At 33.3% G+C, this 1,153,433-nt stretch overlaps 4 protein-coding genes across 7 annotated transcripts; 3 read left to right on the top strand and 1 right to left on the bottom strand.

Annotated features, from left to right (window-relative positions):
* Positions 1–206,898: 206,898 nt before the first annotated feature.
* Positions 206,899–209,115, bottom strand: LOC126886126 (E3 SUMO-protein ligase KIAA1586-like). The gene has a single exon (XM_050652970.1). It carries the CDS (start codon positions 209,113–209,115, stop codon positions 206,899–206,901), a length of 2,217 nt encoding a protein of 738 aa, XP_050508927.1.
* A 41,434-nt stretch (positions 209,116–250,549) lies between these two features.
* On the top strand, positions 250,550–1,032,875 carry LOC114328237 (cyclin-dependent kinase 14). 4 transcript variants are annotated; one of them, XM_028277024.2, is made up of 9 exons: positions 250,550–250,769; positions 797,053–797,184; positions 843,831–843,893; positions 987,052–987,248; positions 1,009,270–1,009,361; positions 1,016,692–1,016,866; positions 1,017,585–1,017,986; positions 1,025,957–1,026,212; positions 1,031,539–1,032,875. In XM_028277024.2, exons 1-9 carry the CDS (start codon positions 250,709–250,711, stop codon positions 1,031,601–1,031,603), a joined length of 1,443 nt encoding a protein of 480 aa, XP_028132825.2. In that variant the 5' UTR covers positions 250,550–250,708; the 3' UTR covers positions 1,031,604–1,032,875. The 4 variants fall into 4 exon arrangements, with proteins under 4 accessions (XP_028132825.2, XP_028132828.2, XP_028132827.1 ...); XM_028277026.2 differs by lacking the exon at positions 250,550–250,769 and adding an exon at positions 447,027–447,260; XM_028277027.2 differs by lacking the exon at positions 843,831–843,893.
* A 28,072-nt stretch (positions 1,032,876–1,060,947) lies between these two features.
* On the top strand, positions 1,060,948–1,074,745 carry LOC114328239 (zinc finger protein 234-like). The gene is made up of 2 exons (XM_028277030.2): positions 1,060,948–1,061,285; positions 1,069,095–1,074,745. Exons 1-2 carry the CDS (start codon positions 1,061,048–1,061,050, stop codon positions 1,070,681–1,070,683), a joined length of 1,827 nt encoding a protein of 608 aa, XP_028132831.2. The 5' UTR covers positions 1,060,948–1,061,047; the 3' UTR covers positions 1,070,684–1,074,745.
* A 5,393-nt stretch (positions 1,074,746–1,080,138) lies between these two features.
* LOC126886645 (zinc finger protein ZFP2-like) lies at positions 1,080,139–1,127,016 on the top strand. Its single transcript, XM_050653637.1, has 4 exons — positions 1,080,139–1,080,490; positions 1,094,591–1,094,722; positions 1,103,157–1,103,282; positions 1,123,518–1,127,016. Exons 1-4 carry the CDS (start codon positions 1,080,367–1,080,369, stop codon positions 1,124,795–1,124,797), a joined length of 1,662 nt encoding a protein of 553 aa, XP_050509594.1. The 5' UTR covers positions 1,080,139–1,080,366; the 3' UTR covers positions 1,124,798–1,127,016.
* Positions 1,127,017–1,153,433: the final 26,417 nt, after the last annotated feature.

Here is a 1,153,433-nt window from a genome sequence, read left to right as displayed (position 1 = left end):
TAACAATTTACTGTTTTTTACCATTCTGCAAAATACAGGATGTTTTATAAATAAACGTTAAAATGTATAGATACTTCGTAATAGAAAATAGATATTATACAGGGCGTCAATAAGTTATATTTCATGAATGAAATACCATGACGTCACTTTTACTTTTCCTCCCTAGGGAGGAAAAATATTTTCCTCCCTAGGGAGGAAAAGTACAACTTTGCTCCCTACAATCAGGTCCGGAAAAGTATACTTTCGGTAGAGGTAGGTGGAAAAATAGTTTTCAAAACTATTCCTACTAGACACACTGTCATGGTCAATAACGTAAAAATTTGTGTGCATAGCTGATGCGTATCTATTTTTTGTTTATTTTGAATTTAGTGTGATAAATTTATTGTAATTCGAATCTGGGTTTTTGTAAGTTGAAATAAGACCATGTTTGCTTTGTTTTTGATGTAGATTTTGAAAAACAGGTGGAATGAGAGTGTTAGCGTCTCTGTATTTTTTGTCCTATCCATTCGAAGATATTTTATGTATTTCTCCTTTTCATTCTTCTTCAATTTCGTAATTTCATCTATTGTGTTTTGTGATGATCTCGAGCTATATCATCTTTGCTTCCTTATTTAATATTGTTCTGAAGCTGTTTCTTTGTGGCATCTTATGCAATTTACTATTTTATTGGAAAATAAGCCACAATTTAAGTTAAAAATGAAATTTATTGACGTTTCGACTTCCACTTCGAAAGTCGTTATCGAAATACAAAATATTAATATTTTAAAGTTTAAAGACGTTTTAAGTAGGTTTAAAGACCTTTATATCGTATTTTACCCCCATTGTAGTTGCGGTCATTATTCTTTTTTTTTTAATATATAAATGGGATTATTGACGTCCAGTAATAAGCATAAACATCACGCAAAATAACTGTAATGATCATTTTAGATTACGATTAACAGTAGAACATCCGTTAATAAAGGAAGTGTTAATTTTTTATTGGTGTACGACATGGTTGGTTGGAAGTAAAATTTGCCAAAAGTTAATAGTTACTTGATTTTGTGTAGTATAGTTACTTGGGTAATATTGGGTAGTCTATAATATTATTGTTGTCGTTGTTCGATATGATGTATTTTTTTATATTGTATTTACTTCATTTATGTTTAAAATATGTATGCAATAAATATTGTCGATTATGCTGTGGTCAACAAAGAAACAACGCTAAACAGTTTAGAATTTTGTGTTTACTGACGACGTTACACATTATCTTATTCTTTATGTGCCATGCCTGTTTTGAAGCGTTGGATCTCGCCATGTTAACAAGCTGCTGGATTTTTTCTCGATCGGTAGCTACATGAAGCCAGGAGAGTTGTTGCCTTCCGACCCAGCCAGCCTTTTCCTTCTATTTTGTATGATCAACTGGATAAGCGATATGTATGTCCCCTCATTATATGACCGACCTTTTTTTGATGGTGTTAATCACAAAACGCAATCCTGGTTCTGTGTTGCTATCATAGTTTATCTAAAAAGGTCCAATTGCACTTTCCTTTTTTTCGTCCACTTATTTTACGCATAATCTTTCTCTGCATTTTTTTTTCTTAGTCTCTCGCCTCTAATCATACGATTACAACTTCTTTAGCCTTTACGTTGTTATAAATTCATACCTATTTCTCTTATATCACATGCAAGCAAGATATTGCTACATAATATAATCAATGAGAGACTGAAAACACTCCTTCAAGGGGAAATTCCACAAGAGCAAACTGGGTTCACCAAAGGTAGAGGCAATCGAGAACACCTGTTAAATATAAGACAGATAATAGAAAAATCTAGGGAATTCAATATTCCACTATACATCAGGGGGGCTCAGGATTGAAGAGAGTGAGAGAGATAGAGACCTTTTGCAGACATGTCACAAGTTCGGCATTTGTCAATCCAATGAATCTTTAAACAATTTTGCAACGTTATATTTGAAAAGCTTTCTTTCTTCGAGAAGTTTGAAAAGTTTCTTCATATGCTGCACCTTCAATGCCAAACTATAAAGGACTTCATCCTGCCATAAAGTAGTTTTATGGCTCTTGAGGTCCACATAAACAGAACAGTTCGTAAAAATCTTTTTCATATTTATAAATACATACTATAAATGCATCATAAAACGGACGATAAATGGATAGACATTGGTAATCTACGATATGCATTCCACATCATGTCAATTTACCTAGGTAAAGATCAAACGAATTTTGATTCCTAGTACCTACTCAATTTGTGAGTAAAACGAAGTTAAATGAGTTTAAGATTTAATTTCGTTTCAAAGACCACCACCTGTTTATTCACATTTCGTTTTTTTAAACTCTTCAGAACAGCCCGGGATGCATATTTACAAATCCTATACTACGGCACCAGAGTGCCGAAATCGGTTAGCCTTTGAAATACACTATTACGCTACAAACCCTCATTGATTTCGGCACCTACTAAATTATAATACTTCTAATAAATTTTGGTGTCTAAGTTTTTATTGCAATTAATATTATTTTAAGTATTGTATATTTATATTTCAATTTATTGCTTGAAAAATAGGAATAGAAATGTATTTTCTTTTCTGAAAAATGTCTTTGGCAGAGCCAATTAGCCAGACTTGTTTGTGATTGATTGCAGAGTCATAAATTTCTTATTTCATAACATAACTACTACAATATTATTTTTATAGATACATAGGTACATTTTGTTGCTTTATGTACTTTTATTTTTTTTATAGAAATGTCTAAACTGCAATAAACCTAGCATATTTAAGAATGTGTTTTTTGACCCTAACCTGAGAAACAAATAAAACAAAAATTATAAAAAATTGAATAAAAAAGAAATAAATATTTTTTATTTTTATTTATTTATAGGTACAGGTATGATTACTCGTACACAGTGCGTCCATAAAGTATCGCAAAAATTCATTATTAACTAAATAAACAACATTATTAGAAATTACCGAAATAGGTCGACTTTTGATTTTAATTCATGATATTTGGCATATATATCATACTAGTGACGTCATCCGTCTGGACGTGATGACGTAATCGATGATGTTTTAAAGGAGAATAGGGGTCGTGTGCTAGCTCATTTGAAAGGCAATTCAATTCTCTATTCAATAATATAAACATTAACATAATTTTTTATACAGGGTGTTCTATTTTTTTATATTAAATTAATTGACACAAAAAGACGAATGTGCGTAATTTATTTAATTAAAAATACATTTTACTGCTGTCCTAAAACAGAAGTAAATTTTTTTATTTGGCAAATAAACATTACCTTTCGCTTAAATTAAATGTTCAAATTGTCAAGAGGCAGGTGGGTGGCAGCTTAAACATTGAATTTAAGCAAAAAGTAATGTTTGTATTTAAAATAAACATTTTATTTCTGTTTTCTGACAGCAGTAAAATGTATTTTGAATTAAATAAACTATGCAAAGACTTCTTTTTGTGTCAAATTTAATTAAAAAATTGTTTTTGAATACCCTGTATAAATAATTATGTTAATGTTTATATTACTGAATAGAGAACTGAATTTCATTTCAAATGAGCTATCACACGATCCCTTCTTCTTCTTTGAGTGTCTCTCCTATCGGAGATTGGATATCATTAGGGCGATTCTAATTTTATTTACTGCTATTTTGAACAATTCGTTAGTGGTACAGCCAAACCACCCTCTCAAATTTCTCATCCAGGACATTCTTCTACGGCCTGGATTTCTTCGTCCTTGGATTTTTCCTTGCATTATGTTTTGTAGGAATGTGTACTTTTGTCCCCTCATCAGGTGGCCTAAGTATTCAAGTTTTCTCTTTTTTATATTCAGTAGAACTTCTGGCTTGTTATTTATTCTGCGTATTACTTCTTCATTTGTAATTTTATCCACCCAACTTATTCTTAGTATACGGCGGTAGCACCACATCTCAAAGCTTTCAAGATTTTTAATATTCCTCTGTTTAAGAGTCCATGACTCAACACCGTAGAGCAAAGTACTGAATACATAGCATTTTAACATTCTAGTTCGTAGATGAATACTAATATCACGATTACAAAATAATTTTTTCATTTTTATAAAAGTAGACCTGGCAATTTCAATACGTCTTTTTATCTCGTCGATCCCTATTCTTATTGAAAAAATCATCGATTACGTCATCACGTCCAGATGGATAACTTCATTAGTATGATATATATTATGCCAAAAAATCATAAATTAAAATCAAAAATCGACCTGTTTTGGTAATTTCTAATAATGTTGTTTATTTAGTTAATAATAAATTTATGCGTTACTTTATGGACGCACTGTATACGAGTAATTATATCTGTACTTATAAATAAATAAAAATAAAAAATATTTATTTGTTTTTTATTCATTGGCGTTTTTTTTTAATTTTTGTTTTATTTGTTTCTCGGGTTAGGGTCAAAAACACATTCTTAAGTATGCTAGTTTATTGCAATTTCGACATTTCTATTTGAATACAATAAATTGAAATACACAATACTACAGTAATATTAATTGCAATAAAAACTTAGGCAGCATAATTTAATAGATGTCTTATAATTTAATAGGTGCCGAAATCAATGAGGGTTTGTAGCGTAATAGTGTATTTCAAAGGCTAACCGATTTCGGCACTCTGGTGCCGTAGTATTATAGGAGCATTTGTAAATATGCGCCCGGGATGTGCTTTTAAAATATTATTATCATTTGTATTCCATTGAGTTTGTGAATACAACACAAAATAAACATATTATTTGGAATGTGCTCGTTGTAAAAAAAGATTGTGGTATCTGCTTATAATATTACTGTACGAAATACTCAACTATACTAGATACTTTGATGTATAACGATTTTATTAAATACTTCTTGTGAAAAAATATGAGGAATTTTGCGTCCATATTAAATTCAAAATATTCAAATCAGGATTTAAATTAAAAAAATCCGACTATTCAATAAAAACCAAAACTCTTGAGTCTGGAGTAGTTACATAATTCACGAAAAAAACCGAGGGGGAATCAAATACTAATTTATTTGACTAGAGCCTCTTCGTCGGAATTTACGATTATTTTCCTCGGTAATTTAGTACTCAATAAACGTTCCATTACCCATATCATCGACCAAATTTGAGAGAAGAGTTTCGCTCTCGGCTGTATAACTTCTTTCGATCCCCTTTACTCAAGCGGTATTATCTGTTTGCCAAATCGAGCGATATCGTACATATTATTACGATGTTTATTGTTGAAGTTATCTAAGTAGTTAGAATGTAATCGGAGGAGGGTAATAATTGTCGATTGGGTTAATATAAGGGTTGTTGTCCAGGGCTGTTAATAGTAAATAGCGCTAACGGTTTTTGATCAACTAAATAAATCCAATTGGATTACTAGAAATTTCTCGCAGTTGAACGATACTTTTGCAAAGCCGCATTCAATTTGAATTCCGAAAACAGCTTAGAACTAAAGAAGCATTGTTTGCCTTCAATGTCTTTAGCGATATTATGTTTAGATATGAATCAGGATTTATATACCACCTTCATTGATTTTGAGAAGCCATTTGATATGTTGAACCATCAGAAGAGGGTTGAAACTTATAGTTATTCCTCGCAATTTGTTGATGCATGTATCTGTGAAGTAGTTCCTGATCAAGCTCTGTAGATAGAGAGATATCCTTAAGTCCCTCAATAAGCCACAATTTTACCAAAAAATGATTTTATTAACGTTTCGACTCCCAGTTGGGTGTCGTTGTCAAAATACAAAATAATACTAAATTAAACAAAAATGTTGTTGCTTAGTAAAAAATTCTTCTAATAATTTATTTAATCTGACTCATTTATATCGGCAATTCAGACAAGTATTATACATTTTAAAGTAGAAGACTTTAAAATGATATTGCCAATATTGATGAGTTGCGTTCCTGGGCCGACTTTACTAAAAGATAGTTCATTTGATTACATGAAATCAACCCAACTCAAGAATATCAGTCACAAAAATCATAGCATGTGATATGTCTTGAAAAAGACAACCAAATGCAACGGTGTGGCAGTAAAATTCTCGCGCTAGAGACTCCATAGTAAATCACGAGTGAAAACCAGGAAAAACCTCGTGATACTATCCCGACATCGTAAGTATTTGGGCTTACATTTAGTTTACTCTCAAATCTAATACCAAATTCCGACGTTAATATACAGAGTGTTTCATTAATAATTGTCCATATAGTAACTAGAGAAACCTTAGCACAAAATACGAAGATTTAACCTAAAACACTTAAATAAAATGTAGTTCCTTACTGAGTTACAGGGTGTTTTGTCTATAAATTTAAAAACTATTTTTGCTCAGCATTTTAAAACTATTCGACGTATCCTTTTCGTATTTGGCAGGAAGTATAGGTACTGTACAAACTACTAAATTATGTTAAACAAACGTTTCTGTCTATTACCAGAGGCGTACGACGGGGTAAAGTGAATGGTTGACCCTTTCCAAATTGTACGCCACTGGCGGAATTGCTATTTTAGTTCAATTTTTGGATTTTCCAATACTTTCTATGAAAATAATATACTCTTCATTCGTAACGATAAAGTCATTAGTTTTCGAGATCTTTCAAGTTAAAAATGAAACGACACGGTTATTTTGATTAATGTATTGTGTCGCTTCATTTTTAGTTTCAAATATCTCGAAAACTAATCATTTTATCGTTCCGAATGAAGAGTATATTATTTGCATAAAAAGTATTTAAAAATAAAAAAATTACACTAAAATAGCAATTTCGTCAGTGGCGTAGAATTTGGGAAGGGTCAACCAGCCACTATCCCCTGTCGTACGCCTCTGGTAGTAGCTAGAAACATTTGTTTATCATAATTCAGTAGGGTGTATAGTAGTCGCACTTTCTGCCAAGTATGAAAAGAATACGTTGAATAGTTTTAAAATGCTGAGCAAAAATAGTTTTTAAATTTTTAGATAAAACACCCTGTAATTCAGTAAGGAACCACATTTTATTTAAGTGTTTTGGGTTAAATCTTCGTATTTTGTGCTAAGGTTTCTCCAGTTACTATATGGACAATTATTAATGAAACACCCTGTATATGCTATTTTAAATTATAAGTAATATTAATAATACATATATATATATATATATATATATATATATATATATATATACATATATATATATATATATATATATATATATTATATACATAATACTAAAATATAAAATATGTACTAACTCGATATGTTACTGACTTGGTCATTGATATGTTACTGACGTGGTATTTTCTTTCTATTGACTTCCTCTTTCAGTGTGGGTAACCACATCTTACTGCATTCTACCGAGAAATTTGCGACACAATTGGTTTCATTTAGCATAATTAGAGAAGCTTCTTTGATTTTTTTCTTTTTACTATCTGTTTCTTTCGGGACTATATTTGAATCTCCCCACTGAACTCTATGTTCATTATCCCATGCGTGTTGACATATTTGAGATCTATCAAATTCTCTATTTTTAATATAAGACTGATGTTCATTTATTCTAACGTTTAATGGTCTTGATGTTTCACCTAAATAAAATTGTTCGCATTCACAAGGTATTTTATAAATACAATTCTTTGTTCTTTCTTGTTCATTGTTAGGTTTAGTTTAGATAGAATAGATCTCAACGTGTTTGTTGTTTTGAATGTTGTTGAAATGTTGAATTTATTTCCTATTGTTTTAAGTTTCTCGGATAGTCCTTTTATATATGGTATTGATATTTTCCTCGTATTATTTCTTGTGGCTGTTATAGGATCCCGTTCTACGTTGTTCTGTTCTATTCGATCCAATCTTGACAATTCCTTAATTTATAAACGATAAAGGATAATCATTTTTTAATAAAACAGATGTTAACAATTGTTTTTCTTCTAACAATGAATTTTCGTTAGAACAAGTAATTTTGGCTCTATCATATAAGGATTTAATGATTCATTTGAAACTAAAACATCGAGGAAAGGCAGAGTGTTATTATATTCCTTTTCCATTGTAAATTTTATTGTCTCTTGATAATATTTAGGAATGTATCCAACAATTCTGATCTATGAGGCCATATTGAAAACACATCATCTACATCCGTTGCAAGATAATTCGGATGGAATTCACTAGATTAAGAGACTGGGCCGATATCAAGCACACAATGACTGTACTCCCTTAATGCTGTAACGAATAGTCACCCTTAGTCTTTCGTTACATTAGGTTCAATTTTAAATTATATTCAAAATTTAAAGGTACTTTACTAATGATAAATCTGATCTAATCCGAAATGTCTTGCAACGAATTATATATCTCCACCATACTGTGGGTTTTAAATTTTGTTTAGAAATGATATTTTTAAATCCTCCATATATATATTAGCCAATAATGGAGATAAAAAAGAGCCCATTGCTAAACCAAAATTTTGTTTATAGAATTCATTATTTAGTTGAAAATAGGTATTATTAGTACATAATGTCAATAACTCCATAATGTCAATAGCTGATACATTTAGTCTTATCCTAGTTGTCAATGTATTATCATTCTTTAATTTCGTTTTGATTGTGTTTAAAGTTTTATCTAATGGCACATTTGTAAATAAACTGTATGTCAAAACTTACTAAAATATTATTTGGATTAAATTCAATATTTGATAATTTGTTTAAAAAATGTTGTGTATTTTTTATAAATGTGTCATTATTATTTGCGAATGGTTTTATAATTTAATAAAAATTTTGATAGTTTACTACAAGAAGAATTGATGGTACTACAAATGGGTCTAAGTGGAATATTCGCTTTATGAATTTTCGGTACTCCATAAAAATGTGGTGTCTTACTGTAATGAGGTGTCATTAATTTTCTTTGATAGTACTTTAGATCATTTTTAAATTTGAATGAAGTTCTAAAGATTTTGTTTTCCAGTGTCTTCGTTGGATCCTTCGTTAATTTGGTATAAGGTCCATTTGTAATTAGACCTGTAATTTTGTCCTCATATTGTATTTTATCCATTATTACAGTTGCATTTCCTTTATCCGCTGGTAGGATTGTTATGGAGTCATCATTTTTTAAAGTTTTTAAAGCTTTTATTTCCTCTTTGATGATGTAAATTTATAGAAATAGAATTTCTTATGTCCAGGAAGAAGAAGACATACTTAGAATTGTTCATCAGAGGAAAGAGTGAATGACTAGGCTTAGAACTAGTAAGAATGCTGGAGATGATACGCTAGAATTAGCAATAACAGCATTAGATATCGTGATTTTTAACACATTCTGTCAAAAGTAAGTATTACATATAAAAGTTCCTTCATACAAAATGGTTAACAAGAAAAGAAGTGATACGGAAATCAAGTGGAAAAGCGAAACGAAACCAAAATATCAGAGCGGAATAAATCGTCTTTACTAAGAATAGGTATATTTGTTCTTCTTCTTCTTTCTTATAATCCTTAGTGTCCTTCAGGGCGTCGGATGTAGGGTTCCGCCTGCTATCCTTTTCTTCCATGCACTTTATGTCTCTCTTTTCACCTATATCATGGATTGGGTCCATCCACATCTTCCTTGGTCTTCCCTCTTTTCTTTTGTTTCCAATTTTGGCTTCATGTACCTTCTTCGTTAGTCTCTTTTGCTCCATTCGCTCTATGCGGCCAAACCAGTTCAATTGTTTGTTTGCGATCTTATATTTGTTATTTGGAAATCAATTTTCAAAACAAATTATTTAAAAAACGGTTTTGTCTACCTATTTTCATTTTTTAAAGTAAATTTAAACGCCACTGATTTGCCAATAGCAGCATGAATATTTCTGTTGTTGCAGCTGGCTCATTGCAAATAATCATAATATGTTTCTTTGATTTTCTTATTAGTGAACTTCATATTTGATTAAAATTAGTAGATTCTGCTACATGTATGCGTCCCCTCCTGCAGTTCTTGTACTATAGATTTTTATTTGCTAGTAACACCCTAGATATATTTTTAAAATTATGTATAATCTATTTATACAGGGTGTCCCCGAAAATAGTGCGTTCCTTTAAGGTATGGATATAATACACAATTATAGAGCAAAAAAGTCCTATAACATTTTTTTCTAAAATTAACCGTTTCCAAGAAAAAAATTACATTATTCTCCATATAAGTGAATTTTTATTTTCATAAATTTGAATGACATGTCAACGTAGCCTAGAAGAACTTGCTGTGACTGTGGAAATTTAACCTAATAACCCCTTGTTTATTGACTTTGAGGTGTGATTTTTGGGGTTGTTGACATCGTAGGTACCTACCTGCAAAATAATGGATATGGGTTTGGTTGATATTTACATTATTTTACCTACCAGATGAAACTGACCTACAAACCTACTTTTTTAATCTTTATATTTTTGAGTTGCGCGTTGTTGCCAGACTTCAATTTGCATATCAAAATGTATTTTCGTATTTTGGTCAAACGGATCAATTTAGAAAAAAATGTTATAAGACTTTTTTGCTCTACATTGTGCCTTCTACCTATACCTTTAAGGAACGCACTATTTTCGGGGACACCTGTATATTATCTTATCAAAGCCTTCCCTTAAATTAATATTCGTGCATGTCATACACTACATTTGGTTTTCGATTAGAGATAGGCGACTGAAGTAAGCGCTAAAGTCGGCAACATTGCTTATGAGAATGCGTTACATTCCCACTGTAGAACATAAACATATTAACGATAGACCAGGCTAGTGATATGGCACTCAATGCATCGGGGTGTAACGCCAATATCAAGTACGGGGGTCTAGATATCTTTGTCTGTCGTACGAGTGTGAGCTTATCTCCAAGAGGTGGGAGTAATGGAACGACACAGACACAGAGTCAGCGGCCATCATATGCTAGAGAGAGAAAGCTAAGCGCCGGTAGAGAGAGATAGATAACCCACCGACCCGAACTACTCCGCGTTGCTCTATTTTTCGGACCTTGTCTAATCTATTGTTATTATATCTATGCTGTAGAATTGACGAAAGACTGAATAAATCGGCGCGACTTAGGTGAGGGAAGCGGTGAAACAGTGTTGCAATGTATTGGGTGTACTCGTATACCTAATTTAAAAGTAAATAATCTGTATAAAATATGTATTTATCAAAGAAAATCGCTTAGGTATTCAAATAAATAGAGAACTAAGTAAAAAGAAACAAGAAGGTAATATTTTCTACTTAAATTGTCGTTAAACATTTAACGAATATGAATAGGTAGGTATAGATTATTAGCGTAAAATAAATCGTTTCTTTCAGCATTCAATCTTGTTAAATCGAATTGACGCTCCGGTCCGGGAGAGAACAAAGAACTTTGCAGTTGCAAAAGGTCCTTCCATGCTTAACACTAAATCAAATCGAGCAAGTTCCGTTAAATCGTCCCCAAATTAGAAGCCGTTCGTCGTTAGCCCAAGGCAATTTGTCCCTGTCTTTAAGATTATCTTTCAAAAAGGGAAAAGACGCTTTCGGACGCTTTCCAGCCAAATTAATTCTTTTTTGCGTCCGTTCCTTGCCACTTTGTGGACATATAACTGAAGTTGATGATACAGCACATTCCTGAAGCGCATTTTTCTGTAACAAATCTCTAATTAAAAAAAGATACTACTGCACCTTTAATTTGTCTTAAAATAAATCTTGATAAAATAGCCGTGTAGTAATGTAGTAATAACGTGTAGTGAGATTTTCTAAATTAAATATTAATTAATTATTTTAAATGAACTTATGAGTAAAGATGCACATGGGGCGTCCCGTCCCGCACTTTGTCCCGCATTTTGTCCCACGAGATGAGATGTGACAGCGATTTTTGCTGCATATCAGGAAGCAGGACAGGCCAGCGATTTTTCTACGGGATAGGACAACAGTACTAGTCGAGGAAATGAAGCATTTTGGCTCGCAATTTTTTTGTAACTTGAAATTTTCATAGAAGGTAGGAAATAGTCCAAGGATCATTTTCTATATCATGCTGCTGTACGCTAAAACCTTGGTGGTAGTTGCCACCCCATATCGGGTGTGGGAATATTTTATTACATTTTAACCATGTAAATTGATGTAAAAAGTAATTTTAAGAATAAAATGCTTTTTACATTTTCTTCGTAAAACTAATATTTTTCGAGTTATTCGTGGTTGAAAGTAACAGTTTTTCGACGGAAAAATCGACTTTTTTATAGGGTTTTGTGAGAATAACTCGAAAAATGTGCATTTAATCAAAAAACTGTTGATATCAAAATTGTATCTTTTAGTAACTCAAACGAAACTGTTTTTCTATAATATGTTCACGACCAATACAAACCGAGATAGGGCATGTTAAAGGTTAGCTTTTTTCGTCAAATGCATAATTTGAAATAATCAAAGCCAAATAACAAGAAAACTTTGCAATTTTCCAAGAAAACGTTTTTTCAAGCATACAATAAGATCTTTCAAAAAAAAATAATAAGAAGTTTCCAGCATAAAAATTAAGCAGCTTATGATAAAAAAAAAGTCGGTACCTGTTTTTCTCTACGAAAAAAACAGTGAAAACAACCCTCTAACTACCCTTGTAACTAAAAATTGGTCTTCGCCTTTCTGTAATTCCTTTTATATTTATATTATCAATACACCCAAGAAGTTTGACCTATTTAAAAGGCCTAATTTTAGAAAAATTGGAGTTTAAAGAAAAATTGATTTTTTGCAATTTTGCATTTTTTATCATTTTATTCAAAATATCTCCGAACATACTGGAGATACGAAAAAAATAATAGACTACTAAATTGTAGCTTTTTTAATAGCTAAAATTTCCCTATGCATAGATTTTCATTACAGTGAACAGTTAGCGAGATATAGCTGTTTAAAACATCTATTTACGAGCAAACATCCCCTTATTCGAGCCCTTTAAACCCACCTCAATTAAAAATTAAGGGATCTAACGGAATTTAATTTACACAGTCTTATTACTCTTCAAAAATCCTACAAAACTTTTATTAAAAAAAGTTTTTATCGACAAAAATGAAGGAGCTATGTTTATAAAACTATTTTTTTTTTTCGAAAAATTCGAATAGTCCCCTTATAGAGCATTTTCGATGTACCTATATAATACCGCAGAGCCGGTTCGTATACAGGATGACTAAAAAACTATTTGTATGTGTATGTTTATATATTTGTAAATTCGTATTTTTGTATAAATAAATGTTTTTGTAATTTTTAATTCTACTTTTTTCTGTATAGATCTATTAAATTCTCTACTTATAAAAATTGCAATGTTATTAAGGGTGGTTTTTAAGAGTTGAAATATTATATTATATCCTAAAGCATAAAACAATCATTATCTAACCAGCCAAAACCAAATTTTACCTATATTAAAGTTTACAATGATTTTATATAATTTTTGACAATAAGGGTAGTTTACACCCCTAAAAATAATCAACGCCCTTGAGCATGATATAGAATATGAAGTACAGGGTAAGATGATCCTAACCCCAAATTTTTATGTAAATTAATGCAAGCTGAAATTATTCTTTTAGGATAAGTAAACTTTTCATATATAGCTCCAACAAGGGTGGTTTTAAGGGTTGAAATATTGTGATATTATATCTTAAAGCACAAAACAATCATTATGTAACTAATAAGAAGCAAATGTTGACAATATTAAAGTTTAAAATGTTATTTTATAATTTTTTACAATTTGGGGTGGTTTTCACCCTTAAAAAACCAAAAGCGTACAACGGCTCAATATACAAAATGAACTAGAGGGTGAAATGAGCCTAATCCCAAATTTTTGTACAAATCGATGCTGGACGAAAAAATTGCGAGGTTTTACCATTTTTCCCGCTTCATTTCCTCGACTATACTGGCACTTTAGTGCATTGCAACGTAAAAATATTTTTTCTACAACCACTATTCAAAGTGCACTTTTCTGCACGGTTTTATGTTAGCAAATTTGATATTTTCTCACAGTATAAGATATTTGACATTAGTGTGCAGAAAAGTGACGTTTTTGTGCCGCAAAGTGACGTTTCTGTGCCGCAAAGTTCTTTTCTGCACAGTTGACTCCCTCATTCTGAGTAACGTTATATTCTGTTTACATCCGTGGACTACCGCATTCTGAGTAACGTTATATTCTGTTTACATCCGTGGTTAAACTTTAGACAAATATATAACCTATAAGACAATTATTATATTTAACTATAGTTAGCATAGCAACTAAATTATGGATGTTACAACTGTTTTATTTTACAATTTTATTCTTATTAAACATTTTATAATTATCAAATAACCAATAAGGATTTAGCAACCTGTGCAAGAGACGTCGAATGAAGTAGGTTTTGTGTAAATCCGTGACTGCATAAATATAATGTCAATAATGTCTAATAATTGTTTAAATTTAAACAAATTAAAGCAGTGCATTAATTTTTTAACTGATTTCTGTGCAATTTATTTAGGTATAAGGAATTTAAATTGATTAGTAGGTATTAATTAAATACAGTTTAAAATTTATCACATAGGTACCTATTATAATTAATCGTCGTTTGGAAATTGTGATTTTTATTTTTAGAGAAAACTGTGCTTGTAGAAAAAGTATAGTGTGAAACACGTGCAGAAAGGTAATTTCTCACTCGTTTGAATTGCGGCACTCGCTTGCGCTCGTACCGCAACTTTTCAAACTCGTGAGAAATTAGTACCTTTCTGCACTTGTTGCACAATATACTATTTCTACGAGCGTGCAAAAATGTCTACTCTCGCGCACGCATTTTAGTTTAGAAAGTTTCACTTTTCCGCACGCGTGTTACTTTTCCGCACGCGGTTTTTACTTTTCCGCACGCTTGTTAAGTTAGATATGTTAATATGGCCTTAAAGTAATTATAATACATGCAATAAACTAATATTTAGATATTATTTACTAATTTATTTCAAATATATCTTATTGTGTTCCTGTTTTAATGAAATTAAGTCACAAACAGTCAAAAAGTCAAATCAGTAGACAATAACAGTAGTTTTGAATCGTCGTCATGGAAACAAGATCGTCGTCAGGCTAACCAATTATGCTGAAAGTTTGGTTTTGACAGCCTTGTCAAAGAACTAATTTGTGTATGTATTTTCGTATATAATATCACAAGAGAGAAAATTTTGCCGGCAATATTTTCGACTGGTATGAAAGTTTGTTGCCTGACAATTTTCGCGAATTAAATTTTGACTTAAATCACGAGACGTCAGTCGAGTGATTTTGTCAAAATTTCATAAGCGAAAATTACCAAAAGGCAACGAACTTGAATGAAACCAGGAGAAAATGTTACAGGTAAATAATTTTCTCTCGAATGATATTCGACAAGACTATTTCACGAGACAAATAATGCACCATATCAACGAAATATAATCTTTATTTATTTGTTACTACCAGACACTTTCGTGACGGATCTGTCATAATTTTGTCGCTGAGAAATCACGTCGCTAAGGAGTTTTGTCAGTAGAAAACGATGCGTTGCTATGCCGTTTTTTCAGTTAAAAACAGTCTAGTGAAATAGTCATATTAATTAAATTAATTGATTAAGATTTGGTCATTTTTTAAAGACTCGTAGAAAAAATATTCGTTAGGAACACTAACTCTTGCAGAAAGTCTCTTTTCCGCACGCGACTGCAGTTTGCCGAACGACGCGAAGCGGGAGTAGTATGACTTCCTGCACTTGCTAGGAAAATAACTATTTCATCAGCTATAACTCTGCTTCTAGTACGTCTTAAATATCTAATGCATACACTATTTTTTTCATTTTTTTACGGGCTATATTTTTGCTAAGAATATTTTATTCGACAAAATACTTACTTTTTGAGTTATTTGCGAAAAACCGTCTAAAAACGTCTAATGCCGAACCAGTAGGTTTTCATATACTTGAATTTTTATGTATAACTTACTTTGCCTCGAGTCTGCGAAGAGTAAACAGGTCTATCGCAATGTCAATTTGTACTGTAGTCAGTTCTTCAATAAAGTGGTGAAACTCTTATCTAAATTAATTGTCATTCAACTGAAGTGAAAAGTGAAAGAGATTTATTCTCATCAATCATTAGTTTTATTTTTAACCGAGTATCAAAACCAAGTTTTCGTTGGAATTTAGCCATGATGAATAGACATCAATAATTGAGGTGCAACTTTTAAACCTCCCCTTGTCTTCTTTCATTTATCATTGGTATGGTTTGCAAATAATAGAGGTTGCATTAGAGGTTTTATTTCTCCTGAAATTAAGTATTCGAAAACAGTCATAAAATTGTATATTTATGTAATTATTTTTGATTGCGACTTAGTTCTCTTGGTAACAACAACCCTATTAAACTTTTTATATTTGCCTTTTACGTTTTGCTAACAGAATTTTTCTTTACTGAAAGAAGTTATTATAAAATTCATTCCAGACGTTGCAGAAAATACAATCCCTTTATCAAAATATCATAACGTCAAGCAAACGTTTCAATCTTTTAGAAAAGCAATCTGGTGGAAAAGTATTGGATATATATTAGATTATATATGCACACTTGCATCAGGACGAGTTGTTTTCCAGTCTGGTGGCATGGCAAATACGACAATATCCCAATATCCCTTTGATGTCGAATAAGCAGGTTCGGGATGGCTTTATCGAAATGCGGAAATTTATAGCTACATAACACTAAGACTTAATCTTTGTACACTCATGGTTTTATTTTCAATAACGTTGACCTACTCGTTTATCGGTTTCCGTTTTATACTGACAATCCAACATGGAGTTCCAATTTTTGCCATAAACTTAATAGACCAGGACGGATCTGTGAAAAAACGTCTATTTTTGGAAGTGAGAGATGGCATTCGGCTTTTTGCAGTAAAAGTTATTTTAAGAGATAATTTCAATAATAATAATTAATTTATGCTACCTCCCAACTATGTCCGGAACATTCTTAAAAAAATTTAAATATTTAAAAATTACTAAAAATATATTTTGTTCTACTTTCTTTGCTTATAACTTTAAAACAATTCATTTTTGAACAAAATCGTACAGAAATAAAATAAAGATAATTAAATCTTCTATGAGATGCGACTGGTTAAAAATATCTTAATTTATTATCCTTGCTGCAAAATAGCAATAAACACACAAAAGGGGGAAAACAAGCCTGTTATTATTCACTGTTTTTCAACCAATTAGGTTGCACATAGGACCTTCGTAATTTGGATTTCTATAGCTATGATATACTTAAACGGTCCACCAAATTTCATTAAATTCGATTTTATAGATTTCGCATAATAATTTTTCAAAATCTCGAACAACTTATAATATACCTTACCAACTATACTAGCCTTCAGGTATACTAAAATATACCTTATTAAGATTGCCACTTTTTTTACATATAAATAGGTACTCAACCTATCTAATGCACTTTACAGATTGAAATCGGATTATTTAGGCGACCTCAGCAATATTTGAAAGTTATAAACAATTTTGTGGCTTATAATTAAATAGAATATCTCGAAAACGGTACTGGAAAAGACTCGAAACGCTTTTTTTCAAAAGAGAAAAAGTTGAATTGCGAGGAGTGTATCCTGAGATAGATTCGGTCAAATTTGACCGGTATTTGCGACGAAGTTATAAAAAATAAGGTGGTAATCTTTGAACCATTATCTTCTTCTTTCGGTCCTCTTTCAGTATCTATACACATTTTCATATTTTCAAGACACTCATGACATACTGTTATGCTCAGTATTTTCTCTCTGTTATGAGATTGATCAGCATATTCTTATTTTGATTAATTAATTAATTATTTTAATTACTACTTATGGAAAACAAAGCCAAAATTAAATAAAACTTTCTAATAAAATTTATTCTCAGGGCTAATTTATTTTAATGTATTACCTTTGGTTTGTGGCTTCTAGTATCTCTAGTTGCTTACTTCATCCAGGACAAAACAGGGAACATAAATATACTCAATGTCATATAAATTCTATAAATATTATTTATTTATCCAATATACCATAAATATAAGATTTAAATGTATGCTAAAAATCAATTTTGTTGCAACTATTTCTTATCTAATAAATTAATCTTTAATTCTGCTATCTCCTTTTTTTAACAAAATTTTCATTTAAATAATTTGTTAGACTGTTCTTACTATTATATAAAAAATTTACTTTCCACCTTTTGAATTAATTACTTATTTCTTCTTTGAATTTATGAATGACTAAATGATGCTGTTGAACTGTTCAATAAAAAATAAACAAATATGGTACGTGATATAAAACAACTCTCTCCGTTTCACAAATAATCTGACTAACCTTTTTTTTCTCTTCTTTACTTCTTCTCATGGATTGTGTAGTCTTTGATTCTCCCACACGTGCTCCTAGGATCCTTCTCGTCCAAACTGCTTCACAAACAACAAAACTCGCTCGAAATCTCTCCTCAGTTTTCTCTCTGCTCGATGTCTTGTGCAAATAGATACCAACTGGCTACTCGTTTCAGACAGAAACAGGAATCTCCTCGGACACAAGGAGATTTAACTTCTCAACTTGATCAACGATTTCGTTTCAACACGATTCTGCTTACACGGTCGCCAACTTCACCACTTTACACCGACTTCTTACTTTTCAAAAACTGGACTGCTCTCTTCAGGTCTTCATTACACAGTGAAACTTTTTTTTCTCCTCCAAGTCAGACTCAAACACTCTATTCCCCTCCCATCCGTCTCTCTCGCTAATCACAAAACATCCGCTTTACACATTACATCCCGCCTTTCATTTCTTAAGAACAAATTAATTTTGTATGCAACTTTTCCATTTTGTCAAATTCCAGGAGACACCAAAATTACTTTTGTGTTTCTACATGCTATAAAAACCCGATATATTCTAAAACTCAACAATAATGGTGTTTTACCGTCTATCCCTCCAAGAAGCATTTATAAATGTCCTATTACTGCAAAGCGAATACATGTACTTTCTAATCCGACAGTTTGTATAAGTCCGTTCATAGAAACACTAATGCTGAACGATTTTCACTTTCCGCGAACCACTGCTTAGGATTAAATTATACTATTTACAATATTTGGCCATATACAGGGCTATGAAAATCTATGATCTCGTGGTCTTTGACATAAATTAATTTTCTAAATTTTCCCCATAAAAATTATATAACAATATATAAAAACGATCGGTATTTCGCGATTATTTGGTTTAAAACTAACGAAAAAACTAGGTTAAAGACGGTTAAAGACAGTTGAATTTTGTTGATAGTTCAAAGTGGTGTTTTTCAGGTAGGGCCAAGCAGATTCCAGGGCAAGCCCTGGAAGCTTGGGTTTTCAATAATAATGATGCATCAATGATCATGAAGAAACAGACAAAAAAGAGTCAAAAAAGTCAAAGAAGCAGCCCTCGTCCTACCCAACGAAGAAAAATGTGTACCAAACCCATAAGCAGAATGCTGTAGCCTTTGGTTGTCAATACATACTAAAAAAAGTCAACAATCAACAATAGCGGAGTTAAGGAAGTCGAAGAACAAATCATCGACAATCTCATACACAGTACATATTTATGCAACATACAATGCGCGATTACACATCTATGTACAAAAATTAAACTTAAAGAACTTAATTAACAGTTGAGTCCCTGAATCTTTACCCGTGCGTCATTATTTAAAGCATACGAAATAAGTCGATGATAAGTCGGAAATTGAAATTTACTAAACGCAACGGCAAGTCACTTACTGTCACTTGCTGTTGCGTTTAGTAAATTTCAATTTCCGACTTATCATCGACTTATTTCGTATGCTTTAAATTATGACGCACGGGTAAAGATTCAGGGACCCAACTGTATACAATCACATCTACGATACAAATTAGACAAAGTAACACAAAATAACCCACAAGAAACAGTCAGAATTTAATATCCCTAGGGTAATAGTATCATCATCAAACAATTTTTTCAACCACACACTTCATGCTGTGGCCTATAAGATCTAGACCAAGTATGTTAATTTGTGAAAAGACATACTTAACCTAATAAAACCAGGTTATAAAAACTTTCCAGAATTTTTAGAAATTTTAATTCCGGAGTGGAAATCCAAACATCAAACATTAGATAATTAAAATGGAATTTTTTCATTACATCAGTATCATGGCTCAATCTCATATAAACGTAAATACTTCGATAACCTTTAAATTAATAAGACTTTTCAATTTTTAACTTCTAAACCCTACTCATACACCATTTTATTTATTGGTCCCCCAGATAACTCCGTCTTTAGCCAACTGCTGTTTTGTCTGGCTTCCAATCCCATGAATAAACAATGACCCATATACGGCCTTGTCAAATAATGAGAATCGACTATCTAGTCCATTCACTCACGGTAAAATATCGCAAAACCTACAAATTTTTAACAAATGTATTGCCATGAAATTTGGCATACACATGGGATGAGTTTCACACCTTCTGGGGGTTAAAAAAATGTCTTTCAGAATAAGTCTATACTTTTCGAGTTATTTGAGAGCATTTTTCATGAAAAAACCACGTGTTTAGACGGTTGTTAGCAAATAACTGAAAAAGTAAGTATATTATAGAAAAAAATATATCTTCTTCTTCAGATGCATATCCACTAATGGATGTTGGATTATAAGTTGAAGAATTATAAGCAAAAATGTAGTTTATAAAAAGGTGAAATAAATGGTGTATGTATGAAGACAGACCCAATAGAATGAGAGCTGTAGCTAATGAAAAATATGTTCTTATTCGTCAAATTTCAAATCGAATATTTCAACGTGAAATAACCAAAAAATAAAGCACTTTTCGGGAAAACTTATCACAACTTTTTTAAAGTGTTTTAAAATGGCTTTATTTTCGTTTTTTTTTAGTTTTTAGCATCACAATTAAGTAAGTTCAAAATAAAGTCTCTTTTTTGCTAAAAAAGATCGTGAAAATCACCCCCTAATTAGCATCCCAAATAAAATTAATCGTTACAGATTCACAAGTTACCTTACTTATGTAGGTATTGTTTATATGATCTGTAAGTTTCATCGGTTCAAAGTGATTATTTATGAAAGGGCTGTAGTTAAAAGGGATTGAACGAGTCACTAATCATGAGTGTATGCAAATTTTGAGTAGCCACATATCTTGACCAATGTCTTACCCATTTGTCTTATAGGAAGAAAATGCAAAATATTCAGAAAAGTAAAACCTACATTTTTTTACTCTGTGAGATTTTTGGTATCATTAATAACTTTCAAGTCATAGCATTTTTTCAAACTTAAAATAAGCACTTTGAACCTATGAAACTTACAGATCATATAAACAATACATAAGTAAAGTAACTTGTGAAACGGCAACGATTAGTTTTATTTGGGATGCTAATTAGGGGGTGATTTTCACGATTTTTTTCTTAACAAAATAAAGGAACCAATTTTATTTTGAGCGTAGCTTGCTTACTTTTCATGCTAGAAACTTTTTTCTTCTTCTTCTTTCTCGAAACTCCTTATGCCCCCCAGGGGCGTCGGAGTAGAAACTTTTTTAAAAACCAAAAATAAAGGACTTTAAAAACGTGATGATTAGTTTTCCCCAAAATCCGCTTAATTTTTTGGTTATTAAACGTTGAAATATTCGATTTGGAATTTGACAAATAAGAACCTATTTCTCATTAGCTACAACTCTGCTTATATAACCTCTAAAAACGTATTTTTTTTTTGAAAAATGAACATAAATCGCAAATAACTCGAAAAGTATTGACTTTGTGAAAAAACTCGATAGAACAAAAGTTGCTTAGAAATTGTCAGATTATTAATTTCCAGACTTATTTTGACTTATTTCCCCCGAGAAGGGGTAAAACTGTACCCCTGGGCAAAAGCACACATCCGCACAAAATCACTTTTTTTCTTTGACATGTTTATACTTAATTTCATGTCAATACCAGCGGTTCTTTAAAAGTTAGAGCAAGATCCGTGAGTAAATGGACTAATCGCGGTGTTGACCCTTTTTCGCCACACTCAGTCGAATTTTATAGTCGTGGACTCATTTATCCTCCAAAACAAATGATGTCAGGTCTCTTGTACTTTGGGGTAATTTATTTTACTTAACTCCTTTTAGCCTTTGTTACGAATTATTTGCATTTCCGGAATTGCCTCGTATTCACAAGTATGCATATACATTTAACAATGCAGTTGGAAGTAATTAGATACATTTAATGGAAGCATAAAGAGTGCTAGAATCGCAAGAGAGTGTTGGGTATAAGTGCATATCGTGACCAGTGGCGTTACATAAAACATGTTAATAACCTTTGTCCCACACAATTCAATTCTGCTCTGGGTTCATATCCCAGGCGCGGATCCAAGGGGGGGTCAATGGGGTCAATTGCCCCCTCCTTGAGACTTCGCCTGGTGTCGCCTTTTTTTAAGAAAGAGATAATTATGATTGAAAATAAATAGTGAGTTTTGTGTCCTGTTGACAACTGAATAACGGAATAAAACATAATTCCTTCTCCAAAGTACGTGTTCTCGGTCTTACTGTATGGTGTCGTGTCTTGGACTGTGAATAAAATCGATCTACTTACCTAAATCATCTTGAGGCTTTCGACATGTGGTAGATAAAGATGAAGGCAGAAGAATTTTAAAAGATTTTAAAAGTATCTTGGGTGAAGAAAATTCAAAACTCCACAATACTAGAACGTCTCAGCAAGACTACTGAGATTATAGAAGGCATTAAGAAGAGAAAAGTGGAGTATTTTGGACATGTAATGAGAAGTTTCAAATATAGGTTGCTACAAAATATTATGCAATTGAAAATAGAAGGCAAACGCAGTCCAGGACGAAAAAGCACTTCGTGGTTGATTTAGGGTGGCAGTGAATAAAATTAAGATAGCTATGATAGTAACCAACGTTCTGAAAGGACATGGTACATGAAGAAAAATAAAGTAACAGCCCATACTGAAAAAGAATCCTGCGTACGCGAGTGACAAGAAAAGTTTTATTTCATTGCCCCCTCCTTGCAAGGTTGCTGGATCCGCCGTTGTCATATCCTTTATTTATAATATTTTATTAAGGGTGTAGGCGCAAAATTTCGGCTCCAATGCTTTTTAAATGCAATAATTTTTTTGGAATCCAGAGAAAGCTAATAAATATTTTTTAAAAATTTAAACGCAAAATGAAATATTACATTATTACCGCCCCCTTAGAAGAAACAAACAAAAAGTTTCTTGTGAATGAGATATTTGAAATTAAAAATCACACTTTTTTTTCACCCCTGTCACATATTAAAATAAAAATTATAGAAGTTTTCAGGGACTTTCAGCCCTCGGTAATAACGTAATCTTTCATTCTGCGTTTAAAATTTTCAAAATACTTATCAGTTTTCTCAGGATTCGAAAAAAATGAATGCATTTAAAAAGCATTGGAGCCGAAATTTTGAGCCTACCGCCCTAAGTAGTTTTAAATATATATTTTCTAAATAAATATTTTTGAAAAATTTAAACGCAGAATGAAATATTACATTATTACCGCCCCCTTAGAAAAAACAAAAAGTTTCTTGTGAATGAGATATTTGAAATTAGAAATCAACTAATTTTTTTTTCACCCCTGTTACATATTAAAATAAAAATTATAGAAGTTTTCAGGGACTTTCAGCCTTCGCTAATAACGTAATCTTTCATTCTGCGTTTAAATTTTTCAAAAATACTTATCAGTTTTCTCAGGATTCGAAAAAAATTAATGCATTTAAAAAGCATTGGAGCCGAAATTTTGCGCCTACCCCCCTAAGTAGTTTTAAATATATATTTTCTAAATAAAATTTCTTCTTTTTCAGGTAAGTAAAGACTTGTTGGCAGATACTTAGCAGTAAGTAATAAAAAACCGCATATTTATAAACCACTGTAGAGAGTTGTGGAGATAATTTAATATTTTATATTATCCCTTTCAATGTAATGCTGATAAAATATAGAAATGTACTACAAGTATGCAAGAACTGTTTCCAATACTTAAAGTACTTTTGATTTACATTTTTGATAGGGCGTGGACTTCTGCAATGTGGTCTTGGCACAATCGTCGTAAATTTCCACTCTTTCATCGATTTTTTTTAGTTCTGAGAACTAAACAGGAAAAAAACCGCTATGGTACAAGTCCGGTGAATAGGGTGGCTGATACTAAATGGAGGTGCTTTTTTTAACAAAAAACAATAAAAAATAATAACGTATGAGCTGCTTCATTATCGTGGTGCAATATGACTTGTTCCACAATTCTGGGCGTTTTTTCCGAATTGCTTCACATAAACGGCCCATAACTTAGGGCTAGGGCATATTCTTAATCAAAGGAAACAATTAGCTTCACTTTTGACCAAACTTGACGTTTTTCCACACTAAAATATGTATAACGTTTATATGTGTTAAAAACAATCTAAAAATGCGAAATATCGGACAGTATTAACATTAGTTGGAAACATGGTGTATTAACACGGTGGCGCCGAAAATCCCGACAGCCAAAATCCCGACACGCAACAATCCTCGCATAAGTAAAAATTCCGACCACTACATTTTGAATAATTATTGTTTCCTTTTCAAATGCAATACCAAATCATATTATAGAGTATTGAAATTGAAAAATTATTACTTACTAATAAGTACGGGTACTAATTATTATTATGTATTTTAAAAGAAATAGTATATTAAGTATGGAGAACGGTAAGGGTTTTATACCGATCGAAGACAATTGTTTGGAGGAGGAGCGGAGCGACGACCCCAATTATTGTCTGAGATCGGTTACCCTTAACGTTCGACATGCTTATAACGTTTTTTGCACGATTGATACCATTATAAATTATAAAATTAAACATTTTCGTCATATTGACTAGTTTCATTCATTTTATCAAGATAGATACTTTGGTTGTTAGGTAGTAACTAGGGTGCATAACAACAATGGAGAATTGAGTTTTTATTTAGTTGTCAATAATTTTAAGTACAATTTTGATTATTATAAATTAAAATATGAGCGAAAGTGAATTTGAAGAAATTGAACAGGCTTGGGAAGAAGGGTGTTCCGCAATTATTCCCGAAAAATCCAAAATCCGTTATCAAAATACCTACCAAAGTTTTAAAAAATGGTGCGAAGGCAAGAATTTAAGAATCGAAGAAAAGACTCTATTGGCATATTTCGTTCAAAGACATATGCAGTTGAAAGCTCCTGGAAGCCTCTGGGCAGAATATTCAATGATTAAATCCACCGTTTTTCTTTATGATGGCATTGATATTTCCAAGTTTTCAACTTTGATCGCGTATTTGAAGAGAAAAAATGTTGCCTATAGGCCTAAGAAAGCGAGCATTTTTACACGGGAGCAATTTGAAAAATTTCTTTTGGAAGCACCGGATGAAGAATTTCTAGTTCACAAGGTAATATAAGCTAGTTTAGGTAAAAGAAATACTCTAATGAAGATTTTTTCATAATTTGTAGGTCGCAATGATATTGGGAATATCTGGTGCCTGTAGAAGAGAAGAATTATATAATATTACTATGAATGACATCCAACAAACCGATGGTTTAATGATTGTAAAAGTACCCAATACAAAAACGAACATCCAGCGTACTTTTACAGTCGTTAATAAACCAGACGATAAAATTCCATATTTAGAAATTCTGCAAAAGTATATAAAACTTCGTCCATTACAAGTAAAATCAAATCATTTGTTCTTAAGATACGCCAAAGGAAAATGTTGTGCTCAAGTAATAGGGAAAGGGACAATCGGGGGCTGGCCTTCTCAAATTGCCAAATTCTTAAATTTGACTAATCCCGAGAACTATACTGGCCATTCGTTCAGGAGGACATCAGCAACGCTTTTGGCTAATAAAGGTGTTGATGTCCTCGGATTAAAGCGTCATGGAGGTTGGCGTTCATCGACAGTGGCAGAAAGCTATGTAGAAGATTCTCTTCAAAATAAAATAGATTTTGCCAAAAAAATATTGTGCAATACTAGTAATACTACTAATGTATGCGATTCTGCAGGAGTTTCTGTTAGAAGTGAAACCACAGCCCAAACAAGTGGGATTTCATTAAATAATTTAACAAATTGTACCATAAGTTTCAATATTAATAAATAATTCGTTAGTTTTCTTTATTCTTTCAAAAAATAAATTAAAATTAAGAGATTTTTTAACTCGACGGTAAGTGAATTACTTACCGTCGAGTTGGAGTACTTACCGTCGAGTTGGATTACTTACCGTCGAGTTGCTAGTAAATGTCACCTACTGACGTAAAATCTGTCACGGTAAACAGTCAAAAATGATCAATCGTGCAAAAAAATTATTTAAACACTTCATTTTATAATAAAACAGCTATACTTACTGAAATGGAAAGTTGTAAGTGACATGATAATATCTATTATATGAAAGTAAACTTGAATTCAGGATTTGATTATACATGTATTATTGGACTATATATTGGCAAAAAAAATAATAATCGATTGAACCTAACTTACCTTAGTACAAATGTGCACATAAAAAGGTTACAGCCCCTTAAAGTTACAGAATAAAAATCGATTTTTTCCAATATATCGAAAACTATTTGAGATATTTTATTGAAAATAGACATGTGGCATTCTTATGGCAGTAGTATCTTAAGAAAAAATTATATGTAGTTAATTTTAGACACCCCATAAAAGTTTTATGGGGGTTTTGTTCCTTTAAACCCCCCCAAACTTTTGTGTACGTTCCAATTTAATTATTATTGTAGTACCATTAGTTAAACACAATATTTTAAAAACGTTTTTGCCTCTTAGTACTTCTTCGAAAAGTCGAGTTTTTATCGAGATATTTTGACTATTTGCCAAATCCACCACATATTTGTAATATGGTTAAGTACGATTATGGAGACTTAGTGATAATATGAAAATTTATTAATGATTTAGGTACATTTTTAGGTATATTTTGAACCATATTAAAAAAGAAGCCACATCGCGATGCCACATCTCGATAAAAGGTGCCTTATCGTAAAAATACAAAGAGGCAAAAAAGTTTTAAAAACACTGTGTTTGACTAATGGTATCGCAGTAATAGTTTAATTGGAACGTACACAAACATTTTGGGGGTTTAAAGGAACAACACCCCCATAAAAATTTTATGTAAACATATTAAAAAAGAAGCCGCAATTCGATAAAAACTGCCTTATCGAAAAAATACTAAGAGCCAAAAAAGTTTTAAAAATAATGAATTAAACTAATGGTACCACAATAATAATTTAATTGGAACGTACACAAAAGTTTGGGGGGTTTAAGGGAACAAAACCCCCATAAAATTTTTATGGGGTGCACAAATTTCACTATAATTTTTCTTTAAGATATTCCTGCCATAAGAATTCCACATGTCCGTTTTCAATAAGAAACCTCAAATAGTTTTCGATATATTGGAAAAGATCGATTTTCATTTTATAACTTCAAAGGGCTGTAACTTTTTTTATGTGCATATTAGTACTAAGGTAAGCTAGGTTCATTCGAACTATTTTTGGTTCTAGAATATGTCATTTAATTTATCACCAGTATTTTTGTTACACCCTGTATATTCAACTCAGGCGCGCCAAAACCAACAGACTTTTCGCGAACACGTCCAAATACGTATTGCGAACTATCAAAGGATTCGTTGAAAAACCGACAAAGGCTGGATCAGGGTGCTCCGTGTGAGCGCCGTTTGTGCGTCAGTTGAAAACACTTATTAATCTAGCGAACATATGTATACGTACCTTTAGATTGTGTTAGATCAGGGTTTCTTAATCTTTTTGATAAATATAAAACTTTTTAGTAGTCACTTTTATTGTGGAACTCCTGGTTTGTTTCAATAGTCTGTTAATATAACCATTCTGTAAATTGATTATATGCAATATAAATGAAAGTATTTCAAAAAATATTTATTTTTTTCAAAGAGTAATTTACAATTAACATAAAAGTTGTTAAAACAACATACATACACAAATGTCATACACAAATACATAAAAAAATTGTTAAAAATTCTATTTTTTTTCTTGAAAGCAAGAATTTTTTCATGGGCAATAAATACATTTACTTATTTTCCCTGGAGGGTAAAGTTAAGTTCATTAATCATTGTAAAAATATCGCTTGAATAGACAATTTTAAGTAACGAATTACTATCAAATAATCAACTTATGCCTCGAGATAACCATCTGTCTTCAGTACGTAAAAGAAGAGCATTCTTATAACTGGGGGAAAATTGCTTGCAGTAATGGTAGGGAAGCCCAAGCGGGGATTTTTGCAGTTACTCGAGCGCGTGAAATTATCACATGGGGAGAAACCTTGTACCCTGTAAATGTACGTCTACATATATTGACTCTTAATACAGGAAGTTCGTTAAGTGAAACCCGAAAAAAAATATCCTTATAAAAACTAGAAATCGTCAGATTAAGCTAAGGTAAGTTAAGTACATGCAAAACAGTGTATATTTCAAAAATCTAACGTAAGGAGATGGATGAGTCATAAAGTTTCACAAAAAAGCGAATATTTCGCGAAATGAACGTCAGATCGAAAAACTAAAAAACACGTGTTCAATATTTTTCAAAAATCTATAGAATGATACTAAACACGACCCACCACGGAGAGGGGAGGGAGGTCAATTTAAAGTTTCAAATACGAACCCCGCGATATTTCCCGAAATTAACATCAGATCGAAAAACTGAAAAATACACGTATTCAATATTTTTGAAAAATCTATCGAATGACACCAAACACGACCTCCCCACGGAGGTGGGGTGGGGGGTTACTTTAAAATCTTAAATAGGAGCCCCATTTTATATTGCAGATTTGGATTCCTTTCATAAAAATAAGTAACTTTTATTTGAGATATTTTTTCGAATTATGGATAGATGGCGCTATATTTCGATTGTTGGAAGTGGAAAATTAAATTAAAAAATGGAAAGTCCTCCAGTTTATGGAAAACTTTACTTAACTTTTTTTGGTTTTAGGACCTACTCTTCACAACCCAATGGGTCCCCATAACGCTCGAGTAACTGCAAATTTAGCATACTTTCCTCCCCTACTATAAGTCCTTATCTATAGATCTTGCTGCGGCTACTAGAACGATTTTTGGCTATATTTTTAATAAGCTGTACACTGTACAGCCTCATTAATTATGTCACTCATGGCCTTTGCTCCATCGGTACAGATATCAATACAGTTGTTCCATGGTATTTTATTCTCTTTAAGAAAAGAATTTATAACACCAAATATTTCGACTCTAGTAGTACCTACGGGTTCGTGGAGATTTACATAAAAGATACTGTACTACATCGGTTGAGTCATCCATTTGTAATGAATTTTTGCATGATTTGAGACGAAAAGTAAAATCATTCTTTATATTGACCGCTAATTCTCTGATGCACTGAGCTACCGTGTCATTTGAAAGTGGAATCTTAGGCATTTCTTTCACAGATTTTTCACCTGACCTACATTTTACCATCTCTATACATGAAGGTTTAATAAGATTTTCCTCAATTGAATTTTCACGAAACCCCTGAGTGACCTCCACAGAACCCAGGGTTCCGCGGAACCAAGTTACGCTTTGTTAGATTGTTCGATCTAACGTGTCGTTCCGTATACCAATTCAATTGCATCTGATTATTTCATTCATAAGAGATTCTGACCAATAGAAAGCTACAGAAATAAAAATTAAAGTGAATATTTTTTGATGATTTTAACTTCCAATCGTATAGTAAGATATTTGATCACGTGCTTAATTCTGTCCAATCAGTTTAAAATTATACTGAGAATTATCTACTGTAGAAAATTACCGATAGAATTTTTTTAAGTAGATTTTTTCTGTTTAATGTCGACCAGTTTCCTAGTTTTGACAACTGTCACATTTAAGAAAATATCCATAATATACGTATTAAAAAATAATCTTACGAATATCACACGACAGTAAGAATAAATAAGAAAATAATGCTTCATTTTTACTCAAATTTGTTGTCATTGGGCGCGGGCTCTCGTGTCTATTGCCAGACAACAAATTTTCGAAAAACTGTCGCATTATTTTCAATTTATTCTCACTCTCTTGTGATATTATACCCGATTATTTTTTGATGATTTTGACTTCCAATCGTATAGTAAGATATTTGATCACGTGTTTAATTCTGTCCAATCAGATTAAAATTATTCTGAGAATTACCTACTGTAGAAAATTACCGATATAATTTTTTTAAGTAGATTGTTTCTGTTTAATGGCAACCAGTTTCCTAGTTTTGACAACTGTCACATTTAAGAAAATATCCATAATAAACGTATTCAAAAATAATCTTACGAATATCACACGACAGTAAGAATAAATAAGAAAATAATGCTTCATTTTTACTCAAAGTTGTCATTGGGCAATAGCCACTCGAGCCCTGCGGGCTCTCGTGTCTATTGCCAGACAACAAATTTTCGAAAAACTGTCGCATTATTTTCAATTTATTCCCACTCTCTTGTGATATTATACCCGATTATTTCATTCATAGAAAATTCTGAGCAATAGAAAGCTACAGAAATACAAATTAAACTGATAATTTTTGATAATTTCCCGTCGTCAAGTATATTACGTCAGATGCCCTTCGTTGCTATGAAAAAATACATTCAGTGACATTAATGACAATTAATGTTTTAAAAATTATAGAAGTGATGACTTTCAACCGTCAAATATATATATAATAACTGTGTGTTTAATTGTACTAATTTGTACTTACATAAATAAATTACAATAAAATTTTGGTTTTGAACAGTTTTATTCATGAAATAATCGCAACAAATTGCACTCGATCTTTAAAATTAATATAGAATTTTAGAGCTCTTGTGCAATTACTACTGATAATTTTTGATAATATCCCGTCGTCAAGTATATTACGTCAGATGCCCTTCGTTGCTACGAAAAAATACATTCAGTGACATTAATGACAATTAATGTTTTAAAAATTATAAAAGTGATGACGACTATCAACCATCAAATATTTATAACAACTGTGTATTTAATTGTACTAATACATAAATAAATTACAATAAAATTTTGGTTTTGAACAGTTTTATTCATGAAATAATCGCAGCAAATTGCACTCGATCTCTAAAATTATTATAGAATTTTTGCCCTCGTGACACTTTGACATAATTTAAAAACTGTCAAAGTGTCACTCGGGAAAATTTCGATAATTTTAGAGCTCTTGTGCAATTACTACTGATAATTTGTAAAAAAAAAATCGTTTTTCGTCTGTTAATTCAACTTTTTTTCTTATTATCTACTTTTGCAATATTTCTTACATATTATTTATATCCACTGTGTGTGAATGTATTCCAATGTAGTCTTTCATGAGTACGTTGTCAACGTCGAAAGAGAGTGTTCTTTTGTGTACTTATCTTGGTCTGTTAGTCGATCTTTTTTACAAAAGTGGTTATTAATTTCGACAGGGTCCTCCGACATGAAAAACTAATAGAATTATTGAAAAACAGAGATATAGACAGACGAGATTTACGAATTATCATCAATCTGTATTGGAATCAAAAGGCCAATATAAAGATAGAAGAACAAGAATCCGAGAATATTGATATAAAGACAGGAGTAAGACAGGGTTGTGTTCTGTCACCGCTACTGTTTAACTTGTACAGTGAAGCCATATTTCAGGAAGCGATAGCGGAGCTAAGTGATGGAATCTCTATAAACGGAAGAATAGTAAATAACATAAGATTCGCTGATGACACCGTTATAATGGCAGACACCGTGGAATCGCTACAAGAATTGCTAAATAGAATTAACGATTATTGCATTCGATACGGACTAAAAATAAACAAGAAAAAAAACTAAATTTATGATTGTCTCAAAAACAGAACATGGAAATGAAAGGTTAAAGATAGAGCAAACCCAAATAGAAAAAGTTAAGACATACAAATATCTGGGAACCTGGGTTGATGACAAAAATGACCAAAGCAAAGAAATTAAAGTCCGAATTGAAACTGCAAGGCAAGCATTTATAAAAATGAAGACACTGCTTACAAACAAAGACCTTCACTTGCCTCTCAGATTGAGGGCTCTAAGGTGCTACATATTTTCTATATTGCTATACGGAATGGAAGCTTGGACATTGAAGAGACAACACATAAGAATAGAAGCGTTCGAAATGTGGTGTTACAGAAGAATATTGAAAATTCAGTGGGTTCAAAGGATTAAAAAACGTTGAAGTGCTACGACGTTTAAATAAGGAGTATTATGAAAAGTATAAAAACTAGAAAACTGGAATATTTGGGTCACATTACCAGAGGAGAAAAATATGAGTTGCTGAGAATTGTTATGCAAGGAAGGATCCAAAGAAGAAGAAGCGTAGGAAGAAGACGCATCTCCTGGCTGAGGAACCTTAGAGAATGGTTTAACTGTAGTTCATTACAACTATTCAGAGCAGCAGCCAACAAAGTGACCATAGCCATTATGATATCCAACCAATAATATATTTTCCCTAACATAATTCCCTAATTTCCGATCGCTAAAACTTTTCCTATAACTCAATCGGAGTGGAATATAAGAGAATGTTGATGAGTCAGTTTCATTAACATAACGAACGACATAATTTGGAAGTTTTAAAATTTTCGCACTTCATGAACTAACCAGCAGGCGCACAGAAAACTTTTCGAGTGTTCGAGTGCCACACACCGTAAATTTATCGTGAAAACAACGCTGGATAAGATCATTAAAATTCAACGTGAAACCGATGGGGTCAGAAGTTATTCCCTTTCCTGGTTGTAGCATTTCTTGTTTTTCTTTCACTATCATCTTTATGCCCTTTCGGGCATTCAAAATGTTGTAGGACTTAAAAAGCTAGAAGGAATTCTCTCAATTAAAATATTTGTAATGTTTCCTTAACGTGTTTGATATACAGTGCGTCCATAAAGTAACGCATAAATTCATTATTTTGTAAACCGGCTACTTTAAGGAAAAATCCCGAAACAGGTCGATTTTCATTTTTAATTTCCGATTTTTTGGCATATATATCATACTAGTGACGTCATCCACCTGGGCGTGATGACGTAATCCATAATTTTTTTAAATGAGAAAATGGGTCATATGATAAATCATTTGAAAGGGTATTCAATTCTCTATTCACTAATGTAAACATTAACATAATTATTTATACAGGGTGTGCAAAAAAACATTTTTTTAGATAAAATAATTGAGACAGAAAGAAGAATGTATGTAATTTGTTGAATTAAAAATGCGTTTTACTACTGTCAGAAAACAGAAAAAAAATTTATTTGACAAATAAACATTGATTTTCGCTTAAACGAAATGTTCAAACTGGCAAGAGGCAGGTGGGTGGCAGCTTTAACATTGAATTTAAGCGAAAAACAATATTTATTTGCCAAATAAAATTTTTTTTCCTGTTTTCTGAAAACATTAAAACGTATTTTGAATTAGATAAATTACATACATTCTTCTTTTTGTCTCAATTATTTTAATTAAAAAAATGTTTTTCTGAACACCTTGTATAAATAATTATGTTAATGTTTATATTAGGGAATAGAGAATTAAATACCCTTTCAATGAGCTATCACATCACCCCTATTCTCATTTAAAAAAATCGTCGATTTCGTCATCACACGCAGATGGATGACGTCACTAGTATGATATATTAGCCAAAAACTCGGAAATTAAAAATAAAAATCGACCTGTTCCGGGATTTTTCTTTAAAGTCGCCGGTTTACGAAATAATGAATTTATGCGTTACTTTATGGACGCACTGTATTTTATTACAATGAATAAAAAAAATAAATTATGTTCTAACATATACTATAAAATTATTGGGTGGTATAAATAAAAACGAAGTATAAACTCCGAGTATGTTCTTATGAGTGTAAGCATAAAGTATAGGTTTATACTCCATTTAATATGAATAAAAATATTTTGATGTGACGAGTTTCTACTCACAGTACATAAGCGTAGATACTCTCTATTTAGTTTTCAAATCGTTGGAAATCGTTGTTTTATTTGTCCAAAACATATTTCAATTAATACACGCTCCTTTGTAAATAATTTGTTATAAGCAAGCTCTGCAGGACTATCTTGTAAAAGGCATCATTAACCACGGTGCTACTAGAGATGTTGATTATAGTTACTTTCGAGTATTCGTTACAAATCGTTACTTTTGTATAAAGTAATCATTTACAGTATTCGTTACTTTGACTACTATGATTACTTTTGTTTTTTTTTGTATTTGAGTACCGGTAATCATATCGAAAATCGTATTTCTCAGTAGGTAGGACATTTTTCTCAAAAGTTAACAGTTTTAAAGTTATAAGCGATTTAAAATCCGAAAAATGACAAAAAAACACATTTTCGCATTTTAAATCGCTTATAACTTTAAAACTAATAACTTTTGAGAAAAATGTCAAGAAACTTATTTTATTTAGAATGTCCCAAAGAATCTAGAAAAAATATTTTTCGGAGGAAATAGGAGATTTTTGAAATAGAGCGGCCAAAAAATCGGATGGACATGCATAATTTACAATTAAAAAACTACGGCCTAAATTGAAGTTAGACCCGATCACTCTTCGGAATCATGAAAAGGAATATTTAAACTTTAATCCAAGTTATTGGCACCCTTAAAAATACTAATTTAAATATGAGTTTTTAAACCTCGAAAATGCGTATTTTCGCATTTTTTAGATTTTAAATCGCATATAACTCGAAAACTTTTTTGAGAAAAATCACAAGATACCTTTCTTGTTTAGAATGCCCCGAAAAACCTAAAAATATATTTTTTGGAGCAATAAAAGGTGATCTTATGTATTTGTTTAAAAAAATTGTTTAAACAATTTCTGCCCAAAAATTCCGTCCGGCACCCTTCAGATTTGTTTAAAGGGGGCATTTTTGAATATGAATCCGCAGAGAAACCGAATTAGAAATGTTTTTCAGACGGGAGCGGTCTCACCACATGGACTAAATATATTCTCCTACTCCTGTTCGAAATCCCGGATCACCTATATATCTTAAAAACATTTTCATTTTATCAAAGTTACATCTCATATCTTGTTTTTTCCGATTCTTCACTCAAAAAGTAATTTAAAAGTCACTCAACATTCTCTTTATTAAATCATTCTTCTTGGTTTATAATATTTTTTTGAACGCAAATTAAACATGAACTCTGCCCTAGTTTTGCCAGGTTTAAACTGAAATCTGGTAGTTTGGCTTATGTAATGATTTGATATATTTTGCCATAATTTGAGTCCTTTATAAACCTCTTGTTAATATTTATTGGCGGCTAATTCTTTATTGTGTCCACTGGAATGTATGTCATTTAAATAAATTAAAACGGTAAATAATCTAATGTTTCCTACACTGGAAATCGATCGTAAGTAACCCTTTCACCGAAATGGGTTTTTATAAAAGAAAACTTCTTGTTACTTTAGTCGTAGTCGTAGTAAAAAACATCATCTAGTCTCCGTTGCTTTGAAACAATATCTGAAACGATAGTTTCAGATATTTCCTTTAACAATATGTTCACAAAAGCCACAACGTTCAACAGTAAACAGCATGAAAGTACGTCTAACCATTACTGAAATATTTTTCGAACTATTTTGTCTCGAAAACAAACTTCATTTTTATCTTTTTGCTCAAAGTGGCTCCTACATTCTGTGCTATAGAAAGCAATACTCAGCGAACAGTTTCCATAAAGCAATTACCTTCTTTGTTCAGTGAAATAATATACAGAAAAATATCTGAGCAAATATAAGAAGTTTCTTTAAAAATGCTTTCTCATCCACGAATTAAAAACTATCTAATATTAAAAGAATAATGTCTAACTTGGAAAGACGTAAACGAACATATCGATTTCTTAATATGGTATCATTTATTTCAAATCGGGAAAGTAAGTTACTCTGTTGTTATCTCTGTTGATTATCTGATCCAAAAACTAATGAAAATAAATATATATAAGGACTAAGCACCGAGCCTTGGTGTAATCCTACTTTCACATGCCAGGCAACACTCCTTATGAAAAAGTGGTCCCGGTCAAATTTGATGAAAGTTTGGTCAATGATACTTCTTGATGTGTAGATTAAAAAAGTCCATGGCACCTGGGTCTGAATAACTTCTATTCTCGAGTTACAGCCTTCTGAAGTTATTGGATTCGAGTACACGGTTTACTTTAAGTACACTAATTTACGGTCAAGTGAACGAAAATATTTATTATTAGAAGAAGAGAAACTCATGTTCTTCATACATACTTGCGTGTTGTATATGAATTCGTGGTCAAAAATAGTTGGATCGTATTTTAGTCTTCAGAAAACCTCCGAAAAGTCTTCAGAAAACTAAAGAAGTGCGGTATAAAATGTGCTGCTAGATCGATATAAGCATTATCATGTTTTCATGAATGCTTCTCAGTTATGCAATACCAGCAAAACTGCAGTACGGCTTTATCTTTAGAAAACTACTGAACAGTGGCGGATCTAGGGGGGGTAGGGGTAATTCCACCGGTAACATGGTCCAGAATTAATGAAATAACTTTATTTAACGAAAATGAACGAGATGCAGCCATCAAAACACATTTATAACCAAAGAGCGGATAGTGTGACGAAAAGACGTAAGCCCAGAGCACGGGCGCCCATATAAAAAATTTTAGGGGGGGGGGCAAACGTGAAGATGTTGCACATTATATTTTGTATACTTTGAATAACCATATATAATTCAAAGCACCCGAAAAGCCAGGGGGGCCACGGCCCCCCCTGCCCATGGGTATGGGCGCCCATGGCCCAGAGTACGATTTAAGGACCAGAGAAGATGAGTTACGGGTCCGTGTTAAGAGTACGAAATTGGAAAACCAAGGCGGAGGATAGAAAGGAATGGAAGCTGATTCTCGAAGAGGCCGAGGTCCACCGGGGGTTCTACAGCCAATGATGATGAGCTTTTTAATACAAAATATTATGGAGAATAATGTTGTAGGGTTACTTTTATAACAACTATAATATTCATACTTAGGTATAATCATAATAAACTTTTCTCTCTGTATTTTTTAAGCAAACAAAAATGAAATATGATTTGACCTTTCGTCTCTTTACTTAAATGGTTAGATATAATCCTGATACTTATATTATACGCATTTGCAATAGGCAAAGACAAAAGTCACATCTTCAAAAGCTGCTACGCAGATTACAGAGGTTACTAATTCCCAATGTTGTACAAGCTAGAGTTGAGACTGATAATCTGATTAGAAGAAATAGTCAATGGAGAAGGCTTCATAATCATGATTTTGCTAACTTTCCTGTTCTCGACTTAAACTACCTAAAAGACCTTACGATTGGGATATATCAAATTAAACTGGCACCATCTTAATACAAGATAAAATAATAAGAGAAAATGACGAAGAGTTTCAAATTGATGAGAATATGGATGAACCGGGATTCATAAGAGTTCGAATATTTTCTAGGTTTCGGCAAGCCACAAAACACCAAGTATTCATTTCCTATACGGTTGATGAAGATAATGATGAAGATGAGCCTGTAGAAGAACCGATTAACGGGTACTACTGTACCTGTCAATCTGGTGCGAGAACTGTTGGTACTTGTGCTCATGTCACCAGTGTGTTATGGTTTTTAGGCTTTGCAAGCCATCAACCCATTGTTAAGTATCCTGACAGGTCGTTAGTTAACACGACGTATGATGCATCTAACCGAAATCAGCAAAATGTTAATGTACGAATAATCGAAGATGATTTAAACCCGATTTTTCCATAGACAATTGTAATTAATATTTAGCATTTACAAACTACCAGGTACTTTGTTTTTTTTGTATTGAAATCAAGTCCATGTTCTCTACCTGTCTTATATCTGATATGCGGGACAAGTTTCATAACAACTAATGTATTTTTTTATGTTTCAACAATTTTTTCTTTAATTATTCTGGAACATGTTACGAGTGAAATTACCCCCATCCCCCTAGATCCGCCACTGTTCAGTATTTTTCTAAAGATAAAGCCGAACTGCAGTTTTGCTGGTATTGCATAACTGAGAAGCATTCATGAAAACATGAATGCTTATATCGATCTAGCAGCACATTTTATACCGCACTTCTTTAGTTTTCTGAAGACTTTTCGGAGGTTTTCTGAAGACTAAAATACGATCCAACTATTTTTGACCACGAATTCATATACAACACGCAAGTATGTATGAAGAACATGAGTTTCTCTTCTTCTAATAATAAATATTTTCGTTCACTTGACCGTAAATTAGTGCACTTAACGTAAACCGAGCACTCGAATCCAATAACTTCAGAAGGCTGTAACTCGAGAATAGTAGTTATTCAGACCCAGGTGCCATGGACTTTTTTAATCTACACATCAAGAAGTATCATTGACCAAACTTTCATCAAATTTGACCGGGACCACTTTTCCATAAGAAGTGTTGCCTGGTCCTTTATCAATCTCTCCCACACCCGTCCTAACAGTAGTTATTATTAGTCCCTTATACATGTCTCTCACAATCTTTACATATTCACCGGGTACTCCTCTTTTATTGAATGACCACCACAGAATCTCTCGAGGAATTCTATCATATTATGCTTTCTCAAGGTCAATGAATCCCATATATGAGTGTTTGGTTCTTTATTCCTGTATTCTTGCATCAATTATAATGATCCGTAAAAGATCTAATGTAGTGAATTGCAATTATTCTTTCTTTTGTTTGCTTTTACACTTTGTTGTGAATATATACACAATAGTGCAAGGCATTTTTGATTGTTTCTGTCTTCGATTAACTCAAAAATACTTGTGTTTAGCGATTTTTTTGTTCGAAATCTACTTTAACGAAAGTAATTTTATATGTTTATGTAGGTATAAAATTTTATGTGGGTACGGGTACTGTTTTTCTAATTCTACAAATAAATAGTCATTAAATTTACTTGACTGTGCCTAAATCTCTCAATTGATGGCGTTAAAATTCCATCAATCACTAGGTAAAATGGATTTCCCGGATTGTTCTCCAATTTCCTTATTTACAGTAAATTACAAATTATCTATGCATACCAATGAAATAACTAGAGGCTCTTGTTAATAAACTGAGGTCGACACGTAATTCAGCTACTTGTCCGCAGTAATCGTATCATTTCGTGATTAATTGAACAGTATAACTGACGTCATATAATGGAATAAATGAATTATATACAGACTGTACCTGTACATATTTATGGGTAACTTATAGACTCATACAATTAGGTCCCATACAATTATGGGTGAAGTCGAGTTCGCTCCGCTTCGTTCAGGTATATTTTAGAAGGGTACGAATTGGCTCCCGCATGAATGCGGGTAGGCTCTCATATAATCGCGGAAACATTAGACATTGTTGCCAAATCGTGTAATATTTATACTGCTTAGGAAATTTACATAGTGATATAGACTTTTTATAGGAAAATTATACTTTTAGACAAATACTTTTAGAGTTTGTTTTAGTTCAACATTGGCATATGTGGCAATTTTAACACAAATTATCGGTGTCGGCCGGTATGCGCTCGACCGTTTTGCGCTCTTACCTGAAATCGGCCGGTTTGCGCTCTACACTCTAATAACCGAAAGTTAAGTTAGGACCGAAGGGTTAGGTCTTCCTGATATTTCTAGGAAGGTACCTGTTTCTAACAAAAAGAGAAAATTTGAAAGAAGTGACAACGCTGGGTGATATTTTCGACATGTTTAGGTAAAATAAATTTTGTCTATGGGAGCCAATTCGGACTCTACCTTTTTTAGTTCAGGTAAAATTCTTACCATTGGGAGCGAACTCGACCCCGTCCACAATTATAAATGGGGTTGTTTGGGTGGATTAGTAGTAAAACTGAATAGTCCAGGGTAATAGGTTTTTTACATGACACTCGAGCAGCCAGGGTACTGAAGCATTTTTTCGACAGGTAATACCTATAAGAGCAAATTGTAACTATTTCTAACTATTTGTATTTATAAAGAATTAAGTGTCAAATAATGGCATTTTTCCCTTTTTTTTTAAATCAATGGAAAACAGAGAAAGTTTGGGTTTTGTAGTACAAATATCTTTGAGATTATGGAAAAATCTTTAAAATAACGTATTACAAAGTTTGATATACTCATTTATTGATAATATAATTGCAAAAAAAGGTCGGAATTGCAAAAAAAAATAATTTCGCAATATCTGTTGTAAAAATTAGTGTACAACTTTGAAATTTTTGTCATATAAGGGTTCTTTGGTGCTTAATATGTGATAAAAATTTCAAAGCGATTCATTCAATTGTTTAAATTTTATTTAAATTGTTTATCCCAGAGAGCATTTTTTTTGCAATAACATAAGTCAGAAAAAAATGACGTCAGAACCATTCCACAGGTGTCAAATGAAAGAGCATGAGTTATATTTTTAACTTGGTTTAAAAAAAGCGAATAAAAAATGCATTTATTAGTAATAAATAATTATGCAAAAGTATCGTAAATCTTTTCTTATAAACTTTTTATTTTGTTATATAAGAAATTATATATATTTATTACAATTTTTTATCAATTATGATATAAATAACATTACATACTTGGTAGTTGTGCACTTAAAACAGGGTAAAAAAGTTAATTTTTTTTGGAAAAAGCTATTCAAAAAGTTTATAAGGAAAGATTTACGATACTTTTGCATAAGTATTTATTACTAATAAATGCATTTTTTATTCGCTTTTTTTAAACCAAGTTGAAAATATATGCTCTTCCATTTGACACCTATGGAATGGTTTTAACGTCTTTTTTTTCTTACTTATGTTATTGCAAAAAAAATGCTCTCTGAGATAAACAATTCGAATAAAATTTAAACAATTGAATGAATCGCTTTGAAATTTTTATCACATATTAAGCACCAAAGAACCCTCATTTGACAATAATTTCAAACCTGTACAGTAATTTTTACAACAGTTATTGCGAAAATAATTTTTTTTGCAATTCCGATCTTTTTTCGCAATTATATTAACAATAAATGAGTATATCAAACTTTGTAGTATGTCATTTTAAAGCTTTTTCCGTAATCTCAAAGATATTTGTACTAAAAAAATCATAAGTTTCACTGTTTTCCATTGATTTAAAAAAAGGGAAAAATGCCATTTTATAGTTATACAAAAAAGTTATACATTAATTTCGTGTATAAAAAATGAAACAGAACCTACTGAAATTATCGAATTATCAGTATGACATCCTCTATTAAAAATCTGGGAAATAGTCCGTAAAGCACTAATAGAAACATAAATCATGGAGATTGAAGAACGACTTCGATGTTGGTCCGAATTTCATAGAAAGAAGACTAACTAGTGGAATGTAACGATACGCCACTTTTATAGATCTGAGGAGAGCATTTGATTCCGTCAGTTGCAGAAGTTAAGGCTAATTTCCACGACGCTAGTAACTCGTACAAGTCACTAAAACCGAGTATTGACATTTAGTACTCTCCTTGTGTAAATGGGTGGTTTATATGCCAGTAGAATACTGGAATATGTCAGTCGAATAAATACAAAACAATCCCATTTACTGGAACGAGTAGGTTCCCCCACCAATACTTCTATCACGCAATACTTGACTGTATGATGCACTAGTACCGTAGAGACCTGTTACATACTTGTAGTAGCTGGTACTGGTACCAGTGATTATAGTTGAGATGCTACGAAGTCTCTGATAACGCGTGTACACATTACAAAACGATTTTGGCGTGTAAACGCCACTCTATCCCTGTGAAACACACGCCTCCAGTATTCGCCCCCGTAACTCGTATGAGTTATTAGCGTCGCGCGTCGTGTAAATTAGCCTTTACGGATCGCAATAAAAGAAATAGGCTTGCATATTAGAATACATAATCTAAAATTCATATCAAATATACCTATCTGTTTTTTATTATAATCAAATATAACTTCTGACTGGTAGCATTATTGCATATTGAGGTGAACCAAATTCCCTATTAATTTTTAAAACAATCTCGTATAGAAGTGATGTATCGTACGCTCTTTTGCGCTATTCACTGTTCAAACATGCTAATAAAACTTTTGTATTAGAAGGCAACTTCCCGTTAGTAACTTTGAGTTTGCAATTTAAAGTTAACGCTGAAAGCAAATAGTTTCTAGATAAGTTCCAAATTAATGTGCCAGACTGACCGTAATAAGTTATCATTGTAATGAGTTGATTTTGCTAATTTTGGTTTGTGGACTCGACCCGACTCGGTTGCGCCGCTTGCAAACTTGAGACTAAGTTTGATTATTTCGTATTCAGATGTTTGCTAGTGATTTACTTTGAATAATGTCTTTCTTGGGTAAATTCCGGAAGTCATAAAAGTTCAGTTCGCGAATAGGAAACAGCGTCATATGCAGATGAAATTCAATAAAGGCACATGAACAAGAAGAGCACGTTAATAAAACGTAGAAGTGTATAGTTTGGTCACAGCAAAAGGAGTAGATAATAAAGGACCTATTTGGACAAGGAGGTCATACAGAATTTTCAGAAATGGAGCAAATAATTCATCAACTGAATATAAACTGCTCGCCAGAAGTTAGGGATATGGTTAGGAAGGTAATATTTATTATCTTTATTGATAATTAACTACAAGTTTAGTTTAAATTAGGTTTATTTTGACGCTTTAGATTTCACGGTTTTAGAACCGGAAATCGTTCTCAAAATAATTGTGTTTTATTAAAGATAACAAAACAATGTTGCACTGCCATAACAAAATTTTTTTTTGTAAGCATTTATTAACAATCAGAATTACATATTCTATGAGTTAATTTGATAACAAGTACAATAACTTATATCAATGTAGTATTGTACACTAAAATGGCGTTATGAGGTACATCACCCAGCGGTTTCACCTCAGTTTCAGCGAAGATCTATGGGCCATAATCTTCGCAATCTTCTATTGTTGGCTGCAGTAATGGTAATATTAATTGGTTGGGGTGGCCTTCCAATTTCTCGTGGTGTCTGTTGGCTCTTTCTTGAATTACTGTGCTGACTAACGGGATGTTTAGGTCTGTATGAAGGATTTGGTTGGAAATGTACCACGGGGCATTTGCGACGGTGCGTAGAATTTTTGATTGAGTTCTTTGGATAATTTTTGTGTTTGATTTGCTGGCATAACTCCATAGTTCTATACCGTACGTCCATATAGGTTTTATGACTGTTTTATAAATCAGCAGTTTGTTCTCAATTGAGAGTCGAGATTTTCTACCTATAAGCCAATTAATTTCTGTCACTCTCAACTCAATTTGTTTCTTCTTCTTTAAAATGTGTTGTTTCCAGTTTAATTTAGAATCAAGATGAAGTCCCAGGTATTTGACGATGTTCTGTTGTGGTATGTTGACTTGATTAAGGCTAATATTTGGGCATTGGTCTTTCCTTAGTGTGAAAGTTATATGTTTTGACTTAGTTTCAGTAGCTTTTATCTTCTATTTCTTTAACCACTATTCAATTTAGTCTAGGTGTTCTTGAAGTTTTAATACTGCAGCTCTTGGATCCTCTTCAGTTGCAAATATTGCTGTGTCATCAGCGAAAGTTCCAATGGTTGTTTGTGGAGAGGTTGGTAAATCGGATGTGTACAGTACATAAAGAAGTGGACCCAATATACTACCTTGTGGGACTCCTGATTGAATTTTGTTACGGTTTGATAGTTCATCCTCCACTTAAGTTTCAAATTCTCTGTGATTTAGATATGATTTTAATAAGTCAAAGTATTTGTTGGGTAGGGATTTTTTGATTTTATAAAGTAATCCTGGGTGCCATACCTTATCAAATGCTTGGCTGATGTCCAGAAAGGCTGCTGTGCAATACTGTTTATTGTCCAAAGCTCTATTAATTACATTTGATATGCGATGGCATTGTTGCACTGTAGAATGACCTTGCCGGAATCCAAATTGGTGTTCTGGGATCCAGTTTTGGAATTCTAGGTCGCTCATAATTCTTTTAAGTAACAGCTTTTCAAGAATTTTTGACATTATTGGCAGTAGACTTATTGGGCGGTATGATGAAACATCCGTTAAAGCTTTACCAGGTTTCGGTATCATAATTACTTTGGCAATTTTTAGTGATATAGGCCAATAATTAAGTCTTAAGATTGCATTTAATATGTACAATAACTTCATTATACCTTTTTTAGGAAGTTGTTTTAGCATTGTTGCTGTTATGAGATCAGTGCCTGGTGCCTTCTTTTCATTCAATTGATTAATTTCATCTTTGATCTCCTTCGGTGTAATTAAAGTTAGTCGCTCTCGTTGATTAATTGGTAAGGCTAGTTCCTGCTCTACTTCTTGTACTTGGTCATTGTCGCGTGGCTTGAAGACTTCAGTTAGATGTTCAGCAAATAAATCAGCTTTTTCTTTGTTGCTTTTTGCCCATGGTCCTGGTGATATTGAGTTTTTCCGAATTGGAGGTGAAGTATTTATTGGTTTATTTTTGTTTTTGATTGGTTTCCAGTAGAGTTATCTTGACGCGACAGGTTTGATACATAGTTTTCAAATGAGTTGTTTCTCATATGTTCTAGAGCTGTTTTTAAGTTTCTAGTTTTGTTATTATAAATTGTCCTGTCGTCTGGTCTGTGAGTTCTTTGCCAAATTGATCTGGCTTTTCGTTTTTCTGCTACTAGTCTTTTTATTTCAAGAGGAATGTTGGTTGAAAATTTTTTTTTGTCCAGGTTGAGGGGTAGACTGTTTGGCAGCATTTTGAAGTAAGTTGATTAGATTATTAGTGTCTGTTTCTATTTGTTCGGGAGTTTGCAATCTCACTAGTAGATTTACTTCCTATTCTATGATTAGCCGGTATGTGTCCCAGTTTGTTTTGAAGCTATGCAGTGGAGGTGTTGGTTTTTTGATTATCACCGTTGTGCTAATTGTGGCAATTATGGGACTATGATCTGATGATAAATCAAAACTTGGTACTACATTTGTATATGATTGAGATATTCCGTTTGTAATAAAGAAATCCAATAGGTCTGGTGTTTTATTTGGAAGGTCTGGTGTTTTATTTGGATCGGTTGGCCAATATGTCGGTGATCCCGTCGATAGGAATGAGTAGCTTTTATCCTGGATAACTTTTGCTAGCTCTCTGCCTTTAGTGGTTGTTAGGCGTGAACCCCATAGCGTATGTTTACAGTTGTAATCTCCACCTGCTATAAATGTTGGTCCTAGAGTTTCGAAAAAGGGTAGATGATCTTCTTTTGTAAGTCTATGCCTGGGCGGACAATAAATTGCTGTGACAGTTATATCATATAGAAGAGTTTGTATTTTTGTCGATGTTGCTTGAATGTGATTTGTTTCGTATTTTAGCATTTCATAATGTTTTATAGTTTCTCTTATCAATATGGCTGAACTTCCGTGGGCTGTACCATCTGGGTGATTTGTGTAATATAATTTATACTTAGGTATCTTGAAGTAGGTTCTGTCTGTAAAATGGGCTTCACTTACTAGTGAACGTAATGTAAACTGTAATGCTATAACAAAATAACTTCCAAACAATAGATAGGAAGTGTTCAAACAAACATAAGTGAGAAATAATGTTTTATTTCGCAATAAATTAACGTCAGTGGCTATTCCAATAAGCGAGTTTGAGTGTATATTGGAACAAAAATAACTGAAGACAAAAGCGGATCACAAGAAATAAATAATACGATACGAGTCGGCAATATATGTCTTTATACCCTTCAAAACCTTCAAAATCGAAACCACTAACAAGACATACAACTATATAAAACAATCATAACAACCATAATAGTGATGCATGGTAGCGAAACGTGGACGATAACAAAGGCAAACGAAGAGCAGCTACGTGTTTGGGAAAGAAAAATCCTAAGGAAGATCTTTGGGTCTGTGCTGATGAAGCAGCAGGACAATATAGGAAAATAACTATGTACCGTAAAATGGAGGCTACTTTGTGACACTTTTTTAGGTTTTGTGATGATATAGTCCATACATGTTCGGTTTATTATAATTTTAAAAATACCACCTGAAAGCTCAATCCTAGATATTTAAAGGCATCACACTATGCAGCTACGGAAAGCTCGAAACAGAAGTGGAAGATCAGGTGAATAAAGCAAACAGAGCCGCAGGTTGCCTGAATGAAACAATAAGGAGAAATAAAAACATCGGAAAAGAAGTGAAAGGCAGAATTTACAAAACAGTCATCAGACCAATAATGACATACGCGGCAGAAACACGACCTGATACAGAAAGGACAAAAAGAATGCTAGAAACAGCAGAGATGAAAACATTGCGAAAAATCGATGGAAGACGCTGTGGGATAGAGCTAGAAGTTCAGATATACGAAGGAGATGCAAGGTGGACATCATTAATAACTAGGTGAAAAGCAGAAGAGTAGAATGGAACGACCACATAAGCCGAATGACAGCAAATAGAGGACGGCGAGAGACGGTTCCCCAATAGGAAGACGATCAGTGGGAGGACCACGAAAAAGATGGAATGACAACTTACTGGAGGTACATTGAAAAACAGACAGAGTAATGTCTATATAAAAAGAAGAAGAAGAAGAAGAAAGCTCAATCTTTCCTCTATGTTCAGTGAAAACTATAATGCTCTATATGTTATAGAAATCAAAGCAATGTCAAAAAACGTTGTCACAAAGTCACCCCATGGGTGGGGGTTTCTTTGTGGCACGTAAATTTTTCTGCGATATTTATATGGAATTCTAACTGTTTCACAAAGAAACACCCGTACATTTTGTACAGACAACATTTAATATTAAATGAAGCCAACATATTGTGTTAAAATATAAATTAACTTTGGTAGAAATATCTTCTAAAAATTCTTCTAGGTAAGTCAAAGTTTGCGCGCCAAACTAAAATCACCTGTTTTAACGATGATCAAATCAGCTGTGGCATGACAAGTGAAGTTGCACTAAGAACTTTGGTTATTGTCCCCTAGATAAGGCACATAGTCTACTATTGAAATAAAAAAAATTAATTATTCCAGCATTTCTAATGGCTCAGCCAAGTTAATTAGTTATAAGTTTAGAGGCGACTGTCACAAATTAACCACATGTGTCACAAAGTAGCCTTACTTTACGGTAACAAAAAGTTTGAAGAACTATATCGAGACGCTAACATAAAATACAGAAGACTCCAATGGGCAGGATGCCTCAGAAGACATTCTGACGAAAGAATAGTAAAGCTGACATGAAAGAACTCCCAACTGGAAGAAGACCATGTGGACGACCCCGATTCTGGTGTTGAGATAAAATAGCAGGAAACCTTAAAGCTTCGGGCGTGGATAATTGGATGCGGAGGGCTCAAAACAAAGAGGAATGGAGGCAATTCTTGATACTGTTAGGGTAAGAACAGAACAAGTGGGTCGAGGTGGAGGTGTAGGTCTCGGTGGATGCTGCTAGTTAAGTCGCGGTCGATGTCGACAGCACATAGCAAGGAGATCACCTGCGTTGTCAGTCGAGCTAGAACCACTATCAAGTGAAGTAGTTTAATGAAATTTGAATGACAAAAAGACTGTGCTTTTGCGATGTTGTGTCAGTCAAGTGATGATAGTGATGAAATGTCAGCTGTAAATAATCAGATCCTCCTTCATATTTCAAGAATTTATTGAACTTAATTACTTTAGAAATTCAAAAATAAACTGAATACAAAAAAGGGATTATATAATATATAAAAAGTATCAACTCAGATAGCGCAGGTAATGACAACTTGGCTTCGAATGGACCAATTACAGGGAAGCATCCTTGTAGGCCGCGCAGTAGACATCCATGTAAAACAAACTCATTTTATTTTCAAAACTCCACCGCGACTTACCTGCTCTGTTTTCTTCCATTCACTACAATGTGTTTGTTTTACATGGATATCGACATCGGCCGCGACCTACACCTCCACCGCGACCCACTTATTCTGTTTTTTTTTTTTGGCTTTAAGGTAAAACCCACACAGCCAGATACAAATTTTGTAAAAGAGAGGGCAAGGATTTGACACAAGGATTACACTCTTCTCGCCCAGGGGCCGATCAGGGCATTTTATAAACGATCAAAGGTAGGCCTCGGATAGATAAGGTATATATACATTAAGGAAAGACATAAGGTAGCAGCAAAAGGTATTATTAAATTTGTATTTTTGTTATTCTGACGAAATATAACAGACAATCGTAAATTTCTTTTCTGTTTAAAGCAAGAAGATGCATTATGTTATATGGGCTTTCAATGTTCAATTTTAGAAGTTTTCTGAACAGCTCATTGGATTGAGCCCTATATTTTTGGCAATCAAAAAATATGTGGTCCAGGTCACCGATTTTATTACAAAATTCACAAAGATCACTCTCAAGTATTTTGATTTTATGTAAGTGTGCTGGATAACACGCATGACCAAACTTCATTCTACTAATAGTGGTTATGCTTTTGCGATTGTAATCGAACTTATTGTACCAAGGTTTCTTATTCTGTTCTTACCCTTAGTTTCGTATGGGATGTTTATTGTTAGTTGTTAGTAAGTCGCCTGCAAAACATGGAGTCATAGTCGTATGCAATCTTATATTAAAAGGACTAAACGTTTTAAAGATAGAGAGCGCCACATATAAAGAATCCAAGTATGACGACACGCAAATAATAATACATATTGAAAAATCGATGTAAAAAAGTCAATAATTGATAGGATCTGTGACTTAAGTATAAAACTAAATTGTTGTAAAAAACTAACTTGTCCTATCCAACCTATTTCTTAATGGCATCAATTCGATACTTCATAGAGGTTGCTTGTTATAATCGACAAAGTTTGATAATTTTGTTTAATATACCGGGATCTGTAACGATGTCAATGTCTTTACATTAATTCAGCTACTGTCGAAATGTATAATAATAGTGTCACTGCTGTGATATGGTTTTAGTAGAAGCCGTTTGAAGGGTCGTTTACATCCACCCTTCGCATTATGCAAGGGAACGGTTTATGGCCGAGTCCTTCCCTCGAGAATATTTTTTAATAAAGTTCGAATGAGATTTTTTATCAGTTGTCATGTCACTTTATTATTAAAGACGGTTAAAAAGGCACTGAAAAGATATAACATAAACCTCAATATTGGTTGGGTTCGATGTTATAGTTTGTTTACCGATCAATATTTATTATGTGCATTATGTTTTTTATCGTGTTTTCGGAATACGGAACATACTAAAAGTATAAATAAGTGAATCACAATGTAGATAAAATGTAAGTGCAAAGATATAAAACATTACAAGTGATTCTTTTTAGAATAGCTGTTGTCCGTCTCTGTATGATTGTTTCACGATCTTTCGTCTTTCAATTTGTACAATCTTGATTATTGATTATATTCTTCTGTTTATATCATTCTTGGATCCCTTTGGATAGACAGTACCAGTCTAAAGTTGTCTAGCCTATTTCTAATGTAAAAAATAAATAATATGTATTTTGAATGCATATATTATGGGTATACAAAGATATTGCCAATTAGTGAAATATGGTTATTATAATAATATTACAATTTTTTACTTCTTATTTTACCTACTCATTGCAGCTAATGTACATACTATGTTAATAAATATTATAAATATATTATACATAACGTTTATCAAGAACACATAGTGTATACATTTTACAAATAAAATTATTAACGTTAATATTTAAAATAAATGCATTCTTTTTTGTATTTTTCTTTTGTTTTTTTTTGTTTTGTTTTTTTGCTTTGTTTTTTTGTTTTGTCTTGTTTTTTGTTTTGTTTTTTTGTTTTGTTTTTTTTTTGTCACTACGATAAGATGTCAACCCGGTTCAACCCCTCGGAGGTTTAAAACCTCTCAGTGCTTTTTTTTCTTTAATTTTTTTTATGTTATAGCAATAATGCATATATTATAGCAATAGAAAACAATAGAAATGAGAAATCCAGAAGCAGTTATCAAGAAAATTACCAAATGGAGGTCTGTATCAGGCAGACCACAAGGAAGACCAAAACGAGATTGGAGAACCAGATAGTCGAGGATGGGAGTTTGATAATAGGTAACCATAAGCAAAAACAGGAACGAATGGAGAAAAATTGTAGATGATTCCAAGTCATACAACCAATTGTAAAACTAAGATGTCAATCTTAGCGACGATGTCCCCGCGACAAACGAATCGGAAGAGCACAAAGAGGGCGGCGATCACTCCGCTAGGTGTGTAGATGCCTTGATGATATTATAGCAATAAAATAATGGGAAAAGCCTAATGGACTATATCTTATATATACAAGAGCTAACGAAAACATTAAAACAGGTGATGAGAGATAATCAAACAGAAATCCGATCAAATTACAGACTAATAACGGCAAAACTATAGGTCAATATGATAAAGGCAAATGAAGATAAATACAGTAAAATTGAAATTTGAATTGAAATATCTTTGAAAGCTGAAAGATGCATAAAATTAAGAATTAAAGGAGGATTAAACACAAAAAAAAAGCAGATGAAGAATTCACAAAACTAGACAATCGCAAGGAGGGATGGAAGTCGGATCAGAAAAGGCAGAGAAAGTGAAAGGAAGTACAAAGGAAACTAAAGAGAACGACATAGGGGGAGGGGGAATAGCACATTAACACGTTGACGGACAGTGCGTCAAATGTATAAGCAAGTGTTGTGACATTATACAGTACGTAAATCGTTCAGCTGGACATAGGGAATATACAGTGCGATAATTGTGGCAACTGTGCTCTCTCGATGACAATATGGTTGTTTGCATTAAGCGGAATTAACCTAAAAATTGACAATTCATTTCGACTGACACAAATAAACGTCAAAACATGACAATGTAGTAGCATAAGCTAAATATTTTTAGCCTAAGCGAATGGGAAAACTATGACGGTTTAATTTTGAAATTAGTTTTTAAATAAAAGGTATTTTAAAAGTTAAAGTAGAATGATTATGTAACTCATTAATTATAATATTTTCTTTTGATTTATTTACTGCACCAAAAACTCGTACTCGAACAGAAGCTTCAACTAACCTAGGTTAGCGCAGTTGCCACAATTATCTCAATGTACATTGAGATAAATATAAATACTAAATTTAATACATTGTAAATATTCCCTATGTCCAGCTGAACGATTTACGTACTGTATGTAATTTGCAAAGTAGAATAGGGAAAAATAAAACGTCTATGACGTTGTGTCAAATTACATCAATCGAAATTAGACGTCTATAAACGTTTTGTCCTTCAACGTGTTAAGATATAGTAATGAAAAATAAACAAGCATGGAAAATAAGATTCTGAAACAGGTTTCTTGTGGCATGTCTAAATGACGTAATATTTAAGAGTGGAAGACATTCTCATACAAACTGCAGATCAAAGATATAGAGAACAATACACTAGAAGAAGGAAAGTGAAACAGGCTGTAAAGAAAGCGTAAAGGTAGAGTTCGAAATAATTTGGAAAGTAAATATTGAGGGAGTATAGGATTGATAGGGTTTTTCTTAACGGTATAGGTAATATTAATCATTCAGCCAGTCGAAACGAGATTATAGTGTAGTACAGGCGCGGATACAGAGGGGTTCAACGGGTCCATGGACCCCCTGTTGTATTTAGTCTGTACGTATTTTTTTTATTATTTATTATTTTTTTCTGTCAACCAGAGCTCAATTCTTTTGATACCGTAGGTATCTGAGATGACTGAATTTTATCCTTAGAGTAAGCGTGAGTCGTATTGCTAAATCTGGGCAATAGAATATTTGCGGTACGTCTGACCCCCCCTATTTCTAGATCCACGCCTGGTGTAGTATGTAGTGTGTGCTGAGTAAATGTCTTGTTAATTATTAAAGTGGACTTCATTATCTCTACAAAGAGACGTTTATTTTATCCGAACGTCTGCAAGTGATTGATCGGGTTGACGATGTGGAAGAAGCCTTTACGATTCTAAGGGTCACAAGTTGGAGGCAAGTTACTAGAAACCGGCGGGAGTGATGACCTCCCTGCGAGCAAGCCAAGGTTCACAAAGTAATGATGATGACGTAATTGATAACTGAATATTCTGGATAAGAATAAAAAAATAAGAGGAGTTAGAGGTGATAAAAAGAAGGAATTAAGATCAATGAGAGACAGTCAAAATTAAGTAAAGGCCGTAAAAGAGGAGCTCCTAAAAATATGGAAAGAATTCTACCAAGAAAAATTTTACAGAACACAACATGAAGCGGAATACAGTCAAGAGGAATATTCAGATGAAAATCTAGAAACAGGACAAGAACAAGTGGGAAGAAGCAGTACGAACCGTGCGTTGTTGTACGTTGCGGGAAAATTACTTAGCACTAGCATTGATAAAATAATGGCCATGTCCTAAGTATGAAAAACCGTATAACGTATAACACCATAATGAAAGACAATGTAAAGGACCATACTAAAAGAAGCGTGGAGAATAGAGATGATTCCCAAAAGTTCGGAAATCAATTTAATAATATCCATACGTAAAAAGGAAGGTCAAACACTATGTTGAAAATAAAGACCAATATGCCTCAGACAAGTATGCCTCAAGCTACATGTATACAAAAATGTTAAAGAACAGGCTAAGAAATTACGTTGATTATTTCATTCATAGGAGATTCTGACCAATAGAAAGCTACAGAAATAAAAATTAAAGTGATAACTTTTGATAATATCCCGTGGTCAAGTATATTACGTCAGATGCCCTTCGTTGCTACGAAAAAATACATTCAGTGACATTAATGTTTTATAGTCCAGAAAGCCACTGCGCATCCGGTAGGAAAAATATTCTGATTCGGATTTTTTGCACAATCTTACTCAAAAAGGACTCCTTTTAACAAATTTGCATGTTGCCAGGACCAAAAGGTGGTCAAAAATTTTTTAAACGTTTTTTTTTTGTTTTTTCCTAAAATTATTTTTTTTTGCATGGAACAAAGTTTTTTTAGGTTTTTTGGATCATTCCAAACAGAAAAGGTCTTTAGTGACTTTTCTCTAAAGTTGATAGTTTTTGACATTTAAGCGAATAAAAATTGAAAAATTGCGAAATCGGCCATTTTTAACCTTCAAAAACTATGTGAAAAACTTAAAATTCGAATGTTGCCAAGGTAGGTAGATATTCTTTAACCATCGATTGATAAAATCTCGAAAAGTTTTTTTGCAATACAGTATTCAAAACTCCTTTGTTTTCTAATTTCTAATCACGCGTGCGCGACACCGTTGCATGTGTATACAGTATGGTGCAAATGAAAGGAATAAATTCGTTATTTCGTAAACCGGCGACTTTAAGGAAAAAACCCGAAACAGGTCGATTTTTATTTAAGTTATGATATTGTGGCATATATGGTATACTAGTGACGTCATCCGTCTGGGCTTGATGACGTAATCGATGATTTTTTTAAATGAGAATAGGGGGTCGTGTTGTAGCTCATTTGAAAGGTTCTTCAATTATCTATTCAGTAATGTAAACATTTACATAATTATTTATACAGGGTGTCCAAAAAATTTTTATTAAATTAAATTATTTGACAAAAAAAGAACTAGAAGAACACGCTGTATAAATAATTATATAAATGTTTATATTACTGAATAGAAAATTGAAGACCCTTTCAAATGAGCTAGCACACGACCCCTATTCTCATTTAAAAAAATCATCGATTACGTCATCACTTATCACGCCCAGATGGATGACGTCACTAGTATACCATATATGCCACAATATCATAACTTAAAAATAAAAATCGACCTGTTTCGGGTTTTTCCTTAAAGTCGCCGGTTTACGAAACAACGAATTTATTCCTTTCATTTGCACCATACCGTTTAAAGAGTATCTACACTCTTTGGCAACATTAAAATTTTCAGTTTTTCATAGTTTTTGAGGGTTAAAAATGGCCGATTTCGCAATTTTTCAATTTTTAATCGCTTATATGTCAAAAACTATCATTTTTAGAGAAAAGTCACTAAAGACCTTTTCTGTTTGGAATGATCCAAAAAACCTAAAAAAACGTTTTCCATGCAAAAAAAATAAGTTTAGGAAAAAAAAACGTTAAAAAAATTTTCGACCACCTTTTGGTCCTGGCAACATGCAAATTTGATAAAAGGAGTCTTTTTTGAGTAAGATTGTGCAAGAAATCCGAATTAGAATATTTTTCCTAGCGGATGCGCAGTGGCTTTCTGGACTATTAAAAGTTATAAAAGTGATTACTTTCAAGCGTCAAATATTTATAACAACCGTGTACTAATTTGTACTTACATGAATAAATTACAATAAAATTTTGGTTTTGAACAGCTTTATTCATGAAATAATCTCAGCAAATTGCACTCGATCTCTAAAATTATTATCGAATTGTTGCCCTCGTGACACTTTGACATAATTTCACTCCCCTTCGGGTCGTGAAATTAATAAAACTGTCAAAGTGTCACTCGGAAAAAATTCGATAATTTTAGAGCTCTTGTGCAATTACTACTGAGAATACACTAGACTACTAGAAGATACACAATCAGCATTTAGACCAGGAAGTCAAATAAATGAAAACATTTTTTCGTAGTGAGAAGGATAATGATTATTTACAGCTAATAAGTTACATCATTTTAATTGAGAAAACGAATAAAAATGGGTTTATAAAACAGTCACTAGCAAATTAATTAATAAATTCCATAATCTATAATGAATGAAGATCGATGGTATTTCTATGGCGCTCGTTTATTCAGTTTGTTCGACTCAAGTTTAAGAATTGAATTACAAAAAGTGTAAAGTACATTATGTAGCTATAAATTTATAATACTTTTAAAATACATCTATTCTCGGTTAAGTCTAAAGATTATGTTCTTAATGTCAAAAAAAAAATAAGAAATTGAATTTATGTAATTATTCTTTCAAGATTAACTATAGATTTAAGGCCGTAATAAAAATGACATTACTAACAAAATTGTTGATTATGATCGATATTCTGGACTATTATTAAGTATTTACTTGTTATTGTTTATTACTGATAACTACTGATACGTATCAAAAACGTACATCGCAACGTGTTGCCCTGAATTTTGGCTTGGAATGGTGAAATACCAGATCGTGAAAAGCTGGAGTTTTTGTTCTTTTCGCGTAGACAAGACAAAATAGAGTGCTAACCAGTAGGTCTGTCGTAGTTGTAGTTTGTTCGAATAGGATTATTGTTCTTGTTAATATGGCTGTCGTCATCGGAGATTGATGGCTAATGTAGGTACATTATAATTTTCGTTAATCTTGTTATATATTTTTGTGGCAATAGAAAAATAGTAAGTGCTTTACTTTAATAGGTATACTCGTATTATAAAAAGAGGTCAAGTTAACTTTATTGATATATCATGTATCGAGGGTAGATATTGATTTCAAATGAGAACCTTTAGTTCGAAACAATTATTATGCTGTCACTAAAACGAGATTTTTTAACCAAATAAATGATGCGTCAAATCCTCCTTCTCATTCTTTGAGTCCTTGTCAGGGCGTGTACCACGTAAATATTTTTAGCTTGCTGCCTCCATTGGCTGCGATTATGTGCCAGATTCCCTCTCTGAATTTTCTTACCAAAGGCTTCATTTGGTCTGCCAATGTTGTTGGCGGTCTTCCTCTTGGTCTTCTTTACTTCTATCTTTCCTTCTACTACCAAAAGTCCCATAATCCCTGTTCTTTTGGCTACGTGACCGACGTAATTTAGGTATGCTCCAGCTTGGTTATGTGTTATGTCCAGAAAACTCGTAGAATTCTTTGTACGAGTATGTATGAAAACAAATGTATCTTTTTCTTTGAACAGCCCTTGTCAGTCCACGGCTGTACTTAAGCCTTCACTTGGCGTTTTCATTTTACGTGCTAGCTGGTGTCTACCGCCTTTTTTTTACAGACCGTCCACTCATTTTCTTGAAGGTTGCTGACCCAAAGCTGGTCCTAACCACTTCAATGAAGCAGTGCGTTGTGTTACGTCCTCTTCTCTTGTTCTTCTACTTATTTCTTCATTGCGGACGCGCTATTTTAGTTATTTTAGTTATAAGTTATTCCCAACATAAGGCGTCCACTTCACAATTTTGTCTACAACTTCGAAATCGGCTGCATGGCGGATGTGCGGTAGATTATTATTGGCCCTTTCTACGATATTTATATTTCGACTTCGTTTGCTACGTGTGTGATCTGGTTACTGAGCCTTCTGCCTAGTATAGTGATTCCTACCTTCCATCGATCTAGTACTTTTCTCATTATACAGCGAGGACGTTTGAATTGGAATAAATTCATTTTCTCGGGAATGGGCGATTCTAAAGGTAAATCCCGAAGCAGGTCGATTTTTGTTTTTAAATTATAATTTTTTTGCATATATATCATACTAGTAACGTCATCCATCTGGGCGTGATGACATCGATGATTTTGTTAAATGAGAGTAGGGGTTGTGTGATGCTTCAGTCGAAAGGTTATTTAATTCTCTATTCACTAATATAAACATTAATATAATTATTTATACACGGTGCCCAAATATTTTTTTTAATTAAATTAATTGCGACAAGAAGAAGAATGTATGTAATTTATCTAATGCAAAATACATTTTACTGCTATCAAAAACAGAAAAAAAAATGTTAATTTGAAAAATAAGCATTGTTTTTGGTTAAAATTAAATTTCTGTTTGGAAGGATTCAAAAAACCTAAAAAAACTTTGTTCGATGTAAAAAGAATTTTAGGAAAAAAACAAAAAAAAACTTATAAAAAATTTTTGACCCTCTTTTGGACCTGGCAACATGCAAATTTGTTAAAAGGGGTTCTTTTTGAGTAAGATTGTGCAAAAAATCCGAATCCTAATATTTTTCCTAGCGGATGCGCGGTGACTTTCTGGACTAAAAATTTATTTCGAATTAAATAAATTATGATTAACTATTTAGTGGGGAAATAAGCCACAATTAAATTGAAAAAATAATTTTATTAACTAAATAGTTAATCATAAAAATGCCGCAAGGAAAAAGCTTCAGAACAACATTAAATAAATTATGTACATTCTTCTTTTTGTCTCAATTTATTTAATTAAAAAATTTTTTTTGGGCACCCTGTATAAATAATTATGTTTATGTATATATTAATAAATAGAGAATTGAATAACCTTTGGAATAAGCTATCACACAGCCTTTATTCTCATTTAAAAAATCATCGATTACGTCATCAATCCCAGATGAATGACGTCACTAGTATGAGATATAATATGCCAAAAAGTTATAATTAAAAAATAAAAATCGACCTGTTTCGGGATTTCGAGTCTCGAGAAAATGAATCTATTCCAACTCAAACGTCCTCACTGTATATTCAGAATACATATTATGTTGCACAATAACGATAGCATGGAGCCCCCTGTCTAGTTTTATTTTTTTTTTGTTTGAAGTCATTTGAATATATTCCATTTTCTTTCACTTTGGCCTGAGTTTTGATCATACCGATTTATCATTAGCTTATCTAGGCGGTTAGGCACTCCTGTGTATCCCATTATACTCCAGAAGGGATCCAATTTTACTGAATGGAAAGCCTTAGTACCCAAGCGGCATTCGTAATTGTGTTCTCTCGCTTTTTTTATTATCTGTCTGGTGCTTAATATCTGCTCACGGGTTCCTTTTCTGGTACGAATCCGCGTTGTTTTTCATTTGTTGTTTCTGGGAGTAGGGGTAGCCGAATTGTCAAATACATTGTACAAACTAGGTCACTTTCATTAACCTTCCGATGACCAACCTTTTTTTGTTACACGGATGACCAAGGGGGGGAAAATGACCCCAGGTCAAAAATGTCAAAAATGACAATTAACAAAAAAATGAAGTTTTTTTTTTCTTTTATGGCATGGACTTTATGTCATTCAGCCAGTCACAACATGAGTATTAGTGTCATGTGTAGTGTGTATGCTGAGTAAGTGTCTTGTTACTTTGCAAAGTCGACGTCATTAGCGTAAAACTACTTGGAATTACACATAATAGACGGTATTTTACTAAACATCAACTTCAGACTATATTTTTTATTCGTAAAATATAGGGAATTTTATTTATTTCAAAATATGAGGATATCTAGAATGATATTAAAGTCAAATAAAAAAATAATGAATTTGAATTTATTAAAGAAAAACATACGCTGGGGTCACAATTTCCCCCGCTTGGTCATCCGAAGGTTAATGAACTTAAATTTTTTTTCTTCTTTAATATACAAAAAAAGAAAAAAACAACAATTTCCAATTTTTTATCGCGAAGTATTGTTATAGGCCTGGATCCCGCATACAAAAAAAGTTAGCAAGCTGAAAATTTGTTAATAGCTTAACGGTGTCTAGTCGGCCAAACTTTGATGTATGGGAACACTGGAAAAGAGGAAGTTTTAATTGTGGAACAGGTTGAAAATTTGTAACGTCAGACTACGAAAACGTTCAATGTACACTAAGCATCAAAATTAACGCACCACCTTAAAAATTGGACATTTTTGATGTCTCGTATTTCCTAAACCTGTTATCCGATTTGAGTCATTTTTTTAGTATATTATAGCTTTATGCTTCAAGAATGTCGATGAAATAATATTATTGCCAAACAGGTAAGTGTCATTGTATACCGGGTGTAAAAATGATAGTGTGTTTTTTCCTCAAAGTTTGGAACACCCTGTGGAATATTCTAGCGTGTATACTATATTGAAATTAAAACTCGACTGTAGCCTTAGGCTTTCTTAACATTTTGCTTTTTGATTAATTCGCTTATGCGGGTTAATAAAAAAGTTAGGTGCTTTAACAACTAGCCATGTTATTCATCAATACAGGGTGCTTCTAAGTGCGACAAACTTTAAGAGGTACTTCTGCATGAACATATTCTGCTTTATAAACATATTTTCAAAAATGCTTCGTTTCCGAGATACGGGATGTTGAATTTTTTTCTTACAAACTGACGATTTATTGATTGCTCTAAAACTGGTTGAGATATGCAAATCAAATTTTGTAGGTTTTAAGAGGTAGTTATTGCGCATTTTTTAACTTTCAATTAAGAATTTTATATTTACCATTGGCGGACATACGGGTATAAACATTTTAGATACATCCCGTATGCACGCCAATGGTGAATATAAAATTCTTAATTGTATGTCAAAAAATGCGCAATAACTACTTCTTAAAACCTACGAAATTTCATTTGCATATCTCAACCGGTTATAGAGCAATAAATAAATCGTCAGTTTGTAAGAAAAAAATCAACATCCCGTATCTCGGAAACGAAGCATTTGTGAACATATGTGTATAAAGCAAATGGCCATTCTTTTTTCATGCAGAATTACCCCTTAAAGTTTGTCGCACTTATTTAGAAACACCCTGTATTGATGAATAACATGGCTAGTTGTTAAAGTACCTAACTTTTTTATTATCCCACATAAGCGAATTAATCAAAAAGCAAAATGTTAAGAAAGCCCAAGGCTACAGTTGAGTTTTAATTTCAATATTTTATATACGCTAGAATATTCCACAGGGTGTTCCAAACTTGAAGGTAAAAATACACTATAATAGGGAACTTGCATAAAATTTTAAATTCGAAAAAAATGTTATAAATCACAACAGAACATAATTTAAAACATGTATCAAATATTAAAAAGTTTTTTTTGGCTTTCGTTTGGCCCCTAAAGATGATTAAAAATTCAAATTAAAACAGGTGGCCTAAAACGCGTCGTGACGTCATTCGTTTAAATTATGTTTACATTCTTCCAAAAAAGTAAACAGAATTTAAAATTAGACATTATAAACGTCAGTAAAAAATACAGTTATGTAACCTCACAAGTGTTTTTGATCGTTTGAACTATTTTAAATGTCATTTAATAGTGTCAGTGTCATAACGAATGCCAAACCTAATAGGGAACTTGCACATTTTTTTATTGCATAATAATATTCAGTTTCCTTTAAAAATAAGATTTCCAAAATTTCACGCCTTAAAACCTCATAACAGAAGTACAAATTTAAAATCTATATATATTTTTTTTGTTTTCTGGCCTTGGTTTAGAGAACCTTTAGTCAATTTAAAATAGTTCAAACGATCAAAAACACTTGTGAGATTACATAACTGTATTTTCTCCTGACGTTTATAATGTCTAATTTTAAATTCTGTTTACTTTTTTGGAAGAATGTAAACATAATTTAAACGAATGACGTCACGACGCGTTTTGGGCCACTTGTTTTAATTTGAATGTTTAATCATCTTTAGGGGCCAAACGAAAGCCAAACAAAACTTTTTAATCTTTGATACATGTTTTAAATTATGTTCTGTTGTGATTTATAACATTTTTTTCGAATTTAAAATTTTATGCAAGTTCCCTATTGTTACACCCGGTATACAATGACACTTACATGTTTAGCAATAATATTATTACATCGTTATTCTTGAAGAATAAAGCTATAATATACTAATAAAATCACTACAATCGGACAACAGGTTTAGGAAATATGAGACATAAAAAATGTCCCATTTGTAAGGTGGTGCTTTAATTTTGATGCTTAGTGTATTTTGTCGGACAGAACTTCCAATTGATTTGTAACCATTTCATTAAACTACCTTAAAATTATATTGGTGATAAATAGCAGTCTGATTTTTGAGTGAGAGTTTAATGAAACGGTAACAAATCAATTGAAAGTTCAGTCCGACAAAGTACATGGGGCGTTTTCGTAATCTGACGTTCCAAATTTTTAAACTGTTTCAAAATTAAAACTTCCTCTGTTCCAGTCTTCCCATGCATCAAAGTTTGTCCGACTAGACACCGTTAAGCTATTAACAAATTTTCAGCTTGCTATTAATCAACTTTTTTTTGGTACGCGGGATCCAGGCCTATAGCTATATTGATATTTCCATATAACTTTCAATGAATAATAAACAATTTACGCGTTTATCTCTAACGACATCTAAAGATGAAGACATTTTAAAATAAAAGTATAACTTAGGAACTTTTTGTCAAAAAGTAAAAACGAAAATAAAAATTTATTATATTTTATAGGGTATTATACCTTTAATGCCGGGTGTCCACTTATATTTTCCCCCATTTTAACTGTCTATGGCCTATAACTTATAAACGACTCAAAATAGAAATATGCGTTTTTCGCTGAAATGTTTTATTTTAGTAAAAGTTTTGTTTGAATGGATTGCATTTTTTATATCGCTTTTAAATAAAAAATGGCGGATTTTTGAAAAAAAATCGTTGTTGACTTTTTTTATTAAAACACCCAGTATATTTTTTTGTAAATTGGAAGAACGGTCATTTACCTATCCAGCGATATAAAGTCTTTTAAAATCGGTTGTCAAATGACTGAGCAATTAATTTTTAAAATGAGAGATGCAATGTGGAAATCACGTAAGTAACATAATATCAATTTGCTTAGTTACGTTATTTAGTTTGTGATATCCACGTTGCACCTCTCATTTTAAAAATTAATTACTCAGTCATTTGACAACCGATTTTAAAAAAACTTTATATCTCTGGATAGGTGAATGACCGTTCTTTCAATTTACAAAAAAATATACTGGGTGTTCAATTAAAAAAAAGTCAACAAAGCTTTTTTCAAAAATCCGCCTTTTTTTTCGTAATTGAAAGCGATATAAAAAAATCAATTCATTCAGACAAAACTTTTACTAACATAAAACTTTTCAGAGGAAACCGCATATTTCTATCTTGAGCCGTTTAGAAGTTATAGGCAGTTAAAATGGGGGAAAATATAAGTGGACACCCGGTATAAAAACTTATCTTGTTTGCGTTAAGAAGTTTTATTACAGAGCCAATGAGTAAAAAAATAATTATTTTGTGCAAGGTGGTGAAGAATCTCATGAAAAATATATAAAAATGTAATAAAGGTCTTAATTATAAAAATGCGTGGGTCTCGCTGTCACAAAAAAAAAACAAAAAAATAATGAAAGTTAATTTCAATTTCTGCATTCATTTCAAATGGATTAATTAATCCCAAGGAGATTAATATCTCTCAGAAAAACGTTCCTCGGTAGGATCACAGCAGCATTTTCTCCGTAATAATTATTTCAATGGTTTGATAACGTAATGCTCTGAATTCATAAGATTCGCCTACACTTTGGGGGGTAAAATAGAAATTTTCTCTCCATGGAGAGTATTAATTGCAGACTTAATTAATGTACTCAGAATTTTCTGGTTTAATACGAATTTGATTGATACTGATGTAGATAAGTGTATAAATTTTCCATGGTGTTATATTAAAATTAGCGATTTGGCTTTTCTAAAGCGGGCTCCACACTCTCGGCCAAGTTACTTCGCCAAAGTTGACCGAAGTCCGAAGTACCCTCTCTACACACTCGTTCTACTTCGCGAGGAAGTGCGATACCGACAAAGATCCCTTTGACTCGGACGCGCCAGACCGACAGAGAATGAAAGTAGAACGAAGTGAGGCAAAGTTACACAAGGTGGCCGTTTACACTCTCGTACTTGTTGAACCTCGATCGACTTCGGCGAGAGTGAAGTGCGGGCATAATACGATGTCACATCATTCTGAAAGTTTCTGAGGGCTTTCGATGTAGTCCCCAAACCTCTGCCGATCATTGGATCATGCTTTATATTTTCACACACCGTTAGTTTTGTTCATATTATACTCTTCTGTTTGTTTTATTTCTGGTTTAAATCTTCTTTTACTTTTTACACCTTTTAGCGACCACATAATGGACCACAACCGATGTATGTATTATGTATGTACTTATTTACAGCTCCCGGAGCGAACCATGGCCGATGACAAACGCTGTCGTCGGTCGTGTACCCACCTAAACTTTACACAGACAGGATTTCTCTCACCGGCCATGATTCGCTCCGGGAGCTGTATGTATAATTTGCTTACTCTTACTTATTTACTCTCTCGGTAATACTAATCACAGTGATTCTATGAGCATAATAATTAGGGTTATAAGTAGAGCTCGAGAAATATACACTTACAAAACCCTAAAATATGCATGCAAATATGCACAAAACAGTTGAAATGCACTTAAATATGCTTTTATGCATTTAATGCATATAAATAAAAAAACGCTGTAATCCTTGTTTTGAAGGTATTTAATTATTTATTTGATGCCAATGGACTGTAAAAAATATTTATTTTATGTATATATACATATATAGTTTAGCTCTCCTGGCCTCGAAGGCCCATGGCTTGGTTTACTATTCCTTTCCAATATCTTTCCAATTTGTGATTTTCAGTTCTTCTATGTCTTTTTCTACATCTTTCTTCCCTCTGGTTTTCGGTCTACCTTTCCTCCTATTCCTCCCGTTAGTATTCTTTTGGGAAGTCTCGTGTTTGGCATCCTTTGGATATGTCCCAACCATCTCAGTCTTTGTGATTTTATGATCCCTACTATGTTTGGTTCACCATACATCCTCTCCAGTTCTACATTTGGTCTTCTTATCCACATTCCATTCCACATCCTTCCGCCAAATATTTTTCTTAGGACTTTTCTTTCCCACACTTTAAGCATGACTTGCTCGGATTTGTTCATCGTCCATGTTTCACTGGCATACAATACTATAGGTCTTATCACTGTCTTTTATATTCTTATCTTAGCCCCTCTAGATATGTTCTTATTTCTTAATAAGTTGTTTAGAGCATAGATACAACGATTACCAGCCATAATTCTCTCTTGGATTTCTTCTTTTATATTTGGTCTCCTAGTGAATGTCGCTCCTAGATATTGGAATCTCTCTACTTCTTAGAATCCATATATTTTTGCCTCTGTGTTCGAAGTATTCTCTCCATCTGTTCAGTATTTCTGCGTCGCTTACTAAATTCCTTCCATTTTTTTACTTTTGTAGTGTATAGATTTTCTTTGGTACCCCTTTTTCTCATTTTTTACTCCTTGATATTAGTTTCTGATTTCTCCATTTTTATAGTTCAATTTATCTTCGTTGTACTTTCTTTTCTTTGCTCTTATGATTCTTTTAGTTCGTTTTCTTTGTTCGCTGTATTTTATCTCCATCTCTCGTGTTTTCACTTGCATCATTTTGAGTCTTAACTTATTTCTTTCATCCTGTTCTATTTTACATTCTTAATCAAACCATTCTTTGTATCCCACTTTTATATTTCTATTACTGGCTTGCGCTGTTTTGGTCATACATACTTTTATTTGCGTCCATTTTTGTTCGATGTTTCCATTTTATGTAATATTTTCCAGTTCTCTAGTGATTAGTCTTTCATATTTACTTTGTTCTTCTTCTGACAGTAGTCTAATAGGTTTAGTTACTTTGTACCTTTTTTTCTGTTGGTTTCTAAGAACTGGTATAACCTGTTTCAGTTGTATTCCGACTATAAAGTGATGTGTGTCTGCATCTGGTCCTCTATATGTTCTTATGGTCTTTAGACATTTTTCCATGTCTTTTTTGACGAGCACAAGATCTATTTGGTTTATTCTTTTCCCATCTGGTGATCTCCATGTTCCTTGGTTAATTCTTTTGTGTTGAAAGTACGTGCTCATAACGATCATGTTTCTTTCTTTTGCAAAATCTATTAAGAAGTGACCATTTTTTCATTCGTTGTTTCATGCAGAGTATATTTTCCTATGATGGGTGTGTATATTTCTTCTTTTCCTATGTTTGCATTAGCATGGCCCAGTACTATTTTTATATCGTATTTGAGAATATTTTCGAACACTGTATCTATTTGACTGTAGAAGTCTTCCTTTATGTCTATGTTTTTCTCTTCAGTCGGTGCATGTATGTTTATAAATAGTATTGGTATTGGTATTTTCCTCTTATTCTTAGTATGCATATTCTCTCTGATATTGGTTTAAAGTCAACGATTAGATCTTTCAGCTTTTTGTTTATTACAAATCCTGTGCCTAACATTCTATTTTCGCCTCCGCTATTGAAAAATAAATAGTCATTTATTTTCATTGAGTTTTGGGCCTAGTTGTTTCGTTTCTTGTAGTGCTACTATTTCGAAAGTCTAAAAATATGCAATTTTAATAAATGCATATGCATTTACAAAATTTATCCAAAATATGCAAATATGCACTTAATATGCATTTTGCATATTTCCTAGCTCTAGTTATAAGTAACTAGCATTAATTTTGTCTTTTTAATACTTACTCAATTTAATAACCATCTCAAAAATCAACTACTAGTCCAGAAAGCCACTGCGCATCCGCTAGGAAAAATATTCTAATTCGGATTTTTTGCACAATCTTACTCTAAAAAGACTCCTTTTAACAAATTTGCATGTTGCCAGGACCAAAAGGTGGTCAAAAATTTTTTAAACGTTTTTTTTTGTTTTTTTCCTTAAAAATTATTTTTTTTGCATGGAAAAAAGTTTTTTAGGTTTTTTTTAATCATTCCAAACAGAAAAGGTCTTTAGTGACTTTTCTCTAAAAATGATAGTTTTTGACATATAAGCGATTAAAAATTGCGAAATCGGCCATTTTTCCCCCTCAAAATCTATGTGAAAAACTGAAAATTTGAATGTTGCCAAGGTAGGTAAATATTCTTTAAACATCGATTGTTGAAATTCCGAAGAGTTTTTGCAATACAATATTCAAAACTCTTCTCTTTTTTAATTGCTAATCAAGCGTGCGCGACACTATTTTCCACCGACAGTATGGTGCAAATGACAGGAATAAATTCGTTATTTCGTAAACCGGCGACTTTAAGGAAAAATCCCGAAACAGGTTGATTTTTATTTTTAAGTTATGATATTGTGGCATATATGGTAACTAGTGACGTCATTCGTCTGGGCGTGATGACGAAATCGATGATTTTTTTAAATGAGAATAGGGGTCGTGTGGTAGCTCATTTGAAAGGTTCTTCAATTCTCTACTCAGTAATGTAAACATTTACATAATTATTTATACAGGGTTTCCTTCTACTTCTTTTTTTGTCAAATAATTTAATTTAATAAACATTTTTTGGACACCCTGTATAAACAATTATGTAAATATTTATATTACTGAATAGAGAATTGAAGAACCTTTCAAATGAGCTAGCGCACGACCCCTATTCTTATTTAAAAAAATCATCGATTACGTCATCACGTCCAGATGGATGACGTCACTAGTATACCATATATGCCACAATATCATAACTAAAAAATAAAAATCGACCTGTTTCGGGATTTTTCCTTAAAGTCGCCAGTTTACGAAATAACGAATTTATTCCTTTCATTTGCACCATACTCTCGGTGGAAAATAGTGTCGCGCACGCTTGATTGGCAATTAAAAAACAAAGGAGTTTTGAATATTGTATTGCAAAAAACTCCTCGGAATTTCATCAATCGATGTTTAAAGAATATCTACCTACCTTGGCAACATTCAAATTTTCAGTTTTTCACATAGTTTTTGAGGGTTAAAATGGCCGATTTTGCAATTTTTCAATTTTTAATCGCTTATATGTCAAAAACTATCATTTTTAGAGAAAAGTCACTAAAGACCTTTTCTGTTTGGAATGATCCAGAAAACCTAAAAAAACTTTTTTCTGGATCATTGGAAAAAAACAAAAAAAAACGTTTAAAAAATGTTTGACCACCTTTTGGTCCTGGCAACATGCAAATTTATTAAAAGGAGTCCTTTTTGAGTAAGACTGTGCAAAAAATTCGAATTAGAATATTTTTCCTAGCGGATGCGCAGTGGCTTTCTGGACTATACATACTTTTTAGCCCTCAATCTTGTTGAGTTGGTTTCGTGTTAACTATGTTTAAAAATAATCGTAATTTTTGGTCACGATCCACTGATCGTTTCACAGTCGAATGCTTTGAGTCCTTAATTATAGAATAATTGAAGATACTTTATCTATATTTTTTTCTTCTTCTTATTACGCCGTCTCCTTTCGTAGGTTGTGGCGATACAAATGCCAATTGTAGTTTTTGAAACAGCCACACGAAAAATTTCTGCGGATGAGCGGTCATACCATATTCTCAGGTCTTTCAGCCACGAGTTCTGGCTTCTTTCTACTCATCTTTTGTCCTGTACTTTACCTTCTAATGAGATTTAAAGTAGTTCATATCTTTCCCATCTCAACACATGGCTCAAGTATTGCATTTTTCTTTCTTTGATTATTCTTAGTAATTCCTTTTGTTTGTTCATTCGCCGAAGTACCTCATTGTTAGAAATTTTTGTACCAATGGAATTCTCAGCATCCGTCTTTATGTATACATCTCAAAGGAATCTATTCTCTTTTCTGTTTCAGAGTCCATTGTCCAACTTTCACAGCCATACATCAAGACAGAAAACATCTGATCATTCGGATTCTCAGCTCCAGAGTAAGGTCTGATCTTGTAAAAAATGTTTTCACGTTCATGAGTGCTTTCCTCGCCTGTTTGATTCTTATTAGGATTTCTTTTTTTTTGGTTACACTGGCTATTGACATTTGCTCCCAAATGTTTTATGGACGTTACTTGCTCTATTATTTGTCCCTTGGCATACAAATGTACGTTTAATGGTGTCTTTGAGAATACTAAAATTTTAGTTTTTGAAACGTTTAAGTGTAAACCAAACATTTCGCTATGACTAACTACCGCATTTATTATATTTTTTAGTTATTGTGCGTTGCTGGCTATTAGGACGGTATCATCGGCATTCCTGATGTTGTCTATGCTGGTTCCGTTAATCTTGATTTCAACTTGGACCTCGTCTAATTCTTCTCTGAATATAGACTCCAAATAATATTTTTTAAATATAAAAATATAAAAATATGTTCTTACAAAAAGACTGGGAGGCATTATACAATTCTATTCTATATACACTTCTGGCCAAAAAAATCGGGACACCTTAAAAATGGGTCATTTTTGATGTCTCGAATCACTTTTTTAATATGTTATAGCCTTATTCTCTAAGAATACGGATGTAGTAATAGTGTTGATGAACAGGTAAATGTCATTGTATACCGGGTGTAACAATAATACTGTGTTTTTTCCTGAAAGTTCGTAACGCCCTGTGGAATATTCTAGCATTTAAAAAATATTGAAATTAAAGCCCAATTGTAGCCTTAGCCTTTCTTAACATTCTGCTTTTTGACTCATTCACTTACGTTGGATAATGAAAAAGTTACGTACTTTGACAACTAGCCAAGTTCTTCGTCAATACAGGGTTTTTCTAAATAAGTGCGACAAACTTTAAGGGGTTAAAAACTGCTTAAAAAAATAATTACCATTTTTTACTTTATAAACATAATGTCTGCAAATGCTTCGTTTCCGAGATACCGGATGTTGAATTTTTTCTTACACACTGACGATTTATTTATTGCTCTAAAACCGGTTGAGATATGCAAATGAAATTTGGTGGGTTTTAAGAGACAGTTATTGCGCATTTTTTGACATACAATTATGTATTTTATATTCACCATTGGCGTGCATACGGGTCATATTACCCGGTCATATTACCTGTATCCACGCCAATGGCGAATATAAAATTTTTAGTTGTATGTCAAAAAATGTGAAATAACTACCTCTTAAAACCTACCAAATTTCATTTGCATATCTCAACCGGTTTTAGAGCAATAAATAAATCGTCAGTGTGTAAGAAAAAATTCAATATCCCGTATCTCGGAAACGAAGCATTTGCGGACGTATGTTTATAAAGCAAACTGTCATTATTTTTTTATGCAGAATTAACCCGTAAAGTTTGTCGCACTTATTTAGAAACACCCTATATTGATAAAGAACATGGCTAGTTGTCAAAGTACCTAACTTTTTCATTATCCAACATAAGTGAATGAGTCAAAAAGCAGAATGTTAAGAAAGGCTAAGGCTACAATTGAGTTTTAATTTCAATATTTTTTAAATGCTAGAATATTCCACAGGGTGTTACGAACTTTCAGGAAAAAACACAGTATTATTGTTACACTCGGTATACAATGACATTTACCTGTGCAGCAACACTATTACTACATCCATATTCTTAGAGAATAAGGCTATACCATATTAAAAAAATCACTAAAATCGGACAACAGGTTTAGGAGATTCGAGACATCAAAAATGACCCATTTTTAAGGTGTCCCGATTTTTTTGGCCAGGAGTGTAGTTCGCTTTTTACAGATGTTATCGCTACTGTGTTTAGTGCTGATAATAGTATACATTATTACATTATGTTAAAGCGTGTTGCTGTGTTCTGCTAAAGAGATATAATTTGACCGTAAAACGCAATATATAATTAAGGTGTAAAAACACGACTACTGTTTTATTGTAAAATGTCTCGACTGAGATAAAAAGAAAGATTTTACCAAAAGATATGCAAAGAGTAAATCAAGCATTGACAGTTACGATTGATAGCATACAACAACACGTGCAAATGATAGAATTGTTTTATCAAAATGACCAAGATGACTAAGTATTTGTAGTGTGGTGGATAAATTTGAATCCACTGGTTTAGTAAACAATAGGCAACTTGCACATTTTTGTTTTATTACACAATATTGTTCAGTTAAGATAACACAATATTGTTCAGTGTAAGGTTTCCAAAATTTCAGGCCTTAAAACCTCATAATAAGTTAGAAATACTTCATTTAGAAATACAAATTTAAAATCTGTGAATTTAAATGATTTCAAACTATCTGTGACGTCATATCATAATACTTATAACGACAATAATTCTCATTTTGACAATATAAAAATATATATTTATGTAATGTTCTTACGATGTCAGTTGGACCAGAAGCATTTTTGGGGTCCGGTCAATAATTCTACGAAGAGCATAGAAATAAAGATAAACCATATAAACATTTGCTTGCTTCAAAATTGATCACTCCTTGTATTAGTCCACATGGACGCGGGTGTGGCTTACTACTTTCTAACGTATCTTATTGGGCAATACTGAAGAGTAATTGGTCAAATTGTTCGGAAGTGCTTAGGCTCAAATCATATCGTTATCTGGTCAAAATACCTTCTCATGTTTCAAAGGCGGCAAGCAATATAAACACTAAATAAACAGTGTCGTCGTCATAACTTACAATTATTTTATTTTTATAATACATTTTTTGTCTCATTTCTTTAGTACTTAAAAAATGAATAAGCACATTAAATTGCATTTGTAAGTATTATATACTTTTAATGATCAATTTTAAATTTTATTGTATTGTATTATACTGAAACGGTATTGTTTATACAGGATGTCCCATATATTATGCGAGATTTAATGACGTCAATTTGCTCAGTCCGCTGATTGGATAATGTAATTAATGGCATTTTTCATGTTTCATATTTTTATTTTTTCCATATTTTCCTTTGTATGTGTCCATGTCTAAGAGCCATATATGAGGAGAGGGAGTGTACATTGATTGAAGACTCTTGATTTTAGGTATTGGGGGTATTTTTTTTTCTTTAGAATAAAAGACAGTTTTCCGAGTGATGCCCAGGCCAATCTTATTTTTTTTTTATTTCTTCGGTCTGATTTTTTTTATTTAATTTAGTGATTTGTCCTAGAATATCTCTTTTACTTGCTTTATTCTTGTTTGTGCCACTGTAATTATTGGTTCTCCTTGTTGATTGGTCATGGCTTTTGTTTTACTGTAAGCGATGTTCAGTCCCATCTTTGTCGATTCACTATCTAGTGCTTCCACGATACACTCAACCAGAGATAGGATGGTACACATTTGTGGGCGGATCCTCCTTGGCGCGAAATACGTCACTCACAGAGTTGTTTTAAAAGTTAGCTTGCAGTACACATATAGTTAACATACGTTTTCGCTTATAAATTCGTTTAATTGTGTTTTTTGAGGTTTTTTTAAATATTTCGTTTTAAATAGGACTTTTCCACACTTCTTATTTGTTGTGAGCTTCCGTCATATTATGTCGTATATTAATATTATACACGGATTATACGACATATGACCGAAGCTTGAAACAAATTCCACTTAAAATATTTCATTTTTTAGTTACATTTTTAAAGCCTAAACATTCTATTGTTTATGCAAAAGATCTGATTCATTTTGAAGGGTCCAGGATTATATCGTAAATATTAATTTTTAATTAAATTTATGTTTATGAAGAATGCGATGAAAAATTATAAACGGTCATTAAAAAGAGGTCACGTTGTACGACAATTCAAATCAGCTGACCGGACATTTACAAAATTACTCACTGCACTAAAAAACATCAGACCTTTCTGACCTTCATCAACAGAAAGCGAACGTGTGTTTATAATTTCAGCAAATTTCTGTACAAAAAAGGAATCAGCTGGAAAGATCAAACACTGAACAATTTATGTTTTCCTAAAACTTATTTCAATAATAAAAACAACGAAAATTCAGATTAAACACAAATTTATAATTTTCCTGTTTCTAAATATGTTCAATATTTAATCAAATTTATACGTTTTAATACTAATTGCATTGAAAAATAATGAAGATAAAATAGAAAAATAAAAAAGAGAGTGAAAAATAATTAAAAACCAATTTCTTCTCTTCATTTTTAAATTTCCCGATTTCCGGGAAATCATAGGGGGCGGGAAATGGAGCTCTAACTGTAAAAGATACAGAATGGAGTTAAATGATCTGGCAGGATTCATTTGCCATAAATTTAAGAACGACTTATCATTGCAAAGTTCGTCGAGTGCATCATTTACGTGGATAGATCATTTGAGCGAGGGTGGTTTGTCAAAACCATCTTCTGCATTCATGAATGCCATTGAGAGTCTCAACAGGGTATTTTTTGCTGCACATAATAAAGATGGATTAGTATGTGGTGAAAATTTCATAAAAAGTCTTTTGTTGCAAAGTGTGGATATTCAATGCCCCGAAAAGGCAAAACGCTTGTTCTTTAGACCAAGAATGTTCATTCGCATAAAAGAACTAAATAGATCAATTACCCTCCAGAGAGCTACCTACCAAAAGAAAATGGAAAAAAATTTTGGCCTAGAAAACAATAAAAAGCTCTTAATAATGTGTATATGGGATTGAGCCACAATTGTTGGTGTAACGAAAATTACATTTCTTAAATACTACCGTTTGAGTTTCGATTTCCATTCCGGAAATCGCGAAAATTAAAAAAAAGAAAATTACCTAAGTGTTGAAAATTCTGGGAAACTGTAGTAACCGTCTCGTAACCTCGTTCAGGTTACAAGAATTTTCCCAGAATTTTCAACACCTAATTTTCTTTTAAATTTTAATTTTCAAAGATTCAAGCTCGACTCTTCAATACGATTTGATTGATATGTCACAGGTACTATTTCTGCGATTATATTATATGGCACTTCCGGTTAGAACTTTTTAACCGAAAATTATAGGTATAATAACCAAAAGTATCTCTACATTTATTCTCATTTTGCTAAGGCACGTCAAATAATATATCGCTTTAAAACGGTAGGTACTTCCGGTTGCAACTCTAAAACCGGAAGTCCGATGTCAAATGTCTTATCTTTAACACCATCCTTGGGTTATAAGCTTTCATTCGACATCTCATTTGTCATTCTATCTGTATTAGTAACGGAGGAGTTATATTCACGGATGGACGGACAGACAGTCATGAAAACGGAAGTATATATTTGTTCTCGTCTTACTAAAGCGGATCGAATAATATATCGCTTGTACTATTCCGGTGACTTTAAAACAGTACTTCCGGTTGCAACTCGAAAACCGGAAGTCCTAGGTCAAATTTCTCACCTTTAGTACCATCCTTATAATATAAGCTTTCATTCGACACCTCACTTGTCATTCTACCTGGTATAATGACGGAAGAATTGTGTCTACGGACGGACGTACGGACAGACATACGTAAATAATTCAACGTTTTCACATTTTTTCAAAATTGGGTGAAAACAACATGCATATTTTATTTAAACTACTGTATATGCGCATATTTCATACGTTTTTATTAGCATACTTGCCTAAGTTTAGTAATAAGTGTAGGAATAAAACTTTTATTTATACAAACGTTAATTCGAAAACAGCACTTATTTATTTCATGTTCTCTATTCAAACCTAACTAAATATTTAAAATAATGCTCGAACATATTTTGTAATTATGTACTTGTTTAGTTTTTAAGTTACTTATACAAATTTATTTGGTCTTTTAAATACCTTTTTTAATTTTAATTTGTGGGTAATTATTTTAAAATTTCTTGGACAAAAAGTTGTATTTACATTATAGTAACTTCTGTGTAAATTTCAGATTTTTACCTTTTGTAATTTGAATAAAATAAGAGAAGTTTGACGTTATTTATATTGGTTTCCTTATATCTCGCCAGCGATTACTCTGTGAGTGACGTCATGCGCTCGGCAGACGAAAACTCGTTTTTAGGAACATCCGGGCCTGTAGTGCTTCCATCATTCTTGGTAATTCTTCACTATTTTCTGTTTTAATACAATATATATACTTACAAGTCAAAAGTGACATTTGGAAAAATTGTGTAGCTCAAGTTCAAGTAAAATAAAAATATTATCTTGCTTTGTCACCAATATTAATGTCTTCTTCTTCTTTTCCTTCTTCTTCTTCTTGTGTAGACATGACTGTCTGTTTTTCAATGTGGCTCCAGTAAGTTGTCATTCCATCGTTTTCGTGGTCTTCCCACTTAGTTTTGGATCCCGCGTATGAAAAAAAGTTGATTAATAGCAAGCTGAAAATTTTTAATAGCTTAAGGGTGTGTAGTTGGAGAAACTTTGATATATGGGAACACTGGAATAGGGGAAGTTTTAATTGTGGAACAGGTTAAAAATTTGGAACGACCAGACCACGAAAACGGCACATGTATTTTGTCCGACAGAACAGACTTAAACTCTCCGAACAGAGATTAAACTCTCATGCAAAAATCAGCCTACTATTTATCACCAAATGGGCGTTTTAATGAGTGGAACATGTAGAATATGTCAAATGACAGGAATTATGACAGCTGATAAATAGCAGTCTGATTTTTGCATGACAGTTTAATCTCTGTTCGGAGAGTTTAAGTCTGACCGTTCCAAATTTTTAACCACAATTAAAACTGCCCCTGTTACAGTGTTCTCATATATCACAGTTTATCCGACTAGACACCGTTTAAGCTATTAACAAATTTTCAGCTTACTATTAATCAACTTTTTTTTTCATGCGCGGGATACAGACCTAACTGATCGTCTTCCTATTGGGGAACCGTCTCTCGCCGTCCTTACTACTTTGTTTTTTGTCATTTGGCTCATGTAGTTGTTCCATTATACTCTTCTGCTTTTTACCCAGTTATTGATGTTGTCCACCTTGCATATCTGTCGTATATCTGCACTTCTACCTCTTCCCATATCCCATCGATTTTTCAAAGTATTTTCGTCTCTGCTGTTTCTAGCATTCTTTCTGTCCTTTCTGTATCAAGTCGTGTTTCTGCCGCGTATTTATGTCATTATTGGTCTGATAACTGTTGTGTAAATTGCGCCTTTCACTTCATTACCAATATTGGTGTGGTAGTTATAAACACGACAAGTGTCGAATCAAGTTCTGAACACACGGATAGTGATATATTTCAACTTGTCAAAAATATGTCCTATGTATAGTATTTTTACTACAAAAGCGATATTACGTAGGTCAAAATTTTTGACGTAAGAGAACTGTCAAAACATTAGAATGTGAATTTTCATTATTGCCATGTTTATTATAAACATGGATATAATGAAGAGTCACATTCTAATGTTTTGACAGTTCTCTTACGTCAAAAATTTTGACCTACGTAATATCGCTTTTGTAGTAAAAATACTATACAGTAGTAAAAGTGATCTCTTCATTAGTCATGAATTAGACAATTCGACTGGAAGAGGAATTGTTCGTTTTCATGTATTTTATGTGTATATTCAAAGTGTAGTCTTATTTCTTTAGTTCTCAAATTAATAAGCACGTTAAATTTCATTTGTATTATGTATTTTTAATTATCTTTGGTGTCAATTTCATAAAGAAATGTGAGCAGTTAACAACATTATTACTGTTTAACAAATATTGAACCATAATTTAAAAATAAAAGTTTACTCATTAATTTCTATTGCGCCGCCTATGTTTTACAAACGGTGCCGACAATCGGTGTCGAATTTTGTTTTTATACTGGTCCAACTGACATCGTAAGAACAGTACCAGTTTGTTTGGATTTAATAAAGTTTTTGAAGAGACGGTATAGAATTGTGTGTGTATGTGTGTTTACTATGAAAAATAAAAGCAGCAATTTTTTTCTGGAACTGTTTTTACTAAAAAATTAAAGTAAACTAATCATAATAATAAAAATGTATGTTCATAATGGGCAAGTTATTATACTGCCCTTTAGAAAACTCTTCGGTCATTTTAAAAAAGTTGTCTTAACAAAAACACTCAAATAATTTAAAATATACAGGGTGTCTAGAAACTCTACCGACAAACGAAGACAGGAGATTTCTCAGATAATTTTAAGAGAATTTAACCCAATTATTCTAGTCCGAAAATGTTTCCTAAGGGAGCTAGAGCTCTTTGAAGATGGCGTCTTGTAATTAGTTTTTCTTAAATACATACCTCCAGAACGCTTCTATTTAGAAAAACGAAAATTGGTATGCATATTTACTTTCCAGAAATGAATCGCTTCCATCCGTTGTGAATTTCTAGTACCGGTCATAGGCGTCCGTTTTGGGTAGGGCAACGGTTATTTTATCGCATAACTTTTTTGTTTTTAACTTTTAGGAATTTTTGACACTGGATTATTAAATTGTGAGGTTTTCTAGTACTAACATGTACTCTTGCTTTAAGTCGGTAGCACACACCGTTTTCTAGAAAAATCGATTTGAAAGTTTTTCGTTTTTGGAATTCGAAAAAAAATTGAAAAAATTAAAAAAAAAACGATGTATTTTACTAACTTAAAGCAAGAGTAACTTTTAGTGCTCGAATGCCTCATAATGTCATAATTTAATAATCTAGTATCAAAAATGCCTAAAACTAAAGACAAAAAAGTTATGCTATAAAATAACTGTCTACCTACCCAAAACGGACGCCTATGACCGGTACTAGAAATTCGCAATTAATGAAATCGATTCATCTCTGGAATATAAATAAATGTAGCAGTTTTCGTCTTTCTAAATAGGATTTGTTTGAGAAATGTTTTTGAAATTCAAAGAACGAAAAATTTTAAAATCGATTTTTCTAGAAAACGGTGTATTCTATCGACTTAAAGCAAGCGTACCTTTTAGTACTAGAATACCTCACAATTTAATAATTCAGAGTCAAAAATGCTTAAAAATTAAAGACAAAAAAGTTATACGATAAAATAACCGCTGCCCTACCCAAAACGGACGCCTATGATCGGTACTAAAAATTCGCAATGGGTGGAATAGATTAATCTCTGGAAGATAAATATGCGTACCAATTTTTGTTTTTCTAAATAAAAGAGTTCTGGAGGTATTTAAGAAAAACTCATTACAAGACGCCATCTTCAAAGAGCTCTGGCTCCCCATTATCATACCCCTGGCTTTGTAAATCATCTAAATCAATATTCATTAATTTCAAAAATTCTAACAAATAATTTGCTAATCCTTGTCCGGTAGTATCAGTAACCGGAAAAAACCTAAAAAATTCTCTCTAACTTCGGCAAGCTTTGTTGATGAATCAAGATAAACGAACCTAACCACAGTAAGTAGTAAGTTGTTTCTTGTGTGAAATTCGACATTCAATATTGGTCAAAATTACGCGTCACCTTCTTGAAATTATTTTCGGAATAATCTAAATAGGTTTCATATTTCATTTGCATATCGTATGTGTAGTAAGCATTAATAGCCTTTGTAAAACATACCGAAAGTGCACTTTGAAAGTTTGAGCCTAGCAAATGTTCGATTTGCGCCCCTTGGACTTGGAGCCCGGGTGCCTCGCACCCCTTGCACCCCCGGGTTGAGACGGCCCTGGGTATAACTAGACCCAAACCCAAACATCCAAAGTGATAGTTATCCTCCAACACCAAATTGTTCTATATGGTCCACATAATGTTCAGAAAAAAGTCACCCTTTTGAGCGTCGGGTTTGGGGGGGGGGGGGAGAGGGGGAGAAATCGGTAAATTCGTAGTTTTTTACGTTTTTCGTCAATATTTCTAAAACTATGCAGTTTAGCATGAACAACCTTCTATACAAAAATATTCTACATAAAATTTGAAATAAAAAAGGCCCTATGCATAATCTTTCTAAAATAAACGGTTCCAAAGTTACGGAGATAGTATATTATAAGTGGTCCAAAAAAAGACCTAACCCAGACATCCAAAGTAAAAGTTTTCCTCCAACACAAAATTGTTCTATATCAGTGGTTCCCAACCTTTTCTGATGTTTTTCCATATTCGCGACCCATCCCTCACCCATGATGATACGCTATTCTGTACTCTGTACGCTAATTAGCTACTGTAAGAGCCACGCCGCGACCCACCGGTTGGGAAACGCTGTTCTATATGGTCCACATATTGTTCAGTAAAAAGTTACACCAATTTGAGCGTCCGGTTGGGGGGGGGGGGGAGAAGTCGGTAAATTAGTAGTTTTACGTTTTTCGTCAATATTTCTAAAACTATGCTTTAGCGTAAATTATGTTGTATACTCAAATTTTCTACATGAAATTTAAAACAAAAAAGGTCCAATACATAAATCAACGCTTCCAGAGTTACGGAGGGTGAAAAGTGAAGGTTTTTGATACTTTTTATATATATTGGGCAATTTATAATATTATTACTGATGAAAGAAATTTTTTTGTAAATAAAATTTGCTATTTCAGTGGCCGATGGTATGTTAGTGATAAGCCCTTGAAGAAACGTCAACCTCACCACCCAAAATAATCATCAATTGTCCAAATAATATAAAAGGTATAGAAAAACCTCCACTTTTCACACTCCGTAACCCTGGAACCGTTGATTTTATAACAATTATGTATAGGACCTTTTTTGTTTTAAATTTTATGTAGAACATTTTTGTATAGAACGTTGTTTACGCTAAAGCATAGTTTTAGAACTATTGACGAAAAACGTAAAAAAACTACTAATTTACCGACTTCTCTCTTATCTCCCCCCCAAACCGGACGCTCAAAATGATGTAACTTTTTACCGAACAATATGTGGACCATATATAGAACAATTTGGTGTTGGAGGAAAACTTTTACTTTTGATGTCTGGGTTAGGCGTTTTTTGGACTAATTACACTATACTACCTCCGTAACTTTGGAACCGTTCATTTTAGAAGGATTATGCATAGGACCTTTTTTATTTCAAATTTAATGTAGAACATTTTTGTATAGAAGGTGGTTCATGCTAAACCGCATAGTTTTAGATATATTGACGAAAAACGTAAAAACTACGAATTTACTGATTTCTCCCCCTCTCCTCCTCACCCCTCCCAAACCCGACGCTCAAAATGGTGTGGCTTTTTTCTGAACATTATGTGGACCATATAGAACAGAGGTTCTCAATCTGTGGTACATGTACCACTGGTGGTACATATCATTATTGGCGGTGGTACACAAAAAAGACAGAAAAATTTAAAATAGTAGTACTTAGTAAGTATTGATAATACAATTTAAAAATATAGGTGGTACGAAAAATAATAAAAATAACTGTAGGTGGTACATCACTCAAAAAGGTTGAGAACCGCTGATATAGAACAATTTGGTGTTGGAGGATAACTTTCACTTTGGATGTCTGGGTTATGCCATTATTTGGATCAATTTTATCATACTATTAATTAAACCACCTTTTTCAAATTGCGCAAGTTGTGCATTCCGCACTAGTGCCTTAAAGTAGCATTTTTAACGCTCCTATGTAGTGCTAAAAATTGCATTTTTAACACGGTTGTAGAAAAAATACATTAAGGAAAATATAAAACAAATAAAATAACAATGTGGTGGAATAAATGAGGAAATTTTTTTATATTACTATATTGAAATCTTACTTTGTGCCTGTATAAATAGGTGAAATTAACAGACGGGTAAAATATTTATCTTGTAAACAAAAGTCGGTAAATCTACTCTCGTTGCTCGAAATTTCTCCGCCAATAGCTCTCTCTACTAACAATCAGATGTTTCATTCATTTTTTACCTTTACCGTATCTCCGTAGTTTTCAATTCTCTTACAAGAACACCAGACGCGGCAGTTCCCCGAGAGAAATTATTAGAATTTATCGAGGTCGGCAGCTCTCCAATGCCTACTTGTGGTTTTTAAAGAACAAATCGATCGATACCAAAATAAACCCAAGTTCAATTACGGAGAAGGGTCAGTACATAATTTATATGGGTTTATAATTGGATCCGTCGAAACCGTTTAAATATTAATGTACGTTTTTCTTTGGTGGGAATTGCTAAACTTAGGATCAAATTAAGAATGCACATTCAAGTTGTGTGCTATTTTAAAACTGGTCGATAATCTCCGGCGTTACCTTAATAATTTGCGTTTAATGAAGGTTGGAACGATTATTACTGAAAATCGCGTATATAATCACTTTATTACATGAGCTGACTCTTGTTCTTGGGTGTAACAAATAAGTTTTTCATTTGTTTAAGTTAGCCATTACCTAGTAAACATATTCCATGTTTCTAATCGGTTTCGATCTTTCTTTTCTTCACCTATTTGCGTATATTGACGTTTTAGTTTTTAATGTAAGCTAAGTGTTGTCGTGCAAAATTAAATCTGGTAATTCGGTGTTCACGTTAAAGCCGCGTTCCAGTTACTCTAGTTCGAGAAGATGAACCAGCAGCATCAAGTCGTCTCCTAACATGATTTCGAAGGGAAACTGCCGTGACCGTTCTGCTTCTCAAAACTATATTATCGACAAAGCGGTCATCTCTAGCAGTTGTAACTGTTCTGTCTCGACCTGAACCAGGTTTTCGAGTCAGCAGACCAGGACCTCGATTTTTGACCCTTCGCTTCGTTATCGAACGTATTCGCTTCGTATCTGTTTAGTGTACAGATAGCGAATGATCGATAACGAAGCGAAGGGTCAAAAATCGAGGTCCAGTCTCTTTGTACCGTCGTGCGTCGTCATACTCATTGCACACTCGCGAGACTTACACCAAAGCTTTTCGCAGTTTCGCGCTGACCGTGGCCATCTTCAAACGCCACAACAGAACTTATGCTCATTGCAATACACTGACAGTAATAACACCACACAATAGTTATTTTCCTAACTAGTGCTGAAAGTGATACTTTCTCGCACGCGACTGCTGTTGACCCCAACGACGCGATGGCGGAGTTCGGGCAAGCAGTCGAGTACGGGAAACTCACGTTTCCCGTACTCGAAATACCACGAAAATAATTTTAGAGATCGAGTGTAATTCGCTGAGATTATTTCATGAATCAAACTGTCTTTTTAAATCATTTTATTGATATTTTCACCTGAATATTTGCTGAACCTGTTTCTTGGTGTTCTCTGTGACAAGTTGTACATTTGTGCGTAGTGACGAAGGGCATCTGACGTAATGCTTGACGACGGGATATTATCAAAAATTATCGCTGTAATTTTTATTTCTCTAGCTTTCTATTGGTCAGAATCTCCTGTGAATGAAATAATCGCGTTAATTTCATTAAAACATGAACACAATAAGATAAATTTGAAATAAAATAGTAAATACAACATAAATCTAAATATTAGTTTATTGCATGCATTATCATAAACTATAAAGCCATATTACAAGGTTACTTTCCCGCACTAGTACGGGAAAGTGCAACTTTCGGAAAGGAAATTAGTGTGAGAAATGGCCGTTTTAGCACGGCCGTAGAAAAACAATTTACAATCGATATTAAAACTACAGAAACAAAAACTATGCTGATATAGGTTTTCAGGATTTAGAGTAAAGGGCCCTTTTTATCTCAAACGCTTATACAAAAAACAACAACAATTTTTTTAAGCAATCTATGTTAAAATCGAAAAAAGTTAAAAATAATAATAATTTCTAAAATAAATTCAAATTACGGGGTGACCCTAATTTTATGCCCGGCAGTATAAAAACTAAGTAAAGCTAAAAGGTAGAAATGAACTTGTTTGATAAAAAAATCTTCTTCTTGTAGGGCCTATTCGTTTCGGATGTTGGCGACCATCATGGCAATCTCTACTTTACACACTCCTGCTCTGAAAATATTTGTGGTTGTTGTGTTGAACCACGTACGTAGATTTTTCAGCCAGGGAAATCCTTCGCCTTCCTGGTCCAGGTTTTCCTTCTACTTTTCCTTGTAAAATTAGTTGCAACAGTCCATATCTCTCGTATCGCTGTTCCTTATGATGTGCCGAGGTATTCGATTTTGGCTGTTTTTATTGTGGTTAAAAGCAGTATCCCGAATAAAGTACGTGCCTCCTAGTGGCGGGATACGGGCAACAATACATTGGCTTATAGGGCAGTCCTTACAGTAGGGATCCTGGCCTATACAGAAAAATGCAGGCGGGTGTGGGGTAATACTGCACTTTGGTTGCATTGGTGGTGTATTGGCTAAACGTGCAGGGCAGGGTATGGTGCTGATAGAAAAGGCATTCAGATATACAGACTTATACTGAAATAATGGCATCTCCTGAGGTAAAATATACCGGAAGTAAAATGAGCCTCCGTTCGGATCTCCGGGTGAGGACTATCTCAGGGGAACATCATTGCAGGTTAGAAAAATCAGGATAGGGTCGTGGAACCTTGGTAGTCTTACTGTGTGTGTGTATGCTCCTCAAACAGGTCTGGGTGAGAATGAAAGAAGAGCTTTCTATGACCAATTAGGAGACGTCCTGAGTGATATTCCGTCAGAGGAGAAAGTTACGAAACTAAACAAAAATATCGGAGAGGACCACAAAAAATCAAGTGGTGGCTGCTAAAAGATGAGAAGAATAATAGAAAAAATATATGAAAAAACATGAAAGGAAGCCCTAATACAATTTGGAGAAAAATGGCCAGTAGTATTAGAGAGACTGCTATTGAAATACTTGGGAAAACGTCAGGAAAAAAGTTTGAGGATAAAGAGACTTGGTGGTGGTCAAACGAAGTACAAGGAAAAATAAAAGAGAAGAGAAAATTATATAAAAAGTGGCAAGAAACCAGATCCGACACAGATCTTCAAAACTATATGGTGGCGAAAAAGGAAGCGAAAGTAGCAGTAGCAAAAGCCAAAGCAGAAGCGTATTCAAACCTATACGATCAACTTGATACCAGGGAAGGCGAAACGAAGATATATAAAATAGCCAAACAGAGAGCAAAGAAAGCAACAGATTTTAATCAGATTAGATGTATCCGAGTTGAAAATAATAAAATACTAGTTCACGAAAGGGATGTTCAAAAAGAGATGGAGAAAGTACTTTGACAGCTTATTAAATGAAGAATTTGACAGACAGCCTGTAGAGTCAACGGAGACAGTAGCAGCAATGGTCACCAAAATAACAAACGAGGAAGAGGGAGAGCTCTATTTAATAGAATTATGGAAGTTGGACAAATGCCAGATGAATGGAAAAGCAGTATACTGGTACCTGTTTACAAAAACAAAGGAGATATACAACAATGTACAAACTACAGGGCTATAAAACTGCTTAGCCACACTATGAAAATATGGGAAAGAGTAATTGATAGACTGATACGTGAAGAGACCGAAATATCCGAGAATCAATTGGGCTTTATGCAGGGCAGATCAACAGCAGATGCAATTTTCATTATAAGGCAGTTGATGGAAAAATACAGGAGTAAAGAAACAAACGTTCATATGGTATTCATTGATCTTGAGAAAGCATATGATAGAGTTCCTCGAGAGATTCTGTGGTGGGCACTCAATAAGAAAGGAGTCCCTGGCGAATATGTAAAGATTGTGAGGCATATGTATGAGGGAGTAACGACTAGTGTTAGGACAGGTGTGGGAGAGACTGATAAATTTCATGTGAAAGTAGGATTGCGCCAAGGCTCTGTGCTTAGTCCGTATTTATTCTCATTAGGTTTGGACCAGATAACAGCGAAACTACAGGGTAACATTCCATGGTGCTTAATGTATGCTGATGTGTTAGTAGGAAATAGTGAAAGAGACTTAGAACAAAAACTGGAACAGTGGAGACAAGCTCTGGAGGAAAAAGATTTAAAACTTAGTAGGACAAAAACAGAGTATTTGGAATGTTCATTTAAAGATGGAGTTACTACAAATAAAATGGTATCTTTGGATGGTGAACTGATTGTAAAAAGCAATAGTTTTAAGTACCTGGGATCGGTATTACAGAGTAATGGAGAAATAGATGGAGATGCATGCAGTAGAATTAGGGCTGGATGGATGAAGTGGAAAGAAGCGAGTGGTATGTTGTGTGACAGAAAAATTCCAATGAAGCTGAAGGGAAAATTCTATAAAACAGCCATACGACCGGCTATGATGTACGGAACTGAATGTTGGGCAGTGAAGAAGAAAGAGGAACAACGAATGCATGTGGCGGAGATGAGAATGCTTAGATGGTTGAGTGGAGTGACAAAGAAGGATAAAATTAGAAATGAGTATATTAGGGTAAGTCTAGGTGTGGCACCAATTGATGCCAAAATGAGAGAGCATAGGTTAAAATGGTTTGGTCATGTTCAACGTCGAGACGTTAATCACCCAATACGAAGAATAGCTGAAGTGCAGATTCCTGGAAGGAGTAGGAGAGGAAGACCAAAGAAGACCTGGGGGGAGACGATAAGGCAGGACATGTTGGTAAAGGAAATTGACATTGATATGATCCAAGATAGAATTGTGTAGAGAAATGCAATTAGGGAAGCCGACCATGCATAGGGATAAGGCAAAGATAATGATGATATTGTGGTTAAAAGCTCTTTTTCTTTTGTATTCTTAATAAACGCCCTGATTAGTAACGTGGTAGGTATAAGATATCTTCAGGATTCGAGGATAAGCCACATTTCGAAAAAAAATATATTTGACGTTATTTTGTTTGACTGACTGTGTCTGTTTTCAATAAATTTTTTTTTAGCAAACACTCATTATTTTACTGCTTCCGTAACTTGTAATAGACTAATAATGGAAATTATATAGAGCTAATTAATGTATAATTTGTTTAGTGTATTAATTTATTTAGTATACATGAATGACTGAACATGAACATTCACGCGATGCCGCTTAATTGAATTTATAATTAAACAAGTACTGATAAAATCTGAAATGTAACATGGCATTTTAAGCTAATAATTTACTACGAATTTAATTAACAATTTATGAAAAATGGATCATGTGGACACCAATAATATACTTGCTAATGCAGTTACCATATTAATTGAATTCATTAGAGTACAAATAAAAATAAAACCGGGTTTTTTTATAAAAGCCGTTAATGATAGATCAATAAATCGAAAATCCTATTGTTCCGCGAGTTACTGATTTTATTATTATTTATATTTTTTAAACTTATATTTAAATAAAAACACTTGATTTATATTTTTTTAATTACAAACACTTTAATCCATTTAATATTTACAAAACAATTAATACTAAAACTAACACATCTAATTGATATCTAATTACAGTAATTAATATCGCGCACCAAACATTTATTTTATACGGTCAAAATTTTACTGTCCAATCTCAATACAAAAATACCTATATACCCTAAGATAATAAATCTAGAACGTTCGTGAACAAATAGAAAAAACGACATGTTTAAACGACAGTAAACGAGAAAACAACAGTAAACAGATAAATAGTTCAGACGAGATTAATAAAGAACTTTCTGGTCTTTACCATCTGACTTGGGGGGCGATAGGTGTAACACTAGAAAGCAGGGTGCAAGACTTTAAGTTGAAGCCTCTCGCCCCACTCGTCATCATCATTCTCTTTGCCTTTATGTACATGCGGGGACGGCTTCAATATCCCCCAGATATTCTCCTCTCCGACTCCTTCCAGGAACATGCAGGTCAGCAATTCTTCATATTGGGTGATTAACGTCTCGACGTTGAACATGATGAAACTATATTAACATATCTATCATTTTGTCATCAATTGGTGCCACTGCTAGACTTTCACTAACATACTCATTCTTAATCTTATCCTTTTTTGTCACTCCACTCATCCATCTAAGCATTCTCATTTCCGCCACTTGCATTCATTGTTCCTCTTTCTTCTGAAATGCCCAACAATCAGTTCCTTACATTACAGCTGGTCTTACGACAGTTTTATAGAATTTTCCGTTAAGCTTTATTGGGATATCACACAATATACCCATTCCTCCATCTCCATCTATTTCCCCATTACTTTGTAATACGGATTCTAGGTATGTACTTAAAACTACATTATGTATTACTTTTTACAATCATTTACCCAATCAAAGACATCAGTTTAGTTGTAGTAACTCCATCTCTAAATGAACAATACCCCTTAAACAATTTCTGTTTTTTTCTGTTAAGGTTTAAACCTTTTCCCTCAAGAGCTTGTCTCCACTGTTCCAGTTTTTGTCCTAAGTAGCTTTCACCAATTCCTACTAGCGCTACATCGTCCATTATTTATATTAAGCTCCAGGGTATGTTATCATGAATGTATGAGTTTCGTTAGTTCTGATCCAAAATAATGAGAATAGTTTTCTCTTACTCTGTGACGTTAAACAAATAGGGAACTTGCATAAAATTTTAAATTCGAAAAAAATGTTATAAATCACAACAGAACATAATTTAAAACATGTATCAAAGATAAAAAAGTTTTGTTTGTCTTTCGTTTGGCCGCTAAAGACGATTAAAAATTCAAATTATACCAGCCAGCCCAAAACGCGTCGTGACGTCATCCGGTTATGTGTTTACATTCTACACCAACAAAGTAAACAAAATTGTATAATATAATTTTAAATTAGACATTATAAACGTCAGTAGAAAATACAGTTATGTGACGTTACAAGTGTTTTTGGTCGTTTGAACTATTCATAGAAAACTTGTACTTTTACAAAACGGTTTTATTTTCCATAGTAAACCTTCTTTCCTTTCCTTCAAAAACTGTATCAAACTCCAATCTCAACAAACTGGTATATATTATTACAATGAAATAGGTACGATAAATGTCATTAGAATATAAACAGTTTTCCTTTATTCCGCGACGACGAGCTGGCCAAATACCCAAGTAGGTGGAGTAGGTGGATAAACTAAAGAAGAAGAAGAAGAATATACCTAAATATAACGATAAACGGAACCATATAGTTAAACTATGTGACGTCACGGGTCGTTTGAACTATTTTAAAATACAGAAGACTTTAAAATTGTACTTCTAAGTTATTATGAGTTTTTGAAGCGTGAAATTTTGGAAATCTCATTTTTATACAAAACTGAACATTATTATGTAATAAAAAATGTGCAAGTTCCCTATTGTTAATTCTATACGTACGTGTTTTAACGTAAATTGTTGTTCAGATACAGAGTCCTCACACAATTTTTTACTTATATTTTAACAGTGATATATTATTTATAAATATAATTAAATAATTTTAAATGTTCAATCTTTAATAATACTTACTCTGTTTTTTTTTCAGGTAAGTGGTCAAACTCTTCCCATAACTAAGTGCTTCTAAGTAAGTAATATCAAAGTTACAACAGAAATACATTAGTATAGATATTATCCCTTGAATTAGTTTTTCAAGTGTATAATTAACAGTTTAGGAACCATAATATTGTGCATTAATTTAAAGATTATTATTTTATATAGGATTAAACTACAACTAATTGTAGTCAGAATGATATTTTACATTTGTTTCGACGTTTCGTTTTCCATTCGGGAAATCGTTTTCAAAGATTCTAAAAAAAAATGTCAATGAATAAGATTTATTTTAGACTTATTGAAAATGATTTACGAATCGGAAATCGAAACGTCAAAATAAATGTAAAACGTAATTCTTATTATCATCAATTCTGGATTAATTTCATATAAAATTATATTTAACTAATGTATGCTACAAGAAAACAGTTTCATTGTATATTGCTATTATGTATTAATGAAATCTAAGAAATATTATAAGTACTCATATTACTTGTGAACGTACTTGTTTATGATTAGACCATTAATTGGATGACAAGTAGTTTTTAACTTACATCGAAAATAAATATGAGCCTTTTAACAGACCATTTACTAACCATGATTATTACTTGTTTTATTGTTAATTATAACACTCCCAAAACCTTAATAGAACATACCGTAAAAGTAATATTAAATGTCATTAAAACTACGAGTAGACGCTCTCAACCATTTGATAATAGTAGTAAAACACATAAAGCTTTTACGATGTAAGCTATAAACGGTCAACCACATTTATTAGAAATGTACTTCCCTATAAATTGAGTAGCTACATAAAAAGGACCCCTTTATTTTTCCTTTCAATCAGACCAATAATAAAGTGAGTAAACTTCTCAAAACTTCGGAATGATAAACACTCTACCCATATGCATATAAGACGTTATACATTGGTCGTCCAGAAAGTAAATAATGTTTTGGGCGTTTTGGCATTAGTTAAAATCATGGAAGTCAATACAAAACATTATTTACAGTATCTGACTATATATAGTACCTTAGGTTATTTTTCAATGTAGTTGGTAGTCGTCTAGTTACGCTGTATTCGCTGCTGCGAATGGCTATTTTGATGATGGATTGGATTAACCTATAAGGCATTGCTGTGTTAGGACGTCAATTATTAGTTAATCCTTGTAAAATATAATATTGTTGATACAGAATCTCTCATAAGAGATGTGGGGCTGGTATTTATACATTTTAACAAGCACATAAACGAAAATAAAATTGGAGAGAAGAAAAATAAAAAAAATTGTAAAAGATGGTGTCTACTAGAACTAAACCAGAAATATTGAATAAATAAAACAATGAACATAAGTCATAAACCATTTGCCAAAAAGAGTACCATTTTGTCTTCTTCGAGAGATAACTCTTAAAAGCAAAATACATAATAGACCAGGGCGGATCTGTTTTGAGGTGGATGTGAAAGGTGGCATTTGGATTTTTGCAGACAAAGTTATGTGACAACTTCAATAATTATAATTGACTTATGCTCCTTCTCAAATAATATGTCCGGAACATTAATAAAAAAAATTAAAATATTTAAAAAGTTTCGAAAAACATCGATTTTTTTCTACTTTCATTGCATATACCTTTAAAACGATTCATTTTGGAACAAAGTTGTAGTGAAATAAAATAAAGATAATTGTATTTTGTATGATATACGACTGGTTAAAAAGTCTTAAATTATTATCCTTTCTGCAAAATAGCAATAAATACAAAATAAGGGGGCAAAATAAGCCTGTTTTTATTCAGTGTTTTTCAAACACTCTGGTTGCATTTAGAACCTTCGTAATTCGCTTAGAAAATCCTTACAACATACTTAAGTTGTCCACCAAATTTCATTAAAATCTACCTGATAGATTTTGCATAATAATTTTGCAATCTAAATTTTTTTAAAAAGTTCAAATTTTTTAAAAATTTTCTGAACAAAAAGTAGACCATTTTTTTATAGTATGGTATAGTTAGACCCAAACCCAGACATCCAAAGTGAAAGTTATCCTCCAACACCAAATTGTTCTATATGGTCCACATAATGTTCAGAAAAAAGTCACACCATTTTGAGCGTCGGGTTAGGGGGGGAGAGGGGGGAGAAATCTGCAAATTCGTAGTTTTTTAAGTTTTTCGTCAATATTTCTAAAACTAAGCGGTTTAGCATGAACAACCCTCTACACAAAATTGTTCTACATTAAATTTGAAATAAAAAAGGTCCTATGCATAAACCTTCTAAAATGAACGGTTGCAAAGTTACGGAGGTAATATAGTATAATTGGTCCAAAAAAAGGCCTAACCCAGACATCCAAAGTAAAAGTTTTCCTTCAACACCAAATTGTTATATATGGTCCACATATTGTTCAGTAAAAAGTTACACCATTTTGAGCGTCCGGTTTGAGGGGGAGATGGGGGAGAAGTCGGTAAATTAGTAGTTTTTTTAAGTTTTTCGTCAATATTTCTAAAACTATGCTTTAGCGTAAGGAATGTTCTGTAGAAAAATGTTCTACATAGAATTTAAAACAAAAAAGGTTCTAAACATAATTGTTATAAAATCAACGGTTCCCGAGTTACGGTGGGTGAAAAGTGGAGGTTTTCGATACTTTTTATATTTACCGATTTCTCCCCCCTCTCCCCCCAAACCCGACGCTCAAAATGGTGTGACTTTTTTCTGAACATTATGTGGACCATATAGAACAATTTGGTGTTGGATGATAACTTTTACTTTGGATGTCTGGGTTTTTGGTATAGTTATATCATAAATATTGCCCAAAAAATATAAAAAGTATCGAAAACCTCGACTTTTCACCATCCGTAACTCTGGAACCGTTGATTTTATAACAATTATATATGGAACATTTTTTGTTTTAAATTTCATGTAGAACATTTTTTTATATAACATTGTTTACGCTAATGCATAGTTTTAGAAATATTGACGAAAAACGTAAAAAAACTACTAATTTACCGGCTTCTCTCCCATCTCTCCCAAACCGGACGCTCAAAATGGTGTAACTTTTTACTGAACAATATGTGGACCATATAGAACATTTTGGTGTTGGAGGAAAACTTTTAATTTGGATGTTTGGGTTAGGCCTTTTTTGGACCAGTTATACTATACTACCTCCGTAACTTTGGAACCATTCATTTTAGAAAGATTATGCATAGGGCCTTTTTTCTTTCAAATTTAATGTAGAACAATTTTGTATAGAGGGTTGTTCATGCTAAACCGCATAGTTTTAGAAATATTGGCGAAAAACTTAAAAACTACGAATTTACCGATTTCTCCCCCCTCTCCCCCCCCCCCCCAAACCCGACTCTCAAAATGGTGTGACTTTTTTCTGGACATTGTGTGGACCATATAGAACAATTTGGTGTTGAAGGATAACTTTCACTTTGGATGTCTGGGTTATGCCATCTTTTGGATCAACTATACTATACTATTAGAAGTTTGCTAATTTTTTTACATATACCTATCACCTACATTACCTATCCAATACACTTTACATAATTAAAATCGGATTATCTAAGCGGCCTCAGCACTGTTTTAAAGTTATAAACAATTCTTTGGCTTATAAACAAATACAGTGAGGACGCTTGAGTCGGAATAAATTCATTTTCTCGAGAATGGGCAACTCTGGAGATAAATCCCGAAACAGGTCGATATTTATTTTTTAAATTATACATTTTTTGGCATATATATAAAGCTAGTAACGTCATCCATCTGGATGTGATGACGTAATCGATGATTTTTTTAATGAGAATAGGGGTCGTGTGATAGCTTATTTGAAAGGATATTCAATTCTCTATTTCCTAATATAAACATTAACATAATTATTTATACAGGGTGCCCAAATTTTTTTTAATTAAATTAATTGAGACAAAAAGAAGAATGTTTATAATTTATTTAATTAGAAATACATTTTACTGTTGTCCTAAAACAGGAAAAAATGTTTTATTTGATAAATAACTATTGTTTTTCGCTTAATTCAATATTAGTTGCCACTCACCAGCCTCTTAGCAGTTTTAACATTTAATTTAACCGAACAGCAATGTTTATTTTTCAAATTAAATTAACATTTTTTTCTGTTTTCTGACTGCAGTAAAATGTATTTTACATTAAATAAATTACCTAAATTCTTCCTTTTGTCTCAATAATTAATTCAATTCAAAAACATTTTTTGGGCACCCTGTATAAATAACTATGTTAATCATACAGAAGTAAAAACTTCGTTTGTACAATGGTATAAAAAGTTTATTAAAAAACTATTAAAAAGTCATCCAAAAGGATTCGCTAAACGTTTTCGATCTAGATCAGATAATCTTCAGTGCGTTCTGCTTAGTACATGAAACTAGCAACGTTATAAAATTGGTAACATCGAGAAATATGGTTTACATGTTAATAATGTGATATTTGTAGCGAATTCAAGTCGATGTTAAAAGATTAAATTTGTTAACGAGTGCTCAAAGGGCAACATGGTTCCCTGCTGGATAAGAACGTGTGGTTCTTGCCAGTTCAATGGACACAGACCAAATGAGACCAACAAAGTGTAGGAGATTAATTTCATCTCCTACACTGTGTTGGTCTCATTTGATATGTGCCCATTGAACTGGCAAGAACCATACGTTCTTATCGAGCAGGGAACCATGTTGCCCTTTGAGAACTCTTAACTTTAATCTTTTAATATCGACTTGGAGTCGCTACAAATATCACATTATTAACATGTAAACCATATTTCTCGATGTTACCAATTTTATAAGATTGAGAATACCATCTAGATCGAAAACGTTTTGCGAATTCTTTTGGATGACTTTTTAATAGTTTTTTAATAAACTTTTTATACCATTGTACAAAGGAAGTTTTTACTTCTGTATGATTTTTAATTATGGTATACAGTATACAGCCAGCTACTGGGATTTTCATTTAATGAGCTATCACACGGCTCCTATTCTCATTTAAAAAAATCATCGATTACGTCGTCACGCCCAGATGGATGACGTCACTAGCATGATATGTTCGGGAAATGTAAAATCGACCTGTTTCGGGATTGATCTCCAGAGACGCTCATTCTCGAGAAAATGAATTTATTCTAACTCAAACGTCCTCACTGTATTTGTTTATAAGCCAAAAAATTGTTTATAATTTCAAAACAGTGCTGAGGCCGCTTAAATAATCCGATTTCAATTCTGTAAAGTGTATTAGATAAGTAGAGAGCCTGTTTATATGTAAAAAAAAATAGCAAACTTCTAAATAATCTACTTTTTGTTCAGAAAATTTTTAAAAAATTTGAACTTTTTTAAAAAAATTTAGATTGCAAAATTATTATGCAAAATCTATCAGATCGATTTAAGTATCTATCGATACTGATCGATTTATGAATCTATCAGGTAATGATTTAAGACATTTTTAACTAGTCGTATGTTATACAAAATTCAATTATCTCTATTTTATTTCCCTACGACTTTGCTCCCAAATGAATCGTTTTAAAGTTATAAGCAAAGAAAGTAAAAGAAAATCGATTTTTTTCGAAATTTTTAAATATTTTAATTTTTTTTAATGTTCCGGGCAGCGTATTTACAGATGCTAGCGTGTGTAGACACCAGGATGTTTAAAACAGTTAGGGTTTGGAAAAACAGTACATTTACAGATGCTAGCGCGTGTTGACACCACGGTGTTGAAATCAGTTGGGGTTTGGAAAAACAATACATTTACAAATACTAACAGATTTGGACACCAGAGTGTTGAAAGCAGCTAGAATTTTTAGTGGTTATACATGCATAGATGCTAACGGCTACTGACAATGAGTTTATATACCTACTGCTGTGGAAACATATTTAAGTGATTTAGGTATTAATAAATAATTAAACGTTGTTGGGATATAAAAAATAATATATTAACACAAAAGAACAACATAAAAAATAATGTTGTTCTGAAGCTATTTCCTTTTGGCATTTTTATAATTAACTATTTAGATGGGAAATAAGCCACAATTAATTTGAAAAAAATAATTTTATTAACGTTTCGACGCCCAAATCGGGTGTCGTTATCAAAATACAAAATACTACTAAATTAAACAAAAATGTTGTTGCCTAGTAAAAAATTCTTCTAATAATTTATTTAATCTACCTCATTTATATGTATTGGCAATTCAGACACATATTATACATTTTAAAGTATTTTTTACTAAGCAACAACATTTTTGTTTAATTTAGTAGTATTTTGTATTTTAACAGCGACACCCGATTTGGGCGTCGAAACGTTAAAAAAATTATTTTTTTCAATTTAATTGTGGCTTATTTCCCGTTGAAAATAGTTGATTATAAAAATGCCACAAGGAAATAGCTTCAGAACAACATTATTTTTATGTTGTTTTTTGTGATAATATATTATTGTTTATATCCCAACAACGTTTGAATATTTATTTTCTACAATTTTTAGGACTCCATAGGAGCGGTAAAAATGCTACTTTAAGGCACTAGTGCTTTAAAATTTTTAAGACACTGCAGTTAAAAGTGAATTGTCAAATTGTGAAACGTCAAAATATTTATATTTCATTTATTAACATTAATATTAATAGTATTATAGTATTTACAACTTGCGCAATTTGAAAAAGGTGGTTTAAAAGGTTTTTTAAAATTTAATTTAAACTGTATTATTGCATTTTTAACACGTTTGTAGAACTATTAAAATTTGTTAGAATATACAACAATAAAAGTAAGATGTTATTCTATAGTTGTTATGATTTACGTATTGACAGTATGGGCGTTTTGATGTAATGTCAAGAAAAATATAAAAATGGAATGTCAGTCAAGTTCAAGTAAAAGTTTTTGTAGATATTGTCTTGTAATTGAGAATGAATAAATTATAATTGTTGACATATAAGACGTTTGTAGAAAAAATATTGTATGATATACGTGTTAAAAAGTACATTTTTAAGGCACTCATGTGAATTCCAGAATGAGCGAAGCGAATGCTTCACATGCGTGCCTTAAGGGGGGGGGGGGTATGGTTTGAAATCAACATATCAAGCACATTTTTGTGAATTTTTTTCGAAGCTATGGTACAATGATTTTATTTTTAAATTAAATAAACATATTAAGTACTATTCAAAGAATATTTAGAAAAAAATTCAATCCAAGGTATTGAAAAGTAAGCCATTGGTGACAAATTTTGACAGGCAGCTCACAAAAAAATGAATTTTGCGGTGGACATCAGAACTCGTCACTAGATCATACGAAGCAAGAATTCAAAAAGATTTAATTAGCTTATGAGTTTTACGAGGTCACAACGTCGAGTTTTTTTTAGTTTTAATGATTTTTGAATTTTTGGCATCACTCAGAAATCAAAAAATTGAAATTTTTGGTAAAAATTTTGTGAAAATTAACATTGATTTATTATTGTTGAACAAAAAATAAGCAAAAAAAGAAAAATATCTCGACGTTGTTACCTCATGAAATGTCTCAAGAAAATATGTACAAAATATCAGGAAGATCGGCCGAGTAGTTTTTCAGTTACAATGTCCACCGCATTTGAAGAAGTAGTTTTGAGAAAAATGCGTTTAAAGTTTTGACAACTGCATCTTCATCTTCTTATTTGTCTGCCAAATAGTAAAGTGATGCACCTTGAAATATGTTTGTTGAATCGAGGGGTAATCTACAAAAGAGAAGGCGAACAGTTGTTTAACATTTCTCACTACGCTCAAGCGTGCTGGCGCGAAGTCGCGGCAAAGCGAGTCGAAGGTAGGGGATATTCAACACGCTGTATCTCTGGTAATTTTACTCCGATTATTTTGAAATTTTCAGAGAGTATTCTTGAAAGTATGCACTTTTATTTGAAATAATAAAAAAAAATTAATATTTCAAATTCAAACCATACCCCCCCCCCCCCCCTTAAACTTGTACTTTAACACTTATATCATAAATAACTACACACGCCGGCAAAATTAGCCGAACACCTTAAAAATGGGACATGTTTGATGTCTCGAATTTCCTAAACCTGTTGACCTATTTTAGTGATTCTTTTAGTAAGTTATAGCCTTATTATTTAAGAATATCGGTGTAATATTGTTGATAGACAGGTAAATGTCATTTTATACCGGGTGTAACAATCATACTGTGTTTTTTTCTTAAAGTTCGGAACACCCTGTGGAATATTCTAGCCTACATAAAATATTGAAATTAAAACTCAATTATAGCCTTAGGTTTTCTTAACATTTACTTTTTTAATTTATTTGCTTACGTTGGAAAATAAAAAAGTTATGGGCTTTAACAACTAACCATGTTTTTCATCAATAAAACCTAACAGTAGGGGAGGAAAGTATGCTAAATTTGCAGTTACTCGAGCGTTATGGGGACCTATTAGATTGTGAAGAGTGGGTGCTAAAACCAAAAAAAGTTAAGTTAAGTTTTCCATAAGCTGTGGGACTCTGCATATTTTAATTTAATTTTCCATTTCCACTAACCGTTTTTTCCGATTATATCGCCATCTATCCATAATTGGAAAAAATGTTGCGAATAAAAGTTGCTTATTTTTACGTCAAGAATCCAAATCTGCAATAAAAATTGGGGGCTCCTACTTAAGATTTTAAAGTAACCCCCCACCCCGCTTCCGTGGGGGCTCGTGTTTGGTGCCATTCGATAGATTTTTCAAACATATTGAATAAGTAGGAACATCAGATCGTAAAACTGCAAATACACGTTTTCAATATTTTTAAAAAACTATCGAATGGCACCAAACACGACTCCCCACGGGGGTGGGGTGGGGGTTACTCTAAAATCTTAAGTAGGAGCCCCCAATTTTTATTGCAGATTTGGATTCTTTACTTAAAAATAGGCAACTTTTATTTGACACATATTTTCGAATTATGGATAGATGGCGTTATAATCGGAAAAAAACGATTGTTTCAAATGGAAAATTAAATTAAAAAATGAAAAGTCCCCCACTATACGGAAAACTTAACTTAATCTTTTTCTGGTTCTAGCACATACTCTTCACAATCCAATAGGTCTCCATAACGCTCGAGTAATAACTGCAAATTTAGCATACTTTCCTCCCCTACTATGAGGATTTATTGATGAAAAACATGGATAGTTGTTAACGCACATAACTTTTTTATTATCCCACATAAGTAAATGAGTAAAAAAGGAAAATGTTAAAAATGCCTAAGTCTATAATTGAGTTTTAATTTTAATATTTTACATAATATGCTAAAATATTCCACAGGGTGTTCCAAACTTTAAGAAAAGAACACAGCATGATTGGTACACCCGGTATAAAATGATATTTACCTGTCTAGCAACAATATTATCACAACGATATTCTTAAATAATAAGGCTATAACATACTAAAAGAATCACTCAAATCGGACCACTGGTTTAGGAAATTCGAGACATCAACCATGTCCCATTTTTAAGGTGTTCGGCTAATTTTGCCGGTGTGTGTATTAATACCTAAATCACTTAAATATTTTTCCACAGCAGTAGGTATATAAAATCAAACCAATCAATAGCCGTTAGCATCTATGCATGTAATAACCACTAAAAAAGCTAGCTGCTTTCAACACTCTGGTGTCCAAATCTGTTATGTAGTATTTGTAAATGTACTGTTTTTCCAAACCCCAATTGATTTTAACACCCTAGTGTGAACACGCGCTAGCATCCGTAAACGTACTGTTTTTCCAAAACCGAGGCAACAAAAGGAAAAAAAGAAGCGGAAACCTGATGAAAAACATCACAGAGAACCAACCTAATGCTAAAGGGCATGGATCGGCTCAATAATCTAATATGTATTATTTTTTATAATTAACTATTTAGATGGGAGATAAGCCACAATTATATTGAAAAAATAATTTTATTAACATTTCGACGCCCAAATGGGGTGCCGTTGTCAAAATAAAAAATACTACTAAATTAAACAAAAATGTTGTTGCTTAGTAAAAAATACTTTAAAATGTATAATATATGTCTGAATTGCCGATATAAATGAGTCAGATTAAATAAATTATTAGAAGAATTTTATACTAAGCAACAACATTTTTGTTTAATTTAGTAGTATTTTGTATTTTGACAAAGACACCCGATTTGCGCGTTGAAACGTTAATAAAAATTATTTTGTTCAATTTAATTGAGGCTTATTTCCCGTCTAAATAGTTATTTATAAAAATGCCACAGTAGCTTCAGAACAACATTATTTTTTATGATGTTCTTTTGTGTTAATATATTATTGTTTATATCCCAACAACGTTTAATTATTTATTAATACCTAAATCACTTAAATATTTTTCCACAGCAATAGCTATATAAAATCAATGTCAATAGCCGTTAGCATCTATGCATGTATAACCACTAAAAAAGCTAGCTGCTTTCAACACTCTGGTGTTCAAATCTGTTAGTATTTGTAAATGCACCCTGGCACCCTGGTGTCAACACACGCTAGCATCTGTAAACGTACTGTTTTTCCAAACCCTAACGCCCTAACTGATTTCAACACCCTAGTGTCAACACACGCTAGCATCTGTAAACGTACTGTTTTTCCAAACCCTAACTGATTTCAACACCGTGGTGTCAACACGCGCTAGCATCTGTAAATACGCTTCCGGGCATATTTGAGAAGGAGCATAAGTCAATTATTATTATTGAAGTTGTCATCTAACTTTATCTGCAAAAATCCGAATGCCACTTCGCACATCCAAAAATAGACATTTTTTTACAGTTCCGCCCTGGTCTATAATATATGTAAACAAATAACAAGACACGATAATAAAAATATATATCTCGCAAAATAACAGGAAGTAATAACCAAATAAATACATAGCCAAATAACAATAAACAATCAGAGTTACCTCGTATGTTCGTTCTGCAAACCTGTTGGCAGTTACTTTTTTTGTGTCAAAGAGAAAGAAAATTGATAGATTGATTAATAGAAGACTCATACATTTGTTTCTTACAACCTTATGCAGATTTAACAGAACGATAAAAGGACAATAATTATCTTTTAATTACGAGAGTACCTATCATACAAAAAAAATATCCCAGATGCACTGTCAGATTTTTCATAACACCACCATTAAACACTGACAAAACTTCATTATTTGGCTAATAAAAATGGTTTGACCAAATGTATCCATAAAAAACTTTCAGCTTCCATTAATTTGTTTCATCAACAAGGAAAACACAACCTAACAAATATTATAACTTACAGTTTGTCCATTGTCCATACAGTTTGTTAACATTTTTTTACCGTCATACCATACTGCAACTCAGATTTCTGAAAAATAAGTTGCCACCAAATATTTCATTACCTCGTACTACATATTTCATTGACTGCATACTATCACCAACTAAAACTACTGCCAAAGATACTTTTGCCGGTACGGACCGGCCACTGACGGAACGATATGTGATCCCGTTAAGTTCTCATTCGGGAATGCCATACTTGAGTATAGCATTCCCGAGTGGTGGAGTATATACTTGAGTGATACTTGACCCTCACTGATCTTGCTGAATAATATCTTCAAGCCGACAATTTGATCTAATTTTGCTCTCAGCGATTATTAAATATACAAATACATACTTTAATTTTGTTAGAAATAGCTCCCAATACAAATGTTTGATTGGATTTTGTTTATTCTAATCGAAAAGACACTAAAGTGTTTTTCTCCGAAGTTTAAAATGAAACTGGAATGTTTATAACAAACTACCGTTCGAATAAATCTGTTCTGCGCCTCTGCTATCCAATTGGTCACAATTCTTTTGACGTCGGTCCATCACGTTGGGGCTCTTCCTCGGCTTCGCTTGTCTGCCCGTGGTCTCCACTTAAGCAATTTTTTTGTCCATCTGTCGTCTTTCATTCTTGCAATATGTCCAGCCCGTCTCCATGTTTGCCTTGTAATACATTCGATAATATCTTCCACTCCGGTTCGTCTACGAACTTCCTCGTTTCTTACTCCGTTTCTTTAGCATATTCCAAGCATTGATCCCTCCATCTTTCGTTGTGTCTTTCTTAATTTTTCAGCTGATGTTTTTGTGAGAGTTAAGGTTTCTGCCCCTGCTCTGTATGTGAGGACTGATAGAACGCACTGGTTAAAAGCTTTCCTTTTTAAATGGATTTGTATATTTGTTTTAAACACGTCTCTCATTTTTCTGAATGCAGCCCAACGAAGAATAAGTTTAGGTTGAGCTGCAAAACTTTATATACATAGTCCAGGAACCAAAGCTTTTCACCTCGAAATTTTTACAGAATGGATCAGTTTGCTTGAAAATTTGAGAATAAGTAGTGGATAGTCCAAGGATCAAAATCTATATGATTCCTAATGGCGCTTTTATCATGGGGGTGGCTGCCACCCCATCTCGGGGGTGGAAATTTTTTATTATATTTTGACCGCAAAAGTTAATAAAAACATTCATTCTAAGCAAAAAATGTTCTACACATTTTTTTGATAAAATGAATAGTTTTTGATTTATTCGCTATCGAAAGTGTTAGTTTTATATCTAAAAAAATCAATGTTTTTCGATGGTATACTCATTTACGATTCACTCAATTTTTGCCGTAGAACAAATTTTACCAAACCAAATTCTTGGGATTTAAATTACCTATCTCTGATGCTAATCTTTCTATTCTGAAGCATTTTTTACCAAAGTGCAAACATTCGTCATTCGCTTTAAACTTCAGTTTTTTAAAAACTAATCATTCTAAGCCAGTCAAACTTCTAGAATCTACTAATAATGCATAAATAAAGAAGAATAAATAAGGCCAATTACTAAAAACGCCGCTAACTTTCATTATTATGCTTCCAATTGGATTTCTCCTTTTTTTTTCAAAAAAATATATTGATTTTTTAATCGTAACTTTTTTATTTTTTATCTTAGAAAGATCGTTAAAAAAGACTTTTGTAGGTTTTTACAAGATCTATAAGGCTATTAATATTATATCCTTTTAAAATTCTCAGTCACAAAAAGAGGTGGCATTGAAAGGGTTGGTAAATGTGGTTTTTGCATGATATTACAAGTTTTAATTGTCAATAGCTCACTCAATTTTTGACGTAAAAAAATTTTTACAAACTAGTTTCTTGGGAATTAAATAGGCTACAATTTCATATTTAAACATTTTTTCGTATCTCTGACGCTACTCTTTCTATTCTGAAGAAAAAGGCATTTTTTATTAAACTACAAAAACTCGTTATTCGCTTTTACCTCCATTTTTTTTAAAAGCTAATCATTCTAAGCCGATCAAACTTCTAGAACCTATTAACAATATATAAATCAAGAAAATCAAATCAGGTCAATGACAAATTTTAATTAGGGTGGTGGTTAGGGGGTTGTTTACGATCACTTTGTTGCTGAAAAAAATAGGTACTGACATTCTTGTCATTATAAGTGACTTCATTTTTTTAGCTAGAGATTTTTTTTATTTCTGGAGATACATATTTTTAAATACTTCAAATTAGTTTCAACAAGTTATCCTCGAAAAATGCAGTTTTCCCGTCCTTTGACTTTGAAACTACAATATTTAGCATTTAACGAAGAAGAGCTAACATATAATAAAGTATAGCTCGATTACTATTGGTCTTAAAGAAAATTAAAAAAAAGGTTTTGTTTATTTTTTTCAAAAGGTACATTTTTGTTAAATAAAGTTGTTTTGATAAAACGAAAACTTTTTGAGTTATTAGCATAAAACTGATTAAAAACATAGATTTTTTCGATATAAAACTAAAACTTTCGGTAGCGAATAAATCGAAAACTATTAATTTTATCAAAAAAATGTATAGACCGTTTTTTGCTTGTAATGAATGTTTTTACCAACTTTTGAGGTCAAAATATAATGAAAATTTCCACCCTCGAGATGGGTGGCAACCACCCCCATGGTAAAAGCGCCTTTTGGCATGATATAGATTTTGATCCTTGGACTATCCACTACATATTCTCAAATTTTCAAGCAAATCGATCCATTCTGTAAAAATTGCGAGGTTTTGTTCTATTTTAAGCTTCATTACTTGGACTAACAGGATATTTGAAATACGTGAATTAAAACTTGTAAGGTTTTTTGGATCGTTACAATATGATCGTTTGACATGCCGGTGCATATTTTGAAACAATAAATAATTTGCATACGTAATATCATAAATATTTTTGAAGATTTTTTAGAATAATCAAAAAACGTACCGTCCAATTTTTCGCTTGCAATACCCATTTCTCACTGTCATCTCTAATATCCACGTAGCAATTATCATTAGTTTAGATATGAATTAGAGTCGGAATTAAGGATAGATTACTCTTTTATTGCAACATTTCGTTCGACTAATATATAGGCTGCACTTTATCTTTTTCCTCGCAAACGATCTGTCATTTTTATCCTTCGGAACTGATTAACTCAGATTTTTTACCGCTTAGTGATTTGGTGTTCTGCCTGTGATTTACGTAGCCGTTAGCGAGAAAAAAGTCGAAAAGGAATTAGGTCATCAGTAGAAAGTGACAGTTCGCGATAAATTTATTCTACAAAAATAGTAGAAGAGACAGTTAGGCTTAATGTTTTCTATGTTTATATCAATATTTACTTTGTAGTGATAGATATTCTGGACAAAGCAATTAGTCATTTAGTCATGCTAAATTGTTTGTTTCTACAAGTGGAAATATAATAATTACAGAAGACTTCTTGCAGAGATTGTGGTAAAACTTAAAATACTGATGTAGTTTTTCAGCTGATACAAAATCAAAAAATAGACCAGTGCATTTATGAAAAATATATTGATTTTTAAATACAGCACGTATCGACTTGCAACTTTTAGCATTGTGCTCGGGGTGACGTCAGGAAAGACGTCTACAATAGAAAAATGGGTGTAAATGCATAATTGCATTTACAGTGCATCTAATTCACCCAAACGTGCATAAACAATATAAACATTTCAAACTCGTTGGTGTGAGTTTTTATTGAATCTCACCCCAACAGTGGCGAAAAGGGTTTAATTATTACCCTTTGCCTGATTGGACATAGGTGAATATTTTAGGACCACACGCATATGTCCCCAAAGCATAGAGTCCTTCGATATTAACAAACTAGTGAACTTTTAGAGCGACTGGTTCTGAGAATTTATTTGGTGTGGTTTTATAGTTACTAATAAACACGATATAAAGGATTGTGCAAACGAGAAATAAAGGTGTTAAACGAACAAAACATTTATTAACAACAAAGAGTTTAACAAATATGCAGAATTAACGATAAATTGTCTTAATAGCGAAAGAGAGAGAATATTTAACCTAATTATTGGGGAGAGCGTAATGTATCTTCACGACGAAAAGAGAAACACCCACTGACACCTCGCCTTAGATAGGCTGGCGAGAGACTACTGTTTTTATTCTAAAGCTGCATAATATTTTGCTAAGGGTAAGAATGTCACAACAGTGTATCCGTCCACACATGTTTCTACCCTGTTGCGACCACCGAAGAAGCTAAACAGCAAAACCATATGTCCGCTTTATCTTTTCTGCTTAACACAACACTTAAAAACAAAATTCTTAAATCTCACTAGCAAATGGTACAGATTGTCCCAACAAATTTAAGAGCGATATTTTTATAAAAATGCGAATTAATTCAACTGTTGTTTTCACAACACTCGTTAAGGCCCAGATTTTGTTACTCGGGGGGTTTCTGAGGTCGCTGAACATGAATACGCCATCAGAACCGACCCCCGAAACACCTGGTGCCCAGAGTCACTACTGAGGCACGTCATCTAGTAGATTTGCTAGGGTTTTAAGCACTAAATTGATGCAAACTGAATACTAGGGGGTTTTTGGGGTTGCTGAACACTAATGTAACATCAAAACCGACCCCCTCGGGCCACCCAGTGCATAGAGTGACTGCTATGCAGGTCATCTTCAGGAATTCCGAGGAGTTACGACATCAAATTGATGCAAACAGAGTACTCGGAGGTTTTCGAAGTTGCTGAGTACGATTTTGACGTAGCTGAAGGCCTCTGGAGTATTTGGTGTCCAGGGCGGATAATTTGATCGTCTTGTTGTATGTATTGACGTTGTTATTCGTAATTCTGGACACCAGATACTCCAGAGGCCTTTACCTACGTCATATTCATGCTCAGCAACCCGAAAAAATTCCCAAGTATCCTGTTTGCATTAATTTAGTGTTGGAAAGCCTCAATTCCAGAAGATGACGTGCATAGCAGTCACAGTGGGCACTGGGTGCTTCGAGGGTCGGTTCTGATGTCATATTCCTGTTCGGTAACCTTAAACTCCCCCGAATAATCTGTTTACATCAATTTAATGCCGAAAACACTAGAAACTGCAGAACATGAGGTGTAACCCTGGGCACCAGGTGCGCTAGGCGGGGGTCGGTTCGGATGGCGTATTCATATTTAGATACCCCAAAAACACCCGAGTAACAAAATCTTGCCCTTAATATACCTACTGATTTTGATATGTTTATGCACAATTAGGGAAGCCGACCCCGCATAGGGATAAGGTAAAGAGAATGATGATGTTTATGCACTGTAAATACAATACTTATACATTTTCATCCATTTTTCTATTGCAGACTTCTTTTCCTGACGTCATTCCAAACACAATGCAAAAAGTTGCAAGTCAATAGGTGCTGTATTTAAAAATTGATTTATTTCGGTATTTTTCGTTCTAAATGTCCTGGTCTAAAAGATTAGATAACGAATTACCAGCACTTAAAAACCTAGTTTTATTACAATTATTCTGTCACTGTTACCTGGGACAATAATATTTCTTGTGTGACGGTTTATCTTGCATGCAGAAAAGTTCCAGTGATCAATTCCGCTTATAAATTGTTAATCTAAACAACTGTTATTTAAGATCCTACGATAATTCATAAATTGTAACGGAATTGTTAAACGCCTTATTTCCATTTCATTAAAATCAGATTTGTAACACACCAAAGAGCACTGATCAGTGACCTTCGTACTTTGATTTGAAAACTTTGGTAAATTTCAGGCGTGTAGCCTGAGTTTCAGAACTGGATTCTTCTGTCCATATTTGTTTTAATACAAGAAGTTTGTTATTTAGGTTCAGTTGAGAATGTTTTCTCATTATCCAATAAAGTTTGTATTCGCAGTTTTTTCATTCTGATGAAAACATGTTTTCGCCAGTTGAGTTTCCACTCAAGGCATATTCGTATATAATATTGTTTTCTTCAGATTTAATCATTGACTATCTAGTGTACCTAGAAGGCAGTCAGTCATGTTTTAAATCAATTTTAATCTGCACACAGTGAATGTTGTCCAGTGTTATGTTAAATGACATATCTATCTGTCAGATAACCTGTCGTTTTATGAAGGGAAATAATTTTCAATATTTTAAAAACATTTTGAAATAATTCGTAAATTGGAGGTAATAAGCCTCATTTAAAGGGTGAAGGAAAAAAACAGGGAATGTCACATTTTATGAGAAATTGAGATATTATCACACTTTCTAACAGATATTTTATGTCTTTACTATTTACAGTAGACTGGTAGATAATAACTTGGACCGCCCGATAAATATGCCTATTTAAAATAGTACTGCGAAGGAAAAAAACTGGAAATATCCACGCGTGAAAGATAAAAACAACGAAAGTCCACTTGAAAAAAACAAAAATTAACTACGTTTTATTGCGAGTTTAATCGTTTAGTTTCCTTTGTTTATGTTTGTTAGAAAGTTCTTCTTCTTCTTAGGGTGCCAGTCCATCCGAACGTTGTTGATCATTCTGGCTATGATGAATTTGTTGGTTGCTATACGGAATAGTTGTGCTGAGATCTTTCTATACCATACTCTCATGTTAGCAATGTAGAATATTCTTCTTCATTCTGGGCCCTTTTTCCTTCAATTTTACCTTGTAAACTGTATTGGAGTAGCTCGTATCTGCCTTGATTTCTCAAGTCCTAAGTACGGCCCTACACGATGTTGACTAAATCTGCGGTTGTGTTCATCCTCCTTAGCTGTATTACTTCTTCATTGGTGACTTTGTCTGTGCATGGTATCTTCAGGATCCTTCTGTACAGCCATAGCTCAAAAGCCTGAAGTGTTAGAAACGGCACGGCCTATAAAGTTAGAATTAAGCGTAATGGAGTTTCTCAAGAAATTAATGTGTGTTTTAAAGCATTCATGTCAATACATGGTGTAAGTAAGGGCAAAATTGAACACTTACAAAAAAATTTAAAAGCTACAGGAAATTCTGGACAAGACAAACATGGTAAGCATGGTTCCCAGCATAGAAAGTTGCATCCAGAATCGCGTGAAGCAGTATATAACCACATAAAGTCTTTTAAAACTACAATATCCTATTACAGTTTACACGAATCTAAGAAAAAGTATTTACCAGAGAGTTTGAACATTACAAAAATGTTCAACTTGTTCAAAGAAAAACATCCGACCATTAAAGTTTCTTACGTTACATATTATCAGCAAATTTCGTTTGTCCTTTGGTTACCCAAGATCAGACACATATGTTCAACATGTGATGAATTCCAGGTGAAATTAAAATCATTAAATTATGACAACGTTGCTGCATATATTCGCAAATTAATAATTCAAAATGAGTTACAAAACGTAAGCCACAGACATTCTATAATTTTAAAAAGGCTGCTCTCCAGTCAAAAACAGGCATTAAAACTATCAAAAATTATCATTGCATTAAAACTATCAAAAAAAAAATGTATTTCCTTTTGTTATAATTTTTATTGCCATTATTATTGTCATAATTTTGTTTTCAGCCTTTCTATCAGCTGGTGCAACTAATGTTTGTAACGTAAAATATAAAGTGATGTTGGGACAGTCCTTGTTTTTTTCAGTTTTTATTTGTAGTTAGCTACTGTTTAATTTTTTTATCTCTGTTCTTTAAAAATTTGGTTGAAATGTGTTCGTGTATTAAATACAATGTACTTTAAGTTTACTAAATAAACATAAATACTATTTCTTCAGTGCAATGGTTTAAAGATATGTAGTCACAAACATTAAATTCCCTATTTTCTCAAAACAAATATAACGTGACATTCCTTGTTTTTTCCCTAACCCTTCATTTGTTGTCGATATGAGATACGTCTTAACTTTTCAACTTACGGAACTTTTAGCGGCCATATGAGCACAGGAAGTAGGGATTGTGTTTACCAAAAGGATATAATTGTAATAATAATATTAAGAGAATATCCTGAGGAAATTATTTAGAGACGGTTTATTGTTTGAGTAGGTTTTAGATAATAGTAAAATGTAGAAAGTGGGCAAATAAATCCTGAATAATAAATAGGTCTGGATCCCGCGTATGAAAAAAAAGTTGATTAATAGCAAGCTGAAAATTTGTTAATAGCTTAAGGGTGTCTAGTCGGACAAACTTTGATATATGGGAACACTGGAACAGGGGAAGTTTTAATTGTGGAACAGGTTAAAAATTTGGAACGGTCAGACCACGAAAACGCCACATGTATTTTGTCCGACAGAACTTCCAATTGATTTGTTACCCTTTCATTAAAGTCTCATGCAAAAATTAGGCTGCTATTTATCACCAAATGGGCATTATAATGAGTGGAACACGTAGAACATGTCAAATGACAGGAATTATGACAGGTGATAAATAGCAGTCTGATTTTTGCATGAGAGTTTAATGAAAGGGTAACAAATCAATTGGAAGTTCTGTCGGACAAAATACATGTGGCGTTTTCGTGGTCTGACCGTTCCAAATTTTTAACCTGTTCCACAATTAAAACTTCCCCTGTTCCAGTGTTCCCACAAATCAAAGTTTGTCCGACTAGACACCCTTAAGCTATTAACAAATTTTCAGCTTGCTATTAATCAACTTTTTTTCATACGCGGGATCCAGACCTAAAATCGTTTCTATTATATTTCTTGTTGGATCCCATTTCTTTCTTCAAATTGTTAGTGTTCGTATATTTTAATGTCAAATTCGCGCCAAAATTGTAATGTCGTTAATTATGGGAAATTATTTATTCGGCCTACTAGCTTTTATAATTTTTTGTGATTTTTAAGTCGGATTTATGTTATGGCGGGGCGTGTACGACACGGGCCGTGGAACAATAGACGGCGCACGTTCCCGTTGTCGCTCCGTGCCGCTGTACAACGTCTACAATTAGCCAATGTCTTTCATATCACACGATTCTTCAACGTGTCCCGCAAGACAACCGTGCCATCCACGTCCCGTCCTAACAGGTGGACGGCACGGCTGTCTTTCAGGGCACGTTGAAGAACTGTGTGATCTGAAAGACATTGGCTAGTTTATAGTACAACGGGACGGAGCGACTGCGTCATTTTGTCGTGTATCGAAGGGCAATTTCGCGATTGTGACGTCGATATGAAGAATTTGGTAATATCGCCGAAAGGCATGAAGTTCCTCAAAGTGCAACAACTCCTTGACATAATCGGTATGTGGTAGGATTAGCTTGTCGAAATGTACGTGAACTCTGTGGGGCCGTAGAAAATAACCAAAACATGACTGTAATATGTGCCAACACTTCGTGGCTCAATAGACAGACGTCTATTGAGAATTCCCATGTTGCGTCATGGAAATCGTGGACTTAGATGAAGGCGGACACAACATGTGTATCGAGGCTTACAAAAATGGAGTTCTGTATTATTGAGTAAGAGTGAGATTTTAGAGAGGACCTGTTCGGCAAGAGAGACTCAGGCAACTACAGGGTATTCGTCCATGTAGTGGTCTAAAAGATTTGAAGTGGTCTGGAATAATTTTTCATAATCGAACTATTTCCGTTTTGTGGAAGGCACTTATATAATATTATCATCATCTTGATCGTGTCCTAGAACCTGTTGTTCTTTAATTTTTGCACTGCTGCAGGTCCTAATTTGCATTACATGTAGGATATTGCAAGGCCACATACTGCAGCAACAGTAAGAGATTGGTTACATAATGATCATAGTAGACTTTTACCGTAGCCAGCACAATCACTAGATCTTAATCCTATTGAGCATAATATGTCAGTGGTGTAAAAAACCTGGTGTAAAAATAATACTGTGATTCGCATGATGATGTACTTGTGTGAGATAAAAAAGTATACTGAAGTCAAACTAACCTTTCCTGTTAGGGGCCACTCTTTTATGCCAAATGACAGAGATTTTGGCATCGTCCGAAGACAATTAAAGCAAGAAGAACGATATTATACTATTAATGAGGTTGAAGAGCTTATAATGAAATATCAAAAATTAACGGCAAATTTTCTGTTATTAAAATGACTGCTGATGATTTCATTGACTTAAGTTCATGGTGGACCCAGTTTTATAAAAAAAAACCTGCCTAAGTGATGATTCGTATGGCAAAAATGTCCCAAGAAACCAAAAAAGGGCTTTTGCCATATCAAAATACAGAGAAATGACTTTTTCATCAAAGAATCCTAACACGCTTCAATGTAAGATGAACATCGGCGGCTTCATAATGGATGAATTCAAACTACGGAATGCAGTACAGCCAATTCAGGCTCCTACTAGAAGAGCATATTAAACTGTACTTCCAATTAACAACAAGAAAATGGAAGACATGAAGAAAACATTAATATACATCCCGGAAGAAAAAAGTGAATTTTTGGAATCCGATTTTGTCATGGCCAATTACACCGGTATTTACAGAAGAAAACTAAAAACTAAAACTGAAATTTACTTCAAAGTTTTAATTTATGATTTAATTGCTTTATTTCATGTATAGGACATTGTTTTATTACATTAAAATGAATTCTCATAAAATATTCTGTTAGTATATTGATTATTTTCCTTAGAACTTCTTAAAGTTTCTTGTTTACGGCAGAAAGGGAACATGTCCTTAACACAAAAAAATTCTCTACCCTTTCCTCTTAAAATATTTAAATATTTTATAAGTATGTAGTAGTCCAGAATGCCCAATCACATAAACCTTAAATGCAAAAAAATTAATACCAGTAGTGTGATTGAGTTTACCAAGTTTTTTGGCTCTCCTGAAAAATTGGCAAAACTGAACTTGTTGCCTTTCTGCAGTTTGCGATTCATATATGGAATATGCTTCAGAGACGAATTACTCATCCGCACAGTGTTCATACTCGACAAGGTTTTCAAGATCTTCTTACACAGGAATGGATCTTAAACACAGATTATTAAACACATTTTTTGTTAGATTTTTATGTTTCATTTTGATTTTTATGTTAACAATTTCCATTAAATTGGTGCACTTCTTAAATATTCATTGATTATTTTATCACAGAGCAATGATATTGTACAGAAATTAAGAGGAATGAATTGCTGACTAATCAGACATTATAACGGTATGTCACATTAAAATCTAACCAAAAGTTGTGGAAATATGAGAAAAAGACTTTGGGTTCGTTATTTTTGATGTGTTAATTCCCGTTAAATGTCACAAGAAAATAGCTTCCGAAGAATGTTGTATGATCAAAGCGAAGATCGGTGAGATATGCGCATTTTATCAATGAAATTCGATATTTTTAATACATTCCAGAAGCCGCTACAGATAAAATGTTTTAACAACCCATTAATAATTTAGAATTAGTCGATGGATATTAGTACAGTTAAAATAAGACGATAACTGGACGATAATGATTTAATGAGTGAAATTTAAAGTTTTTTATACTTTAATGACAAAAAAAGCAAGCTCATTAACAGAACCCAATTAAAAATTATTTTGCACATCATATTTGAAACATTATTTGGTTGAAAAATCTCATTTTTGTTGGAAAAAAATATATTTATTTGTCTGGACTAAATTACAGTTCTGTTTATCTTAAAAGGGATATATTACTATCAACATTCACACAGTATTGCCAAACTGAATTTTGTTATTTTGAGTGTAAATTTTCCTAGCGATCTCCGAGGGTACAATACATAATTGCGTTTTTTTTATCAGTCCAAACTAATGACTTCTCGATCCCAGATATAAATTTCCGATTCCACTTAATCTAACCCAGATCGTAGCCAATTTCACAGAAAAAATGTTTCTTTTTGAAAACAAACCGCCTACTCCGTTATTTATGTCCTTCTCTTTGGTCATTCAGTCCACCTTCGATAAATATGTAACATTTCTCGAAAAAGACAGTAAATTTTCACCGCAGCTCGAGTTTTTCTCGTTGCCACTGCCACGCCAAAACAAAGAAAATGCGAAAATAAACAGAACGTGCTTCGAGGACGAAATAATAAAAACCGATAAATTTGAAGTGTGCTTGGAATCGATCGAGTCGGCTTGGTTTGTAATGTTTGCGTCAGTATTCATCGCCTAGCGTTCCGTAATATCTAGCTTTTTGTACAAGCAAAATATTAAATATTTTGAAGGATTCCATTAGTTCGAAAACACATTTTCTTTCAAAGTTTAATGAAAGAAACATCAATCGAAAATCTGGCTTGTGATTATAATGAAACTTCCGCCTGATCGAAAAACGAGTAAATTGAAGAAAATAATCGGAGAATGTGTTTTTACGTTTTCAATATAATTTACAGTAACTTTAAAATCGCAAGAGTTTTCAATATCGACATCGACGACGAAATGTTTGGTCCTTCCGATTGGTTTGGTTGCTTACAAAAATTATTGGATTAGTTCCCTAAGTGTCATATTTATATAAAAATCAAACGTAAGAAAATAAGATAAGTTTCATTATTTTTTAGAAGCTTTAAAGCGCCTGGTAAAAGTTACCGCTAAGGAAATGAGTCTGGCAGTATTATTTATCAATTTTAAGACCATTTTCTAAAACATAATTAACAATAAGCACTGAGACTTTAAAAATAGGAAATAATATTGTATACATATAGCGAACCTTAGTATATGTCTGACAGAATGTTTGGCCCTTCCGTTTGGTCTGGATTTTTATATTGTCTATAGATCTTCTTCTTTGAGTGCCGTCTTCTTAGCGAAGGTTGGCGATGACTTCTGCAAAGTCTTCTCTATTTTGGGCTTTTCTTATTAGACTTTGAAAGTCTAATCCTGTCCATTCTTTGATGTTGCGCTAGGTCATTTGTCGTCTACCCGGACCGCGTCTTCCTTCTATTTTCCCTTCCATAATAAGTTGAAGGAAGTTATACCTGTCGTGTCTAAATATGTGTCCAAGATAAGATGTTTTACGTCTCTTGACAATTTCTGTGAGTTCACATTTCTAACGCGGTCGGTCCATGGAATTTTCAGCATACGACGAAATACCCACATCTCAAAGCTCTCTAAACGTCGTAACGAGCTGACTGTTAACGTCCAAGCTTCCACGCCGTGCAAAAGTACACTATATACATAACACTTTATCATGCGGTATCGTAGGGACAGATCAAGATTGCGGGCAGTGAGTAACTGTCGCATCTTTAAGAAGGTTTTTCTTGCCTGTTCTATTCTACATTTAATCTCTTGTTCTTGGTCTAAGGTTTCATGTATCCAACATCCTAGGTACTTAAACTTTTTCACTTGTTCAACGAGATTGTTGTTGACTAGGATGTTTATAACTGGTGTGAGCAATCAGTACTGTATCATCGGCGTACCTGATGTTGTTCACAATTTTTCCATTGACTTTTATGCCTTCTTGTGCTTCATCTAGAGCTCGTGCAAAAATTTCCTCTGAGTACAAGTTGAATAATAATGGTGATAATATACAACCTTGTCTAACTCCTCTTTGGATGATTATGGTTTCAGTATCACCTATTTCGGTTCTAACAGAGGCGTTTTGATTCCAGTAGAGTTCACGTACTGTATTAATGTCGTTTGGATCCAGGTTCTTTTTTGCAAGCATCTGTAGATACACAATATAAATAAACCAATGGATACCTTATACATAGGGTATATAGGATAAACTTTGCAACAAAATATATCAAGGAGGAGAATTACCGAAACATTGGCGAATATCGATTTTCATACGTATCCAAAAAAAAATATGTGCTTTCCGATAAGTCTGATGAGAAAAACCCTAAAAGTAAGTCTAAAAATTATACATCACAGAACATATCAAAAATTCGGCACCAACATGGAACAGTTTTTAGACCAGGTCGTGGGACTAGAAAAGCGTTGTTCAGCCTATGTTTTTCTACAAAAATTCAGAGGTCAAAGGAAGGAAGTACACATTTGCTTCATGGATTACGCAAGAGCTTTTGACTGTGTCAAACACATATCACAAACATGAGTTCTGGAAAATCTAGATGCAACAGTGTGACCCCACGAATGGAAGCCATTTGTGTAGCCGGCCTAGACACGTTAAATTAAATAAACAAAAAAATATATTCAAACAGTGTAGTTATTTAGCAATCCTAAACAGGTGAAAAATTTATGTAGGTCATAGGCATGATGTTCTTGGTGCTACTTTTTGGGATGCCCCGGTAAGCTACGGTCTTCAGAGATTAAAGGGGTGGGTTTTTAAAATAACATTTATTATTAAAAGATATTATTGGACGCCATTAATGAATCAACATAAAAATACTGCAATGTGCTTATCCAAAATTAAAGGAAGTTACTTGCAATGTCGTTCCATCTGATGTAGGTTGGTACTTACCATTGCGGTCGTAAATTGTCTGTACTCCTCTCCAACAATAAGGATAAGAGATGTAGTGTGCAAAAAAATACTGATAAAAGTTATAACATAATAGTCGTTTATTTATAACAAAAAAATTAAGAAGGTAAAAATGAATTGAAATGAATGAAAAAAAATTAAGTCCTTCGCGAGTATGATTGTTCAAAAGAAAGAATAAACAGTTTATTACGAGTACCTGGTGACCTGGGACTGCATTGATGATTAGAGCTAACGTGGATCTAGTATAGCTCAGCTGGAACTATTGTTGCCCAACACTTTTCACTTAACACTTTACATTTGTTTGTACTAGAGTACAATTTCACAAAATTTTATGATATGAGATTAAAATTCCTCAGTTTTTGTTTTATTTTTACAAAAAGGTAACTGCTAATTATTGATTGTTATTGGAACATTCCAACATTGGAACGATGTAAACACTGTTCACTTGAACATAGCAAAATTTTGTTTTAAAAAAAATGAGTTTTTTATTTTATTATAAAGTTGGGAAACTCGCTCCGCAAACTTGTATCCATTTCTTCTTAAGAACAACATAACGAAACTGTTCCTTCTAATACACGGGACTAGACACAAAACATACTATCGTGGTATTCACTGTAACCAACATTTGTTTTCTCACTAAGAAAACAGACTAAATAGATTGGAGTTCACTCCATCTGGTAACTCAACTTGTCTCACAGACAATAAACCAAAACTGTCTCGCGGACTAGACCAAATCGGTCCGCGACTATACACTGTCGTAGCTAAATCTTGACTCTTTTCTCTCATACCAATTCAAGACAAGATTCCTGGTCTCAAACACAGAAATTACCTCCCATTCTGGCAATCACCAGATAGTTATCCAATTAAAAGAAACCAAATATTTCTTCTACCAATAAAATAGCCAGGATATGTTACTAAGTCACAGCCCACTGAACTCGTAAATCTTCCTTTGACGAATCCAAATCATAGAGTCACATCAGCTAAGGCTCTCCTGATTCCCACAGAAAGCAGTCATCGCACATCACCAGATGCAGTAATCTGATCTTAATGAGTACCTCTTATCAACAAAAATCCAGACTTTAGTCTCGAAAAATCATTAAATCTTTTTGATAATTCGCCGAAGATAAACAAATTCCCAACTTGATACTTGAACGGGTAACGAAAAATACATCGTAATATGGGAAAAAGAATTACGCAATACCATACGTCTAATTTATTCGTCACACAGGGTCGGACCTGATATATTTATACGACGATAAAAACATATGCATTGGGACCGTTACAACAGGACTAGAAAACAATGACGTACAGACTGTGTTACCCATATAGGCACCAATCTCTAGAAGTAAGAAGGATAGAAACGGCAAGTACAACTTTACTTCAGATGAAGACTTTTGTAAGCAACCGCAGCCTCTGGATATCAACAGAGATCTGAGAACATTAATTAAGATGAGAAAGATTGGATACCTAGGACATCTCGATACCAGAGATATGACCTCCCAAAACTATAACCCCAAAAAATCTGGCCATAAGCAATGTTTCTGGCTGAAGAACATCAGTCATTGGACATGATTTGAGACAGGACGTTGGCACTCCTGAAAATGGCCCCAAAACCGCTCACAGTTTACCGAAATTGTTACCAGCCTCCATTGATGGAGACGCCACTTATATGGCGTCGGTGTTACAAGGTAACACGAGTTTATTATAATAACACATCTAAAATTCTTAATCTTATTTATACTTGGCGTATCTATGTATTTACACAAATACGTCCATCGATTTCGATTATTTGTTGATGGGTATAATGTCATTTCCACGCCCTATATGATATAACGACTGATTGCTTCTTGTTCGCACTGCGTAAAAGAGAGGCGACAAAGAGCGAAAATTGTAGCGAACATGCTGTGATGTGTTCAATACCTAACAAAACGGAAATAATAAAAACTCGGCGGAAAATTCGAAGTGACCGATGAGCGTACACGATGTAAACGGCAAAGATCTCGACTGAAGTTCGTGAACTGGAAACATAGCGTTGTACATATACACAAAAAAAGAATTTTCCTATATAGTGTTTAGGTCTTTTTGTAAAATACAATATTTATGGACCTAGAAGTAATAGTTAATTATTTGTTATCAACTCATCGCTTCGTTGTTATCGGTTGTACCGGGTAGTTCTTTCGGACAAGAGACTCAGTAAAGCACAGGTTGAATTCAAATAAAAAATATATACTTGTTCTTCCAATATAAAATACAATCAAAAATAACAAAATAAAACAATATTCTAGTCTTCGTAAAGACTCTTCGAAGAAAACCTCCTAGGGTCCTAGGCGGTTGTCTGTAAAAGAAAAAGCAAAATTGTATTTACTACAATCAAAATGCGGTAACAATGTTAGTATAATACAAGAAGCAATCACGCGACTCATCTATACGGAATCAAGATATTATTAACTACACGCACACACATACAACGACTCTACTTCAGACTGGAGATGGGCAATCGCTCAATACGCGATTACCAACGAAGCAATCCTTTAATTCAGAATCGCTCCTTGGCAGGCTTCGACTCAATGCGTTCAAGCTTAATTGGTTCAGTAACTCAATACGTTAGTTAACCGGGGAGGCTAGTAGCTCAGTGCGCTGCACGACTCCCGTTGTTCCCAACTTAATTCATTGGGAACTGGGTGACCACCGGCTGGTGGCCTGGCGAGTTCCTTTTAGCTCGGTACGCTGGGTGGAACTGTGTTTCTGTTGCTCCTGCTCCGCTGTCTATCAAATACACAATACACTTTCTGCTTTCTGCTGTCCATCTCCTGGCATCCATCGGTAGTGGTGGGAGCCTAGTGGGACTGCGTGGATTTCGATGCGCGCTCGGTACCTGCCGGCGAGCTGAATGTGTAGCTAGAGAGGCCAATCGTTACACGGTCGTCTTCTTATTTTAAGACAATGTCTTGATTTTTCAAAGGTATATTTTAAGTGGGGATTCTCATGTCCAACTTTAATAACAGCGTTTTGGGGAGTCTTTCAGGTAGTCTACTGTTGTTCTGTTACTCTTCCTTCGCAATGTTTGCAAGACTTATCACCCATTCTATAAACGTGGCATCTCAATGCTCTTTTTCTCTTTCTAAACCATTTATCAACATCCTGAATGTTAAACAGGGTATTGATATCGCTGCTACTCATTACATCTCTAGGTGTTTTGCCAGTTTCGATTTCCACTTCAAAAATCTTTTTCAAAAAAAATATTTTGAAAAAAATTCTGCCAGAAGTAAGTATACACTCTGGACTCTGGACGTTTAGGCTGGAATGAATTCATTTTCTCGAGAATGAGCGATTTTGGAGATCAATCCCGAAACAGGCCTTTTATTAATTTTTAAATTATGATTTTTTGGCATACATATCATACTAGTGACGTCATCCACCTGGTCGTGATGACGTAATCGATGATTTTTTTAAATGAGAATAAGAGTGGTGTGCTAGCTCATTTGAAAGGTTATTCAATTCTGTATTCAGTAATATAAACAATAATTTATATAGGGTGCCCAAAATTTTTTAAATTAAATTAATTAAGACAAAAAGAACAATGTATGTAATTTAATTCAAAATACATTTTACTGCTCTCAGAAAACCGGAAAAAATGTTTATTTGACAAATAAATATTGTTTATCTACTCTATGTCATATTATGTATAAGTTTTTAGTTTGTGAAAACTGTCATTACAGATAGCAGTGCGTGAAGGGTTTAAAATGTGCGTGAAGTAACAATGTACTTTAAATGGGATTTACTTTTTCGCACACTTTCAATGGGTTTTTTGGCACACTTTCATACAGTACGTAAATCGTTCAGCTGGACATAGGGAACATACATTGTATATATTTAGATACATAAATACATACATTGTATTATATTGAGGTAATTGTGGCAACTGAGCTCTCTCGATGACAATTTGGTTGTTAGCATTAAGAGGCATTAACCTCGAAATTGACTACTCATTTCGACTGACACACATAAACGTCAAAATATGACAATGTAGTAGCCAAATTTTTTTGGCCTAAGGGAATGGGAAAACTGTTTAGTTTTGAAATTAGTTTTTAAATGAAAAATATTTTAAAAATTAAAGTAAAATTATTCACTCATTAATCATAAACTTTGTTTTTGATTTATTTATGGACAGCCTTGTTTCAAAACCCACTCATTCTATTAGTTCTAACAGCTCTATTGAACCAAAAACTCGTACTCGAACAGAAGCTTCAACTAAAACAGGTTAGCGCAGTTGCCACAATTCTCACAATGTATATTCCCTATGTCCAGCTGAACGTTTTGCGTACTGTATAATCAAATATCCTTAACGTTCGCGTTGTCATGGTGATGACAATATGAGCAATGACTTACAACAAAATTTTTGACAGTTTTGTGGTTTGAAAGTAGTTAGGATTTTTAAATGTCAAAGTTCTAAAAAATGTAGAATATAAATAAATTCCAGTGACGAAGAGTTACAGTTTTTTTATTTGTTTATCGTAGATAAAATATTGTATGAACCTGTGCGTATAGCACGAGCGACAACGGAGCATACATGTAAATTAGAAAGAAATATTTAAAACTAAAATATCAGAACACATGGTTTGACATTGGGGTTAGGTTAGATATAAAAAATATTAGAAAAAATGTTATAAGAAGCTAGGTATGGATGGAATATAATGACTGTAAGAAATTATTAAAAAAGCTTTATGAAAAACTCACCCCAAGAGGAAGGTGATTTGAATAAAAATGATTTATTTTTGAATTACATGCCTTTTTAAGAAATAATAATTCTTCCCTTCCAGTTTATGTCAGGGAGTAGGGATGAAGTGACACTGTCATTGAAAACGACATTTGAAATGACGACCAAGTACTATGAAGTAGCAGGCATGTTCCGTATTGAAAGACAGATATTTAGAGAGCAAAGGTATACGAAGTACGTTCAGTATGTTCAGTTGATGATTTAAATAAAAAGAGATATAGTAAATAGAAGATAATAAAAGTGGGTAATAAAAGAGGATAATAAAAGAGGGCGCCAACGAGTTTTTAACGAAGAAAACTGGTAAAACAAATAGAAGAAAATTATTGTTAATGAAATATTAAAGAAAATAAAATAAAATAATTATTTAAAAATAAAATATCAAAGATGTGACGTTTGTAACGTTACACGCTCATATATTTGTTTTATATAAATCGGCGTTTATTCGTGTCAAATTTCAATACGATACGAAACAAAACTTTAACCAAAACTCGAATTCAAAAATTTCGTGTTTTTATCGTAGTTTTAGAAAAACCACCGATAGAGACGTTTTGTGCTACAATTAACATTAGAATTCGTTTTGTCGTATTAATTAATTAAACGCTTTTCTTTAGTTCAATCGTTTGGCTCAAATCTTTGGACGTGAATTTGACTGCCTTTTCTTCAATGCAAATGACTAAAAATTTGCAGACATATGCATTCGCGGGAACAATACACGAATAGTCAATAAAAATTTTTTTGTTTATTAATTGTTTAAATAAAAAACGATTTTAACGGAAAATGCTTAAATTCTCTTGTTTTTTACCATGAAGAAACTTGAAACTTTTACAAATTGTAGCTAATTATATGAACTATACATAATTTCACTTTTTACGTTAATTGTTTACGTTATGCTTCATAAATAAACAATAAAGTTTTAAATTTTTTGCCGATTTCGACTACTTTTCATGTTTGTACATCATATGTTTTATACATATTTATTTTAATAAACATGACGATATATTTTAATGTTTAAAAAGTGTAAGACTAAAAAGTAAAAAATAAAAAAATATGAAAAAAATATTTTTAAGAAACGCTTTTCTTTAGTTACGAGTGACTAAAATTAAACATAAAAAATCAACTAAAAAGCAAAAAATAAAAAAAAAATTGAAAAAATCTAACACATTCGTTAAAGAAAAGCGTGGTGCGAAAACCGTTTATTCGATGAAGACGCGCCACGCTTTTCTTTAACGAATGTGTTAGATTTTTTCAATTTTTTTTTATTTTTTGTTTTTTAGTTGATTTTTTATATGTTTAATTTTAGTCACTCGTAACTAAAGAAAAGCGTTTCTTAAAAATATTTTTTTCATATTTTTTTATTCATGTTGTGTTTCTTTCTTGATTATTGAATCTGTTTACCCATTTTATACACGGTTTTTTTAATACAAATTGTAATCGTATCCAATTTGAATGGGTATATCGATTTGAGTCGATCAAATAGGCAATTAAATATCCTTTATCCAGCTATGAAGAAATTGTATCCAGGTTTATGTCTTCCGTTCAAATACATATATGCGTGTATGCGCTAAGACAATGAAAATTTATATAGGAACAAAAATAACAAAAGGAAATGAAATACAGCCACATTCCATTTCATAACTTCCTATAAATAGTACAGTGTTACGTGCCTTGTGTTATATGGTCAATAAAACAAAGACCCTCTATTCTTGACAATGAAAATAACCCAAAGCATCAGCTGCAAGAATTGATTTTCTGGCGACATTAAAATGCACAAAGCAGAACGCAAGTATAATTTGCTTTTGAATTGTTAAGAACTTTAATGTCAGTATCTAAATATACTCACAAAAAAATGACGGTAGACACGCACGACTACGTCTATTTCCAGTAAGCACTCAATGAGAAATACTTTCTAAACAAGGATGAATCACGAAAAGTCAAAGAGAGTAAACAATGATAGGTGAACTGTGTAGATATTTTTTTTTCTTTGGAGTTGTATGACTACGGGCCCTTCAAGGCTCATTCGCCGATTCACCAATTTTGCTCATTTATTTTACAATATCTTTTCCTATACCTATCTACTTAACATTTTTTATCCTACTTATTCTACATACTTTATAAGGAATGACCACTGGTCAGTAGAAATACCACATCAGACAAAAACACAGGTTTACTTATACAGTGCTAGTCAAAAGTCCGTACCCCCCCTCGTATCTTTTGATCGGTTATACCTATAATAGTAAAATTTGGAGGGACGAAATAAACGGACCTAAGCTTCTTAACGAGTCATGACAGGTGACGTAATAGTGACATATGACTTTACAGCGCCACTGTGACAGATAATTTTAAATGGGACCTTATGGCAAGTGATACCTCGTTTGAAAGGTATTGAAAATACCTATTCAGTCATACTAATTTTATTTAGAGTTTAAGCTAATTTTGATGAATAAATAAAATAAACGTAAAATTTAGTTTCGCATTTAATTAATAAAAATTCAAAATTCCGCCTATGATTACTTGTCAAAAAGGTTGACATTGACGTAAAAACTACTAGAGAATTGAAAAACATCAACTTTTTTGACAAAAAAACCATAGGCGCACATTTGAATTTTTATTAATTAAATGCGAAACTACAATATTATATTTATTTAATTTATTCACGAAAATCAAAATCAACTTAAACTTAAAAAAATTGGTATGACTGAATAGGTATTTTGAATACCTTTCAAACGAAGTATCACTTGCCATAAGGTCCCATTTAAAATTATCGGTCACAGTGGCTCTGTAACGTCATCTGTCACTATTACGTCACCTGTCATGACTAGTTAAGAAGCTTACGTCCGTTTATTTCCTCTCTCCAAATTTTACTATTATAGGTATAACCGTTCAAAAGATAAGAGGGGGGGTACGGACTTTTGACTAGCACTGTATAATAGGTTTTAATTTCGATCTTTACGTTAGTTAGTTTATAATTTGATTTTTATATTTTTAATATGTTCTATAAATAATTGCATTAATTCTGTATTATTAATTTGTGATAATATATATGTTAAATTTATTGGGTGTGTTATATTTTTACAACTGTGTAGATATTAAAAAATTGTGAAGCAGCAACGTGATACTACATCACCTGGGGTCGTATTTTCAAATTCATTCGAGCCCATTTCGTATACGAATTTAGAACAAATTCGCTCGAAGTCCAGTTTCTTGTATTTTCGAATATTTCGTGTACGAATTTTTTCGTATACGACGACTCGAATGGGTCTAAACCATTCGAATTTTGATGCTCATATATGAATTAAAGTAATAATAATTGTCATTTCAGTTTCACTGGGCCCTTGTACTTCAGATAAGATTTCAGCTGATAGTTTTTAATCATTTACGCCAGTCAGTGGGAGCAAAAATATGATATTACCTCCGAATTATATCCTACTGCATGAGCATGGATTTTATTGAAATTTTGGGCCTAGCCTCTACTGATCTACTAATTCAAAGTCTGCCCTATCCCGATGTGTGCTTTTATCTTTGGGGTGGTTCCCACCCCTTCTTAGGGGTGGAAAATTTTTGGTTAAAATTACAACGGAATTCGCTAGAGAACCTAATTCTAAGCAAAAACTGTTCTATAATTTTTTTTTGAAAACTCAATACTTTTTTAGATATTCGTGGTTGAAAATTGGCCATTTTCATTAAAACATAATAAATACCTTTAGTATGGTATAGTTAGACCCAAACCCAGACATCCAAAGTGAAAGTTATCCTCCAACACCAAATTGTTCTATATGGTCCACATAATGTTCAGAAAAAAGTCACACCATTTTGAGCGTCGGGTTTGGGGGGGAGAAATCTGCAAATTCGTAGTTTTTTAGGATTTTCGTCAATATTTCTAAAACTAAGCGGTTTAGCATGAACAACCCTCGACACAAAATTGTTCTACAGTAAATTTTAAATAAAAAAGGCCCTATGCATAACCCTTCTAAAATGAACGGTTCCAAAGTTACGGAGGTAGTATAATATAATTGGTCCAAAAAAAGGCCTAACCCAGACATCCAAAGTAAAAGTTTTCCTGCAACACCAAATTGTTCTATATGGTCCACATATTGTTCAGTAAAAAGTTACACCATTTTGAGCGTCCGGTTTAGGGGGGAGATGGGGGAGAAGTCGGTAAATTAGTAGTTTTTTTAAGTTTTTCGTCAATATTTCTAAAACTATGCTTTAGCGTAAGGAATGTTCTATAGAAAAATATTCTACATAAAATTTAAAACAAAAAAGGTTCTATACATAATTTTTATAAAATCAACGGTTCCAGAGTTACGGAGGGTGAAAAGTGGAGGTTTTCGATACTTTTTATATTTACCGATTTCTCCCCCCTCCCCCCCCCCCTCCCAAACCCGACGCTCAAAATGGTGTGACTTCTTTCTGAACATTATGTGGACCATATAGAACAATTTGGTGTTGGAGGATAACTTTCACTTTGGATGTCTGGGTTTTTGGTATAGTTATATCATAAATATTGCCCAAAAAATATAAAAAGTATCGAAAACCTCGACTTTTCATCCTCCATAACTCTGGAACCGTTGACTTTATGACAATTATGTATAGAACATTTTTTGTTTTTAATTTCATGTAGAACATTTTTGTATATAATATTGTTTACGCTAAAGCATAGTTTTAGAAATATTGACGAAAAAAAAAAAATAATAATTTACCGGCTTCTCTCCCATCTCCCTCCCAAACCGGACGCTCAAAATGGTGTAACTTTTTACTGAACAATATATGGACCATATAGAACATTTTGGTGTTGGAGGAAAACTTTTACTTTGGATGTTAGGGTTAGGCCTTTTTTGTACCAGGTATACTATACTACCTCCGTAACTTTGGAACCATTCATTTTAGAAAGATTATGCATAGGGCCTTTTTTATTTCAAATTTAATGTAGAACAATTTTGTATAGAGGGTTATTCATGCTAAACCGCATAGTTTTAGAAATATTGGCGAAAAACTTAAAAAACTACGAATTTACCGATTTCTCCCCCCTCTCCCCCCCAAACCCGACGCTCAAAATGGTGTGACATTTTTCTGGACATTGTGTGGACCATATAGAACAATTTGGTGTTGAAGGATAACTTTCACTTTGGATGTCTGGGTTATGCCATCTTTTGGATCAACTGTACTATACTACTTTTCGAACGGTTTTTTGGGAATACCTTAAAAACTGTACATCTAACTAAAAAAACTATATTAAACATTTTTGTAGGTTATAAAAAAACAAAGAGACACTTGCATTCATAAATCTTCTAGTTATAATACAAAAAGAGAGATATGGTAGGTGAAAATAGTTTGTTTTTTGTTCATAAATTGGTGTATTCAACTTGAAATAACAAAGACATGGTCGATTTTAGGTGCATAATGCTACTAATACTTTTTATAGGGCTTGAAAAGACCTTTAAAATGAGCTATATTAAAGGTCCATTATATTAAAACTAAGCGAGATATTCTGCAAAAAAGACCTTTAAAATGGGCTATATTAAAGGTCCATTATATTAAAACTAAGCGAGATATGCTGCAAACAAAATTGATAACTAATGTATTTTAAGAAAAAATGAGAAGTAATTTTAACCCCCATCCACCAAAATGTAAATACATCGTTTTCCTTCCACAATACCTTTTATTATAGTGTTATTTCTATGTTCAAAAAGTTGGACGGGTTTAAAATGTAAAATTTTTGAAAAAAAAGATCAAATTATAGAGAGCATTTTTAAATTTTCTTAAAAATCTTCCTTTTTCTCCTTGTAACTCGAAAATGATGAGATACAGTAATGAAAAATAAAAAGGAAAATTTTATCTGCAAAAGCCCTACATTTTTGTTTGGTATCTTTTTTTCGTATCTCTTATCTTTTTCGAGTTAAAAAATGAAGATTTTTAAGAAAATTTAAAAATGCGCTCTATAATTTGATCTTATTTTTTTTCAAAAACCATTCATTTTAATCCAGTCCAACTTTTTGAACATAGAAATAACAGTTTTTATAATAAAAAGTATTGTAGAAGCAAAACGATGTTATTTAATTTCTGATGGATGAGGGGTTAAATATACTTCTCATTTCTTCTTAAAATACATTAGTCATCAACTTTTTTGCAGAATATCTCGCTTAGTTTGAATGTAATCGACATTTAGTATTGCCCATTTTAAAGGTCTTTTCAAGCATTACAAAAGTTATTAGTTTCATTATACAACTAAAATCGACAGTTTCTCTGTTATTTCAAATTGAATACATTGATTTGAGCATGCAGCAAAAATCAAACTCTTCATACCTACCATATCCCTCTTTGTATTTTAACTAGAAGATTTATGAAGAACCGAATCTCTTTGTTTTTTTATAAGCTACAAAAATATTTGATATAGTTTTTTTGTTAGATGCATAATTTTTTTGGTATGCGCAAAAATCCGTCCGAAAAGGTGTCATTTTTCAATGAAAATGGCCAATTTTCAACCACGAATAACTCAAAAAGTATCGAGTTTTCAAAAAATAATTATAGAACAGTTTTTGCTTAAAATTAGGTTCTCTAGCTTCTTCCGTGGCTATTTTAACCAAAACATTTTTCACCCCCGAGAAGGGGTGGGAACCACCCCCAAGATAAATGCGCACATCGACTTTGTTTCTTGAGCTATTCCTTACTTACTGTGAAAATATCAAGTAGATCGATGTAGTAGGATGGAATTCGGAGCCAAATACGCTCATTGACTGCTCTAATTGTTGTATACAATATTTTTACATTTAACTTACTTACGTCTCAATAAATTCGCTGAACTTTTTTTTGCTCGGCCGATACTGAACCACCATAATGCATGCCATTTTTGCTCCTTTCAGCTAATTTACAAGAAACGAATTGTTTTAGATGACAAAATCACCATAAAATAGGTTAAGTATAGTATATAGTATAACAGATTTAACTGCAACCCTCAAGATCACTTGCACCGCATAAATGAACGTCTGTCGTCTCTTCTCCTCGCGGTTGTAGATAAATCGGTTTTACTATAAAACTGTCAATTATTCTTCTTTTTTTTTCTGATTTGAGTTTTGGTTGTTCGAATTTGCAGTGTTGCCACTCGTGAATTTGCACTCGAAACGTATATCATTTCGAAGGACATTCAGAAATACACATTTAGATTCGTATACGAAATTTTTCATTCCGAGTTAACTCGTATACGATAAAATTAGAATAATTCGAAAATACCATCCCTGGTCAGCATCTCAACTAAAATCAATTTAAATGAATGAATCGAAAAGAAAAGTACTATGAAAGTATGTAAAGCATTAAAACCAATTTGATATCACAGTTCTGCAAAAAAAATTTTGGAAAGCTGTTTTGATAATTCAAAAATTAATGTCTATTTTACCGTGGTACAACATTTTGAAATACATATGCGTTCTTTATTTTAAAAATTTATTATCGAATTTAAATGAGTTTGTGAGATTATTTAAAATCGTTTCTTTACTGTATCCAACAGTAGTCTGCTATAATTTTTGTCGCCATTTTCCGTTATATCTTCTTGTGATCTCCTTAATATCTTGATGGACACGTTATCCTTGTCCTTCGCTCATAGCTCCCCAGTTCTCAGGAAAATAGTTTAGATGAGAGTAGAGAAAATGTACCTTTTAGGCTCATGAGACAACCCAATTCTTAAAAGACTAGCCATCATTTGACTATATTTTTGTAATCAGAATATCTATTTTGTCCAAAAATTCTCCAAATCCTTAAATAGGAGTCCTTCTTTTCTCAGGAGATATGTCGTGGGGTTGACACACTCTTGATCCGCTAGAAGTCTTCTGATATCCATCTGGTCCAATTGTCTTCCTTCAATTTAACCTCCTAGAGATCTTTAAACTTTTTAACCAAGTAAAATTGAAAAAATCTCTGTCTTGTATGAGAGAGATTTGACTCTTGATGGTTATTTCGATTGAGGGTCAGTATGTGCCGTTTTTGTTAAATTTTAAATTAACGACATTGTCGTTTTATTTTTAATTTTTAAAAATTTAAAATGAAACAAAAGTTTTTATACCGTTTTGGAAGTGGCTATTTGCATATAATCAAGTTTTACTGGTATGGTCTTCTGCTTTGAGTACCGTGCCCAAATCTTGGGTAGCTTTCATGACAATTTGCAATTTGTATGTAGCAATTCATATATTTCTGACGTAGGTTTCGGAGACATGGAGACTTTTTACCTCTTTCAAGTCTTTCTGTTGAATACAAACTGTAGTGTCCAGTATCTGCTAATTCTCATTATATGCCCCAGATATTCAAGTTTTCTCTTTTTTATCATCTTTGCCAAGTCACTTTCGCCTAGTTTCATTCTGTTTAAGACTTCAATGTTTGAAGGTTTCGCATCTATATAGTAATACAGGACACATATTACATTTTAGGAATTTGATTCTTAGTTGTACGTTCAGCTGAGAATTGCACAGTATAGATCTAATTTCATAAATGCTTCTCTTGCCATTTCTATACGAGTTTTAATTTCTTCATCAGCAATTCGTGTCTCGTTTATCCGATATCCCAAGTATTTAAAATGGTTAACTTTTGTAATCGGGTCATTGTTGACAATTAGTTGCATACTAACCACAAGTAATATTGTCTTTGATGCATTTATGCCAAATCCGTTATTGGAGCATTCTCTAGTGACTTGATCTATAAATAAGGAATTAAAGATCTTAGATACTTTCAGTCATGATCGTTGTGTCATCTGCATGTCTATGTTGGTAATAGTTTCTCCCCCAATTCGAACTCCACATTGCCCGTCCAATGCTTCGTTAAATATTATTTCCGAGTACACGTTAAACGACGTGGACATTATAAAAAGAACCAGGGCGAGAACTGCGGAAATCCTAACCGGTCTAGGAGCAGCGGGAGAACAAATGGGGTTACATAATATAAATCACAATAAAACCAAAAAGTGTTGTAAAAGTCTCAAATCTTTGTCATCTATGATACCCTGAATAGGCTTAAGCCTGAACGGGGAATAAATAACGTGTTTTGTTCGTTCGTTGTCATCTATTAATATATTCTAATCATTTCTAGATGCTCAAACAGCCTATCAAGTGGGACCCTATCAAACGCCTTTTCAAAATGTATGTACAGATGTGAATTGGTTTCTGTACCTACTACCCATGATCTTTGAAGTAATGGTAGACGTTGAGAACAAGGCTTCCCTTGTTCCCAATCCTTCTCTGAAATCAATTTGTTTCTTATGATGGTCAGATAGGACCAAATACGTTTTGAAAATAGTAATCGGTTTGAGAATTTTCATAATTTTATTAATTTTATAAATTATACTAATAACACAAAAAGTTTTTACTTCATTGTAAGTTTTTTTTTATATTATGAAGACTTAGAAAATTTTAGCACTTTTATATGATAAAAGCCGGAGTCCCCCAGGGTAGCGTATTGGGCCCGGTCCTATATCTCCTTTATACATGTGATCTACCAGAATGCGATAACTACTGTTTAGCTACCTTTGCCGACGACACCGCAATATTAGCAGTAGGTAAAGATAACGTAGAAACAGCCAATAAACTGCAAAATGCGATGAGCAAATTCCAAAAATGGACCAAGACGTGGAAAATTACATTGAATGAAAGCAACTCAGTACATGTTGATTTTACTAATAAAAAAATTCTCTACGCACCAATAAAAATGAATGGACAAGACATTCCTTATGCCAACACAGCCAAATACCTGGGCTTAAACCTAGACACGAAGCTTCGCTGGAAAGCACATGTAAAGAAAAAGAAAGAAGTAAAAAATTGTACTGGCTACTGGGAAGATACTCAGGGTTGTCAACGTATAACAAGATGCTAATCTACAAACAAGTTATAAAACCAGTATGGACGTATGGTATCCAACTATGGGGATGTACAAAAAACACAAACTTGAAAATAATACAGACTTTTCAAAATAAAGTATTAAGGGGCAGTTAATGCACCCTGGTACATCCGTAATGACGACCTCCACAAGGATCTACGAATGGAGCCCGTCGACAAAGAAATCAGAAAACACGCAGAAAGTCATGAAAAAAGACTTCTTCTCCACGAAAATATTGAGGCCATCCAGCTCCTGGACAACTCAAACCAGAAAAGAAGACTGAAGAGGACCAAACCTCACGAATTGGTGTAGTGCGACAAAGCTAATAGCAGAGCATTGCGCGACTAGTGTGCAAGCAACGTTTTGGTGCAGTGCGTGATAAAGTGAAAAGCAGCGCTTTGTGTGATAGTGCGCAAGCAAAAAGTGCCCCAGTAATATTAAAGACAACTAAGAAGACATCAAAGGGTGACTCTTAGATATTAAGTAGTTAGTAAGATAGGATAGATAAAAAGTTACTCATTGGTCAAAGACAAGATTGTAGCACTTAGCAAATAAAAAAAAACTTTTATATGAAAATTTTACGAAGCTGATAATGTGCTTGTGGTACAACTTTCAATTTTATCTTCTAGACTGTACTAAATAGTCGTAGAACTAGATATATTAGCTTCAAGCGAAGAAATCTGCAAATCGAGGGTTCAGAATACAAGTGAACTAAATTTGAGTTACAGAAGTCTAAAAAGTTAAAGGTTCATAACAAAATTACATGGTAAAAATTTTAAAAGTATAATATTCCATTTAAGAAAGTGAAGGAGTAACTTTTACTTTGCTTTTATTGGTCCCAAACAACTTCAACTGGAACAAATTTCATGTCATTGCTCCAAAAAATACAAAAGAAGCCTTGGTTCATTTGTACTCTGAACCGTCCAAATGTAATCTCAAAAACAAGGGGCTTCGATCAATCTTTAATACCAATATGATTTGCATTTTTAAGGGTGCATAATGCAAAAAATTTCTAAATGGCGAGGAACACGATGATTTAATGGATTTCAACCTGTCTTCTTCCTCCCAATTACCTCTAGTAGATTAATAATTAACAATTAATCCTCCAGCCATAGCAAGAGCGTTAAAAACGACGGCAGCTGAGCAAACGAGCCACTAATTGTATTTCGCTTGAATACGTGTTTTTACCCCCCGGCAGTGATCGCACTTCCGAATTGCAATGCGGCCCTGTCCGATTGGGGTGTCGCCTCGTATGTATAGTTTTACAGGAGCGTATTAAGCAGTTTTTAAAAATATAGATTTAGTTATATTTACCAATATTTTAAAATTTGGGATAATAAAAACAAAACGTACACAAAAACACAATGCTTTAAATTTTTTGATATCATTATCAACATACTGTTTAATAAAAGTATTTTGTTTATAAAAATTGGAGAAAATCCTTTTTCTACGGCCGTGCTAAAACAGCCACTTTCTCGAACGCATTTCGTTTCCGAAAGTTGCACTTTTCCGCACGGCGTGCGGGAAAGTAGAATACCTTGTAATATGGCATTATAATATATTATAATACGTACAATGAACTAATAATTAGATATTATTTACTAATTTATTTCAAATTCATCTTATTTTGTTCATGTTTTAATGAAATTAACGCGATAATTCGTTGAAATAGACTATTTTTGACATAATATTAAAAAGTCAAATCAGTAGACTATAACAATGGTTTTGAATCGTCGTCATGGAAACCAATACGTTGTCATGGTTACCAATTATATTGAAAATTTGGTTTTGACAACCTTGTCAAAGAATTAGTTTGTGTATTTTCACTCCTAAATAAAAATTGATATAACTCTGTTTGTTGTGGCCTTTTTCCAAACGTACGGCCCTAGAAAAAATATTGTTCCTAACTCATGCGGAAAGTGTCTTCCCCGCACTCGACTGCTTGGCCGAACTCCGCTATCGCGTCGTTCGGGTCAACGGCAGTCTCGTGCGCGAAAGTATCACTTTCCGCACTAGTTAGGAAAATAACTATTGTAAAAGGTATAAAATGTTTATTAAAAATCCCTTTAAGGGCTATATCACAACAAAACGTTTTCGATTTTATAAAAAATCATCATCAGCGTTAGACCTAAAAGTATAACCGTTTTAATGAATGTAAAGTTGATATTTAAATTTTGACTAAGGTTAAAGCAAGTTGGTTATACTTACAGATTGGATGCCAGCTGAGCCACCAAAGAAATATTAGGGTAAAAACCCTTTAAATATTATATAGATGCATTAAAGGTGCGTACTTAAATAAAATGCCTTAGGATGGATACATAGCAACAAGGATAATGCCCTTAGGTAAGGTATTGAACTTCCCAACACGTGGGATGCAAATTGAGTTGTTTACATTACAATGACTTAATGGCAACTAAATGCAAAGCGAGTGATGTTTCTTAAAGGTGTCAAAAACAAACCGACAATGTGACGTAGAGGTTACCCTGTATTACTACAGCCAACTAATTGTAATAAAAGATTTTTTTTTAATTTTCAACAGTAATAACAAACATCAACAAAGTTGTGGCTATAATTACATTTACCTTAATTATGTAAGATGTAGAGTATAAAATGATTTTATGCAGACTGTATGCAGACATCTATACATAATTCGAAAGAAGTTGGATTAATTAGCGAATAATGGATCCACTTATGTTAAAGAACATCTGTGACCAAATAATTAAGTAAAAAATTTTTGCTAAGATGTTTTATTTTTATGAATAAGTTGATGATTGTGGTTCGTATTCAAAATTGAATAAAAAAAATTAAAGTAAGTCTAACTGTGTTGATAAAAGTTTGATTTACTACGAATTAAAAATTATATTGGTTACACATTTTTAAATCATTTTTAAACAAAATTCATGTGAGTTTCATTTTCCGCCCACACCGTACTTATCTCTATATTATTTTTTTCATTACAACTATAAGATAGCTTTTATGTTCTTCTTTCATTTCCAATTTGTAAAATTTAATTTGATCAATTAGTTAACAAATTATAATAAATTAACTCAAACGCGCGCTGCGTCGAACGCTGCTATACGGTGTGCCAATGTTTCTGAGAGGGGTGACTTGAGCGTTATAAATAAAAAATTATACAATCTATAGATTTAATTTTAGAAAAATCTATATATACTTACGGTTTTTTGTGTAAACTTCTGAATTTTCGAATGGTCAAGTCAGTTTTTTTTCTTAAATTTATATGTATTTTCGCAGGTCTTTCAAAAAACAACTAATTTCGCAGTACATTTGTTTAATAAAAAGTGAAGCACCCACTTTTGGAGTAGAACTTTTTGTTATATTGCTTATTAAACATTTCTTAATGAAATTAATTACAAGAAGTTCTATCTTGTTTGATTTTTTCCTTAAGCAAAAACTCCATTCACTCCCCTAATATAATTTTGTCTTTTTGTAGTAAGTTTAATAATTATATCCATAGTCTAAAACTTTATTTTTTTACAATATTATGGAAATATGTGAACTCACATTGTTGGGTCACTCCGTGTTGGTACTCGTGGAAAAACTACGTTTTTATTATAGTTTTAGTTATATTTATATTCTATATGCTAAAACCGATCCTGGAAGTACTACAATTACGTCGTTTTTCGATTTCGATAGCTTAACCCTCTTTCTTTGTGTTGTTTCTGCCTTTAGAGATTAGAGTTACTAGATGGATTTAGACACTGCTGAAGGCAATCCTAAGATTTTGGGTGATACATCACTTTTAAATGAATTAGTGTCGTGCCTAATTCAAATATTCCAGAATTCGAGTTATATTTAGTTTCTGCTATAAGGGGAACGAAAAATAACACGGGAAAATTAAAGAGAATTTATTATGAATCCTGAATGAGATTACGAGAAGTCAGCAAATATTAAAATATTATATTTTGGTAGATGGTATTTTTTCGATAAACAACGTTTTATTATTTTGACGTAATACCGATTTGACGTGTTCTTTCGCAGAATCAAATTTATAAATTCCTTACATTAATAGGTGCTGGCTATAAAGGTTTGTAGTTACTTTTATTTATGTTTGTAATCCACTTTGAGTTGCACACTAAAGGGGGTAGGTGCAAAATCTTGGTCCAGTGTTATTTAAGCATTAATTTTTTTCGAATCCTGAGAAACCTAATAAGTATTTTTGAAAAATTTAAACGCAGAATGAAAGATTACATTATTACCGAGGGCTGAAAGTTCCTGAAAACTTCTATAATGTTCAATTTAATCTGTTACAGGGGCGAAAAAAAGTGAAAATTTAGTGTGATTTTTAATTTCAAATATTTTATTCAAAAGAAACTTTTTGTTTATTTTATGGGGCTTTCGGCCTTCAGTAATAACGTAATCTTTCATTCTGCGTTTAAATTTTTCAAAAATACTTATTAGTTTTCTCAGGATTCGAAAAAAATAGTTTTTTAAAAATTCGAAAAAAATTAATGCTTTTAAATAGCATTGGATCAAGATTTTAAACCTACTCCCTTCAATAAAATGTAAATTGTAAAATGAAAAAGAATGGTAAAAGACATGTTTAACCAGTGTTTAACACGGAAAAAATATCGGATTAATGGAAAACAGGATATTTAACAATACATGAAAAGGAGATGATAATATGGTGATAGCATGAACTAATAAATTGGAAAAAGAAATACCACGGAATGGGTATGGTATACCATTGAACAATACAGGTTATATAACCACAACTCGTTAATGATCAGATAATATTTAGGCCTGGATCCCGCGTACCAAAAAAAAGTTTATTAATAGCAAGCTGAAAATTTGGTAATAGCTTAACGGTGTCTAGTCGGACAAACTTTGATGTATGAGAACACTGAAACAGGAGAAGTTTTAATTGTGGAAAAGGTTATAGGTTTCGAACGTCAGACTACGAAAACGTCCCATCTATTTTGTCGGACAGAACTTCCAATTGATTTGTTACCCTTTCATTAAACTCTCATGCAAAAATCAGACTGTTATTTACCACCAATATACTTCCTGTCATTTGACATGTTCTACGTGTCGGACTGATTAAATTGTCGGACAAACATTTTTTCATATATGTATTATACAATACGTTCAGTTTTCGATTAGATATACGCGACTGAAAGAAGTGCTAAAATCGACAACATTGCTTTTAGTTCACTATCGTTGTTTAATCGCCGAATTACGGCAGAGGACGGATTGACGGAGTTAGATTCACCGAGAATTAGATGTATTAGCGTGCGAAGAGTAGGACCATCTGGTACTTGACGGTGCACAGTGTTGCCATATTTAGGCCGTATATCTAATTTAAAACTAAACATGCTGTATAAAGTTTGCTATTGAATAAACTTAAAAACAACCTGCTAGTTTTCACAATCATAAACTTGTCAGGATGACACGATCCACAATTAAAATCACGTTCCACAATTAAAACTTTCTTTATTCCAGTGTTTCCATACATCAAAGTCTGTCCGACTAAACACCGTTAAGCTATTGACAAATTTTCAGCTTGCTATTAATCAACTTTTTTTGACACGCGGGATCCAGGCCTAATTGGCACAAGAAAAATATGACGGCATGCCAACTCTCATCACTCACCTTCACAAATCCGTTCAGTCATTAATACCCTTGTCTCCAGGTCAATACGCCTTTGCGATGAGGCAAGTATATCCGTTAAACTCTCTTTTTAAAACAAACCTTCATCCAAAATGGTTACTGCGAAAATCACATCAATAGGAGCATGGATCTCAATCTTTAACCCAAAGGCTCAGACGATCATCTTACGAAAGGTTTTCTTTCTTACATCAAAGGTGTCACTAACAAAATCTTCAAATCAAGAGGAATAAAGGCAATATTTAACTTCAAACAAAAACTTAACATTCCAATTGAACAACAAGGAGTTTATGAAATTCCTTATGCAGACTATCTCCGATCTTACATACATAGGCCAAACCAATGGTAGAATCAAAAAGAGGATTTTAGAACACTCCATTTCTGTTCGCAATTCCGATTCAATTTCAGGTCTAGGTCAACACCATCTTCATGCAGGTCACAAAATTGATTTTGAAAACTTCAGAACCATAGTCCCCTTCAGCTTTCAACCCAGGATTATCCGAAAAGTCATGATGATTGAAAACCGGCCGAATCGTCTCAATACAAGAGATGCCGGTGCCCAGTTGCATGTCCTAAGAAAAAACCTGTCCTAAAGAAAACATCGTCCGTTCCACCTACTAATCCAAATCCAGGCACCTTCGCGCCAACTCCCACCCAAGAGTCCCGTCAGTGAACCGCGTCTTGATCGAGGGTATAAATGAACACTCAATTTTAAATCCTGACCCACTACTTTGTGCCGTGTAATTTGGGTTGCCTATATGAACTTAAATCGGCGAAATGGGCGTTTTGCTGTATTAAACACTTTTAAAAATTCACATTGTTAGGCATGAATGAATCAAATATGTAGTATCTTTTTTGTAATAGATGTATTTAAAAATTAAACTGAAAAGTTATTATGTACCATAAAGAGTGATCTGTAGGTATGGTCGAAGCGAAGATCGGTGGAATATGTGCATTTTATCAATGAAATTCGATATTTTTAAGATATTCCAGAAGCCGCTATAGATAAAATGTTTTAACAACCTATTAATCATTCATAATTACTCGACGGATATTAGTACAGTTAAAATAATTAAGACGATAACCGGACAATAATTATTTAATGAGTGAAATTTAATTTTTTTTACTTTAATGACAAAAAAGCAAGCCCATTAGCAGAATCCAATTAAAAATTATTTTGCACATCATATTTGAAACATTATTTGGTTGAAAAATCTCATTTTTGTTGGCAAAAAAAATATATTAATTTGTTTGGACTAAATTACAGTTGTGTTTATCTTAAAAAGGATATGTTACTATCAACATTCACACAGTGTTGCCAAACTGAATTTTGTTATTTTGGGTGTAAATTTTTTTCACGGATCTCCGAGGGTACAATACCTGTAACTGTGGCTATGCTTGACTTAAATAAAACAATTAAGTAGATATAAAAAATCACAAATTTTAGTAAATTTGGGAAAGTATCATAAATGCAAATAAAGTCCTTTTGTTGTCACAGTTGTCACATTTTATTTGCAATTTGGCATAAAAACAAATCAATTGTGTTTATTGCATTTATAAAATGGTATTTCTTTGATTTGTATAGTCTTATAAATTGTACAGATTATATTCGTAGATATATTATATAATTCGTAAATAATTTTTTCGATTATAGCGCCATCTATCGACAACTAGAATAAATGTTATAAATGTCTCTAATCACAGACGTGCCTTTTTTTGTCACATACAATTTAATGCGTTAGAAAGAAATCGAAAAACTGTGCCGCACTGAAAGATGCTCATGAGAAAAAGAATACGAATGTTGAAACGTATTTAAATAACAAGTATTTAAATACTAAAAATGTACCCAAGTTCTTGGGTAAAGTTTTTCCTTAATCATTCACCCTTTTTGTACATTTCATATTTTTAACGTGGTATCGGAGCTAATGGGCCGTATTTCAAAATTTAAATATTATGTACTTCTTTCTAGGTATTTAAATACTTTAGACTTTAGAGCATTAAATACCAAGTATTTATTTATAATTATAGAGTATTTAAATACTTATCAGTTTAATACTTACTCTAAAGTTCCAAAGTTTTAAATACTTACAACAAAGTATTTAAATTTTGAATCATCATTAGCCCATCAGCTCTGATACCAAGTTAAAAATATGAAATGTGCAAAAAGAGTGGATGATTAAGAAAAAAATTACCCAAAAACTTTCCCAAATTTAATAAAATTTGTGATTTTTTTATATCTAATCATTGTTTTATCAAGCATATAGCCACATTATAGGTACATATCAATCTTTATAGTAATAACTTTTCAGTTTCATTTTTAAATACATCTACAAAAACATATTTGATTCATTCATGCCTTACAATGTGAATTTTTAAAGTGGTTAATACAGCAAAACTTTATTATTTATATGCCCATTTCAAAGTAGTGGGTCGGACTCTAGACAGAACTTAAATGAACCGTTCGAGATCTCAAGCAGCGCAGCGGTAGTAGTGCAGTGACTAGTGAATAATGTAGTGTCTGATGACTCAGGAGTCTGAGATCCCCGAAGCTATGCAGAGGGCGTCTATAATAGTCGTTGGTAATACAGTGTTCTAACACTATCTTGTTGAAGATCGGATAAGTTGTGTTTCCCTGTTTCTGTTGTACCCATCGTTTTGTTTTCGATTTCTTCTGTTTTTTTAGTTTGACTAGTGATATGATAAAAATGTTTTGCTGAAGATGGGGAAGGAATGCGAAGTCATAAAAACCATACAAACGAAAAAACTGGAGTATCTAGGCCACATAATGAGAGGAGAAAAGTACTCTCTGCTAAGACTCATAATCCAAGGAAAAATCTAGGGAAAGAGAAATGTGGGACGTAGGAGGATTTCCTGGTTGCGAAATTTAAGGGAGTGGTATGGGTGCAGTTCAATACAGTTGTTCAGAGCTGCAGCCAACAAAGTTAAGATTGCTGTGATGGTAGCCAACCTCCGATAGGAGACGGTACTGAAAGAAGAAGTAGAATGATAAAGATAAAGTTTTGCTTTTAACAGGTTGACTTCGACGCGATAAAAAAGCGTTGATAAGATGCTGGTTAAGTGATTACAACGTGTGACAGATATTGACTTTATTCGCTCTAAAACACTAAATTAAACAGTAAAATATAAGATAAGTCCGTTACACTTTGAACTGTCTAAAGTTTTGATAAACACGACACGACCACTTTGAAGAGATATGCACGCTAAGAGGGATTGTTTCACCCATATGACTCTGGCCGTAGTGATTCGACACGTATGCTTTACGAACCTTTCTTGGACGAATGTTTATTGGCGACTGACGTTATCGTATGAGGACATGTGGATATATCGGTATAAAACTACCACGTTGCCAACTCATAAAAAAAGGCAAAAATAAAGAAGAAGAGGGCATAAACACAGGTGATGGTCTGATACACACTCTGCTCCTCTCTATTGTTTGAACTGATGACTTTTCCGGCTAGTAAAATCTCTCTATTTTCTCTCTATTTGTTGGTTTCTCTGATCACTATTTCATTTTATCAAAAAAGTTTGCTTTTATTTGGATCGGTGGGATATATGCATTTTATCAATGAAATTCGATATTTTTAAGACATTTCAGAAGCCGCTGCAGATAAAATGTTTTAACAACCCATTAATCATTCAGAATGAGTCGACGGATATTAGTACAGTTAAAATAATTAAGACGATAACTTTACGATAATGATTTAATGAGTGAAATTTAAAGTTTTTTCTACTTTAATGAAAAAAAAGCAAGCTCATTAACAGAACCCAATTAAAAATTATTTTGCACATCATATTTGAAACCTTATTTGGTTGAAGAATCTCATTTTTGTTGGCAAAAAAATATATTAATTTGTCTGGACTAAATTACAGTTCTGTTTATCTTAAAGGGGACATGTTACTATCAACATTCACACAGTGTTGCCAAACTGAATTTTGTTATTTTGAGTGTAAATTTTCTCAGCGATCACCGAGGGTACAATACCAATAAAAAGAGCCGATTTTTCTTGTCCAGAAATCATCAAAACATTATCGATGTGCAATTCTGACTTAAGCCCTTTTTGCCAAACATCAGAGGTTTAAAAATGCAAGTCTTTTGTATTCTTGTTAATTTATTATATCTATGTTTGTTTGGTTTCTCTTGTGTTTCTTTTTATCTAGTATCGCTATTCTTTTCTGTGCTGTGTTCAGTACTTCTTCGTAGATAAGTTCAAAAAGTTAAATGTTAAAAAAGTTCAAAATAAATTCCTTAGGTTTTTGCGATTTAAAATTAGAGCTATTAATGAGAGTAACAGGTTTAACAGTTTGAGCAGGTTTTAGAGAAATTAGAGCATAAATATCAATACCCTGGAAGAACGTCGTTATCACCATGATTTGAAAATTCTGTATAGTTTGTTAAATGGTACAGCAAACAGTCATTATTTATTGTCTAAGGTTGGTTTCAAAAGTTCCTTCATACAGTACTCGAAATGCAGTTGAAAACACTTTTCATGTACCATTTCATCGATGTAATTATGGCCTCAATGAACCTATAACTAGAATGTTACGTCTAGCAAATCAAAATATTGAGAGGCTTAATTTTAGTTCCACACCAAACCAATTTATACGCGACTTGCAACAAATTAATATTGCCTCTTAAATTGTTTTGTTTTGTCCACTCTTACCAGTCTGTTTCTAATTTGTTCTGTATGTAATTTATTTTTTTTTACTATTTTAACTATTATATTTTATGTGTTTTATACAGTCGGCAAAATAGAAAGAATACCCATGAACGATCACATTAATCACTTATTTTGTATTTGCTGTCTTTTTCTATAAATAACAAACGTTTGTTATAGAAAAAGATAGCAAATGCAAAATAAGTGATTGATGTGATCTTTCATTTTTCCGACTAATATATGACTTACATTTAGTATCTACTAAATTGTTCCAAAATTTGTAAAAAATTGTAACTGTATTGGGCTTGTCCCGTGGAAATAAAAAAACAAAACAAAACAAAAAACAAACAAAATAAATCATGTTATACTGTGTCTAAATGTCCTTTCTTGATTTCTGTTAAGAGATGGGATGTCGATGTTTAATTTTTAATTTCAATTTTTTCCGATGCCTTGTGCGTTCCAAATTTTACAATTCGTAATCTACTCAGATACAATACTCTCATCTCCCCTATGCCTTGTCGAGTGTTTTATAGGTTTTTTCAATTCAGTTAGTAAACAAAGGTCGATATTAAAAAGAAAATAAAAATGTTCCCCTAAGTGATATTAAGTGTGTTCGAGTCGAAATAAACAGGATTGCAATGGCATAGGAGTAATAATTTTATCGCGTATATTTATGGTAAATCTGATATTTGTTGTGTGTAAGTGTAAAGTAATGTTCTTATCACCATAAATGCCAAAAGCAATTGTTATTCCTACGTAAAAGTTTATTCTATAAAATAACAAAAGAAGAATTTATAAAACAATGATAGAAAGTTTTGGGTTGTACGGCACCGAACTCTGGAAAATAAACCAAAGAAACAAATCAAAAATTAAGTCCATGGAAATGAACTATTCGAGACGATGTTACCGGATCATTAGACTTGATAGGGTGAGAAACGAAGATATTCGGAGAGAAATGGAAATTGATCTAGGCATAATAGACACGATCGAAGCCAAAACTGGTATGGACACCTTCAGAGAATGCCTGAAAATAGATGTAAAAAAATAGAAAAATGGACTCAGTCCACTATAAGAAAACTAGGTAGACCAAGAAGATCCTGGAGAGAAAATGTCGAAGATGCAATGACCACCAGAGATCTAAAAACTGAAGATTGCTTCGACAAAAAACGCTGGAAATTAGGATGGGAGAAGCGGCGCCAGCTGTAGAAGACTCGCTTATTATATATTATAAGTTTGTTATATTTTCTTGTGGCATTTTGATATTGTTTTGCTATATTTAATGGGACTTAATCCACAATTGTTTATTTTGTTGTTCCGATTAGCGCTTCGTATTTTAAACTAAAATTATGGTTAATTCCCATAAAGGATAGTAGATAAAGATAAATTAATGTATAAACTAATAATTATTACAGTTTAAAAACTTCAAAACTGTAAATTGCTTTAATTCATAAAAGATACGTTAGTTATAAATAAAGGAGTTGTAATGTCCAAAAAAGTATATAAATTATCTATCTATGTATTAAGTTTTTCTTGTGTGATAGCAGGGATCCAGGTATATTAATCAGTAGTTTTTATTATAGATTATAAGATTTTATTATACAGAGTGTTCCAACGAAAATTTGACCCCCACCCCAGTAACTCAGAAACCAAGAGTTTTTTCAGAATTAAAAAAAAACATGTCAATTTGTATTGAGGGGGGAAGAATTTTCATGCAAAATTCGTCCCCTTTCCCTTCCCCGCATCAGCCCCCCAGTTTTTTTTAAATAGCAAGTGTAGTCGAGTGGCACATCATTTGAAAGATATTTGTTTTCTCTACAGGACCCTCGATTTTTTTTAATTTGCGGAATAACCTTAAAGATAATTTTGGATTTAACTAATTTATAATAAATTTGTTAAGTCCAAAATTATCTTCAAACTTATTACCTAAATTAAAAAAATAGTGTCGTTTAGAGAAAAAAATTACCTTTCAAATGATGTGCCACTCAACCACACTTGCTATTTAAAAAAAAAGTGGTGATCGATGCGGGGCAGTAGGGGGTTACATTGAAGGGCATGAATTATGCATGAAAATTCGCCCCCCTTCCATTAAAAATTACCGTGTTTTTTAAATTTTGAAGAAGCTCTTGGTTTCGGAGTTTCTGAGGGGGTCAAATTTTCGTTGGAACAGACTGTATTATATTGTTACAAAAATTAAAAAATCTCATTGATATAATAGTCGGGGAGGCAAGTATACTAAATTTGCAGTTACTCGAGCGTTATGGGGACCTATTTGGTTGTGAAGATTAGGTCCTGAAACCGAAAAAAAGTTAAGTTAAGTTTTCCAATTTAGTGGGGACTTTTTTTAATTTAATTTTCCATTTCCAACAATCGTCTTTTTCCTAAGATAGCGCCATCTATCCATAATTCGAAAAAATGTCTCATTAACATGTAGATTTTTAAAACATATTGAACACATATTTTTCTGTTTTTTGATCTGATGTTCATTCCGCGAAATATCGCGGGGTTCTTATTTAACATTTTAAAGTTACCCCCACCCCTCTCCGTGGGGGTCGTGTTTGGTATCATTCGATAGATTTTTGAAACATATTGCACACGTATTTATCAGTTTTTCGATCTGACGTTCATTTCGCGAAATACTCGCTTCTTTTTTGTGAAGCTTTGTGACCCTTCCATTTCCTTACGCCCCGCTCAAATCGTCAGATTTTTTAAATATACACTGTTCTGCACGTACTTAACTTACCTTATCTTAATCTGACGATTTCGAATTCTAAGGATAGCTTTTTTGGACCCCGTTAACGAACTCCCCAGTATTAAGAGTCCATATATGGAAGGGGTGACTTTCTGACGCGCTTGAGTAACTGTAAAAAGGCCCGCTTAATATAAGCTCCACTACCATAATTAATAATTCCCAAAAGCACTTAAGAGGCAACATTAGCGCGTCATCAATATTATTGTTTTTCGAAAGTTCTGCCAACTTTCAACAGTGCGGCAACAGTGCGTTGGCAGTACGACAGTGACAGTGACATTATACTATCAAAAACAATAATTATTATACTCATAGGCGCGCTAAATGTTGCCAAGTCAGTCAAGTTCAATTTCTTGTTATAGAAATAATCGATTTTTAGTAGTTCCAATGAGACACAAAATCTAAGCATGGGATAAAAAAAATTATTTGGAGAAGGTGTATTTTTTGTTCTTCTTAATGGCGGTACATAATGATGCTCGATTTTGCAATATTTTATTTAATTATACAGGGTGATTGATTAGTAGGGTAAAGATCAATAGACCCGCTATAGTAATAGATAGCAATAAAAGTTAATAACAAAATTGTAGCCAACTTTGAACATTTTAAAATTAATTAGAATGTTACAGGGTGTTCGATAACATAGTGGCAACCCAAACCCCTTTATATTTTTGTGATGGAACAGTTAAAGAGATTTCGAACATAAAATAAAATACAGGGTGTTCCATTTAAAAAAACATAAGTTTGGTCTGTCACTAGGTTATCGAACACCCTGTAACATTCTAACTAATTTTGTAATATGAATCTCAAAGTTGTCTACAAATTTTGTTATTAACTTTTATTGCTATCTATTACTATAGTGGATCTATTGAGCTTTACCCCTCTAATCAATCACCCTGTAGCTGTAGAGTAATTTCCACATACTGACATATTTCCCAAATTGGGCTCTGTATCGCCATTCTTTACTATATTACGAATATGTGTGCAAAATATCTCGACAAAATATTGAAAATTAAAGCCGCAATCTTGGAACGCTTTTTCCGCGCGCCAATGTTGCCTCTTAAATAGTGCATTCGCTTAAATGCTTGAATAATCATGTATGCAGATAAATAAATATCTATTATTAAACTATCTATAGTTTTAGATATAAATAGCACAACATGAAAATTCAATTAAAAATGTTTACAAGTCTGTATTATCGTTCAACGTTACAAAATGATGGCAAAATGGTACTAAAGGTAAATAACCTCTTAATGTAGAATGTATACATACATTGAACGATCACTGTTGAAAATGTGTTGAAATTTTCGACACTAATTTTTCATTTCACTTTCTAGCATTTCAATAAAAAATAGATTTTTCTGACTGGATACATTTAAATGGAGTGCTGACACTTCTGTTTATTGTTTCGATTTAAAGTAATGCGAGTATATTTAGGTTTAGGTGGTACAATGTGTGAAAATTAAAACACAGATGCAACGTGTGACTCATTCAGTTTTGCAAGTGGTGTGAGTAGTGCTGCTTTGTTAAGGAACGGATGTATAAAATACGTTAACCCTTTTTAATTCATTGGTCACAGTTTTTAACTCGAAAGAATACTTATCCAAGTACATATATCGTTTACATACCTTTAGTCCAGAGAAATAAGGATTTTCTCAGGACACTCAAAGATCCAGGTAGCTGACTACTCTTTTAGTTATTGTAGGCCTGTAGGAAGAAAACCTACCTGTTTCCTGCTTAGAGTTCGCGTCCGTTTTTTAATTATTAACAATTTAGTACAAAAAACGCGATTTTTGCGATTTTTTGCACCCCATTCAAAAGCTCAATAGTTGACATAAAATTACAAAATTTGATATTTTAAAACATTGAAAAAGCTTCAAAATACTGATTTTCGAAAGTTAAGAAGCTAATTTGTTGCTACGCAAGCTGCAAAAAAAATGAAAATCGTTATTTGTTAATAACTTTTACTAAAATTAGTTAGGTATACCTAAAAAGCAATTTCAAACTAATACAATTTTCTGTATCTCTGGATCATCTCAATGGATTTTAATCTTTCTTTTTTTAATTTGTATGTCATTTCTACGTACATTACAAATATGCAATTTGTTAATAAATTTATTAATTAATAATCGGTCTAATTTGTTTAAACAATTCTGGAAAAATATTCTTTTACAAAAATTTATTTTTTTATCATAGTATCATTAATGATCATGGAAAAAGTTAAAGTACACTTTAATAAATAAATTATTTTTATTAGATAATTATTTATTGAAGATAATTTATTTATTAAAGTATACCTTAACTTTTTCTATGATTAATAATGACAGTATGATTAAAAACATGCATTTTTGGAAAAAAATATTTTTTTAAAAATTGTTTAAACAAATTAATAAATGTCAAATTGCAAATAGACAAATTGCATATTTGTAATGTACAAAAAAATTACATACAAATTAAAAAAAGAAAAATCAAAATATATTCAGTAGATCCAGAGATATTGAAAATGATAGTAGTTTTCAGTTGCCTTTTTTAGTTTTTGAACTCATGCATTTGTCGGCTCCCAGCTCCCCCTTCACTTACCACGACTGGTCACCAATTGAACTACATTTTTAAAAATTCGTGTAAAACACCAACTTTTCGAATATGTAAAATGATTTTTTCTACGGACAACATTTTTAAAGTTACTCTAAATGTTTATAAACTACAAAATTTCAAAAATTTGGCATTAGCATTTTTGGCTATATTAGATAATTTTTTTATCTTTTTTTTTAGTACATTTTGATAGTATCATTTTTCTACTTTCATTTGACATGCGCAGAATTGCCCTATCTTCATTATTTTCTGTCTTATGTGATTGCAAAATAAAGGTCTTTGGGATAAACAAATAGAATAACTCTTAAACTAATTCGGTCTCAAATTTTGATCGTTTGTTAAGTACCCCAATACCCAACTTTGGGTGAAACAATGGGTGGAATGCATAAAACGTAGTACCTACTAATGCTTCAAGCATGTATGTACTACATTCTACCGCATACTTTTAAGCCATACGGACGTGTCTAGTAGTAATCGTATTTGGTTTAATAGCTTGTTAATTAGTTCTAGTTTTTTCTTTTTGTTTTGGTAATCTTTTAAAAATAAATACATAAATTGTGTGTTTTTAAATAAATAGACCCCGTAATGGGGGATAAAAATCTAAAGACGTCCTCTTTGACGAAAGAAATTGATATGGACGTGTCTAGTGGAAATAGTGTATTGGAAAATAGTGGTGAAACAACTCAGGAAAAAGATGATTTACAGTCCAAGGAAAAGGAGATAAAACATTTTAATTTGCAGTCAGATAAGTACAATTTAAATAATATCTGGGTATATATTGAAAGAATTGGTGATTTAAGTAATTTATCAAGATTACACCCCATGGTTTTAGGGGATTTATTATTTAAAAAGTTAAAATTTACTCACATACAGCAAATACGCAGTATTGGGAAGAATAGGATAAAAGTCTTATTAAATTCTCGTTTAGATGCTAACAACTTAGTAAATAATAAGTCTCTAAAAGAACATAATTTGCGAGCTTATATACCAAATCACTTGTTAGAAGTGAAAGGGTTGGTAAGAGACGTGGATACGACGTTTGATGTTAATTATATTTTAGAGAATATTGAATGCACGTCAAAAGTTTTAAATATATATAGAACCAAACGTAGGATTCAAAAAGAAAATACAATAGAATATGTAGATAAGAAAACTGTAGTCATTACTTTTGAGGGAAATATTCTACCCAGTTTCGTTGCTTTCAATCGTGTTTATTTTCCTGTTGAGCATTTTGTTGGTAGGGTTGTTCAATGTTACCGGTGCCTGAAATTTGGGCACGTCTCTAAGCAGTGTAAAAGCTCACAGGAATCCTGTATACAGTGTGGTGAAATAAAAAATCCAGATCATAAATGTGAGAAAAGTATGTTTTGCATCCACTGTAAAAATAGTAACCATGTAACAATATCTAAAAACTGCCCTTTTTATGAAAAGCAGAAGAAAATCAAGACCATTATGATAGAGCAAAAAACTACCTTTTTAGAAGCAAAATTATATTGCGAAAATTCATTCTCCGGCCAAATCAGTCACAATCCTTTTTCTGTTCTTTCAAGTTATGATAAAGAATTTCCCACACTCCCTGTAAATAACAATAATGTTTCTTTAAATCGGCCTAATATAAGTATGAAACAAACCCAATTTTCACCACACCGTCAAACTATTTCTAGTAGTGAAAACCTTCCTACAGCAAAGAAAAGAAAAGCCAACACCCCTCCTATGCAATCACCAGCACATCAACCACATTTTCCATTCACATTTGGACCCTCACAACCCTTACCTCCTAACCAATACAAACCAAACTATGGAAAAACTGACAACAAAAATGAATTAGCTAAATGTGTGTCATCTTTTATAATCAATCTTTTAAGTAACATTCGTACATTGGAAGACATAAAAACAATAGACGATAAAACAATAATTTCAGGTTTAGAACAAGTATTGGATAAAGTAGATAATAGTAAATTTTAATGTCTCTTAAAAATACTTTTAAAATAAGTCAATGGAATGCTAGATCTGCGGTTGCCAATAAAGGTAGCTTAATGAATTATTTAAACAAAGAAAAAATAGATATTCTCCTCTTAAGTGAAACATGGTTTAAAAAAAATTTGCAGTATCGATTTAATGGTTACAATCTTATCAGAAATGATCGCCAAGATGGTTTTGGCGGTGTGGGTATATTAATTCATAATTCAATTTCTTTTAGTGAATTAAACTTAAATTGTAATTTTAATAAGGATATTCAAGTTTGTGGTACAAAGATTAAATATGGAAAAAGTGAATTAAGCATATTATCTATATACAGATCACCTAAAAGTAAGAGCACAGTAGATGATTGGAAAAATATTTTTTCGGAAGTCAGTAAACCAGCAATTATAGGTGGAGACTTCAACGCACATCATGCAATCTGGGGATCGACTTTTAATGACGCAGTTGGAAAACAACTTATAACAGTGCAGATGACTTGGATTATATAGTAATGAATAATGGTCAACCAACTATTTTTACCCGACCTGACCAAAATACTTCAGCCATTGATGTAACTTTTGTTTCGCCTGAACTAACTAGTAAAATAAACTGGTCCGTCTATCCTGACACTTTAGGTTCAAACCATTTTATCATCAACATGGAAATAAATTGCCAGAATAAAAATGAGGAGATTAATCCTGCGAGCAAGTGGAACGTAAAAAAGGCCAACTGGTATTTATATACATCTTGTGTAGAACAATTTTTTGATAAGCAATACCAAATGGAAAATATATCAGAAAAATACAATTTCTTAATAGATGGGATGAACCAGGCAGCAGATATTTCAATTCCACGGTACAAACCTTTTAAAAACAAAATTCGTACCCCTCCCCCCTGGTGGAATAGAGATTGTGACAAAATCATCAGTGAGAGACAAGAATCACTTTCAAATTATAAACACAATTCGAATTTTGAGAACTATTTGAAATGCCAAGAGACCATAGCAAACGGTAAGAAAAAACTGAAAGCAATCGCAAAACAAAGTTGGAAAAATTTTGTCTCCACCCTTAACAAAAATACTCCATCATCATCCTTATGGAATCAAGCCAGGAAAATAAACAGAAAACCAATATCGAATACAAAATGCTTTGACAGTACATTAGAGGAAGAATTTTTTGACCAGATAGCACCACCATCTGTTAAACCACGAGAAATTATAATACCTACTACAAAAAATAATGAAAAGGAATTTTTACTAGAAAAATTTAAAATCGCTGAGTTAGAATATGCACTCAAAAACAGATGCAACACAAGCCCAGGATTAGACAATATTAAATATCCTATGATTCAATTTCTTCCTAAAATTGCTAAACTCTTTTTATTAGATATATTTAACGACATAATTATTAATAATTCAGTTATTTATGAATTTAAAGAAGTAATTATTATTCCTATTCTCAAACCAGGTAAAAATTCCAACTTAGCAGATTCGTACAGACCCATTTCCCTTACGTCTTGTTTACTAAAAACATTAGAACGAATGATCAAACATAGACTAGAATGGTGGTTAGATAGGAATAACTTACTTCCAGAATTTCAATTTGGATACAAAAAAGGATGTGGTTCTATAGACGCTATTGCTACATTAGTAACAGACATTCAGGATACATTTACCAATAACACATATCTACCTACAATATGTTTAGATATAGAAGGTGCATATAATAGTGTGTGTCTTGACATCCTAATGGAAAGAATGATTAGAAATTTTCACATACCAGCTGCATTAGCGAAAACCATACTCAACTTTTACACTTGCAGAAAAATTTATCTGAGATCTAATAATAATAGACTGATAGGTCCTCGATATAATAACCTAGGACTTCCACAGGGGTCAGTTTTAAGCCCTCTATTATTTAATCTGTATACAGCTGACTTACACAATATTTCAATGGTAAATAACAGCTTTAATATAATACAATATGCTGATGATTTTCTGATATACTCATCTTCCAAATCATACGAAAAGTGTTTACAGATTTTAGGAAAAATGGACGACTTCTCTAATAGCTGGTTCAAAGAAAATGGATTTGAAATAGCACCAAGCAAATCCAGTATATGTATTTTCACGAGACATAATCTCCCAAAAATAGACAAAATAACAGTAAGCAGTCGTGAGTATAATTTCTGTGCCTCAATTAAATATTTAGGGATGATTCTTGACCGTAAATTAACTTGGAAGCTACACATCGAATTCATGTTAAACAGATGCAACAAGGGATTAAATTTCCTTAAAGCAATTTCTAAAACTTGGTGGGGAGCCGATGTAGAAACGGCATTGCTTTTTTATCGATCGTACATAAGATCAATCATCGATTATGGATGTGTTTTGTATGGTTCAGCAGCTAAGTATATCTTGGGAAAAATAGATGTGTTTCAAAATACAATATTACGTATTTGCCTGGGTACTATGAAGTCAACTCCAACCAATTCGTTATATGTTGAATCTCTTGAATTTCCATTGAGATATAGAAGACAATATCTTAGTCAAAAATTTCTGATTAATATTTGTCATAGAAACTCCTCTCTCTACTCCAATATTAGCAAGCTTAACAATGCAGATTTAATAAATAAATATTGGATCCACAAGAACTCCCCTCCACTTTGTGAGGCTTTTAGGAATCTCTCATATTGCGATTACACCAACTCACATACATATAACAGCTCAAACTTTGAAGATTTTGATGCTTTTTTGGAAACTATTACGGTAATTAAACCAAGGTACCATGTAAATACTGCAATCAGCTTCAATATTTTAAGAAATTTATTAGAAAACTGGCCAGAATCAACAGTTATTTACACAGATGCATCAAAGTCTTCTTTTGGCACTGGATGCGCTTTTTATATCCCCTCAAAAAGTATAGAAAACATGTTAACACTGGATCATAATTTTTCAATTTTTACTGCTGAAGCCATAGCAATTTATGAAGCATTAAAGCATTTTAAGAGTTCCAATGACAGCTCCGCAACAATTGCGTGTGATTCTTTGTCGGTTCTTTTAGCCATTGAGACTATGTTTTTACCCAGTAAAAACACAAATCTTTACATTCTTCTAATTAAAAAAATTATTTTTGAATTACACCATGAGCAAAGAACAGTTAGATTTTTGTGGATTAAAGCTCACATAGGGCTCGAGTATAATGAGCATGTAGATATATTAGCTAAGAAAGCCATTGCTTCTGGTGTGAAAACAGATTATAAGCTCTGCATCCCAGATGTATTTATAAAAATCAAGAATGATCTAAACAAACAGTGGAAACAAGAATATTATGAATATAGTCAACACTCCAAGTCACAATATGCACTGATACAACCCACAATCCCGAGTGAATTTTGGTTTAAAAATTACTCTGTCCCACGTAGATGCATTACATCTATTATCAGAATGAGATCTGGACACGCGTGTTATCCAGCCCATCTAGCAAAACTTAGAATTTTAAGTTCCAATTTATGCGAAGATTGTCAAAAAGAAGCAGATTTAAACCATATTTTCTTTGAATGTACAAAATATATACAACAAACTGATGACTTAATAAAAAATTTAATCAATCATAAAATCTTTCCTCCCTATAACATTTGCTACCTTTTGTCATTAAATAATAAAACCGTATATGACTATTTAACAGAATTTATTTCAAAAAGTAACCTTAAATTGTGAGCACAGTTAAACTAGTAACCTTTGTTTTACCCCATTTGTTTAAAACCTTCTTTCCGTGATCCAGTCTAGTTTGTGTATTAATTTAATGTCTTGATGGGTCCCTAGACGAGAAGCGAGTAACCATGTTATTCCTTACTGATAATCAAATAGGTATTGTGATAATTACTTTCTTTTCTTTGCTTTAGGAAGAACTTAAAAAGGTTGTGACTGGCTGAATGGCAAAAGCCTATGCCAAAAAAAAAAAAAAAAAAAAATGTATGTACTATATTTTTTAAGATTTTACTACACTTACAAAGCATTACTACACTTACAAATGCTTTGTAAGTATTTCACTACACTTTCAAAGCATTTAATGCTTTGTAAGTGTAGTAAAATCTTCAAAAATGTAGCACATACTTGAAGCATTAGCAGGTACTATGTTTTATGCATTCCACCCAATAATATTTTAAAGTAGTTTTAGTAAAAGTTATTAATAAATAACGATTTTCACTTATTTTGCAGTTTGCGCAGCAACAAATTAACTTTTTAACTCTCAAAAATCGGAATTTTGAAGGTTTTTCAATGTTCTAAAAAAATAAATTTTGTAGTTTTATGTCAACTATTTAGCTTTTTAATGGGGTGCAAAAAATCGAAAAAATCACGTTTTTTGCACTAAATTGTTAATAATTTAAAAACGGACGCGAACTCCAGGCAGGAAACAGGTAGGTTTTCTTCCTATAGGTCTACAATAACTAAAAAAGTAGTCAGCTACCTGGATCTTTGAGTGTACCGAACATGGTCTATTTCTAGCTTATTACCCTGGAGTACTTTGATATATTTTATATATTTCTTAATAATCAATATAAATTCTAAATTGATTGGGTATTGGAGTTCTTCACATGAATCGTTTTCAGTATGTACAAATGTAGTTTTTCTTATTTACTCATTTTCTATTATTAATTAATATTTTGACGGACATTTGCGTAGTCTTCTAAAGGTAGACCACCAGAAGTGGAACAGTAGAAAATATAAAGTCTAAAGAAAATATTAAGCAGGTTCACACATATAAAACCAAATACTATTTTGGACAAAGTTTTTCGAGGAAAACAAAGTAAAAAACCTGAAACGCTAGAAAATCAATAGAAATTAAAGTGGATTTCAACCTCAAAACATTTGTGACAATGAAAATGGATGAATTTGGAGGGGCGCCTAATAGGTAAAATCATGATATTGCGAATTTGGTGTTAGGTTAATGATTAACGGGGACTAACATCGAGGATTAATATCCAGAAGAACGGGGACTATGGAACTATTGGTAGTAGAAGGAAAGGTAGAAGACCAAAGACCACGAGCAAGATCTCCAACACCATGCGTGGTGTCTTGAGTGACTATTAATTTAAGAAAACTCTATCTTCTTCTAAATATTCATCGACGTTAGATACTTTAGTTGTGATTGAGTTTTTCTGTATGTTTGGTTGCTGTATGTTTACTAGCAGGTATTGAACGAAACAAGTAACAAAATCAAAACAAGCAATAAACACTAATTACAACACCTGCTAACGCCTTCTGATAGCCAATAAATATGGTGAGAAAGTGAATTTTTGATAAGCGCAAAATACACAAATTCAAATTAATCTGATTGGTAAATATTTCAAAAACGAACCAAAGGAGATATAATATAGGTAATAACAAATACAAGGTAAGAACTTACAATGAGGACGTCATCGACGAAGTCAATACTATTTCGCGTCTGTTCACATTCGAGTTCTGGATGCATCTCATTCCTTATATCATAGGGGAAAAATTTTTGGATCTCAAGTGGTCAGCGTCCCATCCTCTTCTTCGCGACACATGTGAATTTCGATAACAAGGAACAACACAGGCGTCGACAAGGGTAAAAAAGGGATATGATTTCGAACTATTTAAACAACCAAATCAATTTTATGGTATTTCCAACAGTTGCTGTAGATTGTAGTTGTCGAGGCACAGTCTTGACTAGAATTTAGGTAATTTATTATTAAAGTCGGTCTTTCTATTTTTCTTGGTTTGTCTTTATTGACGAGTTTCTTCGTAGGATTTTGTTTTTTTATCGTCTGCCAACCATTATTCTTTGTTTTGGTTAGCAAAGTTAGTAAACTTTTGAGCTGCTGAACAACGAGTACCCTTGATCAATGCAGATGCTCTAGGGTCTATCCTCTCGGCCTAAAGGGGCAAATTTTACGTATTGTATTATATATGATTTGAACAACTCTAATATTTTACAGTTAACTACATTAGTTTGGATCCTGCGTCAGGGTATGTATAGGTTTGTGTCCAGCTTTCAGGTTCTTTCTCTCCTATTAGGGCAGTTAATGAGGGTATTTGGCTCCGAATTCCATCCTACTACATCGATTTACTTGATATTTTCACAGTAAGTAGGGAATAGCTCATGAAACAAAGTATACCCTATGCCCACCCCTTCTCGGGAGTGAAAAATGTTTTGGTTAAAATAGCCACGGAAGAGGCTAGAGAATCTAATTTTAAGCAAAAACTGTTCTATAATTATTTTTTGAAAGCTCAATACTTTTTGAGTTATTCGTGGTTGAAAATTGGCCATTTTTATTGAAAAATGACACCTTTTCGGACGGATTTTCGTGAATACCTTAAAAACTATGCATCTAACAAAAAAACTATATAAAATATTTCTGTAGGTTATAAAAAAACAAAGAGATTCGTTCCTTCATAAATTTTCTACTTAAAATAAATATAAAGAGGGATATGGTAGGTAAGAAGAGTTTGTTTTTTTGCTGCATGCTCAAATCGGTGTATTCAAATTGAAATAACAGAGAAACGGTCGATTTTAGGTGTATAATGATACTTACAACTTTTATAGTGCTTGAAAAGACCTTTAAAATGAGCAATACCAAATGTCGATTACATTCAAACTAAGCGAGATATTCTGCAAAAAAGTTGGTGACTAATGTATTCTAAGAAGAAATGAGAAGTATATTTAAGCCCTCATCCATCAGAATTCAAATACATCGTTTTCCTTCTACAATACTTTTTATTATAGTGTTATTTATATGTTCAAAAAGATGGACTGGTTTAAAATGAATGGTTTTTGAAAAAATAAGATCAAATTATAGAGCGCATTTTTAAATTTTCTTAAAAATCTTCCTTTTTCTCCATGTAACTCGAAAATGATAAGAGATACGAAAAAAAGATACCACACAAAAATATAGGGTTTTTTCACAAAAAAAATTTCCTTTTTATTTTTCATTACTGTATCTCTTATCATTTTCATGTTACATGGAGAAAAAGGAAGATTTTTAAGAAAATTTAAAAATGGTCTCTATAATTTGATCTTTTTTTTTTCAAAAACCATTCATGTTAAACCCGTCTAACTTTCTGAACATGGAAATAACACTATAGTAAAAGGTATTGTAGAAGTAAAACGATGCATTTACATTTTGGTGGATGGGGGGTTAAAATTACTTCTCATTTTTTCTTAAAACACATTATTTATCAATTTTGTTTGCAGCATATCTTGGTTAGTTTTAATGTAATGCACCTTTAGTATAGCTCATTTTAAAGGTCTTTTCAAGCACTACAAAAGGTATTGGTAGCATTATACACCTAAAATCGACTGTTTCTCTGTTATTTCAAGTTGAATACACCAATTTGAGAACGTACCAAAAAACAAACTATTTTCACCTACCATATCTCTTTTTGTATTATAACTAGAAGAGTTATGGAGGCAAGTGTCTCTTTGTTTTTCTATAACTTACAAAAATGAATATAATTTTTTTAGTTAGATGCATAGTTTTTAAGCTACTCGCAAAAAACCGTTCGAAAAGGTATTATGTTTCAATGAAAATGGCCAATTTTCAACCACGAATAACTCAAAAAGTATTGAGTTTTCAAAAAAAAAATTATAGAACAGTTTTTGCTTAGAATTAGGTTCTCTAGCGAATTCCGTGATAATTTATACCAAAAAATTTTCCACCCTTGAGAAGGGGTGGGAATCACTCCCAAGATTCGGCATAGGGGAGACTTTGAATTAGGAGATAAGTAGAGGCTAGGACCAAAATTTCATTAAAATCCAGGCAAAAGGATAGAATTCGGAGGTAATATCCTATTCTTGCTCCCATTGACTGGCGTATACGGTATCTGTTTATATTCTCTAATGAGAGGTAATGTCTTATAATAGGGGACACTCCTTTCTAGAAAATCGGATGGATACGTTTATGCCAGTTAAGTTTTCTGGGAAGCAGACGTGTCTTAAATCTCTTGTAACAGACATTCTTGACGGTGCTTAAAATACCTACTCTCTTGATCACACTAATAAATGTCAAGAGTTTTGTTTTGTTTCCTTTTTATAATTTCAGATATGTGATGTGGTTTGTACTCTACTAAAATAATCGAATTTAATTGTTAATGTTGAATGGTTCATTTGTGGTGAACGAATCTGATAAAGGTGGATTGGTTTTGCTATTTTTGTCCACTTTTCTTTTACTGTGTTTTCTACATATATTATGACAACCTTCTTTGTGCAGTTATTACGCCCAGTATTTTGTAATGGTACATTTTATTCAAGGTTTATATACCACTGCCTGTAAGTCCAATACAGTGTGCTATTACAATGTATTAATGTTATTTTTAAGTTTTTGGTACCCTTCATTGCACGCAATTTTCATATCGCTGTCACTGCTCAATATAATAATTAATTCTCATTATTAAAAACTCTTTGTCATGTTCTTAAGGGGGGGGGGGGGTATGGTTTGAAATATTAAATTTTTTTTATTATTTTAAATAAAAGTGCATTCTTTCAAGAATACTCTCTGAAAATTTCAAAATAATCGGAGTAAAATTACCAGAGATACAGAGTGTTGAATATCCCCTACCTCCGACTCACTTTGCCGCGACTTCGCGCCAGCACGCTTGAGCGTAGTGAGAAATGATAAACAACTGTTCGCCTTCTCTTTTGTAGATTACCCCTCGATTCAAAAAACATATTTCAATGTGCTTCACTTTACTATTTGGCAGACAAATAAGAAGATGAAGATGCAGTTGTCAAAACTTTAAACGCATTTTTCTCAAAACTACTTCAAATGCGGTGGACATTGTAACTGAAAAACTACTCGGCCGATCTACCTGATATTTTGTACATATTTTCTTGAGACATTTCATGAGGTAACAACGTCGAGATATTTTTCTTTTTTTGCTTATTTTTTGTTCAACAATAATAAATCTGTGGATTTTCACAAAATTTTTACCAAAAATTTCAATTTTTTGATTTCTGAGTGATGCCAAAAATTCAAAAATCATTAAAAATAAAAAAACTCGACGTTGTGACCTAGTAAAACTCATAAGCTAATTAAATCTTTTTGAATTTTTTGCTTCGTATGATCTAGTGACGAGTTCTGATGTCCACCGCAAAATCCATTTTTTTTGTGAGCTGCCTGTCAAAATTTGTCACCAATGGCTTACTTTTCAATATCTTGGATTTAATTTTTTTCTAAATATTCTTTGAATTGTACTTAATATGTTTATTTAATTTAAAAATAAAATCATTGTACCATAGCTTCGAAAAAAATTCACAAAAATGTGCTTGATATGTTGATTTCAAACCATACCCCCCCCCCTTAATTACTGTAGCAACCAAAGAATTTGGAATTAATACATACATCACTGAATTACCTAATCATTCAAAACCAGTGAGACATTTTGAGTTCGTCTCCTCTTTCATGAGGAAAAATTGATTTTTTCCAAGTAAAAGAAAACCTATTATCAATAAAAATTCTAAAAAATATGCTCAAAAGAAATTAACCGAAAAAATCAAACAAACTCAAAGGAGGAACAATATTACTGTTACAAAACTTTATGGATCGCAATAAATAAACCTGTATCTTCTTAATAATTTTCATCACCTGAATTAAAATATTACCATTTATTATCATTTAGAATTTAGAGGCACTTTTTATCGCTTTGAGGCTTTCGAAATGTGGTGCTATAGAAGAATTTTAAAAGTTTCTTGGGCAGAGAAGAATAAAAACTCCACAATACTAGAACGTCTCAGCAAGACTGCTGAGATAAAAAAGCATCAAAATGAGATAGCTGGAGTACTTCGGACATGTAACGAGAGGTCCCAAATTTAAGTTGCTACAAAATGTTATGCAAGGGAAAATAGCAGGCAAACGCTGTCCAGGACGAAGAAAGATTTCATGGTTGAAGAACTTACCGAGATTAGTATGGTAATAATTGATACATGGCTATTTAGGGCGGAAGTGAATAAAATTAAGATAGCTATGGTGGTAACCACCGTTAACGATACACAATATCTATGTAGTTAAATACTATTGTATATGGGATTAAACCACAATTGATTATAATGAGAATTCAAGCTTACGTTTGTTTTAATATTCCAAACTGCCCCATTTCCTTCTATTAGAATAATTTAACCATTGGCACACAATACGAACACTTTTATAAGAACTCAGATTTTCTGCAACAACTAGCAGAAGTAGATTACACTCCCAACAACATGCTAGTCAGTTTTGAAATTACCAGTCTACTCACTAATGTTCCTCTGAACAAAAAAACCTTAAAAAATAATTAGAACCAAACTAGAGAAGGATCATGCATTGACAAAAAAAAAACAAAACTGTATCAGCTATAATGGAGCTATTAACACTATGTACTGACAACACCTATTTTTAATTAGATAACGAGTTTTATAAACAATATTTTGGATTAGCCATGGGCTCTTCATTATCTCTATTATTAGCAGGTATATTCGTGGAAGGAATTTAGAAAAATATTGCGTGCAAACGTGGTAAAAAACCCACAGTATGGTGGAGATATGTAGATGATCTGTTCTCCATTTAGTCTCATGGAACAGAAGCACTTAACATTTTTTTATGGATGTTAACTATAACGAAGAATTAATCAAATTCGCCAAGGAAATGTAGAACAACTCACTAGCGTTTATGCATGTAGAAAGTCTACGGAAAACCAACCCAGACCAACAGCTTAAACTGTCACCCAAACTACAACATAAATATCTAAAAGAGAATCTAATCACTTTATGATAGAAGCCCAATATCATTATATGAAAGATTAAATAAATATCAACACAACACCGAACACACTGAGATCCATTCCTTCTAGAACCAAACCCAATAACATACAGGAGAGATCACGGAAGTGTATTTATAAATTACTTTGTGAATATAAAGTTTCATCTGGGAGAAACTTTGAGGTCACTAAGTGTTAGGATAAACGAACATGAATCATACAATAAAAACAGAGGCTTTGACAGATCCTAAATATGCAAACATACCTGGAATAATTAGCACAGCGCGCAATGGAAAGATACATCACTAGTCATGAAAGAAACGGAGAGAAGAATGTTTAGCAAACACATCAATAGAATATAGCAGGCCTGGTTACCACTACTGAAAGAAATCAGCAATAAGAATCATCATCATCATCATCATCAGTGGCGTTACAGCTCTTTATGAGCCAAAGCCTTCTTCAGAACAATCCTCCATTCGCCACTGTTTCTGGCAACTCTTCTCCATGCTCTAATTCCAATAGATTTTAAATCAGTTTCTATGTTGTCTTGGTACCTAAGTCTGGGTCTTCCTCTTGCTTGTTGTCCTTTCGGCCCCCTTCAGTCAAAGACTTTTCTGACTATGGCATCTTCCTCTCGTCTTATTACATGACCTCATCTAAGGCGTGCTACCTTAATAAATTTTACAACGTCGGGTTCTCCAAAACTTCTATACAACTCAATCTTAGGATTTTTCGCTCAAAACGTTTGAGCAGTTCTTGGTCATTCTGTGTAAGTTATCAAGTTTCTGAACCATATGTTAGCACTGGTCTTATTAGTGTTTTGTAGACAGTCAATTTAATTTTTCTAGGTATTTTTGAGGCCATCTGTCTTCTTAAGCCATAGTAACACTTATTGGCGATCACTATTCTTCTTTTAATTTCTTCACTAACTGTAATCTTTAGTTAGCAGCGAGCCTAAGTATATGAAGGTGTCGACACCTTTCAGTTCTAGGTCGTCAATTATTTTTCTTGTAGGTGTCGGGTTGCTTGACCTAGTGCAACACATATATTTGGTCTTTTTAACATTTATATTTAGTCCCATTCTCTGTGCAGATGCTCTTACGACCGAAACGCTTCAGTCAGAGATTCTGTGGACCTACCTATGATGTCTATGTCATCTGCATATCCGACAATTTGTACTGATTTGTTAAATGGTACCATTCGTATTAATCTGGACTCTCGAATTATTTTTTCCAAAGCCAGGTTAAATAAGAGACACGATAGTCCATCCCTGTCTTAGTCCATTTTTGCAATGAAAGGGTCTGGAGAAATCGTTTTGGATTTTTACCATGCTCTTTGCTCCTGTGAGTGTAAGTTCAGGTAATTGAACAAGATGAAGCGGTATTTGAAATTCTACCATAGCAAGTAGAAGTTTACCTCTATTAACTGAGTCGTATGCGGCTTTGAAGTCCACGAATATGTGGTGGGTGTCGACGCCGAACTCTAGGGTTTTTTCAAGGATATCAAGATTTATTCAGCAATAAGAATATACCAACATTAATGAGTTAATAGCAGGTCAGAGACACGTCATCTATAATAATGAACTACATAAGTATAGATAGGAAATATCAACACTGACTGAGGGACCGGTGTTACCTTAGCCATAAATCTCATCCATAAATTTTTTTTCATATTTTCACAAAAAGTTGGTATAAATTTATCAAAAATTAATAAAACAGATAATATTGACAAGAAAAATGTTATATATGTTTGGAAAAAAAATTTAAACGGGGGATGTATTGACGGTGAGTAGATAATGCCACTCAAATTCAAAAATCCTTTATGGATGGTACGTTAGTCAACTTTTTTCTCAGTTTTTTGTTAAATTCTCAAAGTAAATATAATTAAGCATAACATATAAAAAAATCGTGATGGAGGTATTTTCCAAAACAAGCGAAAAAAATTCTGAAACTTAGATGTATTGCGCGCTATTCGTTAATACGTCTCAAATTCAAAAATCCTTTATGGATGGTACGTTAGTCAACTTTTTTTCTCAGTTTTTTGTTAAATTCTCAAAGTAAATATAATAAAGCATAACATATAAAAAAAACGTGATGGAGGTATTTTCCAAAACAAGAGAAAAAAATTCTGAAACTTAGATGTATTGCGGGCTACTCGGTAATACGTCTCAAATTCAAAAATTCTTTATGGATGGATCGTTAGTCAACTTTTTTTCTCAGTTTTTTGTTCAATTCTCAAAGTAAATATAATTAAGCATAACATATAAAAAAAATCGTGATGGAGGTATTTTCCAAAACAAGCGAAAAAAATTCTGAAACTTTGATGTATTGCGCGGTATTCGTTAATACGTCTCAAATTCAAAAATCCTTTATGGATGGATCGTTAGTCAACTTTTTTTCTCAGTTTTTTGTTAAATTCTCAAAGTAAATATAATTAAGCATAACATATAAAAAAAACGTGATGGAGGTATTTTCCAAAACAAGAGAAAAAAATTCTGAAACTTAGATGTATTGCGGACTATTCGGTAATACGTCTCAAATTCAAAAATCCTTTATGGATGGATCGTTAGTCAACTTTTTTTCTTAGTTTTTTGTTAAATTCTCAAAGTAAATATAATTAAGCATAACATATAAAAAAATCGTGATGGAGATAGTTTCCAAAACAAGCGAAAAAAATTCTGAAACTTAGATGTATTGCGCGGTATTCGTTAATACGTCCCAAATTCAAAAATCCTTTATGGATGGTACGTTAGTCAACTTTTTTTCTCAGTTTTTTGTTAAATTCTCAAAGTAAATATAATAAAGCATAACATATAAAACAAAACGTGATGGAGGTATTTTCCAAAACAAGAGAAAAAAATTCTGAAACTTAGATGTATTGCGGGTTATTCGGTAATACGTCTCAAATTCAAAAATCCTTTATGGATGGATCGTTTTATATGTTATGCTTTATTATATTTACTTTGAGAATTTAACAAAAAAACTGAGAAAAAAAGTTGACTAACGTACCATCCTTGAAGGATTTTTGAATTTGAGACGTATTAACGAATACCGCGCAATACATCTAAGTTTCAGAATTTTTTTCGCTTGTTTTGGAAAATACCTCCATCACGATTTTTTTTATATGTTATGCTTAATTATATTTACTTTGACAATTTAATAAAAAACTGAGAAAAAAAGTTGACTAACGTACCATCCATAAAGGATTTTTGAATTTGAGACGTATTAACGAATACCGCGCAATACATCTAAGTTTCAGAATTTTTTTCGCTTGTTTTGGAAAATACCTACATCACGATTTTTTTATATGTTATGCTTAATTATATTTACTTTGAGGATTTAACAAAAAACTGAGAAAAAAAGTTGACTAACGATCCATCCATAAAGGATTTTTGTATTTGAGACGTATTACCGAATAGCCCGCAATACATCTAAGTTTCAGAATTTTTTTCTCTTGTTTTGGAAAATACCTCCATTACGTTTTTTTTATATGTTATGCTTTATTATATTTACTTTGAGAATTTAACAAAAAACTGAGAAAAAAAGTTGAATAACGTACCATCCACAAAGGATTTTTGAATTTGAGACGTATTAACGAATACCGCGCAATACATCTAAGTTTCAGAATTTTTTTCGCTTGTTTTGGAAAATACCTCTATCACGATTTTTTTATATGTTATGCTTTATTATATTTACTTTGAGAATTTAATAAAAAGCTGAGAAAAAAAGTTGACTAACGTACCATCCATAAAGGATTTTTGAATTTGAGACGTATTAACGAATACCGCGCAATACATCTAAGTTTCAGAATTTTTTTCGCTTGTTTTGAAAAATACCTCCCTCACTATTTTTTTATATGTTATGCTTAATTATATTTACTTTGAGAATTTAACAAAAAACTGAGAAAAAAGTTGACTAACGATCCATCCATAAAGGATTTTTGAATTTAAGACGTATTACCGAATAGCCCGCAATACATCTAAGTTTCAGAATTTTTTTCTCTTGTTTTGGAAAATACCTCCATCACGTTTTTTTTATATGTTATGCTTTATTATATTTACTTTGAGAATTTACCAAAAAACTGAGAAAAAAAGTTGACTAACGTACCATCCATAAAGGATTTTTGAATTTGAGACGTATTAACGAATACCGCGCAATACATCTAAGTTTCAGAATTTTTTTCGCTTGTTTTGGAAAATACCTCCATCACGATTTTTTTATATGTTATGCTTTATTATATTTACTTTGAGAATTTAACAAAAAACTGAGAAAAAAAGTTGACTAACGTACCATCCATAAAGGATTTTTGAATTTGAGACGTATTAACGAATACCGCGCAATACATCTAAGTTTCAGAATTTTTTTCGCTTATTTTGGAAAATACCTCCATCACGATTTTTTTATATGTTATGCTTAATTATATTTACTTTGAGAATTTAACAAAAAACTGAGAAAAAAAGTTGACTAACGTACCATCCATAAAGGATTTTTGAATTTGAGTGGCATTATCTACTCACCGTCAATACATCGCCCGTTTAAATTTTTTTTCCAAACATATATAACATATATAACATTTTTCTTGTCAATATTATCTGTTTTATTCATTTTTGATAAATTTATACCAAATTTTTGTGAAAATATGAAAAAAAATTTATGGATGAGATTTATGGTTGAGGTAACACCGGTGACTGAGGGTCCAACAACACGTTTCAAAATTTCACTCAAAATTTTTATTTTAAAGGTTTTTTGAAAACAATCCATATTGGAAATCGTAATTTTAAAAGGTAAAATGTATCTAATTCTCATTACAATAAACTGTGGTTTAATCCCATATAAAATAATATTCTATCATGCCACAAGAAAACACATGTAATGAGAGGTCCCAAATATAGGTTGCTACTGCTACAAAATATTATGCAAGGAAAAATAGCAGACAAGCACACTCCAGGACGAAGAAGAACCTCATGGTTGAAGAACTTGCGAGATTGGTATGGTGTTGATACAAGCATGCTATTTGGGGTGGCAGTGAATAAAATTAAGATAACCATGATGGTAACCAACGTTCTAAAAAGACATGGTACATGAAGAAGACAAGAGCACAGTTTCAGGACCTCTTTATACAATATCCAGCTATTATTTCGATTTTTGTGATTTTTTGTGATTTTTTACGATAGGTACTTTGATTTTTATATTTTTTTCGGAGGCAAGATGAACATTTCCGGTTTCACTATCTTTATCCACTTACTCGTAAGACCAAATTCTGTCGCCTTTTTGTGTATCTTTTGCAGTTTTGGCTATACCAATTCTCGTAATGTAAGGACAAATCGATCGTATAATAGACCAGGGAGCATCTGTAAAAATATTAGTACATTTGGACGTTGAGAGGTGACTCAAATTTTTTTGCAGAAATTGCTTGAAAATAACTCAAATAATAATATTTGAGTTATCCTCCCTCTCAAAAAGGTCCGGAACATTGTTTAAATAATCAAAATGTCAAAAAATGAAGGAAAAATTCGTTTTTTTCTTCCTTTTTTGATTATAACTTTAAAAGTATTCTTTTCCGAGAAAACTTGTACTGACATAAAAGTTGCGTAATTAAATTTCCTACAATATAGAATTGGTTAAGAATTTAAAAAATAGTCACCCTTGTTGCAAAATAGCAATCATTGCGAAAAAACCATACAAAAACAGGTATTCGCATTTTACGTCTTTCAACCATTTATGCTACACTTAGGACCTTCATATTTCACCCAGAAAAACTTTATGATACAGTACAACAATACTGTAAATTTCATTAAGATCGGTTTAATAGATTTTGCAAAATAAATTTCGCAATCCAGCTTTCGCAAAAAAAAATTCTTTTTTTCAAAATGTTACAGGACTGAAAATAAAGCAGATAACAAGTTGAAATTTTTTTACGTATAGAAGTGTACTGTACCTTTCATTTGCAATTTGCAAAATTAAAATCGATTAACTACCACGGCGTGGGGAATTTTTTTAAAATAAACATTAATTATTGGTGTTACGCGCAGGACAGCGGATAGTTTGCTCGGATTGGGCATTCCAGTGACCTTTGATAATGATTGATACATTTTAATTTTTATTACATTTCAATATAAATAAATAAACTTGTTTATTGCAAAATAAAAACACATACGCTATCCTTTGAAATATCACTTTTTTTAGCAAAAACTTTCTTTGTTCATATATTTTAACTTAGACAATAAAAGTTTATTATTTTTAAACATATGCAATTGTTTAAACAATATTTCACAAACATCAATAAAATTAGTTTGATTTTTGTGGAATTAAAATATTAAAATACAACAAAATATAGAGTAAGAAAATAATATATTAGATAAAGATTGGAAAACATTTTGGTGGAAATCAACTTGTGTGAATCGAACACCGCTGTCCTGCGCGTAGCACCAAAAATTAATGTTTATTTAAAAAATTTCCTGACGCCGTGGTAATTAATTGATTTTAATTTTGCAAATTGCAAATGAAAGGTACAGTACACTTCTATAAGCAAAAAAATCAACTTGCTATCTGCTTTATTTTCAGTCCTGCAGCATTTTAAAAAAATTATTATTTTTTGCGAAAGCTGGATTGCAAAATCTATTAAACCGATCATAATGAAATTTACAGTGTTGTTTTACTATATCATAGAGTTTTTCTGGGTAAAATATGAAGGTCCTAAGTGTAGCATAAATGGTTGAAAAACGTAAAATGCGAATACTTGTTTTTGTATGGTTTTTCTCGCAATTATTGCTATTTTGCATCAAGTTTGACTATTTTTTAAAATTTTAACCAATTCTATATTGTAGGAAATTTAATTACGCAACTTTTATGTCAGTACAACTTTTCTCAGAAATTAATTGTTTTAAAGTTATAATCAAAAAACCAATAAAAAAAATCGAATTTTTCCTTCATATTTTGACATTTTGATTATTTAAACAATGTTCCGGACCATTTTGAGTGGGAGGATAACTCAAATATTATTATTTGAGTTATTTTCAAGCAATTTCTGCAAAAAAATTTGAGTCACCTCTCAACGTCCATCTCAAAACAGATGCGTCCTGGACTATAAAACTAAAGGATAGACATTGTTCTAAATTTTTATTTCGGTCCAAATGAAGTGATACTTAACGTGAGCAATCGACGACAAAACAATCTAAAATACCCTACCCTACACTATTGTGTATAGCTTTACACAAAATATTAAAACAAACAAAAGAAAGTATAATTGCATCAGATATAACTATGTATATACGTTATATCTTTTGCGGAATCTTTTAAAACGCTTTTAATATGCCGACGGTATTCATTGCTCGTTATTTTATTGATATAATGCATTTTACGTTACGTACATAATCTTTATTACAAAATAAACATCAAACTGCATTTATAATATAACAAAACATCAAACAAAATGAAAATATCGCAATACTGGCTAAACCACATCCAAGCTTTTATTATTATGGATGAAATCTGGCGTGGTCCATAACGGTTTAGCGCAACACACCGCATACTAAAACCGTTCTGAAACATACATCCAGCACATCAAAAGAGATCAGTTTCATAATATATTTATCCTTGGAGATTGATTAATGGCTGATGTTGACCACTAGCAGTGATTTCCCTTACAAAAATAGCCAAAAAATTCTTTAATACTACATAAATTACGCTACATTTATACGGATGACTCTGAATGAATGAAGACACGTTGTTTATTCCTCGTTTAGGCCTAGGCCTCTTCAGGGTACGGAGTTTCCCTTTCGGGAGCGTGGGAGTAGCATTCACATGTAATGCAGGTGGAGTAACAAATCTGCTAGTGGACCGGTGGCTTTAGAAGGTGGTTGGGTTCAATTAGCGCAGAAGCTGAAGCAGAAGGAGAAAGTGAAAGTAGAAAGAATGTTGTGAGAAACTTTTTAGCTAGACCAGCGAAGGATAACTGTTACTTGTTTTACAGGAACGGCTTCTGAGTAAGGGATGCAGCTTGTTATTATCTGCGATATATTAGGGGAGTATGTTCTAGTATGTCGTAGTACTCATCATGAATTCGTTTCTGGCCAATTCTAGAAGATCAGATGACTCTCCTTACCGTCAATGTTTGAGTAACAAACACGTTTTACTTTTATTTAACGGTATAACAATTACTTATTGTAATCAAATATTGTTACCACAAAATCTCTGCACAACAAATTGGACGCAGTCAAAGATATCCACAAGTTTCTTGAAAAAGTAGTCTGAAATGTACTTGGAGAGGAAGAAACCATATCACATTAATTAGAAGACATCATTACTATCAGTAGTCAAAAACGGTAGCAGAATTTAAAACCATTTGTTACCAGTACGCCACTTTTACGACTAATGTCGTCGCCCTTATGAACATCAGAACCAAAACTAACAAGAAAAGCTAGCCGTAAAAAGAATTTCAAGGTCATAAATGGGCCAAACATAAGAAAAATGTATCAGCAGTTGAATTCTACATAAAAACAATTAATAAATCGTAGGTTACTGCTCTTTGTGTACATAACATTTAACCTTTGAGTATAAAGTGTAATTTTTAATCAAACAGATGCTACCATTTTTCTTCTATAAAACCATTCATCTTGAGGTCGAAAACAATGCAATACTTCTAAAGGACCATTCCTCGTAATAAATAAGGTCCCTATGGATGTCGGGGAGAAACATTTCGAGTCATTCGTATTTGGCAAACCAGGAAATTGAAGTCTATGCGAGAAGCTCTTCCGACTTAGTCTCTTTTAATGTTTGCCGCTATGAAGATGGATGGCTGACGGAGATGGAAATCTGGGGTAATGCTCTCGCGGACAGACAGCCCTCGACAATTGGACCCTAAAATATTTTTACGTGGTTTAAGGGGGTTAAAAGGCTTTCAATATAAAAGGATATTAATGTCTTATTTGCCACCGTGAGAAAGATGTAAGATGTGTTAATTTTGTTAGTTAGATAGATAGTAACATATGCGATTAGAAATATATTTTTTCTACGGCCGTGCTAAAAGAGCCACTTTCACACACGCATTTCGTTTCCGAAAGTTGCACTTTCGGAATATCTTACGAATATCACACGACAGTAAGAATAAATAAGAAAATAATGCTTCATTTTTACTGAAATTTGTTGTCATTGGGCAATAGCCAGACAACAAATTTTCGAAAAACTGTCGCATTATTTTTAATATGACAAAAATCAAACCATATTGTTTTTACAAAATGTCACGGTGAATCACCTACAGTAACAATAAATAATAAGGTAATTACCTCAGTTACCTCTGTAAAATATCTGGGCATGCACTTGGATAGGGGATTAACCTGGAGAACCCACATATGGAACAAACGGAAACAACTGGGCATAAAATTTAGTAAGCATTATTGGCTTCTAGGGCGTAAGTCTAAGCTCACGACAAGAAATAAACTGCTAGTCTACAACACAATATTCAAATCAGTATGGGCATATGGTCTGCAGCTCTGGGGAACAGCATCCAAGTCGAATGTATCCATAATTGAGAGATTCCAGTCCAAGGTGTTACGTTCAATAATCGATGCTCCGTGGTTTGTTACTAACAGGGATATTTACAATGATCTGGAAACGAAAACCGTCAGTGAAGTGATAGTGGAGTTAAGTGCAAAATACATCGTACGTCTTGAAAGCCACGCGAATGTGCTTGCAATTAATTTGTTAGACAACAGTCAGGAAACAAAACGGTTAAAGAGACAGATACCATTAGATTTACCGCACAGACATTAACATTGTTACAGTAGCTAAGTTAATATATTTATGTAATACAGTAATTTAATATTATCTCTATAGAGATGTGTGGCGCTGGTCACAATCTCTCTTCATGTCATTATTTCTCAGATAAAATGTGCCTATTGTTATGTTATAACAGATTGCCTAATAAACATATAAAAAAAAATATTTTTAATTTATTCTCATTCTCTTGTGATATTATACCCGATAATTTTTGATAATATCCCGTCGTCAAGTGTATTACGTCAAATGCCCTTCGTTGCTACGAAAAAATACATTCAGTGACATTATAGTCCAGGGCGGATCTGTTTTGAGATGGACGTTGAGAGGTGACTCAAATTTTTTTGCAGAAATTGCTTGAAAATAAATCAAATAATAATATTTGAGTTATCCTCCCTCTCAAAAAGGTCCGGAACATTGTTTAAATAATCAAAATGTCAAGAATTGAAGGAAGAATTCGATTTTTTTCTTCGTTTTTTGATTATAACTTTAAAAGTATTCATTTCCGAGAAAAGTTGTACTGACATAAAAGTTGCGTAATTCAATTTACTACAATACAGAATTCGCTAAAAATTTAAAAAATAGTCACCCTAGTTGCAAAATAGCAATAATTGCGAAAAAACCATACAAAAACAAGTATTCGCATTTTACGTTTTTCAACCATTTATGCTACACTTAGGACCTGCACATTTCACCCAGAAAAACTTTATGATACAGTAAAACAATACTGTAAATTTAATTAAGATCGGTTCAATAGATTTTGCAAAATAAATTTTGCAATACAGCTCTCGCAAAAAAAATTCATTTTTTGAAAATGTTACAGGACTGAAAATAAAGCAGATAGCAAGTTGAACTTTTTTTTGCTTATAGAAGTCTACTGTACCTTTCATTTGCAATTTTCAAAATTAAAATCGATTAATTACCACGGCGTCAGAAAATTTTTGAAATAAACAATAATTGTTGGTGCTACGCGCAGGACAGCGGTGTTCGATTCACACAGGTTGATTTCCACCACAATTTCTTCCAATCTTTATCTAATATATTATTTTCTTACTCTATATTTTGTTGAATTTTAATTTTTTAATTCCACAAAAATCAAACTAATTTTATTATTGTTTGTGAAATATTGTTTAAACAATTGCATATGTTTAAAAATAACAAACTTTTATTATTTAAGTTAAAATATATGAACAAAGAAAGTTTTTTGCTAATAAAAGTGTTATTTCAAAAGATAGAGTATGTGTTTTTATTTTGCAATAAACAAATTTATTTATTTATATCGAAATGTCACAAAAATTAAAATGTATCAATCATTATCAAAGGTCATTGGAATGCCCAATCAGAGCAACCTATCCGCTGTCCTGCGCGTAGCACCAATAATTAATGTTTATTTAAAAAAATTCCTGACGCCGTGGTGTCAAGCGATTTTAATTTTGCAAAATTGCAAATGAAAGGCAGAGTACACTTCTATATGCCAAAAAATCTTCAACTTGCTATCTGCTTTATTTTCAGTCCTGTAACATTTTGAAAAAATGAATTTTTTTACGAAAGCTGGATTGCAAAATTTATTTTGCAAAATCTGTTGAACCGATCTTAATGAAATTTACAGTGTTGTTTTACTGTATCATATAATTTTTCAGGGTGAAATATGAAGGTCCTAAGTGTAGCATAAATGGTTGAAAAACGTAAAATGCGAATACTTGTTTTTGTATGTTTTTTTTTCACAATTATTGCTATTTTGCAACAAGGGTGACTATTTGTTAAATTTTTAACCAATTCTATATTGTAGGAAATTTAATTACACAACTTTTATGTCAGTACAAGTTTTCTCGGAAATGAATACTTTTAAAGTTATAATCAAAAAACCAAGAAAAAAATCGAATTTTTCCTTAATTTTTTGACATTTTGATTATTTAAACAATGTTCCGGACCTTTTTGAGAGGGAGGATAACTCAAATATTAATATTTGATTTATTTTCAAGCAATTTCTGCAAAAAAATTTGAGTCACCTCTCAACGTCCAAATGTACTAATATTTTTACAGATGCGCCCTGGTCTATTAATGCCAATTAATGTTTTAAAAATTATAAAAGTGATGACTTTCAACCGTCAAATATTTATAACAATTGTGTGTTTAATTGTACTAATTTGTACTTAGATAAATAAATTACAATAAAATTTGGGTTTTGAACAGTTTTATTCATGAAATAATCGTAACAAATTGCACTCGATCTCTAAAATTATTATCGAATTTTTGCCCTCGTGACACTTTGACATAATTTCACTCCCCTTCGGGTCGTGAAATTAAAACTGTCAAAGTGTCACTCTGGAAAAAATCGATAATTTTAGAGCTCTTGTGCAATTACTACTGATAATTCGATGAAATAAAATTATTTTGACATAATATTTAAAAGTCAGATCAGTAGAAAATTACAATGGTTTTGAATCGTTGTCATGGAAACTAATATCGTCCTCGTGGTAACCCATTATATTGAAAGTTTGGTTTTGACAACCTTGCCAAAGAATTAATTTGTGTATTTTCACTTCTAAATAAAAATTGATACAACTCTATTTTTTGTGGCTTTTTTCCAAACGTACTGCTCTAGAAAAAATTTTTTTCCTAACTCATGCGGAAAGTGTCTTCCCCGCACTCGACTGCTTGCCTGAACTCCGCTATCGCGTCGTTCGGGTCAACGGCAGTCTCGTGCGTGAAAGTATCACTTTCCGCACTAGTTAGAAAAATAACTATAGTTTTAAGTACTTTTATTTTCAATTCTGTAGACGCGAATGATTATTTTGGCAAGGATGACGACATCTTCTTCTTCTTTACGTGCCATCTCCGCGACGAAGGTTGGGAATCATCATTGCTATTCTAACTTTTGACACTACAGCCCGAAAGAGTTCAGTTGAGCTGCATCCAAACCATTCTCTGAGATTTCTCAGCCAGAACATTTTTCTCCTACCTATGCTGCGCCTGCCTTGAATCTTTCGCTGCATAATTAATTTTAGCAGTTCATATCAGTCACCACGTGTTATATGACCCAAGTATTGAAGTTTCCATATTTTGATGGAATCCAGTATCTCCCTGCTGTTCTGTATTCTCCTTAGTACTTCCTCATTGGTTATTCTGTCTGTCCAGGAGATTCAGCATTCTTCGATATGTCCACATTTCAAATGCTTCCATTCTATTGAGACATTGTTTATTAAGAGTCCATATCTCCACACCATACAAAAAAACAGAAAATACATAACATTTTAGTACTCGCTTTCTAAGATTTAGGCTGAGGTCTCTACTACATAATATTTGTTTCATATTACTGATTGCACTTCTAGCCTTTTCTATTCTAATTCTGATTTCTTTGGTATAATCGTTTGTTTCACTAATGTTTGTCCCTAAAAAGTTAATATTCTTAACTCGTTCTATCGTCTTATTATTTACGTGTAGATTGATGTTTCTAATATTTTTCTTTGATATAACCATGAATTTTGTTTTCTTTATGTTTAGTGATAGACCAAATTCTTCACTCGTTGCAACAACCTTATCTAAAATTCTTTGTAGATCTGTAATAGTTTCTGCTATTAGTATTGTGTCATCAGCGTATCTAATTTCACATATGGGTAGGCCATTTATTTGTATGCCTGCTGCTTCATATTCTAATGCTTTTTTTGAATATTTCTTCTGAGTATGTATTAAACAGTGATATCGACAAGACACAGCCCTGTCTATGGCCTCTTTTGATTGTTATTTTATTGGTGTTAAAATTATTTATTCTTATGACAGCTTCTTGTTCATAATACAGATTATTTATTATTCTTATATCTCGTGTGTCGATGTTCTTTGTTCTCAGTAGTTTTATTAACGGATTATGTTTCACCGTATCGAATGCCTTGTAATATTCTAGGAAGCAGACATGGATGTCCTGGTTTACATCCAAACATCTCTGTATTGGCACATTTACTGCAAATAATGCTTCTCTGGTTCCTTGAGCATTTCTAAATCCGAACTGAGTTTGTCCAATGTCTTGTTGATGACGACATGAAACATCACAAAACAAAAATTATTGTCGTGGGTGAGGAAGACTTTAATAAATAAGTTGTAACGTGGCTATTGTAATTACTTATAATTACAATAAAACTAGCGGTTCGTATTTATTTACGACTTTATTATTTATTTATACAAGTTTACTTTACAAACTTTAGCTTAAGACTAAACTGTATTTACAAATATGCCCGTATTTATACCCAGTTGTTATTCTGGAACAATCGACGCCCATCTCTAGCTATCAGCGTGTTCCGCCTACGGGTCGTATGTTCGAGAAGTTCCTCCTCCTTTCCGCCGAGGCCTAGATCATTCGATGACGTCATTCTCGAGGTGTTTACTGTTATACGGCGGTCGGCCAAGTTTTCTCTTTTGTTACACTGCTCCCCTCTTAAGATCTGAGCGTCCCGATCAGCAACTCTAGATGAAGGCCCAGGATGGCGGAATCTACACGACTCTCCAGCTCTGCATACACCCTTCAAGAAGAAATAGTAGTCTACTGTCTTTGAAGGGTATGACATCATCGGGTTCATGCAACACACAGTAATTCGTACGCCAGTTTCTCTGAAGATCACTTCAAGCATGCTTCTCACAATCTTCCAATCCAGATTTTCTACTGCATGGCCTATTTTTGGTATAGCCAAATCTTCGATGTCATAATTACACACGATTTTCTTCAAATTAGTTAGAGCACGCCATATGTTCTCGTAGCTTGGCGTGTCCGTATAAGACTTCCTGGTCACTATATACAGCAAAGATCGAGGACCATCTTCCAATCGCAATACTCTTCCAATTTTAGGTTGTTGATTCCTTAACTCGTCCAGGCGGCCGAACTTTCTGTTGAATACGGACGAGATTCCTTTAGTCATCTCGAGGTCTTGGGCAACACAGTGGGCTAGAGAGACGTTTTCTGGAACACCAAACAGATCTTGCTGAACTTCTGTGGTCACGCCGAATCTAGCACTCTTTCTTTCTGCGTAATTTGACATAAATTCCTTAAAACTTGGCTGTGGTGCATCTTTCATCTCCTGTTGGAGGACTCGGGCTTCCTCTGTTTCATTTGAGCCAGCATATGGTGCGAGACGATTTATGTGAATAACTTTTGGTTTACCGTTTGGCAACTTCTTAATTCTGTATATTACGTCATTTATTTTCTTCTTAACTTCATACGGACCTTCCCATTGTCTTTGTAGTTTAGGACACAAGCCGCGACGACGTTGTGGATTATAAAGCCAGACAAGATCACCTATTTCGAAGCTTTCAATCTTGCATCGAGAATCATATTGATCTTTCATTCTGTCACTGGCTATCTGGATGTGTTGTCGGGCAAGTTCATGAATGTTGTTCATTCGTAACTTCAGGCGGTCGACGTATTCTTCACCTGCAACATGTTCAAACGAACTTCACGACCCAACATCAGGCAGGTTGGTGTTTGACCTGTAGTTTCATTTACGGCCGAGCGGTAGGCCATCAGGAATAAATGAATGTGTTGGTCCCAATCTCGCTGATTTTCAGATACAACTTTGGACAAGTGTTTACCCATCGTTCGGTTCATCCTCTCGACCATCCCATCTGATTGAGGATGCAGGGGTGTTGTTCTGGTCTTATTGACACCAATCAATTTACAAACGTTTTGGAAAAGAGCTGACTCAAAGTTTCGCCCTTGGTCGGAGTGGATCTCCAAGGGAACACCAAATCGGCTGAAGAATTCTTTAACAAGTACCTCTGCAACGGTAGCAGCTTCTTGATTTGGTAATGCATAGGCCTCGGTCCATTTCGTAAAATAATCCATGGCTACCAGGATGTATTTATTTCCAGCATCAGTTTCTGGAAATGGACCTGCAATGTCGATTGCTACTCTTTCCATAGGACTGCCAACATTGTACTGTCTCATGGGTGCTCTCTTTTTACCAACTGGACCATTACCGGATGCACACAGTTCACATTTCTGGCACCATCTTCTTACATCATCTTTACAGTTCACCCAATAGAACCGTTCTCGAACCTTTTGCAGAGTCTTCGTAATACCAAAGTGTCCACCTGATGTACCGTCATGCAACTGACGCAATACTTCTGACACTTTACTTTTAGGTACAATCAACTGAAGCTTAGATTCTGTACCATCATCGTTCTCAAAGGTTCTGTACAGAAGATCATCTTTTAGTATCAGGCAATTCCATTGGCTCCAGTAGGCCTTGACTTCCGGACTACATGCACTAATGTTTTGCCAACTAGGTCTCTCACCTCGACGCATCCAATCCAATACTCTTTTTATACATGGATCGTCTTCTTGGGCTTCTTGTAACTGTTGTGGCTGCCATTGCTCATTAACGACGGTAGTTCGTCTCACAGGGCAAAGCTGTTCATCTACTTTAAGCCGGTGATTACAACTTTCACTGCATGGCCGTATCGAGGAAGCATCTGTATTTGAACCAACTCTTCCAGCCCTCTTCATGCGTCTCTTCGGCATCGTGTCACGAATCACCCTCCGTACCATTTCCACCAAACGTTCATCTTTTCTCTTATCGCCTTTTTCCACGGTTATTACTCGATTGTTTCGTGAAGCTTGGCTAGCTGCTTCGTGTTCCAAGGCAATAGCAAGTGCTTCATCTAAAACTTTCGGTCTTGCTAGTCGTAAAGCTTTCTGTAGTTCATTATCTTTCAGCCCATTGACGAAGGTATCTACTGCAATTTCTTCTAAAACGCTGTCTGGCACCTCTGGATAAGCCAACCGCACCACACGAGCCACATCTGCTTCAAATTCTTGCAGATTCTCACTTGCTCGTTGACTTCTACTTCGCAGTTGTGCTTTGTATACTTGTTGTAGATGGGCATCTCCATAGCGTTTTTCTAGACGAGTGAACAAGGTCTGGTAACAATTTTCTTGACCCTTAGGAATTGATCTTAATATATCTGCAGCATCACCTCGCAAAGCAGCAGTCAAGGAAACAGCCTTTTCCTGTTCGGTCCAATGATTGGCGGTCGCAATAGCTTCAAATTGTCTAAGATATATGGACCAAGAGGACTTTCCATCGAATGGTGGTAATTTGAATCTCATATTATGCGACGTTTCGTCTCTCGGTAGTTCATCTTTCACTACAGGATCTAACGCTGCTGCATTAACTGATGGTTGTACTTTTGTATCGGTTATCATGCTCTCTAGTTGTTTGATCTTTTCTTCTACGGTCTCTACACTTTTCTGCATCTTATCGAATGTTCTAGAAACTTCTTCAAATTTCTCGTCATTCTGTCTACAAACGTCTTTAATTACTTGAGAAACACTTTCAAATTTCTCGTCGCTTTTTCTAGAAGTTTCATCGATCTTTTGAGAAACACTTTCAAATTTCTCGTTGTTCTGTCTACTAACTTCTTCAAGTTTCTCGTTGTTCTGTCTACTAACTTCTTCGAGTTTTTCGTTGTTTTTCTAGAAGTTTCATCGATCTTTTGAGAAACACTTTCGAATTTCGATAAGATCGCTTGTTCTGCTGACTGGAAGTGGAACGTCTTTGGGTCATCTCCAGTCTTCTTGAGGACCTCCTCGAGTCGTGCTTTCAGGACTTTCTTGGACCCACTGGCATCTTGCTCGTACTCTTCTAATTGTTCACGGAGCTGTTTTAGCGAAAGTTCTTCTAGCAACATCTTTAGTCGGCACACACGTACTTTTCAAGTCTTTTAAAAGTCTTTCCGAATACCGAACAATTAACGCACTCCGGTTATTCCCGACGAATAAAAGTTCAAAAGTCTTTTAAAGTCTCTCTGTAATTCACTTATTTATATCGCACTAAGTTTACCGAACACCGACACCAACTGTAACGTGACTATTGTAATTACTTATAATTACAATAAAACTAGCGGTTCGTATTTATTTACGACTTTATTATTTATTTATACAAGTTTACTTTACAAACTTTAGCTTAAGACTAAACTGTATTTACAAATATGCCCGTATTTATACCCAGTTGTTATTCTGGAACAATCGACGCCCATCTCTAGCTATCAGCGTGTTCCGCCTACGGGTCGTATGTTCGAGAAGTTCCTCCTCCTTTCCGCCGAGGCCTAGATCATTCGATGACGTCATTCTCGAGGTGTTTACTGTTATACGGCGGTCGGCCAAGTTTTCTCTTTTGTTACAAGTTTTAAAAAAATAATTTTTGTTGTAGTCTGCAAGGGAATTAAGCTAATTTCAAAATGTTTTGAAAGAATTACACGAGTGGAACATCTAAATGTTAATTTTGTAATTTAATAAATGCAATGTAGAGGTTTGATTCTGGTTTTTTATTGTCTTATTTACAGTTAAGTGTACGATCAGCTCCAACTGCAGTTATTACTAATATTAACTTAAAATGCTAAAAGTAGCTCTTCCTTGTAGAACGAAAAATCTTCTTTGATATGGATCAGCTGACTCGATCTCTGCAACTAATTGTAAATTTTCCTCCATGGACAATCCAACAACTTTCTTGGTCCCAGTAGAAGAACTAAAGACTTCTACTGGGATCAAGATATGGTAAAACAACCTGAATTCATGCTTTCTAAAACTTGCAAAGCAAACGAACGATGGATGAATTAGAAGAAGACTAGGGAAAATCTAAACCTTCATCCAATTCATCGTTCGTTTGCTTTGCAAGTTTTAGAAAGCACGAATTCAGGTTATTTTACCAGAACTTGGTCCCAGTAGAAAGAAGTCTTTAGTTCTTCGGATCTAAAGCTTCGAATTTTTTAAGTAGATGTCGCTACAGCGTTTGTATCGAATTATTTATTTTAATTCGTCATTGGGAAACAGCTTATTTTTCTTTTCGTTCAGAGCAGACCATAGAGCCTCTCCGATAATCCCTAAGGGTAAGAACAGAACAAGTGGGTCGCGGTGGAGGTGGAGGTCGCGGTCGATGTCGATATCCATGTAAAACAAACACATTGTAGTGAATGGAAGAGAACAGGCAGGTAAGTCGCGGTGGAGATTTAGCGCGATGCCATCCAGGAGGTTTACATCGATGCTTTTGAAATAAAATGAGTTTGTTTTACATGGATGTCTACTGCGCGGCCTACAAGGATGCTTCCCTGTGATTGGTCCGTTCGAAGCCAAGTTGTCGTTACCTGCGCTATCTGACTTGATACTTTTTATATAATCCTTTTTTGCATTCAGTTTATTTTTGAATTTCTAAAGTACTTAAATTCAGTAAATTTTTGAAATATGAAGGAGGATCTGATTATTTACAGCTGACATTTCATCACTATCATCACTTGACTGACACAACATCACAAAAGCACAGTCTTTTTGTTATTCAAATTTCATTAAACTACTTCAGTTGATAGTGGTTCTAGCTCAACTGACAGCGCAGGTGACCTCCTTGCTATGTGCTGTCGACATCGACCGCGACTTAACTAGTAGCATCCACCGCGACCTACACCTCCACCTCGACCCACCTGTTCTGTTCTTACCCTAAGAGGGTGAAACGTACGTAAGATGATGGTGGTCATCTCTGAACGAATTGAAATATAAACTGTCTTTTATTCTCATTTCCTATTAGTATTACTCCTATCTGAGTGCATGGAACCAATATTCGTTGGAATTTTTACCTAGATCTAGATGAATAGACAAGTAGTAAAATGCAATTGTAGATTTCTTCTAGTCTTCTTCTAATTCGTTTTACCAGAACTTGGTCCCAGTTCTTCGGATCTAAAGCTTCGAACTTTTTTAAGAGAAAATATGTACCTAGTTTCTTTTTTAGATAAAGAAAAGAAGACAATTTCACATTGGAGGTAGAAGGAGAAAAAGCATGTATATTCAAACGAGTTTCAGAATTTGCTTACCTGGCTGTAAAATTAGATGAAAAGGGACATCAGGAAGGGGAGATAAAGTCAAGAATAGCAAAAAGAAACAAAAGTATGGAGCATTGCGATCATTAATAAAATCCAAATATGTCTCAAGAAAAACAAAAATTAGAATCTACAAAACAGCTATCAGGCCTTCAGCTACATATGCATGCGAAACATGCTTAAAAAAATCAGAAACAGACCTTTTAGAAAGATCGGAGAGGACAATAAAAAGAGCAATATATGGAGGTATGAAAATAGATGATTAATGGAGAAGAAGTAATAAGGAACTCTATAACGAACAAAAAAAACGGCTGCAATGAAAGCATAGAAATTACGATATTTAGGACACATTGAAAAAATGGGAAAGCAAAGAATGCCGAAAATGGTACTGAAAACCAATACAAAAAAAGAAAAGGTAGACCAAGAAGGAGATGGAAGGACAGCGTATATGAAGATTTACAAAAAAATAATATTGAGAAGAATTGGAAAGAAAAAGTTTTGAACACCCGTGTTGAGCTGCCCCCCCCCCACTTGCAAAAATTAAAAAACAAATAGCCCTGATTTATGAGCTATTTATGAGCTCTCATATTCCGCAAACTAAAAATTTTGAGCTCGTTCCACTGAGCAGGAATTTAATACCATAGTGGGGGGCCTGAGTCAGCCCCCCCACTACTTAAAAATAGGAATATTGAATCGGTTTTTGCGGCAGAATTACGAGCTATTTATGAGCTCTTGAAATTATATAGTTTCGATTTTTGAGCTCATCCCCTAGATCCCCAAACAACCCTTTAATTGATTTAACTTAAGAGAAAGATGCTGAGAAAACTTAAAATATATCGTATTGCGGATATAATTCCTATAGCTTATATACTCTAAGAATAAACTATTAAATCAAGGGCATTTCGATTATTGAGCTACAACCCCTTCGCAAGAAAACCACCCTATCTTCCCGGCTTAAGAGGAAGTTGTACTTAAAATGCGTTAAACTAATTATTTGGCGACTACATATCATTTAATAATTTATAAGCTTCCAAATTACGCGCATTTAGATCAGTAAATTGCAATTTATTTTGTATAGTGCAGTCACTGAAGGTAAAAATCAACGATTACCTTTAATTTCGGTGAACCTTCATCGATTTTCACGAAAATTGGTCAGTGGTTAGAGGATACGTCAAGAAACAAAGGTGACATGGTACCACCTTGCGCCTTTACCCTGAGGGTGGATACCGCCCCTTCTCGGGGGTGAAAATTATTTTATAAAAAATAAATGCACAAATCAATAAAAGAACAAATTAAAAGCAAAATTTTTAAGTTATTAAAGATCAACGATTTTAATTATTTGTGAAAAAAATGCATGTTTTGAAGAGGTTTTTTGTAAATCACTGAAAAACTGTAAGTTTTTACAAAAAAGTTAATAGTAGTTTAATTCGTATAGCTTATATTCTAAGAATAAACTCTAAAATCACGCGCCTTTCGATTATTGAACTACAACCCCTTCGCAAGAAAACCATCCCTTATTCCCGGCTTAAGAGAGGGTTGTACTTAAAATAATTTAAATTAATTATTTGTCGACTATATATTGTTTAATAATTTATGAGCTCGCAAAATATACGCATCTCAATTATTGAATTGCCATTTTCTTTCTATAGTGCAGTCACTGAAGGTAAAAATCAACTATGACCTTCGATTTCGGTAAATCTCCATTCATTTTCACGAAAATTGGTGAGCGGATTTTGATACTATCAACTTTTTCTGGATCTTATTTTTGATGGGTATTTCTAAGTACTTTGACAAGTATTTAGTACCTAAGTGTTATAAAATGCATCTTTTTCCCGTTATTTAAGCTTGAACACTTAGATTTGAACAGTCGCGGAAAAAATATACATTTAATTACCAATAACTTACTTTAAATTAACATTAAAGGTTTTTCAAGTAAGCAATTTATTATATTTTTTATTAGCTTCAATTTTAGTGATGAAAACTTTTTTGTAAAAACTTACAGTTTTTGAGTCATTTATGAAAAATCGCTCTAAAGCATGCATTTTCTTTCCAAAAATTAAAATATTTGATCTTTAATAACTCAAAAAGTATTGATTTATTTTAATCACATTATATAACAAATTTTGCTTACAATTTGTCCCTCTCTCGATTTGTGGGGTTATTTTTAATAAAGTAATTTTCACTCCCGAGAAGGGGTGACATATACCCCAGGCTAAAACCCCAAGTTGTCATTGTCAATTCGTGATAATAAATGGAGATTTACCGAAATCGATGGTAATAGTTGATTTTTACCTTCAGTGACTGCACTATAGAAAGAAAATGGCAATTCAATAATTGAGATGCGTATATTTTGCAAGCTAATAAATTATTAAACGATATGTAGTCGCCAAATAATCAATTTAAATTATTTTAAGAACAACTCTCTCTTAAGCCGGGAAAATGGGGTCGTTTTCTTGCGAAGGGGTTGTAGCTATGTAATCGAAAGGTGCGTGATTTAAGAGTTTATTCTTAGAATATAAGCTATGCGAATTAAACTACTATTAACTTTTTTGTAAAAACTTACAGTTTTTCAGTGATTTACAAAAAACCTCTTCAAAACATGCATTTTTTCACAAATAATTAAAATCTTTGATCTTTAATAACTTAAAAAGTATTGACTTATTTTATTAACTTTATATAATAAATTTTGCTTTTAATTTGTTCATTTATTGATTTGTGCAGTTATTTTTTATAAAATAATTTTCACCCCCGAGAAGGGGCGGTATCCACCCTCAGGGTAAAGGCGCAAGGTGGTACCATGTCACCTTTGTTTCTTGACGTATCCTCTAACCACTGACCAATTTTCGTGAAAATCGATGAAGGTTCACCGAACTTGAAGGTAATCGTTGATTTTTACCTTCAGTGACTGCACTATACAAAATAAATTGCAATTTACTTATCTAAATGCGCGTAATTTGGAAGCTTATAAATTATTAAATGATATGTAGTCGCCAAATAATTAGTTTAACGCATTTTAAATACAACTTTCTCTTAAGCCGGGAAGATAGGGTGGTTTTCTTGCGAAGGGGTTGCAGCTCAATAATCGAAATGCCCTTGATTTAATAGTTTATTCTTAGAGTATATAAGCTAGAGGAATTATATCCGCAATACGATATATTTTAAGTTTTCTCAGCATCTTTCTCTTAAGTTAAATCAATTAAAGGGTTGTTTGGGGGTGAAGGGGATGAGCTCAAAAATCGAAACTATATAATTTCAAGAGCTCATAAATAGCTCGTAATTCTGCCGCAAAAACCGATTCAATATTCCTATTTTTAAGTAGTGGGGGGGCTGACTCAGCCCCCCCCCCCACTAGGGTATTAAATTCCTGCTCAGTGGAACGAGCTCAAAATTTTTAGTTTGCGGAATATGAGAGCTCATAAATAGCTCATAAATCAAGGCTATTTGTTTTTTAATTTTTGCAAGTGGGGGGGGGGCAGCTCAACACGGGTGTTTTGAACAGAAAACAATTAAGAAATGTATGGAAAGACTATAAGAAATATTAAGTGTAGTATTAAGTGTTTTATATAAATAAATTTACTATTGTATATAATATAGTAGTATAGTAAATGTATATAGTATTATACATATTATGTAATAGTAAATATTGTAAGGAAAATTAAATTTTTCAGCCCTATGCCTTCAAGGCGTGTTGAGCTTAATAAATAAATAAGTTTCTTTTAAATAAAAGTTGATAATTTTGATATGGGTTAATACTATTAAACTGACACCTATTCCCTTGAAATTACAATCCCGTGTGATTCCGCAAAGTTTCATGTCAAAATAACTGTTTTCATATTTAAACAGACATTAATTTTCTCAAGGTTAGTTCACTTGCAGGGATTTCGTAGTTAAAAGGGACGTTAAGGGATACGTTTTGTGTAGTTTTATCCACTGTTTCTGACAGTTTGTTCCGGAAGTTAAATTATATTAATATTACCTCTTCTTGTCAACATACGTCCGGACCCTAATATCATAATTAACTACGACTAGAGACATTTTCATTAAATGGCTAACAATAAATCAAATAATTGACTGAGTGTTTTTACGTTTATAAAACCGTCAAAAGGCGAATAAAGAATAGAAAAACGTAAATAACTAATGTTAGTGGAAAAGAGATCTTTCATTTTTTAATACAATGAGACAGTATGTGTTTATATAAAACGGTAATATGTACTTAGAAATGTATATGAACGAGATAGAAAACGTGTATTAGGCCTGATGGCCTATATTAGGTCATGGTTGGTATGATTAGGTGGTGATTTTCCCGATTTCTTACCAGAAAAATAGGGACCAACTTTATTTTGAGCGTAACTTGTTTACTTTTGATGCTAAAAAACTTTTTTAAAAAACAAAAATAAGCATTTTTTAAACACTTTAAAAAAGTTAAAATGAGTTTTCCCCAACAAATTGCTTCGTTTTTTGGTTATGGCACGTTAAAATATTCGATTTGGAATTTGACGAATATGAACCTATTTTTCATTAGCTATAACTCTGCTTCTACTAGGTATAGTGACCTAATATATACACCATGTTTTTCACTTTTTTACGTGCTATATTTTTGATAAGTATTTTTTTTCGACCAAATACTTACTTTTTGAGTTATTTGCGAAAAACCATCTGAAAATGTGGTTATTTTGTAGAAAAATGAACATATTTATTCACTCGCAAATAATTCGAAAAATATTAACTTGGTGAAAAAACTTTGTAGAACAAAAGTTGCTTAGAATTTTAGTCATTTTAGCTATTTTCGGACTTATTTCGAACATATATTTTTCACCCCCAGAAGGGGGTGAAATTCACCTCTAAGGCAAAAGCACACATCGGCACAATATCACTTTTTTTCTTTGACTTGTTCGCTGTGTTTGCCAAATTTCATGTCAATCCAAGCGGTTCTTTAAAATTTAGAGGTTTTGCAATATTTTACCTTTAAAGAACGTACTAATGGGGGAATCACAACAATTCAGCTACACTCGAAAAACTGTATCCACAGGTATTATATTAACAAAAGATATAGCCAAAATAGGAACACGAAAAGATTTAAAAATCCAGAAGTTTTAAAAATCACAAACGTAAAGAGTATTTAAAAGAGATTATAAAAATTATGAAGACAGCACTTTTGGAAGACACCTTTTTCGTATGGATGTTTTTCATGGATCATCTGTCATTTCAAAGTGATAATTTTACTAGTTTTATCCATACTCGCTCTATTAGTTGAAGTTTTTAGTCATTGTTTTTTATTTCTCTGCAATTTTAAAACATCTCGCTCAAACATGATCAAACAAGTATATACTTTTAGTATTAGTACAGTAGACTCGCGATTATCCGAGGTAACTGGGACCGTGACTACCTCGGATACGGAAAAAACTCGGTTAACACTGAGATTGGTTGTAATGATAGAGAAACATGTTAATAACCATAACCGTGGTGATTTTAATGACTAAAAACTAATATAGTACTGTCTATAAAAGATAAAAACATTTATATTATCAATATTACTGTTTAAAAGTCTTTGATTTATTTTTGCGTAAGCTTCATTTCTCCTCTTTTTGAGGGGGCGATGTTGCGCCAAGGTTGAAAGTTGTAACTCACCGGTTACGACTTTTGCCTCGGTTAACCGAGGGGCTCGGATAACCGAGGCTCGGATAATCGCGAGTCTACTGTATTTACAAAATATTAAATTATTCTAAATTAAGGCTATGGGTACATAATTCGCAAATATTTTACGGCTATCCCTACCTTTTCTGTCTTTACATGGCAAATTACGTGTAGTAAAATTCACACTGGTATGGATATGTACATATTACTAGAATGTGATTCTACTTGACAATGTCATAACTAGCTTAAAGAGATGGCTTTTGAATGTTCTTGGATAACTGTTATTTTTTGTATAATTGCAAATTATTAATTCAGTTAATAAATGTGATAATTTTTCACTAGCTATGTATTCAGTGATTGTAATAATATGTACCTACAACAAAAACTAATACTTAATCGAGAAAAGAGCAAAAGTGTTAAAGTGATTTTTTAATAATATATTGTTACTATGGAACGCTTACAATTTTGAACATCTTTAAAAACAAAATACTTGGATCACAGAATATATCTTAATGTATTATCTGCTTCTATCTTCCATAAATAATACACAATAAATAACTTTTTATAAAGTTCACCTCTTAAATCAATTATTTATCAAATACACATCAATATTATTTAATCAGCAACTAAAAATATTTCCGATTCATGTCAAATAATTATTTAAAATTGTCACTGATTGTCAGTGTCTGACTGACAATATTCTATTCGACTAAGTGCGTTGTATGACAAAGATAGATTTGGAAAATATTACCACGGACATGTGTTCATTTTTTTCGAATCCTGAAAAAACAAATAAATATTTTTGAAAAATCTAAACGCAGAATGAAAGACTAAATTATTACCGAGGGCCAAAAGTCCCTTAGAATAAATAAAAAGTTTATTTTGAATGAGATATTTGAAATTAAAAATAACACTAAATTTTCTCTTAGTTTTTCACCCCTGTAACTTATTAAAATAAACAATATAGAAGTTCTCAGGGACTTTTGGCCCTCGGTAATAACGTAATCTTTCATTCTGCGTTTAAATTTTTTAAAAATACTTATTAGTTTTCTCAGGATTCGAAAAAAATGAATCCCCATTTGAATAGCATTGCAGCCGAAAAAATGTACCGATCCTCTTAAGGCTGTTTTTAATACTTAATATTTTTTGTTACAGGTAAGTCAGCTTTTTCACTGTTCAAATTGGGAAAGTTAACGTAAGTAAGAAATATAGTTATACCATGTTTAAATTGGAAATTTTCTTGTATTGGTGCTAAATATTTGTCTGTATAAACGATTTGTATTAATAATACGAGTATTACAAAATGTCAAACTATCCAGCAACCTTATGTATCTATTCTATTTTGTGTGATTTCATTTAAAAACTGCATTGAATAATATAATGACTACTTGGACTACTTTTTTATTAACAATTTTATTATGCTAACACTGGATGACTTCAGAAAAATCGTTTTTGTGGTCTCAAAAAATCAGACTCAGATGCTAAAGCGACCCTGGTATAATAATTGTTCGTGTATAAAGTAGGTCCAGTATCCAGAAGATTTTCCATAAGAGCCCTTACTATTTGAACAGAAGCACTATTTTCTTCTTCTGTAATATACCCTTCTTTCTTCTGCAATATATCCTAAAGTTATGGGTATTTCTACCCTGAGTTCTTCATTTATAAAGTTTAATGCCACTTTTGGCTTTTATTTTAAATGCACTGTATGAACTTCTTCTTCTTCTTCAGGTGCAAATCCACTAATGGATGTTAGCGATCACATTTTCCATTAACTCTCTGTTTCTTGCAATGTGTATCAGACAATTTAAATTTGCTCACTCTTTCAATGGACTATTCAGTGTTATAGTGGAGTTTTCAAGTGCATTCAAGTTTCTGGAGATGATCATGAATTTGGTCTTTTTGGTATTAATCTCTAATCCCATTTTTTAATTGTGCTGTTTGATACCAGTACAAGTTTTCAATGCATATTTTATGTCTTTTTGGTCTATATCAAGTTTCTTGAAGATCTGCGTTAACTTGTGATGTTGGACACGATCAAACGCTTTTTCGTAATCTAAAAAGCATAGGAACACGTCCTTCCTCTGATCGTAACAATTTTGGACCAACACCTGTGTTGCTACTATTGCTTCTCTTGTTCCTAAACCTTGCCTAAACTTAAACTGAGGATCACTGATGTCCCATTCACATTTGTTGTATAATCTTTGATGAAGTATTTTTAAGAATATCTTTAAAGTGTCACACATCAGGCTAATGTGTCTGTGATCCTTACATTTTTTTGCATTGACCTTCTTGGGTAGGGGAATAAATGTAGAGCGCAATCACTGCTGAGGATAGCAACCAGTTTCATAAATAAAATTAATAATTTTATGTAGTGCTGAAATTCCCCTTTCAGATAATGAACTTCAGGCCACCGCAAAAAAGTACGTGGGTTTCGTCAATGACGTGAATTAATTCTGGTTTGAGAAAGTTCTGCGTACATGTTGATCTGAGAAACCATGCAATCTCTAATATTATCTATTTGTTAAAAAAATGTTGAAGAACTCTTATGAACTTGTATTTCTGTACTGCCCGCAAATAATTAAGTCGCTCGAATTCCAATATCTCATATTGTAAAATCTTACAGATTTATTATATAACTATAATAAATCTTACAGCCTAGGTCAACATACAACGGTGTTCCAGGCTGAAGTTTTTGCTTTGGTGGCCTGCATTGATGAAACCATTGATGAAAACCCTAAAGCTAAGAGAATCAACATTTACACATATAGCAAATCGGCTACTCTGGCTGTAAAGAACCCTCTCACCAAATCAAAACTGGTGAGAAACTGCAAAGATCTCCTCAATAACCTGGCAAAAGACAATAGAGTGTCTTTAATATGGGTGCCGGGTCATGAAGGGGTGCATGGGAACGAACGAGTAGATATGTTAGCGAAACAAGGCTCGAGAGAAACTTTTGAAGGCCCAGAACCTTTCTGTGGCATCACTAAAGATGCTATGAAAATCGAGGTTAAGAAATGGCGGATAAAGAATCATCAAAATAGATGGAGAACCACTCCAGACTAAAAAAATAATCAAGAATATTGATAAAAAACTCTCGAACAGTTTGATGAACCTCAATAAACGAGAGATCAAAACAGTCACTGAAATGGTGACTGGACATTGCCGTTTAAGAAATCACCTATACAAACTAGGTAAGGTGAATGAACCATGGTGCAGAAAGTGCGAAATGGAAGAAGAGACTGCCACACACATACTATGCCATTGCAGTGTGCTAGGTGATGTAAGGCAGGACTTCACTGGTCAAATGAGGTTTGAACCAGAAGAGATCCTAAAACTACCAATAAGAAAACTGTTGGCATTCGTTGAGGCCACAGGACTTATTAAAGTTTAAGGAGAAGAACAGGGTTTGGTACAAAGGTCTTATGACCAAGTGCCAGAGACTAACGAGTCTTGCCTGAGTTAAGAAGAAGAAGATTGTAAAATCAATCCTTGGGAGTAAATTGCAATTAGCATTTCTCTATCATACACCATTCAATGATATGGCCTCGTTATTAGTAGTAACAGAGAACTGTTCAATAACATAATAAATTACGTCGTCGACTGTATCAATCTGTTGATTTATTTGAAGTTGACAATCACTGCTTTAAACGATTCTCTATCTTTTGCAACATGAAGTATCTGTTCAACACTGAGGTTAGTCCAATCTCTGATATTCCTCGGCCAAAATGTCTTCTTTCTTCCCAGGCATTTTTCCCCTCTACTCTTCCTTGCATGATGACGTGTAGCAGAGAGTATTTATCGTTACGAAGTATGTGAATGTGGCCCAGTTTGCAGTCCAAGAAATTTTCAGAATACGCCTATACATTTCGAATGATTCCAATTTTTTTACTGATTGGGCTTTCAGTGTCCAAGTTTCTACCCGATATAGTAGTTGCGACCAAAACTGATTATTTTTAATAAATAAAAAAATACCAGTTCATAGACTTCAAATTAAAATCTTTCAACTTATTAATTTAATAATAGAAAGTTGACATTTGACCGCGATGCGATGGGGCGTTTCTGATATTTTGCTGCTAGCTGAGCGATTTGTGTTATCGCTTGGAAAAACTAATTAACCACTACATGAAGGGATGGCAATGTTAATTCTGCATGCATCTCTGCTCTGCATATCTGATATCTTTCAATTTCTCTCATATTTATGCACAATAATAATCATGTTACTATCTTTCTGGAATGAGCGAACCATATGTATGATTTTAATCGATTTTTTTTGTGAAAATAAGTTGAAACTACAAAAGTGCATCTTCTATTTTACCCGCTTCCCGAGAAAGTTAAATTTAATTATCATAAAAATTAATGCTTATATGAAATATTAACCAAACAACAAAAACTAATGGCCCACCTGAAACACCATAAATATCATCGAGAGTTTTTTCTTCTTTTATGGCCTTTGGGAACTGTGTTAGCCAGCAACATTTTTTTTTAAATTAAACTACCATACACCAAGACTATTATTATGAATCTAATCGAATCAAATGAGTTAATGCAAATGAAAAAAAAATTGTTTAGGTAAAAGTTGGAGCTACTTTAAAAATATTTTCAAATTTACAGGGCCATCCATATTGACAGAGTGGAACAAACGTGTATCTTTTTTTAATGAAACACTCTGTTAAGTTATTAAAATTAAAGTTAGTACAGTAAAAGATAATTACGTCTTTTTTATTACTTTCATAACCCTGTATAGATTTGACATAGAATCTGTTCATATCAAACGATTTTAAATGTAGTCTAGTATTGCCCAAAATTATTATTAACATCGAAATACACATAGTTTCAAAAGTTATGCATCACCTAAAATTATAATTGATGGATTCGACCGTTACTTGATGGAAGTTCATTTTATCTAACAATAAAACACTGAAAACGTTTGTTTTCTATACTTCCACAGAATTTATTACAACTAAGTGACTACAGCTGTTTCGGCAGAGTGCCTTTCTCAAGTGATATAGTTTACAATGTGTTTGCCTTTTTAGGTCTTTAACTGAAGAGGTTGAGGAGTGAGGAGCTGTTTGTCTCGAGTTGGTCATTCAGAATTATATCTATATTTTTCAATTTATTAATTTCCATAGATTCTAAAAAAAGATAGCTTAAGGCCTTTATTTTGGATGGCATCAATAACTTCGAGATAGAACTAAACATCATTAAACAAATAGCAGTAAACAATGGCTATAACGAACAAACAGTTAACAAAATTTTAAACCAAAAACTCCATAAGAAAGCCCTGAAATTAGTGTATCCACCACCACAGAAAGAACCCAGTACCTTCTGCTCTCTCACATATACTGGCAAGATAACAACAAAAATAGCCAGATACATAAAAAAGAAAGGAATAACACCAGCCTTCAGAACTAACAACAACTTAAGTAAATATATTAAGAACAATAAAAGCCGAAAGAGCAAGCAACTACAGAGTGGTGTGTACAAACTAACTTGTGGTGACTGTCCGAAAACTTACATCGGTCAAACTGGCAGAACTTTTGACAAACGGATAGCAGAACACAAAAGGGCTTTCAACAATAGAAAAACAGACACTTCTACATACGCACTTCACCTTCTAGATCATAATCATTCTTTCAATGAAGAGTTTCAAATTCTGCATATCCAAAATAAAGGCCTTAAGCTCCCTTTTTTAGAATCTATGGAAATTAATAAATTGGAAAATACAGATATAATTCTGAATGACCAACTCGAGACAAACAGCTCCCCACTCCTCAACCTCTTCAGTTAAAGACCTAAAAAGGCAAACACATTGTAAACTATATCACTTGAGAAAGACACTCTGCCGAAACAGCTGTAGTCACTTAGTTGTAATAAATTTTGTGGAAGTATAGAAAACAAACGTTTTCAGTGTTTTATTGTTACTTAAAATTATGCTCATTTTCATAGTTGATTTCTTCATGAACGGATTATCGGACTCCGCTAATTTTCTTTTATTATTTTAGATTTTTCTTTGGTAAGGTTTTTCAAAGGTTTACCCAAACCTCTTTTTTGTACTTACACCTGGGTGGATGAATAGAAATGTTTTTCTTATGTTAAGTTTGAGACACCCTCTAGGGAGGGCAAGGTGAGTATGCATTGAAATCGTATTGTAAATGAAAAGAAAGAAAATATGTGCAATAATGATGTGTAATAGTGTAATAATAATGTAGACACCATAATTACGTACCAAATTCGTACTTGCTCTCAAGGAAATTCCACCCCTAAACATCACAGTCTCCATTAAAACATGTCGTCTCTCTTATGTTGAGCTGACTGCTCACTTGGTCGACAAATAACTCTTAATACATTGCGTGCCACGTCGCTCATATATGAGAGACACAGATATTTTGCCAGGGGTCACGTCGCTCATTTTTGATATACACGTAAAACTAACTTTCATGGCCGTGGATATCAGTAGCCCTTGAGAGTAGTATCCCGACGTGGGATACACGTTAACCTTCGGAGTACGGAGATTATTTGACTTACTTAGATTACGAAGATGGGTCAAGCGTGACCCATTCTCATTTTATTTATAAGGATGTTTTAAATAGTCAGTATTATTAAACAGTATCTTTAATTCAACAAAAAACAAAAAAAATCCTAAATTATTGTATTTAAATTTTTTAAGATGGTTACTCATGGGCATATACTAGATTGCTCCGGCAGCCAGATTTTAATACCTTACAGAAAACCTGCATAGGTAAATTTGCTCCGGCCATATATTTGAATACAGTGGAACCTCGATAAGTCGGATTAATCGAGACTGCGGCCGATCCGAGTTATCGAAAATCCGCGTGAAGCGTGGCACGCAATGTGTAAAGTGTCGACCAAAATTGCTAACGTTATGTGCCTTTCTGTTTTTAAAGGTTTGTTAACTGATATTTTTCTATTGTTAATTTAATTTTGTTTCAGTTAAAACACACCATAAAGAATCAAACTGTCTATTTTCTTTGTTTCTAAAGATATAAGTGACATTTAAAAAACGAGATGTTGATGTTCACAAAAGATAAGACTACCAATACAAGTTCGATGTATACCCACCCTTGTCTTCCCTACATGGTGTCAAACTGAACATCAGAAAAACATATCTTTTCTTCCACCCGGTATAAGTTCAAGAAAGATGTTTGAGTAAAAACCTTTGTCCAACTGTGTAAATACCACAAAAAAATCTAAAATAATAAAAAAATAGCGGAATCCGTTAATCTGTTGACGAAAAAATCAACTTTGAAAATGAGCCAAATTTTGGGTAATGCATAAGTTTTGAAACTATGTGTGTTTAATTTTGGTATACAGAGTTAATCGAAACTTGGAATGAGGATTTTATGACTTTTCCCTATACCTAATTGTTTTAATTTTTAAGTTATTCGTAATTCTTTAAGCAAAATATTAATGGCAACAATTATACAAGTATATTTTTACTTGTATATTTTATATACAAGTATATTCGGTTATTATCTAGAAAAAATACATATTATTGGCTGAGAGGTAAGATATATGAGGTAAACATAATTTTATCCGTTTTTGTTTGTGCAAATCGACCGGTAAATTTTTACAGAAGTTTTGTTTGTAGAGACCTTGTAATTATCTGAGATACTTCCGCTTGTAGGTACCTATGCGAAAAGATCAAACACAACTGGTCTACTGTAAAGTATTTTAATAACCGGAGTTACCAGACGAACGGTGAACAACGTTTTATGACTCAGATTAAAGTTTTTATAGGTTCCGTAAAAATCTCAGCAATTCCAATATAGCACGACTGATGGTCGTCCAATATAAATAATTCCGGAAGCGACTGCATTGTCCTGCTCATTTTTCTGGAACAGTAACCAGCATTTTAACGGAATTGATGCGAGTAAAATTGATAATATTTTGGAAAAGGTTTTTCTTGAAGTTTCTTGAACCTTTATAAATTTGTCTTACATGGGAAGTAGTTTTTAATATAGAATTTAAAAAAATATTAAAACTTTGAATTATGGCTTAGCAGCAATATTTATGTCTATGGAACAAGTGAAATATATATAGGATGTCCCAAAAGTAGCAGAACGGTCGAATATTTTGCGAAATAAACATCGGATCGAAAAACTGAAAAATACATTTTCAATATTTTTCAAAAATCTATCGACTGACACTAAATATAACCCCCCACTCCACCCGCTTGAGGTGGTGTGGGGGGTAACTTTAAAATCTATAAAATTTATTTATATCCATTTAAAATAGGAATCCCCATTTTTTAGTGCAGATTTGGATTCTTTTCATAAAATAAGCAACTTTTATTCGAGACATTTCTTCGAATTGTAGTAGACGGTGCTATAATCGGAATCGTGATACCCTAGGTAAATTATTAAACGGTTTAATATTTCGAGAAATACACTTTCAAATGAACAACCAAAAAACGTGTGTTTAATATTTTTCAAAAACCTATCGAATGACACCATACAATACTCCTCACTACACCCCGTGGAGATGGAGTGGGGGATAACTTTAATATATTATATAGGACCCCCATTTTTATTCCAGATTTGGATTTCTCATGAAAAAAGAAGTAACATTTATTTGAGACATTTTTTAGAATTGTTGATAGATGCCGCTAATAAATTGTATTTTCCTATTATAGCGTCATCTATCAACAATTCTGAAAATGTCTCAAATAAATGTTACTTATTTTTTGTCAGGAATACAAATCGGCAATAAAAAATGGGGGTCCCTCTTTAAAAAAGAACTCCCATGAAACTTTGGAACGGCAGGCCGAGTGAAATAGAAAAATGTAACAGAAAAAGATAAAAACTGAAGACGTAATTCAATACAACGTGAAATAGATCCAAAGCAACGTGAAATAGCGAAATATCTCTCAAAATTGGTTATTTATGATCCTTAAGCTAATACCAAACCCTAATTTATTGCCTATTTCCTTTATTTTTATTGCCCCGAGAAGCGTGGATCATTTTTCAATGAAGTGGCGGTAAAATGACACAGTTCAAAGAGATTTAACATGCAAGTGCTAAAACTTCCCCCTTTAAATTGAGCTAGGGAGCTGATTCGATCAGTGCCTGGTAATTTTGCTATGTAGCGGTCTAACTACGTTCAAAACTGCGGCCAAACCCTAATTTATTGCCTATTTCCTTTATTTTTATTGCCCCGAGAAGCGTGGATCATTTTTCAATGAAGTGGCGGTAAAATGACACAGTTCAAAGAGATTTAACATGCAAGTGCTAAAACGTCCCCCTTTAAATTGAGCTAGGGAGCTGATACGATCAGTGCCTGGTAATTTTGCTATGTAGCGGTCTAACTACGTTGTGTTAAGATTTTTATCATTTTATGAATTAACCAAATTAATAAAAATTCTACCGCCCACACTGTGTATCGAAAGGTCCTTACTCCAATCGGTCCGACCGATTCTATCAAACAATAAATATTTATTAAGTGCACAGTAATAAGGGGGCTAACTGTGTGCTGTTTCCTTTGTACTATTATATATTTTCTATCTCTCTTTGCCGACGTTTAAATTGGAAAACCGCTTCAGTACGTTCTTCAACGCGTCGTTGGTCAAGGCTTAAGGTTTCAAAGTTACCCCCGCTCCACTTCCAGGTAGTGGACCTGGAGGGTAGTATTTGTTGTCATTCGATAGGTTTTTCAAAAATATGAAACACGTCTTTTTTTGTTTTTCATTTGGAACTGGCTTTCTCGAGATATTAGACCGTTTTTATAATTTACCTACATAGGGCATCACGGTAAATCGTTTTTTCCGATTATAACGCCATCTATCCACAATTAGAAAAAATGTCTCGAATAAAAGTTGCTTACTTTTACGTAAGGAATCCAAATCTGCAATAAAAAAATGGGGGTCCTATTAAAGAATTTTAAAGTTACCCCCATCCTATCTCCAGGAGGTGGAGTGGATGGTCGTGTTCTGTGTCATTCGATAGATTTTTGAAAAATATTAAACACTTATTTTTCAGATTTTCGATCCGACGTCCATTTCGCGAAATATTCGATCGTGTCGCTACTTTTGGGACACCCTGTATATTAAGATGTTAGTCAAATTATTACTTTTTTAGTCTCTAGTATAATAGAATAGAATAGATTAGAAATATGCTTTATTGTCATGGAAAATTGTACAGTTTTATCGACAAAGCTTATAAAAGTCATGAAAACAAAACAATAACAATACAATTTACTAAAATTACATAAATCGTCAATATTTATAATAAAAATAAAAAATAAAAAATAAGAAATAAAAAATAAAAAATAAAAATAAAAAAGTAGCTTGGGTGAGCATCATGATATTACGACAACCAGGTTGTCGACTGGTTGTCGCCTGGTTGTCGTAGTATCATGGGTGAGCATTCTCTTTAGTATATAGGACATAATATGGACATATATGTCGTAAAGGACGATGTGATCCTGTTATGTCCTAAACGTAGAAGTATTAAGACCGTTTGTATATGAAGTTTTAAGCTTTATTTTAGGTTTTTATTGCGACGGGAATCACTCGCGCTGCCTTAAAAACATTTTGGTATCGTTTGATCTTTGATACACTGATTCTACCCTTTTATACTGCATCATGCGCACTGTGTCACTGAGAGTAACAGATAGAGAGGTTTTGAAATTTGAGAAGTTGGCACGCACACCAAAGTGTAAACAATTTAGGCGACAAAGTATTTGAATTAGTTTTTAAATATGGATATTGGGATAAAAAGTGTGCAGTCAATGCCATTAGCCAACATCCCTTTTGTAAATTTTTTTATATAGATCTACATCTGCGAATGCGTAGTTTTACAAAATTTAAATATAGCAAAGCATAAGCAACAACAAATATGCTACAGATGCAACAACAACAAAAAACAATGAGAAAGCTGAAGAATAAAGGATTTAAAAGGTTTCTAGAAAAATATACCCCTAGTCGTAGTCGAACGTGAAAACAGTACATAAATGATAATTGTGACAGTTCTCGAAATGTCGTTCATTTAACGACAGTGGATTTTGTCAACAATGCTTTACATTATTTTGTGGCTCAAACATATTAAGTACAGCATGTCCTTAAATGTATAGAGTTAGCAACATGAGCGGCATTCTAATAGCTTTGTAGAAAAAATGATACATGCAGCTTTCCTAGCGCACGATTTGAATGTGGCAGAACCATGTAAGAGGAAAATTTGTATCATAAACAATTTAATTTCTGCAGTGAGCACAGTATGTATTTATAAATGCACTTAGTCAGAGGTTAAAGGTTTTAGTTTATTAAAAAATATAATTTAAATGACCCGTCTTTTTGGGGGACAAGCAGATAAGTCAATTGTTTTGACAAATTATATTTTTTCCTTATATAAATAAGTTCCAGTTGATTCATGCGATGTCGAACTTATCTTTTCTCAGTATAAAAATAGATTAATCAAAAACCCACGGATATTTTAATTTAATAATTTAGTTCACGATTGCGTAGCAAAAAGTATTCGTTGTGTACTACGCAATCTTTCATTCATTAAATTTCTATAAATGCTTATTTAAGTTGATTTTTCATTATCCTTTACAACAGCATATTGGCAGTAGTTTAGTGCATATTTTTCCATATCAATTTTTTTCATACAAAATTTTACATTTATTGTCATTTTTTCTGAAAACGTTTCAATAGTATAGTCAACGCGGAATTATGCTAGAAAATATATCCCTACACGGTTCGATTTCGCTTATTTTTTTTTAATTTTCGTAATTATTATAATTTCTAAAAGAAGAATTAAAACAATTAGAAAAATCAAAATCATTATTATAGTGCAGTCACTGAAGGTGGAAATGAGCTATTACCTCCGATTTCGTTGAACCTCAATCGATTTGCATGAAAATTGGTGAGTGGTTAGAGAATATCTCAAGGAACAAACGTGACATGGTGCCAACTTGCGCTTTTACCCTGGGGGCGGATGCCACCCCTTCTCGGGGGTGAAAATTATTTTATTAAAAATAACCCCATAATTCGATAGAGGCACTTACTCTAAGCAAAATTTATTGTATAAAGTTGAAATAAATCAAAACTTTTTATTTTAGTTATTAAAGAATAAAGATTTTAATTTTTCGTGAGAAAAATGCATGTTTTTAACCGATTTTTTATAAATAATTCAAAAACTATAAGTTTTTACAAAAAAGTTATTATTACCTAAATTGAAGATAATAAAATGCGAAATAAATTCCTTACTAAAAAAACCATTTATTGATAACTTAAAGGAAGTTATCGGTAATTGTATGTATATTTTTTTCGGCGACTACCCAAATCTAAGTATTCAAGCTTAAATAACGGGAAAATGATGCATTTTATAACATAAACGTATGAAACATTTGTCAAAGTATTTAAAAATATCTATCAAATGAGCCCCCGAACAAGTTGATAGTATTATAATTTATGCTCCAAAATTTTTTCAAAAGTTATCTTTTAAAAATTTTTCCAAAAAATGTTATTGTTTTTTTTTTTTAAATAACTCCGTTAGTTTTGAGATATCAGATTCACCTAAAAACCATTTGAAAGCTAAAACTAAGGGCTTTTAAACAACGTTGAATTTAATCTTTTAAACCCCTTACTTTTTTGAAAATAAAAGGTTAAATGGTATAACGTTTAAGTTTTCCCAGTGTAGAATTTAATTCAGTTTTCATTGCTACATGGATTTTAACTTATTTCCCTGTAGACTTCAGAATCTCTAGTGCCGTGTTTTTCTTAGAAACACATGTGTGCTATCGATAGAGTCGAATGTTAGACTTTAATAGCTTTCTGGTGAATGATATGGGCCTTGCATCCCATAACTCATTTTAAGTATTAGGCTTGCTAAGCCCTTTATAGTGTTAATAAGGCCCTTTTTTGCATTTCTGTGGCGACCGTTGGCAAGTCGCGTACCCCAAGCCGTCAGTCTTATTTAAGCAGAAATCTGAGATATCTTGGCATTCGTGAGTTAAACTTTGTGGCAGTAAGTTAAGCCGTGTCAGTCATGTAGTGGACGTTAGTTGTTTTGTGATGGACCAGCCTAGAATTTTCTTCTGGTAAGTCTTTACAAAACCCTTTTCTTTATAGAACACTCGCTGTGAATACTTAATTTTGTTCGCAGGGCTGGTCCCTGGCCCAAGTCCCAGTTATCACCTATCGCTAGCACCTGAATCCACATTACACTGTGGCCAAAGCTATTCTTTGTCGTTCCTTTTATTTCGACTTCGCCGCTGGGTAAATGACCTGGCCTAGATAAAGAATGCCTCTAAGGGCATCCTCTACATCTGCTTCAAGTAAGTTACGCATCCTTTATTAGAAGTATTGAGATGTCTTCTCGCGTGTCCAGAACAAGGAACTTATGTTTGTGTTTCTTCCGTGGGATAAGTTCATTGACTTACAGTTTTAGCCCATTTTTAGTGTTAATAGTGACATTTACATATATGCCGGTCACTTGTTTTTTATTTTTAATATTTAAATAAAAGACATTTTCACCATGTAAATTTTTTTGAGTATCTTTAGAGTATTATTATTGAGTATTATTAGATTTATATATATAAACAAAGAGCTCTTTCTTTTTTGTTGTAAGTGAACGGTAAGAATAAGTTTTATTTAGAGTATCGTTTTTTTATTTTTTTGAGTAACTTCAGTTTATTTTTTTTTGAGTTAATAAGAGTTATATTCGTTCACTTACATTATAGGTACATCTCGTATTTTGTTAGTTTTGCGGTGTTGGTGAATACACCAACGTATATGCAATTTGTTAACCATTTTTAAATAATTATTGAGTAATTTTTGTTTTTGTGGTTGACGTTTTTACGTTTTATTTGCATATATTATGTGAGCATTAAGAGATTTCATTGAGTATTTTAATAAATGTTTTGTTAAAGTGTACGATGTCGTTTTTTATTTATTATTTACAGCTCAAGACTAAGAACAATGTTGTTTTGTCGTAGCATTCTTGCTAATTTGTTATTGTTGTGTTATGTTTCGTTAATTATTGTTCCTTTGAGTATTTTTTGGTCAAAATACCTGGCGCCCTATATTTTCGTTTGAGTATTAACTATTTCCGTTTCCTTAGAGTCCAAGTGTCAAACCATCAGTTAATGTTATCTATTTACCTTTTGTCTATCTTCGTTTCATTAGCTCTATTCGCATACCATTGTTTATTCATTTAACACCTTTCATTGTAACAGAAGCCCAACCCAAAGAACCGCGCCCACATCTCTTCCGACTGAGCAACGTGGCCTTTGTTTCGTCAATGTAAACGATTGGACCTTTCCATCTTCGGTCATTCCTTATTCCATCCAAGGATAATATCGTCCTGATCCTTCTGGTTCAGCCTTCATGACCTCGTGTCCATCTGATCGTTATACAAAATGGCGCCCTCTCGTGGAGCCTTATACAAATTACGTGGGACTTCTTCTGTTACCTATGGTTGCCTTATACATAATTTCGTAGAGCTTTGTCAATTGCCTTTTCACGGGCTATATATATTTTCTTGTCTATGCGTGAAGCATGATTTTCTTTTTTATAATGTTCCTATTAGACCTGATTTCCTTTTTTTGTTCAAGTTTGGCTAATTTGCAGCTATTTTTATTGACAATATATTTTCGTGTTATTATTTGCTAATAGATAATAATAGTTTGACACATTTTAGTTTGTTTATTTCCGTTTTTAGTATTTAAATGTCAGTGTAGTACCTTACACTTTCATTCCTGCATTTTCGCATTCTAGAGTACCATTCTGTGAAGTATATAGTATAGTATCGATCTTTTTTCTTTAGATATGTTTTTAGTTGAGTAGATTTGAGCATTTTTATTACTTTTCCTTACGTCAATGGGATACGTCTTTTGTTATGTATCTAATTAAGGTAAAGGTATCTATCTAGATCTTGAGCTGTGTATTTTTTGTAGCAAATCACAAAAAAGTTGTAATTGTATAACTTTTTGATTTTTACGTTTATTTTGTGCCGTACTTTGCAACTTTTGTGATTTATTGTAGTTTGCATTATATCATTGTATTGTGCATTTTACTTTTTATATTTTTGTATACGTATTGTGTTGCGGTATATTTATTTTTTTGTACTGTGTTGCGTTTATTTTATTGCATTTAGGTACCGTTTTTGAGTTATGAAATGCTTTGTAACTGTTTTTAGAGGTAGCAATTATCACTATTATGATTGCGTCGTCTTCTAAATTTTCGGGTACATGCTTCTCCGTCGTTCAACGACACTGTTCTGTCCGGTTTTATGACCAATCTTTTCTGACGTTGTAGAATAGTATTGTTGTAATGATTTCTCTGCCGTATATTTTCGGATTTTAATGTGGTTATGTATTTTTGATGATATCCTATTTGGTTGATATCGTATGTTTTTCAGTACCAGAATGTTTTGAGTGGTTTTAGAGAGTTTTTAGTCATGGCGTGGTGTTAGTCTGGAGAATGAAAGAGTCCTGCAGCTTTCCGTCATGCTATTGTTTTAGGTTTGTGATTTAAGTCTTAAATGAAAGAAGTTAAGCTGTCCATTCCAGAAATTGTTTTTTACAATTAGCTATTAGTCGCGAGTGAAAGACCTCGGCGCATGCTGTTGTGAAATATGTTTGAGAAATTATGTTTTACCATTCCAATATCAGCATTCTAAAATCTATTCGGTACAAAACTACTTCCAGTCCAGAAAATATTCCTTTTTTCAGTGTAGAGTCTTCGTTTACCGTTACGTAATCTTAATATTTTTCGACTAGCCTACGATAAGGTGGTTGACATTTCAAAATTCTTATCCCACCCCCAATAACATCTGTCAGGGCTAGAGGTATTTAAGTGTGTCTTTTGACCCTAATTTCAGATAAAGAGGCGTAATGTTTTTATTAGCTTTTATTTAGCATATGTTGCAACCGCAAAAGCTTGTAGATACACTTATTTTGATAGTAGATATTTTTAAAGGGCTATGACCCTATTTTAGGTATTAATGAGATGTAAAAAGTAGCATCTTATTGCTTGTTTATATCTCACAAGTAGTTTGACTCGTGAATATAAACTTTAGATGTTTAGTTAGTAGATAATGCAAATATTTTTTGTTTAGAGTAAAAGAATTCGAGTAATTATTATTAGTTCTGTCAATAGTTTGGGTGAATTAGGATAATGTTTTGGCAATTTTGTGTCGGCTATTAAGGGGTGAAATTTTTTTGTTAAATACAGGCACGTACTAGGCCCAGATGTATTTGCAGAATAAATTTTATCCTTGTGGCTTTCGTAAAATAGTATTCCGATTAATTGTCATATCTATTTAGGACCTCAGTCCCTACTAAATTGTGACACTTCCCTACCTGTGAGCTACCTGTGATTTAACCTAACGATCTAAATTACCTTTATAATAGTATATTATCATATATAAAAAGGCGTCTAGTATGCGTAATTACTTCCAGTCCTAATTAAAGGTAGATTTCGACAATTATCTTAACTTTCCTTTGTTCATTTTCTTCTATATATCTTTGTTCAGAACTCCTTGGCAACTTTTACTAACTCCTCTATTCCTTTTTGTTTGAGTTCGAATTTATTTGTTACGTGAGATAGTAATTGTGCTTTGGTAATTTTATATATTACTCGTATTTATTTGCGTTTGTATTCTGTTTGCTGTTTGTATGTGTTTAGGCTCTTCCGGTACCTACATGTTGTCGGGATAGCAGTAATTTTTTTGAGTTAGTGTTCTGTGAACATTATACTTATTTTGAGAACGGTTGATTGCGAAATGCTTTGTCCTAGACACTGGCAAAGTGAAATCAAATAAGCAAACCACTAGCTATAACTAGTGCGTAGTTTATTAGTGAAGTCCCGAATGAAAGATTTCGTGGCAATTTTTGAGTCTAGCTTATGAAGTCCCGGATGCAAGACTCCGTGGCAATTTTTGAGTTTAGCTCATGAAGTCCCGGATGCAAGACTCCGTGACAATTTTTGAGTTTGCCTCATAAAGTCCTGGATGAGAGACTCCAAGGCACCTATGCGTATAGTCGAGTTTGTTAGAACTCGAGTTTGTTTGTTGTTAGTGGACGCACTATGACAAATATTTTTGTGTTGAGTTTGCTTGTGCTAATTTTGCGTTTGGTTTTGAGTTAATTCCAATGGAGTTGACTTTATTTGAGTTGAGTAGATATTATTAAAGTTATTTATAATAATATCTTATAATGTATTCAGACATATCTTGTCCTGATTGCATTCCTTGTTTTTCTGGGAGTTTCTCGATTGAAAATTTTTCGCCGTGGTTAACCCCAGAAGACTTTTACGGAACTTTTGGCCAACTTGTTTTCTTTCCCTGTCATAAAATTTCGACCAGCTGTTGGAATTTCGACACCTTTTTTGCTTTGATCTTGCAGTCAAAACCTTAGCATTGCTTGACGCTTACCTAGTTACCGGTTGAGGGGACAACCATAACGAAGTTTGCCTACGTTACCTTGTTGGCCAATCGCCTTTGTTGAGCTGGAGCAACTTTGATTTTCGCGTCTAAAACTTCAACATTGGTATGTTCCACCTTTTTAGTTTGGCTAGAGCCATCTGTGTAGATATCTGCCATTGGTTGTTGTACTTGCGAGTCAACGAACCATACTTTGAGTCGACTTTCGAGTTGAATGTTTAGTTTTATGTTAAGGATTTAAGCAACACTGTAGGTGTTTGCTGACTTAGTCGTTTAGAATTAGAGTAATCCTTGTATATATAGTTCCCAGTTTTTGTGTTTTATTTGCGTTTAGTTTATCATAGAGATAACCCTTTTTAGTTTGGTGTTTGAGTTTTATTGCTTATTAGCTTTTTCCGATTTGGTCACTTGTGTTCAAGCACCTCAAGTACCAAAATTTATTTTAGTGTGTCTAGATCATTACCAACTGTGTCAGGCTACTGCTTGATGGTCAGTCTTTTGTTTATGGTGCTTACTGCAGACTCCGATTGTAAACAGTGGTATTACACCACGGTTTAAATCGTGGGGGGAAGCTGTATAACGTTTAAGTTTTCCCAGTGTAGAATTTAATTCAGTTTTCATTGCTACATGGATTTTAACTTATTTCCCTGTAGACTTCAGAATCTCTAGTGCCGTGTTTTTCTTAGAAACACATGTGTGCTATCGATAGAGTCGAATGTTAGACTTTAATAGCTTTCTGGTGAATGATATGGGCCTTGCATCCCATAACTCATTTTAAGTATTAGGCTTGCTAAGCCCTTTATAGTGTTAATAAGGCCCTTTTTTGCATTTCTGTGGCGACCGTTGGCAAGTCGCGTACCCCAAGCCGTCAGTCTTATTTAAGCAGAAATCTGAGATATCTTGGCATTCGTGAGTTAAACTTTGTGGCAGTAAGTTAAGCCGTGTCAGTCATGTAGTGGACGTTAGTTGTTTTGTGATGGACCAGCCTAGAATTTTCTTCTGGTAAGTCTTTACAAAACCCTTTTCTTTATAGAACACTCGCTGTGAATACTTAATTTTGTTCGCAGGGCTGGTCCCTGGCCCAAGTCCCAGTTATCACCTATCGCTAGCACCTGAATCCACATTACACTGTGGCCAAAGCTATTCTTTGTCGTTCCTTTTATTTCGACTTCGCCGCTGGGTAAATGACCTGGCCTAGATAAAGAATGCCTCTAAGGGCATCCTCTACATCTGCTTCAAGTAAGTTACGCATCCTTTATTAGAAGTATTGAGATGTCTTCTCGCGTGTCCAGAACAAGGAATATTGTTCTGAAGCTATTTCCTTGTGGCATTTTTATGATTAATTATTTATATGGGAAATAAGCCACAATTAAAATGAAAAAAATTCATTTTTATTATTATTTTTATATTTTTATATTTTTATAATTAAAAAAAAATAAAAAAAAAAAAAAAAAATCCAACGAAGACACTGGAAAACAAAATATATAGAGCTTTATTCAAATTTAAAAATGATCTAACATACTATCAAAGAAAATTAATGACACCTCACTACAGTAAGACACCACATTTTTATGGAGTGCCGAAAATTCATAAAGCGAACATACCACTTAGACCCATTTGTAGTACCATCAATTCTCCTTGTAGTGAACTATCAAAATTCTTATTAAACATTCTAAAACCATTTGCTAATAATGATGACACTTTTATAAAAAATACAAAACATTTTTTAAACAAATTATCAACTATTGAATTTAATCCAAATAATATTTTAGTAAGTTTTGACATAAACAGTTTATTTACAAATGTACCATTAGATAAAACTTTAAACATAATCAAAACGAAATTAGAGAATGATAATACATTGGCAACTAGGACAAGACTAAATGTATCAGCTATAATGGAGTTATTGACATTATGTACCCATAATACCTATTTTCAACTAAACAATGAATTCTATAAACAAAATTTTGGTCTAGCAATGGGCTCTTCTTTATCTCCATTATTGGCTAATATATTTATGGAGGATTTCGAAACTAATATTATTTCTAAACAAAATTTAAAACCCACAGTATGGTGGAGATATGTAGATGATGTGTTTTCAATATGGCCTCATGGATCAGAATTGTTGGATACATTCCTGAATATTATAAACGATCAAGAAGAGACAATAAAATTTACAATGGAAAAGGAATACAATAACAGCCTACCTTTCCTCGATGTTTTGATCTCAAAGAAGGATATTGGATATGAGACTCAAGTGTATAGAAAACCAACACACACCAACAGATATCTCAATTACAAGTCAAATCACAACATCAACGTTAAAAAGGGAATCATTAAATCCTTATATGATAGAGCCAAAATTACTTGTTCTAACGAAAATTCCTTTTTAGCAGAAAAACAATTGTTAACATCTGTTTTATTAAAAAATGATTATCCTTTATCGTTTATAAATAAGGAATTGTCAAGATTGGATCGAATGGAACAGAACAACTTAGAACGGGATCCTACAACATTCACCAGAAATAATACGAGGAAAATATCAATACCATATATAAAAGGACTATCCGAGAAACTTAAAACAATAGGAAATAAATTCAACATTTCAACAACATTCAAAACAACAAACACATTGAGATCTATTCTATCTAAAACTAAACCTAACAATGATCAAGAAAGAACAAAAAATTGCATTTATAAAATACCTTGTGAATGCGAACAATTTTATTTAGGTGAGACATCAAGACCATTAGACGTTAGAATAAGTGAACATCAATCTTATATTAAAAATAGAGAATTTGAGAGATCTCAAATATGTCAACACGCATGGGATAATGAACATAGAGTTCAGTGGAGAGATTCAAGTATAGTCCTGAAAGAATCAGATAGTAAAAAGAGAAAAATCAAAGAAGCGGCTCTAATTATGCTAAATGAAACCAATTGTGTCGCAAATTCCTCGGTAGAATGCAGTAGGATGTGGTTACCCATACTGAAAGAGGAAGTCAATAGAAAGAAAATACCAAGATTAGTAAGTCAATAATATCGAGCTAGTACATATTTTATATTTTAGTATTACTTATATATCTAGTATTATTAATAATATTTATAATTTAAACATGTTACAAGTCGGAATTTGGTATTATTTTTTGAGAGTAAATTAATGTAAGACCAAATACTTACGATGTCGGGATAGTATCACAGGGTTTTTTCCTGGTTTTCCCTTGTGATTTACTATGAAGTCTCTAACGCGAGAATTTTACTGTCGTTGCATTTGGTTGTCTTTTTAAAGACATATCACATGCTATAATTTTTTATGACGGATATTCTTGAGTTGGGGTTAATTTCATGTAATCGAATGAACTATCTTTCAGTAAGTCGTCCCAGGAACGCAACTCATAAATATTGGCAATATCATTTTAAAGTCTTCTACTTTAAAATGTATAATATATGTCTGAATTGCCAATATAAATGAGTGAAATTAAATAAATTATTAGAAGAATTTTTTTTCCTTAGCAACAACACTTTAGTTTATTTTAGTAATATTTTGTATTTTGACAACGGCACCCGATTTGGGCGTCGAAACGTTAATAAAATTATTTTTTTCATTTTAATTGTGGCTTATTTCCCATATAAATAATTAATCATAAAAATGCCACAAGGAAATAGCTTCAGAACAATATTAAGAAACCGGTATGGGCCTATCGTGTGTCAAAATTTTAGGAAATTGGAAACCTTCTACGAGAAACTGGCACATTGTCAAAATTCAATAAAATTTTTAAGAAGATGTAGAAATAACAACATAATACCAAAGGGCTTGAGGTTACGGCCAGCATACTCAAGCAGAAGACTCCAAAATATTCTACATAGAGCCAGTTTGTCGATGATCCGGGAAAGGTTGCAATTTCACAGGTCAAATTTATTTTTTATCGAACAAGACATCGTAAGTATTGAAGATTTACTTTTCGGAATGATATCAAATTCTGATTTTGATCGAATTATTTTTAGTTTACATATAATTTATGAAAATTCATATCAGAAACAAAGAAATATACATTTAAATAAATTTAATAATCTTTTAGAACAAAATAGTTTACATACTTTTGATAACCTAAATAGAAATAATGACATATTAACGACAGTTGTCAATCTATCAAATAGACATTTAAATGCAACGGAAAATTTGGTATTGTCAAAAGGTTTAAACTATGCTGTTACTCATCCATCTATTCCAAAATTAGACATAATCAGCTCAGTGGAGAAAATATCCCAGTGTCTACCAACTCATGAAAAAGAACAATATAGGGTACTATGTAAACTTGAATTGGAAAAGTCTAATCAAATTGAACAGAACATCAGCAAAGAGGAAATGAAGGCTTTAAAAACTTTAAGAAATGATGACTCCATAACAATCCTACCAGCGGATAAAGGCAATGCAACTGTAATAATGAATAAAATACAATATGAGGACAAAATTACAGATCTAATTACAAATGGACCTTATAGCAAATTAACGAAGGATCCAACGAAGACACTGGAAAACAAAATATATAGAGCTTTATTCAAATTTAAAAATGATCTAACATACTATCAAAGAAAATTAATGACACCTCACTACAGTAAGACACCACATTTTTATGGAGTGCCGAAAATTCATAAAGCGAACATACCACTTAGACCCATTTGTAGTACCATCAATTCTCCTTGTAGTGAACTATCAAAATTCTTATTAAACATTCTAAAACCATTTGCTAATAATGATGACACTTTTATAAAAAATACAAAACATTTTTTAAACAAATTATCAACTATTGAATTTAATCCAAATAATATTTTAGTAAGTTTTGACATAAACAGTTTATTTACAAATGTACCATTAGATAAAACTTTAAACATAATCAAAACGAAATTAGAGAATGATAATACATTGGCAACTAGGACAAGACTAAATGTATCAGCTATAATGGAGTTATTGACATTATGTACCCATAATACCTATTTTCAACTAAACAATGAATTCTATAAACAAAATTTTGGTCTAGCAATGGGCTCTTCTTTATCTCCATTATTGGCTAATATATTTATGGAGGATTTCGAAACTAATATTATTTCTAAACAAAATTTAAAACCCACAGTATGGTGGAGATATGTAGATGATGTGTTTTCAATATGGCCTCATGGATCAGAATTGTTGGATACATTCCTGAATATTATAAACGATCAAGAAGAGACAATAAAATTTACAATGGAAAAGGAATACAATAACAGCCTACCTTTCCTCGATGTTTTGATCTCAAAGAAGGATATTGGATATGAGACTCAAGTGTATAGAAAACCAACACACACCAACAGATATCTCAATTACAAGTCAAATCACAACATCAACGTTAAAAAGGGAATCATTAAATCCTTATATGATAGAGCCAAAATTACTTGTTCTAACGAAAATTCCTTTTTAGCAGAAAAAACAATTGTTAACATCTGTTTTATTAAAAAATGATTATCCTTTATCGTTTATAAATAAGGAATTGTCAAGATTGGATCGAATGGAACAGAACAACTTAGAACGGGATCCTACAACATTCACCAGAAATAATACGAGGAAAATATCAATACCATATATAAAAGGACTATCCGAGAAACTTAAAACAATAGGAAATAAATTCAACATTTCAACAACATTCAAAACAACAAACACATTGAGATCTATTCTATCTAAAACTAAACCTAACAATGATCAAGAAAGAACAAAAAATTGCATTTATAAAATACCTTGTGAATGCGAACAATTTTATTTAGGTGAGACATCAAGACCATTAGACGTTAGAATAAGTGAACATCAATCTTATATTAAAAATAGAGAATTTGAGAGATCTCAAATATGTCAACACGCATGGGATAATGAACATAGAGTTCAGTGGAGAGATTCAAGTATAGTCCTGAAAGAATCAGATAGTAAAAAGAGAAAAATCAAAGAAGCGGCTCTAATTATGCTAAATGAAACCAATTGTGTCGCAAATTCCTCGGTAGAATGCAGTAGGATGTGGTTACCCATACTGAAAGAGGAAGTCAATAGAAAGAAAATACCAAGATTAGTAAGTCAATAATATCGAGCTAGTACATATTTTATATTTTAGTATTACTTATATATCTAGTATTATTAATAATATTTATAATTTAAACATGTTACAAGTCGGAATTTGGTATTATTTTTTGAGAGTAAATTAATGTAAGACCAAATACTTACGATGTCGGGATAGTATCACAGGGTTTTTTCCTGGTTTTCCCTTGTGATTTACTATGAAGTCTCTAACGCGAGAATTTTACTGTCGTTGCATTTGGTTGTCTTTTTAAAGACATATCACATGCTATAATTTTTTATGACGGATATTCTTGAGTTGGGGTTAATTTCATGTAATCGAATGAACTATCTTTCAGTAAGTCGTCCCAGGAACGCAACTCATAAATATTGGCAATATCATTTTAAAGTCTTCTACTTTAAAATGTATAATATATGTCTGAATTGCCAATATAAATGAGTGAAATTAAATAAATTATTAGAAGAATTTTTTTTCCTTAGCAACAACACTTTAGTTTATTTTAGTAATATTTTGTATTTTGACAACGGCACCCGATTTGGGCGTCGAAACGTTAATAAAATTATTTTTTTCATTTTAATTGTGGCTTATTTCCCATATAAATAATTAATCAGAACAAGGAACTTATGTTTGTGTTTCTTCCGTGGGATAAGTTCATTGACTTACAGTTTTAGCCCATTTTTAGTGTTAATAGTGACATTTACATATATGCCGGTCACTTGTTTTTTATTTTTAATATTTAAATAAAAGACATTTTCACCATGTAAATTTTTTTGAGTATCTTTAGAGTATTATTATTGAGTATTATTAGATTTATATATATAAACAAAGAGCTCTTTCTTTTTTGTTGTAAGTGAACGGTAAGAATAAGTTTTATTTAGAGTATCGTTTTTTTATTTTTTTGAGTAACTTCAGTTTATTTTTTTTTGAGTTAATAAGAGTTATATTCGTTCACTTACATTATAGGTACATCTCGTATTTTGTTAGTTTTGCGGTGTTGGTGAATACACCAACGTATATGCAATTTGTTAACCATTTTTAAATAATTATTGAGTAATTTTTGTTTTTGTGGTTGACGTTTTTACGTTTTATTTGCATATATTATGTGAGCATTAAGAGATTTCATTGAGTATTTTAATAAATGTTTTGTTAAAGTGTACGATGTCGTTTTTTATTTATTATTTACAGCTCAAGACTAAGAACAATGTTGTTTTGTCGTAGCATTCTTGCTAATTTGTTATTGTTGTGTTATGTTTCGTTAATTATTGTTCCTTTGAGTATTTTTTGGTCAAAATACCTGGCGCCCTATATTTTCGTTTGAGTATTAACTATTTCCGTTTCCTTAGAGTCCAAGTGTCAAACCATCAGTTAATGTTATCTATTTACCTTTTGTCTATCTTCGTTTCATTAGCTCTATTCGCATACCATTGTTTATTCATTTAACACCTTTCATTGTAACAGAAGCCCAACCCAAAGAACCGCGCCCACATCTCTTCCGACTGAGCAACGTGGCCTTTGTTTCGTCAATGTAAACGATTGGACCTTTCCATCTTCGGTCATTCCTTATTCCATCCAAGGATAATATCGTCCTGATCCTTCTGGTTCAGCCTTCATGACCTCGTGTCCATCTGATCGTTATAATGGCCCCGGTTACATGGTTCTCGCAGCAAAATTTAAGCTTTAAACGTTTCTATCTCGGTTATTTTGTATCCTACAGAAATAGTAAAAAAGGCAAAATATTTGGTACAGAAAAAACTAAAAGGCTATGTATAATTTTTTTCGTATATTGAGTATTTTTGGAGTTATTATTAAAAGAAAATGAAAATTACGATAATTTGAAAAATTCTGATTTTTTAAAATTATATCTTTTTTTCAAAAATATGCATTCTAAACCGGTCAAAACTGTTGAAATCATTACTTATGCTAATATAAAGAAATTGTTGTAAGAATTTGTATAAATTTAAATTTTTGTGGAAATGGCGTATGTTTTATTTTTCATTTTTTCCAAAAAAAATTCGAAAAAGTTCTCTTATTTTCATCATAACTTGCTTAATTTTGATGCCATTAACTTCTTCTGGAGCTCATTTGATAGGTATTCCGAAGTATTTTGACAAGTGTTTAGTAGGTATATTTTATAAAATGCATCGTTTTCCAGTTATACAAGCTTGAATACTTACTTAGATTTGCGTACTCGTCGAAAAAACTATACCTTAAATTACCCATAACCCACTTTGAATTAACACTAGTGTAGTTCTTTAAATGAGGAGTGTATTCAGCTTTTTATTATCTTTAATTTTGGTAATAATAATTTTTGTGTAAAAGCTTATAGTTTTTGAGTTATACGTGGAAAACAGCTTTAAAACATGCAAAATAAAATCTTTGATCTTTAATAACTCAAAAAGTATTAATTTATATTAATAACTTTATACAACAAATTTTGCTTAGAATTTGTCTCTCTATTGATTTATGGTACTATTTTTAATTAAATAATTTTCACCCCCGAGAAGGGGTGTCATCCACCCCCAGTGTAAATCATTGTTTCATGAGGTATCCTCTAACTACTCGCCAATTTTCATGAAAATCGATGGAGGTTCAAGGAAATCGGAGGTGAAAACCTTCAGTAACTGCACTATTAGTAAAAATTGAGATTTTACACAAAACTTGCCAACGTTGCGATTCGTCCTTATAGTCAAACTGTCCATATCTACAGTTAAATAAGCAGAGTGCGATCAGTTTAAAGCTCCCTGCTATAATTTGAAATTTGCTAACGCGCAACGTCTATTCTAGGTCTGGATCCCGCGTATGAAAAAAAGTTGATTAATAGCAAGCTGAAAATTTGTTAATAGCTTAATGGTGTCTAGTCGGATAAACTTTGATATATGGGAACACTCAGTGGTGTAGTGGTAAAATTAGCTGTGCCGGAGCTATACCTCTACCGGAAAATTTTTGAAAATTAGCCTACTACCCAAATCGTGAGTTTTAAGGCCCTTTGGCAAATGTTTTGAAAAGTTTAATAATTAAACTAATTAATGATCTTTTAGAGTGATAGTAGTTACAGTAGGGCCTCCTACACATTCTCCTCCAAAGAATAATTTTAACTTTAAAATATGGTAAGACTTTCTTAAGGTAGATTATTACAGTTTGATACCTTAAAAACTGTTTTTAAGGTATCAAACCATAATAATCTACCTTAAAAACTCTATAATTTAAGTTGAAGCCTTGCTGACAAAAATTAAAAAAACACTGGTGTAAGTTAGGCAAATATTGTAAATGACTAAGTTTTCATTTTCAGTAGTATTAATTTATTATTGTGAAAAAATACACCCACAAGCTACATTAGTATATATATTTTTTATTATTTAACACACACAAACATTATAATCTGTGCCAAAAAAATTAAGAATTATTTGAAAAAACTACATACAGTACAAATAACTTGTGTATTTAACAAAATACATATAATAAATACATCAGATTAATTATAACATACATACTCAAAGTAAGTGCCAAAATGCATCCTTCTTTGCGTTCTTTTTTGGGTTTTCTGCAACTCTTGTCCTGGAATCGTCTGCAGACCGGTGGCTCCTCAGCCATTTAGTGACGTACGTCTCAGGCTGCCATTCTTGGAGAGGTGGACCTTGGATTTTTATGAACATCAATGATGATACATGAGCAACAGTCAAAGCGTTTCTTGATGGTGTAACCATATTGTTCATACAACTGAAACCCCGTTCACAATCAGCTGAGCTGCAAGGTATTATTTTAGTGCAGTTTAACAGTTCTTGCAATCCATCAGGCACTTGTCGGCTGTTGTCCAAATAGTCTCTGTAGGCAGAGACAGCTTTGTTGACGTTCAATTTAAATCTCTTGCACAGTTGCTCTACTTGAGTTTGACCAAAACTTGGTGGAATGCAGGTTGGCCAATACTCAGGTTCTAATACTTTAAAAGAGTTTATAAGATCTTCATATTGGGCTTCCCCATCAAATGTGGTGACAAACATTCTTTGCTTTAGGTTATTTATAACACTAGAAATAAGTTGCTGTCCATTGAACGATACAATTTTTGGATTAGTTTTTAACACAACTGATGCAAAATTTCCTTCTTTTATGGCGATTTGTGCTTCCAGAACTTTCGTGCCTGGCTTCTCCTTTAAGTGCTCTAAATATCTTACGGATCTGTTTATCAGTTTGTCTGCATACACAATAGAAGTGTTTCTATTCTCTAAGCTCTCTGATAACAAAGCCAATTCAGCAAGAATGTCAAACATAAAGGCCAAGTTTAGTAGAAAACTCTGAGATGTTAGCCTATTTAATAAACCACTATATTTGCTTTTTTCAGTCGATGTTCTGTCAGGATCGTTTATGGTTTTAGAGAAATGGTTTGCCAAAGCTTGAAAGCCAAACCACACAGCCGAAACGGTACGAAAGCTACTGGCTACCCATCTTGTGCTCAACACTCTTCCGATTTTGTTCATCTGAATGTCAAGTTCTTGTGCACAGTCTTTTAACTCACGCTTGTTTTTTGGAGAGGCGCTGTACAGCGAGTACAGTTTGTCCATAAATATCTGGAAATGATTCACTCCGGCCACTTCGCTGACTGCGTCCCCAATAGCCAATTCCAATCTGTGATTTAAACAGTGCCAAACGATTATATCAGGGTACAAAGTTGAAAACCTCTTTGCCACTCCTGAGTGTTTCCCTAACATAACACTAGCCCCGTCACTTGTGAAAGAAACTAAGTTCTGTTTTAAATAACCATTGTCAAACCCATATTGTTCAAGGCACTTAAGTGTACTGTTAAAAACAGATTCGGCCCTTTGATCAGGAAGTTCAACTAGATCTAAGAACAAAATGTTAGGGGACTTTTCTTTACTTATTTCACACTTCAAATAAATTATGAGTACTGACTTTGAACTTATGCTGGTGGATTCATCAATAATGATAGAAATTTTCCCAGAAACTTCCTTAACCTTATTCAATATTCTTAACTTCATCTCTTTTGATATATGATCAATAATTTCTACAGCACTGTATCTTGAATGAAGGCCTACACCGATATCTACTCCATTTAGTTTTTGAAGTTCTAATAAACCGAAATGATCGTTATATGGTCGGTCGTTCTTAGCTATGTAGTAAGCTGACCTAAAAATAGCTTTAGTTGATTCCATGTGAGCTGTATTTGCAGAATCAACTAATTGCGTAATAGGATTTTTATGAGAGGATTCAACAATGGCCTGAGCAGTACTATGTGCTTTGGACTGTTTGTGCTCTATAATTTTTTTTCTAAGTGATTTGAGCTGGTTAGTTCGGTTTGAGCCGTAACAGCTAACTTGAAATGTGCGCCACTCATGACTTAAAGAAACGTGTTCTTTCTTAAAAGCACCCATAGTTGTGACTTCAAAACAAACTTTGCAGCCTAATTTACCTTCTTTGTAATCTATCCAAGGATAAGTTTCCTTCTTACGAGTCCACATCTCTTCTGTCCAAACGTCAGGCCATTTTGTTTCTTTTTCCTTATTCGTTGATGTGCTGGGTTCACTTATTTGTTCGTTTTTATTTAAAGAGTTTCCAATCGCTAATTCATCAACCGAAACAACATTGGATTTATCTTGCTTGGTTCCTTTAGGTAGGCCTAACGTGTTTAGTTCACGTTTCACCGACGCACTAAAAAATGAGGTTAAAGTTTTTTGTTTAGGTTTAGAGTTATCCATAGCGATACTACAGGTAGCTTATGTCAACAGATTTGGACGTTGGGCAAAGATAACACAACTATTAAAACTATTTCACCTCTTCCAGTAGGTATCCGCGACACGTAACGTAATAATTGGAGCAGAAACACTAAATTAATATACAGTGCACGTGCACTATGCAAAGCAGACGAGACGCAACTACAACTGGAACTGAGCAGGATTAGCATGGCCGGGTGGGCTGGAGATGCGCAGTAGCTACGGAGTGGATTTCAGTGGTGGGGGAAGCGACTCCGGCGACTCAGTCTGTTGCCGCTCTCACTGCCGTGTGTATCGCTCCAGTCTACAGTGTACAGGGCCAGCTCGCTCCGCTACCGCTCCTCGGGCGGGGCGCGGGTGATCGGAGCGTCGAGTGAGCTAGAGAGAAATCGAGGGGGAGAGGCGAGAGATAAGAAGGACACAATATTTCAATATTGTTGTGGCTATTCCTCCTTCCGTGGTGGGGGGAGGGTTGTGGTGACACGGACACGGTAGTGCTGGGCGCGGACCGCTGAGATGTCTATCATGTCTATCCATCAACTATCCCGTCTGCCAGTCGCTCGCTCAACTTTTGCGCTTACAATTACGAACTACCTAATCGTAGCTGCGTATGCCTTAACTGATTAACCACGATAACTAACGTGTAAAAATTACTTAGTAAAGGACAAAACAATATTTTCTAAATAAAACAGTTTCAGATCTATTTTAGTCCTGTCGCCAGGGGGGGTACAACGGCCTCGTTAATTCAGATGGACTTACTCAAGTTTTTTTTATGTATTTTGACCCGAAGAACACGAATTTTTTCGGTAACAGTTGATCCGGATGTCGATAAGATTGTTATAGACCAAGAACTTGAGGAATCAAATAACAGCGATTTTTGGCAAAACAAAACACTATTTTGTATTTTTTGGGCCATTTTAAGTAAAAAATATTTCTACAAGTTTTTTCGTAGGATGCACAGTTTTCGAGATAAACGCGGTTGAACTTTAAAAAAATCGAAAAATTGCAATTTTTGAACCCGAATAACTTTTGATTAAAAAATAAAATAGCAAGTCTGCTTACCGCATTTAAAAGTTTAAGTCAAATTATATCGGTTTTGATTATTTCCATTGGTAAAAATTTATTTTTTTATTGTTTAACAAAGCTATAAACACGTAGGGTTTCCCGTGCTTTTACATGTGTTTTAACGCATGTAACGTAGAAATAGTCTTGATTGCACTAGTACCTATTCTACCTACTCGTTCGATTTTAAATGAGAAATCATAGAAACATCACTCACGCACTAGTTGTTTGTAGCTTTGTTTAACAATAACACAATAAATTTTTAGCAATGCAAATAATCAAAACCGACATAATTTGACTTGAACTTTCAAAGGCGCTAAGCAGAATTGCTATTTTATTTTTTAATCAAAAGTTATTCGGGTTTAAAAATTGCAGTTTTTCGATTTTTTGAAAGTTCAACCGCGTTTATCTCGAAAACTGTGCATCCTACTAAAAAACTTGTAGAAATATTTTTTGCTTAAAATGACCCAAAAAATACAAAATATTGTTTTGTTTTGCCAAAAATCGCTGTTATTTGATTCCTCAAGTTCTTGGTCTCAAGATACAATAGTCTGAATACCTAGGACCTATACAGTTCGTCTACCATTTATTACCACTTATTTATACGAGACTGTACTTCCCGTAATAGGCAATATAAAATCCAGTTACCGTGTAAAATGGATATCCATTCAATCAATTTAATTAAAAACTTAGTCAAATAGAATTTGGTTCCAAGATAATATAATAATTATAATTATGATTACAGAACTTAACCCTTTCTGAAATTAAAATATCCCTCACTCAGGGATTTTTTTCTAGACACACTCATACACACACACTCACAAGCACAGTCACGCACGCACATGCACATATACACGCACGCCCATACAAGCGCACATTGCACACAAGCGCACACCGCACACGTATTTTCTAAGGTGTTGGGATGGTGAAATTTTTATGTGTAAAAACTTTGAGGAACGCTGTCCCCGAATAATTAGTTGAAGTAAACAACATGTAATTTTGTAAATACATTTGAAAACACAATTCTTTATACCGGGTGGTGAATTGGAAAACGGGTCATAGGAATCTCAATGTAAAATTCTAAATTGTTGAATTCCTGCTTCTAGTATGGTATAGTTAGACCCAAACCCAGACATCCAAAGTGAAAGTTATCCTCCAACACCAAATTGTTCTATATGCTCTACATAATGTTCAGAAAAAAGTCACACCATTTTGAGCGTCGGGTTTGGGGGGAGAGGGGGGAGAAATCTGCAAATTCGTAGTTTTTTACGTTTTTCGTCAATATTTCTAAAACTAAGCGGTTTAGCATGAACGACCCTCTACACAAAATTGTTCTACATTAAATTTGAAATAAAAAAGGCCCTATGCATAACCCTCCTAAATGAACGGTTCCAAAGTTACGGAGGTAGTATAGTATAATTGGTCCAAAAAAGGCCTAACCCAGACATCCAAAGTAAAAGTTTTCCTTCAACACCAAATTGTTCTATATGGTCCACATATTGTTCAGTAAAAAGTTACACCATTTTGAGCGTCCGGTTTGGGAGGGAGATGGGGGAGAAGTCGGTAAGTTAATAGTTTTTTTACGTTTTTCGTCAATATTTCTAAAACTATGCTTTAGCGTAAGGAATGTTCTATAGAAAAATGTTCTACATAAAATTTAAAACAAAAAAGGTTCTATACATAATTGTTATAAAATCAACGGTTCCAGAGTTACGGAGGGTGAAATTTGGAGGTTTTCGTTTGAGTGTGGTATAGATTTTTCGCATTGTGTATTGCAATGCTAGATTAATTAGTAATGAGAACAGTCGTTTGTTGTGATGTACCAACTTTTATTTTTGATCTTACCCACCCGTCCCTTTTTTTCTGACAGTCTAGTTACATGACATTGCCCTTTCCATTTCCCTTTTAGTCTAGGCGCCAGAGGGGTCACCGTGTCATATTCAATTCTGATGGACAAACTCAACGGTTTCTTATGGATTTTTGGCTGCTGATTACGAATTTCGAGGGGGGATTTCGATCCGAGTGGTCAAAAAATTGTTATAAACAATTTAATTGTTTATAAATTGTTTATAAGGCTCTGGCTCATAAACTAAGAGGAATAAAAAAAATGTTTTAAATAAAATTTGTTCCTTTATAAAAAACGAACAAAAAACCTTTTACTAAGCTTAAATCTAACAATTAGTACTCAAGATATTGTAAAATTAGTGCACAATGCAAATTGCAAAATAAGTATTTTTCGAAGCTTTATCGATCGTAACTCGGCTTCTACGCATGCAAATACGTCTTAGAAAGTGTCGTTTTAAAGCTAATTAGCAAGCTTCCAAACAAAGTTTGTTAAATTACTTGATCTTCATTTGTTTTAAAGTTATACCCGCTTGAAATTACAATTTTCTTAAAAATATTGTACATTCATTTGTTTATACGGGTTTCCAGCAAATTTGAGCTATAAACATTTATACTTTAATGAACAATAATGACAGAAAAACTCAAAAGGAACAATTTGAGGTTATGAAAATGTTCATAAGTTTATTTTTGGCCAAGATGTCGATATTTTAATGGCGCGCACTATGAGGCGCAAGATCGGCTCACCGCGTAAAGGTTCACGCGCTAACTTCTCGATGCAAATTATAATTTCTATGTATACATACGTTAGATCCTAATAAAATTTTATCATATACTTCTTATAATTAAATCATCATACTGTACCTCCTATCACCTTTCATTCTATTTACATTGTCTTCCATTTTTTGCACTAAATGAGAAAAAACATTAAAAACTAATATTTCAGAAGTATAACTAAAAAGTAAGTTGATATTATTTATTAATACTATTTTTATAAACATTTTTTTCATGCATCTGCAAATCTGCATAGAGATATACAGGGAATATCAGCTTGTTTACATCTGCATAAGTTCTTAGCGAAATTTTAACAGTTACATGGTGGTACAAGTCTGTTCTTGTAGGCAGTAAAACTAAAACTTTTTGAGGCTTCAGAGTCTATTTATCTATATGATATCCATATAAAGTGGATCTAGTTCTTTTGCAGCATCATCAAGGCCCGTCAATTGTGTGTATGCCGCCACATCATAAATGCTCGTTTTATATGCAATGATGATGCTGCAAAAGAACTCGATCCATTTTTATATGGATATCACATATTGGCTCATTTTCATGCGTAGAAGCCGAGTTACGATCGATAAAGCGTCGAAGAATACATACTTACTTGACTGTGAGCCAATCTTGCGCCTCATAGCGCGCCATTAAAATATCGACGTCTTAGCCAAAATTAAAGTTACGAACATTTTCGTAAGCTCAAATTGTTCCTTTTGAGTTGTTTTATCATTATTGTTAATTAAAGTATAAATGTTTATAGCTCAAGTTTGCTTGAAACCTTTATAAACAAATTAATGTACAATTTTTTTAAGAAAATTATAAGTTCAAACGGGTATAACTTAAAAAAAATGAAGATCAAATAATTTAACAAACTTTGTTTGGAAGCCGCTTAATTAGGCTTTAAAAAGACACCTTGTAAGGCTCATTTTCATGCGTAGAAGCCGAGTTACGATCGGTAAAGCTTCGAAAAATACTTATTTTGCAATTTGCAATTTTCATTGTGCACTAATTTTACAATATCTTGATTTCTAATTGTCGGATTTAAGTTTAGTAAACGGTTGTTTCCTCGTTTTTTATTAGGGAACAAATTTTATTTGAAACATTTTTTATCTCTTTTAGTTTATGAGCCAGAGCCTTATAAACAATTTATAAACAATTAAATTGTTTATAACAATTTTTTGACCACTCGGACCGAAATCCCCCCTCAAAATTCGTAATCAGGAGCCCAAAATCCATAAGAAACCGTTGAGTTTGTCCATCAGAATTGAAAATGACACGGTGACCTCTATTTGGCGCCTAGACTATTTATTTTGTAGATAGTTTATTCATATTAATTAGCCTTGGTTAGGGTCCAGGTTTGATTTTAGGTATGTGGAATCTGGTTATCTTGTGTACTCTTGGCACACTCTTCTTAGAAAGGTGTATTCAAAGATTCGTCTTAGCCATCCTGTTCTATTGTTTTCGTTTTATACAGGGTGTCCCGAAAGGATTGGTCATAAATTATACCACAGATACTGGGGTCAAAAATATGTTGATTGAACCTTACCTTAGTACAAATGTGCACATAAAAAAATATAGCCCTTTGAAGTTACAAAATATTTTGTAACTTCAATTTTGTAAATTCAATCTTTTTCAATATTTCGAAAACTATTAGTAAACCCCCCAAACCGGACGCTCAAAATGATGTAACTTTTTACTGAACAATATGTGGACCATATAGAACAATTTGGTGTTGGAGGAAAACTTTTACTTTGGATGTCTGGGTTAGGCGTTTTTTGGACCAATTACACTATACTACCTCCGTAACTTTGGAACCGTTCATTTTAGAAGGATTATGCATAGGACCTTTTTTATTTCAAATTTAATGTAGAACAATTTTGTATAGAGGATTGTTCATGATAAACCGCCAAGTTTTAGAAATATTGGCGAAAAACTTAAAAAACTACGAATTTACCGATTTCTCCCCCCTCTCCCCCCAAACCCGACGCTCAAAATGGTGTGACTTTTTTTCTGGACATTGTGTGGACCATATAGAACAATTTGGTGTTGAAGGATAACTTTCACTTTGGATGTCTGGGTTATGCCATCTTTTGGATCAACTATACTATACTATTCCCTAATTATTTTACATCAAAAGTCATGAGAAACTATTTGTAGAAGTATAAAATCTTTAAAGATAAAAAAGATCAAGGCAGGTTTTGTTTATATTTGATTCAGAGTTGGACCACCATCTCCATATAGCTATTTCAGCATCCTTATGCCTCATCAGTGAAGCTCAGAAGTCTCAACTCTGAAGGAAATACAAACAATTCTGCCAATTTAAGGCAAACCATTGCAATGCAGTGAACCCACCTCTGAGACGCAATTTAGCGACATCTCTCGTATTACGAGGAAAACAACGAAAAGCCCCAGATACAAAGTTTACTACGTTTTAAACAATTAGAATAATTGAAATAAAAATATAATAAACAATATTTTAAATCTAAGACTTTTCGTTAATAAACTGCTTTCTGGCTGCATCCCGTATCTCCGGATTTTACATATAATCACAAGAGACGACGAAAGTAGGAGAAAGCAAATAGAGGACGCTTAGGCCACGCATTTACCTTCCCTTCGTCAAGGAAAAGGACCGAAAGACAGTTTCTAAATACTCAAACTGAGTAAAAATGAAAAAGATAAAAAAGATCAAGGCAGGTTTTGTTTATATTTGATTCAGAGTTGGACCACCATCTCCATATAGCTATTTCAGTATCTCTATGCCTCATCAGTGAAGCTCAGAAGTCTCTTTAAATCCTTATTAAAAACAAAAGTTAAAATTGTTCTACGATTTAAACAGAGTATAAAATTTTGAAAAATAACATACATTTGCCATACCTAAGTAAGTGCGTAAAAGTAAGGCCAAACATTACTATTTCTGACAGTACGCAAACTATTGACTGAATAAAACATCTTTATTATTACTACTTTCTCCTCAACTGAGGACATCTTTTCGACTTTATTGTTTTGTAAACAATAAAAACGATAAAATAAAAATACCGACAGTTCAAAATATTGTTAATATAATAATTTCATTGTGACCGAAGGCAACCTTATACACATTCTTGCACTGTGTGTGGCCTAAATTTGGCAAATACTTTCATAAAATTTATTATATTTTACAAAATTTTGGAATGTGTTTAATTCGTAGAACAATTTTAATATTGTTTTCAATAAAGATTTCAATCCTCTGCAAATAGTTTCTGAAGTCTTTTGATGTAGAATAATTAGGGAAGCACGAATTCAACAGTTTAGAATTTTACATTGAGTTTCCTATGGCCCGTTTTCCAATTCACCACCCTGTATACATATTTACAAGCATCTCGGATGACGGGTAGACCTAGAAACATGTTCAGAGGATTGTAAGACACTCGAATTGAATCCTAACGCAACCGTTCATATTTATTTTAATTCTCTATTATATTTTTTAAATTGATAAATAAACACACAAACAAACTGTATTACGCCTGTTAGACAAGGCGAAAACGGCGGGTTCTTTAGAAAAAAATTCCCATGACATTTTTTGCATAATCATATTCGTGAGACACCCCAGAATAAGGTTCAAGAAGTCGCCCACTCGAAAAGTGGTCCAAATTTTTTTAAACATTTTTTGTCTCACGACAACATTTTTTTGTCTCGAGATGTCTCACGAATGTGATTATGCAAAAAATCTCATGGGAATATTTTTTTGAACGAACCCGCTGTTTGCGCCTTGTCTATGTATCGTTGCAGGTTTTCTTGTAAACTTAAATAGTGTATAAACTAACAGACAAAAACTTATTCAAAAAACTATTTAGCAAAGTTTTATTAATACGACATGTTGCAATGAAAGTTGCAATGAGATAAATGTGTAGTTGTTACACATCTCGAATTGTTTTTGTTACTGCATCATCGAGTTGCTTATATTTTGTGTTCAATTCACATTCAAAATTCCTTAAATGTGCATTTAAAACACCTCCACTAGCATCTATATGCACACTTTCAAAATTCAATAACGGCTTCCTTCGAATGACCAATTGGTGTGAAGTTAGTTGCGGCTTTTCAGTTTCCAAGTAAGCTTTCCTTCAACGCCGCCGCAGGCTACCGAAACGTACATGAATATTTCAGAAGTGGAGTAGCTACATGTTCCTGATGGAGGTTGAACTTCTGTTGGTGTCGAAATTAAAGTCTCTAGCAAATTACATTTGCCTTGACTGCCATGGGGTGGATTTTGTGTTTGAATTTTAAATTTCCGTAAGAGGGATGGCGCGAACAAAAATTTCTCGTACGGCTTTACTTTATGTATCGATGGGGATTTAATTATTATCCGTATGGCGGGTATTTCAAAGGGGTTATTTTGGCGTATCGTCGAAATAGAATTAAAAAAACGCCAGTCTGCGTGGAAATAGAATTGAACCAAATTTTTATTATGTGGGGAGCCATTGGTAGCCGGAATTAAAAGTTTCCGAGTATCAATAAATTTAATGTACTTTGTTCATACATATATAGGCCTGGATCCCGCGTACCAAGAAAAAGTTGATTAATACCAAGCTGAAAATTTGTTAATAGCTTAACGGTGTCTAGTCGAACAAACTTGTATGGGAACTCATGTATAGGAACACTGGAACAGGGGAAGTTTTAACTGTCAAATACACCCTGTGGAATATTCTAGCATATTATATAAAATATTGAAATTAAAACTCGGTTGTAGCTTTTGGCTTTTTTAACATTTTTCTTTTTGATTCATTTGCTTATGTTGGATAATAAAAAGTTAGGTACATTAACAACTAGCGATGATTTTCATCAATAAATCCTCATTTTCTGCTTAGTTTAATAAACAAGTCTAAAGTGTGCTATGAGAAATTAACAATTTAATGGATGTTGAATTGGTAAGAGTCAAAAAGTGTCTCGTTAGTTGTGAAAATTTATTATGTCTGTATAAAGTTTCAATTAAGTCCGTATTTTTTTTGTTGTTTGGTGGAAATGGAACGCGCTACAAGGAATATGACCCGCGATGAGTGTGTTCAAGCAGTGATCTTACATAGCGAAGAACTTAGCTACCATGTTATCGGCTCCTTATACTGGTAAGAATTTTATGCTAATGTACGATAATGCAAGGGCCCACCTACCTAGTAGCTCTCGAGATTTGGAATGATATTGATCAAGACCAAATAGCATACCTCATTTGCAATATAAAAGTACATATCTCTTTTATTATCGAACATAAGCGAATGAAACAAAAAACAAAATGTTAAGAAAGCCTAAGGCTACAATTGAGTTTTAATTTAAATATTTTATATATGCTAGAACAGGGGCTCTCAAACTTTTTGAGTCATGTACCACCTACTGTTCTTTTTATTATTTTTGGTACCACCTATATTTTTAGATTGTATTATCAAGGCTTACTAAGCACTACTATGTATTTTAATTTTCTTTGTGTCTTGTGTACCACCGCGAATAATGAGATGTACCACCAGTGGTACATGTACCACAGGTTGAGAACCGCTGTGCTAGAATATTCCACAGGGCGTTCCAAATTTTAAGAAAAAAACACAGTTTTTTGAATTGTTGAATTAAATCAATTGACGCAAAAAAAAGAATGTATGTAATTTATTTAACTCAAAATACATTGTACTGCTGTCAGAAAATAGAAAGAAATGGTTATTTCACAAATAAACATTCCTTTTCGCTTAAATCAAATCACAAACAACTTCCCACCTACCTCTTGGCAGTTTGAACTTTACTTGAACTTTTCTGACAGCACTTTAAATTTAGCAAATATTATGAAAACTCTTTTCAAAATAAAACTAGAATTTTATTTTCCATCACAATGAAAATACATTATCGCGCCACGTAATATTCATATCAGTTCTTTTGTAGCTGGAATATTGTGTGCGCCACTCATTTTTACGGCGTTTAGCGGTTTTTTATTCTTGTATTATAACTAATGATTTTACCCGTCTTCATGAGACGTGGGATCCAATCACTCCACTCAATTTTTTTTTGAAAATTTTAGGATTAAAAAACTTAAAAAAAATTAAATTTTTAAAAAATAAACGCTTTGTATGTAAACCAAGTAAATATAAAGTTACATAAATCCTTAAATTATTTTTCTTAGGCCCAGCCTTTTCACCTCCGGATAACTAGTTACGTGGAAGTTAACTGACACTGACAGATTTACGTGTAATCTGTCAGATAAACTTCCCGATAACTACTTATCCGGAGGTGAAAAAGACCGGGCTTTAATAAAGTATAAAGTAACCAATTATTTTTTTTTCAATTTTGTGAAAAATTTAATTACTGATGAAGTATAGTAAAATATATGGTAGAGTCAATTCCTTTCGTTGAAGGGGAGGCCGATATACAAATAATGTAAACATAAACTTTTTAACGGTAGTTGTTAATAAATTTCTTTCAAACTATGTATACTCAAATTGTTTTTTTGAAGAACTTATTAATTTAATATAAAAATTAAATTCACTATCAAATAATATTTATATTTTCAAATAATTTAAAATTTAGTTTGACTTTGGCGGATCTGTCAAACTGAAATGTAAACAACGTACGCTTTGTTGATACATACAAACATAATAATTTATTATTATTTGCATATGACACAATAATTTGTTTAAAATATAATTAATCAATAAATAATAAAATTATCTGGAAGTTAGGTACACAGGACAGCTCAAATAAAAAATAGTAAGCTTCCATTTAACATTGCATGAAGATTAATAAATAATTTATTTATTTGATCAGCATCAGTTTTGTAGCTTAGTTTTTATATTATTAAAAACTATTGTTTTTGAAATTCCTCTGTCCTTATTAAATTCTTCATTTTAAAAGGATATACTGCAGATGTTACAAAATCTCTATATAATTTCAAGTTCTCCCACAACGGCAAACACGATTTTTATTTCTCTTAACTATCTAAGAAAAATAGTTCAATTTCCCATTTTGTTCGAGATTTCTAAAGAAACGGGGACCGGCTGCAACGTGGCACATATTGCTTTCGTTATGCATAAAAGAGCAATTTCAAGTGAACAAAAGAACTATTCTCTTCTTCTCGAAAGCCCACTATATTTGATATATTCGATTTTGAGGTAGTGTCTTTCTAACATCAGCACAATGTAAGAAGGGATATATAGTCTAGAAAAGAGTTGGGCGATACCGATAAACTAGAACATGTTATAGGGCTTTTCATTCACAGTCATTTGTTTCGAGCTTCTGTCATGTGTCACATAATATTAATATAGCTACGTCATACGTTATTGGTACATGCCAATGATACAAACCAAAGACGTATATTATGTGACACATGATAGAAGCTCGAAACAAATGACAATCGATGAAAAGCCCTATTATATAAACGTTTAATTTTACTGCAGCTTTATTATAAATTAGGGACTTTCAGGTTCGCCATAAGTAAGTTCCATTCGTACGACATGCGCACGGACAAGAAGCTCTCGGTAACACGAGAGTTCTTCTTGGTCGCAGATAGAATGGAGTATGGAGGGACGAGGGAGCTGAGTGGGCCGCACCCTTTACCATGGATGAACTTTGTCGAGTCAATGGGCGCACTCAAAACATACGTCTCCTGGACTGGATCAGATACCACTTAAGACGGCGAAGGGTCTAGGATGGACTGAACCTGCGTAGTTTCTGTAGTACATGAATGCTTGAAACTTATACCTTTCTTGAGCCTTGTTGGACATCGAGGTTGGTACTGGTCTCCAAAGTTGGGGAAAAATAGCGCCCCATCTGCGTCTTTCCAGCTGTAGGAAAGAATACCGCGAGGAAGCATCGATGACATGGTTGAGAGATCAGGATGTATCACTGAGGGGCTGCGCACCAAAGGAAGGCGTTTGTAGGTACCCAAGGCAGTAAGAAAGAATATTTTAACGTACTACCATGATGGTGCAGGCCATTTCGTATAAGGCCTTGAGGCTATTTAGAAAAGATACTGGTTTCCCGCAATGTGAAATTTTACGAAGAACTATATCTCGTGTTCTTTAGGTTGTATAGATAATAATAAACCATCCAGTAAACCGACTGGTAGTCTAAACCCAATAGATAAAAGGAAAATACCAATGGATACGATCTATTTGGATCATCTTGATCCCTTCACGAAGAGCAAAAGAAAGAACTATATTATCGTGGCTGCGGAAGGATTCACGAAGTTCACCTTTATAAAAGCGGTGCCAAATGTAAGTACGAATCCTGTGATAAAATTTCTAAATGAAATTATAGAGCTTTTTGGTGTTCCACGGCGCTTAATCTCGGATAGTGTAACAAAAATGTGGGGTACTTCTGTTTGAGTAACCGTTGGGAGAAATATCTAAACTCCAACAGAAGTAGGCAAAGAAGGGGAAGCAAATGTATTAGAATGAAGGGGCTTCTACGTTGGGAAGCAAATGTAACAAATACTACCTTAGCGTACAAGTAGTACTTGTATGGGAATGTGAAATGAAAAAGTCAGATGGTAAACTATTGACAGAAACAGAAGTAGATGGATGAAACTGACTGTAGTTAAGCTAGCAGGGTATAGAAGAGAATGAGCCCTTGATACTCAAGGATAGTTCGGCCAATTTTCGCGCCGTCAAAGACAGTAAATCTACAGAATATAGATGATGGATATAAAGGGAATATCAAGATGAACAAAGACTAGAAAATATAGAAAAATAACAATAAATCGTGGGCGCCAGTAGAGCGTAGACTATGGCTCTACCAGGTATCCTATACTGCTGCACTCTTGCTAGTTAGTTGCTATGACAATAAAATTAGTAAACCTAGAAACATATGACAACAACTAGGTAATAAAAGAAATATTATACAACCCAATCAATAGTGTATTTAGCTTTTACTTATATGTACAATAAATTCGTATATGTACCAACAAGGTATACCCTAAAATTAACAAAAAAAAATATTTTACTAATAAAGTATGTACAATTTACAGTCTACAGAGTAGTTTAAACAAAAGAGGAACAAAGTCCACCCCTAAAAATTGGTTTGAAATGTCAAATCCAATTTATGGTACAAAAATGAACCGACACACTACTCGAGGTAAAACTCTAACTTCATGTGCGGTTACAATAATAAAAAAACAAGTGAAATGGTCAATTACCCTGAGGGGGAGGAAAGCCAAGGTTCATTAATTATAATATATAAAAAAAATAATTACCAAATTTTCTCCGGATAGTTGAGCTCAATTACCTTTACACATGAGAAAAGAAACAAAAGAAATTAATTTATTAGAAAAATGCAAATTTGAAGCCTTGAAGAGGAGGTATTATTTATTATTAAAAATTGAAAATATTTAAATTATTTCTTTTGTTTTTGTTTGAAAAAATTATGAATAACTTAGTGGAGTATAATGTAAACTTATTTAATTTTATATTTTTAATAGATATTGAATGTTCCAATTATTTAGAAAAAATTAATGTTCTTGAGAATAATAATAAAAAAATACTTAATCACTGTCCAACAGCAACTAACGTAAAGTCTTTTCCAAAGTTCCAAACAAAATAATAATAGTCCAAAAACCAACTCAAAAGACGATTCCAGCTCCTAGGCTACCCCGTGACTGCTGCTAAAGTTTTTATTTCATTTCATCCCTGATGTTAGTGGGATGAACATTTAAGTGGTTCCAAGTGGCTAAAAGATACAAACCCATTGTTAATTTGGGTAATCAATCTTATGGAATTAGGAAATAAGTTGGAAGTTAAACTTCCAATAAAAACTGGTCAGGATCCATTAAAAGAAGTGTTGTTTTTTTTTCTGTACCAAAAACATAGGTTCCACTTGACCTTGAATAACTTTATGGAATTTTATATAGAAGCATGTGGATTTAGAGCTAGGAATGATATTAAAAATTGTATCTATAGATAGTTAGTCGAAATATATAATAAAGACAAGAAGAAATGAAAAGAATTTATGGAAATTATAAATTTTCCGGTCATCAATATGGCTTCCTATATGAATGAAGTAATAATACAACTTACCCGATAGCAATCATCCCAAATTTTTACCAAATTAATACTTTTCTTCTTCAACAAAACAAAACTTCCTCCTCCTTCAACTTAATTACGATAGCTTCCGTATAAAAAAAAAATAACTAAAAGGTGATTCCTTTTTTTGTTCAAAAAGCCACCGACCACTTGGAACTTATTTATTTGGAGGTTCAGCTAACAGTGAAACTTTTTAAAAATTTGACAGTTCTTCTTGATACTTGCGACAGCGGCTACTCGTGGAACTAATGTCCAGTGTTGGCGGTGTTGCAAGATGGAAAAGTAGCATTTTATAAATATTAAATTATTGATTTTTAATTAAAATATTTTCATTAAGTAACGTTCCGTTACATTCCCCTCCAACTTGATGAAAAAAAAATTTAGGTACAAAATTTTTTTTTTCTAAACTTAAAATATCACTAACCATAGTGGTCTATTTCTTCATTACACATTGATTAACAAGATTAAGACAATTTTATCAAGAAAAAAGTATGGACTTCTTCAGATTCCATAAGATGACTCAAAGTCATATTAAATGTCTGTATAAACCATTAGTGAAGAAACCAAAACATTGACTCGATTATAGTAATAAATTTATAGTGACAAATAAGTGTCGAATTGGGCACTAGGTCCAAAATTGAAATATCCATGGACATCAGATTTATGATGGCACATCCAAGGACGAACAACCAGGCAAAATGTGACCCAATTCGCACAATAAGGAACTAGTAGCTATACTAAAATAAAATCATAGTAATGATTGACTGAAGGAAATGAAGAATTTCACAATGGACACCAGATTTATAACAGCATATCCAGAGAAGAACAACCAGGAAGATTTTTGAAACAATTCTCACTAATACCAAATAATACTAATATAACAAGGAAATAATTAACACAAAATAAGTGAGCAATCGGACGCTATCCAAAATCGGACTAACAATGGACACCAGATTCATAAAAGCATATCCAGAGAAGAACGATCAGGAAGATTTATGGACCAATTCTCATTAACACTATATAAAATAAATAACTTAGGTCTACCTAAACCTTATACCAAACTAATCTATTGGATATATATATAGAATTTATGGTTTAGAACAAAAGGACAGCCATAGATCGATTCCATCCTTATATCGAGTTACCATAGCATCCATGAACCCAATCTAATAAACAAAAAAAAATGAACAAAGTGTGAGGTAATGTATGTCACACTTATCCATACTAACCAACAGAGATGTAATCAATTAAACCGATAATAAGATAAATACCTAAAGTATATCGACTAAAGGAATTCGGTGACTAAATAAAATTGATTCGTGCTGGTATTCGCTAGTTATAGCATGTTGCTACAGCAGATGTATGCCAATAACCAGACACAATAATAAGTAAAAATAAAGTGGTGAACTAATATTCTGTTCTGTGATACCACTATCTGGGTAACAGAAAAATGTCGAGAACAAGCAAACAATTTTAAATAAAACTGTAGATTTATGATATGTTCTCACATATGTAGGATTATCTAGGAAATATACCTGAATCTAAACAACAACTTTTGCCTAAGGAAAGAAGTAACAATATAATGACAATAACAACTCATCTGTCTAAATACCCTAAATATGGAATCAAATGAACTTGCTAGGTATAGGGATAGTCAAAGCACAAACTCTATGAATAAGAGACATAATATAAACTAAATAAACTTCCCTATCAACCTGTAACAAGGTAACTGGAATAATTAGATAATTACACTAAAAATGGTTGTCATTATCCAACAAAAAAGGATCAATCATTTCATGATTGAACATGGTTATGACGAATAAACATCTGTGTACTCTGCCATGAAAGACATAGATTACGAAATTTAATCGAACAGCACTGGCCACGTACCGAACAACAACTTCGAACCCACGTATTCACTAAATCCTAGTACACACAGACTAATTCTTAGAGTAAATAATATGAAAGACACAAGAATCCATACCTAAATCTAAATTACAACTAATTCCAGGTTCATACTGTATATTAATAAGGGTATAAATTATTGTGAAGTATTTAGGACATCCGTGACAATATAGATAAGGTAAACCAATAGCAATTAAACTGTAACATCTTTCCAATATGGCAAATCCAATAACAGGATATAAAACAAATAGCAGATAATCAAATATCAAAAGGTAACACACAAGTCAAGATATAGTAGTGTACAACGTAGTCCCCTTTCAGATAAATATGAGTAGTTGTATGAGTCTACATTGCCAGATATATTATATAAACATATAAATCATCCTTCCTATCAAAAGTAGTGGATGTATATCAAAAAGAACAAAAAGAAATAAGTCTGAGTCCCTATTTATTTTATATTGCTGATGACAGGACTAGTACCTAGTAAGCTTATTAACTGATAGTAATTAAAATGCACAATTTATATTACAAAAAAAATGATGAACTCACACATATGGTACTACATATCCAATAATTACCTAATAAATTGAAGTCTCCAAAAACTGCCAAAAGATAAAAATTAATCCATGTAACTAAAACCTATCTGGTGACAAAACAACATTAGATTAAAATAACAAACCGCAGTAAAAATCGAGCTAAAGACAACAGAGGAAGATATTAGCTTAAACAACTCTGTTTAGCTAATTTTCATCTGAAGAGGAAGAACCAACCTCGTCCATGGTATTATCAGGTAGTAAATCCTTTATGTGAAACTGACCAATTCGTTTGTTCGTCGAATTGTTCTTTAATTCATACACTAAAGGAGATAATACCCTCACGACCGTGCACGGGATATATTTCTGACAAAACTTTGCAGAAATGGCATCACCCTTACTGGATTTTACAAAATTACGCTTTAAGACCCGATCACCAGCAAAGAATCGCAAATCTCGTTTCCTTAAATTATACTGACTCTGATTCCTGAGGTAAGAAGTTTTTAACTTTTTCCTAATGTCAGCAAAAATGGGGGGTAACTGTTGGAGATCTTCCAGACGATGGAGATTCTCCGAAATCTGAGGAAGAGTAGTACGATTCTCAGAAATTAATCCAAAATAGTCACCAGACAGTGGAACATTTCTTCCAAAATTAAGATAAGCTGGAGAACATTGGGTGACTTCATGAACAGAAGTACGAATGGCCTGAGCGACTGAATGAATATATTGATCCCAAGCTCTATGATCCATATAAGTATAAGACCTTAGTGCAGTTACGATACTGCGATTAACACGCTCAGTATGGTTTGCCTGCGGATGGTATGCAGCATTATAAAAAATCTTTTGGACCTTGTATTTACTCAAGAGATCTTTAAAAGCTTTGGACACAAATTGTGGTCCATTATCACATGATACTATTTGAGGAACCCCAAATAGTAAGAAAACTTGTTCTTCTAAATATTTTAAAATGGCTGGAGTTGTGGCCTGACGAAGAGGAAAAACTAAGGGAAACTTAGTGAAATAATCCACAACTACCAAACAACATGTATTACCCTTATAGCTACGTGGATATGGTCCAATAAGATCTAATGATATCATTTGCCAAGGAAAATTAATGTTCCTGAAGGAACCCATGAGTCCAGCTTGAGGTAGGTTACTTGGCTTGCAGGTTGCACAAACTCTACATCTAGAGATGTATTTCTTGACCGAGTTGCGCAGACCAGGCCAGTAATATAACTCAGCTATTTTACAAAAAGTTTTATAAAACCCGAAGTGACCTGATGTCACATCATCATGAAAATTTCTCAAGACTTCTTCTCTATTAGGTGTGGGAACTACTATTTTCCAGTCAGACATATTCGACAGTGACTCTATAGGACTGATAACATGTTTATATAGGACATTATTCTCTACTCTGAAATCAGGGTACTGACCAGGTTCTTGGGTAACTTTCTCCAACATATTCTGATACCATGTATCTGGAACTAAGGTGGATAGGTCAAGAAGGTTGACATCAAACGTTCGAGACAATGCATCAGCTACTACAACACCATTAGCCTTGCGATGTACGATATTATAGTCAAACGCTGATAACTTACAAATCCAACGAGATAATCGTTGGGATGGATTACGCATAGAATGCAACCACAACAACGAACTATGATCAGTTATAAGTGTGCACTTACGACCCTCCAAATAATAACGGAATGCCTCCAAGCCATGAATGATGGCAAGGAGTTCACGTTCAGTAGTGGAGTAATTTTTCTGAGCCTTGTTCAGCTTCTTGCTTGTGTAAGCTATGGGGTGTTCTGAACCGTCTTTCATCTGAAAGAGTACACCACCTGAAGCTGTATTCGAACAATCAGTCATGAGGTAAAAATGTTCCTTGAAATCAGGAGAGGTCATGACTGGAGCACTGGTAAGGGCTTCTTTAATGCGATGGAAAGCATCATCAGCCTCAGGAGTCCAGGTAATAGTCTGGCCCTTTTTCCTATTCTTAAGAAGGTCAGTAAGAGGTGACAACAAAGTAGAGTAAGAAGGCACAAACCGGCGATAGTATCCACACATTCCCAAGATCCTACGTAACTGGGTGGTGGTTTTAGGTATGGGGAAGTCCTTAATAGCAGATACTTTATCCGGATTTGTCCTCAGACCTTGACTATCAACAACGTATCCTAGGAATTTTAAATTAGGACGACAAAAATTACATTTATCTAAATTCACCGTAAGATTAGCCTCTTTAAGGCGTGAAAATAGCTTGCCTAATATTTCAATATGTAAATCAAAATCAGGAGTAACAACTAAAATATCATCTAGATAATAGAAGACATATGGCTCAAGTTGTGGACCGATAACCAAGTCCATTAAACGACACATTGTCTGGGGAGCAGAAACAAGACCGAAAGGCATGGTAACAAATTGAAATAGCCCTTTCCCACTGACAGCAAAAGCGGTATACTTCTTACTCTCTTCACTCAAAGGAATTTGTAAGAAGGCCTTAGATAGATCAATGGAAGAGATGTATTTAGCATTCTGAAGTTTGCTTAAGATAACATCTATTCTGGGGATAGGATAAGCGTCCCTATTAGTAGTGATACTATTTAATTTTCGACCATCGAAACAAACTCTAAAGGATCCATCCTTCTTTTTTATGAGCCAAAGCGGACTGCAATAGCAAGACTTGGACGGTTCGATAATATTTAAGGAGAGCATCGAATCAACCTCCTTTTCTAAATCTGCCTGCCATGCTTGAGGTATGGGATACTGATATTGTCGAAAAGGGGTTGAAGTATTCACTTCAATAGTATGAGACATTAGATGAGTACGGCCTAATTTATCGTTAGAAGAAATCGATGAAAATTTAGAAATGATATTCTCTAGTTGTTTTTGTTCCCTGACAGACAAACAGAAAACTCACGAATAGCACTGAGGGTTGACAAGTTGAATGATGATATAGAAACGGAAAAGTCAGAACAGTTCAATGTGCTGTTAAATGTATTTAAGAAATCCATGCCAAGAATTATGGAGTTTCGAACAGAAGGTATGATATAAAATGTAATTGTTTTCCGAATATTAGCAACTAAGATGTCTGTCTCAAATTTACCTGTAATTGACTGAACTGTACCATCTGCAGTAGACACTTGCAAATAAGAAATAGGCATAATAGTAATATCAGTATTTTCTAGTAACTTTAATGAATAAGACCCTATTAAAGAAATATTTGAGCCACTATCTAATAGAGCTAAGCATGATTGTCCTAATATCTCAATTTCAAGATACGGTCGGTTATCATTGTGTTTTCTGACTAATAAAGAATTTATATCAAAACCTAAAGGATCTGCTTGGTTATCAAAATTATGGGGTAACAACACAGACATATTATCATTACTAACAAAACTAGAAACGGGTATAGACAAGGGAACTACTTCACTACTACACTTACCATTATGTTCAACACTATCAACTAAAGGAGTATTTATGGATGACCATCTATGATCACTTGAACCATGTGGACTTAATATATCACAATTAGAGCTTACTGTTTTGATTGATTTTGATCTGTGGTGCGTGCTGATCTTTTGGATGACACCCCTTTCCCTTTCCGACTGGGAGATGGGTTTGTGTTGCTTGACGTGCTTGGACTTGCAGATTCTGTTGATGCTGGGGTTTGGTTCCCTGATAGGGAAGTGGAAGGAGAAACGCTCAGGGGACGGACCTCCAACGTTCCGTTTCCCGAACATTTGAAACAGTTCCGTTTGAGGGTATTTTCTCGACCACAACCGTGGCAGAAAATACGATTTTGAGGGATCTCACACCCAACAAACGTGTGACCCGGAAGATGACAATTCCAGCAGACAACAGAACTCAATGCCGAAACATTCCGTTCAGGACCCTTATTTTGCCATGAACGGTGTCTAAAAGAATTTGGCTGAGAGGAAGAAATAGGCGATTGTCGGGATGAGGAAGAAGGTGGAGAAGACCAAGATAACGTTTCCTCCAAACGTTTGCACTTTTCAGTGAGGTCTGTGATACTTTGAATGTCCATCAAAGCTAATTGCTTATGGTAAGAAGGTAACAGACATTTGAGAATGATTTTTATTTTGGCAGAGTCTGTTAGAGAAGTCTCAAGACGACTACACATGCCCAAAATTGTGTTAATAAACATAGTCACAGGTTCATTTGGTTTCTGTTTATGGTTCTTTATTTCGTCTAAGAGGTCATCTTGAAAAGAATAAGGGAGAAAATCAGATTTTAATTTCTGAGCTAACTCAGACCAAGTGGAAAAACTATTACGATTATTCATATACCAAGTAAATGCAGGACCTGTAAATAATTCAGCAGAAGCTGCAAAAAGATCATCCTCACTCACACCTCTTGAAATACGGAGACATTCCACTCTTTCCAAAAATGTAATTACTTGATCGTAGTGACCTTGACCAGAAAATGAAATTCCCACTTATGTATGTGAATAGGTTTGGGGTGTAAGAAAGAGTTAGCTACTTGAACAGAAGAAGTAGGAGTGGAGGTGGCTATCGGACATACTCGAGAATCAAGTTCGCCTTCTAAACCAAGAATCCTAATGGACATAGAGCGCTTGTAAGTTTGTTGTTCCTCATCAGAGCAAGATAGTAAATGAACACGACCAGAGATATGAGCAAGACGTGATATGCACCTAGAATACATGCTATCATGGACAGTCCCTCTAAAATCAGATATCTTTTTAGCAAGATCCTCAATCGTCTCGTTTATCCCCTGTTGTTGTTCAGGAAAAGGAATAGCTGCAGCAGAAATTTGTCGGAAACTCCTATTCCCTTGTTCTTGTTTAAGAGCACCCCGCAAGAGACTGCGTTTTCTATCAACTTTATCGGATTCTTCGACCTCTATGTCCCTTATCCTCAACTCGTAATCTAATTCCTTAACTAACAAATGCTCTGGCTGAAAGGCACACATGATGAGAGGAAAAACAAACAATGAAACAATCAAAATCAAAAATGTGACCAGCAAAGTATATTTAAGTTTGTAAGGGTATCTATGAAGAAAATATTAGCAACACACCAACAGAATCAACAAATCTCACCAATAATTATAATCAGGTTATCAATGTAAATGTGAGTAATGAAAATAATTTTCAGTTATGTTCAAAAATAGCTCTGAAAAAAAAATATGTACCTATATATTTGGTCAACAATTAGTTGATCCTAAAAATATACCAATATTGTCTGAATGTATTCAAATGTATAGAATAATATATGTTTTAGTTATTTATTGTTAGGTTAAATATATATTATATAAACTCCTAATAAATTATAAACTCCAATATAGACTGCCAGCTGTACAACTATAAGCAAAAAATAGGGTATTTAAATATTTATCTAACAATACAGCAATATAAGAGTACCTGAAAAATAGTAATAACAAAATTAGGGATAAAATAAATCAACAACAAGATGTGAGGGAATACCAACAGAAAATAATACAGAAACTTAGATAAAAGAGAAAATATGACCTAAAGAAAATACTGTCTTTGACCTAAGATGGCACCACGTTGGGATACGTCACTGTAACAAAAATGTGGGGTACTTCTGTTTGAGTAACCGTTGGGAGAAATATCTAAACTCTAACAGAAGTAGGCAAAGAAGGGGAAGCAAATGTATTGGAATGAAGGGGCTTCTACGTTGGGAAGCAAATGTAACAAATACTACCTTAGCGTACAAGTAGTACTTGTATGGGAATGTGAAATGAAAAAGTCAGATGGTAAACTATTGACAGAAACAGAAGTAGATGGATGAAACTGACTGTAGTTAAGCTAGCAGGGTATAGAAGAGAATGAGCCCTTGATACTCAAGGATAGTTTGGCCAATTTTCGCGCCGTCAAAGACAGTAAATCTACAGAATATAGATGATGGATATAAAGGGAATATCAAGATGAACAAAGACTAGAAAATATAGAAAAATAACAATAAATCGTGGGCGCCAGTAGAGCGTAGACTATGGCTCTACCAGGTATCCTATACTGCTGCACTCTTGCTAGTTAGTTGCTATGACAATAAAATTAGTAAACCTAGAAACATATGACAACAACTAGGTAATAAAAGAAATATTATACAACCCAATCAATAGTGTATTTAGCTTTTACTTATATGTACAATAAATTCGTATATGTACCAACAAGGTATACCCTAAAATTAATAAAAAAAAATATTTTACTAATAAAGTATGTACAATTTACAGTCTACAGAGTAGTTTAAACAAAAGAGGAACAAAGTCCACCCCTAAAAATTGGTTTGAAATGTCAAATCCAATTTATGGTACAAAAATGAACCGACACACTACTCGAGGTAAAACTCTAACTTCATGTGCGGTTACAATAATAAAAAAACAAGTTAAATGGTCAATTACCCTGAGGGGGACGAAAGCCAAGGTTCATTAATTATAATATATAAAAAAAATAATTACCAAATTTTCTCCGGATAGTTGAGCTCAATTACCTTTACACATGAGAAAAGAAACAAAAGAAATTAATTTATTAGAAAAATGCAAATTTGAAGCCTTGAAGAGGAGGTATTATTTATTATTAAAAATTGAAAATATTTAAATTATTTCTTTTGTTTTTGTTTGAAAAAATTATGAATAACTTAGTGGAGTATAATGTAAACTTATTTAATTTTATATTTTTAATAGATATTGAATGTTCCAATTATTTAGAAAAAATTAATGTTCTTGAGAATAATAATAAAAAAAATACTTAATCACTGTCCAACAGCAACTAACGTAAAGTCTTTTCCAAAGTTCCAAACAAAATAATGATAGTCCAAAAACCAACTCAAAAGACGATTCCAGCTCCTAGGCTACCCCGTGACTGCTGCTAAAGTTTTTATTTCATTTCATCCCTGATGTTAGTGGGATGAACATTTAAGTGGTTCCAAGTGGCTAAAAGATACAAACCCATTGTTAATTTGAGTAATCAATCTTATGGAATTAGGAAATAAGTTGGAAGTTAAACTTCCAATAAAAACTGGTCAGGATCCATTAAAAGAAGTGTTGTTTTTTTTCTGTACCAAAAACATAGGTTCCACTTGACCTTGAATAACTTTATGGAATTTTATATAGAAACATGTGGATTTAGAGCTAGGAATGATATTAAAAATTGTATCTATAGATAGTTAGTCGAAATATATAATAAAGACAAGAAGAAATGAAAAGAATTTATGGAAATTATAAATTTTCCGGTTATTAATATGGCTTCCTATATGAATGAAGTAATAATACAACTTACCCGATAGCAATCATCCCAAAATTTTACCAAATTAATACTTTTCTTCTTCAACAAAACAAAACTTCCTCCTCCTTCAACTTAATTACGATAGCTTCCGTATAAAAAAAATAACTAAAAGGTGATTCCTTTTTTTGTTCAAAAAGCCACCGACCACTTGGAACTTATTTATTTGGAGGTTCAGCTAACAGTGAAACTTTTTAAAAATTTGACAGTTCTTCTTGATACTTGCGACAGCGGCTACTCGTGGAACTAATGTCCAGTGTTGGCGGTGTTGCAAGATGGAAAAGTAGCATTTTATAAATATTAAATTATTGATTTTTAATTAAAATATTTTCATTAAGTAACGTTCCGTTACAATAGAGGAACTGCATATACAAGCCAGACTTTCAAAAACTTTTGCGCTAGCCTTGAAAATAAAACACGTTTTATTTGCCACCGCTACTCCAAGGGCAAACGGCCAAGAGGAGCGGATGAATCGCATCATCCTTAATGCTCTAACTGCAACAGTCGAAATCGAAGAGCGTTTAGGCGGCCCTGCTGTTGTTCGATGTTAGGAATGCATTCAATACGCTGCAGTGAATGAGATAATAAAGGCAATGGAGGACTAACAATGTCCTGGTTACCTCATGAAGTCGTGGTGGGTGATTGTCCAAGAGAAGGATTATGATAGAGAAAGGCACGATCATAGATCTGTCTTAGGCCCGACGCTAAGGCACCGGGCGTATGACGGGATTATGAACTGTGAATACGGAGAGGGTACAGCTCCCTTCGCATTCGCGGACAACCTCGCTGCGCTGGTAGTGGCGCGGGATGAACCAGATCTCAAATGCCGGGTTGGGAACGCAAGCGACATCATGAATAAATGGATGACACACCATGGACTGAAACTTGCGAGAGTGAAGACAGCAGCCACCATTTTGAAGGGGGAAAGAACAGACAAATAGGGGAATTACAATGAGCGGGTGAAGATTTAACATACAAGAAAGACTTAATGTACCTGGAAGTGGCATTGCACCAGAATGGAAAGTGGGGGAGACCATGCGGGAAAACTGGGAGAAAACTGTCAAAGGAATGAACGTTATAGTTTAATACATAATAGTTTTGTCTTTTTTCCTGCTTGAAGTAAATTTGAAAAAAATATTTAATGGAGATCAAACTAACATATTTTTTGAAATAATGCTCATTTATTCTAATTATTTTCATAATAGCCTTTAATGCTCTCTATTCATTATTATTAATCAAATAAATATACCTTTTCCCTTCTTTAGAATGAAAAATAACGCCTGACAAAATATTCCAACACAAGCTGTCAGTCGCCAACTCGTAGGTGAGATATATTAGAAATCGCACAGATATGAGAATTTGGATAAGAATTCCCTCTCTTCCTAAATCATTTTTATTCTGCATGCGAACATCTATTTTATCTCTCCTTTTCTTGACTAGGTTTAACTCGATGGCACTTCGGGTTCCCGTTTTGTCGACTATTATGAAATGTAGGTACGTGAGTTTGTCATGCAAATTAAGATGTCTATTTCATTTATGAGTTACTGCAAAACGGAAATGAATGCAGTTATATAATAATACAACTAGAATTATTTTAAACTACACAATTACATTTAGATAAAACAATAATTTAAAGACGGTTTTTAATAGAAACAACAGTAAAAAATGTTTGAAGGTGTAAGGATTTTTTTTGTCATAATTTTTTCGAGGAAAGTGCAGCAGATATTACCAAACGCGATGTGGTAACCATTCGTAACACATTAACGTGATCTGTTAACCGTCGGTGTCGTAACTATCTTCTAGTCATAGTGAGCAAAATACCGCTTCTTCTTCTTCTTCTTTAAGTTCCATCTTCTTTCGAAGGTTAGAAATCATCATGGCAATGCGGACCCTGTTGACTGCCGCTCTAAATAGCTCTGCACTACTGCATTCGAACCATTCCCTTAAGTTCTTAAGCCAGGATGTTCTTCGTCTTCCCACATTTCGTTTTCCTCGGATTTTGCCTTGCATAATATTGTAATAATGAGTATTTTTGCCCTCTCATGACCGAAATACCGAAACGCTACTTATACGAAGCTTATAGACTCAGAAAACGATGTATCACTGCAAAATACCAAGTACATACGAATAATTGCACTAAGTACTCGTTAAAATATTTTTTGCTAATAGATATGTCTCATACAATTAATTGATAATAAAGCTTTCATATAGATAAATAAAGGGTGGGCCAAAGAAAACTGTTTACCTCGATATTTGGCAGTAGTTATTAGATTTTAAGGAAATACCGAAACAGGTCGATTTTTATTTTTAAATTACAATTTTTTGATATATATTTCATACTAGTGACGTCATCCATCTGGGCGTGATGACGTAATCGATGCTTTTTTTAAATGGGAATAGGGGTCGTGTGGTAGCTCATTTGAAAAGGTGTTCAATTCTCTATTAACTTTTGTAGCTGGAATATTGTGTGCGCCACTCATTTTTACGGCGTTTAGCGGTTTTTTATTCTTGTATCAGGAGGTTTTCAAAGTTTTTTTTTATAGATTAGGTGTATGAACTTAAACGTAATGTTTCTCAATTACACGTTGAGCATTATAAATGGTAGCCTTTGTCACAATATTGACAAGTAGTATCTGATGCATCTAAGTGCTAATATGATAACTGAAGGTATTATAGGATTTAATGAGCTTGAAAAACCGTTTTTCCCATAGGAACTGGATTTGATCATACTTATGAGGCATATAACTTAAAAATTCGAATTTTTCCAGATATGAGGTATACACCGTTAGACACGTCTAAAGTCCTCCTACAAACGCTCAGTTATGGGCGCAATTCGTAAGTTGAAATTTTGAGTAAAATTGTCGAAAAACCAAAATTTTAAAAGTTCAATTTTTCAGTTTTTCGGCTACTGAGCCGTGTGTCTGTGCAATCCTGACCACCTAGGCATCACTTGAAAGCTTAACTCTAGCGCTATTGATTTGGTGTGTTTGCGGTATTCCCGTCTCTTTGAACCTAAGATACATACCCCTAAAAGATATGCCGTGTTGTACCTACCCAGTGCTATAGCTGGCTTATGGATGGTCAAAAGTACTACACCGGTTCTGAATCGGCCCTGAAGCCCTCATGAAACATAGAAAAAAAATTCAGGTCGGTGTAACTTTTCCACACACATTATAAACATACATACAAACATTTCCCCTTTTTAAATATGGTAGGGGAGCCCAAGCGGGGATTTTTGCAGTTACTCGAGCGCGTCAGATTAGCATATGGGAGAAACCTGGTACCCTGCAGATGTACCTCTACCATATATTGGCTCTTAACACAGGGGAGTTCGTTAAGGGGGGCCCGAAAAAAAAAATATATCCTTAAAAAAACTCGAAATTGTCAGATTAAGATAAGGTAAGTTAAGTACATGCAAAAGAGTGTATATTTCAAAAATCTGACGATTTGAGCCTGGCGTAAGGAAATGGGTGAGTCCCAAAGTTTCACAAGAAAAAAGCGAATATTTCGCGAAATGAATGACAGATCGAAAAACTAAAAAATATGTGTCCAATATTTTTTAAAAATCTATCGAATGATACCAAACACGACTTCCCACGGAGAGGGATGGGGGGTAAATTTAATATTTTAAATGCGAATCCCGCGATATTTCGCGAAATGAACATCAGATCGAAAAACTGTAAAATACACTTATTCAATATTTTTGAAAAATCTATCGAATGGTACCAAACACAACCCCCCACGGATTTGGGGTGGGGGGTTACTTTAAAATCTTAAATAGGAGCCCTCATTTTTTATTACAGATTTGGATTCCTTACGTAAAAATAAGTAACTTTTATTCGAAACATTTTTTCGAATTATGGATAGATGGCGTTATAATCGGAAAAAACGATTGTTGGAAATGGAAAATTAAATTAAAAAATGGCAAGCGCCCACTAAAATGGAAAACTTTACTTAACTTTTTTTGGTTTTAGGACCTACTCTTCACAACCCAATAGGTCCCCAAAGCGCTCGAGTGACTGCACATTTAGCATACTTTGCTCCCCTACCAATAGAAATTGAGTCAAATTGCTGGGCTCGGTAACTTTTAAAAGGTATAACCGATTTTCAAAATTAGACATACGTTGGAAAGGTAATGATCAATACTATTAGAAACTGCAGAAGTCAGACTAAAATTTTTGAATTTTTTGTGAGTTTTGGGGACGAGGACGAAAAACAGACCCCAAATGGGAAGGTCGTAAAACCCACACCCTTTGACCAAAATGGATGGTTGACATATCGATTGGTTGGTATTTTTCTAAGCTTTAAGATGGTATTTGGCCCATTTTTCAATTCAGTCAGATTTAGAAAATCGAAAATTTCGTATATAGTAGTGTCGCATGTATGGTGGTTGTGCGCCACTGGCGAGAACTGCCGGTCTCTGGGATGATCTATCATGTTAATTCAGGTTATATATTGCCATATTTTTATTTATTAATGTTTGTTTACATTTCTGATTACATAAACAATAAATAACTTAATGTAACTTACATACCTTATAAATTTTATTTAATTACACTTCAGTCTCTTTATACACTCCTTCACCACCTCCCTCCATCTTCTTCTAACCAATGCTAGTTCTTTCCATCTCTCAATATTACTTTTCTTCAGGTCTTCGTACACACTGTCCTTCCATCTTTTCCTTGGCCTGCCTTTCCTTCTCTTTTGTACTGGTCTTCGTGAGAGTACCATTTTTGGCATTCTTTTACTTCCCATTCTCTCGATGTGCCCCAAATATCGTATTTTCTTTGCTTTGATCGTCGGCGTCGTCGTGATCGTTGGCTATTTATACATTGTATAGTTCTTCCAATTCATTGGTTCTTCTTCTTCACTGACCTTCTATTTTCACACCTCCATATATTGCTCTTTGCATTTTTCTCTCCCATCATTCTAAAAGGTCTGTTTCTGACTTTTTGAGCACCCATGTTTCGTATGCGTATGGTACTGTAGGTCTGATAACAGTCTTATAAATTCTTATTCTTGTTTTTCTTGAAACGTATTTGGATTTCATTAATGTGCGTAATGCTCCATATTTTTTATTTCCTTTAGCTATTCTTGCCTTTATCTCCCCTTCCTCATGCCCATTTTCATCTATTTTGGCTCCCAGGTAGATAATTTCTTTGGCTCTTTTGAACGAGTATGTTTTTTCTCCATCTATTTGTACTAAGATTTTATTTTCTTTTTCTTTTTGGATCTCTCCCATTATCATATATACTTTGTCTTTTCTTCATTTATTTTAAGTCCCAATTTTTGGCTTCTGTTATTATGTTTTTCATTAACTTTTGTAGTTCTTTCTTCCTTGTTGCTAATAGTGTCAGATCATCTGCAAATGCCGTTTTGGTGGCCGTTTTTAAATATGGTTTCTTGCATGTTTTTTCTGCTTTTCCTGATTATTCCTTCCAATGTTAGATTTAATGCAGTTGTTGATAATGGGTCTCCTTGTCGTAATCCTTCCTTGGTTTCAAACTTTTTGGATGTATACCGTTTCCATGCTATTTCGTTAGTTGTGTTTTCCTTCGTCATCTTTACCATCCTGACAATTTTACTTGGTATCCCCAATTCTTTCATCAGTTCGTACATCTGCTGTCTGTTTACTGTGTCGTAGGCCTGCTTAAAGTCGATGAACAAAGCATATAGTACTATTTTATGTTCGTAACAGGTAGTCTGTATTTCTTTTAAGGCAAATATTTGATCCGTCGTTGATCTGTTGTTTCTAAAACCTGCCTGGTATTCTCCCAATATTTTTTCCGAATATTGATTTAGCCTTTTTCTTATACTTTGTGCCAAGATTTTGTAAACTATATCACCTTTTTTATGTATAAGTCCTTGCTATGGTCCACTCTTCTGGCATTTTTTCTACTTCGCATATTTTTTTTATCAGGTCATATCAGGTCATTTTGTAGTCTTTTCCTTCCTGATTTTATCATTTCGGCCGCTATTTCTGTTATTCCTGGGCTTTTTTTTTATTTTTCAGGCTCTTTATTTCGTTGTCTGTTTCTTGCTCTGATGGTATTTCTATTGCTATCTGATCATCTTCAATTTTATGGTTTGTTTCCTTTTGTACTTCGCTCTTATTTAGCAGTTCTGTGAAATAGTTTTGCCAGTTTCCCATTATTTTTTCCGGCTCATTAACAACATGCCTTTATCATCTCTCATGTATGGGTTGTTTTTCTGATATCCTCTTTCCATTTTTGTTGCTTCCTGTTAGAATGATCTTATTTCTTTTCTTTAAAATTGTTCTTCTATTTCTTTCAGTTTGTTCTCGTTGTATTTTCTCTTTTTGCTTCTATATTTTCTTTTCATGATTTTTCTCAATTCTCTGTATTCTTTTCTATTGCTATCTTCGTTAATTGTGAGATTTTTGAGTCTTAACTTTCTTATTGCTGCTGCTACTTCTTGACATTCTTTATCATACCAATCTTTTGTTTTGTGTTTTCTCTTGGTTTTCGCTAGGATTACTTTACTTGTGTTCAAGTTTGCTTCTTTTATGTTTTCCCATTGTTTGTCTGGGTTTGACGTTTCTTGTTTCCTGATTAGTCTGTTGTTAATTCCCTGTTCATACTTCTGTGTGTTATTATCTTTTAATAGTTCTATGTTTAATTGTTTTCCAATTTCTTGTTTTGTTTTATTGTTTTTCTTTATATGTTGTGTTCGATTTTGTTGCCATATTTTGCTTATAAAGTATTTTTTTTAAATTGACGTAATTTATTACACGAAGTATTTTATTCCATGATGTACTTCACCTACTAATACGTAATTGCTGAATTTAAATAATTAAAAAAACAAAGTTCATGATAATGGTCGCATTTTCAGCATGTTTCATGTAGTTTTTTCAGAATTTCAGAATTTTGTGGTCCTATAATTTTTTTACTTTGTTTTCCTCAGGTTTTACTAATAATATAGGTACTTCTATCCGAATATTATTAATTTCAATGACGTATTTAATTTTTGAAATGTTTAGATTTACTAAATTTCCGACAATTACAATTTCCTCCTCGTGTTCATCAAATAAATAAATAGGCTATTTATTTTTCACTGAATTTTTGTGACTTACCGATGTTTCGTTAAATATTAGCTCTTTTCCTTCACCTCTTGGTTTTAAATCCACTGTACCATTTTCAAACATCGGGTTTTGTGTTTTATGTCGTGTGTGTTGAGTAAATACTTTGTTACTCTGTAAAGTCGGCGTCATAGTTTTTAATAAAGAATCGCTTGTTTATCCGCACAAATGCGGGCGCTTCGAACGAGTCGGAACGACTAGCGATCAAAAACAAACAAAAATTAATAGAAAAATCCCATGCCCCGTGAGGTTCGAACCAGCAACGCAACGACCTTCCAAACTCTCGTTTGAAAGGCAGCGGTTTGCTACTGCTTTATCTAGGCGCCGGGCCGGCATGAGTTTCGTCAAAAAAGAAATTTCAAACTAAATTCTTCACGAATTCACGACGAATATTTAGGTTTTATATAATTTTAATTATATAAAACAATGGGTATAATAAACAATTATTAAGGGTATATAAAACAATAATCAGGCCCATAGTAAGTTATGGCTGCGAAACATGGGTGGTGACACAGAAATCTGCCAATGCATTAGATGTGTTTGAAAGAAAAGTATTACGTAGGATACTGGGCCCAATAAGTGAAAATAACAACTGGCGAATTAGGTATAATAGAGAAATATACGAGCAATATAGCGAACCAACTCTAACACAACACACTAAACTGCAGAGATTACGGTGGGCAGGGCACGTGGTCCGCATGCATGAGAATAGAATCCCCAGAAAATTGCTGAATGCAAGAATGCAGGGAAGAAGACCTGTTGGAAGACCTAAAAAGAGATGGGAAGACGAAGTCGATGAGGATGCCAGGAACTTCCTGGGAACGCGTTCATGGAAAAGAACAGCGGTAAATCGAAATGATTGGAGAAGCTTATTGAACGAGGCCAAGGCTCGATTTGGGCTGTAGTGCCATTGGCTGGATGGATAATTTTAATTACCTTGTCTATCCCCAATAATATACAAATAGAATATGGATTAAATAATACACACATCAAAATAATCTAGGGGACACAAACAAAATGCGAGATTACAGAAGGATTTCAAATAATTTTTTCAAATATTTAAAAAACAAGTTATAAACAAGGGTCCCGAATATAAAATAAACATTTTTTCTTAGAATTATCGTAATATATCTTAAAAAAATTAAGAGAGAACTCCGTAAGTAAAAAAATGGTAACATAAGAAAATAAAAAAACTAATTTGTTGCCCCTCAACTTCCAACAAAGTAGTCTTTAGGTTAAGTTAGTGTAGTGTATGACCTCCACGGTTATTGATAACTACCCTACATCTGTTAGGCTAACTCATGATCAGATGGTCAGTGTCTTGCTGCGGTATTCTACTCCACTCCATCGAAAGGCCATTAAACAGTTGCTGTCTTGTATTGAACGCAATATTTTATTATAAAATGCATCTGCCCAATATGTCCCATACATGCTCAATTGGGTTTAAATCTGGAGATTGTGCAGGCCATAATAAACCCTCAATTTCATTATCTTTTAGGAATGTTTGCAAGAACCTGGCAGTATGTGGACGCGCATTGTCGTGCAATAATTGAAATTGGGAAACAGCTTGTTATGCAAAGGGTACAACAATAGGTTCGAGAATAATATCGCGGTAGTCTGTTGCATTTAGAAACCGTTCCAGACAAACGAGATTGATTCTTCCATCAAGAGTGATGCCACCTCATACCATTATACTGCTGCCTTGCTGTCTATGAACCTCCTGCACGATGATCAATCGTTCAGCATTACCAGATCGTCTCCAAATTCTTATTCATCTCGTATCTGGTGCAAATCCAAATCGGGACTCATATCTGTGAACAAAGTAGAGGCCTGCTCACGTCTAACCCAATTTGCGTGTTTTGGTGCCCACTGAAGTCTTTGAGCGCGATTTTCTCTGGATAACACAGGCGCTCTCACAGGTCAACTAGCATTTAAACCTACTTCATGCGGTTGACTTCTAATAGTTTGGCAACTTACAAACACCTGATGGGTCTCTTGCAGCCTCATTTGTAATTGTGATGCAGTTATAGTGAGATCTCGCAAAGCCTGCAACCTAAGAGAACGGTCTTTAATCTGATTGGTTATCCTTGTACGCCCTCTATGACGTTGAGCAACGTCACCAGTTTCATGAAACCTTAATCACAAACAATGAATGACATTACTGTTTGTGTGGAGGACCTCAACAACGTCTCTTTGACTTCTGCCAGGTCTAAGCATCCCGATAGCACGCCACTGCATTTCGCGATATAAATGATATATCTTCATTATTGTCAATTACAAAACTAAATAAAAATAAGGATAGACATGGAAAGTCAAGTACCAATAAAGAAATATTACTTTTTATCTTATAGACAAAAACGCATTTTGAAGTTTTGTTAATTTTTTTATAGCCATTCTTGTCAGCATTACCGTTCAAGTTGGTACAATAATCGAAAAAACAACAAAAAAATATTAAAATCATAAATTTATTTTTATATTTGCAGTTAATATTGATTTAAAGCTGTTAATATAGGTGCCCCTAGATTATTTTGATGTGTGTATGTACTTTGTAGATATGCATTTCAGTTTTTTTAATTCTAAGCAGACATTTTGTTTTCTTCCTCGTATTTTTTGTTTTGCTCTGTATGTTCTATTTCCCTACTGTTCTAATTCTTATTATCAGTATTAGACCACTCATCAGCGGTAAAAAACTGTAAAACCGTGGAATTTTGAGAATCAACACCGATTTTAATGAAAATTTGGGTTTAAGCTCTGTTTGACACTCTTCTTCAAAATCTACCCTATGCCGAACTGCGCTTTTGCCCTGGGGGTGAAAACAACCCCATCTAGGGGATGAAATATTTTTAAATCAAAATAACTATGGAAATCGATAGAGTGACCAATTTTGAGTAAATTTTGTTCTATAAAATTGTTTTGCAAAATTGACACTTTCCAAGTTATTTGCGATTGAAAAACTCACGTTATATAACCGTTTTTCATGAATAACTTAAAAAAATTAAATTTTATAGAAAAAATCATTAAGAACAAAATTGTGGCTAATAAAAAAACAAAGAGATTTGCGGCGGAAAGACCTAGGTAAACCCAATAACGACTGAGTTATTGCTCGTTAAAGGATCGTTATTTTCGAAGACCCTCGAAATGGAGAACCTTCAATCTCAAATAACTCGAATGTGGTGTAATTTTTTGGGAGAACCTAACAAACATCTTTTAAAGTTCATTAAAAAATCTTTCAACTAAGTTCTGACAAATATTTTTTCTTGTGACAAAAATAAAGTCGCTCTCTACTTTTTTCTTTTTAAAATGTAAAAATCAAACCCTAGTCATTACAATCCTAATAGAAATGAATAGCTTCCCACTTGAAATTAACTTTATTTGGGTATAATTGATAGGATCCATGTGATTCGATCGGTTTGGAATGCTTGGTTTAGAAAAAATAGTTGATTAAATCGAAAATTATCGAAATTTAAAAAAAGTGCCTTTTTTGAAATAAACCTAAAAGTATTCATGATACAAAAACAAACAAAAAATCAAAATTTTCAGTGAAAGAAATTCTACAATTAATATTTGAAATATTTTTTCATATTATGAATACTTTTAGATTTATTTAAGAAAAATGCACTTTTTTTTTAAATTTTAAAAATGTCATTTTTGATTTACTCATCGATTTTTTTCTAAACTAAGCATTACAAACCGGTCAAATCACATAAATCGTATCAATTATACCTAAATAAATTTAATTTTAAGTGGGAAGCTATTCATTTCATTAGGATTGTAACGACGAGGGTTTAATTTTTACATTTCAAAAAGAAAAAAGCAGACAGCGACTTTATTTTCGTCATAAGTCAGTCAGTTCTTATGCAAAAAACTTTTGTCAGAGCTTATTTGAAAGGTATTTTAATTTTTTTTTTTTTTTTTTTTTTTTTTTATTGACGTCCCAATGTATTACAATCTGCCGTTTTTTACAAAGTAATAAGCATTAAATAATATTTATGTCGGCTAAACTATTGACATGTGGCGAACATACCCATTAATATGCCGCTCTTAATGTTAGTCTACTAAACTATTATTGGTTCTGGGAAAACATAAATAAGTACTACACTTTTTTTTTAGCTCACACTAAATCACTGGTCACTTTACGTTTTAACCTGCGCACTGCACACATCTGCATCAAGTTCCTTGCTAGGTGGTTTGGGTGTTCCCGCAATCGGTCCTTGTATTTTTTTATTCGATATGTAATTTGTATTTTAATGGACTTTAAAAGATGTCTCTTAAGTTTTCCCAATAAATTGCACCACATTCGAGTTATTTGAGATTAAAGGTTCTCCATTTCGATGTTCTTCGAAAATAACCATCCTTTAAAGAGCAATAACTCAGTCGTTATTTGGGTTTACATAGGTCTTTCAGACGCGAATCTCTTTGTTTTTTTATTAGCTACAATTCTATTCTTAATGATTTTTTTTATAAAATTAATTTTTTAAGTTATTCATGAAAAACGGTTATAAAATGTGAGTTTTTTCAATGAAAAATGCATAGTTTCAATCGCAAATAACTTGGAAAGTGTCAATGTAAAATAAATAAATATAATTATTTTAATGCGAGAATTCACGAATATGAAGAGTACGATACCATGTTCTAGGCTAGGATACCATCCTATGGTCTCCGTAGTGAACGCACCCTTTAGTGGCTTTGAGCTTGGGGTAGTGCCTACAGGACCGTATTGGTACGTAATTAAAAAATTACACACACAAGGTTAAACAAAATAAAAGGAATAATAATGAAAACTTATAATGTTAATTACTAATTAAATATAAAGAAAAATATATGTGGAGGGACGGAACAATGTTTAATAAAATGACTGTGCTCGATATCTGCCTTTTATTTGTAAAATTCATAGATTCTCGCGTTCAGCTGTATCTTATTGCATTTTCTATCGAATTTGCTTGTGTTCAAATACATTATCCATCTTTATTATTTTGAGAAGTAATTAGTCCCACCAACATTTATAAAAAGCGCAAAATTCTGAATATTTCCCGAACCCTTCTAATTATTTTTGCTGCTGTATAGGGTGTCAGTAGTTTTATTGGCCCTCCAAAAACAATTAAGCACACACTTCGAATGCCATTTGGGTTGAAGGTCGTTATGTGCAGCTGTTACGATACGACCACGCTTACACACTATTTGTGGACTCTTCACTGACCAGCAAGCACGTTTAACTGTTGATCCAAGGCAAGACATTTACCCATTAGAAGTTAGGGTTTAGATGTCTGGAAACATATAAAATTTTATTAGATAGTTTACCATATTACATTGATGATACACTATGTATGTGAAAAATAAAACATTTAATATACATATTAATCAGAGTAACACTAAGATTTATTAAAAAAAAACATTTACATACCACGAGCGTCCTTTCTCTCGCGTCTGTAGGCAAGGTAGCGCAAGTACCTACTAGAGTGGAGAGAGTGAGTTAGCGGTGTCATGGAAGCTAGGACAAATAATCCCCGGACAAATAATCCCGGACAAAAAATCCCCACAAACTATCCCCGGACAAAAAATCCCCACAAAAAATCCCGGATAAATAATCCCCACAAATTTTTTTGGACAAAATATCCCCACAATAATCCCGGACAAAAATCCCCAAGAAATATTTGCTGCCGAATATTTCTCTAAAATTTTCCCGAAATTTTACCAAATTTCGAATTCCAATTCCATGCTGAAAACTTCAAATTTTACATGACAAAGGAGTGTGAGTTTTTCATAAATCGTGGAAGATATGGGGAATGAGCTAAGGCCCCGTGCTCATGACAGACGCTTGATAAGGTGCGTTTTGATAACGCGCTATTGCAACGACATACATTTTACTTGAGACTGTTCACATGCCAACGCGCGTTTTAATGACCTAAAACGCGCGTTAGCATGTGAACGATCTTAAATAAAATGTATGTAGTTGTAATCGAGCGCTATCAAAACGCGCGTTATCAAGCGTCTGTCAAGAGAACGGGCCTTAGCTCATTCCCCACATCTTCCACAATTTTTGAAAAAAACTCACTCTTTTGTCATGTAAATTTGGAAGTTTTGAGCATGGAATTGGAATTCGAAATTTGGTAAAATTTCGGGAAAACTTTTAGAGAACTATTCGGCAGCAAATATTTCTTGGGGATATTTTGTCCGGGATTTTTTGTGGGGATATTTTGTCCAAAAAAATTTGTGGGGATTATTTGTCCGGGATTATTAAATAATTTTGTCCGGGAAGTTTTTGTCCAGGGATAATTTGTGGGGATTTTTTGTCCGGGATTATTTTTCCGGACCCCGTGTCATGTGGTATCTTCTTCTACAGGTGCCTATCTTCTTGTGGTGTCAGCGACCACATTGATTCGTCTTTTCTATTCACAGCATTTTCCTAATATTGGCCATCCATTTCCTAAGACTGGCCAGCCAGGACATACGTCTCCGTCCAGGGCCTCTCTTGCCATCAATATTGTCTTGTAGAATCAGTTGTAGATGTCGGTATTTATTATTACGCATAATATGGCCGAAGTAAGTCAGTTTTCTGTTATGTGAACATAGTAGTCGTCCATCAGCCCTGATTTGTCCATTGTTGAACATAGGCATCCTCCAGATATTTCCATCTTATTCTGTTCTGCGCCTCTGCTATCCAATTGGTCACAATTAATATTTTGAGGTCGTCGGTCCATCGCGTTGTGGGTCTTCCTCGGCTTCGCTTGTCTGCCCGTGGTCTCCACTTAAGTAATTTTTTGTCCATCTGTCGTCTTCCATTCTTGCAACATGTCCCGCCCATCACCATTTTTGCCTTGTAATACGTTCGTTGATATCTTCCAATCCGGTTTGTCTACGTACTTATAGAATGGACGGATATATTAGAGAAGGAGATCAGCGTCTTTGGACTATAGACAATGGATTTTAACCTTTAACTACACGCGCTGGCGTATTTTGTACGCCAGATATAAGAAATCTACTGCAAATATATTTAAAAATTTAATTTTTGACCTTGTTTATCTCTCTAACCTATCACTGCAATGTGCTTTACAATTTGGTTTTAGTTTCGTTATAATCGGCGTTCTGGGAAGATCGTAATTTACAGTTTATTATTTGTTGTTTCTGGTGGTGGACAATATACAACACGATTATATTAATATAAGTCGTAATATAAACAATATTTCAATTGTTTTTTAGTCATTATGACACAAAATATATTTTTCTTTATAAACAATACATTTTCTCCTGTAAAAAATTACATTTCAAAAAATTTTTTATTAGTAATTTTATTTATCATGGAATCCAGTTATTAAACATGATTCCAGTTATAAATCCCAATTGGCTTACTGGGAAGGAACTCCAAGTATTCACTGATGCCGAATAAGGTTTATAACAAACAACTAAGTGTATTTTTTCAAAAAAAAAAAAACAAATCCGCTGTTTTTAAGTGTATTTTCTTATGGCGTATAAAGTACGCCACGCGTGTAGTTATGTTATAACTTGATGCGCGGGTAGTTAAAGGTTAAGAAGACCAAATCTCGGTGCTCCCGATTTCTTCGGTTTAGAAGGGAGTTTATAACTTAGAAAGTTTATAAATTTATAACTTAAAAAAAAACTTTATAACCAAATTTCTTTATAACTTAGAAGGGACTTGATAGTACCAAAAATATTTTAAATTGTTTATTTAAATTTGTTTGTTATACGTAATTAAGAGATTATGGCAAATTGTTATTGTAAAAATAGATTTAATAGTTGAGTAAAAAATGTAAAAATATAAAAAAAAAAAATCTGTAATCCCATCAGGAAAAAACGACCTGGATTAGTCACTAGAGGCCAGGTCATATGTATAAATAATAAATAAATAAAAAAAAAATAAAAAGATTTCTTCGGTTCATTGATTTTTTTATTTCTTGTCTATATGTCGAATTTAAATTTTTTATTTTATTGGACTTCTTGAGTTCTATATTGGACTTCTATAACCAACAATATTTATTTCTTCTACAATCGATACATATGCTGCATCACGTTTTTGTTTATTTTTATACTCCAAAGATTTGAAATTTCATAAGCACGGGTGTGACTTATACAACTGAACTAAACTGTATTGGCCGATCTAAGTTCCATTTGTTAGCTATTTTTGAGAATCACAAATCACATTGACCAACTCAAGTCGTCCCCTCTGATGAAGTTGTAATGTGCACAATTACAGTTATTACACAGCGAGTGTTGTTTACACATACCGAGTGGATTGGCGAGTATACGATTGAAGGGTGGGAGGTCGAAGACTCGGCCTAGTAAATAGAACAAGATCCGAGTGACTGTCTCGCCATATGACTGGGTCGAGTGCTCGGCCAAGTATTCGTTAGTACACTGCGCGTCATAGAAAACGGGCACCCTAAAAAATGGGTCATTTTTGACGTCGCGTATCTCCTAAACCTGTTGTCCGATTTAAGTGATTTTTTGAATATGTTATAGCCTTATTCTTTGTCAATATCCCTGTAATGATATATTTGCTGAACAGGTAAATTTTCATTGTATACCGGGTGGACGAATCAAATTGTGTTTTTTTCTCAAAGTTCGCTACACCCTGTGGAATATTCTAGCATTTATTAAATACTGAAATTAAATCCCAACTATAGCGTCAGATTTGCTTAACATTATGTTTTTTTATTCATTCTCTTATGTTGGATAATACAAAAGTTATGTACTTTAGCAACTAGTCATGTTCTTCATCAGTATAGGTTGTTTGTAAATAAGTGCGACAAACTTTATGGGGCAATTCTGCATGAAAAAATAATGACCGTTTGCTTTATAAACTTATGTCCGCAAATGCTTCGTTTACGAGATACGGGATGTTGAATTTTTTTTTACAAACTGACGATTTATTTTATTGCCCTAAAACCGGTTGAGATATGCAAATTAAATTTGGTAGGTTTTAAAAAAATAGTTATTGCGAATTTTTTGACTTGCAATAAAAATTTTATATTCACTATTGGTTTGCATATGTATAGTGTATTGGGTAATATGACCGATCATATTACCCGTATGCACACCAATGGTGAATATAAAATCCTTAATTGTATGTCAAAAAATGTGCAATAACTACGTCTTAAAACCCACCAAATTTCATTTGCATATCTCGATCGGTTTTAAAGCAGTAAATAAATCGTCAGTTTGTAAGAAAAATTCAACATCCCGTATCTCGGATACGGGAGCAAACTGTCATTATTTTTTAATGCAGAATTACCCCTTAAAGTTTGTCGCACTTGTTTAGAAACACCCTGTACTGAAAAAGAACATGGCTAGTTGTTAAAGTACCTAACTTTTGTATTATCCAACATAAGCGAATGAAAAAAAAAACAGAATGTTGAGAAAACCTGAGGCTATAGTTGGGTTTTAATTTCAGTATTTTATAGATCTTTGAGAAAAAAACACAGTTTGATTCGTACACCCGGTATACAATGAAAATTTACCTTTTTAGCAAAAATATTATTACAGGGATATTGACAAAGAATATGGCTATAACATATGCAAAAAATCACTTAATCGGACAACAGGTTTAGGAGATACGCGACGTCAAAAATTACCCATTTTTTAGGGTGCCCGTTTTCTATGACGCGCAGTGTATATTTATACCAAACGAGCACTCGGCCGAGAACACTGTCTCGCTACAATACTCGTTACGTGTAATCAAGGTTTAACGTGATGGTAGTAGGTGCCTAGCGGCATCTGCTAAATAAAACTCAAAGTTTTCATCCTAATAAGTTAGTTAATTAGTTATTGGACCATTTTCCTGGTAACACCTCCATGGCTTCTAAAAATTGCAAGCCAGATGGATGCTGAAGCGAAGAAGACAAGAGGGAATTCTAAAATGTGCAATTCACGAACCCGTCTGTTAAGCGTGGTAAATTCCAACGGAAAATGGACCTATGTTACTCAAAGAAGTAATACTAATATAAAATAAAAATGTATACCATTTTTATTCAGTTGCAATGCGAAGCCAAAACTGTCTTAATTTTCACTTAACGCTGAACAGATGGGATCGTGAATTGCAAATTTTAGAATTCTCTCTTGTCTTCTTCGCTTCAGCATCCATCTGGCTTGCAATTTTTAGAAGTCATGGAGGTGTTACCAGGAAAATGGGCCAATAAGTTTTCAATTAAATATCTTTTAAAAATATTTTTATTAGGATGAAAACTTTGACTTATATATTATAAGTTTAAAGTAGATTGTTTAAAATGATAGTTTAAAATGATATTGCCAGTTGCATTCCTGAGGCGACTTTATTGGAAGATAGTTCATTCGATTACATGAAATCAACTTTAACTTAAGAATATGAGTCAGAAATATCATAGCATGTGATTTGTCTTTAAAAAGACAACGACATGTAATGGTTACAGTACAATTCTCTTGTTACTGATCCCATAGTAAATCACGAGCAAAAAACGTTAAAATATTGTTTTGTATTTTGATAAAGATTTCCAAACTTAAATTGTGGCTTATTCCCAACTACAATAGTAAATTGCATAATGATGCTACAAGAAAATAGCTTCGGAACAATAAAAAGTTACCTTCAAATATCTAACTACTATCAAATAGTTATCTACAAATAAATTTGTAGATATTAGTTTTGTTGTGTATTATGAGTATATGAGTTGTACATATTAATAAATGAAGCACATTTTACATGGACCCTGTAAATAATTTTACACCCGATGTATTATTTACGAGCACTTTTAAATATTAATAAACAAACTACTCGCATTCAACGCACTCGATTACCCTTTTGCGTAATTATCTTTATCACTGAACGAAGGTTAAAAATTTATCTCCAATTCTTAAGCTGTCAGAAGTGGCCTTATTTTCTCATTCAAGTGTGTTTAACTCGTTGCGAATGAAATCAACTCAGAATGCAGCACTGATTACATTGCAGATCACGCGGTCAAAACATTCTTCTGCAAGGACATCCAGTGAATGAACCGGAAATGAGCATCTATCAATCGGAACATTGTTAATATCAACGTGGTTTGAATTTTAAATGAACTAGTTACTCAGTTTTTTTATGTTTTTGTTTTGGTTGCTACTTATGTATAAGTTCGTGAAGACTAAGTGGATGACATCAAGTGAGTAATCAGATTGTTTATTTCAGATAAAGGTATATGGGGGGCGCGCTGCAAGGGTGGCGTCATACCATCGATTTTTCTAAGGGCTTCAACCTCTGCTGTTTCTATCGTTGTTTTTGTTCTCTCTGCATCAGGTCATGTTTCTACTGCGTATGTCATTATTGGTCTCATGACTGTTTTGTAAATTCTGCCTTTTATTTTTTTATTTCTGATCAATCTTCAACTTCTATTTCGAGGTTTCCGTAGCTAGACACTGTGATTCCTAGATATTTAAACTCAATCACTTGTTCTATTATCTTACCCTCCAGCTCTAATTTACATCATAGTAGATTTACTGTTATAACCAAGCGTTTTGTCTTTTTGGGGAAATTAACATGTTAAATTTTCTGGCGGTTATATTAAATTGCTGCAGCATACGTTTTAAATCGTCTTACTTGAAGAGACATTAAGCTAAGGCTACGGCGCCACGGGCGACAAATTTACGCTAGTAGTAGCCGTAAATAGGGGTCGCCAACTTCTTGAAAATTTCAAGATCTTGTCTTGATTTCAAGACAAGATCAAGACAAGACAAGAAATTGTAGATCAATACCAAGATTTCTTGTCAAGAAAACAAGAAATCTTGAAACATCTTGACTAATAATGAAGAATCTAAAACGTATTTCTTTGTGAAAAAGATAACATTATTTTAACATAACATATTTTAATTTAATAAACACTTTTTTTGCTAAAAAGATTTACAAGCGATCCGCAGGTACATATGTTGCTGGCGTTCCGAGAAAATCCTTTGTCATTTTCGATAATGACGGGTAGATATTTTCGTGTCTTCTCCACCAATCAAGTATATTCTCAGACCAGTATATTCTGACCTAGGCTCATTTATAAGGTATCATTGTTAGCGTTCTTAAATAAGTAAGTAATGTCTAAATCAAATTCGTTATCTTCTTTTTTTCAGACTAAGTGCTGGCTCTGGTAGTGGATTCTATAGATCATTCTGGGATTTATTAAAATAGTAAGCGGGAAATATTTCTTCAAATTTTTGTACTGCCTCTGATTGTAGAAGCTTTTTCCAAGATGAAGAGGAAAATGCCTCTACTTTATGCCGAGGATCCAAAATAAGAACTATCCCATATATCCAATTAGTTTTGTTATAATGTTTTAGTATTTTATCTCTTGCAGCTTGAATGAAGTAAATTATTACTCGTCGGTGGTGTCTCTATCAATTTAATTATCAAATAAATGGGCACAATATTTCCCGTTTGTCTAAAAGAAAGTTTACTCCAATTACCACCAATGGGTGTGTGCAATATTTTCCCCCTTCGAGTATTGAAGAAAGTGTTTTAAAGCTTCTCAGATACTGACAAAATTTACTGATCAGAACCCAGTCTTTATCTAATATTTTGCATTTATTTAGATTTTCGATCGGGACTCCCCCCAGTGGCCGTGTTAGCACGCAATGCAATAAAAAGGTCGCCCACGAATCACCGGACCGGGTAATCAAGAAATTTCAAGATCTTGAAATTTCTTGAGTCAAGACAAGATATAAAATGTCAAGAAAACGTCAAGACAAGATTTTTTTAAATTTCTTGATTTTTTCTCAAGACAAGACAAGAAATTGTTGTCATGACAAGAATTCTTGTCTTGTCGACCCCTAGCCGTAAAACGAACTTAAGTTCCGCGGAACGGAATAGGAATAGCCGAACTGAACTGACTACGCACAAGTCCTGTAGTCGGTTCAGTTCGGCTATTCTTATTCCGTTCCGCGGAACCTTAAGTTCGTTTTACGGCTACTGCTAGCGTAAATTTGTCGCCCGTGGAGCCGTAGCCTTAGTATTAGTATTGCATCGTCTGCATAGCATATTATCCAAAGTTGTTTTTCTCCCATTTGGTATCCCTTTTTAGTTCTTATTTTTTAATTATTTGATCCATGATCATATGGAACAATAGACGACTCAGGGGCTGTCGGTCTTATCCCATTACCAGCGTCAGTTGGTCAGTTAGTTCTTCTGCTTTCACTTTGTTTTGTTCCAGTAGATATTTTCGATCGTTTTGGCTATTCCTAGCTCTCCTGCATAAAATAAGTGGATTTCGTCTTTTAATTTGACCCTGTCAAATACCTTCTTAAGATCCACTAAACATAAATATACCGGTTTATTGTATAAAAACTGGTACTTAAACGCGTAAATATTTTTCTCGCTTCTGAGCTGGTACCTTCTGGTTGGTTTTTTTGGCCTTCGCTGAGCTTCACAGCGGTTTTGCTAACTTCTTTTCAGTAGTTCCTATTTATCTTTAGTAATAATATGGCCTGTAACAGGATGTAATCCCATAGTTTCCGAATGACTGAAACTTATTGCTTTGTTTGCTTTTTGTCCGTTCTTGTCCGGTGAGAAGCAAGGGAACGGATGAGCATTCCCGGTGGAACCTAGAATACCAGTAGAAGGCTAAAGCGACCTGGGAATCGGCTGATAACTGGAGTTGAGCTATCCTTAACTTCCATTTGATCGTTACTTGTCTCACATAATTAGCGACCATGACCAAACGTGAAGCTCCCCTCCAGCACGACAAGGTCTCACGGTTTTTGGGAATATGTAGTTTGTAATAATGTGATACTTGGGTGGGTGGCCCTTAACGGTACCGTTAGAGTGATTAAAAAAATACTGTAACAGGATCTTTGGCGGCATTAGGACTGGCTATAAAGGGAATTATTTAGAATATTTCCAAACAGACCAGAAAGGATCCAAATACCAGCTTCTGCAGAATATTATGCGGGAAAAGATTCTAGGAAAGACAAGGGATGTCACGGCTGTTCAATCTAATGGAGTGGTTTAACACTAGAAGCACCAACATTTCTGCATACCTAGAAGCACCGCAGCGGTCAAAATGACGGGTATTAGAAATTCTATTGCCAGCCGTTTTTGAATTCTTTTTTACTTGATAAAAACCTATATTGAGTTAATACCTAATAATAAAAGACATATTTAATTAATTTAAATGAATTATTTACTTACTTAAGCACGATTTATGCAGTAGCAAAATTTTTCAATTTTGCTTGTACAAGACCCACACAAATTTTATTTACATTTATGTATATGACAAATTTCACATGTTTTTCACTTTCACCTGCTACGTCTTCTCTGTTGTTTTTTGTGGTGTTGAATCGTGGACCTTGAACAAAGAATATGTGCAGAAAATTGGAAGCATTCCAAATGTGGCTATATCGGAGAATATCCACAAAAGAATCGGATAGTCACAAATAAGGAGGTCCTCAGAAGAATGTAGAAGAACCGAGAGGTACCACCATCAAATCTCGAAAGTTCGAATACTTTGGACACATTATGCGAAATGAATCCAGATATACCCTTCTAGAAGCCATCCTGCAAGGAAAAATATTTGGAAAACGGGGTGCAGAAAGAAGTACATCCTGCGGATAAGGTAAAAATTCCCATGATGGTCGCCAACATTCATCACGGATAGGTACATAAAAAAATAATATGCTCAAAAATATTATATGCCTAAGTGAATATGTACATAAATATAAGCTAATGAAGCTACTAATATAATATAGTTGCTAACCTGGTGTACTAGCGCTATTGCAAAGTAACTTCCATCCTATAGTGTCGATGGAGGAATTCTCTAAACTGCTTCCGCGAATTCCTCTTACCCGGTTGGTAATAATTCCTAAAGAGGTATTGGAGGCAGCATTCGAAGTTGAAGCAGAAGTACTGAGCATATCCTCAATATCAACTTCATCTTCAGAATCGCTACCCGATGAATGTCCTTGATCAACTTTGTCAGGCACATACTCGTCTTCTTCATTATTGGATACATTTTCATCACATAACTCTACTTCATATTCATTATCTGACAAATTCTGTAACCACTCCAATAGTTATTGCTCAGTCAAATATCGACGAGACGTGATAACAGCAGAAAAGAGAAAGATCACGATGAAAAATCAAAATACATATTGAGCACGCACTTGCAAAGAGTATACTCAAATTACCTAATAACAAATGTTTTCGATGCATTTTATACATAAAATAAGTAAAAACTTCCCAGAAAAATAGAACAAAATGTAGAATACCTTGTCATTACTACCCAATTTTTCTAGGTAGATATTAACTATATTCAAAATGTAATTATACTGTAAAAGTACCTATAAAAGAGAAATTATAATCCTCAAATAAATATTAAAGTCCCAAATTATAAATTTTGTAAAATAAATATGAATGAGTAATACAGAGGGTCAAAAAGAGAAAGCAGTCAAAATGACTGCTCTGGTGCTCCTAGGTAGACATTAGCATATCTTAAAAAGTAATTCCGCTGTAGCTGTAAAAGAGAAATTATAATCTTCAAATAGATCTAGGAAAAGTCATAAATTATCAAGTTTCTAAAATAACTATGAATGAGTAAAACAGAGTGTCAAATATAGAAAGCAGTCAAAATGACCGCTCTGGTGCTTCTAGTGTTAAATTCTCGTCTACCAAGCTGTTTAGAGTAGCTGTACGCTGCTACAAAAACCTGATTCGGCAGGGTCTTGACCAATCGTTTGTATTTCATGCTTTCCAGAAAATAATCTTTATTTCCACCATATAAAGAGACGAAAAACGTTGGCGAATAACAGTACTAGCAGGCAGATATTCATTATTTGTCCACAAGCGACAACTTAGGCATTTTCTACCTGCTTAGGATTCTCGTAAATGTACACTGATTAGAAATTAGTGTAAAACCAATGATATTCTAAGTTTTGTAATACGGGAAAGGGTCGATTACATTAATAATAAAATAACATACGAATGTTGAGAAAATGATAAATTATCGGTTCGTTTTTATCATATTCTTATGGGTATTAAAGAACCCGGTCAATTTCGGAGCGCTGTAAAATCCAAAATATTAATGAAATGGCGACCGGGGGACAAGAGTAGCGACACCACAAACTTAAACGTAAGCTTATACTAACCCCCTACACATAAAAAAATAAAATTGCGTCCTTTGAAAAATGCAACCCTAAATGTAACTTTTCAATGAACAAAAGGAGGATCTCGAAAGGGGTTTGACGCTAACATACGCTGTTTTTAAAACGCGGTGACATGACTGAACGTCTGAAGATTTTTAAAATCAATGAATATATAATTCAAGATACATCAATTTATTATAACAAAAGATATACGATCACGTGATTTGTTTGCAAACAGTCTACTAGAATAGTTTATTTATTACAATTTGTGTTTTGTAGAGATGAAAAATATAAAACAATTTATAAAACTACCCTTAAACGTTCCATTTATGTTACACCGAGCACACCACCGCATTGCCTATTACGTCTCATCGGCTTCTGAAATCGGAAATATCAATACTAGTTTATGTATGTACGCGACATACAATTTAATACCATATTATTCCACTCTAGGGCACACTGCGATGCGAGTACAATAACGCCGTTAAATCAGTGTGCTAACCTAAGTATAAACGCGACTGCCAGAATTTGTGACGCAACGCCTTTGTCTTTGTAGATATCATGCAGTTTTGTAATTAATCCAGAGTAAATATACAAACTTGGGCGCGTTTTCGCATTAGCTTTAGTTATACATTCCCCTTCATGTATGAACATTTTGGTTACCTTTCAGTATAAATTAAATCGCCGCTAGCGTAAGTACTGAAGTTATTTAGCTCCTATTGTTTTCTTGCTATGACGGAATAAGAAATAACATATTTTTTAAGTCAAAAGAGACGGAAACTAAAATTCGGATTATTATCCTCTGTGTTTTTTAAGATATAAGTATAAAGCAGAACAAAGTGATGAATTAATCGACTACGGAATCTATAAGTTGCATTCACGACTTGTCGTTCACCGTGATAATAATCTTTAGCGAACTAGTTCCTGTATACCCACAAAAGAGAATAAAAATAAACTAAGACTAAAAAATTATTCAGATTTGATTTTACAATAGGACTTCCACCTCTGTAGAAGCACAGTGAAGCTCTGTAGTAACATTTTCTCAGTAACATATGAGCTGTTTGTTCGCTTTAGATATTGTTTGGTTCCACAGAATACCGTTCATCATGGATATGGCTTTTCTACCCTTTATGTTTCTGTCTTTTATAGCAGCATCGAGTGTTTCATCTTGAGTTATCTTCATGCCCAGATACTTGTATTCATCACAGTGTTTAATTTCTACTTTATCGTCTAATGTAATGGACTGCTTTGTCCCTCCAATACACATGGCAATACCATTCAGTTTTTTTAATATTGACTTCCAGACCCCATTTGTTATATTATTCTATTAGTTTCCGTATCTTATAGTTCATAGTACGTTCATTGACGGTAAAATATTGCAAAACCTATTAATTTTAAAAAACCGCTTAGATTGACATGAAATTTTGCATACACATAGGTAACATGTCAAAGAAGAAAAGTGATATGGTGCCGATGTGTGCTTTTGCCATGGGAATGAGTTTCACTCCTTCTCGGGGGTGAAAAAATATACGTTCAATATAAGTTCGGAAATGGATACACTGACTAATTCTAAGCAACTTTTGTTCTATAGCATTTTTTCGCGAAGTTAATACTTTTCGAGTTATTTGCGATCAAATATGTTCATTTTTCAACAAAAAAAAACACGTTTTTAGACGGTTTTTTGCAAGTAACTCAAAAGTTAGCATTTTATTGAAAAAAAAAACATTCTTAGCAAAAATATAGCCCATAAAAAGGTGATGTAAAAAATGGTGTATGTATGAGATTCCTAGACCCAGTATTCCTAGATTCCAGTAAAAGTTGTAACTAATGAAAAATAGGTTCATACTCGCCAAATTCCAAATCGATTATTTCAACGTGAAATAACCAAAAAATGAAGCACTTTTTGGGGAAAACTCAATAAAACTATTTTAAAGTGTGTTGTAAAAACAACTTATTTTATTTCATTTTAAATATATCCAACTAATATATTTGGAAACTTGTATAAGAATTGTAAATGCATGTACATATTTGCGTTCGAAAACAACAACTGGTTTTCGTTCCCCTAATGTGAACCTTTATTTGTTGTTAAGACTATTTTTTACTGCCGATATATATCGCCCGCGTTCCCTTCATAGTGTAGAAAACTCGAAATTGCGGCAGTCTGCAAGCAGGCCTCGCATATGCGAGTAGACAAGTGTGTTTTTTTCGCGCTTCTGGTGCAAATTTACGTATTTTAAAATGTAACGGTCTTTTGTGTTATTTAGTCCTGTCGCCAGGGGGGGTACAACGGCCTCGTTAATTCAGATGGACTTACCCAAGTTTTTTTTATGTATTTTGACCCGTAGAACCCGAATTTTTTGGGTAACAGTTGATCCGGATGTCGATAAGATTGTTATAGACCAAGAACTTGAGGAATCAAATAACAGCGATTTTTGGCAAAACAAAACAATATTTTGTATTTTTTGGGTCATTTTAAGCAAAAAATATTTCTACAAGTTTTTTAGTAGGATGCACAGTTTTCGAGATAAACGCGGTTGAACTTTCAAAAAATCGAAAAACTGCAATTTTTAAACCCGAATAACTTTTGATTAAAAAATAAAATAGCAATTCTGCTTAGCGCCTTTGAAAGTTCAAGTCAAATTATGTCGGTTTTGATTATTTGCATTGCTAAAAATTTATTGTGTTATTGTTAAACAAAGCTACAAACAACTAGTGCGTGAGTGATGTTTCTATGATTTCTCATTTAAAATCGAACGAGTAGGTAGAATAGGTACTAGTGCAATCAAGACTATTTCTACGTTACATGCGTTAAAACGCATGTAAAAGCACGGGAAACCCTACGTGTTTATAGCTTTGTTAAACAATAAAAAAATAAATTTTTACCAACGCAAATAATCAAAACCGATATAATTTGACTTAAACTTTCAAATGCGGTAAGCAGACTTGCTATTTTATTTTTTAATCAAAAGTTATTCGGGTTCAAAAATTGCAATTTTTCGATTTTTTTAAAGTTCAACCGCGTTTATCTCGAAAACTGTGCATCCTACGAAAAAACTTGTAGAAATATTTTTTACTTAAAATGGCCCAAAAAATACAAAATATTGTTTTGTTTTGCCAAAAATCGCTGTTATTTGATTCCTCAAGTTCTTGGTCTATAACAATCTTATCGACATCCGGATCAACTGTTACCCAAAAAATTCGTGTTCTACGGGTCAAAATACATAAAAAAAACTTGAGTAAGTCCATCTGAATTAACGAGGCCGTTGTACCCCCCCTGGCGACAGGACTAATTCGTATAATATTACATTGGTTTCGCTCAACCCTCTGTATCTTTACACCCCCCAAAGCACTATAAATATAATTAATGTTTGTATAAATCTCCTTGTATTTAGAATTGCGAGAATTTGTCAATGTTCGAAACAGCCCTTATTTCAGTACACTTATTAAATAAATTATTATCGAAGGAATTCTCTCTAATTGTGTTATTATTGCTTCAGTGGTCCTTACTAAATATTTTGGAACAATTGGATGTTAATCCACTCCTCTTAAAAAGGTGGAAAGTTTGGTATTAAATGCCCTCCCACCAAAGTGTTTAAAAACGCTTTATTTTTGTTTTTTAAAAAAAGTGTCCAGCAATAAAAGGAAGAAAGTTACGCTCAAAATAAAGTTATTTTCCTTTTTCTTTTGGTAAAAAAATCGTGAAAATTGCCCCCTAATTAGCATCCAAATGAAATTAATCGTTACCACTTCACAAGTTGCTTTACTCATGTGTATGTATTGTTTATATTTATGATCTTTAAGTTTCATCGGTTCAAAATGCTTATTTTTGAAGGGCCTGTAGTTGAAAGGGCTTGAACTAGTCAATAATCACGAGTGTTTGTAAATTTTGAATAGCCATATCTTAACAAATTTTTGACTTAGAGAAAAATGAAAAAAATTCAAAATATTCAGAAAAGCAATATGTACAGTTACGGTCATTGAATAGTTTACAGGCTTACGTATCTAGGAGCCGATTTTTTAAATTATTACCTCGTTTAAACGCACCTTTTACGTTAAAGTGACGTTACCAGTAGTGTACCTAGAATAGGTTATATTTATAAAATTAAAAAATAAAAATAATATAAATATATTTTACAAATGTTGTTCTGAAGCTATTTCCTTGTGGCATTTTTATAATTACGTATTTTTTATGGGAAATAAGCCACAATTTTACTAAATAATAAATTAATAAAAATTAATAAGTTAATAAATTCATTTTTTAGTAAAATTGTGGCTTATTTCCCATAAAAAATATTTTACAAAGTTTAACAAAATGGAAAGGCTAGAAAGAAGTTTTTTTGAATAGAATGGTTTATGGTCTTAATTAATGAAAACAAGGAAGTCTGGTTTGAAAATACCGATTTTATTTTATATCTATCCCAAATTATCCAATCTTTGTTTGATTTTCCATATGCACATACACAGTGAGCACGTAAAGGTTGGAATAAATTCATTTTCTCGAGAATGGACGTTCTTTGAAAAAAATTCCGAAACAGGTCAATTTTTATTTTTAAATTACGACTTTTTGGCATATATGTCATACTAGTGACGTCACCCATTTGGGCGTGATGACGCCATCGATGATTTTTTTAAACGAGAATAGGGGTCGTGTCATAGCTCATTTGAAAGGTAATTTAATTATCTTTTCAGTAATATAAATATAAACATAATTTTTTATACAGGGTGTCCAAAAATTTTTTTTTAATTAAATTTATTGACATAAAAAGAAGAATCTGTGTAATTTATTTAATTCAAAATACATTTTACTGCTATCAGAAAACAAAAAAAAAATGTTTATTTGTTAAACAAAAATATTGTTTTTTGCAAATTCAATATTAAAGCAGCCACCCACCTGCCTCTTGACAATTTGAGCATTTAATTTAAGCGAAAAGCAATAATTTTTTTCAAATAAACATTTTTTCTGTTTTCTGAGAGCAGTAAAATGTATTTTGAATTAAATAAATTACACATATTCTTCTTCATATGTCAGAAAATTTAATCCAAAATAAATTTTTTGCGAAACCCTGTATAAATAATTAGGTTAATGTTTACACTACTGGATAGAGAATTAAATTACCTTTCAAATAAGCTATCACACGACCCCTATTCCCATTTAAAAAAATCATCGATGGCGTCATCACGCCCAAATGGGTGACGTCACTAGTATGATATATATGCCAAAAAGTCGTAATTTAAAAATAAAAATTGACCTGTTTCGAGATTGTTTTCAAAAAACGTCCATTCTCGAGAAAATGAATTTATTCCAACCTTTACGTGCTCACTGTATATCGCTCACGTCCAAATCTGCAGCAACTTGTCTTAAAAACCATTTTTCAAACCAAACCAGCACTTGTCTATTGAGTTGACACTCAATTTTCAATGTGTGAGGTTCATCCCTCTCGTATCACATCCACGTGGGTTAGAGTCCTGTGTTGCCCTGGGTAATATCCAGGAATATTTGCAACATCCACCTATTTTAATCATAATATGTAGATCATATAAGATCTTATAACTTTTAAAGGGTTTGTACCCATAACTTTTTGGTGGCTCACGTAGGCATGCTATTGGCTTAAAACTGATGATGGATTACTTGTTAATCCGAAAACCTTTTGTTTTGTGATGTTACCCTTATTGGGGTCTTTTAAATATACCTTTTACAGAGGATCCTGTATTTTTTGTGATTTATGGTATACAGCCAGCTACAGGAATTTTATTTTCCTCGTGGATTTTTAAAAACCAACCTTCTTTGAGTTTGGCAATTGCTCTTGCTTTTGCGCATCATTCAAATTTATTATAACCATTTTGGAAGAGTTTGATATCGTTATTTTATTTTTCAACACTCGCGAAATTTTTGACAAGCATTGACTTTTTGAAATTGTTTGACTTTGACATTTATCAAATCCGTAGGACACTGCAATTTTACAGTATTACAATATAAAAATTAAGGTGTAAACTATGGAGTGATCGTAACTGTACCTACATTTTTTTGCTCTTTGTTATTTTTGCTATCACTAACAAATTATAAGTTATTTTGAAAAAAAAAGCATTTTTTTCCAGGGCAAAAACACACATTGGCACAATATCACTTTTCTCCTTTGACATGTTGCCTATATGTATGCCAAATTTCATGTCAATCCAAGCGGTTCTTTAAAATTTAGAGCAAAAACCGCGAAACAATGTACTATCAATTGGGTCATCGGCGAAACATAAAGTGTATAGTGTTGTATCGGCATTGAGGGAGATTCCCATGCCATTACATTTTCTTTTCCATAGCTTGAGTGCTTGTTCCGGATAAGTTTTGAAAATGGTAGGCTAAATATAGCAACCCTGCTTCAGTCCTTTCGTGACCTTAAATCCCTCAGGCATCCTTAATCCAGTTTAAATGTTTGCAGTCGTTCCATTATACATACTTTGGACTGCTTTGATATGTTTAATGTTGGTTTCCTGTAGGGTTGACCATAGTTTGCTAAGAGGCACACTGCCATATGATTTTTCTAAGTCTACGTATACCAGGTGAACTTCTTTATTGGCGGCTGCTTTTTCTCAATAACTTGCGTAATAGACTACAAGTGGTGGACAGCCCAGCTATAAAGCCAGCTTGCTCCTCTGATTCGTAATCTCTATAGTCATTTCCTATTTTGTTCTTAATAAGTTTTCCATACATCCTATTTATTGTGCTGTTTACCGCATGTCCTCTGTAATTTTCACACTGATCGATGCTGCCCTTTTTATGGATAGTTGACATGATAGACAATTTCCATTTTTTTTTGGTAATTCAGCACCATTTAAGCCATCTTGAAAGAGTTTTCTTAGCTGTTCCTGGAGTTTGTCTGTCCCGGCTTTCACTAATTCTGCAGGGATCTCACCAGAACCAGGGGATTTTCCATTTTTCAGGGATTTGGTTATTTCTTCCATCCCTGATTTACTTATTTGGAATGGTGATGAATTTATAATACATACATATATACAGTGCTAGTCAAAAGTCCGTACCCCCCCTCGTATCTTTTGAACGGTTATACCTATAATAGTGAAATTTGGAGGAAGGAAATAAACGGACGTAAGCTTCTTAACTAGTTATGACAGGTGACGTAATAGTGACGGATGACGTTACAGAGCCACTGTGACCGATAATTTTAAATAGGACCTTATGGTAAGTGATACCTCGTTTGAAAGGTATTTAGAATACCTATTCAGTCATACTAATTTTTTTGAGTTTAGGTTGATTTTGATTTTGGTGAATAAATTAAATAAATATAATATTGTAGTTTCGAGTTTAATTAATAAAAATTCAAATGTCCGCCTATGAATTTTTTGGCAAAAAAGTTGACGTTTTTTAATTCTCTAGTAGTTTTTACGTCAACGTCAACCTGTTTGACAAGTAATCATAGGCGGAATTTTGAATTTTTATTAATTAAATGCGAAACTACAATTTTATATTTATTTCATTTGTTCATCAAAATTAGCTTAAACTCAAACAAAATTAGTATGACTGAATAGGTATTTTCAATACCTTTCAAACGAGGTATCACTTGCCATAAGGTCCCATTTAAAATTATCGGTCACAGTGGCTCTGTAACGTCATCTGTCACTATTACGTCACCTGTCATGACTAGTTAAGAAGCTTACGTCCGTTTATTTTCTTCCTCCAAATTTCACTATTATAGGTATAACCGTTCAAAAGATACGAGGGGGGGGGTACGGACTTTTGACTAGCACTGTATAATACATATTATGTATACCTATCGTGTTGTTTTCCATGTTAGTAAATTCTGATCTTTGTTCTGTTAATAATTTTATGAAATTTTCGTCACATTTTTTCGTTGTTATTGGTCACATAACGCCGTTTTTCTTATTATTTCTCATATTTTTAATTAAACTCCACCTTTTCGTTCTTTTTTTAAGTTATCGTTTTTCTTACTTTGGCTTGTGCTTCTTTGTAAATTGTTTTGTCGTTTTCTGTTTTTGTTGTTAGGAGTGTTTGGTATTTCCAACGTTTGATAACTTTCAGTTACAAGAGTTATTTACTTTTCTTTAACACATGTTCATAAGAGCATTACGTATTACATATATGTTCTTGTTTTTAGAAATTGAAATTATCAATTAACAAAAGTAACTCGTTTGTTGTCATACAACTATCGGATGTAGTTTACTATTTATTGCAATTTAGTTTTCTATTTAAAGAACATACTTTTACGCATGAAAACTTTTACTCATATGCAAAACCCATTGTAAGCGTATTGAACTCCAGTTGATGGTGATTCTATTTGGGTGCTTATTGTTTCATTGAACTCAAATTGCTAATGTACTTGTACTATTTTCGCGTTCCTATTTACCAAGAACTCACTTTCCGTAACACAAATAGAATTATAATGTTTCTAAAATAAAAGCAGTTTTGATTTGAGTGGACAGGTTTATAAACTGATTTATTGGTAATTTTTAATAGGATAACTTCAAAATAAACATCACGTAAGCATATTTGTCACCTTCTTTATCGTTGTAGTTTTTTAAATGAAATGGAACCTTTTTTTGTAGAGAAAAATGATTTTTGGTCATAGGTACATAGTTCGACAGAATAATAACACGGGTGAAATAATGTTGTAAAAAAACTTCTTTTTATTGTCCTTAAATCAGGGAGAAACTACTGATCTCTCTGGCACTTGGTCATGAAAAGCATTTCCTGCATCATGGTTCTTGTGCCCTAAATATTTTTTGGAGATTTTTCCAGCTCACATTGTTTCATATAGTTTTGCTTCTGTGGGGTTGTTCTTTTGTTGTTATGACTCTTTTCTAGCTACTTTTTAATTTAATTTCTAACAGTATCTTCCGGTATGTTTACCATTTTTTAATAAAGTCGTCCCAGGAAAACAACTCTTAAATATTGGCAGATCGTGTAAAGGCCAAACGGCGTAACCCTCAAAAATTAGAAATTGAGATTTTGGTTCTTATGAAAGACCGACCAGAAATACACCTCCCGGACAAAGGCCGTACCCCACCTATTACTATAAACCTGTATAATATCAGAATAATGTCATTATGTACATTTGGCGGTTTCACAATTTCATCCCAACATTTGGCGTAACCCAGAACAGTTAATATCACGTACCGGATAATTGGCGTAAACCTAACTTTTCCTTGGCATCGCCTGATCAAAATTCTTCCAAGGTTATAGCAAAAGCATCATTAGATCCGGAAAGTGAAGAAATAAGAATTTGTGTGAAAGGGCACAAGACAAGGCGATCAACCACTACTTCACCTTCACTGCACCGCTATACAACGAAGAATTAAAATTGGCATCTAAAAAAACTGGGAACCGAAAGACGAAGGACGCTTTAAATAACCGGGATAATAATAATCTAAAAAATACGAGAATCTAAAGAATTTAATTAAAAATAATGTTATTCCAAATCGGTACCAGGAAGAATATATATCAAAATGAGATCAGATCAGACACTTCGGATCCAGATGAGCTTGCTGAAACTGATGAGGAAGTCTAGTTTGTATACAGAGTGGGCCAAAGAAAACAGTCCACCTCGATATTTGGCAGTATTTATTGGATTTTAAGAAAATTACGAATCGGGTCGATTTTTGATCTAAGGGGGACACGTTTTTGCGGTACAAACATTTGTAATTTGTCAACCCGCTCCCTTTCACTTCCCCCACTCCTTATTTTTAAATAGTGAATAGGGGTCGTGTGCTAGCTCATTTAAAAGGTGATATTTATAGTAAATAAAGGTGATATTTATTCAGTAATATAAACATTAACATAATTATGTAGGTATATAGGGTGTCCAAGAAAAAAAATTATAATTAAATTAATGACACAAAAAGAAGAATGTATTTAATTTATTTAATTCAAAATGTTCAAAATTCAAAAAAGTGTTTTTTGATAAATAAACAGTGCTTTTCGCTTAATTTCAATGTTTTTTCTCTGTTTTCTGTCAGTAGTAGAATGTATTTTGAGTTAAATAAATTGCATACATTCTTCTTTTTGTGTCAATTAATTTAATTCAAAATATTTTTTCTTGGACACCCTGTATAAATAATTATGTCAATGTTAGTATTACTGAATACAGAATTGAATAACCTTTCAAATGAGGTAGCACACGAACCCTATTCGCTATTTAAAAATAAGGGGTGGGGGAAATAGAAGGGAGGGGGTTGACAAATAACAGATGTATGTACCGTAGAAATATGTCACCCTTAGATCAAAAATCGACCTATTTCTTCATTTCCTTAAAATCTAATAAATACTGCCAAATATCGAGGTGGACTGTTTTCTTTGGCCCACTCTCTATTTTGTTTAATATTTAATAATTAACTGGTTCATATTGATACATGTAATATAGCATTATTTAGGATTACTATTATTTATTATTATATACCTCTCAGATCATTTTACACAACAAATACCACATTACAGTAATTATTAATACCAACCAACATAAAGAGGATTCTGACATTTACAGCGTAACCCTCATCAATAGTCGTACCAAAATATTTAAACAAGCCAGCCAAAAGACGTAACCCACAAAACATAATATAAAATTATTTTTTCTTGTATTTGTAAGTAATAATATAAATTTTTGTGGTATGTATTTAATTCAGGAGATGAAGTGCTACATGTAAATAGTAAAAGAATATTGAAATTAGCTACATAGTACAAGTAATTCAGTTTTTTAAGCCTCCTGTAAAATTCATAAATTGAGGGTTACGCCCTTTTGCCTTTACACCATCAATTTGAAAGTCGTCTACTTTAAAGTGTATAGTATGTCATAATTGCCCATATGAATAAGTCAGATTAAATAATTAAATTATTAGAAGATTTTTTTATCAAGCAACATAAACACAATTTGTTTAATTCATTAATATTTTGTATTTCGATAACGATTTCCGTAGTAGAAGTGGAAATGTCAAATTTTCAACTTAAATTGTGGCTTATTTCCCAATAAAATAGTAAATTGGGTCCTAATTCTGGGCCTAATTTATTTTTAACAAATTAAGTAAAAAGTACAACACATCCATTATTAACTAATATTATTTCTATATACAGCAGCGTTTCCCAAACTTATTTTTCCATGGCCCGGTTATTTTTGTGGTTATCCTTCGTGACCCACTAATTTTTTTGCTTATCCTGGCGTGCGTATATAAGGAAACATATTTAAATATCTATTATAGTTTTATATACCTATTAATAAAAAATCATTAGCTCAAACAAAAATGTAACAAAACAAAATAAAAATCAAATAATTTATTAATGAGAAGTATGCAGTTGTTTCTGGTTAACTGAAAACTTCATGTTTGGAGAAAAAGATGTTAACTTTATCCTCAGGCCGGTTCGACTTCCAAACGGTTCCTATATTTATTTTTGAGGAAAACCACTGTTGAGCAATGAAAACCCTGCCTCACACTTACAGGTCGTAACGAAAGGAATTAGAAATTTTATCGCTTTTTGTGCTAAAACTGGGTACTTATGGCAGCAGGACAGCTAAAAATCTATCAGTGGAATTTTGTCAAATATGTCTTTAAGTACGCTATCACACGATAGTTCAATTACTGACTCAATATCTAAATCCGCAAGTCCTGTCTTGGATTCTACGTCCACGGTAAATGGATTCCTTATCCATGCATTGTTGCTGTGGATGGGGGAAAATATTCCTTCAGATTTGCCTTCAGTCTCTCAGGTGTTCTTTGAAAGCCGCTGAAATAACATTCGGCAATGAATTCACATTATACTCTTTTTGTAATTCTGTTAGATTTGTAATTTGCTGCTTCCGCGCGACGTGTCCACAAATTAAGCAAATATTTTTTTGTTGCAGCTTCCACCTTCTCTTGTACTACATTGCTACCTTGTAATGTCATAGTTAAATTGTTGAAGAAGTCAAAAATATAACAAATATAGGCTACCTTGATTAACCGATTGACATCATGAAAACTGTCTTTAAATTGAAATATTGCATCCCTAGCCGTTGGTGGATGTTGTTCTAAGAATATTTAAATTTCTTCCCTCAATTATTCAATTATTTCAATTTTAAAGTTTTTTTTAAACATTCCCTTTTGATAGTCAACGCACTTCGCAGTGTAAAAGAAGATGTTCATGTGAAACGGCGAGGCGAGGCGAGGCGACCCGGCATTTTTCTTTTGTGGCCCGGTACCGGGTCGCGACCCACCATTTGGGAAACGCTGATATACAGTATTGGAAATCTTTTTTTGCAGCATAGACACTTTCAATGCAGGGTCAATCCATGTCAAGTGGTCCAATATAAATTAAGTTGGTTGCTTGACTTTTTTTAATATTCTTTATTTTTCTACGTTATAAACTTCTGTCTATTAGACCTGGATCCCGCGTAAGAAAGAAAAGTTGATTAATAGCAAGCTGTAAATTTGTTAATAGCTTAACGGTGTCTAGTCGGACAATCTTTGATGCACGGGAACACTGGAACAGGGGAAGTTTTAACTGTGGAGCATAATAAACGTGTCGTCCTGACAAGTTTATGATTGTGAAAAATAGCAAGTTGTTTTTAAGTTTATTCGATAGCCAACGTTATGTAATATATGAGAAAATGTTTGTCCGACAAAAATGTTGGGCATTTTAACGAGTCCGACACGTAGAACATGTCACATCACAGGAATTATGTTGGTGATGAATAGCAGTCTGATTTTTGCATGAGAGTTTAATGAAAGGTTAAAAAAGCAATTGGAAGTTCTGTCCGACAAAATTAATGGGAAGTTTTCGTAGTCGGACATTCTAAACAGGTAAGATATAGACAAAAATGCTGGTGATAAATAGCTTTCCGACAAAGACGAAATTTAATTAAGTAAATTATTCCTTACCAAGAATGACTGTTGTCGGAAAAAAATAAGGGGTAGGTTTTGTAGTCGGACAATTTAAAAAAATAATTTTTGAAATTTCAATAAGGGGTGATTATTCTATGTCAAATTACCTGCAATCAATTACAATCGATATCTTTCGATTTATCTCAACATCATTTAGATACCTCACCGTAATACATTTATAGTAGATCAGGCAAATTATATTATGGATTGAGTGGTCTAGCTATCTTTGTCTGCCACATGCGCGGGATTGCTTGGTTAAAAGAGATAGATAGACAACCTATCGACTTTTTGCACTGTATTCCCTGTCTACCCTTATGTCTATGAATACATTTCCATTTAAGAAAAACTGTCACTTTTGACAATAATTCATAATAAATTGCAATCGTAACTTCAAATTTAAACTAATCGATTTATTTTGGCAGCAAATTATTTCTAGCCATGTGACATATTAATTACATTATTATTCCATTTGTAGAAAGTTGAGAAAAATTACGTTATACAATTTTAGTAATAATTTATTTAGGTACCCTTTTTCAATCAAGCAAAGCATTATAGCACGAAGAATGATATTCAATAGAACTTTCACAATTATCTGGCAACTGAACCTCATTGAATTGATGACCAAGTATTTTACTAACTTTGTAAAATGTTCGAAAATTACTCAAAAATGTTCCGTTGAATGGTTTCACTTTTGATTTGGCGACTTAAAATTTAAACTGTTGACACTCAAAAATATACTCAAAAACACTCCATAGTTAATATAAATTTTAATTTCCAACACACGTGGCAAACAGAAACTCGGAGACCATGTACTTTCAAATACTACTTTGTATAGCACAAAGTGTCACACTGACAAATGCAGCCTTCTAATACATACTTCTAAGCATAATGTGTCATATTTACGTCTATTCTTATAAGCACCAAAGTTTTAGACTCTTCACATTTTTCAATGTCGTTTACTAAGATTTGAGTATGGAAAAAAATGTATACAAGGTTTTTTGTAGGAAATTTTCCGTACTTTCTGATGCGCCTAATTAGAAAACCCAAAGAGATTGCTTTCACATGTTCTTTGACATTTTTTATTGTTATTTTGAGAATATCTAGAACAAACTCCACCCAAAAAAATAATTGTTTTGCAATATATACATGCATTGATACTTACCTCACTGTTTTTGGAGTGTGCATGTATATATATGCACATGCAAATATGTGAATATAAATAATAATATAGAACTAAAATAGCTTTATCAATATGTGACTAAGTCATTCTGAAAAAATGTTTTTTATTTATTTCCTTCGATTTGCCCAAACTTTTTGTCCGACATATAACTTTTTGCGTTACAAAATATAATTTGTACATAAACAAATCAAAATTAACTTGCTATTTATCACCAACATTTTTGTCTATATCTTACATGTTTAGAATGTCCGACTAGGAAAATTTCCCATTAATTTTGTCCGACAGAATCTCCAATTGCTTTTTTAACCTTTCATTAAACTCTCATGCAAAAATCAGACTGCTATTCATCACCAACATAGTTCCTGTGATGTGACATGTTCTACGTGTCGGACTCGTTAAAATGCCCAACCTTTTTGTCGGACAAACATTTTTTATATATATAACGTTGGCTATTGAATAAACTTAAAAACAACTTGCTATTTTTCACCATCATAAACTTGTCAGGACGACACGTTTATCATGTTCCACCGTTAAAACTTCCCCTGTTCCAGTGTTCCCATGCATCAATGTTTGTCCGACTAGACACCGTTAAGCTATTAACAAATTTTCAGCTTGCTATTAATCAACTTTTTTTTCTTACGCGGGATCCAGGTCTATATAGAGAGTACAAAAACGCATTCATTGTATTTTTAAAAAAATATTTTGCCGATGACGATATTTTTGTTAAAGCGTATCGATCATTTTCACGGAAAACATGGCTTCGCTATTTAGCCAATATTTTCACTGAGGTTCGTCCTAGAACAATAAATCAAAAACCAAACTTTTTAGAAAAGTATGCTCTAAAAAAGGCCCATACCATTATTTAATTTCAAACTACCCTTAAGGCCTTAAATGAACCTCAAAGTTTGAAAAGGTAAACTGATAAAATGCCATTTTCAGCATTTTTTTAACAGCATAAGTCAAGCCGATAATGGATTGTAATTTTTTTCTGGAAAAGTAATAGGTAGATACTTTAAATAAAAAAAGTTTGAGCTTTGAGACTTAATTAAATTTTTTCAAAAAAATCTCAAAAATGTAATTTTTTGCAAAATCTCAAAGTTTGACCCCGTATATCTCTGATGGGCACGGATGAAAAAATTTGAAATTTGGCTGAGTGTTAGCCCCTAGCAAGTAGAATAAGGAGTAAAAATTTGAAGTTGCAGACTTACGTCATATAGGAGTTATAGGCCTGAAAAATGGCCAAAAATCAAAAAGGTCAAAATTTGACCGTTTCCGGGCAGGGTAATTAAAAATCAAATAAACTGTCTAATGAAATAAAAATTAATCTATTTTCACCAGATTTCACAATAAATACAAATGTATATAGGGTGAGCCAAAGAAAAGAGTTCGGCTCGATATTTGGCAGTTATTAGACTTAAATGGGAATGGGAATGCCGAAACAGGTCGATTTTTATTTTTAAATTACAATTTTTTATATATTATATTTCATACATACAAATATTATAGTTGTACATAGTGACATCATCCATCTGGGCGTGATGACGTAATCGATGATTTTTTTTAAATGGGAATAAGAGTCGTATGTTATCTCATTTAAGAAAGAGTGTTCAATTCTCTGTTTAATAATATTATAATCAATAATATCATTATTTGTACAGGGTGACCAAAAAATAATTTTTTAATTAAATTAATTGACAAAAAGAAGAATGCAATTTATTTAACTCAAAATACATTTTATTGCTGTCAGAAAATAGAAAGAAAATATTATTTGGCAAATAAACATTGCTTTTTTGTCTAACAATAAAACACGAAAACGTTTGTTTTCTATACTTCCACAAAATTTATTATAACTAAGTGACTACAGCTGTTTCGGCGGAGTGCCTTTCTCAAGTGATATAGTTCACAATGTGTTTGCCTTTTTTTAAGTCTTCAACTGAAGAGGTTGAGGAGTGGGGAGCTGTTTGTCTCGAGTTGGTCATTCAGAATTATATCTGTATTTTTCAGTTTATTAATTTCCATAGATTCTAAAAAAGATAGCTTAAGGCCTTTATTTTGAATATGTAGAATTTGAAACTCTTCATTGAAAGAATGATATATTCTACATATTCAAAATAAAGGCCTTAAGCTATCTTTTTTAGAATCTATGGAAATTAATAAACTGAAAAATACAGATATAATTCTGAATGACCAACTCGAGACAAACAGCTCCCCACTCCTCAACCTCTTCAGTTGAAGACTTAAAAAAAGGCAAACACATTGTGAACTATATCACTTGAGAAAGGCACTCCGCCGAAACAGCTGTAGTCACTTAGTTATAATAAATTTTGTGGAAGTATAGAAAACAAACGTTTTCGTGTTTTATTGTTAGATAAAATGAACTTCCATCAAGTAACGGTCGAATCCATCAATTATTGCTTTTTTGCTTAAATTAAATGTTCAAAATGTCAAGATGTAGGTGGGAGGCTGTTTGTGATTTAATTTAACCGAAAAGATATGTTTATTTGCGAAATAAACATCTTTTCTATTTTCTGACAGTTGTAGGTACAATGCATTTTGAATTAAATAAATTACATACATTCTTCTTTTTGCGTCAATTAATTTAATTGAAAAAAATTTTTTTAGTCACCCTGTATAAATTATGATAATAATGTTAATATTACTGAATACAGAATTGAACACGCTTTCAAATGAGATATTACACGACCCCTATTCCCATTAAACAAAATCATCGATTACGTCATCACGCTCTGATGGATGACGTCACGTAGAATGAAATATATGCTAAAAAATTGCAATATAAAAATAAAAATAAACCTATTTCGGCATTTCCTTAAAATCTAATACATAGGTAGGTAACTATTGCCAAATATCGAGGTGGACTCTTTTCTTTGGGCCACCCTGTATACATTTGTATTAATTGTGAAATTTGGTGAAAATAGATTAATTTTTATTTAATTAGACAGTTTATTGGAAGTTTAGTTACCCTGCCCGCAAACGCTCAAATTTTGACCATTTTGATTTTTGGCCATTTTTTCAGGCCTGTAACTCCTATATGACGTAAGTCTGCAACTCCAAATTTTTACTCCTTATTCTACTTGCTAGGGGCTAACATTCAGCCAAATTTCAAATTTTTTCATTAGTGCCCATCAGAGATATACGGGGTCAAACTTTGAGATTTTGCAAAAAATTACATTTTTGAGATTTTTTTTGAAAAAATTTACGTAAGTCTCAAAGCTCAAACTTTTTTTATTGAAAGTACGTACGTATATCTTTTTCAGAAAAAAATTACAAACCATTATCGACTTGCTGTTAAAAAAATGCTGAGAATGGCATTTTATCAGTTTACCTTTTCAAAGTTTGAGGTTCGTTTAAGGCCTTAAGGGTAGTTTGAAATTAAATAATGCTATAGGCCGTTTTTTTAGAACATACTTTTCTAAAAACTTTGGTTTTTAATTTTTTGTTCTAGGACAAACCTCAGTGAAAATATTGGCTATAGAGCGAAGCCATGTTTTCCGTGAAAATGAGATACGCTTTAAAAAAAAGGCCGTCATAGGCAAAATAAATTTTTTAAAAATAAAATAAATACAATTTTGTACTTTCTATAGACTGAAGTTTAAGAGGTAGAAAAATAAAAAATATTAAAAATAGCCAAGCAACCAACCACCTTTGGACAACTTGGCTTGGTGGATGGGGTGGGGTGGGGTTTGAAATCAAAATTTTTATGATTTTGTTTGAGACTACGGTGCAATTATTTAATTTTTAAAATAAATAAGCAGCTTATTAAGTACAATTCAAAGATGATTCAAACAAAATTTCAAAGAAAACTATTGAAAAGTAAGGCGTTGGTGGCAAATTTTTACACAGTTTTTGAGTTCTTCAGTACCATACAATGGTGTAGGGTTAGAAATGTCTAAAGAAAATCTATGCCAAATTTCAGGTGGATTGATCAAGTAGTTTTTGAGTGACAATGTCCACCGCCTTTGAAAAGCAGTTTTCAGAAAAACGCGTTTAAGTTTTGACACTTGTTTCTTCGTCTTCTTGTCTGTCTATCAGATCGTAAAGTAATACAAACCGGAATATATTTTTGAAACGCGGAGGAATCTACAAAAGAGAAGAGGAACAGTTGTTGAACGTTTCTCAGTACGCTCAAGCGTGCTGGCGCGAAACCGCGACAAAGCGCGTCGAACGTAGGAATATTCAACATACTGTATCTGTGGTAATTTTACTCGGATTTATCTGAAAATTTCAAAGAGTATTCTTGAAGTTAAGCAGGTTCATATAAAATAATAAAAGACTTAAAAATTTCAAATCATACCCCCGTTAAATGTGTATTTTAAAGTAATCAAATAAGTATATTTAAAATTTACGTTACGTTTATATTTATTTGAATTTCATGTGTAGGATTGACTAACTATTCTAAAGAGGGAAAGCTTATCCTGTATCAATGACATTAAGCCATTTAGAAATTAACCAGCCAAGTAATCAATATCAAAATTTCATCCAAATATGCTTCTAATTCAAACTTATCAAACTCGCCCACAACTAACTAAAATCTTAGCATTATGGCTGGAAGTTCAAGCTTAGACTAAATATACTGTGTTTGCCAGGGATGAACCAAATCTCATGTTGCTTTATCCCCTAATGCATCCTTCTGGGTTACTAACAACTCTTACTAATTTTATTATTTCATCTTACGGGGCTATTTTAGTGTAAAAGTACGAAATTCATATATACTATTTTGGGAATTTGTAAAATAAAAAGTACTGTAACAATTGGTACCAAAATTTGCATGAGCATTATGTAAAACAATTTTCTTAAAAAAATATTGAAAATTAAACGATTTATGCGCCATCTACTGGCACCTTGAGGATATTCTTCTTCTTCTTCGTTCTGAACACGTTTTCCATGCACCAACTCATTGACAATAATCTATAACTCGGGCTTATTGAAGAGCGGTGAACGTAACCACAGATTCACGCCATTTCAGTCCGTATAGAAAATATTTTTATAAATTATTAGATAGATATATCTGATTTTTTTATTTACGTTTACATGCTTGGCAACTATGGCCACACGCACGGGGCAATTACAAACAACATTACAAGAGATATAATAGCATTGTTATTCTATTAATGTCTTTAATATTTCTCTGTCGTATAAGACTGACGTGGGCAGCCTTCGTCAAGCTGAAGCATATTTTCAAATCGTCAGACGTACCAATATGTCTTGAAAGAAAAACCTTTAATCAGTGTGTTTTGCCAGTGCTGACTTACGGATCGGAAACGTTGACCATGGCAAGGAGAACAGTGCAACAGATCCGTGTGTCTCAAAGGGCGATGGAGCGTGCTATGTTGGGCGTTTCACTACGAGACAAGATCCCAAACCCCAACTACGACAAAGATCAGGAGTGGCTGATGCAGTAGGGAGAATCATCATCATCCAGCCTTCTGCATCCAAAGTAGAACATAGGCCTCCCCTAATTTCTTCCAGTTTTGTCGATCTTGGGCTTTCTGCAACCAATTCCCAGCAATCCTTTTGACGTCGTCTGTCCATTGTGTAAGTGGTCTACCTCTACTTCTTCTGTCTTCTCTTGGTCTCCATACTGTAATTTTTTGGGTCCACCTCCCGTCCTTCATTCTGGCTACATGGCCCGCCCAATTCCACTTCAGCAATGCTACTCGCTCTATGACATCTGTGACGCCTGTCCTTCTTCTGATTTCTTCGTTTTTGACCCTGTCTGTGAGAGTCAATCCAAGTAGTGACCGTTCCCTTCTTCTTTGGGCCACACTAAGTTTCGTTGCTGTGTAAGTCATGACTGAAAGCACACATTGGTTGAACGTCTTCCTTTTCAAATAATTTGGCAAGTTGCTCTTGAAGATGTCTGATTGATGATGTCTTGAAGATTTCATGCCCTAAGTATTTATATTTATGGACCAATGCTATTTCGTTGACGTCAACTTTTGGATTTTCAAAAATAATAAAAAAAAAGAAAATAATAAACAAAAAAAACATTAAATAAAGAATAATGTTGAATAATACTAGAATATTTATGATATAGATATATCTATATAAATGTGTAATATTGTATGATTGTAGCTAAAGATTAAATTATCCATTTATTGTTATAGAATCTAGGTATATCTTTAAAATACAAAATCTTATTTTAATAGTAATATGTGAGAAAATTATATCTGTAGAGCAAAAATAAGTTCGGCTAATGGATTAAGTCCACAGCCAGGAAATTCGATGACACACACACAAGTTTTGGATTTTCGCTTGGTACCAGATTTGTCATGTATTATGTCTCCAAAATTTATGTTTAAACCAACTTTCTTACAGGCGGCATATAACTCAGTAAGCATAGTTCTAATTTCTTTTAAGTTGTATGTTATAAGAACTATGTCGTCTGCGAATCGTAGGTGGGAGAGCCTTTCACCGTCGACATTTATTCCTTTGGCGTCCCACTCCAATTGTTTGAAAGCATGTTCAAGTACTGCCGTAAAGAGTTTGGGAGATAACGTGTCTCCCTGACTAATTCCTCTTTTGATTTTTATAGATTTGGTATCTTTGTGTAGTCGGACGGTCATAGTCCAGTCGGGTTAGACGAATAACAGGCCTAACCTTGCATTAGGAGCTGCCCCAAATTTTATTTTTTTAATCTTTAGGGGGGTCAATAGTAGTGTAAATTTAAAATCTCGACTGAATTACGCCATTGGGTTAGCCGCCATTTTGATTTTAAACGAGAACCGTTTTTGCTCAATATCTCCGTCATTTTCAACTTTTCGACAAAAAGTATAACAACCAAAATTGTTGAAAATGTAATTTTCTATCATTTCTGTTTTTACAATTTTTTCGTGCCATCGATATTTTCCGAGTTATAGCGGAAAATAATGACAGTTATATATATAAATAGAGCATAATTATTGAATTATCTCGTTTATTGTTAGTTTTACGACAAAAATGTTCCTATACAAAAATAGAGAGAATTGAATTCTACACAATTTCAGTTTCTTTAATTTTTTTGCTAAAGTTAATATTTAAGGTAGTATGTATGCCAGGGATGGCCAAACTGTGGCTCGCGAGCCACATGTGGCTCTTTGAAGGATTATTTGTGGCTCTCAATAAATGTCCCTGAATTACTTTAATTTTTTTTCAAAATGTGGCAACAAAAAATGTAAAAGACTAAGCGTAACATCAGGACTTGGCCAAGGAGACCCCTTATCACTGTTGCTATTCAGTTTGGCCTTAGAATATCTAATAAGTGAAATATCATCTGAGCTGTAAGGAGGATTTGCAAATCGAGGATCAAAACTATTGTTGGCCTTTGCTGATGATATAGGTGCAGTCGATCATTCAACAAGAGACGTGAGAGAGGTGTTTTCACAACTCGAGGAAGAAACAGGTAGTCTGGGCCTTCGAATTAATGAAGAGAACACGAAATACATGCTAGTAACCAAAAATCTAAGATCAAGAGTTAGGCAGAACATAACTATTAATGACCACAACGTCGAAGTAGTAAAAGAGTTTAAATATCTAGGAACGGTAATCACAGATGACAATCACATTATAAAAAGAGGTTTTAGCAAGGATAGCTGCGTGAAATAGAGCATTATGCTCCCTATCATCATTACTAAGACCTAAGCTCCTAAAAAAACAATCTAAATTCAGACTGTATAGCCAATTATTCGCCCAATTGTTAAATATGGAAGTGAAACTTGGATTCTACATCAGTGAGAAATAAACCTTCTTCAGATGCAAATCCAGTAATGGATGTTAGCGATCGCATTTTTCATTAACTCTCTGTTTCTTGCAAAATGTATCAGATATTGATTGTCGTTAATCCCTGTCCATTGCCTTATGTTTCGGAGCCAGGACATTTTCTTGCGTACCATTCCTCTCTTGCCTTAAATTTTACCCTCGATTATAAGTTAAAGGAACTGGTATTTTTCATTTCGCATGGTGCGACCTTGATACACAGCTTTCCTTTTCTTGATGGTTTCGAAAAGTTGGCGTTCTTGGTTGATTATTTTAAGGTCATCTACATTTGTGACTTTCGCTGTCCATGGTATCTCCATATCCAAAGGATATGGCGATAAAGCCACATTTCGAAAGCTTCTAATCTGTTTATATCACTCGTTTTGAGTGTACAGCCCTCTACGCCATATAGCAGCACCGACTATACGTAGCACTTAGTCTCAGTTGAAGATCGAACTCTGAAAGATCAGTACCTTCCTGAATTTTACGAAAGCTTTTCAAGCTTGGTCAATGCGACCTTTTACTTCCCTGTCCGATGTCCATTCTTCAAAAAGCCGCATTCCCTGGTATTTAAATTTGCTCACTTTTTCAATGGACTTGGTATTCAGTGTTATGGTGGAGTTTTAAAGTGCATCCATGTTTCTGGAGATGATCATGAATTTGGTCTTTTTGGTATTAATCTCTAATCCCATTTTCTTACTGTATTCTCCAATTATAGTGACAAGTTGTTGAAGATCGGCTATGTTGTCACAAATTAAATAAATAAGCTACTGGGAAATAAATAAGCTGCTGGTATTTGAAAGCAAAGTCCTCAGAATGATATTTGGTCCTCAAAGTGATGAACTGACAGGAGAGTGATACTGAAAACATCGTCAGACATACAAAAGCTAAGATAAGATGGGCGGGTCATGTGGTAGATCAGAGGAAGACATAGTGTTAAAGACGGTGTTTTTTGAGAGGCGCTAGAAGATCAATAGGCCATCCCAGAAAAAGTTAAAGATGATGAAGAATCGAAGTATCCTGAATTAGTAAAGACTACTTGTAGAATTATTTGCATATTTGAAACAAAGATGTGAACCATTTTATTTCACTTTAAAATTCGTGAAATCCAAACGGTAAGAGAAAAATTGAATACCTTTTATACACTTTTTAGATAATTGTATAGTTGCGGCTCACGAAAAATTTCAAATTTTGAAAAATGCTCGGACTAACAAGGAGCTTGGCCACCCCTGATGTATGCGTTAATGGCGCGAGCGTAAGACCTGATTGATTTTGTAGCAATTGTTTTTGTTCAATATCTACGCCATTTTCAACTTAAATTGTTCCAAATATGATTTCCTATATAATTTTTTTCATGCGGTTGATATTTTCCGAGTTAAGTGGGAAAATAGTAAAAAGTGGTGGGGGGAGCATAATTACTGAATTTAATCTTTTTTCCGAGCTGCCCCAAATTGTATAATTCTATCCTTTAGGTGAGATCAATAGTAGTGTAAATTTAAAATCTCGACTAAATTCCGCGGTTGCATTAGCCGCCATATTGATTTTAAAGGAGAACCGTTGTTGCTTAATATTTCCGCCATTTTCAACTCTTCGACAAAACCGGTAGGAACTTTCCACAATTTTTTTATGCGATCAGTATTCTCCGAGTTAAGGAGGAAAATAGTGGAAGCGGAGGGGAAGCATAATTATTGAATTGTCTCATTTATTATTAACTTTACGACATAATTGTACATAAACAAAAATAAAGATAATTATATTTTATACAATTTTTGAAGCTTCCAATGAAACACCAACCAAACTAAATACATAAAAGACATAAATAATAACTTATATGCATTAAGTTCACTTAATTTTATTTACTAGCGGGATTTATTGGTTGAATTTGTCTGTCGAGAATTAAGTTTCATGTTAGCTAACATATTTTAATATTTCAACAATTTTTTTTTAATTTTGGACCCTGTTGGGGGGGACTTTTCCCATTTCCCCCCTTTTAGACCCGCCACTGATTCTCTCGAAAAATTGTAGTAAATCGTAATTGCAACAATTTCAGCCCTTACACTTTTTGTCGAAAAGTTGAAAATGGGAAAGATATTGAACAAAAACAATTGCTTTAAAATCAATCGGGTCTTACGATCGCGCCTTTACCGCATACGTACTACCTTAAATATTGATTTTATCAAAAAAATTAAAGAGATCAAAATTGTACAAAATTTAATTCTCTTCATTTTTGTATAGGTTAAAATTTGTTGTAAAAGTAATAATAAACGAGATAATTCAATAAATCAATAATTATGCTTTAACTGTCACTGTTTTTCCCCATAACTCGGAAAATATGGACCGCACGAAAAAAATTATAATAAACGAAATTATAGAAAATCGCATTTTCAACAATTTCAGTTTTTACATTTTTTGTCGAAAAGTTGAAAATGGCGGAGATATTGAGCAAAAACGGTTCTCGTTTAAAATCAAGATGGCGGCTAAAGCAACGGTCAAATTCAGTCGAGATTTTAAATTTATACTACTATTGACCCCCCCCTAAAGATTAGAAAAATAAAATTTGGGGCAGCTCCTAATGCAAGGTCAAATGGTATCCCGACTGGGCTATCATGGTTGTATTATTGTATATGTTCGCTATCAGTTTGGAGTACCGATAATCTATACGACTTTTCTCCAATGCTCTCATTATGCTGTTAATTTCTACTGTATCAAATGCTTTGCGAAAGTCTACGAAAGCTAGGACCAATGGTCGGTTGTATTCGATAGATTTTTCTATAATTCCTTTTATGCACTGTAGGTGGTCGTTAGTGCAAGGTTAGTGCGAAAGTTTTTCCTAAAACCCGCCTGTTCTATAGGTTGGTAAAAATCCAATTTTCTTTCCAGTCCATTCGTTATTATTCTTGTGAATAACTTGTAGAGGTGGTCTAATAGGCTTATGGTCCGGTAATTCTCGAGGTCTGTTGGATCGCCTTTTTGTGTAATAAGATGGTAAGTGCACTGTGCACTGTGCCATCTTGTAGGTGTTTCACTTTGGTGCAGACATAGGTTGAACAATTCCTTTATGTTGTTTAAAAGTGTGTCTCCTCCAATCTTTACGGCTTCTATAACGATATTGTCTTCTCCCGGAGCTTTATTTCTTTTCATTTTTCTCAATGCGTTCCTGATTTCGTCTGTTGATATATCGGGCATCAAATCCGATCCTTGGTTGACTAACCTTTTTCCTGAATCTTCTAGTGGCTCATCATGGTTTTGTTGGCTGTTGTATAGTTCTGTATAGAAGTCTTCTACTACCCTTAATAATTCATCTCTGTTGATGATGATATTTCCATCTCTCTCCTTTAATTTCGTTATTCTTTTTTTGCCATTTGTTAATTGTCTTCTTAGGACTTTGAGGCTCTTGTTATCTTCAATTGTTTGTTAAATTTGTTCGTTTTTATATTTTCGGTTGTCCGTCCCAATAGATTTTGCTATTCTTTTACTGATCTCTCTAAGTTCATGGTGTTCTTTATTTCTATTACTTTGCATTTTTCTCCGCTCTTCCATTAATGCTTATGTTTGGAGGCTTATTCTTTTGTTATGTGATGTCTTTTGGCAGTGTATCTTCTGGCTCTCTTCTATAGCTTCTATTATAATGTCATTAAGGGTGTTAACATTTAAGTCTGTATTCCTATCGCTTTCGAGAATGCTGTTGATATGTTCTTCAAATGCATTTATATTTTCAGGTTCGGTCCAGATAGTTGTGGACTTCTTTTTGACCATGCGGTATCTCTCTTTCCCAAGGTATATTTCTATCGAGGCTTTTACCATTCTGTGGTCGCTACCTGTTGAAAACTGGTTTAGAACTGTAACGTCTTTAAAGCTTTGCTTCTTGGCAAATAGTAAAAAGTAAAAAAGTGGGGAGAATAGCAAGACTGAAATGGAAATGGACAGGTGACGTGGCTCGAATGACAGATAACAGATGGATAAAGCGGATACTGGAATGGAGACCAAGAGATAATGCTTACCGAAGCAGAGGTCGTCCACCAACACGTCGAACTGATGATCTAAAACGTTGTCATAGGGATGCAAGACGCACAAGATTGAAACAGATGCAAAATTATGAGGGAGATATATGTCCAGCAGTGGACAAACGAAAATTGAATGATGAATAGCATTAAGGTCATGTCATATAATTTTATTACTTATTTTGTTATGTAGGTACCTGTATGTAATTTGCTAGAGATCCTATATTTAATAATTATTTTTTCCAAATATTAAAGTTCAATTCACTAGTTTACAACCAATTTGCGACTGGAATGCGATATGCTGTTTTTTGTTAATTTTTGCTCTCTGAATATGATTATGATGATAAAAAGTTCCTAACACGTAAGATTTTTGAGTTATGATTTTTTCAAAAAAAAATGAGTTACGATTTTTGAGTTATGAATATTTTACTAATTTTTTTTTAAACAGTCATTTGTCATATATCGGGGAGTGATGTTATCAAATTAACATTTTTTCTAAAAATTGTGCATAATTTGACAACACTGAGATATCTAAAATGTCTACGAATAACACATTCACATTTAAATAAAGAATAAACCAAAGGTAATCCTTAATCAGCAAACCTACCCATTTAAACTTATATAGTTCTAAACCCTTTTAACGACTATTACTTCTGCATGACAAAAGTGTTTTCAAGGAAAAGCAAGCATAAAATTGAACATCCAGATATTATCTCAGCAATAAAGGCGGTTTTCCAGGGAGAAGATTTACCAGTTCCAGGACCCACGGCAAATTAGGAGGAAGATTTGGAAATGTATGGCGATAAAAGTAAACCCGATGATGTATCAGAAAATAATTATTCTTATTTTCACGAAAGCGACGAAAGCACCTTATTGCATCCAACAAGCCGAATTACATGATTTAGTTCGAGACCTTCACTTGTCCAAAGGACGTGCTTAACTCTAGGTTCTAGATTACAATAATGGATTTTTTTTAAATGGAATTTACTAGCTAGTAAAACTTATAATATTTAGGAGCCGTAACCAGGAGCTATCCTAGTTTTTTAATATGCAGGATAAAATGTGTATTCGTGTTAATCCACATAGTGTTATGGGAAAATTGGGATATGCACAAAATTGTGTACAAAAGACTTACTATAGTTTTTGTTTCTAGTTCTGAACTTATGTGTATTTAGTATAAAAGAATTTTTATAATAAACAGCAATATTTGATGCATTCTATAACTCAAAATCTAACATTTCACCTGACAAGACAATGTACGCGTGGACCCCTGCGCAGAAATGCACGGCACCTTAAGAAGAAGATAACTCAAAATCTATACGTGGTGGAAAATTTTAGTGTTTGAATTCGCATTAAGGGCGCTTTAAACTCCATGGTACAGCCATTTTAACATCTGTCGCAAAAAATTTTTGTTTATTTGTTGACTAGTGTTACATTTCAACAATTCAATTTCAAGTAGAGACTGTACAGATTTCAATTTTATAAATATAAAGATATTATTTTTTATGTTATATTTAAAGATACAATGAAGATTATAACATTTTAAATTATTATTTCATTCATCCGTTGTGTATTTTAAAGAATACGTATTTTAAAAGTAACATGCTAGAACTGTTAAATGATTTTTATTCAACTCGTTAAAAAGTAGATTGAAGGTTACTGACACCAGATCTATAATTATATCGACTTAACGAATAAAATAAAAATAATGGTGAAGATCTGGCAATTAAAGCATGTTTATTAAGGATTAATTGAGTTTTATGTGTTAAGAATAGACATACATGTACATAAAAATTGTAACTATAATTAAAAATTCAGATATCATAAAGTAATTTATAATCTATCACGTATTTTTAGTTTTATTAATTTGTGATAATAGTATTGCATTCGAAACTCAAGCATGTACACTTACTTGTACCTTGTTCGAGTGGTAAAGTGGTGCCGCGATAAATCGCAGCAATTTATTGTGACGATAAATTGCTGCGATTTATTGATTCTTTTAAAGCTGTTTAGACGCTACGATAAATTGTTGCGATTGATTATAAACTGAAACAACTCGATCGTTACAATAAATTGATGCAATCCGATACCAACTCCAATCCAATTCCAATTCCGATAAATCGCTGCGATGTACCGTTTAAACACAACGATAAATTGAAGCAACTCTATAAATTGCTGCGATTTATCGATGTGTCTAAACGCTGCCTAATACAACCACGATTTTTTTATATTTGCGTATGTCTCCAAATCTTAAAAAAATATTATGTATATTGTTTTATTATATTGTTGTTTTGTCCTGCTTTCGTATGTTTTCGGTCCAGAAGGGAATCTATCATTTGAGTTTATCCCTTTCGCTCATGGTGCACAGTATAATATTGAACATCACTTTACTGGTATCAAAATAACGTGACCAGCTGTTTCTATCCGCTTTATTCACAATGTGAATGGTAGTGTATAATATGTTACGGACAATGATGTAAATTGGCCATTGACGTTAAAGACCGGACATTGTCGTGAACGTCCATTTATAACCTTAGCTATTGGCCAATGTGGTTGCTAGTACCTCTAGTCTAGAGAAACACACCTGTTTTAATTTGCTCCGTAATACCATCCGAAATTAGGATTATTACGAGATAAATTTTAAGGTGATTTTGTGCAAAAGTGGTAGTTAGTGGTAATTAGTATGTATAGTAGTTAGTGGCAACAAAGACTTAGATGGTTAGGACATGTCCAAAGAATAGCCCAAGTTAGAATGCCCAAAATCATATTAGGCGCTACAATAGGTGGTAAAAAGAGAAAAGGAAGACCTAGGACCAGATGGAGCCATGAAGTTAATGATGACCTGAGGTATCTCAATGCAACCAATTGGAAAGAAAAAGCGAAGAACAAGCAAGAATGGAGGAAGATTGTAAACCAAGCCATGAGCCTGCTTGGCTAGAAGTGCTAATGTATATTGGCCAATGTTGTAAAAAAAAATAACCTAAAATTAGAGTTTTCATCAATAACCGGTCAATAACGACAGTGGCCAAAAGCAAATGGCCAATGTTGATAAAATAAATAAAATTAGATATGTTGTCGTATTACTTTTTTATATAAGACAGTTTTTGAAGGCTAATCATTTTTATTTTGACGATATAGTGAACCATATCATTTTGTAATACTTTTTACATAAATTTACTAGGAGTAATTTCAGAATTACTCGTAGTAAATTAAGTAGAAATGAAGCAAATAATAAACATAACCTATCTTTTAGTCTAAATGTCAACATTGACCGATTAACAACGGGCATTGTTGACATTGACCGGACAATGATGGAAATGTTATCAAGAATTTAAAATTATCATCTTAAAATTATTTATAAGAGTTATCAATATGTGACTTCTTGAGTTATTTCATGTGTGATGACTTCGAAATATTGGTTGGCTTCTTCTGGCCATTCTTATCAATCTGTTGTAGCTATAGCTATAGTTAGAGGATCCCAGAATGAGCTAACTTCTGTTATGTCAACTATTCGATTAGGTACCTATAGGAAGATCTTCCATTGCATCTGATACAATTCGGATGATCAGTTGAATTAGGTTCATGGTACCCAATATGTAATCACTATTAGCACATTTAGTGCTAGGTTGTAGCGTTGGTCACTTAAATCTGCCTGGTTGTTCCACCTTGGATATGCTTCAATATAAATCTGTTGTCCACTGTCGGATCAATTTAGGATAAAAGGCTTGCTACAATAATTTCTTTTCTTGTCAATAACTCTTATATTTAGTTTGATATATACTATGGCCTATGTTTGGCTTATCAAGAATTGGCTACGAGATCTACTGATTGTTCACTTTGGATATGCTCTATGTAAATCTGTTGTCCATCGATGAAACAATTGTGGGGTACTCGTCCCATTCGACATTTTTTTTTGAGATTAGGAGTTATCTGAATTATGTAATTTAGCAAAGGGTTATAAGAAACCTTAAGTATGTATGTTGGTACTATATGTGATATATTGAGTATTAAGATAATCCCATTTACAGGACTCATAATTTGCGGTTAGGTATAATCGATCGAGTCAGATGTAAGTGTGTTGGAGTTAGTCGTTATATAGGTTATATATAGGTTTGCCTTCATGAATATTGTTATGGTGTTTTTGTTGACCATAATTTGGGGTTTATTTTAAATCTACAGAATCAACTCGAACACAATTTGGACTTTAGGACATAGGTCACAGAGGACTGGTCCTAAGAGTTTTGGACGGTGTCCAACGATAGGTTAGTTTAGAGTAGTGTAGTATTCTTAGGTTATTTTAGTCATTCGGTTTATTCACGCCTGTGTTGGATCCCACAGCGTGTGATTTTCTCTATGGATACTTGTATTGGGTATTTATAGGTGTATATGGAAAAAAAATTGCTCATAAGATCAATTTTTTTTTCCAAGTAATGGGAGAATGTAACGATCAGTATCCTGATCGCTACTATAACATTCACTTCTATAAAAAAAATGCTACCTATTAAGTATGCAACCAGGTATACGTTCACTCGCATAGAGTGTAATCTAAACTTGAGCCCATTATAATTATTTTGGTTGGTAGTATGGTTAGTGAATTTAACATTTATTCGTTGGCTCATGGGTAAATGACAATTTCCGCCTGTTGACAGGACGGAAAGAAAGTGAAAGTTGATGGTTACTTGATCTTCGGTAGCCGTCTGCAAATGATGTGATTTTCCAGCGACCGGTGTCTAGCCATTTTATTTTATTTAGAAAATAATTATTTAGTTGAAAAGGAATGCATTTAAGTTGGAAAGAAGTTATTTTATGGTATAAATTATGGTGAGAGTGCTGTTTTAGTTCCAATATCGGAGGATTCTGGACATTGGTAAAGCGCCATTTTTTGTTCTTGCCAAGAAGAAAAAATAACCATTTTCTCATTTTCAATACCATACTTACATTAGGAAAATTGTTATTCTGTAACCATCAGGTCTTAAGTAGTCCCTATAACTACCAAATTTATGTCTTCTACTGAGAAAGATTCTTTAAAATTATATTTCCAGTTCAAAGTAATTTCTGACTTAACGACATTTTCCTTTACTTTTAGTTTTACGTCTGTAAAGAAATCCTTCTTGGAACATCCCACTTTACAATCATATTTTGCAACAAGTAATCCTTAACCATAGTTTAGTTTTTCAAATGTCTTCACATGGAAAAAAATCAAGGTCAATCATACTTCACCTACACACATCAGTGGTTCAACTTTTTGTTTCAAGTTTTTCTACAAACTTTTTATAAATACCTTCCTACATACCGTGTTTCATGTTACTCAAAAGAAGTAATATGACTGAAAGATTTTTGTTTTCTTGTAGTCGCTGGAGAATAGAAGATTTAGTCAAAAAAAGAAATAAGAATAATTTTGGGAAATTTTGGGACATATTTGGAAGTTTTAATTTTATTGGAATCTGGGTTTTTATGGAATTTTTTTTTTGGAATTCGCCGATACTGTGAGGTATCTCCAGTTGGTAACAAGGATACACCTCCCTCCTAGGTTGAGGAACACCGCAAGCTACCTTCCTTGGGCCTCTGATCATTCCCTGGAAAGAGTTGGAGAACCCATGGTCACTTGGTAGACCGGACAGGTTTTTATAAGTCAATTTGATTGTAATTTGTTTTAATAATATTTGCACTTTTACCTATTTTTTTTTGTATCAATAACTTAATAATCCTAATAATAGTATACCTTCATTTTCTTAAACATAATTAAACTATACAATAATTTTTCAAAAATTTTATATTTCAAGGTTAGCTCATTTATTTTAAAATAGTAGGGGGGATTATAAACTATCTGTAAAGATAGTGTGCACATTATCTCAGTTTGAATCCTTATCGAAACATTTATTTCATTGTCAGGTATTATACTTACGTTTATCACCTCCGAACAGATACGATATTGTCAGCCAATATTGGCTTCTTCATTAACAACAAATTTGTACATACATTTCTACATTAATTAACTTCCATATATAAACCATTCATTACATATTTTTCCCTTATTGTAAAAACCTGTGTTATCAACAGGAGTGTCATAGCTTAGTACGTCCGGTTTAGATAGTGTATAAAAATTGTATATAGGGGTTATAGGTTTGTTTCATTAAATTTGTTAGTTGTACCTAAATATATGTTTTATTTCCTATAAATTCGCAGATCTAGATAAAAGTAATAGTACTATAACAGTAATAAGTAGATGCAGGCAGCAGTATAAGTCACTCGGTGAAGTAAAATTCACCAGGCGCCCTCTTCCGTACTTCTAAATATCTTCTTGGTCAATATTTCTCTTCTTTCCATTCCTTTTTATTTGACCACGTTGGGCGCCAATTGTAACGAATCGTGTGTTAATTATAACAAATCTGTAGGTGATGTGGAAGAATAGATATAAGCTTTGAAGGAGTAGCTTAATTGCTTGTTAAGTGTTATTGAACTGGCTAGCTGGATATGTAAGAGACCTTTTGTGTGACTCAGGAGAGGATCAGGCCGAATTTGCACACCCGAAATAAGACGATAACTAATAAAGTACTGAAGTGTTCAAGTAAATAAATTAAAAATAAAAAGGAATGGAAAGAAGAGAAATATTGACCAAGAAGATATTTAGAAGTACGGAAGAGGGCGCCTGGTGAATTTTACTTCACCGAGTGACTTATACTGCTGCCTGCATCTACTTATTACTGTTATAGTACTATTACTTTTATCTAGATCTGCGAATTTATAGGAAATAAAACATATATTTAGGTACAACTAACAAATTTAATGAAACAAACCTATAACCCCTATATACAATTTTTATACACTATCTAAACCGGACGTACTAAGCTATGACACTCCTGTTGATAACACAGGTTTTTACAATAAGGGAAAAATATGTAATGAATGGTTTATATATGAAAGTTAATTAATGTAGAAATGTATGTACAAATTTGTTGTTAATGAAGAAGCCAATATTGGCTGACAATATCGTATCTGTTCGGAGGTGATAAACGTAAGTATAATACCTGACAATGAAATAAATGTTTCGATAAGGATTCAAACTGAGATAATGTGCACACTATCTTTACAGATAGTTTATAATCCCCCCTACTATTTTAAAATAAATGAGCTAACCTTGAAATATAAAATTTTTGAAAAATTATTGTATAGTTTAATTATGTTTAAGAAAATGAAGGTATACTATTATTAGGATTATTAAGTTATTGATACAAAAAAAAAAATAGGTAAAAGTGCAAATATTATTAAAACAAATTACAATCAAATTGACTTATAAAAACCTGTCCGGTCTACCAAGTGACCATGGGTTCTCCAACTCTTTCCAGGGAATGATCAGAGGCCCAAGGAAGGTAGCTTGCGGTGTTCCTCAACCTAGGAGGGAGGTGAATCCAACTGGAGATACCTCTCAGTATCGGCGAATTCCAAAAAAAAAATTCCATAAAAACCCAAATTCCAATAAAATTAAAACTTCCAAATATGTCCCAAAATTTCCCAAAGTTATTCTTATTTCTTTTTTTGACTAAATCTTCTATTCTCCAGCGACTACAAGAAAACAAAAATCTTTCAGTCATATTACTTCTTTTGAGTAACATGAAACACGGTATGTAGGAAGGTATTTATAAAAAGTTTGTAGAAAAACTTGAAACAAAAAGTTGAACCACTGATGTGTGTAGGTGAAGTATGATTGACCTTGATTTTTTTTTCATGTGAAGACATTTGAAAAACTAAACTATGGTTAAGGATTACTTGTTGCAAAATATGATTGTAAAGTGGGATGTTCCAAGAAGGATTTCTTTACAGACGTAAAACTAAAAGTAAAGGAAAATGTCGTTAAGTCAGAAATTACTTTGAACTGGAAATATAATTTTAAAGAATCTTTCTCAGTAGAAGACATAAATTTGGTAGTTATAGGGACTACTTAAGACCTGATGGTTACAGAATAACAATTTTCCTAATGTAAGTATGGTATTGAAAATGAGAAAATGGTTATTTTTTCTTCTTGGCAAGAACAAAAAATGGCGCTTACCCAATGTCCAGAATCCTCCGATATTGGAACTAAAACAGCACTCTCACCATAATTTATACCATAAAATAACTTCTTTCCAACTTAAATGCATTCCTTTTCAACTAAATAATTATTTTCTAAATAAAATAAAATGGCTAGACACCGGTCGCTGGAAAATCACATCATTTGAAGACGGCTACCGAAGATCAAGTAACCATCAACTTTCACTTTCTTTCCGTCCTGTCAACAGGCGGAAATAGTCATTTACCCATGAGCCAACGAATAAATGTTAAATTCACTAACCATACTACCAACCAAAATAATTATAATGGGCTCAAGTTTAGATTACACTCTATGCGAGTGAACGTATACCTGGTTGCATACTTAATAGGTAGCATTTTTTTTATAGAAGTGAATGTTATAGTAGCGATCAGGATACTGATCGTTACAAATGTCCAGTTTCTATGGACAATAACGTTAATATCGCCATTGTCGACAATGACTAATTCAACAGGCCATTGTCGATATTGACCGGTTATTAACGTTATATGCGATATTTACACCTGCTTTGTGGACTATCAAAAAGCATTTGATATAGGTCAACACCGAAAAATGATGGATGTTCTAACAAAAGCCCAAATGGATGATAAAGACCGACGTATAATACAAAATTTATACTGGAACCAATCAGCCACAATAAGAACGAATCTTGGAGGTGAGCCAACGGAAGCGATCCAGATTCTACGAGGCGTTAGACAAGGTTGTATACTTTCACCTATATTATTTAACCTATATTCGGAAGAAATATTTAGTGAAGCCTTGGAAAATTGCGAACATGGAATACTTCTAAATGGAGAACGCCTAAACAACATCCGCTATGCAGACGAGACCGTTATTTTTGCAGACAGTTTGAACAGTTTACAGCTACTAATAAACAAAGTTAATGAAGTAAGTGAAAGATTTGGACTTCAAGTAAATATATCAAAAACTAAATTTATGATCATCAGCAAAAAGAAAATTAGAGAAGCCCAACTACTTATCAATAATACACCAGTGGACCGAGTAAAACAGTATAACTATCTTGGAACAATAGTAAACGAACAATGGGATCACTCACAACTCACAAGAAATAAAATGTAGAATAGAGAAGGCTAGGAGTGCATTCAATAACATGGCCAAACTCATTAAAAGCCACAACCTTAATCTGGAGATAAAAATAAGGCTCCTACGATGTTATATCTTCTCAATATTGTATTACGGAGTTGAGTCCTGGACACTCACTGAAGCAATGGAGAAAAAACTTGAAGCCTTCGAGATGTGGCTATACAGACGAATCCTAAGGATATCATGGACGGACAAGATAACCAACGAGACCGTATTACGAAGAGTGGGCAAAGAAAGAGAGGTGATGTATACCATTAAAAGGAGAAAGTTAGAATATCTCGGACACATAATGAGAAACTGCACTAAATACAGATTACTGAAGGTAATCCTTCAAGGTAAAGTATTCGGAAAGCGAGGAATTGGGAGAAGAAGAATATCATGGTTAAATCCATGAGGAAATGGTTCTCTACAACAACAACTAATCTATTTAAAACATCAGTTAATAAAATAATTATAGCCAGAATGATCGCCAATATTCGAAACGAATAGGCACTAATAGAAGAAGAAGATTAACGTTATTGGCCGGATTTACGTTATTGTCCGTAACATATTATACATATTAATTTTAATTTTAAACGGTTGCTTCCATCTAGCGTTGATTTAGTTGTAAGTAAAAAAAATGAAATGCAAAGAAGTAGGTTGTTGTGATGGTTACTTCAGTGTCTCGATGTAAGGTGGCGTTTAATAATTTACAGATTGGTTTTAAATATCAGATATATTTTTACTGATGTTAAGAAACACTTGTATTTGCTACATTTACTACATTTACGGTCAATGATCTCTAAAAAAAAAATATTTTATTTACAAACGTGTCTTTATATTTACCACACATTTTAAAATCGGTCTTCAGCAAAAGCCTTTATAAATAGTGAAACAACTGTCATATAATTTCATGTAAAATAAGGAACCGTATTCATAGTACTTTTAATAGAATACTAAGAAGTAGTAACGATACTAATAGTTTGTGATGTAAATGACATTACAGAAAGCTTCTAAGAGCTTTTATGAAAGATATTAAATATTTCCTCTGCGCATTATCTCAAGTTTTAATTATACCGACGACAAATTGCAGAAGCAATTTTATCTTAATAAAGTAGCTCTAAAGTTAGCAATAAACTATGATGGGCTCGTCAGATGATTCCAGAACCTTACCTCGCTTGACTATATAATGAAAAATATAGAGCACTGGCGTAATTGATGGTAATTGGTTCTTTTATAATTTTTTACAGTATATGTACATATAGAATAAAAAACATAAATGAATTGCTCAAACGGTGTTTGCCTGCAACGCAGAAAGTGAGGGTTCAGTAACTGACGCTGGATAAAACAAGAAATATTTTTAAAAATATCTAAAGGACCTAGATATGCACGACTTGTATAGGCACACAATTAAAAACTTGCAGATGGATCCTATAACACAAATACACACAAAACACTGTTATGGTTTGTTCAACAGTAAATGGTTTGAATTCAATTAGTGCGGTCGTAAATATTAAATTTATCTGACCTGGCCCATTGTTAAGACCCACCCGGAGCGATAAGCCACCGAGGTAGACAGAGTTGGTCTTTTGCAATTATCACTGACTAGACGGTACTCCCATAATAAAGCCTAAAATAAATTTTACCTGAAACCGGGCCTTTTATACTATTACCGGTTAATCCGGGCTGTTTATAGTGGTAACTAATTGAACTTAACAATTTACTGTTTAACATACCATACAAATAGTTACAAACTTTTTGCGAAGTTCGGGAAAAATCACATCGATGAATACCATATAATATCTTGGCGCATTCACCAAAACCTAAATTTATAATTTTTTCTATTTCTTTTATTTTATATTTTGTTTAATGTGTTTTATAGAAAAGTGTAATTAAATAATTTAGTAAAATTATGTGATTTATGAATTAAAAAATATTATCATCCAATAACATTTATAATTTACGAATCAATATACAGTGATGAGCGGCTCTAATAACCGGCAAAATAAGGCAAAAGATGGAAAGCATAATATGTGAAGTAAAAAGACATTAAACTAGTAGAGGTGGAAAATTCGCTAAAACTCAAAATTCTTTTGAACATCATTGTGTGCGACATAATATAACATTAAACACATTTTCCTTAAAAAAAAATTAATACGGTGGAACTACCTATAAAAGCAATAAAAATGCCACCAGCATTAAATTAATTTTATGACCAGTTCAAAGCATTTACCAGATTAATTCACATAAACTTTTATCTCTTGTGAAGAGTAAACTTCGAACTTAAAATCTAAAATTTAATGACTCTATGACTGAATTTAATGGAAGGAAATTAACTGTTTGCTGAGCTGTACTTCACTATAAATTAAAATCGCTTAATCCTTAAAACTTTGCAATTGGCAATAAAAATATATAGGTTAAAAATATACAGCGTGTTTCATTAATAATTGTAGTAACTGGAGAAACCTTAGCATAAAATACGAAGATTTAACCTAAAACACTTCAAGTAGTATAGGTATAGGTATTGTATAGGTATAGAAGTATAGGTATTGTACAAACTACTAAATTATGTTAAACAAACGTTTCTGTATATTACCAGAGGTGTACGACGGGGAAAGTGAATGGTTAACCATTTCTCAATTCTACGCCACTGGCGGATTTGCTATTTTAGTTTAATTTTTGGATTCTCCAATACTCTCTATGAAAATAATATACTCTTCATTCGTAACGATAAAGTCATTAGTTTACGAAATCTTTGAAGTTCAAAATGAAACGACACGGTTATTTTGATTAATGTATGTATTGTGTCGCTTCATTTTTAATTTCAAATATCTCGAAAACTAATCATTTTATCTTTACGAATGAAGCGTATATTATTTACATAAAAAGTATCGAAAAATAAAAAAATTACACTAAAATAGCAATTTTGTCAGTGCCGTAGAATTTGGGAACGGTCAACCAGCCACTAACCCCTGTCATACGCCGCTGGTGTAGGGCTTTTTATTATGTAGCCTACCTGGGGTCATATTTTCCAATTCGTTCGAGCATATTTCGCATACGAAATTAGAATAATCCAATTTTTTCGTATATGATGACTAGAATGGGTATGAACCATTCGAATTTGGATGCTCGTATATGAATTGTTTTGTTGTTGTCATTTCAAGGTCATTTCAGTTGTCATTGATAGTTTTAATCGTTGTTGTATACAATATTTTTACATTGAACTTTCTTTTCAATGGCTGGTTTAAAATAATTTTTTAATAGAAAGACATACTGTACGATAATGCATTATATATAACCATGAATATATAACCTAACCTAACTTTATGTACGTATTCTGGCATTGGATCTAAGCTCTAAGCTTGACATATGACACCGTTGCCATATCCTCAATTTTTTCATGCTATCCAATTATATAAAGTTATTTAAAAAATAGTTTTGAAATACCCAAAAAAGTAAAATTTTGAAAGGTAAATAGTAAAATATCAGTGTAAATTCTCAACTTTTTCATACTACATATCACATTTCATAAACGTGCATTTAAAAAATCGTTTTGAAACACCAAAAAACTAGTGAAATATCAGTGTAAATACTGGATACAAAAAAAATAATAAACGGAATAGTGGAGTTTGCAAACCGATATTACTAATATTATGCAAGCTTAAGATTCGATTTCAGCTAATATTTTAGCTATTTTTTTAATAATGTGATTATACCATTGATTGAAATTATACAAGAAATAAACAAAAAAAGTATGGCAACTCTGTGACTCTTCAGATGAAGGTTAAGCCCAATGTTGTTCGAATTTGCAGTGTTGCCGGTGCAAATTCTTCTCGTATACGTATAACATTTCGAAGGACAAGTTTGAGACAGGTACGGTGGAAGCACTAAGTCGTGTACCTGTTACTATTATATTGAATAAGTCGAGTTGAGTGGATCTTCGAGGAATGGGAAGCAGTTCCACAAACTTAAGTTAGGGAAGTTTTTAACTTGATAACAGTGCGCGTAGAAGAATGAATGATGTGTGCGAAAAGTTTATTCGACTTTGTAACAATATAACTACCCACAGAAAATAGGGGGCCAATGTGTAACAATAAACCTCCCAACTAAAGTTGGGAGTCAATTTTATTGTTTTGCGTTCGACTAGCTCTGTCCCTCAGGTATGGGTACGTCTTATCTTAATTGCAAAGTGAAAGTTGAATATTAGAAGGGACAAACTAATCATAATCATTGTATCTACATTAAAAGAAATATAATGAAATTTTATTATCAACAATTCAAATCCTGCCTAAAGCTTTACAAAAAGTTGAAACTGATATTTATGGCTTCATGTAGTTGACGTGATAACTTGTTGATGGCTTCAGATGCTGGCTGGATGGATTGTAGCTGAATGGTGAATGAGTAGATTTCAAGTTAATGGACATCCGGGAATCGAACCGTGCATAGGTGCATAGCTATTGAGTTTTGTATGGTATATGCTATGCAGCTCTCATCCCATGGTCGACCATCTGCTTCGGGAAGTCCCAAAGGGACAAAAATTTATTATTTCGGCTAAAAAACTAAAATGAGAAAACTTGTGTTAGCGACAACATACGTTATTGTGAAAGATGTACTGGCCACTTTTTAAAAAAGATTACAAGTAATTACAATTTTAAGAAAATACAAAATAAGACATAGCAGATTGGCAAGGATTAAATCTTCTTCTTCTACTACTTATCTTAGGCCTCTTGACCTGTTCTTAACCGATTTTGAGCTTGTATTCGTAGGTGTGATGTTGACTGCCAGCTATCTCGCTACCTTTTAAAGGGCCTTTCTATTGGACTGGTACCTTGCCTGTTGGCTTTGAATCTCTGGCTATACGGGTTATTCTTTCGCTGCCCATTCTCGTCATATGCTGATTTCACTCTCGTCTCCAATCTTCCCCACCGTACTATGGCTTGTATGTTACAGTGATCTCTTATTCTGTCGTTCGGTGTTTTCCCAGTTGTTGATCTCAACGTTTTCATTTTGATGTTCTCAGTATCCTCTTGTTTTCTGCTGTGTCATATCTTGTTTCTATCGCGTAAAGGATTAAATAATTATAATTAATATTAAAATAAATTAGTTAAATTGATCTAAATAACCATTCTACATGCTTATACGATTTAAAAGTTGGAAATTAGGCCATTAAAATGTTACATTTTTTAGGCCATACCTTGCATTTGTTAGAGGAGTCAATTTTATTTCTTTAATGTATAGGGGGATCAGTAGAAGCTTAAGTTTAAGTTTTTGGGGTCGCCACCCTTGTACCCCGGCCGCCATCTTGCAAATGGGGTGCAAAGGGGTTTCGCGCTATATCTCGTAAACTACAAACCCTACGGAAAATCTAATTAAACATAAAATGTAGCAAATTAAATTTTCTACAATATTGTTTCTATTACTTTCTATCGTGAAGTGGCCAACAAAAAAGATATAAACAAAAATAAGTACACATTTTTTAACAAGTTTCCTTTTGGAGGTTATAACTTTTTTTCAGTTCATTTTAAAATAAAATAACAGTATATCAATTTTGTAGAGAGTTTTTCTGTGAACAATTTCCACTATAAGGTTGTTTAATTCTATTTATTTATATAGGTTTTACAGCGCTCCAAACTTGACCAGATGCTCGAATGCTCATAGGAATACGATAAAAACACGTACGATAAACATACGTTAGGCTTACTTTTCTATCTATATATATATATATATATATATTTCTTATTCATACAATTTATTATGATTTAACATTTCTATGCTATTATTAATCTATTTTTACCTCTCTCCCCACTATAAAACTTATAACCCTAAGCATATATAGAAAAGGCCCAAGAAGTTGTTTGAGGACAAATTCGCCCGTCCAGAAGAAGAATGACGCAACCGCAAAATGCAAAATTCTTAAGAAGGGCGAAAAAACGATTTTTAATATCAAAGTCATAAATTATGATCAAAATTAGCCATCCACCACACCGTGACCAGGATCTCGAGATATAAGCGTTTTCTGGGGTGTGCCGCTTGTCTATGAAGTAACATAACTTTTTTCCTATTGTATATTTTGACTTACAATTTTCCAAAAAACTTCTTCATGAATCATATTTTATTGTTGTTGGTAAAAATTATAAATCAAAAAGTTTTTCACTCAACTTTTTTAAGTAAACATGAAACTAACGGAATATGATGACAAAATGTTTAAAAATTAACAACTCCTTTTATAATCTGTTTAAACATTTTGGACAAATTTCATTGTTATCTACATACTTCAACGATAACACAGTAAAATTTTCAAAAGGAAATATTTCCAGCGACCAAAGATACAGCGAGGTAAATTTGAAAAATCATCAAAATTGATTTTTGGCATTTTTGTATAAAATTTGATTTTTGATCATGTTCCACCAACTTTAGATAAAAATAAACTTCATATTCGGATTCAGCGACCTCAAAAACATAAAAAATGACCAAACTTAGTAATTTATCTTAAATTTGATTTTCGTGGTCGGCATAACGTAATTTTAATTAAAGTATTGTTTTTATTGTATCCTTATGAGAATTACAGAATCTGGTGAAGTTTGGAGCGCTGTAAAACCTAGATAATAAATAAAATTAAACAACTTTATAGTGAAAATTGTTCATTGAAAAATCCTCTACAAAATCGCTATGATGTTATTTTATTGTGAAATGAACGGAAAAAAAGTTATAACCTCCAAAAGGAAACTTCTTACAAAATTGTCTTTTATTTTTGTGTAATAACTTTTTTGTTGGTCACTTAACGATAAAAAGTAATAGACATAAAATTGTAGAAAATTTAATTTGTTACATTTTATGTGGAATTAAATTTTCTGTAGGGTTGCTAGTTTAGGAGATACAGCGCGAAATCCCTGTGCACCCCTTTTTCCAATATGGCGGCCGGGGGACAAGGGTGGCGACCCCAAAAACTTGAACTTAAGCTTCTCCTGAACCCCCATACACATTAAAAAAATAAAATTGACTCCTCTAAGAAATGCACATTAAATGTAACATTTCAATGGACTAAATAAAACGTGGCTTATTGATTAGGTTATGTCAAAAAAGACTGTAAGAAATTATCAAAAAAGGTATAAAATATTATCAACTACAAATATGGAAGGCAATTTGTACCCAACCCAGAGAAAGTTTTTAGTTAGCGCCCACTATTTAAGAATAAAAATAGTAAAATAAAACAGAAAGTTAACAAATGAATAAAAGTAGAATGAAATAAGTATTTAAATAAAAATAACCAACATGTAACGTCTTTAATATTCATCATACCATACCTCATTCTCTTACCAATTGTTCTAGGCTTAATAATAGGGAAGGAAAGCATGCTAAATTTGCAGTTACTCGAGCGTTATGATTATAAGATTTTTTATTTTCCTAAAACCAAAAAAAGTTAAGTAAAGTTTTCCATTTAAGTGGGGACTTTCCATTTTTAAATTTAATTTTCCATTATCAACAATCGTTTTTCCGCTTATAGCGCCATCTATCCATAATTCGAAAAAATGTCTCGAATAAAAGTTACTTATTTTTACGTAAGGAATTCAAATCTGCAATCAAAAATGAGGGCTCCTATTTAAGATTTTAAAGTAAAAGTCGTGTTTGGTGTCATTCGATAGATTTTTCAAAAATATTGGATAAGTGTATTTTGCAGTTTTTCGATTTAATGTTCATTTCAGGAAATATCGCGGGGTTCCTATTTAAAATTTTAAATTTACCCCCGCCTCTCCTGATGGAGGTCGTGTTTGGTATCATTCGATAGATTTTTGAAAAATGTTGCACACGTATTGTTTAGTTTTTCGATGTGACATTTATTTATCAAAATATTCGCTTTTTTCTTGTGAAACTTTGTGACTCACCCATTTCCTTACGCCCCGCTCAAATCGTCAGATTTTTTAAATATGCACTGTTCTGCGTGTACTTAACTTACCTTATCTAAGTCTGACGATGTCGAGTTTTTCTAAGGATGGATTTTTTCGGACCACCCTTAACGAACTACCCTGTATTAAGATCCAATATATGGTAGGGCCACATTTACAGAGTACAAGGTTTCTCCCCATGTGATTTTCTGACGCGCTCGAGTAACTGCAAAAATCCCCGCTTGGGCTCCCTACCATAAGCATTTTATCATATATGCATACTAGGCCTGGATCTCGCGTACCAAAAAAAGTTGATTAATAGCAAGCTGAAAATTCGTTGATTAATAGCAGCTTAACGGTGTCTCGTCGGAAAAACTTTGATGTGTGGTAACACTGGAACAGGGGAAGTTTTAATTGTGGAACAGGTTCAAAATTTGGAACGTCAGACTACGAAAACGTCCCATGTATTTTGTCGGACAGAACTTTTAATTGATTTGTTACCCTTTCATTAAACTCTCATGCAAAAATCAGTCTGGTATTTTTCACCAACTGGGCATTTTAATAAGTCCGACACGTAGAACATGTCAAATGACAGGAATTATGACAGGTGATAAATAGCAGTCTGATTTTTTCATGAGAGTTTAATGAAAGGGTAACAAATCAATTGGAAGTTCTGTCCCACAAAATACATGCGACGTTTTCGTAGTCTGACGTTCCAAATTTTTAACCTGTACATCAAAGTTTGTCTGACTAGACACCGTTAAGCTATTCTTTTTCTCATGATCATCTTTCAGTGCGTCACAGTTTTTCGATTTCTTTCTAACGCATTAAATTGTATGTGACAGAAAAAAAGGCACGTCCGTGATTACAGACATTTACAACATTTATTCTAGTTATTCTAGTTGTCTATTAATAAATTTTCAGCTGCTATAAATAAACTTTTTTTGGTACGCGGGATCCAGGCCTAGTATACATTATTACAATCACATACGATAAATGCCATTAAAATATAGAAAATATAACCATAAACATCAATAAATTACAATTAGGTGACGTCACGGGTCGTTTGAACTATTTTAAATACACAGAAGCTTTTAAATTTGTACTTCTAAGTTATTATGAAGCGTGAAATTTTGGAAATCTCTTTTTTAAACAAAACTAAACATTAATATGTAATAATAGTCCTGTCGCCAGGGGGGGTACAACGGCCTCCTTAATTCAGATGGACTTACCCAAGTTTTTTTTATGTATTTTGACCCGTAGAACACGAATTTTTTGGTTGAACAGTTGATCCGGATGTCGATAAGATTGTTATAAACAAAGAACTTGAGGAATTACATAACAGCGATTTTTCGCAAAACAAAACATTTTTTTGTATTTTTTAGGTGATTAGCTAAAAATGGTCTTACAAGTTTTTTCGTAGGATGCATAGTTTTCGAGATAAACGCGGTTGAACTTTCAAAAAATCGAAAAAGTGCAATTTTTGAACCTGAATAACTTTTTATTAAAAAATAAAATAGCAATTCTGCTTACTGCATTTGAAAGTTCAAGTCAAATTCTATCGGTTTTGATTATTTGCATTGCTAAAAATTAAGTTTTTATTTGCTAAACAAAACCATAAACACATAGTGTTTCCCGTGCCCAATGCATGCGTTTTAATGTACGTAATCTACGTAGAAATTGTATGTATGCGCGCCTACTTGTTGGATTCAAATGAGAAATGCATTGAAAACATCATTCAATCACTATGTGTTTATAGCTTTGTTTAACAATAAAAAAATTAATTTTTAGCAATGAAAGTAATCAAAACCGATAGAATTTGGCTTGAACTTTCAAGTGCGGTAAGCAGCATTGCTATTTTATTTTTCAATCAAAAATTACTCGGGTTCAAAAATTGCAATTTTTCGATTTTTTGAAAATTCAACCGCGTTCATGTAGAAAACTATGCATCCTACGAAAAAACTTGTAAAAACATTTTTTGCTTAGAATGACCCAAAAAATACAAAAAAATGTTTTGTTTTGCGAAAAATCGCTGTTATGTGATTCCTCAAGTTCTTTGTTTATAACAATCTTATCGACTGTTACCCAAAAAATTCGTGTTCTACGGGTTAAAATACATAAAAAAAACCTGGGTAAGTCCATCTGAATTAAGGAGGCCGTTGTACCCCCACTGGCGAAAGGACTATAAAAATGTGTAAGTTCCCTATTAACATTAAAATAAATTAGTTAAATTGATTTAAATAACAATTCTACATGCGTATACGATTTAAAAGTTTGAAATAAAACGTAGCTTATGACTAAGTTATGTCAAAAAAAAGGCTGTAAGAAATTATCAAAAAAGATATAAAATATTATCAACTAATATGAAAAGCAATTTGTACTCATAGACTGGGAGATATTATACAGAAGTTCTGCCACGATTTTCTAAGTCCTGCCTTTTGCACATGTTGTAGACGATGTAATTACAATCTGTGGAAACATCCACAAATTTCCTGTGACATTTTCCTGTAAAAATTAGATTTTCCCAAAAAATAAAAATAGGGATTTGCGATGAATTTCTAAGTCCTGCCATATCCGTAGATAGAGAGGATACTATCGATTTTATGAAGAAAATTTTTTGGGCAGGACGGTCGCAAAAGTACTTAGGGAGTATACATATATACAAATATGTAATGAAAATAATGAAATTTTCATGATTTTCTAAGTCCTGCCAACTTAATAAACTAAACATATTTATTTCAAAATGATCAAAAAAATATTGGCATGACGTCTCCTAATGTTTAAGTATACTTGTCCCTTGGAAAATTCTGCGGAAAATTCTCACGCTGATTCCGTGATTTTCTAAGTCCTGCCTTTAAAAAGTTATAATACTCAAATACAATCAATACCTTTTCGGTACTCGGCAGGAAAGTTAAACGGTTCTTGTAAGACGGCAGGAGTCCTAGATTTGTAAGAAAATTCGTGAAAAAGTCAACGATTTTCTAAGTCATGCCATTTTGCACATGTTTCAAGAATCTTAATATAAGTCTATATACAAAGAGGCAGGATGGTTTTATGGTTATTTTGTATACAGGGTGGGGCATTAGTGTGGGCTAGTCCAATTACTCGTTTGTCGTAAGATATACGAAAAAAGTTATTTAGGTAAAACATGTGCCACAGATAGGACTATAATTTAACAGTATTTTCTAATATACAGGGCTACCCGTTTTCACAGGGTGACAAAAATTTATGTTTTTTTAAATGGAATACCCTGTATATTTTTACATTTTTGGATTCTACTCGATGTTCTCTTTAATAAAATATAGTGTTTTGAAATATTATACGAGGTAGTTTAAAATATAATTACGTTTTTTTTTTAATTTTGTAGGAACATTCACACCCTATACATATTGTTAGTGATTTGATATCCAAACTTCTATTAATTTATGTTAAACGATTTTTAATATAGTCTACTATTGTCAGTTATTAATAGTATACCAAAATGTTAATTTTAGTATACGGGGTTGGTTGAAACTTGAAACTCGGAATGAGTATTTTTTGAGTTTTCTTAAATGGGACACCCTGTATTTTAGTATTATAATAAAATGATATTTTATGGTACCTTTTTATTTGCTAAGCATTTTCTATACCATATTTATATATTAATTTCGGCAGTAAATTGATACAGACAGATTACTCAGGTGGTTTTTGGGGTTTCTGAACAAGAATGTCACCTTAGAACAGATCTTTACCTAGTGCTCGGGGTGACTGATATACACGCCGTATTCTTAAATTTCGAGGCTTTCAGACACTAAAGTGATGCAAGAAGATTTCTCGAAGAGTTTTGTGGTTGCTGAACATGAATACGCCATCAGAATCGACCTCCAAAAACTCTCTTAAATTCGAGATCAGTCACCCTGGGCACCAGGTGCTCCGAGGGTCGGTTGTAATGTCATATTCGTGTTCGGCCATCCCAAAAACCATCGAATATTCTGTTTTTTAAATTTATTGCCGATATCCCACGAAACTCCAGATGGCGTGCCTTAGCAGCAACTCTGGGCACTAGGTGATTCAGAGGTCGGTTCTGCTTGCGTATTCGTAACTCCATAAACCTCCCAAATAACAAAATTTTGCCCTTCATACACCGATTTTGACAGGTTTATGCACTTTTGGATGCATGTTATGCACTAAAATGCAATTTCCACCCATTTTTATATTATACACCTTTTCCTGATGTTATCCTGAACACAATGCAAAAAGTTGCAAGTAGATAGATGCTGTATTTAAAAATCGATTCATCTCTGGAAGAGAAATAAACGTAGCAGTTTTCGTTTTTCTAAATATAATTTTTCTAAATTCTTTTAAACTCAAAAAATCAAAAAACAAAAAATTTTTCACATCGATTTTTCTAGAACACTGCGTATTCTTCTGAGTTAAAGCAAAAGTACCTTTTAGTACAAAACTATCCCAGAATTCAATAATCCAGTGTCAGAGATGCTTAAAAGTTAGACAGAAAAGTTATTCGATAATATATCCGTTTCCGTACCCAAACGGACCCCTATGACCGGTACTAAAAATTGACAATTGATAATTGACATTTGACAATTGACCTCTGGAAGATAAATAAGTGTACCAGTTTTCGTTTTTCCAAATAAAAGCGTTCTGCAGCTATTTTAAAGAAACTAATTACAAGACATCGATATGCTTCTTCTAGACGAAGCATATCGAAGTAGAGGTCGTCTGCCAACCAGATGGTCTGATGACATTGGTATAGTTGTAAACGGTTTTAGATTAGTGTTTTTTAAGCATACTCGACATGGTATGACTCAAGAAAAATGTGGTGATATGAATATGTTTGTATAACACCCTGAAATAATTTTACAGACAGATAATTTAATTTTTTTATACGAAATAACTATACAACCATCCTGCCTCTTTGAAAATAGATTTATATTAACCTTCTTGAGATATGTGCAAAATGGCATGACTTAGAAAATCGTGTAATTTTCCACGAATTTTCTTACAAATTTTTTAACTGTATATAGTAAAAAAGGTGTAACTAAACATCCTGCCATTTTGCATAATGTATACTGAAATTATTTATTTTGTAACAAAATTTATTTTATGACTTAGAAAATCACGGAACCAGAGTGAAAATTTTATACAAAATTTTCCAAGAAACAAGTGCAGTTAAACATTAGGTGACGTCATGCCAATATTTTTTTTGGTCATTTTGAAATAAATATAATTAATTTATTAAGTTGGCAGGACTTAGAAAATCATGAAAATTTCATTATTTTCATTACATATTTGTATATATGTATACTCCCTAAGTACTTTTGCGACCGTCCTGCCCAAAAAATTTTCTTCATAAAATAGATAATATCCTGTTATTCTATGGATATGGCAGGACTTAAAAATTCATCGCAAGTCCCAATTTTTTTATTCATGGAAAATCTAATTTTCACAGAAAAATGTCACAGGAAACCCGTGGATTTTTTCACAAATTGTAAGTACCTTCTCTAACCTTCCAGTATTGCAAAGGGCAGGACTTAGAAAATCGTGGTTGAACTTCTGTTAATATCTCCCGGTTTATCAACCCAGAGAAGGTTTTTAGTTAGCGCCCACTATTTTTAGAATAAAAATAGTCAACAATAGTCAGCAATAGTAGTAGAAAGTTAACAACTGAATAAAGTTGGAATGAAATAATTATTTGAATAAAAATAACCAACATAATGTGACGTTTATAATCTTTATCATACCTCATTCCTTTGCCATTTGTTCTAGGTTTAAGTATTTTGTCATATGCATACATGATATTTATCGTTCATCATCAAGTACAAATATTTCTTGCTTATTTTATTTCTTCTGTCGTAATGTTCTACTTGCTGCTTTCTCGATTCACATTTTTTTATTGTATAGCATTACGCTATAATTACTATTTCTGCTAATTTTATTTTTTCTTAATTTTTTAATTATTATTTCTCAAAATCGAAACGACGTTAGTCATTCAAAATTCACATGTAAATAAAACGGAATGTATCCTTCACCATCTGTTTTTCGTTTGTGCGGTGTAACAAACTGCACCCTCATAAATTAAGTACTATATCAGACAATTGTGTCAACAACTCACGAATGCATTCAAGGGCGTTTTCTTAAAACTGCAAAAGTATACACCAGACCTAAATGATTTATTGTCATCTGGTCAGAGGGAAGAAGCATAAACAGATTATCGTTGTAGTTTTATTTTTAGTCACGACACAGCTGGTGAACGATTCACACACCAATCGTTCGGCCCTTTTCCGAAACCAAGCGCAATACCTTTTGTTACCAAAATAAATAAAATATTTACCGTTCGTTTTGTTACATTCATTTCAATCAATTCCGTCAACGTCAACATCACCACCGGAATAACTGTCTGAAATTGCGTGTTTAATTTTTTTCTTCAGTCTTTTGTAGAGGGTTTAATTCATTATTGTCTATACACACAAACGTTTTTGCAGTGTATAAAACACAGACATTTTGACAATAGCTGATTCAGCACCTCTGTATGTGGACGAACATAATGCCTTTTCCAAATCGGTTTTGAACGTTTAACGAGTGTAACTATATTTGCAACCGGGCGGCGTGATTCGAGTTGATGAGGTCCAGGGTTGAAACAAATGCCAATCAAATGGATTAAGGCACAGACAATTATAATTCAGCTCGTAATTGCGGAGGTATAGGAGGGCATTCACGATTCTGATATACAATTGAGAGACGTGACTGGTACTCGTCTAGACTTGGGCTTAACGATGGCCGGTGCATTATAGAAATTAAATTGAATTTACGCTGAGTCTGGCGTATATAGACAACAGGTTTAATTCGTGTAATGCATACGATGCAGGTTTAGTTAATAGAGAATTTCCACTTACTTACACGCACGTACGGTTTTCTAGATTTTTAATAATTTTATTTTTTATTGTTTTAATCATTTTCCAATTTCTTTCCGTAATAAATTTATTTGTGTAGTTATAGTAACATTAATGCCAATCAAATGGAATCTGAAAAACAAGAATCTAAACAGGAATCTGGAAAAGTCGGTTTAAAAATGAACTTAAAAAAAAGTGTCAAAGAGTATATTTAGGTCACACGATCAAACTAGGCAAACAGAATCAAACGGCAGAAATAACTATCAGAATCCGAATGACCTGGACAGCAGTAGCAAGACTCAGTGATGTGTTGAAAAACAAAAAAATACTAATAAATCTAAAGAAAAGGGTATTCAACAGTTGTATGCTACCAGTTATGACATATGAAATGGAGACGATGACACTTACAGATGTATCAGCCAATATATTGAGAACGACGCAAAGGGCGATCGAACGAGCCATGTTATAGGAGTATATCTGAGGGAACATAATATACGAAATGAGGACGTGCGAAGCAGGACGAAGGTGTAAGATGTAATTGGAAGAATTGCGCAAATGAAATGGAACTGGCTAGGACACGTGGTACGACAAACCATCGAAAGGTGGACCAGAAACATTGTATATTGGAGACCACGCGAGCACAGTCGTAGTAGAGAAAGACCACAAACACGATGGCTAGACGACATCAAAGCAAAAATAGGGACCAAATAGCACAAAACAGAGAAGAATGGAGAACTCATGGGGAGGCCTTTGTCAATAAGTGAATGCAAACAGGCTGATGAAGTAGAAGAAGAAGAACAATAATAATATTGGTGTTGTTAAATAAGGTTAGTTACTGACTACTGATGAGGGGGAAAAGACCTCCGAAACCGGTATAGACTCTTCATGCACTCTCCGATTTATCCAGAGTATTATGCAGCTGCTGCATTTTCGTGTTGCAAAGAAATTGAAAATGTTTTTTTAATTCATTTACTCTTTTGTTTGAGTATTAAGGAATCTTTCTTGTTGGAGCTTTTACCACGCTGAGCAGATGAGTTGTGAATTATTTAAAATTCTCTCATCTTAATTTCCTCGGCATCCTGTATAATTTGTAAATTTTGAAAATCTCAGGAGGTGTAACCAAAGAAAGTATTCCACCTGTTGTCAATCTGGTGCTATGGAAACGATATTTATTGTCGTTTTCTGTGCTACTTCGCTTGATAACTTACTTTGTTTTTCGGTAGATGGTTCTAGTTCATCCGTGACATTTCTTTCTTTGCAATTCGGAAGGGCCCAAGTATGATGCCTGGGGAAATCGGAGAGAAGAGGATATGGGACTATTGATGAGGGGGAAAAGACCTCCGAAACCGGTATACTCTTCCTGCACTCTCCGATTTAACCAGAGTATTATGCAGCTGCCGCATTCTCGTCTTGAAAAGAAATTGAAAATGTTTATAAATTTTTAAGGTTAGTTATAATTTGACAATACTGCTAGGCATCAATAAATATTTCGCTCAATAGTCCAGTGTAATCGAGTGAGTAACCTGTTCTCGAATAATTTTGATAGTATCAGTGCCAGTGAAGTTTAACTAAATGACTATTAGGCCTATCCCGCGTTCCAAAAAAAAGTTGATTAATAGCAAACTAAAAATTTGTTAATAGTTTAACGGTGTCTAGTCGGACAAACTTTCATGTACGAGAACACTGCAACAGGGGAAGTTTTAATTGTCGAACAGGTTAAAAATTTGAAACGTCAGACTACGAAATCGTCACATTTATTTTGTCGGACAGAACTTCCAATTGATTTTTTACCCTTTCATTACACTCTGATGCAAAAATCAGACTGGTATTTGTCACCAACTGGGCATTTTAATAAGTCCGACACGTAGAACATATTAAATGACAGGAATTATGTTGGTGATAAATAGCAGTCTGATTTTTGTATGAGAGTTTAATGAAAGGGCAATAAATCAATTGGAAGTTCTGTCCGACAAAATACATGTGACGTTTTCGTAGTCTGACGTTCCAAATTTTTAACCTGTTTTACCCTTAAAACTTCCCCTGATCCAGCGTTCCCGTACATCAAAGTTTGTCCGAGTAGACACCGTTAAGCTATTAACAAATTTTCAGCTTGCTATTAATAAACTTTTTATGGTACGCGAGATACAGACCTATACTTCCATCCAGTTGTCTTTAGTTTGGATCGGTACAATGACATGAAAGTGTGTTAAGCAGAGTTTTAACCGCTACTTTATTAATATGATAAAGTATTTGTGTTGTTTCTATTTAATTTTATACAAGGTAATATTATCTCCAATAAATAAATGTATAACAGATACATCTTGTGGCTACCTCAAATTTTCAATTCTTCACGCTACCACAGTTTACAGACCGAAATCTACAGGAGGTTTCAAAAAAAGTAACATCGTCTCTAGAATAGGTGAAAAAACTGAAAAATAATTGGGCTTTGCTTTGTAACTCAATCAGTTTTCAAAATAAAGGGCGTTGAAAAAAAAATTACACATTTTTTACGATTTTGCCGAAACTACTGGCAACATTGTAATGAAATTTTTAAAAAATGAGTTTTAGTAGCTGATACATCCCATGACTTTGTTTTCATAGGCTAATTTCTAGTTACAAGGTTCGTTCCAAGTAGTATTCAACATAACTTTTTTAAGGGTAGAATTATTAATCAAAACTCACAACAAGTGAACTTAAACATTCTACAATTTTGCACCAAAAAAGTATTCTTCTACTCTTGGTAAAACGCGATATGTGTACCGTTTTCGTATTTTCACTAGTAATACCACTAGAGGTCAAATTATTTCCGGAAATTTTTTTGAGATCATGAATATTTTGAAAATTTCCCGAGTCGCAGACGAGGGAAATTTTCTAAAAATATTCATGATCAAAAAAAAATTTCCGGATATTAATTTGACTTCGCGTGGTATTCGGTAAGAAAATTCCACACCAAATTTGCATTTGAAAATCCAAAGCTGCATGAACAGATTAATAGCGCGCCATAGCTTTGTCAGCAATTATTTAGGCTTTCAAATTCGTAATTTCTACTCATTGTAGTTGCATGGGAATACCATTTCAAGATAGAAAATAGTATATTCTTCAATTTTACATAAGTTTTGAGTAACTACAAGTGATAGAAAATGAATCAAAACTAAATTATGTAAACAAATAAAAACCAGTCTGTCAAAAATGTTCTGTTATTGTAAACGTCAAAAAATTTCCACTATAATTCGCTGTTGGGTACCCCACGAGCAGAAAATTTCCGATAAAATACCTCCGTTGCCATGGTGATCTGTCAAAATAACGTATTTTGATTGGTTCAAAATTACAGGTGTGGAATTTTCATTGGAAAATTATGAAGTAATAACTGATACTGGTATAAAGTTATTGATTAAAAAAAATCACAAGCAAATTAAAATAAAGGCTAAGAACATTCAATAAAATTCAGTTAGAGTTAGTGTTCAAAATGTCCTCTGTTTTCACGAATACATAAGTCTATACTTTTTTCTAAAGAATCCATTAATCTACTAAACGATTGGGGATCAGCTATGGTGTCATTAAACTGACGTTGAATTCTGTCTTCCAATTCTTCAGGTCAGTCAAAGTCTTCATTATTTTTTTGTGAGGGTAATATTTGCGTTTTTTAGAATCTTTGAAACTGTATCTTTTTTAGGTATATCATTTAGTAATGAAGATGCTTTTTTTCGCAAAGAATATTCAGGATGTTTAATTGTAGGTACCAGTGCTTACAATGCAGTATTTATGTTTTCTACCATGTTTTGGCTTTTTTGCTAAATTTACTATACCTTAAATTTATTAAATATTTATTGCATACTTTGATTTGAATATTTTTATCTGAATGTCGAAAATAAAAATGTCTGCATCTTCTCCAAATATTTTACACTTTTCACTCAATATTTGCAGAATCTCAATTTTCACTTCCAGACCTAATATTGCTGGCATTTCTACCTTCTCATAAACCAATACTGTTTCAAACATAAACTGTTTTCGCAGTTCCCATATTATGCATGCTAGTGCATTCTAGATTAATTGATTAATAATTATTATCCATTAAGAGGATCGGTACGTATTTTCGGCTGTAATGCTATTCAAATGGGGATTCATTTTTTTCGAATCCTGAGAAAACTAATAAGTATTTTTGAAAAATTTAAACGCAGAATGAAAGATTACGTTATTAGCGAGGGCCGAAAGTCCCTTAGAACTTCTATAATGTTTATTTTAATAAGTTACAGGGGTGAAAAACTAAGAGAAAATGTAGTGTGATTTTTAATTTCAAATATTTCATTCGAAAGAAACTTCTTATATATTCTAAGGGACTTTCATTTTGTGTTTAAATTTTTTAAAAATATTTATTAGTTTTTTCAGGATTCGAAAAAAATGGACATTTTCCGTGGAAATCGAACATTCGCTATCTTTGTCATACAACGCACTCATTCGAATATAATGTTATGACAAGACTCAAGACAGTGACAAGTAGAGATGTGTCCGACCCGCTATTTTGATATAACAGTTCATTCTGCTACTGCTTTTTAACGCTTTTACGATGATAATAAAATCAATCAAAGAGTTGTTTATTAAATAGTATTGATAGGGTATTTGAAAAATAATAATTGATGCGTACAATTAATAAAAAGTTATTTATTGTTTATATATTATTTATGGAAAATCCAAGTATGTCAAGTCATTAAAGTTTAAATAAAAGTAATATTTTATAAGAGTTTGTTCCGATAACCGTAAATAGGTACGAGTTTAGCTATAAAGTAAAGTGCCCATGGTGGCATAAAATGTGGTAAATGCTAACGCTTCAAGCACGTACTACATTTTTGAAGATTTCACTACACTTCTTAAAAAGCATTTGCTTTTCTCCGTAGTATTTGCTACTATTTACCAGCCTACATAGAAGAATGTACTACGCTTTTGAAGTATACGTGCTTGTTTAGTAGTATTTTGCTTCAGTTTAAGTGAAGTTGGTGGGTGGACGTCTTCGGCGTAGGTATTTTTTTGTTACAATATGGCAGCATTTATGAATGTGTATCATAGAAAAATTTACAAACTAAGAAGAAGATTCTTAATTTTTGGGGTCATTCTTTTATCAAATTAAATTTAATAATTGTGAAGAAGATTAACAAATAACAATTGTTCATTTTTATCCTCGCGTAACTCTTTTGTCGCTTCGGATCTGAGTCACTCATTTTTACTCATGTACATTTCTAATAATTTGGTACGCAAAAATGTGAATTCACAAATCACAAGCACATGGAAAACTAATTCCATCACGATTGGTGTAATGCAGACACGGCTGGCGCTACGCTTTGTAGTAGATACTTCTGGTCAGTAGTAGGTACATACTTCTTTCCATGGTAAGAGTACATTATTAAAATAACTTTACAACTTTTTTTTTGTTTTTCGACTATTTGTATAGTATATAAATAATGGTAACCACTGAATACATAATTAGTGAAAAAATAATCCTATCATTTATACAAATAAAGGTTATCCAAGAATATTCAAAAACTGAACGAAACCGAAATAGCCATCTCTACCTTTCTAATGACAATGTCACTGTCAACCTAATGTTTACATCTGCAGTTTCCATACCAGTGAGAATTTTACTACACGTAATTTGCGTGTAAAGACAGAAAAAGTAGGGTAGCCGTAAAATATTTGCGGATTATGTCAGTGGCGTAACTAACGCCAATGCAACCAATGCGGTGCATTGGGGCGCAGGCCTTAGGGGGCGTAAAAAACCGATAGTCTGGAAAAATTTTAGCAAAAAAAATATGTTGAAGCAAAACTTCCTGTAGTTTCCCGAAAATAAAAAATGTAAAAAAATATTCGTGGTATTTTATTCCGTTAGCGCCATAACAGACGGGCGATTGTGGCGGGCACTCTGTGGATCCACAAAAATAGTTTCCGATGATTGACCGTGGGTTCTTATGTGAAGTGGACGTTGCATCACAGACGAGTGACTGTGGCCGGCCACAAATACCTCTAGTTGATGTTATAAAAAATAACTTATATTTCAATAATAACTTTGAAATTTCATGTTTCAGGGTCTCTATTAGTCCCAATCACTGCAGCAGTGGAGCTATGTTTTTTTTTCACGGTGCAAGTAGATGGCGCATAAATAGTTTAATTTTCTATATTTTTTTATGAAAATTATTTTTCAAGTACTTCTTTTTATAATAAATGCTCATGCAAGTTTTCAAAACAATTGGTACAGTTTTTTTTATTTTAGAAATTAACAAAAAAGTATGTGAATTTCGTACTTTTACACTAGGATAGCCCCTTAATTTTATTTTCAATTAATTTTTTGTAATAATAATGTTTTTTAATAATTAACTTTAAAATTAAATTACTGTTATATTTCTTTGAATAATCTTTCTCTGATTGGCAGATTCAGGCAAATATTCAAGAGTGCATAAAAGTTTTAGACCTGTCTCTCTTTTGTGCCACCTTTTCAAGGCATTTGAAAGAATGATACTGAACCGGATCGCTGAATATGTGAATTATTCCAGAACAAACAGGATTCAGACCCGGAAAGTGTTGCTGCAGTCAAATTCTTAATCTCACTCAACATATTGAAGATGGTTTTGAACGGAAAGAAATAACAGGAGTAGCGTTCATAGACCTAATTGCCGCCTATGACGCAGTTAACCATCAACAGCTACTCGCAAAACTCTACAGGATTCCGACTAACAAGGTTAGTGAAATGTCTCCTCCAGAATAGACGCTTCTACGTAACGCTCCAGTCCAGGAACAGTCGGTCGAGGGACCAAAAAACGGGCTACCACAGGGAAGTGTCCTAGCGCCGATTCTATGCAACATATACACCAACGACTAACCCATACACCAACAAAAAAGAAAATTTATTTACGCTGATAATACAGCTGTTACAGCTCAGGGAACTTTCAATGAAGTCGAAGTGAAACTGACATATGCCCTGGGAGACTTAGCTCTATACTACGATAAAAACCATCTGAAACCATATCTCACAAAAACCCAGGTATGTGATTTCCACCTTAGAAACAAGCATGCCTGAAGGCCGATGGAGGTGGAATGGCGTGGTCAGATGCTGGAACACAACGAAACGCCAAAATACCTTGGCGTCCGTCTGGATAGAACTCTGTCTTACCGATACCACTGTCAAGATGTCAAGAAGTAAGTAAGTGTCAGAAATAATATCATCCGCAAGCTAACTAATACAAAATGGGGAGCACAACCACACACTCTCAGCACTTCTGCTTTAGCATTAGCATTATGTTTTTCGGCCGCGGAATTTGGAGCACCAGTATAGGCAAATTCTGCTCACTTAAAGAACGTCGACGTGACTCTAAATGAAACGGTTCGTATAATAGCGGCTTGCCTGAAACCGATACCTATCGAAGAGGTCGACCCCATAGCTGGGATTGCTCCACCACCTATCAGGAGGAAGGTCACGTCAGTGGTGGAATGAAAAAAAGCAGGAGACGGATCGAAAACACCCCTTATGTGACCACCAAACTCAGCCAAGCAAACTAAGATCTCGGAAAATCTTCCTGAAAACCTCATGATCCATCCCCGAAGCGCCAGAGACGAGCCGAATACACCTATGGCAAGCGTCAGCTACCGCGACACATTTTCCTCCCTCAGAGGAAATGGCTGCTGGACACAATTTTACCGTATCCGACTCGGAAAGCGCTAAACAGACTAAGAACCGGCGTTTCACGTTGTGCTAGTAACCTGAAAAAATGGGGATACCATGAGGACGATACCTGCGACTGTGGCGCGATTCAGACCAGCCGGCATCTACTATCATGCACAGAGATGAGAAAGACCTGCACAGAAGAAGACTTAATTATAGCAGATGAAAGGGCCATCTGTGTGGCCAACCATTGGAAATACAGAATTTAAAGTTGTTGGTGTTGCGGACACGGAAAGTAAGTAAGCCTGCATATTTGCCTGATATTGCTGATTGGATATGGCTTGTACAATGTCGTGTGTAGTAAAATAGTATCCCCTGGAATTACGGAGAAATGTCGTTTGTTAGGTTTCGTTGGAGGTTGGGGGGGGGGGGGAGAATGAGTCTGGGAATAGGGGCGCACGAGGAATACTTGCATTGGGGCGCAGGTCAGACTAGTTACGCCACTGGATTATGTACCCATAGCCTTAATGTGCAAACTTCAATTTTCAGCGGTATCACGAGATAATTTCGAACATAGTTTCTTAAATTTAAATCAACAATGTTAAAATATTTTTTCTACAACCGTATTAAAAATGCAATTTTTAGCACTCCATACGAGCGTTAAAAATGCTACTTTAAGGCACTAGTGCTTTAAAATATTTTTAAGGCACTGCAGTTCGTATTGACCGTATAGACAATTTTGATGTAATGTCAAAAAAATATAAAAATGGAATGTCAGTCACGTTCAAGTAAAAGTTTTTGTAGATATTGTCCTGTAATTAGGTTTGTAGAAAAAATATTGTATGATATGCGTGTTAAAAAGTACATTTTTAAGGCACTCATGTGAATTGCAGAACGTGTAATTTTAACACTTATATGATAAATAACTATTACTGCCATTTTTAATTTTAAACATCTTTTCTTTCTTATAATTTTCGTTACTATCAAAAATAATAGTATATTAAGTATGGAGAACGGTAAGGGTTTTATACCGATCGAAGACAATTGTTAGGAGGAGGAGCGAAGCGACGACTCCAATTATTGTCTGAGATAGGTTACCCTTAACGTTCGACATGCTTATAACGTTTTTTGCACGATTGATACCATTATAAATTATAAAATTAAACATTTTCGTCATATTGACTAGTTTCATTCATTTTATCAAGATAGATACTTTGGTTGTTAGGTAGTAACTAGGGTGCATAACAACAATGGAGAATTGAGTTTTTATTTAGTTGTCAATAATTTTAAGTACAATTTTGATTATTATAAATTAAAATATGAGCGAAAGTGAATTTGAAGAAATTGAACGGGCTTGGGAAGAAGGGTGTTCCGCAATTATTCCCGAAAAATCCAAAATCCGTTATCAAAATACCTACCAAAGTTTTAAAAAATGGTGCGAAGGCAAGAATTTAAGAATCGAAGAAAAGACTCAATTGGCATATTTCGTTCAAAGACATATGCAGTTGAAAGCTCCTGGAAGCCTCTGGGCAGAATATTCAATGATTAAATCCACCGTTTTTCTTTATGATGGCATTGATATTTCCAAGTTTTCAACTTTGATCGCGTATTTGGAGAGAAAAAATGTTGGATACTACTAATGTATGCGATTCTGCAGGAGTTTCTGTTAGAAGTGAAACCACAGCCCAAACAAGTGGGATTTCATTAAATAATTTAACAAATTGTACCATAAGTTTCAATATTAATAAATAATTCGTTAGTTTTCTTTATTCTTTCAAAAAATAAATTAAAATTAAGAGATCTTTTAACTCGACGGTAAGTGAATTACTTACCGTCGAGTTGGAGTACTTACCGTCGAGTTGGATTACTTACCGTCGAGTTGCTAGTAAATGTCACCTACTGACGTAAAATCTGTCACGGTAAACAGTCAAAAATGATCAATCGTGCAAAAAGATATTTTACTCTTGAGCATTAATCATATTTTTTGACAAATCTCCTACACGACGAATAAATTTTAGTCATTTGCATTTTAAGTCTTAGACTGTGCAGCACTTTTTATACTTAAAGAAATTTTTTTTCGTAAAATTAAAACAATAAAAAAGTTACCGTATCCACCAACTTGCATAAACACATTGTAGGAACAGTCTACATACTTATTGATAAATCATGGAAAAACAGTCAGATTGTACAATTTGCAATGAAGAAGTCTTCTTCTTCTTTTTGTATAGACACGACTCTGTTTTTTCATGTCTGTTTTTTCAATGTGCCCCCAATAAGTTGTAGTTCCATCGTTTCGTTTCTTGGTCTTCCCACTGGTCGTCTTCCCATTGGGGAACCGTCTCTCGCCGTCGTTACTACTCTATTTGTTGTCATTCAGCTTCTGTGGCTATTCGATTCTACTCCTCTGTTTCTTACCCAGTTATTAATTTCTCCACCTTGCATCTCCGCCGTATATCTGTACTTCTAGCTCTGTCCCATAGTATCTTACCATCGATTTTTCGAAAGGTTTTATCTCCGCTGTTTCGAGCAATCTTTTTGTCCTCTCTGTCAGGTCAGGCAATGCAGACGATATAGCAAAGTAATTAATTTTTTTAAAGAGGTTATAGATTAATTATTATTAAAAATGAATAACCATTTACAATTTCGTTGCAACACGAAAATACAGCCGCATCATATACTAGTTTAATCACAGAGTGCAGCAAGCACCTCTACTGGTTTCGAAACTTATTAAGCAGGCCGCGCACCGCCTAAGAACGTTCGACTGTCGAACGTTCTTAGGCGGTGCACGATGGCTCATTTATTTCCATGTATAGTAAAATCTGCCGATTGCTCTTAGCCGAGCCGATCGCTCTCTGCCGATTCAGTGCGCGGCCTGCTTTAGTCTCTCATCAGGAGTCACATATGCTGCTTTCTCTGACTCAACCAGGACAAACCCCGTCGTGCAGTTACGGATTGCACCGAACGAAATGGCAGGGATGCCCTAGCGGCAACTGCTAGCAAAAGACTAAGTTTTCAATCTAATAGCACATAAAATATTATTAAAAATATTACTCTACATCCCACCAGATTGAAAATAATGGGAACCTTCTCTGGTTACACCTCCAAGGCTTCTAAAATTTGCAAGCCATAAGGGATGCTGAGACTAAAGAAGATGAGGGAATTTTACAATTTATAATCCATGTCCCATCTGCTCAGCGCGTATAAATTGTAAAATTCCCTCATCTTCTTTAGTCTCAGCATCCGTTATGGCTTGCAAATTTTAGAAGCCCCGGAGGAGCCACTTTGGAACTTTACCGCGCTGAGCAGATGAGACGTGGATTATAAATTGTAAAATTCCCACATCTTTTTTAGTCTCAGCATCCGTCATAGCTTGCAAATTTTAGAAGCCTCGGAGGTGTAACCAGAGAAGGTTCCCATTATTTTCAATCTGGTGGGATGTAGAGTAATATTTTTAATATTATTTTATGTGCTATTAGATTGAAAACTTAGTCTTTTTAATTATTATTAGTGTATTCTAATACACCAGCTCCGTGCCTAAGGAATATGTGACGTTCGACGACCTACCATTCTCGAATCCTATGGAGCCTTCGAATTATCTAGATGGCGGTCTGCCTGCAATGACCTATGTCTATGTACGATTCGAGAGAGCCGTCGAATAATTCTAACATTGCATTGGGCAATATAAATACAGAATGATTTAGATTTTTAGGACCAGTCTAAATTATAAATTCGTATTGCCAAATAATAAATTAAATATTAGAAGACTGTACATAAATTAAAGTCTAAAATATTAAATAAATAAGAACATTGCAATACATTTAAAAAATAATATATAGCGCTTTTTGTGGATCCTTTATAAGCGTAGGTTAAATTATATACATTACCTTATCGAAAACAATATCAGATTATAGCAAATGGAGGTGTTCTATGGATTGACTGTATTACAATTTATTATGTAGGAAATGTGGATATATAAAACGAATATTATACATACATTAGGCAATAAAAATGGATTTAAAACTGTAACCAAAAATAAATTAAATCGTGCTCAAAAATCTTCTACGATATAAAGAAAACAACTGAATAAAGATAGCAATTAGCGTAATCTGTAAAAAGTATGCAAATAATGAGCTTTGGTTTATAAACACAATTTTCTGAACGATTCAACTCGCAATTATTCTTCCTCTAAAACTGTTTCTCAAGTAGTTCAAAAGGGATACTTATAAATAAAATAATTATACTCAGTATTTGTCAAGGAGATCCTAAGTCCTAATAGTTCTTGCAGAGAAGCCCTTGAAAGAGAAAGTCTCTGCACTGAATTTTCTCGACACCATCGTCGTAATTACGATGATTTAATCAAGGATTGTTTTAAGGGAAAACTTCCTGAAAGGGAATCTGAAAATTGGATATAATGAAGTTAGTTTAAGTGTTTGAACAGTGTGGATTTTTTGAAATAAAAATTAACTCAAAATTATTATCCATTTTTTTATATCAAAATCTTTATTGGGTTAGATATAATAAATATGTCGCTTTCTTCTCTTCAAACATTAATTTTCGAATAAAATGAAAAACTCCCAAAGCGAGTTTTTGTTCATTTAGAAATGACGATATTCGAATAACGGTGATAATATCGAGGAGGAAGTCTTTAGTAAGGTATCAAAACTTTCTTGGCCCAGTCTTTAAAAAAGTTTAGTATAAGGGTTTTTAGGGGTAGTAAAAAATGTTCGCAGAAACCTCGATCTGTCAACCTGATCTGATCTGATATATTACAAACGATAGTCTACAAGTCTACACATTAACACTCAAATCAATGAAATATCATAAACGTACATATTTAGTACTTGAATATTATACTTGAGAGTACTTGAATATCATATTTTCGATAGCAACTCTTTGGTGAAGTATTTTGATAATTTACAGATTTTTTCAAAAATATACCTTAAAATCGTTTTAATTTATTATTTTTCTAATACAAAATTTAAGAATAAATTGCCATATCAGCTTAAAAAGAAATTTTATATTATTGTTTATTAAATTTTTATTCATAAAGATTCGTTCAGTCAGTGTGCTTTGTAACAATATAACTGCAGCTAAAGTTGAGATTTCCACGTTGGTAGCCAATGTGTAACAATATAACTCCAACTAATGTTGGGAGCCCATTATGATGTAACAGTATAACAATCAATGTCTAGTAGTGGAGTCACTAGTTATACCATTGGATGCTAATTGTTAAGGCTTCGACTAGTTCTGTCTCTCAGGTGTCTTTTCTTAATTGCAAATCTAAACAAAACGAAATGAAAGAAATTTCATTTCACTGATCATATTTATTACACATTAAAAATGAAATTAAGTTTTTTTTAGTAATCCCGCATTTCTAAACAAAGCTTTAAAAATATTTAAACAAATAAGTTTTTCGTACCGAGGTATATTTTCTGTTACATTTGACATTAATTAATATATTATGTTATTTATATTTGAACCGTATATTTTATATTACTTAACAATATTGTTTAATTTCATAGAATACCCCCTCTGTGGCTCAGTGGTAAGAGCGCATACCTTTGGATCGAAAGGTCCGAATGATCGTGAGTTCGAATCTCACCAGGGTCAGAAATTTTTCGTTTATTATAAATTAATAGATGAAAATAGTTTCTGTCCTTGTGGGATCGGTACTTACCGGAGGGACCGCAGACGTTCGGATACAATTAGCGTCTCTTTGCAAAGACAATGACGTCGACTTTGCAAAGTAACAAGACACTTACTCAACACACACACTACACATGACACTAGGTACCTAACTGCAAAAATTCACCGTACCTACTATGCCAATGGCCATTAGTTGTCGAGGCATTAGCTAAATAAAAAAAAATCATAGAATGTAATAGAATGTTTCACTAATATATAATTTTTTGTTTTAGGTAAGTTTGAATTCTTTTTCTAAGCAACAAGTGGTAAGTAAATAAACGAAAAATTATGAAGATATTATACATGCTTTGTGCTCTTAAGGAAGCTCCATTTTTATCTATCATCGACTGTGTTGTCCACGTTTTTTATCATTATCATCGCATCTTCATCTACCTAAGGGTGAGGCTCCATTAGTGCGTTGCGCTGCGTTGCGTTGTCGCAGCGTCGCGTCGTTTTCATATAATTTTTATGGCATGCCCCATTAGATTAGACCGACGTATCATCGCGAGCGATGTTTCAACGGATCGACGGACAAAAGAGGCGAGAGGCGGGGTGATGCGCTGCATTGTCGGAGGTCAGTGGCGGTTAAGAGGGAGGGCCTCTTTTTATCTAACAACGATTCGTTACATTCTTGCATAAAAGACTGACCATCACAATTTCTTAATGCTATCAAAGGAGATATCCAGAATCTTCTATAGTTTCTACGTTTATTTCGGCGGTGGCGTAATAATAGTAACAACAGAACACGTTTGTATCTATCCATTGCGATGGCTGAAGTAAGACGCAGCTGTGATGGCGTGTTTTTCGATGACAGTGTCATCGCAAGACAAGTGTGGCATACAATACGTTGTTACGTTGCGACGTTGCAACGCAACGCAGCGCAACACTAATGGGGCCTCGCCCCTGCGTTGTTACGTTGCGACGTAGCAACGCAACGCACTAATATTTTTTTCCAAAAATCTACTCCTTTCTCCTTTACCTGCTTATTCAGTAATGAGTGTCTTAATAACCGGCAAAATAACGTAAAATATAAAAAATATAATACGTTGTGAAATGAAAAGGGATGAAACTAGTGGAGGTGGGAAATTATCCATAGAAACATACTTACATTTTATAATTGGAAGTATTCTTCCCTATACTTTGGATTAAATATATTCTGAAAATCGTGTCGTGTATAAAGCTTTCGATTTTTCTACAAAAACTGCACGCACCAACAGCTTAATAAAAAATGTAGGAACATACAAAATTTTATGTAAAAATTCAAAAACTTCGGGGATATTATTAACGTTTCGACTAACTTTGTTTCTTATTCAGAGCTATAAAAGAAACTTCTCCCATAAATTCGGCATTATTGCGGCCGGACTTACATTTATTCGAAATAAATATATTTCTAACGACAAACAAGAGCTACAGAAAGCTCTTTAGCCATAAATTTTGTTCTAATGTAGAGAAGAAGTTAATCCAACAAGGCCCTTTACTTATTTCAGTAAAAAAGTCGTGAAAAGTCCATGTAATTAATAGTGAAGTGTGAGTATTTTTGAAACAAACAAGTTTTAAAAGGGTTAGAAAAAAAGAAATCAATAATTCAACATTCTTAAATATTTGTACAGTTTATCTATTATACTAATACTAACTACTAATATTTATACATAAACATATATTTGTTGTTTGTTTGGGTTTATATGACTGCGGACACTAACATAAAATGTAATAAACACTTCATAACAAGTTTCAACTACAAGATTATCAGGTTCTGAAACTGATTTTATGTATCATGTCATAAGTTAAATATCATGTTTATACGGTACTAAGCCACAATAATTGATTGTAACGTAAAACATCATAAGCAATCAAGAAATGCCCACAACATGGGATATAAAGATGGCAACAGTACCATACGTAAAAGGCTTATCAGAAAAATTAAAAAGGATAGGAAATAAGTACTTTACAACATTCAAAAAAACTAATACACTGATTTCTGTGTATTGGTTCACAGAAGAGAGCAATCAAAGAACTGCATCTATAAAATACTCTGTGAATGCAACAATTGTCATGTGAAATAAACCGCAAGACCACTTGTCAGGATAGACAAGTATGGAATTTTGACAAAACAGTGTTTAACAAATCAAAGATAGGCAAACATACTTGTAAAATGAGCACATAGTAGAATGGAAATATACATAAATAATAGTCATGAAAAAATATACTTAAACAAGACAAAAATTCAAGAAGCACCTCATCATCTTATTGAAGAAAAATGTGGAGCAAACCCTTCAGCAGAATAGACCAAGCTCTGCTTGCCAATATGCCAATACTAAAAGAAGAAGTCAGCGACAAGAACATGCTAAGATTAGCGGGTTAACAGAAAGACAGAGACGTCATATACTATATACAATTGTACATAATATATTTTTAACACATAATACATAAACATATAATACAAAAATGCATAATAAATAAACACACAACAATCAGAATTTGATATCATCCTGATGGTACAAACACCACTCTCAGAATTTTCAACTAAATGCATGTCTGTTTGCTTATACGGTCGGGGCCAAGAAAGTCACCCGTCAACTTGTAACACCAGTTACACCCTCAACAGTAACCGCCAAACAACTATTGATTATATAACAACAGCGTACTTTTTTAAAATAAATCTTTAAGATTTCCGGAGTGGAAATCGAAACGCCAAATAACAGTTATAAAATTCCATACAAACATAATAATTACAATATTACAAGTACTTATTCTGGAACTAGAAATGAAGCTGGAGATGACATGCTTGAATTAGCAACAGCATTGGATATGGCGATTGTTAACACATTCTTTAAAAAGAGAGAAACTCAACTTATTACCTACAAAAGTGGACATCATTCCCAAATAGACTACTTCATGATAAGGAAAGAAGACATACGTGAATGCAAGGACTGCAAGGTAATAGTTAGTGAGACAGTCAGCCAACAACATAAGCTGCTTGTTCTGGACATCGAAGTAAAAAGCGAAACTAAACAAAAATATCGGAGAGGACCACAAAAAATCAAGTGGTGGATGCTAAAAGATGAGAAAGAAGGTCTATTCAGAGAAAGAATAGTAGAAAAAATATGTTGGAACATGAAAGGAAGCCCTAACACAATTTGGAGAAAAATGGCCAACATTATTAGAGAGACTGATATTGAAATACTTGGGAAAACGTCAGAAAAAAAGTTTGAGGATAAAGAGACTTGGTGGTGGTCAAACGAAGTACAAGGAAAAATAAAAGAGAAGCGAACATTATATAAAAAGTGGCAAGAAACCAGATCCGACACAGATCTTCAAAACTATATGGTGGCGAAAAAGGAAGCGAAAGTAGCAGTAGCAAAAGCCAAAGTAGAAGCGTATTCAAGCCTATACGATCAACTTGATACCAGGGAAGGCGAAACGAAGATATATAAAATAGCCAAACAGAGAGCAAAGAAAGCAAAAGATTTTAATCAGATTAGATGTATCCGAGATGAAAATAATAAAATAATAGTTCACGAGAAGGATGTCAAAAAGAGATGGAGAAAGTACTTTGACAGCTTATTAAATGAAGAATTTGACAGACAGCCTGTAGAGTCAACGGAGACAGTAGCAGCAATGGTCACCAAAATAACAAACGAGGAAGTGGCTCAAGCGCTTCAAAAAATAAAGAAAGAAAAAGCGGTAGGACCAGATGATATTCCTGGGGAAGTATGGAGAGCATTGGGAGAGACAGGAACAAGGTGGCTAGCAGGTTTATTTAATAGAATTATGGAAGTTGGACAAATGCCAGACGAATGGAGAAGCAGTATACTAGTACCTGTCTCCAAAAACAAGGGAGATATATAACAATGTACAAACTACAGGGCGATAAAACTGCTTAGCCACACCATGAAAATATGGGAAAGAGTAATTGATAGAGGGATGCGTGAAGAGACCGAAATATCCGAGAATCAGTTTGGCTTTATGCAGGGCAGATTAACAACAGATGCAATTTTCATTATAAGGCAGTTGATGGAAAAATACAGGAGTAAAGAAACAAACCCTCATATGGTATTCATTGATCTTGAGAAAGCATATGATAGTTCCTCGAGAGATTCTGTGGTGGGCACTCAATAAGAAAGGAGTCCCTGGTGAATATGTAAAGATTGTGAGGGATATGTATGAGGGAGTAACGACTAGTGTTAGGACAGGTGTGGGAGAGACTGATAAATTTCATGTGAAAGTAGGATTGCACCAGGGTTCGGTGCTTAGTCCGTATTTATTCTCATTAGTTTTGGACCAGATAACAGCGAAACTACAGGGTAACATTCCATGGTGCTTAATGTATGCTGATGATGTCGTGTTAGTAGGAAATAGTGAAAGAGACTTATAACAAAAACTGGAACAGTGGGGACAAGCTCTGGAGGAAAAAGGTTTAAAACTTAGTAGGACAAAGACAGAGTATTTGCAATCTTCATTTAAAGATGGAGTTACTACAAATAACATGGTATCTTTGGATGGTGAACTGATTGTAAAAAGCAATAGTTTTAAGTACCTGGGATCGGTATTACAGAGTAATGGAAAAATAGATAGAGATGCCTGCAGTAGAATTAGGGCTGGGTGGATGAAGTGGAAGGAAGCGAGTGGTGTGCTGTGTGACAGGAAAATTCCAATGAAGTTGAAGGGAAAATTCTATAAAACAGCCAAACTATGTGATTTAATTTATGACCTACCTTTTTGTTATACCCTGTACCTATTGGAATACATACCCATTGGAATACATAGTGCACTAATGTCTTTATCTGTCTTATCCTTTATGTTTCTCAGGACGACATCCTTACCTATTATAATGCTAATCGCAATTCAGAGTTATACCAGCGAACTAGACGTATTTGTGTTTACATCTTGTTAAATTTATACATAAACGTCAGTACATATTTCCATGTAACACATCGTATACATCAAGATTGATTTATGTACTGAACCGATGCGGTGAGATTTTGAATTCATCACATTATCTGTATTGCAGTGAGATAAATACTTTTTTTTAGAAAAAATTAGATTATGAAAATTGATTAAATATTTTTCAACATGAAGAGATTATACATACTTTTATTCTATAAATAACTGGCCAACAATAAATCGATTTCGTTCCGTGTCTTCTTCTTCTTCTTCTTCTTCTTCAGCCTGTGTTCGTCCACTGCTGGAGATATGCCTCTTACATTTGCTTCCATCGATTTCTACTCTTGGCAATTCTCATCCACTGCTTGCTCCCGGCTTGTTTGATATCATCTGCCCACCTCTTCTGCGATCTGCCTACTCCTCGCCTATTCTCTCTTGGTCTTCAGTTTGTTAGTCTCTGTGTCCATTTTTCGGGATTATCTCGGGCAACATGTCCGACCCATTGCCACTTGAGCCTTGCTATACGTTCTGTGACATCAGTAATCTTTGTTCTTTCACGAATGTCGATATTTCGAATTCTGTCTCTCAAACTAATCCCTAGTATGGCCCTCTCCATCGCCCTTTGGGTTATACTGAGCTGCTCTAAGGTTTTCTTTGTAAAGGCCATGGTCTCCAGTCCATATGTAGTTACAGGTAAGATACATTTGTCATAAACTTAAGTTTTAGACACATTGGTATATCTTTATTCTTCAAGATAAAACTTAACTTGCCGAAAGCTACCCGAGACAATTGTATGCGTCTTTTTATTTCGGCTATTTGGTTTTCTTTGCCGATTTTAATGGTATGTCCAAGATATATATTATAGTGGTCTACATTTTCAAGGCTGACGTTGTCAATAACAAAATTAGTTTGTACATTACTCATTATTTTTGTTTTCTGAAGATTCATTTTGAGACCTATTTTATTTGACTGCTGGTTTAATTCATTTGCTCCAGTTCCTTGATATCTGTACTGAATAATACTATGTCGTCCGCAAACCTCAAATGACTCAAACGTACACCATCAATGTTTAGACCTTTTTCGTCCCAGTCGAGCTGTTTCAATACATTTTCCAATGTTAAGGTAAAAAGTTTTGGTGAAATAGTATCACCTTGTCTAATACCTTTACCAAGGCGTAGTTTTTCAGTTTTTTCGTCTTCATTGATTTCGATGTGGAATGTGGCCTGTTCATAAATGTTTTTAATGAGTGTAGTGTACCGTGAGTCTATTCGAGCATCCCTTAGGGCTGACAAAAAGGACCAGGTTTCAATACTATCGAAAGCCTTATGAAAGTCAATAAATGCCATATAAAGGTACATTATATTCTGTGGTCTTTTCTACCAGTGTTCTGATAGTTTGTAAGTGATCGTTAGTACCAAACCCTTTTCGAAATCCCGCCTGTTCAACCGGTTGATATAAATCAAGTTTTTGTGTTATGCGGTTGATTATTATTCTTGTTAGCAATTTGTATAAGTGTGACAACAAACTTATAGGTCTGTAGTTTTCAATATTACTAGTGTCTCCTTTCTTGTGTAAAAGTATTATTTCGACGTTTTCCCACAGACTGGGTATTCTTTTCTCTATTAGACACTTATTCAGCAAGACTTCCACAACCTCTACAACGGTGTTGTACAACGTTCCGTGTGTCTCTAATTAATTTGACAGCCCAATACATTTTTGTAGACAGCTTGTGTCAAAATCGGACTTGTAGTTTGGTTTTCATCGCGTGTGGAAGCGGGCGTTTCTGGTAATTTAAAAAATATGAAAATAAAGCAATATTGGTCGGTGATTCATCAATTAATTAAAAAAAAAACAGTAAATCCTTTATAAAAGGTATATTTAAAATCCCTAAAAAGGGCTACGTCACAATCAGAACTAGTTTTCGACTGGTTTACCAGTCATCATCAGTGCTTACCTAAAATGAATATAACCTGATAAAATAATGCAAAGATTGAAATTTTGATTAGGGTTAAAAAGCTGTCGGTTATACTCACGTGAAGTTTACATGCTAACCACCAAGATATAATTTTACAAAAATATGTGGGTCAAAGCCCTATATACGTGGTCCGTTAAGGAAACATCGGTTAAAGATGCCAATTAAAACATGGATCAAACTAGGTAACATCTGAGCTGTATAGTGTGACTTGATTACATGGTGGAAGTCAGGTAGCAAGTGAAAGTGACAATGAGTTGGATGTAGACCTCCGAACGTTGACAGGACAGAAATGACAGTTCCACAGGAAGTTGAAAAATTAGCCTGTCATATTTAAAGACTATGGTGTACAGATTGTTAAAATTAGAAATTATGTAACACACTCCATTGTGAGAATTATCATTTAAAATTCGGTAAACTAGATTTTGTAGTTAGAGATTATGTTTACGTATACTGTCAGTGGAGTTAGGGAAACCACATTACACAGATGTATTGACAGCTGCTAAAATTTGTATAAGTTTAAAAAAGGAAGTCACAATGGGGGTGACTGAGGTGTAAAAATGTCTTAAATAATCTAGGAGTATGCATCATTAACGATACATTCTAATAAAAAATAAAGTTTTGGAATGTAAAAAGTGGATTTTGCAGAGACCCTTATAAATTGGCAATTTTCAACTTGCACTTGAGACCGAACGGTTCGTCTGAAAAAAAAATAAATAGTGATATTTGTAGGGAATTTTAAGTACTTTAATTTTTGTTAACAGACTATTTACTAAAAGTTACGATGTTTTTCGCCCCCCCCCCCTTCGAGGGGCAGCAGGGGGAAGCCCGGATGTAGGAATGGCAAACGTTTTTATATCTTTTTTGGGGACCCAAAATTAACATTCTCAGCAAAATTCAGCTTGTTCGTATGATTTTTGAAGGTCAAATATCTAACGATTGGACTAATACTCTGACAAATGTATTGTATTTTTGCAAAATTTTGGAATGTGTTTAATTTGTTGAACAATTTTAACATTTGCTTTTAATATAGATTTCAGTCCTCTACAAATAGTTTCTCATGACTTTTGATGTAAAATAATTAGGGAAGCAGGAGTTCAACTCAATTTAGAATTTCCCATTCAGTTCCCTATGGCCCGTTTGCCGATTCACCACCCGATATACGTTAAGTGAATAGATGATTCAATGTAATTGTACAAATGCAAATACCCCCGGAAAAGGGCATAACCTGTGATATTAGATGATCTATACATGTAAGAGGGACATACAGGGTTATTTGATCTTTAAATCATTTTATCCCTTATCCAAACAGTAATAATTTAATACTTATTAGTTAACGTTGTTATCTCTGGGGAAACACTGACGCACCATCCCTTCTTATCGTCACTAAACCCTCTATTTCCTTCGAAACCATAGCCGTTACGATGATGCTGGCGTAAAAGGGCAAAACAATGGAGAAAAGGGTAAAGTGCTCGGTAGTGTCTGGGGCCCTTCAAAGAAAACCACCGCAAGAGGAACATTTCTCGTTTTCAGCTTAATTGTTGTCATTCTTGTGCTCCCTGTAGACTCTTCCGATAGTCTGTATTGTTCTCTGATTCCACCAGACGTACTTAAACTGCTTCCCTACTAACAGCCTATTACATTTTGGATGATTGGTCAATGAGAAATCCAAAGGCAATAATTGTCTCAGTAGATATTTTAGGTCTATTGGTATTTTAAATTTACGTTTAAATTTTCTTGCACACAAAATTTTTTATTTATATTTTTCTTAATATTTGATTCATCGTTTAAAAAGGTATTTATTGTTGATATTCTTATTTTTACAGCAATCTGTAAATTTTTACAGCAATCTGTAAATTTTTAATTTTTACTGTTGGTATACCTAATTCTGTTGCACAGTGGGACGAAATGTTGAAAAAGTGGCCAAAACTCACGAAAATAAAGTTTTTTATAAAGATTTTCGACTATTCAGTTGTCTACGGGAAAGTTGGCACTACTGAATGCCGATCATAGAAACAGCCGGCCGATTAATTTTCAGTTGCAGAGTACTAACACGACATGTTTTCATCATTCAGGCGTGAAACCAGCTTAGCGTAAAAGGTAGTGCGTCTTTAACCCTAGAATAAAATATTAATACTCGTAAGATATACAATGCCGAATTATTTTCTGTTAAATTCCGCAAAACAGAAAATTCCGCGAACTTGGGTCCCACTGTAGCTTCCTCTTTAGTACATACTAGAGTAAATGTTGGTGTATACTTACTTTACTTACTTTACTCCTCTTGGTTCCATTTGGAACATAGGGCTTCTACAGTCTCCCCTCCATTCATGTCTGTTTCTGGCCAGGGCCTTCACTTCACCTCTTTCCATGTTAACCCGTTGTCTTCTAGCTCTCTGTTAATATTTATTCAGGTGGTGATGTTGACGGAATTAATTGAAAACAATAAGAATTAATGTAACAAAACGAACGGTAAATATTTTATTTATTTTGGTAACAAAAAGGTGTTTTGTTTAGTTCTCGAAAGGGTATGTTGTTAGCGACGAGCAGGGGTGTGTCTACCTCGTGCGGATGCTGGGAATGAACTGCCTCCTTCGAACCCCACTTATCATGTCGACTAATTTTGCGGTTTTAGATAATGACCAGAAAAGCCATAAATTCTGCCTCTGCGTTTTAAAGATGAGAAACTTTTATGGATTTCAAGAATTGACATGACGAGTGTGGCACTCTGTGGGCATCGTAATCAATTAAGTGTTTCTTTGAAAGAAACATTAATCTTATACAATCTGTTTAGGATAACATTTCGTTTCGTAAAACGTGCCCCTCTTAGCATCTGCTCTGTATTTACATGTGAATTTTGAATGACTAATGTTGTTTCGTTTTTGAGAAAAAATAATTAAAAATTAAGAAAATAAAATTAGCAGAAATAGTAATTATAGCGTATCGCTATATATTACTTTTCTAGGATGTCATTGGTCTGTCTTGTTTTCTTTTTGCAGTTGGTTGGTAATCCAGGGCCTGCTTGGTTATAACATCTGTATTTTTCCTTAATGTGTGTCCAATAAATTTCCATTTGCGTCTATTTATCGTTTTGGCTATCGGCTCTTGATTAGTTTTTCTCCAAAGTTCCTTGTTACTTATCCGATTTGGCCAATATATTTTTAATATTCGCCTGAAGCATCTATTTACAAACGTTTGAACCTTTTGTATAATCTTTTTCTCTAATTTCCAAGTTTCTGCTGCATATAGCAAAATGCTCTTTACATTTGTATTAAATATTCTGATTTTGGTTTTGGTTGTTAATATATTGAACTCCCATGTTTTCTTCAGCATATAGAATGCTGGGATAGATTCTGGGCTCTAGTTATCTTTCCATTAATTTCTTCTTCTATTCCATCGCTAGCGTCAATTATTCTTCCCAGATAGCAAAACTTCTGTACATTTTCTACTTCTCCTTCAATGAATATCCCAATTTCTCTTTTCGTATTTATCTTCATAAGTTTGATTTTTCTTGTGCTAATCTCTAATCCTATTTTTCTTGTTTCTTTTGTCACCTTTTCTGTTTTTTCTGCATATGTTGTCTTTTTTCGGACACCAGACATATAATCCGCAAACTCTAGATCTTCAAGCTGACCGAAAGCATTCAATCTAATTCCTGTTTTATTTTTCGTTGCTTTCTTCATGATGCAGTCGATTAAGATCAAAAATATGGTGAAATAAAATACACCCTTGTCTGACTCCACTGTCTATGTTGATTTGTTCTGTGAGTTTCTCATTGTGCATGATTTGTGCGGTATAATTTTCATAGAATATTTTGATGATTCTTATGTATTTTACTGGAATTCCATATCTCTTTAATATTTCCTACATTTTTCTGTTAATCCGGTCAAAGGCTTGTCTAAAGTCAATGAAATTTATATAGATTTTGCTCTGCCATTCTATTGTTTGTTCTACAATATTTCTTAATGTGTCAATATGATCTGTACATGCTTTATTACTTCAGAAGCCCGCTTGGTTTGGTCTTAACAACTGGTCTATAGTTCATCCTTTCTAGTATCGTCCTTGTCATGAATTGACTCACTGTAGAAAGTAGTGTTATTGCTCGCCAATTGTTGCAATTCGTTTGATCTCCCTTCTTGGGTATATTTACAATTATACCTTTTTTCCAATCATCAGGTATTCTCTCCTCCTGCCATATTTTGTTTATTAGTACATACAGGATTTCTTTCGATGTCTATCTATCTGCTTTCAGTAGTTTAGCTTAGTTCTTCCTTTAGTTTAGTTCTTCCTTTATTTCTTCATTTTCCATTTCGTGTTCTATTATTCTGTTGGCATATACTTCTCTGAAATGTTCGATCCATCTCTCAACTATTTCCTTTTCATTTCTTCAATATTTTCCTGTTTTTGTCTTTGACATGCTCAACATTCATTTTTCCGCGCGAGCGGATAGTATATTTAAAATCGTTAAAAAGGGTTCTATCACAACAGAACGTTGTGGTGACTTAAAACATGTAAACCTGTGTAAGTATAACTATCCAGTCAAAGTTAAACCTCACGTTTGCTTTACTTAAGAGTTATACTTATTTTAGGTGATAACACTGATGATGGAATATTGATTCCGAAAACGTTCTGTTGTGATATAGCCCTTTTAAGGGATTGGAAATATACCTTTTACAAGATAAGGTTTTTATTTTTACTGATTTATGGTATTCAGCCAGTTACAGGAATTTTTCCTTGTGATATTTTTAATAATTGTAGCAAATGTGAGCCAGTGGTATCCAATAGACGCCGTAGGCTGTGTACAGCGTGTATTGGAGACCACCGCCTTAGCAAAAATAAAAAGGAAATACCACCCATTGAATACTAAAAACAGGAGAAGAGGTATGTCACTGTTTTGCTTTGATAAGAAAAATACATTTCCTATTTACCAAAATCCCATAAAATAGTATTTGTACTTTCCACTATGCATAACGGGGCAAGCATTTCTGAAAATGGAAAACCTGACATAATTCTAAATTACATATTATAATGAAACTAAATCAGGAGTAGATACATTAATAGATACATTATCATGCAGTATTATGTCGGTTCTCCAGAAAGATACGAAATTAGCCTATGTTTGTTTTTTTGTGGGATGATAAACATAAATACTATCAATTCTTATGTGATCTACTGACATAATTCCCACAAAGCAAATATAAAGCTTTGTGACAGTTTGACTCAGATACGTCTAAAAGTAGGAGACTATTAGTAGGAGATGTTAGAATGATTTTTTTGGTGCCAAAAAAGGGCACAGACCAACTAATTAGTTGGTCTATTGAACTGGCAAGTACCTAGTTTTTTCGAGCAGGGAAGCATGGTGCCCTTTAAGCATGTTCTTAATTTAATCTTGTAACATCGACTGGTAGTCATCATATTTTTACAAAATTTAAAATGTAAACCATGTATCATGAAGTTACCACTTTAAATAGTGTGCTAGTTTCAATTACTTAGCAGAATGCACTGAAGATGTTCTGAATTACAACGAAAACGTTTTGCACGACATTTTATGAAGTTTTAATAAACAATTTTTATACCAGTACACAATTTAAGTTTTTACTTCTGTATGAGTTTTTTTTAAACTATGGTATACAGCCAACTATTGAGATTTTCCCATTGATTTGATTTTTTTTATACTTACATACAAAATTTAAGTCTTTGTAAATGAACATTCAGCGACATTTATCATCATTAATGTTTTTCAACTTGTCAAAGTGAACAGCACAGTTTAGCAAATATTCAGACGAAGATATCAATGAAATATTAGTTAAAATTATTTATAAATACAGTTTTATTCATGAAATAATCTTACCGAATTACACTCAAGCGCTTAAAATTGCCGATTTGTATTGCCCTCATGACAATTTGACATTAAATGCGTAACCAAAAGTTTTTTTTTTGGTTAATTTTCTTAAATGTGACTGTTGTCACAACTATAAAACTCGTTGTAATTAAACAGAAACGAATTACTTAAATTTATTCTCAGTTTAATAATGTAAGTAGATTATTCCCAGTATAATAATAATCTGATTGGGCAGTATTAAACACGTGATGAAAAATCTTACCACACGATTGGAAATTAAAATCATTCAAAACTAATCAATAAAATTGCGTTGTTTAGGGCTGTATTCTAAATTTATTGTCATTAATTAAAATCTTCCTTTATGCTTTTTATTCTTCTGTTAATTTTCTTTACTTAACTCAGATATTTATATTTCAGTCAATTTCGTATGAAACATTTTACACTTTTCGCATATGAATACTTTTTATACCATCCTATTTCAAAGGGAAAACTTTTATAAGTGAAATGGTTATACGTTGTCGGAAAAGTAGACGTTGAGTATGGAAATGTAGCGTAACTCTGTACAGAGATGTAACCGTCTGTAAATTACATTTATTTTTTAATAGTAATTTTAGCAAAACTGATGCAAGGAGGCCGCTTAAAAGTTCCGTAAATGTTTGCTAGGACTTTATGAGCTTGCGTAATACCGAGAAGGGGTCGTTTTATCTAGAATCTAGAGTAATATTTTTTTTTATTTTAACTACGTTTAAGTATGGTCTTTCCAAATGTAGGATTAGAAATAGGTTATTTATCCTTTATGTATTATGCGGGAGTTTAGTTCATTGAAGAATCTATTTGGTAATTTAGCAACTGATAAATGAAATCTTTACACAAATATGAAAGTTTTAATGTCTCAGTTCGTTAGTACATATTATAAAACAAGAGTGTAACGGTTCACACGTTACGAAATGACTTTTGAACTCTTTAATTATTGTATAATTTTTTTCTGTTGATTTGTTTCAAATTCTCTAATTTTGTCGTAAATAAATATTTACGTAACGTCATACTTCGGTGTACGGAACGTACTCTACGCCACCTAGTGGCGAATATGACCTCGCGTTCTGAGAGTTTGACGTTTACCTTGTCGGAGAAGCGCATCTCGCTCGTCACTCGACTTGTGTGCCCGGAATAGGTCAGCCTTAGTACCCAAAATGGCGGGTTGATAATTTCAATTATAGTAAAGCCTTTTAGTTAACGCCTTCAGTTCAGTAGTGAGAGGAAAATACCCATTGTTTTCTGGAGTAGGGATTGAAGTACCTCGATGGAACCTTACTAAAATCAACCCGGTAAATACTTAAATCCATATATTTTTTTGAAGTTATACTTCTTTAGGCACGAGCGTGAATTTATACATTCCCTAGCGCATGCGCACACCGACAGTATGGTATTAGTCGCTACATCTTTTAAGTTATGTAGCGCAAATAAGGTGTGCGTGAAAAGAATGCATTATTAGTGTTTTTAGTAAATATATTTATTATAATTTTTATGTCTGTGGATTTGTCTTCCTCCTTATAAGTATTATTGGAAATGTTTATTTTCAATTAATGTATCTGTCACCGTGCTTGTAATTATGTCCGAGAAATGATCGACTGAATACAAAAGCGGTGGTAGCTGATCGGTAGAGCATTCGCCTAGGGATCGAGAGGTCCCCTGTTCGAATCCTGACAAAGTCATATCTTTTTTTTCTTTCTAAAATTAATTTAATATTTAAATACGATACAAAAAAACTGTTTAAAGTAGATAGGTATATTGATTGCGTTGAAATCATAATATGATGTTATAATTTATTATTATAGAGGTATAAGTTCTTACGTGCGTACAAAGTACACACACATTCTTTTTTGACATACAGAGGTTAATGACATGCATGTTACATTATTTTTACATCTAATAAAATATTTCTTCCAATTCAATTTTCATAGTAAATTTATTAGTTGAATTTAGTATATTTTAATCAGTCCCATATCTATAGATAATATTCATCCAGAGAAAATCCTAACCTTATATTTTGTTTGTTATACAACAGTCAAAATTTCTTTCCAACATAATTAATAAGTATCCTATAATTATTTTAAAGAAATCATATTCATTCTGTATTTAAATCCCAAATCCACATGTCTGTAATTAGAAATTATCACATAAATTCTTGTCAAGGTCAAATTTTGTCAAAACTTCAATAATTCAGTAATTTTTTTTTGTGTAGCTAATGACCTTTTTTACATTATTTCCTACAAAAACACTTCTCTAGTTTCTCTTTTTCTCCTGTTTTTTTTCTTACACTTTTCCATTGAAACTAAGACTGGGAAAATATTTGTTTTAGCATTTTGGGGAAATAATATACTTAACACATGGGAAGTCATAGACCCTCACCCACCTGAGAGGAACCTCGTATTCCGGCTACAGTTTAGTCACTTGGGGAGAAAGCTTTCTGGAGCGTTCATATGCCCTGGGGGGTTTAACCCCCAAAACCCCCTGGGTGCGCCACTGCCAAGGAGGGTTTGGAGCGATACCCAAACAGGTAGGGGAAATTAAAACATGGTATTTTAGCTAATTTGGGACCTATAAATCCTTTTCAATTTACATTTGAATGTGTAATTTACGTACGATCAAGACTGCGAAACAGAAAACTATAAAACTTCGCCAGAATGGCATGGATCAACAACCCGTCAGAACAAAACAGGGAAGAATACAAAATATCGAGAAACAAAGCCAACTCAACAAATAAAAAGAAGAAAAAGAAGAAAAATGACTCGTTTCGCTGGAGGATATTGAAAAAGACAGAGAAAACTATCAAAAGTCAAAGCAGCAAAAAATACGCCCAGCATTAAAACAAGAGGACTAAAAAAGCAAAAAAAGAAAAACCTTGTTTGAGGACAGACAGATCAGCAAAATATGGGAAGAATATTACGAAAAAATGGTATTCACTGTGAAGGAAATACACTGCGATGAAGAAGTAAGGCCGTACAAGATAACGACGAATAAAAAATTTTCACAGAAGATGAAATAACTATGGAATAAAATACGGAGGAAGAGAATTACGTAAAGGATTAAACCAGCTAATACAACAAATATGAACAAAACAGACTACCAGCCGATTGGAACGCAGGTATTATAGCAGGTACCGATATATAAAAAAGAAGATCTAGAGGAGTGCGAGAATTACAGAGGAATAACTTTATTAAACAACACATATTATAACATTCTAGAAAATATACGAAACATAAGACTTAAATCATGCACTGAACGAATATTAGGAAAATACCAGAACTGGTTCAGACCGGGGGAGGTCTACGATTAATTCCATACATACATTGGAGCAAATAATTCAACAATCGAGAGAATACAACAGAGAAATGCACCTAATATTCATGGATTTCAAAAGCGCTTTTGATACAACCAATCGGACAAAAATGATGGAGCAGCTAGAGAATGTTGGAATTTTGAAAAATTAAGCCATATGCTAACAGTGAGCCTAAAGAACACCAGAGCAAGGATCAGTTTCAACGGAACAACTTCTAAGGTGATTAATGTACACAAAGGCGTGAAACAAGGTGACTCTGTCTCTCCAACAGTATTTAATCTGATATTAACAATATCAGATATTGACATAATCTGTAATCATGAGGATGACAAACTTGCAAACAAAAACATTATTACAGATCAACTTCAAATAGTAACGTATGCAGATGATTCAGTCATCAGAGCGAAGACGAAGATAACACTTGCTGTTGGAAAATTACATAAGGAAGCGAAGAGAATAATAGGACTCGAGAGAAACCAGCTCACAGCAAAATACATGGCGATAGGGAAAGATGAGCCAACTCAGAAATATCTAATAACACAGAACCATAAATTTGAAACTGTATCCACCTTTAGCTAATTAGGAGTAAAAATAGGGAAAACCGGAAAAGAAAGAACAGAGGAAAGAATCCTGAAGGACAGAAAAACATCTACACGGTAGAAATCTGCTGAGAAGCAAGACTCTAAGTATAATATTGTTACGCGATTGACTCTACTATTTTATTTATTTATATCCTTAGGCACTAAGTTTAATTTAAATAAAGGAAGACTTATATTATTTTATTTACATCACTTATTTATTTTAATAATTACAAATAACACCAACTAACACATCTAATTTATTTACAAACTCAAATTTATGATTTAATTAACTAAACATAATAATTACGATAACTAATAAATACATTTCACTAAATCCGATTCGAATACAATTATATCACGCGTCGCGGCTCGTTCATTGACTGACTGGCCTGTGCTCGAATTTCTGTTCTTAAATACTCTGACAGCGGTCGTCTCGAATCGCCGTGGAAGGTCTGGCCTTTACTCATAACGCCGAGAAGATTCAAGAATAACTAGGCCGGGTTGTGAGGCGTCACATTGCCCCTCCTTAAAAGATGGTTCCTCCTGGAACCTTGTCGGGACTGGAACTGGATGCTGGTATCTGCAACTGGACCCTCTTTTACAACTCCCAGTTGTATATAAATGGCAGGGGACGGTCTTCGCTCCGCACCAGTAACTATGCGGATTGCAACAGACTAACACCTAGACCTCGGTGTCTTGGAAAATTTCTTCTACCATATTTCGGATAACTCTCCAGTCTAATTGGCGGCATTCTAACTTTGGCATGACTAACTTTTGCACGTCGGACTCCAACACGTGCTCTCTCAATTGAAATAATGCATCCCATACATCTTGGTAGGTAGGTTGGTCATGGATAGTGTCTTTTGTTACCAGATAGAATAGGTAACGTGATGCATCTTGGAGTTTCAATGCTTTGCCAGGAGCTGGCAGTTGGCATTGAAGTTCTGCAACTCGACCAAACTTCCTTCGAAAGGCGGATGCCAACCCTCGTGCGTCTTTGATACTGGCCGGGATGGTATGGACCAGTGAATAGTCATCGGGAAGTGCGTGTAGATCTCGCTTTTCTTCATTGGTAACACCATGTCTCGCTTTACCGGTACCTCCATAGGCCCCCATGAACTCCTCGAACGTGAGGTCAGGTATTTCTCGAACTTGGTTTACGTCCACTTCTTCATCTACGTCGTGGTCTCCCTCGTACGGCGCCAACCGGTTATGATGGACTATCATCGGCTTTCCCCTAGGAATCTTGCTTATTCGGTAGATAACGTCATTAATTTTCTTGACAATGAGATACGGACCTTCCCAGAACTGCTGCAACTTGGGAGAACAACCTGTTCGCTTCTTTGGATTATAAAGCCAGACTTTGTCGTTCTCCCTGAAACATCCCTTCTCGGCTTGGGTATCGTATCGTTTCTTCATTCGGTCGCTAGCGATCTGAAGATTAGAACGGACCAACTCATGTATATCGTCCATTCTTCTTCTTAATTCATTCACGTAATCCTCACCAGCAACATCTTCTCCAGGTCGACATCCAAACTCTAAATCACAGGGTAGACGCATCTCACGTCCAAATAGGACTTTTGCTGGTGTTTGGCCAGTTGATTCATTAACAGCAGATCTATAGGCCATTGCGAAGAACGGAAGGTACTGGTCCCAGTCTCGTTGATGATTGGACACCATCTTTGTCAAATACTTGCCGACTGTCCTATTCATACGCTCCACCATTCCATCCGATTGCGGGTGATAGGCCGTGGTTCTTGTCTTCTTCATGCCTAGTTTATCACAGATTCCTTGAAATAGATCGCTCTCAAAGTTCCTTCCTTGGTCACTATGGATCTCCAGAGGCACTCCGAATCGGCTGATGCAGTCTTTGATTAACGCATCTGCAATAGTGGCGGCCTTCTGGTCTGGAATTGCGTAGATCTCAACCCATTTCGTGAAGTAATCCATTACCACCAACATGTATTTGCATCCATTGTCACTTTCTGGAAATGGCCCGGCAATATCCAAAGCTATTCTTTCAAACGGACTTCCAACATTGTACTGTCTCATAGGACCCTTCCTTTTCCGGTAGGGTCCGTTACTTGTATCACAGGTAGTACATTTCTTACACCAGTCCTTCACATCGTCGGAACTATTCATCCAATAAAATCGTTCCCGAATTCTCTGAAGGGTCTTCTTTACACCAAAATGCCCTCCTGATGGACTGTCGTGTAACTGACGAAGTACTTCGGCTACTCTGCTTTTTGGAATCACCATATTTACCAGCTGGTCAAGTTTGTCTTCATCCTCTTCCTCTTTCACGGTCCTAACTTTACTGTACCCGCCAGAGGCCTGGGTAGCTGATTCGTATTCGAGGGCGGCAGACAAGACATCGACCAGCGTCTTGTGACGAGCTAACCGCAGTGTTCTTTGTATTTCATGATCACGAAGGCCATCAATGAATGTTTGAACAGCCAACTTTTCCATCATGTCTTCGGGAGCTGTTGGATATGCATACCGTACTAACCTGGCAATATCGACCTCGTATTCTTGAAGAGCTTCATCTTTCTTTTGTCGTCGATTTTTAAGCCGCGCCTGATAGACATACTCCAAATGTTCCTGCCCATAGCGCATGTTTAGTCTCTTCATAAGTTGTTCATAATCATTAGTTTCCTCTACTGCTATGGTCTCAAGTACATCTAAAGCCTCTCCTCGAAGAGCAATAACCAGGTTTACAGCTTTGTCTTTTTCAGACCATCCGTTCGCTCTTGCACCTGCTTCGAACTGTTTCACATAACTGTTCCAGGAAGACTTTCCGTCGAAATTTGGCACCTTAACACGAGCAAGACTCACACTCCCTTCAACTATCGACTGTGGCTCCAACTTGTATTCGGTTTCATCATCTTTAATGTCTGTTAAGATGGGTTCCATACCTTTGTCTATTTTTTCCGTTTCCTCCATTTTCTTTTCTATTTCCTTGATCTTTTCTTCAAAAGTAGATTTTATGGACGATATCTTGTCGTCAAAATCCGAAGTGACTTTAGAGATCTCGTTAGTCATTTTGCTGTCAAGGGATGAAATATCACCCGAAACTTTCTTCTCTAACGATGCAATGTCTGTCGAAACTTTCAAAACATCCGAGGAAACTTAAGAAATTTCACTAGAAACTTTGGTCTCCAACGACGTAATTGACCAAATCAAAGCAGCATGATTGTTTTCAAACAAATAGGTTTCTGGATCTTGACCCTCTTCCTGAAGAGCGTTCTTTAGACGTTCGACTAGATCAGCCTTTTTCCCAGTAGAACTCAGGTCCCTTTCTTCCAATTCAAGTCTCAGGTCTGCAATTTTTAGCTTAAACAAGGTAGACATGATCACACACTTTATTTATTACGATTTATATTTTATTTATTTTAAGTATCCTCACTTCTGCACCATTTGTTACGCGATTGACTCTACTATTTTATTTATTTATATCCTTAGGCACTAAGTTTAATTTAAATAAAGGAAGACTTACTTATATTATTTTATTTACATCACTTATTTATTTTAATAATTACCAATAACACCAACTAACACATCTAATTTATTTACAAACTCAAATTTATGATTTAATTAACTAAACATAATAATTACGATAACTAATAAATACATTTCACTAAATCCGATTCGAATACAATTATATCACGCGTCGCGGCTCGTTCATTGACTGACTGGCCTGTGCTCGAATTTCTGTTCTTAAATACTCTGACAGCGGTCGTCTCGAATCGCCGTGGAAGGTCTGGCCTTTACTCATAACGCCGAGAAGATTCAAGAATAACTAGGCCGGGTTGTGAGGCGTCACAATATGAACCTATATAAGACCTTAATAAGACTTGGTGTTACATATGGGATGGAAACAACGACGATTAACAAGAGGAAGATAGCCTTCTGAAATTTGAAAGAAAAATAATGAGAACAATACTGGGCCACAATGTAACAAAAAAGGGAGAAATAAGAATGAAAACAAATGCAGAAGTTGAAGAAAAATTAAAGAGAAAAATATAGTCAGATAAAAAAACTCAACCCAACGCAAATACGGGACATTTAGGCGTCCCGAGATACTTTTTCGGGACTCCGGGACAAATCGTAAAAAAAACGGGACAATCCCGTTTCTATTTTGGTCACCCTAGTTTACACACATATTGCTTAACTCATTGCCATTCTGTCAAATACATTGTATAGCATCTATGAGTACTCGTTTAGTTTAATACGACCTATGGTATGTTTTGTGTAAAAAATTACCAGATACAATTCATTTTACATTTTCGTACCTACGGAGCATTTTCGATTTCTACGTTCTTATCTCACGATGATCATCCCTATCTCACGATTTTCTCTTCTGTGATAATGGCTTCTATTGGCACCAATTCACCAGGATCAGCTGCTGTATTATACCTCCAAAAAGATCTTTTATGTGACAGTCTCAAAGTGGTTACTATAATTTGAATATGTAAATGGCCTAAAATGAGACTTGATTGCAATAGCTTATATGGCACACTCAACACTAAAAAACAGTTCTCCAATTGTCAGTTGTCTAATTGAGATATGGTCTAACGGCTAATGTCTAAGTCTAACCCAATCACGAAGAGTTTGTTTTCGCTTGGAAGTTAGGAATGATGCCGGTATTGTAGAGTAAATTAGAAGATTGCTTTGCTGTACATTGCCAAGCTAACTTGCTATTAATTGCAATTAACGTAGAGTCATTCGGATTCTCATCGAAGACATTTTAGATCAGTGCAAATAGCAAAAAACAATAAAAAATTAATAGCAGGATGAGACCAATTCCAAATGAAAGTACACATATTAGGATAACATGTGGAACATTTTTCACCAAATCTGGATGAGGGGAACATGGGTTGGGGGAGCGCTTTTAGGGGTGAAAACGGTTAATTACGATTTGCAGCAAAACGGCACATCCTATCGAAAAAAGTTAAATCTCAAAGTTGTAGGCTCTAAGAAGATCTTGTAAATAAGCATTTTTCACATAACCTCAAAATATCCGAGAAAATTGGAAAATTTGATGTTTTTGATTTTATTTTTTTTCTCACTGAAAAAAATTTTTTTTTTACCAAATATGATGGAAACTTACCTCTTTATGTCCCAAACAAGCTTTAATTTTTTTGTATAAAAATTTTTTTTAAAACTCTTGTTTTTTATGTTTAAGGGAAAATGTAAGCATTTTTTCAATTGAAAAATCTCCCGAAACTTTTTTAGCTTTTTTAAAGAAGTTGGCATTTTTTTTTGTTTATTGAAACCTCTATTTTCTGATGGTGTAAAAAAATATATACGTTACTGTGGAAAATTTTGTCACAAAAGGCAAAAAACCGGACATTTATTTTCATCCCCTCACCATTTTCAGATTCTCAGACGTAATGTAAGTTGTATAGCGAGTAGGTGCAGCCCAGCCAGAGGCAGCTACATCGTTTTTGATGGGTACCCCGACATTGAAAAAACAGTTACTGCCACAACAATATCAGCAACTACTTCAACTAAAAGTGTAGAATATAGTCGCAGGAAAATGTCAGAACATATTCCAGAATTCAATTATCAATATCACACAAAAATACCATTTTTACCAGGAAAAATTTTTATCTAACGAAAAAGACAAGGATAAAATAATAAAAACATTACTTGAAAGATTAGAGTCAGTATATAGGCTTTTATTGTAAGCAATCAGAAGAAGATGCCGATGCTGACATAATTAAGACGTCGATAGAAATTGCCAGAGATAGTAATAAAACTATCATAGTTGTGGGTCAAGATATTGATCTTTTGGTCCTTTTGAATCAATTCAATACTCATAAGTATGACATTTATTTCCTCAAGGCAGGTTCTGGTAATATAAAAGATCAATTTTTTACCTCGTACAGTTTTAAATATGAATGCTTCAAAAATATCGTTGCATTTCTGCATTGTTTTTCGGGTTGCGATACAATATCGGGTTTTGCAGGAAAAGGAAAGAAAAACATGGTGAAAGCATTATTATACAATAAAAACTTGTCACATTTAGCCAATATTTTCTACAAAAAAGATGCAAGTAAAGAAAATATCGCCAAAATGGTTTACAATTAATTCTTCAATTTATAAATGTAGAAATGAAAATATAAGTTTGAATCAATTAAGATTTAACAAATACCAATTAGCAAGAGTAAAATCTTCTTTTAAACTAGCTAATCTCCCACCAACTGAAGGCGCAGCAGAACAATACTGTTACAGAGCATACCATCAGATTCAATCTTGGATGGGTAACAAACTGACGGCAGCAAATTGGAGCTGGAAGTAACATGAACGTGGCATTGTACCCATATTCACAAATGCAGAATTAATTCCAGAAATATTACTAAAAAGTATTTGCTGCAGCTGTGAGACTGGATGCAATAGTCAAAAATGTGGGTGCCGAAAGCATGGTTTGAAATGTACCAATTTATGTTCAAATTGTACTTCTGATAAATGCTCCAATGTCGAAAAACCATTTTTTTTTGACATCAATGAATATGATGACATTATGGATGAGCAACCAACGCCAAATGAAGAAAATGTAGACGAAGACCATGATGGTCTAGAAGATTTAGAGGAAACTGCAGAATCTGTAAGCATTACCGAATCTGATGAAGAAATGCCATCAAAGAAGCAAAATTTTAATTAATTTATGAAAAATTGGCCATTAAAATTATAATAATTACTTTTTTTTGTATTAAATAAACTTTTTCGTTAAAAAAGTTGTTGCGACTTTTAATTTGGTTCATGAGAAAAAAGTTTAAAAAAAAATGTAGTTTATAGGTAATAGTCGGAGAGATAGAAGCGGATTTTGTGCGTGATAAGTAATATGGAAAAACTATACGGGGATATGTTGAATTAGTTGTATACATGACTTTCACCAACGGCCGGAAACCAGAGTTGGGGCCGAGGGTAGTTATAAGGGGTCAAATTCGCGGATTTTATTATTTTTTTTATGACGCTCATGATCGAGATAGTGCACCAAAATTTCGGAATAAGTAGGTCATGACGTAACTAAGTAAAATCTCTAGGGGCGGAACGCTGCGTGGCCGAAAAAAGGGGTAGGTGTAGGGGTGAATATAAAAAATATAAAGGGTTTTTTGCGCTGTTCTTGATTGAGATAGTAGACCAAAATTTGGAAATAAGTAGATCATGACATTACTAAGTAAAATCCCCAGAGCCGGAAACCAGAGTTGGAGATGAGGGTAGTTACAAGGGGTCAAAGTCGTCGTTTTTATTATTTTTTTTGTGACGCCCATGATCGAGAGAGTGCACCAAAATTTGGAAATAAGTAGGTCAAGACGTAACTAAGTAAAATCTCCAGGGGTGGCACGCTGCGTGGCCGACAAAGGCGTGGGGCACTGGTGAATACAAAAAATATTAGGGGTTTTTTGCGACGTTCGTCATTGAGAGAGTTCACCAAAATTTGGGAATAAGTAGACCATGACATAACTAAGTAAAATCCTCAGAGCCGGAAACCAGAGTTGGGCATGAGGGTAGTTATAAGGGCTCAAAATCGGCGTTTTTATTATTTTTTTTTGTGACGCTCATGATCGAGATAGTGCACCAAAAGGGTACCCCCCGTTAAGATAGGCAAAATGCCCTCACTCCCAGAATTCAATTTTATAATTTTTTTTACGTTCTATGCAACTAAAAAAGGAGATAACGCGGATTTTTAGCTCGCCACCCCCCTTACCCCTCCCCCCACAGCCAAAAACGTAGATTTTTAGATTTAATTTTTTTTAGTTGGGTTGCAATCGATTTAAAAATTTCAAAAAATTCACACGTGTAGCTGAGGCTTTTACAAAACATGTCTATTTTTTGTGGACCCGTAGGTCGAGTGTACATAACCTCAAATTTTTTTTTAACTTTTTTAAAACCTATAACTTTTTTTTGGAGGGGCCTACAGGTCCAGTTTTTTTTGCATTTTGTGTATTTTATCAAAGTCTATCTCTCTGATTTTTTTCAGATTTTTCCGTTAGGTGCGCCATCTTGAAAAATCAGGAAAACTGTATTTTTAGGGGGTTTTTAGGGATTTTCTCCATTTTATAGACTGCAACATAGATCAACTGAAGGTTTTTTTAATATATTATGTATAATTTGAAATAACTATTTTAGGATTATCAAAAATTGGGCAAACCACCTTTAAACCCCCCCACCCCCAAAAACCATGTTTTTTTAAGTTATGTAAGGGTTTTTGCGGGCTTAATGATATTTTTTGAGATCGATACAGCCTGAATATTTTTTTTCATTTTTTTACGTTATATGTGATTAAAAAATAAGACCAAACGCATATTTAGCCCACCACCCCCTCCCCTGCCCCCACAAAAACGTCAATTTTTCTATTTTTTTTTTGTTTAGTAAAGTTGCAATTAATTTAAAAATTTTATGAGGCTTCTAAAAAACATATCTATTTTTTTAGACCCGTAGGTCGAGTGTACAATACATAATATAACCTTTTATAACGAATACATATAAACTTTGAGTTGGTCACTTTATGACTTTCATAATAATAATTTTTAATCGAGTTAAAGCCTTGAAAATGGCTATTTTCGCGTTTTTCAAATTTTAAATTGCATGTAACTCGACAACAGTTAATGTTATAGAAAAATCACAAGAGGCCTTTTTTGCTCAGGTTGATCCAGAGAATCTAAAACAAATTTGTCCTAAGTGAAAAAATTGATTTTTTGAATTCGTTTAAAAAATTGTTTAAACAATTTTCCGACCGCGGTACTGCCTTTCACCTTGTGGATTTGTTATAAGGACCTGTTTTTGAGCAAGTTTGTGCAAAAAAATGAATCGGAATAATTTACCTAATGGGGACAAGCATACAGCATGGACTATTTGCAATATGAGCCAAACGAAGATGGTTTGGAAAACATTAAACGATAGATACTGTTGTAGATGTGAGTTGCGGAAACGGCAACATAACCATAGGCTGTTGTTCGCATGTAGCTGCCATAATATGATGTTTATCGCATGGAAGATATTTTACAAAAATCATCAAGCCAGCAGAATATCTTACAAAACTCTTTGACAATACAGATGTTATACCTGTAATAGACGAAGACAGCGATGAAGACTTTAGAACTGTAAAGTGTAATACCAACGAATATACTCTCCGAATACGCTAAGGGTATATACGAAGCGATATATTATTTGGTAATACATTCTTTATTCTTTTTATGGTGTTTTACGTGGCAGTAAACGTGAAGCAAAATGACATTTTAATAGGCAGAGCAGAGATATAGGTTATGTAGATGGTACAAGCACATATTTGAATAATTACAATATGTATAATGTAAGGTAATATTAAGGTACCTACTAAATACAAACTAATGAACAAAGAACAAAATGTTTTGATTCACAAAACGACAAGAAGTATGATATATTAAAATAATGTATTTTTCTTAAATTGATTATTCTGTTTTATTTTGGTTTTTTGTATCCTACCTAAAAGATATCACAATGATATATTTACTTTATACAAAAATATTGCAAAAATTTGAAATTATTTTGTTAAATGTAGTTTACTTGAGGACAAACTGAGCAACAGATATACTGAGAAAAAAAAAATGAAAACGAAAAAATGATGATTTATTGGGCAGGTTGAGAGGGAGGAGGGCTAAAATTGAGCTAAGGCTTATTTTTAAACACATCAAACGTAAAAAAAACGAAAAAAAGAATATTCAGGCTGTATTTATCTCAAAAAATATTAAGCCTGGATCCCGCGTTAATGGTATCTAGTCGGACAAACTTTGACGTAGGTATGGAAACAGGGGAAGTTTTAATTGTAAAACGTAATTTTAATTGTGGAACGTGTCATCCTGGCAAGTTTATGATTGTGAAAACTAGCAGGTGGTTTTTAAGTTTATTCAATAGCAAATTATATAAAATATACCTAAAAACTCAGTTATTTCAAATTATTCCTACATAACCTATAAAAAAAACCTTGAGTTAATCTATTTTGAAGTATATAAAATGGAGAAAATCCCTAAAAAGCACCGAACAAATCAGTTTTGCGGATTTTTGAAGATGGCGCACCTTACGGAAAAATCTGAAAAAGTCAGAAATATAGTTTTTGATAAAATACACAAAACACAAAAAATAGACATGCAGCCATCACCAAAAAAATATACGTACCTATTAAAAACAAAAAAAAAGAGGTTATAATATGTACACTCGACCTTCGGGTCCATAAAAATAGATGATCTGTAAAAGCCTCAGCTTGTGCGTGTGAATTTTTTGTAAATTATAATTTAATAATTATTAATTATTAAATTTACACAATTTAATTAAAAAAAATGACCATTTAGAATAGTTAATTACAAAAATGCCACAAAGAAATAGCTTCAGAATAACATTTGTAATTGCAAACCAACTTAAAAAAAAATAAAATCGAAAAATTGACATTTTTGACTGTGGGGGAGGGGGAATAGGGGAAGTGGGCTAAAATTACAGTGACTCCTATTTTTTAAAATCATATAGAACGTAATAAAAATTAAAAAAATATTCAGGCTGTATCGACCACAAAAAATATAATTAGACCCGCAAAAATCCTTACAAAACTTTAAAAAACATCGATTTTGGGGGGTTTAAAAGTGTTTCGCCCAACTTTTGAATATCCTAATATACTCAGTTATTTTAAATTATACATAATCTATTAATAAAACCTTGAGTTGATCTATGTTGCAGTCTATAAAATGGAGAAAATCCCCAAAAACCCCCTAAAAAAACAGTTTTCTTGATTTTTCAAGATGGCGCACCTGACAGAAAAATCTGAAAAAAATCAGATACATAGCTTTTGATAAAATACACAAAATGCAAAAAAAATTGGACCTGTAGCTCTCTCCGAAAAAAAATTAATAGGTTTTAAAAAAGTTAAAAAAAAATTTGAGGTTATGTACACTCGACCCATGGGCCCATAAAAAATGGACATGTTTTGTGAAAGCCTCAGCTACACGTGTGAATTTTTTGAAATTTTTAAATCAATTGCAGCCCAAGTAAAAAAAATTAATTCTAAAAATCTACGTTTTTGGCTGTGGGGGGAGGGGTAAGGGGGGTGGCGAGCTAAAAATCCGCGTTATCTTATTTTTTAGTTGCATAGAAAATAAAAAAATTAATAAAATTGAATTCTGGGAGTGAGGGCATTTTGCCTATCTTAACGGGGGGTACCCTTTGGGAATAAGTAGGTTATGAGGTAACTAAGTACAATCTCCAGGGGTGGAACGCTGCGTGGCCGATAAAGGGGTGTGGGTAAGTGTGAATATAAAAAATATAAGGGGTTTTTTGCGACGTGCTAGATTGAGATAGTGCACCAAAATTTGGGAATAAGTAGACCATGACTTAGCTAAGTAAAATCCCAAGAGCCGGAAACCAGAGTTGGGGATGAGGGTAGTTTTAAGGGGTCAAAGTCGCAGTATGTATTATTTTTTTTGTGACAAGGCACAACATTTGTCCCAAACGCAGCGTTCCGCCCCTGTAGAGTTTACTTAGTAATGTCATGATCTACTTATTCCCAAATTTTGGTGCACTATCTCGATCATGAACGGCAAAAAAATCCCCATATATTTTTATACTCACCCCTGCCTACCACCCCTTTGTACCCCAAGCAGCGTTCCGCCCCTGAAGATTTTACTTAGTTACGTCATAACCTACTTACTCCCAAATTTTGGTGCACTATATCCATCATGACCGCCACAAAAAAAATAATAAAAACCGCGACTTTTACCCCTTATAACTACCCTCGTCCGCCACTCTAGTTTCCGCCTCTGGGGATATTACTCAGTTATTTCATGGCCTACTTATTCCCAAATTTTGGTGCACTATCTCAATCACGAACGTCGCAAAAAACCCCTTACATTTTTTTAGATTCGCCCCTGCCCCACCCCTTTGTCGACCACGCAGCGTTCCACTCCTGGAGATTTTACTTAGTTACGTCATGACCTACTTATTACCAAATTTTGGCGCGCTATCTCGATTATGAGCGTGACAAAAAAAAATAATAAAAAACGGAACTTTGACCCCTTATAACTACCCTCGTCCCCCACTCTGGTTTCCGGCTCTGAGGATTTTACTTAGTAATGTCATGGTCTACTTATTCTCAAATTTTGGTGCACTATCTCAATCACGAACGTCGCAAAAAACCCCTTATATTTTTTATATTCACCCCTACCCCCACCCCTTTGTCGGCCACGCAGCGTTGAGCCCCTAGAGATTTTACTTAGGTACGTCATGACCTACTTATTTCCAAATTTTGGTGCACTATCTCGATCATGAGCGTCATAAAAAAATAATAAAATCCGCGACTTTGACCCCTTATAACTACCCTCGGCCCCAACTCTGGTTTCCGGCCGTTGGTGAAAGTAATGTACACAACTAATTCAACATATCCCCGTATAGTTTTTCCATATTACTTATCACGCACAAAATCCGCTTCCAGCTCTTAGACTATAAGTAGACCGACTTAAAAAAAAATATATATAGTTAAAAAAAAAATAAAAAACACGCTTTTAAAGCACTAAAAATTTTAAAATAACTTTTAAAATTAAAGCTATGTAGTAATATTTTATTTTTAAATTTTTAGTGCTTTAAAAGCGTGTTTTTTATTTTTTTTAACTATAATTTATTCACAAAATTAAAAATCACAGACAACGGCATTAGTGTAGTAAATTTTTAACAGAGGTTCGTTGGTTCCTGCTCGCTATGCAACTTATATTACTTCTGAGAATCTGAAAATGGTGAGAGGTTCACAATAAATTTCCGATTTTTGCCTTTTGTGACAAAATTTTCCACAGTAACGTATATATTTTTTTACACCCTCAGAAAATAGAGGTTTCAATAAACAAAAAAAATGCCAACTTCTTTAAAAAAGCTAAAAAAATTTCGGGAGATTTTTCAATTGAAAAAATGCTTACATTTTCCCTTAAACATAAAAAACAAGAGTTTTAAAAAATATTTTTATACAGAAAAATTACAGCTTGTTTGGGACAGAAAGAGGTAAGTTTCCACCATATTTGGTAAAAAAAATTTTTTTTTCAGTGAGAAAAAAAAATAAAATCAAAAACATCGAATTTTCCGATTTTCTCGGATATTTTGAGGTTATGTGAAAAATGTTTATTTACAAAAGTTGTAGATCTTTTTATTGCCTACAACTTTGTAATTTATCTTTTTTCGATAGGATGTGCCGTTTTGCCGCAAATCGTAATTAACCGTTTTCACCCCTAAAAACGCTCCCCCAACCCATGTTCCCCTCATCCAGATTTGGTGAAAAATGTTCCACATGTTATCTAATATGTGTACTTTCATTTGGAATTGGTCTCATCCTGCTATTAATTTTTTATTTTTTTGGTCCATTTTAGAGCTATCTGCACTGGTCTATTTTATTTGAACGATATTATATTTCATACATGCTGGAGATGACATGCTAGAATTAGCAACAGCATTGGATATGGCGATTGTTAACACATTCTTTAAAAAGAGAGAAACTCAACTTATTACCTACAAAAGTGGACAACATCAATCCCAAATAGACTACTTCATGATAAGGAAAGAAGACATACGTGAATGCAAGGACTGCAAGGTAATAGTTAGTGAGACAGTAAGCCAACAACATAAGCTGCTTGTTCTGGACATCGAAGTAAAAAGCGAAACTAAACAAAAATATCGGAGAGGACCACAAAAAATCAAGTGGTGGATGCTAAAAGATGAGAAGGAAGGTCTATTCAGGGAAAGAATAGTAGAAAAAATATGTTGGAACATGAAAGGAAGCCCTAACACAATTTGGAGAAAAATGGCCAATATTATTAGAGAGACGGCTATTGAAATACTTGGGAAAACGTCAGGAAAGAAGTTTGAAGATAAAGAGACTTGGTGGTGGTCAAATGAAGTACAAGGAAACATAAAAGAGAAGAGAAAATTATATAAAAAGTGGCAAGAAACCAGTTCGGACATAGATCTTCAAAACTATATGGTCGCCAAAAAGGAAGCGAAAGTAGCAGTAGCAAAAGCTAAAGCAGAAGCGTATTCAAACCTATACGATCAACTTGATACCAGGGAAGGCGAAACGAAGATATATAAAATAGCCAAACAGAGAGCAAAGAAAGCAAAAGATTTTAATCAGATTAGATGTATCCGAGATGAAAATAATAAAATACTAGTTCACGAAAGGGATGTCAAAAAGAGATGGAGAAAGTACTTTGACAGCTTATTAAATGAAGAATTTGACAGACAGCCTGTAGAGTCAACGGAGACAGTAGCAGCAATGGTCACCAAAATAACCAACAAGGAAGTGGCTCAAGCGCTTCAAAAAATAAAGAAAGGAAAAGCGGTAGGACCAGATGATATTCCTGGGGAAGTATGGAGAGCATTGGGAGAGACAGGAACAAGGTGGCTAGCAGGTCTATTTAATAGAATTATGGAAGTTGGACAAATGCCAGACGAATGGAGAAGCAGTATACTGGTACCTGTTTACAAAACAAGGGAGATATACAACAATGTACAAACTACAGGGCTATAAAACTGCTTAGCCACACCATGAAAATATGGGAAAGAGTAATTGATAGACGGATACGTGAAGAAACCGAAATATCCGAGAATCAATTTGGCTTTATGCAGGGTAGATCAACAACAGATGCAATTTTCATTATAAGGCAGTTGATGGAAAAATACAGGAGTAAAGAAACAAACGCTCATATGGTATTCATTGATCTTGAGAAAGCATATGATAGAGTTCCTCGAGAGATTCTGTGGTGGGCACTCAATAAGAAAGGAGTCCCTGGTGAATATGTAAAGATTGTGAGGGATATGTATGAGGGAGTAACGACTAGTGTTAGGACAGGTGTGGGAGAGACTGATAAATTTCATGTGAAAGTAGGATTGCATCAAGGTTCTGTGCTTAGTCCGTATTTATTCTCATTAGTTTTGGACCAGATAACAGCGAAAATACAGGGTAACATTCCATGGTGCTTAATGTATGCTGATGATGTCGTGTTAGTAGGAAATAGTGAAAGAGACTTAGAACAAAAACTGGAACAGTGGAGACAAGCTCTGGAGGAAAAAGGTTTAAAACTTAGTAGGACAAAAACAGAGTATTTGGAATGTTCATTTAAAGATGGAGCTACTACAAATAAAATGGTATCTTTGGATGGTGAAATGATTGTAAAAAGCAATAGTTTTAAGTACCTAGGATCGGTATTACAGAGTAATGGAGAAATAGATGGAGATGCATGCAGTAGAATTAGGGCTGGATGGATGAAGTGGAAAGAAGCGAGTGGTGTGTTGTGTGACAGAAAAATTCCAATGAAGCTGAAGGGAAAATTCTATAAAACAGCCATAAGACCAGCTATGATGTATGGAACTGAATGTTGGGCAGTGAAAAAGAAAGAGGAACAGCGAATGCATGTGGCGGAAATGAGAATGCTTAGATGGATGAGTGGAGTGACAAAGAAGGATAAAATTAGAAATGAGTATATTAGGGGAAGTCTAGGTGTGGCACCAATTGATGCCAAAATGAGAGAGCATAGGTTAAGATGGTTTGGTCATGTTCAACGTCGAGACGTTAACCACCCAATACGAAGAATAGCTGAAGTGCAGATTCCTGGAAGGAGTAGGAGAGGAAGACCAAAGAAGAGCTGGGGGGAGACGATAAGGCAGGACATGTTGGTAAAGGGGATTAACATTGATATGGCCCAAGATAGAATTGTGTGGAGAAATGCAATTAGGGAAGCCGACCCCGCATAGGGATAAGGCAAAGAGAATGATGATGATGATGATATATTTCATACATAATGATATTGAGAGGTCTTTCAAACAAATAAAAAATTTCGATGATATCTCATACTTACACACTTTATTTTCGTTAATTCAAAGATACTTAATTTAAACATTAATAATTTAAACATTAGCACAAAAAACCCATTAACAGTATTTCATTTTTTTTAAATAACCGAAATAAAATTATTTCCATTTATATGTCGCTGTCAGTTATCTGAAATTTTTTAACACCGAATATAGTATTGATCTACTAGCGCTGATGGGTGAGAGCGAATAGTTGGGATTCGAATAAGGATGACTGAGGTGAAATAGTTTTCAATGGCGAGACATCTTAAATTCCAAGTATGCCGAGTACCTCAATCTATTGAATATCTATTCTGTGGTAGACGTTCAAATTGAATCGGAGAGTAAGCTGTTCATTCCTCTTCTATTGATAACTATACGAACTTAGGAGTTCGGAGATTTTTATTATTTTTATTCTATCTCAGATTTATTTTTACAATGAGAAGAATATGTAATGTAGTCAAGTATGGTGTATTCCACGAATATACTACTGTTTTGGATTATCGCAACAACGAATATTTTAGTGTGTAACATAAGAAGTACGAAAGTCTTTTGCTCTAATAATTACTTCAATAAACAACAATATAATTTGCAATTTACTTTCGTTCTTCATATTTTGCACATAGTACATTCTTTCACGGTTTTTGCTGTAAATTTTAAAGAACCGCTTGGATTGACATGAAATTTGGCATACGCATAGCTAACATGTCAAAGAAAAAACGTGATATGGTGCCGATGTGTGCTTTTGCCGTGGGGGTGAGTTTCACCCCATCTGGGGGGTGAAAAAAAAGAGTTTTTTCACCAAATCAATACTTTTCGAGTCATTTGCAAGTGAATATGTTCATTTTTCAACAAAATAACCACGTTTTTAGACGGTTTTTCGCAAATAACTCAAAACGTAAGCATTTTGTCGAAAAAAATATTCTTAGCAAAACTATAGCCTATCAAAAGTGGAAAAAAACGATATATTAGGTCTCTATACCTAACAAAAGCAGAGTTATAGCTAATGAAAAATAGGTTTATATTCGAAAAATTCCAAATAGAATAATTTAATGTGAAATATCCAAATAATGAAGCATTCTTGGGGAAAACACATTACAACTTTTTTAAAGTGTTTAAAAAAATCTGTATTTCTGTTTTATAAAAAAAATTTTTAGCATCTAAATGTAAGCAAGTTACGCTCAAAATAAAGTTGGTCCCTTTTGTTTTGGCAAAAAAAATCAATTAGCAACTTAAATGAAATTAATCGTTACCGCGTCACAAATTACTTTACTTATGTTGTATTTATATGATCTGTAAGTTTCATCGATTCAAAGTGCTTAACATTTGGTTTTAAAGTAAAATTTTTAAAAAATTTCATTTTGAATCAAAATAACTTAAAAATTGTTTGAGATACCAAAAATCTTAAACAATAAAAAAGTTAGCTTTACTTTTCTGAATATTTTGTATTTTTTTGTTTTTCTGTAAGACAAAAATTGGTTAAGATTAGGTGTTTCTAAATTTACACATACCCGTGATAAGTGATTCGTTCAAGACCTTTTAACTACAGCTCTTTCAAAAATAAGGACTTTGAACCGATGAAACCTACAAATCATATGATCAATACGTACGTGAGTAAAAAACTTGTGAAGTGGTAATAATTAAGTTCATTTGAAATGCTAATTAGGGGGTGATTTTCCCGATTTCTTACCAAAAAAAGAGGGACCAACTTTATTTTGAGCGTAACTTGTTTACTTTTGATGCTAATTTTTTTTTAAACAAAAATAAGCATTTTTTACAACACTTTAAAAAAAGTTAAAATGAGTTTTCCCCAAAAAAGTGCTTCGTTTTTTAGTTATGGCACGTTAAAATATTCGATTTGGAATTTGACGAATATGAACCTAATTTTTCATTAGCTATAACTCTGCTTCTACTAGGTATAGTGACCTAATATATTGTTGTGATCTTACTTTTGAAATCTAATGATGTTCTCAGATGTAATTTATCTTAATTAATTAATCAATAATTATCTCATTAATCAAACAGATCAAATACCAATATAGTGTCAATCTCAGGGCTAAATTATAATATCAATTACTTACTTTCGTGGCTTCAAAGTATTTCTCAGTGGATTCCTAATCGGGATCGATAAAAGAGAGTAAAATAATACACACATACGGATTTCAATTAGAGATTATAAAAATCTTTTATTTTATCTAAATGGCAATATTTGCTTAATATTTCTTATATCTTATCTTTCTATCTTTATTTAATACAACAGTTACAAAAATGGGAATCTTATTTCTTTTTGTCTCCAAATTTATTTTATTTATAATGAACTATTATGATTTATCAGTAACAAATTGATTTAAGTTTGATGAAATTCCTTTTTTAGCAGTAATTGTGTGACTCAATTTTCAATGTGGTATTTAATACACAAACCATACATTCATGTCATAACAAAATAGACTGACCTTTACTGATGATTTGACAATGTCTTCACACAAAACACGTTTCCTATTGGCTTGGGTTGCGATCCAACGACTCGTCCAAGTCTTCTAGTAATGACTCGGCTCCTTTGAAAACTACGCCTCGTACAGCCCTCGTTTCTGCCTTCTCCTGATGTCGTGTTCTACCTTTTTCAAACACTTCAACAAAAACCGGGATACGCTAGACTCAAGGAGTTATATACTATCTCGACTCGGTCTATCACTCGCTCCACGATATCTTACTTTTTATTTTTTTAAAGACAAAACTAACCAACCCGGCGTTTCACTTTTTTGTACACTCTTCTCGAAAACTGGACTTCGCCTTTCTATCGCTCAAAACATTCTGCTTTCATTGCTCATTCATTCTCCTACTTCCAAAATACCCCTTCCAGCATTCAAAAATCAACCAATCCCAAGCAACTTTCAATTATCCGTATTTACCAACACAAACTTTCCTTTTTCTAAATATCTTAATGGATTTCAAGAAAAAATAATATTCCCCATTTCAATTTTACTTTCCACATTAACCCTCTTTACAAATTTAATAACCTATTATCTTATTTGCTAGAATATGAATTATCGGTGGTTATTCACACCTTTCCACGAACACTTTCTTTTTAAACATCACTCTAATTGTTTACTTGAGTCGTATTGTTCCTGGGGTTCGTAAACACTTCTCCGAAACACTTTCTTAAAAACTACCTATACCTAATTTGTTTTATACAGGGTGTTCCAAATTTACATGCCCGCGGTCGAGAAAAACGAAAACCTTTATTTTTATTTGAATTTTAAATATAACTGTAGACTTTTATTTCTTATGTCAAATAGGAATATAACAATATACACCATGTTTTTCACTTTTTTAACGTGCTATATTTTTGATAAGAATTTTTTTCTCGACCAAATACTTACTTTTTGAGTTATTTGCGAAAAACCGTCTGAAAACGTGGTTATTTTGTAGAAAAATTAACATATTCACTCGCAAATAACTCGAGAAGTATTATTTTTGTGGAAAAACTTTATAGAACAAAAGTTGCTTAAGATTAGTCATTTTATCTATTTCCGGACTTATTTCGAACATATATTTTTCACCCCCAAAGGGGGGTGAAACTCACCCCTAGGGCAAAGGCACACATGGGCACAATATCACTTTGTTTCTTTGACTTGTTAGCTATGTGTATGCCAATTGTTTCATGTCAATCCAAGCGGTTCTTTAAAATTTAGAGGTTTTGCAATATTTTACCTTTAAAGAACGTACTAACAGTAAAATATTCGTTGTCGCGATAATTCAAGAGGGTCGTATATTCGTGGAATTGGGTATATTTAAATTTATGTAACACTATTTTCAATAGCAAACTTTCGTAAAATTTTAAATTCGAAAAGAATGCTACAAATCACAACAGAACATAACTTAAAATTTATATCAAAGAAATAAAAGTTGTTTTTGCCTTTCGTTTGGCCTCTAAAAAAGATTAATATCGAGAGAAAATTCAAATTATAACAGCCAGTCCAAAGCGCACCCTCATTGGTCGTGACGTCATAAAATGTTCCGCGCCATTAATTCATTACGTTTGATATTCGTTTACTTGTTGCAGTTTTATAAATCTTTAGATAGTTGCTGTGAACTACCTATATATTTCATAATATTTGAGTTTAATAAAGTAAATTTTTGTAAAATGACCAAAGAGTGTTTTTCTAAAGGGCAGTATGATAACAACGATTATGAACATAAATCTTTGTTATTATGATTCATCATTATCCAGCCTTCTGCATCCAAAGTTGAACAAGGGCCTCCCCTAATTCTGTCGGTTCTATCGGTTTTGGGCTTCCTGCAACCAATTTCCAGCAACCCTTATGACGTCGTCTGTCCATCGTGTATGTGGTCTACCTCTACTTCTTCTGTCTGCTCTTGGTCTCCACACTGTAATTTTTTGGGTCCACCTCCCGTCGTTTATTTTAATTTTATAGTAAAAATAGTGCCGGAAAATATTAGGTAAATATCATTCAATCTGTAATCTACATCTACCAAAATATACCAAAAGTTCTATTTTTTATTATTATTCTTTTTGTTCAAAATACACTTCATTTATTAAAAAAAACTATTAAACAGACAACAGACATTAAATACTTAGGTAAAATGATTTTTACATTCATGAAGACCTTGAGACTAAAATGTCTTTAATGTCCTTTCAACATGCATGTAACCACATTATTAAACGCCGTTTCTTATCGACTGGTAATCTAATAAATGTTTTATTGGGGGTTTTAATGGTTGTACTTTACACAATGGTATTAAACAACACTTATAGTACACACAACAACAATAGTATTTACTTTTATTTCCATAGTGAAAACACATAATTCAATAATATCTTTTCAAAAACTGTATCAAACTCCATAGTAAACAAAATGCTGTAATATACTTTTATATGAGACAGAAGAAATGTCATTACAAAATATTACGATATATTTTGATCGTTTGAAACGGTTTAAATACATAGAAGATTTTAAATTTGTATTTGTAAGATATTACGAGTTTTTGAGGCATACAGTTTTGGAAATCTTATTTTTAAACGAAACTCAACATTATTATGTAATACAACAAAAATGTGCGTTCCCTATTAGGTCTGGATCCCGCGTATGAAAAAAAGTTGATTAATAGCAAGCTGAAAATTTGGTAATAGCTTAAGGGTGTCTAGTCGGAAAAACTTTGATATATGGGAACACTGGAACAGGGGCAGTTTTAATTGTGGAACAGGTTAAAAATTTGGAACGGTCAGGCCACGAAAACGGCGCATTTATTTTGTCCGACAGAACAGACTTAAACTCTCCGAACAGAGATTAAACTGTCATGCAAAAATCAGACTGCTATTTATCACCTGTCATAGTTCCTGTCATTTGACATATTCTACATGTTCCACTCATTAAAACGCCCATTTGGTGATAAATAGCAGTCTGATTTTTGCATGAGAGTTTAATCTCTGTTCGGAGAATTTAAGTCTGTTCTGTCGGACAAAATAAATGTGCCGTTTTCGTGGTCTGACCGTTCCAAATTTTTAACCTGTTCCAGAATTAAAACTGTCCCTTTTTCAGTGTTCCCATATATCAAAGTTTTTCCGACTAGACACCCATAAGCTATTAACAAATTTTCAGCTTGCTATTAATCAACTTTTTTTTCATACGCGGGATCCAGGCCTATATGTGCTATTCCTACCTTTTTTCGTTTTAATATTTAGATATTTACTTCTTGTAAAAATATTCATGTTGAAAAATCTGATGTATATAAAGCAGTAACGTAATACAGATTCATAAAATGAATATGAAAGTCAGATGAATCACAATTCCGCATAGGTAATGTGGAAACTCGATCTAAGAAATTGGAGAGGGATGTATATTCAAATGAGAATATTCATATGAGAAGCCATGAAGCAGTAAAAATAACTAGAAAACGAATTTTTATTAATATTTGTTAAATAAAAATAGCACAAAATAATAAAACAATATCATTCATCATCATCATCATCATCATCCAGCCTTCTGCGTCCAAAGTTGAACATAGGCCTCCCCTAATTTCTTGCAGTTTTGTCGATCTTGGGCTTCCTGTAACCAATTCCCAACAATCCTTTTGACGTCGTCTGTCCATCATGTAGGTGGTCTACCTCTACTTCTGTCTGCTCTTGGTCTCCACACTTTAATTTTTTGGGTCCTCCTCCCGTCCTTCATTCTGGCTACATGGCCCGCCCAATTCCACTTCAGCCATGCTACTCGCTCGATGACATCTGTGACGCCTGTCCTTCTGATTTCTTCGTTTCTGATCCTGTCTCTGAGAATCAGTCCAAGTAGTGACCGTTCCATTCTTTTTTGGGCCACTTCTAAGTTTGGTTGCTGTGGCCTGGGTTAATGATAATGTTTCTGCGCCGGAAGTCATGACTGGAAGCACACATTGGTCGAAAGTCTTTTTTTTTCAAATAATTTGGCAAGTTGCTCTTGAAGATGTCTGATAGAGCTCCATACGCGGCCCATGCTAATCCTTCCTTGTAATTCGGCAGTTTGACTGTCCCTGGTAATTTGGATTTTATGCCCTAAGTATTTATATTTATGGACCAATGCTATTTCGTTGACGTCGCCTTTTGACGATTTTCGCTTGGTACCAGGTTTGTCATGTATTGTGTCTCTCCAAAATTGATGTTTAAACCAACTTTCTTACAGGCGGCATCTAACTCAGTACAAGCATAGTTCTAATCTTTTTTAAGTTGTCTGTTATAAGAAGTATGTCGTCTGCGAATCGTAGGTGGGAGAGTCGTTCGCGTCGACATTTATTCCTTTGGCCAAAATTTTATTCCGACAAAATAAAACAATATACAGTTTGTTAATTTTAGAATTAGGCATTTCATATTAAAATATCAACGTTGTTTGGACATGACTTGCATTCAGAGATGATAGCACATGATAACATGATAGACCGGCATAATCTGTTAATGTTAATATTAGGTTTGTTCTAGCATCAGTTTCAAACGGTTTGAAACAATCAGCGAATAGTCGACCAGCGCGAGTAGAGGGGATAGCACTGGTGACTGTATTATGTTCTCTCACTGACCAACTGTTTGCTGACGGTTTCTGACTAGTTTGACTGTTTGCTAGAACAAACCTATTATTAACCCTGCGTCAGTGTGGTGGATATGACGTATTTACTACACAAGCAAAATACTGTAATTTCGAAAACATTATCCTCTGTTTAGCAGTAGCTGTTACTTTAGCATCTTTTACGGTATCGTAGTATTATTTCTGTAATTTGATTAGTAACGACTTCGAAAAGAATGAAAATACATATACTAAAGGGATATATCACCTCCCATCATACCTCTGGCATCAGTCATTTTTTAACTTTATAAAGGTTAATTATAAGTTCGTGCAGGTTATTTTTTTTTCGATCATTCAAGTAATTTTATGAGTTAGGTACTAACCAGACGTTGTTATGAAGACTAACCAGGAGTTATGAAGAAGAGCGTATGTAAGTTCGACAATGTTAGTGAAGGTTCTTGTGCCACAGGTACAAAGCAAGGTGGTGAAGAAGACCAAAATGATATAATAATTCTATAACAACACCAAAAAGATAATTATAAAAAATACGCCTGGGTACAGAATACTGATAATGTCGGGTAGTGATGATACTTGGTGTGACCAACTCCAATTCAGTCGAATCCGGGACAAGGCTGAAAAAAATACCTGAAATCCGGGACTTTTCAATGAAAATCGGGCCATTTTTTTCAGAAGACGATAATTAAAGTAAAGAAACGAAAATAAGTCCACCGTTTTAGTTTTAGTAGAACTATAATACCACGATATAAAATGCATGCATTTTGGATGTGGTATTAGTATTACACTCTAGAAATTGTCTACTTCTTTTCGTCCCACCAATTCAATTTGATGTGAATTCTTAAAACAATAACTTATTAAAAATTTCAAAATGGAATTTTACCAAAACTTTGAAAATTCGGATGGCCCGGAAGCCTTATCCGGGACGCCGGGACACAACTTAATTCGGGCCATGTCCTGGATTTTTCGGGCTAGTTGGTCACACTAATGATACTGCATACTGGTTTAGGTAACAAACAGCAAGCGTTAGTTGTGTTCATTCATCTTCAAAAAATGAAATAAATAAATAAAACATTAAATTGGAGATTAAAAATAAAACATTAAAACTTTTCAGATTATTGTCATAAAAGTATACTTGAAAATTTTTTGTCGATAAAATATATTTTTTCTACAACCGTGTTAAAATTGCAATTTTTAGCACTCCATACGAGCGTTAAAAATGCTACTTTAAGGCACTAGTGCTTTAAAATTTTTATGGCACTGCAATTCGTATTGACCGTATAGATAATTTTGATGTAATGTCAAAAAAATATAAAAATGGAATGTCAGTCAAGTTCAAGTAAAAGTTTTTGTAGATATTGTCCTGTAATTACGTTTGTAGAAAAAATATTGTATGATATGCGTGTTAAAAAGTACATTTTTAAGGCACTCATGTGAATTGCAAAACTCGCTATCGCTCATTCTGCAAACTTTCACATGCGTGCCTTAAACGTGTACATTTAACACTTATATCATAAATAACTTTTTTGGATCTGAAAATACCCAAACTTTTCGGCCAAATATTTTATTTGAATATTAGCAATAGCCTTTAGACTTTAGACAAACAGTTTATATGATTGTGTTTCAGATTTAATACATTTTTATAATTAAGAAACTTTTAAAAATTATTCGAACATTAAGAGATGCCCAGAGCCACAAACAAAATTAAGAAAATGTCTAACAATAGGGAGCCCCGAATTGGCAAACGATAACAGTCTACAAAAGTTTTCATGCGAATATCATTCGCCAAACTTTGATGAGAAATATACAAAGTTTTGATTAGACTACAGTTTCTTCAAATTTTTGAACGTAAATTCACAAGCGAAATGAACAGGGAAAGTTTTTCGAATTCTAACTTGGACCAAGGCCAGCGCGGCACAAAGAAAACAAAAACTTCCAGTTAATTGAGCTAAAACAACAATGAGAAGATATTCATGGTATAATAACTACGTAAGATCATAAGCACATTACAAATATTAATAAATACATAATAGTTCAGGGAAATAGGTAAAAATGAACCCTGTTTGTGACACATCCTCCTCCAGGCAAACGATAGTCGTTTTGAGTAGTATGGACCCCTATAGTGAGAATCTACGTTTTCTGCAGCGGATTTTTGTGACAAAATTATTTATTAAGGTGAAACAGTAGCGATCAACAGGTAGCGAAAACGCGTTCCAAGATTGCGGCTGTAATTTTGAATATTTTTTCGAGATATTTGGCACACGTATTCGTAATATAATAAAGTATGGCGGTACAGAGCCCAATTTGAAAAATATATTAATATGTGGAAATTACGCTGTAATTAAATACAATATTAAAAAAGCGAGGCTGTACCGCCAATAAGAAGAACAAAAAAATACACTTTCTTCAAATAAACTTTTTTATCCGATGCCTAGATTTTGTGTCATTTTGGAACTACATACTAATGAAATAAAAAATTTTAGTAGTTCCAAAATGACACAAAATCTAGCCATCGGATAAAAAAGTTTATTTGAAGAAAGTGTATTTTTTGTTCTTCTTAATGGCGGTACAGGCTCGTTTTTTTAATATTGTATTTAATTACAGAGTAATTTCCACATATTAATATATTTTTCAAAGTGGGCTCTGTACCGCCATTCTTTATTATATTACGAATACGTGTGCCAAATATCTCGAAAAAATATTCAAAATTACAGCCGCAATCTTAGAACGCGTTTTTGCTACCTGTTGATCGCTATTGTTTCCTCTTAACAAATTAAGATCAAAAAATGGTAACTTTTCGTTTTCTTCGTCTATCAGCAAAAACGAAGCATTTAAAACAAATTTGAGAGTAAGAAACTTATAGATCATATAAAACCCCTGAAAATGGGGTTCTGTAAATGTTTCTATCCTTATTTATTGCTTAGAAAATTGCAAATTAAGTCAGAAATTTCGGTTTTTTATTAACGTTAAAACTGTTTCAAAATGAAGCTAGAACCTTCTTGATACACGGAATGCTGGGACTTGTGCTTAAATTATATTTAAAATTTTAAAAGCAATGTGTCAAATAGTTTAAAAGTTATTTAATTTGTGTATCCCAAATTAATTTGTTTTGCAACAATATAAGTCAGAAATTGATGAAGTTACAGCAATCCTACGGAAAGTTTATGAAAGTAGATTTATTCTATTAATATTATTTAAAAAAATGACGAAAAATAATTGTAACCATTTCAAAATTTTAAATATTTCAAAATTATTTTGCAAAAACATATCGATTTTTTGCTTGTAAACGATTAGAATAACTTTTTAACCATTACAGACAGAAAAGTTTTTTTTTATTTGTAAAGACTAATTTATTACAAATTTAAAAAGAAAAAAAATTGTCCTATACTTTGTTTCACGTTAAGAATAGATCAGTGTTGCCAAACCTCTCGGGTACGGGTGGCTACACGACTGCCGATATACGATTCATTCTAATCAGTACGACGTGGCATCGGCGCGCTTCTATCGTCCATAGGAAATACATTGGGCTATCTCCGCAATGTTCTATTCTTAACGTGAAACGCTCTATAGGATTATTTCGGACGAAGTTAGTAACTCTCTTTTTTTATATTCACATCAGCTTTGTTTGTAACAATTAAGAGTAACTAATTTGCTACATTTGAAAGAACATACTTTAAAAGTTTTAATGTGCCAAATTTGAAAAACATTTTGTGTCAACGGAATCGTCCACAAAGCTTCAAAAAGTGGTCCTCAAAATCGACGGCTTTGAAATTCGGAGGGCAATGGGAAGGGGGAAGGAGCTGTTACTGTATCTCTGGTTCGAGTTTACGAATTTTGACCTTTCTTTTTTTAATTTGTATATTCTTTTTTCGTACATTAGATTGTTCATTTAACAATTTATTCAGTTTGCCTGGAGGGGATGTGTCACGAGAAAAATCTTACTTTCCTAGACTATAATTATTGATTGAAGATTAACGGCCTTCAAATCAATACCCAAAGTTTGTACAGCTAAATCTAAACTTTCTTTGAGTCTACTTACTTCTTACATCTCTTAGCTATTGTTTTAATACAATTTTGGAAACATTGTTTTTTAGTAAACGGTGAAACTGGGAAGGCTTGAATAATTTAAATATAACAAAATCGGTGGAAGATGCGTTTAAAACGGAAAATCTCTTGGAGTAGATAAATAAAATATAAAGCGTATCAAGCTCAAAATAACAATGAACGGGTCGTTTTCAACGTTTTTAAATAAAAAGGAAGTAAACTCAAAAAACGGAAGCAATAGCTTTATGAATCATGTTTTTTTAAGGATTTTATAACAATACGCGGAGTTCAAAAGAAGCTTTATTTTTAATTCGAGTTTTGATTTCAAAATGTGGAGATCGCCCTATAAGAACTACGTGAGGTAGATATAATCACCATCATACCAATTTCAACCGAAGTATACTTTTAAAGCGTTTAAAATTTTAATGTGTACAGTGTACAGGTAGGATTATGCGTTTGTCTCAGAGTCTCAGGTTCTACTTACCTTTTACAAAGCAGCACTTTAACAAAACGTCCACAAAATTTAGACGAGAATACACAAATGTGTAAGGGTAACGGTGAATTTTCAGTAAAACTAGATACGTCTGCGCTACTAGATAAGAAGATCGTTCATTAATGCAGGAGATGTTCACTTTGGTAAAAGTAACTTTTAAACATTAGTTAATAGAACCTTATCATAGATCGTTAATAGAAATTTAACGATCTAAAACAACATATAAGGAAGAAAATATTTAAATCAGTACTAATCATAATAATGAGAGGGCCAGATACTTAGGCGGTAGGATGTCTGAGTTCCACGCAGATGATCGGGGATCGAATCCCAGCATCGCCGGCGAGAACATCTAGACATTGTGAAATGAATACTTCTTATCGCTCGGTATGGAATTTTTACCGGAATAAGATCGTATATTCTTGATAAATAAGTACAGATCCCGAATTATCTATTTTTGACTGATTTCAGGGTGATTTTAAGTATAAATCCCGAAAATTTCAACCCCATAGAAGAGATTTGTTTAATTTTCTCAAAAAAATAGTGCGACGACCCTCATGTTTTTATGGTAAAACTAAGTATATGTATATACCGAGTTAATTATTATTAACTGGGTTCGGGGTGGTTTCAATACTATAGGCGTTGATTAAAATTAATTAAAATTAAATAAAATTAACTAAAATTAAATAAGATTCAATAAAGTTAAATAAAATTAGTAAAATTGAATAATATTAGATAAAATGAACTAAAATTGAATAAAACTGAACTAAATTGAGTAACATTAGATATAATTAAATCAAATTAAGTAATTTAAATAAAATTAACTGAATTAAAAAAAAGAATGTGTGTGTACTTTGTACGCACGTAAGAAGATATTCTTCTATCATATAATAGGTAATTTAAACGAAGTAAATATACTTAAAAGGTTATTTGTATTTTATTTAAAAATCAAACTAACTTTCTTATCTACCACTTTCAAAAAATTTTTATTGAAACAACCAAAAATAAAAAAAAAATATGAATCGCCCAGGAATTCAACCCGCGTCATTCCAATCTCAGTGCTAACGCATTTCCCACTACTCTAGCGAGGCCCTAGGGATTGACATGTAAGTTTCGGATATTCCTGCATTTCTCATAAAAGATTGTGCCCACGTATTTTCAACTCCTCTGTGTACTTTATTTAACTGCATATTATCCCGTTCGGTCTTTCCCCCACAATGGAAAGTTTCTAAAATTGTCCCTGTGTTTAAGAAAGAAAATCGAACTTCTATTCAAAACTATAGGCCTATTGCTATCATATCCAACTATAGTAAAATTTTCGAGATATGTATAAATAAACACCTTTACACCCACATTTCACCATTCATAGTTCCCCAACAGCACTGATTTATCAGTGGTAAATCTACTTTAACAAATCTTGTTAATATCACTCAATTCCTGTGTGAAGCATTAGACAGAAATGACCCATATTAAGCTGCACCCCCCACCATCGCGAATAAAGTTCGGACTAGGCAAAAAATTTAGTGCTATTTATGTGCTAATTAGTTGCTCTATTCCGAATTTTGTTGCTTAAACCGTTTACCAGGAAATCGCGTTGAAATTGGGGGGGTGCAGTTTAATGTAAAGCTGCACCCACCCACACCGAAAAAAGCTCAAACTTCTTGATTTTTTTGGTGATAGATTTAGTGCTATTTATGTGCTAATTAGTTGCTCTATTCCGAATTTTGTTGCTCAAACCGTTTACCAGGAAATCGCGTTGAAAGTGGGGGGGGGGGGTGCAGGTTAATGGCAAGCTGCACCCACCCACACCGAAAAGAGCTCAAACTTCTTGATTTTTTTTGGTGATAAATTTAGTGCTATTTATGTGCTAATTAGTTGCTCTATTCCGAATTTTGTTGCTCAAACCGTTTACCAGGAAATCGCGTTGAAAGTGGGGGGGTGCAGGTTAATGGCAAGCTGCACCCACCCACACCGAAAAAAGCTCAAACTTCTTGATTTTTTTGGTGATAAATTTAGTGCTATTTATGTGCTAATTAGTTGCTCTATTCCGAATTTTGTTGCTCAAACCGTTTACCAGGAAATCGCGTTGAAAATGGGGGGTGCAGGTTAATGGCAAGCTGCACCCACCCACACCGAAAAAAGCTCAAACTTCTTGATTTTTTTGGTGATAAATTTAGTGCTATTTATGTGCTAATTAGTTGCTCTATTCCGAATTTTGTTGCTCAAACCGTTTACCAGGAAATCGCGTTGAAAGTGGGGGGGTGCAGGTTAATGGCAAGCTGCGCCCACCCACACCGAAAAAAGTTCAAATTTATTGATTTTTTTTGTTGATAAATTTAGTGCTATTTATGTGCTAATTAGTTGCTCTAATCCGAATTTTTTTGCTCAAACCGTTGACCAAGAAATCGCGTTGAAAGTGGGGGGGGGGGGGGTGCAAGTTAATGGCAAGTTGCACCCACCCACACCGAAAAAAGCTCAAACTTTTTGATTTTTTTGGTGAAAAATTTAGTGCTATTTATGTGCTAATTAGTTGCTCTATTCCGAATTTTGTTGCTCAAACCGTTGACCAGGAAATCGCGTTAAAAGTGGGGCGGGGCCAACTTTTCATTAGACGCACAACGAAACACTTGTATGTTCACTAAAACAATGAGCAATAAAATCAGATAGCGGTATAATTCGATGGTACGTGTTCCCTAAATTATTTTAGTACAAAATAATATGTACGAGTAACTTATTTATTTAACATACAACAGAGACACATATAGCGCGGAGTAAGGTTGGGTGGGATCAACTAATGCATTTGCAAGTTCTACGGTTAGCAACAAAATCGGATACCGATATATTTCGATAGTACGTATCATCATCCAACCCTTTTTGTTCACTGCTGGACATAGGCCTCCCTCATTTTTGTCCATTGTGCTCTATTTTGAGCACTTTGCATCCAATTTCTTGACATTTTCTTGAGGTCATCGGTCCAACGAGTAGGTGGTCTTCCTCTACTTCTTTTGTCTGATCTCGGCCTCCACTCAAGTAATCTCTTCGTCCACCACCATCACTGATTCGGGCGACGTGTCCGGCCCAGTTCCATTTCAGGGTGGCAATTCGGGAAATTACATCGGTAACTCCTGTTCTTCGCCTTAAGTCTTCATTTCTAACTCGGTCACGAAGCGATATACTCAGCATTGACCTTTCCATTTTCCTCTGGGCTATTTGCAGCATTTTAGAAGTTGTAGCTGTCAATGTCAAAGTTTCGGCACCATAAGTCATCATAGGCAACACAAATTGGTCAAATGTTTTACGTTTTAGAGGAATTGGTATATCGCTTTAAAAGATTTCTTTTAGATTTCCATAGGCTGCCCATGGTAGGTTTATTCTTCTTCGTAGTTCGCATGTTTGGTTGTCTCTTGTGATCTTTATTTCGTGTCCAAGGTATATGTAGTTTTTCACTAGCTCTACATCGTTGTCTCCAGTATTGATATTTCCGCTAGGTACTAGGTTTGTCATGGATTTTGTTTTGGAGATGTTTATTTTAAGACCTACACTGGCATACACTAACTGAAGTTCATGTAGCATTGTACATATCTCCTTGAGGTTGTCAGAAAATAAAACTATGTCGTCTACGAATTGCAAATTTGTTAATCTTCTACCGTCAATATTCAGGTCTGGCTCTTCCCAGTTAAGTTTTATTCAAGCCTATTCTAGTACTGCGGTAAACAGTTTAGGCGGTAAGTTATCGCCCTGTCAGACTCCTCTGCCGATTAGGATATGGTTCGTGTTTTTATGTAGTTTCACCGACAGAGTTGCGTTCTTGTATGTATTGTAAATTAACCTTGTGTATCGGTAGTCAATGCGGCATGCTTGTAGTGCTTTCAGAATTTTGTCAAATTCTACCGTGTCAAAGGCTTTATGGAAATCTACAAAAACCAAAACGAGTGGTCGATTTTATTCGATAGTCTTTTCTATTACCGTTTTAATGCTCTGTAGGTGATCATTTGTTCCAAATGCGGTACGAAATCCCGCTTGCTCCATTGGCTGGTAGAAATCAAGATTTTCTCTTACCTTATCTTAATGTATACTCGCATTTGTTCTATGTAAACTTTTGAAATTTCTATACATATTCGTCTATAGTTCATTTATTATATTATACTATCATTTATTACATTAACACTTTTTAATCGCATTATTAATTGATGCTGAGCTTGTATTTTGTCCCTAAACTCTTTTTCTGTTAGTCATTTTCTTTTTCAGTATTAAATATTATTAGTCCATGTGGTGAGACCGCTCCCGTCTGGAATAATTTCTGATTCGGTTTCTTTGTGGATTCCTATTCAAGAATGTCCCCTTTAAACAAATCTGAAGGGTGCCGGGTGGAATTTTTGGGCAGAAATTGTTTAAACAATTTAAAAAAAATACAAAAGATCACGTTTTTTTGCCCTAAAACATATATTTTTAGGTTTTTTGGCTCATTCTAAACAAGAAAGTTATCTTGTAACTTTTCTTAAAAATTGATAGTTTTCGAGCAGCTGTTTCACAAGCAGAGTGAAACTTAGTCTTCAATATCTCACTTCCTTTAATTTTACTTGAAATACTGCGTAATTTTATTATAACTGTACGTAAGGCAGAAATGTTTAGTGCTTATTCTTCATCCTCCTCAGTTTGGTCTTTATGTTCTTCATACTGCTGTTCTCGTCCATGATTGCCAGTTTCACTGTGTAAAAAGGTCTTTAATAAATCTTGTACATCAAGGTTCAAAATGTGAACAAGGCACCTAAAATGTTGATTGTCTGAATCGAAGTGTGGCAGCTGTTTGCCCAATTCATACATATTTACATTTGGTACTTGCAGTTGCGTTGTCGACAGTGATACGCTGTATTTTATCAATTATAGTCCGTCCGCTATAACTTTTCCCATGCGGTACGATTCATTTTCAATCAAATTAAGTCAAAACATGAATTGAAACGAACGTCGATGTGTATATGCATTTTGTATACTGTATACTATATACTACACACATCGGCGTACGTTTCACTTTCTGTTTTGACTTAATTTGATTGAAAAGGAATCGTACCGCATGGGAAAAGTTATAGCGGACGGACTATATGTCATATTCCATTAAACGTTCTTGGAAAATTAACAACTCGCTACTTTTCACTTGTTACTATCCAATAACCTGAGTACAGGATACCAAACCGAGAATTATACACTTCTCCAAGAAATTAACTCACCTCCTTAAAAATGGGTCATTTTTGATATCTTGAATTTCCTAAATCCGATTTAAGTGATTTTATTAATATGATATAGCCTTTTTGGTTAACAATATCACTGTAATAATAATAAAAATACTGTAATAATAATGTAATGTCACTGTAATAATAATAAAATGCTGCAAATAGCCCAGAGGAAAATGGAAAGGTCAATGCTGAGTATATCGCTTCGTGACCGAGTTAGAAATGAAGACTTAAGGCGAAGAACAGGAGTTGCCGATGAAATTTCCCGAATTGCCACCCTGAAATGGAACTGCGCCGGACACGTCGCCCGAATCAGTGATGGGGGTGGACGAAGAGATTACTTAAGTGGAAGCCGAGATTAGAAAAAAGAAGTAGAGGAAGACCACCTACTCGTTGGACTGATGAGCTCAAGAAAATGTCAAGAAATTGGATGCAAAGTGCTCAAAATAGAGCACAATGGACAAAAATGAGGGAGGCCTATGTCCAGCAGTGAACGAAAAGGGTTGGATGATGATGATGATGATACGTACTATCGAAATATATCGGTATCCGATTTTGTTGCTAACCGTAGAACTTGCAAATGCATTAGTTTATCCCACCCGACCTTACTCCGCGCTATATGTGTCTCTGTTGTATGTTAAATAAATAAGTTACTCGTACATATTATTTTGTACTAAAATAATTTAGGGAACACGTACCATCGAATTATACCGCTATCTGATTTTATTGCTCATTGTTTTAGTGAACATACAAGTGTTTCGTTGTGCGTCTAATGAGAAGCTGGCCCCGCCCCACTTTCAACGCGATTTCCTGGTCAACGGTTTGAGCAACAAAATTCGGAATAGAGCAAGTAATTAGCACATAAATAGCACTAAATTTTTCACCAAAAAAATCAAGAAGTTTGAGCTTTTTTCGGTGTGGGTGGGGTGGGTGCAACTTTCCATTAACTTGCACCCCCCCAATTTCAACGCGATTTCTTGGTCAACGGTTTGAGCAACAAAATTCGGATGATAGCAACTAATTAGCACATAAATAGCACTAAATTTATCACCAAAAAAAATCAATAAGTTTGAACTTTTTTCGGTGTGAGTGGGTGCAGCTTGCCATTAAGCTGGACCCCCCACTTTGAACGCGATTTCCTGGTCAACGGTTTGAGCAACAAAATTCGGAATAGAGCAACTAATTAGCACATAAATAGCACTAAATTTTTCACCAAAAAAATCAAGAAGTTTGAGCTTTTTTCGGTGTGGGTGGGTGCAACTTGCCATTAACTTGCACCCCCCCACTTTCAACGCGATTTCTTGGTCAACGGTTTGAGCAAAAAAATTCGGAATAGAGCAACTAATTAGCACATAAATAGCACTAAATTTATCACCAAAAAAATCAAGAAGTTTGAGCTTTTTTCGGTGTGGGTGGGTGCAGCTTGCCATTAACCTGCACCCCCCCACTTTCAACGCGATTTCCTGGTAAACGGTTTGAGCAACAAAATTCGGAATAGAGCAACTAATTAGCACATAAATAGCACTAAATTTATCACAAAAAAAAATCAAGAAGTTTGAGCTTTTTTCGGTGTGGGTGGGTGCAGCTTGCCATTAACCTGCACCCCCCCCACTTTCAACGCGATTTCCTGGTAAACGGTTTGAGCAACAAAATTCGGAATAGAGCAACTAATTACCACATAAATAGCACTAAATTTGTCACTAAAAAAAATCAAGAAGTTTGAGCTCTTTTCGGTGTGGGTGGGTGCAGCTTGCCATTAACCTGCACCCCCCCACTTTCAACGCGATTTCCTGGTAAACGGTTTGAGCAACAAAATTCGGAATAGAGCAATTAATTAGCACATAAATAGCACTAAATTTATCACCAAAAAAAGCAAGAATTTTGAGCTTTTTTCGGTGTGGGTGGGTGCAGCTTTACATTAACCTGCACCCCCCCAATTTCAACGCGATTTCCTGGTAAACGGTTTGAGCAACAAAATTCGGAATAGAGCAACTAATTAGCATATAAATAGCACTAAATTTTTTACCTAGTCCGAACTTTATTCGCGATGGTGGGGGGTGCAGCTTAATAGGGGTACAGAAATGCTCAAGTCGACGTCATATACACTGACTTTTCCAAAGCTTTTAACCGCTTGAGTCATAAAATTCTACTGAATAAGCTCAGTTCTATTTCAATCACACCTACGCTGTTACAATTATTTAACTCTTATTTTACAGATCGATGGCAATATACACAAATTAGAGGTTTTAAATCAACCCCTTTTCCTCAGTTATCCGGAGTACCTCAAGGTTCAATTGTAGGACCGCTATTGTTTGTGATATTCGTTAATGATATTGTTGATGACCTAGATGTTCATTCACTAATTTATGCGGACGATTTAAAATTATTTTTTGAAATTAAGTCACCCTCCGATTGCATTAGACTTCAAGAAAATTTAAATAAAATCAGTATATGGTGTGACACTAATTGTTTGCAGCTAAATGCGTCTAAATGTAATGTTATGTCTTTTTCTAGAAGCCCTTTTGTCGCCCCTGCTCTGTTAAGGACCTGGGGGTCATATTTGACTGCAGACTATCATTTGTTCCACACATCACTAATATCGTTGCGGGTGCGTTTAGTACTCTAGGTTTCATTTTACGAAATGCGAAAGAACTTACCGATATTGACACTTGCAAATTTTTATATTCATCTCTTGTTCTCCCCAAACTCGATTATGCATCGATAGTTTGGTCTCCAATTTATCAAAATCACACAACTGTTTTGGAATCAGTACAGAGGCGGTTTTTAAAAAGTATGCACTTTAAATCCACTGGCATTTATCCTGCTAGGGGATTTTCTGAAGAGCTACTTCTCGATAAATTTAAGATGCAAAGTCTTCAGCGTCGTAGAATAACTCAATCTTTATGCTTTTTATTTAAAATTATTAACAATCAAGTAAATACTCCTGAGTTATTGCAACTTCTTAATCTCCACGTACCACGTGTTGCTTCTCGTACTTCACAAACGTTTTATGTTAACAGAGCCAGATCAAATATTTTGGTGCAGTCACCTCTAGTACAAATGCAAGCTCACTACAATGCGAACTCTGATCTCTTTGACATCTTCAATTCTAATTTACGCATAATTAAGAATACTGCTAACGATATTAGGTTGCAACCAGTCACTTTTTAACATCTTGCTGTTATATTATATATTTATTCTGTATTTTTGTATTTAATTGTTTTACATACTATGTATTTTCTGTTTTTCTTTAATTACTTTATAAGTTTTTGTTCGTCGTTGTTCGTATGTAAGTGTGTTTTTCTCATTTTGAGTTTTTTCACACACTTACCTATAAACGGCGTTTATGTAGTCTATGTATTTTATACTGTTTTGTTGTTATGTTTATGATCTGTAAACGGTAAATTTACTAATACGCTTAATACACTAACCCAGATTGTAATTGGTCCAGTACTGTTATTTGGGTACTAAATAAATAAATAAATAAATAAAAAAAAATAAATATAATTACACAACACGGCGACATCTAGTGTAAAAATGTTATGCTTACATAATATTTTATTATTTTACTACAGGGAAACACAAATCCAAAAACACAAGAATTATAATAAATAATACATTTCCTAAAAACACTAATATATTCTTTTAATGACTTATTTGCACGGTTACAGATACATACATACATACCTATCTTGAAAGATAAGCAATGAACTACATACTGTCAGAACTACATACTGTCAGTGTGCGCAGGCGCGCAGATCTATGTACAATTTTACCCTCAATCGATTCGCCGCTAAAGAAGAATATCTTCAAAAATAAAATCATATAAAATTAATAAATTAAACAAAACTTGAATAAAATTAAATAAAATTGAATAAATTTGGATTAAAATTGGAGATGTATGAAGTAAGTAGACTCAAAGAAGGTTTAGATTTAACTGTACAATCTTTGGGTGTTGATTTGAAGACCGTTAATCTTCAATCAATAGTTATAGTCCAGGAAAGTAAGATTTTTCTTGTGACACATCCCCTCCAGGCAAACTGAATAAATTGTTAAATGAACAAGCTAATGTACGAAAAACGAAAATAAAAATTAAAAAAAGAAAGGTCAAAATCCGTAAACAAGAACCAGCGATACAGTTAACAGCTCCTTCCCCCTTCCCATTGCTCTCCGAATTTCAAAGCCGCCGATTTTGCAGACCACTTTTTGAAGCTTTGTGGACGATTCCGTTGACACAAAATGTTTTTCAAATTTGGCACATTAAAACTTTTAAAGTATGTTCTTTCAAATGTAGCTAATTAGATCTCTTAATTGTTGCAAACAAAGCTGCTGTGAATATAAAAAAGAGGGGGACTAACTTCTGCCGAAATAATCCTATAGAGCGTTTCACGTTAAGAATAGAACATTGCGGAGATAGCCCAATGTATTTCTTATGGACGATAGAAGCGCGCCGATGTCACGTCGTACTGATTAGAATGAATCGTATATCGGCAGTCGTGTAGCCAGCTGTACCCGAGAGGTTTGGCAACACTGATCTATTCTTAACGTGAAACAAAGTATAGGACAATTTTTTTTCTTTTTAAATTTATAAAAAAAATCAATCTTTACTTCTTTACAAATAAAATAAAAACTTTTCTGCCTGTAATGGTTAAAAAGTTATTCTAATCGTTTATAAGCAAAAAATCGATATGTTTTTGCAAAATAATTTTGAAATATTTAAAATTTTGAAATGTTAATTATTTTTCGTCATTTTTTTAAATAATATTGATAGAATAAATCTACTTTCATAAACTTACCGTAGGATTGCTGTAACTTCATCAGTTTCTGACTTATATTGTTGCAAAACAAATTAATTTGGGATACACACATTAAATAACTTTTAAACTGTTTGACACATCGCTTTGAAATTTTAAATATAATTTAAGCACAAGTCCCAGCATTCCGTGTATCAAGAAGGTTCTAGCTTCATTTTTGAAACAGTTTTAACGTTAATAAAAAACCGAAATTTCTGACTTAATTTGCAATTTAAGTAATAAATAAGGATAGAAACATTTACAGAACTCCATTTTCAAGGGTTTTATTTTATTTATAAGTTTCTTACCCTCAAATTTGTTTCAAATGCTTCATTTTTGCTGATAGACGAAAAAAGCGAAAATTTACTATTTTTTGATCTTAATTTGTTAATAACTTTTTTGTCATAAAAATCGGCTGCAGAAAACATAGGTTCTTACTATAGGGGTCCATACTACTAAAAACAACTGTCGTTTGCCTGGAGGAGGATGTGTCACAAACAGGTTTCATTTTTACTTATTCCCCTGAACTATTAAGTAACGTTTACACGTATCCAGTAACTGGCGCAAGTATCACTGGAATGCCAGTGGCATGAAAAATAGACCACCTTTCTGTTCGAGACAGCACTGGCAGACAGCGCTGGACTGGCGCAAAAAGTGTTTACATGATGCCACTACCATGCCACCGCTGTCATGTCAGTGCGACTGGCGCCAGTTACCAGGACTATCTGTAAAAAAACGTCTATTTTTTGATGTGAGAGGTGGCATTCGGATTTTTGCAGATAAAGTTAGGTGACACCTTCAGTAATAATAATAATTGACTTATGCTCCTTCTCAAATATGCCCGGAACATTAATAAAAAAATTAAAATATTTAAAAATTTCGAAAAACATCAATTTTGTTCTGCTTTCTTTGCTTATAACTTTAAAACGATTCGTTTTGGAACAAAGTTATACAGAAATAAAATAAAGATAATTGAATTTTGTATGATATACGACTGGTCAAAAATGTCTTAAGGTATTACCTTTTCTGCAATATAGTAATAAATACAAAATAAGAGGGCAAAATACGCCTGTTATTCAATATTTCTTAACCACTTTGGTGGCACTTAGAACCTTAGTAATTCGCTTAGAAAATTATTACAACTTACTTAAACGGTCTACCAAATTTCATTAAAATCGACCTAATAGATTTTGCATAATAAATTTGCAATCTAAATGTGTTTAAAAAAGTTCAAATTTTTTACAATCTTTTTGAACAAAAAGTAGACCATTTAGAAGTTGGCTAATTTTTTTACAAACACATGAAGAGAAGTATCCATTCTCAAATGTGGTCTCGAGGTAAGAAAGTAGAAAACTCAAAGAGGTACCACAAAAATGTATATTATAAAAATGTCATACAAGGACGCGTTTCGGCTCTTACCGAGCCATCATCAGCTTGAAATACAGGAGCAAAGTTTAAAACTGTCCTACAATATAAAAAGGAAATTTTTAAGCATGTGGTGATCACGCCCACTTCGGCAAAGGAACTTACCAGACCAGGAAGGAGGAAGAATCTAATAGCTTACATTGTATTGGGTTCTTTAGGTTTCATTCTAAGTTATAAGTAGTGTATTAGACATTAAGGGTATAAATTCATTTTAAGATTTAAATGACTTCCTCTTTGAGAGAAACCATCTTGCGAACAGATCAGGTGCAAGGAACTTTTCGGTGAACTGTCAAATTGCTGTCAGTGATGACAGATGACATGTAGTACTCAAGAATGAATTTGTCGTTAGGTGGTAAATGTTGTAACTAGAAGACCCCACAGACTAGGGAAAGAAAAAAGAAGAAGATTAAACGTCAAATTCAAAATTCGTAAGGTGAAAGAATAGAGGAAAATAAATAGGACAATATTGAATGTATACGGTATTAAAACGAAGAGGAAAAGCTGAAAAACAATGAAGAATAGCAATAACCAATAAAATTTGATAAGTAATTACCGAGGTGGACAAGACCACCCCAAGTTCAAAAAGAAGTAGGACAGTTTAAGAAAAAAGGACAAAGATTCAATCAGGACAAAACATATTAAGATAGCTCCATATAAAATACATTAAAAAGTCAAGTATCACAGTACAGTTGTGTCAATACAACTTATTAATTAGATATCACAGTTTTTTTCCCCGTGTCACTGAAAGATTAAACCCAACCATACCAACACCTAGTTCACTCATAAGTATTTGAAATAGAAGAGTCTATAGACTCGGTGTATAAAGTTATTAGGTGATATTATAGGTGTTGTCACGGTTCTGCTGCAAGATGTTACAATCGTAATGAAGCCCTGCAATGATAACAGTGACAAAATTATTATTGAAAATTAAAGGTGTATTTGAATGTGTTACCTGGCAGTGGTATCATTAGTAGTATTTGAAATAATAAAGAATTAATGTTGAAATGTTGTTGTTTGATTGAAAAGTATAAAGTAATTTATAACTATATTATGACAAAATATTATATTTATTGTAATATGGGAAATGAAGACAAGTAGAAAAGGTGGCTATGTTAATGAAAAAATTAATTAAAAAATTATTATTATTATTTGTCAAAGAGAACGTTAAAAACAGGTCATAACGACAACAGCAGCTCAACCCCAAGTAGACACCACCAATCACTTCATTGTTCAAAAGAGCCAAGAAAAAACTAAATAACTCCACCCGAGTTATCAATAGTATACTTATATTTATAGAAGGAAAATGGAAGAGGAAAATTAGGAAAACCAAAAAAGTGTTGTCTAGTACAGTGGTTCCCAACCTTTTATGTCTGGCGACCCACCTTCTGATGTTTTTTCATATTCGTGACCCATCCCTCACCCATTATGATAATAATGTAGGTTACTCAGCTATCTTAAGAGCCACACCACGACCCACCTAAAATCTGCCCGCGACCCACTAGTGGGTCGCGACCCACCGGTTGGGAAACGCTGGTCTAGTAGAAAGGAAGAGGTAACGATTAGGTTCAATATGAGTAAAAGTTAACCAAGAACTTAAGGAAGATCAAAAATTATTGGTTGACTGAAAACTATTGTTTGTTTTTATTTTAAAACATTAAATTAAGACAAATATAAGGGTTCAGTTGGTAGGAGTTGTTCATTAAGGACATTTACAGATGTGTTGTTAGTAGCTTCATGTATTTCGAAAGCTTCAAGTATGTTTAATCTATTTCCTTTATTACAAGAATGAACTATTTGAAAATCAGAGGTAGAAAAATTGTGATTGGTAGATAGAATATGATTGGCAAAAGCAGAATTAGTATTATGGATATCAGTATCGTTATATTTTTCTATAACTTTCAAATGTTCAGCAAAACGAGTGTCTAGACGTCTCCCACTCTGTCCAATGTAAATAGAATTACAAGAAGAACAGCAAAGTTTGTATACTCCTGATTTGTGGAAAGGTGGAACCAAATCCTTAGAGTTTACAATATATCTGAGGTTATGATTGGTTTTGAAGACGATGGGGATATCATATTTTTTGAAGATTTTTTGTACTTGATAAGAGTGAGGGCCTAGAAAATGCAAAGAACCATAAAATGAGGGAGTGGTATTAGGTGATATGGTAGGGTAAGATAAATTCAGCTTATTATGGAGTCTGACCAAGAGTTTATCAATAAGATGTAAAGGAAAATTATTATTGACAGCTAGCTGTCGAATAATATTAATTTCTTTATTGAAGGCAGTATCAGAAAGAGGTAGTCTTAAGGCACGCGTAAAGAAGCAGTTGAAAGAGGCTATTTTATGTGAGAATGGATGGTTTGAGAAAAAATTGATCAACGTATCAGTAGTTGTTGGTTTTCTGTAAACTTCAAAAGTAAGGGTTTTATTAGGTGGGTTCCTGGTGATGAGAAGGTCTAAGAAAGGAAGTGAGAACTTATCTTCAAACTCAATAGTGAACCTACATGAGTTTACCCTACATGACAGGATAAAATTCACTATTGAGTTTGAAGATAAGTTCTCACTTCCTTTCTTAGACCTTCTCATCACCAGGAACCCACCTAATAAAACCCTTACTTTTGAAGTTTACAGAAAACCAACAACTACTGATACGTTGATCAATTTTTTCTCAAACCATCCATTCTCACATAAAATAGCCTCTTTCAACTGCTTCTTTACGCGTGCCTTAAGACTACCTCTTTCTGATACTGCCTTCAATAAAGTAATTAATATTATTCGACAGCTAGCTGTCAATAATAATTTTCCTTTACATCTTATTGATAAACTCTTGGTCAGACTCCATAATAAGCTGAATTTATCTTACCCTACCATATCACCTAATACCACTCCCTCATTTTATGGTTCTTTGCATTTTCTAGGCCCTCACTCTTATCAAGTACAAAAAATCTTCAAAAAATATGATATCCCCATCGCCTTCAAAACCAATCATAACCTCAGATCTATTGTAAACTCTAAGGATTTGGTTCCACCTTTCCACAAATCAGGAGTATACAAACTTTGTTGTTCTTCTTGTAATTCTATTTACATTGGACATAGTGGGAGACGTCTAGACACTCGTTTTGCTGAACATTTGAAAGTTATAGAAAAATATAACGATACTGATATCCATAATACTAATTCTGCTTTTGCCAATCATATTCTATCTACCAATCACAATTTTTCTACCTCTGATTTTCAAATAGTTCATTCTTGTAATAAAGGAAATAGATTAAACATACTTGAAGCTTTCGAAATACATGAAGCTACTAACAACACATCTGTAAATGTCCTTAATGAACAACTCCTACCAACTGAACCTTATATTTGTCTTAATTTAATGTTTTAAAATAAAAACAAACAATAGTTTTCAGTCAACCAATAATTTTTGATCTTCCTTAATTCTTGGTTAACTTTTACTCATATTGAACCTAATCGTTACCTCTTCCTTTCTACTAGACAACACTTTTTTGGTTTTCCTAATTTTCCTCTTCCATTTTCCTTCTATAAATATAAGTATACTATTGATAACTCGGGTGGAGTTATTTAGTTTTTTCTTGGCTCTTTTGAACAATGAAGTGATTGGTGGTGTCTACTTGGGGTTGAGCTGCTGTTGTCGTTATGACCTGTTTTTAACGTTCTCTTTGACAAATAATAATAATAATTTTTTAATTAATTTATTCAATAACATAGCCACTTTTTCTACTTGTCTTCATTTCCCATATTACAATAAATATAATATTTTGTCATAATATAGTTATAAATTACTTTATACTTTTCAATCAAACAACAACATTTCAACATTAATTCTTTATTATTTCAAATACTACTAATGATACCACTGCCAGGTAACACATTCAAATACACCTTTAATTTTCAATAATAATTTTGTCACTGTTATCATTGTAGGGCTTCATTACGATTGTAACATCTTGCAGCAGAACCGTGACAACACCTATAATATCACCTAATAACTTTATACACCGAGTCTATAGACTCTTCTATTTCAAATACTTATGAGTGAACTAGGTGTTGGTATGGTTGGGTTTAATCTTTCAGTGACACGGGGAAAAAAACTGTGATATCTAATTAATAAGTTGTATTGACACAACTGTACTGTGATACTTGACTTTTTAATGTATTTTATATGGAGCTATCTTAATATGTTTTGTCCTGATTGAATCTTTGTCCTTTTTTCTTAAACTGTCCTACTTCTTTTTGAACTTGGGGTGGTCTTGTCCACCTCGGTAATTACTTATCAAATTTTATTGGTTATTGCTATTCTTCATTGTTTTTCAGCTTTTCCTCTTCGTTTTAATACCGTATACATTCAATATTGTCCTATTTATTTTCCTCTATTCTTTCACCTTACGAATTTTGAATTTGACGTTTAATCTTCTTCTTTTTTCTTTCCCTAGTCTGTGGGGTCTTGTAGTTGCAACATTTACCACCTAACGACAAATTCATTCTTGAGTACTACATGTCATCTGTCATCACTGACAGCAATTTGACAGTTCACCGAAAAGTTCCTTGCACCTGATCTGTTCGCAAGATGGTTTCTCTCAAAGAGGAAGTCATTTAAATCTTAAAATGAATTTATACCCTTAATGTCTAATACACTACTTATAACTTAGAATGAAACCTAAAGAACCCAATACAATGTAAGCTATTAGATTCTTCCTCCTTCCTGGTCTGGTAAGTTCCTTTGCCGAGGTGGGCGTGATCACCACATGCTTAAAAATTTCCTTTTTATATTGTAGGACAGTTTTAGACTTTGCTCCTGTATTTCAAGCTGATGATGGCTCGGTAAGAGCCGAAACGCGTCCTTGTATGACATTTTTATAATATACATTTTTGTGGTACCTCTTTTAGTTTTCTACTTTCTCAATTTTTTTACATATAAAGAGGTGCTCTACCTATCTAATACACTTTACAGAATTAAAATCAGATTATTAAAGGGGCCTTTTAAATAGCTTTGTTTAATAATAAAAAAATTTATTTTTAGCAATGCAAATAATTAAAACCAGTATAATTTGACTTGAACTTTCAAATGATGTCAGCAGAATTGCTATTTTATTTTTTAGCCAAAAGTTATTCGCGTTCAAAAATTGCAATTTTTCGATTTTTTGAAAGTTCCACCGCGTTTATCTCGAAAACTATGCATCCTACGAAAAAACTTGTAAGAACATTTTTTACTTAGAATTACCCAAGAAATACAAAAAATGTTTTATTTTTCGAAAAATCGATGTTATGTAATTCCTCAAGTTCTTTGTTTATAACAATCTTATCGACATCCGAATCAACTTTTACTCAAAAAATTCGTGTTCTACGGGTCAAAATACATAAAAAACGTCTAATTTGTGTATAAGCCAAAAAATTGTTTATAACTTTAAAACATTGCTGAGGCTGCTTAAATAATCCGATTTCAATTCTGTAAAGTGCATTAGATAGGTGGAGTGCTTCTTTATATGTAAAAAATTGACAAATCTTATCTCACTAGTTTTTGTTGTGCAAGATTTTAAAAAATTTAAATTTTTTAAAAAAAGTTTAGATTGCAAAATTATTATGCAAAATCTAGTAAGTCAATTTTAATGAAATTTGGTGGACGGTTTTAACACATTACAAAAATTTTCTAAGCGAATTTGGAAAGTTCCAAGTGCAACCTAAGTGATGGAAAAAAATTTAATAAGGACAGGCTTCTTTTGTCCCCTTAGTTTATATTTATTGCTATTTTGCAGCAAGGGTAATAAATTAAGACATTTTTAACCAATCGTATCTGATAGAAAATTTAATTATATTTGTTTTATTCCTATACGACTTTGTTCCAAAATGAATCGTTTTAAAGTTATAAGCAAAGAAAATAGAAAAAAAAACGAAATTTTTTGAAATTTTTAAATATTTTATTTTTTTTATTATTGTTCCGGGCATATTTGAGAAGGAGCATAAGTCATCATTGACAAGTTATCACCTAACTTTATCCGCAAAAATCCGAATGCCACCTCTCACATCCACCTAAAAACAGATCCTTCCTGGTCTATATGATCTTTGTAGTTTAGACTTTAGACTACGTAGGCTTTCATTATAAATTACATAAAGACATTGTTCATTGTTGTTTTAGTTCAATTAACTGGAAGTTTTTGTTTTCTTTGTGCCGCGCTGGCCTTGGTCCAAGTTAGAATTCGAAAAACTTTCCCTGTTCATTTCGCTTGTGAATTTACGTTCAAAAATTTGAAGAAACTGTAGTCTAATCAAAACTTTGTATATTTCTCATCAAAGTTTGGTGAATGATATTCGCATGAAAACTTTTGTAGACTGTTATCGTTTGCCAATTCGGGGCTCCCTATTGTTAGACATTTTCTTAATTTTGTTTGTGGCTCTGAGTATCATCTCTTAATGTTCGAAGTATTTTTAAAAGTTTCTTAATTATAAAAATGTATTAAATCTGAACCACAATCATATGGTCCAAGAGCTGTGAGACATTTTTGAGTAGGTATTTTAGGCAACCTGAAAATTTTTCAGGTGACTCTTCCATGATAGCCTAATACAAAAATGCCGGTCTGGCTGGAGGGTAGCGGTTATTTTCCCCAAAAATCCCCCCCAAAGTTAAAAAAAGGGGTAAAAATTGTTATTACAAAAAATATCATTGACGTGACTTTAACGTAAATTTAAATATTCAAATATAAAGAAAATAAACAGGCCAGGCGATTTGAGGGCGATTTTAACTCTGCAAGATACTTGCATGGGCGCCCCAGGATTATTTTCAGGGGATGCATCTGAACTTCAGAAGATTTCATCTGAATCTGTACATACTATTAACGAGTATAAAATATGCAACTTTACATGCAAATCTATGTACATTCCTTCCGGACAGGGAAGTACAATTATTATTTTGACAGGGTATTTTTTAATATTAAAAATAAATATTCTAAAAAAGACAGGTTTTTTTTTGGTGAAATTTTCCAACTGCCATGTGATCGAACAAATTACGCGTACATATAAATGAAAAGCGCTATAGGTAAGCAGCAGTGTGAGAAAGAGCTTATACCGATAGCTGTTTGCGTCCTCTGTTGTACCTGAGCGAGTCCGTTCGCTCGAGAAAAATCACGTGACCTGGCGATCCCATGTTGTTGTGCCTCGAAACTTTAGAGTAATTATTATATATTATAATTTTTTAAGTAACTTTTTCTTAATCAAAGGAAAATAATACGTACTATACAATATATTTTGCAAATATGATAGAAAAAGACAGATTTATTATTATAAATATATAGGTAGAAAAGTATAAAAGTATAAACTAAATTAATTCTGTGTGCGAATCTTGTACTTCTTCTTCAAACTCCTCATCTGAGCTTAAATATTCACTGTCTTCTTCTTCGTCAGACTCCCCTCGAGACTCAGATTCCTCTTCTACATGATCTGTAAATAGTTGTAATATGTATTTAGAATTAATTAAAAATTAATTAACGACAATTTAATTAAATTACTACGTATTCTCTGTCCTTTTATACGGAGTCGAAGCCTGGACAATCACGGGCGCATCTGAAGAAAGACTTGCCATTGTTAAGATGTGCTGTTATTGAATAATGTAAAAAATATCATGAACACAACACGTAACAAACACGGAAACATTAAGAAAGATGAAAAACGCAAAAGAAATACTCAACACTATAAAGGAAAGAAAAATGAGCCAAAATAAATATTCATTCTCTTCTTCTTCGTTCGTCTCCCCTCGAGACTCAGATTCCTCTTCTACCTGATCTGTAAATAGTTGTAAATATGTATTTAGAATTAATTAAAAATTAATTAGTGATTAATTAATTGAGTTGCTGCGTATTCTTACTTATATAACTAATACTTAATACTTTTCCTTATATTATAAAGTAGCTCATTTTTCTTTCTTTCATAGTGTTGAGTGTTTGTTTTGCCTTTTTTTATCTTTCTTAATGTTTCCGTGTTTGTTACGTGTTGCGTCCATGATATTTTTTTACATTATTCGATAACACCACATCTCAACAATGGCAAGTCTATCTTCAGATGCGCCCGTGATTGTCCAGGCTTCGACTTCGTATAAAAGGACAGAGAATACGTAGCAACTCAATTAATTAATCAGTAATTAATTTTTAATTAATTATAAATACATATTACAACTATTTACAGATCATGTAGAAGAGGAATCTGAGTTTCGAGGGGAGTTTGACGAAGAAGAAGACAGTGAATATTTAAGCTCAGATGAGGAGTTTGAAGAAGAAGTACAAGATTCGCACACAGAATTAATTTAGTTTATACTTTTATACTTTTCTACCTATAACTTTTTTAATAATATATCTGTCTTTTTCTATCATATTTGCAAAATCTATTGTATAGTACCTATTATTTTCCTTTAATTAAGAAAAAGTTACTTAAAAAACTATAATATATAATAGTTACTCTGACGTTTCGAGGCACAACAACATGGGATCGCCAGGTCACGTGATTTTTCTCGAGTGAACGGACTCGCTCAGGTACAACAGAGGATGCAAACAGCTATCGGTATACGCTCTTTCTCACACTCCTGCTTACCTATAGCGCTTTTAATTTATATGCACGCGTAATTTGTTCGATCACATGGCAGTTGGAAAATTTCACCAAAAAAAACCTGTCTTTTTAGAATAATTATTTTTAATATTAAAAAATACCCTGTCAAAATAATAATTGTACTTCCCTGTCCGGAAGGAATGTACATAGCTTTTCATGTATAGTTGTATATTTTATACTCGTTAATAGTATGTACAGATTCAGATGAAATCTTCTGAAGTTCAGATGCATCCCCTGAAAATAATCCTGGGGCGCCCATGCAAGTATCTTGCAGAGTTAAAAATCGCCCTCAAATCGCCTGGCCTGTTTATTTTCTTTATATTTGAATATTTAAATTTACTTTAAAGTCACGTCAATGATATTTTTTGTAATAACAATTTTTACCCTTTTTTTAACTTTGGGGGGGATTTTTGGGGAAAATAACCGCTACCCTCCAGCCAGACCGGCATTTTTGTATTAGGCTATCATGGAAGAGTCACCTAAAAAATTTTCAGGTTGCCTAAAATACCTACTCAAAAATGTCTCACAGCTCTTATACTAATATAAACTGTTTGTCTAAAGGATATTGCTAGTATTCAAATAAAATATTTGGCCGAAAAGTTTGGTTATTTTCAGATCCAAAAAATATATTTTATCGACAAAAAATTTTCAAGTATACTTTTATGACAATAATTTGAAAAGTTTTAGGGCCGGTTGTTCGAACGCTAATCAACAATGATCATTATCAAATATTTAATTACTGTCACCAAAACTGTCAATGTCAACTTTGTTTGGGTTGCTGAAAACATAATTAATTACAATTATGAGATTTATTATTAATTATGGTTATAATTATTGTTATATTAATTGATTATAGACTCCACAGACTTTTAACAACCCAAACAAAGTTGACATTGACAGTAATTAATTATTTGATAATGATCATTGTTGATTAGCATTCGAACAACCGGCCCGTAATGTTTTATTTTTAATCTCCAATTTAATGTTTTATTTATTTATTTCATTTTTTGAAGATGAATGAACACAACTAACGCTTGCTGTTACCTAAACCAGTATGCAGTATCATTAGGGCTTACAATACCGAGCCAAAATCTCAATACCGGTATTTGGTATTTAAAATCTCAAATACCGGGATCCCGGTATTAAAACCGGTATTATGAATAAAAAATATACACGTTATATTTATACTATCCTCAGTTGTTATATCGACTTGTTATTAAATAATATATGAAACCTTTTAAATTTTGTTTTGAAATGAGTAGATGTTGTTTATAACATTACAGAGTAGGAATAGATAGATACAAAAAATGTGCAAATAGAAAAACTATATATTTGATTCTAGGATAAATTTTGCATATAATAGGATAGTACTTTTACTTATGATTTGCTATTTGTAAATTAATTTTACTTTAAAATATATTAATACAAAAATTAACTTACTGTGACAAATATTTTATATGGATTACTCTGTATTTAGACCTATATACCTATTTTCAATTATTATTAATAATTTAGAAAATGAGTGAGCCTAATTTATACACCACAATACACAAAAAAATGAAAAATAGATCTGAAAATGTAAAAAGAATTCTGATTAATAAATCTTACGGCTTATTTATAAAATAAAGTAGTCTAATTTGAAATATTTAAGAATTTTTATATAACTCATTTTATGTATTTGTATAGACAAAATTTAATAATTTCGTTGTAGAAGCTGATATAACCCTTCGCCTTAAATTAACGACATTCACGCTTTTAGAAAGCGCTATACTTGACTTGTATGTGTAATAAAAGTGTTTAATAAATAATAAATATTTTTTACAATGTAATTGGTTGTTGATCTTCAAAAATAATTTTTTGTAATAGCAAAAAATATTTTAGAAGAAAGTTTATTGTGCATCAATTCACTTTTTATAAATTAAGCTAATACCGAAATACCTGTATTTTTATTATAAATACCGGTATCGAATACCGGACAAAAATCGTCCGGGATCCTGGTATTCGGGATCCCGGAATCCCGGTATTGTAAGCCCTAAGTATCATCACCCGACATTATCAGTATTCTGTGCCCAGGCGTATTTTTTATAATTATCTTTTTGGTGTTATAGAATATAGAATAATAATTATTTCCACCTACCTCTACCGAAAGTATACTTTTCCGGACCTGATTGTAGGGAGCAAAGTTGTACTTTTCCTCCCTTGTTATACAAATGGCTATTATATCATTTTGGTCTTTTTCAACCTCCACAAGAAACTTAAATACACCTCCGGATATAGAAAACAGAAAAATACTCACGTACTTAAAAACGCAGACAAAAAAATTTGTGATCACGAACAACAGTGCAAAGAATGGGAAAGATACATCAATGACCTTTTTGACAATGTTTCTCGAGAAAATGCTCCACCTACTACCTGTGGCAACCAGTTGACAGAGGTCCCAGTATACTGAACTCTGAAGTAAGAAAAGCAATATAGCAAGCCAAAAACAATAAAGCACCCGGACCGGATCAAATCCGTGCTGAGCTACTTATACTTTGGATGAGGAAAACATTACCTACTTAACCACTTTCTTTAACAAAATTTAAAACGAAGGAAAAATACCAGATGATTGGTTGGAGTTATTGTTTATAACATTACCAAAGATAAGCAGGCCCACTAAATGTAGTGATTTTAGACTAATCAGTTTGATGAGTCACGCACTTACGATATTTTTACGAATTATACAAAACCGAGTATTCCTTCTGAGTAAAAGTATAGAATGGGTAATAAGCAATTTGAATTTAGAGATGGTCTAGGAACTAGAGAGGCACTATTTTGTATGCGCGTTCTTTTACAAAAAGCTGTGAATTCCGAAAGAACGTTTATGTTCGTTTCATCGACTTCGAGAAGGCATTCGACCGAGTACAATACGATATACTTTTCAATTGCCTACAGGCAGCAGGACTTGACCACTACGATATAAGACTGCTAAAATACTTACTTATATTACAATCCAGTAGCATCTATCCAAGTTGGAGATAGTCGTACTGAAAAACTACCCATCAAACGTGGTGTGCGACAGGGTTGTGTTTTGTCGCCCAGTCTCTTTAATCTGTACTCTGAAGAAACCTTTATAGAAACTTTGGACGACAGACAAGAGGGAGTAAGACTGGGCGGAGAAGTAATTAATACTATCAGATATGCTGACGACACAGCCATTCTTGCAGAAAATTTAGAAGATCTCCAGACATTAGTAAATCTAGTCAGTGAAGCAAGTTATCGGAGAGGCCTAAATATCAATATTTCAAAGACAAAGTGGATGGCAGTTGGAAAGATAAATGTAGATTAAGGCGTGGTTTCTCTTGATGGAGAGGAGATAGAACGAGTAAACCAGTTTAAATACCTTGGCAGTTGGCTAAATGTAAATTGCGATTGTGATGAGATAATAACCAGAATTGAAATATCACGTAAGGCTTTTATGTCCTAGAAACCAGTTTTATGTAACCGAAGCCTGTCGATGAAGATTCGCAAGGAGGTCCTAAAATGTTACGTGTGGTCTATATTATTGTATGGTTGTGAGACATGGACGTTAAAAACCACAATGCTAAATAAATTAGAAGCATTCGAATTGTGGTGCTATCGACGAATCCGAAAGATATAGTGGGTTTCGCACACTTCCAATGAAAGTGTTCTCCAAATGATGAATTCAGAACGTCTGCTCATAAACATCATAAAGAGGAGAAAAACAGGATACTTCGGCCATAATTAAAGGGCCTAAATACCATCTACCTCGCCTTATAATAAAAGGAAAGTGGAGGGAAAGAGATGGATTGGTCGAAAGAAACTTTCATGGTTGCGTAATATTAGACAATGGTGTGGTTCCACGGTAGAAGCATTATTTCGCGCAGCAGCCGATAGAGAGAGGTTTCAGGAACTTGACAGCCAACGTCTAAATACGGACACGGCACCTGAAGAAGAAGAAGGTCTTCTTCACCACCTTGCTTTGTACCTGTGGCACAAGAACCTTCACTAACATTGTCGAACTTCATTTTAAGAATAGAGATAGGTTCATTTTCTTCCCACATGCTTTGCAATCTCATACGCTCTTTATCATATTTTATCTTTATCATTTACATTAAAGGTTTACACCCTTTTAAATCCTAACAATACGAATGCCTGAAGCTGCAAACGTAAACAAATCGAAATTTTAAGCTTTGAATGGAAAGGGTAATTTTAACATGAACATAATTGATCAATTATCGCCAATTTCCCTTTGAACATCCTCTTGTCAATTAATTTTTTTCGACAACGGTTAACCATGCGACCATGCGCCATGAATATTTAACCGACCATATTTTCCGAACCCTTCTTTCCAAAATTTCCGAACAAATAAGGGTAAATTGGCCACTTAAACAGAAGCTGCTTGATTAAGTATTATAATCAGATTGGAATTGTTATAGGGATAATGATTTGGAAATTAAGTTCGGTTTAGAATAAGTTACTTTTTCCTTAGTTTTTTTACAACTGAGTCATAATTATCGGTCCTAATTCGATGTTAGGAAAGAGATAACAAATCAAGTTTAGAGGTTTAAATTTTTAAAAACGTTAGCGAGACACGGAAGAAATTTATCAGTGGAAAATAGGAAAAAGTGAATACAAAAGCTTTCGAGTATTTTTTTGACATCCATTTTATTGCGATATATTTTATACAAAACAATAAACAATACATAATATGAGTGTTAGGAAAGTCACTATTCACGCAGCGGTGAATACCTAAAAGAGTACAATAATAATAAATTGAATTAATACAGTTATTAATAATTAATTGAATTAATTTGAAGAGTACAATAGTAATTGGAATGATTAATTAGTTTGTAGTGTTGAGGTCAAAAGTGTCTGGTCTTTTTAGTCTTGTGTTCTGCAGGGGTGTCAGGAGATTGGTGACCAGTATGTTTGGGTAAACGTGTAGTCTATTGTGGTACTTGGAGCATAGAGAAATAGTTTGTGACTTGGAGATCCCTATGTATATTATTGTTGGAAATGTACCAAGGAGCTTGGCACTGTTGCCTTAGAACTTTTGATTGAAAACGCTGTATCTTGAGTAGGTTTGTTTCACTGGCAGTTTCCCAGATTTGGATGCTATACTATATACTATATATCCAGATGGGTTTTAGTACACATTTGTAGATAAGTAGTTTATTGTCTAGACTTAGGCGTGATTTTTTATTCATGAACCAGTACATCTTTCTACATATCAGTCCCAGTTGCAGTTGTTTGTTCATGCTTATGCCATGTAAGACGGCTGTCAAGGTAAATCTCCAAGTATTTGACGTCACTTTTTATTGGCAGTGGCGTGTTGTTAAAGGTTACAGCTGGATTGATCCCCTTTCTTAGTGTAAACGTAATGTGTGTTGACTTGGTGCTATTAACTTTAACTCTCCACAGTTTGAACTATATTTCAAGTCTATTTAGGTGACTTTGTAGCATCTTGGAGGCTAGGGTCGGATTTTCGTGGCAGGCCATTAGGACAGTGTCATCAGCATATATGTTGCAGTTGTTATACGATCTGAGGTTGGTATATCTGCTGTAAACAGGAGGTACAGTGTGGGTCCAAGAACACTTCCTTGGTGTATGCCAGAGTGGACGGGATGTAGAGTACTGAGGGCCTCCCCAACTTTTATCTGGTACGATCTGCCGGTGAGGTGCGATTGTATAAGCATGCAGATTGGATGAGGCAGTTGTCTTTTAAGTTTAGATATTAGACCTTTATGCTTTACCTTATCGAAGGCTTGGGAGACATCAAGGAAGGCTGCTGTATAATATTTCTTGTTCTAGAGTGCATCTATTGCGCTTCTGACTACCCTATGAACCTGTTTGATTGAGCCATGTTGTTGTCGAAATCCGAATTCGTAATGTGGTATTAGGTTTTTTTTTTCTGTAATGATGTAATGAATTCTGTAATGAGTAGTTTTGTGTCTATTCTTTTTAGGAGAAACCTTTTTAGGTCCATGCCATTAAAAAAACCTTTCAAACACTTTGGAGGGTAAAAGCAGATGACTACTAGAACGATAGGATGAATGTTGGATAGAGTCTTTGTTGGGTTTATGATTGGGATTGGATGATTTTCGACAACGGTTAACCATATCTCATGAATATTTAACCGGCCATATTTTCCGAGCCCTTCTTTCCAAAATTTCCGAACAAATAAGGGTAAATTGGCCACTTAAACAGAAGCTGCTTAATTAAGTATTATAATCAGATTGGAAAAATTGTTATAGTCATAAATATTTGCCTCCAATCAGATGCTGGACAGGGGAAATAAAAATACAAGTCAAGTTTAGGAGTTTCATTTTTTAAAATCGTAAGTGAGACATGGAAGAATTTGGCAAAGAAAATAAACAGAAAATATAAGTGAAGAAAAAATCTTGAGTTTCGAATTTTGGATTAAAGCAATCTCATGTTTTGTTTTTTTTTTATTCATATTCTTAATAATCCTTCATCAAATTTTTTACTCTCTGCTCTATTTCCGATGTTTAACTTTAGCATTTTAAAGTAAGTACAGGGGTGTCTAGCATTTTAAATAGCACAAAAAATAAAGCGTAAGTTTTTGGCCAGAAAATATTAAAAAAGTTTGAGAAACAAAAAATCTTTGGTGTAATTATATCGTTATGCTGGGGCCACAGTAACGTCTAATGCCGTTAATTAACGCGTTATTTGACTAACGCGTTAGGTGTAGCCATGACTTAGCGCGCTAATTTGTTAATGCCATTATTAATGTCGTTAAACGTTAGGCGATAGATCGGGTGTCGGCTTCTTTCGACACTACAAAGGAGTTACTCCTTTACTTATCGCGTTGTTGTAGCTACACTTGCACTGTTTCAACAAGTTTTAGCTTGCAGCGCAGCAGAGTAATTTGTTTTGTGAAATAGGTACATACTATTCTACGAAAATGGAGTGAAGTAATGAGAAAATAATTAATTTTTAACAGTGTCTGAAACAGAACCTTGTTTATGGGATCCCCAACAAAAATCACATAAAAATCGTGGTGTTCATGGTGACGCTGCATTTTTATCATCCATCTCCTTTTGAGTCTTAGTTTTTGCTTAATCCGTTTATAAAATAATAAATTCATAAAATAATAATGGCACTCATAACATATAACAGCGTAGCAGCTTCGGCTTCCATCTTGAAATTATTGGATTAAAAAACGAGTTTTCTGCTAACTACGCGCTAAAATAAGTGTGGCCAATCACTTTAACGCGCAGTTTATTCCATCATTTTTGGTGTGTTAATTAATACGATTATTTCATTCATAGGAGATTCTGACCAATAGAAATCTACAGAAATAAAAATTAAACTGATAATTTTTGATAATATCCCGTCGTCAAGTATATTACGTCAGATGCCCTTCGTTGCTATGAAAAAATACATTCAGTGACATTAATGACAATTAATGTTTTAAAAATTATAAAAGTGATGACTTTCAACCGTCAAATATTTATAACAACTGTGTGTTTAATTGTACTAATTTGTACTTACATAAATGAATTACAATAAAAATTTGGTTTTGAACAGTTTTATTCATGAAATAATCGCAACAAATTGCACTCGATCTCTAAAATTAATATAGAATTTTTGCCCTCGTGACATTTTGACATAATTTCACTCGCCTTCGGCTCGTGAAATTAAAACTGTCAAAGTGTCACTCGGGAAAAATTCAATAATTTTAGAGCTCTTGTGCAATTACTACTGATAATGAACGTTAGACGTTAACGTTACTGTGGCCCCAGCATTAGAAATAAAAATTAATAACAGCGATCATTCGTGTCTCAAAATTCACAATGATTTGTTAATATAATTTTCTTTCTTGCAACCGGACCTAAAAACAATTCCCTAGCTGGATTATCTTATAGAAGACACGTCAAAACACGCAATGGATGCGGTTTGGAATTGAGAGGGTTAATTGATTGGAGAGGACAAGTTGTTAGCATCGAAAAGGCAACCGACAGCCCGGCAACGTAGAAATTTTAATTGTAAAGCCTGCAGGGACCTGAAATGGAAGCTGGGGGATTTTGATTTTCGATTGTTGCAGTTTAATTGTGTGGAAATGAGTTTTCGCCCTGAGCGATACTAGCCCTCGTCCAAGTCGGGAGACACGTCTGGAAGTTTGCCGCTCCCGTTTCGGAGCTCAATTTTGAAAATTTGTAGAAAATCGTTAGCTAATCAAAAGTTGCAGGATTTCCCCTCGACCAAGGATTTTCCATTTTATCTGCTTCAGGGAATATGGAAATGTGTATTGAAAAGGGAAAGAAGCTTAGTTTGAATGTCTACCAGTTATTTAAATTTAAAAAGCATATATATGTATGTAATAATACCAAAATGATATAAAAAATTAATTGATTATTATTTAGTATGTATTTAATGTACAAGCAACAAAAACAAAATTTGTGTAATTGATGAATTATTTTTATTTTGTTAACGATTTCCGAAGTGGAAGTCAAAATTTCTAATAAATTTGATTTCGAACTCAAATTGTGGCGTATTCCCAAATAAAATAGTAAATCTTATTTAGGATTTCTCATGCCGCGCTGGTAAGAAGACAACAATGCAATCATCTTTTTTACATTGGTCCGCATGTACATTTATTTCACCTTCTATTTCCTTTCTGACATCGGCTTTGAGTTGTTTTTTAAAATGGTCCTTATGTTGACGAACCCACAATAAGGATTTTCCACGGTAAGCATCAATAGGTTTGATAATATTTCCTTTCGATCACTCCATTACTAACAAATATTCAACTCAGACGCCCCAAAACCAACAAACCTTTCGCGAACCCGTCCAAATACTTATTGAGATCCATCAAAGCGTTCGTTGAAAAACCGACAAAAGTTGGATCGTGGTCCCTCGTGTGCGCGCCGTTTGTGCTCCTTGAAAACACGTACTAATCTAACGAACATGTTGACATATCTATACGTACCTTAAAAGAGTGTATCAAAACAGCGAACCAAATTTATATTTATGTTGTAACTTTTTATGGTACCTACTCAGTGGCAGGTCCTCTTCTTTTTGTGGTTAAGTTATTTTTGAATTTCGTGGTAAGTTATTCTGTTATTGTATGTATTCCGTTGCGTTTTATTTAGTCAGATATTCAATTCCAATAATGAACATCATTTCAACAACATATACAACAAAATATACAGGTCATACATGAAATCACATATTTTGAAACCACAAATAGTTCGGTTGAACCTAACTTACCTTAGTACAAATGTGCACATAAAAAAAGTTATAGCCCTTTGAAGTTACAAAATGAAAATGGATTTTTTCCAATATATCGAAAACTATTAGAGATTTTTTATTGAAAATTGACATGTGGCATTCTTATGGCAGGAACACCTTAAAAATAAATTATAGTAAAATTTGTGCACCCCATGAAAAAATTATGGGGGTTTCGTTCCCTTAAACCCCCCAAACTTTTGTGCACGTTCCAATTAAATTATTATTGTGGTACCATTAGTTAAAAACAGTATTTTTAAAACTTTTTGCCTCTTAGTATATTTTCGAAAAGCCAGTTTTTATTGAGATATTTTGAATATTTGTCAAATCCACCACATGTTTTGTATATGGTTAAGTACGATTACAATTATCGAGACCTGGTAATAATGAAAAGTTATATTTTTAGATATATTTTGAACCATATTAAAAAAAGAAACCACATCTCAATAAAATGTGCCTTATCGAAAACATACTAAGAGACAAAAAAGTTTTAAAAACATTTCTATCTAATTGTACCGCAATAACATTTTAATTGAAACGCACACAAACATTTTTAATTTTCCGATGACCAATCTTTTTTTGTTACACGGATGACCAAGGGGGGGGGGGAAACCCCAGGTCAAAAATGTCAAAAATGACAATTAACAAAAAAATTAAGTTTTTTTTTGCATGGACTTTATGTCATTCAGCCACTCACAACATGAGTATTAGTGTCATGTGTAGTGTGTATGTTGAGTAAGTGTCTTGTTACTTTGCAAAGTCGACGTCATTAGCGTAAAACTAATTGGAATTCCACATAATAGACGGTATGTTATTTAACGGTATTTGACGGTATATGACGGTATTTTACTAAACAGCATATTCAGTATATTTTTTTTCTTCATAAAATATAATGATTTTTTTTATTTCAAAATATGAGGATTTTTAGAATGACATTAAAGTCAAATAAAAAATAATGAGTTAAAAATTGAAAGTACTTTTGAATTTATTAAAGAAAAACATACGCTGGGGTCACAATTTCCCCCGCTTCGTCATCCGAAGGTTAAAGGAACAAAACCCCCATAAAATTTTTATGTAAACATATTTAAAAAGAAGCCGTATCTCGATAAAAAATGGCTTATCGAAAAAATACTAAGAGGCAAAAAAGTTTTAAAAAATTGTGTTTAAATAACGGTACTACAATGATAATTTAATTGGAACGTACACAAAAGTTTGGGGGGTTTAAGGGAACATAACCCCCATAAAATTTTTATGGGGTGCACAAATTTCACTTTAATTTTTTTTTAAGATATTCCTGCCCTAAGAATGTCACATGTCCATTTTCAATTAAAAATCTCTAATAGTTTTCGATATATTGGAAAAAATCGATTTTAATTTTATAACTTCAAAGGGCTGTAACTTTTTTTATGTGCACATTTGTACAAAGGTAAGTTAGGTTCAATCGAACTAGTTTTGGCCCCAAATTATGTGATTTAATTTATGACCTGTATTTTTGTTACACCCTGTATAATAGTAAAGCACTAAATTATTTTGAGTTAAAATGACACTCCCATGGGTTGTTCAGAATTTTTACCTTACAACTATACTAATTTCTGTTTATACCCTCTCATACATAAATATGAGGCATTCAAGCGACCGAGATGAAAATAAAGTTAAGCGGAATACTGTATACTAAAAGTTGAGCATGGATACTAAAAAATAAATGACGTTTAGTGTAAAATAGTATTTTGCCCATTAGTTCAGAGATATGAGGGTTTCCTCAGGACACCAATTATTCTAACTATAATCGATAAGTGATTTGGATACTGAAGGTATATACAAACAAAACCTTTAATTTTGTTCTTGAAATATGCTGGAGGTTCTTTTGTTATTAACAGAAAATGTGAAAAAATGTGTACTTTTTGATTCCTTTAGCTGTAAACAAAAACTAGAAAAAATACTTTTTAGAGTTTAAAAATTATTTTATTTTTACTCATCAATTAATGAGTACCTGATCTTTAAAATGGCGGCATATAAAATGCTGATGGAGTTATTTGTTGTTCCATAAACTGCAAAGGAGTGTAAAAAACTCAATTTTGTAAAGTTAACAATTTTGCACAATAATTAATTTACAGCTTTGTCATTGATTGAAAAGAAGGGTATCGTAATACACTAGTTGCTAAAAATTTTTTAAATTGGAAAAGACTGCAAGATCTGTGGCTTTTGCCCAGTATTCATGTTTTTTGTTGTGTTGTTAAGCAATTGCTCTTCTATGAAGGTATTTTAAGAGGACGAAGCTCTGATGATGGCACGTTATGTGTTGAAAGTACTTAGCTGATATAAAATATATTTTTTACACACTATCAAAAGTTTTTTGAAAACATACACCTGTTTGCCGTTTTGACCAAAATTTTTTTAGACCGAATAATGCGAGAGGCTATTTGTTTGTTTATAATCTGTAACATTATTAGTCAGAAACTAATAAATATACAGCGATTCTGGGGATGTCTATTGAAAGACAGAAAGTTGTTTTTTCTAATTAATTTATTAGGCGTTAAACAAAATATTTTTTCTGTTGTAAAATGCTATTGCAAAAATAAGGTTTTTTGGATCTTTTGAACGTTTATAATAACTTTGCTGCTATATAATAGATGGCCTCTGATATGAAAAGATGGCATTTTTACACGAATTTAAATCACATTTTAAAATAGTTATTTTTTTCATAAATGCAAATCTGTTTTGTTTATAACAATTAAGAATTCTAATAAATTCCATTTTAAACGTAAAAAGTTTAACTTTTTGTAAAAAAAAACTGAAAAATTGTAACGATAGCTCCGTAGGAAAGTGCTGGCAAAGCTGTAAGTCAAGCCAAAATGAAAACTGTTCATGGTTGGGAGGGAGGACTCAAATCCGTGCTCACAAAAATTGATTGATGTTCGTCAATTTATTTTAAGGGATATCTCTGGAAATATTGATTTTTTTTGCTTTATGGTACCTACGTACCATTTTTTTAATATTTCCAATACTAACCTACGGATGTGAATCTTGGACCCTGAGACAATCAGAAAGAAGAAAGATAGACGCCAATAAAATGTTCTGTTTGAGACGAATGTTACAAATTCCTTGGACAGGACACATAATTCAATTTTAACAGAGCTAAAAGTTAGCCAACGACTCTCCAGTAAAGTAAAGTCCATCTTCAACAATTAAAATACTTTTGATATGTTATGAGAGCAAAAACAGAAAGCATGGATAGAGTAACTACACAAGGAAAGGTGGAAGACCGAAGATCACGAGGAAATACCCAACAAGATGGATTGATCAAATTACAGGGATATGCAAAATATATACAGGGTGTCCCGAACAGATTGGTCATAAATTATACCACAGATTCTGGGGTCAAAAATAAGTTGATTGAACGTCACTTACCTATATACAATAGTGCACACAAAAAAAGTTACAGCCCTTTGAAGTTACAAAATGAAAATCGATTTTTTTTCATATATCGAAAACTCTTAGAGATTTTTTATTGAAAATGGACATGTGGCATTCTTATGGGAGCAACATCTAATAAAAAACTTAAAGTGAAATTTGTGCACCCCATAAAAATTTTATGGGGGTTTTGTTGCTTTAAACCCCCCTAAACTTTTGTGTACGTTCAAATTAAATTATTATTGTGGCACCATTAGTTAAACACAATGTTCTTAAAACTTCTTTGCCTCTAAGTATTTTTTCGATAAGCCAGTGTTTATCGACATATTTTGAATATTTGTCGAATCCACCACATATTTGTATATGGTTGAGTACGATTACAGAGACCTGTTAATAATCTGAAAATGTATTTATAATTTGCATTTTAGGTATATTTTGAAAAAGAAGCCACATCTCGATAAAAGGTGACTTGTCAAAAAAAGACTAAGAGGCAAAAAAGTTTTAAAAACACTGTGTTTAACTAATGGTATCACAAAAATAGTTTTATTGAAACGTACACAAAAGTTTGGGGGCTTTAAAGGAACAAAACCCCCATAAAATTTTTATGTAAATATATTAAAAAAGAAGCCGCATCTCGATTAAAACTGGATTATCGAAAAAATACTAGGAGGCAAAAAAGTTTTAAAAATGTTGTGTTTAACTAATGGTATCACAATAATGAACTAGTTGGAACGTACACAAAAGTTTGGGGGGTTTAAGGGAATAAAACCCCCATAAAATTTTTATGGGGTGGACAAACTTCACTATAATTTTGTTTTAAGATGTTCCTGCCACAAGAATAATACATGTCCATTTTCAATAAAAAATCTCTAATAGTTTTCGACATATTGAAAAAAATCGATTTTCATTTTGTAACTTTAAAGGGCTGTAACTTTTTTTATGAGCACATTTGTACTAAGGTAAGTTAGGTTCAATCGAACTATTTTTGACTCCAGATTGTGTGGTATAATTTATGACCAATCTTTTCGGGACACCCTGTATACATGAGTTAAAAGAAATGACCAGAGACAGAGATCTTTGGAGACGGACAATACACGACATCACGCCGACTACTAAACTCCCTCCGGGAGGTCTAGATTGAAGAGAGAGAGAGAGAGACCTAACTCTTTACGTACTGTCCAAAAATGCAATTAGTGTATTAAAGTTTTAAATAAATACATTAATTTGGTTAAGCTTAACATTTCTTTTGGAAAATCTCAAATTTTTTTCTCTCTTTTAATAGACAATGGCAGAATCGCTGTAAGTTTAATTGTTTCTGCATAATAATGTTTTAAACAATTGGTCTCTTGGATAAACATCTAAGATTTTTCAAAAACAATTGCATGACTCATGAACATTTAAAGTTATAATGATTATTTCATTCATAGGAGATTCTGACCAATAGAAAGCTACAGAAATTAAAATTAAACTGATAATTTTTGATTATTTCATTCATAGGAGATTCTGACCAATAGAAAGCTACATAAATCTAAATTAAATCGATACTTTTTGATAATTTCCCGTCGTCAAGTATATTACGTCAGATGCCCTTCGTTGCTACGAAAAAATACATTCAGTGACATTAATGACAATTAATGTTTTAAAAATTATAAAAGTGATGACTTTCAACCGTCAAATTAATATTTATAACAACTGTGTTTAATTGTACTAATTTGTACTTACATAAATAAATTACAATAAAATTTTGTTGTTGAACAGTTGTATTCATGAAATAATCGCAACAAATTGCACTCGATCTCTAAAATTAATATAGAATTTTAGAGCTCTTGTGCAATTACTACTGATTATTTCATTCATAGGAGATTCTGACCAATATAACGCTACAGAAATGCAAATTAAGGTGATAATTTTTGATAATATCCCGTCGTCAAGTATATTACGTCAGATGCCCTTCGTTGCTACGAAAAAATACATTCAGTGACATTAATGACAAAATTAATGTTTTAAAAGTTATAAAAGTGATGACTTTCAACTGTAAAATATTTTATATCAACTGTGTGTTTAACAGTACTAATTTGTACTTACATAAACAAATTACAATAAAATTTTGGTTTTGAACAGTTTTATTCATGAAATAATCGCAACAAATTGCACTCGATCTCTAAAATTAATATAGAATTTTAGAGCTCTTGTGCAATTACTACTGATAATATCCCGTCGTCAAGTATATTACGTCACATGCCCTTCGTTGCTACGAAAAAATACATTCAGTGACATTAATGACAATTATAAAAGTGATTAAAAATTATAAAAGTGATGACTTTCAACCGTAAAATATTTATAACAACTGTGTGTTTAATTGTACTAAATCCACAAGGAAAAGAAAAAGTTTTCCTGTAGTTGGCTGTATACCATCAATCACAAAATTGGAAAAAAATCCTTTGTAAAAGGTATAAATTTTTTTTATTAAAAATCCCTTAAAAGGGCTACATCACAACAAAACGTTTTCGATTTTTTAAAAAAATCATCATCAGTGTTCGATAAACTGGATGCTAGCTGAGCCACAAAAGAAAAATATCTGGGTAAAAACCCTTTACATAAAATATAGATGCCTTAAAAGTGCATACTTCAATAAAAAGGCCTGTGATGGTCACATGGCAAACAGGATAATGCCCTAAGGTAAAGTATACAGGTTTCCCAACACGTGGGATCCAAATTGAGTTGATCACATTTCAATGACTTGCCATTAGAGTTGCCATTAAGTCATTGAAATGTGATCAACTCAATTTGGATCCCACGTGTTGGGAAACCTGTATACTTTACCTTAGGGCATTATCCTGTTTGCCATGTGACCATCACAGGCCTTTTTATTGAAGTATGCACTTTTAAGGCATCTATATTTTATGTAAAGGGTTTTTACCCAGATATTTTTCTTTTGTGGCTCAGCTAGCATCCAGTTTATCGAACACTGATGATGATTTTTTATAAAAATCGAAAACGTTTTGTTGTGATGTAGCCCTTTTGAGGGATTTTTAATAAAAAAATTTTATACCTTTTACAAAGGATTTCTTTCCAATTTTGTAATTGTACTAATTTGTACTTACATAAATAAATTACAATAAAATTTTGGTTTTGAACAGTTTTATTCATGAAATAAGCGCAACAAATTGCACTCGATCTCTAAAATTATTATCGAATTTTTGCCCTCGTGACACTTTGACATAATTTCACTCCCCTTCGGGTCGTGAAATTAAAACTGTCAAAGTGTCACTCGGGAAAATTTCGATAATTTTAGAGCTCTTGTGCAATTACTACTGATAATTAAAAATATAATAATTTAACTTTGAAAAAAAATGATGGTTTTTATTTACAAGAATCAAAAAGTACACATTTTGACGTTTTCTACTTACATAAAAAGCTCAACCATATTTTTAGGATTTACGCAAAACTATAGGTTTTGTTTTTAAATTTACTGACACATTACATTATAAGAATTAACTGTATTAACCCTAGAAGAACCAAGGGGGGTTAAAAAGTATCCACAACATTGCATTACATCCGATTTTCTAAATACCTTTATTCCTAAAAATCTCAAATAATTAGTAATTATATATAATCTAAATTTTTTGTTAGAGCTAATTTTATGATAAAACTTACCGTTTCGCTGAAAATTGCTTAAAACCATATTTGGTGACCTTTGACCCCGCGTAAATTTTTTAGCTCGGGTCGGATTTATGAGGACTTTTTAGATTTCATTTATGATGGTATTTTGAACAATCCTGCCAATTTTCAGCTTGGTGGTAATTTTTGTAACCTCGGATGTGTAAGTTGACCGGAGTATAAATAATTCCCCTTGAATACCATCCCAAAATGGAAAGGGACGATACTATTCATGTTGCAAATTAGCAAAATCTAAAAGAAAAAAGACCAATACGTGGGCAACAACAACCATAGTTTGTTCAAAATGCCAGAAGTATGTATGCGGTAAGCACAGTTCGGAACAATTGTTATCTTTTAACTGTTCCATTAACGTCTAGGAATAATTTTTATATTAATTTGTAAAAGTGGTATATTTAAATTAGTTTAAATAAAGAAGCACGTTTTTGATTAATTTATGTGTGGACATTTTTTGACCCTCCTTGGTCCTCGCTGTTTCTACTAAAAGTTTGGTCCTGCAAGGGTTAAATAACGTTTTTCCCATAAATCTAAAAATATTGTTAATTTATTTAACTATTCTAAATGGGAATAAGCCACAATTTAACTAAAAAAATGATTTTATTAACGTTTCGATGTCCAGATAGGACGTCGTTGTCAAAATACAAAATATTAATATTTTATTTTTCTATCTATTTTTATATGATGACCTTTTTTAAAAACTTTTTATCTATGTATGTACTTTTATGCGAATTTAATATTTTTGGATACATTTTTTTGATATATATATATATTTTTGTTCTTTTATAATTTATTTCCTTGAGGTTTTTGAATTCTTTTTTATGCGATATTTAGTATATTATATTATGTGGATGCATCTAATACCTAAATTTCTTGGTGGTTACCTGTTACAATTTAGTATTCGTAACAGAGTTATTTTTTTGCTTATTTATTTGAATTACATGTAGAACGTAGTATAATTAATATAAAATAAGTATAACTGGTAAGTATAACAGAGATAAATAGTAACAGCATTTCTTGTATTTAAATACTTCTTAACGCCTTTATCGGCAGACATGGTGCATTTAGATGTCTAAGAAAACTTTAAAATTTATTTTGTGTAACTTCTTAGATAAACTTTTTTGTTTTGAAGAAGTTTGTCATTTCACACGATGTTTATCACTCTAAAAGCCCAGAAAGTTTTCAAAGAGCGTTTCTCGACACACGCTTTTCGAATATAAAACAATAAAACAGCTCTTAGCAACTTTATTATAAGTGTACGAGGTATAAGAGGCCTTTTGTTTCTTTTTAATTCACGAGAATAGTAAATCTATTTTACACTCTTTTGTGATTAGTGCTAATAAGATGAAAATCCTTCATTTATTGAAGTTATATTTCTCTAGGCGCGATTGAGAAAATTGCTGAGAGTGAATTTTTATAAATACGACAGTATGAACTACGCGCACACGACAGCATGAAGTTAGTTGCTAAATCTTTCAAGTTACGTATGTGTCAGTGTAACTAAAGTGTGAAAAAAATACATCGGTGTTTTTAGTAAATATATTTTATTATAATTTTTGTGTCTTTGGATTTGTCTTGTATCGATGCCGCCCAAAATCCCGGCAGCCAAAATCCCGACAGCCAAAATCCCGACACGCCAGAATCCCGACAGGCCAGAATCCCGACACGCCAAAATCCCGACAGGCCAGAATCCCGACAAATAAAAATCCTGTCAGATTTTCAAAACTAATACATAGCATGCATCTAAGCTTTCATTTGACACCTCATTTGCCATTCACCTGGTATAATGACGGAGAAGTTATATTCGCGGTCGGACGGACAGACAGCATAGGTCAAATTTCTCACCTTTAGTACCATCCTTGGATTATAAGCTTTCATTTGACACCTCAAATGTCATTCTACCTGGTAAAATGATGGAGGAGTTGTGTTTGCGGAAGGACAGGCAGACGGACAGACGTTGATAATTCAAAGTTTTCACATTTTTTCATAATTAGTGAAAACAATAATGGAAAAATTCTTCGCGAATTAATCAGTTTTAATTTATTTCCAAGTATGTAGGTGATATTAGTATAATTAGCTAAATATAAATGTAAATAATATAAATAAATTTCTTCATTTTTAAAATAATACTGTTAGTCCGTTCTTTAACGGTAAAATATCGCAAAACCTCTAAATTTTAAAGAACCGCTTAGATTGACATGAAATTTGGCACACACATAGCTAACATGTCAAAGAAAAAAAGTGATATTGTGCTGATATGTGCTTTTGCCCTGGGGGTGGTTTTCACCCCCTTTTGGGGGTGAAAAAATATTCGTCCGAAGTAAGTCAGGAAATGGATAAACTGGCTAATTTTAAGTAACTTTTGTTCTATAGAGTTTTTTCACGAAGTCAATACTTTTTGAGTTATTTGGCAGTGAATATGTTCATTTTTTCAACAAAATAACCACGCTTTTAGATGGTTTTTCGCAAATAACTCAAATAGTAAGTATTTTGTCGAAAAAACATTCTCAGCAAAAATATAGCCTGTAAAAAATTAAAAAAAAATGGTGTATATATCACGTCTCTATATCTAGTAGAAGCAGAGTTATAGCTAATGAAAAATAGGTTCATATTCGTCAAATTCCAAATGGAATACTTTAACGTGAAATAACCCAAAAAGAAGCAAATTTCGGGGAAAACTCATTACAACTTATTTAAAGTGTTTAAGAAAAGCTTCATTTTTGTTTTATAAAAAAAATTTCTAGCATCAAAAGTCAACAAGTTACGCTCAAAATAAAGTTAGTCCTTTTTTGTTTTGGTAAAAAAATTGAGAAAATCACCCCCTAATTAGTATCTTAAATGAACTTAATCGTTACGACTTCACAAGCTTCTTGAGTCGTGTATGTATTGTTTATATGATCTGCAAGTTTCATCGGTTCAAAGTCCTTATTATTGAAAAGACTGTAGTTAAAAGGGTTGAAACGAGTCACTGATCACGAATGTATGCAAATTTAGAAACACCAAATCTTAATCAATTTTTGTCTAACAGAAAAACAAAAAAATACATGATATTCAGAAAAGCAATGCTGATTTTTTTGGTTATCGAGGTTTTTGGTATCTCTAACAATTTTTAAATTATTTTGAAAAAAAGCATATTTTTCAAAATTAAAATTTTTAAAAATTTTACTTTGAAACCAAATTTTTTCAAAAATAAGCACTTTGAATCAATGAAACTTACAGATCATATAAACACAACATAAGTAAAATAATTTGTAGAGCGGTAACGATTAATTTCATTTAAGTTGCTAATTAGGGGGTGGTTTTCCCGATTTTTTTTTCCAAAACAAAAGGGACCAACTTTATTTTGAGCGTAACTTGCTTAAATTTAAAGTTAGAAACTTTTTGTAAAGACAGAAATAAAGCTTTTTTTGAACACTTTAAAAAAGTTATAAGGGGCTTTCCCCAAAAAGTGTTTAATTTTTTGGATACTTCACGTCGAAATATTCTATTTGAAATTTGGTGAATATGAATCTATTTTTCATTGGCTATAACTCTGGTTCTACGAGATCCAGAGACCTAACGCGTACACCATTTTTTTACTTTTTTATAGGCTATATTTTTGCTAAGAACGTTTTTTTCGACAAAATACTTAATTTTTGAGTTACTTGCGAAAAACCGTCTAAAAATGTGGTTATTTTGTTGAAAAATGAACATATTCACTCGCAAATAACTCAAAAAGTGTTGACTTGGAGAAAAAGCTCTATAGAACAAAAGCTACTTAAAATTAGTCAGTTTACCCATTTCCGGACTTATTTTGGACATATATTTTTTCACCCCCAAGAGACACAGGGCAAAACCACACATCGGCACAATATCACTTTTTTTCTTCGACATGTAAGCTATACGTATGCCAAATTTCATGTCAATCCAAGCGGTTCTTTAAAATTTAGAGCAAAAACCGTGATAGAATGTACTATGTAACGTAACAAAAATAGATGAATACTACTATGTATTATAGTTTTGAAAATCTGACAGGATTTTTAATTTGTCGGGATTCTGCCCTGTCGGGATTCTGGCCTGTCGGGATTCTGGCGTGTCGGGATTTTGGTCGTCGGGATTTTGGTCGTCGGGATTTTGGCTGTCGGGATTTTGGCTGTCGGGATTTTGGGGTAGACCAGTCTTGTATACCGATGCATAATATGTACGTTTTCTGCATTATGATACGGTTTTAAAAAGGGGTAACCAACCGCTTGGGAAAATGTCATTGTCGTAGCCTTACTTTTTTTTTTTTAATTTTTTGTATTATTTTAAGCTTTAAAATTAGTTTAATACTTAAAAAAATACAATTAAACTGTTTAAAATATATTTATTTCATTGAAATCATAATAATAGAAGTATAACTTCTTACATCCGTACAAAGTACACACACCCTTTTATTTTTTAACAGTAGAAAAACAGTTTCTTTTAAGCGTGATGTGTGATTAAACATCTTTGATTGAGTTTTCCATCAGTTACTGGACGATTCCATCAGATACTGGACGAAGAAATTTTAATTTACTTGGGTTTAAAAACTCGGTTTAATGGAAACTCTGTTTACTATTTTGTCTGTTTTGTCGAATTTGGTCTTGGTGTTCGTTTCGAAAGAAACTCGTCTAATGTTGATTTAAAACACATGGATGTGGATTTCATTTAATTTGTAGATTATAATTCTATTGATTCGGAAAATTAAATTATAAATTAGCAAATAGTAGATAGTAATACATGATCAATTCCTGATTAGGGTTTGTGCGAATTAGTCAATATTCATATCATTCAATGCGATTAAGTAGTTCTTACAATGTATCGAGACAAACAAAATCGACTGAAAAATTCAAAACCTCATTCGCGGTGTGCAAGTACATGAAGGGGGTACGAGAAACGATCGTGCGAGAATAGCGGAGAAATATTGTAACTTTCTTAAATAATTCATTGTCAATTGAAATTGTCATATTGACGTATATTTCATATCTACTGTCAATGAAGAAGAAAAATTATATATTGCTCCACAATAATTGATATGATATGCAATTATTATATAAAGGTAAATTTAATTAATTGTATTTTCCTTGAAGTACTGCATTTTAATAACTAATTTTATTTACTACATACAATTGTTTACGTTTTAATAACATAACCTGAATCTTATTTTTTCTTCTTATTATTTTTTGGACTATGGCCTTGACAATTATCCAGTAACCAGGACTAATACAATTGGCCAATATAATTAAAAGTGCGAATAATGTTGCTGAGCGTAGAAACCAGGTGTCGCTTTGCCGAACTTGCACGGTCCCAATATTACTTAATGCAATTTAATATTTGTATTTCTGTTTCCTTACCAAACATTTGTAATATACAATAGAATAGAATAGAAATATGATTTAATGTCACTAAAGTCACTAAAAATTTTACAATTTTATGGACAGATTTACATAAAGTCAAAAAATGACAATAACAAAATACAATTTACTGAAATTAGATAAATCGTCAATATTACAAAATAAAAGATAATGAAAGTAAAATAAAAACAATATACTGCAAAATTTAAATAAATGGCGAACATACTACAAATAAAATACAACATTAGGAACTAAATGGGTTCTACCCACCCAAATATAGACAAAATACTTTAGTTACTTATACATAGTCATACAAATATCCTTTGATATGATTCACTAATAAAATAAGAAGTCAACAAAGAACGCGTTGGTACTAAGAACTACACTGGAAAAAAGGTCTAAAGGCTGTACTATTTTATTAATAGTCCATGCTGTTGCGAGTCACACCATATGGTGCGTCTTTGTCGCACTATATGATTGACATATTGAATGACATAAATAAATAAATTATTAAAAAAGATGAAGTAAAAGTCAGACTTACTCTCAATCTTTATTATAACTTCCGACGACCGGTTTCGCTCTTTAAAATTTGTAGAGTATCTTCAGGTCAAGATGCTCTACAAATTTTAAAGAGCGAAACCGGTCATCGGAAGTTATAATAAAGATTGAGAGTAAGTCTGACTTTTACTTCATTTAAAATGAACTCTCACATGCAACTCATTCAAGATTTATTAAAAAAGACTGTGTTAATAATAAATTATAAAATTTTAATAAATGGCAATGTAACAAGTATTTGTTAAGAATTTTTGGCATAGCCATTTTTTGTCACTGAAGTGGACGCGCATAATAAGCACTTAAAGGCGGGTTCTCATTAGTCAACCTCATTGATCAATATCCTTGATTTTATGCTACAGAAATAAAATAGATTTGTATGAACGTCGATTCAGCGATATTGTTCCATCATATGGTATTTCAGTAAAAGTGAAAAGCCTTCCTACTTTTGATGGATCAAGGAAGTGATTCTATCAGATAGAACAGAGCTTGACAGTGAGAACTAGCGTTCAGTTGTATTATGTGGGCTTAAATAGTAAGCATATGAGGTTAAATTCTTTGTGAAAACCATAGATATATAATATCGTGAAAAATATCAATGTAGAGAGATTGGCGAATGGATTTAGTGTCCGCAGTCATATAAACCCAAATAAACAACAAACAACAAATAGAGAGATAACCATATCTGCAAGTTTTCAGAATTATACCAGAGAGAGGAGTGCATATGGAATATTAGGAGTGAACAATATAAAGATACAATAAAGCGGGAACAAAACTATGAAGCTATTCGTTTTAGAATGGAAATAGAAACCCTGACTATAAACGATATTAAAAGTAAAATTAAAGGTATCCGGACAACCTACGAAGTTGAATTGAATAAAATATTAAAAGCAAATAAAGTGGTACAGGAACAGATGATCTGTATAAACCCAAACTGTTTTGGTTCGGCCAAGCGGATGCATTTTTAAGAGGTGTTTCCGTTGCAAAAGCCTGTCAGAGATTTTCTTGTTTTCCTATTTTTAATAAGGTTTTTAAATATTTACACAAATCTTCTTTGCAGCCATTAAAAATTAGCACTCTTTAGACCGAATTCAATATCCTTCAAATAGTGCGAATTTGAATTATATGTTCAGTTGCATAGAATCAGCGCTATTGATCAATGATATTGACTAATGAGAACCTGCCTTAAAAAACAACGGTCTATATTGAAAGAAACCCCGATTACTCATCAGAGTCTTTAAATTGAATGTTTAAACTTCAATTTATTCACTTGACAACCTTAAACCTAATAATTTACATACAGTAGGAAAAATGAAAGAATACCCATGAACGAACATATAAAACACGCTGTATTTTCCTGTCACCGTGTCATACAAAAAATTGGCCAGCGCAAGTGCATGTAATAATTATTATTACATGTACTTGCGCTGGGCAATTTTCTTTGTGACACGGTGACAGGAAAATACAGCGTGTTTTATATGTTCGTTCATGGGTATTCTTTCATTTTTCCGACTGTATAAGTTTTTTCCTATTTGTTGATTGAACAATACTCCAATACAGTTTTAAATATACTTTTTGTATGGACGACAGCGGATACAGACTCAAATATAATTAATCTTTATTCATAGCAAAACCAACAACAAAACCCCCTATGAATTGTTCAAGTACGATCCCCTTCAAATTTATTGCATATACACGATAAACCAACCTCAAAACCATCAAACGATTCATATACAAAAATGTGTAGACTCATCAGTACAATTTATTTCCCGTTAAGGCTGTTAAGCACCCCGTATTTGAAGGGAGCATATAACAAAATTCCATTATTTCGTACAATGAACGGAGTATATTTTCATCATTTTCGCACCGCCGGATCTTTTTCAATACTGGTCGCTGAATCCTCTGGACGCCAACCTTATTTTCGTACCGAAACTGTTCAATGAAAGGTCCATTTATTTTCTATCGATGATCCCCCTCTCATCTATTCGAGTTTTGCGCGATTCTGATAAATGAAAAACAAATATGCTGCGGAAATGAAAAAAATGACGAATACTTCGATTAAAAAACTGAAATAAGTACACGCTTACTTGGTATTTATTGTCGTTTATCATGAATAAAGAGTAACCATGATATAATTTGTGAGCAATGTGTACAATCTTTGCAAAACAAAAAAACAAATAGGATCTAATTCTAATTTAAGAAAGGCTCGAACGACTAGATAATTTTTGACGTTGAGAGGTGATTTATATTTTTTGCAGAAATTGCTTGGAATTAACTCATATAATAATAATTGAGTTATCCTCCCACTCAAAAAGGTCCAGAACATTATTTAAATAATCAAAATGTCAAAAAATTAAGGAAAATTAGATTTTTTTCTTCGTTTTTTGAGTATTCACTTCCGAGAAAAGTTGCACTGACATGAAAGTTGCGTAATTAAATTTCCTACAATATAGGATTGGTTAATAGTTTTAAAAATTGTCACCCTTGTTGCAAAATAGCAATAATTGCGAAATAACCATAGAAAAAGAAGTATTCGCATTGTACGCTTTTCGATCATTTATGCTACACTTAGGACCTTCATATTTTAACCTGAAAAACTTTATGATATAGTACAACAACACTGAATTTCATTAAGATCGATTTAATAGATTTAGTAAAATAAATTTTGGAATCCAGCTTTCGCAAAAAAATTCATTTTTTCAAAATGTTGCAGGACTGAAAATAAAACAGATAGCAAATTGATTTTTTTTACAAACTGTTGTTTTTCTTCGTCATGTATGTTGTTGTTTCAGTCAATAGATAGAGACGTTTTGTGCTACAATTAACATTAGAATTCGTCTTGGCATATTAATTAAACGCTTTTCTTTGCTCAATCGTTTGGGTCATATCTTTAGACGTTAATTTGACTGCCTTTTCTTCAATGCAAATGACTGAACATTTGCAGACATATGCATTCGCAGGAACAATACACGAATATTCAATAAAAAAAATTTTATGTTTATTAATAATTGTTTAAATAAAAAAACGATTTTAACGGAAAATGCTTAAATTCTCTTGTTTTTTACAATGAAGAAACTTGAATCTTTTACAGATTGTAGCTAATTATATGAGCTATACATAATTTCACTTTTTACGTTAATTGTTTACGTTATGCTTCATAAATAAACAATAAAGTTTCAGATTTTTTGCCGATTCCGACTACTTTTCATGTTAGTACATCATATGTTTTTTACATAATTTAATATACATGACGATATATTTTAATGTTTGAAAAGTGTAAGACTAAAAAGTAAAAAATAAAAAAATATAAATTTTTTTTTAAGAAACGCGTTTCTTCAGTTACGAGTGACTAAAATTAAAAATATAAAAAATCAACCAAAAAGCCAAAAATAAAAAAAAAAATTAAAAACAGATTCGTTAAAGAAATGCGTGGGGCGAAAACCGTTTATTCGATGAAGACGAGCCACGCTTTTCTTTAACGAATGTGTTAGATTTTTTCAATTTTTTTTTTATTTTTTGCTTTTTAGTTGATTTTTTTATAATTATTTTAATTTTAGCGTAACTAAAGAAAAGCGTTTCTTAAATTTTTTTTATATTTTTTTATTTATTTTCATTTTCTATTCAATTGTTCAAATGTATATTTCATACTTTCTTTTGTTTCAGGTAAGTTCCTTAAACTATTATAAACACGTGAGTTTGGCTTTCTGGTAAGTAATAAATAGTTTAACCTTCCGTTCCGATGACCAACCTTTTTTTGTTACACGGATGACCAAGGGGGGGAAAAATGACCCCAGGTCAAAAATGACAATTAACAAAAAAATGAAGTTTTTTTTTATGGCATGGACTTTATGTCATTCAGCCAGTCACAACATGAGTATTAGTGTCATGTGTAGTGTGTATGTTGAGTAAGTGTCTTGTTACTTTGCAAAGTCGACGTCATTAGCGTAAAACAACTTGGAATTACACATAATAGACGGTATTTTACTAAACATCAACTTCAGAATATATTTTTTATTCGTAAAATATAGGGAATTTTTTTTATTTCAAAATACGAGGATATCTAGAATGATATTAAAGTCAAATAAAAAAGTAATGAGTTAAAAATTGAAAATACTTTTGAATTTATTAAAGAAAAACATACGCTGGGGTCACAATTTCCCCCGCTTGGTCATCCGAAGGTTAAACACCCGATGAAAAAATCCAAGAAATTGCTATTTAGATTATTCAAACCGTATTTAATAATCTTCTTTCCCATTTTGATGAGTTAATGTATTAGGTCTGTTACTAAAACTGGAAGAAGGGATTTAACATTCGATTTTTTAAATTAGATCGGGACCCTTTTTTGGAAGCCATCGTTGTAACCTGGCCGTACTACAGCCAGGTGGCTTATTGTAATCTTCGATTCACTCATGGTACGCATTACAGAATTCTGAAACTCTTTACTAGTTTTTACAGGTCTAGTTTTTACAGGAGTTTAGATCTAGAGGATGGGTACCATATGTTCAGTTCGAAAGCCCTCATGTTGATTTCTCTTGCACATGGCAAGATTCCAAAAATATTCGCTTTGTCCAACGGTTGTCCTTTATCTTCCGACGCGTCTTGCCAAGTCCCAGTTAACATTGCAATCTTTGGACTCACATCGGTTACTTTTGATCGTCTCCTTATTTCTTCTTTGGATTTGCGATCGCCGAGCTTAATGTTGAGCATTCTCCGTTCCATAGCTCTCTGGGTCACTTGTGGACTATGCTGTTGTTAAAGCCCATGTTTCAATTCCATATGTCAAAACCGGCAATACGTACTGATCGAAGGTTTTTGCCTTTAAAGTATTTGGTATGTTTGATTTGAATACTGTTCATAATCGTCCAAATGCTGCCCGTGCTAAAGAACATCTTCTATTTAAATGCAGCCTTTGGGTTAAGCTTTGACACTTCAATTTTTTGTCCTAAGTATATATACGAATCAACCTTTTCTATATTATTATTATCCAGAGTTATATCCTCAGTCATATCTAGAGATTCGTTGGTTAGCTATTTAGTTTTTGCTAGATTTATTTTTATTTATTTATTTTATTTCTATTTATTTTAATACTTACTTTAATACTAATATTTTTTGATTTTGTATGTAGGTCTAATGGCATTTCCTGCAATTTCTTCTTTGTCTTTTGCTATTAGTGCAACATCATCGGCAAATTTCAGATGGTTCAGGTTTTCGCAGTCTATCGTCACTCCTTTATTTGCCCATCCTAAAGTTCCAAACTATCTTTTAGAGCTAAAGAAAATAGCTTGGATGAGACAGAATCTCCTTATCTAACCCCTCTCTGTAGTTTTATCTTTTCTGTGTTCCTTTCTGTTTGTACTTGTGATTTTGCATTTTCGCGTATATACCTACTTCAAACTCTGGTCTAATTAGCAAAATTCATGGAAAAGTTATTTACCAGCAATTTTATTGCTGGAATCGAATTATAAGATCCTATATATTAATAATATAGGTATGCAAAGTCCGCAGATAGTGTGCTACTTTTTTTATAAACAAAATGGCGCCGACAAATCGTATTTTTTTCAATTATTGCTCTATAACTCCGAAGATTTTAACTTAACAACAAAAACATCCAAATAAAAATTCACCGCAATTAAATTCTGCATAGAGATATGTTTTTCCCGATTTGCTCCGACGAAAATTTTCCTCGGAAAATGCGGATTTTCCCAACAAAAACTCTAATTTTCAATTAAAGTTAGGTAAGTAATTATTAATCAATAATTAAATAACTTAGTGACATCAAAGCTTTCTTGGTATAGATTGTAATTCCAGAAGCCGGTGAAAATTAAACGAATATTTTAGCAACAATTCAATTGTTAATTAACAATTTACGATCGCAATAATAACCAAAATAATCATGATACATTGATCAAACTTATAAAGATTATAAAGATGAGATGCTTATTTAATATTTTATCGACAAAATATAAATTTTTCGTTATTTTTTCATAATCTTTAAATTTTGAAAAAAAAAATAGTTATAATACGCTGGTCTAATTGGTAAAGTACATAGAAAGGTTATTTACTAGCAATTTTATTGCTGGAATCGAATATTATGATCCTATATATTAATAATGTAGGTATGCAAAGTCCGCAGATAGTGTGCTACTTTTTTTATTAACAAAATGACGCCCCCAAATCGTGTTTTTTTCAATTATTGTTCTATAACTCCGAAGATTTTAACTTTACACCAAAAACACTCAAATAAAAATTCACCGAAATTAAATTCTGCATAGAGATATGTTTTTCCCGATCTGCTCCGACGAAAATTTTCCTCGGAAAATGCGGGTTTTCCCAACAAAATTTTTAATTTTCAAATAAAGTTTTAGATAAGTAATTATCTACCAATAATTAAATAATTTGGTGACTTAAAAGCCTTCTTGGTTTAAATTATAGTTCCAGAACCTGGTGAAAATTGAACGAATATTTTAGCAACAATTCAATTGTTAATTAATAATTTACGGTCGCAATAATAACCAAAATAATTATGATACACTGATCAAATTTTGAAATCTTATAAAGATGAGATGCCTATTTAACATTTTGTCGACAAAATATAAATTTTTTATTTTTTTGCATGATCTTTAAATGTTTAAAAAAAATAGTTATAAACTAATTAACGTTTCTCAGAAAAAACACGATTTTCGGGCGCCATTTTGTTTATAAAAAAAGTAGCACACTATCTGCGGACTTTGCATACCTATATTATTAATATATATAGTCGTAAGCTTGGATTCCAGCAATAAAATTGCTGGTAAATAACTTTTCTCAAAAATGGCCTATTCTCCGATAATCAGCCCAGACTATAATGATTTTTATATAATATCGTCATCAACTCCACTATCGCTAAAAGCATTAAGAATTGCCCAAATTTCTATGGAGTCAAATGCCTTCTCGTAATCTACCATAGCTTCTTCTTCTTCTTCTTCGTCTAGCCATTTACGTCCTTATCTGAACATAAGCCTCTTCAAGTATTCCTTCACATTGTTTTTTATTGTACGCTATTTGTAGCCAATGTTTCCCGGCAGTCCGTTTCAGATCATCTGTCCATCTCATAGGAGGAGTTACCATAGCTATCCAGAGTAATATATTGTATTCGTTTGATTTTTCGATCAGTGTTATATTACTTGTATTTATGACAGGGGTAAGGCAGGGGTCAAATTAGCGGACCGCGGTCCGCATCCGGACCGTGGGCTAGTTTTGTGCGGACCGTCATTAAATTCAGAATATACCTAGTGGTTGACAATTTTGAAAATGTTTGTTTTGAAAATGAAATTGTGTACTAGGTTTGGCTCAACTTATGTGTGCGAAGCCGCTTTATCAAGAATGAACTTTATTAAAAATCGGTACAGATCTCAGCTAACAGATGAATATCTCAACTCCCTAATGAGAATCAGTTGCGCTAAACTCACTCCAAACTTCGGACAGGTTGTACATAACAAAAATGTCATTTTTCTCTCTGATGATTTAATTTTGTAAAGAGTTTTTTCCCTTATTGTTATACTCACTATAATCATTAATTTTGAATTTAAGTAAACTGTAATATAAAATTGTCATGTGTGTTTTTTATATTCATTTCCTCCCTCATACAGTCGGAAAAATAAAAGAATACCCATGAACGATCACATCAATCACTTATTTTATATTTGCTGTCATTTTTATAACAAACTTTTTAGTCCTGTCGCCAGGGGGGGTACAACGGCCTTCTTAATTCAGATGGACTTACCCCAGTTTTTTTTATGTATTTTGGCCCGTAGAACACGAATTTTTTGGGTAACAGTTGATCCGGATGTCGATAAGATTGTTATAAACCAAGAAGTTGAGGAATTACATAACAGCGATTTCTCGCAAAACAAAATATTTTTTGTATTTTTTGGGTCATTCTAACCAAAAAATGTTCCTACAAGTTTTTTCGTAGGATGCATAGTTTTCGAGATAAACGTGGTTGAACTTTCAAAAAATCGAAAAATTGCAATTTTTGAATCCGAATATTGAATAAAAAATAAAATAGCAATTCTGCTTACCGCCTTTAAAAAGTTTAAGTCAAATTATATCTGTTTTGAATATTTGCACTGCTAAAAATTTATTTTTTGATTGTTAAAAAAAGCTATAAACACATAGTGTTTCACGTGCCTAATACATGCGTTTTAATGCATGCTACGTAGAAATAGCAACTTTTACCTATTCTACCTACTCGTTCGATTTTAAATGAGAAATCATTGAAAACATCACTCAAGCACTAGGTGTTTATAGCTTTTTTTAACAATAAAATAATAAATTTTTAGCAATACAAATAATTAAAACCGATATAATTTGACTTGAACTTTCAAATGCGGTAAGCAGAATTGCTATTTTATTTTTTAATCAAAAGTTATTCGGGTTCAAAAATTGCAATTTTTCGATTTTTTGAAAGTTCATCTGTGTTTATCTCGAAAACTATGCATCCTACGAAAAAATTTGTAAGAACATTTTTTGGTTAGAATGGCCCAAAAAATACAACAAAATGTTTTGTTTTGCGAGAAATCGCTGATATGTGATTCCTCAACTTCTTGGTTTATAACAATTTTATCGACATCCGTATAAACTGTTACCCAAAAAATTCGTGTTCTACAGGTCAAAATACATAAAAAAAACTTGGGTAAGTCCATCTGAATACAGGAGGCCGTTTTACCCCCCCTGGCGACAGGACTATTTGTAATTTATAGAAAAAGACAGCAAATACAAAATAAGTGATTGATGTGATCGTTCATGGGTATTCTTTCATTTTTCCGACTGTATATGTAGGAGTACTTTTCAGCCGTTCATTTAATTAATAGCTATTTGTATAACAAGGGAGGAAAGTGCTACTTTTCCTCCTGAGAATGAAGTTTACTGCCCGGCGCGTAGCGGAGGGCAGTAATCATTCAAGGGAGGAAAATGCACTTTGCTCCCATGTTATACATATGGTTTTTCCACCTTTCTCAAATTAATAACAAGTCATTTTTCATTTTTACTTAATTTATTTATGTAACTAACCAACAAAATTTATTAAAACTAAAACTAACAAGTAGGTACAATATAACTGTCAACTGTCAAATAGAAGTCAAATTATTAATGTAAACTTTGTTAAATAAAAATAACAATTCACTGTTTTTTGCCATTATGTAAAATACAGGGTGTTTTATAAATAAACGTTAAAATGTGTAGATACTTACGTAATAGAAAATAGATATTGTACAGGGCGTCAATAAGTTATATTTCATGAATGAAATATCATGACGTCACTTTTACTTTTCCTCCCTAGGGAGAAAAAGTACAACTTTGCTCCCTACAATCAGGTCCGGAAAAGTATACTTTCGGTAGAGGTAGGTGGAAAAATAATTTTCAGATTTAATAAGCTTGCAACAAACAGCGCATTGAAACTAATGCAGAAAAGATAACATGTTAATTACCATTTTGTACTATGATTATTTATTTTCAATTCATAAAGTTTCAATAACTGGATTACTGGATTTAAAGAACTTAATAACTATATACAAAACTGAAGATGTCAAAAAACTTGATTAGCATTCAAAATATAAATTCTTAACTTTTAAAATATTCTTCGTAACAATTTACAATAGTGTTGCCCAAAATCGGTCTTGGTCTTGCAGTCTTGGTCTTGTTCTTGCGTTTTCGCAAGACCAAGACCAAGACCAAGACTGCCTAATTTTAGCAAGACCAAGACCAAGACTTACCGTGCAAGACTTGAGCAAGAACAAGACTAAGCCTGCGAGACTCTTGCGTTTTGCAGTTAGGGTCGTTTTAGGGAGTATATAAGTTCGGCTATATTCTTAGATACTCTATCAGAAACAAAAAAAATTGTATTAAAAATTTTGAAAATTGGACTTATGCGCATTTTTTAGTCATAGATTCTTTCTCAGCAGCAGTGGCGTAGCTAGCCCCACAGGGGCCCCGTATCAAAGATTTTCGCGGGGCCCTTTTCAAGAACTGATATAAGGTAGTGCTAGAAAATGTTCGATGGAACACCGTACTTATGTGAATGTGTACTCTTTTGTATGGTGTCTAAGGTTAGACTTTAACGGATACCCTTCTCAAAAACCTGGAAGCCTTTGAAACCTGTGTATCGGAGGATCCTACGAATAAGTTGGGTGGATAGAGTTCGTAACGAAGTTGTTATACATTGGAGGGGAAAAATTACGGGAAGTCATCAGAACAGTAAAAACTCGCAAACTTGAATATTTTTTTGGCCATGCTATGAGGTGATATGTGCTATCCGGATTATACTACGGGATGGAAGCGTGGACACTGAAGAAAATTGACGTGAGAAGACCGGAGACATTCGAGATGTGGGTGTACCGAAGAGTGCTAAAGATCTCATGGGTAAATAGAATAACCAACGTAGAGGTAATGAGACAGACGTATGCATAAGGAAAGAGAAGTACTTCTAACAATTAAGAGAAAAAAACTGAGATATATGGGACATGTGATGAGAGGAGATAAATATCTAATACTCCACTTCATTATGTAAGTAAAATCCAGGAAAAAGATTTATAGGAAGCTGATAGCTGGTTTAAGAGGAAACAGTAGCGATCAACAGGTAGCGAAAACGCGTTCCAAGATTACGGCTGTAATTTTGAATATTTTTTCGAGATATTTGGCACACGTATTCGTAATATAATAAAGAATGGCGGTATAGAGCCCAATTTGAAAAATATATTAATATGTGGAAATTACTCTGTAATTAAATACAATATTTTTACAAACTACTAAAATTTTTTATTTCATTAGTAGTTCCAAAATGACACAAAATCTAGGCATCTGATAAAAAAGTTTATTTGAAGAAAGTGTATTTTTTTGTTCTTCTTAGTGGCGGTACAGGCTCGTTGTTTTTAATATTGCATTTAATTACAGAGTAATTTCCACATATTAATATATTTTTCAAATTAGGCTCTGTACCACCATTCTTTATTATATTACAAATACGTGTGCCAAATATCTCGAAAAAATATTCAAAATTACAGCCGCAATCTTGGAACGCGTTTTGGCTACCTGTTGATCGTTACTGTATCACCTTAACTCATGGCTGAAGAATCTTAGGGCATAGTTTGGATGTAGTAACAACGAATTATTTAGAGCCGCACTCTCAAAAGTAAAAATCGCTTTGATAATTGCCAACCTTCGAAGCGGAGACGGCACCTAGAGAAGAATGCGCCACCCAGAGAATTATAATATACTCCATTTAATAATAAAAGGCAAAGGAGACGGAAGAAAAGGGTCAGGTCGAAGAAAGACACCATGGCTTAGAAACTTAAGAGAGTGGTTTGAGAAACTCCAGCTTCCATTTTCCGAGCTGCCGCCAACAAAATTACTATAGCCAATTTGATAGCCAACACTCGATAATCGAGCACGGCACATGAAGAAGACATGTGTGAATGATTTTATTCCACTTTAAAATTCCTGAAATTCAGTTACTCATCAGTACCAACTAACCAGCATCTAAAAGAATTACTAAGAAGTGTTGTCACCATTTATTCACTAAGGTTTAAAGAATTATCAAAAGAAGTAAAATAAATTTATAATATTTAAATTTAGTACAAATAGATTGTACTTTTATTTACACGTGTTCAACAAATATTCTGTACAAAATTCTGTAAAAAAAATTTTAACACCTCTTTTGCATAACGGCATAACTTTTTAATACGCATTTAATGACGGCTTCTAAAAAATTTCAAATTTCTATCAAAGAATATCAAGGACCTTGGCCACCCCTGTTACAGACGACAATTAGATAAGAATTAATTATTGTTTCATTAGTAGATAGAGATCTAGATCTAGTACTTACCATTGCAATCTAAATCACTTTGAGAATCTGGTTGATGAAAAAATGAAGAAATTTTGGGTATTATCTTCTTCAAAACTTCTTCCTTTTTTTGTTTAATTTTTCTTTTCATCGCTCCACTCAGCTACACTCTTTTTATTTCACTAATTTTTTTCACTTCACAATATTTTCAGAATTTAAAATTTAAACTTTCTGAATCGACTGCACAAATTGAACCTAATAAACCTAATAAACTCTAATAAACCAAACTCAAAAAATAGATTTGAAAACAGATTCAGTTTTTTCAACAACACTTGTTATATAAGCCAAGGGTGACTGAACAATGAAAAAATGGGCTAAGGCTAAACAATAAATAGGTAGATTAAGTACACGCAAATATACCCAAAACAATACATATACACACTGTTCCAAATCGTCAAGGATTAAGCGATAACAAAAATTGCAATTTGGCCATTTTACAGTGTGTCACCGCCAACGGTAAATGAACCATGAAAAGTACCTAACTTGAAAACAAAAATAAAGATTCTTTGTTGTTATGGAATAAGGCGGCAAATGGATATACAATATACATATTATGATTTACAATACAATATTATAGATAAAGACTCCATTATACGAAAAGTTCGACATCCAAACAATACACTGTTTCAAAGCGTTTTATTAGGGAAATTGTAGAATATTTTGTTCAATTTTTTCAATGGAAGTTTTGTTTCGACATGCAGCGCCAAGGTCCGGTATAATATGCCGGATATCGTGTAGACATAATACCGAAATATGATTTTAACGATATAGGTACACTTCTCCAAGAAATTAACGCACCACCCATCTTTATTTATACGTCCATGGCACCACCTTAAAAATGGGTCATTTTTAATGTCTCAAATTTCCTAAACCTGTTGTTATTTAAATTTAAGTGATTTTTTTTAATATTTGGTCTTATTCTATTCTTTATAAATATCGCAGTAATAATAGATATTGTTGCTAGACAGGTCAATTTTGTCAGTGTATACCGGGTGTACCAATCAAACTGTGTTTTTTCTCACTCTGTGGAATATTCTAGCATTATGCTAACTTATTATTCTAGCATGCAATAATAGCATACTGAAATTAAAGCCCAACTAAAGCCTCATATTTTCTTAACATTACGTTTTTTTATTCATTCACTTATATTGGATAATAAAATAGTTATGTACTTTTTTAACTATCCATGTTTTTCATCAATACAGAATGTTTTTAAATATAGTCTGTTCGCTAAACTCAGACGCAACTTTCTAGATATTTTAGTCGGTAATTTTGAAAATTTTAGTAAAATTAACAAAAAATAATTACTAAATAGTTAATAATTACTAAATAGTTAGTAATTTTGCAAATTTTTTCAAAATTGGCAAAAAACAAAAAAATTATCGACTAAAATATCTAGCCAGTTGCGTCTGAGTTTAGCGAACCGACATAAGTATGGCAAACTTTAATGGGTAATTCTGCACGAAAAACTAATGACAGTTTACTTCATAAACGTTTACTTTATAAATGCTTTGTTTACCAAATAGGGAGGGGTTGAAATTTTTCTTACAAACTGACGATTTATTTATTGCTCTAAAATCGGCTGAAATACGCAAATGAAATTTTGTGGGTTTTAAGAGGTAGTTTTAACTTTAGTTAGTTAGAACATAACAGCGATCACTTTAGATCGTGGGTTCAAACCCCACCCGGTGTCAGTTGTTTAGATATTTATTAATTTGGCTAGTCTTTACTATGGCTATGATATTCAAGCTTAAAATGTACCTCTCTGTTACGTTGTTCTAAGATATGCAATAGGCTAATGGGCAACTGCGAGACTTGCAAGACTCTTGCTGCAAGACCAAGACCAAGACCAAGACTGGGAGCGCAATACCAAGACCAAGACCAGGTGTACTGCCGCAAGACCAAGACCAAGACTGTCTAAGTCTCGTCTTGGTCTTGCATTTGGGCAACACTAATTTACAATACTGCTGTGTTCAAAAGACAATAACATCAGAAAAATACACAATGAAATTATATTCTATTTACTGTACCAGGAAAACTAAGTCTACAGTGACCAAAAAATAATCAGATATTATTAGTTTTCCTTTCCATATTAGTCCATATTAGGTGAGGCCACATTCGTATAAAAAATGTTTCTGACTTGATTTCTTTGCGGATTCCTGTTCAAATTTGTCCTTTTTAAACAAATCAGAAGGGTGCCGGGCGAAAAATTTTTTAAGCAAATTAAAAATTACCTTTTTGCCCCAAAAAGTGTATTCTTAGGTTACTTTTGGGTAATTTTAAACAAAAATGGTCTCTTGTCATATTTCTGAAAAGTTGATAGTTTTCGAGTTATAAGCGATTTAAAATCTGAAAAATGCGAAAATACGCATTTTCCATGTTTGAAAATTCTCAAGTTTTGATAAAATGACAGATCTTTTTTGTTTACGATGACTCAAAAATTCTTAAAACATATTTTCGAGGGCAAAAAAGGTGATCTATTGAATTTGTTAAAAAAGATTGTGATACAATTACTGCCCAAAAATTTCGCCCAGCAGCCTTCTGACTTGTTAATAGGGGATATTTTTTAAAAGAATCCGCAAAGAAACCGAATCAGAACAACCAGACACCGGCAGCATTAACTCCGGACCCCGAAAGTGTCATAGGTTTTCGAAACGGACCGCCAGGGAAACTAATTGGTGACCCCTGATCTATAGTGCTATAACGTGTTCTAAATCCTATCTGTTCCCGATGCTGATAACTATCCAGTTCATTGTCACGCAAAACGTCAAACTGACAGTGCCCATTAAAATCTGCTCTTATTAAAATTAATTATTTAGCGAGTTAATTAGTAGAAAAAAGGACACTTGGTGTGATTTAAAAACTGATATTAATTGAGTGCGATAAACAGTGCTATAAGCGACCCCCAATGGGGGAAGCTTTTTCCCCAGGGACACCATTAGGTGAAAACTTTTCAGGTGCTAGTGAGAATAGTGAAATGGATATTATTGAATCAAGTTTAATCGAAAATTTGGATGATTCTACTGCGAAAATTACAACTAAAACCAGAGATTTTATTAAAGTGCCGACACAACAAATCCCACCTCCGCAAAAAGTTGTAGAGAAAAAATTGTTCAACGTTGCATCAGATAAGTACAATTTTAATAACGTTTATGTATATATAGAAAAATCAAACAATCAGGATATTGGCCGTTTACATCCACTTACTGTTGCGGACATCTTGCATAAAAAATTGAACATTCCTAATATTATTGAAATAAAAGCCATTGGAAAAAACAGAATTAAAGTTTTGTTAAGGTCAATCGTAGATGCAAATAATTTGGTTAAAAATATAAAATTAAAAGACCAAAACTTAGTAGCATATGTCCCTAACCATTTACTAGAAATTAGAGGCCTAATAAGAGATATTGATACTCAATACGATGAAAAGTATTTGTTAGATAATAGTAAATCTCCCTCCCCCATAATAGCCTTTAAAAGAACTTACAGAAAAGTTGACACCGATGGAAAAACTAACTATGTACCCAAAAGGACAATGATAGTCACCTTCGAAGGGAATATTCTTCCTAGCTACATTTCAATAAATAGTGTATTTTTTCCTGTTGAAACCTACATTGGCAAAGTAACACAGTGTTACAATTGCTTAAGATTTGGACATATTTCCAAGCAGTGTCGCAGTCCACAAGCACATTGCATAAAATGTGGAAAAATCAAAAATGAAGATCATACATGTCAAGATAATGATGTTCAATGCATACATTGTGATAGTAAAGATCATGTTTCCATATCCAAGAAGTGTCCAAAATACGAAGATCAACAGAAGATAAAGAACGTGATGATTGAGCAAAAAATTTCCTTTATCGAGGCAAAAAATTACTGTGAATCGTCCTTCTCGGGATTGTTTATTCAGAATAGATATTCCACACTAGACAATATCGAAGACAGTTTTCCTCCCCTCCCAACATCTTCAAAAAAATCATCCCCTTCTACTACCACACATAAAAATCAAAACATTTCAAATAATACATCCCAATCCCAACCCTCCTCAAGCCACTATAATATAGCTAAAAAACGAAAAATATCACCAAACCAATCACAAAACAATTCACCCATGTTCCCTTTTAATTTTGGGCCCTCCAAACCCCTTCCTGCTAATTTAAAACCCCCAATTTGTCAAAACAAATCAGATCAGAGAGTATTGGAAACACTCATTTCCAATTATATTTTTAATTTGATTACAAATATTCAAACTGTAGATGATATAAAAACTATGAGTCAAGATAGTATTTACCATGGTATAAAAACGATTTTAGAGGATATCACTCATAAATAACATGTTCCCAGAACTTAAATCATTAAAAATTTTGCAATGGAACGGTAGATCCGTTGTTTCGAATAAAAATAGTTTAATTCATTTTTTAATAACTGAAAATATTGATATTGTATTATTAAGTGAAACCTGGTTCAAACCAAATCAAAATTATACATTTAAAGGTTATAATGTAATTCGCCAAGATAGATATGACGGGTATGCAGGTGTTGCAATTTTAATTAAAACAACTATACCATTTCGTGAAATAAATATTAGAAACAATTTTAATGAGGGAATTTTAGTTTGCGGTGCTATCGTTAAATGTAACACAATAGAACTAAGTTTTTTATCTATATATAGACCTCCAAATATTAGTACATCCAAAAACGATTGGATAAATATCTTCTCACAAATCAAATCACCTTTTTTAATTGGCGGAGATATGAATGCTCATCACTCACTATGGGGCTCACTGCGTAATGATCCAGTTGGTAACCAAATTGTTAGCAGTATCGAAGACCTAGATCTTGTAATTTTGAATAATGGAGAACCTACATATCTTCCTAGATATGGTACTCAAAAATCTATGATTGACATTTCACTCTGCACAGCTAATATAGCCAGTAAATTTACTTGGTCAGTTTTATCTGACACCTTAGGCTCGAATCATTTTGCTATAACTATGAATTTTTCAATAACCAACACCTCACAAGAAATAATTTATCCAAAAAGCAAATGGAATATCAAGAAAGCCAATTGGTCCCTGTATACATCCTTAATTGAAAACATGTTTTCCAACTACAATAACTCTTTCAATACTTATCAAAATTATAGTTTTCTAATAGATTGCATTAATGATGCTGCAATTAGGTCTATTCCTCAATACAAAATTTTTAAATCTAAAAATCGATCGCCTCCACCATGGTGGGACCCAGAATGCGATCTGATAATCAATGACAGAAAAGAAGCATTAGCATTGTATAAACGTTCACCAAGCCTTGATAATTATCTAAATTGTCAGAAAGTTACTGCTCATACTAAAAAGCAGTTGAAACAAAAAGCCAAAGCTAGTTGGATTAAATGGTGTTCTAATTTATGCAAAAATACCTCCTCTAAGGAGATATGGTCACAGGCCAACAAAATGAATCGAAAAGCATCTATTAGTATAAAACCCTTCAATGATAATCTATTGGACGACTTTTTTAATAAAGTATGTCCTCCTTTTGCTCAAAATTCACCTACACGATCTACACAAAGTCATCATTCAAATAATCACTTCCTGTTAAAACCATTTACTGAAACCGAATTAGATTTTGCCCTTAAAAACCGCATAAATACTTCTCCTGGTATCGATCATATAAAATACCCCATGTTAATCAACCTACCAGATGTTGCTAAAAAACTTCTTTTAAATGTCTTCAATGATATCATCCAAAAAAATATAGTTATTGATTCTTTCAAAGACATCTTAGTTGTTCCTATCCTTAAACCCGGAAAAGACCCAAACATCGTAAGTTCATATAGACCAATATCCTTACTGTCTTGTATTTTTAAAACTTTAGAAAGGCTTATAAAATTTAGATTAGATTGGTGGTTACAAAAAGAGAATTTACTTCCAGTAAACCAGTTTGGTTACAAAAGAGGTTTTGGAACTCTAGACGCTTTAACAACACTTGTTGTAGATGTACAGAATAACTTAACTAAAAATAACTACTTAGCAGCACTATTCTTAGATATTGAAGGAGCTTATGACTCAGTTTGTTTATCAACCTTAAAACATAAAATGGTAAATTTTTTTCATATGCCAATTGCTTTCGTTAACACAATAATCGGTTTCTATACAGATAGGGTAATTTACATCAGAGATCATAATAACAAACTAATAGGACCTCGACATAATTATTACGGTATACCACAAGGCTCAGTATTATCACCAATTTTATTTAATCTGTACACCTCTGATATACATAAGATGCAAATAAACAACATCCCATTCAAAATCATACAATATGCAGACGACTTTTGTGTCTATATGGAAAGCAAGAAATATGAAAACGGTATGCAAAACCTAAGTACAGTTTGTAGTTCCCTCTTTCCATGGTTCTTAGAGAACGGCTTAAATTTATCAATTAACAAATCAGCAGTATCTGTCTTTACAAGACACAATCTTCCTATAAACCAAGATGTATTACTTAGTGATCAATCTTTTACATTTAAAAATAATGTCAAATATCTGGGACTCATTCTGGACAAAAAACTAACTTGGAAACCACACATACAATATATGCTGGATAGATGTAGCAAAGGTATTAATTTCCTTAGAATGACAACTAGAGTGTGGTGGGGCTGCGATGTTGAAACATCTTTATTGTTTTATAGAGCTTATATACGATCCATTATAGATTATGGTGCTACTCTCTACGGTTCTGCTTCCAAAAACCTTTTAAGAAAAATTGACATTTTCCAAAATTCTGCCTTGAGAATCTGTTTAGGTGCTATGAGATCTACTCCTATACAACCAATACATGTTGAAGCTTCTGAGCCTCCTTTAGAGATTAGAAGAAATTTACTAAGCGAAAAATGGGTACTTAAAGCATACACTACAAATTTCGAATTATTTTCCAGTATATGTCATCTTAACGAATCAGATCTTACTCACAAGTATTGGATTAAAAAACCATCTCCGCCTTTATGTACTGCATTACAGAACAATCCTATTTTTTCAAATGAATTAAACACAGTAGACAAAAACTTAGACTACTTTGCTCTCTTCCATAAAACTGATGTAATAATACCCACATACAACGAAAACAACATAATCAGCAACAGTATCCTGAAATCTATTTTGAACTGCTACAGTGATGCAACAGTTATATACACAGATGCATCTAAATCAAGAGAAGGATCTGGCTGTGCTTATTTTTTACCCTCAGGAGGTTTCGAATTCAAGTACAAACTTCCCAATGAGTTTTCAATTTTCTCTGCGGAATCATTGGCCATACTCGAAGCGTTGAAATATATTAAAAACTCTTATACTAAAAAAACGTTAATTCTTTCAGACTGCCTATCAGTTTTACAGAATATCAAAAATACTTTTTTGCCCAAAACATTTAGTAATCCTTACATATTTTTAATAAAGGATATGTTAAAGCAGTTAGAAGACTCTGGCTTCAATATAAAATTTATTTGGGTTAAGGCACATATTGGACTCAAAGATAATGAGTATGTAGACTACTTAGCTAAATCCAGTATAACATCAGGCACTTTATTGTTATATTCTTTATGTGTATCAGATGTTATTACTATTTTTAAAAGAAACCAACTATCGATATGGAAAGATCAATGGAATCTTTATTGCTTAACAAACCCCACAAGATACACCACTTTACAACCAGTGATTCCACAAAGTACCTGGTTTAAGAGTTTTAAAGCTCCACGTAAATATATAACAACTATAAATCGACTACGTTTTGGGCCTGCTTGCTATCCAAGTCATTTATATAAAATAAATGTGATTGAAGACAATAATTGCAAACATTGCGGAAAGCAGGGTGATCTTGATCATATCTTTTTTGAATGTACTAAGTTTCAACAGCATTCAAACTCTCTCTATAAAAATTTAATTAAACTTGATATGCATGCACCATTCAATATGCAGTCTTTGCTGGCTACAGGCTCACAACAAATATACAATATTATTATAGCTTTCTTGTCAGATACACGCACGGTCCTATAAGATTTGTACGCTGGCATGATATTTTTTATGATTTAAGTTCAGATTTGCATCTTTTTTTTTTGTCATAAATGTTTTATCACTTTATCAGAGTTCCATTATTGTTTTTATTGTATTATTGTTGTATTGTATTATTTATTGTATTACTATATTGTTTCTGTTTAATTTTGTATTAGGGATAGGATTGTATATTGTTTATTGCAACTGGCTGAATGACTAATGTCTATGCCATTAAATAAAAAAAAAAAAAAAAAAAAAAAAAAACTATCCAGTTTGTTAAGTTATACATACGAACGTTATACATACTCCAGTTTATGCTACATTTTTAGTAAAAATTTGTATAGTAGTTGTTCTTTAATTTAAGAGCTTCGTTGTGGTTTAATTACTATATTTATTATGTTTAGGTTTACTCACAAAAACAAAAGAATACCTTCGTAATCGGGACTTAAATTACCAAATACAATTTCCGTTTATAGGTAGCACTATCAAGATAATAAATTCATATTATATGACGGGCATATTCGCATATCTACCCCTCTAATCAGACAGACCATTAGCGATACTGGCGTACGTTGGAAAGGGTTGATGCAGTGATGAATAAACGTTTGTTCTATGGCATTTAATAATCAACATCCCCCTTTTCGAATGCTTTGCCGATCGCTGGTCATAATGGGGATGTGATTCATTGAGAGAACATTGTCGCCTGTAAGCAAATATGGAGATTAAAAGCTCTTCATATGTTTTATTTGATTTCACAATTAGGTATATTTACTACTTAATCCACAAGGAAAAATTTTCCTGTAACTGGTTGTATATCATTAATCACAAAAAAATTTATTGAAAAAATCCTTTATAAAAGGTATATTTATTAAAAACCCTCAAAGGACCACATCTATCACATATTATCGATCTGCATATATCATCGTCAGTGCTGTTACAGGCAAATCACAGGCAAATAAATGGGTAAAAACCCTTTAAATGCTAACAAAATATGTTACGGTTACATTATTATGAAGAAGTCCAAGTGATGGATAAAAATCCGTAAGGATGAATAATTAAAAACTTGTGGTCTTGATAAGGAATATCCTTTCAAATGAGCTAGCACACGACCCCTATTCTCATTTAAAAAAATAATCGATTACGTCATTTCGCCCTATTAGTCGATTGATGACGTCACTAGTATGATATCATCCTCATGCAACGTCTTCTGTCGACTGCTGGACATAGGTCTCTCCCATCTAGTATGATATAATATATGTCTCAAAATCATAAGTTGAAAATAAAAATCGACCTGTTTCTGTATTTTCCTTAAAGTCGCCGGCTTACAAAAAGGTAACGAATTTATTCCTATCATTTGCACCATACTGTATATTATTTGCCTCTGACTTTCTAAGGCGCAAAATGTCGCCTGTCAAAATTTTCAATGTGTTTTAAAAATATTATTTTTTTCGAATCCTGAGAAAACTAATAAGTATTTTTGAAAAATTTAAACGCAGAATGAAAGATTACGTTATTACCGAGGGCCCAAAGTCTCTTAGAATAAATAAACAGTTTCTTTTGAATGAAATATTTGCAATTCGAAATCATACTAATTTTTTTATTTTATTTTCACCTCTATAACTTATTAAAATAAATAATATAGAAGTTTTCAGGGACTTTCGGCCCTCGGTAATAATGTAACATTTTGCGCCCATGCGCTTAATTCGCTAATGATACTGAATTCTTCTTCTAGTATTGGCAACTAGAGCCTCGTTCTGCTAAAGGGTTTGCTACACATTTTTATTCATTAAATAAGCTGAGAGCTGCTTCTTTGATTTTTCTCTTTTACGTATATGTTTCTTTCATAACTTTTGATGCATCTTTTCATTGTACTCACAGAGATAAATGACATCGAGGTAATAATAATATTGTATTTATCACTCAATCGACATGGGAACAATCAATAATCATCAAGATAATTTCTCACATAATCTATACTTCTGGATTCATGCGAAATTATCAGTTTTTTTTTTAATTTATTGATTCTCAATTATAAATAATTTTATACATACCTATTTATTATTAGCAGGCAAATTGATAGTATCTACTAATACTGAAAAGTTAACGCTGCCCCAAATTCAAAGAACTGATAAATATCTACTGAAATAACACCTTAAACTCAAAACTAGCCCAGGTTTATCGTTTTTGCACAAAAAAAGAATTTCTTTACCATAAAAAAGGCTGGTTTACCCATGTTGGAGCTGTAATAGACTTTTTTTGGCTGATAACACTCTTCTGCTTTTCGACTCTTTATTTCCTTGTAATAAGTCATTCGGAGGGCCACAAATTCATCGTCATTATCGCTTTCCATCTCAAAATCGGTGTCCAGTTTATCGTGGAGATATTACATCTAATATATATGGCTGCATCCTTTTTCAAATTAATTGCTCTTTTGGACCATACAAAAAGCAAAAATTAATGTTACATTACTCATCTCGTCTTTTCTGTATGGGTGATACTGCGTCAAATTGCGTACGCGCATTAAAAAAAACCTCAAAATTTGTTGGAATATTTTTAAGCTTTTATAAAACAATGTGTTTTCTAAATAACTGTATATTCAAAACCCTGTTTAAATTAATTTTGGTTAAAACCTACCTTTATTCGCAATCAAAATTCGCAAAAATACAGAAAAACAATAAAGCTGGTATTTCAACCTCTAATGCCAACGTAAATATGGGAATTAAATGAACCACGTGCGGTGAAACTGGTAATAGATATCCAATACAATCGTGTCGTATGCGTGTAAACAAATTAATGTAAAATTTTGATTAATATTTCAACTGTTACAACAGACCCACACAATTATGATATCCTGGAACGTAAGGGGTATTAAATGCAGTAAAAATAAATAAACTACATTTTGTAGCATTTATTTTTTATAAGCTTTATTTTATCCATCAACTTTTTTGATGAATTTCTTTTGAGTTTTTCGTGAAAAATTGATTGAAAACATAAGAAAAATTAAACAAAGAACAAGTCTAAATGAGATGAGTGTACAGGATGATAATGGCGGTAACGGCTGCTACCGCCTAGCGAAAGATACCACTGTCTTCTCAGCAGGCCAGGAACAAAGTGACGACTTGAAATAATTGTTGATAGATCATCTCAGTGTTATTGTACACCGGATATCCAGGTGTGGGCGAGCATCAGCGCCGGAACTATAGATGAGAGCGCCAATGATGCTTTACTTAAGCAATTGTGATGTGCGCTTATAATGTGATTCTTACTACCCGCAATCAGATGGGGTTGTAAGTACGACATAGAAATAATTTCTATTTAATATTTATTTCATATTATTAATAAAACGTTCCGAACTGCAACACAGGGTGGTATTTAACAAATTGATACATCTGTTGTTTTCTTGCTGTTTTTTATTAACTAATTAAGTAGTGTAGTATATTAGATCATAGAGAGTTTATATCTCTTTGTTAATCTTTAGAAATATTAGCAACTCCAAGATGAGCACACTTTTAGGTAGAGTTTACACTAGAGTGCTAATAGATGTTAATTCCAGAATTTAATCAAAATCGATACATATTTTTGCATACTTTTGGTGCATAACATAATTTTAGCATGGTACACTGGACTAATTTCAGAAATATTTTACAAAATTTTGTGCTTATAAGTGCTTATTCTGTACCTTTTTGTGGTGCTTACAATCCGGTCTTTAGTATTTTAAATTGAGAATACAATCTCCTAAGCTAAGAGATTCAAAGTAGAGCTGAAGTCGGTCTATTAAAGAATTTTCGTAGCAAAGTTCATTATCATGTAACGTACGTTCAAAACGTGTTAAATTCCCTTTTCCACCAGCAGATATGTGAAGTTAAAATATCAATATAGCAAATGCAGTTTCTGAGCGCAAATTGCTCTTTGATAGTTTCGCATACCGAAAATTTATAATGAAGTCTAGTTAATTGGTTTCTCGATAATAATCGATAATGATATACGGGACCATACATTATTGACTAGAATTTATTGTTACATAGTAAAGTTACCTTAACAGATGGGTATCGAGGGTTCTCACTTCGATTAAACGAATTTTGTATACCATTAGCGACGTATCTGGAGCATTAAAGTTTTAAATTAATAGTGATTGGTGAAGAGGAATTTGTCTTAAGAACTTTTATATTAAATATTAATGGGGACATGTTCTTGTCGTATTAATGTTAATAGAGGCTGAAGTCGACTGATAGTTATTATAAAATGACCGAAGTTCTAGAAACTAATATACCATTAATTTATAATCCTTGTTTTCCTACGAATGTTCAAGCTTCCGTTTATCAGTGCATTATAAATAGACGGGTGGCTTTTGTTGAAAAATGTTAATTTCATACCCACAAGCTGAAAATTGTTTTAATTTATAGATTATGATGCTAATGGAAAACTATACCGAAATTTTCCATGGCAACCTATTCATTTATAAAATTTTATAAAATAAAAAAATGTTTTTTTCGCTTCAAAACCATTTTTTTAATAACTTGGTTTATTTTAAAAGGAAAGTTATTCTTACTGATTTTTTTCGTAAAGTACTTTAACGTAAAATGTAAATAAACAATTAAAAATGCCGAAAAAAGGCCAATTTTAGTGTTTATTGGGGCCAATTTTCAATAGGTTGAATCTGTTTTTTAATATACGAAAGAATAAATTGGCTTTAAATAAAAAAAATTTATTTGTTGAAAAATTGTTTAAATAAGCAGGTTCCAGCGGTATATTGATGGAATAAACTACCCCGGATAATTGAAATAATATTCAAGAATAATATTTCAATCAACTATGATACTTATCATCTACCCTAGACTAGCTCAATCTCCCGTTGTGAGTCCACCGTGTCCTAATCAAAAACATGAACAATGAAAATCCAGAATGGAGCAAATAAAACAATAATATTTAACTAATCATGTTTATTTTTCATAAAGACATAATTAAGTAATGTATTAAAAAAATATATGTACAAGACCTTGCCGAAAATGAACAGATCACAGATTATACTTATCGACGGCACTTGGTATCTGTCTGCGGATTCTTGGTGTCTTGCTGTTGGTTCTGCAACGGGCTCTGGCGACGTGGATGTTCTGGCCACCAGGCCCAAAGGTGTTGGTTGGTTGTTCGGTGTCTTGTTACTGCAGCATCGCCGACGACATTGGGGGCTCCAGTTTCAGGAAGTCTTCCTACGAGGTGAAGGGTTGATCAGTTGGTTTGTAATATGTCCAGAAAAACCCTAATAAAAACGTCTGTTTGAAAATGGCCATGAGGCCAGACAATTGCCTTAAGTAGATTTTAAAATTAAAGAAAAAATATTCTTCATTTTAACAAAGAGGAAGAGTTTCACTTGACATTGACAGACTTCGTAAGTGGGGGCTTAAAATTTGAAACGAGAAACGACAGTGCGACATTATTGTCATGAACCACAGAACGATGGAATAAGAATGTTCTATGCTGCAAGAATGTTGAGATATGCCTATAAATAAAGAAGAAGGGCTCCAACCAATTTTTAACGGGAAAACAGGTAAAACAAATAGAAGAAGATCATTATTATAGAATTAATAAAGAAGATAGAATAAAATAATTATTTAAAAACAAAATAGGAAAGATGTGACGTTTGTATCATTGGGACAAGGAGGATTAATCCATGTAAGCAGGAATCACTCCACCCTGCCCCAATGCTCCAGACCATCCACTTCCCCCGATAGCACTCTGATGCGCTGTAGGGGCTCTCTATCACCAAAGTGCTTATCATGTGAGAGTCCTGGGTAGGTACACGGACTCCCACACTAAATCCTACTCCGATTAATGCAGGCGCTCTATTCCCGATTCCCGCTATCTCTAGTGACTTATCTTCGATCCGTATTTCTTGCTCGGACCCCGAGTCCCCGTTCTGAGTTGCGTCCATTTCGGTGACTCGGCGCTTAGGGGTGTGGACCCCTCGTGTGTGCGTGCGGGTTTTTGGGTTTTGTTAGATTTTTTTGTGGCTTACGCCTATTGTTAGTGTTTTATTGATTTTTTTGGTGACCGAAGCCGTTTTTTGTGTTTTTTTGTTTGAGTGCTGTCTGAAACATATAAAATCAACATTAGTAATATACGGCGGTGCAAAGGGTGAGTGCGTTGCCTTATTTTGATAGAGCTACGTCTATCTAGACTTCATTATATCTTTGCTAATAATTGTTCTTTAAGTGTTCTGTGCTTTCATTTATCCGGTTTGGATGGTTTTCTAGCTCAGCAAATTTTGCTCTGGCTTTTCCTCCATCATATCCAGTTCTCTTATTTGCTGTAGGTCTCTGAATAGGAACCGTTCAGCGACGCATCTGGGCACGTTTGCAACTTGTTCTAGGCAGTTGTTGTGTACTGCTTAGATCTTCTTTTTGTTACTTTGCCTTTTATGTCCCCATGCAAGAGATGAGTTTTGTAATTATTGGTGATATGATGCTGTTTATCAGTATTAATTTTGTTTTCATGGTTAATTTGCTTCTTCATCCTGTGCATCCCCTTATTTTAACTCTGACCGTTACTGTTTTCTGGACTGTTGCGTTAACATGTGGTGTTAATGGACTTTGGTCCATTGTGACATAGAGATTTACCTTCGTTTTGCCATTCGATAGGTCTGCCTTGTATTGTTAGCTGTTCTTCTGGATTATCTCTTCTCTTTTTGAAGATAATCGCTGGACTCTTTTCTGGGTTTATTGCTATTTTTCATTTGATACTCCAGTATCGATCGTATCCAGTGCCGTCCGTAGATTCCTGTTTTTCCGTAGGTTCCTGTGTTTTGCCTCAATTGTGGTGTTGTCTGCATAAAGGCTGATTAGTGTCCCGGATGTTCTTGGAACGTCTGCTCCACATATGCTATACAGAAGGGGTAATAAGACTGCCCCCTGTGGTACTCCAATTTCCAGGATTCCCTGTTCAGATAGGTATATATCCTGAAACGTAACGAGATATCAATTTATTTATGGATTTTTTAAACTGACATGCCATATAAAATCAAAATGGAATTACGCATTTGAAACTACTTGATTTAAATAAAACTGGATAGTTCCCGAAAGTTGGCTGTATACCATTAGTTACGTAACTTTCCGCATTTCTTGAAACATTTGGCAGACTAACGTGGTCCAAAGCAGACGTTAAAATTATGTGAAAGTAGAGTATTCACATATTTCTGGAGGCAATCCATTGCCATCGAGTTTAAGTCGCATTTTTGTTTTGTTTTATTTATAATGTAGATTGAACATTTAATCCAACCAGTGTTTGGCATTGTGGCTATTTTGCAAGGACACGGAGTTCACTGATGATGGACTGATAAGTCCGAAAACGTTCGTTCTGAACAATCAATATAATCCTTTTGGATTTTTAAAATTTTAATTCTTAATTAAATTTTATCCCAACTACACCAGGGAGTTTTTACTTCACGTTAAAAGTTACTTGAATTAAGCTTTCGTCTTATAGTCTATGTTTTCTTTTTAATTATGTTCAACTTATTGAAAAATGGCCTCGAAAAACGCTAAAATTGGGTTTTCTCGGCATTATTAATATGTAATTGTTTATTTGTGTTTTACGCTTAAAGTAAGCAGTTTACGGAAAAATGACAAGATTAACTTTCGTCTTAAAATAACCCAAATTATTAAAAAAGTTGTTGTGATTCGAAAATAGTTATTTATGAAACAGTTCGTGAAGTATGCTTTTTGCGAACGCACGCGATGTTTAGAGCACGAGCGACAGCGGGGCGAGTGCTATACATCGCGTAAGTTCGTAAAAAGTACTTCACGCACAGTTTCATACAATATTTTATCTACTCTATGTCATATTATGTATAAGTTTTTAGTTTGTGAAAACTGTCATTGTAGTGCGTGAAGGGTTTAAAGTGTGCGTGAAATAACAATGTATTTTAAATGGGATTTACTTTTTCGCACACTTTCAATGGGTTTTTTGGCACACTTTCATATAATCAAATATCCTTAATTTTCGCGTTGTCATGGTGATGACAATATGAGCAATGACTTACAACAAAATTTTTGACAGTTTTTTGGTTTGAAAGTAGTTAGGATTTTTAAATGTCAAAGTTCTAAAAATTGTAGAATAGAAATGAATTCCAGTGACGAAGAGTTAGTTTTTTATTTGTTTATCGTAGATAAAATATTGTATGAAACTGTGCGTGAAGTACTTTTTGCGAACTTACGCGATGTATAGCACTCGCTCCGTTGTCGCTCGTGCTCTAAAAATCGCGTGCGTTCGCAAAAAGCATAATTCACGAACTGTTTCATAAATAACTATTATCTACGATAAACAAATAAAAAAACTGTAACTCTTCGTCACTTTAATTCGTTTCTATTCTACAATTTTTAGAACTTTGGCATTTAAAAATTCTAACTTCTTTCAAACCACAAAACTGTCAAAACTTTTGTTGTAATTTATTGCTCACATGTCATCACCATGACAAAGCGAAAGTTAAGGATATTTGATTATATGAAAGTGTGCCAAAAAACAGTGAGAGAAAGTAAATCCCATTTAAAATACATTGTTACTTCACGCACACTTTAAATCCTTCACGCACTGCTATCTATAATGACAGTTTTCACAAACTAAAAACTTATACATAATATGAGATAGAGTAGATATTAGTTATTTATGAAACAGTTCGTGAAGTACCTATGCTTTTTGCGCAAAAAGTACTTCACGCACAGTTTCATACAATATTTTATCTACGATAAACAAATAAAAAAAGTGCAACTCTTCGTCACTGGAATACATTTCTATTCTACAATTTTTAGAACTTCGACTTTAAAAATTTAAACTTCTTTCAAACCACAAAACTGTCAAAACTTTTGTTGTAATTTATTGCTCAGGACCATGACAACGCTAAAGTTAAGGATATTTGATTATATGAAAGGGTGCCAAAAACAGTGCGAAAAAGTAGGTAAATCCCATTTAAAATACATTGCTACTTCACGCATACTTTAAACCCTTCACGTACTGCTATATACAGGTGTCCCGAAAAGAATGGTCATAAATTATACCACAGATTCTGGGGTCAAAAATATGTTGATTGAAGCTAACTTACCTTAGTACAAATGTGCACATAAAAAAAGTTATAGCCCTTTGAAGTTACAAAATGAAAATCAATTTTTTTCAATGTTTCGAAAACTATTAGAGATTTTTTATTGAAAATAGACGTGTGGCATTCCTATGGCAGTAACATCTTAACAAAAAATTATAGTGAAATTTGTGCACCCCATAAAAATTTTATGGGGTTTTTGTTCCCTTAAACCCCCCTAAACTTTTGTGTATGTTCGTATTAAATCATTGTTAAAGTATTATTAATTAAACGCAGTGTTTTTAAAACTTTTTTGTCTCTTAGTACTTTCTCGAAAATCCAGATTTTATTGAGATATTTTGAATATTTGTCAAATCCACCACCTATTTGTATATGGTTAAGTACGATTATAGAGACCCCTAATATGAAAAATCTATAATTTGCATTTTTATAATATGAAAATATACTAAGAGGCAAAAAAGTTTTAAAAGCACTGTGTTTAACTAATGGTACCGTAATAAAAGTTAAATTCGAACGTATACAAACATTTGGGGGGTTTAAAGGAACGAAACCCCCATACAATTTTTATGTAAACATGGTTTATCGAAAAAAGAATAAGAGACAAACAAGTTTTAAAAATATTTTGTCTAACTATTGGTGCCGTAATAATGATTTAATTGGAACGTACACAAAAGTTTGGGAGGGGTTTAAGGGAACAAAACCCCATATAATTTTTATGGGGTGCACAAATTTCACTATAATTTTTTGTTCAGATGTTCCTGCCCTAATGTTCCACATGGCTATTTTTAATAAGAAATCTCTAATAGTTTTCGAAATATTAGAAAAAATTTATTTTCATTTTGTAACTTTATAGGGCTATAACTTTTTTTATGTGCACATTTGTACTAAGGTAAGTTAGGTTCAATCAACATATTTTTGAACCCAGAATCTATGGTATAATTTATGACCAATCTTTTCGGGACACCCTGTATAATGACAGTTTTCACGAACTGAAAACTTAGATACATAACATGAGATAGAGTTGATAAAAGCATTTTTTAAAATAATGTGTTTAAAAATTGTTATAAACAAATAGGTTGCCATGGGCAATTTTCGGTAAATTTTTCAACATAGTGGCATCATAATCTATCTATTAAAACAAGTTTCAGCGTGTGGATATGAAGTCGACCTTTTTCGAAAAAAGCCACCCGACTATTATAGTTAAGTAAATTTAACCCCGTAAATACATAATTCACTCTGTTTGTAATTAATCTTTTAGTGTAAGAAAAAATTAACAGGTCGGCTTATCTCTCCAGCAACCGAGAATGGGAGTTTTTCACTTTTTTGTCTGTTAATGACTTTCATCACAGTTACGTAAGGAAAAGTTCCTGGCCGCAAGAAGGGAAAACTTCTAAAACGAAATTCATTTGTAAGACGAGATTTGTTTTTGTCCACCTTTTCTTCAGACAATGGCCCATTTAATAAGACATGCACTGGAGAGAATAATCAAGACAATGTAGTTAAGTGTTTTGTTAATCAAGAGTGGATTAATTATTCGAAGTAGGTGGAACAACAGAAGTTAAGTTTTGTTAAGGGTTCTAGAGTTTTGTACAATATGTACTTACAAAATAATTTTTTCTGCGACCGTTTAATAACATGCTCACTATTTTTGAATAGATAATAACACCCATTACTTTACCCGTGACTAATGGTTAATTACTCACGTGTCATTACTCACGGGTTTAATTAATCATGTGAGGCATCTCTAGTGACATATATAATAAAAAAAATTTTCTACGACCGTTTAATAACATGCTCATTATTCGCTATTTTTAATAGATAATAGCACCCATTAGTTTATCCGTGAGTAATAGTTCATTACTCACGGGCTGAAGTTACTCACGGGTCATTACTCACGGGCTGAAGTTACATTCAAGTGACGCATGCCACTTTGTTATTAATCGTATATAAACTACAAATAAAATTACTTAATAGTTATTTATGATATAAGTGTTAAAAGTACACGTTTAAGGCACGCATGTGAAAGTTTGCAGAATGAGCGAAGCGAGTTCTGCAATTCACATGAGTGCCTTAAAAATGTACTTTTTAACACGCATATCATACAATATTTTTTCTACAAACGTAATTACAGGACAATTTCTACAAAAACTTTTACTTGAACTTTGAACTTGAACTGACTGACATTCCATTTTTATATTTTTTTGACATTACATCAAAATTGCCTATACGGTCAATACGAATTGCAGGGCCTTAAAAATTTTAAAGCACTAGTGTCTTAAAGTAGCATTTTTAACGCTCGTATAGAGTGCTAAAAATTGCATTTTTAACACGGTTGTAGAAAAACTTGTTTATTTAATACAATAATTATTGTAATTGTTATCAATAATTAACTTTTTAAAGGAATTTTAACTGTAACAATGTCAGTATATTTTTTACGTTTGTATCTTGTTTACTAAAAATTTTGACGTTTATCATTTATTTTAGTTACAGTGACATTAGCGCATTTTGTTTGTGTTAATTGGAATTTGTGTTTATTTTTTAAGTTATACATGTTATAACATATTATATATAGTTATATTATTATATTATATGTAGTTAAATGTAAATACGTATACATTATAACTTCTTTATGAAATACGTCCACCGATATTTCCTATTTATTAGATTCATTGACAGTAGGTACAAATTTATGCTTATAATTTTTCGGAATCGAATAGAATTTGTCTTGACTATTTCTTGTTGTATTTTCACAATACATAAGAATTTGGTAATAGTGGGCAACCAATTATTCAGCCGCGTACTAGGGATAAACAGCATTTAGGTATTTTTGTAAATTATTATAATTTAAATCTCGAGTAGGTGGTAATTATATTTTTTACTAATTAAAATAAAAAAAAGGTCGTAGAAAAAAATATAGTATTCTACTCGCATGTAATGGCTATTACTAACTCTGATGAATTACGACACTCGCCTACGGCTCTGCATCATCGTGAGTAATAGCTATCATTACATGCTCGTTGAATAATATACTATAAGACCGTTAACCTCAATGCAAGTATCTCATCGAGTTTTGTTCAAGAAAACACTCATAATTTAGACATAAATAATACTCCAAATTTTAATTTCACAAATTATTCAAATATGACAATAAACAGTTATAAAGAAAATACTAACTAACAATGTAATAATTACTATTAAGATTTTTACCTTTATACGAATACCTAAATAATCCTGTCGATCGAGACACTCAAACAATTAGACGATTCCGAAAAGTAGGCAACCAATTATTCAGCTGCGTACTTTTAGTGAACGACATTTGTTTTTGTAACGCTAAATACACACCCCGATTTTGGACGGTCGACTTTATATCGGCCGTCAAAATTCGGATAGTGAACCACATGTGAGCACATTAAGAACTTCCCTTAAATTCCGATTTTTCATGTCCACAAAATATATTCTTCTATAATTTTCTCTTTTAAACTTTTTGCTTTTCCATTGTTTAGAAATATGGTATATAAGTTCTTATAAACTCACCAAATAAAAATAAAATATGTTTTATATGACTGGATATGATTCCCAATTGCCAAATTTTTTGACATGCAGACTTGAAATAAACCAGCAGATTACTTTTAAAGACCTAACTATTTTTCGAAATATTTTCCACGACGATTGATATTTTTTTTATTCGCCCGAATCAATTCTGGAACTGTTATTCCAGACTTTTTTGGTAGAACCAAAATCATATTTTTGAAAACATTGACTGCATCTTCTGATTACCATACCATTACCACGTAGCTTGTCACCGAAAAAGGGAAAAGTAACTAAAAAAGGTTAGTTCGGAAAAGCAAAAACTCATTGGAATTTTGGTCAAACAAATCGCTGCAATGAGCAGCAACTTCTTAACTCTTATAGAGAATATCCAAAAATATTGCGCTTACTTTCTAACACCAATTCACCGTAGCTGATTTCTGTTCTTACAATATGTATGTGTTCTTAACTACTTAATGCGACGGTTTTTCTGTGAAATGAGGTAAAAAAGCAGGTTTTTTTGTTTTTATTTATAATATTGATAAAGTAGGAATCATAACATAAAAAACATAAAAAATTGAAGAACGGTAGTTTTATAAAAAATTGAAAATTTAGCTTTGTGTGATAAATCTTATATATTTATATTTTTATCTGGAGCGATACATTCCTGCCCGTTTGTATTTCATAAAACAACAAAGATATGATCTGATGCTATTTTGCAATGTTGTCACGTTTGTTTTTTTTTCATAATACCCTCGGTGTCTAATCCTCTTTCATTCGACGTCTCTGACGTTAAAATCAGACCAATAGCAACCAAGATACGATATATTAACCTTTTGGTAATGTCAATGTGTTTGTTTTTATCTCCACTTATTCGCTACCCCCCCTCTTTCATTTTACGTCTCATACGTCAAAATCGTATTAATAACAACAAAAATATGATGTAATCCCTTTTGGAAAATGCCGCCATGTTTAATCTGTCTATGTCTTTGTATTCACCATCCCCTTCCCTTTCCAACGACCCCTCTTATGTCACAATCGGACGAGTCTACTCCACAAAAAGAGTCGAAAACGAGAAGAATGGACCTTAGATTTTGGTGGAGGCGTCCAGTTGTTTCTTATGTGCGCAACCACCAAATCTCAGTTTTTAGTGTATATTTATTGTATGCTCATTGGAATTTAGTACGTGCGCCAGTGGCAAGCGCACTGCGCACTTTTGTTATACGCATTCGTATAACAAAACAAACATAAACAAACACGATCAGACAACTGATCAGTTGCATATTTTAAGTGTACTATTTTGCAAATATTTTTTATTTATTGTTTTTGAAAGTAAGAAATTTTTACTTTATATTTATACATACATGAATTTCTATGTTCAACAATTTTCATTCATTTTATCTAATTTTTTTGTCCAATTTTTTGCAGAATGGAAAGCAATAGCGATAGCGAAGAGGAGTTCAATATTGAACATTCTGAGAACATGTCAGCTCTGAGTTCTAGTTCCGACTAGAAGTACTAGCACTATATCGTATATTCATTGCTCTATTAAATACAAACTGGCGCGAAGGCATCGCTCCAGATAAAAATATAAACTTAATATTTATAGTGGCGAGATGTACTCGGACTAGCGCAAATCGGAACACATTTTACTCACGAGAGGGTCTCGTTAGATATGCTTAAGTGTTTTTGCAAGTGAGTAAAAATAATATGCCTCTTATTCTAATCATATTTTTAATGGAAGCAAAAAAATCCGCCATATTCCTTTTTGGAATTAATTTCTAATTTCCAGTCTGTAAACTAAGTTCGGGGTCAAAACCATTTCCTTTAGTTCGCCGAAAAGTTGCTAACTTTGTAAACAGCAATAACTCAAATTTCATTATCAGTTCAAGCAGTTAGTGTTAGTTACATTTTGACTCTTTCAACTTCACGTACGAATGATTATTTCAGTTGAAGCCGAGTTGAAATTAAAGCCAGAATCTGTGCTTATTAAGTTCATCGTTCAGAAATTACCAACGCGAGTGCACAAAATAATAATGAGAATAGTCGAGCATTAATTTCCGGAAATGTACTTTCTGTTCAAATTTCATACTCTCGTAATTCTCTGTTCTTAATAATTTCGAGCCCGAAACTGGAACTTAATTAACGTTCATTGATATAAAGGGTTTTATCTCAGGTAGGCACAACGGGTTCATCGTATTATTTAAATTGAAAGATGTGCCCCGATTCTACATCCGATAATAATATGGTTCTTAAATTAATCTCTGTATTTACATTTTGTAACTGCGGAAATTGTGTTCTTTCGCACACATAGCGGGGAAAGTTTCCTCTATGAAGAGTGTGGAGAGAGAATTTATGATATTGAAATAGGAGATAAGTTACGTGTCTCAAATCAGACAAAACGAAAAGTTAAAACAAGGTGCAAGATTTTGTGTGTTTTGCTAACTAGTGATGAGGCCCTGATCTACAACTTTTGGGCCCTCCTGCAAACCACACGTTTCGGTGCCTACCGGGTGGTCTAAGGGTATTCCATACCTCCCTCCTCCGGAAAATTTTGATAAATTAAGGTTAAAATTCACTAGGAAAAAGTTTTCCTGTAGTTGGATGTATACCATGTAATACAAAAAACAATAAAATCCTTTATAAAAGGTATATATTTAAAATCCCTAAAAAGGGCTACATCACAGAACTAGTTTTCGATTGGTTGACCAATCATCATCAGTGCTTACCTAACATGAATATAACCTGGTAAAATAATGCAAAGATTTTGAAATTTTGACTACGATTAAGAAAAGTTGTAGGTTATGCTCACGTGAAATGTACATGCTAACCACCAAGATATATTTTTACAAAAATATGTGGGTCAAAGCCCTTTACAAGTGATCCGTCAAGGAAACATCGGTTAAAATGCTAACTTAAGCATGAATATTTCATTATTACGCTCCAGGTAGCATCTAAGCCAGGTAAAAAACTTATGAAAAAAAGCACGAAACAGATCAGAATGGAGAAGAATCCTGGAACAGGCCAAGATTCAAAAAGGGTTGTCGAGCTAGTGATGATGATGATAACATCTAAGCTATGGTTTGCTATGTAAACAAGTCAAACCATAGCTCAGATGTTACCTAGGGCGTATTAATGAAATATTCATGCATTTTTAACCGATGTTTCCGTGACGGATCAATTGTAAATGGCTTTGGCCCACATATTTTTGTAAAAATATATCTTGGTGGTTAGCATGTAAATTTCACGTGAGTATAACCTACAACTTTTCTTAATCGTAGTCAAAATTTCAAAATCTTTGCATTATTTTACCAGGTTATATTCATTTTAGGTAAGCACTGATGATGATTGGTCAACCAATCGAAAACTGGTTTTTAGGGATTTTAAATATATACCTTTTATAAAGGATTTTATTGTTTTTTGTTTAAGGTTAAAATGGTGTGGTTTAAGGCACTTTACAATGTTTAAATAGTTCAAAAATTATAACGTTATAGCCTATTTTTGTATTAATAAATAAATGTTTACCAGGTACCTGATCTGAGTTAGGCTATGTATTCTTTAAATGAATGCATTATACTTGTAAGTAATGCGCTCTAGTTGTTTATAGTAGCTCTGCAGTAGGAAATATGCATGGAAATGTATCAAGTACGGGCTGCAGAGAATTTAAAGAGCCTAAAAGAGCATACAACACCTTGACCTTGAGAGGTCTCTTCATCATAAAATCTATGTTCCTATGCTAATTCATCAAAATGCCTTTTCACTTTGATCTGTCGGGTACTAATATATAGCAAACATTGGGTCTATCTGCCATTTAGAAGCAAGATTAGTAGCTTCTTATCTTATAACCGTGTAGTCTTCTCGAATGGTCTGTAAATGGTCTCTACTTGTTTTTATAGTCTGCACAGCTTTTTCCAGATATGTTTCTTTACCTTGAAGTATTTTAGAAGAGGGATTGAACTGAATGAATATCTTAGATAGAATAACAGTCATACAACAGTCGAGTAGACTGTATGGCAGCTGATCTCTTATCTTACGCTGATTACCTACACCGAGAGAAAAAAATTCTTGACATAAAGAAACTTTATTAATATTTAAGAAAGATCGACTTGGCATATTGCCTAAGAAATATATCTTTATATGTAAGATATAATTTTCTAAAATATTTCAAATAAATTCTACTATAGCCAAAGAAATATATCTTAAACATGATTGAACTATCACTTTCTGACAAACTTCAAACCCATTTATCAGAAAGAAATTACACTTGATGTTAATTAATTTTATTAGTAATAAAAATATATTTTCTACACATTACAAAACTATTCTTTCTGAGCAATAATATTTCTTAGTAAGGAATATTATTATTTCACTATTAATAATTAATGTATTTAATGTTAAGAAATATATTTCGCAGAGATTAACGTATATTTAGAGTTAAGTTAAGATTTCTTGAAAATAAAGTGATATTACATACGGCGAAATAAATTATTGTGTTAAGGTAAAATCATTATTTATTGATAAAAGAAGATATAAAATGTTATTATTACATACAAATATTTTCTCCACTCTTAAACCACTGGCTTCTACACAACAATAAAAGGATGGAGAGGCAAATCCAACTTCCTCAAATTTTCCTTCTTTTGTTAATAGCACTTTGTATATCAGCAATTCACTAAAACAAAATCGTTATGTAGAAAGAGTAAACTTACTTTAATAAATTTTTTTTATAAAGATATAGATATTTATTTTGACATATTTGGGAAATACAAAAAAAAAGAAATACACGGCCCCACAGAAGAAGTATTAATACCTACTAATAATAATCAATCATATTTAGTCCAAACATGGCATTATTTAACCGACACATCTTTGTTTATTTTTTGCTTTTTGTTAATGAAATATTAATTATTTATCTGTATAATATTAAGTCACACAATAAACATTGTTTACCTAAAACAAGAGGGAAAATGCAATCAATGTAAAACATTGAAGCAGACATAATAATATGCAATTTTCTTAATTTTTATAATCTAAAAGAGACAGCATACCTAATCATTAAGAAATTTTATTACGGGAAAGTATTATTAGTTTACATCTAAGTCATTTAATACATATTAACTAATTCACGGTTTTCGGCAATAACATTTCTTAACCATAAACATATATTTCTTTTAGACTAACTGATTTCTTTATCTCAAATAAATTAACAGAAAACATCCTCACCGTTGCACCCGCCATGTTTGATATAGCGTTGTATTGTATATTTTTATAGAAGACGATACATTCAAGAAACCTATTATAGTTGATACATAAGTATAGACACTTTTAAAAAGGTACTTACATGTATGAAGTTCTACCATTTCTGCAGATGGAAGCCCCGCAGGATTCCATGGAAGGCCCCGCAGGATTCCATGGAAGGCCCCGCAGTTGGTTAATAACTCCTTTCTTAATATTGTTCTGAAGCTATATATTATATCATTCTGTCCCAGCTCTAAATTGTGCCATATTTCCCAGTTAGAATAATAAGCTCCTTTATTTCAGATTCGTCCATCATTATACCTAAAAAGCATATAAAGATACTATTATGTTTCTTTTTTAACCATTCGGATACGCAACAATATTATTATTACATCTTAAATTACTCAATTTACTTTTATTTAATACCTATATATGTACGTACCTTCAAAATATCCGTAAATTTTTAAAGAACACCAATAACTCCAAAATCCATCTATATGAACATGAACATATCACGCCATCTTGACAAACACTGACGACTAAATCATAAATAGTTAATCTGCGCAATTCTTTTGTCGAAGGAAATCTCTTTGCAAGTAACATTTCGGCATTAATGACAAAGTTTTTATTTTATAACCACAGTTACTACAGAGGGTATTTCTGAAGAATTATTTCTTGTGGTTTAAAATATTTATTTGATTGCAAGAAAATTTCTTGTTCACAAATATAAATATGGATTAACTTAACATTATATTTCTTATACTGCAAAATATTTGTAGTTTTCAATTTAAGAAATAAAAACTTTGGGATAAGAAAATTAAATGTAACCATTAATGCATTTCTTAGTATTGAAGAAATTATCTGTAAGAAATTATTAAGTTGTGTTTAAAAAACTCGTTTCTTTATATGTGAACCGGTATGTTTAAGTTAATAGGATATGTTAACTTTTAAGAAATATTGCTCAAAGAAATCGGTGTTTTAGGAGAAAAGAAATTGTTCTCTCGGTGTACGTCTGGCCACCGTCTTGTTTATATGCAGGCGGTTTGCCAACGTCGACTGCGCGGTTTACCTGTTTTACCGCCTTTGAAGTTTCACGCTAATACCAAGTAAAACAGGAAGAAAACAGGTAAACCGCGACGTCGACGTTAGCAAACCGCCCCTGCATATAAACAAGCCCTAACTCACAGACAACCGGCCACCTCCGCAACAACGCACTGGCTGGTCGGGTAGGATAGGAACGACAGCGTGAACTTTGATGTTTTTTTTAACGTAAATGTACCATAATAACAGGCGTACTTTAAACGTTGCGTTGTACGAATTAACGTTGGAAATTATGAATTATCATTATCAATATAAACCATAAAACAAAATTTCTAATTTCTAACAAATTTCTTATCAGCCTTTCAAATGAATATAGCTTTTTTTATTTCCCATTTGTTTCTTGCGTCGCGTCCAGGCCCCTTCGGGCCCCATTAGCCCCCTGGCCTCCCGCATTGCGGGGTCTCGCGGTTGCTAGATCCGGGCCTGTTAGTGACAACTGAGAGAAGTTTGAGGTGAGCTTCGTGAGTGAATGAGTACTTACTTACTACTTCACGATGCTAAAAGGTTTTACATAAACCCATGAGTCATTATGTCCGACAAGTGTCCATTCCTTCTATGGGACAAAAGAAATCTTCTTCTTCTTCTTCCTACTTTATAAATAGGCTCAATGCCTATTTTACTTCGGTTTTTAACCTCAATTGACGTTGTCTGACTATCTTACGTTGTCTTGACCGACAAAAGAAATGTTTAACAAGATAAGTTAGCCGCAAAATTGACTTACCCCCAACTAAAGTAGTAAATTGATATGACAAAGTATTAATTTGTAAAACTAAAATAATAATTCTTCTGATTTATGCGTTTTATTCACGTAAACATTGTTTTGCTGACACTGTAATATAATTACCAGAGAACGGCAGTTCTCGCCAGTGGCGCACATCCACACTCCCCTACACGCGACACTATATATACACGAAATTTTCGATTTTCTAAATCTGACTGAATTGCAAATTGGGCCAACTCCCAGCTTAATGTTCAGGAAAAGACTCACCCATGCATATGTCAACCATCCATTTTGGTCCACGGGTGTGGATTTTACGGCCCTTCCTATTTAGGGTCTATTTTTCGTTCTCGTCCCCAAAACTCCCAAAAACTTCGAAAATGTATCTCCGAATAATTAACGCATGTCTAATTTTGAAAATCGGTTATACCATTCAAAAGTTACCGAGCTCAGAAATATGACTCAATTTTTAGTTAAAAATGGGAAAATGCTTGTCGATATGTATGTATGTATGTGGAAAAGTTAAACCGATCTGCATTTTTTTCTGTGTTTGAAGAGGGGCTCAGGGCCGATTTAGAACAGATGTAGTTTCTGACTTTTGACCACCCATAAGCCAGCTATAGGACTTGGTAGGTACAAAACGGCATATTTTTTGGGGGTTATATATCTTCGGTTCAAGAAGAAACAGGAGAACCGCAAATACACCAAATCAATAGTATTGAGTTAAGCTTTCAAATGGTGTCCAAGCCGGCAGGATCAGACATACACACGGCTCAGTATAGCCGAAAAACTGAAAAACCAAACTTTGAAAATTTTGGTTTTTCGACAATTACTCAAAATTTCAACTTACGAATTGCGCCAATAACTGAGCGTTTGTAGAAGGACTCTAGGCGAATCTAACGGTGTATACCTCATATCCGGGAAAATTCCAATTTTTAAGTTATAGGCTTCATAAGTATGATCAAATCTATTTCTTATGGGAAAAACGGTTTTTCAAGCTCAATAATTCCTGTAGTAGCTTCAGTTATTATACTTGACCTTAGATGCATAAGAGACTACTTGTCAATACGTTTCAAACTCATGTTTAGTGATCAAAATCCGTTTAGAAGTTATTAAGCTACAAAAGTAGCCATTGTTCCCTAAATGGTTTATGTAGTTGTAGTGGTTACGACGCTAAATTTTATCTGGCAACGGGCAATTCGAGTTCATTTACCGGCCATTTCAATATTTTTTTCAATCTATTTCGAATAGAAAAAAATCTAGTGTACATTCGATGGACACTAGATCATTTGGGAGATAATGCGACAAAGGCGACTATTTATAAAGCTTAACGTGTAATAGAGAAACATTGCATTTAACTTCATGCATTTAATTTATAAATAACTTTGAAAAACTCCTGATACAAGAATAAAAAACCGCTAAACGCCGTAAAAATGAGTGGCGCAAACAATATTCCAGCTACAAAAGATCTGATATGAATATTACGTGGGGCGAAAATGTATTTTCATTTTGATGCAAAACAAAATTCTAGTTTTATTTTAAAAGATTTTTCCATAATATTTGCTAAATTTGAAGTAAAACGCGCCACAAAAGAGTAACTTTGATACAATTTGAATTTTGAAATTCTTTTGTGGCGCGTTTACTTCAAATTTAGCAAACATTATGGAAAAATCTTTTAAAATAAAACTAGAAGTTTGTTTTGCATCAAAATGAAAATACATTTTCGCGCCACGTAATATTCATATCAGATCTTTTGTAGCTGGAATATTGTATGCGCCACTCATTTTTACGGCGTTTAGCGGTTTTTTATTCTTGTACAGGTTATACACCACAACCCTCGGTAGACCGTAAGCTATAGCAGAAGCGCGATGGTAGACCGCATACTATAGAGGCACCACAAATTTAGTCATCGATTTTGCAATAAGAAATTTGGGGCGCCTAAGTTTATAAGTGTCGTTATATTACGATTAGCAAACATTAATTATTCATCATATAATATAGCGACTATCGTAATAACAGAACCGTACTATTATTTGTATATTAGGTGTAGCTAAGGCCATAGTATACCGTAATCTTTTACGTAAATCAAGACCAACATAGTTGCTTCCGAATTCGTGGTTGTTCCAAATAAAACTTGTGTACAATTATTGTTTGCACACACAATCTTTATCGCGTCATCTACGTTAATGATTATCCAGCGGAGGCGGTGGAGATTGGGAAGACCAACAGAACAGAGAACAGTTTCAGTTCACTAGTTCACGCTGGAAACGTTTCCTACGCTCGCCGGGTCCCGCCGACAGGTGTTTTTAAACGGTCTGCGTTTCGCTCTATATCGAGAACACTACCGCTCAATGTTCCGCTAGTAGCGCTTGCTCTAATTGACTGTACATGTTCTCGTGAAAAGCGAATGTTGCCAGGTGATGGTGTTTACTGTAAATTGTTGAGTGAAATGATTTTTCGTGGAAACCGGCCATGTATCTGATAGCGGAGAGCGGTGAGTAATTTTCCATTCTGCACTGACGTTGAGTCTACAGTTGTAGTTAATTGTTTTTACTTTTTTGCCGACTGAGTATTAGAACAATTAATTATTTGAGAGTGAATATTTATTCAAGTGTATGTACGTGTATTTTATATTAATTCGTAGTTCATTCATTCATGATTCATTTTGTGACATTTAATGTCACTCCTAAATATAATTTTATAATTGCTTGTATTAGACAAATAATGGGTGTTATTAAGGGTTGAGAAATTACGATAAGAGTGACAGTCCACTTTGGAATCACACTTGGGGCAAGTTCACATGTCAGATGCTTAAAATGCGGTAAGTCCCTGTCATGGGTACTTGGCCTTAATGTATAGTATAGGGATGCGTTTAGTTGGGTTTAGTATGTGGCATGGCCTTGATCTTTTTAGCTGTAGTAAAAACATCTCATCTTATTTATAAATTTTATTGTGAATAAAAGTAAAAACAAGGACCATGTTCGAACTTCCTACACTGTTCGGTTCATAGATATCGCCTGTTCTTCCGTTTTATTAAAGCACTAACAAAAATATAAACTTGATATTTTGTCTTCGATATGTTCAATACGTTTGAGTGTGAAAAGCTAATTAGTTGCATGATTTTCTAACGTATGGGTTTTGATTTTATTACTACTATGGAGTTAATAGTGTAAGAGCTGGGAGCGGATTTTGTGCGTGATAAGTAATATGGAAAAACTATACGTGGATATGTTGAATTAGTTGTGTACATGACTTTCACCAACGGCCGGAAACCAGAGTGGGGGCCTTAGGATAGTTATAAGGGGTCAAAATCGCGGTTTTAATTATTTTTTTATGATGCTCATGATCGAGATAGTGCACCAAAATTTGGGAATAAGTAGGTCATGATGTACCTAAGTAAAATCTCTAGGGGCGCAACGCTGCGTGGCCGACAAAGGGGTGGGGGTAGTGGTGAATATAAAAAATATAAGGGGTTTTTTGCGACGTTCGTGATTGAGATAGTGCACCAAAATTTGTAGACCATGAAATAAGTAGACCATGACATAAGTAAGTAAAATCCCCAGAGCCGGAAACAAGAATGGGGGGGGGGAAGGTAGTTATAAGGGGTCAAAGTCCCATTTTTTAATATTTTTTTTGTGACGCTCATGATCGAGATAGTGCACCAAAATTTGGGAATAAGTAGGTCATGACGTAACTAAGTAAAATCTCCAGGAGTGGAACGCTGCGTGGCCGACAAAGGGGAGGGGCAGGGGTGAATATAAAAAATGTAAGGGGTTTTTTGCGACGTTCGTGATTGAGATAGTGCACCAAAATTTGGGAATAAGTAGACCATGACATAACTAAGTAATATCCCCAGAGGCGGAAACCAGAGTGGCGGACGAGGGTAGTTATAAGGGGTAAAATTCGCGGTTTTTATTATTTTTTTTGTTGTTCTCATGATAGAGATAGTGCACCAAAATTTGGGAGTAAGTAGGTCATGACGTAACTAAGTAAAATCTCCAAGGGCGGAACGCTGCTTGGGGTACAAAGGGGTGGTAGGCAGGGGTGAGTATAAAAATATATGGGGGTTTTTTTGCCGTTCGTGATCGAGGTAGTGCACCAAAATTTGGGAATAAATATATCATGACATTACTAAGTAAAATCTCCAGAGGCGGAACGCTGCGTAAGGGACAAATGTTGTACCAGTTCACAAAAAAAATAATACACACTGCGACTTTGACCCCTTAAAACTACCCTCATCCCCAACTCTGGTTTCCGGCTCTGGGGATTTTACTTAGCTAAGTCATGGTCTACTTATTCCCAAATTTTGGTGCACTATCTTAATCTAGAACGTCGCAAAAAACCACTTATATTTTTTATATTCACACCTACCCCCACCCCTTTATCGGCCACGCAGCGTTCCACCCCTGGAGATTATACTTAGTTACTTCATTACCTACTTTTATTCCCAAATTTTGGTGCACTATTTCGATCATGTGCGTCACAAAAAAAAATAATAAAAACGGAGACTTTGACCCCTTATAACTACCCTCGTCCCCCACCTAGGGTTTCCGGCTCTGAGGATTTTACTTAGTTATGTCATGGTCTAGTTATTCCCAAATTTTGGTTTACTCTCTCAATCAAGAACGTCGCAAAAAACCCCTTATATTTTTTGTATTCACCCCTGCCCCACCCCTTTGTCGGCCACGCAGCGTGCCACCCTTGAAGATTTTACTTAGTTACGTCATGACCTACTTTATAATATTTATATATAATACTTTAAAATAATAAAAACCGCGACTTTGACCCCTTATAACTACCCTCGGCCCCCACTCTGGTTTCCGGCCGTTGGTGAAAGTCATGTACACAACTAATTCAACATATCCACGTATAGTTTTTCCATATTACTTATCACGCACAAAATCCGCTTCTATCTCTCCGACTATAACGCCATACGACTTTCACTTTCATCTAGGGGAAAACTGTTTGCAAATACTTTATCAAAAGGTTAGATGTGAAAGGCTCTTTCCATCTTGTCTAAATCTTCCACAAATTTTTAACGGAGATGACGTATCGAGCCGTACCTCTTTTTGTTCTCATGTTCACCAATACCAAGTTACTTCACATTCTTTAGGAGGCTCTTACTCCCTGCTTTTGATGTTATTTCGACTCCCAAGTATTTGAAGGTCTCTGTTGGGTTTATAGTTCCCATTTCAATTTGTAGGCTCTCTGTTTTTTCTCTTACTAAGTTCTCGTTTTTTTTTTTATATTAATTGTAATTAATTTTAAGGCCCCACTTAGTGTACTCCTTTTCCAGTTTTCTAAGCATACAGTCTATATCACTCTCGTCTTCAGCTAGAATGACTTGGTCGTCAGCGTAGTGTATTGTGTACAATCTGTCGTTTTCGATTGGAATGCCCATATTGCAGCACTTTCTTCTCCGCAATGAGAGCGCCTCATTTAAATCTATTTTGAAGAGTGTAAGTGCTATGCGGCAGCCATGCTTTAGACTTTAGAATGTTACTATATAAAATAATAGGAATTTATCTAATTAATTTGTTTTCAGTTTTAATGTTTACCGTCATATTTTTGTTAAGCTATTGTACTGCTTGTATATTTTTTTGCTTATTCCTTGTTTTTCATTGCTACCCAGACCATTGAAACTGGTACACTATCGTATGCCTTTGTTAGATCTATAAATACTATATGGGGGGAAAGGTTGTGAACTTACAAATGTTTATAAGTTAACAAATCAGGCTCTTTTGAAACGGTTTTTTTAATAAAACTTTTAATAAATTATCACGAAAATATGAGTTTTGCAATTTTTTCGGTCAACTGTTTATGCATTTTTATTTAGAAACTCACAAATTAAAGAATTTTTTAATGTCTATAAGTTTTGTTTGAACCATGGTTCTCTAAAATGTATAAACATTTTATAGGCAAAAATATTTTTTTCACTTTTAGGATTGTTTACAAAAACAAATCAAAAACAGCTGTAATACTTCACGAATTTTTCATAAGCCACCCCTCATGTTTTAAAACTTTCAAATAGCTGTTTTGAAGATTTTTACGTGAAATCGATCATTTTTACATATAAACTGGGGTAGTGGTCGTCCTTGGCTTCTTTTATAGTTTCGGGCCTCAATTCCTCTCCCACACTCATTACCATTTAGTTTTTATCGTGTATAATAATATATTGGTGTCAGTTCAACGGATGATGTTGAAACAGTTTTCCTTTGTACTTATAGTAGGGGAGGAAAGTATGCTAAATTTGCAGTTACTCGAGCGTTATGGGGACCTATTGGGTTGTGAAGATTAGGTCCAAAACCAAAAAAAGTTAAGTAAAATTGTCCATTTAAGTGGGACTTTCCATTTTTTAATTTAATTTTTCATTTCCAACAATCGTTTTTTCCGATTATAGCGCTATCTATCCATCCATAATTCGAAGAAATATTTCAAATAAAAGTTACTTCCATCTCACCTCCTTGAGGGGTCGTGTTGTATAGGTGTATAATATTGAATAGGTGTATTTTGTAGTTTTTCGATCTGATGTTTATTTCGCGAAATATCGCGGGGTTCCTAATTAAAATTTTAAATTTACTCCCCACCACTCTCGGTGGGGAGTCGTGTTTGATATCATTCGATAGATTTTTGAAAAATATTGAACACGTATTTTTTAGTTTTTCGATCTGGCAGTTATTTATCAAAATATTCTCTTTTTTCTTGTTAAACTTTCTGACTCACCCGTTTCGTTAAATCTGGCCCCTCGATTTTGAGTTTTTCTAAGGATATATTCTTTTCGGACCCCCCTTAACGAACTCCCCTGTATTAAGATCCAATATATGGTAGGGGTACATTTACAGGATACAAGGTTTTTGCACATGTGATTTTCTGACGCGCTCGAGTAACTGCAAAAATCCCCGCTTGGGCTGCCCTACCATCATAGGTACTTGTAGGTACTAAATTATTGTACAAAGGTGAGACAAGAAGGTATCGATATTTATAATATTTTAATTATACCTTCCCATTTGTAAAGTTCGATATAAAGACTTTTCTTCTTCTTCTTTGAGTGCCTCTCCTATCGGAGATTGGATATCATTAGGGCGATTCTAATTTTATTTACTGCTGTTTTGAACAATTCGTTAGTGGTACAGCCAAACCACTCTCTCAAATTTCTCATCCAGGACATTCTTCTACGGCCTGGATTTCTTCGTCCTTGGATTTTTCCTTGCATTATGTTTTGTAGGAATGTGTACTTTTGTCCCCTCATCAGGTGGCCTAAGTATTCAAGTTTTCTCATTTTTATATTCAGTAGAACTTCTGGCTTGTTATTTATTCTGCGTATTACTTCTTCATTTGTAATTTTATCTACCCAACTTATTCTTAGTATACGGCGGTAGCACCACATCTCAAAGCTTTCAAGATTTTTAATATTCCTCTGTTTAAGAGTCCATGACTCAACACCGTAGAGCAAAGTACTGAATACATAGCATTTTAACATTCTAGTTCGTAGATGAATACTAATATCACGATTACAAAATAATTTTTTCATTTTTATAAAAGTAGACCTGGCAATTTCAATACGTCTTTTTATCTCGTGATTTTGGTCACCTGTTTCATTGATAAGGGTTCCCAAGTATTTGTATTCGTTTACTTTTTCAAGTTGGGTACCGTTTATTGTGATACTAGTGTCATTTATTGGATTCTTACTGAAGGTCATATATTTGGTTTTTTTGACGTTCATCCTTATGCCGTAGTTATTACATACATATCTCATTCATACTTTCAACTAGATGTTGTAGATCTTCCGCTGTTCTTGCCATTATCACAGTATCGTCAGCATATTGAATGTTATTGATAACTTCTCCATTGACTATTATCCCTTCGTTTGCATATGAGAGAGCTTCTTGGCATATTTGTTCGCTGTAGATATTAAACAAGAGCGGTGACAATATACAACCCCGTCGTACCCCTCTACGTATTTCTATTTCGTATGTTTGATCTTCTATTTTTATATTAGCTCGCTGATTCCAGTACAGATTTAATATTATTTGTATGTCTCTGGTGTCAATGTTCTTACTCTCCAGGATTTCTTTGAGTTTACTGTGGCGTACTTTGTCAAAGGCCTTTTCAAAGTCTATAAAGCAGGCGTGTACCTCTTGGTTAACATCTAGGCATCTCTGTGTTAGAACGTTCAGGGCAAAGAGAGCATCCCTTGTACCTAATCCTTTTCTGAATCCCATCTGTGTATCGTTAATATCGATGTCTTTTAACTTTTAACTAAAGACTTTTAACCTTCTGCATAAAAACTGTGCTATTGTGCTTTTTCAAATCGCAAATTCCCATTTCTCAGTGAAATAGTTATTTTCCTAACTAGTGCGGAAAGTGATACTTTCACGCACGAGACTGCCGTTGACCCGAACGACGCGATAGCGGAGTTCGGGCAAGCAGTCGAGTGCGGGGAAGACACTTTCCGCATGAGTTAGGAACAATTTTTTTCTAGGGCCGTACTTTTGGAAAAAAGCCACAAAAAATAGAGTTATACCAATTTTTATTTAGAAGTGAAAATACACAAATTAATTCTTTGACAAGGTTGTCAAAAATAAACTTTCAATATAATGGGTTACCACGACGACGATATTGGTTTCCATGACGCGACGATTCAAAACCATTGTAATTGTCTACTGATCTGACTTTTAAATATTATGTCAAAATAATTTTATTTCATCGAATTATCAGTAGTAATTGCACAAGAGCTCTAAAATTCTATATTAATTTTAGAGCGCTTTTAGAGTTAAAATTCTATATTAATTTTATTATTTCATGAATAAAACTGTTCAAAACCAAAATTTTATTGTAATTTATTTATGTAAGTCTGTACCTTGGAGGTAAACAGTCGTAACTCCACTTTTTTAATACCACGCTCTTGTTGTCAGATTTTCATAGCATATTGTGGCAAAAAATGTACATCCAGCGTTATTAGTTGCCTAGATAAGGTGTTTAAAAACAATAGCAACTCCATTAGTGAGTTGAGGTAAACAGTAGTATATCCATAGCAACTCCATAAATACGTGCGTATATTAGATAGTATGCTTTCGTATGCGGTGGTGGTAAACAATCGTAGCTCCATTTTTATATTAAATGGTATTTTGAGGGTGTTAAAACGGGATAATGAAAAACAAGAGTTCTTTTTTGTTCCAAACATTGTGATTTGGTTTTTGCATTTTTAAATACGGAATATACTATTTTTGTAATCACTTACGATTTTCATTTTGCATATTACCTGTTTAAAGACATAGAGGTAAAAAGTCGTAACACCCATTATTATACATCAGGTAAATAATTTCTTAACAATACTAATACCCAGTAATAGATTTGCATTTACATATTATAATATACCAATAATGTTGAATTCGACGTAATGGAAATAAACTTTTTTTTATAGTTTATTGACTAGTCTGTATGTTTTGCGATTTCTTGCAAATGTATACATTGTGGATATACGACTGTTTACCTCCAAGGTACAGAAGTACAAATTAAACACACAGTTGTTATAAATATTTTACGGTTTAAAGTGATCACTTTTATAATTTTTAAAACATTAATTGTCATTAATGTCACTGAATGTATTTTTTCGTAGCAACGAAGGGCATCTGATGTAATATACTTAACGACGGGCAATTATCAAAAATTATCGATTTAATTCAGATTTCTGTAGCTTTCTATTGGTCAGAATCTCCTATGAATGAAATAATCGCGCTAGTTTCATTAAAACATGAACACAATAAGATAAATTTAAAATAAATTAGTAAATAATATCTAAATATTAGTTTATTGCATGTATTATAATATATTATAATGTCATATTACAAGGTATTTTACTTTCACGCACGCCATGCGAGAAAGTGGCTCTTTTAGCACCGGCATAGAAAAAATATTGTTTTGTTTAAATCAATGAGATATGAAGATTACTTTCTTGATCATTAATGTGTCCATTAATTATTATAAAAATGCACCGATCAAAGGTTTCTAAAACATTTTGAAAGCTTTGGGTCATAACTTCTCAATATGTGCATTTCTGATATATTATACAAATATTAATTAATAATAAAACTTTGTGTACAGAAAATACCTTTATTTTCCTATGCTTTTATTTTATGTTCTTTTTCACGATCCATATTATTTTTCCAAACGGTTGTGTCAAATCTTTTTAAACGACAAAGACAATAAGGCGACGAGCTTAAAAGTGTCTTGTTTTAAATTTGTCCAATTGAATGCTCGGATATAACGAGGTCGGACAGAAGCGATAAAAAACAATGAATGGAGGATCCTCTAATGGTCCAGAAAATAATTTTGTGGTGAAAGTACGCCGACTCACCAAGTCAGGTTGAATGGGAGATCCAGGCTGGATCCAGGAGGCCGGATGTGCATATCGGTTAAAACTGCGATTAGGTGTAATCCACTAAAGCAATACTCTCAACCACCGCTGTTTACCGAGGAGCTTAATATTAGCTTAATTCATAGACGTAGCAAAGTATTTTAACACTATTATAAAATGTAAAATTATTGAAAATTTAATGAAATAATAATATAAATTATATGTTTTCTTTACTATTTTAGCACATAATTCGTTTCATCTGTTTAGATTCTATTTATTCTTTTTTGTTGTTTATCTTTGTTATTCTAGCTGCCTTCTTCTAGATTCCTCCTTTCCATAGCTTTATCTACGTCTCGTAACGGTCTTCTGGGTCTTCCTCGTTTACGTCTTCCTATCGGGCTCCAGTCAGTAACTCTAATTATCCATCTATCTGGCGGTGCCCTTCTGACATGACCATACCATATAAGACGCTTTTCTTCGATGTAGGTAATCATGTCTTGTTCTACTGACATTCTTCTTCTGATCTCTTCATTTCGGATTCGGTCTGCCCTCGTGACCCTACTGCATCTTCTCCAAAACTCCATTTCGGTAGCTAATATTTTGTTCTGGTCTCTTTTGTTGATTGTCCATTTTTCTGCTCCGTACGTCTAATAATAACTAATGAATATTCATTTGTAATAGACGGAGAGGCAGCGCCGAAAAATCTCTGAATTTACTAAAGCTAGTTTTCTCACAGTTGATTACCGTGATTGTGTAGAGAAACATACTGCGGTCGGTCAAGCGAAACGTAGAACAGGTGGTACTGACAGCTTGTCAAAGTTGCTTACCTGCGAAGGTAATTAAATCCATTGACTAAGGCTGAAAATCAGTACACACATTCTAAATCGAATATAAATATGTAAAAGTTATTATAGTCGGTCAGCTGTATGACGGGACAGATCCGGTCGGTCGGCCCCAATAAATGTACAGGGTATTCACTATATTTTGACCCCTTGTAAACTGCTTTATTTACAGAATTAGAAAAAAATGTAAAATACAGAAGTTATTCGATCTTTTGATTATAATGTATCGCACTAGTGACGTCATCCATGTGGGCGTGATTACGTAGTCGACTATTTTTTAAATGAGAATAGCGGTCGTGTGCTAGCTCATTTGAACGGCTATTTAATTCTCTATGCAGTAATATAAACAAAATTTTTGAATTATTAATTAAACAATTCATTTAATTAAACAAAATTTTTTGGATACTCTGTATAAACAATCATGTTAATATTTATATTACTGAATAGGGAATTGAATAACCTTTCAAATGAGCTAGCACACGACCCCTATTCTCATTTAAAAAAATAGTCGATTACCTCATCACGCCCAGATGGATGACGTCACTAGTACGATTTATGTCAAAAAATCATAATTTAAAAATTGAATAAGTTTTGCATTTTACATTTTTTTTTAATTCTGTAAATAAAGCTTAGAAGGGGGTCAAAATATAGTGAATAACCCTGTACATTCATTGGGGCCGACCGACCGGCTCTGTCCCGTCGTACAGCTGACCGACTATAATAGCTTTTATTTATATTTAATTTAGAATGTGTGTACTGATTTTGAGCCTTAGTAAATGGATTTAATTACCTCCGCAGGTAAGCAACTTTGACAAGCTGTCAGTACCACCTGTTCTACATTTCGCTTGACCGACCGCAGTATGTTTCTCTACACAATCACAGTAAGCAACTGTGAAATAAGTAGCTTTAGTTAATTCGGAGAAATTTTTTAGTGCTGCGTCTTGGACTATAAGGAAAATACAAACGTGAAACAATGTGACTATAATTTTAATATGCATCAGCCTATCACAAATAAGGAAGAGGGTTTGTAGAGCAAGCAGTGTTTAGAAGCACTACTGATCATTTCATAGTATCGTATCATAGTATACTGCGATATTATAGAATGGTTGAAAGGGGTCTAGGAAATGGTCTCATCGATTCAAGATGTAGGATATCAATCCGTAATATTAGGTCTGGATCCCGCGTATGAAAAAAAAGTTGATTAATAGCAAGCTGAAAATTTGTTAATAGCTTAAGGGTGTCTGGTCGGACAAATTTTGATATATGGGAACACTGTAACAGGGGAAGTTTTAATTGTGGAACAGGTTAAAAATTTGAAACGGTCAGACCACGAAAACATCACATGTATTTTGTCCGACAGAACTTTCAATTGATTTGTTACCCTTTCATTAAACTTTCATGCAAAAATCAGGCTGCTATTTATCACCAAATGGGCATTATAATGAGTGGAACACGTAGAAATTGTCAAATGACAGGAATTATGACAGGTGATAAATAGGAGCCTGATTTTTTGCATGAGAGTTTAATGAAAGGTTAACAAATCAATTGAAAGTTCTGTCGGACAAAATACATGTGACGTTTTCGTGGTCTGACCGTTCCAAATTTTTAACCTGTTCCACAAGTAAAACTTCCCCTGTTCCAGTGTTCCTATTTATTAAAGTTTGTCCTACTAGACACCCTTAAGCTATTGACAAATTTTCAGCTTGCTATTAATCAACTTTTTTTTCATACGCGGGATCCAGACCTATATATACCAAACGCCAGTGTAAATATTTAGATGTCTTAGATTTACAAACACTTATTGACTCCGTGGCGTTACAACTCGGGTGTGTGGATTTTAGCCGACTCGACAACATGCATCCTTTCTTCTTTGTCTTGAGTAATCTCCATCCAGTTCTCCACACCCATAGCTTTCAAGTCTCCTGCTATATTATCTCGCTACCAGAGTCGAGGGCGTCCACGTGGTCTTCCAGTTGGGACTTCTTATCATACCAGCCTTACTGTCCTTTCGTTAGAATGTCTTCTGAGGTGTCATGCCCATTGGGGTATTCTGGACTTTATTTCTTTTATTATGTTGGCGTCTGGGTACAGTTCTTTCAAGCTCTTCGTTAGTTCTTATCTTATATTGTCCTGCTGCTTTATCAAGCATATAGGTCCAAAATCTTCATTGGGAGTTTTCTTTCCCAAACACGTAGTCTCTCTTCATTTGCTTTTGTTGTCGTTCACGTTTCGCTGCCATACATCGCTACGGGTCGTATGATTGTTTTAGATAGTTGTATCTTTGTGTCTTGTTAATTGTTTTGATTTTATAAGGTTTTGATGGGCATAAAGGCATCTATTGCCAGTTGTATCCTGTTGTTTATTCCTTGTTATCCGTTATGGTCTTTAGTTATTGTTGTTCCAAGATAATTAAATTCAACAGTGTGCAGAAATGAAGCAGTATGGTGAAATAAAAATTTCTGGAAAGAAATGACAGTCAGAATTTACATAACAGTCATCGCGTCCGAAACACGACCTAATACAGCGGGGATACAAAAATCCTAGAAACATCAAAGACGAAATCCCTTAGGAAAAATCGATGGTAAGAAACAATGGGACAGAGCTAGAAGTACATACAGATATACGACGGAGATACAAGGTAGCGAACATTAAGTACTGGGTAAGAAACAGAAGAGTAGAATGGAACGACCACATAATAGGCCGAATGATAACCAATTTGAGTAGTAAAGTCAGCGAGAGACGGTTCCCCAATAGAAAGATCTGGGAAAACTACAAAAACGATGAAACGACAATTACTGGAAGCACATTGAAAACAGACTGAGTCATGTCTACACAAAAAGAAGAATAAGATAGCTGCAGTTCATAGCTGCTGATTAGGAATGCGTTTTAGCTCTCGTAAATGTCTCCATTTCCTCGCATTTCCCACCTTCTTCTCACTATATCCCTTTTTATTTTTCCTTCAGTTGTATTTTTATTCCAATTCGTTCACTCGTTCTTCTCCTACATTCTATCGTAAGTTGTACAGTTGTAAGAATCATGTAAAGAATAAAATTGAGTGATAGACTGAATCTAACAATGATGACTAACATTATAAAACTATTCTCTATAAAAATCCTGGATAATCAAATTATTGTAGATGTTTAATGTGAAAGGTTTGTACACATGCATTTAAACAAATTTTTTGCACGATTGATCATTTTTGACTGTTTGCCGTGACAGATTTTACGTCAGTAGGTGACATTTACTAGCAACTCGACGGTAAGTAATCCAACTCGACGGTAAGTACTCCAACTCGACGGTAAGTAATTCACTTACCGTCGAGTTAAAAAATCTCTTAATTTTAATTTATTTTTTGAAAGAATAAAGAAAACTAACGAATTATTTATTAATATTGAAACTTATGGTACAATTTGTTAAATTATTTAATGAAATCCCACTTGTTTGGGCTGTGGTTTCACTTCTAACAGAAACTCCTGCAGAATCGCATACATTAGTAGTATCCAACATCTTTTCTCTTCAAATACGCGATCAAAGTTGAAAACTTGGAAATATCAATGCCATCATAAAGAAAAACGGTGGATTTAATCATTAAATATTCTGCCCAGAGGCTTCCAGGAGCTTTCAACTGCATATGTCTTTGAAAGAAATATGCCAATAGAGTCTTTTCTTCGATTCTTAAATTCTTGCCTTCGTACCATTTTTTAAAACTTTGGTAGGTATTTTGATAACGGATTTTTGATTTTTCGGGAATAATTGCGGAACACCCTTCTTCCCAAGCCCGTTCAATTTCTTCAAATTCACTTTCGCTCATATTTTAATTTATAATAATCAAAATTGTACTTAAAATTATTGACAACTAAATAAAAACTCAATTCTCCATTGTTGTTATGCACCCTAGTTACTACCTAACAACCAAAGTATCTATCTTGATAAAATGAATGAAACTAGTCAATATGACGAAAATGTTTAATTTTATAATTTATAATGGTATCAATCGTGCAAAAAACGTTATAAGCATGTCGAACGTTAAGGGTAACCGATCTCAGACAATAATTGGAGTCGTCGCTCCGCTCCTCCTCCAAACAATTGTCTTCGATCGGTATAAAACCCTTACCGTTCTCCATACTTAATATACTATAAAGGATATGAATTTCAGGACAATACTTATAACTTGTATCAATTTAGAAAAAAGAGGTAGAACACTTAACGAAAAAGGTACGTAATATTAATAAAAATGTTAATTCGGACAACAAAAGCAATACTTAAAATTTGGCCAATTCTTGGTTTTATTGGAACAACAAAGCGATGTTCATCAATTCATTATTTTCGTTAGTTCATCCAATGTATTACGTTTATTGAATGGATGAACATCCATTTATTAATATATAATACTTTTATTATGTATACCATAATATCACTTTATTGATATTACGAACACCGTTCACTGAGTCAACGAACACTATTCATTGAAACAACAACGTCGTTAATTGACCGACGAAGACTGTTCGTTGTGTCAGTGTTATTTCACAGTGTTATTTCTGCTAACACGTATACTGCTTCATGCATCCAATAAACTTCGTTTATTTCTACAATTATTTCCGTTTATTCTTACTATTAATTCCGTTCATTCCCACAATAAATACGGTTATTCTTACAAGTAATTATATTCATTCCTACAATCAGTTTCGTTCATTCCTACTATAGCCTCATAAAAAAAAAAGTCAAAATGTAAATTCGTACAGGTTAAAACAAATTTTATATCAAAGTTTAGGTGGGTACAAAATATAATTTCAAGAAAGTATCCAAATCATACAAGGGGATCATTGTTTAAATAATTAAAAAGGGGTCATTTTTGCAAAAAAAATACTTTTTTAACTGCTGAGGTAATTCACTTATGAATGAAGGTCTATGGGATTTTTTCTGCAAAGTTGAAGGGTAAATCTTTCACATAAGACTTACTAAATGAAATTTGATCCCTATTTATTTAAATAATTATATATAAAATTTTAAAAAAAAATTTGCAAAAAATTATTTTTAGCGTTTTAAATAAGCACTATAAAATATCTTATTTTACATACTAAGTTGCGATATGTTACCAGTATTAAGCAAAAAAAAATTGGTCAAAAATGTTTAATATTTTTTGAGATATTGAATTTGTTTATTAAATGTTACTATATTTTCAATTGCAAAAACGCGGTTGTTGCCAAAGAAATATTCACTTGCTTAAGATCTCATTATTTTTATTTTTATGTAAATTTTTGATGAATGTATTGATAAATTCAAATTTCAATTAAACTCCCCCCTAAAATGGCATTTGAAAATTATTCAAATTTGTTTATAATTTGTTTTTTTAATAACGTCGCAAGGATTAAGTATTTTGAAATCCCGTTTCGATAATTGGGTTCCTGGGAATTTTTTACTAATTAACAAAGATTTTTTGTCGTTTTTTCTTCTTCTTTTTTTTCTTGGAGTTATATTACTACGGGCTCTTTTAGGGTTAAATTTTATTAAGAACGTCGAATCTCTGAGTTGTAGATTCTAGACCTAAAAATATTAATATTTAACTAAAATCTCTTAAATAAAATATGGCTACTTACTGAGTTACAGGGTGTTTTATTTAAAGATTTAAAAATTATTGTTACCAAGTACTTTAAAACTATTTGACGTATCCTTATCATATTTGGCAGAAAGTGTGGCTATTATACACCCTACCAAATTGTGATTAATAAACGTTTCTAGCTAGTGCCAGAGGCGTGCGACAGGGGATAGTGAATGATTGACCCTTTCCAAATTCTACGCCACTGAGTGAATTACTATTGCAGCGAAATTTTTCGATTCTCCAATACTTTGTATGTAACTAACTTTATTGGTATCGATAAAGTCATCAGTTTGAGAGATATTGTAAGTTTAAAATGAATGAATGAATGAATCAAAATAACTATGCCGTTTCATTTTTAACGTCCAATATCTCGAAAACTAATGACTTAATCGTTACCAGTAAGGAGTATATTATTTACATAGAAAGTATTGGAGAATCGAAAAATTTCGCTAAAATAGTAATTCCCTCAGTGGCGTAGAATTTGGGAAGGGTCAACCATTAACTGTCCCCTGTCGTACGCCTCTGGTGGTAGCTAGAAACTTTTATTTATCACAATTTAGTAGACTGTATAGTACTCACACTTTCTGTCAAGTATGATAAGGATACGTCAAATAGTTTGAAAGTACTTTGTAAAAATAATTTTTAAATTTTTAAATAAAACACCCTGTAACTCAGTAAGTATTCACATTTTATTTAAGTGATTTTAGACCAATCTTAATATTTTTAGGTCTAGAATCTACAACTTAGAAATTCGACATTCTTAATGAAACTTAACCCAAAAAGGGCCCGTAGTAATATAATTCCAAGAAAAAAAAAGAAGAGGAAGAATAGACAAAAAAATTTGTTAATTAGTGAAAAATTCCCAGAAACCCAATTATTGAAACGGCATTTCAAAATATTTAATCCCCGCGACGCTATTAAAAAAACAAATTATAAACAAATTTGAATAATTTTCAAATGCCATTTTAGGGGGAAGTTTAATTGAAATTTGAATGTATCAATACATTTATCGAGAATATACATAAAAATAAAAATAATAAGATTTAATACAGGTTAATATTCCTTTTGCAACAACCGCGTTTTTGCAATTGAAAATAGAGTAATATTTAATAAACAAATTCAATATCTCAAAAAATATTAAATATTTTTGCACCAATTTTTTTTTGATTATTACTGATAACATAGCGCAACTTATCTTGTAAAATAAGATATTCTATAGTGCTTATTTAAAACGCTAAAAATAATATTTTGTAAATTTGTTTTTAAAGTTTTATGTATAATTATTTAAATAAATAGGGGGCCAAATTTAATTTAGTAAGTCATATGTGAAAGATTTACCCTTCAACTTTAAAGAAAACAATCCTATAGACTATAGACCTTCATTACTAATTGGATGACCTCAGCAGTTAAAAAAGTATTTTTTATGCAAAAATGACCCCTTTTTAATTATTTAAACAATGATCCCCTTGTATGATTTGGATACTTTCTTGAAAATATCTTTTGTACCCACCTAAACTTTGATATAAAATTTGTTTCAATCTGTACGAATTTACATTTTGATTTACATGTAGTGTAATTTTATTTTACTAGACTACTATGAACGTATTTTATATTAATAATTACTGAATGCCTTAGCTTAATGTATGATATTAATTGATTAATACTAATTTTGCAAATCCTCCTTTTTTGTCCTAAACCTAATGGACTTTACACTGTGTGATTTCGCATATGATTTAACTTATACAGTGCGCTGGAATAAGTGTTACCCCCCCCCTTATTAACTTATTTATTTTTAGCACATAAGCAAAACGCTCGGAAAGGTCGATTTTTAAAATAATCAAAGTATATTATAACATCAATGTTTCGAACTTTACGCGATCCCTCTTCAGGTGACAGGCACAACTTTGATTTTTTTAAATGGGAAAGTACATCATGTGACAGCTCATTTAAAAGCGTTTGAAATAGTGATTCCATAAATGTATAACACTTTAATCCTTTTTGAGAGCGCAGGTGCAAAATTTCGATCGAATTCTTTTAAAACGCATTCATTTTTTTATTAAATCCTGAGAAAACTAATAAGTATTTTTGAAAAATTTAAACGCAGGATAAAAGTCCCTTAGAATAAACAAAAAGTTTCTTTTAAATGGTATATTTGAAATTAAAAATCATATTAAATTTTCGTTTTTCACCCCTGTGACTTATTAAAATAATCATTATAGAAGTTCTCGGGGACTTCGGACACTCCATAATCCTGTAATATTTTATTCTGCGTTTAAATTTTTCAAAAATACTAATTAGTTTTCTCAGGATTCGAAAAAAATTAATACGATAATAGACACACGAAAACTTCCTTCCAGTACGGACTACACTTGGAAACGAAATGAAATTATTCGGCACTTCGGCAGGGTAACACCATTGTTTAACAGAGAATTATTTTTTAAACAATGGTAACACAGAGAAGCTTGGGGTATCACGATAAGGAAAAGCCGTTACATTTCAAATGGTCAAGCAAAACATTTATTGTTTCAACAACTGCGTTTATTGTTACCATGAACGTATTGATTGTGGTTATTAAACGCAGTAGTAGATTGATTAATGCATTCGTTGTCACAACAATCAGTTTACATCTATGGAATAATCAAATATTACTCTATATTAACAACATTTGTACATTGTTTTAATGAAATCTGTACGTTGTCACGATAAACCAAGGTAATTGCTTATCATCTACGAAATCAAGAAAGTGTTTTGCTGCCAGAACTACCATTATTTATTAAATATACGAAAATAACTTATTGGCTGAATATATTGAGTGTTATTGATTAATGTACTCTAGTTATTTACACAATTATTATTCAATCATGGTGACAATAACCAAATACATTCATCAATGTCTAAAAGTCCGTTGAAATAAAAAATTAAATTTTTGTTACAACGAAATACTATTCAATAATCACTGTTAATCAATATTACGACCTAAATTTTTTTGAGCGAAGGGAGGTAAAAGAGAAAATATTCTATTATTTTTTCTATCGGGGATTACCGAAAGAGTTGTGGTTACAGCTCTTCTTTATTAAATTCTTCTGATCCGATTATTTTCCGAATTGCATTCACCACTGCGTCACTGGTTCGCGGGGTGAAAGGCCTAAAGGATTATACTCAAATACATAAAATTAATTTTGTTGGCAAACTGTTTACATGGGAAATTATCTCGAAGAAAATTATATAGAACGACGTTATCACGGCCAGGACTTAATGGATAAAATTTACATATTTAGCAAATTTTCATTTTACCTATCGTCCTGTTCCTTGTCGTAAAAAGGGATTGAAAAACATGATTTGTTCGCCAAAATGTGCGTTATTAACTTAATATTACATTAGTTATTCGTTTTTTAATTCTGAAAAAGTAATTGTAGACTGTCGTGTTACCGTAATTTGGCAAATCTGCAAGGTAAGGGTGTGCCGATTAAAACTCGAGCAAAATTCTACTAACGTAATTAGAACAGCAAAACAATGTTACAAAGGTTTTTGAACTAATGAATTATAAGCAGTAAGCAGGTATATTCTTACATGGAGAAACTTTTGAATTGAAAATAACAAATCTTTGGAACACAAGAAATTCCGGGAGACTGGAAAAAAGCAATTATATGCCAAATCCACAAGAAGGGAGACAAACTCAGCTACAAAAACTATAGAGGCATATCCTGACTCTGTGTGAGTTATAAGGTTTTACGTGGATCATAAACCGGAGATTGTCACTTTACAGAACAAACCATATAGTAGGGGAGGCAAGCGCGGATCTAGAAATTCATAATAGGGGGGCCAGACTTCCGCAAATATTATATTATCCAGATTTAGCCATACGATTCACGATTGAGCTCTGGTGGGACCATTTTCGTGTTATCAAGCCGTAGGTGACTTACTACGTCGGAGTATCTTCCAAAAAATTTCTTATACATCTGAATTTGAAGAGTAGTACAGCTTTATTATTCCAGATTTAGCGATACGGCCCACACTCCCTCAAAGGGGACAGTTCATTCATCCCAAATATACAATGCTGATTCACAGTGCATATACAATTCTGAAAAAGGCTGTTGTTTTAAAATACGAGTTTGCACACCACGTAACTTTCTTGGAATATTAGCTCCGCCATCGTAACATTGCTAACGAAGATTTAAAATATCTAGCCCTAAGTCTCTGAGTTTACATGTTATAACGCTTGACAATGTCTCTTCGTTAAATCCTGCACCACTACTAATCTTAAAAAATCTTCTTTAAACAGTACTTTTCTTTGTCTACATATCGCACACCTAATGTTAATTGTTCATTGGAGCTGACGTCAGTTGTTTCATCTACCAAAATAGAACAATATTTGCTTCGCTTAACCGCTTCAACAATTTTTTTCTCAATAACAGTGCCACAACAGTCTATGTGCTCATTATTTTTGAGACGGTGTTCCAGAATATGATAACCTGCATCAATTCTGTATTTAAGAAGTTCCCTGAAGCTCCCTTCGTTTGAATTATTGATTAGTTCAGACGGTTCTATTTCCAAATCAATAGAACCATCATTTATGTGCTCTCTTAGCCCAGCCGCACACCAAAGAAACATGGAACGAAAAACATGAAACATGAAACGAAAAACATGTTTCATGAACCTAAAACACTGCTAAACAAATCTCAAAGTCCGCCTACCAATGAAACGAGTGTGATTCATGCTCATGACACATTTTTATTTTCGGAGAGTTTCATAAATGTGCGGACGTTTATTTGTTTAACACTGTTTTATTTCCATGAAACGTAATTTACGTTTCATGTTTCTTTGGTGTGCGGCTGGGCTTGGGCAGGCCGCACATCAAAGAAACATGAAACGTAAATTACGTTTCATGGAAATAAACCACTGCTAAACAAATATACGTCCGGCCATTTATGAAACTCTCCGAAAATAAAAATGTGTCATGAACATGAATCACACTCGTTTCATTGGTAGGCGGACTTTGAGATTTGTTTAGCAGTGTTTTCTTTTCATGAAACATTTTTTCGTTTCATGTTTCATTGGTGTGCGGCTTGGCTTAAAGGAATGTTTTGTCGACGGCACAAAAATACTGCTTTTACAATCGAAACAAATTTTATTTGATTTTCGTTTACTGTTTTTGCAACTTCATTATTCAATTGAAAGATAATGTTTTCTGTCATACTTTCAGACACTTTTTTAAAGTTGCTACATTTTAATTGAGCCGTTTTCTGACAGTTATTATCAGAATGGCTCCTAATTATCTTACACGCTTTCTTGAGTTTCCGAAGTGACTTCGCGAGTAACTATATTTTGTAACGCGATTTTGCTTTGACCCCCCTCTTTAGGTCCGAATAAAACACACACACGGCATTAAGCACCTTCATCTTTCTTGCTGTAAGATAGCCACGGGAATTTATTTAACCACATAAGCTGGAATTGTCCTGAGTATCCTGATTCTAATGTCTTTGGAAAGCTGTATTCACTGGAATCCAAGGATCAGTTAGGTCACGATATTTTAACTCATCACTGCACTTTTCGTTACCCACAAAGCAACCGATATCGTTAATATTAGGGGCTGCCGAACCTGTATCACACGTAATTAATTCTGGTGAAAATATATTTACACCAATACTGCAGTGTCCGACACCTGACGTTAACATAAACCTGTTATTGAAGCGTTTTACATGTCTGCTCATATGGGAACAAGGAAAGACTATCTATAGAGATACTGTGGGGGTCAGAATGGGGCTAAAGAAGAAGAAGCAGACACGCAAACCTTCTTTGCAAGACGGCAGCTCATTTGTTGTGCGGGAGCTAGGTCGTAGATTCGTTAGGGAGGGTGAAGGGGTGTTAAGATGACTAAACTACCATAACAAATACAAAGGGTACTTACTCTGACTAGAGGATCTTTCTACTATTTAAAAAAAGGACGCCGTTCGAAACAAATCCTCTGGTTCATATATGGGTACTTACTAAGACTTTTTTCTCACTTACGGGGTACCAAATGGGGGGACATTCATCATTGATTCCTCTTTGGGGTTAGACTGGGCAACATCTTTTCTTTTACTGGCTTCTATGCCACATTCTTTTTCTTCTACTCTAAAACTTACACACAGTTGCATTAGAATTTAGTTAAAATTTTTCCAAAACAAGGTTACAGAAATAAAATGGTAGATACACTTACAAAACGTTTATTCAAAACTTTAACCTCTTACCAGGTTTATTCAAAATTTTACTACAAAAACAATGATTACAATGATTACAAACAAAACAATTACAATTGAACTTGTTGGGCAGTATATGTCAAATAAAATTTGACCTATTTATTTCAACACAAGATTTGACGTAGCTGTCAAATGTCATAAGTCACTGCCTTTTTTTACCATTATGAAAGCAAATTTCTTTATACAATTATTTACCAGCAATTTATCCACTTGAAATTTAGTAAAATTAAAAAAACGTATCATACCTTAAAAACAAAAAAAACTCTTCGTCACAGTCACAAACTACAGGGGAGGGGTTCATCAACAAACAGGGTCATCGAACTGAGGCAGGGGGCAGGGGGAGGACATGGCTTCTTTCTTCAATTTCAGGGCAATCACTGGAGGGTGGGGTGTGGGGTAGACATTCCATACACAAATCACAAAGGGGGCTTCTGGGAAACTGGAAACAAAACATCACGGGACAGGAACGACATTTCTTCGACATTTCTTCGATGAAATCAGGGCTTGACCATCATACATAACACAGAAAAAAATGGGCAACAATGCCGGTTTGTAGAACTGCGTGTTTGACTCTCAAGAGGCTTCGATTTTCCATTAAATCCATCACTATATGTGGAAAAAAATCCTCTCAGAGCACTCACCACACATTCAGATCTTCACAGCGACCATTCTACATTTTACCGGCGGGGAACAAAGGGACTACGCCCTAATTCAAGCGAGTACCAGCCGAGGAGAAGACGCTATCACCTCGGGACATAAAGCTGGACTAATTTGCGCTTCGCTCTGAAGCTACTGATAGGGAAAAATACGACGGAAGTACCGAGCGATTTTGATCCTTAGGGATGCTTAGTTGACAAGAACTCAACTTTCAGTTCAACATTTCTTCTAGAAAGTTCATCTACGCATCAGCCATTTCTTACAAATAGTAACACATTGAAATGTTATGCAATACTTCATGGCTGTGTACAGGGTCGGCTTGGGATCTTATAATGATATTGAACTTCACAAAATAAATTAAAAAAATAGACATTCTTTTTGGGATATTAAATTAATGTTGGAGTTTTTTCAAACGCTACAAAGCCTCCGCGCAAAAGAGAAACCTGGATAAGATTATCCAGTTTTCGATAACAAACAGAAAAAAATCCAACATGGACATCTTAGGTGTGACAGGACAACAATATCAAAATATTTAGATAATGGCTAGTGGGGATTAAACAAAACAAAAAGGTCGTTAGGGATTGGGCTAGCGTGCCATCAATCGCCAGACTCTTTAAAGTCGAGTAGACTTAAATGTTTCTTGACTCTACTAAGAACTGTAGGTGACAAGAGTTTCTGTGCCTTGGGAAAGAAACTAAACTTGTGCCCTGTGTGGACCTCGCTGACATCCACAGCAATAACACAAGTGACATACCAGGGCAGACACAGCCTTGTCACCTCGTTGCCTAACCGCGAGCGGTTCTCAAAAACTAAAAAAAATATGACAGATATACATCTGCCCAAACTCAGCTAACACCTAGCGAGTTTCACGGGACAATTTGGCAACGGTTCTGCAAAATGAGGATTTAGACAATCCAGTCTAAATACCTCAGTGAGATAAAATCTCACCAACAACTTACCTCAACAACTCATTCAAATAAGACAGGGCTAGACAAAGGGGTATATGACAACAACAAGGACTAAAATCAAGACAATATTAACAAGGGGGGAGGGGGGATACGTTTGACAACGACAAAAGACCAAAAAGACTAGTATACTGGGTTCAAACAGGATATCGAACTTTTTACACAAGACTAGTGGAAATGAACGCAACATATGATATAGAGAACACTACATCATTACGTTTTCAGTCAACAGTCCAATCTAGGACATAAGAACCTTTCATGAAAGTTCACAAGACAACTCTCTCATTTTCAAATCACAAGCTGGGGAAAGACTTCATTTTCAAAACAGGGCTACACTTCACTTTTCGAAACAGAGGATAGACTTCATTTTTCAAGACAGGGGGGTTGGGCTTTACTTTTCTAAACTGGGGATAGACTTACTTTTCAAAACTGGGGGCATTTCATTTCTCAAGACTGGGGGTGGACTTTATTTTTCAAAATGGGGGGCTACTTTTTCAAAACAGGGGATGAAAGCAACACACAAGGGAAAGACCAAAGGGACATTGGAAAGTATGACAGTCCTGACGAACAACCGCTTCCATTTATCGACCGAAAGCAAGCTTCACCTGTACTCAACGCGGCCAGATCCTAACCTCACCAGCCTTGTCACAGCTTCTGCTCTTGGCCTACTTTCAATCAACAAACAGAAGAGAGGTCAACTAGCTATTCGCCAAAAAAAAATCAAACTCCAGCACGGACACGGGCTAATAGACAACACGGGCTAATAGACAACACGGGCTAATAGACAACACGGGCTAATAGACAACACGGGCTAATAGACAACACGGGACAACAGACAATGGGCTCTAAAACTTCCAGACAAAACAGGGATAGACAAACAAACAGGCAACAACATACTCAATGACTTCTAGATACTCAGGGGCTTACAAACACAAACAATATTGAAATTTGGTTCCTATATGAGCTCACACGGGATAAGACATTTCTTGCTCCGACTACTAATGAAAGTGTTCACAGATAGCTGAACAACACTTCCTTCATCACGAGTATTACACTTGTGACATGTCAGATACAAAAAGACATACTTCATTCACGGGGGGACTTCTACTACTTCACTTCACGGGGGGAAGACTTCAACTACTACTTCACGGGCTCTTTTCAACCAACCTCTGGCATCCTTTTGACACCTACAAAGATAGATTAGTCAAAAAAAACAAGGGGCAACAGAGACAAGGGGGGGGCTTTTTCTTGAATAAGTGGGGGGCCTCTCGACGGTTTCCCTCTTCACTTCTTCATGAATAAGTGGGGGGCCTCTCCACGGTTTCCCTCTTCACTTCTTCATGGGGCCACTTCTCAAGGGGATGACTTCTCAAGGGGATGACTTCTCCAACTAACCTGTGGCATGACATACACCAACAGAGATAGGCTTCGCTGGAAAAACAAGGGACTACTCTCACACAGACTATACGGGGCTAAGCTCATACACGGACCATACCAACAACATTACACATCTACTCAAATGACCAAATCAATAAATCACAAAAAACGGTTATTCTGTAAAAAACTGTTGATCTATAGGAATACATGCAAAAAATACAACATACTGTTATACTTCATAATTGGATTCAATATTCAAAATATTTAACGTTACTTTTTACCAAAATTTTCAAAAAAATTTTACGTTACTTTTTATTCAACTGTTTGTCTATATATTTCATCAATATTTTCAAAAAAATTCAAATCAATGCTTTCATCATGGGTACAATATCAATACAATACAGTTAGTACGCTACAATAACATACAATTCTGTTCTACGATACTTACAATACAATACAATACCAGTATACATATGGGGTTACAAGTTAAATACACTATGATGTATGAAATGGTACATGCCTATACAATCAACAGCATGACCAAATCAACATCACAACAAAATGTGTACATACTTACACCTTTTTGGAAAAATTATTAACTTCTGCAACAAAAACTACAAAAATGGGCTCTTTCATGGGGACTAACAGACTGAAACAGTTTCGGGGGCACTAACAGACATGAAACAGTTTCTGGGGGCAAGACAAGAGGAATCTGGGCTAAACTACATGGGAAGACTGGGGCGATATTTACTCAGGTCAAACTTCAGGGTGAACGTTACAAGTATTACAAGTGTAACACTAAGTGGGGGGTGGCTAAAGACATTGGGGACTAGTAGATAGGCTAACTACTAGTTGAACATGTCTACAAGCTAGACTTGTAACAATGGGCATACAAAACATGACACGAGTCAAGCTTCCATGTTATCGGAAACACCTGCACCACAAACTGAGATCGGCTGCCTAAGGGGACGGGCACTGCCTAACAGTTGTAGTACAAATGAGACCGAAATGAGGCTAAAAGGACATGGTAGTGGGAACATGCAAATGGGGTCTGAGGGAGGCCAAAAAAGACATGCCCCACGTTGTCGGGGCCATTTGAAGCATTCAACTGGACAAGACAACTACTGGATACTGAAGGAGGCAGAAAAATGAATCGGCCTCACACGTTGGGCGACATTTGAAGCGTTTTACATGTCTGCTCATTATGGGGACAAGGAAAGAACTAACTATAAAAATACTGGGGGGTAGAATGGGGCTAAAGAAGAAGAAGCAGACACATAAAGCCTCGTTGCGGGACGGCAGCTCATTTGTTGTGCGGGAGCTAGGTCGTAGATTCGTTAGGGAGGGTGAAGGGGTGTTAAGATGACTAAACTACCATAACAAATACAAAGGGTACTTACTCTGACTAGAGGATCTTTCTACTATTTAAAAAAAGGACGCCGTTCGAAACAAATCCTCTGGTTCATATATGGGTACTTACTAAGACTTTTTTCTCACTTACGGGGTACCAAATGGGGGGACATTCATCATTGATTCCTCTTTGGGGTTAGACTGGGCAACATCTTTTCTTTTACTGGCTTCTATGCCACATTCTTTTTCTTCTACTCTAAAACTTACACACAGTTGCATTAGAATTTAGTTAAAATTTTTCCAAAACAAGGTTACAGAAATAAAATGGTAGATACACTTACAAAACGTTTATTCAAAACTTTAACCTCTTACCAGGTTTATTCAAAATTTTACTACGAAAACAATGATTACAATGATTACAAACAAAACAATTACAATTGAACTTGTTGGGCAGTATATGTCAAATAAAATTTGACCTATTTATTTCAACACAAGATTTGACGTAGCTGTCAAATGTCATAAGTCACTGCCTTTTTTTACCATTATGAAAGCAAATTTCTTTATACAATTATTTACCAGCAATTTATCCACTTGAAATTTAGTAAAATTAAAAAAACGTATCATACCTTAAAAACAAAAAAAAACTCTTCATCACAGTCACAAACTACAGGGGAGGGGTTCATCAACAAACAGGGTCATCGAACTGAGGCAGGGGGCAGGGGGAGGACATGGCTTCTTTCTTCAATTTCAGGGCAATCACTGGAGGGTGGGGTGTGGGGTAGACATTCCATACACAAATCACAAAGGGGGCTTCTGGGAAACTGGAAACAAAACATCACGGGACAGGAACGACATTTCTTCGACATTTCTTCGATGAAATCAGGGCTTGACCATCATACATAACACAGAAAAAAATGGGCAACAATGCCGGTTTGTAGAACTGCGTGTTTGACTCTCAAGAGGCTTCGATTTTCCATTAAATCCATCACTATATGTGGAAAAAAATCCTCTCAGAGCACTCACCACACATTCAGATCTTCACAGCGACCATTCTACATTTTACCGGCGGGGAACAAAGGGACTACGCCCTTTCCAATTGTAGGTGTTAAGATTAACCTTTCTACGTGTTTGCGTTTTAAAATATCGTTTTTGTTATTACATATTTGAATTGAGAAAGATATATATGCTGTTTATGGTTCCATCGGTTTTTAGAAAGATTTTGCTACAATTCAAAAGTGGTTTCAGTTTAATAAACTTACCTTAAATGTAGAAAAAACAAAATATATGCCATTTACATCATATGTTAATAACCTTCCAAATCTTGGCCCGTTAAAAATTGATGCAAAAAATGAAATTCCACATACATACGAAATTAAATATCTAGGTATAATAATTGATAAGCATTTACGATGGAACACCCAAGCAAATAATATAGTAAATAAATTAAGAGGACTCTTATCAAGATTTAAATTTTTAAAACAATTTTTAGGAATAAGTCATTTACGAATTATTTATTATGCACTTATACAATCTCAACTCACATATGGTCTTTTAGGATGGGGTGGAATACGCAATAATTACTTACATTCTATAAATATTATTCAGAAATGGATAATTAGAATTATATACGGGAAAAATTTAAGATATTCTAGTGAGCTGTTATATAACGAAAGTAAATTTTTAACTGTACGTAAATTATTCTGCTATAAAGCCCTTATACATATACATGAAAAAAAGATAATATTAAATTTTAACAGTCATGCCCATCAAACTAGATATATAAAACATAATGCAATTCTACCAAAATGTAATAAATCCATCCTCCAAAGATATGTTGGTTACATAGGGCCCAAATTGTACAATTTATTACCGGATAATTTAAAACAATTTAAAAATTATAAAAAACATAGGTATAAATATGAAATTAAACAATGGATTGGGAGCAAATCAACAAAATTTTGCGAAGAACTTATTAATGGACAATTCTAATAAATAAACTTAAGTATGAAATAAATATCGAAAATAAAGTTTACATCTATAGAGATTTTTATTATCAACTGCAACATTCCTTGAATTGATGGCCACATTTATATCACAAATTACATATAGTAAAATTAGTATATTTTTATTTTTTTCTTATTTAATGTTAGAGTTTTTAGTATTTTTATAAATTCCCATATAACTGTATACATTTATACAATTGTTAAATATTTTTTGTTTGTGTTTATATTGTAAGTTAATATATTATATTTTTAAGTCTCACGCACAAGGGGTGCTACTTTTGTATGTATATTAATAATATATATACAAGGTAGCTCAACTTCAGTGAGTTATTTATGTTTATTTAGGTGGTACTCATTATGCTTTTTATTTTTTGTAAATCTTTATTGTTATTCCTAAATAAATATTATTATTATTATTATCGGTACCCAAACAAATGTGCCTGCAGTTTATTTTTCAGGGAAGGCTGCGTTTATTGGATTTTATGGCTTCTTTCAATTCTTTAGAAGCGGTTGTCGTGTATATTTAATGTTCTACTGATCGCTTTAAGTTTAGAGTTGACAGAAAAAATAATAAAAAAATACTTATAGACTAAATACAATAAGGGGTCCATGTACTTGTTGACCCCCCTCTGTATCCGCGCCTGAGGGGAGGCAAGTATGCTAAATTTGCAGTTACTCGAGCGTTATCCTGTTGGGCTGTGAAGATTAGGTCCTAAAACCAAAAAAAGTTTAGTTAAGTTTTTCATTTTAGTGGGGACTTTCCATTTCTTAAGTTAATTTTCCATTTCCAACAATCGTTTTTTGCGATTATATCCCATTTATCCCAATTCGAACAAATGTCTCGAATAAGAGTTACTTATTTTTACGTAAGGAATCTGAATCTGCAATTAAAAATGGGGGCTCCTATTTAAGATTTTAAAGTAACCCCCACCCCACCTCTGTGCTTTGGCATCATTCGATAGATTTTTGAAAAATATTGAAGGCGTATTTTTCAGTTCATTTCGCGAAATATCCGCATTTTTTGTGAAACTTTTGTGACTCATCCATTTTCTTACGCTCCGTTCAAATCATCATATTTTTGAAATATACACTGTTCTGCATGCAATACGGTATGCGGCAAAATAAACAGTACTGAAATTCGTATGCCTCAAATTTGTATGTGTCATGTACCGAAACGTATTGAGTGGTTTCTGAACGTTGTTATAACGTTTGTCAATATCATGTTAATGTTAGATACTTCAGGATGGTTTTCAGTTTTGCAGACAAAAATTTTATAATGGAGTACTTTTTTCGGCCATACGGAAAATGTCACGAAAATGGTCCAAGCTTAAAATCAACAGTGGTTTCAGCAGGACAAGATGATAACCTGTCACACTGCCAGAGAGTCTCTTCGAATACTGTGCGATCATTTTTGGAACTTCCACTCACCAGAACTAACGCCAACAGATGCGTACATATGGGGAATGCTGAAGGGGTCACCGTTTGCCATTTCGGAATTAAGGACTAAAATTAAAGATTTTTTTCGTGCCAGAGGCAGGGGCGGATCTAGAAATTTGCCTTGAGAGGGGAAATTTGCTTTAGGGAGGAACTTCCAATGAAAAACCAACCAAAAGACATAAAAAAGATAAACTCAGATTACATAAAAGACATAAATAATATCTTATAGGCATTAAGTTCCCTTAATTTTCCTAACTAGCGTGTTTATTGGGATGAATTTGTCTTTCTGTGGTTTCGGTTTCATGTGACCTAATATATTTTTATGTTTGAACAATTTTTTTTCTTTAATTTTGGACCTTGGAGAACGTGCGTCGTCGTGAATGATGTTTGCAAGGCTTTATCATGTATTATAGATATATTATAAATAATCATAAACATTTCAATATTCATTTCAGTACTGTTTATTTTGCCGCATACTGTACTTAACTTACCTTATCTTAATCTGACTATTTCGAGTTTTTCTAAGGATACATTTTTTTCAGACCCTTTTAACGAACTTCCCTCTCCATTTAAGGGGATAAGGTTTCTCCCCATGTGATTTTCTGACGAGCTCGAGTACCTGCAAAATTCCCCGCTCAATCTCCCCTACCAATAGGAGAATATCAAGCCAGATTCAGACTATATACCAAGCCGGATAATCTACATACATACTATTGACCAGCTATTCAACTTAAAACAAATATTATCTAAAGCCTGGGAGTATGATATAAATATCTACCAAATCTTTGTAGATTTTCAACAAGCCTATGATAACTTACATAGAGATAAAATGTAATTATGCAAGAATTTGGTATACCAAGGAAATTGGTAAAGTTAGTTCAAGCCACCACGACTCACACAGAAGATCAAGTACGAGTTCAAAATCAATATTGATAGATCCCTTCCAGATAATTAAAGGACTAAAACAGAGAGATGGGCTGGCACCGACTCTGTTTAAAATATGTATGGAATATACCGTAAGAAAAATGTCCGTAAACCCAAAAACTATTGTTTGATAAGTCTAAGCAGATTGTAATGTGCGCATATGATGTAAACTTGATGGCAAGAACCGCAAGAGACACCACATAACTTTATGTGGAGCTTGAAGGAAATGCAAAAGGATAGCTGTCAGCGCAACGTAGATAAAACTAAAGTCCTAATACAAGCAAGGAGGCAACGAAACTTGAAGAATTTGACAATAGACGACGCTAATATTAAAACGTTTTTATATACTTTTTCTTGGTTGTTGTCACGGTCTCCGCAAATTTTGTAATCCATTTTAAAAATAGTTATATGCTATCTAGGTACCTGAAATTTAGAGAATAGCTAGAAGAGAATATATGCTAGAATAGCTTAGAACTAGCTAATAATACAATATTTAACTGCTATTATACAGGGTGATTGATTAGTGGGGTGAAGCTCCGTAGATCCATTATAGTAATGGATAGCAATAATAAAAGTTAATAACAAAAACTGTAGCCAACTTTGAACTTCACATTACAAAATTAGTTAGAATGTTACAGGGTGTTCGATAACATAGTGACAGATCAGTTATGTTTTTGAAGTTGTACTTCTTTAGGCGCGATTGAGAGTAAAATTTCATAATACTGCGCGCATGCGCACACAGACAGTATGGCGTTTAGTTGCTAATGCTTTCTAGTTATGTATAAATATATCAGTGCAAGAAAAGGTGTGAAAAAAATATATTAGTGTTTTTAGTAAATATATTTATTATAATTTTTGTGTCTTTGGGTTTGTCTTCCTCAGGAGTAAGATGAGTATTATTAAAATATTTTATTGTATATTTATTCACCTTGTCTGTTTGTTACCGTGAATTGTCATTAGGTACGTCCGAACCGATACAGACACAGCCCTCGTAGCGCATTTGGTATAGCATTCGGCCAGAGATCGAGAGGACTTGAGTTCGAATCCAGTGCAATCCTATACTTTTTTTTTCATTTTTTTTTAAAGCGGTAAGCACAAAATTAGTTTGGTGTTTAAAAAAAATTAAGACAAACTGTTTAAAGTATATTTATTTTTAAGAAATCATATAATAGAAGTATAACTTCTTACGGACGTACAAAGTACACACACATTCTTTTTTTAAATGGAACACCTGTATTTTATTTTATATTCAAAATCTTCTCCATTACAAAAATATAAAGGTTTAGTATGTTATACAGGGTATTTACAAAGTTATAACTAATTTTATATGAAAATCGTAACAAGTTTAATTCCCTGTATAAATAAAAATCAGCACAACGGCAATGGTTTATTAATGCCATATTTTTTTTATTTATTGTCAAAATTTTCATAAATAATCGATATTGCTAATTTTCTTTATATTGAATACAGGGTGAGTAAAAACGCAAGTAAATTATTTTCTCAGTAATTTTAAATGAAACACCCTGTATTTTATATCACTATCGAAAATTACCATTTCCGTACTTTAATTTTTATATAACATTCCCTATGTCTAAATTGATTAGTTTTCGAGATATTTTCATTTTTCAGAGCAAATTATTAATTACGAGTCTAAATTTATCCAAATTTTAGGCAAGCCATGACTGAATTGTCTAAAGCTAACAATTTACGATTACTGATTATCAATCTGTAATCAAAGCTGGTTACAATTTTTGTTATTAACTTTTATTGCTATATATTACTATAACAAGCATGCTATTTAGGGTGGCAGTGAATAAAATTGGGATAGCTATGATGGTAACCAACGTTCTGAAAGGACATGGTACATGAAGAAGAGAAGAATTACTATAACGGATCTACGGAGCTTTACTCCACTAATCAATTACCCTGTATGGATAAATCGATTTTTTTTATTTCAAACTATTTTAAAAATGTCACTAATGCAATGATAAGTAAGTTAATAAATCGATATCTACAAATTGATGGTGGGTCAGTGGCATTAGACTGCAGATCGAGAGTTCCCTAGTTCGAACACGGCTGTTGCGTACTTTTTTTTAATTTTTTTAATAAATAATTAAAAGTTGATATACTTACAATTCATATTTTATAAGTTAATTATAACATATGTTACAGTTCAAGTTGATTCTCAGTTAGAGTTGACTCCAACTAGTTGGAGTCAACTCCAACTGAAACGAGCAATAAAAGTTGATTTTAAAAATTTAAATCAACTTTTACTAGTTGGAGTTGACTCTTCCTGGATCGATTCAGTAAATGTTGATTATACGAGAATCTCAAGTGCATTTTTGATGAGTGTGCGTTTCTTTGTTTTGACCGTTTCAACTACTTATTAGTATAGTCTGTAACGTCGCCCCCGTTAGGTAAATTATTCTGATTCGATTTTTTGCACAAACTTACTCAAAGAAATACATCCGTATAACAATCCTTATAACAAATACACAGGGTGTCACGCGGTACCGCGGTCGAAAAATTGTTTAACCAATTTCAGGTAAAGTCAGTCAGTAAAGTGACTCTTTATCGAACGAGTCTGATATTACGAGCAGAGGAACAGACGCGTTCGATAAAGAGTATTGAGGTGGTGCGTACAAAATTGTATCGTCAATCATAAATAACATCAACACTTACTTACAACTTTGAGGATTTTTTTTTAATTTTAGAAGAAATAAATCATTCGAATGACAGTAATGACAGATGACTTTTGCATGATGGCCGGTTTTGATGTTTAATCAATAGTTATCAATATTTTATACCTATAGTGCAGTCACTGAAGGTTTTCACCTCCGATTTCGTAGAACCTCCATTGATTTTCATGAAAATTGGTGAGTAATTAGAGAATACCTCAAGGAACAAAGGTGACATGATGCTAACTTGCGCTTTTACCCTGGGGGTGGATGCCACCCCTTCTCGGGGGTGAAAATTATTTTATTAAAAATAATACCATAAATCGACAGAGGGACAAATTATAAGCAAAATTTGTTATATAAAGTTATTAATATAACTCAATACTTTTTGAGTTATTAAAGACCAAAAATTTTATTTTTTCGTAAAAAAATGCATGTTTTAATCATATCATAAAAATTTTTTCAAAATTTATCTTTTAAAATTGTTTCCAAAAAATTTTTTGAAATAGTTTGAAATAAAAAAAATCGATTTATCCATACAGGGTAATTGATTAGTGGAGTAAAGCTCCGTAGATCCGTTATAGTAATTCTTCTCTTCTTCATGTACCATGTCCTTTCAGAACGTTGGTTACCATCATAGCTATCCCAATTTTATTCACTGCCACCCTAAATAGCATGCTTGTTATAGTAATATATAGCAATAAAAGTTAATAACAAAAATTGTAACCAGCTTTGATTACAGATTGATAATCAGTAATCGTAAATTGTTAGCTTTAGACAATTCAGTCATGGCTTGCCTAAAATTTGGATAAATTTAGACTCGTAATTAATAATTTGCTCTGAAAAATGAAAATATCTCGAAAACTAATCAATTTAGACATAGGGAATGTTATATAAAAATTAAAGTACGGAAATGGTAATTTTCGATAGTGATATAAAATACAGGGTGTTTCATTTAAAATTACTGAGAAAATAATTTACTTGCGTTTTTACTCACCCTGTATTCAATATAAAGAAAATTAGCAATATCGATTATTTATGAAAATTTTGACAATAAATAAAAAAAATATGGCATTAATAAACCATTGCCGTTGTGCTGATTTTTATTTATACAGGGAATTAAACTTGTTACGATTTTCATATAAAATTAGTTATAACTTTGTAAATACCCTGTATAACATACTAAACCTTTATATTTTTGTAATGGAGAAGATTTTGAATATAAAATAAAATACAGGTGTTCCATTTAAAAAAAGAATGTGTGTGTACTTTGTACGTCCGTAAGAAGTTATACTTCTATTATATGATTTCTTAAAAATAAATATACTTTAAACAGTTTGTCTTAATTTTTTTTAAACACCAAACTAATTTTGTGCTTACCGCTTTAAAAAAAAATGAAAAAAAAAAGTATAGGATTGCACTGGATTCGAACTCAAGTCCTCTCGATCTCTGGCCGAATGCTATACCAAATGCGCTACGAGGGCTGTGTCTGTATCGGTTCGGACGTACCTAATGACAATTCACGGTAACAAACAGACAAGGTGAATAAATATACAATAAAATATTTTAATAATACTCATCTTACTCCTGAGGAAGACAAACCCAAAGACACAAAAATTATAATAAATATATTTACTAAAAACACTAATATATTTTTTTCACACCTTTTCTTGCACTGATATATTTATACATAACTAGAAAGCATTAGCAACTAAACGCCATACTGTCTGTGTGCGCATGCGCGCAGTATTATGAAATTTTACTCTCAATCGCGCCTAAAGAAGTATAACTTCAAAAACATAACTGATCTGTCACTATGTTATCGAACACCCTGTAACATTCTAACTAATTTTGTAATGTGAAGTTCAAAGTTGGCTACAGTTTTTGTTATTAACTTTTATTATTGCTATCCATTACTGTTGCAATGTTGCAGTTACTGACTTTATTACAAAGTATCTTGATGAAATCGGCCCTACGTAGGAAAAGAATCTGTAAACAGATATAGAATTGGGATTTTTTTCCATTGGCCTTCTAATGGCTTTATCTACAGTAGAAGTTGAAAAACCATTGTTGATTGCTATTTGTTTAATAATTGAAATTTCTTTACTGTAATTGTCATGAGACAAAGGGATGTTAACAAGTCTTTGGACATAACATTGAATAGCTGCCATCTTATGTTGAAAGGGAAGATCAGATGGTATAGGATATGATCAGTTTAGGTAGGTTTTGTGAAAACTGAAAATTCCTAAGTAGAAGAAGAAAAAGAAGAGGAATTCTTTTTAAGAAAACCAACTTTTTAGAAACCCACAACCTTATCAACTTTTTAGACTTAACCATTAAACAATATTGCTTTTAGTAATAGACCAGGGCGGATCTTTGAAAAAACGTCTATGTTTGGATGTGCGAGGTGGCGTTCGGATTTCTGCAGATACAGTTAGGTGACAACTTCAGTAATTATAATCGACTTATGCTCCTTCTCAAATATGCCCTATACATTAATAAAAAAATTAAAATATTTAAAAATTTAAAAAAAAATCTAAAAAATTTCGAAAAACGTCGATTTTTTTCTACTTTTTTTGCTTATAACTTTAAAACGATTCATTTTGGAACAAAGTCGTAGCGAAATAAAATAAAGATAGTTGAATTTTGTATAATATACGACTGGTTAAAAATGTCCTACATTATTACCCTTTCTGCAAAATAGCAATAAATACAAAATAAGGGAGCAAAATAAGCCTGTTTTTATTCAATGTTATTTAACCACTTTGGTTACACTTAGAACCTTCGTAATTTGCTTAGAAAATTCTTACAACATACTTAAATCGTCCACCAAATTTCATTGAAATCGACCGGACAGATTTTGCATAATAATTTTGCAATCTAATTTTTTTTTATAAAGTTAAAATTTTTTAAAAACTTTCTGAACAAAAAGTACACCATTTATAAATTTGCTAATTTTTTTAAATATAAAGAGGCTCTCTACCTATCTAATACACTTTACAGAATTAAAATCGGATTATTTAAGCGGCCTCAGCACTGTTTTAAAGGTATAAACAATTTTTTGGCTAACAAACTAAAGAATTAGCGTTGTAATAAGCAGTTATATTTTTACATGGATTCGCGATATGGCTATTTTGTAATATTTTTTCTTTTAATTGGAAAACATGCAGTTAATTGCTATTGATAAATTTAATGGGGCTACAAGCTAAACACTAATACTGAATACGGTATACCTAGGTATTAAAATTTTTGTGACTGTTTAACGTTGGTAGTTGATCTATTTTTAATTTTGTAAATAGGTGATTCACAATGTTTTCTGCAGATTGAATAATTCTTCGGAAATACTTAAAGCTTCACGTAATATGAACAAGAATAGCATACTGTGCCATAAGTATGGAGTGGTCCACATTTCCCATAAATTTGTAGTTTAAGGCCGGCCGTTGTATGAAAGAGAGGTCCCCAAATGCCGGCGCAACAGAGAGAAAAGATTCTTTCCCGAGAGATGCTGCCTCTATCGGAGAAATAACGCAATAGATATCTAAGCGAGGCCGCAAACGGCAGAATTTTTAGTAAGTCGATAGTTTAGTTAAGTACAGAGAGTATGCAGGTGCGGCCTCGCTAAGATGACTCGAAATCGTTTTATATATCAGGTGCGAACTTTTAATTTTTTAGTAGGCGGTTTAAGGACGGGGTCTCGCTGAAAATTTTACTTGGATAAATACTGTGCTCGTATCTCGTGGTAAAATCTAAACCAAAAGTATTGGAGAAATCTATTTTAGTCCATGTGGTGAGACCGCTCCCGTCTGGGAAAATTTCTGATTCGGTTTCTTTGTGGATTCCTATTCAAACATGTCCCCTCTAAACAAATCTGAAGGGTGCCGGGCGGAATTTTTGGGCAGAAACTGTTTAAACAATTTTTATAAACAAATAGAAAAGATCACGTTTTTTTGCCCCGGAACATATATTTTTAAGTTTAGTGGGTCATTCTAAACAAGAAAGGTATCTTGTAATTTTTTTCAAAAATTGATAGTTTTCGAGTTATAGGCGATTTAAAATCTGAAAAGTGCGAAAATGCTCATTTACGAGGCCTAAAAACTCATATTTAAATTAGAACTTTTGAGGTTGCCAGATTCTTAAATTGAAGTTTAAACATTCAGCTTGAAGATTCTAAAGAGTGATTGTGTCTAACCCTAATTTAAACCGTCGTGTTTTAATTGTTAAATATACATGTCCATCCGATTTTTTTGTCGGTGCGGCGCGCTCTATTTCAAAAATCTCCAGTTTTCCTCCAAAAAATATTTTTTCTAGATTTTTTGGGACATTTTAAATAAAATAAGTTTCTTGACATTTTTCTCAAAAGTTAACAGTTTTAAAGTTATAAGCGATTTAAAATCCAAAAATGCGTTTTGGCATTTTTCGGATTTAAATCGCTTATAACTTTAAAACCATTAACTTTGGAGAAAAATGTCAAGAAACTTATTTTATTTAGAATATCACAAAAAATCTAGAAAAAATATTATTTGGAGGAAACTAGAAGATTTTTGAAATAGAGCTCGCCGTACCGGCAAAAAAATCGGATAAACATGCATATAACAACTAAAAAAAAACGGTATAAATTAAGGTTAGACGCGATCACTCATATGTGGACCATATAGAACAATTTGGTGTTGCAGGAAAACTTTTACTTCGGATGTCTGGGTTAGGCCTTTTTTGGACCAATTATAACATACTACCTCCGTAACTTTGGAACCGTTCATTTTAGAAGGGTTATGCATAGGACCTTTTTTGTTTCAAATTTAATGTAGAACAATTTTGTATAGAAGGTTGTTCATGCTAAATCGCATAGTTTTAGAAATATTGACGAAAAACGTAAAAAACTACGAATTTACCGATTTCTCCCCCCTCTCCCCCCCAAACCCGACGCTCAAAATGGTGTGACTTTTTTCTGAACATTATGTGGACCATATAGAACAATTTGGTGTTGGAGGATAACTTTCACTTTGGATGTCTGGGTATGGGTCTAACTATACCATACTATATTCCCTAAAATAAAATGTTTCATCATAACGGCTGACCTGAGTAAAAATCACTTATTTATAAGTTAAATTTGAATTATAGGCTTGGATCTCGCGTACAAAAAAGAAGTTGATTAATAACAAGCTGAAAATTTTTAACTTAACTGTGTCTAGTCGGACAAACTTTGATGTACGGGAACACTGAAACAGGCGAAGCTTTAATTGTGGAACAGGTTAAAAATTTGGAACATCAGACTACGAAAACGTTCCATGTATTTTGTCTGACAGAACTTCCAACTGATTTGTTACGATTTCATTAAACTCTTATGCAAAAATCAGACTGGTATTATCACCAACTGGGCATTTTAATAAGTTTAACACGAAGAACATGTCAAATGGCAGGAATTATATTTTTGATAAATAGCAATATGATTTTTGCATGAGAGTTTAATGAAACAGTAACAAATCAATTGGAAGTTCTGTTCGAAAAAATACATGGAGCGTTTTCGTAATCTGACGTTCCAAATTTTTAAACTGTTCTACAATTAAAACTTCTCCTATTCTTCTCCTGAAAAAACTTCTCCTGAAAACTTAGTGAAAACAGAGGAAATTTAGTGAATTGCAAATATTTAATTCAAAAGAAACTTTTTATTTATTCTAAGGGACTGTCGGCCCTCGGCAATAACGTTTTCTTTCATTCTGCGTTTAATTTTTTTAAAAATACTTATTAGTTTTCTCAGTATTCGAAAAAAATGAACACATTTAAAACACAGGAAAATTTTGAGAGGCGACATTTTGCGTCTTTCCCCTTAAATTTTTTTGCAACATGAATGAAGCACCCTGTGTATTAAATTAAAAATATACATTCAAGTAAATAAACAATAATATTTTGTTATATCAAAGTTTTCAAACAAATTTTATATAGGGTGTCTGCATAACTAGCAACCATATGGTTTCATATTAATTTTATTAATTATTAACTTTAATTATTATTAATACATTATTAATTTTACGGGAAAAGGTAATACCCAAGTTAAATACATAATCATAATTCATAGAGTATGTGTTTACTTAAGGGTAATTATCATTAGAGTAAAAGATTCACTTTATAGGAATAAAACTGCTAAGTTGCGTTATGGGTACTAATTTATGTTTCTAGTCGTCAAGGAGTGTGATTTGATGTTTGATTTTCATATGGCAAGCGTAATTCAATCTATCTACATACTTCAAAGAAAAAAATTAGGAAGGGACAATAAAATGTAATATATTTTAGACGGAGTACGTTCAACATTTCAGGACGGGAATAATAATCATTTTTTCAGTAATAACACAATATTTGATTTTTGAGATTTCTCTATTGTTCATGAAATAAATAAAATTGTATATAAAAATGATTATCTCATTTAAAATAAATATTTCTTATTTACCAATCCTTCGGTTTGGCGCCCCATTGGGGTTACGCACGCGTGCACCGCACGCGTTGCACGCCCGGTTACGGGGCCCTGATATTATTCCAAGTACGCAATAATGAACCACCCGCATCCCTCAAAACGGTATTACTCTCTATACAGTACCGAAATTTCCAAAGGAAAGTTTCAAACGGGCCATACCGCTCCTGAATTTTGCACATGTATATAATATTTTTCGTAGCGCCATCTTATACATAATGGCTACATTAACAGAGCTTAGATTCTTACAGATTCCTATACTGTATTCGTATTATATGTCGAATATTTACGTTTCACATGCCAATTTCTATTAATTTCAGAAATTTATTTTCAAAGTACACCACGCAAAAAGTACTTTATTAATTCACATTTTTTTAACGTTATATCCTTCCATTACTTCTACTGTAGTGCTAAACGGAATTTTATCATGAAATTCATTTAAATACTTAAGTAATTTAGATATAAACGCTCTTATATTTATTGAGAAAAAAGCAAAACTTTCACATTTTTTTATAAACAATACACAACAGGTAGGATAACAAAAATATGGCTGGAACTAGCGACATATATTGTTAGTAGGTTAAGCATTTTTCGGTATACATATATGCTCTAGATTATGAGTGGTGTACTTTATAAAGGTGATGGGATCGGCTATACTTATAACATTACCAATGGCCGGCCTTAAACCACAGGCATGTGTAACAATTAGTATTAGCGAGAAATAACCGTACTGTGCAAATTGTACACTATATTTTTTTTTCATTTGTACAGGACGTTTTTAAAATATGTATACAATATAGGTAAATGAAACAAAAAATGAAATTTGATGTATTATTAAATATGTATTATAGACCAGGGCGGATCTGTTTTGAGGTGGATGTGAGAGGTGGCATTCGGATTTTTGCAGATAAAGTTAGGTGACAACTTCAATAATTAGAATTGACTTATGCTCCTTCTCAAATATGCCCGGAACATTAAAAAAAAATTAAAATATTTAGAAATTTCGAAAAACATCAACATTTTTCTACTTTCATTGCTTATAACTTTAAAACGATTCATTTTGGAACAAAGGCGTATACAAATAAAATAAAGATTATTGAATTTTGTATGATATACGACTGGTTTAAAATGTCTTAAATTATTACCCTTTCTGCAAAATAGCAATTAATACAAAATAAGGGGGCAAAAAAGCCTGTTTTTTTCAATGTTTTTAAACAAGTTTGGTTGCACTTAGAACCTTCGTAATTCGCTTAGAAAATTCTTACAACATAATTAAACCGTCCATCAAATTTCATTAAAATTGACCTAATAGATTTTGCATAATCATTTTGCAATCTAAATTTTTTTAAATAAGTTCAAATTTTTTAAAAACTTTTTGAACAAAAAGTAGACCCTTTAGAAGTTTGCTAACTTTTTTACATATAGGTAAAGAGACGCTCTACCTATCTAATACACTTTACAGAATGAAAATCGGATTATTCAAGCGGCCTCAGCACTGTTTTAAAGTTATAAACAATTTTTTGGCTTATAAACAAATACAGTGAGGACGTTCGAGTTGGAATAAATTCATTTTCTCGAGAATGGGCGACTCTGGAGATAAATCCCGAAACAGGTCGATTTTTATCTTTAAATTTTAATTTTTTGGCATATATATATGTCATACTAGTGACGTCATCCATCTGGGTGTAATGACGTAATCGATGATTTTTTTAAATAAGAATATGCGTCAATTGAGAATTGAGACAAAAAGAAGAATTTATATAATTTATTTAATTTAAAAGTGGTTTAAAAACATTGAAAAAACAGGCTTTTTTGCCCCCTTATTTTGTATTAATTGCTATTTTGCAGAAAAGGTAATAATTTAAGACATTTTAAACCAGTCGTATATCATACAAAATTCAATTATCTTATTTTATTTCCCTACGACTTTGTTCCAAAAGGAATCGTTTTAAAGTTATAAGCAATGAAAGTAGAAAAAAGTCGATGTCTTTCGAAATTTCTAAATATTTTAATTTATTTTAATGTTCCGGGCATATTTGAGAAGGAGCATAAGTCAATTATAATTATTGAAGTTGTCACCTAACTTTATCTGCAAACATCCGAATGCCACTTCTCACATCCACCTCAAAACAGATCCGTCCTGGTCTATAATACATATTTAAAAATACATCAAATTTCATTTTCTGTTTCATTTACCTATATTGTATACAGTTTAAAAACATCCTGTACAAATGAAAAAAAAATATAGTGTACAATTTGCACAGTACGCTTATTTCTCGCTAATACTAATAGCTACACATGCCTGTGGTTTAAACTACAAATTTATGGGAAATGTGGACCACTCCATACTTATTACACAATATGCTATTCCCGTTCATATTACATGAAGCCTTAAGTATTTCCGAAAAATTATTCAATCTGCAAAAAACATTGTGAATCACCTATTTACAAAATTAAAAATAAATCAACTGCCAACGTTAAACAGTCATAAAAATTTTAATACCTAGGTATACCATATTCAGTATTAGTGTTTAGCTTGCCCCATTAAATTTATCAATAACAATTAACTGCATGTTTTCCAATTAAAAAAAAATATTACAAAATAGCCATGTTCCGAATCCATGTAAAAATATAACTGCTTACTACAACGCTAATTCTTTAGTTCAAAAACCTTTGCTTGTAATATGTTTGTTTTGCGTTTCTAATTACGTAAGTCGAATTTTGCCTGAGTTCTAATCGGCACACCATTAGCTTGCAGATTTGTTATCAAAACGAACCTAATTTAACACAACAGTCTACAATTACTTTTTCAGAATTAAAAATCTCTCTCTCTCTCTCTCTCTCTCTCTCTCTCTCTCTCTCTCTCTCTCTTATGGGCCCTGGCCTCCCCCAGCATCCGCCTCCAAGTATCTGTCTCTGGCTGCTTTCCTCCAGTTGTCCACCCTCAATATCTCTTTAGTATCGGTTCTCACTTCATCTATCCACATCTTCCTTGGTCTTTCCACTGGCCGACGTCCCACCATAGTTCCGCTAAGCATTCTACTAGGTATTATGTCGTTATCCATTTTTATAAGGCGATCAGCCCAGCGCAATATTTGTATTTTTGCATAATTTGCTATAGAGAGTTCTTTGTTATGTTGGTATAATTCGTGGTTGAACCTTATTTCAACAACATTTCTTTTAAAACAAAACATAACATCAAAGTCCAAATTCAGCCAAACAAAAGATAACATTGATAAGTTAAATAAATGTGGTATTTATAAATTGTCTTTAAAACATGACATGTGGGTAGGACAATGAGAACCCTTTCTCCGAGAATCAAGGAACACCGTAACAATACAGAAAAATCAAACTTTGGGTATCACATTAAATTTAACAATCATTCCTTTTTTTCCTTTCAAAAACAGTAAAATTTTACATAGCATGCCAATTAAAAACTTTTAGAAGACCTATACTAAATTTACAATCAAGATGCAGTAGAAATAAACTAACCAAGACACCTTAAATGCTACTAGGAGCACTCCCGAATCGTAATTTACAATGTATGTATTTGTTACAGTTCAAGTTGATTATCCAGTTGGAGTTGACTTTTCGTAGTTCGAGTCAACGCAAACGGCTGGTTTTAGTAAAAGTTGATTATAAATATAAAATGAAGATTTTTATTCAACATTTACTAAGTAGTAAAAATAGATTCCAACTAGTTAAAGTATACTCTTCCCAATGCCATTTAGTAAAAGTTGATTCACACAAACAACCGATTCTAGAAATTAAATGTTACTGTATATTATGTTCAAATCGTTTTATTTATAGTCCAGGCTGTATCGTCGCTCCCGTTAGGTAAATTATTCCAGTTCGATTTTTTTGCACAAACTTACTCAAAAAGAGGTCCTTATAACGAATCCACAGGGTGTCAGGTGGTACCGTAATCGAAAAATTGTTTAGACAAATTCACAAAAAAAAATCACTTCGGACATTTTTTTTACATCATTAATTTGGGTCATTCGGAGCAAAAGAGGTCTTTTGTGATTTTTCTGTAAAATTTATTGTTCTCGAGTTATACGCGATTTAAAATTTGAAAAATGCGAAAATGACCATTTTCAAGGCTTAATAACTCGTAAAAATTATTATTATGAAAGTCAGAAAGTCACCAAATCAAATTTTAACGACCCCCCTACAAGGTACTGAAGAAATATTTGTCATTATTGTATTACTAAGCTGTTATTTTTAATTATTAACAATGAGCGCTAGGAGCGTATTGAGGCGGTCGTCAATGTGAGTGCGACTGAGATGCACCATTGGACGGTCGGAATGGAGGATCTTACTCGCACTCACATTGACAGCCGCCTCAATACGCTTTTAGCGCTCATTGTTGATAATTAAAAATAACAGCTTAGTAATAAAATAAAATAACAGCGTACAACGGCTCAATATAGAAAATGAACTAGAGGGTAAAATGAGCCTAATCCCAAATTTTTGTACAAATCGATGCTGGACGAAAAAATTGCGAGGTTTTGCCATTTTTTCAGTTTCATTTCCTCGACTAAAAGAGCCCATTTCACGCATGCATTTCGTTTCGGAAAGTTGCACTTTCCTGCACAGCGTGAGTGAAAGTAAATTTTCCCCGGTGTGCGGGAAAGTAAAATACCTTGTAATATGGCATTATAATATATTATAATACATGTAATATACTAATATTTAGATATTATTTACTAATTTATTTCAAATTTATCTTAAAAATTACACAAGTTAAATATTCTTGTTTCGTGTATATTTTGTTTTGTATTTTAATAACGATTTCCGAAGTGATTTTAAGTCTGTTGCTTCCCTGTCGTTGATTAACGAGTGTATTTATGTGTTTCATAGATTGAATAGTCCTGTCGCCAGGGGGGGGGTACAACGGCCTCCTTTATTCAGATGGACTTACCCAAGTTTTTTTATGTATTTTGACCCGTAGAACACGAATTTTTTGGGTAACGGTTGATCCGGATGTCGATAAGATTGTTATAAACAAAGAACTTGAGGAATTACATAACAGCGATTTTTCGCAAAACAAAACATTTTTTTGTATTTAGAACGTGCTGCTCCATCGAATTCTCATGTATTCTGAGCATTCTGAGCTCACTGCTGGTGTCTTTGAGAATACCATTAGCTTGGTCTTGAGGTGTTCGTATAGAGGCTGCACTTTTCTGATGGAAAGGATCAAATATTATTAAGATAGACAACTTTATTATAAGTGCTATTACTGTTAAAATCTGCTTCTATGTTCTCAAAAACTCCCTTAAATACTGTGTCAGAATAAAGGTTAAATGAGAGTTTAAAATCTATTTTTATTAATTGATAACTTAATTCTGACCAAAGCATAATAATGTCATTGATCTTAAATATAGCAAGTAATAAAATAACTAATAAACTTTATTTTATTACGTAATTTATATATCATTTTATAAAGCTTATTACTCAATCTTTTATACTGTCTATAAAATGTATCACTATCCGTTCCCTCTCCTAATCTAAAAGCATCTCACCATTCAAGAAGACTTTAATTAAATCTCGCCTAATACAAAAGATCGTTTCAATTTTCTACTGACAAAAACGTGTTAATGACGGCAGTAAATATTTTATAACCCTTCATGAATCCGATTGTTTATAAGTACAAAAATCTTAAATCTTTCTCGGTGGGTGTTCCAAACGTTTAAGAAACAACATCATTGTTTTCGAGCGTTCATAAATTAGATTGAAAAGCTCCATTAGCGAAAATTAATATTTTCAGCTTTATATATTTCAGATGAAACCTTGTCACTTTCTTTGTTGGGAATGAAATGAAAATTCGCTTATATTAATTTGATATTGCAATAATTAATTTATAAGATTGACACAGCTAGGAGGAAAATATTTGTTTGTCGTCAGATGATAATGTACTTAACATTATCCAATTTTGAAGACAAAAAAAAACAGTGCCGGAAATTGCAATGTAGATTTTAATATATTTTTTGAGATATTGGGAATGAAGGGGATGTAAACTTGAAAGAGAAAAACTGTTAACATTAGAAAATATGAAAAACGTTAGACTAACGAAAAGCTACATGACGACAATAAGGATTCAAATAAGGAAAAAAAAAAGGTAAAAATGAACAAAATATTAAAAAAGTTTAAATTATTATTTACACTGGCCATAGAAGATATGGTCCTATGGGCATTGGTCCTTCGAACCGGATCAAAATGTGCAATAGAAGCATGTACATAATATATGAAATGATTAATATAATTTCAGTTGTGTGGACTGTATGTTTTTATGTTGCTGGTTTAAGTGGAATTTGGAGAGGGGTTATAATATACAGACAATATTATAAGTTTATAAAAAATCTTACCCAATTCATTGTTTCACCACTCGCGATTCTATCACGTCACATATACCGGTTTCACACGGTGAAACCGGCTCGTACGGGGTTTAATTTACTCGCTGGGTGTTCCAAACGTTTAAGAATCAACATCATTGTTTTTGAGCCTTCATAATTGGATTGAAAAGCTGCATTAGCGAAAATTAATATTTTCAGCTTTATATATGTCAGATGTTCTTTGTTGGGAATTAAATGAAAATTAGCTTATATTAATTTGATATTGCAATAATTAATTTATAAGATTGACACAGCACAGGAGGAAAATATTTGTTTGTCGTTAGATGATAATTTACTTAACATTATCTAATTTTGGAGACAAAAAAAACTGCCGGAAATTGCAGTTTAGATTTTAATATATTTAGACAAGTCGAAAACGGCGGGTTCGATGGAGAAAATATTCCCATGAGATTTTTTTGCATAATCACATTCGTGAGACACCCCAGAATAAGGTTCAAGAAGTCGCCCACGCGAAAAGTGGTCCAATTTTTTTTCAACAATTTTTTTAATCAAATTGCAAAAATCAATATTTTCGGCCCGGAGATTTTTTTTTATTTTTCGGACCATTCCAGACAGAAAAGGTCTCTTATAATTTTTCTCTAAAGTTGATCGTGTTCGAGTTATAAGCAATTTAAAATTTAAAAAAGCGAAAATGGCCATTTTTAAGACCTAATAACTCGGTTTAAAGTGGTTATTATGAAAGTCAGAGTGACTAAATCAAACTTAAAGTCCCCCCTTCATGATCCTGAAGAAATTTGTGTCATTAATTTTTTACTAAGCTGTTATTTTTAATTATTAATAATGGGTGGTAAGATCGTATTGACGCGGCTGTAAATGTGAGTGCGAGTGAGATGCGCCATTGGGCTGCCTGAATGGCATCTCTTTCGCACTCATTATGGACGGCCGCCTAATACGTGCATGGCTCTCATTATTTTTACCTAAAACTAACAGCTTAGTCATCAAATAATGACAAACATTTCTGCAGGATCTTGTAGGGGGGACTTTAAACTTTGATTTAGTTACGTTCTGACTTTCATAGTAATAACTTTTAACCGAGTTATTAAGCCTTGAAAATCGCCATTTCTTGTTTTTTTCAATTTTAAAAACTTTTACCTCGAAAACGATTAACTTTAGAGAAAAATTAAAAGAGACCTTTTTTTATCCAGAATGGTCCAAAAAACCTAAAAAAATTGTTCCGTCCAAAAATATTGATTATTGCAATTTGATTAAAAAAATTGTTAAAAAAAATTTGGACCACTTTTCGCGGGGGCGACTTCTTGAATCTTATTCTGGAATGTCTCACGAATGTGATTATGCAAAAAAATCTCATGGGAATATTTTCTCCAAAGAACCCGCCTTTTTCGCCTTGTCATATTTTATTATTTACTGTATTAGATCCATAATTACAATTCTTAATTAATAATTTCATAGATGAACATGCTTCTATTGTACATTTTGGTCGTGTTCAATTTTTAACATTCAAAAAATATTTTATTTTTTACTGTATTAAATCCATAATTACAATTCTTAATTAATAATTTCATAGATGTACATACATGCTTCTATTGTACATTTTGGTCCTTCGAGCCGGATCAAAATGTACAATAGAGACATGTACATCTATGAAATTATTAATATAATTTCAGTTGTGTGGACTGTATGTTTTTAGGTTGCTGGTTCAAGTGGAATTTAGAGAGGGATTATGATATACAGTCAATATTATAAGTTTATAAAAAATCTTATTAAAAATTCACTGTTTCACCACTTGCGATTTCATCACGTCATATATACGGGTTTCACACGCGGTTGCTGCTGATACGAGGTTTAATTTACTCGATGTAAATTAAACAACAACACGTTTAAGATACAGCATACTTGTTTTTGAACCTTCCTGAATTAAAAGCTCCATTAGCGAAAATTAATAGTTTATATTTATTTATGTATTTATTAGGTATTAATATTTTCAACTTTGACAGTTATTAGCGGTCATGTTGTTGAAGCTACATCTCTCAAATTGACTGTCAATTGTTCAGTATATTTTGCTAAAGTACCATTGATGAGTACAGCAAACGGGAAAATGGTGAAATTGTTTTGTTAAAATAGGTGTTCTGTTCGGGCAACTCTCCACTCTTGACCATTTTACGGTCGCCATAATCGTCCTATCCCGAGGACTATTCGCAATGTGGTAGATAAGATAATCAATCAGTCAGCACTTGTACGTTCACGAAACGAAACTCAAGATCTACCGAAAACATCACCGCTGCCCGTCTCGGAGTGTGCAAGAGGCACTCGATTTCACATCAATTATAAAAAAAAGTTATTATGTTGTTTCGCCAGGTAATAGGGACTCTAACCAAGCTGTTACCGACTCACGAATTCAACTTTAGGATAATGCAAACAAATATAAGGCCAAAGTTTGAGTAATTCTATCATGTGAAACATATTTCTGACAAGTTTTCCAAGTCCTCTCCCGAAAATACAATATAATCATTGTTCACTGAAGTAACAGTTTAATTCATACACTTTTTCTTGCAATTCAAGTATTATTTTTGGCATTTACTTTATTGCATTTTGTTTGTTACAAAATCTCAAACACACAGTTCATGTATTTGTATACTCAAAATTAAAAGTTTTGAATATTTTGAGCAAACAAAATAAATCCCCTTTATTATTGTGTCGTTATCATAAAAGTGTTTGTTTAATGGTGTTTATACAACTTGTAGGTAAGAAAATTAAAAACAAACACTTTATTACGATCTATTAAAACTGTGTATTCGTAGGACACCGAAAAACTGGGCCATTGATTTTAATCGTACATTTTTGTAGGTCTGGATCCCGCGTATGAAAAAAAGTTTATTAATAGCAAGCTGAAAATTTGTTAATAGCTTAAGGGTGTCTAGTCGGACAAACTTTGATATATGGGAACACTGGAACAGGGGAAGTTTTAATTGTGAAACAGGTTAAAAATTTGTTGCGGTCAGACCACGAAAACGGCACATGTATTTTGTCCAACAGAACAGACTTAAACTCTCCGAACAGAGATTAAACTCTCATGCAAAAATCAGACTGCTATTTATCACCAAATGGGCGTTTTAATGAGTGGAACATGTACAATATGTCAAATGACAGGAATTATGACAGGTGATAAATAGCAGTCTGATTTTTGCATGAGAGTTTAATATTAAACTCTCATGCAAAAATTAAGAAAAAAACAGATATTATAATATCTGTTCGGAGAGTTTAAGTCTATTCTGTCGGATAACATAAATGTGCCGTTTTCGTGGTCTGACCGTTCCAAATTTTTAACCTGTTCCACAATTAAAACTGCCCCTGTTCCAGTGTTCCCATATATCAAAGTTTATCCACTAGACACTCTTAAGCTATTAACAAATTTTCAGCTTGCTATTAATCAACTTTCTTTTCATACGCGGGATCCAGACCTATTAGACATTTGCTTAATTATATTAGGATACGCATGTTATTTTTTGCTTTTTGGTTGGTTGTTTCATTCCACTAATCAATTACTTTTGAAAATAATCGTATATTTACATTTAATTCTGCCATTAGACTAGACGCTGGACAAAAGAATACAACCGATGCCAACATACACATCATATATGTGCCTACGACCCAGTGCCAGTATGAAGAATAGGAAAAGGAAGACTTTTGGTGTGCCTTTGATTGGAGAGACTCAAGATTCATGTAGACGAAAAGTGATTTATTGGATGATTTGATTGGACATATTGGTAGAGAAACAGCGGGAATAGAAACGATAATGCACCTCCTGATAGAAGTACCTATAGTTGGCAATTTTTTTTATAAATGAAAAATCTGACTGTTGTATAATTGCCCTTTTCTTCACTAGATAGACCAAAATACCATAGAGCATTTAGGAGATATCATAAAAAGAACAAAATGAGAACGAGAAAAGCCCTCTTCAGTTTAGTATGACCAACAGAAAGATATATTTATATGCGTCCTTCATAGACTTATAAGAGGGAGTAAGACACGACCTACTATTAAAAGGTTTGAAATAACTCGCTTTGGAAGGGAAGCGTATCAAACTGCTACTGGAAACACAAGGTCAGAACTAAGATCGAAAGTTCCACGTCCGCAGAAGTACAAATCCACTGGAGGATTCCAAGTTAGGAGTCAATTTGAATGGAGTAAATATTAACAATACCATGTATGCCGACGATATGATGTTGATTGCGAATTCCGAGTTGGGTCTACAACGACTTATCGATGGGACCAATTCGATAATGTGAGCAATTTGGTATGAAAATAATCATTAAGAAGAAAAAGGCTATCGTGACTAAGACACGCCTAATAGGAACAGCTGAAGAAAAAGAACAGTTTCCAATTGTAGTAGTCAACATCCACTGAGGATAGGGTACGTTAAAAAGAAGAAGATGAAAAGAAACAGAACTCGTCAACATGAAACGAAATAAGCGATGGACTACCCCAGCTAATTGAAATAATATTCGAAAATATTACCTCAATCATCCAAGATAGCCATCATTACACCCTTAGCTTAGCTCAGTCTCTCAGGTGTGTGTTCGTCTTGTCCTAATCTTAGATATGAACTATGAAAATTCAGAATGGAAGCAAACAAAACAATATTTTTAACTAATCATGTTTATTGTTCATAAAAATATAATAAAAATGTGAATTATTAAGTGCATTAACAAATATATCCAAATTTTTGCCAAAAACTAACAATTTGTAGATTATACTTATGCCTTTAGTTTTTGGTTCGACGGTAACTTCTTAATGTAGAATGGTACAGCTGTTGACTTCTTGTAGACCCGGGCAGATGTTCGGCCATAGGCTCCTGCAGCTGAAGATGTTGGGTGCTGTAGTCTGGATGTCATGGTCAATCGTTGTTATATCGCCGTAGTTCCATCACCGGTGTGGATGGCTTGATTCTGGAGGCTCCTGGAGGGAGAAAGGTTTATTCTATTTCCAAAAACTAGAAGAATACAAAACGTTTATAAGTTTTGACATCAAGAAGAAAAGGTACCCTTGCCAAAAAGTATTCAAAAAGTAGCAGATGACAAGGGGTAAATTAAATGTAATTAAGATTGAATATTACTAGTTAAAATTTGATTAGTAAACGTGCATATATGTATCTAAATTAAAAAGATAAAGGTATTTAAAACTAAAATATCAGAACACATGCTTTTAGATGGGAGGTTAAGTTAGATATAAAAAATATTAGAAATTATTATAAAATAGCTGTATGAAAAACTCACCCCAAGAGAATATTAATTGTTGATGGAAAATAAATCTAATTTTCAAATTACATGCTTATTTAAGGAATAATTCTTCACTTCCATTTTAAATTTGTGAGCGGGTAGGGATTAAGTGTCACTGTCATTGAAAACGACATTTGAACTGACGACCAAGAACGTATGAAGTAGCAGGCATGTTCTGTATTGAAAGACAGATATTTAGAGAGTAAAGATATACGGGGTACGTTCAGTATCTTCAGTTGATGATTTAAATAAAAAGAGATATAGTAAATAGAAGATAATAAAAGAGGATAATAAAAGAGGGCGCCAAACAAGTTTTTAACAAAAAGCAAGTTAAAACGAATAGAAGACAATTATTACTAATGAAATATTAAAGAAAATAAAGTAAAATGATTATTTAAAAATAAAATAACAAAGATGTGACGTTTGTAACGTTACAAACATCCTTCGGGCATAATACAACTGATTTAAGCAGCTGAAATTAAAATAATTGATTGCATTTTTTTTTCAATTCAAGCACCATTGCTTTACACGTGTTTTGAAGTATTCACCTCTTATCAGGAGCACTTGTAGTAGCTTAAACTGAAATAAAATGCTCTCAACTAGGTGGCCGTTATAGTAACATAACAATCCTGAGTACGCTAGTAGCGACCTCTATATGAAGGATCGAGAAGTCAGGAGGCTTCTCGTTGCTTCGATTCAAGGAACTTTACCCCAGGAATGTAAATTTACCCCAGGAAGAAATTAATTTAAAACATGCCTAGTCAGATTTTTTCTTGTATTTAAGCTAGATGTGGTAATCATTATTATTATCAATATTATATTCCATCCATCGTCGAATGTAAGCCTCCCTTAGGTATGTCCATTCATTTCTGTTCGCTGTTTTTGTATCCATTCGTGGCCAGCAATTCTCTTGAGACCGTATCTAGTTTGAGGTCTGCCTCTGCTTCTCTTACTTTTTGAATGACGACCAAGGGTAAGTAATTAAGAGGTGGTAATACTGATTATTAATTAAAGAAAATATGTAATTATTTTTCTATGTTTGATCTCTCACTGCTGCCTGGTTTGTTGTTTGGGTTTTTTTGTAAAATTTTGTCTTCCTATTCTATTGTTAAAGCTATTTAATCGTGGGTTCCTGTCTAAACATTTCTGTCTAGCTATGTTGTTGCTATTTATAGTGGAGTCACTGAAGGTGGATATGAGCTATTACCTCCGATTTCGTTGAACCTCCATCGATTTGCAGAAAATTGGTGAGTGGTTAGAGGATATCTCAAGGAACAAAGGTGACATGGTGCCAACTTGCGCTTTTACCCTGGGGGTGGATGCCACCCCTTCTCGGGGGTGAAAATTATTTTATTGAAAATAACCCTATAATTCGATAGAGGGACAAATTTTAAGAAAAATTTGTTATATAAAGTTAAATCAAAACTTTTTGGGTTATTAAAGATCAAAGATTTTAATTTTTCTTGAGAAAAATGACTGTTTCTAACCGATTTTTCATCAATAACTCAATAACTGTAAGTTTTTACAAAAAAGTTATTATTATCAAAATTGAAGCTAATAAAAAAGGAAATGAACCCCTTACTAGAAAAACCTTTTAGTGTTAACTAAAAGTGAGTTATAGGTAATTGAATGTATATTTTTTTCGGCGAGTAAAAAACTCCTAAGTATTCAAGCTGAAATAACGGGAAATTGATGCATTTTATAACATAAACTTATTAAACATTTGTCAAAGTACTTAAAAACATCTATCAAATGAGTCCCGAACATGTTGATAGCGTTAAAATTTAAGCTCCAAATTTGTTTCAAAATTTATCTTTTAAAAATGTTTCCAAAAAATTTTATTGTTTTTTTTTTAATAACTCCGTTCGTGTTTACAATATCAGGTTCGTCTAAAAGCTATTTGAAAGTTAATTCCAAGTTCTATTTAAGCATGTTGAACCTAATCTTTTAAACCCCTTATTTTTTAAAAATAAAAGGTTAAATGGCCCCGTTTGCATGGTTCCCACAGCAAAATTTAAGATTTAAACGTTTCTATCTCGGTTATTTTTTACCCTATAAAAATAGTAAAACAGGTAAAATATTTGGTACAGAAAAGACTAAAATTTGCTTATATATAATTTTTTACGTATATTGAGTATTTTTGGAGTTATTACCAAAAGAATATGAGAATTAAAATAATTCTAAAAATTATGATTTTTTTAAATTATATCTTTTTTTTCAAAAATATGCATTCTAAACCGGTCAAAATTATCGAAAACATTACTTATGCTAATATAAAGAAGTTCTTGTAAGGATTACCATAAATTTTAATTTTTGTGGAAATGGCGTATGTTTTATTTTTCACTTTTTCCAAAAAATTGGAAACGGTTCTTTTATTTTCATCACAACTTGCTTAATTTTGACGCTATTACCTTGTTCTGAAGCTCATTTGATAGGTATTCCAAAGTACTTTGACAAATGTTTAGCAGGAATATTTTATACATTGCATCGTTTTCCCGTTATTTAAGCTTGAATACTTAGATTTGAGTATTCGTCGAAAAAAATACACATTCAATTGCCAATAACTCACTTTTAACTAACATTAGTTTAGTTCTTTATGTGAGGAATTTATTCAGTTTTTTATTATCTTCAATTTCAGTAACAATAACTTTTTTGTAAAAGCTTATAGTTTTTGATTTATACGTGAAAAACCGATTTAAAACATGCATTTTTTTTAAGAAAAAATAAAATTTTTGGTCTTTAATAACTCAAAAAGTGTTGATTTATTTTAATAACATTATATAACAACTTTTGCTAATAATTTGTCCCTCTATCGACTTATGGTATTATTTTTAATAAAATAATTCTCACCCCCGAAAAGGGGTGGCATCCACTCCCAGGGTAAAAGCGCAAGTTGGCATCATGTCACCTTTGTTCCTTGAGGTATCCTCTAATTACTCACCAATTTTCATGAAAATCGATGAAGGTTCAACGAAATCGGAGGTGAAAACTTTCAGTGACTGCACTATTATTGTAATTTGTTATTTCTGATGAAACCATTCTTTTTTTTTTGTATTTCCTGCTAGTTTTTTCTGTGCCGTAGTCGTAATTGTTTGAATTACATTCCATTCATCTCAATGAGTATAAAATATAAAGGTATCTACTTTACCTACTCATGAGCGAAATTTTTGACATACATATAATTTTTGACATACCTAGTATAAGAAAAATAAAATTTGATATCTGATGGTTGCATCTTAGACCATGCATAGCTTTTTTTCGTAAACTTAATAATAAAACGTTTTCCGATTATGGTTCCAACTTACGCCGACACACTGTATACAGGGTGTAACAAAAATACAGGTCATAAATTAAATCACATATTCTGGGACCAAAAATAGTTCGATTGTACCTAACTTACCTTAGTACAAATATGCACACAAAAAAAGTTACAGCCCTTTGAAGTTACAAAATGAAAATCGATTTTTTCCGATTTATCGAAAACTATTAGAGAGTTTTTAATGGAAATGGACATGTGGCATTCTCATGGCAGGAACATCGTAGAAAAAAAATTTAGTGAAATTTGTGCACCCCATAAAAATTTTATGGGGGTTTTGTTCCCTCAAACCCCCCAAACTTTTGTGTACGTTCCAATTAAATTATCATTGTAGCACCATTAATTAAACACAATGTTTTTAAAACTTTTTTGCCTCTTAGTACTTTTTCGAAAAGCTAGTTTTTATCGAGATATTTTGAATATTTGTCAAATCCACCACATATTTGTATACTGTTAAGTACGGTTATAGAGACCTAGTAATAATAATGAAAATTGATTTATTAATCACAGTTTGAGGTATATTTTGAACCATATTAAAAAAGAAGCCACATCTCGCTAAGGGTCGTTTAAACACAGCGATAAATCAAACAACTTATCAAGGTCAATCGAGTTGTTGCAACTTATCATTGTGTGTAAACGGTGCATCGCACAACTTATCAGAGTTGGAGTTGGGTTGAAGGTGGTATCGCATTGAATCGCAGCGTCTAAACAGCGTTTCAACTTGTCATCACAACTAGTTGCTGTGACTTATCGTTGTGTTTAAACGACGCTTAAAAGGTGCCTGATCGGAAAAATACTACGAGGCAAAAAAGTTTTAAAAACACTGTGTTTAACTAATGGTACCGCAATAATAGTTTGATTGGAACGTACACAAACATTTGGGGGGTTTAAAGGCACAAAACCCCCATAAAATTTTTAAGTAAACATATTCAAAAAGAAGCCGCATCAAGATTAAAACTGGTTAATCGAAAAGATACTAAGAGGCAAAAAAGTTTTAAAAACATTGTGTTTAACTAACGGTACCACAATAGTAATTGAACTGGGACGTACATAAAAGTTTGGGGGGTTTAAGGGAACAAAACCCCCATAAAATTTTTATGGGGTGCACAAATTTTACTATAATTTGTTTTTAAAATGTTCCTATCATAAGAATGCCACATGTCTATTTTCATTAAAAAATCTCTAATAGTTTTCGATATATCGGAAAAAATCGATTTTAATTTTGTAACTTCAAAGGGCTGTACTTTTTTTGTGTGCATATTTGTACTAAGGTAAATTGGGTTTAATCGAACTATTTTTGGACCCAGAATATGTGATTTAATTTGTGACCTGTATTTTTGTTACACCCTGTATATAGTTCAGATAATAAGTATCTATAATTTTGTAAATCAATAACAATATTTTTAGAAATGAAATAATATACCTACTAGCCCTTTTGGAATTTATTAATCAATCAGTATACATTTTCCATCCATTTTTTATCTACAAACCGGAACGCAGCATGTCATGTCATAACTCTGCCTTGCAAAGGAAAAAGAGCCATTAAAATCCATAAACATGTCCAACAGCCATTACTTTCGATGTTTGTCCTCGAAAGACCTAGCCAAGCCCTTTCAGTTCTTTCGTCGCTGAATGCCATAACGGAATGCGATGACCCACGATCGGCCCTTAAACGTCGACATGTCGTTTATCAAAATTCGTTGGGTGTTATTAACGATTGTTTGTCACGTTTACGTTACGCGTTATGGGGACAAATATCCGGCAGCCGTGGTCTGTAATCGTAATCATCGGTTCTATTGAAACGGCACACAAAACACTGACTAGATAGAGACGTGTATTGGTATGTAAATCCTAGAAGTAGTAAGCGACACGATATGGCTAAAATGATTGATATCAAATTCGAACCAGTCAATGCAATCAAAATGATTTAAGGTATAATTAAGAGGCTACAGTAGCGATCAACAGGTAGCAACAAACGCATTCCAAGATTGTGGCTGTAATTTGGAATATTTTGTCGAGATATTTGGCACACATATTCGTAATTATAATAGAGAATGGCCGTACAGAGTCCAAATTGAGAAATATATTAGTATATGGAAATTACTCTGTAATTAAATACAATATTAAAAAAAACGAGCCTGTACCGCCATTAAGAAGAACAAAAAAATAAACTTTCTTCAAATAAACTTATCCCATGCCTAGATTTTGTGTAATCTTGGAACTACTAAATTTTTTTATTTCTAACAAGAAATCGAACATATTATAACTAATAACTAATTAGGCAACATAGAGAAATTATCACTGTCATTTTGACAAACCTGCGTCAGATTTTCTCTAATCTGTTCTGTCATCTTTATCGATATCTGTTGAGTGCAGTAGTAATTCGTTATTGTTGTTTCGTAGGAAAGTAGTGTTTATTGATGGTTAATTTATTATATTTTTGTTGTTGTATAAGTTGTTGGCCTCTTTGAAAGAATAGATTGTTGTTATATGTGAGTTTTAGTTATATGTAGGTAGGTAAGTATATTTTACCTAAAAATATTTCGAATTCTAATGCGAGTATATAAAGTTATTGGAGGATTTTTTATTCTAAAAATATTATCAATAGTTTAACAAAATGGGAAAAGTAAATCAAACGAAAAATAAAGTGAAACCGTCCAAGAAAAAGTCTATTAAAACCGTGCAAAAATTATACGAAAATTGAAATTTGGGACATCTTGGATATTAGCGCACCCTAATATGTCTGTGTAGATATTGGCATTGGATCCGACCATCACATGTAACACCGTTGCCGTATCCTCTATTTTTTCATACTATCACGTTACAATTTTTTGTGATATTATATTTGTGTGTGAAATGTATCATTTTTGTGTATTTTAGGTATGTTCTAATATGTTATGTATATATAGGTTTTTACTTGATTATTTTAAATCATTGTGACGTTTAACTTGCTAGAAACCTTGTAATATTGTGTAATGTGTTAAAAGTAAGTAGTTTTGAAACACCAATTAAGTAAAGTTTATTATGTTGTTGTTTTCACCAATTTTGAAAAAATGTGAAAACATTGAATTGTCCACGTCCGTCTGTCCGTCCGTCCGTCTTGTCTGTCTGTTTGCAAACTCAACTCCTCCGTCATTATACCAGGTAGAATGACAAATTAGGTGTCAGACAACCTAGGTCAAATTTCTCACCTTTAGTACTATCCTTGGATTATAAGCTTTAATTTGACACCTCATTTGTCATTATACCTAGTATAATGACGGAGAAGTAAACGTTATTATTCTATTATTCTTGTAGGTACATTTAACATTGTTTGAAATTATGAAAGAAATATATAGAAAACAGCATGGCAACACTGTGACGCACAAACATAAAAATTCAGCTACATTCAGCTGTGCGTTACATAGGGTGCTTTAATATCCAAGATGTCCGAAATTTGTTTCGCTTCACAACGAAAAATGATTATTTATTATTGTTTTATTAACATAACACGATTAGTAAGTCATTAACATATCGAGTTAGTACATATTTTATATTTTAGTATTATTTATATAATATCTATGTATTATTTATAATTTAAAATTGCATATATACATTAAAGTCAGAATTTGGTATTAGTTTTGAGAGTAAACTAAATGTAAGCCCAAATACTTACGATGTCGGGATATTATCACGGGATGTCGGGAGGTTTTTTCCTGGTTTTCCCTCGTGATTTACTACGGAATCTCTAACGCGAGAATTTTACTGCCATCGTTGCATTTGGTTGTCTTTTTAAAGACAGATCACATGCTATGATTTTTTGTGGCGGATATTCTTGAGTTGGGGTTGATTTCATGTAATCGAATTAACTATCTTTTAGTAAAGTCGTCCCAGGAACGCAACTCATCAATATTGGCAATATCATTTTAAAGTCTTCTACTTTAAAATGTATAATACATGCCTGAATTGCCGATATAAATGAGTCAGATTAAATAAATTAGAAGAATTTTTTACTAAGCAACGACATTTTTGTTTATTTAGTATTATTTTGTATTTTGACAACGACACCCGACTTGGGCGTCGAAACGTTAATAAATTCATTTTTTGGTAAAATTGTGGCTTATTTCCCATCGAAAATACTTCATTATAAAAATGCCACAAGGAAATAGCTTCAGAACAATATTATTGTTTTATTATTAGATATTTCATGCAAATACCTATCTTAACATAAAATTTTCACCCATTTTGGTTCAATTTTATAAATATTTACTAATAATAAAATCGTTTTCTACTACTTCCATTTAGCGCGACTATGATATTGTCAAAATATTAATCTTAGATAATGTCAAAGATTACCACTGTTGCCAAAGTTTATGATACTATCTCTCGAAGCTATATTATGTAGCTACTTGTTGATCGCTACTGTTGGCTCTTAAGTTAAAGTAAACAACTATCAAATATCCAACAATTTTAAAGGGTGTGGTAATTTATAAAAATGAAAAGTGAAACGCTTTTGGGTTGTGTTTTGCTTTTATCGAATTCACAAAATAACTGCCTAGAGTCTAGACTAAAATGTCAAATAATTAATGCCGAAATAAAGTGTTATAAATGATTCCGTATTTTGTAACTGTATGCCCTAATTAGTCGAGGCAATAACAGTAAGAGAAATTTACCTATTGTTGAGTTATTAATATTAATATCATTGATCTCTTTTTTCACAGTTTTTCCACACTTTGTTATTGCTCATATTTGATCAATATGTACCTCCAGTTTCGATCCTTTTACGTAGACCTACCGGTTTAGAGATGTGAAGTTGGACCACCTATGAAATCTGTTACATGCTTATGTGTTTGTAAGGCTCGATGAGCACTTGCGTCTTTTCATGTAACGTACACGCAAACCAAGTTTCCCGTCAATACACAGGTTTTTAACAGCAGAAATAAACAGCTCTGTATCTACATTGAAATCCATCGCGTGGTCAACGTGTACTTACTGATTGCCTAGCACAGACTGCCAAGAGTGCCAAACTGTCGTGCTCTCGGTCCACGCGGCTACAAGTCACTTGCAAGTAGCTTGCACGCTGAGGCTCAGCTCGAGTGGGCAGCGCCTCATGTACTGCTGAATATGCAAATGGAATTTGGTGGGTTTTAAAAGGTAGTTAGTGTGCATTTTTAGATTTTACATATTGTTATGACAGTTCCGTAGATTGTTCCTACATAGAAAGAGTCCCTCGACGTGAAAGAAGAAGTAGTCACGTACGAGAATATTCTGGATGTCATGGAATAACCCAGAAATGTCTGGTGACATCTAGAACGTCAGAAAACTATATAAACATTATGTGTTTGACATTCTATAGTTCAGTTGTAATTGAGTATTTAAAGTTGATAGTTGTCATTGAGTTTGTATTGTAATTGAAGTTAAATAAAGTAGTTTAAAAAAGTTGTAACATTGGTGACAGCGGTGGGATTGAAGACATAACTACATTTTGAATGGTTAATACGAGATCAACAGAATTTAAGAAAGAAATGGATAAGTCCGGACCCCCAGAATGGTTTTTACAAATGAAAGCAGATGAAGAGAAACGTAGGCAAGAAGAAAATATAGAGGAAGAGAAGCGTAGACAAGAAGAGAAAGAGGACAAGGAGAAGCGTAGGGAGGCGAAGGAGAAGCTTAGACAAGAAGAGGAGGAGAGGCGTAGAAAAGCAGAGGTAGAAATGATAAATAGTTTAACCCAAATTCATGTAAATTTTCAATTAGAGGTAAGCCAACTTAATAATAGAATAGACACATTAGATGAAAAACAGAACTCTTTAGACAATAAAATACAGCAGCAACAAAATTCTTTAGTTAATTTAGAGCAACAACAAAACGATTTGAAATCTAATTTAGAAAGACAAATAGTTGAGTTACAAACCAAAATTAATACCCAAGCTTCATTATCACATATTTCAGTAACTAATATGGACTCTGAACAAACAGCCCCTTCATCTTCGATAGTGTATCCAGGTACCGTCAGAACGAGCAAAATCTTAAAACCACCGACATTTGATGGCCAAACAGCATGGGAAACTTATCGTTTTCAATTCGAAGCTGCAGCTAGAGCAAATGGCTGGAATGAGAACGAAATGGCAGCTTCCTTGGTGGTGTCGCTTCGAGGTCAGGCAGCGACCGTTTTGCAATTTCTTCCCCAGGATGCACCCAATTATACCTCTCTCGTACAAGCTTTAGAGACAAGGTATGGCCAGCAACATCTGAAGCAGGTTTTTCAAAGTCAGCTGAAAGTTCGATATCAAAAATATAATGAGAGCCTGCAAGAATTTGAAGCCGATATTAAAAGATTATTACATTTGGCATATCCTCAGGCACCAAGAGATTTTCTGGAACAAATCGGTATACAGGCTTTCATAGATGGACTGCATGATATCGAAATGCAACAGGCTCTGCGATTACAATACCACAAAACGCTAGATAAAGCACTAATCTCAGCTCAGGAGTACGAAGCGGCGAAAAATATTTCTAGATCTCTTCCACAATTAAAAGAAATAAGATTTACAGAAAATACGCAAGTCACAACCACAGATAATGAACAACTAGTTTTATCCCAGATATTAAGCTTACTACAAAATATCCAACAAAAACCTCGAAATGAAAACAGAAGATGTTTTAACTGCGGAAGAATGGGACATCTAAAATCCAATTGCAGAAGCCGATCCCAAGCACGAAAAGAAGAATACAAGAATGAGATCAGAAGGTCGCCTAGTTCGACATCCAGAAGCCTGTCGCAAAGTCTCACTAGAAATGATGGTAGATGGTCACTAAGAAACAGATTTCCTACAACTGACCATAGAAAGGAAGAAAATACACTGGAATTTGAAGTTAGCCATTTGAAGGAACAACTAGCGATTAGTAAAAATAAAATAGAAAGATTAAGAGAACAGGTGACAATATTGCAAGAAGAGTGTAAGGTAATTCAAAATAATGCAAAAACTACACAGTCCAATCTGGAAAACGAATGTCAAAAACTGATGAAAGAGAAGAATGTGTTAAATAAACAATTTCAAGAATACCAAAATGCATTAAATGAATTACAAGTTCAAAGCCAACGTCAGCTAGCACAAAAAGAGAATGTAACCGAAGAAGTTAGTCTGCGGATGACCACAGTTGAACAACAAGAAGATAATGACCAGATTTCTCTGGAAAACATCAAGAAGAGTCAAAAGAAAGATAACGACTTAAGAGTTATACGAGATTGGCTTAAAAATGGAGTAAGACCTCTTTGGCAGGAAATATCTAAATATAGTCGAATTATAAAGGCGTACTGGGCTCAATGGGAATCTTTGCATCTTTCGAATGGTCTATTATATCGTAAGTGGGAAAGTCCCGATGGAGTACGTATAGTTCAACAAGTGGTACTGCCAAAATCACACATTAAAAGTGTGTTGCAAGAACTTCATAGCAGCCTGTCTGGAGGACATTTTGGGGTAAAAAGAACACTGGCAAGGGTTCGAGACAGATTTTATTGGATCAATTGTCGCCGAGATGTAGAAGAATGGTGTAAGAAATGCGACTTATGTAACGGTAGAAAAGGCCCTAGAACAAGAAGTCGTGGTAAAATGGCACAATATCTTTCCGGAGAGCCTTTTGAACGACTTGCAGTTGATATTCTCGGTCCACTTCCAACGACAGAGAGAGGTAACAAGTACTTAATGGTTGCAATGGATTATTTTTCAAAATGGCCTGAAATTGCACCTCTTCCTAATCAAGAAGCGACGACTGTAGCAGAAGCATTCATAACACACGTCGTATCAAGACATGGAGTTCCTTTAGAGTTGCATTCTGATCAGGGACGAAATTTTGAATCCGAATTATGGCAAGAATTAATGAAAATCTTGGGTATTAAGAAAACTCGAACTACGCCTCTCCACCCACAATCAGACGGAATGATCGAAAGACATAATAGAACTATTTGTCAATACCTCTCAATGTTTGTTGCTGATAATCAAAAAGATTGGGATACCCTAATACCTCTATTTCTGTTAGCCTACAGAAGTTCTGAACATGAAGCAACCGGTTATTCTCCATCAATGATGATCACCGGAAGAGAAATGAAGCTTCCTCAAGATCTTATTTTCGGAAAATTGCCTACCTGTGAAGAAGAACCTTCATCCCTGACGTACCTAGAAAGCTTAAGAGAAAAACTGGAAAAAGTCCACGAATTTGCTCGTAAAAGTTTGAAGCTTCAAAGTGATAAAGCCAAGTCCAGGTTCGATGTGCAAGCTACAGGGACAACTTTCGAAAGAGTTGATCCAGTATGGCTATACAATCCCACACGCAAGAAAGGACTTTGTCCGAAACTTCAACGAAACTGGGAAGGCCCGTACACCGTCTTAAAGAAAATAAATGATCTGGTCTACCGCATCCAGTTTTCAGCGAGAAGTAAACCCAAGGTAGTTCACATTGAGAGATTAGCCCCATATCATGGAACTGATCCACCCTGTTGGCTTCAACCAGACCCTGATAGACCAGTTATTCGAGGCGAATAACTATAAAGGAGGGAGCAGTGTTATGACAGTTCCGTAGATTGTTCCTACATAGAAAGAGTCCCTCGACGTGAAAGAAGAAGTAGTCACGTACGAGAATATTCTGGATGTCATGGAATAACCCAGAAATGTCTGGTGACATCTAGAACGTCAGAAAACTATATAAACATTATGTGTTTGACATTCTATAGTTCAGTTGTAATTGAGTATTTAAAGTTGATAGTTGTCATTGAGTTTGTATTGTAATTGAAGTTAAATAAAGTAGTTTAAAAAAGTTGTAACAATATTTTACAATTAAGAATTGTATTATCACCATTGGCGCGCATGCGGGTCATATTACTAAATAATAAGGCTATAACATAAGAAAAATCACTCAAATCGGACAAGGTGGTGCGTTAATTTTTTAGAAAAGTATACAATGAGTATACATCATCTGGAACACGTTCACAACTGGAAATTACTGATTTTTTGTCAATACAATAAAAATGCGAGCTGTATCACAGTATGTTAAAGCATAATATAATTATGTATAGCTGGTGGTGTTGCAAATTCTTAACAAATAAATGTATCAGTATAAAACGTGCAAGGTCCGTAGTGGTTCTTATTTTACCAGTGTGCCTCCAAATTTTTGACTCTGTTAAATATTGCAGTATCATAATCTTTTGATTAAAACAAGATTCAGCTTATCGGTAAACAGTAATTAATGTATTTCGGTCTTTAGGTTAGGTCTGTAAATCTCGGAACGCAAGGGTGTTTTAGTTTGTTTATTAACATGACGGCTAAAGGAATCATGTTATTAAAAAATAGCATTTGAATAGCAAATAGTCTTAAGAATACCATAATAATTATCAATAAAGAATTGTTTCCAATCGAAATTATTTTTAATTTATTTAAAAAGTTGTTAACGGTATATTCATTCGTTTATGGGCTTTTTAAACACCTTTGAAATATACAATCAAAATAGAATGGGGCATTTTGAAACTACTTGACATAATCTTTCACGTCATATTTTTTGTTTTTTTAATTAATTCGATGTCAAACCAATCCAAAAATGGTCTCGAAAAAGGCTAAAATTGGCTTTTTTGGAATGCTTAATTGCTTATTTACATGTAAGGCTTAAATTAAGCATTTTGCGACAAAAAATACACGAATAAATTTCTTTTTAAAACAAACCAATTTACCGAAAAAGTGGTTTCAAATTGAAAAAAGGAATTTTTTATAATTTTTTTACTTTCGGTAACATTTAATTAAACATACCATAATATGAGCATCATAATCTCTCGATTAAAGCAAGTTTTAGTTTGTGGTGGGTATGAATTCAACCTTTTTCGTCAAAAGACACCCGCCTATTGTGCCTTGATCACTTACTGATTTCTCCCATTTATATCAATTTTTTTCGTTTTTCAAATAAAATAAAAATTGTATTGTTATAATAAAAAAAAATGAATTTTCACTTTGAAGATCCAATTTTTGAAGATCCAAAGATTGGGTTTTATCCAATATCTTTTTGAATACTCTTGTCTCGAATCAAATATCCCTATTCCATTTATTTTTACCGTTATAGGGCTATTGGTGTATTATTTTGTAACGGGTAGTTCTTTCAGGACGACAGACTCAGTAAAACACAGGTTGAAAACAAAGCAAATTTATTAACTCTAAATTATAACAATATAACGCAAAATAATAATTTGATATTTTATCCCGTTCCAGCGAAGTCTTCCTCCGGATGGGCGTCTGTAACAGAAGAACCAAAATTAACAGAGGTATTCGAATATATTATATCTATCGGGGCTCGCTCAATACGCTTGCCTCCGTTGAATTACGAGTCGCACATTACCTCACTTCGGTACACCGTGCGTCTCGTCTCGAGTTGGCCTGCCTGAGTTTACGAATCACCTCACGAACGGTGCACGTCGCGATTCAGGTTGGCCGGCCTCGCTCACTTCGCTTGGCTGGTTATGGAGCCCAGAACGGTCGTTCAGGACTGCCGGATCGTCGCTTACGATGCTCTTAAATATCCCTCTGGCGGCGTTGGTTCGGAGAGGTGGAACTTAGTGGGGGCACCTGCGCGATTTGAGAGAATCGCACGGTTCCGAGTGTCGATGTTTGGACGGAGCGTCAGCCTATCATTACACCCCCTCTTCTTCGAAAAAAAAAAAAGAAGTAACATACCTTTTTTTTTTTGGCGTCTATAGTCGTTTGATTCCATCTATCCCTCGTGGTATCTTTATTACAATTTTTCTCCCGTTATTGCATGAAATTCTGTATCTTTTGGTCCCTCCTTCAATTAGTCGCTTTGGGACGACTTCCAATAGGTCAGAGTATTCTGCGGTTTGAGGTTCTCCTGGAGTGGATGCGGCTTGGGCTTCGAGCCCCGTTGGTGTATCTGGGGCCGCCGGGGATTCGAGGACACTCTGCTTCCTTGGCGGGGATGGCGGCGTTCCAAATAGTTCGTGGAATCTCTTTAACATCCGTTCCGCGTCTTTCCCTGGTGTCACGGGCAGACCGGGTCTCTCTGGCGTTCCTAGGGGGGTCATCTGTTCAGGAATTTCTAGAATATCTTCCATGGTGGATGTGGACGAACTAAATTCTGAATGCTAATATTGCTGCTTATATAGTGATTTCCTTTGGTGGGGATGGGATTTCTGTCGAGACGTCTTCCCCCACCCATGGCTTTAAATCTTTCACATGCGCCGTTATCTGCTTACGGCTGTTGCTGTCGGCAAATTTCAGTTTTACGATTACTGGCGATATCACGGATGTTACTGTGTATGGTCCTGAGTACTTTGGCGCTAACTTGCTGGTGAACGCTGCGCTAGCCGATGATAGATAGTGTTCCTTTTTCATGACACGGTCTCCTGGATGTGGCCGCCAGTTTCTTCGCCTTAAATCGTAATGTTTCTTTTGGTCCTCGAAAGCGTGTTCCATGTGTACTTTTGCCAATTCCCTCAACGCTTCTAACTTGCTTAAGTTTTCTGCGTACCCCTGTATACCCTGGTCATTTGTCACATCTGTTGTATCTAATTCTCTTCCAAAATTGAGAAGCGCTGGTGAAAATCCTGTCGAATCATGTTTTGACGAATTTATGGCATAGCAGAATTCTGGTATGAATTTGTCCCAGTCTTTATGGTTATCCTCCACGTAAGTAGCTATCATTGTTTTCAGTACCTTGTTTGTTCGTTCTACTGGATTGCATTGAGGCGAGTATGGTGGTGTCAGAATGTGATCTATATTGTATGACTTCATGAATGCCCTAAAGCTGCTACTTGTGAACTGCGCGCCGTTGTCCGAGATGATTTTCTTTGGGATTCCGAATTGCATAATTACTTTTGATCGTAGAAAGTCGATGAGGGAGTTCGTAGAAGCTGCTTTTATTGGTTGGGCGACGACCCATTTAGTGAACCGGTCTTGCACGACTATCAGGAAAGCGTTTCCCTTTGTAGATCTTGGGAATGGTCCCACTAAATCGATTGAGACAGTATGCCAAGGCTTTTCTACAGCTGACGGTTGCATTTTCCCGGCTGGTTGCATTTGAGACGGTTTATATTGAAGGCACTTCGTACAGGTTCTAACGTAGTCTGCAATTTGTTTGAACATCTTAGGCCAGTAGTACTTCTGCGCTATCCGGCAAATTGTTTTTGCAATTCCTAAATGGCCTGCTGTGGTTGAGTCGTGATTTTCTTTCAAAATCTCTTTCCTTTTATAACTTGGTACGCATAATTTCCATGGGATGTTAAATTCTGGGTCGGCTAAATTGCGGCTGCTCCAAATGTGTTTATATAGTTTCTCGTTTGATATCTGTAAATCCGGGAAATTACCTGGGTTTTGGAGCACATTCCTATATAAATTATCGTACCAATCGCATGATTCTAGTTCCGATGCTAACAACTCCAGCTCTGGTTCCTCATTAAGGGTTTCTTGTGGTTGCCGTGATAAAGCATCTGCTACCTTGTTCAGAACTCCCTTTCTATATATGACTTCGAAATCGTACTGCTGCAGTTCTAAACTCCATCTGGCTAATCGACCTGACGGGTTTTTGAGATTCTTCAGCCATTTGAGAGATTGGTGATCCGATATAACCTTGAAGTTGTACCCTTCTATGTATGGCTTCATTTGCTTTATCCCGTACACTATGGATAGACATTCTTTTTCCGTTGTGGAATATTTTGTCTCGGCTGGTGTGAGGGTTCGACTAGCGTATGCGATTACCTTATCTTGGCCGTCGTATTTTTGTGTTAGCGCAACTCCAAGTCCGCAGTTTGATGCATCTGTTTGTAGGTAGAATGTTTTTGAGAAATCGGGACACGCTAATACTGGAGCCGTCGTAAGTTTCGCTTTGAGTTCCTTAAACGCGTTTTCCTGCTTATCCGTCCATTTCCATCTTATCTTCTTCTTTAGAAGCATGTTTAGTGGTCCTGCTATTGTCGAATAATTCTCTATGAATCGCCGATACCATGAGGTTATTCCTAAAAAGCGACGGAGCTGACGTGCATTTCTCGGTGGTGCAAGTTCGGTTATAGCGCTGGTCTTCTCCGGGTCAGTTTTTATTCCTTCTGCTCCCACAACGTGTCCTAAATATTTGAGTTCTGGCTGGCAGAATGTACATTTTTCGAAGTTAAGTTGTAACCTGGCTTCTTTTAGTCTTCGGAAGACCTCTTGTAGGTGATATAAATGCTCTTGGAATGTCTTCGATATTACCACGATATCATCCAAGTATGCGAACGCGAATTCTACATCGGGCGGTATTACTTTGTCTAGCAGTCGTTGGAAAGTTGCTCCGGCGGAGTGCAGTCCGAACGGGGTAGTTCTGAATTGGAAATGACCTTTTCCGGGTACGCTAAATGCTGTCACTGGGCGGCTTGTTTCTTCCAGGGGTATTTGAAAATATCCCTGCTTCAAATCGAGAGTTGAGATGAAATTTGCTTCCTTAAGTCTATCCAAAATTTCTGATATCCGCGGTAACGGATACGCGTCCTTTTCTGATAGTTCGTTGACTTTTCTAAAGTCAATGCAAAATCTGTACGAGTTATCTTTTTTTTTAACTAGTACAATCGGTGAACTCCAACCACTTGCAGAGGGTTCGATAGTTCCTTCTTTCAACATTTTATCCACCTCTTGGTTGATGATCTGCAACATTGCGGGATTTTGCCGCCTATACGGCTGTTTGACGGGATCGCACCTTTTCTTCAATTTTATTTCGTGCTTTATTAAGTTGGTGGGACCTGTTAACTTCTCGAATTCCCTAAGCTCTCTTCTTAGGAACCTTTCTATCTCTGTATTTTGGGTGGAGTCTTTTAAAATGTTACATGTTTCCTCTTGATGTTGTTCGTACTGTTTGGATGTATCCCTATCGAACTTAAGTTCGATCGAATGTTCCCTGAGGAATTCCACTCCTAGTATTGCATCTTCCGTTAACCCTGGCATTATTATAAATGTTTGTCTTGTTTGTAAATTATCGATCTCGCAGTCAATTGTTAATTTCTGGTTGAGCTCCATTGAAGATCCGTTTGCTAGTCTAGTTCTTCCGTTATAGCTATGTAGGGAGTGTTTGAATATCTGCGCTATTCTATCTCCGGCGTAATTTTGGGTGGTCCCTGTGTCAATTAATGCTTTGTAGGAACTTTGTCCGATTTTCAGTGATGCGAATAGTCGCATGTCGTTTCCTGCTTGTTGTGTAACGGCTAGAACGAGCGGAGTCGAATGTTGCTCCTCAGACTGGGACGACTCCTTGTTTCTCCAGTCTGTTATTCGTTTCCCTGACGTCTGGAACAGCAGTCACTGCTGTAGACCCCTTCTTTGCCGCATCGCGAACAAAACTTTTTCCATGGGTTTTTACAATTCCTACGGAAGTGACCTGTCATCTTGCACCGGAAGCATGTCCTTTTGGCATCGTATTCTGTAGGGTCTGTACGTCTCCAATTTCCGTGAAAATTTTTATTTTCTCGGGTCCTTTCGTCTTCCAAAGTTTCGTACTCTTGGGCCAATTCTTGCAATCCCGATAAGTCTTCGAAATCCCGGCGGCGAGCGTAGAGCTTATATTCTGGCAGCATATTTTTATATATCCTGTCGAGTTCTTGGTTTCTTGACAAAGATCCCTCTCGTCTGATCAATGTTTGAATATCCGTGATGTATCTATCCACTGGTTCGTTTTTCCTTTGCTTCCTGTTTCTGATTTGCTCCTCTAGCTGTAGCAAATATTCTCTGGGATAAAAAGCTTTCTTAAAATCTTTGACGAAGTCCGTCCATGAATCCCAATTTCTGTTGTTGTTTCGGTACCATGACAATGCGTGGTCTCCTAACAATTCTGGTAATGCTTTTAGCAGATCTTGCTTATCGACCTCGTAGGCTAGGCTTAATTCATCTATCCTTTCTATGAAGTCTACTGCATCCGAATGTTTCTTGTCGAAGTGTGTGTTCCACCTCCGCACTTGATTTAGCAAATCTGATTGCCTCATTTGTTTTGTCATTGTTAAGTCTTGTAATTGGTTTCTGATTAATGAAATTTCTTGGGTCAGTGTTTCTGGTTCGGCTTCCTTGGAAGTATTGCTTTTTGGGATTGTTCCTGTCGCTTCCCCGCGATCCTTATAAAAGGTTCTGAGTCTTAATCTTAACTCGTCGACGGTTCCTTTGGAATCCAACCCGCATCTTTCGGCGTCGCGCTGTAATTCCTCTTTGGAAAGACGATTTATCCATGACGTACCCGTCGTGGCACCTGATACTGAGTCTGTGTCTTTATCTGTCGGCATTTTTGTTATTATCTGGGCGTCGAATAACGACGTTTACTTGCGTATATTTCGACTTTTGCTCGGGCGCCAAATTTGTAACGGGTAGTTCTTTCAGGACGACAGACTCAGTAAAACACAGGTTGAAAACAAAGCAAATTTATTAACTCTAAATTATAACAATATAACGCAAAATAATAATTTGATATTTTATCCCGTTCCAGCGAAGTCTTCCTCCGGATGGGCGTCTGTAACAGAAGAACCAAAATTAACAGAGGTATTCGAATATGTTATATCTTAATGTTGTTCTGAAGCTATTTCCTTGTGGCATTTTTATAATTACGTATTTTTTATGGGAAATAAGCCACAATTTTACTAAAAAATGAATTTATTAACGTTTTATGAATTTAATAATAAATTAAAATTTATTATTAAAAAATAAATTTAAAATAAATTTAATAAATTTATTAACATAAATTTATTAAATTTATTAATGAATTTAATTTATTATTATATTTTATTTAAATTTATAAATTTATTAATTTATTATTAAATTAAATTATTAATTTAATAATAATAATTTATTATTATTTATGTTATATCTATCGGGGCTCGCTCAATACGCTTGCCTCCGTTGAATTACGAGTCGCACATTACCTCACTTCGGTACACCGTGCGTCTCGTCTCGAGTTGGCCTGCCTGAGTTTACGAATCACCTCACGAACGGTGCACGTCGCGATTCAGGTTGGCCGGCCTCGCTCACTTCGCTTGGCTGGTTATGGAGCCCAGAACGGTCGTTCAGGACTGCCGGATCGTCGCTTACGATGCTCTTAAATATCCCTCTGGCGGCGTTGGTTCGGAGAGGTGGAACTTAGTGGGGGCACCTGCGCGATTTGAGAGAATCGCACGGTTCCGAGTGTCGATGTTTGGACGGAGCGTCAGCCTATCATTACAATTTGATTATCGGTTTTGTTTTCGCTTTTGAGAATTGAGATTAATTTCATATTTTTCTGACTTTTACTTATTTTAAACACATTTATTCATTTATTTTGGTAAAGGTTGGATTGTTGGATGTTGTAACTGTAATGATGTGCATTGTGCATTTAATCTGTAAAATGATACCAAAATACTTAAATTCTACGAAATAATCTTCTGGTAAATGTCCAATTCACCAGAATTAAAAAAAATATATATATTCATACTTGAATGCATGTATGTCGTAATTATACTTCTGTGTTTCTACTAAATCGCATGTTCTATTGATGGAGTGTCGTACCTACACATGGTAAATTCAATTTATGGGCGTAGGCGCAAAATCTCGCGCCAATGTGTTTTAAATGTATTCATTTGTGTCGAATCCTGAGAAAACTAATATGTAAGTATTTTTGAGAAATTTAAACGCAGAATGAAATATTACATTATTACTGAGTGCCGAAATTCCTTTAGGATAACCAAAAAGTTTCTTTTGAATGAGATATTTGAAATTAAAAATCACACTAAATTTTCTTTTTTTTTTTCACACATGTAACATATTAAAATAAACATTATAATTTTCAGGGACCTTCGGACCTCGATAATAATGTAATCTTTCATTTTTGCGTCTAACTTTTTTAAAAATACTTATTAGTTTTCTCAGGATTCGAAAAAAATGAATGCATTTAGAACACATTGGCGCTAAATTTTGCGCCTACGCCCTTAACAAAGAAATATAGTTACTTGAAACGTGTAATGTTTTATTTTGAAATGAATTAGTGCGAAATGTTAATCCATTAACTCGCGGTTTTCAAATTTTAAAGAACGGCTTGGATTGCCATGAAATTTGGCATACACACAGCTAATATGTCAAAGAAAAAAAGTGATATTGTGCCGATGTGTGCTTTTGCCCTAGGGGTGAGGAGTTTTACCCCTTTTTGAAGGTGAAAAATATACTTTTCATGGGTCCATACTTTTCGAGTTATTTTCAAAAATTTTCATATTTTCAAATTCATTTTCAAAAAAGTGAATACGTTCATTTTTCAACAAAAAAAAACACCACGTTTTTAGACGCTTTTTCGTAACTTAAAAAGTAAGTATTTATCGAAAAAAGCGTTCTTAGCAAAAATATAGCTTATAAAAAAGTGAGAAAAAAATACGGTGTGCGTATCTCTAGACCTTCTACTGAAGTAGAGTTGTAGACAATGAAATGTATGTAGTTCATATTCCTTTAAATTCCAAATCGAATATTTCAACGTGATATAACCAAAAAATTAAGCACTTTTTGGGAAAAAATGAATTCAAATTTTGCTTTAAAAATAGCTTAATTTTTGTTTTTAAAAAAAGTTTATAGCATCACAAGTATGCAAGTTAGGCTCAAAATAAAGTTGGTCCCTTTTTTGGTAAAAAAAATCGTGAAAATGACCCCCTAATTTGCATCTCAAATGAAATTAATCGTTATCGCTTCACAAGTTGCTTTACCTATGTATTTTTACGATTATATTATGTATACATATTATGATTTTTTTAATTTTGAAGAAAATACTTTTTTTAAATAACTTAAACATTAGTGATACCAAAAATCTCAGAGTAAAAAAAATGTAAGTTTTGCCTTATACAGTAAAAAAAAGTAAAAAAGTAAAGTAAACCTTTTACATATTCAAAAAGTTGCAATGAGTTTTCTCTAAGAAGTGCTTACTTTTTGGTTGTTTCACGTTGAAATGTTCGATTTGAAATTTGACGAATATGGACCTATTTTTCATTAGCTACACCTCTGTGCTTTTACTGGGTCTAGAGCCCTACCTCATATATACAATATACACCGTTTTTTTTTCACTTTTTTATAAGCTATATTTTTGTTAATAATGTTCTATATCGATATAGTATCGATATCGATATACTATCGATAGTATTATATCGATATAATACTTACTTCTTGAGTTTATGGAAAAACCGTCTAAAAACGTGTTTTTTTGTTTAAAAATGAACACATTCACTTGTAAACAACTCGGAAATTATTGGCTGACGCTTTGGCCACACGGGCGATTTTTTACGGCGCGATAATTTACGGCGCCCATTGGTTTCATAAAATGATTTCATCTAAAATTGGTGGAGGAAGTAGTTAAACCAATGGGCGCCGTAAATTATCGCGCCGTAAAAAATCGCCTGTGTGGCCAAAGCCTCAGCCTAAGGCCAGACACACGATAATTAACGGCGTCGTAAGAGCCGTAAAATGAAGCGCGAAAATAGGTCCCACGTTGATAGTAGCGGATGGCCAGATTGAGCTGTAAAATATCGCGCAACAACATCGAACTGGCCCATCTTTGGCTTCGTGTCGAAAACGAATGGACCTGGCCCAAATTTGTAGCTCATGTCGCCACAACAACGACCAAAACGTTGTTTTTACACCTAGCGACACGCGCCGTGTCCCAATGTACATCCCCGTCTGACCATGCTTTTTACAGCGCTTACTGCCGCTTCATTTTACAGCCCTTACTTACTTAGCGTGTCTGGCGTAAGGCCAGACACGCGATAATTTACGGCGCCGTAAGAGCAGTAAACCCATTGGTTGACTAACTCATCCACCAATTTTAGATGAAATAGGAGTTAGTCAACCAATGCCTCGTCAGGTTTACTGCTCGTACGGCGCCGTAAATTATCGCCCGTGTGGCCCTAGCCTTATAGGCTTAGTGAAAAAATGCTATACAACAAAAATTGCTTCCGGAGTTATTTTGAACATATACTTTTTCACCCCGGAGAAGGGGTGAAGGTCACCCAGGACAAAACACATCGGCACAATACAAAATTTTATTTTTTGACATGCTAGGTGTATGCCAAATTTTATGTCAGTCCAAGCGGTTCTCTAAAATTAGGAGGATTTGCAATATTTTAATGTGAGTAGATGGACTATACTCTGCATGTTATAATAGTCTGGGAGGTAGTGTCAAATTTTTACAGTGATTTTAGCACGGATTCTATGAATTTATTTTGGTAGATAGTACTTGTTTGATAAAGAAAATGTCTGTCAGATGGCGCGACTCCGGTGCTTTTAAGCAGGATACCAAAAAAAATATGAAAGTAGATGAAAAAACCCTACAATTTATATGTCAAATATTTATATCCGTGCCTTACATCGATAATGGCCTAGTAGTTAGAATACCTGGCTTCTGACTTTCACCCAGGCGAGTTGGGTTCGATTCCTGGCGTCGAAAATCCCTTTTTGTTTTTAAAATTGACATTTTGATTTGAAAAATAATTGTTTTATAACACTTTTTTATGTTGTGTGGTATAAATAATAAAAACGTGGTTTATAAAAAGTTATTTTTTATAAAGTGTCAATATTTTTATTAATAATTTTGCTGGTCTTTTTTTCATTTTATCCCCGGTTTGACACATCATTTGCTGGCACATCGTTTGTTAATAAGCTTTGGAACTAACTAAATAAACCTAACTAACTAAAAAACAGCCATGCTAAAATGCTCCGGTCAAATTTGACACTTCCTTCCGGGCTATAAGATAAATCTGTTTTATTTTACATTTTCGTCTATTCGTCGCCTATTGGCTAACTTTTCAAATGCAATTTCCATACTAAATGCATTTAATTGTATGTACGTACAGCTACAAATTCATGTCGACAACACAATGGCTTAATTTGTGATAATTGCTTAACATATACCGTCCCGCCTAAATGCTTACGCACGCACAAGAGCTGACGAATGCAAACATAAGCTTAAATACGGTTAAATGTTTAACTACAGGTTTTACATTTAACACACTATCTGTCAAGTAGATGATTTGTGTAGATTTTGTATTCAATAACTCAAAAAATACAATTTAATACAGATTTGATAAAATGAAATGTAAAAAAATGATCCGTTTAACTCGAAATCTGAGTCTTTTTAATAATATCAATCTTAGTTACCTTGAGATTAGTACAAAAATTAATAGTAAATGAGCTTTCGACATACTCTCTGAAGCCTTCATCAACGTTTGTGGGATATTCAGCCCTATTCTGTAACTTTTAACAAATCGAATAGAAATGACCAAGTCGAATCGTAATTACCCAAAATCGGAATGTTTGATATCTATCGCGTCATTTTTGTGTTTGGATCGGTATTCTGTAACTCATATCGTAATCGGAATCTCTGACTTCTATTTCACGCGGTTCTGAGGAGGTGGCAGCCGCGCAGTAACCAGCGAAATTGTGTTCTGTGACCTATTTTGTTACTTGAGATATGACACCGTTGCCATTTCCTCAATGTTTTCATACTTTCTTCATACTATCCTCAAAGTTTTGAGAAGTAAATAAAATATTCGTGTAAATACTGAATGCAAAAAGCTTAAAAGAGGATAAATGGTTTTAAATTAAAGTTAATTAAAATTGATATAAAAAAGAAGATAAACTGATAAATAAAAAAGATAAGTGAAGATAAGAAGTATAAATGCTTTTAAATCAAAGATATTTAAATTGATGTTATTAATTCATTATTATTAATAAATTATTTAAAATTGATATTACTAATAATATGCAATCTTTAAGATTCGATTTCAGTTGAAATAACTGCTAAACAACTTTTCCCAAAAATGGCATCTTTTCTATAATTTGTTCAGGCTATGAGCGTTGACTGATAAATATACAAGTATACTGGTATAATATTTATTTATCAAGTTATTCTTGTGCATTATACCATTAATTGCAATTGTACAAGAAATATACGAACAAAATATGGCAACAATGTGAATGGGAAACATTCAGACGCCAAGTAGCAAATAAATAAGGTTAGGTCCAATTATTCATACTCGTACAACATGTCTAAATGAAATATATATAGTTCTCTAAACAAATAACACCACAGACTAAAAATTAAGCAGCTAAAAAAAGGTACAAATACTATAAATAATTATAAATAAGTAGTATGTAATTAATTATTTTTATATATAAAATATAAACGTCAAAACAAAACAAAATGCGCTTGCGTCAACCACAATTCCGATAATCGGAATCTCATCTCGACAGGGTAAATGCTGTCGAAGTGATTTCTATTCACATTACGATTGTAGAGATTCCGAAGTAGTTATGGAATACGGATTTGGACTATTTCTATTCGACTTGGTCACTTCTATTCGATTTTACTGACTTCTATCATCGAAATGAGTTACAGAATAGGTATGATTGCCTTCTCAATATCCTTAGTCCCCAGAATAACTACTACACAGCCCACTGTTACTTTTTATTCTACTAAAACTTTAAAAGGGTAAACCCTGTAGTTGGCTGTATACCTTTGTTAAGACAACGTAGAATGAAGTAAACACTTCTGTTGTATGTAGGTATATAATTTATTAAAAAATTCTTAAAATTTATCCACAAGGGAGTGGAAGTACAACAAAACGTTTTCGGTCAAACTGACCATCCTCAGTGTAAACCTGGAAATAAGTGAACCACTTAGATTGAAATGCAAAAGGGTGAAATTTTGACAGTTAAAAAAAGAAAATGTGGTTACTTACGTCCAGTGTACAAGTAATTGAAACTAGCCACTTGAATAGGTGTAAAACCTCAAAATAACATTATTGCTACATTATGAGCTGTGTAGTAATCGACAATAAGTCGATGTCTTAAGATTAAAAATATATCACATGTTAACCTCTCACCTGATCACAACCTTGTGTAAATTCCGAGCAAGGATGACATACATCCACATGTGATATATTTTTAATCTTAAGACATCGACTTATTGTCGATTACTACACAGCTCATAATGTAGCAATAATGTTATTTTGAGGTTTTACACCTATTCAAGTGGCTAGTTTCAATTACTTGTACACTGGACGTAAGTAACCACATTTTCTTTTTTTAACTGTCAAAATTTCACCCTTTTGCATTTCAATCTAAGTGGTTCACTTATTTCCAGGTTTACACTGAGGATGGTCAGTTTGACCGAAAACGTTTTGTTGTACTTCCACTCCCTTGTGGATAAATTTTAAGAATTTTTTAATAAATTATATACCTACATACAACAGAAGTGTTTACTTCATTCTACGTTGTTTTATTCTACTCTTATGCCCGGTATACAAGACAACGATTTATGGTAGCGATGTGACTGTGCAGTCCCTTTGTGCAGTTTCGATGATGTGGAACAAAATTGATTCGATAAATCGTAGATGGCGGTTGCACAGTTTTATCGTAGTGTTGGTATTGTGTAGCCAGATGTTGGGCCATTCATTCAGTTCGTTCTGTCATGTCTTGCTATAGTGTAGACGGACGCATCCACGCACGTCAAAACATATCTCAACGAGATTGTGTAGCGGAATTAGTGAGAAATTGGAAGAGTTTATCGAATGTTATAGAAATAAAGTTTAAAGTTTGATTGAGCAAGAAGAAAAGTGAAGATTCTCAGCGCAATAAGAAAAATGCTCTACGATAGGCGAATTATTAAGTACGAACCTAGATCCTAACGCCAATAGGGAGACAGTGGTAAAGAAAATTAAGTTTTCTCTTACAAGAAGGAAGTCAACAATTATTATGCCAATATTTTGGGGAAAATTTTAACTCATTTAAAAACTTAGGTGAGTCTGACTTTCTTCTGAGAAATAAATCCTTAAACCACGCAATCAGTGATTTTCTTCTCTTCTTGCACAAAATAAGCCAGACTATCGCAAGCGCGTAGTCGTCTCCTATCGCGGATGACATGTTTATAATCTTAGCTTCTGCAGAGAACCGATGACCGATGCAAATATTGTAGACGTATAGACACTTAATGGACGTTAGATAAACTGCACAAACAAACTGCGCAGTCACATCGCTGAAATCGCTGGAAGAAACGGACGATGATTTGTTTTGTTTGGGAAGCGGTCTTCGTGTTGAAGGTAGCCGGATGTCGTCGTGTCTTTTATTTAAACACTCAATACGTTTTTCTGTTGCAATGGCTTCTTGAATAATCGTTGGATAATAAAATCTGGAATTTTCAAAACTTACCTTATGACCTGTTGAATCGGATGTGATGACTGAAACTGAATATTCGAAGATTCTGTTTTAAATTCTTCGATTGGTTGAAATAATATCAATAACAGTCTGCACACGAAATCTAATAAACTCCATAATGTTCGTTAGGAATCTTATCTTTGGTGGATATAACAGGACAATACAGTTTGAGATTAGGAATAAAGATTTTTTATTCATTTTAATTTCAGAATTTTATACAGGGTGTCCCATAATTAATTGGACATTAGCTAATGGGTGATAGAAGACATCAAAATATTAAGATTTAACCAAAATCGCTTAAATAAAATATGACTCCTTACTGAGTTACAGAGTGTTTTATTTAAAAATTTAAAAACTATTTTTGCTCGGTATTTTAAAACTATTCGATGTATCCTCTTCATACTTGGCAGAAAGTGTAGGTATTATACATCCTATGAAATTATGATAAATAAACGTTTCTGGCTACTACCAGTGGCATACGACAGGGAACAGCGAATGGTTGATCCTTCCCAAATTCTACGCCACTGGCGGAATTGCCATTTTAGCGCAAATTTTCGATTCTCCAATATCTTAATGTAAATAAAGTACTCTTTACTCGTAACGATAAAGTCATTAGTTTTCGAGATATTTGAAGTTAAACATGTAACGGCACATATATTTTGATTATTGTATTGTGCCGCTTAATTTTAAACTTCAAATATCTCGAAAACTAATGATTTGAAATAAAAAATTAAGCAGCACAATACATTCATTAAAATAACTGTGCCGTTACATGTTTAACTTCAAATATCTCGAAAACTATTGACTTTATCGTTACGAGTGAAGAGTACGTTATTACATAGATAGAGAGTATTGGAGAATCGAAAAATTGCGGTAGAATTTGGGAATATTCAACAATTCGCTGTCCCGTGTTTACGCCACTGGTAGTAGCCAGAAACGTTTATTTATCATAATTTCCTAGGGTGTATAATACCTACACTCTCTGCCAAGTATGAAAAGGATACGTCGGATAGTTTTAAAATAGTGAGCAAAAATAGTTTTTAAATTTTTAAATAAAACTCAGTTAGGAGCCATATTTTATTCAAGCGATTTTGATTAAATCTTAATATTTTGATGTCTTCTATCACCCATTAGCTAATGTACAATTAATTATGGGGCACCCTGTATATTTCGCCAGTGAAACTACTGATACATGAAAGAAAAGCTTTGGTACGTCAGTGTCGAATTCTTTAGTTTCTAAATGTGTGCGAGAGGAATAATAGACATTTCCACGTTACGAGCGGTAAATAGGTACAGTTTTAGCGGAATTCTATAAAGATTATGTTAACACCCAGCTATTTGTAATTCTGTAGGAGATGCTCTGCGAAATGACACCAGTAGTCGAGATGATCATAGGTATTCTATTTTATTCAGCTGGGTACTTTACATTTTACATTGTCTTCTTTTTTGTTTCTGTAGTGTAGAGTGTAGACCATTGTACTTAACGATATTCTCGTTGTACTAGTCGCCTTTTCTTAAAATTAGTTACAACACATGACTGCTGCCGCTAGTAAGATGTTAAATCGTTTCTTTGGATTGACATCCATATCGGCATTGCCATAGGTAGGTCTACATTCCATGTCAAATCACTCAGGCAAAAACTTTTGGATCTCCGATTTTTCTGAAACTTGGTGTATAGCTTCTGCGGGACGTAAAAATAAGATATTTAAGGTCAAAAAGTCTTCTTCTATTTTTTTTTTCAAAATGTTATACCGGGTGTCCACTTATATTTTCCCCCATTTTAACTGCCTATAACTTTTAAACGGTTCAAGATAGAAATATGCGGGTTTCGCTGAAATGTTTTATTTTAGTAAAAGTTTTGTCTGAATTGATTGAATTTTTTATATCGCTTTCAAATACGAAAAAAAATGGCGGGTTTTTGAAAAAAACGTTGTTGACTTTTTTTTAATGGAACACCCAGTATATTTTTTTGTAAATTGAAAGAAAGGTCATTCGCCTATCCAGCGATATAAAGTTTTTCAAAATCGGTTGTCAAATCACTGAGTAATTAATTTTTAAAATGAGAGGTGCAACGTGGATATCACATACCTAAATAACATTATAAGCAAATTGATATTACATACTATGTTATGTGATTTCCACATTGCATCTCTCATTTTAAAAATTAATTGCTCAGCCATTTGATAACCGATTTTAAAAAATTTTATATCGCTGGATAGGTAAATGACCATTTTTTCAAGTTACGAAAAAATATACTGGGTGTTTTAATAAAAAAGGCAACAAGGTTTTTGTTTAAAAATTCCGCCATTTTGTATTTATGTATGTATACACCGTTCTTAGGCGTCAACGCCCTTCGGTAGGGATCTATGGAGGAGTATCACCAAGCCGGAAGCCCTTATCCCTTCCCGTACCGCTCCTCCATAGGTCGATCAGACGCCAGTTTATTCCAGACCAAGCCGTAGACTCTATTGAGTTTTATACTACGGCGTTGGCCTTTTATAAATTTCATGACCTAGCTGAGGCTCGAACCAGCGACCGCAAATCGCAAATCCACTAAACTTGTCGATCGACTGAGCCCCAGCTAACTGGACCGTCAAGACCGACCATTTTGTATTTATAAGCGATAAAAAGGTTCATTTACCTATCCAGCGATATAAAAATTTTTAAAATCGGTTTTCAAATGACTGAACAATTCATTTTTAAAATGAGAGATGCAATGTGGATATCGCATAACGTGGAAATCGCATAACATAATATCAATTTGCTTAGTTATGTTATTTAGATATGTGATATCCATGTTGCACCTCTCATTTTAAAAATTAATTACTCAGTGATTTGACAACCGATTTTGAAAAACTTTATATCGCTGGATAGGTGAATGACCTTTCTTTCAATTTACAAAAAAATATACTGGGTGTTCCATGAAAAAAAAGTCAACAACGTTTTTTTTCAAAAATCCGCCATTTTTTTTTCATATTTGACAGCGATATAAAAAATTCAATCAATTCAGACAAAACTTTTACTAAAATAAAACATTTCAGCGAAAACCGCATATTTCTATCTTGAGCCGTTTAGAAGTTATGGGCAGTTTAAATGGGGGAAAATATAAGTGGACACCCGGTATTATGCGATTGTACAGTGATTTGGTGTTTATTTAAACAAATTTGCATTTTCTATCGTAAAGTTTCATTGTAAAAAATAATATTTCAATGGAGGGGACTCAAAAATTTCATTGCATGGCATTATAACAAGTTATTTTGATTCAAAACGAGTTTTTGATCAAATTTTATAGTGTAGAAAACATTAAAATACCGTTTTTTTACATTTTCCTCCATTCCCAAAATACATCATAATCGATTTGGCTGAAAATTTGCCCACAGATAGCCAAAACATAGGCCGATTAAGAGGTTAGAAGGATTTGAATTATATTACAATACCAAAAAAGTTACATGCAATAATATCATACTCAAAAGTATTTAGTCCAGTCGGAATAGCATTTGACCTTGCATGCCGAGCTGCCCAAAATTTTATTTTTCTAATCTTTAGGGAGGTCAATAGTAGGCCAAATTTAAAATCACGCATGAATTCCTCCGTTACGTTAGCCGCCATCTTGATTTTAAAGAAGAACTGTTTTTGCTCAATATCTCCGCCATTTTTAACTTTTTGACAAAAATGGTAGGAACTAAAATTGTTCCAAATAAATCGTATTTACAATTATTACAATTTATTTTTAACAATTTTTGTCGTGAGGTCGATATTTTCCGAGTTAATTGTGCTTACAGTAGACGCCTATATTTTTGACTATGATATTGCATGTAACTTTTTTGGTATTGTAATATAATTCAAACCCTTCTAACCACTTAAAGTGCTATGTTTTGGATATCTGTGGGCAAATTTTCAGCCAAATCGATTATGATGTATTTTGGGAATGGAGGAAAATGTAAAAAACGGTATTTTGACGTTTTCTATACTATACAATTTGATCAAAAACTTGTTTTGTGTTATAATGCCATGTTACCTTGTTACCTTGTACCTTGTTATAATGCCATATAATGACATTTTTAAGTCCCTTCTATTAATATTATGTTTTCCATTGATACTTTAAGATAGAAAATGCAAATTTGTTTAAATAAATACCAAATCACTGTAAAAGTGCTTAAAAGAACATTTTGAAAAAAAAAAAAGAAGCAGACAATGCGACCTTAAATGTTTTATTTCTATATCCCGCAGATGCTATATACCAATTTTCAGACAAATCGGAGATCCAAAAGTTTTTTTGATTCAAAATTGAGTGATTTGAAATCGAATGAATGACCCCATATTATTTTTTGAGACGAAGATTGTGTCCTTCTGAATAATGGTTCAACATATTAAAAAATCATATATAAACTATTTATTTTATATGCCAATGTAGAATTTATTTATTTCATTGTAATATAGAAATGATACTTACCTGCTTTTTTTTTGTTTTAGGTAAGTTGTTAAACCTTTTTCCAAACTGATATTTGGTAAGTAATCTATAAAAATATAAGTAAAAAAGATCACCTAACAAATACGTGCATTCGTTATATGTCCCTCCGGGGGTGACCTTATGCAGCGACACATGTCGCTTTACACTACCAGCAGCACGTAATAGGTTTCACTTATTTGATATGTCAGATTAAAGTTAAAGTTAAAACTGCCATAACTTTGGTTCCCGACCACTCAAAGGCTTCTTTAAACGCGTAAAATTTAGGTTTGTTATCCATTTTAATAATTTGTTAAGTTCTAATATTGCACAATCATCAAATAGATGAGAGAAATCATTAACAAAACGCTCATTCGAAAGAATCATTATTAAAGAGCATTTAAAAAAATAGATAAAGGCTCAAGCCAAGAATTCCAATAAGTAAATGTGACATGTAGAAATGATAAAAAATGAGATTTTCGAAAAACTGGCTGTTTTTAAGTAGCTATATCTTCGAATGTACCAGATGGATTTTAGTTTACAAATTACACCTTTCACCCACTCTGTGGTTCATTGGTAAGAGAGCCTACCCTTGGATTCAGGGGTCGTCAGTTCGAATCTCAGCTGGGTAGGAAATTTTTCATTTACTAAAAATTAATAAATGAAAATAGTTTCAATCCTTGGGAGATTCGGGTACAATTAGCGTCTTTTTGTAAAGACAATGAAGTCGACTTTTTAAAGTAACACGATATTTACTCAACACATACATACACACACTCAACACACTACACTAGATATCTTATTGCAGAATCAACTGTACCATGCCAATGGCCATTAGTTGTCAAGGCATTAAAACAAATAAAAAGTAACCTTTCAGTTGCCGGTTTCTAAATGTTATACTCGTTTATAGGCTATTGGCTATTGATTATGTATTTTAGAAAGGAACTACAACGTTAACGGGGTTTTATTGTTTTATATAGTCAATGTGTAACGAAATAGCGATGGACTACCCCAGCTAATTGAAACAATATTCGAAAATATTACCTCAACTAACCAAGATAGCCATCGTCACACCCTTAGCTTAGCTCAGTCACTCAGGTGTGTGTTCGTCTTGTCCTAACCTTAGAATGAACTCTGAAAATTTAGAATGGTAGCAAACAAAACAATATATTTTAACCAATCATGTTTATTGTTCATAAAGATATAATAAATAAAATGACTTGCAAATTGCATTAACAAATGTATTCAAATTCTTGCCAAAAACTAACAATTCTGGATTATACTTATGGCTTTTGGTAGCTGATGGTATCTTCTTGATGTCGTATGGTTCTGCTGTTGTAGACTTCTCGTAGGCCTGGGCGGATCTTCGGCCCAAGGCCCCTGCAGCTAGAGGTGGTGGTTGTGCAGTCTGGATGTCATTGTCTTCGCCTTCAAGTGTGCATCACCGGTGATGTGAGGCTTAGGTTCCCGAAGAGGGAAAGGTTGATCTCTTTCCAAAAACTGTAACAGTAAAACACATATCAACAATCAAGAAGAAAAACCAAAATGTACCTTTGCCAAATAGTATTCAGAAATAGCAATTGGCAAGGGTAAATTACATAGAATTAAGATGAGGAGAATAGTTAAAATTTTGATCACTAAACGTGCATGTGTGTAAATTAAAAGATAAATTATATTTGAAACTAAAATATCAGAACACATGGTCTGACATTGGAAGTTAGGTTAGATAAAAAAAAACATTAGAAAAACTGTTAGATGGAGAAATATAATTGCTGTAAGAAATTATTAAAAAAACTATATGTAGCTCACCCCAAGAGGAAGATGATTTGTTGAAATAAAATGATTTATTTTTGAAGCTGCTTTGCTTTTTAAAACATTTCCACCTCCATTTTGAGAATGAGATATGGGGGTTGTCACTGTCATTAAAATGACATGACAACGAACCTTGAAATTTGAAATAACGAACATGAAACACAAGAGATGATACAATGTAAATAGGGTTGCCTATTACAGAACGAGCGCCAACCAATTTTTAAAGGGGAAATGGGTAAACCAAATAGAAGAAGATAATGATTAATGAAAATATTAAAGGAAATAAGATAAAATAATTATTTAAAAATAAAATATCAAAGATGTGACGTTTGTAACGTTACAAATGGACCTCTAAATATGAAAAATCCGCGGAGTGCTACCATTTGAAGGGGTGTGTTTTTGAGAAAGGGGTGAATTAGTCCCTAGGCACAGGGCGACCTAGGGTGAGTTCTATGCACTTTTGGTGCATACACGTCTACAGGAAAATTGTTCCAGGGTAAATTTACTATCAAAGCATCATATTTTAAAGTCAAAAATATTTTTTCTTACAAAAATATATTCAAAAGAAAAGCAAGAAACAACACGAAAGATAGCAATTTTGTTTTTTGCCCCATAACTTTTTTCCTCGGGGAAATAGGTATAGCCATTGCTTCACAGAAAAAAAAACCTCCATCTTATCCATTAAAATGACGTTTTTTAAAAGTCCCTATGATTTAGAGTTTCCAAAATATGATTTTTCAAAGTTCGCCACTGACAGCGATTTTGGCTTGGACCTTTTGGACTTTTGGATTTTTCCTTGTTGCTTCTCAAACATTGTTCTGTAACTTTTTTCTACGTAGCTTTAGGTATATACGATGTTACATTTAGTAGAAAGAAAAGTCAATTACCTTTAAAATGGTCTATTGCAGAAGGATGTATGTCTATTATTAAGCAGAATATGGTTTTGTTCAAAGTTTTGTACTTTTAATGATTTTTGATACACATATTTTATGATTATTTTTAAATTTCTCATTATAACTTTTTTATTGTATATTTAGGTATATATGTTACGGTCAATGACGTAAATTGGACATTGACGTTAATGGCCGGGCATTGTCGTGAATTCCTTGGTTATTAACGACAATGCCCGGCCATTAACGACAATAACCTTAAATATTGGCCAATGTTGTAAAAACTTAACGTAAAATTAGATTTTTCATCAATAACCGGTGAATAACGACAGTGGCCAGAAGCAAATGGCCAATGTTGATAAATCGATGCCTCGGAAGCCAATCGGTGTAAGTCAATAAGTGTTTAAAATGGGATACTAAGATATTTCTGAAAGTAGTTGCAGAAATATAAGCAGTTATTAAAAGGAAATAATAATATTTTTATATACAGTATGGCGCAAATGAAAGGAATAAATTCGTTATTTCGTAAACCGGCGACTTTAAGAAAAAATCCCGAAACAGGTCGATTTTTATTTTTAAATTATGATATTTTGGCATATATGGTATATTAGTGACGTCATCCATCTGGGTGTGATGACGTAATCGATGATTTTTTTTTAAATAACAATAGGGATCGTGTGCTTAATTTCATTTATTTAATTCAAAATACATTTTACTGCTGTCATGAATCAGAAAAAAATGTTTATTTCACAAATAAACAATGGTTTTTCGCTTAAATTAATGTTTAAACTTCCAAGAGGCAGATGGCTGGTGGGAGCTGGCTTGATCATTGAATTTCATTCTATAGTGCTTGTTGTATTTTTAGCACCCGGTGTTCTCAAAATATTTTTCGCCTCTTTAATTTCACTTATTCGGCTATTGTATTCGTCACAGTTTAAAAATGATTTATTGTCATCACGTTTTCACTTGACTATTAAGTTTATACAATAATTATTAAAACGAGTGCGCACATCGTTGATATCCATGATAACACTTTGTCGACATTGGCCGGGCAATGATAGAAATGTTATCAAGAATTTAAAATTATCATCAATGTCCAGTCTCTATGGACAATAACGTTAATATCCGGCCATTGTCGACAATGACCAATTAAACCGGCCATTATCGATATTGGCCGGCCAATAACGTTATTGGCCGGATTTACGTCATTGTCCGTAAAATATACATTGTACAATAAAAAAGAAAGCTTATTTTCTTTACTTTAAAATTGTGTATTGCAATCTTTATAAAATGTTCAATCTTTGCAATTTTTATCAATAGTGTACAAGGTATGTAAAAAATATGAATTTCGCTCAAGAGTAAAGTACCTTTATATTTCACAATATCAAAAAGTGTTATTAAGAAAAGTTATTTGGAATTCAAAATTATGTTATAATATGCAATTATATTCTTAAAATTAAAAAAAAATAAAAAATTTATATTTTTTCTCAAATTACGGATACTCTTGGATATCCTACTGATATCTTTTTTAAAGATTGTCCTAGAATTTTTTACAATACACCATTTTAAAGTTAAGAAAATAAGCTTTTTTTATTCCTCAATGTATATACCTACATGTACAAGAAAAAATGTCATAATGAGAAATTATTAAAAATATCAAAAATCATTAAAAGTATAAAACCTTGAAAAGCACAACTTGCTTAAAAAGATCGTTTTGAAGATAATTGATTTCTCTTTCTATTTCGGAAACTTCTATTTCGGAAACTATAAATCCTAGAGACTTCCACTAAACTTCATTTTAAAGAGGAAAAATGGAAGTTATTTTTTGCTGAAGCAATGCCTATACCTATATCCCTGTGGAAAAAAGTTATGGGGCAAAAAACAAAATTGCTTTCTTTCGTGTTTTTTTCTTGCTTTTCTTTTGAATATTGAAACGAAATACGCCACATGAGAAACGTTGCGGCGCCAGTGAAACGAAAAAAGCGATTCGCTACTCCAGCTAATCGAAATAACATTCGAAAATGATACTTCAACCAACCAAGATAGCCATCGTTACACCCTTAGCTTAGCTCAGTCACTCAGGTGTGTGTTCGTCTTGTCCTAATCATAGAAATGAACTATGAAGATTTGGAATGGAAGCAAACAAAACAATAGTTTTAACTAATCATGTTTATTGTTCATAAAGATATAATAAAAATATGACTTAGTAAATTGCATCAACAAATATATTCAAATTCTTGCCAAAAACTAACAATTCTGGATCATACTTATGGCTTTTGGTAGCTTATGGTAACTTCTTAACGTCGAATGGTACTGCTGTGGACTTCTCTTGACCTGGGCAGATGTTGTGGCCCGAGGTCAGTGCAGCTACGGTGGTAGTTGTTGCAGCCTAGATTTCATTTCTTTTTTTAAGCTCCCAGAGGGAGGACGGTGATCTTATCCAAAAACCCAAGAGGAAGATTTGATTTGGAATAAAAATGACTTATTTTTCGAATTACATGCCTTTTTAAGAAATAATAAATCTTCCCTTCCAGTTTATGTCAGGGAGTAGGGATGAAGTGAAACTGTCATTGAAAACGACATTTGACATGACGACCAAGTACTATGAAGTAGCAAGCATGTTCCGTATTGAAAAACAGATACTTACAGAGTAAGAATACGGGATATGTTCAGTATGTTCAGTTGATGATTTAAATAAAAAGGGATATAGTAAATAGAAGATAATAAAAGGGGGTAATAAAAGAGGATAATAAAAGAGAATAATCAAAAAGAGCGCCAACGAGTTTTTAACGAAGAAAACTGGTAAAACAAGTAGAAGAAAATTATTGTTAATCAAATATTAAAGAAAATAAAGTAAAATAATTATTTAAAAATAAAATATGAAAGATGTGACGTTTGTAACGTTACAATATATTTTTGTAAAAAAAACAGTTTTCACTTCAAAATGTGATATTTAGTTAGTAAATTTAACCCAGAACAATTTCCCTGTAGACGTGTTTGCACCAAAAGTGCATAGAACTAACCTAATTCGCCCTGTGCCTAGGGACTAATTCACCCCTTTCTTAAAAACGCACCAATTTAAATGGTAGCACTCCCCGGTATTTTCAAATTTAGAGGTCCATTGACCATATGACACAAGAAAATCCCGTTAACGGTGTAGTTCCTTTTAGCTCTCTTATTTTGAACATAATCAATAGCCTGTTAGTCAAATTTTGATCATTAGATTTTTTTTTCATTTTCCAGGTTTTCTTTTCATTTTTCTTAACATAAAATAAAACGCATCTTTTGCTGTTTTGCAAATTATTTCATCAAAAATTTGACATGATAGGAAGAAAAATCAGACTTTGTGCGTTAAAATCGGTCGGTCCACTTGGCTCAGAGGTACCTACCTATTAGTTTTAGTTCTAACTGAATATCGACACCAAGTTTTGTGGGAATTTTGCCACGTCGAATAGACAGGAAGTGATTTGTAAATTATAGACCTCCCCGTGTCTTCTTTAATTCAGCATTCGCTTGGTTTGCAAGTAATAGCAACTAAGAAGACCTAACCAGAAACTTGGTCTCATTAGAACTTTTATTTCTCCGGGAAAAAAACTTCGAATTAAGATTTTTTTTATTTATTTGTTATTGCTATCCCAAAGCTGAAAGCACATGCAAAATTATTTATTAGATGTTAATTATATTTTTCGTAAGTTTTTTGTTACTATTAACCGCTTCTTATCTCAGTTTTACCTACATTTACATATTTTTTGTAATACATAATGTTCCAACATACGTTTTCATTTTCAGCATTAATAGTATATTATTCAACGAGCATGTAATGATGGCTATTACTCACGATGATGAAGTTTGCGACACGAGCCGTAGGCGAGTGTCGTAATTCATCAGAGTGAGTAATACCCATTACATGCGAGTAGAATACTATACTTTTTCTACGACCTTTTTTATTTGGACTAGTAGAAAAATATAATTATGAACTACTAACATTATTTAAAATCAAAATATTTTATTTTTCATAAGAAAACATATTTTGTATAACTATGGCAACACTGTTAGAATTATCCTTCTTGAGCTTATGAAACAGTAGTTGTCATTAATGTCATGCATGGTATATTTAATGGCGGTAGCTTTTAAAATTAAAACATATTTTAAGGCAATTACATGAAAAAGAACATTTTCTCCCAATAAAAATCTATTGTACAATCAACAGTAAGTGACCCAGAATTCATTGATATAAATTTCATATCCGTAAACCCTTTTTCGTAATTAGTACGCATCGTTTGTTTACCTTTTAATAACGTCAATCTTAAAATGTCAAATGTTGAAATTTAGAAGTAAAAAATATACTGAGTAAAAATATATTGTGTACTGACGCATTGTTACAGTTAAAAATCCTTTAAACATTTTTCAAAGTTAATTGTTGATATAAATTGCAATGATTATTTTATTAAATAAACAAGTTTAAGTGATTTTATTAGCTAATAATAAGTATATTAAAAGTGCCATACACCACTTGAATCTAATTTCAACCCGTGAGTAATGAAATATTACTCAGGGTAAAGTAATGGGTGTCATTATCTATTAAAAAATAGTGAATAATGAGCATATTATTAAACGGTCGTTGAAAAAAAGACATTAATTTAAAACAACAGCTAAAATAACTGCACACTGCATTTCAATAATATTGAAATGATATATATTATTCAACATAACAAAGCATGTGATCGTCAATTGGCGTAACGTTTAGTTTCACTAAACGACAACAATAAAAAAAACCCAACAGTTTGAACGTGTTAAAACATCGAAAACTGCTGTAATTTTTGACGGTCCCATGATAATTGCGGTAGCGCTACTGAGAATATTTAATTACGCAATCCAAATATGTGGTAGTTCCTAAAGTAATCTAATTGCGCGTATCTATTATTTACAAAATCGATAAAAGCAAATTACATTATCTCGTGGTTGAAAATGTTTTACTCTGTATATATTGATGTTGGTGTGTTTGTTAACCTGATTAGTCGATGCCTACCAGCGGCTTTTCGATTATTTATTAACAAATATTCGTGCGGTTGTAAAAAAGTAATTTAGTATAAAAACCGCAAATGAAACACCCGCCATTTACGTTAATATAATATAATAAATTGATCAGGCACGTTTAAATAAATTATTACACGATATATCAGCAATATTTTTACTTTTCGGCCACTTTTGTAGGGGGTGTCCGCTGATGTTACAAAATTTTAGTATACTGTTGTATTTAAAAAGTAGCCTATAGCAAGATAACTCGATATGGATGCCGGATGCCGTAGCGACATCTGCCTAAAACATTTCGAACTTTTTATTTCCGGATAAATAAAACTTTCTGGTTACGGCTTCGTGGTTTATATTACTTGCAAACCAAGCGAATGCTGAATTGATCTTAGAGGTCTTTAATTTTGCAACTCACTTCCTACTTATCTATTCAACGTGGCAAAATTCCAACGAAAACTTGGTCTCGATATTCAGTTAGGAGTAAAACTAATACAAAACGCCGTGAAACGAAATCAAGAGACGTATTATACAGTGCGGTGGAATAAGTGTTGCCCCCCCCCCCTGTTAACTTGTTTATTTTAAGAATATAAGCAAAACGCTCGGACAGGTCGATTTTTAAACTAATCATCACTGTGTATTCTAGCATCACTGTTTCGAACTTTACGCGATTCCTCTTCAGGTGACAGCCATAACTTTGATTTTTTTAAATGGAAAAGTACATCATGTGACACCTCATTTAAAAGCTCTTAAAATACTGATTTCAAAAATGTATAATACTTTAATCCTTTTTGAGATCGTAGGCGCAAAATTTCGGTCGAACTCTTTTTAAACGCATTTATTTTTTTCGAATTCTGAGAAAACTAATAAGTATTTTTGAAAAATTTAAACGCAGAATGAAAGATTAGATTATTACCGATGGCTGACGGTCCCTTAGAATAAACAAAAAGTTTTTTTTTGAATGATATATTTGAAATTAAAAATCACTCTAAATTTTCTCTTTTTTCACCACTGTGACTTATTAAAATAAACATTATAGGAGTTCTCAGGGATATTGGACCATCGAGAATACTGTTATATTTCATTCTGCGTTTAAATTTTTCAAAAATATTTATTAGTTTTTTCATGATTCGAAAAAAATGATTGCATTTAGAAAGAATTTGACCGAAATTTTACGCCTACTCTCTCAAACAGGATTAAAGTATTATACATTTTTGAAATCAGTATTTTAAGAGTTTTTAAATGAGGTGTCACATGATGTACTTTCCCATTTAAAAAAATAAAAGTTATGGCTGCCACCTGAAGAGGGATCGCGTAAAGTTCGAAACGTTGATGCTATAATATACTATGGGTAGTTTAAAAATCGACCTGTCCGAGCGTTTTGCTTATATTCTTAAAATAAACAAGTTAACAGGGGGGGGGGCAACACTTATTCCACCGCACTGTATTTCAGTTCGTTCAGAGAACGTTATAACCATCCTTACTACTTTCATTCTCATTAGAAATCATTACCCTTGAACCTCTGCATGAACTGAAATATAATACGTCTCTTGATTTCGTTTCACAATGAATTCTTCCGTATTAGTTTAACTCCTAACTCAGCATCAAGACCAAGTTTTCGTTGGAATTTTGCCTCGTTCAATAGACAGGAAGTGAGGTGCAAATTATATACTTCCCCGTGTCTTCTTTAAGTCAGCATTCGCTCGGTTTGCAAGTAATAGAAACATGGTCTCAATATAAGTATGATTTCTCCGGATAAAGAACAAAAATAATAAATGTATGTCAATGAATTAAAACTTCATGAGTGAGTATCTTAGCATTAGGGAGAAAAAGTAAAGAAGAAAGACTTTCTTAACGTTATACCGTTATGATTTTCTATATGAAAAACAGTAAATTAGTCTTTAATTTAATGAAAATTCATCTGAAACATATTAAAAATTTCAGATGGTATGTTCGCTTTGGCTTAAAATTTTGTATTATTGCAGAAGGTTCTGATTAATTTACTTTTACAAAATTTTTCTTGTCTTTAATATTTAATTTTTAAATACAATTGAAACGGTATATTCTATTTATATTCAAAATATGCCTTCAGGATAAAATATTTTCATAAAAATTAACATTTTCAATTTATTTTCTGAAGTAAATTATTGTCTCCATCCATATTGTATGCTTCGCCGGGTACACGGGAACAATTTTTAATAATTTTTTGTCTGTTCGCTTTATTAAGAGGAAACAGTAGCGATCAACAGGTAGCCATAACGCGTTCCAAGATTGCGGCTGTAATTTTGAATAGTTTTTCGAGATATTTGGCACACGTATTCGTAATATAATAAAGAATGGCGGTACAGAGCCCAATTTGAAAAATATATAAATATGTGGAAATTACCCTGTAATTAAATACAATATTAAAAAAACGAGCCTGTACCGCCATTAAGAAGAACAAAAAAATACACTTTCTTCAAATAAACTTTTTTATCCGATGCCTAGATTTTGTGTCATTTTGGAACTACTAAAATTTTTTATTTCATTAGTAGTTCCAAAATGACACAAAATCTAGGCATCGGATAAAAAAGTTTATTTGAAGAAAGTGTATTTTTTTGTTCTTCTTAATGGCGGTACAGGCTCGTTTTTTTAATATTGTATTTAATTACAGAGTAATTTCCACATATTAATATATTTTTCAAATTGGGCTCTTTACCGCCATTCTTTATTGTATTACGAATATGTGTGCCAAATATCTCGAAAAAATATTCAAAATTACAGCCGCAATCTTGGAACGCGTTTTGGCTACCTGTTGATCGCTACTGTATCACCTTAATTTATTTATGCAGTGCCTTCCAGATTTTTAAAATGTGTTGTTGAATTTAGTTACTTATTTTCTAAATAAAGAAAAATCATCTTGTAATAAAGAATATATTTTTTGTCATTTCATGAATGTACTTGTCCTGTTTGGATTTAAATTCAGTCTGCGTTTTGTGTTCTACTTTTCTGAGACATGAGGTAATTGAGATAATCAATTCATTGTGACGTTACCGGAAAGAAAAGATCGTCTATGCAATAAACTTTTTTTATACATATAAAACTATAAATAGCTCAGTAGGTAAATGAACATTTTGGAGTGTAATTTTCAGGGTCAACTCCGAATTGCATGAAAATTTGGATTTAGGTTCCACTTACCCTCCACTTCAAAGTTGAACATGTGCCGTTGGTTGCTTTTACTTGGGGGTGAAATTCACCCCTTTTCGGGGGTGAAAAACACCTTTTTCACGAGAGACCCGAAAAATAACTTAAAACCATAAAAATTTACAAAAATATATCTCAAATGGAATTTGCGATGCAATGACGTAAATATGAGAACTGGCACAATTATTTTGGTTTCAAGTTTATTTTTCGGGTCTAACTACACTGATATTATGCAAAAAATTATGTTGTATCGCAGATTTAAAATGCGTTTATTTCGAAAACGGTTGAGTTTAGCGAGATGAATGTAGTATACCTTTTTTAATTAAAAATATTAAGAGAATAAAAATTTTGATTCAAAAAGTATGTAGAGTGGGGGATAAAAACAATGAACGTATTAAATGAGCGCTGAAAAACGTATGTGGCGCCCTCTGGGAAATACATCATTTTTGGTGGCGAATTTAGATTTCTCATCCCAAAAAACCAACCAAATTTCGTGTTGTTATCCCATGCCTGTCAGGAAATATTTAAGAATAAATAAAATAAAAGTTTAACTTTGACACCCTGTATTTCGGTTATTATCAACTTTCGTACTAAGGTAAGTTAGCTTAAATTGACCTATTTTAACCTCAGGAATCTAAGGTTAAGCTATGGCCCATTCTTTACCAAATACCCTATATGTTAAGATGTCTACCTTTTTTAATAAAATGTTTGCTTATATTGTATAGGCGCCTTTTTCTTCAATTTTTGTTGCGTCTGAATCCGAGCTCTGATGATAAAATTAATCATTTCTTTTATAGAGTGGGCAATATCAGTTGTGTCAGTGTTATGTCGCAGAATATTTTCACAGACTGTCATAAAACTATTCCTTTCTAATATGGGCCCTTATTGGTTACTACTGTCTTTTGTACTGCCGGTAATCTCTATTATCTTTTAGTAAATAAGTTTTTCATATCTAATGTATTTGAAAGTTAAAGTAACGCATAAATTCATTATTTCGTAAACCGGAGACTTTAAGGAAAAATCCCGAAACAGGTCGATTTTTATTTTTAAATTACGATTTTTTGGCATACATATCATACTAGTGACGTCATCCATCTGGGCGTGATGACGTAATCGATGATTTTTTTAAATGACAATAGGGGTTATGTAATAGCTCATTTGAAAGGGTATCTAATTCACTATTCAATAATATAAACATTAATATAATTATTTATACAGGGTGTCCAAAAATGTTTTTTTAAATTAAATTAATTGGTACAAAAAGATGAATGTATGTAATTTGTTTAATTCTAAATATATTTTATTGTATATATTGTATATATTGTATATTATATAATATATTTTATAATAAACATTGATTTTCGCTTAAGCGTAATGGTAAACTTCCAAGAGGCAGGTGGGTGGCAGCTCTAACATTGAATTTAAGCGAAAAGCAATATTTATTATTTGTCAAATAAACATGTATTCCTGTATTCTGGCAAAAGTAAAACGAATTTTGAATTACATAAGTTACATACATTCTTCTTTTCGTCTCAATTAATTTAATTAAAAAATCTTTTTGGACACCCTGTCTAAATAAGTATGTTATTGTTTGTATTACTAAATAGAGAATTAAATACCCTTTCAAATGAGCTATCATATGAACCCTATTCTCGTTTAAAAAAGTCATCGATTACGTTATCAAACCCAGATGGATGACGTCACTAGTATGATATATATGCCAAAAAATTGTAATTTGAAAATAAAAATCGACCTGTTTCGGAATTTTTCCTTAAAGTCGCCGGTTTACGAAATAATGAATTTATGCGTTACTTTATGGACGCACTGTAGGTTTTCGTATGGTCATATAAATTATTTCAAAATCTGCGTGCCGTTTCAATTTGTTGACGCATCAATTTGATTCATTGTCATCTTGGTCGCTGCGTACGTGATTTTTTCAGACATTTCAATTAAATTCTCCTTCTACAACCCGAAAATAACTTCTTGAAGAATCTGGAAGCCACCATCAATTATTATGCCGCAGACAGTTGCTGTAATGAATGCGAAATTTTGCTTGATTAAATTATCGTAACAGGCTCCACGAAAAAAGAAGTAATGAAAAATTCTTCCACCTTCTTTTATTTTACTACGCTTAAAGTAGTTAGCGGAAAGTTTGGATGCCATTCTTGTTAAAAACTTTTGTTTTCTCCCGTGTCTCCGCGAAGTATTAGATGAAATAAGTAACGGCGGGTGTTTTGCTTCTTTTGTTTTGTTGGGAGCGATTGAATGCATTGAGGTATGGGAAATACTTGTACGTAGAGATGGGGAAAAGCTTTTAACGTGGTATATTATTCTACATTTACTTTATGTATATTGTATATATTTACCAAGCCTTCCTACGACGTTTCTCATGCCTCTTTTTCTGTGTACTTATAACAGAATGATAACTATATTATGCATAAGTATATAATAAAGTAAGTAAAGTCCTTTTCAAGAGCATTTTTCAGTGCGTCACAAATGATAGAAAAAAAGGTAAGTCCGTGATTATACACATTTATAACATTTATTCTAACATGACATTTTAGTTAAATCTGACAGTTGTCACATTTTATTTGCAATTTCGCATAAAAACAAATCAATTGTGTTTATTGCATTTATAAAATGGTATTTTCTGTTATTTGTATAGCCTTATAAATTGTACAGAATATATTCGTAGATATATTATATAATTCGTAAATAATTTTTTTTCGATTATAGCGCCATCTATCGACAACTAGAATAAATGTTATAAATGTCTCTAATCACAGACGTGCCTATTTTTCTGTCACATACAATTTAATGCGTTAGAAAGAAATCGAAAAACAGTGACGCACTGAAAGATGCTCATGAGAAAAAGAATACCAGTTACAAACAGGATTTGTTCAAATAGGCTGTCTATTAGCATTCTGTTAGTTACCACCTTGATTATAGGCTATTAATTATGTATTTTAGAAAGGAACTACAACGTTAACGGGTTTTTATTGTTTCATATGGTCAATGGACCTATAAATAATAAAAACCCGCTGAGTGCTACCATTTAAAGGGGTGCGTTTTTGAGAAAGGGGTGAATTAGTCCCTAGGCACAGGGCGAATTAGGGTGAGTTCTATGCACTTTTGGTACAAACATGTCTACAGGAAAATTGTTCCAGGTTAAATTTACTATCGATACATCACCTTTTAAAGTCAAAAATATTTTTTTTTTCTAAAAATATATTCAAAAGAAAGGCAAGAAAAAAACACAATTGATAGCAATTTTGTTTTTTGCCCCATAACTTTTTTCCACGGGGATGTGGGTATAGGTATTGCTACATGGAAAAAAATCTTCCGTTCTTTCTCTTTAAAATGGCGTTTAGTAGAAGTCTATATGATTTATATTTTTCAAAATATGATTTTTTAAATTTCGCCACTCACATCGATTTTGGCCAATTTTTGCTTGTTACTTCTCAAACATTGTTCTGTAACTTTTTTCTACGTAGCTTTAGGTGTATGCATTGTTACATTTAATACGAAGAAAAGTTAATTGCCCTTAAAATGGTCTCCTACAGAAGGCTGTGTGGCTATTTTTAAGCAAGATATGGTTGTTCAAAATTTTATACTTTTAATAATTTTTGATATATTTTATGATTACTTTTAAATTTCTTATTAGAACGTTTTTTATGGTGTATTTAGGTGTATACATTGTACAATAAAAAAGAAAGCTTATTTTCTTTACTTTAAAATGGTGTATCGTAAAAAATTCTAGGGCTATTTTTAAGCAAGATATGCTTTTTCAAAATGTGACATATACACATGCAATAGGTCCTACTAAGTTGAAACCATCTGGAAAACATTTTTATTATTAACTTTATAAAAAAAATATTGTTTATAAAATGCTCTGTATAGTCTAGAACCTAAGATGCAATCATCAGATAAAAAATTGTATCAATAGTGTACGAGGTATATTAAAAAATATGAATTTCGCTCAAGAGTAAAGTACCTTTATATTTCACAATATCGAAATGTGTTATTAAAAAAAGTTATTTGGAATTAGAAATTATGTTATAATATGCAATTATATTCTTCTAATTGAAAAAAATAAAAAATTTAAATTTTTTCTTAAATTACGGATACCCTTGGATATCCTACAAAGATCATGTTTAAAAATAGTCCTAGAATTTTTTGCAATACACCATTTTAAAGTAAAGGAAACAACCTTTAGTTTTATTTTATAATGTACATACCTAAATTTACAAGGAAAAAATTCACAGTGAGAAGTTTAAAAAATAATCATTAAAAATATCAAAAATTATTAAAAGTATAAAACCTTAAAAAAGCATAACTTGCTTATAAAGAGTCGTGTAACCTTATACAATAGACCATTTTAAAGGTAATTGACTTCTCTTTCTACTAAATGTACCATTGCATATACCTAGAAATGCGTAGAAAAAAGTTATAGAACAATGTTTCCGAAATAATGGGGAAAATGTCCCAAAAATGATGTGAGCGGCGAAATTTAAAAAATCCTATTTCAGAAACTATAACTCGTAGAGACTTTCACCAAACTTTATTTTAAAGAGGAAAGATAGAAGATATTTTTCACTGAAGCAATGCCTATACCTACATACCTGTGGAAAAAAGTTATGGGGCAAAAAACAAAATTGCTCTCTTTCGTGTTTTTTCCTTGCTTTTCTTTTGAATATATTTTTGTAAAAAAAAATATTTTTGACTTTAAGGGGTGACGTTTAGATAGCAAATTTAATCTGGAACAATTTTTCTGTAGACATATTTGTACCAAAAGTACATAGAACTTACCCTAATGCACCCTGTGCCTAGGGACTAATTCACCCCTTTCTTAAAAACGCACCCATTTAAATGGTAGCACTCAGCGGTTTTTTCAAATATAGAGATCCATTGACCATATGAGACAATAAAATCCCATTAACGTTGTAGTTTCTTTTAGCTCTCTTATTTTGAACATTATCAATAGCTTATTAATACTATACAAATGTTGTTCTGAAGTTTGTTTCTTTTGTCATTTTTCTTGGTCATAAATTGGATCTTAATTGTTATACTGGAACATTATTTTTATTGTGTGAGCTTCCACGGTTAGAACTAGAACACGTTTTGTGGAAAAAAGTTTAAACATTTAACTTCTTCTGGTGCCGTACGTTATACATCGTGTAGGCGTTCATGTTGGTTAGATTATACGCAAGGGTCCTTCTTATGCTCTTCATATTATTGTACTGATATCATGTATGTGGTATCAGTTTTTTGTGTCTTTGAATCACTTAATATCTCCGACCTTATTTTGTCCATTAAAATTGTATTTAAAAGATTTAGTCCAGAAAGCCACTGCGCATCCGCTAGGAAAAATATTCTAATTCGGATTTTTTACACAATCTTACTCAAAAAGGACCCCTTTTAACAAATTTGCGTGTTGCCAGGACCAAAAGTTGGTCAAAAATATTTTAAACGTTTTTTTTTTGTTTTTTCCTAAAATTATTTTTTTTTGCATGAAACAAATTTTTTTTAGGTTTTTTGGATCATTCCAAACAGAAAAGGTCTTTAGTGACTTTTCTCTAAAGTTGATAGTTTTTGACGTATAAGCGATTAAAAATTGAAAAATTGCGAAATCGGCCATTTTTAACCCTCAAAAACTATGTGAAAAACTGAAAATTTGAATGTTGCCAAGGTAGGTAGATATTCTTTAAACATCGATTGATGAAATCCCGAAGAGTTTTTTGCAATACAATATTCAAAACTCCTTTGTTTTTTAATTTCTAATCAAGCATGCGCGACACTATTTTCCACCGTGCGCGTGCGTTGCATGTGTATGCAGTATGTGTATGGTGCAAATGAAAGGAATAAATTCGTTATTTCGTAAACCGACGACTTTAAGGAAAAATCCCAAAACAGGTCGGTTTTTATTTTTAAGTTATGATATTGTGGCATATTATATAGTATACTAGTGACGTCATCCATCTGGGCGTGATGACGTAATCGATGATTTTTTTTAAATGAGAATACGGGTCGTGTGCTAGCTCATTTGAAAGGTTTTTCAATTCTCTATTCAGTAATATAAACATGTACATAATTATTTATACAGAGTGTCCAAAAATTTTTTATTAAATTAAATCATTTGGCAAATTGACAAAAAAATTAAATTGTTGGACACCCTGTATAAATAATTATGTAAATGTTTATATTACTGAATAGAGAATTGAAGAACCTTTCAAATGAGCTAGCACACGACCCCTATTCTCATTTAAAAAAATCATCGATTACGTCATCACGCCCAGATGGATGACGTCACTAGTATACCATATATGTCACAATATCATAACTTAAAAATAAAAATCGACCTGTTTCGGGATTTTTCCTTAAAGTCGTCGGTTTACGAAATAACGAATTTATTCCTTTCATTTGCATCATACTGCATACACATGCAACGGTGGAAAATAGTGTCGCGCACGCTTGATTAGCAATTAAAAAACAAAGGAGTTTTGAATATTGTATTGCAAAAAACTCTTCGGGATTTCATCAATCGAGGTTTAAAGAATATCTACCTACCTTGGTAACATCCAAATTTTCAGATTTTCACATAGTTTTTGAGGGTTAAAAATGGCTGATTTCGCAATTTTTCAATTTTTAATCGCTTATATGTCAAAAACTATCAACTTTAGAGAAAAGTCACTAAAGACCTTTTCTGTTTGGAATGATCCAAAAAACCTAAAAAAATTTTGTTCCATGCAAAAAAAATAATTTAAGGAAAAAAACAAAAAAAAAACGTTTAAAAAATTTTTGATTAACTTTTGGTCCTGGCAACATGCAAATTTGTTAAAAGGGGTCCTTTTTGAGTAAGATTGTGCAAAAAATCCGAATTAGAATATTTTTCCTAGCGGATGCGCAGTGGCTTTCTGGACTAATTACATTTGTCGACTTCTAAAATCTGGCCTAAATTTCGCTGTTTAACGATATTTAGAAGCTCCCTTTAGTTATTTGCTGTTAGCAAGACCTCATTATTTGTAATAAGTCACAAATAGGCGGAATTTGAGAAAAATGCCAAAGTATGCAAAAAATACCTAGAATGACAAAATAGGCAAAACAGGTCTATCTATCTAATTAGCTTTCTTCGGTCCATCTGTGAACATAGGCCTCCCCAATTCTTTTCCATTCTTCTCCGTCTGTCGCTACAGTCATCCACCTAGAGCCTAAAACAGGTATTTTGCCTATAATCCGAGGTTTATTTATCATCCTACCAACATTCCGATTTTTGATTCTTAAATATACATTTATTGTTTAAATTGGCAGGATAAAGCTTTATGACTAAACATCTGATTAATTAAAAAATACAAATTTTCCTATTTTTCATGCAACTTAACTACTACAGAGTTTGATCTCATTATTAGGATTAGGATTCGTTGAGATTTCCGCCCCACTAACAGTCCCATACAATTTCTTGTTCCATACGATTTCTTAACATCAAGGACTCGCCCGACGTATTTTTTAATTTGTCGTTGAAAATGCATGGAGGGGACTCGTCTCCTTAAGCTTTATGAAAATTTGATACAAAATCAGTGGGTCTTGGGCACCAGGGCCGCAGAGGCCATTGCAACCTGATATTAGTGTTCAGCCACCCCAAAAACCCTGGGGCAACTATTTTACACTGATTTACACAGCGAGCCTAAAAATCCCCAAGTAGTAATATTGAGTTCATATCCTTCAATTTTTTCCCAATTAAAAATTTATCAGTTTTCATCCTTTCAAATTGCATTTGGAAAAATGTCCTTGTTCAATAATGTAGTTTTAGTTTTGTTATCATCACTTTGGTTTACAAAGTTTCCTAAGGCTTTTACGCAACACGTTTCGTTGAGATCCAGCAAACTGCAAAAATTTGGTAGGTTTTGGGCTTTTTACCGCTTCATTGCCTTGCATAATAGGAAACTCTTTGCCATTCTGGTATAGCATGAGCCACCACTTACAACATAATAATATATGTACATTGTGTTCCAACGAAAATTTGACCCCCCCCCCCTCCATTCTTCACAATACAAAAACTTTGTATTGGAAGAAGGATGAATTTTCATGCAAAATTCATGTCCTCAAATGTAACCCCCTACTGCCCCTCATCAACCCCCAAGTTTTTTTTAAATAGCAAATGTAGTCGAGTGGCACATCATTTGAAAGTTTTTTTTTTGTCTACATGACCCTCTAGTTTTTTTTTTAATTTGCGGAATAATTTTAAAGATAATTTTAGATTTAACTTATTTATAATCAATTTGTCCAAGTCCAAAATTATCTTCAAACTTATTACGTAAGTTAAAAATAAATAGAGTGTCGTGTAGAGGAGAAAATTACCTTTCAAATGATGTGCCACTCAAGCACACTTGCTATTTAAAAAAAAGTTTGGGTTGATGCGGGTCAGTAGGGCGTTACATTTGAGGGCATGAATTTTGCATGAAAATTCGTCCCCCTCCCATTATAAATTGACGTTTTTTTTTTATTTTGAAGAAGCTCTTGGTTTCTGAGTTTCTGGGGGGGGGGGGGGGTCAAATTTTCGTTGGAACAGGGTATAACTTATATTAGTTTTTTATTTATTTGTAGTTCTAATTTATTGAGGAAAACTTTAATTTTTCAGATCTCACTATTAGTCAGAAGGGGATTCCTAACACTAAAATATGTTAACGATCTATTTTATTTTAACATAGAAAAATACTCGTATTTGTGAATCTATAAATGTATATAATGTATGAAGACCACTGTCAACAATGGTACTTATTTTTATGTTTATGCCGCATTTATGTTTAAATTGTGGCTGAAAACGTGTTTGACATGACAACGGAACTTCATTCAATTTAATGTGGCGTCGCGACGTGATTTCAGGTATTGCTGGGGAAAAATTTATGGATAAACCCAGCCAGACATTCACTTTTCAGTTTATAGATAGGAATTTCAGCGATGCTAGTTGAAATGAACTGTTTGTTGAATATTAAAAGTATTTTTCTACAACCGTGTTAAAAATGCAATTTTTAGCACTCCATAGGAGCGTTAAAATGCTACTTTAAAGCACTAGTGCATTAAATTTTTTAAGGCACTGTAGTTAAAAGTGAATTGTCTAATTGTGAAACGTCAAAATATTTATATTTTATTTATTAACATTAATATTAATAGTACAACTTGCGCAATTTGAAAAAGGTGGTTTAAAAGGTTTTTTAAAATTTAATTTAAACTGTATTATTGCATTTTTAACACGTTTGTAGAAAAAACAAGTTTATGTAACGGTATAATATTTTCGCTAAGAATTTTTAGACATTCCCCTCGACTGTAGACAACCAGTTCTACCTTTTACCGGTCATAATAGGTTTTATGGCTTCAGCAATTAACAAAAATATTGTATTTTATCAATTTATAACGTTTGTAGAAAAAATATTGTATGATATACGTGTTAAAAAGTACATTTTTAAGGCACTCATGTGAATTGCAAACTTTCACATGCGTGCCTTAAAATTGTACTTTTAACACTTATATCATAAATAACTATTAAGTAGCTAATAATTTTGTACAACTCATAGGTGGTATTTCTTTGGCAGTTTTTTTGTTTTCTCATGGTCAAGCCGGCTCTGGAGAAGGTCTTTTTGCTGAGATGGACGTTGCTAGAATTTATAGGATATACCTGGCCAACTGAGCCATGATAGGAAATTTATCCTGATAAGATGTCCACGTTTCAGTATTCTCGTTCTTCTGCTAGATATTGCAAGGTGCAAGGCGCACCTTTTTCGTGTACAGCGACAAAATTTTGAGATCGTACCCGCCACTAGAGTACCCAGAAGAAGATCCGACTTCCTTGTTTGTTGCTTTTAGGTTGAGGCTCTTTTTTTTCATATTTTTTATATAATTCTTTGAGTTTTGTCTTTGTTTCTTGTTTCAAGAGAACGGCCCTATTCCGATAAATCGAAGGCTTCCTATTTGTGGTCGATTACTAGACATATTATTATGTAAAAAATCATACTGAAGTAAAAAACTTCATTTGTACAATGGTATAAAAAGTTTATTAAAAACTATTAAAAGTCATCCAAAAGGATCTGCAAAACGTTTTCGATCTAGATCAGATCATCTTCAGTGCGTTCTGCCTAGTACATGGAACTAGCAACCTTATGAAAATGGTAACATCGAGAAATATGGTTTACATGTTAATTCTATAATATTTATAGCGTCTCCAAGTCGATGTTAAAGGATTAATTTATATGTTAGGAGTGCTCAAAGGGCAACATGGTTCCCTGCTCGATAAAAAATCGTGGTTCTTGCCAGTTCAATGGACACAGACCAACAGTATGAAAACAGCATGAAAATTTGGATTTAGGTTTTACATTTTCAATCGCAAATAACTCAAAAAGTATTGACTTACGTAAAAAACTCTATAGAACAAAAGCTGCCTAAAATCAGTAAATTTATTCATTTCCGGCCTTATATTGAACGTATGTTTTTTCACCCCCGAGAAGGGGTGGCTGTCACCCCCCAAGTAAAAGCAACCAACGGAACAATTTTAACTTTGAAGTGGAGGGTAACTCCACTTCAAAGTTAAAATTGTTCCGTTGGTTGCTTTTACTTGGGGGGTGACAGCCACCCCTTCTCGGGGGTGAAAAAACATACGTTCAATATAAGGCCGGAAATGAATAAATTTACTGATTTTAGGCAGCTTTTGTTCTATAGAGTTTTTTACGTAAGTCAATACTTTTTGAGTTATTTGCGATTGAAAATGTTTATTTTTCGACAAAAAAAAATACGTTTTCAGACGGTTTTTCGCAAATAACTCAAAAAGTAAATATTTGAACGAAAAAAATATCCTTAGCAAAAGTGTAGCTTATAAAAAACCGAAAAAAATAGTGTATCAATAATGTATATCAATCGAGCAAAAACAAAGTTCTAGCTCAGGACAAATACGTTCTTATTCGTCTAATTCCAAATCGAATATTTCAAGGTGAAATCACCGAAAAATTAAGCACTTTTCTGGAAAACCAATTCAAACTTTTTAAAATTGTTTAGAAAAAGCTTTATTTTGATTGTTTATAAAAGTTTCTAGCATTAAAAATAAGCGAGTTACGCTCAAAATAAAGTTGGCCCTCTTTTTTTTTTGTAAAAAATCAAGAAAATCTCCCCGAGTTTAGCTCCCCAAAGGAAATTAATCGCTACCGCTTTACAAACAGTTTACTTACTTATTTATTTTTTATATGATTTGTCAGTCTCACCGGTTTAAAGTGCTTATTTTTGAAAAGGTTATTGGTTCGTCCACATAAGTAGGAATAACAATTTTTAATTTTCTTGTTTTTGTAAAGAATATTTTAATTCATTTTCTTTTCAATATTATGGGACACCCCGTATATACGAGTAGGCCAATACCTAATTCAGTGAGTATGTATTAATTTTTATCATTATTTTCAAGTGAAAACCTTAAAGTTTTTTGTATGTAATTACCTGCCTACTCGCCTCATTTTTAAAAAGACAATTCGCCAACCAACTCTCTTGGTTAACAGTCACTTACAATTATTCCGAAAAGTGTATAGAAACTCAATATAGTCCTCGCGAGTGATTTATACTACTCAGCAATAGCAGTACGAAAAATAGCAGGCCTGCTCCAGCTTGTGCAACGAGAAATGACAAGGTAGGAAATATTTTTATTACAATTTACTTTAAGGTCTGGTTTTTTTACTGTTATTTTTTTTATTCTATTTTAAATTCACCCTATGCTAAACAGTCCACTAATAAAGCTCTCACTGAGTTAGTAGTCTCCTCCAAGATGATTTATTGATCCGTTACGAGCCTGATAGATCCATTTTCTATATTTTTTTCTTGCATTTTTCATTTTTCTAAGAGGGTAATATAGTCGGGGAAAGTTTCTTTTAAACCTGAATTGTTTGATTTTATTGTCATACTTTGCTAATTTACAAAGATCAGAATCAAATTCAGGTTATTTAACCGCATTTCCTTTGACTTTATTTTTTTGTTATTCTTTAACATAAGGCGATAAAATATTCTTTACAAAATTAAAATCACGTATCAATTAGTAAATTGGTTTTTTGTTTGTGCCGATCGTTAGTGGTACCTATACCTCAGTTAATGTTGTTTTTTAAGTAAAAGAGGAACACATTAATGTAAAAGTAATTATTATTAAATTGTCAACGTCGGCCAATAGACAAACTTTGTTATAATAATTATTATACAGGTTGACTCTATTATAGATGAAACTGTGTGTTTATTTTACACAGTAATTTTTATTTAAAGGGTTTATGTTTTATAATTATTTTTTGTCTATAAATATTCAAATAGCAGAGGACATAGTTTTCTATTTTATTAGCACAAAGTTCGGTTGTATTTTATTAATTTTCGTGTGGTGAACCTATTTTATTTCCTAACGCTAATTTCATATTTTTCTAAATTTATTAATTCTACATTTAAATTTACAAAATGGCAGATAAAATTAAAAAATATCAATCTTTAAGACAAGTTGAAGTGCAACAAATGACTGAAATTCATGATGTTGCTTTAAAGGTAGCTGCTGACGATAAGAATTTTTACCCGGTTTTGGAAGTTATGTATGAAGGATTGGAAAAAATTTGAGACAATTTTTATGATCTTCATAATAAAATAATTATGTTAGTTTCTGAGCAAGATAATGAGGACGCGCTATTTAAAGTCGAAGATGATTGCCGTAGTAATTTTGACAAATTATATTATAAAATTAAATTAACATACGTGCAAACCTTTAGAAAATCTTCAACATCAAGTCAGCAAACTACATCAACTTCACAGTCTCAAAATCCTTTACCTATAAATTATTTTAATTTACCGAAACCGGAATTGCCATCTTTCAGTGGAAAAATAACTGAATTTAGAAGTTTTATAGATCAGTTTGATGCTCGCGTTCATACTCTTACTTACTTACAACCAATTGACAAATTTAATTTGTTACTATCGTGTTTAAAGGGTGCAGAGCGCGATGCTGTGGATCATATTGACATCACAGCAAACAATTATCCAATTGCCTATGATCTGCTTTGTGAAAGGTTTAATAATGTTAGGGTAATCGCTGCCAATTTATGGAATAACCTTGAAAGTTCACCACAACTGACTTCAGAAGATCCAAAAGAACTACGCAAGTTGTTAGATACATTTTCGAAAAATGTGGCATCTCTAAATAAGCTAGGACTACCCACAGTACATTGGGATTTTATACTTGTTCAAATGATTTTAAAACGATTAACTGTTTCTTTAGTAACACGTTTTGAGCTTTTTCATAATAATTCAACCATCCCAAGCTATAAAAAACTGATTGATTTTTTAAATCAAAGTTGTCTCGCTTTAGATAATATTGATTTTCACACTAAACCAAAATCTAACTTTTCTAAAAAACCTAATTCTTCCAAATCTACATCATTGCTTGCTCAAACAGAACCTGAACCAAAATGTTCTATCTGTAAAACTAATGATACCCATGCCATTTATAAATGCTCCGTTTTTTTGGCAAAATCTCCTGTAGATCGATTTCAATTAATAAAAAAGAACAAGATGTGTATTAACTGTCTTGGATCACATCGTTCTAGCCTATGCAAATCTACATGGACTTGTCACTCGTGCCATAAAAAACATCATACACTACTTTGCTTCTCCTCTTCTAAGAAAGAAGAGAATGTTCAAGATTCGGCGGCATCCACTTTAAATTCAACGACTGGATCATCCGTTTCTGTGTGTTTTTCTTCCGCTGATAAAAGTACTTTGCTTTCCACTGCATGTATTGAGGTGCTTGATTGTCACGGTAACTACCAACCTGTTAGGTGTCTGTTAGATTCGGGAAGCATGACGTCCTTCATCTGTCAAAAGACCCTTAGGCGTTTAGGTTTACGTCCCATGAAAACTTCAGCTAACATCCAAGGATTAGGTTCTATGCAGTCGAACACTAATTTAGGTGGGGTTACCATTTCTTTTAAACCAGTACGTAAATCTTCTCCTATTTTGACAACCGATGCGTTAGTCTTGACAAAAATATGTGAGGATCAGCCTTTATGTAATTTAGAAGTTAATACTTGGCCCCATATTGCTAATTTAAAGTTAGCAGATGATAACTTCTTTCGTAGAGGATCCATAGACATTCTTTTAGGAGCTGATGTATTCTCTACAATTCTTTTGGATGGACGTATTTACGGCAATCAAGATGAACCTGATGCAATTAATACTATATTTGGCTATGTGCTTATGGGAAAAGTAAATATTTCAAAGGCACCTACTCTTACGTCTTTATTTTGCCAAGTTGAAGATACGGTTTCTTTGGATCAGCAAATAAAGAAATTCTGGGAATTAGAAGCAGTCCCTGAAGTTTTTTGCTTAGCTCCTGATGACGCTAAAGTGGAACATATGTTTATGAATACTTATACGCGTGAACATTCAGGACGCTTTGTAGTAGATCTACCTTTTAAGGAAGAAAATCCTGTCTTTCCTAATATTAGATCACTTGCTCTTAGTAGGTTTTATTCATTAGAAAGAAGGCTTCAAAAATCTCCTGAACTTTATGACCAATACCGCACCTTTATGAAGGAATTTGTTGAGCTCGGTCACATGGAACCTGTCCCATTGAATAACTTCGATTCACCTTATGTTTACTATTTATCGCATCATTGTGTTTTAAGACCTGAAAGTCTAACAAGTAAATTAAGGGTCGTTTTTAATGGTTCCGGGCATCTTCCAAATCAACCCTCACTCAATGACAAATTATTCACTGGTCCTAAGCTTCAGACTGACATCTGTACAATTTTGATTAATTTTCGATTGCATGGTTATGTAATTACGGCCGATATTTCTAAAATGTATAGGCAAATTTTAATTAATCCTACTCAAACAGATTATCAAAGAGTACTTTGGCGTTCTAATAATTCTGAACCTGTTCGAGATCTTCGTATCAACAGAGTTGTTTATGGTCTCTCTTGTTCTCCTTATCTTGCTATTAGATGTCTACATCAGTTGGCTAATGATGACGGGGATTCGTTTCCTCTAGCAGCCGAGGCACTTAAAACTGGAACCTACGTTGATGATATCGTTTCTTCCTGTCCTAGTTTCGAAAATGCCTTAGCACTAAGAGACGAACTTATTGCCTTACTTGCCAAAGGAGGTTTTGAGTTGAAAAAATGGTCCAGTAATGTACCCGATTTATTGAAAGGATTAGCTGTATCAGATTTAGCAATAAAACCTCTTACATTTAATGATGATATTTCGTCCAAAACACTTAAAGTATTAGGGTTGGAATGGGACGCTTCTTCGGATACATTTGCTTTTAAAGTTCAAGTTTTAGACTCTTCTTGTACAAAACGTCATCTTTTGTCCAATTTAGCAAAAATATTTGATCCTCTTGGATTTTTATCTCCAATAACATTTCTAATTAAACACCTTATTCAAAGAATATGGACTCAAAAGATTGGTTGGGATGATGCTCCATCAAAAGAAATTATCCGTTTGTGGAAAAAATACATTGATGATGTAGCATATTTGAGTAAATTAAATTTACCTCGTCGTTTATTAATTGACGATATTTTACGCTTAGAAGTTCACTGTTTTGGTGACGCTAGCGAGAAAGGTTACTGCGCTGTCTTGTACTTTCGATGCTTATCACCTTCAGGCCAACCTTTTGTTTCTTTTGTTATAGCTAAATCTAAGGTCGCACCCATTAATAAGGGACTTACTATTCCCAGATTAGAATTGTCTGCTGCGGTTTTAGTGGCTCGACTAGTCTCCTTTGTTTCTTCTGTTATTAAAGATAAAGTAGAAATCAAGGAAATATACTGTTATTCTGATTCTGCTGTTACATTACGTTGGTTACAATCTTCCCCTCATCAGTGGAAAACTTTTGTGAGCAATAGAGTAGCTTTTGTGCAGGATCGAGTAACTTCTTCATGTTGGCACTATGTTCCTTCTGAAGAAAATCCTGCTGACATTGGTTCAAGGGGTTGCTTACCCTCTGAGTTAATTAACTGTTCCAAATGGTGGGTGGGGCCAACCTTCTTACAATCTGATCCGCTAACGTTCTTTGAACTTAATTCAAAGGAGTCTACTAATGTAAATTTGGAAGTGCGGACTGTCGCATTGATTGCTGAAATTCCCAATAATTTTTTAGATATTTTATTGGATCGTCATTCGTCTTTAAATAGGTGTGTTCGATGTTTGTGTTACATTATTCGTTTTTTCCATTATGTAACCAAAAACCGATATGGTAATCTGGAAATAGGTTGTTGTTTATTGGAGCAACATAACTCCTTACTGGTTTTTGTTAAACGAACACAGCAGATCTTTTTTAATACTTTAATAAATTTTATCCAAGATAAACAGCTGCTTCCAAAAAATTTAAGAAAGCTTTCACCTTTTATCGATGCAAAGGGAATTCTACGTGTAGGTAGTCGCCTAACTAATGCGCCCATTTCGTATGATCGCAAATTTCCGGCATTACTTCCTAACAGTTGTAAATTAACTGATATGATTATTGAATCTACTCATCTGCAATATCTACACGCCGGGCTTCAAACTGTTCAATACCTAATTTCTCAGCGTTTTTGGATTATATCTTCCAAACGAGCCATTCGTAGAGTACTGTCTAAATGTGTTAAATGTTTTAAGGTGAATCCTTTGTCTCCAGTTCCGTTAATGGGAAATCTACCGCTAGCTCGAATATCTCAACTAAAACCTTTCAGTAATGTTGGAGTTGATTTTGCGGGCCCTTTTCCTATAAGAGCTTCCAAACTTCGAAAGTCTCAAACTCTTAAAGCGTATTTGTCGCTTTTTATTTGTTTCTCAACAAAAGCTCTTCATTTAGAGCTCGTATCTGATTTATCCACTGACGCCTTTTTAGCTGCGTTTAAGCGATTTGTCAGTCGTAGAGGCCGATGTCAACATGTTTATAGTGACAATGGCACTAACTTTGTTGGAGCCAGAGCAGAACTTAACAGATTGGCATCACAAGCTGCTTCTCATGAATCTATTCAATGGCATCTCATTCCCCCTTCTTCTCCACACTTTGGAGGTTTATGGGAATCTAATATTAAGACGGTAAAGGGTCATTTAATTCGCACAATTGGAGAACAAGTACTAACTTTTGAAGAGTTATATACTATTTTTTCTCAAATTGAGGCCATCATGAATTCGAGGCCAATATGCCCGTTAAGTTCAGACCCAAACGATCTTAGTGCGTTAACTCCAGGACATTTTTTGACCATGGAGCCTTTGAGTGCTCCGCCCGAAGAAACGTTGCTCGATGTTCCGCACAATCGGTTGAATCGTTGGCATTTATTAAATAAGTTGCACCAACAGATTTGGGAACGGTGGTCTAAGGAGTACCTCCAAACTCTTCATCAAAGGGCTAAATGGAATTCTCCGTCTCCAAACGTCCAACTAGGTACCTTAGTGGTAATCCGCCAAAATAATATTCCCCCGCTACAATGGCCTTTGGGCCGTATAATTGAGGTTCATCCTGGATCTGATGGTATAGTTAGAGTGGCCACAGTGAAAACTAATAGTGGTATATATAAACGCTCTATAGTAAAATTATGTCCTTTGCCTTTTGAGCCGTAACAATACTGCGTATTGTGGTGGGCGGTTGTGGTTCGTCCACATAAGTAGGAATAACAATTTTTAATTTTCTTGTTTTTGTAAAGAATATTTTAATTCATTTTCTTTTCAATATTATGGGACACCCCGTATATACGAGTAGGCCAATACCTAATTCAGTGAGTATGTATTAATTTTTATCATTATTTTCAAGTGAAAACCTTAAAGTTTTTTGTATGTAATTACCTGCCTACTCGCCTCATTTTTAAAAAGACAATTCGCCAACCAACTCTCTTGGTTAACAGTCACTTACAATTATTCCGAAAAGTGTATAGAAACTCAATATAGTCCTCGCGAGTGATTTATACTACTCAGCAATAGCAGTACGAAAAATAGCAGGCCTGCTCCAGCTTGTGCAACGAGAAATGACAAGGTAGGAAATATTTTTATTACAATTTACTTTAAGGTCTGGTTTTTTTACTGTTATTTTTTTTATTCTATTTTAAATTCACCCTATGCTAAACAGTCCACTAATAAAGCTCTCACTGAGTTAGTAGTCTCCTCCAAGATGATTTAGTTATAGTTGAAAAAGCTTGAACGGGTCACTAATCACGAGTGTATGCAAATTTTGAACAGCCATGTCTTAACCAATTTTTGTCTTACGGAAAAACAATACTAATACATTTTAAGTTATTTTGAAAAAAGGAAATTTTTGAAAAATTTCTAGAAAAATTTTTTTAAGATAAAACCAAATTTTTTAATGATAAGCACTTTAAACCAATCAAACTTACAGATCATATAAACAATACACATACAGTTTAAATAGATGGTAAAGCGGTAACGATTTATTTTATTTAGGGTGCTGAATAAAGGGAGGTGTTCACGATTCTTTTTACCAAAAAAAAAGATCCATCTTTTTTCGTTCAGTGTTACTCGTTTATTTTTGATGCTATAAACTTTTGTAAAAAACAAATATAAAGCTTTTTTTAGATACTCTAAAAATGTCAATAAGCTCTTCCTGAAAAGTGCTTAGTTTTTCGGTGATTTGGCGTTGAATTATTCGATTTGGAATTAGCCGAATAAGAACGTATTTTTCATGAGCTACAACTTTGCTTTCACAGCATTTTTTTCGATTTTTTATGTGCTACACTTTTGCTAAGAATATTTTTTTCGGTTAAATATTTAGTTTTTGAGTTATTTGCGAAAAACAGTCTGAAAACGTAGTTTTTTTTGTCGAAAAATCAACATTTTCAATCGCGAATAACTCGAAAAGTATTGACTTACGTAAAAAACTTTATAGGACGAAAGTTGCTTATAATCTATTTATCTGTTTCCGGGACTATTTTAAACACGCGTTTATCACCCCCCGAGAAGGGGTGACTGTCACCCCACAAGTAAAAGCAACCAACGGCACAAATTCATTTTTGAAGTGTACGGTAAGTAGAACCTAAATCCAAATTTTCATGCAATTCGGAGTTGCCCCTGAAAATTACACTCCAAACGGTCATTTATTGGGCTATTAACAGTAGACCTTTAATTTACGCTCAAATTTAGGTGTAATCGATCGTCTTTCAGATAGTTTTATTGTGAAACGTATTTTTTAAATATTTCACATGGAATTTTACAACACCGTATGTAATAAGTGAAGACGAAAATGTATACAATTTTCTATTTTTCCGTTGATGTCAGCTAATCTATCACAAGAAAATATGGCGTTAGCTTAAAATCCTGACGTTTTCCGTGTTCTCCTTCAATTCCCCGAACCAACATCAACAAGAACATAAACAGGGACGACGAGATACGACAGATAGACAGCTTCTCATAAATTCGTGTGCCCCCGGAAGAAAGTTAACCGGAAGTGGCGGAATTACGCGTTAAGGGTCATTTTGACATAAGCGGTCACGTCGGACGCTCTAAGCAATTGCGTCCTTTAATATTCAGAGCTTAGTTGTTTTTGAAAATGATGTATATTCCGAAGAATAGACTATTCAACAAATACTGCAGTCAATGAGAGCCAAAATAGGATATTACATACATTCGATGTCTATTTTATAGCATCGATTTTAATGAAATTTTGGAAATAGGCTCAACTTACCTCCTAATTCTACCTAAGTCTACCCTATACCGATATATGCTTATTACTTTTAGGGGTGAAAACTATCCCTTATTGCCAAAATTGGATAAAACTAGTTGTGTAGCGTAAATCGAAGTACTTTGGCTTTGATATCGTTTGATGAAGTTAAATTAAGGTCTTTTATTATACTTTAAGACATCATTGTTATGGTACCCCGTCAAAATAGCCCCGTCAAAAAAGCTCCGACAAAATAGCCCCGACATAATAGCCGCGGAATAATAGCCCGCCGACAAAATAGCCCCGACAAAATAGCCCGGACAAAATAGCCCCGAAAAAAAGCTCCCTTCAGAATTCATCATGAAATAAAATTCCTTAAAAATACATTTTTTCGGAAATGGTAATTATCCTCTATTCAGATGTTTATCTTAACCACATTAAATAAAAATTGTCTTTTCAGAGAACTCGAGTCCTGTCTTTCCTGCCTCTTGGAAGTTTGAACATTTAAGTTAAGCGAAAATCAATGTTAGTTTATGATATAAATATTTTTTTCTGTTTTCGAGCAACAGTAAAATGCATTTTAAATTAAATAAATTAAATACATTCTTCCTTTTTGTCAAATAATTTAAATTAAAAAAAAGTTTTTGGACACCTTGTATAAATAATTATGTAATTGTTTATAAGAGGCTGTTTTAGCCGGGGCTATTTTAGCCGGGGCTGTTTTGACCTGGGCTATTTTGTGTGCGATCTATTTTGTCGGGGCTATTTTGTTTGCGGGCTATTTTGTCGAGACTATTTTGTGTTCGGGCTATTTTGACGGGGCTGTTTTGACCGGGCTATTTTGACGGGTCACGCATTGTTATTTGACTGAATAATTTAACCCCTATAAACCACCCTGTTTTATAATAAAATATGTAAAAAAAATGATTTACTAATATTTGTAATGAATGTAATATCTAATTTAAATCAATTTTAGGTCGGTATTTTGGGTCAATGTTATTGATGTTTCGTTTTTGAAGATATTCTTCTTTAGGCGCGATTCTATTGAGGATAAAATTGTACATAAATCTGCGCGCCTGCGCACACAGACAGTATGTAGTTCCTTGCTAATCTTTCAAGATAGGTGTTTATGTATCTGTATCCGTGCAAATAAGTCATTAAAAGAATATATTAGTGTTTTTAGTAAATGTATTATTTATTATAATTCTTGTGTTTTTGGATTTGTGTTTCTCTGTAGTAAAATAATAAAATATTTACACTATTTGTCGCCGTGTTGTGTAATTATATCCGAAACTTACATGTCAATTAGAAGGACCTCGCTGGTGTAGTTGCTAGGGCGTTAGCTCCGCGATTGGAATGACGCGGGTTCGAATCCTTGGCGATTCATATTTTTTTTTTATTTTTGGTTGTTTTAATAAAAATTTTTTGAAAGTGGTAGATACGATAGTTAATTTAATTTTTAAATAAAATACAAATAACCTGTTAAGTATATTTACTTCGTTGAAATTACCTATATAATAGAAGAATATCTTCTTACGTGCGTACAAAGTACACACACATTCCTTTTTTTTTCATTTTTCGATCTTTAAAAACAACCACAATCTTTAGAAAATAAAAAAGTAAAAAATACGTTTAAACATATTATTTTTAAACGTATTTTTTACTTTTTTTATTCTCTTATTGTCTCTTATTTACATGAAATTGAAACTTTTTCGTTATTTAAAATAAAAATATCTTTTTGTAATTTTACATCTACCCCCACATGATGGAAAACATGATGCAAATTTTACCATTTGCCAATTACATTATACCAGTAAAATCTATCATTTTCTGCTATTTCAAGTTGAATGCACCGATTCAACAAAAAACTTCTCCTTTCACATACCAAATCTCACTTTGTATTGCAAATAGATGATTTCTAACAACTCGAATCTCTTTGTTTTTTTATTACGCCAGTCAATGGGAGCAAGAATAGGATATTACCTCCGAATTCTATCCTACTGCATGGATTTTAATGAAATTTGGGCCTAGTCTCTACTTATCTCCTAATTCAAAGTCTACCCTATGCCGATGAGTGCTTTTATTTTGGGGGTGGTTCCCACCCCTTGTCAGGGGTGGAAAATTTTTTAGTTAAAATTATTACGGAATTCGCTAGAGAACCTAATTCTAAGCAAAAACTGTTCTATATTTTTTTTTGAAACCTCAATACTTTTTGAATTATTCGTGGTTGAAAAATGCGCTCTATAATTTGATCTTATTTTTTTTCAAAAACCATTCATTTTAAACCATTCCAATTTTTGAACATATAAATAACAAATCCGAATGTAAGTATCCTTGTATCCGAATGTTAGTACGACACGTTATAATTGCATGATTATAGACGGCATACATCTGCATGTGTTTGTGAGCTTGGGGACGTTTGTTACCGTCCCCGATTTTACATGCATATGTATTTGTCTGCTATCTGCACTATTTTTATGTATGTTGTTCAATATTGGCTTGATCTTATGGATCTTTAACATCTTTTACAACCAGACATTGTTCTGACTCTGGTTTTTATTTGTAGCATTTAGTGAATTGTAACCGTTGACCTGAAGATGCTCTGCATACTTTAGAGAGCGAAACCGGTCGTCGGAAGTTACAATAAATGATTGAGAGTACTTCTGTCTTTTACTTAATTTAAAATGAAATCTCACATGCAACCCATTCAACCATATAATACAATAAAAAGTATTATAGAAGGAAAACGATGTATTTAAATTCTGATGGATGAGGGGGTAAATATACTTCTCATTTCTTCTTAAAATACATTAGTCATCAAATTTTTTGCAGAATATCTCACTTAGTTTGAATGTAATCAACATTTAGTATTGCTCATTTTAAAGGTCTTTTCAAGCACTATAAAAGTCGCAGCAAAAAACAAACTGCTCTTACCTACCATATCCCTCTTTCTATTTTAATTAGAAGATTTATGAAGGAACGAATCTCTTTGTTTTTTTATAACCTACAGAAATATTTTATATAGTTTTTTTGTTAGATGCATAGTTTTTAAGGTATTCATAAAAATCCGTCCGAAAAGGTGTCAGTTTTCAATGAAAATGGCCAATTTTCAACCACGAATAACTCAAAAAGTATTGAGTTGTCAAAAAATAATTATGGAACAGTTTTTGCTTCAAATTAGGTTCTCTATCCTCTTCCGTGGCTATTTTAACCAAAACATTTTTCACTCCCGAGAAGGGGTGGGAACCACCCCCAAGATAAAAGCGCACATCGGCATAGGGTAGACTTTGTTTCATGAGCTATTCCCTACTTACTGTGAAAATATCAAGTACATCGATGTAGTAGGATTAGTACGTTCTTTAACGGTAAAATATTGCAAAACCTCTAAATTTTAAAGAACCGCTTGGATTGACATGAAATTTAGCATACACATAGCTAACAAGAAAAAGAAAAAAAAGTGATATTGTGCCGATATGTGCTTTTGCCCAGGGGGTGAAAAAATATTCGTCCAAAGTAAGTCCCGAAATGGATTAACTGACTAATTTTAACTAACTTTTGTTCTATAGAGTTTTTTCACTAAGTCAATACTTCTTGAGTTATTTGCCAGTGAATATGTTCATTTTTTCAACAAAATAACCACACTTTTACACGGTTTTTCGCAAATAACTCAAATAGTAAGTATTTTGTCGAAAAAACATTCTTAGCAAAAATATAGCCTGTAAAAAATTTAAAAAAAATGGAGTATATGTCACGTCTCTATACCTAGTAGAAGCAGAGTTATAGCTAATTAAAAATAGGTTCATATTCGTCAAATTCCAAATGGAATACTTTAACGCGCAATAACCAAAAATGAAGCACATTTTGGGGAAAACTCATTACAACTTATTTAAAGTGCTTAAAAAGAGTGCTAAATCGGGAAAATCACCCCCTTTAGTATCTCAAATGAACTTAATCGTTACGACTTCGCAAGTTTCTTGACTCGTGTATGATTTGTAAGTTTCATCGGTTCAAAGTCCTTATTTTTGAAAGGGCTGTAGTTAAAAGGGGTTGAACGAGTCACTGATCACGAATGTATTCAAATTTAGAAACACCAAATCTTAATCAATTTTTGTCTAACAGAAAAACAAAAAAATACATGATATTGCGAAAAGCAATGCTAACTTTTTTGTGTTTCGAGATTTTTGGCATCTCTAAAAATTTTTAAGTTATTTTGAAAAAAATCATATTTTTCAAAATTTAAATTTTTAAAAATTTCACTTTAAAACCAAATTTTTTCAAAAATAAGCACCTTGAATTGATGAAACTTACAGATCATATAAACACAACATAAGTAAAATAATTTGTGGAGCGGTAACGATTAATTTCATTTAAGTTGCTAATTAGGGGGTGGTCTTCCCGATTTTTTTTTTGCCAAACCAAAAGGGACCAACTTTATTTTGAGCGTAAGTTGCTTAAATTTAATGCTAGAAACTTTTTATAAAAACAGAAATAAACGTTTTTTTAAACACTTTAAAAAAGTTATAATAGGTTTTCCCCAAAAAGTGCTTAATTTTTTGGATATTTCACTTCGAAATATTCTATTTGAAATTTGGTGAATATGAATCTATTTTTTTTCATGGGCTACAACTCTGGTTTTTACGGGGTCCAGAGACCTAACGTGTACACCATTTTTTTTACTTTTTTTACAGGCTATATTTTTGCTGAGAACTTTTTCTACAAAATACTTACTGTTTGAGTTATTTGCGAAAACCCGTCTAAAAATGTAGTTATTTTGTTGAAAAATGAACATATTCACTCGCACATAACTCGAAAAGTGTTGACTTGGCGAAAAAGCTCTATAGAACAAAAGTTACTTAAAATTAGTCAGTTTATCCATTTCCGGACTTATTTTGGACATATATTTTTTCACCCCCAAGAGAGGGTGAAAGTCACCCCCAGGGCAAAAGCACACATCGGCACAATATCACTTTGTTTCTTTGACATGTAAGCTATGCGTATGCAAAATTTCATGTCAAATCCAAGCGGTTCTTTAAAATTTAGAGCAAAAACCGTGAAAGAATGTACTAGATGGAATTCGGAGCCAGATACCCTCATTGACTGCCCTATATAAGCTACAAACATGTTTGGTACCTTTTTAGTTAGATGTATAGTTTTAAAGTTATTAGTTAGAAATAATAAGATTCTATAAAAACATTTCGCTACCATTATAGCGGAAACTGACATTGACAGAATTGGAAGGGAAGTTATCAACTGAGAAATGAAGTGTGAGACAGAAGCATAGCCAATTAATATGTCTATGATTTAATTAGCTGTCTTCGAATAGAACAGAATATTTAGCTTACAAAAAGAAGAGAGAGTGCGCCACCTATTTTTTGAATAAAAAATAGTAAAACCCAAAAAAGGTTAAAAAATTAACAAATTCAATAGAAATTATAATAAATAATTGTTTAAATATAAATTAATAAAGATGTGACGTTTATAACGTTACACACAAACAAATTTATATTTTGAATAGTACAATTATTAAAATGAATTTGTGGCGACATTTATATTGCCATGATTGATGAGATTCCTGTCGTCGATGGGGTGATATTAATTTTATTATTAATTTGGTTGTACTCGATGGAATTTAAAATTTAATTACCAATGTTGATTTTGTTTTCAACCGATTCCTCAATATAACCGTTCTGCCACCGATATAGACTTTCCTATGGAATGAAATGAAAGCAATGTCCAGTCTATGTATTATGTATGTTTTGCTAAATTTAGCTATTTCTTTTCCCAGATTACCAAATTTATAGATTTCAATATTTTGAACTGTGCTTTTCGCCTTCTGATAATTCGTGAAAAACTTTTGCGTTGCACAATTTTGTGGCCGAAGATTTATGTATTTTTTGCAATTTTTGTAATATTTTCCTGTGATAGTAAATTTTAGTGTTGTGTGCGCTTTTGCATCTTTTATCGTTACTAGAAGAGTTGATCAAATTCGTACACATAATTTGGTTCTAATTTATGTAATTTCCTTCGTGGAGAATGACTTAGACTTTTTGGCTTCATAACCTTCAGATGTTCTCTTTAATAAGGATTGTAGGTGACAATATTTACATATATCCACGTTATGTCCAATGAACAACAGATTTTATGAATGATTTAAATTTCTTAGACATCTCGTCAAAATAAACAAGTAAAACATTTTGGGAAACTCCGTCCTATCCGTATTGTCAATTCTCCACTCCAAGAATTGAGAACACCATTCAGAAGTTTTTTTTTTTCGATTTCTCCGGTAGTAACTTTTCTGACGTTATTTTTGGTCGTATATTTCAGGTGATGTAAAAGTTTCAATATTCCTATCGTATTCGGGCATTTTCTTAAAAAGATTAATCTCGAAATTGGTCAATTTGTTTATGTTCTGTTTATTCTGTCTCTTTTTATTGGCTTGCATCTTGCATACCTGTGCATCTGTTTACATTAGTTGTATTTCAGCTCGTCTATTAACGAGTAGTGTCACATTGCAATATATTATGAATTTTTTCCACTTTTACTATACTATGATGTATTAGCTATTTGTATAACAAGGGAGGAAAAGGCACTTTACTCCCATGTTATACATATGGTTTTTCCACCTTCCTCAAATTAATAACAAGTCATTTTTCATTTTTACTTAATTTATTTATGTAACTAACCAACAAAATTTATTAAAACTAAAACTAACAAGTATGTAGGTACAATATAACAATTTACTGTTTTTTACCATTCTGCAAAATACAGGGTATTTTATAAATAAACGTTAAAATGTATAGATACTTACGTAATAGAAAATAGATATTGTACAGGGCGTCAATAAGTTATATTTCATGAATGAAATACCATGACGTCACTTTTACTTTTCCTCCCTAGGGAGGAAAAATATTTTCCTCCCTAGGGAGGAAAAGTACAACTTCGCTCCCTACAGTTAGGTCCGGAAAAGTATACTTTCGGTAGAGGTATGTGGAAAAATTGTTTTCGACACACTGAGCACTGGTCCGTATTAATAAAAGAATATGTAAGCTATAAAAAAAAATAATATAAAGAACAGCGCACACATTTATGTAAAATTTAATGTCACTCAAATACAGTGATGATTGCGCTAATAACCGGCAAAATAACGGTAAAGATGGAAAACATAATACTTTGTGAATAAAAAGGGATGGAACTAGTATAGGTGGGAAATTATCAGTAGAAACTTATAAATTTACAATTATTATCGATAGTTTCCCACTTTTAGACGTATCGGAGTCCAACTGTCACAGGAGAATTTAAAATTCTCTTGTCACAGTGGCAGTTGCCAAACTTCCCCGTTACGTCTAAAGGTGGGAAACTATCAATATAATATAAATTTATAGGTTTCTATTAAAAATTTCCCACCTCTACCAGTTTCATCTCCTTTTATATCACAACGTATTATGTTTTTCGTATTTTGGCTTTTTTCCCGGTTATTAGCACACTCATCACTGTATAGCCCATTCCACGAATATACGATCCTCTTGGATTATCGCGACAACGAATATTTTACTGTGCAAAATATGAATAATGAAAGTAAATTGCAAATTCTATTGTTGTTTAGTGGAGTAATTATTATAGCAAAATACTTTCGTACTTCTTATGTTGCACACTAAAATATTCGTTGTCGCGATAATCCAAAACAGTCGTATATTCGTGGAATACACCGTATAATAAAATTTACATAAATAGATTCGTCTCGAAATTACAATCATTTCATATCATTGCGCCAACTCTGAATTTTGGTTAATAGTGGTGTAAATTCTAATTACGGTTTGTGAAGATCAGAAAATCAGAAAAAGTCAGAAAACTGTCCTATTCATAAATACTATTAGTCTAAATATATTATTTCCATTGAGAACAGTTTAACCCAGCGGGTGGCTGACCGTTATTTTGCGGTGCGTCACTGAAAGTGCATTGTCATTTATTATCTATAAGATAAGAGACTCAAACAAGAGACAAAAATAAGAGACACAATCTCTTTTCTCTCTATAAGGCCGCGTTCAGAGTGGACGAGCAACGAGCAAAGAGCAACGAGCAAAGAGCAAAGAGCAAAAAGTGCACGTTCAGAGTGGACGAGCAAAGAGCAAAGAAGTGCTAATAGCGGGTAGTTACGCTAGACGAGAGTTTAGTTCTTTTCCACTCGGCAGTGTGGACAGGAGCGGTAGGATATTTGCTCTTTACTCTCACAGTAGTCCATGTAGTGAGACCGCTCCCGTCTGAAAAAATTTCCGATTCGGTCTCTTTGTGGATTCCTATTTAAAAATATTTTAAAATTTCCTTTAAACAAATCTGAAGGGTGCCGGGCGGAATTTTTGGGCAGAAATTGTTTAAACAATTTTTTTAAACAAATACAAAAGATCACGTTTTTTGCTCTGGAACATATATTTTTAAGTTTTGTGGGTCATCTAAACATCAAAGGTATCTTGTAAATGTTCTCAAAAATTGATAGTTTTCGAGTTATAGGCAATTTAAAATCTGAAAAATGCGAAAATACCCATTTTCGAGGCCTAAATACTCATATTTAAATTAGTATTTTTGAGGTTGCCAGATACTTAAATTGAAGTTTAAACATTGAGCCTCAAGACTCTGAAGAGTGATCGCGTCTAACCTTAATTTATACCGTTGTTTTTTAATTGTTAAATATGCGTGTTTATTCGATTTTTTGCCGGTGTGGCGCGCTCTATTTCAAAAATCTCCTATTTTCCTCCGAAAATTATTTTTTCTAGATTTTTTGGGATTTTCTAAATAAAATAAGTTTCTTGACATTTTTCTCAAAAGTTAACAGTTTTAAAGTTATAAGCGATTTAAAATCCAAAAATGAGTTTTTTTGTCATTTTTTGGATTTTAAATCGCTTATAACTTTAAAACTATTAACTTTTGAGAAAAATGTCAAGAAACTTATTCTATTTAGAATATCCCAAAAAATCTAAAAAAAATAATTTTCGGAGGAAATAGGAGATTTTTGAAATAGAGCGCGCCGCACCGGCAAAAAAATCTGATAAACACGCATATTTAACAATTAAAAAACAACGGTATAAATTAAGGTTAGACGCGATCACTCTTCAGAATCGAAGCTGAATGTTTAATCATCAATTTAAGTATCTGGTAACCTCAAAAATACTAATTGAAATATGAATTTTTAAGCCTCGAAAATGCGTATTTTCGCATTTTTCAGATTTTAAATCGCCTATAACTCGAACACTATTAATTTTTGGGAAAAATTACAAGATACCTTTTTTGTTTAGAATAACCCAAAAAACCTAAAAATATATAATAATAAAAATGGTATACATTTTTATTTTATAGTCGTATTACTCCGTAGAGTAAGTGCACACCTACATTGCCTACATTGGATCCGATTTTCTCCGATCAGATCAGATCAGATCAGATCCGATCCGATCCGACAGGCGGTGCCTACATAGGGCTTTTCATTCACAGTCATTTGTTTCGAGCTTCTGTCATGTGTCACATAATATTAATTTATCTACGTCATACGTTATTGGTATATAAACAATACAAACCAAAGACGTATGGCGTAGATATATCAATATTATGTGACACATGACAGAAGCTCGAAACAAATGACAGTCGATGAAAAGCCCTATTGGATCCGTCTTTCTCCGATCAGATCAGATCCGATCAGACCGGTTTTCCGGCGAGGGTGCCTACACGGTTCAGTAATCTTCCGACCACCGACCACCGACAATAAGTTCCGATGAAGATGTGTTGAGATGATGACATTGAATATATTTAAACATGTTAGCTTGCAACCCCCAACTTGCAACAAACTTGCAACCAGTTTACAACCAACTTGCAACCAGTTTGCAACCAGTTTGCAACCAGTTTGCAACCAACTTGCAACAAATTTGCAAACAACTTGCAACCATCTTGCAACCAACTTGCAACCAATTTGCAACCAACTTGCAATCAACTTGCAACTAAAATTGCAACTCAACTTGCAACCAATCGGAATGAAACCAAACACTTCTCGATGAGAATAGGAGAAGCTACTCCCGACGTCGGCCGATATCGGATCTGATCTGATCTGATCTGATCGGATCGGAGAAAACGGATCCAATGTAGGCACCCCCATTTAATACTAAGGGTTTATTTTCTATTCCGACGTCGGCCGACGTCGGATCTGATCTGATCGGAGAAAATCGGATCAAATGTAGGTGCGGCCTAACTAGGTGCATTTTTCCGTTGGAACTTTACCAGCTGCAGACGGGGGATGTGAATTGCATAGTGTAGAATTCCTTCCCTCTCGTCTTCACTGCAGCATCCATTTGACTTGCAAATTGGTCTTGGAGGTGTCACCAGGAAAGTGTACCAATAAGTTTTCAATTTAAAAATCTTTTAGTAATATTTTTAATATTTTCAATATTAATAATTTACTATTAGGATTGAAAACTACTTCGTCTAAAAATATATGTTCCGGAGCAAAAAACGTGATCTTTTGTATTTGTTTAAAAATAGGTATTTATGAAACAGTTCCTGAAGTATGCTTTTTGCGAACGCACGCGATATTTAGAGCACGAGCGACAGCGGAGCGAGTGCTATACATCGCGTAAGTTCGCAAAAAGTACTTCATGCACAGTTTCATACAATATTTTATCTACTCTACCATAAACAAATTAAAAAACTGTAACTCTTCGTCACTGGAATTCATTTCTATTCTACAATTTTTAGAACTTTGACATTTAAAAATTCTAACTTCTTTCAAACCACAAAACTGTAAAAACTTTTGTCGTAATTTATTGCTCATTATGTCATCACCATGACAACGCCAAAGTTAAGGATATTTGATTATATGAAAGTGTGTTAAAAACAGTGCGAAAAAGTAAGTCCCATTTAAAATACATTGTTACTTCACGCTCACTTTAAACACTTCACGCACTGCTATCTATAATGACAGTTTTCACAAACTAAAAACTTACACGTAACATAACATAGAGTAGATAAAATTGTTTAAACAATTTCTGCCCAAAAATTCCGCCCGGTGCTCTTCAGATTTGTTTAAAGGGGACATTTTTGAATAGGAATTGACAAAGAAACCGAATCAAAAATTTTTTCAGACGGGAGCGGTCTCACTACGTGGACCAAAGAAATCAAACTTGTTTGGTTTCGCCGCTTTGCTCTTTGCTAGCACTCTGTGCACCTCCGTTTGCCAGTATGAGTTTGATTTCTCCGCTTTGCTCTTTGCTCTTTGCTCTTTGCTCTTTGCTCGTCCACTCTGAACGTACGCTAACTCACGTACATACCCATTTGACTTTAGATTTATTTATATCAATTTACGCCGTCATTAATCAAAATTCAGAGTTGGAGCAATGATATGAAATGATTGTAATTTCGAGACGAATTTATTCATGTAAAATTGAGTGTATTTGAGTGACGTTACATTTTGCATAAGACGTGTGCGGTGTCCTTTGTCAGTTTGTTTAAATATTACGAACTGTCAAGGCATATACATTTGACTTGGCATTGCTCATTACGTATGTGCGAACTTCGATGCAAAACGTCATCTCGCGATTCTATTGGTTAAAAATCTGTATAATAACGAAAATATGTATCATAAGGCTTCATTACTAGTCCATGTGGTGAGACCGCTCCCGTCTGAAAAAATTTGTGATTTGGTGTCTTTGTGGATTCCTATTCAAAACTGTCCCCTTTAAACAAATCTGAAGGGTGCCGGGCGGAATTTTTGGGCAGAAATTGTTTAAACAATTTTTTTAAACAAATACAAAAGATCACATTTTTTTGCTCCATAACATATATTTCTAAGTTTCGTGGGTCATTCTAAACAAGAAAAATATCTTGTAAATTTTCTCAAAAATTGATAGTTTTCGAGTTATAAGCGATTTAAAATCTGAAAATTGCGAAAATACGCATTTTCGAGGCTTAAAAACTCATATTTAAATTAGTATTTTTGAGATTGCCATATACTTAAATTGAAGTTTAAACATTCAGCTTCAAGATTCTGAAGAGTGATCGCGTCTAACCTTAATTCAAATCGTTGTTTTTTAATTGTTAAATATGGATGTCCATCCGATTTTTTTGTCGGTGCGGCGCGCTCTATTCCAAAAATCTCCTATTTTGCTCCGAAAATATATCTCATAGATTCTTTGGGACATTCTAAATAAAAAAGTTTCTTGACATTTTTCTCAAAAGTTAATAGTTTTAAAGTTATAAGCGATTTAAAAACCGAAAATACGTTTTTTGTGATTTTTCGGATTTTAAGTCGCTTATAACTTTAAAACTATTAACTTTTGAGAAAAATATCAAGAAACTTATTTTATTTAGAATATCCCAAAGAATCTACAAAAAATATTTTTCGGAGGAAAATAGGAGATTTTTGAAATACAACGCGTAGCATTGGCAAAAACATGCAATAAACATGCATATTTAACAATTAAAAACAACGATAAAAATTAAAGTTAGACGCGATCACTTTTCAGAATCTTGAAGCTGAATGTTTAACCTTCAACTATCTGGCAACCTCAAAAATATTAATTTAAATATGAGTTTTTAAGCCTCGAAAACGCGTATTTTCGCATTTTTCAGATTTTAAATCGCTTATAACTCGAAAACTATCAATTTTTGAGAAAAATTACAAGATACTTTTCTTGTTTAGAATGACCCAAAAAACCTAAAAATATATATTTCAGATCAAAAAAACGTTATCTTTTGTATTTGTTTAAAAAAATTGTTTAAACAATTTCTGCCCAAAAATTCCGACGGGCACCCTTCAGATTTGTTTAAAGGGGGCATTTTTGAATAGGAATCCACAAAGAAACCGAATCAGAAATTTTTTCAGACGGGAGCGGTCTCACCACATGGACTATACGGAAAGGTATTGAAATTGTAATTGTTATATTAAAGCATGAGAGTAGAAAAATTACTTTGTCAGGTTAAATAATGATGACTTTATTATTCTTACTGTTTTTTGCAACCCCATTAATTTCTAATTTTTCTAGTACTGCATATTTTCATTTCATGGATACAGATATCCACCAATAGTTAGGAGAAAATAGTTTTAGTTTAAAATTAGTAACTTACTACCAAATGAATGGATAACTATTCAAAATATTGGATGAAATGTCCAAATGATTAGTTCTGATGTCCTCAGTAAAATCCATTTTTAAGTGTCTTTAAAAATTTGCCACCGTTGGCTTATTTTTCAATATTTTTCCTTAAATTTTTTTTATATTTTTCGAATTGTACTTAATATGCTCATTTAATTTAAAAATAAAATAATTCTATCATATTTTCTAAAAAAAATCACAAAAATATGCTTGAAATGTTGATTTCAACCCCTACGACTCCCCTTAAGGATAGCTGTGACACGATTTTGATAGGCAACCCATGCAATTCGTGTTTGTCTATGTATGAAATTTAATAGAAAAATATTTCATCCGGAATACAGATGAGTGCAGGTCGACCTACATATATTCGGATCTTAGACTTAGACTATAAAAAGAGTTTTCCTGTATTTTTTTATTACTTGTCGTCATCCAAGTTTATTTAAAATGTCAATATAAATCTAAACTTTTATAAGTAATATTATTATTAATTAATTTTTCACTTCATATTAATTTGTTTAGCCTATAAAAGTATAGATTAGATAGTGTTGGCTTTCTTCGCTTTACATAATAGACAAGGCGAAAACGTCGGGCTCGTTGGAAAAAATATTCCCATGAGATTTTTTTGCATAATCACAGTCGTGAGACATCCAAGAATACGGTTCAAGAAGTCGCCCACACGAAAAGTGGTCCAAATTTTTTTTAACGATTTTTTTAATCAAATTGCAAAATCAAGTTCGGCCCGGACATTTTTTTTTTTAGATATTTCGGACCATTCGAAAAAAAAGGTCTCTTGTAATTTTTCTCTAAAGTTGATCGTGTTCGAGTTATAAGCAATTTAAAATTTGAAAAACGCGAAAATGGCCATTTTTAAGACTTAATATTAATAACTCGGTTAAAAATTATTATTATGAAAGTCAGAAAGTGACTAAATCAAATTTAAAACCCCCTACATGATCCTGAAGAAATTTGTGTCATTAATTTATTACTAAGCTGTTATTTTTAATTATTAATAATGAGCGGTAACATCGTATTGACGCAGCTGTAAATGTGAGTGCGAGTGAGATGCGCTATTGGACTACCTGAATGGCATCTCTTTCGCACGCATCATGGACGGCCGCCTAATACGTGCATAGCGCTCATGATTATTACTTAAAAATAACAGCTTAGTGATCAAATAATGACAAAAATTTCTTCAGGATCTTATAAGATCTTAATCTGTCTTAATCTTTGATTTAGTCACTTTCTGACTTTCATAGTAATAGCTTTTAACCGAGTTAGTAAGCATGGCCATTTTTCGTTTTTTTCAATTATAAAATATGTATTTTAAATTTTTATTTTTTCGCTTTTACCTCGAAAACGATCAACTTTTAGAGAAAAATTACAAGAGACCTTTTTTATCCAGAATGGTCCAAAAAACCTAAAAAAAAATTGTTTGGACCGAAAATATTAATTTTTTGCAATTTGATAAAAAAAATTGTTAAAAAAAATTTGGACCACTTTTCGCGTGGGCGACTTCATGAATCTTATTCTGGAATGTCTCACGAATGTGATTATGCAAAAAAATCTCATGGGAATAGTTTCTCCAAAGAACCCGCCGTTTTCGCCTTGTCTATAACTCTAATAACTTTAACAGCCTCAAGCTTTTATGGTTGTGTATTTTAATTTTATTAATCCCATAAATTTTGTCTTCGAACGACAGTTTAGTTTACCAAAAAACAAACAAAACCAACCCCTTACCGAGCACATATAAACACTTCCAATACAGCGATATTTCTAGTGTCATCGGTCGGTGGGAGGAGGAGGAAAGAGGAAGCCGATTTCCGCCTCGCTATCATTGATGACCGACCTTAAAAGAAGAAAGATAGTTTTTTCTTGACAGTAAGATTCAAACCTATGAGACTGAACGTGACCCGCAACTGAAGCTACTGCTGTATGTGTACAACTCACAACACCGAAGATAAAACACCAAAAGTAGTTGCAATGCCATTGGCGTACAAACAATAAATGGAAAAATAAATAAATGTTTAAAAATATTTCATTTTGATATTGTTAGAGAAGACTTTTTTCGGAAAGCGTGTGTTGCTCCAATTATTGGTTTATTGGAATCTTCCATTCAAGCAACCTTCTGGCTCAAGTTCTTCAGTGTGAGACCCCTCCTACGAAGTAGGGACTAACGGCTTTACGTGCTCGTCGAAACACGGTGGCGGCTAAGTTAAATTAGAAATTGAAAAATTTCTGTTGTCAGTGCCAGTATCGAACTTTGGGCGTCCGACTTGGTAAGCTACTGCCTATCGACTAAGATAGGGTCGAACTTATAGAAGATGCTCTTTTGTAACGATAAAAAACCATTTATTTTGGATTCAAAGGCTAATGTTTGCAATATGGACTTGCAAACATATTACTAGAGAGCGGAATATATGCAACACAACATTACCAAAATATGCGCATATATATGCATTACTTTTACTACAAATATGCAGGTATTTTTTCTAAATTTGTCTAAATATGCAAATGCATATTAAAAATACTCAAAAATAAAACAATATATTAAATACAAACATTTATGTTTAAAAAATTCAACCTACATTTATGTTCAATACATATTTATTTTTCACATAAAAACAAATGAAATGACACACAAAAACTGATATTATAATTAAATTAAGAATCTAAATTATAGTATGAATTTATAATCAGATATTTTTCAAAATTTTCAACTAGCAACTTTTGCCTTCTATCACTAAAAACGTGTTTGGACACAGAAAAAGTTCGTTCTACATCTACTGATGTTATAGGACAATATTTTAATTTAGGCAGTAAACTAATTTGCCAAGTCGTAAGATCTTCAGAAAAGTTGCCTTCAAAAATACGTACAACTTTCCTCAATAATCGAAGCCAACATTTTTTTCTAAAACATTTTTTAATTTATTTCTAATTGTAATCCCTGTATTTCCGGGAATTTTTTGACAATGAGCAGAAAAAGTGTTAACAAGATTAACCGAATCACTTAATTGTAAATTCCTTTGTTCTAATGACTTTATTAGATCTGGTAAAAAACTAAAATTAACTTTTATGAACATAAGTCTTTAGCAATTTGTACGTTACTTAAAAGTTCTTGACTTTCAGTTACACACTGCGAGTCATTTTGAATATCTAACACAACGTCTTTTATGGCATCAAAATGATTTGCGTAGAAAATTGCTGCTTTAATCCATGTTCCCCATCTTGTAATTACGGGCTCTGGAGGCAAGTTTACACCTGGTAATTTTTCTTTATACATTTGCACACGTAAAGGTGCTTTCAAAAATACTTTTTTAACGTTTGAAATTAATTTATTGACTAAATCAAATTCACCTCTAAGAACTTCTGCTACTCTGTTTATGCCATGTAGAAGACAAGTGACGTGTACCATATTTGGGTAAAATATTTTCAAATTTTGTCCTACCTTTACCATATACGGAGCGGCATCTGATAAAAATATTAAAAAATGTTCACTTTTTATTTCTGTTGGCAAAAAGAAAGCAGAGAGTGTTTGCTGAATGAAACGGCTTACAGTCACATTATTGGTTTTCTCCAGTTGTTTTGCAGCTATTAAATAAGGTTTCCCTGGTTCATCCTCTTTTAAGGCGCCGATTATAAGATGCACCATATATCGACCACATGCATCTGTACTTTCATCGACAATTACGTAAAAGGTGTTATCGCTTAAAGAAACTTTAATTTCCTCAATTACTCCATCATACAATGCATTCACATTGCCCTTTCTTAGCGTTGCCTCGTTAGGAATATTGAAGTTACAATATTTTTGCAAAAATTGCCTAAAATGTATATTTTGTAATTTTTTTAACGGAATGTTTGCTGCCAACAAAGCTTTACACAGGTCTTGATTAAACAAACGTTTTTCTTTTTTTGATTCATCTTGATCTTGAACATTTTGAAGAGATGTATGAATGGACTGCTGAACGGGTCCTAGTGCAATCTTTTTTAGCTTCAACTTATGAGTAGCAGTTTTTAAATGTTGGTCGACTTGAAACTTCTTCTCACAGAAAATCTGTAAAAGAAAAAAAATGTTCAAGCACCAAAAAGAAATCAATTTTCATACGAGAAGCTGAAGAACAAAAGCGGAATTGTCTACAATTTGATGGATTTTTGTATTTTGATGCTTCTCTCTATGTCCGTCTTTATAGAAGTAAAAGCGAATTTGTCGAATAAAAACACTCTTTCCAGAAAAATTTCTTTTGTGGGACATGATGCTTTTGTTTGTCAGTTCCTAATTTAAAAAATTAAATGTGAAAATGAATGTAACTTACGATTTTGGAACAGGCCTTGCAAAATACTTTGTCTCCACTTAGCTTTAACTCGGGAAAACACTTTATCCAAGCACTTTTTTGAATGGTAGACATATTTAAATTTAATATATACCAATCACTTCAAAAACACTAAATACGATACAACGTTTACTTTAAACAAATGTTGGCCGGAAACTGACAAAATAATTATTAGACCCTTAAAAGCAGGTAGGTACCTACGACTTGCTACGCTAATAAAATATTATTTTTCTGGGAACACCCATAATTGTTAAATTCAGGTAGTAATGGGAAAATCCAGATAGATAATAATGAGCGATAGATAGATAAATAACGAGCTCGTTCATATCGAAGTTATAAAATTCCAACTAAGAGAGGAAAATTTTAAACTTTTATATAATGTATTTTTAAAATATGCAAAATAAATCGTGTTTAGCTTAAGTATGCAATGTTGTGTTTGTTGTCTGAAAATATGCAATATATGCATCTATATGCACTTTGCATATATTCCGCTCTCTACATATTACTGAACATGGAAATAGATGATCAGTTTGAAGGAGACCATCTAAGAAGTAAATGCAGGGAATAGCAATTAACGGAGTACTTATTCGCAAACGATATGACACTCCTTGCGGACAGAAGAAAAGTGCTGCAGACTTTGTCTGATCGCACTACGCAGTACTAAGAGAGGTAGGAATGGCTCGGAATACAAAAAAAAAGAACAAGATCGAAGACAAAAGAAGCTACCTTAAAGGAAAAGCTGTAGAGAAAGTAGCCACAAATAATTACCCCTGGGATGTGAACTAAATGAACAATGGGGACATAGCTTTGAAATGAAAAGACGCATTGAGGTGGCTAGAAACGCTTTCATTAAAATGGAAGCGGTATTATGCAATAGAAATGTGGGAATTTTTTTTTGGCACAGGCTTTTGCCATTCAGCCAGTCACAAGTTTTTTAAGTTCTTCCTAAAGCAAAGAAAAGAAAGTAATTATCACAATACCTATTTGATTATCAGTAAGGAATAACATGGTTACTCGCTTCTCGTCTAGGGACCCATCAAGACATTAAATTAATACAGAAACTAGACTGGGTCACGGAAAGAAAGTTTTAAACAAATGGGGTAAAACAAATGTGGGAATAGAAATAAGAAAAGAGTATTGATGTGCAACATATTCTTTTATCTGTTACATAGATTGAAACCTGGACAATTGCAGATACAACTGAATACTTGTTAGGTTTGAGATGTGCTGTTTCTAAGGAGTGGAGAATATCACACAACACGTAACAAACAAGGAAACCTCAAAAAGGATGAAAAAAGGAAATACTCAACACTATGACGGACACACTATGGGTGTGTAAGCATCCTTTGAGAGCATAAATAGACCGAAAAAAATCTTCATGATCTAGTTTTTTAAAATTATTGGTTATGTGACTACTTATTCGTGGTCTGCCAGCTTCGTAATTGCATTCCAGTTGCTGTCATAAGCCAGTAACTGGTATGCACACAATACATTTGCGAATAATTAGCATACCAGCAGCTTGCATGCATATACTAGCAAGGCAAAAACAGCAGGGTTATATACAGGGTGTCCAGAAACTCTACCGACAAATGAAAACCGGAGATTCCTTAGATAATTTGAAGATAATTTATGACCAATTCACCTAGTCCGAAAATGCTTCCTAAGCCAAGCCGCACACCAAAGAAACATGAAACGAAAAACATGAAACATGAAACGAAAAACATGTTTCATGAAAAGAAAACACTGCTAAAAAAATCTCAAAGTCCGCCTACTAATGAAAAGAGTGTGATTCATGCTCATGACACATTTTTATTTTCGGAGAGTCTCATAAATGGCCGGATATATATTTGTTTAGCAGTGGTTTATTTCCATGAAACGTAATTTACGTTTCATGTTTCTTTGATGTGCGGCCGGGCTAAGGGAGCTAGAGCTCTTTAAAGATGGCGTTTTGTAAATAGTTTTTTTAAATAGCTCCAGAACGCTCCTATTTTGAAAAACGAAAACTCGTACGCCTATTTATCTTCTAAAGATAAATCGATTTCATCAATTGCGAATTTCTAGTACCGGTCATAGGCGTCCGTTTTGGGTAGGACAACGGTTATTTTATCACATAACTTTTTTATCTTTAACTCTTAAGCATTTCTGACACTGGATTATTAAATTTTGAGGCATTTTAGTACTAAAAGGTACTCTTGTTTTAAGTCAGAGGATGCACCGTTTTCTAGAAAAATCGATTTGAAAATTTTTCGTTTGTTGAATTTGAAAAAAAAATTTCACAAAAAAACTATTTAGAAAAACGAAAACTGATACGTTTATTTATCTTCCAAAGATAAATCGATTTCCTCAATTGAGAAAATCTATTACCGGTTATATGCGTCCGTTTTGGGTAGGTCAACGGGTATTTTATCGCATAACTTTTTTGTCTTTAATTTTGAAGCATTTTGGCACTTGATTAAGTTATGAGGTATTCTAGTACTAAAAGTTACCTTGCTTTAAGTCGGTAAAATAGACCGTTTTTATTGGAAATTTTTTTTTCAAATTTTTTTAAAATTGAAAAAACAAAAAATTTTCAAATCGATTTTTCTAGAAAACGGTGCATCCTACTGACTTAAAGCAAGAGTAGTACTAGAATACCTCACGATTTAATAATCCAGTGTCAAAAATGCTTAAAGGTTAAAGACAAAAAAGTTATGCGATAAAATAACCGTTGCCCTACCCAAACGGGCGCCTATGACCGGTACTAGAAATCAGTAATTGATGGAATCGATTTATCTCTAGAAGATAAATAAGCGTACCAGTTCTTGTATATCTAAATAGAAGCGTTCTGGAGATATTTAAAAAAAAACTAATTCCAAGACGCCATCTTCAAAGAGCTCTAGCTCCATTAGGAAGCATTTTCGGATTAGGTGAATTGGGTTAAATTGTCTTAAAATTATCTGAAGAATCTCCGGTCTTCGTTTGTCGGGAGAGTTTCTGGACACCCTTTATAACCCATATCAATAACCCTGTATAACCCATATCAATAATCAGACTGATTTCTACGTGAAAAGTACTAAAAAGTTATTTTTTTTAGTTTTTAAATTTCTTAAAACAAAATGGAAAGTATTCGGAGTGAAATAAACAAAAACTTAAAAAAATTTAAACTTCCAAAAACTACTGGCATACCAGCAGCTGTCATGCGTTCACACATGCCTATGCACTTTCCACGCATGCGTATTGCATCAAACTTTACACTACTGGCACGAAAAATCAACTTGCTTGCGATTAGCTAGCATGCCAGAAATTTGCTTGCTAGTAAACGTTCACACATGCCAGTTTGGGTACAGTATCTGGTGCTTGCTAGTTACTGGTATGCCATTGTGCTAGTAACAGGCATGTGTATGTGTATCTCCGACTTCAAAGGTTTCTACTAGTGATCTAACGAATGTCATTTTTTGAACATTCGCGAATACGAATATCTGCTACCGACATTCGCGAATGCGAATATTCAATTTTTGAAGATATTCTTCTTTAGCGGCGAATCAATTGAGGGTAAAATTTGATTGATCCGCGCGCATGCGCACACCGACAGTATGGTATTAGTTGTTATACGGGCTCTGATTGGGTGTTGAAATTTTGAAATGATCTGTCAATAATTGTTCAATATGGAGGTTATCGGTAAACAAAAATATTGTATAATATTAGTTTTTATTGATGTGTGGACAGAAATAAAATCAAATTTATAATTATAGTGACTTTTTAAATAGTTTTGAAAAGCCGCAGGTACGTAATTCTAAATGTTTCAGTTGGAAATACCTAATAGTTTCAATACCTATCTATTTGGAAAATGTAAACAAAATAATGTAGTTACCTATTAGTAGGCAATGCTTTAATTTACATAATCTGATTACGAGCAAACTTTCTACAAATCTTCATCTCATATATCGTTTTCTTACTCTATATTTTGTTGTATTTTATTTCGACAAAAATCAAACTAATAATTTTATTAAATTCATATAAATTTATGGTGTAAACGTTTAGTTTGTGTATATTCCCACATGACGTATACGAGAGTTTGGTGCAGTTTGAAATGGCGTCAACTTTCGTACGGCGCGGTAGACGTGAAGTGGGTTCAAGCCCCAAGCAAGTTATTATTTTTTTTATTTTTTTTTATAGATTTTATGATTGTAAGTATATTATTATATAATTTTTGAAGATATTCTTCTTTTTTGAAAGTGGTAGATAAGAAAGTTAGTTTGATTTTTAAATAAAATAAGTACAAATAACCTTTTAAGTATATTTACTTCGTTTAAATTACCTATTATATAATAGAAGAATATCTTCTTACGTGCGTACAAAGTACACACACTTTCTTTTTTTTAATTTGTTTCTATTTTTGTAATGTTTTCTAAATTTATAATGAGAAGTTAATTGACATCTAGTGTAAATAAATCTGATTCTTAAGGAATCTTAAGGCTTTATAAAAAAGACCAAATAATAAAATTAAGTAAAGGCTGATAATGTGATTATACGAAGTTAAGTTACCTTTCCTTAATAAACAAAAGATGAGAAGTGAATATATTTTAATTTTATTAACCTAATATTATCTTTAAATTATTATTTTTTTCTGATATTCATATTCGCAAAACATTCGCACAAATTTTGCGAATACGAATGCGAATACGAATACGAATATTCGTTACATCACTAGTTTCTACACATTATCAGGCACTCATCGTTTCCGGAACGTAGCGTAGTCTCCGAAAAACCTGATTTTATAAAGAGGTGTCTGATACGATAAGTTCCGGACAGTGTGAATTGTTCATATTTAAAACCATTAAAATCAATATTTTTCGGAAACTAAACGCTACGTGCTGAAACGATGAGTGCATGATAATAATATTACATATTGTTGTATTTTCATTTAAATTTGAATTAACTTATTTACACGAGGAAGGCAAATAGTCCCAACTCTAGTTATTTTGCCTTTTATCGCGATAGAAAAGAGGTTTGCTTTAATGAGTGCAAAAACTGGAGCCTGGTAGTGTTCGTCAAAAGTAAGAGAAGCTAGTGCCTCTACAATCAATGGCTCGCAAGTTGTTCTACAATCAACAGCTCGTAAGTTGCCACTCAACCAACGGCTCGCTCGTTTGCCGGTGTAAAAGCCTAGCTGGTAAGGCTTTTTTCGTGTATGGACTTGGTGCAGTGTTAAATGCAGCTGAGGGCCCTCTTGAAGACCAAATGCAGGGATTGAATTGGTAAGTGGACCTCTTTGCGCCTCATTTAATTATTCTATTCCTTTTTTGCTCATGTTTAAGTTTTTTTATTGAACCGGTGTCAAAACTCCTTTAGAAAACAAAGAATCAGCCCCTATTTGAGATCGTAACATCAAAGATCGCACACATATTATGTAGAAACCTTTAGTCTTTCGTTTCTAATTAATTAATAATTGGCGTGTCTATATCTTGTCAACAAAACGGAATTCGAAATTAGATTAGGATAACCTGATTATGACCAGTACCTTAATTTCGGGTAAAAAATTTTGTGGGTTAACCACCACCCAAGCCGTTGATCTTATAGTATTAAAAATTGGTTAACCATCTCTTAACAACAAACTTACTTTGTCAAACCGGCCGTAAGCCATATAGAATATAGAATAGTATACAGTGATGAGCGCCCTAACAACCGGCAAAATAACGCAAAAGATGGAAAACATAATACATTGCGAAACAAAACGAGACGAAACTAGTGGAGATGGAAATGATCGTTATAAACGTATAAATTAACACTACCTTACATAGTTTCACATTTTCATCAGAGGAGTATGACAACGGTCACTGTGACAGTAGAATTTTATAAAATACTCCTGTCACAGACGTTTAAAGGTGGGAAACTATGTAATTAGTCCATAAAGCCACTGCGCATCCGCTAGGAAATATATTGCACAATCTTACTCAAAAAGGACTTCCTTTTAACAAATTTGCATGTTGCCAGGACCAAAAGGTGGTCAAAAATTTTTAAACGTTTTTTTTTGTTTTTTTCCTAAAATTATTTTTTTGCATAGAAAAAAGTTTTTTTAGGTTTTTTGGATCATTCCAAACAGAAAAGGTCTTTAGTGACTTTTCTCTAAAACTGATAGTTTTTGACATATAAGCGATTAAAAATTGATAAATTGCGAAATCGGCCATTTTTAACCCTCAAAAACTATGTGAAAAACTGAAAATTTCAATGTTGCCAAAATAGGTAGATATTCTTTAAACATCGATTGATGAAATCCCGTAGAGTTTTTTGCAATACAATATTCAAAACTCCTTTGTTTTTTAATTGCTAATCAAGCGTGCGCGACACTATTTTCCACCGACAGTATGGTGCAAATGAAATGAATGAATTCGTTATTTCGTAAACCGGCGACTTTAAGGAAAAATCCCGAAACAGGTCGATTTTTATTTTTAAGTTATGATATTGTGGCATATATGGTATACTAGTGACGTCATCCATCTGGACGTGATGACGTAATCGATGATTTTTTAAATGAGAATAGGGGTCTTGTGCTCGCTCATTTGAAAGGTTCTTCAATTCTCTATTCAGTAATATAAACATTTACATAATTATTTATACAAGGTGTCCAAAAAAAATGTATTAAATTAAATTATTTAACAAAAAAAAAGAAGTAGAAGGACACCCTGTATAAATAATTATGTAAATGTTTACATTACTAAATAGAGAATTGAAGAACCTTTCAAATGAGCTACCACACGACCCCTATTCTCATATAAAAATATCATCGATTACGTCATCACGCCCAGACGGATGACGTCACAAGTATATCATATATGCCACAATATCATAACTTAAAAATAAAAATCGATCTGTTTCGGGATTTTTCCTTAAAGTCGCCGGTTTACGAAATAACGAATTTATTCCTTTCATTTGCACCATACTGTCGGTGGAAAATAGTGTCGCGCACGCTTGATTAGCAATTAAAAAACAAAGGAGTTTTGAATATTGTATTGCAAAAAACTCTTCGGGATTTCATCAATCGATGTTTAAAGAATATCTACCTACCTTGGCAACATTCAAATTTTCAGTTTTTCACATATTTTTTGAGGGTTAAAAATGGCCGATTTCGCAATTTTTCAATTTTTAATCGCTTATATGTCAAAAACTATCATTTTAGAGAAAAGTCACTAAAGACCTTTTCTGTTTGGAATGATACAAAAAACCTAAAAAAACTGTTTTCTATGCAAAAAAAAATAATTTTAGGAAAAAAACAATATACAGAATAGTCATCACATTAGTAGACAGGTTTTTAAGATATAGATCGATTTTTACATGAGTACGTGCAAATATAAATATAATTCTGTTTTTGTTTTCTTCGGAAAACCTACTTAGAACAAATGATACGCCGCTGTACTTTAATATGTGTCTGTCGGTCGGAAGTTAACAGAGTGTGCGACAGAGCTAGAAATCACAATATTTAGCCGAATAATGGCTCTATCGGGTTTGATTGTAACGACGCCTCTATTCAATTTATTGAACGACCAAAAAAGCATTTCGGAGTGAGCAAATAAGAGTTACAAAGAACTAACCTATAAACAAGTCCCAATAGGAATAAAATGACCAAAGTATTTCTTTTGTGTATAACTTACAAATTAGTCTTAGCTAATTTTTAACTTTTTACCAATATTGGTTCCAGTTTGCTTCTGCAGTTAACTTTGACAGAAATGTTTAGGGATTTTTGAACTTACTTATTCCATATAAAATCAAAATGGAAGTGCGTAAATTTTTGTCATTATTTTATTACTAATCTGTTATTTTTAATTAATAATATTGAGCGCCATGCATGTGGTAGCCGGCCGTAAATGCTGAGTGCGAGAGAGATGCCACTCCGGCAGACCAATTGTGCATCTTACTTGCACTCACATTTACGGCCGCCTACCACTTGCGTGGCACTCAATATTATTACTTAAAAATAACAGCTTAGTAATAAAGTAATGACAAAAATTTCTTCAGGATCTTGTAGGGGGGGGGGCATTAAACTTTGATTTAGTCACTTTCTGACTTTCATAATAATAACTTTTAACCGAGTTATTAAAATCGCCATTTTTCGTTTTTTTTTTCAATTTTAAATTGCTTATAACTCGAAAACGATCAACTTTAGAGAAAAATTATAAGAGACCTTTTTTATCCAGATTGGTCCAAAAAATCTACAAAAAAATTGTCCGGGCCAAAAATATTGATATTTACAATTTGATTAAAAAAAATTGTTAAAAAAAATTTGGCCCACTTCTTGAACCTTATTCTGGGATGTCTCACGAATGTAATTATGCAAAAAAGTCTCATGGGAATATTTTTTCCAACGAACCCGCCGTTTTTGCCTTGTCTATTAGGTCATTTTATATAAACATTTAATTCTTGTTAATTAGGACTAATTTTGAAACTTTATTATAATTATAACATACTCAAATAATAATAGCGAGCAAAATAATATCGCGCGACAATTCAGCTCGGGTTGTAGCTCGTAAACGAAAATTACCATAATCATGATATACACACAATTAGTCCATTTACTCACGGTTTTTGCTCTACATTTTAAAGAACTGCTTGGATTCACATGGAATTTGGTATACACATGGCTAACATGCCAAAGAAAAAAGTGATATTGTGCTGATGTTGCTTCACCCCTTATCGAGGATAAAAAAATATACGTTCAAAATAAATCCGAAAGTGGATAAATTGACTAATTTTAAACAACTTTTGTTCTATAGAGTCTTTTCACTGTGAATGCTTTTTGAGTTATTTGCGAGTGAATATTTTCATTGTTCAATAAAAAAACCACGTTCCCAAATAACCCAAAAATTAAGAATTTGATCGATGAAATCAATTTTGGCAAAAATATAGCTATAAAATTGTAAAAAAAATGTTGTATGAATGAGGTCTGCAGACCTAGCAAAAGCAGATTTGTAGCTAATCAATCAGAAATAATTTCTTACCCGTTAAATTTCGAAACTGGTAAAACTTATCCTAAGTATTTTAAAGTGTTTAAGAAAATATTTATTTTTATTTTTTAAAAAAGCTTCTAGCATCAAAAGTAAGCAAGTTACGCTTAAAATAAAGCTGTCTTCCTTTTTTGTTAAAAAAAATCATAAAAATTAACCCCCTAATTAGCATCCCAAATCAAATTAATTGTTTCCGCTTCACAAGTTACTTTACTTATACAATGCATGTATATAACATAATATATGTATATTGTTTATTATGATCTATAAGTTTTATCGGTTCGAAGTGCTTATTTTTGAAAAAAATTGGTTTTAGAGTAAATTTTTTTTTAATTCTGAAAAAATGGCCTTTTTAAAATAACTTTAAAATTATTAGTGATATCAAAAATTTCAAACAGTAAGGTGTTGCTTTTCTGAATTGTAGGTATAAAATTGTAGGTGTTGCTTTTCTGAATATTTTGGAATTTTTGTTATTCTGTAAGACAAAAATTGTTTAAGATATGGCTGTTCAAAATTTGCATACACTCGTGAGTAGTACCCCGTTAATGCCCTTTCAACTACAGCCCTTTCAAAAATAAGCACTGAACCAATAAAACTTACTGATCACATAAAATGTGTCAATTTGAAAAGTTGCCACCCCCTATAATTTGGTCCCTATAGAAAATCTAAAAATATGCAAAAACACGTCAAATTTATTTGTGAGGGGGACATTTTGTAGACCAGTTTTCAACTAAATTACATCAACCCTATAGCGGGGACGGACACAACCCCCAAAATCTTTAATGGAGGGGGGTTGAGTGATACCTCATTTTAAAGGTCATTAAATTACCTTTTTAAAAAATACCACATGCCTTATATTTCTTTTCTGTACTTTTGGAAAAATCTTGGACTCAATACTCTAAAAATTTTGGAGTTCTGAACTCGATACTTAATATCTTTACGGTTTTACTTGATTTTTCCAAAAATACTTAAAAAAACACTCTAAATTCTGAACGAGTTCTGAACTCGATATTTAATATCTGTACGGTTTCACTTGATTTTCCAAAATTACTGACTACCAAATTACATGTATGTGGGATTTTTTGAAAAGGTTATCGAACGATCTTTAAAATGAGATATCACTCAACCCCCCTTTTCATTAAAGATTTTGGGGGTTGTGTCCGCCCCCGCTAGAGGGTTAGTCTATTTTGGTTGAAAACTGGTCTATAAAGTGTCCCCCTCACAAATAAATTTGACGTGTTTTTGTATATTTTTAGATTTTCTATAGGGACCAAATTATAGGGGGTGGCAACTTTTCAAATTGACACCCTATATACATATAAACAATACATAAGTAAACTAATTTGTGAAGCGGTATCGATTGATTTCAATTGGGGTGCTAATTAGGGTGTGATTTTCACGATTTTTTTACCAAAAATAGGGATCAACTCTATTTTGAGCGTAACTTGCTTACTTTTGATGTTATAAACTTTTTAAACAAACAAAAATAAAGCTTTTTTTAAAAAGGTTGTGATGAGTTTTCCCCGAAAAGTGCTTGATTTTTTAGTTATTTTACATTGAAATATTCGATTTGGAATTTAACGAAGAAGAATCTTTTTTCATTGGCTAAAACTCTGCTTCTACTGGGTCTACAGATCTCATACATACACATTTTTTTTAAATCGTATAAGCTATATTTTTGCTAAGAATTTTTTTGTATATACTTACTTCTTGAGTTATTTGCGAAAAACCGTCCGAAAATCTGTTTTTTTTTGTTGAATAATGAACATATTCACTCGCAAATAACTCAATATTGAGTTAGTGAAAAAGCTCTAGACTCTCTAGACTATAGAGTGAATTTTTTCACTCTCGAGAAGGCGTTAAACTCATCCTCAGGGCAAAAGCACGCATCCGCACATCACTTTTTTTTCTTTGACATTTTAGCTATTTGTATGCTAAATTCCATGTCAATTCAAGCGGTTCTTTAAAATACGAAAATTTTGCAATATTTTACCGTGAGTAAATGGACTAAATTTAACCCGAAATAATTTATCGTGCTGGTTCTTGTGTACTTATGGAAATATATTGTATTTTACAGCCCCAGTTTTAGGTGGTTTTTGTAGGTCACGTTTAAAAATTCATGTGCCGTATTTCCATAAACTACAAATAATGTCTAACGTTTTGTGATTAGCCGGTAAATCGGCACATAATTCGACGATGCACGTCTTTATTCTTGCCAAAATTGCCACGTAAATTTGCTGGTTATTCTGTTAAGCTACATTGCCATTAGACTAAATTGCTGCATCGAGCATAAACTATATTGTTCGGAGCCATTTTGGCCGTTAGAGAGATTTCAGTACTAACTTTGGAAAGACATTCAGGAAGGATGAGCGGTTATGGATAATAAGTGTAAAATAAAAATATTCCCATCCGTTATTACAAAACGTTTTTACTTCTATCGTCTGTCATAAAAACGCCTTAAATAAATCAATAGCACCATTCGATTTCTTGAAATGATTGCATGTGCATATTTTCTTTTTTTATTTTTAGAGATGGGCTCGGACTTTGCCAAGCTTGGGCTCGGCTCGAAATTCGAACCTAGCTCGAAATAGAAGCTCGGCTTGAACTTTGAGCTGAAGGTTTAGCTCGTGGCTCGGCTCTTCGAGCAGAGCCGAGCTCGATAACATAATAATAAATGTAAAATTTAACACTAGCAGTAGTTTTGTTTGCTTAGTTTAGCAAGGCAAAATAATATTAAATTTGGTTGTAAAATGTAGGTGTAGGTCATTTAAATTAAAAGTCATGTCGACGTGGTTTAGATTTTTTTTCAAAAGGCTTCTATTTTAGGAAATATATCATTTATTCCATACTTTACGGACACACTGTATATTGAAAATGCATATTTGTAGTCTGAATTACTTATTCTCAAACAAAATTATCAGCTGTAGCAGAAATAAATGAATTAGAAAAAGTATTAGAGTATTAGCTAAAATATTGACAAGCTCGTTAAGGAAAGCTCGGCTAGTTTCAAATTCAGCTCGGCTCGACTCAAAAAAAATTTGATTCGACTCGAAGCTCGGCTCGCAAGAAACAAACCGGATTGAGCTCGAGCTTTGACCATCGCTAGTTATTTTATTATCTTTAATGCGAGTTCACGACAAACTAAAGTAAGATTCGCCTTTCAGTCACTGTGGGAGAAAATATGGACCGATTATATGATCATCAATTACTCCAAGCTATATTATTTACTAAAAACTAAAGCTGAAAATGAGCTTCAAAGATTCAATATGGATTTTCCTCAGCCTGTAAGTGGTTGTTATGGAAGTGTCGTATACAATGTCGTCCAAAAGTACCCTCGTAGAAAAACAAAACGCCATTTTAAAATTATGAATTTGATGAAGAATCTATTCGTAAAAAAGTAGGCGCAGAAAAAAAAGTCTCTTGTCGTAGAGTTTGCACACCATTGATGTTCTTTAAGATTTTTAAATACAGTGAAGTTGCTTACATTCAATATGTTGGGAATTTTTCTACTACGTTATTCAGCTGACTCCCCAATTAATTCGAGAAGTACTTCTTCTAGTTGCATAGTTGGTACATACTTATAAAGATCGCCCGTATTCACATGTTTATTTCTTTAATGTAGATACCGTGTTGTAAACTCTGGTGGAGGCGAGCTAATATTTTTTGATATTGTATATTTTTATATTGTACCTACATGCTTGTGTTTTACATCTTGATTTTAAATATATATTTTTGATATTGGATTAATATGCCGGCCATTCGTCCATACATATACCTTCACCTAGTTGTTCTTTATTTCTGCTCAGGGTTGTCTGGTATTATTGGCTTCACTGTGCCATATTATACATGCTTGTGTTCTATATAGTACCCATTTCTAGACGAAAACTAAACTGTTGTTTACCTAAGCCAATCTCACATTTTGTATCTTCATGTTCGATGGCTATAACCATTGCAATTGCAAATTCGTCTCTATTTTTTCTCTCTAGCCTTTTATACCGCTGACGCGGTTTTGGGATTATAGCAGGGTAGTTTGCTATATCTAGGGCCTACGGTATACAAGGAGGGTAACAGGGCCAGTGCTACGCTTCAACCGCCTATTATTACCCCTGGTTTTACCCAAAGTACTCATTTTATTCAGGCTGAGTCGACCTGTCTCGGGGGGTCTAGTTGTTCTTGCCGGCGCGGCGCTAGGATTTGAACCCCGGCCTACCAGTATGCGAGTCAAGCACACTACCGCCTGAGCTACGCCGGCCTCTCTATATATCTCTATCTTCTGCTTTTTTTAAAAGCTTTCCAGTCGCGACTGTTTTTCAACCAGGATATTTGTCGTTACCAAGGCCCCTTTTTCCTTCGATTTTACCCTTCAGAATCAGCTGTAACAACTCGTATTTATCATTTCTAAGTAGGTATGTGTCCAAATATGCTGTTTTTCTCCTTTTACTGGTGGTCAAAATTCTGTCTCTTCCCATTCTGTGCAACACTATTTCGTTCGTAATATGATCGGTCCATGGTACACTTCTCAACAATTGAAGTGGATATTATGAAAATGTGTATTTTATTTTTTGTTCGTAAGGTCAAACAGAAAAATGGAGTGATATAAATAAATATTTATTTTTACTTCGTATTTTCATACAGATGAACCGAAAGAAAGAAATTCTTTAAGAAAAAAAAATAGAAAATAAACAAAAATTGTAAAATTAACAACATAAAATTTCTATTCCTGCTCAATTTCTAATATCCCGAAAAGAAAAATTAATAGTGTGTGGGTCCACCTCTGTGTCGCCTTAGCGCTCTAACTCTATTTGGAAGACCTCTTATTAAATTAATTATTGATGAACTGCTGCGGTATACGTTCCCAAACCGTGCGTAATGTATTGGCCAACTGATCTAAGGTTTAGGACGGTTGAAGGAGCCTGTTTTGTTGCCTAGACATTTCGGCCCAAACATGTTCAATGCAATTCATATCAGGTGAACATGGTGGCCACTCCATTCTTGTGATGCCATGAGCTTCTATACACTCGTTGACAATTCTCGCACGGTGAGGGCGAGCATTATCATCAATCAGAACAAATTGTTCGCCTATTGCACCAAAAAATGGCTAGGAATTATAATGGAAAGAGACAATTCCTCCAATTTTCGAAATTCCACGGATAGTGTTCCATCGCCCAGCGATATCTGCATGCACGCTGCTCCCTAGTTAGTCGTGGATGGGTAGCGCGCCGTCTAGCCCTTAAATTGGATGCATGTTACCGTCTTCTGGCAGTTTGACTGGAAATCGCTCGTCCAGTAGCATACCTGAAGATACTGTTAATTCTGGAAGCCGTGAATGTTGGGTTTCTTCTTGCCGTCAGAACTACAAAACGGTCTTGCCGACGAGTTGTAGATCGTTCTCTTCCTCCTCCATGCCTGTATGTTGCAGATCCAGTTGCTACATACCAATTCCATGCACGACTTATCACACTTTGCGACACATTTAGCCTCATAGCAACCTCTTGTTGAGTTCTGCCTTGTTGGATCCTACGAACTAATTGCTCGAGCTGCACTAGTTCTAAACGTCTTTGCGGCATAATGTTTTATGTCGTAAAATAGATTTCTTGGCTTATTAACAACTGGTAAAGCCAATACAAGCAGTTTTATACGAATGATATATTCATGTTTGGAACGACATTTCTCTCTTTGTACGAGATAAGGGCCGATAAGAATATGGAGAAAAAAACCACATGCAAAAAATATTGGCAATAAAGATAGCATATAGAGTATAGTACAGGCAATTATTTTAAAAATAGTTTTATATGTTAATTTTAGGAATTTTAAAATTATCCACTTCAATTGTTGAGTAGTGTATTTTCAAAATACTCTCCAAAAATGTTCACCCAAAAAGCCACCTATCAAAGGATTACAGCTTTCTAGTCTCAAGATGTCCAGAAACTTTCACACAGAAAATCTAGTCTCTAGATTCAAGATTTCCAGAAACACTAGTGTGTTTCAAACAAAAAACCAAAATTTTTCTTAGAGAAAAAACTTACTTTTTTGCAGGATTGATAATTTTTGACTGTTTACCGTGACAGATTTTACGTCAGTAGGTGACATTTACTAGCAACTCGACGGTAAGTAATCCAACTCGACGGTAAGTACTCCAACTAGACGGTAAGTAATTCACTTACCGTCGAGTTAAAAAATCTCTTAATTTTAATTTATTTTTTGAAAGAATAAAGAAAACTAACGAATTATTTATTAATATTGAAACTTATGGTACAATTTGTTAAATTATTTAATGAAATCCCACTTTTTTGGGCTGTGGTTTCACTTCTAACAGAAACTCCTGCAGAATCGCATACATTAGTAGTATTACTAGTATTGCACAATATTTTTTCGGCAAAATCTATTTTATTTTGAAGAGGATCTTCTACATAGCTTTCTGCCACTGTCGATGAACGCCAACCTCCATGACGCTTTAATCCGAGGACATCAACACCTTTATGAGCCAAAAGCGTTGCTGATGTCCTCCTGAACGAATGGCCAGTATAGTTCTCGGGATTAGGGGTAGGTATTTTGATAACGGATTTTGGATTTTTCGGGAATAATTGCGGAACACCCTTCTTCCCAAGCCCGTTAAATTTCTTCAAATTCACTTTCGCTCATATTTTAATTTATAATAATCAAAATTGTACTTAAAATTATTGACAACTAAATAAAAACTCAATTCTCCATTGTTGTTATGCACCCTAGTTACTACCTAACAACCAAAGTATCTATCTTGATAAAATGAATGAAACTAGTCAATATGACGAAAATGTTTAATTTTATAATTTATAATGGTATCAATCGTGCAAAAAACGTTATAAGCATGTCGAACGTTAAGGGTAACCGATCTCAGACAATAATTGGAGTCGTCGCTCCGCTCCTCCTTAAACAATTGTCTTCGATCGGTATAAAACCCTTACCGTTCTCCATACTTAATATACTATTACCGTGTAATAGATAATATTTTATGTTCAGAGATAAAGTCTACTATGTAATTTAAATGCTCAGAACATGCTTTTTTCTTTGGTGTTCCGCTTGCAATTTTTTATTCTTGTGTTGAATTTGCCTAACTTAACCAAAACAAACCAAAATTTCTTCTTTTTTGATGAATTCTCCGCGTCGTACTAGCCTTTCCAGTAAGTTAAAGTGACAGAACACTTACATATTTAATTTTTCAGGACGGGGTTCCATCTCCTCCTGAGCGCGTCAAGTAGAAGTTGGCGTTTTCGATTTACACTGATTAGGATGTGAGTTACAGAATGCCAATCCAAACATGAAAACCACGTGATAGATAACATTCCAATTTCGGGTAATAACGATTCGACTTGATCATTTCCATTCGATTTATGGTACAGAATAGTACGCCAGGGAAATAAGGTAAAAATATACCATGTTCGGGACACTTGAGCAGCTAGGTTGCAAATGGGTTTTTTAGGTACTATATACCAACACATTATAAATACAAAAATGCCCGTCACAGTTCTCACGAGAATTTTAGTTATTAACAAATAAGTGTCAAAACTGGGAGGTTTTTCGTTTAAATCGGTACAGGTAAAAATAGGGTATTTATATATCTTATTTATAGTAGGTATCCATCTTTTAGTAGATGAGCAAAAGTTTAAAATGGCTGCTTTTGAATTTTGGTTTAATCATTTGTTGCTTCAGAAATTTCAAAACAAAACTAAATTTTCGAAAATAAAAAAATTGATATAACTTTTGAAAAAATGACCTTAACACTTTCATATTACACAAAAAGTTGAGTCAAACAGTCTACATAATGGTAGGGGAGCCCAAGCGGGGATTTTTGCAGTTACTCGAGCGCGTCAGATTATCATATGGAGAGAAACCTGGTATCCTGCAGATGTACCTCTACCATATATTGGCTCTTAACACAGGGGAGTTCGTTAAGGGGGGCCCGAAAAAAAAATCTATCCTTAAAAAAGCTCGAAATTGTCAGATTAAAATAAGGTAAGTTAAGTACATGCAAAAGAGTGTATATTTCAAAAATCTGACGATTTGAGCCGGGCGTAAGGAAATGGGTGAGTCCCAAAGTTTCACAAGAAAAAAGCGAATATTTCGCGAAATGAATGACAGATCGAAAAACTAAAAAATATGCGCTCAATATTTTTTAAAAATCTATCGAATGATACCAAACACGACTTCCCACGGAGAGGGGTGGGGGGTAAATTTAATATTTTAAATACGAATCCCGCGATATTTCGCGAAATGAACGTCAGATCGAAAAACTGTAAAATACACTTATTTAATATTTTTAAAAAATCTATCGAATGGCACCAAACACGACACCCTATGGAGGTGGGGTGGGGGTTACTTTAAAATCTTAAATAGGAGCCCCTATTTTTTATTGCAGATTTGGATTTCTTACGAAAAAATAAGTAACTTTTATTGGAAACATTTTTTCGAATTATGCATAGATGGCGTTATAATCGGAAAAAACGATTGTTGGAAATGGAAAATTAAATTAAAAAATGGCAAGCGCCCACTAAAATGGAAAATGTTACTTAACTTTTTTCGGTTTTAGGACCTACTCTTCACAACCCACTAGGTCTCCAAAGCGCTCGAGTGACTGCTCATTTAGCATACTTTGCTCTCCTACCATAATGCACAAAATTTTTTAAATCGATTCGTCAATCAGTTTAAATTTTATTCAATTTGTTTATTCCAAAGAGATTTGTTTTGCAATGTAATTGTTCAGAAAATAATAATGACATAGCAATTCTGTGGAAACCGCGTGAAAGAAAACTGCTTTGAGATTTGAAGAGCTGGTATTTTTACACGAATTTTCAAAAAAAAAACCTTTTCGCCTAGGTTAATTACAAAGTTAGCCACTTTTTTTATTTAATTCACAGCTACTTTGTTTATAACAATTAAGCAACTTAACTAGGGCCACTTTGAAGATCAAAGTATGTAGTTTATGTGTAAAAGTTTGAGTAAACTTTGAACTTCAACAAAGTGGTTAATAAAGCTTTAAATCTGACGTCCTAACTAAATCGATTCGTGGTCTAGGTGGAGGGGAATTATTAGAATCCGTGCACTCAAAAAATGAAATTGATTCTTTAAACATATGCTGCGATTAATATCTCCGGAGCTTGTTGATGGATTTTGATCATAATTTTTTAAATTTTTATGTACTCGTAGTCTTGTAGAGTACGTTATGTACACATATCCCCACCTAACATTACAAAATGATAGGGGGAATCCCCCTTACCACTCAGGGATATGAAAAATAGATTACAACCGATTCTAAGACCTACCTAATATACATATATAATTTCATAAAAATCGGTCAAGCGGTATCGGAGGAGTACTGCAACTAACACTGTGACAGAAGAATTTTATAGATGCAAATATATAGATGGCTATTAAAAAATAGGGGTTGGTGATAGAAGAGTGAAAATTAAGGGTTGTATGTATTTTTTAATTCTACACCATATAAAATTAAGGTAGATAATTTTGTCCAAAAAGATAAAAAAATGTCAGGGGGTAACCTCCCTTATGTAACCATGGGTATGAAAAATAGATTGAAACTTATTCTCAGTCCTACAGGATATACGTGTAAAATTTCATAAAAATCGGTCAAGCCGTTTTGGAGGAGTATGGTAGCTAACACTGTTATATGAGAATTTTATGTATATAGAAATAACTGTGAAGTAAATAATAAAAGTGGCTAACTTTGACCGCAATTAACCTAGGCAAAAAGTTTTTTTTTTGAAAAGTCGTGTAAAATACCAACTTTTGAAATCCCAAAGTGGATTTACTCTACAGTCAATATTAACAAAGCTATTCAAATTGTTTTGAAGCCAAAAATATCTCTACTTTAGTAAAATATTTTCGGAATGATAAAAATTACTTTTTATTAATTTTTTTAAATGTGTTAAAATATAAGTGTTCTTCTTTTATGTGGTTTCCACATATTTGCTGTATCAATATGATTTTCTGAACAATAACATTGCAAAAAAAGCTCTTTGGAATGAAGAAATTGAATACAATTTAAACTAATTGATGAATCGTCTTGAAATTTTTTGTGCATGACATACTAGTTGTCTCAACTTTTCATGTAATATCAAAGTCTTAAGTTCATTTTTTGCAAAAGTTATAGCAAATTTTTTATTTCCGAAATTTTAGTTTTATTTTGCAATTAGCGAAGCAACAAATGATCGGACCAAAATTCGAAAACTGCCACTTTGAACCTTTGCTCACCTACTAAAATATGAATACTCCAAATAAGATATCTAATTACCCTATATTAGGGCAGTCAATGAGGTTACTTGGCTCCGAATTCCATCCAACTGCATCGATTTATGTGGTATTTTCACAATAAGTAGAGAATAACTCAAGAAACAAAGTCTACCCTATTTCGATGTGCGCTTTGATCTTAGGGGTGGTTCATACCCCTTCTCGGGGGTGTACAATTTTTTGGTTAAAATAACCACGGAAGTGGCTAGAGAACCTAATTCTAAGCAAAAACTGTTCAATAATTTTTTTTTGAAAACTCAATAATTTTTGAGTAATTCGTGGTTGAAAATTGGCCGTTTTCATTGAAAAATGACACCTTTTCGGGCGGTTTTTTTGCGAATACCTTAAAATCTAAGCATCTAACGAAAAAAACTATACAAAACATTTTTGTAGCTTATAAGAAAACAAAGAGATTAGTTCCTTCATATATCTTCTAGTTATATTACAAAAAGAGATATGGTAGGTGAGAAGAGTTTGTTTTTTTGGTGCATGCTGAAATCGGTGTATTTAACTTGAAATAAAAGAGAAACAGTCGATTTTAGTTGTATAATGCTACCAATACCTTTTGTAGTGATTGAAAAGACCTTTAGAATGAGCTACATTAAATGTCGATTACATTCAAAGTAAGCGAGATATGCTGCAAAAAAAATGATGACTAATGGAATTAAAAAAAATGTGAAAGTCATTTAACCCCTCATCCATCAGAATTTAAATGCATCGTTTTCCTTCTACAATACTTTTTTTATAGTGTTATTTCAATATTCAAAAAGTTGGACGGGTTAAAATGGATAGTTTTAAAAAAAAATAAGATCAAATTATAGAGCGCATTTTTAAATATTCTTAAGAATCTTCCTTTTCCTTCATGTAACTCGAAAATGATAAGAGATACGAAAAAAAGATACCACACAAAAATGTAGGATGTTTTTGAATAAAAATTTTGTTTTATGTTTCATTTTTGTATCTCTTACCATTTTCAAGTTACATGTAGAAAAAGAAGATTTTTAAGGAAATCTAAAAATGAGCTCTATACATTGATCTTATTTTTTTAAACCATTCATTTTAAACCCGTCCAACTTTTTGAACCCGTCCATAATACTATAATAAAACGTATTGTAGAAGTAAAATGATGCATTAAAATTCTGGTGGATGAGAGGTTAAATATACTTCTCACTTTTTCTTAAAATACATTAATCATCAATTTTTTGCAGCATATCTCGCTTAGTTTGAATGCAATATACCTTTATTATTGCTCATTTTAAAGATATTTTTAAGCATTACAAAAGGTGTTGGTGACATTATACACCTAAAATCTCCCGTTTGTCTGTTATTTCAAGTTGAATACAACGATTTAAGCATGCACCAAAAAAACAAACTATTTTCACCTACCATATCTCTTTTTATATTATAACTAGAAGATTTATGAAGGAACTAATTTCTTTGGTTTTTTATAAGCTTCAAAAATGTTTAATATAGTTTTTTTAGTTAGATGCATAGTTTTTAAGATATTTGCAAAAAACCGTTCGAAAAGGTGTTATGTTTCAATGAAAATGGCCAATTTTCAGCCACGAATAACTCAAAAAATATTGAGTTTTCAAAAAAAAATTATAGAACAGTATTTGCTTACAATTAAGTTCTCTAGCCACTTCCGTGGTTATTTTAACCAAGAAATTTTCTACCCCCGAGAAGGGGTGGGAACCACCCCCAAGATAAAAGCACATATCGGCATAGGGTAGACTTTGAATAAAGAGATAGTAGAGGCTATTCCCAAAATTTCATTAAAATCCATGCATTAGGTTAGAATTCGGAGGTAATATCCTACTTTTGTACGGATTTAAACGAAAAAAACTGCCATTTTTGACACTTATTTGTTAATAACTAAAATTCTCGTGCGAAGGGGAATTTTTGTATTTATAATGTATTAGGTATATAGTACCCAAAAAACCCATTTGCAACCTGGCTGCTCAAGTCTCCCGACAAAAACCTTATTTCTCTGGACTATAGAGCTGAATGACTGTATCGTCGGCATAACGAATGTTATTTATATTTTCACCATTTATCTTTATCTATTCGATAGGGAATTTTGTTTGGAATAGGAATAAAAATCAACTTAAATAATCAATCAAACTATTGGAAAACTTGAAAAGAATCTCTTGGTTATTCTGCATTGTTAATTAAGTATTTTAAAAGGAATCGAAGTATATGTAATATATTCAAACAAATATTTAGTCTTTACGTTCATTTAACTGAAATCATTATTACATTAGCCAACTTTTGTTTATTCTTCTGGAAATTAAATTAAAAGTACGCCCTCGGGAAATACGTAAGTGACCTTTTTTTACTTCCATATTGCAGTGTTTGTTCAGTATCCAAGTAGATGAGAAAGGGAATATTGAGGTGGAATCTAAATATCTCTTGATAAATTATAAAATTTCAGTGCTTGAATGGCCGGCTGTAAATGGACTATTACAAGCCAATGCTGTTATCTTTATGGGGCATTTTCATGCTTTACGTATGAAATGTACGGTTTAAAATTTATAGCTTCATTATCTTCGATGATATGTTGTATCATCATTTATTACAAATGTCACTTATAAATGTTTAAATTGTGAAAATTATGGTAAACATGGATAATACACCTTCAAAAAATCATTATTATTCTCATAGAAAACGAAGTTCGTCAGAAGAATCCCATCAGAAATTGTTTGCAATCCTTTCTTGAATATTATGAGCGATTTTCGGAGGTCCCATAAACAAAATTTAACAGTAACTGAATTAGGTGAGAAGAGGAGCCCAAATTTGAAGTCAGATGATCGAAAATACTATATTTTGTTCCTTTTTGTTAACCTATAAGATAAATTAATGTTATTTAATATGCTTAATCAAAATTTAACCCTCACGCACAAGTTGTAGTCTATGTGACTAACAACTTCAGTGAGAAACTGGGTTTATTTATTATGTTGTTAGTTGCTACAAATAAACTCTATTATTATTATTATTATTATTATTATCATTCAGATGGTGGGTTTTTATAACTGGCGACAGCAACATGAGTTGGAAATCACCAATGTTCCAAATTTGAATTCCATCGTTAATTTTTTTTATTTTTCTTCTCAATGTGGATCCTGCTTTTATTAGCATATATACACTCACCGGCACAAAATTCCGTCACCTAAAATTTTTGATTAAGTTTGACAATTTATAGCTTTATTATTTGTGCTTCGATTTTCAAGATTCTTTTACCAGTTTGTAGATACATACATGTATTGATATTGTTTGATATTATTCCGGTAACACAACAATTTTGCTTGCCTGGCATTATACAGGGGTGAATGGAAGCGTTGTATTTTCTCCTAACTTTAAAAAATTCTGTGGAAAAATGGAAGAGCTGATTTTGTTTCATAGTTCTGTCATATTATAGCGGATCCATCACTAAAATTTTGTTTTTTGAATTATCCGAATATCTCTTTCCTTGTAAGAGCTGTACCATGTTTTGTAAATAAAAACACTGATGGACTCATGAAATAGAGGTTGGATTGATAAGATTAGAATGGCCCGCATGCAGCCCAGATCTTAAGTTGTTAATTTTGTTTTGTTAATTTTAGTGCGATTGCTATTTTTAATTAAAAAAAAACCTTTAAAGCAGTGTTTTTATTTACAGCTCTTATAAGAAAAGAGACATTCGGATAATTAAAAAAACAAAACCTTAGTGATACCTCCAGGATAATACAAAAGGAGTATGAAACAAAATCAGCCGTCCAATTTTTCCACAGAATTTTTTAAAGTTAAAAATGACGTTTTCTTTTACCTACAATTCCACATTTCCACGTTTTGGACGAAATTGTATACGAAATTTCATAACAATCACTTATGGCTGAGAAAATCCACATGGAATCTTTAAAGATCATTTTCAACATCAGTTTTGACTAAATGGGTAGTTGATGACTATTATCCATATTTTCTCCTTCAATGACTAACAGGCAGCATTTAATCTTAGTTTCCTACAGGAACTAACCTATTCTTTTTCAAGGAATTCCTCTACAGCTGAGACAACATTTTTTGTGGTTCATGTATGATGGCGCACCAGCCAATTTTAACATGAATGTACGTAATCACTTAGATTCAGTATTTCCAAACCATTGGATATGTAGAGGGGTACGGTACAGTGGCCTGCGCGATCTCAGGAGTTAAATCCTCTAGATTTTTGAATTTTGGATTTTCTCTCCTTAAGTGCATAGTTTATTCCAGTCCCGTCGAAAATGTTGACGGCCTGAGGAATAGAATTATAGACGACTTTGGAGACAATAAGAAATACATCACGAAGAGTTGAATTTTAAACATTTGTGTCTAGTTTAAATCTGATTAGTATTATGTTCTGTTATTGTTCTGGTTTAATGTATTAGGTAGTTCTTGTTCTTGATAATGTATTAAAGAAATGAAAAATACGCACCATGTTTTATTTTTTGCATAAAAACGGTGCACTATATGAAAAAAAAAGGCAAGAAAGGTTTTTTAGCATAAATGAAACGTGAAATTTAAAAATAATTGTTTTGTATTTTGAGTAGGTATATAAAATTATCTTAACATGTAACGCTCGAAACACACACTAAGAATTTTTATCGTGCGATGCATGGTTGAAATGTACAGAGCGGCTCGGTTTTATTTTTTGCATAAAAACGGTGCACTATATGAAAAAAAAAGGCAAGAAAGGTTTTTTAGCATAAATGAAACGTGAAATTTAAAAATAATTGTTTTGTATTTTGAGTAGGTATATAAAATTATCTTGACATGTAACGCTCGAAACACACACTAAGAATTTTTATCGTGCGATGGTTGAAATGTACAGAGTGGCTCGAACAATCATATGGAATCTTTCTCCCTTCACCTAACGTTTTAAGCGGTGAAGGGAGAAAGATTCCATATAATTGCTCGAGCCACTATGTAGGTTTCAACCATCGCACGGTCAAAATGTTTAGTGTGTGAAACAAGCGTAACTAATTATTTATTAAATTAATCGCTTTTGTTGTGAAGAGTGGTAATATTTAACCTCATTATGTACTACGGCCTTCTGTTACATATTATAATTTTATGTGGAGTAACCAATATGTATTTTTTATATAAATTTTGAAAAAAAAAAGGAAATAGAATTTTCCGAAAGCTTGAATCTTCAATTATAGTGTGCTTTATTAAAGCTCCAGTTTGACTTTACTGCCCATATAATAAGTGAAATTTGGATTTTCATCCACAACATCCATAAAAAGGGTATGAATTCTAAATTTTTATCATATGATCCATTGATGAAACTGATAAACTTTTTAAATTAATATTATTTTACTGTCCACGTTTCAAGATTTACATTACGATTCTCATTTCCTTTTTCTTGAAAAGGTTTCTTTCACGTTGAAAGTGGTTCAAGGGTTATTCGAAAGTTTAATTGGGAACTTTTGTATAATGTATATTACCTAGGAGCACTTTTTCCAAACTTTTAATAAGCGTAACGGCATTGAGTTGACAACCATTAAAAAATATAAAAGTTCATTCGAGTTTTAGTAATAAAGTAACGGTCTAACTGCGTTTTAATCTGTTTCATTTAAATTTTAGTTGGTTAGGTAAGTTTAGTTCAGTCAATTAATATACAAGGGTCATTGAAATATGTCTGCAGGAATAAAATCCAGCAGAAGTTTTGCGCAAGTGTCAGAGAGTAGAAATCTGTAGAACAAATACGTTCATATTCTTGACGCTAATAGTACATTCTTTCACGGTTTTTGCTGTAAATTTTAAAAAACCGCTTGGATTGACATGAAATTTAGCATACGCATAGCATGTCAAAGAAAAAAAGTGATATGGTGCCGATGTGTGCTTTTGCCCTAGGGGTGAGTTTCACCCCATCTTGGGGGTGAAAAAATATATGTCTAAGATAAGTCCCGAAATGGATAAACTGACTAATTTTAAGCAACTTTTGTTCTATAGAGTTTTTTCACCAAATCACTTTTCGAGTTATTTACAAGTGAATATGTTCATTTTTCAACAAAATAACCACGTTTTTAGACGGTTTTTCGCAAATAACTCAAAACGTAGGCATTTTGTCGAAATAAATATTCTTACCAAATCTATAGCCTATAAAAATGTGAAAAAAACGGTGTATATATTAGATCTCTATACCTAGCAAAAGTAGAGTTATAGCTAATGAAAAATAGGTTCATATTCGAAAAATTCCAAATAGAATAATTCAATATGAAATATCCAAATAATGAAGCATTCTTGGGGAAAACACATTCCAACTTTTTAAAGTGTTTAAAAAAGCTTTATTTATGTTTCTATGAAAAAAATTCTAGCGTTAGATGTAACCAAGTTACGCTCAAAATAAAGTTGGTCCCTTGTTTTTTTGGCAAATAAAATCAGGAAGATCACCCCCCAATTAGCAACTTAAATGAAATTAATCGTTACCGCTTTACAAGTTACTTTACTTATGTTGTGTTTATATGATCTATAAGTTTCATCGATTCAACGTGCTTATTTTTGAAAAAAATTAGTTTTAAAGTAAAATTTTTAAAAATTTTAATTTTGAAAAAAATGCTTTTTTTTAAATAACTTAAAAATTGTTAGAGAAACAATAAGAAAAGTCGGCTTTACTTTTCTGAATATTTTGTATTTTTTTGTTTTTAGACAAAAATTGGTTAAGATTCGGTGTTTCTAAATTTGCATACACTCGTGATAAGTGACTCGTTCAAGCCCTTTTAACTACAGCTCTTTCAAAAATAAGGACTTTGAAACGATGAAACTTACAGATCATATGATCAATACATACGCGAGTAAAAAACTTGTGAAGTGATAACAATTAAGTTCATTTGAAATGCTAATTAGGGGGTGATTTTCCCGATTTCTTACCAAAAAAAAGGGATCAACTTTATTTTGAGCGTAACTTGTTTACTTTTCATGCTAAAATTTTTTTTAAAAGCAAAAATAAGCATTTTTTAAACACTTTAAAAAATTTAAAACGAGTTTTGCCCAAAAAATGCTTTGTTTTTTGGTTATGGCACGTTAAAATATTCGATTTGGAATTTGACGAATATGAACCTATTTTTCATTAGCTATAACTCTGCTTCTACTAGGTATAGTGACCTAATATATATGTTACAGTTCAAGTTGATTCTCAGTTAGAGTTGACTTTTCCTAGTTCGAGTCAACTCCAACTGAAACGAGCAGTAAAAGTTGATTTGAAAAATTTAAATCAACTTTTACTAGTTGAAGTTGACTCTAACTAACTCTTGTTAGTAAAAGTAGATTATACAATTTATACGAGTATAATCTCACGTGCATTTTTGATGAGTGTGCGTCTCTTTGTTTTGACCGTTTCAACTACTTATTAGTCCAGGCTGTAACGTCGCCCCCGTTAGGTAAATTATTCTGATTCGATTTTTTGCACAAACCTACTCAAACAAATACATCCTTATAACAAATACACAGTGTCGAAAAATTGTTTAATCAATTTTTGTTAACCAAATTCACAAAAATAATTCTTATCTACTCTACCTCATATTATGTATAAGTTTTTATTGTGTGAAAATTGTAAATATAGATAGCAGTACATGAAGGGTTTAAAGTGTGCCTGAAGTAATAATGTATTTTAAATGGGATTTACTTTTTCGCACTGTTTTTTAGCACACTTTCATATAATCAAATATCCTTAACTTTCGCCTTGTCATGGTGATGACATGTGAGCAATAAATTACAAAAAAAGTTTTGACAGTTTTGTGGTTTGAAAGAAGTTTGAATTTTTAAATGTCAAAGTTCTAAAAAATTGTAAAATAGGAATGTATTCCAGTGACGAAGAGTTGCAGTTTTTTTATTTGTTTTTTGGTAGATAAAATATTGTATGAAACTGTGCGTGAAGTACTTTTTGCGCACTTAGGCGATGTAGAGCACTCGGCCCGCTCGTGCTCTAAACATCGCGTGCGTGCGCAAAAAGCATACTTCACGAACTGTTTTATAAATAACTAAGTATTTCACTCCGGACAAATTTTTTTAGATTATTTTGGTCATTCGGAGCAAAAAAGGTCACTTGTGATTTTTCTCTAAAATTGATAGTTTTTGAGTTATACGCGATTTAAAATTTGAAAAATGCAAAATAACCATTTTTAAGGCTTAATAACTCGATTAAAAACTATTATTATGAAAGTCAGAAAGTCACCTAATCAAAGTTTAAAGCCCCCCCCCCTGCAAGATCCTGAAGAAATTTTTGTCATTATTTTATTACTAAGCTGTTATTTTTAATTATCAACAATGAGCGCTAAAGGCGTATTGAGACGGCCGTCAATGTGAGTGCGAGTAAGATCCTCCATTCCCACCGTCCAATGGTGCATCTCAGTCGCACTCACATTGACAGCCGCCTCAATACGCTCCTAGCGTTCATTGTTAATAATTAAAAATAACAGCTTAGTAATACAATAATGACAAATATTTCTTCAGTACCTTGTAGGGGGGTCGTTAAAATTTGATTTGGTGACTTTCTGACTTTCATAATAATAATTTTTAACAGAGGTATTAAGCCTTGAAAATGGCCATTTTCGCATTTTTCAAATTTTAAATCGCGTATAACTCGAGAACAGTAAATTTTACAGAAAAATCACAAAAGACCTCTTTTGCTCCGAATTACCCAAATTAATGATGTAAAAAAAGAGTGAATTTTGTTTGTGAATTTGTTTAAAACAAATTGTTTAAACAATTTTTCGATTACGGTACCACCTGACACCCTGTGGATTCGTTATAAGGACCTCTTTTTGAGTAGGTTTGTGCAAAAAAATCGAACTGGAATAATTTACCTAACGGGGGCGACGATACAGCCTGGATTATAAATATCACGATTTGAACATTATATACAGTAACATTTAATTTCTAGAATCGGTTGTTTCTGTGAATCAACTTTTACTAAATGGCATTGGGAAGAGTATAATTTAACTAGTTGGAGTCCACTTTTACTAGTAAATGTTGAATAAAAATCTTCATTTTATTATAGTCAGCTTTTACTAAAAGAACTAGGAAAAGTCAACTCCAACTGGAGAATCAACTTGAACTGTAACATATTATACACCATGTTTTTCACTTTTTTACGTGCTATATTTCTGATAATTTTTTTTTTGACGAAATACTTACTTTTGAGTTATTTGCGAAAAACCGTCTGAAAACGTGGTTATTTTGTAAAAAAATTAACATATTCACTCGCAAATAACTCGAAAAGTATTAACTTAGTGAAAAAACTTTATAAAACAAAAGTTGCTTAGAATTAGTCATTTTATCCATTTCCGGACTTATTTGGAACATACATTTTTCACCCCCACAATGGGGTGAAACTCACCCCTAGGGCAAAAGCACGCATCGGCACAATATTACTTTTTTTTTTTGACTTGTTAGCTATGTGTATGCCAAATTTCATGTCAATCCAATCGGTTGTTTAAAATTTAGAGGTTTTGCAATATTTTACCTTTAAAGAACGTACTATAATACAACTCCGCGCTTGTCTACTTCTGTGATTAAAGCTTGAGGAAATCAAGTTATTGCTTATTGGAATTATCTTCGAGATCGCTCGATACCATCTTCATTAAGCGTGCTTGGAATCGAACAGTGGAAACATTAGACGCACACGAATCACTCCCTAAAACTCTTCAGTAATTAAAGTATTTGAGATTTTTTGTTTTTTTTTTCATTTTCTGAGACAATTTTCCCTATTAATGTATTTTTTACGCCATCGCCAAAGTTCGTATATTTTGAAGTGGGAATTTTCGATTGAAAATTACGGTGCATTTTAGGGAAAATAAGAGAAAAAATAAATATTTCAAATAAAAAAAAGAATGTGTGTGTACTTTGTACGCACTTAAGAAGTTATACTTCTATTATATAATTTCAACGAAATAAATATACTTAACAGTTACAATACAAAAAATTAACAATAATTACCAAAAATTAACCAAAACTTAACAATGCCAAATATTAAAAAAAAAGGAAAAAGTATGAATCGTCCGGGATTTGAACCCGCAACCTCGTGATTTCTCGATCTCTGGTCCAATGCTCTACCAACCAGGCCATCGAGGTGCATTCTACTGACGCTTCAGATACACATAATTACACATCACGGTGACTAGTGAAATAGAAAAATAGATGTTTTATTATTTTACGCCCAAGGAAGACAAATCCAAAGACACAAAATTATAATAAATAATACATTTACTAAAAAACACCAATATTATTTTAATGGCATATTTGCGCTGATACATAATTTGAAAGATTAGCAACTAAACGTCATACTGTCTGTGCGCATGCGCGCAGATTTATGAAAAATTTTACTCTCAATCGCGCCTAAAGAAGTATAACTTCAAAAATTGCAGTGTGTTTGGTAGTACATGAAATGGTATATTTCGTGCTGCAAACCAAATGTATGGTGGAGGAGAAATAAAAAAAATGATGGAACTAATTTAGAACGAGTTCCATCCTGTTATTTTTTTTGACCTTACAAATTTTCGGCTCTGGTACCTACCTATTTAATGTACATTATGTACATGTATTTAACCTGCCTCTATAAAAAACTCGTTTTTTTTTTTTTCAAAAAAGTTTTTTGGTTTCGAAGTTAAAAAGTTAATGGGATTTACTTAAGATTCATGTGATTTTTCCCAAAAATCTGTTTTAAAGAACAAAAATTATAATATACAGCGTGTCTACTTAAGTTGGAAACATATGGGAAACTTTTTTATTATTAATTTTACGAAAAAATGTTATTCTTCATAAACAGTTCTGCATGCTCTAAAACCTAAGATTCAATCATTAGATATCAAATTGTATCAATATTTATACGAGGTATGTCAAAAAATATGAATTTCGTTCAAGGGTAAAGTAACTTTATTTCTCTGAATATCGAAAATTCCTATTATGGAAAGTTGTTTGGAATTAAAAACTAAGATCAAATATGCAATTACATGCCTCTAATTGAAAAAAAAATATTTTACAAATTTTTCTCAAATTTATTAATACCCAACATCGTTTTTATTTATTACAAATATGATACTTAACTCTTTTATTATTCATTTTACGAAAAAAAAATTATTCGTCATAAAAAGCTCTGCATGGTCTAAAAACTAAGATACAACCATGATATATCAAAATTTTTTAATTTTATACGAGGTGTGTCAAAAAATATGAATTTCGCTCATGAGTATAGTAGACTGCAACAAACATTATGTACCTTTATATTTCACAATATTTCAAATAGAAGAATGTAATTTCATATTGAAACATTGTTTTTAATTCTAAACAACTTTTTGTAATAACAATTATTTTCAATATTGTGACAAATAAAGGTAATTTACTCCTGAGTGAAATTCATATTTTTTGACATACCTCGTATAAAATTAATAAAATGTGATATTTGATGATTGCATCTTAGGGCTTAGGATATACAGAGATTTTTATAAAGAATGCCTTTTTTAAAGTAAAAGTAATAATAAAAGAGTTATCTTATGTGTAATAAATAAAAACGAAGTTAAGTATCCATAAATTTGAGAAAAGTTTGGAAAATACTTATTTTCAATTAAAAGCATATAAATGTATATTTGATCTTAGTTTTTAATTCCAAACAACTTTTCAAAATAAGAATTTTCGATATTCAGAGAAATAAATGTACTTTACTCTTTAACGAAATTCATATTTTTTGACATACCTCGTATAATATTAATAAAATTTGATATTTAATGATTGAATCTTAGGTTTTAGAGCATGCAGAACTTTGTACGAAGAATAACTTTTTTTCGTAAAATTAATAATAAAAAAGTTTCCCATATGTTTCCAACTTAAGTAGACACGCTGTATAATGTCATACTTTGTTGTGTTTAAACTGTTTTATACTACCGTTTTTTACACTTTTTATACATTTCCCTTTTTTGTTCAAATGTTTTCTAGTATCTGTTGTAAATTTCAACATTTATAAAAAAATTTAAAATGAATTATTCGAAAATGTGACAGCAAACTAAAATGCCATCTCCTATTACCAATTACGTTCCCATTTTCCTTTTGATTTACGTTCACGAACAGTGGCAGACTTCTGACCGGACTCAAAAACAAAAGACGAATAAAAACGAAATATCTTCGGCCCTGTTCTGATCAAATTAAACGCAGCGAAGGAAACGAACTAACATAAAGAAAAATCGTCGGTGTCAAGTGTAGTTCGGCTTTACTTCTAAAATGCTATATTGCACGCAACTGGGAATTGAATTATTTGGGATATTTTTTTCTTTCCGTGACTGCTTTGAGACGAAAATCTATCATGCGAGATGAGGTTATCTAATTTTCAAAGGAAAACTTCTCCCTGTTGATTCTTATATCGAACCAAAAAGTTTGTTTAGTTTTTTTTGCCGAAGTTATTAATATACGGGATGCTCTTTTGAAGTTGCTGTATAGCGGTGATCTTCATTTAATTAAAATATCTTTTATAACAGCGTATTAGTTAGTTTGGAAACTTGGAGCGGGTTTTTTAAAACACGAAGCGTGCACATAAAATGAATTATACGAAAAGGATTTTCTGAATATACCTGAAAAATATTATCGAAAAAAATTATTTTCGGCCATTTTTATTTTGTTTTTTGCTAATTTCGCAATGATAATGATTATTTTTTAACTAGCAATCAATTCTATCTTATATGGCAGGGGTGGCAAAGCTACTTGATATTCCGAGCCATTTTTCAAAATTTGAAATTTTTCGCGAGCCGCAATTAAACAATTATCTAAAAAGTGTAAAAAAGTATTCAATTTTTCTTTCACTGTTTGGATTTCACGAATTTTAAAGTGAAATAATATGGTTCACATGGTTGTTTCAAACATGCAAATAATTCTACAAGCAGCCTTTACTAATTCAGGATACTTTGATCCTTCATCATCCTTCCATCTTTTTCTGGGACGGCCTACTGATCTTCTATAGTCTCTCAAAAAACACCGCCTTTAACACTCTATCTTCCTTTGATTTACTACATGACCTGCCCAACTTATCTTAGCTTTTATAATATGTCTAACGATGTTTTCAGTTCCACTCTCCCGTTAATTCAGCTCTTTGAGGCCCAAATATCATTCTGAGAACTTTGCTTTCAGATACCAGCAGCTTATTTATTTAATTTGTGACAACATAGTCGATCTTCAACAACTTGTCACTATAATCGGAGAATAAATTACATGATCATCTCCAGAAAACTTGGATGCACTTGAAAACTCCACCATAACACTGAATACCAAGTCCATTGAAAGAGTGAGCAAATTGAAATACCTGGGAACGTGGCTTTTTGAAGACTGAGCATCGGACAGCTAAGCAAAATGTCGTATTGAGCAAGCTCGACAAGCTTTCGTAAAATTCAGGAAGGTACTGACCTGTTCAGATTTTGATCTTCAACCGAGACTAAGGTTTACTAAGTGCTACGTATGGTCTGTGCTCTATAGGACGTAGAGGGCTGGACACTCAAAACGAGGGATATAAACAGATTAGAAGCTTTCGAAAGAGTGGCTTTATCTCCGTATGCTAAAGATACCATGGACAGCGAAAGCCACAAATGTAGATGTCCTGAAAAGAATCAATCAAGAACCCCAACTTTTCGATATCATCAAGAAAAAGAAAACGGCGTATCTAGGTCACATCATGCGAAATGAAAAATACCAGTTTCTCCAACTTATAGTCGCGGGTAAAATTTAAGGCAAGAGGAATGAAACGCAAGAAAATTTCCTGGCTCCGAAACATAAGGCAATGGACAGGAATTAACGACATACAATCTCTGATACATATTGCAAAAAACAAAGTGTTAATGGAGAATGTGATCGCTAACATCCATTAGTGGATGTGCATCTGAAGAATATTTATTTTCCACTGATGCTGAGTCCTTGTTTCACTTCATATGCAACAATTGGGCGAATAATTGGGTGTACAGTCTTACTTTAGATTGTCTTTTTGCAACTTAGATCTTAATAATGATGATAGGGAGTAGAATGCTCTATTCCACGCAGCTATCCTGGCTGAGAACTCTTTATTAGGTGGTGTCATCTGTGATTACCGCTCCTAGATATTTAAACTCTTTTACTACTTCGAAGTTGTGGTCATTAATAGTTATGTTCTGCCTAACTCTTGTTCTTGGAGTTTCATCTTCATTTATTCGATGGTCCACACTACCTGTTTCTTCCTCAAGTTGTGAAAACACCTCTCTCACGTCTTTTGTAGAATGAGCAACTGCACCTATATCATCAGCAAGGACCAACAATAGTTTTGATCGTCGATTCGCAAATCCTTCGCTCAGGTCAGATGATATTTTACTTATTACATATTCTAAGACCAAGTTGAATAGTAACAATGATAAGGGGTCTCCTGATGTTATACTTAGTCTTTTATATTTGTTGTCAGTAATTTAAGACATTTTAAAATACAAAAATTAAAAGTAATTCAGAAACATTTATTGAGAGCCACAAATAATCCTTCGAAGAGCCACAATTTGGCCACCCCTGTTATATGGGCTATTCCACGAATATACGACTGTCTTGGATTATCGCGACAACGAATATTTTAGTGTGCAACATAAAGTCGCATTTAAATCAAAGCGAACACGAACGAACGAACGAAGGAACGAATTCGTAGGTGTTCGCTTGGTCTTTCGTTTGCTACAAAGTAGGGCCATTTACATTGAAGCGAACGTTCGCATTCGTTGATGATCGGGAGTACATATTGCCCGCAGATGTTTTTAAGATGGGCCAGTGCCAGTCACACATTGTGTTTAAGTTTATTTTCGTGTTTCTTGCTGGGTAAATTTTAATACAATAATAGCTTACAAAAATAGCAGGTAGCAGGTATTATACGCTGTTTGAGGGAGCTTAGAAAATAACATAATAAAGGACCAGCTTTCTTAAAATTCTTCCTCGAAAAAGTTACTTGCTCTTGATATTATGACTATATTATGTTCAAATAATAAATTGTAAAATTGGTGTATCAAAATAAATTTGCTTTTAATTAATTTTAGCAATTAATTTAATTTGGCTACCTCATTAGTGTTTCTGGGTTGAAATTTATCCAATAAAAACATTAGGCTTTTAAAAGCAAACCACTTCGAACCCTCTTTTTGTCTTTCTCGTCTAAATGTTGCCAGAAGCTAATTCAATTTTTTAGTTCAGAGACATCACAACCCATTCCTATAGAAATGTTAAAACAAGCATCAGTTTTTCTGTTTATTATTTTATATAGCTTCGATTTTGGGTTTCATAGGCATATTCCATATTGCAAAATTATGTTTTCACAACTACACAATAAACAACCCTCTCAAACTAATGTTTGTAAATAAATTAAATCAGTACTTCTAAACGAATTCGTTCGCTACCGTCTATCCACTGTCCACATTGAACAACGATTTCCTTTGATGATTCGCTCACTTACCGACATCGGTTGGAACATGTGCGAATGCGAACGAATTCGTTCGGTCGTGCTCGATTCGCTGTACAAATACAATAAAGTTAACGAACGAATTCGTTCGTTCGTTCGTGTTTGCTTTGATTTAAATGCGCCTTAAGAAGTGCGAAAGTAAATGGCTCTAATAATTGTTCCAATAAACAACAATGTATTTTGCAATTTACGTTCGTTCTTCATAATTTACACAGTAAAATATTCGTTGTCGAGATAATCCACAACAGTCGTATGTTCGTGGAATAGGGATAAGCAAATTTTTGCAAAACTTTTTCTTTCACAAAATTTTTCCAAAATGCATAGCTGCCGAAATATAGCAACGAAAAACAAAAAAAAATTAATTTTTTTCAGAACGTGTTAAGTAATACAATTTAGCCTAACGTTTGAAAGGTCCGCATGGCGAAATTATCATGGCTAATAATATTTCGAAAACAAACTGTCTATTTAAGCAGAATTATAAAATAATTCGGTTTTCGGACGCTAGCGCTGTAGCGACATCTATTAACGAAATGAGAAGTCCCAGATGCGAAAATCTGAAGACCTCTACCGTGCGGAATCAGTTTCTGTGCCTTTTACAATTTACAAAGCAAGCAGAGGACGAATAAAGCAGACGAGAGGGACTCTAAAATATGCAGTCACCATCCGTCCATTCATCTAGGTAAAAATATTAACGAAAGTTGATTCCATGTTTCAGAGGCGATTATCATCTCCTTCCGTTCGTTTCACGCTCTCAGGGATGATCAGAGGGGCTATATGATCGACTCTGAATCGAAAGGAAAATAAACTGTCTATTTAAGTAGAATTTAAAAAATAACTCGCGGTATTTTTTAGTTATCATTTAATATAATATCATAAAGAATTAGATTGGAGGTACTTTGTCATGTAATAGTATTAGTCTGTGATTTATTCTAAATTTTAAAGGAGCAAGTCCGTACATACATTGAGGACGTTTAGGTTGGAATAAATTCATTTTGTCGAGAATGGACGATTTTGGAGAAATATCTCGAAAGATGTAGATTTTTATTTTTAAATTACGATTTTTTGGCATATATATCATACTAGTGATGCCATCCATCTGGGCGTGATGATGGAATAGATGATTTTTTTAAATGAAAGTAGAGATCGTGTGATAGCTTATTTGAAAGGCTATTGAATTCTCTATTCAGTAATATAAACATACATATTATACAAGGTGGCCAAAAATTTTTTTTTAAATCAAATTAAGACAAAAAGAGGAATGCATGTAATTCAGCTAATTAAAAATACATTTTAGTGCTGTCAGAAAACAGAAATAACTGTTTATTTGACAATTAAATATTGTTTTTCGCTTAAATTCAATGTTAAAGCTGCCACCAACCTGTCTCTTAGCGGTTTGAACATTGAATTTAAGCGAAAAGCAATGTTTATTTATGAAATAAACATTTTTACCTGTTTTCTGACAGCAGTAACATGTATTTTAAATTAAATAATTTGCTTACATTCCTCTTTATGTGTCAATTTATTTAATAAAATTTTTTTTTGACACCCTGTATAAATTATGTTAATGTTTATATTACTGAATAGAGAATTGAATACTCTTTTAAATGAGCTAGCACACGACTCCCATTCTGATTTAAAGAATCATCGATTACGTCATCACGCCCAAATTGATGACGTCACTAGTATGATAGGTATATGTACATTCCAAAAAATTATAATTCAAAAATAAAAATCGACCTATTTCGGGAGTTATCTCCAAAATCGCGCATTCTCGAGAAAATGAATGTATTCCAAACTAAACAGCCTCACTGTATAACTAAGTAAGAAAATTTGTACTCGATCAAAAGTTAAAAAAATCTATTAGTCTTTTGGTTCCCGACTAATCAATTATTAATTTTTTATTACACAATAACGAGTATGGCAATATCTTCTTTCCACGAACCTTATAAACCTTGGCTATTTTTTATTTTTAGTCGTACTTATTACATTTTTTGCTTTCCCTTTTTCTAATCTTTTGTCTTATTTGTTGCAGGTGAGTATTCCTGAGAATCGTAACTAATACTGACCGGCAGATGTGGTAAGTTATTTTCTGAAAACCAACTAATGATTCCTGGTCACGAGAGTTGGAGGAATTTTAACACGAAAGCTTGAACTCGGTTTTTATTGACCATTGGTTTGGACGGGCTGATGGTAAATTAATAACTGATATTAGTTCTCCCTTAACGTCGAAGGTATCGCAATATATGGAAGTTCCAATCTATAAATAAGCGATAAGTTTCATGATAAATGTCCTACTTTGAGCTAACATTAAACTGTAGTAAATCTGGATTGGGATCCAAATTGATTTTTTCTAATGTTAGTTTGGATTAAAACGTTCAAATACAGTTTTTACAGTTAGTTAAAGTAAAATTTGTATTATGTAATTCTAAAATTTTTCTTCAATTTGGTTCTGGTTTGGTTATAAAGTGAAAAAGTAATAAAATAAGATTAGTTAAAAAGTGAATTGTAATAATAAGAGATAAAACAGGAATAATAATAAACTAAAGATGAAGTAGTAAGCTAAAGGTTGATTCAGACTAACAATCACGTCACAGTTAGTGACGGTACAGTCAAGATTGCTCCTGCGGTTTTACAGTGAAGTAATTTCCACGCACGGGCACAGTACAGTCACAGCACAGACGCTCTCACTGCTCGTCCGGTCGCTCCACCAGAGATCAAGTTTGTGACTTGACTGGACCCAACTGCGGTCTTGGTGTGACACAGACAGTCAGCCACCTGTTCTCAGTTGTACCATATTTTTGTCGCGTTTGTTAAAAATGGAGGACGAAAAATTAATTGAGTGCATTCGTGAAGAAAGATTACTCTATGATTTATCGCATCCGATTCACAGCCACAATTAAAAATAGGACAGGAAAAGGAAAACACTGTTTATTCACAATTTCACACGAAATTATGTTCTACTATAGAAGAAATTATATTCAGTACTATGTATTATAGAAATATTTTCGAATGTTTCTTAAAATACCAAGAAGTACACAAAAATAATTACCTAAGCATTTCATTTCAATCAGACAATATGTTAATAGTACAGTTTATTCGCATAAGCTATGTACTAGATGTAAACATTAGTTGACAGCGATGTAGTCATCAGGCACATAGAGATGGCTATTTCGTTCAGTTTTTGAATATTTTTGTATAACAGTTCTATAATCGTGTAAATTATTCATTAATTTAATTAATAAGACTATTTTTTTACTATCTATGTATTCGGTGATTACAATAATTTATATACTTAACAATAAAAACTAATAATCGAGAAAAGGTGATAAAGTGATTTTAATAATCTACTGTTGCTATGGAACTAGTAGATAAATTTTGAACACCTTATTGAACAAGTGTTATTGAAATTTGCTATAGATTTTAATCCTGTAAAAGACATAATTGCTATTCACATATTGTCGTTATATCGTTCGTTCTAATCATCTCAGACTAATGCAAGAATGGAGTTCATACTAAGAGCTCTATAAGACTCTATAACCTTGTATCTTGCTTGATCGACCTGAATAGTGATGTAAGTCGAGAATATTTCCAAGCGAATATTCGCGAACATTGGAAAGTTTCCGAGAATATTCGCCTAAAAAAATTGAAATATTCTCCTGACCGCGAATATTCCCGGAAACTTTCAATGGAAAATTCTCGAGAATATTTCCGAGAATTTTCAAGAATGTTTCCGAGAACTTTCCATAATATTTCCGAGAACTTTTGAGAATATTTCCAAGAGCCTTTTGGATATAAGAGTCAGTGACATAATTTGGATTTACATGGAACTAGCGCTATTTAATTCACACAGGGGGTTAAGAGGAGTACTCCCGAATCATGACTTACAATGTATAAAATTTGCAAATCATGATTTGGGATTTACAATGTACATAAATATTGTAAATCAAGATTTCCCAAATCATCAATTTCCCAACAATATTCCAAATCATCAAAGTCCTCCTCGAACATTCAATGTGTCTTTGTTTATTTGTAGTGAATTTTTAAAAGAAAAAATTCAAAACTACAAGAAAGTTCTAATATCATTAAAACTTCTTGTAAAAACTAGATGGGGTCCAATCCTTAATTGTATAAATAACATTATTGCGTCTAAAAGTATTTTACCGATACTTATGGTATGGTCATTGAGGGGAAAAATTTTAAATTTTCACGGAATTTTAAGCAGAACTGTCTGGATGATGAAATATTTTTGGATAAAGTTGCAAAAAGTAGTAGTTGTTCTAACACCAATTGTGAAATGGATTAGATACTTTATTGGAAGGCAATATGTTTAAAATATCCCAGGTTGTCCAGAAAATATCCAGAAAGTCTGAGGAGAAGGAATCCTCATCTAAATTAGAAAAGAAATGGCAGTGAAGCCTGTGCACTATGCTGCAAACTTACTTGATTCTTCTTTAACAGGACAAATCCTCACTGGTGAAGAGCATATTAGCTATGCAGTGTATAGCTGCATTTTAATATATTTTTAAATAAAATAACGTTTTAAACGTTAAATTATAATGACTAATAACAAATATTCAGAGTATTTTTTAATTAAGTTAAATAAATGTTTAGTAAGGACTTTTGGACATTTAATTTTTAACAGATTTTTTCTTTAGTTAGTCGTAATACCACAACAATAAGTAAAGCTAACTACTGATTTGTTTATTTTATTATAATAATATTAATAAAAATGCAATATTTCCATAAGTTTCCGAAAATTTCCAATATTCCCGGAAAGTTTCCGGAAACTTTCCGGGGTTTGAATCTTCCCGGAAATTTTACATCACTAGACCTGAATGATGAAGTAGACTGACAGTGATCTGCCCGGACTGTGTGTGTGTGAATGGGTTGTCCATTGTCTTGACGGTTATTTGACTGTGATATGATCGTACCGTGACTGTTGGTCTGGATCAACCTTTATTTATATAAAAATGTGGACGAAAATAGGCTCTCACAAGTGAATATCAGGGATATTACGTCCCGGAAGATTAGATGTGGAAAAAGTATATTATAATTGGCAAGTATAATTTCCTATATACTTTGTCAGTTGATATATTTACATATTCACACACTTGTTTTTATAATTAAAAATACCGACTATTAATTGTGCGGTGCTGAAACCTTCCAACGCGAATACCATGGTAACCGGATATTAGACGGGACTGAGACAATAGCGGGAAAAGAACATCCATCAATTTCGTCGGAACTTAATCAGGGTAACAGCAGTCATTACTTAACATAATACGTAAACCTCAACCGTGCTCGTCGGCGATAATTACGAAATGTGGTAGAGAGACGCCACCACGACGTTAAATGTCGCGGCGCCCGCGGTAATACTTTTGGTCCCGTCCTACCCTCTCACTTCCCCTCGGTATTCACCGTGATTACTTACGTGCTATAAATTAATCTGGGCCATTCTTAATAATCTCTGTCGCCAAACACCTCACAGCTACGAATAAATCGTGTAGGGGAGATTAGAGCTACGTATTAATTCCGCACACTGCGTTTTATACTTCACTTAATAACATTTACGTACACAATTTGTAGAATTGATTGGATCGTTTAAGACTAGACGACTATGTAACATAGAACTGTATTGAGAACTTTTTATCAAAAATCTGAAAAGATCCAGATAGCTATAATTAAGAAATTGAGAGACATGATCAGAATAATCAGCCGAGAGATCTATTTAGAAAAATACGTTACTTAACAAGAGACTTTAAAGCCAGAACTTGGGCCATTGAAAACAACACTGGAACTCTGAGAACAAACAGAGAAGATATAGCAGAGACATGGAGATTGTATTGCAGGGACCTATATAAAGATGATCAACGCCAAGAACCTGTTAACCAAATCTCTGACGAGGTGGAAGAAGAACCTGATATACTTGAAAATGAAGTAAGACTCGCGATCAGTAAGCTCAAATATAATAAAGCACCAGGTCCAGATATGATAACAGCAGAAATGCTCAAAGCCATAGAAGAAAGTGGCGTAAAATGACTTCATCTAGTCTGTAACCAAATATGGCATTCAAAACAATGGCCTGAAGAGTGGACAAAATCTACAATAACCACAATTCATAAAAAAGGCAGCTTCCATAAATGCGACAATTATAGAACTATTTCTCTTATATCACATGCCAGTAAAATAATGCTACATATAATCAACGAGACTAAAAACATTCCTTCAAAGAGAAATCCCACAAGAGCAAACTGGATTTACCAAAGGTAGAGGTACTAGAGAACACCTGTTAAATATAAGACAGATAATCGAAAAATCTAGGGAATTCAATATTCCACTGTACATATGCTTTATAGATTATCGTAAGGCGTTCGACAGGGTCAAGTGGAGACACTTATGGCAAATTCTAAAAGAAGTGGGCGTACCCCAACACCTTATTTCGCTTATAACTGAACTATACGAACACACTACTGGATCAGTTAAAGTGCTTGACACACTTTCAAACGAATTTCATCCAGAACGGGGTGTCAGACAGGGATGTATACTGTCTCCACAATTATTCAACATATATGGAGAGCATATTATGAGAAGAGCACTTGAAGGATGGGAAAAAGTCATCTCAATTAATGGTCATAAAATAAACAACCTACGTTTCGCAGATGACACAGCCCTTCTTGCAAATAGTCAAGCAGAGCTGATTGATCTTATACAACTGGTTGAAAACGAAAGTCAAATATTTGGTCTGCAATTAAACATATCAAAGACAAAGATCATGATAGTGGATAGACTACATAAAAATCATCCACATATAACCACAATTGATCGGTTTGAGGTTGTGAGCTCATACTTATATCTGGGATCATTAATCACAAACACAGGGTCACTACAGGAAGAAATAAAACGTAGATGTGATCTAGCAAAAGTCGTGACCCGTCAAAATAGCCCGGTCAAAACAGCCCCGTCAAAAAAGCCCGTCAAAATAGCCTCAACACAAAATAGCCTCGACAAAATAGCCCGCACACAAAATAGCCCCGACAAAATAGCCCGCACACAAAATAGCCCCGGTCAAAACAGCCCCGGCTAAAATAGCCCCGGCTAAAACAGCCTCTTATAAACAATTACATAATTATTTATACAAGGTGTCCAAAAACTTTTTTTTTTATTTAAATTATTTGACAAAAAGGAAGAATGTATTTAATTTATTTAATTTAAAATGCATTTTACTGTTGCCCGAAAACAGAAAAAAATGTTTATATCATAAATTAACATTGATTTTTGCTTAACTTCCAAGAGGCAGGAAAGACAGGACTCGAGTTCTCTGATAAGACAATTTTTATTTAATGTGGTTAAGATAAACATCTGAATAGAGGATAATTAGCATTTCCGAAAAAATGTATTTTTAAGGAATTATTTCATGATGAATTCTGAAGAGAGCTTTTTTTCGGGGCTATTTTGTCGGGGCTATTTTGTCGGGGCTATTTTGTCGGCGGGCTATTATTCCGCGGCGATTTTGTCTGCAGGCTATTTTGTCGGAGCTATTTTGTGTGCGGGATATTATGTCGGGGCTATTTTGTCGGAGCTTTTTTGACGGGGCTATTTTGACGGGGTACCAGCAAAAGTCGCCACAGCAAAAATGACCACAATATGGAAGGACTGTCAAATTTCAAGAGCGTTAAAGATGAGGTTGATCAACTGCTTAATATTCCCAATACTGACTTACGGATGTGAATCTTGGACCCTGAGAAATTCGGAAAGAAGAAAGAAAGATAGACGCCACTGAAATGTTCTGTTGGAGACGAATGCTACGAATTCCTTGGACCGACCATAGAACAAATAATTCGATTTTAAGAGAGCTAAAAGTTAGCCAACGGCTCTCCAGTAAAGTCCATCTCCAACAATTAAAATACTTTGGACATGTTATGAGAGCCAACACAGAAAACATGGAAAGACTCATTATACAAGGAAAGGTGGAAGGCCGAAGATCACGAGGAAGATCCCCAACAAGATAGATCGATCAGATTACAGGAATATGCAAAAGACCTATGCATGAGTTAAAAGAAGTGACCAGAGACAGAGATCTTTGGAGACGGACAATACACGACATCACGTCGACCACTACACTCCCTCCGGGGGGTCAGGATTGAAGAGAGAGAGCTCCAGTTCAACTGGATACGGCAGACGAAATAAGTAAAGCTGTGGATATACGATGTCAATTGACCTCGATTTCTTATATTACTGAATTGTTCTTCTTGTTATAGAACATGGTCCTGTTTCTTCTATCCTCCCAGCTCTTTGAGATCTTGATATCCAGCTGTTATACCAACTTTTTCGAGGGTCTTCCAAGTGGTCTTTTTGTATTAGATTAATGTGTTTTTAAACATTTCGCAATTGTTCCTGGGTCCATTCTGTCGACATTACCTCTCCACCCATCATCATGAGCGTGTCCATCTCACCACATCGTTTACTCCAATTTCTCTTAATGTATCCTTATTCCTTATTTTATCTCTGAAAATACAATTTCTCTCATAGTTTTCACACTTTAATTTCTGTAGTTCTCGTCAATACGTTTGTAAGCTACATTTCAGCTCCTGTTTCGACTGCTTATGTCCGTACCGGCCTTACACATGCTTTATATAGGGTGTCCCAAAAGTAGCAGAACGGTCGACTATTTCTCGAAATAAACATGGTATCGAAAAACTGAAAAATATGTTTTCAATAATTTTCAAAAATCTATCGAATGACACCAAACCCGACCCCTACTCTATCCGCTAGAGGTGGGGTGGGGGGTAACTTTGAAATCTTAAATGGAAACCCCCAGTTTTTATTTCAGATTTGGATTCCTTACGTAGAAATAAGCAGCTATTATTCGAGACATTTTTTCGAATTATGGATAGATGGCGCTATAATCGGAAAACATAATTTATCGTGATATCATAGGTAAATTATAGAAGAAGCCTACATGGCAAAAACGATTAAGGTCACTTTTATTCATTTTGTATAAAAGTTAATTCTAAAGTTCAAATACTAATTTTTAAAACGATAAAAATATTCTTAAGACTGTTATGTTTTTTTTTCATTTTTTTGTCAAATGTCAAAGTCAAAAAATTTCAAAAAGTCAATACTTGTCAAAAATTTCGCGTGTTGAAAAATAAAATAAATCGATATGAAACTCCTCCAAAAAAACATCTTTGTATACTTTCCATTTTGATATTTTTTTTTATTTAGCTTAATGTCTCGACAACTAATGGCCCTTGGAATTTTTGTTAAATTTTGTAAAATATATTTATATTATTTTGATTTTTTAATTTTAATCAACCTATTCTAGGTACAACACTGGTAACGTCACTTTGACGTAAAAGGTGCGTTTAAACGGGATGAAATTAAAAAAAATTGGCTCCTAGATACGTAAGCCTGTAAACTATTCAATGATCGTAACTGTACATATTAACGCAGACCAAGTAGCACTTGTTTGCCAAAATTATTCTCTGTTTGATTTCTTTCATTATGGAGTTGTGGTTGATCATCAGGAAGCCAAAGTACCTATGTGAATTTGTTCACCACTTCAAAGGTAGAGTTATTAATAGTAAATTGGGGACCGATGTTTCTGGTTTTGTTGATGTCATCGTTTTGGTTTTTCCCGATTTGTAGGCTAATATTATTTGAAGCATTTGAGAAAGTGGTGTACATTTCTTCTACTCCTGCTTTATTTTTTTAATTCGTGAAAATTTGTTAAAAATATTCTGTTGTCTATTCGGGCGTCTCTAGTGTTCCAAGACTATGTTGAAAAGCAGGCACGCCAGCGCATCTCCCTGCCGCAGTGCAACATGCGTTTCAAACGCTTGTGTTTGTTCACCCTGTATTACCACTTTGCAAATAACTTTACGCATTGTAGCCCTTACCAATCTTATTAGTTTATTGGGAGGTTAGAACGTAGGTCTATCTAACAGTACCAATTCCATTTGTTAAAGGTATTGTATTGCATTGAAAATATTTATCGCAGGCTTTTTTGTAAATGCGTATTCTCTGACCTCATGTACATAAAAGAAATCAGGACGCATCCCTGAAAAGTACATTCATTATCCCAGTCTTGAACATTCCAGTTCGCATGTTTTCTCGCAAATCTCAATTTATTTACACGGTATTTTCTGGTAACGGTGTAAAAGAATCCTAAATTCCGTACCCTTCATATTATATGGAAAACATTAACTGATGCCAAACTGATGTAAAATCCAATAAATATTATGGTTAATTTTTTTCTGAAATATCTTTATTTCTTTCTGCACTATATTTTTGTTTTTGATTTTAATTTTTAGAAGTATGTACAAAGACAATATAAATTTACTAGCAGATTTTGTAAGGATTTTTGGTGTATTTTTATGTCCGAATCAATACTTTTTTGATGAAGCGTAGAAACATGCATAATGTAAAATTACGATAAGTAGGTACATACTTCAGTTCAATAGACTGGACTAACATTTTATATCTTTGTATGAATTCTTGATCTACACTCACCGGCACAATTGACCGCCCACATTGTACTTCTTTCAATTTGCAGAAATTGTCAATCTTGGACTACATTTTATAAAAGATACGGTGAAAAGTACCGTTGAGGAAAAGAAAACATACATTTATTGAAAAAAGTCGTTTATCAAGGAATGCTTAGCAAAAATTCAATGTTTAAAAATCTTCAAAGAAAATTCAAACAAACATTTTTTAAAAATCATCTAATTTAAAAAATAGGAGTATGAATAATTAGTGTTGCCGCCTATGGCCCCTAAGGATTTTTTGGAGCCGGTTGGAGAATACATTCAGGATATTCTGGGTATCCGATTGGGGGATATTGTGCCACTCCTCTACCACAGCCGTCTTAAGCTATCCGAAGGATATAGGAACTGGTATTCTTGCTTTTACCCGCTTTGAGGTTGTTCCAAATGTGTTCAATTGGGTTAAGATCGGGACTGCGTGCTGGCCTGCACTGCAATTCGGGATGACCCCTTCATTGTCAGCAACGTGTTGAGAAATCGCTTTTGCACCGCTTCTGAAGCACGTGCGCGTCTTTTTGAAGTGAAAAACGTTAATGTGAGTGAACGTACCATTAGAAGAAAACTGACAGAAAAAATTATTTTGAAAGCTTTCCGCCCAGCTCGCGCCCCCAACTACTCCCACAGCATCTTAGAACTAGACTTGGTTTTGCGCGAGAATGTGCTGACTGGACTGTGGTTGAACTGAACAATATACTGTTCTCAGATGTAAGCAGAATAGCCCTAATGGGTCCAGATGGACGTCAACGTGTCTACTGGCGTCAAAATAAAAGGTTTCTTCCATGTATTATAACCGAAACAGTGGCTTACCGAGGAGGGTCAATAATGATTTGAGTGGCACAATATCCTCCAATCGGATACCCAGAATATCATGAATGGATTGTCGAACCGGCTTCAAGAAGTCCTTAGCGCCAGAGGCGGCAACGCCCATTATTAATACTTATATATATTTTTTTTTAATTATACTATGATTTTCAAAATTATGTTTGTTTGAATTTTCTTCGAAGATTTTTAAATACTGAATTTTTGCTAAGCATCTCTTAATAAACGACTTTTTTAAATAATTTTATTGTTTTATTTTCCTCAATATTAGTTTTCACCGGAGCTTTCAAAAAATGTGTTCCAAAATTGAGAATATCTGCAAATTGAAAGAAATACAAGGTGAGCGGTTAATTGTGCCGGTGAGCGTATTATTTCCGCTACTTAGAGCAGTCATCAGCGGTAAAAAAAAACTATAAGACCGTGGAATTTTGAGAATCAACACCGATTTTAATGAAAATTTGGATTCAAGCTCGGTTGACCCTCTTCTTCAACATCTACCTCTAGGGGATGAACATGTTTTCAATCAAAATAACCATGGAACTCGGTATATTGACCAATTTTGAGTAAATGTTGTTCTTTAATTTCTTTTGCAAAGTTGATACTTTCCAAGTTATTAGCGATTGAAACTATGTATTTTTCATTGAAAAAACTCACGTTTTAAAACCGTTTTTCATGATTAACTTAAAAAAATTTAATTTTATAGAAAAGATCATTAAGAACAAAATTGTAGCTAATAAAAAAACAAAGAGATTCGCGTTGGAAACACCTATGTAAACCCAATGACGACTGAGTTATTCTCTTTAAAGGGTGGTTATTTTCGAAGAACCTCGAAATGTAGAACATTCAATCTCAAATAACTCGAATGTGGTGCAATTTTTTGGGAAAACTGAAGAGACATCTTCTAAAGTCCATTAAAAAAACCTTTCAAATGAGCTTTGATAAAAGTTTTGCATAAGAACTGACTGACTTCTGATGGCAATAAAGTCGCTCTCTGCTTTTCTTTTAATGTAACAATAATTAAAACTTCGTCATTACAATTCTAATAGAAATGAATATCTTCCCACTTGACATTAACTTTATTTAGGTACAATTGATACGTCCGAAAATTTAACTCACTTCACCTAGTCCGAAAATGCTTCCTAAGCCAAGCCGCACACCAAAGAAACATGAAACGAAAAACATGAAACATGAAACGAAAACATGTTTCATGAAAAGAAAACACTGCTAAACAAATCTCAAAGTCCGCCTACCAATGAAACGAGTGTGATTCATGCTCATGACACATTTTTATTTTCGGAGAGTTTCATACATGGCCGGACATATATTTGTTTAGCAGTGGTTTATTTCCATGAAACGTAATTTACGTTTCATGTTTCTTTGATGTGCCTTAGGAAGCTAGAGTTCTTTAAAAATGGCGTCTTGTAATTAGTTTTTTAAAATACATAGCTCCAGAACTCCATGTGATATGACCGGTTTGGAATGCTTACTTTAGAAAAAAATAGTTCATTAAGCCGAAAATTACATTTTTATAATTTAAAAAAAGTGTATTTTTATATGTATATTCAATAAATCTAAAAGTATTCATAATATGAAAAATGTTTCAAATGTTAATTGTAGGATTTTTTTACTGAAAATTTTTATTCCTTTTTTTTGGTTTTTGTATAATGAATGCTTTTAGGTTTATTTACGAAAATGCATTTTTTTTAATTGTAAAAATGTCATTTCACATTTCATCAACTATTTTTTCTAAACTACGCGTTCCAAATCGGTCAAATCACATGCATGGATCGTATCAATTATACCTAAATAAAGTTAATTTCAAGTGGAAAACTACTCATTTCTATTAGGATTGTAATGACGACGGTTTGATTATTGTTAAATTTCAAAAAAAAGCAGGGAACTACTTTATTTTCGTCATGAGTCAGTCGGTTCTTATGCAATAAACTTTTATCAGAGCTTATTTGAAAGGTGTTTTAATGAGCTTTAATAGATGTATCTTAAGTTTTTCCAAAAAATTCCACCACACCACACCGCACCACATTCGAGGAATTTAAGATTAAAGGTTCTCCATTTCGAGGTTCTTCGAAAATAACCACCCTTGAAAGAGCATTAACTCAGTCTTCATTGGGCTAACATAGGTCTTTCTGACGTGAATCTGTTTGTTTTTTTATTACCTACAATTTTGTTCTTAATGTTCTTTTCTATAAAATTAAAATTTTAAGTTGTTCATGAAAAACTGTTATGAAAAGTGAGTTTTTTTTAATGAAAAATGCATAGTTTGTAACAAACAAATATCTAACAATAAAACACTGAAAACGTTTGTTTTCTATACTTCCACAACATTTATTACAACTATGTAACTACAGCTGTTTCGGCAAAGTGCCTTTCTCAAGTGATTAGTTTACAATGTGTTTGCCTTTTTAAGTTTTTAACTGAAGAGGTTGAGGAGTGGGGAGCTGTTTGTCTCGAGTTGGTCATTCAGAATTATATCTGTATTTTTCAGCTTATTAATTTCCATAGATTCTAAAAAAGATAGCTTAAGGCCTTTATTTTGGATATGCAGAATTTGAAACTCTTCATTGAAAGAATGATTATGATCTAGAAGGTGAAGTGCGTATGTAGAGGTGTCTGTTTTTCTATTGTTCAAAGCCCTTTTGTGTTCTGCTATCCGTTTGTCAAAAGTTCTGCCAGTTTGACCGATGTACGTTTTCGGACAGTCACCACAAGTTAGTTTGTACACACCACTCTGTAGTTGCTTTCTCTTTCGGCTTTTATTGTTCTTAATATATTTTCTTAAGTTGTTGTTAGTTCTGAAAGCTGGTGTTATTCCTTTCTTTTTTATGTATCTGGCTATTTTTGTTGTTATCTTGCCAGTATATGTGAGAGAGCAGAAGGTACTGGGTTCTTTCGGTGGTGGTGGATACACTAATTTCAGGGCTTTCTTATGGAGGTTTTGGTTTAAAATTTTGTTAACTGTTTGTTCGTTATAGCCGTTGTTTACTGCTATTTGTTTAATGATGTTTAGTTCTATCTCGAAGTTATTTTTTGTCATGGGAATTTCTGTCAGTCTATGTATCATGCTATGGTAGGCTGCTAATTTGTGTTGTGTAGGATGGGATGATGAATTGTGTATAGTTGTGTCAGTATGGGTAGGTTTATGATATACGGAGAACTCATGTTTGTTGTGTAGTCTGGTAATCGTTACATCTAGAAAGTTTATGGAGTTATTCTGTTCTGTTTCTGTTGTAAACTCAATATTACTATGAAGTGAATTAATGTATGATAGAAATTGGTTAAGTTGTCTGTTAGTTCCTGTAAAGCATACTAGTATATCATCCACGTATCTCCACCAATATAAGAACTGTTTAAATACGGGATGTTTAGAAATTGTTGTTTCAAGTTGGTTCATAAATATATCTGATAGCAATGGGCTTAGAGGATTACCCATAATAAGTCCTGCACTGTTGTTTGTGTATATTTGATTATTTAATTCAAAATAGTCTTGATTTATGCAAATTTCAAGAAGGTGTAAAATTTCAGATGCAATGATCGGATTTGTACTATTATGGTCTAAAAGATTTTTAACTAAAACAAAAGTTTCTGTAGAAGGAACACTAGGAAAAAGATTTTTTACGTCAAATGAAATTAGTCTGGAGTTGTTGGGCAATTCAAAATGTTGGATTTTATTAACTAGTTCTAGTGTATTTTATACAGCTCCGTCATATAAACTTTCAAAAAAACTGTCAGATATTACAGAATACACTAAATTTTCACCTAAATTCACAGTAAAAAATACACTAGAACTAGTTAATAAAATACAACATTTTCAATTGCCCAACAGCTCCAGACTAATTTCATTTGACGTAAAAAATCTTTTTGACGTAAAAAATCTTTTTCCTAGTGTTCCTCCTACAGAAACTTTTGTTAAAAATCTTTTATACCATATAAGTACAAATCCGATCATTGCATCTGAAATTTTACACCTTCTTGAAATTTGCATAAATCAAGACTATTTTAAATTCAATAATCAAATATACACAAACAACAGTGCAGGACTTATTATGGGTAATCCTCTAAGCCTAAGCCCATAGCTATCAGATATATTTATGAACCAACTTGAAACAACAATTTCTAAACATCCCGTATTTAAACAGTTCTTATATTGGTGCATTGGTGGAGATACGTGGATGATATACTAGTATGCTTTACAGGAACTAACAGACAACTTGACCAATTTCTATCATACATTAATTCACTTCATAGTAATATTGAGTTTACAATAGAAACAGAACAGAATAACTCCATAAACTTTCTAGATGTAACGATTACCAGACTACACAACAAACATGAGTTTTCCGTATATCATAAACATACCCATACTGACACAACTATACACAATTCATCATCCCATCCTACACAACACAAATTAGCAGCCTACCATAGCATGATACATAAACTGACAGAAATTCCCATGACAAAAAATAACTTCGAGATAGAACTAAACATCATTAAACAAATAGCAGTAAGCAACGGCTATAACGAACAAACAGTTAACAAAATTTTAAACCAAAAACTCCATAAGAAAGCCCTGAAATTAGTGTATCCACCACCACAGAAAGAACCCAGTACCTTCTGCTCTCTCACATATACTGGCAAGATAACAACAAAAATAGCCAGATACATAAAAAAGAAAGGAATAACACCAGCTTTCAGAACTAATAACAACTTAAGCAAATATATTAAGAACAATAAAAGCCGAAAGAGAAAGCAACTGCAGAGTGGTGTGTACAAACTAACTTGTAGTGACTGTCCGAAAACGTACATCGGTCAAACTGGCAGAACTTTTGACAAACGGATAGCAGAACACAAAAGGGCTTTCAACAATAGAAAAACAGACACTTCTACATACGCACTTCACCTTCTAGATCATAATCATTCTTTCAATGAAAAGTTTCAAATTCTGCATATCCAAAATAAAGGCCTTAAGCTATCTTTTTTAGAATCTATGGAAATTAATAAACTGAAAAATACCGATATAATTCTGAATGACCAACTTGAGACAAACAGCTCCCCACTCCTCAACCTCTTCAGTTAAAGACTTAAAAAGGCAAACACATTGTAAACTATATCATTCTCGTCCCGGACGTCGAAGAGTAAGGTCACTGCTAGCACACCCCACTCTTACCGACGAACAGCGAGAAGCCTGAGAGCACCAAGTGCTGAAGAAGCGGCGCACGGTTAGCCCTAAGCTATTAGTTTGGAACCAGAGTGAAAAACCAACGACGCTTGGCCGTGTAAACCAAAAAGGTAGACGGATTGCGGGGTTTCAGAGGAATACTCTGGCCCTGGGCTCGAGCGAGTTCGCTCGCCCCGAACTCTACCTAGTGTTCACACACGGTTACAAGAACAAGTGCGAGTAAAGGGGCCAAACTAACTGCGAAAAAGGCTTTCAACGAGGGACCCACCAGCAGCAGGGTAAACTGCACCCATCAGGTAGTTATAGTCACTGTCTAACGCCGGAAAAGCACGGAGGGGTGGACAAGCCACCTTTATCCCTGGGGTTTACCCCCCAGAACACCTTGAGGCTGAGGTGCCCTCCGATCGCTAGACTTGCATCCTCCCCCATTTGTCATGCCTTCATCTGTAAGGTCCGTCAGCTCCACCCGGTCGCTTCGTCCTCGGACGACGACCTCGACAAGCGTTGCCACCACCACCACCACCACTACAGCCACCACTACAGCCAACCAGTTCTCTTCCTTGCAACAGGAAGGCACTGTACCCCCATTCAGAGGCTACAACCGTCTCACGGCGGAGCTAGGCCTCGAGACGCTTAGCGCGGAGATGCAAATCGTCCGCGATAAGTATCGCGAGGCCTACCTTCGCATCGAGCGGGACGACGCCTCCAACCCCCTTCTGCAGCGATATGCAAACGATTTTCCGCCTCTAAGAACACCAGCACAGGCTGGTCCTCAGCGTCAGAGCGCTCGGAATATACATGGTGCCATACCAAAAATCCCAACCCAACCATCAAAACAAGCACCCCAACATTCGCAACAACAACCATCTCAACAGCAACCCTCTTCTCAACAACAAGCATCCATCAGCACTACAAACAATCCTGAACCCAACGATTTCGTCTTCCAAAGAAGACAACTAAGACAAATGTCTTACGCCAATGCCGCAGCCAATCCACGCCCCAAAACCCAAGCCAGAAACCAAAACGTCATTAACGCCATAAACGATCCTACACTGTCCGAGTATCTCATCAAAGATCTCCCAAAAGATCTTTGTAACAAACGCACCTTCTTTCGGCAAATAAATGCCACCACTCTCCTGTCCAACAAAATTCATTCTTGCAAAGTACTCTCACATGGAATCGCACATCTTCGACTTTTCAATTCGATAAATGCAGGGGATATTGAAAAAGCTATCCACACAGCAACTGGCCAAACCATGGTTACGGTCCACAGCCGTAGCAGAAATGCTAACACTTCCGCCAAAGAGCCCACCTACCTCCTCTGCATTACTGGAATCGACGTGGATTACTCCGAGCAGGAGGTCACCGACTTGCTCACAGAACAGCAATTCCCGGTCGAAAGACTGTGGAGAGTCAAAGCTTATAAAACAGGCAAGGACTCTAAAGTGATCAAGGTGGTGACCAAATCCTTGGAGAAATTCACGTCAGCATTGAGCCGAGGCATAACTCTAGATGGCGAAATCTACAATGCCGAACTTCCTCATGGCTCCGACCCTACAATCCCCACTCCAAAATATTGCAGCAAATGCTGCATAAACGGACACTCCATCGACGAATGCCCTCAAAAAGCATTCGTCTGCCCCCACGGCGGCGGCAACCACAAATCCAGCGCCTGCACCAAACAGCAGGAACCCAAATGCCCGAATTGCGGCGGTGACCACCCCGCATACTCCAACAAGTGTCCACAAAGACACACCATCCCCTCCGCCCAACACGAAATACAGCCACTTACGATCGAAAGATAATTCCCCCCTTTTGAACTCCCTACAGAAACAAAGAACATCTTGTCCATTCAGACTGCTCTGTTGCTTAACTTGTTGCCCGAACTTCGTGAACATATCGCTGCAATCACGGCTAATCTGATTAGCCAAGTCTACGACCACTCGACAGTGGTCCACGGGTACGGGAGCAATGTCACGGTGACATTCCGCTCCAACCACTAAACACCCTCCCTTTATGGATTTCACCCTAGGCACAGTCAACTGTCAGGGTCTCTCCAAAAAGAGACCCCTCATCAAGAATATCCTGTCGAAGCATAACATCCAGATCCTCGCACTCACAGATACTCTGTCGAAAAACGATCCACACTTCGCAGGATATTCGATCATCCATCGAAGCCGCTGTCAGGTTTCACGTGGGAATGGTATTCTCGTGAAACACGAAATACCGCACAACACACACACATTCCCACAAAATTTTCGTCCACCTGATGTGGACTTCCTGGCAATTGACGTGCATATCCCCAATAACGAAACCCTCACGATAGTCTCTTACTACAAACACCCGGATCAACCACTCAACAGGCATTTGCTAGAGTACTTTTCGAGGCTCGGCAAGGCTGTGTTGATGGGCGATCTAAATTGTAGACACACACAGTTTGGTGATCACCGTCAAAACCCAGAAGGCATCCGCCTCACGGATTATCTACTAGACCTTCCCATTTCAAGAATCACCAACACTGAATTTACGTTTTTGAACGCCAATGGGGCCTCTATTGTCGACCACATCCTAGTTACTAGTAACATTCTGGATCGGTTCGGGGATAGATGCCACATAGGCGATTCAATAACGTCAGACCACGTACCTCTTCTTGTCGACACCGACATACTCATTCCAAAACAACCAAATCCTCCAAGATCTATAAGAGACTATCGTCACGCTAACTGGACTGAATTCCAAAACTTCATCACACAAAATCTCCCTATGTTAGGCGAACTCGATACTAACGATAGTATCGACACCAGTGCAACCGATATCGAGAACCTCATCACTGAGGCGATCACGCACGCAATTCCACTCAAACAAATTACCTATACATCACCGGCACTTCCACAATACATCATTGCCAAAATCCAACAAAAACGACGTCTTCTACGTCAATACAAGGCCAACAGAAACCCACTAATCAAAACAGAATACAACCGGATCTGTGCCAGGATAAAGAGGGAGATATCTGTCCTAACGGCTCGCCGGTGGGAAGATGCTACCTCAAAACTGGACTACAGAGACGGAGGTAAATTCTGGCAAAAATTCAAAGTCCTAACAAAACAAAAACTATCTCAACCATCCCATCTGTTGGTCAACAATCACATAGTCAATTCCCCAGAAGGGAAAGCCGAAGCATTCAGAAATTCGCTTCAAAACAATTTTCAAACGCCAGATAACCCGAACTTTGATCGCATATTTAAATTCAACACAGAATACATAGTAAATGTTACTCTCAACCACTACATTCCAGTCTATGATCCTATCATGGACCCCCTCACCGACAGGGAAACGGAGAGCTTTTGTCAAATCGGCAAAAACAGCGCTCCCGGACCTGATGGCATCAACCGAAGGTGCCTCAAAAAACTTCCAGAGAGTATCATTCCTCTTCTAACTAAAATATTCAATGCATGTCTCAAAAACAGCCACTTTCCTACTCCTTGGAAAGTGGCCAACACCATCATGCTTTTGAAAAAAGGCAAACCCCCAACCGACGTGGAATCCTATAGACCAATTTCATTAATCAATACTCTGGGTAAAGTTTTTGAGCTAATCCTAAAAGAGAGGCTCAATAACTTTCTCGAAAACCACAATATCATACCAAAATTCCAATATGGATTCCAGTCAGGTAAATCTACTAAACATGCATTAATAGATTTCACTACCAAAGTTACTCAAACCATCAACGATGGTTCATTCGCCATAGCCACATTTCTGGATGTGCAGAAGGCTTTCGACCAGGTCTGGCACGACGGGCTTGTTCGGAAACTTCTGGACATCGGGCTACCATTGCAATTTACCAAAATTGTACACTCCTACCTCCACAACCGTACTGTCAGAGTTAAAATAGGCGATCAAAAGTCCACCCCCTTCACTCCACAAGCTGGAGTTCCCCAGGGTTCAGTCCTAGCGCCGCTGTTGTACATCATCTACAACAGCGACATCACTAACCAAAATATCCCAGGTACTCGGCTGTTTCTCTATGCGGACGACACGACTCTGCTCTCAACTACCTCTCGATACAACCCAAGACTCCTCTTCAGAAGAGCCCAGGCTCTGTTGGACGGCGTCGGCGAATGGTGTTGTAAGTGGAGAGTCACGCTGAACGCGAACAAAACAACAACAATTGTGTTTCGCGCCCCTTCTGTGTCAAATAGAATCATTTGCAATGATGACGACCAACATCCTCTGAGTCTGTTGGGAGAAAGGCTTGTTGTTAGCCCGACTGTGAACTATTTGGGAGTACTGTTTACCAGGACTCTCAACTGGGACGCAGATCTAAAGGCAACTTTAGATAGGGTAAGGAACAGGGCCAGACTTCTCAACGCTCTCTCGGGAAAAATTGGCAAGACACACAAGAAAACTCTCATTCACACTTACAAGACCTTTATTCGACCCGTCATGGAGTACAAATCATGTATCTACTCTCTTTGCTCAAGACAAAAACAGGAGAGGTTGCTGAGGACAGAGCGTAGAGTCTTGCGTAGATGTAACTATGAGCACTGGCGATATCACTCAAACGAAATCCATAACATCTCGAACACCCCCAAAATCACCGAGAGAATAAACTCTCTGAACAGGAACTTCACAATCAAAGTAATCAACGGCCCCCCTTCCGACACACAAGAATCTCTCAAATGTTCCTGTTCATCTTCCGGCCACGTACTCCACCGAAAGCCCAAACGCAAAAAGATTCATGTACCGTCCGCTCTAATGCAAACATGCATTGACGAACTCCCGGTGGAGTACGAAAACATCCTTGAGGCTACCCCGTTAGCCTACCGTACCCACCTCTAACATTTCCTCTTCCCTACCCCGAACAGGGAGAAGTTGGTTTTTTGCGGTTTCCCAACTTCATTGCACAATTATACCTGTTCGTCCCAAGAAAATAGCCGCAACTATTTTCTCCACTCGAACGCACACTGTCCACGCTGCGCTCAAAGCCACCTCCTGACCGCCGACGAGGGACGCAGGTTCGCCTGTCGTTGTACAATGGTTTCTAGGGAGACTGGTCGAGAGCAAAGCACGGACAGTACACATAAATGTCTATGGAACCAACAACAATCCATCAAACTTTCTTCTCTGTTGACTTCTTAGCCTTCTGGACACCACCGTCCGGCATAACCCAGGATCCAAGAACACCAGGACACGGCGCTTGCCCCAGTGTGTTTTTCGGACTGTTTGCTTTTGCTGCCAACACTAAACATTCACCTCAAACCCTGAAGAGGACAAAATCCTAAACGGGGAAGCACATTGAACGCATTTCTTCTTAGCATTTTCTAGACAAGCAAATCAAACAATGTGATGATGATGATGATGTAAACTATATCACTTGAGAAAGGCACTCTGCCGAAACAGCTGCAGTTACATAGTTGTAATAAATTTTGTGGAAGTATAGAAAACAAAGGTTTTCAGTGTTTTATTGTTAGATAAATGAACTTCCATCAAGTAACGGTCGAATCCATCAATTAATCAAATAATAAAGTATCAATTTTGCAAAAAAAATTTATAGAACAAAATTTACTCAGAATTGGTCAATCTATCGACTTCCATAGTTGTTTTGATTGATAAAATTTTCATCCCCTAGATGGGGTTGTTTTAACCCCAGGGCAAAAGCCCCTTCGGCGTAGGGTAGATTTTGACAAAGGTTACAAATACTACCTAAATCCAAATTTTCAAGGAAATCTACCTTGATTCTCAAAATGCCACGAGAAAATGGCTGTTGATTGGACTAACTGTCATGTTTTTACAGCTTCCGTGAAGAATATCCTATAAAATTTCAATTTTCGTTTTCATCAACAAACATATTTTCGTTTGCTGTAATACGTACTGATTGATAAATTAGGACAAACTCTGATTTCCCCCAAACACTAAACTAGAAACTTGGGAAACAACTATTCAAGTTCTCGTGAATGAAGACGAGGAGATTGATTGTTGTTTTAGGGGAACTAAAAGGCTCTTGCGATTTGTTATTTCATGGTTTGGAATTGAAACAAAAATCCGTAGATTAAACTTATCTCCTAAGTATTTTCTTGGCTTCGAATGGTTTAGTCTTTTCTAATATTATTAATCCGATACCGCCGCACTACATATTGAGGTCTTGAAACTAAGTCAAGTCGAACAATTAATTAGAAACATCTTAATAGAAAAAACGTGGAAAAATAAAAGAACTACTCTTGCTTACCAGAAATGTTTATTAATTTTATTATTTTAAGAATGGTTTCATTTGGTATATTCTTTAACATTTAAAATACAGTTCCAAAACTATTTTCTTTCTGATACCTTTCATCTTCAAATTGTATAGAAACTAGCTGATTAATTGCCAAATTTTGTCCGTGGTAAAATCAGTCACTGTTTAAGTTTTTCAAAAAATGTTGTTCAGTTCCACTCAAATGGTGCAAATTGTGTTGAAATTGCAAAGTAATAGATAGAATAATCGATATTATAAAAATGTCATTTTGACAAGTTAATATTGGCCTCGAAAAAACACATGAATGTAGGAGAAAGGATAAGATATACACTACGTAATTAATAAAAAAAATAGTCAAATGGTGAAGCAACGTTTTTTTTTTTTTTTTTTTTTTTTATATGGCTTTGGCAGTTTGCCATACAGCCAGTTACATGTTTTTTTTTAATCTCATTAGGAGCAGTAAAAAGTTTATGAATTATTTTCAATTAAATATAGACTAGAATAGATAAATTTAAAGTTGGAAATCAATACAACAATTAGTGAAAAGAAGAGAAAATTTTATATATATACATACACATTAACAAGGGTCACACGCTTCACGTCCAGGGGCCCATCAGGACAAGCAACGTTTTATTAAACTAAATGTACACAATTACAGTATGACAATTAGTGTAGGAAACAAAGGTTGACCTTTCAAAATGGACACAAGTCCGGTTTTATTTTTTTTCTGGTATATCAAGGGGTGCTTATTATAAGACTTACTTTTTCTGAAAAAATTTCGCCCCGGAACCCCCTTTTCACCTCTTTAAAGGGGGTAATTTGTGGTTTTTGCGGAACGTAGCCCTTCCTGTACCTTCTACAAAATATTTCTTTTATAGAAATATGAAGAGGACTATATTTTCTACGATTTATTTCGCGACAGCATCTGTCTATCATCCACCGTTTAGCGGGGGTGGCGCACCAAAGTTGACAAGTTTTTAAAAAAGATGTTTTAAAAAAATATATTTTTTCCTAACTGTAACGGAAATTAAGAACAAATCCTGCGGAAATTATTCACAAATAATTGATTGATTTTTTGGTATAGGTTTTACTTAAAGGTAATTGCCCTTTTTTTAATTACAAGGTGTTACATTTTAAAAAACCCCTTTTTATACCATTTGAACCGTTTATGCTAGAGTAAAAAGACTTTCAGCGATTACCCATGTACTGGTTCTGTTTACAAATTTGTATAATGCAGCCCCATTTTTCCCCGGAACCACCCCAAAAAAAGAAGAATTAATAAATAAAGTGATTTTTTTGGAATCCTTCACACACAATGCCCTTTATTAATATGCTTCCTATATCATTTTGTGCACGTTATTATTACCCATGCATGGACATCAAAAGCGATTTCCTAGTGCAACCCATGTAGCCAAAAAAAATAAATAAAATGAGGGGTTGAAAATGTTTTTTTTTTGCTTTTTGATCCGTATGGGCATATGCTTCATCAATAGTGCTTTTCAAAAATATATATGGTTATTGCAATATCCCTGTGAAAACCACCCCTATCCTTGAAAATATACTGCAGAAACTACCCCTATTCCTTGGCGAGCATATTTTTAAGATTTTCTCATTACCTATGCATTCTTATTAAACAAAACTTACACAAGGTTAAAGACCACTATTTATTCTAAAAATGAGGTCCTATTAATTTTTTTCGTATAAGCAACCGTTACGGCACAGTGGCGCCGTAACCTCATATATGCTTTGGCGGGCTCCAGTTTTTGTTTTTTTTTTTCGTCATCTGTTCGTTTTATTGATAAAGTACTTATTTAAAATAAAACAACACACTGTAGCCTACAAATTATGACCTATGCACATTTTACAGTCTTTGCTCCCCAAAGCCACAGTGGTGGCCCAAAATCAATTTTTGCATATTCTCGACACCTACACGCATTTTATTGCATTAATGCTACCTTCATAGCACAATATTCACCCCTAAGTGGTCTCTAAGCAGTGTCAGATCCAGGGAGGGGTGATGGGGGCGATCACCCCCCACCCCTCTCAAACCAAGTGATATTATATTTAAAGATTATAAAAATATTCATTTATTTTTATAGAAATACTTATATTATATTAATATTATTTTTATAAGAATGACTTTTTATGCTTTAGCGACAGTGGCGGATCCAGCATCGTTAAGAGGGGGGTGCCAATTGGCTAAATTTCTATAAAAATAATTGAATATTTTTATAATCTTTAAATATAATATCACTTGGTTTGAGAGGGGTGGGAGTGATCGCCCCCATCACCCTTCTCTGGATCCGCCACTGCTTAGCGACCATTTAGGGGTGAATATTGTGCTATTAAGGTAGCATTAATGCAATAAAATGCGTGTAGGTGGCGAAAATATGCAAAAATTTATTTTGGGCCACCACTGTGGCTTTGGGGAGCAAAGAATGTAAAATGGGCATAGGTCATAATTTGTAGGTTACACTGTGTTGTTTTATTGTACATAAGTACTTTATCAATAAAACGAACAGATGACGAAAAAAAAAAACAAACAACTGGAGCCTGCCAAAGCATATATGGGGTTTAGGGCGCCACTGTGCCGTAACGGTTGCTTATACGAAAAAAATGAATAGGACCTAATTTTTAGAGTAAATAGTGGTCTTTAACCTTGTATAAGTTTTGTTTAAAAAGAATGCATAGGTACTGAGAAAATCGTAAAAACATGCTCTCCAAGGGATAGGGGTAGTTTCTGCAGTATATTTTCAAGGATAGGGGTGGTTTCCGTAGGGATGTTACAATAACCATATATATTTTTGAAAAGCACTATTGGTGAAGCATATGCCCATATGGATCAAAAAGCAAAAAACAAAAAAACATTTTGAATCCCCCATTTTATTTATTTTTTTTGGCTACAGGGGTTGCACAAGGAAATCGCTTTTGGTGTCCTTGCATGGGTAATAATAACGTGCACAAAATGATATATGAAGCATATTAATAAAGAGAAGGATTCCAAAAAAATCACTTTATTTATTAATTCTTCTTTTTTGGGGTGGTTCCGGGGAAAAAATGGGCATGCATTATACAAATTTGTAAATAACACCAGTAGATGGGTAATCGCTGAAAGTCTTTTTACTCTAGCATAAACGGTTCAGATGGTATAAAAAGGGGTTTTTTAAAATGTAACACCCTGTAATTAAAAAAAGGGAAATTACCCTTAGGTGAAACCTATACCAAAAAATCAATCAATTATTTGTGAATAATTGCCGCAGGATTTCTTCTTAATTTCCGTTACAGTTCGGGAAAAATATATATTTTTTAAAAACATCTTTTTTAAAAACTTTTCAACTTTGGGGCGCCACCCCCGCTAAACGGTTGATGACAGACAGATGCTGTTGGGAAATAAATCGTAGAAAATATAGTCCTCTTCATATTTCTCTTAAAGAAATTTTTTGTATAAGGTACAGGAAGGGCTACGTTCCGCAAAAACCACAAATTGCCCCCTTTAAAGGGATGAAAAGGGGGGTTCCGGGGCGAAATTTTTTCAGAAAAAGTTAGTCTCATATTAAGCACCCCTTAATATACCAGAAAAAAAGAATAAAACCGGACTTGTGTCCATTTTGCAAGGTTCAACCTTTGTTTCCTACACTAAATAATATCTTCTCTTTTTAAATATTAATCTTTTTTTTTTCTCTCTGATTCTGGCTTTGGTTTAGAACTAGAACCTTTAGCCACTTAATTGTATAACTTATCACTAAGTCAGGGGAGTAATGTGTAGTGTGTGTGTTGAGTAAGTGTCTTGTTACTTTGCAAAGTCGACGTCATTGTCTTTGCAAAGAGACGCTAATTGTTTCCGAACGTCTGCGGTCCCTCCGGTGAGTACCGATCCCACAAGTACAGAAACAATTTTTCATTTATTAATTTATAATAAATGAAAAATTTCTGACCCTGGTAGGATTCGAACTCCCGACCTTTCGTTTCAAAGATAGGCGCTCTTACCACTGCGCCACAGAGGGGGTTAATAATAATCTTAATACATATTATTACACCCAAGGTAGTAGTTTTTTTGTAGATGTATACCACTGGTTAACGCACTATCAAATTTGGAAGGAAGAGAAGGAAAAATTGAAATATTATACCTTACATCTTATACATCCTTGAACAAAAAAAAAACATAGATTTATGCTGGTATCACAGATTAGTAAAGTCAGCTAGATCATTTAAGGAAATCAGAAGCAGCTTTTGTGAACGTGACAACTAACCAGCTGAGGCGTAGGTGTAGAACTATACTAAATTTACAGTCAAGGTGTAGTAGAAATAAACAAACCAAGATACGTTAAATGCTACTAAAAGCACTCCCGAATCATAATTTACAATGTATAAACTTTGGAAATCATGATTTGGTATTTACAATGTATATATATTGTAAATTATGATTCGGAAGTGCTCCTACTAGCATTTAATGTGTCTTGGTTTGTTTATTTCTACTGCATCTTGATTGTAAATTTAGTATAATGTAATACTATAATAATATTGTTCTAAAGTTCTTTTCTTGTGTCGTTTTAATACAATTTACTATTTTGATTGGGATATTCTGTAATATTAATAAAGAAATATGTATGTTAAAGCCGTATTATGATATGTTACAGGCTGTAACAACGGTGTTAAGGAAATAGCGAATATAACCTCTCTCTAGCAAATACTATTACAGCATATTAATATGTAATATTTCTTAGCTATATATTTGATCTTTAACGTTTTCCTTTTTATATTTCATTTTGTAATTATAGTGTTTAGAAATACGTGAGTAAACGCTAATTTTAATTTTTCTTGTAAACTATTACCGAGAAATAACAAGAAAACAAATCCAAAATCACGTACATAATTTAGTGTGGGCTTATTTACATAAATTTAAAATGAGTTCATTAAGGAATTGACCTGTTTGAGTTGACTCCATAGTGATCTTGAAATTCATTTAATTATGCCACCTTGTGCTTCTATTTCCCGAGGAAATAATTAAGAATACGAAAATTGGACATCCAATCATAAAAATAATTTCCTTTTCGATTTCAAAATCATTCATCGTAAATAATGGTATTTACCTACTCGTTGACCTTTGACGTTCTAATTTAACATTTGTGAGAACAAATCAATTGTTGTTGAATTACAGCAAGAAGCTTTAATTAATTCGTCGTTAATTTTTACATAAAGTTAATGAACAAAAGTTTGATTATCTTTGTGTATTTTGAAAATTATAATTAGGTTTTTGTTCATTTCAACAACGTCGCTCTTATATTTTTGCCTGTCACGCTAAGCTTTTTGTGGGTTTAGAATTCAATGTAGAATTTCCCTAATTTTCCTGACTTTATCTCGACTCTGTTTGTTTCCAAACCCGTTATTACATATTTAGCAACTTTTTATTATATTTCTTACTGTCCAGATTTTCACTACGTAAATGAATATTAAAGTTAAATATTTAATATTTATTAAAGTAAAAAAAAATAACAAGTAGCACAAAGAAACATGAACAGCTGTAGAATTAAAAAAAAATATGAATGTGGAAAAACTGCAACACAAAATATCTAATAAACAACAAACTGAACTATTGAAAACGTAATGTGGCCTGTATTAACTAATATTTTTACACACAAAAAAGATAAGACGAAAACAGTATATATGTTACAGTCAAAGCCCGAATTTCAGGCACTCCTAGGTTTGACTAGGCAATCCTCAGGTCTGACTCTCGCATGACGGTCTTAGTCAAAGCCCGAAATAAATTACAGTTTCGGCCTTTGACTAGTCAAACCTAGGAGAGACTAAGTTGGTCAGGCAAAGGTCGAAATTTAATTTTTTGAAATCGGGGTTTGACTAGTCAAACCCCGATCAGCTATTAAAATGTCGTAATTTGTTAGATTAGGTTTAATAAAACGTCATTTTTTAATTTTAATGTTTATTATTTTTATATTGTCGTAATTAAAATAAAAAAAATAGTATTTATTCTCACATGTTGAAGCATTATGGCATTTAGAGTTGCACAATACGTTACACCTTTTACACTTATATAATTTTGAAGAGCATTTCTTATTGCAGTGGCATTTTACAAAGTCTTGTCTTCCAAATTTAGAATATTTCGTACTAATTTTCTTTAGAGACTGCTTAACGTCTGGAACATCTTCGAAATTAAAAAATTCTCTTTGCATTCTATTATTTGAGTTCTTAAAAAAAGTGTATTCATTGTTCCGTATTTCGTACCAACTCTATATAAACCGTCAATTGTTTTATCTTGTATGATACCCAAAATATTTCAAGCATCTATTTTGGCTCTATCAAAGGTATTGTTACAGTTTTTCCGGTCGAAATTGGAGGATTTTTTTTTCATTTAATTATTTCATAGAATAAGCCTGGGATGAAGACCTACGCGTTATTGGACCTTTTCTGTCTGTGCACAACGCATGCATGTAACTTTTCTTTCCAAACCTTTATAGTATGCACCAAGTGTGTTGTCTGCGCACACAACATACACCACCTGATTACAAATTATGCACGTATGTGCGTCAGAGCTCTCTTTTTGGCAAATACAACAAACCACATCTAAAGAAGTAATCTGAATTGTTTGACAATTTTCTTCCTCTCCTAGAGACGACGCGACGGTCCAGGGGCTTCGTTAGTATTATGGTGATCCTTAGTTTTTTCTCCAATTGCACAGTCTTCTTTCACAGTTGACGATGAATTCCCATTCCATCTGTTTGTGCCAAAATAAAATTCATATACTTAATAATCAAACCAAATTACGTGTAAATAATAATCAAACTCAGTTCTCTCAACTCAGACGCATTTTGACAGATTCAGAGTAGGAAACGTACAACACAAAATTTCCTACCTCACAATATTAACAGGTCAAATAAAGGAAGGACTATTGAAGGTTTTCATGCCCTGGCTAATGCTATGAAACAATGAAGTGAAAAAAAAATCCTCCAATTTCGATCGGAAAAACTGTAACAATACCTATCCTCAGCTTTGGTAGAGCCAAAGGAGATGCTCGAAATAGTTTGAGTATCATACAAGATCAAACAATTGACGGTTTATATCGAGTTGTACAATAAACACACTTTTTTCAAGAACTCAAATAAGAGAACACAAAGAGAATTTTCTTAATTTTGAAGATGTTCCAGATGTTAAGCTGTCTCTTAGAGAAATTAGTACAAACCATTCTAAATTTGGAGGACAAAGCTTTATAAAATGCCACTGCAATAAGAAATGCTCGTCAAAATTATGTAAGTGTAAAAGGTGTATTGTGCAACTCTAAATGCCATAATGCCTCAACATGTGAGAATAAACACTATATTTTTATTTTAATTACGACAATATAAAAATAATAAACATTAAAATTAGAAAAATACGTTTTATTAAACTCAATCTAAGAAATTACGACATTTTAATAGCTGATCGGGGTTTGACTAGTCAAACCCCGATTTCATAATAGTACATTATATACCGCGGGACTGAAGTAGTACATTTAATCCTGAAGGTAAAGTTTATGGCCCGACCGCAGGGAGGGCCATAATTTACCTGAAGGATTAAATGTACTTCAGTCGCAAGGTATATACGATACTTTTCGTACTTCCGGTATGATTTTATTAATTATTTCAATAATTTCAATCAGTTTTTTCTCTCTTCAACTCATTTAATAAACTGTCTTTAAAATAAGTTACCATAGTAACATTGCGTTGTGACAGTTATAATTTAGAAACATTGTCATTACTAGTGTCATTGTAAAGAAACATTGTTATTGATAATTATTGGTATCATGAGTGAAGAAGGTGTATCTGATATTGATAAAAGAGCAGCCGAAGTAGGTGAAGAATTGTTACCACCGAAATCTAGAAAACTATACGAGCAGCAGTACGATGCTTTTAAAAAGTGGTGCCGCTTAAAAAATGTGAGACAACCTACTGAAAATGCGCTGTTAGTCTACTTCGATGATAAATCAAAAGCGGTTTGTGCCTCAACTCTCTGGGCACATTACTCAATGCTGAAATCGGTTATTAACATTAGAGAAGATATTGATATAAGTAAATTTCCAAAATTATTAGCTTTTTTGAAGAGAAGAAATGAGGGATTTAAGCCAAAGAAGTCAAGAATTCTCACGTCTGAGCAGGTAGATCAGTTCTTACGGGAGGCTCCGGATGATAAATATTTAATGCTTAAGGTAAATTTGGAAATTTGTTTATATTCAGAAATTTTAAGAAATCAATTTTTTTGTAGGTTGCACTTATTTTGGGCGTTGCGGGAGCTTGTCGTGGAAAAGAGTTGGTTGATTTAGAAATCGACGATGTGAGAGATTTGGGCGATTCCTTCCTAATTGCGATTAGAAACACCAAAAATAAAATTGACCGAAATTTTGTGATCAAAAATTCAGAAAACAGTGCCATCAGTTTTGTGGCGATATTTCGGAAATATGTGGCATTGCGAAAGACAGGGACAACTCATTCAAAATTTTTTGTTCAATACATCAACAAAGAATGTACTACGCGAGTAGTAGGAAAAAACATGTTTGGTACAATTCCACGGCAAATAGCAGCTTTCTTGAAATTAGAAAATGCGACGTCTTATACGGGACATTGTTTTAGACGCACATCTGCGTCTTTGTTAGCTGATTCGGGAGCAACAATAGACGTGCTGAAGAGACATGGAGGATGGAAATCCTCCAACGTGGCCGAGGGATATATTGAATCGTCTATTAAAAATAAACAAAAAATTTCAGATAAAATATTTGGTCAAGTCGCCGATTCGTCCACTATAGTTATGCCACAGTCCTCATTCTCGCTTCCTGTTTCCGCAGGATCTTCGAAACAAACACCAGTTCAATATGAAAAGGACCTATCTGTTACTCGTCAGTTACCTGCTGCATTAACCCAGGAAAGACTGGTCAATATGACGAACTGTCACAATATTAATTTGAATATTAACGTTAATTACCATTCTAATTAATTATATTTTTCAATAAAATATCCCTTAAATTCGTTTGTTTGTGATTTAATCGTTCCGGGAGTTTCGTCAATATTTAATCCCGGAGGGATTAAATGTGACACTTTAGTACCTGTCACAAGGGAGTGAAGTTGTCACTTTAGGCCCGGAAGTACGAAAAATTAAATTTCGACCTTTGCCTGACCAACTCATTCCCTCCTAGGTTTGACTAGTCAAAGGCCGAAACTGTAATTTATTTCGAGCTTTGACTAAGACCGTCAGTCAGACATGAGGATTGCCTAGTCAAACCTAGGAGTGCCTGAAATTCGGGCTTTGACTATAACATATACATAATAGTTATTTATGTATCAAGGGCATAAAATAGGTGTTTATGGACCGCGAGGTGTAAGTAAGGTGTAAGTTGTATTAACACAAGGTCCATAAACGCTGTTTACGCCCGAAATACATACAAATTTTTATGCACGACTGTTTTAATGATCATTTATTAATAAAGATACAAAATTCCTTGCACGATCGTCTTAGTGATTATTTTTTAATGCTTTTTTTCTTTCCACCTTTTGCGAGCAATTTATTATAATATCGTTTCAAAAGTTGCATGAATTTTATAGCTCAATTTACTCATCCTGTATAACAATTCACCGAATCATTTGTATTGGTTAGTTAATAAAAAATGTCATATTGAAAGAAATTTGTGTAAGACATAATAATATGATAGAACAGTAATGTCTATACCTATGTTCGCGTTACCCGAGCAATAAAGTAAATAAGTCAAGAATAGTAAGTCGCCATTATTTATCGTATTGAAAGTTTCATAACACATTTTTTAAGAAGTTCTTTTATAATGGAAACTAGTGACGATGAAACATTTTTTGGAACACCACCGGAAATTTTTAAATCAGCAGAAGATGCAAAATTAAGTTTACTACCCGCTAAATCTAAGAAAATATACGATAAGTTATTGGAAGTTCATAGCAACTTACAACAGAGCACAGTAACAAACCCTAACATTTCTATAAATAATTGTTCAAATTGTGCTATAAATATAAAATTATAGATGTAGGAAACTTATGTTTGATTCCTTTATTAAAATAAAATACAATAAATAAAAACTTTGTGTTTCACTAACCACACCCGCCATCTAACATTACCGCCCGGCGGGCGATAAAGAAGCCCACGGCCGTTAAAGTGACACTTTACGCCCGCCAAATGTATATATAATATTATGGACTTTATCGCCCGATCGTGCATAAACATATTTTATGACGAAAGAGTAAAAGCAACACCTATAAAAAGTTTCTTCGTCGTTTTGGTGTAAACATTACTACAGTCGGAAAAATGAAAGAATACCCATGAACGAACATATAAAACACGCTGTATTCTCTTGTCACCGTGTCACACAAAAATTGGCCAGCGCAGGTACATGTAATAATTATTGTTACATGTACTTGCACTGGACAATTTTCTTTGTGACACGGTGACAGAAAAATACAGCGTGTTTTATATGTTCGTTCATGGGTATTCTTTCATTTTTCCGACTGTAGGTGCCGCTAAGTTGTTCTATCGTTTTCTTAGTCTTCCTAATGATCATATTTACTCTTGGGGAACCGTTTCTGTATTACTTATTTGTTGTCATTAGGTTTTTATGGTCGTTTAATTCTACTCTTATATTTCTTACCCAGTCTTTAATGTTCTCCGCCTTGAGTTTTCGTCTTATATCTGTACTTCTAGCTCTGTGTCTATAGATCTGTTTTTCTAATGGTTTTCATCTCTGCTGTTTCTAGCATTATTTTTGTCTTCCCATCCGTAACTGATTCTTCAGCCCTAATTTACATTTTAGGAGCTTTGCTGTTAACCATGCATTTTGTTTTTTCTTTTGGGAAATTAAGAGATAATAAATTAGGTTGGGAATTGAGAGATTAGTATTGCGTCGTCTGCATAGCAAATTATTATAAGTGGTTTTTCTCCCAATTGGTATCCTTTTTTAGTTCCTACTTTTTTATTATTTCATCCAGGATCAGGTTGAACAATAGAGGACTTAGAGAATCCCCTTGTCTTATCACGTTGCCAGCTTCAATTGTGTCAGTTAGTTCTTCTACTTTTACTTTTATTGTGCTGTTGTGGTAAATATTTTAGGTCGTTTTGAATATTCCTAGAGGTTTGTCTCTTGCGTGCAGTAAGTGGTTAACGTCGTTTAATTTGACCCTGTCAAATACCTTCATGAAACATGGAACTTCATGGGTCCATGAAACATAAATTATATATCGGTTTGTTGTATTCTAATAATTTCTCTTGCACTTGACTCATTATAAAGATAGCGTCGCTGCTTGATCTCCCCGACCTAAAAGTTTGTTGTTATTTATGGTTGTTAATTTTAGTGTGATGTTTAATACATTAATTCCTCTGTAATTCTCTGGGTCCGATTTGTCTTCACAATTCTGTGGAGAACTTCTTCGTTTGTAACTTTGTCTATCCAGGAAATCCTCAAGATGCGTCTATAGCACCATATTTCAAATGCTTCGAGTGTCTTCTGTAGTGATGAGCAAAACAAGAACAAGACCAAGACCAGGCTAGGTCTTGGTCTTGTTCTTGCAAGCTTGGTCTTGGTCTTGGTCTTGCAGCTAAAAGGCAGTCTTGGTCTTAGTCTTGCTGCAAGAGTCTTGCTGGTCTTGCTTTTTTGGTAATAATAATTTGAACCAAACAATTTCGAATAAAATGTACATTGAAATAAATAAAGATGTGAAGAATGAAACTATATTTTTTGCTTTAAAATTTTAACAGAATGTAGAATGTAGTTTCAAACGGATACCAATTTTAACATTATACATTCACCTAATGACCTAATTATTTCTCTCTATATAAAGAGATTAGAGTATATTTTTATAATGGTAATGTTTATCAGTAGGAAAAACCTGCATTTACAACCCTTGTTGCAATTGCCGGCCTTCGGTTGTGTCACGTTGTGTTTTGCATGCTGTCGATACCTGCCGCCTGCCTTCAGACCACGTCTTGAGTCTGGATCGCTGTTTATTGCCCCTGTATTTGAATAAAATGTTAAAGAAAAAAAGCTTCTTACAGGTGCCACAAATGGTTGGGGACCTTCAATTCACGGATTTTACGAAAAGGGATAAACGGTTTATAGTTGTTAACAGATAATGATCTGCTCCTTTCACTCGAACACTGTAGTATTTATCCTACGAGGGTCAAATATAAGAACATAAATTAAATTTTTTTAAGGGAACACAAAAATAAAATATTTTTTACTCTATTTAATCATTATTTAATATAATTAACTTTTTTTTTATAAACTAACTAAAACATACTTTTTAGTAAATACTTACATATTTACCATACCTATTTATAGACCTAATTCTATAACATAATAACTAAACCTAATGGGGAGTTATAAACGCTTAATTCTGTAATTTGTTATCTTGCAGTTCTTTAATTTTATTTAAACTACATTGCTCTCGTAACACGAGTTATTCGCACTTTTTATTTTCACATATTTTTGGATTTAATACCCATTATGACATTTAAAAAGTTGAAAATATTCGCATGTGGGTAGTAAAAACTAGAATTTAAAACACACTGAAATGATGCGCATGCATTTCAAGTGCGGCACATACTATTTGTAGTACTGGCCCTTTCTGGGGAAAACCTAGATTCTTCCAAATAGTTTTCAACTATGAAATCAGTAAAATTCTTTACGCGTTTGTCATCCGGGATTTTCACAAATAATTCAACTTCCAACTTTCGTTGATTGTAAAAAATAATCCAAAAAATAATTTTAAAAATTTCCCAGTATTGGAATTTTTGTCAATATATTCAGAAACTGAACGTAAGCTTTGGATTTTGCGATACCAAGCTTGACACATTACAATCGACAACCAGTTATTTTTTATTCAGGCCACAATGCTTTCACAGCATTGTGAATCCCTTTTCAAAATCTATTATGATATTTTTTGTATTAATTTTAAATTTAACGACCTACATTTTTCCTCGATTATGCGAACAGAATTGAAATAAGTGTCAGTATTTTTATTAGACAAAAAAGCGAAAACTACTGGTACATAAAAACCGTTTTTAATTGCATTTTTTTTAATGGATAACCCTATCTATAATTACATTTTTTTGTCTTACAAGTAATTTCAATTATCCTTGAACTGTCGCCGTTTGAAAACTTGCCTTCTGGACACTTTGAAGGTTGAGAAAATGCAAACCGTTTGACTTAATCAAAACGACTTAAAAATATAACCAAAATATTATGTATTTTAAAAATTCGATATTGTTTAAAGTTTCTTACAATATCAGTATATATTATTGAACTAAAAAAATAAAGACGAAGCAAGTTTTCAATCCTAATAGTAAATTAATAATATTGAAAAATATTAAAAATCACTAAAAGATTTTTAAATTGAAAACTTATTGGTACATTTTCATGGTAACACCTCCAAGACTTCTATAATTTGCAAGTCATATGGATGCTGCAGTGAAGACGAGAGGGAAGGAATTCTACACTTTGCAATTCACATCCCCCGTCTGCAGCCGGCAAAGTTCCAACTGAAAGATGCACCTGGTTACTCTACGGAGTAATACGAAAATAAAATAAAAATGTGTACCATTTTTATTCGGTTGCGATGCGAAGGCAAACCAATGTTACTTTTTAATTAGAATACGGAGTGCAGTCCAGTTCCTTTAACCGCGATTTTCTGCTCTTATTGGAGCTTCATCAGAAGAAACGTAGGCACTGTTCTCCATACTCCAACTAAATTGCATCGAGAGGTTTTCCCACACATCGCAACCAAATGGATGATAATAGGTGGCTAGCGCCATCTGGCAATTGAAAGACGAAGCAAGTAAAAAATGGTACACATTTTTATTTTAAAAAAATAAAGTTAAATAATAAAAACCAATTTTTCCCAAAAAAGTGCAAGAGGCTTGCAGGTTGGTCTTGGTCTTGCGTGGTCTTGCAAGGTTCGGTCTTGGTCTTGGTCTTGTTCTTGCAAGCTTGGTCTTGGTCTTGGTCTTGCAACCAAAAGGCGGTCTTGGTCTTGGTCTTGGTCTTGGTCTTGCTGTAAGACCAAGACCAAGACCGCAAGACCAAGACCAGTCTCGCTCATCACTAGTCTTCTGTGATGCTTCATTTAAAGTCCACGACTCAACTTCATATAGAAGAAAGGAGAAAGCATAGCATTTTAGTAAACGAACTTTTATTTCCACGAAATTTTATTCACTGTTATAGACTATGTTAAATAGTTTGCCCAGGATTTTTAAGTTTTCTTCCTTTATAAATTTCATTTCAGATTTGCCTTGCTTATTTTTAATCCCACGGACTATAAGCTTAGAAAATACATATCAATTATTTTGTGTTATTTAAGCACCATTTAACCTATTTTATAATATAATATAATCGTTTTTGCTTTTTATAGATTCAATAGATTATTATTAGATTAGAATAAATCAACAGCATATTTGTCTTTGTCGGTTATAACTGCTAAATGTATAGCTACTAATTTTATTTAGGTATATACAAAATATTTAATAAACAATAACTATCTGTTATTTCGTTTTTAACAACCTTGAAGCGTCTTCGTGACGTATCGTTCCTGGTTCCTTCTCTCTCCAATACATTTCTATTCTAGTTCTTAACTTTAATCTTTTTTATCTAAATAGTTCTATTTGATCCCCCTTTTTAACCACTTCCAATAAAAACAATTGAAACAGCTTACTCTCCATTACACAAATGAAAAACCTAATTTAAGTCCGCTGTATTTATTTTAACGGTTCCATATATCTTGATTAGCCAAATCCCATGACTCAGTCATTGGCTGCGAGATACCTATCAATGGATAAAAATAAAGAAATTGGGGTGTAACATAATCGACCAAATTCCCTGGGCTCTCGTACCTTTTTCTATAATCTAATCCCTGACTGGAGGGATGAAGGGACAAAATCTCGCGTTACGAGGTCATCAGTTTGTTTTCTGAAACTTTAGACTCCCCATCAAACGTTTTCTCAGCGTCAGAGGCTGCATCAATTGCATAATCGACTACTACTACATTGTTGCCAATGTCGAAAACTGAGTGGAATTATACGTATGGATATTTCTTATACAGTTCCTAGTAATAAATGACAAACATTGTAAATTTATAATAAAATATTTTATCACTACCAAATATTATTTGTGAGAGTTTGGCCCTGCATGGAGATAAGTAATGTTGTTCCTAACACGGGCTCCGTAAAATTGTTATTTTTAAGCGATAAAACAAAGTTATAAATTGTGAATTCATGCCTAATTATAGTCGATATCTGTAAGTGTACAAGATTTAATTAATTTCTTTGTAACAACGTTATGAATTTAATATATTGGGACAGTTTGTTAAGAGGAAACAGTAGCGATCAACAGGTAGCTAAAACGCGTTCCAAGATTGCGGATGTAATTTTGAATATTTTTTCGAGATATTTGACACACGTATTCGTAATATAATAAAGAATGGCGGTACAGAGCCCAATTTGAAAAATATATTAATATGTGGAAATTACTCTGTAATTAAATACAATATTAAAAAACGAGCCTGTACCGCCATTAAGAAGAACAAAAAAATACATTCGTATTTGAATCGTCGGTGTGTTAACACGTTTTGTTTTTTGTTCTGTTTAGCTGTCGACATACACGAGTGTGTTATTGTTATTTTGTTATTGTTATTGGAGTGAACGAAACTGTAAGTTTTGCACCAGCTTTGTTTAATTTATTTTATGTTTTGTTTATCAACGACCCAGTTAAATATTGCAAATTGACCTTGACCATAACTATGGCAAACTACCAATGTGAGAATTGTTTACATGAATTCCCCGAAAATGACAAATATAATAAGCTTCGTTGTTTTGGGGAATGTCAGCGAAATTTCTGTATGCACTGTTCTGGATACAACAAGACCATCACCAAAACTCTCCTGGACCCAAAAAATTCAAATCTAAGATTTTTCTGCAAACTATGTGATTCGCCTAGCCTCAGATATTTAAATGAAAAAATAACAAATCTATCAAAAAATCAGATACCTCATGAGAACTTTAATGCCTTAATTCAACTAACTAAAAAATTGACTGATAATTTGCCCGTTTTTATAGAGACATACGATTTATTAACAAAAAAAGATGGCAAATTGGATTACCTTACAAAAAAAATTGACGAGATCCAGAAATTAAATAGCCTAATGAATCCTGAACATCTTTTGAAATCGGTACGGCAAATGCAACAAGATATCTTCAATATATCGTCAGTTTTTTTCGGCTGTTCCGATGATACTATTAAGGTTCAAGTTGAAGACTCAAATTCATCCGAGATAAAATTGGGATTACAAAGGCTATCTGAAAACATCAGCGAAATATCTAATCAGATAAGTAATCTTTCCAGCAAACTACCTGCTATACAAACTGAAAAAGAGGTACCTAAAAAAAAGATAGTGTATGTCACTTCAAGCACCCAAACTGAAGGCCCTCAACATTTCCAAACCTGTCCAGAAAGAAAGTCAAAAGTTTCAGAAGATAAATGTCATTTTGTTGTTATCAGTAACTTAACAGCAGCATACACCCCTATACAAATAGTACACTACATTAAAGAGAGGCTAGGTATCAAGGATTATATTAGATGTTACGCTCTCCCTAAAGACGCCAACCCAGCAACTGGTTCCTCATTCAAAATAGGCATAAAATCCAAACCATCTATCGACTTATTATTTAATAAGGAAATTTGGCCACCTGGTGTCAACATTAAATGGTCTATAGAATCCCCACACTCTGAACCAAAGACTTCATCTGAAGAAAATATGAATCCGAAGTACATCAGAAGCCAAGTTAGCTTGGAAAACCCAATTACCATTCCAAGCAACAACAAAAATGAAGTTGAAGACACCAATATATTCACAGACAAGCAGGCCATCACAATTTGCAAATCTCAAGAGCCTTTCCGTTCCCATATCAATTTTGTTAAGAAAGATACTTTGGAACCATCCATAAATTTGGATCCTTTAACACCACCAAGAGTTAGACTAACTAATAACTCGAACAGTCGATATCTTCTTGCAAGATTAAGGGAACCAGACATCTTAAAGGCAATTAAACTACATCTTGCTTTTCTTCACGATCAGCCTGCTTCTGTATTTTATGACGGATATACCAACACCAGCGTGAAACTCTTTTTGGCTTCCGAAGGATTACCTACTAAGACTGAAGAACTACGAAAAGTTCTTCTAGAATTTAACCATGCCTATGGAATTGGTCCAGCTGAAGTGGAAGCTGATCTTGCCGCTTATAGGTCCTATCTAACTTCGGAACGAATTATACACCTACAAAAGTCAAGGGAATGTCACCGAAGTTATTATTCCACTGGCTCTCCAAAGCGAAATTTTTAAACAACACGACGTGTTCTGAGGGACTAGAAACCTCAAATTATTTTAGTGATGACAACTTTGGCATGGTTCTGATTAATATTCGTTCTATAAGAAATAAAACTGATGAATTGTTTTTGTTTCTGGAGGAATTAGGATTTCCTCCGATAGTTGCGGTTACAGAGCACTGGCTTGAAGTTAACGAGCCTTTTTTTGTAGAAAAATATACCACAATTGCCAGGTATGATCGTCCAAGTTCGGCTCATGGAGGCACCCTGATTCTCTCTAGAAATAATGATTTTTCTCTGGTAACAAAATGTGACTTTTTGTTAAGTGAATCCTTCTTTGAGTTTTCCTTAGTTTATAATAAAAAATCTTAATCTTTACATTATTTGCATTTATAGATCACCTGATTCTACCGTGGAACTATTTTTTCAGAACCTGCTAAATTTGTTAGATGACCTGCCTCATAAAAGCAGAAAAATTCTATGCGGTGATTTTAACATTAATTATGCTGCTGCTAGTGCTACCCAAGTGTCCCTGGCAAACATATTTGAATCGTATGGTCTCTCAATGCACGTTGATTCTCCTACAAGGATAACAAAAACTACATCTACCATAATCGATTATATTGTCTCAGATTTCTCACCCCTTGATGTCTGTTTTACAGTTATTAATGCGGGACTATCTGATCATGAAGCAGTGTATACGAAGTTTAACATCTTCAGCAAACCCTCCTCAAAAACCCGACGTTTAGGTAGGATTTTTTCCGCCCGGAATTTTCGTAAATTCCAAAATTTATGCTTAACTTCTGAGTGGCAATTTCCTTCTATAGACGTGGACTATAATTTCAGTGTTTTTCTAGATAAGCTTCTCCACATCTTCAATAAGGCATTTCCTTTAATTCCTATTAAGCCAAAACATCGGAAACCTTGGGTTACGAAAGGTATTCGCATATCAGCTAAGAATATGCGTTCACTACTATACATCAAGAAATTTACTACCAATGTTGCTGTCACTGAATATATCATGAAGTACAGGACAACATATCTAAAACTTGTCAGGTCAGCTAAAAAAGCCTATTATCAAAATCGTCTGAGAAGCTCTAAAAGTGTTGCAAAAGAGACTTGGTCTATAATAAACGATCTTCGAAATAAAACTCACACAGCTCAATCATTTTCCCTTCCAAATCCTGAAAGTCTAAACGACTACTTCGTTAATGTGAGTAAAAATATAACATCAACAATTTTGCCGCAACAAGATCCTATTTCCTATCTTCCTAATTCAAGACAGGTCTCGAATTCATTCTTTTTACGACCAGTCGATAACTCTGAACTTATCCAAACAATCAATTGTATCAAAAGCAAATCATCCTGTAGTACTGATGGACTATCTATAAAAATTTTCTCTAATCTCACAGAAAATGTGTTGGAAATCCTCCTCTCACTAATTAATGATTCCTTCGAAAAAGGTAAATTTCCAGAGTGCCTAAAGACAGCCATTATTATTCCTCTTCATAAGGGTGGCGAAAAATCTGATGCCTGCAACTATAGACCTATTGCCTTACTACCGGTACTCTCCAAAATTATTGAGAGACTCATTAAAACTCGACTTATGTCCTTTATCGTTGATAACAACATTTTATCACAAAATCAGTTCGGCTTTTTAACAAATAAATGTACCACTGATGCCATGTTTTCTGTACTACATGAGGTTTACCAAGCACTAAACAATAATCTTTATACTGCCACTGTTTTCTGCGACTATGCCAAAGCTTTTGATTGTGTAAATCACGACATCTTGATTACAAAACTAAATTTCTATGGAATTCGAGGTATTTCTTTGAATTGGTTCCAATCCTACTTGAATAATCGGAAACAACTAGTTAGAGCAAATGATACTGACTCTAGTCTCAAAAACATCGTATGTGGAGTACCACAAGGTTCAGTATTGGGTCCTATACTGTTCCTTATCTTTATAAATGACATTACTAATTTAAAAATCAATGGGAAAATTTTTCTTTTTGCTGATGATACCAGTATCACTTGGAGCAACTCAACTATTGCATCTCTTCATGAAACTATAACTTCGGATCTACTGACGATAAAGACCTGGTCTGACTCTAATTTACTCTCTTTTAACGTAAATAAAACAGTAGCATTATCCTATAAAGGAGCTCTTCAACCTTTGCCACTTCATAACAGCCAGATCAGTACCGTTGATTCTGTAAAATTTCTTGGTATTTTTTTAGACAGCAACCTCAAATGGTCCCTTCATATCGATTCGTTAAGTAAGAAACTCGCCTCAGCTTGCTATGCAATACGATCTGTCTCAAGGGAACTCAATTTAGCATCTTCTAAAATAACATATTTTTCGTTGTTCGAGTCTCACCTTCGATATGGTCTTCCTTTTTGGGGTTCTAGTACAGCTGCTCAATTTGATGTCATTTTTAGATTGCAAAAAAGAGCAATAAGATATTTGTTTGGCCTCAGAAGATCTACACATTGCAGAAGTTACTTCAGAGATCACGAAATTTTAACACTTCCATCTTTATATATTCTAGAAACGGTTTGTTTAATTCGTAAACACCTTCATGTCTTTCCATCTAGGCCCAATCATCTTTACTCCACCAGAAATTCAATCTTTGATATTTATTTACCGATTCCATCCACTGAGTTAGTAAAGAAATCTATATTATATTCCGCAAAGAAACTGTACAATCATCTTCCGTTACAACTTAAATCTGCAACATCTTTCCCTAAGTTCCGAAAAATGACAAAAGCCTATCTATCCAAAAGACCATATTATTCAATAGAAGAATTTCTTAATGAATAACTAAGAAAATTGGGTTCCATGCGCAGTAGCATAAACTTGTCAGTTCCTTATGTTGTACCTATTTTATTTTATTTGTTGTATGTTCAATTTGCAATTTATATATGTTTTGCAATAAATTGTTTTTGTCTTGGCTTTTATATCTTATACTGTACATTGTTGACGATTTATCTAATTTTAGTAAATTGTAGTTGTTATTTGTTATTTATATTATGTTTTTCTTTTGACTGTATGTAAGCTTTGTCCATAAAATTGTAAAAATTTTCAGTGGCAATAAAGCATATTTAAAAAAAAAAAAAAAAAAAAAAAAAAAAAAAAATACACTTTCTTCAAATAAACTTTTTTATCCGATGCCTAGATTTTGTGTCATTTTGGAACTACTAAAATTTTTTATTTCATTAGTAGTTCCAAAATGACACAAAATCTAGGCATCGGATAAAAAAGTTTATTTGAAGAATGTGTATTTTTTTGTTCTTCTTAATGGCGGTACAGGCTCGTTTTTTTAATATTGTATTTAATTACAGAGTAATTTCCACATATTAATATATTTTTCAAATTGGGCTCTGTACCGCCATTCTTTATTATATTACGAATACGTGCGCCAAATATCTCGGAAAAAATATTCAAAATTATAGCCGCAATCTTGGAACGCGTTTTGGCTACCTGTTGATCGCTACTATAATACCTATAATACTATATACCTTAATTCTATTATAAACAATTTCTCGTTATCAGTGGTTTCAAGTTAATTACACCTGTTTTGATACAGACCCATATACCTGTTTTTGCAGGAGGTCAGGGTCGGACCCTTTTTACTGACAAAGAGTGTTTAATGAAATTAATTAACAATGGAAAATAATGTTACCACAATGCAATCCAATATCCAATATCAACAAAATGTCTCACAAGCATATTCTTTAACTACATCAAAAGTTCAGTTTTCTTCTGAAGAGAACGCGATCATTTTTAATGCACTAGTCAATACCAAACTCCAAGAATACCTTATCCCCTTGGGAAATATAATCCAGCCCAAAAATATTATATTCTGCTCTCGACTCTCTAACAATCGGATCTGTATGTACCTATCTAGCAAACAACTGATAGAAGATAGCATGACCAACAGAGGATACATTGAACTTCAAGGCGAAATTGTTCGAGCTAGGAAATTAATAACACCAGCAGAGAGGATTGTCCTCTCCAACGTATGCCCCTCCATACCTCATGAAATACTTATCAACAAATTACAAAATATTGGTTTAGTACCGGCTTCACCTATGACATTCCTTAAAATTAGTGCCACCTGACCTGAATACAACCATATTCTCAGCTTTAGGAGACAAATATACATCAGTCCCCACAATTTAACACTTCCGGAATCATTTTTACTTGAGTTTGATAATACCTCTTATAGGATTTTCATATCACAAGATGGTTAATATATCTTATACTAATATTTGTATACATTGTAAATTATAACCGTTATGTCGCTAATATCCTTCGGGGGGATGCGGCTTTGTTTTGAATAAAAAACAAATATTACTTGTTTTGTTTCAGGTGAATTTTGGTGTGATACGTCTTTTACCTTTTGTTTTGAGTTGTTCTTAACGTAATATAATGATGATTTTGGCATACTGTAACTGTTTATTGATCCTCTTACTGACACATGTCGTCTTCTTAATGTGCCTATTCGTGACGAATGTTGGCGATCATAATGACAATCTTTATCTTATCTGCAGCAACGCGGAAAAGCTGCACAAATATTGTGTTAAACCTGGTTCTAAAGTTCTTTGACCAGGATGTTCTTCTTTTTCCTGGATCTCACCTTTCAAATATTGTCCGAATACGTTCGAAGTATTGTAGCTTTCGATATTTGATGGTGTGCAGTACCTCTTCGTTCTTTTTCATTCATCTGAGGACCTCTTTATTTGTAATTCGGCCAGACCATGGAATCGTGAATATTCTTCGATAAAGCCACATCTCAAGCACATATCTTCTTTCAAGACTATGTATATTCAAGACAGGATTCAACACTACGGTGCATCGAAAAAATAAAAGCTGGAAATGTTATATCTAATAGCGTGAAAAAGTTGCTAGTGTTATTTTTCAGCATATTAGTATTTTTAATTTTTTTTTCTAAGCAAATTTTCTGCCCCCCCCCCCCCCCACAACGACCTTGAATTTTATTAAATATCTGATTTTTATGGAAATTTCAATTTATATTATTTGGAATAAAATATGTGCTAAGTCGATCTAATATCAATTAAAGAAAACTTAAAATGTTGTCAATTACAAATTTAAACGATATTTAAAGTTTTATGTGTTTTTTCAGTCTCCCCAACCCCTTTGAAATGTCTCACTTCGTGAGTTCGTGCGTGTAATTTTCACTTATGTTTGGTGCGATGCCTTACTTTGTTATTATTGTTGTTTGTAAATTAAAGATTTTTAAAATAGATAAACCAGGACCATGGGGAATAAAATCAAGATGTGCTGCGGACCGCCCCATTTTTGGGCATCCGTCAAATATACCTGAAAATGTTTTACCGAAATACAAACAAGCGATGAAGTTTTGGGGTTGCAAGGGGATAAAAAACTCAGCAAGAAAGAGCCAGAATTTTCTGGTATTGCCGAACAGGTTGCAATTAAATTGGAGGAAATATGGAAAAAGGCTTTAATTCCAATAATTTAACATACAAGAATTATTCAGCTTTTAAAAGCCTACAATGACAAATATATGAAACTTATGAAACCATTTAAGAACAGGCAAAATAGTGAATTTTACAAAAATAAAATTCAATGCTTTAAGAACAAAAGTAAAACTACACGTTTCGATCTTGAAGCATGCAAATGTGACACTCTGATTAATTTTCTTTGTAGCAAATCTCAAAAAGTGCCTCTGGATTAGCGCGAATTTCTATTAAATCAAAGAGGTACCAGAAAAATGGTGATAAGCTCGATTGATAGGGAAAACAAAAACAAATATAATCACAGAGAACAACGGTAAAAGAAGAAAGTTACCGACGCAAAGAAAAAACTTTACCTCAAGTAAAAAACAGTACCAAGTTTTATGGTCAATCGATCGTGAAAGAACACATATAACACTTGTGCATGAGCCAGGGTGCAAATATTTCGGATATGGGTATCCGCTGTCTGGTATATCAGAAAGTATCAAATCCAGCTATTGCATGTGACGAAGCAGTCGTAAATACTGGCGTTAAGGGTGATGTAATACGGCTGTTAGAAGAACGTCTTAAAAAACCGCTTCAGTGGTTTTTATGTCTGCGACATTCAAATGATCTACCCCTTGGACATCAAAAGAAGTTTGCCAGTGACCAAATCAAAAAACGTGAGTGTCTTCAAACTTTCTCCTTAAAAATTTTGATTCAAACGACTACTTTGAGTTAATTAACTAACAAGAATATCATCTTACAGAACCATCTATATTCTCTAGATTTTCGAGTGACAATCTGCGAGATTTTATTAAGAATCCCAACTTAGACCCTTTTACCATTGAGATTGAGAAAAATCACTGCCACAAACAATGTGTAGAACGATGTGTCACACTTGTGACACAAGCTTCTCTAGCAGTTTGTGGAGCGTATTAGAGGGATGGATTTATAAAAACTCGAATTAATTCCAGAAAAACTATGCCCCACTTTAATGCTAAATCGGAAGACATCTTCGAATAGAGTGCTTTTACCATATTTTTTGTAATATTTATATACCTAATTTTGTACTTTGCCTTATATTTATTTTAGTATTAAAAAACTTGAGAGACGGATAAGTTAGGCTATTTTGTTATAAAAAGAATGTTTTAGTATACTTTTCTTAAGTACAATTTTTAATTGCGTTGTGAAACCAGAAAATATGTATCAATTTAAACCGAATTTATTTATTCAAGTTCTATAAGGTATTACATTTCCCTTACAAAAGAAATTCGCATATTAATATATTTTTTCTAATTTTTAGTTGCCGTGGGGGGCAGAAAATATTTTTTTATTTCAACGCAATTTTACTAAAATACTAAATAGTGTGTTAAGCAACTTTTATGAGCTATTACATTTTCGTTTCGAAATAAAAATTTTTGTCGTCTGTTAACATTTTTTCAAAATTTTTAATTGTCTTGGGGGGGGGGGGGGGGCAGACGATATTTTCTAATTTCGAAAAAATTTTACCAGAATACTTAACAGTTGATTGGGCAACTTTTGTGAGGTATTACTTTTCCATTGCCAAAAAAAATTTTTTTTTCGCCTTTTTCGGTGCACCCTATTCAACACCATAAACAGAACACAGGTGTAGCATTGCACTATTTTTACTTTTATACCAACAGAGATATTGTGGCTTTTGAAGAAAGTTCTCAAAGGAATATAGAACAAAAACTGGAACGGTGGAGACTCGCTCTTGAGGAAAAAGGTTTAAAACTTAGTTGGACAAAAGTAGCATATTTGGAACATTCATTTAAATATGGAGTTAATGGGTGATTACATTTCAAACCACTCAATTTTGGATCCAAAAAATTTTAGGGTCAACGATTTGTCTCTTAGTGTACAGCTTCTTCGTAAAATAAAAATAAGACATTTAAGCCCGAACAGTCTTTTTTTTCTTGAGTGTTTTAAATATTATTTTTAGCGATTTTACAGTGATTTAGTATTTATTTAAATAAATTTGTGTATTTTATTATAAAGTAGCAATGGAAAAATAATGTTTCAATAGAGGGGACTCAAAAATGTTATTATACGTCCTTATTACAAGTTATTTTGATGCTTCAAAATGACCAAAAAATTTAGCGAAAAAACGCTTAACCGCTATTTTTTATATTTTCCTTAATTTCCAAAATATATACAGTATTGTGCAAATGAAAGGAATAAATTCGTTATTTCATAAACCGACGATTTTAAGGAAAAAGCCCGAAACAGGTCGATTTTTATTTATAAATTATGATATCATCTGGGCGTGATGACGTAATCGATGATTTTTTTAAATGAAAATAGGGGTTGTGTGCTAGCTCATTTGAAAGGATATTTAATTCTCTATTCAGTAATATAAACATTAACATGCATATTTATACAGGGTGTCCAAAAATTTTTTTTAATTAAATTAATGGGCAAAAAAAAGAAGAATGTATGTATTTTTTCAGACACCTGCCTGTTGGAAGTTTAAACATTTAATTTAAACGAAAAGCAATATTTATTTGTGAAATAAACCTTATTTTCTGATTTCTGACAGCGGTAAAATGTATTTTGAATTAAATAAATTACATAAGTACATTCTTCTTTTTTTGTGAATTAATTTAATTCAAAACAATTTTTGGCCACCCTGTATAAATAATCATGTTAATGTTTATATTACTGAATAGAGAATTGAATTACTTTTCCAATGAGCTAGCACACGACCCCTATTCTTATTTAAAAAAATCATCGATTACGTCATCACGCCCAGATGGATGACGTCACTCGTATGGTATATATGCCAAAATATTATAATTTAAAAATAAAAATTGACCTGTTTCGGGATTTTTCCTTAAAATCACCGGTTTACGAAATAACGAATTTATTCCTTTCATTTACACCATACTGTATATCGTTCGTTTTGGCTGAAAAGTTGCCCACTGATAGCTAAAATACAGGACTTTAAGTGGTTAAAAGGATATTTATATCTCATAAAATAAAATATACAATAAAAGAAGTTACATGCAATAATATCAGAGTCCAAAATACAGGCATCTACTGTAAGTACAATTAACTTGGAAAATTTTATTAACAAAAATTGTAATAATAAAATTGTAAATGCGATTTATTTGGAATAATTTTGAACCAGGAAATACTGAATGCTACATAACTGGAGATATAAATGGGGTGATAATAAATCTTAACCATAAATATAAAAGGGACTCAAATTACAAAATATATCATTACACAAACGAAACCATAAGATTGACATGCTTGCCTATATGAAGCAAAACAAATAGCCAATAAAAATAACTCACAAAAAATAATAAACTTCAAAAAAACTGTGTTTATTCATTACTATTCAAAATGGATATATGCCTACAGACAACAAACTATTATTTAAATAAACTGCGATCAAATAAAAATAGGTGATCCTGCAAAAATAAATACATAAATTAGTATGTAAATTTTCAAAAATGAAAAATGGTGGGTATGGACCACAATTTTTCGACCGAAAAAGCTTTTTGGTTAGTAAATCATGCTCGCTCGTAATATGCACACTAAAATATGTAACTTCTACATGAACGAAATAAATGACAATTTAGTCGTAAAATGTATAAATTATACAACGTTACTGAATAAAATATGTAACTTCATAATGAACGAAATCAAGGACAATTTAGTTGTAAAATGTCTAAATTATACAATGTAATATACTCAATAATATGTGTAACTTCATTATGAACGAAATAAATGTCAATTTACTCGTAAAATGTCTAAATTATACACGCATATTTAATTCAATTATAAAAATCTAACGTGAAATGTTTATACACTTAACTCAACATTAGCCGGTCGATGAAGTCAAGTCTTTCACTCTTTAGAGGCCACGTGTCTTGAAGCAAAAAAATAGGCACAATCCTAAAACTTATGTCGAAATCAGATCTTGTCTTATGGAAGTCTAGAAAGATAAATTCTTTCTATATTTCATGATCAAACGAAGAGGCACAAAAATATAAAAAAAAACTTACCGCAAAAGTAAGTTATCGCCACAAAACTCTACTTAAGAGACTAATTATTATTACTTAACATCTGCTGCCATCGTACACCAAAGTTAATATGCCTCTAATCTTGGCATTTGAGTATATATTATTTATACCCTGTAGCCAGACAACTTACTAAATGTTGCTTTATTTATAGTATTTTTAATATTTTTAATAGGTACTTTGAGAAAGAAGGTGCTTCTGTATTTATACAGGATGTTTCATTAAGAATTGTCCATATTATAGTAACTGGAGAAATCTTAGCACAAAATACGAAGATTTAACTTAAAACACTTAAATAAAATATTCCTCCTTACCGATACACAGAGTGTTTTATTACAACTATTTTAAAATGATTTTAGCCCATTGTTAAAGCACCTTTTAATATTTTTTTGTTCAAACTTGACACACAGTTTACACATGTTAGGATACTTAACTAGTGTTAAGAGGAAACAGTAGCGATCAACAGGTAGCGAAAACGCGTTCCAAGATTGCGGATGTAATTTTGAATATTTTTTCGAGATATTTGGCACACGTATTCGTAATATAATAAAGAATGGCGGTACAGAGCCTAATTTGAAAAATATATTAATATGTGGAAATTACTCTGTAATTAAATACAATATTAAAAAAACGAGCCTGTACCGCCATTAAGAAGAACAAAAAAATACACTTTCTTCAAATAAACTTTTTTATCCGATGCCTAGATTTTGTGTCATTTTGGAACTACTAATGAAATAAAAAATTTTAGTAGTTCCAAAATGACACAAAATCTAGGCATCGGATAAAAAAGTTTATTTGAAGAAAGTGTATTTTTTTGTTCTTCTTAATGGAGGTACAGGCTCGTTTTTTTAATATTGTATTTAATTACAGAGTAATTCCCACATATGAATATATTTTTCAAATTGGACTGTATACCGCCATTCTTTATTATATTACGAATACGTGTGCCAAATATCTCGAAAAAATATTCAAAATTACAGCCGCAATCTTGGAACGCGTTTTTGCTACCTGTTGATCGCTACTATTTCTTCTTAAAAGATAGTTTTCTGCTGTTACCAGAAGCGTGTTGTAGGGATATATACTTCTTTTTCGCCCCTTTTCCTTCCTTACAAACTACGCCACTGTCGTAATAATCATTTCAGCATGTTTTTTTTTATTCTTCGTTACTTTTTACGTAAATATCATCCTTTTGTCTCAATACGATAGAGTAAGTAGTTTTCAAGTCATTTGCGTTTAAAGATAATGGATTCCATAAGACTATGTACCGGGTGTCCACTTATATTTTCCCAGATTTTAACTGCCTATAACTTCTAAACGGCTTAAGATAGAAAGATGCGGTTTTCGCTGAAATGTTTTATTTTAGTAAAAGTTTTGTCTGAATGTATTGAATTTTTTATATCACTTTCAAATACGAAAAAAAAATGGCAGAATTTTGGAAAAAAACGTTGTTGACTTTTTTTTAATGGAACACCCAGTATATTTTTTTGTAATATGAAAGAAAGGTCCTTCACCTATCCAGCGATATAAAGTTTTTCAAAATCGGTTGTCAAATCACTGAGTAATTAATTTTTAAAATGAGCGGTGCAACGTGGATATCACATACCAAATGTGGATATCGTGGATATCAAATAGAATGACTTTTAAACTAATTAATGGATCGGTCTCAAATTTTGAGGGTTTATTAAGTACCAAAATAATCAACTTTGGGTGAAACATTAAAATTATAAGATAAATTTAGTAAAAGTTTTCATTTATTTTGCAAATATCGATTTTAATTTATTTTGCAATTTGCGAAGCAACAAATTAACTTTTTAACTTTCAAAAATCGGTATTTTGAAGGTTTTTCAATGTTTTAAAAAATTAAAAAATTAAAAAACGGACGCGAACTCTAGGCAGGAAACAGGTAGGTTTTCTTCCTATAGGTCTACAATAACTAAAAAAGTTGTCATCTACCTGAATCTTTGAGTTTCCTGAGAAAATCCTTATTACCCTGGACTACTAATCCTAAGAGATACATAGACAAAAATATCATCAGATATGTAATAGATATACAAGAATTAACGTAATAGCTATCCAATATAATTAGTGTAATATATCTTTATTTTTATGGTCCATCAGCGAAACCTCTGAGAAGTGCCACGAAATGATTTCTCTGTTTATGCAAATATAAACTTCAAATATATTTATGGTAAATGCACATTTTCCGAACAAGTCATTAATTTTATGCACTATCTCCAACAGTTTGTCAAGTTTTCGCAGAGAAACTTTATAGTTTGGATTTATTACACCGAAAATCCATTTGGCTTCCCTATCCCTTTCGACTTTCGAGTCACTCTGATGGCATCCTGATACATGCTTAACACTAAACAACAAAACTTATAAACTTAGAAGTAACGAACTTTTCGTTCACTCAAGGTGCGTTTTCGCTCGTTTGTCAAAAGTTATCATCTGGATGTTCACAAGGAACTTAAAAATAAGCCAGAACTTCAATCATCATGAAAGCTTTAATATTCTGACAGTTAAGCGACTTTTCATTTATTTACATGTTACACACAATTTGAAAAGCATTTTCCTTTTTGTATGATATTATTTTCTCAAAAGATTATAAAACTATCTTAAACATGTATAATATGAATTGTTTTTATAAGTACATAATGGTTTAAGAAATCATCAAATCAAATAAATTTATTTTTTTTTGAGAACTTTTCTTCACTGAATAAAATAATACGATCAAACTATATAGGGAGTAAGTAATCTCATACATTAACTGAGAACAAATGCTGATGGGATAAAAACTGCAAACGGAACTGAATCAAATAGTAGGTGAGATATACCATATTATGGTATATAATAAAATTTAATACGGGAGACCAATATGGGAGATATACCATATATACCAGTAAATTGAAATTATTATTCTTCTTGACTAGCTTTACAACTTGGTCTGTCTTCGCCGCATCCATTGGAGCCCTGCATCTTCTAGGATTTTGCGCTTCCATTGTTGTACCCCAATTCTAGATAAATCGGCTTCAACATCATTCTTTTATCTTTTTCTAGGACGGCCTACTGATCTTCTACTGTCAGGTCTCTCAAAAAATACTGTCTTTAGTACTCTGTCTTTCTCTTACCTTACCACATGACCTGCCCATCTTATACGATTAGCTTTTATATGTATGACGATGTATTTACAATAACCAATTCAGCATTATGGCGCCTTTTCCACTCTCCTGTCAATTCATCTCTTTGAGGGCCAAATTTATTCTGAGAACCTTCCTTTCAAATACCAGAATATTTTTATTGGCCGCTGATATAGAGTCCATGTTTCACTTCCAAATGTACCAACTGAGCGAATAATTGACATGTAGGTACAGCCTTAATTTAGATTTTCTTTTTAGCAGCTTAGATCTTAATAATGATGATATTATGATAGGGAGTATAAAGCTATATTCTCCGCAGTTATGACCTCTTTTTCTATGTGGTTGTCATCTATGATTACCGTCCCCAGATATTTAAACTCTTTTACTACTTCGAAGTTGTTGTGAGTGAAAAATGAATGAAGATTGAATCGAAATAAGTGAAAATTGAAATTGAATAAAGATAGGTACTTAGTTGATAAAAAAATTGAGTGCCAACTATTTTTAGAATAAAAGTAGTAAGACAAAACAAAAAGTTAATATATAAATAAAATAAAATTAATTGAATAAAATAATTATTTATAAAAAAAGTAACAAACGTAAAGTTTATAACGTTACAGACAATATGATGAAGCAAATATGAAAAGGTGAAATTCCTTTATAATGCAAACCGGCAACTTTGCACTCTCGTATCGACATCAAGCTCTATGTTGGACTTCGTCTCAAATTTTCCACGTTAGTGTTACTTCCAGCTTGACCCTTAAGCTATCCATTTTCATGGCATGATAGTCATTTTTAATGGCTGACGCTCGAACACAGAAGCCGAAACTGATACGATCTTTAAAATTATCGGGTAAGATGACAAAGTTCAACGAGCGTGATTAATGCGGAGTTGAAACTCACTTTATAAGAAAAAACAGTTCTGTGTCAAAAATAAAAAGGGTATAAACGGCTTCGGATAAAAAAGTGTAATGGGTGTAAAAATTGTTTTCCGGCGACTAGAAAGATTTACAGGAATTATCGCCAAAATACTAATTTTTCAAATCCTTTCTTGCATTTACTTCAAATGTATTTATTTATATGTGTATGGCATCTCATAATAATTACAATACATAATAATAATTACATAAATAAATACACATGGTTGGTGTTCAGTTTTTCACATGCAAAAAATAATCTTATATTTTTTAAAAGAATTTCGCCGTGGAACGAAAACAAGAGACTTATTATATTTCAGTTTATTCAGAGAGCGCCATATACTCCCCTAACTACGTGTAGAGAAGGCCAGAGCTGCATTCTTTAATATGAAGACACTCTTATTGGAAACAATATTACTTTGGATCTGAAAATTAGAATTAGTAAGATGTGTGTTCTCTACCCTTTTTTACGGTGTCGAAGGTTGGACTTTAACGGAGACACTTTCAAGAAACTGGAAGCCTTTGAAATATGGGTGTATCGGAGAATCCTACGAATAAGTTGAGTGGACAGAGTTTGTAACGAAGTTGTTTTGTATCGGATTTGGAAAGTTAGGGAAGTCGTCAAAACAGTTAAAAATCAAAAACTTGGATATTTTGGCCATGTTATGCGACAGGGTAGCCAGATATGGCGAAAAACCAACGAGCGATTGCCGGTATAAGCAATCCTCCACCTACTGGCAAACGGCTTCGGGCGGACGAGCTGGTTAGTGAAAGGGCACTCCTTTGTCCTGAGATCGAGAAATCGGTCTCAAAGGCGGATGAACTAGGAAGATGGTCAACGACATAGGGCTACAGAAGGCCACGGAAAACCACTGTAGTAAAGGCTCACAAAAGCATCCCTAGTACAATCATCATGGCTAGCAATAACCAAATGAGTAACCTTACTGATCATGGGCCGCGGAAACCAAGATCCGGCAGGGGAAGTAAATCACAAGTTAGACACAGGGCTTCCCAGGTCGTAAACCAGCGAAATCCCTTTGATATAAATAATGGAACGCTTTTAAAAATTACCACAAGAGGAAATATGAGAATTGCCACATGGAACTTACAAAGCTTACTACAACCAGGTAAAGTAGATAATACTGCGATAGAAATGGAAATATTAAATATCGAAATTCTAGGAATAAGCGATGTACAATGGCCAGGGTCTGGAAAACAACGGACTAGAAACGGAGCTATATATTATAGTGGATATTCTGACAGAACAAACAGATATGGTGTGACCATAATGGTTAACAAGGAAATAGATAAATCCGTACTTCATGGTTTTCCCCGCTTTCGAATCGCATTATAATGCTACAAATTAACACCAATATGGTGCACCAAGTATATGCACCAATAGCTGACAAGGAGGAACAAGAAATATAAGACTTCTACGAGCAATTGGAATCAATAATGAAAACAACAAAAAAACGTGAAGCTCTGATACTAGTGGGTGACTTCAATGCCAAAGTGGGCAGAGGAAGTGTGGGGTGTTGTGTTGGAATGTATGGATTGGGAGAACGAAATGAGCGTGGTGAAAGACTAATTCAGATGTGCCAAACAGAAGAACTGGTAGTTATGAATACAATGTTTAAATTACCAAATCGCCGGCTCTACACGTGGAAAGCTCCTGGAGACAACAAAGATAGAATTATAAGAAATCAGATAGATTAGATCTTGATAAGGAACAGGTACAAGAACTCTATTACAGTAGTGAAGACTTACCCTGAAGCATATGTAAACTCGGACCACAACCCAGTAGTAGCAAATATGAATGTAAGATTGAGAAAATCATTAATGAAAAGATCTAGACCACAAATTTACATTGATAAACTAAGAGAACCAAATACATACCAAGAAACTCGAAATAAAATAAATCAGAGTATCCAAGAAATAAAACAACAAAATAAGAACACTACAGATATTGAAACAAAATAGAAGAATATAAAGAACACAGTAGAGACTGTGGGACGGAAAACATTAACATTTACAAAAACTGCCAAACAAGAATGGATGACACAAGAAATTCTCGAAAAGATGGACGAAAGAAGAATACATAAAAACAAAGATAAAATTAAATATCAAGAAATTAATAAACAAATAAAACAAGCTAAGGAAACATGGATGTCCATTAAATGTCAAGAAATTGAGGAAGGTGAGGCAAGGTATGACACGTTCAACACCTATAAGAGGGTTAAACAAATGATTTCAGGAAATCGTAACAAACCAATCGGGATATTAACAAATGCAGATGGTACCACTATAACTGAAACGCAAGACAAATTACGTAGATGGAAAGAATACATTGAACACCTATTTTATGACCAAAAAGTAGAACAATTAGAAGTTGACGGAGAAACCACGGGACCAGAAATAATGAAAGAGGAAGTTATTTATGCCATAAAACACACAAAAGGTAGAAAAGCTCCAGGACCCGATGAAATACGAATTGAACTATTGAACATAATTGATGAAGATAATATTGATGTCTTGGTAGACCTTTTTAACTCCATATAAAAGACGGGACACATACCCAAAGAATGGCTTCTCTCAACTTTTGTAACGATTCCAAAAATCACAAATGCTAAAGATTGCAATGACTATCGGACAATTGCATTAATGAGCCACACATTGAAAACCTTCCTTAAAATCATACATAACAGAATCCACGTGAAATTAGAACAAGAAATAAGTGATTCACAGATGGGTTTTAGAAAGGGTCTAGGAACTAGAGAAACATTATTCAGAGAATGTTCTGACACAAGATGTCTGGATACGAATCAGGACATACACATATGCTTGCTTCATAGATTTTAAAAAGCTTTTGACAGAGTTCAACGTGAAAAGCTTTTAAGTATTCTTAAGACCAAAAACATAGATAGTAGAGATCTACAAATTATATTGAATCTGTATCAAAATCAGAAAGCAAGAGTAAGAGTCGAAGGAGAACTGACAGAGGAAGTAAGTATACTTAGAGGAGTTCGACAAGGGTGCATACTTTCACCACTCTTATTCAACGTCTACAGTGAAGTGATATTTTTAGAAGCTTTATTGGATATTGTGGAAGGTATTTTGGTCAACGGAAATAGCATTAATAATATTAGATATGCGGACGATACGGTCATATTTGCAAGTGACATGGAAGATTTACAGTACATAATACAACATGTATACAATGCATGTGAAAGTTACGGACTGCAAATGAATCTCAAGAAAACGAAATCAATGATACTCTCAAAAAAACCACAAAATGTAGATAACCTCATTATCAATAATACAACGATCGAAAGAGTAACAACATATAAATATTTAGGAACGTGGCTAACCGAAGATGGCGATCAAACAAAAGAAATCAGATCTAGAATAGAAATGGCAAAAAACACGTTCATAAAATTGAAGAACTTACTTTGCAACCGTAACCTTAATCTAGAGATCCGCACAAGAATGCTACGTTGTTACGTTTTTTCTACTTTACTATACGGCATGGAAGCGTGGACAATAAAACAGTCTGAAATAAAAAAAAAACTCCTTTGAGATGTGGTGCTACAGGAGAATCCACAGAATATCGTGGACTGAAAAAGTAACCAATATAGAGGTGTTACAAAGAACGAAGAAAGAATGTGTCATAAAAACTGTTAAAATTAGAAAGATTCAATATCTGGGTCATATAATAAGGGGTGAGAAGTACGTATTACTTAGGTTAATTATGCAAGGGAAGATACAAGGGAAGAGAAACCCAGGACGACGCAAAATATCCTGGCTAAGAAATTTGAGAGAGTGGTTCGGTTGCAGCTCATTAGAATTATTCAGAAGTGCGGCCAATAAAATTAAAATAGCGATGATGATTTCCAACCTCCGATACGGGAAGGAACCTGAAGAAGAAGAATGCGACATCCTGATATATATAATATACTCCATTTAATAATACAAGGCAAGGTAGACGGAAGAAGCTGGCCAGATCGAAGAAGAACGTCATGGCTTAAAAACCCGAGAGAATGGTTTAACAGATCCTCTGTATCCCTTTTCCTAGCTGCCGTCAACAAAATTACTGTAGCCAATTTGATAGCCAACGCTTCGAGCACGGCATATGAAGAAGAAGAAAAAATAACCGAGATAGAAACGTTTAAAGCTTAAATTTTACTGAGAAAACCATGTAACTGGGGCCTTTTATCCTTTTATATTTAAAAAAGTAAGGGGTTTAATAGATTAAATTTAATATGATTTAATATCCATTAAAATTAACTTTTAAATGGTTTAAGATGAACTAGATAGTTATTCTAAAAAAACAATATCATTTTCTTGAAATAATTTTTAGAGCATAAAGAACATCGCACACATCTTATGGAAAATATAATGTCACTCAAATTCAATAAAATTTATACGAATAGATTCGTTTTAAATTAACGGTCAAATCTTATCATTGCGCCAACTCTTAATTATGATTAATTACGGCGCAAATTGCAATTAAAGTTTATCGAAATCACATTTTTTGAGTCAGTAAAAGTGTCAGTTACAATTACTATTGCTCTGGGTGCTATTCACAAGAGCTTAAACCCCGCTGGGTCTAAGCGGATTAGTGAAACTAATCCGCTGATTTATGGAGTACCGACAATTTGGGTATTTTAAAATATTTTTTCTCTCTCTAACTTATGTACGTACCCATTTGATTTCAGATTTATTTATATAAATTTCTGCTCTTATTATTGAAAATATAGAGTTGGCGCAATGATAAGATTTGACCGTTAATTTAAAACGCATCTATTCGTATAAATTTTATTGAATTTGAGTGACATTATATTTTCCATAAGATGTGTGCGATGACCAAACAATTTTGGAGCATAAATTTTAAGGCTATAAACTTCTTCTGGAGCTCAATTAATAGATATTTCTGAGTACTTTGACAAATGTTTAATAGTATATGTTATAAAATGCATAATTTTCCCGTTATTTGAGCTTGAATACTTAGATTTGGGTACACTCCGAAAAAAATATACATGTCATTCAATTATCTTTAACTCACTTTGAATTATTATTAAAAGGTTTTTCGAGTAAGAAATTTATTCAATTTTTTATGATCATCAATTTTGGTAATGATAACTTTTTTATAAAAACTTACAGTTTTTGAGTTATTTATGAAAAACCGGTTTAAAACATGCATTTTTCTCACGAAAAATTACAATATTTGATCTTCAATGACTCAAAAATTATTGATTTATTTTAATAACTTTAAATAACAAATTTTGCTTAGAATTTGTCCCTCTATCGTTTTATGGGGTTATTTTTAATAAAATAATTTTCACCCCCGAGAAGGGTGGCATCCACCCACAGGGTAAAAGCGAAAGTTGGCACCATGTCACTTTTGTTTCTTGAGGTATCCTCTAACTAACTACTCACCAATTTTCATGCAAATCGATGGAGGTTTAACGAAATCGGAGGTGATAGCTCAAATCCACCTTCAGTGACTGCACTATCAAGGGTTTTTCGAAAAATATTTGTGTGCACTACTAGAAATAAGTGATACTATCGAGGCTAGTCGGACTATCTAAAGAAATATCATCTGCTACTAGTCATCACTTGAAATAATTTTGTAGTATGTACTTAATAAGTATTTCTTTAAAAACAATTAAAACTACATAACTCTTTTAATTTACTGCCAAGTTTATGTATTATGATTTATGTTGGCATTACTTCACAAACAGTTAACACTAGTAAACAAACTGTTTAAACTTCATTTAGTTTCTGCTAAGCAAATACGAGTACATAATATGGATATGCCATAATAAAATAAAAATATCTACATAATATTATAATATTATTTATTTTCTGAAATAAATATTATAAACTGAAGGTGTGCTGTTGAAATAAATATGAGAAAACTAATAAACATAAGGCATAAGAAATATTTATGCAGGAATATTATTTGTAATAAATTTTGTATGCATGTGTTTTTTGTAGTCCAGTCTCTAATAATAGGGGAGCCATGGATGCTAAATTTGCAGTTACTAAAGCGTCATGGGGACCTATTGGGTTGTGAAGATTAGGTCCTAAAACCAAAAAAGTTTTTCATGTTAGTGGGGATTTTCCATTTTTTAATTAAATTTTCTGTTTCCAAAAATCATTTTTTTTTTTCGATTATAGAGCCACCTAGCAATAATTCGAAAAAATGTCTCGAATAAAAGTTACCTATTTTTACGCAAGGAATACAAATCTGCAATAACAAATGGGGGTTCCTATTTAAGATTTTAAAGTAACATCCTCCGTGGGGGTCGTGTTTGGTGTAATTCGATAGATATTTGAAAAAAATTTTGAACACGTATTTTTCCGTTTTTCGATCAGATGTTCATTTCGCTAAATATCGCGGGTTTCCTATTTAAAATTTTAAATTTATTCCCCAGTTCCCTCTGTGGGGGATCGTCTTTGATATTATTCGATAAATTTTTGAAAAATATTGAACAGGTATTTTTCAGTTTTTCGATCTGATGTTCATTTCGCGAAATATCCTCCTTTTTTCGACTCGTCCATTTCCTTACGCTCTGCTCAATCATGAGATTTTTGAAATATACACTGTTCTTTATGTACTTAACTTATCTTGTCTTAATCTGCCTCCAACGCACGCCCCTGTATTAAGAGTCCATATATGGTAGGGGTACATTTACAGGGTACAAGGTTTCTCCCATGTGATTTTCTGTTTCTACCATAAGCGATGTTGTCTAAAATATTATTGTATTAATAGAGCAACTATACCGTACCTCCGAGTTTTTCGTCCATCGAAGATTTAGGTTATCGGGTAAAGATATTTTATTTGTATTATTTTTTATTTTTGTTTATTCACTACTTTAGTTGTAATTAATCAAAAACCAAATTGTACCTTTAGAAAGTATATTCAATATTCAAAACAACCAGTGTTGCAACATCGACTTGGTAACCGCTAATGGTCGAATCTCTTGAATTTTTGATTTTATTTTGAAACACGCTGAAAGTCCTCCGTCTAAATATTTGAAAATTCCGACTCAGTTTACAGTTGTACACTTTCGCTACGCCCTGTATATCGATCTTCCGCAAAGTGCAGAGTATGGCGTTTTTCAATTCTCACGGGATTTGGATGTTTATTTCGGTTCTGGCGATTTCTTTGAAAATTGGTGTACTAAGGTACCCCAGATTGTTGATATTCTACAAAAGTGTAAACGGAATATTTTTCAAAGAGATTCCACGTTAAGTAAAGACTCAGAGCATAAAAGGTTTTTATGACATTTACCGTTTTGAGTTATTTTGGTCGATATCCAAATATCTATATAGAGGAAGAATCCCTGCAGTGTTGTAGTTTGCAAGATAAAGGCTTTTATGGCATTTGCAGACTAGAGTATAAAGGTTTATGATATTTACAGACAAGAAATACATTGAATGTTCGTATCGGGACCGGAAGGCTCAACCTAAAATAAGCCGATGTCTTTAGTAATATTGGTTCTCAAAACTAACTGTATAGTATGAGTCAGGCATTTCGTGTAAACTCAAGGGATTTTGTTATTGCGAAGTTTAAGTATTTGTAATTGGTTGAAAGTAAAACCATCATGGCGTTCAAGGGATGTCTTGAGAGTTTTTCTGACCGTTTGATTGGTAGAGAAATATCTGGTATGATTCCTATTGGTCTAAGTAGGAAGTCACTTTTTTTTGGAGAGGAACCAAAGTTTGAGAAGGATCGAGTTAGCGGTCCTAGTGATCAGTTCCACCAGGGCCACCATCGAGTTGAGTTTAGTTTTGGTTCCTTTAGGGCCATCGTCATGGAGATGAGTTCTCCCAGGGCCATCATCGAGTTAAGTTGAGTGATGAGTTCCACCAGGGCCATCATCGAGTTAAGTTGAGTTTTGGTTCCTTTAGGGCCATCGTCATAGGAGTTAAGTTCCATTGAGGTTTCGGAATGTAGTTTTCCAGTTTCCCAGCCCGGCGAATGTGATGGTGTATCGTGAACTCCGGCGATTTTCCCGCTGTTTCTAAGCAAATCGTCGTTATCATTTTATACCAATTTTGGTATCCACTAATTTCTTTTAAGCAGTCAGAACCAGAAGTAGGAGAGAGGAGTTTCAATTTTCTCATTACTATGTTTAACAGTGCAGTTAAAACATGTAGTATGCTCACATACTTTATTTTGGTCAAAGTTAATGAACTTTCAATAATCACGTTCGAGTCTAACTAAATAATTTTATTCGAGTAAAAGTAAAATTTGATCCAGTTTAACGAACTTTTAAACTATTTATCTTCAAGTGAAAGCTGAATTTTTCTATAATAATGTTTGTTTATAAACAATGTACTGTTTGCTGTAACTAACGACAGTGAAGTGTTTCGCGAGTGCAATAGCGCCTTGCACTTTCGAATCAAGCTACGAGGAAGAAGCCAGGACACTAATTGTTAAGGTATAATTTTTATATTTGTAAAACTGTTCGTTTCATCTTTGATTAATTGGTAATCTGGTCTCTAATTATAACAGAGAGATCAGAGATTAATTTTTTTGTTTTTAATAAATAATGTTTGATTTTCAACATATAATTTATTTTCTTCCCTTCTCTCTTGAATCGTAAGAACATTAAAAAATTGACTGAGTATAGAATTCTGAATAAATAAGGTAAGTTACGTTATAATATTCTGTATATTATGTATATTTTTTTATTTGACTATTTTCTGTTTTATTTTGATTTAATACCATTTTTCTTTAAATATTTGTTTTTTTTTGTATAAATTCTGGTTCCTTAGGTAACCAGTGGCGCCCAATATTTTATTTTTTTTTCTTTATTTTTTATTTCACATCCTTATTTCGATTTTTCTCTCTTTTTTATTTTTTCTAAGCTAATGAGAGTATATATCATAACATCTATTAAAGAATCCACTCCCTTAAATATCTTGATGACTTGAGCAACCGAGGTACTTAATAAATTTTTGTAGCACGAAGTTTGTCAGATCTATATATCTTCATGTTTATCCAATTAGTCGCGCTTCATTAAAATGGCTTGCATTCGTGGGGCTGTTTCATAAAATTAATCGTCTTACAATTTTGTTTTTGTAGTTTTTCTCCTAATTTTAGACATAACATATTTCTAACATTTTACAGAATATAGTAAATCCTTTATAAAAGGTATATATTTAAAATCCCTAAAAAGGGCTACATCACAATCACACATCAAGTTGCTACCAGACTTTGACCATGTAATCTAGTCACACCACAGCTCAGATGTTACCTTGAGCATTATTTTAAAATAGTTTAAACATCCATGCTCTAATTGGCATTTTTAACTGATGTTTCCTTAACGGACCACTTATACAGGGCTTTGACCCACATATTTTTGTTAAACTATATCTTGGTGGTTAGCATGTAAACTTCACGAAAGCACTGATGATGACTGGTAAACCAGTCGAAAACTAGTTATGTGATTGTGATGTAGCCCCTTTTTAGGGATTTTAAATATATACCTTTTATAAAGGATTTACTATTTTTTGTATTACATGGTATACAGCCAACTACAGGAAAACTTTTTCCTTGTGGAATTTTACAGAATATATAAGAGGCTTGTTCAATTGAAATATATGGTAGGGGAGCCCGAGCGGGGATTTTTGCAGTAACTCGAGCGCGTCAGATTATCATATGGGGAGAACCCTGGTACCCTGTAGATGTACCTCTACCATATATTGGCTCTAGACATAGGCGAGTTCGTTAAGGGGGACCCGAAAAAAAATCTTCCCTTAAAATACTCGAAATTGTCTGATTAAGATAAGGTAAGTTAAGTACATACATGCAAAAGAGTGCATCTTTCAAAAATCTGACGATTTTTGGATGAGGAAATGGATGAGTCAAAAAGTTTCACAAAATAAAGCGAATATTTCGCGAAATTAACGTCAGATCGAAAAACTAAAAAATACGTGCTCAATATTATTTGTCAGTTCTAGCCTGACAGTTTAGTTCTAGCAGCCGTAGAGGTAACATCGTTTAACAGTGGCTTGTGAATTTTACCAATATAAGTTAAAAGTTAAACAGTTTTTATTGTAAACACAACTGTAAGTAGAAAAACTTAATTTTTAAAAAAGAAATACAATTTACATTTCAACGTTCTACTCAATCGAAACCAGAATATTGCCTTAGAACAGTTGAATAGTTTTTACTATAAACACACCTGTAAGGAGAAAAACCCAATTTTTAAACAAGAAATACAATCTACATTTCAGCGATCTACTTAATTGAAACTTGAGTATTGCCTTAGACAAAAACTTAAGTAATTAGTGGTACCTTTAATAGTACGGTTAATATTACTATAATGGATTTAAATTGTCAGGCATGCCATAAAATTATAACACCGACAGATGGTAGCAAACTGGAATGTTCTGGATGCAAAACAACATGGCACGGTGTTTGTGCTCAACCTCAACCCTTAAATTTTTCACCTGCAACCTTGTTGACATGGAAGTGTCAAAATTGTACCACAGAAGCAGATGCTAGCACAATGCACTTCAACGCAATTATGGCTCAGCTTGCTAATTTAAGTAACGCTATCGCAACATGTAACACTCGAATGTCTGACTTACATAATTTAGTAAATTCTCAGTCGACAAAAATTGACGCTTGCATCTCGGAAATAGCGGTTCTAAGAAGAGAAAACGAACAGCTAAAAATTAAAATCCAGAAAATAGAATCCTCTCCTCCCGAAAATATCCTTATAGAGCTGGCTGATAGAAAACAAAGGGAAAAAAATGTTTTGCTCATGGGTGTTCCAGAAAATACAGAATCCGATGAAGTTAATGCACAACAAATATTAAATCAGGTAGCTCCTAACTTACAAATAGCTTCGCATCGCCGGCTTGGCTTTCCTCGCCAAGATATGAAACCAAGGCCGCTGAAAGTTACTATGATGTCCAGTGAAGATGCCCTTTTTGTTCTTAAAAATAAATCTAAACTGAATCAAAACTCAAACTCAAACATATACATAAAACAAGATCTGACACCTTGCCAGTCAAAATATCTAGCTGAATTACGAACAGAGCTACAAAGTCGTATAGATAATGGGGAGAAAAATTTAACGATTAGATACATAAACAAAATACCTAGAATTACTACAAGAGGAACAACCAAACGTGATAGAGAGGAACAGGAATCACCTAGACGTGAAAAGGGACTCAAGACTTCAAAGCCTGCTTTATGTGGGGCAAACTCATCTCTACCTGAATAGCAATCATTCAAAATAGTATTTTGGAACTGTCAAGGATTTGCCAATCTGGATGAATTTGTTAGAGATTACGATGATTTTTCGGTTTTATGTCTGACTGAAACATGGCTACTTAATGAGTGTAATAATTTGTCAATTGTTTTGTCATCCTATAATGTTATAAGTAGTCCTGCTTCGAAAGAGAAATCCGTGGGCAGAGCAAGCGGTGGTATCTACATATTTTATAAAAATGTATACAACTGTGTAATTTTAGAAAAAACACCGTGGTGGCTATTTTGCAGACTGGTTTCTCCTTCGGAAGAGTCTATTATTATTTGCACAGTATATTTTAAACCGTCCTTAGATATTGTGTATATTCTAGAACTTTTTCAAGTATCTCTGTCGGAAATTCTAGAAAACCATTTCGATGTTCCGCTTCTAATTGGCGGTGACTTTAACAGTAGAATATCAGATATTGGAGAAGTTCCGCCAGAGATGCTGGAGGGCACAAATCTATCGGAGTATCGTCTAAGCAATGACATGGTTTTAAATACTAAGGGGCGCCATATTATTGACTTCATGAACACCAACTCTTTCTGTCTACTTAATGGGAGGACTGAGTCTGATACACCGGCACAATTTACTCACATTAGCAAAGCTGGAAATAGTGTAATTGACTTAGCATTTATCCAGAACAGTGCAATACCTATTATCCAAGATTTATGTGTAATGAACCATAACAGCCCTTCTGACCACTTTGGTATACTGGTAACTTGCGTTTCCGACTTTTTTCGAGAAAGTCGTTTCAAAAAAGCACTTCCTATACAAAAAAAAACTATATATCAATGGAATACTGACCTTGCCTTTTTCTATAAAATTTCTATGCAACATTCGAATAAAACGTCTCTTTCTATAAATATTGATGCACAGGAACTATACAATAATCTAATGTCAGCAATTAAAGAAACTGCTTCGCAATTACAACTTTGTAAAGAAAAATCTTTCCCGTCGTGTATCAGGCAAAGTCCTCCATGGTTTGATCATGAATGTACCTCAGCTAAAAACAACATGAAACAAAGCCTCAAAACAGCTAAATCAAATAACTTCCGCGACCCCTATAAAACAAATTTTTTGACATCAAAAAAAGCCTATAGACAAATAATTAAAAAGAAAAAACATATATATTTTCATAACCTGTATTCTCAACTTGCAAACAGCAGGGACTCCAAAACATTCTGGTCAGTGATTAGGAAATTTCGGAAAAATCACAATACTTCTTTTATCGATGTAGACGTATGGGAGCAATTTTATTCGAATATATATCCCCCAAAACTATATCATAATGCCCGTTTTTTTGATGCAAGACATCCAATTTTTGACGCTATTATAACCAGTGACGAAATATATAGAGTCCTAAATAACTGTCCCAATCGTAAAGCACCTGGAACTGACCATATTTCTTATGAATTCTTTAAAAATCTTCCAAATAATTGGATACTGTATTTAACGGGCATGTTTAATAGAATACTGGAAACAACCATTACGCCGCATAACTGGAGTGAAGTCATTTTTACTATGATATTTAAAAAGGGCAACAGAGATGATCCAGCAAACTATAGAGGTATTGCCTTACTTAATTGTGTTGAAAAAATATTTACTAATATTTTGTTAAACAGACTCAGAGATTGGGTTGAAGTAAATAATGTTCTTCCCGAATGTCAGTCGGGTTTCAGGGGATCAAGGGGTTGCATTGATAATGTATTCACCCTCACTTCTGCTGTACAACTGCAACTACGACTGAAAAAACGCAAAGTGTACGCTGCCTTTGTAGATTATAAGCGGGCTTTTGACTCCATTATCCATCATTTGCTGTGGCAAAAGCTATTTGGCCTTGGGGTGAGTTCTAAAATAATAGCCATTTTGAAAAACATTTATGATAATGCTAGGATGTACATCAAAACTCCAAACGGCTACACAAGACCATTTGATATTTCAACAGGAGTCTTACAGGGTGAACCTTTGAGTCCACTATTATTTAGTTTATTTATTGCGGATATAGAACAGTTTTTTATTAGTCAAGGATCACAAGGTATCTCCATTGATAGCCAAAATCAAATAATAATGCTATTGTATGCTGATGATTTGGTCATTCTTTGTGACTCGGAAGTTGAACTCGGTAAAAATTTAAGTTATCTAGAAAAATACAGTGACAAAAACCAGCTAACTGTAAATGTTGGCAAAACCAAAATTCTTCCATTTGCCCGAAGCGGTCAAATTGGCAATAAAGGCGTTAAGTTCCTATATAAGAATGAAAAAATAGAAGTTGTTAACAAATTTGTATATCTTGGAGTCACCCTAACCACAACATCACTTTTTAAAGCAATGGCCGATACAACAGTGGAAAGAGCAAAACACGCAATTGGTAACGTGATAGGTTTAATGGCTAAAACCAAAATGAATTCTTGGACATCTCGTGTGCAACTTTTCGATTCGCTAGTTCAAAGCCTTGTTATGAACTGTGTGCCCGTTTGGGGAATGAGATATGCTGACCAGTTAGAAAGAATACAAATAACTTTCTTTAAAAAACTTTTACATCTCAGTATCAATACACCTGATTATGCTGTTAGGTTGGAGACAGGAAGAGTAAAAATTTCTTTTACTATTTTCAAGCTAACTTTAAATTGGCTTATCAAGCTATCGCAAATGCATGATTTAAGACTTCCTCTTATTTGTTTTCTGCGTCAGCTTCAAATTTCTTCAGCAAATAATTCAATAAATACGAACAGATACAACTGGGTTTCACAGTTTAAGCAATATTTTCAAATATTAGATTATGAATTTTCTTGGGATGAAAACATCTCTGATTGGCTATTAAAAAACAAGAAAAGCATGTTAAAAAAGTATATGGATATGCTTCATCAAGAAGACATTCAAGCAGTCTCCATGTCAACATTCTCAACTATTTACAAACATTTATCCGTAGATACCTCAGTACAGAAATATCTGGAATTTCAAATTCCCATAAAATACATTCGTGCCATGGCGCAACTTCGAACATCTAATCGCCATGTGTTAAAATTTACCTATAATGGTATAACATATCATATACGACCATCTGAAATCTGTACTATTTGTAACACAAACAAGTTGGAAACTCTTGAACATTTACTGTTTGAATGTCCCATTTACAGTTCAATGAAACCGGTTAATATGGCCCCCCTTAATAATTGCACCGACCTTATTGGTTGTCTTAATAATGTAACTATAATATCTCTGAAAGCAATTTCAATATATATTTGGAATATCATAAAACTTAGATCTTTTGTTTTAAATGAATAGGCTTCAGTTTCTCCTTCATTGGTGTTTATTTAAGAAAACAAGTCTCCATTTCAGTTAGTAATAGCGATTAACTTTTGTTTAAATTTGTTAATAGTTACTTATGTTCTAGACTAGTTGTTAGTTATATTCTGTACTTCAGTTTCTCCTTCATTGGTGTTTATTAAAAAAACCAAGTTCTCCATTTCAGTTAGTGATAGCGCTTAACTTTTGTTTAAATTTGTTAATAGTTATTTATGTTCTAGACTAGTTGTTAGTTATATTCTGTACTTACTAAACTCATTGTTATAAAACAGTAGTTTTTAAAAACAATAAATGTCTATCTATCTATCTATCTATCTATCTATCTCAATATTATTTGTCAAAAATCTATCAAATGATACCCAACACGACACGGAGAGGGGTGGGGGGTAAATGTAAAATTTCAAATACGAATCTCGCGATATTTCGCGAAATGAACATCAGATCGAAAAACTGAAAAATACACTTATTCAATATGTTTGAAAAATCTATCGAATGGGACCAAAAACGGCCCTTAAGGATGTAGGGTGGGGGGTTACTTTAAAATTTTAAATAGGAGCCTCCATTTTTTATTGCAGATTCGGATTCCTTACGTAAAAATAAGTAACTTTTATTTGAAACATTTTTTCGAATTATGGATAGATGGCGCATTAATCGGAAAAAACAATTGTTGGAAATGGAAAAGTAAATTAAAAATTAAAAGTCCACACTAAAATGGAAAACTTTACTTAACTTTTTTTGGTTTTAGAACCTACTCTCCACAACCCAATAGGTCCCCAAAGCTCTCGAGTGACTGCACATTTAGCATACTTTCCTTCCCGTACTATAACTTTGGTCCAGAAAAACTTTATTGACAAATATATATACAAATAGTAAGTTATCACTACAATTAAGGCACATTGTTTCACCAACCGATGTATACCCTGTTACAGAATTCTTGTGGCTATTATTCGAAGCATTTCTTTACAGCATTTTGTACTTCTTTTTAACGTAGCCCAACGATGTTAAAATCGCAAGGAGATAAATCGGAATTAAAAGGTCCTTCCACTACTTTTCTGGACATTTTCAGTTTACTGCTTGATAGAGCTTGTTCAAAGTTTCATTCTACATGTTTGCGTTGTTAAGCACTCTAGTAAACTCTATATAAACTCTACGAGCAAAGGTTCTTCAGGTCGAAAAAAAATGTTAACATTACCTTGCTTGCAGAAGGTTGAACTTTAAACTTCTAGGTGGCGGAGAATTTGCGTGTTTTCATTTCATCGGCGACAGCTTACCAGATAGTTTAAAATAATCACACTAAGATTTGTCACCAGCAATAATTATTATTCACTGATATTATTCTGACACTTGTTACTGATTACTTACAGTTTCTACTACGTTCTCTTTAATTTCTCTGTCAGAAATTATACCAATTTCATTCTTACAATACACGGAGATTCTGATAGTATTATTTCAATCTTAATATTTTAACAAACGAAAGTTTTGCTATAATAAAATAATTAGGTGTTGATGCCCCCTTAATTCCTTTATTTTGCCTTTTTTTATGACGTGGCAACGTGGTTAGTTTATACCAATATATTCACATATCACCATACGAAAGAGAGAGTCGCATACCGGCAGTCGGCAAAGGCACACATTCGCACAAAAAAGGTTCGTTATAGCATACGCGTTAAAACCCCACGGACAGGTCATATGGGTGAAACAATCCCTTAGCGTGCATCATAATCTCTTCAAAGTGTCAAGTGTCGTGGCGTGTTTTTATCAAAGCTTTTGGACAGTTCAAGTATACGGACATCCTATATTTTGCTGTTTAGTTTTAGTGTCTTAGATAATAAAGTCGATATCTCTTCACACGTTTTAATCATTTAACCAGCATCTTATCGAAGTTATTTATCGCGTTGACTTCACTCAAATTCATACGGGTCTCGATCCGTTTTCATGGTCCTTGAGCGAGCCAATTAAATATTCAACGTGAAAGAAGAAGATAAAAGACTTTTCAAACGGGCCTTTTTAAGTGCAAGAACAGTATACAACCGGCCGATTGTAATTCTTAAGCAACGTTGCGAGCGGCGAGCGGTCCAGATGTGCATTATATCAAAAGTCGAGCGCGTAAAATAAACACTTGTTTATGTGTGTTGTGGTTTTGAGGACAAGTGATGACAGCATCTGCAAACGAGGGTGAGAATACAGTTTCTTTATCCTTAAATTTATGACATTATTTATTGCGTGCTTTTGTTTGTATATTCGACGAAGGAATTTAAAAGAGCGTTTGGTGGGAAATTTTGAATAAATTACAAGCATTTCATTTAATAACTATTTGAACGATTTGGCGGATTTATTTTGAATAAATTAGGTATACTATCATTTTATTGAATGATCATTTTGGGTTTTTATTTTGAATAGATTACTTTAGCAATTTTTTAAACAATCATTTGCGATATGGAAGGTCTTATTCGTAGACGAGGTTCTCAGAAAGCCAAGGTTACAATCTTTAGCAAATACATCTCTCCATTACATGACAGAATAAAAAAGGGTGACAGCATTTCCGAGTTAGAGGTGTTACAGACGGTCGAAATGTTGAGCGGTATTGAGAGCTTAGTTGAATTTAATGAAATTCAAGATCAAATTGAAACTTTAGTCAAAGCGGATCAGTTAGCTATGGAGGTTTTTGAGCGCGAGGAATTTTATAATAAGCACTCTTCTGTAGTAGCGATCGCGAGAAAAATCATCCGCGATTATGGGGGCGATAAAGCTAGTGAGCGCTCTAAAAATTCATACGCGGGTCACTGTATTGAGCTGAAACAGATAGAGTTAGGACATTTTAACGGGAATATGGACAATTGGCTTGATTATGCTAATATCTTTGAGTTCTTAGTCAACAAGAATGAGTACTTAGATAATATTAGGCGTTTTCATTATCTAAGAAGTTCTCTACAAGGCAGCGCCGCTCAAATCATACGAACTTTGGAATTCACCGCGGAAAATTACGAGATTGCGTGGAAATTAGTTAGGGAAAGGTACGATAATAATAGATTATTAATATCCAATCACGTCAATGCGTTATTCAATATAGAACCGATAAATAAAGAGTCATCTGGTAGATTGCGGCAACTAGTTGACATTTTTTCAAAACATTTATACGCATTAAAGCAACTAGGCTTACCTACAGAATATTGGGACGTTCTCCTGATTCATATTATTTCGAGCAAATTTGACACATATACTTTACGCGCGTGGGAGAACAGCAAGACGAGCAACGAAATACCTAGTTTCGACGATTTTAAGACGTTTTTAAAATCAAGGGCGGACCTCTTAGAATCAATTGGGTCAAATCAAGCGGAAAAACAGAATACGCGAAATAATTCGCAAGCGGGCGCATATCCGCGGAATACAAAAAATTCGCAGAATACTCGCGGTCTATACTCATCGCAAGACACTCCAAACAATACAGATAGTACGAGATGTTGCCCTATGTGCAAGGGGGAACATGCTATTTATCAATGCGGCGAATTTTTAAGGCTTTCATCGAAGGAAAGATTCGATAAAGTACGAAAGATGAACCTTTGCACTAACTGCCTTAAAGGGGGGCACTACTACAGGAGGTGTAAACAATCAACGTGCAAGAGGTGTTCTTCTAAACATCACACGTATTTGCACCCCGATAGGTCAAGCGAGCGAAACACACCTTCAATGCGACAACCTGTAGTAAGCGCGAGCGAAAATCAAGCGGTAGATGACCTACAAGGCACTCTAAATACTACCAATTTGACAGCTTCTGCTGTTAGCAGCAAGGCCAGCCCTGAACAAAGCATACTATCCACAGTATTGGTCAATATTGTCGATGGCCAGGGCAAATCATACGCGGTGCGAGCGTTACTAGACTGCGGCTCGCAGAGTTCATTTATCACGGAAAATTTATGCGATCGGCTTCGAATTAAACGAAGCAGAGTGGACATATCTGTCTTAGGGATAAACAACGCGTCATCTCCCGTTCGTTTCAGGTGCGAATAGATATTAGCGATCTAGGAATACCCAGACATTTGCAGTTAGCGGATGATTACTTCTATAAACCACAACGGGTCGAATTATTAATAGGAAGTGATCTGTTCTGGCAAATTCTTGGCACGAATAGAATCAGTTTAGGGAAGAATAAACCATTTATGCAGGAAACTTCATTTGGTTGGATCATAGCAGGGCCGTACTCTACCCGAAATAACTCAGCAGGAAACGGAACAACCAAGTGTAATTTTGCCAACACTATGGAGGTCACAGAGCAGTTCAGTAAGTTCTGGGAGCTAGAGGAGGTTTTTAGCGAAAAACCGGCCTTCTCAAGCGAAGAAGTTGCGTGCGAGAAACATTTCGCGAATACCGTAAAACGCGATGCGGCGGGAAAATTCATAGTATCCTTACCGTTCAAGGAACCGATAAGTTCACTCGGAGATTCTTTTCGGCAAGCGAAATATCGTTTTTTAAATCTCGAGCGAAAATTAAAGACGCAGATTTGAGAACTCTTTATAGCACATTCATTGAGGAATATAAAGAATTAGGTCATATGAAAGGTTTGTGTAAAGTTTCGGAAGCGGTAACATACTTTAGCGAAAAGGGCACATTTTATTTTATGCCACATCATCCAGTTCTAAAGGAAAGTTCTCTGACCACACGTTTGCGCGTCGTGTTCGATTGTAGCGCTCCAACAACGAGCGGCGTCTCATTAAATCATATCCAAATGGCTGGGCCAATCCTGCAAAATGATTTACTCTCCATTTTATTGCGGTTCCGAACCCATCTATATGTGGTGAGTGCCGACATAGAAAAGATGTACCACCAGGTATTGGTTGAAGACGAGCAGAAATCTTTGCAATGCATTTTGTGGCGAAATCGTCCGAAAGAGGCTATTGAGGTTTTTCAATTGCAAACAGTGACGTATGGGATGAAATGTTCTTCATATTTGGCGATAAAGTGTCTAATGACATTGGGTGAGGAGCTAGAAGCTAAGAACCCGGACCTTGCTAACATTATAAGGAACGATTTTTACGTAGACGATCTATTAACGGGTTTTAATTCAAAACGAAAGGCGCGCGAAACCTGTAAGCAACTTTTTGAGGTCCTCAAGACAGGAGGATTCACATTGCGTAAATTTTATTCAAATGAACCGGAAGTATTAAGAGATATTCAGGATACTACTGTAGCGGGCTCGGTTATTCAATTCGGCGAAAATGAAAACGCGAAAACTTTAGGTTTGTTATATTCACCTCAATCGGATACTTTATTTTATAGTATAAATTCGTCTCTATGTCGTACCGTTACGAAGCGAATTTTATTATCGGAAATAGCTCAAATTTTCGATCCCTTGGGTCTGTTAGGCGCGTGTACAATTACCGCGAAAATTATGCTGCAAAGGTTATGGCTGGAGCGTGTTTCTTGGGATGACCCCATACCCGAGCATTTAGCGAAAAATTACATGCAATTCAGGAGCGCACTACGGCATTTAAATAAGTTAAAAATACCGCGGCACGTCATATGCTCTCGTGAGGTCAATGTTGAACTGCATGGATTTTGTGATTCATCTGAAAGAGCATACGGCGCTTGCATATACGTAAAATCTACCGATACGTTAGATAGATCACATTCATTTTTATTGTGTGCGAAGAGCAAAGTTGCGCCCGTAAAACCCGTTACCTTGCCGCGTTTAGAGCTCTGCGGAGCAATAGTTTTGTCGCGTTTGACCAATAAGGTCAAAATGTCATTAAATGTACAATTTAACGCATGCTACCTCTGGACAGACTCCTCAATAGTGATTAGCTGGTTGAAAACCCCGGCTAATTTATTGAAGACGTTTGTGAGCAATCGCGTAGCCGAAATACAAGAAACCACGTCATTTGCGCAATGGCGGCATGTTCCTGGTAAAGATAATCCTGCAGATTTAGTGTCCAGAGGCGTGGAGCCAGAAAAAATAATGGAATGCAACTTATGGTGGCATGGACCCGAGTGGCTCATGCAAGAATCTGATAAATGGCCAAATTTACAAGTTGCGCCTACTGAAATAAGCGAAGAGCGAAAAAACATAAAGGTTTTTGTCAACAAGCTGGACGCAACACACAATGGGGAAGTATTTTCGTTTGAGCGCTTTTCCAATATTTTGCGATTGAAGCGAACCGCCGCGTATGTGTTCAGATTTATTCACTTTTGTAAAAACAAAGAAAAGACTTCCGATCCCCTTTCGTCAGAAGAAATAAATTCCGCTTTTATTCGAATTTTAAAAATATGCCAGGCACAAACGTTCTCTAGCGAAATTGGTCTTTTGAGTCAGAAAAGGCCTCTGGAGAAAAACAGTAAGCTCATAAACTTATCTCCATTTCTTGATGGTCAGGGCATTCTGAGAGTAGGCGGTCGTTTAAAACATTCGGAGTTTGCGTATGATAAAAGGCACCCAATCATTTTAGGGGCAGATCATGTAGTTACGGTTTTGATATTTAATCATTTTCATAAGGACTTAATGCATGCGGGTCCTCAACTTTTACTCTCTACAATAAGATAAACTTTTTGGCCCATATCGGGTAGAAATTTAGCACGACGTACCGTGCATAAATGTGTGAACTGTTTTCATTTGAAATCTAAGCCCATTCAGCCAATAATGGGAAATCTACCTGCGTCGCGCATCGAAGGTGGACCACCGTTCATCGTGACTGGTGTGGATTATGCGGGACCTTTCTTAATTCGCGATAGAAAGGGTCGAGGTTGCCGATTAATAAAGAGTTATATGTGTTTGTTCATTTGTTTCTGTACGAAGGCCATACATTTAGAATTAGTTAGAGAATTATCTAAGGAATCATTTCTGTTGGCTTTTAAAAGATTTATTGCGCGTAGAGGCAAGCCTCAAAAGATGGTTTCCGATAATGGGGCCAATTTCATAGCAGCTAGTTCGGAATTGAGAGCACACTCCAGCAATAAGAGAATCATTGCTAAAGGATAATATTTCGTGGTCTTTCATACATCCGTATTCTCCTCATTTTGGCGGCTTGTGGGAAAGCGGGGTAAGAACAGTAAAGCATAGAGTCTTAGGAAATGCCCACCTAACGTTCGAGGAATTTTATTCGTTGCTTGTGCAAATTGAGGCCATAATAAATTCCCGACCTATTCATCCTTTATCCTGTGATCCTAATGATCTCTCCCCCTTGACTCCTGCACATTTTCTCATCGGAAGACCACTTACTACTAATCCAGATCCAGATCTTCGTCATATTCCAGTTAATCGTCTCTCGAAGTTTCAACATATCCAGCAGCTTTCCCAGCACATATGGGAACGCTGGAACAAGGAATACATCTCCGAACTACAGAAGCGTACCAAGTGGACTACTACTCATGGTGAAGTGACGGAAAACGCGTTAGTGCTTATTAAAGAGGACAATTTGCCTCCATTAAGGTGGAAGTTAGGTCGCGTGATTGAACTGATTCGCGGCAGCGATGGTGTAGCAAGAGTTTTTAAGATAAAGACAGACAATGCTCGTTCCTTCGCCAAAGTGTGTCCGTTGCCTATTTCGGACTAAGTTAGTTAAGACATTTGAACAGTTGTTTAGCGGTATTTGTTGGCAGTGTTTGCCAAGACGGGGGCCATGTTGATGCCCCCTTAATTCCTTTATTTTGCCTTTTTTTATGACGTGGCAACGTGGTTAGTTTATACCAATATATTCACATATCATCATACGAAAGAGAGAGTCGCATACCGGCAGTCGGCAAAGGCACACATTCGCACAAAAAAGGTTCGTTATAGCATACGCGTTAAAACCCCACGGACAGGTCATATGGGTGAAACAATCCCTTAGCGTGCATCATAATCTCTTCAAAGTGTCAAGTGTCGTGGCGTGTTTTTATCAAAGCTTTTGGACAGTTCAAGTATACGGACATCCTATATTTTGCTGTTTAGTTTTAGTGTCTTAGATAATAAAGTCGATATCTCTTCACACGTTTTAATCATTTAACCAGCATCTTATCGAAGTTATTTATCGCGTTGACTTCACTCAAATTCATACGGGTCTCGATCCGTTTTCATTAGGTAATCCTAAAAATAAAACTTTTAAAATAAAAATAAAACTTAAAAAGGAAGGTAATTTAAAGACCGATACTGATGAAATATTGGAAACATGGCGAAACTACTGTGGCGAGCTATATAAAAATAACGAGGTATCAGCAGAAAATCAGTGGCCTTCTGACTACCCTAGAGAACCTACTGTCTTACTCGCTGAAGTCAAAGATGCAATTAAATCACTAAAGAGAAATAATTCCCCAGGCATTGATTCAATACCATGTGAAATACTACAGTTACTAGGTGACAAAGGATTACATATCATCCATTATATCTGTGTCGCTGTTTGGAATTCAGGAAAATGGCCATCTGATTGGTGTACCTCAATTTATATCCCACTACACAAAAAAGGAACTACTACCAGATGTGAGAACTACCGCACACTGTCACTAATAACACATGCTAGTAAAATCTTGTTGCATATCATCAAAAACAGATTAAAAACCTATCTACATTACCAAATACCTCAGGAACAAGCGGGGTTTGTAAAGGGTAAAGGTACAAGGGAACAAATCCTGAACCTGAGACAACTCATTGAAAAGTCTAGAGAATTTCAAGTACGTATGATTATATGCTTCGTTGACTACCAAAAGGCATTTGGTTGTGTAAGCTGGATAAATCTGTGGTCAATTTTAATAGAAATGGGCGCACCAAGGCACCTGGTGACACTTAGTAAAAATCTGTACCAGTCTAATATAGCGACAGTACGACTAGATCAGAAGTTCTCAAACCAATTCAAGACCGAGAGAGGTATTAGACAAGGATGCGTGTTGTCACCTGACTTATTTAACATTTATGATAAACATGTCATGAGGATGGTTTTAGAAGGATGGGCCGGTGGAGTAACAGTAGCTGGTAAGAAAATCTCCAATTTAAGATTTGCTGATGACACTACACTTATAGCAGCAAATGAGCAAGAAATGTTTGATCTTCTGCGAAGAGTTGAGTACGAAAGCAATAGAGTTGGTCTGAAAATCAATAAAGCTAAGACAAAAATAATGGTGGTCGACAGATTTGACACTATTCAACTGATTAACATATTACAGGAATACCAGATAGTAAACACCTTTGTCTATCTCGGGTCTAGTATAACTAACGATGGTAACTGTGAAGCAGAAGTTCGGACACGTATTGGTATGGCAAAAAATGCAATGAGTCGCCTAACTAAAGTTTGGAAAGACAGATCTATCTCTCAAAATATCAAGATGAGACTGGTGAATGCCCTTGTGTTCTCAGTATTTCTATACGGAGCAGAGACTTGGACCCTTCGCGCATGCGAGCGCCAAAAAATTGATGCCTTTGAGATGTAGTGCTGGAGAAGAATGCTGCGCATACCTTGGACAGCTCATAGGACAAACGTTTCCATTCTAAACCAACTCAATATTAAAAAAAGGCTGTCCACAATATGTCTGCAACGAATTCTGCAATTCTTTGGTCACGTAGTTCGCAGAGGTGACGACAGTTTGGAGAGATTAATTGTTTCTGGAAACGTTCCGGGGAGAAGATCAAGAGGACGATCGCCAACTAGATGGTCTGACCAAATAAAGCATTCAGCTGGAAACTCATTCTGCGAAGCTCTTAGAGCAGCTGAAGATAGAGACCAATGGAGAAACATTGTTAGGAATATTGGAAGAAATCACGATCCTCAGTAATGGGGAAACGACAGGAGAGAGAGAAAAATAAAACTTTATGGGGACCAATTTTCTTCTTCGTGGTTTCTAAAATTTGCAAACCAACGAATTACTGGAGCTAAGAAGGCTGAGGGAGATCTAAGAGCGCATCACATTTCTCGCCTGTCTAGCGCGGTAAAATTCCAACGAAGAATGGTTCACCCATACTCAGATCGGAGTAACACTAATATAATTAAATAATCATTTCGTTATAAAACGAGACAAGAGCCGTTTTATATTTCATTTTGTTTAGAGAGCATCAAAAGCATCCTAACGAGGTTTCAAACCTTATTAGGTTATCATTAGCGAGTGCATATTTGATTATCTCTAAACACACTAAAATTCGGGCTACCAGTATCGATTCACAACGAAATAACATGATGGTGCGGATGTCGTACACCGTACACCACATCACAGTATAAAGAGGGACAGTAGAACCACTCTCCGAAAAATTGGAAGTAAAATCTGTAGTCACGCATGGCGACCGCGCAATGTTCCCAGTCGCTTTTGTCCTCTCGCATTGCTAGTGCAGCACGCCTAAGAATAACAAAGGCAGAAAAATAGTATGTAACATGACAAATTTAACAAAATATAAAAATAAACTTGGTGCTATTTAACTTTTTAATGTACCTCGGTAGCTCTAAGTCTTCTCAGATCTAGGGAGGGATGTGGGTTCTTAATAGATGTTAAATAAAATTGAAACTGAATTGTTCGGGGGGCGCCATAATTAAAAAAAGAAAATATAATATATGTTTACTTATAAAAAATATAAAACTAAGAATGCCGGTTATTTGAAATATCTGTACTTACCGTAGGCTACTTTCATGCGTGATTACTTTGTAAGAAGGATAAAGATTGGTAAAGAAAATCTAATAATTAAACACAATTCTTACTTTATTGAAACAAGACAAAATTTAGCAAAGTTGTTAAAAAAATCTTTAATCATTTTACCGATTGGTGAGAAAACGTAAGAGTTCAACAATTAAAAATAGCGAACGTACCTTGTTGTGTTCTTTATCCGTGGGTGATCCATAGTCCATCCATGCGACAGTTAGGGTGTTATAACATTGTCCTAGTCCTGATGTCACGGCACATAACGACACTCATTTTGACAGATAAAGTACAGCTATTAATTATATTATAGATGAAATTCCATTGTTTGTTTATTGTATGCAATACTTGGATACTATTATTATTATTTAAACTTATTAAAAAAAAACGAAAAACTTTTCGACAAAAGAAAACTAATGGATGTGTTTAATCCATCACTAGAAACACAAAATACGGTCGAGAATTTACACTCTGTGATCACAGCAGCCACTTAAGCCTACTTCGGCTCCGGAACAAAAACTTAAATGAACTAAATACAAACAATTATCTCCATTGAACTATTATCAACAAGCTTCTTACTCTAGACTACCAGAACTAATCTCTCTGCTAGACTAATCCGAACTGATCTCCAATCCTCTTCGAACTCTCTCACAACCCCAAAACTCATTCCATCTCCCCATTTTTTTTATCCTACTCAACCATGTCCGGTTTTACCAATCAAAAAAATTAGTCAATTTCCACTCTTCATTTCAAAACGAATAGAAAAGATTTAAGCAAACTTCAACCACGCCTTCAAAGGCAATAACTCTTGCTCTCGTAAATAGGACTAAACCAAACGAAATTCTGATAGCCATATCTCAGCTCAATATTCTCCTAGGCTTTTTCGCAACGTTCGCAATATTGCACCTGTAAACTTGTTGTACATATTACATAAACACACTCAGAGCCCTTATCTCTGCAAAGGAATTCACAACATAAACAAATCAGCTTTAAAATAACATATTCCAGTTTCACAGTCGCCAAAAATACATTAGTAAAAGATTTACGAGTCCCGATTCTTTTGGCGGTATGAAACATCGAGGTCCTTCAGATAAAAGAGAACAATATCCATTAGAACACAAAATCAATCCAACATTGTGAGAAACGAATTACGTAATACACTGAAACACAAACATTTATACAGGGTGAAGCAAAAATAATAATGACTTTCGGACCGTTACACTAGTCGCATAGAAAAGTACGGGTTTTAACAGGGAAAACCTGCATCACCACTGGTTAATTACCAATTGCGTACTGCCGGTATTACTTCTTGAGATCAAAATGCCGGCATGGAAGAGGTTTTACTGCCCTTCTTTATACTGCGACCACATGACACCACACCATCACGACATCCACATTATCATGTTATTTCGTTGTGAATCGATACTGGCAGCCCGAATTTTAGTGTGTTCAGAGAGAAACAAATATGCACTCTCTGACGATAACCTAATAAGGTTTGAAACGGGTTAGGGTGCTTTTGATGCTCTCTGAAACTGAAACATAAGACGACTTTTGTTTCGTTTTACAACGAAATGATTATTTGTTTACTTAATATTTTACTATAGGATAAAAAGAAACAATTGACTTTCCTAATTAGTGTTACCGATTGTAAATAAAAAGAGAATCTCAAAAATAAAACATCTAAAAAAATGTTGACAGTTTAACTTTAAAGGTTTAATAAGAATGCCTGAACGTTAACGACCAACGTACCGTCGGACTGCAATATCAAGAACTTATGTTTATTAATCAAGGACTGGTCTACAAAAGAAAAGTGCAAGTTAAAAATCGCAGTGATTTTTCAACGCCAAGAAGTTATATATTTTTTATAGTAAATTTTAGGGGAGATAGAAAATGAAGAAATGCTGACTAGATAAGGGATGCGTTACAGAGTTTATTATTTTGACGGAAATCGTTGCTTGGAGCTATCACCTCGAGAGGAAGTAGATTACTGAGTTATTTAAGGGTTCTCCGCCGTCATCGTTACATAAATTGCAAACGATTTACGATGATTGCTGTAAAACGGAAATTTTTTATTCACTTCTTTACAGGAAAATGAAAAATGAAAGTTGGGTGTGATGTTGTTACACAATACAATCTGGGTATAGGAAATAAAATTCAAGTTTTCTCTTTCTTATCAACTTACGTCAAGATGGAACTTAGAACTTCCACTGAGTAAAGTATGAAGAATGTATAACGTTTTTGTGTAAGTGTTTTTGTCAATTTGACATTCTGACTTTATTTTAGTCCTATCATCTCATTGTGTGTTTGATTTTTGCTTTCTTTCATTCAACCTTATTTTAAGGGAGTCATGTATTTAACCGGCATAATTTATGTCTTCTTCTCTTCCTCTTTATAAGCAATTCTGCTTGTTCATTGGCGGATTGATACCTCTATGGAAGGTTGTCACTCCATCTTTTGCGCGGTCGGCCGATACTTCTTCTACCGATTGGTGATTTATCTCGTGCTATTTTGACCACACGTGTCTCCCCCATTCTGGTTATGTGGTTATTCCATTCTTTTTTTCTATTTAGTGTCCATTCGTTTAGACACTGTACGTTACATTGTCTTCTAATATCTTCGCTCCTCTTTCGATCTCTCGGTGTATTTCCTGTAATTCTTCTCAGTACTCTCATCTCTGCCGTTTCCAGTAGTCTTTGTGTTGTGGCTGTATCGGGTCTTGTTTCTGATGCATATATCATTATTGGTCTTACACTGGCTATATAAATTCTTGACTTCATCTCAGTGTTAATATGTCGGTTTCGCCATATAGTGTTATTAAGGCATCCTGCCAATCTATTTGCATAATTTATGTGTATATATTAAATGACGAATTTGACAGTCAGCCTGTAGAGTCAACGGAGACAGTAGCAGCAATGGTCACCAAAATAAGAAACGAGGAAGTGGCTCAAGCGCTTCAAAAAATAAAGAAAGGAAAAGCGGTAGGGCCAGATGATATTCCTGGGGAAGTATGGAGAGCATTGGGAGAGACAGGAACAAGGTGGCTAGCAGGTCTATTTAATAGAATTATGGAAGTTGGACAAATGCCAGACGAATGGAGAAGCAGTATACTGGTACCTGTTTATAAAAACAAGGGAGATATACAACAATGTACAAACTACACGGCTATAAAACTGCTTAGCCACACCATGAAAATATGGGAAAGAGTAATTGATAGACGGATACGTGAAGAGACCGAAATATCCGAGAATCAATTTGGCTTTATGCAGGGCATATCAACAACAGATGCAACTTTCATTATAAGGCAGTTGATGGAAAAATACAGGAGTAAAGAAACAAACGCTCATATGGTATTCATTGATCTTGAGAAAGCATATGATAGAGTTCCTAGAGAGATTCTGTGGTGGGCACTCAATAAGAAAGGAGTCCCTGGTGAATATGTAAAGATTGTGAGGGATATGTATGAGGGAGTAACGACTAGTGTTAGGACGTGTAGGAGAGACTGGTAAATTTCATGTGAAAGTAGGATTGCACCAAGGCTCTGTGCTTAGTCCGTATTTATTCTAATTAGTTTTGGACCAGATAACAGTCGATAACAGATTATGTCGTGTTAGTAGGAAATAGTGAAAGAGACTTATAACAAAAACTGGCACAGTGGAGGCAAGCTCTGGGGGAAAAGGTTTAAAACTTAGTAGGACAAAAACAGAGTATTTGGAATGTTCATTTAAAGATGGAGTTACTACAAATAAAATGGTATCTTTGGATGGTGAAATGATTGTGAAAAGCAATAGTTTTAAGTACCTAGGATCGGTATTACAGAGTAATGGAGAAAGAGATGGAGATGCATGCAGTAGAATTAGGGCTGGATGGATGAAGTGGAAAGAAACGAGTGGTGTGTTGTGTGACAGAAAAATTCCAATGAAGCTGAAGGGAAAATTTTATAAAACAGCCATAAGACCGGCTATGATGTACGGAACTGAATGTTGGGCAGTGAAAAAGAAAGAGGAACAACGAATGCATGTGGCGGAAATGAGAATGCTTAGATGGATGAGTGGAGTGACAAAGAAGGATAAAATTAGAAATGAGTATATTAGGAGAAGTCTAGGTGTGGCACCAATTGATGCCAAAATGAGAGAGCATAGGTTAAGATGGTTAGGTCATGTTCAACGTCGAGATGTTACTCACCCAATACGAAGAATAGCTGAAGTGCAGATTCCTGGAAGGAGTAGGAGAGGAAGACCAAAGAAGACCTGGGGGGAGACGATAAGGCAGGACATGTTGGTAAAGGGGATTAACATTGATAGAATTGTGTGGAGAAATGCAATTAGGGAAGCCGACCCCGCATAGTGATAAGGCAAAGAGAATGATGATGATGAATTTATGTGTATTTCTGTTCAGGAGATTGCTCCTTCTGAGGTGTGAAGCTACTAAAATGATTAACAATAGATATATTAAGTTTCACGTACACCTATTTTCTTACTAAAACCGAGACCTAATCATACTACTTTTGCAACCATTGCGATATACCACCTTTTTTCATAAAGTTTACATCTTTTGCCCATTTTGCTGTCTTGGGTCCATTCAGTTGACATGATCAAGTGCGCTTGATCAATTTCACGGCATTTTATGTTCCTCTATTATGTTCCTCAGTACTTATACTTTTTCATCTTTCTTACTTCCATCCATCCAATGGCACTACAGCCAAACCGGGCATTGGCCTCCTTCAGCAATTATCTCGATTTACTGCTGTTCTTTGCCGTGTATGCGTTTTTGGAAGTTTTTGGCATCCGCATCTACTTCGTCTTCCCATCTTTTTTTTGTGTTCCAACAGGTCTTTTTCCTTGCATTCTTGCATTGAGCAATTTTCTGGGGATTCTATTCTCATGCATGCGTAGATACCACTTACGCAAACGTGAGAATTACACACCGTAATTTCTGCAGTCTAGTGTTTTGTGCTAGTGTTGTTTCGCTATATTATTCATATATTTCTTTATTAATTAACATTACTTAAATTAATTATTATTATAATTAATTAGTGAAACTTAATTATTAACATCCATTCATATTCGCCAGTTGTTATTTTCACTTATTGGGCCCAATATCATACGTAATATTTTTCTTTCAAACACGTCTAATGTATTGGCAGATTTCTTTGTTATAACCCATGTTTCACACCTATGGGCCCGATTATTGTTTTATAGAACCGGAGATTTTGTTTTCCGGTGTAGGTCATCATCATCATCAACAGCTTTCATTCATCGTCGGATGTAAGTCTCCCTTAGGTGTGTCCATTCATATCTGTTTGCTGTTTTTTGCATTCATTCGTGGCCATCCATTCGCTTGATATCATCAGTCCATTTTGTTTGAGGTCTGAATTTGAATATGTGGCCCATCGTCAAATAGACTTTATTTGCCAGCATAAACCGTCTATATTCCTAAGTACGTAAATCTTTCTTACTTTTCATACCCAAGTAACATTTTTGTCAACTCATATTATAGAATATGATATTAAGCCTTGTAGCTTAGAAGATATATTCGTAATTATGCTTTAAAAGCTCGTTTAAATTCGTAATGCTATTTCGACATACGACCGGTTGGTCGAAATGCGATACCCTGTTGCGAGTATTTACCGTTACTCTATCATTTACAGGGATGAAGTCTGTGACTAACTGCGCAATTTTTTCCGATATTAATAAAGCTATTCCATATTGATGTTCTGGGTCGGTTCCTTCTGAATAACAGAAGTATCCGTCTTTTGTTTTTTGTTTTCGTGAACCAGGCCATCTTACTTGATTCATCCCCAAGATGTGCATTTTCTTTCTTCTCATCTCTGCTGTACTGTTTGCGAGTTTTCAGGACATGCATAAACGTCGTATGTTCCAGGTGATAATGTGTACTATCCTATCATATATTTGGATTCACCGTTCCGTGGATGACAGTAGTAGTTGACGAGGGGACTCTTCGAACTCTTTTCCCATTTAAGGGGCGCCCCGCACTGAGGGCAATTTCCGTATTTTCATTTAGATTTTTGGGTTTGCCCCAAATATTAATTGAAAGTACATTACTTCAAGAATACTTTCTAAAAATTTCAGATTAATCGGAGCAAAATTAACGGAAATACAGAATATTCCATATTCCTACCTTCGACTCGCGTTGCAGCAGCTTCGCGCCAGCACGCTTGAGCGTAGTGAGAAACGTTCAACGACTGTTTCTCTTCTCTTTTGTAAATAACTCCGCGATTCAAAATATAATTGTCAAAACATTAAACGCATTTTTCTTAAAACTACTTTTTTCAAATGCGGTGGACATTGTAACTCAAACACTACTTGATCGATCATCTGAAATTTTGCATAAATTTTCTTTAGACGTTTTGTGAGGTAACGCTGTCGAGATATTTATTGTTTTATGCTTATTTTTTGTTTGACAATAATAAATATGATGATTTTCATCCTTTTCTTACAAAAAAATTCGTTGTTTTGACTTTTTAGTGATACCAAAAACTCAAAAATACTCAAAAAACTCATTAGTTAATAATTCTACCATAGTTAAAAAAATCACAAAAATGTGCTTGAAATGTTGATTTCAGAATGATACGCCCCTCCCCCTTAAAGAAGACTAAAACTAATAAGTAACACCATTAACAAACCTTACAGTTTTCCCTATACTTTTTCTATACTGTTTCCCTATACTGTTTCCCTATACTGTTTTCATAATAATTTTCCAGTCAATAGAACGTCCTCAAAAGAAGTTCGATTTGAAATTGTCGCTTCTCATACTTAAAGAAATATTTACATCAAATTTCCATCGTTTCGTATTTGCCACCTGCATCTGCTGCGTAGGAGTTTCCTTTTCTCGATTTTCGGTGCGATATCTCCACACAATTCAATAAAACTGTCACATAAAAAGCAATAACTGCGACTCTGGTGTACCTTTTTGTGTTATTTTCAAATGATATATAACCGAGACACTCTTACTTGTCGAGAATTTATATGTATGAATAAATACCGAAGCCGCTGTATGTATCTCTTTTAGAATGAATTTAAAAGGGGATGCTTTTTGACTCATATTTCTACTCAAAATCAATTTATTTTTGTCGAGCAACAGGAGCGGAATTAAATTTCAGTCAACGGAATCAAATTTCAAAATTTTGAGCCGAGGGTGTAAATGATTGCGAGAACTGTGTTATTGCCCCACGACGCTCTAAAGAATACGGAAAGCTCAGAACGATATCAAAAAATAAAAAAGAAATTAGAGAAGTAGAAGAAAATAGGTTGTCTTTGCATTGTTTGACAATGTCTTTACATTGTTTTAAATAATCTACAATAAAATTTAGTTGCATGTTCCGTGGAGATCAAAGCAAAAACACCAACCAAGGCAAAAAATATCCATTAAAGGCATTTCCACAAATAACCAAAAGCACGTCCTGGCAACTACGAAAAAAAAATTGTTATATTCTCGATCTGACGTCTTTTATTTCTTTCATTAAGCCCAATTTTGTTGGTGAAATTGTGTTATGTTGTCTACGACGTATGATTTAAGTCTAGAGCTCTCGAGCCTTGTTTTGCCAAAAAATTTCGTTCATTCCCATGCACCCCTTCATGAACCGTTACCTATATTAAGGATACTTTATTATCTTTTGGCCAACTTGTTGAGGAGATCTTGACAGTTCCTCAACAGTTTTGATTTGGTGAGTGGGTCTTTACTGCCAGAACAGCCGCTTGGCTGTCTGTTTAAATGTTGATTGTCTTTGCTTTGCGGTCTCTATCTCATGATTTTATCAATGCAGACCACCAAAGCAAAAATGCCACTGTTGTATATTGGCTCGATAAAAAAAGTTAAACTAACTATATCAGAAACAAAAACAACATATAGCCTTATAAAGGGAAGACTTGAAAGAAATCCAAGTATACAAATAAGGGGGAAAGCAATAAAAAGAACAAAAATAACTAGATATCTTGGTATCATAATCGATGAACCAAGACTCTTTACAAACCATATAAATAGCGTCTGTGAGAAGGCAGCGAAAGTCATGCATTGCATTGCAAGCCTAGCACAAAGGGAGTATAGAATTCCGTTCCAGCATAGGCGTGTATACCTGAGTACGATACTTGCCTTAATTGTAGGGTACGGTGCAAGTGTATGGGCACACAGACTAACAAATAATACAAATATTGAAAAACTGAATAAAGCACAAAGAGGTTTCCTTGTTAGAATGACAGGAGCATTCAGTACTCTACAGCAACATCAGCTTTAACAGTCTTGACTGGTGTAATGCCCATGCACTTAAAAAAGCACAAAAACGTGCATGTAGATATTGGCAAAGAAAAGAAAATTATGAAAAAATAATACAAAATGGGAATAGAAATCAGAACAAAAAGAGAATTAGAAGAAATATTAAATAGAAAATGGCAAAACAAATGGGATAATTCCCCTAAAGCAAGACGTCTCTATAATTTTATTCCAAATTTAAATAATATACCAAATTATTTTAACCCAAAAAAGGATTACTTAATACATTTTCTTACAGGGCACGGTCCGTACCCTACATACCTACATAGATTTAACTTAAAAGACAATGAATATTGTGAATGTGGAGAAATAGGCACACCAGAACACATAGTATTTATTTGCGAAAGACAAACAAATACACAAGAACTACAAAGAATGAGAAGAGACCTTGTTGGCATAAATATAGAAAATTTAATACAAAATGAAGAATTATTTAATACACTAAATAATTTAGCGGACATAATATCAAAGAAACAATTAGAATTATATAATATTAGACGAAGAAGAAATCAAGTAAATAATATCCAACCTCTATGAATTTGAATAAGAAATTATACAGAAATTTTTTTTAATTACATATAAAAATATAAAATAAAATATTGGAATAATTAAATAAATATTTATATAATAAAAAATTAAAAATTAATATCAAATATAAAATAAAATAAAATAAATCAAAAATCAAAAAATGATTAATCAAACAAAAAAAAATTAAACTAAAAACCTGAAATTTTAAAACTCAATAGTCTGAGGCTCACCGAAATACCATTGAGAATATCATAAAGTCGATTAGACCTGCACTTAAAATGATTCGTGACTATTTTTAGATGAATAGTGCTGGCATTTCTCATCTGAGAATGAGAAATGGGAGCACTTTTATAAAAATTATATGTTAAAAAAAAATAAAAGTAATAATTTATCTTTTGTTTATTATTTTTTGTTTATTTGTTATTATTTGTTCATTAGAATTGTTTATTAGAATTGTTTACAATTTGTAGTTTTTATAATTAGTAGTAGATTAGGGCTATTGTTAATTAGTCAAATAGAAAAAAATTCTTAAAGTAATAATATTGTAATAAACTACTGTAATCCCATCAGGAAACAACCTGGGGTCGTATTTTCGAATTCAATCGAATATTTTCGCATACGTGTTAACTCGAATGAAAAATTTCGTATACAAACGTGAATGTGTATTTTTGAACGTCCTTCGAAATGTTATACGTATACGAGCAGAATTTGCACCGGCAACACTGCAAATTCGAATAATATTGAACTTATTTGTCATCTGAAGAGTCACAATGTTGCCATATTTGTTTGGTCTATTTCTTGTATAATGTACAAGACTGTCTTAACTGGGGTATAATGTCTAAGAATAAGATTGTGTAAGAACGTTTAATGTATAAATATAACGACTTATAGTCTGAACAAATTATAAAAAAGGGCCATTTTTGGGAGAAAAGTTGTTTAGAAGTTATTTTAAGTGTAATCGAATATTAAGATTGCATAGGTATATTAGTAATATCAATTTGCAAAGTCCGCAGAAAGTGTGCCATTTTGTTTAATATTATTTTTATATCCAGTATTTACACTGATACTTTAGTATTTACTTTTCAAAACTTTACTTCAAAGCGATTTTTTAAATGCACCTTTATGTTATGTGATAGTATGAAAAAATTGAGGATATGGCAACGGTGTCATATGTCAAGTTTGGAGCTTAGATCCAATGCTAAAATGCGTACATAAAGTTAGGTTAGGTTATATTTTCAAGGCATAATCGTACAACATGTCCTTTCTTTCTATTAAAGAATTATTTAAACCAGCCATTGAAAATAAATTTCAAGGTAAAAATATTGTAGACAACAACACAATTAACACTATCAGCTAAAACTATCATGACAGCTGAAATGACCTTGAAATGAAACAATAATTCGTATACGAGCATCACGATTCGAATGGTTCATACCCATTCGAGTCGCCGTATACGAAAAAATTCGTACACGAAGTATTCGAAAATACAAGACACCGGATTTCAAGCGAAATTCTTCTAATTTCGTATGCGAAATATGCTCGAATGAATTCGAAAATAGGACCCCTGGATTAGTCACAAGAGGCCAGGTCTTTTGTATAGTACTATAAATATAAATATAAAAAAATGTTGTATATTGGCTGTAAGATTTATTATAATTACATGTCTGCTCAAAGTCTACTGATCCAGTACCATGGGCAGGTTTAGATTCATCAGTGAAGATAAATAAGTGAAGATCATATTAAATCCCCATTACTATTTGGGACTTTTTGTTCTCCAGTTGGTATAACTCGGTTAATCTTCTCAGTGAAGATTAGTTCTGGTGTCATCATATCTGAGTTCATCATAAAGATGTATCTCTCAAGTAATGTCCCAGTAGTATTTATCTGGCTGTTTATTCAGTACATAATTTGGCCTTCAAGTATTGAGCCTCCAGACTGGCGTTTTTATTTAGTCTTTAATATAGCTGCCGCAAATAAAGAAAATTAAGATAAATAATTTTTTTTTACTTTCGAACTTAGCTATTTTGAATATTATTACGTTTGAAGGTTTTATTTGTTATATTAATTTTTTGTGTGTGCAAATAAAAATAAAAGTTGGCTGGATCATTTTTTTTTTTCATTGTTTATTACTATTATTTTGTAAAACAATATATTCATTTTTAAAGTATTTAGACTTATTATACTTGTACGTGTATCAAATAAACCTGGTTTAAACCAAAAACCTGTTTTTTAAAAAAAAAAAAACCTTGGTTTTTGCCAACGCTGCCTGTGACACCCTCTAAAGATGCCATTCCTGTACTATTCAAGGCTCCTGTTATATTTTTAAGCACTTGTCTTTTTAAGGTGGTGAAAGAAATCGCAAGATTGCAAAGATGTCTGTTTCCACCAAATTAGGAACCATAAGTAACTATCGGTAGTATCTCTGATGTGTATAACCAACAAATTAATTATATTGTTAATATGACTGTTCCAGTTGAGTTTGGAACCTTGGGTTACTCCTAGATACTTGACCTCATTGGTTCCAACGCTTCCTCTTATTAGGGAATGCTACTAATTTAGTTTTGGAAGAATACACAGAGGGGCCTCTTTCAGACTCCAATTCTCTGTGTAATGAAGGGCATATAACATCTGATCCACATAGCTAGTACTGGTAAATTTTCGCCTAGTGACTATTAATGTCTGCGAAATCCTGTAGTTAGATTCTTAGGCTGGTAAGCACATGAATCAGGTCATCAACGACTATATTCGATAGTGTTGATACACTACCTTGAGGGTATCGCTTAGTTGCTCTCTGGTTCCTATGTTGTTCCTATGAGAAATTTGAAAATCTGAATCAGCTGAAAATCGTCAATAAGAAGTATCATAAACATTGATATTAAACAATAACTTGTATTTAATTTCCCTGTATCTAGGTACACGCTAACTTGTACGCAAATCAAAAAGTTAGATACACGCGAGCCAAACGTCATCAAGCCAATGCCGCCATTATTTAGAGTGCGCTGCGACTGCGACTGTATTTTTGGTACAGGCCAATTTTCCCATTTTTTGTGTGTTTAGTGTTTGTTAGACAAATATTTGTGATTAAAGGAAGGGAGCAGAACAATTGAGATGCCTCAAACTTAATTGTAATAAATCAGTGTGTGTATAAAAATAAATATTCACATTATCAAAATATACATTTAGTTGACGTTACATGTACAAAATACTGTTAAAATAATTTTTAAATTCGTTTTGGCTTTAATCCAATAACGGTTTCATCGGCACCACTTTTATTTTAATTTTGGGCGGTAATGCTATTATTTCACTTAGGTACAACTAAGAAAATATATTAATTTAAAGCCATTACAAATAAAACGTATCTTTTAAAATCGTACTTTGATGTTTTTTGTTTCCATAGTTAAAACTGATTCTCCACGCCCACTTTCTATTTTTTGTGAATTTTGTGGAAAAATTTCCTCTTTGCTGTTTTTGTTACTTTTTGTAATTGAAACGAATTCCCCTTCGGTATGTGAGCACGACACTCTCGGCGAAGTCGATCGAAGTTCAACAAGTACGAGAGTGTAGACGGCCACTTTATGCTACTTTGCTGCGCCTCGGTCTACTTCTATTCTGAGGCGGTTTTTGCGATCGAGTCAAAGGGATCGATCTCGGTGTCGCACCGCTTGAATGTGTTCCCCGCGAAGTAGAACGAGTGTGTAGTGACGGTACTTCGGATTTCGGTGAACTTTGGCGAAGTTACTTCGCCGAGAGTGTGGTGCTCGCTTTAGGTCTGACACTCATTGTACTTAGCACAGCATACACGCGGCACAAGTTAGCGTGTACCAGAAATACAGTCACAGCGCACTAGAGCTTCACGATATTCTATAAAAATATCGATATTGTATTCATATCGTATCGAAAATCAATATGATACCGATACAATACATACCTTAGCAATATTAATGTCGATACGATACTCATTATCCGAAATCAATACAATACTCTTTTATTGTCGATACGCCTGCCTCGATATTATTGAGAATATCGATATCGAGAAAAAAAATAAAACGCCACGTTAATGCTGCATAAGGCCTGTTATACAGTTAAAATCTTATAAGAGTTATAAGACGCACAAGCGCGTATGCTCTCCATTAGTACGAGAGAGAAGGACGATGAACGACGAGAAAACTAGTTGCAATCTCCAAGACCTAGACCAGACACAAATATTTTATTACGGTGGAAATAATATAGTAGTGTTTTCCCCGTTTTATCTCGGATATCTAGGGATATTTTATGGGTCCAAGCGACGTCCGTACCAGTCGAGCGGCTTTTTTTCTGAAGCAGCGCTGGTACAAACGAATAAAAGATGCTCTTTAAAAGATAAAAGTATCAAAGAACTCCTTTGTGTGAACAGATGGATGAAGAGCTCTTTAAAGGATAACATTTTTTGTGAGGTTACAATTTAATTTATCCTATTCCTTGTATATTTTTTTGTAGAGATTTTTTTAATGAAGATAGTGAGAAATGAATAAATAATTGTTTTTTTTTTATTAATTTAGTCCTTTTTATGTCGATATTTTATCGAGTTTTGTATCGATATCGTATCGAAATCAATATCAATACGATATTTTTATTAGAAAGTATTGCCAATATCGATACACGATACGATAGTTCATTGGCATAACCAATACAATACTCAATACTTAAAAAGTATCGATATTATATCGTATCGTGAAACTCTACAGCGCACGTTAAATAATGACGTCACTGGCTTGATGACATTTGGCTCGCGTGTATTGAACTTTTCGATTTGCGTACAAGTTAGCTTGTACCTAGACACAGCGATTTAATTTTTATTTTCAATATTATTTCAGATTTCCGATTATTTTTTACTCTTACTGTCTCTGTATCAAGGATCTCATTACGTGTTATACTTAAAACCGTAAACAACGAAAAGCACGAAAACAACTTAACAATGCAAACGTACTATTTACCCAAAACTTCCCTGAGCTCGATCTGTATGAAAATACAAAGAATAGAATGGAAACACTTCAATATTCGTGCTTTCGACACGTGTTCTTCTGTTTACGTTTTTCCTCCGATGTTTGGCCATTTTTATATATAACTGAATCGTTTCGAACGTTTTAAGCGAACCAACGCAACGTGGAAATATCTGGAAATCAATATTTAGATAATATCTGCCGGTGGGGATCAAATAAAATTAAATACATATTTAACGTACGACGATTTATAATTTTGGGGTCCTTTCTAATGGATAAAATAAGGAAAAAATTATTATTCCATAATGGTAGGGGAGCAAAGTATGCTAAATGTGCAGTCACTCGAGCGCTTTGGGGACCTATTGGGTTGTGAAGAGTAGGTCCTAAAACCAAAAAAAAGTTAAGTAAATTTTTCCATTTTAGTGGGGACTTGTCCATTTTTAATTTAATTTTCCATTTCCTACAAGTTGTGTTTGGTGCCATTCGATAGATTTTTCAAAAATATTGAATATCAGTATTTTTCAGTTTTTCGATCTGATGTTCATTTCGCGAAATATCGCGGGATTCGTATTTAAAATATTAAATTTACCCCCCACCCCTCTCCGTGGGAAGTCCTGTTTGGTATCATTCGATAGATTTTTGAAAAATATTGAGTGCGTATTTTTTAGTTTTTCGATCTGTCATTCATTTCGCGAAATGTTCGCTTTTTTCTTGTGAAACTTGTGAAACTACTGAGCTGTAAAATATCGCGCAACAGTCTGGCCATCTACTATTCTCACCGTGGGACCCATTTTCGCGCTGATTTTTACGGCTCTTACGGCGGCCGTAAAAAATCGCCCGTGTGACCAAACGCTTAAAGTTGCTAAATTATCTATAAACTCAGTTCCCTCAACTTGTTCTTCTCTGCTCATATTAACACCATTTGCACGTTTATGGCACCAAAACAATAAATATTGACACTGTAAACACCCTAGCTAGTGGTTCATGGGATTCCCCAGCCCCGACTACTTCGATTTTGGGGGATTTTAACTAAAATCGCGTGATTCCCCGGCCGGCCAAAGCGAAAAAGCATTTGATGAGCGGAGCGGCAAGTAGGTGTTTGGGCTTCAAGAATAATAATGTTTAAGATGCAAAAAATATATAAGGTGAATTGGCAAAAACAATATACATATTTTTTAAATAATAATAATTTGACCCATATCTAGTTTTTGTAAATATAGAAAATTCTCGCATAGAATTTTCTGGCCGAGAATATTCTCGTTCTCGAGAATATTCTCTTCTTACATCACTATTGAAATTGGTGTTAGACGTGTCAGTACTTTTACTATTTTTTGAAATATTAATTTGGTTGCGGCCATTTTTAATATGTGAATCTATGTGAATTTTTATAACTTAAAGAATTTTCTACGTATCCCTCTGCTATATTAGTTGGACCGCGTTATGTAATAACGGATTAACCGCCAAAAGTCCAAAATCGAGATAATAGTGCCATCTTGCAGCTAGGGTGCAAATCTATGTATAAAAATATGTTTTTTGTAAAATTTTTTTAAAAAAAGCTGTTTTTAAATGCCTGTATTAAGCGACATTTTTTATTTTATTAAAAAAAATCTCACACTAGGATTTGTAATATCGAACTAAACGCCAATAATGGTACATAATCCATTGTCATAAACAAAAATCCGCATCTTTGTGTAAAAAGTGTAATAACGAATCAAGCGCCACGAATAGTCGGTTAATTCTTTATTACAAAACACAACATATTTACTAACGTTTTAGATATCGAATTAAAAGACATCCTTTGTCAGGTAACATCAGACTAAGCGCCAAATATGTCTCTTAATCCGGTATTCGGATCTTAACTAATGCATATCTTAAAAAATCATTAACGAATTAAGCGACATTTGATCGTACAACTTTTAAAATATAAATTATTTTTAAAAAATTTTGAACACATGTAAAAGTCTATTTACATTTGCATTAATATATTAAATATTAAACATGTCAGTACTATATTTTAGAAATAGTACCAAAAACAAATTTAAAATCTTTAAACCGATTTATCTCAAAACTACATTTTGGCGCTTAATCCGCTATTACATAACGCGGTCCAGTTGATTTCCATCCTCCGTGTCTTTTCAAGTTGGTTATAGTACCACCACTATCAGTGAGTAAAGTGGCTCAGCTCCTTCGTAGACAGTGCCCAATCACTTGGATTTTTCATAAGCTACAAAAATGTTTTACATATAATATAGTGTTTTTCGTTAGATGCATAATTTTTAAGATATTCACAAAAACGGTCCAAAATGGTGACATTTTTTAATAAAAATGGGAAATTTTTGACCACAAATAAGCCAAAAAGTACCTATTGAGTTTTGAAAAAATAAATTATAGAACAGTTTTTTCTTAGAATTAGGTTCTGAAGCCACTTCCATGGTTATTTTGACCAAAATAATTTCCACCCACCGAGAAAGGGGTGGCGTAAAAAATGTATTAATGTTTTGTTTCCCGACTAATCAATTATTGGTTTTTGTACACAGTAAAGAATACGGCAATATCTTCTTTCCACGAACCTGATAAACCTGGGTTATTTTTTATTTTTAGTTGTATTACATTTTTTGCTTTCCCTTTTTTCTAATATTTTGTCTTATTTGTTGCAGGTGAGTATTCCTGAGAATCGTAACTAATACTGACCGGCAGTTGTGGTAAGTTATTTTCTGAAAACCAACTAATGATTCCTGGTCACAAGAGTTGGAGGAATTTTAGCACGAAAGCTTGAACTGGGTTTTTATTGACCATGGGTTTGGACGGGCTGAAGGTAAATTAATAACTGATATTAGTTCTTCCTTAAGGGGAAAGGCGCAAAATGTCGCATATCAAAATTTTCAATGTGCTTTAAATGTATTCATTTTTTTCGAATCCTGAGAAAGCTAATAAGTATTTTTGAAAAATTTAAACGCAGAATGAAAGTTACGTTATTACCGAATAAATAAAAAGTTTCTTTTGAATGAAATATTTGATATTAAAAATCACACTAAATTTTCTCTTTTATTTTCACCCCTGTAACTTATTAAAATAAACATTATAGAAGTTTTCAAGGACTTTTGGCCCTCAGTAATAATGTAATCTTTCATTCTGCGTTTAAATTTTGCACAAATATTTATTAGTTTCCTCCTGATTGGAAAAAATGAATACATTTAAAACACATTGAACATTTTGACAGGCGACATTTTGCGAGTTTCCCCTTACGGCCAAGGTATCACAATATATGGAAATTCCAATCTATCAATAAGCGATAAGTTTCATGATAATTATTGTCCTACTTTTGAGCTAGAATTAAACTGTAGTAAATCTGGATTGGGATTCCAATTGATTTTCAAAAAAAATTATAGAACAGTTTTTGCTTAAGATCCATAAGAGGTATCACTCTCAGAGATAGAATACGAAACGAAGGCACTATGAGAGAGCTAGGCGTTTAAGACGTAGTGAGATGGACAAGAGCACGAAGACGCATGTGGAGAGACCACGTAGATCGGATGGATCCTGAACGTCTATCGAAATAAGCGAAGACACAGAAGCCAAACACCAAGCGACCCATAGGGAGACCCAAAAAATGATGGTACAAGAGCTGCAGCTCCGGATCGTAGCAGAGACTGTAACAGAAGAAACAGGACATATTCCTATTAAAAGAAGAAAGAAGAGGAAGAAGTTTTTGCTTAGAATTAGGTTCTCTAGATACTTCAGTGCTTATTTAGACCAAAAAATTTTCCACCACCGATAAGGGGTGGGAATGTGGGAACCACCCTCAATATAAATTTGCACATCGGCATAGGGTAGACTTTAAATTAGGAGATAAGTAGAGGCTATTCCCAAAATGTACCCCGCATAAACCTTATGGAAATTAGGTCCCAGTGGATTTCGTTCATACTTTGGGAAAATACTCTTTGAAGCATTCTGATACAAAGTTCTCATGGGCACAACTCAATAGTATAAAGGATTTTCAAGATTTAGAGAAAAATTATAAGGTTTACTGGGTATTCCAATTCCCTGAGTTAGTGGTTGTCTGGCAACATGTAGAAGTTTGAATCAAGGAATATTACTAGCAGTCTAGGATTTTTTCCTGGATATCCAATGGCGACCTTTACTTTGACCTTGGCCTTCAACGGACATCGTCTTCTAGAGTTTCGAGGGTTTTCGGCATTAAATTGATATAAACAGATTACTCATGGGTTTTTCGGATCGCTAAACACGAATATGTCTCAGAATTGACCTCCGGAGGACGTGGTGGCGAGGGCCGCTGCAAGGGACGTCATCTTCTAGAGTTTCGATGGTTTCGGCATTTAGTTGATGCAAATGAATTACTAGAGGGTTTTTTGAGGTCGCTAAACACGAATATGCCACCAAAACCGACTCCTGGAGCACCTGGTTTACAAGGTCAATGAAAGTCGCTTCTGGAGTTTCGAGGGTCTTTGGTACTACATTATTGCAAACGGATTAATTATAGGTTTTTGAGGTTGCTGGACACGAATATGTGATCAGCACAGACACAGGAGCACCTGGTGCCTAAGACAGGTTATCTTCTGTAGTTAAAAACCTAAGAGTAATCCATTTGATTCCTCCGAAACTCCAGAAGATATCCTGTCTTAGGCACCAGGTGCTCCTGTGTCTGTGCTGATCACGTATTCGTGATCAGCACCCCAAAAACCTATAGCTAATCCGTTTGCATTAATGTAGTACCAAAGAACCTCGAAACTCCAGGAGCCCCTTTCATTGACCTTGGAAACCAGGTGCTCCAGGAGTTGGATCTGGTGGCATATTCGTGTTTAGCGACCTCAAAAAACCCTCCAGTAATTCATTTACATCAATTAAATGCCGAAAACTATCGAAACTCTAGAAGATGACGTCCCTTGCAATGGCCCTGGCCACCACGTCCTCCAGAAGTCGATTCTGATGGCATATTCGTGTTTAGCGATCCCAAAAAGCCATGAGTAATCTGTGTATATCAATTTAATGCTGAAAACCCTCGAAACTCCAGAAGATGACGTACGTTTAAAATCTTATAATATTCCGAGTTTGTGCCTCTATATCTTGAAAATCCTTCATACGATTGAGTTTTGCCCATGAGAACTTTTTATCAGGATGCTTTAAAGAGTATTTTCCCAAAGTATGAACGAAATCCACTGGGACCTAACGTTTATAAGGTTTGTGCGGGGTGCTTTCATTAAATCCATGCAATAAAGAATTCGGAGGTAGAATCCTGTTTTTGCTCTCATTGACTGTGGTATAACCAAAACAAATCTAGACAGACATTATTGCGTTATAGTGTCTATGAAAATTAACAGATGAAATTGTTTTTGTAATATAACCACATTTGAAATTTTGCTAACCATTTCTTTCCAAACACAAAAATAGCGGTAACAAAATTTCTAGTAATGTACTGATAGTCTTATCAAACAGAAATGGTTCTAAAGTAAGCTGAAAATACAAATTTTATGTAGTGGGCATTTAAAATGCAATGATCTGTATCATTTACATAAAAGTAAAATAAAATCTACATGTTTCCGGGAAGCCTAGAACGCAGGAGAAACATAAACGTGGATTAAAAGTTAAGATTTGGTGGCTGTCCTTCCTTCTCTTCGTAAATATTTATATGCTCTTCGTTTGTTTCACCTGTAACATTTTGCATATAGTAACTTTTCTACCAGAAAATATTTATTCTTCTTCAATATAAAAATTAAACAAATATTTTAGTTAGATATGTCGTTAGTAATAAAACACAATTTGTTTAAAGTTTATGTCAATTAAAAAATGATTTGTACAAAAAATATATAATTGATTTCGATAGAAAAGTATAAATGGTAAATAAATAATTAATATTGTCAATTCTTCATTACCAATAAAATATATACACAAAATAGTATGTTAGTATTAGTATTTATTTAGAAATATTAACACTTTCACACGTTTTTTCTTCACAAAAAAATAAAAAATAGATTTTAAATTTGGATATTTGGAAATTTTATTGGTGATTCCACCATTTTTTAGGTGATACCACCAAAATTTGAAAATACACGTATGTTACTATTAGTAGGGGAGCGAAGTATGCTAAATCTGCAGTCACTCGAGTGCTTTGGGGACCTATTGGGTTTTGAAGAGTAGGTCCTAAAACCAAAAAAAGTTAAGTAAAGTTCTCCATTTTAGTGGGAGTTTGCCATTTTTTAATTTAATTTTTCATTTCCAACAATCCTTTTTTCCGATTATAGCGCTATCTATCCATAATTTGAAAAAATGTTTCGAATAAAAGTTGCTTATTTTTACGTAAAGAATCCAAATCTGGAATAAAAATTTGGGGCTCCTATTTAAGATTTTAAAGTAACCCCTTACCCCACCTCCGTGGGGGGTCGTGTTTGGTACCATTCGATAGATTTTTCAAAAATATTGATTAAGTGTATTCTGCACTTTTTCGATCTAATGTTTATTTTGCGTAATATCGTAGGATTTGTATTTAAAATTTTAAATTTACCCCCCACCCCTCTCCGTGGGGGGTCATATTTGGTATGATTCGATAGATTTTTGAAAAATATTGAAAATGTATTTTTTAGTTTTTGGTTCTGACGTTTATTTCGCGAATTATTCGCTTTTTTTGTCAAACTTTTTAACTCGCCCATTTCCTTAGGTCCCGCTCAAATCGTCAGAGTTTTGAAATATACACTGTTTTGCATGTCCTTAACTTACCTTATATAGTTTCTGTCCTTGTGGGATCGGTACTCACCGGAGGGACCGCAGACGTTCGGATACAATTAGCGTCTCTTTGCAAAGACAATGACGTCGACTTTGCAAAGTAACAAGACACTTACTCAACACACACACTACACATGACACTAGGTACCTAACTGTTCAAAATTACCGTACCTACCATGCCAATGGCCATTAGTTGTCAAGGCATTAGCTAAATAAAAAAAAAAAAAAAAAAAAAAAAAAAAAAAAGCTTACCTTATCTTAATCTGACAATTTCGAATATTTTTAAGGATAGATTTTTTTTCGAGCCCCCCCTTAACGAACTCCCCTGTGTTAAGAGCCAATATATGGTAGAGGTACATCTGCGGGGCACCAGGTTTCTCCCCATATGATAATCTGGCGCGCTCGAGTAACTGCAAAAATCCCAGCTTGGGCTCCCCTACCATATGGACAAACTTTAAAATATAGGTACAAAGATTCAATATGTTTTTAAATACAACAGTGTATTGTATATGAAATAAACTAAAATAGAGTTCCTAATCTAATATAGAAAGCAAAGTTTGCAACCTCTATAAAAAGTTGCTTGAGTTCGGAAGTTTTAAAAATGCAATTTTGATAATTGCATTTTTCTAAACTAAGCTAAACTTAGCATGTTACACTTATCAGACAATTTCATGCTAATGCTTTCGATATTTCTCTACTTTCTTTTATGCTGTCGAACAGCTTAATTTGTAGTGCTTGAGCAACTTCCTCGTTTGTTATTTGGGTAACCATTACTGTTATTATAGATATAAAATGGTTACCAAAACAATATCCAGGAACTTTCTTTAGAACTACAAAAAACAAAAAAAGGTTGGACCAGATCATATTGCACATATGCGTCTTCTACACATCGGCAGACGCGTCCGCGGACGGCATCTGCGTATGCATCCGCAGATGTTTAGATTTGGTAATTTGATCGTTTGTTGTTTATACATCACGTCGGCGGACGCGTCTGCAAAATATCCGATTGTTGTCGGTTTTTGCACTACAGATCAAAGGGTTTCGGTGCGAACGCCCGATGCCTCTCCACACATCTGACCTCTGACCTATATGACGCATTAGTTTTCGCAGTGAATCCAAAGTAGATATTGCGTCACCCGAGAATTAACACAGACTGAACGACTTATAGATGTGTACTTACCTACAGATGTGTGGTTAGCTCGTGATAATACATCGACAGGTGCATCCGCAGACGCGTCTGCCGATGTGTAGAGGAGGCATTAGGAGAATCTGGAACAAGATGATTAACAGAGAAATGCCAGAAGAATGGAGAAGTAATATCAAGTAGTACCTACATGCAAACTCAAATAAGACCAATGTACAACCTACAAGTGCATAAAACTACTTGGTCACATAATGAAAACATGGGAGATAATAATTATTATTGATGGACTGAGATAATAATTACGTGAGGCAACGAAAATATCCGATAATTACGAATAATTTGGATTTATCAATCAACAGCAGAAGCATTTCTCATTATAAAGCATCGATGGAAAAATACAGGAATAAAGAAATAAACGCTCATATTGTTGAAATTTATCTTGAGAAAGCGAAATATAGGGCATCTAGAAAATTTATGGTGCATACTAATAAAACTGGTAGTATAAACTGCGGGTGAAAATGTGAAAATTGGGAGATATATTTTTTATGGAATAATAGCTAGAGGGGAAACTATGAGAGAAATTGAAAAATGTTTTGTGAATTAGCGACTTTTTTAGGTATCGGTGCTTCTTCTTTTTCTTATTCTTCAGCCTATTGGCTATTGGCTTCCGAAAATCCAGGTCTACACAAGATGCTCTCACTTCCCTAGTCTCTTCTTTACAGGTCAATTTTACAAATCAGGCGTCGATAGCTGCAGCATTTATAGATGTAACTTCAGCGTTTGATAACATAAATTTAGATATTCTTTATAAAAAATTAGTAGATCTTGGAATTCCAATTAAAATTTTAAATTTCATTGTATCCTTGTACAATAATAGATGGACTTACTTAAAAATAAACGAGAAACTTTTACCACCAAGGTTAACGAATATAGGTATACCACAGGGTAGTATTTTAAGTCCACTTTTTTTTTCATTGTACAATATAGATTTAGAACAGATAGTACCTCCACACTCTAATATTTTACAATTTGCAGATGATGTCGTGTTGTACACCTCACATTCTTCCCTAGACATTTGTAGGCGTCAACTTGAATTTACATTAGATTGTGTAAAAAATTATTACCATTCTCTAGGCTTATCCATATCAACCACAAGGACTGAAATTTGTTTTTCTCAAAAAAACGCCAAATTCCTCAAGGCACCTTCAAATTAGGTAAAATAGAATTTCCGATCAAAAATTGTGTTAAATATCTTGGGACGTATTTGGATCGTAAATTGTTATGGAAGTATCAAATTCATTGTATTATAAAGAAATCGGAAAATTCTATGAATATCCTTAGAGCTTTTTGTAGAACTGGTTGGGGAGCTGACCCGAATTTTGCATTGCTATTCTATCGCTCAATGATTCGACCAATTTTCGACTATAGTTGTCATTTATATGGGTCTGCGTTAACAGGATATCTTAATAAAGTTGGAATCCAAAGGAATAAATGTTTGAGACTTTGTCTTGGTTACTTAAAATCTACTCCTATTACTATTATTGAAATTGAAGCTAAGGAACCACCACTTACTCTACGCAGGCAGTTCTTAACAGATAAGTTTGTAGCTAGAGCTATCTCAAAAAACGTCAGCTACTTAAGAACTATTCGTAACTTGAATATATTAGATTTAAGCCACAAATATTGGTGTACTAAAAAAGCCCCATATATGTTGAAAGCTACAGGAAATTGACAATGTATGAAGACCAAATGTACAAAAATAAAATACCTCCAATTTACACTAAACCTCCTGAAACTCTCTTTTCCAAGGTAATACAAACACATTACATGGATTCAAACCTTCCAGGCAGTATTATCAACAAAATAATTAAAGACAGGTTACCTATGTTTCAATATATTTTTACTGACGGCTCCAAAATTCAAAATAAAACGGGATGTGCAATATATCACTGGAATTCTGAATACAAAGAATCATGCCGATTGCCTAATAAAGCTTCAATATATACTGCCGAATTTTCAGCCTTATTACGTGCGTTAAGATATATAGCCTCTGTTGATATGGACAGTTATATCATTTTCACCGATTGTAGAAGCATTGTGGACAAACTCACTTCTATCCAATCGACAAAAAATCTAAACCACATTGAGATAGAAATTAAGAGTGTATATTATGATATTACTTCCTCGGGCAGTTCAATTATTATTTGTTGGGTTAGAGGACATTCTGGAATATTAGGAAATAAAGAAGTCGACAAATTAGCTAAATCTGCAGCATTAACCAAACGAAACATAAACAACATACTTCTACCCGTAACCGATATAGATAATATCAGTAAAAACAATTGCAAAACAAATTGGCAACGTTTGTACAACCAAAGTACAACGGGAATAAATTTTAGAAATTACCAACCACTAATTCCCAATGAGAGATGGTTTAAAAATGAGTCCAATAGGTTATTTATAAAAACATTAAATAGAATAAGATCAAATCACGCACTAACCCCAGCATACAAACACAGCATAGGTATCAGTGATAACCCATATTGCGCCTGTGGAGGAATTGGAGATCTACAGCACCTCATATTGGAGTGTGGACAGTACATACAAAATATTAAAATAATGTATGAAGAGTTACTAGTTGATCTAAATTGCCCTTTACCTATTAATTTAAATGAAATTACCCCCTCCGTGGCTCAGTGGTCAGAGCGCCTGCCTTTAGATCGAAAAAATCCGAAAGGTTGTGGGTTCGAATCTCACCAGGGTCAGAAATTTTCTTTTATTATAAATAAATTAATAAATGAATATAGTTTCTGTCCTTGTGGGATCGGTACTCACCGGAGGGACCGCAGACGTTCGGATACAATTAGCGTCTCTTTGCAAAGACAATGACGTCGACTTTGCAAAGTAACAAGACACTTACTCAACACACACACTACACATGACACTAGGTACCTAACTGTTCAAAATTACCGTACCTACCATGCCAATGGCCATTAGTTGTCGAGGCATTAGCTAAATAAAAAAATAAAAAAAAATGAAATTATTTTTTCAAATAATAAGCTGACGTTAAAATGTCTTTACAAATATGTAACGTCCTGTAAATTTAAATTTTAAATAGGCTTAGGTAATAAAATTAAAAATAATTTTGTAAACATATCACACAAAATTGAAAAATGTATCCATTAATATTATAACACACTGTAAATTTAGACTATAAGTAGGCATATATGATTAAATTAATTGTTATTGCAATACCATACAAAAAACAAATAGTCTGGCTAATTGGCTAAGTCAAAGCCATTATAAAATAAAAAAATAAAAAAAGCTTATTGGCATCCACTCCTGGATAAAGGCCTCTCCATGAGTTCTCCATTCTTCTCTGTTCGGTGCTATTTGGTACCAGTTTCTCTCCATTTTTGCTTTGATGTCGTCTAGCTATGTTTTTATGGTCTTCCACTTCTACGACTGTATCCGCGTGGTCTCCAATGTACAATGTTTCTCGTCCACCTTTCGTTGTTTTGCCGTGCCACGTGTCTTACCCAGCCCTGATTAATTGTCATTAGTGTTGGATCAAAGAACGGGGAAATTTCAAATTGACATTCCTGGGCGTTTAACCCTTAACCACTGACATGAGGTATGCCATACCGCACCTAAAATATATTTTGTTGTAAAACGTGTTTTATAAAAGGTTCCTAGAACACCATCTGTGTACCTTCAAGTGGTGTGCTCTCCATTGCTGCAGTTTTAGTATGCGTTAGTCTTTGAACTACGTTGACGTAGTAAAGTTTTCTTGCGGTATTACGTACCGCATGTCAGTATTTACGTTTCTATAGTTAAAAGGAGTCCAGTGTATTTTTGTTCTATCTAACTGCTACCAACATTATATTACTATTTTTAGTTACCAATACTCTAGTTTTTTTTGTATTTCAGTTTATAAAGGTTTTTGTATGAACCTCCACCATTTTTTTAATATTATGCATGCGTTCATAATTTTCTTAAAAAAATAAAGTTTATTTTATTTGGAGCAGTCTTTTATTCTACAGCAGTTTGAAGAATCATTCCGTAGTTGATGTAAAAAACAAATACAGTGATATAAAACAAATTCATGACATACCGCATGTCAGAGTCTACATCCTGAAACATACGTCAATAGTTAAGGGTTAATGTATGTTAATGATGTGGTGTTAGCATGAAATAATGAAAGGAAATTGAAGCAAATATTGGAATAGTGGAGATTGTTGCTTGAAGAAACAGGTTTAAATATAAGTAAGGCGTTTGAACGGTCCTGGTAGGCAAATTGTGAGGTTGATTAACGTCTGTTCCGTGAATAATCCAATTTCCATTGGAATTACGAATAGATAAATCGCCAAGTTAACACAGTGTGTAAATAAAAGTACAAGTGCACTAGTGAGTGAAAATAAATCGTCCAAAGCATCGAAAAAGTAAGATCTCTCCATTATTTACTGTAAACAGGTATTTTAGATGCCAATAATTATTCGAACAATATAAATAAAATAAAACCACTGATAAGAAATTCAAGTTTTGATGGGTCAAGCAGACTTGATTTATTTTCGCAGTGCAGAGTCGGACTTATAAAATAAATCTAAAATAGTGCGAGAATTAAAAATCAATAATTTTAATTTTTACGGTGATTACGAACTGGCTTAAAGTTAATTTCTAAATTAAGTTTATAGATTGTGTCTAATATAGGTTTATTTTTTAAACTAACCTTATATTTTATATTGTATTCTATACAGATTTTTCTAATTGTAACATTTAGCGGGGCACTTTTAGAAAATGGAAAGAAAGGATAATGACACAGGAAGTGAAACCGATGACGAAACGAAACGCAAAAGAGAAAACTTGGATGATTGTTTTAATAGAAGTAAAATTACAAAACGGTCACCAAGCAAAGCAGGCAACGAAAAAAATGAAGACATGGAAAATGTTATGATTACGATGATGAGAGAGCTCATGAATAAAAATGATGAAATGCTTCAGGAAATAAAACAAATAAGAAAAGAACAACAACAAACCAATAAAGAGTTAATGGATGTAAAAGTAGAGAATCAAAAACTAAAAAAAGAAGTAAAATTGCTACATGAAAGAATGGAGCAACTGGAGAAATTTAGCAAAAAGAAAAGCTTGATCGTAACTGGGTTGAAAGTACAAACAAATGATGATAAGAAATTAAAAGAAGAAATGGAAAATTTCATAGCCCAAGAGTTGCAAACACAAATAAAACTAAGAAGTGCAACAAAAATAGGAGAAACAGTATGCGCGATAGAGACAGAAACTTTCACGGATAAAATGGAAATCCTAAACAAGAAAAGTAAACTAAAACAGCATAAAGACCGTATCTATATAAACAACGATTTGACATCGAAAGAAAAAGAAATACAAAAGGAAATAACTAAAATAGCAAAGGAAGAAAGAAGCAAAGGTAAGCAAACGAAAATCGGCTACAAGAAATTAATAGTAAATGGCAAAATCTGGATATGGGACGAGGAGAGAGAACAGCTGATAGAAAATTCAAAAAACTAATAAACGAAGAACAGCGGCTGAAATATGGTATTGACATGGCAAAAAAAGGAATAACGACTTTGGAAAATGAGGGAAAAAACGATACAAATAAAGAAAAACATGAGGAAATAATAAAAATTGGAACCTGGAATGTACGAAGTACGTACGAAGAGGGTGCCTTAAAAAATTTAGATAATATTATGGAGAATTACAAAGTAGACATCCTGGCCTTACAAGAAACAAAACAGTTGGGAACTGAAATAGTCAAAATAGGAAAAAGAACCTTTTTTAAGAGTGGCGGGACAAACAGATATTTTGGAGTTGGATTTATGGTGACAGAAAAAATAAGTAAATTAGTTATAGACTTCCAAGCAATATCAGATAGAATATGTTATTTAAGAATAAGAGGAAAGTACAGAAAAATTAGCATCATTAATGCACATGCCCCCACTGAAGAAAAAGACCTAGAAACCAAGACAGAGTTCTATGAGAAGCTAAGTAATTTGATGGATAAAATTCAGAAATATGACATAAAGATAATCGTAGGAGATATGAATGCCAAAATAGGAAGAGAAGAGATTTACAGAAGTATAACGGGTGGAAAAAGTTTGCATAAGGAATCAAATGAAAATGGGAAAAAATTAATTGAATTTGCAACAGAAAATAAAATGAAAATTGTAAGCACAAGATTTGACCATAAGGATATTCATAAGATAACTTGGATATCTCCAGATGGAAGGACAAAAAACCAGATAGACCACGTATTAATAGAAAGTAAACATATCAGAGCAATTACCGATTCCAGAAGCTACAGAGGGGCAGATACCAATAGCGATCATATTCTAACGATAGCCAAACTTAAACAAGAGCTGCCAAGAAACCCAAGAACAGCAAAAGAAAGATTAACATACAAGATAGAATTACTTAAAGAAGAAAAAACGGCAAACAAATTTGTGGCAGAGATAAATAAAAGACTTCGTTACCCCACCGCAGAAGATATTGATGAAGAATGGAGGAATATACAGATAGCGATGACAGAAGCAACGGAACTATGTCTAGGAAAAGCACAAGCAGAGAAACGAAGAGACTGGTTTGACGAGGATTGTAAAATAGCATTGATACGTAGAAATAAAGCAAAAATAGAAAAAGACAAAAATAATACACAGGATACTACAGAAAAATATAAAATGGCAAGAAGAGAAGTAAAACAAATCTGCAGAAAAAAGAAAAGAGAACATCTTGACAAACAGTTGAAAACAATAGAAGAATCATACGTAAACAAGGAAATAAGAAATTTCTACCAAGAAGTAAAAAAATCTCGAGGAACTGCAAAGAGTAAAACAAGTTATTGTAGAGGTAAAGACGGTGTGCTTTTAGGAGAAACAACAGAAAAATTGAACAGATGGGCGGAGTATTTTGAAGAACTATTAAATGAAAATAAACAAGCAGAACCCCAGGAAATAAAACAACATGAACAGGATAACACAGAACAACAACGTGAAGAAGAACCTACACTACAAGAAGTAAAAGAAGCAATATTGAAGCAAAAAAATAACAAAAGCGCAGGAGAAAGCGGAATTCCGGCAGAGATTTTTAAAGTAGGAGGAGAAAAGCTGCAAGAAAAAATTTTCCGACTAATATTAACAGTCTGGCAAAAAGAGGAAATGCCGCAACAATGGAACAATGCACTCATCTGTCCAATCTACAAAAAAGGTGATGAAACAAGTTGCGAAAATTATAGAGGAATATCGCTATTAGAAGTGGCCTATAAAATACTTGCAAAAATCATCCGAAATAGATTGCAAAAGGAGGTAAATAAGATCATTGGAGAATACCAAGGAGGTTTTAGACCAGGAAGATCAACAACAGATCAAATATGTTTATTAAAACTAATACAGAACAACAGCTACGAACAAAATTTGGGACTACACATGTTGTTCATTGACTTTAAACAGGCTTACGACTCAGTAGACCGAGATATGCTATATGAAGCAATGAGATCCTTGGGTATTTCAGGAAAGCTGGTTAAATTAGTGAGAATGACGCTCAACAATACAAAAAACAGGATAACACTGGAAGGAAATTTTTCAAAACAATTCACAGTGAATAAAGGACTGAAACAGGGTGACCCTCTATCTACAGACTTATTTAACTTGGTACTAGAACACATAGTAAGAAGGATAAAAATTAATACAAGCGGTACCATATTTAACAACAGACAGCAGTTTATAGCTTACGCTGATGATCTAGTCATCCTAACAAGAACAAAGGAACATCTCCAAAAAATATTCCAAAAGTTCGAAGCGGAAGCAAAAAGGTATGGATTAAGAATCAACCAAGGAAAAACACAATACATGGTAATGAAAGGAGATATAAATAAAGAGGATAACTATATAAAAATGAAAGGAGAAGGAGATGAATATAAATTTAAGGAAGTAGCAGAATTCGAATACCTGGGAGTGACTGTAACCAGTACTGGAAGGGAAGAAAAAGAAATAGATAAAAGATTATTGAAGGGAAGTCGAGTTGTGGGTGCCTTAAACACGATATTAAAAGCAAAAAATGTATCAATAAACGCGAAAATCAGAATGTATGAAACGATAATACGGCCCACAGTGTTGTATGCGAGCGAAACGTGGGTAATGAATCAACAAGAGGAGAAGAAGATACAGATATGGGAAAGGAAGATCCTGAGAAAAATTTTTGGAGGTATACAGATAGCGGAGAAAACCTGGAGGAGACGAACAAATGAAGAAGTAATGAGGATGTATGGGAGACCAAAAATAACGACAAAAATACGAGCCCAAAGAGTTAGATGGCTGGGACATATTACTCGAATGCCAGAAACTAGAAACGTCAAACGAATATTGAATGACAGAGCATTGGGAAAAAGGAGACGAGGTCGACCAAGGAAGAGATGGTTAGAGGCTGCAGAGAGGGATTTGGAAGAAATCGGGGTGAAGGACTGGAGAAAGAGTGCAGAGGACCGAACAGAATGGAGAAATATTATCCAGAATTTAGAAGCCGTAGGCCTATAAGGCCTGTTAGCGCTGTTATATATATATATTCCTGGGCGTTTAACCCTTAACCACTGACATGAGGTATGCCATACCGCACCTAAAATATATTTTGTTGTAAAACGTGTTTTATAAAAGGTTCCTAGAACACCATCTGTGTACCTTCAAGTGGTGTGCTCTCCATTGCTGCAGTTTTAGTATGCGTTAGTCTTTGAACTACGTTGACGTAGTAAAGTTTTCTTGCGGTATTACGTACCGCATGTCAGTATTTACGTTTCTATAGTTAAAAGGAGTCCAGTGTATTTTTGTTCTATCTAACTGCTACCAACATTATATTACTATTTTTAGTTACCAATACTCTAGTTTTTTTTGTATTTCAGTTTATAAAGGTTTTTGTATGAACCTCCACCATTTTTTTAATATTATGCATGCGTTCATAATTTTCTTAAAAAAATAAAGTTTATTTTATTTGGAGCAGTCTTTTATTCTACAGCAGTTTGAAGAATCATTCCGTAGTTGATGTAAAAAACAAATACAGTGATATAAAACAAATTCATGACATACCGCATGTCAGAGTCTACATCCTGAAACATACGTCAATAGTTAAGGGTTAATGTATGTTAATGATGTGGTGTTAGCATGAAATAATGAAAGGAAATTGAAGCAAATATTGGAATAGTGGAGATTGTTGCTTGAAGAAACAGGTTTAAATATAAGTAAGACAAAGAGTATGCCAAAAATGCGCAATAACTACCTCTTAAAACCTACCAAATTTTATTTGCATATCGCAACCGGTTTTAGAGCAATAAATAAATCGTCAGTTTTTAGGAAAAAATTCAACATCCCGTATCTCGGAAACGAAGCATTTGCGGACATATGTTTATAAAGCAAACGGTCATTATTTTTTCATGCAGAATTACTCCTTAAAGTTTGTCGCACTTATTTAGAAACACCCTGTATTGATGAAGAACGTTGCTAGTTGTTAAAGTACATAACTTTTTTATTATCCAACATAAGCTAATGAATCACAAAGCATAATGAAAAAACACACTATCATTGTTATATCCGGTATACAATGACACTTACCTCGTCAGCAACAATATTATTACATCGATATTCTTGAAGAATAAAGCTATAACATATTAAAAAAATCACTAAAATCGGACAACAGGTTTAGGAAATACAAGACATCTAAAATGTCTTATTTTTAAGGTGGTGCGTTAATTTTGGTGCTTAGTGTAGTTTGATATTCTTGGATGATTAATCAGATACAAGACAAAAAGCACAGTTCCTGCATAATATTATAATGCATAAAAATCCTAACATGGAAACTGTAGAATCCTGTCTATGTCGGAGAATAGGTACACAACAGGTATATATGTACAATGTATGTACCGGGTGTCCCAATAAGAATGGCTCTCGGCCATATCTCAGGAACCGTTTATAGTACAGCTTTGGGAAAAAAAATTTATAACAAAAGTTGCCTCGAGAAAAACCTGGAAATTATTTTCATATTTGTAAGTCCACCGCTAGAGGGCGTAATTGAATATCAAAAATTTTAAAATCAAAATTTTACAAAATTTACATAATGAAAGCGCACTGAAAATCCGATCATCGTATTCTTCGCAAAATTCTGCGAACATTTGATTTTACAAGTGTAACTCTACCTTTGCAAATAAGAGGTGGGGGTGAGTGGGAACCTTGTTATGAAAAATGGCTGTAAGTCCGGTTCTGCTTAATCGATTTCTGCAAACTTGGTCTCGTTGAAAACAGTTCTTTTTCGTTAATGTAAGAGTTATAATTACGAAACAGCCTAGTAAGTAATATGCCAGCTAGGGGGCGCTATTTTATGTTTTTCAGAAATCTAGTTTTCTTTGGAAAATATTAAATACAAGTATGCACTTTTAACCCTGTATTACAAAATTAGACCAAATTATCAACAGAATATCGAAAACCGCATGTCGATACCTTTTTTTTATCTCGAGATATCTTAAGAAACGTATAAGTTGTAAACAAACTGATAATGTCATACACCAGTGCAGATAGCTCTAAAATGGACCAAAAAAATAAAAAATTAATAGCAGGATGAGACCAATTCCAAATGAAAGTACACATATTAGATACCATGTGGAACATTTTTCACCAAATCTCGAAGAGGGGAACATGGGTTGGGGGAGCGTTTTTAGGGGTGAAAACGGTTAATTACGATTTGCGGCAAAACGGCACATTCTATCTAAGAAAGTTAAATTGGAGAGTTGTAGACAATAAAAAGATCTACAACTTTTGTAAATAAACATTTTTCACATAACCTCAAAATATCCGAGAAAATTGGAAAATTCGATGTTTTTGATTTTATTTTTTTTTTCTCACTGAAAAAAATTTTTTTTTTTTACCAAATATGGTGGAAACTTACCTCTTTCTGTCCCAAACACGCTGTAATTTTTCTGTATAAAAATATTTTTTAAAACTCTTGTTTTTTATGTTTAAGGGAAAATGTAAGCATTTTTTCAATTGAAAAATCTCCCGAAATTTTTTTAGCTTTTTTAAAGAAGTTGGCATTTTTTTTGTTTATTGAAACCTCTATTTTATGATGGTGTAAAAAAATATATACGTTACTGTGGAAAATTTTGTCACAAAAGGCAAAAATCGGAAATTTATTTTCAACCTCTCACCATTTTCAGATTCACAGACGTAATATAAGTTGCATAGCGAGCAGGAACCAACGAACCTCTGTTAAAAATTCACTACACTAATGCCGTTGTCTGTGATTTTTAATTTTGTGAATAAATTATAGTTAAAAAAATAAAAAACACGCTTTTAAAGCACAAAAAATTTAAAAATAAAATATTACTAGCTTTGATTTTAAAAGTTATTTTTAAATTTTTAGTGCTTTAAAAGCGTGTTTTTTTATTTTTTTTAAACTATATTTTTTTTAAGTCAGCCTACTTACCTATAAGCTACATTTTTTTTAAACTTTTTTCTCATGAACCAAATTAAAAGTCGCAACAACTTTTTTAACGAAAAAGTTTATTTAATACAAAAGAAAGTAATTATTATAATTTCAATGGCCAATTTTTCATCAATTAATTAAGTTTTTGCTTCTTTGATGGCATTTCTTCATCACATTCGGTAATGCTTACAGATTCTGCAGTTTCCTCTATGCAGCTTTCCGCAGCTATGCAACTTACATTACGTCTGAGAATCTGAAAATGGTGAGGGGTTGAAAATAAATTTCCGATTTTTGCCTTTTGTGACAAAATTTTCCACAGTAACGTATATATTTTTTCACACCATCAGAAAATAGAGGTTTCAATAAACAAAAAAAAAATGCCAACTTCTTTAAAAAAGCTAAAAAAATTTCGGGAGATTTTTCAATTGAAAAAATGCTTATATTTTCCCTTAAACATAAAAAACAAGAGTTTTGAAAAATATTTTTATACAAAAAAATTACAGCGTGTTTGGGACATAAAGAGGTAAGTTTCCACCAGATTTGGTAAAAAAAATCTTTTTCAGTGAGAAAAAAATAAAAAAAATATCGAATTTTCCAATGTTTTGAGGTTATGTGAAAAATGCTTATTTACAAAAGTTATAGATCTTCTTATAGCCTACAACTTTGCGATTTAACTTTTTCTATAGGATGCGCCGTTTTGCCGCAAATCGTAATTAACCGTTTTCACCCCTAAAAGCGCTCCCCCAACCCATGTTCCCCTCATCCAGATTTGGTGAAAAATGTTCCACATGTTATCTAATATGTGTACTTTCATTTGGACTTGGTCTCATCCTGCTATTAATTTTTTATTGTTTTTTTTGCTATTTGCACTGGTCTATCACCGGTAAACGAAGTTAAGGAAATCAAAGTGAAAGCAGGTAGTGTGCTATGGAAACAAATTAGAGCGGGACACTTGCGGAGTGCCGACAGAAGTGAATATTTCTCATAGATTCAATTATATTCGGTTCGATTTCATTTAATTGGATTTAATTTTATTTATTATAATTATGCGCATATAATTTAATATTATTTAAAATATACCCAATTTAATACATACCTAATATATATGGTTTGTCAAACGTAGGAAAGAGTTTGAAAATCTTACAATCGCCGAAATTTTTAAACTTTTTGCTACGTTTGACAAACTATACTAGTGATTTTACCCATTAATTTTAGAATTAACAAACTTTCAAAAGAAGTTTTACTTCAAATTTGATAGTGAATTTAATTATTATTATATAAAATGAATAGGATGTTTAAAAATACAATTTGAGGATAAGTAGATTGAAAGGAATAATGTAATCAACAAATTTAAAAAAGTCACTGTTGTATAACGGCCTCCCCTTTAATGAGAGTATCTAAAAATAAATGAACTCTTCCATGCATTATTTACGATTAAAATTTACACGAAGTATTTACTATACTTCATCAGTAATTAAATTTTTAAATTAAAAAATATCGGTTACATTAAGAAAAATAATAATTTAAAGCTTCATGTATCTTTATATCTTATTAATCCTAATTTTAACGGGTAAAATTACTAGTATATAATATTATGTATTAAATTAGGTATATATTATTATAAATTTATATTAAATTATAGATATAATATATATTAAATAAAATTAAATCTAATCGAATGGAATCTAATTGAATCAAACGAATATAATCGAATCTATAATAAGTATTCACTTCTGTCGGCATACCGCAAGTGTCACGCTTTAATTTTTTTCCACAGCACACTACTTGTTTCCACTTTGATTTCCGTAACTTCGTTTACAGGAGACATCATCAGTTGTTTAAAAATTAACACGTTTCTTAAGATATCTCGAGATAGAAAAAAGGTATCGACATGCGGTTTTTGATATTCTGTTGATAATTTGGTCTAATTTTGCAATACAGGGTTAAAAGTGCATACTTGTATTTAATATTTTCCAAAGAAAACTATATTTCTGAAAAACAAAAAATAGCGCCCCCTAGCTGGCATATTACTTATTAGGCTGTTTCGTAATTATAACTCTTACATTAACGAAAAAGATCTGTTTTCAACGAGACCAAGTTTGCAGAAATCGATTAAGCAGAACCGGACTTACAGCCATTTTTCATAACAAGGTTCCCACTCACCCATGCCTCTTATTTGCAAAGGTAGAGTTACACTTGTGGAATCAAATATTCGCAAAATTTTGCGAAGAATACGATGATTGGATTTTCAGTGCCCTTTCATTATGTAAATTTTGTAAAATTTTGATTTTTAAATTTTTGACATTCAATTACGACCTCTAGCGGTGGACTTACAAATAATATGAAAATAATTTCCAGGCTTTTCTCGAGGTAACTTTTGTTATAAATTTTTTTTCCCAAAGATGTACTATAAACGGTTCCTGAGATATGACCGAGAGCCATTCTTATTGGGACACCCGGTACATCAGTCAGTGGTCAACATTTGAATATTTTTAATTAGATTCGTCAATTTTAAATAATGGTTTCACATTATACTCAAAAGTCGTAGAAAATATCTATTTTTAGAAGTTTTTAATCTAAGGGGACTTTCAGACATCATTCTTATTTGAAACTTTTCGAAACAATATTTTCCGCGCATCAAGTAGAAAAAAGCTATAATAAGGCGTCAGACAAAACTTCTCAGGCATTATGTCTCCATTCTGACCTAAAGTGTCCGAGAAACTTTTGGCGAAATCGATAAGAATCCCACAAATCTCGACCAGACTCAATCTAAGAGCAATTTGCGAACAAATAAGGTCTCCCACCGGTGGTGCATATAATAAAATACTAACCTAAAAGTCGAGGTAAAGTAAAATTTACGGTTTTCTTGTTCGAGGGTCCTTACAAATCCCTTTTTAAAAGTTGGTCATACTCATATGTATGCTTATCATGTACTGAACCTTCCAGTGTCGGAGAAATTTTTAGATGTATTGGGTCTTTAATTGAACTCTTTCTATCTTTAAATCTAATTGAAACAATGTGTGAGAGCCATTTTTTATTTATTTAACCCGCTGTTGTTCGCGTTATGAGCGCGACGCTCAGTTGAAATTATTTGTATCGTTATAAAAGACGTTAATATATTTATATCGTTAGAATACAACAAACCGGCATACTTATGTTTCGTGGACCTTAAGAAGGCATTTGACAGGGTCAAATTAAAGGATGTTATCCATTTATTGTACGCAAGAGAGGTACCTCTACGAATAATTAAAACGATCGAAAATACCTACCAGAACAACACAATAAAAGTAAAAGTAGATGAAGAACTAACTGACCCAATTGAAGCTGGCAATGGGATAAGACAGGTAGATTCCCTGAGCCCTCTGTTGTTCAACCTGATCATGGACGAAATAATAAAAAAAGTAAGAACAAAAAAAGGATACCAAATGGAAGAAAAACAACTTAAAATAATCTGCTATGCAGACGACGCAATACTAATCTCTCAAAGTGAAGATGATTTACAACGTATGCTGCATGAATTTAATATAACCGCTAGAAAATTTAACATGTTAATTTCCCCAAAAAAGACTTAATGCATGGTTATAACAGCAGATCTAATAAGGTGTACATTAGAGCTGGAGGGTCAAATAATAGAACAAGTCATGCAGTTTAAATATCTAGGCATCACACTATGCAGCTACGGAAAGCTCGAAACAGAAGTGGAAGATCAGGTGAATAAAGCAAACAGAGCTGCAGGTTGCCTGAATGAAACAATATGGAGAAATAAAAACATCGGAAAAGAAGTGAAAGGCAGAATTTACAAAACAGTCATCAGACCAATAATGACATACGCGGCAGAAACACGACCTGATACAGAAAGGACAAAAAGAATGCTAGAAACAGCAGAGATGAAAACATTGCAAAAAATCGATGGTAAGACGCTGAGTGATAGAGTTAGAAGTGCAGATATACGAAGGAGATGCAAAGTGGACAACATTAATAACTGGGTGAAAAGCAGAAGAGTAGAATAGAACGACCACATAAGCCGAACGACAACAAATAGAGTAGTAAGGACGGCGAGAGACGGTTCCCTGATAGGAAGGCGATCAGTGGGAAGACAACGAAAAAGATGGAATGACAACTTATTGGAGGCACATTGAAAACCAGACAGAGTAATGTCTATATAAAAAGAAGAAGAAGAAGAAGAAGTTATAAAAGACCTTAGAAAAGAACCAGTATTTTAACTCAACCTAATCCTTGTCTGCAGTATATAGGACGGTTTTAGGTTTAAAAAAATTTACTAAGGATAAATGTCAATCTAAGAGACATTAGTTGTGGTGCCATACTAAATTCGCTCTCCCGAGATTCACTTGTGACACATTCGGAATAGGAAACATATAACACAAAAATTCCTAGCTCATAATATTAACTGCTCAAAACAACTTAATCTTTCATCTTGGCGTAAGGTTTATGTTATTTTATGTCTGTTTACTATTAATAATATATTAATTATTTATTACTATTAATAATATATAAGCAGGTATGTTTGGTTGTGTAGTAATTTCCAGTCATACCTAGCAATTGAAATTCCCAAAAAAGAAATGACTAACGTCACTAGACAGTTGCGTCTCACAAAAGCGAATCGACTTTACCTACTATTTTTATTATGGATTCTCTTAATGAAAAACAACTTTTAATTTGCGCAGACGAAATCGAAGCAGAAGAAAATGAAATTAACGTTAGTTTGTAAGATGAGGAAGAAAATGATGTAGACCAGTGTGAAAATTCATGCCATAATACAAACTCTGAAATTTTCGCAGATTCTCACGACACTTATGAAGCTTATGTTTATATGGATACATATACATTTTATGGAGCACCTGCTATTCTATTTATACAGGGTGTAACAAAAATACAGGTCATAAATTTAATCACATATTCTGGGACCAAAAATAATTCGATTGAACCTAACTTATCTTAGTACAAATGTGCACATAAAAAAGTTACAGCCCTTTGAAGTTATAAAATGAAAATCGATTTTTTCCAATATATCGAAAATTATTGGAGATTTTTTATTGAAGATGAATATGTGAAATTCTTATGGTAGTAGTTAGTGTCTTAAGAAAAAATTATAGTGAAATTTAGACACCCCATAAAAATTTTGTGGGGGTTTTGTTCCATTAAACCCCCCAAACTTTTGTGTACGTTCCAGTTTAATTATTATTGTAGTACCATTAGTTAAACACAATGGTTTAAATTTTTTTTGCCTGTTAGTACTTTTTCGAAAAGTCAGTTTTTATTGAGATATTTTGCATATTTGTCAAATCCACCACATATTTTATTTGTATATGGCAAAGTACGATTATGGAGACTTGATAATAATAGGAAAATTTATTTATGATTTACATTTTTAGGTATATTTTGAACCATATTAAAAAAGAAGCCACATCTCGATAAAAGGTGCCTTATCGGAAAAATATAAAGAACTAAAAAAGTTTTAAAAACACTGTGTTTAACTAATGGTATCGCAGTAATAGTTTAATTGGAACGTACACAACCATTTGGGGGATTTAAAGAAACAAAACCCCATAAATTCTTTATGTAAACATATTAGGAAAGAAACCGCAACTCGATAAAAACTGCCTTGTCGAAAAAATACTACGAGCCAAAAAGTTTTAAAAATATTGAATTCAACTAATGGTATCAAAATAATAATTTAATTGGAACGTATACAAAAGTTTGGGGGGTTTAAGGAACAAAGCCCCCATAAAATTTTTATGGGGCGCACAAATTTCACTATAATTTTTCTTAAGATATTCCTGCCATAAAAATGCCACATGTCCATTCTCAATCAAAAACCTTTTATAGTTTTCGATATATTCGAAAAAATCGATTTTCATTTTGTAACTTCAAAGGGCTGTAACTTTTTTTATGTGCATATTTGTACTAAGGTAAGTTAGGTTTATTCGAACTATTTTTGGTCCCAGAATAGCTGATTTAATTTATGACCTGTATTTTTGTTACACCCTGTGTATTTATAATAATAGTCTCCCGTTTTATACCGCTCACGTGGCTTTGGGAGTATAGCAAGGTAGTCTGCTATATCTAGGGCCTACGTTATACAAGGAAGGTAACAGGGCCAGGCTTCAACCGCCTATTATTACCCCTGGTTTTACCCAAGGTACTCATTTTATTCAGGCTGAGTCGACCTGGGGCCTAGAGACATTTTTAAAAATGTCTAGTTGTTCTTGCCGGCGGTGGGATTTGAACTCTGGCCTATCAGCACTCGAGCCAAGCATATTACCGCCCTAGCTACGCCGGCCCTTCTATTCTATATATCATTAACAGTTATTCTGAACTACTAACTATCGATTAATTTTCATTATTTATCTAAATATTTCAACAAAAAAATGAAATACGAAGATAACCGTAGCTGAGGCGACTAATCGTGTTATTTTTTTCATATGCGACTTATGGAGGGTTAAAAGGACTCTCGATGTCATTATGTACGGATTATAACATCCTTCAAATATCCGCTGCTGCTTCACTGGGTGGCCTATGACATGGGTTTTATGTTGGCTTTGAGGACTGCTGTAATTTGTGACCTATTCACATAAAATCACACAAGAAAGAGTCTTCTTCTTCTTCTTCCTCTTTATAAGCAATTCTGCTTGTTCATTGGCGGATTGATACCTCTATGGAAGGTTGTCGCTCCATCTTTTGCGCGGTCGGCCGATACTTCTTCTGCCGATTGGTGATTTATCTCGTGCTATTTTGACCACACGTGTCTCCCCCATTCTGGTTATATGGTTGTTCCATTCTTTTTTTCTATTTAGTGTCCATTCGTTTATACACTGTACGTTACATTGTCTTCTAATATCTTCGTTCCTCTTTCGATCTCTCAGTGTATTTCCTGTAATTCTTCTCAGTACTCTCATCTCTGCCGTTTCCAGTAGTCTTTGTGTTGTGGCTGTATCGGGTCTTGATTCTGATGCATATGTCATTATTGGTCTTACACTGGCTTTATAAATTCTTGACTTCATCTCAGTGTTAATATGTCGGTTTCGCCATATAGTGTTATTAAGGCATCCTGCCAATCTATTTGCTTTTTGTACTTGATTTCTCACTTCTTTGTCTAGGTCTCCGTAACTTGACAATGTAATTCCAAGGTATTTTACTTCCATTACTTGTTCAATACTGATACCATCAATTTCTATTTTGCATCTGATTGGTTCTTTACTGATTACTAAAGTTTTAGTTTTTTGAGATGAAATTGTCATATTGAATTCTTTTGCTCTTATGTTAAATCTGTGGACTAATCTTTGCAGACTATCTTCATCTTGGGCTATCAATATTGCGTCGTCTGCGTAGCAGAGTATTTTTACTTCTTTGTTTCCCATTCTATATCCTCTTCCTTTGTTGACGTTTTTGATGATTTCATCCATGATTAAATTGAAAAGCAGAGGACTCAATGAGTCTCCCTGTCTTATTCCGCTGCCTATATCTACAGGTTCTGTAAGTTGTCCATCTATTCTGACTTCCATCTTGTTATTTTGGTAGATGTTCTCAATAGTTTTTATGATATCTAGAGGGATTTCTCTATTATACAGAAGGTGGATTACATCCCTGAGTCTTACTCTGTCAAATGCTTTCTTTAAGTCAATCAGACATAGAAATGCTGGTCTATTATACTCTAGTGATTTCTCAGTAATTTGCTTTATGACGAATATTGCATCTGTACACGATCTTCCAGTACGAAAACCCTGTTGTTCATCTGCTAAACTTATCCTCTGATTCATTACGTCTTGTAAGATTTTAGTTGTAAGTTTTAGGGTAGTATTTAACAAGTTGATACCTCTGTAGTTCTCTGGGTGCTTTTTATCTCCTATTTTGAATAGTAGGATTAGTTCGCTCGTTCTCCATTCTTCCGGTATTTTACCGTGTTTTATGATTTTGTTAATTAATGTTGTTAATTGTTCTGTCATTGCTGCTCCACAATATTTCAGTAGTTCGTTTGGTATTCCATCCTTACCTGCAGCTTTTCTGTTCTTCAGCTTTTCGAGTGTTTTTCGTACTTCCTGTGCACTTATATTAACATCTTCATCTGTGGTAATTTCTGGTGTTTCCGGTTCTAGCATTATTTGTTCTTCCTCTGCATAAAGCTTTTTTAGATAGTCAATCCATGTATCCTTTTCTATGTGTTTTGGTTCTATTAGTTCCTTTACCTCCATTCTTTGACCTCTTATAAAGCGCCATATTTCCTTTTGGAGACCATAAAAATCATGTTCCATTTCTTTCGAAAAACGTTCCCAGTGATCGTTTTTTATTCTTCTTACTACTGAATGTGTTTCGTTTCTTATGGTCTTATAATTATCGTATGCCTCTTGTGTTTTAGTTGACATGTATTTTAGGTAGGCTTTTTTCTTCTCTTTACATTTTTCCTTCACTTCTGTACAAAACCATGGAGTTCTTCGTCTTGGAAGCGATTTATTTTTATTAATGTTTCTTTCACCAAGAACTTCCTTGGCTGAGGCTAAGATATTAGACTTAATTTTTGCCCAGCTTTCTTCGACTCCGTCACTTTCTGTGATATCCATGTTGCTGCTTTTTTTCGTTAGTCTTTTTTGGAATAGGTATCTGGTGGAGTCGTCCTGTAAGCTTTCGACTTTAATCTTGGTGGTGTATTCTGCTGTTTTGTTATCACATAGATGTGTTTTCATTCTGATTTTGCACAATACCAATTTATGATCGCTTCCTATTTCTGCTGATGTTAGTGCTCTTACATCCAAGATTAGAGACGGGTGTAACTCTCTATTCGACAGAATATAGTCTATCATAGATCTTTGTCCTCTAGTGTTTTCAAAAGTGTATTTGTATTGTTCTTTGTGAGGGAAAAATATATTGTTAATTCGTATTTCATTTATGCTGCAGAGGTCCGTTAGAAGGTCTCCGTTTTCATTTCTGATATTTTCATTATATCGTTGTTTTATTCCCGGAACTGTGTCATTGCCAACACGGGCATTAAAGTCACCCATAATGATTATATATTCATCATTTGGGATCTCGTTTATTACAGTCTGAAGGTGTTCATAGAAGTTTTCTCTTATGGTGGCATCCCTGTTGTTCTCAGGTGCATAGATCGCTATCACGTTCAGAGGCTTGACATCCAGTTTGACTTTTACACTAACTATTCTTTCGGAGATATATCGGCACTCTTGTACTTGGTGTACAAATTTTCTGTGAACTAGCAGTGCGACTCCTTCCTTGGCTCTTGTATCCTTTGCAACACCACTGTAAATCATCAGATAGTCATCCAGCATAATTTGACCCTTTCCTTTTTTCTTTGTCTCTTGTAGTGCACATATGTGTATATTTTTTTCTACAAGCTCTTTTGTGATTTCCTGCTCTCTTGTGTTTAGAGACTTTACATTCCAAGTACCGATGCGAAGTATATTTTTCTTTTTCCATAAATTCGTTGTCCTTTTTCTCGCGTTGGTCGTCGTAATGAAATCATTCCTGTTCCGAGGCATAATCCTGTTTCTATGAGCTATGGTTTTAACGTCTATCAGTAGGGTGCTAACCTGGCTGTAGACCCCCTCCTCCTTTATCCGGGCTTGGGACCGGCAACAGTTCTGTGAGCTACTCGATCACACCAAACAAAACGGGAGTTCACACGAGAGAGAAACTCGATCACACCAAACAAAGAAAGAGTCTAACGGGGTCAAATCGTATGATTTCGGTGGCCATTTCACATCACTTGACCACATGTCGTTGTTATCCATATCATGCAATTTAAGACAGACGAATATTGAAAATTTTTGTTAATCGTGTTTCGTTATATATTCACATAAAGGAGTTCTCATATAATTACTGAAAAGTCAGGAGCATTCAATATTATTCAATTTCTTTAGAGCTTGTTCTACTTCATTCTTCTGTCACTATTTTGGTCCTTTACGATTTATTTTGCACTTCTTCCTATGTATCTATATTTCCTCTTTTTATAGTTATAAATCTATTTATAAATCTACTCTGTGTTGCAGTGTGCAATTGGTTGGAATCCATGGAAAACTGATGGGGGTTGGAACCTTTTTATTGAAAATATTCTCAAACATCGATAGGAAAATATGTTTGAAGTAAAAAGTGTATATAAAGTTTTTTCCAAAAATCAATACTTTTAGATTTACTCGCGATTGAAAATTGCGATTGCGAAATTTCTTATGTTTTTAGTTCATATTTCACAATAACGCAACGTCTTTAAATTTTATTTAAAAACCTGAAAAAGAAGCTTATAAAAAATCGAGGAGATTGCTTTTTTGATTTTGCTGTAAGCCTAATAGAAACCTATAGAAGCTATAACTCATTAAAGGTGACAATTTTGTATTCATTGAAAAAATTTAAAACTCAACCTAGAATAATAGGCCTGGATCGCGCGTACCAAAAAAAGTTTATTAATAGCAAGCTGAAAATTTGTTAATAGCTTAACGGTGTCTAGTCGGACAAACTTTGATGTAGGTATGGGAACACTGGAACAGGGGAAGTTGTAATTGTGGAACGTGATTTTAATTGTGGAACGTGTCATCCTGACAAGTTTATGATTGTGAAAAAGCAGGTTTTTTTTAGATGAGCGGAACACCCCCCAAAAAACGCTTATTTCTCGAGATACTGACCACGGAGAGGTGAATGGCTAGTCATGTATGGTTTTGATGGTGCTGAGTACGAAAATGAGGTTTATTTTGAATTTCATGAAAAATAAAATCACGTTTTTTGCGTTTACCTCGCTATAACTTTGTTCCATCTTAATATTTTTTTCTGAAATTTTTGCAGTATATAGCTCTAACATTTCTCAAGACAACGGTACCTGTTTCATGCTTTTATTTTTATTCTGATAAATGTTATGAATTTTTCAAATAAAAGGTACGGATTTGTGCATTGCAAAGTTTAATCGCAAAAGTTGTGTGACGAAGTTTAAAATTTAGCTTTTTAATCACGTTTATGTTAAAATAGAGAGTACAAAGAAGTTTTCTGGTAAGTTTTAGATCATTATGTTTTATAGAAAAAAATAGTGCAACTTTTAATTCGACATTAGAAATCCCCAATATAACGCTTAGTTTTCGAGATACTGACCATGGGTGGTGAATGGCTAATTTTGGTCTTAGGTTATGTTTTTGACAGTTCGGAAAACGAAAATGAAATTTATTTTAAGGTAGGGGAATATTGTCAAAATTGCAATTGTAACCTAAAAATAAAAATAAAATGAAATCACGTTTTTTGCGTTTAGCTCGCTACAACTCTGGTCAGTTTTAATATTTTGTCAGTCTGGTGAGTTTTTCCAAAGTTTGTACACTATATGGTTTCTGCTTTAAGCTTTTAGTCTTATTCTTGTAAAACTCATGAATCTTTTAAAGTACAAGGTGCAGATTCGTGAATTGCAAAGTTTAATCCCAAAAGTTGACTGACAAAATTTAAAATATAGATTTTAAATTGAATTTTTTTTAAACATGAGTACAAAGTTTTCTGGAAAGTTTTGGATGAAAACGTTTTATAGAAAACAAATGGTGCAACTTTTAACATCGACGTTAAAAATCCCCAAAATAACGCTAATTTTTGAAGATACTGATCATTGGTGGTGAATGGCTAATTTTGGTCTTACTTTATGTTTTTAATGATGCTGAAAATGAAAATCAAGTTTAATTATTTTTCACTGATTATGTCTCATAAAACCGAAAACGTTCTAAATTTTTTAATCCTTCTGGGGAGTTTGAATTTTTTTAATGATTGTATACAATTTTACATTCAGAAGTTTTTACTTCATTGTAAGAGTTTTTTTCTATGGTATACAGCCAACCACTTGGATTTTCCCTTTTATATATTTAAATAACTACCTTTCAAATAACTACCTCCCGAAAATACTTTATTTGGCTAGTTTAACACTTAAATAACAGAAATCATTATTTAAATGCCAGCTTGTTGCTTTTCAGATTGAAATTATCGTAGAAAGGTTAAACCGTGAGTGACATCAGCTAAATTTTCATTACATTCAATCAACTGCGAAATAATAGAATGCTCACGTAAACTAATTACGACCACATTGTTTATTCAGGAAGTACCGCTACTGCTCTATATATTTTCCAACCCTCATTTTCTTCCGTCCATCTCCATGTCTTTGACCCCGGTATTCATGCTATAAATTTATTTCTGTACCGCTCATAAGTCAAAACCCCAAGTTTCATATGCATAGGGAATGAAACCATAGGTGGCAACACATAAATAGCCTGGCTTCTTGTTACCCCTAATAAATCCAACCCCACCGTAATTTTAACATAACAAGGGCTTACAATTCATCGTAATTTAGGCGGCTCGTTTAGCTTTTAAAACTTTAATGCGATTTAAGTTTTTGAAACTTGTTATGTATATTCATGTTTGTTACAAGGAAAAGAAATAATATTTCCACGTGCTTCTGTTAAAATTATGGTTTTGGTTTTAACATTTACACAAAAATTTCAGTCACTATTCGCTCCGTGCATGAGCGAAAGGCCACACGGGCGATAATTTACGGCGCCGTAAGAGCAGTAAACCTGACGAGGCATTTGACTAACCAATTGTACACTACTCAACAATTGAAGTGGATAATTTTAAAATTCCTAAAATTAACATGTAAAACTATTTTTTAAATAATTGCCTGTACTATACTCTATATGCTGTCTTTATTGCCAATATTTTTTGCATGTGGTTTTTTTCTCCTTATTCTTATCGGCCCTTATCTCGTACAAAGAGAGAAATGTTGTTCCAAACATAAATATATCTAGACCGGGCAGTATCGTTGCCCCCGCTAGCGCAATTATTCCGATTCGATTTTTTTGCACAAACTTACTCAAAAAGAGGTCCTTATAACATATCCACAGGGTGCCGTGGTCGAAAAATTTTTTAAACATTTTTTTTAAACAAATTCACAAAAATAATTTTTTTATTTTCAACAATTTTTTTTTGATAATTTGGGTCATTCTGAGCAAAAAAGGTCTCCTGTCATTTTTCTCTAAAATTGACTGTTGTCGAGTTATACGCGATTAAAAATTTGAAAAATGCGAAAATGGCCATTTTCAAGGCTTCATAACTCGATTAAAAATGATTATTATGAAATTCAAAAAGTGACAATATATAATAGTGACAATATTCAAATACCTTCTTCAACGTCCTGAAGAGATTTTTGTCACTATTTTATTACAAAGCTGTTATTTTTAGTTATTAACAATTAGCGGTATAATCCAACTGTATCGTCGCCCCCGTTAGCGGAACTATTTCGATTCGATTTTTTTGCACAAACTTACTCAAAAAGAGGTCTCTATAACATATCCACAGGGTGCCGGGCGGTGCCGTGGTCGAAAAATTTTTTAAACATTTTTTTTAAACAAATTCACAAAAATAATTTTTTCATTTCCCACAATTTTGTTTTAGATAATTTGGATCATTGTGAGTAAAAAAGGTCTTTAGTCATTTTTCTCTAAACTTGACTGTTGTCGAGTTATACGCGATTAAAAATTTGAAAAATGCGAAAATGGCCATTTTCAAGGCTTCATAACTCGATTAAAAATTATTACTATGAAATTAAAAAAGTGAAAAGATCAAGATTCAAATACCTTCTTCAGCGTCCTGAAGAGATTTTTGTCATTATTTTATTACAAAGCTGTTATTTTTAGTTATTAACAATTAGCGGTATAGTCCAACTGTATCGTCGCCCCCGTTAGCGGAATTATTTCGATTAGATTTTTTTGCACAAACTTACTCAAAAAGAGGTCTCTATAATATATCCACAGGGTCCCGGGCGGTGCCGTGGTCGAAAAATGTTTTAAACAATTTTTTTAAACAAATTCACAAAAATAATTCTTTCATTTCCGACAATTTTTTTTTAGATAATTTGGGTCATTGTGAGTAAAAAAGGTCTCTGGTCATTTTTCTCTAAACTTGACAGTTGTCGAGTTATACGCGATTAAAAATTTGAAAAATGCGAAAATGGCCATTTTCAAGGCTTCATAACTCGATTAAAAATTATTATTATGAAATTCAAAAAGTGACAAAATCAAGATTCAAATATCTTCTTCAACGTCTTGAAGAGATTTTTGGCATTATTTTATTACAAAGCTGTAACTTTTAGTTATTAACAATTAGCGCTATACTCCAACTGTATCGTCACCCCCGTTAGCGGAACTATTTCGATTAGATTTTTTTTGCACAAACTTACTCAAAAATAGGTCCTTATAACATATCCACAGGGTGCCGGCCGGTGCCGTGGTCTAAAAATTGTTTAAACAATTTTTCGACCACCGGCCGGCACTCTGTGGATATGTTATAAGGACCTATTTTTGAGTAAGTTTGTGCAAAAAAATCTAATCCGTGCCGTGGTCTAAAAATTGTTTAAACAATTTTTCGACCACCGGCCGGCACTCTGTGGATATGTTATAAGGACCTATTTTTGAGTAAGTTTGTGCAAAAAAATCTAATCGAAATAGTTCCGCTAGCGGTGGCGACGATACAGTTGGACTATACCGCTAATTGTTAATAACTAAAAATAACAGCTTTGTAATAAAATAATGACAAAAATCTCTTGAGGACGCTGAAGAAGGTATTTCAATCTTGATTTTGTCACTTTTTGAATTTCATAATAATCATTTTTAATCGAGTTATGAAGCCTTGAAATGGCCATTTTCGCATTTTTCAAATTTTTAATCGCATATAACTCGACAACAATCAATTTTAGAGAAAAATTACAAGAGACCTTTTTTGCTCAGAATGACCCAAGTTATCTAAAAAACATTGTTGGAAATGAAAAAATTATTTTTGTGAATTTGTTTAAAAAAAATTCTTTAAAACATTTTTCGACCACGGCACCGCAAGGCACCCTGTGGATATGTTATGAGGATACCTTTTTGAGTAAGTTTGTGCAAAAAAATCTGATCGAAATTGTTCCGCTAACGGGGGCGACGATACAGTTAGACTATAGCGCTAATTGTTAATAACTAAAAATAACAGCTTTGTAATAAATTAATGACAAAAATCTCTTCAGAACACTGAAGAGGGTATTTGAATCTTGATTTTGTCACTTTTTGAATTTCATAATAATCATTTTTGATCGAGTTATGAAGCCTTGAAAATGGCCATTTTCGCATTTTTCAAATTTTTAATCGCGTATAACTCGACAACAGTCAATTTTAGAGAAAAATGACAAGATACCTTTTTTGCTCAGAATGACCCAAATTATCTAAAAAAAAATTGTTGGAAATAAAAAAAATATTTTTGTGAATTTGTTTAAAAAAAAATTGTTTAAACAATTTTTCGGCCACGGCACCGCAAGGCACCCTGTGGATATGTTATGAGGATACCTTTTTGAGTAAGTTTGTGTAAAAAAATCTAATCGAAATAGTTCCGTTAACGGGGGCGACGATACAGTTGGACTAAAGCGTTAATTGTTAATAACTAAAAATAACAGCTTTGTAATAAATTAATGACAAAAATATCTTCAGAACGCTGAAGAAGGTATTTGAATCTTGATTTTGTCTCTTTTTGAATTTCATAATAATCATTTTTTATCGAGTTATGAAGCCTTGAAAATGGCCATTTTCGCATTTTTCAAATTTTTAATCGCGTATAACTCGACAACAGTCAATTTTAGAGAAAAATGACAAGAGACCTTTTTTGCTCATAATGACCCAATTTATCTAAAAAAATTTTGGAAATAAAAAAATTGTTTTTGTGAATTTGTTTAAAAAAAATTGTTTAAAAAAATTTTCGACCACGGCACCGCCCGGCACCCTGTGGATATGTTATAAGGACCTCTTTTTGAGTAAGTTTGTGCAAAAAAATCGAATCGGAATAATTGCGCTAGCGGGGGCGACGATACTGCCCGGTCTAATCATTGGTATAAAAGTGCTTGTATTGGCTTTACCAGTTGTCAATAAGTCAAGAAATCTATTTATCACAAAAACATTATGCCGCAAAGACGTTTAGAACTAGTGCAGCTCGAGCAATTAGTTCGTTGGATCCAACAAGGCATAACTCAACAAGAGGTTGCTATGAGGCTAAATGTGTCGCAAAGTGTGATAAGTCGTACATGGAATCGGTATGTAGCAACTGGATCTGCAACATACAGGCATGGAGGAGGAAGAGAATGATCTACAACTCGTCGGCAAGACCATTTTGTAGTTCTTACGGCAAGAAGAAACCCAACATTCACGGCTTCCAGAATTAACAGTATCTTCAGGCATGCTACTGGACGAGCGATTTCCAGTCAAACTGTCAGAAGACGGTTACATGCATCCAATTTAAGCGCTAGACGGCGCGCTACCCATCCACGACTAACTAGGGAGCAGCGTGCATGCAGATATCGCTGGGCGATGGAACACTATCAGTGGAATTTCGAAAATTGGAGGAATTGTCTCTTTACTGACGAGTCCAGATTTCGTTTTTATACGAATGATGGCCGAATATCGGTGTGGAGGGAAAGAGGACAGCGTTACAATGAAAATCTGAGAGTCCCAACCACTCTTTTTAGAGGTGGATCCGTTTGCGTGTTTGGAGGCATACGTTTTGACGGTCGCACGGACTTAGTCGTCTTAATTAATGAGACAATGACTGATACACGATATCGAGACAGAGTCATAGTACCAATAGTTGTTTAATTTTTTGGTGCAATAGGCGAACAATTTGTTCTGATTGATGATAATGCTCGCCCTCACCGTGCGAGAATTGTCAACGAGTATATAGAAGCTCATGGCATTACAAGAATAGAGTGGCCACCGTGTTCACCTGATATGAATGGCATTGATCATGTTTGGGCCGAAATGTCTAGGCAACAAAACAGGCTCCTTTAACCGTCCCAAACCTTAGATCAGTTGGCCAATACATTACGCACAGTTTGGGAACGTATACCGCAGCAGTTCATCAATAATTTAATAAGAGGTCTTCCAAATAGAGTTAGAGCGCTAAGGCGACAGAGAGGTGGACCCACACACTATTAATTTTTCTTTTCGGGATATTAGAAATTGAGGAGGAATAGAAATTTTAGGTTGTTAATTTTACAAGTTTTGTTTATTTTCTATTTTTTTTTTCTTAAAGAATTTCTTTCTTTCGGTTCATCTGTATGAAAATATGAAGTAAAAATAAATCTTTATTTATATCACTCTATTTTTCTATTTGACCTTATGAACAAAAAATAAAATACACATTTTCATAATATCCACTTCAATTGTTGAGAAGTGTAGATGAAATAGGGAATTAGAGCCGTTTTACATGACCGAGATTTACTTCGAAAATTATTTCATGAATAATAACGAAAATTTATGTAGTAAAATTATATAATTTTTCCATTGTTCCTTGTTTTACACCTACAGTTAAATCTTAACATAATTGTTGTGAAACGCATGCGTAGTATGTAATGTGACTGACATTAAATATAATTTTGTTATAAATAAAAGGCCACTGATGAAAGAAAACTAAGTTAGAGGTACCATAAGAAAAGAAGAAATGTGAAATTACATTTTAAGGTTATAAGTTACAACTTTCATTTGTTTATTTTTTAGTAATTTGGGCAGAGAAGTAAATTCTTGTGCAAAAATAATTAATTTGAACAAAGCAAAGATACTTCACTGAATAAACAAATCGTAATTATTGTGATGAATAACAACAAAGTTGTAATTATAAAGGTTCTAAAATCCTGTGTAAAAGGTATATTTAAAATCCCTCAAAAAAGCCACATCAAAATCACAAAATAACTAGTTTTCGACTGGTTTACCAGTCATCATCAGTGCTTACGTGCAATGTACATGCTAAAATATACCTTTTATATAGGATTTTATTGTTTTTTGTATTATATGGTATACAGCCAACTACAGGAAAACTTTTTCCTTGTGGATTTTTTATACAGGTTATGTTATCGTAAACACCACCGCGTTATTTAACGTTCTGCGCAGAAACTCGCGCAGTTTACTCTGAAAACTTTCTAGAATATAGAACAGGTTCTAAATTTTTATATTGGAAATTATCATGGTAAACAGAGTAAATCTAGTGTTTTACATCTAATATTTTTATTAGATAATTTTTCATGGTAGTTATCAGCGTCAGTTTCGAAGTAAATCTCGGTCATGTAAAACGGCTCTTAGTCAACCAATACCTCGTGTTTACTGCTCTTACGCTGACTGACGCGACAACTAGCGTAATCGACTGACATTTTTGGCGACCACAATTTGACGTTAAACATATATACACATATGACATGTAATATTTATTTACCATTTTTGATAAAACTTGTTATACAAACAATAAGTTCGAGTGTCAAATAAACGTCAAATTAAAAAGTGGATATTTGAAAGTTCTCTGAAGTAAATATCAATTTTAAGGGCTTTTCTTCACTTTTCGTTATAGTTTAGTTGTCGGTGTAACATTAATTAAGTGTACATCGAAAGCAATTAGGCAGTGTGAATTATTAGTACCAGATTTTAACATTAGCTGGGTCTATTGAACTAATAATGTTGTGGGTGTGTAACACAAAATGGAAATAAATGACGATATGAAAATATAAATATAAATAAGTGAAAAATAATTTCGACGACGAGTCCAGAAATCTGTTAACCAAGGTACAGTAGTACCAAGCGGCGCCGCTAGGAGAACACTCCAATAATGCGTCGCAGATTACTTTAATGAAACGTGGTCATTTTGTACTCTAAAACCGAGTAAAAGGTATGACAAAAAATAAAATAATCGTTTTCGTTTTGATTCAATTCGAGTCTCTTGCCATCCTCTGACACCTGATGTTTCGAAATCTATTCCTTGTCAAAGAGGTTTTACAAGTAGACTGAATTGAACCATAACGAAACGAAGAACTGCAAATATTAAAATATTTGCAGCGGAGTGTGGTTAGACTGTCCTCTAACGGGAAATGATGAAATGAGTGAAAAATAATTTTGACCACGAGTCCAGAAATCTGTTAACCGAAGTACAGTAGTACCAAGCGGCTCCGCTGGGAGAACACTCCAATAATGCGTCGCAGATTACTTTAATGAAACGTGGTCATTTTGTACTCTAAAACCGAGTAAAAGGTATGACAAAAAATAAAATAATCGTTTTCATTTTGATTCAGTTCTAGTCTCTTGCCATCCTCTGACACCTGATATTTCGGAATCTATTCCTTGTCAAAGAGGCTTTACAAGTAGACTGAATTGAATCGTAACGAAACGAAGAACTGCAGATATTAAAATATTTGCAGCGGAGTGTGGTTAGACTGTCCTCTAACGGGAAATGATGAAATGAGTGAAAAATAATTTTGACCACGAGTCCAGAAATCTGTTAACCGAAGTACAGTAGTACCAAGCGGCTCCGCTGGGAGAACACTCCAATAATGCGTCGCAGATTACTTTAATGAAACGTGGTCATTTTGTACTCTAAAACCGAGTAAAAGGTATGACAAAAAATAAAATAATCGTTTTCATTTTGATTCAATTCGAGTCTCTTGCCATTCTCTGACACCTGATATTTCGGAATCTATTCCTTGTCAAAGAGGCTTTACAAGTAGACTGAATTGAACCATAACGAAACGAAGAACTGCAGATATTAAAATATTTGCAGCGGAGTGTGGTTAGACTGTCCTCTAACGTGGAATGATGAAATGAGTGAAAAATAATTTCGACCACGAGTCCAGAAATCTGTTAACCGAGGTACAGTAGTGCCAAGCGGCGTCGCTAGGAGAACACTCCAATAATGCGTCGCAGATTACTTTAATGAAACGTGGTCATTTTGTACTCTAAAACCGAGTAAAAGGTATGACAAAAATAAAATAATCGTTTTCATTTTGATTCAATTCGAGTCTCTTGCCGTCCTCTGACACCTGATGTTTCGGAATCTATTCCTTTTCAAAGAGGCTTTACAAGTAGACTGAATTGAACCATAACGAAACGAAGAAGAACTGCAGATATTAAAATATTTGCAGCGGAGTGTAGTTAGACTGTCATCTAACGGGAAATGATGAAATGAGTGAAAAATAATTTTGACCACGAGTCCAGAAATCTGTTAACCGAGGTACAGTAGTACCAAGCGGCTCCGCTGGGAGAACACTCCAATAATGCGTCGCAGATTACTTTAATGAAACGTGGTCATTTTGTACTCTAAAACCGAGTAAAAGGTATGACAAAAAATAAAATCATCGTTTTCATTTTGATTCAATTCGAGTCTCTTGCCATTCTCTGACACCTGATATTTCGGAATCTATTCATTGTCAAAGAGGCTTTACAAGTAGACTGAATTGAACCATAACGAAACGAAGAACTGCAGATATTAAAATATTTGCAGCGGAGTGTGGTTAGACTGTCCTCTAACGTGGAATGATGAAATGAGTGAAAAATAATTTCGACCACGAGCCCAGAAATCTGTTAACCGAAGTACAGTAGTGCCAAGCGGCGCCGCTAGGAGAACACTCCAATAATGCGTCGCAGATTAATTTAAAGAAACGTGGTCATTTTGTACTCTAAAACCGAGTAAAAGGTATGATAAAAAATAAAATAATCGTTTTCGTTTTGATTCAATTCGAGTCTTTTGCCATCCTCTGACACCTTCTTCTTTTATAAATTTAAATAATAAAAATCAAAACGGCAATAATAAGGTAAGCGAAATATCATCAATTGTCATATTTCGCCGCTACGGACGCTGGCATAGTTTCGTGTGTCCCCACCATGGTCACGCATGGATCGAACAATCCGACAATAATTTCAAGAAGGTGATGCATGCGCATACACTATTTTGACCAGTATTGAATGTCGAGTGACAATGAATCAGCATCTTGTCAAAATATAGAAACTGAGCTAGCTAAAAGAGTTGCATTCATAAAAGTGTATTTCCTTAATACACTAAGACTTTTCAGGTTACAATTCCTAGATTTTGCATTTGCTACATATTTTCCATGATTCGAAAGAAGAAGCTTTCCTGCTATTCTGCTGAACTAACTATAGTGTTTTCCAAATATGTAATGTTGTTCTTTGGTTTACTTAGCCTTTTGAATGAAAGTTGATGCACCTAAGTATTCATGTATATCAAATACATATGCAAATTTTGCTGTTATTTATGTCGAAACTTTACTACATATTTTTACCTTCTTTTTTTTTTCATGTATAGTTTTAGTAGAAGGTAAATTTATATGTTAAATTGCAGCGATTACAATTTACACCCCTGCCTTATAGGTCTGGATACCGCGTATGAAAAAAAAGTTGATTAATAGCAAGCTGAAAATTTGTTAATAGCTTAAGGGTGTCTAGTCGGATAAACTTTGATATATGGGAACACTGGAACAGGGGCAGTTTTAATTGTGGAACAGGTTAAAAATTTGGAACGGTCAGACCACGAAAATGGCACATTTATTTTGTCCGACAGAACAGACTTAAACTCTCCGAACAGAGATTAAACTCTCATGCAAAAATCAGACTGCTATTTATCACCTGTCATAATTCCTGTCATTTGACATATTCTACATGTTCCACTCATTAAAACGCCCAGTTGATGATAAATAACAGTCTGATTTTTGCATGAGAGTTTAATCTCTGTTCGGAGAGTTTAAGTCTGTTCTGTCGGACAAAATATATACATGTGCCGTTTTCGTGGTCTGACCGTTCCAAATTTTTAGCCTGTTCCACAATTAAAACTTCCCCTGTTCCAGTGTTCCCATATATAAAAGTTTGTCCGACTAGACACCCTTAAGCTGTTAACAAATTTTCAGCCTGCTATTAACAACTTTTTTTCATACGCGGGATCCAGACCTATTTATTACTCCTCTAAGGATATCCATCTCTTCTGACAGCTGATCTTCGATTCTCATTTTGACTTTCTGATTCCAATATAAATTTGTTATTGTTCTGATGCCCCGGATATAAATGTTCTCTGTTTTAGAATGTGATTTCTAAATTCTTGTCGAGTTGGATCCTGTCAGCGGCATTTTCAGAGATCCTGTGTCGTATCTATATTTGTTTACATATTCACATTTATCCTAAATAGAACTGCTCTAGTACCCACGCTATTTCTAAAGACTGGTTGATTGTCACTAATTGCATCACATTACACTTCAATCTACGAAAGCGAGTTAAGTTTGTGAAATACCATTTAGGATTTAGTTAAAGTAATTTAAAACTAAGACATAATTTTGTTGATTTACTCGCAAGTAAAACAGTTAATAATAAATGGAACGAGTTTTTTTACTGGTTCAATCAAAATTTACACTTTAATTTTAGTTGGTTATCGCACAATTTTTATCGCAACATTGTATGTAATAAGTCCAAAAAACATAAATGTTAAGAAAAGCTTCTTTCTAAATGAGATACGGTTATGACCGATTTATACGAACATATTGGTTAAAAATCTTCAACTATCGTAAAAATCCGTTGTTATTGCGGTATTAAAACACTTTCATCTTCCATAACTAAGGTTTATGCGTCAATAATGTTTTGTAATAGCCTAGTAATAAAACGAAGTTAATAAGGAAGAGAACTGGCTACCAGACCCCCTTGTTTACTATTTGCGTTGTCTAACTTTTCTCTTTTCTTAGAATGCTTATTTATGCGAGCAGGAAAAGGCGGCCAATTTAAATTCAGTACCATATTCATAATAATATACAGGATGGTGAAAATGAACGGAATAAATTCGTATTTCGTAAGCCGACGACTTTAAGGAAAAATCTTGAAACAGACCGATTTTTATTTTTAAATTATGGTGTTTTGACATATATATCATCCTAGTGACGTCAGCCATATGGGCTTGATGACGTAACCCATGGTTTTCTTTTAAATTCAATATGTTTATCCCACAGAGCTTTTTTGCAATGTTATTGCTCAGAAAATAATAATGATACAGCAATTCTGTGGAAACCACATGAACCAAAAAAAAACCAATAAAAAGTCATTTTTACCCTTCCGAAAACATTTTCCTAAGTAGAGTCATTTTTGGCTTATAAATAATTTGAATAACTTTGCTATTATTGACTAAATCCACTTTGGTATTCGAAAAGCTCGTAGTATTACACGAATTTTTAAAAAATTTCGCCTAGGTTAATAAGGGGCAAAGTTAGCCACTTTTTTCTTTAATTCATAGCTACTTTTATAATATATATCTATACAATTCTCCTGTAACAGTGTTAGTTATCATACTCCTCCGAAACAGCTTGAACGATTTTTATGAAATTTTACACGTATATCCTGTAGGAATGAGAACAGGTTGTAATATATTTGTCATACCCATAAGTTATAAGGAGGGTTGTCCCCCTGGCATGTTTTTTATTTTTTTGGACAAAATTGACTACCTTAATTTTATATAATGTAACATTAAAAAATATATACAACCCTTAATTTTCACCCTTCTACTACCAACTCCTATTTTTTAATAGCCATCTATGTAAATATTTACATCTATAAAATTCTCCTGTCATAGTGTTAGTTGCCATACTCCTCGGAGGCGACTTGGCCCATTTTTATAAAATTATATGTATATTCGGTAGGTCTGAGAATCGGTCCTAATCTATCTTTCATATCCCTGGGTGATAAGGGGGTTACCCCCTGACATATTGATTGTAATGTTAGATGGGGATATGTGTGTATAACGTACTCTACAAGACTACGAGTACATACGAATTTAAAAAATAATGATCAAAATCCATCAACAAGCTCCGCTGATATTAATCGCAGCCTCTGTTTGAAGAATCAGTTTCATTTTTTGAATTCACCGATTTTAGTACTTGCCACCGACCTTGAGCCGATTTCGTTAGGACGTCATTTTTAAAGCTTTATTAACCGCTCTGTCGAAGCTCAAAGTTTACTCAAATTTTTACACATAAACTATATACCTTGAACTTCAAAATGTCGCTAGTTAGGTTGCTTAATTTTTATAATCAAAATAGTTGTGAATTACATAAAAAAGTGGCAAACTTTGACCTTAATGGATCTAGGAGAATTTTTTTTTGTAATAATTTGTGTAAACATGTCATATTTACAGATAACGAAGTGGAATTAGTCTACAGTTAATATTAACAAGTTTATTCAAATTATTTATAAGGCAAAAATGACTTTACTTTAGTAAAATATTTTGCAATGGTAAAAATAACTTTTGTTGATTTTTTATTAAAAATTATGAAAATTTATTATGGTATACATATAGTAGATACCTAAAAACCCCATTTGCAACCTGGCTGGTCAAGTGTTTCGAACATAATATATTTTTGCCTTATTTTCCTGCAGTAATATGAAATAATTTGGCCAGTTTTTACAAGATAAACAAAATATTAACCCAGATGTTCTGGACACAATTATTTTTATCGATGAGGCAACATTCAGCAGACGAGGAATATTTTTATTTGCAACAGTAATTTGGGGGATTCTGAAAAGAAAATCCTCATGCTAAAAGAGAAACCTAGATTTTCTTAAAGAATATTTACACGAATTACTAGAGGTTATACCTTCAGCCTTATTAAGACAAAGCATGTGGTTTTTACACGACGGACACCACATTATTCTTTAGAAGTTGGTTACTATTGGTCGTGAAAGTGAGTTTGCTTGGCCACCAAGAAGTCCTGATTTACAAGACTACGAGTACTTTGGATTTTAAATTCTGTCGCAAATGAAGGCATTAGTTTACAAAAAAGAATTATTTCTCTTTTAGAATTGCGACAGAAAATAGAAGAAGCCGCGAAGGTAAATAATAGACAAGGGTTATTTGTTAAGTGATATTTTCGAAACATGATCGTAAAGTGTATTGAAGTAAGTGGTGGACATTTTGGATATTTACTTAAAAGTTTTTCGTTTTTTTTTGCTTTTACAGACAACTTTTATAACGATCAGATGGACACGAGGTCATGAAGGCTGAACCAGAAGGATCAGGACGATATTATCCTTGGATGGAATAAGGAATGACCGAAGATGGAAAGGTCCAATCGTTTACATTGACGAAACAAAGACCACGTTGCTCAGTCGGAAGAGATGTGGGCGCGGTTCTTTGGGTTGGGCTTCTGTTACCTACAATGAAAGATGTTAAATGAATAAAGAATGGTATGCGAATAGGGCTAATGGAACGACGATAGACAAAAGATAAATAGATAACATTAACTGATGGTTTGACTCATGGACTCTAAGGAAACGAAATACTTAATACTCAAACGAAAATATAGGGCGCCAGGTATTTTGACCGAAAAATACTCAAAGGAACAATAATTAACGAAACATAACTCAACAATAACAAATTAGCAAGAATGCTACGACAAAACAACATTGTTCTTAGTCTTGAGCTGTAAATAATAAATAAAAAACGACGTCGTACACTTTAACAAAACATTTATTAAAATACTCAATGAAATCTCTTAATGCTCACATAATATATGCAAATAAAACGTAAAAACGTCAACCACAAAAACAAAAATTACTCAATAATTATTTAAAAATGGTTAACAAATTGCATATACGTTGGTGTATTCACCAACACCGCAAAACTAACAAAATACGAGATGTACCTATAATGTAAGTGAACGAATATAACTCTTATTAACTCAAAAAAAAAAATAAACTGAAGTTACTCAAAAAAATAAAAAATCGATACTCTAAATAAAACTTATTCTTACCGTTCACTTACAACAAAAAAGAAAGAGCTCTTTGTTTATATATATATAAATCTAATAATACTCAATAATAATACTCTAAAGATACTCAAAAAAATTTACATGGTGAAAATGTCTTTTATTTAAATATTAAAAATAAAAAACAAGTGACCGGCATATATGTAAATGTCACAATTAACACTAAAAATGGGCTAAAACTGTAAGTCAATGAACTTATCCCACGGAAGAAACACAAACATAAGTTCCTTGTTCTGGACACGCGAGAAGACATCTCAATACTTCTAATAAAGGATGCGTAACTTACTTGAAACAGATGTAGAGGATGCCCTTAGAGGCATTCTTTATCTAGGCCAGGTCATTTACCCAGCGGCGAAGTCGAAATAAAAGGAACGACAAAGAATAGCTTTGGCCACAGTGTAATGTGGATTCAGGTGCTAGCGATAGGTGATAACTGGGACTTGGGCCAGGGACCAGCCCAGAAGAAAATTCTAGGCTGGTCCATCACAAAACAACTAACGTCCACTACATGACTGACACGGCTTAACTTACTGCCACAAAGTTTAACTCACGAATGCCAAGATATCTCAGATTTCCGCTTAAATAAGACTGACGGCTTGGGGTACGCGACTTGCCAACGGTCGCCACAGAAATGCAAAAAAGGGCCTTATTAACACTATAAAGGGCTTAGCAAGCCTAATACTTAAAATGAGTTATGGGATGCAAGGCCCATATCATTCACCAGAAAGCTATTAAAGTCTAACATTCGACTCTATCGATAGCACACATGTGTTTCTAAGAAAAACACGGCACTAGAGATTCTGAAGTCTACAGGGAAATAAGTTAAAATCTATATAGCAATGAAAACTGAATTAAATTCTACACTGGGAAAACTTAAACGTTATACAGCTTCCCCCCACGATTTAAACCGTGGTGTAATACCACTGTTTACAATCGGAGTCTGCAGTAAACACCATAAACAAAAGACTGACCATCAAGCAGTAGCCTGACATAGTTGGTAATGATCTAGACACACTAAAATAAATTTTGGTACTTGAGGTGCTTGAACACAAGTGACCAAATCGGAAAAATCTAATAAGCAATAAAACTCAAACACCAAACTAAAAAGGGTTATCTCTATGATAAACTAAACGCAAATAAAACACAAAAACTATCAACTATATATACAAGGACTACTCTAATTCTAAACGACTAAGTCAGCAAACACCTACAGTGTTGCTTAAATCCTTAGTATAAAACTAAACATTCAACTCGAAAGTCGACTCAAAGTATGGTTCGTTGACTCGCAAGTACAACAACCAATGACAGATATCTACACCGATGGCTCTAGCCAAACTAAAAAGGTGGAACATACCAATGTTGAAGTTTTGGACGCGAAAATCAAAGTTGCTCCAGATCAACAAAGGCGAGTAGCCAACAAGGTAACGTAGGCAAACTTCGTTATGGTTGTCCCCTCAACCGGTAACTAGGTAAGCGTCAAGCAATGCTAAGATTTTGACTGCAAGATCAAAGCAAAAAAATGTCGAAATTTCAACAGCTGGTCGAAATTTTAAGACAGGGAAAGAAAACAAGTTGGCCAAAAGTTCCGTAAAAATCTTGTGGGGTTAACCACGGCGGAAAATTTTCAATCAAGAAACTCCCAGAAAAACAAGGAATGTAATCAGGACAAGATATGTCTGAATACATTATAAGATATTATTATAAATAACTTTATTAATATCTACTCAACTAAAATAAAATCAACTCCATTGGAATTAACTCAAAACCAAACGCAAAATTAGCACAAGCAAACTCAATACAAAAATATTTGTCATAGTGCTTCCACTAACAACAAACAAACTCGAGCTCTAACAAACTCGACTAAACGCATAGGTGCCTTGGAGTCTCTCATCCGGGACTTTATGAGCTACACTCAAAAATTGTCACGGAGTCTTGCATCCGGGACTTCATGAGCTAAACTCAAAAATTGCCACGGAGTCTTGCATCCGGGACTTCATAAGCTAGACTCAAAAATTGCCACGAAATCTTTCATTCGGGACTTCACTAATAAACTACGCACTAGTTATAGCTAGTGGTTTGCTTATTTGATTTCACTTTGCCAGTGTCTAGGACAAAGCATTTCGCAATCAACCGTTCTCAAAATAAGTATAATGTTCACAGAACACTAACTCAAAAAAATTACTGCTATCCCGACAACATGTAGGTACCGGAAGAGCCTAAACACATACAAACAGCAAACAGAATACAAACGCAAATAAATACGAGTAATATATAAAATTACCAAAGCACAATTACTATCTCACGTAACAAATAAATTCGAACTCAAACAAAAGGAATAGAGGAGTTAGTAAAAGTTGCCAAGGAGTTCTCAACAACGATATATAGAAGAAAATGAACAAAGGAAAGTTAAGATAATTGTCGAAATCTACCTTTAATTAGGACTGGAAGTAATTACGCATACTAGACGCCTTTCTATTAAAATATATATGATAATATATTATTATAAAGGTAATTTAGATCGTTAGGTTAAATCACAGGTAGCTCACAGGTAGGGAAGTGTCACAATTTAGTAGGGACTGATGTCCTAAATAGATACGACATTTTATCGAAATAGTATTTTATGTAAGCCGCAAGAATAAAATTTATTTTGCAAATACATCTGGGCCTAGTACGTGCCTGTGTTTAACAAAAAATTCAATTCTTAATAGCCGACACAAAATTGCCAAAACGTTATCCTAATTCACCCAAACTATCGACAGAACTAACAATAATTACTCGAATTCTTTTCCTCTAAACAAAAAATATTCGCGTTATCTACTAACTAAACATCGAAAGTTTATATTCACGAGTCAAACTACTTGTGAGATATAAACAAGCAATAAGATGCTACTTTTTACATCTCATTAATACCTAAAATAGGGTCATAGCCCTTTAAAAATATCTACTATCAAAATAAGTGTATCTACAAGCTTTTGCGGTTGCAACATATGCTAAATAAAAGCTAATAAAAACATTACGCCTCTTTATCTGAAATTAGGGTCAAAAGACACACTTAAATACCTCTAGCCCTGACAGATGTTATTGGGGGTGGGACAAGAATTTTGAAATGTCAACCACCTTATCGTAGGCTAGTCGAAAAATATTAAGATTACGTAACGGTAAACGAAGACTCTACACTGAAAAAAGGAATATTTTCTGGACTGGAAGTAGTTTTGTACCGAATAGATTTTAGAATGCTGATATTGGAATGGTAAAACATAATTTCTCAAACATATTTCACAACAGCATGCGCCGAGGTCTTTCACTCGCGACTAATAGCTAATTGTAAAAAAACAATTCCTGGAATGGACAGCTTAACTTCTTTCATTTAAGACTTAAATCACAAACCTAAAACAATATCATGACGGAAAGCTGCAGGACTCTTTCATTCTCCAGACTAACACCACGCCATGACTAGAACTCTCTATAACCACTCAAAACATTCTGGTACCGAAAAACATACGATATCAACCAAATAGGATATCATCAAAAATACATAACCACATTAAAATCCGAAAATATAAGGCAGAGAAATCATTACAACAATACTATTCTACAAGGTCAGAAAAGATTGGTCATAAAACCAGACAGAACAATATCGTTGAACGACGAAGAAGCATGTACCCGAAAATTTAGAAGACAACGCAATAATAATAGCGATAGTTGCTACCTCTAAAAACAGTTACAAAGCATTTCATAACTCAAAAACGGTACCTAAATGCAATAAAATAAACGCAATACAGTACAAAAAATATACCGCAACACAATACATATACAAAAAATATAAAAAGTAAAATGCACAATAAAACGATATAAAGCAAACTACAATAAATCACAAAAGTTGCAAAGTACGGCACAAAATAAACGTAAAAATCAAAAAGTTAAACAATTACAACTTCTTTGTGATTTGCTACAAAAAATACACAGCTCAAGATCTAGATACCTTTACCTTAATTAGATACATAACAAAAGACGTATCCCTTTGACATAAGGAAAAGTAATAAAAATGCTCAAATCTACTCAACTAAAAACATATCTAAAGAAAAAAGATCGATACTATACTATATACTTCACAGAATGGTACTCTAGAATGCGAAAAGGCAGGAATGAAAGTGTAAGGTACTACACTGACATTTAAATACTAAAAACGGAAATAAACAAACTAAAATGTGTCAAAATATTATTATCTATTAGCGAAAAATAACTCAAAAAATATTTTATCAATAAAAATAGCTACAAATTAGCCAAACTTAAACAAAACAAAAAAAAAAGAAAATCTGGTCTAATAGGAACATGATAAAAAAGAAAATCATGCTTCACGCATAGACAAGAAAATATATATGGCCCGTGAAAAGGCAATTGACAAAGCTCTACGAAATTATGTATAAGGCAACCATAGGTAACAGAAGAAGTCCCACGTAATTTGTATAAGGCTCCACGAGAGGGCGCCAATTTGTAAAACGATTAGATGGACACGAGGTCATGAAGGCTGAACCAGAAGGATCAGGACGATATTATCCTTGGATGGAATAAGGAATGACCGAAGATGGAAAGGTCCAATCGTTTACATTGACGAAACAAAGACCACGTTGCTCAGTCGGAAGAGATGTGGGCGCGGTTCTTTGGGTTGGGCTTCTGTTACCTACAATGAAAGATGTTAAATGAATAAAGAATGGTATGCGAATAGGGCTAATGGAACGACGATAGACAAAAGATAAATAGATAACATTAACTGATGGTTTGACTCATGGACTCTAAGGAAACGAAATACTTAATACTCAAACGAAAATATAGGGCGCCAGGTATTTTGACCAAAAAATACTCAAAGGAACAATAATTAACGAAACATAACTCAACAATAACAAATTAGCAAGAATGCTACGACAAAACAACATTGTTCTTAGTCTTGAGCTGTAAATAATAAATAAAAAACGACATCGTACACTTTAACAAAACATTTATTAAAATACTCAATGAAATCTCTTAATGCTCACATAATATATGCAAATAAAACGTAAAAACGTCAACCACAAAAACAAAAATTACTCAATAATTATTTAAAAATGGTTAACAAATTGCATATACGTTGGTGTATTCACCAACACCGCAAAACTAACAAAATACGAGATGTACCTATAATGTAAGTGAACGAATATAACTCTTATTAACTCAAAAAAAAAAATAAACTGAAGTTACTCAAAAAAATAAAAAATCGATACTCTAAATAAAACTTATTCTTACCGTTCACTTACAACAAAAAAGAAAGAGCTCTTTGTTTATATATATATAAATCTAATAATACTCAATAATAATACTCTAAAGATACTCAAAAAAATTTACATGGTGAAAATGTCTTTTATTTAAATATTAAAAATAAAAAACAAGTGACCGGCATATATGTAAATGTCACAATTAACACTAAAAATGGGCTAAAACTGTAAGTCAATGAACTTATCCCACGGAAGAAACACAAACATAAGTTCCTTGTTCTGGACACGCGAGAAGACATCTCAATACTTCTAATAAAGGATGCGTAACTTACTTGAAACAGATGTAGAGGATGCCCTTAGAGGCATTCTTTATCTAGGCCAGGTCATTTACCCAGCGGCGAAGTCGAAATAAAAGGAACGACAAAGAATAGCTTTGGCCACAGTGTAATGTGGATTCAGGTGCTAGCGATAGGTGATAACTGGGACTTGGGCCAGGGACCAGCCCAGAAGAAAATTCTAGGCTGGTCCATCACAAAACAACTAACGTCCACTACATGACTGACACGGCTTAACTTACTGCCACAAAGTTTAACTCACGAATGCCAAGATATCTCAGATTTCCGCTTAAATAAGACTGACGGCTTGGGGTACGCGACTTGCCAACGGTCGCCACAGAAATGCAAAAAAGGGCCTTATTAACACTATAAAGGGCTTAGCAAGCCTAATACTTAAAATGAGTTATGGGATGCAAGGCCCATATCATTCACCAGAAAGCTATTAAAGTCTAACATTCGACTCTATCGATAGCACACATGTGTTTCTAAGAAAAACACGGCACTAGAGATTCTGAAGTCTACAGGGAAATAAGTTAAAATCTATATAGCAATGAAAACTGAATTAAATTCTACACTGGGAAAACTTAAACGTTATACTTTTACACTTAGAGACTAAAATTTTTATTGTAAAATTAAAATTAATCGATCGAATTACATGAATCAAACAAGAGTAACTTTTTTGGACAATTTAACGCTTCTTCATATTCTTATATTAAAGTGGAACCTCGTTAACTCGGATTAATCGGAGTTAAATTAAAATGGTAAAAATTAATAAAATTCGGTATACTTACAGATAAACTCCGTTATAATTAAAATAACATGAAATATAATGCACAGTACACATCTCAATTACGTATCATTTACGAACGATTACAGAACGGAAGCGAACAATACGACTGTACTACACACAATACGGTCTCAATCGCAACGATGTTATGTTATTTAATAACAGTTAAGACGAAAACCATTGTTTAAAAAAGAATTTTTTAATAGTCTTAGTCTTTTTAAACAATGCTAAGACAGTTTGAAATAAATAAAGGATACTACAGGTCCCTGTTGTTTCCGGTAACACGACAATGCATGTCGTGTGCCATGAGTCATTTTTACTATCGTATATGTAGTTCAAATTACACAAATACCCATTATCTCTCAAATATTATATTACATACATTTTTATTGATGGAGAAATAAAAACATCGGAAAAGAAGTGAAAGGCAGAATTTACAAAACAGTCATCAGACCAATAATGACATACGCGACAGAAACACGACCTGATACAGAAAGGACAAAAAGAATGCTAGAAACAGCAGAGATGAAAACATTGCGAAAAATCGATGGTAAGAGCTGTGGGATAAAGCTAGAAGTGCAGATATACGAAGGAGATGCAAGGTGGACAACATTAATAACTGGGTGAAAAGCAGACGAGTAGAATGGAACGACCACATAAGCCGAATGACAACAAATAGAGTAGTAAGGACGGCGAGAGACGGTTCCCCAATAGGAAGACGATCAGTAGGAAGACCACGAAAAAGATGGAATGACAACTTACTGGAGGCACATTGAAAAACAGACAGGGTAATGTCTATATAAAAAGAAGAAGAAGAAGAAGACATTTTTATTGATGAAATGTTTGTCTGATAAAAATCGGTCCGGGTTAGCCGGACTTCCGGGTTATCGGGGGCCGACTTATCAAGGTTCCACTGTAATTCTATATCTACTAACAAAACCAAGTGTTATTAGCGGCCTCCATTAACAATGCTAAATTAGAATCCAAATTAGTAATCCTCATGCTGAAAAACGTAAAATTGTCAATGTTGGGCAGAATCATCATATCAACTCACAGATTGGACATTCTTAATGTCCACTAAATTGCTATCCACTAAAATATTATCCACTAAAATATTATACTAAAACTTTGCTATTGGAATTTGGCCTTTTTATTGTTCTTATTTCGCTGTCTTCGAGATCGTTTTGTATCTGTAGTTAGCTTAGTTTTACATTCTATTTTTTTTTGTTCAGATGACGAAAATCGCTAATGAAATTAACTATTGGACTCTCACTAACACCAAATTGCGAATTCGTATCTACCTAACCTATTATTCGCAATTTTTTAGTTCCCATTATTGAAAATTTACAAAGCATTTGAATATGGAAAACAATTGTTGAAAAGTTTGCCTATAACGTGCTAACAATGTCCCATTTCAAACATCAATTTGTCGTGTGCTTGTAACAAAATAAAAAAAACGAGAACAAATGCAGGATCGGGGCGAGTTCGAGTTTTCATTGCAAAGCGTGTCTGGAAAAGCGACCAGCCATGGGTAGCTGGATGTGGTGGAGTTGCGTTGTGACGGCAACACCCACATCTGGAAAATACCGGTGAATTCCGGAGTTTCTGCCACCGGATGACTCACCGTTCCCGCCATAGGCGTACGTAGTTTTGAAACAAATAGACTTTTATGTCAAATATATTGTATATGCATATCTGTTAATTAGTGTTAGTCAGTGCTTATTCTATGACCATTGGAAGAAATAAAAATATTGGAAAGCTGCATCCTTTATGACAATAGTATTTTAAATGTTAAGGTAAAAATATTTGTTAAAAAACCTAAAAAAATAGTTTAGAAATATAATACTCATTATTAACATATGCATCATACATATTACAATTATTATTGAAGTTTGACGAACTTAACAATTCGTCAGTGTTTTTCTTACGATTTTCTAATCAATTAAATACAGCCATACCAAATAGCTTGCAACAATGAAAACCATCTAAGCAGTCCATACTAACATAATGTAAAATATTCTGATTGTGATAAATATCCTCATTATCAGTTGGGGCAATCATTATGGCTCAGATACCTTTGTGTAAAGCATCCCTAATAGACTGTTTCACGCTACGTCTTATTGTACGTTTTGTTGGTTATGACAAATCCTATACAATAAAACGTGGCGTGTTATGTTAAATTATGTTAAAATTATGTTATTTTTGCTGTTTACACGCATTGTATAGGTCTATCCATTTGTCTATCCAACAAAACGTGCAATAAGACGTAGCGTGAAAACCGACCTTAACAGTTCTATGTTTACCAGCTTATATTATATTTTTATTTTTAATTTACCGTGAACAATACCCTGTCTGTAGAGGACAACTTGTATCTTAGTGCACCCTATGTAACCTACAGCTGAATCTTATGTTTGTACGTCACAGTGTTGCCATACTTTTTTCTTTATTTCTTTCATAATTTTAATCAATGGTTAATGTACCTACAAGGATAATAGAATAACTTTATAAGAACGTTTAAATTGAACCCAATTTTGAAAAAATGTGAAAATTTCGAATTGTCCGTCCGTCAGTCTGTCTGTTTGTAAACTCAACTTCTCCGTCATTATACCAGGTAGAATGACAAATGAGGTGTCAAATGAAAGTTTATAATCCAAGGTGAGAAATTTGACCTAGGCTGTCTGTCCGTCTGTCTCTCCGACCGCGAATATAACTCCTCCGTCGCTATACCAGGTAGAATAACAAATGAGGTGTCAAATGAAAGCTTATAATCGAAGGATGGTACTAACGGCGAGAAATTTGACCTAGGCTGTCTGTCCGTCTGTCCGTCCGATAGACGGATAGACAGCCTAGGTCAACTTTCCCACCTTTATTACCATCCTTGTTTTATAAGCTTTCATTTGACACCTCATTTGTCATTCTACCTGGTATAATGACGGAGGAGTTAAATTCGCGGTAGGACGGACAGACAGCCTAGGTCAAATTTCTCACCTTTAGTACCATCCTTGGATTAAAAGATTTCATTTGACACCTCATTTGTCTACCTGGTATAGTGACGGAGGAGTTATATTCGGGGTCGGACGGACAGGCGGACAGACAGCCTATGTCAAATTTCTCACCTTTAGTACCATGCTTGGATTGTATGCTTTCATTTGATACCTCATTTGTCATTCTACCGGTATAGTGACGGAAGAGTTGAATTTACAAATAGACAGACAATACGGACGGTCGGACAGACGGACGTGGATAATTCAACGTTTTCACATTTTTTTCAAAATTAGTGAAAACAACAACATAAAAAAGTTTACAATTAATGTTTAGAAACTATATTTTAAATACAACTTTATGTAATGTATGAACAAATAGAGGATATGGCAACGGTGTTACATGTGATGCTCGGGTCCAATGGCAAAATCTACACATAAATATTAATACAAGCTGTCCCTCTGTAGAATTTGGTCTTATCGTTTTTCATCACAGGATGAAAGTATGTAGTAGCTTTTATATTTAACTTTACAGACCAGGTTTTGGCATTGATCTGTTTTTACAAAACATTTGTGTTGGTAACTCGATCCATTCATGACATACTCAATAGTTTCGAAGACTGTCTTGATAGAGATGTAAAGATAATTAAAAAAGAAAAAATAGTTTACTATTCTTAATAATGTAAGAACTAATTCAAAAAATTTTGTACCCATTGTGATTGGTTGAATATAATGTTCATTGCTCTAGTAAGTCTGTGTTTGTATTTGCTGTATTAAACATTTTATTTTTGCTCTATTGACACCAGACTCAGTAACTCGCAAGTTTATTCTAAATAAAAAGATATTAAAATAAATAACAAAAATAAAATTTGTTTCTATGCAATATATAGAAATGTTGGGAACACTTAAACGTAACTTTTAAAAAAGGTTTTATTTGAGAAATCACAACTTTTACAACTTATGGAACTATTGTTATACAATTAAATACGAATTAAAAGAACGCTGAAAAATGTATGTTGCATCTATTTATGGGTTCGGTTATGCTGCGTCGGCTTCCGGGTCATCGGTCAGCCTGGGACGTTGAGGCTTGCATTTCTCCTTCCTCCTCTGGAATTGACTTAGTCCTCGAAGTCTGGGAAACTTCTGCGATTAGCTGGTCTAGAATTTGAATTTGGGCTGGCTGTAGTTTGGGTCCAAAAAGCAATCTGGAAATTCTTTTTCTCTTTTTGATTATAAAGACAAAAATAAATAGTAAGAAGAAAACTATTAAAATTAAACTGGTGGTGCCAAGTCCTGTTGAAATTTGTGGAAGAGGGTCCAGTGTTTCTATTGGCTGAAGCTGGCCATGGGTATCTGGAATTTTGAGTTTTTCAATTTGAATCTTATGCTCTGGTATCAATTTTATTGGAACGACTTCTGGGATGGAAATCTCTTGTGTGGTCTTTTTATTGAATTTGGTTCCTTCTATGACAATTGGTTCATCTGTCATTAGGATACTACTGGTTATGACTTTTTCTTCTCGAATCTTTATTGGATGGACTACTCCTAATAGTATTACTTTATTGGTTTCTTGGAAGAAGTTTTCTGTGACAACGACCTTAGTGCAATTTTGAACATTGGGTATGGAGCATCTGGATTTGATCAATTTCGTACAAATCATGTATTCAGCATGTCCACTACAGTCTTCGTACCATTTATTGTTAGCATAGAAATGTGTGGGTGGCAATATCATGATGTGATCTGCATTAGGGATAGGATAAATTCTATAAGTGAGGTATAGGTTGATGTCAAGGATAGGGATTTTTATTATTATGAGCATTGTTTGAGAAGTGACACAAACAAGGGCTTTAGATGCTTCTATGAGTTCGTAAGGATGATTTTCATCGATGAGAAGGGCATTTCTGGAATAAATTTGAAGGAGATTTTCTTTTAAATTTTCGAGTTCACTTAATGTGAATAATTCAATATTTGGGATATCCAAATGGGATAAAGTGATTGTTCTGATGAGTTTCATTAAGAATTCGTTAATATTTTGAAGGTTAATAATTTCATTATGTAAGGCAACGTAACCGTCAAAATCGGCAGATAATTTATTAACTGCGGATAAAAGTACGAAACTGTTATTATTAATTTTGTTTATGAGTTTGTCGAATCTCGTATCAATTGATTGTCCAAATGAGATTTGGTTGTTAAATTTTTTTATGATTTCGTTTTCTTTAAGTTCAATAGCTGTAATGTGAGTTCTTAATATCTCTAGATCTGAATTATCGGGATTACCCGTTACATATTTGATAGCTGTACCGAGAAAATTAAAAAGTCCTCTTTTCTGTTTTCTAGTTATTTTGTGTAAATTATCTTTGGCTAGGTCATGTAAGTGAGTATACTGGGAATACAATGAGGACAAAGGTCCATTTTTTATAGGATGCTTAAAATAGTGGATAGGATCTCTTTCTAAGGTTTCTTCTAATTTTTGTAAATTTATGTGCAAGATGTGTCTGTGATAATGTGAGATTTCTCTGGACTTTCCAACTTCTTCGGAAAAGTAACCATTATTCGGAATTTGTTGGATCTTGAGAAGATGTCCCAGGGATAGGATTGTCCTGTAAAGAAGTTTTGTCTATAAGTTTTCGGGTCCTTTTTGCAAATTTTAAGTGAGTGCTCGTTACGTTTCGTTTGTCAGTTTTACCAACTACTTTCGTCTTATCTTGTTTATCGGGACGTAATTTAGAATAGGGATTTTGTAATTTAGGTCTATGTTTTTTCTTAGTTACGTACAGGGGTTTTTCAAGATTTATTTCGGGTATCTTTTCGGCAGTCTCGTTTGCTTTGTCAAGTATGTTTTGTCTTTTATCTTTTTGTTTTTTATATAAGTGCTCTATAAAGGGTTGAAGTTCGTCTTTGTGTCTCTGGTTATAGGTTTCATATACCGGAAGATCAAAATCGAAGTGTATTTCTTCGGCATAAGGTCCGTAGAGAATAGAAAAAGGAGAATAATTCGTGGAACTATGGATAGATTGATTATAAATTAATACAGCATGGGTAAAGATGTCGTCTAAAGGATCGTTTGGATTTTGGTCTTTTAAAGTTCTCAGTTTTTCGATAAGGGTAGAATGAAATCGTTCTACAGGGGAGTTAGAAGAGGAGTTATTTACTGTAGTGAAATGTAGTTCAATTTTGTGAAGATTCATGAATTCTTTAATTACGACGGAATTAAATTCTGTACCACTATCACATACTATTTTTTTGGGATAGTTGTGGTGTGAGAAGTAATGTCTGAGTTTGCTTAGGATTGATAACGAAGTTTTGTCGGGAATTTTGTAACATTGTCCGTATTTTGAAAATGAATCGATAACTGTTAGATAGAGATTTTTGTTGCAATGGAATAAATCTATGTGTATGATATCAAAAGGTTTTTGTCCAAGTAAAGGTCCTAACTGTGGAAGTTTGTAGGGACGTCTTTCGTATTTATTTTTTAGGCAGATTTCGCATTGATTAATATAGTTTGAAATAGTAGTTTGCATATTAGGCCAATAAAATTTATTTTTTAAATGTTTGTAAGTTTCTACGATACCGTTATGATTTTCGGTATGGTATTTCTTTACGCATTCGATTTGTCTTTCTTCTTCTTCAATGTCTTGAAGCATTTTATTGCAGAAAAAGGTTTTAACGGTTGAGTCGATATTTTTTCTAAAATAGTTGCAAATAAAAGGTCTAAATTCGTGAGAGACTTTTATGGCAAATTTTTGATTGGGCCTTAAAATATTTTTAAAAGATTCTGGTATTTCTATTTTCCAATTCTCTGTGACATTAACATTGTATCTATGCTTGTTAAATATTTTTTTATAAACCATATCGAAATTGTCAGAGTGATCATTAATTATAATTTGATTCGTCGACATATTAATTGGTTCTTCCGAAATTTGGATTCCAGAAATGGGATTTTCGACTGCAGTGTGTTGCGTGTCATCATCATTTTGTAATTGGTCAAATTGTTCCAAAAATTCGTCCGGGTTAAATTGTTCATCAATATCTGAAGGTTCAGCACAGTTTGAGTTGGTACTTAAAGCGTTAATTTGTACTCTAGAAAGAGCATCAGCAACTTGGTTTTCCTTTCCTTTCTTATATTTTACATCAAAATTATATTCGTCAAGTTTGAGTCTCCAGCGTGCTAATCTAGACGTGGGATCTTTAATTTTATATATCCAGACAAGGGGATTATGGTCCGTTTCGACTAAGAACCTTTGGCCATATAAATAAGGACGAAAATGTTTACAAGAATCTATGATGGCTAAGAGTTCCTTTTCGATTGTGGAATAAGCTTGTTCAGCGGAATTTAGAGTTCGCGAATAATACGCTATTGGATGATTGTTCTGAGAAAGCACAGAACCAATCGCTACATTGGAAGCATCAGTAGTGAGAACAAAAGGTTTTGAAAAATCTGGGTATTGGAGTACAGGGGCATTAGTTATCAGTTGCTTACATTTTTCAAATGACTCTAGATAATTAGGATTCTTAGGGTCGACTACGGCTCCTTTGCGAGTACATCTAGAAAGAGGGGACGTAATTTTTGCAAAATTGGGTATAAATCTACGATAATATCCTATAAGACCTAAGAAGGATTTAATTTCTTTGACTGATTTTGGCAATGGGAATTTTTGGATAGCTTCTATTTTGATAGGATTTGGTTTAATACCATCAGCGGTTACTAAGTGACCAAGAAAAGCAACTTCTTTCGTGAGGAATTCTGATTTATCTAATTGTACTTTCAGATTATTTTTCCGGAATGTATCAAAAATTGTAGCAATATGAACAAGATGCTCGTGTAAAGACTTAGAAAATATAATAACATCGTCCATATACACGAAACAAAACTTATGAAGAAATGGCCTAAGAACATTGTCCATTAATTTTTCGAAAGTGCTTGGGGCATTTTTTAAACCAAACGGCATCCTTGTAAATTCAAAATGACCATGAGGAACTGTGAAGGCAGTTTTCTCTATGGAATTGGGATGTACTTCTATTTGGTGAAAACCTTGAGCAAGATCGAGAACTGTAAAATATGTGGCCTTACCGAGATTGTCTAATATTTCGTCAATTTTGGGCAAAGGGTATTTATCATCTATTGTATTTTCGTTTAGTTTACGATAATCAATTACCATCCTAAATTTTTGCTCTCCGGATGCATCGGCTTTCTTCTTTACGATCCAGACCGGAGCACTGAATGGACTTATACTCGGTCTAATAATATTATTATCTAATAATTTATTTACTTGTTTTGTAATTTCTTCTTGCATATTTTTTGGATGCCTAAATCCTCTTACATAAATAGGATTTTCATCTCGCGTTCTAATTTCATGTTTAATGCCAGAAGTAAAAGTTAACTTATTTATATCATCATAAAAAATGTCTTTGTATCTTTTGCACAATTTTAAAATTTTATCTTTTTCTTCTAAATTTAAATGACTAGTTCTGATAATAGAAGGATCAAAATTTGTTGGGCCATTTGAGACCTCATAATTATTTAATTTTTCTACATGAATAGGTTCAAGTTGAATATGATTACAGAAAGAAATATTATCTATGTAATTGTCCTTTGCAATGTGAATGGACTCTGGTATGACTACGTGATTAATTTCGGTCTCAGGGAATAAAATTTCACCTTCCGCAACGTCTACTGGAATTTTACTATACAGCGTTTGAAATGGAATTGTGACACCGACACTCTTAAGGGTCAAGGTTTTTGTCTGATAATTTATGACAGCTTGTAAATTTTCTAAATCGCGATTCCCAAGTAAAATATGAAATTCGCGATTCCAATCGGCGATTCGGGCATCAAAAATTTTATTTACGTTCATTTCTTTTAGTAGAGGGGTTTTTATATTTTGAAAATATTTACGAGTCACGTTCATTGAAGTTAATGTAAAGGGTTTTTCATAAATGTGAGAAGAATTAAAATAATTTACAGCTTTAGGGGAAATAATTGTATCAGAACCTCCTGAGTCAATTAAAACTTTTAAACCAGTTTTGGGCATGATAAAACATGGTAAACGGGGAGAGTTATTAATATTATTTAAGTTTATAGAAGAGGTGGGTCGTTGTTGAAAAGGTCGTACTGAAAATCCTGAGAATGTTCTTGACTATCTGATTCGATGTCTTGTGTGAAATTTTCGGGATTTTCGTCAGAATTAGCATCTATGTTGAAATTATGAGTTCTTGTAGAAACAGTCATGGGTTGATTGGATGAGATTGTTTGTACACCACTCATAGGAGAAGTATAATTTCGATTTGGGACATTTCGTCTATTATAAAGATTTTTTGGGTTAGGTTTTCTGAAATTCGGATTATTGCCGAAAGTATTGGGCTGGGAATCGTTTCTAGGATTATTGCCGAAATTATTGGGCTGAGAATAATTTCTAGGAAAGCTGGCTTGATTAGCCTGTGGAAAATTTCTTTCGGGAAAATTATAGTTAGGTTGTTGTTGGTTAAAATTAGGTTGTGGCGAAAAATTAAACGTGGGCTGTTGCATATTACCAGGGGGATACATAAAGTTATTTTGAAAATTGTTCGGATTATTATTTCTATTATTAAATCTATCTGAATTGTTTTGATTAGAATTATTTGGTTTTTGTCTAAATGTATTCGGTCGTTTATTTTGTTGACCTTTCAAGAAATTCATGTATTGTTGTTGACTTTTGTGGTTATCGTATGCAATGCATTTTTGGAGGGCAGCTTCTAGAGAGTCAATTTTAAAATGCGACAAATATTCGCAATAGGGATCGTTTATGCCGGTACAAAAGGTTTTAAGGGCAATATTCTTAAAATAAGGGGTTTTGAACGTAACTGTGGCAGCATTGTCATTAAGAGAGATGTGCTGTAGAAGATCATTTAAGTTATTGGAAACTCTTTGGTGATATTGGTCATAATTTTCGTTAGGTTTTTGTACAGTGGTAGACAATTGGTTTACCAAAATTTCTTCAGAACGTCTATCGCCATATTTAGCAAGTAAAGCGGGCCGAATTTCGGTCCAAATTGTTTTGTTAGAATAGTTTAAAAAGTCTCTAGGTTCACCCTTGATACGAGAAACGATATTAGCATTTAGGACAAATTCTTGTGGTTGGGTAATTTCTTGGGTACCCAAAAATACAATTAAATTATCAACCGATTTAATAAATGTGGAGAGATTATCTCCAGTAGAAAATTCGGGTAAAGTGTTACATAAGCTAGAAATATCACTATTAGACATAGGCATTTTTAATTTTTTAACTGATTTTTTAGAACTACGGATATTATTATGTTTAGAACTACTAGAAGTATCTAAAACAAGATTTTCAAATAAAACTTCTAAATTATCTCTTGAAATATCGTTTAAAATGCTCATAAAGGAAAGTAAGGAAAATAGACTTACAGGATGATGATCACTGGTGATATTATCTGCATGCTCTTCCTTCTTATCCCAGGTTCAGCGGATTCTCGTCGAACAACTGAAGTTGACCAGGAAACGGGTGGTTTCTGTACGAAGAATCCTGTTCGCAGCGCCAGAAATGTTGGGAACACTTAAACGTAACTTTTAAAAAAGGTTTTATTTGAGAAATCACAACTTTTACAACTTATGGAACTATTGTTATACAATTAAATACGAATTAAAAGAACGCTGAAAAATGTATGTTGCATCTATTTATGGGTTCGGTTATGCTGCGTCGGCTTCCGGGTCATCGGTCAGCCTGGGACGTTGAGGCTTGCATTTCTATATACAATAATAATAAAGACGAATCTTTGTAAATAAAATCATCGGGGTTACGGTCCGAAGTTGATGCCGGTGAAAAATAATTATTAGCATCTCTCGGATGGGTGAAGCAAAGGATCTTTGGTCAATACCCAAAACCGTCAATACTGAGCCTAGGCGAGAGATGGGACGGAGTTGGTAGATCAATACTGGGCACAGGTGAGGAACGGAGCGGTCGATCAATACTCGATCGCTGGTACGAGAAAAGATGGTGGGTTCTGATCATTACTCAGAGACCCGATGTAGGAGCTCTAATCAGATCGATACTAGGGATTGAACTCCGTTCTCTGTCGTGGTTCAGCATTTTATATTTTTGATGGTGTTCCATCTCCAGCGTGCATCGATGGTAGTGGTAGGATCTTGGTAGTAGGGGTAGCATACAGAGAGAGCTGGCGGCAAACTCTGATGGTGCCATCATCACCAGGTATTAAAAACTTCTTCATAACTATAAAAACTCAATATAGTTATCAAATTAGTCAGCGAAACAAATAAAGATATTACGTACGTATTTAACAGTTAGGATCAAATCATAATAATATGTTTTAGAATAGGTTCAATATAAGTGTGCGCTTAACCAGCCTTTCAGTTGAGCTGATAGGTCTAATGTGGGTCATCCCTAGGTTAAAAGTCCACTTTCAGCCCAGTGCTGGAGGAGTTCTTGAAAGTTCGCGTAGACCCTCTTCAACCTCGTTCTCTCAGCTTGGGCGAGAATGTGCGATTCGTCCAGAATGTGCGATTGTGCTCATATACAGGATCCTGAAGGTATCCCTATAGGAGATAATCGCAGATTGATAAATGTGCTGACCGCGGAGGCCAATGAACATCAATAAACCTGAAAATAAGGTGACTACTGAAGAGAGGGCTAATAACGTTATTATTCGAGAGACTCTGCTGGTAATTAGCTTATACTTCCTTTAGAACGGGAAAAATTGCAAAAAATGAAAATCAAAAAGGCAGGGGGTAACGAAACACTTGTCGCGTGGTGGTACCAAAGAAATAATTATACTTAAGATGCAGTACATTTCTGAATATAATATCCAGTACCAGTATTCAGTCACTACAGATAGAAACTAAACATATTGAAAATGACTAAAGAAAATTGATTGGATAATCACAAATTGTTTACAGAAACGTACTCAATCTGTGATTAAACTAAATTTTATTTTCAAAATAAATAATAAAGAACAAAAATAAGAAAACAAATAAACTCAGGTAATAAAAGTTTTCGTATTAACACAAACATTGTTACCATTAATATTAGTACGAACTGAATTAGCTATTATATGAGCATATATTTTTAGTTCGTATATTTAGCCGTATTTACCTTGTCAAAACTTATATGTGTAATTAGAACTGATCTGCTCGCTTGAATCCCTATTTTCCCCAAAGTAACCTCCATGCCTGTGTATGTGACCTAGATGCCGACTCCGGGATAGCCTCGGCTGAGTCCTGTGACCCCATTATCGATCCCACCTAGTTCAGGGACGGACGCGGTGAATGCGGCGTCGACGACAACGGCTTCGGAGACGGCAGGCATCGCGAGGCTTTTGACACCGACGACTCCTAAGGTGAAATAATTCACTGTCTGCCCCATTTTGTGATCGGCCGGAAAGGAGAGCAAGCCGCAGCACGTTTGTCTCGTGCTCGAGCACTTGCACTCTGTGCCGGATATAGCTTTGGTTGTTATTTTACAGGTGGTTTTTTATACACCGTGTGCTTGTTTTTCTCATCAAATTTATAGAAATATGTTTTATTGTCACTGAAAATTTTACAGTTTTATGGACAAAACTTACAAAACATAAAGTCAGTACAAATATAAACAAAATACAAATTACTGAAATATGATAAAATCGTCAATATTACAAAATAAAAGATAGGTACCTAATGAAAGTAAAACAAAAACAATATACAATTATGAGTGCGCAAATAACCGGCAAAATAACGCAAAAGACGAAAAACGTAATATGTTCCTGAAATAAAAAGAGATGAAACTAGTACAGGTGAGAAATTATCAATAGAAACCTATAAATTTACATTATATTGATAGTTTCCCAGCTTTAGACGTATCGGAGGAGTTCAACAAATGCCACTGTGATGAGAAAATGAGAAAATTTTATAAAATTCTCCTGTGACAGTTTGACTCCGATACATCTAAAGGTGGGAAACTATTAATATAATGTAAATTTTATAGGTTTCCATTGATAATTTCCCAGCTCTACTAGTTTCTTCTCTTTTTATATCAGAACGTATTATGTTTTCGTATTATACAGTGATAAGCGCTCTAATAACCGGCAGAATAACTAAAACAATGGAAAACATATTAAGTTATCAGATAAAAAGAAATGAAACTACTAGAGGTGGAAAATTTAGCGATAAAAACCTATAAATTAATATTATATTATTTATTGTTTCCCACCTTTAGATGTAGGACAGGTTTGACAGCGTCCACTGTGACAGTGACATATTTAGTTGACATACTCCCCTGATACGTCTAAAGATGGGAAACAATAAAAATAATGTAAATTTATAGGTTTTTAACGCTAAATTTCTCACCTCCACTAGTTTCATTTCTTTTTATCTCACAACTTAATACGTTTTCCATCTTTTGCGTTATTTTACCCGTTATTAGCGCGCTCATCACTGTATATTAATAAATTGCAAATCGAACATACTACAAATGAAATACTACATTCGAAACTATTTAAATAGGTTTAAGCTGTTGCATATGCCACCCAAATATAGACAAAAATACTTTAGTTACTTGTACATGTAGGTACTGTAATTTCTTAGTTATTACAGTACCTATATATTTATTCATTAAAAAACTCTTCTACTAAATAATATGGTCCTTTGGATAGATACGCTTCTGTTCTACGGAATTTGGGGAAAGATGTTGCAAATTTAAGTTGTAAAGGTTGGTTGTATAGTTTTTTGCGGAATATAATATACATTTCTTTACTAACTCGGTGAACAGGATTGGTAAATCGACATCAAAGCTTGAACTTCTAGCGAAGTAGTCCTGATTAGGCCTTGCTGGAAAGACATGTAGGTGTTTACGGATTAAGCAAATAGTTTCTATAATATATAAAGAAGGAAATTGTTAAAATGCCGTGATCGTTGAAGTAGCTTCTGCAATGTGTTGTTATTGTGAGGCCAGACAGATATCTTATTGTTTTGTATTTTAAAAATAATTTCAGATTGGGCAGCTGTACTGGAACCCCAAAAAGGAAGACCATATCGAAGATGAGCCTCAAAAAAAGAAAAAGGTTATATTAGAAGATGCTAAATTGATTTCCTTTATTATTGTTAAATAAAACCAGTTGTTTATTATTATCCAAGTAACATTGGAACCAATTGAAATTGAAATACCTTGAATTCCGTAGAATGGACCCTGCAGAAACCTATGGGAAATGGCTCTCTGTCAAATGCTCTGAAACTTTGGGTTCTGGTAGTCCTTGATGTGTAGAACAAAAGATTCAATGGGCGCGTAGCTCCAAAAAATCATGGTTTTAAGATATAAGCCTCTGAAGTTTAGGTACAGTGAGGACGTTTGAGTTGTAATAAATTCATTTTCTCGAGAATGGACGACTCTGGAGATAAATTACGAATCAGGTCGATTTTTATTTTTAAATTAGGTACCTACATATAATTTTTTGGTATATACAGTGCGGTGGAATAAGTGTTGCCCCCCCCTGTTAACTTGTTTATTTTAAGAATATAAGCAAAACGCTCGGACAGGTCGATTTTTGAACTAACCATAGAATATTATAGCATCAACGTTTCGAACTTTACGCGATCCCTCTTCAGGTGACAGGTATAACTTTGATTTTTTTAAATGGTAAGGTACATCATGTGACACCTCATTTAACAGCTTTTGAAATACTGATTTCAAAAATGTATAATACTTTAATCCTTTTTGAAATCGTACGCGCAAAATTTCGGCCGAACTCTTTTTAAACGCATTTATTTTTTTCGAATTCTGAGAAAACTAATAATTACTTTTGAAAAATTTAAACGCAGAATGAAAGATTAGATTATTACCGAGGGCTGACAGTCCCTTAGAATAAAAAAAAAGTTTCTTTTGAATGATATGTTTGAAATTAAAAATCACACTAAATTTTCTCTTTATTTCACCACTGTGACTTATTAAAATAAACATTATAGGAGTTCTCAGGGACTTTGGACCATCGAGAATACTGTAATATTTCATTCTGCGTTTGAATTTTTCAAAAATATTCATTAGTTTTTTAAGGATTCGAAAAAAATTATTGCATTTAGAAGGAATTCGACCGAAATTTTGCGCCTACGCTCTCAAACAGAATTAAAGTATTATACATTTTTGAAATCAGTATTTTAAGAGCTTTTAAATGAGGTGTCACATGATGTACTTTCCCATTTAAAAAAATCAAAGTTATGGCTGTCACCTGAAGAGGGATCGTGTAAAGATCGAAACGTTGATGCTATAATATACTATGGTTAGTTTAAAAATCGACCTGTCCGAGCGTTTTGCTTATATTCTTAAAATAAACAAGTTAACAGGGGGGGCAACACTTATTCCACCGCACTGTATATCATACTAGTGACGTCATCCATCTTTGCGTGATGACGCAATCGATAATTGTTTTAAATAAGAATAGGGGTCGTGTGATAGCTCATTTGAAAGGTTATTCAATTTTCTATTCACTAATATAAACATTAACATATGTAATTATTTATACAGGGTGCCCAAAAAGTTTTTTGAATTAAATTACAGTGCGACAAGCGAAAGGTGGCGGCTGACCTTCTCGTATTCTGCATTTGTCGCTGTGCATTTTCGCTCAAGGTCACGCGCCAGCACTGGCTTGTCGGCTTGTACTTGAGACAAAAAGAAGAACGTATATAATTTATTTAATTCGAAATGCATTTTACTGCTGTCAAAAAATTTTAATTTGAAAAATAAACATTACTTTTCGCTCAAAATTAAATGTTCAAACTGCTAAGATGCAGATGGGTGGCAGCTTTAATATTGAATTCAAGCGAAAAGCAATATTTATTTATCAAATAAACATTTTTTGCTGATTTCGGACAACAATAAAATGTATTTCGAATTAAATAAATTATATACATTCTTCTTTTTGTCTCAATTAATTTAATTCAAAACAATTTCGTGGGCACCCTGTATAAATAATTATGTTAATGTTTATATTAGTGAATAAAGAATTGAATAACCTTTCAAATGAGCTATCACACGACCCCTATTCTTATTTAAAAAAATCATCGGTTGCGTCGTCACGCCTAGATGGATGACGTCACTAGTATGATACATATGCCGATAAATTCATCCAGAGTCGCCCATTCTCGAGAAAATGAGTTTATTTTAACTCAAACGGTCTCACTGTACCTATAAGTTCAGAGGTAAAAACATCTTAAAACCATGATTTTTGGGAGCTACGCGTCCATTGAGTCTTTTGTTCTACACATCAAGGACTACCAGAACCCAAAGTTTAAGAGCATTTGACAGAGATCCATTTCCCATAAGGTGTCTGCGGGGTCCTTTAGTGTTTTTTTTTATCAAAGTGTGATTTACACAATCAAAAGCTTTGGCATATGCACAAAAACAGTGGCAGTGTACATTTATTAGTTAATAAATTATTTATAGTTAGGCACAAAAACATAGCACCATTGGTACATTTATTAGTTAAAATCCAAACTGATTTTGTAATAAGATGTTATTATCAACGAGAAAGGACATAAGGACATTAGGAAGCGCAAAGTTTTTTTGACGAAACAATGTACTTGTATATAATTTATTAAGATATTTTGGGTATCAAATGATTGAAAGATGTGTGTAGATTGGACGTGTCTACTAATTCCAGTTTTAAGCTTCATTTCTGTGACTATTTCGAGTGTAAAAAAAAAATTATCAAAATAAATAAATAATCTTTGTAAATTGATGATTGTAAAAAAATCTTAAAATAAGAAATTAATAAATAAATGATAAAATTACTTCATTCAATTTTAAAAATTTTAAAACAATTCGAAGTTTTAGTTGAGTTAGGCTATTGATTATGTTCAAAATAAGAAAGCTAAAAGGAACTACAACGTTAACGAGATTTTATTATCTCATATGGTCAATGGACCTCTAGATTTGAAAAAACCGCGGAGTGCTACCATTTAAATGGGTGCGTTTTTGAGAAAGGGGTGAATTAGTCCCTAAGCACAGGGTGAATTAGGGTGAGTTCTATGCACTTTTGGTAAAAACACGTCTACAGCAAAATGGTTTCAGGTTAAATTTACTAACGAAATATCACATTTTAATGTCAAAAATATTTTTTTTTTACAAAAATATATTCAAAAGAAAAGCAAGAATAAAACACGAAAGACCGCAATTGTGTTTTTTGCCCCATAACTTTTTTTTCACGGAGATATAGGTATAGGCATTGCTTCAGTGAAAACTAACTGCCATTCTTCCTCCTTAAAAGGAAATCTAGTAAAAGTCTCTAGGATTTACAGTTTCCGAAATAGGATTTTTCAAATTTAGCCACTAACAGCATTTTTGGGACATTTTCCCCATTATTTCGCAAACATTGTTCTGTAACTTTTTTCTAAGCATTTCTAGGTATATGCAATGGTACATTTAGTAGAAAGAGAAATCAATTACCTTTAAAATGGTGTATCGAAAAAGATTATAAATATGGCTCTTTTTAAGCAAGTTATGCTTTTTCAAGGTTTTATACTTTTTATAATTTTTGATATTTTTAATGATTATTTTTTAAATTTCTCATTATGACTTTTTTTCTTGTACATTTAGGTACATACATTATGGAATACAAACAAGCCTATTTTCTTTATTTAAAAATGGTGTATTGCAAAAAATTTTAGGACTATTTTTAAACAAGATATCCGTAGGATATTCAAGATTATCCGTAATTTGAGAAAAGTTTTAATTTTTTAATTTTTTTTTTAAAGAATACAATTGCATATTATAACATAATTTTTAATTCCAAATAATTTTTTTTAGTAACACTTTTCGATATTGTGAAATATAAAGGTACTTTACTCTTGAGCGAAATTCATATTTTTTAACATACCTCATACACTATTGATAAAATGTTATATCTGATGATTGCATCTTAGGTTTTAAACTATGCAGAGTATTTTATAAAGAATATATTTTTTTCATAAAGTTAATAATAAAAAAGTTTTCCATATGGTTCCAATTTATTGGGATTTATTGTATGTGTATGCCCCATTTCTTTGAAGAAGCATATATCTTGCTTCACAATAGTCCTAGAATTTTTTACAATATACCATTTTAAAGTAAAGAAAATAAGCTGTCATTTTTATTGTACAATTTATATACCTAAATATACAATAAAAAAAGTTATAATGGGAAATGTAAAAATAATCGAAAAGTATATCAAAATTCATTAAAGTATAAAACTTTGAACAACCATATCTTGCTTAAAAATAGCCATACAGCCTTCTACAATAGACCATTTTAAAGGTAATTGACTTTCCTTCCTATAAAATGTAACATTGCATACATATTATACCTCAAGTTACGTAGAAAAAAGTTACAGGACAATATTTGAGAAGTAACAACGAAAATGGGCCAAAATCGCCGTAAGTGGCGAATTTTGAAAAATTATATTTTGGAACCTTTAAATCATAGAGACGTTTTCTAAACGTCATTTTAAAGAGGAGTGATGAACGTTATTTTTCGCTGAAACAATGCCTATACCTATATCCCCATGGAAAAAAGTTATGGGGCAAAAAACAAAATTGCTATCTTTCGTGTTTTTCTCTTGCCTTTCTTTTGAATATATTTTTGTAAAAAAAAAATATTTTTAACTTTAAAACGTGATGTTTCGATAGTAAATTTAACCTGGAACAATTTTCCTGAAGACGTGTTGGCACCAAAAATGTATAGAACTCACCCTAATTCGCCCTGTGCCTAGGGACTCATTCACCCCTTTCTCAAAAACGCACCGCTTGAAATGGTAGCACTCCGCGGATTTTTCATATTTAGGACTATATGAAACAATAAAACTCCGTTAACGTTGTAGTTCATTTCTGAAATACAAAATCAATAGCCTATTATATCCGAAAAGTTTTAATTAGATGGTAGCTACAGCAGCGTCTAAAAGCAAATCATTTTTTTATAATTTTGCTTAGTGAGACAGTTCCTTTTCTTTTTGGTTCAGAGCAGACCATAGGCCTCTCTGAAGGTCTCAAAAGAGTAAACTGTATGTAAGTGGATGATGGTCACCTTTGAAACATCTTGTTCTTCTTGTAGTGCCTATCCGTTTCGGATGTTGGCGACCATCATGCATGGCAATCTGTACTTTGCACACTGCTGCTCTGAAAAGATTTGTAGTGGTTGTGTTGAACCACGTACGTAGATTTTTCAGCCACGAAATCCTTCGCCTTCCTGATCCGCGCTTTCCCTCTACTTTTCCCTGTAAGACCAGTTGCAGCAGTCCGTATCTTTCACTGTTCCTCATGATGTGACCGAGGTATTCGATTTTGGCTGTTTTTATTTTGATTAACAGCTCTTTTTCTTTTTGCATTCTCAGCAAAACACCCTCATTAGTAATGTGGTCGGTATAAGATATCTTCAGGATTCGACGATAAAGCCACATCTCAAAAGCATCAATTTTCTTGCAGGTGGCGTCTGTGAGAGTCCACGACTCAACTCCGTACAACAGTATAGGAAAGATAATGAAATATTAACATAATGAAATATTAACAGTCATTTTTCATTTTTAAAAATAGTATAATTTATAAATACAGAAAACATAGTACGAAGTTTTGCGCTAGTCTACAGTACCGTACCGCCCAGGGACGGCGGTTATTGACAAAACACCGGTTTTTGACAAAACACCGGTTTTCGGTTATACCGGTTTTTTCTACCTACGGTTTAACCTGGCGGTTATAACCGGCCAAAAAAAGGTTATTCCATATACCGATGTTCGGTTTTTTATTCATAGCCAATACCCAATAGGTTACATTTACATTGCGTTTTAGTTTGCGATACTTCATTCGAATCGATATCAGTCTATATCAGTATAGAAATCAGTCATCAGTGTTGTGAAATCGGTTTCAGTCAGCTGAAAATTTCTCATTTACTCGCGGGGAGCGAAAAATTTTCCCATTTTTTCCCTGAATTCAGTATTTTTTCCGCTTATCCGGATTTTCACCGGTTATTACTTTAAAAAGAAAAACCGGTTATAATCGGGTCAAAAAACAACCGGAAAAACCGATTATTGCCGAGGAAAAAAACCGGTTTCGGGTTATAACCGGTAGGTTTTTCCCATCCCTAGTACCGCCTACTGTACCACGTTTTTAAAACTTCTGTAGTTTGGCAATAGCTTTGGAAAAAAAACTTACAGAATGTTAGTTGGTTTCCTGATAAACAGAAATTTGATTCTCAAGCGAAAGAGCTCTAGAACAATATTAATGTTCAAAATAACTTAAAATTAATGCAAAGCAGAAGAGAAACATACAGTGGAACCTCGATTATCCGTCTCTCTATTAACCGTCACCTCTGTTAACCGTCAGGGTCCATACCTACATAAGTTACATAAGTTATATTGACTACATAAGTAAAAATTTAGTCATCAATTAATTTTGTTTGAGCATTGCGATAAGCCAAACGAAATTCGTTGAAATGTACACGTGCAGTTATGCCCCACCACCGCATTTTTTTATGTAAATAATTTTTGTTTTTATTCAGGACTCTGGATTAAATTTCAATTTAAATAGGTGATAAATGATACCATGCTTTTAGAGTTCTATTTTTAGAATCGCAAGCCGAAAATAAAAATGCACAGCACAATAATTATTACAGTCAATATCTGTGTGTCACCATAATTAAATTTGATTCAAATTCGAATATTGATTGTCACTTAGTCGTTTGATCAATTAAGTTTTGTTAATGTTCTGTTTACCGTCTTATCGATTATCCGTCATACCCTTGGTCCGGTGCCCTGACGGATATTCGAGGTGGTTCCACTGTACATATATGAGATAAACTAAGGATTTTTAGGATACAAGTGAAAGATTTGAAATAACGATCTCTGAGATGAACAATCCGCATATAGTTGTTTTATTTAAAATTATCTTCTGATGTAGTAGTATGACGATGTTCATTATAAAAGAACTCTCACAGTCATCTACTCTGCGAAGTTTTTAAAATAAGAGAGTGCACTTTCACCCATTTTGCTCTTATGCTACCATTATCACATCAGTTTACATTCATAAAACAAAGTCACTGACTCACAATTTCTGTATTAGTCCGTTCACTCACGGTAAAATATTGCAAAACCTCTGAATTTTAAAGCACCGCCTGGATTGACGTGAAATTTGGCATACAGATAGCTAACATGCCAAAGAAAAAAAGTGATTCATGTTTTGTTAAAAAAGTTTCCAGCATCAAAAGTAAGCAAGTTATGCTCAAAATAAAGTTGGTCCCTTTTTTGTACAAAAAATCGTGGAAATTGCCCCATAATTGGTATTCCATATGAAATTAATAGTTACCGCTTCACAATATACTTTATTTATGTATTATTTATATAATATACACTGCGCGTCAGAGAAAACGGGCACCCCAAAAAAATGGATCATTTAAGATATTGTAACATTTAAAGGATTTTTACCCATAATTTTTGGTGGCTGACGCATGCATGCTATTGGCTTTTAAACACCGATGATGGATTATTTGTTAATCCGAAAACGTTTTGTTTATTTTATGTGACCCTTATTGGGGTCTTTTAAATATACCTTTTACAAATGATCCAGTATTTTTTGTGATTTATGGTATAAAGCAAGCTACAGGAATTTAGTTTTCCTCGTGGATTTTTCACTTTTAAAAAGTTGTGATGAGTTTTCCCCAAAAAGTGCTTCATATTTTGATTATTTCGTGTTGAAATATTGAATTTGAAATTTGACGAATAAGAATCTATTTTTCATTAGCTACAACTCTGCATCTACTGGGTCTACGAGACACCATTTTTTTTCACTTTTTTATTTAGCAATGTTTTTGTTAAGAATGATTTTTACGATAAAATACATACTTTTTGAGTTATTTGCGAAAAACCGTCTACAAACGTGTTTTTTTGTTGAATATGATCATAATCACTCACACATACCTAAATAAAAGAATGACTTGTTGAAAAAACTCTATAGAACAAAAGTTGCTTAGAATTAGTCAATTCATCAATTTCCGGACTTTCCGGCCAATTCATAATTTTGAACTTATATTTTTCACCCCCGAGAAGGGGACAAACTCAGCCCTAGGGCAAAAGCACACATCGGCAAAATATCACTTTTTTGACATGTGTATGCCAAATTTCATATCAATCCAAGCGGTTCTTTAAAATCTAGAGCAAAAACCGTGAGTAAATGGACTATATACTCATACACCGCTTCCTTTCAAAATCCTACCCCTCGTAGCTCTTTAGCCCATTATTTTTTTTTAGGTCAATCCCCGTTACAATTCATTCTCTGCTTTTCACATGTCTCTCTTTTGTTGGATGAACGGGATTCATGGTATATCCGCGCAATCTAGAAGAGGGTTGAATGGCGGACAATTGACAATTGGATAACAAGGTTAAGTGTTATTGTTTTTACGGCTTGTGGAAGCCTGTAAATCTTGATAAACGGTTTTATTAGTCATCAAATTTATATAAAATTTTGTTTACAGCTTTAAATCGCATCAGGACAATAAAGTCTTGCTGTAAACATTATCTACATCTTTTTCTCCTTTGGTAATCGAAATAGAAAAAGCGTAATACGTATCATAATACTTGTGCCTTCAAAGGGAACTTTATTTTATTTGTAGTGTAGTGAAATTAAAAATAGAAATGATAAAAAATAAAAATAAATCTCTCTATTGTTTTCTTTGACCACACGAAATATTAAAGATATAGTCTCAAAGAAAATATAAAAGTATGATACGAATTAAGTGAGGTAGATGAGACACGTTTTCCAGTCCGGAAAACAACTATTGTGACAGTTTTCCTTTCCAAAGCTGTAGCTAAACTACAGAAATTAAAAAAAAAAGTGGACGTGGTACAGTAGGCGGTACTATAGGCTAACGCGAAACTTCATAGTATGTGCAGTTACGGTTAAAAATAACATAATAAATTCGTTATGAACCAAAAACATGGATAAATGAATAATAAAGGGTTTGAATATAACTGTACTGCGGTCGAACGTGTGAGACACGGGCAAGTCCCGAATTTGTTTGCAAACCGGTCCATGGCATGGGAAAATGTCTGTAAATATTATTGGATATTATTATTGTTCTAGAGCTGCTTCTCCCGGGAATCTAATTTCTGCTTGTCCGGACAACATTTGTGTCAATTTTCCTTTCCAAAGCTATAGCCAAACTTCTTCTTCTTCAGGTGCCATCTCCGCTACGGAGGTTGGCAATCATCATAGCTATTTTAATTTTTGAGGCAGTAGCTCTAAATAGTTGTTTTGAGCTGCATCCAAACCATTCTCTCAGGTTCTTCAGCCATGAAATTCGTCTTCTGCCGATGCTTCTTCTGCCATCTATCTTTCCCTGCATTATGAGTCGCAGGATTCCATACTTCTCGCCCCGCATCACATGTCCGAGGTACTGTAGTTTTCTTTCTTTAATTGTAAGTTCAACTTCCTTCTCTTTACCTATTCTTCTCAGTACTTCATTGTTCGTAACTCTATCTACCCAGGAAACCCTCATAATTCTTCTATACGTCCACATTTCAAAGGCGTTAAAGTCGTCTCATTGTCTCTACATTTAACGTCCATGATTCCAGTCCATAGTATAGTACACTATATACGTAACATTTTGTTAGGCGTACTTTAAGAGCTAATGTTAAATCTTTGCTACATAGGACCTTTTTCATTTTCATAAAATTAGAACGTGCTTTCTCGATTCTGACTTTGATTTCTGCAGTGTAGTCATTATTTTCGGTTATAAGTGTCCCTAGGTAAGTGTACTTTTTTACTCTTTCGATCTGCTGGCCCTCTACTATCAAGAATTTGTTAGTATTATGGTTGTTTTTACTAATTTTCATAAACTTTGTCTTTTTGATATTGAGAGAGAGTCCGTACTCCCTACTACACCTTACTATTTTACTCATGAGTATTTGCAGGTCCTGTAAATTATCGGCTATTATTACTGTATCATCTGCATATCTGATGTTGTTAACTAAGACTCTATTTACTCTTATGCCGACTGTTTCATCTTCCAGAGTTTCTCGCAGTACCTCTTCAGAATAGGCGTTAAATAATAGAGGTGATAGTATGCAGCCTTGCCTGACTCCTCTCTTTATTTCCAAACTACAGAAGTTAAAAAAATGTGGACGTGGTATAGTAGGCTAACGCGAAACTTCATACTATGTTTTCTGTATTTTTAAATTTTAAATAATATTTTTAAAATTGAATAAAGTAATTTTAATATTTATTTATTATTTTTTATGTTACGATTTTACGATTTTAATTTATTTATTTTAACAATTTTTTTGTATATTCGAAAGTGAAAAAACCCCTGTTATTAATATCCTTGTTATAGATTTTAATAAAATTAAAAAAGTTTACCTACTTGTATATCAGACTCCCCACGTTTTTCGTCACGTAGATCGACCTTTCGAACTATTTCGTGATGAACGCGTCAGCATAATAAACTATAGAGAAAAATTAATACAACGTCTGTGTATAAGCTTCGATTCAGAAACTAAGGTAGATTTGTACATTTTACATTTATTTCATTAAAAGAATGGCCAATTTCAAATCATCATATCAAAAATAAAGGCATTAAGCTATTCGTATAAATTGAAGACGCATAGTAAAAATACGTCATTTGAGAAAATCACTCTGCCGAAACAGCTGTGGAGAAAATAAATTTTGTAGAAGTGTGGAAAACAAAATGTTCCAGTGTTTTAGTCGTAGATAAAATGATCTTCCATCAAGTAACAATTGAATCCATCACTTATATTTATATTTATAGACCGATCAAATAAAATTACAATACATGTAAATCAAAATGTAATTCCGTACAGGTTGGAATAATTTTTTTATCAAAGTTTAGGTCCAAGCAAAAGATATTTTCAAGAAAGTATATGATTCATATGAGGGGATCATTGTTTAAATAATTCAAAATAGGTAATTATTGCACAAGATTTACTTTTTTAGCTGCTGCGGTAATTCGTGATTTTATTAAGGATTTTTTGGAAAGATAATGAAACAGTCTTGTATATGAGACTTACTAAATTAATTTTGACCCTTAATTTATTTAAATAATTGTAAATCAAAATTGCAAAACATATTTCCAAAAAAATATTAGTTGCAATATAAATAAGCACTATAAAATATTCTATTTTGCAGAGAAAGTTGCGCTATGATATTACTATAAATTGACAAAAAAATTGGTTGATAAATATTCAGTAGTTTATGAGATATTAAATTTGTTTATAAAAAATTACCATTTTTTCAATTGCAAAAACGCGGTTGTTGCCGATATAGTCTCATTTGTTTTGCTTTTATGTATATTTTTGATAAATGTATTGACAAATCAAAATTTCAATTAAACACCCCTCCAAAATGGCGTTTGAAAATTGGTGTAATTTGTTTAAAATTTATTTTTTTTTAATAACATCGCCGAAATTAAAAATTTTGAAAATATTTTCGATATTCGTATTCTTGGTAATTTTTGACATATTCACAAAAGCATAAAAATTTTCTAGAAGCATTTTTGGCTGAGATAGCTTTTCCCAGTTTAAAAATTCATAATTTGTTTATTTATCAGTATTGACATTTAAAAGTACGTGAGTACATCTATTATTCTATTATTACTTAACAATGTCATTTATACACATAATAAAAATTGTAGAATATTTTGAAAAATGATGATTTTCGTAGCACCTTAAATGAAAACTTTTTGTCTGAAAATTGGCGGAGGAGTAGTTTCCAATATCTTCGTTAATAATGGGCCAATTTCAATGTTTTCAACGTTTTTTTCTATTTTCAGTCAGTAGTAGAATGTATTTTGAGTTAAATAAATTATATACATTCTTCTTTTTGTGTCAATTAATTTAATTCAAAATAATTTTTGTTGGACACCCTGTATAAATAATTATGTCAATGTTAATATTACTGAATAAAGGATTGAATAACCTTTCAAATGAGCCAACACACGATCCCTATTCCTTATTTAAAAATAAGGGGTGGGGGATGTGGAAGGGAGGGGGTTGACAAATGACAGATGTATGTACCGTAAAAATGTGTCCCCATAGATCAAAAATCGACCTATTTCGTCATTTCCTTAAAATCTAATAAATACTGCCAAATATCAAGGTGGATTGTTTTTTTGGCTCACACTGTATATATTTTAATATTCTACACAGAAAAAAGTCTTTAACAAATTTTTAATGCCAATTCAGTATTATTTTCTTATTTTTTTTATAAAAAATCTTTTGTCTCAATTTTTATTTACATCAATCACATCTAGAGAAAAAAAATTGAACAAAAATTGTTTATAACAAATTGACGAATATTTTTATTGTTAAAAGTGTCATTTACTGTGTCAGTTACTATTTTTATAAGCTACCATAAACTAAAAAAAACACATTGAAATTGGTCCATTATTAACGAAGGTATTGCAAAGTACTACTACACACCTCTTCATGTAAAAAGTTTTCAGTTAAGGTCGCTACGAAAAACATTATTTTTTAAAATATTCTAAAATTTTAACTCTACATATGCATAAATGACATTGTTAAGTAGTAGGGATGATAGATGTACTCATTTAAATGCTAATATTGATAAATAAACAAATTATGAATTTTTAAACCTGGAAAAGCTATCTAGAAAAGCTTGGCAAAAAAATGGATATAGAAAATTTTTTTCTTTTGTAAATGTGTCAAAAACTACCAGGAACACGAATATCGAAAAATAATTTCAAAATTTTTAATCCCGGTGATGTTATTAAAAAACAAGTTCTAAACAAATTACACCAATTTTCAAACGCCATTTTGAAGGGGTGTTTAATTAAAATTTTAATTTGTCAATACATTTATCGAAAATATACATAAAAGCAAAAAAAATGAGACCTTAAAAACTTGTATACTCTATCGGCAACAACCGCGTTTTTGCATTTGAAAAAATGGTAATTTTTTATAAACAAATTAAATATCTTATAAACTACTCAATATTTACCAACCAATTTTTTTGACAATTTGTAGTGATATCTTAGCGCAACTTTTTGTGCAAAACAAAATATTTTATAGTGCTTGTTTATATTGCAAATAATATTTTTTTGTAAATTTGTTTTTTAATTTTGATTTACAATTATTTAAATAAATTAGGGGTCAAATTTAATTTAGTAAGTCTCATGTAAAAGACTGTGTCTTCATCTTTGAACACGAAAATGGCACATTTATTTTGTCCGACAGAACAGACATAAACTCTCCGAACAGAGATTAAACTCTCATGCAAAAATCAGACTGCTATTTATCACCAAATTGGCGTTTTAATGAGTGGAACATGTAGAATATGTCAAATGACAGGAATTATGACAGGTGATAAATAGCAGTCTGATTTTTGCATGAGAGTTTAATCTCTGTTCGGAGAGTTTATGTCTGTTCTGTCGGACAAAATAAATGTGCCATTTTCGTGTTCTGACCGTTCCAAATTTTTAACCTGTTCCACAATTAAAACTGCCCCTGTTACAGTGTTCCCATATATCAAAGTTTATCCGACTAGACACCCTTAAGCTATTAACAAATTTTCAGCTTGCTATTAATCAACTTTTTTTTCATACGCGGGATCCAGACCTATATTAGTTCTGCTAAAGAAATCGAGACGAACCAAAATTACTTTTCAGTATTTTAATAATCTTACTTCAATGTTGATTGTCTCTCTTATTCTCTTTTTTGTCTGTTAACTTTTAAACTGTTTTACTTTAGCAAATAAATGTCAAGTTTCGGGTTAGTACCGTAATCAGTTAAAACTTAAATGGCTCAAAGAGTTGATCCTAATGGCGTTTGAAGTTTTTAGTGCTGCTGTCACTTTATATTTTATAGTGGTGGCGCCTTTAGCTTAGAGATATATTCTGAATTTGGGTCACCGTTAAATTTCTTTCTGGATAAAATTCGAGTAGCTATTTTTAGAAATATATTAATATAATAAATTTCGTATATTGACTATTGAGTGATAACTTCTTAACTTTCTAAATTAATAAATACTGATTAAAATGTTTCACTTAACATAGTTGTTACGAAACCGAAAAATGTGATTATTTAAATATTGTGTTTATATGGAATTAGCCACAGTTTATTGTAGTGACAATTACCAGTGACGTACCGATAGATCAGCGGGCCCTGGTTCCAGTTGGGATGCGGACCCGCCCGCCTAATAAAAACAGACATTGTATATCAAAAGTTTTTAATAAACATTAAATATAAATCATAATATATCATAAAATATATCATATATTTATAAAAACTCGAGCTAATTTATAGTCCATTTACTCACGGTTTTTCCTGTAAATTTTAAAGAACCTCTCGGATTAGGCTGAAATTTGGCATACACATTACACATAGCTAACATGCCAAACAAAAAAAGTGATATCTATTGTGCCGATGTGTACTTTTGCACTGGGGTAAGTTTCACCCCTTCTCGGGGGTGAAAAACATACGTTCAAGATAAGTCCCGAATTGGATAAACTGACTAAGTCTAAGCAACTTTGGTTCTATAGGTTTTTTCACTAAGACAATACTTTTCGTGTTATTTTTGAGTGAATAATATGTTCATTTTGATTGTTTGAATATATTTTATGTGTATATTTGTGAGTGAATATGTTCAACAAAAAAAAAACATGTTTTGAGACGGTTTTTCGCAAATAACTCAAAATGTAAATATTTTATAGAAAAGAATATTCTTAGTTAAAATATAGCTTATAAAAAAATGAAAAAAATGGGGTATATACGAAGTCTGTAGACCCAGGAGGAGCAGAGTTGTAGGTAATGAAAAGTAGGTTCTATTTGTCAAAGTCCAAATCGAATATTTCAACGCGAAATAACCAAAAAATGAAGCACTTTTCGGGAAAAACACGTCACAACTTTTTAAATATTAAAAAAAAGCTTTATTTTTGTTTTTATTTTAGTTTCTAGCATCAACATTAAAATAAAGTTGGTCCATTTTTTTTGGTAAAGAAGTCGTAAAAATCTCCTCTTAACCCTTTTACTGCGATAATAATATAAGAATGTAGACCTGTGCGGAAATATTGTTTTACGTATATTCAAATATTATTTATGGATTATGTGAAGAAAATCGGTTGAGAATCTGCTGCTGATGGCCATTTTGCTTATTTTTTGTAAGACGCGAATTCGCGTCAATAAAAGTTTATAAAAACTAATTATGCTTCACCGAATTTATTTTGCAGCTCAGAAAATATTTGTTAATGTTAAATTTGAAAATGTTAAATAAATACTAAAAAAAACCAAATTTATTTTCTATTAAAAAAGATACAAAAAAAAAACGGAAATTTATAATTTATATCAAATGATCTAAAAAAAGTAAGTATGTAATAAGTAAAATTAAACTAATTTAACTTATGATACATGTAAATTATTTATTTCCCACAAGGTAATGTCAAAAATAATAGGTTATATTTGAGATAATTTATTTACGAAAATAGACAACCAGTTCTACAACGGATGGTTTACTTTGATAAAATAAACCTTTCTGCATGTGCGGAGTTAGTTTTGTGCCATTCCAAAAACTGCGGAACATATAGTTTATATTTGAAGTAACATTGACCTAGGCCGCTATATCGCGCCGTCCGCATTTTATGAAACACTCCGAGGACAAGTACGACACAACAAAACAAGTAAAGCGGCGAGATCTCTTAATGACACAATCTGGAAGAACAAACACCTAAGACAAGACACAAAAGCAAGAATCTATAAAGCAGCAATTAGACCTATATTGACATACACGGCGGAGACAAGACCTGACACATCTAAAACGAGACGACTACTAGAAACAACAGATGAAAATACTCCGACAAATATCAGGAAAAAGTCTGTTGGATAGGGAGAGAAGCGAAAACATAAGAATATCATGCAATATAGAAGACATAAATGGATGGGTGACAAAACGGAAACAGGAGTGGAACGAACACTTTAGTAGAATGGCAGAGGATAGGATAGTACGAATAGCACGAGATAAGTCACCAAATGGACGAAGTATTGGCAGACCAAGAAAAAGATGGTGCGATAACTTAAACAATTTATGAGGCTAATATTGAAGAAGAAAGAGGCTTTAAAGCCTACATATAGGAAGGAAGAAGAAGAAGACTCTGAGGACGCGATATCGCGCTTTCCGCAGTGAAAGGGCTAATTAGCATCCCAAATGAAATTAATCGTTACCGCTTCACAAGTTACTTGACTTATGTATTGTTTATATGATCTGTAAGTTTTATTGGTTCAAAGTGCTCTTTTTGAAAAACATGTGGTTTTAAACTATTTTTTTTATTTTGAAAAAAAATTTTTCAAGAACTTTAAAATTATTGACATTGACAAAAACCAAAAATTGATTATATAAGGCATGGCTGTTTAAAATTTGCAGACACTCGTGATTAGTGACTTGGTTAAGCCCATTTAACTACAGACTCTTAAAAACTCTGTTTCGAAAGCCATTATTTCACAATTATATCCTTTTAGTAGGTACCCGCATTTATTCTTCTTCTGTTTTGTAGATTACTCAGCGATTCAAAAATATATTCTGGTGTGCATTACTTTACGATTTGACAGACAAACAAAAAGACGCAGACGAAGTTGTCAAAACTTTAAACGCGTTTTTCTCAAAACTGATTTGTCAAAAGCGGTGGACATTGCAACTCAAAAACTACTCGACCGATCCACCTGAAATTTTGCATAGATTTTCTTTAGATATTTCTTGAGGTAAGGCGGTCGAGATATATTTGTGTTTATGCTAATTTTTTGTTTAACAATAATAAATATGTTAATTTCACCCTTTTTTACAAGAATTTCGTTTTTTTTTTAACTTCCAACTCAAAAAATTCCAACTACCTAAAAATTACAAAAATAGTGATACCAACAACTCAAAAATCATCAAAAATAAAAAAATTTCGACAGCTTAACCTCGAGAAACTCATAAGCTAATAAAATCTTTTTAAATTTTTTGGTTCACATGACCCAGTGACGAGTTCTGATGTCCACCGCAAAATCCATTTTTTTTTGAGGTGTGTAAAAATTTGCCACCGTTGCGTTGGCTTATTTATTTTTCAATATTTTTCCTTGAATTTTTTTTAAATATCGTTTGAATTGTACTTAATAAGATTATTTAATTTAAAAATAAAATAATTGTACCATAGTTTAAAGAAAAATTACACATTTTACACAAAATTACACAAAAGTTACAAATGTGCTTGAAATCCCCCACCCCTGTAACTAATCATTTGACGAGGTAAGAATTTTCAAAACAACCTGCAATTTAATTATGTGCTCATTTCTTGTTAGCACTAAAATAAAACAAAAAATTCTGACAACTTCCCAACAAAATCTTATTGTTTCTTTTTATGCGAGCAGAAGTTATTAATATGAAAATATGACAAGCGAAACATATTACAAATATTAATAAGCTGAGGAATTAGGAGAAAATCCAATAACGAAAGAAAATACGTTTAATATTCGGGAGTTGCTGGTGGATGTAAAAAAGATTGCTTTTTTATTCTCAGACTTAATTTTGTAGACGTCTGAAGATGAAGCTGATTAATCTTATAAAAATATCAGCAGCATAAAGGTATATTCCTTGTGTGAATATATAATTTTGGGCAAAAATATGCAAAATAACGTGATTGTGTTTTACTTTTAGAATTTATGTATAATAATAATTTTTTTAAGTTTATGAAATATTTATTAAATTGTATTATAATTACATCATAAAATTAAACTGACAAAACTACAAAATTATCTAATATAGACAGCTAATTAAATCAACAGACAACATTGTTTATGATCGTTAGATAATACTCTCCCGTTTTATACCGCTCACGTGTCTTTGGGAGTATAGCAGGGTAGTCTGCTATATCTAGGGCCTACGGTATACAGCCGCCATCGTTTTCTGTCCATCCATTCGTCTTCTTTGATAGCTCTATCTTTCATGATGTGCCGTACATTTTCTTCCCAGGCAACTGAAGGTCTTCCCCTTCTTTTTCTTTGGTGTGGTATGTAATTCAAAGCTTTCTTTGGCCATCTATCTTCATTCATTCGTTTCACGTGACCATACCACGCTAGTTGTCTAGTTTCAATTCTATCTACACTGGAATATACAGTCTGTGTCCTCCTTCTAATATCTTCATTCCTGATGTGATCTTTTGTAGATATACCACACGCTCTCCTTAGATAATCCATTTCCACTACTTCTATTCTTTTCCTATCTTTTTTTTTGTCATCTGCCAAACTTCTGCACCATAAGTCATAATAAGCTCTACCAAGATACGATAGATTGTCAATTTCGTTTTTTGTTTTATATCTTTAGACCACAGTAGAGAGCTTAGAATGTTTACCGCTTTTTTTGCCCTGCTGCGTTCTCTTTTCCATGTCTCTTTTGGTAGTGCCTTCTTTAGATATTATAGATCCGAGATATTTATATTCATTACATCTTTTTGTGATTCTAATTTCTAACTCTGGATCTTCTTCATCATCCCCTATTTTAAGATACTCTGTCTTTGACATATTCATATTGAGGCCCCATTTTTCATATTCTTTCTTTAGTTTTCTAAACATGTAGTCCATGTCTTCCTCATCATTCGCTACGACTACCTGATCATCTGCAAAAAACAAAGTTGTTACACATTTACCACTTACCACTGCCTATGTCTATTCCCATTCCGGATACTTGTTTCCTCCACTGCTCTAGCGATGAGTCGGAGACAGACAACATCCTTGTTTAAGCCCCTTTGATATAGGGAATGATTCAGATATAAAGTTTCCTTCTTTAACGACACTTCTTGAATTTTTGTATATATTTGCAATAGCATCCACATACTCTCTAGTGAGACCTACCTTCGTTAATGTTTGAAACAGTTTTTTCAAAGGTACCGTATCGTATGCCTTCTCCAAATCTACAAACAATAGGTGGGTAGATATATTCCTGGCCTTCCGTTTTTTTATTACCTGCTGCAGAACGAATATATTTTATCAGTGCACGATCTTCCTGCACGAAATCCACTTTATTCTTCCATATCTTCGTACTCTGATTCTATTCTTTTTTTATTATTCGACCGTACAACCTCCCTACTGAGCTGGTAACAGTTATTCCTCTATAATTAGAGCATATGCGTTTATCCCCTTTCTTGTATACTAAGCTGATGTATCCAACGTTCCAATCATCAGGGATATTTTGTCCTTTTAAGCATTTATTAAATAGTTGAACCAACATCTCATGTAATATGTTTGTTTCGTACTTTACCAACTTAATTGGGATGTCTCCAGGTCCTGCTGCTTTACCGTTTTTAGATCTTTTGAGGGCCTCGCTTAATCTCGATCGCCATTTCGATCTCTTGGAATTTACATCTATCTTCTGTCAGTAAGACCTCATGATGGTGTTTCCACTGTTTCAGATCTATTAACTTTATGTTAGATTTTTCCTTTCTTTCCCTCCGGATTTTTTGTTTCTAAAGATCCAAAAAATCTACGATATCTGCCAGGGCCGAAAAAATTTTAGTCGAATTTGTAAAAAAAAAGTCAATTTTAATTATTCAGTAATTATAGTCTGGATAAAATTATTTACAACACTCCTTGTTTTTATATTATTATTTTTCATATTATATCATTAAACAGGTCGGTGAAGGTCATTCTTATATTGGATCTTAGACTATGGGTTAATGATTCAGATCACGGCCACAGTCTAAAATTCAAATGGATCTGATACTTGAAATATAATAAAGTAAGTTATCAATATAATACGCTAGCGTATCGAACAGACCTATAGATGAAAAGTATGGCACAAGATAGGCTCTTGCGACCAGAGACATGTTAACAATAGGCCTGGCTAGTTATACGCCACTTAATGCATCGGGGTGTAACGCCAATATCAAGTACGGTGGTCTAGCTATCTTTGTCTGTCGTGCGAGTGTGACCGTATCTACCAAGAGGTGGGAGTAATGGAACGACACAGACACAGAGGCGGCGGCTATCATATGCTAGAGAGAGAAAGCTAAGCGCCGGTAGAGAGAGATAGATAGACCACCGACCCGAACTGCTCCGCGTTACGCTATTTTTCGGAACTGGCCTAATCTACTTGTTATTATATCTATGCTTGTTACTCGGTGTTACTCATTCTATTGATCCATACTGGAAAAGCAAATAACAACGCCAGGCATACTGACAAATACTATATAGCAGATAGAAAGAAATAGCCACCCTACCTAATCACCTTCCCGATTTTTATTATTTTCTTTTTAAAAGAAAAATTTAGACCACCGATTATATTTTTACCTCGTAAATATTTATTAATCTGACATGAAATAAATTGTTATACATAATACAATCACAAAAAAGATGCACTAGAAATAAACAAACCAAGACATGTTGGATGTTACGATGAGCACTCCCATGTATATACATTTTAAATCGCAAATCATGATTCGGGAGTGATCCTCGTAACATTCAACGTGTCACGGTTTGTTTATTTCTAGTGCATCTTTTTTGTAGTATAGTCTTACTCACAATAAATTTTTATTTACTCTGGACGACCAGTTTCGGTTTCTACAATATGCAAAGCATCGTCAGGTCCCGGTAACAGTTAACTAAATGCCGCAATTACAAAAAAACCAGAATTAGTACTTTGTCTGGTATATATCAAAAATTAATAAGATCAATATGACAACAGACACAACCATGTCTTTGATATATATACTAGACAACGTACTAGTTCAGGTTTTTTGTAATTGTAGCATTTAGTTTACTGTTACCAAGACCCTTGCATATTGTACAAAGCGAAACCGGTCGTGTGGAGGAGTAAATAAAAATTGATTGTAAGCCTATTAATTTATTTCTTATGAGTCATTATGGATTCAAATATGCAACCTGTTCAACATGTATTATTCTTTTATTTTCTTTTATCTATCAAAATGTTTTATTTTTTCTTTTTGTTAATTTTCCGGACTTACTTAATTTAATAATCTTATTTTCTATTCATGTAATATAATAAGTCATAACAGTATTAAAACTAACACATCCTCCCATATGGTTGTTAAGCTATTTAAGAATTGTTATATGCATTCTATATACACTAATGAAAGGATCGCAGGAGCCTTCCTACACAAATGACTAATTAGAATCGGAATTGTTGCCGAAAGGTTCGAGTTCATGCTCCGCAATAACCTCGTAATTTTCGGACTTGTTCAAGAGGGGATATCAGATGACCTACAACGAATAAAGGGGAGAGTCGTTTTCACTTAACTTAATGAGCACCCTAAACGAAAATGGGAAATACAAGAACTCGGTTCTATTTTGGTTACTGCATAACTATTGGTTTTAAGTGGCATGGCGTTACGTTTGAACGATTATACGAAAAACGTGATCTTAACAAAACCTAACCGTAGCTAGTGTTACTAGTACTAGAATTAACTCTATTATTTTTATGAATTGTATTAGTACTGAAGTTTTTATTATTTATTCTTTAGTTAAAATTCTTGATACTTTTTTCAAATCAAATTTTGGTACAGATACTCCGTAACTATTTTTTTTTTAATAATAAAACTACACTTTACAATTAAAATACATTAAAAATAATGTTTTCTACAGTAAAAGGTTCTAAAATTGTTTTCTTGCGACACCTAACATTTTGTGACGAAAATTACATTTTGTTTTATTTCGACATTTGTACTTTTAATCTGGCAATCGTTTTCAAAAAAATTTAAAATAAAAATGATGAAGTGAAAATTTTGATGAAACAAAAAACTTTAACATTTTTCACGACCTATTTATTGATAATTCTTATCCATATGCACTATTCAAAAGGTCCAAGCTGTTTAACACCACATCTGTTGATTCAGGGGTAATCCAAGAAGACGATAACATAAGTGATCACACTACATCCCAAGAACACCTAAAATCTGCTTCATTACTTACTTACTTAAGCCGTCCTCTTGTACCTTACGGTGTCGAGGTAAGTGGAGAAATGAGACGTCTACATGCCTTTCGGTCGGTAGCTAGTCTTTCTGCTTCTCTCCACCCAATATTTCTTTTTCCGCAAGCCTTTCCAATATTTGCATTCCACGTTCTTGCTGGCCTGCCTCTTCTTCGTTTGTTGTCAGATGCCGCTTTCCATACCCTCTTTACAGTTCTACCTTCACTCATTCTCGCCATATGTCCGAACCACGATAACTGTTTCGTTTCAAGTCTGTCTAAGGTCCTTCCAACACCGCACCTTTCAGTTATGTCTTCATTTCTTATACGATCACGTCTGGTCACCCCGGATACCGCACGTAAATATCGCATTTCGCATGCTTGGATTTTACTACGGATGTTGTCGTTCACTGTCCACGTTTCACTACCGTAGAGTAGTACCGGCTCGTATACGGTTTGAAATACTTTCATTTTTGTTTTCAGGCTTACTTCTTTCTTCCTAATAAAACTTTTATTTAGTGCATAGTATAATTTTGTTGCACTCATTACCCTGCTGTTTATTTCTGGTTCTATATTTCCTTGCCCATTCATTGTTGATCCTAGATACTTGAAGTCCTCAACTTGTGTAATGGTCTCATTATTCAACTTAACATTTATATTTTCTTGTGTTTTCGATATTACTAAAGCTTCTGTTTTTTCAATGTTTATTCTCATCCCAAATTTCTTAAAGGCTTCATTCCAAACATTCACATTTACTTGCAAGTCTTTTTCTGATTTTGCCACAATAACCAGGTCATCGGCATATATCAACTCTGACACGCAAACTTGTTGAAGTTTATACACCCCAACCCTAGTTCTTTTTACCTTACCCCTGCATTCTTTTGCAATTTCGTCCATTAGCGTGATAAATAACAAAGGACTCAGAACTTTGCTTCATTACTATATTACTATATTATATTTTACCTATATCAAAGAAATCATTTCAGCTATATCCAAAATATTTAAGAATGTTACGCATGTAAAAATTTCAAATAAAACAATTCTGACCATCAAAAAAGTATTCTCAATATTGAAGGATAAACACCCTAAAGAATTAACAACAAATGTAATCTACAGTATCCCTTGTACAGATTGTAGTAAAGAATATGTAGGACAAAGTTCAAGATCCATAAAATATGGATTACCTCTCACAAAAGTGACTGTAGATTACACCCAGAAAGATGCCACACATTCATGAGTCTGTCAAATCTAAATTTTACTTAATTTAATCTTGTATATTTTAATGAATAATTCTAATTTGTTGACGTCAAACATGTTTAATTTCTGTGTCTTAGTTTTTAATTATCTTATTTTATAATTAACTCAAACTATTCCAACTATATTGACATAGTAAATACCTAATAACCATCACTGTAGCTCTACCTGCTGATGCCAATGACAATAGGTGAAATAAACTTAGCGAAGGCGAACTTCGACAATAGGCGAAATAGAAAGAAATATAACGTAAACTAATATCGTGTGTTCTTCGTCTAATTCTCATAACAGCTTCCCATCTCCTCGGCATGCTGGTTATTAAGCAGTTTTTTAGTCTGTTTGATTTTAGTCTATGACGTTTCAGATAGCAATAACCATAGTTTGTATATCTTGCTGGGAAGCAGGAAGGGGTTGATGAAATCTTATTGTCTACCGACAATATCCCATAAGTTATCAATAGGATTTATTTAGGGACTGTGAGGGAGCCAATTCAATATCTGAATATTTACCTCACTTAAATATTAAGTAACGGCACTAAATCTGTTAAGGAAATGCCACACGCTCACGCGGTTGACAAATAGGTCTGTTTACGTTATTAGTCTGGGCTGATTATCGGAGAATAGGCATTTTTGGGAAAACTTATTTACCAGCAATTTTATTGCTGGAATCGAATCTTATGATGGTATATATTAATAATATAGGTATGCAAAATCCGCAGATAGTGTGCTACTTTTTTTATAAACAAAATGGCGCCCGAAAATCGTGTTTTTTTTAATTTTTGCTCTATAACTCCAAAGATTTTAACTTTACACCAAAAACACTCAAATAAAAATTTACCGCAATTAAATTCTGCATAGAGACGTGTTTTTTCCGATTTACTTCGACGAAAACTTTCTCCGGAAAAAGCGGGTTTTTCCAACAAAATCTTTAATTTTCAACTAAACTTTTAGATAAGTAATTGTTAATCAATATAACTTGGTAATGTAAAAGCCCTTTTCGTATAAATTATAATTCCAGAAGCCAATGGAAATTTAATGAACAGTTTAGCAACAATTGAATTGTTAATTAAAAATTTACGGTCGCTATAATAACGACAATAATCATGATGCATAAGAACAACTAAGATTTTTTCATAAAAAGACACTATACCTATCTAATGTACTTTACAGAATTGATATTGGACTATTTAAGCGGCCTCAGGAATATTTTAAAATTATAAAGAATGTTTTGGCTTATAAACAAATAGAATATCTCGGAAAATATTAAACTAAATTAAATTGGAAAACCGGTATTCGAAAAACAGCGGCAGGACGCTTCTTTTAAAAGAAAAAACGTTTAATTATGATGAGTAGTTCCTGAGATACAACCGGTCGAAGTTCACCGGAATTTACGGCAAAAATATAAACAATACGATCATAATTTTCAAACCATCACCTTTTTATTTTTGTCCTCTTTCTCCACACCAATTTTCATATCCTTAAAATACTCATAACAAATATTATTATAATAAAAACTATCGATAATACGTGTGAAAATTGGCAAAAATAGCAAAATTCCAATCAAAAATTAGGTTGGAGAAAATGTAACCCTCAAAGTTCAAAATCGGTATACTTTAAAATGCATTTTCTTGGCTTCCCATGGAGCAATTTCCTTCAGTCTTTTTTTGTTCCCAAGTAACTTGAGCAGAGCCATCGAACTAACGCATTATTAAATGTCAAACTTGCTCTTGTTTTGTTATAATAAATTAATTTATTTATTATAACACAAAATTTTAATTTGTTTAAATAAAAATTGTTTAAATAATTGTACAGCTTTCAAATGAGAATATTTATGTTTTTAACTTTAAAAGGTACACTTGTAGTAAGTTTATCTAAAAAAAGCCTACAACTGGAAAAAATATGTAGTTTTTTGTTCTTATAAATAAATTAATCTATTATAACAAAACAAAAGCAAGTTTGACATTTAATAATGCGTTAGTTAGATGGCTCTACTCGAGTTACTCGGGAACAAAAAAAGAATGAAGGAAATTGCTCCATGGGAAGCCGAGAAAATGCATTTTTTTAACGTATACCGATTTTGAACTTTGAGGGTTACATTTTCTCCAACCTAATTTTTGATTGGAATTTTGCTATTTTTGCCAATTTTCACACGTATTATCGATAGTTTTTATTATAATAATATATGTTATGAGTATTTTATATATATAATCCGGTTCTCTTTTACCGTGAGGTGTCGAGAAATCTGCTTTTACTTCCTAATCATCTCTCTCCAAAGTTTTCTGTTGGATGTCCTTCTCTTGGCTTCCTCCCATGTGAGGTTTCTGCTTTGTAATGATTTTCCCACAGCATCGTTCCATTGTTGACACGGTCTTCCTCTTCTCCTTGTACCAATTCCCTTTGCTTCCCAAACTACCTTGACTTGTCTATGTGGATCTAACCTATTTAAATGACCGAACCATCTTAGTTGCGATCTTTCTATTGCTTTGTTGGCACTCTCAACATCTAGGTTGTTTCTTATCGTTTCATTTTTTACTTTGTCCATTAGCGTAACTCCTTCTACTCTTCTTAAATACTTCATTTCAGAAGATTGTATCTTGCTCTTCTCCCGTTCAGTTAGTGTCCATGTTTCACTTCCATATAACAAAGTAGGCAGGTATATTGTCTTATATACTGACACTTTGTCTTCTTGCTCATTTCTCTTTTGCTAATGAAACCTGATTTCAGGGAGTGATATAGTCGTGATGTTTTAGCAATTCTGTTGTTCAGCTCTTTTTGCATTTTTCCTTTTCCATCTATTATAGTTCCTAAATATTCAAAATCCTCCACTTGTTCTACTAAATTTCCGTCTAGGTTTATATGGATTTCTCTGGGTGTCTTGGATATAAGTAGAGTTTTGGTCTTTGCTAAATTTATTTTCATTCCTTCCTTTGTCTGCAAGTTCTCTCGTCCATAAATTTAGGTTGTTTTGCAAAGATTTCTCTGAACTTGCTATCAATGCAATGTCATCTGCAAATACACATTCACTTATCGTTATACTTTTTAATCGATGGTAACCTAAATCTAATTTTCGGGACTCTCTACTGCATTTTTCTATTACTTCATTCATATATATAATGAATAGCAGTGGGCTCAAAACTCCACCTTGCCTTACTCCTTGTGTAGTAGCGAATGTGTTTGATTCACAGTTTAATGCTCGGACAATGTTCCAACTCTTCCAGTACATAGATTTTACTGCATCAATTAGTTCTACTCCAACATCGAACTGTTCAAATGAGTATTTTAAGGATATGAAAATTGGTGTGGAGAAAGAGGACAAAAATAAAAAGGTGGTGGTTTGAAAATTATGATCCTATTGTTTATATATTTGCCGTAAATTCCGGTGAACTTTGACCGGTTGTATCTCAGGAACTACTCATCATAATTAAACGTTTTTTCTTTTATAAGAAGCGTCCTGCCGCTGATTTCGAATACCGCTTTCACAATTTAATTTAGTTTAATATTTCCCGAGATACTCTATTTGTTTATAAGCCAAAAAATTGTTTATAATTTTAAAATATTCCTGAGGCCGCTTAAATATACCAAATTCAATTCTGTAAAGTACATTAGATAGGTATAGTGTGTTTTTATAAAAAAATCATAGTTATTCTTATGCACCATAATTATTGTCGTTATTATAGCGACCGTAAATTTTTAATTAACAATTCAATTGCTGCTAAACTGTTCATTCAATCTCCATAGGCTTCTGAAATTATAATCTATACGAAAAGGGCTTTTACATTCAAGTTATTTAATTATTGATTAACAATTACTTATCTAAAATTTTAGTTGAAAATTAAAGATTTTGTTGGAAAACCCGCTTTTTCCGGGGAAACTTTTCGTCGAAGTGAATCGCGAAAAACACGTCTCTATGCAGAATTTAATTGCGGTGAATTTTTATTTGGGTCTTTTTGGTGTAAAGTTAAAATCTTTGGAGTTATAGAGCAAAAATTGAAAAAAACACGATTTTCGGGCGCCATTTTGTTTATAAAAAAAGTAGCACACTATCTGCGGACTTTGCATACCTATATTATTAATACATACAATAATAAGATTCGATTCCAGCAATAAAATTGCTGGTAAATAACTTTTCCTTGTATTTTGCTAATTAGCCCAGAGTATATATGTATTTCTACTTTTAAAGTTCACTGTTGCTATCTTTTATTGTTAATTTAGAAATTGTTTCAATTAAAACACGTAAAACGCAGGAATAAAACCGTGTATTTTCTTTGTTTTTTTAAAATAAGACTACAACAGGATTTCGATGTATACTCACACTTTTGTACCTTGTCCTCTCCACAGGATGTCTTAAACTTAAAACATAGCTATGTTAATAGTTTTGATATTATCAAAACATATACCATTAGCTCATTTTTTTAACACCTTGGCTGCGTATAGAGATATTTATAAACTTACGTTGAGTGCGTTACGAGGCATATATGTCCCGTATAGGGCTTTTCATCGATTGTCATTTGTTTCGAGCTTCCGTCATATGTCACATAATATTAATATATCTACGTCATACGTCTTTGGTTTGTATCATTAGTATATACCAATAACGTATGACGTAGATATATTAATATATTATGTGACACATGACAAAAGCTCGAAACAAATGACTGTGAATGAAAAGCCCTATACCCCATTTGCAACCGTGCTTTACGACACAGTCGACGCAGCCAACCGTTAATGTAATACGAGGTCTATTTGTCGCGTAACGCAGCCAATGTGTTAATAATTAATGAAAATAGTTATATTTAATTTGTGTCGAATTTATTTTGCTGTAACTATATTATAACATGATATTTTCTTTACAGCGGTTTCGAAGGAAGAGGCGGAAGAACACAACCATCATGGCAAACTACCGTACAATGGGTACAGTGACGAGTTCCTAGACCGACTAGAACCTAATGGAAACATACCTGCCGGTAAAGTTAATATTAGATACGGTAAGAATCATTATTTAATAAGTAAATTCGATAGAATAAATTATCTTTATTGACAGAAAATATATGGCCAGTCAAGATAAACTTGATCTACCAAATTGAAAAAATATTAAATTTGTTCTGCGTGTGTCTCTAGACTAATAGAATCCCTAATTTTACAATTACATAAAATTATATTATAGCAGTTTAATATCTACTGTGTTTAATGGTAGTTAACTACAATTTTAATGGAAAATTAAAGTAAATTAATCTCTAAAATTAAAATAAAAGTGTTGGGATCAAAAGAGGTGTCCGGCAGGGGTGTGTATGGTCCCCCATTCCTGCTCAATAGTTATATAGTTATTCCGAAGAGATATTTAAAAAATGTATGGAAAATGCAAATGAGGGCATACAGTTAAACGGTGAGTTAACGAACAATTTAAGATATGCCGATGACACGGTGATCCTTGTCAGTAGTATAGATGAATTACAACAGGCAATGGAATGGGTGAATCTAGTTACTGAGGAATACGGTCAAAGCCTCAACTTCAAGAAAGACAAAAAGAATGCTTATAAGTAAAAAGCAACAACCTAATCTATAGTTACGGATAAACAAAATACTAGTTAACCACGTATGTATACCTTGGCACCAACGTAAATGCAAAATGGGAACATGCCACAGAAATTAAGGCGAGAATAGAACGGGCTAAAGCATCATTTAACGATATTAAAAAGCTCCTTTTAAACGTCTAGTTAAATGCTACATTTTTCCCATCTTACTATATGACATGGTATGGAGGCCTGGACGCTGACAGAGACGCTAACGAAAAAACTAGCAGCATTCGAAATGTGGGTGTACAGCATTCTTTGTATATCCTGGACCAAACATGTCACCAACATAGAGGTATTCGACAGAATCGGAAAAGAGAAAGAAATCGCGAGCACAATTAAACAAAAAAGACTTGAATATCTTGAATATCGACAGGGTGATTGATTAGTGGGGTAAAGCTCAATAGATCCGCTATAGTAATAGATAGCAATAAAAGTTAATAACAAAAATTGTAGCCAACTTTGATTTTCACATTACAAAATTAGTTAGAATGTTACAGGGTGTTCGATAACACAGTGGCAGACCAAACTTATGTTTTTTTAAATGGAACACCCTATATTTTATTTTATATTCGAAATCCCGTTAACTTCTCCATCACAAAAACATAAAGGTTTGTTATGATATACATTGTATTTACAAAGTTATAACCAATTTTATATGAAAATCGTAACAAGTTCAACTCCCTGTATAAATAAAAATAAGCAAAACAGCAATGGTTCATTATTGTCATATTTTTTTACGTATTGTCGAAATTGTCAATAATGATTGATATTGCTAATTTTCTTTATATCAAATACAGAGTGAGTCAAAACGCTAGTACATTATTTTCTCAGCAATTTTAAATGGAACACCCTGTATTTTATATCACCATTAAAAAGTATCATTACCGTACTTTAATTTTTATATAACATTCCCTATGTCTAAATTTATTAGTTTTTCGAGATATTTTCATTTTTCAATGGACCAGTAGCGTGGCCACCCAAATCACCAGAATTTAATAAACTGGACTGATTTTTTTGGGGTTATGTTAATAATAAAGTTTATAAAATACCTTCAACAACAAGGGATGAGATCGCCGCCGCCTACGAAAAATATAACTCAGAAAAATGCCGTTAAGAGTAGAACTTTCAATGAACGCCGCGGAAAATATTATTTTCGATTATATGGTAGTGAAAATTATAATCCCTAATAAAGTGATAGCGAAAAAATTTATATTTTGAGGAGTATCAGCAAAAAACATAATTTCTGTTTGTGGCTCCACGAAAATTATAATTACTAAAAAGTTCTCAGAAACAATTGTTTTCGTCGGGAACAACAGAAACAGAAAGGGAAATAATTGTTTTCGTCGGCATCTATTATGAACTAAATATTTTCGTTATAAATATTTTGGGAGTTACAATCTTCGCGGACACGCATATAAAAAAAATTGTATCGTTAACACTTATCAAAGAGTTATTATTTTCACTGTAAATCTATCAGGAATCAGTAATCGTCAATTGTCAATTAATTAAAATTTAGATAAAAGACACCTAAAATAATTTGCTCTGAAAAATGAAAATATCTCGAAAACTAATAAATTTGGACATAGGGAATGTTATATAAAAATTAAAGTACGTTAATGTTACTTTTGAATAATGGTATAATATACAGGGTGTTCCATTTAACATTGCTGAGAAAATAATACTTGCGTTTTGACTCACCCTGTATTTGATATAAAGAAAATTAGTAATGTCAATAATTTTTGAAAATTTTGACAATTAATAAAAAACTATGGCATTAATAAACCATTGTTGTTGTGCATATTTTTATTTATACAGGAAGTTGAACTTGTTACGATTTTCATACAAAATTGGTTATAACTTTGTAAATACCCTGTATAACACAACAAACCTTTATATTTTTGTGATGGAGAAATTAACAGGATTTCGAATATAAAATAAAATATAGGGTGTTCAATTTAAAAAAAACATGTGTTATCGAACAACCTGTAACATTCTAACTAATTTTGTAATGTGAAGCTCAAAGTTGGGTACAATTTTTGTTATTAACTTTTATTGCTATCTAATACTATAGCGGATCTATTGAGATTTCAATAGATCAATTGACTAATCAATCACCCTGTAGGCCACATATTGAGACACGATAAGTACCGTCTACTGCAATTGATTATCCAGGGGAAAATAGAAAGTAAGCGGAGGCCAGGCAGGAGAAGACACTCGTGGCTTCAAAATCTGCGGAAGTGGTTCAGGCTCAAATCGGTCGAATTATTCAGAAGTGCCGTAAAAGTAAGAATAATAAGTGCCATGTTAATAGCCAACGTTTGCAACGGACAGGGCACTTAAAAATATCATCAAAAATCAGTGTCGTATAGCCGGAGAGGTAGCGTCAAGTTTGACCGAAGCATTTTAGCATGACTGTTTTTTTCATTTAGTTAGGTGTTCCAAAGCTTATTAACAAGTGATGTGTCAGCTGGACCAAAACCGGGGCTTTTATACAAGAAAAGATAAAACATGAAAGTACATGGAAAAACCCTACAACTTATATGTCAAATATTTATCTCCGTGCCTTACATCCATAGTGGCCTAGTGGCTAGAATACCTGGCTCCTGGCTTTCGCCCAGGCGAATCGGGTTCGATTTTCGGCGTCGGAAATCCTTTTGTTTTTAAAATTGACATTTTGATTTCCAAAATAATTATTTTTATAATACTTTTTTATATTGTGTCGTATAAATAATAAAAACGTGGTATTATAAAAACAATTATTTTTTAAATCGAAATGTCAATTTTAAAAACAAAAAGGATTTCCGACGCGGGGAATCGAACCTGATTCGCCTGGGTGAAAGCTAGGAGTCAGGTAATCTAACCACTAGGCCAATATGGATGTAAGGCACGGAGATAAATATGTGATATATAAGTTATGGGGTTTTTCCATCTACTTTCATATTTTTTCTTTTCTTGCCTAAAAGCCCCGAAGTCGCGCCAGCTGACAGACATTTTTGTTATCAAATAAGTACACTCTAGGGCAAAATTAACCGGACACCTTAAAAATGGGTCTTATATCTCCTAAACCTGTTGTCCGATTTAAGTGATTTTTTAAATATGTTATAGCCTTATTTCTTGACAATATCGTTATAATAATATTGTTGCTAAACAGGTAAATTTTCATTGTATACCGGGTGTACGAATCAAACTGTGTTTTTTCTTAAAGTTTGCTTCACCCTGTGGAATATTCTAGCATTTATAAAATATTGAAATTAAAACCTAACTATAGCCTCATGTTTTCTCAACATTCTGTTTTTTTATTAATTCGCTTATGTTGGATAATAAAAAAGTTAGGTGCTTTAACAACTAGACATGTTTTTTATCAATACAGGGTGTTTTTAAAATTTTTTGGCAAAGTTTAAGGGGTAATTCTGCATGAAAGAATAATGACAGTTTGCTTTATAAACTTATGTCTGCAAATGCTTCATTTCCGAGATAGGGGGTGTTGAAATTTTTCTGACAAACTGACGATTTATTTATTATTTTAAAGCCGGTTGAGACATGCACATGAAATTTGGTGGGTTTTAAGACGTAGTTATTGCACATTTTTTGGCATACAATTCATCATCATCATTTGGCTCTACAACTCTAAGTGAGTCTTGGCCGCGTTTACTATTTCCCTCCATTGTTGTCGGTCCTGAGCAGCTATTTCCCATTGCTGTACTCCCATTTTGCGTAGATCACTGGCTACTGCGTCCTTCCATCTCTTTCTTGGGCGACCAACTGACCTTTTCCCATCGGGCCTTTCCCAGAATGTGGCGTTCAGAAGTCTTTCGTCACTTGATCTTAGAACGTGACCCGCCCATCGTATTCTGTTTGATTTAATGTAGCGTACTATGTATTCATCTCCATATATTGTCTAGAGTTCATCATTGTGTCTTCGTCTCCATTCTCCTGTTGTCTCGTCTCTGCAAGGCCCATAGATAGTCCGCAGTATCTTTCTTTCTAGTACCAGTAATTTTGTCATTTCCCGCTGATACAATTAAGCATTTTATATTCACCATTGGCGCGCATACGGGTAATATGATTGCTCAAACTACCCGTATGCGCGCCAATGGTGAATATTAGATTCTTAATCGTATGTCAAAAAATATGCAATAACTACGTCATAAAACCCACTAAATTGCATTTGCATATCTCAACCGGTTTTAAAGTAATAAATAAATCGTTAGTTTGTCAGAAAAAATTCAAAACCCCCTATCTCGGAAACGAAGCATTTGCGGACATAAGTTTATAAAGCAAACGTATAAAGTTTATATAAGTCATTATTTTTTCATTCAGAATTACCCATTAAACTTTGCCAAAAATTTTTAAAAACACCCTGTATTGATAACAAACATGTCTAGTTGTTAAAGCACCTAACTTTTTCATTATCCAACATCAGCGAATGAAAAAAAACAGAATGTTGATAAAACATGAGGCTATAGTTATTTAATTTCAATATTTTATAAATGCTAGAATATTCCACAGGGTGATGCAAACTTTAAGGAAGAAACACAGTTTGATTTGTACACCCCGTATACAATGAAAATTTACCTGTTTAGCAACAATATTATTATAACGATATTGTCAAGTAATAAGGTTATAACATATTTAAAAAATAACTTAATCGGACAACAGATTTAGGAGATATAAGACATCAAAAATTACCCATTTTTAAGGTGGCCGGTTAATTTTGGCCCAGAGTGTACTATCTAACAAAATAAATTCATAGAATCCGTGCTACAACCACCGTAAAAATTTGACACTACCTCCCAAACTATTAGATTTTTTTGTAATGTTATTCATTTTTACATAGAAACTGTACTTATCATCTTTATTTCTCGCATTACTTTGAAAACGAAAGGGATTTATGAGTTTAAAAAGGATTTTGCGACCTTTCATATATATAATGCAACAACCAAACGATTTGCATTTATTGAAATTCGTTCGAGGCTGTATAACCATTGAAATGTCACAGCAGAATTGAGGCAGTTGCCTTCGTACAAATTACGACAGATTTGGTCTCTTTGTTGAGAATTCGGCGGGCGAAAGGGAGCTAATAACGAGACTAAATTACTGACTGAGCTAAACGGCGAATTTGCGGTTTAGGTTAAAAGGGAATAAATTTTGGAGTATTGACTTCTCGTGTATACTGTGTAATCTTAGCTGTAATTTCAACCACTGCCTACACTAAGAAAAAATGCGAATAGGAGAATGTTTAAATTTCTTACAGTTTAATTGCCTTGTGATGCATTTCCGATGTTTAAAGATGGCAACCGTTGATACTGGCGACTGTGAAGGAGTATGGATTACCCCTAATAATAATATGGTTACTTTCAGTTTATAAAAACTTTTATTAATAAAAATTAATCTGTAGATTTGTTTATTTATTTTCATCTATCAATATATGTATACGGTGCAAGAATCACCCAAAAATATAGAAACATACTCACATTACTGACGCACAAATTGTAAATGATGTATTATTTGCCATATGATCGCATTTAAAACAGTTTTACAAAATGGAACGCATCCGAAATTTGAACGGTTGTTACTGACATAAAAATAATGTGCAAGTACTTTAGATCAGTTAGCCAAAAATGCAATTACTTAAATTTTATTCACAGAAAGACTAGTCTTGTCTGGTATCTGTCCGCCAATTCCTCATCAAGTATTAGTTGAAGAATTACAGAATATCGGTTTAAAGCTTATTTCCCCAATAACATTTCTGAAAATTAGCTCGACTCTTCCCAAATATAGCCACATATTGAGCTTTCGGAGGCAAGTTTATGTAAGCCCTATAACATCATCAATTCCAGATTCTATTCTCATAATTTTCGACCAAACACATTACCGCATATTTTTGTCACAAGGTACACTCACCTGCTTTATTTGCAAAAACACAGGACATATATCATCCCAATGCAATAACAGTTCAGTAACGGAATCAACTCATATTTATTCAAACAATGAAGTACCAAATCAAACAGCTCCAACAAGTATATTACACAAGGTACCAAGCACTCAGCAGTCATCAAGCTATCCATTATCAAATCCGAGCATATCACCTACACCTACAAATCTCCATGACCAAGAAACTACTAATACTCCTACTCATAGCAACATTTTCAATCAACCTCATTCAGCGGCAATACCGTTTTCACAAACTTCGGAAGCAATATCCTCCAATCTATCAGCACCTCTTCCATTAGATACAACTGCAGAAAACTCTAATAAAACTGATACATCACCACAATTTTCTGATCAAGTAAATATAGCAAACGGAGTCGTAGGTTGCCTGAATGTCACAATATCGATACATTTTTGGCAAAGTAACGTAAGTGACATTTTTGGCGAAAATCATGTTTTTCCATTAAACTAACACTATTATTGTTTAGAAGGTACTGCCAAAGTGTAGTAAGCCTAGAATTACTTTAAACATAATATATGTATAGGCTACTACACTTTGGCAGTGCCTTCTGAACAATAATAGCGTTAGTCTAATGGAAAATCATGATTTTCAAAAATGTCACTTAGGTTACTTTGCCAAAAATGTATCGATATGGAGAAATAAAAATGTCGGAAAAGAAATGGAAGGCAGAATTTACAAAACAATCATCAGACCAATAGTGGCATACACGACAGAAACACGACCTACACAGAGAGGACAAAAAGATTGCTCGAACCAGCGGAGATGAAAACCCTTCGAAAAATCGATGGTAAGACACTGTAAGCCAAAGCTAGAAGTACATATATACAACGGAGATAAGGTGGATAACATTAATAACTGGATAAGAAACAGAAGACTAGAATGGAATGACCACATAAGCCGAATGACAACAAATAGAGTAGTAAGGACAGTGAGAAACGGTTCCTCAACGTAAACGATGGATCGACAACTTACTGGAGGCATATTGAAAAAACAGACAGAGTCACTTGTGTACAAAAAAGAAGAAGAATACATTAAAAACATTTTAGAAGATCATGTTTGCCATTTGCTAGTCATATTTCATGATAACACACCTCTTCATGTCGATGTCGCTAGAATAGTGAATACTTAATTATATTACCCACTGTTGGAGAAATAAATTCCCAACATTAATATTTAGTAAAACTATATTTTGTTTCAATATTTTATTTAGTGGTTTGCGCCTTGTGTACACTTCACAAAGATGTTTCTATGTTTTTATGTTCTATAATTCAAAGTGTACACAAAGGCGCAATATTCAAAAAAAAAGTTCGTTGCCAAGGTGTTGTTATATAGAATAATAAGAGAATAAAAAAACGGGAAAGTAGGGCGTGTGTCCGATCCCACACAAAAATTACTTTAATACCAAAAGTTTGTGTTATTGTAATAAAATATTAGTTGTGAAAAGTGTCTTTAGTTATTCCTAGCTTCAGAAGTGTAAAACCAGTGTAAAATTATTTCCTTGGTGTTGCAAAAATCCAACATCAAGTTTGATCCAGTCGAGCCGGAAATAAAAAGAAGCTAGGAATTACTCAATTTCCAGAAGGTAAGAAACACACCTAATAAAAAAAAAAAGAAGAAATTATTGAACAAAAAAGAAATTATTAGAAAAGAAATTACAAAAAAGAAAAATCATTAAAAAATTAATTTTGTAAAACGTCAAGCTCATACAATAGCGCCATCTATGTAAAAGAGGGCGAACGACCGACGTCGAATGGTTATCAAGCGATCGAGAGAAATAATCGATGTTTTATGAAATCGATCATATATGAAGTGACAGAAAACTGACATTGACAGTGAATACAAAATTAAATAAATTGACTGTTTGTGTTTTGGTTTGTAAATAATCGTCAACATTTTTGTTATTTTGATATTTAAAATAGTTTTTTTTACCTTTTAAGTTTTAGGTAGATTCATATAAAAAAAATGCCCGCTAAAAAGGATATTGAAATGCTAAAAACTAAAAAATCTCAAGAAATTCAGTCTATTAAAACTATTACAAGGTTTGTTGAAAAACATTTGGACAAAGAAATTTCTGAATTAATAATTAATCAATTACAAACTAGGAAAGACTTACTAATAGAAAATTTTAATAAACTTCAAGATCTTCATTGTGAAATTTTATGTTGTGAACAGGGGTATGCAGATTCCATTGATAATATTAGAGAGGAATACTTTGACACATTAGCTAAAATTAATAGTCAACTCTCAAAAACAGTAATACAGAGCGTAAGTACTAATCCACAAGATGTAAATAATTCTTTTTATTCTTCAAATATTCCACGAATAGAAATTCCTTGTTATGACGGCAAAGATTTAACAAGTTATAGACCTTTTATAGATTTATTTCTAGCTGTTTTTGATAGAAATAAGTCACTGCAAAATGTTGAAAAACTTTTTCATTTAAAGAATCATTTGGAAGGAGAGGCAAGAAGCCTAATAAATGATCTACCTCTAACAAATGACTCTTATAATGATGCATTGAGAATGTTAGATAACCGTTATAACAATGAAACAATATTAATAAATTCTCACATTTATTCACTACTTGACATTCCCTCCATTCAAAAAGGAACTTCCACCGCCTTACGTGAGTTCATTAGTAAAGTGAGACAGCAGTTAGGTGCACTAAAAAACTTAAAGCAACCCGTAGAAAGTTGGGATATGATCCTTATTTGCATTTTAACTAAAAAACTAGATCACTATACTAATAGATCATTTCAAATTGATAGGGACAACTCAAAATTGCCAAATTTAAAAGATTTCTTATCTTATATTGAAAATAGGGCTACAGCTTTAGAAACTGTAACCACTCCAGATAAAAAATGTAGCACTAACAAAGAAAGGTATCAAAAAACTCACTTGGCTACAAGTAAAGTCAAATTAGAAACCAGGTGTAGCTTTTGTTCATCCTCAGGCCATAAAATTTATAATTGTTCCAGTTTCAAATCTGTTTCAGTAAATGATAGAGTGTCTTTTATAGACAGTCATAAGGCTTGTCGAATTTGTTTGAATAATCATCCTGGTAGGTGTAAAATGAGTTTCAGGTGTTCAGTTTGTCGAAAAGAACATAATTCTCTTCTGCATGTGGACAGACAAACTCCATTAGACAGCACTGGACAGGGTAACAGTGGTAATGCAGACGATAGGGTGACTACATTTGGTTCAATAAATGAAAACATTAATAATGTTCTGTTACCAACAGTGAAGGTAAAAATTAGAACAAAAAGGGGTGATTATATCACTGCCAGAGGTCTCCTGGATACAGGATCTCAAATATCATTAGTAACAAGTAGATTGGTAAGTAAATTAAACTTAAAAACATTTAATAATAATGTCAATATCTTAGGTATTTCTGAGAATATTACCAATGTGCAAAAGGCTGTAAATTTAAAAATTGAGTCATGTGTGTTTGATTATAGCACAAATATAAAATGTTCTGTGGTTGATAAAATTACTAGTGATATACCACAAACAAATTTCAATGTTTCAAATTTAAATATTCCTAAAAATATTAAATTGTCTGATGATGACTTCAATAAATCTGGCACAATTGATATATTGTTTGGGGCAAATATTTCATTTCATATTTTGCTCTCCGATAAAATACAAGTAGACCAGATTATATTACAAAATACTCTATTTGGGTTCATAGTTAGTGGTTCTGCTCCATCACTACAAATTTGTAATTTTTCTGCTTTTCATTTAAGCATGAAAAATAATTTAGAAAATATTGTTTCTCAATTTTGGGAAACCGAGAAGGTTCCAGAAATTTTTCCGGAATATTCGACAGAGCAGGAAGCTTGTGAGATTAATTTTGAAAATTCTTTGCAAGTAATAAATAATAAATACCAAGTTAATCATCATCATTCTCTTTGCCTTATCCCTATGCGGGGTCGGCTTCCCTAATTGCATTTCTCCACACAATTCTATCTTGGGCCATATCAATGTTAATCCCCTTTACCAACATGTCCTGCCTTATCGTCTCCCCCCAGGTCTTCTTTGGTCTTCCTCTCCTACTCCTTCCAGGAATCTGCACTTCAGCTATTCTTCGTATTGGGTGGTTAACGTCTCGACGTTGAACATGACCAAACCATCTTAACCTATGCTCTCTCATTTTGGCATCAATTGGTGCCACACCTAGACTTCCCCTAATATACTCATTTCTAATTTTATCCTTCTTTGTCACTCCACTCATCCATCTAAGCATTCTCATTTCCGCCACATGCATTCGCTGTTCCTCTTTCTTTTTCACTGCCCAACATTCAGTTCCGTACATCATAGCTGGTCTTACGGCTGTTTTATAGAATTTTCCCTTCAGCTTCATTGGAATTTTTCTGTCACACAACACACCACTCGCTTCTTTCCACTTCATCCATCCAGCCCTAATTCTACTGCATGCATCTCCATCTATTTCTCCATTACTCTGTAATACCGATCCTAGGTACTTAAAACTATTGCTTTTTACAATCATTTCACCATCCAAAGATACCATTTTATTTGTAGTAGCTCCATCTTTAAATGAACATTCCAAATACTCTGTTTTTGTCCTACTAAGTTTTAAACCTTTTTCCTCCAGAGCTTGTCTCCACTGTTCCAGTTTTTGTTCTAAGTCTCTTTCACTATTTCCTACTAACACGACATCATCAGCATACATTAAGCACCATGGAATGTTACCCTGTATTTTCGCTGTTATCTGGTCCAAAACTAATGAGAATAAATACGGACTAAGCACAGAACCTTGATGCAATCCTACTTTCACATGAAATTTATCAGTCTCTCCCACACCTGTCCTAACACTAGTCGTTACTCCCTCATACATATCCCTCACAATCTTTACATATTCACCAGGGACTCCTTTCTTATTGAGTGCCCACCACAGAATCTCTCGAGGAACTCTATCATATGCTTTCTCAAGATCATAAATAAATACCAAGTTAAATTACCATTAAAACAAAATCTACCTGATTTGGATTTAGGAGATTCATTTTCTGTAGCATTAAAACGCTTTGAAAATCTAGAAAAAAGATTTAAAGTCAATCCTGAGCTGTACTCTCAATACAAAAGTTTTATTGATGAATATTTAGCTCTAAAGCATGCAAAAATAGTAAGTCTTAGTACATATGACTTAAATAGTGGTTCTTTATACTTCATGGCTCACCATCCAGTGATACGTGAAGACAAAAAAACAACAAAATTAAGAGTAGTCTTTGATGGCAGCATGAAATCAAAAAAGAAAAAATGCATCAATGATTATCTCTATAATGGTGCTGTAGTTCAAAATGAGCTCTTCGATATTCTTGTTCTTTTTAGAAAATATAATTACGTCCTTTTGACAGATATTAAACAAATGTATAGAATGGTTTTGGTACATCCAGACCATTGCCAGTTACAAAATATTTTGTGGCGAGAGAAAAATGGCAGTTTACAATGTATTCAACTTCAAACTGTAACATATGGTTTAAGAAGTTCTTCCTTTTTAGCTACCAGATGTTTGGTAGAATTAGCCCGAACTGAAGGTAAACGCTATCCTTTGGCTTCTAAAGCTCTTCTTAATAACACCTACGTTGATGATATTTTGTGTGGGTGTGACACAATCGAAGAAACGATAAAACTAAAAAATGAACTTATCTCGCTGCTCAAATTAAGGTCCTTCGAGTTGCACAAATGGTGCTCAAATAATTTACAAATTTTAAATGATATTCCTAAAAATAAACAAAATTTTGATGAAATTAACATCAGCAAAAACGATTTAACGGTAAAGACTCTGGGATTGACTTATGATACAAAAACAGATAATTTTAAATTTAGTTGTCCAAAAGTTGATATAAATGAATGTGTAACTAAAAGACAGATTCTCAGTTTTGTTTCCAAATTTTATGATCCTTTGGGATTAGTGGGCCCAGTTTTAGTAGCTGCTAAGGTAATTATGCAAAAACTTTGGTTAAGTAAGGTCAAATGGGATGCTATAATTTCCAGTGAGTTACTTGACACTTGGAAAAATTTTGTTGAAAGCTTAATGAGCATGCCCACAGTGACTGTCCAAAGAAATTTAAACTTTACTGGTGCTCTTCATATTGAAATAGTTGGCTTTTGTGACTCCTCCTTGATTGCATATGGAGCTGTTATTTATGCGAGGACTATTTTTGAAAATAAAGTACATGTAAATTTGATTTGTTTCAAATCTAGGATTGTTCCTATAAACAAAAAACTAACTATGCCAAGACTTGAACTGAACAGTGCTTTGTTGCTTTCAAAACTATCTCACAAGGTTTTTGAACTGTTAAAAGATAAAGTCAGTAAGGTATTTTTATATTCAGATTCAAACATTGTCTTAGCTTGGATAAAATCCGAACCTTTGAAATTGAATCCCTATGTTGCCAATAGAATTATTAAAATTCAAGAAATGACATCCGAATTTAAATGGTTGTATATAAACACTAAGGAAAATCCAGCAGATTGTCTTTCTCGTGGACTTGAACCTCATGAAATTAATTCAAACAATCTTTGGTTTAATGGTCCTGAAATTCTTTCAAATATTGAATTCTTGCACTTTGAAATTCCATTTTCTACTCCAGACCATTTGCCTGAATATAAAGTTGTCACTTTAGCTAAGGTCAAACCAGAATCTTTCTTCATAAAATTCTCTAGCTTAACAAAACTTCAAAAAATAGTGGCTTATTGCCTACGATTTGTAAATAATATAAAAAATAAAAATAAAAAGATTACTGGAAGTTTAACAGTTGTAGAACTAGAAAATAGCCTTAAAACCATTATTAAGTATGAACAAAGTTTTCATTTTTCTGAGGAAATAAAATGTCTAACCAACAACACAGCAATTAAGTCTAATTTAAATTCTTTATATCCTTTCTTGGACTCTCAGGGACTGTTAAGAGTTGGTGGTAGTCTGGAGAACTCAGATATTTCTTTTAATAAAAAACATCCTTTGATCGTTCCCAAAAACAATCATATCACTGATCTTTTGATTCACAGAGAGCACTTAAGACTTTTACATGCAGGTCCGAAACAAGTTTTAAGTTCATTAAATCAAAATTTTTGGATTATTAGTGCCACTAAAGAAATTAAAAGGATTTTGCACAAATGCGTAACCTGTTTTAAATGTAAGGCCAAGTGCAGTGAACAGTTAATGGGATCTCTTCCTGAACAAAGGGTACGTTCATCGAGGGTCTTTCAGAATGTTGGTATAGACTTCTGTGGTCCCTTCCAAATTAAACAGTCACGGATTAGAAAGTCTATAACGACAAAGGCATATATAGCATTGTTTGTTTGCTTTTCTGTGAAGGCAATTCATATGGAGTTACTCTCTGATCTAACAACAGATACTTTTTTAGCTTCATTAAAAAGATTCATTTCTAGAAGGGGTAAACCATCCAAGATCTTTTGTGACAATGGTGCCACATTCAAGGGAGCAAATAATCAACTTCAAAAACTTCTAAACGACAACATTAAGTTAAACAACTTTTGCCTTGATGATAAAATTGAATTTTGCTTCATCCCAAGTTATTCTCCAGTATTTGGGGGTCTATGGGAGGCCGGGGTGAAGAGTGCTAAATATCATATAAAAAGGGTGATGGGAAATAATATTTTAACATATGAGGAGTTTAATACTTTGATTACTCAAGTTGAAGGAATATTAAATTCAAGGCCTCTTATGGCAATTAATAATGATTCCTCTGACTTAGAATATTTGACCCCAGGTCATTTTCTAATAGGTGCTCCTTTGACAACTTTCCCTGAAACTAATTTAACTGAGATTCCTGAAAATAGATTAAAATTTTGGAGGTTGTGTGTTCAAATGCAGCAGCATTTTTGGCAAAGGTGGTACCAAGATTATCTAACACAACTTCAAAACAGACCTAAATGGAGAAAATCGTTGCCAAATTTACAAGAAGGCATGCTTGTGCTTGTAAAGGAGGACAATGTTTCTTCTTTTGGGTGGCCTATAGCAAGGATTAATAAAGTTATTCCTGGTAAAGACGGAAAGGTAAGAGTGGTGGAAGTAAAAACTAAAAAGGGAACATACTTACGTTCTGTCACAAAAATTGCTGTTCTTCCAATTAACGATGAACAAATTTAAATTTTTTTTTTTTTTTTTTCAATTTATAATAATAAATAAAATTTAACTTTATAACTATTTCTATTTAAATTTAAAACTTTGTAAAAGTTTTATACTTATATAAGCAATAAATTCTTTAAAAAATGTGTAAAAAAAAGGGGTGGAATATATTGTTTTGGTATCAAAACCAAGGCCCCCCAGCATGTTGGAGAAATAAATTCCCAACATTAATATTTAGTAAAACTATATTTTGTTTCAATATTTTATTTAGTGGTTTGCGCCTTGTGTACACTTCACAAAGATGTTTCTATGTTTTTATGTTCTATAATTCAAAGTGTACACAAAGGCGCAATATTCAAAAAAAAAGTTCGTTGCCAAGGTGTTGTTATATAGAATAATAAGAGAATAAAAAAACGGGAAAGTAGGGCGTGTGTCCGATCCCACACAAAAATTACTTTAATACCAAAAGTTTGTGTTATTGTAATAAAATATTAGTTGTGAAAAGTGTCTTTAGTTATTCCTAGCTTCAGAAGTGTAAAACCAGTGTAAAATTATTTCCTTGGTGTTGCAAAAATCCAACACCCACTATATCAGATTTAAATCCGATCTAGCAATTATAAGGCACTTTAAAATTTAAAACATCGCATTTGGAAAAGATATCCTATTATTATGATACTGGGGGAGGGGACTAACGATTGCAGCACAAAAAATTTCATATTTTTGTCCGTGAGTATATAATTACCATTGTTTAAGATTATAAGAATGCAAGCGATGCATTAGAATTGAATTTGTGTACAAACGTTCCACTGTTTCCATTCTATTAGTAACAATCATTTGACAGTGTACCTAAAACTAAATTTTCAGGCACAGCGTTTTGTATAAAGTTTGATCAAGTTCGCAAATGGAGTTCACTTGTACGTTGATATATAGTTTAGCTGGTTTTATCAGTTTCTGACTTGGAAATTATATTCATAAACATATTTGTCGTCGATTGGGAGAATGGTTTGGAAGGTTATTAATTCCTGTAGAATTACAGTTATTGGAATTGTTAGAGGAATCTGATAGAACGGGAATTTCTCGTTTGCAAGTAGTTTATATGTTATGCATAATATGTTCTTCCTAACACTTTACTCGTATAGTTTGCCATTTTGCCACGGACAAATATATTGCATATGCATGTGGAATGAATTTTTAAATTGAATATCATTAACGATAAGTATTCACTCATAAGGCTTTCAAATGGCAAAACATGATCTTATAAAATGTTTTCAATGTACATATCAGTTGGCATTCCCCTAATCACCTTGACGTGTTCGGTATGTCCCTTTCAAAGCAATACCGCTCGGTAGCACTACGCCACCACCACCAAAAACTAACACTCTATATGAGGTTACAACTGACATACTGTTCGCCAACAAGCACGAAGTAGGCTTTAGGTATAAATTGATACCTGTCTAGTGTCATCTTTTACTTTGTCTTTACCTGTCTAGTGTTATCTCTTGTTCACTTCCGATTTAAAGTTCACGAGGACAAGATCTTGTTGAGGATTTGCAATCGGAAGCCATCCAGGGAATTAATCAATAATTGTTCAATTTTCTGAAGTTGTTAATCATCTTGCGTGTCAAGGATATTTAGGTCCTCTAGACCTTAATTTCTTGGTCACACGCTATCTTTCAGGTAAGCCTTGTTTTTTTAACATCTGATTACGAGTAGGTGTCTAAAGGAAACCTTTAGTAGGTAGTTTTCTTTTCAATACAATTATACCTTCGGCACACTTTTCCCTTTTTTATTTTATGATGTTTTTTTTTGAGACACTAATAAAGCAGCCTACTAGGAAACTTCGGTGCACAAACAAATTACGTACAGATGGCTTGTTATCAGATTTTGTTACTTTTTTTGCAAATAGTAACATATAATTGTACTGTAAGCTGAAGTGAACGTTCTCAGATGCAGATATAAACATTATTTTGGTTTTCTTTTTCTTTCTTTTTGTTTTTTTTTTAATTTTTTAAACTAAGAATAAATACTTTTGTAGTTTTGTTTGATATTGTTTTCTATGAGCCTTACGTTGGAAAATATGTTTGTAGTTTTGTTTCATAGTGTTTTCTTATTATTATCTTATATAAATTAGGGAAAAAAGCATTTATTTAACGTCACAAAAAAAGAGAGTAAAAACAAATAACATTTACATAGAGTAACATTTGGCGCCCAACGTGGAGCCAGACGCCCAAAAACTTACATTGGTCAGACTGGCAGAACCTTTGACAAACGTATAGTAGAACACAAAAGGAGTTTTGGATAATATAAAATCAAATTTTACGTACTCAGTTCACACTTTATAGATCATAATCATTCTTTGAATGAACAGTGTCAAATTTCTACATATTTAAAATAAGGGCCCTAAGCCTTAAGCTTTATTATAATCTATGGAAATCAATTAATTAAAACTAAAAGGGAATAGTTCCCTGGGTTGGCTGTATACCATATAGTTAAACAAAGTCTAACATTGAAGTAAAACCACTTCTATGTAATAGGTTTAATTTACTAAAGTTTTAAAAAATCCCAATGGATTGAATAAAATAAGATTGAATAAGTAATCCCACTGTTAAAATTGAAAAGATGGTTGAAATTTTGAATGTTAAAAAATTGTGGTTATGATTACTTACTCATAGTTTTGCTAACTAGCCCCAGAACCAAACAATGGTTGTAATTATAATTCAATCTACATTAAAAAATACAGATATAATACTCAATGACCAACTTGAGATAAACAGCTCCCCACTCCTCAACCTATTCAGTTAGAGACTTGAAAGTGCAGATGCTTAATAAAATACTTCACTTGAGATAGACACTTTACCGAAACAGCTTTAGTGACATTAAATTGTAATACATTTTGTGAAAGTATTGAAAACAAAAGTTTTCAGTGCCTTATTGTTAGATAAAATGAATTTCAATCAAGTAACGGTCTAATCTATCAATTATTTCTTAAATGTTTATTGTCTTTTTGATATGTCGTCATTTTTATCTAGACGTTGATTATTTGTTGTAATTTTTTATACTTCCCACGTGCCTACACTATTTTTCACATAATTTAAACTCTAAAAGCACCCAGGATATATTGTCGATTTTAGGCAACATTAATAATTAAAAAGATTCTTACAAGTAGTAGCGTGAAATCCGAAACATGCAATCAACTTTTATTGGATCTACAGATGAAGACGGGCACTAGAGAAACAGACTCGAATTCAATTTTACGTTTCTATTTTGCATTTTTATTTAATGTCTGGAGAGAGAAACGCGCTGATCCAGATTTTAGAGATGAACTACTCTGGAGTTCCTCAATTTTAGGCCGTGCTTCGTTGTTATCTTAAATCTAAAGTATTAGGTTGTTTTTGAATTATGGTAATTACTGTTTTATTTGAAATTAATATTTCATGAAATTTTATCTAAGTGGAACTTAGTTTATGGTAGGGGAGCCCAAGCTGGTATTTTTGCAGTTACTCGAGCGCGTCAGATTATCACATGGAAAGAAACCTTGTACCCTGTAAATGTACCTCTACCATATATTGGCTTTTAATACAGGTGAGTTCATTAAGGGGGGTCCGTAAGTTAAGTACACGCAAAAGAGTGTATGTATATTTTAAAAACCTGACGATTTGAGCAGAGCGTAAAAGTCCAGAACGTCACTGCGCATCCGCTAGGAAAAATATTCCGATTGGGATTTTTTGCACAATCTTACTCAAAAAGGACCCCTTTTAATAAATTTGCATGTTGCCAGGACCAAAAGTGGTTCAAAAATTTTTTAAACGTTTTTTTTTGTTTTTTTCCTAAAATTATTTTTTTTTGCATGGAACAAAGTTTTTTTTTAGGTTTTTTGGATCATTCCAAAGAGAAAAGGTCTTTAGTGACATTTCTCTAAAGTTGATAGTTTTTGACATATAAGCGATTAAAAATTGAAAACTTGCGAAATTGGCCATTTTTAACCTTCAAAACTATAAGGAAAACTTAAAATTTGAATGTTGCCAAGGTAGGTAGATACTCTTTAAACATCGATTGATGAAATCCCGAAGAGGTTTTGCAATACAGTATTCAAAACTCCTTTGTTTTTTAATTTCTAATCACGCGTGCGCGACACTATTTTCCACCGTTGCATGTGTGTACAGTATGGTGCAAATGAAAGGAATAAATTTGTCTAGTTATAATAGTCGTTACGTAGTAATATTTAATATAAATAAATTAAAATAAACCCGAAACAGGTCGATTTTTATTTTTAAGTTATGATATTGTGGCATATATGGTATACTAGTGACGTCATCCGTCTGGGCACGATGACGTAATCGATGATTTTTTTAAATGAGAATAGGGGTCGTGTGGTAGCTCATTTGAAAGGTTCTTCAATTCTCTATTCAGTAATATTCTGAAATATCTCTCTATTATCCTATATTGGCTTGCTGCATCATCAAGCACAGGCCCAAAGATCTTTCTTAGGATTAAAAAGTACCTACTTCAAATAAATTGGGACATTAATTTATTATATTTATTTTTTTGTAATGTAGTATAAAAATACTGTAATATAAAAACAAAACGGTACATCAAAATACTTTAATATTTAAAAAAATCGGACTGTTTCGATCCTACGTGCATAAGAATATATTAACCTAGTGTTTACCATTCGACAAAAACTTTAAAATTCGCAAACAGCGTTTCTGTCGACCGAGTTACACAACTTTTTATTTACATTTAAAACGGAGGACATCATCTACATAAACGTTAACCTTGTCTGAGAGTCTACATTCGTTGGTTTAACTTCATATTTGCTTGAATATGCGTATTTACATTGCATATTTACAAATCCGATGAACTGTTTTCACATTTGTTTTCAACTTATTTCCTTTCAAAGGACACCCCACATATCTTATGGAAAATCTAATATCACTCAATTGCAATAAAATTTACATGAATAGATTCGTCTCGAAATTAAAATCATTTTATATTATTGTGCCAACACTGAATTTTGATTAATAACGGCGTAAATTGAAATTAAATTTTACGGAAATCACATTTTTGAAGTTAATCAAACTATTATTCATAAATACTCTTATTCTAGTGCTTAACCCAGCGTGAGCTAAGCCGATTAGAGGCACTATATACTTTAGTACGACTGACCAAATTATACCTACTTTAGTATCTATAACATACCTGCCATAATACCTGCAGAAATATTTATCATCATCATCATTCTCTTTGCCTTATCTCTATGCGGGGTCGGCTTCCCTAATTGCATTTCTCCATACACTTCTATCTTGGGTCATATCAATGTTAATCCCCTTTACCAACATGTCCTGCCTTATCGTCTCCCCCAGGTCTTCTTTGGTCTTCCTCCCTACTCCTTCCAGGAATCTGCACTTCAGCTATTCTTCGTATTGGGTGATTAACGTCTCGACGTTGAACATGACCAAACCATCTTAACCTATGCTCTCTCATTTTGGCATCAATTGGTGCCACATCTAGACTTGTCCTAATATAATCATTTCTAATTTTATCCTTTTTTGTCACTCCACTCATCCATCTAAGCATTCTCATTTCCGCTACATGCATTCGTTGTTCCTCTTTCTTTTTCACTGCCCAACATTCAGTTCCGTACATCATAGCCGGTCTTATGGCTGTTTTATAGAATTTTCCCTTCAGCTTCATTGGAATTTTTCTGTCACACAACACACCATTCGCTTCTTTCCACTTCATCCATCCAGCCCTAATTCTACTGTATGCATCTCCATCTATTTTTCCATTACTGTGTAATACCGATCCTAGGTACTTAAAACTATTGCTTTTCACAATCATTTCACCGTTCAAAAGATACCATTTTATTTGTAGTAACTCCATCTTTAAATGAACATTCCAAATATTTTGTTTCTGTTCTACTAAGTTTTAAACCTTTTTACTCACAATCGGTTAGTAATTTATGGATTTCTAACGTTTGAAGTAATCAGGAAGCGACTTATTACTTACTTTACTTTCCCAGCTAGCCGGGAAAGTACTTTCCCGGCTAGCATCTGTCACTTTATGTATGTATGAATATGCTGCACACCTTTAGCCACGCACCATTTCCTGTATAGTTCATAGGTGTTTTCATACCTCTCCCTGCTTTTTTCAGGAATTATTCCTTCAGTAGCTATCTCTGCAGCTACCCGCAGTTCTGGTGGCGTACATTCAAATTCACTATCAGACATTTTTGTAAAATAAACACAATTTGATTTTATGTACAATTAATGGTGTCGTGTATCGCCTAAATGTCAGATTCAACAAACTTGTTTTGTTACCTAGCAACGATCTCACAGGTTACTTAAAATAATTCATCTTATCACATAATGAAAATGGATGCAGATATTTGAAACGAAATTATTATTGGTAGATTGTGAGTATTAGAAATCCATAAACTACTAACCGATTGTGAGTAAAATAGTATACCAACCTCGCGGGAACTCATTCTAGCCTCGCGTCTGTAGTTTACCTCGGTGCTTCGCACCTCGGTAAACTACCTTGCCGCTCGGCTGAAATAGAGTAGTTTCCCGCTAGGTATGTAATATACTATTCCTCCAGAGCTTGTCTCCTCTGTTCCAGTTTTTGTTATAAGTCTCTTTCACTATTTCCTATTAACACTACATCATCAGCAAACATTAGGCACCATGGAATGCTACCCTCTAGTTTCGCTGTTATCTGGTCCAAAACTAATGAGAATAAATAAGGACTAAGCACCGAGCCTTGGTGCAATCCTACTTTCACCTGAAATTTATCAGTCACTCCCACACCTGTCCTAACACTAGTCGTTACTCCCTCATACATATCTCTCACAATCTTTACATATTCGCCAGGGACTATTTTCTTATTGACGGCTCACCACAGAACCTCTCGAGGAACTCTATCATATGCTTTTTCAAGATCAATGAATACCATATGAGCGTTGGTCTCTTTATTCCTGTATTTTTCCATCAGTTGCATTACAATGAAAATTGTATCTGTTGATGATCTGCCCTGCATAAAGCCAAATTGAATATCGGATATTTCGGTTTCTTCACGTATCCGTCTATCAATTACTCTCTCCCATATTTTCATGGTGTGGCTAAGTAGTTTTATAGCCCTGCAGTTTGTACATTGTTGTATGTCTCCCTTGTTTTTGTAGACAGGTACCAGTATACTGCTTCTCCATTCGTCTGGTATTTGTCCAACTTCCATAATTCTATTAAATAGACCTAGCCAACTTATTCCTGTCTCTCCCAATGCTCTCCATACTTCCCCAGGAATGTCATCTGGTCCGACTGCTTTTCCTTTCTTTATTTTTTGAAGCGCTTGAGCCACTTGCTCGTTTGTTATTCTGGTAACCGTTGCTGTTACTGTCTCCGTTAACTCCACAGGCTCTCTGTCAAATTCTTCATTTAATAAACTGTCAAAATACTTTCTCCATCTCTTTTTGACATCCTTTTCGTGAATTAGTATTTTATATTTTCTCTCGGATACATCTAATCTGATTAAAATCTCTTGCTTTCTTGGCTCTCTGTTTGGCTATTTTATTTATCTTTGCTAAATCTTTTGTGCTATTTAGCCGGTTATTAGCGCGCTCATCACTGTATTTCTCATTTCTCTTGTTGAAATGTATTCCATGTTTTTATCTTCGAAAACTGGCCTAAATCATCTACATCTTATATGAACTCTTATAGTGCAGGAATGCAAAAAGTCTATGTTCGCCATTTCCGACCGAAGACGTAGGAAGGGCCGGACTTAAAAAACACGTTTCAAAGGAACGAACTGGCTTTGAAATCCAAATGCAACTTCCTTTATTCAGAGGGAACGCCTACAACGAACATTCAAATAAGTAATTCATGGAAAAGCAGGTAGAAAATGGAAATTCAATAAAAAACACTGGATATTTTTTTTAGATTTGTACAATGTGGTAGAAGTGCAATATTATAATCACAGATTATTAAAGTTAAAGATTATTTTGTTAATTAACATGTTTGTCTGTTAGAGTGCTAATGAGTATATGAATAAGAGTAGAATGTTTTTTATTTTATGTAATGCAAAATCTATGTATGATTTCTGAAAGCCTTTTAGTCCAAGCTGTGACGATGCCAGGAATAACTTATACTAAAATGTAACCAAAAATTCTGTGCGCTTTTTTATTTATGACGTTTTTCATTTGTTAAATTTGAAATTTTTAAAGATTTTTAATTTTGCAGCTTAGGATATTCATTTTAGAATAAAAAACTTTTAAACAGAAAATTGTAGTAAATTAAAAAAAAACTACAATTTGAGCTATTGCAAGTTTAATTTCGTTAATAATTATTGCAAAACAGCCTGCTAAAGGTCCAAAATGGCCGTTTTTGGACCAAAAGGTCCAATTGCATTATTGATTGTAAAAATAACTTTCATTTATTTTTTAGTGCTTTAAATTGAAGATATTTCAATTCCAAATATAAAAAAAATTTGTAGAACCCGATTGATATAACTTGTTTATCCCAAGGGGTCAAATGTTGAAAGCTATAACTTTTTGAAAAAAAAAATAGTAGAGCGTTAATCATGGATCCACTCTCCTTCTAAAGACATATTTTCATATTCTGATGTAAATAAATGCGTAAAACATTTTTCAACCTCTTTATTTCATTTATTTATTAATTAACGGGATAAACCCAATACATACAAAATACAATAAAGCAGAGCTTTCGTCCTAATAATGAAAATATAAAATTTAGATACATGTAAAACTACAACTAAGTATAAAACACAAACAAAAAATAAAAGAATATAAAATACTGTTAAATGATGAAAACAACTGAATCCATTATAACAGTTAAATCTAATTAATTTTTTGAATTCAAAATTCAAGACGCCCGAGTTCTTGTTTAATAGAGGAAACTGAAGAACCAAACAGATCTATTAGATGACTAAACTTGTTTCCATACAGGGTCAATCTACTAATTGGTGCATATTGACCATAATTTGTAGCATGCCGTTGTTCCTTGAATATTTGTGGATTTCGTGTCAATCTAGCAGGTATATTAAAGTATACAAGACTTAACAATTCTTCGGAGTTAATGACACCAGAGATAATTTTGCAAAGATAACAAATATCCAACATGACTCTTCTGCGTTCAAGAGTTTGTAAATTTGGTCTCATTAATATATTGTCATAAGTATAATTTCCGACTGTTAAACCCATCTTAAAAGCTGCAAAACGTAAAAATTTGTTTTGAACCTTTTCAATATTTAGGATTTGATATGCATAACTAGGTGACCAGACAATAGAACCATATTCAATAATTGATCTCACGATACTGCAATATAAGATTTTTATTGTGTGAATTGACAAATCTTTTGATGAACGTAATACAAAACCCAACATCTTAAATGCCTTTGAAACAGTATGGTCAATGTGAGAGTAAAATGTTAATTTACAATCAAATATTATACCTAAATCCCGAATTTCGTTCACACGTGTGACAGGAGTATTATTAATAAAATATTGATGGTGAATAGGCGAATGGGATCTAGCAAAAGTTATTAAAAAGCATTTATTAATATTAAGTTCCATATCATTTCTAACACACCACTCATAAAAATCATTTACTTGTGACTGAAACTGAAAAATGTTATCCTCATTATTGACAGTCTTATATATTTTAACATCATCAGCAAACATTAAAAAGTTAACTTCCTTAAAAATAGAGTGAACATCATTCAAGAACAAATTAAATAGAAGGGGGCCACAGTGGGAACCTTGCGGTACTCCAAAGCCTTTAGTGACTCCCAATTTATTTCCGACAAGAAAAAGTTCATACCAATGTAATCACCGTTTTTAAAATCATAATATGACTCTGCGCACTTTAAAGAATCACTGTTATTTATTACATTAACATCGAACATTACACCATTGTTGTTAAGGGAGTTAGGAAAAATTAAATCAGCAGCATTTACAACACTCAACTCGTTACAATTAGAAAATATTAAGTCTAAAATTACATTTCTACTATTGGACACAAAATTATTTTGAAAAAGGTTGTAGAAACTATAGCAATTAACCATATGTAAAGCTGGTGAATTTGGTGGATAGTTCGATAAACTATCTCCTAAATTATCGTTTGTCCACGTAACGTTCGGAAGATTAAAGTCCCCAGAAATAAAAACCTTAGAGTAGTTATTGTTCATTAATATAAAATCAAGGACATTACTTCATATATTTCATGATCAGATCGTGGAGGTATGTACACAGAGCCAAAAATAACTTTTTCTATTCCAATATTAACTAGTACAAAAATTTGTTCAACTTTAGTATGAGGTATAGATAAAGCAAAACTGTTAAATTTTTTCTTAATGGCTATAAGGACACCACCACCTCTTCCCTTATCTTTAAAATGATCAAAATTATCACGATCTGCTCGAAAGATATTATAATCAGAATCCAAGCCCAATTCTGAATCAGAATAGCTATTTGTCAACCATGTTTCAACAAGTATAATAACATCATAACTCGAACACAATACACTTAGACTAAAATCTATCAACTTCGTACGCATGCCTCCCACATTATGAAAATAAACAGATAGCTTTGAATGATTTAAATTAGATTTATCCCTACAGACTAGTTTTTTTCTTTAATAGGTAAAATTTTAGGAACTCCATGCACATACTTGATAGTCAGATTTGTTTCACCAGCACTTTTTTATTTCCAGTTCCTTCCTAAGTTCCTTTAAATAATTCCGCTGACTGATAGTAAGATCGGAGCTTACTCTAATATTTAAAGGTAGTTGACTTCGGTTTTTTAGTACACGAATAACACTAGCAGAACTGTCCAGAATTGCTTTAATTGGTCGGGGCCTATTTCCTTGCTTTCCAACACGAAACAACTTTTTTATGGATACTTCAGTAAAACTTGAAAGTAATTCTTCAACTATTTTTAAATCGTGCGAGTGGCCATAGTTGCCGAGCACGTTAATGTAAATAAAAAAAAAAAAAAAACTATTTTTAAATCGTTGGCAGATTCGGAAACATTGAACAACATGAGGTTATTTTCACGTTTACGACGTTCACTATATTCACTTATAAAAGATTCATAATTATTACCAGTGTCAGTTGATTTCTCATGATCAGAATTTGAAACAATTAATTTGGAACTTTGAGTTTCTTTATCAGCTTCGGAAATTTCCATTCTTAGTATCCTTTGCTCTAAAGATGTGATTTTGCAATTAAGGCTAGATGAGAAATTTTGGAGTTCAGATTCCAGATCATTAACTTTTTTTATAAGGGCAGGTATGTTTAAAGCATCCCTACATGAAGGGAAAAAGAAAGGCATTATTCTATTAGACATAACTACAACTCTTACTTCAGAAGCTGATAAGCCAGAGCAAGATTTACATATTACTCTTTTGCATAAGTCACATGGGCATCCAAACATCTCATTTTTGACTTCTTTATAATTACATGAAGTCTGACACTTATAACATATTCCAGCCATTTTCAAGTTTTAACAATTTGATCCTTTGCCGAATTCAAAGTACACTCCACCACTGGTCATCAAAACACATTAACTTTTTAAGTGGAAAAAATCTCTTTTTATCATCAACTAATTACATTTTGGTATTAAATGCAATTTTACAACTAAACCATTAAATTTATTATTGTAACTTTATAATTTTCAATTAGATAAATCCTTAAGGATTATTTTGATGCAAAACTTCAGTATTTTTTCTGGCAAATGGCGCGCAATCACAGCAACCCTCTTAAATGTAAATTTCAGTACCCCAGGAGGTATTTGACCGCTGCGCGCAATCACAACCCACCCTTTTTTCTTATTTAAAACCACTTAAAAATTGATAAATTCTAAGAGCACATTTACTGTGTCTATTTCAAAATAGTGTCATTTGTCGTTTCGGGTTTTAAAATAAGGGGGCACATTTCGTTATAAACATTTAGAACTGAAGCCGTCTCTATACATCCTATGAGTTTATAACTTGCCGATTATTATTGCTGAAGACAAAATAGAGATTCAAAACAAAATAACGTAATGACTTTATTTATAACAAAAAAGAAATTATTTCACAGTCATTGACAAAAGAAAGACTTATATTATTTTAAACGAAAATTACATGTTATTATTAAAAATGATTTTAAAGTGTAGTGGAGATTTATTTTTCTTTACGAATGTGATTTGTTGTGTCGGTTGTCCTTAGCAACGGTTAGCAACTTATAGTTCATTGAATCACGGTTCTCGCTCCAAATTTTAAAACACCGCTTGGATTGACATGAAATTTGGCAAACACATAGATATCATGTCAAAGAATAAAAATGATATTGGGCCTCTGTGTGCTTTTGCCCTGGGGGTGACTTTCACCCCTTATAATTTGTGAAAACATATATGTTCAAAATAACTCCGGAAATGAATAAAACGACTAATTCTAAGCAACCTTTGTTCTATAGCATTTTTGCATTAAGTTAATACTTTTCGAGTTATTTGTGAGTAAACACGTTCATTTTTCGACAGTGAAAAAATGCTATAGAACAAGAGGTGCTTAGAATTAGAAGTTTTATCCATTCCCGAACTTATTTTGAACGTATATTTTTTCACCTCTTATAAGGGGTAAAACTCACTCCAGGGCAAAAGCACACAAAGTCCCAATATCATTTTTATTCTTTGACGTTATATCTATGTATTTGCCAAATTTCATGTCAATCCAAGCGGTGCTTTAAAATTTGGAGCAAAAACCGTGATTCAATGTACTATAAGTTGCTGGCAGTTGCTAAGGGCAACCGACCAAAATTAGAAAATTTTTATTTTGTTTTGAATCTTTATTTTGTCTTCAGCAACAATAATCTGCAAGTTAGAAACTCATAGTATAGAAAAAATGGTCTATTATAGAAAGTTCTAGGACTAATTTTAAGCCAGATATGGTTCTCCAAAATATTCTACTTTTAACGATTTTTGCTAATGGTAGGGAAGCTCAAGCGGTGATTTTTGCAGTTACTCGAGCGCGTCAGATTATTACATGGGGAGAAACCTTGTACCCTAAAAATGTACCTATACCATATATTGGCACTTAATGCAGGGGAGTTCGTTAAGGGGGGCCGAAAAAAAATCTACTCTTAGAAATATTCGAAATCGTCAGATTAAGATAAGGCAAGTTAGTACATGCAAAACAGTGTATATTTCCAAAATCTGGTGATTTGAGCGAGGCCTATGGAAGTGGGTGAATCCCAAAGTTTCACAAGAAAAAAGCGAATATTTCGCGAAATGAATGACAGATTGAAAAACTAAAAAATACGTACTCAATATTTTTCAAAAATCTATCGAATGATACCAAACACGACTTCCCACGGAGAGAGGAGTGGGGGGTAAATTTAATATTTTAAATACGAATTCCGCGATATTTCGCGAAATGAACATCAGATCGAAAAACTGAAAAATACACTTATTCAATATTTTTGAAAAATCTATCGAATGGCACCAAACACGACCCCCCACGGAGGTGTAAACTTACGTAAAAGTAAGTAACTTTTATTCGAGACATTTTTTCGAATTATGGATAGATGGCTCTATAATCTAAAAAAACAATTGTTGGAAATAGAAAATTAAATTAAAAATTGAAAGTCCCCACTAAAATGGAAAACTTTTTTTGATTTTAGGACCTACTCTTCACAACCCAATAGTTCCCCAAAGCGCTCGAATGGCTGCATATTTAGCATACTTTGCTCCCCTACCATAACGTTTATCTTTATGGCTATTTTTTATTTTTATGTCTGTGCAGTTACGTCTGAACAGGCATTCACTCTATTAATTTGGTTCCTCTTCATTATCCGCAGATTTATATTAACTTCTGTTTATTCTACATGCTCGTAATTTTTTAAATCAAAAATCTTAATCGCATTCATATAGAAATAGTGTTTAATTAGTCCATTTTTCACAATTTAACTATGTATATACATAAAACTGAATTTGCGAATATTTTCACTTGAGGATTAACTCAAATTGCGGTAAAAGTTTGAGTTTGTCGAGTAAACTTCTTATGTAGATGAATTTATCACTCTAAAAGCTTTTCAAGTGAAACCGGAAGCGGGTTAATGTAAAATGAGTGTTTATGGGTGTTTCCGAAACCTCGGTGATATTATTCTTCGTTTATTTTTATCCACCACTTCTAATCAAATAAAATACAGGAAAACAACTGAGGACCATCAATTATATTGTGCTGTGATAACTTAACTGTAAAATAAATGTGGCCGAGTCTAAATATATATTCCCTAATTAAATTTAATTGTCAAATTTTCTTCTTATCGCTATTTATATCTGGCATACAGTATAGCGACAACTAATGTGAAAAACATTGTAACTAACTTTTGCTTAGTTTTCAGCAACCATTTAAAAAAAATTACCAAATTTTATGGGGGAGAGATGGGGGAGAAGTCGGTAAATTGTCAATATTTCTAAAACTATGCGGTTTAGCATGAACAACCTTCTATACAAAAATGTTCTACATTAAATTTGAAATAAAAAAGGCCCTATGCATAATCCTTCTAAAATGAACGGTTCCAAAGTTACGGAGGTAGTATAGTATAATTAGTCCAAAAAAAGGCCTAACCCAGACATCCAAAGTAAAAGTTTTCCTCCAACACCAACTTGTTCTATAGGGTCCACATATTGTTCAGTAAAAAGTTACACCATTTTGAGCTTCCGGTTTGGGGGGAGATGGGGGAGAAGTCGGTAAATTAGTAGTTTTTTTTGTGTTTTTCGTCAATATTTCTTAAACTGTCCTCTAGCGTAAACAATATTCTTTACAAAAATGTTCTACATAAAATTTAAAACAAAAAAGATCCTATACATAATTGTTATAAAAACAACGGTTCCAGAATTACGGAGGGTGAAAAGTGTTTTCGATACTTTTTATATTTTTTGGGCAATTTATAATATTACTGATGAAAGAAACTTTCTTTAACAGGATTGTGTTTTGTAAATAAAATTTGCTATTTCAATGGTCGATGGTATGTTGGTGATAAGCCCTTGAAGAAACGTCAACCTCACCACCCAAAATGATCATCAATTGTCCAAAAAATATAAAAGGTATCGAAAACCTTCACTTTTCACCCTCCCTATCTCTGGAACTGTTGATTTTATAACAATTATGTATAGGACCTTTTTTGTTTTTAATTTTATGTAGAACATTTTTGTATAGAACATTGTTTACGCTAAAGCATAGTTTTAAAAATATTGACGAAAAACGTAAAAAAATTACTAATTTACGGACTTCTCGCCCATCTCTCCCCCAAACCAGACGCTCAAAATGGTGTAACTTTTTACTGAACAACACGTGGACCATAATATAGAACAATTTGGTTTTGGACTAAAACTTTTATTTTGGATGTCTGGGTTAAACCTTTTTTTGGATCAATTATACTATACTACCTCCGTAACTTTGGAACCGTTTATTTTAGAAGGATTATGCATAGGGCCTTTTTTATTTCAAATTTAATGTAGAACATTTAGGCTATTGATTATGTACTATAGAAAGGAACTACAACGTTAACGGGGTTTTATTACTTCATATGGTCAATGAATCTCTATATATGAAAAAACCGCGGAGTGCTACCATTTAAAGGGGTGCGTTTTTGAGAAATGGGTGAATTAGTCCCTGGGCACAGGTTACATTAGGGTGAGTTCTAGGCACTTTTGGTACAAACACGTCTACATAAAAATTGTACCTGGTTAAATTTCCTATCTAAATATAACTTTTTAAAGTCAAAGATACTTTTTTTTACAAAAATATATTCAAAAGAAAAAGCCCAAAGAAACCCAAAAGAAAGAAATTTTGTTTTTTGTCCCATAACTTTTGTCCACGGGGGTATAGGTATAGACATTGCTTCACAGAAAAAAAACTTACATATTTTCTCTTTAAAATGATGCTTACTAGAGGTCGTTAGGATTTACAGTTTTCGCAATATGATTTTTCAAAGTTCGCCACTCACAGCAATTTTGGGCAATTTTCCTTGTTATTTCGCAAATATTTTTCTGTAACTTTTTTCTACGCAACTTTAGGCATATGCAATGGTACATGTAAGAGGAATAGAAATCAATTACCTTTAAAATGTTCTACTGTATAATGTTGTACGGCTTCTTTTAAAGAGGTTATCTTTTTCAAGATTTTATACTTTTAACAAGTTTTTATATTTTTTACGATTATGTTTTAAATTTCCCATTATAACTTTTTTTCTTCTACATTTAGGTATATATTATATAATAAAAAAGAAAGCTTATTCTGTTTACTTTAAAATGGTGTTTTATAAAAAATTCTAGGATTATTTTTGAATAAGATATGCTTTTTCAAAATGTAATAAGTACTTGCAACGATTTTTGATTTTAGGATTATTTTTTAAATTTCTCCTTATAACTTTTTTATGTGATTGTGTGTTATGATTGAATCTTATTTTTTATAGGTAATACTTTGGATCCACTTGACTCGGCCGGGCAAACTTCAAAATATGGATTAATTCCAATATTTACTGTCAAAGCTCCTGCACCACAAAGCTTTGCTTGAAAAAGTAGCATGTAAATGTACCAAAGGATGTACAAAAAACTGCGGTTGTAGGAAGATAGGAATTAGTTTTTCAATATTCTGCAAAGGGTGCATGTGCATGGGTACTAATTGTGGGACTCTAAGATAACTGAGGTGTCAGAGGAAGATATTGAAGCTAATGCTAACGAAGAGATGGACTTTGATTTTGAAATTTTTTAAATGTCAACGTTTAAATAATTTTAACTAAAGTGATGTTTTCTAAGACTAATGTTTATGTAATTTTTGTAAAAGAAATAATTTTAAATAATACAGGTAAAAAAATATCAAAGAATCACTCGGTTTCCATTATTTAAATATAGATGATACACCATTTTAAAGAACAGAAAGTAAGCCCTCTTTATTCAGCAATATATAGTATATTCATGTACAAGAAAAAAAAAGTTATGAGAAATTTAAAAAATAATCCTAAAATCAAAAATCGTTGCAAGTACTTATTACATTTTGAAAAATAATATCTTATTCAAAAATAATCCTCGAATTTTTTGTAATACAAAATTTTAAAGTAAACAAAATAAGCTTTTTTTATTATATAATATAATATATACCTAAATGTAGAAGAAAAAAAGTTATAATGAGAAATTTCAAAAATAATCGTAAAAAATGTAAAAAATAATATTTTTTTTATATTAGGTATTATATATTATATAATATAATATTATATTATATATACTATATATAATATAATATTATATAATATACAATATATCATATAATAATATAATTTTATTTTTATATTATATTATAAAAAATCGTTAAAAGTATAAAACTTTGAAAAACCATAATCTCTTTAAAAAAAGTCGTACAACGTTAGACAGTAGACCATTTTAAAGCTAATTGATTTCTATTTCTATTACGTGTACCATTTCATATACCTAAAGTTACGTGGAAAAAAGTTACAGAACAATATTTGCGAAATTACAAGGAAAATTGCCCAAAATTGCTGTGAGTGGCGAACTTTGAAAAATCATATTTCGAAAACTATAAATCCTAATTACCTCTACTATACAACATTTTAAAGAAGAAATATGTAGATTTTTTTTCTGTAAAGCAATGTCTATACCTATATCCTCGTGGACAAAAGTTATGGGACAAAAAACAAAATTTCTTTCTTTTGGGTTTCTTTGTGCTTTTTCTTTTGAATATATTTTTGTAAAAAAAGGTATCATTGACTTTAAAAAGCGATATTTAGATAGGAAATTTAACCAGGAACAATTTTTATGTAGGTATGTTTATACCAAAAGTGCATAGAACTCACCCTAATGTAACATGTGCCCAGGGACTAATTCACCCATTTCTCAAAAACGCACCCCTTTAAATGGTAGCACTCCGCGGTTTTTTCATATATAGATGTCCAACCCCGTTAACGTTGTAGTTCCTTTTAGCTATCTTATTTTGAATATAATCAATAGCCTAATTGTTGTATAGAATTTTGTTCATGCTAAACCGAATAGTTTTAGAAATATTGAGGAAAAACGTAAAAAACTACGAATTTACCAATTTCTCCCCCCCCCCCCCACAAAACCCACGACGCTCAAAATGGTGTGACTTTTTCCTGAACATTATGTGGACCATATAGAACAATTTGGTGTTGGAGGATAACTTTCACTTTGGATGTCTGGGTGTAAGTTCCGTACATTTAGCAATAATTACTTATACGGTTTTCTGCTACTATCAGAAAGAAAATTACTGTTTTTAAACTTTATTTCGAGAAAAAAATGAAATACATATTTTTACAAAACGGTGTTAAGCCTTGTAGATCTTCGATGAGAGAGAGAGAGGCGAGAGGTCGTCCTGCGTCCCGCGTGTGGATGCGTGCGATGATGATCATAGCGCATGACGGATCGCTGTACATATGCGCACATATCAAATACACTGCTGCCCAAAAATACTAACTACACTGCTGTTCAAAAATGTTTGTGTATTGGGACGCAACATAGCCGCCCCCATTGAAAGTCTGGCAGACTTTAAATAATCGGTAAAACACAAAGTTTTGTCACTGGTCGTTGATAACTTCCATTAAATGTCTTTACAGTGGCGGTCCGAATAATACCATCAGCCCCCGGGAACACTTCGGAAATTCGACCGGTTAACCATTTTTGTGGAGGTAAGTCATCTTCTTTGACAATCACCAAAGCTCCAGGTTGAAGAAGATTCGGTGCATTAGTTTTCCATTTCACTCGAGTTTGAAGTTGACTAATGTAGTCTCTGGACCATTGAGACCAAAACTTCTGGGTGATCGCTTGAATAAGCTGGAAATGCTTAAGTCTGTTGCTAGGCACGTTCAAATAATTTTGGTCCGGAATGCTTGTAATAGCTTCCCCAATGAGAAAGTGTGATGGAGTAAGTGGTGCAGTATCATTGGGGTCTGATGACAACGGATGCAAAGGTCTGGAATTCAGAATTCCCTCTATTTGGATCAACACAGTTAAAAATTGTTCATAGGACAAGACATTGGTTCCAACAACTCTTTTCAAATGAAACTTGACCGATTTGATACCCCGTTCCCATAATCCCCCAAAATGAGGTGCTTTAGCCGGTATAAATTTCCACGATATACCTTCAAGTGATAATTTAATATTTATTGTTTTATTGGCTTGTTTAAGAAACGAACCAAGCTCCTTATAGGCACCTACAAAATTGGTACCATTATCCGAAAAAATTACGGAAGGTTTGCCTCGTCTAGAAGAAAATCTTCTCAAGGCTGACAAAAACGAGTGCGTAGTAAGGTCCCCTACAAGTTCAAGATGAACAGCCTTCGTGGCCATGCAGACAAAAAGACAAATATACGCTTTTACACTTTTATAGGGTTTTGTAATTCGATCTCTTATCAGGAAAGGACCAGCATAATCTACTCCTGTATTATAAAATGGTCGAGTCGGAGTTACTCTTTCTGGTGGGAGTTCACCCATTAGAGGTTGTAATGGAACACAACTATATTTAAAGCAAACAATACAATTATGTATTATTCTTCTAACCAAATTTCGAGCATCAAGAATCCAATATTTTTCTCTAAGTGTGTATAAAGTCAACTGAGGCCCTGCATGCATCAACCGACTATGTTGATCCAAAACAATTAGTTTAGACAGGAAGTGCTCTTTAGGTAAAAGTACAGGATGCTTTTTGGAAAAATCATACCCTGATCTCTTAAGCCTACCCCCAACTCTCAAAATGTCAGATTCGTCGAGAAAAGGAGTTAATTTTAGCAACTTGCTATGAGAAGGAAGATTCTTGTGAGATTTGATATTTTTGATTTCTAATGTAAATCTATCAGCCTGAGCCAGTTTCACGAGCTGTATCATAGAGCTATTTATCTCCTCCATAGTTAATTGATTTGCTAACTTAACGGATTTGGGTCTAATGTTATTTAAAAATCTTAATACATAAGCAAAGACCCTAGTAAGTCTAGTAAGGTTAGAAAATTTAGTTAAATAGGGTATTCTTTGAAAGTCTTCGATTTGATTTGTGTGTAATACGATAGGTTTATTAGGCTTTCGTTCAGGAAGTTCCGAATGAGGAACAAGTGGAGTGCTATTGATGGGCCATGATGAAGAAGGTAATAAGAGCTCTTCTGGACCATTCCACCACAAATTAGAGTTACACAACTCTAGAGCTGAAATACCACGAGACAAAAGGTCTGCAGGATTTTTCTTGGTAGAAATATGAAACCACTGTTGAGGATTAGAAAGAGATTGGATACTTTGTATACGATTGGCAATAAAAACCTTATAAAGATGTGGTGATGATTTAATCCATGAAAGAGCGATGGTAGAATCAGAATAATAATAAATTTTTGACACGTTCAATTGTAGAGAATCCTTTATTTTATCCATAAGCTCAGCCAATAACAACGCTGCGCATAGCTCTAATCTAGGGATCGTTAAAAGTTTTAAAGGTGCTACTCTATTCTTAGCACAAAGCATATGAACCGAAATGGTTCCTGAGTTATTTATCGACTTTACATAAATAACTGCTCCATAAGCAGATTCTGACGAGTCAGCGAATCCATGAAGTTCAATAACTTCCGCCGAGATGCCTAATGCATGCCTTGGTATTTGTAACTTCTGGAGCAATTTGACTTGATCTTTGAACTCTTGCCATTGGTAGGTTAAGTTTAAAGGAATTGATTCATCCCAAGAGATATGCAACTGCCACAATTTCTGTATTATCAATTTGGCTGTTACTGTGTAAGGAAGTAAAAGTCCAAGAGGATCGAATATCTGAGAGACAATGCTTAAAATGGATCTTTTTGTGATAGGATCGGAAAAATTATCTCTGATTGTGTACATTAAAACGTCATTTTTTGGATGCCATAGAAGTCCAAGAGTTTTTGTGGGTTCATCTATGCCCAAATTGACAAATGATTCGGGATCATTAAATGAATTTGCAATTTCAGGAGAGTTGGAAACAAATTTCCTAAGGGGAAAACCGTAATTATTCAAAACGGTTGACAAGATTGATTTTATATGCTGGACCTCCTCAACCGTTGACCCACCTGTGAGCAGATCGTCAACATAAAAATCTTTTAGAATGATTCCGCTGATGGAGGGATGGGTGCCGGAAATGTTGTGTGCCACTTCATGGAGACAACGAATGGCAAGAAATGATGCCGATGCCGTCCCATATGTGACAGTGTTTAGTTCATAAACGGATACAGGTTTAGATGGATCACTACGCCAAATAATGCGTTGTAGTGAACGCTGTGTGGGATCGACAAGTACCTGACGGTACATCTTCTCTATATCCCCTCCCAATACAAAGTTGTGCTTTCTAAAACGAATTAATATTGAAAACAGATCATCCTGTATCACAGGGCCGACCATCATGAGATCATTTAAGGAAAACCCAGAAGAAGTTTTAGAAGACCCATCAAATACAACCCTGAGTTTGGTAGTGGTGCTATCAGATTTGAAGACACAATGATGAGGCAAAAAATAACCCAAAGATAGATTCAAATCAGAAACTAATGTCATATGCCCCATAGCCACATATTCATTAATGAATTTCAAGTATTGACTTTTTAAATCAGGATTTTTAGCAAATTTTCTCTCTAGCGAAAAAAGGCGCTTTTCAGCAATATCTCGAGACTCTCCCAACTTAGCGATAGGTTCCTTCAAAGGAAATTTAACAACAAAACGACCAGTTGGGTTTAAAACAGTGTTTTCTATGAAATGTTTTTCACAATAGGATTCTTCGAGAGAAAAATGTTTACTTGGAGGATACTCATTAATATTCCAAAACCTCTCCAATTGATTGTTTAATGAAGACTCTATAGAACTGTCATCATTTATACTAAAATTGCAATGAGTTGTGTTGAATTTTGATTCATCAAATCGAATTGGACCAGAGATTATCCAACCGAGTAAAGTTTTTTGCAATATAGGTGAGTTATTTCCCAGTTTAATTTGTCCAGAACAAAGGAGATCCCAAAGGAATCCTGCTCCTATTAGGAGATCAATAGGAGTGCTTTCATTAAAATCAGGATCAGCTAATAGTAGATTGGCAGGTATGTTAAGTAAAGATTTATCAAAGGATATACATGGAATGCAAGATGTAATCTTGTCCACTACCAAACACGATAAAGATGCGTTGTATGCAGTAGTACGAGAATAAACAGTAACTAATGTTTTCGAATTGATTTTTGAACTGCTTTGATTTATTCCTGTAACGGACATGTTTATTTTGTCTACACAAAGATTGAGTTTTTTGCAATAAGCATTTGTAATAAAGTTACTTTGCGAGCCACTATCTAGCAAAATTCGACAATTGTGAGAATTGCCTTGATCATCGAGAACAATCACTTGAGCTGTGGAAAGTAAAATGCAATCCTTATTTTCCACTGAACATAACGTATTCGAAAAAGATGTGACTGCGCTAGAAGTACTAGCTTGCTCTTGCGAGCTACCATGATCCGACTGAGATTCGACAGTCTGAGAGCTAGAAGGGACCAACTGCTTGTCAAAGTGGAGAAGTGTATTATGCAAGCCGCTGCATTTTCTACACTTACTAGAGGTACAATTTTTAGTAAAGTGATTATTTCTAAAACAATTAATGCATAGTTTAAGTTGCTTAACTTGCTCATATCTTAATTTAGGCGTAAGTTGTAAAAACTTAGAGCAATTCTGAATGATGTGACTTTGTTTACAAAATTTGCATGTTGCGGTTGCGGCATTAGTGGAAGTAAAAGCCTTTGGCTTATGACTGACATTGTTAGATTTTCCACTGGATTTCGAATCAGCCTGATGTGCTTTAAGAAGGTTACATCTATCCTTCAAGAACTCAATAAAATAATTTAGATCAGGCTTTTTAAGCTTAATGATTTTAGATACCTTAGAATCCCATTTTTGCTTAGTTTTGTTACCCAATTTAAGATAAATAGTGTTTATTAACAGGGTGTCCCAATAGTCAACAGGCTCACCAAGAGTTTTTAGTACACGAAGATTTTGAATTAGTTTATCCTGAATATGTTTAAGATCATGATGTGATTCCTTAGAGATTGGTTCTAGATTCAATATTTGTCTTACATGAAAATTTATAAGGGCATTGGTGTCCTCATATTGCTCCAATAAGCTTTGCCAGGCTACGTCATAACTGTCTTCCGAAATTTGTAAATTTCGTACTGTTTCAGCGGCTTCACCCTTTAAAGCAAGTCTTAAGTAATGGAATTTTTGAACCTTTGACAGATTAGGTTTGTTGTGTATGACAGAAATGAAGGTATCTCTAAAGAAGAGCCAATCTCCAAACGAGCCGTCAAAACAAGGCAAATTAATATCCGGTAATTTGAGACCAAGATCATAGACAGGAAATGGTGTATGAACAGAAGGCAATGGAAGCGCTTTAGAATCGACAAGATTATTAGATGCCACATTCATGATATTATTATTTGGTAACGAAAAGTTAATATTTGCTGATGAATTTAAATGCGTAGCTCCTAATGAGTTAGCAATGTTGCACTCAGTACCACTAGGTACAACTGTAATGTTGTTTTGAGCATTTGTGACCTTGAGAGGATCTTGACTATTGTCAGAAATATGCGATTTTGAGGAGCTTGATTTACTTCTTATTTCTTGAAGTTCTTTTTTAGCCAGCGAAATTAATTTAAAATAAGTGTCTTCAAATTGTTCGCGTTCAGTATCATCGGTTACAAAATCACCGTCAACACGGGGTGAAGCCACCTCTATACTGTATTGAATATTATTGAATTCGTCTAAAATTCCAAGAATATTAGTATAACGTAAATCTAGTTGGTCAATATCCTTATTAGAAGACGCGATATATTTATCCAAAAATGTATGAAAACGAGTAAGGTTTGATTTAATAGTTTTACGTTTACCTTTTAAATAATCTAAATCATCCGCCATTTTGCGAGATACAAGAAAAACAGAACAAAAATGCCGAAAAAAGGTGTTTCTCCTATATAATAAAACACTTAACGAAACGAATATAGATTGCACTTGTTATAAAGTGTAGAATGTAGTTATTATTAGTATAACGATTAATAATAATAGCGTTAAGAATTACTATCAATAAACAACTATTATATAATAGCAACCAGACACGAGGTTTGACAACGAAATCAAGTTGATATAAGTGTTGGGAATTACTATTTATAAACAAATATATTATGTAATAGTAACAAAATACGAGGTATAATAACGAAATCAAGTTGAACAAATATATGTAATAGTAACAAAATACGAGATTTTATCAACTTTAAGAACGAAATTAAGTTGACGTGTTAGGAATTACTATCAATAAACAAAATATATGCAATAGTAACAAAATACGAGGTTTAATCAACTTTAATAACGAAATTAAGTTGATGTGTTAGGAATTACTATCAATAAACAAAATATATGTAATAGTAACAAAATACTAGTTTTAAATCGTTATAAACTGTCAGAAATATTTTCAAGTATCATTTGCATTCTGGTCAAAAGAAACCAATTATCTCATCCAACGACAAAATACATTAAATCAATCCAAATATCGAGAACAGAAAAAAGACCATACCTTGCAAAACGTGTTCTTAGCGAAGCGAAGCGGTTTCCCATGTCTCCATCCAAAATGCAATCTCCAGACACGCGTGATATTTGATATAATTTTTCTAATTATAGGCACTAATTAATAACACCAGGCTCTTTTGAAGGACCATGTAAGTTCCGTACATTTAGCAATAATTACTTATACGGTTTTCTGCTACTATCAGAAAGAAAATTACTGTTTTTAAACTTTATTTCGAGAAAAAAATGAAATACATATTTTTACAAAACGGTGTTAAGCCTTGTAGATCTTCGATGAGAGAGAGAGAGGCGAGAGGTCGTCCTGCGTCCCGCGTGTGGATGCGTGCGATGATGATCATAGCGCATGACGGATCGCTGTACATATGCGCACATATCAAATACACTGCTGCCCAAAAATACTAACTACACTGCTGTTCAAAAATGTTTGTGTATTGGGACGCAACACTGGGTTATGCCATCTTTTGGATCAATTTTATCATACTACATATTTGGTTGTTTTGAATGTTGTTGTGATATTATACTTTTTTCCTATTATTTTTAATTTTTCTGATTAGCCCTTTATATACAGTTGAGTCCAAGGTTCTTTACCCGTGCGTCATCATTTAAAGCATACTAAATAAGTCGGTTTACTAAACGCAACAGCAAGTGACAGAAAGTTGCTACTGCTCAGATCACGAGTTATACATGAATTATAAAATTTGACGTTATCAAATAAATAGTTGCAAACAGTTGAAAACAACTGTTTGTGTAATATAAAAAACTTCAAAATGCAAAAATTCGACAAAAAAAAACAACAAAAAATCAAAAGACTGACAGCCACAAAAGTAAACAAAACCAGAAACGTCACAAATTCTACTTAAAATCTGAAAACATGCCCAAACGTCTTTTTTTGTACCCATCTCTTTTCAATGTACTGTGTCTAGATCGTTCATAAAATGAAAACATATGTTTTTACTTAATAACAGGCGGTAGCTGGTTTGTCTTTAGTTTCATGCGTGGAAGAAAATGATGCTAGATAAAAAGTATGTACATATTTTATCTCGACAGGTATTAATGACGCACGGGTAAAGAAACCTGGACTCAAGTGTAATATGGTATTGTTGTCATCGTTGAATCCCTTCTTTTATTCTTTTCATTTTACGTAGCTTGATATACTTTAAGTATATCTAATATTACTTATAAAATAAGTCCCTTCTGTAATTGCCTTTTTTAAATTCTGATCTTGGTATTTTTTATTTTGCATTTATTTTTATGAACGGGTCCACGTCTGGCAAACTGTGACTTTATTATTAAAGTATAAACTTTTTATTAAAGGTTTTTCCAGACTGTCCGGTGACGATACAGTCAAAATAAAATAAAAAGGGTCCCCTTTGTGGGATCGTAGGCTGAATTTTAAATTTCCAATTATATACAAACATCAAGTGATTCGCTTTTAAACCGTCTGCACCGTCTGTATTGTAATATTTTTACATTTTAATTTCCAGCACTCCATAAAGTTAATATAAGTCGCATTTGAAATTTTAATATTCGCCTCTTCTTCTTTTGTATAACAAAGAGAGAACTCGCTATTTTCGTACGGGATGGTATTTGTTAGCTTTACGTCTTTTTAAACTGTATGCGTAAACTGTATATCTAAACGGTTAGACTATTTACATAAATTTAAATTTATTTATTTATTTTTATTTAGCTAATGCCTCGACAACTAATGGCCATTGGCATGGTGATGGTACTGTATGGATTTTTCCAATTAGGGACCTAGTGTAATGTGTAGTGTGTGTGTTGAGTAAATGTCTTGTTACTTTGCAAAGTCGACGTCATTGTCTTTGCAAAGAAACGCTAATTGTATCCGAACGTCTGCGGTCCCTCCGGTGAGTACCGATCCCACAAGGATAGAAACTATTTTCATTTATTAATTTATAATAAACGAGAAATTCTCTACCCTGGTGAGATTCGAACTCACGACCATTCGGACCTTTCGATCCAAAGGTAGGCGCTCTTACCACTGAGCCACAGAGGGGGTTAAATTTATTTAATTGATATATTTATCAAATTTTTGTATTAAAATTTTATTATATTTTTCTTTAAAATAAATTTTTATATAAAGTCAAATTAAACCTTAATGTTTGTCAACCAAAATATTCCTTAAAATTAGCAATCAACAATCTATTAAAAAAACAAGCTCTTGTAAAGTTAAATCACCAACGATTTTGAAACTCAAAAGTCAGAATAGAGTAAGCACGGTGTTTGGAAGCATTGTTTGTATTTAGTCATTTTATTTTTTATACTTATTTTTGTCACTAATTATAATTAATTGACATTAATTAATTGACTATAATTAATGACATTAATTAACACTAAAACATAATTAACCCTCTTTAGCCCAATGTATCTCACAAGATACATGACTTTATAATCGATTTTTTATATATTGCGGGCATTTTCAATAGTTCAAACCTTGGCTGTCGCATTCAGATGTTCTTTCTCTATACATTTGTCAAGCTCTGTTTGATTTAAAAGGTGTCAAAGTATTAGGTTTTGTTTTGTACATTAATGTTGCAGAATTTGTTTTAAGAGCACACAGTAGCGATCAACAGGTAGCAACAAACGCGGTCCAAGATTGCGAAAGTTCTGCGAACTTTCAAAAGTGAGGCAACAGTGCGTCGGTAATTCGACACTGACAGTGACGTTTATACTATCAAAAACAATAATTTTTATACACATAGGCGCGAAATGTTGCCAAGTCAGTGACGTTCAATTTCTTGTTATAAAAAAATCGATTTTTAGTAGTTCCAATGTGACACAAAATCTAGGCACGGGATAAAAAAGTTTATTTGAAGAAAGTGTATTTTTTGGCTTTCTTAATGGCGGTACAGGCTCCTTTTTTCAATATTTTATTTAGTTATAGAGTAATTTCCACATACTAATATATTTCTGAAATTGGGCTCTGTGCCGCCATTCTTTATTATATTACGAATATGTGTGCCAAATATCTCGACAAATTATTCAAAATTAAAGCCGCAATCTTGGAACGCGTTTGTTTCTACCTGTTGATCGCTACTGTTTGCTCTTAAGAGGAAACAGTAGCGATCAACAGGTAGCGAAAACGCGTTCCAAGATTGCGGCTGTAATTTTGAATATTTTTTCGAGATATTTGGCACACGTATTCGTAATATAATAAAGAATGGCGGTACAGAGCCCAATTTGAAAAATATATTAATATGTGGAAATTACTCTGTAATTAAATAAAATATTAAAAAAACGAGCCTTTACCGTCATTAAGAAGAACAAAAAAATACACTTTCTTCAAAAAAACTTTTTTATCCGATGCCTAGATTTTGTGTCATTTTGGAACTACTAAAATTTTTTATTTCATTAGTAGTTCCAAAATGACACAAAATCTAGGCATCGGATTAAAAAGTTTATTTGAAGAAAGTGTATTTTTTCGTTCTTCTTAATGGCGGTACAGGCTCGTTTTTTTAATATTATATTTAATTACAGAGTAATTTCCACATATTAATATATTTTTCAAATTGTGCTCTGTACCGCCATTCTTTATTATACAGTGCGTCCATAAAGTAACGCATAAATTCGTTATTTAGTAAACCGGCGACTTTAAGAAAAAATCCCGAAACAGGTCGATTTTTATTTTTAAATTACGATTTTTTGGCATATATATCACACTAGTGACTTCATCCATCTGGGCGTGATGACGTAATCAATGATTTTTTAATGGGAATAGGGGTCATGTGATAGCTCATTTGAAAGGGTATTCAATTCTCTATCCAATAATATAAACATTAATAATTATTTTTACAGGGTGTTCAAAAAACATTTTTTTAATTAAAATAAGTAAGACAAAAAGAAGAATATGTATATGTAATTTATGTAATTTAAAATACATTTTAGTACTGTCAATAAACAGAAAAAAAATTTATTTGACAAATAAACATTGATTTTCGTTTAAACGAAATGTTCAAACTGCCAAGAGACAGGTGGGCGTCAGCTTTAACATTGAATTTAAGCGAAAAACAATATTTATTTGTCAAATTAACATTTTTTCCTCTTTTCTGATAACATTAAAACGTATTTTGAATTAAATAAATTACATACATTCTTCTTTTTGTCTCAATTATTTTAATTAAAAAAATGTTTTTTTGAACACTTTGTATAAATAAATATGTTAATGTTTACATTATTGAATAGAGAATTAAATACACTTTCGAATGAGCTATCACATGACCCCTATTCTCATTTAAAATAGTTATCGATTATGTCATCATGCCCAGGTGGATGACGTCACTAGTATGATGTATATGCCAAAATATCGGAATTTAAAAATAAAAATCGACCTGTTTTGGGATTTTTCCTTAGTATCGCCGGTTTACGAAATAATGAATTTATGCGTTACTTTATGGACGCACTGTATTACGAATACGTGTGCCAAATATCTCGAAAAAATATTCAAAATTACAGCCGCAATCTTGGAACGCGTTTTGGCTACCTGTTGATCGCTACTGTATCACCTTAATGTATTTTTTCGTGACAGGAAAAAATTGAAATTGATGTTAGCAAGACATGGGCGTTACGTTTGGTTTTTAAGATGTGTAACACTGGCCATAAACTGATACTTTTAAACAAGAGTTAATATGGAAAAAATCATGGATGCGGGAACTCTCCAGCGAAATACCTGTCTAATGGATGTGCTACATATTGTATATTTCCTATTCAAAATTAAAGATTTGTGATACTGGAAGAGAGGGGTTGACAAATTACAGATATCTATATGATTAAACTATGTCCCCTGTGGATTAAAAATCGACCTATTTTAGCATTTTCACAAATCCAGTGGATATTTCCAAATATCGGGGTGGCTCTTTGGAGGAGCCAACACTGTATATCTAAAATCAGTCATTAACTCAATGTGTTCAATTTTAAATTAGAGGAATATATTATAGGTCTGGATCCCGCGTATGAAAAAAAAGTTGATTAATAGCAAGCTGAAAATTTGTTAATAGCTTAAGGGTGTCTAGTCGAATAAACTTTGATATATGGGAACACTGAAACAGGGGCAGTTTTAATTGTGGAACAGGTTAAAAATTTGGAACGGTCACAGCACGAAAACGGCACATTTATTTTGTCCGACAGAACAGACTTAAACTCTCCGAACAGAGATTAAACTCTCATGAAAAAACCAGACTGCTATTTATTACCTGTCATAATTACTGCCATTTGGCATATTCTACATGTTCCACTCATTAAAACGCCCGTTTGGTGATAAATAGCAGTCTGATTTTTGCATGAGAGTTTAATCTCTGTTTGAAGAGTTTAAGTCTGTTCTGTCGGACAAAATAAATGTGCCGTTTTCGTGCTGTAACCGTTCCAAATGTTTAACCTGTTCCACAATTAAAACTGCCCCTGTCCCAGTGTTCACACATATCAAAGTTTATTCGACTAGACACCCTTAAGCTATTAACAAATTTTCAGCTTGCTATTAATCAACTTTTTTTTCATACGCGGGATCCAGACCTATTATTCAAATCTTACTTAAACCAAATAAATCTCAAATGGATTGTATACAGCGTGCCTACTTAAGTTGGAAACATATGGGAAACTTTTTTATTATTAATTTTACGAAAAAAGTTATTCTTCATAAAAAGTTCTGCATGCTCTAAAACCTAAGATTCAATCATTAGATATCAAATTGTATCAATATTATACGAGGTATGTCAAAAAATATGATTTTCGTTCAAGGGTAAAGTACCTTTATTTCTCTGAATATCGAAAATTCTTATTATGAAAAGTTGTTTGGAATTAAAAACTAAGATCAAATATGCAACTAGCTGCTTCTAATTGAAAAAAAATATATATTTACAAATTTTTCTCAAATTTATGAATACGTTTATATGTATTACAAATAATATGATACTTAACTCTTTTATTATTCATTTTACGAAAAAAAGTTATTCTTCATAAAAAGCTCTGCATTGTCTAAAAACTAAGATACAACCATGATATATCAAATTTTTTAAATTTTATACGAGGTGTGTCAAAAAATATGAATTTCGCTCATGAGTATAGTATGTACCTTTATATTTCACAATATTTCAAATAGAAGGATGTAATTTCATATTGAAACATTGGTTTTAATTCTAAACAACTTTTTGTAATAACAATTTTCAATATTGTGACAAATAAAGGTACTTTACTCCTGAGTGAAATTCATATTTTTTGACATACCTCGTATAAAATTAATAAAATGTGATATTTGATGATTGCATCTTAGGGCTTAGGACATACAGAGATTTTTTATAAAGAATACCTTTTTTTTTCGTAAAAGTAATAAAAGAGTTATCTTATGTGTAATAAATAAAAACGAAGTTAAGTATCCATACATTTGAGAAAAGTTTGGAAAATATTTTTTTTTCAATTAGAAGCATATAAATGCATATTTGATCTTATTCTGATATTCAGAGAAATAAATGTACTTTACCCTTGAACGAAATTCATATTTTTTGACATACCTCGTATAATATTGATAAAATTTGATATTTATTTAGTGAATCTTAGGTTTTAGAGCATGCAGAACTTTTTATGAAGAATAACTTTTTTTCGTAAAATTAATAATAAAAAAGTTTCTCATATGTTTCCAACTTAAGTAGACATAATATTATCACATATTATGACATGTTTTTGACTACGTTTAACATTTCATTCAAATTTGATAATATGGGGTACATATCTCAGTGTAATAAGATTTTTTTAAATATTCTCAATTATAACAACTTTTGCAACTAAAAATGGCTTATAATTTCAAATCCGAAATATTAGATATTTAAGTTTATTTTTCCATTTAAATGTTTTTATTCATATAACCGAAAGAAACATGTTTATTTGTCATTATCTTACAATTAAAATAAAATGTGTATTACTTTATCTAAAAATTAAATTTTTATTGTTTTTTAATGACTCTTTATCCATTTAAATGGAAAAAACTGCACATAGCTTAAAAACTATAACATTAATTGATCATACGCTGATCCTACAGAGATCATACATTTAACCAAGGCATTATAAAATGTAGGTACTCATGGGCGCCGGCAGCGTGGTGCAAGGGGTATAATTGTACCTTCCTGTCCAAGTGTCCAGAAAGAAAGAGCATAGCTATACATGTATAGTTCTATATTTTATATTGGTTAATAGTATGTATATGTAGATGCAAATAAACATAATCCTGGAGGCGCCCATGAATGTACTGCTTGTTTTAAACCAAATGCTGTATTTCTTGTATATTGCTAGAAATAAAAGACCATGCTTAATAAAATATTTCCTGCAAAAATAAATAAAGCATTTCTCCATTTTAGGCGAATATTCAACTTACGGTAGAAGCGGAGAAATGGGTTCTATGCGGAGCGCACAATCAGCTGGTAATTTACATTTTTCAAATATTTAATATTTATCTAGAATAGGCCAGACATTACCAACAATAAATTCTCAAATCAATCTAAAATATACATAAGTTTGTAGTAGTGTTTTTGATGGTAGATGATACAAGAACATTTTTTATATTTTTTATACTTAAAAAATTTGACTGAAGTGAGGATTTTAAAATTTAAAAGTTTTAAAATTAAATTGATTTTGATTCATTTTTTTACTGTTTATGCAAATATCGAATACATATTTTTATCATGAATGTCATGTTTCCATTGTATTCTATTTCATCTTGCATTCTTTTCTGACAATTTTTGTATATTGAATTTTGTTCTCCTAGTCTCCTCTAGTATATCTATTTGCTGTTTCCATGAAACTCTTTTTTGGTAATCGTCTATTATGATATTTTCAATAGGCGTTCTACCTTGTGTTTTCTGCCTATCGTATCAATTATCAGCTTGCATGTAGTGTTTTTCTCCACACTAAACTCCATACTCAAGTAACGATAGAGCTCACTTGTTTTGATAATGTTTTGTTCTTCTCCGACATAGGTCAAAAATAAATAATTAATTCCCTCCACCTCTCTCCTGTATCCTTCGTAAGGATGTGGTGACATTTGGTATTCGACGTATGATTGCTATCCATTCTTATCTCTTCTGCGTGTAGTGTGCTGTCTTACAGAGAGAGAGAGAGAGAGAGAGAGAGAGAGAGAGAGAGAGAGAGTGAGAGAGAGAGATAGAGAGAGAGATAAAGAGAAGAGAGAGAGAGAGATAAAGAGAAGAGAGAGATAAAGAGAAGAGAGAGAGATAAAGAGAAGAGAGAGAGATAAAGAGAAGAGAGAGAGAGATAAAGAGAAGAGAGAGAGAGAGAGAGCGATAAAGAGAAGCGGGAGAGAGAGATAAAGAGAGAAAGAGAGAGAAAGAGAGATAAAGAGAGAAAGAGAGATAAAGAGAGAAAGAGAGATAAAGAGAGAGAGAGAGAGAGAGAGAGAGAGAGAGATAAAGAGAGAGAGATAAAGAGAGAGAGATAAAGAGAGAGAGATAAAGAGAGAGAGATAAAGAGAGAAAGAGAGATAAAGAGAGAGAGAGAGAGAGAGAGAGAGAGAGAGAGATAAAGAGAGAGAGAGAGAGAGAGAGAGAGAGATAAAGAGAGAGAGAGATAAAGAGAGAGAGAGAGAGATAGAGAGAGAGAGAGATAAAGAGAGAGAGAGAGAGAGAGAGAGAGAAACTAGTGATGCTCTGTATTTTATCTGACCATCGAAATGACGATGTTCCTCGTTCTTGATTATTTTACCATCTACTTTTCCTTCAACCAACAATCTCTCAATATCTTCCCTTCGTCCGGTTATGTGTCCAAAATACGTCAATATATTTTGGTTCTATTAATATTGAGATATTTGTACGGTGTTCTGTCTAGGTATGCGCATCGTTTTATGATAGACCTCTATTTCAAAGGCAAACGTCCTCCTTACGTTGTGACTCGACTTTTTGATGGTCCAACCTTGCGCAGCTTAGATAGCGATGGGAAAGATAAGCGACTGTATCAGGCCTAGTGTGGTGTTCTTACTTATAGACCGTTCTATGGCGTCAGTAAGCGTAAGTTTTTCTGCTTTTCATTCCCCATTGCTTGTGATAACAGAGCCCAAGTAAATGTAATGACTTACCACTTCAAATCCTGCTATATTTCCTCAATGATCATCGATTTGATATTATGTGTGTTAATTTTTAAGCCCATCTTCTTCTTCTTTGTGTGCCGTGCTTGTTTTCAAGCGTTGGCTTTATTAACAAGCTTATGAAATGTTTCTCGGCCGGCAGCTAGATGAAACAATTCCTCGACTGTTCGACCCTTCCATTGTCTTTGTCTAATGTTACACAGCCAAGGTAGTTGTTTTCTTCCAACCCAGCGTTTTCCTTCGATTTTGCCCTAAATGATCAACCGGAGTAAGCGAGATTTAGGTTCTCTCTTTGTATGACCGAAGTATTGAACCTTTGTCATTTGAATATGTTGATCAATTCTCGCTCTTTATGTGTGGTCTATAAGTCCATATTCATGACTAATAGTATCTAGTCTGTTCAGATTGTGTTCAAGTTCAGCTCGTAATGATGCTAGTATTAGAGTGTCGTCAGCACGGAGGAGTGTTGATTTTTGGATTTTCCATTCATCGCAGAAAATGGGCACAATTAGTTTTATTGAATAGTGTGGGGAACATAGTACATCCTTGACGAATGCCAACTTTTAGTTTGAAGTTATGGGATTATGTGTTTTTGACGTTTCTTACAGTGTTGTTGACATGCAGTTGTTTTAGTAGGTGTGTTTAGGTGTGCCCAATTCTCAGTACGCGCCCATTTTATGCCATTTTTCATTGTTTAATGCTTTCGACTAGTCGAAGAAGCACAAATGAGTCTCTAGATTAAATCCTCTAGTTTTTATATAATTTCCTCTATATCTCTATATAAATCCTTTCTTCTATCACATCATTCGTCTGTGTTAATTTAGGAAACATTTAATTTTTCTGTCTTACAGTACTTTGTGATTTACTTTATGTCTTTTTTGGACCATTCTGATACATATGTAAGCCCATATTTCGCGACGCTTCGTATTCAAATTTTAAAGCTGTTGATCTATTTTGAAAAAAAATGTATCTATATATTACTAATAGTAGCTTAGATTCTCTCCTGATTTTTGTAGGTCTATTTTAAGTTTCTACTTTATGTGGAAGTCAAATGGAAATTTGTTGATTTTGTTTGCTTTATCCTTTATAGGCGTTATTTTATGTGTACTGAATATATACGTAAGATATACATACATAAATGAACAAATATTTAGATAGTTTATTGTAAACAAGTAAACAATATCTATTTTAGGTTGTATACAAACTTACATTTTCCTTAGGGGTGACTTTTATTCTTAGCGGTTTATTTAACAGTAAGGTAATTAAAAAAAATTAATAATTTTTACTCTATGTTTTAAATTAGTTTTATTTGTGAATTGTTGGTAACATCTGGCGTAGAACAAATATTGCATAAAAACTACATTTGAAGTAGTTCTTTCTTTGTACAAACGCTTTTGCACATATTTTTAATAATTCTTTATATGCACCATAAGAATAAGTTACTCGCTATCTTTAATTTAAGTTATGGTTTTATAATATTAATTATCTTGTCTCTAACTTTAGGTCGACATTGTATTTAATAAAAAATATTTTATGATAAAATTTGATGAAAACACCAACGAACAGAATAAAGTAGAAATATGAATTAGAAAAGACATTTTTTTAAGAAAAGTCGTGAAGCACAAAAATCAATTGTCTCTATTTTGAATTTTGATTGATTTTATTTTTAAACATAATATTGTTTTAAACATAAGTACCTACATATACTTTATTTGATTTAGGCGCATTTACCATTACATTGCATTAATTTAAGTTTTAACTTTTTCACTTTCACATTATGTTTTTTTCATTCATTTTAAATAAATTCTTGATATTATAGACTTATTTTATATCTTGGAAGGTATCCGTTTACTATATATACTTTGGGCAGCAAATGCTGGTCTTTTTATGCCTATTATTGATGCCTATTTTGTAACATAGTTATGTGTTATATTATTGTGATTTTTAAATGATGTGTCGTCCTTCATCTCATTAGTGGTGGTACTATTGTTAATTTTAGGTCAACGGTGTCAAATGCTTTATGGAAATCGATAAACGCAAGAGCTAAGAGTCCATTATATTCCACAAACTTTTCTATCAGGATTACTTAAAGATGATCATTTGTCTCACTTTTTTTTTAATTCTGCTTGTTCTCCTGATTGATAGAAATCCAGTTTACCTTCCACGCGTTTGGCACTGCTTTTGGTTAATAGCTTATACAAGTGACAAAGAAGGCCTATCGGTCAAGCTTGGTCATCTTTTTTTAGGGCGAAGTATTGTTATGGCGTTGTTCTACTGAGATGGGATTATTTCATTTCCATTATTCAACTTAAATAAGGTTAATATAATGATGATGATTTCTTACCTCCGACAGGTAAGCAACCTGAACAACAAAGTGGGGCTTACTGCTCGTTACACTATTTTTATTTTTATTGAGGACACTTTCCTGTAAAGGAAAATCAGACGAGTTTAATGGACAAGCAAAAATTTATTGAGGAGATCAATAGTTATAGTATAGTTGATCCAAAAGATGGCATAACCCAGACATCCAAAGTGAAAGTTATCCTTCAACACCAAATTGTTCTATATGGTCCACACAATGTCCAGAAAAAAGTCACACCATTTTGAGCGTCGGGTTTGGGGGGGAGAGGGGGGAGAAATCGGTAAATTCGTAGTTTTTTAAGTTTTTCGCCAATATTTCTAAAACTATGCGGTTTAGCATGAACAACCCTCTATACAAAATTGCTCTACATTAAATTTGAAATAAAAAAGGCCTTATGCATAATCTTTCTAAAATGAATGGTTCCAAAGTTACGGAGGTAGTATAGTATAACTGGTCCAAAAAAAGGCCTAACCCAAACATCCAAAGTAAAAGTTTTCCTCCAACACCAAAATGTTCTATATGGTCCACATATTGTTCAGTAAAAAGTTACACCATTTTGAGCGTCCGGTTTGGGAGGGAGATGGGAGAGAAGCCGGTAAATTAGTAGTTTTTTTACGTTTTTCGGCTATATTTCTAAAACTATGCTTTAGCGTAAACAATGTTATATACAAAAATATTCTACATGAAATTTAAAACAAAAAATGTTTGATACATAATTGTTATAAAATCAACGGTTCCAGAGTTACGGAGGGTGAAAAGTAGAGGTTTTCGATACTTTTTATATTTTTTGGGCAATATTTATGATATAACTATACCAAAAACCCAGACATCCAAAGTGAAAGTTATCCTCCAACATCAAATTGTTCTATATGGTCCACATAATGTTCAGAAAAAAGTCACACCATTTTTAGCGTCGGGTTTAAGGGGGGGGGGAGAGGGGGAGAAATCGGTAAATATAAAAAGTATCGAAAACCTCCACTTTTCACCCTCCGTAACTCTGGAACCGTTGATTTTATAACAATTATGTATAGAACCTTTTTTGTTTTAAATTTTATGTAGAACATTTTTCTATAAAACATTCCTTACGCTAAAGCATAGTTTTAGAAATATTGACGAAAAACGTAAAAAAACTACTAATTTACCGAATTCTCCCCCATCTCCCCCCAAACCGGACACTCAAAATGGTGTAACTTTTTACTGAACAATATGTGGACCATATAGAACAATTTGGTTTTGAAGGAAAACTTTTACTTTGGATGTCTGGGTTAGGCCTTTTTTTGGACTAATTATACTATACTACCTCCGTAACTTTGGAACCGTTCATTTTAGAAGGGTTATGCATCGGGCCTTTTTTATTTTAAATTTAATGTAGAACAATTTTGTGTAGAGGGTTGTTCATGCTAAACCGCTTAGTTTTAGAAATATTGACGAAAAACGTAAAAAACTACGAATTTGCAGATTTCTCCCCCCTCTCCCCCCCAAACCCGACGCTCAAAATGGTGTGACTTTTTTCTGAACATTATGTGGACCATATAGAACAATTTGGTGTTGGAGGATAACTTTCATTTTGGATGTCTGGGTTTGGGTCTAACTATACCATACTATAAGGTGTAAATATAAAAGACAGAGTTTAAATTTGATGTTTTTTACGTACATGGAATACATTATATATTGGGGTTATTTAATTCGTTGTGTTTTTATTTATTGTCAACTCGTTTGTTTTGATTTATTGTCAAATTTTGTTATATTATTGACATTCCAGATTTAGCCATACGGCTCACACTCCCTCTAAGAGAAAAATTTACTCATCCCTGATACCTACGGTATCAAAAGGATTGAGCTCTGTCTGGGAATGACATTATTATTATTATTATTGTTAATAGTATTGAAACATTTAGTTTCGATTAAATATACCTATACAATCGGTTACTCAAGGTTCAGGAAACATACACAGAATGTCTTACAAACTTTTTATAAATAGTGTTTAAACTTAGCTTGAATTAAAGGTCGATGTAGTTCCATATCAAAGTATTTTGATTCGAAAATTATTATGGTGTATGCGCTTCTTATTGCTAATTTTTGTACAGTATTTTTTAAATTGTAGTAAATAATATTGTGTACTCCTTTGCATGAACCCATCATTTGGCTATTTCTAAAATTACTAATTCATGATTTTTTATTTAGCATGTACATTTTCTTTTAGGAGGAACGTGTAATCTTAATATTGAAGAGGATAAATTAATACATAATATCAAATTTAAGCTATTATTTGAGTGGTGTTTATACAGGGTGTAACACAAATACAGGTCATAAATTAAATCTCATATTCTGGGACCAAAAATAGTTCGACTGAACCTTAACTTACCTTAGTACAAATGTGCACACAAAAAAAAGTTACAGCCCTTTGAAGTTACAAAATGAAAATCGATTTTTTCGAATATATCGAAAACTATTAGAGATTTTTTATTGAAAATAATACCTACTAAGTATATACCTACTAAGTAAATAATTACCTTTCCAGGTAAAACTACCAAATGATCGGGTGTCGCTAAATGATTTAAAATAATAAATTTTGTTTACAAGGATGTTTATTTCATAGCGTAAACCAAAACATGTCCAATAAAATTGCAACGCCCTAATTATCAGTAGTAATTGCACAAGAGCTCTAAAATTCTATATTAATTTTAGAGATTGAGTGCAATTTGTTGCGATCATTTCATGAATAAAACTGTTCAAAACCAAAATTTTATTGTAATTTATTTATGTAAGTACAAATTAGTACAATTAAACCAACAGTTGTTATAAATATTAATTTGACGGTTGAAAGCCATCACTTTTATAATTTTTAAAACATTAATTGTCATTAATGTCACTGAATGTATTTTTTCGTAGCAACGAAGGGCACCTGACGTAATATACTTGACGACGGGAAATTATCAAAAATTATCGGGTATAATATCACAAGAGAGTGAGAATAAATTGAAAATAATGCGACAGTTTTTAGAAAATTTGTTGTCTGGCAATAGACACGAGAGCCCGCAGGGCTCGAATGGCTATTGCCCAATGACAACAAATTTGAGTAAAAATGAAGCATTATTTTCTTATTTATTCTTACTGTCGTGTGATATTCGTAAGATTATTTTTTAATACGTATATTATAGATATTTTCTTAAATGTGACAGTTGTCAAAACTAGGAAACTGTTTGCCATTAAACAGAAACAATCTACTTAAAAAAATTCTATCAGTAATTTTCTACAGTAGATAATTCTGAGTATAATTTTAATCTGATTTGACAGAATTAAACACGTGATCAAATATCTTACTATACGATTGGAAGTTAAAATCATCAAAAAATAATCGATTTAATTTAGATTTCTGTAGCTTTCTATTGGTCAGAATCTCCTATGAATGAAATAATCATAGTAATATCGTCTATTTATGTTTCGTATGTGCTTGTTTTTCGGAAACTACTTTATTATCTTATTAAACCTGGGCTCTGTATTCAATACACAAATAGTGATGCCATTTTCGAGTTGTAAGCGATTTGTCACTTTAGTTTTACTAGCAGTCAGTGATGAGAAACTCAACTCTAATAAATAATATAATTACATATACTTCGTCTAATTTACTAACCGTTGCACGTCATCCGCGTCATAGCCTGTGACGTCACATGGTACCAACACGAAATATTTAGGCGGTAGGTGTGTTCTTTTTTAGAATAATTTTGCCTAGTACACTGGAATTACAGCCACTATTTTATTATATACGCGTAGAAATAATATTTGACGATTTCTATTAATGTTAACCTAAAGAAATACACAATAATATGTTTCATTTAATTTGTATAAATGGATTATAAAGCGTTTTTATGAAGCATATTTGTTCGGAACATACTGTAACTGTAATCGAACGAAGGTGACATTTTAGAATAAATTGGTAACATTTATTTGACAGTTGCGGTGATGACACTTCATATTTGTTTATACTCTTTACTACGAGTATCTGTTTTATTATATTTACTGTTTTTATTATTTACTTTACTACTATAAAAATATCCTCTACTATAAAAATATAAATTTCACCTAATTTTATCACGACTTGGAATAATCGAGGTATCTGACAACTTTTTTAGTTGTTATTGTAGACATATACAAAGAAACCTACCGACTTCATGCCAAGAGTTCGGAGCCGTTTTTTAATTATTAACAATGCAGTGCAAAAACGCTTGCACTGCAAATCTTAAAATATTGTAACTTAATTCTTGTTCTCTATTTCTTAAGTTTTTACTTATTTACATTGAATATTAATTTGTTTTGTTGTATAATCCACGTTTATAATAATTATGTGATATATTTGATTTAAAATGGATTCAGGATTTTTTTATACTTTGACAACTATGTCAACTTAGATCTCTGGCGTAGATAATGACGTGCAACGGTAAGTAAATTAGATGGACTGTACAGAACCAAACATTTTGAAGCTTCGCTCGCCAATTCGGGGTGATCTTGCATCCTTCTGGTCCAAAACTGATCCGGGCTTTAGGAAAAAAGTATAGTTTTAACGTTCGGCTTTGAGAAGCCAAATTGAATTTGAAAATAGATCTTTATATTCATCATATACATCAAAAGTTCTGCTCTTAACTGAAAGACTCTTTTCAAGACGTTACCCCTTTAAATCTATCTTATTTCCGTGTTTACGTATAAGGAACCGATGTCCTCACAATTTTTTCTGAAAATGTGACTTTGTAACGTTTTTCCTTTAATGAAGTTTACATCTTGAACGATATTTCGTAAACACAATCCATTTTAGAAGGTAAATATTTTGAAACAAGACCTTCTAGATTAGATATAAATATAAAACAGTATAGCCATTTAGTATTTGGAATTACTTCTTGCAATTTAACAAGAAGACCAGATCGATATTCATGTGATGCCATTTCTTCCGTATTACCTTATGGATGTTATAACTGGGCTCAGTTGAAAATATCTGTAGATTTATCCATCTGTAGCTGTAGGGCAAAGTACGTACACCTTTTGATTTTTTCAATGTTTTGTTTTAGAACATCTTCTGCCATGTCGCTCATTCTTTTTTGGATAGGATTATTAGAAAACGGTATTTATTTTTGCAGTCTCTTTTTTCACTTACTTGTAGTGGTTGATGATGAAAAATCTCTTTGATCATGTATCATGTACATTGTACAGTTATTGTTATTAAATGGCGAATGAACTGGGTACAATAAGACAAGGAGTCGCTAAATATTTTTTTTTGTCAAAATCGGTCCTCGATGTAAGAAAGTTTGGAAAACACTAGTATACATGAATTTGAAGTCATTATTAATTCTGACTATTTTAAGTCTACAATAGTCAGAATTGCAAGAAGCAACTGAAAGCAAAAGATCCCTAAAAGAAACACTCTGTACTCCGTTGTGCATATTGAATTCTGCACATACGATGACCCCTATAAAACATTTGAGAACATCGGAAAGAGATTCTGGATATATACTCTCAGTTTATAACACGCTTGTTTTGCCTTCAAATTAAGCATCATATTACGACATACAAAGGAAATAAGGTGGACTATAGTAAAATGTAGTCATAGCAAGTGAAATAAAAACAGAGAATATCACATGTACATATATAGTCCGTCCGCTATAACTTTTCCCATGCGGTACGATTCATTTTCAATCAAATTAAGTAAAAACATAAATTGGAACGAACGTCGATGTGTATATACATTTCGTCTACTGTATACTATATACTACACACATCGGCGTACGTTTCACTTTCTGTTTTGACTTAATTTGATTGAAAATGAATCGTACCGCATGGGAAAAGTTATAGCGGACGGACTATATTTAATTCTACCTCATTAAGATCTATAGAATTAAAATATGCGGCGTGACTCTACTACAGCCAATATTTATTTACAGTCGAAGATAAGTATTACAAAGTTGGTTATACAAGCGACAATAATACAAAACAGTCAGAATCTTACAAAAAAAAAAAACAATGTTGATCATCACAAGCCAATCAGAATAAATTATCCGGATACAGGTAGCCAATCCTACATGTAAAGTGTGAAAATACATTAATAACAAAGGAATTTGAGAATTCTCTTGCTGGTTTAGTGTGACTTTTATAATAGTTAACGACGTAAAGCAATAATATACTTTACTTTAAATACCTTTCGGTGTTGGGCCTAATATAATATATTATAATATAATATAATATAATATAATATAATATAATATAATATAATATAATATAATATAATATAATATAATATAATATAATATAATATAATATAATATAATATAATATAATATTATATTATATTATATTATTATATAATAATATCATATAATATAATATAATATAATGGGCAATAATATGATTTTACGAATATACTACAGTATTTCGTAGACACGATAGAATTAATTGGTGCAACGCCACACAATATGAAATATCGTTCAGCACAAACAATTGCAACTTGCAACAAATTGTTGAATAAAATGGGTAATCATTGCTCCCGCGTAGCGAAGATACGACTGTCTTTTTCTGCAGACCAGGAACAAGGTGATGTAGAAAGTCTGTTTGTCTTCGAAACGACTTCATCCCAGAAATATGGGTAGGATCGACTATTAGCGCCAATGTCGCTTAACACATTGAACGCCACGCGAGTTGTATTTAACTGCGCCTTGGTTGGTCCAGGCGTTCAGCGAGTAAATATAATTCACATTAACATTGAGATTCTACACGTGGAGCCTGACGGCACAAACAAAAATTTTTAGTGTGGCGGTTAATGTGTTAATACTTAAGCTACTTTGGTTTATACTTTCGGCGTATAGTCAACGTTAGATGGGGTGGCTAGGTACGAGTTCGAAATACTTTGTACTTACCCATATAATATTTAATACAAAAAAGTTGCGAAGCTGCAACAGTGCATTATGGTTTATACTTATTTTTCATACAGTAATTATTTCTGATCTGACCTCCTCTAAAACTTTCATATTTATTAATTCCTCCTATGGATTTTACAGAATTTTTTAAACTATTACATACTTGTATGATTGTACGCATGATTTTAAACCAAAGATTTTTCTATTTGGAAAGAGTGCAGTGTACTAAAATAGAATCGTAAAACAAATTTTATTATAGATAGTTTTTTATAAATCGTTTAGTTTATTCAAAAATAACACTGTTATGTTAATATATTTCCCTTCGGGATATTCTTATGTAAAGATGTCTTAAACCGCTTTTTTGGATTACAGTATTAAAATATCCTTACTTACACCCCACTCTGGAAATCAAACGCAGCTAAATATTTGTCCAACAGCAATATAAACATCGAATTTCGACCTTAAGTATCAAGTTGAGTGTGCAACGTAAGGGTTTTTTATGTTATTGAAAACCACCCCGGCAGTTTCGATAAGGCCAAGTGGACTTTTCACATCGCCCCGAGCTTGACCAATACAAACAAAATTATTTTAAAGGGACTTTATAGAAGGCAATGCACCCAATCTCCTCACGAGCTTAGCTATTTTCAGTTTATTTTTGCCGTGGCAGGGGTTTTTCTCTGGAATTGGTAGTAATTTGGTAGCGAATTCCTATTTGCCTCTTTTGATAAAGTAAATTACTTCAGAATCTTTCTAACGTATTTGGATTATACGTTTTTAAGAGTGATATAGTACAACTTAATTTTTTTAATTAACTGAAATACATCAAAGACCTGTAACGGTCTAATAGAAGGACGGAATTAATTGACATACTTAATGCCAAATTTTCAAAAGGGGAGCAGATACAGGATGGTTCAAAGATAATACAAATATGCGGCATTATATCAGGTAAAAAGCATAATAACTCAGTTTAACATTCATAATATTTAATCGCGCTGCAAGATTAGAGTGGTGTCAAGAATATCAAAACTGGGATGCAAATGATTGGGCTACAGTTTTACTCTCCGGACGAATCTAGTTTTGGATTTCATCCAGATTTTCGTCTAGTAAGAGTGTGGAAACGATCTGTAAATGTAGAACGCTTAAAATATGTCCAGGACGTTTACACATACAGAAGTGGTACAATACCTAATAGTATGGAGTGGAATAATATTTGATGGCAGAACGGACCTCGTTTTCCCAAACTGCTTCCTTACAGCTCAGCAGTACTTCGACACCATTCTACAACCTATCGTTGATCCGTTTGCTGATGCGGTTGGTCAAAACTTTCACCTGATTCATGATAATATTCGTCCAAATGTCGCACGCTCAATGACAGACTGGCTTACAAATGAAGGTATTGATGTGTTGCCTTGGCCGGCAGAATCCCCCGACCTTTCGAGAACGTCTGATAGAAGAATGGGCAAAAGTACCTCTACAGGATATCGACAATCTTATTTTGTCTATGAAAAACAGATGTAGGTAGAGCCGTAATAAACCAAGGTGGACGCCATACTTTGTATTCGTTTTGTTTTATTTTATTACGACCAATATTTTTGACATTTCTGAAAGGTATTTTTGACATTTCAACAAATTTTGTTGTCTACACATATAATATTTAATACTACTGATAATTACAAATCGATTATTATTTATTCAAAACAAGTAAAGAAGAAATTACGTCTCTTTTCAAAAATATCCCTAGACTTTTCCGATGTGTGTATTTCCTTAGCTAAGCGCTTTCGACAAAATTGTCATCATTGGGGCTAACGCTATAATAAGCCTCCGGTGATGACAATTTTGTCGAAAGCGTTAGCTAAGGAAGTAAATACATTTTACACACTTTCACATACTATATTTTCACTTCCTTGTTTCGTTCAAGTGTGTACAAAATTGGTCTTTCAACTTTTTTTTTCGAATTATATTTCCATACCAAATTATGTTTCATAAGTCGGAATAAAGTATTTTTAGTAGATATGTAAAGACAAGATATAAAGTTCTTCCACTCTAACTTTTCCCATGCATGATATTTTTCACAAATTACTTTTAGTACGTTCTTTAACGGTAAAGTATTGCAAAACCTCTAAATTTTAAAGAACCGCTTGGATTGACATGAAATTTGGCATGCACATAGCTAATAAGCCAAAGAAAAAAAGTGATATTGTGCCGATGTGTGCTTTTGCCCTGGGGGTGAGTTTCACCCCTTCTCGGGGGTGAAAAAATGTATGTCCAAAATAAGTTCGGCATTCGATAAACTGACTAATTCTAAGCAACTTTTGTTCTATAGAGTTTTTTCACCAAGTCAATACTTTTCGAGTTATTTGCGAGTGAATTCGTTCATTTTTAAACAAAATAACCACGTTTTTAGACGGTTTTTCGGAAATAACTCAAAAAGTACGTATTTTGTCGAAGAAAATATTACAGTACAAGCAAAGTTGTAGCTATTGAAAAGTAGTTGCTTATTCGTCAAATTCCAAATCGAATATTTCATCGAGAAATAACCAAAAAACGGAACACTTTTCGGGGAACACTCATTTCAACTTTTTTAAAGTGTTTAAAAAAAGGTTTATATTTGTTTTAAAAAAAAAATGCTAACCTTAAAAGTAAGTGAGTTATGCTCAAAATATTGTTGGTACCTTTTATTTTTTGGTAAAAGAATCCCGAAAAGCACCCCCTAATTAGCATATCAAATAAAATTAATCGTAACACGCTTCACAGGTTACTTTGCTTATTTATTCTTTATACTTTATATGATATGTAAGTCTCAGCGGTTCAAAGTGCTTATTTTTGAAAATTCTGTAGTTAAAATGGCTTTAACGAGTCACTAATCCCGAGTGTATGCAAATTTTGAACAGCCATAGCATAACCGATTTTTGTCTAACAGGAAAACAAAAAGTCCAAAATATTCAGAAAAGCAAAACGTACATTTTATTACTTCTTGAGATTTTTGGTATTACTAATAATTTTTAAGTTATTTTGAAAAAGAGCATTTTTTTCAAAATTAAGAATTTTAAAATTTTTATTTTAAAACCATTTTTTTTTTCAAAATAAGCACGTTGAATCGATGAAACTTACATACCATAGAGACACAACATAAATAAAGCAACATGTGAAGCGGTAAGGATTAATTCTATGTAAGTTTTTAATTAGGGGGTGATTTTCCCGATTTTTTTATGCCAAATCAAAACGGGGCAACTGTATTTTGAGCGTAACTTGCTCACATTTGATGCTAGAATATTTTTTTTATAAAAATAGACAAAAGCTTTTTAAACTCTTTAAAAAAGTTGTAATGAGTTTTTTCCAAAAAGTGCTTAATGTTTTTGTTATTTCACGTTGAAATATATTTATTTGAAGATTGGCGAATATGAACCTATTTTTCTTTAGCTATAACTCTGCTTCTACTAGGTCTGGAGACTTCATGTATACACCATTTTCTCACTTTTTTACAAGCTATACTTTTGCTAACAATGGTTTTTCCGGTAAAATACTTACTTTTTGAATTATTTGCGAAAAATTGTCTAAAAACGTGTTTGTTTTGCTGAAAAATTAACATATTCACTCGCAAATAACTCGAAAAGTACTGACAGTGAAAAACTGTATAGAATAAAAGTTGCTTAGAATTAGGCATTTTATAGAATTTCGGACTTATTTTGAACGTATGTTTTTCACCCCCGAGAAGGGGTGAAACTCACCCCCAGGGCAAAAGCACACATCGGCACAATATCACTTTTATTCTTTGACATGTTGGCTATGCGTATGCCAAATTTTATGTTAATCCAAACGGTTCTTTAAAATTTACAGCAAAAACCGTCAAATAATGTACTATTTTTAAACTACCTCTCTTTTTAACTGATAGAAACTAGCATCGCAAAATTAAGCCGCTTGTCCATAGAAACCACAATAAGTTAAAGAAGGATAAACAATATGGCATGTCGTTGATGTCTTGTTCACTTTGAATTTTGACGTTTATGATTTTAAGTGACAGTGACAGTATATTTTGTCGTGTTTGATTTATTTGCATTTATTGTTTATTTGGTTTTATAAATCAATAAAGTTTTATTTATTTATCAGACGGGATTATTTGGTTTCATGTTTTAAAAAAAAATATAATATTTCAGTTAAATAAAGGAAAAGTTGAAATTCTGACTTTTAGGCCCACAGACAAAGACGAGTATTATTTATCGTAGTGTTGATAAATCAATTTGTGAAAAATTTGCATGTGTATTACTGTTTCCCGAAAGGTTTAATATATTAAAAATATTAATTGTTTTTTATGTAATTAACTCGATAGTTTTGTATTTCTCAATATAAATCTTCTTAACACTAGTAACTTTGTTGTTGTGCCTTTTTTTTAAATTCATTTATTACCGTTCTATATTTATCTTCGTATTAGTCTGTATAGTATTCAAGTTGTTTAATGTTGAGTCCATCAATCTCCTCAATAGCGAAAAAAGATTAAACACTTCAATAAATTAACTTTATAAAATACGTTCACGGGATAATAGCCATGTCCTAAGTATTACCACTGATACTCTGACAGTACGTATTAATACTGCACGTCGATGTACATTTCACTTTATTTTTTGATTCAACTTTTTTGAAAATGAATCGTGACGCATGGGAAAAGTTAGTGTGGAAGAACGATAAAAACTTGTGTGTTATTCATGTAATTCATGACCATGTTGTCGTAGATAAAGTGTTTTCTCCTATTCTTTCGTTATCATTGTGTAAATTTGTTGTGATATGTCAGATTATATCATTTTTCTTGCGAGTCCTGCAAAGCTGGACACATGAGAACACCGAAAAGAGGAAAATTATAATAACATGTCTATCTGCAAGATTTATATCCCTAATTGAGATACTGCATAAATGCATACCATTTTGGTGTATCAAAACAGCTGATGGTTTTAGCATCACAAAAGGGAAAGAAAGAAAGAAAAAAAAGTAAATCAGAAATTCAGATTGAAGGGTCGCCGAGTTTGGGAAACTGGGACCATAAAGATAATTTATGATAATTTATTAAAAATGAACAAGCGGTCAATAGGTTACTGAAACTTTTATTTTTTTTTTCAGAAAAAGATTTTTAGACATTATTAAATGTACCTTTGTTCTGAAAGTGTTAAATATTGTTTTAGTTCCATGGCCGTTATGTTCTTCTGTCAGGACTACGTTTACCTTGGATGTTTCCCTATATGATAAGTGATAAGATACAAAAATAATATTTTTTAGGGTTGACTAAGTGTCGATTTAGGGTCGACTTAGAGTGTCGACTGAGTGCCGACTGAGTGTTGAGTTAGGTCCAGCACATTCGGTGAAACGAAACTGCAACGAAAACCATTTGAAATTATTAGTTTGAAACTTGTTTCAATCGTTTACCACACACGCTGCAACCCAAAACCTCAAATCATTTCAGTTTTCTGTGAGAACAGACATCTGTAAAATGTATTGTTCAAGTGGTAAAGCAGTGATGGTTATGAATTTATATCTTTGACAAAGAAAAAGGCGCAAAAGAAGAACTATGTGGATATGTTACCGGCCAAACCCAGGCCAAACTAGTTTGTCCTAACCGCCTTAGGATAAACTAGTATGGCCTAGGCCAAACTAGTTTATCCTATCGCGCGTAGACCAAACTAGTTTATCCTGATATAAATAAACACACTTCAGGCCAAACTATATATATATATCCTGATATAAAGACGCACACTTCAGGCCAAACTAGTTTATCCTGATATAACAAAGATTCACACTCCACGATAAACTAGTACGGCCTTCTTGTAGTGCCTATCCGTTTCGGATGTTGGCGACCATCATGGCAATCTCTACCTTTCACGCATAAGGCGTGCCTAACGCACGCGTTGTGCCAGCATTATGCGCGCGTTCCGCGCGCCTTATGCGAGCGTTTTGCGCGCGAGAAATATGATGTTTAATTCAGACATAGAAAATTATTTTAAAAATCATCATATCGTATTTACAGACGCATCTAAAAAAGACCTAGAAAAATCTACGTACGTGGTTCAACACAACCACTACAAGTCTTTTCAGAGCAGCAGTGTGAAACGTAGAGATTGCCATGATGGTCGCCAACATCCGAAACGGATAGGCACTACAAGAAGAAGAAGAAGAAGGCCGTACTAGTTTATCCTGAAGTGTGAATCTTTATTATATCAGGATAAACTAGTTTGGCCTGAAGTGTGCGAAACTGATCTGATGCGTTTCAAACCGTCGGTTTGAAACGGTCAAAATAGTTTCATCATGTGTGGTCTCTCATAGGCGTATATGGCAGAAACTCAAATGAAACTCAAAAGTAACTGAGGGTTGCAGTTTCGTTACATTTGCGTTTCACCGTATGTGCTGGCCCTTAGGGTGTGACTGAAGTATAATTTTTTTCGTATATTGACCAATTATGGTCTACGCTTCAACTAAGAACCTCTTAATTTCTGACTCTGTGTATATACATCGTTTATCTTTTATAGTAATCTACAGGGTGTAACAAAAATGCAGGTCATAAATTAAATCACATATTCTGGGACCAAAAATAGTTCGAATCAACCTAACTTAGCTTAGTACAAATGTGCACATAAAAAAAGGTATAGCCCTTTGAAATTACAAAATGTAAATATATTTTTTCCAATATATCCAAAACTATTACAGATTTTTTATTGAAAATGGAGCTTTGGCATTCTTATGGTAGGAACATCTTAAAAAAAATTACAGTGAAATTTGTGAACCCTACAAATATTTTATAGGGGTTTTGTTCCCTTAAACTTTTGTGTACGTTCCAGTTCAATTATTATGGTGATACCATTAGTTAAACACAATGTTTTTAAAACTTTTTTTGCCTCTTAGTACTTTTTCGATAAGCCAGATAAATTTGCTCATCTTCTTCATGTGCCATCTCTAAGAAGGTTGACAACCATCATGGCAATTTGCACTTTCGATACCTCTGATCTAAAGAGATCAACAGACGTGCAGTAAACCAAGCTCTTAAATTGTTTACCCAGGAGATACATCTTCTTCCACAACTCCTTCTACCCTATTCTTCGTATTCTATTAGATGCGTATACCCTAGCGCTAAATGCGTATTCTTCCTATAACACTCGCCCCTTATGACATGTCCCAGATATTGCAATTTTCTAACTTCATCCACCGAACTTATTCTTAATATCCTCGTGTAGGCCCATAACTCGAAGGATGCTAATCTTTCAGAAACATCTTTCTTTAATATACAAGCGCCCAACCCATAAAAAAATAATACGGAGAACATGTAGCATCTCAGAAGTCTTATCTTTAAAGAAATTGCAATGCCCCTGCAACATTATTGCCTGTCCTATTCTTGCTTCTATGTACTCATTATTTTCATTAATTATTCAACTCAGATATTTATATTTTTCAACTTTAATCTGTTCTCCATGCACGTAAATCTCTTCTACCTAATTATCCATGTTGCACCTAAATTCGTTCTTGTAATTCAGGGGATTTCACTAATGCAGTTCACTAACCTCTCAATATGCATCAATGAACAATAACATATTTCAGTAAACAGCAGAGTATGTCTGAGATCACTCAATGTCGGAATGCAATTACCGTCGCACTTGCTCTCTATTATACACGACCAACTAAATTAGCAATAATGCTTGTGCCTGTTGTGTTTGCTAACAATGTTTATTTTGGATGTATTATAATCTTTTCAATAAAGGACGTTACTGTTACTGATGTTGTCATGCTGAAGTATTTATTGTGATTAGGATTAGTTCAACGTGATATAATATCAATTATATATTGAATGATCAATACTTTGGCAAACATAAATTAGTTTCTGCTATATACACTGATCAAAACGAAAAAGGAGCCACTAATAACTTAATTTAATGTAGATTGTTTATTGCATTAGGTAGAAACTTAAATATGAACGTCCGCCTAATAGACACATACCACGAATAACTCAAGAAGTATTGAATTTTCAAAAAAAAATTATAGAACAGTTTTGGCTTAGAATTCTCTTAGGTTCTCTAGCCACTTCCGTGATTATTTTGACCAAAAAATTTTCCACCCCCTTGAAGGGATGGGAACCGCCCCCACGATAAAAAGCGCCATAGTATATATGGTAGACTTTGTTTCTTGAGATATTCCCTATCCCTAGTAGGATGGAATTCGGAGCCAAATAGCCTCATTGACTGCCCTATTATTAGAAATGAGAGAAAAAAACAAGTTTCTTATATTTGTTTTTCTTGTATTCACATTCTTGGAATTCCTTGGAATTGGATTTCTTGGAATCACATTTATTCCGTTATTGAATTTCTGTCAATATTTACGTTAAAATTGTTGAGAATTAATGATGGATTTTTATGTGCTTGAAAGACCTCTAAGGCGCAGAAAGTATCTCACAGAGATTCAAATTGCTTGTCAATAACTTGAATTCAAGAAGGTTACTCAACATACCGTACAGCAGAAATCTTAAATGTTAGTAGGGCTGCGATAGATAGAGCCCGGACGAGACATGAGATGTATGTAGTTATTAGAAGACAACCCTATAAGCATTGTGCAAGGGCGACTACAGCTCGAGAGGATCGACTTTTACAGCTATGAGCCGTCAGACATCGCCCACATAAGCTATGGCTACAAGAGTAAATACTCAAACTATACGTAATCGGCTATGGATTGAATATAGGAAGACCAGCTAGAGTACTTCCTTCGACCCCTGAATATCATAGAGCCACACGCTTGTTTGCAGAAGAACACATGAATTAGTCCATGGCACAATGAAGTACCTAACGTAATGTTTGATAACGAGCCCATTATTTCTTTTAAATCATGTTGATGGACGTGTTAGAGTCTGGAAAAGACCAGTCGAGTGCTTTTTGAATTCCACAGTTCAAGAAACCCAGGCTTTTGGTGAATGTTCAATTATGGTATGGGGTAGGATAATTTTAAATTTCCGTATCGATCTATTAGTTATTCGGCGAGGGGCGATAACAGCAAAGCGGTACATTGACGAACATTTGCTGAAAATATGGGTCCAGAATTAATCCCAGGATATGTGGCCAGGATAGTGCAAAATTATTTGACTACCCACAACTTGCAGGTTATGGAGTGGCCAGCGTGGAATCCTGATTTGAATACCATTGAACACATTTGGTATACACTCGGGAAGCGTGTAACAAAAAAGAATACTTCTGTTGGAGTATGTGTAAAGTGAATGATAAACTCCCAACAGAAGTAGAAATAGATTCTAGCTAATGGAACAGCAAATGAGAATAGAAAGAAAAATAGCTTCTCGTTGGAGAAGCTGAAGTAAGTGTGGAGAGACAGAGGCAAACTGAATGGAGTTAGGCTAGCGATAAGAGAACGACAACTTGACGCTCAAGAATGGATACGGCTAGTTTGCATGCCTGTCGAAGACGGTAGCTCAAAGTAGATAGTGGTGATGACTAGAAATGGAAATAATAAGAAGAATAGCTGCTCAGAAAATAGATAGAATAAATATAATAATATAATAAAAATAGAAGAATATAGGAGATAAATAAAATAGACTAATTTGCGGCGCCAGAAGTTGGTATGGACCAAGCTTCCAGGTATCTTACACTGCTGTCAAATATTAAATATATTAAATCAGTAAATGTGAACATAAAGGAATAACAAGAATAAATGATATACAAAATAAGTAAATATTTATTAAAAATAACTACCTAGATTTGCACAATCTCTGAGTTAAAAATTGAATATTAAGTAACTCTAAAATGACACAAGATGACAGTTTACAATAATTTACCATACCTCTTACATATATATAGGGTACAACTCACATGAGACCCTTTACCAAATGGTTATAGTACGCTTGCTACGTACAACTAAATTAAATCGACAAATATGAAAATAATATAAATAAAGAGGCACAAGCCTGACTAAGAGAAAATACAATAATGAATTAAGCAAAATTAATGAATGAAAGTTAAAGAAATGAAGTTAAGATAAATACCTATACAAACGACTTGAATTGACCGAACAAATGAAGAAAAGCTAATGAACAACAAAATATTTGGAAAACACGGAATTAAGTAATATTACAATCTAAATTTACATAATGAACTGAAATCGACCAAATTAACAACAAAATACAATAAGTAATACCTTTTTTGCAGATACGCCGAGCTCAACGTACAGTACCGCTAAATTATACATGAGTTTGGGAACTTACTAAACTTATATGTACCTATATTAAAAACCAAATAAATGCAAGCTAAATCTTAAGAAAAAAATAATTAATAAACATAATGCATTAACCAAATGTCTGTGATATCAATCATAATAGTTACTCAAGGCACAAAACTAAATGTTCCCAAAACAAACCCAAACGACCCCTAAATAAGTTGCGGTTGCATCCCCGAAAATGAGCACCAGGATGGTGCCACCCCATGCCTCCTGTAGGCCCAGGTGCCAAGACGAAAATGGAGCTGGAATGCTCCAATAGCTTGTTCCCAAATTGACATATTCCCTTAGTGACTTGACTACGGCTGTAATAGGGCTTCTCTAGGTGTTCAAAGGGGCTACGACTTCACATATTTCTTCCAAATGGCGGGTGGTTTTTATTCAGGTTCCAAGAGGAGTTGTTTACACACATGTCTCCTTACTCCAGACAACCATTGGCGGTAACTTTTCACTTTAAAATTGCACTAAAGACATTTAATAATGTAATTTAGTTTTTAATTATCAACCCGCCATTACAATACACTGACCTTCCCCACAGCCACAAGCCAAGTGTCGTCTCCTTCCTTCCAAGAGTACGACGTCAAACTCTCAGAACACGAAAGAATATTCACTGATACCAACCCACGAAACTAACAGGTAGTTTTAAGTGTGTTTAGGTATGGCGTCATCAAAATAAATATCTTTAAAATATATGAGAAAATAATATTTATAAATGGGGAATTACAAGAAAATTAGAAAAATTTAATAAATTTAATAATTAAAAGGTTCAAAAATGATTTCGTAACGTGAACCGTTACAAGCGCTTGAATGATCGTCAGGCACTAAGAAACCTACAACATGCCGAGGAAGTTCTCGTGAAAGAATGGGAACAACTAGATCAAGAAACTATTCGAAATGTGATTGAAGGCATTCCTGGACGTTGTGCAGAAGTTAAGAGAGTTAGAGGAGCCCATAAATTATATTAGTTTTGTTTTAAAATAATTTTTAGCAACGCTATTATTAAAACAATAAATCGAATATTTCACATTTATCACATTTTATTTTTTATTCCACAAGAAAAGTTATAAGTGGCTCCTTTTTCGTTTTGATCAGTGACTTAGATCAGTACTTAGACATAAAACAACAGTAATAATTTTTGAAACTGAAAATGCATAAAGGTTTGGAAATCGTTTTCTGGTGACACGTCTAATTTAAGTATTATGTTTAGATGGGTTTGAGTCGGAATTATTAATTATATGAAATTTATATTTTTAATTAACTAAATGTTTGACATTTCGATTTCCACTCCGGAACAGAAGAAGTCAATAACCAAAACAATACTGGAGTAAACCAAGTCGCGGAACAAATCTCAATAATCTCATATACTATACATATGCAACACACAATACACGAGCACACTTTATATACAGAAATTTTAGAAATCCCTATGTATTTTAAAAATCCCTTGATATCCCCAGTGTAATACATCAGCTTCAAACAATTTTTTCAACCACGTACCTGCTGTGGAAGATCTAGGATCTAGGCCAAATAATATGTCAAAGTCCATATTCTAATCGTTAACTCCTAGATGGCTTCGTAACTGTCAGCAAATACCACCGTATCGTCCGCGTATCTGATATTATTGATACATTTGTCGTTGATGCGTATTCCTGCTTTAACATCCTCTAGTCTAGTACTTCTTGCAAGATTTTCTCAGAGTAAATGTTGAACAGTATTGGTGATAGTATAAATTCCTGCCGAACCCCTCGTTGATGTCGATTTTGATATTGTTCGTCCGCTATAACTTTTCCCATGCGTCACGATTCATTTTCAAACAAACTAAGTCAAAACATAAAGTGAAACGAACGTCGATGTGTATATATACATTTTGTATACTGTATACTATATACTACACACATCGGCTTACGTTTCACTTTATGTTTTGACTTAATTTGTTTGAAAATGAATCGTGACGCATGGGAAAAGTTATAGCGGACGAACAATATCATTGAATTATTCTGCTTCTGTACAGATAGACTTTGTTTAATTTCAATAAAGATTGCTAAGAATTCTTAGATCACAGGTGTTTTTCCAATATTTGATACCTCCATTAGCTTGTCATGGTAATCAACGTCAAAATCAATTAAAAAACTTAATCGAACTCTAAGTACTAAAACGTCTTAAAAGCAAGTAAATATCCCAAAATAAATGAATATTTTTATAAAATTTAAACTTTACTTTATTTAGGCTTAAATAACATTTTTAGAAATTTAAGCTTAAAGATTCTGAATGATTAATATTTGAATACCTATATATTAAAAAACAAAGTTTTGTGCCTTTGTTGAATATGCAATATTTTCCAAATTTCCATTTTTCCATAAAAATTACAATTCCCCTTAGCTTTTTAAAAATCTCCGGAAAGTTTATACATTATTCATATTTAGTACATAAAAAGATCTTAAGAGCACTTTTTAACATTCAAAAACCACCGTAATTATACATCTTTAGGCATTAAAAACCGCCAAAAATTTAATATAAGACCGTGGACCGAGTCGCTGGTTGTAGAACGCTAATTAGGTGTGATGTTCGTCATTTTAATTGAATGTGCAAGTAGTTTAAAGTAGCTTCTTGGAGGTTCGTTGAAATCGTTACGAGAAGAAAACGAGGTCGTTATTCGCGAGCACCTGAAAACGCAAAAAGAGCAGAAACTCTCTCAAATATAAAGTTACATGTGCAGTACAGTGTTGTCTATTTACATTTTGTCATTAAAGGTGTTAAAGTAATTAAATAATTAATTGTATTCATTAAATTTTAGGTTTTTGCGATTAGAGTAGGGTCGGATTATCATCCCATTATCATTATCTGCCTCTCTCTACGCGGGGCGGACTCGTTAACTATACTGAGAACAAATAGCTGAAATCGTTAAAGTCATTTGCGCATCCGAAACATATAGGCACTACAAGAAGAACCCTATATAGGGGTTCTTCTAAGGAGAAAATCCCCCAAAACCCCTAATATAATCTAAAAAAAATCGAGAAATATTATTTTTTATTAAAATGCACAAAATAAAAAATAGACCTGCAACCATGTCTTACGCTTTTTTCGAAAAAAATGCATTTTAGGTTATGTCATTGTCCAGCCTAGGGGTTATTTAAAAATATTTAAGTTTTGTAAAACACTGAACTATACATGTGAATTTTTTGAAATTTTTGAATTGATTGCTGCAATACATCGAAAAATAATAATAAAAACGAAAAAAATTACATTTTTGGGCCTAGTTGTGATGGGCTAACATTGCCTTATTTTTTAATCACATATGAAAAATAAAAAAAATTATAATGGGTGTTTTGATTTCTATGTCACGTATTATAATTTCTTGATATTGAATACGCTATGCTCGTTTTGACAGCTGGATGTCTACTCTAAATTTTTTTCTCAATTTTCATCCCTTTTGGTTAGTCCACCCATCCATAACTAACATAGGAAACTAGGAAATAAAGTACAAAGCAGAAAGAATACAACAAAAATAGCTTGTTATAGAAGAGAAAAGAAAACTTCACCGAAAATTACATCAAAAGATTTTATCTCGGTCGTCAACTACATTTTTGTTCAGAATCCCGGATTGTAACACTTGCTAATAAGTTTATTTTGACGTTTCTATTTTTACTTATTTTGAGAACGATTACCGAAATGGAAATTGAAACGCCAAAATAAACGTATCTGAAACTGAAAGTGTGCTTAACTTCCATTACAAGTAGGAAATCATGTTAAAATGCCTCTAGAAAATAGCTTCAGAACGTTATTATGCTTCTTCTACTCTCTTAAAATTGTTTGAAAAATAACTGCACTAAAATCACATTAAAGTTGCACTAAAAATAAGCAAACCAAGACTCGTTGAATGTTACGAGGAGCTCTCCCGAATCAGGATTTACAATGTATAAACTTTGTAAATCATGATTTGGGATTTACAATGTATATATACATTGTAAATCATGATTTGGGAGTGTTCCTCGTAACATTCAACGTGTCTTGGTTTGTTTATTCCTAGTGCATATTTATTGTGATTGTAGTATACTTATTTCCTTGTTGCAAGAAGTAAATAATTTGTTTTACAATTATAAATATTGACTTGGTGAAAAAACTATGTAGAACAAAAGTTGCTTTGAATTAGTCAGTTTATCGAGTTCCGGACTTATTTTGGACGTATATTTTTTGTAAAAAAACGTATATTTTTGGTGAAAACTGTAGGGGATTGAACCGCAAAATGACGCAAAAGTTGGAAAACACATTAAGTTGTGAGATAAAAAGAAATGAAACTAGTGGAGGTGGGAAATTTAGCGATAAAAACCTATAAATTTACATTTTATTTATTTTTTCCATCTCTAGACGGATCAGAGGAGTATGTCAACTAAAACTATCACTGTCACAGTGGCAGTTGCCAAACTCGTCCGATACGTCTAAAGGTGGGAAACAATAAATAGAATGTAAATGTATAAGGTTTTATCCCTAAATTTCTCACCTCCACTAATTTCATTCCTTTTTATCTCACAACTTAATATGTTTTCCTTCTTTTGCGTTATTTTGCCGGTTATTAGCGCGCTCATCACTGTACATCCACAAAGCTACTACGACTACAATGAACGAACATAACATTCACCGATCTTAAAAAAAAACTAAAACCAACAAAAAACCAAGGAAACGAATAAAATAAACTTCCCTCCATCACTGGAAACGTGCATCTCACTCGAACTTTCTGGTGCGCTACCGATCGCAAGGGACGAGAGTCGCACAAGACGAGGTGATTTGCAATCCTAAACGCTCCGTCTACGGAGCTCAATGCCACAACGAAGGAACTTGAGTGGCGGGGAGAGATCTGCGTGACTGGAATCGAGTCGAGTACTTCGAGCGTCGACCCATGTGTCAACTACATAGATAAAATTGTTTATATTCGAGAATTATTTGATAGAGCTTTGATAACTCTTTTCGATTTAATTTAAAACTTAAGCAAATATTTATTAATTTTAGGTTATGTGGTATTATTCCAAAAAGAAAAACCATCTGCCAGAAACAGATAACACAAGCTTATATAAGTTACAATGTCTCTAGTCCCGAATCATATGGGTAGCTTAGCTGGTATAAATGCTATAAATTTACAGACACAAGCGCCCGGAGATATGGCATTATTAAATAATGCGATTATCAGGTTTGCTAATTTATGTGTTAACTTGATGTGTTTCTCTACATATTTGGTTCCTTCAAGGAGAATTTTAAGCCATCTGAAATTGTCCTTCTAAGGTTAACGTGAATTTCCATTAAGCAAAAGCACATGCCATATATATTTCAAGTATGTAACACGTTAATATTGGCAACGCTGCTACGGCTTACGTTTCAATTCTTGATAGTCCACAGTCGAGACGAAACGACCTAATTAAAATATGCTTCTCCATATCTCCATGCTTCTCCATCCTGGCTTCAACTTACCGACAAATTAACCTCTATGACTACGCTAGTTTGTATATACGAGAGATTCAGGATATATCTCAGCGTACTATAAAAATTATATGTCATTTTTCAATGAAAATGGCCAATTTTCAACCGCGAACATCTCAAAAAGTATTGAGTTTTCAAAAACAAAAAATGTAGAACAGTTTTTGCTTAGGATTAGGTTCTCTAGCCACTTCCGTTGTTATTTCAACCAAAAAATTTTCCACCCCCGAGGAGGGGTGGGAACCACATCCAAGATAAAAGCGTACATCGGCATAGGGTAGATTTTGAATTAAGAGATAAGTAGAGGCTATTCCCAAAATTTCATTAAAATCCATGCAGTAGGATAGAATTCATGCAAGTAGGCAAAGAGAAAGGTATTTGATCAGTGGGTCCTCCCAGTCTTGACATATGGAGCAGAAACACTCAGACGATTTCTAGACGGATTAGAGGAGTATGTCAACTAAAACTGCCACTGTCACAGTGGTAGTTGCCAAACTCGTCCGATACGTCTAAAGGTGGGAAACAATAAATAGAATCTAACAATAAAACACTGAAAACGTTTGTTTTCTATACTTCCACAAAATTTTGTGGAATAAATAGAATGTAAATGTAGGAATAAGTTTTTATCGCTAAATTTCCCACCTCCACTAGTTTCATTTCTTTTTATCTCACAACTTATATGCTTTCCTTCTTTTGCGTTATTTTGCCGGTTATTAGCGCTCTCATCACTGTACTTCCACAAAGCTGCTAGTACTACAATCAACGAACATAACATTCACCGATCTTAAAAAATACTAAAATCAACAAAAAACGAAGAAAACAAGTAAAATAAACTTCCCTCCATCACTGGAAACGTGCATCTCACTCGAACTTTCTCGTGCGCTACCGATCGCAAGGGACGAGAGTCGCACAAGACAAGATTTGTGATCTTAATCGCTCCGTCTACGGAGCTCAATGCCACAACGAAGGAACTTGGGTGGCGGGGAGAGATCTACGCGACTGGAATCGATTCGAATACTTCGAGCATCGACCCATGTGTCAACTACATAGATGAAATTGTTTATATTTGAGAATTATTTGATAGAGCTTTGATAACTCTTTTCGATTTAATTTAAAACGTAGGCAAATATTTATTAATTTTAGGTTATGTGGTATTATTCCAAAAAGAAAAACCATTTTTCTGCCAGTGGCATTGTTCAAGAGTGAAACAGATAACACAAGCGCCCGGAGATTTGACATTATTAAATAATTCAATTATCAGGTTTGCCCATTTATGTGTTAACTTGATGTGTTTTGCTACATGTTTGGTTCCTTCAAGGAGAATTTTAAGCCATCTGAAATTGTCCTTCTAAGGTTAACATGAATTTCCATTAAGCAAGAGCACAGTGCATATATATTTCGAGTATGTAACATGTTAATATTGGCAACGCTGCTACGGCTTACGTTTCAATTCTTGATAGTCCACAGTCGAGACGAAACGACCTAATTAAAGATGCTTCTCCATGCTCTCTCCATCTTGGCTTCAACTTACCGACAAATTAACCTCTATGAGTACGGTAGTTTGAATATACGAGAGATTCTGGATATATCTCAGCGTTCTATAAAAAATTTTAATCTGCTTTCATGTGGGTAGTTTGCTCAGAACAGAGTCTCATCTCTTTTTATTAAGTATTGCACGATAGGTACAAAAGTCACAGGGTTTTTAGGTTTTTAAAACCGAATAATACCGTAGCGCTTTTAACTGCTTAAGTTAGTGTTGATTTGTTGTTTAGTTTAAATTTAGAATTGTTATTACTAGGTTAAACAAATACCAAGTATATAGCTTGATAAACATCCAGGAAGAGAAGTACTACCATAGGGTTCAAGATCTTAAATATATGACCCTAGGCCTCTTTATTATAAAATGGTCAATATTATACTGAACACTACAAAATGTTTCGCGTAAAATACCTAAAATTCTAGCAATGGTATCTACAAATTTTAAAAACTAAAACTTTTAGATTATAACTTTGTACGTTTTAGTCTATGAAATTCGAACACAATATTTACTGTTTAGTCACTGACTGTCACTTGCTGTTGCGTTTAGTAAATTTCAATTTCCGACTTATCATCGATTTATTTCGTATGCTTTAAATGATGACGCACGGGTAAAGATTCAGGGACTCAACTGTAAATTCTATAATATATTCCAAAATAGGTGTTACATGGGTAACATGTGGACAATTAAAGTAAACTGAAACACTGACTATAACAAAATATAATATACAAAAAATACATATAATGCAGAGGAAGATGGAAAGAACAATGTTGGGAATAGACGAATAATGTGAAGTCCGCGGTGCAAGACCCTGTTAAGACTATTTTGCATGTAAAATGGAATTTGGGCCAAATTGGAATCAGATCTTCTTAAATTACTCCTAGTAAATTTCAACCCCGACGTACTCCACTCAAAGTCTTTGTATGGGGATTCTTTACACTCAACGTACCTTATATTGTCGATACCTATTATTCTTAGGAACAAAATAGTGGACTCTAATAATTGGACTAAATTTTTGAAGCAGCCCGACTCAAAATATTTAATTCTGTTGTTTTTGTATTAATAAAATTCGACAAAAGTAAAAATATTCAGTATAACAAAACTTCTGTCTAAATAAACCTGCATATTTTTGCGGTAATTTCAACATTTTTTTACGGGACCAATCTTGCAAATTACCCTAGAAACCGGGAGGGGTTTTGATGTCATTAATATTTCTGTTTGTTTCTAAACACATTCATGCAATTTTTATCCTAAAGATAAAAACCGACTTTTATTCACATTCGTATTGGTCACGTTTAAAAGGGTACGTATAAAAAGGGTGTGTTTTATCGCTGTCGTCACTCCCCAAACTCAAAATTTACGGGCGTTCAAAAAAGCACACACTTAAATAATACATTGGAGATTCTCACGTCCCACCATTAAAACAAGCTGATGTGGCTATTTTGTTTCGGCTTTTTTATACTGTATAAAGTTTAACGCTGAGAAAAATAATCTATAATTTAGATTTATATTAGAAAATATTGATGTTAATAATTGCGTATTTCTGTAAAGACTGTCCCTGTACATTGATATTGAGCAAGTCAATCAAGCTTAACTACAATATGTCATTGTCAGTTTTCAGAAAAGTGACAATATTGCCGAGTATTACCTTGCCGCAGATTATAGTGGTTTTAAAGTTTTTGTATTGTAGTTTATATGTACTTACTATGGAAACGGGAAACATAATGTTCTGAAACTGTTTTCTTGTGGCAGTTTAAAGTTAAATGTTAGGTTTATATGGGATTGAGCCACAATTGATATTGACGGGTGACTTACTTTGGACTCGATCTTGTAGACAAATAGCCATGGTTTAGTTGAAAATTCTGAGGGTGCTGTTTTTGCTCTCAGAATGATATCAAATTCTAATTATTTTGTGTGTTTATGTATTATGTGTTTATGAATTATGTGTTTTATGTATTATTAATTAAACTCTTTTATTTAGTTCAATAGTTTGTGTCAAAGCTTCAGACGTTAATTTGACTGCCTTTTCTTCAAAGCAAATGAATGAACATTTGCAGATATATGCGTTCGCGGGAACAATACACGTTTTTTTACAATGAAGAAACTTAAAACTTTTACAGATTGTAGCTAATTATATGAACTATACATAATTTCACTTTTTACATTAATTGTTTACGTTATGTTTCATAAATAAACAATAAAATTTCAAATTTTTTGCCGATTCCGACTATTTTTTTTCTTATTTGTACATCATATGTTTTATACATATTATTTTAATAAACATGACGATATATTTTAACGTTTGAAAAATGTAAGACTAAAAAGTAAAAAAATAAAAAAATATAAAAAAAAGAAACGTTTTTCTTTAGTTACGAGTGATTAAAATTAAAAATATTATAAAAGAATCAACTAAAAAAAATTCAAACTCGAGGGATTATTCGAAAAAAACTGTTAGACAGATTAGATATACAAAAATCTCACACATTCGTTAAAAAATTGAAAAAATTCAACACATTCGTTATAGAAAAGCGTGGGGCGCGACTTCATCGAATAAACGGTTTTCGCCCCACGCTTTTCTTTAACGAATGTGTTAGATTTTTTAAATTTTTTAACGAATGTGTGAGATTTTGTATATCTAATCTGTCTAACAGTTTTTTTCGAATAATCCCTCGAGTTTGAATTTTTTTTTGCTTTTTAGTAGATTCTTTTATAATAATTTTAATTTTAATCACTCGTAACTAAAGAAAAGCGTTTCTTAAAATTTTTTTTTCATATTTTTTTATCTATATTATGTTTTGTATAATATCTTATGTATAATAATAAAATAAGAAAATCTACGGTTTCGTTTTGATTAAAATTTTATCTTATGTATAATTATAGGTGACGTGTCTTGTAACTTTCTTTTAATCCACTGTTGTTGGTGTATTATCATTGTTGACTTCTTCTTTTAGTATTGGCAACCAAATCCTGCTACTTTTGTTGAGCTGCTCAACTGAGCTGGATGAGAGCTACTTCTTTGATTTTTCTCTTTTTCATGTCTGTTTCTTTCATGATTATTGATGCATCCTTCCATTGTACTCTGTGCTCATTGTCCCAGGCGTTTGCATATCTGTGATTTGTCGGAGTCTCTGCTTTTGATGTATGTTTCATGATTATTATTTATACTGACACTTAGTGATTGCTATTTTACAAATGCCGTTCTTTGATCTTTCTTGCGTGTTGTTGGGTTTGGTTTTAGACAGGATATATATCAGAATATTGGTCGTTTTGGGTGTTGTTATGTTGTACTTATTTTCTACCCCTTTTAATTTTTTTTATAAATTACATACAAATTTTACAAATTACATATGCTATTGATATCATCTGTGAATCCCTTCTTGTTAGTGTTTCTAGATTGCTTGTGGTATTTTGTTGTTTCCTTTCTTCAATCTTCTCCTTGTTTATAAAAGACACTGGATAATCATTGTTCCTCACAACCTTTGTTTTTTCGTTCTTGAAGTGAATTTTCATTAGAGCAGATGCTTTGGGCTCTATCAAATAATGATTTGATAATTCCTTTGTTGTGATATTTAAATTACAATAGAAATTTAAATTACTGCTCAAACCACAACTAACATTAAAAAAGAAATTATCATTTCATTACATGATATAGCCCAAAACACCTCTTATGAAAATGCATTTGGACGGACAGAAAAAAATCTGCTAACAAAGGTTTTGACAAACAATGATTACGGTACATTCCATGTCAAATCACTCGGGCAAAAACAGTAATTTTGATTCAAAACAAGTTTTTGGTCAAATTTTATAGTGTAAAAAACGTTTAAAGTACCGTTTTTTTACATTGTCCTCAATTCCCAAAATACATCATAATCGATTTGGCTGAAAATTTGCCCACAGATAGCCAAAACATAGGACTTTTAAGTGGTTAGAAGGATTTAAAGATAATTATATTACAATACCAAAAAAGTTACATGCAATAATACCAGACTCAAAAGTATATTAGTCCAGTCGGGATAGTATTTGACCTTGCATGGCGAGCTGCCCAAAATTTTATTGTTCTGATCTTTAGGGGGGTCAATAGTAGCCTAAATTTAAAATCGCGAATGAATTCCTCCGTTACGTTAGCCGCCATCTTGATTTTAAAGGAGAACTGTTTTTGCTCAATATCTCCGCCATTTTTAACTTTTCGACAAAAATGGTAGGCACTGAAATTATTCCAAATAAATCGTATTTACATTTATTACAATTTCTTTTTAACAATTTTTGTCGTGAGGTCGATATTTTCCGAGTTAATTGTACTTGGTAATTGTACAGTAGACGCCTAAAATGAACATATTCACTCGCAAATACCTCAAAAAGTATTGACTTAGTGAAAATACTCTATAGAACAAAAGTTGCTTAAAATTAGTAATTTTATCCAATTCCGGGCCTATTTTGAACGTATATTTTTTCACTTCCGAGAAAATATTTTTCACCCCCTATTTGCCAATTTTTGTAAAATGGAGGGGATGTAGAATTGTAAACTTTCTCTTATACCGGGTGTCCACTTATATTTTCCCCCATTTTAACTGCCTATAACTTCTAAACGGCTTAAGATAGAAATATGCGGTTTTCGCTGAAATGTTTTATTTTAGTAAAAGTTTTGTCTGAATGGGTTAAATTTTTTATATCGCTTTCAAATACGAAAAGAAAATTGGCGGATTTTTGAAAAAACTTTGTTGAGTTTTTTTTAATAGAACACGAATAGTATATTTTTTTGTAAATTGAAAGAAAGGTCATTCACTTATCCAGCGATATAAAGTTTTTCAAAATCTGTTGTCAAATCACTGAGTAATTAATTTTTAAAATGAGAGGTGCAACGTGGATATCAAATACCTAAATAACATAACTAAGCGAATTGATGTGATTTCCACATTGCATCTCTCATTTTAAAAATTAATTGCTCAGTTATTTGACAACCGATTTTAAAAAAATTTATATCGTTGGATAGGTAAATGGCCGTTTTTTCAAGTTTTTTGGGTGAATGGCCATTTTTTATATCGCTTTTAAATAAAAAATGGCGGATTTTTGAAATAAAAACGTTGTTGACTTCTTTTATTGAAACACCCAGTATACTTTTTTGTAGCTTGAAAAAATGGCCATTTACCTATCCAGCGATATGAAATTTTTTAAAATCGGTTGTCAAATAACTGAGCAAATAATTTTTAAAATGAGAGATGCAATGTGGAAATCACATAACATAATATCATTTTGCTTAGTTATGTTATTTAGGTATGTGATATCCACGTTGCACCGCTCATTTTAAAAATTAATTACTCAGTGATTTGACAACCGATTTTGAAAAACTTTATATCGCTGGATAGGTGAATGACTTTTGTTTCAATTTACAAAAAAATATACTAGGTGTTCCATTAAAAAAAAGTCAACAACGTTTTTTTCCAAAAATCCGCCTTTTTTTTCGTATTTGAAAGTGATATAAAAAATTCAATACATTCAGACAAAACTTTCACTAAAATAAAACATTTCAGCGAAAACCGCATTTTTCCACCTTAAGTCGTTTAGAAGTTATAGGCAGTTAAAATGGGGGAAAATATAAGTGGACACCCGGTATAATAATAGACAATTTCAACTACATATTCCCAAATTTTTATTCTTCCTTTATCTTTTTGGAGGTTTTCGTAAAATTTTGTCTTCCCTGATCGGGCTAATAATATTTAAAGAACAGTTTTAGAACTTTTTTGTTCTTGTGTTCTTTTTCAATTTATTTCATACTGCTTCCCCTTCGATTTTCTTATGTTTTTTTAGTTATCAGTTTATCACCTTTTTTTTTCTTCTAATATTCCATTAAGTAAATTCATTTTTCGAATGCCATAAATTATTTCTTGACGAAATAACACGACATAAAAGTATCGATCACGGCTGATACATTTCCAATTTAGTGATCCCTCCTCAACAAGTAAAATGTCCCTTTTCTATGAAACTTTCTCTTTACAACTACTAGCCAGTTACCCAACAAATCCAACTCTTGTATTAGCTCCCTTAAAGGTAGAGTATGTACGCCGCGGCCTCTCTTTGTAAGCCAGATCCTGTTGAATTTGCTCCAATTTAGTAGCTACTACAAATACCCTATATACGTCCCGAAGGGGTTTTAAAAGGGACAAAAACTCCGAAGCGTTCGGTAACCAATTGATTTTTCATTACGTGACATCGGAATGATAGTGTGGGAGATAAAAACCTTTTTGTAACATTTGTTTCTTTTTATACAGATAAAGTATTGGACGATAATAGTACGAGTAATTGATTGCACAGCTACATAATGATTTTAAAATGAGATTGAGAATGAAATTCTGAGCATAGTTCTAACTTCTTGAAGAAGAGTTAACAATATGCTTTATTTACTGGTATTCACACTGCGAATGTAGACATCAACAATTGGTAGGTCCAAGTAGTCCAATTCAAGAATTAATAATACCTAGATTATTGACTTGAGTGAGCTTTAAACATCTTTTATACAGAGTGTTCTAATATATGTGCCTTTATGAACCGACTAATACTTGGTTCTTATACAGTTCCTCTAGCTCAATGTTTGTTCGTTGCACCTAACCTTCCACCGTGTTTTTGCCTCCATATACTATAGCCCTAAGCATTTTCTTTTCCCATCTTTCCAATTCCTCCGTATTTGCTTTTTTCGTTGTTCATACTTCGCTACCATACGTCACTGTGGACCTTATTACCGTTTTCTTAGCTTTGTTTTTCTCGATAAATATTTGGATCATTACTTGTCTTAGGCTTCCTATATTTTTATTTCCCTTTGCCAATCTGGCACTCAGTTCCCTTCTTCATTACCTTTTTCGTCTATAATAGAACCCAGATATGTAAAATGGACCTTTATCTCGAAATTATATTCCCTTGTTTCATTATCATTAGATATGAAAGTGAATTGTCCCTCTTCTTTTTGTTCTGTTTTTCCGAGTATCATGTCAAAATATTTTGCCTCCTTTCATTTCTTAAAGGCACCAGGCACCTACACGGTCATGATTAATGCTCATGATCCATCATTACTGTAAAGGGGAGGGGATACTGTCATTACTAATGATCGTCTACGGTGCGGTGAATTATTACATCATTACTCAATTTATCGGCATGGGAAAGTATGCTCTCCTTATTTAAATATTTTTCATTCTTATTTTTAATAATTCATATATGACTTAATTAGGTAATACTAAACATCTCATTTTTGCCATTATACACTGGCCGCCACAAAAAACGGCCACCCGACAAAATGGGTAATTTTTGATGTCTTGAATTTCCTAAAGCTGTTTTCCGATTTAAGTGATTTTTTTAATATTTTATAGCCTTATCTTTTAACAATATTGCTCTAATAAAATTGTTGCTAGACAGGTAAATTATCATTGTAGGTGTACCAATCAAACTGTGTTTTATTCAATTAAGAATTTTATATTCACCATTGGCGTGCATGCGCCAATAGTGAATATCTTAAATCCTACCAAATTTCATTTTCATATCTCAACCGGTTTTAGAGCAATAAATAAATCGTTGTTTGTAAGAAAATAATTCAACATCCAGTATCTCGGAAACGAAGCATTTGCGGACATGTGTATATAAACCAAACGGCCATTATTTTTTCATGCAAATTTACCCCTTAAAGTTTGCCGCACTTATTTACAAACACGGCTAGTTGTTAATTAAGAACATGGCTAGTTGTTAAGGGGATGGGTACGTATTTTCGGCTGCAATGGTATTTAAATGGGGATTCATTCTTTTCGAATCCTGAGAAAACTAATAAGTATTTTTGAAAAATTTAAACGCAGAATGAAAGATTACGTTCTTACCGAGGGCCGAAAGTCCCTGAAAACTTCTATAATGTTTATTTTAATAAGTTACAGGGGTGAAAAACTAAGAGAAAATGTAGTGTAATTTTTAATTTCAAATATCTCATTCAAAAGCAACTTTTTATTCATTATAAGGGACTTTCGGCCCTCTGTAATAAAGTAATCTTTCATTCTGCTTTTAAATTTTTCAACAATATGTATTAGTTTTCTCAGGATTCGAAAAAAATTGATTACATTTAAAATACATTGAAAACTTTGACAGGCGTCAAAATGTCAAAAGCGAATGAATAAAAAAACAAAATGTTATTAAAACCTGAGGCTACAGTTCAGTTTTAATTTCAGTATTTTATAAATGCTAGAATATTCAATAAAGTGTGGTGAACTTTGAGAATAAATCACAGTTTGATTGGTACACCCGGTATACATTGATAGTTTACCTGTCCAGCAAGAATATTATTACAGAAATTTTGTTCAAGAATAAGGCTATAATATATTAAAACAATCAATTAAATCGGACAACAGGTTTAGGAAATTCAAGATATCAAATATTACCCATTTTTTGGGGTGGCCGTTTTTTGTGCCGGTCAGTGTATTTTCGTATTTTTAAATACATAGTTCTCTATAAATTGACCTGTTTTCACAGTTAAAGCCGGATTTATTTTACAATGAGGACGTGGGCCGGACGGGGAACGTTGAAAGATCGTCCGATATGAAAAGCATTGGCTGATTTATCTTACGACGGAACGGGGCGAGACCGGGAAGTGCCGAGGACGTGCGATTTCTATTGTTCTGCGCGCCGTGCCGTCCACGTCCCGGTGTAACATAAATCAGCCTTAACACTGGCTTTGTTTCATACTTTGTGTAAATATCCAAAGAGAAAAGCACACTGCCTTTAACAAAAGGTACTAGTGTCTTGCAAAGACACCATATGCTTCACCGGAACCGAACATCTAATTTCTATTAGTACCTATTATTGTATTCGACGATTTATTACTAGGGCGTTTCAAATATACACTTGCTTACGCCCGTTTTTCTCCGAAACCCTTTTGGTCAATATAATGGTAATATAAAATATAAATGGTCAATATAAAAATATAATTGTTGGTTTATAATGCCATAATTATAGCAACACAAGCGGTTTTTGTTGGATCTCCATTTTATTATATCTGACTTCGTAAAACAAGATCACAAATATGTAGAAGAAAAGTAATTACAGTAATAATGACTGTGTAAGGTTGAAGAGTAATAAAAATATGGAATGATATATGAATTTCGAAAGTAATGTCATTACTGGTAATGTCAATATTAATGATCATGTACATTAGTTATTTTCTTGTTTTCGTTAGAACAGTAAGGTTATCAGCGAAGCCAGGCATTGATGCTCATTGTTGAAGATGGATCCGGTCGTTTTAACTCGGCTATTTCTGATTATTATTTCCAATACTAAGTTAAAAAGGACGGTGGATAAGGGATATTTTTGTTCTCTTCAAATTCATCCGATGAGAATCGTCTCCATACTAAATAGTCCAAGTAATGAAGCTTAAAATAGGACAACACCTCGCAATTTTTACAGAATGGATCGATTTGCTTGAAAATTTGAGAATAAGTAGTGGATACTCCAAGGATCAAAATCTATATTATGATTCCGAAAGGCGCTTTTACCATGGGGGTGGTTGCCACCCCATGTCGGGGGTGGAAATTTTCAACGAAAACATTTCGTTTATAAATTCGCAAAAGTGTGTGTGTTATTGCGTTGCCGCTCCTGCAATACTCAGATCAGATTTATCGATGGATTCTTATGTAGTTTTTTCTTCTGAATCCAAATCTGAAAACGGAGTTTCGATATTTCTAACCGTCTTCGAGATAATCGACCTCAAAGTCTAAAATGTGACGTCACAATCGTTTTATTTTCTTCCGATACACTACACGTCCAGCTGAAATCGTTGCTATTAAGTAGGCTAGTTTTTTAATCTCGATTTGTTAAGCAAAGCATAGGTTATTTACATTTGAGTTTGACACTTCGTGAATGTCAAACTAAATTTTAAATTAAGTATTAATAAAACATCTATGACATTTGGACCGCGTTATGTAATAATGGATTAAGCGCCAAAATGTAGTTTTGAGATAAATCGGTTTAAAGATTTTAAATTTGTTTTTGGTACTATTTCTAAAATATAGTACTGACATGTTTCATATTTAATATATTAATGCAAGTGTAAATAGACTTTTACATGTGTTTAAAATTTTTTTAAAATAATTTATATTTTAAATGTTATTCGATCAAATGTCGCTTAATTCGTTAATGATTTTTTAAGATATGCATGAGTTAAGATCCGAATACCGGATTAAGAGACATATTTGGCGCTTAATCTGATGTTACCTGACAAAGGATGTCTTTTAATTCGATATCTTAAACGTTAGTAAATATGTTATGTTTTGTAATAAAGAATTAACCGACTATTCGTGGCGCTTGATTCGTTATTACACTTAAAAAGATGCGGATTTTTGTTTATGACAATGGATTATGTACCATTATTGGCGTTTAGTTCGATATTACAAATCCTAGTGTGAGATTTTTTTTAATAAAATAAAAAATGTCGCTTAATACAGGCATTTAAAAACAGCTTTTTTTAATTTTTTTTACAAAAAACCTATTTTTATACATAGATTTGCACTCTAGCTGCAAGATGGCACTATTATCTCGATTTTGGACTTTTGGCGGTTAATCCGTTATTACATAACGTGGTCCATTTGATAGTGAATTTAATTAATATATAAAATAAATAAGATGTTCAAAAATACAATTTGAGTATATTTTAAAAGCAATAATTTATTAACAGCTTTAAAAAGGTTTATACGAGTATACGGCCTCCCCTTTATGATAAATGAACTGTTCCATTTGCTATGAAATTAAAATATAGTCGGTTCGCTAAACTCGACACAACTGGCTAGTGATTTTATTAGGTAATTTTTTTGTTTTTTGCAAATTTTGCCAAATACAAATTTTGCTAAAATTGGCAAAATTACTAATTATTTAGTAATTATTAACTAATTAGTAATCAGTTTTTTGCCCAATTGGCAAAATTATTGACTAAAATCACTAGCCAGTTGTGTCTGAGTTTAGCGAACCGACAGTACCTATATGAAATAATATTGTTTGGTATAAAAAATTATGGTCTGATATGTGCAATTACATCCTTCTAATGGAAAAAAATATTTGAAGATTTTTCTCAAATTATGGATACCAACAACATTTTCATTTAAGTATAACTCTTTTATTTTTAATTTGACGATGCTCGTCAAGCTCGCTTCATAAAAAGCTCTTCATGATCTAAGATTTATAATGCAACCATCATATATAAAATTTTATTAATTTTATATGAGGTATATAAAAAATATGAATTTCGATCAAGAGTAAACTACCTTTATAGTTCATAACATTTATATTAGAATGATATAATTGCACATTAAAACATAATTATTAATTCTAAACTACTTTTCATAATAGCAATTTTCCATATTATAAATTAAAATATGTAAATAAACAAAGTTTTCGTTATGATAATGCTCGCATTTTCAGCTTGTTTATTTTATTGTGACCGCAAAAGTTGGTAAAAACATTCCTTCTAAGCAAAAAACGTTCTATACATTTTTTTGATAAAATTAATAGTTTTCGATTTATTCGCTATCGACAATGTTAGTTTTATATCGAAAAATTCAATGTTTTTAATCAGTTTTCTGCTAATAACTCAAAAAGTTTTCGTTTTATCAAAACAACTTTAATTAACAAAAATGCACCTTTAGAAGAAATAAACAAAACGGGGGTTTAAAATTTTTTAAGACCAATAGTAATCGAGTTATACTTTGTTATGTTAGCTCATCTTCGTCAAATGCTAAATATTGTAGTTTCAAAGTCAAAAGACGGATAAACTATGCATTTTCCGAGGATAACTTGTTGAATCTAATTTAAAATATTTAAAAATGTCTATCTTCAGATGTACAAAAAAAGTCTCTAGCTCAAAAATTAAGTGACTTGTAATGAAAACAATGCCAGTCCTTATTTTTTTCAGCGAAAAAGTAATAGGATAGAACCTCCTAATCACCACCCTAATTAAAACTAGTCATTGACCTTATTTGGCTTTCTTTATTTGTGTATTATTAATAGGTTCTAGAAACTTGACCGCCTTAGAATGATTAGTTCTAAAAAGAATGGAGTTAAAAGCTAATAACGAATTTTTGTAGTTTGGTAAAAAATGCTGTTCAGAATAGAATGCTTCAGAATAGAAAGATTAGCATCAGAGATATGAAAAAATGTTTTAATATGAAATTGTAGCTTATTTAGTTCCCAAGAACTTGGTTTGCAAAAATATTTTCCGAGGCAAAAATTTAGTGAGCTATTGACAATTCAAACTTGTAATAACATGCAAAAACCACCTTTACTAACACTTTAAAAGTCACCTCTTTTTGCGACTGAGATTTTTAAAGAATTTAATATTAATAGCCTTATAGATCTTGTAAAATCTACAAAATTCTTTTTAACTAAACTTTCTAAGATAAAAAATAAAAAAGTTGCGCTTAAAAAATCAATATACTTTTTTGAAATAAAATGGAGAAATCCAATAATTGGACTCACAATAATGTAAGTTAGCGGTGTTTTTAGTCATTGGCCTTATTCAGTCTTCTTTATTTATGTATTATTGATTCTACAAATTTGACTGGCTTAAAATTATTAGTTTTTAAAAAACTTGAGTTAAAAGCGAATAATGACTTTTTGTAGTTTGGTAAAAAATATCATTTTCTTCAGAATAGAAAGATTAGCATCAGATATACAAAAAAATGTTTTATTATGAAATTGTAGGTTATTTAATTCCCAAGAACTTGGTTTGAAAAAATTTTTTCTACGGCAAAAATGGAATGAATGGTAAATGAGTATATGTATATCGAAAAACATTGATTTTTTTCGATATAAAACGCTTTCGATAGCGAATAAATCGGAAACTATTAATTTTATCAGAAAAATGTATAGAACATTTTTTGCTTAGAATGAACGTTTTTATTAACTTTTGTGGTCAAAATATAATAAAAAATTTCAACCCCCGAGTTGGGGTGGCAACCACCCCCATGGTAAAAGCGCCTTTATGCGTCATATAGAGTTTGATCCTTGGACTATCCACTACTTATTCTCAAATTTTCAAGCAAATCGATCCATTCTGTAAAAATTGCGAGGTGAAAAGCTTCGGTTCCTGGACTAAAATGATTTCGTGTGTTGTTTAAAGTAATTCTTACTAACCTAATCAGTTTTGCGCGTATGCGCAAAAGCGTAACAAAAAATGCGTAAGCAATGAGCTTAGTGCTTCATATGTTTTATTTCTTTTTATCCTATCCCTATCATATGCCTGTTTCCCATTTATTTTTAATAACTCGTGTTTATTTCAAAACGAAATGCATCATGGAATCCTTACCCCAATTAACATCGAACATCTCACTCAGTAAATTAATTTCACAAGTGACTGTATTTACAAAGGGCCTTCTGTTCGAACCAAACACGTGACGCACGGTCACCTCCTCTTTATGAATATTTATCGTACATATATCCTCCGCGGACGTTATCTCTTTGTTTTATTTGTATTATTCGAAGCTACCCACACAGGGAGCCCAGTGGCCTTTAATTGGGATATATTATGATGATAATTAAAGATAAGTGAGAGTAATTAAATGTTTTGATTATGGGTCTGGGTATACAATGAATGCACGTACGGGGTGTCAATGCAGCCGATGTAAATGCATGATTACTTAATTTAAAAAGTGAATCATGCATTGACTTAAATTTTTTTCAATTACTGTGGATTGATGACTTTTTATTTATATGTTACTGCGTAGCTACTTTCTTTTTAAACTTAATAATTATTAGTGTAGATACATATTGCTTTCACCCATTTTAGAACATTTTTAAAAAATGGTGAAAATCTTGAATTATCCATGTGTGTCTGTCCGTGTGTCTATCTCTGAACAAACTCATGCATTATAGCAGATAAAATGACAAATGAGGTGTCGAATGCTTGTAGGGAGAGCTTATAACCACAGATGGTTTAAAAGGTGAGAAATCTGACCTCGAACTTCCGGTTCCAGGGTTGTAAAAAGAATAAGTACTGTTTTAAAGTCTAAATAGTAAAAGCGATATATTATTCGACCCGCCTTAGCAAGACGAGAACAAATATATACTTCCGGTTTTATATCACTTCCGCTTAAAAATTTAAGACCGTAAGTTTGGCAAAAATGACTCAAAATTAGAAAAATTGTATATCAACGTAAAGTTACATGAAGAGTTCAAATATGGACTTCCGGTTCTAGTTCTGAGTTCTGACCACGTTGTAAATAACAGTAAATTACAGAATTAAAGGATATTCACATATATAGTCCGTCTAGAATCTAGAAAGTATCCGGAAAAAAGAAAGCAGAATTATAATTTTACGGTATTTATTTCTATCAATTGAAATATAAAATTTCAACAAATAATTCATCTCATTTACTTATACAACCTCCATTTAAATCTAAACACTTACAAGCTTGAGTGTAAACAGAAATATGGCATCTTGCATTATCTTGCTGAAAACGCCACCCCTCTGGATATACATCATGAGCCATTTCAAGAAGAAAACCATTTAGGACGCCACAATATTTCGCACTATCACCAGTACCATTAACTGTACAGAGAGGTGTAGCACCACGCTGAGATATTGCTCCCTAACCATTATTTTAGTGGGAAATTTGAACGGTAACATTTTCTCTTGATATGACTTTCAGATGATTTGCACCAAGCTGGAAACAACTTTCATCAGACATAAAGACATTATTAAAATTATCTTCTCGAAAACGTATCTTTGCAGAGGTGTCATTGTAGGGATTTTTTTTTGGATTCCTTGATATGTAGCCTTGCGTTTTCAGTGACATGCGGACAGTTTTTGGGCACACTTTTATTCTTCGTTGATTTCCGAATCTGTTCGCTAATTTTCGAAACCCTAGGCGCGGATTTTGTCGTCCTAAAGCCACTAAAGCATTTAAATTGATTCCGCGAATCTTACGAGGTCTACCCGAAACTGCTATGTCTCATATCTATGCCATTTTCTATCCTCTTTATTGTCTCATACACTGCACTTTTTCCGAGTTCAGTCAATTGCACTAATTTTTTAACGTTTTGGACACCCTTTCTATACAAATTTTCCACCACTTTTCTTTTTTCTATTTGCGACATTATTTCGCAAATCTTAAGTCTGTTTACAAACAACAATATTTGACAGATGGTGTTGTCAGGCGATTTTGTCCATAACCTACTATCGGCACAACCTACTTGATGCAGTACTTTTTTCTTGAAATGTTACAAAAAGGAATTCTATTAAAATTAGGAAAAATATAAAATTCCGGATACTTTCTAGACAGACTATATATACAATTAATTGATCATCCCTTTGTGGTAAAACTGCTGATCGGCTGTATTTGGATGGACTGTAATTTATCTGATGTACGGGGTTATTGTACCGTAATTTTTGTTTTGTTTCTGTAAAAGTGTTTCCTTTTCCATTTTTGTAATGCTATAAGTGGTTTACAGAGAGTATCCTTTTTAATCTTTTCGCTATTTCCATTTCTGGTGTTAGCTGTTTACCAAATTTGAGTCGTATTGTTTGTTTGTGGTATGTATTGTTAACGGCCTTAATTAGTTCTATGTTAATGTGTCTTTTTGTTACTTCTTAAATTTTTACTGCGGATACACTAGTCATATGCTTTTCTGAGTTCGTAAAACAGTACTTGTATTTGTTGGTTTCGTGTTTTTTTCTGTATTACTTGAGTGAGAGAGAAAACGGGTCTATTTTTGATGACTGCTCTATAGCTTGCTCGTTCTTCTGTTAACTGGGTCCTGCAGCGTATTTGCTTTGAGCGATTTTGAACGCTTTGATAACTTAAAAAAATTGTATTATTTATCATCGCCGTGAGATACGTCCAATATATAAGATATTCATTTCCTAATTTTTTCCAACGTCATCCAACAACAAGGATTTGAAGTATTCTTTTTTCTGGTTTTGTAGACGGTATTATCTCTATAGTATTTAAACTTCATAAACGCATAATCTAAACAGTAGTCTCCACTATATTTGTGCACCACTTTAATGGATTCGATGCACTAGAAACTAACTAAAAACCTCGACTCTTACCAGTGTTCGACTTTTCAATTAATAAATTAGCTTCAAACGTTGAGAGTTTGTTTATGTGTGTTTTTGATAGCGCACTTTGACCTGATTGAATTGTTAAATACTAGAGAACCAACAACACAATATGAAAGTTTATTGAGAGTATTGAGATGAGATTGGCTTCGTTCCAGTAAAAAAGAAGTTAGTTTTAAGTGGAATGTAATGTCTGTAAAATGTATTTTGTATATAGAGGAAACGGTTTAATATCTTGTATTGGTAGTGCTTAAATTTGCTTTCCAAAGAACAATAGTAGAAACCGTTAGTACAAGGTAAACAAGAAACTTATGAATATTATTGGTAATAATACAACTAGAGAAATAAACAGAAATTAGTTCAATTTCTTGACCGTTTTTTTTTACTTACTTACTTAATCCAGAACTCTTTTACCTTTCGGTCCACATTTCCTTCTATCCATGGCCAATGCTTTTGTTTCCTCCCATTTTATTCCTCTTTTGTCGGCCGCTTCCCTTACTTCTGTCCACGTCTTTCTTGGTCTTCCTCTCTTCTTTCTTCTCATATCTTTCGCTTCATATATCTGCCTTACTATTTTTTCTTCAACTCTTCTCAGTACATGTCCGAGCCATCTAAGTTGACCTTGTTAGATTGTTGTTGTAACCGAGTGTATTTTCAGATTTTCTCTAAAGGTTTGATTTCTAATTTTATCTTTCCTTGTTTTTCCATCTATCGTTCTCAAAAATCATATTTCTATGCTTATTAGTCTATTTTTTGTCTTTTTGTTAATGCGAAAGATCCACAGGCATAGGTTAGAGTGGGTTTCACAATATATTTTACTATTTCCGTTTCTATAGTCTTAGGTATTTTTTTCTTATTTAAAAAGTTACTCTTGCTATTATGGTACAGCTTACCAGTCTCTGCAATTCTTTCATTTATTTCATCTTCTAATTTTCCATCCCGGCTTATGATTACCCCCAAATACTTATATCTGTTTACCTGTTCAAGTTGCTTGCCATCTACTTCTATCTTATGTTTTTCTTTTTGTCCTCAAATTATCATTGTTTTTGATTTTTCTTTGTTTATTTTCATGTTTCTGACTTTTAGCTCTTCATATAGTATGTATATTTATATTTTCTTGTATCGTTTTTATTATTAAATTATATCCCGATATTCCATTTGTTACAGTTATCCTATATTCTAATTAATAATACGTAATAAATATAAGAAACTTAATAAACATAAAACTTGCAAACAAACATCCAATAAAAAAGTAAATATCAGATTCAAAAGCTTGTATTCGAAATTAGACATTTATATTTAGTGGACAAACTAAAAGCTTGTTATAAAAAAGCTTCTTTACCGTGTAATTAATTTATTTTTCCGATCTCATTCATTTGATGCTATATGTTCCATTAAAACATGCGGAAAATGCAAAAGCCTTTTAAAATAGCAATGTAATATTGTATATCAAAGTTTAACTTAATTTGACCCACTTCAAAGAAAATATAGAAATTTCCAATATTAGTTCCAGACCACATCAAAATTGTACACCGCTTGTATTGAAGGCCTGGTTCGTATAAAGTCTTTTGTGGAGCTAAAAGCGCTATTTTCTCGTCTGCTACTAAAAGGAAAGAGGCCAAAGGAAATCTCGTATTATAACTTTATATTTACCAATTGAGTTGACCTCTGGTATTTTTATTAGAACATATTTTCAGTTTTTACGTAGAAAATTATGAACGTGGATGAAATAGTATTATTTACTTATTTATTTTAAATTAACTGTGTAAATAATAAACAAGTAGTTTGTTATTATTAACAGGTGAATTGTTTTTTTCCTTTTCCACGAAAACAAAAAAACTTTATCCAGGTATTCTGTCATATAGTACCTTGGTACTGCTCTACTTGGTACACTATATTTATCTGTAGCGGCGTATGGCCCATTTCCATTAAACAAACAAGAGCCAACTTGTATTATGTTTGTTCTAACACTCTTCATACTCCTCAGTTTACTTTTTTTGTGCGTGTACAATTTCCTCATTTGCCTGTTTGGTAACCAATTGTTGTTACTATCTCCGTTACTGATTTTTTGTCAAACTCTTAGGTTAATAATATATCAAAATATTTTTTTAATACTCGTTTGCGTTGTTCTCGAGTACTAATATTTTATTATTGATCTGTTTTTAAACCAGGAGGAGTACCTAATTCAAATTTACCGCGCCGTAATGCTTGTTTGTAATTGGTCCAAACTCAGGCAAGTTGCACTGCACTGCTATGAAATTTTGACACTATTGACATTTATAAAATTTTTACACAATTGGCATTTCATAGGTTAATTAAGTTATATCGGTGATTTTTTGTGTTTTCTGCGTTATTCCTTTAATTTTTAGATTTTTAGTCAAACAGATTATAAAAAACAGTTGTTTTTAGAACTATTTAGCGACGTGTTAGGATAATGTAATTACTATTACTTTACTAATAATTTTTAATTTATGGATTATTGTCGAAGGCCGACATGATCAACTAAAAAAGAAGATGTATTTGGTGATTTTTCTAGTGACTTTCTCGGGTTTGAACCTGTCTTTTTGGTTTACTCCTCCTGGTTTAAAAACAAAGCATAGTTAAAACTTTGAGAATATAAACAGATAAATATTATTAATAAAAGGAATAAAAGATAACTTTTAATTTCTAGATAATTGTCTCCACAGACTTGAAAAGTATTGTCACTATTATAGACCAGTAAGGATCTGTGAAAAAACGTCTATTTTTGGATGCGGGAGGTGGCATTCGGATTTTTGCAGATAAAGTTAGGTGACACCTTCAGTAATAATAATTGACTTATGCTGCTTCTCAGATATGCCCGGAACATTAATAAAAAAATTAAAATATTTAAAAATTTCGAAAAACGTCGATTTTTTTCTGCTTTCTTTGCTTATAACTTTAAGACGATTCGTTTTGGAACAAAGTCGTAGAGAAATAAAATAAAGATAATTGAATTTTGTATGATATACGACTGGTCAAAAATGTCTTAACATATTACCTTTTCTGCAATATAGCAATAAATACAAAATAAGGGGGCAAAATACGCCTGTTGTTATTCAATGTTTTTAACCACTTTGGTGGCACTTAGAACCTTAGTAATTCGCTTAGGAAATTCTTTGTAACATACTTAAACCGTCTACCAAATTTCATTAACATGGACTTTATAGATTTTGCATAATAAATTAAGTAGACCTTTTAGAAGTTGGCTAATTTTTTTACATATAAAGAGGCGCTCTACCTATCTAATACACTTTACATAATTAAAATCGGATTATTTAAGGGGCCTCAGCAATGTTTTAAACTTATAAACAATTTTTTGGCTTATAAACAAATAGCTTTGTTTAATAATAAAAAAATTAATTTTTAGCAATGCAAATAATTAAAACCGGTATAATTTGACTTAAACTTTCAAATGCTGTCTGCAGAATTGCTATTTTATTTTTTAATCAAAAGTTATTCGCGTTCAAAAATTGCAATTTTTCGAATTTTTGAAAGTTCCACTGCGTTTATCTCGAAAACTATGTATCCTACGAAAAAACTTGTAAGACCATTTTTTGCTTAGAATTACCCAAGAAATACAAAAAATGTTTTATTTTGCGAAAAATCGATGTTATGTAATTCCTCAAGTTCTTTGTTTATAACAATCTTATCGACATCCGGATCAACTGTTACCCAAAAAAATCGTGTTCTACGGGTCAAAAAATGCATAAAAATCTTGGGGTAAGTCCATCTAAATAAAGGAGCCCGTAGCACCCCCTCCTGGCCACAAGACTAATTTGTTTATAAGCCAAAAAATTGTTTATAACTTTAAAACATTGCTGAGGCTGCTTAAACAATCCGATTTAAATTCTGTAAAGTGCATTAGATAGGTGGAGTGCTTCTTTATATGTAAAAAAATTGTCAAATCTTTGTATGTTCTAGTTTTTGTTGTGCAAGATTTTAAAAAATTTTAATTTTTTAAAAAAAAGTTTAGATTGCAAAATTATTATTCAAAATCTAGTAAGTCAATTCTAATGAAATTTGGTGTACGGTTTTAGCACATTACAAGGATTTTCTAAGCGAATTAGGAAGGTTCCAAGTGTAACCTAAGTGATGGAAAATCATTGAATAATGACAGGCTTGTTTTGCCCCGTAATTTTATATTTATTGCTATTTTGCAGCAAGGGTGATAAATTAAGACATTTTTAACCAATCGCATCTGATAGAAAATTTAATTATCTTTGTTTTATTCCTATACGACTTTGTTCCAAAATGAATCGTTTTAAAGTTATAAGCAAAAAAAGTAGAAAACAAACGAAATTTTTTGAAATTTTTAAATATTTTATTTTTTTTATTAATGTTCCGGGCATATTTGAGAAGGAGCATAAATCAATTAGGAGCAATCAATAGGAGCACCTAAAAACAGATCCTTACTGGTCTATTAATACTTTTAAATGAAATTAATTAGATTATTTCATTCATAGGAGATTCTGACCAATAGAAAGTTACAGAAATCTAAATTAAGCTGATAATTTTTGATAATTGCCCGTCGTCAAGTATATTACGTCAGATGCCCTTCGTTGCTACGAAAAATACATTCAGTAATATTAATGACAGTTAATATTTTAAAAATTATAAAAGTGATGACTTTTAACCGTAAAATATTTATAACAACTCTGTGTTTAATTGTACTAATTTGTACTTACATAAATAAATTACAATAAAATTTTAGTTTTGAACAGTTTTATTCATGAAATAATCGCAACAAATTGCACTCGATCTCTAAAATTATTATACAATATGTCTGTTATTATACAATATATGAAAAAACGTTGTTAATAAAAGTTACAGACACCTTCAATGTACACATTTTAAAATTAGTGAGAAATATACAGGGCCCTCCATAACACGGTGCCTAACCAAAGTTATGTTTTTTTAAATGGAACACCCTGTATTTTATTCAAAATCTGGTTTCTCTACATTTTTCTGATTCTAGAGATATAACACTTGTCTAGGGTTATACTGAGTGTTTCAAAGTTACGAGCACTTTTATTAAAAAATCATACTGATTTGATCGCCCTGTATGTTTCTAACGGTGTAATATAAACTTATTTTTTTAATGATTTTAACTATCAATATGAAAGTAGTTTTGCAACAATGTACAATTTTTTATAACTACACAAATTGTATACAGGGTAAGTCAAAATGTAAATACAAGATTTTCTTCATAATTTTAAATGGATCACCCTGTATTTTATATTATTATCGAAAGGTTCTATCACTATACTTACATATCTTTTAAATATTCCCTATACCTAAAGTTAATAGTTTTCGAGATATTTTAGTTTTATTGTCGATAACAACATGTATTACTTAGTTATTAATAACAATACTGTAATTTATTAAAATTTATTAAAAAAACTAAATTAAATAAAAAAAATGTTCAACGTACGTCTTATGTTATAAAAGGTGTTCAAAATGACCTCCCATAACGTCTACATAAGCCTGGAGACGTGTTTCGAAAGACCTACTGATGTTTGTAAGCATTTGTTGTGCGACACTTTGAAAGACGTTTTGAATCCTTATTTTCATATCGTCAACTATTGTTGGATGTGTCCTATACACTACGTATTTAATATAACCCAAAAAAAAGAAGTCAATTTCGTTTAATTCTGGTGATCTGGGTGGCCAGCGAACTGGCCCATCTCTTCCTATCCATCTTTCAGGAAATAGTTCATTGAGTTCACCGTTGACAAGTACGTTGTGGTGAGCAGGAGCTCCGTCGTGACGGTACCACATATGTTGGCGGATGTTTAATGGTACATTTTCAAGTAAAATAGGTAAATGATTCACTAGAAAATTTAAATAAACCTCACCATTTACTGATACCTCAAAGAAAAAATGACCTATAACGTAATTGCCTATGATTCCACCCCAAACATTTAAGGACCATCTCGTTTGACTATGTGTCTGAGCACAGTACGGATTGGTTGTGGAATAATAATGATAATTGTGTCTGTTTACACTACCATTTTTGTGGAATGTTGCCTCGTCTCCAAAAAAAAAAGAACCAACTCAAAAAAATCTCTCTGTATAACTATTTGTTGTTCTGACCATTGACAAAATTGTACTCTTCATTCGAAATCATCCCCAACAAGTTCCTGATGTAATTGTATATGATATGGGTGCATGTTGTTTTTCTTGAGTATGTTTTGGATAGATCCATAACTTATATCTTGCTCTCTTGTAATATTTTGAATACTTGTATGAGGATTTTCTGTAACAGGCAGTAAAACCTTTAATTCATTTTCATGCGTAATAATGATTTTTGTTTTTTCCTTTGCTTCATAAACAGAACCAGTACGATTAAACATGTCTAATAAGTTGTCAAATGCTCTCTTATTTGGTTTTTGACGCTATGGACACCGTTCCTTATAAATTCTTGTGGCAACTAATGAGTTTTTGAAAAACTCTCCTAAAATCCATATCATGTCTGTCATTTCTTCACGACTAAAATTCATTGTTAGGTACCAATTATAACAATATGGCAAACAATTATAATCAGTAACAAAAATAAAAACGTACAGATAATTAAAATCTTATATCTGACAGTTCTTGTGTCAATTATTTCAAAGCCGCCTTAAACAAGAACTTTCAGCAATTTATAGTTCCCATTTCTTCGCGTAAAATTAATATCATTTTGTTAGTAAATATAAAATTGTCGTTACTAGAATTTACCATAAACTTGGAGAAAAAATGAAATGCAGTCTAATTTTAATTATCATTAACAAATCGATTGTAGGTTTCTAATATTAAGGGTAATTAATTTATTGTAATAAACGTATCTATGAGTTATCAACAATAAAACTAAAATATCTCGAAAACTAATAACTTTAGGTATAGGGAATATTTAAAAGATATGCAAGTGTAATGAAAGAACTTTTCGATGGTAATATAAAATACAGGGTGTTCCATTTAAAAATATGAAGAAAATCTTTTATTTGCATTTTGACTTACCCTGTATACAATTTGTGTAGTGATAAAAAAATTGTACGTTTTTGCAAAACTACTTTAATATTGACAGTCAACAGCAGTAAAAAAATAAGTTTATATTATACTGTTAGAATCATACAGGGCGATCAAATCAGCATGATTTTTTGATAAAAGTGCTCATAACTTTGAAACACTCAGTATAACCCTAGACAAGTGTTATATCTTTTTAATCAGAAAAATGTAGAGGAACCAGATTTTGAATAAAATACGAAGTATTCCATTTAAAAAAACATAACTTTGGTTTGGCACCGTGTTATGGAGGACCCTGTATATTTCTCACCAATTTTAAAATGTGTACATTAAAGGTGTCTATAACTTTTATTAACAACTTTTTTTCATATATTTTATAATAACAGATATATTGGACTTTGTCACAGAAGTTGATCACCCTGTAGAATTTTTGCCTTCGTAACACTTTGACATAATGTCACTCGCCTTCGGCTCGTGAAATTAAAACTGTCAAAGTGTCACTCGGGAAAAATTCAATAATTTTAGAGCTCTTGTGCAATTACTACTGAAAACTATAAACGTCATGTAGATTGACTCAGTTGGTATATTTTTGTTACAGAGATTACAGAAAAACTATAACTTAAACTGAAATATGGTCTCATTTTTATGGGTGTGTATTTTGGTTGTGTTGCCAATTATCTGTCACCAGGTAGTTTATTTGGTGCACTAGATGTTAAAAGTTTTTTAAACTCGAGGTAGTTTTTTCTACATATTATGTGACTTTATGTCTTACTTTGTAAAATATTAAGAACATAAATAATAAGAGTATAAAATATGTCACCCTAAATTTGGCTTAATAAACCACGTTGATTAATTTATAACACTACAAAATATAACAGTAACTGTCTTGTCGGAAAAAGATGATAGTGTAGGTATATATTTTTTAATTAGACAACCTATATTTTATTCAAAACTAAGAGAATTTTGACTACTTTGAACTGTTTAGTAGATGACAAGACATATTAGTACATAGTTTGGAACTGTTGTTGAGAGAGCAATGTGTAGAGCAATATCGTCTAGTAAAATCTGAACTTGCATCCTTAGTTACATCTAAGGACACAATCAACAATAGAAAACAAAATACTATAGGAGACTGCGCTAACTTGTTACTTGAGGGTAAATTATTTAATAGAGAAAAATATAAAATTGCTCAGGTTTTTAGTGTTAACTACTCTCGTAGCCGAGACCGACAGTTTTACATACTCAGTTCAATTAGAAATTGAAAAAGTCTTGTCTCTGTGCCGGAATCGAATCTGGACTGCCCGGCTTAGTAGGCCAGTACCTAGCCACTGAGCTATGGCCGCCTAGTGGTTTGCTTAGGAGAATTGCAGAAACCAAAGTAGTGAAAATTGCTAAAACCAGTCATCGATGGGAAAAAGAACAGCAGATTTACCCGTAAAGTGTAAAGGTAAGATTCCGACAACAAGTGCAGACGGCAGTTACAGTTGTTACCATGACATACGTATTTACTTTGCACTATTAGTTTGTATAATTATTAGCAACTGACGTTCTTCGGGACAGAAATTGCAGTTAGATGTCGGAATCAGTCTCATACAAATTAATAGTGTAAAATTGTGACCTCTGTCACGGCGACAACTGCAACTGTCGTCTGCCGCTTGCAGTCGATGTCGGAATCATACCTTAAGATGTATTTTAGTTTTACTTTATTAAGGCGGGTATACATATGCGCTCTGCTCGGTGTGCGAGCCGCTCGCGCGCAGAATATTTGTTAGATTAGTACGTGTTTTCAAGTGGCACACAAACGGCTCGCACACGGCGCACCACGATCTAACTTCTGTCGGCTTTTCAACAAATGCTTTGATGGTTCGCAATACGTATTTGGACGGGTTTGCGAGTGGTTTGTTGGTTTTGGGGCGCCTGAGTTGAATATTTGTTAGTAATGGAGTGGTCGGAAGGAAATATCAAACTTATTGATGTTTACCGTGGAAAATGAAAATGAGATGATGACATTGAATATATTTAAACATGTTAGCTTGCAACCCCCAACTTGCAACCAACTTGCAACCATCTTGCAACCAACTTACAACCAACTTGCAACCAACTTGCAACCAACTTGCAACTCAACTTGCAACCAATCGGAATGAAACCAAACACTTCTCGATGAGAATAGGAGAAGCTACTCCCGACGTCGGCCAATATCGGATCTGATCTGATCGGAGAAAAACGGATCCAATGTAGGCACCCACATTTAATACTAATTATCTACAATTACTAAATGTTCGTAAGTTTCTTCTGGATCGCGGAAGGTTCGTCAAAATGAAAAAATTTTAACGAATATTAACCGCGCCACGAACGCGCGGCGCTCACACGGCGCGGATATGTATCTCCGCCTTTAGGCAGTATACAAACATATTGTTAAAAACAACATAAAACAACCAATTGGACTTCGTAAAACCTAAGTTTTCACCTAACGTGATCGGTAGTCGATATTTGAACTTTTCGTGTAACTCTGTGTCCTTTTCCTAAATTTTTGAAATTGAGTATCACGTGTGTTTTTCTGCGACTATAATATGGCACTTCCGGGTACAACATTTCCGAAAGTGATATAAAAAGTAGTATGTATATATTTGTTTTCGTCTTGCTAAGGCGCGTCGAGTAATGTATCACATGTATTATTTCAGCGACTTGAAAACAGTTATTTTGGTTACAACTCTGGAACCGAAAGTCCTATTAGCCCAGTAAATGAACGGGAAATTCGGCGATACCGTGTAATTTTCAGGGGCAACTCCGAATTGCATGAAAATTTAGATTTAGGTTCTACTTACCCTCCACTTCAAAGTTGAAATTGTGCCGTTGGTTGCTTTTACTTGGGGGGTGACAGTCACCCCTTCTCGGGGGTGAAAAAACATACGTTCAAAATAAGACAGGAAATGGATAAATTGACTGATTGTAAGCAACTTTTGTTCTATAGAGTTTTTTACGTAAGTCAATACTTTTCGAGTTATTTGTCATTGAAAATGTTGATTTTTCGACAAAAAAACTACGTTTCAGACGGTTTTTCGCAAATAACTCAAAAAGTAAATATTTTATCGAAAAAAAATATCCTTAACAAAAGTGTAGCTTATAAAAAAACCCAAAAAAATGGTGTATCAGTAAAGTCTATCAATCAAATAAAAACAAAGTTGTAGCTCATGAAAAATACGTTCTTATTCGTCTAATTCCAAATCGAATATTTCAAGGTGAAATCACCGAAAAATTAAGCACTTTTCGGGAAAAACCCATTTAAACTTTTTTAAAGTGTTTATAAAAAGCTTTGTTTTAATTGTTATTAAAAGTTTTAGCATTAAAAATAAGCGAGTTACGCTCAAAATAAAGTTGGTCTTCTTTTTTTTTGTAAAAAATCATGAACATCTCGCCGTGTTTAGCTCCCCAAATGAAATTAATCGCTACCGCTTTACAAACAATTTACTTACCTATCTATTTTTTATATGATCTGTCAGTATCACCGGTTTAAAGTGTTTATTTTTGAAAGGGTTATAATTGAGAAAGCTTGAATGGGTCACTAATCACGAGTGTATTGAAATTTTGAACAGCCATATCTTAACCAATTTTTGTCTTATGGAAAAACAAAATGAAACTAGCATATTTATAATAGCAAAACCTACATTTTTTACTCTTTAAGATTTTTCTTATCACTAATACTTTTTAAGTTATTTTAAAAAATGAAATTTTTCAAAAATTTTTAGAAAATTTTTTTTACTATAAAACCAAAAAATGTTTTCAAGAATAAGCACTTCTGGGGTGGCGATTGGGCTATGCTGGTCTATTACGCAATCGAATTTAAAGCGGACTGTATGGAAATAATAACAAAAAAATTCTTACCTTATTTTAACTGGTAGGTCGAGAAGTCTTCAGTTATTAGTAAGGTGAAGGAAGGAGGGAGAAAGGGTTAATTTATTTTTTACTATAACTGAAACCGGCGTTTTTTGGCGACACTTGATAACTACAGGAAACGACTTAACAATTCAATTTGTTCTTACTTACTGACCACGACTAGTTAGTACTAACGAAAGGTAATTAAAGAGAAAACAAAAAATTTAGTACAATATCTGGGCAAGAAAATAGGCCAGGTACTTCGAATGAAATAAATTTAATGAGGCCAAAACATCCTGCCCCCCCGAGTTTATTTTTAAAATAAACGAAAAATCAACGAAAACTAATTTAATTTTAATATGCTAAGTCTGCACATGAACCCATCACCCTAAACTAAAATTTTAACTATCAAATAAAATAAAAAAATCCTCTCCAGTTTATTGACTGGGTAGAGGACACAGTTTAACGACTGGGCGCATGTAACTACCGTGCTTGGTTCGCACTTTTACGATTCGAACAATCCCATCTTTTCCAGGATACAAAGTCTCTATGACTGCCAGAGGCCACTGTAAAGGTGGGATAGTTTCATTTTTTATTATAACTACCATTCCCTCTTTGGGAGGGTTCGAGTTAGTGTTCCATTTTAAACGAGACTGCATAGAAGACAAATATTCTGAATGCCATCTTTTCCAATAATGTTGAACAATGCAATCTAATAATTTATATCTTTTCAAAGTACTCATATTTTTATCAAGATCAATATCCATCGAGGGTAATGACACTAAAGGTTCTGTACATAAAAAATGCGATGGAGTCAGCGCGACTGGATTTTCAGGGTCGTTACTTTGAACACAAAGAGGACGCGAATTCAAAAGACACTCGATTTGTGTCAGAACAGTTAAAAATTCTTCGTAAGTAAGGATTTGATTCCCCACAACTCTATTTAAATGAAGTTTTACACTTTTTATATTGCTTTCCCAAATACCACCGAAGTGACTGCCATAAGGTACGTTCATTTTCCAAGAAATTTTGGTATTATTAAGTTCCTGTTGGAATGCATCTTTATAAGTTTTTGAAGTAGTTAATTGATATATTTCATCGAGGACTCTCTTGGCACCCACAAAATTTGTGCCATTATCTGAATATAAAACCTTACAATTTCCACGACGAGATAAAAATCTTTTGAAAGTGGCTAAGAAACAATCTGTAGAGAGCGAGGAGGCTAATTCAAGATGTATGGCTTTCGTACTTAGACAAACAAACAAACATACGTAAGCCTTTTGAGTTTTTACGCCACGATATTTTCCTATAGTAATGGAAAACGCACCAGTATAATCTACACCAGTGTGTAAAAAGGCTTTTGCCTGATTGACTCTTACGGCGGGTAAGTCAGCCATCATAGGATAGGTAGGTTTAGGATTAAGACGAAAACAACGATTACATCTCCAAATTCTATTTCTGATGGCCTGACGACTAGATAGTATCCAATACATAATTTGTTCTCAGAAGATTTTGCAACAAATACGCTCCAGCATGTAAATGCAATTTATGGAAATAATCTATTAACAAAATGGTTAAAGGATCGGCTTTGGGCAACAAAATCGGATGTTTTTGTTCAAAACTACATTGGGAGTTGGACAAACGTCCACCTACTCTAATTATTCCATTTTCAATAAATGGATTCAAACGACGTATGGAAGATTTTACAACGAGATTTTGAGAAAGGGCTTTATATTCTTCAGAAAAATGCTTTTGCTGGACAGCTCGAATTAATTCAATTTCTGCAATTTTTAAATCAAATAGAGATATCCGTTTATTTAAAGACAATTTTCTAAGAAATCTCAATACGTATACTGTGGAATTTAAAAGTTTCGACCAACTGGAAAAATATTCAATAAGAGTATACAGCGGAGAAATTACACGAGTGACATTACCAAAGAAGGTTTGTGATCTATATTCAGAATCACAAATCATAATTTCCTGTCCGTTGACAGACTGAATAGGCCAATATTCTGGCTCCAACAGTAACCAATTTGGACCAGTAAACCATGTGGAATGGTTGACTAACGAAGAAGGAAACAAACCTCGAGAGGCGCAATCAACAACATTTTCCTTTCCAGGAACAAAAAACCAATACTCTGACGGAACCATCTTATGAATTGTAACAACTCTATTTTGAACAAATATTTTGAGATTTTTCTCTGAGGACTTTATCCAATTTAATACAATCATGGAATCACTTAAGGCAAAAATTTTATCAATATTATGTCTAGGAGAATAAGTTTCAATAGCATGTGAAAGAAGCTTTGAGAGAAGAAGCGCTCCACAAAGCTCTAATCGAGGAAGAGTTATTTTAGACATTGGAGATACTTTAGATTGAGAGTACAGTAAAGTAACTTTAACTTGACCTGTACAATTAACAACCCTGGAATAAACAATGGCTGCGTATCCAGCAGCACTTGCGTCTGAAAATCCTACAAAAGACAACGACGAATTAGGTGTAACTGCTATATGGCGTGGAATTTGTATTTTGTATAGGACATGAAATTCATTTTGAAACTTTTCCCATGCTATTTCGATTTCTTTTGGTACGGTACTATCCCAATCTACCTTTAGAGTCCAAAGTTTCTTTATCCAAATTTTAAGCAAGAGGGTTATAGGAGATAGGAATCCCAAGGGATCAAACATACGAGCAACAAGTGAGAGCATGTTTCTTTTTGTACAACGGGTCGATGAGGGTATTTCTAACCCAAAACTAAAATTGTCACATTTTTCTTCCCATTGCAATCCTAACACTTTGGAGACTGACTTATCAAATTGTTTGGTTTTGACCAATTGAAGGGGTTCGGGGATTGTCGATAGTAGATCGTTCGAGTTCGACATCCATTTGGTTAATTTAAAACCACCTTTTTGAAACAAATTCACTAACTGAGTGTGTGTAACTATAGCTTCAGAAACATTTGGAAAACTGCTAATAAAATCGTCTACATACATATCTCTTAAAATTGGGATGATAGCATCAGGAAAACTTTTAGATTCGTCATTACATAATTGTTTTATTACCCTGAGACTAAGATATGGTGAGGCTTTTACTCCAAAAGTTAAAGTATTTAATTGGAAAATAGAAATAGGATCATTGGTATCAAATCTCCACAAAACTCTTTGAAACGAACAATGAGATTCAACCACTTTAACCTGCCTATACATTTGTTTCAAATCAGCGACAATTGCGATTGGAAAAAGACGAAAATTCAACAATATTGTGGTAGGATTATTTTGTAATTTTGGACCTTTATAAAGAATTTCATTTAATGACGGTCCTTTACTAGTTTTCATAGAGGCATCAAAGACTATTCTACAAGGAGTGGAAGGGCTATCTGATTTAAAAACACAATGATGGGGAATATAATACGACAACGAATCAATGGTTTGAATGGGAACCAAACTCATGTGCTTTTGGTCTAAATAGTCTTGAAAGATATCACAGTAAAGTTTTCTAAGTTCTGGGTTTGGTGCTAGGCGATTTTCTAAGGACAACAATCTATTTTTAGCAAGAACAAAAGAATCACCCAGTACATTAGGATCATTTTGGAACGGCAATGAAACTGTGTATCTACCATCTGCATCTCTACATACATTTTCTAAAAATAAATTTTCACAAATTTCATCTTCTGATGAACTATTAGTAACAGTGGGCAAATCCTCTAATTCATACATTCTTTCGACCAAGGAATCTAAATTCAACAAAGGGTTACAGACGAAAGACAAATATGTGTGGATTTTTTCAAAATTTGGTGCAGCTGAGCCCATGACTACATAACCTAAACTAGTCTCAATAGCTGATAGAGAATCTTCGCATGACACTCTATTACAACCAATGATATTTGAAAAGACAGATAAGCCTAAAATACCATCTATCTTGCCAGGAAAAAAGAAATTCGGGTCAGCTAATTTCAAGTGTTCTATACTGTTAATACAGTCTTTGTCAACTGGTTGATCTGGCAACTTATTAGAGATTGTGTCTATAAGCAACACTTCTATAGGATATTGTATTTTTTTATCAAAATGGGAAAAGATAACAATGTTGGTTTTACCTACTATCGGGGTGGTTGATCCTCCTATACCAGAAACTGTCAAATTTAATTTCGAATAACTTAGGCCTAATTTTCGGGAACAATCAAAAGTAAGAAAATTAGCAGAAGAACCACTATCTAACAAAAATCTAACCTTGTGAGCACTACCCCATTTATCAACAACTTTAACCATTATTGTCCCAAACAGACTAACAGAACTCGATTCTGATTCATTTGGGATATTTTTAGAATGGCGGACATGTAAACTAGAAGGATTATCAGAAGAACCAGAGGTAGGCTCAGTACTAGTGGAGGGAAATGGAACATTCTCATTAGGCCGAGTAGTATTTGGCTTATGCAACTTGGAATGGTGCCTAGCTTTGCACACAACACAAGAAAATTTTGACGGACAATTGGATACTCGATGCTTTGAAGAAAAACAATTTAAACATAAATTATTTTCCTTCACTAATTTAAATCTGGATTCAAATGGTAGCCCTAAAAAGTGCTTACAGTCTTTAATTAAATGTGGGCCTTTTTTACAAACAACACAATCTATGGAGGAATACGTATTCTGTTCTTGCAAATGAAACGATTTGTTCGGTTTTTGAAACGAAAAATTATTTTTGGAATTCCTTGATCTATCATTTTTAATAAGAGATTTACTACGTTGGCGTAAAAATTTCAATAAATCATCATAAGCGGGTAAATCATTATTATTTCTTATTAAATCAAATGAATCTATGGTATCTTGTGGTAATTTTAACATAGCTAAATAAGTTAAAATATGATCATCTAAATTATCGAGATTTAATCGTTTTAGTGCAGAAACATTAGTATCAAACTTTTCCAAAAATATTTCCAAATATGATGGATTATTAGATTGCAAACCGCGAAAATTAACAATTCGATCCATATAGAGATTAAACAAATATTTTTTATCATTATATCTTTCAACAAGCATATTCCAAATAATGTCATAATTATTAGGAATGGGTTCTATTGAGCTACAGCTTTTCAAGGCTTTCCCGGAAATACAACTCAACAAATACTGTAGCTTATCGGACTTGGGATATTCTATTTTGTTATGAACAAATTGTTTGAAATTTTCATAGAAAACAGGCCACAGAGATATATCTTCACCATCAAACTTAACTAATTCAAATTTGGGCATTTTAATAGTAGAATTATTAGTACTATTGGGATTATTACTCAAAACAGCAGGTTTATTTATTAATAATGAAGCTAAATATTCAATATTGGAGTAGAGATCATAAAATGCATCTAAATGCGTATGGTATGCAACGCCAGCATCTGGCTCCATCTCTTGTTTTAATATAACGATATCTTGAACAATTTCCTCATATTCTGATAGAGTTTTTTCGAAAGTACTATATCTAACTGCAAAGTTACGCATTTTTGAGGCATTTTCTGGATCTTTTTCTAAGGCCGACCCGGCATCGTAACATAATTGAGCCCTACGAAAGATAGTTTCACGTTTAGAGCATAATCGCTCCAATTTTAGTTCGTTTTGACTTTTAGGCATGTTTAATAATAAATATTGAAATTCTTTCAAAAAATTATCAATGATGAAGAAATAAAATGGAACAAAACCCAAAATATGTCAAGAATAGTAGTTAGGTGTATATATTTTTTCAACAATTACTAAAATTTTATTAAACTAAATCCAAACAAATTATTTTTAGGTTTGCAAAATATCCAAATCAAATATATTTACTTAATCAAAATCGATTTCACTAAGCGATGGGTTCAGAAGCAAAAACACGAATTCAATGTTCCAACTATAGTCGACCGAAGAACAAGGTTTTTCGATACACGACAAAAAAAGGGTACACTACGATTTAATTAGATTTTAACACGACAAATATACTATACCGATTACAATTATAATTTTAAATAAATTTATCCAATGCGAAAAATACGATAGATCAGATCTTGAACCGGCAAAGCAACAACGAAATTGATTCAAGACGATCCGGCTAGAAGGCCAAACTTATGGGGTGGCGATTGGGCTATGCTGGTCTATTACGCAATCGAATTTAAAGCGGACTGTATGGAAATAATAACAAAAAAATTCTTACCTTATTTTAACTGGTAGGTCGAGAAGTCTTCAGTTATTAGTAAGGTGAAGGAAGGAGGGAGAAAGGGTTAATTTATTTTTTACTATAACTGAAACCGGCGTTTTTTGGCGACACTTGATAACTACAGGAAACGACTTAACAATTCAATTTGTTCTTACTTACTGACCACGACTAGTTAGTACTAACGAAAGGTAATTAAAGAGAAAACAAAAAATTTAGTACAATATCTGGGCAAGAAAATAGGCCAGGTACTTCGAATGAAATAAATTTAATGAGGCCAAAACAACTTCAAACCAATCAAATTTACAGACCATATAAACAATATACATACAGTTAAAATGGATGGTAGAGCCAAACGATTAATTTCATTTAGGGTGCTAAATAGAGGGAGGTTTTCACGATTTTTTTTACCAAAAAAAGGGGATAACTTTTTTTAGTGTAACTCGTTTATTTTTGATGCTGTAAACTTTTGTAAAAAACAAAATAATAAGCTTTTTTTCGATACTTTAAAAATGTTAATAAGGTTTTCCCGAAAAACGCTTCTTTCTTCGGTGATTTCGCGTTGCATTATTCGATTTGGAATTAGACGAATAAGAACGTATTTTTCATGAGCTACAACTTTGCTTCTACTCAATTTGTAGACTTTACTGGTACACCATTTTTTTCGTTTTTTTATAGGCTACACCTTTGCTAAAAATATTTTTTTCGATAAAATATTTACTTTTTGAGTTATTTGGGAAAAACGGTCTGAAAACGTAGTTTTTTTTGTCGAAAAATCAACATTTTAAATCGCGAATAACTCGAAAAGTATTGACTTACATAAAAAACTTTATAGAACAGAAGGTGCTTAAAATAAGTCAATTTATCCATTTCCGGCCTTATTTTAAACACGCGTTTTTCACCCCCCGAGAAGGGGTAAATGTCACCCCCCAAGTAAAAGCAACCAACGGCACAAATTCAACTTTGAAGTGGAGGGTAAGTAGAACCTAAATCAAAATTTTCATGCAATTTGGAGTTGCCCCTGGAAATTACACTCCAAAACGGTCATTTATTGGGCTATATTCCAATTTCTCACTTTTATTACGATCTTTGAGTTATTAGCTTTCATTCGACACCTAATTTCTCATTCTATCTGTTCTAATAACGGAGGAGTTGTGTTCATGGCAGACAGACGGACAGACAGGCATGAAGCCGGAAGTAATAATACTATGTTTGTTCTCATCTTGCTAAGGCGCGTCGAAAAATATATTGCTTGTACTATTTCGGCAAATTTAAAACAGTACTTCCGGAATTCCGAGGTCGAATCTCTCACTGTTAATACATGTATCATCTTTGGGTTATACGCTCTGGGCTTCGCTGGTGTCGCTCCTAGCGGATTACTAATGCAACTTTCACCGGTAATTTTTAAATTTATTATTTAATTGTTATCTTTTAATATTTACAACGCAAAAAAGTGATTAAATTGTAATCGATTTTTTAAAGATTTTGCTAATCATTTTAACGTTCTATTAATGAAATATTAATTTCTTACTTCGGATACTTTCACAATTATCGTGTAGATGGCGCTTAGATTAATTTATAATTACATATTACGAAATATTAAAAAAACTTAAATTCAGCATTTAAAACGTAAGTATATTTAAGGTAAAAATATACACCACAGCTTTGACCAACTAATATTTTTTTTTCTTTTTTGGCTTGGACTGTGGTCGTTCAGCGAGTCTCAATCAAAAGTAAATGTATTAAATATATTGCCAATTAATGAAACTTGGTTATTATAATATTATTACAATTTTTTACTTCTTATTTACCTACTCATTACAGCTAATGTACATACTATGTTAATAAATTTAAATATATTATACTACTTAATGATTATCAAGAACACATAGTGTATACATTTTACAAATAAAAATGTTAATGTTAATATTAAAATAAATGCATTCTTTTTTGTATTTTTAGTTTTTTTTGTTTTTTTTTTTTGTTTTTTTTTTGTCACTACGATAGGATGTCAACCCGGTTCAACCCCGCGGAGGTTTAAATCCTCTTAGTGATTTTTTTACTAATTTTTTTTATTTATTTATTTTTTTTTCATGTTTTTATTTATTTTTTTTATTACTTTTTTTATTTTTTTAATATTTTTTTTAAACATATTTTACAAATACTTATAACTAATTACAATAATATTTTACTATCCGTCAAGAAAGATACCAAACAGTCAAAAAATTTTCTTTTTATTCAGTGACAGAATAAAGAGAATATTTACAGGGAGTAGGATGTTCTGGTATATAATTCTTTTAATTAGTGATTGGTTAGGTGTTTATGCTTTTTGCATTCAAAAAATAAGTGGTTCAAGTCACTTTTAACCTCACATTCTTGACAAATATTCGAATCTAATATGTTTATTTTAAATAAATGTGCAGGATAACATGCATGTCCAAATCTAATTCTACTGATGGTGGATATGTATTTGCGAGGGAGGGTGAAATTCTTATACCAAGATTTTTCCTATTATTATTTAATTGTTATCTCTTAATATTTACAACGCAAAAAAGTAATTAAATTATAATCAATTTTTTTAAAGATTTTGCTAATCATTTTAACGTTCTATTAATGAAATATTAATTTCTTACTTCGGATACTTTCACAATTATCGTGTAGATGGCGCTTAGATTAATTTATAATTACATATTACGAAATATTAAAAAAACTTAAATTCAGTATTTAAAACGTAAGTATGTTTAAGGTAAAAATATACACCACAGCTTTGACCAACTAATATTATTTCCTATTAATGTTTTTAATTTCAATGTTTTAAATTAATCACTTTGACATTCATGTCAAATTTCCAGTAAAAGCTTACAGACTTCTCACTACTGGTGCTCGCGAATTTTTAATTATTCCCTCTACCTACGAGCTCATAGTGTATACGCTTTTATTCGACATCTAATTTGTCACTCTATTTGTTCTAATAACCAGAGTAGTTGTATTTATGGACGGATAAACGGACGGACATACAGGCATGGAACCGGATGTATATATTAGTTCTAGTTCTCGTCTTGCTAAGCTGCGTAGAATAACATATCGCTTCTACTATTTCGGCGAATTTAAAACAGTACTTCTGGTGCCAACTCTAAAATCGGAAGTCCGCGTTCAAATTTTCTCATCTTTAATACCATCTTTGGTTTTTAAGCTTTCATTTGACACCTCATATGTCATTCTATCTGTCCTAATAACGGAGGAGTTGATAGACTGATATAGATAATATCAAGGTTTTCATATTCTAATAGTGAAAACAATATCGATTTAAAAACTTTTGTCAAATATATATATTGAAAATTGATTGTTAAAAAACTTTTATATCGAAAGTTGAGGCACTCGCGTGCAGCACACACCTGTTCGACGACCTCCTAAAAGGTGTGTGTGGTGGATATATAGAGTGCGATGACTAACGGGGAACTCCTCCGCTAACATTTCCTACAACTATTAAGTAATTTGATTGTATCAGACGAAATATGTTGCATGACACAAACAACCCTTTCTACATTCGATTGTATGGGTGTGCAGACAGAAATATAAAAGAGATTGATACATCGATTTTACTGGATTTTTTGTCCTGATATCATTTAATAAAAATTAAAGAATAACAAAACCAAAAAACATATAGGTCTGGATCCCGCGTATGAAAAAAAAGTTTATTAATAGCAAGCTGAAAATTTGTTGATAGCTTAAGGGTGTCTAGTCGGATAAACTTTGATATATGGGAACACTGGAACAGGGGCAGTTTTAATTGTGGAACAGGTTAAAAATTTGGAACGGTCAGACCACGAAAACGGCACATTTATTTTGTCCGACAGAACAGACTTAAACTCTCCGAACAGAGATTAAACTCTCATGCAAAAATCAGACTGCTATTTATCAGCTGTCATAATTCCTGTCATTTGACATATTCTACATGTTCCACTCATTAAAACGCCCATTTGGTGATAAATAGCAGTCTGATTTTTCCATGAGTGTTTAATCTATGTTCGGAGAGTTTAAGTCTGTTCTGTCGGACAAAATGCATGTGCCGTTGTCGTGGTCTGACCGTTCCAAATTTTTAACCTCTTCCACGATTAAAACTTCCCCTGTTCCAGTGTTCCCATATATCAAAGTTTGTCCGACTAGACACTCTTAAGCTATTAACAAATTTTCAGCTTGCTATTAATCAATTTTTTTTTCATACGCGGGATCCAGACCTAATACAAAGCCCAAAAGCAGATGGATTTAAATAAATCATAAAAAACTAATAAGCATCCAGGCTAAGGCGAAATATTTCTGTATATTCGACAAACATATTGAAAATTGAAAGAAGAAGAAGTGGAACTAGAGGATAAAGGCAAGAAGACTAGAGGACTTGTTTAAAAGACATAATTACCACAATTTAAATACGATTTTTTTTCATTGTTTAATATAAATATACAGGTTATAATTATTATTTAAAACTTAGTAGGACAAAAACAGAGTACAGTAGAGCGTCGATTATCCGAACGACCGCTTATCCGAACTCCCGACTTTTCGTGTAAAAACTCAATTAAAAATGCCTAAACGTAAGCGTATTGTTTTTTCTATAAAAAATAAACAAGATATTAACAAACGGTTAGAGAGAGGTGAAACTGTAATTAATTATTCTGACGGATTCACAAACCGTAATAAGATAAAACTTGCCTTAAACAGTAATTTAGATGATCCCGTATATAAGCGGTTTACTCAAAAAAGATCCCGGGGAGAACCTATTTCTCCTCCCTAGATCCCAAGGAGTTTTAGCTTTGTTGCATATAATTTGTGATGCCAAACTGACACCAAAAATCAACTTTCATATTTTTTAGTCCATTCTGAAATACTTTGCCAGACACATGCTTAAAAAACACGTAGGTAACCCATAGCCGCTCGTAAACGGCTAATATTGCTTCGGCAGAAGAAAATTGAAGATTTTTTAATGCTTAAAAAATCTTCATTTTGTTGCACATTCTTCTTCTTAACGTGCCCTATCAAGTCCCCTTGATCTTGGCGATTAACATGGCGAAACTGTCTGTCTCGAGCTATTCTAAATAGATGTTCTGCTTTCTACCAATTCCTCTGCGTCCTTCGATTTTACCCATCATAATAAGTTGAAGAATATTATACCGGTCTCCCCTTACTACGTGTCCAAAATAGGCCATCTTTCTATATTTGATGTTATCAAGCAGCTCGCGGGTAGCATTTGCTCTCTTAACGACTGCCTCATTTGTTCCACATACAGCACTTTTTTGTTTAATTTCTATCCTATTTGTCACTAATGATATACACGGATGTATGTAAGTATGTAAAGATGTATGTGAATAAGGCTTTCATTCTCCTACGGATAAATAGTATTGCTATATTAATACAGTTCGATTATCCGAAAAAATCTATTTTCCGAACACCCCTGTCTCCCAATTAGTTCGGATAATCGAAGCTGTACTGTATTTGGAATGTTCATTTAAAGATGGAGCTACTACAAATAAAATGGTATCTTTGGATGGTGAAATGATTGTGAAAAGCAATAGTTTTAAGTACCAAGGATCGGTATTACAGAGTAACGGAGAAATAGATGGAGATGCATGCAGTAGAATTAGGGCTGGATGGATGAAGTGGAAAGAAGCGAGTGGTGTTTTGTGTGACAGAAAAATTCCAATGAAGCTGAAGGGAAAATTCTATAAAACAGCCATAAGACCGGCTATGATGTACGGAACTGAATGTTGGGCAGTGAAATAAAAAGAGGAACAACGAATGCATGTGGCGGAAATGAGAATGCTTAGATGGATGAGTGGAGTGACAAAGAAGGATAAAATTAGAAATGAGTATATTAAAGGAAGTCTAGGTGTGGCACCAATTGATGCCAAAATGAGAGAGCATAGGTTAAGATGGTTTGGTCATGTTCAACGTCGAGATGTTAATCACCCAATACGAAGAATAGCTGAAGTGCAGATTCCTGGAAGGAGTAGGAGAGGAAGACCAAAGAAGACCTGGGGGAGACGATAAGGCAGAACATGTTGGTAAAGGGGATTAACATTGATATGATCCAAGATAGAATTGTGTGGAGAAATGCAATTAGAGAAGCCGACGCCGCATAGGGATAAGGCAAAGAGAATGATGATGATACAGGTTATAATTATTACTATGCTGGAAATCTTGTCCTGGACGAGTCACTCACGAATTTTACATCAAATATTTAGAGAGTACTAAGATATTGTGCGCTCGTGGAACGACATTTATTTAGAGCGTATGGCATTTCGACACATTTTGGTGCAATATTACAATAAACAAGTTAGTTAAAATTGACTCGATATGAAAAATACTTAATCATGGCAAATTTATGGGCAAACGTCGAGGTTGTTTATGTAGTTAACCCTGTAAGCGCGCTTGTTGCTCTCAAGCAACGTTGACTTCAAACTGTTAAATTTCCTTATACGTCGAATTTTACCACAGTAGACACCATGCGACAACCATTCGTCTATGATTTCGGCATGTGCGCCACCTGTATTAAAATATTTTAACTTAAACATCATTTCGAGTATGAGATTTCAACAGCAGTGTTGTAGTGCCGACGTTGATAGTTAAATATAAACAAATCGGTAAGTAAAAATATGTATTTTGCTGTAATATTTTCAGAATACATTTAGGAAAGGTGTATTTATAATCTAAAAGATACAGTTACTTTCTATTTTGAGAAGTTTTAGCAAAAACTTCACCTAAAAAGTATGTTGCTTAGAATCAACGTTGACGATAAGTAGTAATTTGAAAAACATAAATTTTCTTTTCAGAAATATGGATATTCCTCCTCTTACGTGTTATGAAAAAAAAAAGAGCTTCGTAGTTCCTGTTATAGCAGATGTATCAGGTACAGAAAATATATCCGATGATGAAAGACATCGAAAGTAAGCATTTTGATAAGTGTTTTGTTGCAGATTCGGGAGATGAATATTATGAAATGCAAATAGGTAGAACTAAATATACGTAGTTGGTAATAGAAGGATATGATATTGGGCAAGAAGAAATAGCTTTGGAAGAGCCACAACTCAAGAAAATGAAAATACCTTATAAATATTATAATACCTTAAAAATTTAAAATGGACATAGCTGAATTTTTTTCCAAACAGGTAAAATAAAAAAGAAGGGCGGTCTTCACTGAATGAGACGGCCGAAAAAATTATTGTAACTCCTACGAGAAGTCGACCACATTCTATCACTAGAAAGACAACGTAGGACACTGGCTTATCTATGGACCAAAACGAAGATGCGGCTTTTGCAAGAATGGCTACACGACAATTTTGTGTCAAAAATGTGACATGAGACTATGGTTTACACCGGCTAAGAATTGTTTTTTTAAATTTCATAACTCTCCATAAATTTTTTATCTTTGTTTTTTATTGTAACTTTGTAAGTATTAAAGGTCAAGTTTGCTTATTTCTGTAGTTTTTCTTACAAATTGTAAGCCCTAAAAAATTACTTTTGTTAGTGGTGATCTCTCGTTTGCACAATACAAAAATTTTAAGCTCAAACTCTTAGTGTTGCTTTGGAGCAACGTTCTCATTATACCACTAATGGGCAATGTTACTTGAGGGCAACATTTTCAAACTCCACTTTTTATACAAAAATTGCATATACCTACCCCACTGATGCGTTTATAGTCGCTTAGAAAACACTCGCAAAAATTTTTAGAATTTTATTTCAATGAATTTAAGGTGTGACGGTTACAGGGTTAATCGACTCCATCATCGCAAACAGGAAATCTTGTAAACTGCCCTCGTAGGCTCGCTGGTGGCACTCCTCCGTATGTGCTTGATAGATTGGACCTCGCCGCAGTTACATGACAGTGATGGTAGCTTACCCCATTTGTGCAACATATACGTACATCGACCGTGTTTAGTTCTGATGCGGTTAAGTGTGCACCAAATCTTACGTGGTAGGTCAAATCTAGGAGGTGTCTCTGTGATGAAAGGTATAACTATATTTAGTTGAGCTTCCGACCATTGATGGATCCATTTGGTGATGATGTTGAACCCGGTGCCGCCCGGTGGCTGCGGCTGATTCTGCGGTTTGTGTTGGAGATTTTCTCGAGCGCAGTCGACTTTTGGTTGCATCTTCTATATAGTTATGAATTAGCAACGCCGTGCTGCTAAGGATCTTTTTATATTATTTGGTTAGCATATTGAGTCGGCGAAGGTGTAGCGGTGGAATGTTGCTCACCACTGGTAGCCATTGGGTTGGTGTAGATCTGATTACTCCAGCGATCATAATAGCCTAAGAGCTGTGAGACATTTTTGAGTAGGTATTTTAGGCAACCTGAAATTTTTTCAGGTGACTTTTCCATGATAGCCTAATACAAAAATGCCGATCTGGCTGGAGAGTAGCGGTTATTTTCCCCAAAAATCCCCCCCCCCAAAGTTAAAATAAAGGGTAAACATTGTTATTACAAAAAATATCATTGACGTGACTTTAAAGTAAATTTAAATATTCAAATATAAAGAAAATAAACAGGCCAGGCGATTTGAGGGCGATTTTAACTCTGCAAGATACTTGCATGGGCGCTCCAGGATTATTTTCAGGGGGTGCATCTGAACTTCAGAAGATTTCATCTAAATCTGTACATACTATTAACGAGTATAAAATATACAACTATATATGCATAGCTATGATGTACATTCCTTCCGGACAGGGAGGTGCAATTGTTATTTTGACAGGGTATTTTTTAATATTAAAAATAAATATTCTAAAAAGACAGGTTTTTTTGGTAAAATTTTTCAACTGCCAGGTGATTAAACAAATTACGCGAGAATGTAAATTAAAAGCGCTATAGGTAAGCAGCAGTGTGAGAAAGAGCGTATACCGATAGCTGTTTACGTCCTATATTGTAGCTGAGCGAGTCCGTTCGCTCGAGAAAAATCACGCGACCTGGCGATACCCATGTTGTTGTGCCTCGAAACGTTAGAGTAATTATTGTATATTATAGTTTCTTAAGTAACTTTTTATTAATTAAAGAAAAATAATACGTACTATACAATAGATTTTGCAAATATGACAGAAAAAGACAAATTTATTATTATAAATCTATAGGCAGAGAAGCATAAAACTATAAACTAAATTAATTATGTGTCCGAATCTTGTACTACTTCTTCAAACTTCTCATCTAAGCTTAAATATTCATTCTCTTCTTCTTCGTCAGACTCCCCTCGAGACTCAGATTCCTCTTCTACATGATCTGTAATATATATTTAGAATTAATTAAAAATTAATTAGTGATTAATTAATTGAGTTGCTACGTATTCTCTCTCCTTTTATACGGAGTCGAAGCCTGGACAATCACGGGCGCATCTGAAAAAAACTTGCCATTTTTGAGATATGGTGTTATCGAATAATATAAAAAATATCATGGACACAACACGTAACAAACACGGAAACATTAAGAAAGATGAAAAAGGAAAAATAAATACTCAACACTATTAAGGAAAGAAAAATGAGCTACTTTGGTCATATACTAAGAAATAAAAAACGTGATGTGATTGGTTATATAAGTAATTGATTATAAAAATGCCACAAGAAAATAGCTTCAGAACAACATTGCTTATATAAGGAAAAGTGCTAGAAAAAATAGAACCGGGAAGACGATGCATATTATCCTGGTTGAAAATTTTAAAGTAGTGGAGTGTTAAAAACAACAATAGAACTCTTCAGAATCGCTGCAGAGAGAATAAAATGGGCCGTGATGATCGCCATTGTCATGAAAGGATGAGGCACACGAAGAAGCAGGAAATTGAGTTAACTAAGCAGAAGATTTCAGTTATAAAAAGAACATGTATGTAAGCTTACCCTCAGCAATATATCTGAAATTCTCTTTGGTTCGCTGATGAACTATAGCAATCATAAACTGATTGAGACAAATACATAAAGATGGCTCTAATTCCGTACGTAGCTTCGTTATATTTATGTATATTTTAAAATTTCCAGTACCATATTCCATAAAAATCTCTAGATCGTCACTTTGGAGATGATCCATGTTTCCAAGCATAATTATCAAAACATCTCTATCGAAGTTTTAATAAGAACATTGGTCTTTGCTGATGTATTAAGCTTACATACGCGATGAACTATCTTCGTGTCAGCTTCTTCGTGATTTTCGCAGGTCATGTTATCGTCGATGGACATTTCTATACCATCAGTATTTACAACATACGAATCACATAAATCATTATTTAAATTTATTAATAACTTACCAATAAATGGCACCATCTCCTCTGTAGACCAATGTTCAATTAAAAATTTAACTACTTAAATTTAATATTTTTTAATTCCTTGGCAAAATCTGTTAGTATCTATCCATTTCCGTTAGATGTTGAAGAATTACTTATATCCCTTTTCATTCACATGCACGCGTTATTTGTTACACCTGGCAGTTGGAAAATTACACCAAAAAAACCTGTCTTTTTTAGAATATTTATTTTTAATATTAAAAATACCCTGTCAAGAAATGTACATAGTTATGCATGTATAGTTGTATATTTTATACTCGTTAATAGTATGTACAGATCCAGATGAAATTTTCAGTTCAGTTCAGATGGACCCCCTGAAAATAATCCTGGGGCGCCCATGCAAGTATCTTGCAGAGTTAAAATCGCCCTCAAATCGCCTGGCTTGTTTATTTTCTTTATATTTAAATATTTAAATTTAGTTTAAAGTCACGCCAATGATATTTTTTGTAATATCAATGTTTACCCTTTTTTAACTTTGGGGGAGGATGCATTTTTGTATTAGGCTATCATGGAAGAGTCACCTGAAAAAAATTTCAGGTTGCCTAAAATACCTACTCAAAAATGTCTCACAGCTCTCGGACCATAAGGGGTTATTTCGACATTATTATGGTAATTCTAATTCGACTATTCGCATAATTCGATTAGATACAGCAATATGACGATTTTCCGATATGTGGTGATGTGATATGTTGATTTGTTGATTTTTTTGTAGCTATCTAGTACACGTATTATCAGGCAGTGAAAAAAGATCGTGAGATGAACGATAAAATATTGATTGCAGTATTTTTGATGCAAATTTTAAATTGTTTTGTCTAGCATATCCGTCTATTCTGCTTGAACTAATACCCTACATAGAACGACAAAAATGTATGTTTTGTCATTTATATGTAAATATAATGTACATATAAGTAGTATTATAGTATTATATTTAAGTATACATATACATATGTACATTTATAGTATACATACAGTGCGGTGGAATAAGTGTTGCCCCCTCCTGTTAACTTGTTTATTTTAAGAATATAAGCAAAACGCTCGGACAGGTCGATTTTTAAACTACCCATAGTATAAATATTATAGCATCAACGTTTCGAACTTTACGCGATCCCTCTTCAGGTGACAGCCATAACTTTGATTTTTTTAAATGGGAAAGTACATCATGTGACACCTCATTTAAAAGCTCTTAAAATACTGAGTTCAAAAATGTATAATACTTTAATCCTGTTTGAGAGCGTAGGCGCAAAATTTCGGTCGAATTATTTCTAAATGCAATCATTTTTTTCGAATCCTGAAAAAAGTAATAAAAATATTTTTGAAAAATGTAAACGCAGAATGAAATATTACAGTATTCTCGACGGTCCAAAGTCTCTGAGAATTCCTATAATGTTTATTTTAATAAGTCACAGTGGTGGAAAAAAAGAGAAAATTTAGTGATTTTTAATTTCAAATATATCATTCAAAAGAAACTTTTTGTTTATTCTAAGAAACTGTCAGCCCTCAGTAATAATCTAATCTTTCCTGCTGCGTTTAAACTTTTCAAAAATACTTATTAGTTTTCTCAGGATTCGAAAAAAATAAATGCGTTTAAAAAGAGTTCGACCGAAATTTTGGGCCTGCGATCTCAAAAAGGATTAAAGTATTATACATTTTTGAAATCAGTATTTTAAATGCTGTTAAATGAGGTGTCACATGATGTACTTTACTATTTAAAAAAATCAAAGGTATGCCTGTCACCTGAAGAGGGATCGCGTAAAGTTCGAAACGTTGATGCTATGATATACTATGATTAGTTTAAAAATCGACCTGTCCGAGCGTTTTGCTTATATTCTTAAAATGAACAAGTTAACAAGGGGGGGCAACACTCATTCCACCGCACTGTATAAGTATTATATTAAGAAGTATTATACAGGGTGTTTCATTAATAATTGTCCATATAGTAACTGGAGAAACCTTAGCACAAAATACGAAGATTGAACCTAAAACACTAAAATAAAATGTGGTTCCTTACTGAGTTACAGGGTGTTTTATCTAAAAATTTAAAAACTATTTTTCCTCAGCATTTTCAAACTATTCGACGTATCCTTTTTATACTTGGCAGGTAGTATAGGTACTGTACAAACTACTAAATTATGTTAAACAAACGTTTCTGGCTATTACCAGAGGCGTACGACGGGGAAAAGTGAATGGTTGACCCTTTCCAAATTCTACGCCACTGGCGAAATTGCTATTTTAGTTAAATTTTCGGGTTCTCCAATACTTTCTATGAAAATAATATACTCTTCATTCGTAACGATAAAGTCATTAGTTTCCGAGATCTTTGAAGTTAAAAATGAAACGGCACGGTTATTTTGATTAATATAATGTGGCGCTTTATTTTTAATTTCAAATATCTCGAAAACTAATCATTTTATCGTTACGAATAAAGAGTATATTATTTACATAAAAGTATTGCAAAATCAAAAAATTACACTAAAATAGCAATTTCGTCAGTGGCGTAGAATTTGGGAACGGTCAACCAGCCACTATCCCCTGTCGTACGCCTCTGGTAGTAGCTAGAAACGTTTATTTATCTTAATTTAGTAGGGTGCACAATACCTACACTTTTTGCCAAGTATGATAAGGATATGCCAAATAGTTTTAAAGTACTGGGTACAAATAATTTTTAAATTTTAATCATATGAATTATATCATAAATTAATCAAAATAACTGTGCCGTCTCATATTTAACTTCAAATATCTCGAAAACTAATGACTATCGTTACCAATGAAGAGTATATTATTTACGTTAAAAGTATTGGAGAATCTAAAAATAGCACTGAAATCGTAATTCCTCCAGTGGCATAGAATTTGGGAAGGGTCAACCATTCACCATCCCTTGTCGTACGCCTCTGGTAGTAGCTAGAAACCTTTGTTTATCACAATTTAGTAGGGTGTCTAATAGTCGCACTTTTTGACAAGTATGAATAGGATACGTCGAATAGTTTTAAAATTCTAAGCAAAAATAGTTTTTAAATTTTTAGATAAAACACCCTGTAACTCAGTAAGGAACCACATTTTATTTTAGTGTTTTAGGTTAAATCTTCGTATTTTGTGCTAAGGTTTCTCCAGTTACTATATGGACAATTATTAATGAAACACCCTGTATATTATATAAGTTGACTTTGTTGCTGTTGGCAAGCTTTTCTTTTATTAAAAAAATGTACAAAGTAATTAAATGAACCATTCATTTTTGCATAGTTTCTCAAACTCACAAATATAAGATAATGGGACAATAATCACCCATGTCTGCACGTGCTGGTACTGCTATCCTAATAAAAAACACACAATAAAGCATCATGAAATGCCAAAATATGCGGAAAATTTTCAACAAGCCACAACTGTTAACGTCTGTATGGACTCTATATGTAATCTAAAAGTTGCAGCCGTCTACTGTCCACCTTGACACAACATAAAAAAAACATTTCAGTAATTTCTTCCAGAAATTAGGATCCAAATTTATTGCGGGCGGTGATATCAATAGCAAACACATTGTATGGGGGTTTAGACTCACAACAACCAGAGGTAGAGAATTGGTAACACTGATCCAAGAGAATCATTACTCATACATGTCAACAGGAACTCACAACTTACTGGCCAACTGATCCTACTAAAACTCGTGATTTGCTTGACTTTTTTGTGATAAACGGAATACTAACTCCTTACTTGTACGTAATACCAAGCTAAATTTATTATCTTCATTCTGACCATGCTTCGATAAAAGCCTCAATAGGAACAGCTGCATTACTTAAAAAAACTCCGACAAGATTGCTTGACAGGAAAACGAAATGAGAAGAATATCGTACCAAATTTGAAGAAAATGTCAAACTCAACATCAGACTAAATGAACCCAATCAAGTGGAAGAAGTGATCTCAACTTTTAATGACTCCTAATAGAATCAGTATAACAAGCCACTTCTCGACCCACCATTCAAATATCCAAAAGAATGACATTTCTGTACCAAAAGAAATGAAGGAACTCATAACTCCAAAACCGTTGTTGATTGATATATTGGAAAACGAAAAGCAAAACCTAAGTTACAACGCACGCAAGTCAACATTTTAACTTAAATAAATTATGATTAAAAAATACTCAAAAAAGACATCATCTTTATTAACATACTTTAGTCTATAGTTATAGGTTAAGTTTTTAACATAACCTATAACTATAACATATAACATCTCTAAAACTAGATATGTTTTTTCTTAACCTATAAAAAAAGAAAATATTTTATCTTTTCTAATAGTTCGTTATAAACAATAAAGTTGTCGGCACAGTTTTTATTTTTGCGAATACTTTTAATTGTACTTTTCCGTTTTCCCCAACAGTATCCTCTTAACAACGTTTTTGCAAAGAAATATTCTCTAAAGAGACATAAGAAGTATTATGAGAGACCATTATAGGCGCCTTTTTGGCCAAATTAAGCAAAAAATGTGCTTTAATTCCTCCTTCAAAGAAAAAAATAACTTCTGTGAAGCGTTCACTCGAACTCTCCTCAAATGCTCATTACGTTTCGTTAAAAAGTAAATCAAAAAGGAAAAGTGGAAATTTCCTCGGTAAAAATCCCATACTTCCACACTTCTCGAGGGTGATTTATGAGTATCGGTTTTGGGCTTGTGACTGGATTATTTCTTTTTAGAAACTTCTTTTAAAATAATTTTTTTTTCCAAACTACTATTATATATCTACATTTTATAGGTATCTTTAAATTTTTTCAAAATTCACTCTAACCATCTCAAGACAACTTTTTCGACGTCATTGCTCATTTCTCAGTTAAAATATTTCAAAATGTTTACCAGTTTCTAGTTTTACAGTGAAAAGAATAGCAGAACTATTTGTACCGGGTGTCCACTTATATTTTCCCCCAGTTTAACTGCCTATAACTTCTAAACGGCTCAAGATAGAAATATGCGGTTTTCGCTGAAATATTTTATTTTAGTAAAAGTTTTGTCTGAATGGATTGAATTTTTTATATCGCTTTCAAATACGAAAAAAATGGCGGATTTTTGAAAAAAACGTTGTTGACTTTTTTTTAATGGAACACCCAGTATATTTTTTTATTAATTGAAAGAATGGTTATTTAACTATCCAGCGATATAAAGTTTTTCAAAATAGGTTGTCAAATCACTGAGTAATTAATTTTTAAAATGAGAGGTGCAGCGTGGTATCACATACCGAAATAACATAACTAGTTCAGAGAAATAAGGAAAAAAAATATCGTGTTGGTGGACACAACCCCCTCCAGGCCGAAACCAAATTTTTTGAGTAATATGGACATCTATAATAATAACCTATATGTTTCCTGCAGCCGATTTTGATGATATACATAGTTATAAACAAATGAAGATCAAAAAACCGTAAATTTTCGCTTTTTTCGTCTATAACCAAAAAGTTAAGTATTTTAAACAAATTTGAGAGTGAGAATCTTATATAGCGTATAAAAAACTTCAATATGGCGTTCGATGAATACGTCTATCCTTATTGGTTGCTTAGAAAATTGCAAAATAAATCATAAATTTTGAGTTTTTATAAATATTCATGACTTATGTAAAAATTAACTTAGAACGTTCTTATTACACGAATTGCTGAGACTTGTGATGCTTAAATAATATTTTAAATTTCAAAGCAATAGTTAAAATAGTTTAAAGGTTATTTAATTTGTTTATCCCAAATTAATTTTTTTTTGCAACGCTATAAGTCAGAAAATGGTGAAGTTACACTAATACTTTGGATAGTTTATAAAAGTAGATTTATACTATTAATTTAATTAAATAAAAATGACAAAAAATAATTCTAAATACTGCAAAATTATTTTTCAAAAACATGTGAATTAAAAAAGGGGGGGCTAACTTCGTCCCTAGTTGTCCTAGTACAATTGTTTTTCTTTCTAAATGTGTATAAAAATTCAGTATTTCCAAATCTGAAAAAATAATTTTTTTACGGGTAACGGTTAAAAAGTTATTCTAATTGTTTATAAGTAAGCAAAAAATCGACGTGTTTTTGCAAAATAATTTTATACTGTTTAAAATTACTTTTTGTCATTTTTTTAAATTAAGTCAATAGTATACATTTTCTTCTTCCATAAACTGTCAGAAGTCTTACTGTAACCTCATAATTTTCTGACTTAGAGTGTTGCAAAAAAAAATGAATTTGGGATAAATAAATTAAATAACTTTTAAACTATTTGACCAATTGCTTTGAAATTTAAAATTTAATTTAAGCCCCACAAGTCTCAGCAATTCGTGTAATAAGAAGGTTCTAAGTTAATTTTTACATAAGTTATGAATATTTATATAAACTCAAAATTTATGATTTATTTTGCAATTTTCGAAGCAACCAACAAGGATAGACATATTTAGCGAACGCCATATTGAAATTTTTTAGACGATTTATGAGCTTCTTACTCTCAAATTTGTTTAAAATGCTTAACTTTTTGGTTATAGACGAAAAAAGCGAAAATTTACCGTTTTTGATCTTCATTTGTTTATAACTATGTATATCATCAAAATCGGCTGCAGGAAACATAAAGCTTATTAATATAGATGTCCATACTACTCAAAAAATTTAGTTTTGGCCTGGAGGGAGATGTGTCACGAGAAAAATCTTATTTCTCTGGACTAAACTAAGCAAAATGATATTATGTTAAGTGATTTCCACACTGCATCTCTCATTTTAAAAATTAATTACTCAATCACTTCACAACCGATTTTAAAAATTTTTATATCGCTGGATAGGTAAATGACCGTTTTTTCAAGTTACAAAAAATATACTGGGTGTTTAAATAAAAAAAGTCAACAACGTTTTTTTTTCAAAAATCCGCCATTTTTTATTTAAAAGCGATATAGAAAATAGACATTTACCTAAAAACTTGAAAAACGGTCATTTATCTAACCAGCGATATAAATTTTTTTAAAATCGGTTGTCAAATGACAGAGAAATTAATTTTTAAAATGAGAGATGCAATTAGGTCTGGATCCCGCGTATGAAAAAAAAGTTGATTAATAGCAAGCTGAAAATTTGTTAATAGCTTAAGGGTGTCTAGTCGGACAAACTTTGATATATGGGAACACTGGAACAGGGGCAGTTTTAATTGTGGAACAGGTTAAAAATTTGGAACGGAAATTTAGATTAAACTCTCATGCAAAAATCAGACTGCTATTTATCACCAAATGGGCGTTTTAATGAGTGGAACATGTAGAATATGTCAAATGACAGGAATTATGACAGGTGATACATAGCAGTCTGATTTTTGCATGAGAGTTTAATCTCTGTTCGGAGAGTTTAAGTCTATTCTGTCGGACAAAATAAATGTGCCGTTTTCGTGGTCTGACCGTTCCAAATTTTTAACCTGTTCCACAATTAAAACTGCCCCTGTTCCAGTGTTCCCATATATCAAAGTATATCCGACTAGACACCCTTAAGCTATTAACAAATTTTCAGCTTGCTATTAATCAACTTTTTTTCATACGCGGGATCCAGACCTAAATGTGAAAATCACATAACATAATATCAATTTGCTTACTAGTTATGTTATTTAGGTATTTGATATCCACGTTGCACCTCTCATTTTAAAAATTAATTACTCAGTGATTTGACAAGCGATTTTGAAAAACTTTATATCGCTGGATAGGTGAATGACCTTTCTTTCAACTTACAAAAAAATATACTGGGTGTTCCATTAAAAAAAAGTCAACAACGTTTTTTTCAAAAATCCGCCATTTTTTTTCGTATTTGAAAGCGATATAAAAAATGCAATCCATTCAGACAAAACTTTTACTAAAATAAAACATTTCAGCGAAAACCGCATATTTCTATCTTTAGCGTTTCGAAGTTATAGGCAGTTAAAATGGGGGAAAATATAAGTGGACACCCGGTATAATAATGCTCACTTAGTTTGAATTTATTAGCTCGCTTGAACCCGCAAGAAGTTACGGCTGTTAGTTTCTAAATGTAAGGTTTTTGAATTAATACGTTGATACCTTAATACTTTATTAGAATTTGAAATTGGTATGTAGAGTCATATCGTTATTATATTGGAATCATTCCTTGTGATCTAGGTTTTTATTATAAATGGAACCTTTAAAAACTCAGATACTACCAAAGGCTGGATTTAAGGAAAGGTACATCCAGAGCAAGATGTAAAGACTAAGTGTAGAAAACACTAAGACAATTTTGAGTGCGAAACTTAAAATCATAAGTCGAATAATAGAAATGAATGGGAACGGATCATGGAATATGCTAAGGTTTACAAAGTATAAATTCCAGAATGATAATAAACAAGTCAGCAACAAGGACAGTTGATGACAGAAAAACTACAGAAAAACTGCATGCGGATTCAGCATTAAAAGTTTTATGAGATGCGTTTTTTTACTACTAGAAACTAGAAAATCAAACTAGAAAAAAACAAATTTTTTTGTACATAAACCATGATATTGTGTGTTATAATTATAAACCATCTTGCGTCAAGCAGTGGTATACTCTATTCTCTGAATTCACAAATTTAGTAATTAATTTTGTGCTGTTAATCAAACGTCGACGTCGACTGAAAGTGGCTGTAAGTTAACATAACTAAGCATACATGCTCATAGCTAATATTAATTATAATTTAAAATCCTCAAGTAGAATTCCGATCTGCAATCATAAACATGGCGTTTTTTTTATATTATCGTCGTCAAGACAACTCTCAAAAAGTCTTCTAGTCCCACATCCAAATTTTCTTATAATCAGAAAAGATTTTTCATGCTAATAGTTCCGAGAAATAAGGAAAAAAATATCCTGTTGGTGACACAACTCCCTCCAGGCGGAAACCAAATTTTTTGAGTAGTATGGACATCTATATTAATAACCTATATGTTTCCTGCAGCCGATTTTGATGATATACATAGTTATAAACAAATAAAGATCAAATAACATTTTCGCTTTTTTCGTCTGTTACCAAAAAGTTAAGCATTTGAAACAAATTTGAGAGTAAGAAACTCATAAATCATATAAAAAACTTCAATATGGCGTTCGCTGAATATGTCTATCCTTATTGGTTGCTTAGAAAATTGCAAAATACAAAGTCATAAATTTTGAGTTTTTATAAATATTCATAACTTATGTAAAAATTAACTTACAACTTTGTTATTAAACGGAATGCTGAGACTTCTGGTGATTAAATCATACCCTAAATTTCAAAGCAATTGGTCAAATAGTTTAAAAGTTATTTAATTTGTTTATCCCAAATTAATTTTTTTTGCAACACTGTAAGTCCGAAAATGAGTTATAGTTATAGTTATAACTATGAAAAAAAGTTATAATAATACTTTGGATAGTTTATGAAAGAAGAAGATTTACACTATTAATTTAATTACAAAAAATATTAATGACAAAAAATAATTCTAAATATTGCAAAATTATTTTGCAATAATATGTGAATTAAAAGGGGGGGGCTAACTTCGTCCCTAATCGTCCTAGGACAATTGTTTTTCTTTCTAAATGTGTATAAAAATTAATTCTTTCTAAATATGAGAAAATAATTTTTCTACGGGTAACGGTTAAAAAGTTATTCTAATTGTTTATAAGTAAGCATAAAATCGACATGTTTTTGCAAAATAATTTTACACTGTTTAAAATTACTTTTTGTCATTTTTTTTAATTAAGTTAATAGTATACATGTTCTTCTTTCATAAACTGTCCGAGGTATTACTGTAACCTCATAATTTTCTGACTTATAGTGTTGCAAAAAATCAATTTGGCATAAACCAATTAAATAACTTTTAAACTATTTGACCAATTGCTTTAACATTTAAAATATAATTTAAGCACAAGATGTCTCAGCATTCCGTGTAATAAGAAGGTTCTCACTTAATTTTTACATAAGTTATGAACATTTATAAAATCTCAAAATTTATGACTTATTTTTCATTTTCTAAGCAACAAGTAAGGATAGACATATTCAGCGAACGCCATATTGAAGTTTTTTATATGATTGATGAGTTTCTTATTCTCAAATTTGTTTAGAATGCTACACTTTTTAGTAACATGAAAAAAGCGAAAATTTACCGTTTTTTGATCTTCATTTGTTTATAACTATGTTGGTTATATCATCAAAATCGGCTGCAGGAAACATATAGGTTATTAATATAGATGTCCATACTATTGAAAAAATTTGGTTTCGTCCTGGAGGGGGATGTGCGACGAGAAATATCTTATTTCTTATATAGAGATATAGACCTTAGCAAAGAATATAGACCTTATAGAAGAGTACTGCCTTGTAACGTTTGGCATAGGATTTTGTGCACCAACTGAGTTGGTGCATGTGGCCTGACAATGACTACGGTATTTTCAAGGGACAATCAAACGTGACCATCTGTTCCATTCAAACTCTTCTTCTATGAGAGTATATATTTTTTGCTAATAGGCTATGATATGATGTACATATATGTATGTTTGTTTTAAAACCCCCTTATCACGTAGAAATCTGTCTTAAACTGTTAAAGTATTACGCCTCATTTTGGACCAAAAAAAAATTCATGAGGCCTGAGAACGCAAACAAGATATTTTAAAGAGTTTTACTTGTCCTAACAATGATGATTTTAAAATTAGTACAATTAGTAGAGAAGCATCTCGTGTGTAGTGGTATTTAGAATGATTCAAGGCAATATTTAACTCGTGTATTTTCAATCTCACTTTAATTTTTTGTTTGCTTAAGCAATATATTACTTTGATTTTAAAATTTTATAAAGAAACTAGTCTAGAGCTTTCCATCCTTCTAAATACCCACTTCCGAAGAGCTGCATCCAATTTATGATTGCCCATAAAGTTGTACTGAACTTTCTAAATTATAAGTAACCGTCGACGAGTATTTATTACTACCGAAGCCGCCTTGAGAGGTTATAAACGAAAATTAGTTTCTTCCTCGAAACTTCGTATCTTTCGATTTTACATCAAAGTTTGCCCGTTTCCAATATTTAAAATATAATTCCTAAAGTGGGGCAGCTTTTCCGTTTCTTTCCAGAAAGGTCCTAAACGATCATATTTTGCCACGTGCGCTACGGAGGCGCGCAAAAAGTTTGTTATCGATGCCTGTATCGAAGATAAATGTTTTTACAGTTCCACAAGCGGAGAAAAGTTTAAATTACATGATTTGTTTTTTATAAATCATAATTAACTGCAAAAATAAATTGTAAAAGGTGTCCCGAAATTCACGAAAGACTTGAACTTGAAAACAATTTGAGGGCTGCCAGTTTCTTCTCTTCTTCTAATCCACTAATGGATGTTCGCCATCACGTTTGACCATTTTTCTCTATCCCTTGCAGTATGTATTAGGTCTCCTATGTTTCTTAGTCCTGTCCATTGTTTGACATTACGGAGCCATGCCATTTTCTTCCTGCCCACTACCCTTCTTCCTTCGATCTTTCCTTCAATTAAGGTTTGCAGAAACTGGTATCTTTCGTTTCTAATTAGGTGCCCCAGGTATGCCGTTTTTCTCTGTTTAATTCTGTATAGCAGTTGTCGTTCTGTAATAATTCTTCCCAGGATTTCTTCATTTGTTATTCGTGCGGTCCACGGAACTTTAAGTGTTCGTCGATAAATCCACATCTCAAATACCTCTAGCTTATTCATTGTGTTTATTTTTAAAGTCCATCCTTCCATGTCATATAGGAGCACCGACCATATGTAGCATTTCGTGAAGGTAGGTCAAAGTCAGAGTTCGTAAAGACGTTTCTGAATTTCATGAATGCACTTCTGGCCCTTTCTATCCGACATTTAATTCCCATATCCGACATCCAGTCCTCACATAGCCAGGTTCCCAGGTACTTAAATTTTCTTACGCACTCTGCATCTTGGTTGTTATATGCTAGTCTTGCATTTTGATGTTGACATAATTGACGGCTGACTATAAGGAACTTCGTCTTTTTTATGTTGATGCTAAGTCCCATGTTCTCGCTATTGTTCTCCAATTTTATTAAGAAGGTTTTGAAGGTCTTCTATATTGTCTGCTATTGAGACCGAATCATCCGCATATCGTATATTATTGACCCAGGTACCATTTACTTTGATGCCGCTTTCGCATTCCTCAAGAGCTTCCTGGAAGATACTTCCTGAATATAGATTGAACAGTAGTGGAGAAAGAACGCATCCCTGTCTTACACCTCGACAGCTGTTTGATTCCAGTAAAGAGCTTCTATGCAGCGAACTTCTTTTTGATCTTTGCCGAGTTGTTTTAGTATATGCACGAGTTTATGATGTTGTACTCGATTGAAGGCTTTTTCATAATAATATATAGGCTGGCAGTTTAGTGTTAGTAAAAATGGAGCGCCACACGAGAGAACAATGAGTTTTCATTGTTGAACAGTATTTTAAAAGTTATGGAAGTTTGGCGGTCACAGTTCGAAAATTTAGTCGAAAATATATTCAGAATGTCGATTTAACTACGGCAGCTATGAAAAGAGTAATTGAAAAATTCAGGGAGACTGGTTCAATTGGTGATGCTAAACGCACTGGTCGTCCAAAAACAAGCCGCTCAATTGTCAATATCGAACCAGCGCGTGAGAGTGTTGGTGAAAGTCCAGGAACATGGATTTATTTGAAGTCGTTGACCAAAATTAGAAATTTCAAGAAGCTCTCTACAGCGTATAATCACTGAAGATCTGCATCTCCATACTTACAGAGCTCAATTGACACAAGAACCAAAGTTGAATTGATACCTATCCTGTACATATATGTATGATTCAATAAACAATTACAATCTAAAAAACAGTGTTTTCTATTAACTTAAATCTACAGCTATCCCATTTTTCTTTACACCACTGTTTTGAAAATAGGTTTAAATCTTATAGGTATAACAAATTTTGCACTTTGTTTTCATAAACTTAATAAAAGCTTTTACAGTAACCCAGTGGCGGCTGGTCAGGGTCGGCAGGGTCGGCAGTGCCGACCCACACATTTATGGACACATTATAGATTTTTTTAAATATATAAGTTAATCAGAGTTGATGATATTCGTTTCTGTGAAATAAAAAAAATATCTGTGAGATAATACAGACTAAATTTTATTCATTGTTTTTAAAAGAATTCGAACGATCTGATACGTTAAGTGATCCCTGTGCGCTGTGCGTAAGAGACTTTTCAAATTAAGGATCCTAGCCAGCCATACACCAGACTGCGGTTGTGTAAATTCATGGCCCGCTTCGGCTAGCCGTACCGATTGATCATTTGCTTGTAATAAGACGCTATGGAATATTAGCCGACAGGCAACCAATTATACATTCCCCGTATTTATTTGAATGACAAGTACGGCAGAAAAACAATCTGCCGAGCACAGCGGTGATCTGCAAACGTCAACAAGACACGTACTTGGACGTTGAGATTTAATTTGGACGTTGAGAGGTGACTCATATTTGTTTGCAGAAATTGCTTGAAAATAACTTATATAATAATATTTGAGTTATCCTCCCACTCAAAAAGGTCCGGAACATTGTTTAAATAATCAAAATGTCAAAAAATAAAGGAAAAATTGGATTTTTTTCTTCATTTTTTGATTATAACTTTAAAAGTATTCATCTTCGAGAAAAGTTGCACTGACATAAAAGTTGCGTAACTAAATTTTCTACAATAAAGGATTAGCTAAAAATTTTAAAAATTGTCACTCTTGTTGCAAAATAGCAATAAATGCGAAAAAAGCATAAAAAACAGGTATTCGCATTTTACGTTTTTCAACCGTTTATGCTACACTTAAGACCTTCATAATTTTACCCAGAAAAACTATATCATATAATAAAAAAATACTGTGAATTTCATTAAGATCGGTTCAATAGATTTTGCAAGATAAATTTTGCAATCCAGCTTTCTCAAAAAAATTAATTTTTTCAAAATGTTGCAGAACTGAAAATAAAGCAGACAGCAAGTTGAATTTATTTTTACGTATAGAAGAAGAATACTGTACCTTTCTTCTATATTATGTAAAAAAAATTCAACTTGCTATCTGCTTTATTTTCAGTACTGCAACATTTTGAAAAAATTAATTTTGAAAAAAATGTATTAAATCGATCTTAATGAAATTTACAGTATTGTTTTATTATATCATAAAGGTTTTCTGGTTAAAATATGAAGGTCGTGTTAGCATAAATGGTTGAAAAACGTAAAATGCGAATATGTACTTATTTTTTATGTTTTTTTCGCAATTATTGCTGTATTGCAACAAGGATGACATTTTTTTAAGTTTTTAACCAACCCTATATTGTAGAAAATTTAGTTACCCAACTTTTATGTCAGTGTAAGTTTTCTCAGAAGTGAATACTTTGAAAGTTAAAATCAAAAAACCAAGAAAAAAATCGAAGTTTTTCTTAATTTTTTGACATTTTGATTATATTTAAACAATGTTGCGGACCTTTTTGAGCGGAAGGATAACTCAATTATTATTTACAAGGAATTTTCAGTAGTAATTGCACAAGAGCTCTAAAATTATTGAATTTTTCCCGAGTGTCACTTTGGCAGTTTTAATTTCACGAGCCGAAGGCGAGTGAAATTATGTCAAAGTGTCACGAGGGCAAAAATTCTATATTAATTTTAGAGTTCGAGTGCAATTTGTTGCGATTATTTCATGAATAAACCTGTTCAAAACCAAAATTTTATTGTAATTTATATATGTAAGTACCAATTAGTGAAATTAAACACACAGTTGTTATAAATATGTATTTGACGGTTGAAAGTCATCACTTTTATAATTTTTAAAACATTTGTCATTAATGTCACTGAATGTATTTTTTCGTAGCAACGAAGGGTATCTGACGTAATATGCTTAACGACGGGAGATTATCAAAAATTATCACCTTAATTTGCATGTCTGTAGCTTTCTATTGGTCAGAATCTCCTATGAATGAAATAAGTAATCAAAATATCTATTAGACAAGTTCATTAAAAATTATCCATCATTCGTTAATCAAATAAAATAAGAAAATGGATTAACAGTTTTACATGCTGATCTAAATATTTTCGGAAGGTGGGATAAGTTACAAAATATGTTTAATTTTATATACTGCAATTCATAGGTACAACAAACTACAAACAAATTCTGCCTCAAATGAACGGGATTTCTCTTGTCTCAAAAAAGTCAAAACGTATTGTCGAAACACCATGAAACAAGAGAAAATGTCAAACTTGTCTCAAATGTCAATAGAAAAAAACTTTTAAAACCTCTCCAAAACAATAATAAATTTTACAATGACGTTCCCATTTTGCTACTTCGAAACAATATAGACTAGAGTTAATTTATAAACAGGTTTACAAAAAAAATAAAAAAAAATAAAAAAAAACAAAAACAAAAAATCTTCTATGAAATTGAAGTCTTTTAATTAGATGGCATACCTATTTGAGGAGACAAAACCTTGCCGACCCTGTCCCTAAAGCCACGAGCCGCCACTGCAATAACCAAAATATATTTCGTTTCATTACATACACGTGCCAGTACATTAAAGATGTCAGAACACCATAGCAAGCAATGGTAGGGGAGCAAAGTATGCTAAATGTGCAGTCATTCGAGCGCTTTGGGGACCTATTGGGTTGTGAAGAGTAGGTCCTAAAACCAAAAAAAGTTAAGTAAAGTTTTCCATTTTAGTGGGGACTTTCCATTTTTTAATTTAATTTTCCATTTCCAACAATCGTTTTTTTAGATTATAGCGAAATCTATTCATAATTTGAAAAAATGTCTCGAATAAAAGTTACTTATTTTTACGTAAGGACTCCAAATCTGCAATTTGCAAGATTTTAAAGTAACCCCCACCCCACCTTCGTGGGGGGTCGTGTTTGGTGCCATTCGATAGATTTTTCAAAAATATTGAATAAGTGTATTTTTTAGATTTTCGATCTGATGTTCATTTCGCGAAATATCGCGGGTTTCGTATTTAAAATATTAATTTTACCCCCCACCCCTCTCCGTGGGAAGTCGTGTTTGGTATCATTCGATAGATTTTTGAAAAATATTAAATATAGTCGGTTCGCTAAACTCAGACACAACTGGCTGGTGATTTTAGTAAGTAATTTTGCCAATTTAGTAAAATTGGCAAAAAAAATAATTACTATATAAAGTTACAAATTATAAAGTTCAATAATAAATTTAATGGTTTAGTTGTAAAATTGCATTTAACACCAAAATGTAATTAGTTGTTGATAAAAAGAGACTTTTTTCCACTTAAAAAGTTAATGTGTTTTGGTGACCAGTGGTGGAGTGTTCTTTGAATTCAACAAAGGATCTAATTGTTAAAACTTAAAAATGGCTGGAATATGTTATAAGTGTCAGACTTCATGTAATTATAAAGAAGTCAAAAATGAAATGTTTGGATGCCCATGTGATTTATGCAAAAGAGTAATTTGTAAATCTTGCTCTGGCTTATCAGCTTCTGAAGTAAGAGTTGTAGTTATGTCTAATAGAATAATGCCTTTCTTTTGCCCTTCATGTAGGGATGCTTTAAACATACCTGCCCTTATAAAAAAAGTTAATGATCTGGAATTAGAACTCCAAAATTTCTCATCAAGCCTTAATTGCAAAATCACAACTTTAGAGCAAAGGATACTAAGAATGGAGATTTATGAAGCTGATAAAGTAACTCAAAGTTACAAATTAACTGTTTCAAATTCTGATCATGTGAAATCAACTGACACTGGTAATCATTATGAATCGTTTATAAGTGAATATAGTGAACGTCGTAAACGTGAAAATAACCTTATGTTGTTCAATGTTCACGAATCTGCCGAAGATTTAAAAACAGTTGAAGAATTACTTTCAGGTTTTACTGAAGTATCCATAAAAAAGTTGTTTCGTGTTGGAAAGCAAGGAAATAGACCTCGACCAATTAAAGCAATTCTGGACAGTTCTGCTAGTGTTATTCGTGTACTAAAAAACCGAAGTCAATTACCTTCAAATATTAGAGTTAGCTCCGATCTTACTATCAGTCAGCGAAATTATTTAAATGAACTTAGAAAGGAACTGGAAATAAAAAAAAGTGCTGGTGAAACAAATCTGACTATCAAGTATGTACATGGAATTCCTAAAATTTTACCTATTAAAGAAAAAAACTAATCTGTAGGGATAAATCTAATTTAAATCATTCAAAGCTATCTGTTTATTTTCATAATGTGGGAGGCATGCGTACGAAGTTGATAGATTTTAGTCTAAGTGTATTATGTTCGAGTTATGATGTTATTATACTTGTTGAAACATGGTTGACAAATAGCTATTCTGATTCAGAATTGGGCTTGGATTCTGATTATAATATCTTTCGAGCAGATCGTGATAATTTTGATCATTTTAAAGATAAGGGAAGAGGTGGCGGTGTCCTTATAGCCGTTAAGAAAAAGTTTAACAGTTTTGCTCTATCTATACCTCATACTAAAGTTGAACAAATTTTTGTACTAGTTAATATTGGAACAGAGAAAGTTATTTTTGGCTCTGTGTACATACCGCCACAGTCTGATCATGAAATATACGAAGATCATTGTAATGTTCTTGATTTTATATTAATGAACAATAACTACTCTAAGGTTTTTATTTCTGGTGACTTTAATCTTCCGAATGTTACGTGGACAAACGATAATTTAGGAGTTAGTTTATTGAACTATCCACCAAATTCACCAGCTTTACATATGGTCAATTGCTATAGTTTTTACAACCTTTTTCAAAATAATTTTGTGTCCAATAGTAGAAATGTAATTTTAGACTTAATCTTTTCTAATTGTAACGAGTTGAGTGTTGTAAATGCTGCTGATTTAATTTTTCCTAACTCCCTTAACCACAATGGTGTAACATTTGATGTTAATATAATAAATAACAGTGATCCTTTAAAGTACGCAGAGTCATATTATGATTTTAAAAACGGTGATTATATTGGTATGAACTTTTTCTTGTCGGAAATAAATTGGGATTCACTAAAGGCTTTGAATATTGAAGACGCTGTGTCTAAATTTTACGATATTGTCAATCATGCAATAAATTCTTATGTTCCTAAAAAAGTATGTAAGACAAGTACATTTCCAATTTGGTTTAGCCCGGAGTTAAAACGACTAATAATAGAAAAGAAAAAATATCATAAAAAGTATAAGATGTTCAACAATTATGATGATTTTATTATTTTTCATAACTTACGATCTGAATGTAGTACACTGAGTAAAGATTGTTATAATTTATATGTTAGAGATTCTGAATTTAGAATTAATAATGACCCAGGCACTTTTTGGAAATATATAAACAGTCGCAAAAAAAATTATGATGTACCTTGCCATTTATATTTAGGAGATGATCAAAGTAGTTCTGGGGAGGAAGCTGTGAATTTATTTGCCAAATTTTTTTCTACAGTGTTCACTGACCATAATACTACCCCCCCCCCCCCCCACAATATCAATTTGAAAATGCTGGTAACATGAGTTCATGCTCTTTTAACATAAATACTATTTTTGAGAGTATTCACAATTTGGCTCCTAAACTAAATTTTGGCCCTGATGGCATTCCTAACTATCTATTAAAACAATGTGTTTGTACTATATCTAAGCCATTGTGTATACTCTTTAATAAATCTTTGCAAGAAGGGGTTTTCCCTGATTGCTGGAAACGAAGTTACGTAAAACCTATATTTAAATCTGGTTCAAAGTCAAATGTGGAAAACTACAGAGCAGTTTGTACTATATCAGCAATTCCAAAATTATTAGATTATTTAGTTACTAAGCAGCTTACTTGTGAATTCGGCAGTATTCTGGTGAATGAACAACACGGTTTTGTACAGGGTAAATCTACAGTAACTAATTTACTTCTTTATCAGAATGACATTGTTATTGCTTTGGAGAACAAATTACAAGTAGATTCCATCTATACTGATTTTTCTAAAGCATTCGATAAGGTCAATCATAATATCTTACTTGCAAAACTTACAGCATACGGTGTTTCTGGAAGTCTCTTTGATTGGACGCAAAGTTACCTGACTAATCGAAGTTTAAGTGTAAAAATAGGATGTTTTCTTTCTAATGCTTTTACAGCTACATCTGGAGTACCGCAAGGTTCCCACTGTGGCCCCCTTCTATTTAATCTGTTCTTGAATGATGTTCACTCTATTTTTAAGGAAGTTAACTTTTTAATGTTTGCTGATGATGTTAAAATATATAAGACTGTCAATAATGAGGATAACATTTTTCAGCTTCAGTCACAAGTAAATGATTTTTATGAGTGGTGTGGTAGAAATGATATGGAACTTAATATTAATAAATGCTTTTTAATAACTTTTGCTAGATCCCATTCGCCTATTCACCATCAATATTTTATTAATAATACTCCTGTCACACGTGTGAACGAAATTCGGGATTTGGGTATAATATTTGATTGTAAATTAACATTTTACTCTCACATTGACCATACTGTTTCGAAAGCATTTAAGATGTTGGGTTTTGTATTGCGTTCATCAAAAGATTTGTCAATTCACACAATAAAAATCTTATATTGCAGTATCGTGAGATCAATTATTGAATATGGTTCTATTATCTGGTCACCTAGTTATGCATATCAAATCCTAAATATTGAAAAGGTTCAAAACAAATTTTTACGTTTCGCAGCTTTTAAGATGGGTTTAACAGTTAGAAATTATACTTATGATAATATATTAAAGAGATTAAATTTACAAACTCTTGAACGCAGAAGAGTCATGTTGGATATTTGTTGTCTTCGCAAAATTATCTCTGGTGTTATTAACTCCGAAGAATTGATAAGTCTTGTATACTTTAATATACCTGCTAGATTGACACGAAATCCACAAATATTCAGGGAACAACGACATGCTACAAATTATGGTCAATATGCACCAATTAGTAGATTGGCCATGTATGGAAACAAGTTTAGTCATGTAATAGATCTGTTTGGTTCTTCAGTTTCCTCTATTAAACAAGAACTCGGGCGTTTTGAATTTTGAATTTAAAAAATTAAATAGATTTAACTGTTATAGTTAATTCAGTTGTTTTCATCATTTACAAATAATTTATATTCTTTTTTATTTTTTATGTTTGTGTTTTATAGTTGTAGTTTTACATGTATCTAAATTTTATATTTTCATTATTATGACAAAAGCTCTGCTTTATTGTATTTTGTATGTATTGGGTTTATCCCGTTAATAAATAAATATATAGTTAATCATTACTAAATAGTTAGTAATTTTGCCAATTTTGACAAAATTGGCAAAAAACGAAAAAAATACCTAGTAAAATCACTAGCCAGTTGTGCCTGAGTTTAGCGAACCGACTATACGTATTTTTTAGTTTTTCGATCTGTCATTCATTTCGCGAAATATTCGCTTTTTTCTTGTGAAACTTTGGGATTCACCTATTTCCTTACACCCCGCTCAAATCGTCAGATATTTGAAATATACACTGTTTTGCATGTACTTCACTTATCTTAATCTGACGATTTCGAGTATTTCTAAGGATAGATTTTTTTTGCCCCCCCCCCCTAACGAACTCCCGTGCATTAAGAGCCAATATATGGTAGAGGTATATTTTCAGGGTACAAGGTTTCTCCCCATGTAATAATCTGACGCGCTCGAGTAACTGCAAAATCCCCGCTTGGGCTCCCCTACCACAAGCACAGACAACATTTTTGTAGAAATTTAAATTTATAGAATTTAAACAGAAATACAAAATCAACTCTGTACAAAAAAAAGATAGGCACGGAAAACCTTAAACGGATACCATGTTAAAAATACACACAGTTCAGAGGTCTACACAAAAAGAAGAAGAAAAAAAATGGTTTTAAAATATCTAATATCAATATATTTCATTCAGCGGTATTCCAATCCTGTTATTGTCTGCAGTGTTGCTCCAGTAATATCTACTGTAAAATTCTATCTATCTGCTTCTATCCATTGTTTAGAATGATATTTACTTTATGGTGTGTAATGTATTAAAACGTAGTGAAGTGTATACGAATTAAAAAAAAGAATATATTTTGTTTTTCGTAAAATGCGTTCAACACAAGTTGTGCCCATATTCCACAACGGTTCTTGATGTTCTGATATAATACTTTATTTTAATACGATATGACCAATATGGTCCTTTGATATCTTGTTTATTAGAAATTTCAAGAAACTTTATACTCTAATCTATATCACCCACGTTCTTGATTATTTCAGATATTGTTATAATTTTTGGACGTCTTTTGCGTGGTCATCTTGTTTACTTTCACCTTACAATCCATAAATGAATTTAAGTTAGTGTTAAACCTAAACCGTTTCTTATAAACGATTTTATCTCTGAAGTATACTCGAAATTTTTCAATTTCAACACCACACGTACTCCAACTGCTTCAAATTATTGCTTGCCTACACAGTGGAGTGACAATCAATTAACGTCTAGTCCTCGATTAACGTACCATGTACATCATCGTAAAATGTGTACAACGTACAGTGTATTAGACCACCTTTGTATACAGGGTGTAACAAAAATACAGGTCATAAATTAAATCACATATTCTGGGACCAAAAATAGTTTGATTGAACCTAACTTACCTTAGTACAAATATGCACACAAAAACATCCCTTACAGCCCTTACAGCCCTTTGAAGTTACAAAATGAAAATCGATTTTTTCCGATATATCGAAAACTATTAGAGATTTTTTAATTAAAATGGACATTTGTCATTCTTATGGCATGAACATCCTAAAAACAAATTATAGTGAAATTTGTGCAGCCCATAAAAATTTTGGGTTTTGTTCCCTTAAACCCCCCCAAACTTTTATGTGCGTTCCAATTAAATTATTTTTTTAGTACCATTAGTTAAACACAATGTTTTTAAAACTTTTTTTGCCTCTTAGTACTTTTCGATAAACCAGTTTTAATCGAGATGCGGCTTCTTTTTTAATATGTTTACATAAAAATTTTATGGGGGGTTTGTGCCTTTAAACCCTCCAAATGTTTGTGTACGTTCCAATTAAACTATTATTGCTGTACCATTAGTTAAACACCGTGTTTTTAAAACTTTTTTGCCTCTTAATATTTTTCAGATAAGGCACCTTTTATCGAGATGTGGCTTCTTTTTTAATATGGTTCAAAGTATACCTCACACTGTAATTTATAAATAAATTTTCATATTACATATTACCAAGTCTCTAAAATCGTACTTAACAGTACACAAATGTGGTGGATTTGACAAAATATTCAAAATATCTCAAAAAAAACTAACTTTTCAAAAAAGTACTAAGAGGCAAAAAAGTTTTAAAAACATTGTGTTTAACTAATTGTGCCACAATGATAATTTAATTGGAACGTACACAAAAGTTTGGGGGGTTTAAGGGAACAAAACCCCCATAAAATTTTTATGGGGTACACAAATTTCACTATAATTTTTTTTTCAGATGTTCCTATCATAAGAATGTCACATGTCCGTTTTCAATAAGAAACCTCAAACAGGGTTCGATCTATTGAAAAAAATCGATTTTTATTTTGTAACTTCAAAGGGCTGTAACTTTTTTTAGGCGCACATTTGTACTAAGGCAAGTTAGGTTCAATCGAACTATTTTTGGTCCCAGAATATGTGATTTAATTTATGACCTGTATTTTTGTTACACCCTGTATAATTCATAAAGAAAACTATATTCGTCGTGATCGCCAAAATTTGTTGATCAACAAATACTCAATCATCATCGTCATACCTTTGTATATAATGCATAAAGAAAACTATAGACAAACCGTCGTGACCGCCAAAAATTGTTGATCAACAAATACTCAATCATCATCGTCATACCTTTGTATATAATTCATAAAGAAACTATATTCGTCGTGACCGCCAAAATTTGTTGATCAACAAATACTCAATCATCATCTTCATGATAAGTGAATGAATTCTCTTTGCCATTATCTATATGCGGGTCGATTTTCCTAATTACATTTCTCCATAAGTTTCTATCTTGGATCATAGCAATATAAATCTGTTTCACAGACATGTCCTGCCTAAGCGTCTCCTCAGGTCTTCTTTGCTTCCTCTTCTGCTTTTTCCAGGAACTCGTATTTCAGCAATTCTTCGTATTGGGTAATTAACTTCTCGACGTTGAACATGACCAAACCATCTTAACCTATCCTCCCTCATTTTGACATCAATTGGTGCCACTCCTAGACTTCCCCTAATATAATCATTCCCAATTTTATCCTTTTTTGTTACTCCACTCATCCATCTAAGCATTCTCATTTCCGCCACATGCATTCGCTGTTCATCTTTCTTTTTAACTGCTCAGCATTCAGTTCCGTACATCAAAGCAGCCAAATCTTTAGCCTCTTTAGGATATATTATTAGAAGCTGCACGGATTTAACGTTTTTAGAAGCTTTGCCTAGTTTATATTTTGAACTAGTTAGTAGTAAACTTAATTACTGCAGCGTGGTATGGAATCCTAATCATGCAGAACTTGTCTCTAATCTTGAATATGTTCAAAAAAGATTCTTAAGATATTGTTACCTCAAAAAATATAATAGATATCCGGTTAGAGGCTACAGCTATAATTTACTCCTTTCTGAGTTTGGATTCCATTCACTGCGTAAGCAGTGTGAAATAAAGCCTAATATTCATCTTCAAAATTGTCAATTGCCTAATTAATAGCGATGTTTTGCTTAGTCTTTAGACTTTAATGTACCACGAGCTGTGTCACGTTCAGGTGTAACTTTTCATATTTCGGTGCCTAATTCGCAACATAATTTCTATTGTCCGATAAAAAGTATGTGCAGAAGTGTAAATAACTTAAGATCGGTGGACATTTTTTTTCTTAGTTTTAACATCTTTAAACGCGAAATACGCAATAGCTTACCGAATTGATGTCATGTTATTTTTCTTTATTAAGGTCTTTGTTTTTTTATTATTGTGTATGTTTATTAACAACAGAAACATTTTTGGTTATTCTTTATTTTATTTTATATTTTGTCATCAAGTGTTCAGTCAATGTAGTTTTTTTATGTACACCTTTATGGGTTTATACCCGGTGGATGTATATTTCAGTAAATAAATAAATAAATAGCCGATCTTATGACTGTTTTATAGAATTTTCCCTTCAGCTTCATTGGAATATACATATTCTTTTTTAGTGCCTATTCGGTTCGAATATTGGCGATCATTCTGGCTATAATTATTTTATTAACTGATGCTTTAAATAGATTAGTTGTTGTTGTGGAGAACCATTTCCGCCGGTTCTTTAACCATGATATTCTTCTTCTTCCAACTTCCCGCTTTCCGAATACTTTACCTTGAAAGATTACCTTCAGTAATCTGTATTTAGTTCCGTTTCTCATTATGTGTCCGAGATATTCTAACTTTCTCCTTTCAATGGTATACATCACCTCTCTTTCTTTCCCCATTCTTCGCAATACGGTCTCGTTGGTTATCTTGTCCGTTCATGATATCCTTAGGATTCGCCTGTATAGCCACATCTCGAAGGCTTCAAGTTTTTTCTCCATTGCTTCAGTGAGTGCCCAGGATTCAACTTTGTAATATAATATTGAGAAGATATAACATCGCAGGAGCCTTACTTTTATCTCCAGATTAAGGTTGTGCCTTTTAAAGAGTTTGGCCATGTTATTGAATGTACTCCTAGCTTTCTCTATTCTACATTTTATTTCTTTCTATAATATACATATTGGAATAATATAAATATCTTGAAATGTTTCCTGTGAAAATATGCACTGGCACCACAGAAAATTATTCAATTATTCAATGCGCTTTTATTAAATTTTAGTAAAATAAAAAAAACAGTAGTTTATAGAGCTTAATTAGTATTATAATTAGTATATAAATAAAATTTCAAGGAACTCTTTTTCGGACATAGTGAGGACCGCCCATGGTGCACAAGAACTTTTCTTTTCGTAAGAAAGTTCAAATCTCGTAAATTTTAGTACACCTTCGCCGAAATATACCTGTGGATCCATTCCACAACAAAACTTTTCCAATACGAAATATATATTGGTTATTTTAGTCACACACAAGCCCAACTTCTTCTCATCAATTACACTTAATCCGCCAATCGGAAACTTTTAAATCATCTCGACGCTCACGGTATATATCGACGGGCTGAAGTATACAGGAGCAGATTTTCACATTTTTCTCATCGGATACTTCTCAGCCAACGGTAATGAGATTTTGAAGGCTTCCCTAGTGGAGTAGAATGAGTTCCATAAAACCAGTACATCAGTAAAAAGTTTAGTTTTCAACGAACCGTGAAGCTAGCGAAATTTGATTATAACTGCTTTACGAAAACCTCTTCGGAGGTTTAAGGAACTGCAAAAATAATTATTCTATTTACAAAGTACGGAACGAGTAAAGCAGAGGCAGACTTTTAAAGCCCGAGATTACCACTACTTTCTTTTAAACAACTCCGAGGAAAAATGTAAAGTAGATGCTAAAACACAAGCTGTAATGTACTGTAGACTATAAAAAACTTAAAGACTACAAGATATTCAACAGGCATACATTAAATAAATTATACAAAATCACAAATTACTCTGTGGAAATATAAAACTTAGCCGCACTGAAAATAGCAATAAATATAATATGTACGAACTAAATCTTTAGTATGTACACTCGTGCTCTATCTATAGCATCTTTTTTATCTACTAGAAAAGTAAAAAACAGTCATACATAAAATGAATATGACTACTTACCTATGATCTGATAACCCATATTGTGACGGATAGTTGTTTTTTTTTGGACAGCAGTCTCAGTACACACAGGTTCAAAATAAATGAAATAGTTATGGATATTTATATACAGAGTAAAATTAAAATTATAAAAAATAAAATAATATTCCGTCTTCGCTCCGCTCCTGAAGAAAGCTTCCTTGACGGACGTCTGTAAAAGAAAACTAAATTGTATTTATTATTATCAAAAATGCAACAACGATATTAGTATAATACAATGTACAATACAGTATCTACAATAGTCATCACGCTATATGGAATCCATATATAAATAACTACACACAGACTCGTAGCCCCATTCCTATAGCTCAATCCGGTATAATCACACATACTCTCGTAATCAAAACATCGACAACTATACATACAGGAATTCCGAATCGGGGATGGCAGCAACCGCTCACTGCGGTTACACAGTGACCAGCGATACATATCTTCAATACAGAGTTGCTTCACCCCGGCCGGTTCGGACTCAATCCGTCGCGTCACTCCCGCTTGCTTCCATCTTAATCCGTTGGGAACTGGGTTGAGTTCCTTTTCAGTTCAGTACAATGAGTGGAACTGCCTCTATGATCCTCGGCTTTCTTCTTAAATACAGTCTCGGTGGTCCATCACTCCTTGGATTCATCGGAGTGGAGAACTTAGAGGGATTGCGTTGGTAGTATCAATATGCGTTCGGTCCTCTGCTGACGAGCTACTGAATGCCGGGTGGAAAGCATATCGGTACAATAGTCACAAAGGTGTGAATGAGGTCGAATATACATAGATCCGCATTGTAGGCAAAATATCTAAAACCATATTTTAAACATTAAGAGGATCGGTACGTATTTTCGGCTGCAATGCTATTCAAATGGGGATTCATTTTTTTCAAATCCTGAGAAAACTAATAAGTATTTTTGAAAAATTTAAACGCAGAATGAAAGATTACGTTATTAGCGAGGGCCGAAAGTCCCTGAGAACTTCTATAATGTTTATTTTAATAAGTTACAGGGGTGAAAAAACTAAGAGAAAATTTAGTGTGATTTTTAATTTCAAATATCTCATTCAAAATAAACTTTTTATTTATTCTAAGGGACTTTCGGCCCTCGGTAATAATTTAGTCTTTCATTCTGCGTTTAAATTTTTCAAAAATATTTATTGGCTTTTTCAGGATTTGAAAAAAATGAACACAATGCCGTGGTAATATTTTCCAAATCTGTCTTTGTCTTACAACGCACTCAACCGAATATAATATTGTCAGCATATATTGTCAGTCAGACACTGACAATCAGTGACAATTTTAAATATTTGACATTGCATCGGGAATAGTTTGAGAAATTGATTAAATATTATTGATATATAGTGTATTTGATAAATAATTGATTTAAGAAGTGAACTTAATAAAAAGTTATTTATTGTGTATTATTTGTGGAAGATCCAAGCAGAGAATACATCAGATATATCCTGTGATCCAAGTATTTTGTTGTTAGAGATGTTCAAAATTGTAAGCGTTCCAAAATAACAACATATTATTAAAAAATCACTTTAACACTATTCCTCTTTTCTCGATTGATTATTAGTTTTTGTTGTACAAATAAATTATTACAATCACTGAAAACATAGTTAGTGAAAAAATTATCACATTTATTAACTGAATTAATAATTTGCAATTATAAAAATAACAGTTATCCAAGAACATTCAAAAGCCATCTTTTTAAATTAATTATGACATTTTCAAGTAGAATGACATTCTAGTAATGTTTACATATCCACACCAGTGTGAATTTTACAACACGTAATTTGCCGTGTAAAGACAGAAAAAGTAGGGATACACGTAAAATATTTGCGAATTATGTACCCATAGCCTTAAGCAATCATTATACAGTATCGAGTTCAGAACTGCCGAGTTGAATTATAAAGCATATTTCCACTTTGCAAAGGATAAAAAGAATGCTAAGAATGCAAATAATGAATTTAAAAAGATCACTTCGAATGTTCAAGATGTTCGGCGTTCACTTGTTGACAATGTGCAAGGGTATTAGTAAATTCGGGAGTAAATCTTTTCAAGAACTCCACGTATTAGTTCACATCCATCAATAAATATTTGTTTCAAATCCTGCAAACATGTCCATTGCCTAATAAAACGTGATTTGAGATAATCCAAAAGAAACAAATTTAACATATATTAAGATGACGGGAACAAGCACGCCATTCTATGAATCCTCTACGTCCAATCCATCGCATTGGAAAATTCGCATTCAAAAAATTTTTAACCCGTCGATAATTTAACCCATTTTGTTGAAACCAAAAATATTGTGGTAACTGACCATTCTGTCGAAGTGCAGGATAAATTGGTTATTTAATAAATCCAAATACTTCTTGTCAGTTAATTTTGGTCTTTGAAAAGTGACCCTATAAGCCTATTTTGGACAGTTTCCATCCAGTTAACTTTTTTGGTTGCTGTTCTAACACGATCACCATAACCGATCTTTATTAATAATATTTCAATACGATCTTTTTAACTTAAATGAACCATTTTTATTCTAAAAATTATATCTCTGAATTGGTCTGTCAACAGTTACCTATTACTCTTTTGTTTCTTACTACATACATTGTTTTATTACAAAAAAAAACTAAAGGAGTTTTATTTTTTAGTCTTATTAGACGAGAACTCTAAAATGATTTGTATCAGATTTTAATAAAATCTTTAACCAACTTGGTATATATGAATTAGGCATAAGAAGTATTTTTAATCTGCAAATTTATATACCTACATATATTTGAACAAATTTTTACCATTTTATTTTCCCCAAATTTTAGTATTCTGATAGTACTACAAAAAAAGAACACTAAATTTTGTCAGATTTTTTTGAGCCCAGGGCCCCTTCTGTGACCCTTAAAAGGACCAAAATAAATGTAAAAGGCCTTAACAACAAATATCCAAAAAATTCCTTTGGGAGCTTGTAATAAGATGTTAAAAAACTACTTTCAAAAATTTTTTGTGGAATTCAAAATTAGCAGGAAAAGCAAAATAAGAAAAAAAACGCGTTTTTTGTAAAAAAGGGCACTTTTCAAACGGCCTTATCTCAAAAAGTTGTGAAGCGCGAAAAAAGCTTTTCATGACAAAATCTGTTTTATAGCTGTTGAATCTGGTCATTTTTGGTAAAAACTGGGCCTACTTTAATTTTTACCAAAAATGGCCTTAATATTTGATAAGTTGAAAAAATTCACATGAAAAGTCTAAAAAATGACGTACGTCTTCTAAATAATTTTTGGTGAAAAAAAAACCCAAGAAAAAATTCTTCAAACAGCGGTAAAAAGGGCTATTTTTGGTCCTTTTAAGGCTCACAGAGCCCTGACCTAGCCTTGCCTCAAAAAATCTGAAAAAATTCAGAATTCAGATTCATAATCGGTAGCCCAAATATAAATAAAATTTAATGTAAAAGTATCACTGCTACATATGAATTACATATTTTTATTTTTCAGCATCTAAAATTCTTAGCAAAGACATTTAAAGTCTAATTTTCTGGATGTTTACATAGAAAAAGATATTTAAAAATTTATACCCTCATTAACATTCAAACGTGTTTTCTGTTTATTTAAAATTCCAACATTTCGTCGCCATTTTCTTTTATTAGACTCGTAAAGCTTTTGACAGTATTACAAGTAGTGGCATGTTATTTTACGAACTTACATATTTAACGTTTGCACTTTTATGAGCATACTTTAAAAGGAATGCACGATGGTAACTGAAATTGAAAAATAAATGCGGTATATACAGGGTCGAAACTTCAAAAACTGAACAAAACGGCAGGTATGTATTACAATAGGTACAGCAAATTTAGGCCACTCCTTATTGCTCCATCAATGTCACTACTTCTCTAGTTATTTAGGGTTAATTGCGTTTATTTTGTTATTTCTTTCAAAAATAAATTATGAAAATAAAAAATATATAAAAAAAAATTTTTTAAGAAACGTTTTTTTTTTAGTTACGAGTGACTAAAATTAAAAATATAAAAAAAAATCAATTAAAAAGCCAAAAATAAAAAAAATTCAAACTCGAAGGATTATTCGAAAAAAACTGTTATACATATTAAATATACAAAAATCTCACACATTCGTTAAAAAATTGAAAACATCTAACACATTCGTTAAAGAAAAGCGTGGGGCGCGATAAGTAAAAAAGTATCTATCCTCAAACCGTTTATTCAACGAAGACGCGCCCCACACTTTTCTTTAACGAATGTGTTAGATGTTTTCAATTTTTTAACGAATGTGGGAGTTTTCATATTTTTTTATTTTTTACTTTTTAGTCTTACGCTTGTCAAATATTAAAATATATCGTCATGTTTAACCCGTCGTTACACGCGTCTTCTATTGTGACGTAGTTGCACGCGTATGAGCGTCGCCCTCACCTACATAAATTCGACTTATTTCGAGGAAGAATGAATGTCAACATCTATAAATATAAAATGGGTTGTACTCACATATTATAGAAAGCCTCGTAAACCATTTTTTTATTAATTTAACAAAACAAAAGTAAAAATAATATAGATCAAAAGCAAGTTTTCTTAATTTTCAATTTCAGCAAACCACTGAAGAAATTAACGTTCTTTACGCAAATTAATTTTACTAAAAATACAAATTAAAATTAACAACTGTTCTGAAGCTATTTCTTTGTGGCATTTATGTAATTAACTATTAATATTTTGTATTTTGATAACGACGTCCGAGGTGGAATTCGAAACGTCAATAAAATCAATTTTTCAAGTTAAATTGTGGCTTATTTCCCAATTAGAATAGGTAAATTTAAAAATGGGTTCTTAATCAGTGGCGCACCTAGAATTTTCCTCTGGGGGGGGAGGGGGTTTGCTTGGGCACCGAAAGTTTTTTGTATTATTTGTGAAAGACAAGTTACATTTTCCTACTTTCTTTTATATATATTTATATGCTCTGGGTGGGATTTTAACCCCCAAACCTCCCCTCGGTGTGCCACTGTTCCTAACCTAATCCAAACAATAATATTTTAATTAAACCTACCTAAATATTAAATAAAAACCTAAAAGTTTCTTTGAGATAATAGAAACGTGATTTCACTGTGATTGCACGCGCAGTGAGGAATTCCCTCACTTGAAGAGGGATGTCTCTTCTTTCAACTATCACACAGCACACTGACCGCCTGAAATATTCTATAACTGTTTCATACCCTCTCATGAACCATGCTAAAGGCATTCCTGGGTGCTTAAGGTTATCGTATTAGTTTACACAATTTCATTAGTTATAAACAAATATGGTGAGGGATTCCCTCATAGCGCGTGTAATGGCGGGTTAAGAAAAGGATGTATATGTTAAACACATTTTTTGCATTTATTTCAACATTTGATACATACATTGTACATTTTCTGTAATTTCTTCATTTTGTAACATTTACAGCACATAGGTCACACGAACACACTTGTTTATAAATGACCGTTGAATATGTGTAAGGGTTCGTAACAAACTTTGAATTAATATGCCAAAACGAATTCTAATGTTGTTCTAAGTCGATCGAAGTTGACCAAGTACGAGAGTGTAGACAGTAACCTTGTGCGACTTCGCTGCGCCTCGGTCTACTTCCATTCGGTGGCGGTATTGCGATCAAGTCAAAGGAACGAAGTCCTTATCGCCCGGCGTGAATGTGTTCCTCGCGAAGTAGAACGAGTGTGTAGTAACGGTACTTCGTACTTCGGTCAACTTTGCCGAAGTAACTTCGCCGAGAGTGTGGTGCTTGCATTAAACACGAATTTTTGAATTCGAGTTTGGGTTGAAGTTTTGTTTCGTATCATATTGAAATTTGACAAGAATAAGCGTCTATGTTTATATAGGTAAACAAACATATGAGCGTTCAAAATCGTCGCCGCTTAGTATGTTTATAAACATGATTTACAAACATGAAAAGTAGTCGGAATCGGTAAGAAATTTTAAACTTTTTTGTTTATTTAAGAAGCATAACATAAACAATTAACGTAAAAAGTGAAATTATGTATAGTTCATATAATTGGCTACAATCTGTAAAAGTTTCAAGTTTCTACATTGTTAAAAACAAGAGAATTTAAGAATTTTCCATTAAAATCGTTTTTTATTTAAACAATTAATAAACATAAAAGAAAATTTATTGACTATTCGTGCATTGTTCCCGCGAATGCATATGTCTGCAACTTTTCATTCATTTGCATTAAAGAAAAGGTAGTCACATTAAGGTCTAAAGATTTGACACAAACGATTGAACTAAAGAAAAGCGTTTAATAAAGCAGTGATCCTAATAAAAAATAAAAAGAGAAAAAATGTTTTAGGTGATTCCTTCAGATATCTTATTTAATCATGGTTTAAAAAGTCTCACAAATTCCCAAATGGTAATGTTGCATATTTTTTAACAAAACATTATTGTGGGCTAACTAATATATTATTCTGATGATTTATGCCTGGTTGCACCAACAAATCTTAAGCTCCAGCTTAGCTAAGCTCAGCTTATAGATCCATAATTTTCGATTTTTATCTTAGAACGTCTTAACTGAGACGAAGTATAAGATGCAATCCACGTGGCAATCCATTGTGGCAAGCTGAAAATTAATCTAAGACTCAATGGTGCAATGCGTATGTTTAGTAAGCTGAGCTTAATGCACGTCTTAAGCTTAAGATATGTTTTTATGTAATGCATTTTAATAGTTTTATTTTAATGTATTTACATTTGTTCATACACCACTATTTATTACACAATTTATACTGGGTTGGGATAAAGTATGGAACCAAGCAAATATCTTTGAAACGAAAACAACAATATTTATGAAACTTTGCATGCAAGTACAGTGATGCAAAAGGCATCTGATTCCATATTTTTTGTTACTACTCCACTTCCGGTTTCACCGGAAATACCCTTAACTTATTTAATTTAAGTGGGACACCCTGTATATTTTTGCAGATTTTAAAAGAACTTGTTATTTTTAATTCATACATACCAAATTTGGAAGAAAAAATTTGTTTAAAAGTGTCTGTAGATAATTTTTTGTATTAATACAACGTAGTAGGAAATAAACGAGTACCATTTATACTCTATACTAAAATTGTTGTTTATATGCACTGCATAACTTATTTGAATTTAGTATAGTAGGTAAAACCGTTACTCAACTAATTGACACAAATAAGTTGTATTAAAAATGGTTCATTTAAGTGAAAAAGATCGTATTGAAATATCAGTGATAAATCGGTTATGGTGAACTTTCAATTTTTAGAGGTAAATTTTTCAAATTGATCGATTGGACGTAGATGATTCATAGAGCGGCCCGCTCGTTCTCCGGACCTCAACCCGTTAAATTTTTTCTTTGGGGTTATCTAAAATCACTTGTTTACGTTAGGCGACCAACATGCGCGCAGGATTTGAGGCAAAGAATAATAATTGATGAATGTGAACTAATACGTGGAGGAATCCTGCAAAGAGTGACTCACGAATTTATTTATAGGCTTGCATGTTTTCATAAGGAGAATGGCAAGAATTTTCAACATTTGAAATTATTTTTTTATTTTTAATATCATTGGTCTAACGTAAATAAATTAACCTATTTTTTAACTGTAAAGAGATTTACTTTCTTGTTTTAATAGTTTTTTCTTCCAAACTTGGTATGTATGAATTAAAAATAACAAGTTCTTTTAAAATCTGCAAAAATATACAGGGTGTCCCATTTAAAGTAAATAAGTTAAGGGAATTTCCGGTGAAACCGGAAGCGGAGTAGTAACAAAAAATATGGCATCATATGCCTTTTGCGTCACTGTACTTGCACGTAAAGTTTCATAAATATTGTTCTTTTCGTTTCAAAGATATTTGCTTGGTTTCAATACTTTACCTCAACTCTGTATAATACATTTATCTCTCTATAATAATTACGGATGTAAGGGATAACTGTTTACATTCAGAATGCCCGTAAAATCTAAGAAATTCTATTTAACACACTCTGTCTCTGCTCTTAAATTCTCCAGAGCTTGTTTGGTATAAATAGAACTGCTATTGAGAAATTCACACCGAGAATGCAGTTCTAATAGGGCTAAGATAGGGCAATACATTTATAATGGGGAATAAACGCACAGGGTTGTCGGTCGTCACCAGTTGTTGATTGCTCTTTCAAGAGCGTCGCACAGGAACTGTGGCAACACTGAATGCACATTCCTATCTTAACCGTACTGCAATCCCAGTGTAAATTTAACGTTAGACATAAGTAGACATTGTGGCGTCTCTGTGTAAGATCGGCTTCTGGTATTCGGTAAGGACCCTTTTCCGGCAAGGTCATTGCCTAGTACATACCTTGTACCTTTGGGCTTGGGCTTACAAGTTATAACACTCTTCTTCTTCTTTTTGGATAGACAAAACTCTGTCTGTTATTTTAGTATGTCTCCAGTAAGTTGTCGTTGCATCGTTTCCGTGGTCTTTCACTGATCGTCTTCCTATTGAGGAGCCATATCTCGCCGTCCTTACTACTCTATTTGTTGTCATTCGGCTTATGTGGTCATTCCATTCTACTCTTCTGTTCCTTACTCGAACACTATCCCATAGTCGCCATAGTGTCTTGCCATCGATTTTTCGAAGGGTTTTCATCTCCGCTGGTTCGAGCAATTTTTTTGTTCTCCCTGTGGCAGGTCATGTATCTGCAACTTATGTCATTATTAATCTAATGACTGTTTTGTAAATTCTGCCTTTAATTTTTCTGCAGATATTTTTATGTCTCCATATTGTGTCATTCAAGCAACTTGTGCCTCTGTTTGCTCACTTGTTCTAGTTTCTGACCCTCTAGTTCTATTTTACATCTTACTGAATTTGCTGTTAAATTTTCTGGCGGTTTTATTAAATGGGTGCAACATACGTTGTAAATCATCTTGACTTTGAGAGATTAGTACTGCATAGTAAATTATTTTAAGTTGTTTTGTTGCCATTTGGTATGCTTTTTTAGTTTTTACTTTTTTTGTTATTTCATCCCTGGTCAGGTTGAACAATAAAGGACTCAGGGGAATCCTCGACTCTTATCCCATTGCCAGCTTCAATTTGGTCAGTTAGTTCATCTTCTACTTTTACTTTTATTGTGTTGTTTTGGTAATACAATAAACGTGGTAGTAAAAACCAAATATTGAATTACTCATAAATATTGGAGAATTGGAATATAATTTATTATTCTGTAGTAAATTTGTATACAGTATTTCTCATGATCATCTTTCAGTGCGTCACAGTTTTTCGATTTCTTTCTAACACATTAAATTGTATGTGACAGAAAAAAAGGCACGTCGGTGACATTTTTATAACATTTATTCTAGTTATTCTAGTTGTCGATAGATGGCGCCATAATAAAAAAATCTTTTTTTTAATTAGATAATATTACAAATATAATCTGTATAATTTATAAGACTATACAAATCAAAGAAAATACCATTTTATAAATGCAAGAAACCCATTTGATTTGTTTTTATTCCAAATTGAAAATAAAATGTGACAACTGTCAGATTTAACTAAAATGTCATGTTAGAATAAATGTCATAAATGTGTATTATCACGGACTTACCCTTTTTCCTCTCATTTGTTACGCACTGAAAAATGATCATGAAAAGGACAATACATATTTTGGCACTGTCAAATTATATGACACATTTGATTTCGGGGAAGTGTGTCCGTACGGTAGGTAATACTTATATATATATATATATATATATATATATATATATATATATATATATATATATATATATTATATATATATATATATATATATATATATATATATATATATATATATATACAGGGTGGTTCATCTTATTCGCCTCGGTCTCTGTACGGAAAACCACTTGATATTTAAAAAAAAATTCTTCACAGAAATATACAGGGCCTTTAATACTACAACCTAAAAATAATGTGAATTATACAGGGTGTTCCAAAAAAGAGTGGTATATCAAAGTTATATTTTTTCTTATGGAATGCCCTATATCTGATGACATTATTGAATTGACCTTAAAAAATAAGCTACACTTTCATAAGGGTTCCCTATACCTAAATACAGGGTGTTTTGATTTATTTCGATTTTTATAAAAATGTAAGGTTTTAGAAAAAAATAAATATCTACCAATCTAAGAAGCAGTAACAAATTCTTTCTTGGATCTTAATAAAAGACCATTTAGCATACTTAAACAGATGCTTATCGCAACAAAATTTCTTACAGGGTGGTCAAAATATGAGATTGTTCTATTCACAAATTCAAGCTGTAATAACTTACTTATTTTAAATAGAACACCCTGTATCTTACTAGTCTATTGCGTAGAAAATTTACTTAGCTTTCAATTTGTACTAGTGTTTCCTATACCTATCTTTTTACAGGGCGGTCAAAATATTAGATTGTTCTATTAACAAATTCAAGCTGTAATAACTTACTTATTTTAAATGGAACACCCTGTATCTTACTAGTCTATCGAGTAGAAAATTTACTTAGCTTTCAATTCTTATTAGGGTTTCCTATACCTATCTCCCTTCATTTTTTAAATATTTAAAGATTTCCTAATTTGTAAGCTTTAAAAATTAGAACTACATAAGTACCTATGTCGTGTTTATGTACAACACATCACCAACACCGGCAATATACTTAGACAAGATACTGTCATTAATGAAATTTTCAGTGTTATCATGTAGTCACACAGAGTGTTGTATTATTTTAGTTGATTTTGGCCTGCATGTGAAATTGAATAATACGTTTATTTTAAACTGCATACCCTATATTAGATGCCGTATTCTGGAAGATATTTAAATTATATTTCATTCCGTATAAGCATTTTCCATATCTTAACCCAACGGTTATTAAGTAAATTTAAGAACGCCACTTTTTGTTTGAATCTTTAAATCGCAATTACAAACAATTAAATGCAATGGCTACTTTGACGAAAACGAGCCTATTGTACAAAAATATGTAAAAATGGGTATTTACAGAATAACATGGGAATTTATATCTACAGAATAACATGTGTATTGAGAATGTTAACATGGAATTGAAGAGATTTTAAATATCTTCCATTATAAAGAATAGAATATCGAGTATGTCATTTAAAATAAGAACACTCTGTGTGATTAAATGATAAAAATGTGAATTTTTTTAATGAAACTATCTTGACTAAGATATTTAAGTATATTGCCGGTGTTGGTGATGTGTTGTACATAACCACGACATAGGTACTTAATTCTAATTTTTAAAGCTTACAAATTAGGAAATCTTTAAATATTTAAGAAATGAAGGGAGATAGGTATAGGAAACCCTAATAAGAATTGAAAGCTAAGTAAATTTTCTACTCGATAGACTAGTAAGATACAGGGTGTTCCATTTAAAATAAGTAAGTTATTACAGCTTGAATTTGTTAATAGAAAAATCTAATATTTTGACCGCCCTGTAAAAAGATAGGTATAAGAAACTCTAGTACAAATTGAAAGCTAAGTAAATTTTCTACGCGATAGACTAGTAAGATACAGGGTGTTCCATTTAAAATAAGTAAGTTATTACAGCTTGAATTTGTTAATAGAACAATCTCATATTTTGACCACCCTGTAAGAAATTTTGTTACAATAAGCATCTGTTTAAGTATGCTAAATAGTCTATTATTAAGATCCAAGAAAGAATTTGTTACTGTTCCTTAGATTCGCAGATATTTATTTTTTTCTAAAACCTTACATTTTTATAAAAATCGAAATAAATCAAAACACCCTGTATTTAGGTATAGGGAACCCTTATGAAAGTATAGCTTATTTTTTAAGGTCAATTCAATAATGTCATCAGATATAGGGCATTCCATAAGAAAAAATATAACTTTGATATACCACTCTTTTTTGGAACACCCTGTATAATTCACATTATTTTTAGGTTGTAGTATTAAAGGCCCTGTATATTTCTGTGAAGAAATTTTTTTAAAGTATCAAGTGGTTTTCTGTACAGAGACCGAGGCGAATAAGATGAACCACCCTGTATATATATATATATATATATATATATATATATATATATATATATATATATATATATATATATATATTTGTACAAATATTTTCAAACCACTATATATATATTGTTATATTTCTATTTGATATGAAAATTAAATTTTGATAATTATAAACAAAATTCAATTCAATATAAAATATTTTCAATTTTCTCAACCACGGGCATATAAATTTAAAACAACCTGTATACAAAAAATTGTTATATGTAATTTTAAGAAGTGATTAGAATAAGCGTACGAAACTCGGAACAATGTGCTTAGATAAACAAAGTGAATGACGCGTACCATTATCGTTCTTCTCGGAAGGTCGATCATTAGCCTATGCTAAATAAAACTCAGTGAAATAGATGATAGTTCATTATCTTTTTCGCGGAAGGTTTCGATCATTAGCCTATGCTAAATAAGACTCATTTGAAAGAGAGAATAGGTCATTAAAATTTGTAAATAGTTAGAAAGTATTTTAGAATGGGAATTAAATATTTTCTTTTGAAATCCATTAAGCATATTTAGAAAGATTAAAAATTGGTTTTGAGGAATATTACGAATGAGAGTTGGTGGTGGAAGATTGATTTGTGAATTTGGAAGGGATATTTAGAAAGTAGGGGAATGAATGACAAAGTGAGGGCAGAAGGTTTTGAGCTGTCGAGAAGTGAAGTCGAGTAGTAGACGGTAGTGTTCGAGGAGTGAGAAAGCCGGTGTAGTTCCGTGAGTGTGGAGTATCTATCGTGGAACGAGAAGTAGGCCAGGTCGAGAGTAAAAGAACCTCCTTGAGCCCAGACTGTCCCGGTAGCTGATAGCAGTTTCGAAAAAGGTAGAACACAGCATCACGACAAAAGCAGGAACGAGAGCTATTCGAGCTAGTTTTTCAAAGGAGAACATCACTGGAAGCCAGGACGAGGTTTGATCGCAGCCAAGGATAGCAGGAAAGGGTTTTGTGTGAGGACATTTTCAGTTCACCAGGAAAAGGTCAGTCTCATTTGTTTGGACATGAATGTATGGGTTTTTCATATTAAATTCCACATAAAAAATTGAATAACATAATCAATAATATCAGAAAAGCTTCATCAAACTTAAATAGAGTTGTTCCTAATAACTCCTAATAGTTAAATGTTAATAAAAACTTTCAATTGAAAACCAAAAGGAAATAAGATTCCCATTTGTAAATGTTATGTTTAAGAATAATAAGAAATAGCAAATATTAAGCATTGGTTGCCTTTTAAATAAAATAAAAAATATTTTGATTATAATTGTAACCCATATGTGTATTTTTTTTACTCTTTTCTTTTCTATCCCGATTAGGAACCATTAAGAAATATTTAGAAGCCACGGAAGTAAGTAATTAATTTATAATTCGCCCTGAGATTGAAAACATATTGATATGTGATCTGGTTAATTAATTGGATTAGTATTAATACATTGATTAAATTAAGTAACATATAAGAATATTATCTCATATCAATAATCAAGATCACATCAACTGTCGTCCAACGTGGAAAGCATTGTAAAGTATTTCTAGTGGCAAATTTGAAGGATAGAAAGAGTAAAGCCGGTATTTGAAAATTTATATGCCTGTGGTAAAAAGTGAGATACTTACATTTGATAACATAAAATTTTAGATCTCTTTAGGTACAAATTTTACATAACTGATTTAATATTTTATTTTTACGATATTTACATTTGATATATTTATTGACAATTTATAATATTTGGGTGAGAAAAAGTCGTCTTGGTAACATACTAGTAAAATTTCATATTTGGCGGGGACAGTACTTCTTGAAAACAAATGTCTGTGACAAGAATCCAAAGACAGGAACAAAATAGAAAAAGAAGACCAGTGACTTTCCAAAAGGGTGAAAAAGTACTCGTGAGGGCATTACGAGTATCAAATCTTCCTGGGGGCATTTGCGCAAAGTTGATGCCTGTTTTCGAAGGCCCGTACATCGTGAATAATGAAAATGGGATAAATAGTTATGAGTTGAGGCACAGGAACTCGGAAAAGATCCGAGGAATTTATAATATTCACGATGTATACAAATATCACGAATAAAAGACAGAATTACATGAAGTAGATAGTAAGTTAGGATATAAGACGTAGATTAAAGTAAGGAAATATACAGGGAGTTGGTTTTGCCTCGAGAAAATTTATTTAAAAATGCAGATAAATTTTATCGAATACAAGGCGGGGATTTGTTATATTTCTATTTGATATGAAAATTAAATTTTGATAATTATAAACAAAATTCAATTCAATATAAAATATTTTCAATTTTCTCAACCACGGGCATATAAATTTAAAACAACCTGTATACAAAAAATTGTTATATGTAATTTTAAGAAGTGATTAGAATAAGCGTACGAAACTCGGAACAATGTGCTTAGATAAACAAAGTGAATGACGCGTACCATTATCGTTCTTCTCGGAAGGTCGATCATTAGCCTATGCTAAATAAAACTCAGTGAAATAGATGATAGTTCATTATCGTTTTTCGCGGAAGGTTTCGATCATTAGCCTATGCTAAATAAGACTCATTTGAAAGAGAGAATAGGTCATTAAAATTTGTAAATAGTTAGAAAGTATTTTAGAATGGGAATTAAATATTTTCTTTTGAAATCCATTAAGCATATTTAGAAAGATTAAAAATTGGTTTTGAGGAATATTACGAATGAGAGTTGGTGGTGGAAGATTGATTTGTGAATTTGGAAGGGATATTTAGAAAGTAGGGGAATGAATGACAAAGTGAGGGCAGAAGGTTTTGAACTGTCGAGAAGTGAAGTCGAGTAGTAGACGGTAGTGTTCGAGGAGTGAGAAAGCCGGTGTAGTTCCGTGAGTGTGGAGTATCTATCGTGGAACGAGAAGTAGGCCAGGTCGAGAGTAAAAGAACCTCCTTGAGCCCAGAGTGTCCCGGTAGCTGATAGCAGTTTCGAAAAAGGTAGAACACAGCATCACGACAAAAGCAGGAACGAGAGCTATTCGAGCTAGTTTTTCAAAGGAGAACATCACTGGAAGCCAGGACGAGGTTTGATTGCAGCCAAGGATAGCAGGAAAGGGTTTTGTGTGAGGACATTTTCAGTTCACCAGGAAAAGGTCAGTCTCATTTGTTTGGACATGAATGTATGGGTTTTTCGTATTAAATTCCACATAAAAAATTGAATAACATAATCAATAATATCAGAAAAGCTTCATCAAACTTAAATAGAGTTGTTCCTAATAACTCCTAATAGTTAAATGTTAATAAAAACTTTCAATTGAAAACCAAAAGGAAATAAGATTCCCATTTGTAAATGTTATGTTTAAGAATAATAAGAAATAGCAAATATTAAGCATTGGTTGCCTTTTAAATAAAATAAAAAATATTTTGATTATAATTGTAACCCATATGTGTATTTTTTTTACTCTTTTCTTTTCTATCCCGATTAGGAACCATTAAGAAATATTTAGAAGCCACGGAAGTAAGTAATTAATTTATAATTCGCCCTGAGATTGAAAACATATTGATATGTGATCTGGTTAATTAATTGGATTAGTATTAATACATTGATTAAATTAAGTAACATATAAGAATATTATCTCATATCAATAATCAAGATCACATCAATATATATATATTAATGTGATATTCAAAGATCGGTGTGCTCAAAGCAATTGATTAGATAATTAATTAATTAATTAAATTTAATTTTAATGATGCACTTATGATTTAATCACACTATTCAATGCTCTAATCTCAGGGTTTTATATTCTCGTGCTTCAATATCTCCTTTGCTTTACATATGATAAATAAGGTCAAAGACTAACGGAATAAAACACATATATGGTACAAAAACATCTATTGAAATAAATTTACCCTCAAAATATCCTCTAAAAATAATATCTCCTATTCTGATTATTGAAATACTCCTACCACTATCTAAAGTACTTATTGAAATTTGCGTTATGAATAATTCTACAAAAAAAAATAAAACTGTCTCTCGGATGATGAGTTGTCCAAATTCTTGTCTCTGGTCGCCTACAATTTACTCTTAGCAGTCCCTTATGTAGTCAGCAATCTCGCAACAAACTATTGCAAGCCTATTGTCATCAATGACCCCCTACAGATGCACGTATCTTTCAAAAAACAATGCTAGCCTTTTCTCCTCTCAATAAACTGAATCTATTTCTCGTTCCGGCATGCAACGGTGACTCTTGGAATATAAGTAGAACAATATAACTTACAATGCTTTACGTGATGAGCCTCCGTCAGGACACTTATTTCAACAAACTCACAGCTATTCATTTATCTGCCTTACTACTTCAGGAGACTCTCAGAGATCACCACTATTCGACTTGACGATCATTTAACAACTATCATCTAGAATCACATTCGTTTAAAGGCCAGCACTAAACAGTAACGTTGAAAAAATTATTCTACCGTAAAATTAAATTATGTAAAAAATTATGAAAGTCCACTGACAACGATTCAAAAAAATTAAATTCCAAATTGTCAATGTCAGATTCAACACCAACTTTTCCTACCATTAGAAATTTCCTAAAACTAATTACATGCCAATCGGTTTTTAAGGAGATTACATTCATTTAAATTTCTAAATACAATTGTTCCCTAACCCGGTCTCATTGTCCAAACACATAACCACTTCCTTATCATACTAACTGTACAAAGAAAATACTTAATCCCTATTTAAATTTTGTTTACCTACGGCCATCCAAAGATAATTGAACTTTCATTTCTTCGAAATGAATTTTGGTATATTTTTATTATATGTTTTAACTTTTCTAAAATATTAAGATCGAAACCATATTAATTCAAATTTTACATATCTTAACAACTCCCCGCCATTTGATTTGCCGAAAAACTCTGTTATTTATTTAAATGACACAAGTTTTTTTTAGGATCAAATTATTCCATTATGTTACCAAACTCTACTCATGATACTTATAAATGTCGTGAATGTTAAAAATACCCCGTATCTTGCCTGTCTCTATATGCGCTAATTCATAACTATTTACCCCATTTTCCGTATTGACCCTATATGGACCTTCAAATACCGGCATCAATTTAGCACAAATACCATTTTGTAAATTGGACACCCTTAGTGCCCTCACTAAAACTTTATCCCCTTTCTGGAATGTAACCGGCCTTCTTCTTCGGGTCCTCTCTTGCCTTTGGAGATATTTCTCTCCACTTCGTCTCAATCTTCGTTGAACCACCTCGATCACTTCTTCGTATTGTCTGGGGGCGGTGTCTTCCCACGGTCTCGTAGGCATTGTTCCTTTCATTACATATAAAGGCGTCTCCTTGGTAACCGTATTTGGTGCACAGTTCAAATACGTCTCTATTTCAAACACTTTTCTGTCCCAATGTCGATGATGTTCTTCCGCAGCAATTCTTAGAAATTTTGTGACTTCTTGTATAAAACGCTCTGATGGGTTGCTCTGTGGATGTCGGATGCTTACAAATTTTGTATTTATGCCTCTCTCTCTTAATTCCCCTTTAAAACGGTCGTTCCTAAAGTATGTTGCATTGTCCAACAAAATATTGTCTGGTCTTCCCACTGTTTCGATAAAATCGTCTATCTTCCGAAGTATTTCAACTCCTTTCGTGGTTCTACATGGGTACAGTTTTAAATACTTTGAAAAAACATCCACCATAACTAATATGTGTTTATTCCTCTGTGTTGTTGTTATTAAATCGCTCAACATATCAATGGCGACAATATCCAGTTTCTTCCGAGCTATGACGTTTTTTGTGATGTTTTCGTTTTTTGAAATTCTTACTTTTACACTTTTGGCATGTCTCGCAATTTCGAGTCATCTCTTTGGCTATTGTATAGTCCTTTCGACAAATGTAGTTCTCCCTGAACATAAGCCACACCTTCCTGCTTCCAATGTGTCCGTTGTCACAGTGTAATTTTGCTAAAACTTCTTTTGCCATCTGTTCCTTGATTACATATAGTTCTCTACCATCGACCCTCTTAAAATATAAGTTATCCTCTTGTTCGACCCTTTGCTTTTCTCTTTCATCCAGTTGTTCCTGATTTTCCCTGATCTGAGCCAAAGAAAATAAGCCTGCTTCTTCTCTCATTATGTTCATGCCAAAGTGGAGAGTTTTGTGGTCCTCTTTGCGGAATTGTTCATCTCTCGTCAACGCATCAGCCAAGATATTGTCAGTTCCTTTGATATATTTAAATTCAAAATCATACTCTTGAAGTAAAAGAATGCCCCTATGAATTCTATTATTTACCAGCCTATTTTTCATTATATGTATCAAAGCTGCATGGTCTGTTTCAATGGTGAATTTTGCCCCTAGTAGGTAAAACCGTAATTTATTTACACAAAATAACACACTGGCGAACTCTAATTCAGTAACGCTGTACTTTCTCTCATATGTTTTGGTTACACGGGAGACAAAACAGATTGGCACCTCTACATCGTCTTGGATCTGTGATAACACCCCTGCGAATTTAGTTATGGAAGCATCGGTCCGGAGAATGAAAGGTTGATCATATCTTGGGTGGTGTACTCTTACAGCTGTGGAGAAAGCTCTTTTTAAATTTTTGAAAGCCATTTCTTGTTCCGTTCCCCATTTCCACCTAACATTTTTCTTAAGTAATGCTATCAACGGTATTTCTTTTGTGCTGATGTCTGGTATTAGTTTTTTGAAATAGTTTACCATTCCCAAAAATCCCCGCAATGTTTTTAAATTGGTTGGCCTAGCGTAGTTATTTATAATTTCGATTCTATCTTCTGCAAGACTAATCCCTTTTGTGTCTAATTTGAATCCTAAATACAGTATTTCCTTTTGGAAAAACTGACACTTTTTAATATTTAATTTCAATCCCGCTTGATCCAGTTCTTCTAGCACAGTGTGAATATGTCGTAGATGGCTTGTTATATCTGGTGAGAAAATTAATAAATCATCTATTTAATGTACAACAAATTCTCCATGCCTATTTAAGATTGTGTTCAATGCGCGAACCAAAGCAGCGCATGCACTCTGTAGGCCAAATGGTACCACCCTAAATCGGTATACCACTCCGTCGATCGAAAAAGCGGTATAATTTCGACATTTCTCTGCCAAAGGTATTAACCAAAAACTATGTTTCAAATCGATTTTGGAAAAAATGTGTGACCCTGTGATTCGTCCAAATATGGCTTCGATGTTCAAAGGCGCTTCGTATTGCGCGATTGTGTGTGAATTAATGTTTCTTGCATCTAAACATAATCGCAAATCACCACTCGATTTTTTAACGCATACTATCGGGTTGATATATGGAGAGTCACATCTTTCTATCACCTTGTCTTCGATCATTTTTTCAATTTCCTGTCCGACGCTTTGCCTGTATTTATACGGGATTGGATATGTCTTGGATTTAAAATTTTCTAAGTTTTTAACTTTAAAAGAATGTTCATAATTTTTAGCCACTCGGCTTTCTTCATTAATCAAATCTCCATAATTTTCTAGAATCTTCTCTACTTCCTTTTCCATGTTTTCTCCACATTTTAATTTTCTTTCATCCTCATTTTGTTCGCATGTATTCACTGTCCATAATATTTCTTCATAAAATTCTGGATTCTCGTCCATTATTGCCATTTCTTCTCTGCCCTCATCCTTTATTTCTTCTTCTGTTTTTTTTTTATCTTCAATTTCCATTTGGTATCCCGAGCACCACGTTTCTACTGCTTTCATTTCTCTTATGAGAACTTCCTTTTCTTCCTGCTTCCTTTCTGTTTTATCGTCGATTGCCGACAATTCTTCCGTACCTTCGATTTCCTGTCTTTCTCTTGTATCCACCTTGTTTTCCTTCTTTCTTTTTGAACTCTTCTTCTTTTTCTTCCTTCTTTTTTTTTTCTGGTTGATTTTTTTCTTGTACTTTCGGTTTTTCCTCTACAGTCATATTGATTTCTTTATGTTTTTCGTGTTCATTTATCTTTTCAACAATTATTTTCCTATCTATTTCCATTTCTTCTTCTATGTTGTCTGGTTCTGCTCTGATTTCCAGTTTATTCTCCGAAAAATTTATGGTGATATGTTTTTCACTCAATTCATCAATTCCCGCTATCATATCATGGTTTAAATCTTCGATCACCACACATTGCATAATATAGTATTTGTCTCCCACTCTGATCCGCACTCCCAAACCTTCATTTACTGTCGTCAATTTTTTGTTGTTTGCACCCACTAAAGCAACCCTAGGAATTTTATACATAAATCTGTCCAAATTTAATTCTTTTACTAGTTTCTTATTGATTAACGATATCTCCGATCCAGAATCAATCAAAATTTTAATCGCTTTATGTTTTATAAATGCATCTAAGAATATTAAATTTGAATTAGAACTTTGTCTTTCATTTCCCGCCAACTGTATAAACTCTCTCGGATGACAAAATATACCGGAGAGTTGTTTATGTTTGTTCAGTGGATGCTTTATTACATGATTCATCTCCCTTCTATTTTGTCGTTGGAAATTCTGATTGTTTCTACCGTCCCTTTGTTCGTTCGTATTCCTAGTCGGAGGATTTTGTGCATCTCTGTTTCTGTTGTGATTTTCATATGTTCTATTATTTGCGTGATTCCTGTTATCATAATTTTGTTGTCTATTGTAATTTTGGTATTCTCTCGGCCTATCTTCGTTTGTTGATTGGGCATGTCGGTTTCTCTGGTCATAATTTGATTGATACCTTCTTGCCGGTCCATTATATTGTTCATGTTGTCTTCTGTTTCGCATTTCTCTTCTTTTTGCTTCCCTTACTTGAAGGAATTGGCACAAACTATCAATATCTTGATAGTTTCTCAAAATCACGTGGTCCTCCAGCGTTTCTTCGAAATGTCTGCTTATCATTTCTACCAGTTGTTCGGTAGAGTATTTGTAGTCTAGATATTTGGAATTTTTATATATCTGCAAAGCATATCTTTCTTCCGATATTCCCATTTTCTCGTGATATCTTCCATTCTGTAGCTCTTGGTTGATTTCCCTCTGTTTAACTTTCCCCCAGAAATAGTTGAGAAATTTATTTTCGAAATCTGTCCAATTTTCAAACTCATCTTCTTTACTTTCATACCATAACGCTGCTCCTTCTTTCAGATGGTTTCTAATTGTTTCTTTGCAGTCGTCAAAATATCTAATATGTTGCAATTTGGTTTTCAAATTTTTAACAAATGGTACTGGGTGTGTTTTTCTAATATCCCCTCCAAATTGTATTTTCGCGTCGCTTGTACCAAGGATAATCATTTCCCTTCTTTCTCCACAATTCTGTTGATTCTTGAGTTCCGCAATTTGTTTTTCGTTTTGCTTAAATTTTTCTTCTATTTCTCGCCTGTCTTCTTGTATTGCATTTTCAAATTTGCTTTCTAACTGTTCTAATTCCATTTTCTGCACAGTCTTAATATCCTTCATTTTAGTTTCTATTTCTTCTCGTTGCATCTTCAGTTTCCTTTCTGTTTCTTCTCTTACTTTTTCTAAACAGGCTTTCACTTCATTTTCATATTTTTCCAAACGCTTTTCCAATTTGCCATCATTCTCTTCCAATTTCTGTTCTATTCTCTGTGATATTTCTCTTTGTGTTTCTTCCATTTTTTGTTGTGTTATTTCCATGGCTCGTTTTGTTTCCTGTTGATTTTTCTCTATTTTTTGTTGTGTTTCTTCCATGGCTCGTTTTGATTCCTGTTGATTTTCTTGCATTGTCCTTTTTGTTTCCTGTTGATTTCTATCCATTTGTTGTGATTGGAGTTGCATCAGTTGCAATAGTTTCTCTATTCCTGTTAATTCCTGTTCTTTTCTCTCCATAATCGTTGTATCTCCTTCATTACCCAATCCTTCTTCAACAATTTTTTCCTCTTCTCTGTTATTCTCTCTGCTTTCTTGCATTTTGCTTTGCCTCCTTGTGGTCGACATGTTGTTTCTTTTTGTTACTGTTTTCTTTGTCCCCGCCAAAATGTGAAATTTTACAACACTCTATAAGTTGCAGAACACGACAAATATTTCTCCCCAAATTTAATAAATTTTCGCCACAAATATCAAATATGCAATCAGTAAATTTCAAAATAAATATCAAATGTACGATTGGTAAAAATATTAAATAATTCAATAGCAGTAAATATCAACTACCTACGATCAATCCATAAATCAAAATATTTTTACACCTGGAAAAATTGTCAAATTATCTCTGGATCACCTGTAGTTATTCCTTATCTCTTTCCTTACCATCAAATGCAAAGCTGCGATATTTTTTAAGCCACCACGTTCTGGGCTCCAGTTAATGTGATATTCAAAGATCGGTGTGCTCAAAGCAATTGATTAGATAATTAATTAATTAATTAAATTTAATTTTAATGATGCACTTATGATTTAATCACACTATTCAATGCTCTAATCTCAGGGTTTTATATTCTCGTGCTTCAATATCTCCTTTGCTTTACATATGATAAATAAGGTCAAAGACTAACGGAATAAAACACATATATGGTACAAAAACATCTATTGAAATAAATTTACCCTCAAAATATCCTCTAAAAATAATATCTCCTATTCTGATTATTGAAATACTCCTACCACTATCTAAAGTACTTATTGAAATTTGCGTTATGAATAATTCTACAAAAAAAAATAAAACTGTCTCTCGGATGATGAGTTGTCCAAATTCTTGTCTCTGGTCGCCTACAATTTACTCTTAGCAGCCCCTTATGTAGTCAGCAATCTCGCAACAAACTATTGCAAGCCTATTGTCATCAATGACCCCCTACAGATGCACGTATCTTTCAAAAAACAATGCTAGCCTTTTCTCCTCTCAATAAACTGAATCTATTTCTCGTTCCGGCATGCAACGGTGACTCTTGGAATATAAGTAGAACAATATAACTTACAATGCTTTACGTGATGAGCCTCCGTCAGGACACTTATTTCAACAAACTCACAGCTATTCATTTATCTGCCTTACTACTTCAGGAGACTCTCAGAGATCACCACTATTCGACTTGACGATCATTTAACAACTATCATCTAGAATCACATTCGTTTAAAGGCCAGCACTAAACAGTAACGTTGAAAAAATTATTCTACCGTAAAATTAAATTATGTAAAAAATTATGAAAGTCCACTGACAACGATTCAAAAAAATTAAATTCCAAATTGTCAATGTCAGATTCAACACCAACTTTTCCTACCATTAGAAATTTCCTAAAACTAATTACATGCCAATCGGTTTTTAAGGAGATTACATTCATTTAAATTTCTAAATACAATTGTTCCCTAACCCGGTCTCATTGTCCAAACACATAACCACTTCCTTATCATACTAACTGTACAAAGAAAATACTTAATCCCTATTTAAATTTTGTTTACCTACGGCCATCCAAAGATAATTGAACTTTCATTTCTTCGAAATGAATTTTGGTATATTTTTATTATATGTTTTAACTTTTCTAAAATATTAAGATCGAAACCATATTAATTCAAATTTTACATATCTTAACAATATATATAATATATATATATATATATATATATATATATATATATATATATATTAAATATAATATCTGATCTCTCAAATCCCAAAATTCTCAAGAAATCTCAAAAAATCTCTCAAAGAAACTCAAGAAATGTAAAGAAAGCAGTTGACTAAGATGATAAATATATCAAAAACTCAAACATGAAGTAAAAACCACTTCTGTGTAATTGGTATATTTATTAAAAATTTAAAAAATCCCAATGGATTGAAAAAATGTGTCCAATTCAAAACGTTTCGGACCTATTGGTCCATCATCAGTGAATTCGAATACTTGCTAAATAGCCCCAGAACCAAACAATGGTTGAAATAATAATTCAATCTACATTATGTTGTAGTGATAATGAACAGGCTAAACGCCGATGTTAAAAGATATAACCCCCGGGAACATGGTGAAACTCTACCAGGAAATCTAATCAACCATCTTAGGCCAACGTTGACTACCAAATCTACCCTTTTTAGTAGATAAATATATCCTTTTAGAAATATATTAGAATATATATTTAGAAATTGTAGAAAGCGATAGGATATGCAGAAAAAAGTTGACTTTGGGTACTTAATATTTACCAAGAACTCAAAACCTAATCCTATGGTCTATATTAAAGAATTCGAAATAAAATTACCATACATAGATATAAACGTTACTCTACACTTGGCCATTCAAAAGAGTGATATTTGGCAATATTCAGTGGAGTTTAATGTTTTCAATATTGTTTTATATTATATAATTTTACAAAAGAGATTTGTAAGATAATACGAACAGTTTATAAAGTTTATTTAACATTAGGATGGAGCAGAACAAATGAAAAATACTAGAGATTTATTCTGTTCCAAATGTGTATGGTAGTAAACAAACAACCCTTTTAGACTTAATGTCTGCTAAGAAATACACGAACGCAAAACACAATCTCCTGTTTTATCATTCGAGACATTCGAAACGTCTTGCTTGCTGATTTGTATGTAAAAGAGACAACTCTTTACTTTCCCTGAAAAGCAGTCGGTACATGACGAGAAGCAAAGGGGTAAACATATATGATTACGAAGTTTTGAATCTGTTTTCTTGTGGCATGTTTAAGTTAAATATTGTATTTATACGGGATTAGACCACAATTGATTATATAATAATAAAAATTACATGTTACATTAGTTTTGACGGTTTCGTTTCGATCTCTAATCCGGAAATTGTTTTTAAAAAATATTATTAGAACCAAGGAACCAAGGAGTTATTTTAACCTGTAGCTGTTTATTGTCACCTGTCAAATTGTCTTAAATAAAGCGCCAATTATTAATAAATAATTAGAAGTTAAAACAACTTGTTGTATTATTATCATTTTTAAAATTGATTTCCGGATTGGAAGTCGAAAGGTCAAAAACATATTATGTAAAAATATAATTTTTATTACAATCATGTATAATAATAAAGAGAATAGCAAAATAAAATACTAATTAGTTTATTCTTGTATACTAAGCCACTGAATAATTAAGCCACTTATTATTATATATTATTCGGAAGCTATTTTCTTGTGGAATTTTAAGTACTAGAAGACATTTTCAAGAAATTATAGTATAGTCCAGGGTAATAAGGTTTTTTTACCCATTTGAACAGCAGGGTACTGAAGCGTTTTTTCGACAGGTAATACCTATAAGAGCAAATTGTGACTAATACCTGCGTAGGATCTGGCGGCCAGTTTTATTTATAAACAATTAAGTGTCAAAAAATGGCATTTTTCACTTTTTTTTTCAAATCAATGGAAAACAGGGAAACTTGTGGTTTTTTTTAGTACAAATATCTTCAAGATTATGGAAAAAGCTTTAAAATGACGTATTACAAAGTTTAATAAACTCATTTATTGTTAATATAATTGCGAAAAAAGGTCGGAATTGCAAAAAAATATATTTTCTCAATAACTGTTGTAAAAATTAGTGTACTTTGAAATTTTTGTCAAATAAGGTTTCTTTGGTGCTTAATATGTGATAAAAATTTCAAAGCGATTTATTCAATTGTTTAAATTTTATTCAAATTGTTTATCCCAGAGAGCATTTTTTTGCAATCACATAAGTTAGAAGAAAATGACGTTAGAACCATTTCACAGGTGTCAAATGAACGAGCATGAGCTATATTTTCAACTTGGTTTAAAAAAAGTGAATAAAAAATGCATTTATTAGTAATAAATAATTATGCAAAAGTATCGTAAATCTTTCCTTATAAACTTGTTACTTTTAATATAAGAAATTATACATATTTATTACAATTTTTTAGCAATTATGATATAGATAACATTACTTGGTAGGTAGTTGTGCACTTAAAACAGGGTAAAAAAGTTAATTTTTTTGGAAAAAGTTATTCAAAAAGTTTATAAAGAAAAATTGACGATACTTCTGCATAATTATTTATTACTAACAAATGCATTTTTTATTCACTTTTTTAAACCATGTTGTGGAATGGTTCTAAGGTCATTTTTTTCTGACTTATGTTATTGCAAAAAAAAGCTCTCTGTGATAAACAATTTGAATAAAATTTAAGCAATTGAATGAATCGCTTTGAAATTTTTATCACATATGAAGCACCAAAGAACCCTCATTTGACAAAAATTTCAAAGTTGTACACTAATTTTTACAACAGTTATTAAGAAAATATTTTTTTTGCAATTCCGACCTTTTTTCGCAATTATATTAACAATAAATGAGTATATCAAACTTTGTAATACGTCATTTTAAAGCTTTTTCCATAATCTCGAAGATATTTGTACTAAAAAAATAAGTTTCACTGTTTTCCCTTGATTTGAAAAAAAAAAGGGGAAAATGCCATTTTTCTGACAGTTAATTGTTTATAAATAAAAATGGCCGCCAGATCCTACGGAGGAAATAGTTATAATTTGTTCCTATAGGTATTACCTGTCGAAAAAACGCTTCAGTACCCTGGCTGCTGAAGTGTCACGAACAGGGTATATTTTTGTCTTATTACACTGGCCTAGTAGGAGGAATATGAAATTAACATTAACGGAGAATACTTAAATCACCTAAAGTATGCAGAGTCAGAGGATATAGTCCTTATAATGACAGGAAAAGAACAATAGACCCAATGGTACAACAATTATATCAAGCAGCCAAAAAACTTTAATTGAACAAAAGTGATGACAAATCAAGAAGTGTTAAAAATTCTACGTAAACAAAAATAAATAGAAACAATTAATAAATACATATATTTAGGATAGATAAAAACGAAATTGTTCAACCAGTGCATTCTTCCTGTCCTTGCATACGGATTTCAAACTTTGATATTCAGAAGAGGTAATAAGAATGGAATAGTGAAGACACAGAGAGCAATGAAAGGACAAATGATCAACATACGACTGTCAGATAGAAGAAGGAATACCCGGATAAGAAACTTCACAAAAGTTAAAGTTACTACCAGCCAAATCACAAAACTAAAGTGTAAATTCGCCGGTTGTACTATTGGACAAAAAGATGGAATATGGAAAGATTATAATGGATTGAAGACCCTGGATACATAAACGAAAACGAGGGAGAACACGGATTAGGTTTGTTGGATGGCCTGAAACACTACGCTGCTGGTTCAAGTTCGCACGTGGCTCGAGATAGAGAAAGATGGAGAAGAAAAGTGGAGGTCTATGCCCAATATCTATCTAGGTAGATAGAAGATAGATAGGTAGATAGATGCCAATGTCAATAACAAGAAGCTCACTCCTTGTTATTGATATTGGCAACTACTCAATGCTAATAATGCATAATACATAATATAAAGGGTGATTCATTTAGAGGAAATTTTTTAAAAAGAAAAAGCAATGAAAATAATGAATTTTATTTGAAAATCTTTATTGTAAAAAAGAACCATTCTTTACAATTACTTCTTAAAGATAATTTCTTTCAAATGTTGACCATGACTGCGGTTAAGACGGTCCATTCTGAAGGTCTAATTCTCGATGACGCGTTCGAGCTTTTCGATTGGTATTTGACCAGTGACTCGAGTAATACTGGCCTTCAATGCCTCAATCGTAGCCGGTTTATTCATGTAGACTTTGGACTTGAGGTAGCCACAAAGGAAAACGACTAGACGTGTGATGTCACAGGATATAGGCGGCCAAGTCACTGGTCCGAAGCGTGAAATAAAATACTCACCCAACCGTTTTCTCAGTAAAGCCATGCTTTCACGGGATGTATGGCAGTTGGCGCCATATTTTTGTAACCAAATGTCACTTAAACTACGAACTTCAATTTCTGGTACCAAATAGTCTGTTACCATGGCGTGATAATGGTCTCCATTCACAGTAACATTCTGGCCGGTCCAAGACATGGACCGACGATGACACCGGCCCATAAACCACACCAAACAGTGTTTTTTTTTAATGTATTGGCAACTCTTGAACCTCTTTGGGTTGCTCATCAACCCAAATACAGGCATTTTGTTTATTCATGTCCTCATTAAGCCAAAAAGGGGTCTCATCGGAAAACATTGTTTTTGCTCTAAGCGCACGAAACACATTCCTCATTGAACGCCTATTTAATACAGTTAAATAATTTCTAGACGTTGTGCCGAGTTAAGTCTTTCTAGGATGAAATGTCAAACAATACTGAATAAGAAAACAACTTTAGGTGATACCATTCATGCACGATCTCCCAACAAATCCTCACCAAAAAAATACCTCTAAATGAATCACCCTTTACAATAATGTAAGAAAATAATGAAAAATTATTTCGGTACAAATCTATCGTTAACGGTTGAGTATCTATTCCTTTAACATAGAACTTTTGAATTGATGAATCAGATAAAGGATACTCTAATTAAATAAAATTCAAATATCATATTAGGCCTGGATCCCGCGTACCAAAAAAAAGTGGATCAATAGCAAGCTGAAAATTTGTTAATAGCTTAACGGTATCTAGTCGGACAAACTTTGATGTACGGGAACACTGGAACAGGGGAAGTTTTAATTGTGGAACAGTTTAAAAATTTGGAACGTCAAATTACTAAAACGCCCCATGTATTTTGTCGAACAGAACTTCCAATCGATTTGTTACCGTTTCATTAAACTCTCATGCAAAAATCAGACTGCTATTTATCACCAATATAATTCCTGTCATTTGACATGTTCTTCGTGTTGAACTCATTAAAATGCCCAGTTGGTGATAAACACCAGTCTGATTTTTGTATGAGAGTTTAATGAAATGGTAACAAATCAATTGGAGGTTCTGTTCGACAAAATACATGGAACGTTTTCGTAGGCTGGCGTTCCAAATTTTTAACCTATTCCACAATTAAAACTTCCCATGTTCCAGTGTTCCCATACATCAAAGTTTGTTCGACTAGACCCGTTAATAAATTTTAATAAACGTAGTTAACTTTTTTTGGTACGCAGGATCCAGGTCTATATTGATAGCTACAACAATGAAATTATTCTAAATACAAGTCCATATCAAAAATGAATTTATGTAAGATGCAAGATATCAATGAAAATAAAAAATATCGTACTTCCCTGTTTTTGTTCTCATTGCTGACACAAAACAAGTGTCATTCAGATAGAAACGAATTTCTAGTTAAGTGAAGTACAGAAAATAACTAAAATAGACACAAAGTGAATGTAAATGAGAAAGAGAGATTTCTCATAGAGTCGGTTGTTTTCTGTGCATCTCTTCCTTTAAATTTCTCAATTTGATGGGGATGGAATTTTGTAAAGCATCTGGCTGCTGTTATACATAAACGTTACAGTTAAATTGGAATTTTGTGATTATCTTCTCCGATAGCAGTGGTGTAGAAAAAGCTTCGTTCGGAAATACTTCGCATCACTGCACTAGTCCAGTTTTATTAATCCCTCTTCATTTTACGATTGACTAAGCACTACAGTATTGAATTGTAACACCAGAATTTCTTGTTACAATTTATAATATAAATTGTAACAAGAAATTCTTATTAGACCAGTAAAGGCGCATTTAAATCAAAGCGAACACGAACGAACGAACGAATTCGTTCGTTAACTTTATTGTATTTGTACAGCGAATCGAGCACGACCGAACGAATTCGTTCGCATTCGCACATGTTCCAACCTATGTCGGTAAGTGAGCGAATCGTCAAAGGAAATCGTTGTTCAATGTGGACAGTGGATAGACGGTAGCGAACGAATTCGTTTAGAAGTACTGATTTAATTTATTTACAAACATTAGTTTGAGAGGGTTGTTTATTGTGTAGTTGTGAAAACATAATTTTGCAATATGGAATATGCCTATGAAACCCAAAATCGAAGCTATATAAAATAATAACTAGAAAAACTGATGCTTGTTTTAACATTTCTATAGGAATGGGTTGTGATGTCTCTGAACTAAAAAAATGAATTAGCTTCTGGCATCATTTAGACGAGAAAGACAAAAAGAGGGTTCGAAGTGGTTTGCTTTTAAAAGCCTAATGTTTTTATTAGCTAAATTTCAACCCAGAAACACTAATGAGGTAACCAAATCAAATTAATTGCTAAAATTAATTAAAAGCAAATTTATTTTGATACACCAATTTTACAATTTATTATTTGAACATAATATAGTCATAATATCAAGAGCAAGTAACTTTTTCGAGAATGAATTTTAAGAAAGCTGGTTCTTTATTATGTTATTTTCTAAGCTCCCTCAAACAGCGTATAATACCTGCTACCTGCTATTTTTGTAAGCTATTATTGTATTAAAATTTACCCAGCAAGAAACACGAAAATAAACTTACAACACAATGTGTGACTGGCACTGGCCCATCTTAAAAACATCTGCGGGCAATATGCACTCCCGATCATCAACGAATGCGAACGTTCGCTTCAATGTAAAAGGCCCTACTTTGTAGCGAACGAATGACCAAGCGAACACCTACGAATTCGTTCCTTCGTTCGTTCGTTCGTGTTCACTTTGATTTAAATGCGCCTTAAGGATCTGTTTTTAGGTGGATGTGAGAGGTGGCATTCAGATTTTTGCGGATAAAGTTAGGTGATAACTTCGTTAATAATAATTGATTTATGCTCCTTCTCAAATATGCCCGGAACATTAATAAAAAAAATAAAATATTTAAAAATTTCAAAAAAATTCGTTTTTTTTTTCTACTTTTTTTGCTTATAACTTAAAAACTATTCATTTTAGAACAAAGTCCTATAGGAATAAAACAAAGATAATTAAATTTTCTATCAGATGCGATTGGTTAAAAATGTCTTAATTTATCACAGTTGCTTCAAAATAGCAATACATATAAAATAAGGGGGCAAAACAAGCCTGTCCTTATTCAATGATTTTCTATCACTTAGGTTACACTTGAAACCTTCCTAATTCGCTTAGAAAATTTTTGTAATGTGCTAAAACCGTACACCAAATTTCATTAAAATTGACTTACTAGATTTTGCATAATAATTTTGCAATCTAAACTTTTTTAAAAAATTAAAATTTTTTTAAATCTTGCACAACAAAAACTAGAACATACAAAGATTTGTCAATTTTTTTACATATAAAGAAGTACTCCACCTATCTAATGCACTTTACAGAATTGAAATCGGATTATTTAAGCAGCCTCAGCAATGTTTTAAAGTTATAAACAATTTTTTGGCTTATAAACAAATTAGTGCTGTGGCCAGGAGGGGGTGCTACGGGCTCCTTTATTTAGATGGACTTACCCAAGTTTTTTATGTATTTTGACCCGTAGAACACGAATTTTTTGGGTAACAGTTGATCCGGATGTCGATAAGATTGTTATAAACAAAGAACATGAGGAATTACATAAAATCGATTTTTCGCAAAATAAAACATTTTTTTGTATTTCTTGGGTAATTCTAAGCAAAAAATGTTCTTACAAGTTTTTTCGTAGGATGCATAGTTTTCGAGATAACGCGGTGGAACTTTCAAAAAATCGAGAAATTGCAATTTTTGAACGCGAATGTTTGATTAAAAAATAAAATAGCAATTCTGCTGACAAAATTTGAAAGTTTAAGTCAAATTATACCGGTTTTAATTATTTGCATTGCTAAAAATTAATTTTTTTATTATTAAACAAAGCTATTTGTTTATAAGCCAAAAAATTGTTTATAAATTTAAAACATTGCTGGGGTCCCTTAAATAATCCGATTTTAATTCTGTAAAGTGTATTAGATAGGTAGAGCACCTCTTTATATGTAAAAAAATTAGCCAACTTCTAAATGGTCTACTTTTTGTTCAGAAAGATTTTAAAAAATTTGAACTTTTTTAAAAACATTTAGATTTCAAATTTATTATGCAAAATTTATTAGGTCGATTTTAATGAAATTTGGTACACAATTTAAGTATGTTGCAAAGAATTTCCTAAGCGAATTGCTAAGGTTCTAAGTGCCAACAAAGTGGTTAAAAAATCTTGAATAACGACAGACTTATTTTGCCCCCTTATTTTGTATTTATTGCTATATTGCAGAAAAGGTAATACCTTAAGACATTTTTTACCAGTCGTATATTATCATACAAAATTCAATTATCTTATCTCTACTCTAGTCTATTTGTCCATCATAATCTATTACGTCATAATTAAAAGTTATACATGTATATTTTATAATTTTTAAGTTTTGCTTTGCCTTAGATTATACAATGTGGTGCAAATTAAAGAAATAAATTCGTTATTTCGTAAGCTGGCGCCTTTGAAGAAAAATTTTAAAACAGGTCGATTTTTATTTTTAAATTGTTTTTTTGACATATTATTAGTGACGTTAGTCATCTGGGCGTGATGACATAATCGATGATTTTTTAAATGAAAATAGGGGTTGTGTGCTAGCTCATTTGAAAGATTATTCAGTAGTATAAACATTAACATAATTAATTAAACAGAGTGTTCAAAAAAATTTGAATTAAATTAATTGACATACAATGAAGAAGAAAGTATAAGAAGAAGTATAAGAAAATATATAAGAAAGTATAAGTAAGAAAGAAGAATGTATGTAATAAATTTAATTCAAAATACGTTGTACTACTGTCAGAAAAGAGAAAAAATCTTTCTTTGGCAAATAAACATTTCTTTTCTTAAATTCAATGTTCAAGATGCCACCCACCCGCCTCTTGGCAGTTTGAACATTGAATTTAAGCGCGAAAAACAATGTTTATTTGTAAAATAAACATTTTTTTTTTGTTTTCTGACAGCAGTAAAATGTATTTTGAATTAAATAAATCGCATACATTCTTCTTTTTGTGTCAACTAATTTAATAAAAAAAGTTGGAACACTCTGTATAAATAATTATGTTAATGTTTGTAATACTGAATAGAGTATTGAATCATGTTTCAAATGAACTAGCACACAACCCCTATTTTCATTTAAAAAAACTCATCATTTAACATCACTAAGTATGATATAGGTAATAATGACAAAAAGTCATACTTAAATAAAAATCGACGTGTTTCGGGATTTTTCGTAAGTCGCTTGCTTACGAAATAACGAATTTATTCCTTTCATTTGCAATTTGCACCACACTGTATATCGGTTTGTTTCAGAACAAATAAAAGAAATTAAACCTTTAAAAACTATTTTACCATTCTATTATTAAAATACAACATTCTCATGCAGCTGATAGGTACATTTGCATACAATAACTATATGTATATGTTATCTTACAATAAATTTTAAAGTCAGTCTATTTTATTTTTAAAATATGTTTTTTGGCATATATGTACATCATACTAATGCCGTCATCCATCTGGGCGTGATGACATAATCGATGATTTTTTTAATGAGAATAGCGGTCGTATGATAGCTCATTTGAAAGGTTATTCAATTCTCTATTCTTTAATATAATCATTAATATAATTATTTATACAGGCTGTCAAAAAATTTTTAATTAAAATAATTGACACAAAAAGAAGAATGTATGTAATTGATTTAATTCAAAATGCATTTTACTAATATCAGAAAAAAGAAAAAAATGCTCATTTTTCAAGTCATCCTTGCTTTTTGCTTAAATTGAATGTTCATTCGAAAAGCGATATTACGTAGGTCAAAATTTTTGACGTAAGAGAACGGTCAAAACATTAGAATGTGACTTTTCATTATTGCCATGTTTATTATAAACATGGCAATAATGAAAAGTCACATTCTAATGTTTTGACAGTTCTCTTACGTCAAAAATTTTGACCTACGTAATATCGCTTTTGTAGTAAAAATACTATACTTATGATACTGTCAAAATTATCCTGCTAATCTTGTCCATTTTTTCATATCATTAACTTTCGTTTAAGTATGTTTTATGATGCAGAAAAAGCCAAAAACTAAGCCATTTATTTTGTCATTGATTGATATAACGGTTCCATAGAAGCGTTTGGTACACTCCCCAAAGTATAAAATGTGCACATCCGTAATTTCAACTCGACAATGCAAAGCTTTGAAAAGCTTCTTATAGCAGGGTCTGAAGACCCTTTTATTCCTGTATTTACTGGTGCTTATGCAAAATTGAATCGGGATTAACGGGTGCTCTAAGAAAAGCAGGATGACTAATATCTTTAGAAGGAAATAAAAATGTCTTATAGAGTACATGGGCTGTAACATTAAATTATAGATGCTTATTTTATTCAATATTTGTGACAAATAAACGAGCAAGTAAAGTATACTTTATATGCACCACTGCATACGTATTGTACACTGGTGGCCAAATTTCTGGAAACTTTACAAAAACTTTAGTTTTGTTATAGTCTGTTCGCTAAACTCAGACACAACTGGTTGGTGATTTTAGTAGGTATTTTTTTTTTGTTTTTGGCCAAATTTGCCAAAGTTGGCAAAATTACTAACTATTTAGTAATTATTAACTACACTAAACGCAAAAAGTATCGCATATTTTTTTAAACAGAAAAAAAGTTTAAAAATAATTTTTAATTTTTAGCAGAATGTTATAATCGTTTTCTTTAGGTGTCTACAAACCTATAACATTTCAAGTTGAAGCGTGTTTTGCCGAAAGAAAATAGTTAACAAAACGTTGTTAAAAGAGAATATTTATTTTGGACATTTGTGTTCGAGAATTTAATCTGTGTACTATGTCTGTTTGAGTTTTCAATGAGAAGGTGCGTTCTTACAAAAAAATGAGTAATATAACGTCAGAACGAGCAGCCCAATCTGCAGACTTTGCGTAGACAAATCATGTTACAGCTAGACAATTGCTAAATGATCTCTCCACAGCCCGTAATGTTCGAATAAGTGCCAATTCGGTCAGAAACAGATTAACGGAATTTGAAATCAGAAACAGAATGCCTGCTACTGCTCCACGGTTAACGAGGGAACACCGTATGGCACGTTTAAGTTTTGCACCAGAACATGTCTATTGGGATATTAACGACTGGACTAATATTCTTCTTCCTGATGAGTCAAGATTGGCACTTTGTGGATCCGACAGTGCAAAGTGTCTGTCGGATCCACAAAGTGCAAATCTGGCACAAAATATGAAAATGAACCCTGTATAAATAATTATGTAAATGTTTATATTACTGAATAGAGAATTAAAGAACCTTTCAAATGAGCTAGCACACGACCCCTATTCTCATAAAAAAAATCATCGATTACGTCATCACGTCCAGATTGATGACGTCACTAGTATACCATATATGCCGCAATATCATAACTTAAAAATAAAAATCGACCTGTTTCGGGATTTTTCCTTAAACTCTCCGGTTTACGAAAAAACGAATTTATTCCTTTCATTTGCACCATACTGTATACACATGCAACGGTGGAAAATAGTGTCGCGCACGCTTGATTAGCAATTAAAAAACAAAGGAGTTTTGAATATTGTATTGCAAAAGACTCTTCGGGATTTTATCAATCGATGTTTAAAGAATATCTACCTACCTTGGCAACATTCAAATTTTCAGTTTTCACATAGTTTTTGAGGGTTAAAATCGTCGATTTCGCAATTTTTAAATTTTTAATTGCTTATATGTCAAAAACTATCATTTTTAGAGAAAAGTCACTAAAGATCTTTTCTGTTTGGAATGATCCAAAAAACCTAAAAAAACTTTTTTCCATGCAAAAAAAATAATTTTAGGAAAAAACAAAAAAAAACGTTTAAAAAATTTTTGACCACCTTTTGGTCCTGGCAACATGCAAATTTGTTAAAAGGAGTCCTTTTTGAGTAAGATTGTGCAAAAAATCCGAATCAGAATATTTTTCCTAACGGATGCGCAGTGGATTTCTGGACTACTAGTTGTTAATATGAAGTTATATTATGTTGCTAAATTAAATGTAATATTTTTACAGCACGTTTACTATTTGTTAGCGCGAATTTCCAGTTCAGTGCGCACAGACTATGTAAGTCTAGAAAATAAACTTATTTTTATGCATGCCTACCTGAAAGGATTTAAGTTTGTTCCTCTTGAATACATAAAAAAGTGAAGCTCGAATTAAAAAGAGCGCCTGGCTGAGCGAATTTTAACTTAATAAAGAGCCCTTTTGACATTTTTATTAAATAGTAGCCATCGAAGCGAAAAAGAAGTATTGATTTCAGGGGTCGATTTTTCAAAATAAAGTGAAATGAATTTGTTAGATTATAAACTCAGAAACGGAGACGAAAATTGATTTTGGCTAAATTTTATTTTCCTGACAGGATATAATTTAAATTTTGTTTACCTTAAATTATATTTTACAGAAATAAATTGTACGAACGAGATGAAAAGGAGTTTCGAAAACATCTCTAAATCATTATTTTTGCAATCAACAAAATTTACTGTGACGTCGTCTAACGCGGATAACAATGCTTTGAGGTATCTGCGAAGGTTTGCAGGCGAATTTAATGATTACAGCCTACAAGAACTGCACTGACTACGAGGATCATCATGTCAAAAATAATATAAAATAGAGGTGTCCCAACCAAATATATATATATATATATATATATATATATATATATATATATATATATATATATATATATATATATAAAAGGTGTTATTTATCAGGTTATGCGGTCACAAAATGAAAACGATTCTATTTTCTTGAAAACTCTATATTTCGCCAATGGTTATTGGCTTCCTCAGGAGTACACTAAAATTTTAATTAAAAATAATAAATAATTGAAAAATACTTACAAATAAATCAAAAACTTACAGAGCGAAATCGTTAAGATAAATGCATAAATAGAAATTCTATTAACTATAAAACTGACACGAGTAACCTTAGTAATATCTATTGCAATATTTTGAAAACTTCATAATAACGTCAAAAAAAAATAATTACACAAGTTTACCTCTAAATAAAAATTAAAACGATAATATCTAACAAAATAGTTAATAGTTCTTCAAAATTTAATCCTATAATGTGTTGGCATTTATCTTAACGATTTCGCTCTGTAAGTTTTTGATTTATTTGTAAGTATTTTTCAATTATTTATTATTTTTAATTAAAATTTTAGTGTACTCCTGAGGAAGCCAATAACCATTGGCGAAATATAGAGTTTTCAAGAAAATAGAATCGTTTTCATTTTGTGACCGCATAACCTGATAAATAACACCTTTTTTACTCATTAAACGGTCGATAAGATATAAAAAAAATAACTATATATATATATATATATATATATATATATATATATATATATATATATATATATATATATATAACCGGTTCTATAGCGTTCTACGCCTTCCGGTACCCAATCGCCAAGCCTGTCGATCTAGCCAGTCATTTTCTTGAAGATTTCTTTCTGACATGGCTTTTGTAATTCCTTGTTTCCAGGAGGTCGGTGGCCTTCCTCTTTTCCGTTTTTCTGGCGGTATCCATCTCATTGTAATTTTTGGTAATCTTTCATCTCCCATTCGTTGGACGTGTCCATACCAGGTAAGTTGGTTTCGTTGTACCTCGTCCACTATTGTTTTCTGCTTACCTACTTTTTCTCTGATCTGTTCATTTCGAACATGGTCCCATCTCGATATTCTGGCAGATCTTCTAAAAAAATCCATTTCAGTGGTAAGCAGCTTATTTTCGGATTTTTTTGTCATTTGCCACACTTCGGAGCCATACGTTAAAATTGGTTTCAGAATAGCGTCGTACATCCTCATTTTTGTATTTAAATTTATGTTATGTTGCCATAAGACAGGGTTTAGGGCTCTAGTAACCTTTCTAGCCTTCGTCACTCTATCATCTATACTGGGTTCCGTTCTTCCACTATTTGTTAATTTAATCCCTAGATATATATACTCTGTACAACCCCTGATGTAGTCACTTCCGTCAAGATCTAGGTCCTCCTGTTGTATTTGGTTACCGATGTGTAGATATTGTGTTTTCCTTATGTTTACCTCTAAACCCCATTTCCTGTATTCTTCCATCAATTTTCTGGTCATATATTCTAAGTCTTCCTTATCTTGGGCAACTACCACCTGGTCGTCTGCGTAGTTCAAAGTGTATAATGTTATGTCTCCGATTGGTATACCCATACCACTGCATTTCTGTTTCCAAAGTCTGAGAGCACCGTCGGTATATATATTGAAAAGAATGGGAGATAAGCAGCACCCTTGTTTAAGGCCTTTTGTTACTTGGAAGCTAGATGACAGATGGTTACCTCTCTTTACTCTTGACATAGAATCTTTATAGAGGCATTGTATGGCTTTGATGACAGTTGCAGATATGTATGTATTGTCCAAAACCTCCCACAGTTTTTTCACGGGCACTGTGTCATATGCTTTCGTTAGGTCGACAAAAAGTATATGTGTGTCTTGTCCACGTTCTAGTCTTTTTTCCATAACCTGTGTTAGACAGAATATATTATCGATCGTAGATCGTCCGGCCCTGAAACCACACTGTTCTTCGGATTCATAGGGTTGATATTCTTCGCAAATAATGGTTTTCAGTATTCTGCCATATAAACGGCTCATTGTGCTTGTTACAGTTATTCCCCTATAATTGTTGACATCACTTTTACTTCCCTTTTTGTGTATTGAAGAGATCCAGCCCTCTTTCCAGCTTTTCGGAACTTGTTCTCCGTTAATAATTCTGTGAAGGAATTCTGTGATCATTCGGATTAATTTCTTTGAACCTGATTTTATTAGTTCTGCGGGAACATTGTCAGGGCCAGGTGCCCGACCATTTTTTAATTGTGAGATAGCTTTCTGTACCATTTCTGTTGTTATTGTTATTTCTTCACCTTCTACTATTACTGGGTTTGATTCTTCTTGTATGTATTGTGGGCGGTCTTCAGTCAGCAAAGATTTATAATGCTGTTCCCATGTATTTGTTGTTATGTTGTCAAGCCTTACATTTTCTGTTGTATCTGATCTCAGTGTTTTGATAAACCTCCACGATTCTCTACTTCTCCTACCACCTATATATGTTTCCAACTCATTACATTTCTTTTCCCATGAATCATTTTTTATCTGCCATACGTCTTGTTTAAATTTTTTGAGGGCGTTTCTGTATTTTTCCTTGTCTTCTATCCGGCCAGTGTTTAACCATTTTTGGTATAGTTGTTGTTTATTTTCTTTTTGTGTTTGTAGATGTTCGTTCCACCAGCTATTACCTTTATGTATTCTATTTTCTTTTATACCTAGCGCCTCTTTGGCGGCTTGGTGTATACTTGAAATAATGTGTTGGTGTACGTTTTCTATGTTTTGCGTCAGTGTTCCTTCATCCAATATATTATCTAGTCGGCTTCTGTATAGCATTTTTGTACTGTGGTGTTCTAAACTTTCTAGATTATATCGAACCGCTTCAATAACCAAACCAAAACCAAACCAAAACCAATAACCAACCAAATATCAGTTATTATAAATTAATTTTCTATGTAAAAGAATAAAGAAATGGAAGTCTTAAATACAATCAAAACCAGAAAATTGGAATAGCTTGGACATATTACACGTGGAGAGAGAGACAACTTGCTCCAACTCATTACGCAGGGAAAGATCCAAGTACTGCGCAAGCTCAGAGAATGGTACGGATTTACATCAAATGAACTTTTCAGAGCAGTCGTCTTTAAAGTCCTAATAGCTATGATGATTGCTGACCTCCGTCGCGGAGATGGCACTTGAAGAAGAAGATGTAAAAGAAATCAATAAACCACTGAATAGTTGAAATATGCGATAGGATGAACAGTCATGTATACTTTATGGACTCTGTAAAACACGAAAAATTAATGAAAATACTACATAGAACATTAGACTAATTTTCAACTTCAGGTCACAAGAATTAAATAACGTTACTACCTATAACTATAAGCAACCTGTAGGTATTTTAATTTAACAACTTATACGTTTCCATGGAGAACAATAAAACTACATCAATATAAAGAGATGGGTACAACAGAGATTGATACTGTCACCGTTATGGTTTAACATATAATGAAGAAAAATGAAGTGAGGTAGGAAGATTGAATTATTCCTTAGGGAGATTAGTCAAATCACGGAGTATATTCATGAAATACCAAGTAAAATACTACGCAGAAGAACTAAAGAAATAGTGCTGTGTACTTCAAGACCCTCACAATATGATCCAGAAAAAATCATAGTCCAATGTTGCCTGGATATATTAAAACAAAACTCTCCATTTATTCAGGTCGAAATTTGAAGCATATTGAGAAGGTATTTTATCGGACACTAATGAACGTATTTATAGTCGAGTCTCAAGACCTCGTCGAGTCTCGAGACCGACCTTGAATAAAATTTGGGTTTAGTTTACACACAAATTTTATTCAAGGTCGGTCTTGAGACTCGAAGAGGTCTTAAAACTCAACTATAAATACGGGCATCAGCTCCACTGGAGAAAATGCCAATAAATCGTATCCAAGCCAAGAAGTGGTAGACGACAAAAGCCTCCTTCAAGTGCTTTTTCTATTGAGGTTGGTGATCAATATGGCAAATTTCTCTGTTCTGGGCTTGATGAATTAAGTCATTCCCTGTTGTGTGGGTCCAATCTCTGATGTTTCGGAGCCAGGATATTTTCTTTCTTCCTATACCCCTTTTACCTTCGATCGTTGCTTCTAATATTACCTGGAGCTGCTCAAATTCCCTATGGCGCATTATGTGTCCTAGAACTCGACAAACAGTGGCTAAGAAACTATAAAGAATGAACTAAGTTAGACTTCTAATCACTAAGAAGAAAAATCCAAGATAGAAAAGAATTTGCAGAAGTTATCGCCACCTTTCGTTAGAGGAAGGCACCTGAAGGAGAAGAAGCCAAAAAGAAATTAGTGAGTTTTCGAGTGTTATCAAAAACTTCCTAACTTAAAGTAACAACTTAGACTAATAAAATGCCCAAGATTAATAAAACACTCATGCAAAGAGCAACTTATCGTCGACTTAGTCATTTCTAACCAGGCATACACCGAAACACCACGAAAAGGCATATATAGATATATTGTCACGTTAGATACCTGTGCATGTGCAATGACCTACTAGAGAATTCAATAGTTAATGGTAAAGTAAACAACGCTCCTCTACCCGTCCGAGAGTAAGTCGGTACAAATGGGTGTATTTCCAGGCCAAAAAGTAGTGTCATAGCTTCCTTCATAATATTCGAACCTTCATCGATGAAGAGAGATTTGGATAACGAGATTTTTAGGTTTAAGTACATTCTGTAGCGCAGTTACACCTTTGCTAGAATCAATTGGGTATACATGCTGTGTAGAACGCTCCACCAGGGTGCAAATTTACTTTGTGGATGGCTATTGTTCTCCACATAAGAAGAGAACCAGCTTCTTAGTGGTTGATTATGAAGACTCTGATTAATAAATCTTTGTCGTAGCTAGGTGCATTTCGGTGTTGAAATAAGTAGTAATAGACAGAGAGTTTAAATTACTTTACTTTATTTTGAAGCACAAATACTTTTACTGTACAATTTTGTAATACAACAAATAACTAACTTTAACTTAGACCAGTTTTCTGTCTTGATGCGAATTGATTTTGCGTAATAACCGTAGACGTGTGGTGTTACCGTCCAATTTGTTACGTGATAATAATTGTACCGGCAGAGAAAACAGCGTTTTATAGAAATCTTATAAAAAGGGGGAAACAACCTTTCAACCGTTTTAATGTAAGTATATTTTTAACGAACTTTTTTATGGGTTTGTAGTTTGGAAGCTTGAAGCAAATAAAGTGTTTTTTGTGGTTGAATATGAAAACCTGTTTATAGAATTATAGAAACAAAAAATGCATAGGACGGCTCGAATGACCATAAATGAAAGTCCAAATTATATTACCTACGTATAAATTACCGCCTTGGGTCGCTTTAATTGTTTTTATATAACCAGCTTAACCGTCAATCCGAATGTAAACAAAAAATTTTAAATAAATACTTTATTTTCTTTTAGACAAACAAAGTACAAAATTTCGTATGCTTTAAACTTTAAATGATGCACGGGTAAAGATTCAGGGACCCAACTGTATGTATAGAATTAGTCAATATCGTGCGTCTTGTATGAAGCACGGGTAAAGATTCAGGGACCCAACTGTATGTATAGAATTAGTCAATTAAGTGTTACATTAAGTAGAACATTAAGTAAATAAACAAACAAATAAAAATTTTGAAATTTAGGTGTGAGAATATGGTCGAGATAATAAAAATCGTTTTCTTTAAAATCTTCGATTTCTGATTCGTCGATTTATGAGTCAAGGCAGTAAACGAAAATATCGACCCTGTTTTTGTATAGGATAGATACATTTATAAGAGAAGAACTATTGGTACAGAGACCTACTATGTATTACTGATCTTCTTCTTCTTATGGTGCCTAACATGGCTATTCTGACTTTGTTGACTACTGCCCTGAAAAGTCCGGTAGTGGTTAAGTTAAACCATTTTCGCAGGTTATGCAGATATGATATTCTTTTTCGTCCTGGACCTCTTTTCCCATGCACTTTACCTTGAAGTATGGTCCGAAGTAGGTCATATCGTTGTTCATTGCGCATTATATGGCCCATGTATTCCAGTTTGCGACGTTTCATGGTTACGACTAGTTCGCGCTCTTTACACATTCGATGTAGAACTTCTTCGTTGGTAACTCTGTCTATCCAGGAAATCCTCAACATGCGTCTATAGCACCACATCTCAAATGCTTCGAGTCTCTTCAGTGATGCTTTAGTTAAGGTCCATGACTCCACGCGATATAAAAGAACGGAGAATACGTAGCATTTTAGTAAACGAACTTTTATTTCCAATTTTATATCGTGGCTGTTAAAGATTTTTTTCATTTTGACGAAAGCTGATCTTGCCTTCTCGATCCTCATCTTAATTTCCGTCGATTGGTCCCACTGTTCATTTAAGTTTGCACCCAAATAACAAAAGTTGGTGATTTGTGTTATAAGTTGTTGGTTAACTAGTAATTGACCAGGTGGTATCCTATTTTTGCTTATAACCATGTATTTGGTTTTTTTGATGTTAAAATCAAGCCCAAACCTGCTACTTACTTCTGCCACCCTGGAGACAAGTGTCTGCAGACCTTCAAGACTGTCTGCAAAAATGACAGTATCATCAGCGTATCTTATGTTGTTCAATCGTTCTCCGTTTATAAGTATTCCCTCGTCTATGTCCGTTAGCGCTAGGTTCATAATGTGCTCTGAATATGTATTGAACAATAATGGGGACAATATACATCACTGTCACACACCTCTTTTTATCTTTATGTCGTCTGTTAACTGATCCCCTACTCTAACAGCTGTAGTTTGTTCGTAATAGATATTGTTTATTATACGGCGATCTCTGCTGTCTAGACCAAAATTGAATTTAATATTTTCATCAGTTCGTCATGTTTATTCTATCGAACGCTTTCTGGTAATCAACAAAACACACATATATATCACAATTCACGTCTCTACATCTTTGAAAGAGAACTTGTATTGCAAAAAGTGTCTCTCGAGTACCCAATGCATCCCTGAAGCCGAATTGTGTGTTTGTCATGCCGTGTTCTTCACACTTTTTATATATTCTTTTATGTATAATTTTTAAAAAAGTTTTCAGGAGATGGCTCATAAGGCTTATTATTCGGTAATCCTCACATTTTTTAGCATTGGGTTTTTTAGGGATTGTTATAAAAGTTGATCTTAGCCACTGTTGGGGTATTTTTCCACTTTGGTATATATTGTTGAAGATCAAGGTAAGTCTTTTTACTTCGTCTTTATCCATAATTTTCAAAAATTCTGAGTAGAACTCGTCTGGTCCTGCGGCTTTTCCCTCCTTAATGTTGTTTATAGCAGTTTCTACTTCCGCTTCTAGAATAGGTGGTCTGGTATCGTCATTTTTATTTTGTGTGATGGTGACATTCCTATCGTCTTCACATGTTGTTGACACAGTTCATCCATGTTGTTTTTGTTTCTTCAATATCAACTATTGGATTTCCTTCAGCGTCTGTTAAGTGTCCCGGCCTTTTTGATTTATAGATGCCTGCTGCTTCTTTGATCTTTTTGTGAAGGTTGAAGGAATCGTGTTTACGTTCCAATATCTCGATTTCTTCACACTGTTCTTCCAGATTTCTGTTTTTAGCTTCTCTGACAGCTTTTTTTATCTCTTTGTCTAGAAACTGATATGATATGCAACGTAGTCTTTCCGCTTGGATGCTCTTCTTCTGTCCATCATCTGTAATATACAGTCGGTCATCCATGGTTTTTTCTTTTCTGTCTTTTTCGGTCGCAGGTATTGGTCTAATATTTCCTTCCCAATGTTTTCTAAGTGGTTTATTTCTGTGTCAACATCATTAACTACTTCTGACTTAGATATGTTGTTCTTCAGATATTCCCGTACTAATACCTTATGTCATCATCTCTTAGTTGTTTGAGATCATTTCTTATAGGATTAGGTTTGTGGATTTTTTTAAATTTCAGACGAAACTTACCGACAAGTGAGTTATGGTCTGACTGAATATCTGCACCAGGGTAGGTTTTCACTGATGTTATTGAGTTTTTGAATCTTTTATTTATTAAAATATAGTCAATCTGGTTTCTTATGAGATTTTCTGGCGTGTCACCGGGTGAGCGCCATGTGTACAACCTTCTGTATGGTAATTTGAAAAGTGTATTGGTGATTACCAACTCTTCTTTCGTATCAAATGTGAGTAGGCGTTCTCCTCTCTCATTTCGCTCACCCAAACCCCATGAACCTACTACTTCACCATAACTACCCTTACCGATTTTGGCATTAAAGTCACCCATAACTAGCCATTACTTCATTGGTTTTTAACTTACTTAGGACTTTCCTTAAATCGTAATAAAAAGCCTCTATTACTTCGTCTGATTTGTCTGCTGTGGGTGCGTATATTTAAATTATGTTGGTTTTTGCTGGGAATAAATCCAATTGAATGAGCATGATTCTCTTGGATATTGGAACAAAATTCGTAACGTATTTTTTTATTTGTTTATTTAAAATTACTCCGACGGCGACGCCATGCTTATGTTGACCTTCTGTATTTCCAGAGTAATATACTTGGTGCTCGTTTATTTGACATTTTCCGGCATCAGGCCATCGCATTTCACTGATGCCCATTATATCGATATTCAGTCTTTCCATTTTATGGATGGCATTATAAATTTTGCCTGCTTCGTACATGGTCTTGACGTTCCAGGTGCATATTTTAATAAACTGCTTATTTTTTCCAGGCGTATCCTTTCCTTTTACTTAAGGGTTTCGCTTGCTAACGACCTGGGAGGCCCCATGGTTCTGTGTTGTTATTCCTCCCCTGTCGGATATACATGATCAGTAGTCTTCACTCTCAAAGCTGTAGCCATGATAGATGTACAAGAGATATCCATATGGATCTTTAATGTAGTGGTTTCTCTTTGCCTTCTACATCCTTACGCCGTTGACCTAGTTCTCGGTTCATCCGCCTTTAGGGCCAGTTTCCCAACCCTAGGACAAAAGAGTGCCCTACCACTTACCAACTCATCCGCCCGAAGCCGTTGGTAGGTAAGTGGGGAATTGCTTATACCGGCAATCACTCGGTGATTGCTGATAGAGAGTATTACTGATAGAGAAATATATTCTTCTTCTTCATGTGCCTCATCCTTTAAGGATATTGGCTATCATCATGGCCTATTTTGCTCTGTATGCAGCGGTTCTGAAGAGTTCTATTAGAGTTCTGAAGAGTATTAGGGCGGTATTACGAAAGAAATATGTTTTTGGCGATATGTTACAAGGTTGTAACACATGGAGATCCACAAAATTTTGAACACCTTTTACAGATGTACTTATTAGCACCCTCAATGCTAGTTCAAACTACCAACTGACCTTTTCATTTGTTTCTAAATGATAGGCTTAGCACCGCACTCTTTTATTAAATATATATTTTCAATCATTTAACAATTTTTAAATCCATGAAATCTATATTTGAATTTCTTTGTTACAGAGTGGAATAGCGTTGCCGGACATGACAGGGTGAAAAGGCAATTGTCTGTTTCTAGCGATAGTAAATTGTTAGACGATGATATTCGAGAAGAAACGAAAGTGATACTACGGCCGAGAAAACCCCCGAGACCCAAATCGGAAGTGTTGCTCAATCAGGGTACTGACCACCGACGAACGAAGAGATACTCCGCTTTTGGGGTAAGTAAGAATTCTATTTTATATTCATGTTTCTAGTTTCAGTATGTTGAACGAACAACTGTAGTGAACGCTGTCACTTAAGTGACAGACACAGTGACAGATATGCATAAAAATCTTTAAGAGTTATTTCACATTGATTTATAATTTATGGTTCACTGCTAAAAATATGAGTATCTTTCTGTCCTTCTAATAGGCCATATGGTGAGACCGCTCCCGTCTGGAAAAAAATCTGATTCGTTTTCTTTGTGGATTCCTATTAAAAAATGTCCCCTTTAAACAAATCTGAAGGGTGCCGGCGGAATTTTTAGGCAGAAATTGTTTAAACAAAATTTTTTAAACAAATACAAAAGATCACGTTTTTTTGGTCCGGAACATATATTTTTGAGTTTTGTGGGTCATTCTGAACAAGAAAGGTATTTTGTAAATTTTCTCAGAAATTGATTAATCCATTGAAATGTTACATTTAGTGTGCATTACTTAGAGGAGTCAATTTTATTTTTTTAATGTGTAGGGGGTTCAGTAGAAGCTTAAGCTCAAGTTTTGGGGTCGCTACCCTTGTTCCCCGGCCGCCATATTGGAAAAAGGGCTGCAAAGGGCTTTTGCGCTCTATCTCCTAAACTAGCAACCCTACAGAAAATTTAGTTACACATAAAATGTAGAAAATTAAATTTTCTACAATTTTATATCTATTACTTTTTATCGTCAAGTGACCAACAAAAAAGTTATAAACAAAAATAAGAGAAAATTTTGTAAGAAGTTTCCTTTTGGAGGTTATAACTTTTTTTCCGTTCATTTCACAATAAAATAACATAATAGCTATTTTGTAGAGGATTTTTCGATTAACATTTTTCCCTATAAAGTTGTTTAATTTTATTTATTATCTAGGTTTTACAGCGCTCCAAACTTGACCAGATTCTCTAATTCTCATAGGAATACAATAAAAACAATACTTTAAAATTACGTTATGCCGACCACGAAAATCAAATTTAAGGTGAATTACGAATGTTGGTCATTTTTTATGTTTTCGAAGTCGCTGAATCCGAATATGAAGTTTATTTTGATCTAGAGTTGGTGGAACATGTTCAAAAGTCAAATTTTATACAAAAATGCCAAAAATTAATAATAATTTTATGATTTTTCAAATTTACCTCGCTTTATCATTCGTCGCTGTAAATATTTCCTTTTGAAACTTTTACTGTGTCATCTTTGAGGTATTTAGATAACAATGAAATTTGAACAAAATGTTTAAACACATTATAAAAGAAGTTGTTAATTTTTAAACATTTTATCACCTTATTTCGTTAGTTTCATGTTTAGTTAAAAAAGTTGAGTGATAAACTTCTTAGTTTATAATTTTACCAACACAGCAATAAAATGTGATTCATGAAGAAGTTTTTTGGAAAATTTTAAGTCAAAATATACAATAGAAAAAAAGTTATGTTACTTCATAGACAAGCGGCACACCCCAAAAAACGCTTATATCTCGAGATCCTGGTCACGGTGTGGTGGATGGCTAATTTTGATCATACTTTATAATTTTGATATCAAAAATCGTTTTTTTGTTCTTCTTAAGAATTTTGTATTTTGCGGTTGCGTCATTCTTCTTCTGGACCGGCGAATTTGTCCTCAAACAACTTCTTGGGTCTTTTCTATATATGCACGGTTATAAGTTTTATAGTGGGGAAAAAGGTCAAAAATACATTAATAATAGCATAAGAATGTTAAAATTATAATAATTTGTATGAATAAGAAATTTATATAGATAGAAAAGTAAGCCTAACCTTTTTTTTATTGTATCTCTGTGAGCATTCGAGCATCTGGTCAAGTTTGGAGCGCTGTAAAACCTATATACATAAATAGAATTAAATAACCTTATAGTGGTAATTGTTCGCTGAAAAACCCTCTACAAAATTGATATACTGCTATTTTATTTTAAAATGAACTGAAAAAAAGTTAAAACCTCCAAAAGGAAACTTGTTAAAAATTTTTTACTTATTTTTGTTTATATCTTTTTTGTTGGTCACTTGACGATAAAAAGTAATAGAAACAAAATTGTAGAAAATTTAATTTGCTACATTTTATGTTTAATTAGATTTTCCGTAGGGTTGGTAGTTTACGAGATATAGCGCAAAACCCCTTTGCACCCCATTTCCAAGATGGCGGCAGGGGGACAAGGGTCCCGACCCCAAAAACTTGAACTTAAGCTTCTACTGATACCACCTACACATTAAAGAAATAAAATTGACTCCTCTAACAAATGCAAGGTAGGTATGGCCTAAAAAATGTAACATTTTAATGGTCTAGATGGTTTTCGAGTTATAGGCGAGTAATCTGAAAAATGCGAAAATACGCATTTTCGAGGCTTAAAAACTCATATTCAAGTTAGCATTTTTGAGGTTGCCAGATTCTTAAATTGAAGACTAAATATTCAGCTTCAAGATTCTGAAGAGTGATCGCGTCTAACTTTAATTTATACCGTTGTTTTTTAATTGTTCAATATGCGTGTTTATTCGATTTTTTTTCTCTCCTATTTTTCTCCGAAAAATATTTTTTCTAGATTCTTGCGTTTTTTTGTCATTTTTCGGATTTTAAATCGCTCATAACTTAAAAACTATTAACTTTTGAGAAAAATGTCAAGAAACTTATTTTATTTAGAATATCACAAAGAATCTAGAAAAAAGATTTTTCGGGGGAAAATATGAGATTTTTGAAATAGAGCGCGCCGCATCGGCAAAGAAATCGGATAAACACGCATATTTAACAATTAAAAAACAACGGTATAAATTAAAGTTAGACGCGATCACTCTTCAGAATCTTGAAGCTGAATGTTCAGTCTTCAATCTATGTGGCAACCCCAAAAATACTAATTTAAATATGAGTTTTTAAGCCTCGAAAATGCGTATTTTCGCATTTTTCAGATTTTAAATCGCCTATAACTCCAAAACTATCAATATCTGAGAAAAATTACTTTCCTCCTCTTTTGTATTGGTCTTCGTGAGAGTACCATTTTTGGCATTCGTTTACTTCCCATTCTTTCGATGTGCCCCAAATATCGTATTCTCTGTGCTTTGATCGTCGTCTTGATCGTTGGCTCTTCCTCTTGATATAGTTCTTCCAATTCTTTATTGGTTCTTCTTCTCCACTGACTTTCTATTTTTACACCTAAATAGATTGCTCTTTGCATTTTTCTCTCCCATCTTTCTAAAAGGTCTGTTTCTGACTTTTTGAGCACCCATGTTTCGCATGTTACTGTAGGTCTGATAACAGTCTTATAAATTCTTATTTTTGTTTTTCTTGATACGTATTTGGATTTCAGTAGTGTGCGTAATGCTCCATATTTTTTATTTCCTTTAGCTATTCTTGCCTTTATCTCCCCTTCTTCGTGACCATTTTCATCTATTTTGGCTCCCAGGTAAATAATTTCTTTGGCTCTTATGTTTTTTCTCCGTCTATTTGTACGATGATGTTATTCTCTTTTTCTTTTTGGATCTCTCCCATTATCATATACTTTGTCTTTTCTTTATTTATTTTAAGTCCTAATTTTTTGGCTTCTGTTATTATGTTTTTCATTAACTTTTGTTGTTATTTTTTGCCTGTTGCTAATAGCGTCAGATTATCTGCAAATGCTATGCATTTGTGGCCGTTTTTAAATAAGTAAGTAAGAATTCTATTTTATATTCATGTTTCTAGTTTCAGTATGTTGAACGAACAACTACTGTAGTGAACGCTGTCACTTAAGTGACAGACACAGTGACAGATATGCATGAAAATCTATAAGAATTATTTCACATTGATTTATATAATTTATGGTTCACTGCTAAAAATATGAGTATCTTTCTGTCCTTCTAATAGATCTTATGAATCTGTTATTATCATTTTATGGTATTTAATTACAAATGTAGTTAGACATATTTTATTATATTATATTATATTATATTAATATACAATCGGTTTGTTGTTCAATGTCCAATTTCCATTAATATCGGTTGTTCCATTGTCCTTCTATAAGTTCTTTATATCCAAGTTAAATCATTTCCTTACTTCTTCCATCCATGTTTTTTTCGGTCTTCCTCTCTTCTGTCTTCCTATAGGTGTCCATGCCAGTACTTGTTTCAGGAGTCTACTTTTTTTTTCATTCGCTTTATGTGTCCGTACCATATGGCCTGCTTTTGTTGTATGTCATCCATTAATGTATCTTAAGTTCCCACGCGTTCTCTGATTTCTTCATTTCTTATTGAAGTTGTTTATAGTGTTGTTTAAGATAATCAAAATTGAACCCTCACGCACAAGTTGTGTACGTACAACTTCAGTGAGGAACTGAGTTTATTATATGTATAATTTATTTGCTACGAATAAACTCCATATTTAGCCATACGGCTCACACTCCCTCTAAGGGGAAACTTGACTCATCCCAGATACCTACGGTATCAAAAGGATTGAGCTCTGGTGGGACTCTTTCCGTGTTGTCGAGCCCTAGGTGACTTGGTATGCAGGTGTATCTCCCAAAAATTTTCGTACACATCTGGCCGTTGCGAGTAGTACAGCTTTCTGCATGGTCTTGTAGAGATGTTCATTTAGACCCAGCCTTTTTATGCTTTCGAGGAGGTTCTTCGGAATGACTCCAGTAGTAGACATAACAATAGGTATCGTCTGGGTACTTTGCATTCTCCATTGCCTTCGTATTTGAATTTCTAGATCTCTGTACTTGGCGATCTTTTCAGTGAATTTACTGCGTAGATTATTGTTGTTAGGTATCGCCACATCAATTAGTGTTGTTTGTCTTGTTAATTTATTAACTAGTACGAGATCTGGTCTATTATGTGCCACTGTTTGGTCTGTGAGCACAGTGCGGTCCCAGTATAGCTTGTAGTTGCCATCCTCAAGCATACTCTCAGGGACGTATTGATAATACGGGAGATGGTCCGTTTGGAGAAGTCCCAGCTTGATAGCTAACTCTTGATGAAGGATTTTTCCCACTGCGTCATGCCGTTCCTTGTATTCAGTTGCAGCAAATGCCTGGCAGCCCCCTGTAAGATGTTGGATGGTTTCTTGGGCTTGACATCCATATCGGCATCTGTCGTTTTGAACCTGAGGGTCTTTGATGATATATTTCAGGTAGTTTCTGGTTGGTATAACCTGATCCTGAATGGCCAGTAATGAACCCTCCGTTTCAGGGAACATCTTTCCTGATGTCAACCAGTAGTTCGACGCTATATTGTCGACATAATCTTGGCTGACCTCATTGGGATGTCGCCCGTGCAAAGGTTTACCCATCCAGGCGCGCACTTTTTCGTCCTTAGTAAGGTGGTTTATGCGCAGTTCTGCTTCCCTCAGTTTGATCGGTGTTGTGTCATCTACTGCGCAGATAGCGCGATGTAGAGTAGATGTCTCAGCCTGCATCTGAAAATAAGTTCTTAAATTAGCAATTTGTTTATCTAATTGCTCACCTATATCCATAAGTCCTCTTCCTCCTAAATACCGGGGTAATGTCGTTCGTTCTACTGCACTTTTAGGGTGGTGTTTTTGTGCCTTTGTGAGGTGTGTTCGTACTTTTCGCTGAAGATTTTCTATATCCGTTTTTGTCCACTTAACAATACCAAATGAATAGCTAAGCGCGGAACAAGCGTAGGTGTTTAGTGCCTTAAACAAATTTTTACTGTTAAGCTGTGACCGAAGCAGCTGTTTTACCCTTCTTATAAACTCAGTAGTGATCTCAGTTTTCATTTGCTTATGGTCAATTTTCCGCGCCTGCTTTACTCCAAGATATTTGTACATATCGTTGTCGCCCATGGCCTCGATGTTCTGGCCATTTTGCATATCGAATCCACCGGGCTGTACCTTTCCTCTGACTATATTCAAAACACGGCACTTGTCTAGACCGAACTGCATACTAATATCATTAGAAAATGTTTCTACAATTTTTAGCATCTCTTCTAGGTGTTCTCGAGTGGAAGCCATTAATTTCAAATCATCCATATACAACAGATGATTGAGCTTCGCTACCACAGTATTATTGCTTTTAATGCTAAAACCTGAGTCAGTGGAGTTTAATAGTTGGGAAAGGGGGTTCAAAGCTAAACAGAACCACAATGGACTCAACGAGTCTCCTTGAAATAGGCCCCGGTTGATTGCGATATTTTCGGTCTCGATATTGTTTTCACCAGGTATTTGGAGGTGAATTTTAGTCTTCCAATCTCTCATTATATGCCTTAAAAAGGTCACTATGTTATCATCTACTTTGTATATTTTCAATATATCTATTAGCCATTCATGCGGTACTGAATCAAAGGCCTTCTTATAGTCAATAAAAGCAGTAAAAAGGTTCCTTTTTTTAGTGAATGCCTGGTTAGAAATGACTGAGTCGATGATAAGCTGTTCTTTGCAACCCATGGAACCCTTAGCGCATCCTTTCTGTTGAGGCTCTATGATATTGTTTAGAGCACAGTGTTGGTAGATACGCCGGGTTACACAGGATGTGACCAATTTATACAAAGTTGGAAGACAAGTAATTGGGCGGTACTTGGATGGATCTTGGGTGTTATTTTGATCCTTGGGTATTAAATAAGTAGTTCCCTGAGTTAGAAATGATGGTAATTCCTGCGGATTAGAAATAACATGATTAATTAATGTTGATAAGCACTCATGAATACTCCAAAACTTTTTAAGCCAGAAGTTCTGAACTCCGTCTGGTCCAGGAGATTTCCAGTTATGAAGCTCTTTGATGACATTTGAGACTTCTTCAGTCGTGAATGGTTCGTAGTTAGCAGTGACGTAGTGGTGACAGTTGTGCGTCGTATCTTCTATCCAGCCAGCATTGTTGTTAAAAGCAGCTGGCGTGGAAAGTTGATTTCCCCAAAACTCATGAATTTCTTCTTGGCCTGGGTAAGACTTGTCGACACTTTCTACGGTGGAATTGAGTTTTCGGTAGAACGCCTTCTCAGAGTTCTCAAAAAGTGCATTGTCACATTTTCGGCTGTTACTAACTTTATACCTTCTTAATCGTCCTGAATAGACGGAGAGTTTTTGTTTTAATGTATCCAGACACTGTTGGGCTGTGTTATTTTCTGGATCGTATCTCGAGTGTCTTGCAGTGCTCCGCATTATTTCTTCAGCTCTTTTAATGACTTTTCTACTTGTAACACCTCTTATATATTCTGTGACTTGACCAATATCCCTACGCAGTAATTCAATTTTTCCGAGGAGTCTTTTTTCCCAGGGTGCAATTCTGTTACCAGTCCTTCCGTTATTTGTACCCCGTCGTGTTCTGATGTTAACGCCCATTACATTGGCAATTGCTGTAGCTGCACAGTAGATTAGCATATGCAGATATTCCAATGTGTGGGCTTCTACGACATAATTGGGTAGGACTTCAGTATTCACAATTTGTAACAGGGCACCTAGTTTCTTACAAGAGTTTATTCGTGGTAGCGGTGGTCTGCTAAGTGGATTTGTTCCATTAAACTCTTGTACGGCACGAGCCATTTCGTTCTCTAGACTATCGCGCAACTCGTTGTTTTCCTGCTGTGTATTGTCAGGTTGAGTTTCTGGTATGGGAATCTCAGGAATCTGCTCATCAAGGATTTCATTAGGGACTTGATCTAAAACTAGCTCTTGGTTATTAATCTCCCGTTCGACTTCGCTTTTGATCGCATTGCGTCTAGTCTCTGGGATAAGGTTGTTTCTTACGATTACCCGGTATTGATCTGATACTCTTTGCTCCGATACTTGAATATCTGGGTACTCCCTGCAAAATTCGGCATACAGCTGTTGTCTGTAGCCGATCGTTTCTTGACCGAGGTTTGTCACCTTATAATAAACTCCATTATTATTATTATTATTATTATTATCCTTAACTTCTCGAAATCCTTGGCGTTCGCATTATTACCTGCATTTCTGTATCTTCTATCTTGCTTCGGTTTCTCTCAGTTAGACGCCACATTTCACATCCTTATGCCTTTTTTATACTGCATTTTTACTACTTTTACAACATACCATACTTTTTTTATCAGAATTTCATAGACTTTTCATAAACTTTGTCTTCTTTATTATATTATTGTTTCAGAGAATTCCGTTAAGGCATCTTGTAATTTTTTTGGCTTGTATTATTTTAGTGTATATAAATTTAAAGAAGTAACCAATTTCAACTACCTAGGTGTAACAATGGAAAAAGCAGCAAAGATAGAATACAGGAGAGAATCCAAAAGAGCAATCAAGCTTTTGGAAGGAATAAGCAATTACTCGGATCCAAAAACATCAGCAGACAAACAAAAATCAGAATGTATAAGACACTGATCAGACCGGTTATCACGTATGCAATGGAAACCACGACGTTGACAAAAAAAAGATGAAGAAGATCTAAAAAAATAGTCGAAAGAAAAATAATGAGATCAATATTGGAACCAAAAAGAACAAGCAACGGAGAAACAAAAATGAAGACCAATAAAGAAATTAAACAAGAAATGGGAGGTGAAAACATAGTAAGATACCTAAAAGCAAAACGACTAGAATGGGCAGGCCAAATAATGAGATCAATACAATATTTCAACCACTGGAAACACAAAAAATAGAACCACCCTAATATACAGTCCAGTTCCAGCCCAAGTTTATTCAACGTGGTTTGTGTTTTATCGATTTTTCTATGCAGCATCATGTTGTAACCAAATTTTTAGAATGCGTATATTCTTCTGCATTGGAATATTACTCATACTTTGCATACATTTATTAGATTATGCAGGGAGTACAAAAGACTATAACGGAGTATAAGAGACAGTGAGAAACTCCTCGTCTTGGTTGATATTAAAAATTAAACTGAAATAAAAATTCACAAATAATATTGATTAATGTATATGCATTATTGCAGGAAATATTGCAGGATTTCAAAAAGTTTCATTTAAAAAGCTTAGGGGAAAGGGCCTGGCGCCTTCCGTTTAGAGTTAAGGTTGTTGTTAAGATTCCTTGTTTTTGAGCCGGTCCGGTTCTTTTGCCACCGTCGCGCGTCGACCTCACCTACTGTTTTTGCTGATGAAAATCCTCAGTCAGATCAAAAATACTTTCACCAAACAAAAATAGGTTTATTCAGGTTGATTTTTAATAAATGTCTAAGTGCCATTTTATGCATTATCTCACAGACTTATTCATTAATAAGTTGGAAAAGAGAAAGTAAATGGGTAAGTACAGGAAAAATCCCTAAGCGATATTTCCATGTAATACTTTACCAGCAACAAACAATTACGTCAAGTTCTTAACGAACAAAGTGCTCGTTAAGTCTCCTGTTCATTTTCTCATTAAGACACAGCTCGAGGTTAAAATGGAAAATGCACAAAACATTATGCTTTTATTTACGTTTGTTTGTAGTGTTTTTTATTATACTTGATGGAGGAGCTTATAACTCTTTGGTTTATTTTTGTGTCGGTAACTTTAAGGGAAAATTTTTTCAGATCGGGTGAAAAAATTCCAGATTTCGTATTTACTTGTTTCTTTTTGTGTTGCCGTGTTTTATGTTGGTAATTATTTGCTTCTTGATCAGGTGTAATGATTTCCGCACTAATTGTATCCGCACACTATTATTATTACTGTTTATATATACATGAATCAGGACATGTACTTATGCTTTATATACTTTGAAAAGGCATTTGACAAGGTTCAACATAAAAACCTTGTATATTATATTATTATTAAAGAGCAAAAGTATTCTCAGTCGTGATATGAAAATTATATCTGATCTATATTGGAATCAAACTGCCAAGAGTTGACAACTAAAACACCCAATATGTATATCAAAATACAGAGAGGAGTCCGTCAGAGTTGCGTGCTGAGCCCACTACTCTTCAATGTACAGAGTGAAGCGGTATTTCAAGAAGCGCTCTCAGATTCAATAGAAGGTATATAATATGTTATAGTTCAAGTTGATTCTCAGTTAGAGTTGACTAATCCTAGTTCGAGTCAACAACTAAAACGAGCAGTAAGAGTTGATTTGAAAAATTTAATTCAACTTTTACTAGTTGAAGTAGACTATTCCTAACCCTTGTTAGTAAAAGTAGACCGTGGGAAAAATAGAATCAACTCTTACTAGTATGCGTTGACTATTCCTGGATCGATTCAGTAAATGTAGATTATACGAGTATAATCACACGTGCTGTTTCAACTACTTATCACGATTTGAACATATCCAGTAACATTTAATTTCTAGAATCGGTTGTTTCTGTGAATCAACTCTTACTAAATTGCATTGGGAATATACTTTTTCTAGTTGGAGTCTACTTTTACTAGTAAATGTTGAATATAAATCTTCATTTTATGTTTATAATCAACTTTTACTAAAATCAGCCGTTTGAGTTGACTCGAACTAGGAATAGTCAACTCCAACTGGATAATCAACTTGAACTGTAACGTATACAGGGTGATTCATTAAGAATGTCCAATCTCTGCGTTGTAGATTCTACACCTCAAAATATTAAGATTTAACCCAAATCATTTAAATAAAATGTGGCTCCTGACTGAGTTACAAGGTGTTTTATTTAAAAATTTAATATCTATTTTTTACCCAGTGCTTTAAAACTACTTGACATATCCTTATCATATTTGGTAGATGATGTAGGTACTTTACATCCTACTTAATTATGATAAACAAACGTTTCTGGCTACTACCAGAGGCGTACGACGGGGGATATTAAATGGTTTACCCTTCCCAAATTCTACGCCACTGGCGGAATTGCACTTTTAGCACAATATTTCGATTCTCCAATACTTTTTATGTAAATAATACACTCTTTATTCGTAACGTTAAAGTCATTAGTTTTCGAGATATTTGAAGTTGAAAATGAAACGGAACAGCTATTTTGATTAATGTATTGTGCCCCTTCATTTTTAACTTCAAATATCTCAAAAACCAATGATTTTATCGGTACGAACGAAGAGTGTATTATTTACATAAAAAGTATTGGAGAATCTAAAAATTGTACTAAAATAGTAATTCCGCCAGTGGCTTAGAATAGGGAAAGGGTCAACCATTTACTTTTCCCTGTCGGACGCCTCTGGTTGTAGCCAGAAATTTTTTTAACATATCTTATTAGGGTGTACAGTACTTACACATTCTGCCAAATACTATAAGGATATGACAAATGTTTTTAAAGTACTGGATACAAATAGTTAATATTTATGTAATAGGATGATTGATTTAAAAAATTTTTAAAAATTTGTACTTACACATTCTGCCAAATACTATAAGGATATGACAAATGTTTTTAAAGTACTGGATACAAATAGTTAATATTTATGTAATAGGATGATTGATTTAAAAAATTTTTAAAAATTTGTACTTAGTACTTTAAAATTATTTGAAATATCCTTATCCTACTTTTTAATAAAAGTGTAGGTACTGTACACCCTACTAATTTATGTTTAATAAACGTTTGTGGCTACTACCAGAGGCGTACAGGAGAAAGTGAATGGTTGCCCCTTCGTAAATTCTACGCCACTGATGGAATTACTGTTTTAACATAATTTTTAGATTTTCCAACACTTTCAATGCAAATAACATACTCTTCATTCGTAACGATAAAATCATTAGTTTTCGAGATATTTAAAGTTAAAAATGAAAAAACGCAATACATTAATCAAAATAGCTGTGCTGTTTCATTTTCAACTTCAAATATCTCGAAAACTGATGAGTTTATCGTTACGAATAAAGAGTATATTATTTACGTAGAAAGTATTGTAGAATCGAAATATTGTGCTAAAATTGCAATTGCGCCAGTGGCGTAGAATTTGAGAAGGGTAAACCATTCACTATCCCCTGTCGTACGCCTCTGGTAGTAGCCAGAAACGTTTGTTTATCATAATTTAGTAGGGTGTACGGTAACTAAATTTTCTGCAAAGTATGTCAAGGATATATCAAATAGTTATAGAGTAATGGGTAAAAATAGTTATTAAATTTTTAAATAAAACACCCTGTAACTCAGTAACGAGGCACATTTTATTTAAGTGATTTGGGTTAAATCTTAATATTTTGACGTCTAGAATCTACAACTCAGAGATTGGACATTATTAATGAATCACCCTGTATATAAATGGAGAAGCTTTGAATAACTTACGTTTTGCAGACGATAGCCGATACAGTAATCAGGGCTGCTTTATCCATTAGGCAATATAGGCAGTTGCCTAGGGCGGCACATTATGAGAGGGCGGCAAAAATACTGTACAAAAAATATTTGTATATAAAAAGTATGAATCTAGGTTTTGTCATTAACGAGTATCTCTTTCAAATTACTTTACCGCAAGGAAGCCAAAAAGTTGTGCCCAAATAAAACATATAAAGAAATAAGAAAGAGAAATTCAATTTGACGAGGGGGCCGATGATGAACTAAACTTTTCAGCTAGTGAAATAGTAAATAGCTAGTAAATCCACACATTCTATGTTATAATCGACATTCTGATAAGAGACCTGAATAGACGTCTGGAATCTTATCGACTTATTTATCAACGTTTTCGTGTTATTAACAGATTTGCCAAAATTTAGCAATGAAGAAATTATTAAAGAAGCTGAAAATCTGATAAAAAATAAAGACGATCAAGATACATCATTCATACATAAATGCATTCACTTAAAGGGTCATTTGGATACCACAATAAAATCACCAATTGACATATCTTAATATTTAAAGAAGAGTTAGTGCAGTCACTGAAGGTTGATATGAGCTATTACCTCCGATTTCGTTGAACCTCCATCGATTTGCATGAAAATTGGTGAGTGATTAGAGGATATCTCAAGGAACAAAGGTGACATGGTGTCAACTTGCGCTTTTACCCTGGGGGTGGATGGCACCCCTTCTCGGGACTGAAAACTATTTTATTATAAATATCCCCTGAAAATAAGAAATTTTATTATAAATTCGATAGAGGGACAAATTTTAAGCAAAATTTGTTACGTAAAGTTATTAAAATAAATCAATACTTTTTGAGTTATTAAAGATCAAAGATTTTAATTTTTCTTGAGAAAAATGCATGATTTTTACCGATTTTTCATAAATAACTCAAAAATTATAAGATTTTCCAGAAAAGTTATTATTACCAAAATTAAAGCTAATAGAAAACGAAATAAACTCCGTATTGGAAAAACCTTTTAATGTTAACTAAAAGTGAGTTATAGGTAACTGAATGTATATTTTTTCGGCGTGTACACAAATCCAAGTATTCAAGCTTAAATAACGGAAAAATGATGCATTTTATAACATAACCTTATTAAACATTTGTCAAAGTACTTAGAAATATCTATCAAATGAGCCCCCGAAGAAGTTGATCAAAATTTATCTTTTAAAAAATTTTCCAAAACAGTTGTTGTTTTTTTTATTTAATTTTAACTTCGGTAATTCTTACGATATCAGGTTTGCCTAAAAACCATTTGAAAGTTAATTTTAATGGCTATTAAACCAAGTTTTGAATTTCATCTTTTAAACCCCTTACTTCTTTAAAAATTAAAGGTTAAATGGCCCCGATTACATGGTTCTTGCAGCAAAAATTAAGCTTTAAACGTTTCTATCTCGGTTATTTTTTACCCTGCAGAAATAGTAAAAAGGTAAAATATTTGATTAAAAAAAACTAGAATTTGGTTATACGTATACATATCACTTTATACGTATTTTGAGTATTTTTGGAGTTAAGTATTATCAAAAGAAAATAAAAACTACGATAATTTTAAAAATTCTGATTTTTTTAAATTGCATCTTTTTTTGTTCAAAAATATGCATTCTAAACCGGTCAAAATTGTTGAAATCACTTATGCCAATATAAAGAAATTCTTCTAAGGATTACTGATTTTTGTGGAAATGGTGATGTTTTATTTTTCACTTTTTCCTAAACTTGTAAAGGGTTCTCTTATTTTCATCATAACTTGCTTAATTGCGATGCTATTAACTTCTACTGGAGCTCATTTGATAGGTACTCCGAAGTACTTTGACAAGTGCTTAGCAGGTATATTTTATAACATGCATAGTTTTCCCGTTATTTAAGCTTGAATACTTAGATTTGAGTACTCGTCGAAAAAATATACATTCAATTACTTATAACTCACTTTGAATTAACATTAGTTTAGTTCTTTAAATGACGAGTGTATTCAGCTTTTTATTATATTCAATTTTGGTAATAATAACTTTTTTGTAAAAGCTTACAGTTTTCGAGTTATACGTGAAAAACAGCTTTAAAACATGCATTTTTTACGAAAAAAAATAAAATCTTTGATCTTTAACAACTCAAAAAGTATTGATTTATATTAACAACTTTATATAACAAATTTGGCTTCACAAAGGGAGCGTTCAAGTATTACGTAACGCGATTTTTGAAGATTTTTGACCCCCCCCCCCCTAAGCAACGCAATTTTTGAAGATTTTTGATCGCCCCCCCCCCCCCCAACCTGCGTTACTTAATACTTGGACTGCCCCTTAGAATTTGTCTCTCTATCGATTTATTGTATTATTTCTTTCACCCCCACTTAAAGTGGTAGTTTTCACCACAACGGTACAAGCGCAAGTTGGCATCATGTCACCTTTATTCCTCGAGGTATCCTCTTACTACCCACCAATTTTCATGAAAATCGATGGAGGTTAAACGAAATCGGAGGTGAAAACCTTCAGTGACTGCACTAAGTGGATTGAAAGATATTTTCACTAATTTTGACATTGCTTTGCAAATTTATTTGTGCTTCCCAGTTGCCAACAACGTGTCCACTGAAAGGTCATTTTCGAAAATGTCAAGAATTAAAAATATTTTCCCATTAAGTATGATGCACGAACATCGCACGAACGTGTTAACCATTTGTCGATTTTGTCAAGAACAATTTTTTTTTGAAGAGTCTTTTTTTGAAAAGAAGTTTTTTCAATGAAGAATGACAATTTTCTATTATAGGTACATATATAAACATCGTAGTTTGAATCCATTTTTAGTGTATTCTTATTTAAATAAAAATTTCTGCAATTTTTTTTTCGCAAAAATGGTACATGTTTGAAGGGCGGCTACTAGAGAATTGCCTAGGGCGTTAATTGACCTAAACGCGGCCATGATAGTAATAATGACGGACAATAACAATGATTTACAGAATGTAATGCACCGCCTTAATGAACGCTGTCATGAGTACCGAGTACGGACTGAAGATGAATTTAAAGAAAACTAAATGCATGGTCATGACTAAATCAGCACGTGCAAACATCCAATTGCCTATTGAATATAGGTAATTGAGATTGTGGATAGCTACAAATAGTTAGGAACATGGATAACATCAAGTGTAGACCAAACCAAAGAAATTAAGACAAGTATTGAAATAGCACATGCATTAAATTCATCATTCATTAAGTCGGCAGTCAACAGGGTCCGCATAGCTATATGTGCAATTTAATCCCCATTTAAGTATTAGAGCAATAGCTAGAGACTTAAGAATATGCGGAACATATTAGTATGGCACAATATTTCCATGTAATACTTACCAGCAACAAACAATTACGACAAGTGCTTAATGAACAGTGCTCGTTAAACCTGTTCATTTTCTCATTAAGATGCATATCGAGGTGAAAATGGAAAATGCACAAAACATTATTAATCTAAGATACCATATAAGGTCGATCGGGACCGAGCTGTTTAATGGATAAAAATTATTGGATGTGTAATTTAGTATGTTAACAATTACAAAAAACAAGGGGTGCCCGATCTAAGTTTGTTCTGACTATCAATAATTAAAAAATTACTTTTTTTCATAAATTAACAAAAATCGACCCGGGCAAGAATTATTTTAAATTTTTTGGAGCAATTTTCTGTTTCTGGAGTTTTCTGCAATTTTTCCCTTAAGTTGATCCTTTTCGGGTTATAAACAATTTAAAACTGTTGTTCTGAAAACAACAGTTATTTAAATTAATTCGTTTTTATAAAAATATCGCTCTTAAATTTGTTGGGACAATCTGTACCATTTGCTAGTGAGATTTTGGAATTTTGTTTTTAAGTGTTGTGTTAGGGCACAAAAGATAACGGGCATAAACATGTGTGGATGCCATGGATACGCTCTTGCTAAGTGACATTCTTACCCTTAGCGAGAAAATATTTTGCAGTTTTAGAAGAATAACATGTGTGTGGTCACTTTTCAGGCAGAAAAGTGTAAAATAAGATGATGCAGTCATTTTGAACAGAATTTGAGCAGTCTCTACCCAGCCTCTCTTAGGCGTGGTGTTACGTGTGTACTCTCCTCTTCTCGTGGTGAAAATACGTTACGCTCTCGCAAATAATTACTGCTCTCGCGGAAACTTGTATAATAGACTCTATCTCTCTCTATCGCTACTGAGACAATTTATCGTTAAGCCGCTTATTTGTCAAACTCGTTGTTTTTAATAAATGTTTTTGTCGCTTATCACTTTTATTTCTCGTGTGCACAACCCTTCCTATCGTGTTATTTATTAACTGTAAAACCAGACCAAATTAAATTCTTAGAACCAGTTTTCCTAAAAGTTCACTGTTTTGTTAAAATCGAAGGACTCTATACTTTGGGGACATGCGTATGGTCCAAAAATATTTACGTATGTCCAATTAGGCAAAAGGTAATAATTAAACCCCTTTTGTCACGGTGGGGTGAGATTCAGTAAAAGCTCACACCAACTGAATAAAGAACGAAAGATGACAATTTTCAAGGCTCAAAAACATAAGTAAGAAAATATCATTTTTGACTACCTACATTCAAGTTCAGACCTTATTCTATCAGTTCGTGAGATACATATGAAGGGTACAGGTCCAAAAGGGGGCAAGTCGCAATTTTAGTAAAATAGAGCTAGTGGTGCCATCTTGTAGCAATTTTAACGTAGAAGTGGCCAGTTGCTTATACATGTCCTAAAAGCGCTAAGTACCTGTGAAATACTAATTCGTAAATTACGCATACACCGCCAATAGGGGGCAAGTCCTCATAAAACAGGTCCTAAAAGGGTAAAGTCCATGTAAACAGCCAATAGACACGTGCAGTTTAGAGTTAGGTTCGTCTGTGTAGTTAGTGTTTTTAGTGTTTTCATTGTTTTCCAAGTGATTTAAAAGTAAATAACAATGAATACAGAAAACAATAGTAGTGGAAACGAGACTGAAGTAGTGCCTAGACAGAATGAATCAAAAAAGAGGAAAAAGCACGGCAGAATGAGAGATGTCATGAAAAAAATTAGACTGCAGAGTCACGAGGTAGGTGCAACCTGTAATTGTCGTAAACAGTGTTTTCAAAATGTGCCTGAAGAAGCAAGAGAAACTATACTGAAGAATTTTAACACAATGACTTATATTAATGAGCAGAACTCATACTTATGTGGATTGATTACGGTACTTCCTATTCGCCGAAGAAGGCCTAGGAAAGATGAAGATGAAGCAAATTTGAGAAGTGCTACATATAATTACAGGGTACATTTTTGCACTGATAATAGCTTAAAAGAAATAAATATTTGTAAACAAGCTTTTATGTCTATCCATGGAATAAAGAAAAAAAAATTAGAGATATTACAAAAATCACTAAAAATGACTGGAGTCGCTCCTAAAGATAAAAGGGGAGAAAATAAAAACCATCCTAAAAAATTGGAATCCCATGTTCTTGCAGCAATATACGAACATATAAAGTCATTTAAAGGCCGGAAAAGCCACTACAGTGTGAATGATAGTAAAAAATTATACTTACCTGAAGACTTAAACATAAAAAAGATGTTCAAAATGTTTTGCGAGTTGAACCCATCTATGAAAATATCCTACGAGTCGTACAGAACAGTATTTAATACAAAATTCAACATAGTCTTTGGATATCCCAGAACCGATACATGTAGTTCCTGTGATGAGTTTCTTATAAAAGTAAAATCTCTTCAGTCTGATATTTTAAAAAGTTCCGATCTTGCTCAAATTGAACGCTTGCAAAAGGAAATACGCCAGCTTACAATACAAAATGATGTACACAAAAGAAAGGCTGAGACATTTTACAGTAGAAAAAGGGCTGCGAAGAAAAGAAGTCGAACCTCTGTGACTCACGAAGCTATTTGTCTCGATTTTGGAAAAAATCTTAGTGTCCCAAACATAACAACAAACGATGTTTACTATAAGAGCCAGCTGAACGTCTATGCCTTTAATGTCCATATTCTATCTACAGCAAAAAGTGTGTTTTACATTTACCTGGAAACACTTGGTAAAAAGGGAAGCGACGATGTATGCTCAATGCTGAATGACTTTCTATGGAATTTTCTCGATGTACAAGTAAGATCGCTTGAAATATTCTGCGACTCCTGCAGAATAAAAATTACACCATGTTTCGTTTTCTACATTATATTGTCCACAATACACGTAGACTTGATTATGTTAAAGTTACTTTCCCTATTCGTGGACATTCCTACATGGAACCGGATAAAAATATGGGCTTAATAAACTCCAAACAACGAGCTGAGATTCCTTCCCATTGGGTTGAAATTTTCAGAAGTGCTCGTGCAAAACCATCGCCATTTGACGTTGTGGAAGTAGATCAATCCTACTTTCGATCATGGACGAATTTTTTTACTACTAAAACAGATTATTTGAAGAAATGTCCGTTCAGTTCCCGCCCAATTAGAGAATTGGAAATAAGTCAAGAACATCGTAGACTAATATATTACCGGAAGTCCTATAATGGAGCATGGGAGTCTGCAATACTGAAGGAAAAAGAAAGTAAGCGAAAGGAACCTGTGCTACTACAAAATGAATTCGAACTTCCTCCTTATTCTTATTCAGGTATAAAAAAAATATGTCTTGAAATACTATTATTAAACAACATTATTTTTAGGCTTGATACCAATCTCAGCTAAAAAATTTAAATGTCTACAAGATCTAAAACGATTCTGTGGTGATGAAGCAAAGCAATTTTTTGATAACCTCCTCAAGAATTAGAATTTTTTGTATTAATAATTTCTGTCTGTTCGTCATTTTAAATTGTTTTTTGGACTTAGCCCCTTTAGGCCAAAAATGTTTGGTGGTTTGGCCATTTAAGGCTTATGTACCATGTTTAATAATATCAATATACGTTTAATTTCTTGTGTGTGTCTCATTAATTACCCAAGTAACTGATCTAATCAACAGAGTTCATGATAACCATCAATAATTTATCAATAACTGGTTTTAAACTTTAAACTTTGTTTTGTACGAAATAAACATTTGGTGACTTAGCTCTTTATGGACCTGTACCCTTCATATATTTTGGAGTTATTTCCATTTGAAACATTGTTTTTAGTTGTTGTCTTCCCATAAGAAACCTTCGTCATTAACAATTAAAAAAATATACTTGTCGTCCCATAAGAAACCTTTCTCATTAACAATTAAAAAAATATACTTTAAAATAAACCATGCCAAACATTCTTATCGGGACCTGATAGAAGAAAGTTTGAACTTGAATTTAGGTACTTGATGATTACAAAAATAATATTTTTTACTTGTGTTTTTGAGTCTTGAAGATCGTCATCTATCGTTCTTTTTTCAATTTTAAATTGTTTATAACTCGATAACGATCAACCAAAAATGCAAAAGACCTTTTCTGTTTAGAATGATCCAAAAAATCTGAAATATTATTTGCCCGGGTCAAACATTTTTTTTTATTTTTAAAAAAGTCATGTTTTAATTTATAGCCAGAACAAAATTAGATCGGGCCCCCTTGTTTTTTTGTAATTGATAACATACTAAATTACATATCCAATAGTTTTTATCCATTAAACAGCTCGGTCTCGATCGACCTTATTTTGTAGTGTTTTTTATTATAGCTGATGAAAGAGCGTATAACTCTTTGGTTTATTTTTGTGTCGGTAATTTTAACACATTGTTTGCCGCGTCGCTCATATAGATAAGAGATACACAGATATTTTGCAAGGGGCCACGTCGCTCATTTTTTATGTACACGTATGTGTATACTTTATTGCCGTAGATATCAATGGCCTCTGAGACTATTATCTATCTCAGATGATCGGGTGAAAAAATTCCAGATTTCGTTTTTACTTGTTCCTTTTTGTGTTGCCGTGTTTTATGTTGGTAATTTTTCATTTACTGATCAGGTGTACATTTTTCTGTACAGGCCAGGATCTGTACTGATAAGTCGCGTTTACACGATGGCGATTGGCGAGACGAGACATTTGTCAGAAGACAACTGACTGGCATGAAATTATTGTCTTCGTATAAACACTTCAGGCCAATTGCCTTGCCAACTGCCCTCACAATTGGCCCAAAATTCAGTTGTCTCCGGGAGTAGACTGAGGACAATGAGCTGCGCCCAGTGAGCCCCCCACCAGTCGAAATCTCAATTGTCGCGACAATTGGCGCCGTGTGAACGGTGTAGGCCAGTAGTGCTGTCTTGTTTTTTGCCAGTTCCCTCTAGATGACAAGCAGTCGGCCATGTTTTAGCTGTCTACTGCCATAGCAATAGTTGGCCCCGTATAAACATCTTCTCTTTCAACTGGACTGGCCTCCGACAATATCTGTTGAGAACTAAAGGGAACTGGCAAAAAACAAGACAGCACTACTGGCCTACACCGTTCACACGGCGCCAATTGTCGCGACAATTGAGATTTCGAGTGGTGGGGGGGGGGGCTCACTGGGCGTAGCTCATTGTCCTTAGTCTACTCCCGGAGACAACTGAATTTTGGGCCAATTGTGAGGGCAGTTGGCAAGACAATTGGCCTGAAGTGTTAAGTCGCGTTTACACGATGACAATTGGCGAGACAATTGTCATTAGACAATTGTCATCACGTGGTTGCGAATTTCGGAGGCCAGTCCAGTTAAACGAGAAGATGTTTATACGGGGCCAACTATTGTCATGGCAGTAGACAGCTAAAACATGGCCGACTGCTCGTCATCTAGAGGGAACTGGCAAAAAACAAGACAGCACCACTGGCCTACACCGTTCACACGGCGCCAATTGTCGCGACAATTAAGATTTCGAGTGGTGGGGGGCTCACTGGGCGCAGCTCATTGTCCTCAGTCTACTCCCGGAGACAACTGAATTTTGGGCCAATTGTGAGGGCAGTTGGCAAGGCAATTGGCCTGAAGTGTTTACAGTCGCGTTTACATGATGACAATTGGCGAGACAATTGTCAGAAGAACTGACTGGCATGAAATTATTGTCTTCGTCTAAACACTTCAGGCCAATTGCCTTGCCAACTGCCCTTACAATTGGCCCAAAATTCAGTTGTCTCCGGGAGTAGACTGAGGACAATGAGCTGCGCCCAGTGAGCCCCCCACCTTTCGAAATCTCAATTGTCGCGACAATTGGCGCCGTGTGAACAGTGCGTGTAGGCCAGTAGTGCTGTCTTGTTTTTGTTGTTTGACGCAACAGATGACGGCCATGTTTTAGCTGTATACTGCCATGGCAATAGTTGGCCCCGTATAAACATCTTCTCGTTCAACTGGACTGGCTTCCGACAATCCGCAACCACGTGATGACAATTGTCCAATGACAATTGTCTCGCCAGTTGTCATCGTGTAAACGCAACTTACACGAAGACAATAATTTCATGCCAGTCAGTTGTCTTCTGACAATTGTCTCGCCAATTGCCATCGTGTAAACGCGACTTTAGACGAAGACAATAATTTCATGCCAGTCAGTTGTCTTCTGACAATTGTCTCGCCAATTGTCATCGTGTAAACGCGGCTTTAGACGAAGACAATAAATTGCATGCCAGTCAGTTGTCTTCTGACAATTGTCTCGCCAATTGTCATCGTGTAAACGCGGCTTAAGGACTGCTCTGTAAGCCAATGTATTGTTGCTTGTATCCTGTCACTACGGATTACTAACAAGTAATTAATCTAAGTAAGGAGAATAAGAGCAAAAATACTTTATTAAATATTATTATGAAAGATCGTAATCCTAATTGTATTACAAAAATTTAAGGAAGCAAGTGTTAGAAGAATTATAAATCAACTAAAATAGTCTCACTACACTTACAATATACAACAAGAAACTATGTATTTTAAAAGGACAAAGCAAAGTATAAGTATAATAATTGCATTTTATGTTTTGTTTCAGGGTGATTCTCCGTTCGGAAAGTCAGAAGCTTATATTAAATTAGAACAATTAGGTGAAGGTTCATATGCAACCGTGTACAAAGGATTTAGCAAGTAAGTTATAATGTTGACATTATATTTCTCGAAGTTCTATAACTCGATTTAAATCTAAAATAGAATTAATTCTAGTATACATGTATGAGTAGTTCCCAGGTTGTGCTCAGAACTTTGTGTTAAAGATATATAAGGCGTGTAGAAGCCAAGGGATACAAGTGCATTTTTGGTACTTTTGAGAAAATCAAGTTTTAAGTTTAACACCTTTCCTAAATTCTACCGCTTGTTTTTTTCAAAATAGTTAGTGATTGGCTGGTGTTTTTAACTTTAAAAACTTTTATGTAATAGTATATTTATATCAGATTGAAAAAAACTTAGCATTTTATAAGATATTTTAGAATAAGAAACATCACTTATACCCACTGCCTTCCAATTAAATACTTATAATGTACTTATATCTTTATTCTTTTCAATACAATTTAATTAACACCGAACTTTTGTAAAAAAAGTAAACAATTGGCATATAAAATGTAAAAGCACGAAACACACCAGAAATAAACTTAACTAGTCATCATCGCTTTCAAAGCAGTTATCTGGTTCGTCGGGTTCTTCCTGAATATTACCCTGAGTACCTTGATCTGGGATTTGTTGTCTTTCCCGTTGGCGTTGTTGGTAAGGCAAATTTCTTTAGAAGTTGTAATGGATGGGAGGCACAAACCGCATTAATTTCATAAGATTAGCATATGTTGCCTGTTTTAATAATAGCTTTCTGGTTTCACATGGTAAATTATTTTGTATTATAATTTTCGTAAAGAGATTCAGTTCGTACACTGTTCTTGAAAAACAATGTATCAGGATGATCTTTATATTTATTATATATTATTAATCAACGTAAGATTTTTGTTATTTAGGTTTGTTTACTCTTAATATTGGCCATGAACATGTGTGCTTGGTTGTACAGTAATTTCCAGCCACGTCAAAAATGTAACTAACTTCGCAAAAAAATAAAATTACTAAAATTACTATAAGTTTAGACAATATAGATTTAGTTTAGAATTACTAGACAATTACTAACAAGTATTAACGAGTTGGTTGTCAAACGATATAACTAACACTTGTTTGGAGGCCAAGGGATATAAGCGTACTCATATCCAATGGCTTCCAAATGATAAATAAACTATTTTTAGGATATAAGTGAAATACCCATAGATGTCACTACTGGTTTTAAATTAACTTGTATCCTTTGTCCACAACATTAACTATCTATTACTGTACTTATCTTTAACTTGACCAAAATTGCACTTATACCCCTTGGCTTTTAGAAGCCTCATATATTATTTGCATTATTTAGAATATTCTCAAAAATTGTCACCTATAATATATAAAGTATATAAGTAGCGTAATTAAAGCTAATATCGTAAGAATACACGATTAAAAATACTAAAATTAAACTATAATTGATATCGCCCCAGGGCATTTAGGAAAAAATAAATCGATTTTTCAATACAGCACCTAGATATTTGCAACTTTTTGCATTGTGTTCAGGATTATGTCAGGAAAAAAGTCTACAATAGAAAAATGGGTGGAATTGTATAGTTGTATTTTAAAGTGCATAACATGCATCCAAAAATACATAAATATTTCAAAATAAGTCATTAACATGTCAAAATAAGTGTATCAAGTGCCAAAAACACTCCAAACTCCATGAGATAACATGCCTTAGCAGTGATCTTGGGCACCAGGCGGTCCGGAGGTCGATTCTAATGACGTATTCATATTCAGTGATCCCAAAAACCGCTTAGTGATCTATTTGCATGCATTCAGTGCCGAAAACCCGCGAAACTCCAGAAGATGACGTGCCTTAGCAGTAACCGCGGGCACCAGGTGCTCCGGTGGTAGATTCTGATTCTAATAGCGTATTCGTGTTCAGCCACCCCAAAATTCGCGTGTAATCTGTTTGCATCAATTTAGTGGCGAAAACCCTCGAAACTCCAGAAAATGGCGTGACCCTAGTCAACAGGTTCTACGGATGTCGGTTCCGATAGCGTATTCCTTTTCAGCAACCCCAAAAACACCCCGAGTGATCTGTTTGCATCAATTTATTGCAGAAATCTCTCGAAACTCCAGAAGATGACGTGCCTTAGCCGTGACACTGGGCACCAGGTCCTCCGGGGTCGGTTCTGATAGCGTATTCGTGTTAAGTGACCCCAAAAACCCCCGAAACAAAATCTGGCCCTTAATATCCTTATTTTGACATGTTTATGTACTTTTGGATGCATTTTATGCATTTTAAAATGCAATTATGCATTTCCATCCATGTTTGTATTGAAGACTTTTCTCCTGACATCATCCTGAACACAATACAAAAAGTTGTAAGTCGCTAGGTGTTGTATTTAAAAATCGATTTATTCCGGTGTTCTTAATGTTAAATGCCCTGGTCTAAGGTTTCATCTTCAATTATTTTTTCTGTTTTATACGAGTATCTCCATCTAGGAGTTCCATGTAGAAATTCCATATACAGAGAGGTTCAAAATTATGGAATAAATTCATTTTTTCGAGAATAGGCCATTTTGAAGAGAAATCCCGAGACAGGTCGATTTTTATTTTTAAATTATGATTTTTTGGCATATATATCATACTAGTGACGTCATCCATCTGGGAGTAATGACGTAGGTCATTCAATTCTGTATTCAGTGAAATAAGCATTAATGTAATTAATGCATCTTTAAAAAGAGAAAAGCTCAACTTATTACCTACAAAAGTGGACAACATCAATCCCAAATAGACTACTTCATGATAAGGAAAGAAGACATACGTGAATGCAAGGACTGCAAGGTAATAGTTAGTGAGACAGTAAGCCAACAGCATAAGCCGGTTGTTCTGGACATCGAAGTAAAAAGCGAAACTAAACAAAAATATCGGAGAGGACCACAAAAAATCAAGTGGTGGATGCTAAAAGATGAGAAAGAAGGTCTATTCAGGGAAAGAATAGTAGAAAAAATATGTTGGAACATGAAAGGAAGCCCTACCACAATTTGGAGAAAAATGGCCAACATTATTAGAGAGACGGCTATTGAAATACTTGGGAAAACGTCAGGAAAGAAGTTTGAGGATAAAGAGACTTGGTGGTGGTCAAATGAAGTACTCCTCCTCCTCCTCAGTCGTTTCCTCATTGCTGAGTGTCGTGATTCCCTATAATACGAGCAACTATCTCTTTCCATCGGCTTCTGTCCTGAGCTTCCCTCATGGATTCAGAGAATGTTTTTCCACTGGCTTTCTGTACTTGATCCGTCCATCGAGTAGGTGAGCGACCTCTACTTCTGCGCCCTTCAACGTTTCCCGAAATTATAAGTCTCTCAAGATTATCATCACTTCTTCTTGCAATATGGCCGAAAAATTTTAAGACGGTGGAGAGGCAAATAGAGGAAAGTCGAGTCCGAATATTAAGCTCTTGGAGGATTAAGTGATTTGTTCTGTGTTCCGTCCATGAGATCCGAAGCATTCTTCTCCAGCACCACATTTCAAAGGCGTCAACCCTTTTTTTACCAGACCAAAATGAAGTACAAGGAAAAATAAAAGAGAAGGGAAAATTATATAAAAAGTGGCAAGAAACCAGATCGCACATAGATCTTCAAAACTATATGGTCGCCAAAAAGGAAGCGAAAGTAGCAGTAGCAAAAGCTAAAGCAGAAGCGTATTCAAACCTATATGATCAACTTGATACCAGGGAAGGCGAAGCAAAGATATATAAAATAGTGGAAACAGTGAAAAAGAAAGAGGAACAACGAATGCATGTGGCGGAAATGAGAATGCTTAGATGGATGAGTGGAGTGACAAAGAAGGATAAAATTAGAAATGAGTATATTAGGGGAAGTCTAGGTGTGGCACCAATTGATGCCAAAATGAGAGAGCATAGGTTAAGATGGTTTGGTCATGTTCAACGTCGAGACGTTAATCACCCAATACGAAGAATAGCTGAAGTGCAGACTCCTAGAAGGAGTAGGAGAGGAAGACCAAAGAAGACCTGGGGGGAGACGATAAGGCAGGACATGTTGGTAAAGGGGATTAACATTGATATGACCCAAGATAGAATTGTGTGGAGAAATGCAATTAGGGAAGCCGACTTCGCATAGGGATAAGGCAGAGAGAATGATGAAGCATTAATGTAATTATTAATACAGGGTGTCCAAAAAAATATTTATTAAATTAAAATAATTGACACAAAAGAAGAATTTAGTTAATTTATTTAATTCAGAATACATTTTCCTATTGTTAGAAAACAGAAAAAAATGTTTATTTCACAGATAAACATTGCTTTTCGCTTAAATTAAATTTCAACTGCCAAGAGGCAGACGATGGCAGCTTGAACATTGAATTTAAGCGAAAAGCAGTGTTTATTTGTAAAATAAACATTTTTTCTGTTTTCTGACAGCGGTAAAATGTATTTTGAATTAAATAAATCACATACATTCTTATTTTTGTGTAAATTAATTTAATTCAAAACAAATTATTTTGGACACCCTGTATATATACTTTTTTTGCTTATAACTTAAAAACTATTCATTTTAAAACAAAGTCCTATAGGAATAAAACGAAGATAATTAAATTTTCTATCAAATGCGATTGGTTAAAAATGTCTTAATTTACCACTCTGGCTTCAAAATAGCAATAAATATAAAATAAGGGGGAAAAACAAGCCTGTCTTTATTCAATGATTTTCCATCACTTAGGTTACACTTGGAACCTTCCTAATTCGCTTAGAAAATTTTTGTAATGTGCTAAAACCGTACACCAAATTTCATTAAAATTGATTTACTAGATTTTGCATAATAATTTTGCTAACTTTTTTTAAAAAATTAAAATTTTTTAAAATCTTGTACAACAAAAACTGGAACATAAAAAGATTTGTCAATTTTTTTTTACATATAAAGAAGTACTCCACCTATCTAATGCACTTTACAGAATTGAAATCGGATTATTTAAGCAGCCTCAGCAATGTTTTAAAGTTATAAACAATTTTTTGGCTTATAAACAAATTAGTGCTGTGGCCAGGAGGGGGTTCTACGGGCTCCTTTATTTAGATGGACTTGCCCAAGTTTTTTTATGTATTTTGACCCGTAGAACACGAATTTTTTGGGTAACACTTGATCCGGATGTCGATAAGATTGTTATAAACAAAGAACTTGAGGAATTACATAAAATCGATTTTTCGCAAAATAAAACATTTTTTTGCATTTCTTGGGTAATTCTAAGCAAAAAATGTTTTTACAAGTTTCTTTGTAGGATGCATAGTTTTCGAGATAAACGCGGTGGAACTTTCAAAAAATCTAGAAATTGCAATTTTTGAACGCGAATAACGTTTGATTAAAAAATAAAATAGCAATTCTGCTGACAGCATTTAAAAGTTTAAGTCAAATTATACCGGTTTTAATTATTGCATTGCTAAAAATTCATTTTTTTATTATTAAACAAAGCTATTTATTTATAAGCCAAAAAAGTGTTTATAAATTTAAAACATTGCTGGGGCCCCTTAAATAATCCGATTTTAATTCTGTAAAGTGTATTAGATAGGTAGATCACCTCTTTATATGTATAAAAATTAGCCAACTTCTAAATGGTCTACTTTTTGTTCAGAAAGATTTTAAAAAATTTGAACTTTTTTAAAAACATTTAGATTGCAAATTTATTATGCAAAATTTATTAGGTCGATTTTAATGAAATTTGGTATACGATTTAAGTATATTAGAAAGAATTTCCTAAGCGAATTACTAAGGTTCTAAGTGCCACCAAAGTGGTTAAAAAATATTGAATAACAACAGACTTATTTTGCCCCCTTATTTTGTATTTCTTGCTATATTGCAAAAAAGGTAATACCTTAAGAAATTTTTTACCAGTCATATATCATACAAAATTCAATTATCTTTATTTTATTTTTGTACGACTTTGTTCCAAAACGAATCATTTTAAAGTTATAAGCAAAGAAAGCAGAAAAAAATCGATGTTTTTCGAAATTTTTAAATATTTTAATTTTTTTATTAATGTTCCGGGCATATTTGAGAAGGAGCATAAGTCAATTATTATTACTGAAGGTGTCACCTAACTTTATCTGCAAAAAGCCGAATGCCACCTCTCACATCCAAAAATAGACGTTTTTTCGCAGATCCTTACTGGTCTAGAATAGAGAATTGAATAAATAACCTTTCAAAGGAGCTAGCACACAACCCCTATTCTAATTAAAAAAATAATCGATTACGTCATCACGCCCCGATGGATGACGTCACTAGTATCATACTAATATCACACTAATCACACTATCACACTAATATCATAAAAATCGACCTGTCTCGGTATTTTTCTCCAAAATGGTCTATTCTCGAAAAAATTAATTTATACACAATTTTGAACCTCTCTATATTTCTTTTTCTTTGCGGCTATGACCATAAAATGGAATATGATATGAATCAGTTGCCCCTTCTCCCAGACTAAAAGATTTACTTTTAATAATTATTTAAGTAATACCCAACAATAGGATATAAAAATTTTCAAGGACATTAAAACAACCGCCGGTCTTCAGTTAAAGCATCCTGTCTAATTACATTTAAATATGCTCAAATACCGCATCACAAGGTCCTTCCGACTTATTTAAACTGGACCCCAGACCCGTATTAAAGTTTGCCCTTTCGTTAGTTAAACCTTTGTCCTTAGCCTTCCTTTCTCGGTCCTCTTATATTCTGGGAACGAACAGGATGTTCAAATAAATTTCATAATAAATTGTACCGGATTTTTAGAAGAGCTTTTGTATTTGCATAGAATGAAATCGGAAACAAGGAGGAGAGTTTATGCACTTTGTAATAAAAGATAAGTAGAAAGAATACTTCTAAAGGATGGAATCTTTAGAAATATTTTTGCATTAGAAGGAAGCTGAAAATAAGATAAAAATAATTCGTAGTAAAAGGTGCATTTCCTAGCAATTTTTAAATATTTATACAAGGGCAAATAAGATTTATTGAAGAAAAATTGCCACAAACAAACGTTTATATTTTATACAGTTCCTTTCTATAAATTTAAAAAACAATAATAATTAAACTATTAATCAAATTCTAAATTCACTGTATCCTCATTGAAAATACAGGGTGTCACATAAAGATTGGTATTTAATTTATATTACGATTTTTGGAATAAACTTAAGTCGATTTTTCCTAACTTAGCTACATTATATGCAAAAGTACACCCAGAAAAGGGGCGCTTACCTTCCTTGTATACCGTAGGCCCTAGATATAGCAGACCTCCCTGCTATAATCCCAAAGCCGCGTTAGCGGTATAAAAACGGGAGACTATTATTATTATTATATTATTATTTATTTAATAAAATGTCCGTCTCTTATTTCAGTTTACAAAACCAAGTTGTGGCATTAAAAGAAATAATTCTGCAAGAAGAAGAGGGTGCTCCATTTACTGCTATCCGCGAGGCTTCCTTATTGAAAGAACTGAAACATGCAAATATTGTCACTTTACATGACATTGTACATACCAGACAGACACTAACCTTCGTTTTCGAATATGTGGTAAGTACAGCATAATTAGTAGATAATTATGAACATCCATATTTATATTTATAACGTATCAGTAATATAGGGGTACTTTATTATTCCATAGTTAATACCATATTTACTTATAAACCTTATATACGTTAATACTTATTGACCTGTATCATCATCACATTTTGGCTTCTTTCAAGTCTTAAGCGGCCCCTAGACACTATATTGTGCAATATATTGTACAATAATATTAGTAGGTCAACCCACACGATGCAATATTATTGCGCAATAAATTAGTTGCCAACTGAAACTGGTGCTGTTCAACATGTGGAATAAGACAGCGAGTTGTGTGGCTTTTCATTAGTTGTATTTATAAAAAGGACGAAGGAAAATAAACGCAGGTGGATGAAGGAATAGTTAAAAAAAAGAAATAAGTACACCCATGAAAATTTATTAAATGATTTAAGAATTACTGAACCAAGTGATTTTCAAAACTTTCTGCATCTAGATAATATTCTTTATATTTTCTGAGCAATTGATCGTACTGTTAATTTTTTTAAATTATGTTACTATAATCTTTAGTCTTGACATTCCACAGTCACAATTAGAATGTCTGTTAAGCTACTCGATCTACCCAACAGTCATTCCAGGCGGAATTCTGAATCCAAGCGAAGTTGACGCAAGTTGTGTTCCAATATAGGAAAATGGATACTTTTTCTATAACTAATATTTTGTTATTTTTTAGCACACCGACCTTTCCCAGTATCTAGAACGACACAGTGGTGGATTGGACCCTCGCAATGTCCGATTATTCCTCTTCCAACTACTACGCGGTCTATTATACTGTCACAAAAGACGAGTGCTTCACCGTGACGTCAAACCCCAAAACCTCCTCATCAGCGAAATCGGCGAATTGAAACTAGCCGATTTCGGCTTAGCTAGAGCCAAATCAGTACCCAGTCACACTTATTCACACGAAGTGGTGACGTTATGGTACAGACCACCAGACGTCCTACTGGGAAGTACGGATTATTCTACTTCACTGGATATGTGGGGCGTAGGTTGTATATTTGTGGAGATGATTACCGGTATGGCCATATTTCCCGGAGTCAGGGACACTATTGATCAACTAGATAAGATATTTAAAGTAAGTATTATTATATTTATTATTTATTATTTATTATTTATTATTATATATTACATTTATAATAAGAGGAAAATCTGAGAAATTAAAGCCCGAGATCGATATGATTTTGCTGTTTACTGATGTAAAATGTAGATACGGAATAGTAGTATTGGAAGAGATACAAGGCCCTAAAGTTAAGAACCATATAAATAATAGATAGGTATATGACGGATAACCCTGTTAGATATCAGACCTATCAGGTAAAACACAGGTATAATTTAAATAAAAATGTATTCTTATAAATAGACAATAAAACAAAAGAACTTCCTTTTATCATAAAATAATATTTCATTCCCGGCGGAAGTTCGACAAAGCCAAAACGCACTGTTGATTATCTGCGAACAAAAATAAATACAGTTAATTAATGTGACAAACACGACTCTATTATTACATATCTTCTTCTTCTTTAAGTACCGTGCCCAAATTTTTAGGCGTGGGTAGCTTCCATAACAATTTGCCGATATCGTTCTCGATCTTGTGCGGCATGTAACAATTGATCTGCTGATAAGCCAGTCCATTGACGAAGGTTTCGGAGCCATGAATATTTCATTATTACATATGCACACATCAAAATAGGAGAGATAGTTGGCGCGACGATGAAGATGTGACAGGCCAATCAGTACTCAGCCGGTAAGGAACGGATCAGCGATTAATCAGTACTTAATCGCTGGACTGTTTGGCTTTTAACTCAATACGTTAAAAGCCCAGTTGGTCTCCAGGCAATATCTTTCTGCCAGTCGATTCTTCCCCAGATCAATTCTCCGTAGAATTTTCTATCTAAGCAAGCAAGCAATTTGATTTAACCCGACCTGTGGGAATGTCCACCCTCTCGAAAGAGTACATTCGGGTGTAACAATTCATTGGGGCGAGGTGTTTTGACCCGAGTATATACATGGATCACCCCACCTCGCTCCAATGCCCCAGGCCATCCCTTTCCCCCCCCCATAGCACGCTGATGCGCGATGGGGGCACAACTATCGTAGCCAAATGCTCTTCACAATGGAATCCTGGGTAATAAGATTCCAATGTGGTACCCTAATCGAATGCAAAAACTAGGCCAGCGTGATGCGCTCTATGCCTTTATCTTCTTTCTTACTTATCCGCGGAACTAAAAATTGCTTGCTTGGGCCCCGAGTCATCGTGCTGAGCCCTAGTGGGCTCCGCCCGATGACTCGTTGCTCGAGTTTGTATGTGTTTTATGGTTTTTTTTTATAATTTTTTTGGGGGCTTTCGCCATTTTTTTATTTTATTTATATTTTTTTGGGGGCTTATGCCCTTCTGTAATTTTCTAAAATTCACTTACCTTAGAGGCGATCGTGGTACTTGATCTTCGTATGTAACGCTGTCTTCGGCACTTGTTTTCGAGCTACGAACTCACTACTATCACTTATCACTTTTATACTCTTATCCCACTATTTGTTGCTTCGGACGTCTGTGCTTCCATCGGTGGAACTCATCATACCTTAGCGTCTCTCGCAGTATGTAATTTGGGTGGTGCTCCAGTTCCGCGAATTTGGTCCTTGCCTTATCTGTCATGATTTCGGTGACTCTCACCTGTTGGAGTTCTCTGAACAGGAATCTTTCAGCTACATATCTTGGGACTCTGGCGGCCTCCCTCAAGCTGTTGTTGTGGGCTGCTTGGATCTTCTTCTTGTGTGTGTTACTTACATGTCCCCATGCGAGAGACGCGTATGTTAATACCGGTAGGATTATACTATTGATCAGTCTTAACCTTGTTTTCAGTCTTAGTTTGCTTTTCCTGCCTGTGAGTCCTCTTAGTGTTGATTTTGCTATGTTGGCCTTCCGGACTGTGGCTTCTATGTGTTGTTGGAAGGTTAATCCTTTGTCCATGATGACTCCTAGGTATTTAGCTTCGTTTTTCCACTCGATGGGTCTGTTCTGCACCGTCAGCTGTTCCTCTGGCTGTTGTCTTCCTTTCTTGTATAGAACCGCTTGCGTTTTATCTGAGTTGATGGCTATCTTCCATTTTATACTCCATTCTTCTATTTCTTCTAACGCTGTTTGCAGGTTGGTCACTGCTATATCTACATTTCTATGTTTGGCCGCTATCGCTGTGTCGTCGGCGTAGAGGCTCATGAGGGTACCTGGTGTTCTAGGTACATCAGCGGTGTATATCGTGTACAGCAGGGGTGACAGGACCGCTCCCTGGGGTACCCCAGCTTCCGGGTTTCCGAGCTCGGACAGGACTTGTCCTATCCGAATCCTGAAAGTCCGGCCGCCCAAGTACGACGAGATTAGTCTCGTCATCGCCCCGCTGTACCCGTAATCACGCATTTTGTATAAGAGCCCCTTGTGCCAGACTCTATCGAACGCTTTACTTACGTCCAGGAACGCTGCTCCAGTGTACTGCTTGTCGTTGAAACCAGCTGCTATGTACTCGGTTAGTCTGAGTACTTGTAGCTCGCTGGAGTGCTCTGCTCTGAATCCGAATTGAGCTTCTGGGATGATATTTAGTCTGTTCGTTTCCGCTTGCAGTCTGCTTAGAATGATTCTTTCCACTATCTTGCTGATCGCTGGAAGTAAGCTGATTGGCCTGTAGTTCTGCGGGAATGTGTGGTTCTTGCCAGGTTTTGGGATCATGATGACATGGGCCTCTTTCCATCTGTTTGGGAATATCTTGTATCTTAGTATTGCGTTCACTATATTTGTGAAGTACACTATAGCTTTTCTGGGCAAATATTTTAGGGCTCTGTTTGTTATTTCGTCTAAGCCAGGCGCTTTTCTCGGCGAACTGTTTTTGATGTGTTCGTTGATTTCTTCCGGTGATGTTGGGGGAATGAAGTCCTCTGGGTCTTCTGGTCCTTCTTCTTGTTCTTCAACTTCTTCCAGGAAGTCGTCGTCTTCGTCTTGGTGGTAGTTTAGGTCGCATTCCCTTTCGAGTGTAGCCCTCATCGCTTCTGCTTTATCCACTATGGTGTATACCATACCGTGTCTTCCATGTAGTGGGGGGATGGGTTTTCTGTCGCTTCTCAACATTTTCTGTAGTTTCCACACATTTTTCATGTTTGAGTCTTGTTCTTCCGTCTCTTGTACAAAGTTGTCCCATTTTTTACTACGGTGGAGTTGTAGTGCCGTTTTGACCTCTCTGTTTAGAATATTTGCCCAGGATTTGTCTACTCGATTTCTTGTTCTTCTTGCTGTTTGTTTTGCTCTATTTTTTTCCCTTATCAAATCTTGTGTTTCTTGTGGAATATCTTTGAACCTTCCCATGTAAATCTCGACTTCTTCCTCTGTTGTGCTGCTTCTGATTGCCTCTTGTATGATGTTTTCGAGCTCTAGGACTTTTCCTTCTATTTCTTCTGGATTGTTTATCACTGGCACTATATTTATTCCTTCACTTACTAGTCTTTTGTAGTTTGTCCACTTTATTTTCTTTTTTGTTCTTTTTGGTGGGTTTGTCTCTTCCCATGTTCCGATCTCTAGTAGGATGGGGTGGTGGTCAGTTGATCCTTCGTTCAGCGTAATTAATTCTGATTGCAGTCCTAGGTTTTTGGCCACAACTATGTCGATATGGGTTGGAAGTCCATTTCCTGGGTAGTGGGTAGGTTCTTCTGGGCCCATTGCTATTGTGTCTTCATTGTTTTCTATGTATCTATTTAGTAGTCGTCCGTTTCGGTTCGTAGCTCTGTCGTTCCAGATGGGGGATCTTGCATTCAGGTCTCCTATTATGATGGATGGTTCGGCGATGTTTAGGAACGCATCTAGGTCATCGTCCATTAAAGGGTCTTGTGGTCTTACGTAAGCTGATGTGATTCTTACTGCTCCTTGCCTCATTTTCACTTCTACTGTTGTAGCCTCCATGTTGACCAGTGGTGGAGTCGTGAATCTGGTGTGTCTGATTCCCTTTTTTACTAGGATGGCCGTTCCTCCTGATCTTCTGGTGTGGTCGTTCCTGTATACATCGTATCCAGGGAATTTTAAGTTAAAGTTGTTAGTTAACTTGGTTTCCTGGATTGCTACGATGTCCATCTCGTATCTACTTGCGATTTCATCCATGATGTTCTGGTTTGTTGATATTCCTCCTGGATTCCAGGAGCCTATCCTCAAGTATCCCCTGTCTGTCAGCATTACTTCTGCGCTTCCCTGGTGCCTTGTATAACTTCTCTAACTACCCTAGTCACTATTCTGACTATGTAGTCTTCATCAGGGATCGCTGTTTGGTGTTGGTTGTTTTGCGTGGCCTGGGCGTAGGTGGTGCCGGTGGCTTGTGGTCTTCTTGCCTGTGGTTGTTGTTGTTGCGGCCTCCTTGGTGGGGGTCTTCCCCACGTAGGGCATCTTGGGCATCCTCTGTAGCTGGCTGCCTTTACAGTTGGCACATGTAGCTTTAACTTCTTTGGCCCTTTTGCACATCTTAGTGGGGTGATCCTCACCGCATTTGACACACCTGGGGTCCTTGTGGCACGCGTTCTGGGCGTGATGGTAGCCTTGGCAGTTGAAACACTGCGTGGGTCCTGTCGCTTTTCGGAGATCCTCTACCACGACCTTCATGTGGCACAGGTTGGTTATGCGTCTCGCCGCCTCGACGTCCCCCTGATCCAGAGTTATGACGAACATAGGTAGCTGTCTTCTTGGGCCGGCTCTTGTCGACATATTCTTTGCTGCTTGGCAGTCAATATTATATTGATCTGCCATGTCATTCTTGATCTCTTCATCTTTGGTATTCGTTGGTAGCCCTCTTATTACCATTTTAGGTTTTACTTCTTCCTCGAATGGGAAGGCTATCCATTGTAGTCTCTTCTTGGGATCTTTTAGGGTCATGTTCTTTGCGTAATCCTCAATAATGTGTGTCATCTTTCGATAATCTTCCGGGCTTTTCGCCTGGATGAGGGTTTCCCTTCCGCTTCTGGAGATCTTATTTGTCGTGATTACGCCTTGTTTCTGGGCTATACTGAGGATAGCCCCTGTCTCGCTCACGCTCTGTAATTTAATTACAGGCGGCTTACGTTGACGGGTTACCTGTTGTTCAGGTAACGCGGCAGCTTCTTCTTGCTGGTTGGTCTCCATTTGGTTCGACTCTGAATCCTTGGGATGCCGTGCGGCAGGCGCATTTCCACCCGTGCTCGTAGATGGATGTATTGGTGGGGCATTTCCTCGGGGTAGGTTGAAGGAATCTTCTGGTGGGGGTGAAGCAGCTCTCATGGCGTTTCTAGCTTGATTTTCCCATGATGTCGTCTCGTCTTTTGAGATGGGTGACTTCAGTTTTGGGAAGTCTTCTTTATTTTTTGGATTCTCTCGTATTTTTCTTAGTCTCTCCTCTGCGGGTGACCTTTTGGCTTCAGGGATTGGCTGCGATTTCTCGACTTCAGAGACTGGCATCTGTTGGAGATTCTGTAGGAGTCCGTTCATCTTTATTTGTTGTTTTGTCATTGTTTTTTGTTGTTCTAACAGATATTCCAATTGGGCTTGCAGTTGTAGCATCGTTTCTTGTTGTTGAGAGATTTTGATTAACAATTTCTCGTTTTCGGCCTTTTGATGGTCTCTCTCTGCCGTCATCGCCTCTAGCATCTTCCTCATCTCTTCTTGCTCGTTTGTCTTGAGTACCTTCTCTTTCTTGTTTTCTTCGGCTTCACTCTCTTTCGGCTTCGTTCGTTTGGTGGTGCCTCTGACTGCCTGCTCTGCCTCATCATCCATGGGCTCTGCTGTTGGATTTTCACCGTCCTTCTTCGTTTCTGCGTCGTTCTTCGGTTTCTCCTCTTTTTTCTTTTTGGATTTCTCCTTCTTCCTCTCACTTCTAGGTTTCTTGAACCCATTTTCATCCATGGATGAGCAGTCATCGGTGTCGGAACTTAATTCCTGAAACAGGTTAGAGCCCACTTTGCGTGAGCCCTCATAGATTGGCGGGGATTGCGCCATGAATCGGGGGTGTGATCGAGACCTAGCTCGATCAATCGTCTGGGGTTGGGGGCGAACGGTCCTAATTTTGGACGAAGCCTTTTTTTCTGTCGACTGGCCCGACGCCAGCTCGACTTCAGGGTTGGCTCCCTGCACCAAGCGCGGTTGTTCACGTACCCAGACAGAACTGTGTACGGGTTCCACTTGAATTTCTCAATCTACTGACCTAGGGGCCGGGGCTGCATCAATGTAGATTCTCAAAAGCTACACCCTGCAGTGTCGAGGTGCAGTGTTTTAAACTACACCCTTCCCTTACGGAGGCACAGTAGATATCCCGTAGCGGGCTCTCGTCGAGCCCGCTATTTCTTTTTCCGCTAGCCGATCACTAGCTGTGGCGTCTCAGAGAACTCAATAGAAATTCCCTAAGTTTCACCACATCCAGACGAACGGCTTTTGCCTCACCTTCTTGCCTAAGGCGAAAAAGTGTTACGGTTTCGCTATCACGCTTACATTCGTGATGGAATGAGAATTCCTGCTAGCCGAAAACAACCTTTTCACCGTCTGGCTTCTTGTCGTCCGCGTCTTCTCGCCTCGGAGAGTGAAAACGCTCAACTGTTACCTCGCTTACATTCGAGGTAGGACTAATAAGTCCCCAGCCGAACAATCCCCACTACTCGTTGGCTTCTCTTCGCTGCTTCTCTGCTCCGCTCCGCTCGCACGCGTGTTACTAGTCTAGTGGTCGGCACTAGACTCTCTGTATACTACTCCTGTCAGAATTTTCTATCTATTGCGACGACGCTGCTTTTATATCATTCCGGTGATCCATCTCCTAGCATTCGTTGGTAGTAATGAAAAGTAGTGGGAGCGCGTGTATATGCGTCGTTTGTTGGTAAGTCGGCGACGCGAGTTGGATCGCTGTGGTTACACTATCAAGCAAGCACATAATGTCCTTGGTTTGCAGCAAAGTAAAAAGATCATTGAGATTTAGGTCGGGATGTCTAACAATTTGATTTTTTGCTGCTTTAAACATTCTATGGCTTTTCGAGCTGTTTGTGAATTTGCATTGTCTTGGTAATTCATAGTGTGGAGTTGGTTTTGACAAGCTCAAGGATGACTTACGGCAAATAAATGGATATATACCAATCAGCAGTAACAGTTCTTTGATCTTGTAGAGGAATTCTTGCTACATGATTTGCTTTCGAGACAAATTAAATGACAAATGTATGCTCTAATGAATTCCTCATCACTGAGCCATTTCCTTCTTCGATCACTAGATGTGTACATTGATATCTTTGAAATTCCCACTAGCTCCTCTCTATATGTCAAATGCCGATCTTCATAGCTATAAGCATGCGCACGCACATCATCGATGTTTCCGTGAGTAACTATCCCTTCTGGTGAAGCTGTCTTAGATCGAAGCTAAGAATAATTCACCCATGTTTAAATTCTCCGTACTGACGAAATTATAAAACAGTCTTATCTAGATCAATGTCTTCGAAAATTACATAAAATGAGTGCGCGAAAATATTTACGATTTATTTCCATTCTTTGACTATTATTGTCAATTTTGATATTTCGTTATAGCTGCAATAATTCACTACTACACATATCGTGTTGAAATTTTAGATTTATATTATCTATGGGGATTTAGTTTAGATAAGTTTTAGTACTGGCATATGATTAGTGGCGCCCCATATAACCCAGCCTGCAAAACATAAAAGACATACCGCGGATGAAACATCATATAAATATATGAAACAATAGTAAAATATCATTTTAAAACTATTTTCTTATGGCCTTTTTTATTTTGTTCGTCCGGTTGTTCCATAGGTCATCTTCGATGGCCCTCTCTCTCTCAGCTCTTTATTTATTCCTTCGCTCCAACTTTTTCTCGGTCTACCTTTTAAAATTATAAAGACTTAATTTTTAAATTTTTAAAAAACCAAAATTTTAGTTACTCTCTAAAGCTCAGTGCAATTGTGCAAGAAATAAAATGCAATTTTGTATATTATTAAATACATATTCTGTTCTTACGTATGTATACGGTGCTAAATTCCTAATACAATAACTATTTGTAGATACTAGGTACTCCAACAGAAGAAGACTGGGCCGGGGTTAGTCAACTGCCGGGATTTTATAAAATCCATAAATTGGGCCAATATAAACCTAGAAAATTGGGCTTTTGTTGGTCGGCGCTTCACGATATCGTGCACGGCGAAGCAATGGCTAGTGGCCTTCTCCAGTTAAATCCCCAAAAACGATTAGGTGCCGAAGAAGCGATGGTACATCCATATTTTGATGGTTTGCCCAAAAAGTTGCTCGAACTGCCAGATGGTAAGTATTTTTGTTATTTTCTATGCTGTAGCCGTTTTAAATGGCTTTCGACAATGTTTATAGGACATTTACCATTACATTTGGTTGTTCGACTGTCTTTTGAAACCAAATATAGGTTTAGCTATTAGATTCTTTAAAGACCCATTTAGTTCTTGTCAGTGATAACACGTAGGATGTATTATACAATATTCTCGTATGTATATATGTTACCGTTAAAACCCGATTTCAGTTAAAACCCGAATTTACTAGGAAAAACTAGTTTTAGCTATGCGCTTTAGACAATTCTAGTTTTAACTCGTCAAAACTAGATTTGACTGCTACATTCAGTTAAAACTAGAAATCCCGAACGGATTTCACTTAGAGTAGTTTATACTAGTTCAAAGTAGCTTTTTTGGAATTACTGGCGAATACTAGTTAAAATTATTGCAAGAGACAAGTATGTATTACGGCTTGTTCGGGGTAGTGTTAATGACGAAGGCAGCCGGTCGGTAGCAAAGTAGTGTGTGAAACTGTGGATTGTTTTTCATCGTTTTTATTGGTTATATTACACCACTGTGTATTATTCACCCTTAGTAATAATATCGAAGATCAGATTGAGAGCAGAGATATAAGAACTTGTTTTGGAAATGATTTTACAATTGGAAGAGACAGATAAGAAAGAAAGTCACTACAATGTTGTGACCAAAAGCATATGTAATAAATTAATGGTCGAAGTACAAGATGCGGAACTGTCTGCCAAGAAAACACCATTACAAGATCAAAGATAAAATGATTTAGAATTAAAAATAAAATAAGTATTCCATTTTTAATCAGTTGCAATGCGAAGGCAAAACAATCTTATTTTTCAAAAAACTCTCGGTGTTGGTCAAGTAGAGTATGGAGTAGCAGGCCTACGTCTCTCCGATGAGACTCCAACAAGAGTCGAAAATCGACGATTCAGAGTGCTGGACTGCGCTCCGTATTCTAAGTGAAAAATAAGATTGTTTTGCCTTCGCATTGCAACTGAATAAAAATGGAATTTTTATTTTATTTTTATATTGGTCGTTACTTCTTTGAGTAACTAGGTACATTTTCTGTTGGAATTTACCAGCTGAACAGAGGGGGTAGTGAATTGTAAGTTTTTGAATTCCCTCTTGTCTTCTTCGCTTCAGCATCCATCTGGCTTGCAAATTTTAGAATCCATGGAGGTGTTACGAAGGAAATGGACCAATAAATTTTCAATTTAAAAATCTTTTAGTAATATTTTAATATTTTTAAATATTATTAATATTGCTATTAGGATTAAAAACTTCATCTTTTGATTTAGAATTGTTGAAGTTGGCGAAATAAAAAAGTTAGCTTCTAAAATTGATCCCATCAAATATTATGTACCTGTCGAAAATATTTTTGGCATAATTGAAGGCCCATGTTGCTATTTTTCATGGAAATCGGGATAGGTTGAAGACTGAAACCGCCAGGAAATAGGCAAATATAACTTTTTATTGATATGATCAATACTTTTATACCAATATGTGAAACCTGCCAACGGAAGAAGAGTAAAAATATAAAAACGAAGAGAGGTTTTGTGTCCAAACCTATTGCATTCAGAAATGAATAGTCGCTGTCAGATATATTTGATCGATATGCAATCACAAGAGAATCGCATATAAACTACTCTAAATGAAATCCGTTCGCGATTTCTAGTTTTAACTGAATTTACCAGTCAAATCTAGATTTGACTAGTTAAAACTAGAATTGTCTAGAGCGCTTAGTTAAAACTAGTTTTTCCTAGTAAATTCGTGTTTTAACTGAAATCGGGTTTTAACGGTAACATATGTTTGTTCCTTGACGATCTTGTTTTCTTCTTTTTATAAATATGTCGAGAAATGTTTTATTTTCTACTTTCACCATTGGTAATTCCTCTAGTCTCATACGTTAAGATCTTATATTAACTTGTGGTATTTGGTATTTTTGACATGTGAAAGTAACATAGAACAATTATTATTATTAAATACCACCATTTGTTATTAACACCACCACTAGGTTATAATAATATTCTTGTTAAAATTTATCTTTTCTTTGCATATTTGCAAAAATACAGGTTACAGTAATTTTGGTATCTGGTCTGTCCACAATCTTCCCATTCTCAAAAAGTCCCTTAACATTTTGGATGTTCAGGTTACTGCATCTATGATAATTATTTGACATTCTGCATGGGTTCCCATTCAGACTCTCTTTCATTAGTTTCCCCACTCCTAGCAATAGTGCAATAACAGTAAACAGACGAAATACTCATTGACATATTAAGCGCTCATTGACATATTAAGCGTAGACTCGGCATACTCACCAAAAAAGCGTAACGCGGAAACAGCATGTATGTAAACAGTCGATCGGTGGTCTATCTATCTCTTTTAACCAAACGATCCCGCGCATATGACTGACAAAGATGGCTAGACTCACTCAATCCTATATCGGCGTTACACCTCGATGCATTGAGTGGCATATCCCTAGCCAAGTCTATCCTTTTACATGTCTCTGGCAGCGCTACGCTGTGGGCCCACAAAGTAGTTTCCGATGATTAGCCGTAATTTTTTATGTAAATTAAAGGTGCCATCCCAGACGAGCGATAGAAAGCCACGGTCTTTCAATAGACTCACAGTTGCTCAGTCTTTCAATGGACCTGGTATTCAGTGTTATGGTGGAGTTTTCAAGTTCATCCAAGTTTCTGGAGATGATCATGAATTTGGTTTTTGTATTAATCTCTAATTCCATTCGCTTACTGTATTCTCCGATTATAGTGACAAGTTGTTGAAGATCGACTATGTTGTCACAAATTAAGACACCATCATCAGCATATCGTATGTTGTTGATCAATACTCCATTTACTTTGATTCCAATTTCTGCATTTTCCAAAGACTCTTGAAGTGTGGCTTCCGAATAAATGTTAAATGAAAGAGAGGAAAGCACACATCCCCGTCGAACACCCCTTCTTATATGTATAGGTTTGGATATAGAGTTGTCTATTTCTAATTGTGCCATTTGATACCAGTTCAAGTTTTCAATGGATCTTATGTCTTTTAGTAGTATTTTTAAGAATATCTTTTAAACATAGGAATACGTCCTTTCTAACCTTTTCTAAACACGAACTAGGACCAAGAGAGCAACGTCGGAAATAAAATTATTTTAAGACAACTGGTTCTTTAATATATTATTCCCTATGCTTCCTCGAACACCGTACCAGCCATCTGGCTGCTGATACAGGTTGCGTTCATTACTGCGCAGCACATTTGTACAGGTAAACATATCGAATTTAAAATTATTGTAAGACGAAAAATTATTATGTCATTACTTTTTAAACATTATTAGAAATATGAACTATAATTGCCAGACATTTTTGTGGTTTAAAAAGTAATGACAAAAAATGTTTCGTCTTAAAATAATTTAAATTCAATATACGGGGTGATTGATGAGTGTGATAAAGCTCAGTAGATCCGCTATAGTAATAGATGCAATAAAAGTTCATAACAAAAATTGTAGCCAACTTTCAGCTTTACATTACGAAATTAGTTAGAATGTTACAGAGTATTCGATAATATAGTGGCAAACCAAACTTATGTTTTTTTAAATGGAACACCCTATATTTTATTTTATATTCGAAATTCTCTTAATTTTCCCATCACAAAAATATAAAGGTTTGTATAAAAATGGTTGATGTTGCTAATTTTCCTTATATCGAATACAGGGTGAGTCAAAACGTAAATACATTCTTTTCTCAAAAATTTTAAATGGAACACCCTGTATTTTATATCACCATCGAAAAGTATCATTACCGTACTTTAATTTTTGTATAATATTCCCTATGACTAAATTGGTTAGTTTTCGAGATATTTTCATTTTTCAGAGCAAGTTATTAATTATGGTGTTCTATTTAAAATTACTGAGAAAATAATGTACTTGCGTTTTGACTCATCCTGTATTCGATATAAAGAAAATTAGCAATATCAACCATTTTTATAAATTTTGACAATCAACAAAAAAATATGGCACCAATAAACCATTGCTGTTGTGCTATCTTTATTTATACAGGGAGCTGAACTTATTACGATTCTCGTAGAACATTGGTTATAACTTTGTAAATACCGTGTGTAACATAACAAACCTATATATTTTTGTGATGGAGAAGTTAACAGGATTTCTAATATAAAATAAAATATAGGGTGCTCTATTTAAAAAAACATAAGTTTGGTCTGCCACTATGATATCGAACACCCTGTAACATTCTAACTAATTTTGTAATGTGAAGCTCAAAGTTGGCTACAAGTTTTGTTATTAACTTTTATTGCTATCTATTACTATAGCGGATCTACTAAGCTTTATCACACTATGATTAACTATTTATATGGAAAATATAGTCCGTCCGCTATAACTTTTCCCATGCGGTACGATTCATTTTCAATCAAATTAAGTCAAAACATAAATTGAAACGAACGTCGATGGTCGATGTGTATATACATTTTGTATACTGTATACTATATACTACACACATCGGCGTACGTTTCACTTTCTGTTTTGACTTAATTTGATTGAAAATGAATCGTACCGCATGGGAAAAGTTATAGCGGACGGACTATAAGCCACAATTAAATTGAAAAAAATAATTTTATTAACGTTTCGACGCCCAATTAACTATTTATATGGGAAATAAGCCACAATTAAATGGGCGTCGAAACGTTAATAAAATTATTTTTTTCAATTTAATTGTGGCTCATTTCCCATATAAATAGTTAATCATAAAAATGCCACAAGCAAATAGCTTCAGAACAACATTTATCACACTAACCAATCACCCTGATTTTGTATTTACCAGTACAGGTGTGCTGCGCAGTAATGAACGCAACCTGTATCAGTAACCAGTTTCATAAATAATATTAAATATTTTAGGTAGTGCTGAAATTCCTTTTTCGTTTAGTAGTTTGAGTATTTCTGAAGGGATTTCATCTGGTCCAGGTTCCCCTTTTGTTTTTTGAATTTAATATTGCCTTTTCTATCTCCTCTTTATTGATTGAAGGGCCAGTCAGCTGGTCGTCTGTATAAACTTCACTCATGGGTCTTTCGTCATGGAAGAGCTCCTGGATACATAGGCGTAATCAGGAGGGGGGTTTAGAGACTATCAAGTAGTTGTAACCCCCCTTAGGATCATCCTGGTTACACCTCTGCCTGGATATAGTTTTACCATGTATCAATTATCTTCTTTTCACACAGCACTATATGGTTATCATTTTAGAAATTACATTAACTATAATTATAAATCAAGTATATAGCACATATTTATTGTTTTTCTTTTCAGATTGTTCAATATTTACCGTCGAAGGTGTACACCTCTACCCAGAACAGTATTCGTCGGTTAAATGAGGGTGGTCTTGACTTCCACTGAGGAAAAGCGTCTTTTAGCAATGAAAACATCTCACATCATTATTTTTCAAAAATATGTCAAACAAGAGTCAAATCCTCTTTGTACACTGCTGTTGCAACAAGTATAATTTAGAATATGTCGTGTCTACTCCAGTGCTACGAGAAAGAAATGTTCAGTCTCACCGAATTTCAGAATATGTTTAAAAATGTATATTTTTAATATTTTTTAATATAAGTATACGATATTTGCACAACATTTACAATTATAAATAAACATGTAAAACATTCAAATCAATGGGATCAAAGCATTGGGATCAGTGTAGGATTTATTTGTTTCTGAATATTGCTAATAATATACAGGGTGTTTCATTAAGAATTGTCCATATAGTAACTGGAGAAACCTTAGCACAAAATACAAAGATTTAACCTAAAACGCTTAAATAAAATACGGCCCCTTACTGAATCACAGAGTGTTTTATTTAGAAATTTAAAAACTATTTGTATTTAGTACTTTAAAACCATTTAACATATCCTTGTCATACTTGACGAGAAGTGTAGGTACTGTACACCCTACTAAATTATGTTAAATAAACGTTTCTGGCTGCTGCTAGAGGCGTACGATGGGGCAAAGTGAATGGTTGACCCTTCCCAAATTCTACGCTACTGGCGGAATTGCTGTTTTAGTGCAATTTTTCGATTCTCCAATACTTTCACAAACATTTATTTAACATAATTTAGTAGAATGTACAGTATCTACACTTCCTGCCGAGTACGACAATGATTTCTTAAATGGTTTTAAAGTACTGGGTACAAAAGTTTTGAAATTTATAAATAAATACCCTGTAACTCGGTAGGGAGCCACATTTCATTCAAGTGTTTTAGCTTAAATCTCCGTATTTTGCTCTAAGGTTTCTCTAGTAACTATGTGGACAATTCTTAATGAAACACCCTGTATAACAAATGTATATTTTTTAATTTCCAAGTAAAAACTTGATAATATACCAAAATACCAAAACTAAATGTTCACAACTGAATGTTGAAATTATTTACCAATTTTATTTATGTATATCTGTTGTGTAAATATCGTTTAAATAGTTTTCAGTGTGGTTTTATTTACAAGCAATGTAATATTATGTTATACGCATTTTATAAAAAGAGCATCAGAAATGAGTTTGTTTCTTTGTTATCATTATAGTAGACATATTTTATATGGCATTAATAAAAATATTTAGTTTGTTTATTTTTTTGGTAAATAAATGTGCATTTTAGTTATATTTTTTGTGATTCTTAAGACTTGGAAAAATATTTTTTAAGATAGGTCGTCTAATTGAAAGTCAACGAAATTTGTAATGAAACGGGTTCATCGTAACGAGGGTCCAGCTTTTCACTGATATTATTAAAGAAGGAAAACATTTTGCTAGTATCATCTATTTTTCGTATATAATATCACAAGAGAGAAAATTTTGCCGGCAATATTTTCGACTGGTATGAAAGTTTGTTGCCTGACAATTTTCGCGAATTAAATTTTGACTTAAATCACGAGACGTCAGTCGAGTGATTTTGTCAGAATTTCATAAGCGAAAATTACCAAAAGGCAACGAACTTGAATGAAACCAGGAGAAAATATTGCCGGTAAATAATTTTCTCTCGAATGATATTCGACAAGACTATTTCACGAGACAATTAATGCACCATATCAACGAAATATAATCTTTATTTATTTGTTATGACCAGACACTTTCGTGACGGATCTGTCATAATTTTGTCGCTGAGAAATCACGTCGCTAAGGAGTTTTGTCAGTAGGAAATTATCCGTTGCTATGAAGTTTTATCAGTTAAAAACAGTCTAGTGAAATAGTCAATTAAAAATTAAATAGTCCAAGAAATTTTTGTTTTTTTGACGTATCTATTGATTTTAAATAAAATTTTATTTAATAGGAGATATAAATTAATTTAAATCGATTTGCAGAAACTTCATTATAATACATGATGGTTTGATAAGTAATCTTCTTTGAAATGAAAAACCTGTTTTTCCAGAAAATTATTATTTTTTATTTAATATAGTCTCCTTTGAGCTCAATACAACGATTCCCCCGATTTTCCAACTCGATACCGTCACAAAGAGGAAGCAATTCGAAGCCCCACTCATGAATTTTTGCCATTGCCATAATGCTGTTGTGAGTCGGTGCATTTTCTTGTACATACAACACTTTTTTTCTGCATATCGATAGCTTAGTGTGAAAACCTCGTATCTCATTTTGCTGAAAATTTTACAGGAGAGACTTTAAACTGAATTTCTGCATACTCTAAGTTAAAACAATAAAACTATATTTACATATTTTTGATTCTGAGTACATTTAGATCATTACTCATACATTTTTCATATATATTTTGGATTAGAGTATGCAGAAATTCAGTTTAAAGTCATTCATGTAAAATTTTCTGTAAAATGAGATACGAGGTTTTCACACTAAGCCATCGATATGGAGTTTCTTCTCACTGAGTTCCTGCTTCAGTTTGTCCAATACCTAATGCACAATAATATTGGCTAATGATAGTTTTACCTTTTTCAAAATAGATATTAAAATTATGCCGTTGCACTCCCAAAATATAGTGACCGTGACCAATGATTGACTCTTGGTCACTTCAGAGCACTACTGTCGGGTTCAGTCCACTGTCATGCGTTCATTCTCTTCTCTGGTGTGTAGTAGTTGATCCAGGTTTCATCAACGGTTACCAATCGATGCCAAAAGTCAGTTTTTGCTCAATAGTCGGCAAACGCGGCACCCATCGGTAAGATAATTTTTTCATATTAAAAACATCGTCGAAAATATGGGAGGGCGCTCTTTACTAATTCTTGTGGCCTCTTAGAATTCATGCATCTTCACTTTATAATCAGCTAGAACTAGAGCTTTACGATACGATACAATATCGATACTTTTTAAGTATTGAGTATTGTATTGGTTATGCCAATGAAGTATCGTATCGAGTGTCGATATCAGCAATACTTTCTTATAAAAATATCGTATTGATATTGATTTCGATACGATATCGATACAATACTCGATAAAATATCGACATAAAAAGGATTATATATCTGAGTGTAGGCCCTTTATGCCTTTGCATGCTTGGCAAATGGACATTATTCTAAAAATATTACGAATATTGTTTATACAGTCGAACCCGCCTATTGGAATAGCCTTCGTGCCAAGTAAAAGTATTCCTATAACCGGGATATTCTAATAACCGATCATTGGTGGCTAGTAGAAACGTTTTGGGACCTCCAATCTCTATTCCTTAAACCGGTATATTCCTATAACCGGTATTCTAATAAGCGGGTTCGACTGTAACAACTTATATGTATATTCTTATAAAAATTGAATATGGCTGAATGCTTCTTTGAAAGTCGACAAATGCTTACTAATTATGTATTGTTTAAAAACTACTTACTACTAAAAATAGAGAGAAATCCCCGGAGATTCGGAATAAATCGCAATTTAGTATTTGTTAAAAATTATTTTTGAGTCACCATCACTTACTTCCATAATACTGCCACAAATGCCACATGATATAAGCAGTGTAATCATAACAGACATTTACTCACTCTCAAGAATTTCAAGTTCATGTACTCAAGTGTAAAATATTATAACAGCTGATGCTTGGGTTGCAGATCACTTATACTTTTATGTAATAAATAATTATGATCTAAATACCTATTCCACAAAATATAATCAAACAATTGTGGCGATTTATTTTTTTTTTTCGTTATCGATATTTTCAATAATATCGAGGCAAGCGTATCGACAATACAAGAGTATTGTATTGAATTCAGATAATGAGTATCGTATCGACATTAATATTGCTAAGGTATGTATTATTATATCGGTATCGTATTGGTTTTCGATACGATATCAATACAATATCGATATTTTTATCGAATATTGTGAAACTCTAGCTAGAACCAATTAGTGGATCTTCTTCACGTTTTCTGGTGTAACTGCATCGATGGGCCATCCAGTACGTCGTTCATACAATGTAGATATGGCCACTACGCAATTCACGGAGCCAAAATTTGACAGTGTAGTCGAAGGAGCATTAGTCCCATAAAATTTATCCAGCTTTTCTTCTGTTTACTTCACCATTTTATTTCTCAATTAATAATGTTTAATGAGAGATCGAAAATCATTTTTCTCCATATGCGTCATTTTGACAAACACATCAGCTTTATGCAGCTGTAAAAAAATATACTAATGGCCACATCCCCGCCAACCAAATAACGTTTACAAAACGTTGAAAAGACGTCCTTTGGCGAATGGATTTAGTGTCCGCAGTCATATAAACCCAAACAAACAACAAAAGACGTCCTAACTATCACCAAACCACGTCAGTTTATCACGTTATTCGACGTCGAAAGTCACGTGAATCTATCCCACCATAATTGACGTCATTTTTATCACGTTTTAAATACGTGATTTCAAAAAGGCAGTTTTTTGTCGTTTTTTAGATTATTTTTCATTTTATGGTTTTAAAGATACACAATAATTATTCGTATGAGCATTGTTGGTATTGCAATTTTTCATTTAACCGTTTTAAATTTAGCCCATAGGCTAAAAGTAAGACCAAATGGAAGACTCTCTAAAATGTATATACATAATTACAATACACTCAATGCAACATACCTATATAGAAATTTCACTTTTTATATATACTTACTGTGTCAAAATTGAAAGAACATATAAACTAATAAATAATTTATTAAAAAATTAATTTAATTAAACTTGATAACACATAATTAGTTCATTAACAGAAAATAAACACCAAAACAAATTAAAACATAAGCTCGAAACAGTTTTGAAGAAGAATTATTGCATTGAATTAACTCACTTGAGAAAAACGAATGAAAATCTCTTAATTAACACGTTTCTTCAACTAAATATCTAAATGAAAAGTCTTATTTTACCACACAAAGCACGTAAACAATAAATGAAAAACTTCTTATGGAAATTGTTTGGACTCATAAGCATTAAGTCTTTAAGCTCCTCCCAATTTTGTGACGTCAGACTTAGGTTGTCTGAAATGAAAACGTGTTTTTAGACGTATTTTAACGACATTAATCTTACGTATTTAAAATCACCTACAAAAGACGTTTATGCGACGTAATCTTCAAACACGTGTATATATTCAACTAAAAACTGACGTTTCCTCGACGTTCTTGACGTCACTTGTTTGCCTGGGATGACCCTAAAATTTTAAATGTATGCTTAAAAAATGTTAGACTTTCAAGAACTAATGTTTTTTTTTAGATCACAGCTCCTTATCGGCCAAGGAGGTTACTTATCAGATCGCCAGAAATGTGTTATTGTTTTATTTGACCAATAAGTCTTTGACCATAAACTATTTTTTAACACCTTGGCTGTTTTTAGAGATATTTATAAATTTACGTTGAGTTCTATTTGTCTCGTAACGCAGCCAGGGTGTTAAAATTATTCACCAGTCTGGTGAACAGTTCACACAGTCATATGCATGAACAGCTTTGGTCCAGCTGGTATAGATCACCGTATGGCAACTACTCCCTAGAACTACATTTACTTAACTAACTGTGTGCTCAAACCTAACATTTGAGCAACTGAAAATCTTCCTTCTTTATAATAATATTATTGTAATAAAAACAACAGATGCCCCGATTTTAAAGAGAAACAATTTTCCATTGTTGTTCACTTTTCCACGGTAGTAACAGATAAACTCATATAGTGTTAACAATTTAATTGCTTCGTCGAACATTGCGAATGAAATTTACCCTTCATACAAAGATGTTCATGCTATGCCAGTCAGAAAGCATACCAAAAAGTTGTATGCCAGTTAATTTAAACTGGTTAGGCCTTTTAAAATTATTTCTTTTTCAGTAAAATTTTGTCAGAATCGAAATACAATATAATGGTTAGTTTAATTTGGTTATATGATTAAATAATGATATGTCAGTTGTTGCAATATTCGTTTACTTTAGTTATGTGAGCTAGCTTACAGCATACGTCAATTATGATACGCCTCGAGACACCAGAGTACTACTCCCAGCGGAGAAACGATCGTAACATCGGTACTCATTCAGTGACGTACCTGAGAAGTATTAATCTGTTATTCAGATAGACTTGAGCCCGCAGTGCGTCAATTACTTCATCATAATTGGCGTTTTCTGTAAGGAAAATTTACCATATTATATAAAACTTTTGATTGCATATATTATATCAACTAATACATACATCGCCGGTCCAGAAGAAGAATGACGTACCTTCAAAAAGAAAAATTTTTCAGGAGGTCAAAAAACGATTTTTAAATATTTAAAATAGGGATTAAAGAAGAGTAATCAACCAGGAGTATCGCTATGGCGTTTCATACAACGATAGCTTTTATTTTCATCCCTATTAGTTCGAATTTCATTATCTTATTTTAATCCCCCTATTTTCAACCCTATCTACAGTTGCGTCATTGTTCATCTTAAAAACTTTAAATATTTAAAATAGTGAGATTAAGAATAATCGTCCATGAGCATCGGTATAGCGTTTATTCTTACAATGGTGGCTTTTATTTCCATCCGTATTTTTTTCGAATTTAATTATCCCCCCCCCCCCGCCATTTCAAACCTGCTACCCTGTACTTACAGTTCTGTCGTTTTTGTATCATCTGTCCACAGTATTTTAGAAGTTAATTACGGAATAAACAGGAATTGACAAAATTTGCAGTAACGTCATTGTTCTTGCGGACGGCGATAATATGAACATTAACTGATAGGTACCTCGGTAAACTCAGCTGTAATCGTTATCTTAGTAATAATTTTACGTTAATATTGTTCATATTTAATAGCGTTCAAATTATTGAATATATAAGAACAATAGGGAACTTGCATAAAATTTTAAATTCGAAAAAAATGTTATAAATCACAACAGAACATAATTTAAAACATGTATCAAATATTAAAAAGTTTTGTTTGGCTTTCGTTTGGCCCCTAAAGATGATTATAAAAATTCAAATTAAAACAGGTGGCCCAAAACGCGTCGTGACGTCATTCGTTTAAATTATGTTTACATTCTTCCAAAAAAGTAAACAGAACTTAAAATTAGACATTATAAACGTCAGTAGAAAATACAGTTATGTAACCTCACAAGTGTTTTGACGATTCAAACGATCAAAAACACTTGTGAGGTTACATAACTGTATTTTCTACTGACGTTTATAATGTCTAATTTTAAGTTATGTTTACTTTTTTGGAAGAATGTAAACATAATTTAAACGAATGACGTCACGACGCGTTTTGGGCCACCTGTTTTAATTTGAATTTTTAATCATCTTTAGGGGCCAAACGAAAGCCAAACAAAACTTTTTAATATTTGATACATGTTTTAAATTATGTTCTGTTGTGATGTTTATAACATTTTTTTCGAATTTAAAATTTTATGCAAGTTCCCTATTAAATGATTACTGATAACATAAAACATACACAAAACTGCTTTAAATTTTCGCAAAATAACGTTTTCTCTTCCTAATATCAGCTTCCATAGAATGATAATTTTAAATGTTCCTTTTGAGAAATCTGATGTTACAGACAAGCATATTATATTTGTGAGAATTAAAAAACAATGTTATTTTTTATTATTGAGTATAAATTTCTATCAAACAACTGCCAAGTTCAAGAAAATTATGTAAAAGGATTAAAACACAGTTTGTGATTCAAAATTTTGCCAAAATATATTGAATTTCGATAAACTTTCTTGAAATATAGCTGCTCTAATGCGATAGTTACATAACGAGGAATCCATTGGTAACGTGCAATTTGATTTGAGATTAAATAATATACATATATTCCAATTAAGGAGGTCGATGTCATAATATTGATATGAACGATCTACCGGTACATGACAACATGTTAAATATGGATATTGGTTTGTACGGTTCGCTTTCCATTAAATAATAACTCTCGCAGTTGATAACCGAATATCGACTACCTTCTAATCACAATCAGGAACAGTTAAGTAAGAGACAGGGTGTTTATAACAGACATTTAATGATAAGGTACGTAGATTGTAAATCTTGTGATATGTAACGTAAGTGTTGATTCTGGCAATTTTGAAAGAACTTTTACAAGAGGAATAATTTTTAGTAAAAATGTATTTTTATGATCCCGCATTTATAATTTTATTGTGAAATAGTACAACTTTATAACCATTGTCAAATAGTTTTTATTTAAGATAGTTGAATCAATGACTTTTAACGAAATTCATGAGAAACATAATTTTAAATTTTGTGCTCCATTAAAATGTTTGGAAAAAATGTGCAGACATGTGCATACTGGATGGTAGATAAATTGTGAGATCACGCGTAATCGGACTTGATTAACTACAATTTGCTACTAACTACACAGTATTTTCATTTGATTAACATATTAAATGTGATAGAAAAGGTTTCAACGTTCTTGACGTTTACACTTACTACATATTCTACTGCTACCACCCTTCATACTTACTCTCCGTACTGAACACATGCAACTTCTTCTTCTTCCATTTGTAAAGACACGACTCTGTCTGTTTTTTTAATGTGTACCCAGTAAGTTGCGTTCCATTGTTTTCGTGGTCTTCCCACTGATCGTATTCCTAATGAGGAACCGTCGTTCGCCGTCCTTACTATTTGTTGTCATTCGGCTTGTGTGGTCATTTCATTCTGCTCTTCTGTTTCTTACCCAGTTATTGATGCATCTCCACTTTGCATCTCACCATCGATTTTTCGAAGGGTTTTTATCTCTGTTGTTTCGAGCAATTTTTTTGTCCTCTCTCTGTCAGTTCGTGTTTCTGCGGCTTATGTCATTATTGGTCTGATGACTGTTTTGTAAATTCTGCCTTTCATTTCTTCTCCAATATTTTTATTTCTGCATATTGTGTCATTCACGCAACCTGCGGCTCTATTTTCTCTATTCACTTGATCTTCCACTTCTGTTTCGAGCTTTCCTTAGCTAATTAGTGTGATGCGTAGATATTTTAACTCCATCACTTGCTCTATTATCTGACCCTCCAGCTCCAATTTACATCTTATTGGATTTGCTGGTATAACCATGCATTTTGACTTTTTTGTGGAAATTAACATGTTAAATTTTGTGGCGGTTTTATTAAATCGGTATACACACTACTTAAATCCTGCTTTTGCAGTGGTTGATCACATAGATGAGACTAAAATTGGCTCGTAATCTTTGCAGGTCTCTCTGATGTTGGAGCATTTTATTAGGTGGTGACTACTCTTAATCAAGCCACAGTCGCAGGTATCAGCCTCCTAGTTTTCCTATCTTCTCAGGTTACTATCACTCATGTTATTAGTCTGTTTAGTTTCCTCCATGTCAAGTAACGAAATTTTTGTTCAGTAACCATTTCCTGTGAGGGCGTAAAAGGTGTTGTGGTAGCAGACACTTCCTCATCCTGTGTACCGTCTCTATTAAAGTAGGCGACCAGTATGGCAGTCTTGTCTATTGTGGGCTTGGTGTATGAAATTGTTTCGTTCAGTCCTGGTCCAGTCTCTTATATTATATACTAAGCATCAAAATTAACACACCACCTTAAAAATGGGACATTTTTGATAACTCATATTTCCTAAACCTTTTGTCCGATTTAAGACATTTTTTTAGTATAATATAGCTTTGTTCTTCAAAAATATCGACGTAATAATATTATTGCTAAATGGGTAAGTGTCAGTGTATACCGGGTGTAACAATGATAGTTTGTTTTTTCCTCAAAATTTGGAACACCCTGTGGAATATTCTAGCGTATATAAAATATTGAAATTAAAACTTAACTGTAGCCTTGGCTTTCTTAACATTTTGCTTTTTGAATCATTCGCTTATGTGGGATAATAAAAAAGTTAGGTACTTTAATAACTAGCAATGTTATTTATCAATACAGGGTGTTTCTAAATAAGTGCGACAACCTTTAAGGGGTAATTCTGCATGAAAAAATAATGACCGTTTGCTTTATAAACATATGTCCGCAAATGCTTTGTTTCCGAGATACGGGATGTTGAATTTTTTCTTACAAACTGACGATTTCTTTATGGCTCTAAAACCGGCTGAGATATGCAAATGAAATTTGGTAGTTTTTAAGAGGCAGTTATTGCGCATTTTTAACATACAATTAAGAATTTTATATTCACCATTCATGGCGTGCATACGGGATGTATCTAAAATGTTTATACCCGTATACACGCCAATGGTGAATATCAAATTCTTAATTGTATGTCAAAAAATGCGCAATAACTATCTCTTAAAACATACCAAATTTCATATGCATATCTCAACCAGTTTTAGAGCAATAAATAAATCGTCAGTTTGTAAGAAACAATTCAACATTTCGTGTCTCGGAAACAAAGCATTTGTGGACATATGTTTATAAAGCAAACTGTCATAATTTTTTCATGCAGAATTACCCCGTAAAGTTTGTCGCACTTATTTAGAAACACCCTGTATTGATGAATAACATTGATAGTTGTTAAAGTACCTAACTTTTTTATTATTCAACATAAGCGAATGAGTCAAAAAGCAAAATGTTAAGAATGCCTACGGCTACAGTTGAGTTTTAATTTCAATATTTTATATACGCTAGAATTTTCCACAGGGTGTTCCAAACTTTGAGGAAAATACACACTATCATTGTTACACCCGGTATACAGTGACACTTACCTCTTTAGCAATAATATTATTACATCGATATTCTTGAAAAACAAAGCTATAATACAGTAGAGCGTCGATAATCCGAACTAATTGGTACAGGGGTAGTTCGGATTATCAAATTGTTCGGATTATCGAACATATGTTCAAAATACATACAAAGCTCATAAACATAGTACATATTATGTTCATACGTTTTAGTTACAAGGAATAAAACACCTGCATAATAAACAAATATATTGTATGTATTTCTGCATAAACAAAACAAAAATCCGCGGTCATATTTTGCCCATATTATATTAAATCCAAAAAATTCGGTCCGCGATCATATTTTTTAATTTTATAATTTTTTTTTGTGTTCGGATTAGCGAACGTTCGGATTGCCTGGGTTCGTATTATCGACGCTCTACTGTATACTAAATAAATCACTCAAATCGGACAACAGGTTTAGGAAATACGAGACATCAAAAATGTCCCATTTTTAAAGTGGTCAGTTAATTTTGGTGCTTAGTGTATATTTGTGAGTAAGCTGACGCTTGCCATAGGTGCATTTCATGGGGTTCGGGGCTTATCTCGATTTTTTAGAAAGCTTTTCCGATGCTTTACTCCGTTTGTTTGGCTCAGTTTGGTGGTCATACAAAGGGTTTCTTCAGTCCTTCTCTTGCTTCTTTCGTTCTATCTCTGACGTGCCACCTCTCTGACATATATAGAGATCTTTTACACTTTTGAAAACGAACGTGTGTTATTTAGGCTGCGGAAAAATTAATCTGTGCTAAATCAATAATTATTAAGTTTCAAACTGTCACAACTATCTGTAACAAATCTTAAGTTAATTTTTGTAAAAATAATGTATTAATTCCAATAAAATTATAAAGCAATAATAAAAAACCTAAGGACAGACATTCGAAATAATAAAAACTGAATAATCTGAATAAAACTTATTCACAGTGCTGTCGATTCAAAAATATTTAGAAATAATAATTCATGGATGATTCTGATTGTAATATATTTGGTCCGTTTTCCGTTAACATTTTTAAAAGCAACAGTGATGGAAACAATGTAGGAAATACACCAAACCATTCCTTCCATGGTGCTCAATTACTATAGACTAGTTTGCTGATGGAAAAAATATAAACCAACGTTTGGCTGTTCAATATGTAAGAATATGTAAGTTGCTACAATCTGATCAGAAAAATGTAAACATTTAAGTTTATATTATCAAAACCAAATTGTGGTTTCTAAATATCTTAGAGATAGAATAAGAAAACTTTAAATACTGTAAGATTGTCATAATTATACATTGGCTATCATCATGGCCCATTTTACTATATCTGTAGCGGTTCTGAAGAGTTATATCGTTGTTTTTCCACTCCACTGCTTTCATTTTTCAACCAGGACGTGCGTCGTCTCCCCGTTTCTCTTTTTCCTTCTCCTTTCTCTTGTAGAACTAATTGCATCAACTCGTATTTCTCTTTTCTTAGTGTGACCAAAGTTCTCATTCTTCTTTCCTTCATAGTGTTGAGTATTTCTTTTTCTGTTTTGATCTTTCTTGATATTTACAGGACTGTAATATAACATATTGACATTTAGAAAGAACTATGACAATCTTATACAGAAGAAAAATTATAATTTACGATGAGGTAAACAAGATTTTGAAATTTGTATTACCCAACATAAACCATACAAACAAAAACCATATTTTATGATATATGTTAACTCAATATTTTTTAAATTATAAGTAAATCACAATCTTCTCTCAATAATTTTCCAGGTTATATTGTAGCAACTGTAACTAAACGCTGCTATGCAGCGGAACTGAATTTTTCAAAGCTGGGAATGCCATTGCCTTGCCTGGCACAAAATGATTTCAGATGAGAAATAAGGAAAATAGATTAATGATTATTTGTATGTAGTGAAATGAGGTCTATATGGTATCTGTAATTTTATGTCGACCAACCAAACCAGCAGAGTCAATAAAATAAGATTTTAGGTTGTCATTTATTTATTTTAATATACAAATCGCCAACCGTCATTACAAAGGAAAGTTTCTTGTTACTTAGTAAAGTCGACTTCACTGTCGTTACAAAGAGACGCTTTTTGAATCAGAACGTCTGCGGTCGCTCAGGTAGGTACCGATCCCACAAGGATAGAAATTATTTTCATTTGATAAAGAAAATTTTCCAACCAGCCAGGATTTGAATTCACGACCTTTGGGTTCAAAGCTAGGGCTAGGCTCTCTTACCAAGTTTTATATTGCTTAATGTTAACTTTTAAGTGACAGATGACCTATTATACGTTTTTATTTTTACGACGTGAGCGGCCGTGGAGTAACGGCATAATCGCTGGCCTCATACGCCAGTACACGTGGGTTCGAGCCCTGCCAAAGACAAACCATTTTCATTTCCAATAATGACACGAGCCGTCTCACCGTGCCTCGGAGAGCACGTTAAGCCGTCGGTCCCCCTGGGCTAGTGTACATCGGCACTAGTTACTTGAAAACAGGGTTAAAGATGTAAATGGCGCAGGAACTGTCCGAAAGGATCTCCCCGGCAAAAATGCCATAGGATATTATTATTATTATGTTTACGACTTTGATTTCTGCCTTTTCGGTTATGTCCGTCTTATAATAATTGTCTTGTTTTTGTTTTTAGTTTATTTACTTATTATATTTTATATTATTTTCCTGTTACTAGACCTTTATTTGTACTTTGATTTGAAAATTGATCGATATATTTTTATTTATTTTCATGACCGTTTCACGTTAAGAACGGAATATTGCAGAGCTAGGGCAACGTATTTCTTATGGACGATAGAAGCGCGCCGATGCCACGCCGTCTGATCAGAATGTGTGAGTGTCTGAGAGATTTGGCAACACGATTATTTTTATATACCTACAAAACGGACTATTGTATATCTATTGCTTATTTCCTATTTTATACACTTTGTGATTGGATAACTGCGATTTACGAAAAATTATTTTATTTCCCGTAATAAAATGTTTTCGTATATTTACGGGAATTCATTTGTTCGGCAGAAGTTATTATTGTTTTAAAGCAAGTTTGTGAACCTCATGGAACCACAAGAGCTGTGACCTTGTAAATACATAACACGTAAACTTGTGTACTATTTCGGCATAACTCATAGCTCTTGTCAAAATCCTTTACCTCTAGATGTTTCAACGAAAAATACGAATGGTATATTTCAAAATTTTGCAAACCTTATATTGTTGGTTGATACGAATAATTTTGAAAAAAAATACAGGTACCATAACATACTTTCTCTACCAAAGGGTATACCTGCTTAATGGATTACCTGACATACAGAACTAAATTTCATTATTCTTTCTTAATTTATTTTAGGAATAATAATGTCAGTATAATATCGTAATTATTAAGTTAACAAATCTAGTCGAAGAAATCTTCAAAAAATATAAGTTGTGGATTGTTCGTATTATAATCCAGCAGATACCTTTTGGTTGCCTGTTCTGAAAGACCTTTTAGGCGCTGATCCTGTAGTCAAGACTGTTTTATAAAAGAAGTTTCGTCGAACCTAGGATAAATAATCCCTGAACAAATTATCCCGGACAAAAAATCTCCACAAATTATTCCTGGAGAAAAAATCCTCACAAATATAATCCCCGGACAAAAAATCTCCACAAAAAAAATCCGGTCAAATAATCCCCACAAATTTTTTGGACAAAATATCCTCACCAAAAATTCCGGACAAAAAATGCCCAAGTAATATTTGCTACCGAATAGTTCTCAAAAATTTTCCCGTAAACGCAATCGACGCAAGTCAAGTTTTTCAGTTCAACCTCAGTGCATGAGAGTATACGCTCTGAGCTTCGCTGGTATCGCTAACTAGCGGATTATTAATGCAACTTTCGCCAGAAATTTTTAAATTTATTATTTAATTTTTATCGCGTAATATTTACAACGCAAAAAAGTAATAATTGTAATCGATTTTTTTAAGATTTTGCTAATCATTTTGACGTTCTATTGATGAAATATTAGTTTCTTACTTCGGATACTTTCAAAGTTATCGTGTAGATGCCGCTTAGATTAATAGATTAATTTATAATTACATATTACGAAATATTAAAAAAACTTAAATTCAGTATTTAAAACAGTAAGTATATTTAAGGTAAAAAGATATACCACAGCTTTGACCAACTAATATTTTTCCTATTGATTTTTTTTTAATTTCAATGTTTTAAATTAATCACTTTGACATTTATGTCAAATTTCCAGAAAAAGTTCACCGACTTGTCACTATACTGGCGCTCACGAACTTTTAAATATCCTAAGTATAAGCAATACAACTCCTACGTACTAGCTCACAGCGTATAGCAGTCGCCATTTAACCGCTTTTCGACACGAAAATAATGATTAGAAATTAAGATTAATCTTGAATTGTAATTTCGGTTACTAAATTTCGAATTCCAATTTCCTATTCCAACTGTTTTTCCCCAGTACGGATTCACGCCGAAAAGTTCAAATTTTACATAACAAAAGAGTATGAGTTTTTTCAAAAATCGTGGAAAATATAGGGAATAAGCTAAGGATGTGGGAATCATATAATTGTTCGCTTAAATCTTTTTCTCACTCTGCTTTGTATAACTCTGTTACATTTTTGTATGTATCAAAACAATTGAAATTTTTTCCGAAATTCCATTTCACTAATTTCAGTGCTAGAACCATGCATTGCTAGGAAAGTTATACACATTTTTTCGATTATTTTGACTTTTTTGCCGTTTTTGGGAACACATTTATGGGCAAAACTATTCGATATTCGGTTTTAAAAAAACGTAATTGAGGATCTGTGTGCATCCATGAAAAATTTTTGCACTGTTACGAATGTTATGAAAACGCAGACATAGCTTTTGAAAGCTTTTGAAGCAAGTTTTTAAAAAGTTCCTTGCACAGAATTAAAACTGATGACTAAGTATTTTTGGCGTAAAATTTACGAAAGTTATCGTTTTCAGGACCAGCAGTTATGATCACGAATAGGCAACATTTTGATCAGAGTTATTCAAAGCAGAGTGCCTTAGCTCATTCCCGATATTTTCCATGAATTTTGAAAAAAAATCTCCCACTCTTATGCCATATAGAATTTATTTTCGGCATGAATTCGGGGAAGATACTGAGGAAAACCAGTTGGACTAGGAAATTGGAATTCGAAATTACAATTCATGCTTAATTCTTAATTGTTGATCATTATTTTCGTGCCGAAAAGCGATCTCATGCCGATTGCTATACTCTTATGCACTGAGGCTGAACTGAAAAATATTTGCGTCGATTGCGTTCACGGGAAAACTTTTGAAAACCTTTTGCCCAAAAAAAATTGTGGGGATTATTTGACCGGCATTTTTTGTGGGGATTTTTTGTCCGGTGATTATTTATCTGGGGATTCTTTGTGGGGATTTTTTGTCCGGGGATTATTTGTCCGTACACGGATTTGTGTGCTATTCGATTCTCCGATGGGGTAGTAACTGATAATACATATGTTTGAAATGTTACTCTCAGATTTATTCTTGTAAATAGTGTATAAAAAGGTTTTATTGTTGAAGTTTACCATTTACACTTTGTTGTTTTTTGCATTTAAAACTTTAAGTTAAGGAATTGTTTATTTAGGACCAGAAGCAGGTAGTTTATTGTTTGGCTACTTAGCAGAACTGTAACTAAATGTAAGTTATGGAGAATATATTTTTTGTATCTCAATCCACTATCACTTTTAAAATTAAATACACTATTGTAAGGGTGACTAATATTTTGTAACAAGACAAAACTCATTAGTTACGAGCAAACAGGGTAACAACTCAAATTGTTACACTTTGGAACTAAAATAATTACCGTTTTATGACAAAATACAGTAATGAGCGCGGTAATAACCGGCAAAATAACGCAAAAGATGGAAAACATAATGCATTGCGAAACAAAAAGAGATTAAACTAGTGGAGGTGAAAATTATCGTTATAAACGTATAAATAATTAACATTACATTACATAGTTTCCCAGCTTCAGATGTCTGTGACAGGAGTATTTTATACAATTCTACTGTCACAGTGGCAGTTGTCATATTCCTCTGATACGTCTAGAGGTGGAAAACTATGTAATGTAATATTAATTTAAACGTTTATAACGATAATCTCCACCTCCACTAGTTTCATCTCTTTTTGTTTAGCAATGTATTATGTTTTCCATCTTTTGCGTTATTTTGCCGGTTATTAGCGCGCTCATCACTGTATATGTGTGACATTTTCATAGAACGTTATTATAGAATTGTTACCTTTGAAACTCGTAAGTATTGGTTATTGAAGCACTTTCCAATACTTAACTCCAAATTACTAAAATTAAGACTTTTTACTCTTTGGAACTGGTGTATCGAGATATTTTATGTTACTTTTGCATTCGGGTCAAGAGAAGAGTTTAGATATGTCTTTTGATGAACTTTAAGGGCCGGTTGTTCGAACGCTAATCAACAATGATCACTATCAAATATTTAATTACTGTCACCAAAACTGTCAATGTCAACTTTTATTGGGTTGCTGAAAACATAATTAATTAAAATTATGAGATTAGTTAATCAATTAACATAACAATTATTAACATAATTGATTAAGGGCCGGTTGTTCGAAAGCTAATCAACAATGATCATTATCAAATATTTAATTACTGTCACCAACTGTCAATGTCAACTTTGTTTGGATTCCTGAAAACATAATATGAAATTACTTAATCAATTATGTTAATAATTGTTATGTTAATTGGTTAACTAATCTCATAATTTTAATCAATTATGTTTTCAGCAACCCAATAAAAGTTGACATTGACAGTTTTGGTGACAGTAATTAAATATTTGATAGTGATCATTGTTGATTAGCGTTCGAACAACCGGCCCTAAGTAATTTCATATTATGTTTTCAGCAACCCAAAGAAAGTTGACATTGACAGTTGGTGACAGTAATTAAATATTTGATAATGATCATTGTTGATTAGCTTTCGAACAACCGGCCCTAAATGTTACTCTTTGAATTCAATAGTTTTGGTGCTTTTGAATAGTAATTACAAATTTTGTAGTCATAATATTTTTGTATTATATAATTAGAGTATCATAGTTTTCAGCAATCTAAAATTTTTGAATCTATTATGTGAATGGTTTCCGTAGACAAGAAAATATAAGCCTACTAACATTTTGACCTTCATGTTGTAAGGCTCTGTTATACACGGTTAAAATGCGATTATAGCCATTTTTTCTGTCCTTATGAGAGCCTCCGAAGCAAAACTTAAAACGTTACAAACGTAAAAACAAAAGTTTTTGTTTCATTTATTTGCTGTTATTCTCATACTTACATAAAGCTAGTTGTCACATATAACCAGTTATTGAATTGTACATGAGATGATACAGTTAATAGTGCCACAGTTTATATACAGATAGCTGATAGACTGTATTAAGAAAAATGTTGTAAAGCATCTTTAGCAATTATCTAAGGGCCGGTTGTTCGAACGCTAATCAACAATGATCACTATCAAATATTTAATTACTGTCACCAAAACTGTCAATGTCAACTTTTATTGGGTTGCTGAAAACATAATTGATTAAAATTATGAGATTAGTTAATCAATTAACATAACAATTATTAACATAATTGATTAAGTAATTTCATAGTTGTAATCAATTATGTTTTCAGCAACCCAAACAAAGTTGACATTGACAGTTGGTGACAGTAATTAAATATTTGATAATGATCATTGTTGATTAGCGTTCGAACAACCGGCCCTTAGCCTATTAGTTTTGTATTCAATTCATTAACTTTGATATTCAGATAATTTTATCGGAAATAAAACATGGCTAGATGGCTTCAATACAGAATTTTGATGACAGCAAGCATTTATTTTTTTTAATAATTGAAAGACTACCGTCTATAGGTACTGAGACGTGTTGGATATAAGCTTTATTATGGATTTTAAAGTCAATCGTACACTACTACGTACAAGTACTAAGCGCCAATTCAGCCAGTCAGCTATATATAATCCCTCTCATACTTCTTCCTATCAATGGCTCCATCGCACTTTTATCAAAGATTCCCAACCATTTTGTAGACTAAATTGACCCCAGGATTCAGATACTATCTGAGCGGCTATAATCAAACCTCGGTCGTACTTATAATCCCCGAAAAATATAATAAGAAAAATATCTTTTTAACTCAGATAGCCTTCCTAACATCTGATAGCATGGGCCCAACTAGTGTCCCACTAGTATTTTAGATGGTCTCAATCTACTTAAGTACTTTTAATTTGATGGCTGATGCGCTGTTCCACGCTTAACAGATTGCACCGGCTCATATTCATTTTTTCATCGGTCTCGTATGCATCTCTTATGATCTGGGAGCGGACCTGCCTACTCTTCTCGTATTGTCAAGAAGGCTTGTGCGTAGGAGGGATTCAAAGAGACTAGTGTAATCCAAACACTCATAGCGACTCATAGCTCTAGCCTTCATAATCACTTAAGGCATCTTATTAACATGAATATATTACGTATAACAAGGTCTTCGCTACATGTTAAACTTGTGGGGAGTGTCGGTACTAGGTTACTAGGCCCCTACGAGTATATCTCCAGATAAAGGTGGCACGTTAGCCATGATGAGGGACTCCACTTTTCCGTTACTTCCTATGTTAGGAACGATTTTGCAGCCAGTGATTCTAGCTGATCAATCTACTAATCGCAAATGTACATCGGCATACTTGGCACGTTCGATAAGTCACGGTCATGTACCACTCATCTCCCTTGAGGACGCCCAGACCAAACACGTCCAGCTTGCCCTGAACGTTTATGCTTCCGATAGATCCTTTTAGAGGTTGTATGGATTGCGAGTAGAAGGATTCTACGAAAAACTCTTTGCGGATACTCAAAACGTAGCACGGTGACCAGTACATCTAATGAGATATTTATTAGTAAAATATTAACCCGAATCAAAAAGTAACGTTTAGAATATAAATAGTGATATTGGATTGAGAAGTATACGTCGACTATTGTATCTGTGATGGTCAAGTTTCAGCCAGATGCGCATGGCCAGGAGAGAGGCAGTATTCGGATAAAATGAGACAGAAACACGCTCTGTATTTCATCGAATGGTATCTAACAAAAAGTTTCCCATATCTAAAGCGCATCTTTGGATCTAGATATTCCAAGGACATTCATCCTCACAGATTTAGTGGTCGTCGTATAACTTGTACATTACTTTTATTTTAGTTAGTATTCATTAACTTAAGGGTAGCCATATTGTAAAGAAACTTTTGTACCCATCTAGTTGATGATCCAATAAAAGATTACAAGTGATAAAAATGAGAGGATAGAATAAAATAAAAATCTGAAAAATGACGTAGAAAACTCTCTTAAGTGCCAAAGGGCAATAGCGTAAGCATTAGCTCTAGTAAAGATTAAGTATTTTTTTTATTTCTATCCTATTAAATTTTTTATTTCATAAAGGCGTTTTAGTATTATTTGTTACTGCATACAGAATTCGAGTGGCTTGTGTTTTGGTGTACAATTACTGATTTGGGAGATCGAACTGTGTTTATGCAATAAGAATCTTCAGTGTGTTAGTCAAACCATTTTTTGAAAAAATGAACATAGCAATAAATATCAAATTGCAAAATTTCACTTCTAGATAGATTCAATGGGGTGCCTTGTGGCCTTTCCAAGCAACCTTTTCAGATCTATTGTGGTCCTCTAATCCTAGATTACATTCTTCAGCTTAACCCTTTTTACCGCGTTGCGGTAAATAAAGTCAAGATAGCCATGATGATCGCCAACATCCGGAACGGATAGGCACTTTAAGAAGAAGAAGAAGAACCCTTTTTAAATGGTGTAATATCTCGAGACTGAACCTTCCACGTAGCTCTTTGCCAGTGGCTTTTCTGCGTCTAATTTGACAATTGGTGTATCATTTTGGGATGTACTTAAGGGTAGCCATATTGTAAAGAAATTGCACATTTGTCACGCTGTCACACTTACAAAATATGCTCTGCTGTTTCTTCCTCTGACACAATCTCCATAGACCAGCATCTGCAATTCCATCAGCTTCAACTGTCTATTCAGCTTACAGTGCCCTGTTCTCCTGCCTTTGCTTCTGTTCTGCAATGAACTGTTTCGCCTGTCATTGTCCTGGTGAATTCCTCCACCAGTCCAGTTATTTGTTAGCTACCCACTTTCTTGTAGCCGTTCTTTTTACTGCCTTTGCAAAGCCACAGAAGGGTTCCGGTCCAATGAATGACATGAATGAGCCTTGTTTGGCCATTTAATCTGCTTTTTCATCTCCCTTATGAACCTCGTGCCCTGGTACCCAGGCTACTAGTTTCTAGTTTCCTAAGGGCACCCACGCAGTCTCATACTATCCTAGAATGGACCTCTACAGAATTGAGTGCCTTAAGCTCTGCCTGGCTATCTGTGAAGATGGCAATTGAACGGAGCGTTCTTATCTATTTCTTCAAAATTGTGACATCCTTAGATATACTTACCGAGAAATGTATCCCTTACTTTGTCCCTACTAACCGGCTGCTACACCCTCTGACGTTTTTGAGCCATCAGTGTACCAGGTACAGGTAGCTTTCGCATGTATGGGTACACCTTCCTTCCAGTCTTCCCTGCCTGGTACATTAATCTCGTAACTGTTGCAGGGGTGGGTTGCCCCATTGCGATATCTGCTTTTAGCTTTTCGATTAGCTTTCTATTTTCAGTACTATGTGCCCCGGCTTATGTGTTACTGACTTCTTCTTTTAATAGGACTATGTCCTGTTTCTTCTGTCTCTGCTGCGATCTGATGGGTCGCTTGGTGTTGGGCTTCTGTGTCTTCGCCCATTTCGCCATACGGTCATGGTCCATCCGATCTACGTGGCCTCTCCACATGCGTTGTCGTGCTCTTGTCCATCTCACTATGTCTTGGATGCCTAGCTCTCTCAATGTGTCTTCGTTTCGTATCCTATATCTGAGTGTGATACCTCTTATGGGACTTAGGGTTTTGATCTCTGTTGTTCTCATTATTTGTTTGGTCTTTGTTGTCTCTTACTGACTATTTATTAATATGTGAATCACAGATCTGGCTTCGCTCTGTATAAAGGCATGAACTGGTGAAAGTATACCTACTTCCATTATGAAATGCAAGGCTGTATTTGTAATTAGACCACTAAAATGAAACTCACATTTTGAGATTTTCCAAGATAGTTTGATTAACCGAGTCTTTTATTTAATATGCAAATATCACCAAAAGTAAACATAAATAACTTTGAGAGTGTTCTTATATTAGAGAACGGTACTGGTCAGTAGTACGGCCATTATAATATCAATTTAATACGTGCGCTATTTTATGAAATAAGTTATTTAATAGAGACGTTATCTAAAGAAGATAGAAAAAATCTAGGCCTAAATGATTTTTAGAGCAACATCTTTTTTTCTGTTAAGTTTGCATCGCCAGAAAAAGTTGTACGCTCTAGAACACCATAAATATCAAATAGTAAAACGTTTTCTAAATTAGGTTAGTAGAATGCTGAGAAAGGCACTAAGTTTTGCGGCAATGCACCCCTCCAATTTTCGTCCATGCACGCCTTCTACACAATATTTATGTCGGGGGCGTGTTACATCTTAGCATTTAGACTATTTTTCACATCCAAGCTCTGTGCACGCTTAGCGCACATTTTAGTTTCCATTTATGACTAATCAAAATAAATTCAAATCGCTAACTGTTGGAAAATAATATATTCACTTCAGTTAATTTAGCAACTGACAATTTTAAATCACAGAGTGACTGTGATTAAAACAAGATTGATACAGTAAAACGTGTATCTACAATCCAAACCAAAGAAAAGATATCTATGTGTGAGTAAAAAAATAAAATTCTATGGCTTATTAATAATTGGCATACTAGATTATTTTTAGCATTTTTGAAATCATCTTTCCATTATCGTTTTCTTGAAAATTCTTCTCAATTCTGTGATTCTATCAATTGCCCTTGTTCAAGTTTTTTGAATATATCTTCTAGTGCTTGTGTAAATAATTTTGGGGATATTGTGTCCCCTTGCCTAATTCCTCTATTTATTTTCATTGATTTGGTGTTTTGGTGTGTATGTTTTATTGTGACTGATTGTTGCTTTTTCGTAGATGTTTTTCAACATTTCTGTGTATCGATAGTCGATCCTTCCATTTATTAGCGAGGATTGTATGGCCTAGTGTTCAATACCGTCGAAGGCCTTTTCAAAATCCACAAAAGCAATATATAGCGGTATTCTGTACTCATTAGCGCGTTCAATGAATTTTTTCATTGTTAGCAAGAGGTCTGTTGTGCTGTATCCCTTTCTGAATCCAGCTTGACCTCGACATTGGTATACGGCTAGCTTTCATGTTAATCTGTTTGTTATAATCTTTGAAAGCAGTTTATACATGGTGTTTAGTAGTGTTATTGGTCTATAATTGTTCAGAGCACATTTGTCTCCCTTTTTGAATAGTAACACTGTTTCATTCCAGTTTTCTGGTATTCTTTTCTCGGAAGTATTTTGTTCAACAGTATCTGTAGGGTCTTTCTAAGTTTCCTCCGTTTTTAAACATTTCCACTGATAACCCATCTTGACCGGGTGTTTTATTGTTCTTCATTTCTCGAAGGGCATTTTTTGTTTCACTTCTGTTAATTTCGGGTTGCAGCTCAGAATTTACGTTCCGAATTTTGATTGTAACTGTTTGTTGTACGTTTTCTGGTATTCTTATCTTAGATCCATACAGATAATTGTAGTATTCTTCAATTCTCTGGATCATCTTGTCTTTATCATTCATTTCTTTTCCCTCTTCAACTTTTATTTTAAAAATTTTTATTTTTGTTAGAGATGGTCTTAAACACTTCATATTCCCGTTTCTTTCAATTACTTTTTCTATTGTGTGTTCGTGATGCTCATAGTATGTAAATATTTTTCGAATACTAAAATTATTTAGAAGTACCTACCACTCTTATTGCTTCGGTAGTGCTAGATCAAGTTTTTCGTGCTTTATATATAATAAGGCCCTGTTCTCACCAAAAGCAACCGGCGAACGCATCGCAACAGCAACGCAGCTCGGAGTTATTTAAATACAAGTGTTTCCACATAATAAAAGGCAACTCAACCAGTTGCTCATTGGTTGCTGGCAGTGCTGCATACCGTGTCGCGTGTCACAGTCGCCAGTTGCCCTACACAGTTGCTAAGAATAGCTTAGTCATCGCGGAGGAGACAGCAAGAACTTTGAATTTTATGGCCCTCGTCAAGCACAAGAGACTTCAAAACAGTTGATTTCAGTAAATACACAAGAGCAACTCAACTGAAGTTGAGGTCTCATTGTATTTGCGTTACGGTCGCCTTTTGCTTTTGGTGAGAACACGGCCTAAAGCCGGATTTATGTTACAACGGGGACGGGGCCGTTGAAGGATCGTCTGATATGAAAAGCATTGGCTGATTTATCTTACGACGGAACGGGCGAGACCGGGAAGTTCCCGAGGACGTGCGATTTCTATTGCACTGCGCGCCGTGCCGTCTACGTCCCGGTGTAACATAAATTGGCTGTCAATCAAGGGATTGACTAAAATTTTCATACAGATTAGAAAGATATGTGTTGTATTTGTATAATTTGTACAACCTAAAAATTTAATGTCTTGCCACTTATTCCTGGAATGATTTCTAATATAAATTCTCCTATTTCACTTATCTGGCATTAAAAAAAAACGGTAAATAGTCAACATGTCTGGTTGTGGACCATTGTGGTATTTCCATAATTTTACGTCTTGTTAATAATGATGATGACATCTTTTATTGATATTAACATTGTCTACATTTTTTTCTTGAAGGCAAACAATATTCTTTTTTTTTTTATAAGAAACATAGAATCGTTGATTAGAACATAGAACTGAGAAATAAGGCAACCAATATTATACGACCAACAAAATAATGTTTTAATTACTAACGCCAATGTTTTCATACCTTAATACAATACAAAAGGCAATAATTCACTGTCACCACACCAACGAAACTTTTCTATACATAGGTATAACTACTTGTTACAAATTACAGTGGCGATTTCAGATTATTTTTAAAGAAAATTAGGCTAATTTAAATGGGAAGTTTACATATTATTTTCCAACAAAACTTATTTTCTAGTGTACAAAAATTGGTGTGAAGTGACTCTTTTATGTGATGGGAGTCAAATTGTTATATTTTGGTTTGTTGACGATGTATTTATAGAGGTGGTAAAATGTTATGATGATAAAACTGCGAAAATGGTGTACGTATACATAATATCGTTACACTGTACATAGAAATAGTTGTTTATAATATTATAAGAATATCGAAACTATTAATAAATGTCTTTGTATAATTTCTCTATATATTTTATTTGATAATATCCTATGTTTTGACGCTACACCCAACAAGAGACTTCAAAGCCAGAACTTGGGCCATTGTAAAAAACACTGGAACTCTGAGAAGAAACAGAGAAGATATAGCAGAGACATGGAGAGTCTATTGCAGGGACCTATATAAAGACGATCAACGTCTAGAACTTGTTAACCAAATCCGTGACGAGATGGAAGAAGAACCTGATTTACTCAAAAATTAAGTAAGACTGGCGATCAGTAAACCAAATATAATAAAACCACTCCACCACTCAACCAGCTCCAGATAAATGATAGCAGCATAAATGCTCAAAGCCATAGAAGAAACCGGCGTAAAATTACTTCATCTACTCTGTAACCAAATATTGCATTCCAAACAATGGCCTGAAGACTGTACAAAATTTACAATAACGACAATACATAAAAAGGGCAGCTGCCATAAATGCGACAATTATAGAACTATATATCTTATAACACATGCCAGCAAGAGAAATGCTACATATAATCAATGATAAACTAAAACCATTCCTTTAAAGAGAAATTCAACAAGAACAAACTGGGTTTACCAAAGGTAGAGGCACTCAAGAACACCTATTAAATATAAAACAGATAATCCAAAAATCTAGGTATTTCAATATTCCACTATAGGTACATATGTTTTGTAGAGTATCGTATAGCGTTCGGCATGGTGAAGAGGAGAGACTTATGGCGAATACTAAAAGAAGTAAGCGTATCACAACACCTAATTTCGCTTATAGCTGAACTATGCGAACACATTACTGAATTAGTTAAAGTGCTTGACACACTTTCAAACGAATTTCATCCAGAACGGGGTGTCAGACAAGGATGTATACTGTCTTCACAATTATCCAGGATATAACATATATGGGGACAGGGAATTGGGGAGCAACAATCATCCACACACATAACCACAATTGACCGGTTTGAGGTTGTGAGCTCATACTATATCTGAGATCATTGATCACAAACACAGGCTCATTTCAGGAAGTGATTAAACGTAGATATGATCTATAGTCGGTTCGCTAAACTCCGACACAACTGGCTAGAGATTTTAGTCCGTAATTTTTTTGTTTTTTGCCAATTTTGCAAAATTACTAACAATTTAGTAATTATTAACTATTTAGTAATTATTTTTTGCCAATTTTACTAAAATTGGCAAAATTACTTAGCTTACTGACTATAGCAAAAGTTGCTACAGCAAAAATGACCAAAATATGGAAGGACTGTCAAATTTCAAAAGCGTTAAACGAATGTGTAACTTAGACCCTGAGACAATCGGAAAGAAGAAAGATCGACGCCACTAAAAGGTTCTGTTAAAGACGAATGTTACGAATTCCTTGTACCGGCCGTAGGACAAATAATTCAATTTTAAGAGAGCTAAAAGTTAGCCAACGACTCTCCAGTAAAGTCCATCTCCAACATGTGAATAATACGGATGTGTATCGTGGACCCTGAGACAAACGGAAAGAAGAAAGATCGACGCCACTAAAATTTTCTGTTAAAGACGAATGTTACGAATTCATTGTACCGGCCGTAGAACAAATAATTCAATTTTAAGAGAGCTTAAAGTTAGCCAACCACTCTCCAGTAAAGTCCATCTCCAACAATTAAAATACCTTAGAGATGTTATGAGAGCAAACACAGAAAACATGGAAAGATTCATTAAAGAATATGTACATGATAATTCATGTCTACAATTCATGTTATACAGTGCGGTGGAATAAGTGTTGCCCCCCCCTGTTAACTTGTTTATTTTAAGAACATAAGAAAAACGCTCGGACAGGTCGATTTTTAAACTAACCATAGTATATTATAGCATCAACGTTTCGAACTTTACGCGATCCCTCTTCAGGTGACAGCCATAACTTTGATTTTTTTAATTGGGAAAGTACATCATGTGACACCTCATTTAAAAGCTCTTAAAATACGGATTTCAAAAATGTATAATACTTTACTCCTTTTTGAGATCGTAGGCGCAAAATTTCGGTCGAACTCTTTTTAAACGCGTTAATTTTTTTCGAATTCTGAGAAAACTAATAATTATTTTTGAAAAATTTAAACGCAGAATGAAAGATTAGATTATTACCGAGGGCTGACAGTCCCTTAGAATAAATATAAAGTTTCTTTTGGATGATATATTTTAAATTAAAAATCACACTAAATTTTCTCTTTTTTTCGCCACTGTGACTTATTAAAATAAACATTATAGGAGTCAGTGGCGGCTCGTCAGAGGAGGCAAGGGAGGCTCAGCCTCCCCATAAATTTTTTACACACTCTATACTGTTTTGTTTATCATGAATCGCGAAAACAACAATTACTCTCACTATTATACAACGTGTAAATTCCATATTATCACTAATTATCCATACGTACGGAGCATTAGCATTAGAACGCATGATCGCGTCTCAGTTTTATTACATATTATTGTAGGCAGGACCCTGGGTTATCCCGAGATGCACGAACGGAGCCGAGAAGCCCTGCTTTCTCCGTTGCTAATGCTCCGTGCAGCGCAGCAGGCGTTTAAGGAGACCCGGTCTCCTAACAGTGGCATCTACGGCGCCATCACACGCTGCCCGGAGATATACCAAGGGAGGCAGTGTAGCTTCTCAGCTCCGTTGGGTGGTTGGGTGCGTCTCGGGACAACGAATTTTAGGGTCCTGACTAAAAATAATGAAAAATCTAAAAGTGCGAATTTTGTTATGAAATTTGGTATGTGGGGTTATAATAATATTTGGAACAACTTGCTCAAATAACTTTTTCCGATATCTCTAACTCAAAGCAAAATATCGGTAATTTATCGTGTTTTTGAATTCGCAGTAGGCCGCGTTTAGAATTAAAAAAATTCAGTTGAGTATCTTAAAAAATTTGAAGCTTCATTATGTATGGACTGCAAAACTTCAAATCTGTATTTATTTTGATATGCATAGGTATCTATTTACAAATAGATCGAATTGTTAACAAATAAACGACACAAACTTTGGTATTAAACTTTTACTATTAGACTAACTATTTTTAAAATGATGATATCATGAAATTATGAATTAGGATGATATTATGAAATGTAAATAAAAAATGGTCAAAAGATGGGGCCTTAAATTACATTTTTTGGCGCATTTTTTTGCTAGTGCAAATTTGTCTAGATATTTTACAGTTAGATATAGCCTCCCCTATTGTAAAAATCACGAGCCGCCACTGATAGGAGTTATCAGGGACTTTGGACCATCGAGAATACTGTAATATTTCATTCTGCGTTTAAATTTTTCAAAAATATTTATTAGTTTTTTCATGATTCGAAAAAAATAATTGCATTTAGAAAGAATTCGACCGAAATTTTGCGCCTACGCTCTCAAACAGGATTAAAGTATTATACATTTTTGAAATCAATATTTTAAGAGCTTTTAAATGAGGTGTCACATGATGTACTTTCCCATTTAAAAAAATCAAAGTTATTGCTGTCACCTGAAGAGGGATCGCGTAAAGTTCGAAACGTTGATGCTATAATATACTATGGTTAGTTTAAAAATCGACCTGTCCGAGCGTTTTTAAGGTTAAGGTGTTTATTAACATATTCGAATTTTGTTAATTATTAGTTTCAATATTTCAGATAAATATATGAGTTGTTTATTAGTCTAATTCTGGGTTATCCACACATATACGATAGGTAAATCCAATAAACATGAAACATTTTAAAGACTAGGAAATGAAACAAAATAGTTGGAAATACCACGGCACTAAGGAGCATACCTTCGTGTATTTCCTAATCCATGTAACACCAAAACGGATACCTATATATTATAATAAATAAATAAACACAAAGTTTGTTTACGGTTCGTATAATGTATAATTTATAGCATAGGCTATGTTGTTGAATTAAGTCATTCTTTCTACTCATGCGCAAAAATTCCGCTACGTCGAATTATAAATTGGCATATTATTTTCTTACGTTTCCAGTCCGTTTCTTCCGTCTCCGTTGCGTCTACGTCTACGCTACGTCAAACTATATATCCAACTTTATAGCTATATTACCTACTTTATAAGGACATGGCAACACTGCTATCTTTATGTTGCTGGGCCCGGATTACGTACACTCGATACGCATCGTATCCGCCATGTTTTCCCATAAGGCGCTACAGTAAAACATGGCGGATACGATGCGTATCGAGTGTACGTAATCCGGGCCCCAGTACTTTGTAAATATTTGACGTTGACGTGACAGGAGAGAACAGGTGACAGAGACAGATGTTTGTGTTGTAGTAATTTTCAAATTTACTTTATCAATAAAATTATTTTTAATAAACAAAACCAAGACCAAAGTTTAAACAAATGGAAGTAAAGCAAGAAGTTAGTGATGAGACGTCTCAAGCAAAAATATGTTGTAGTGTTGTTGATGATGGTGCTTTGGATATTTGTAAAATTGAAATTAAGAAAGAAACCCTAGAAGAAAGTACACAGGATAGATTTGATTATGTAGGCTTAAAGCAAATTCCCATAAAGACTGAAATAGAGGAACAAGGGGAATATAAACTAATGTCATTTAAAGAAATGCAAACTAATACAATGGGTAAGTAAACAAAGGACAACTCCACAAGAGTACTTATATTAACCCTATGGATTGGACTTTTATGAACCTGAAACATGGTGTATGGTGTATGTTCAGACGACCTCAGCGGCTGGACAGATGAGTAAGTGGTAGTTGTCAGATGGCACCGCTGGAAGTCAGTCGCTGAGATATTTACTAAGCGTTCCCTATTGCTGCTGGATCCAACCACTAAGCCTCTGTGCTTACATTCAGCCGCTGTCATCTGAACGCACACGATGACATGTGGCATTCTTATGATAGGATTATCTTAAAAAAAATTATAGTGAAATCTGTGCACCCAATAAAAATTTTATGGGGGTTTTGTTCCCTTAAACCCCCTAAATTTTTGTGTATGTTCCTGTAAATTATTATTGTAGTACTATTAGTTAAACACGATGTTTTTAAAGCTTTTTTGCCTCTTAGTAATTTCTCGAAAAGCCAGTTTTTATTGAGATATTTTGAATATTTGTCAAATCCACCACATATTTTGTATATGGTTAAGTACGATTATAGAGACCTGGTAATAATATGAAAATTTATTTATAATTTACATTTTTAGGTATATTTTGAACCATATTAAACAAGTAGCCACATCTCGATAAAAGGTGCCTTAACGAAAAAATACTAAGAGGTAAAAAGTTTTAAAAACAATGTGCTCAACTAATGGTACCGCAATATTATTTTAATTGGAACGTACACAAACATTTGTGGGGAAGAAAACCCCATAAAATTTTTATGGGGTGTACAAATTTCACTGTTGTTTTTTCTTAAGATGTTCCTGCGATAAGAATTCATTGGATATGTCCATTTTCAATAAAAAATCTCTAAGAGTTTTCGATATATGAAAAAAAAATCGATTTTGATTTTGTAACTTCAATGGGCTTTAACTTTTTTTGTGTTCACAATTGTATATAGGTAAGTGAGGTTCAATCAACCTATTTTTGACCCCAGAATCTCTGGTATAATTTATGACCAATCTTTTCGGGACACCCTGTATAACATGCTCTATACAGTTTTTTACGATTGCATTGCCTACAAAATATTCTCTCTTATACAGTGATGAGTGGGATAATAACCTGCAAAATAAAGCAAAAGCTGGAAAACACAATACGTTGTGAAATAAAAAGAGATGAAACTAGTAAAGGTGTAAAATTATCGATAGAAACCTATAAATTTACATTACATTACATAGTTTCTCACCTTTAGACGTATGTAACAGGAGAATTTTACAAAATTCTCCTATCACAGTGACATCTGTCATGCTCCTCCAATACGTCTAAAGTAGGGAAACTATGTAATGTAATGTGTGATTATAATATATAAAACAGCGCTATCAGGCCTTATAGGCCTACGCCTTCTAAATTCTGGATAATATTTCTCCATTCTTTTCGGTCCTCTGTACTCTTTCTCCAGTCCTTCACCCTGATTTCTTCTAAATCCCTCTCTGCAGCCTCTAACCATCTCTTCCTTGGGCGACCTCGTCTCCTTTTTCCCAATGCTCTGTCATTCGATATTCGTTTGACGTTTCTATTTTCTGGCATTCGAGTCATATGTCCCAGCCATCTAACACTTTGGGCTCGTATTTTTGGTCTCCCATACATCCTCATTACTTCTTCATTTGTTCGTCTCCTCCAGACTTTTGTAATGACTTTTTTAATTGATTCCGGTTGTACATTTTGAACTACATAATTTGTAATATAGAATGATAACCAAAACTAGCAATATCCAATATAAAAATCAAGGACAAAAACTTGGGTCATTTTCAAAACTCACATTTTCCTCAATGAAGTCCAATCAGAGGCACACATTTCGGTCACATGACCGATATGTTTGAAACATTGTGCCATTGGATATTATACAAGCTGTGCAGTAGTGAGTTGCTTTTGATATTTTAGTTAGTAATTTATAATGCTCGCAAACTTCCTCAGCAAAGAAAAGCTATTCTGCTTAAACACATTCTACAAGAAAAAGATGCAGAGAAAATGGATGTGGCACAGCCCAGACGGCAAAGTAAAGAATGAAATTGACTGTATACTCTCTAACTTCAAAAACATTGCTAAAGATGTTACTGTACTAAATTCTGTCGACACTGGTAGTGACCATCGATTAGTTAGGGTACGAATAGAAGTAAATACGAAATTCGATAGAAGAAAATATTAACACAGGATAAATTACCAAACATAGAAGCACTCGAAATGAATTAAGAGGAATATCAAAGTGAACTAAAAAAGAAACTAGGACCTTTACCAGTATTCAACACGAAAGATATAAATGAAATAACACAAAAATTAACGAATGACATAACATCAACTACAAGAAAGATCTGTGGTAAAAATAAAAATCCGAGAAAAACGAAACTTAAACAAACAACACTGGATTTAATGGAAGAAAGAAGAAGAACATCTAAAGAATTACCAGAATATAAGGCTATCAACAATAAAGTTAAAAAGAGCATAAGGTCAGACTTGCGGGCTTATAAAACAAAACAAATATTGCAAACCATCGAAGACAATAGCAACATGAGAGTATTGAAATCAAATTTAACTAAAGGAAAATCGAAGATAACTAAAATCAAAAACCAACAGGGGCATACGGTGACAGAAAAAACTCAAATACTGAAGGAAATACAAACGTTCTACAAGAATCTTTATACATCCACTATACAGAACCCCTGAACAGACCATAGAACAATTCTAAACGTCGGCTCGGAAACTCTCCCTAAAATAACTTCTTCGGAAATTAGACATGCCTTACAGCAAATGAAGAATAAAAAAGCTCCTGGCGAGGATCATATAACGTCTGAAATGTTAAAAATGGGTGGCAACACCGTTGTAGAGGTTGTGGAAGTCTTGCTGAATAGGTGTCTGATAGAGAAAAGAATACCCAATCTGTGGGAAAACGCCGAAATAATACTTTTACACAAGAAAGGAGACAATACTAATATTGAAAACTACAGGCCTATAAGTTTGTTGTCACATTTATACAAATTGCTAACAAGAATAATAACCAACCGCATAACACAAAAACTTGATTTATATCAACCGGTTGAACAGGCGGGATTTCGAAAAGGGTTTGGTACTAACGATCACTTACAAACCGTCAGAACACTGGTAGAAAAAACCACAGAATATAATGTACCCTTACATATGGCATTTATTGACTTTCACAAGGCTTTCGATAGTATTGAAACCTGGTCCTTTTTGTCAGCCCTCAGGGATGCTCGAATAGACTCACGGTACACTACACTCATTAAAAACATTTATGAACAGGCCACATTCCACATCAAAATCAATGAAGACCAAAAAACCGAAAAAATACGCCTTGGTAAAGGTATTAGACAAGGTGATACTATTTCACCAAAACTTTTTACCTTAGCATTGGAAAATGTATTCAAACAGCTCGACTGGGAGGAAAAAGGTCTAAACATTGATGGTGTACATTTGAGTCATTTGAGGTTTGCGGACGACATAGTATTATTCAGTACAGATATCAAGGAACTGGAGCAAATGATGAAGGAACTAAACCAGCAGTCAAATAAAATAGGTCTCAAAATGAATCTTCAGAAAACAAAAATAATGAGTAATGTACAAACTAATCTTGTTATTGACAACGTCAGTCTTGAAAATGTAGACCACTATATATATCTTGGACATACCATTAAAATCGGCAAAGAAAACCAAATAGCCGAAATAAAAAGACGCATACAATTGTCTTGGGTAGCTTTCGGCAAGTTAAGCTTTATCTTGAAGAATAGAGATATACCAATGTGTCTAAAACGAAGAGTTTATGACAAATGTATCTTGCCTGTAACTACATATGGACTGGAGACCATGGCCTTTACAAAGAAAACCTTAGAGCAGCTCAGTACAACTCAAAGAGCGATGGAGAGGGCCATGCTAGGGATTAGTTTGAGAGACAAAATTCGAAATATCGACATTCGTGAAAGAACAAAGATTACTGATGTCGCAGAACGTATAGCAAGGCTCAAGTGGCAATGGGTCGGACATGTTGCCCGAGATAATCCCGAAAAATGGACACAGAGACTAACAAACTGGAGACCAAGAGAGAACAGGCGATTAGTAGGCAGACCGCAGAAGGGGTGGGCAGATGATATCAAACAAGTCGCGGGCAAACAGTGGATGAGAATTGCCAAGAGTAGAAATCGATGGAAGCAAATGGAAGAGGCCTATGTCCAGCAGTGGACGAACACAGGCTGAAGAAGAAGAAGAAGAATGAGTAATTTATAATGCAATTTTATATTTTTAAATAAGTATTTATAAAATGGAATTAAATGTTACTCCAGTTAACACTTCCAACAAAGAAAAATCAAGGAAACAAAAATACGAAAAACGATAATAAACAAAACTCACATTCTCCAACATTTAATGTGAAATTTCTGCCTTATTCACTGTGTGCAAGTACTTGGAGGGGATATGAGAAACGATCGTGCGCTAGGAGCGGAAAAATCTTGCAACTTTCTTAACATATTTCTTAAATAATTGATATTGTCAATTGAAATTGTCAAATTGACATATATTTCATACCTAGTGTAAATTATATATTACTCCACAATATTGATATGATATGTAATTATTAAAGTGAATTTAATTCATTGTATTTTGCTTGTAGTATTGCATTTTAATAATTAATTTTATTTACTACATAAGTACAATGTTTACCTTTTAATAATTTAATTACCACTTTACAACCAGTGATTCCACAAAGTACCTGGTTTAAGAGTTTTAAAGCTCCACGTAAATATATAACAACTATAAATCGATTACGTTTTGGGCATGCGTGCTATCCAAGTCATTTATATAAAATAAATGTGATTGAAGACAATAATTGCAAACATTGCGGAAAGCAGGGTGATCTTGATCATATCTTTTTTGAATGTACTAAGTTTCAACAGCATTCAAACTCTCTCTATAAAAATTTAATTAAACTTGATATGCATGCACCATTCAATATACAGTCTTTGCTGGCTACAGGCTCACAACAAATATACAATATTATTATAGCTTTCTTGTCAGATACACGCACGGTCCTATAAGATTTGTACGCTGGCATGATATTTTTTATGATTTAAGTTCAGATTTGCATCTTTTTTTTTTGTCATAAATGTTTTATCACTTTATCAGAGTTCCATTATTGTTTTTATTGCATTATTGTTGTATTGTATTATTTATTGTATTACTATATTGTTTCTGTTTAATTTTGTATTAGGGATAGGATTGTATATTGTTTATTGCAACTGGCTGAATGACTAATGTCTATGCCATTAAATAAAAAAAAAAAAAAAAAAAAAAAAAAACCTTTTAATAACATAACCTCAATATTACTTTTTCTTCTTATTCTTTTTTTGGGCTATGGCCTTGACAACTATCCAGTAACCAGGACTAAAATAATTGGCCAATATAATTGAAAGTGCTAAAAATGTTGCTGAGCTATGAAACCAGATGTCGCTGTTCCAAACTTGCAAGGTCCCAATGGGCTAGTTACACATTTTATAAGTTATTAAAAAGGTTTCTTATGTTCCACTATTTACAAAAAAGAAATAGCAAATGAAAAATAGTTACTATTTTTAAATTTTATAAGTTTTTTTTAGTTCCTGTAAAATTTGAAAAAGCGGAGAATGTGAGTTTTGCATTTAGACCCCGCAATATTGTTCACTAATATGGCGTTCAGGTACATCACCCGGCGGTTTCACCTCAGTTTCAGCGAAGATCTATGGGCCATAATCTTCACAATCTTCTGTTGCTTAGTGGCTGCAGTATTGGTAATATTAGTTGGTTGGGGTGGCCTTCCAATTTTTCATGGTGTCTGTTGACTCTTTCTTGAATAACTGTGCTGACTAATGGAATGTTTAGGTCTGCATGAAGTGTTTGGTTAGAAATGTACCACAGGGCATTTGCGATGGTGCATAGAATTTTTGATTGGGTTCTTTGGATTATTTTTGTATTTGATTTGCTGGCACAACTCCCTAGTTCGATTCTGTACATCTATATAGGTCTAATGACTGTTTTATAAATGAGCAGTTTGTTCTCAATCGATAGTCAAGATTTTCGACCTATAACGCCAATTAATCAACTTCTTTCACTTTCAACTCAATTTGTTTCTCCTTTTTTAAAATTTTTTTTTCCTTTTTAAAGCCCCAGGTATTTGACAATATTCTGTTACGGTATATTGACTTGATTAAGGCATTGATAGGTGGACCAAAAAAATTTTGGAGTGGAGACCGAGAGCGGATAGACGAAACCCGGGAAGACCACCCACAAGATGGACGGACGACATAAAGAGGATTTGTACCAATTGGATTGCAGCAGCGCAGGATACACCTGAATGGAAGTTTTTCGAGGAGGCCTATGTTCAGCAGTAGATGACTATGGGCTGATGATGATAATGAAGGCATTGAAACATTTGGACATTGGTCTTTCCTCAGTATGAAAAGTTCTATGTGCTGACTTAGTTTCATTAGCTTTTATCTTCCATTTCTTTAACCACTGTCCGATTTAGTCTAGGTGTCCTTGAAGTTTTAATACTGAAGCTGTTGGATCCTTTTCAGTTATAAATATTGCTGTGTCATCAGCGAAAGTTCCAATGGTGATTTGAGGAGAGTTTGGTAAATCGGATGTGTACATTACATAAAGTAGTGGACCCAGTATACTACCTTGTGGAACTCCTGACTGAATTTGGTTACGGTTTGATAGTTCATCGTTCACTTTAGTTTCAAATTCTCTTTGGTTTAGATATGATTTTAATAAGCCAAAGTATTTGTTGGGTAGAGATTTTTTAAATTTTATAAAGAAATCCTGGGTACCATACCTTATCAAATGCCTAGCTGATATCCAGAAAGGATGCTGTGCAATATTATTAATTACATTTGATATGCGATGACATTGTTGCACTGTAGAATGAGCATGTTGGAATTCAAATTGAAACATTTTTCCCAATCACATATTGTACTACTATTAGTTAAACACGATGTTTTTAAAGCCTTTTTGCCTCTTAGTAATTTCTGGAAAAGCCAGTTTTTATTGAGATATTTTGAATATTTGTCAAATCCACCACATATTTTGTATATGGTTAAGTACGATTATAGAGACCTGGTAATAATATGAAAATTTATTTATAATTTACATTTTTAGGTATATTTTGAACCATATTAAACAAGAAGCCACATCTCGATAAAAGGTGCCTTAACGAAAAAATACTAAGAGGTAAAAAGTTTTAAAAACAATGTGCTCAACTAATGGTACCGCAATATTATTTTAATTGGAACGTACACAAACATTTGTGGGGAAGAAAACCCCATAAAATTTTTATGGGGTGTACAAATTTCACTGTTGTTTTTCTTAAGATGTTCCTGCGATAAGAATTCATTGGATATGTCCATTTTCAATAAAAAATCTCTAAGAGTTTTCGATATATGCAAAAAAATCGATTTTCATTTTGTTCACGCCTAAAGAAGTAGGTATAACTTCAAAAATTATTTTTTATTTATTTCCTTCGACTTTCTCAAACTTTTTGTCTGACATATAACTTTTTACGTTACAAAATACAATTTGTACATCAAAAATCAAAATTACCTTGCTAATTATATCCAGCATTTTTGTCTATATCGTACACTACGAAAACATGGAATGTTGACCTATTGTAACAAAATGTATTTTTTCTTTTTATAGAATTGGGATTGCCGTAAATAACTAAATTAAATTTAGATTATATCAAATTTATTATATTTCAACTATATGTTTTGGTAAAAAAATATAATGTTAGTTTTTATTTTAGGCTTTCCACAAGAGGAGAACACATTGGAAAGTATGAAAACAATACCTGTACCTACCGGTTATAAAGAAGAACATACGAGTCATCCTGTTGAAGAGAATACATTAAAATGTGAAATTTGTGTTAAGCAGTTTGCCCATAAAAAGTCATTAAATAAACACATGAAAATTCACAATGAACAAAAACCGTACAAGTGTGAAATTTGTTTTAAGCGGTTTTCCTGGTCCAGTGCTTTGAAACAACATATGATATTGCACACTGGAGAAAAACCCTACACGTGTGATGTTTGTTCTAAGACGTTTAGTACATCAAGTGTTTTGAAAAAACATTTGAGACTACACACTGGAGAAAAACCATACAAGTGTGAAATTTGTTTTATGCAGTTTCCTCGAACAGATGTTTTGAGAAAGCATTTGAGAGTGCACACTGGAGAAACACCTTATAAGTGCGAAATTTGTTTTAAACAGTTTGGTCAAGCAAGTAATTTGAAATCACATTTGAAAGTGCACACTGGGGAAAAGCCTTACAAGTGTGAAATTTGTTTTACGCAGTTCAGACATAAAATTTCTTTGGATGAGCATACTAAAGTTCACACTGGAGAAGTGCCTTACAAGTGTGAAATTTGTTTTAAGCAGTTTAATGATAAAAGTACTTTCAAAAGACATTTGAGAACGCACACGGGAGAAAAACCTTACAAGTGTAAAATTTGTTTTAAACAGTTTAGTCAAACAAGTAATTTAAAAACACATTTGAGTGTGCACACTAGGGAAAAACCTCATAAGTGTAAAATATGTTTTAAGCAGTTTACTACAGCAGGATCTTTGAAAAAACATTTGAGAGCACACACTGGGATGCACAAACAAAGTGTACCTTACAAGTGTGAAATTTGTTTAAAGCAGTTCAGATATAAGATTTCTTTGAATGAACATATGATAGTTCACACTGGAGAAGCGTCTTACAACTGTGAAATGTGTTTTAAACAGTTTACCACAGCAAGTTATTTGAAAGAACATTTGAAAGTGCACACTGGAGAAAAACCTCACAAGTGTGAAATTTGTCTTAAGCAGTTTAGTAAAACAGGTAATTTGAAAACACATTTGAGACTGCACACTGGAGAAACGCCTTACAAGTGTGAAATTTGTTTAAAGCAGTTCAGACATAAAATTTCTTTGGATGAGCATACGAAAGTTCACACTGGAGAAGGGCCTCACAAGTGTGAATTTTGTTTTAAGCAATTTATTCAAGCAGGTAGTTTGAAAACACATTTGAGAGTACACACTGGAGAAAAACCTTACCAGTGTGAAATCTGTTTTAAGCAATTTATTCAAGCAGGTAATTTGAAAACACATTTTAAAGTTCACACTGGACAAAAGCCTTACAAGTGTGAAATTTGTTTAAAGCGGTTTATTAGTACAAGTGATTTAAAAAAACATTTGAGAACACACACTGGAGAAAAACCTTACAAGTGTGAAATTTGTTTAAAGCAATTTATTCAAGCAGGTAATTTGAAAACACATTTGAAAGTACACACCGGAGAAACGCCTTACAAGCACGAAATTTGTGTTAAAGAAGTATTTGAGAGTGCACACTGAACAAAAACCTTAACAGTGTAAAATTTGTTTTGCTATTTAGAGAAATCGTAAGTTTAAAAAGACCTTTGAGACAGCACACTGGGAAATGTCTTACAAGTGAGAAATTTGTTTAAAACAGTGTGCTTAAAAATATTATTTAAGCCAATACATATGCGTTCGCACTTGAGAAAAACCTTGCAAGGATGAAATTTGTTTTAACCCTTTCACTGTGTCCTCGGTTGAGGACAACCAATATTTTTATTCCATTGGGCCACGATGTCCTCAAATGAGGACATATTGTAATGACCAAACTGTGTATTTTGAAAATGTAAAACTAATACAAAAAATTTGCAAAAAAATCATTCTCGCTGTGTTGCAAATTTCAGAGTTTTGGGCATAGGCGCAAAATTTCGGCTCCAGTAAATGTTAAATGCATTTAAAAAACGAGTCTGCACCGCCATTAAGAAGAACAAAAAAATACACTCTCTTCAAATAAACTTTTTTTATCCGATACCTAGATTTTGTGTCATATCATATTGGAATTACTAAAAATCGATTACTTATCTATAACAAGGCAGAACTTTCGAGAAAAAAATATTGATGAAACGCTGTTGAAACACTCCTAAAGAAATTTAATTCGTGAACGAAAGGTTTAAACCAACACATATGCATTGGCACTTGAGAAAAACCTTGCAAGTGTGAAATTTGCTTTAAGCAGTTTAGTCAAAAAAGTACTTTGCGAATTTCAAGTGCGAAATTGGTTTTAAACAGTTTGCTCGAAAAGGTACTTTGAAAAAACATATGAGAAAAGGTGCTGCTTAATTGCCTTAAGATTGTTAAATATCTTCGTCTCAGAGTAACAGTAGGATATGTAAAAAAAGTGACGTCTGTGATATCCATGTCAAATGACTCGAAATAAATCCTTCGGTTGAGTCTAACACTATCATTAAAAAGTAAAATACATTTTTCACAATATTGCATTTCCTTGTCTAGCTGAATTCCCTTTAACTGAAATCCTATAATGTAACACTAAGACAGCATACATATTATACTGTTATATTTGTTGTTTATCTATTTTGGTCACACATATAAATGCAATACTAAGTTATCTTACGCACATCCTTATTGCACAGCTCAAAATAAAAATAATTTTATTATGGCTATGTATTTATACACTGTAGAAAACTATAATATAGAGGAAGTTGATCATAAATACCTTATTGTTGGTCACATAGAAAACGAAGATGATTCAATGCACTCATTTATTGAAAAGAAAGGAGCAAGAGTAGATACATACTTAAAAATGGTCCACTTTATGTTCTGTCTGAATTAGTCGCCATTGTAAAGTCAGCTAAAGGGAACGGTAAGCCATAATGAAGTTACTGAGATGCCCACTGAAGATTTTATTGATTGAAAAAAAAAATAGCGCAGTAATGGCAGCACTTTAAACAAACTTGAATGTGAATGAAAAAGGTAAAAATTTTAATCAACGGCATTAAATCAATTAAAATCAAGAAAGGCGTACCTGGAAAAATTATGATTTTATTCAAACAGGAAGAATTCGAACTTTAATTCTTGCCTATAACAAAGCACCACCGATACCGATTAAAAAAAAGAATTTTTTTGTTTAATGTTTATTTTCAATCTGTTACATCATACAATAACAATAAGCATACATGTTGATTGGTACAATGTCGTGAAAGAGAGTTTGTCCAATGATCACTCTCTATATGCACTGTTACATTCTTACATTTATGTTAAAAACAATAAAAATTTATAACTTTACATTATTACATTGATATTAAAAAAAAAAAATAAAACTATCACAATTTAAAATTAATTTCATATGTACAATTGCTGTTAGAATGGTAGATCCAAAGATGTTCTTATTTTCAGCCTTCGGGTTTCTTCACTGTTGTCAAGCAGATTAATTGCCAGTGTGTTTGGATGTTGCTCTAAGCGTCTTAGGTAGTTTGTGCTAAGCTGTTTAGTCACTGCAGTAACCGTTGGCATCTCTAAATCATTATAAATGTCTCGATTTGTTACGAACCAAGGAGCATCTACTATACTGCGCAGGACTTTTGACTGGAATCTCTCGATGATAGCAATGTTCGATTTAGATGCTGTTCCCCATAACTGGATTCTATAGGTCCATACAGGGCCGGATTTAAGAGGGGCAGGCTGGGCAGCTGCCCTGGGCCCCTACATTCTGGGGCCCCCACAAAGTCCCAGACTTAAAAAGATCAGCACATTATTCACATACACTAATTTTTGTCAATCAAATAACTGTGACATTTCGTTACTTGGAACGTTTCTTTCCCGTTGAAAATGTATTTTTGCCAAATCACGGTCATAAAGCAGAAGTAAAATTAATTCTCTAATGACGTTATTGCAAGAAGATATCGATTTGAAACACGGCAGGGGACAGTCATACGACAATGCGTCCGTTATGAGTGGAAAATACAATGGTGTTTAGGCTAAAATTACTTAGATAGAATAATATCTTGGCGTTGCGGATACCTTGTGCCGTCCACTCTCTAAATTTAGTTGCAAAAGCTGCAGCTCAGTGTTGTCCTTCTGTCATAGCATTCTTTGATTTCTTGGAAGGACTATATGAACTATATGTATTTTCAATTTCCTCTACATGTAGATATACAACTTGTTAATCGAATGTTTAAAGCGAGAACAGCGCCGACCGTGGCAGAAATATTTATTGTTCCTAAAAGAGTAAATGCTACTAAATGGTCATCTAGAAGTGACGCCGCAAATGAACGAGTTAAAGGTTATAATCAGATTAAAGTAGCATTATCCAAAATTTCAAAAGACGATGAGCAACAATTTGAAACCCGTAGCGATGCAAATGGTTTGTATAATCGAATGTGTTTACTGGAAACAGGAATATTTGCAATATTTTGGAATGAAATTTAGAGAGGACAAACAGCAAAAGTCGTACCTATTCTCCCAGATCAAAATATTGACCTATCAGGAGTGGCGGCACTTAGATCACTTTTAAGAATTTATATTCTTTTAAGGAATATTTCAGAGACTGAAACGACAATATGAAAGAAATTTAGGACTCAAAATTTTATTGCTATTGTAGATCACTTCATTTCCTCTTTAAGTCTTTCTGCATATGAATCCATTTATTCCAATTTTGGCTTTTTACATTATTTGGAAAATTTAACTCTCAATGAAATTGAAGCTCACTAACTGAATACTCACTCATTTATAGCAATGATTTAGATGAAAACCTAGGCGTCGAACTGGTACAATTTGGAGAATTTTTCAATCCATTTAAAGAGGAAATCGGCTCATCAAATATAACTAAAGAACTTTAAATTGCCGACTGCTAAAAGAAAATAATGTGAATGATGTTTTTGGAAACGTTGTGGTGATTCTTCGTTTATATTTAGATCTGATGCTAACTAACTGCAGTGGAGAGAGATCATTCTCAAAATTTAAGTTAATTAAAAATCGACTTTGGTCTATGATGGGCCAAGAGCGTTTGAATCATCTCTCTATTCTATAATGAGCATTGAACACGATTACGAAAACGCATATAAAGCAACTATATAGACATGTCCGACATAATCAAAGTGTTTCAATTAAAAAATCTCGAAAACTACTCGGAGCTTAACGACCATACTATGTCTATTTTTAATATTTTACTATATCAAGATACAGCTCTTGTATTTTTATTATTTAAAAATATACTTATAAAAGTAGATCATAATTTTTTTTGTAATTTCTAAAAGGTAAAACCCTGTAGTTTGCTGTATACCATAGTTATAACATTTTTTTTAATGGTAAGACGTAGGGCCCCATACCAATTCTGCCCAGTGGCCCCTACTGCCTTAAATCCGGCTCTGGGTCCATAGTGGTTTGAGAACGGTATTGTACGCTAGTAATTTGTTCCGCAATGATAATATTGTGATTTTCTGTCAAGGAGCCAGTACAGCTTTTTCCATTTAGTATCCAGCTGCTTTCTTTTTTTTTTTCATATGTGAGCACGCCAGGTTAGATGTTTGTCCAGGTGTATCCCCAAATATTTTACGCTGTCTGTTTTAGGTATTCGTTCATTGTTAAATGTGATGTTTGGCGTTTCAACATGGCATTTTGTGAATGTTATGTGTGCAGATTTACTTTCATTTATTGTAATTCGCCATTTCCTTGCCCACGTTGCTATATTGTTGAGACTGGTTTGTAGTGTTGTCGCTGCTACTTCAGGATTTCTGTTTACTGCTAATATAGTTGTGTCATCAGCAAACGTAGATGTGACTGTGTCATCAGTACATGGCAAATCAGCCGTGAAGAGTAGGTATAAGACTGGGCCTAAGACACTCCATTGTGGGACTCCTGATTTGATTATGCGTAGTTTAGTTATACTTCATTTTCATATCTGACTCCAAAGTATCGTTTTTCTAAGTAGGATTTTAGAATCTAATATATTGTTGTTGGTAGCTGCTTTTTTAATTTGTAAAGGGGTCACTCATGCCCAGTGCCGTTTTATCCCTTGGGGCGGGCGCCCAGAGGCCCGGGCCCCGGAGGGGCCCGTAGGTACCCTTTCCTTTATTAATAACAAATTAAAGTCCGCTAAATAATCGAGGACCATATTTTTTTTTAAATAAAGAAAAAGACTACGAAATACCTGCGACTTCGAAAGGGTCTGATTTTAAGACTGATAAATAAGAACTGTGACAACTTTTAAGCCAAGGAACGATTCCTTAAAAAATTGTAAAAAATGTATGAAGCTGGAGACAAAGCTTATTATAGAAGATTAAATGAAAGCAACTTTTATAGAGTAAAACCCAATGGAGGCAAAGAGAAGTGTAAAAGATGTTTATTGTTACCCGTGCAAATTATTTTCAATTTAAAAAAATAGTTTAACTGATTTTAGATATATTTTACCCACTGGAAATATTTGAATAGTTTACTCAAATCTCACGAAGAAAGTAAATTTCATCTGAACTCTATGGTTAGGAACTCTATGTTATTAAAAACAAGATCATCAGTTGGAGTTAGATGGATCATCAGTTAAATTGGAGTTATAGACGCTGGCTTGAAAAAGCAAGTAAAACGCGAAGCTGACTATTGAGTAAAGGTCCTAAGAAGAGTTGTTGTCACCATTAAATTACTTGCTTCTTAAGAGGATGGGTACGTATTTTCGGCTGCAATGCTATTCAAATGGGGATTCATTTTTTTCGAATCCTGAGAAAACTAATAAGTATTTTTGAAAAATTTAAACGCAGAATGAAATATTACGTTATTGGCGAGGGCCGAAAGTCCCTGAGAACTTCTATAACGTTTATTTTAATAAGTTACAGGGGTGAAAACTAAGAGAAAATTTAGTGTGATATTTAATTTAAAATATCTCATTCAAAATAAACTTTTTATTTATTCTAAGGGACTTTCGGCCCTCGGTAATAATACAGTCTTTCATTCTGCGTTTAAATTTTTCAAAAATATTTATTGGTTTTTTTCAGGATTCGAAAAAAATGAACACAATGTCCGTGGTAATATTTCCAAATCTATCTTTGTCATACAACGCACTCAGTCGAATAGAATAGGGCTTTTCATCGATTGCCATTTGTTTCGAGCTTCTGTCATATGTTTTATAATCTGTGTATAATATTAATATACACGGATTATACGAAGTATGACAGAAGCTCGAAACAAATGACTGTGAATGAAAAGCCCTATATTGTCAGCATACTGTCAGTCAGACAGTGACAATCAGTGACAATTTTAAATATTTGACATGGCATCGGGAATATTTTGAGTTGTTGATTAAATAATATTGATATATAGTGCATTTGATAAATAATTGATTTAAGACGTGAACTTAATAAAAATTTATTTATTGTGTATTATTTGTGGAAGATCCAAGCAGAGAATACATCAGGATAATATATTCTGTGATCCAAGTATTTTGTTGTTAAAGATGTTCAAAATTGTTAGCGTTCCATAGTAACAATGTATTATTAAAAAATCACTTTAACACTTTTCCTCTTTTCTGGAATGAGTAATAGTTTTTGTTGTACATATAAATTATGACAATCACTGAATACATAGTTAGTGAAAAAATTATCACATTTATTAACTGAATTAATAATTTGCAATTATAAAAATAACAGTTATCCAAGAACATTCAAAAGCCATCTCTTTAAATTAATGATGACATTTTCAAGTAGAATGACATTCTAGCAATGTTTACATATCCACACCAGTGTGAATTTTACTACACGTAATTTGCCGTGTAAAGACAGAAAAAGTAGGGATACCTGTAAAATATTTGCGAATTATGCACCGATGGCCTTAAGGACTAGCTTTTCATTGATCCCATGAGAATTGAACGAGTCGTCATAAGGAAAATTACTTAAGATGTTTTGTTTACTTTGCTTTTGACAACTTATTAGCTCAGAATTTACAGCGGAATGCGAATTAAGAAAAAGGTTCAGTTAGCTATATGTCTGACCAAACTTGCAATGAATTCATGGAAGCGATGAAAACAAAACATGTAGAAACTTTTGACGCTGTAAATGCTTTACATAAAAACTACGGATCCATCAAACATATTTTTCCAGTTAAGCAATTAAAATCAGCAGTTAGAAGTGAAGCCAAGGCACTGCATAATAAAATGGATATCTTTGAGACAGGTTAACTTGAATATTTTATTGACAATGATTTGGGCAAGGATTTTAAAACGAGTGAATGCAACAAGGAAAACGTTAGAAACTCTGGACTTGGAACGTATCAATTGGAGTAGAATTAATGACATTTGAGCTTCGTTGGAGACGTAAGAAATAAATTAAGCGAAATTGAACTAGAAGCCAAAAATATTTTTTTGTGAAGGCAATAATCTCAAATGTATTCTGTATAATTGGCCTTCAAAAAACAAAGAAAAAAACAATTTTCGATGAAGCAGTTGAAAGTGAAACAATTTTGAAGGGGCAATAGATATTCAGAATTGAAGTAGCTACCTATTTAATGTTATATGCCACAATATTTCTCAAGATCTTTTAACCCATTAACCGCCAATGCAATAATATGTAATATATTTGATTAACTAGAGTAAAATAAACTTAAACATTCGTAAAAAAATTGCTTTACATTTTGATAATGACAGGTGTCACAACAACAAAATGGTTCGTTTTCGAACCTTTGGCGGAAATGAGATATAAAAATTGAAATACACAATTTAATTTTTTGTGAAAATTCTCAAAACATTTAGAGTGTAAAGGGACTTGGAAGTTTTGATACACAAAAATAGTATGGTAGAACATTGCGTACACCTTCTTCAGCTTCTTTCTCAAAAACGAACGGCCCTGTATCTTTTTTAGAAATTATTTTAGATATTTCCAGTTTACACTTTCCAATCCTGTATCTTGCACTGTGCCAGTTGCATAAATTCGACAAATCGACATATTGTCTACAACACTACACAACCTCCCTTATGTAGCCCTCTCCCCCACCCTAGATTATAACAAAACTGAATACCAGAATACCCGTCTTTCTCAAGGTACGTATCCACTACGTTCGTAATATTGGACCACCGAGGCACTGCCGCACGGTCGTTGGCCCACTGTTACACGATTCGGGAGCGCCAACCATCCACTCTGTTCACGAACCTCTTGCACTCCGCGCTCCCTGCAACTGCTCCAATCGATACGGTATGCGCTTTTCTACATATAAACCGACACCAATTGGAACTCCGAGGCGGAGCGCGCACTGTTGCACGGTCCGGGAGCGCCAACCATCTACTATGTTCACAAACCTCTTGCGCTCCGCGCTCCTTGCAACTGCTCCCATCTACATGCATGCGCTCCTATACATATAAACCGCCACCTATTGGACCGTTGAGGCGGAGTGCACACTGTTGCATGGTCCGAGAGCGCCAACCATCCACTATGTTCACGAACTTCTTTCGCTCCGCGCTCCCTGCCACTGCTCCAATCGATACGGTATGCGCTCCCTTACATATAAACCGCCACAGATTGCGCCGAGGTAGAGTGCGCACAATTGCACATTCCGTGAGCGCCAAACGTGTCTACTATGTGGAGCAGTTGCAGGAGCTCGGAGCGCAATTATAGTGGATACGTGTTTTTACACATAATATAGAAATATCCCAACAAATTACTGCCTGTGAATCACCTTGAACTTATTCCTGATCAGACAGGATTATATGTCGACTTCCTCCAATGGTTCGTTATCGAACCATTATTTTCAAACACAAGATTTGATGACTCAGAATTTTTTTTTTGTATTTTTATAACAATTGGTGTACAAATAGGTTAAAAAAAAATAATGTTTTAATTTATTTGACCACAAAAGTCTTATGCCAATAAAATTACTACAGTAAAAATAAAGTTGTGTCGAAGGATTGAAAATGTCGGACATTTAGAAAATATTTTTGTGATGAAAGCATGAGTTTGGAAATTAAACAAAATTAAATTTAGTTATACCTATATCTTCTGATTGCTTAAAATATACAAAGATTTAAAAAAATTAACGAATTGTCAAAAAAAAAATTCTACAAAAAAATGGTGCGTTTTCGCACCTTTGGCGCTGAATGGGTTAAAGAGAATATAATAATCTACAAAGATGTTCAGATCAGCTGTTAGATGTTTTCTACGCTAAATAAAGAAGAAGTCAAAAAGTGAATTAATATATATGCGAGGAATATAAAACAGATGTTGATGTTGAAGTGGAGCAACTGAATTTTGATATTATTAATATGGCAGTTTGCTAATGCCTAGTCAAGAAAAAAAAAATAAGCTAAGTTTTGTCTTATATATTTTTTAGAATATGTTTTTTGTTTGTCATGTGTTGTTCTGTAGAACTTTCTGTTTTTTCTTTTAATTAATTTTAAATGTATTTTTTGGAATATTTTTTACATTTTCTATTTTTCTCGTTTGTTTTAAAAATGTATGGGTTTTACAATAAACGTTAATAGTTAATGCAGGTTAATGCATGTGTTTTTTTGTTAAAAAAATTGACAACGAATAGCAATGAAGGGGGCCCCTAAATCTCTAGCGCCCAGGGCCCGAAGTTAGGTTAAACCGGCACTGCTCATGCCACACCTTGTCAAAGCTTTGCTCACATCCAAAAAAGCTGATTCACAGTAGCTTTTATCTTCGAATGCTTTGATGATTGTATCAACAACACGATGCACTTGTTCTACTGTCGAGTGTTTCTGACGAAACCCAAATTGATAGTCTGGGATTAAGCTTTTTGCTGCGACAGTTTCCATCAGTCTCTTCATCAGTAACTTTTCCATTATTTTTAACAAAACGGACGACCCGTAAATCGAAAATACCAACTTCTATTTGACGCTCTTAGGAGGTGGTGGCAGTGGCAACCCCGCACTAAAAAGTGAAAGTGAAATAAGTGTTCTGTGACGTTAAGTTACTGGAAAGGCTAGTGCGGCGCGAAGAATTCATCTAAAAAAGATGCTTGGTTAAGTGTCAATGTCAAGTTTGACAACTTCTACATTCCAAGACCAAAATGGACAATAAAAATAAAATTGAATGGAGTTAAAACAAGAAGTTGGTGAAAATATCTTGTATTTTTACAAAAGTTGGTAGTAAAAATCACTGATATAATTTCTATTTAAAATTTGCACTTCTTTACTTTTTCGACACAGTTCACAAAATATTTGCATTTTTGAGGCCTACTCTTTTGGTAAATAACTGCCTTTGTTAGCTATGGAAGTAAAAGCTGAAGTTAAAGATGAGCTTGTTGATAATGATTCAAGATATATAAAAAGTCAGCTGCCCACATCCCTTGATCTGGGAGACTTGAGGAATGATCTGCTGGAAAGTAACTCAGGTAAAGTTCATTTTCATTCACAATTGAAGCTATTAATGCAAGAAGGTGTTAACCAGCAAATTTCATAATGTGAGATAATTAAGATCAAAGTTTATTGACTAGAACTTTTTTGCTAATAATTCAATTCGCATTTTACAAAAACAAGTGTTAAATAAATGAACCCACAATTTTTTGAGGATACACATAGTCCTATAAATCAATAAGACTAACAAGAGTTTTTATACAAATTACGAAAAAAATGTAGGTTAACACCTTTTTGTACAAACATATTTTTACATTTGAGAATCAAATAACACATAAAAAGGAGTTCAAAAAAGTTTATTGTTAAAAAAAAACTACAAAATTTGTGTAACTTATAGTTAATAAAAAACATTTAATTATCGTCTTCTTTTCTGAGGCCATGGTAAAAAGCCCGGAAGTTTTCTTGTGATGTTTCTGAAAATTCTCCAGTTTCCTCTTGACACAGTACGCTTCATATAACTCGAACATCTTATTTATTGATAAGGTGGGTGATAAATACAGCCAAGAAGGGTTCTTATTAAGAGAATAGTGGGACATTTCTGCTGGGAAAGACTTAATATGTTCATGAACAATCATTTTGGTATCTGCAGGTATTGCTTTTGGCCGATTATGATGACAGCCTCTTTCGTCCTTTTTGGGAGTTGATTTACCAGCTGTTATTTGATTTCGAATTAAATCAAATTTTTTTCGACCAATGTCAAGCATAGATAAAACTGCGTCTTTGCAAACCTTCCGAGATTCTCCATTTATTTAAAAAAAATATTCATAAGAATTTGTACGAACAGCATGTAAAGTGGGCCTCTTTACTCGAATAGGTTTCATCAAACTAAACAAGTACAGATTTTTCTCGTCATTTTGTAATAAATAGTAGTGGTTAAATAGTAAGCTTCTATCTTCATCTGTAAAACGTGAATCACATTTTAGTCGACATTTTTCTTTACACAACAGCTTACCGACACTTTACTTTTTAGCTGGCTGCACCTAACCTTTATAGTTTATATATGATTTTCCAGCAGCCTTGTTGTTCTTTTTTTCATTTCTTTTCCAATTTTCTGGTTTTGCTTTAACTTTTCTAGATTTTTTTATTTTGCGAATTGGATCTAAAAATTTGGTTTAAATACTTAATATTTACCCTATGTATTACGTAAAAAAATTTACCTTGTATATGAGCATTATTTTCCTCTTCAGAAGAAACTACTTCCTGTTCCATATCTGCGTTCTGTCTATCTTGAGTAGAAGGGATGATTTCTTGCATATCTAAAAATTGTTGCTTTAAATAGAACACAATCAAGTTAAAAACTTTATATTAGAAATTACCATCATCATTCTCTATTTGCTGAATTAGAAGACCTTCATCTGTGTTTTCACTTTCCTCGGGTGTGTGGACCTCGAGGGTCTGAACAGGCATACTATTAATATTACCAGGACTGCCAATATCTAAAAAAATTAAATAATGAGCAGAATATCTATTGAGAATCAACATACCCAATTTTAGACAATCAACATACCCAAAAAATATTTTGCTTTCTTTACTTTTGAAACTGTCACTTCCTCAGACGAACTAGATTCTGAAAAGAACAAGACAAAAACTTAATATGCGCCACCTATACTATGATATGCATAAAACATGTTTTTATGCTCGTACAAAGCAAAATAAGTCTTTATCATCGAATTCAAAGTTACAAAAAAATTAAGCACCTATAAATTTAAAAACTTACCATGATCTGTTTCAGGAATATATTCCGAACTAGAATCTTGAAACAGTTCCTCTTCTTGATATTCCTGTGCAAGCCCTAAGCTACGCATAGTTCTGCTGTTTTGATTCATCTTCTAATTAATATTTCGCATAAAGTTAGGTTAGAATCCTTCAATTTAGCCAAAACTGATAATTCCTATGATTTGTGTCAGTTTTATTAATAAACTGGCTATATCTAAATTGTTTTTGCAATACTTTTACTAAATAGTTATGTTAAACCTTCTCACAACAAAATAATTGCACCAAAAACAAACACAACGGCATGCAATAACACCTGATAAACAACTAATGCTTGATTTACCGCGCAAAAATAGGCAGATTTTCTTCTGCGTATTCTGCAAAAAGGTGTTAACTGCTCTGTTAACACCTTCTTGTAGAAACGTCGAGAGTTAACACCTTTATGCACTTCAGGTTCTTTGATAATGGGATATTAACTCCTTTTTTATATGCATTTTTAGGGCTATTAATGCCATCTTTTGACAAAAGATGGCATTAAAAGATCTCATCATCCAATCATCTTCGAATATAGTATAAATAATCTGACCTTACATTCTGCCTCTGAAACTAGGGATCTAGGTGTGATCCTTGACTCCGCCCTTAGCTATAAATCACACATTTCCAGTACAATACAGAAGTCTATGAAGATGCTTGGCTTTATAAAAAGAACCACTAGAGACTTTACAAACATCTCAGCTATTAGATCTCTTTATTTCTCCCTGGTTAGATCTCATTTCGATTACTGTTCCACAATTTGGTCCCCCTATTACTTTACTCATAAACTGAAAATTGAGGCTATCCAACACAATTTTCTGAGATATACTGCCACTAAGATGCATGTATACTATGACTATTCTGTATTAGAGCGCATACTGAACTTACCTCCTCTTGAGGTACGCAGAAAACAAAGAGACTTAATTATTTTATTTAAAATTATCAACGGGCTGTGTAACTGCCCCGAACTTCTCTCCAAAATATCTCTATTTGTCCCCAGTCGTTCGACTAGGCAGGTGCAAACCTTTTATGTCTCTTTTCATAGATTCAATTATTCTTACAACACATTTATTCCTAGAACTCTTCGATTAGCTAACTCATTAAATAACCTCGAAATTTTTAATATATCAGTTTCCCGCTTTAAAAATCTAATTTCTTCCCTAACTTTTTAACTTTTTAATATTTTCGGCCAGAGCTTTTGTATTGTGATTAGTGTTTCATGACCTGTATGTATTAGATAACTTAAAACCGTTATACCTTGGAACATTTCCGAATTGGTTTAGGTGATATCTTTTGTTTGTAATTGTACTGACCTAATGTAATCTTATTCTTTTTTGTAACTGTATTACTCATAGAATTATTTTTCCACAAACCACTTTGTTATGTTATATTACGATAATTTATGTTATATAATTGGTTAACATTAATGTTACATAATTGTATAATTATGTTATATAATTTAGAACACTGTAAAATTTATATCTGAATAGGGCTTGCCCGTGAATAAATAAATAAATAAAAAAAGGCTTTACTACTTAATAGAAATGGATGTTAACACCTCTTTGCATTTGATAAGATCAAATTTACAAAAATATAAGTTAACACCTTTATTGCATTAATAGCTTCAATTATAAGAATTTACTTATGCAGAATTTAAGAGTATCCTGCCGATAAAGTCGAAGCCATAAAAGGAAATAGCTTCAGAACAACATAACGCTGCTGACCTGGCAATACCTCCTAAGTGATGTCAAACACTTTTTTCAGGAGAAACAAAAAACTGATTAAATCGTTACTATAAGGACTTTTTTATTATTTTTTAAGTCAGTGGTTTAAATAAGATAAGCTATAAGGTTGTTTTGAAATAAAATAGTAGAATTGTTAAATTATGTATTTATTAGGACACTTAGGATATATTGATTCTTAAATATTGTCAAATAGGATATTTTACAACACTTTATTTTGCCTATAGGAGAAAATGATATAATAAAAAACATTGTTAACTTTTCTTTTCAAACTTAAAAAATTATTTCTTACAACTTAAAACAAAAAAAAAATAATAGAAACAAGTTTGTTTTAGGGTATTTTGTTAAATATGTACACATATTTTTTAAAATAATGATTCGGAACTGCAAAATTATTCATGTAAAAGTGCATCGTAAAATGCATGCGTATCTTTGGGAAGAACTGATTTTAACTCCTGCAGATGTTGCCACTTTTCAGACTTAATTTTGCATGGTCCTTGTAACAGTTTGGGATATTCCAATATTGTTGGCATAGTTTTTGGTCTACATGGAAGTTCTTTGTATTCATCCTCATAATCTAATTTTACTCTTATAGTGCCGCATGGATCATATTGAATACTCTTGATGTCATTGATTACTGGATTGTTGGTTTTTCTTCCAGGCCTAATAGAAGAGTATCTTAAATACTGTCAGGAGGAGAAATCTTTGAAAAATGAAGATTCCAGCAGTCGAGTTCTGTAAGGGGCAGGAGTTTTTCTCGCTTCCTTCGTTACTGACTCATAATCGCTAGGCAAATGGATTTCTCTATGCCTAAGACATCTTTCTATAACGGTATGTACCGAGTCACACTCCATCTGAGTGTGACCCGGCTCAAGAAATTTTTGGTATACAAAGATATTGTATCTCATAGCAAAATTTAATAGTGCATTAGCTAAAACACTGTTTCTGTTCTGATATCCACATCCATCGGAGAACATCACGATTGGTGTTTTAGAATCAGTCAAGCAATACGTCTTCAAGTAATGCATAATGCAACTTGTGAATGTTGATGCTTTCATTATATTATTCTGATCTTCAGAGAACCAGTAACAGAGGGCATCTTTTGTCCTAAGGTCATACACTGTAAAATTGTGACAACAGAGCTTTGTTTTGAAATAGATTTTATTAGCGGGAAGAAAAGGACATAACTTGACTGCCTGCAGATCCATTGTAATGACTATTAGATTGCCTTTTTCCGCTTCCTCTTTATCAGTATTCTTAGCTTGTCTCGCAAGATCTTTCCTTTTTATATGCAACTGATATTCGTCTTCGGAAATATTTCCATATTTAAACGAAAAACAAGTATTACACTGGTCTTTTTTCGGCTTGTATAATGACAAGTTCTTCTCTTAAACTTCTTAGAAAAAACATTTCTTCCCAATGGAATTACTTTTTTGTCGTTGCAAAAGTCATGACAGTAGACACTGTAAAGGTGTGCCATGATTTGAAAGGTGTTTTCCAGGTACAGTTTAACAGTATCTCGACGACAGTAATGAGATGGAAGTTTGAGTAATGATTCAAAAAAGTTATTTAATAATCCATAGTCCGTATCGAATCTCCTTCTTACGTATTCCTTGGTGGTTGTACTTGTAGAAGCTTCTTTACTCATTCCAAATTTGCTGTTGTCGATCCAAGCTTGAACCGTTTTGTAGCCAAGATCTAGTGTATTTAAGAACATGGTATGACAAACTTCAAGATTTTCGTTTGCATCGTTTAAATAATAATGATATGTGCCTAATCTCCTGGAATTTTCTTTGGTTTTCGTATGAGTGGGAACTTTTATAACATGTGATGCGACGAAAACTTTATGCTGATCCCAATGCAGATCATTCCAAAACTTTTCAAAAATAGCTGCCCTACATTCTTCAGATATTTCCGTGCAAAACCTCACTTTAGAGTTTTTACATTTCTTTGAGTTACATGTTTCTTTAATGCTTCTCCCATTTTTTGGGCAATTTTGTCTCATTTTCTCTCCTTTCTTTTTACTAAATCCAAGATAAGGTTTTCCTTTCATCCTTAACCTTTTGTTTTTATTTCTGATCCATAGTGATGGATCAGGAACGCTTTTTCTCTTTCTAGCTTCATTATTTTGAGTCTCAACCAATACTTCTTCATTGTCAATATCAGGATGATTGAATTTTTTATCCGTTGAATCATTATTCGTTCCAGAACTTGCCTGGGACTCTGAGCTAATGGATTCTTCTTCACTTGGGACATAGTCGTCGGTGTCAGGTCCACTATCCTGTTCATCTTCGCTCGAAATTTCATAAGGTACAAGACTTCTTACCAACAATGGTTTAGAACTGCAAAAAATAAAAAAATGGTGGTATTCCTACTTGTAATGTTAAAATTAAATCAAATTGGTATATTTTTAAAGGTATGTGGGGCAATAGAACACTTAAATTGTAAAAAAGATCTGGACAGACATTTAATTTAATTTTTCGATTACCCCACATGCCGTTAAAACTGCACAATTTTTTATACTGACTTACTTGTGACTGTTGTCTTGATTATTAGATTGCAAAATATCACAGGCGGTACTGTTTTCAATCTCGGTCATAAGGTACTCCGTTTGGTCACATGAAGTGTAATTATTTTTGGCGATAACTGACTATCCGCTAAAATTTCACTACTGGAGAAAGCATCAAGAACTTTATCTTCAATGATATTATTATCATTCTCCGATTCAGTACTATCCATTAAATAAATTGGCATATTTTCTAAGTCAAAAAATTCTGAGTTTAAATTCGTATTTTCCTCAAGCTCGATGGCAGTATTTTGTACGTTTTCATCATTAAAACCCCTTTGCAGATCAGGGTTTTCATTTTCTTTGTTAACCATTGATAACATAAGTTTGGTTCTATTTCCGATCATGTTCCTAAAAGCAAAATAAATACTTGTAAAATAATATAAAATTACCAAACATTTATGTAACGGATCCAAATAATTTAAACATGTAGAGTAATAATCATTAAAATACCGATACCATAAAATCTTACCTGATCTGTGACAAGACTTTTTTTGTTCATTTTGAAGACTGAAATTTTGTTAAAAATAAAAAAAACCTTAGGGTTCTAAAATTGTATTTAAAATAATGAATGCAAAGTCTCCTATTTAAGTTTTTAAATTTTTCTTAAAATGGCAATTACTTAAATAGCAGAAACACCCTTCTAGTTTCGATAAAATTAAGTAATGTGTCTAAAATACCTTTAACATAACTAAATAAACACACATGTTGAATAAACCATTGAAATACTTACGCAGTTAGTATGATTTTCGCAATAAAACGTCAGACAAGTCCAAGCACGTCCGTAGCGCATAACTTTACCACACAAACTAGTTAGATAGGATAATTTGCGTCTTGTTTATTTCCTCTAGTCAGGTAGGAGATTTTTCAATAGCGATTTTTAGGCTTTCGGCTTAATCATACAAAAATACCAGTTTAAACCAAGGTGTATCTTTATGCTACATGTTTAAATCTGGAAAAATCTTATTTTGGCAAAAATGGCAGATAGGAGGTATTGCCCGGTCACCCGCGATAACAGGATTTGCCTCTTTAGGTAAATAGTGAAAAGGGTCAACTAAAATTTTAAATTTTATCTGGTAGTTAAAATACATATTTATTTTAAATACCTAAATATCTAGATAATTAAGGGAAAAATAAGAAAATTATATAAATTCCAAGTAATTTGTTAATAGGTCAATTAAATTAAATGTTTACCTACTGTATAGATGGGTTAGACCAGGGGTCGGCAACGTGATGCCCGTGGGCACCAAGGTGCCCGCGAAGCAATTTTAAGTGACCGCCATTCCTTTCACCATCTTAATTTAAAAATTTAACCAAACAACTATTTACAAATCTAATTAAAAACGGAACTTTAATAATTTAAAGCTTATTCAAAACTAAAGTTTTAAAACTGAATTTCAGCGACATCAATATAAAACTAACAGAACAACTGGCTACGACCCTGCTCACATCTTACTAACCTCACGAACATGATACAAACGGCATATCTATACGCACCGTTATGTTTTCCTCACCCCCGCGCATCTACTATAACTCCGTCTACCTGCCTGCTACCATTTCATGTGTCACGTGCTAACTAACCTGTGTGAATTTATTCTTATCGTGAATTTATAATAATTTGGAGTTGTAAGTATATATCTGTGATTGTTTAATTCTTTATATTTATTATTTTACTGTACTTTTAGCCCCCATGGAAAATAAATGAAAGAAGATAAAGACACATTTTAATATCGAGTGGGAAGAACAGTTTTGCTTCATTTACTATAAAGAAAATAGTGTGTGCTTATTGTGCAATTCAAGCGTAGCGGTTCCAAAAAAGTGTAATGTGGAGAGACATTTCATTACCACTCACAAAAATTTTAACACAACTTTTCCAATAAACTCAGAAATTAGAAAGAAAAAGATATCGGAACTTAAACTCAAGTTGACTAAGCAGCAAAACTTATTTGCCAGACCAATTTCCCAATCAACAAAAGCAACTACTGCCTCTTTCAAGATTGCGCACCTTTTGGCCAAGAAAATGAAACCGTTTGTAGAAGGTGAGATTATTAAGGAAGCCATGTTATTAAGTGCTGAAACACTTTTTGACAACCATAAAAGTAAAAATGAAATAGTAACAGCAATAAATGGCATCCAGCTATCAGCCAGAACAGTAACTCGAAGAATTGAAATGATGGCTACAGACATTGAGTCACAATTGAACACTGATATTCAACAAAAGTGTATTCTTTTCACTGCAAGTTGATGAGTCAACAGACATGTCCGACACTTCTCAATTATGTATTATTATAAAGATGGCTTTCGAAGATTATTGTTAAAGAAGAATTTCTAAAAATGTTACCGTTAAAAGGGCGGACAAGGGGTGAAGATATTTATATGACTTTTAAAAAAATTTTAGAGGAAACTAACATACCTTTGAAAAAATACAACAGACGGCGCACCTGCAATGAAAGGAAGAAATAGCGGTTTCATCGCTCTGTGTAAGAGAGACCCGATGTTTCCCAAATTTGCCTCTTATCATTGTATCATTCATCAGAAAGTATTATGTTCAAAGGTGATTCCTCTCCAAGATATGATACAAACTGTAACCAAAATTATAAATTCAATAACAACAGGAGCTATGCAACACAGATTATTTAAATTATTGCTGCAAGAAAATGGCGCAGAATTTGATGATCTGATTACACATACAGAAGTATGGTGGCTGGTAAAGGAAAAGTACTTGAGCGGTTTTTAAATTTAATAAAGCGGTTTTAAATAAAACATGTAACCATGTAAGAGAATTTCCATTATCCAGAAATCAAGTTTGTCCGGAGTTAGAACAAACACCTTGGTTAATTCGGCTTGGTTTTTTAACTGATTTAACTGTAAAATTAAAAGAATTAAACTTACAACTACAAGGCAGATATCATCATATTGCTTCCATGGTAAGTGCGGTAAATGCATTTAAAGCTAAATTGGCGCTCTGGAAGTTGCATATGGAGAACAATAATTTATCACATTTCCCAAATTTGAGAATGGTAATAGAAAGTCATTGCGATGAAAATGATACCACCCATCAGTTTGCCAAACATTTTGATTCCTTGTTGGCAGAATTTAACAAAAGGTTCGAAGAATTTTCTGAACTAGAGACATTTTTAATGTTTTTCATTAATCCTTACTCCCATAGAAATGAAGATCTGAGTGAAAAGATTTCAACATATTTCAGTATTTCTAATAAGGAGGACTTGGAATTGGAAATTATAAATATCACCAACGGCATCCAACTGAAATCATACTGTAACGAAGAGAATTTTTGGAATTTAGTGGATATAAATATTTATCCTTTGTTGAGAAAATGTGCCCTAAAGTTAAATTCCCTCTGTGCCTCGACATACGCCTGTGAATCTTTATTTTCAAATATGAAATACTTAAAATCAAGGTACCGATCAACCCTTACTGATGCTCATTTAGACCAATGCCTGCGAACTGGAAATTCTACTTATATTCCACATTACAACGAGCTGGCCTCAAATTTATAGTGCCAAATATCTCACTAGTTGACTACTTATACTTATATTTTATATTATAATTTGATGTGAAATAAAAATTTGCCTATATAATAAATTTTTTTATTTTATACTATTTTCATGTTTCCTCGCCGGGGGAGGGGCGCTACTTTTCATCAGGTGGTGCCCGCCGAATTTCACAATTTTTGAAATGTGCCCTCCTAGTAAAAATGGTTGCCGACCCCTGGGTTAGACAGTTGGAATGTGCTGTTTGAGATATTGCGAAATAGTAGGGGAGGAAAATATGCTAAATTTGCAGTTACTCAAGCGTTATGGGGACCTATTGGGTTGTGAAAAGTATGTCCTAAAACCAAAAAAAGTTAAGTTAAGTTTCCCATTAAGTGGGGGACTTTCCATTTTTGTATTTAATTTTCAACAATCGTTTTTCCCAATTATAGCACCATCTATCCATAATGTCTGGAATAAATGTTACTTATTTTTACGTAAGGAATCCAAATCTGACAATAAGAAATGAGGGCTCCTATTTAAGATTTTAAAGTAACCCCCACCCCACTTCCGTGGGGGTTTTGTGAAACTTTGTGACTCGCCCATTTCCTTACGCCCCGCTCAAATCATCAGATTTTGAAAATATACACTATTTTGCATGTACGGAACTTACCTTGTCTTAATCTGACGATTTCGAGCAGCGTTGCCAGATTTTTTTTTGCCAAGTCGGGATTTAGGAACTTTTTGAGTGAAAAAAGCGGGATTGTTTCGTCGAAAGCGGGACATAGTGAAAAAAGGTATATAATCAAAAATATTTGAATATTTATCTTTTTATTTTAGTTCAAATTACGTTTACGAGACATTAAGATAGTCACCTAGTGAAAATATCAATAGAAAATAAATTTTAATAAAAATATGGTATTTTAAATCACATTTACCCTATCATTAAAATATTGAGTCTTATTCGTCTTCTGAATAAAAAAATAAAAAACAAATCAGATATCAGAATCAAAAACGTTTTATTCGTTAGAAAAATGTGGCGTTTCAAACAAAAGTCATAGAAGTTAGAGTTACAAATTATAAGAGAATAATTTTATATATTTATAAGAATAAAAGTTATAAAAGATATAAGAATAACAAAATAAGAACAATAAGAGAATATTTTAATTATTTATAAGAATTACTTATTCATATTTTTGTGAGGATTTAACTTCTTTCAAAATATCCCTTTTCTCTTTAGTAAATTTAAAGAACTCTTCACAGGATAGCTGTAGATTAAACTGGACGAGTAATTCTGCTTTAATTAACTTTACGGAACATTTATTTCTCGCATCTGACCATTTCAAATTCATCTGCGAAAAAACTCGTTCCGGAAAGCAGTTTGACGTTGGAGTACTTAATATAAAAGATACGAGTTTAAACATATTCCTGGTATCTTTTTTTGGAAACTGTTGAAAGAGCTGTTGCCATTTCTGTGCGGTGGTGGCAGTGGTGTCTTTGGAATTTCCCACTAATACGTCCAAAGATGATTTCAACAAGTTAAATTCTTCATATAGGTGATCTACCGAAATATTGTCTGTCAATTTCAATAAAGCGATAGCATTTTCAATCATGTCGAAACTAATTTCAGTTTCCAGATTTAGGAATTTAAGTCTAGCAAAAATATTCTCATCTGAAAAATTATAACGTTTTTCTATATATTTTTGGCAATTTGTGTAAAATAGTTTAAAGTCTTCGATGACTTTGATCTCTTCAGATTCAACTAATTTATTTAAAATAAGTTTCGTCTGGTAGCCGAAAAACCCATCCTTCTGTCTTTGAATCAGTCTTGAACGGAAGAGGCATAATGACTCATGCATTTCGGTTATGGCAATGTCATTTCCCTGAGACTCTTTTATTAATGTACCAAAAGCACTCATCACATTATAAACAAAATTCAAGTAGGCTAGAGTTTTTGTTTCCTCTGCTTCAGAACCAAAAATTTTTTCAATGGCTTTCGCACATGATTCTTTTTTATCAAAGTAGCTTTTCAAAGCAGGCCAAACCTTGATTATTCTCTCAACAGCAGGACAGAGCGACAAAAATCTTGTATTTACGTGACGTAATAACTCGACCCACTCCATTTCCGTAGTTTCAAATATCTCCATCAATTCCGCACGACGTTTAGCTGAATGTGAGAAATGGCCATATATTTTTAAGATGATAGCTTCTACATCGATGTCTAATCTATCACATGCAAATTTGCTCATGTTATGCAAGATGTGAACTGAACAGTTAGCTTTTAATATTTTTTCGTTTTTGGAATGAAGATTAGTGAAAACAGAATGATTTGAACCAAAGTTTACATTTGCATTGTCTGCACCATATGATGTTACTTGCGATAATTTTAAGTTATGTTTATCCAGTGTTTCACAAAGTACCTTTGTTATTTGGTCGGCAGTTTCGTCATTACTCTCCACAAAATCTATTAATTTGTTTTGTATTCCTTTGTCAAAACTGAAATATCGCACACATATTGGAAACATTTTCCGGTTTCCTTTATTGCTGGCATCCGTAGAAATCGAAAAAAATAAATCTTCTTTTAAATTTTGAACTACGTCCTTCAAAGCTTCTTTTGCCAATACTTCACAAACTATTGCTTCGCTCTTTGTCCTACCACATTTAACATCCTTAGCTATCTTAGAATCGGCGTACATGAGAGGTAATAACTTTTGAAAACAATCCAGACTATTGTAGCTTAACGAATGTTTAACGGTGTGATATACAGAAGTAATTTCTGCAGCTGACGTTTTGTATATAATATCATCGCGATCACGATCAGATGTTGAAGTACCCGGTGCCTGGAAATAGCTAGTTAAGTTTCTTGCAGCACGAGAACTAGTGATCTTCAAGTGACTATTTGTTTTGGAATGCTTCACTACGTCGTTTAATCCGCCATGTGAAATAGTAAACTCTTTTTTACACAGTGTACAGTAAGCTTTATACTCACCCGACGCCACAGAACGCAACCAATTGTGATCATTCTGCCAATTTGAACTGTATTTGGTGAGGCGATGTTTTCCTAGTTTGATTTTCTTCTTGGGTGTAATGTCTTCCGGTTTCGAGCAATCCGAAACATCACTATCGGTTTCATAAGTTTCATTCATCTTTCGTAAAAAAACTGGAACTTTTGTTTTCTTATTGCAATTACACTAAATTTCGCACCTAACGCAACTCACTACCTCACTGATTTCAAGCTCGAAAACAAATGGTATTCGTTTTTCTTTCGTAAGTAATCACAGCTACTCGCTTACGATTCAAATAAGAACAAGAAAAGAGCAGAAGAGAAAGAGAAGATGTTAGCAGTCGCACGCACCGATTGCGTGAGGCACAGAGGCACCCTCTCTCTCGCCCGCGCTTATATTCATTATGCGCTGGACAGGCGGCCGGTCCACACTTGTTTGTGCCAACCGCTGCGCTTTCTCAGTACGCTGCACGCAGGGTCGAATTATTCCCAAAAAGCGGGATTGAGCCTGTCCCGCGCGGGACATTTAATTTTGAGTTAAAAATCGGGACGTCCCGCGAAAAGCGGGACGTCTGGCAACGCTGATTTCGAGTTTTTCTAAGGATAGATTTTTTCAGACCCCCTTACTGAACTCGCCTGTATTAAGGGTCAATATATGGTAGAGGTATATTTACATGGTACAAGGTTTCTCCCCATGTGATAATCTTGGGCTCCCCAACCAAAAAGTTTCTCATCTAGGGATTTATAGATTTTTCGTATATCTCAAAATTTAAGACGTTCGGGACATATGCTCAAATAAAGTTTTTTTCTTAAAATCAATCCAAGAATCGCTCCGTTAAATATTTTACCTTACTTTTGAAATGCTCTGTATAAGTTACCTTTTATTTTTTATTTATTTATTAGTTATTTTATTATAATATTATATTGTTTATTATATTTATTACATTACCTTCTATTTATTTTATTACCTTGTATCTAAAAATTTAAGACGTTTTGGACATACGTTCATATACAGTTTTTTCGTAAAATAAACAAAAGAACCCCCTTAAATACTGTACCTTACTTTTGAAATACCCTGTATATTGACTAACATCTGTTTAAGTGTTTCTAAATTTGTGAGTTTTAGTGTTAAAAAGTATGCTAAAGATGGGTCTGATCGATCTTTCCAAATTCAAATTGTTTCTCCCGTTTTTTTGCACAACTTATTAATTTATTATTTATTTTAATTTTGGGCGCATTTTCTTTGTTGAGAGTTAAACTAATGAGAGTTTTTTGACATTATGCTTGAATGATATTATTATTTGATCTGATGATTTGTACCTACAGTTAACTTGGCTATAAGCCGGTCCTGGCAGCTTGGGTATCTCTGATAATTATACAACAATAGAGTATTTACTAGGGATTATTCAGTTTTACAGTTGTTATTAAAATAACTTTTATAATGAAACGCTAAATTTCTGGATACAGTGTAAGACAAGTAAAAGAATCCTTGTAAACACTGTGATGTAATTCCTATTTTTTATTAGTTAGGGCCGTAAAAGCTGAAATTAAGAAAGAGTTTATCGAAGATGATTCCAGAGACTTGAAATGTCAGCTACCCACATCCCTTGATTCCCTTGATCTGCGAGACTTGAGGAATGAACCGGAAGGTAACTCAGGTAAGACAAGTAGTAGAATGTTATACAATTTTCACTGATACGAGATAGTGCGCGAAATCAAATAAATATGCCTGCATAGGGATACAAATATTTTAACTGATTGGCTGTTCTGGCCAAGTACTCAGGGGTGTACCCACGTTCAGGGGTGTACTCTGACGCGACTAATATATTTTTTAAATAATACTTCTTCAAGTGCCATCTCCGCGACGAAGGTTGGCAATGTCTTGAGCTGCAACCAAACCATTCTCTCAGGTTCTTCAACCAGGAAACGTGTCTCCTTCCTACGCTTCCCCTACCCTCTATTTTTCCTTGAATTATGAGTCTCCAGATGTAATATCTTTCGCCTTTCTTCACATGTCCAAGATATTGCAATTTCCTTTCTTTTATTGTGTTTTCAATTTTCCTTTCTCTGCCTATTCTCCTGAACACTTCTATATTCGTGACTATCTACCCATTAAATCCTTAAAACTCTTCTAAATGTCCACATTTCAAACTCGTTTTTCTTCATTTATATAGGCAGTACTGCCTTTTTTCTTCAACAGTGCCTTTCATTCTGCCCCTAAGTTGCCATTCCATGTTTCCCTTGGGCGTCCTATAATTCTTCTGCCTAACGGTGACTTGTCCCTGGCTATTCTTACTATCCTTGATTCAGACATCCCGCTTATGTGTTCATTTCACTCTTCTTTTCTGTTCTTTACCCAGGTATTTATATTGTCTACCCCACATATGCGTCTAGTTTCCTCACTTCTTACCCTATCCTGTAGTCCTTTTCCAGCAATCCTTCTTAAGATCTCCATTTCGTTGGTCTCCAGATGTCTTCGTGTTTTGCTTGTATCTGGTCTTGTTTCGGCCGTGTAAACTGACATATATTCGGGCCTTTGTTTCCAATCTTAGGTGTTTGTTTTTCCAAATTGTATTCAAACGCGTCAAGTCGATTTATTGCATTTTGATTTAATGTCCTTTATTCTGCTCCATAGTAAAGCACACTGTACATAACATTTAATTAGTCTTAGTCTAAGGGGCAATGTCAAATCTGTGCTGCATAAAATATTTTTCATTTTCACGAAGTTGGCACGTGCTTTTCCAATTTCAATTTTCACTCTTATATAAATAATACTTAAGACTACGTAAATTTTTTAGTTTAAGAAATGTTCTTAGATGGATTTTTGGTGGTTTTGTAAATTTATTTATTATTTATTGACAGACCGAAGTCCATTAGTACATGATACAATTAAAATGTCACACAAATTATAAAAACAATTCAAAATAAGAACTAGTGCTAGTAGGTACAAAATTGGCAAATACATAATAAACAACAACAAAAAAATAAAATTACTTGCTCTCATTTAACAATTGAGAGCTAGTCCTATAATATAAAGTAAAAAATCTAAATATCTAAAACATTTCGCAATTGACAAATCAGTCTTGAAATTAGAACATTAAGTTAAATATAAATGTAATTGTGTGGAAAACGCAGTAAAGTCGTTCACAAAGAAATCAACATGCGGGTATAATGTATTCGCTAATTTAATAGTTTTACAGAGATAGGAACTTGAACCATAGTTTGTACAGTTAATGACCTCGTGGAAGGTGGTCACAGAACGGGTGGTTCTTGAAGGTACACGTAGACCAATTTTATTTAAGAGTGAGATACAGAATTTATGACCATGAATTAAGTTATATAAGAAGCAAAGATCTTTATGTTGATGACGAACTCTGTAATGAGTCAAGTCGAATAGTTTGCAGTAAAGACTCATAACTTTGACCAGTGAGATGCATCTTATAAGCATAATAACGTAAGAATTTACGCTGAACTTGTTCGATTTTATTGATGTGACATTTATATTGAGGTGACCAAACACATGATGCATAATCTAAATGTGGTCTAACCAAAGAACAATAAAGGAGTCGTAAAGTCATAGCTACATCTTTTAACAAAGCCAAGCATCTTTAACGACTTAGAAACCATGCTATTAATGTGTAGGTTGAAATTCAAGTCAGTGTCAAGAATAACACCCAGATCTGTAACTGAGTCAACTAATTGTAACCTAGTGTCCCGTATATAGTAAGAACTATTCTCAAAGTTTCTTAGTCGAGTAAAAGTTATAGCATGACATTTGTTTGCATTTAAGTCCATACCATTAAGTGAGCACCATTCCACAAGACCATTAAGATCTGATTGCAAATTGTAGCGATCTAAATCAGAGGTAACTATGTGAAATAATTTAAGGTCATCAGAAAATAGAAGAAATTGAGCAAAATTGAAACTTTTATTTATGTCATTTATAAATAAATTAAAAAGGATAGGTCCTAAGAGGGAGCCTTGAGGTACCCCCGATTTAACTATAATTTCATTAGAGAAATAATTCTTAATACGAACTATCTGCCTTCTATCTAATAGATAATTTCGAATCCAACTAAGCAGAGGATCAGAGAAACGTAACTGTTCGATCTTATGTAACAATAACGTATGGCTGACCCTATCGAATGCTTTGGAAAAATCTGTATAAATCGCATCTACCTGTTGTTTGCTTTCCAATGCTTCATTTAAGAAGGAGGTATAATTTAACAAGTTTATTTCAGTTGATCTCCCCATAACAAAACCATACTGTTCTTCAATGATTACATTTTGTATAGTAGGCTTAATTTTGTCACATATTAAACTCTCGAACAGTTTAGGTATAGTATTAAGGATACTAATAGGTCTGTAGTTTTCAACCCCGCTTCTATCGCCATTCTTAAATATCGGTGATATAAAACTAACTTTCCAAACGGGAGGGAATTCACTCGTTTGTAATGATTTTTGAAAAATAAATAATAAGGGACGAGCAAGATTAAAACTACAGTATTTCAGTAACTTGGGTGGGATTCCATCAGGCCCTGGACCCTTATGGGATAATTTGGTATATACCTCTGAAATAGATAAGTCACAACCAGTAATGTTGAAACTAGTGTTAGCCCTTGCACTATTTGGAATAGGACATCCGTCCTCACTATACACTGCAGCAAAGTACTGAGCAAACATCTTGGCTATGGTAGGACCATCGGAACTGGTTTGGCCATTATGGTTTAAAGTGTTCGGAATGCTCTTATTGTTCCTTTTAGAATTTACGAACCTCCAGAAGCTTTTAATGTTACTGGGAAGTGTATGTTCAACGTTTGCTACAAATTGATTGTATGCTTGACCTGATAAGGACTTGCATATCGACCTTCATCTAGAAAATTCATTATAGTCTTGAGGTAACCTGGTCACTTTAAATTTCTTATGAGCTTTCTTTTTAGCAATGATGCAGTTTCTTAACTCTCGGTATACCATTTAGGAATATTCCCGGTAAAAAACTTTTTCATTGGTACATAAACATCGATAGCGCCATATAAGACATCATAAAGTATATTGACCATATCATCTAAACTTTTGTCTCTGAAAATTTCATCCCAGTATATTGTGTCTAAGTAATCAGAAATACCTTGAAAATTTGCTGATTTAAAGTCGTAGAAAAAGCCTTCAGCTTTCATTACATCAGTTAAAACATCTCCGCGGTTTAAATTAAAGCATAAAGGAGGGTGGAAACTATCGGGGTCAACTAATCCCTCATCAGCTTCTGCGACAATGCAATTTTCATCATGAACCAAAACTAGATCAAGTAATGAGTTTACATTATTATAGATGTTATTGCGTTGGAAAAGATTTTGATTGGAACATATGATTCATAGTATTTATAGCATCTTCTTCGATTAAAGAAATGCCTGGAGCAGGAATTGCCGTAGAACAAAAATTATCATGAGACCAAGAGCAGTGTAGGTTGAAGTCCCCTGCAACACAGAAATGAGAGGTGGGAAATGTATTTGAAAGATTATCGATACTGTTATTGAAAGAGATATATTTTTCTAAAGCAGATTTAGGAGGAAAATAAAGCGCACCCACAATAAGCGGACAATTAGTACTGCCTACAGCCACATATATTTGTTCTATACCTGGAAAAGATTCCAGCCATAGAAGAGTGGGTGGGGTAGAAAGGGAACTCTATAGGCAGAACTGGTCCCGTATTCCAACACCATCGATATTTTTGGAAGCCAACTAAGCGTTTTAAATTGGAAGATTTCTGTAACGATTTGGAAGATCTCTGTAACGTTTTGGAAGATATCTGTACCGTTTTGGAAGCTTCGCTAGGCATACCAAATTCTATAATGTGCACGTTATTAATTTTTAGTTTTTGCAATAAAATATTTTTATTACAGAAACCATAAAAATAAAAATAATTATTGCAAAAACAAAAAATTAATAACATGCACAAGCATAGAATTTAGCATGAGCAGCGATTATATTTAAAAAATGATAAGTATGTATGTATGGACAATGTAAGAACAATAATGAAACCAACAAATGACAGTAATAATTATTATTTATATAAATCTTGACATGAATTCATTGTTTTCATAACATAATGTAAAATGTCTTTCTACCTTAGGAATTATTCACATTACCTGGAAACAACTAGGTACAGCTGAGGGAAGAAAAATAATTTATACACTGAAAAAATGTCTATTAATAACTAAAATATGAAACATTCACTTCACTAATCACTTGGGTACGGGATAAAAACTTAATACACAAATATAAAATTGATATAAAACGCATACACAACACAAAAATTACAAAATGACGCACTTAAATTCAATACAAGACAACGTTGCCATATTTTATTTAGGAAATATATTGCATGTTTGGCTAAAATCTACTAAATCAAGAACTAAAACTTTATTAACTTATTTAAGTATAATTTAGGTTTTTTTATAATAAAAACAGCAGCTAACTTAACTAGAAATAAATATAACGTGAATGTAAAAAAACCAAACTTTTTTTACATTTTAACAGGGAAACAAAATGACCTAGGTACTTAATTAATTTTTATCAGTTTTATATTTAATATTTTTATATAATATTTTCTCATCCATTGATTTTAACATATTATGCATGTCTGGATCAAATTTGGTACAATTCCCAACCTCATTCATACCTTCTTTGACAAATAATCATGAAAATACATTTTTTCTACAACCGTGTTAAAAATGCAATTTTTAGCACTCCATACGAGCGTTAAAAATGTTACTTCAAGGCACTAGTGCTTTAAAATTTTTAAGGCACTGCAGTTCGTATTGACCGTATAGGCAATTTGATGTAATGTCAAAAAAATATAAAAATGGAATGTCAGTCAAGTTCAAGTAAAAGTTTTTGTAGATATTGTCCTGTAATTACGTTTGTAGAAAAAATATTGTATGATATGCGTGTTAAAAAGTACATTTTTAAAGCACTCATGTGCTTTACTTTCACATGCTTGCCTTAAACGTGTACTTTTAACATTTATATCATAAATAACTATTTATTCAAAAGTTTATTGCGATCATCAGTTGTAATACGGTTAAAAACGGAAAAAAATCTTTTTCATTTTACGTTAATAGAAACGGGTAAACACATTATTTTTGCAAAGTTACATTTTACATACATATTTTAGTTTTCCGTCGTTAGTTTAATTTTAATAGCCTCACCGAATGTCAAAACTCTTTGTTATATAAATATTACCCGAAACACTACTGCACTGCTGCTTGAAACAAGAAAGTTTGGTATCAGACACCAGTTTCATTTATTTCTCTAATCTCTGTATTCATACCTACGTCCTGAATCTTATTTTCGGTAATGACATTAGGAAATTGTAACAAAATGTCAAATGTAAATACTATTAAAAGAGTTAATTTCATTTTAGTCATAATGCATAGCACAGAAAATGTTGATATACAGTGATGAGCGCGCTAATAACCGGCAAAATAGCTCAAAAGATGGAAAACATAATACATTGCGAAACAAAAAGAGATGAAACTAGTGGAGGTGGAAATTATCGTTATAAACGTCTAAAATACCATTACATTACATAGTTTCCCACCTTTAACGTATCAGAGGTATGACAACTGTCACTGTGACAGTAGAATTTTATAAAATACTCCTGTCACAGCTGTCACAGACGTCTACAGTTGGAAAACTATGTAATGTAATGTTAATTAATAGGGCTTTTCATCGATTGTCATTTGTTTCGAGCTTCTGTCATATTTTGTATAATCTGTGTATAATATTAATATACACGGATTATACGACATATGACAGAAGCTCGAAACAAATGACTGTGAATGAAAAGCCCTATAGTACGTTTATAACGATAATTTCCACCTCCACTAGTTTCATCTCTTTTTGTTTCGCAATGGATTATGTTTTCCATCTTTTGAGCTTTTTTGCCGGTTATTAGCGTGCTCATCACTGTATACCAAAAACCTACTAAAAAATATTGCCTACTAGAATTAAAAAAATATATATTATCAAAAATCTATTAAAAAAGTAGAAATCTGCTGAATGTGGCAACGCTGTTACCAAATAAACACAACTGTCCAACTCGACATTCAGTTGTCAAATATTCTTCTTCTTTTCAATTAGCCTTGTACCACATATATTAGCGATCCACATTATGTGTCGCCATCTCTAATTCCGGAAGCTCACTATATATATGGAACCAATTTTTTCCATTGAGTTCGCAGGGCATGATTCCAGCAGTCTACTAGGGATAGTTGAGCATACTGCAATTAGAACTCCCCCCCCCCCCCCTCTGCTCGCAGTACTAGTGAGGTGAGAACGGTCCTTCCTATATATTACATAATCAGCAAGATCAAGTTCTGAGTCAAATATTTGGTCGTTTAACCAAGTTTTAGTAAATATAATTAGATCATAACAAACTCCCTGCGAATTGTTTCTAATAACACGAAGTTTAGTGCGCAATCCACGACAATTTTGATAAAAGATAGAAAAAGGAGAATTATGAAGATGGTTAAAACTTAGTTTTTTGTAACAATGAGGTACACCACGAATATACTTAATTATTAAATTTTGTTCGCCCTTGGAAGTCCGGTCTTGTAGTTGCGTCTTCATATTTTTCTCATAAGCTTGCTGTTTTGGAGTTAGATCAGGAGTTATGAATACATGCGAACCTTTTAATGCTGAACGGCCTTTTAATATAGTTTGGACATCATAATTACTGGGTAAGACAACTTTAAGGCTTCTGTTACCAGACTTATTCTTCTTTCCTACTCTAACAGCCTTTTGAATAGGTATGGGCTCATTGGTAATTTTCATAAAAACTGACTTCACTGCTTCTATATCGTTGTTGGATTCAGGCATATTAAAGATCATCGAATTATTTGAACGTTGTTGACGTTAATAAATTTCTGCAAGAGTATTTTCATCCGACGAACTATTCCCTTTTAAACTGCTTTTTAATATTTCAAGTTCATTAGTCAAGTAAAGTTTTCTTTTAACTGAGAAATGGCTTTGGCAGAACCAATTAGCCAGATTTGTAAAGTTTAATGTTTTATTTAATTATTAAAGTTTAATTTATTGTGATTCTAAAAAGTTCACATAATGTGAAATTTAGTGGATTAAATGTTTTAATTGTATGAAAATTATATAAGTTCTGATTGTGATTGGGTTTGATACTTTCATGGCGAAAATGAAAGATGAATTTAAAGATTTATTAACAAATTACAGTAAAACCTCCGTTAACCGAAACGGCTGATTTCGTTAATAGAAAGTAAATTTTTATCGCAAAACAGAAAGAATTTGATGTTAAATTGTCAACATTGCTTTTATACAAATAAAGAACGCAATTAAATATACAACACATTACGAATTCACCTCATAGTATTTTTTAATACCAATTGTGCTCAATAATACTAGGTAATTTGATATAAGAAAGATACAAAAATCAATGTTATTTTTAACCGAAATTCTTGTTATTTGAAACGACCTTCCCCTCAATTATTTCGGTTAACAGAGGTTTTACGGTAGTAATAAACAGAGCTACAAAATTTTTAGCATCAACCCATATATGAGCTCACTTGTATTGAGCTCACAATGACACGGTGGCAAACGCAAGATTTTGTGAAGAAGTTTTATTTTGTGCTCTTGCCATTTCGTCTATAACCCATTTATTAAAGTCTGTCTTAAGTGGGACCACTAATTCCAAAAGTTGAACTTTTTACATATCGTCATCGAAATGAATACCTTTTGAGTGTAACAAGTGTTTTGTTTTCTGTTTATTCCATGATGTAGTAGTTCCTTTTTAAAATTTTCGAGAATGATAAGAGGCATTAAAGAGAAATAAAAAAGAAACTGCATTATCGAATTTATTTTTAACTAAAATATAACTGCATTTTGATATTTTTTAAAATCGCTAGATGGAACATCGCTGAGAACAAGTCCAGTATTGAGAGAATAGACCACTCCTATTTGTTTATGTGCACTATCTCGACTGAATGAAAGAATAGGAAAGAACTTTCCTTATTTGAATGAACGAACTTTAGTAAACAATATGATGTATTTTTTATTTTTTATTAGTTATGGCTGTAAAAACTGAAATTAAGCAAGAGTTTGTCGAAGATTATTCAAGAGATATAAATAGTCAGTTACCTACATCCCTTGACCTAGGAGACTTGAAGAATGAACCGAATGAGTATAACTCAGGTGAGATAAATAATAAATAATTCATGTCGCTATAGTTCTAGATGTTGGGACATTTCTATTTTAGTATAATGTTTTCATTTCTTGACACTTTAGGACTTTAGGCTATTGGGTACTGTACCTCGTTTTTTCGTTTTTTGTTTTTTAATAGGAAGAGTAAACTCAAAACACAGATTCACACCCAATAATGTAACTAGAAAAATCACCAGATTCATCTTCTTTTTTGGTTTATCATATTGTATGGTAATCCATACAATATGATCTAGACCAGGGCGCATCTGTAAAAATATTAGTACATTTAGACGTTGAGAGGTGACTCAAATTTTTTTGCAGAAATTGCTTGATAACTCAAATAATAATATTTGAGTTATCCTCCCTCTCAAAAAGGTCCGGAACATTGTTTAAATAATCAAAACGTCAAAAAATGAAGGAAAAATTCGATTTTTTTCTTCGTTTTTTGATTATAACTTTAAAATTATTCATTTCCGAGAAAAGTTGTACTGACATAAAAGTTGCGTAATTAAATTTACTACAATATAGAGTTGGTTCAAAATTTAAAAAACAGTCACCCTTGTTGCAAAATAGCAATAATTGCGAAAAAACCATACAAAAACAAGTATTCGCATTTTACGTTTTTCAACCATTTATGCTACACTTAGGACCTTCATATTTCACTCAGAAAAACTTTATGATACAGTAAAACAGAACTGTAAATTTCATTAAGATTGGTTCAATAGATTGTGCAAAATAAATTTTGCAATCCAGCTTTCGCAAAAAAATTCATTTTTTCAAAATGTTACAGGACTGAAAATAAAGCAGAGAGTAAGTTGAATTTTTTTTGCTTATAGAAGTGTACTGTACCGTTCATTTGCAATTTTAAAATAAATTTGCAAAATTAAAATAGATTAACTACCACGGCGTCAGGAATTTTTTTAAATAAACATTAATTATTGGTGCTACGCGCAGGACAGCGGATAGTTTGCTCTGATTGGGCATTCCAATGACCTTTGACAATGATTGATACATTTTAATTTTTATTACATTTCGATATAAATAAATAAATTTGTTTATTGCAAAATAAAAACACATACTCTATCTTTTGAAATAACACTTTTTTTAGCAAAAACTTTCTTTGTTCATATATTTTAACTCGGAGAATAAAAGTTTATTATTTTTAAACATATGCAATTGTTTAAACAATATTTCACAAACAATAATAAAATTAGTTTGATTTTTGTGGAATTAAAATATTAAAATACAACAAAATATAGAGTAAGAAAAGATAGAGTAAGAAAATATAGAAAAAAAATATAGAGTAAGAAAATAATATATTAGATAAAGATTGGAAGAAATTTTGGTGGAAATCAACTTGTGTGAATCGAACACCGCTGTCCTGCGCGTAGCACCAAAAATTAATGTTTATTTAAAAAAAATTCCTGGCGCCGTGGTAATTAATCGATTTTAATTTTGCAAACTGCAAATGAAAGGTACAGTACACTTCTATAAGCAAAAAAATTCAACTTGCTATCTGCTTTATTTTCAGTCCTGCAACATTAAAAAAAATGAATTTTTTTTGCGAAAGCTGGATTGCAAAATTTATTTTGAAAAATCTATTAAACCGATCTTAATGAAATTTACAGTGTTATTTTACTATATCATAAAGTTTTTCAGGGTAAAATATGAAGGTCCTAATTCTAGCGTAAATGGTTGAAAAACGTAAAATGAAAATACTTGTTTTTGTATGGTTTTTTCGAAATTATTGCTATTTTGCAACAAGGGTGACTATTTTTTAAATTTTTAACCAATTCTGTATTGTAGGAAATTTAATTACGCAACTTTTATGTCAGTACAACTTTTCTCAGAATTGAATAGTTTTAAAGATATAATCAAAAAACCAATAAAAAAATCGAATTTTTCCTTCATATTTTGACATTTTGATTATTTAAACAATCTTCCGGACCATTTTGAGTGGGAGGATAACGCAAATATTATTAGTTGAGTTATTTTCAAGCAATTTCTGCAAAAAAATTCGAGTCACCTCTCAAGTAACGATACGAAAACACTTCAATTTTTTTATTAGCTTTCAGCTGTTGCAGAAAACATTATCTTTCATTTTACCCTGTATATCATACACGTAATATTCGTTAAAAAATTACGCCGTGAAGAAATTCCTAAGTAGAATCCTAATGTTTCTACGCTTTAGCGTAGATAGATATATTTTGGTGGGCAACTTCAACGTTCGCTATAAAGTTAATCTCTTTTCCATGTCAATTCATATCCAGAATAAACATTGAGAAATTAAAAGTAGTGAAATAAGTGGACTGTTTGTTGTTCTTCTTACTTAATCAGTCCCATGTGGAATGATTAATTATCTATCTTTTGTTAAGCCGAAATGGGATTTAATCATCTATTTGCGACGTATAAACACCAAAGATCGTCCAAATTACATCGTTTATTTTTCTAACTAATGGCTATAATTTATTGGCATCTTAACGCAGAGTTAGTGTATTGGTTTTTAATTCGCTAATTATTGTGTCATGCAAAAAAGCAGGGCTTAGGATTGGTTAATATTTGTCATCTGGAATCACGGTATAGTATTTTTACTACAAAAGCGATATTACGTAGGTCAAAATTTTTGACGTAAGAGAACTGTTTATTATAAACATGGCAATAATGAAAAGTCACATTCTAATGTTTTGACAGTTCTCTTACGTCAAAAATTGTGACCTACGTAATATCGCTTTTGTAGTAAAAATACTATATCTCATTTTTGATTGGCTGGACTAACGTTTTGTGATATATTTGGGAGAAATGGTGCTTTTCAGGGCTGTTCTTGTTTCTGTAATTGGTTTTGGATTCGTCAATTATTTTGTCATGAAAAGGACAATATTTTCTTGATTGGTCGGTCGGATCATGAGTGTGAGCTGGAGGAAAGGTGGTATGTTTTCTGGGGTAGGAGCGTTGAGGAGGTAGCTGGGATGATCATTATCGATCAGCCAACGATGTAGAGAGGTCGAACTTCTGATTGTGCAGTGTCCGGTGTTCGTAAAACACTGGGAAGAGTTTGCACTTAGGTGCAAGTATGGAGATCGTCGATTTGGCTACAGGGTTTGATGGTCGGTAGTCAATGACTTTTGTTCACACTCCTGTGACACCTCCTGTTCTTTTGGAATTCAATTCATATTAGTCAAGCAGTTCTTATTAATAATCATGGTGAAATGAAGTCGTGTTTTTACGTCACAACAAGTTATATACCTAAGTTACTAAAACAAGTAAAGCATTGCTGAACTTTTCAAACTACATACTCCTGTAAATTCGAAGTTGTACCACATCAGTATTGTATTTTTGTGGTAGTGAAGTGAAAAGTGCTACGACCGTATATCTAAGCTTTGCGTTGGAAGCTGGAGGACATTAAAGCAGAGACACAAAGGTACCTACTTGGTGTTGTATTTATTTGTATTTGTGGACAATACCTCTTAAAATAAAAAATGTAAAACCAAAACGAGGTCAACCTTAATTTCTTTTTTTAATAATTTTTTTTGTTTAATAAATAGTATTAATTTTTAATAATGTTGGCTTGTTACTAATTAACCATCTCCCTTCTCTCTGGTCAACTGAGTAAGAAATAATAAGGTAGGTTTTATTTATCTTTTTTATCTTTATTACATATCTTTATATGAATTTATATTTATCTTGAAATGATTATTTTTATTTAGTTACCTTTTAATTTGTTTGGTTTATTTAAAGAGTTTTTCTTTGTCTTCCCTTTCAAAACTAAAAGATCAAAGTGGCGCCCTTTCGGCTTTATATTGATTAATTTTTTAATTTAATTTTTTTTTTGTCCATTGTGTCCTAGTTTAGCTCTAGTGTAGCTATTTGCCCTTTTTTTGTGTTTGTCTATTTTTTATCTCTATTTCCCAGCTAATAAGAAAATGTAAAGAACCACTCCCACATCTCTAACCGATTCTGAGCAACGGAGCCTTCGTTCATCCCGTATGTGTTGACAACTTCTTCTTCTTTCCATTTTATTGTCACACATATTTATGGCACCCAACTTTAGGGCTTTGCCTTCTTTTCTTTGTCCACCTTGTTCCTCGTTAATGTCACAACGTCCATCTCAAAACAGATGCGCCCTGGACTAATCGTATTGTCAAGCAATCCATAAATATTATTTTATGTCGCTGAAGAGTTCTAAAAACAACTATTTTTTTTTATAAATGCAGACTAAAAATCTAAAAATTAAAGGAATAACGCAGAAAAGACAATAAATCGTCGATATAACTTAATTAACATATGAATTTTAAATTCTGAGGGCCTGAGCAGCTCAGGCGGTAGGATGTCTGATTTCCATGCAGGTAGAGGGTTCGTATCCCAGTTGATCGATCAGATTACACACCGTTAATTTTTTCCCCTGGAGAAGCTGAGTTAAAAACAGAGCCATCGAGTCCTTGCTACCTCATCTTAGTAAGAAAGACCAGCCTCTAGATGACTACCTCAAACATATTGAACTGACGCTGTTCGTGTTGGGACAACCAATAGAAAAAATTAACTGGAGAGCACCTGGGCCTATACATGACGCTCGGTGGATGGCTAAGCTTATTTATGCATATAAGTTGTACCTTTTCCTAGGTCAAGGAGTTTATCATCTCACAAACAAGGAGAAAGAAAACTTAGACAGATTTATCCGTTTCGGTGCACTTTTGTATGTGAAAAACTGGGTTAAGGCTCCAATCAGCGCCAATGCAGCTTTCAACGACCTAATTTTTTGGAAGGATGCTGGGAAATACAGCGCCATTCATGAAGATGTATCTAAAACGATCAAAAAAGCCTTGCAGCCACATTTGTGGTACCTATCTGACGAAATGGTCGGGTTATCACTTTTTTTCCAAAAAAGTGAACCTTGAAAACAAAGTGAGCATAGTGAATAAGATGTCTGTCCCGGCACCGCCAAGGATGATTAGAGGAAATGCCGATTTCCTAAGTGATGAATGTGAATTGGCAGATTTTGCTTATAGTAGAACAATGTTGTTGTTTACTAAGCTAAACATTATGCAAAGCTTTTTAAACAAGCACCCAAGTGAATGGGAACAGGACCCAGAGTTTAAAGAGGCAAAAAATACAGTAAATAAAATCAAAGTGGTCAATGACATCGCAGAAAGAGGTGTAAAACTATTTCAAGATTTTAACAAACTCATAACAAATGATGAGTACGAAAAACAGCTGTTACTGCAGATTGTAGAGGCTAATCGAAAACAAGTCCCGACTGAGCCAACAAAGAAGGCCGTTCTAGAAAACCTACAGAAACCATCCATTTCCAAAGACAAAATTTAAAGAGTTCATTTTTATTATGGTCTTCACTATAAAATGTACTTATTTTAAACATGGGTTCCAATGCAAAATAAACAAATAAATTAAGTTTTTGTATCCTAACATGTCTTGTAATTTTTTCAAAAACTAAGGCATATTACGGAACTTAATTTACACAGTCTTATAGCTCTTTAAAAATCCTACAAAATTATTTTTGAGGGGTCTCATTACTAAGAGGGTATCAAAGTTGCTTTCCTACGAAGGTAATTAAATCCATTTACTAAAGCTGAAAATCAGTACACAGTGAGATATAATATTTTTCCAAAATTAGGCATTTTAAATAGGTCAAACTCCTTGAGTGTGTTGATAATATAAATATAAAAGGAACTACAGAAAGGTGAAGACCAATTTTGAATTAGGAAGGTAAGTAGGGGGCTGTTTTCACTGATTTTTTCGTAGAGAAAAGCAGGTACCCACATTTTTTTGATTATAAGTCGCTTAATTTTCATGCTAGAAACTCGTTATTATTTTTTTTGAAAGGTCTAATTATATACTTGAAAAAAGATTATTAAGGTTTTCCTCGAAAAAATGCAAATTTTTCCCATTACATATTTGGCTTTGAATATTTCAAATTCTGCATTTGACGAAAAAAGCTAACTTTTAACATGCCGTATCTCGGTTTGTATTGGTCTTAAAGATATTATTGGAAAATAATTTGGTTTGTGTTACTAAAAGATACAATTTTGGTATCTACAGTTTTTTTGATTAAATGCATATTTTTCGAGGTATTCTCAAAGAACCCTCTAAAAAAGTCGATTTTTTCGTCGAAAAACTGTTATTTTCAAGCGCGAATAACTCGAAAAATATTAGTTTTACGAAGAAAATGTAAACAACATTTTTTTCGTAGAATCACTTTTTCCATCGAATTACATGGCTAAAATGTAATAAAAAAATTCCCACCCCCGAGATGGGGTAGCAACCACCCCCAAGGTTTAAGCGTATGATAGCGTCATGATATAGAAAATGATCCTTGGACTATTCCCTACCTGAATATTCAAATTACATGTGAAAATTCCAAGTACATCCATGCTGGACGAAAAAATTGCGAGCCAAAATGCTTCATTTCCTCAATCGACTATTGGGGCCGACCAACCGGCTCTGTCCCGTCATACAGCTGACCGACTATTATAACTTTTATTTATATTTAATTTAGAATGTGTGTACTGATTTTCAGCCGTAGTAAATGGAAATAATTACCTTCGTAGGAAAGCAACTTTGATACCCTCTCAGTAACCCCTGTTCTACGTTTCGCTTGACCGACCGCAGTATGTTTCTCTACACACTCACAGTAATCAACTGTGAAAAATCTAGCTTTAGTAAATTCAAATAGATTTTTCAGCGCTGCCTCTCCGTCTATAAGGCTATAACGTGGTAAAAAAAATCACTTAAATCGAACAACAGGTTTAGGAATTTCGAAACTTCAAAAATGACCAAATTTTTAGTGGATCGATTTTTTTGCACCTGAGTGTATGTAAAAATGTGTTATTGTTACATTATTTTTCGCATACATACGCAACGTTTTTTAAGCAATGCAGTATTGAAAATGAAGTTGACAATCATATGGATACAATGTATCGTATGTACAGCCGGTTCCTAAAAAACTGATACGACTCTTAGTAAGATTTCATCATGTTGAGCAGTGTATTTGATTGATCTGACATTATATTTATTATGACAGACAAATAATAAAATAAACAAACAACAAACAACTGATTCATGAAAAAACTAATAAGTATTTTAGAAAAATTTAAACGCAGGATGAAAGATTACATTTTATTACCGAGGGCGGAAAGCCCCTTAGAATAAACAAGCAGTTTCTATTGAATGAAATATTTGAAATTAAATATCACACTTTTTTTATTTTCAGCCCTGTAACTTATTAAAATAAATATTATAGAAGTTTTCAGGGACTTTCAGCCCTCGGTAATAATGTAGTCTTTCATTCTGAGTTTAAATTTTTCAAAAATATTTATTAGCTTTCTCAGGATTCGAAAAAAAATGAATACAATTAAAATACATTGAGAATTTTGACATGCGTCACAATTTTGCATTAACTCAATGTAAAATTCTAAACTGTTGAATTCCAGCTTCCCTAATTATTTGACATCAAAAGACATTAGAAACTATTTGTAAATGATTCAAATCTGTATTGAAAACAACTGTTAAAATTGGTCTACGTAATTAAACATATTCCAAAATTTTGTAAAAATGTAATACATTTCAGTTTTCAGCCCAAACTTAGGCCACACACAATGCAATAATGTTCACATTTTTGAACTGTCAATATTTTTATTTTATCATCTATTGTTTAAAAACAATACAGTTGATAAGATACCCTCAGTTGCGGAGAAAGTATTAATAATAAAGATTAATAATAAAGCCTAATAACCGTGGAACAGAATAAGCTATCTGACAAATTTTAAGATTTGGCAGTGACATTGACAGTATGTAAATATTAAGTATTTATCCTTCAAAATACACTGCTCAATTGTCTACAAAATACGCGTCAAGAGTCGTATCAGTTTTTTTTGGAACCAGGTGTATGTATTGTATTGTATTATCGTATGTAATAATAATAGACCAGGGCTGATCTGTGAAAAAACGTATATTTTTGGATGTGAGAGGTGGCATTCAGTAATAATAATTGACTTATGCTCCTTCTCAAATATGCCCGGAACATTAATAAAAAAATTAAAATATTTAAAAATTTCGAAAAACATCGATTTTTTCTACTTTCTTTGTTTATAACTTTAAAACGATTCGTTTTGGAACAAAGTCGTACAGAAATAAAATAAAGATAATTGAATTTTGTATAATATACGACTGGTTAAAAATGTCACTTAAGTATTACCCTTTATGCAATATAGCAATAAAACAAAATAAGGGGACAAAATAAGCCTGTTGTTATTCAATGTTTTTTAACCACTTTAGTGGCACTTAGAACCTTAGTAATTCGCTTAGAAAATTCTTATAACATACTTAAACCGTCTACCAAATTTCATTAACATTGACTTTATAGATTTTGCATAATAAATTTTGCAATCTAATTTTTTTTTAAAGTTCAAATTTTTTAGAAACTTTCTGAACAAAAAGTAGACCTTTTAGAAGTTGGCTAATTTTTTTACATATTTTATAAAGAGGCGCTCTACCTATCTAATAATAATTAAAATCAGATTATTTAAGGGGCCTCAGCAATGTTTTAAAATTATAAACAATGTTTTGACTTATAAACAAATAGCTTTGTTTAATAATAAAAAATAATAATTTTTAGCAATGCAAATAATCAAAACCGGTATAATTTGACTTAAACTTTCAAATGCTGTCAGCAGAATTGCTATTTTATTTTTTAATCAAAAGTTATTCGGGTTCAAAAATTGCAATTTTTCGATTTTTTGCAAGTTCAACCGCGTTTATCTCGAAAACTATACATCCTATGAAAAAACTTGTGGGGACATTTTTTGCTTAGAATGACCCAAGAAATACAAAAAAAATGTTTTATTTTGCGAAAAATCGATGTTATGTAATTCCTCAAGTTCTTTGTTTATAACAATCTTATCGACATCCGGATCAACTGTTACCCAAAAAATTCGTGTTCTACTGGTCAAAATACATAAAAAAACTTGGGTAAGTCCATCTAAATAAAGGAGGCCGTTGCACCCCCTCCTGGCGACAGTATTTATTTTTATATAAGCCAAAATATGTTTATAACTTTAAAACATTGCTGAGGCTGCTTAAATAATCCGATTTTAATTCTGCAAGGTGTATTAGATAGGTAAAGCGCCTGTTTATATATATGTAAAAAAATAGAAAACTTTTAAATGGTCTACTTTTTGTTCAGAAAGTTTTTAAAAAAATTTAGATTGCAAAATTATTATGCAAAATCTATTAGGTCGATTTTAATGAAATTTAATGGACGGTTTATAAGAAATTTTTAAGCGAATTACGAAGGTTCTAAGTGCAACCAAAGTGGTTGAAAAACATTGAACAAAAACAGGCTTATTTTGCCCCCTTATTTTGTATTTATTGCTATTTTGCAGAAAGGGTAATAATTTAAGACATTTTTAGTCAATCGTATATCATGCAACATTTAATTATCTTTATTTTATTTCTGTACGACTTTGTTCCAAAATGAATCGTTTTAAAGTTATAAGCAAAGAAAGTAGAAAAAATTCGATGTTTATCGAAATTTTTAAATATTTTAATTTTTTTATTAATGTTCCGGGAATATTTGAGAAGGAGCATAAGTCAATTATAATTAATGAAGTTGCCACCTAACTTTATCTGCAAAAGTCTGAATGCCTACTCTCACATCCACCTCAAAACAGATCCGCCCTGGTCTATAAAGTTGCAGATATATTTCCTGATAGTAGTGTACGAAGAGAGTTTTCCATCTCATAGAATATTGGTATGTAATAATGTAGTCGTTTATTAATTTTCTTTCTATTTTATTCTATATCAAAGATGAAAAATGTAAGTTGTCATAAACAGTGCCCGAATACACTAAAAGCTGCTTTTAATAGCCCAGTAATAAGTGATCTTTTTGGAGTGTAATTATCAGTAGTAATTGCACAAGAGCTCTGAAATTCTATATTAATTTTAGAGTTCGAGTGCAATTTGTTGCGATTATTTCATGAATAAACCTGTTCAAAACCAAAATTTTATTGTACCAATTAGTGAAATTAAGCACACAGTTGTTATAAATATGTATTTGACGGTTGAAAGTCATCACTTTTATAATTTTTAAAACATTTGTCATTAATGTCACTGAATGTATTTTTTCGTAGCAACGAAGGGCATCTGACGTAATATGCTTAACGACGGGAGATTATCAAAAATTATCACCTTAATTTGCATGTCTGTAGCTTTCTATTGGTCAGAATCTCCTATGAATGAAATAATCAGTAGTAATTGCACAAGAGCTCTGAAATTATTGAATTTTTCCCGAGTGACACTTTGACAGTTTTAATTTCACGAGCCGAAGGCGAGTGAAATTATGTCAAAGTGTCACGAGAGCAAAAATTCTATATTAATTTCAGAGGTTGTAATAATCGCAATTTGTTGCGATTATTTCATGAATAAAACTGTTCAAAACCAAAATTTTATTGTAATTTATTTATGTAAGTATCATTAAACACACAGTTTTTATAAATATTTGACGATTGAAAGTCATCACTTTTATAATTTTTAAAACATTAATTGTCATTAATGTCACTGAATGTATTTTTTTTGTAGCAACGAAGGGCATCTGACGTAATATACTTAACGACGGGAGATTATCAAAAATTATCGATTTAATTCAGATTTCTGTAGCTTTCTATTGGTCAGAATCTCCTATGAATGAAATAATCAGTAGTAATTGCATAAGAGCTCTAAAATTCTATATTAATTTTAGAGATCGAGTGCAATTTGTTGCGATTATTTCATGAATAAAACTGTTCAAAACCAAAATTTTATTGTAATTTATTTATGTAAGTACAAATTAGTACAATTAAACACACAGTTGTTATAAATATTTTACGGTTGAAAGTCATCACTTTTATAATTTTTAAAACATTAATTGTCATTAATGTCACTGAATGTATTTTTTCATAGCAACGAAGGGCATCTGACGTAATATACTTGACGACGGGAAATTATCAAACATTATCAGTCTAATTTAGATTTCTGTAGCTTTCTATTGGTCAGAATCTCCTATGAATGAAATAATCAGCGTCACGACGTATTTGCTTGGCAATTTGGATTTAGATTCTACTTATCCTCAACTTCAAAGTGGGACTTGTGCCGTTGGTTGCTTTTAAAAACATTCTTTATCCAAGTTAATAGTTGTTACTTGCGAGTGAAAATTTTTATTTTTCAACAAAAAACCCACGTATTCTGGAGGATTATTCGCATATTAACTCAAAAACAACTCAGATCAACAAAAAATAAGTATATTATCGAAAAATTATCGAAAAATTTTTTTAGCAAAAATGTAGCTTATAAAAAAAACAAACAAAAAATGGTGTACCTATTCATGAAGTCTATCGACACGACACAGTAAAAGCAAAGTTGTAGCTCATGAAAAGTGTTCTTATTCGTATTTTGAGCATAACTCGATGAGTTTTGATGATAGAAATTTTTATAAAAAGTAAAAATATACAAAAACTTGTTTAAACACTTTAAAAAAGGTTTTATGAGTTTTCCCCGAAATGTGCTTAATTTTTGGTTATTTCATGTTAAAATATTCGACAGGAAAGACGAATATGAACCTATTTTCATTAGCTATAACTCTGCTTCTATTAGGTACAGAGACCTAACATGGATAGCGGTAATCGAAAGGGAACCAACCGCAAAAGTTGATTTTGAGTAATTAAGGTTACAAAAATAAAAAATGTTTTTCCTTGTAATTTTCAAGATATTAGAGTTTTTAATGTATGATACCAAGTTCGAAAGCTAATATTAGCCACTATTGATTTTTTTTTCATCAGTTAACTTTTTTTGTTTTTTGACAGTGTTTTGGTGGTTAGATCTACCATAAAACCTTTTTACAATAATATGGTAACCTTGTCGGACAATTTTCACGGGGCTTATGCGCAGTCGGATGCGCGGAAGATGTCAATTTCGTGGAATTATTTATTTTCAACCATTTTTCCGACATAAATCAGTAGGTTATAAGTAATTATATTCTAAATAAAAAAATCTAAGTGTCCGACAAACTGTTAGTGCTGCTAATTTGTCACCTAATCTAATCCTTGGTAAATTTTATTCATATTCAAATACTGTTTTTTTTTTGCTTGAACACATATTTACCGTAATCTGAATATCTGCTTTTAAAAATTTCATATTTGCAAGAATACTTAATTAATTTAAATTGTACCAAAGAGTCCGGATATTTTTGTCCGGCAAGTGATCCAATATGCATTACACATGTAAAAAAACAGTACAAAATAAAAATGACATCTGTGGTAATAAATAAAAAAATTCCAGGAAATTGACATCTTCGGCGCATCCGACTGCGCATATGCCCCGTGAAAATTGTCCTACAAGGTTACCACATTATTGTAAAAAGGTTTTATGGTAGATTCTGTTAAAATTAGCCATGTGGTAATAAATTTATTATTTTAATAAATTTGGCATATTTAGCGTGTCCGACGAGTTATATGGCCCAACACTTTTGTCCGACAAAATTGTTTTCGCTGTTTATATGATAGAAACCATTGATTAAAATAAAATTACCAATGTAGTTATAAATTTTTTTCTTAATGTTGTTCTGAAGCTATTTTCTTGTGGCATTTTTGTAATTAACTAGATTTGATGGGAAATAATCCACAATTTTCCTAAAAGTGATTTTATTAACGTTTCGACGTCCAAATCGGATGCCGTTGTCAAAATACAAAAAATATTAATGAATTAAAAAAACTGTTGTTGCTTAGTAAAAAATTCTTCTAATAATTTATTTAATCTGACTCATTTATATCGGCAATTCATACATATATTATACATTTTAAAGTATAAGACTTTAAAATGATATTGCCAATATTTATGAGTTGCGTTCCTGGGACGACTTTACTGAAAGATAGTTCATTCGATTACATGAAATCAACCCTATCCCTAATCAACCCTAATATTGGCAATATCATTTTAAAGGCTTATACTTTTATAATGTATAATATATGTCTGAATTGCCGATATAAATGATTCAGATTAAATAAATTATTAGAAAAATTTTTTACTAAGCAACAACGTTTTTGTTTAATTCATTAATATTTTTTGTATTTTGACAACGGCATCCGATTTGAACGTAGAAACTTTAATAAAATCTTTTTTTAGTAAAATTGTGGCTTATTGCCCATCAAAACTAGTTAAATTTTTTTCTTGTACAAAATTGACGACTTTGTGACAGCTTGGCAGACAAAGGCCCCACTACCATAATGCGCCAAGCTCCAAATTTGTACGAATCCACCCAAATAACAAGTACAAAAAGTTTCGACGGTGTGGTCATAAATAATAATTTTATACGTGGGCCCAAGGACATTAAAACAAGTAGTTTCAATTTGTTATTTCTAGACTTATTTTTTGCTTTAATTTGTATGTCATCCAGCCTCAAAAGTCCACTGCTGAACATAGGCCTCCTCCCCTCGTTTCCAACCCCATCTATCCTGCGCCGCCCTCATCCAGTTTTTATTTACCTTTCTTAAGTCGTCAGTCCATCTTGTAGGCGGTCGACCGACGCTTCTCTTGTCTTCTCTTGGCCTCCATTCCAATAACCTCTTCGTCCATCGCCCATCTGTCATTCTGGCTACGTGTCCTGCCCATCTCCACTTCAACCTGGCTATCCTCTCGATGACGTCAGTCACCTTTGTTCTTCTCCTGATTTCTTCGTTTCTGATTTTGTCTCGCAGAGTTATTCCTAACATTGACCGCTCCATTCTTCTCTGCGTGACTCTTAGTTTGGTAGCCGAGGCTTTAGTTAAGGTAAGTGTTTCTGATCCGTACGTCAAGACTGGGAGGACGCACTGATCGAATACCTTTCTCTTTAGACATGTGGGTAACTCACTTTTAAAAGTTTCTCTCAGTTTTCCAAATGCTGCCCACCCAAGACCGATTCTTCTCTTCAGCTCATGAGTCTGGTTATCCCTGCCAATCGTAATTTCATGTCCCAGGTATTTATATCTATCTACGAGTTCTATTTCCTTCCCACCAATACTGATGTTCTGGTTGGGTACCAAATTTGTCATTATTTTTGTTTTTGAGATGTTTATATTTAAACCAACATTTTCTGTAGCTACAACGAGTTCTTGTACCATCTCTCTTGCCATACCTAGATCCTCAGCTACTATGACTATATCATCGGCGAAACGTAAGTTGTTTAGGTATTCTCCATCTATTTTTATTCCCTTTGTCATCCAATCCAAACTCTTGAAAGCATGTTCTAAGACCGTATTAAAAAGTTTAGGTGACATTGGGTCTCCTTGTCTAACCCCCCGTTCTATTTTTATGCGATTACTGTTAGTATGTAATTTGACAGTGGTTGTTGCCTGTAAGTATATTTTGTGTAATAATTTTGTATACCTATAATCTAGCCTGCATTCTTTAAGCGCCTGTAATATTTTGCTAAGTTCAACTGTATCAAAGGCTTTATGAAAATCGATAAAAACTAGAACTAGGGGTTTATTGTATTCCACTACTTTCTCTATCAGGGTTTTTATACTTTGTAGATGGTCATTTGTTCCGTAATTTTTTCGGAATCCTGCCTGTTCTCTTGGTTGATAAGTCTCTAACTTTCTTTCCATTCTCTTAACTATTATTCGCGTAAATAACTTATATAAATGGCTGAGGAGGCTAATCGGTCTGTAATTCTCTAAATTGGCTTTGTCTCCTGCTTTGTGTAATAGAATCATAGTAGCGTTGTTCCAGTCTGTTGGAATATTGGCGTTGTGAAGGCAGATATTGAAAAGTTGTTTAATTTTTTCAAGTAGTATATTTCCTCCAATTTTTAGTGCTTCTGATACTATTCCATCTTCACCTGGGGTTCGATTATTTTTCATTTTCTTCAGAGCCTCTTTGATTTCTGATTTTGTTATATCGGGCATTAAATCCGATCCTTGATTTAATACTCCAGTTTTTACTGTAATTGGAGGTTGCGCATTGTCATCTTTTTTTCTTGATTTGTATAACTCTGTGTAGAACTCTTCGACTATTGTTAATATTTCATCTCTGTTTGTAGTTTCTTTTCCAGTTCTGTTTCTTAGTTTGTTGATTTCTATTTTTCCTTTTTGTACGCTTACGTTCTTCAAAACTTTCATGTTCTTATTTTGCTCTATTGCTTGTTTTGTTTTTTCTACATTGTAGTTTCTTATGTCTTTTCTTATTGACTTTGTGATAGTCTTATTTATTTGATTTAGCGCTTCTTTGCTGGAACTTGTATCTCCTTTCATCTGTCGTCTTAGTTCTATAAGGGTTTTAGTAAAACTTAAACTAAAACTTAATTTGTATGTATTGGCGATTAAATCGCTTTAAAACAAAAAAATAATTTTGACTTGATATTATGTTGTTTTTTTTTTTAATTCGGTTGAAATAATAAGAAATATCAGATGATCCCTTATAAGTTTGGTTGTGTATATATATATATATATATATATATATATATATATATATATATATATATATCATATACAGTGCATTCATAAAGTGTGGAAACGGTCTGTTATCTCATGACTTAATTATTTTCAGAGTTAAAGCTCCGACAGGTCGATTTTTATTTTTAAATTATGATTTTTTGACGTATAGTACATAATAGTGACGTCATCGATTTGCGGTATTGCGGAATAGCGGTCATGTGCTAGCTCATTTGGGAGGTGATTCAATTATCTATTCAGTATTATAAACATTACCATCATTATTTATACAGGGTGGCCAAAAAATAATTTTTGAATTAAAATAATTGACGCAAAAAGAAGAATGTATGTAATTTATTTAGCTCAAAATACATTTTACTGGTGTCGCATAATATAAAAACAAATGTTTATTTCATAAATAAACATTACTTTTCGCTTAATTAAATGTCAAACAGCCACACACCTGCCTCTTGGCAGTTTGAACATTTAAATTAAGCGAAAAGCAATGTTTATTTGACAAATAATAGTATGTATATTGTGCAACAAGTGCAGAAAGGTACTAATTTCTCACGAGTTTGAAAAGTTGCGGTACGAGCGCAAGCGAGTGCCGCAATTCAAACTAGTGAAAAATTATTTTTCTGCACGTGTTTCACACTATACTTTTTCTACAAGCACAGTTTTTCCTAAAAATAAAAATCACAATTTCCAAACGACGATTAATTATAATAGGTACCTATGTGATAAATTTTAAACTGTATTTAATTAATACCTACTAATTAATTTAAATTCCTTATACCTAAATAAATTGCACAGAAATCAGTTAAAAAATTAATGCACTGCCTTAATTTGTTTAAATTTAAACAATTATTACACATTATTGACATTATACTTATGCAGTCACGGATTTACACAAAACCTACTTCATTCGACGTCTCTTGCACAGGTTGCTAAATCCTTATTGGTTATTTGATAATTATAAAATGTTTAATAAGAATAAAATTGTAAAATAAAACAGTTGTAACATCCATAATTTAGTTTCTATGCTATAGTTAAATATAATAATTGTCTTATAGGTTATATATTTGTCTAAAGTTTAACCACGGATGTAAACAGAATATAACGTTACTCAGAATGCGGTAGTCCACAGATGTAAACAGAATATAACGTTACTCAGAATGAGGTAGTCAACTGTGCAGAAAAGAACTTTGCGGCGCAGAAACGTCACTTTGCGGCACAGAAACGTCACTTTTCTGCACACTAATGTCAAATATCTTATACTGTGAGAAAATATCAAGTTTGCTAACATAAAACCGTGCAGAAAAGTGCACTTTGAATAGTGGTTGTAGAAAAACATTTTTTTCTCTTTTCGGACAGCAGTAAAATGTATTTTGAGTTAAATAAATTACATATATACAGTGCTAGTCAAAAGTCCGTACCCCCCTCGTTTCTTTTGAACGGTACTATTTATATACCTATAATAGTAAAATTTGGAGGGAGGAAATAAACGGACGTAAGCTTCTTAACTAGTCATGACAGGTGACGTAATAGTGACAGATGACTTTACAGCGCCACTGTGACAGATAATTTTAAATGAGACCTTATGGCAAGTGATACCTCGTTTGAAATGTATTGAAAATACCTATTCAGTCATACTAATTTTGTTTGAGTTTATGCTAATGTTGATGAATAAATGAAATAAATATAAAATTGTAGTTTCGCATTTAATTAATAAAAATTCAAAATTCCGCCTATGATTATCTGTCAAAAAGGTTGACGTTGACCAAAAAAGCTACTAGAGAATTGAAGAACGTCAACTTTTTTGACAAAAAACCATAGGTGGACATTTGAATTTTTATGAATTAAATGCGAAACTACAACATTATATTTATTTAATTTATTCACCAAAATCAAAATCAACTTACACCCAAAAAAATGAGTATGACTGAATAGGTATTTTGAATACCTTTCAAACGAGGTATCGGTATCACTTGCTATTGGCGAGGAACCGCAAAGTCGGCGATGCCTGGTGGCGAATTTGAAAAGCATCAACTCTAGGAAAACATTGAGTTTGTCATTAATTTGTGTACATATTTGCGGTCAGTTTATGTTGTAATTAACAATGATTTCGACTTAAAAACACTATTGCAGTGTTCCTCAGTATCCATTCCTATTATACTCTACGTCTACGTAATGACGTAAACTAACTAATGCCAAATCACACATTTCCTTAATTTAACGTTTGTATTATACCTAGTATTTTTTAATGTTTAAGCGACTGCAAAATTAAATCAATAAATAAAATGTAGTATATTATATTCTGTACATAGAATGTACACTGACTGGCACAAAAAACGGCCACCCCACAAAATGGGTAATTTTTGATGTCTTGAATTTCCTAAAGCTGTTGTCCCATTTAAGTGATTTTTTAAATATATTATAGCCTTATTCTTTAACAAAATCGCTGTAATAATATTCTTGTTGAACAGGTAAACCATCATTATATACCGGGTATACCAGTCAAACTGTGTTTTATTCTCAAAGTTCACCACACCCTATGGAATATTCTAGCATTTATAAAATACTGAAATTAAAACTCAACTATAGCCTCAGGTTTTTTATCATTCTGTTTTTTTTATTCATTCGCTTATGTTGGGTAATAAACAACTTAGGTACTTTAACAACTAGCCATGTTCTTCATTAATACAGGATATTTCTAAATATGTGCGGCAAACTTTAAGAAGTAAATCTGCATGAAAAAATAATGACCGTTTGCTTTATAAACATATGTCCGCAAATGCTTCGTTTCCGAGATACTGGATGTTGAATTTTTTTCTTACAAACTGACGATTTATTTATAGCTCTAAAACCGGTTGAGATATGAGAATGAAATTTGGTAGGTTTTAAAAGACAGTTATTGCACATTTTTTGACATGCAATTAAGAATTTTATATTCTCCATTGGCGTGCATGAGGGTAATATTACCCGTATGCGCGCCAATGGAGAATACAAAATTATTAATTGCATGTCAAAAAATGTGCAATAACTGTCTCTTAAAACCTAACAAATTTCATTTCTATATCTCAACCGGTTTTGGAGAAATAAATAAATCGTCAGTTTGTAAGGAAAAAATTCAACATCCAGTATTTCGGAAACGAAGCATTTGCGGACATATGTTTATAAAGCAAGCGGTCATTATTTTTTCACGCAGATTTACCCCTTAAAGTTTGCCGCACTTATTTAGAAACACCCTGTATTAATGAAGAACATGGCTAGTTGTTAAAGTACCTAAGTTGTTTATTATCCAACATAAGCGAATGAATCAAAACATAGAATGCTAAGAAAACCTGAGGCTATAGTTGAGTTTTAATTTCAGTATTTTATAAATGCTAGAATATTCCATAGGTTGTGGTGAACTTTGAGAATAAAACACAGTTTGATTGGTACACCCGGTATATAATGATAGTTTACCTGTTCAGCAAGAATATTATTACAGCGATTTTGTTAAAGAATAAGGCTATAACATATTAAAAAATTCACTTAAATCTAACAACAGGTTTAGCAAATTCAAGACATCAAAAATGACCCATTTTTTGGGGTGGCCGTTTTTTGTGCCGGTCAGTGTACATTGGTATGCAAAATATTCCGACCACCTCATAATTTCCAGAACACAATTATTATAAAATAAATTCACCTTAGTTTCCAGGTTTTATTTGATTAAAAACTGTTATCTGTTGGTGTAAAATAAATTGTAGTGTACTTATTAACTAAATAAAAAACAAAATTAGAAATTCTAAGATAGATTAATAATTCTTAAAACACTGTGTGATTATCGGGGGGCCGGATTTTTTTATGAAAAAAAGGTAAAAACAAATCAGTAGTTAGCATCAAATTTTAATGAATGCATACAGATGAAACATAATTTTGAGTCGTCTTTAACCTACAAGATGTCTTAGTGGCAAAACTTAGTGGTTACTTTGGCAAAACACTCGTGTAAATGATTTTAATTTAACGTTTTAGAACTGTGAGGTCAAATGACAAAATGAATTGTTTTCCTAGAGTTATCGTCCATCTTTGATATTTTGAGCGCCCTCTGTCGGAATTTAATTTTGCGAATAAGGTCCCATTTAAAATTATCGGTTGCAGTAGCTCTGTAACGTCATCTGTCACTATTACGTCACCTGTTATGACTAGTCAAAAAGCTTACGTCCGTTTATTTCCTCCCTCCAAATTTCACTATTATAGGAATAACCGTTCAAAAGATACGAAGGGGGTACGGACGTTTGAATAGCACTGTATATATTTTTTTGCGGCAATTAATTTTATTCAAGAATTATTTTTTTGGCCACCCGGTATAAATAATGATGTTAAACTGATATTACTGAATAGAGAATTGAATCACCTTTCAAATGAGTTACCACACGACCCCTATTCCCATTTTAAAAAAATCACTGATGACATCATCACACCCCAATCGATGACGTCATTATCATGGGATATGCGTCAAAAAATCATAATTTAAAAATAAATATCGACCCGTCAGAGCTTTAACTCTGAAAATAATTAAGTCATGAGATAATAGACCGTTTCCACACTTTATGAATGCACTCTATAATAAATAAATGGTCGGATTATTCGTGCTTTTCAATTATCAGTGCCCCGTTGGGTCCCGTGGAGCACGGATAATATAATCGGTGTTCTACTGTATTAGGATTAAATAGCATTAAATTTTTCCTTAAAATAAAAAAAAAAACATACATTTGGTTTTTTGTTTCAGGCTTTCTCGAAGAACAGCACACCTCAGAAACTATGAAAACAATATTCGTAGGTTCATGTAATAAAGAACAACTTATGAGTGGATCGGTTGAAGAAAAAACATTAAAATGCGAAATTTGTTTTAAGCAATTTACTACGACAAGTAATTTGAAATCACATTTGAGAGTGCACAGTGGTGAAAAACCTTACAAGTGTGAATTTTGTTTTAAACAATTTTCTTCGAAAAGTATTTTGAATAGACATTTGAGATTACATACTGGAGAAAATTTTTACAAGTGCGAAGTTTGTTTAAAGGAGTTTTCTCAGAAAAGTAGTTTGAAAACACATTTTAGATTGCATACTGGAGAAAAACCATACAAGTGTGAAATTTGTTTTAAACAATTTTCTCGAAAAAATTGTTTGACTATACATTTGAGAAAGCATAATGGAGAAAATCTTCACGAGTGCGACATTTGTTTTAAACAATTTTCTTCGAAAAGTATTTTGAAAAGACATTTAAGATTGCACACTGGAGAAAATCCTTACAAGTGCGAAATTTGTTTCAAGCAGTTTTCTCAGAAAAGTAGTTTGAAAACACATTTTAGATTACATACTGGAGAAAAACCATACAAGTGTGACATTTGTTTTAAGCAATTTTCTCTCAAAACTAGTTTGAATATACATTTCAGATCGCACACTGGAGAAATTCCTTATAAGTGCGAAATTTGTTTTAAGCAGTTTTGTCAGAAAATTACTTTGACAGCGCATTTAAGATTGCACATTGGAGAAAATAATTTTAAGTGCGAAATTTGTTCTAAGCAGTTTTCTCATAAAAGTAGTTTGAAAACGCATGTTAGACTGCACACTGGAGAAAAACCATATAAGTGTGAAATTTGTTTTAAGGTTTTTACTCATAAAATTTCTTTGGATGAACACAAAATAGTTCACACTGGAGAAAGTCGTTACAAGTGCGATATTTGTTTAAAGCAGTTTTCGCAGAAAAGCTATTTGAAAACACATTTTAGATTTCACACTGGAGAAAAACCGTACAAGTGTGAAATTTGTTTTAAAAAATTTATTAAGGCAGATCACTTGAAAACACATTTGAGAGTGCACACTAAAGAAAAACCGTACAAGTGTGAAATATGTTTTAAAAAATTTATTAAAGCAGATAAATTGAAAATACATTTGAGAGTGCACACTGGAGAAAAACCTTACAAGTGTGAAATTTGTTTTAAGCCGTTTACTACAGCAACTAATTTGAAAAGACATTTGAGATTGCACACTGGTGAAACTTCTTAAGTGCGACACATGTTTTCAGCTTTTTACTCATAATAGTTGCAAATTTTGATATAGAGTCTAATCATATTTCTGTAGTAGCAACTGTACATTCAGGAATTAACGAAGAAGAGCCTCTGCCCAAGTTGCACAATTACAAAACCAACTGGCAAGCTTTCAGAGAAATGGTTGCAGCAAATATTGAACTAAACGTATCACTAAAATCACCGTAAGAACTAGAAAAAGAAATCCAAAATTTCACAACAACAATTCAAGAAGCTGCGTGAAAAACAACACCTCCACCAACACATACAAAACAAAAAATTAGTTGTTCAAAAAATGTCAGAGAAAAAATGGTGTCAGACAATAAGTTAAGGCTCACTAGAATACCTAGCGCCTAGTTCAAGAATACCTAGAAAATTTAACGCCGTCAGATGCCAGCGATTATGCGCTATGGAAGGCTACTAAAAAATTAAAACAACAACATCGTCACATCCCACCAATTAGAAAATCCAACGGAACGTGGGCCAGAACAAACAATGAAAAGGCAGAACTTTCGGCGAATACCTAGAAGTTTTCAAACCTATACCAGCTGCTGCAACGAACAACGATCAAGAAATCTACAATTTTCTACAGAACCAAACCCCGACAGGAGAAATCACACTACACGTATCATACAAAGAAGTTCTAAACATAATCAACAATAATCTAACAAAAAAGAAAGCACCTGGCTACCACTTAATCACAGGTGGGGTAATTAAAAATCTACCTCTCAAAGCAATTAAAATGCTAACTCTAGTGTGTAATGCGGGCGGTATTAACGCTAAAACACTTCCCAATCCAATGGAAAATTGCGGAAATTATCTTTATACAAAAATCAGAAAGACCTCCAAATGAGCCCACTTCATATCGACCAATTAGTTTAATGCCAGTAATGTCATAAGATCATGGAAAAAAATAAAAAAAAAGACTTCTAAAAATACCAACAGACAGAAATATGATACCCGACCACCAATTTGGCTTTAGGAAAGAGCATGGTACCGTCGAACAAATTCACAGAGTGGTCAACGTCATAAATAAAACATTTGAAGAAAAAAGTTACTGTTCAGCAGTATCCCTCGATGTTAGCCAGGCTTTTGATAAAGTTTGGCATTAAGGACTGTTGTATAAACTGAAAAAGAACTTACCAGAGGAACTAGGTACACTCCCGAAATCATATTTATCAGAAAGATACTTTCGAGTGAAGTTTTAGTCAACCTATACAAAACTATATCCCATCAGATCGGGGGTACCGCAAGGAAGTGTTCTGGAACCACAACTGATCTGGTTTACACAGCCGACTTACCCACAAATCGTAATACAACGGCCACCACCTTTGCGGATGATACTGCAATCCTCGCAATACACAAAAATCCAGTCGAGGCTGCTGTAAAAAATAAGAGAGTATTAAATCAAATAAATACAATGGCACAAAATTGGAGAATTGAATTAAATGAACAAAAATCAAAACATATTGTTTTTACAAAATATTACAGTAACAATAAATAATAAGGTAATTCCCTCAGTTACCTCTGCAAAATATCTGGGATGCACAAACAGAAACAACTGGGCATAAAATTTACACGACAACAAATAAACTGCTACTCTACAACACAATATTCAAATCAGTCTGGGCATATGGTCTGCAGCTCTGGGGAACAGCATTTAAGTCGAATGTATCCATAATTGAGAGATTCCAGTCCAAGGTGTTACGTTCAATAATCGATGCTCCATCGTTTGTTTAACAGAGATATTTCGAAAACCGTCAGTGAAGTGATAGTGGAGTTAAGTGCAAAATACATCGTACTTCTTGAAAGCCACGCGAATGTGCTTGCAATTAATTTGTTAGACAATATTCAGGAAACAAAACGGTGTAAGAGAGATAATACCATTAGATTTACCGCACAGACATTAATGTTGTTGCAATAGCTAAGTTGATATGTGTATATACAGTAATTTAATATTAACCCTATAGAGATGTGTGGCGCTGGTCACAATCTCTTCATGTCATTTTTTCACAGATAAAATGTGCCTATTATATGTTATAACAGATTGCCTAATAAACATTAAAAAAATGGTTGCGTTCGCAGAAGCCTGTCGTGGACAATTAGTCCACGACAAATCATGCGCACTTTAATTCCATAGGTATTACATATTTATTTAATGTATTATCGTTGATTGATAAATATACCAGTATATTAATAGTTTTTTTTAATCGCTTTAGGATAAGACCATGCGGCATATATTAATAGTTAATAATAAGTGAGTCAAGTCCCACAGCCACAGCACTCAGGCCATATTGACCCATTCTGCATCCTCCCAGGGGATTGTCGTCCTTGGTTCATTATCCATCCTGCCATTTCCAGGAAGGCGGACAAATTACCAGGGGACATCTCTATGTCGGCAGGCGTAGGCCAAGACTCACCGAACGTATACTCTCGTATTGACCATAACCCCGGACATTCACACAGGACATGCTCGACAGTTTCGTCATCTCGTTCACACTTTCTCCACAGATGTGTGTCTACTAGCCCCAGTATGTGGAGGTGTTTTCTTAGTTGACAATGGCCAGTTAAAACACCAACTGTCAAGCGTAGGTGTTTTCTGGTCATTCTCTTCTTCTTCTTCTTTTATATAGGCAGTACTGCCTGTTTTTCTTCAACGGTGCCTTTCATTCTGCCCCTAAGTTGTCATTTCATCTTTTCCTTGGGCGTCCTATACTTCTCCTGCCTAACGGTGACTTGTCCCTGGCTATTCTTACTATCCTTGATTCAGACATCCTGCTTATGTGCTCATTCCACTCTTCTTTTCTGTTCTTTACCCAGGTATTTATATTGTCTACTCCACATATGCGTCTGATTTCCTCACTTCTTACCCTATCCTGTAGTCCTTTTCCAGCAATCCTTCTTAAGATCTGCATTTCGTTGGTTTCCAGATGTCTTCGTGTTTTGCTTGTATCTGGTCTTGTTTCGGCCGTGTAAGTCATAACTGGCCTAATAACTGACATATATTCGGGCCTTTGTTTCCAATCTTAGGTGTTTGTTTTTCCAAATTGTGTCGTTTAGGCATCCGGCCGTTCTACTGGCTTTAATTATTTGGTCTTTTACCTCTTCTTCGATATTGTTGTCGGCTGATAGATTAATTCCCAGATATTTGAAAGTCATTACTTGTTGTATAATTTGATTGTCTAACTCCTGGTCATTCTCAAGTAAAAAAATTGAAGAAAAAATCTTCTGTGTAAAAGGTATATTTATTTTAAAACCCCAATAAAGGGCTACATTAAAAAACAGAACGTTTTCGCTCTAAAGAGAGCATCATCAGTGTTCTTTGCCTAAAATAAGTATAACCATAATTAGTGAAGACAAAAGTAAAAAAATTTAAAGGTTGACCAAGATAAAAAATAATTTTATACTCACAAGCTCTACATGCTAAGCCACCAAAATACATGGGTTAAAACCCTTAAAATGTCGACTAAAAGTCTTACATTGGCATGTTGTATACTGTATACTAAATCCTGGCAATGGATGAAATTTAGAGAGATACCTCAAAGCATTATATGACTATTCCACGAAGCATGTGGGTGGTTGGTCGATTTTTCTGTCTTCCCAAAGAGAAAGGTGAAAGCCAACTGATTACAAGTGACAGGTGTCTAATAACAACCGACTAATAACAGTACAAGACAGACAGTGTAACTTGAAGTTTTGTGAATTGATATGTAGTTGGGTACACTAGCCACTAGTTTTAAAAATTATTTGTAGTAAAATTCAATAATAACAACAAACATCGTGTGCTGGGATTACAAGTATTCCATATTAAGCTAACAAGAATAATATAAGGAGTGAAGGTAAAGTTATTTAAAACCACTTGTAAGCCGAGTTCAAACAAGTGTATTACTAAAGATAGGCAACCAACCATACGTGCGGTGTTTTTTAAAATAAAGATATTTTTGTTTTAATAGTTGTTAAAAAGGATAATATGCCCATATAATATGATGAGGGCAATGTATAGGTTGAAGTTTATATATTCCTATAAGTAAGTATGTAGTTATTTGAGATCCAACACAAAGATGGTTGATGTAACAGATTGAAATGAGAAAGTATGACTAGTGGTAGAACCAGTGGCTTAGCTGAAGATTGAGGGGCCCTCCCGTGACAATTTTTGTGGGCTCACTTATTTTAAACATAACGACAACTAATAACAGTATAATACAATATGTGTAAATGAGTTTTTTTCAATTCTTTAATGAGTTTTCATCAGTTAGTGTTCATAGATTTTTTGGGAATAGACATGAAAACCTGTTGTACAAATTGTACATGTCTCTTAATCCGACAAACCTATTAGTAAGTTGTTGCAATATTATAATACATATATCTAAATTTTCATTGAAAACATTAACTTCAAAACTGTTTTTTTACAAGTTAATTTTTCGTCGCAGCTGAGCTCATCGTAAAATTTTTTATACGTTTTAGCCGTTTTTTTTTTAATTCCGGTATAATACCCCACTATTCTGCTGTACCTGCTGCTTCTGTTAAAGTTTTGGAAAACGAATTTCTCATTTCTCGAAGATTATCACGAGTTTTTTCAAAAAGTTGAAGGGCGACAGTTAACTCTGCCGTTTCAGATTGAAAAAAATTTTGATGTTAGATTAATAGAGTTAAGTATTTTAGATTGGCTTGGTGATCGGTTCTATGAGCATTTTCGTTTTTACCATGGTAGGTCGCTAGCCTCACCCTCGAACTTTTCTCCTTTTTCCTGGCTTGGTACCGGCAACCCGTTGCTGAGCTACTCAGTCCACCCAACAGCGGGCAGGCGGTGTACCTAGATTGGGGGAAGACAGAGACGACGGGAGTGGAATCAGCATGTGACGAGAATGGACAGCGAGAGAATAGCCCGTATAGCCAGGGATTCGAAGCCTACAGGCAAGAGACCAACTGGAAGGCCCTCTAAAAGGTGGCGAGATAGCTGGTAGTCAACATCACAACTACGAATACAAGCTCAAAATCGGTTAAGAACAGGCTAAGAGGCCTAATATAAGAAGAAGAAAATTTTAGATTGAATAGTAATGTTAACGGCAAATTCAAAATTATTCATATGCTCTAATAATGTATTATTATTAGACCATTATGTAAAGATTTCATTATTTTTGTCGGAAAACTCGACGCAAAGCCATAACAGCATCATGTCTGGATAACCACCGGATTTCACATAACCTTTTAAGTGTTGGCAAACGCGATGAATCCAAAGTTGTAATACTACATAGTAAATCCCATTTTTTAATACTGCACTAAAAAATTCTATAATCTCTTAATTACATCGTAAAAAAATTAACTCCTGCACACCAACGGCATCATTCAACATTAGCTTCAGATTATGGGATGCACAATGAACATATTAAAAGCTGTTTTTTCAATGTCAGTTATGCGCCTTTATACGCCTGAACATACACCACTCATAACGCTTGCCCCGTCATACCCCTTTCCTCTGCAGTTGTGTACGGAAAGGTGCTTTGATTGTATAAATTTTAAAATTTCAAACTTTTAAACGTTCAGCAACAACTTCTGATTTGAAAGGTAAATTATTTTCATCGCAAGTTATTTTTACATACCGAAAAATATACTAAGCTGATCGTGTTTTGAAATATCTTGAGTGGTATCAAACATTATTGAATAAAAACAACTTTTTTATGTAAATTAACCAATCTATTTTCAGTTTCTTGAGCCAGCCAATTTATAACTTCGTTTTGTATTTGGGAGCTCAAGTAATTTGTTTTTAAGTTATGCATTGTTTTTATCGATTAATTTAACTCAAACAAAATCATATTTAGCTAGTAAAAGAACCACTGACGTATCGTATATAAAAGGTAAGAAATTACCTTTTTGGAATTCACTTTCATCTAAACTACCAACATGTCCACGAAACGCTAAATTGCACCCGGAAAGAGTAAGAGTTACGTCAATTACCCATTTAATTACTCCCTTCCAAATTCCCTATTTTGATGTTTATTAGGAAAATATGTTTTGGTCCCTAATTTAAAGAAAGTAAGTATTCAGCTTGAAGGCTTTAAGGGGCCCTCCTAACGTCGCCCTGTGAGTCTGTCAGCTACGCCACTGGGTAGAACGATGAGCCAGGGAACTCCAAAATATGTCTGATGTTTAATATGATTACGTAACACTATGTATTGGTGTAGATTTCTAAAAATGAGGACTTAAAAGTATATATTGGTATGGAGGATAAAGTAATGTAACTGATATTCGTACAATAGTAAAGTTTATGGGGTATGTAAGGGTTACTCAACACTGATTAAGAATAAAAGTTATTATAAAAGGTTTAGAAAAGTTAATCTGTCCGTATATGTATATATCTAGGACAATGAAAAATTGAGTATGATGTTCTAAGCTATTACCTTTATGAAGAAAGTGAAGATAGAGGGTGTTGAGTAAAAGTTGTTATTGTTTCAAAAAAAATTTATAAAATATTAAAAAGTTAAAATTTGAATTGATGTATAGTAATTTAATGAAAGTAAGTTGTGGAGTAAGTAATTATTAGACAGCAGAGTGATTGAGACTGATGATTAAAATGAGAGACTGAGAGCTACAAGAGCCCGACCACCACAATCTACCAAAAGATGAGGATGATAGGCGAGAAGATGCGATAAATAAATATACCTTTTACACAGAAGATTTTTTTCTTTAATTTTTGTAATTAATGGTATACAGCCAGCTACAGGAAATTTTTTCCTTATGGATTCTCAAGTACTTTTCTGATGCTGACTTCCCAAGGTTCCTTAGTGTTACCTTGGCAAGTCTACATCCTGGCCCTCCTTCCCATCTTTTCACGGTTTGCATGTGGGGATATTTGGCAATTTCCGCGATTGTTGTAGTTGACCAGCCAAAAAGATTACCAGGTAATAAGAGCCTTAGGCCTGCTTTACTTAGACCAGCCTTCCTAGCTAGCTGGTCAGCAATGCGGTTGGCTTTATTTTCGTTGTGTCCTTTAACCCACCTCAGGATGATGTTACCATCCGAAGATTGTTCTAGTGACTCATGACACTCCACTACTAGCCCTGATATGACACGTGGTCTGTTCAGGGTTAGTAGCGCTTGTCTGCTGTCTGTGCAGATTATTGTGGTTCTACAGGCTATACTGTTCCTGGGTTATCTGTTTTGCGGCTATGGAGATATCAGCCAGTTCAGTTTGAACTACGCTGGCATTTTTGCCCATACCCCATTTTATACTAAGGTTCGGTGATCTGGAGTATATCCCGCATCCTGAGCCTTCTTCCATTGTGGAGCCATCGGTGTAGATGCAATATGCATTTGCCACGTTTGACTCCCTTTGTTGTCTTGTTTCGATTTTGTAGGGTTTGTCGAAGACAAACGTAGGTTTAATTGAGTCGCACTCATGGCTCGCATGTAGCTGGGGCAGTGCCTTCAGCTCACCCCGCCAGATACGACATCTCAATTGTCCCATTCCTACATCAAGCCCGCTGAGCGCAATCTCATCAGCGCCACCTCTTTGACATATATGTCTAAAAGGGTGATGCCAATGACCAACTCCATCGCAACAGTTGGTGTTGTTTTCATGGCACCTGTTATATTTAGGCAAGCCATCCGTTGAAGATGATTTAGTTTGTTGATCGCTGTTGCCTGTAGCACTTTTGGTACCCAAGCAAGAGCTCCGTAAGTTAGCATTGGCCTAATGACAGTAGTGTAGATCCAGGATATCACCCTGGGCGAAAGGCCCCAAGTGCGTCCGACCTTTCGCCGACACTGCTCTATTAGCTCTACTATCTAAGTGAGAGTTCAATGTTAACTTCCTGTCAAGAGTAATTTCAAGGTATTTCACCTCTTCAGAGAAGCTCAGACTAGAGATTTAAAATTTCCGGAAAAATTGGGTGCAGGAAAAAACCTGTTTTTTTCCGGAAAAAAACAGGAACAAATGGAAAAATTGACATTTGTTACAATCTACTAAACAAATTGTGCATCCCGTATCAAAATCAATAAATTTAGTAGAATTAGATAGATCTATATTATCAGAAGTGCCTTTTGTCTTTAAGTAGGTATATAAAAGACACAATATTAAAAAAAATATTCCCCAACAAGTTAACCAGACTAGTTTTCTTATCGAAAGCTTGCTAAAATATGTATGTTGAAAAACGCTACGAATTTTGTTCTAAGCTGATTCACTTTGCAGCCTCTGGATGCTCGCTTTAAAGAAGAATCATTGAATGAAGACCAACTAATGGAAGCCATAGACTTCATTTCTGAAATGGCTTGTTCACTAAAGCCCGGTCTTTTCACCTCCGAATAACTAGTTATCGGGAAGTTTATTTGACAGATTTACATGTAATCTGCCGGATAAACTTCCCGATAACTATTTATTCGGAGGTGAAAAGACTGGGCCTAAACATAGATGTAGGGAAGGTGGTGGCAAATCTAGCCCAATTTAGAACAAAAACTGGATTTTTTAGTCGAAATTCTTTATGGGATAGTGCAAATATGTAGTACTAATCCCGTTATATGGTAGCCAGGTTTATGTACATCGCAGCCACTTATGCCAATTGCCTCCCGAATTTTAAATGGACCGATTATTTTTAAATAATCTTCCGCCTCTTCAGAAAGAAACTGGTCTTTACACGGCCTCATATATGTATACAAGCAAGCAAAAAAAATATGTTATCAAATTTATAAGTTGTTACTATTCATTTAAATTTGGTTATAAACGAAACACAGATATTTACGATACTAGACCAGATCCGCTTTTAAAAGAGACTGACAAAAATCATGTTGTGTTATCCGTTCAGGATGGTGAAGCGGAGATCGAGTCTGCATCAGACGCTTGGTCTGAAGATTCAGACTCAGATAAAAATATACCACTGAGCAATTTGGTTAAATAAGGTGCAGACGATGTCGCCATTATTAGTAGAAGCAAGACACGACTAAGGGAAACATTTAAGGAAATTGATCCTGAAGCACAAAAAAGAGGGCTTAAAATAAACGAAACAAAAACTAAATACATGACCATCAAAAGAACTCCTGAGAATGAAAATAATATAACAATAGACAACTATAGTATTGAACGTGTGGATGCCTTCACATATCTGGGCACAGAAATCAATCAGAAGAAATCCGTAAATAGCGAAATTAATGCACGTATTTCCAGTGGAAATCGTACATACTATGCTAATAAAAGATTGATGACGTCGAAATTATTAGACAAAAGAACCAAAATGACTATCTACAGAACCTTGATTAGACCCGTAGTAACCTATGGTTGTGAAACCTGGGTAATGACTAAAAAAGATGAAGCCCAACTCAGGATATTCGAGAGAAAAGATGCTGAGAAAAGTATATGGCCCGGTGCAAGAGGAAGACGACATATGGAGAATCAGGAGAAATGACGAGGTTAATGATCTGAATGAAGGGTATGACATTGTAAGATTTGTGAAAAGTCAAAGACTGTCATGGCTGGGACATGTTCAGCGACAAGAAGACACGAAGACGACAAAGAAGATGTTACAGTGGAAGCCGGTAGGAAGGCGGAAAAAGGGAAGGCCCAGGACGAGATGGTTGGATGACGTGGAAGACGACCTGAAAACCATGAATATAAGACAATGGAGGAGAAGGGCCCAAGAGAGATCTGAATGGAAGGAGATAGCCAGACAGGCAAAGACCCATCCAGGGTTATGATGCCAAAAGAAGAAGAAAAGAATGTGCTTTCTACCTTTGAAGTTTCGGTTTTGACACTTACAATTAAAGTCTCTTAGTTTAAGTACAGTCTCAATTAAAAAAATATTTTAAAATTTTTCCAATAGTCTGGAAAAAAACCTGTTTTTTTTCCAATTTTTCCCCTTGTTTTCCGATATGTTAATTCTCTAGCTCAGACTGCAGTTTAGAACCCTAGGGGTATTAAGCCCGTGATCTTTCTTTTTCTGGTAAAGAGGACCATCTCTGTCTTTTTTGGATTTATAGACAGTGAGTGTTCCTTACACTGTTTAATAGGTGCCGATACACTTATTCTAAAGCGAAAACCGAAGTAACTCAATTTATAAAAAAAATTTCAGTTACGAGGTTCTGCCTTTCCGCTGTCGATACCTGAAACAAAAAAAATCGTACTGCATTTGAAAAAGAAAGGTTTCTTACGTGACAATTTACTAGAATTTGACCAAAAAATAAATAGTTTTTAACCATGAAAAACTGAAGAAAAACGGGCGATTTGTTCACAAGAATTTTTCAAATTTCCGGAATTTTTTTTTTGTGGAATTTTTCGCTAACGGTGGTAAATTGTCCCGTAAGTAACCTTCCTTTTTCAAACGCCGTACGATTTTTGAAGTTATACTTCTTTACGGGCGTAATGACGGTGAAATTTTATATGGTAAAACCTAGCGACCGGGCGCATGCGCATTATAACTTTGTTCTGATTGGATGTTCAAATGACATGACAAAAATTATCCAATATGACAGCTGTGGCACAGCTGTGGGACTGTGGTTTGGTTATAATGTATGCTTGTTGCGTTTTAAAATTTGTAGGAAGAGAAACAACAAACAAAAAGTTAGTTAATGGTTATACTGCCTTTTTAAATAGTTTTCATATTATATTTTTGGACTTATTTACATAGAAGAGATGGTTGTTGCATGCCAATGTGAAAGCTCATCAAACTGTGACTAGTACTAGTATGAGTGCCGCAGATCTCGCCTATTCAAAGCTAAAGAATCTTTCACTGGTAAGTGTTTTATAAATAGTTGATCAAATTTTGTTATGATATTTGAACATAGCCACTTTGCACGACGCAAGTGATTGCGAAATTTATTAGTCGTTATACGGGCTCCGATACCTACCTTGAACCTACCAAAATACATAAGTATTATGTAATACTTTTATTTACATAATTTGATTACCATCAAAATTTCTATCAATATTCACCTAATATATTGTTTTCTTACTCTATGTTTTGTTGTATTTTTTCAATTCTAAATCATTTCAATTCAAAATCAAAATAATTTGATTTGCATAAGTTAAAAATGTCAAAAGGTTAATCTGTTTAGTTAGACGATCTTCGCACAAAATGACAAGCTGTCTCTGTGGCGAAGTTTTAATGCGAGTGAATACCAATACAACGCAAATACCAGCCGCGTGGTAAGTTGGTTCGAATCCCAATAGAAACTTTTATTTTTTTATTTTTTTTTATACATTTTATGATTGTAAGTATATTTATTATATAATTTTATTTTCAGAAAATACGTATTTAGTTAAAAATTTTTCCGACAATTAATGTTCAGAAATCATTTGTGGCATTTTTAATGTGTTTGTGTGTGTTTTATTTTTTTATTATTTTAATTTTTGACACTGTTTTAATAAAAATGTTTGAGAAGTAGTAAGTATAAATTAATTTAATATTTAAATAAAATATAAATAAAAAGTATATTAATTTCGTTTATAATCATATAATCATATAATAGAAGTCTAACTTCTTACGTGCGTACAAAGTACACACATTCTTTTATTTTTGTTTCAAATATCCCAATCCTAATATTAACTGTCCGCCATCGGAACTACTTTTTTTCGAGGCCTCGACTTTGGCGCCCTCTCAATATTAGTGTACGTGCATAAATGAAAAAAGATATATTTTTGTATTCTCTAAGAGCCAGATATTAATATGTAAAAAGTTTTACGTTCCTTTTTAATAAAGGTTCTGAGAAAAAAATCTTGAAAAAATGCTTATTTTTGGCCTTTTAAAGTGTACTAGCACCTCAAAGCCGGTTTCCACGAAAAGTATTTTGAAAAGACATTTGAGATTGCACACTGGAGAAACTCCAAGTGCGACACATGTTTTAAGCTTTTTATTCATACTAGTTCTTTGGATGAACACAAAATAGTTCTTACTTACAGTACTTTATGCCGCCTGAATTGTGAATTGGCCGCCTATATCCTGTGACATCACATCTCTAGACTGTTTCCTTGGAGACTACCTAAAGTTCAAAGTCTACATGAATAAACCGACTACGGTTGAGGAATTGGAGGCCAATATTACTCGAGTCATTGGTCAAATACCAATCGAAATGCTGAGAATTGGAACTTTAGATTAAGATTAGACCATCTTAACCGCAGTCAAGGTCAGCATTTGAAAGAAATTATCTTCAAGAAGTAATTGTAAAGAATGGTTCTTTTGTATGATAATAAAGATTTTCAAATAAAATTTATTTTTATCACTGTTTTTTCCTTTTGAAAAAGTACCTCTAAATGAATCACCCTTTATAAAGATGTAGAAGCGCCCTGAAATTTATTTTTATCACTGTTTTTTCCTTTTGAAAAAGTACCTCTAAATGAACCACCCTTTATAAAGATGTAGAGAAGAAGCATCGGCAGAAGACGAATTTCATGGCTGAAGAACCTGAGAGAATGGTTTGGATGCAGCTCAAAACAACTATTTAGAGCTACTGCCTCAAAAATTAAAATAGCTATGATGATTGCCAACCTCCGTAGCGGAGATGGCACCTGAAGAAGAAGAAGCGCACAAACTATATATCCATTTTTGATTTTTTGAAATACGCCATGTCACGCTAAGGATGTGCATATGGATCAAAATCAAAATTTAAGGATTAAAAGTTGCGGAAAACGACTCACGGAGTAGGTACAGGAGTTAGAAAAATAAATAAGTTATGATAAATAATATATAAATGAAGGCGATAATGTACTTTCTTTACCGGATGAAAATGGTTGTGACCAAGTGGTATAGTTCCCGGAGCGAACCATGACCGGTGAGAGAAATCCTGTCTGTGTAGAGACTGTAGAGTTTAGGTGGGCGTACGACCGTCGACAGCGTTTCGACCAGACCATGGTTCGTTCCGGGAGGCATATTTACAGATGCTCCTATACTACGGCACCAGAGTGCTGAAATCGGTTAGCCTTTGATATACATACACTATTACGCTACAAACCCTCATTGATTTCGGCACCTATTAAATTATAAGACATCTATTAAATTTTGGTGTTAGCAGAGAAGGTTCCCATTGTTTTCAATCTGGTAGGATGTAGAGTAACATTTTTTATGTTGTTTTATGTGCTATTAGATTGAAAACTTAGTCTTTTGCTAGCAGTTGCCACTAGGGCATCCCTGCCATTTCGTTCATTACAATCCGTGACTGCACGCCGGGGTTTGTCCTAGTTGGGTCAGAGAGAGCAGCATAATGTGCCTTCTGATGAGAGACTAATAAGTTTCGAAACCGGTAGAGGTGCTTTCGTTTCGTGTTGCAACGAAATTGAAAATGGTTATTCATTTTTGATTTACATGTTTGTACCTGATTGTACTCTGATTGGAGTACGAAGGGAACCATTCTCGTTGGAACTTTACCACGCTGAACAGAAGGGACGTGAATTATAAATTGTAACGTTCCCTCATTTTCCTTAGTCTCAGAATCCGTTATGGCTTGCAAATTGTAGAAGCCTCGGAGGTGTTACCAGAGAAGGTTCCCATTGTTTTGAATCTGGTAGGATGTAGAGTAACATTTTTTGATGTTGTTTTATATGTGCTATTAGATTGGAAACTTAGTCTTCTTAATATTTCCCTAAAAACAAAAGATGAACTTGCAATGGCAGTTTGTAAACTACACTTCTTCAAGAAACTGCCTGGAACGCCACTCCAGAATGTAAAGATATACAGAATAAAAGAAACCGTCCCATCGACGAGAAGAGAAGAGGCGACTAAGGAAGATATGGCACCACAATAGGCAGCATCACGACAAAATAAACTACAATGCAGCCGCAAGACAGCTAAAAAATACAATTTTACAGCACACAAACTCCTTCATTAAAAATTATCACTAGTAATACCACTAGAGGTCAAATTATTTCCGGAAATTTTTTTGAGATCATGAATATTTTGAAAATTTCCCAAGTCGCAGACGAGGGAAATTTTCTAAAAATATTCATGATCAAAAAAAAATTTCCGGATATTAATTTGACTTCGCGTGGTATTCGGTAAGAAAATTCCACACCAAATTTGCATTTGAAAATCCAAAGCTGCATGAACAGATTAATAGCGCGCCATAGCTTTGTCAGCAATTATTTAGGCTTTCAAATTCGTAATTTCTACTCATTGTAGTTCCATGGGAATACCATTTCAAGATAGAAAATAGTATATTCTTCAATTTTACATAAGTTTTGAGTAACTACAAGTGATAGAAAATGAATCAAAACTAAATTATGTAAACAAATAAAAACCAGTCTGTCAAAAATGTTCTGTTATTGTAAACGTCAAAAAATTTCCACTATAATTCGCTGTTGGGTACCCCACGAGCAAAAAATTTCCGATAAAATACCTCCGTTGCCATGGTGATCTGTCAAAATAACGTATTTTGATTGGTTCAAAATTACAGATGTGGAATTTTCTTCAAAATTTAACACCAATAGCAGATACCGATTATTCACTTTGGAAGGCTACCAGGAAATTAAAACAAGCCAGTAAATCCCAGCATTAAGAAACCAAGATGGCTCATGGTCTAGAAAAGGTCAAGAAAAAGCAGACATTTGGAAAATATCTTGAAGAAGTTTTTCATCCTGTATCCTCTGTCAGTGCTGAAGATGCAGCTACATATCTATGAAAGTCTAGCAACAATCCAACAGCCAAGTGAGCAAATTAAAACGGAATCAAAAAGAGACGTAAAAGATGCTATTAAATATAGATTAAAAAACAAAAAAGCTCTAGGCTATGACCTTATAATAGGAACTGTCTTGAAAAGAGTTACCAGATAAATAGTCCTGTCGCCAGTGGGGGTACAACGGTCTCCTTAATTCAGATGGACTTACCCAAATTTTTTTTTATGTATTTTGACCCGTAGAACACGAATTTTTTGGGTAACAGTCAATCCGGATGTCGATAAATTTGTTATAAACAAAGAACTTGAGGAATCACATAACAGCGGTTTTTCGAAAACCAAAACATTTTTTTGTATTTTTTGGGTCATTCTAAGCAATAAATGTTTTTACAAGTTTTTTCGTAGGATGCACAGTTTTCGACATAAACGCGGTTGAACTTTCAAAAAATCGAAAAATTGCAATTTTTGAACCCGAATAACTTTTGATTAAAAAAGAAAATAGCAATTCTGCTTAACGTATTTGAAAGTTCATGCCAAATTATATCGGTTTTGATTACTTGCATTGCTAAAAATTTATTTTTTTATTGTTAAATTAAGCTATAAACACATAGTGTTTCCCGTGGAAATACATGCGTTTTAATGCATGCTACGTAGAAATAGCCTCGCTTACACTTGTACATACTCTACCTACTCGTTCGATTTTAAATGGGAGATCATTGAAAACATCACTCAAACACTATGTGTTTATAGCTTTGATTAACAATAAAAAAATAAATTTTTAGCAATGCAAATAATCAAAACCGATATAATTTGACTTAAACTTTCAAATACGATATGCAGAATTGCTATTTTCTTTTTTAATCAAAAGTTATTCGGGTTCAAAAATTGCAATTTTTCGATTTTTTTAAAGTTCAACCGCGTTTATCTCGAAAACTGTGCAACCTACGTAAAAACTTGTACGAGCATTTTTGCTTAAAATTACCCAAAAAATACAAAAAAATGTTTTGTTTTGCGAGAAATCGCTGTTATGCAATTCCTCAAGTTCTTTGTTTATAACAATCTTATCGACATCCGGATCAACTGTTACCCAAAAAATTCGTGTTCTACGGGTCAAAATACATAAAAAAAAATGGGTAAGTCCATCTGAATTAAGGAGGCCGTTGTACCCCCCCTGGCGACAGGACTAAAAGGTATACTTATGATAACACAATTTTCAACGTCGCACCAAGGCTCAAAATTGTATTACCAACGGATTTTTATTAATAATACAATTGTATTATTAATACCAACGCAATGGAAAATTGCTGAGATAATGAAATGATGCATAAACCTGGTAAACCATCTCAGGAGCATACCTCTTATCGTCCTATTAGTCTCTTATACCGGTATTACGGTAATACTCGCTAAACTATTTGAGAGGCTATTAGTGACAAGACTTATGAAGAATATAACTAATAATAATCTTTTCCCGGATCACCAGTACGGGTTCAGAGAGAAGCATTCAACAATAGAGCAAGTACATAGAGTCGTTGATAACATAGTGAATAAAACTTTTGAAGAAAAAATATTACTGCTCTGAACTCTTTATCGGGTCAGTCAGGCTTTTGATAAAGTCTGACATGAAGAATTGCTCTTCAAAATAAAAATGAACGTTCCAGAGTCAGTGTTTACTGTACTGAAATCATATTTAGAAGGAAGATACTGACGTGTCAAATTTGAAGCAGAAACATCAAAAATCTACCCTATACGATCTGGAGTCCCTCAAGGTACTGTACTGGGTCCTAAATTATATTTGATATTAACACACGACATACCAACAAATGAAAATGTAACAACTACAATATTCGCAGACGAAACTGCTATGTTACTCACAGATGAAAATCACACAACAGCTACCGAATCTCTTCAAAGGCATATTAGGGACATTAAAAAGTGACAAAGAAATGGCGCATAAAGATTAATAAATATAAATCACAACATATATTTACAAAATATCGCCTAATATAGAAATAAATAACAAAGTAATTCCACAAGCTGAAAGCGTTAAATGCCTAGGAATGCACCTGGACAAAACTTTGACATGGAGATATGGAGAACCCAATATATGGAAAAAGCGCCAACAGTTAAACTTAAATTTTGTAAACATTATTGGATACTGGGCAGAACATCGACGTTGCCTTTACGTAACAAACTGTTGGTATATAATACAATACTCAAACCGGTCTGTACCTATGATGTACAGCAGCAAAACCCAACCTATCGCTAATGGAAAGATTATAAATATAAAGTTATATAACAGACGCTCCACGGTTCGTGTCAAACAAAGATATTTATTGTGCTCTAGAAATACCTACGATCAGTGAAGTGATAGTTCAGTACATTAGCTTGGTACATTAAACGCTTAAAAAGCCATCCAAATGCCCTGGCAATAGCTTGCTTGATAACAGTCAACAAACTCAGACTAACACGTAAATATCCACTGCACCTGATTTATATAAATAACTATTGTAACTCACCGTACCTAATTGTTTATATTTTAGATATATGTAATGTTTGTAAATGTGAAGTGTATGGATCTATATAGCATATCATCGGAATGTCATGTTTTTTCCTTACTGGCCTCTCTAAAGTCAATTTTTACTTCGAACCACAAAGACGCTTATTGTTAGAATGTTTATAATATATTGCTAAATAACGGTTTAAGCAAAAAAAAATAGTATTTGTTAAGACGCTACAGTAGCGAGTCATCAAAACGGAAAACGCGGTCCAAGATTGCGGTTTTAATTTTGAATATTTTGTCGAGATATTTGGCACACATATTCGTAATATAGTAAAGAATGGCGGCACAGAGAACAATTTGAGAAATAAGTTAGTATGTGGAAATTACTCTAACTAAATACAATATTAAAAAACGAGCCTGTACCACCATTAAGAAGAACAAAAAAATACACTTTCTTCAAATAAACTTTTTTATCCCATGCCTAGATTTTTGTGTCATATTGGAACTATTAAAATTTGTTACCTCTAACAAGAAATCGAACATATAAAACGATATAACTAAATAACTGATTAGTCAACACAGAGAAAGTGTCACTGTCATTTTGACAAACCAGCGTCAGATTTCTCTTCTGTTATCTGTTCAGTGCAGTAGTTTATTATTTTAAGAATTCGTTAGTCGGAGGGACCGCAGACGTTCGGATACAATTAGCGTCTCTTTGCAAAGACAATGATGTCGACTTTGCAAAGTAACAAGACACTTACTCAACACACACACTACACATTACTCCCCTGACTTAGTGATAAGTTCAATACAATTACGTGGCTAAAGGTTCTAGTTCTAAACCAAGGCCAAAATCAGAGAAAAAAAAAAGAATTCGTTAGTGTTGATCCATAGAGAAATAGATGCCATCTCCTCTTTGTGAGCACACACACATAGGGAAGTAGTGTTTATTTTATAATTAATTTATGTTGTTGTGTAATAGAACTAAGTTGTTAGACTATTTTAAAAAATAGATTATTGTTAATTGTGAGTTTTACTTGTAGGTAAGTATATTTACGTAAAAATATTTCGAATTCTAATGCGAGTATATAAAGTTTTAGGATTATTTATTCTAAAAATATTATCAATAATTTTAAAAAATGGGAAAAGTTAATTTAAAGTTTTATTAAAAAAAGGGTTTAAGTTGAAACTAGTTAGGGCTCTTTTGGCGCTCTATGAACTAAATAAAACAAGACGGCTCTTGTTTCGCTTCACAACGAAATGATTATTTATTGTTTTATTATTATTTCGTGCAAATACCTATGTTAACATAAAATTTTCACCCATTTTGGTTTATTTTTATAACTATTTATTTAGTAATAATTAAATGGTTTTCTATTACTTCCATTTAGCGCGCCTATGAGTATTATGTCAAAATATTGACCTTAGATTAATTGTCAAATATCGCCACTGTTGCCAAAGTTTCGCAGAACTTTCGAAAAAGGTTACGATACTATCTCCCGAAATTATATTGATGACGAGCTGCTGTATGCTCGTTAAGTTTAATTCTTTTTCTTATGCTTTCTCCTTTAGTGGAGGTTAGTAACTACACTGGCAAATCTGTCTCTGTTCAATGCGGATCTAAACAAAGATGTTGAATCAAGGCCGGTCCAGTCTCTGATATTTCTAAGCCATGAAAGCTGGCGCCTACCGGGACCTTGTTTTCCTTAATCTTACCCTGGATGATCAGTTGCGCGAGGCGGTACTTTTCGTTTCTCATTTCATTAAGTATCCCAGGTAGCTAACTTTTCTGATTTAATGACTAGGGGTACGGAATTTTCGCAAATAAAAAACATGAATTTCGCATTTACTTTTTTTATAATTACAACATTTTGCATTTATTTCTAACTACGAGTAAAACAACAAAAAACATTAATGAAAAGCTAACATCGTTACATATAAGAATTTCGACATTCGACTCTTTAAGAGCTGTTCTTCGATCTGTCACTACAATATTATATTTGCTGTAGAATCGTTCTGCGTCTACGCTGTTCGTTGGACTTCAGATGCTCTGTAATGCTGCTTTAGCAAATGACGCAAAACTTCACTGTGTAGCAAGCAAAATATCCTTCACATTGGGATCTTCGTTCCTTCGTATCGATTGAAGGATTAATCTATGAAAGTGAGAGTAGATAACCTAAGTATGTTCTGGCACATCCCCTAAATCGCAACCCTTAAATATTAATAAATGCCAAACGGCTTAACGTAGGATGACGTGTGACGTATCGTTGGAAAGGGGATGAAAAAGGGGGTTGAATGCAGTATGTGGCGTGCGCATCGGAATATGCCAAAAGGGCATTACGTCATATCTTCGTTTCTATTGGTCCGATCGTGGCGTAAGAGGGCTCGTTGGAACGGGGAGGGGGTAAAGAACACATAAAAAACAAAGATGGCGGCATTGCCAAAAGGGCATTACGACGTCATATCTTCTTTTCTATTGGTCCGATTTTGACGTAAGAGGGCTCGTCGGAACGTGGAGGGGGTAACGAATAAGTTGAGACAAAAAACAAAGATGGCGGCAGTGCCAAAACGGCATTACAGCATATCTTTGTTGCTATTGGTCCGATTATGACGTATGGAGTGTCAAATGAAAGCGGCGGCGACACAGAAGCCAACTGTCAATTCTTCTTCTGTCAACGTTCAATATTAACTGTCAATTCTTCTTTTCCGTATAGTGCCTAACAGAACGTGACATTTGACGTATGACGTGACATTTATGTGTGACGTGGCAAAGCGCTGACATTCGACGCAGAACGTGACATTTGACGTAGATATGTGACATTGTTCAGTTTTCCGTCCGACATTTGACGCAGAACGTGGCATTTATGAGACATTGTGACACTGAGCATGTTCAGTACTGATATGAATCCCACCGAGTACATACATAGGGTTATGGAATTTCAAACTAAACTTAATCAGTTAAATAAAGATATTAAATCATATGAGGATATAAAACAAATTAAAAGACATTTCGATAGTTTGCATATTGAGGACAAAACGTGGAAGCCTGAAGAGTTGAATTTACAGCAGCAGCAGCAAGGTCTTTACGCTTTTAGAAAACTACCACAAGCTACATATCCATTGAGACGTATTCAGCCTACACCATGGGTGCCAGCAACAACACCAGCGAGTATGTGAAAAGTGAAATAGACAATGTCTTTGCAATGTCTTGTGTAATATTAGCATCTATATTTATCTTAATTTTAAAAATTATGTTTGAAATTGTAAAGAGAAAATTTGAATCTTCATGTAATATAAGACTTGATCAGTAAATAAGGTGTTTAAATAAAAAAGCAAAAATCTCTCTCTAAAAATATTTATTTATACATAGAAAAATTACAATGGTAATATTGTATAAGAAAACCAGTGACATAGACGATCCACATTTCTTTCTGTACAAGAAAATAGTCCAACGGCGTGACAGGGGTTTGTAGCAGGACCAACGTTTCCAGTAGCAAGAGGCGTGCCATCAAACTTGCAAACATCAATAATAAGGGGAAAAACTCCAAAAATGTGACATTTCTTGCTTAAAAATTCTGCTTTTTGTTCTTCTCGAACGTATATGTAATCGGCTGCATACAACAACTTGGTTTCTAGTATTTCACTTATTTTGGACAATTCTACTGCTCCATCAGAATATCGAATGCCAAGCAGTTTTTTCTCCACGTATGATGCTGTCTTCTTATCATCATTACTTAGCGCATTGAATGGTTTCGGAGGTAAAAAGATGTAATGACTTCGTTTAAAACCTATTTCGATGGTAAGTTCTTTGGGAACAAACCACCCGTCCACAGCGAATCCCTGAATATCTACGAATGCTACTCTCATGATGACTGCTCTTGTACTACTGACACTTTATGCGTCTAATTTAGACTTTTTACAATTTCGGTAAGTGGGTAGTACTCCATTACGCAGTCGTGAATTATAATGCAGTAGGCCTTGGTATTTTCGGGAAAACCATTATGTGCTTCAATATCGAGTTTTACGTCAACAGTGGATGCTTTCATGCTTTCTTCTTGTTTTGAACAGTCGATGACGAACAATGCACGATTCTTGAAAGCTGAGAAATCGAGTAGAGGTCGCTTTTGTTGGGAATGTACGTAGCTGGGATAAAATTCGGTATAGTTGAAATAGGCCTCGTTGTAGTCAGTTTTGCTGAAATCCAACTGCATTCTCTCGTTTGGCCAATATTCTCCATTTAAGGATAATCTAATACTTTGGATGCTAACATTGTCAAATAAGGTAGGATCAGCTGTAATCGTGTTACGTTTGCCTGTTTGAAAGAAAACAATGACATAACGTGGTCTTTCAACTGATGTGCTAGTTTTAACGGCCCAAACTTCACGCCTAGCACCTTTGGTAATGGTAGGCAATTCGTGCAATTCCCACTTTCTAAATGGAATAACTATAGGTTGATCTTGTTGAATGGACTTCATTAGTTCTAATTTAATTTCGTCATTTGGAAATATGTGCTTCACTCTGAGTTCAATGTTGGTGATGTTAATCTTTGCTTTTGTAGTTTCATCAGTAATAATTAAACAATCGTTGTCGTTTCGAGCTCGAACTAGTCTTATTGTTTGACGACCACACGTAATCATTGGATAATCGTTGAAAATGTTAAAAATATGCTTAAGAGGTATCTGTATGTTGAATGAATTATCTGCATCGTGTAGAATGGGATCATTAGGGTAATTCCAACCCGCCATAACCATATAATGGGAATCTTCTTGATTGTAACACGTCATGGCACGTACAGCACTTACGATACCAGGATCCCGCACTGTTTCCATCTCCCGTGCGCTTTCGCTGTACGTACACGAATCGAAAAGAAAAGCACCCACATTGTTGGCTAGTGTGACTACGCCAGATCCTTCTTTATCGACGAGTGATCCTTTAATGCACAACAAGGTTTCGCTCATTGCAAAAAACGAGTCAACTTGATTAATGCTAAATTCTACAATATCATTGCAGTTGAATGATTTGATGAATGGTGCATATGTTCGGTATTCGGCCTTTCGAATCGACTCATCAAACATTGGCTTACGATAAATATCAAATATTGGAGGCATTACGATGTTGTCTGAACATTCTTGTTTTTCATACATTGTTGTAATTTTTTAGTTTAAAACCAAGTGATTGTACAAACAATTTTTTTGCGAACGTAAGAGGTTTCCGCTTCGACACAACTAATGGTGTTCTTTTAATATGATGTTGTCGCTTGGACGGCTGCACAACTAATGGTGTCCTTTGAGCAGTAGATGACCTTATTACTAGTCCCATTTCCCTCTTGATCTAAGTTCCAGCACCAATGTGCTCTCTTCTCCTCTAAAGTTTACAGGTCGTCCTTCTTGATCGAGAGCCAAGACAGTGATATTGGTAAGTTCACGCTGCGACACAACGGGTAAATACAACAAATTGTGAGGAGTTTCGTCAATTGCGTACCCAGGATTTGATTGTATGACAAATTCGTAGATCGTATGAGCAGGTCTGTTACCGTCGAAGGCTCCAGTACTAATGTTACATTCAAAGCGTATGCTAGATACTTTAATAATCCTAACAGGTAGATTCGAAGAATGTATCCGTCCAGGATTGAGTATTGCCGGAGAAAATCCCAATACTGTACCAAGGCTATCAGGTTGCTTAAACGAAATCCTATATTTGCTAAATATTTGACACTGCAACGTGTTGTGGTTAGGTTTTAGACTAAATATCGATTCTGGTTTAAGCTCATTGTCAGCACCCAGTTTCTTTTGTATGTATTCTTCAATATCGGCAATTTCATAACATCCATCGGGAAAAGAAAAGTTTTGCCATTTGTTTTTGTCATTGCAGTAATAAAACTTGTTATTTTCAATGTTTGGTATACTGTTGTAGGAATGGAAGGCACGAAGAGCTATTTCGTAATCTTTTTTCGGATCCAACACGATTGGTGTGGGTGGTTGAAATGAAAATGTATAAGTGGTACTAACTACTCTCAACAACTGCGACATGATGACTGATTCAAGTCGATAGATTAATAGATTTATATATATATAGGTGAATAAACACCATTTTTTTTCACATATTTTTTATTTGTTCTAAAGCAAGTTTACATAAATGACAAGATGCTTGAGAATCGGGTGGTCCATCCCAGTGAGTCCTCCAATCTGGTCTGTTGTAATGTACGAAGCACGGAAGTAGTATCTGCAAGTTAAATTCTCCTCGATACTCCCCAGGCAATTTATGCCATACACTTAACAATTCTGAAGGTCTAACAGTCCGTATAATATACTCTAGCGGTATGTGTTTTAGTTCTTCTTCACTATATTCTGTAAAACATTTTTCGCGAAACATATGGGACATAAGCAATCTACTACTGTCCATTATATAAAAACTTTAAGCATAAATGCCCACAAACGATTTGATTGTAAGTTTGATACTGGTGATTATTGTAGAAAATTCTGGCACGTGCACCCAGATATTTCACAAGTTCTTTGGTCGGCTTCAAATTACCAAATGAATCGAAATATTCCACGTCGTTGTTTATCTTTCTATATGCTACCCAATGTGTTCCGTTATGCGCGGACACATCCAAGTTAACTATTGCACATTCTCGTTGTCGAGGACCGTCTCTAGGCAGAGCGTCATTCATGAAAACTCCTCGAAAATGTGGTATGTTAAGTATTTTCGCGTAATGTGCAATGTCCAAGTCATACAGCGGACGATTGGGCAGCTTTATTGGAAGTTTTTTTTCAAATACAAGCCGAATCCGCCTCTGGGTTTCTTACGTAGGTACAGGCCTGAACCGATATGTTCCATTGCCTTATTATGACGTATATCCTCTTCCAATTTCTTTTGGGCATTTTTAGCGTCGACCACAGTTTTTGCCACCCCCGCAGCACCACCCGCTAAAGCCCCCAATGCCGAAAGACCAGCAAAGAGAGGTATGAGTGGTAGGAAACCTCCAGATTTTAGTGGTAATACGCGAGGAACGTCAATTTCTTTTCGGCCGCCAAGTCTTTTGATTATGGATTTTGCAATTCGTACAGCAGTCAAAGCAGTATTGTGTAACGATGCTCCTCTCTTCATGGACTTTGCAATTTTTGAGACAACATCGCGATTGAAAGAGTAACGCCCCTTTCTTCCACGACGTAACTGACATCCCATTCCCAATTTTCTTTTCGTCTTCATTCCACCGGTTACAAGTAAGGCAGCAGTTTTTTCACCAAAGCTAGCGTCTTTCGACTTGAATCGCTCCCAGGCTCTATTTTCCAATTCTTTATCGGCCTTGTGACGTTCTTCGAGAGATGGATGTTGCGAGTAAGCGATATCGTGTTGTTTACAAGCTGCGTCTAATGGATTAATGCCTGGATCTCCACGTGCAAGACGTTTTTGTAGTTTTGTTCCAGCTATAAAGAACGTATTTTTTTACTTATAAAACACAACAAAATTGTCGCAAAGTTACTTACGTCCACAGTACTGATAACCGCCAGGAATATGTAGCTCAAATGGCAGTTTATTAATTAAAGAGTTCACGAGACCTCCTCCTTCGACGACCAACATTGGACTGATGCCATGCAAGTGATGACATCTATAATATATTGCCGTACTTATGTACTACACTTGCCACACGATGAAGATCGTTCAACAAGAGCAGACGTTGCCAATTGATAATCTGGACATTGTCCAGAAAGTGACAGTCAGTAAACATGGTAAATTGCTACCAAACTCATTTAGAGCCATTATTTGCGGTCCAAGTGGGTGCGGAAAAACGAATGTCATGCTATCACTTTTATTTAATCCGAATGGCGCCAAATTCAAAAATGTCTATGTTTATTCGAAATCCCTCTTTCAACCGAAATACCAACTACTGCAAGATGTAATAGCCCAAGTCAAAGGTGTTGGGTACTTTCCATACAAAGACAATGAAGAAATTATCAGTCCAGATGAAGCACAACCAAACTCAATTTTTTTATTTGACGATGTTGCATGTGATGGCCAACAGAAGATTCGCGAGTATTATTCCATGTGCAGACATAAAGATATTGATGCCGCTTATTTATGTCAAACATATTCAAAAATACCGAAGCAGCTAATAAGAGACAATTGTAACATGATTGTATTATTCAAGCAGGACGAGATAAATTTGAAGCATATATTTGATGAACACGTATCGCCAGACATGTCGTTTGATGAATTTAAAAAACTCTGTTCAGAATGTTGGACGACAGACCGCTATGGTACTTTGGTCATTATGAAAGATTTTCCCCTTAACAATGGCCGATACCGCAAAGGATTTGATAAATATATAAAATTGTAAGTTGATGTATTGTTTAGTCGTCAACAAGATGTCTTATGATGCGGTCGCCATTGCCATGCCCAAGAAGAAAATTTCCGAATTGGCTAGATCAATTCGCAAAAAATATTTGGCATTGAAATTAGGCAAGACAGAACAAGATGAGTCACTAAATAAACTTTTTAAACCAATCTCGAAACCTCTCAAGGATATTGCGCAATCATCAAAAACGTTGCATCATGCTATCGATAACAAGTTTAGACAAGTTAAAAAAGAAGAAGATGTGAAAAAGGAAGAAGTAGGACTAAAAAAAGAGCCGAATATAGCAGAAAATCGTACACCAACACCACCAGTATCATTTATTAGTGATGGAGATGTGTTTGAAAACAACGATGAAGAAGATGAAGAATATGAAGATAGCATAGAAACACACCAATCGCAAGATAACGAAACCGAACAAGTAATGTTTGATCCTGATAATATTTCTGAAGATGCTTTCAACGAATATATGGAGCAATATCCTCCGATGAGTCATGAGTATATAAAAGAATTTTGGATGAAGTCTGATAAAATCGATAAAAACTATGGACCTATTTACAATGATTTGTTGGGCTGGACGTGGGGTAAACGACGAATAAAGTTTAACAAAGACGGTGCCATAGAGGTTATGGATGACGCCAAAAATGGTCAAGGAGGATCTGTGCAGGAGACGCCTGGACTATATCACCTTATTTTCTATGATAATCCTGATCCTGAATACTACAATGAAGAAGATAAAAATTTATACAAAACGTTATTAGAGAAAACCGAAGTTCATCTGAATTCAATAGGCCGCCTTAAAGGTTCAAGTGGAGACAAATATCATTATATTATTAAGCCATTGTTTAGACCTGCATCTACATCAACGGTAGCAAAGAAACCGTCACAGTCTACACCAACGATAGTTCAGAATCTGTCACAGTCTACATTAACGGTATCACAGAATCCGTCACAGATAAATACTCGATCTACTACATCATCAGCACTAAAGCAACCACCACATAGTCGTTTACCAACTCGTTCAACATCATCTCAATCAGCGTCTCCACAGCTACCTTCGCCAGCTGCATCCTCCAAAGGATCAGGGCTTATCGATGACTCTCGTTTGATTTACAGTGAAACACCTAGGGAATATATTTACTGGGACGACCCAAATGAATTGGTGGAGCGTCTTCAACTCTTGGTGGCTTCGAAAGACGCCGGCAACACATCTCTCGACAACGAAATTGTAGCCATCATCAATGAACTAAAAGAAGCTAATATAATAGAGTAACTGGGAATGACAATATCATTTCCATTATGAGTGTCGACAAATTCGGTCATCATTCTCGTGGTGGTGGTGGTAGCGCTCAAAAGGTGACGCGAGTTACATTTCCACATACTTCTGACGGAAATATTAATGCCGAAAATGTGAAAATTTGCAATGTCAAGGACCCATCAGAAAATGGTGATGCTGCAACGAAAAAATACGTCGATGCACAAATAAATGAGTTGCGTAACATACAGTCACCATTAATTCAAACACATGGTGAGTTGTTGATGAAAAAAACTGGGGAGATAGAAGGCTTAGCCATCGGACTAAATGAAGTAAGAGAAGAGCTCCATAAAACCACAGTTCCACTTCTCGAGCAAAAGTTGCAGAAAATAATGAAAAATGATTTGAATACACTAAAAAAGGATACGGAGAATAATGTAAATAAGTTGTTGCAGCAAAAAACTCGTGATATAAAGAATTTAACCATGGAACTAAACGAAGTAAGAAAAGAGCTTCATAAAACCACAGTTCCACTTCTCGAGCAAAAGTTGCAAAAAATATTCAAAGATGATTTGAATACACTAAAAAAGGATACGGATAAGAATATAAAATCGGCTGCAGAAACCATTGCACATCATGCGATATACGATATGAAGATGGAAAAGAAGATAAAAGAAATGAACGCGGCATTGCAGGATGTAGTAGACAACCTTCATTCGATGAATATAGATACCCGCCTAACAGCAATTGAAAGTCGTTTATAAAAATGTCTAAAGAAAAGGAACAGGTGGTGTATGAGTTGCATAAACCAGCACGAAAAAATTATCCTCGTCGACGAACAATAATCAAAGGAATCGATGACTTGTGGCAGATGGATTTGGCTGAAATGCGTCCTTATGCGCACCAAAATAAAAATTACAAACTAATACTAGTTGTAATTGATTGTTTTTCAAAATTTGTTTGGACACGCCCTCTAAAGAACAAAACAGGTGAGGAAATTACTCGGGCATTTTCGGATATTCTCGCCCATACTCAAAGAGTTCCGAAAAACCTACAATCTGATCAGGGAACCGAATTTTACAACAGAAAATTTCAAAATTTAATGAAAAAACACGAAATTAATCATTACAGCACCTACACGGTTAAGAAGGCTGCCATTTGTGAAAGAGTTATTAGAACGTTGAAAGCAAAGTTGTACAAGTATTTCAGTTTACATGGATCATACAAATGGCTAGATGCACTACCTACAGTCACTGAGGAATACAACAATACAAAGCACAGTAAAACAGGATACAAGCCATCTCATGTCAACAAATCCAACGAAAAAGCCATTTTAAACAAAAGTTATAGTCATTTAAAGATTGCTGGTCCACGAAGATTTAAAGTTGGCGACATTGTACGTATATCAAAGGCAAAACATTTCTTTGAAAAGGCCTACACGCCCAATTGGACTACAGAATTATTTAGAATTGTACAAGTTAAGATAACGAATCCTATAACGTATTTGCTCGAAGACATGCAAGGTACACTGATTAGCGGCGGGTTTTACGAAGAATTACAGAAAACAAAAAATCCCGACATTTACTTGGTTGAAAAAGTACTTAGACGAAAAGGCAATAAAATGTATGTTAAATGGTTAGGATTGGATAGCAAACACAACAGTTGGATTACTCGTTCATATATATTTTAAGGATCTATATTTCGATACGCCGCGTAGACATACATTTTTTAGAAAATGCTGACAATTACACGCAAAGAGTGGGGAATTGAAAAAGTATAAATTCTCTCAGCAACCATCCCTCACATTCAGTTTGAGTTTCTCCAACCGACTTGTGTATTCAGTTGCAACAGCAGTACTATGGCTTCTCAAGATAGCGGATACGAAAGTGAAGAGACAATTATCTACGACGCTGAATTAG

This window comes from Diabrotica virgifera, chromosome 6 (assembly GCF_917563875.1).
Source record: "Diabrotica virgifera virgifera chromosome 6, PGI_DIABVI_V3a".
NCBI classification, from domain to species: Eukaryota; Metazoa; Arthropoda; class Insecta; order Coleoptera; family Chrysomelidae; genus Diabrotica; species Diabrotica virgifera.
The sequence above is the reverse complement of the archived record's forward strand: the minus strand, read 5'-3'. Positions and strand labels throughout refer to the sequence as shown.

Bases quoted from the DNA above. Each gene is read 5' to 3' on its own strand.
- LOC114328237 (XM_028277024.2), top strand. From the start codon at position 250,709: ATGTTTTTGTTTTGGTTGCTACTTATGTATAAGTTCGTGAAGACTAAG. The intron at 843,894-987,051 runs GTAATTTACATT...TCTTTGTTACAG, and splicing joins GCGGAGCGCACAATCAGCTG to AGTGGAATAGCGTTGCCGGA. The intron at 1,026,213-1,031,538 runs GTAAGTATTTTT...TTTTCTTTTCAG, and splicing joins GTTGCTCGAACTGCCAGATG to ATTGTTCAATATTTACCGTC.
- LOC126886645 (XM_050653637.1), top strand. From the start codon at position 1,080,367: ATGGAAGTAAAAGCTGAAGTTAAAGATGAGCTTGTTGATAATGATTCA. The intron at 1,080,491-1,094,590 runs GTAAAGTTCATT...ATTTTTTATTAG, and splicing joins TCTGCTGGAAAGTAACTCAG to TTAGGGCCGTAAAAGCTGAA. The intron at 1,094,723-1,103,156 runs GTAAGACAAGTA...ATTTTTTATTAG, and splicing joins TGAACCGGAAGGTAACTCAG to TTATGGCTGTAAAAACTGAA.
- LOC126886126 (XM_050652970.1), bottom strand. From the start codon at position 209,115: ATGGATAACTCTAAACCTAAACAAAAAACTTTAACCTCATTTTTTAGT.
- LOC114328239 (XM_028277030.2), top strand. From the start codon at position 1,061,048: ATGGAAGTAAAGCAAGAAGTTAGTGATGAGACGTCTCAAGCAAAAATA. The intron at 1,061,286-1,069,094 runs GTAAGTAAACAA...TTTTTATTTTAG, and splicing joins AATGCAAACTAATACAATGG to GCTTTCCACAAGAGGAGAAC.